At 44.1% G+C, this 997,199-nt stretch overlaps 2 protein-coding genes across 10 annotated transcripts in view; both read right to left on the bottom strand.

Moving 5' to 3' along the window:
* Positions 1-94,981: 94,981 nt before the first annotated feature.
* GALNT17 (polypeptide N-acetylgalactosaminyltransferase 17) lies at positions 94,982-659,074 on the bottom strand. 3 transcript variants are annotated; one of them, XM_029612687.1, is made up of 11 exons: positions 657,842-659,074; positions 498,477-498,660; positions 457,351-457,517; positions 417,580-417,754; positions 411,133-411,330; positions 244,946-245,063; positions 136,028-136,213; positions 130,517-130,654; positions 122,714-122,809; positions 105,335-105,502; positions 94,982-101,784 (listed from the first exon to the last, which is right to left on the bottom strand). In XM_029612687.1, exons 1-11 carry the CDS (start codon positions 658,077-658,079, stop codon positions 101,656-101,658), a joined length of 1,797 nt encoding a protein of 598 aa, XP_029468547.1. In that variant the 5' UTR covers positions 658,080-659,074; the 3' UTR covers positions 94,982-101,655. The 3 variants fall into 3 exon arrangements, with proteins under 3 accessions (XP_029468547.1, XP_029468548.1, XP_029468549.1); XM_029612688.1 differs by lacking the exons at positions 498,477-498,660; positions 657,842-659,074 and having other exon boundaries at positions 417,580-417,752; positions 457,351-457,453; XM_029612689.1 differs by lacking the exons at positions 244,946-245,063; positions 411,133-411,330; positions 417,580-417,754; ... (1 more) ...; positions 498,477-498,660; positions 657,842-659,074 and adding an exon at positions 190,574-190,674.
* Positions 659,075-806,116: 147,042 nt separating this feature from the next.
* AUTS2 (activator of transcription and developmental regulator AUTS2) overlaps positions 806,117-997,199 on the bottom strand; it is a 1,828,564-nt gene continuing 1,637,481 nt past the window's right edge. The window contains exons 7-20 of one of the 7 annotated variants that reach the window (XM_029612215.1): positions 895,170-895,641; positions 890,597-890,850; positions 886,074-886,321; positions 876,458-876,502; positions 850,624-850,719; positions 845,542-845,613; positions 837,523-837,552; positions 831,172-831,243; positions 827,084-827,179; positions 824,316-824,460; positions 823,318-823,395; positions 821,244-821,327; positions 820,107-820,329; positions 806,117-809,094 (exon numbers count right to left, since the gene is read on the bottom strand). In XM_029612215.1, the coding sequence (XP_029468075.1) occupies positions 807,864-809,094; positions 820,107-820,329; positions 821,244-821,327; positions 823,318-823,395; positions 824,316-824,460; positions 827,084-827,179; positions 831,172-831,243; positions 837,523-837,552; positions 845,542-845,613; positions 850,624-850,719; positions 876,458-876,502; positions 886,074-886,321; positions 890,597-890,850; positions 895,170-895,641 (3,146 nt within the window). In that variant the 3' untranslated portion in view covers positions 806,117-807,863. The remainder of the gene's footprint in view (positions 809,095-820,106; positions 820,330-821,243; positions 821,328-823,317; positions 823,396-824,315; positions 824,461-827,083; positions 827,180-831,171; positions 831,244-837,522; positions 837,553-845,541; positions 845,614-850,623; positions 850,720-876,457; positions 876,503-886,073; positions 886,322-890,596; positions 890,851-895,169; positions 895,642-997,199) is intronic. The other 6 variants (XM_029612217.1, XM_029612216.1, XM_029612220.1 and 3 more) reach the window with 6 other exon arrangements.

Genomic DNA, 997,199 nt, shown 5'->3' with positions numbered 1-997,199 from the left:
TTTGTTTGTGATTGATATTCATTTTATGTCACCATTTTAATTGTAATCCTTTATATGTCTGTGTACTTATGTTTGATTTCATTTTTAGTTGAGGTATGTTTTAATTACAACTATATATGTTTTAATAAATGTTATGTTATGTTATGTTATTTTGCCATAGCCCCCGAGGCAGCCACTGAAAGAGTAGCAAAACTCGGCCAGAGTCGGGCAATTTTTAACACGTCTCCGCCACAATAAACAATTATAACAGACATCTGGCATCTATATCAAATGTTTGGAAATAAATAAATTGGTGGTGGGGAGCAGAATTAATCATGTTAGATACACAATGCCCAAATCTTCAGAAATTATGTCATTGCTTATGATGATCAAGATAAATTAATTTTGATGATAGCATGGAAAAAGCCTAAAAATGTATATACTTATTTATTAAAGAAATTCATGGCTTGTCCATCTCCCATTCTAGGTGGGTAACAAATAAAAAAGCATTCATAAAAAATTAGACAAAACCGAAAACTCAACAACATAAAACTCTGCTCCTCTATACTAAGCTTGACAGAGATAGAAGAGGATGTCCAGGTTGATAGAGCCTCCGTCTTGGGCTGACATCCTCAAAAAGTGCCTTTTAAAACCAGAACTCAAACAGGGTATGATCATGCCCTCTTCCAATACACGGTCCTCCTCATTTCTATGAATTCAGCAGCTTGAACTGTAGGAGGACCAACGTTTTCTTCTTTCCTTCAGCCAGCAAGTGCTGGCATTTGCAAGTGTAGGACCAGTTTGTGTCCAATTATGTAAGCAGCCAGACATCCACTTGAATACCAGTCTCATGCAGAGGAGATTTTCTGGGGGGAAAAAAGTTTGTTTTGGGAAAAGTGGCAGCCTTCACCTTCCACGTGGACTGCAGTGGGGAAAAGGAAGAAATCTGCCAGTCCTAAAAGTTTCCTGGTCGTTGACCTGGCAGAAGATCAGCTCTAATCTCATGGGTCTTGAGGCAGCCAGAGTGGGTGCATATATACGGGGCATTGAGGAAAGCTGAGTTACCCTGAACTGGGGTAAAATTTGGTGGAAAAAACTCCTTCAAAATTGAAGGTGCATTAAATTGAGTAAAAATAACTGACTCAGCAACTTCTGGTCCCTTCTCTCAAACACTGGAGTGGCAACTACATTATGAAATAACTGAACAGCGTAACAGGATTATGTAAGGGCATTTTGCCCATAAAGCCATACCCTCACTCAGGGAATTGGGTGGACCAGTATACCTACCCCCCCCTCCCCCTGGCTTTACTTTCAGATGTGTTATTCCAGTAGGGTATGTAGTTGAACTTTCTGGAAAGTTTCCAGAGAGAAAGTGGGAGAACTTGGAGAGTTTCCCTGGTGTTGGCATGCCAGAAGAAGCCAGAAGGCGACTTGAGGAACCTCTTCTCCCTGCATCCTAAGCAGCCTTCTGTTTACAGTGACTCTTGCCTAAATCATCTTTCTTGGGATCTGTGCCCAGACCCCACTACCTGGTAAAGCACATTCCATGCTAACCGCATTGACAGACCAGTTGAGTAGAGGGCGATTGTGTCTTGATCTACCTGAGCTTACCTGCAAGAGTTCTGATATGGGATCCTGGCAACAGCTTTAGAGTTTTAGCTTGATAGTCAAACAGCTATGGACCTGGCTAAATGGGCTGGTACCTGCTGATAGGCTTAGATTTGCGCATAAGCAATGTAGGGAAATGCCTCCTGGGCCAAATTTTCATTGGAGCCAGAGCTATGCTGCTATCCAGGCCCTGCCCTTGCAGAGCAGTACCAGCCTCGCAGCAGCAGCAGCTTCCTAAAAACATTCAGTGTGGGCCCTGGGAGCCCGCACATGCTGGCAGGACCTGGGGAGGTCATGTCCCTCACATGAGTATCCATCATAACAAGAAACCTGTGCAGGAAGAGGGGGCAGAGCTGCTGCAGGACCTGTCAGCATAGGAAGACTCCCAGGCACCATGCTGAATTTTCTTTAGCAAGTTGATACTGTTGAGGGAACATTGCCATGATGCTGAGGTAAGGAGAGGAGATGGGCAATGGATAATTAGGGCCCCTTGCACTTCTGATGACTTTTTTTTGGGGGGGGGGGGGAATATCCCCTTTGCATCCTATGAATATTTCTGAGAACCCCTATCTTATCTACCATTCTAGGTAGGTAACAAATAAAGCATCCCATTGAATATGGTCACCCCTTTTTTAAACTTCAGCTGAATGCTCTTGTGAGATGGAAGGCTTGTGGACTCACCAGCTCTAAAAAGTCTGATCCCCAACAAGGAGAACAGAGAGGAGAGGCAGAGAGAATTATATTGGTACTCAGATGTAGCAGTGATTGCACAAGGAACTTTGTACTACCCTGAAGCTATCTGCCTCTATAATAAAAGTACAAGTTCTTAGGAACACAGAAGCTTGGTGTGGAGTAATGTTTATTCAAGATCTAGCGGTTCCCTTCTCTCCTCCCCCCCTACATCTCCATGATCTACTAGAGAAAGAGCCTATTTGTCTTTCACTGGCTACTCTTAAGCCAAACTGGAATCACAGCTAACATCTACCATGCCATTCTTGAAGACAAACTAACAGGTTTTGCATACACTTTGACCTGAGGTCCTCCAGATGCTGGGCTGAATTTAGCATTATGGCACACGTAGGCAGAGGACCAAGAAAAGAGCAATTGAGTTGGCAGAATGAGTCCCAGTATTTGGAGGCCTTCAGCATTTCATGCCCTAGGCATATACCTGTATTGTCTTTGTCTAAATTCGGCCCTGTCTATAATATCAACTAGATCGGCTACTTAAAGAGCCCTCATAGCTGTTTAAGGACTCGGTATATGGGACCTGACTGCATGTGCCTGGAGAACTTCTATGGACCTATGCTACTGTATACCTTAGGGCAATAAATATTGATCCTGTGAACAAACCTAATTTCTGCCTGAGGTATACATGGATCTAATGAGTTAACGTTTTAATAGAGCAGCAGTATGAGCAAAACCAGTTTAGATACTTAAGTTGCAAGGTAAATTCATTGACTTCTTTCATTTGAATTTTAATGAACACTTTGAGGACATGTTAACGTTTGGGTTTTTTGAGTGTTCCTCCTTCTACTTGGCCAGTTCTTAGTAACATGCATCTGACTCTGAGTTCTGCTCTGTTGATTCTCATCAGAACCCAATTCAGGCATCACACTGATATGTGTATTTGTATAAGTCCTGTAGTAAGGCTGTAATAAAAGCTTCACTTCTTTTATCTAGAAAGTATGAGAAAAAAAAGTCAACATAAAATATAATAGAGCAACAAAGTTAAGATCGTCCAAATAAGATCGAAAAAGAAAGAGTGGCAAGAAATAGGAAAGAGATTTTCATTAATTTGGCTAATAGATTTATTATTCCGCACCGTCATCCAAGCCACCCTTTCCTCAAAGCTGGACTACTGTAATGCCCTCTTCCTTGGCCTACCCTCCTCCACCACCAAGCCCTTACAAATGCTCCAGAATGCCATCGCCAGGGTTATCACCAACTCAAGGAAAGCTGATCACATTACCCCAATACTCAAAGAACTCCACTGGCTCCCCATCGCATCCCGAATTCTCTTCAAAATTCTAACCATAGTGCACAAGTCCATCTACTCGCACAATTCCAATTGGTTGGATGAACCCTTTCGTCCTATACGCACTGAACGACCCACTCGCACTGTCAACAAAGGCACCCTCTCCATTCCCCCTTTGAAAAAAGCCCACCTCTCCTCTACTAGGGACCGTGCACTATCCATTGCAGGCCCTAAACAATGGAACGCCCTCCCTACCACTCTCAGGCTAGAGCCATGTTACGCCAAGTTCAGAAAAAAACTTAAAACATGGCTCTTCCGACAAGCCTACCCTGATTAAGTACACCGACTTCTGCAAGTATCTTGCCTACGCCTTGTATATTCCTGTAAATAGTCCGTTGCAGTTTTTATTTATTGCTTTAATTCCTCCACCTCCTGCTCTTTGTATACTCCTCCTTGTTCGCCCTCCCTGTTCATTGTAATTTCTACCTTTAAAGTTACATTGTAAACCGGTATGATGTATGCATACTAATACCGGTATATAAAAGTTTTTTAAATAAAAAAAAAATAAATTACTGGCTCTCCAGGGCCTCGGACTGGGAATTTCATACTTCTGAAAGGTTTATTTTATAAAGCTGTCAACCCACTCCATTGTTGTTCCTTATTGACAAATGCCCATTTCCGTTTAAATAGCAAGTGCCTACCTATAGTTTATGGATATGCAAACTTTTTCTAAATAGGTCTGTCATAGAATTCGCTGAACCTGGAAGACATTTCAAAGTGGATTAAAAAAAGTTTGGGGTTTTTTTTTTGCATTTAACAAAAAATGTTTGCTTCATATGTTGGCAGTGTGGGGGATTTTGGAAATTTTCTCCCAAATGCTCTGGTAAAATCCCAACCATTCTCCCCTTCCCTCCAGAAAATCTGGGGAAATTTCTAAAGTTTGGTCACATTTGAATTGGGCTAGAAGTCACCTGGTTTTGTCTTTGACTTGTTTGCCCAACTCTGGTTTTTATAATAAGAATTATATTTACCTACAATTAAATATATTCACTCTTCTTCTAAAGCAAGCATCAAACAATTTCAGGTTTCTATAACTGTCTCATACTATCTCCAGAAAGCACACCACAAACCCCGAGCCTTGATTTTCGTTCATTTTTACTGTTCAGAGATTTTGATGCAATCAAACAGTTGCTGAAGAAAGCTTTGTTCAGCTTTTGGAAGTCAAGCGTTGTGTGTCAAACTACTATTTTCAGAAAGCTGTCACAATACCAATGCCCTTGATTTTTACAGGGGACACAAGTTTTGAAGCCACCAGAAATGCCTTTACCTTCACCCATCCCAAATATTCCTTTTCATAATAGCCTAGAGAAGTGATCCTACTGGGATCTGTTCTCAAACAGCACCTAACATAACCTCTATCAAATACCACATGAGAAGAAAATTTCACAGCTGACTGTACTGCTGACGTTGAAGCTGGCTAGTAGATAGCAGCATTATTACCTCTCTCTCTCTCTCTTGCCTGAGAAAGAGAGATGCTACATTTCAGCAGCAGGGTAATAATCATGGCACGTTTAGACAAGAACATCTTTCAAGTGATTGCTGTTTGCTGAGGCCGAGTTTAAATATAGCTTGAGCTGTCTGGCATGTGTCGCAAGGGATGGGAAGGGAAATGGAGATGTCCTTCCACCAGGTTGGTGGTATGGGGTGAGCAGATGGTGCCAATCATGTAATGACCCGATATGTCAGCAGAGAGAGGCAGGCATGGTAATTTCTGCAAGAACCCCAGTCCACCTTTCCAGCTGCCTATTACCCAAATTAAAGAGCCTGGTCCAGCCTGCAAATAAGCTTTTAATGAGAGCACGACCGAGGCATCAATTCATTAACACCATGTTCCTTTTATACAATTACACTGTCTTTTCATATTGCTCAATATTTTTTCTTGTTATTCCATTTTATTCTTTCCTTGTTACTCTACCTAAAGTTTAGCTCAGGAGCTCTGTGTTCTGTAAAATTAATATGCAAGCTGGAACAGCAAGCTAAAATTAATACAGCAAGCCGGAGCAGCATTTCAAGTAAACTTCTCATGATAAGCCTCTGTTAGGAATATATATTCTATTACAATTAGCATGGATGCAATGTAGTCAGATTCCAAAGAGTAACCATGATACGTTTAGAGGAATATTTAGCACAGAAAGTTATAGTAGCTGCATTCATATTCAACAAAGACAGTATCAAAGTGAATCAGTCTTGTAGCTCCTTTGAGTAGAATGGTACTTGTTGTATAATATCTTTTGATTAGAGCATAGGCTTACACTACAGTTCATGTCTAGCATTTTTTCCTATTTGCCAATGCAATCTAAACAAAGGCAAGTTCCCTTAGGCCAGGGTTCTTTGTTAAGGGCCCACGAACCAGTGGCGTTCTCCCACAGACCTCGAGTGCGGCTCCCAATCACAATTGAAAGTGGCATCATCAGCCCACAGGGCTGAATCAAACTCTCTTGCCAGCCCACCCGGACAAATAGGAGGAAGCTGTGGCAGAAGTGGCCAAAATATGGAAGCATGAGGGTCCATAGAGAAAGAAGTAAACCATGGATGCTATTGGGCCCTGCTCCTCTTCTGGCAGTTTGCGTAGCAGCACACATGGCAGCATGGCTGAAAAAAAGGGATTGATCTAGAGCCAAACAGGTCAGGGAGACAATAGGGCAGAAATAACCAGCAGAACAGCTCCAGAGATTATCTGCATTTCTCTGGTGGGGAATAGGATGGGGTTGGGGGGAGGAAAAGGGTAGAGGGTGGAAGTTGGGGGGTGTGTAATGAGAGAGATAATGCTGGGATAAGGGCACTGGGGGTTAAGAAAGAGAGACTGCGGAGGACAGATCCATCCCATTGGCTCCAAAGTAGACGTCCACAACAAGAAGGAAGTATTCCTGGTGATGCATCAGTGCAGCGACTGGCCATGAAGGTATCCATGGGACGCGCCTGTTGTGGTGGCTGGCCACACTCACCCTCCAAGTGGGTCCTGGCCCCCCATGCAGCCCCCTGAGCCGCTGCCGTCGCCTCTCTCCAGCACGGCGGGGAGCCAATCCTGCTGCCGCCGCTGCACCACTCAAATAGATTTAAAGGGGCCGCAGCGGGAAAACCTCCCGTGGCCCCAGATGTGGACACTGCCCTCGGGTCCTATTTAAGGCAGCTCCTGCTGCCCCATCCTTGCCTCAGCAACAGGTCCCACTCGGCTCAGAGCTGCTGGTTGATCCTGCTCCGTGTGGTCCTTCTCCTGCTCCATGTGGTCCCATTCCTGCTCTGTGTGCTCCTGTCCCCTGGCCCGGCTCCTCGTCCCCTCAGCTTGCTCTTCTGGTTCTTGACTTGGCTCATCTCTGGATTCTGCGTTGTCTGATGCCTGCCCTGATTGCTTGCCTGCTCATTGTTTCTTCTGCCAGCCACCTGCCCTGACCTCTGGCCCATCCCTGGATTCTCCTGCTCACTGCCATCCCTGACCTCTGGTATGCCCGACCTTGCTTCCACCTTCTGTCTTCAGGATCATCTTCTTCCGGAGACCCGCTCCTAAGTCCTGCCGGCCCCGGCACTCAAGGGCTTAACCTGCGGGGAATGAAGGCTGGTTTAGCTGAAGGTCCGGTTGGGTCTCCACCCCCTGCGTTTGCCTCCCAACAATGAGAACCTATAGGAGACCCTTCTATAGGTGGCACCAACCTCGTCTCAGCCAGGGGTCCATCTCTCTGCATAACAGTTTGCTGAAGCCAAGGACCCGGTGGATCTTTCGGGCCTCCAGGCTATTCCAGGCCTAGCTTTGAAGATTCAACATCAGCAGCAATTTTTGGAGACACTGGTGGCCTCCATACAGCACTTAAATGCCCACCTTGACGCCTCCAGAGCCACGTATATGCCTCCAGCTTCACCGGCAGCCACAGTATCCTCCCTGTGATTACCGGCTCCTCCCCGGTATGCGGGTGATCCCAAGCAGTGCCGAGGATTTTTCAACCAGTGCTTCATGCACTTCATGCTATAGCCTGCACAATTTTCCTCAGACGCAGTGAAGACCACCTTTATTCTCTCCCTCCTTGACGGCAAGGCATTGGCCTGGGTATCCCCCCTATGGGAACGAGGGGACCCACTCCTCCAGGACCTACAATGCTTTGTCCAGGTATTCAAGCAGACCTTCGATGAGCCTGGTTGACTGGCCGCCACCGGCACCGACATCCTACACCTCCGCCAAGGAGCACGGCCATTGTCAGACTATGCCATAGAGTTCCGTACCATGGTCATTGAACTAAACTGGCGGGAAGACAGCCTGAGAAGTATCTTCCTGGAGGGTCTTTCCTCGTGCATCAAAGACGAGCTGGCAGCCTGGGATCTCCCGGAATCCCTGGATACCCTCATTGACCTAGCCAGCAGGATAGATCGCCGCCTCCAGCAGTGTGCCAGGGAGTTGAGGGTACCTTGCAGACCTGTCTCTTTGGCACCGCCTTTTCCAGACCACTGGTGACACCACCTCCGGCAACCAGAACAGCACAGCAGGAAGAGCCCATGCAGTTGGGATGAAGCCCTCTGACACCTGAAGAAAGGCAGTGCCACCAGACCATGGGTCTGTGCCTGTACTACGCAAGGAAGGGGCATTTCCTGGCCCATTGTCCTGAGAAGTTGGGAAACTTCTGGGCCTAGAACCAACTGGGGAGGTGGTTCTAGGTTTCACAAAGCCTGCTCCCCAACTCATGCTCCCAGTGGCCCTTCTCATGAATCAGCAACAGTTCTCCACCTTGGCCCTTCTGGATTTGGGTGCAGGAGGAAACTTTATTATGAAGAGCCTGGTTGACCATCTAGACCTGCCCACGGTACTACTGAACACCTCATTGGTAATATTCTCGATCTCGGGGTATCCTCTCCCAGGGCGGGTCACCAGGACCACTTTCCCCATGTGACTCCGGACCGGCATGCTGCATTCTAAAGAACTAACGTTTCACGTAATTGAGAAGGCCATCCATCCAATGGTCCTCGGGTTACCATGGCTACAGCAGCACTCCCCCGTTATCGACTGGGAGACACTCGAACAGGCCAAATGAGGTTCCCGGTGCCACCGGGAGTGCCTTCTTCTTATTAGGTGCCCTCCCCCCTCTCGATGCTTCTTGCTACAGCCTCCCTGGATTTGCCTCCACAGTATGCCAGCTATGCCGATGTTTTCTCCAAGGAGAATGCAGAAATCCTGCCAGAACATCATCCGTTCGACTGCGCCATCGATTTAGTTCCCAGAACCACCTCTCCTTGGGGAAGGGTGTACCCCCTATCCCTTCCCGAGACCAAGGCCATAGCCAAATACATTCAGGTGAACTTGGAAAGGGGATTCATTCTCCCTTCAATGTCGCTGGCAGGGGCTGGCTTCTTCTTTGTGGCCAACAAAGATGGCACCTTTCATCCTTGCATCGATTACCAGGGGCTTAATGCCATAACCAAGAAAGACCAGTACCCCTTGCCCCTCTTCCCGGAACTAGTGGACCGTCTGCAGGGAGCCCAAATCTTTACCAGGTTAGACCTCCGAGGGGCATGCAACCTGGTTTGGATTAAACCTGGAGACAAGTGGAAAACCACTTTTAATACCTGGGACAGCCACTACAAATACCTGGTGATGCCATTCGGACTATGTAACGCCCCTGCAGTATTCCAATATATGATGAACGTGATCTTTTGGGACCTACTATATACCAGTGTAGTGGTCTATCTCGATGACGTTCTTGTCTTCTCAAAGGACCTCCAGTCTCACCATCGCAATGTTCGACAGGTTGTCCAACGCCTGCGTTCCCATAAATTTTACGCAAAACTGGAGAAATGCATTTTTGAAGAATAGTCTCTTCCCTTCCTAGGGAACATTATCTCCAGTACAGGCTTTAGAATGGATCCGGAGAAGATGGCCTGGATCCAGGACTGGCCCCAGCCATCCGGGCTTCGAACCTTACAACAATTTCTGTGTTTTGCCAACTTCTAAAGACATTTCATTCCCCACTACTCTCAATTGGTTGCCCCTCTTACGGCACTCATTAGAAAAGGAGCCAATACTAGAAAATGGCCTGCAGAAGTGCTAGACGCCTTTACGAACTTGAAGCAAGCCTTTCTCCGTGAGCCTTGTCTTCGTTATCCAGATCCCATGTGTCCCTTCATCCTGGAGGTTGACGCCTTCTCCATCGCAGTCGGGGCAGTCCTGGGCCAGCTCACTGCTAAGAGGATCTTCCATCCCTGCTCCTATTTTTCCCATAAGTTCTCTCCAGCGGAGAAAGGTTATGCATTGGGGATAAGGAGCTCCTGGCCATAAAACTGGCTTTTGAGGAATGGCAACAGTGGCTGGAAGGGGAACAGCATACCATCACTGTCTATACCAGGGGTGGGCACTTCTGGTCCTCGAGGGCCACAAACCAGTCTGGTTTTCAGGATATCCCTAATGAATATGCATGAGAGAGATTTGCATGCACTCTGCTTCAGTTATATGCAAATCTATGTCATGCATATTCATTAGGATATCCTAAAACCTCGACAGGTTTGTGGCCCTCGAGGACTGGAATTGCCCACCCCTGGTCTATACCGACCACAAGAACTTAGAGCACCTTCGCCATGCGGAGTGTCTAAATGCCCGCCAAGCTCGCTGGTCCCTGTTTTTTAACCGCTACCGATTTTGTGGTGAAGTACAGGCCAGCCACCAAGAACATCAGGGCCGACACCCTGTCTTGGTCTTTGGAGCTCAAAGATAAGCCAGACCCTCCCAGCCACATCATTGACCTGGCACGTATCCTGCTGGCTGCCTTCCAAGCAGTCCCTCCAGGAAAGACGGTGGTCCCAACCTGGTCGTGCGCGGACCCTTTCTCTGCTGAAGCAGTACTATTGGTGGCCGTTGATGGACAAGGATGTGAAGGCCTATGTGGACTCGTGTCCCACCTGTGCTCGACAAAAGCCCCTGGTGGGACGACCTTGGGGGCTATTACAGCCGCTGCCAGCCCCCAAGGAACCCTGGACCCACATATCTACCGATTTTGTGGTAGATTTCCCCTCTTCTAGCAGCAACTGAGTAATTTGGGTTGTCACCAGCCGCTTTTACAAGATGGTTTATTTCGTCGCCCTCCCGGTGCTTCCATCCACTCCAGAACTGGCCAAGCTGTTCACCTCCCATATTTTCCGCCTCCATGGACTACCTCGTCACATCGTCACTGCTAAGTACTGGCAATCCCTTTGTCGCAAGTTTAATATCAAGCTAGATTTTACCACGGCCTACCACCTTCAGGCCAACTGCCAAGCGGAACGGACTAACCGTATGTTTAAGACCTTCCTGTGGGCCTTTGTAAATGAGTGACAGGACAACTGGGCCAATCTCCTTCCATGGGCAGAGTTCTCACACAACTCGCACTTCAATGCTGCCACTAGATCATCGCCCTTCCTCGTGTATAGGAGACAACCGCTCCCCCAGCTATCTGTACCCTTGTCTGTCCCTTATCAGGCAGCTCAGTTAACAGTACATGAGCTTCAGGTACTATGGTCTCAAAACGAGACTATGATGTGCAGAGCCGCCCAGAGAGCGAAGGCCACTACCAACAGACATCAACATCCTGCTCCACAGCTCAAACCTGGGGATCAGGTATGGCTGAGCACTCGCAATATACAACTTCGAGTACCCTCCATGAGGCTGGCACCCCTTTACATTCGCCATTTCTCCATCCTGGGACAGATTACTCCAGTCACCTATCAGCTCCGCCTCCCCATATCACTGAGAATCCACAATTTCTTTCAAGTTTCCCTGCTGAAGCCAGTGATCCTGTCTTGGCCAACCCGGAGACTGCCCGACTCACAAAGGGTCTCCACTGAGGAAGACGAAACGTACCAGGTGAAGGAGATTTTGGATGTCCGTCGCTGAAACAAGAAGTTGGAATACCTAATAGCCTGGGAGGGGTATGGCCTGGAAGAAAACTCTTGGGAACCCACATCCAACATCCTGGACAAAAGCTCCTCAAGAAGTTTCATACCAGTCACCTGAAGAAACCCAAGCCCTTGGGAAGGGAGCTTAGAGGAGGGAGTACTGTTGTGGTGGCCGGCTGCGGAGCCTCACTGCTGGCTACACTCACCCTCCGATCCGGTCTGGGCCCCCCACGCGGCCCTCAGAGCCGCTGCCATCGCCTTCCTCCAGCATGGTGGGGAGCCGATCCTGCTGCTCCCGTGCCGCAGGCCTCTCCCGCTGTTAGGGGCGCGCGTGGGGCTCTCAAATAGACTTAAAGGGGCCGCGGCAGGAATAACACCCGCGGCCCCGGACGTGGACACCGCCCTCGGGTCGTATTTAAGGCAGCTCCTGCTGTCCCATCCTTGCCTCAGCAACAGGTCCCGCTCTGCTCAGAGCTGCTGGTTGATCCCGCTCCATGTGGTCCTGTTCCTGCTCCGTGTGTCCTGTTCCTGCTCTGTGTGTTCCTGATCCTGCTCCGTGTGCTCCTGTCCCCGGCCTAGCTCCTCATTCCCTCAGCTTGCTCTTTTGGTTCTTGATTCGGCTCATCTCCGGATTCTGCATTGTCTGCTGCCTGCCCTGACCGCTTGTCTGCTCACCCGTTTCTTCTGCTAGCCACCTGCCCTGACCTCTGGCCTATCCCTGGATTCTCCTGCTCGCTGCCGGCCCTGACCTCTGGTACGCCCAACCTTGCTTCCACCTTCTGTCTTCAGGATCATCTTCTTCCGGAGACCCACTCTTAAGTCCTGCTGGCCCCGGCACCCAATGGCTCAACCTGCGGGGAACGAGGGCTGGAACAGCTGAAGGTCCGGTTGGGTCTCCACCCCCTGCGTCCGCCTCCCGATGACGAGAACCTATAGGAGACCCTTCTATAGGTGGCACCAACGTTGTCTCAGCCCAGGGGTCCACCTCTCCACGTAACAGCGCCATTACAATGTCTGGCTATGGTGAAGGTCATTGGTCTGATGCGCTGCTGTAAAACTGATTGCCTTAATGCATCAACATTACATGTGCACTTCCGAGACATGACATCTGTCGCCCCTGTGGAATAAACCACTCTACAACAAGTAACAATACAGAAGCCTGAAAAATGTGCATTCATCTTTTTCAGTTCCTCTCTCTACTGTAACATGACTTTGATAGCTAGTGATCATCATTCTACTGCAGAGGGGTGTTAATTAGCCACTTAATGAGCCGTTCTTGCACAGTATCTTGTGACAAATGGAAGCCATTGTCTCATTGGAAGTCATGATTTCTGTTTGCATGAATTCTCTTTAAGCTGCACAATATCAAAACAGGGTTTCTATTTAATATTACACAGTAAGTGACAGCAGAAAAAGACCAAAATGGCCTATGCAGTCTGCCTAGTAATGTTTTTCAGGGTTGCAGCTGCTGCTGTGGGTAGGTTACCCTCTCACCTTCTGGTAAGGGTTGTAACTGCAACGCCATGCAGATGACCCCCATGCAGAAAAGTTATATCACAGATCACCCCGGTTCTTCACTGCCATCCTCTTGCCACTAAGGATCCCCTGTGTTTAACCCACGCCCTTTTGAATCCCATCACTGTTTTTGTTATCGCCACCTCCTCTGGGAGATCAATCCCAGACCTCCACCACCCCTTTCCATATAAAAAATATTTCTTGGATGTTGGTTCCATCCCCCTGGAGCTTCATATCATGCTCTCTAGTTCCACAGTGTCCTTTCCGTTGGAAAAGGTTTGTTTCTTGTGCATTTTCTATGTTTTTTGGGCATTTGAAAGTCTGTATCGTGCCCTCTTAATTTCTCCTTTCCTCTTCTCTCCTCTAGGGTATACATATTAGGTCCTCAAGTCCTATCTCATGTGGCTTTTAGAGCAGACCTCACAGCATTATGGTTGCCTTGCACTGGACCACTTCTATCTGATTTCTATCCAGAACTGAGCGCAGCACTCCAGAAGAGGCCTCAGCAATGACCTGCATGGGGGCAATATCACCTTATGTTTCCTGCTGGCTATGCCCGGCATTCCTCTGACCTGAGTCACTGCCTTGTCAGGCTGCCTTGTTACCTTCAGACCAGAGGGCACTGTCACCCTGAGGTCTCTCTCCTGGGTCGCGCTCATCGGTCTTTCACGGACTCTCCCCACCCCATCATATACCGCGCCTTTGGATTTCTGCACCCCCAAATGCATGACGCTGCACTTTTTGGCACTGAATCTTAACCGCCAAGCTTTCAGTCTCTCCTCAAGCTTTCTTAGATTACTTCTCGTTCTGTCTTCTCCTTCTGGAGTCTCTCCACTCTGTGGCAGATCTTAGTGCAATCCACTAAAAGACAAATCTTTCCTTTTAACCTCTCTGAACTATTCCTCAGTTACCGGAACAAAACCTTCTAATTCATTAGTCGTCCCCCCCATCCCCCACTGGCAAAATTTACCCTGGATAAAATGTACTCAGGCAAAAAGGAGGGAAGCGGGGAGCATTCTGGGGGAGGAGTTTAAGACTAAGCCAGCAACAGCGATAGTGAGAGCCCTGGGCAGCTACAGGGGTAAGTCTGGTCAGAGAAACCTCTGCAGCAGATGCTATGGGTATCTAGGTATGGGTATCTAGCTGTGTTTCCACTTTCCATGTTGCTGAATACGGTCCTCGTTTTGCCCAATTTACAACTTCATTCTAATTTGTTTAAATTGTGTGCTGTGCCCTGGAGAGCAGGGCAATTGACACGGCCTGATCATTTCTGGAGACGGATAACTGCTGTCCATTTCAGATTTAACAAAACATGAAAGCAGCGCAGTAGAGGTGGCAGTCAAGTATTTAGTGGGCACACTTCTCCTAACTCTCACTCATTGGAAAGAGATGGCGGAGAAATTCATATTTATGAGGCTGATACCGTGAAAGTCTGTCCTGAAAACCTGACCTGTTGGTGACACGTGTAGTCTACTCTGGTCCTAGAAGGCCACAGCTGTAGGCCCAGGAGGCATCTGCTGCTTCACTTGTTTTCAAATATTCCCCGGAATCTAATTCATCTGAAGCTTGCCAAATACTTAAGTGACATTCATATCCCTGGCAGCTACTGTCATCTGCAATCCCACATTGTCTAATTACCTAATCATATTCTACCGTGATGATTTTGTTTCGAAGCCTAATGGTTAGAGCAGTGGATCCAGGGAAACCAGGGTTCAAATCCCACTGCCGTTCCTTGTGACCTTGGGCAAGTCACTTTACCCTCCATTGCCTCAGGTACAAAATTATGGTCGGATTTTAAAACCCCAGTATGCGTAAATCCCGGGCCTTATGCGCGCCGGGCCCATTTTCAAATGGCCACACACGTAAACCCTAGGACGCGAGTAAGTGCCGGGGCCTGAAAAGGGTGCGGTCTGGGGGGGGGGGGGGGGGTGGAGCGGGACAGCCGGGAAAGCGCCATTCCTCGCTTCCCTGAGCCTCGCGCACCGGCCGGCTGCCAGCGCGCGCAAGTTATTTCAGGTCGGGCCCTGAAGTAACTTGCAAAATAAAAGGTAAAAAAAAAAAAGGGTTTTAGAGGGTGGGGAGGAAAGGGGAAGGGGAAGGGAGGTTAGGGTAGGGGGTAGGAAAGTTCCCTCCCAATCCACTCCTAAATTGGAGCAGACTGGGAGGGAACTGGGGGAGCCCCGATCTCATTGCCATGCAAATTAGCTTATTTCTACCCCACTCGTGCACAACACCCAGGATCTTATAACATGCGCGCACACGTTATAAAGTCACGCGTCCATAGTGCACGCCCCGCTTGGCTTGCACATGGACGCCTATAGTACCTGAATGTTATCCGCTTTGATGTACACTTTGAAGTGCCGAAAAGCGGAATATAAAAAAAATTAAAAAAAGAAAGTTGTGTGTCCATATGTATCGGTGTGCTGAATAATGCCTGACGCCCTTTCAGAGGTTCTTCTTTAGGTTCAGGGCAAAGGGTCTTTCCAGATCTTTTGCGACACATTTGGATGGCCCCTGCTCTCGGTTAATTATCCTCCCGTTAGAATCATCGATTGGATGGGTATAAGAGCCCTGGGTCTTCTGTTCTCTTCGAGCCACAGACGTGGGCAGCAGCTTTAAAGATGTCTAGTGTATTTGTCAGCAGATGAGAAGTAATCACAGTGAGTAAATAATACACCGCCATCTGCTGAATTTTAAGCATTCATTCTGCTAGCGTTTGTATATTTGCTTATTATAATCTGTCCTTCCACAGACCCGCTGGAATTAATGCAAGCACATTAGAACAGTGGAGAGCTATGCATAATTTACACATCGATTTATGAGCCAATAAGTCTGATAAGTGACTGCCGTTATCAAAGGGGGTGGGGGTCAATGAATACATCTAAATTAAATGTTAACAAGTTGGTCAGTATTTAATTGTTCATTTGTATTGACTTAATTCCTTTTTGACCTGAAAGTAAATGTTCATCCGCACGTTTTTCCGCATTTTTGTTGTCTTATTTTAATTTCGGTTGTGTTTTTCCCCCCTCCCCCTCCCCTCTGAAATTCTGATGCCAAAGCCTCCGGCCTCGCTTCACGGTAAATCGGCAGCTGGTTTCTCCCGGGCCTAGCACGTGGGAGTCGAGCCCGTGTGCCGCACGTGCTGAATCATTTGTGTCTCCCTCTCACAGCAGCACGTGGCGTGCTCTCTCTCTCTCTCTCCTCCCCCCCCCCCTGCGCCACGTCGAGCGCACAAGCAGCGCGTGCTGTAGTCAGACGTGGGCCGGCCCATTGTGCCCATTAACCACTCATCTCGTGGCCTGCTCTGGAGTAGGAATTCATTTACCCTGGAGGAGGGCTACAATCATTTTGTTGTTGTTGTTAGTTGTTCTTTTTTTTTTTCTGGGGACTGTTTGCTCATCGTATGTAGCTTTCTGTTAAATAAGAGGCTGGAAGCAACTTTTCAGGTGTTAAACTGGCTCACTTAGGGCCTGATTTTAAAAAATAATTTATACGCTTAAAATTGGATTTTACGTATGTAAAGACACTTTAACCGTGTAAGGGGGCTTTTGAAAATTGCTACAATATATGCCGCTGAATTGTCCATAGGATATTCACATGTAAGTGCAGTTTATGTGTGTAGATGGCTCTTTAAAATTGCTACGATAGTACGTTACATTTACACGTATAACTCCTTTTAAAATTCACCTGGTAGGGTCTGCTGTAATAAGAATTGTGTGCCCGGTTTGTTTTTTTTTGTGCTGATCTTACCTTCCATAATAATGGGGCCCTTGCACCTGAGCCCTGAAATAAAATGCTTAGCCTCTCAACCCAGGTGGGCTTAAACGGCTTCCATATTGGCCACGCTGTGTTTGGGGTTTTTTTTTTAAACCTTCCCTGAGCCAACGTTTCAGATATTCATACAAATCTTGTATTCAAACCCCACATGTGATGTCGGCATGGACTTTAGATATAGCAGGACCTCAATTTGCCGGGATTCATGGTGATGGAAGTGGCTAAGCAGGAGTGGCTGTAGACAGTAATGCTTTAGGAATGGAAAATAGAGGATCTCAGTAATTTCCTTTTAACTGATTTTTTTTCTCAATTTTGTTTTTATTAATTTTAGCAAATATAAGCAAGATATTACCTTACTACAGAAAACAAAAATGGTATCTCAGAAAAAGAAAGCATGAAATATATAGTTAAGAAAGCAACAATCATAGATACATCATTTTTCCAAAAAGAAATTAAGAAACCCAAGGGGGTCATACAAAAGGGAGTTATGAAGAAATCTATAATAGAAACAGGCTTAACGTGTATGGCAGACAACATTATCTTGGATCATTGGGCCTATTATTCCCCAGGATGAGAAAGTGGAATATTCCTGGAATTTATAAAGGATTTAAGTTGCTCAGGAAGAAAGAATACAAAACATTCATTTTGGGAACGAATTATAAGAACATAAGAAATTGCCATGCCGGGTCAGACCGAGGGTCCATCAAGCCCAGCATCCTGTTTCCAACAGTGGCCAATCCAGGCCACAAGAACCTGGCAATTACCCAAACACTAAGAAGATCCCATGCTACTGATGCAATTAATAGCAGTGGCTATTCCCTAAGTATAATTGATTAATAGCCATTAATGGACTTCTCCTTCAAGAACTTATCCAAACCTTTTTTGAACCCAGCTACACTTACTGCACTAACCACATCCTCTGGCAACAAATTCAAGAGCTTTATTGTGCGCTGAGTGAAAAATAATTTTCTCCGATTAGTCTTAAATGTGCTACTTACTAACTTCATGGAGTGCCTCCTAGTCCTTCTATTATTCGAAAGTGTAAGTAACCGAGTCATATCTACTCGTTCAAGACCTCTCATGATCTTAAAGACCTCTATCATATCCCCCCTCAGCCGTCTCTTCTCCAAGCTGAACAGCCCTAACCTCTTCAGCCTTTCCTCATAGGGGAGCTGTTCCATCCCCTTTATCATTTTGGTTGCCCTTCTCTGTACCTTCTCCATCACAACTATATCTTTTTTGAGATGCGGCGACCAGAATTGTACACAGTATTCAAGGTGCGGTCTCACCATGGAGCGATACAGAGGCATTGTGACATTTTCCGTTCTATTAACCATTCCCTTCCTAATAATTCCTAACATTCTATTTGCTTTTTTGACTGCTGCAGCACACTGAGCCTACGATTTTAAAGTATTATCCACTATGATGCCTAGATCTTTTTCCTGGATATCTTGCATGGATATCTTAAGACAAATGAAAACCCCAATGAAATAATCTGCGATCTCAAAACAAGAAAATCACATCTCCTTTCTTGGGTAACTAGCAAAGTCCAGAAAGATACGTACTAACTGACCATAAAAAGGGGCAGAAATATTCTTAAAGTACCACTTCATGACTTCACTCAATTCTTGTTCCAAAATAAAAGGAACAAGAAGATTTGATCGCTCCAAAATTTCAACTGTAGAGGCCTCAAGAAATTGAGTTAGGTTTGCAATAGCTTCAGGATGTCCATCTTTGATGATCTATCTTTACTAGTGCCTGGAAGAAAAACCACTTTGGGGCAGATTTTCAAAGCCCTACGTGCGCTGGGCCTATTTTCAAAAGGCCCTGTGGCGTGCGTAAATCCCTGGGACGCGCGTATGTCCCGGGGCTTTACAGAATGGGTGGGCAGGGGGCGGGACGGGGTGGGGCAGACAGTTTGGGGGTGTGGTGGGGCGGTCCAGGGGCGTGGTGGGGTGGTCCGGGAGGCGTGGCCGAGGTCTCTGGCACAGCGGCACTTTGCCGCTGTGCCAGGGGATCGCGCGCCTTTCACTTGGCATTTTATTTCAGTTCTCTGGCAGGTGTAACTTCCACAACAAAGGTATGGGGGGAGGTTCGGACTGGGGGGCGGGACAGGTAGGAGAAGGGAGGGGAAGGTGGGGGGGGGGGGGGGAAAGGAAAGTTCCCTCCTAGGCCGCTCCGATTTTGGAGCGGCCTAGGAGGGAACGGGGAAAGCCGGCTGGTCTCCCCGAGGGTTCGGCGCGCACATGTTATAAAATCGGGCGTACATTTGATCTTGTGATCTTGATCTTATGTACAGAAGGCATGCTTTGTGTACAAAAATCATGTTTTCTGCACAGAAAACATTTGTGCATATAAACAATGTTTTCTGTGCATGAAATATAATTCTGCACGCTAAACCTTTTCGTTGCACAATTATTTTTGCTTTGTTTGCCTTTTTGTAACCCCTGATGCATTAGCTTCTCTTTAACTTACTGTATCGGGAGTTAAAAAAGAAATTAATTTGTGTGTTAAAAAATAAATCTGTGCGCTCAGTTTCAGTGCACAGTTTTAATGTTTAGCTAATTACATTGACCCCTGAATGAGCCTGTGGATTTTTCCGTGTTTAATTGTGAGCAAACCTGAATAAAACTATTAGGTTCCACATATAAATACACAACACACCTAATGCCATATTTGATACCGAACACTGAAATTTGCATATGTCAGCTCTGTAGTACTTACTTTAGAGTAAGATAGGCTTTCTAAAAAAATGAGAATAAAGGTTAAAAGAAAAAAAAACAAGGTGGTCTCTTTCTATTGGTCTAACTGACTCCATTTCTTGGCTAATAGCCCCTTCCTCAGGTTAGAATAGAATGTGCAAAAGATGATATTACTGGAAAGTATAAGCAATTCATAAAAGGCATTCCAATAACTGTGCAACGGGGAGGAAATGTTTGAGGGGAGAAGGTAGCAGGGGAAGCTTGATGGGTAATCAGAATTTTATGTCATCTTTCGCAAGATGATCCGTGCATTTCCTCCAGATTTTCAAAGCAAATTTTATAAGGTGAATTTTAAAAGCCTGACGCGTGCCGAAATTAGGGGATGAGCGAATATGTCGGGCCGAGCGGATATGTCCGCGCCGAGCGGACATATCCGCCGAGCGGATTTTAAAAGCCGCCCATGAATGCGCACACACGTGCTGCTGCGCGCCCAAATGAAAAGTTTCCACAAAGATGCTCCGGGATTTAAAAAATGAAATTTGCGTGCAAATACTTGTGCCCTGGCGCGTGCCGGGGTCCCCTGCTGTGTAACTTTACTTCTGCTATGGATGACGTGTAAGTGATAAAACAAACTAACCTAGGCAGATCAGCGGGGTTTTAAAGTTCGGGGCTAGCAGGGGAGAAGGGAGGCTAGTAAACTAGGGAGGTTTGGAAGTCCTAGCCCTTAACTGGGAACGAACTGGGAAAACTGGCAATGGCGTCAGAGCGCGTGTCTTTCAGAATCCCCTCCCCTCTTACGCGGTAGAGGAGGCATTTGGGCACAGAGGCGCGCGTCCACTTAAAACCGAGCGCAGGTGCACGTGGTCAGGCTATTTTATAACGAACGCGTATACGCGTGTATGTTATAAAATGACCGCGTCCCCTGGGCGCAGATCGATGAACGCGTGCAGATGTGCACCCGCGCGCCACTTTAACAGTTACCGACCCTGTGCATAAGTTTGCTTTGAAATTACTCTGCAAAATCTGCATGAGCAATGTCCATGCAGACTTTATTTCTGTGGCTGTTATAAAATGCCCTCACTTAAAAAAAAAAAAAAAAAAAAGTTCAATCTTTCTCTATTGAGAGTCGGTGGGGAGCGCAGAAGCTTTTTCGAAATGGTAGATAAAGTAATATAATTGTACAAGATTACATCTTTCAAAATCTATTGATGACACCTAGTGGCAAAATGTAAAATTCATTGTTTGCTATGAAAATAATTGTGGTGAGCAAGCCGGAAGCCTTCTGGTCTTGGGCAAAATGGTTTCCAAATTGTTAATATTGCAATTGTAGTCGCTGTTTTGGTTCTGATGTATCCCCCAGATTCCCAGTGACCGCCACCTTAGTGTGAGGAGCTTTGTAGATTAGGGCATGATGAGTCTGTCCGGCGGGCGGCAAGGCCAGTAATAGGCAGATGTCCCAGCAGAAACACTGGGGCTCATGTGGCTGGATCTGCCTAGCTATGCTGGGGAGTCAGGAGGTCGGATGTTTGGGCAGCAGCCACGCTAGTGCTGGAAGCGGTGACTGCAAAGCTTTGTACCTAGACATGAGAAGGGAGGGGAGCAAGGTGTGGAGGAGGTGTTGTATGCTCAGCGCTCGGTTACTCAAGAAAGTAGAGTGCAACAACAAGAAGACCACAAAAAGGGTCCTGGCTAAGGAGAGCTGACAGTGACAGCATGGACCAAGATAAGTGGGCAGGCTGGCTGGTCTTTTTTCTCCCAGGAGAATCAGGATGGTTAAGTCCTCCCCAAAGGCTGATGTCATCCGATGGAATCTGGTGCTGACGATGTACACAAAATCTTCTAGAAGGTCTTGGCTTGCTCTGTTCGAGCACATGTAGTTCAGTCCAGGTCACCACATCAAGCAAGGCCACCTCAGTCTTTGTTTTTCTGCTGACCTCACGATCTCAGTAAGAAAAAAAAATGTCTTAAAACCCTGATTTCTTAATATTGCCCACAAAGACTCCAAGATGATTCTTTTCCTGAGTGGAGACTCCTATTACGGAACCCAGTGTTATACATTTATACTTAAAAGTATTTTTTTCCTGTGTGCATCGCTTTGCCCTTGTTCATGTTAAATTTTGCCTGCCATTTGGATGCCCAGTTGTCAAGTCTGATAACTCTGAGGTAGGAAATAAATATGTATAGAACAAATACACATATAACAGGACTAATCGAACAGAAGGCAAAATTCTTTTTTCTTTTTTGAGACCCTCATATAAAGTCGGGATGATACAGAAATCACGTAAATTTGGTTAGTGACCCATTATCTTATTCACGTGCACCACTGAAGTGACTAAAACTCGATTTGCTTGTAATCATTGGTCTCTTTTGATGCAGACTCTTATCTTAGAATTCTTTAAAATACACCCATATTAGAAGCTTGCATCAAAAATGTTTTCATTGAAGACTTTAAATGTATTAACAAAAAAAATATAAAAGAGACCAATGATTACAAGCATATCGGGTTTTAGTCACTTCAGTGGTGTACGTGAATAAGATAATGGGTCACTAACCAAATTTAAGTGATTTCTGTACCATCCCGACTTTATATGAATAAGAATTTTGGCTTATGTATAGTCCTGTTATATGTGGTTTTTGTTCTCTACAGTTGTCAAATCTGACAAAAGTCTTCTCGGTTCCTCACCGTCTGCTTGTACGTTAAATACTTTGAATATTTTTGTGTCATCGGTGAATCTGATCACCTCATTCGTAGCTCTCTTTTCCAGATCATTACTGAGTCAGTTAAACAGCACCAGTCCTAGTACAGAATCCTGAGGCACTCCACTCCAATAAGTTAACTAATTTGTTTTTCCTAATGTGTTATGGATATTATACATTTTATGGGTTATGTCTGTGATTTTCTGGGTAGGTTTATTACTAATTTTATTGTTGGGGTTTTTAGTGTGGGGGTTTGTCTATACATGTTTAATTGTATAATGTTTGTTATTGAAAGACTAATTTTAATGTTCTAAGACTTTCTGATTATGATCATAAACCACTTGAGCATGTTTTTTTTTTTTATGCCGGAAAAGTGGAATACAAACTGTTAAATTAAATCCAGGCTAGCAAACAAAGGGTAAAGCATGCGAGAGTGCAGCCAGCATTATCAAGTGGAAGAATGAAGAAACTATACATTTCCCATGTATTCAATTGTGTGAAGAACCATTTTTTTTCCCAGTGGTTCTAGCTGTTAACTGAGATGTTAACCAGCTAGATTCATCGGTCCAAAAACTGCACCAAACAGATCAGCTAAAAAATAGACCCAGAAAGGTGAATTTTAAAAGACCGATGTGCACATTAATTAGGGGATGCAGAATTATGCTGGGCTCGCACGCACGGAGCAGATTTTAAAAGCAAAGGGGTAGATTTTTTTAAAAAGCGCGTTCACGTACTTTTGTTTGCGCACCAGGCGCAAACAAAAGTACGCTGGATTTTATAAGATACGCGTATAGCCGCGCATATCTTCTAAAATCCTGGATCGGCGCGCGCAAGGCTGCCGATTTTGGCCAGCCGGCGCACACCGAGCCGCGCAGCCTGTCACCGTTCCCTCCGAGGCCGCTCCGAAATCGGAGCGGCCTCGGAGGGAACTTTCTTTCGCCCTCCCCTCACCTTCCCCTCCCTTCCCCTACCTAACCCACCCCCCGGCCCTATCTAAACCCCCCCCTACCTTTATCCACGGATTTATGCCTCCCGGAGGGAGACGTAAATCCACGCACGCCAGTGGGCTGCTGGCGCACCGAGACCCGACCCGGGGGCGGTTCCGGAGGGCGTGGCCACGCCCCTGAAACGCCCTGGCCCGAAACCACGCCCCCGGTCCTGCCCCTGAAACGCCGCGCCCCTCCCCCGAAACGCTGCGTCATCGGGTCCCGCCCCCTTGACACGCCCCCGACACACCCCCTTCCAAAAACCCCGGGACCTACGCGCGTCCCGGGGCTCTGTGCGCGCCGGCGGCCTATGGAAAATAGGCCGCCGGCGCGCAAGGCCCTGCGGATTTACGCGAGCAGGGCTTTTAAAATCCGCCCGTCAGTGCGTGCAAGCCCAACGTGCACATCTCAGAAATTTTTAAAGTGGGGAGAGGGTGTGGGTTTCAGAACGTGAACGTGACGTGCGTGTAAATACTTACACAATCCGGCACGCACCAAGGCCCCCTGCTATGTAACTTTACTTCTGCTATGGCAGATCTCCGGGGTTTTAAGGGTTGTGGCTAATTAGAAGGAGTGAAAGTGATTAAACTAGGGGGGGGTGGGTTGGAGGACTTATCTATTAACCGTGGATGAAGTGGTAAATCTGGGAATAGTGTCGGTGCGCGCCCCTTTTAAAATCCCTCCAATTTGTGCTGTAGAAGCAGTTGCGCACACTTAGCGTGCCCTCTTAAAATCTGGCGCACATGAGCACGCGGCCAGGCTATTTTATAGCATGCGCGTGTATGTGATAAATTGACCGCGTCCCTGGGCGCAAGCCGACGTACGCTTGCCAGTGTGTACCCGCCCACAGTTTTAAAAGTTACCATCATAGTTTTGTACTGTCTGTCTTGATTAGGCTCGGCGTAGAAGGGACTGCCTCTTCCTTATGTGAATTTATACAGCGCTGCATACGTTGAGTAAGGCTAAACAAGTGATAAATAGTAATAATAGTTTCACTAGCTGGCTATATTTAACCATTATTTAAAGTGGATATTGCTGAGGGTGGAGGAAGATTTTGGCATAGGGGAGAAAACTATGCCTATACAACTAAACCTCCTCTTTAACCCCAGCTGCGAAAACAACAGGGACAACCTATGCAGGTGCTTTTGTATCCGTGTAAGAGAAACCAGCCAGGTAGTTTCCCTTTAAAAATGTGTTAAAGTTTAGCAGATACTCAAGTACCCACACACTTGGCAGCTAATAGTGGGAATGTGCTGTCATTTAAAATGACACGAAAACATCAACAGTATTTGTCATATAGTTTTCTGTCATTTCCCTTCCAAAATGTCATAAAAATTAATAAAATATTGTTTATCTACGTTATTTTGGCATGTGCTAAAGGGTCTTAGTATGCATTGCTAAGTTCCAGTGCACATTATTCGCAAAAGAACATGCTTTAAAAAAAAAAAAAAGGTCTACACTAAAAATGAAATAAATCAAGCGATAGAACCAAATAGACCATGAAACGAGAAACAAAGTATTATTTTTCCAAGTTCATCTCTACTTTGCAATTTAGTCTAGCAGCGCTGTAGGCGATAAGTGGTGGTAGTTGGCGAAAATTGTCCCTTTTAGGACCAGAAAATGATATAACATTTGGGTTAATCAGAAGTCCAGTTCTTTTGGGGTGGAGTCTATTAAGTTCAGCAATGATGAGGATGAGGAATTGGACACCAGAAACCACTTCACCTGCTTCTATTAACATTCTGTTAAGAGCAAGCTTTTACCATTACAGTATTTCACATGCATCAGTTTTAATTATACAGTATTTGTACTGAGATGAGGTGTAGTAGCATTACATTATTGTAAGATTGCTTTTAGTTTTAAGTATGGGAATAAGCTAACGGAAGAGCTCTAATGAGCCTTATATCTTTGTTAGGCTGTTGTAACTGGTGAGCCAGAAAGAATATAAATTAGCTTCAGGCTCGCTAAACTTACTATATTAAGAGAGAAGTATTAAATTTGAGTGTGCAATGAATGATGGTGAAAAACACTTTAAATTTTTTTTTTTTTTTTTTTTTTAGAAAGATTAGTTTTAGCTGAGCTGGACCTTGGAATAAAATGAATTTATTTACAGTTATGCATGAAACTGCAGTTACTCCAAATGAAGTTGTCGCAAGCTGCTTTCAACTGCAGGTATGATGGTAACCAGTTGTTGGACTGGGAACCAATTACCTTTCCATTTACTTTTCATTAGAGATAGACATAGATTTGAAAACAAAACAAAACAATTGCTGATGGCAAAAAAAAAAAAAAGATCTTCAACAACAGAGTGGAACAAGAAATTTAATTCAGAACTGATGGACCCTATTTTCTGGATTGTGCACGAATCTGTGCATATATCTGGATCGCAAAATACATTAAAAACACAACAACCCATGTCCGTATTCCCTTGGATCCCCTGATATGACCTGAAAATTTGGTGTGGGTAGGGCACTAAATACAAAAGGTTATTAGGGACACACAGACACCCCGCAACACAGACACAAACATAAGAAACGTAAGCTTAAAAAAAGAGAAAGGGCTTGTTTACTGTAGATTTATTTTCCTATTCTGGGGGTAATTTTCAAAAGGATTTACATGCATAATTGGCTTTTGAAAATTATCTGGGGGGGGGGGAAGCTATAGGGCCGTATTTTAAAAGGGTTACGCGCATAAGGTATGTGCGTAACCCTTTTAAAACGCACCTGCGCGCGCCGAGCCTATATTGCATAGGCTTCCGGCGCACACAAAGTCCCGGGGCTTTCTTCGGGTGGGCATGTCGGGGGGCATGACGCGGTCGGCGCATCATCCGGGGGCGTTGCCACGGGCGTGGCCGTGGCCTCCGGAGCAGCCCCCGAACCAGAACATGGCACGCGGCAGTTGGCCCGGCGCACGCAAAGTTACGCCTGCCTCGAGCAGGCGTAACTTGTGCGACAGAGGTAGGGGGGTTTAGATAGGGGTGGGGGGGTGGGTTAGGTAGGGGAAGGGAACGGGCAGAGCACAAATGTGCACCCCGTTGCGCGCGCTGACCCCAGATTTTATAAGATACGTGCGGCTACGCGCGTATCTTATAAAATCCGGCGTACTTTTGTTCGCGCCTAGGGGTAGAATTTTTTTTAAAAGCGCGATCGCGTACTTTTGTTTGCGCAGCAGGCGCAAACAAAAGTACGCTGGATTTGATAAGATACGCACATAGCCGCAAGTATCCTCTAAAATCCTGGATCGGCGCGCGCAAGGCTGCTGATTTTGGGCAGCCTGCGCACGCCGAGCCGCGCAGCCTGCCTCCGTTCCCTCCGAGGCCACTCCGAAATCGGAGCGGCCTCGGAGGGAACTTCCTTTCGCCCTCCCCTCACCTTCCCCGCCCTTCCCCTCCCTAACCCACCCCCCCCGGCCCTATCTAAACCCCCCCCCCCTTACCTTTGTCCCTAGATTTACGCCTGCGAGAAGCAGACGTAAATCTACGCGCGCCAGCGGACTGCTGGCGCGCCGTCTTCTGACCCGGGGGCTGGTCCGGAGGCCTGGACCACGCCCCCGGGCCGGCGCCACGCCCCCGGTCCCGCCCCCGAAACGCCGCATCCCGCCCCCGAAAAGCCACGTCATCCGGTCCCGCCCCCGACATGCCCCCTTCGAAAAACCCCGGGACCTACGCGCGTCCCGGGGCTCTGCGCGCGCCGGCGGCCTATGCGCGGGCGGATTTATGCGAGCAGGGCTTTTAAAATCCGCCCGCTAGAACTCTGTCGAAAACCTTCAAAAAGAACCTAAAAACTTGGCTATTTAAACAAGCCTATTCATAATAGCACCTCCCTCCTATTTTCCCCCTAAAGCATCCTATCCTCCCCCAAAGGAACCTTGAAACCTTAAGTGAATTAACAATCAGTTAACTTTTGAACATAGTTTAATACAGTCTTATGTAAATAGTTAATCAATCTATCTTTCTGATCGCTCTACTCTAGTCCTTTCGGGACCCTTTCACTCCCTCTACTCTCCCAACTTGTTCCTTCATTCCCCTGTTTCATGTAACTTTATTTTTCTCTTTCCAAATTTCATGTGTTATTAACCTTGTTATTTGTAAACCGATGTGATATGCAAATGAATGTCGGTATATAAAAGTTATTAAATAAAATAAATACATAAATAAATAAATCTATACAAGTATATTCATTTGTTAACCTTTATTTCTGTACATTAAATAGGAAAGTATTATTATTACAATTATTACCTGGCAATTACCCAGACACTAAGAAGATCCCATGCTACTGATACAGTTAATAGCAGTGGCTATTCCCTAAGTAAACTTGATTAATAGCCATTAATGGACTTCTCCTCCAAGAACTTATCCAAACCTTTTTTGAACCCAGCTACACTAACTGCACTAACCACATCCTCTGGCAACAAATTCCAGAGCTTTATTGTGCGTTGAGTGAAAAATTAATTTTCTCCGATTAGTCTTAAATGTGCTACTTGCTAACTTCATGGAATGCCCCCTAGTCCTTCTATTATTCGAAAGTGTAAATAACAGAGTCACATCTACTCGTTCAAGATCTCTCATGATCTTAAAGACCTCTATCATATCCCCCCTCAGCTGTCTCTTCTCCAAGCTGAACAGTCCTAACCTCTTCAGCCTTTCCTCATAGGGGAGCTGTTCCATCCCCTTTATCATTTTGGTTGCCCTTCTCTGTACCTTCTCCATCTCAACTATATTTTTTTTGAGATGTGGCGACCAGAATTGTATACAGAATTCAAGGTGCGGTCTCACCATGGAGCGATACAGAGGCATTATGACATTTTCCGTTGTATTAACCATTCCCTTCCTGATAATTCCTAACATTCTGTTTTCTTTTTTGACTGCTGCACACTGAGCCGACGATTTTAAAGTATTATCCACTATGATGCCTAGATCTTTTTCCTGGGTGGTAGCTCCTAATATGGAACTTAACATCGTGTAACTATAGCAAGGGTTATTTTTCCCTATATGCAACACCTTGCACTTGTCCACATTACATTTCATCTGCCATTTGGATGCCTAATCTTCCAGTCTTGCAAGGTCCTCCTGTAATGTATCACAATCCGCTTCTGATTTAACTACTCTGAATAATTTTGTATCATCCGCAAATTTGATAACCTCACTCGTCGTATTCCTTTCCAGATCATTTATATATATATTGAAAAGCACCGGTCCAAGTACAGATCCCCGAGGCACTCCACTGTCCTTTTCCACTGAGAAAATTGACCAATCCTACTCTGTTTCCTGTCTTTATTCAGTTTGTAATCCACGAAAGGACATCGCCTCCTATCCCATGACTTTTTAGTTTTCTTAGAAGCCTCTCATGAGGGAGTTTGTCAAACGCCTTCTGAAAATCCAAATACACTACATCTACCGGTTCACCTTTATCCTCATGTTTATTAACCCCTTCAAAAAAATGAAGCAGATTTGTTGGGCAAGACTTCCCTTGGGTAAATCCATGTTGACTGTGTTCCATTAAACCATGTCTTTCTATATGCTCTACGATTTTGATCTTGAGAATAGTTTCCACTATTTTTCCTGGCACTGAAGTCAGGCTCACGGGTCTATAATTACCCGGATCACCCCTGGAGCCTTTTTTAAATATTGGGGTTACATTGGTCACCCTCCAGTCTTCGAGTGCAATGGATGATTTTAATGATAGGTTACAAATTTTAACTAATAGATCAGAAATTTCATTTTTTAGTTCCTTCAGTACCCTAGAATGCATACCATCCGGTCCAGGTGATTTGCTACTCTTTAGTTTGTCAATCTGGCCTACTACATCTTCCAGGTTCACAGTGATTTTGTTCAGTTCGTCTGATTCATCACCCCTGAAAACCATCTCTGGAACTGGTATCTCCCCAACATCCTCCTTAGTAAACACGGAAGCAAAGAATTAATTTAGTCTTTCTGCAATGGCCTTATCTTCCCTAAGAGCCCCTTTATCCCCTCAGTCATCTAATAGTCCAACCGACTCCCTCACAGGTTTCTTGCTACGGATATATTTTTAAAAGTTTTTATTGTGAGTTTTTGTCTCTATGGCCAACTTCATTTCAAATTCTCTCTTCGCCTGTCTTATCAATGTTTTACACTTAACTTGACAATGCTTATGTTTTATCCTATTTTCTTCAAATGGATCCTTCTTCCAATTTTTGAAGGATGTTTTTTGACTAAAATAGCTTCTTTCACCTCACCTTTTAACCATGACAGTAATCGTTTTGCCTTCCTTCTACCTTTCTTAATGCTTGGAATACATATGGACTGCGCCTGTAGGATTGTATTTTTAAACAATGTCCACGCCTGTTGTACACTTTTAACCTTTGCAGCTGCACCTTTCAGTTTTTTTCTAACTATTTTCCTCATTTTATGAAAGTTTCCCTTTTGAAAGTTTAGTGTTAGAGCTGCAGATTTACTTATTGTCCCCCTTCCAGTTATTAGTTTAAATTTGATCATGTTATGATCACTGTTGCCAAGTGGCTCCACCACCGTTACCTCTCTCACCAAATCCTGTGTTCCACTAAGAATTAAATCTAAAATAGCTCCCTCTCTTGTTGGTTCCTGAACCAATTGCTCCATGAAGCAATCATTTATTACATCCCGGAGCTTTATGTCTCTAGCAAGTCCTGATGTTATATTTACCCAGTCAATATTGGGGTAATTGAAATCTCCCACTATTACTACCCTGCCAAATTGGTTTGCTTCCCTGATTTCTCTTAGCATTTCATCATCTGTCTGACCATTTTGTCCTTTTTCTTCAGCTTCGTCCAAGTCTTCTGCCTTGCCATTGTCTAAGTTTCCTGCCTTGCCTTTGTCCAAGTCTCATACCTTGCCGTTGTCCAAGTCTTCTGCCTTCCTCCAGCTTCAGCCTCAGCTTTGCTCCACAGCCTCAGTCTTGCTCCACATCTGTCCTCAGCTTCAGCCTCAGCCTTGCTCCACATCTGTTTTCAGCTTCAGCCTCAGCCTTGCTCCACATCTGTCCTCAGCTTCAGCCTCAGCTTTGCTCCACATCTGTCCTCAGCTTCAGCCTCAGCCTTGCTCCACATCTGTTTTCAGCTTCAGCCTAGCCTTTGGTTCTGACCGTAGTCACAGTCTCTTGGACTTTGTCCTAGGCTGGCCCATGCAAAGACTTGTTAGCCCGCCGTTGGCGCAAACCTTTAGGTTTTGCCACAAGGTTGCGTCAGTTTTGCCACGGCAAGAGGGGGTTCATGCCCGGGTTGTGAACTGGCAGGTAGCAGAGAACCTGCTGCAAAGGATACAATTTATGTTTAAGTTCCTTTCATTAAATGACCTGCTCCAGGCCACGTTGTGAGCAGTGGGATGACTGAACTCTGCGCTCTAACTACTACGCTACATTATTAGCCCAGAATACCACTTTGCAGAATATTGTCCATGCAAGCGAAGACACCGCTGCCAAAGGACCACGCGCCTATATCATATGTGCTATTTTCACCAAAAGTTGCATGAATGTGGAGGATGTGCAGACAAAGGCTGTTGGATGGCAGGGGAGGAGACCAGTGGTCGCATTCTGATTGCACTATTTTCCTCTTTGCTCAACCATTTGTGAATGAACCTCTGTTAATCTGGGCCTGAAAAATCCCATCAGGTATGGTATCCTGTATTCTCATCTGCCCTGGATGGCTGAGAATGGAGAAGGAAGAAACACAAACCGAGTGGATATAAGAACGAAGTGATATCCTACAAGTGGTCAGGCTTGTATGGCTGGCAGCTGGGATATATCCTTAGCAGTGTAGATCAGAATAACTAGATGGGCCAATTGGTTCTTTTCTGCTGCCAACTATTAAGTTTCTATGTAACAAGAAATTCCTTCATTCCTGTTAAGAAGTTTGCCTTGCTTACCAGCTGACAAAAGTAACAATAAAAGATGGCTCTTTACTCTTTTTTTTTTTTTTTGGTAATTTAAAAAGTAACGCTCATTACTGGAAAATTCCAGGCTGCATAAATAGAAATAATGTGTTAGTAATGTTTCTGACAGGTCTCGTTTATTTTCCGTGTCTAACGGGAGTAAAATGACTCGGGAAGGATTTCATTTTTGTTGTTAGATGGAGTGTAACATTTGGAACTGCATTACCAAAGAAATAGCAATGTCGTTAAGATCGCCTGATGTGTGCTGCAATCTTCTAGTAAATCAGCGGGCAGACGTGTTTGCATTTATCTTGAAATTTCTTAATCAAATGCATTATGAAGCTCTGGAATGCATTTCTCACTGAACCATGGGCAATCTTTCATCCTGGAATAGCTATGACATGCTCCCAAGTAAACTTCACTACGGATAAGAAGAAAGGAAGAATTGAAGGCAGAGAAATAACAGTGGAAATGTAATTTTACCCTGTATAATAGTTTTATTTTGTAATCCGCCCTGATGTCTAAGGAAATGGCAGTTAATCAAGAAAATAAAAGATAAAATCAAAGGGGAATCTTGGGACAGAATATTGAGATTAGAGCAGATGAGTCATAGACAGGAAGACTTTTTTTTTTTCTATTAACCAGAATAAGAAACACATTTTTTCACTTCTTTTCTTTTAAAGTAGGAAACGCTCTCTCTTCCTATCACATTAAAAAAAAAAAAAAAAAATCTTACACTTTACAGGAAATATCCCTACCCCTTTACAACAAAAGTGGAAACCCTTTCAACATCCTATGGCTTGGAACAAGGAACCTTCTCTTTCTCTTATCTTGCATCCTCCTAATGAATTACCGTAAAGTGTTTTTTTTAGGGGCATCTCACAAGTTACCACATTTTTTTCTAAATCCAGGGAGAATAGAGCAAACTGAACTGAAAATCATTTCCTTCCCGGCTCTGATTCTGCTCGATCACGGAACGCAGCCTCAGCAACGTGGTTCCTAAAGAAAATCCCTTCTCATTGTGCAACGCAACGATTTCCTCCTCTTCCCTTCTCCAGCAGAGCTCCCAAAAATGGGAACAAAAGAGCTGCAGGGTTAGCTAAAGCAAATAGTTTTATCTAAGTAGGACGCATCCATTTTCTGTGACATTTTCCTTGGGAGCATGTACTTACAAAAAGTACCTATCTTTTTTTTTGTTTTTTGCACTAGGATCTTTCAGCAGTTTCAAATTGGCTATTTTTCCATATTCGCCTCTTTAAAATGCAAGAGGGGTGGAAGAGGGAATTCAGTGGTCAAAAGTGCAATGCTGCTCTCAAAACTTTTCTCTCGCCATTGCAAAATGTGCATTTTCTTCATTATATCCATAATAAATGGGATGGGGTTAAGTTAATGCTTATCCTGTAATATGCAGCTGTAATCAAGGAAACCAAAACTGCCTCTCAAAGCAAAGGGTAGGCCCCTATGGATAAAGGATTAGGTTAGCACAACAGAAATCCCTGCAAACACAAAGCTGAGATAAGAATATTATTCAAACAGAAAAATTATAAGAGTATTGAGGCTTACAGTCTCTCTGAGAAGACAATTGGGCACCTTAGTGTGATTTAAGACTGAGATTTGGGCTCTGACAGTTATCCCTAGCTGAAAATGCAAGGAGTAAAGCTTCTCCTGTGAAGTATTTTCGAGAAAATTAGTAGTTTGGAGATCTGCAGTTGAAGCAGAAGCATGAAGGACGGAGATATTGATGTCACAAGGTCAGGATAGGTGTTGGGAAAATAAGGCCCGTTCTGCCGCGTGGTTCCAGGTGTCACTTCTATCAAATCAGGGACCCTGCTCAGAAACTGAGTTTAGGGGAGAAAGCTCTCGCTGATGAACGCCCAAACGTGCTTTCTAGTGACCTTCAGCGCCATGTTACAGTCGTAGCATGTTAACCGCAAGTCAGTCACAGAGGGGAAAAAGTTTAGAGAGAACCTAGAGTGAAACATGCTTATGATAAGGAATGAGCGCCTTCCTGAAGGAATCTACCTGAATTCCGATGCACACTTCATTGAATAACATTAACCATGTGTGGGGAGATGAACTGAAAATAAGTTACAGTATAAACAAATGGGGCCATCAGTTGTCATTTGCACGACACAGCACTTGAATGCTTGACAAAGCCTCCCCAGTAGGATATATTAAAGCATAATCAAGGCTATGCCTTGGGCATGAATGAGGTGTAATACTTCTGTTATGGAAACAAAGAGCACGATGTTGAATAAGAACTGTGAGGCCTTTTGCAATGCCACAAAACATTATTGATCTCTGACTTTCCCTTCACTACTTGGCCAATTCCAATAGCTTTTCCTGTTCCTTTCCCAAATTGGGAATGTTGTAGCAATGAAAATTGATCTTTTGTAGTTATGATGTTTTGTTTATAAAAAAACAAACAAATGTTTACATTCCTCTAGGTTCATAATTACACCTTTAACTATAGCCAACCCATTTGCAATGCGATAAGTAATTAGAGGTGAGCACACATCGAGTTCTACTGCTGTAAATGCATTTCCAACACGAGCACGCCATCAGAGGTGAATTTTAAAAGTCTGATGCACGCCAAAACCGGGAGACGCGCGTACATGTAGGGCTGGCCCGCACCGAGTGGGTTTTGAAAGCCACCCGAGTACGTGCGTATCTCCCGCTGCACGCATAAATGGAAAGTTCAAAAAAAGGGGCGGGGTCTGGGCGGAGCATGGACATGCCTGGATTTCACATTGAAATTAGCGTGTAAATACTTACACACCTAGGCGCGCACCGGGGCCCCCTGCCACATAACTTTACTTCTGCTGTGGAGGACGTGTAAAGTAATACAATAAAGATAACTAGATCGGCGGGATTTTAAAGGTAGGGGCTAACAGGGGAAATGGGAGGCTTTTAAACTAAAAGGGTTTGGAAGTCCTAACCCTTACCTGGATGAATTGGGAAAACTGGTAAAGGTGTTGGCATGCGTGTCTATTAAAATCCCCCCACTTACACGATAGCATTGTCATTTGAGAGCATCAGTGTGCCTCCACTTAAAATTGCCCTCACGTGTGTACCAATATGTTATAAAATGGCCCCGGTCCTGGGTTCAGGCTGATGAACATGCCCACATGTTTATTTTATTTATTTATTTATTTAAAGCTTTTCTATACCGGCATTCATGATACAATCATATCATGCCGGTTTACATATAACAAGGGGTGCAATAACATGTGCACCCCCACGTCTGTTTAAAAGTTTCCATACCTTTGGTAGTTTTTCAATCACCTGTTAGTACAGTGATATTGACACTCCAAATCTGCAGCCGATTTGCATGCCCTCCCTTCGCTTCATAGGCAGATAACCCCCAGCAGGGCGACAAAAAACATTAACAGACTCAGAACTGATGCTTTTTTAAAACTAACCTTTCAATTGCAAAATTAGAATAGAATGCCACTACATTTGGCCAATAAAGGAATGTACCAAAATCTTTAAAAGATGAACACAATCTGTTGATAAGCTAGTTTATGACTTCATTCTTCACAAGGTCATATCTAGAAATACCTCAAAGGATCCTTCTCATTCGGAATATGACTCAGAGGTGTTGCCATGGAGGCATTTTAGTGAACGTTATTGTCATGTAACCCCAGTAAGATGCATGGCAATGATTCGTAAGAATAATCCACCTAAAAATGACTAAAGAACCATGCAGGCAGGCGGACTGGGAAAGTCAATGAAGAACTTTTACTGTGCTTTCCTTCCTTCACCAGTTCCTGTTAGAATGTTACTGAATCCATTTTTTATTTTAGTGACCTTTTCCTATCCTAAATCTGGACGCCACACAACAAATTAAGGGGCCTATTTACTAGAGGTTTTCTCTGATTTTGTGCTTAGGGGTGAATTTTCAAAAGATTTCCCTGTGTAAAATGAGCATATTTATGCATTGTTATGTTTGGCGACTCGTAGGAGAGCCCCGTGGGCCACCGCACTCACCCCCATCACTGACCCACACTACCGAGGACCTCCCATCACGGTGGAACACCGCTGTCACTGCACGCCGCTGACCCTGCCAGGCCGCAGCCTTCCCTTGGGTGCACGCGTGTGCACATAATAAAAGCCCCGTGACGGCAAACGCTTGGCGGCACCCTCCAAAGACTTCAGGTCAGCCAGCCCTGCAGGGCCACCTTGCCTCAGCAATGGGTCTTCTGCCTTGCAGTGCGTTCCTGTTTGCTGTGTTCCTGTGCCGTGCCGTGCCTTCTAACCTTGCCTCATCCACATTAATATAAAGTACTTGGGGCACCTACAAGGTACGCGGCACCCACACTTGTTGTTTCTGTGGGTTGCACAGCAGGAAAAGGAGGTCTTTGTAAACAGGAGCGTGTGGTAATGGAAAAGGCTGTCCAGACCTTTAGATCTAAAAATTATGGAGGTAATTTTAAAATGATTTATGCACGTAAAGTGCACTTACATGTGAATATCCTATGGACAATTCAGTGGCGTATATTGTAGTAATTTTCAAAAGCCCACTTACACAGGTAAAGAGCAGTCACGTGTAAAACACAATTTTAAGTGCATAAATGCTTTTTAAAAGCAGGACCTGAATAGGTAAAAATAGGAGAAACAGCAAAGAAATAAGTTTTAGGAATAAGGAGAAAAAGAGCCATGAAGTTTGATATTATGGAGGATATAGCACTGCCTTAACTACGAAAGTGATATACACTTGACTGCGTTTTCTTTCTCTAGATCTAATGATGCAGTCTCAGAAAGCAAATATAATTTATACTCCAAGTTTGGAATAGATTTTCTTTCTCTTGTGGTGATTTGAAGCCTTAATGTAGTCAACAAACAGATGTTGTAGCGAGAGACTGTTCTGGTTTGCTTTCATGATAAGGTGTAGCTTACCAGGAGACCCTCAAAAAAGATTTTCCCAGCTATGTCCAACAATATTATTTTGTGAAAGAAATTTAGGAACAAAGGAATTCAGTTATTAAAAACATTTTTAGTACTGTAAAATACCTCTTACAAATGTGGGTGGGTGTTTTATATTGTGATAGTTGCTGAATCTAAAGTTTAATATTTTAAGAACATATTTTTTTGTAATTCTTATTTTCTTTCTTTAATATTTAAAAAAAAAATTTTTTTTGACACAGGAGATATTCTGAAAGATAGCGCAAGCCATGGAATATTATCCTTTTCCATATTTTAGAGATCAGTGGGTGCATGTTATCTTAGCAAATTAAAGAATTTTGCAAACTTACTGCCTGATTCACTAAAGCTTTTCTCCCATTCTGTGTCTATGGGAAAATAACTTGATGAATCAGGCCCTTAAAGACACAGAAGCTGTTGGCAGAAAAACTAATATCATCTGCATTTCTAAGTTTGCACTACTGTGTACCCGACCAGTATAAACTTCTTTAAAACTGGTCTACTGGGCACCTGGATGAACCTGGAAAACAATTCACATGACTGGCAAATCGTCTTCAAAGAAAAATCCAAAATATCGGCAGCAGATCTGAATATCTGCTTTGGATCTTTGAAAACCTCCTAGTGAATTTTGTGGGATCTGCTGTGGATTCCCCGTCCCCACCCCCAGATTTCAGGAAACCTTTGAATTTTAAGACAGATTCCATCCGGGCTGGTTGGTTTGACTTTCTATTGTGCCCACCCCTCTGGTTAGGTATGTCACTAGTGACGTAGCTGGTTTGGTTGCAGGAAGATCAGAGGTCGATTGGGCCTAACAGCTTTCCCTACATGGCAACCCTGAGAAAGAGTAAGACATTGCACCTGTAGTCAATTGTGTAACAATTAAAATACTTCCTTCCTGAGCCCCCCCCCCCCCCCCCCCCATGGATTAAATGGTGGACTCCGAAGTGCTGAATAAGCACTATTCCCCAGCAATATTTGCCCACCAGTATTTTGATTGTCTTTAAATTATGACCTATTTACTTTAGAATCAATTTAATGTTGGAAATATAATCACTTCTACTTGCAAAATATTTCATAATTTTTATTTATTTATTTATTTTTATTTTGAACTTTTCTATACCGACTTTCCAGTAACAGAATTACTGATCAATTCTTTTACCAATAATTTATCAATAATTTTACCACTCTGAGTAAAAAGGTAGCTAAGATTGAAACTCCTAATGTGTCTTCTTCACTTGTATGCCTGACACTACCTGTTCCAGCCATAAAAAAATTGACTGCATCTGCACAGAGGTACAGTAGTTCTTGAACAATTATTGTCTAGGGTGGTATAAAACTTGCCTGAGGACAATCCTGTATTCTATTCATAGGCATCTAATTTAATTTGACTTCCCTGAAGGTGTAATTATTTGACGTTGAGGTTTTGAGGTTTTCAAGCTTCATAAGGGGTTGAGCCAGCAGTGGAACTGCTCAAGAATGCACTGACAGGTGGCTTATAAACTAAGCATACATGGGATGGGGCAGATGGAAAGACGTCATCAGAGGGTAATATAATGGTAGGAGATTCCAGTGCCATTGGAAAAGCGTGCATTAAAAGCATACCATGCAACACAGAGGGGTAGATTTTCTAAATCTACGCCGGATTTTATAAGATACGCGCGTATATTATAAAATCCGGGGTCAGCGCGCGCAAGGGGGTGCACATTTGTGCAACTTGCACGCGCCGAGCCCTGCACGCGCTGCCTGTTCCCTCCGAGGCCGCTCCGAAATCAGAGCGGCCTCGGAGGGAACTTTCCTTCTACCCCCCCCCCCCCCCCCGCACCTTCCCCTCCTTTCCCCTACCTAACCCACCCCCCGCCCGGCCCTATCTAACCCTTCCCCCTACCTTTCTTGGCAAAGTTACGCCGGCCGGAGGCAGATGTAACTTTGCACGTGCCAGCAGGCTGCTGGCACGCCATCACCCGACCCGGGGGCTGGTCCGGAGGCCTCGACCACGCCCCCGGGCCGGCGTCACGTCCCGACATGCCTCACGCCCCGCCCTGAAATTCACGCCGCCCACCCGGCACGCCCCCGACACGCCCCCCTTGCGAAGCCCCGGGACTTACGTGCGTCCCAGGGCTTGCGCGCGCCGCTGAGCCTATGCAAAATAGACTCGGCGCGCGCAGGGGGCTTTTAAAAGGGTTAGGCGCATAACTTATGCGCCTAACCCTTTTAAAATCCGGCCCAGAGAGTGAGGGATCTTAAAGGGTCATTTTTCAAAATGCGATGGGCCATTATCGCATGTGTTAGGGTCTTATCGTGTGTGATAATGCCCTAACGCCCGTGATAACGACTGCATGGAGATGATAACATTTAAATGAGGGAAAGGGGAGGGGTTTGGGTGGGATTTAAAACATTTTGGGCCCAGCTGTCCTGCGGGTGATATCGCCGGCAGTAGCGCTGGAAATAGCTACGCCTTTTGCGGGGGCACTCTGGGGGCGATAGTGCGCGCCACAGCTGCAACCGTGGCGAGTGAAAACACACCGCCGTGATGTGGCCGAATGCACACTATTGCCCCCTGCACCTGTTTTGGCCGTGGCTCTTCATTCCGTTATATTTATAGGAGAATGAAAAATCTAAGCCCTTGGGCCTTCGTCATCGTCTTCATCGGCAATCCGTCACAGTCAAGGGTGTTTATGTTTTATTTGTGGATCTGATGACGGCTAATGAGACTGATCCGTGATTGCCAGACTTTGTCAGATCTTGGGCACATGTTTCCCAGTGACATAGGTGGCTCTGGATTGTTGATTTGATCTGTAATATGCTGATTTGCCATTCCTGCTTTTCCACCCCCCTTTTAATGCTGTAGGGTTTCTAAGTGCTAAAATCCCTGCAGTAGGCAGGGGCAATCCTGGGCAATAATCTCCTGTGAGTTGGTATGCACTTTGTATGTGTGTGCTGTACAGTCCTAATGGATAGCCTGATTATATTGTAAACTTGATTAGATTATAAGCTCTACTGAGCAGGAACAGTCTCTTGGGTGTGTTTGTACAGTGCTGTGAACATTGAGAAGTGCTTAAAAGTGATAAGTAGTAGTACTAGTAGATCCAACTTCTCTGTCAATGGGTTACTAACTGGTCCCATGTCATTTGGCCAAGCTGAAATCACAACTAATGGAACCAGAGAAGGGCACTCCAAATAATCAATACCCAATGCCAAAGGAGATGCAAAGATAATCTTTGCATCTCCTTTGGATTTGGCCAGGATGAACCAGTCCTGGTTCTACATCCGGTGCTGCTTTGTTTAGAAAAACATGGAATGGCAAGGCCATGAGTACAGTTGGGTTAGATTACGGCTAGTCCTGACAACAGTCCTTAGCTAACTCTAACTTTCATCAAATCAAAATTATGATACTCGAGTTTATAGCCTCTCGGCTATTTAAATGCCAGGTCGGGGATTTATTTGAATGAAATAGATGAATGATCTCTTAGCCCAAAAAAAAAGCTTTTCAGTATAATTTTCACTTAAGAAGTTACCCAGTCCAGGTTTCTGTCAAAGTTTAACTGGGTGGCAAATTATTTCTTTTGTCATCAGGCTATTGAAAACTCTAAAATGGAATAAAACATGTAAAAATAGATGAGAAATGATGCACCGTTGACCCTGACATTTTATAGGTATGTTTAACTTGGCCCTGAGGTCCATTCCAACAGAAACTGCATAATCATTTGAGGACAGCTTTTAAAGAACCTGGCAAACTTGTATGTGATCACCTTTGATGGGGGCATGGTTGGTGGCGAGAGTATATATATTTTCTTCTGCAAGAAACCTATCCATCTTAAGATATAATGAAGCCCATATTTATAGCTAGCTGCCTCTGTAAGTCAGCCAGATAAGACTTATCCAGTTAACGTACATGGGATATTTAATGGTATGGCAATGCCGCTGAATATACCCGGATAAATTGGCTGGATAAGTTTATCCAGCTCACTTTTTAGACCTGCTATGGACCACGTCTAACTTATCCGGTTAACTTAACCGGATAAGGCTGAATATCGCTACTTATTCGGCTAACTGCCTGATTCTCTAATGGGCTTAACTTTTAAAGCCCGGTGCATGGCAAAGCGATATGGCCGGGCTGTGCGTGCATTTTCAAATGCTCACGGCCATGCATGTATCTCCTGGTATGTATACAACAAGGGTTTTTTTTTTAAAAAGGGGTGAGCTGGGACGTGCCAGGGGTGGGGTCTGGGCGGGGCATGGGCGGACCAGGATAGTGTGCGCTGGCAGCCAGCCAGCACACGCAACTTACTGCTGCTCCGTACAGCAGGTAAGTTGAGAAACAAAAAAAAAAGGGGGATAGTTAGGCGGGTTTTAGGGGTCAGGGAGGAGAGGGGAAAAGGCAGGCAGGGTAGGTAGCGGTTTTAGTAAGTTCCCTCCCAGTCCACTTCTATATTGGAGCAGACTGGGAGAGAACTGGGGAAAGGCCCAATAGCATTGCCGCACGATTCTAACAAAATTCCCCTCCCCCCCCCTTGTGTGCATTGATATAAAATCGGGGGCACGCAGGTAGCCAATTTTATAACATGCGCGCGTTGTCGCATGCATTTTATAAAATCGGCGCATCCATGTGTGCGTGCTGGGAACCCTGCGCACATGGACGCCTGCGTGATTCTTTAAAAATTTACCTTTTGGGCTTTTCTCCCATTCTTTTTCTATAGGAAGATACCTTGATGAATCAGGCCCTAAATTAGCTAGATAGGTAGCGCCACCCAGTTATGCACGCTGCCCGCCCACTGACTATTCATCTAACTATGTACTTGGATAAGTGACTTATCCGACTAAGAGGTACAGCCAGACAGTCAGAGGCAGCCGCTTAGCCAGCTAAATCTGACTTATCCAGCTAAGTAGCATTTGAATATGGATCCCTAACAGTTTAACAATATGCAGAGGTCAAGAAGATGACATAGTAAGTTGCAAAAAGATAAAATTAATTTGTTTAGGTGATGGAATTGATTGACTTGCAGACATTTATGAAAATGGAAGAAGCGTGTTTTATGTCTTCAGATTTATTATTTAATAAACCGAAGACCTTTATAATCAGATGTTAAAGGGTTAATAGCTGGTAACAATGATTTGCTAAAGCAGTGGCTGCGTACATTACCGGGCACTTTCTACAGCATGGAACTGATTCTGCAACTACTATCAAAGCTGTATTTAAAAAATGATGGGCGAGACTGGTGGCTTTGTACCATGAAGAATATTATTTGTGTTCAGAGGTTAAAAAATAAAAATTGTGCAGGGGTCCACTGGGTATCTCAGTTCTTTTGTGCAGTGGCGGCTTTATCTCACTTCCATGCCCTACTTGAGTCAAACAAGTTAATGTCCGTTAGAGGCACTTTCATGAAATATCTTTATTTGGTTGTGAAAGGCAATGGAGTTGTGGTCATGCACGGAGAGTGCATGGAGGCTCTTCCTATTGGGATAGCAGGAGCGAGACGCCTCCCCCCCACCCCAGCTACACAAAAAAGGGACAGAGTAAAATATGACCCCCCTTGCTCAATTTGACCTGAATATTGTTGGGAGTTTTTTTGTTTGCAAGTACTGGGGGTACGAGGGGGACTGGGGAAAATGTATCTTGTGGAATTTTATGAAACAGAGCCTTGGGTGAATTCATCCATCAAGTTAACCATGAACAAGGCTGTTACTAAAAGTCTACTGCTTTGTACTGATGGGTTTATGATACTGTCCTTATTTCTACTGCTGCCGTTGGCAATTTCTTATGGATTGCATGTGCTCTGTGTACACAAGGATATTCTTTTGGAATTGCTTGGATGTAAGTCTGCTCCGCCACTTCTCGGTTTTCAGTGAAATATATATATTTTTCGGTAGCTGGCAGTAATCTTTCCAGTATATCAAACACACTGTTTGTGTCCCGTAAAGTTAACTTTTCGATATAAAGCTCATTGTCCCTTTGTGACCCCTCCCAAGGGCCACAGTCACTTGCAATGTTTATTACAGTAACAAGCTAGGGAGAGGGGTGTGGGTCTGTAAGTGGAACCCAATAACCCTTCTTTGCCTTCTACAACCACGCTGATCGCTAGGAACATCTGGTCGCAGTGCCCCATGAATTTTGCGTATGGCAAACCCCAGTGATGGACCTTGAGGCCCTTGGGAGCATACACTGGTATGCTCTGGTAATGGTTATTGCACCATTGAGGGTTTGAGAATAGTTACCAGCCAGCGCTGCGCACCTCCTATCTTCTTGGGCGGCATCGGTTATTTTCCCATGAGAATAGGCTACTATTTTTGGGTTGGGGGGGGGGGGGAATTGGAGAGTGGGAGGACCGCTAGACACCAGCGATTGTACTTTATTTGGGTGAGGGGGAAGGGATGGGCCGGGAGGAAATGTCTTAAGACTAAGGGAACATTTTTGACATTTAAGGGGAGGAGGTGGGGAAGGGAGAGGGGCCGTCAACATGCAATTGGATTCATTCTTTTTTTTTAATTTGGGGAGGGGCGGGGGCAGCAAAAGGCAGCAGGGGGAGAGGGTGGGGGTTTCCAAAGACCCCTGGGGTGATTTTTTAGGATCGGGAAGGGCAGCGATTTTTTGGACCTTGGCACTTTAAGTGATGGTGACCCCGGCTGAGGTGGGCAGCCATCGCACAGAAAGGCCCACGTATCGTGGCATGAGTTTTTTGTTGCATGTTTATGCAGTGATAAAAAAAAATCGTGCCGCAGTACTGCCGTGATAGCTTGTGGGGGAGGGGGGCCAAATATCGCAGGGCCAATCTATCATGGCTTAGTAAATCTTCCTATAAGTTTGCTCTCCTTATTCAGTGACTGAATATGGACCTCAAAGAGACTGACGTGCATACATTTGGCAACTTACTCGCGTAATTTTACACCTGCTAATTATTTGACATAAGTGCTAATAAATGTGTTTATTGTGTAGCACTGCCTGGTGGGGGGAGAGATGTGGGTGAACTGGGGGGAGTTCAGGCTGAAGAACCAGGAGGGCCTCGATGACCTGGAAAAGGACTGGGCAAACTGGTGGAGTAACCTGTACACCTGCTATTTTCATTTACACGTGCATATTTTAAAATATACTTACTTGTACTGTGCGCCTAAATTGGGTTTCATGCGAGTGGGAAAAATATACATGTGTATATTTGTAAATTAATAAGGAAAAGTATGCACGTTCAATGCATGGATTATTATTTCAATGCATTTCATGTATTCGCACCTATGCTGCGGGGAAGAGATATGCTTATTTTATAATACACGCGGGTTATAAAATACTATCATAAATCTACGTACAGTCACATGTGCGCATATGTGCCGCTGCACGCAGTTATCTTCTCTGGGCCAGATTTTAAAACATATGAGCCCGCGGCCTACATGTGCGTGCGCCCAATTTTATAACATGCGTGCAGAGGCGCACGCATGTTATATAATCCGGGGTCGGTGCACACAAGGGAGTGCACAATTGTGCACCTTGCGCGTGCTGAGCCCTATCCGAGCGGCCTCGGAGGGAACTTCCTTATCCCCCCACCCCACCTTCCCTTCCTCTACCTCGCCTGCCCTTTCCCCCCTATCTTTGTTGCTTTCTTTTTTTTTGTTTTAAAACTTACTTCAGCTCTGGGGCTGAAGTAAGTTACACATGCCGGCCCAGCAGCCATGCAGAGGCCTCTGGCCACGCTCCTTCCCCGCCCCCGGACTGCCCCTTTTGTAAAGCTCCGGGACTTTCACGCGTCCTGGGGCTTTACACGCGTCACCAGGCCTTTTGAAAATAGGTCCAACGTGCATGAGGCCGGTTACGAGTGTAAATCCTCCGGATTTACGTGTGTAACCTTTTGAAAATCCGGCCCTCTGTGTACTGCTCTGTGCTCAGCTTGTGTAGGGCCTTGTTCATTATAGCATGCCTTCTATAGCTCAGACTGTTACACGTTACAGGCTTCCTCAGAGGCTTAATAGTCTATAGTGTACATTGTGCCAATGGCAAAAGAGCACTTTGGTAACTATTAAAAGACTAGGACTGGAGGAGCAGCCTAGCGGTTAGAGCAGCGAAGCTACAAACCAGGGAAACCAGCAATCAGATCCCACCGCGACTGGGCAAGTCGCTTTACCTTCAGGTGCAGATTTAGATTGTGAGCCCTCTGGGGATAGAGAAATACTACCCACATTGAAGTGCCACACAAAACAGAATATACAAAATTCAGATAAACAATCTTTGAGAAGAGGTGCCTGCTAGATGATTGTAGAGAATCTTATGAGTCCTACTGCCTAAATGACATTTAGGGATCGCATAACATTAAAGTGGCTCTTGTAAATTGGAAGAACAAGGAGGAGCATAACCTGTACTGGCTAACATGATCCCTGAGATCAGCAAATGACTTACTCCTTGAAAACCCTATCCCTAACAGCGGTGGAACCGATGCGCTTCTGGAATAAGCTTTCTTGTGCTTGGCACCATCCCTTTGAAATGAAATACTTAAAGCTCTTCAGTTGATGAAAGATTTATGGCTTTTAATGCAGGCTTATAAATTGTAATCTATGCTCTTATAATCTTGATTGTTTTTTGTTTCTATTTGCTTGTTGGATTTTACAGTCTTATCTTAATATGCTTATTATGCCTTAGCGATATATTGTTAGATGATTCTTGACTGTTTTTATTCACATTTTATTGGATTTTATTGATGCTAATGTGATTTATGTAAGCTTTTTTTAATTTGAATTATGAACATGGGAAGGCATGAGGTAAATTAAAAATTATATTATGCTATATTTAAGTGGAGAAAGACAAAAGAAGGGATATAACATGTTTGTGTTGATCAAGCTTTCTATATAAGATTTTCACAACTTTTACTGCAGGGCTTCCCAAACCTCTCCTAGGGACCCCACAGTCATTTGGGTTCAGGATATCCACAATGAATATGCATGAGGTACATTTGCATACATTGCCTCCACAGTATGCAAATGTATCTCATGGATGTTCATTGAGGATATCCTGAAATCAGACCTATTTGTGGCCCTCCAGGACTGGAGTGTTCGTTCTGCCTGGTGCACAGCCTCCCCTCCAACAGGGGTCTCAGTGAGCACCACTCCCAGTTGCACAAGTTACCTTCTTCTGTTCACCTGATGCCTCAGCTCCAGCCCTACTTAACCTGTGTCCAGTCTCTCAGTGCCTCTTCATTGGCTCTTTGCACTGGCCAGCCTTGCTATTCTACCTTGCTTTGTGGCCTATCCAGACCTTCTGCCTGTCTTGCAGCCTACCCAGTCCTTCTACCTTGCTTGCGGCCTACCTGGGCCTTCTACCTTGCCATGTGGCTTACCCAAGCCCCCTGTCTTGCCTTGTAGCCTATTCTGGCCTTCTGTCTTGCCTTGTGGCCTATCCTGGCCTCTTGCCTTGCTCTAGAACCTAACTTGGCTCCCTGCCTTGCTATATAGCCTTCCAGGCTCCCTTGCCTTGCTCTGCAGCCTTCCCTGCTCTACTCAGTGGTCTATTGGGCCTACCTGTCCTGCCTTGTGGCTTTCGTGCCTACTAGGGATCCTAGCCCTGTCTCATGCCCTGCTGGGCTTTCTTGTTTACTGTTGTGTGTACTAGTTCTGACTTTTTCCAGTTCTGTCCTTGCCCAGTCCTGCCCTTGTCTTGTTCAGATCATGTCCCACCCAGCCCAGTTCAGTCCCTTGTCTATTTCCCAGGCCTTGCCTTTGTCTTTGGTTCAACCTGCCTGTATCTAGCCCCTCTGTGTCCTCTGTACCAGCTTCCAACCAGTACCTGGATGTTAGTGTTCGTGGTAGTTGTGGGTGGATCCTTGGGCCGGTGGCAGATGACCATGCCCCCAGGGGAAGATCCCGAGAGAGATCACCGGTCAGGCTCAGAATATGGAGACAGACACACACTAGTTCTTTTATTAAACAGTATATGGAACCACCAGAGGTGGCAGTAGTGAGCTGGAAATGCCCGGCTGGGCTGTAATCCCTCAGATACTGGAACAGCAATCCTGGATAACTGAGCTGTAGAGAAACTGAATATAGTGAGTAGGCAGAGTATGCAGAGTTCAGGAGTAGAACCTTGATGGTAACACTCACACAATAGTCTCTTAGAAGCAGCCCAGGAGCTGGAAAGGATTAGGTCCTCGAGGAGCGAGTACTTGGTTCCAGGGAACACTCTGAGAGAGAGATGGTAACTCACTGGTGTTGTAGGCAGCGATGACTTCCTGGCAGAAGTGGTATTCAGTAGCAGGTCGGGGAATGTGGGCCCTCGAGGAGCGAGTACCGGTTCCAGACTGCGACCTGAAAAGTAAAAGAGAGAGCGAGGCCCCCGAGGAGCGGATACCCCTGGTAAAGTCTGAGGAGGCAGAGTAGCAAGGTATGCGGAGAGTGAATCCCATCCGCAGCGATACCTGGAGGAAGCTAAGAAAACCTTTGCTATCTCGATTAGTTAGCGATTTCAGAGACCTTAAATATCCGGTGGAGATGACGTCACCTCAGGGGGACGCCCCTGAGGTTCGCGCCACTGCTGGTACTTGAGTCGGGGCTGTGCGCGCGCCCTTAGGCTGCTGGGAATCATGGCGGAGTGCAGCGTCTAGCTGGTCCGGGGACGCCGGAGGGGAACGGCAAGATGACGCCGCAGCAGCCAAACTTCCAACAGGCAAAGAGGGAGTCGCAACACTGGACCCCAACTCCCAGTCTGTGCCTGACTCCAGTTCTCAGCCTGTACACAGTTCCCAGTCCCTGCCTGCTCCAACCATGATGTTCTATAGGAGTCAAGTCCTATTGGCCCCCAGAACCCAAGGCTCGATCTGCAGGGGAGGGGGCTGTTTAGGCAGATGACCACTGCCAGTCCTGCCCTGTGGGCCTGTACTGCTTCTATGGGGGTGCTCCCTGACTCCAGCCTGCCAGACCGTGACATGGAGTTGCCTGCTCTGGTTTAGATTATTTTGTATAACCATCTTCAGACCATATATAAAAAATGAGTTGAATGAGTGGAAGTTTGAAACTTGTGAACTGCTGCACCCAGTGTCAGACTTGTGCTAATTCCACCATTTTCTTTGTGTTGGGTATAATGCATTCATATTCCTGGATATCTTTTGACCTGAGTCTAGGTCAAGGGTCTGGATTATCGTTTGTCAGGGTAAGGTGACTGCCAAATTTAACAAATGTCTTCTCTACTTTCCCTATACCCAGCTAGGAAAGGAAGGCTTCTTCTACCTTTGGCCTGTTGTTTACTGAATGTTATCCTCCACCCAACCCTACTCATACCCGTATGATCTTAAAATGTAGCACACCATGGCCTAGAGGACATAGCACAGCAACCTATGCAACCCCAAATCCAGATGGTTTCTGAAGGATTCATGAATGCATAGATCATGAAGAAAGATGGCAAAGATCTTGATGTGCTCTTAGCTTTTCTCACTGCAGTCATTTGTGCATGGCATCTTAAAAGAAACCTCAACTAACATTGCAAATAAATTCAGATGCTGTGCGGCGGCTCAAAATTTATCAGAGTGATTTGACAAACACAGATGTGTCATGCACTATGCCAAGTGGGATGATTTACCAGCTGCAAGACTAGCAGGAAAATAAGCTCAGGTTGATGAAAGATGAGTAGAAATTCATTTATTTTTAAGCCTTTGTCAAAAGAGCAGACCCCTGAATTTGATCATAGGGTTTTTTTTTTCTCTCCTGGCGCTGATGCTCTTGTAGGAATTACAATTAGGATTGATCACATACACTGTACCTGGTTTAGTTCCTTTAGAGTTTCGTTCGATCCTCCTGCAACCTGAAATAAGACCACAAGAGGGCGTGTGCATGTACGGTCACGGATGAGCTGGATTTCCACACGTGTGGACAAAGGGAATGGGAGGAGAGTCTCGAGCAGCTTGCCTAGTGAAAAGTAGCAAAAGTAGATACTTTGGTTTTAAATAGATCTGAAGTGTTTTGGAAAGTGGGTGAACACATGGGGGAGGTAGGGAGATAAAAGGTATGATCCAAGGAAGATCGCAGGTAAGGCATTTAAAAAAAGCAGCATAGAAGATGATGAGTAAGCATTTAGTCTGCCCACTTTACTTCTGATGCAGTGTCCAAGGAGTGACTAGGTGTGTGCAAATTTATTTTTGTGTAAGCAACCATTTTTTTAGACCACCATTTTTTCATCACCAGTATTAGCGTTACATTTCTGTATATAGCACAAAGAAAAATTTATGTGAGCAATCATGTAAAATCTGTGAACGACATGCTGAAATGTATGAACAATAACAAAAGAACATAAGATATGCCATACTGAGTCAGACCAGTGGCCAATCCAAGTCACAAGTACCTGGCAAGTACCCAAACATTAAATAGATCCCAAGCTATTATTCCTTAATGATTATTAGAAGTTTATGGACTTCTCCTCTAGGAACTTATCAAGACTTTTATTAAACCCAGTTACACTAACAGCTGTAACCGTATCCTCTGGCAATGAATTCCAGAGCTTAACTATGCGCTGAGTGAGAAAGAATTTTCATCAATTTGTTTTAAATGAGCTACTTGCTAACTTCATGGAGTGCCCCTAGTCCTTCTATTATCTGAGAGAGTAAATAACCGATTTACATTAACCTGTTCAAGTCCTTTCATGATTTTGTAGACTTCTATCATATCCCCCCTCAGCCGTCTCTTCTCCAAACTGAACAGCCCTAACTTCCTTAGCCTTTCCTCATAGGGCAGCCGTTCCGTGCCCTTTATCATTTTGGTCACCCTTCTCTGCACTTTCTCCAGTGAAACTTTATCTTTTTTGAGAGGCGGCGACCATAACTGCACACAGTATTCAAGGTGGGGTCTCACCATAGAGAGATACAGAGGTGTTATGACATCCACTGTTTTATTTTCCATTTCCTTCTTAATAATTTAATTCCTAACATTCTGTTTGCTTTTTTGATCTCCACAGCACACAGAGCTGATGATTTCAATGTATTATCCACTATGATGCCTAGATCCCTTTCCTGGGTGGTAACTCCTAAGATGGAACCTAACATTGTGTAACTACAGCAAAGGTTATTTTTCCCTATATACATCACCTTGCATTTGTCCACATTAAATTTCATTTGCAATTTGGAAGCCCAATCTTCCAGTCTCACAAGATCCTCCTGCAATTTATCTCAATCTGCTTGAGATTTAACTACTCTGCATAATTTTGTGTCATCCGCAAATTTGATCATCTTACTCGTCATACCCCTTTCCAGATCATTTATAAATATATTAAAGAGCACAGGTCCAAGTACAGATCCCTGAGGCACTCCACTGTTCACCTTTTTCCACTGTGAAAACTGACCATTTAATCCTACTCTCTGTTTCCTGTCTTTAACCAGTTTGTAGCCCACTAAAGGACATCACCTCCTAATCCATGACTTTTTAGTTTTCTTAAAAGCCTCTCATGAGGGACTTTGTCGAATACCTTCTGAAAATCCAAATACACCACGTGTACCAGCTCACTTTTGTCCACATGTTTATTCACCCCTTCAGCTTAGAGGGAACTATGTCGTAGACTCCAGTTATGCTTTTCCCTCCCCAACTCCACCCCCGAGGAATGCCTCTTGCTAATATGGGTGTGGACTTTTATGTGCACAACCTCATAATTGATTTTCAAAGCGCCACTTTCATGCGTAAAACAAGGTTTTATATGCAGAAATTGCTTTGAAAAGTAAGCCCTAAGACTCTCCTTTTGGTACCTGAATCTGGTTGATGATTTCTCCTTGTCTTCTGACTAGACAGGGCAAATCTCCTGCACCGGAATGATTCTCCTCTAAGAATGCGCCTTACAATTCCCTCCGGAAGAAGTTTCTGCTACCACTCTCCTTGGGTACACCATTCCTCCAGCTGCAGAGCACACACACTCCCAGGAACTTGGATTGCTCTTGTGGGTATTTTCTAGGCTTCAGTAATTCACAGATCTGGGTGACTCCCAGTAGAGCAAGAAACCTGGGCTCCTGCTTAGAGCCCCTCATAGCTGCTCCAAGCCTGTGCACAGCTTCTGCTCCCTCCCCCCCTAAGCAGGAAGATCAGTGGGCTGTACGGTCCAAAGATAGCAGGAGGCCCACAGGGCCATGGTGGAGCTTATCTCCAGATGATAACAGGAGACCATGATGTGTGTGAGCTTGTATATATGTATGTGTGAATGAGTGAGATCCTGTGTGTGGCTGAGAACCTGTGTGCATGCATGCGTGTGTGTGTGTCTGTGTGAGAGCCTGTGTGTGTGGGTGAGTGAGCATGGGAGCTTGAATGTGTGTATGTGGGTGAGAATAGGTACTTGGGTGTACGTCTCTGTGTGTATAAGAATGGAGCCTGGGTGTGGGTCTGTGTATGCATACGAATGGGAGCCTGGGGGGTGGGGGTGAGAGCATGAGAGCTTGTGTCTGTGTGTGTATATGATAGAGCATGTAGAGTGATAGCTTGTGTGTGTGAGGGAGTCTGTGAGAGAAAGCGTGTATGTGAGTGTGAGGGAGGAAGGGAAGAAGACAGTAGGAGAAGAGAGACATTGAAAAGGAATTAGGAAATGAGCGACAAGGAAAAAATGGGAAAAAGAGACCAGGACCAACTGATTAGAAAAATACAAAGATCAGACAACAAAGGTAAAAATATATATATTTTGAGATTTTAGCATTTGGAATATGCCATCTTTGGGAATGTGCATTTCTTATATTTTTGTATTTTGCTCTTTCTTCAGTATTCCAGTGTTCAGAGTCTAGTTTCTCAAGCTTTCTATTTTGGTTTTATCTGCATGTTTCTGTTTCTAATTTGTAGTCTCTTATTTCTATATTAGGTAAAGGTTAGTCTCTGCTTTGCCTGTGTGTGTGTCTGAAGTGCAGTATTACTGCTCGCATGTAGTCTCTCTGTAGCAGTCCAGCTTGTTCTGTTACTCCAGTAGGTGATGTATTAATGTTCTAGGGCCTGGTGTAGTATTTGCATTGCTGCATTTTCATAAGGTTGCTGTTATTTGAATCCTGAGAGCCAGTGTTGTGACTGTATGGTATGGCAAGATTCTAGATGTCTCTTTCTTTGCAGGAGTTGATGTGACACCAGAGTTTGAAATTTTTTTTTTCAGGTTAGTTGTAATGTAAATTGTCCTAGCTCTGCTCTGCACCTGTTCTGATGATTAATTGTATTTTATTCTAGTTATGATGATTTCTGGCTTTCTGCAAACAGGATTCATGAAAGAATACATTAATTTTTGTTTTATTACATGATTGGATCTGATTGTTTGTTTTATTTGCTTTTTATATGATATACTTGTGCATTTATAAACTGCAATAAACATAAAATAAATTAATACAGATTAATAAGGAATTTTTAATGCTGGTAAGTGCTTGAAATAATTGAGGTAAAATATATTTAAGCTTCATGCATGATGCATAATGGCTGTTGCAAACTACTTAGAAAGCTGTTCTAGGGTGCAGTATATGGCATTATTTAATATTTATCAATAAGAATACAACTAGTAGGACTGAGACCTGCATGCCTACAGCCCACCCATGTTAACCTTGTGCCCACCCAAAATATCAATTCTGGCTACGCCACTGGAATGGAGATAAGCACTCAAAGAATGGGTGGGACAGGAGACCTGTGAATTGTAATGCTGTGGCAGTGAGCACAGTCTAGGGGATGGAGGGTCCAACTTTTGCACAACAGGCCAGGCCCTCAAGGTGTACACATTCCGGGTTCTGATAGGAGCCACAGAATGCCATTGTAATTACTAGGCAGTAGAGGGAGCTGGATAAAGAAATGAGGGAAAACTATGGGATGAAAAGCATTTTTTTTTTCTAACAACGATATCTGGGTCCCTTAAGGATTCTTAGCCAGCTTTGTATGAGCTTGGGTATTTTTATCACACATTTCCTGTGATTAATTCCTCCTCTCCCTCCCCCCCTCAATTCTTTACCATGGCAAAATTACAGTCCTCATAATGAATAATTTTAATCAAATGTTAAGACTAGAGTTTTAGAAGTGTAATATTTTATAGATGATTACTTACATTCTTAAAATATAGCTGGAGTTTATACTGTAGGCCTTTCTGTTTGTATGCCAGTCAGAAAACTGTTCGACCTCCAGTAAGAGCAATTTAGCTTTTATCCACCCGATGGCACTAAAGGAAGTTTTCTAGAAGTAATTCTTTACCTATGTGTTTCACCATAGTATTTTCTGCTTAGAACATATAATATTCCCTTCATGTACTTGGTTATAAATTTAAATCCTTAAATTTATTAATCTATATATATTTTCAGCATTTTATTTTTGCTGCACTTTCTTGTCTTGGCAAACTGAGCTGCTGGCATTTCTCTAAAAAGAAAAAAATGAAAAATATCACCTTTGTGTGCGTGGGTATTTGTATGTGGATGTGGGGGGAATGTGTGTGAATGTGTGTGTATGTGTATGTGGGTGTGGGGGGGTATTTTGTGTATGTGTGTGTATGTGTATGTGGGTGTGGGGATATTTGTGTGTGTGTATGTGAGTGGGGGGTATTTGTGTGTATGTGTATGTGGGTGTGTGGGGTATATATGTGTATGTGTGTGTATGTGAGTGTGGGGGTATTTGTGTGTATGTGGGTGTATGTGGGTGTAGGGGTATTTGTGTATATGTGTGTGAATGTGTATGTGAGTGTGGGGGTATTTGCATGTATGTGTGTGAATGTGTATGTGAGTGTGAGGGGTATTTGTATATGTGGGTGTGGGGTATTTGTGTGTATGTGTGTGTATGTGGGTGTGGGGGTATTTGTGTGTATGTGAGTGTGGGGGGTATTTGTGTGTGTATGTGCGTGTGGGGGTATTTGTGTGTATGTGTGTGTATGTGTATGTGAGTGTGTGGGGTATTTGTGTGTATGTGTATGTGGGAGGTATTTGTGTGTATGTGTGTGTATGTGGGGGTGGGGGGTATGTGTGTGTGTACGTGGGTGTGGGGGTATGTGGGTGTGGGGGTATGTGTGTGTATGTGTATGTGGGGGTATGGATGTGTATGTGTATGTGAGTGTGGGGGGTATTTGTTTGTATGTGTGTGAATGTGTATGTGAGTGTGGGGGTATTTGTTTGTATGTGTGTGTAGGTGCACGTTAGTGTGGGGGTATTTGTTTGTATGTGGGTGTGGGTGTGGGGGGTATTTGTATGTATGTGTGTGTATGTGAGTGTGGGGGTATTTGTATGTGTATGGATGTGGATGTGTGTGTGTGTGTATGTATGTGAATGTGTATGTGAGTGTGGGGGTATTTGTTTGTATGTGTGTGTATGTGTATGTGGGTGATATGTGTGTGTATGTGTATGTGGGTGTGGGGGGTATGTGTGTGTATGTGGGTGTAGCGGGGTACGTGTATATGGGAGTGTATGAATGTGCGTGTGTAGGAGATGTGTGTGTGTGGGTGTGGATGTGGGGGTATGTGTGTGTATGTGTATGTGGGTGTGGGGGGGGTATGTGTGTGTATGTGGGTGTGGGGGGTATTTGTGTGTATGTGTGTGGGTGTGGGGGGTATTTGTGTGTATGGGAGTGTATGTGTGTGTGGGTGTGGGTGTGGGGGGTATGTGTGTGTGTGTTTGCCAGAGGTTGTGGTTAGTGCAGTTAGTATAGCTGTGTTTAAAAAAGGATTGGAGAAGTTATTGGAGAAGTCCATTACCTGCTATTAAGTTGACTTAGAGAATAGCCACTGCCATTAGCAATGGTAACATGGAATAGACTTAGTTTTTGGGTACTTGCCAGGTTCTTTTGGCCTGGATTGGCCACTGTTGGAAACAGAATGCTGGGCTTGATAGACCCTTGGTCTGACCCAGTATGGCATTTTCTTATGTTCTTATGCGGGGTATATGTGGTATGTGTATATGGGTGTGGGGGGTATGTGTGTGTATGGGAGTGTATGTGTGTAGGGGTGTGGAGGGTATGTGTATGTGGGTGTGGGGGGGTATGTATGTGTGTGTGTGGGAGGTATGTGTGTCTATGGGGGTGTATGTATGTGTGTGGGTGTGGGGGGTATGTGTGTGTATGGGAGTGTATGTGTGTAGGGGTGTGGGGGGGTATGTGTGTGTATATGTGTGTATGGGAGTGTAGGTGTGTGTGGGGGGTATGTGTGTGTATGTGGGTGTGGGGGGTATGTGTGTGCATGGGAGTGTATGTGTGTGGGGTGTGGGGGTATGTGGGTATATGTGTGTGTAGGTGTGGGGGGTATGTGGGTGTATGTGTGTGGGGGTATGTGGGTGTATGTGTATGTGGGTGTGGGGGGTATGTGTGTTTATGGGAGTGTATGTGTGTGTGGGGTATGTGTATGTATGGAGTGTATGTGGGTGTGGGTGTGGGGGGTATGTGTGTGTATGTGGTTGTGGGGGGTATGTGTGTGTATGGGAGTGAATGTGGGTGTGGGGGGTATGTGTGTGTATGTGTATGTGGGTGTGGGGGGTATGTGTGTGTATGTGGGTGTGGGGGGGCATGTGTGTGTATGGGAGTGTAAGTGTGTGTGGGTGTGGGGGGGTATGTGGGTGTGGGGAGTATGTGTGTGTATGGGAGTGTATGTGGATGTGGGTGTGGGGGGTATGTGTGTGTGTATGTGTATGTGGGTGTGGGGGGTATGGGTGTGGGGGGTATGTGTGTGTATGTGTTTGTATGTGGGTGTGTGGGGGGGGGGTCTATGTGTATGTATGTGTGTGTATGGGAGTGTATGTGTGTGTGTTTGCATTTCTGTGTGAGTATGGAGGGAGGAGACAATGGAAACAATTTTGCCCCTTCACGTCATGTCCATTCTTTGCATAGGAGCCACTTATGTCTGTGTCTGCTCCTTGAGAGCTCATTGGGTTGTACCTCTGTACATGCTAGGGATGTGAATCGTGTCCTCGATCGTCTTAACGATCGATTTCGGCTGGGAGGGGGAGGGAATCGTATTGTTGCCGTTTGGGGGGGGGAAAATATCGTGAAAAATCGTTAAAAAATCGTTAAAAACCAAAAATCGAAAAAACCGGCACATTAAAACCCCCTAAAACCCACCCCCGACCCTTTAAATTAAATCCCCCACCCTCCCGAACCCCCCCCCCAATAACTTAAATAACCTGCGGGTCCAGCGGCGGTCCGGAACGGCAGCGGTCCGGAACGGGCTCCTGCTCCTGAATCTTGTCGTCTTCAGCCGGCGCCATTTTCCAAAATGGCGCCGAAAAATGGCGGCGGCCATAGACGAAAAAGATTGGACGGCAGGAGGTCCTTCCGGACCCCCGCTGGACTTTTGGCAAGTCTCGTGGGGGTCAGGAGGCCCCCCACAAGCTGGCCAAAAGTTCCTGGAGGTCCAGCGGGGGTCAGGGAGCGATTTCCCGCCGCGAATCGTTTTCGTACGGAAAATGGCGCCGGCAGGAGATCGACTGCAGGAGGTCGTTCAGCGAGGCGCCGGAACCCTCGCTGAACGACCTCCTGCAGTCGATCTCCTGCCGGCGCCATTTTCCGTACGAAAACGATTCGCGGCGGGAAATCGCTCCCTGACCCCCGCTGGACCTCCAGGAACTTTTGGCCAGCTTGTGGGGGGCCTCCTGACCCCCACGAGACTTGCCAAAAGTCCAGCGGGGGTCCGGAAGGACCTCCTGCCGTCCAATCTTTTTCGTCTATGGCCGCCGCCATTTTTCGGCGCCATTTTGGAAAATGGCGCCGGCTGAAGCCGACAAGATTCAGGAGCAGGAGCCCGTTCCGGACCGCTGCCGCTCCGGACCGCCGCTGGACCCGCAGGTTATTTAAGTTATTGGGGGGGGGGGGGTTCGGGAGGGTGGGGGATTTAATTTAAAGGGTCGGGGGTGGGTTTTAGGGGGTTTTAGTGTGCCGGCTCACGATTCTAACGATTTATAACGATAAATCGTTAGAATCTGTATTGTATTGTGTTCCATAACGGTTTAAGACAATATTAAAATTATCGGACGATAATTTTAATCGTCCTAAAACGATTCACATCCCTATGCAAGACAATTTGTGGCTAATATAGCGGCAGCTGGGTTATTACAGCTAATTCAGACCCCAACGCATAGGGACAGTCGCAACCTGTACCTTCTCTTTCATCAGGAAAGTTGTCTAAGTAGCCATCAGATACAAGTTGTTCAGAGCTTGCCTCCACGTTGGTCTGCTCATCTGCTGATATTATTTAAGTTAAAGGATAATAGGAAGTGGAATATTTTAAATCAACAAGTAAGCAAAAGTGTTAAGCCTATTATAGCGTTGGAGAGGTTTCATGATTCTTGGCAGCTTAAGGCGAAGCAGCTTGAAAGTTTGAATGTTGAAGACTCCATTAGTAAATGGTATGAGGTATTAGCTGCAGTTTACAATAAGACAGCCCCACTTAAAACTATTGTATTACAAGAAAGCATAAGTCAGTACTATATTATAATTCTGATTTACTTCAACAAAGGAAAATATAGCGAAGAACTGAAAAAGCTGGCATAAACGTCGCAAGGACACTACGGGAGAAGAGTAATTTACGGTCTTAAAAGAGTACAAAGAAAAAGTGTAAACATTTAGCAGAGCTGTAGCCAGGCAATGTTGGGAGACTCTGTTCAATGATTGTACAGCGATGTCCACAGCCGGTGCAAGGGTATTAGGTGCCCTAGGAAAACTTTACAACCTTTCACCCCCCCCCCCCCCCCAACACATCACACCCTCCTCACACACAATTAAAAATTATGCATTTATAACAACAGATTTTATGTGAAAAAGAACATTCAAAGCACGGTCTTCTGAGGTAAAAATATCACTTACAATATGTATATTATATTTACATGCACTGCTGTAAATATAATATAGAAAACCCTGCAAGAAAGCAACCTATATGGAACCTGTATGGTATTAGGTGTACTGTAATTCATCTTGGGCATGGGCATGACCCCGGAGAGCCACGCAAACAGCAACAACCCCACCTATGAAAGTTAATACTATAAATATTATACCAGGCTTAAAATAATAATCAACCCCCTATTAGGAAAATACAATAATCCAAGCTGCTATAGATCCCTACATAGAAACTACACACTAACAAAATAACTCACTCCAGTCACACATGCAAAACACAGATGGACTCTCAAATGCAGATTAAAGAGACATACAGTATAAATAGAAATGTACAACCAAAAACTGAACTTGAAACCACAAGCCAAATTCTGTATGCTGAAACTGTGCACCCCTTGCATGCGCTGACCCCCGATTTTATAACATGTGCGCGCCTGCTCGCGCATGTTATAAAATCAGGCATATATGTGTGCGTGCCGAATAGAGCGCGCACTTGTACGCCCGCATGCAGGTTTGAAAATTCACCCCAATATGCGTGCACCTCCATGTGTGCACATGGATGCGCAATTTTATAACATGCGCGTGCCGGCACGCACATGTTATAAAATCTGGGCTGGTGCGCGTGGGGGGGGAGCTTTGTCCAGATTACGCATGGCGATGAGATCACACCTCCGCCAGTTCCCTCCCAGTCCACTCCAATTAAGGAGCGGACTGGGAGGGAACTTTCCTCCCCCCACCACCTACCCTCCCTCCCTTTACCTCTCTCATCTGCGACCATTTTCAATGCCCTACCTGAATTTATGCCAGCTCCTGAGCTGCCGAAAGTTGCGCGCTGAGATATGGGAAGCCTAACATGAAGACTTTGGCTCAGGCTTTGGTTCACTCAGCTTATCCAGAATCCTTTGCTGTCTCTGGCCTAACTGAAACTTCTGGCATACAAAGAACTCAGACTAAATGGCTTCTGGGAGACATCTGGACATTTTATTTATTTATTTATTTATTTATTTATTTATTTTAGTGTTTTTCTATACCGGCATTCAAGATAAAAATCCCATCATGCTGGTTTACATTAAACAGGGGGTGTACAAAACAGAAAACACTGGAAATCTATAACAAGTGAACAGAGAATCTGAAGTTACAATAAAACAAGGATGTTCCAAACTTGGGAGAGGAAGGATAGCCTAAGGGAAATAACAGAAAGAGCAATTATTTACAGTGTTCTAAGAATAACTGACTATGGTTGTCGTTGTATAGAAGAGTCATTTGGGTGCTAGGAAGGCTTATTTAAACAACCTCGTCTTAAGTCTTTTTCTGAAAGTTGGAAGGCATGGTTCTTGACGAAGATCTGGTGGAATGGAATTCCATAGCACTGGTCCTGCTGTAGAGAAAGCCCGGTCTCTAAATGTTATATGTTGAGAGGTTTTGGTGTGGGGAACACATAGTGATTCTCTGTATGCTTCTCTAATGGGTCTGGAGGAGGTATGTTTTCTAAATGGGATTTTTTAGGTTGAGTGGAGCCTGGTGATGGAAGGCTTTATGGATAATGGTAATAGACTTGTAAATGATTCTGTAGTGAATTGGCAGCCAGTGAAGGTCTTTGAGGATGGGAGAAATGTGGTCTCTTCTCCTCGTGTTTGTCAGTATTCTGGCTGCCGCGTTTTGGACCATCTGAAGAGGTTTGATGTGAGATGAGGGGAGACCTAATAAGATAGAGTTACAGTAGTCTATCTTAGAGAAGATTATGGCTTGCAGAACCGTTCTGTAATCTTGAAAGTGAAAGAGTGGTTTTATTCTTTTCAGGACATGTAGTTTATAAAAACAGTCCTTGGTTATTTGGTTGACAAATGATTTTAGATTTAGACGATTATCGATAATAACTCCTAGGTTTGTGTGATGTGAAGGTTTGCTGGTGGATTCGTAATGATATTACTATTTTCCGGGGAGATGAGAAGGAGTTCGGTCTTAGAGGAATTTAGTATTAAGTTTAAGCTAGTGAGGAGGCCGTTGATTTCTTGAAGGCAGATTTCCCAGAGTTCAAGTGTTTTAGCGATGGATTCTTTCAGGGGGATAACGATCTGGACATCGTCGGCGTATAAGAAGTTTTTAAGGTTAAGTTTGGTTAACAGCTTGCATAGTGGAAGAAGATAAATGTTAAAGAGTGTGGGGGGTAAGGAAGAGCTTTGGGGCACTCCTAGGGAGGAGTGTTGACGTTGTGATTCTATATTGTGAATTTTAACCTTGTAGCCTCTGTTGTCAAGAAAAGTTTTGAACCAGGCCAGAGCAGTTCCTGTTATTCCGATGTTTGACAATTGGTTTAGGAGGATGGTGTGGTTAACCATGTCAAAAGCTGCCGAGAGGTCCAGGAGAATGAGTAGGAATGAGTGACCTTTATCGAGGCCCATGATGATGTGGTCTGTCAGGGATATGAGCAGGGATTCTGTGCTTAAAGCTTTTCGGAATCCATATTGAGTAGGGAACAGAATCTTGTGGTCTTCAAGGTAATCAGATAGTTGTGTATTGACTAATTTTTCCATGACCTTAGCTAAAAAAGGAAGGTTGGAGATTGGGCGGAAGCTATTGGGATCTTTGGGATCCAGATTAGGTTTCTTTAGGAGCGGTTTGATGGAGGCCAGTTTAAGATTGTCAGGATAGATTCCCTGGGACAAAGAACAGTTAATGATGTCAGCCAGTGAATTGGAGATGATGTCGGGGATGAGTAAGAACAGCTTGGTATGGATTCGGTCGAAGGGGTGTGAAGACGGTTTCATTTTCTTCAAAACTGCTTGGATCTCAGGGGCTGTGATGGGTTCAAACGATTTGAGCGATATGTCTTTGTTATGGTGGTCGTATGCACTAGAAGGCGAGGTGGTGTTGGAGGGAAGTTGTGCTAGGAGGTTAGTGACTTTATTGCGGAAGAAGAGGGCCAACTCTTCAGCTTTTGATTGAGCTTGGTTGAGTGGAATTTCTGGAGCATTTATTTGTGTTAAATTGGAGACGTATGCAAAAAGGGCTTTAGAGTCGTAGATGAGGTCATGAATCTTATAGGCATAGAAGTCCCTTTTTGATTTTAAGGTGGAGCTCTTGTAGTGGTGGAGAGCAAGCTTGTATGCGGAAAGGGAGCTGGGGCCAGGTGCTTTACGCCATTTGCTCTCTTTCTGTCGTAGACTCTGTTTGAGTTTTCGAAGTTCATTAGTGAACCATGGTTGTCTTTTGGAAGAGTTGGGGTTGAGTTTTTTTGTTATTAGAGGACATAGTTTATTTGCTACACCCTCTGTTATGTTCGTCCAGGACTGGGGGGCTGAATTGGGAGTGGAGACGTCTATGAGTGGGAGTTCTAGGGCCAACTTTTTGCTGAAGTCGTCGGAGGAGCAGGATTTTCTGTAGAAAAATGGAGGTTGAGGTTGGTGAAAGTTATTGGTTTCCGCCAGAGTGAGGGTGGTGGAGATTAATGCATGGTCTGACCAGGGGACCTGCTTGCATAATGGGTGAGATGAGGGCGTGATCCCGGAATTTACAAAGATAAGGTCCAGTGTGTGACCCGCTTTGTGGGTAGGTTTGTTGACTATCTGCTGCAAACCCATGGCTGATATGGCGGTGAGGAACGCCTCGCAGCTAGTTGATAGTGTGGGATTGTCGACATGCAAGTTGAAATCTCCTAGGATTATAGCTGGGGAGTCCAAATCTATGTGTGATGCTATTGTTTCAACCATGGAGGAGGGATCTGCTTCCAGGAGGCCTGGTGGGGCATAAACAAGAAGTATTTGTAGTTGGTCCGATTTGAAGAGGCCTATTTCTAGTTTGGAATCTGATTTAACTGGGAACTGTGCGAGTCTCAAATCTTAAATTCTGGGAGTCATCTGGACATCTGGACATAAATTCTGGGAGACATCTGGACATGAGGTCACAACGAACACATGGACCAAGCCATATTCTCACAGAATACTGTCTCGACTTAAGGGGCCCAGTGTAACTGGAGATCCCCATGAGATTAAAAGTCTGATCAAAAGACTGGAAAGAGTGACAGAACAAAGAACGGAAAGTAATCAGCAGACATGTGGGTATCTGCTAGGCCTAATTGGATCTCAATATGGGAGGTGGGACCAGGGAATCTTAGACATAGGTTGTCTGATTTGGACACAGGACACGTGGCACCTGATACTCTATGACAGGGGTGGGCAATTAATTTTCCCATGGGGCCGCATGAGAAATTGGGATGGTTTTAGAGGGCCGGACTAATATAATTAACTCAGTTATACCCAATACTGTATATAGTATATATACTATCCCTTCATAAACAAACTAAGTTAAATACAAAGATTCAATGAAAATATGGAGGACCTAATTACATCATTCCCCCCCAGCACATCTCTGGCCCCCTCCACACTCATTCCCCCCTCCAAGTACATCTCTGGCTCCCCCACACTCTCATTCCCCCCTCCCAGCACATCTCTGGCTCCCCCACACTCTCATTCCCCCCTCCCAGCACATCTCTGGCCCCCTCCACACTCATTCCCCCCTCCAAGTACATCTCTGGCTCCCCCACACTCTCATTCCCCCCTCCCAGCACATCTCTGGCTCCCCCACACTCTCATTCCCCCCTCCAAGCACATCTCTGGCCCCCACAGTCTCATTCCCCTCTCCCCACCCCCTCCAAGCACATCTCTAGCCCCCACATACTCATTCCCCTCCCAACATACTAATTCCTCCCCTCCTGATACCTGGCTGTAGCTGCACACTCTGGATTCCTTTCCTGTTGCGCTCCAATGCCGTGCTCCTGGCCTTCGCGTTCCGCCCACGTGCGATACTGTGCAGTGCTGTCTAGGTCTGCCCACAAAATATGCTCCTGACGTGTGCATCAACAAGGCTTGCAGCTCCTGCTCTGATTGGCTTACTGCTGCAATTATAGGGATAGGGTGCACCTGCTATGGACAGGCTTCATCGCAGCAGCAGCAGCCAATCACTGTAACATCAGAGCACATGTCCCGCCCAACAAGCCCAAAAAAACGCGACTGGCAGAAAAAATAGCCCAATTAAAAGCAACCCGCGAATCGGAAAAAAACCCCGTGAATGACTACAAAAAGAAGCCCAATCTCGCGGTAAATAATCGAGGTTGGCAACACTGGAAGGCAGCGTGCCTTGGCTCGAGTCACTCCCTCCCCCCCACCGGATGCTGTTAAAAAAGTTCATTCTCCGCTCCCTGCCCCTTTTGCCCAGCACCGGCCAATCGGGGAGCGAGGGAGCAGAGAATGAACTTTTTTTTTTACAGCGTCCGGTGAGGGGGGGGGGAGTGACTCGAGCGAAGGCACGCTGCCCGATTGGCCGGGGCTGGGCAAGACTCGAGCGAAGGCATTTTTTTACAGCTGAGCTCTGTGCTGCTAAATCAGGCGAGCTTCCTGGAACTTAAAGCAAAGGATTCCTAAAGAGGAAAAAGCAGAGGCTGCCCAGCTGAACCCTCCACCATAGCCACGACCTGCACAGCTTTCACTGGGTATTAGATAAAGGACCACGAAAGGCGGAACTGTGACGGTACAAGCTTCCTGCTTTTCTTTTATGTAGGAAAGAAACTCGAGCGAAGGCACGCTGCCCGATTGGCTGGTGCTGGGCAAGGCTTGCCTCTGCAAGGGAAGGCAGCGTGCCTCATTCTCCGTCTGCTCTCAGCAGTGGACGGGCCGGTCACAGACAGTAGGCGGGCCGAATTCGGCCCGCGGGCCGCCCCTTGCCCAGGTCTGCTCTATGAAGTCCTATTAGGGATCATGGTATGTTTTACCTATAAAAAGTAGGCACTCACTGACAAACGCTAAGACACGCAGGGAGAGCTTTAAAAACATGAGGCAACTCATAAGGCCCCTGGACCCGACGGATTTACATCGGATTTTTATAAAATGTTGGGTGGTCAGGTAGCAGGCCCTCTTTGTCACTTTTACAGGGCAGCTGGAGAGCGAGGAAGTTTCCCTTCTGACTTCAATAGGGCTTTCATAACGATACTTCCCAAACCAGGGAAAGACCCTTTACAAGCAGCTTCGTACAGACCAATCTCCCTTTTAAACTGCGATTTAAAAATTTATGCCCGTATCTTGGCGCAGCGTTTAAGCACTGTTCTTTCGGATCTCATCTCCCCCTATCAAACTGGGTTTGTTAAGAACCGAAACCCTGGAGCTAATGTTATTAAACTTATTTCAGCTATTGAAGCTACTAGGGACACAGATTCACCCTCCATAGCAATGGGTTTTGATTCAGAAAAAGCCTTTGATAGAGTGGCGTGGGAATATATGTTCTCAGTACTCCAAAGATTTGGAATCCAGGGAGCCATTTTGCAGGGGATTAAACTCCTATACCAGTCCCCGGAATCATTCCTCATAGTTAATGACTCACTGTCGGAGGCAATACATATTCAGAGAGGAGTGAGACAGGGCTGCCCTCTTTCCCCGATATTGTATATCCTGTCCTTGGACCCTCTTTTACGTAAATTGGGAAGCTCGGAGATCATAGAAGGGTTTGGGAGGACCCGCACACCGTTCACAGTTGCCGCCTTTGCGGATGACATGCTTGTTTTTTTAACTAACCCGATCTCTTCCTTACCTGAGGTACTAAAAATTCAGACTGAGTTTGGTCGCTTTGCTGGTCTAAAGGTGAATACAGAGAAGTCGGAGGCATTGGATATAACCGGGAAAATGAGTCGTCAATGGCCGGGAACCTTTCCCCTGAAATGGATCTCCACTGAACTTAAATATTTAGGGGTGAGAATTCCAGCTGACCCCCAGAGATTATATGCTCTTTATGTGGGTCCATTGAAGCAAAAATTACTTAAATACCTTGAAATGTGGCACAATCTTCCTCTCTCCCTTTCAGGGAAAGTCCTAATGTTAAAAATGATGGAGATTTCTCGATGGATCTACCTGTTCCAAATGTTACCCATATGGCTGATCCACCGGGATCTCTCTGATATAAATTAGGCAATTCGCAAATTTATATGGGGAGGTAAACGTTTGCATATACCTCTGGACAGATTAATGCAAGCTAAATCAAGAGGAGGTCTTGGCTGCCCCGATTTGGCTTTATATAATCGTGTGTGTTTACTTAGACATATACGGGATTGGCTTTTTGGGTCTCATTATTTCACACCTCTGGAGTTCTATGTTGAATGGGTGGCGGCTCCATGGTCATTGAGTTCTATATTACACATGAAAGCAGAACTGCTCCCTAAACACCTGTTGCATAGCAAGGTGATTTCTCCTATGCGGAGCGCATGGAAGTTTCTTTGTAAGAAGTTGGGTATTTCAGCTAGTAGCTCCGCTTATTTGCAGATTACAGGATGTCCTCTCTTCAGCCCTGGGCTCAGACATTCTCTTTTTCACACTTGGCAGACGAAAGGCCTGACAAACCTCTCACAATTTTTCAGCTCCGGAGATGGACTGGCTCATTTGTTGAGCTTCCAAGACCTAAGGAATCAATACTCCTTATCCAATAAGGATCATTATGGATTTTTACAGGTGAGACATTTTATCCAGGAGTTATTACAAACAAACCCAGCTCTGCCACAATTTCTCCCATTACATAAAATGTTTTTGGGTTTAACGGGCAAAAGAAATCGATGTGCGGAATACTATCAGGCACTATTGGAATTAAGACCTACCCAGTACCTTACCAGATTGCTTACCAAATGGAACGCTATAATGAACTCATCTATTTCCAGTGAGGATTTTCAATCCTGCTTTGAGAAGATTCTACAGATGGTGGACGACGTCACACTCCGGGATAAACAGTACAAACTTTTACATTTCGCCTATTATGCACAACAGCAAGCTTTTTATATGCGCTTGGTCCCCACCTGTACCTGTTTGAGGTGTTCCTGTCCTAAACCAGACTTCCTACACAGTATCTGGTTTTGTCCAAATATACAGGTCTTCTGGAAGGAAGTGCGGAATATCATATTGAATATTTGGCACCAACAGATACCTTTGGCTCCTGAAGTTTGGCTATTGGGAATTTATGAGAGGCAGATGGACTGGTGCTCTCCACACCAAAGACTATTTATGGATAAAGTGGCATTGATAGCAAAAGCGTCTATCCTTACCTTATGGACTGAGACAGCGCCAGATCTTTTGCCTCTTTGGACCAGGAGGCTTCACAATCTCGTACATCTGGAATATTTATTTATTTATTTATTTATTTATTTATTTATTTTTTTTTTTTTATTTTTTTTAATTATATCTTTATTGTGATTTTCACATATTTTAGTAAGACAAAACTTACAACGGAAAAAAGATACAGCCATTTGTAATTATATACATTTACATGTACAACAATCACTATCATGGCTTAATCTTAATATAAGAAATTGAGGAGATAAATTTTAGGAGTAATTTATATAGGTATTTCAAATATCTAACAATAATCAGCTGGTTTCTATAGAGACTGTTATCTATTTTCTAGATCCCTCTTAGTGTACACTAGGGGATATTACAGAAATCACCCTAGCATTAACAAATGACTTGAGTTGCTCTGGATATAAGAATACAAAACATTCCTCCTTTCGTTTCACTATGCATTTACTAGGATATCTTAATACAAAAGAAAAACCTAAACTCTTAACCTGTGCTCTTAAATTCAAAAATTCCCTTCTCCTTTGCTGCGTTGAACGCGCAAGGTCCGGGTAAATTCTCACCCCTGCTCCATAAAATGGAGTATCGATGTTTTTAAAGAAATTTTTCATAACAATACCCATGTCACGTACATTTGAAAAGGTAACAAGAAGAGTTGCTCTATCACATAATTCCATTGAGGAATCCTCCAGATATCCAGTTAAATTTTCCATAATCTCAGCCTGATTTTGAGTTTGAATATTAATTTTTTGTGGGGTTTTTAGGAAATAGTGTTTTATGACACAAGGTAATCCTTGTTCATTAAACTTTAAATTTTCAAGGAAATATTTTTTTAACGTCATGTCAATTGTTTGACCCACTACTCTTGGAAAATTAATAAATCTAAGGTTGAGATGTTTGGAATAATTTTCCAGGTACTCAATTCGCCGTGAAGCAATTGTAACATCTTTAACTAACTTTATTTGAATGCTGGAATTATTCTCAATAGCAGCTTCAATTTTATTTAATCTAGAATCATTTTTATCAGTTTTTTCTTCTATTGCTACCATTTTATTATCCAAATTATCAACATTTGCATTCGTCTCAAATAGAGCTTTACTCAAGCCCGCTACTAAGTCCCATAATGAGTCCAAAGTTACATTCGCTGGCTTGATTGGTGGTACATACTGGGTAATTTTACCCGTTTTTCCTGCCAGCTTTTCTCCCATCGTCACCAGCTTGCCCTTACTTCCTCCTGTCCCCTGTTCAGGGGTCGATGATAACATACTCGCTGTGGGGGCAACGACTGCTACTCCTCCCATAGCGCCTTCAGGAGATTCTGGTAAGCTGGGAAACTCACTCCCGTGTTCCACTCCAACCATTGTACCTAAAACCCCTTCGGCTCTCTGGTCGATGGTTAACGCGGGGGAGTCAATGGGGGACACCATTATTGGGCGCCGAGGATCAGGAGGAGACAGAGTCACATCCCCAGACGGTGACAAAGCTCCCACCTCTACCACCGCAGCGGGGGAAGTCTCCTCATTTGCAGTCTCAAAAGCAGGAGCATATGCTGTAATCAAACGTTGATTCGGGATTGGGGTTGGTTCAGAGGGGTGGACCCGAACCCTCCCCTTTCTTTTCGGAGGCATACTTAACACGTTAGTACTTTAAAACGTTTTACTCACTGCCTTCCAGCTTATCTTTCTCCTCCTGACGAGCTGTGATGGATTCCAAGTCCTTCCCCTCCGTACCTCCGTCCCAATCCGGACTAAGCCGGACCAAGTCGGCGCGCCCCTTGTGTGCGCGCGGCTTGGCGGCGCGCCGGCGTTGATGGGGCGCCGCTCTGAGGCCGATTTTATGGGCCCTCGTCCCCTTTCTCTGACGTCAGGGGGCTCGGAGGTGGAGCTCTGGGTCCGCGGGAAATGGCAGCGTTCAAACAAAGCAGCAACGCTGCGAGATGGGTTCTCTGCTCACCAGGTTGGTCTTGAGTCCAGCACAGCCGCCCATCTGGAATATTTAACGGCCGTCTCTACGACCTCCAAAAAGAAATCCCATCTAATCCAAGCATGGGGAGACTACATTTCGTCATTACCACCGGAACTTCAAAAACAATTGCTGCTGGGCTTGAAGGGGACATCCTTAGATACATATCATTTTTAAGGCATCTCTAGTTATGTTGCTTCTGTTACACAAATAATGCCGAGGGTTCTATGCTATTGCAAGCTTAAACACGTTCCTTGCCCAGTTAATATGGGCATTTTGTTTGGTTTCTTTTATGATTCTTGCTTATTGTATACTGTCTAGGATTTATGGTTTACTGTGAAATGTGAAATGCTGAATATGAGTTGAGGTCAGTCAGGGGTATTCCAGCAAGTAACTCTGCTTCCATTCACTCTGCCTTCATTCACATGGCTTCTATTCATACTGCCTCAATGTGATCTTCACTGTTAGGTATCAGCATGATGTACTACTATGTTTGCTTCACATTGCGTTGCTGGTTTTAAGATACAGTAAGATATTAGATGTTACACAATGAGGGTATGTTACAATATGACGTACATTTTGCATCTAGACATAAGGGTTGAGTACCTGGGTGGGTTAGGGGGGTTGGGACGAGGTCGAGGGTAGTAATAAAGAAAAATAAGCCAATGCACGGCGGGATTCAGAACTTACAAGAGAGGTTCTCCGTACAATGCTCCCTTATTGATTTATTGCATTATTGAAGGGTTGATATATGTTACTTTTGTTAATGTTCTGTATGATATGTTACAATAACCTCGGATGTAAGTTTAACAGTGTACATAATAAAAATTACGTTTCAAAAAAACAAAACAAAACATGAGGCTCTCACTCTGGGTCTTCCAGAGGTCTTATATGATTGGCTTTCAATATTAAATAATAAACTTAAATTTGTCTGTACTAAATTTGGACCTCTGTGTGTGTTCTTGGGGCAGCACCTTGAAGCTGATTTTTAAAGTTTCAACAGCGCGCCAGCAGCCTGCCAGCGCGCGATCCCCGGCTCAGCAGCAAATGGCCACTGTACCGGCGGCCTCCTGCCCCACTCCCTTGACCACTCCTCCCCGCCCCCTGGACCGCCCCTTAATAGCAGCCTGGCTCTTGTGCGCATAACGGGGGATACAAATGCGGCCAGGCCTCTTCTAAAATGCACCCAGCATGCGCAAGGCCTGGCCGCGCGCGTAACCCCCATTTTTTACGCAAGGGGGTTTTTAAAAATCAGGCCATTAATGAATAGAACAACATTCAATAATTAAAAACTCATATAAACATTTTCCAAACATCAATAAAATATTTCAAATCAGATACATCAAATAACATCCAACAATTAAAATAAGGATTTTTAAAAATTCCCATTATTCATATCATGGAACTTTTGATTTCCAGATGCCCTGAAATTGTCATGGATTAATACGCAGAGAGTAACTGGGGTAGTTGTGCACACACATGCTCTCTCTCACTCTCCCACACACAAGCACACATGCTCTCTCTCCCTCACACATAAACACACATACTCTCTCTGTCTCCCACACATAAGCAACACATGCTCTCACTCTCTCGCACATATGCACACATGCTCTCTCTCACTCTCCTAAACCCAAAACCACATGCTCTCTCTCACTCACTTCCTCCTTGACTTAGCAGGCAGCAGCAGTCTCCCTTTTCAGCCCTTGTGACCAAGGGAATTACTTCCGGCCACAGAGCATTGGATTACTTCCAGTAGCTGGAGCTCCTCCTCCTCAATGGCATGGTAAGAGCTGCCTTAGTAAGTGGAAAAGCAACACGGCATTACCAGAATCAACAGCGGGGCCTTGCTGCTTTTCCACTTACTGAGGCCATGCCATCCACGCCGTTGATTTAAACGAGGCCATGCTGCTTTCTCTTTTGCTGAGGACCCGCTGACATTTCCTTGGCACATAGCAGTGGTAGCAGTTCCTTTTGGTAGTGGTGCCTATGGCCATGGCCATATTGGCCATTGACATGCTAAGTCTCTGCCAGTTAGTAAGGAATGCTTTGTTAGTTAGATTCATGGATCAACTGGTAGACCCAGTGTATTGTTTTATGCTGTAAAAGGTTTAGTGAATAAAGTAAATGTGTCCACCGGGGACCTACTAGATTATGAGGCAGTTACTAGATAGTAGCACAACAGTTGCAGTGGATTTAAAACCCATGACGCTACCCCTGCTGATATACAATCAGTGGTTTCCCAGTTGAAAGCAACTCACTCAGTTTTGGATCAGGGCTTGAAAGATGTTACTTATGAACTGATTGCTCAGGTAATAAATAACTCTTTGAGTTGGAGAGTAGTTCCAGAACATTTAGAAAAGCAACCATCAGGCTAGCAGAAAAGAATTCTTCCCTTGAGGTAGATGTTATTTTTTGTGAACTGTCATGTTATATACCTTCTTTGGCTAAACTCTTTGAGAAATGGTGCACCTGTAACTCGAGGAGTTCTTGAAAGGACAGGATATTTTGGATATTCAACAGTATGGGTTCAGGAAGGCCCACAGTACAGCAATGTATTGCTATCTCTACTGGACTATTTGCACCATAGCACGGATAGTGGTGTAGCTGGCATGTTAGATCGGCTAGACGTCTCCGCATCTTTTGATATGGTCAATCATGCATTTTAATTAGACAATTTCAACTTTATGGTATAGAAGGGTCAGTTTTAGCTTGGTTTACTTATTTTTTTATTAGATAGAAGGTCAAGTTGTAGAAAGATGCTCAGCTTGGAGGACACTGAATGCAGGAATCCCAGTGTTCAGCACTATAGTTGGTGTTATTTAACATCTATTTGCACCCTTTAGGATAATTATTAGCTTTGCTAGGTGTAACCTACTTTTAAGTATGAGGATGATATACAATTCTTTATTCCTTGCTGTCCCAATGGAGTCCATCCAACTTCTCAATATATTGACTGTGTTAAAAAAATAATAATTAGTTGGATATCTGAACAAACTTGTGTTAAATATCCAATTCTCTGGATTGGAAGGAGTGATCCTCCAGTGACTGAAGCTCAAATAGATCTTGGTAATACTGAGTTACCCATCACAGTAGAATCTTGGAATCTGGGGGTGATGCTTGATTCTAAATTGAAGATGAAGGCCCAAATAAAATATGTTGCCAGAGTAGCCTTTTCTAAATTAAAATTGCTGAATTGTTTGAAATACTATATAGCTATTGAGGACTTTAGAATAGTTTTGTAGGCTCTTATAATTAATCAGTTGGACTATTGTAATGGTTTATACATAGGGCTGCTAAACAATCTACTCTGCGTACTTCAACTAGTCCAAATTTCAGCTGCATGACTTCTAACAGAGAATAAAATAAGAGACAGTATTACGTCAACACTGTGGGAGTCCAATTTAAGATACTAGTGTCAATCCACAAAATTCGTTTTCTGGAAAATACTTGCAGTTAATGTCTGTTACTAACTAGACAGATTTTGGCTTGCTCATTATGTTAATCTGTCCATATTTATTTAACTATTCCTTCTTTGCACATATAGTAGTGGAGTCAAGATGGCTTCATGATGATAGGATGCATATTAGAAGTGTTGACTCTCATTTCCTTTTAATCTTGGCTCTTATTTGATTATTTAGGATGAAAATCTTCAGAGGGATGGATAGCAGTAATAGTGTAGCAAAAAATGACAGGAGTCGGGTGGCAACTTAAAATTGATTAGATTATTTAGGAAGTCTCTGAAATAGAAGGGCAAGGTGAGGAGCTACCCTCCAGAGTCTCCACTGCCTTGCTTAAAGAAACAGCACTGATTACTTTGTATGCATCCCATTCCCCTGGAGAAGATACTCCAGGACGCTGTTGGTAAGTTGGGGCAGGAACGGGCTAACCTAGAGCATGAGATTTATCTCAGCCTGGAAGTAAGGGATGTCCCTGTGTTATCAGCATCGCTAAGTGCAGTGTTTGTAGGAGCAGCTGGAGGGTTCAATTATGATTTGCCCCATGAAGATGTTACAGCCGGAGAGAAGTCAAACACTGCTGATGCCTTGAGGGAAGCAACTTGGTCATTTGTTGCTTCAGAGTTAAGTAACTTTTCATTGGATTGACTCCAGAGTTTAACAGGCCTTGATAGAAATGTCATGGGGGTGAGTAAGGCTGTGGTGTTTTTGACCATTTCTCCTCTCTCTTCTGTGGAGCTAAGGAAGGATTTAGCTCCTACAAGTCCACATGCTATTACTCTTGTTATCTAGGCTAGATATTCACAAGACCTTGCTCGATTAACATCTTTGGTAGAACTTTAAACTGTCTCCCATGGAGCAATTATGGAGAAACTTAATAAGGGAGTGGGAAGATTAGAACAAAGAGCAGGGAAGTTCAGTACAGCTCAGGCTGTGGTTGGCCAAGATCATATGCTGACATCAGAAATTGGAAATACATGAGAATAATTCTAGATGGCTGAATTTGAGATTTGTGAACTTCCCTAAAGTAGCTCTGGAAGAGCCACGTACAACTCTCAAGAAGTATTTTTTGGAGATTCTTAAATTACCGGAGAATTTACTATCTCCCTAGGGAAAATTTACTTTCTACCCCTTGGGAATAAAGAGACAGGATAGATCCTGGTCTCTCTAGTGACAGTTTGGAGCTAACTGCAATCTTAGAAAGTTCTGTGGAAGAACAGAATGTTAGAGCTACTCTTCTGGTCGCTTTTCTCTTTGAACCGTGTAGGGTGACTCCCAAATATTGTGCAATCTTTTCAAATTTGGTAGCTATACAAAAGGCTCTGGATGGAGGTTATCATGTTAACTATGTTCAAAAAATGTTTTATAGATCTGTTGTGTAATAATGATACTAAAAGAAGGTAAAAAGTAGGGAACTCAGAATAAGACGTTCTCGGTGTATGGTCCAAGAATTTGGAATTCAGCATTATGAATATTAGATTGGAGGCTAACTATGTGGCTTTTAGAAAGGAGGTGAAGACATGGTTGTTTTTAATATTAATTAATGAAGGGCACTGTTTATGCTGGACAGTTTATTTTAAAATATTTTGTATACTGTTTTTAATGATTTATTTTTTGTAAGTCGTGAATCACTTTGGTCGGCTTGCTGTATGTGCGGTATATAAAAAGTGTGAAATAAATAAATATATTTTAGAGGTGTGAACATTACATGTAACGGATGACTTGTTATTGGGGGAAGTAGTGTATATATTCCCTTAAAGACTTAGAGCTGTTATGATTGAGTGATCAGGGTTTAGCAGGAGCTATAAAAGTGGGTATTTTTGATGGGTTGTGTCCCTTTTGGTTCCTGCTTTTACCAGGGGAAGGATGGGTAATAGGGACCTCCAGTATGTGACTGGCTGGAGAAGCCATCCCATGGGCAGGCAGGGCATGGAGACCCTCCAAGTGGGAGTGGCACCCTGTCGGAGCTCTTCTTCTCAAGGAGAGAGGCCAATGACTGTAGAATGGTGTGGAGTGGGTTTCTTCCTTCTCCCGAGGAACTAACCAGGAGGTGAAGGAGGGACATAACCAGGAGGTGAAATAAAGAAAAAATAATTCCTTCTTCTGAAGAAGTGTGCCAGGAGTTCAGGAGTGGAGTGATCTGGGGAACCTGCATTGGGAGGAAGGTGGAGTGGAAAAAACAAGGGAGGTTGAAGACAATAGAAATTTGATTAACCCATGTAACTGGAAGTTATATTTGGTCCCCATTGGATGTGAATGTTGATATGAGTATTCCAAAGGTGGACATGTGTCCTTAACAGGTTTGGGAATGTGGTAGTATTTAAAAACAAAACAAAACTGTGAGAGGGTGGATCATGCATTCAGGATGGTCCATGGAAAAGAAATAGTGTGAGAAAACATATTGAAGAAGAGGAATATACCATTAAGTTCCTAAGTAAATTGGGATGTTATGTGATTCTGACTGTTTTAAAGCTCATGAATTTCTGCTATATTCAGTTATTCACAATGTAACCTGCTTCATGTTCATGTATATCGATGCTGGCTCGTTTATCCAGTAACATAAAATGAAACACGATATCTTCCATACTTATTTAACCAGCGCAGGGGTGAAGCATGGGCTCAGAGTTCATGGAGGGGAGTTGATGGTTCTTTTCCCTGTCCAGTGAGTTCAAAAAGAGAATGGAGTCATCCATTAAACCTGCTGCTACCATTAAGATTTTATTACGGGCCCTGGAGACCGGGAAACCCAGCTGGGGTGTGGCACGGGGCTGTAGGACAGGACTCAAGGACAAACCAAGCATCGGTCTTCCACCTAGCCGGTCCCCTCCCCCACCGGTTGAGCCCTTGGGTTCTGGGGTCTAGTAAGCTTGGCAGCGGTGGTACATCATAATGGTGAGCCCACACAGACAAGGCTTGGCAAGGCTGGATTCTAAGCAGGAGTTGGAACTAGACAAAGCAAGGGCAGGACTCTGGTACAGGCAGGACTGGAGACTGGAACAGACACAAGACCATTTGCTAGTGCTGTCAGGAATTTTACCAAATTCCTTTGAAAATATTACGACGAGAGTTACACTCATTATAACTTTTTTTTTTTTTATTATCAGAATCAGATAAGGACCAGGATCTAAAACAATACTTCAAGTATAAGGAGAAGCATTTTTGTGGTCAGAAGTTACAAATTTTCCCTGATGTGCCTAGGGAAACTCAGTTCAGAAGGATATTATTTTTGCAATTTAAACAGTGTGTAATTGCTTTGAGTTTTTCTTTCTGTTTAAAACTTCCCCGCAAACATATTACTGTGTATCAGGGGAATAAATTTATTTTTACAGATCCCATTCATCTGCAAACATTTCTTTAAGATAAGTCACCTGAAACCTATTTGTTAATTGCTTTACCAGGCTTTAGGGTGTTAGGGGATTTTGTTATTATTTTATGAGTGATTTCTTCTCCATTTTCTTCTTTTTTTTTTTTTTTTTTAACCTTCTTTTTGACCTTCGGCCCTCCTTAATAATGGGTATTTGATGTGTTTTAAAATGTATGTAGGATCACGTGATGTGGTGAGCAAGGGCGGACGTGGAGGACAGAGCTCCGGGTGCCCCAGTCTCCTGTTTTTTGAGCCGCGGCTTTAAATCTCGCCCATTACCTTGCTGTACCCCCCTGGCCAGCGGGGTACATGTCCATTACTAACTACATGCAAAGATCTTCCCCGGGGATGCCGTTAAAAACCGGGAAAAAAGACAAAGAAAAGCCGAAAGCGAGTGAAGCTAAGATGGCGGCTTCACCGGGGCCGCGTCCCAGCGGGGATATTTCCCTAGCTATGACGGACCAAATCAAGAACATCCTTATGGAAGCCCTGGACTTAAAGCTTGCAGCGATATCGGCACAAATATCAGAGGTGCACTCGACGCTGGCGGACATCAACCCAAGATTTGAACGGGTGGAAGGGAGAGTTAGCCTTCTGGAGGACGACAATCTGGCTCTCACCTCGAAGCTGCACGCGTTGGAAAAGCAAGTTACCAGCCAAGCCTCTAAACTGGACGACCTCGAAAATCGGGCAAGGAGATCGAATATTCGGATCTTGGGTCTGCCTGAGACTTTAATTGAGAGGAACCTAGGCTCCTTTCTAGAATCCTGACTTCCGGACGCGTTGCATATACCTGAGCTTGGTGCTGATTTTAAGATTGAAAGAGCACATCGCCTTGGTCAGCGGAAGGAGGGAGATACTAGGCCTCGGCTCGTGATCGCAAAAATTCTCAACTTTGCTCACAAGCAACTAATTCTCCAGGCGTTCCGGAAAACTCCCGATTTAACTTACGATGCCAAATCAATCAAGATCTTCCAGGATTATTCGGCTCAAGTGTCGGGTCAAAGGAGAGGCTTCTCACCTTATTGTTCGCAGCTATTTGACAAGCAAGTGAAATTCTCCCTTCAGTTCCCTGCCCGCTTGAAAATCTGGCATGGAAATCAGACGGTGTTCTGTGAGACGCCCGCGGAAGCTCAGACCTTCATTACTACGCACCTGCAATGATCTTCACTACTTCGGCGGCCATTTTGGGAGTTCGTGTTCTGATTGGCTCTGTATGATCTGCCGTGGTACCAGGAGATGGAAGACGGACGGTGATGGCATCAGAACATCGACTGCCCGATAGCCAGTGCAACCGCCAGAGACGGATAAGTACGATTCCCGGATGGGCTTAGGTGGTTACAGTCTCCACGTACTGTGTACCCCCATTGTTGGCAGCTTTTTGATTTTGGTGCGGCCTGACGCGAACTAGAGCGCACATCAGATAATGGTTTGCGATGGGCCAGACGCCTGGGTCGCGGGTGCGAATTTCACCCACAGCAGGATGGAGACTTCCATGTTTCAACGGTTAGGTGGCCTGCCGAGCGGGCGCCTGTATATGTGGGCCTGTGCGGGGCTGAACTGTGTTTTTGGGCCACCTGACAGACCTGGGGTTTGAGCGGCATGTCGGGGAAGTACCAGGAATATGTCCGTGACGTGCCGGGCCGGGTGCTCAACTTGGCTACCTGGCCTTCCCTGACTCACCTTCCTAGGGAACTGCTGTGTACCTTCTTTTGACATAGTTGGCGGGTTATTCGCCATGGGACTGTGGCACCTGGCCACATCCATACGTGATCTCCAATCCCTTAAGAGGGATTTTTTTTTGATGTGTTGGACTTTACTGTTGTGGGTTTTGTTTCAATTATTGATGGTTAAGGTTGGAGGGTTAGGGTGGGGGATGGGGGAGAGGGGGAAGGGAGGGGGCAGGGGGTGAGGGGGGGACGGGCGAAGTTGGGGAGTGAGTGGAAGCATGAATGCTATTTTAGGTATGAATGGAGAGATAACTTGTCTGCATGTATAGGCTTCTCGGTAGCTGACCATGAAGCTAACCAGGAGCTGGAGATTCTCCAGGGGACCTGTTGGTGTCCACTAGTGCCAGGGACTTTAACAACCGTAGGGAGCACTGCTGTCCCCAAGTTAGAACCCAGACTGGGCTTTCATTTTAGTACTGATGGCTGACCGAATCTGGGTTATATCCTGGAATGTTAACGGTCTGGGATCCCCGGTTAAACGATACAAAGTGTTACAGCAACTCAAAAAACACCACCCTACCATAGCCTGCATTCAGGAATCCCATCTTTCGGCCAAGGAAAGTGGTAAACTGCAGCGTAATTGGGTAGGAGCCTGCCACTTTTCGCCTGCTCAGGGGAAGAAGGGGGGGGGGGGGGGTGGCTATCCTCATAAACAAGGATGCTTCCTTTCAGATATCTAACTCAGTGACCGACTCTGAGGGCCGGTTCATACTCATCTCAGGTACTCTGCAAGGAACCCTAGTCACGATTTGCTGTTTATATGCCCCGAATACTTATTCACACGACTTTTTTACATATGTGCTCTCTCAATTGGTGGAACATGCTAAGGGCTATGTATTGGTCACTGGGGATTTTAATATTGTTGCGGATCCTACCTTGGATAAGTCCCCTGAGGGACAGCCCTCTTCGAGTTACGCATGCCGGGGCGCCCCTTTTTTGTGTTCGGAATTCTCTCTTTTGGATTCTTGGCGTACTCTCAACCCGACTGGGAGGGATTACACCCATATATCAAGGGCGCACGCGACCATGTCTCGTATTGATTATATTTTGGTTCCCGCAAGGGGCTTTCATAGCCTTCAGACTGCGGTCATAGGCCCACAAGCTATTTCAGATCACGCGTTGCTCTGGGTAGACCTGCAATTTCAAGCTAGGGACCCGGGGGAGAAATTTTGGAGGTTTCCCAGTTTTCTCAGGGACGATAAAGCGTTCAAGACCTTCTTATGTCAAAAATGGGACGACTATGCTAAACACAATAAACAACATGAGGGGGATCCGCAACTGTATTGGGAGGCGGCTAAAGCGGTACTTCGGGGGGAAGTTATTTCCTACATAGCATCCCGACAGCGGAAGTTGAATGCTAGGGTCTTACAACTGGAGGGACAATTAGACGGTATAAAAAAAGAAATGGCAGGGGGTCAGACACCTATGCTTCGGAAGACGTACTTCAGTGTCCTGAATGAGCTTAATACACTGCTTCATCAACGGGCACAGAGAGTGTTCCAGGCGGGAGAAAGGGATTTTTTTCGCTTTGGAAATAAAGCGGGAAAACACTTAGCGAATTTAGTTCGCTCGTATAGAGGGAAAACGTTTATCCCGGCCATGACATCCACCACCGGGCGTAAGGTCTCCTCTAAAAAAGACATCTGCTAAGTTTTTAGACACTTCTATGAGGACCTATACAAAGCAGAGGTACCTGGGGAGGGACAGGAGGAGGAGAGATTTTTTCAGGGTTTACAGCTTCCGTCTCTATCCCACTCACAGCTAGACTTCCTCAACCGGCCAGTGTTGTCTTTGGAAGTCTTGAGTGCTATCGCAACGAGTAAACCTGCAAAAGCGCCAGGCCCGGATGGATTCTCCTTTGATTTTTATAGGATGCTTCGTTTCCACCTTTCTGAGCCTCTGACTAAGTTTTACAATTCGGCCATAGTGTTGAACAAATTACCCAGCCATTTTAACACAGCCCACATTACGGTCCTGCCGAAACTGGGTAAAGATCCGTTACTGCCGGGTTTGTACAGACCCATTTCCTTACTCAACTGTGATTTGAAAATTTTGGCAAAAATTTTGGCTGATAGGATGGGGCACCTCTTACCCCACCTTATTTCAAACGCGCAAGTGGGCTTTGTTAAAAATAGACCGGCTTGTGGCCATATTATCCGGCTTCTATCAGCTATGTCCTCAACCCTTTCGCTAGATTTACCGGCCCTAGCTATAGGGTTTGATTCGGAAAAGGCCTTCGACAGAGTGGCCTGGCCCTATCTGTTTTCTGTCCTCCCACGGTATGGGATACGGGGTAACTTCCTCACCTATCTAACTTTACTATATTCGCAACCCCTCTCTTACATTGTGGCAAATGGAACCAAATCCGGAGCGGTTCACATTGGGCGGGGGGTACGGCAGGGATGCCCCTTATCTCCTTTACTTTATATTTTAGCTATCGACCCCTTATTGAGAAAAATAGTCTCCATGCCAGAAATAACGGGTTTTGGTGAGGGGGATCATATGTTTAAAGTCGCTGCCTTCGCGGACGATATCCTGATTTTCCTCACTAACCCTGGCGCCTCTCTGGGGCCCCTACTACAGCTCCAAACGACATATGGGAGCTTCGCGGGGTTAAAGATTAACCGAGATAAATCGGAGGCTTTAGATGTAGGGGGGAGGGTACGCCCCACCTGGCAGGGTCCATTCCCGCTTAAATGGGTGGACAAGGTTATGAACTATTTAGGTATTAAAATACCAGTAATTTTCCCAGACTTCTATAAGGTTAATATCGACCCGCTGTTGCGGGCCACTACTCAGCTCCTGTCTAAGTGGCAGGGGTTACCCATTTCTATGACCGGCAGGATACAACTGGTTAAAATGATGGTTTTGCCCAAATGGCTATATGTAATGCAAATGGCACCATTATGGCTCACTGCTAGAGACTTGACCCAACTCAATAGTGTCTTGCGGAAATTCATCTGGCAAGGAAAGAAAGCCCGTATCGCACTTAATGTTTTGATACAACCTGGGGATAAGGGAGGCCTTAACTGCCCCAATTTTCGCATATATAACCTCGCTTGCCTCTTACGGCACATACGGGATATTGTGGGAGGTACGTCCTTTTACACGCCAATATCTGCTTTGTCGCAGTGGTGGGCAAACCCTTCTCTGAATCCCCTTTTGCAGATACCACGGGACGGGATACGGGCTGAGGTTCGGCTCCAGCCTTTCTTAGGAGCATGCCGCAAGGCTTGGGCATATTTGTGTGGCAAAGTTGGCCTTACCAATATACTGACTCCCTGCTTGACAATCTGTGATAACCAGCTTTTTCCCCCTGCAGGAGCTCCCTCGACGTTCCACAGGTGGAAGAGTAAGGGCTTAGTGTGGGTGCATCAGTGTTGTGATAGAAATATGGGCCAATTACAACAGTTTTCTTCACTGCAGGCCGCTTTTCAGCTGCCAGCCCAAGATGCTTATGCCTTCATACAGTTGCGCAGCTTTTTGTGGCACAGGAAAAAGGAGGTGGGGCCTTCAGCCGCCTTTTGGGCCTTGTATGATTTAATTTTCCCCTCTACGGGGAAAAAACCCCGGATAGCACACTTCAGTCGGGCTCTTCCTCAGCATTTTCTTTGGGATACGTTTACGGGAGTCTATCAGAAATGGGCACAGTGGGAGCCGTTTACCCTCACCAGACCGGAATTTATTCAGTGCTTTATACTTATCCCCCAGTATTCAGACTGCGTGCTGCATAGATAAACCTGTTATAAATTCTTGAGACGCGTCTATATTGGCAAAGACAGGGCCCACACAATGGGCATTGCAGATTCTCCGGACTGCTCCAGATGTGCTCTGTCCCCGGGATCGCTAGAGCATTACTTTTGGGATTGCCCGGCAGTCCAGATTTTCTGGAAGGCCGTTCGGCTGACTTGTTGCTCTTTGCTGAATAGGTCCCTCCCCACAGGTCCCATGTTGTGGCTCTTTGGTGTTCTCCCTGCCCCCGCTAAGGGGCTTTCTGATGCTCACCTACAGTTTATTTGGAAGGCCAGTTTGGTGGGGAAGCGTCTAATACTACTACATTGGGTGTCCGAGCTGGTTCCACTGCACGAACATTGGTTCCGGAATCTGGTCAAGCTATATGGCTTGGAATACCGCTGTAGTCAAAGATTCTGTGATAAAAAACGGAAAGACTTTGAGCTCACTTGGCTCCCGCTGCAGACCTATCTTACTCCCTCCACACTTTGACAGGTCGGGAATTTGTCTGCTCAGTATGGGACTTAGGGTCCACTTTTAGCTACCAAGAGCAGTTTCCAACTCCAGTCTCTTACGGGCTGACCTGTTTCCTACATCATTGCATTCTTACTGCTTGGGCTTGTACTTTCTCTGGCGGCTTTAAAAGCCGGTGCTACCACTCACGGGGAAGGGGGGAAGGGGGGACATAGGGGAAGGGACGGGCTTTGCATAGGGAAGGCGCTGCAAGGTGTTAAGACATTTTGGTTTATGGTTGTTTGTCTTGTAGTGTACTAGGGAGACTGATGTGTTGTTTTTATGCTTATCCTGCTTTTTGTACATTCTGTAACCTTGCTTACACCTGAATATGTATCGGGCTATATCTTACTGTATGCCTTTCTGGGGTTTGTTCAAAAGTTCTCAATAAAAACATTATACAAAAAAATAATGTATGTAGTTTTCCTTGAATTTCTATTTTTTTTTTGCTTATTATAATTCCTGGCTTTATTTCATGTGAAATTCTGTAAATGCCTTAACATTTAATCCACCATCTTCTCAAAAATCGACTATTGCAACTCCCTCCTTCTCGGCCTCCCAGCAAACACCACCAAACCTCTACAGATGCTACACAACTCTGCCGCAAGGATCCTGACCAACACCAGCAAAGGAGAGCATATTACACCCATCCTTCAGCATTTACATTGGCTACCTATCAAATTCAGAATCCTCCATAAAGTCCTCACTATGATACATAAAACCATTCACAGTCAGACCTCTCTTGAGCTAAACATCCCTCTTCGACTCCACACATCCACCAGACCAATAAGAAGAGCATTCAAAGGTTCTCTGTATGCTCCCCCCGCCAAGTCCTCACTAAGGAAACGTGCATTCTCGACAGCTGGTCCCCCCCAATGGAATGCTCTCCCCCCAGATCTCCGCCAGGAACCCTACCCACTGACCTTCAAGAAAAAGCTTAAGATGTGGCTTTTCAGACAAGCATTCCCCTAAAGAAAGGAGCTCTCATATTAACTCTTGGAGGGACCTGACTCTTCATATTGACCCTTGATGGGGCCTGACTACTGCTGGCAGGCTCCGTCACTTGCCAGCTCACAGATTTAGACATCTTATCACCGACCTGCTTAAACTTCAAACTTTACCTTTCCTCTTTTGTGGCCCCGCCTTTTTATATCTTGCTATAGCCAATAAATTAGGGACTAAGCCGCGTCTGAGACACTATTGTAACCCTCATGCCAAAATTCCCAGATATATTTCGTACTTCTCAGGTACTAGATCTTTATCATTTTTACTGTTATATAAGTACCTCAGAGAAAGCGGTGGTTTCCTCTTCTGATCACCCGTTTGCTATATCATTTAAGTAACATCTTAGCAATATTATTTAGTATCCCTGGTCCCAGTTTTATGTTACCCCTGTTTGTTGTAAAGTTTTTCTAATTTGTTTTAGTAATATTATTTTAGCAATGTTATTTAAGTATCCCTGGTCCCTGTTTGATGTAACCCCTGTTCGATGTAATGTTTCTTCTAATTTGTTTCGATGTAAACCGATGTGATATGTCTTTTGTCATGAATGTCGGTATAGAAAAAGTTTCAAATAAATAAAATAAATAACATACAAGTAAAAACAAAAAACCCCCCACAATTTTTTATTAAGGCTAAAATGATTATTTATTCTAGTCCTGGTTCTACAACCGTGGGTTCATGAGATTGTAGACCTGTTGGTTGACATCCCCTAAGTTATGTCAGTTTTCCTGTTATTTCTACTTGTAATACCTGCCTCCAGGATTTTCTTTTTGACTCCCCTCAAATTTTTGGTTCTGCATAAAGAATGTTTTTTTTCCTTTATTTTTTGTGACAAGTTTTATTCAGTTACATAATGTACATTCTATTTCTGTAAACAAGTTATGCTTGTTTAATTTATAATTACAAATAAAAATTAAATTTGGAAAAAGAGCATTTTCTTATGGTAGATCGGCATTGTCATATCATCCTTAAGTTCAACTGAGCTTAAGGAAGATAGCAGAGTTGAATAGTATTAGGTAAAAGCTAAAGGCATGGCTTCGTAGGCAGGCTTATCAACAATGGGGGTAATTTTCAAAGGAGTTACGCGCATAAATGTAACTACTATTGTAGCAATTTTCAAAAGCCATTTACTCACGTAAAGTGCACTTATGCGAATAAATCCTATGGACGATTCAATGGCATATATTGTAGCAATTTTCAAAAGCCCACTTACTCGAGTAAAGTGCATTTACATGCGTAAAACCCAGATTTACGCATGTAAATGCTTTTTAAAATCCGCCCCAATATGTATTTTATGAGTTATTGTATGCTGTATACATTTTTAATGTGTGGATGTTATGTTTAATGTTGCTTTTGTATGATTGTATGGATGTTATTTTTGTGATCTACAGTGAACATTTTTTGGAGACTGCAGAATATAAAATACAATAAAATAAAAATTGGAGAGGGTGGGGGCGGGTGGTAGCCGTAGGCTGAAAGATAGAGATTTGTTTTGATTTTAGTTCAACAGCAACAAACAGGAAGGTTATTATTTATTTTCTGTTTATGGTTGACACACCGGTATTGCTATAAGAATAATAAGGTGGTGGGCAATTTGTGCCCGGACACCTCTGACCGTCTACCTACAGCCACAGCTATCGGTGTTGTAGGGAAGGAGCGCCAGTCGGCACAATCTTATTATTTCCCATCACTGATATGGACAGCATGGGCCTTGTTAGACTTTTGCCTGTCAAACATTCTCAGAAAAGTGTTTAATCTTCCCTCTTGACACCGTGGCAAGTGCAATCAGATCCTTCGGGGTATGCCGGCTACATTATGGGGCTATGCAGGCAAATTAAATACATGACCTGTTTCTTAAAGCAGCAATCAGACCAATGTATTTGACTTCTGTCAAGGCTTAAACTGATGGGGCTTAAGAAGAAAACAATTTGCCTTCTTTCTGAGGGACGACTTCAGGCCTCTCCTTCTTAGTTAAAAAAAAAGACTTTATACCTCCTCTTCCTCGTCATCTGTTTATCTCATGCTCTTCCAGCAGAAGAGTTCAGAGCATGCTACAATATGAAATGAGGTTTACAGTAATAACAACAGGGTGCTTTATAGTGTGGGGGTTACAACAGGCAAAGAGTATATCAATAAAATAATATGTACTATATCTAAATAGGTGCAGACTGTATCAATAAATAAAATGTCAGATCAGTAGTAAAGGGGGCTAGGTGAGGTAGTCACCTATCAGATTAAAATAAGTAGGAGGCATTAGTAAATAAATGGAGCTGGGAAGAAGGGAGAAAGCATAGTAGAACCAGTTCAAAGTACAATGGGTCATAGGTTGAGGTAGACCATCATGGAACTCATGCAGAGTGCAGTGAGGTTTACGCAGTAGAAGTCAGGCAGAAGAGCAGAGATTTCTCACTTTCTTGGTCCATTAAATATTCTTATGTGCATGCTTTTTAGTAGAGAGGGGCAGTGGTCCAGTGGAATAGAATGGGAGCTGGGAGATCCATGTTCCAATCCTGCTTCTCTCACTGGGACGGTAACTTTTAAACAGCCGCGCAGGGGCATATGTGTGTGCTTATGCTGGCTTGCGCCAAAAGACGCGGCCATGTTATAACATATGCGTGTATATGCGCACATGGTGTAAAGTAGGCTGTACGTGTGTACATGTGCATGCAATTTTATATAGATGCATGTGTGTAAAATGCCACCTCAACATGTAAGTGGGGGAATTTTAGTAGATACGTGCGCCAACGCAATTACCAGTTTCCCTCAGTTCATTCTCAGTTTGATCAGGTAAAGGATAGGGCTTTCTAACCCCCCTCCTCTTTCTAACCTCCCTTTTATCCTGTTGGCCCCAACCCTTAAAACCATGCTGACTAGCCTAGTTTTATTGTTTCATGACTTACAAGCCATCCATAGCAGAAGTAAAGTTACGCGGCAGGGGATCCCGGCACGTGCTTGTGCACGTAAATGCTTACATGCTGGTTTCATTAAAAAATCCAGGAATACCCATGCCTCACCCAGACCATGCCCCTGCCCCGCCCCCTTTTTTCAAAAAACAAGTTTTATATGTGTACCAGGAGATACTCGCGGGCCATTTAATATCCGTTTGGCACAAAGTGGCCCAACTTCCGCATGTCTCTCCTGGCTTTGGCGCGCGTAGGGCTTTTAAAATTCACCTTTTGCCATCCTTGTGATGGATCACTTCATCTCCTATTATCTCAGGCACCCACTTTTATTTTCATTTGGTTAGTGTACTTAGCTCAGGTCTTTTCATTGTAGCTCAAGGTAAGTTACATTCAAGCAATGGAGGTATTTCCTTGTCCTCAGAGGACTCACAATTTAAGCTTGGACCTGAGGAAATGGAGAGTAAAGTGACTTGCCCAAGGTCACAAGGAGCAGCAGTAGGATTTGAACCCTGGCATCTCTGGTTTGTACCCTGCTGTTCTAACTACTAGGCTACTCCTAGGGGAGGAGTGACTTGTTCCTGTTGTAAAGCTCCTGGGTGTACCTTTGTCAGCCTTGGTTCAATAGAACTGAGATGCTTACGAGTTCATACTGAACGTCTCTCTCTCTCTCTGTGTCATCCTCCCTTATAACTTTAGACTGGGTAGACCTAGCTGCACCATATTTGGTGTGGTTAGCTGTTTCGACGGCATCCGAGTTTTCATGTTTGAAAGTTGGTCTTGCTTTGCAGTGGCGCAGGAGGGAAAGTTGGCATGTTTGCCTTAGGAAATGCATGGGAGTTGAATTGAGGCTATCTAGAATGTCACACCTTCTACTGACATAGGAATGCAATTGTATGCTCAGTATATTTGTCAAGAAGGAAAATTCACCCTGTAGCCATTGCTTTTATATTTGTTTTTTAAAAACCTTTTAGCGATTATTTTGACATTTTTTTGATCAGCTCCACTGCAATTCTCTTACACTCCTGGGAACACCCAGACTTCTGAAAGAGCCACAGAGTCTCATATTTCTAAAAATGTCAGACTGTGTTAGCACACATGTATCATGACAGCCAACTCCTCCCCAGCACTGTCTAAAATCCTATCATGCGTCACCTAGATAGGATTTTAGACAGTGCTGTGGAGGAGCTGGCTGTCGTGGTACATGTGGGCACCAACAACATAGGAAAATGTGGGAGGGAGGTTCTGGAAGCCAAATTTATTCTCTGAGGTAGAAAGCTTAAATCCAGAATCTCCAGGGTAGCATTCTCTGAAATGCTCTCTGTTCCATGAGCAGGACCCGAGAGGCAGGCAGAGCTCCAAAGTCTCAATGAGTGGATGAGACAATGGTGCAAGGAAGAGGGATTCGGTTTTGTAAGGAGCTGGGGAACCTTTTGGGGAAGGGGGAATCTTTTCCAAAGGGATGGGCTCCACCTTAACCAGAAAGGAACCAGACTGCTGACGCTAACCTTTAAAAAGGAGATAGAGCAGCTTTTAAACTAGAACAAAGGGGAAAGCCGATAGTCGCTCAGCAGCACATGGTTCAGAGGGAGGTATCTTCAAAGGATACTAATGAAGCATTAGAATTAGGGCATCCCGACAGTGAGGTTCCAATAATAAAAAAAGTAGTCCAAGTGCCTATAATTAAAAACTCACCTGAGCTAAAATATTCTAACTTATCCCTATCAATTAAAAAGCAGAATGAAAATACAAACAAAAATCAAACTTTGAAATGTTTGTATGCTAATGCCAGAAGTCTAAGTAGTAAGATGGGAGAATTAGAGTGTATAGCAGTGAATGATGACATAGACTTAATTGGCATCTCAGACACATGGTGGAAAGAGGATAACCAATGGGATAGTTCTATACTGGGGTACAAATTATATCGCAATGACAGAGAGGAGCATCTTGGTGGAGGGGTGATGCTTTATGTCCAGGATGGCATAGAGTCCATCAGGATAAACATCCTGCATAAGACTAAATGCACAATTGAATCTTTATGGTTAGAAATCCCTTGTGTGTTGGGGGAGAGTATAGTGATAGGAGTATACTACCGTCCACCTGGCCAAAATGGTGAGACAGACAATGAAATGCTAAGAGAAATTAGGGAAGCTAACCAAACTGGTAGTGCAGTAATAATGGGAGATTTCAATTACCAAGCAAAGCATGAAGCAGAAATGTCTTGCACATCAATCAAATCCAACACATCCAGCGTGCAAGAAACAGGTAGCAAAGTCCATCAGTGGATTTCTAATAGATTTTTTATTAAACCAAAATTCGAGACATCATTCATGGCAACTCCATGTCACTTCAAAAGTACGAGTAAAGGAGTCCCCCGACACGGTCCGTGTTTCGCGGTAGCTGCATCGGGAGGGACCCGCGGATAAATTTCATCTTACATATTCAGGATGAATATGAATACTCCAGGATGAATATGTAAGATGAAATTTATCCGCGGGTCCCTCCCGATGCAGCTACCGCGAAACACGGACCGTGTCGGGGGACTCCTTTACTCGTACTTTTGAAGTGACATGGAGTTGCCATGAATGATGTCTCGAATTTTGGTTTAATAAAAAATCTATTAGAAATCCACTGATGGACTTTGCTACCTGTTTCTTGCACGCTGGATGTGTTAGATTTCAATTACCCCAATATTGACTGGGTAAGTGAAAAATCAGGATATGCTAGAGAGATAAAGTTCTTGGATGGAATAAATGACAGTTTTATGGAGCAATTGGTTCAGGAACTGATGAGAGAAGGAGCAATTTTAGATCTAATTCTCAGGGGAGTGCAAGATTTGGTGAGAGTGGTAACATGGTGGGGCCGCTTGGCAATAGTGATCATAATATGATCAAATTTGAATTGACTGGAAGGGGGGACAGTAAGTAAATTCACGGCTCTAGCGCTACACTTTCAAAAGGGAAATTTTAATAAAATGAGAAAAATAGTAAAAAGAAAAACCCTGAAAGGTGCAGCTACAAAGGTAAAAACTGTGAAACTGGCGTGGACATTGTTAAAAAATCCCATCCTAGAAGCACAGTCCGGATGTATTCCACGCATTAAGAAAGATGGAATGAAGGGAAAATGATTACCGGCATGAAAAGATGAGGTGAAAGAGGCTATTTTAGACAAAAGATCTTCATTCAAAAATTGGAAGAAGGATCCATCAGGAAAAAATAGGATAAAGCATTGGCAAGTTAAATGTAAGACATTGATAAGACAGGCTAAGAGAAAATTTGAAAAGAAGTTGGCAATTGAGGCAAAAAACTCACAAAATCTTTTAAAAATATATCAGAAGCAGAAAGCCTGTGAGGGAGTCAGTTGGACCATTAGATGATCGAGGGGTTAAAGGGGCACTTAGGGAAGATTTCTTTGCTTCGGTGTTTACTGAATAGGATGTTGGGAAGATACCCATTCATGGATGATGATTCAGATGAACTGAAATAAATCACGGTGATCCTGGAAGATGTGGTAGGCCTAATCGACAAACTGAAGAGTAGTAAATAACCTGGACTGGATGGCATACACCTCAGGATTCTGAAAGAACTGAAAAATGAAATTTCAGACCTGTTTCAATTAATTTGTAACCTATCATTAAAATCATTCGTTGTACCTGAAGATTGGAAGATGGCCAATGTAACCCTGATATTTAAAAAGGGATCCAGGGGTGATCCGGGAGACTATAAACCAGTGAGCCTGGATAAAAAACATGAAAACTGTTATAAAGAATAAAATCACAAAACATTTAGATAAACATGGTTTGATAGGACACAGCCAGCATTATTTACCCAAGGGAAGCCTTGCCTTACAAATCTCCTACATTTTCTTTGAAGGGGTGAATAAACATGTGGACAAAGGTGAACCAGTAGATGTGGTGTATTTGGATTTTCAGAAGGTGTTCGACAAAGTCCCGCATGAGAGGCTTCTAAGAAAACTAAAAAGTTATGGGATAGGAGGCGATGTCCTTTTGTGGATTGCAAACTGATTAAAAGACAGGAAACAGAGAATAGGATTAAATGATGTTTTCACAGTGGAAAAAGGTAAACAGTGGAGTGGCCTCAGGGATCTTTACTTGGACCGGTGCTTTTAAATATATTTATAAATGATCTGGAAAGGGGTACGACAAGTGAGGTGATCAAATTTGCGGATGACACAAAATTATGCAGTGTAGTTAAATCTCAAGCGGATTGTGATGAATTGCAGGAGGATCTTGTGAGACTGGAAGATTGGGCTTCCACATGGCAGATGAAATTTAATGTGGACAAGTGCAAAGTGATGCAATAGGGAAAAAAATAATCCTTTCTGTAGTCATACAATGTTAGGTTCTATCTTAGCAGTTACCACCCAGGAGAGAGATCTAGGCGTCATAGTGGATAATACATTGAAATCGTCAGCTCAGTGTGCTGAGGCGATCAGCAAAGCAAACAGAATGTTAGGAATTATTAGTAAGGGAATGGTGAATAAAACAGAAAATGTCATAATGCCTCTGTATCGCTCCATGGTGAGACCACACCTTGAATACTGTGTGCAGTTCTGGTTGCCGCCTCTCAAAAAAGATATAGTTGCGATGGAGAAGGTACAGAGAAGGGCGACCAAAATTATAAGGGGCATGGAACAGCTCCCCTATGAGGAAAGGCTGAAGAGGTTAGGGCTGTTCAGTTTGGAGAAGAGACGACTGAGGGGGGATATGATAGAGGTCTTTAAGATCATGAAAGGACTTGAACAAGTTAATGTTATTTACGCTCTCAGATAATAGAAGGACCAGGGTTTGGGTAATTGCAGGTTCTTGTGGCCTGGATTGGCCACTGTTGGAAACAGGATGCTGGGCTTGATGGACCCTTGGTCTGACCCAGTAAGGCATTTTCTTATGTTCTTATGTTCTGATGTAACTTGCGTGCATGATGTGAACCAGTTGGTGTCATTGTGCATGATATATAATAGTCTCTATTTGTTGCAGAGGATAAATTTAAAGACATTTTAAAGTAACAGCTTAATAAAATCACTGTTGAAATGATAGTGTCTAAAAACTGAGAAAGGCGGTTAGTACCTTCTAACCAATATATTGAGACATGAGCTTTCAAGGACTAGAGTCCACTTCGTCCTCAAAAGCTCAGGCCTCTGTACATTGGTTAATCTATAAGGCACCACCCACCTCTGTCATTTTTGCTGTACCAGACTAACACGGCTACTCCTCTGAAAATCTAAAAGGGCCTTTTGAAAGTTGAATAGTGGAGCCCTGGAATCATTTTAGGTTGTGATACTTTCTAGGGAGGCAATTTTCAGACTGTCTACAGGTACTTCTTACCCAAGGACTTTGCACAGATTTTTAAACAGAAAGTACGTGCCTGCCTTTTGTGTGGTTAGGACATGAAAATGCAACTTGCTGCATGCCGTTTTCTAATGCCGCTCAAAATGTGCCTTCCAGAACATCTCCCCTAAGGGCGGCTGAAAGTCCATGTGTGGCGGAGCAATGCACAGATTTGCAGCCAATCGATGTTCATCTGCATAAATGGCTCTCAAGATTGCTCTCCGAGGGTCATTTTTCAAAAGGACTTCTGCATGTGAAATAGCGTTTCATGCAAGGCCGTGGCCTTTTACAAAGTTGCTCATTTACCCATTCCATCCACTCATGTTATAAACCTCTCTCATATACCCGATCTCTTTTCCAAGCTGAAGAGCCCTAACCCTGTTTAGCCTTTCTTCATAAGGGAGCTGTTCCTTCCCCTTTATCATTTTCTCAACCTTTTCTAGCTCTGCTATATCTTTTTGTTTGAGATGGGGGCAACCAGAACTGCATACAATAGTCAAGGTGCGCTCGCACCATGGATCAGAACAGAGGCATTATGACGTTCTCCATTTTATTCTCCATTCCTTTCCAAAGAATTCCTAACATTCTGTTTGCTTTTCTTGACCTCCGCTGCACACTGAGCTGAGGTTTTTTTCCCGGGTGGTGATTCCTAGTAAAGAATCCAACATTATGTACCTGTGGTTGGGATTATCTTTCCTTATGTGTGTCAATTTACTGTTTAGATGACTTGTTTCTTGGTCTCATAATGTCCTTCTGCAATCTGCTGCAAGTTTTTGTTGTTTTTTTTTATAATTTTGCGTCATTTGCAAATTCTTACAGCCCAATTTTAAAAGGGCAATGCGTGTAAAAAAACGGGGGTTTCACGCGTGGCCGGGCACATTTTAGAATCCACCCCACTGCCCACGTAACCCTTGTTACGCACCGAAGTGCCAGGCCCTGCAAAAGGGGCAGGCCAGGGGGCGTGGTCTGGGCGGGGAGGGGTGTGGCGGGGGTGAGCGGGCTGGGACAGTGCCATTAGCCACTGTCCTGGGGAAGTGCGCGCCAGCAGCCAGCCGGCACGTGGAGATTTCTTCTGATCCCGAGGAGCAGTAAGTATTAAAATAAAAAAAATTAGGGATAGGTAGGGTTAGGTCAGAGATCGGGGAGGAGAAGGGAAGAGGTAAGAAGGGTAGGGTTAGGGATAGGAAATTTCCCTCCCAGTCCGCTCCTTAATTGGAGAAGACTGGGAGGGAACTGGGGGAGATCTGATTGTGTCGCTGTGCATATTTTGCTAAAATTCACCCCCACACACGTGCGAGTTGCGGTCCGCGCGCACATCGGCTGTTCAAGTAGTAGCAGACGAGAAAGCATCAGTAGAAACAGCAACTGGCTTCTCTGAGCAGTGTGCATCTGCTTACTTAATGGGCTCTTTGCCAGGAGACTTAGCTCACATGTAGAGGCTGATGGTTCTGCTAAGTGTAACCATAGTTGATGCTATTCATGTGGGCTCAGCATCCGTCATATAAAAAGACTTTGCCTGAATAATTATAGGGTTAAAGCCTTAATGATTGGCACTGTTTTGTGATTCCTGAGAGAGATACATTGGGGCAGATTTTCAAAGGCTATGCGTGTAACCTGGGAAAATCTGCCCCTGCGCGCGCCGAGCCTATTTTGCATAGGCTCGGTGGTGCGCGCAAGCCCCGGGACGCGCGTATGTCCCGGGGCTTCAAAAAAGGGGCGGTTCGGGGGCGGGTCCACAGGGCGGGGCATCAGTTCGGGGCGGGGCCGAATCCCCCGGCACGGCGGCCTGTGCTGGGGGATGGCGAGCCGGCGCGCTATTTCACAGGCAGGCGTAACTTTTCAAATAAAGGTAGGGGGGGATGATTTAGTTAGGGCTGGGGGGGTGGCTTAGATAGGGGAAGGTGGGGGGGGGGGGGTGGCCGAAAAAAAGTTCCCTCCAAGGCCGCTCCGATTTCGGAGCGGCCTTGGAGGGAACGGGGAAAGCCATCGGGGCTCCCCTTGGGCTCGGCGTGCGCAAGATGCACATGTGTGCACCCCCTTGTGCACACCAAGCCTGGATTTTATGTTATAAAATCGGGCGTAGATTTGTTCGCGCCGGATTGCGCGAACAAATCTTCACCCGCGCATAGATTTTACGATCTGGCCCATTATCTTTATTCTGTTTCAAACTTGTGCTAATTCAGCTCCTCCTTATGTCTGTTACCATGCGTCCAATAAATATTCATGCTATCTCCCTGCATATTTACTATCTAGGCTTCCAGGAAGTAATATATAACTTTTTAAAATTTTAAGTATATTTATGAAATTGGAATACAATGATATGGCACCCTATTTCAATCCATTGCATGTGATACGTGTCATATAAGCAGGAACTGAAGGACAACAGCTTTTATAATGATAGATGACCTCAGAGAGTCTACAGACTTAATTCAACAGGCTTTTTAAAGGACAAAGTTAGGAGACTGAGAATAAAAAATGACTTCCTTCTAGTTGTAAGGGCTTGCACATCCTGTCTACCTGTGACAACAGCAAAAATAAAATATTCTCACGATCATCTCGGTCATGTATTATCTAGGCTGGGGGGTAAGGGGGTGTCCTGATGCAGTAATGAAATGTGGATTTTCTCATAGGCCCTGTGCGTCATGCTGACAACGTGTTGTCACCTTGCTCTCTTATCTGCCGAGTTTTTGAATTTCCCCAGCAGTTCTCCCTGCTTTGCAAAAAGGTGGGGCCCAAGTTCCCAACACACTCTGAGGTCCCTCATTGTGTAAGATCTGGTGCTGTTGAACCCTTTGTACTTGCCTAAAGATGGCCCTGATTATCCAAGGGTCATGGGTCAGTCTTTTGTGTCTCTGGTAAAGCAATTGGCCAACTTGGGTATTTTACTAGAAAACCCTTTCTTTGTGTCATTATGGGGACTATATAATTGTTTAGGCTTGGGCTTATATGCACATTGAAATATTTTCTTATGCAGAGTCCTAAAAGGAGCATTCAAATAATTATTCTTACTTGCAGGAAAAGCATCGTTAAACACACAAACAATGCAGTCTTTACCAGTGCTAAAATTTATTTCACAAGAGATGATGAAACAGCTAATCAGAAGGAATAAAACTGTTCACAAATCTGGCAGGTTAAGCAGAATCAAAGATTTTTTTTTTTTTTTTTAGATTTGTGGATCACATAAAAGAAAACTGCCCTAAAAAATTAGAGAGGCCACCAGAGAAGCAAGATCGATCAAGAAGCAGAGACACTTCTTCTCGGCACAACCACTATAAAAATATATCACATACATTTGGTGCATGTTACAGAACCTGAAGAAGTGTGGGAGTTTTATGTGCATCTGCTTTTTTTTTGGTGGGGGGACGGGACGGGACTCACCTGTATACTCAAGTTATGTACAGATTAAATTAAATGGCCACACCCTAACCAGAGGGCGGTAATAACCGTTCAGTGAGAAGGGGGGTTTTTGTTTTTTTTCTTCCTGTAGTCACTGACTTCAGGCCAGCAGGTCTGTATCACATTTGCAAAAAGCCACTCCATTATCCAATGTAGGAAACATAGCAGCTTCTATCCTGGGGCAAAAAAACGAAATTAAAAAAAAATAAATTCCAACTCACTCTAGCAAATGCCTCGCTGTGCTTTGCTCTGACTCCCTAATCTAATGGGGCATGTGGATTTGCCATGGATATATGCAGTGAATTATATGGAGCAGTCACTGGTAAAAATATAAAATTAATGGTTAGTTCATATACAGCAAAAGTGAATGTGTGATGAGCGGTAGTATTCTGCCGTTATGAGAGGGAGGGCATTTTTATTTTTTAATTAAAAGGTTATGGCATCCAATTCTTATTGGCTGTATCGTGCACACAATTTGCATGTTTAAACAAACTATTTACATTACACAGGGATTTTCTTTAACCCTCCGAAAACACGAAAGGAGTTTTGTAATATTTTTAAAGCAGTAACTAGCTCTCCAACAAAATCTTCCTTTTTCAACAAAAGAAAAACAAATGAGCATTTTTTCCTTTCTCAAAATGCAGCCATCAGCCCCCGCACCCCTTCACAAAATTAAAAAAAATTGAAGGTCCCTGGGCCTTCCCTTATCCCACTGTCCAGATCCTTCTTACCCTGGCCTGAATGGGACAGAAGCGATTCCAAGGCACTCCTGCCCTGCTGGCTCAATATTTAAAAATGGCACCTGTGAGCCTTAGGGCTGGCGCCATTTTATTGTATGGAGTAGTCTGGATGGATGGACTACTCTGTGCAATGAAATGATGTTGGCCTGAAGGATTCAGAGCTAGCACCTGGGGATTTTTGCTGCTCCATCTGGACAGCTAAGATCCAGGGATGGGATAAGAGGGGTCAGGGCAGTAGGACAGGGTGACCTTTAGTCTGGTGTGGGCATGGGGAGGGGAGGCCCTGACCTTGGCCACTTCTTCTTCCTTTTGTTATGTTTTTCTTTTGTTTGTTTTTCTTTTGTTTAGTTTATTTAATTTCAATTAAACAAAATTAACTGTAAATGAAAAGTAAACAAAACAAATTTAAGTGCACACCCCCTACTCTGGAAGAGAATATTCTGTGGGGTGTATCCTGTGCTCCTCTGTGCCTTGCTGCCTTTATGCTATAGTGCCAGATCTGTTGCGTGGACTTTCATAAATTCCACCGAGTCACACATTCTTTGACAGGTGTGGGATTGAAAGTACCAGATTCCATGACCCCCCCCCCCCCTCGGTACAGTGAAATCCAAACGCATTGATCCATGGGGCCAGGAGTACACGGATTATCTTTTTAAAAGGAGCAACAAAAATGATAATTGTAATACTCAAGTCCATATGAGTCCATTCTTAATATTGCCTGTGCCAGTTCTACGGGCGAGCAGGGGAAAGCGTTCATGGAGAAACTATGTCTTACCTGTTAATTTCCTTTCCTTTACTTCCACTATACTAGTCCAGAACATATGGGTATATCCTCTCATCCAGCACACATGGAGGCAGAGTTCTTTTTTTTTTTTTTAATGACATCAGCAGAATATATGTGATGCCTAGAACTAATTCAGCCAGTTTACTACTGTCAAAGCTAAAAACTAACAATTAATAACATATCAGAAACGAATAATAAAAGAACAATAGACAAACCAAAACTCATTTGCAAATTTATCTCTTGCAGTGCCACAGCCTAACAAGCTGAGGTTAATATAACAACAAATCCAATTTTTATAAAATTCTTTCTTGAAGGAAGTCAAGTTCATATGCAATATCCAGTAAATATGAAAATAGTTAAATCTGAAAATTTGTCCAAACTCTTATCCTTTTATATATAATGGGAGGAGTTCTGGACTGGTGTAGCAGAAGTAAAGGAAAGGAAATTAACAGGTAAGACATAATTTCTTCTTCCTCTACCTTCTGCTCCACCAGTCCTGAACCTATGGGAAATAGCAGAGCCCATCTAAGGGTGGGTGGATGACAATCCCGCCTTTAAGACAGAAGATCCAAAAATGGTATCTTGTCTAGTGAGAAGATTCAATCTATAATGCCTTGCAAATGTCCACAAAGAGGTCCATGTGGTTGCTTTACAAATCTCTACTGGACTTACTGAGCATCTTTTGGCCCACAATGAAGATTGTGCCTGTGTTGAATGGTCCTTAATCATTTTAGGTACCATTCTACCCTGCATTAAATAAGCTGAAGAAATGGCATTTTTTAACCATCTAGCAACTGAAGTCTTTGAAGCCGATTCTCCCTTTTATGGTCGACAATAAAGAACAATCTCTATTTTACAAAAATCCTTTGGGGCAGATTTTCAAAGGCTACGTGCGTAACTGAGAAAATATGCCCCTGTGCGCGCTGAGACTATTTTGCATAGGCTCGGTGGCACGCGCAAGCTCCGGGATGTGCGTATGTCCCGGGGCTTGCAAAACGGGGCAGGGCATGGGCGGTCTGGGGGGTGGTCCGGGGGCATGGTCGGAGCCTCCAGGCACAGCGGCCATTTGCTATTGTGCCCGGGATCGCGGGTCGGCCAACTTACCCGACAAAGGTAAGGGGGGGGGGTGGGGGAGGCAGAAGGAAAGTTCCCTCCGAGGCCACTCCGATTTCAGAGCGGCCTCGGAGGGAATGGAGGAAAGCTGCACGGCTTGGTGCGTGCAAGTTGCACAATTGTGCACCCCCTTGCGTGCGTTGACCCTGGATTTTATAACATGTGCACGGCAGCGCACGCATGTTATAAAATCGGGCGCAGATTTGTTCACGCCGGGTTGCGCAAACAAATCTACGCCCACGCGCACTTTTGAAAATTTGGCCCTAGGTTTTTTCAAGGTAAAACTTTAGACATCACTTAACATCCAGAAATGATCCTAAATCTTCCTTACATTCCTTCTTGTTAAAAGCAGGTAGAACAAGATGTTGATTAATATGAAAAGAAGATACTACCTTAGGAAGAAAAGAAGTAACTGGCCTCAAAATAACTGAATTTTTTGTAAACCTCAAGAAAGGGGATTGACATGACAAGACCTGTAATTCCGAAATTCATCTTGCAGAAATAATTGCTACCAAAAAAGACTGTTTTAAAAGTCAATCTTTTATTGTAGCTTGACTTAAAGGTTCAAAAGGAGTTTTAGATAACACTTGCAAAACTAAATTTAAACTCCAATGAGGAAAAACAGATCTGATAGGAGGACGTATATGTTTCACCCACTTAGAAAAAGGGAAATATCCCTATGTGAAGAAATCAAACTATCATTAATTTTCCCCTGAAAGCAAGAAATGGCAGCTGTTTGAACCTTCAAAGAGTTTAATGCTAAACTTTATCCAAACCACACTGCAAAAAGGTGAGAATTTCCCTTATTTGTGCAGTCATGGAGATAAATTCCTATTCCTACAAAATTCCTCAAATATAGGCCAAACTCTTATATAAGACAGAGAAGTAGAACCGTTTCTAGAGTGCAACATTGTACTTATCACTGAGGGCAAGTAACCTCTCCTTACTAACCTTGCCCTTTGCATTGGATCCTCCAACTCTACAGGTCCTTGATGTAGAAGATACTTGAGTTGTGGTAGGAGTAGAGACTGATCCACTAATAAGCTCCTTAGGTCTGCATACCAAGGCCTTCTTGGCCAGTCAGGAGCTACCAGCACCACTAACACTCTTTCTTTCTCTATTTTCGTTAATGCTCAAGCTATTAGAGGCCATGGGGGAACAAGATATAGACACTTGTATCCCTTCCAACTTTGTTGAAAAACATCTATTGCTTCTCTGTTTACTTCTCTGTGGTGACTGAAAAACCTCCTTACCTTCTTGTTTTGTTTGGAAGCCATCAGATCTAACTGATGTGGCCCCATTTCTGAATTATCTGAAAATTGGCTTCCTGACATAATTCCCATTCTCCAGGATCTACTACATTTTGACTTAGATAATCTGCCTGAACATTGACCTGGCCTGCTATGTGTTGAACTGTCAACTGAAGCAGGTGGTTCTCAGCCCAAGCAAACAAGAGGTCTGTCTCTTCTGTTATGGCCGCCGGCCGCGGCAGCACGCGACCGGGGCCGACTGTCATGGCCGCCGGCCGTGGTGGTCCGCGGCCGGGACCTGGCGTCGGGGCTCCAAAGAGGCTCCTGCGGGGGCAGAGAGCCTCAGAAGACGTTCTCTGCGGGACCCGGGCCGCGGTGCGGCTGGCTGCAGGACTCTGACTCCGGCCATGGCTCCGCCCCCTTCTTCTCTCCACTAGGGCTGCGCACGCGGCTGAAGAAAGCATTTAAAGGGGCCACGACAGGAAGTGTCGTGGTTCCCTTATGCAGCACTTCCTTGGATTTGGTATTTAAAGGCAAGGTCTGCTCCTCAGACCTTGCCTTAGTATTGAGGCTCAGTTCCTGGTACCTGTTTGGCGTTCTGGATCTTGCTGTTCGTCCTGCTTCTGCTCTTCTCCCCGTTGGACTGATTCTGTGGCTCCTGACTTTGGACTGTTGGTGGTGACTTCTCTGGCTTTGACGCGGACCGGCTTTGGATCCTTCTCCTTCTTGTCTCTGGATTGGCTGCGGACCATTCTCCCGTCTGCTCCTGGACCGGCTGCCGACTTCTCTCCGGACTTCGACCCTTGGATTTGGACTGGGACTATTCTTCAAGTGTTCTCCTCGACTTCGTACGACCTGCTGGAGGCGCCAGCCGTCTGGAAACCATGACCTGCAGGAGGCGCCTGCATCCAGACCATCTCCATTCTTCAGGGAGTCTCCTAAGTCCCAGCGGCCGTGCCCCTACGGGCTCCTCCTGGGGGGGTCACGAGCTTCTAGGGTGAAGTCTTCAAATCCACCTCTCCAACAGGCCTTGCCCTCCGACAGTAGAGACCGAGAAAGGTTTACTCCCTTCACGGCAGTGCTGACTACTTTGGAACAAGGGTCCACTTTACGGATCACAACATCTTCCAGAACACCTTGACTGCTTGTTTATATATGCAACTGCTGTTGCATTGTTGCATAAAACTCTCACTGTCATCCCCTAAAGATGACTCTGAAAATGCAATACAGCCAATCTTATAGTTCTGGTCTCGAGGCGATTTATTGACTATTGTGCCTCGCTCTGGCACCAGAGACTCTGAGCATAATAATCTTTGTAATGTGCTCCCCAGCCTAACAGGCTGGCATCTGTTGTCAGAAGCTCTCAAGCTGGGCTCTCTATAGTCATAACTTTCTGGAGTATGTGTCCACCATTTTAGAGATGCTCGAATCTCGTTAGATAATGATAGATGCACCTTGTAACTCTGCATCTGTGGATTGCATCTTGAAAGGAATGAAATCTGCAGATGTCTCATGTGAGCTTTTGCCCAAGACACTAATTCCAAAATCGAAGCCATTGAACCTTACAGCTGCAGGTAATGCCAAGCAGTTGGAGCTCAATGAACTGAAAAGCTTTTCACCTGGGCACATAGCTTTGAAATTCTCTTCTGTGGAAGGTATACTATACCAGCTGTCAAATCGAATACTGTCCCTAAATGTTCTATAGACTGGGAGGGTTGCAAATGACTTTTTGAAAAATTAATTACCCAATCTAATTTTTGGAGTAATGAGACTACTGTTTCCGCCGATTTTACCCCTTCAGAATATGATTTGGCCCTTATTAACCAATCATCCAAATAAGGATTCATTAAAATTCCTTTCCTTCTTAAAAAGGCAGCTACTACAACCATACTTTTTGTAAAGGTTCTTGGCGCTGCTGCCAGTCCAAATGGAAGGGCAACAAACTGAAAATGTTGGTCAATTATAAAAAACTGGATATATCTTTGGAATTCTTGCTTCATTGGGATATGAAAATAAGCCTCTTTCAAATCAAGGGATGATAAAAACTCGCCTTTGCATACTGAGGCTATGACTGCGTGAAGAGATTTCATATGGAATCGAGGGATATATATATTCTGAATTACCCCCTTTAGATCCAAAATAGGTCTGAACAAACCGTCCTTTTTTGAAATCACAAAATACATTGAATAATATCCCTTTTGATGCTCGCTTATTGGAACTGGGCAAATTGCCTTCAATTGAATCAACTTGTTCAGTTACAGTGACCTTGACAGGAGAATGGGCAGGTGAGATTACAAAATGATCTTTTAATCTTCTTAATTCTGGGCGTAGCCATATTGGATTATATCCACAACCCATTGATCTGAAATAATGTGGATCCATTCTCCAAGAAAAGCCTGTAACTTGCCCCCTATAGGCTCTCCTAGAAAATGAAACCTCCTGACTTCATTGTGTACTATCTGAACCACCATTGAAGCGGGTAGGATCGCCCCTTGGTCTCCTTGCACCACGAAAGGGCTGAGATCTACCTTTACTTCTAGACTGAGGAATTGTTCGCTCGCCCAGTTTATATCTTTTAGCTTCCATGCATTGACTACGACATCTATAAGGATGAAAACTGGGTTTGACCTTATCCTCAGGTAGTCTCTGAACCTTTGGATCACTCAGATTCCTCATTAAATGATCGAGTTCCTCTCAAAAAAGGTATTTACCTTTGAAGGGTAAACAAGAAAGTCTAGATTTTGACGAGTCTACAGACTAATTTCTTAACCAAAGAAGATGTCTAGCTCCCACAGAAAGAGCTAAAATCCTAGCCAAGATTCTAATTATGTCATATAAAGCATCAGATAAATAAACTGTAGCCAACTCTAGTTTTGCAGAGCTTGCTACCTCAGACAACTGCTGAATCCAATGGAGCAGAGACCTAGCAACATAGCTAGCACAAACTACTCTCTGTAGCACAAATGAACCTACAGAAAAAAGATTCTTAAGTACTGCCTCTAGCTTCCTATCCTGAGCATCTTGAAGGGAAGCACTTCCTTCTACAGGAATAGTAGTCTTCTGGCTACTGCTGCAACCATCGTATCAACGATTAGTTTCTGAAAAAGATGATTCAATACCTTTGAAGGCATTGGATATAATTGATTAAAAATTCTTAGGCAACTATAGCCAGCTTCAGGAGATCCCCACTCGGCCACAATCATATCCTCAATCTCTGGGTGCAAAGGAAAAGTAGAAGCTGTCTTACGTGTGCCTCTTGGGATTGGATCCCAACCTGGAGCCTTTTTATATTTTTCTTCCTCAAGGTATAATACAGAAGAGATCTGCAAAAGTAATGCAGACATCGCCTCCTTATGGAACAACCTGATCTGTACCTCCTCATCCTCTGCTGAATGAATCTCACCTTATTTCAAAGATTCATTGCCACTTCAACCTCTTTCAACCTCCATTCTTAAATATGCCAGACAATCCAAATCCAGTGAGAGAGATTCAGCTTCATCTGCATCCAACCTTTTTCTCTTTTGAGGTTTAAAAACATCAGCAGCTGAAAAATCACCCTGTATGTGCTCTGCAATGTCATCTTGATCTCCTTGTAAGGCATGAAATGCCTGATGTAAAAACTTGAAGAATTCAGGTTAAACAGCACTAGCACTGCTACTGGGAACTTCCTGTTTAGCCTCAGAGAGAAAATCTAACCCTAGAACTAATTTAGGAGGTCCCTGACTCAAATTGGGACCTGCCCTTGCTGATGACACTCCTGGCAAATCAACCAAGATGGCCGCCGCATCTGAATCAGCTGTTAGAATGGCTGTTGCTAATGGCTCTCCTGTGGCTGAGGCTGCTCTAGAAGGAGGCTTTTGCTTACCTGAAGCTTCAAGAGAGGTTTTTGTTTTTTTTTTAATAGAAGCAGTGGTTTTCACTAAATCTGGACAATTAGATTTACTGCGGCAAACGGAACATAAGCTCCCTTCAGTAGAATTGCACTTCGCACCACACCCTCCGCAGTGGTGACTTTTCTCAGACATCGAGAGGCTATACAGTAGCTCCCAACTGTGACAGAGCAAGCTGCTCCAAAACTGTAGGTAACTCGATCTAATCCGTACCAAAACAATGGCAGAATTAGAGAGCAGGACTCCTCCTTGCCAAGAAAAAACGGTAAGGGTGTATGAAACATGGATTAATGTTGCCAGGGCTCACTTCACTACAGGAGCAACATCCGCAGGCGTATGGCCCACTTCATTAACAGTAAGAAGGCTATATCCCCTGAGATAAATCCTTATACTTTATTTTTCCTATAAGAGCTGAAATTCAAACTCCTATCCAATGGTTGGAGGCAGAGAACACTGGCTGAATTAGTTCTAGGCATCACATATATTCTGCTGATGTCATTAAAAAAAAAAAAAAAAAAGAACTCTGCCTCCATGTGCTGGATGAGCGGATATACCCATAGGTTCGGGACTAGTGGAGCAGAAGGTAGAGGAATTTTGTTTTATATATATATATTTTTTTTTTAATTTTGGTTTTGCATGTTAGCATACACTAAAACAGTTTTTTTTTAGGGGGTATCATTTTAGATGGAAAACATAGCAAAATGAAACAACCAATGGCCTTGTGATTTCCAGGTCTTTAAAAAAATAGCATATCCTACTTATTTCCCATCTGAAGGAATCTCTGTGGTCTTGAAAGCTGATGTACTGCATCTTAATTTGGTCCTTTAATGGGCATCACTGCCTCCTAAGATGACAGTTTTTTCTTCTTCAGGACCAATATAAATATCCAAACCTCACTCCCTGGAGCATAATAACAGATTTGGGTGTTTCTGAGAAATATTTTCTCTTATTATTATATTCTGACTCACAAAAGAGCAGAGTTGAATTCAAAACAAAACGTGGAAGTGTTGCATTTCATATCATAGTTTAGGCTCCCCGTACACATCCTGAAAAAGACGACAGCACGAAAAACACAGGAAGCATTGCTTTAGTACCTATGCGATTTCCTATTATATTGTTGTGGTACAGGAAAAGTCCTTCACCCTGTCTTAGTATTAAATGAAATTCAATGATTCCATGCCAGGAATGCCAACCAGTATCGCTGTCACTTTTATTTTTAAAAGATGGGGGGGGAGTTTGGAGAACTGAGAATAAGGAAAGGGTTAACTTGTGCAGTCATTTGATATTCTTGCAGAAGGAATTAAATTAAGTGTAAACCTTGTGGGCCCAAAGAGAGCTTCAAGTCATTGGAGAGCCCACCACTTCTTGACAGCAAATTGTTAATTGACTGAGATCCTACTGGCTCGTTGTGATGCTTCACAAAATAGCGATGACGCCTTAGAGTGGTTGCTTGGTGGGAAACAGGCAACTTTGACCTGTCTTTACCCCGTTATCAATGGGGAAAGACAAACGTGCAATAAAGCCAGAGTTCACCAAAATCATGGTCATCTCCTGAGAGACTATAATAACACCGTCCCATTTCCTGTACATTAAAGTTTTATTTCAAGATCCCAGTCTGACTGAGCCAAGCTAAAAGGGGAGGAGCCACCTTGTCTCCAGAGCGATGGCTGCTAGACATCATGAGCTTCTACTTGATGAAGTTTTTAATTGTCCACCTTTGCCCTGTGCAGCTTCGCAGGATTAGGTCAATGCCCGCATTTCCTTTATTTTCCACCTCAAGGCAGCGTCCAGTGCCCTTGTTCATGACTGCTCCGTTCTAAAATGAAAAATCAGCAATTTCAGTTTTACGTTCACTTCAGCTGTATGCTCACACAGGTGAATTTTCCAAGGAGTTATGCATGTAAATGTAACATAATATAGGGCAGATTTGAAAAGCCCTGCGCGCGTAAACCCCGGTGTTTACGTGTGTGCCTAGGCCTTGCACGCGCCGGGCGAATTTTCAAAGAGGCCTGGCCACACACATAAACTCCAGTACATGCACAAGTGCTGGGCCTCTTCGAAGGGGCAGGCCAGGACAGCGCCACTGTACGCTGTCCCGGGGAAGTGTGCACCAGTCGGCGCGCGTACATTGCTTCTGCTCTCAAGGAGCAGTAAGTAAAAAAAAAATTAAAAAAATTAAGGGTAGCTTGTTAGGAATTAGGGGTCGGGGTGGAGAGGGGAAAGGAAAATTAGGTAAGGTGGTAGGTAAGTTCCCTCCCAGTGCGCTCCTTAATTGGATCGAACTAGGAGGGAACTCGGGGAAGCTTGATTGCGTCGCTGCGCCTACTCTTACAAAATTCATCCCCCCCTGCGCGTGCCGTTGGCACATGTGCGCAGCCGAAAGATTTTATAATATGCGTGCACCGGCGTGCGCATGTTATAAAATCAGTGCGTCCATGTTTTAAAATCTACCCCTATTGTAACAAGTTTCAAAAGCCATTTTACCCACGTGAAGTGCACTTAACGTGGGTAAAACCTATGGACAATTCAATGGCATACATTGTAGCAATTTTCAAAAGCCCGGTTACAAGGGCAAAGCGCATACATGTGTAAAACCCACTTTTTAAGTGTGCAAACTCCTTTTGAAAATCAAGCCCGTTCTATCTAAACGTCTAGGAGGAAAATGAAGGCCAACATAATTCTGCTACGAAGTACCTCAGAGCACAGGTTCTCGGCCCAGTCCTTGGGGCACGCCCAGCCTGTTGGGTTTTTAGGATATTTTTTAGTTTATTTATTTATTTAAATTCTTTTAATATACAGATGCTCAAGACCAGGTCTTATCGTACCGGTTTACAATAAACTAGGGGGTAAACCAGTTAACACTGGTTTACCCCCTAGTTTATATCCGCAATGAATAAGCAGATCACTGCAGCTATCCTGAAAACCCGATAGACTGGGTTCTCGCAAAGACTGGGCTGAGAAGCATGGCTTAAGGATACTGGAGTAGCAGCACTCATTACGAAGACTGCTGCAGTGATAAGTGGTATAGCGCTCGGGCCCTATTATAATGCAGACTAGGATACCAAAAGAAGCCAGGACACTGAAATTTAAGGCATCCAAACCTGGGATGTCTTTTGGGATGCTATGCTCAATGCTGCTAATACCAGTGCACTTGGGTTTTTAGCAACCTGGAATGTCTGAGGCTAATATATAGAATTTTTAGACAAGTGGTCCCCAACCCTCTCCAATCAGTCAATCTGATTTTCAGGGTATCTACAGTGAATATGCATGAGATAGCTTTGCAGGTCTGCAGTGTATGCAAATCTATCACATGCATATTCATTGTGGCTATTCAGAAAATCTTCAGGCCGGTGTTGGCAGACACTGTCTTAGACTATGGGTCTGCATGCCAACCTTGTCATCTTTGATAACATCACCCCGAGATCCTCCATTTTACTGGACTGGAGAGGTGTAGTGCTGAATGTGACAGTATGCACTGCAGCAGCTGAGAATTTCTTTCATATAGAGTTTCCTCTCTGTATTTCAGGTCCTGTGTCACTCAGGGCAGCAGTAGGAGTCTCAAACCATCAACTTGACCTTTTTCTGCCTCGTGTCCTTTCTGTTTTCTCTAAAGACATTTTCAACTGTTTTTTAAACTTTGGAATCTAAGATTATACTTTTATTGTAACCACGCCTGCTTGGTTTTTATTTTAAAATCTCATTCTTGGATGTTTGTCTGAAGCTATTTATCTTTCACACATGTTACTATGGTTTTTTTCCTGCTCAATAGCACAAAAGTTCCCCAAACTTGCTTCTCTCTATAGTACTAAGAATGGCTGAGGAACAGATTTTAAATATTAAGTCAATATCTACCCCTTGCCCAGAGAATTAAATGTGATTAGAAATTCAAGGGGCAATAATCAAAGCAATTTATTTGGATAAACATCTGGGCTCATTATTGCCCCTTACCCCCACTCTCTGCAGGTTAAAAATACACGCATGTTCACAGCATGTAGGCTTTTTACCTGATGTAAAAAAAAAAAAAAATGGAAGAAAGGTAGGTCAGGGGAGAGAAATGAAGCATGACAATAGTATAATCAAATCTCCCAGTGCAACTTCCAGCGCTTACTCTGTGCCCACCTTAATGTAGGCATGAAGCACATGGGTAACTGTGTACCCGCGTGGGGTGTGCCGGTCAGATTTTCAAAGGGAGACTGCACGGGGAGTTTCTCTGTGAAAAACGAGCTCACAGTCCTGCAGGGAACTTTCAGGATCATCCCTCGGAGATCCATCGCATTGGAACTACTGCCTCAGTTGCTGGTGGTTAAAAACATAGACCTGGCACTGCGGCACTAATGCATTAAGCTCAGGATGTGACGTCTGTATTGCCGTTCTCGGGTGATTACAAATGCAGAGCCAGTAGAAGCGGGGTGGGGGAGAGTGCAGACCGCTGCAGATAAAGCAATGATGCCCCTAGTTATACCACTTACCTGGTCCCAGTCTTGGGTTTATTTTCCCATGGAGAGTTTAGTTTGGAAAGTAAAGGAAATTTAAGAGTGACTAATGTAGATGAAAGAATCATAAGGGTTTAAGTTAACTTTTTTTGCAATATGGGGCAGGTTCAAGAGGTACGGGCAGAAGTTGATATTTTATAGGATTTACACGTATAAATTATCAAACTTATTCATACCTGCTAGTTGACTTTTGCAAGCAAAACTGGGCTTGTCTGTTGTCTGCGGTTTTTTGGGTAGAAGATTTAGGGGTTCTGGTGGGGGTTCAGGGTGAAATGCTGGAGGGTCTAGGTGAACGGAGACAGACTGCCAGTACCTCTGCCGGTTCACCCAAAGTGGTAATTTCAAATATGATCGCACATATTTTCAAAACAGTATAAGCACACAGTTTAAAAAATATACCTACCTCCATGTACAAATTGGGCTTTTCATGTGCACATCTTACATTTTTTCCACTCATAAAATATATGCGCATATGTTTATAAACTAGGTAGAGAAGGTAAGTGTTTTCATTGCTTTATAAATGTTTGCTTGCATTTTCAGAGCAGGATTGTGTTGTATTTTGTAAACTGTGCAACTGCACAGTTTATAAAATAGTAGGATAAATCTCAGCATGTGCACTTACGTGCCCAAATCCAGTACTGTGCATAGGTTTGAAAGTTAGGCTCGTAGTGATACTGTGGCATATACTTAGCATTAACACCCTGTGTCTTTATCCTGTTCCTTTACCTGATGCACTATTTGCATTATAATAATTTCCTGCTTCTGATGCTCCATATTTTAATAATGCAAATTAGCATTTATTGTACCACATGAACTGATTGTACCACATGTGATGTCATGAACCGTGGCTTTAAGGAAAGCAGAGAGACAAACCTGTACAAAACTCCAGCGTTTATGGAGGCTACTTTTCACTTTTTCACAATCAAGGAGCAGAGGGGCACGGCTCTTTTTATTGTCCACCAGGCAGCGGGTATCAGGCAATAAAGTGGTGCTTCCAAGCGTACCTAGGTGAAGGTATCCTTCCTTGGTGTACCTAGCAAGCTGAACAGGAGCCAGATATTAATGACGGTCTACCACTGAACAATTTATAAAATATTGTAGATGATAAGTAACTTGGGGCCTGATTCATCGAGGTATTTTCCCATAGACACAGAATGGGAGAAAAGCTTTAATGAATCAAACCCTTAGGTTGGTGATAATCCAGAATCTTTGTTTAAGTGACTCACAGTCCTCAATAATTTTATTTTTCCTTTTGATTAGGGCTAGAGGAGCTCAGCTTTGTTTTTCCATCATATTTATCAAGTCTGACTAGCTTACAAAATCCCATATACGTCAATTATAGAAATCCATGTTAAATTATATAGTCAATGAGGTTTGATCTTGTATTCCTACTATTCTTCTTCAATGTTGGATCTGCTGAGTGATTTTTTTAAAATTTGTGTACAAATATAGCTTTCTGTACACATGTAGTCCCATCATTGGAGGCAGCCACAGCTCTGCAATAGTTTATGGTAGCGATTTTCAACCCTGTCTCAAGCCACACCCAGCCAGTCTGGTTTTCAGGATATCCACAATGAATATGCAAGAGGGAGATTTGCATACAATGGAGGCAGCACATGCACATCAATCTGATATATATTCACTGTGGATAGGGCTTGCTAGGTATGTTCCAAGGGCTGGGTTACTAACCATTGGTTTATGGTTATTAACTGTCAGAAAAAAATCAGCAGAACCAGAGGTCACGAGCTGAGGCTCCAGGGAGGAAGACTAAGAACCAATGTCAGGAAATATTTCTTCACGGAGAGAGTGGTGGATGCCTGGAATGCCCTTCCGGAGGAAGTGGTGAAGTCCAAAACTGTGAAGGACTTCAAAGGGGCGTGGGATAAACACTGTCGGGCGGATTTTAAAAGCCCTGCTCGCGTAAATCCGGGCGGATTTACGCGAGCAGGGCCTTGCGCACCTATTTTCCATAGGCTGCCGGCGCGCGCAGAACCCCGGGACACGTGTAGGTCCCGAGGTTTTTGGACGGGGGCGTGTCGGGGGTGGGGCCGAACGACGCGGCGTTTTGGGGGCGGAACGCGGCATTTTGGGGGTGGGCCCGGGGTGTGGCCACGCCCTCTGGAACCGCCCCCGGGTCGGGTCTCAGCGCGCCAGCAGGCCGCTGGCGCGTGTGGATTTACGTCTCCCGGAGGGAGACGTAAATCCATGGATAAAGGTAGGGGGGGGGGTTTAGATAGGGCCGGGGGGGTGGGTTAGGTAGAGGAAGGGAGGGGAAGGTGAGGGGAGGGTGAAAGAGAGTTCCCTCCGAGGCCGCTCCGATTTCGGAGCGGCCTCGGAGGGAACGGAGGCAGGCTGCGCGGCTCGGCGCGCGCCGGCTGCCCAAAATCAGCAGCCTTGCGCGCGCCGATCCAGGATTTTAGAGGATACGCGCGGCTATGCGCGTATCTTATAAAATCCAGCGTACTTTTGTTTGCGCCTGCTGCGCAACAAAAGTACGCGATTGCGCAGTTTTTAAAAATCTACCCCTGTGGATCCATCAGGTCTAGAGGAAGTGTATAAAGAGGAGGCAGCAAAACACTGCACGGAGTGGCAGTAGCCACAGAGGCATTCACGGAGCGGATACCAGTGGCCAGTGGTTGGTGTTCCACCTTCACGGAGCGGAAGGATGGAGGGCTGCCATCTCCAAATTAAAAAAAAAAATAAACCCAAAAAAACCAGGGGTGGGTAAGAGTATGTAAAATTAACAAAGAGTTCATAGACTATAGGTATTACCAATTATTAGGCTTATTCAATATTTGTTGATAGATAATGTGGCTTTCAATGCATACTTCACTTTCAATACATATCCAGCATAGCTCTCTGCTTCAACGGCAGGGGAGAAGAAAAACAACCAATAAGGGCTGAATAACATAGTCTGGGTAAAACAAATAAGTATGGGTGTAGCTTGCTTATTGCGGCATTTACTACCCCTAACTAATCAAGCTAGATATTTCACTTGGATGCAGCTCCATCACTGCTCTCTGCATTAATGGTGGGGGTGGAAGGGAAATAGAACCAAAGGTTACTAAGAGCCAAGAGAAACAGATAAGTAGGAGAAAAAAAGAAGTGTGAAGCTTGCTGGGCAGACTGGATGGGCTGATTGGTCTTCTTCTGCCGTCATTTCTATGTTTCTGTGTTTCTATGGCATAATTTAAACGATTCCAGCTTTTACTTTGAGCCTAGTCATGCCTGAGCAGGTAAGAAGTTGTTCACTATACCCATGCTGGTAAAAATCCCAGGTGTAACTAACTAAGGACCAGATCTATTAAGGCTTTTCTCCCATTTTGTGCCTGTGGGAAAACCCCTTACTGAAAGTATAAGTAAAAGGTGAAACAGCTCAAACCACTTTGCAGTGGGACTCTAAGCAGCGGTGGCAGATTCTGGGATCCATCAATGGTGGTGCCGTTCATATCAGTGCACCTAGATTTAGAAAACTTCAGTTGATTTCAGGAGCTGCACGGTATTAAGGCCTGCTGTTCAGTCCACCAGTTATTTATCAGCCAGTATGTTTTTTGCATAAAAGTTAACACCACATATCCAGTCTGACCAGGTACCTAGGGGCCAAATGATGCTCATAGCTCTCAAATTGTTTGTATAACATTTACTCATCGGCCTTTATTCAAGTAATCCTTGCCATTTTGTGACAGATCTGTACTTGTCAGTGATGCATACAGCTAAGGAAGGCCCCCAGCATCAGATATTTAATCCTTAAATCCTTTTTAATCCCTTTACAGCTGCTGCTGCGTCTGATCAGAAGCTCTGCTCATGGATATACTTACACGAAGTCTGCCAAAATAAAAGGTCAAATACTAAATCATGAAGGTGTCAGTACCCTAGTGATTCATTTTTATCTAACTGCGGGTTGGCCATAAACTACAAACACACAGCAGTATTGCAGAATGATACTAAAGATTTTTAAAAATGCAACCATATTGTAAGGCAGTGTTTCTCAGAGTCCAGACCACCCAGTCTGGTTTTCAGGAGATCCGCAATGAATATGCATAAGATAGATTTGCATTCACTGCCTCCACTGTGTGCAAAGCTGGCTCATGCATATTCATTGCAGATATCCTGAAAACCAGATTGGCTGGGGGGGGGGGGGGGGATTCCAGGACTGGCTTGAGAAACACTGTTAAAGGGTAAGAGCTATCTGCTACAAAAATTGGTGGTATGATATTGATATCTTCCATCACTCTCACTGCTTCTTGTTCCAAAACCCACCATTTTAAAATACACGAGTCAGGATGCTAAAATTCTAACAGTAAGGCAGTGAAAGTAGAGGAGCCTAAATGTATCATTACAGACCACACACTGCCTCCTATTCAACATAATCGAGCAGGGCAGAACAGGGAAGCGAGAGAACAGCACTGTCACACTGGGCCCTCTTTACTAAGCATTTTTCTCACAATCCCTTTAGTAAATAGGTGACATTATGAGAAGTTATAGAGCAGGACTGGGATATCATGAGGCGAGAGAGTAAAGGCACAGTATCACAGAGAGCACAGAAGAAAAAACTGTACGAAGTGTAAACCAGACAAAAAAAAAAAAAAAAGACAACACAGAAAAGGATCAAGGAAGCATAGAGGTGGACTGGGGAACACAGGGAGAAAACCAGGCCTGATCTTAGAAGATAGGAAGAAACCTATTTCAGGGAAGATGTGAGCAAAGAGAGGAACGTCAGTTTGTCTAAGGAACAGCTAAGGCCTATTAGGAGTCCCTTACCTTGAGTGACAGGGTGAATGGGAATGAGGATAGTAAGGGTCAGTAGAGAATAGCCATCCAATGTCAGGGTCAGTGGGGGGTTAATGTCTCTAAAAATGCCAATAGTAGTAGAGGTTGAACCTCGAAAAAGACTTCCCCTTTAGTCCTTGGCTAGCGAGGGATCCTGTATTGCCCGTCTGTGCTGACCAGAATGGGAGTTATAAAGTAGTTAAAATTACCTTGTGTCCAACCCAATTAACATAACTCTCCCTCCTGAAGTCTTAATAATGAGCAGCAAACTCTGGGGAATTTTCCTGGGACTTCTGGACAGTAATTATTCCCCTATGGATTGAAGCAAAATTAGATATTAAGCTGGAATTAAAAAATATTGTCATTTTAGGAGACTTTAACCTTCAAGTTGATGCAACCCTCTCTCTTCTTCTTGTGAGGGTTTCCTATCAGCGATGTCTGCCCAAGGGTGGAACAAATGGTCTGAGGGCCTACCCATTGCTTAGTCCACACTCTAGGTTTGGTTTCTCTGAGTGACAGCATGTGTGATCCTAATTTTCCTTGTATTTCATGTGATGAGACCCTTTGGAATGATCACTTTTTGCTTAATTTAATGTACCTATGCAGGCTGCTAAGACAAATGGCTGTGTGTCACAACCACTTAAACGAGGTCACATTGACACGAATAAGTTGTGCTCTGAATGTGTTCCCTCATATACAGTATCTTCCATCACTTCACATAACACTGTGACCATTGTAAATGTATGGAATGAATCACTAAGTAATGCCATCAAGAAACTAGCTCCTCTGAAAGCAGTCAAAGTCAGATCTAACACCAGGGGCACCATGGTTTTCTCATGGGTTGAAACTCTTGAAATCTGATTTCCATAAGTTAAAATGCCATTGGCACAAATCCCACTGTGATGCTGCTCAAGTTAGCCATTCTCAAGCATTAGACAAGTACAGAGAAGAGGTAATCAAGGTAAAAATTGCTTATTTTAATAAGTCGACCTAAGCGGCCGGTAGTAACTCCCGAGAACTGTTTTTGACGGTTTCAAAAGTGACCAACAGTACTGGTCATGCAGTAACAGCTCTACATCCTGAATCCTTGGCATTTTATTTCTCAAAAAAAGTGGCTGACGTGTACACAGTTTTCATAGATTCCAATCCTTGATGATTTGCAGACTGGTGAAAGCAAACCATTATGGCCCCAATTTAATAGTCTGTCCTCAAAGGAGATAGTTCAGGTTATAAAAAACATGAATCGGTCAAGCTGCTCATTAAACCACTGCTGTATAGCCGTGATGAGGGTGTTGATTGAAGACATCTGTGAACCACTCACTCAATTGATGAATATTTCTTTGGACAGTGGGATTCTACAACTTGCATTAAAGCAAGCCTCAGTGTGTCTCTTACTAAAAACGTCCATACTAAGCCATCTGAACTTGCCAACTATTATCCAGTCTTGTCTATTCCATTCCAAGGTCATCGAGGCTGCTGTTTTGAAGCAACTTCAGGAATGTTTCAACGATCATGAGATTTTGGACCAATTCCACTTTGGATTTAGATTGCAACATAGCACGGAATACCTAATTAGATCAAGTATTGATGCTGTCCATCGAGGATTTGACAGTGACACTAGTTTCATCTTAGTCCCTTAGAACTTATCTACTGCCTTTGAATCATTCTTATTTATCTGGAATATTTATTTATTTATTTATTTAGGTTCTTTTTTATACCGAAGTATAGCGGGAAGCCTTCACTCCGGTTTACAATTGAACAACTTCATACATGGAAACATTTTGTAACATAAAACATTAGTATTATAATTAACATCTCGGCTAAAGCAGCGTAATAAAGAACATCACTAAATAACATAATTAAAGAAAGTATCTTATAATTAGGTTTTCTGATGTATAATGGGGATATTAGCTTAAGTGGAAGGAGAAGTTGGATTAGAGATGAGGAGGGGTGAGAATAGAATATTGCAACAAGTGAGATATGGTTTACAGATCTCATCTTGGCACCCCTTGGTCACTGGGGTCTTTGGGAGTCTTCATTATCAGCGATGTTATTCAACATTTACCTAAGGCCAACATGCAATCTGCTGTCAGCTCTTGGCCTGTACTATCACCTCTATGCAGACAACATCCAATTCGTTTTTCCTATTGCAGCAGATGTTAGGATTAATTTTAATTTATATGACTGCTATCAAAAGTTGGTTGACTGGTAACAGACTTTCCTTAATCTCTCAAAAACAGAGAGTATCTAAGTATGTCCCCCAGCATTATCTTTTCCACCACGTTTCAAAGCTGTTCCATTCCTTTTGTTAAGAACACTAGAAACATAGGCATCACATTTGATTGGACTCTTTTATTCAAACTCCATGTTAAGATAGTGCAGGAATTTTTCTGGAAACTGAAAATGTTACGCAAACTAAAGCCCTATCTGGTGCCAAACGACTTCTGAAATGTTTTGCAAATCAGTATACTTGGGATTACCTCAATACACAATAAAAGCTTTACAGGTCATTCAAAACTCTGCAGCAAGAATCCTCAAAATTCAATCACATTACACCTGTGCTTTATGCATCAAATTGGCTGCCAGTAGAATGAAGGGTGCACGTTAAAATCTTAGTGATGATTCACAAAGCATTGAGCCATGAAGCCCCCTGCATGTATTAGCTCTCTCTTAGAAATATACTGACCCTCAAGAAGTTTAAGATCAGTGAATCACTGCTTGCTTGATGTACACGTCATTGAATGGTTAATCTCACAGACACGAGGGAGAGGCTCTTTTCTCTTACAGGACCTTTGTGGCAGATCCAGCTTCCTATCATGCTTCGTAGAGGTATGTTGTAAAACCTTCAAAAAATATCTTGAAGGTCCATTTATTCAGAAAGGTTTTTAATGTAACCACCTAATTTTATCCCTTTCTAACAATTCAGCGCAGCATATTTATTTTTCAGAATGTTAACTGTCACTGTAGATGTTTGTCTTGTTAGGATTCATTTTACTGATTACCGTATTTTGTTATGTATGTACATTTCTATTGTAAGCTGCTTAGAACGTTAGATAACATGGCCTATAAATCTTTAAAATAAAAATAAAAATGGGGAAACTTACAAACCCCTAGCAAACATTAGGCATATTAAGTACCAAAAACATAACACTGCTATATTTTAATATTAATGTAGCTATTTTTCCATATTTGTGAGGGTTCAATTAGGTTCTTACCTGCTAATTGGCTTTTCTGGAGTCCTGAAGGCTAGTCTATAGCCTACTTGTACAGACTGGTCTGGCAGGATGATCAGGAACCTTACATTTTGTGATTTCCACAGGTCATAATCAATTTGTAACTACATTTTTTAAATCATAAATAAAACAGCTTGTGCTTCTGCCTGCATTGCCAACATTTTTTTTATTTCTATCCTACACTGATTTACATAAATCTGGGCACACCCATAGTCATTAACCCAAAAATAAAGGAGTCTTAAAATAAAAAAAATAAATGAAAAAACATTTCTCCGTCCTGTTCACAGACAAAAGCTGCCAAAAGAGTAGCTCCAGCCAGCTGTTTATCCGCTTACTGCTCCAATAACGCTGTCACATCCAAATTATCATCTAAAAAGGCTTTGTCCCTCCGTCTGGTTGACTGATGGTAAAAAAAAAAATAAAAAATACATTTTACCCAAGGGTGGTATTGCATCTGATGAGATCGTAAGCACTTCAGAAAAGTAGCGCATAAGTGTAACAATTGGTGCTTTCATAGCCACTTTAGGGAGCACTGAAGCTCAATCATGGAAGCCAAACCGGCAATATCCATGGAACACTTGGAAATAGCTCCCTCTAGTTTAGATAGCGCTGTCCAGATGGCATCCCAAGTAACAAATGACAGCCATGCCAGAGTTAAGCTCGCCTCCCCATCCACAGACGGGAGAAATGAGGCCAAAGCAGACGTTCTGTTCACCCCTCCATGGGCACCTCCATCCGTTTCCAGGCCTGACTGCATCAGCGACACCTTCAACCTCTGGGTTTGCTGGACGGGACGGGACGGTCGGCGGGGAGGGGGCAAGATTGATGACTTGGCATTCTATAGCTTAAGCCTCAGCAATATTCACGCTCCCCCGAGCTGCTGGAGCAGAGTTACTTGTTCGATTTTCTTGGCAATGTCTAGTAACTTATGACAATATACGTTGTGTTTTCTTTTGAGTTGTTTGAACTGAAAGGTGAAAAGGATTTCTGCCTCTGGTGTCAGTTCTGTGAGTTCTGTAACTAAATCTGTCGGTGAAGGAGCTATGTTAGCTTCCAGTCTTGCATATTATGTAATACAAAGGATGCTATTAGATTTTCTTTTGCCAATGATCCTCCCCTTATTGTGGTTCTCTATTGAATGTAGTGTTTTTTTTCTTTTTTCTTTCATTATTTCCTTGAAAAATCTAACTCAATATTCTATTTTTTTCTGTTAATGAGATGACTTGTGATTATCTTGTATATTTGAAAAGCAATAAAAAATACATCTTGAGGTCCATATTCAGTAGGCTGGCTAAGGACAAGTAATCTGGGTAAATTGTCCCATATATGCGGCGGGAGAAGTGTCTCACTGAATATAACCAGCCTAAAGTTATCCAGCTGACAGAGGCAGCGCTGGAAGCGTCGGGAACAGGCAAGAGGGTCCCTCACTCCTGGCGAAGAAGAAAAAGATATCGACGAGAATGGGGATGGAGTGTGGAAGCCATGGTTTTTCCTAGTGTGTGTGTGGGGGGTGGGGGGAGGCAGGCTCAGCTCCTTTTAAAAGGAAACATTGGGACAGGGGGTCTGGTTTCCAAAAAGGGCAAATCTCTATGATTTAAAAAGGTTTAGGGGGCTGGGGGAGGGGATTAGGATACAATACATGAATTGACTTATGCTTTGAGGGAGGGGGAAGGAGATGGGGCATCTTATTTTTTCTTTAGTAGATGACAGCACTACTTAGCCGGATATCTTTACAAGATATCCTTTTAAGTAGCGCGTTATCTGGCCACACAAGGCCGCATAACTTTAGACCTGCTCTTAAGCAGGTCTAAAGTTATCTGGCTAACCTAGTTAGATATACCCGATATTCGGCGAGGTTAGCCGAATATCTCAGCCCCTCAAACACTCGGCTAGAATTTAGCTAGATAAGGGCGAAATAAAGCCAGGTAAGCCATTTAGACAGTTAACTATTACAATATCCGTCTAAATGGCTTTTGAATATGGACCTCCCCATATCTCTCACCTAAAAATACAATTTCTGCTACATTTTATTTTTAATGCTGTAATCTAGCTTCCCATTTTAAATGAAGTCAGGAAAGTCTGAGACCATTGTTTGTTCCATGGTGTATCAGTCAGGCTGAGATGTTGCTATTTGAGAGTGTGGCACTAAAGATACTTGCGCTTTGATTATTATTTGTAGCTGGTTGAACCCATGCAATGGAAGAAAGTTAATTAGGCCCCTCAGAAAGAAGAAATAAAAGTACTGATGACCACCAATTTCTTGAATTTGCTTTCTTAGCTTCCTTTCTGCATGCACGTGCTCAACAACAGCACTAAATTTCTATGCAGCAAGTGTTAATCTGACTGGGGATCATGATCCAAAGCAAAGTCCAAGTCTAGAAAATGCCTGGCTTGGGCTTCTTGATTTTGATTTAGATCCTGTCATCCTCTAAAAACAATCCATAGCTAGCTTCAAATGCATCAAGAGAAAGTTAAATATCTACTGTAATATTTCTGTAGTAAAACTGCCCAGATGGGCCCACCCTGCGATTCAGACCGTGGTGGTATGTGCTGCGGCACACAAGACTTGAGTAAGACTCTTCTTGTCTGATGGGGCCAGTCAAGTTCAAGTGTGCCATGGAGGCAACATGTTTAGAGCTCTGGGTGGGAGGAAAGATGGCAGCTGCTAGGTTGGTGACCCACTGCCGGGTGCGTAGTGCTAGGTCATGCTGTGTGGGATAGAAGTAAGATTAAGGAGGGAAAAAAGAAAGAGAAAATGGGGGGAATGCATGGGCAGGTTTAAACCATTCTAGAACATCCTAAGGTCATTATCTACTTGCTGACGGCTGTCTTTCACTTGTGCATTTTTTCATGGCTCGTCTCAGTTACGGTGCAGACTGTGTAAAAGGGATGGCTAGCTGAAGGCGGCCACTGTAAAGTAAGTGGATGGGACTGCAGGGCTGCATGAATTCCCCAGCTTGCAGTTTGATAAGAAGTTCCTCAAGCTACAGGAAAGCCACATAACAAGGAGGAAATTTGTCAAAATATGAGAACACTTAAACAGGAAGCGCAGGGTGAATTTCTAGTGGGGTTGGGGGGAAAGGTGTGAAAGGTGTTATATCATCATCATCATCTTTCCAGCCATTAGTTCAAGGCATGTCATGTATTTTCAAAATTCTATTTTAATATCACAAACTCTAAAATCAAATGTGCATCCCTAAAAAAGTCATATATGACAGCTTGTTCCATTATGACTGGGCACTAGTTCAATTTAAAAAAAATACTGAAAGCAAAGCTCTGCTTTCTTGTTAGACCAAATTTTCTAGCACAGTTTCTAGGGAGAAGTGTTGATTGCTGGAGACTTTTATCTGTCGGATGTAGACTGGAGAATCCCTTCTGCGGAATCTACCAGAAGTAGAGAGATAGTGGATGCTCTTCAAGGGGCTCTGTTCAAACAAATAGTAATGAAACACACGAGGGTGGGAGTTATACTCGACCTATTGCTCACTAACAGGGATAAAGTCTCTAATGTCAGGGTGGGTGCCCACCTCAGAAGCAGCGATCAGCAAACGGTATGGTTTGAAATCGCAAATAGGATACAGAGAAGTCACATGAAGACCCGAGTGTTGAATTTAAAAAAATGGGAGAGCTGGAACAACAGTGGGACAAACTAAAAGGAGCAATTACAAAAGCAACAAATCTATATGTTAGAAGAGTAAACAAAAGTAAGAGAAATAAGAAACCAATCTGATTCTCAAAGGAAGTGACTGAAAAAATAAAAGCAAAAGGAACAGCGTTCAAGAAATATAAAGGATCACAAAAAGAGGAACACAGGGAAGAATATTTGGAGAAACTGAGTGACACGAAGAAAGTAATCAAGAAAGCAAAAAGTCAGGCGGAAGAAAGGATTGCCAAAGAGGTAAAGCGAGGTGACAAAATATTTTTCAGATACATCAGAGAAAGGTCCAAAGTGGTTTAGTGAAATTGAAAGGTGACAAGGATCAATGTGTGGAGAGAGAAGAAATGGCGGAAATATTAAACAAATACTTCAGTTCGGTGTTCACTAAAGAAAACTGTTACGCGTGCCATCTGCGGCAGACCCGCAGCAGGGATCCTCAGCTTCTTACACAGACTCCAGCCTCTGGTTCCTCCTCTCTAGCGGTGGTGGGCCGCCAGCTCCGACCTTGGGCCGCCCCCTGTGCCTCCGGCTCCGCCATGGTCTTCAGCGTTTCAGGTCAAGATGCTATTGCTCGTCGGGCCTCTCTGCATGGTCCGCGGAGAGACGCCACTACCCATGCCGCGCCCCTCCCTAGGTACGCGCGCATCGCTGATCCTTATGAAGGTCTCACAACGGGAACCTGGCCACGGCCCCAGATAATGAAGTCAAACTCTTCAGTGTATTTAAGCTCAGGCCTCACTCCATAGCGTTGCCTTTGCAAAAGGTTTCCTCACTACTCGAGTACTCGTTGCTGCTAGAGATTAATCTCTACTCTTCACTCCTGATCCTCATTGTTACTGGTTCTTATTCTCTTCGTTCCTGCCCTGCCTATGCTTTGGATTGACTACACGGATTTCGACTTCCCTTTGCCCGGCTATGCTTCAGCCTCTCTCCAGACCCAGACCTCCGCTACGCCTGTCTACGTTTCTGCCTCTCTCCAGACCCAGACCTCCGCTATGCCCGACTACGCTTCTACCTATCTCCAGACCCAGACCTCCGTTACGCCCGACTTCACTTCTACCTATCTCCAGGCCCAGACCTCCGCTATGCCTGAGTCGCTACAGCCTATCTCCAGACATTGACCACTGCTTCGATTGACCAACGCTATTGACTTCTCCATAATCAGACCACTGATTTGATTGACCAATGCTATTGACTTCTCCGTGATCAGATCTCAGCATTGCTTGCCACGACTTCCACATTGTCGCCGGCCCTGATCCAAGCCTGTCATTGACACCTCTCCTAGCCTACTCCCTGGACGTGGACTTATTAGGCTTCGGCCTACCTTTGCTGTAGTGCCCTCAATCAGCCTCTGTTCCACTGGCACCCGAGTTCCAGTACCTTACCCAGTCCAGAGCAGGACTACGCCACCTATCTTATGTCTCTGGGCTGAAGCAACCTCTCTTAACATTCAACCTCGAGGCCCACCTAAGTCCTGCCGGCCCTGGCACCCAAGGGCTCAACCCACGGGGAACGAGGGCTGATATAGGTGAAGCTCCAGTGGCCTCTGTCTATCAGCTCACTCCACCTGCCGATGGTGGGGACCCATTGATCCTCGCCTACGAGTTGCGTCAACCCCACCTCGGCCCCACCTCCAACATAACAAAAACCCCGGAGAAGGGTCGTCGCTAGTTAACAAGACTGTGGATGGGGGTGGAGTAGATGAAACTCCGTTTAGAAAAGAGAACGTATGAGAAGGGCTAGGCAAACTGAAAGGGGAGAATGAGGTTCATCCCAAGATACTGAGGAAGCTCAGAGATATTCAATAGATCTGCTGCATGACCTGTTCAATGGATTCCTGGAAATGGAAGTGATGCTGAGTGATTGGAGAAGTGCGGTAGTGGTCCTGCTTCACAAGAGTGGGAGCAGAGAGAAGGCTGGAAACTACAGGCTGGTTAGCCTCTCCTCGATGGTGGGAAAATTAATGGAGACTCAGCTAAAGGAAAGGATAGTGAACTATCAACAATCCGGTGGGTTGCTCAATCCGAGACACCATGGACTCACCAGGGGAAGGTCCTGTCAGACAAATTTGATTGACATTTTTGATTGGGTGATTAAAGAATTGGATCAAGGAAGAACGCTCAATGTCATCTACTTGGATTTCAGCAAAGCTTTTGATATGGTCCCGCATAGGAGGCTTGTGAATAAAATGAGAAACTTGGGGGTGAGCGCCAAGGTGGTAGCGTGGACTACAAACTGCTTGACAGATAGAAGATAGCATGTGATGGTTAATGGAATCTACTCTGAAGAGAGAATGGTGTTAAGCGGAGTGCCACAAGGATCGGTGTTGGGTCTGGTCCTATTCAATATCTTTGTGAGCGACACTGAAGAAAGGATAGAAGGCAAAGTTAGTCTGTTTGCGGACAACACTAAGATCTGCAACAGAGTGGACATTCCGGAAGGAGTAGAGAGAATGAGGTGTGATTTAAAGAAGCTTGAACTATGGATGAAGATATGGCAGCTGGGATTCAATGCCAAGAAGTGCAGAGTCAGGCATCTGGGGTGTGTGATAATCCAAAAGAGCTGTATGTGATGGGGGGTGAAGGGCTGTTGTGCATGGAGCAAGAAAGGGGTCTTGGGTTTATAGTGTCTAGTGATCTAAAGATGGAGAAGCAATGTGACAAGGCGATAGCTAAAGCCAGAAGAATGCTGGGCTGCATAGAGAGAGGCAAAACCAGTAAGAAAAAGGAGGTGATAATCTCCTTGTACAGGCCCTTGGTGAGGCCTCACCTGGAGTATTGTGCTCAGTTCTGGAGACTGTATCTCAAAAGAGACAGAGACAGGATGGAGGTGGTCTAGAGAAGGGTGACAAAAATGGTGGGGGTCTTATGAAGAGAGACTGAAGGACCTAAATATGTATACCCTGGAGGAGAGGAGGTGTAGGGGGGATATGATACAGACCTTCAGATACCTGAAAGGTTTTAATGATGCACAATCAACAACAAACCTTTTCCGTTGGAAGGAAATCAGTAGAACTAGAGGCCACGTAATGAAACTCCTGGGAGGATAATGCAGAACTAACGTCAGGAAATATTTCTTCATGGAGAGGGTGGTGGATGCCTGGAATGCCCTTCCAGAGGAAGTGGTGAAGACAAAAATGGTGAAAGATTTCAAAGGGGATGGGATAAACACTGTGGATCCCTAAAGGTTAGAGGATGGAAATGAAGAAAAAAGAGTGCATGGGGGTAACTTGCTGGTGTGGCAGTTACTACCTTTAACCAATAATCCTTCATACTTTGATGCAACTCCATTATTGCTCTCTGTTTTTACAGCAGGGGGAAAAGAGAAAAAGGGGAATTAGATTCAGACAGCAGCCAACAAGGACATTGAATTTTACAGCCTAGGAAAACAAATAAGCATGGGGGGAAAACAAATAAGCATGGGAGTAACTTGCTGATGCGGCTGTTACTACCCCCTAACCGATATGCCTGATACTTTTGATGCAATTCCAACACTGCCCTCTGCTTCAACGGCAAGAAGTAACAGGGAATTGGACTCAAACAGCAACCGACAAGGGTCCTGACTTTGACGGTTTAGGATACTAAGGGGTAGATTTTATAAAGTTGCGCACACGCGTACTTTTGTTCACGCACCAGGTGTGAACAAGAGCACGCGGGATTTCAATAGATACGCGCGTAGCCACGCGAATCCATTAAAATCTGGGGTCAGCGTGCGCAAGGCTGCCCAAAATCGGCACGTGCGTGCGCCGAGCCGCGCAGCCTGCCTCCGTTCCCTCCGAGGCCGCTTCGAAATCGGAGCGGCCTCAGAGGGAACTTTCTTTCGGCCTCCCCCCAACTTCCCCTCCCCTTCCCTACCTAACTCACCCCCCTGGCCCTATCTACATCCCCCCCACACTACCTTTGTTGAACAAGTTACGCCTGCTCGAGGCAGGCATAATTTTGCATGCGCCAGGCCGGCTGCCGCGCGCCATGTTCCGGTCCGGAGGATGGTCTGAAGGCCGCGGCCATGCTCCTGGATAACGCGCTGGCCGCGTCACGCCCCCCCCCGACACACCCCCCGATGACGCGCCGGTCGCAACATGCCCCCCGACACGCCCCCCCCCCCCCGGGAAAGCCCCGGGACTTACGCGCGCCGGAAGCCTATGCAAGATAGGCTCAGCGCGCGCAGGGGGGGTTTGATGTAGGTTTTCGGGGGTTACGCGCATAATGTACGCACGTAACCTTCTGAAAATCTACCCCTAAGTATGAGGGTGACCTGTATGGCGCAGCAGATGCTACCATAAGCTTGCTGGGAAGACTGGATGGACCGTTTGGTCCTTTTTTATGTTTCTATGTTTCTGTGTACTGCTGTACTTAAAGTGAATCTTCCTCTAGATGGTGCTGTGTTTTCAGATGTAACACATTAACCAAATTCCCTTCTGTTTGACTAATAGTGATCGCTGGAATTCTGGCAGTCTGATGCACTATTCATTACTGGTGTAATACATCGTTAGGCCAAGTTAACTTGATGATGCATTATTCAAATGATGGAGCCAGCAATATGATTAGTTCTTAGAGCAGATTCAATTTAATTATAATATAAAAAGGGGTCCAACACAATTACCTATTCTAATGAAATAAAATTATTAGCTTTCAAATTAGAACTGGATAAATCTTCTGCAAGAAAGATTGTACAGATATTAAAAAATGTTCAAAAGATATTCAAGAGGCAAACGCCATTGTCAACCATTTCAGTTTTGCTTAGCATGCTTTGGACAAGGTACTGTTCTGGAGCAGTCTGAAGATTTTGTCTTTCCTCGCTCTGTTCAGAGGCATACCTTGAGCTCTACTGCTAGCTAAAGTGACCTTCTGAAGGTTGAACAGTAGAGGTTGTCAAGGAGACTGGGGCAGAGGCGAGGTCTCTGAAGGTTGGGGTCTCCAATGAGCAGGGGGTTATTACTTGGAATCACAGAAATACCTTTTTTGGTGCTTCTGAAGCAAACAGGCAACAGAATGGCTTCAGAGCAGAAAGGTAGAGCAGGAATGTTCCTTTTGGTAGCCAGTCAAGAAGGGTTCACTGATGCTACAGAAGAAAGCTGGTTTTGTGTAGGGAGTGAACAGTTGGATTTCTGATTAAATGCATGGGGAAACGCAGCCCTCATTTTATGTGCTGGCTAAACAGGATACTTTGATTGGAACCATCACACATGCTGTTTTACATGAGCTTTCATGGCCTTTCATCCAGCAATAAGAAGAAACATTTTCTGTGTGAAGGAAGCAGTCTGATGAGTGATGAAAAATGTGTAGAGTAGATAGGGCAATGGTTTTCAACATTTTTGGGGTTAAGGAACTCTCGGGGTGGGGATGGGAAAATCACTCTCAGAATGAAGCACCCTATAAGCAGCCCCATCCGTAATCATTCCCCCCTCAGTGCCCCCCATCAGCCTTGATCATCCACCTCTCAGTGCCTCCCACCTAGCATCAAGCATCTCCCCTCAATGCCTTCCCCCAGTCTCAAGCATCCCACAGTCAGGTTCCACCAGGTTGTCCCCATCCCCAATGTGCTGGTCTTCACCCCCACCCCACCGACAGACAGTCTTGTGAGAACAGCAACAGAAGTTCAAGCACTGCATGACTCAAGCTCGCTGAGAGCTGTGCGGTGTTGGAAGGGAACAACAGGTTCTGGAGACGGGGTCAGGCGTGCCATGAAACGCTTGAGGTAAGCTCAAGGAAGGCTCAAGTTCTGTGGCACCCAGTTTGAAAATCACCGAGATTGCAAGACACTAGCAAACATTGGGAAGGGAATTTTGTTACCTGAAGTACAAACAAAGCAAATTATGGCCAAATATGTTTGTTTTCGGGTTTAAAGAACATGGCATACAGCACCTTGGTAATGGATGGTAGTCCTACATGGGGATGATTCCAAAGTGAATATACTATCTGGGAAGAAGTCTATAATGATTATATGATGCTAACTGTTGGCAGAAAACAAATGGTGGTCTATCACCCAGCTGATGCAGATTAAGGGCACCATAAGGTGGAAGGAGCAGGCAAGACAAATGTGCTTTCTTTAGGCTTAACAGCTAGAATGAAGCAAACCAGCAGTAGTGCAACATTTGGATTCAGTTCAACAAAAGAGGTAGGAAAACACCATTAAGTCCAATTGAAAAAGCATCTGAAAAGAGGAAACAATTTGCTTTTTGCCATTTATCTCCAGAACTGGGGCTAGAAGTCAGCCTTACTGTAAACTCAAAAGTAGAAGCTTTATAGGAAGAAGGCTTTTATACTAAATTACATACAGGAAAGGTGGAAAATGTTGAGAAAGACTAGGAGGAAGATGGAGCTTAGCATGAATCATGTTAATTCACCGCCACTGGGTCTTTCAATTTCCAAATAATTCATCAAGAAGCACCTGGGATCTTCCCCATGATTCCTCTCAACCATATTTGGGGTCTGAAAGTCTTCATAAGTAGGCCTTTTAATTGGTTTTGTCACTTAATCTTATTTCCGACGATGGTGTTGGTTTCTTTTATCAGAAATTTGTTGCGGGTTTGGGCAGAAGGACACATGCTACTTTATTATTACTGGGAAGACAAGGTAATTAGCATCTAACCTGAGGTCCCCATCCATGGCAAGGGTACATTATAGCCGTGTGGTTTTCTTGAGGACCCTGATCAAGGCACACGTCTTTTGCTTTGTTGTTCCGTAGCTGTGGAAACAAATTTGTCACAGAGAATGAACGGCCCTCTTCCATGAATAGTAAATGATGCATTTTAACACTCATAACTTTGGAAATGGTTGATTCTCTTCCATCCTTCTACAACATGAACTGTCCTGTGTCCATACGCCAGGTATTAAGTACGCAGCTGGGCTTCCCAGACCTGTCCTAGTGACCCCTCAAGCCAGCAGGGCTTTTGGGAAACTCACAACGAATATGATGAGGTGGATTTGCATATACTGAGTCTCCAGTGTATGCACATTTAGTGCATTAATATTCATTGTGGATGATTTGGGGGTCACCAAGACAGGTCTGGGAAGCTCTGGTGTAGAGAAAAAGCTTCATGTCTAAACTGAACTGGTATAATTCCAAAATATTGAAAAAAAACACACTCTGTCTTACTTTTGCCCACCTAAAGAATGAAACAATCATTTTAATGGAAGTATTTCTTCATTATTAGTGTTTTGATAAAGATTCGAGTGGACTATCCTGTTTTTGTATGGAATATTGACCAAATGCTTATGAGAATATTAAGCAATGAAGACAAAGTATTTTCCAAGTATATTCTGCACTACAATATAATAAGGACGAAAATTAAAATGTGATTGGGGTTTGGGTTTGGGTTCTTTCCTCCTCTCCCCTCCCAACACACACACGTGCCAGAAAATATCTGACTGATCTTTCCCAATGGACCTGGGGAAAAATTCACATTATCTATCAAGCTTGAAGCAGGCCGAGTCTCCTGACTGAAGTTTGGCATCAAAGTGTTCGCATGCTCCTCTTAATGACCAGTCCCTAAAAAGAGTTTTATGAAATGGCGCTAAGGGGATCCTGCAAAGGGAATCAAATATTAGTCCTCAGGGGAGTTTCATTTCATTAAATAAAAAAAGCCCACAGGAGTGTCCCCGGCCCCTCTCTCCCCTGGACTCTTCTCCCCGGTATGTTATCCCATGTGTGGGTCGGGGTCAGAAGAAATCCCCAGTCCCTTCTGCCCCACTGGTACTGTATTTCAAAATGGTGCCAGCTGTATAGCACAAGGGTGGCAAGTGAGTGGGGATCCCTTCTACCCCCTTTAGACCCACAGATGGGGGTAGGATATGGGAGGGGGAGGGGAGCCTCATGGGCCTGAGGGAATGGTGGTAAGCCTAGGAGTGTGAGTGTGTGTGTGTGTGTGTGTGTGTGGGGTGGGGGGGGGGGGGAGGGTCATGCATTATTTTAAATGTATTTTTATTATGGTGGCTCGTTTTTTTTCCCTGAGGGGCAGGGATGGCAGCCTGCTATCTGAAAAACAACATGAAAAACAAACACAATTGGTTTTTTTTCTTTTGTTTTCAAAACATAATAGGAAATGTTTGTGAGATTTCCTATTTCGTTTCAAATGGATGCACATCCCTATCGATCATTGAATATGGATTCTCTTCCTCTTCTGGGAAATGATGCAGTGGGTAATAGATCTATGGCCCAACCAGGCTGGAGCCGACAATCTTATTTACCCACATTTTCATCAACGTGTCAAGCCCTATCAGCTTTCTAAAAGCAATGCTGGATTTATTATAGGGATATGCATGGGAAAATCTATTTTTTCAGGGTATTTTTTCCATTTAATTTCAATGCTTTAAAAGCCACAAACAGTTTTGATGGTGGTTTTTGTGTCATTTCAGAAGGGAATAAATATATAACAAAACATTTTGTTGTGATTTCCCTGTCATTTAAAAATGACAGCACATCCCTATAATTCTAGTGCAGTGAGTGGTAGATCCCTGCTATATGAACATAAGCTGTGCCATGCTGGTTCAGACCAAAGGCCCATCGAGCCTTTGGTCTGAACCAACAATGGCCAAGCCCAATCCTGGCAGATTCCAAAGAACAGATCCAATTCCTTTGTTGCTGTCTCTCAGGGATATGCAGTGGCTTTTCCCAATCGCAACCTGGCTAAGAAGTGTTTATGGACTTTTCCTCCAGGAACTTGTCCAAACTCCTTTTAAACTCAACTGTGCTCGATACCTTGACCACAGCCTCCGACTACAAATCCCATGGCTTGAATGTGCGTTGAGTGAAAATTACTTTTTCTAATTTGTTATAAATCTGCTGGTTGTTAGTTTCATGGAGTGTCCCTTTAGTCTTAGTGCTCTTTGAAAGGATAAATAACCATTTCCTGTTTCCACTCCACCCCACTCATGATTTTATAAAATCTTCTATCCTATTCGCCCTCAGTCAGCTCTTCTCCAAGCAAAGAACCCTAGCCCCTTCAGCCTTTCTTCATAAAGCAGCTGCTCCATCCCCTTTATCATTCTTTTCTCTGTATCTTTTCTAGTTCCACTATATCTTTCTTGAGAAGTCAACCAGAACTGCACTCCATGTGCATTTGCACCATAGCTCTATATGGCAGCATTATGATATTCAGAGCTTCATTCTCCAGTCCTTTCCAAATACTTTCTTACCCTCTATTTGCTTTTTTGACCACCACTGCACATTGAGTGAGGATTTCAATGTATTGCCCATGACAGTTCCAAGATCCTTTTCCTGGATGGTTACTCCTAATATAGATCCCAGCACTGGATATCTATAGTTTGGATTATTTTTTTTCCTATGTGCATCACTTTGCACTTGTGCTCGTTGCATTTCACCTGTCACTTAGATGCCCAGTCCTCTAGTCTTGCAAGACCTCTCTGCAGTTCCTTACAGTCTGCTCCTGTTTGAAGATTGTGCATTCTGCAAATTTGATCATTTAACTTGTTGCTCCCTTTTCTAGATCATTAATAAAAAAACGGCCTATAAATATTTTAAATAAATGTAACCCGGGCACTTCTTGGGTTAGTAGTAAGCCCTGGGTATTTAGTGTCAGCTAGTCAGAGTAGGATGGATATTGGGTGGTCCATGCAGATGCAGCCCCTCCTTCTGTAGGGTTTGCCATGGCCTGCCCACTTGTAGCGCTGTATAATAGCTCCCCAGCTACAGCTAGGGAGGCGGTCTTTTGGGTTTAGTATGGAGTACAGAAAGTGGACAGGAGTTAGATTTTTGCTCTTTTACAGGCCCAGCCGGTTTCAGCCAGTCAGGCCCTGCTTGGTGGTCCCGGCCAAGCTCAGGAGGGGGTTTTTCTTTCCAGTCCACTCTCTGGCTGGTTTGGGTATTTCCCCTCTGGGTCATTTTTTGGAACTTTTACCCTGTAAGTATTGGGACCTCTCTGCAGCCTGTTCAGCTCCTGGCTCAGGGAACAGGAAACCCTGGGTCTGGGCCTGGGCACTTTAGGGAAGACCTGCCCTCCGTGAGCCTCAGTGAGGAAAGGGGGTGTCAGTGACCCGCTGGGAGCCACCCCAGAGTTGCCCTGAGTTTGATAAACCTAATTTACAGATCCAGGTCAGAAGTTCTGACTGCCCTTCCTTCCAGGGATCCCTCCCATCAGGGACCTGAAAGAAAAGAACGAGGACTGCAACAGTAACCAAGTCTAATCCAACAAACTGTGAGAAAAGGCAAAGCCTAACATCTGGGAAGTTACCCATCCAGTGCCTCCAAACCCTGGGGAGAGAGAGAGAGAAGTTTATATTTCTGTGTAGAGACTGCAACAAAATATCCTGGCCAGTTGGAAGGGACGGTTCTGCCCATCAATAGGACAACCTGACCACCTGGGGACTCTATTTTTCCAAGCCCTGGAGGGTAGGTTTTCTCCTGGCTGGCGTTTTGACCTTCCTGCATGGATCAAGGAGGAAATTGTAACAAGAGAAATCACTGTGCATCAGTAAAGTTTTGTTTGCACACTAATACGGTGACTCCTGTCTTTCTTTGGTACGCCCAGCACACTGTGGGACAGACGTACATTGGTTGTTCCAGGGAAATAATACAAGGAGTCGAGGAAGTCACCCTTAGCACATGGGGCCCCCGGGAGTCACCTCCACTCCCCATTCGACTAGGAACCCAGGCCCTGGCAGGAAGAATCAGTGATTGAGCAAGCCTGGGAAGGTTCCTGTCCCCATGAGAACTACAAATATTTTTATGGCCTCATCGGGAAGCAACCTGCACCCGGAGTTGGGGTTACATAAAGAAATAAATAAACCCTCAGCGATCCTGGCAGGGCTGTTTTAAGTCTCTAGGAGGATGCTGGGCAAACCTCACTAGGATGGGCCCCTTCCCACTCCTTGCCTTATAAAATATTTGCACAATTTATGAATCATGGAGTCAGCCAATCCTTATTAAAACCTAAAGAAGATAATATGGCATGTTAGTTAGCTTTCTTGTTTTATCTTCTCTTCTTTACTTTTTTTTTTTATTCTTTCTTGTTAATGTTTTTTTTTGGGATCAAGCTGGACCCCTCTAAGGCTGTAGGCCGTGCCCAAGTGCCCCATTTTCCCTATGGATAAAACAGCCCTAGTTTCATAGGCGCTAAGTTCGGAAAATGATTGGGGGAGCTGAACTCAAATTTCAGCACTCTCTCCGTGAAAAAAGAAAAGAAAAAAACAAAACCTGATGGGTTATGAGTGTGACTGACTGGCCTGTATTTACATGTCCAGGGAGAAGTAGGTAATATCGACATGGGGAAGGATTATGTGGGTCGAAACAAGGACTAGGGAAGCACTCAAGTCCCACCAGTCATGTTTCCCTCCAACCCCAGCTCCTCCCCACCCACCAGTCTCCTCACCCACCCTCAGCCCATCCACACCATAGTCTGTCCCCACCACTCTCTCTCTCAACCTCCCTTGTCTCTCATACTCTCTTCATTTCTTCCTCCTCTCCCCATTTTATCCTCTTTCCCCCTCCTCTCCTTATTCCCTCTGCACTTTTTTAAAATTCTCCTCCAGCTGCATGGACATACTTTAGCTGTTATATTTGGGGGCTGGGGGCTTCACACCCCTCTGCCTGCTTCTCTCTCTACATCCCCTTAGCCTGCTCTGCTTCCCATTTCCCCCGTGAGCCTGCCCATGTTTGCTCCCTTCCCACTTCCTCTTCCCTTCCCTCCACTCCCCAGCAGGTTCCTCCTCACTCTTCTTGGCGAGCTCCACCCCTCTGCAGGCTTAGTTCAGCCCTTCCTTCATTGCTCCCCAACCCTCACCCTTTTCTCAGCGTGTTAGGCCTCCCTTCATTGGTAGATTCAGCTCACCTCTCAAATTTGTGATTTCCCCCTCTTCCACAGGCTGGGATCACTTCACAGTTTTGGGCTCTCTGGAATACAACCACGTCTCTCTCTTTTTTTTTTCCTGGAACTGCTCCTACCTCCCCATCCCCTGCGGCACTTCTCCCGGCACTCACAGGGTTCCAGCCCAGAGCCAGTCGCAGGTCTGTAGATGACATCGCCCAGTTCCAGGGCCAGAGCTCCACGTAGTGCCTCCCGCCCTCAGCTTGAAAACCCCAGACATATCTGCCCTCCATTCTCCCTCAATTCAATCCCTGACTACAGCCTCTCTCAATAAATGCAGGCACTTCCGGGGGCGGGGGGGGGGGAGCATCACATGCCACCAGAATCTGTTCCAGTAAAATTCCTTATCTACCCCTATGACTGTAGGGCTGGAAGAAAAGAGCAGATACCACCTACCCCCCCTCACCCTTGACCCATCCCAGCTAAAACAGAAATTTACAACCTTGACTCTATCCTCTGTCTGTGCTTGCTCTTGACTTTCTCTTAGTCTCCTCTCTGGCTTCATATTTCTTTTCTTTTCAAATGTATGTTATGGTCTTCCTTATCTCTTTGTCATTTCTGTTATTTTTCTCCATGTGTATTTCTCTTTCTATCAGCTGTCTGTCTCTCCACAGCTCTCACCTCTTCATGCCTCTTCTCTACCCTATAATCCCATCTCTTCTCACAACCCTTCTCTTAGTTTACCTCCTACACAGCTCGTTTCCCAGGTTCTCTTCACCTCTCTCTCCCTCTTCATTCTCTTGGTGTAACCCCAATTCCTCACCCCCAATTCCTCTTCTTATTACACCACATGTTATCTCTTCCAGCTTGTGCCCCTTTCTCTAAGCCCTGTGTCAGCTCCTCTCCCTCAGCTTCTCTGTCAGCCCTTCCTCTCCTAGTCAGAATTCCTTGTTTCAGGTCCTTTCCCAGACCCTCACAGCAATATTCTCCCTCCCAGTCACCTTTTACAACCAATCTCCCCATCTCCCAGCGAGCATTCCCTCTCCTCCTCTCCAAGCAGGGCTTTCGGTTTCTCTCTCCCTCTCTCAGTCCCTTTTTCCCTTTCCCAGTACCTCTATCAGCAGCTCTCCCCATTGCCACTGCTCCTTAAGACAAGACTAAAGCTAAGAAGCCTGTCTGTCCTATTCTGCTGCTGCTCTCTGGGCCCCCTGCAGCCCATTGGCCAGACATTCCGCAGCCATCCAATGGGCTCCAGGGGGAGGCAGAGGCACTTCCTTCCTGCCCTCCCCTGTGGCCCTGCAGCATGGAGCTCTTAGCTCTCAATCCACGGGCGTGCAGGAGCCAATATTGGGGGTGCTCAACTACCACAGCATCCACAGAACTGGCACCTCCACTATTTACATTTCTCTGCTGGGAAAACCGACCATTTAGTCATCCTCTGTTGTTTCTTAGAGAATGTGCTGTTTTGGGGTTCCACCAGTAGAGTGAGTGCAGATGCATCTAGCAGAAGGAGGGGCTACAAGGGTTGGATTCTATGCTTTCTCTGAGTGAGACAGTGGACGCGAGGAACTATACAGAGGAAAAGCTGAAGTTTAACTGACGTACAAAGTGGAGGTTAGAGTGGAAACTCTCAAGGAGAAAGGGAGCCTCAACCTGATTTTTTTTTTTTTTTACTTTGGCTTAGAAGAGAAATTAAACCTTAAGTAAATCCCCAGGGGAGAGGGAGTTGCTCTTCCATAAAAAAAAAAAAAGAGCTGAGAAAGCAGATGGAGGAGGCAAAGCTCGACTTGGAACAGGAAAGTTCAATCCCTGGCCTGTCCCAGTGAGAGAGGAACAGAGGAGGAGACCCACCCCGGGTTCGGGGATACATTTAGTCTGTCTAACTTTCACCCAAAGCCTGAAGGAGAGGGGAAAAAAAGGTGAGCTGTGCAGTTTTATTTTATCAGGATTGTCTGCAAAATTCCCTCCCTCTCCCCTTGTGAGAATGGTCTTTAGAATAAGCTGCATCAAGTATTAAACTTCTCTAGCTCGGGATTAATAAATATCTTGCGCCTTGAATACAGATCACCTGAAGAAACTGGTGGACTCGTCTTTGGAAGGAAGACCAGTGAGAGATGAGCACTGGTAAGGAGTGGGGGTCTTGTTGGTGTGAAGGAATAACTTTCTTTCTCGAGTAATTCCTGGCAATGCTGAACTCTCTCCTTTACATTAGAGGAACAGAAGAAGTGTAGAGACACTGCTCACTCGTAGTTTTCCTTGCCACTTTCCCGGGTCTTACTTTGGCACGTGAACTGACGTAGATTATGCTAAGGAGTATGCCATTCAACAGAGAGGCCATGAGGTACAGAACCCCAGGAGGAGAGCAGCAGGTTGCATGAGAAACATTTTTGGAAAAAGACCATTTCCCATGGTGATCCTTTTTTTAATTAAATACTATTAATAGTCAACCCTGTCCCCTATCTTCTTCCCCCTTTTCAAAATACAAATCTAAGTCAGTTATTTCATGTCCATGTGCGGAAATTGCTGCATGAAAACATCCCTTTCAAAAAACAAAATTTATGACTACTTACACAGTTTCTTTACTGCCTAAAGTTTAATCCAAGAACATATTTTTTTGAAACTTGAATTACCTCCCCGTATGCGATGGTGTTGTTGTACCTCCTCATCTCCGGGTACACATGGTCCAGATACCACTGAAAATTTTTACACTTCAAATTTTTCCTTAGTGATTTCCTTTCAGAGACATCACCGATATCGATGCCTGGGTTCTGTTAAAAACAACGCAATAAACTTGAGTAATCATTGCATTATTTAAAAATTGTCTTTCTGTAGTTTAAAGTTGCATTTTTTTTTTGGCAAAATGTGTACTAAACTATCAAAACATTTATATAGTGTTAGTTTACTTTACAATTAGAAGCTATACTTAAACATTTTCTACAATATAGCATTAATATACGTTAAACATGTATACATGCAAACCGATTCAGGGAGGCGGATCATTCTTGTGGTTAAAGCACTGAACTATAATTCATGAGAAATTATGGGACACGAGTTCAAGTCTCCCCTCTGCTCCTGACTCAGTAACCTAGAGCAAGTTACTTGATCTCCCTGTGCCTCTGGGACCTAAATGATAACAAGTTGTTTGCTCTAATTTGGATTCCCAGGTAGCCAATTAAAAAAACCCAAACAAAATATTTCACTGTATTTTGAGACGTGGCTGCTCTGGAATAATGTTACTTACCATGTCCAGCTGTAGCTGTTCCCTATGAGAACAATAGCTTCCATTTTACTCAATATGATATTTAATGTCACACCATATGATGCATACCAAAAAAGGAGACTAAAACACCTGCCAACAATATCAACCAATTGTATAGTCCAAAAATGGCAGGTAACAAGAAGTAGATCTGAGAAAACTGGGGGTATCAGCCAAAATAGACTGATTAGTTAAGAATTAATAGTTTCTATAATCATTTAGCCCATAAAAACATTAAAAATTCTTTTGAAAACATTATTCATAATTAAATTCCTCTGAGAAAAATGTTATCAGAAAAATATAAAGAAAACAAAAATGGTTCAGGTAAAAATTTATCCAGAAAAAGCAATCTCATACAACAGTGCCAACTTGATCCATTTCTCTAGCTCAGTAAAGTTTTACTACTGAGGACATGTGGGAGTTCCTGTGTGCATGCTGCCTCATTAACCCATCAGTCGACTGTAGAACTTAGATTTAACTGGGTAGTCAGTTCTCCAGAGAGGTGGGCAGGTATTAAACATAGCTAATTCATCCTGCTGTCTAAAGAGAACCCCTTTACAGTAAGCAAACTTACTTTTTCCATTGACAAGTAGAGCTGAATTAGCTACGACATATGGGGAGTCCCAAGCTGAGGGATGCATTTATTTATTTAGGATTTTTATATACCGACATTCTCGATACAAATATCAAATCAGGTCGGTTTCCATAAAACAAAACTGTTGCGGTTAAGGCGTTACAATAAACAGATTTTCTGAACATAAGAACATAAACATCAGTTACAATAAAAACATAAGTTACAATAAACAGATTTTCTGAACATGAGAACATAAATATTAAATATTAAATAGACAACAATAACTCGTCAAATAACGTGCATAAATGTATAAAATAGCTAGGAGTAGATGGTGAGCTAAATTGGGATATACAGGTAACAGTGAACAATGTTGCTGGGCATAAATATGAGTAATGCATGAGCTAAAGAACTAATGCATCAACAAGGGAGTCTTTCAAAACAAGTGTGCTGTCTAGATAAGGCATAATCGGGCCTTGAGGGGATATGGGTGGTCATGGAACTTATAGTGGCCTATTTTGCTCTTTGACCCTTGTCGGAGTATTCCTGCGATTCCGGATGCATGGCAGAACACTTACTGAAAAAGCAACCTGGACTGCCTTCTTAGCAAGTGGACTACTGCACAAAACTGCTTGCCCAAAGTTACTGCTGCTTCTTGAGGGATTGTCCAGACCATAATGAGATGTGACGGTGTGAAGTGACAACCAGGTTGCCACTCTGCAGATGTCTTCAATGGATATGGCTGTTAGGTGAGCCACTGAAGTAGCCATGGCTCTTACTTGATGAGCCAAAGTCTGTGATATGGAGGCCAGCCACAGCTTAGCAATGTGTAATACTGTCTGCTAGCCATGGTTGAAATCTCATCAGATAATAGGCCTTTTGCAGTATAGCAAATGGAGGGCCTTCTTCCTTTGGAAAGAATGAGTGCAGAACAATGGCTTGATTCAAATTTAATGCAGAAACGTGGGGTGCATGTGGAGGACCATCCTGTTGTGGAAAAACTGTAGTGTGGGGAATAATGAACCAATGCTTAAAGCTTGCCGACTCTTTTAGCTTAAGTAATGGTGACTTTGAATACCACTTTCCAGGTAAGAAACGTTAAGGAAGAAGACTCTAATAGCTGGCTCGTAGGGAGGCTTCATCAGTTGTGTTAAGATGATATTGAGATCTGGAGGTCTTGTACGCCACATACTCTTCATGAATTTTGATACCATAGGATGGATGAAGATTGGCTTTTCATCTACTTGAGGGCAGTAAGCAGTAATGACATTGAGATGCACTTTGACCAATGATGTCCTGAGGCCCAAAATAGGAGAGGGAGAACAAATACTGAAGCAGATCTTATAGAGAACAGGTGAACGGATTCAGGGAGCCTGCCTGACACTAAGATGAAAAATGCTTCTATTTATAACTGAATATGGCTTCTTGGTTGAAATCATAATGTTCTCAACTTCCTTAGATAGTTACAATGAGGAACTCAACATCCATGCCATTAAATTGAGGGAGGGGAGGCTTGGATTACATAAATGATCCTCCTCTTGAGTTAGTAGAGCTGGATTGGATCCAGGAGGGGGAGTTGGCAGTCAGTGGGCAGAGTGACAACTTGATGAGGTAAGAGAACCACATTTGCCTGGACAAATTGGAGCAGTTGCGATAAGGCATGCTCAGTCTTTCTGCATGTTGTTGTCACCAACAGAATCGGAGGAAAGGCATACCGCAGATCTGCAACCCATTCGAGCAAAAAAGCAACCAAGCAGATCTGAACATGCTCTAAATAATGGAGCAAATGTTTCTGACATGAACAGGTCAATGAATGGCAATCCCAAGCGTCAAATAGCCTGTTTGTCACACCTTGGTCCAGGGATCATTCATGGGGACAAAAACCCTGCTGAGGTGATCCAATAGTATGTTGGGGATCCTGAGAAGTAAGTTGCTTGGAGGAAAGTTTTCTGAGAGCTTTCTATAGATTCCTGACAGAGGGGCCAGGACCTGTGCCTCCTTATTTGTTCATGTAGAACATTGCCAATCAGTTGTCAGTTTGGATCAGAATTCTCTTTCCCTGAAGGAGATGGGAGAAAACTCTTTAATGCATATCGAATGCCTCATAGCTCCAAATGGTTTATTTGGAATAGGTGTTCCACTCCTGACCAAATTCCAATTCAAAAGATTCCCATACCAAAATATTTGGACTACTTTGGATTATAGAAATACCTTCTGAAACAGCAGTGATCCCATCCATCAGATCCTTTGGGATTTACAAATGAGAATGTAGGAAAACCCGGCCTGCTGCCCTTTTGGTAGTCAGGAAATTGGACCTTAAATACAGAGTTCTACAGTCTTCTGTCAGTGGTAGTGGAGTCAGCTTTAAAACAAGCTGAAAAGACCCAAATTGTTTTTCCAACCCCCACCTCCTGGTTAAGGACCTCAAGTTGTTGCACAATTTCAGGAAGAAGATCTTCCAGAGTTCGATGCTCAATGCCCACATAATGGCTCATCAACTCTATGTGGTACAATACTGACACAACTGCAATACAGAGCAGGGCAAACACCCAAATATATATAAGTTAGGGGGTGTCGCAGTAAATGAACATCCACTGGACAAAGGTTCAATTCAAGAAAGGGATTTATTCAAAAGTGCGCAGAAAGTGTCACATCATAGTGGAAAAATGGAATCTTAAGGTTGGCAGTTTATGTAAGCAAAAGTGCAAACCCCCGATCCCCAACATGAACCATGTTTCATCACAGGGCTGTCTCAAGAGGGTGGGGCGACCAAATATGTGATCACATTTGAGAGTCTGGCCTTTAAAATGGCTTTAGAAAGGCTTTCGGATCAGCCGCACATTTTTATTTCAGTATCCCGGGCGAATGACTAATTGCCTCATCAACATGCATTTGCATGTGATGAGCACTATTAGTTTGGGGGGTGGGGGGGGTTGGACGCATGTTTTTGATGCTCTAAACCCCTTACTGTATAAGGAGTGGTGGACGCATGTCAAATGCAGGTCCACCTGCGGGTAAAACAGTGTGCTCAACTGAGCACACTTTACAGTATCAGTCTGTGTTAATAAATAGTTACTGAATTAACTCTGAACCTGTCCAGTAAGACAGTGAAGGATCCTGCTGCTAGCTGCAGGCCTACATTTTCTGCCTTTGTCTGCCTATTACAGTACTAGGCTAACACTTAACCCACATACAACTGCACTGCACACAAAAACTTTTCACATCTGACAAGCCATGGCAGCTCTTTTTTGGTAATAAAGGAAAAAGGACTTGATGAAATATTTTGGATACTGGATCCAAAAGGCACATTTTTTCACAATTCCTCATGGGATGTGTAGGCGTATTAATGATTGCAAGAGAACTTCAGGATTGAAATGGTGTCGGTGGAATATCATCAACTGTTGCAGTCAAACAGAACAGCTGGGGAAATGCACATCCATGCACACACATTAAAGGATATTCTTTAAAGCTGACTGCAACCATTTCACATTTCGTTTGCATGGGAGGTTGTGTAAAACAAAAATGTAATTGAGGCAAGAAAATATCTGTACATAAATGCCGCCATTACACGCTGCTGTGTTGTACAGGTAGTTGCTTTTTTAGTTTATATCCCAGTCTTCTGCAGTGTTCATTAAGCACAGCTGGAGAAGCAATTTGACATTGGAAGGCCTATAATGATCTCCTAATGGGAGTTTTCCCCTGCGCTTTACTGGCATGAGCGTTTAATGTGCTACTGTGAACCAAGGGGTACGGTAAACAAGCAACGCCTCTGGAGATGATTTGGCATACTGTAGTTGTACAGCAGAGATAGTCAAAAGACAGGAGGAATGTAAATATGCTTTTAATTTATCTCCACTATAATGTATCTGCTGACAGAATTTGAGGCCTTCATGAGTGGACTAAAACAAACTATTATATAATGGACTACTCTAAAAAAAAATGAGTTGGTATTCTTTTTATTTTGGGTACCCACCAAAGGGCAAGTGGAAAAAGTTGTCAATAGTTAGATGGATTACAGACATCTGTGCACCTATTTCTGCTATGTCCATCCGGTAGATTCTTCTGCTTATAAATGCATGTAGCATCAGGACAATTAAATGTTCTCAGTACAAAAAAACCTGTCAAATTATATTAATCATTCCTGTGACTGGGTCTTTATAATCTTTGTTTTAGAAAAAGAGCTGTCCAGTGCTATAGTGCAATGAATTCTTTCATTGCTATTGAACAACGTGAAGGCAAACTACACGAGAGAACGTGGACATAGTCAGTCGGTCTGATCATGAATGCTTTAGTTTATGACCGAGGATACTGTACCTCGAGTGGCAAGTTCCAAGCAATATAAACATGCGATTTGTAATCATCCATCCAGACCTCAGCAACGCGTAAAGCATTCCTCTTTGTGTAGAAGCCAATGTTGTTGTTGTAAGGCTTCTTCTTGCGTTCGATATGCGCGACTCTGGAACAAGGCAGAACCTCCATGCTTCCACCACACAGCCACACCTAGGGCAAAACAGACCAACAGCATTCAGGGACATAAGACCAAGATTATTTTAGAAGATGGAGCCAACTAGAGACAACTGATATCCAATTACTTTGTTACCATGGACCAAATCTATTCTTCCTCTGAATAAGGAGGGCACATGGATCTTATGCTGGTAAGTACAGAAGATGAATCTACATTAAGCAAAAAAAAATAAAATAAAGAAAGAAAAGTTTATTTACTTATTTTTACAGAAAAGTTGCTGAGAGATGATTTGCACACCATATGGAACCAACCAGGGTTGGTGTAGCTTCCACTATTTTAGAGGGTCATTTATCAGCAAATTTGAATCTGTAGCACAGTGGGAATACGAAAACTGCTGAAATGTTCCAATTTTTCAGTGCAATAGATGGCTAAAACTGAACAATATATATAACCAATTACTTAAAGTACAGTTGAAGTCACTGAAGTGGGATGTTAGTGAGAGAGATAAATTGGGTGTTTGGAACACATCCTGGGAAAATCAATTAACTCTGCTCACTGAATGCAATAATATTAAACCGTTCTTAATAAAATGGATATCTTCATGAGGCAAAACTGGCACTGCCATGGAAATATCTCCCAGAATAGACATTCATTATATATGGAGTACAGACAATATCTCTTGTTGCATTTTTTGGATCAAAATATTTGTTTTGAGGTATCTGTGAGAACATTAATGCAATACTGTAAAATAATCAAACTGTCTTTGAGTGGCCAGGTATGGTGCATGAATGTCAAACTCAAGTAGGCACCATATTTTGCACCTTTCTTATCGCCATGCATATCTCTATTGTAAATAGACCATAAAGTATCTTTCAATAATACATACTCTTTAACAATAATGCACAGCATTATCAAAAGTGTCAAGGAGAGTAGAACCTAGTGTGAATACATATGCTTCATGAATATTAAGCAAGAACAAAAGTGTTTTGTTTTTTTTTGTATTTCAGACAGGTAAAGTGTATAGTAGAGACAAAGTGTATACTGCATGTTTCATAAAGACTATGCGCATCTGTTTATATCACATCTGCTCTTATATAATTTTGATTAATACTTTTTATTTACACAGGTTGTGAAGCAGATGAAAAGACTAGAGTGATGAATTCATTAAAATAACCTTGGCTGCCCAGCAGTTTTTCATTACAAGTTTTTCCTCTATCAGTATGTTATGAAATTCCCATTGCACATAAAAATGGAATTCACAGTTCAAGAAGCCATCAAATAAGATTTTCAACCATATTGCTTCATGCTGTTTAAGCTGAGGGACTGCTTAAGAAGGACAGGATGTTCCAGACTACATCAGCTATAGTTTTGACAAAGTATGCAAGAATAAGAATAGACCTATCTCCTCTTTCCCTGGTACAGTCTACCTATTCCATATTGTAAAATAAGTACAAATCTGCAGGGTAAAGAAATGAGTCATTGACTGCAGAATGTGATTGCCCATCGGAATCTTGAGCATAATATTTTACATTATTTTAGCCCAGGGTAGTACATTAAGGCAATCGACCATGCTTGCCAGCACCATATTTACAATAAAGATGGCTGCCCTGCACTAAAGTGTAACTCCAATATGATTTGCTCTTAATACAATATAGACTTCCATAAGGGTAGAATGCAAGAACCGTAGGTATTCTATCTCCAATAATCTAAAGTTAAGCAAAGCAGTCATAGCTTAGATCCTGTTCTAGCTTTCTGAAAATACTGTTTCTTAGGTATGTGTTCCCCGAACTTCCTTATAACTGAATTACAGAGACCTTTGGGAACCAGTTTGCTGAAATAAGTTGATGATACTGAGACATTCTATCCAAGACCAAAGTGGTAACTACAGCTCTGTAATTAAGTTACAGGGATGCTTGTGGAATCTTATTCTACAAGTACACAATATAGCTGTCTTAAGTCTGTTTAGTTTAATTAAAATAAAAGAAATAGTTTCCTCATTGGTAGTCCTATCAGAATAGTCCTGTTATCCTTTACAAGATGTTTTTTATATTTAATTAACACTATAAACCACTGGCATCCATACTGTGGGATGAAACGTTCTAGCAAACTGCATGAACCTTACATATGTATAACCCAAAAATAAAATATTTGTGCAAATACATTTTGCAAATCGAGTTTTTGCTCTGGGGTTTTTTTTTTTATTGGAAATCCTTACATATGTATCACATGATGAACCTCCATTAGGGATTTCGAACCAGGGATCAAAGATAACATGGTTTCAATCTACAGTATTAAAACCATGAAAATGTCTCTTCATGTGCTGGATTTAAATATTTCAAGACTTTGTTATAGGTGTTCTTGGTAATCATGATAGGTGTGATCTGAAATGTGCAAGATAAATAAGGGATGAGTTTTGTACCCAAGGATATGGGCAAAGTGAGTTGCCCAAGGTCATAAGGTCAGAAGAAGAGAATATCCTCTTACAAATGCCACAGGATTCATAATTGGTGCTAAGAAAGATTTTAAATTAATAAAAGCCATATAAACTAACACTGTCATATAGCCCTACTTGACATGTTTCAGATGAGTGTCTATACTTATCATGGGAAAATGGAACATTGGTGCTAGCTGATCAATGACAAGACTCAACAAATGGTTGCCAACTGCAGGGGCCTGCTAAATAACTCGCTGCCAATGGAATGCTTTAAACAATTTCTTTTCTCAAATATTCCAACTGTTTTAAAAAATGACTTAACAACTAGGACAGATCCAAGATGGCGGCACGCTAGGAGCTGGTGCTGAGGTGCTCCTGTTTTTCCTCGTGAAAAAATTGCCTTAAATCTTCTAATATGCCACTTAAGAGGAAGGGTAAAGTCAGGGTTTACCCCTTGACACCCCCACCATTATCGGTACTTCAACAGGAGATTACCTGGTTCCTTACCTCCACAACCACAGAAGTTCCAGGAGTCGAGGAGCCCTTGGAGCCGGGCTTGCAGAGAGAGGATCCCGTTCCGGAGGAGACTAGCCTGAGCCCAGAACTAAGAACAGCACCAAAACAAGGAACGAGGCTGGTGTTCCAACTCCTTCCAGGTCGTAGGTAGAGTCGCCAACACTGACCACAGCTTTTCAAGCTCTTTTAACTAATTTGGTCGCACCAGGAGAAGTGAGTCTCAACGCGGAAACATCTAAGTGCGGACAGGGAGAAGGGGCTGTTGAGGTAAGTCCTGTGGATATTTTCCTGCCTTTACCACAAGAAACTGCCCCAACTTTAAAACCCCTGAAAATCCCAGACCGCCCTGAGACTGTGACTATGGTTGCTTTGTGGGAATTGATGGTGGGGGTGGCAGCTGCAGTTAACCAACTGAGCGAAAAAGTGGAGTTGCTGGCATCTCAAGGCTCCAAAAATTCGTTTGAATTGCAGAAAACATTTGATCAAGTTTCAAAGAAAGTTGTGAAACTGGAGGAAAAGGAGCAAGAAAATCTTAAGTTTAAGGCTGCAGTGGTTAAAGACAATCAACTTATTGCAAGGAGAGTGGAAGCATTAGAAAATGCCTCTAGACATTTAAACATAAGAATATTAAATTTTCCTCGAGTTCTGGGTGAAAACCCATACATTTCTTTAAAGGGATTTATGAAGGAAGTTCTTTGTTTTGAGGAAGAAAATTTACCTGCTATAAATAAATGTTTCTTTTTGCCTAAAGTAATTTCGACAGTAAATAGAGTAAATATTCAAGAGAATTTTTCTGAATTTTTGGAAAACTCAGCTACAGAAGTAATTGATAGGGCTACGTTGTTAGTCTCATTGATATCATTGTTGGATGTGCAATTAATAATGAAAAATTACTTTAGGAAGTTTCCTACTGTTTTCTATAATGAGAATGTTAAAATATTTCCTGATTTGTCTCCTATCACCCAGGAAAGGCGTAGGGAATTTTTGACCCTTCGCCAACAAGCTATTACTTTAGGGTATACTTTTAAATTAAAGTTTCCCAGTAAATGTATTTTAAAAAAGGGAGCTGAGGTCAATATATTTTTCACTTTTCAGCAATTAAAAAGTTTTCTTACAAATAAAATCCCTCTCACATCTACTCCCACTAATATGTAAAGAGAAGTGGTTGTTAGTTGCCGACCTTATTGTTAGAAATGTATTTCTTAATAATCTCTCTATAATATCGGATCTCAGAAACTTGTGTAAAGTTTACTGTATATTGATTTACAAATAAGATGGATGGAAGCTAAATATTATTTTTTGTATGTTCTAATATATATAAGATTATGGGTGTTTTTCCTTTCCATACTATCTGCTCTTTTCTGTATTTGCAAAATTGATGTTTTGTAAAATTAAAAATTGATAAATAAGAATTAAAAAAAAAACAGACAAACTTTTTTTTCCAGTACGGGACAGTGTCCTGGGAAGGGGATCGATGCCTTCCTTTCTCAGTTTGTGACAACTGATGGCAAGGACAGTTATCTCATGACAATGCCCGGCTGCCTGTGGTGTTGCAACCTGATTAAACAATGCTCATGTTAGTGCTGATGAAATACCAAAGGCGGTGGCTAAATATTTCAGAATATTTCATAATGGTAGATGGAGCAACAAAGTTTTTGCTACCTCCTCCACGTCCCTGAGTTCCTGGAATGGCACATAATTATGTTTTGTGAAAACCTGAGGCCTTCCTGATGAAAAATTCATGCTGTATTGCTGATACAGTCCCAACACAAACTGTGCTGGTTTAAAAAGTGCGTCATCCTGCTGTGAGGTTTATTGATTTAATCATATCATCAATAAAAGATTAAACACCGAAGACTGGCTTTCAGTGGAAGAGTGTGTGTGTGTATATACTGTTAAATATAAGTATACCTAATAAGACAGGGACATTACGGATTGCTAGATACCAGAGCAAAGATCTCAGACGTTAAGCTTCAGGACAAAACAGAAGAGCATGATAGATTTGCATTCTTAAAAGTCTTGCTTGTGGCAACAATGCCATTTAAAAAAAAAAGTGAATATTGTTTTACAGTATTGGAAATGCCAAAGTAAAAACTAATGGTGGGTTGGCGCACATGTGAAGGTTACCGCTTCACACTCCCCAGGTCCGTTGGGGCCGTGGATGCTGAAAGGGGCAACGTTCGCAGCCCTCCCCTTCCTCCCACTCCACCCCGGGGACGAGAGAGCCCTGGTCATTGACTAAGGGTGACACCTGGTGGCCTGGTTCAGGTTGCACGATTACAGGCTTCCAGAAGGAGCCCTGGTCATTGACTAAGGGTGACACCTGGTGGCCTGGTTCAGGTTGCACGATTACAGGATTCCAGAAGGAGCCTGGTCATTGACTAAGGGTGACACCTGGTGGCCTGGTTCAGGTTGCACGATTACAGGCTTCCAGAAGGAGCCCTGGTCATTGACTAAGGGTGACATCTGGTGGCCTGATTCAGGTTGCACGATTACAGGCTTCCAGAAGGAGCCCTGGTCATTGACTAACCAGGCCACCAGGTGTCACTAAGGGTGACACCTGGTGGCCTGGTTCAGGTTGCACGATTACAGGCTTCCAGAAGGAGCCCTGGTGTATGGCCTGTGGTCCATCACTGTAATAACCAAAATAGGTATGTTGATTTGGTGGTGGTGGTGGGGGGAATCGCTGAGTAATTGCAAAGGTGGCAATTCCCAGTCCTGGTTCCACCTCAGCTGGAAGTATAAAGTAACAGGAGGAAATTGCCAGGCCAAAATCTAACCTTGATCTCTCTTCTTTCTTATGTGTTTATATTAATTCTGCATAGGATAGTTGGAGCTCAGTTGAGAAGGCTAGAAAATGAGAATAGCTGTGAGTTTCCGGCTTCCCTAGATCCCCTGGGTCCCTCTCTGCCCGAACAGGATGGGTTTTCAAGGCAACAAGAATATGGTAATTAATCTCATTATTAGGCAAACATGCATGCAAGCAGGACTTTTTTTTCCCAGGGGGTACTTGCCAGTACTGAGCACTGGCACCTTTTTCCTCCCCTTACTTGATTTGCCCTGTGGTCCCTCAAAATAAACCATGCATCCTGCATGTGAGTATCGGCACTCTTTTTTTTTTTTCCCCAGAAAGAAAGCACTGCATGTAAGGATATCTCATGAATATGCATGGTCACGCCTGCTAAGTCCCCTGCATTGGTGGGAGACTTCGGCCTCTGGATCTCGTCTCCTGCACTCCTGCTGAGCCTGGGGAGCTGAGAGTTCTGTGCTGTACCACATGAGGAATGGCAAGCAGAAAGAGACTGTCTCCTTTGCTATTGCTTATGCCTCCTCTTACAGCCTATTGGCAGGCGGAGGGAAAGCCTGACCAAAGGGCTGCAGCAGGAGAATGAAGCAGCTGGGTGGGAGAGACATGCCTCCTGCTTCTAGTCTGTTCCTGCCGCTTACGTTCCTCTTTCAGATCTGGTTCACTCTGCCGTCCGTGGAGAGGGATAGAGGGCGAGAGAAAGCAGAGGGATAGGGCGCTATGAAAGAGGATTCTGCCTGTGAGAGAAGTCTGGGAGAAGAGACAGGAGCCTGAGAGGGAAAGTCTGGAAGAGGGAGAGAGGACCTGAAAGAGGGGAGGGAGCTAATGGGGGGGGGGGGGGGGGAGACGGACAGTTGTGAGAGGACAGGGATGGATCACACCCTAAAAGTTGTCCCTGTATATGATCCTCTCTCTTTCAGAGGCAGTCTTCTCACACATTTTTTAAAGTATGAGAGGTAACGAGTGTAAATCTTGCAGTGTAGCTCAATGCATTTACATTTTTTTTCAGTTCTTTAATAAACAAATTAAAATGGGTCCTCAGGCATCCTCATTACAATTTTTTGCTTTTTCTTAGATCCAGCAACTTTTCAGAGAATCAAGGAAATTATCATTAAAAGGAAATCTGTAGCAAGATGTGAAATTTAATAGGATTGAAAATTGTGCACTGTCTGCAGTTTGTCCAGTCCTTATGAGCACCCTATAGCAGGGAGGCGCTTTAACTGAAAACTGTGTTAGCAAATGTGGGGGCCCTGAGCATTTAGTCTGAAAAAAATTCACAGGTCTGGAACACAATCATGCACTGAAGTAAATCTCTGGGGCACACAGCTACACATCCCCCCAACCACTGCAGCAACAGAGCATGGCCAAGGGGCTCCTTCTAGAGCAGGGGTCGGGAACCCATGGCTCGTGAGCCAGATATGGCTCTTTTGAGGGCTGCATCTGGCTCGCAGACAAGTGTCGCCATACTTCGTGGTTCCCCGCTGACCCAGCTGCTCCCCGGTCCTCCGCCGCCCGGGCTTAAAATGCTGTCAGCCCGGGCGGAACGCGGCAGGACAGCTGGAGTCAGCGGCACCGGCGTGCTCTTCTTCTCCTCCCCCCCCCCCCCCCCCCGCGGCCCGGAAGAGGAAGTGGTGAGCATCGGGTGCCTGCGCGGGAAGAAGAGACCACACTAGCGTGGTCTCTTCTTCCGCGCAGGCACCCGATGCTCACCACTTCCTCTTCCGGGCCGCGGGGGGGGAGGAGAAGAGAGCACGCCGACTGGAGTCATCCGGGTGCCTGCGCGGGAGTCATCGTGTGTCAGCCGGGTGCCAGCGCTGGAGTCATCGGGTGCCTGCGCGGGTCTTCCCGCGCAGGCACCCGATGCTCTCCACTTCCTCTTCCGGGCCGCGGGAAGAAGAGAGCACGCCGGTGCTCTCTTCTTCCTGCGGCCCGGAAGAGGAAGTGGAGAGCATCGGGTGCCTGCGCGGGAAGACCCGCGCAGGCACGCTAGTGTCCAACGGGAAGAAGACTGCAGCGCGGCTCGGAGGAAAATGAAAATCTTCAACCGCGGCCGATGGGACTCCGCCTTCGCCTCCGCGAGGGCTGAAAATGAAGGAGGTTAGCGTTGGGAGGGTGGCTGCTGCTGCCGCGAGTTCCCGGGGGGGGGGGAGGGGGAGAGAGAGAGTGAATGAGCGAGCAAGCATGAGTGTTTGAGATCCTGTGTGTGTGAGTGAGAGATTGCATGTATGTGAATGATTGAGAGCCTGTATATGTGAAAGAGAGTATGTCTGTGATTGAGATCCTGCCTGTGAGAGAGAGAGCATGAATGTAAGTTTACCATTGGGAACCTGTATGTGTAAGTTTGTAATTGAAAACCTGTTTGTTTGAAAGAGTATGTGTGTATGATTGAGATCCTTTGTGTGTGAGAGAGAGCATGTGTATGTATGATTAAGAGCCTGTGTGTATAAGTAAGAGAGAGATCATGTGTGTCTGTGTCTGATTGACAGCTGGTTTAGGTGATGGAGCATGTGAGTATGTGATTGAGAGCCTGTGTTTAAATGAGAGAGAGAGACCATGTGTGTCTGTGTGATTGAGAAGCTGATTTAGGTGAGGGAGCATGTGAGTATGTGATTGAGAGCCTGTGTTTAAATGAGAGAGAGAGACCATGTGTGTCTGTGTGTGATTGAGAGCTGATTTAGGTGAGGGAGCATGTGAGTATGTGATTGAGAGCCTGTGTGTAAATGAGAGAAAGAGAGGACATGTTTGTAAGCATGTGAATGAGAGTCTGTGTGTGAGAGAAAAAGACAGCATGTATTTATGTGATTGAAAGCCTGTGTGTGTGTAAGCGTGAAAAGATAGACAGCATGTGTGTAAATGTGTAATTAAGAGCCTATATAAGTGAGAGAGAAAAAACATTTGTATATGTGAGTGACTGAGAGCATGTGTGTATAGGTGTGTCATTGAGAGCCAGTGTGAGAGAGAGCGCTGGTATGTGACTGAGAGAGGAGAAAGTTCCAAGCAAACCACCCCACCTCCTGCTAATTCAGAACAATCTCAGGACACCTGGATATCAAAAGTTCCCAGGTATGCAGAGCAAAAAAATTTTTGTATCCTTATTATTTTTCATTACTGGATCTTTGTGTCTGCTATTTTGAAATATTTTGTTGGTATCTGGAAATGTTTTATATGAGTTTTTAATTATTGGATATTCCACTCATCAGCTGTTTCGAAATATGTTCTTTTTGTTAGTACAGTTTTACTGCTGATGATTTTATATTTCTTGATTTGTTTTATAAGGATGTGTGATGTTTCTTTTTTCCTTTGTTACACTGCATACAGAGACTCTGGCTTGTTGCAGTTTCCAATTCAGTTTTTGTCTGCATGCTTCTTGTTATGCGTTTTGGTCTCTTTATTCTATGTTAGGTGAGGGATAGCACGTGATTCAGGTGAGGTTTTCTGCTGGCGTGTAGTTTCTGTGTAGGACTCTATAGCAGCCTGACTTGGTCCGTTTTCCTAATAGGAGATGTATTGGTGTCTTAAGGCCTGGTGTAATATTTTCAGAGACTTATTGTACTTTAAAAGTGTGATCTTACATAAAATGCACACATTTACTTGTATTTAGTTTTAAACTATTGTATGGCTCTCATGGAATTACATTTTAAAATATGTGGCGTTTATGGCTCTCTCAGCCAAAAAGGTTCCTGACCCCTGTTCTAGAGCCTTGCAATCACAGGCCCTAATTCTGGCCAGTAGGTGTCACCATTGCACAATCGCCGGAACTCCTGGACTGGGAAGCGGAAGATTTGACCTGGAAGCAGAACTCGGGTCCTCTGCCCAGCTCCACCACTAAGCCTCCTGGCAAGCCCAACGTTTGTTCTTTGAAATGTAGGACAAAATGTTGCTGAGCCAGGTATCTCCAGATAGTTGGACACTGACGAGCTGGGACATTTTGCAGAACCACGGGGCCATGGAAACTATAATATCTGCAAGAGATTTTATCTCAGCAGTCCTGACCAGGCTCCACATAAGCTGGCTAAAAAAAAAAAAAAAAAAAGGAGGGTACCCCCTAACTGTAAGCTCCGTTTGGATGTGTCTAATAAATCAATTTCATTCAGCCCTAAGCCTGGCTCCTCATTTTTTATAGTAACCACATAGGTGAATTGAGGTGATTAATTCCCAAACAAATATTGGGTGCACAAGACTAATAGAACCGAAGAGAATGAAGAAGTTGTGATCATCTGGGGCCTTCCTATTCCTACCCATAGGAAGGATCGATGAGCAGAAACCAGATATTGTGGTGAAGGAGAATACAAGAACGGCATTGCTGATTGAGGTGTCGGTACCCAGCGATTATTCTGTATTTCGTATGGAGAAAGCAAAGATCGTCAAGCACCAAGAGATGCAATCAGAAGCCAAGAAAATGTGGCAGAAAGATACAGAAATAGTCCCAATCGTATTGGATGCCAGGAGGAGGCTCTCTTTGGTACAATGCAAGTCCTAGGAAGGGCATTAGCAATATAATTGAGAGACTGAGATCATCCCCAACATGCCATGGCTTACAAAATAGTAGGGATGTGCATTCGTTTTGATCGAATGCGCAATCCGCAACGTATAGGTCCCTATTTGTTGCATTCATGGGGTTCCAAAACATATGGCGAACCCCCATGAATGCAACGTATCACTAACGAATAAAACCCCCACCCTCCTGACCCACCCAAGACTTGCCAAAAGTCCCTGGTCACAAGATGGCACCGGCCGTCCATTGCTCCTACCATGTGACAGGGGCCGACCAATGGCACCGGTAGCCCCTGTGACATCGTAAGGGCAAAGGCTATCAGCGCCATTTTGAATACCGGCAGCTGACAGCCCGCGTGCAGGAGAATGCTCCAGGACCCCCGCTGGACCACCAGGGACTTTTGGCAAGTCTTGGGGGGGGGGGGGTGTCAGGAGGGTGGGGGGTTGTAGTTAATTAAATTTAAAGGGTTGGGATGGGTTTTTCTTTTTTAACTTTAATGGGAAACGAATACCATACGTAACTAATGGACGAATCGGGGTCCCCCGAAAACAGATGTAACATATTTGGGTCCCGACGAACAAGAATACCGAATCGAACATATCTGACCCTGCTGCACATCCCTACAAAATAGGTTCATTCCTGTCGAGGTATGCACAAAATAAATCCATTTGGAGAAACTGCCCCACAAATTAATGCGATTGCCGGACAAATGATTTACAGTTCATGTGGATGAAATGTGTGATTTTTTTTTATTAGACCCAAAAAGAGTTTTATGCATAAATATTGCAGTACATATGCTTTCACAACCTGACAAGGCAATTCAATAGATATTTCTGCTTCACATTAGCTGCCAAGGCATCCATGAGGTACCAGAAGCCTAGGGAGTAATTTTCAAAAGGACTTACACATGTAAATGTAACTACTATGCAGCGATTTTCAAAAGTTATTTACCTGCATAATGTTCATACAGAATTCAATAGCAATTTTTAAAATCTGATTTACACAGGTAAAGTGCATTTACATATGTAAAACTCAGTTAAGAACAAAAGAACATAAGAAGTTGCCATACTGGGTCAGACCAAGGATCCAAGCCCAGCATCCTGTTTCCAACAGTGGCCAATCCAGGCCATAAGAACCTGGCAATTACCCAAACACTAAGAAGATCCCATTCTACTGATGCCAGTAATAGCAGTATTAGCAGTGGGTATTTCCTAAATCAACTTATCCAAACCTTTTTTAAGCCCAGCTACACTAACTGCACTAACCACATCCTCTGGCAACAAATTCCAGAACTTAATTGTGCATTGAGTGAAAAAGAGTTTTCTCCGATTTGTTTTAAATGTGCTACTTGCTAACTTCATGGAGTGCCCCCTAGTCCTTCTGTTATCCGCCACCCTTCTCTGTATTTTCTCCAGTGCAACTATATCTTTTTAAGAAGATAAATGCTTTTTGAAATCAGGCCCTTAATGTATACTAATATCTAAGGCAAGGTTTTCTGAAAACTCACAGACAGTTGGGTTTTCAGGATACTCACTTTGAATATACGTGAGATACTTTTGTGTATCCTAGGTGTCCAATGTATACAGATTTATCTCACGTATGTTCATAGTGGATATCCTGAAAACCTAAGTGGCTGGAGGGTCCCTAGGACAAGTTTGGAAAGCCCTGATCTAAGTATTAAAATGTTCTAGTTTATTCAAAAATTTAATTTTCTATAATCTACCTTCCTCACTGTTTGTACCGGCATTTATCCACAGTTCTGGGCATATGTGGTATTCGCCATAATAATACAGCATATTTCAAGAAATCCTGACAAATTTCAAGTTGACCCTGCAAAGCCCAGCATTTAAATTAGTTCAAATACAGCAGCTCTGTTCAGTTTCAGAGTTGATCTCCTGCATCCCTAATCTACAATGTGAATTATATTTAATAACCACCGAATGGCTATGGGTTAAAGAGCAGTTCATTTTGCACGAGCATGGAACAGGCACATTTCTTTTTGCTTCCATGCAGAGGCTGGTGCCAGGAAATACTGAGATTTCCTACCCATATCCTTCCATCTAGATGCAATCAATACTCTGTCTATCTCTAATGCCCAAGAGGTAGGCAATGAGGCTTTTTCCTGGGCCCAGTTTACTGAAAGTACCACAGATGCTTTACAGCGTTCTGTCCTAGACTTGCTTACTACTTATAAATGGCAGGATCCAAGCATCTCAAGTACAGGGCAGCTATTGATACAGCCTAATTACCTATTATAGAAATGTCAGAGGTCAGATTTCAGAGTCCTATTCTGGATATCCTGCAGTCGTCAGTGCTATTTCCATATTTGTTCAGGTTTTCAGAAAACAGTATATGCAAATCAACCTAGTTCTATATTAAATGGACAACGATGTATGCTAATTGAGCTCATGTATGCACAGTAGGCATATTATGAAAATTAAAATCTCTTGATGACTATCAGAGACAAGTGGTAACTTCACAGCTGAATTCGAACCAGGGAAATGTCAAAATGGTATTTTTGGATTTTTCCCTAGACTCACTAGGGAAATTTCCTCAGGCAGATTCCCTGATTCAAGGAATCTGCATTGGCGCTTTATAATTAAAAAGGAAAAAAAAATCACGGAAGCTACAAACATGTAGGTTCAGCAAACTAATCTGCAAACCCCTTTAAAAAAACAAAACGTTTTCCTATCTTACTCTCAAAGGCCACCCATGAGCAGCCCTAATGCCCTGCAACTTTTCTTAGGGTTTTGTTTAAGGGAATTTCTGTCACTGACATTCCTTGTGACCTTGGACAGGTCATTTTAGCTCCTGTTGCCTCAGGTACCCACTCAGATTGTGAGCTCTTTTGGGAAAGGAATTGTTGTACCTGAATCCTAATGATGCTGCAAGCTGCCTGGACCATTAATTGAAAAGGGCCAGATAAAAATCCAAAGAAAAATTGCATAAATTTAACAGCACTGAAAGTCTTCTTCTCCCTGCTGTCACATATGGGGCAACTTTCAAAACTACCCGCCATGGTACCAAGTCCACAAATACATGTTATAAAATCGAGGGTCGGTGTGTGCAAGGGAGTGCATACTAGTGTACCTTGTATGCGCCGATGCCCGCAGGCTTCCCCCGTTCCCTCCCAGGCCGCTCTGAAATCAGAACGGTCTGGGAAGGAACTTCCCTTCTCCTAGCCCCCTAACCCTAACCTAACTCCCCCCAAAAATTTTGTCTCACCTTTTGCGCCTGCCTGGAGGCAGGTGCAGGTTGCGCACGCCAGCAGGCTGCCGGCGCGCGATCCTCCAACACAGTGGCAAATTGCCGCTGTGCTGGAGGCCTCTGGCCCTGCCCCGGACCGCCCCTTAGACTTAGACGCGTCCCAGGGTTTTATGCGCGTTGCCGGGCCTTTATAAAATAGGCCCGGCGTGTGTAGGGCTTTTAAAATCCGGCCCATACTGTTTTGAAAGTACTTGCATATTGTTGGAATCACCAGTTCGCCAATACCTCTGCCAGTTCACCCGGTTCACCTAGACCAGGGGTAGGCAACACCGGTTCTAGAGTGCCATAAACATATCTGGTTTTCAGGATATCCACAATATGCATGTGGTGGTTTTGCATGTGCTGCCCCCATTGTTTGCAAATATATCTCATTCATATTTAGAGGTGAATTTTAAAAGCCAGGCATGGATATTAATTAGGGGATGTGCGCCTAAGTCGGGCCTATGCACACCCACTGAACTTTTAAATTCCCGAAATGTGCGCATATCTCCCACTCCGCATAGATCTCACTTGGATCCAAAAGGGGCATGGTCTGGGAAGGGCAAGGGCGGTTCGGTGTGTTGCCAAGAGATGTGCGCTTAAATACCTACACGCTTGTGCATGTACCCAAGTGCAGTGTCGCGTAACTTTACTTCTGCTATGGAGGAGATGCAAGTTAAAAACAAAAAAAAGAGTATGGAGTAACTGGGGGAAGTACCATCTATCAAACCAGGAAGGTTTTGAGGACCTAATTCTAGACTGGACGAACTGGTAGACGAACTGGTGAAACTGATCATGGCATGGATGCACGCAGGTTATAAAATTCCCTGACTTACATGGTAGAAACCCGATTTATGCGGTTAGGTATGTGCACATTTAAAACTGCATGCACGTGTATATGCGGCCAGGCCATTTTATAAAATGTATGTGCAATTTTATATATGCTGACATATGCACGCTGGTTTGAAAGTAACTGTCCCTTTGTGAATGTCCTGAAACCCTGACCTGTTTGTAGCAACTCCAGGGCTGGAGTTGCCTAGCCCTGGTCTAGACCCTTTAGTACTTCACCCTGAACCCCTACCAGTTCCCAAAAATTGCAGACAACAGACAAGTCCGATTTCACTTCTACTAGTCAATTAGCAGGAATGAATACATTTGATAATTTATATGCATATATCTCTTATAAAACAGCTACTTCTGCACATATTTCTTGACTCTGGCCCAGACCGCCCCTAGTCCACTCCCTTTTTGCACTGGTAAAATGTGCACGAAAAAGATAATATACGCGTACTTTCAATATGTATTAAATAGCATACACACAAATACTTGTTAATTACGCATGTATATGCTATTTTATCGTGTGGAACCTATTTCAGAATTTACTCACAAGTGTGCAAGTCCAAATTAAATCGCTCCTCAGCTCCGCTCCCAGAAATGCCTTTGCTAGATCCAGATAAATGTACACTTGAACATGACACAAATGCGGAAGTTTACCTGCATATCAAGCAGCTCAGTGAAAGGACCCTCAGAAGGCAGGTGAAGTGAATATTTCCCTATCCCCAGAGGGCTTATAATCTAACCAGGTGAATCATCAAGCTGTGTTAGGGCTTTTACGCATGATATATCATATATATATCGCGTGATACACGCGATATCTTACATCTCCCCACCCAGATACCCTCCCCTATTACAATAACCTTTTTGCATGTGATTTGCATGCATGAATAATGCAAATCAATGCAAAGACGGTCATTTCTTGTCAATTTTATGTAAATATTTGATCGCGGCCGACCAAGAAGTTGCTCAGGTGCGATAAAATCTCTACACCTCTTCGAAATGCGTTAGATGTGTGGCGGGAGGGCCCAGGACCCCGACACAGATCACGAGGCTCCCTTCACACATTTAAAGCAGCAGGAAAAAAAAAAGTTGCCACCAAACGGGGAAGTTGATTGGGGGGTCAGTGCTGACCCCAGTCTCAACCTGGGGCCGTCAGTTGAGGCGGCCCTGACAGCCCCAAAATGTTTAAATGTGAAAAAAAAAAACATGTGGCAATGGACCCAGTCCCCCTTCCCCCTTCTCCGAAGCACACAACATGTGGCCCTGACACCAATCCCCCCTCCCCCCCGATGTCCATACCTTCACCCCCTCCTCTCCACCTCCTTAAGTCCATACCTTCAACCCCCATCCCCTGAAGTCAATACCTCACCCCCCCCCCCCCACCGGAGTCCATACCTTCATCCTCCCACCTCCCCTCGTTATGCGGCTAGAATTTAGCCACATACTGCATTTAATATCGCCGGCTAGCCATTTAGACGGATAACTTTTCAGTTATCCGTCTAAATGGCTTTTGAATATCAACCTCAGGGTTTCTCTGGCTAAGTCTTGAACTTAGTTGGACAAGCCGTTTTGAATATTGACCTCAAGGTAGAAACAGTCTGTGGTTCCTGGCCAAAGATGGTCAATGCGATACTGGACTAGCTAAGGGTTATAAATTAAAGGAAAATCCCCGGATAGTTACGAATGAAGGCTTCTAACGTTGTAGCACAATAAAGGCTGGTTCTGATTGACAGGGAAGCAGGAGGGAACTTTTGGACCATAAAACTGTATTGTCTAATGGAGTCAGTTCAGCAGAGAACCTAAGACCGTAATTTTCAAACCAGTGAGCGGGTGCAAATTTGCATGCGTGTCGGCCTGTGCCTATTTTAGAACTTGCGTGTGTATATGTGTACATGTTATAAAATAGCCTGGCTGTGCGCACATGTGTGCCAAATTTTAAGCGGGCACATGCATTGGGTGTGTGACCATGCCACTCCCATTTTACCAGTTCATCCACCAGTTCACCCAGTTAAGGGATAGGTCCTCCAGCCCCCACTGGTTTGATAGCCAACACTCCCCCCAGTTACCCCAGATCCTTCAAACCCCTCAGAAATGGCTCGATCCTTTTAGTTTATAACTTAAACGACATCCATAGCAGAAGTAAAGTTAAGTGGCAGTGAAGCCCAGTGTGCATCGGGCACGTAAGAATTTACATGCACATCTCTTCTTCAGGCTCTAAAACGCCCATGCCCTGCCCTTTTTTGGAAATTTTTGAGATGTGCCCACCACAGCATTTACGTGCATATATGGATGCTTTTAAAATACAGTCAGTGCGCACCCCGGGCTTTTAAAATTCACCTATAAGAGCATAGCTTTCAAACAACTCTGCACAGTGGCACATACGCATGTATGTGGCGTGCATAGTGTTACAATATTATTTTGTAACGTGTGTATCATATATGTCTGCCCCAGCGCACTAAGGCTAATGCACAGTCATGCAATGCATTGAAACCATGTATTTCAATGCATTAAACGCATGTGTTTTGCCCACCTATTTTTAAAATATACACATGGATATTTTAGGCGTGAAAGTAAACTAGGACTTACTTGTGTAAGTCCTGATTTACACGCGTAAGTTGGCCCATTTTAAAACAAACGCGTGCCTTGTTTGCCAATTAGTCCACCAGTTCACCCTGTTCTTCTCCAGGTCATCGAGACCCTGCGGGTTCTTCAGCCTGAACTCCCTCCAGTTGCTCCATACCTCCCACCCAGCCAATAATATGCAATAAACACGTTTAAATAGCACTTACGCCAGATAATGAGCAGGTGTATAAACACACAAGGAAACTGGAAAATGTATGTGTGCAATTGTCTTTTAAAATAGCAACCTACGTACATAAGTGTTGACCCCTGCCCTGGGATGCTCCTAGACTTCCCCCCCTTTTTTTTACAAGAGCATATGTGCATGCAAAAATGTATTTCTGAAGTTTATAAGATACAGAGGTCGCAAGTAGAGGCTATTTATGTGTGGATGTTCTAATTTTTACACATGTAACATTTTGAAAATTCACTTTGAAGAATTTCAACTCGTTCTTACTGAATCTGTAAAATGCAGCCATATTATTCCTAGAGAAAACCTTTTATTGAACTAAAATAAAGATTACATAAAGATAATAACGTGCACATGATCTTTCAAGACCATGCAGATACTGTTGTCCTTCACTTGAAGATCAGAACCAGTAAACTAAGCAGACATGACCAGAAGGTCCACCAAACAGAAAAACCAGTGCTTCTGCGAGGAACTTTGGGGAATGGAACCTCTGGCATTGTATGATGTAGTTCTGGAACTCTGTAGGGGAGCTATGCTGGCACATAAAGAACCTGGGAAGTGAGGATTTAGTGGCTTTTCAAGAACTATGGATATGGCTAGGCCCAGCCAGACTGCCACTGGCAATGAGTAAACCCATCGCGTGTCACAGTTGTAAGCTCTTGTGCTGTGGCGTGGTTGACACGGCCTAGTAGGTGAACCTGACAGGCCCATGCCAACAGCTGGTGGAAATGCCCTTTCTGGGACAGGGACTGAAGCTTCACCTATACTAGCCCCGTTCCCTGCAGATTGAGCCCTTGCGTTCCAGGGGCCAGCAAGACTTAGGCAAGAGTCTTGTAAGGGATGATCAGTGACAGGATACAGGAGAAGGTCAGGGGCTGGCGAAGGGTCCGGATTCTGCCCAAGGTAGACTGGGAGAGACAGTATCCTGGTCCATAGCAGAATTCAGAACCAGGCGTCAAGCAAGAGGGTAGTCTGGGTCCATAGCAGAGGTCAATACCAGGAGTCAGGCCAAGACAAACAAGACGAGGTAAAGGCAGGACACAAAAGACCAGGACTAGGCCGAGCAGACAGGGCAAGGCAACAGAGGCAAGACAGGGACAAGAACAAGACAAGTCTAGGCTAGGCAGAACAGCAGGACAACTAGGCAAGGAAATGGATAGCAAGATAAGGCACAAGAGAAAGCAACACTCACTGCCAGGCAGGAAGACCTGTTGCTGAGGCAAGGAGAAGAGAGCAGCGGGGGTTTGAATACCCTGCTGCATGACGTCATTGGGAGGTGTGCGTCTACTGGCCATTCCTGCCCAAGGGGCCTTCAAGGTTGGCATGTGCCTAGGGGCAGCGCTTGCAGAGCGGAAGAAGCTGGAGAATAGTGGCATTCCAGCTGCAATGGCGTTTTGTTGAGTGCATCCGATCGCTGGGGCATCCCATGGTCGGCCAAACATTACACCCCAGTTACATAAATGTGCTTAAATAGTAGACTGCAAGGAAGTGCCCTTGCTGGTACAAAGTCTCCTAAGGATTTTCAGTGGGCTTTTGAGTTAATGAAGCACCAGAAGGACCGCTTAGCAGCACTGAGTGTCTCCCTCTGCCTCCAGGTAAGGGAATTTATTTATTTATTTAGATTGATTTTCCACTTTTTGCACTACTTCAAAGTGGAATACATTCAGGTACTGTAGGTATTTACCTATCCCCAGAGGGTTTATAATCCAAGGGCAGGATTTTCAAAGGGTTATGTGGGTAAATCCCCCAATTTTTTAACATGCATGCGCAGGTTTGAAAATCTACCCCTAAGTTTGTACCTGAGGCAATGGAGGTAAAGTGACTTACCCAAGGTCACAAGGAGCGACAGCAGGATTCAAACCCTGGTTTCCTGGTTCATAGTCCACTGCTCTAATCACTAGGCTACTCCTATCTATAGGCTGTCTATTTTGATTATTCCCTCCTGCAGCCATTAAGTCAGGAAATATCTGTTTGCTTTTGCTTTGGTTTCCTGCATTAAAGAGTGGCCCTTTCTTTTCCTTGACAGTATCATGCTCGGTGTCCCCTCTGGCCCTTACAAAGGTCCACAGTGATCTAACCTCTCGGAGTCTGAACCACTAGGGCAAGCGGTTCACACGGGACGCCAACAGGACCTGCCTACTCTATGCCGGTCAAACCGTGAGACAGAGGTGGCACGCCTGGAAATTAAAACACGCATGGTGGCTTCCCTCCCGGCTCCGCACATCTTAAGGCAAATACTGATCATTCTGCCATATTTAAGGAACAAGCTTTCTAATTAAAGCAACACTGGATCTGAGATAAAGCAGTCTTAGGAAAATTGAATAAAACCTGTAGAGCCAGTGGCCCAAGCAGAGACGGATTTAGGAATTTGGTGCCCCCAGGCAGTGTCGATGCTGTCGCTCCCTGTCACCCCCCCTCTTCCCCTACCCCTCTTAAGGTTGAACAGCAGCGAGCAGAAGGTCATTTAAGCACAGTCCTCCCAGTTTCCTGTGGCAGCTAATAAAAATAAATTAGTTTTACGGTATATGTATTAGAATCATTTATAATTTATTTTATTTTTATTGGTGAAGAAAAGTCATCTCAAGTATCAGTACAGAGAGGAGACCTCAGGGATGGGGAGAAGAAGGGAGAACGCTCAGGAATGGGAGAGGAGGAGTGTGGGAAGGAACAAGGGCTAGGGATGGGGAGGATGGGAGATGGGGAAAATTAGGAAACTGGGATGGGGAAGAAGAGGGAGAGAGAGAGAGGCAGGTTCTTGGATTGAGGAAGAGGAGGAGGAGGGACTAGGAAGGGTTGGGGTGTGGGTTCCAGGACCTGGGGAGAAGGGAGAGACAGGAAGGGAGCTTCCAGGATTTGGAGGATAGAATCCAAGATCAAGGGAGGGAGGATATGAATTGCAGTGGGTGGGGGATGAGAGGAGGGAGCCGTCTTTACCATGCTCCGGTCCTGCTCCTCCTTGCATCCCACCCAATTTGACATACACATACACTTGGCGCCACACACACACACACACACACGTGAGCACTGCCCCCTACCCCTTGTTCCCCTCTCTCTCACATAGAGACGTACATAGCAGCCGATCCTCCTCATCCCCCAGCCTTTCTCCCCAGCCTCCAATTATCTCTACTCTGCCCCTCCTAATCTCCACAAAATAATACCCCCTTTGCTCTGCTGCAGGCTCTCCTGTTCACTGCAGGCTGCCTGGAAGGAAGGCGCTGGATCAGGAGAGAGAGAGAGAGAGCAGGCTGTCCTCTGGTGAGTGAGATTCAGCACAGCTGAAAGGCAGTAAATCTTCAGCCAGCCCTGCTACCCCCAACATTTCTGCCTCTTTAGACAGAGGCTTAAGAGGCAGAGGCCTAGCGACAAATCCAGGCCTGGGCCCAAGGAGAAACAGAAACCAGAGTGAGGACTGTTAATAGTTTGATATATCTAGCCTAGCTATGGAGCTTTACTTGGTTGAGGATTGTTTTTCAATTCAACAATTCTATAGTACAAATTGTTCTCTCTGAATATGAAATTGCCTTGGGATTGTTCAAAATTGTTTTGAGGGAAAGAAAGAATAAGTAGCTAGTCATTTTAAAGCTAAGCTCTGTTAGTTTATTGATTAAAAACAACACTATTTTGAGAATTTAGTAAAAGTCAGCACTACTAAAGCTCAAGACTAATGAACAGAGGTAATATGAGGCCACCTGGTTAAAAATAAGCATGGAAAGAAATTTTTTTTTTTAATTGCATGCTGTCTACTGTCCTGTAGAATTAGGTGGCATAATAAATAAAGGGAGGCTAACATTCAAACAAATGTGTGGGGTGGCATATAAGCACGCATATGGCTGTGAGCAGATCTACGCTACTATTTTATAACCTGCTTGTATGATATATGCACATTTTATAAAATATGCATATCTCTACCCTGCAATATGAGACGAATTTTAAAAGCCGGTCACACACCGAAAATCATGCATGCAAGTAGGACATGTGCATGTGCACCCGATTTTAAAAGCCACCTACATGCGCACACATCATCCGATAAGGGAATATCTCACTTTGAACGAAAAAGGGGCTTGGTGTGGGCAGGGCATGGGCATTCCAGGGCGGGGCCAAGAGATGTACACATAAGTACTTACGCGCCTGGGCAGTAAGTTTACTTCTGCTATGGAGGAGGTGTAAGTTAATTTGGTGCACACATACGAATGCCTAGACTATTTTATAACGTATGCGCACATGCTTACTTGTGTTAAAAAATTGCCATGTCTCTGGGTGCGTGCCAATGCACACATGTTTTGAAAGTTACTGCCCCTATGAGCATATATAGGCTTACACGCAAATACATGCAATGCATTGAAAGAGCATACATCAATGCATTGAAACTGTGCACTTTTCCTATGTATTTTAAAAATATATGTGCGTATATTTTATGCATGGTAATAAAGTAGGGTTTATGCGCACAAGTCGATGTATTTTAAAAAGTGCGCACCAAGGAATTTATCAGTTTTACCTATCTGGATCTTCAGTCTGAACTCTCCTCAGTTTACCCAGACCTCCCACTCAATCAGTACCTCACAATAAACACATGGATTATCACTTTTGTGAGATAATTAGCAGGTGTAAAATTATGCAAGTAAGTTGGCCAATCTATGTACATGTCTTTTAAAATAGCAATTTACAGGTGTAAATATTGGCCCTATGCTGGAACACCCCTAGTCCCCCTTTTTACACAAAAGTGAAAATATGTGCATATTTTAGACTGTAATAAAATACTGAATACACAAGAAGAGGATACCTACACATGTATTTGCAAATTTCCATGGGGCAGATTTTTAAAAGCCATTTAGACAAATAACTCACAAGTTAACCATCTAAATGGCTTAAACAGCATATTGAGCTATAATTTAGCTGGATATAAAAGGGGCATTTTGAGGGCATACTGGGGAGGGTCCCATTATCTGGCTAACTTAGCCGAATATCGGGTACAACTGGCTAAGTTAGTCGCATAACTTTAGACATGCTGGAAGCAGCCTCCTACTGCAATCCTGGACCACAACTTTAAATAAAAGTATGGGGGGGGGGGGGGGGGGGGGGGAAGAAAGGAATAGGTTAGGGTGGGAGTTGGGAGCGGGAATCGTGCATGCGATATGGCAATTTTTATGTCCAAGGAGAAGTTGGAGCAAGGGGTGGGGGAGGGGGAAGAAGTTCTCCTGGCACACAAAAATGTATTTTTTTTAACCAAAAATGGCCCATTTTTGGGGGGTGGCATGTTTGGCCCCATAAGACCTTTGTAACTCGGGAGGGAGGTAGGGACAGGCTGTGATGTGGGTTTTTTTTTAAAAGCGAACTTAATCTGATAGATTCTTTTTTGAATGCATCCGGTTAAGCGTAAATTTATATGGTTAACCATAGCCGAATAACTTTATACATAATCCAAAATTCAAAAGAGAAATTTGTATACAATGGAGGCAAAGCATGCAAATTTATCTCATGCACATTCATTGTGGTTAACCTGAAAACCTGGCCTGCTTGCGGCTCTCGAGGACCAGAGTTGGCCAACCCTTCTCTCAGTGGGAGAGAAGAGAATCACCTTGCTGGTGGCTGTAAAGAATCGGTAAGTACTGCTTGGAAAGTTTAGAACTTAAAAGTTTTGGGGAGAAGTAAACTATTTGGGGTATATTCTTTAGTGTGTTTGTGTGTTTCTATTAAACAGCTAGTGAGAGGGCAGGCAAAAAAACAGAAGTTTGTGTGTTTGTTTTAAACAGCTAGTCAGAGGGCAGGCAAAAACCAGGAGTTTGTGTGTTTGTATAAAATAGCTAGTTAGAGGGCAAGTATAAAACAGGAGTTTGTGTGTTTGTCAAGTAATAAGCAGTGGCTATTGCCTAAGTGGACTTCCATGTGCACACAGTTCCCAGCACGCACAAATGGATGCACTAATTTTATAACATGCTTGTATCGACGCGCACATGTTATAAAATCCGATATCCGCGCGCACATGTGCGCCCGATTTTATATCGGCATGCACATGTGTGTATGGGTGCCCTCTCGCATGCGCAAGGGGGAGGTATTTTCTTTAACAGTATGTGGTGATGCGATCGGGCCATCTCCAGTTCCCTCCCAGTCTGCTCCAATAACTGAGCTTACCTGCTTTTCTAAGCAGAAGTAAGTTCTGCGTGCCAGCCAGTTGCCAGCGCATGCTTCACAGGGACAGAGCCTAATGGTGCTGTCCTGGCTGGCCCCCGTCCTGCCCAGACCCTGCTCCCAGCCCACCTTGTCCCGCGCCTTCCGAACATACCGGGAGATATGTGCATGGCTAGGCTGCTTTGAAAATGTGCTTGGCACACGCGCAGCTAGGCCATGCGCGTATCTCCCGTGATTTGCGTGTGCCGGCATTTTAAAATTCCCCATAAGTCACTTGATTAATAGCAGTTTATGGACTTCTCCGGGAACTTATCCAAACCTTTTTTAAACCCAGCTATAATAACTGCCTTAACCACAACCTCTGGCAATGATTCCAGAGTTTAATTGTGTGTTGCATGAATAAAAACAAATGCTCTCCCATTTGTTTTAATTGTGCTATTTTCTAACTTCATGGACTGCTCCCTAATCCTTGTTTTATCTGAAAGAGTAAATAACCAGTTCACATTTACCTGTTCAAGTCTTTTCATGATTTTCTAGACTTCTATAACATTCCCCCTCAGCCATCTCTTCTCCAAGCTGAACAGCCCTAACTTCTTAGCCTATCATTGGGGAGTTGTTCCATCCTATTTATCATTTTGGTCACCCTTCTCTGTACCTTCTCCAGTGTGATACATTTGGCTGGTCACAGGCTGCCCTGCAACCGGTCACACTGATCTCAGCCACCATTTGACGCCGCCGATGCTCCCAAGCCACCGCTCCTGCTGCTTCTCTAGGCGCACATTGCACGGTGGCTCCGCAGTGGGAATCCCTGCTACTGGCTCCCTCCAATGACATCAACCAGACTCTTACTTAAGCCTCAGCACTGCAGCAAGCAGTCGCCTCAGCAATGTGTCTCCTGATTTTGTGGACCTCTATCATATCCCCCCTCAGTCGTCTCTTCTCCAAACTGAACAGCCCTAACCTGTTACCCTTTCCTCATAGGGGAGCCGTTTCATGCTCTTTATCATTTTGGCTACCCTTCTCTATACTTTCTCCAGTTCAACTATATCTTTTTTGAGATGCAGCGACCAGAATTGTACACAGTATTCAAGGTCCTGTAGCAAGGACCTGCTCTCCAGGTGGTGCAAATTCCTTTCACACCGAGGATGTCTCCCCAAGGCCTACTGCCCAGGAGGGAAGGGTTAGGTAGGCCGTCATAGTTGGTGATTCGAATATTAGGAATGTAGACAGCTGGGTGGCTAGAGGGCGTGAGGATCGCCTGGTAACATGCCTACCTGGTGCAAAGGTGGCGGACTTCACGCATCATCTAGATAGGATTTTAGACAGTGCTGGGGAGGAGCTGGCTGTTGTGGTACATGTGGGCTCCAACGACATAGGAAAATGTGGGAGGGAGGTTCTGGAAGCCAAATTTAGGCTCTTAGGTAGAAAGCTTAAATCCATAACCTCCAGGGTAGCATTCTCTGAAATGCTCCCTGTTGCATGCGCAGGTCCCCAGAGGCAGGCAGAGCTCAGAGTCTCAATGCGTGGATGAGACGATGGTGCAAGGAAGAGGGATTCAGTTTTGTAAGGAACTGGGGAACCTTTTGGGGAAGGGGGAGTCTCTTCCGAAGGAATGGGCTCCACCTTAACCAGGGTGGAGCCAGACTGCTGGTGCTAACCTTTAAAAAGGAGATAGAGCAGCTTTTAAACTAGAACAAAGGGGAAAGCCGACAGTCGCTCAGCAACGCATGGTTCGGAGGGAGGATCTTCAAAGGATATTAATGATGCATTAGAATTAGGGCATCCCAACAGTGAGGTTCCAATAATAAGAAAAGTAGTCCAAGTGCCTGTAACTAAAAACTTATCTGAGCAAAAATATTCTATCTTATCCCTATCAATTAAAAAGCAGAATGAAAATACAAACGAAAAACAAACTTTGAAAAGTTTGTATGCTAATGCCAGAAGTCTAAGAAGTAAGATGGGAGAATTAGAATGTATAGCAGTGAATGATTGGGATTGGGATTGAAAGGGTTGTCAACTTTTACCAGATAAGTCGGGACTTTTAAAATTGTTTTGTGAAGTCAATTGTTTATGACATTTCAGAAAGAAAAAAGAAAAAGTGAAAAATCACACGAAAAAAAGTACACAGGTGTTTGAACTGGTGGCACATATTTTTTCAAAACATGGGATGGAGGAGGTTTGGTTTATGATTATATTGATATAAATTGAGTTCACCCTGGTGGGGGATTAAACTCATATATATGAAACCTTCTTCCATCTTTCATAAATTTTTCTTTCAATTTAAACAGCGAGGCAAACTCGGGTCACAATTTAGGCCCGATAGCCTCTTAGTGAACAGTTGAGGTGTTTTGAATGAGATGACTCACAGTTGGTGAACAATAAAGTGTTTTTTGATTGAATGCAAAAATAATCTACAAGGGGAGATTGAGTGTTAATTGATTAATAGTAGAACTCCCCAAAAAAATATTTTTTGGTGCTTTGTTGTATTAGCAGTGAATGATGACATAGACTTAATTGGCGTCTCAGAGACATGGTGGAAGGCAACCAATGGTACAGTGCTATACCGGGGTACAAATTATATCACAATGACAGAGAGGCGCACCCGGGAGACGGTGTAGAGCTTTCTGTCCGGAATGGCATAGAATCCAACAGGATAAACATCCTGCATGAGACTAAATGCCCAATCAAATCTTTATGGGTAGAAATCCCTTGTGTGGTGGGAAACACTATAGCGATAGGGGTATACTACCATCCACCTGGTCAAGATGGTGAGACTAACAGTGAAATGCTAAGAGAAATTAGGGAAGCTAACCAAATTGGTAGTGCAGTAATAATGGGAAATTTCAATTACCCCATTATTGACTGGGTAAATGTATCATCAGGACATGATAGAGAGATAAAGTTCCTGGATGGAATAAATGACAGTTTTATGGATCAATTGGTTCAGGAACCGACAAGAGAGGGAGCAATTTTAGATCTAATTCTCAGTGGAGCACAGGATTTGGTGAGAGAGGTAACAGTGGTGGGGCCGCTTGGCAATAGCTGCAGGACACTTGAGACTTTCTCACTTATACGTTATAATTTTTATGCTCAATAAGACCTGTCAACTTAATTGTTTAAGTCTTTTTTTTTTTTTTTTTCTCCTTTATCTTTTGGTCATCAATGTTACAACGTTATTGTTAAATTTTGAACTTATGTACACTGTTCCAAGTTTCATAACCTTGTTCTATGTAATGCCTTTTGGCAATTTTCATGTTCTGTTTCAATGTAAACCGATGTGATCTTTATTTCATATAGGAACACCGGTATATAAAAATCTAAAAATAAATAAATAAATAATATGATCAAATTTGAATTAATGACTGGAAGGGGGACAATAAGCAAATCCACGGCTCTCGTGCTAAACTTTCAAAAGGGAAACTTTGATAAAATGAGAAAAATAGCTAGAAAAAATCTGAAAGGAGTAGCTACAAAGGTAAAAAGTGTGCAAGAGGCGTGGCCATTATTAAAAAATACCATCCTAGAAGCACAGTCCAGATGTATTCCACGCATTAAGAAAGGTGGAAAGAAGGCAAAACGATTACTGGCATGGTTAAAAGGGGAGGTGGAAGAAGCTATTTTAGCCAAAAGATCTTCATTCAAAAATTGGAAGACGTATCCAACAGAAAAAATAGGATAATGCATAAGCATTGGCAAGTTAAATGTAAAACATTGATAAGGCAGGCTAAGAGAGAATTTGAAAAGAAGTTGGCTGTAGAGGCAAAAACTCACAGTAAAAACCTTTTAAAATATATCCGAAGCAGAAAGCCTGTGAGGGAGTCAGTTGGACCGTTAGATGATCGAGGGGTTAAAGGGCCACTTAGAGAAGATAAGGCCATCGCGGAAAGATTAAATTATTTCTTTGCTTCAGTGTTTACTGAAGAGGATGTTGGGGAAGTACCCGTACTGAAGAAGGTTTTCATGGGTAATAATTCAGATGGACTGAACCAAATCACGGTGAACCTAGATGTGGTAGGCCTGATTGACAAACTGAAGAGTAGTAAATCACCTGGACCGGATGATATACATCCCAGGGTTCTGCAGGAACTCAAAAATGACATTTCAGACCGATTAGTAAAACATTTGTAACCTATCGTTAAAATCATCCATTGTACCTGAAGACTGGAGGGTGGCTAATGTAACCCCAATATTTAAAAAGGGCTCCAAGGGCAATCAAGTTTACTTAGGGAATAGCCACAGCTATTAATTGCATCAGTAGCATGGGATCTTCTTAGTGTTTGGATAATTGCCAGGTTCTTGTGGCCTGGTTTGGCCTCTGTTAGAAACAGGATGCTGGGCTTGATGGACCCTTGGTCTGACCCAGCATGGCAATTTCTTATGTTCTTACAAACCAGTTAGCCTGACTTCAGTGTCAGGAAAAATAGTGGAAAGTGTTCTAAATATCAAAATCACAGAACATATAGAAAGGCATGGTTTAATGGTGTTATAAATCTGAGTTAACAGTCTGCTTGGAGTTAGCAATCTGTTATTGATCTGATGCCTGATGGGAGGAGTAATCAGATAGTTGAGAGTGGATCCTTGGACCAGTGGCAGATGACTACGCCCCCGGGGAATGATCCCGAGAGGGACCACCGTTCAGGCTCAGAGTTAGAAGACAAACACTCACTAGTTATTTATTAGACAGTATACTGAACCACCAGAGATGGCAGTAGTGAACTGGCAAGCCCGGCTGGACTGTAGTCCCTCAGATACTGGAACAGCGATCCCTGGAGGCTGAGCTGAAGAGAGGCTGAGATATAGTGAGTAGGCAGGGTATGCAAATGGTAACACTCACACAATGTCCTAATGAAGCCCAGGAGCTGGAAAGTATAGGGCCTCGAGGAGCGAATACCTGGTTCCAGGAAACGCTCAGAGAGAACGATGGTAACTCACTGATGTAGTTGAGATAGTTGGTAGTGAAGACTTCCAGGCAGAAGAGTATACGAAGTAGGTCTGGGATGAGGGCCCTCGAGGAGCAAGTACCGGTTCCAGACTGTCACCTGAAAAAACAAGGAGAGAGCGAGGCCCCCGAGGAGCGGGTACCGCTGGTAAGTCCGAGGAGGCAGAGTAGCTTAGACAGACAAATTCCAAGACCTTAAATATCCGTCGCGGGTGATGTCATCTTTGGGGGACGCCCCCGAGGTTCGCGCCAATGCCAGTACTTCAATCGGGGCCACGCCACGCACTCGCCTCTAGGCCTCCAGGAAAACATGGCAGTTGCAGCGTCGAGCTGGACCGGGAACGCCCGAGGACAAGTTGCTGGCTAACGCCGCAGTAGCCAGTCTTCCGCGGACGGAGAGGAAGGCGCCAGAGAGGTAAGAAGAGCGAAGAGAGGGCGTCGGGCACCAGACACAACAAATGGAACAAAGTCAGCATGGCTTTACCCAAGGCAAGTCTTGCCTCACAAATCTGCTTCACTTTTTTGAAGGAGTCAATAAACATGTAAATAAAGGTGAACCAGTAGATGTAGTGTATTTGGATTTTCAGAAGGCGTTTGACAAAATTCCTCATGAGAGGCTTCGAGGAAAAGTAAAAAGTCCTTTCATGGATTACAAATTGGCTAAAGGACAGGAAACAGAGACTGGGATTAAATGGACAATTTTCTCAGTGGAAGGGAGTGAGGAGTGGAGTGCCTCAGGGATCTGTATTGGGACCTGTACTTTTCAATATATTTATAAATGATCTGGAAAGAAATACGACAAGTGAGGTAATCAAATTTGCAGTTGAATCAAAATCGTTCAGAGTAGTTAAATCACAAGCAGATTGTGATAAATTGCAGGAAGACCTTGTGAGACTGGAAATTTGGACATCGAAATGGCAGATGAAATTTAATGTGGATAAGTGCAAGGTGATGCATATAGGGAAAAATAACCCATGCTATAGTTACACAATGTTAGGTTCCATATTAGGAGCTACCACCCAAGAAAGAGATCTAGGCGTCATAGTGGATAACACATTGAAATCATTGGTTCAGTGTGCTGCGGCACGTCAAAAAAAGCAAACAGAATGTTGGGAATTATTAGAAAGGGAATGGTGAATAAAACAGAAAATGTCATAATGCCTCTGTATCGCTCGATGCTGAGACCGCACCTTGAATACTGTGTACAATTCTGGTCGCCGCATCTCAAAAAATACATAGTTGCGATGGAGAAGGTACAGAGAAGGGCGACCAAAATGATAAAGGGAATGGAACAGCTCCCCTATGAGGAAAGACTAAAGAGGTTAGGACTTTTCAGCTTGGAGAAGAGACGGCTGAGGGGGGATATGATAGAGGTGTTTAAAATCAGGAGAGGTCTAGAATGGGTAAATGTGAATCGGTTATTTACTCTTTCGGATAATAGAAAGACTAGGGGGCACTCCATGAAGTTAGCATGTGGCACATTTAAAACTAATCGGAGAAAGTTCTTTTTCACTCAACTCACAATTAAACTCTGGAATTTGCTGCCAGAGGATGTGGTTAGTGCAGTTAGTATAGCTGTGTTTAAAAAAGGATTGGATACGTTTTTGGAGGAGAAGTCCATTACCTGCTATTAATTAAGTTGACTTAGAAAATAGCCACTGCTATTACTAGCAACAATAACATGGAATAGACTTAGTTTTTGGGTACTTGCCAGGTTCTTGTGGCCTGGATTGGCTACTGTTGGAAACAGGATGCTGGGCTTGATGGACCCTTGGTCTGACCCAGCATGGCATTTCTTATGTTCTTCTGTTGAGTTACTATAGCATGGGTTATTTTTCCCTAGATGCATCACCTTGCACTTGTCCACATTAAATTTCATCTGTCATTTGGATGCCCAATCTTCTAGTCTCACAAGGACCTCCTCAGTTTATCACAATCTGCTTGTGATTTAAATACTCTGAATAATTTTGTGTTATCTGCAAATATGATCACTTCACTCATTGTGCCCTTTTCCAGATCATTTATAAATATATTAAAAAGCACTGGTCCAAGTACAGATCCCTGAGGCACTCCACTCTTTACCCTTTTCACTGTGAAAATTGACCATTTAATCCTACTCTCTGTTTCCTGTCTTTTAATCAATTTGTAATCCACGAAAGGACACTGCCTCCTATCCCATGACTTTTTAGTTTTTTTAGAAGCCTCTCTTGAGGGACTTTGTCAAACGCCTTCTGAAAATCCAAATACACCACATCTACCGGTTCACCTTTATTCACATGTTTATTAACCCTTTCAAAAAAATGTAGCAGATTTGTGAGGTAAGAGTTGCTTTGGATAAATCCATGCTGACTGTGTCCCATTAAACCATGTCTATCTACGGTATATGTTCTGTGATTTTGATCTTTAGAATAGTTTCCACTATTTTTCCTTGCACTGGTCAGGCTCACCGGTCTATGGTTTTCTGGATCACCGCTGGAGCCCTTTTTAAATATTGGGGTTATATTGGCTACCCTCCAGTCTTCAGGTACAGTGGACGATTTTAATGATAGGTTACAAGATACTTGTAATAGGTCTGAAATTTAATTTTTGACAACCTGATAAATTCAGCATTCTGAATCAGCCTTCCCTAGCTTGCAGGTTTCCTGTGACTGGGAGAGATGTGCTAGGCCAAAAGGGTTGAGTTAAAAAAAGAATGCACACTGCAGAAAACCAGGAAGCATTATCATCCTGTGTTCTGCAAAGAAAAACAATTTTACACCTAGAAAATAGTTTGACTCTCATATATGTACTTATATAATCTATGAATCAGAATTATGGAACAATGGCATCCCAGGAGAGGGAGCGCAGTTTGCAAGATCATGGCTTGTTGCAGTGGTTATATACGGTAATGAGATCACTGAGCTTTGAAAAGACCCTGAGAAGAGGATAGAGGCTTTTAAATAATAATAATAATAAAAAAAAAAAACCGCACATAACAATTATGTTGATTTTTTTCTTTTTACAAAAACCCTTATCTGTATTTGAGTGGCAAGTCTCTCGTCTTCCCACTTTTTCTCCTTTATAGAGCTTCCATAGAACGTGAGCTAATTGTAGCTGAGAGAAGTTAACATCTCTCAAGTGCTATAGTTTGACTTCAGATATGGTCTGACGTTTAAAGAACAACATTTGAAATGATAATTACAGTCCAATAATGTCTGCCTTTGGAACCTTTCACGGATATATAAACTATAGGGATGCGTAGGTGTTAGAGCTTGTCAGGTACTATTAGGAATGCTGAACATTACAAATATAACCTCAACTAGGCCACATAAAATAAAATCAGATACAAAGAAGTCTTCTCCTTCCTTGGCACTGGTGAGTGGTTGAGTAGCTGGTGAAATGGACCTGACTGACAGGATTTCTGCGATGGCAGACAATGACTAGACAGGGGAAAAAAAAAATACAAAAGTTCCCCTCTGTGACTATCTGGTGTCACCTCCAAGTGGATCCAAATCTCACTGTTAGTTGAAGCCAAATCTTGGCTGGTGTGTCCAAACAAGCTGAAATTTATTTACAGTCCAATTCACAGGGAACTAACATAATCTAGTACGAGACACCAAAAAAAAAATACAGGAGTCACAGACTCCACAGTAGAGAAAACCTACCTGGAAACTAATAAATATAAAAACTACATAAGATCATTATCACAGAGATGATGCCCAAAAATTGGGAAAACACTGCTCACTTGTGATCCCTGGCATGGTGAAAGTTCCACAAGAAGAATGAATCTTAAGCAAAGGCCGAGTTCATTGCTCCTTCTAGGGTTCCATAAGGAAAAATTAGGCAACAGTGCCTAGGAGTGCATCCCTAGACCTCCAACACCCATGGCAGAACAGAGGCCACTTCTGGAAAACTCAAAGCAGAATCAGAAAGCTCTAGCTCAACTGGTACAATAGCTGCGTGGGTGTGTCTGATCAGCTAAACTGTCCCCCAAATGTCACATATTTCTCTCCGCATCTCCTTTCTTGGATTCTACAGATCTCACACTTTGTTAAAGGAGAACAAATTGAATTAAAATCTTGCACTGTTATAAATACCTACCCTCAGGAGGGAATTTTCAAAAGGATTTACACGTGCAAATGTAACAGCTACTGTAGCAATTTTCAAAAGCCATTTAACCATGTAAAGTGCTCTTATGTGGGTTAATCCCATGGAAAATTCAATAGTATAAATTGTAGTAATTTTCAAAACCCCACTTACATGGGTAAAGTGCATTTACATGTGTAAACCCCATTTTTAAGCTTCTGAAAATCAGGCCCTCGGAATTTAATGGTAGGGATGAAGCAGTAGATGTTAAGCAGTAATCGTACAGAAAAATAACCATTAGGGACCTGGGTCCATTTGGAAAGTGGATCACACAAAATTGTTATATTCACTCATTCTAGACATTCCAATACCAGGAATATCCTTCTGGTTTACGACGAAGCTTCCCAAACAGATCCTGGAGATCTCACAGCCAGTTGGGCGTTTGCAGGACATCCACCATAAATATGCATGAGATCAATGTGCATATATTAGAGATTCAGTGTATGCAAATGTATCTTATACACATTCATGGTGGATATCCTGAAAAGCCGACTAGCTGTGTGGTCACCAGGATGGCTCTGAGAAGCCCATGTTTAAGAGGAGGACTATGATCAAATTATATTATCACTTGTCAACAAACAAGTCATTGGTTAGATCTTTTTATTGGACTGGCTCTATATATATGTGTCAGCTTTGGAGAGCTTCATCAGGTAGTCATTACTGGATATTACTGTGTGTCTGTTGTGCTAGGGGCTGTATCATTTACCTGACTGATTTGTCAAAACATTTCTGCCAAAGGGAAAAAAAAAAGCCTTGAGAAATCGGCCCCATTCCATATCTCAGCAATGGTTGGCAAAGGAGCCTAAACTTTAAAACGATTGTCCAGCAGGCCCTGGCCATGTTCTGACTAGCCACGTTATGCAGCAACACCTGCTATCAAGCTACAGATTTCCATGTATTAGATTGTTGAGTTTTCAGATGGTGCTTTCAGGTGGCCCTGCGGGAATCTGTTTGCTTATATTTTGTTAAGTCTATGTTACTTTTTCATTCGGTTTTAGTGATGACTTATTTTGAAGATGGGGTTGAGGCGGGGGACGTGGAGGTGGCTGGTCTGTATTGCATCTTCAGCACGGTGGGGAGAGCATTTACCTAGGCACGCTAGCTATGTGCTTGCGTGTGTGCGTGTGTGTGTGTGTGTGCTGGATACAGGGGCTTGAACTTTCTTCATACTGACAGACCTGAAATACATCACTTTCACAGGTTGCCTCTGATATATCTTGAGGACTCCGAGGAACCAGGCAGGATTCGAGGGAATACCTCGACGATGAAACTCAGGATAAGGAAGCTGGAACCTCTTGGAGACTTGCGCTGCAGGGAAGACGGTCATCCGGAGAAAGAAGACATCTAGACGTGAAGACATCTGAAGGATGAACATATGAAGGACGAACATAGGAAACATCTGGAACACAGAAGCTATGCCGTATATATTCTTTAAAGTTATTGTTTTTATGTCTCTTTCTAGATTAATAAGGTACTTTTGTACATTGATGTATTTTCTCTGAATGTTTTTGAACCTTGTAAACCATTGTGATGTAAACTCGAATGATGGTATATAAACATTTTTTTAAAATAAAAAATGAATAAATTTGCACAACCTGGGCAGGGAGCAAAGCTTCAGAACAATTTTGAGCCTTTTAAGGCAGCAAGAGCCTTTACCCCTTCCCGATAAACTGCTCCTTGACCCTGAACTGCAGTCAAACATTTTGTGAAGGTCAACTTGAACAGGGCATACAACAGCCGTGTCAAAGCAGTGTTGGGCTTACCCGCCTTAACAAATGGCGAGGCACTGCTGACTAGGATTTCAATGTAGGTACCAGGAGGCAAACTGTACTGATTTATGGAGAAAGGAAGATACATTGCAAAAGACTGAGAGAATTTATCATAATGCAACAATAGAACTGAGCCCATTATGGGCTTCCACAATTTTAATTTAAAATATGCTAAGCAGAGTTTAGTGAATTGGTGGCGACATTAATCATCACAGCATGGCCCAGACCAGGACTCACAAGGTCTGGGTGTATAACGTAGCAGATTTGGATTTTAGGACGTTGAAAACGGTAGGTAGGAAAAGTGTTTCTTCCCAGATGCCAACACTGAGGAGTTTATTAAGAAAACGCAATGCACTGCCTAGGTCAGCAATGGGCTGACCTAAGAAATAGTGATGAGTTCCTTTCAGGAGAAAACAGGTTTTTTTGTGGTTTGAATTGTTCGTATTTTTACATACAACTATGCAATGACCTTAAAGACTTACTATATGCTAACTTTAAGGTGAATTTTAAAAGACCGTCACGTGCATGAATTAGAGGATGTGCGAATATGTTGGACTTGCGGGTGACAAGCGGATTTTAAAAGCTTCCGAGCTACGCACGTGTCGCCCAGAGCGCCCACATCTCGGAGGTTTTTAAAAAAAGGTGTGGGGGATGGGCGTGGTCCGGGCAAGGCGCGGGAGTTTCAAGGCGTGAACCTGAGATGTGTGCGTAAATACTTACACAATCCGGCGAGCACCGGGGCCCCCCTGCCTCGTAACTTTACTTCTGTTGTGAATGAGGTGCGAGTTAAAAAATAAAGAAAAATAGGAAGATCTGAGGGTTTTTAACAGGCGGGGATAATTGGGGGAGTGAAGGATATTAAACGGGGAGGGGTGGGGGGGGGGGTTTGAGGATCTTCTCTTAACTGGGTGAACTGGGGCCGAACTGGTAAAACTGGGAATAGCATCAGCGCACCTTCCTTTTAAAATCCCAGGATTTATGCGATAGAAGTGGCATTTGCGTGTACATGCATTCGCCCACTTAAGATTTGCCACACGTGTGCACGCAGCCAGGCTGTTTTAGATGATGTGAGATTTGGCCCTTACCAGTCTGGAAACGGTGTTCCAAGAGTGCTCATTAGCATCATGTAAGTATGGAGGGAAATGCAGGTGTCTGTAAATCAGGTGGGGAAGGAGACGCAGACACAGAAGATCAGTAGAAAAGGTTTCTTTAAAAAACAAAGTACAACAGTATTCTGGCATAAAATAATAAGCGAAACAGGCAGTACGTCAGAGGCTAAGGCGAATGTGCATATAAAAAAATAACAGAGTAAGAACAAAACTATAGCTAGAACAGCAGAGAGAGAGAGAGAGAAGATATAATATAACACACTAAATCACTTCCCTTATCGCATCCTGAAAAGATAAATAGTACAACCTGGTATTGTCCCCCCAAGGAGCTGGCGTAAGGCTTAAGCAATTCTCCCCCGAGGTATGAGGGCAAAACTGCACAGGAGAACAGATCTGCATTTAGCTGTCGTCATCTGTTCCGTGGTCAGAATGGAGCCCAAAGCCTATATACTCTCAGTGCACATACATGCGCAGTACAGATTTCTCTGTCTCAAGCAGTTCTAAGCCATTTTTCATTTTTCAGTGGGGGCTATTCTGCCCCTTCGCATACATCGAGATGTCTCCCAGTCCATTCTCTCTAATCACAATACAGTATCCCACTCAAAGGTGAATTTTAAAAAGCCTGATGCATGCATTAATTAGGGGTTGAGCGAATATGTTGGGCTTGCGTGCGCCGAGCGGATTTTAAAAGCCACCCGGGTACGTTGAGCGCACATCTCAGAACTTGTCAAAAAGGGGCGGGGTGTGGGCGGGGCATGGGCATTTCGGAACTTTCACCAGAAATTTGCGTGTACAAATTTACACGATCCGGCATTAGCCAAAGCCCCCTGGTACATACCTTTACTTCTGCTATAGACATTTTGGAGGGGTTTAAAGGGTCTGGAGTAAATGGGGGGTGTACAGGTTATCAAACCAGGGGGGTTGGAGGACCTATCTGTTAACTGGGTGAACTAACTGGCAAAAGCGTCAGCATGCGTTCCTATTAAAATCCCCCCACTTACGTGGTAGAAGCGGGATTTGTGCGCACAGGTGCACGCCCACTTGTGTGCATGGCCAGGCTATTTTGTAACATGTGCACATACACGTGTGTATGTTATAAAACAGCCACGTCCCTGAGTGCGGGCTGACAAATCTGCTCATGTGCGTGCTCGCACGCTGCTTTGAACATTATCGTCCCTATGTCCTGCTCACCATGGGAGCACTTTTATCAAGAAACCAATGGAGTTCATCCAAAATCATTAGAACATAGTGAACAAAATTAAAGGTTTAAATATTTTAATCTCTGTGAATACAGTTATCAGCACATGCATTGAAATATTTGTTGTTTCTGAGCAAAATTCCATCAATAGTATAAAATATATCTAGTCGCATTTTCAGTTGGGCAGGGACTTGAGGAGGGTGAGGTGGGAAAAGTGAGCTGCCAGTAAAGTTGGATAAAATTGATAGGGTTCTGGGGGAGAGGCGTTTGAGAGACCTGAGCTGAAAAGTCCCCTAAATCTAGCTGGACAAAATTTGACCAGCATGCAATTGCAGTGCCTGGGTGTGGGGACCTAATTTAGATGTCTAAAGGTTTAACTTCCTGGCCAAAATCTCACCAGTGGAGCCGCTCCCATTTAAGTGGCTTAATTTAGCTGCTTAATTTTCACAGCCTTTAATCTAAGCCACCTAATTCCCTATGGGCCGATACAGAAAAACCCGTGGGAGAGCTAGCGATGCCCGCTCTCCCGGCACGCGCCCAGGCCACTCTCCTGGGCGTGCGATTCAGTATCGGCCCGTATGCAAATGAGGGCCTGCAGTAAAAGGAGGCGCTAGGGACACTAACGCGTCCCTAGCACCTCCTTTTTGACAGAAGCAGCGGCTGTCAGCGGGTTTGACAGCCGACGCTCAATTTTACAGGCGTCGGTTCTCGAACCCACTGACAGCCACGGGTTCGGAAAATGGACACCGGCAAAATTGAGCATCCGTCTTCCAACCCGCGGGCCAATTTTAAATTTATTTTTTTTTAAATTTTTAAATTTTTGATTTTTTTTTTAATTTTTGGGGCCTCTGACTTAATATCGCTATGATACTAAGTCGGAGGGTGTACAGAAAAGCAGTTTTTTCTGCTTTCCTGTACACTTTCCTGGTGCTGGCCGAAATTAACTCCTGCCTTTGGCAGGAGTTAATTTCTGAAAGCAAAATGTGCGGCTTTGCTGCACATTTTCTGTATCGCGTGGGAACGACTAATAGGCCCATCAACATGCATTTGCATGTTGCGGGTGCTATTAGTTTCGGGGGAGAGGGGGGGGGGTTGGCCGCATGTTTTCCATGCGCTATTACCCCTTACTGAATAAGGGGTAAAAATAGCACGTGGAAAACGCGCGGCCAAATGGGGACTAACAGTGCGCTCAGCCTGAGCGCACTTTACTGCATCGGCCCGCTAGTTAGGTGCTAGATGGCTTTGAATATCCACCTATAATTGTTTTGGGGGTATCTGAGCAGTAAACTGACTTCTGCTAAACACTTTAGGAACTGTGGAATAGAGGAGAGCAATACCACCATCACCATGCTAGCAATCATCCGTGACTGAGAAACTGGAAAACTAATGATGCCCTTGTTTACATGCAAATATATCCCATAGCTCCGCAGCTGACAGGACAAGATCAAACTTTCCTTTAGACTGCCTCGAATGAGATTTACGGGAGTAAATCTGAGTTTCTCCAATTGTTTTGATATTTGCACAATACAATAATGAAACCACTGTAAAAGGAAACGTCTCTGGAGTATGATGCTCCTTAATACTGCATGCCCAACAATAGCGTCTTTGGAAGCCTCCCTTTGGGTGGGACAATGCCAATTGACAGTCAAATATTCATGATTACAGACTAAGTATTGATAACATGATTACTTCTACAAACCACTAGAAAAGCAGTTGGAATATTCATGCACTTGTCACCTGTCTGCAGTTTTCTATAAGCCTATTCTTCTGTAATGTCCTTTTGTGCTGGAGTTTTCATAATATGGAAGGAACCTCCGTCACTGAAATAGTTTGTAGGCGACAGCGGTGGGATTCTTTCTATGTCAATGGTTTTGAAATTCTTGTCAAAAACCGCTTTCAAGGTGGTAATGCTACAAGCAATTGCTCAACTTCTGAAAAGGGAGCAGGGAGGCCTGCTTAATTCATCGTGCAAAATAATTTTACGCTACAGCTGCCAAAGCTACAGGAGCTAGCAGACCGTGCTCTTGGCCTCTGATCACAAGGAAGCCATTGCTTGGTACTGTGACAGAGCCTAACCGTGCAGGGCTTTTTGACATGATACCGGCAACAAAGTGGACAGAAGGGGACTGCATTCCTCGACAGACCCACACCTGCATTGTCATATCCAGTGCCGACGCAAGAGTCTGCAGCCACCCCTAGGCGACGATGACTTAACGGCATCACCAACCCGAACCCTGCAGATCGCCCACCACGAGCCTCCAAAGCTCCATTCGCACACTGCGACCTTTCCCAGGGCCATGTCTCTCCACCCTCGTTTGCTGCTTTCAAACATGCCACCCTCATATCCGACTACGGCGCCAGCCCACTTCTGGCTACCTAGGTGGCCGCCTAGTCCGCCTAATCCTCCTGCCGGCCCTAGTCATACTGGCTGCCTTCTTCTCTGTTTTATTCAGAGGTGGAATGGTTAGGAGGCGGCATGACACAGGAATGACCTAAAAGAGTAAGGTTTGAATTTCAAATCTGTGACCTCAGCTAATGTAAGATCACCTGCATTTCCAGTGGAAGGGCAAAATTATACTGCGGAAGGAAACTGAGGTCGGAAAGAAGCATGTGCACAGACCTGAACCTGCTATTTGTATGCTTACTTTTTCCTGCAAAATCATACATTCACACTTTTAAAACTTTACAAGTACGCGTGCAAGTGCTAACACCTTCCTAGTCCCAATCCCGGAAATGCATCTTCTATCTGGTGCGTAACTTTACGCACAGATAGAGTAAGCAATTTAGAAAGAACCCCATTCCCATGCCTAAACCATCGGCTTTGAAAATAATCCTCCCTGTGCTGCTGGCACAAAAAAAAAAGTGTTATCCTGTGAAAATTACTGCAGTGTTCAAATGACTTGCAGAGGCTGTCACACTGTTAACTAGCAAATGTATAATGAGTTTATGACAGAGTACTGCAGAGTAACAATTATAGCACACCCAGAGTCTCCCATAAGAACAATAACTTCTTTTGAACTCATTAATTGCAGCGCATCAGAGAATAGCATTCACCATAATACATGCACTTTTCAGTCAAACTGTGATGCCATGGGAAAGCTGCAGCCGATATATAATTGTAGTTTTGCAGTCAGTTGAAGCCGCAAGCACTGTAGCTTGGTATTGGCTTCTGCAGTATCTTTCTGGACTTGTGGAGTCAAATCAGAATCCCTAGCGAGCTGCCATATGTCAGGTTCTTAGGTCGAGACACTTCCGCATTTCAGATACGCAAGGCAGCACCGTAACTTGCAATAAGCTTGTAGTGAACGCTAGTATAATAAGAGCCCCATTATCTTGCACCCACCCAACTGGAAAGCTCAACTAACTGGCATCTGGCACAGCGACTTTTCTATTTCTTAATTGCGTGGCTGGATCCGGGCAGGGACTTCCATGAAGCAGAGAGCATGCAGGGCACCTCACTGAGCGCTGGGTGAAGGAAGATTGCTGGAAGTGCCGCCAAAAAAAAACGTTTAAAATGGAAGACAGAGAATATGGAGGAGTAGGAAGAAGAGTCCTCCCAGGTATTCAATTAGCCGGCATGGACTATTTCCCAGGCAATGCTGGATAATGGGGCTTTTGCTGTACATGTGTGGAAAATAATAGAACATTGTAATAGCTTCCCTAATACTTTCCTTGCCACGGTTGGGGATATTTCTTGCTTCTCTAGAGCTACTGAGAATGACTCTTTCTGCAAAGACTGGCAGAAAATGAGAACATGACCTCGAGCTGTCAATCCTCAGGATATCAGCGAAGATGTTCCTACCTGATCAGTTTCTCAGGGATACCGTAGCCTTATCTCTGAATAGTGAAAGAGTGCAAGCTCTCGGGACAGGCACCTATATCTGAACAGTATACCAGCACTGTGCATCCCAACTCCGGCATACTGTTTAACTGTAGGCGCCCACCCCAGGGTGCTTATGCATCCAAGGCCATTCTGGCAAGGAATGACGAGTACAATCAAAAGTAGAAGCTCTCTGGGGTGGCAACCATAGCTAGCTTAACAAAGCATAAACTCTTGGGGGGGGGGGGGGGGGGGTCACCTGAAGCTGAGCAGAATGCCAAAGCCAGATGTACAGTGCCAAAGTGCATACTGTTCAGCTAAAGGTGCCTGCCCCAGAGAGCTTATGCTTTTATTTTTCTTGCCATGCCTTGCCAAAATGGTATTGCATGTGAAACTGTTGCTGTGCATACCAACTTATCTCATTCAAGTCCATTTTGACAAGGAATGGCAAGTATAATAAAAGAATAAGCTTTCATTTGGGCAAGGCATGCCAAGAGAAATCAAAAGGTAAGCTCTCTGGTACAGACAATTACAGCCATTAGTGTGCACTGTTTGGCAGTGCACACTTTCCTGGGTGGTAACTCCTAATATGGAACCTAACATCGTGTAACTACAGCAAGGGTTATTTTTCTCCTTTATGCATCACCTTGCACTTGTCCACATTAAATTTCATCTGACATTTGGAAGCCCAATCTTCCAGTCTTGCAAGGTCCTCCTGTAATGTATCACAATCCGCTTGTGATTTAACCACTCCGCATAATTTTGTGTCAGCAGTTAATTTGATAACCTCACTCGTCGTACCCCTTTCCAGATCATTTATAAATATATTTTTTAAAAAGCACCATTCCAAGTACAGATCTTTAGGAACTCCACTGTTTACTTTTTTCCACTGTAAAAATTGACACCACCTCCTTTTCCATGACTTTTTAGTTTTCTTAGAAGCCTCTCATGCTGGACTGTGTTGAATGCCTTATAAAAATCCAAATACACTACATCTACCGGTTCACCTTTGTCCACGTATTTATTCACCCCTTCAAAAAAATGTGGGAGATTTGTGAGACAAGACTTCCCTTGGGTAGATCCATGTTGGCTTTGCCCATCAAACCAGGTCTATCTAAATGTTTTGTGATTTTATTTTTTACAACAGTTTCCATGATTTTTTCCCAGCACTGAAGTCAGGCTCACCAGACTATAGTTTCCCTGATGACCCCTGGAGCCCTTTTAAAATATCAGTATTACATTGGCCATCTTTCAATCTTCAGGTACAATGGATGATTTTTATGATAGGCTACAAATTAATTGAAATAGGTCTGAAATTTCATTTTTTAGTTCTTTCACAGGCCGATTCAATAAGCTCCGTGGGAGAGCTGGTGCTCTGAGGCGAGTGCTTGCTCTCCCAACGCACGCCTAGGCACCTCTCCTGGGCGCGCGATTCAGTATTTAAATTAGGGCCTGCGCTAATAAGGAGGCGCTAGGGACACTAGCGCATCCCTAGTGCCTCCTTATTGGCGGAAGCGGCGGCTGTCAGCGGGTCTGACAACCGACGCTTAATTTTACCAGTGTTGGTTATCAAACCCGCTGACAGCCACGGGTTTGGAAAACAGATGCCGGCAAAATCGAGCATCCGTTTTCCAACCCGTGCGCCGTGAGCAGATTTTTTTTTTTTTTTTTTAATTTTTGGGGCCTTCGACTTATCACTGGATGTCAAAAAGAGGTGTGTGGTGTGGGCATGATTTGGGATGGGCACGGGCGTTTCAGGGCGTGGCTAGGAGATGTTGCATAAATATTTATGCGCCCCAGCACGTGCCCAGGTTCACTGCCATATAAGTCTACTTCTGCTACGGAGGAGGTGTAAGTTGCTAAAAAAAAAAAAGATACAAAAATCCGTTTTGGAGGTGTTTAAAGGTTCTGGGGTAACCGGGGGAAGTGCAGGCTATTAAACCAGGGGAAGGAGGGGGGGGGGGGTGTTTGGAGGACCTAGCTCAAAACTGGATGAATGGGTGGACAAACTGGTGAAACCGGTCATGCAATGGATGTGTGCCAGTTTTAAAATACCCTGACTTACGCAGCGGAAACAGGATTTCTGCACCTAGGTGCATACCCACTTTAAATTGGGCACACATATGCACACGCTTGGGCTATTTTATATCATGCGCACATATGTGTACGCTCCAACACACGTGCCAAAGTGCATCTGTGCGCCGGTTTGAAAGTTACCATCTTAAAGATGAATTTTAAGACCTGCATGGAGGAGCACATGTACACGCATTTGCTGGTTCACGCAAAAGGACGCGGTGATTTTATAATATGGTAAAAAATCAGCTATATGTGTGTACTTGTGAGCACAATTTTACATTGACATGCACATCTTCGTGCAAATGCCGCCTCAATTGTGTAAGTGGGGGAGATTTAGTAGATACGCGTGCCCACGCAATTGCCTGTTTTCCCAATTTGTTCCCAGTTCGCCCCAGTAAAGGAGAGAACTTCCCAAACTCCCTAGTTAACTTGCCCCCTTTTTACCCTATTAGCCCCGACCCTTAAAACCTCGCTGACTAGCCTAGTTTTTTTTTGTTTCATGACTTACATGCCATCCATAGCAGAATTAAAGTTACACAGATAGTAAACCTGGCGCGCGCCGGCATGCGTAAATACTTATGCACTGGTTTCATTCATATTTCCTGGAACGCCCATACACCACCACTTTTATGAAAAAAAAATTCTACTCATGTACCAGGAGATATGGCTCGTAAAATCTGCGCGACGTGCGCTGGGCCAATATATGTATGTATCTCCCGGCTTCGGTGTGCATAGGGCTTTTTAAAATTCACCCGTTAGGAAGCAGCACCTCAAATTAGATTTACATACATCAACTGAGGATTTCTTTAACATGGCTTCTCTCCTCTCTTGCCTTTGGGAACGCAGGAAGTACACTGAGATCCAGATACAATGGGTCAGAAAGCTAGCTGGTGTTAACAGTATTCAATGAATTAACATCTTTGGTATCTGCCTCCAGAGGGGCTAAAGTGTTCTCTGCATTTTAAAGCAACTCATTAATCATGTTAAAAATAAGTCTTTACACAATATCTGTGGAAAGGCAATTAAAGGGCTCAAATATCAAATTATACCATGACAATAAAACCCAGTTCCTTGGGGGAGAAAGGACATTAGTCACAGCAGAATGACACTACTGGAGCAGAGCGTGTGCTAGCATGAATAGCATGAATACTGTGCTGATTCAACTAGCAAGCCAGGGTGTTTTGAGATGACATATTTTAGGTAAGACACACAAATTCTTTGGTTGGAAAACGACCTTTCCCAACTACCAAAAAAATGCTAGGCTCACCTGTTAGTAGCTGGAGAGACAGAGATATAGCGAGGTGTCGCTAGATTGAAGGTGGGTTTAACGGGGTTCAGAGCACAGATACGGAAGCCGTATAGTAAGAGAAACTACTACCTTTCATAACTCATACTGCTTTAAAAGAGGATTTTACTTGCTACATTAGATGTTTCCTCAGACAGTGGAAATGAGCATTTTAAACTGGTTAAATTGCTACACATGTATTGTTCATAGGAAAAAAACACAGGGCTTGATTTTCAAAAGCATTTGCACGCTTAAGATTGGGTTTTACACGTGTAAATGTACTTTATTTTTATCTATTTATTTATTTATGCTTTTTATATACTGTCGTTCCAACAGAAGATCACAACGGTTTACATAAATTGCATTAGATTACATTGTAAAATATTGTATTAACAAGTTCTTAATTAGAGTAATGGTATCTATTGTAATACTATTGATTAATCAAAATATTCAAAGTTAACAATTTAATATTGATTAATACTGTTTAGTTTGGAATAGATTTTATTCAAATAGTATTTGATGTGCTGAGAACAAATAATATTTCTGGAGTAATAATGTTCATTAAGTGGCTTATGTGATCTTGTTTGAATTTCTTTTTTCCCTGTTAACAGTCTTATTGATCCGGGTAGATCGTTCCATAATTTGGGTCCTGCTATTGTGAAAATACGTTCTCTTATTTGGGTTATTTATTTACCCATATAAGTGGGCTTTTGAAAATTGCTACAATATATGCCATTGAATTATCCATAGGATTTACCCATATAAGTGCAGTTTATGAGGGTAAATGGCTTTTGAAAATTGCTACGAGAGTATGTTACATTTACACATGTAACTCCTTTGAAAATTCACCTAATACAGTTTAGGGGGGGTTAGCACAAAAATACTGGTGCTTTTATTCTACTCTATGTTTTAATTGTTTCATTCACTCTCTTAATTTAGTATCAATCTTTCCAGGCAAATTAGAACTCAATACGACTTATGTGCAATTGAATTTTATGTCCCTTTTGCTATCCATCTGCTCGCTCTCTCCCTGTACAAGGAACCAATAAGATACAAGCTCACAGTACCAACCTCTTGAGGAAAAACGACCCTGAAGCATTTCCAAGGACACAGATTGCTCTAGTAGTTTGAAAGTAATTAAAACATGGCTGCAATCACCAAGCCTTACTGCTAGAATATGTCAAGAGTTGAAGAGCAGATGACAAAAAGGTTGGCTGACGAGAAGCATGCTCTGCTCCCTGCATGATCCACAGAGACCACAAGACATCACGCATTACACCCTAAGTACACGAGAGCTACCGGTATATACCCCTTGTCATTTTACATAATGAAGTTTGCAAAGGCAAAAATCAAGCTTAGATGGAAATAGGAAACCTTTTATAAATCACAATTAGGACTAGTGGCATCTGAAGGGGGGGAGGGGCTTGTGTGGGCTTGAAAGCTCATACACAAGGCCTGCCTTCTTGCACAACCTTCAGATTGTTCTGTTAAAAGCCATTTTAACTTGCAAAAGATCCAGCTTTATCTAGGACTAACACAGCTCCAAGAACTCTGCACTCTGAATCAAATGAAACAAATGAAACAAATGAAAAGTGAAGTTGGTGGTTATTTGCTTTCACATGCAAAAAAAAGAGAATAAAAAACAGCATGTTATATAACCAGCATTATTAGATGTGGGTATGGAGGTAATTACGAGTCTTCCAGGTGATCCACTCTACTTTAGCCCCTGCAGGTAAGCTGTTCATTCATAGTTACTGAGCAGCTTCCTATAAGCTCTAAATCACCCCCATACTCAAGCTGGCAGGTCAAGAGCTGAGGTAGCAAGATGGGGATACTCTACCACAGCGGTTCTCAACCGGGCTTAAAATGTTGATAGCCTGGGCAGAACGTGGCAGGAGAGCTGGAGTCAGCGGCATCAGCATGGTCTCTTCTTCCCGCACCCTGCGGCCCAGAAGAGGAAGTGCAGTGTAGCGCATGGGAAGAAGAGACCATGTTAGTGCGAGCAGCATCGGCCCGAAGAAGAGAGGCATGGCCCAAAGAAGAGCAGCGCGGCTCAGAGCAAAAGAGGAGCAAAGTCAGCCCCCGCGGCCGATGGGACTCCTTTCTTGAGGCTGCGAGGGCTGGAAGTAGAGGAGGCTGCTGCTGCCACTAGTTTGGTGGGGGGAGAGAGAGAGTGAGTGAGCAAGCATATGTGTTTGAGATTGTGTGTGTGTGTGTGTGTGTGAGACAGCATGTATGTAAGCTCTGGAATTCATTGCCAGAGAATGTGGTTAAGGCAGTTAGTGTAGCTGGGTTTAAAAAAAGGTTTGGATAAATTCATGGAGGAGAAGTCCATAAACTGTTATTGATCAATTGGGAATAGCTATTTCTTGTTGCCGACATTAGTAGCATGGGATCTATTTGATGTCCGGATTCTTGCCAGGTACTTGTGACTTGGATTGGCCACTGTTGGAAACAGGATACTGGGCTTGATGGACCCTTGGTCTGACCCAATATGGCATATCTTATGTTCTAACCTGTATGTGTAAGTGAGAGAAATCATGTATACTGATTAAGAGCCTATGTGTATAAGTAAGAGAGAGAGCATGTGTGTCTGTGTGATTGAGAGCTGGTGTAGATGAGAGAGCATGTGAGTATGTGATTGAGAACCTGTGTGTAAATGAGAGAAAGAGAGAGAGCATATGTGTGTGAGTGTGTGAATGAGAGAGTCTATGTGTATGAAAGAGACAGAATGTATGTAAGTGTGTGATTGAAAGCCTGTGTCTGTGTATGTGTGAAATGACAGACAGCATGTGTGTAAATGTGTGATTAAGAACTTATATAAGTGAGAGAGAAAAACCATGTGTATATGTGCGTGATTGAAAACCTATGTGAGAGAAAGAGTATGTGTATATGTGTGTATTTGAGAGCTAGTGTGAAAGAGCTTGTGTGTGACTGAGAGAGAGGAGAAAGTTTCAAGCAAACCATCCTTCCTCCTGCTAATTCAAAGCAATCTCAGGGCACCCAATTATCAAACATTCCCAGGTATGCAGAGCAAAGCATTATTTTATCCTTATAACAAAAACAATAAATAAATATAACAAAAACAATAAATAAATAAAAATAAAACATTCCCAGGTATGCAGAGCAAAGCATTATTTTATCCTTTTTATTTTTCATTATTGGGTCTTTGTGTCTGCTATTTTGAAATATTTTATTGGTATCTAGAAATTTTTTATATGAGTTTTAAATTATTGGATATTCTATTCATCAGTTTTGAAATAATCTGTTCTTTTTGTTAGTACGGTTTTACTGCTATTGATTTTATATTTCTTGATTTGTTTTATGAGGACTGGTGATGTTTCTCTTTTTCCTTCGTTGCACTGCATGCAGAGTCTCTGGCTTGCTACTGTTTCCAGTTCAGTTTTTGTCTGCATGTTTCTATTTATGCTTTATGGTCTCTTTATTCTTTGTTAGGTGAAGGTCTGCACATGTGACTGAGGTGAGGTTTTCTGCTGGCATGTAGTTTCTGTGTAGGGCTCTATAGCTTTGCACAGGTCCAGTCAATCTCTACCCAGGAAGAAAGGGTCAGCTTTGCTTACTACTCTCACTGCTTGAGATTTAAATGATTTATTTCTTATTCTTTGTGCATGCTTGTCTGCTAAATAAATTTAATTCTTTTGTAAACATTTCAATTTTGCATCTATGTGGCACCTTCAAAATCGATACAGGTGTCCCTCAGGGTTCAGCACTCTCGGCAACACTATTCAACATTTATTTGCTGCCTCTGTTTACATTACTAGCGGAACTAGGAATCAACTTCTTATACGCAGATGACATACAATTGTACATCCCATTCAAAAAATCATTTGAAAAAACTGCGTTAACTCTGTCCCACATACATGAAGGTAATTCAACAAGAGCTATCACAGCTGAAACTAAAACTAAACACAAAAAAACCCTGAGATAGTGCAGTTAAGGAGAAACTCTTCTATAGTCAAACCACCCCCCCTAAACCTGAGTAATTTTAACATTTCACTCTCAGATCTAGTTAGGGACCTGGGAATACAGATTGATGAGAACTTTACAATGAAGAAACAGATAAATAAACTGATAAAAACAGGATACTCCAAGTTGAGAATATTACATTAGTTGAAACCATTGCTAACTTTACAGGACTTCCGCACAGTTTTACAAACACTAATATTTTCAAACTTAGATTACTGCAACTCCCTACTACTAGGCCTTCCTTCTGGACTATTGAGACCACTACAGTTGTTACAAAACGCCTCAGCAAGACTTTTGTTAGGGACGAGGAAATTTGACCATATAACCCCCTCGCTGATAGCACTGCACTGGCTACCTATACAATCCAGAATTCATTATAAAGTATTAACACTAATTTTCAGTATCATCAATGACATAAACCCTGGCTTCAACCATACAAACCACAGCGAGCACTAAGATTGCAAAACAAATGACTATTAACTGTACCAGCAGCGCAGAGTACACATCTAGCTCAAATAAGAAACCAAATGTTTTCCATAGCAAGCCCCAAGTTGTGGAACTCTCTACCAGAGACGTTACGTATGGTATGTAAATATTGCCGCAGGTTATTTTGTTGTTGTTGGTTGAACCTCTTCTACCCCCCCCTTTCCTCCCTCTCTTACCTCCATTGCCTTAAGCTCCATTTCTCAAGTTATTGTTCCTTGTAAAGCCTGTTGCTATTTTATGTTCTTATGTAAACCGATGAGATGTTCCCAACGACTGTCGGTATATAAAAATGTTAAATAAATAAATAACAGAATGAAAGAGTTTCAAACGTGAACTGAAAACATGGCTCTTCAGAAATGCATATGATTTAACTTAAAATATCAAATTGCCAATAATTTCATTTTCAAAAATCAGAGACTATACTTGTAGAATGAGCAATAAATAATAAGCAACGTAAAGTATATGAAGATAACTTACAGATTAATACATGAATGAAATTACAATGAAACTTATAGATTACAAAATTCTATCCTAGCCCCCTAGTTAACTTGTATTTGATAATGTCTTGACCTAGAATATGTATTAGTTACTGTGCTGACCTAGAATATGAACATTGAACAAGAATATGAATGTTGATTTTGTAAACCGTGGTGATCTTCTTTTGGAACGATGGTATATAAAATGCTTAAATGCTTAAATAAATAAATAAATAAATAAATAGATAGATAGATAGATAAAATATAGCAGCCTGGCTTGTTCCAGTTTCCTATCAAGAGGAGTACTGGAGTTTTAAGGCCTGGTGTAATATTTCCAGTGTTGGAGTGCTGGAAGTTGGAGTGCTGGAAGTTGGTTCTGTTCTGGTATGGGACATTTACTATTTATGCAATTTCTGTTCAGACAGAGTACTTGTCTTTCCCTTTTGTCATTCTTAACAATAAAAATAATTCAGGACCTTTGTTTTTTATTTGGTCTATCAGGTGTGACATGATGGGAAAAAGGTTGAGAACCACTGCTCTACCAGACTGGCAAGCTGAGATTGTGACAAAAGGCAGATCCTGCAGTACCTTTTGGTTTATTTATGCACAGTGCAGGATCTGGTTGAAGCCGACTCAGAAGCACTGAAATGCGCTGGTCAGTGGGAAGAAATATGACTTTGGCAGGTGGGCAAAAGAAGAAGATGACTAAACATGACCGAGACCATATTCACGATCTGTAAACTGAGCACAGATGAGCAAACATCTTCAGTGTGTTCCACATTAAAAATGCTGTCATGATTGGCAAAGCTTAAAGGACCGCAACATGGAACGCCAGGCATTTAACTATTCATTGCCTTTTCTGTGCTAGATTTGTACATATTAACATACCAGGTTTAAATCCAGGCCTTGAAATTACTTTCGGGATGATCTGAAATAAGTCATTGCTCTCTTGCTCCCTTTCTGCCTCTGCTTACCCAACTGTAATAGATTAATATTAAACATGTACTGCTAAGACTGTAGGTTGTTTGAAGATTACAATAAGCTGCTTTAGAAATTCAAAATTATTCATGTTAAAGTAGACGAGGACAGTTTTCCTGATCTGTAAACAATACATTTTTTCCAGGTATTTAACAGACGGATTTAATGATTTTTTTTTAGCATAATATGTAAGGTAGACAAAGACATCATCTTCATAGCTTGTGTATTTTTTACAGGTAAAAATCACCTAATCTTCCGGTTGCTGCTATTCGGCATATCTCTTAAGGGTCTAGGTTCTTCAAGGTCTGTTCCCATAGATACAGAAAGGGAGAAAAGCCTTAATGAATCAGACTCTAAGTGATGTTTATGATGCTCTGAGAAACATATAAATGTAAGACATGATAGCAAATAAAGACTGGAAGGTCCATCTAGTCTGTCCATTTTCCTTCACTGTTTCAATCCCATGGACTTCAATTGAGCTCTGATTTTACCTTCATTTCTTACAGCTAAGCATCTCCTGTGCTTATCCCATGCTGTTTTGAATTATGATACTGTTTTGGCCTCTACTTTCTCAGTGAGGAAGCCGTTTCATGCCTCCTGCATCTTTTCTGTGAAAAAATATTTCTTCATTTTATTCCTCACTATATCTCTTGGTAGCACATATCTGATCCCTTTTTCTGTTTGCCCCTTGCGCATTATTCATATCTTAGGGAGCTAATTGAGTGTGTTACATAAACTGAAACCTCTGCTGGATCCTGCTCTCCAGGTCCTTCTTTTCCATAGTTTGGATTGTTTACTGGTCTCCCTGCAAATTCCCTCAGAGCCTTACAAATTGTCCAGCACTCCGCTGCCTGGTTATTGTCAGGATCCAATATCTGTGAGCACATTGCGCCTGTCTTCCGTTCCCTTCACTGGCTCCCTATTCAATGGCAGATAACGTTTAAGCTTGCCATGCTCATTCACAAACTAAAAATAATGTCCCCGCCCCCTGATAAATTCCGACCTGCACACCTATAAACCTTCTCGGTCTATAACCTCCACTCATGAGGGTTATTAGAGGTCCCCTTTGTCAAGGCTTGCTCATCTTATAGATCTGGGCTTTTCCAGCTGCCGGCCTATTACTGTGGAACTCTCTGCTCAAACATTTACATCTGATGACTGACACTCAAGCATTTAAAAAAGCATTCAAGACCTTCCTTCTCAAAGAATTTAACCTGGCTAGAACTAAGTAGGCTGGAGGAGGCCCTGAACAGTCCTGGTTTTTCTTTGTTTGTGTATTGTAATTTTCTGCTTGGCCTCATTGTGGCATCTGATGATTGATTGATAGCTACTCTGGTAATCATGGCCTATCACACTTGTTCTAGCTGTAGCCTGTATCATCCCGATTTTTATGCACGTTTTATTGTACCCGCCCCAAACTCTGGAGGGTGTGGATATTACATTTTCAAAAAACTAAAAATAAATTGGGGAGTTGAGGAATAGTATAGTGGTTAAAGAAGCAGTTTGAGAACCAGAGAAGTTAGTGTTCATATCCCTCTGACACCCCCTGTGACCTTGGGCAAGTCACTTCAGCTTCCAATGCCTCAGGTACAACCTTTCAGGATATTTTTTAAAGGAAAATGTAACATGCAATTTTCAAAAGCCCATTTACCTGAATTAAATGCACTTAAGCCCGGATTTTAAAAGGGCTTCATGCGTAAATTTCAAGGTTTACGTGTGTGGCTGGGTCTTGCGCGCGTTTTACAATGGGCCCGGTTACACACATAAACCCCGGTACTCGCAAAAGTGCTGGCCGAGGGAAAAGGGGCGGCTGGGGGTGTGTTGTCTGGGTGGGGAGGGGTGGGGCGGGCCAGGACAGCGCCATTAGCCACTGTCTCGGGGAAGAGCGCGCCGGCAGCCAGCTGGTGCACGCAGATTACTTTTGCTCTGGAGGATCAGTAAGTATTAAAATAAAAAATGTAGGTATAGTTAGGGTAGGTTTAGGGGGAAGGGGAGGAGAGGGGAAGAGGGAGGAAGGATAGAGTTAGGGGTAAGAAAGTTCCCTCCCAGTCCGCTCCTTAATTGGAGCAGACTGGGAAAGAAGTAGGGGAGGCTTGATTTTGTCGCCGTGCGTTGCTTTGTAAAATTCCACCCCCCCCCCCGCCCTGCACTTGGATTTTAAAACCCACGCGTATGTGCGCGCAGCCATTGGAGTTTATAACATGCACTTGCTGGCGTGTGCATGTTATAAAATTGGCGCGTGCCGTGAACCGCGCGCACATGGATGCACACGCGCGGGTCTTAAAATCGACCTCTTAATGCAGGTAAAACCTATAGGCAATTCAATGGCATAATACTGTAGCAATGTCTCAATTCAAACCAAACAAAACTTATCTAAACAGACGACACAAAATTATTCAAAGTTGTTAAAACAGTAGCAGATTGTGAGGAATTGCAGAAGGACTTGCAAGATTTGGAGATTGGGCATCTGAATGGCAGATTAAATTTAATATGGAAAAATTGCAAAGTGATGCACATAGGGAAAAATAATTCCAACTACTAAGTAGCACTGAACACTAGGCCCAAACTCGATAAAGCGGATGGAATGGCTTCCCTAGAGAGAGAAACTACACAGGTTAAGGATCTTCAACTTGGAAAAGAGGGAACATGATAGAAATGTATAAAATCATGAGTGGGGTGGAATGCGTAAATAAAAGGATGGTTATTTGCCCTTTCAAATAATACTAAAACAAGGAGACACTCCATGAAACTTAACAACCAGCAGATTTAAAACAAATCTTATAAAGCGCTTTTTCACTCCGCTCAAGCTGTGCAATCTGCTGCCAGAGGACATGGACAAGGCAACCAGCGCAGCGAGGTTTAAAAGAGGTTTGGACAATTTCCTGGAGGAAAAGTCCCTGCAAGGTTATCAGGTGGGCAGACTAGGGAAGCCGTCATTTATCCTTGGGAGCAGAAAGAGATAGATCTATTTTTTGGGCTCTGCCAGTTCTAACCCTAGCATGGCAGATTTTATGTTCTTAACCTCAAGTTAATGCAATTAAAGGTGAATTTTTAGACATGCGCGTGGGCGTCCATGTGTGCGTGGCTCCTGGCGTACGCACATGGATGCGCTGATGCGCGCATGTTATAAAATCGGCTACCCGCGTGCGCATGCACGCCCAATTTTAAATTGGCGCACCCATGTGCGTACAGGTGCTGATTCGCATGTGCAAAGGGGGGGGGGGATTTTAAGACAAGTGCGAGGCAATGGACTGGACTTCCGAAAACCCCTACCCACCCTGCCTGCCTTTTCCCCTATCCTCCCCGACCCCTAAAACCCTGCTATATATATTTTTTTATTTTAAACTTACTCGCTCTCCAGAGCGCTGGCCAGCTGCCAGTGCATGCTTCACCGGGACAGTGCCTAATGGCGAGGTACTGGCCGGCCCCTGCCCGTCCCATATCCTGCCCCTGGCCTGCCCCTTTTTTTTAACCAGCTCTTCCTCGCATACTGGGAGACACGCGACGGCTGTGGGCCTTTGAAAAACCCGTGGTGCGCGTGCAGCTCGGCCATGCGCATATCTCCCAGTATTGCTACATGCCGGTGTTTAAAAATTCACCCCTTCATGAACAAGGTGAACCTTTGATTGTCTGATACTGTTTTGCTTGCAGTACCCCAGCTGCTTCTAATAAGTTCTAATGGATTTTATTCCCTTGTGTATCCATTAAGTACAGATTGAATTGAGATGGGAGATAAAATACCAGGGCTAGTCTGAAATTCCCTGTTCATGTAACTGTCATCCTAAATTAACCCTTCAAGTATCCAGTCATTCAATCTTAGGGCTTTATAATACCCAACATGCAAACTGATGTCAGAAGATTCAAACATCTAAGAGTCGCAATTATTAAAAATGTGACTTTGTGAGGTCCGTATTCAATAGGCTGGTGAGTTACACGGCACAAATCTTTTGCTGACTATACTCCGATAGAATTACCTGGATAAATTATCCTGGTAACTTTGCTGCTCACCAGTTTATTTAATATAGAAACACCCCCCCTCACACACACAAAGAGCAGCAGAGCCACAGCTGATTCCTGTATCAGGTTCACCGAGGCTGATCTAATCCCCTTCTCTACCTTTAAAATCATATTTGTGTAAAAATCCCCCACCAGAACACCCCAAAATTGCCCAAATGCAGATCAGGAGAAGCAGAGTCTCTTATCCCCTCCCACTGGCTTGATACGTAAGTATCCATAGCTATGACAGACCCCAGCGCTCATGCATTAGTTCATTCACTGCACTCCTTCATGACAGCTGAAGGACCAATCCCCTGCTCAGGAGGTTTAAGAGACTCAGTTCCTCCTGGTCTGCATTTGGGTGCCCGGTGGTAGTGGTGGGGGGAGGACAGAAGATTTACACAAATATTTTAAAGGCAGAAAAGGGGGTGAGGGTGGAGAAAAAAAAAAAAAAAAATCAGCCGCTGCTCGACTGTTTAGAAATGTTATGTGGCTAACTTTAGGCCTGCAATTTTTCCAGCTTAGCCCGTCAGCAGGGCACGACAGTTCAAACTCGGGGCTTATCTGGCTAAATCCTGAAGTTAGCTGAACAAACCCTTTTAATTATCAACCGTTGCTTGTATTTTTATGAAATCATGAACGCTGAACAATTACACGGATTCACGCAAAGAACAGGAGAAAACCCTTAATGGTGCGAGCTCTTCATTCTCTGCACATAAAAAAAGGAACTGCATTCCGGCTTGAAATTAAATAAAATAAATTCCATAGCTTAGGATTCCCGCTAAATATACTTAATTTTCTTATGGTAATCAGCAATAAAAGAACTCAATTATTCATACTGCGACTACATACTAAATCATCCTTTATGCGAGGGGGCCTCACCTGAAATGCACTGGAAGATGAGCGCTGAGACCCTGGAGAGACTGCGCCCAGTGAAACGGCAGAAGCCTTCCGAGACACCGCATCGCCTCTCTTGTTTTCTGTGCAAGGGGCGGCTTAAAGCAAAGGCGCTGGCAAAAGTTCTGTTATTTATTTTAACAGTAATTCTGCTGGCAGTTTAAAGGAAGATAAGCAGCTAGAATCTCCTCTCGTGCTGAAAGAGGGGGCTAGAGATTTTGAAAGTTACTCATCATCATTCCCGCCTTTGTTAAAGCCAAGCAAAGAAAGATGTGCCAAACCTTAACAGAAGGCTGGGAATCTGGTTGCCGTGAGCCTTCATTCACAACTATCCAGAGAATTTTACCCTTATTTTATATTTGCTCCCCACCCCCACCCTCCGATTTAATATCAGTCCCTGCAGCGACGACCCTCAGCAGGGAGCCAGCACCACGATCAGGCACCCTAAACACAGTGGCGTAGCCAGAATTGATTTTTTGGGTGGGCACAAGGTTAACATGGGTGGGCTGTAGGCATGCAGGTCTACTAGTTGTTTTTTTTACTGATAAATAATGCCAAATTATGCAGCATAGCATTCACATCTACGCCTAAGTATGAGGTTTACTTAATGATACAAACATAATTCACGGTGATTTGTGGTACTTTAGCCTTCTTATTATTACGATTTTATACACGGCTCCTACCTGTCCATAAATTTTGAGAGAACGGTTGTGTTGCTTATATTTAAATTGCTAACATCTCAAAATATAGATATATATTTTTACCTTTGTTGTCTGATCTTTGTATTTTTCTAATCAGTTGGTCCTGGTCTCTTTTTCCCATTTTTTCCCTTATAGCTCTTTCCTAATTCCTTTTCAGTGTCTTTCTTCTATTACTGTCTTCTTCCCTTCCACACACACACACACACACACACACACACACACACACACACACACACATACACGCTTTCTCTCACAGACTCCCTCTCACACACTCAAGTTGTCACTCTCATATGCTCTTCCCCCCCCCCACAAGCTCACATTCAAGTTCTCACTTTCTCACCCCTCCCCAGGCTTATATTCTTATGCACACACAGACGCACATCCAGGCACCCATTCTCACCCACACACATAAACCCAGACTCCCATTCTCACCCACAAACCCATGCTCCCAGTCTCACCCACACATATTCAAGCTCCCATTCTCATCCATACATATACACATTTAAGGTACTATTCTCACCCACACATACACACATTCAAGCACCCATTCTTATCCACATATTCAAGCTTCCATTCTCACCCACCCACACAAACCCAGGCTCTCATTCTCACCCATATATACACACATTCAAGCTCCCATTCTCACCCACCCACAAACCCAGGCTCCCATTCTCAACCACACATACACACATTCGAGCTCCCATTCACCCACATATTCAAGCTTCCATTCTCACCCACATACACACCCAGGCTCCAGTTTTCACCCACACACACTCCCATTCTCATCCACACATACACATTCAAGCACGTGCACAGCTTCCGCTTTCTCCCCCAGAGCAGGAAGATCAGCTGCCTCTCCTGCTGCCACCGGACTCCTGCTATCTTCAGGCGTCGGGCCGTACTGCCCGCCGAACTTCCTGTCGGGGGGGGGGGGAGCGGAAGCGCAGCGCACAACGTCCGCTTCCTCCCCCCCCCCAAGCAGGAAGATCGGCGGGCTGTACGGCCCGACGCCCGAAGATAGCGGGAGGCCGGTGGCAGCAGGAGAGGCAGCTGATCTTCCTGCTCTGGGGGAGAAAGCGGAAGCTGTGCGCAGCGCTTCCGCTCCCCCAAACAGGAAGTTCGGCGGGCCGTTTGATCCGAAGATAGCCGGAGAACGGGTGACAGCAGGAGAGGCAGCTGATCTTCCTGCATTGGGGGGAGGAAGCGGAAGCTGCGCGCGGCGCTTCCGCTCCCCCCCCCCCCCCCCGGAACAGGAAGACCGGTTGGCCATACCGCCGCAGCAGCGCTTCCCCACGTGTGCGGTGATGGTGCGCGAGGCGTGGGTTCTCTTGTTCGCTGTCGCGGGGATGGGATCCCGCGACAGCCTTGCAGTTCCGGTGCTAGTTGGGTGGGCCTGGGTCTAAGTTGGGTGGGCACCTGCCCACCCAGGCCCACCCGTGGCTACGCCACTGCCTAAACACAGCCAGCTAGGGGCCACCGCTGCCCAATGACCGTGAATTCATCCCCCCTCCCCCACACACACAAGGGCTGTGAGTGCTGCCTCTACAGAGTGCCTTCAGCTGACCTGGGGAATCGAATGTGGTAGGTGCACAGAGCTGCCACTCATCTAGCAGGCTAGCCCCAGGAAAGGAAACATTTCAGCACTGGGAAGGAAAGGGAGGGTGGTCATAATAACAGTGGAAAATATGTGAAATGAAATAAAATTAGGTCAGAGAGAGGAAATTCGAGGGTAAGACCCAAAGAGAAACAAAAATGTCAGGCTGATGCTTGAAGCAGCCTTAGTCTATGGCTTTAAACAATGCAGTTTAAGATTGTATTGTCTTTTGCCCTTCAGAAATTAATGAATAGCTCCATGGGCACTTGAGCACCCCCCGATATCCAATTTTCAATCTGCCGGCCCTGCAGAAGGTGAGAGGAGAGACTGAAGAGGTGATGCGGGAAGCAGATCTATTATTGGGGGTGCTCAAGCATTATTTGGTACCAATTCTGCAAGGAACATCTAGAGTTTTCCCCATCAATCATATTTTCTTGGATCCTGGCATGTAGAATTAATGAGATGTCAACTTCAGCAGCTAAACCCAGCCATGGTATAAAGGTAATGTGAGAAAACATTACCATGCTGGGCAAATCTTGGGGAATGAGGTATCTCCAGAGCCTTCAGAAAGGACTGCAGATAATATCATATATAGTAAATGCCCCATAATTTGTCAGCAGTGGGGCTCTCTCTCTTTTTTCTTTTTTTTAACTGATGCCAAGAGGGTTTAAACAGAATGCTAATAATAATTAGGGAGCACAGCAACCTCTCTCTGCTCTGCCCACGCCTATCTCAAGCCCTCCTCCCTTGTTCCCCACAAGGGACAGTAGCGGGAAGAGGTTGGATTAGGGAGCAGAGCAGCTTTTCTTTGCTCTGCCCTGCTCTGTCCACTTCAGTATCAACCTCTCACCTTCTCCCTCATGCAGGCTTCTCCCTGGATCAGGAAGCATGGGGGCTCCAATATAACTGGCATGGACTATTGCTGGATTCCTAGGCTTTTGCTATACTGGGAAAAACAGGTAGATTAGTGGCAGGGGTAATGGGTGAGGAAAGCAAAATTGCTTACCTTGTAATAGGTGTTATCCCAGGACAGCAGGATGTAGTCCTCACATATGGGTGACATCATTGATGGAGCCCTATTGTGGAAAACTTTCTGTCAAAGTTTCTAGAAACTTTTGACTGGCACTCTGAGCCCACTAAGCATGCCATGATATTCTCAGCCACAGGGGTCTCCCTTCAGTCTCGTATGTAGCAGTAAGCTTTAGCAAAAAATAAAATAATAAAATTTATCGGACCCAACTCCGCGGGGTGGCGGGTGGGTTTCGTGAGGACTATATCCTGCTGTCCTGTGATAACACCTATTACAAGGTAAGCAATTTTGCTTTATCCCAGGACAAGCAGGATGCTTGTCCTCACATATGGGTGATTAGCAAGCTAGAGGCTGAGTCATTTTGTAGTGAAGCGACACTGAAGTATTGTTGGTGAAATGAGGCAGCCGAAGATCACAGCAGGTTGGATGTAGAAGGAGTTGGGATTATACTGGAAACAAGTTCTTTAAGACAGATTGTCCGTAAGCTGAATCTTGTTGTCCTTCTTTGTCCAAACAGTAATGAGCTGCAAAGGTGTGAAGAGAACTCCATGTTGCTGCTTTACATATGTCAAGAATTGGCACTGAACGATAGTGTGCTACTGAGGTTGACATTGCTCTTACTGAATGCGCCTTTACTCATCCTTGGAGAGGAAGACCTCCTTTTTCATAGCAAAACTGTATGCAATCTGCTAGCTAATTAGAGAGAGTATGTTTACCCACTGCTTTACCCGGTTTGTTTGGATCATAAGATACAAAGAGTTGAGTGGATTTCCTGTGGACTGCAGTGCGGTCTAAGTAAAATGCTAGCGCACGCTTACAGTCCAAGGTATGTAAGGCCCGTTCTCCTTGATGAGAATGAGGTCTTGGAAAGAATGTGGGTAAAAATATGGATTGGTTCAAGTGGAATTCCGTAACTACCTTGGGGAGGAATTTTGGATGTGTACAGAGAACCACTCTGTCATGTAGGAATTTTGATTAGGGTGAGTAAGTGACAAGTGCTTGTAACTCACTAACCCTTCTAGCTGATGTACTGGCTATGAGGAAGATAGTCTTCCATGTGAGAAATTTAAGATCACAGGAAGTCATGGGTTCAAAAGGAGAACGCATGAGTCTTGTTAAGACCAGATTCAGGTCCCATTCTGTGACAGGTGGCCGAATTGGTGGTTAGTGCAGTTAGTGTGGCTGTGTTTAAAAAAGGATTGGATAAGTTCTTGGAGGAGAAGTCCATTAACTGCTATTAAGTTCACTTAGAGAATAGCCACTGCCATTAGCAATGGTAACATGGAATAGACTTAGTTTTTGGGTGCTTGCCAGGTTCTTATGGCCTGGATTGGCCACTGTTGGAAACAGGATGCTGGGCTTGATGGACCCTTGGTCTGACCCAGAATGGCATTTTCTTATGTTCTTATGTTCTTAAGGTGAATTAAACCTCTCAAATCTACTGTCAAGAGGATGTATGGATATTGGTGCATCTCCCATCTTGTTATGGTAAGCTGAGATTGCACTTAGGTGTACTCTGACAGATGAAGTCTGGTGACCAGAGTCCGACAGGTGGCATAAATAGTCCAGCAGAGAAGTTGTGGGGCAGGAGAAAGGGTCAATACTCTTTTGCATGCACCACAAAGTAAACTTTTTCCATTTCGAAGAATAATTTTTTCGTGTTGAAGGTTTATGGGAAGCTATAAGCACTTGAGATACATTGGTTGAAAGACTGAGTGGTTGTAAAATCAAGCTTTCAACATCCATGCTGTCAGGGATAGGGGTTGAAGGTTGGGATGGCGCATCTGACCCTGATCCTGAGTTATGAGAGTGGGAGCTACACCCAGGCAAATTGGTTCTCTGATTGAGAGGTCTAGAAGTGTGGGAAACCATACTTGTCGAGGCCAATACGGGGCTATGAATATCATGGACCCCTTGTCCTGTTGTAGCTTCACTAGAGTTCTGGTTATGAGCGGTATCGGAGGATATACGTATAGAAGGCCTGAGTTCCAAGGGTGAGCAAAGGCGTCCTTGGCTGGTTGGTGTTTCTGCCTGTGCAGAGCGCAGAACTTGTCCACTTTGTGATTCAGGTGTGATGCAAAGAGGTCTATTGTTGGTTGCCCCAACGTTGAAATATCCTAGTTGCTACTACGGGATCCAGGGACCACTCGTGTGGTTGGAACTGACGACTGAGTCGATCTGCCACTATGTTGTGAATGCCTGCCCGGAAAAACATTGAGTGTGTTAGGGCCCAGCCCCAAATCTGTGCGGCTTCTTGACAAAGGAGATATGAGCCCATACCTCCCTGTTTGTTGATGTACCACATGGTTACTGTATTGTCCGTTTGAATGAGAACAGTCTTGTGAGAAAGGCAGTCCTTGAACGCATGCAGAGCATAACGTATAGCTCGAAGTTCCAAGAAATTGATTTGAAATGTTGCTACGAGTTTTGTTCAGGTACCTTGGGTTTGGAGATTGTCTATGTTCGCTCCCCAACCTAAGGTGGATGCATCTGTAGTTAAAGTTATCTGTGGGACTGGTTGTTGGAAGGGCAGGCCCTTGCGCAAGTTGTCCTTGTGTGCCCACCAAAGTAGAGATGAACGCAGCTGGTGGGTTACTTGAATTGGAGAGGACAGTGGTTGAATGGCTTGGATCCATTGTGATCTTAATGTCCATTGGGTTATTCTCATGGCTAATCTTGCCATAGGAGTGACATAGACTGTGGAGGCCATGTGACCTAGTAAAGGTCAGAAACTGATGAGCTGTTGCTTGTTTCTTTGAGTGTAGCGAGTTTGCCAATAGGGCAAGTGTCTCTGCCCGATCGTCGGGTAGAAAGGCTTTTGAGAGGATGGTGTTCAATTCTGTTCCGATGAATTGAAGCAGATGAGACGGAATGAGATGGGACTTTTGATAATTGATGAGAAATCCCATAGAGTGAAGTAGAGCAATTGTTTGATTGAGAGAAGTTATTGCTCCTTGTTGAGATTGACTCCTGATTAGCCAGTCGTCCAGATAAGGGAAGACGTGGACACTTTCCTTATGTAAGTGTGCTGCTATGACTGCCAGGCATTTGGTGAATACTCTGGGAGCTGAAGCGAGTCCGAATGGTAGTACTCTGTACTGGAAATGCTGATGACCTACCAGGAAGCGCAGATATTTGCAATGAGAAGGGAATATTGGAATATGAGTGTAAGTGTCTTGTAGATCCAGAGAACAAAGCCAATCTCCTGTTTGAAGAAGTAGAAGCATGGTCCCTAGAGAAACCATCCTGAACTTTTCTTTCTTCAGAAATTTGTTGAGATTTCTGAGGTCTAGGATGGGACGTAGGCCTCCGGTTTTCTTTGGATTGAGGAAATAATGGGAGTAGAATCCTCTACCCTGCTGAGTCCAGGGCACCAGTTCTACAGCCCTGGCTCTCAGAAGGGTGGATAATTCTGCTTGTAGATGAATTATGTGATTTTCGCTTAAAGGAAGAGGTTTTGGAGGAGAATCTCTTGGAATTGAGACAAAATTGAGTTGGTAACCTCGAGATATTATGGAGAGTACCCATTGGTCTGTTGTTATTTGTACCCAATGGTTGTAAAAGGAGGAAACTTGACCTCCTACTGGAAGTTCTGGTTGTGGGTTGTGGAGATGGCTTTGGTCTCTGATGATGGCCTCAAAAGCCTGCAGCCGGTCCCGTTTGCAGTGGAGGTTGAGGCCTAGCAGCTCTAGGTTGCCTGGGCTGAGATCTTTGCTGCGGACGTGAAGATCTGCCCCTTGATGCTGGAGGGTAGTAACGCCTCTGCCTGTAGAAAGGCCATCAAGATTCCTTCCTAGGAGGGCGGCGAAATGAAGATGCAGCAGAGTCCTGCGGAACTGACGACAGTTGACGTAGGGTTTCTGTATGTTCCTTTAACTGGGCTACAGCATCCTGCACCTTAGAGCCAAAGAGGTTGTCTCCTACGCATGGTAAATCAACCAATTTTTCTTGGACCTCAGGCCTGAGGTCCGAGGCCTTAAGCCATGCCCAGCGACGTGCACTTATGCCGGAGGCCGCTACCCTGGAAGCAGTTTCAAAATTGTCATAAGCAGCTCGGACTTCGTGCTTGCCAGCTTCAAGTTTTTTATGCATTATTGTTTGAGCTGCTTCTTGATACTGCTGTGGTAACGAATTTGAAAGATCTTGCATCTGTTTCCACAGGTTTCTCTGGTATTGCGTCATATATAACTGATATGACACAATCCTTGTATTTAGCATGGCCCCTTGATAGATTTTCCTGCCCAAGGAGTCCAGGAATCTGTGATCCTTGCCTGGAGGAGTGGAGAAATGAGGTCTTATTCATTTAGACTTCTTTTGTGCAGACTCCACAACAACTGATTGATGTGGCAGTTGCGATTTCTGGTATCCAGGGACAGATTGTACCAAATAAGTGGTGTCCACTCTTATTTATGGATGGCACTGAGCATGGATGCTCCCAGAGTCTGTGCTGTAAGTCTAGGAGAACTTCGTGGACAGATATAGCCAAGACTTCTTTTGGAGGGTCCACGAATTGAAGGACTTCCAGTATTTGCTGTCTCGTGTCCTCCTCTGATACCAAAGTGAATGGTATGGTGTCTGCCATATCCTTAACAAAATTAGTAAATGATAAATCCTCCGGTGGAGATTTCTTTCTTTCTTCTGGAGGAGAAGGATCAGACATAAACCTTTCAGAAGAAGTATCAGTATGTCTTTCTTCCCAGGAATTGTACGGGTTGTCTTGACGTGGAGACGTGGGAGAAGACCTTGGCGGTCGAGACAGCCCTGAAGGACCTGGCTGTGGATCATCTAATGGTATCCGTCCAGGGACATCTTCTTGTGGCTTGGTTGGAATTGATGGTAGAGCACTGACTATTGCATCAAATCTGTTCATCAAAAGCTGGAACAGTGCTAATTCCGGCTGTCCTGGAGCCCCAGGTGGCATCGGCATCGATGGAATTGGTTCCGGTATTGGGCTGGGCATCGGTGATGGTATGGGCATCAGCATCGATGGCCGCCTCTGTATCGGTGCAGCCTTCGGTGTTGGTACCGGCATCGGTGCAGGCTCTGGCATCGGCAGGAGCGCCGGCATCGGTGCAGGTACTGGCATCGGTGAGGGCACCGGCATCGATGTCGGCGAAGGCATCAATGGTTGTTGGTCCTTTAATGCTTGGAGCACCGCTTGACGGATAAAATCCGTCAATTCCTCCGTCATAGCTGGTGCATGCAGAGCAGCTATACGTGGTGGTGGTGAAGGTGTTGATGTTCCTTCCACAGGGCCCTGTGGAGGATCGATGCATCGATGGGCGGTGAAGGCCTTTGCGTCGAAGGCCTCGGTGTTTCTTGGAGTCGAGGCCATTTTGCGGTCGATTTCTCTGGGGAGAGAAGCACCTCCGGGATCGATGGGTGTCAGTGCTGATGGCGATGCTTTGGTCGATGTTCCACCACTGACCTCGTTGATGCTACGGATTGGGTTGGCGATGAACGATCCCCCGAGCCTTCCGGACGATGCTTTTTGACCATTAAACGCTTAGAGACTCCGGCCGGAGACGATTGCGTAGACGTTGACGGGGAAGGCAAAAGTTGTAGATGGAATAAATGCTCCATCTTTTCTTGGCGGGCCTTTCTACCCTTCACGGTCATTTCAGCACACTTGGGACAGGTTGTTACATTGTGTGTTTGACCTAAGCAAAGGACACACTCGAGGTGTGGATCTGTAATGGACATTGCTCGATTACAGTTGGGACATTTTTTAAATCCCGTGGCCATATTTTCGCCGACAGCTGTCCAGGAAAATGTGAGAAAAAATGACAGAAAATTATTTTTACTCCAAAGAGTAAAAAAGAGACTAAATTTACTCACCAGCCGGTGGTAACATGAGAGACCCCGAAATGGAAGAGAATAAATGCTTTTTAAATCTGATTTTTAGTCAGACAAACTGTGAGAAAACTCACACAGGCTCCTGCTCCGCGATGCCAACAGCAGCGCGGAAAAACAAAGACTGAAAGGAGACCCCTGTGGCTGAGAATATCATGGCATGCTGGGCATGCTCAGTGGGCTCAGAGTGCCAGTCAAAAGTTTTTAGAAACTTTGACAGAAAGTTTTCCGCAATAGAGCTCCATCAATGATGTCACCCATATGTGAGGACTAGCATCCTGCTTGTCCTAGGATAATCTCTCTTTTCACCAATGACATGTTGTGACCTTGGGCAAGTTGCATTATCTCCCACTGCTTTGGGTGCCCACAGACTGAAAACTCTTAGAGACAGGGGCTCCTTATATCTGTATGTAATTTATTATAAAGCACCCTGGCTTAGAGCGCTGTATAAATATGGACATAAAGGTACATTTTAAAAACCCTGCATGCACATCGATGAGGGGATGTGTGAATAAGTTGGGCTTACGTGTGCCAACTCTGTTTTAAAAAGCACCCAGATACAGGCATAAAACCTGCCGCATGCACATCTGAAAAGTTTTCAAAAAGGGGTGGGATGTGGGCGTGGTCTGGGCGGGGTGTGGGTGTTTGGGGTGTGTGGCCAAGAGATGTGTGCATAAATAGTTACACACCCCGGTGCGCACTGAGGTCCCCTGCCGTGTAACTTTACTTCTGCTATGGAGGGCATGTAAGTAATAAAATAAAAGGATCGAGCCATTTCTGAGGGGTTTAAAGGGTCTGGGGTAACTGGAGGTGTGTAGGCTATCAAACCAGGGGGGTTAGGAGGGCCCAGCTGTTAATGAGGCGAATTGGTGGACAAACTGGTGAAACTGGCAATGGCGTGGACGCACACGCCTTTTAAAATTCCCTGACTTAAGTGGTACAAGCGGGATTAATGCGCCTATGCATGCGTCCACTTAAAATTTGCTGTGCATGTATATGCGGCCAGGTTATTTTATAACATGTGTGCATATGCGCATGTATGTTATAAAATGACCGTGTATCTCGGCATATGTCGGCATGCGTGCACATATATGTGCTTACACGCCAACTTGAAAGTTACCATCTGAAATTGAATTTTAAAAGCCCGGCACATGCCAAAATTAGGAAATGTCGAATATGTTGGGCTGGAACGTACCAAGCAGATTTTAAAAGGCGCCTGCGTACACGCATATCTCCTGCCATGCACACACATTTTTTTTTATAAAAAAGGGCAGGGGCATTCATGGATTTCACATTGAAACCAGCATGTAAATACTTTCGCACACAAGCGCACTAGGGTCCCCTGTCGCATAACCTTACTTCTGCTATGGATGGCATGTAAGGAATAAAACAAAAGAAATTACACAAATCAGTGGGGTTTTAAGGGTTGGGGCTAATGAGGGGAAGGAAAGATATTAATGGCCGAATTTTCAAAGGCCTATGCGTGAAAAAACTGGTTTATGCGCATGGCCGGTAATTGTGCACAAAGCGCGCATGGCCTGGCCATGCACATAAACCCTGGGGCACATGCAAGTGCTGGGCCTCTCCAAAGGGACTGGCCGGGGGGGGGGGGGGGGGCGGGCCAGGGCGGGACGGAGGCCCGCTGTTCCGGGGAAGTGCGTGTTGGAAGCTGACCATCGCATGAAGATTTCTGCTGCTCCAGAGGAGCAGTAAGTAATAAAATTAAAACATTTTCGGAAAGTTAGGTTAGGTTTAGGAGGTGGGGAGGAGAGGGGAAAGGGAAGGAAGTTTAGGTAGGGAGGTAAGGAAGTTCTCTCCCAGTCCGCTCCTTAATTGGAGCGGACTCGGAGGGAAGTTGGGGAGGCCCGATTGCATTGCTGCTTTAGTGAAAATTTGCCCCCCTGCGCAGGCCGCCCACACATGCGCGCATGGATTTTAAAATCCAGTACGCATGTGAGCACAGCCATCGGATTTTATAACATGCGCACGCTGATGCACCCATGTTATGAAATGGGCATGCCTATGTGCGCGCGGTTCTAGGCACTCCTTTTAAAATCGACCCCTGAGGTAGGGGGGTTTGGAAGCACTATCCCTTGCCTGGGCAAACTGAGAATGAACTATGAAAACGGGCAATTGCGTCAGTATCTGTGTCTATTAAAATCCCCCCACTTACGCTGTAAAGCGGCATTTGCGCGCATAGGCGCACCCCCACTTAAAATTACATGCATTTGTGCGAACGTTCAGCCTGTTTTACAACATGCATGCATATATGTGGACGCAGCTATTTTATAACGCACGCTCGTGTTATAAATTACGATATCTGCGCACACATGTGAGGTGGATTTTAAAATCTGTGTGCGCATGTATTGGCGGTGCAATTTTCAATTACTATGCGCAGCGATGCAATCGGGCCTTCCCCAGTTCCCTAACCCCCCCACTAACTTCTCTTCTTCTTCTCCTCTCCTCTCCAACCCTATCCCCTAACCCCTTCCTATCTATTTACTTTTTTTTTGTTTCATTACTCACTAGTCCTCTGGAGCAGAAGTAATCTGAGTGCGCTGGCCGACTGTTGGCGTGCGCTTCCCCAGGACAGCATAGAATGGCGCTGTCCTGGCCCGCCCACCCCCCGTCCCTCCCTGCTCAGACTCCGCCCTCCAGCCCGCCCCTTTGGAGAGGCTCGGCACTTGTGCGCATACTGGGGTTTAAGCGCATGGCCGTGCCCATTTTAAAATGCGCACAGCACGCGCAAGGCCCAGCCTCGCACAAAAACCCTGGTATTTACACGCGCGGGCCTTTGAAAATCCGGGCTTTAGTGTCTACATTTATGGTATTTCTTGTATAGGGTAATTGTCAAAATGATTACTGAGGGTACAAAAGAGTTTTACATGCAAAAATGGACTTTTTACAAAACTAACTATTCAATATATGTGGTGTTGTTGTTAATTGATTTTAATATTTGGGAAAGTGGTAAATCAGAAATTTAAAAAACCCTACATGCTTAGATCATGTTCACGCGTATATCTGGACCGAGTGGAAGCATTCCTGGGAGCAGACGTGAGGGAAGTATTTGCATTTATGTGAATACTTTTGGATTTTAAAGAGAATGGCAGAAATTTTCAAAAGGATTTCTGGGCGTAAAAGTAGCATAGAATTGTAACAATTTTCAAAAGCCATTTATGCACATAAAGGGGTAGATTTTAAAAGAAGCTCGTGCGGCCAACATTGCACGCGCACATGTACGCCCAATTTTATAACATGCGCGCACAGGCGTGCGCATGTTATAAAATTGGGGGTCGGCGCGCGCAAGAGGGTGCACAATTATGCACCTTAAGTGCACCAAGCCGCGCTGCCTTCCCCCGTTCCCTTCCCCTAACTTGACCTTCCCACCCCTTCCCACCCCTTCCCCTAACCTTTCCACCCCTAGCCCTAATCTAACCCCCACCCTGTCCTTTGTCTTACCTTTTGCGCCTGCCTCTGGGCAAGCGCAAGTTGCGCGTGCCGGCATGCAATCCTCCAACACAGTGGCAATGGCCGCTCTGTCGGAGACCTCCGGCCCCGCCCCCAAACCGCCTCTTTTGTAAAGCCCCAGGACTTACACACGTCCCAGGGCTTTACGCGCATCACCGGGCCTTTTTAAAATAGGCCCAGCGCATGTAACCCTTTCAAAAGCCCATTTATATGCTTAGGGCTTGATTTTCAAAATTATTTATATGCTTAAAACTGGGTTTTACACATTCAAATGTACTTTACCTGTGTAAATGGGCTTTTGACAATTGCTTCAATATATATTGAATTGTCAATAGGTTCTACCTGCTTTAAGTGCACATAACACAGGTAAATGGCTTTTGAAAACTGCTACAATAGTATGTTACATATATACGTGTAACTTCTTTGAAAATTACCTGAAAAAAAAATTTTAAGCGTGTAAATCCTTTTGAAATTTACCCTTTGTGTGTGTAAATTTTCAGGAATAATTTATGTGGAAGGTTTATGGTAAATTGCATGGGTAGATTTAGTGGGATAATTTTCAAAGCAGACTTATGCACATCGTCCACTTTGAAAATCGGTTTAACTTATGCACACATTTTTCTGAGTTTTTTTATGCATGATGTTACAAAATTATCTCTTTAATGTATGAAAAAAGGCCGCCTAGAGACACTGTTGACTTCTGTCATGGCTGCACCATTAAAGACACATTTCCAAGTTCAAAAAATATTTTTTTTCTTTTAGCTGCCACTTTTAGCTCTTTAAGTGCAACCTTGTTGCACCCCCATGAGGTTGATTTTAATAGCGTTGCTTGCGCATAAATGCCCACATATGTGAGCCGTGAGCTAGGAACGCGGATTATAAAAAATAAGGAGGCGGAGCATGGGTGGGCATGAGTATTCTGGGACGGGGCTAACACTTACACAAGAATCTCCATACTTTAAAACCGGAGGCCCCAACACGCTTCGGCTTGCTAGATGCATAATTTTACTGCTGCTTCTCATCGGGAGCAGGTCTGCAGCTCTCGCATTTTAGAGCTTACAAGACAGGGTGAGGGTCTGGGTCAACTGGGGGGCATGCAGGATAAAGAACCAGAGGGGTCTGAAAGACCTTGATATTGAATGGGCAAACTGATGCACTAATTGGAAAAATTGGGAACGTCTCTCATGCGAGCATGTTTTAAAATCTGCTTACCTAGGCACATTAAAGCTGGCAAAGTCCTATGGAAGATATGTGAAGTAGGTCTGCTCAAGTAACCTCTTAAAATTAGGAAAATACTTATGCCTGGAAGGCATATTTTAAATCGTACACATGCAAATTCAGGCACGATTTAAAATGCCAGGGTATCTGCGCTCGCACTTGCGCTTGTTTTAAAATTACCCTGCATGAGTTATTGACCACAGCTATCTAATGAAAACCACAACTTGCAGCATTACTACTTTTAGGAGTAGAAGCAAATTCGGCACTAAAAACAAGAGCCCTTTCATCGTACATTAAGAAGAAAAATAGGCAGCTCTTGTGGTCGATGACACACTTCTCTAATATATTTGCTGCAATGGCTTCTTCCCACGTCAATGGATGGAATGCTAGGACTGTCTGTCTTTTCATCTTCAATCAGCTCTTCAAATGTACTAAAAATTAAATGGCAAGTTTAATATGCAATACTGGATTTTTAACAATGACGACAATCTACACAATACAAATAAATATTCCACAGTATTGGGTTTTTTTAACCCCCAAACATACAATACATACTCTACAATTAAAATAGCAGATTATGAGGACCTATGCACTAAAGTTTAGTGGGCACGCTACATAGCTTGCCATGCATGGAATCGTGCATGTAAAACTGGTACTTGAAGGCAATAGTGGGCATGTCCTAAAATTGAGTTCTCATGCAAATGAAGGAATCTCATATAAATAAAGTTTTAGCAGGTATGTGAAAATAGTATGGTATACTCTCCTTTATATGCTATTAAGTACACATGCACACTAAGGCTTAAAATTTAACAGCTGACCCGGACCAGGTGTTAACTTTTTATCTCATGGCCTATTTCAAAGTCTTAGCTACCAGGATGCTGAGGGTGTTACTGATGGAAGACATGGGGGTTATTAGAAGAGGAGATGTTGTGGAAGGAGTGAAGGAAAGGGCAGAGAAGGGTGAGGAGAGGGAGGGAGAAAGGGAGGAGGTGACCAGAGAAGACAGGCTTCAAAATACATTTGATCATTTCAAAAAAAAAAAAAAATTCTTCATATGTTTGGACAAAAAAAAGGTGTTTCAATCCAGAGGTTCACTGACGACTACTGTTTTTCGAACATCACTTGTACACTGCACAGTGCAAAAAGCACAATGCAGTAACCTTTGCACATAAAGGCTCGTCCCTCAAGGTCTAAACGAATGCCATGATTGTGCAGAAAGCCTGCATTGCACATCTTCTATGTTCTACATGGTCTGAACCGATGGCTGTGTTTCATCTGTAACTGATTCAGAGGGATCGTAGCACACTGCCTGTGAAGAATGTTAAAATGCCCCTAACGGGGAAACATGATCCCATGCTGGATTGAGAAATAAAGAAACAACATTCTTGAGTTAAATGATGATTTAAAGTGCAAATACAAAACATGTAAAACAACAAACACCCCCCCTTCCACCCCCAAACTTTCTATTACAAGTTTTGGACCTAAGATTAAAAAGTATAAACCATTATTTGTGAAGCACAGCTTAACCTGTTGTTTTATTATAATGGTCCCTTAATAGTGATGAGGCTACTTTTTGTTTTATTATGTAAGTTTGTTAATGGAATATTTTGGGATAGAATTTTTACATATATGTCTATTTACTATTCACCATACCAAAAAAAATCAGATTCTGTTGTCACCTTAGTAACGGTGCCACAAACTCCTGCCATTATCAGGCATTTTGTGAAGTAACAAAATACCCTGCAAAAACTCAAAAACCAAATAGTACACCTGCCATACCAAAACAGTAATAACTCCCAAAACTCAAACAGCAACATCCCTACCTATGAAAAGGCAACAATGTAAATATTACACCAGGTCCTAGAACACCAATATGACTATTATTAAATATGTATATAGTGCTACAAGTTATATGCAGTGCTTTACATAAGAGACAGTCCCTGCTCCAAGGAACTTACAATGTATTCAAGAGAGATAAACATTTGGGGAGAATGAAGGAAAATAAAGTCTCAAAAGGTGGGTTAATAGTTGCAGTTTAATTGAAGACAGGGACCATTACCAGACACTCTGTGAAGAAACATAAAATCCTGCAAAACCCACACTCATCGCATATCTAACACACCACCTATTATGAAAACAGAACAAGCCAGACTGCTACAGATCCCTAACCAGAAACTATACATTTTCAGAATACTTCATGTCATTTGCAGACATAACAGACAGACTTTCACCAAATTCAGTTAAAGGACCACAAATTATAAGTAGAAATCTGCAGACAAAAACTGAACTCTTCTTTGCTCTGCTATTCATAAGAACATAAGAAATTGCCATGCTGGGTCAGACCAAGGGTCCATCAAGCCCAGCATCCTGTTTCCAACAGAGGCAAAACCAGGCCACCAGAACCTGGCAAGTTCCCAAACATCAAGAAGATCCCATGCTACTGATGCAATTAATAGCAGTGGCTATTCCCTAAGTAAACTTGATTAATAGCAGTTAATGGACTTCTCCTCCAAGAACTTATCCAAACCTTTTTACAACCCAGCTACACTAACTGCACTAACCACATCCTCTGGCAACAAATTCCAGAGCTTTATTGTGCGTTGAGTGAAAAAGAATTTTCTCAGATTACTCTTAAATGTGCTTTCTAACTTCATGGAATGTCCCCTAGTCCTTCTATTATTCGAAAGTGTAAATAACTGATTCACATCTACTCGTTCAAGACCTCTCAATATTTTAATCACCTCTATCATATCCCCTCTCAGCCGTCTCTTCTCCAAGCTGAACAGCCCTAACCTCTTCAGCCTTTCCTCATAGGGGAGCTGTTCCATCCCCTTTATCATTTTGGTTGCCCTTCTCTGTACCTTCTCCATCACAAATATATCTTTTTTGAGATGCGGTGACCAGAATTGTACACAGTATTCAAGGTGTGCGGTCTCACCATGGAGTGATACAGAGGCATTATGACATTTTCCATTTTATTCACTATTCCCTTCCTAATAATTCCTAACATTCTGTTTGCTTTTTTGACTGCTGCAGCACACTGAGCCGATGATTTAAATGTGTTATCTACTATGACACCTAGATCTCTTTCCTGGGTGGTAGCTCCTAATATGGAACCTAACATAACTACAGCAAGGGTTATTTTTCCCTATATGCAAAACCTTGCACTTATCCACATTAAATTTCATCTGCCATTTGGATGCCCAATCTTCCAGTCTCACATTTCAGCCTCATCTATTGCCTCTCATTTCTTGCAGCTGTCTAAGAGGGGAGGGGAGAAACAACAGGAGTGGAGGGGCTGTCTATTCCAGCCCAACCCTTCCGCCTACCGTTCCCTGCACCTCAGGTTAAACCCTGGGAACAAATCTGAAAGGTTATGGGTAAATTTAAAAGGAATGCACGTGGAAAAATATGCTACATTTTATAAAATACACACGTAGCATTTAAAATACTGCTGCCATGCATACTTCATATGGAGAGAGCGAGAGAGAGAGAGACTCTGTATAGTGTCAGTCTGATACTCTATATAGAGGTACCACTCCAGAGGGGCATTTTGAATCGGGGTGAATTTTTAGGAGATGGGTTGGGGTTAGGGGGTGTGTTTTATAGGCACATTCAGAGGTATTCATGGTAAAACTGACATCAGTAAAGAATTATAAACACTATAAGTGATGAAAAGTCTAACAAGAGGAGTTGATTTGTATGCTGCAGTGCTACATGCATTGTACAAATCTACTCCTTTTCCTCACTTATAAGGGACTATAATTCTTTGCTGATGCAATTTTACTATGAATACCTCTGAATGTGCCTGTAACACCCCCCTCCCAACCCCAGTGCTACTCTTCTTTGCCACCCCTCTAGAAGTCAGCAGCCTAGGCCGTCGCTTAGTCTGCTTAATGGTTAAGCTGGCCCTGCTTCTGTGCACTGCATTTTCTGATCACCAAATCCACGCACGCAAGACATTAAGTTCTCTTATGAAAGTGTAGAATCCTTTCCCTCCTAAGTATTCTAAGTGGTGCAGCAAACTACAGTACAGAAATACTGAAAAACCACGATTACATACATATCTACACACACACACACATTAAAAATAATCTCTCCACATAATATTTAAGCTTATTTGTTGTTTATGAATAAAACTTTATCCCTTCCAGATTTAATGCAAATAAAATACCAAAACATCCACTTATTTGGCCACTGGAATTGATAGAATACAGCTGTAGAAAGAATTTGAGATCATGGGCCAGCACATGGAAGGAGCAGGATATGTGAAAAAAAGCCAACAGATGTTTTGTTCTTTCTATGCCGCTGACTGCAGCCGAGTGAATTCCCTTTGCAGGCACAATCCTGGCATCCTGGAGAAATTCTCATGTATTCAGGCTAAGTTTATTTGATTAAGAAAGTTAAAATATATATTTTTTTCAGTTGCTAGGCCTATTCTCTTACTTTTAATTCAGCACTCTTTGTATGCCACCGTTATCCCAGGGAGCCTGTGCAATAAATTTCACGTAGGTTTGGGTCCCTGCCCAGGAAAGCTTTCGGTCTAAGAGGTGAATTTTCAAAAGCAGCGCGCGCAAAAATAAACAACACACGTGCGCATAAAATAGCGCACATGCGAGTATACACTATTTTAAAATCCGCAACATAGAATGCATATATCAGGGAGTAAACTTGCACATGTAGAAACGAGGCGGGCCAGGGCGGGGCCAAGACTTGTGCCTGTAAGGTGCTATTTTACAAAGTGCCAAAGTGACACGCACAAGCCTTTTTTTTTTTAATTATTATCTCTTTATTCAAATTTTTCAAATTAAAACATAATACAACATTGTATTTTCATATAATAAAGGTAATCACATTATGAGATATTCATAAATCTCAAACAAAACCAACTAAGACAAACATCTCAATATATCTCTCATGTGAACTATAATGTGGGGGGTCCTGACTAACCATAAATTTTACATTTATCAAACTATAAGGGAGTGATTTCTATTTATGATTGAGCAACCGATATTTCTGACTGATTGGCACTCATTCCTAGACTAGTTTTGTCCCTTAAGAAATTCTCCAAGTGGGATGGCACAAGCCTTTTAATCGCGTATATTTATTCCTGCACAATATCTGGTGTAAGTGATTGTAAACATCTCAAAATGAAAAAGAATGACTGGGTAGAGGGTCTCTGGGTGAAATGGGTAGGAGGGGGGAGACTTCAGGATGAAGAGCCAGGAGGACCTTTACAGCTGCAGATGGACGGGGCGAACTGGAGGACTAACTGGTAAAACCGGTAAGTTCATTGCCGCATGCATGTTATAAAGTCCCCTGACTTGCGTGTCTAAAAGCAGATTTATTGGGGGGGGGGGGGGATGCATTTCATTCACATGAATAAAATCTGTTCGCGTATCCCCTTGAAATTCAAAGAACAAACACACAGGGATATTATCTGCCCATACTTATGTGGCTAAATTCTGACTTATACAGCTAAGCAGCACCTTTGCCACTACTTAGACGGACAGATTTGAAGAGATTCAAATAAATAGCGCTTTTGTTTTAGACTTACCTGGCTAGCTTACATCCCCGGATAAGCTGGAAAAGTGCTAATTAGACAGACAAGTAGCGCTTTTCAGACTTATCCAGCTAAGTGTCGCTACTTAGCCACATAAATCGGAACTTCGACAGATAAGCACCACCACTTTTCCGGGACAATCTGAACTTGTGCGGCTCTCAGTTTTTACGTATGCGTGCATGTGTGCAAGCATATGTACTCGCATTATATAACCTGCACATATCATTTGCGTGCAGGTTATAAAATACAGCAGTAAGTTTGCATATATGGGTGCACACAAGCGGTTTTGAACGTTATCCTCCCTAAAACTACATGAGACAATGGGAAATAGTGACTTGTCTAAGGTCAATGGGAGAAGCAGGATTTGAACTATGATCTTCTGACTCCTATCCTATTATTCTGTAGGAACTAGTCTATCACCTTAGAAAGGAGCGTGTGTACAAGAAAGAACCAAACTGAGCGCTGGCCGACGACATATAATGGAAGTTGAGTTCCACATGATGGCCCTTGCAGTTTTGAAATAGATGCCAAGCTTCACTGCAAAAAAAAAAAACAAACCAAAACCAAAAAACTGCTATTGCTGGATAAACTGAGCATCCCTTTATAAGGGGCTAGCACCACCAGACGCAGCCTTGAACAACTTTGTTTTAACTGAAAGGCTCATTTGGGATAACCAGGTGTCCTCCAGCACATCGACACCCACCTGAAATCCAGAGAGACTTGCCAGCAGGATAGAAACAGCTTCTGAAACCCACCAATCCTATGCCTGAGGGACTGTGGTAATGTCCAACCAAAATATCAATTTCTGCATCCAATGCATTTGCATGGAGGACAGATAAAAGCTCAGAAGAGGATCTTAAAAAGAAGCTGGAAACCAAGGACTGGAGCTTCCAGCCTCGGCTTCCAGCTTGAGCTTCCTGTTCAGCCCTGCTCAGCTTGGTCTTGACTTTTCCCCGATTGCCATTTGCTGAATAACTTATGCACCACACTTGTGCCTTTGCAGGCCAAAATAACGTACATTTCTGCTTCCAGTCTGCAACGACTTACAGAGTCTTCTCTAAATGCTCCCCTATTGCCATCCTGTGGCTGGAGGTCTTGGTTGACCTGTTGCTTTTAGCCAGGGTTACCACAGCTGGCTGCTCCTGTGAGCTGGATGAAACCAGTGACCAGATGCTTTGAGATGGTCAACCTGGACCATGGCAGAGGTTGAAGGAGCCTGAGGCATCTCCAGCACTTCTAGTGTATGTAAGATTGGCTGGGTACTCAGTTTCCAAATAAATCTGTGAAGTACAAGTTGAGATTAAGCAGGCACAGGGTGTTTAAGCGCTGTATCCAAAATGACTTATTATGCTAAACAAAAAGATTAAAATAATGTCTACCATGTCTAACCACTCTATATCTTAAGTTGCTACAATGAAAAGATTTCTTATCTACCTCAGAAGAAGGTGAAGATTTTCTGAATCCTCATTATTAGATATCAAATAAGATTTGGGTTCAAATAAATTCCGATGATGTGTAAGATAATATTATTTACTACTCTAACTACTAAGCCAGAGGTGGTCAACTACGGTTCTCAGCAGGTTTGGTTTTCAAAATATCCACAATGAATGTGTTATGTTTGGCTAGCTGCGGGGTAGGTCTACGACCTGCTGCTCTTTTTGACTCACCCCAGCACCTTTAGTGCCCTCTCGATGCTGCAGGAATGCCACCGCAATCCAGCGGGCCCCAGTTCCCGACACAGCTCTGATGCTGCTTCGATGCCGCCATGTTCCTGCTCCTTCTCAGGGTCTCCAGAGGTGCATGCGCATGGTGCACATCAGCATTTAAAGGGCCAATGGTGGGAAAAGCCTGTGGTGCCCATTGATGACATCAGCAGGTCTTGACTACTTAAGTGCGGCCTGGACTGCCTATTGCTGCCTCAGCAATGGGTCTCCTGCCTTGTGCACAGTGTGTTGCTTCTGCATTCCAGAGTTCCAGCATTCCTGAGTGCCTGTGTTTGATTGTCCAGCTTTGCCTTGCCCAGCTCATTTTGTCCAGCCTTACCTCACCTAGCCAGTCTCATCCAGCTTTCCTTTGCCCAGCCTGTCTCGTCCAGCCCTGACCTGCTAGTCTCATCCAGTTTCTCACTGTCTGTCTTTGTTCATCCTTGGCTTGATCTCCTGGTACTGACCACAGCTTTGGACCTGACCCATTTGCCTGCCACCTGGACCTGACCATAGTCTTGAACCTGACCACGTTTGCCTGACGCCTAGACTTGATCATTGCCTTGGAACTCACTACACCTGCTTGCCGCCACCCCGACTCATGGCCTGCTCACAATATCTCCAGTCTGCTGTCTGGCCTGATCTTGGTATGTCCTTGGACTCTTGTTCTCTCTCTATTGCCCTAGGGACCTGCCTGTCCTACCAGCTGCCAGAACCCAAGCTTTATACTTGCGGGCAAGGCAGATGGTATAGGTGAAGCTCCAGCCTGTTCCGCTTCAGAGTGCGTTTGCCAGTTGTCAGCGTAGGCCTCATAGGTTCGCCTACGAGGCTGTGTCAACTTCGCCACAGTACCAAGTGCTCACTCCCACACCACTCATCACAGAATATGCATGAGATAGATTTGTATACATGGCCTTCATTTTGTAAATCTATTTCATGCTTATTCATTGTGGGTATCCTAGAAACCAGGCCCATTTGTGGCTCTTGAGGACCGGAGTTGGCCACCCCTCTCCCTTATATCAGTTAGCATGCATGATCATCAGTATTTTCAGTTTTCTCTCACTTCCTTTCCTAGAAATATAGAATGAATACCTCTTATGAAAGAGGAAGCAGTGCCATCAAGTGTAACTTTCATTGCTGCTCTTTGCCCAACCACTAGATGTCACCATAAAATAAGAGCATGGCTGTCCCTCGGCCTTCCCAATGCAGCAGCAAGTATTAATAGCAGAACATTCTTAACACAGTAAATTATAATGATCCAGAAAATGTAATGCAGATAAAATGATGGCAAATAAGGCCAGCAAGGCCCATATAGTCTGCTCTTTTCTGATGTAATACCACAAACATCTTACCCACATGCAGTCATTACCTTTACACCTTTGATTCTAAGGATTCTCTATGCCAGATTTGCATGCATTGGAGGCAATGCATACAAATCTCTCTCATTCCTATTCATTATGGATACCCTGAAAACTCAACTGACTGGGTGTGCCCTGAGCACTGGATTGGGTTCCACTGCTCTATGCTTATCCCACACTTTCTTGAGATTTCTATTGGCCATCCATCAGGAACTAGACACTGCTAATCTATGCAGATGGAAGAACTGGAATGAGCTCTCAATTCTCCCTGTCCAACAGATTGGCCAATCCACTTAGACAACTGAGAGACTTGATACAAAATGAGCAAAAGAAAAAAAGAGGCACCGTTGAATTAACAGTATCTTGCTATGTATAATCTCCATTATATCTAAGAAAAATTACAGGCTGGGCAATCTGCCTTTCCTTCTGTTTCACAGGAAAATATTCAGCACTTGAGCAAGCAATCCATCAGTCCAGGATTCTTATTCCATCAAATATTTATTTAGAGTTCACAATTTATTAATTTGACAGTATGTCCCATTTTCAAGGTGTGCTAAAAGCTTACATTTAATCAGGAAGTCAGTACCATGGCTGCTATATATCTCTAAGCCTTTTGATGTAACTAACATCAACAGCGCTCATGACGGCAGAGGGACTGGATGCTGAAGTTGACTATTTATATGCAGGCAGCGAATGCCGACAGGGTACACTGACTAATCTTAAGTGGCATGACGGCTTTCTCAATATTCAGTCAGAGTCGCTGTGATTTGAGGCTTGGTGCCCCTACTTTGCTAAACCATGCAAAAATAAAATCTACCTCCATTCTTTTATGTCCGTGCTGGATATAATTTTATTCTGTTCTCCTATACATCTTTTTTTTTTTTTTGGGGGGGGAGGCCTATGTGCTAAGCATTTTTTCCCATAGAGACAAAAAGAGAAAAACTGCTTAGTACATCTGACCCTTCATGTGACTTCACGTGGACCACATGTATTTTGGCAACTTGGATATTCATATTTTCACTCTAAAAGTAATCCATCACTAGGTGACCAATGCCAAAATAATTTTACAAGTTACTGCAGGGTTTGACACAATTACCATATGTTTTTCGGTGTCTTTAACAGTTACAATGATATACTTTCTGTATTGTAGATTGTTTAAAAGAGAAATATTCCCTAGACACGGTATGGGGAAAAAAATGGAAAATTTAAGTATATAAAATGTAGTTTTTAATGAAGGAACTAAACTTTGAATTCCATTTTGAATGTGAATTTTTGTCTTTTTATTTTACTTTGCTGGCTTTCAACATCTGTATACTATTCAAAGGCTTGCCATCCTGTTGGAATATCAAGCCTTCTGTTCTTCCATCTCATTCAACATGAACAACAATTCATCTGTTTTATTTTTCTAGTAGTCTCCAAGGGTATGGACAATGCTTATCTGTCCAACCTGCGTAATAGGGCAAAGAAACAGAAAATCATGGTAGATAAAGATCATATAGCCCATCCGCATCATGTGCTCAGCTTTACAAATGCATCTGACGAAGTAGACTCTGTCCTCAAAAGCTCATGCCTCAATAAATTGGTTAGTCTATAAGGTGCCACCCACCTTGTGTCATTTTATCCAGTTAATGACTCCATAAGGTGTTCCTACATTTTAATAAAGTTAATTTTCCTGAAGTTTAGGACTCTTGCCTTTGAATGAATCTATGCCATCCCGAGGTCACTGGGTCCCAGGGGATCCTCCACTATAATATATAAAACACTCTCCCTAGTTCTAAGCATCAGATCCAGTAACACTCCTTCATGTGTTGGTTCTGTTACTAGTTGTTGGAATAGTTTTTCTGCAGACAATGCAAGATCTCCCTGCTTCTAGATGACACCTCAGCATCATAATGAATTACCAGCCAGTTAGCCCAAGATGGATTTACCTAGCCATGTATTAATGCTGCTTCTCCTTCAGCGTACCCAAACTCATTTTATTTAGTTTAGTTTAGTGATCTTATTATACTGCCTTCCAATTCACAATCAAAGCAGTTTGCAAACAATAATAATATGCCATAAAATTTACCAGATAGCAATCAGAACAAAAAAATTAGTAAAACACATCCAGGAGCCACAATAAATAATAAAAACAAATCAAAATGTCACAATATACTACAGTATTCACAACTAAAACCAAAAACTGTCCTTAAAATAATAAAATTTACTATTACTAGAAGTCTGTCTGAACGACCAGGATTTTACCCCTTTCCTAAACTTCACGTAGTTTGATCTAGTATGTATTTCTCACAATAAAGCAATCCGAGGTAGAGTGGTCTGGTAAGAGAAAGAGGTCTGACTTGTAACTTCCAGGAGATTCTGCCAAGATCTTGTTCAAAGGAACACAGCGCTGTGGCCAACTGATATAGAATCAACAAATCAGAAAGGTATCTTGGTTGACCTCTATGCAGTGCTTTTTAAACTAGACAAAGAATCTTGGGGTCCATTTTCAGCCGCTGTGTGGCTTGACTAGTTAGCTGGATAAACATATCCAGCTAACTAACAGGATATATTCAGCAGCCGGTTATGTTTATCCAGCTAACTATGTCTAATCAACTAACTTTAGGACAGCCCTATGCGGCAAACTCTGCTCTGCCCAGAAACGCCTCTGTCCACCCTCGGAATGCCTCCGACTTATGTGCCTAAATTCTAGCTGCATATGCGGCTAGAATTTAGGCAGCTACAGCGATGAATATCGCCGGTTTACCATTTAGACGGATAACCTTTCAGTTATCCATCTAAATGGCTTCTGATATCGGCCTCCTTACATTTAATCCTACAAAGGACTGGTAATCAATGAAGTTTTTCTAATAATGGAGAGACATGATCGTATTTCTTCAAACCAAAGATTAATTTTGCTGCCATATTCTGCAATAACTGAACACTTTTTAAAGGCAGTACCAGGAAGACCCTGCTATAAAATACCCTGGACAGTACCAAGCATGAAACATTACTTGATCAGTGGTTAGACCTGGGAGGGGAAAGGTGCTGGGTGTGAACTAAGTAGGAAATTTGTATGCTCTTCTGCCCATGACAGCTGAAACTGACATGTTAAGGAGAGATATTTTTAGGGTGATCATACCCTTATGGTTGGTAGCTGGAGCGCAGCCTTAGTAGCATTGACAGGAATACTGGGCAGAGTACACGGGCAGCTTGCTTGGTCATTTTTGCCATCATTCACTACGGGGGTCATTTTCCAATGATATCGCGTGAGATATCTAAATCGGGGCGGAGTACACACTGGAAAGAGAGGAGTCGGGGAGGACTCCACGACGACTTTGCTGACGGCGAAAGGTAAGACTCCTTATCGCCGCCAGTATCACGCCCAATAGCACTGCCTTTCACGGTGGCGCTATTGGGTGCGAAAGCTGGCAGCGATTGCACCGTGGAGGTATGATCCCTGCCGGCTATCGCAGGCCCGCCCCCCGCTTCGCCTCCCGCCCCCCGTTACCACCGGAATTTCTAAGTTCTGCAAACTTAGAAAATCCAGGCCTATGTTAGATACTTTACAGTTCATGATACCTTTTACTGCTGGATTGACAAAGCAATTTGTGAACTTCTTTAAAAATAAAATAAAAATCAGTCCCCCTTTTAGTTAACATTATTGCTGTAATGTCTAAAGTAACCATTTTGCATCTTACTTGTCTAAGATTTCTTTACATAACCAATACTACTTTTACTAGTCATTTCCAGTACCAGCCAATTTCCCATACTGGTTGCAAAAATAAAACTGTTTAATTTAAACATAAGATGCAACTACTTTCGTCAGCCTTTGTAGCGCTAAGAGCTGAAGAGAGAGAAAGCGGGAAATATGCAAAGATGAAACCTATCCTTGTTTGGGGTTGAATTAAGGTTGATAAGGTCCAAAATGGATCCTTCTAGAACAGCATGTGACATATTTAATACTGTTTCCCCTGGCAATGCTAATTTTTTACTTTGGCCTGGCAATATCCTCCTGTTCTTTGGGGTTTCTCGATTTTGAGATGGTCACTACCGTACTAGGGCTTTGGTACACATGTAGTCTGGATTTAGCCAGTAGGCATCACAGTTGAATGACTACCAGGACTCCTTCCTCCTTTGAGCTGTGAGCATTCACCCCTTGGTGATATTTAGAACTGGACATAGAGATAAGCTATCGAACACCATTAGCTGAAGTCACTTATTTGCATGAAGCAATACCTCCATTAACTTAAGTGTATCAGCAGCCATTTTGGGATTTTGTGTGATCACACAAAACCAAACCAAACAAAAAACTTTAAAGGCATGCAGTTTTTATGTGGGGATACAATTCCCTGTAATTTGTGCTTCAGGGTTTTGCAGTCATTGCTTCACACTTTCACTTGAGCTCTTTGCCTGCTAATCTGATAACTAGTAGGTAACTAGCAAGGGACATGCATAGGAAAGAGATAAATTGTTAATAAAACACCATGTGTAACTCCATCTAAGGCCTTTCCTAAGAGGAAGTGGCTTGAGTCCCCAATTCACTCTCACAAACCCTGATGTAAGTTTTCTGTTAATGGCCAAGGTGTTAAGAGGGCTCCTATCTTCTACGTGCCAATAACTAGTTTGAACACTGCTGGCATTCCAACATAAAACTTTACAGAAGAATCTCTTCAACATGAATAATATGGCACTTTGCAATACAGATGTTACCAGAAAGAAATGAACAAACTTGTGACTGTACAACGCTTTGAGTTCTCTGGATATGGTGGGCTATTTTAAAGTAGTAAAGTAGTGAATTTGTTTCCTTGATCTCTAACTTTGGGTGCCTTCTGTACCTTTTTGGACTTAAAGGCCTCTCGTAGGATAGATGACAAGGGTTTTCTCTTCCATAAGGACTGCCCCTGTTGATACCCAGAATGCACTGCTTGATCTTTACTTTCCAATTTCTCTCTTCACTACCATGCAGGGTCTTCTCACAAGAGGCAAGGCCCTGGAGGAACTAAGGCTTTCATCCAGATCTTAGGCAAACACTGTCCTTTTTCTGTGAAAAGGGAGGATGGATAAAATTTCCTTCCAACACAGAGAAATAGCTAACTAGTCACTGGGTGTGAACTAGTAGCAAAACTCTTTCCAGGGAACAGGCTCTTCACCAAGACTTAGGGCCTACATCTCAAAACAGAGGAACAGCAGGTCAAAAGCTCCAACTCTCTCAATATACATACAGACACCAAGGGTCATTCACTAAGATGAAAGCAAGAATAAAGCACTCCAACAACCAACCAAGGGCGTGCTGTGGCAAAGATGGTGCAGTCCTCTAATCTGTAATCTAATCAGCATGACTTTGTTACTAGGGCACACTCTTTAGCAGGGCCAGATTTAAGATTTTGGTGCCCACAGGCAGGACCGCAGGGTGAGGGCAATAGGTATTTCCCCCCATGAGCTTGGACAGCAGGGATTGTTCCACCAGCAATGCAATGCAGGGGGAGGGTTGTTTGGCCAGAGAGTCATGGTGGTACCTCTTTGAAGTGGCAGTGATGCATTTCCCTAAAGTAAATGGAGTAAGGTTCCTCAGACCTAGGTATTTAGCACCTTCAAACTATGGCACCCTAGGCAGTTGCCTATGCCTAAATCTGGGCCTGCTCCTTAGTAGGGATCGCAATAAAGCCCTACACAAGCATTAGAGAAGCAGATGAAAGAACTCTTCTTTATCCTACAGATGATAATATACAGTTAGATTTGACAGATCTGGGTCTGTGCAGGGATGGTTTTCTTTGTTAAAATAAATGCTCTCCCTTGGGTGTCTTCCATCATGCTGTTTCCTTATTCTGGATTAGAAAACAGCACCCCATAAATACATTTAATATTCTATGCCTATTTTTGCATTTTTTAAATTAACAGATTATTCTTTAAATACTTGAAATTAAAGTTGACTTATGATGAATTCTGAAGTAAATCCATAGACATTTTCATGGTGTCTTTCACTACATTTTGTAGAAATAAAGGTCAAACAAGCTGGAGGTTATTGGACTAACTTAATACACTTGCTTTCAAGAACTGTGATCTCTTTATCAGAGTCAGTGCAAAATGAACTAAGGATGTTGTTGCCTGAATAGACAAGTACATTGCAGATTGCATTACAATGATAGTGTTGGTATTTTTTTTTTTTCAAAGAAGAGTTGAAAAATAAAAGGATTGGGGAGAGAAGGGTTGATGTATTTTGTATTGACCTGTAGGGATGTGCTGTTTTAAAATGGCATTTAAAAAAAAAAATGAACAATTTGTTATCATTGAGTTGTTTCCCATCCACAATGACATAAAAAATGAAATTGTTTTAGTGTTCGCTATTTGCGAAAGTAAGCGAATTGTAAAAAAAAAACAAAGAAAAGAAAAAGCATATCTGCTAAAAATGAATTGAAGAATTGAATGAAATGAATAAAATGGAAAAAAAAAACCTCCCAAGCTTTTCCATGCTCACCCATACTGACCTTATAAAAGGAACACAACTCTTGAAAGCTAGTAACAAATGTATTAAGCCAGTCCAATAAAATGGTATCACCTACAACTTGTTTGTTGACCTTTATTTCTTCTCCATCAGAGGTCTGCGAAGAACTTAATTACCTGCATTTCAGAAAGTGGAAGCCTGGTTATAGTCTTTGTGTTATAACTAGCTTAGGATATGTATTCTAAGTATTAAGATCTATTTTATGAATTAAATAATTTTTAAGTTTAATGCATTTTATTTATAACTTGTTTTTATTATAATTTATGTTTTAATTTAATGTATTATGTCTAAATTTTAATATTATTGATGGTAGTTTTGTAACCTAATCTGTTGTCCCTGATTAAGGTCAGTATGTCAAATTAACATCTCAAAATCCAATCAATTTCTATGTATCCAAGTGGAATAACACAGTAACCACACTACTGTATGGAATAAGAGGGTTGTTTTTCTTGAATTTTATATTAAAAATTATTTTTATTCCATCACAGGACCAGGGTGCTTATTTATCATCATCTCTGTTAAGATGTGTCTCCTTCTGAATCTTGAGAATAAATGAACACTCTTTTTGGAGCACATTATCGAAAGCATAGTTTGCTTACCTCCACATGGTTATTTTATTCAACTACTATTAAAATCTGAAATGTTTTCCATTTACATTCTAATAGGTACAAGGTGTTTTTTCATGGTTTGTTTATGCCTTCATGATGGCATAAAGGCTCTGTTAGAATGAATCTCCAGATTCCATAAACTTAAAATCCTTTTCGCCTCCAAAGCATTTCAATGGAAGAAGTCTCCTGTTGTAAATAAATCTCATACACTAGTGAAGCACATCTGGATATATCTCATATACTAGTGAAGCAAAACTGGAAAAATACAGGCTATTTTAATGGATTTTCATTCAGCCCAATCTATGGGGAGGAAGAAGGGGCATGCATTTTTCACATAAAAGGGTTCTATGTACCTTACAGGACCAAACTAACCTATTGGTTTGTTCAGTTTGGTCTAATGTGGCTCACTGGCAAGCTTAAAATCAGTCTTTGATACTTTTTAGGAAGTTTAAATGAGGCAAATTTCATATTTTATTTATTTATTTATTTCTAATTTTTATATACCGATATTCGTTTTCACATCATATCGGTTTACACGTAATGGTTTAACAAAGTAAAGAGATACACAGAACCGGTAGAGTTAAAGTAAGGGCAGGAAGACTAAGGGCCTTATTTTCCAGACGGATCGAACACGATAAGGGACGTTTCGCACGCGAAAAGTCCCTTATCGCGTGTGATACCAAGATGGGGGCGGAGTCGGTCCCGGAAGAGGAGAAGTTGGGGCATCACCGGGGCCGACTCCACGAAGACGCCACGGACGACGAAAAGGTAAGGCCTTTTTCACGTCCTAGTTCGCGCCCAATAGCTACACCTTCTATGGTGGCGCTATTGGGTGCGAAACCGGCAGCAATTGCACCGCGGTGGTGCGATCGCTGCCGGCTAGCGCAGGACCGCCCCCCGTTTCGGCCCCCCCGCCCCTCATTACCTAAAGTATTGCAGGCCTGCGATACTTTAGAAAATGAGGCCCTAAGATAGGTAACAGCATTGAATATAAATCAACAGGGTTGTACTATTTACAATTTTACAAGAGGCAATAAGGTTGTATTATGTACACTTTCGTAGGGGGCAGGAAGCAGAGAGGAGGGGCAGGCAAAAGAGGGGGGCGGAGATAGTTGGAGTTAGTCGGTTTGAACGAGCAGAGTGAAAAGTCTGTCTTTGTCAATAGCTGCCTAGATGTACTATTTGAAGCTGCTCAGAAAAACAGGCATTCTGGAATGCCTGTTTAGTCGAGGAAGAAAAACAACATGCTTGCATTGGATTTTCCAATACGTGTGCACAGTTTTATCCCCAGTTATGTCAACCAATAGAAGCAGCAGCTACACATGTGCATGGGTATTTCGTATCCACATAGCTTTAAGCAAATGTTCAAAGCACAAACTAGTCAAGCAGTTGGTGCTTGAAACTCCACCAAATGTAATGGGGGTACAGCATGTTGCACTGGAAGTGGACCCTTGGCCTGGCGCAGGATTGGTACGGCCCTCAGGGAGGTCCCAGAGGGCGCCTGCCACCAGGAAGTGGAGCACACAAGGAGACAGAGACAAGCTGGAGCTTCACCAATAACAGTCCAGGTTTTCCGCGGGTTGGGCCCTTTGGTACCCAGACCACCTGGGCTTAGGTGGGCCTCGGAGAGTCTCCCAGAGAGGTAGCGGAGAGGTGTGCCCACCATGAGCAAAGGTGCACGGCTAGTGGAGAATAGGTGAGCTAGACCGGAGCAGAGTATACTGGAGACCAATGGAAGGGAACCAGAACTGGAGATCTTCCGGACAGGATAGGCAGCGCCTACTGGTCTAGCTTGTAGAAGGCCGCGGTTAGTGTCAAAGCAGGCGGACCTGGTGGTCACGGGAGAAGCAAAGAGAGTCTACGAGTGGAGCGCAAGGGTCAAAGCCAGGGTATCCGTCCGAGGGGGGTCAGCCAAAGCAAAGGTCAGTTCCAGGTATCAGTCCAAGCGTAGTCAGTAGCAAGCAGAGGTCAGTACCGTGAATCAGTCTGAGAAGGTACAACCTGGGAAGCAGAACAGGAACAGGAACAGACGCTGGAGCACAGGAAGGACCACGGGAACACAGGAACGCAGGAGCACAGGAACACCGGACGGCAACTAGCTTCTCAATGAGACAACCCGTTTGCCAAGGCAAGGAACTGGAGCCTGAGCCCTGCCTTATATACAGGGCTCAGGTGACGTCATCGTCGCGTGCCACGGAGGAGTTTCCTGCGCTTGGCCCTTTAAAGGGTTGGGTGTTCCGCGAGCACGTGCCTAGGGGCGGACCCGACACCAGAGAGGACGCCGAGCCCTGACATGAGGAGCAGTGTGAGGTCGAAGGCCCTGAAGGCCCGGGATGGGCCGCGGGACGCGGTGGATGCCGGGGGCTGGCTGCAAGGGAGGATGGACCAGGCCTTGCGGAGGGGAGCCCGAGGTGAGCAGGGCCGGCCGTGGCACCAGCGCGGCCAGGACGCGCAGCACAGAATGCTCACGGTATTTTGCACACAGAGCAAGTTTTTGAGAATTGCCTCCTTTGTGCATTATGCAATCCTGTCATAAATAGAAATGAATGCTGAGTAATACGTAGCTGCTTGACAAAATGCTGTAAATGCATTTAAAGGTGAATTTTAAAAGCCAGACGCATGCATCAATTAGGGGATGTGCGAATATGTTGAGCTGGCATGCGTCGAGCAGATTTTTTAAAGCGGCCAGGATATGTGCAGATATGTCGCTGTGCGCGCAAACGAAAAGTTTCCAAAAGGGGTGTGGCGTAGGTGTAGGTCTGGACAAGGCATGGGCGTTCTGGGATTTTAACATGAAATTTGTGCATAAATACTTACGCGCACTAGAACACGCCGGGGTCCCCTGCCGTGTAACTCTGCTTCTGCTATGGATGTTGTAATTTATAAAACAAAAAAAACTAGGAGTTAATGGGGGGGGGGGGGGGGAGAGAAGGGAGGCTATTAAATTAGGGGAGTTTGGAAGTCCTATCCCCTAACTGGGCGAACTGGGAACGAAGTGGGAAAACTGGCAACAGTGTTGGCACGAGTGCTTTTTAAAATCCCTCACTTATGCGGCAGAAGTGGCATTAGCATGCACAGGTGCTCATCCACTTACAATTGAATGCATATGTGCACGCCTTCAGGCTATTTTATAACATGCGCGCATATATGCAAGTATGTTATAAAATAGCTGTATCCCTGGGTACAAGTTGAGGAATGTGTACACATGTGCGCCTGCATGCCGGTATGAAAGTCACCGTCCCTAAAGTAATTGGGAGGTTCAAACCGAGATGTGAATGAGGAGCACCTTGACTTTATCTGTGTGTTTGCATTTGCTAAAAACAACCTAGTGAGTAAACTGTGACTTGCCATTCCATCTTAAATACTGCACAAGTACTGTTATTTTTGAAGGAGTCAAGTAAAGACTGCTAAAATCAACAACTGGATCTCAGTTAAATTACATACTGGAAGAAGGGATACCTTTTTGGGGTGGGGGGATGTGACCCAGCAGTTTCCTCCTGCTTCTTTGGGTTTCTGTCATAATCTGAACCAGTGGCTGGGATCTGGTGCTGTGAACCTTAATTTTCAAATAGCCAGGTTACGTTTAAAGCGCTTAATTCTGCAATATGGCTTTCCATGCATTATAGTGCTCTGCCTCTGTGTCTATATAGGTGGGATGTACTAAATTAAATGTAATGGAAACCAAAATGAAATGAGAAAAAAAAAGCAAAACTTGTCAACTATTTCTGGATAACCCTCCTGGTTTGAAAATAAATCTATCTGAATGGATTTGAGAATTATTTAAAAGTTACAATAGCTTGAAAGCAAATATTAATGAAGACTATTTGTTTAAAAATTATTATTGAAAAAGAGGAAAAAAAAAGTCTGGTTGCCTCTTTTATCCCTTTTTGAGAATTTAGTTGAGAGCACTAGCCGTTCAGACTCCAACAAATCTTTTTACTGGCAATTCTGAGCTTAATTCTTGTAAAAATAGCGTGGGATGGAATAGCGAACAAACATTTTGTTAAATAAACCCATCAAAAGAAAATCCATGCAAATGATACCATCAGAGGAGCAAGAATGTCTTTATTGATTAAATAAATCTCTAGCAGGCAGATCAGACGAGGTTAATTAACCATGCATAACATTTGGAGAGAATAAACTTAAGAAAAACTCAATGTCAAAGCTACCGCATACAACTTCTGACAGACTGCCAAAGTTGAAATCGTGTTACTAAAGTGGGGAGAAGGGATAAGAACAGGTAGAGAAATAGTGTGAGGGTACCTGACAGAAGAAAGAACATTCTTTTCAGGAATAAGTCACTTCAAAACCTCTCTTGAAGGTAGCAGTCAGCTGCACTGCTAAGGGAGCCGCCCTTCCCATTCCAGGTAAGTGGGGAAGAGCACAGCCGCAGAGGTGCAGAGGCTGGTGAGCTCAATTTAAGCCAGGGCCGGGGGGGGGGGGGGAGGGGGGTGGCAAGCGAGATGTCGCTACCATGGGCTTGTGGTAGGGTTGACCACGCCCTAAAAGTACACAGCAAGTGCTGTCTTTGGAAGTTGACCAGGTGGAGAATTCCAAGCAGGCACGCCGCCTGTTACGATTGATGTGCATGGAAAGCGCGATGTGAAAGCTGGTCAGGCAGTGAATGCCAAGAGGGTATTTCAGCCGCTGCATTGCATGGGTGGATGAGTGCGTAGACGAGCTGCCTGTCAAGTCTTTGGCATTGCCAGCAGGAATTGGCCTGCATACCCCGCAATACTTCTGCTACATCATGAGCACATGAGCCCTGCTCTTGCTATGGCATAGGATATCGTTGGTGGGTTCTAGGAAATAACCCTTGCTATTCATACATTCTCTCAAGGTGACAAGGAGTGTCCATGGGAAGAAAGAAATGGGGACAGCAAAGAACAGAGCTGCTCGGTCAGTTGCAGTTTAGAAACAGCTCTATCCCTGACATCGTATTAACTAAAAGGCATTAACAGCGCCAACCTAGTGGCTCATGCAGAGGGTTCCTTATTCAGTTTGAGTCAGGACTTCCACATCATGGGTTGGCTGGGGCTCCCGTAGAAGTGGCATTCACAGGCTCTTAGGACAGTGGCGGGTGGAGGGGATGGGAGCCATGGACATTTGGATAACACTGCTTAAGTGGAACGCAGGTCTGTTGCTGCAAAGATCAGACTCAGAACAATGGGAGAGTCTATTAAAATAGGGGAATAAATAGCTGTGAATGAAAGCTCATGGTGCCAGAATCCCAGCACTGGTTTTGACTGAGCTGTAAGAAAAAAAGAGCAACTACTGGACAAAAATAGATATTAATAAATGAAACTCACAGGAAAAAAAACCTGACTGGACAAGCAGAAACTTCTCACTACATTATAAATACACAAAATTTATATTCTCATGATCTTTTCACATTTTTTTTTTTAAAAGAGGGAGATTGCAAAAGAGCGTGAGCTCAACTGAAACCATTCATGTTGATACAAAACAGAGCTTTAGTCATATGGAAATCTTGCTGGATGTTGGAGCAACTGAACTGCATCCTGAAAGGGAAAAGAAGGAGTGGCTCATCTGGAAGGCTCTAACTGCCTCCCTACCAGATCGAGAGCAGACATGGCACACTGTGGATACCGCACGGTTGATTCAGAAAAAGCCAAATGAATGTAGATGGCTATATAAAGGAGAGAGTTGTTAGACAGAGCTGTGTTAGTCTGCAAAATCTCTCACTAAAAATGACACAGTATTATATACATGCACAGTCACCTGGTCTAGGATACTCTTGAAGGAAATAAGAGTAGCAAGCAAACGAAGACGATTGGTGATGAAGTCAGAGGCGCCAGCTACATCAATTCTTGAGCCACCCCCAGGGATAGGCAACTCCCTCTCCTCGTGAACACTAGTCTGCTTGGGTTTTCGGGCTATCCCTCATGAGCATGCACGAGAACAGATTTGCATACAAACTGAAGCAGTGTGCATGTGAATCTCTCTCATGCATATTCACTAGGGATATCCTGAAATCTGAGTGGATTGGTGTCCTCAAGCACTGGCGTTGCCTCTCAGCTAGGCCTCCTGCATCGGCTCTTCATGCTCTCCTCTCCCCTCAGCTGCCACAATTCCAGGAGACTGAAGAGGTGATGCAGGAGGCAGATTTGATATTAGGGGTGCTCAAGCAATTACAAAACTCATGATCCTGACACCTATGGAGGAGGTGACAACAGACGCTCCCAGTCCAGAATAATGCTAGATCAGTTAAGTCACAAATAGGCATGGGACAGTGCAGACAGCAAAGGGTGGAGGCAGCTCCATGTATTATGAGAAAGCAGCAATCGCCTTCAGTAACAGAGGAGACACCGAACGAAGGTCACATCACAGGCATTCCAGATTACTGTGACAAAGAGCTGTGCAGACTCCACTGGTAAAAGGAACCTCATCTTCATACATGGATGATAAGCCCCCTCCCCTGTTATTCACAGAATATCGCTGGCATTACTCTTTGGACCAAGAAAAACTGCACAGAAAACTGATCTGCTGTTGATATACATGGGACAGACTTTTTGCAAATGTCTTTTGTGATGAGCTCCCTGCCACTGCTGCATTAAAGAGTGCATTGTGAGCCTTTGAGTTCGGAGAGGGGAGGGGGTGGGAGGAGGCGGAGGAGGGACAGGATGGAAAGGCAAATGTTAACCTCAGAGTCAAACTGTGAACAGAAAAAAGTCTACAGTTATGCTAGATAGAAATTTTTGAGCCTTCTAAATATAATTCTGAAGGTTTTGAATTTTTAAATTCACTTTAAAGTAACAGAACAGCTTAGTAGCAGTTGCAATGGAAGGATACCTTTCCCGTAGAACCAGGCATAATTATGAAACTAGGGTTGGTGTGCTGTTTAGTGTACCCAAAAATAGTGTGCTCAACCGGACTCTGAAAATGTTAGCTGGTACATGCTAAAATTAGTGCATACCCACATGTAAAGGAATGGACATCACATGCAAATTAGGCTTTAGCAGGTGCATGGGAAAGACTGGGATGTGCTCTTCTTTGTGTGCTATTTAGCATGCACTTGCCAAGGCCTAAAATTTAGCACCTGCCATGGACTCCGTGGTAAGTTTTGTAGTATGCATGCTATTGAAAGTGCTCAGCCAACAGCGCATACCGCATCAGAAAGATGAAGGCACAAGAAATAGCACTACAAGTTTACACACTGATCCTTAAGCTATAACACATCTTCCCACACTTCTCTGGACACAGTGACAAAGAGAGAGGAGATGGTGACAGAGGAGAGATAGAAACAAGTACCTGAGCACTTCAAAAATAAAGCTGCATTTATTTATACAATGCAGGCAGAGTAGGCAGCTACCTAAGGCTGACAGGGACAACACAAGCACCACTCTGCCCGAGTAGCACTGCTCCAAAGGTCTGCAGGTTCCTGCTTTCCTAACAGTTAGTTTGACATGAACTTCATTTAAATAAAATGTGCCTGAGATGTAAATGGAATGCATTTCAAACCCATCCTCATCAAGGGGAAAGCTAAATGAGAATTTTACTGCAGTTTTACTTATGGTATATTCTTAGGGTGACAGAATGTCTCAGCTGTCCTTCATATTTATCCATGGCTAGGAACATGGCTGAATCCACGAAGAACCACAGGGGATATACAGAGACCAGTTCACCATGAGATAACAGCAAAACCTACATATGTCCCCATGCTCTTAGATACTAGATGCTTGCTCCTACTCCAGAATCCATAAACATAAGATGTAGCCAAGAGACAGGTATCATATCACTGAACTGTTGATAAATTAGCTCTATAGCCCATGTCATTTCCACTGGCAAGAAAGAAGATGCTTGCGCTATCATATTTCCCCTTCCTGTTTCAGGAAGTGATGTAGGGTTTATAAGCATGAAACATCTGTTGCTCATTTCTGTCTGCTATTATGCAATTTCTTAACAGCAAACTGTGCTTCAGTGAGTGATAAAATGAAAATATTGGATAATGAAACAAAATTTAATTCTTTAAAGCTGAATAGATAGCATCATACTATTAAAACAAAGTCACAAAAAGTAACTACAAAATTATATATGTACACACCAATGTTCCCTTTAAGGATTGGGTTTGCTGTGAGAAAAGATTTGTGTTCATGAGCAAAACTTTTTGATTACATTAGTCTGTGAGCACTACTTTCTTTGATGCAAAATGCCCATCAATTCATATGCACACATACAAAGACTCTCAGTCTCTCTCACACACTCCCATGCTCTCACACACACATAGGCTCTCTCTCCCTTGCACACACATAAAGTGATTGGGTGCCTATGAGAGCCCATAAGTGACACCACACGCATTTTAAAATGGGCCCGGCCACACGAGTAAAGCCCGATATGCGTATAAGTGCCAGGCCTCTCCGAAGGGGTGGGGGGTGGACCAGGACAGTGCCATTTGTTCCAAAACAAACAACAACAAAAATAAAACAGATAGGAAAGATTTAGGGTTGGAGTGGCGAGGGGAAGAAGTAGGAAGAGTAGGGTTCAGCATAGCAAAGTTCCTTCCCAGTCTGCTCCTTAATTGGAGCAGACTGGGAGGGAACTGGGGGAGGCCCAATTGCGTTGCCACACGTACTTTACTAAAATTCACCCCCTTGCGTGCGCCACCCGCACATGCACGTGCGGATTTTAAAATCCCACGCGCATGTGCGCGCAGCCAATGGATTTTATAATATGTGCATGCCAGGGCGCGCATGTTATAAAATCGGCGTATCAATGTGCAGGCGCCGGGAACCTTTTAAAATCTACCCCACATGCTCTCTCTCACTCACACACACACATACTCTCAGAGCTTCCCCGCGGAACCCATCCCACCATGGCCCCACTGGCTTTCCTTCCCTCTTTGGGCTATGGCGGGATAGGCTCCGCTGCAGCTCAGCCAGGACTTCTCTCTTTGGGCTGCGATGAGATGGGTTGTGCCATGGCCCATCCAGGCCTCTCTTTGGGCCACGGGTCTGAACAGTCGTCAATGGTACATGCACTTAGCCGCACTCACCAGTTTGTGTCCTAAGGGGAAAAGTTGTGTGCTGAAGCATAAAAACTTATGCGTGCAGCTTAGAGACCCCCTTAGGTCTTCACTAGAAGTCCCTAGCTCAGACTTTGGGTACCATTCCCAAGCAAAACCGCCATCCAAGGATTGCTGAAGATGGTATCTCCCATCTGCTTAACTGCAGGAGGGTGCTTAGTGTAGTGGTGCAGTTTTTGGTTGCACTTTGAGGTAGAAGAGAGTCAGAGGAGTGAATCCCAATTTCAGGCCCCACAGCCTGATAAATGGGAGGGGTGTAGAGGCACTTCACGGACCCTGTACCCTACCAGACTAGCAGTTTTTATTTTGAAGTGTTTTTCTGGATTCCTATTCCTGCCTTTGGGAGGAATTTCCCCTTTCCTGGAGGAGGGCTGGAAAAAAAAGAGGATCTATGGTTTCCATCCTTCTACACAGGGAGATTTTGTTCCCGTTTTGTTGGGAGGTATTTTTGCTACCATTTCTACCCAGGAGAAGGAATAAAGATTTCAGTTTGCCTCAGTGTGGACTTTCTAACCGAAAGGTTCCAGCAACTACCAGAGGAGACTGGGAGACCCCAATATCCACATTATGAGCCCTTCTCCCACCACCTGGAGGGAAAGGATTGTCCTAGTGCCTACCACCCTGAGGGACACTCACTCAGATCAGCAAAACTGAGACAAGAAGTGTACATGGATTTGTCCTGAAGATTAATTGAAAAATACCATTTGATTGAGTTGAAGATTTTGTTACAGTAAAGATTTGATTTTGCAACACCCCACTTGAGTCTCCAGTGTATTTTTGAGGCTGGAGGTAATCCCTGCAGGAAGGCCGGCAAACAGTGAGTGCTCCCTTGAGAGAGAGTGAGCAAGCGAGAAAGAGCCTTGACTTTCTCCCTGCATATCTTGGGCCTTGGAGGTTCAGCTTCCCCCCCATTTGAAGGATCAACACCCCAGAGTTGAAACAACTGCAACATCACTCTCTGCTTTGATGGCAGAGTTGGGGGGAATAAGAATTGGATTCAGGTGACAACCAATGCGAGCCCTGACTTTTAAAGTCTGAAGAACTGATGCGCAGTCATAAGGGAAAAAGCACATGACTGCTTCAACAGCCAAGTCCATAAACAAAGCATGTCAGGCAACACTGTCTGAAGTTTCAAGAAGGCTCATCAACCAGTATAAATGTTGCTAGCAGTAAATTTTTGAGAGTTAATCATAAGGCTTGGGGATAACTGCAAGGAGTGGCAGTTGCTACCTTTGAGAAAGATGGGGGTAACCTGTATGGCGTGACAGATACTACCATAAGAAGCTTGCTGGGCAGACTGGATTGATCATTTGGTCCTTTTCTGACATCATTATTATTTTACTACTAGCTGTACCCGGCCACGCATTGCCGTGGCTCAGTCTGGTTTAATTTCACAATGCGCATTTGCTCTGCTCCGGCCGCCCCAACTCCCTCCCCCCCTTCCCCGGTGGTGGACGGACTGCCTCAGTGACTCTTCAACATTTCCTCCTCCTGTGTGTAACTGTCCGGCAGTCCCTACTCCCTCCCCCCTTCCCCAGCGGCGGAGGAACGGGCTGAGCCGTTTCTCGGAGCGGCGACTCGTCTGCCCTTTCCTCCTCCCCTCTGTGACACCCAGCACATGGCGCAGAGCTCAATGGTCCGCACATGCGCGGTAGAGCTGTTCTCTACTGCGCATTTGCAGTCCGTCGGTCACAGCCCATTTATATTGTAGATAGCGTGTGTTGCTTTTACGTCTAACAGATGGCGCTGTTTTTCCCAAAAAGCATGTTTTTACCTGTCACAGGTGTGACATCTATATAATATAGGTATATAAAAACACGTGCGTATTTGAATGCAACGTTGTGTCAAAATTTCAAAGCAATTGGTGAAGAACTTTCGGAGATTTAAGATTTTGAACAAACGAACATTTACATTTTTATTTATATAGATGTATGAAAGGTCCGATGACAACAAACTGGGACTTAGTCCCAGAACGAAGTGTGTACCCTGCACCATTTCGTTCCTAAACACTGAATTCATTGCTAAAGAAGTCTTTTTTGTTGTTTTTGAATGGATACTTGTAATCTACTTAAATATTTTTATGACACACTGTAAAAAGGTCAGTCTTTCTGAATCATTGGTGTTTCTTCAGCAACTTGCCATCATCCAAGGAGCTGCAGACAGTTGGAATTCTAGACAGGTCGGGGTCTTCTTTACAGTTCTTTCAGTAAAAGGATTGCACCTCTAGAGGAGTCCATGTGGTTTCATAAGTTCTCATACGGTGCTGTCACCTCTGGACAATTTCTACTTTGGTCTAATGAAAGGAAGTCCAACCTGCTAAAAATCCAGTTTCTCACAGGTATCACACAAAAACCAGCATTGTTACAGGCTTAGGGGATCCCAGAGAGTGCGTAAAAAGCCCCCTTTAAAAAAAATGACTCATGCAGACTCATCAAAATATTGGCCCTATAGTCCACCAGTGCCAATTTATTGAATGTGTCATGCTAATGGACACAAATTGACAAATCAGTTTGAGACAACATAGGTAGTAGCAGCATGGAAGGCTCCTATAAGTATTACTGGCTGAAAAAAGAAGGCCATTGTTCGAGAGGCTCCCAGGCCCTCCTTTTCACTTTTTCAGAGATCCAAATGGAAGTCTATAGTACCGAACCAGAAATGAAACCGGACAGACTAGAAGGCCCATAGGGTTCTTATCTGCCTTCATATTCTATCCCTATGCTTCTGAAGGAAAAAGGATGAGGGAAATCTACTGTAGGACGGGAGATGCTTTCTGAAAAGTAGTTTCCTATGGGTTCCTCGAGGAGGTGCAGAAATCAATGGGAATTCTGAAGGACAGAGTCCCAGTGTAGATGTACTTGTATTTCAGTAAGAATAGACAAACGACCGGAGTAAAAGTATCTCATTGTTATCATCCAGGCTAGTGGAAGCTTTTCTACCTATCAATAACAATTGATTTTATAATCCGATAGGCCTACTCGTGATGATCCTCATAGATCAAGATATTACCAAGGTCAATACCCATGCCAAAGGATAAAAAGTCAAGTCTCGTGCTTTTGGTTCACTGGCTGGCTAGTCATCAGCACGCTGCAATTGTTAGTTGATTGTCTCCAAAAGACTACAGGATCACTGCATATTTATGTTATAAATATATAAAAAATCTAATGCTTAAGCCTAGATACAGTATTTATTATCTTGATAACAAACGTTAAAATAAAAAGAGTATCTGATGATGTGGTCTTAAGATTTATGGCTTATCAAGTCCTTATTGTGAAAATCTTTACTGAATCTTAGGCACGGTGGAATGAGGAAAATTTCAGCTTAATTTAGTGTAAACACCCTTGGGCACCAAACTATCTCGGGCACTGTCATGTGAGTAGTCAGATGGTAAGGCTATTGGGGTTTCCGCTTTGAAAAATGGTATGGAGATAGTCTGCACACCCAGAGTGTCTTCACCAGAAAATAAATCAAAATAGAAGCACTTTTATAATTAAATTAAAGGATTTTATTTTGCTGGCAAATGGATAATTTTCTAGGTTCTTCACTTCTAGAAACAAGTGTGATTATTGAGCAAACAAACCTTTCAATAATATCAATAATTTCAATGAGAAATAATATACTTCTGATGCACAAAAAAACAATTTTTCATATATGACGCTCACCAATTCTTAACACAGTTTGGAATAGAAACTGGTTCTGTACAAAGATTACTTCTTAATGAGACAAATGTTAAATTTCAACTTTAATTCAAGAAATCTAATTCTTTGTGTTAACTTATTACAAGTTCTTTAGGAAATTCTGGAATTTTCTACTAACAACTTTTATCTTTAACCTGATTTAACTCAGTGACTTTGACCTCTTGTGTTTCCATGTGCGTTGCACTATTGCAATTTACCAAAATTGTGTCACAGTTCGTTGGTGCGCACTTATCTTTGATTGCTGGGTAATAATTTTTGAGAGCACTGCTTGTGAACGCTGGGTAGAGAGCGCTGACCCAGGAATGATGTGAAGCTTTGGTGGCTTGTGATTGAGGAATAGCTCACGCTGCTTGATGGCACAGACTGGACCTGATCTTGAATACAAAGTCTCAGGATACCATGGTTCACCTACTACACTATCTCAAACCAAATCAATAATAAAGACTGACTGCCTCACACCGCCAGTCTTCCACAGTCTATAATGTTGCTAGCGTGTGTATATATAAATGACACTGGAGTTCTTGCTAATAGAAATCAAAATATAATTATTTCAACCCTGTCTAAGGATGCTTGCTTTAAGAGAACTCACAAATAAAGAAAATATTCAATCTCTCTCTCACATTCCACACTTATTTGCCAGTAAAGACAGGAACAAGTTGTAGGACTTCTATATTCCAAGTTATTGCAAAGATTTTTTTTCCTCTAAGGAAACAACACAGAGGTACATTTATTTACAGGTCTTGTGATTAAACACTGCAGCCCCTTTATCTACAGGTGGACTGTACACAATCCGAAGTCTGTAGGACTTAATGAAAATTTTTCTTTCTGAGGTAGTATGTACTTCAATTAAATCAGCTCAGAATCAGACCAATCAATCATCCACTTTTCTCACATCCACTTATCTATCAAAGCTGGCAAAAATACCATGGGCCAGCTATAGAAAGCCCAAATTTTAATTAATTTCATACGTCAGAAAAGGATTAGAATTACAGTAAGCACCATTTTCACACACTGTCACAACAGCTCTGCCGGCAGCCTATAGCACACAGATTTCTCTGCAGTCTTCCACGTGCTTTCTCTGCAATCTCCAGCTGCTCTGCCTGCAGTTCCAAAACAGCTGTCTTCCTGCCTCCATCTCAGATTTTCAGCACACAGCTCTGCCTCAGGCTCCAAACAGCTCTTTCGGCAGTTTCCATGTGTGTTCTGAAAAATCCTCAGAAGAGATCCTAAGTATGTTCAAAACATTCTTTTAAGGCAAATAACTTCTCAAACCTTTCTGTGCTTTGCCTCATCTTGGTGTTACTACACAGACTGATCACTCAGCTGATTTGCATAGATCCTGGGGTGAGCTATCATTACTATGGCGATACCATGGCATTGTCTATGGGATGGCAAAGAATTTTTTTTTTCTCTCTGAGAGCTGCAAGGAACTTGTTATTACTTTTTAGATTGCCAATTAAAATGAATGGGAAAATGAAACCAATAAAAAAAACTCCATTTGCATTGTGCAAAATCATACCAAACTTTTAGGTTTTAAATAAATCTAACAGTACTCCTGTTTATTTTCATGACCATATTAGCTATTTTAACATTTTTACAGCTAATTATATTTTTAACTTACATAATAAACATTTTTTTCCAAAAACCAAGGGTTAAATCCATATTTATATGATCTCACCTGGTGACCACCACCAACATACCTCAGTTTCTGACAGGTTTTAATCACCTTTTAAACTTTAATTTTCCTACAGGCACTGTGCCCCAAGTCTGTGAGGACCCCTTGGCCTGCACTGTAACCATGCTGGGGATTTGATTACAGCCCTGACACTGTCTGCTGACTTAAGCTGCAGTGTGGCACCAGCTGCACTGAGTGGCATTTATCTATTTTTTAAAAACTCATTGCGGCACTTCTAGGCTCTCTCTGGCTGCCAGGAGCTCCCCAGGTTCCTGTGGCCCCAGCAACAATCGGGCAGGTATTTATTTTAATTTTATTGTTCTGGATCAGGCAGACATCCGAGTTTGCCATCCAGGCAGCTAAACGTTTTCTCCAATCAGTCCTCAAGACAAAGATTCTTTAAGTTTGAAATTATTTATTGTACAGGTAAATTCTATTTACAATTGTTGCATCTCAAACTTAAGCCCCAAGGCAAAGATCTTTGGCAACTGGAGACAGCGTAGCAGGAGGGTGAAGGAGGTTTTTGTGTTGCAGGAATTAGTTTATGGTAGAGGTAGGAAGCTTGAGGGATATGAGGCTGATTTAGTCTTCAGACGAAGGCAGTAAGAGAAAAGGTATAAACCCGATCGTTTCACAGGGTTTTACAGAGCGCTGCTGGCTCAGAAGAAAGCATGGGCAAGACTGAGCTCTCGTCCAGAGTTGCTAGAGGAAACGCCTCCATAAGCTAGGGGCAGGGGGGCAAGGTCCAATGGCAGTGAACCTAAGAACCATGTGACACAGGGGAAGCATGAAGGGCAGTCCCTTGAGCCTATAAGACACCTAGGAAGACTCAAGTTAGATTGAGGGGCATTCAAGCTCTTCCAATAGTGAGAGAAAGTGGAGGGGGGAGGGAGCTTCTCTTAAGGGCAAAGGCTCACAGACTTATCATGGGTTACAAAAAGTGTTTCAATATCAAGAATCCTCAGAAGGGAAGACTGCACTAAACACAGTTAAAACTACAGTATATACAGATACAAACATGTACTGCGGGGGACAGAACATTTATTTACTCCATTTACAATAATATCAGATTGTTCAAATTTATAATTCTGATCTTGATAAGCATGCTACCTCATATTTAATATGCACGATGTAGCTGTCGTGTCCTGGTGAGACTGAGGCCCAGTAATCCTGAGCAAAATTTGTCCATGCTTGCTGCTAGTTCAGTTCAGTTCACATTACACCCCAGGATTGGGGGATTGCACCTCCAAGCTGCCAGGTGTCAGAGGCTCAAGGCTGTGCGTGCTGAGTGAGAAAGGAGAGCGACTGTGCTGGCTATAAGCTGAAATATGTTACTAATTGACCCTGAATTCTGAAACACACTGGGACACTACAGTGGCATTGCAGTAACTGATAAGAGTATACGTCTCCTGAAGTGCCCTTTCTTTCTGGTATACTACAATTAATGTGGTGAAGGAGGATTCGTTGGCATGTGTTTCTTTCCTGAATTGGCACATATGGACAATGGCCATTGTACTGTCTAATGAAATCAACCACTTACCCTTTTGCTGTATGTTTTAGGCCTGGAGGACCTCCTGAATAGAGAAATCACTTTAGGATAAATTAACTCTGTTCTGATCTTTAAGGACATAAACCATGACCCGAAAGGGCATCATGGAAAGATAAGTTACATAAATGAAGTTACATAAATGAAGTTACATAAATGAAGCTCAAAAGGGACCAGGGGGGGTTGCGTGTGTGGATCGTTGGGTGGGGAGGGGGAGCCAGATTTTTATTTTTGAATAAGAACAGAGGAAGGGGGTAGGGGCCTGAACTGTGAGCCCCAGGAGCTTAGTTATAAATTTAGGAGGAATTTGGGAGATGGGGGATGCACAGCCCGACAGGGGCCATATGAAATTTTGTGGGGGAAGGAGGGGATTACACCACAGGCCCTTTTACATTTGTTACTCACTCAGATGGCTTCTAATGCTATCTGGATAAGTAACAAGTTATCCGGCCAAACAAGGCTGGATAACGTTAGGTCTGTCCATGGAGTTTGCTTCTTCTTATAAATCTGCTTACACCATTTCATCTCCTCCTCTTTTCCCTTTATTGATTTTACAGTTTGTTTCTTGCATTTTTCAGGAGAGTCCCTGTTCCCTAACTTAAAGTTGATGCCATATCTGCTGATGGCTCCTTGAATGACAGCCTGTTTTGGTGCACTTTGGAAGTCGACTTTGCATTTAAATCGCCATGTTATTCCTTTCCCCCGCTTGCTAAGTCAGTCTTGGACGCTCGTTGCAGCCCCTAATTTACAATTGCTCAAAGCTTTTTGAGCTCCTAACACAGGTATGTATAAGCTTTTTCTTAACATTTTTCCCAATTCCCGTTTCTCCTCTACTTTTCAAGTTCATTATGTCTTATGGTGTCTCGAACGTGGTTTATGATGGGTTCCATCTCTTCCTTCTGTTGAAAACACTGTTAATTCATTTTGTCCGTCTGACGGATCTTTAATCTTATCTTTTTTTTTTTTTTTTTGTTCAAACATTTTTATTGGGTTTTGGATATCAAGCAGAATTAAGCCATACAAGAGAGAGTGTGTTCATATCTCTCCCCCGTCAGATAGACCCAACAATATCCCAAGACCATCCCCCCCCCCCCCCCCCCAGAGAGTAGAACACTGAAGAGTCATAAAAACAAGTATTCAGGCGAAGGCACCACAAGGAAGAGTCAGTAAGCAGCCACCCTGAAGCAATCAATCATTCAAAACCAAACTCCTCGCTCGATGTGGCAATGTCTGAAGATAAGGACCCCAGATGGAAGCAAATCGTCGTCGTCGAGTCGGGGAGCCACGTGCCGCCATGCTTTCCATAGTCATCATGGTGTGTAGCTGATTTCTCCAAGTCCAAAAAGTAATCTTATCTTTAAGGTATTTACTTCAAGCCCGCGATCAGAATCCTCTTTATATTTACTGTTTTTAATCGGGTATGTAATAATCTTTTAGCTGTGCCTGTTCAGCTTATACTCCTCTACCTCTGGGCATCTTCACTGGCATTTTATTTCACGCATTTTTTATATACGTACACACTTTACTGCTGCCCTTGTTTATCAAGTACTGCTAACTTTTTTTTCTTGTGGCAGACACTTCTTCAGCAGTTTCTATTTACACTTTTTTTAAATTTTTTATTTATTTGTGTTTTTCTATACCGGCATTCACGGAAGTTCGTATCATGTCGGTTTACATAAAACAAGGGGTGAGCAATACATTATAACGTACATAGCTAAAACATAAGAGTATACATTACAAAAGTGTAACAAGTGCATAGAAGAAAAAGTTACAATAAAACAGGGGTTATTCTAACTGGGATTAGAGTTAGAGGAGAGATAAAAAGTTTAACAAGAAGTAAAACATTGTAGTGATTGGTTGGTAGTGTCTGTTTCAGTTTAATAGAAGATGCTCAGTGTCCACAGACAGAAGGTGTCCACTTCTGTCTGTGGACACCTTCGGGCCACAATTATCACTGATGTCTGGTCTGTTGGCATTATTTTGGTCTAGCGCACATTCCAGTTTCTATGTCTTCTCTCTCTTTTATCTGTTGAGCCATTTAAAATGCTTATTGTGGCTCTTTCTTGTATTCGTTCTGAAGCTCGCCTAGTCCCTTAACTAGATATGTGGAAGTTTTCTTTCTCCCATTATTCTTACATTTACAGACACCTTTTTACACATTTTTCACATACTCAACAATGAATTGAGTGGTTTTCTTTTCTTTAATTTGACTCAGTATATTGTTATATTGTTTCTCATTCATGCATTTAACCTATGTATAAAATATCTTCTTCTCTTTTAGGGAATTGTTACTTTGTATTTAAATCCATTGTTGGTATTCCTTTACAATACTATATATTGTTCTTTTTGAATCAGGTACATATGTTTTCTATATACCTCTTGCTCCATGCCTTTTTGTGGGTTTGCAATTTACTGTTTTATTTTATTTCATTTGATTCTGTTCACAGAGAATACCTGACACCCATTCAGTTTGCACTTGTCCCACCCGATACAGCTTCGCAAAACACAGTCCTGGGTCGGGAGACTGAATTGTTTAAAATTCATTTATTATTGAGCAATTGCTCAGCCTGTGTAATGTTGGGGATTTTGCTTCAATAGATTGATATTTGTAGAGGACATTCTCTGATTAAAGGGACATTTACAATTCATTAATGATGAGATGCATTCATCTCTTTGAAGTTTCCTAAATTTCTTGTTAATGTGCAATCACATTAAAAGTTAACGCAGCACACGATTACATTTTTTGATTTCCTGCTCTGAAGCAGGCCTAAAATTATCTAGCTAACTTAACCGGTTATAGCAGATTTTAAACTTCACTCCTTCCCGGAACACTTCTCTTTCTTATCCAACTACATTTTAGCTGGATAATGACTGAAATCTAATCAGGTAAGGGGCTGAATAACCCAAACCTTGCCATTTAGATGGAAAACTTTTGAATAATAAACTTCATAATGTTTCATGTAGCTCAAAGCAGTTCACGATACAAGTGCTTCACTTTGCAATATTACAGAGAATATGACAGCAGATTGGGGAGGGGGGGTTGTGAATTTTCAATTGTGTCAGTCTAGCTACATTAATCAGCCCAGCTATGAAAATTGCCATATTTAGATTTGGACCTGAAAGTCAAATAGCAGTTGGAGGGCTGCTTCCTATGCTGCTGCTGCCCTTGGGCCCAGTACAGTCTTATTTGCATATGACACTCCCTCGTTTTCATGCAGGTAAATGCTAATTTTAACACTTACAGCCTAATGTGTTGAGGAATATTCTGAACATGCATTGTTTTTAGCACGAGCAAAATGGCCTTAATATGCATATTAAACTTTATTCCATAAGCCTCTAGCTTGTTTATTGTCAGATATGTAAAAATGTGATGTGCTTAGCAGTGGAGGGGAAGGAAATAGAGGCATGGCGGAGAATAAAATAGCTCCTATAGCTGGGTACTGCTGGCCATATTGCCTAGATAACAACTTATTCTCCAGAGCTATTATATTAAAGTTGTACTTTCAACCGGCTGCAAAGCCATAACATCATCATTAGTTTTTCTTCTCCAGATTTCCAACAGTTAAGATAAATAAGGAAATGTTTCTTCACAGACAGGGTGGGGGTTTCATGCTGTAGTCAGCAGGGCCAGATTTAAGATGACAGCATCCACAGGCAGAGAACTTGGGGGCCAAGGGGTTTCCTCCTTCTCCTGGAAATCGGAGAACAGCAGGGGGGAGTCCCCGTTTTGGGCGCGCTCCCATGATGCCTGTGCCTAAATCCGGCCATTGTGCAAGCGGTGGAAGCAGGGCCACTTTCTGGGGCCCTTCCCCTGCCAGTGTCCTTCTGAAGTAGACTCCAGGCTTGCCATGTTCAGCTGACCTGATAGGAACTGGAGACCCCTTTTCGGGTGGCAGAAGCGGCTGCAAGCAGTGGCTCCTGTAGAACATGGGAGGTGCGAAGCTGTTCGGCACCGGACTGTGGCTGCTGCCACCTCAGCCGAAGCATGAAGTGTTTAGACACTGCAGGGGGCAGCTTCCCCAGGAGAAGGATTCAGACTCCAGCTCTAGGTAGGAGGAGGGTCTTGGGAGACCCTACTTTCTGCAAGGATCTGCTGGGAAGGAGGAAGAGAAATAAAAAAGAATCTGCTGCAGGGCAGACGTTGGGGGTGAAGGGGGGAGTGGGAGAGAGAGAGGAGACAATGTAGCACAAAGGGGGGGGGGGGGGGGGGAAGAGGCCAAAAGGTATAACACTGGGGATACTAAACCTTCATCATTCTTGAGTGGATGGGGGGTGGGGGGGAGGTGTTATGCTGGAGCTGTGGAGCCCCGTTGTTCTTGTATTTTTCATGGGGTGGGGGGGGGGGTGAGGGTTCTGTGTTCCTATTTCAGGTGTCACACAGGGCACTGGTAAGCTTAAAGCTGGCCCTGGGTGGAAGCCAAATCAGTAACCAAATACAAGAAAGCCTGGGACGGAGTGCAGATGCAGGGGAGCGAGGATAAAGCCCAAGATCAGTGAGAAGCGCTTATCCTGCTGTTATGTTCTGTGCTTCTCCCTTTCTAGATAATGCCATCAATGTGTGTCCTTTCTGAGGGACTAGAATTTGGTTGGTGTGTTATAATTGCTCCTTTCAGAGCATAATAATAGATTTTTACAATTGTGTAAAGGCTGCAAGTAGCTCAAAATGTATTCTGATTTTTAATATAGCAAATTTGGGCTAGCAAAATACAATACAAACAAAGCACAGAAGCAGAAAAGCATGATGCAAATTTTTCTCTTAAATTACTTCTGCTCTGGAAAGTTATATCAATGTTAATTTGAAGTGGGCTGGAAGAGCTTTCAGAACTGAAACCTAAATATGCAGATGGCCTTCATCCATTGCTTTGGAAAGCGAATGCACAAGTCTGTGAAACATTTATATATTACTGTCTGAGACTTCACAGTACAGACGCTTAACTGGGGCTGTGAGATTCACTCAGGAGCATTAACTATTGACGTTTTCAGAATATTAACGCTGCAGTCTTGCCTTATCCAGTTTTCATGGTAAATAATTCAGCTGCCAATTATAGTAGAGCCAACAAAAGAAATGACTGATACCCCTTTAAGGTTTATATTTTATTCCCATTTCGGTATTTTGAAGCATTTTGAAAAGCTTCCCCTACCTTTGAACCACCATGGAGCAAAGTTAATCTTAGGCTCCTGAACTTCAAATATATCTAGAGCCAAATTACAGTATAAACGTCAGACAAATTACCTCTGGGGATGAGAGACAATAATCCTAATAGGAACATGCATGAGACTTTATTCGCAGCTCAGTGGATTATAGCACTGCACAGGAAAGCAGGACTGCAAGTGCCAGAATGACCTATCAGCCATGCATGTGTAAATGCCAGCAGATAAAGGCCAAAATGGTCCCATCCTGTCTGCCCAGTGCTGACCGGGGCTGTAACCGTTGCATGCATTCCTGCACGCAGAAGGCAGTCTAACCACTGCTGTTACAGGCTGAACTGCCGCTCCATGCATCTTACCTAGTGCCTCATGTCTCCAGGGATTCTCTGTGCTTATCTCACTGGGTTGTTTTTATTTTGTTTTTTTTAATTCTGTTACTGTTTTTGTCTCTGCCACCTCCGCTGGAACAGCAAGCAATCCAGGCAGCCACCACCCTCTCCTTGAAAAGATATTTCCTGGCATTCTCTCTGAGTCTACACCCCTTTGGAGCTTCGTACCATAAATCCTAGTTTCACAATTTTCTTTCCACTGAAAAGGTTTGCTTCTTGTGCATTCATACTTTTCAGATATTTAAATAGCTGTACTGTGTTCCCCTACTCTCTCCTCTTTTGCAGGGTATGCACGTTGAGGTCTTTCAGTCCATAGGAGCCAACTGTTGAAAATGATTGAGGATGCTAAACTCAAACACAAATTACAGCGCCCTCAGCAAAAAAAAAATAAATAGGACCCAGTGGGCTGTGAATATGACTGACCAGCCTGTATTTAAATTAGGGATGTGAATCGTTTTTTGACGATTTAAAATATCGTCCGATATATTTTAAATCGTCAAAAATCGTTAGAGCCACGATACAATAACAATTCCCCCGATTTATCGTCAAAAAATCGTAAATCGGGGGAAGGGGGAGGGCGGGAAAACCGGCACACTAAAACAACCCTAAAACCCACCCCGACCCTTTAAAATAAATCCCCCACCCTCCCGAACCCCCCCCAAAATGCCTTAAATTACCTGGGGTCCAGAGGAAGGGTCCCGGTGTGATCTTTTACTCTCGGACCTCCGTGCGTTGTAGAAATGGCGCCGGCACTACCTTTGACCTGTCATATGACAGGGCAAAGGTAGCGCCGGCGTCATTTTGTTTTTTTGTCCCCCGACGTCAGGAGCGTAGGAGATCGCTCCCGGACCCCCGCTGGACCCCCAGGGACTTTTGGCCAGGTTGGAGGGGCCTCCTGACCCCCACAAGACTTGCCAAAAGTCCAGCGGGGGTCCGGAACGATCTACCGTGAATCGTTTTTCCGTACGGAAAATGGCGCCGGCCATACGCCAGCCATACGCAAAATGGTGCCGGCCGTATGGCAACACGATTCGACTGCAGGAGGTCGTTCCGGACCCCCGCTGGACTTTTGGCAAGTCTTGTGGGGGTCAGGAGGCCCCCCTAAGCTGGCCAAAAGTCCCTGGGGGTCCAGCGGGGGTCCGGAACGACCTCCTGCAGTCGAATCGTTTTTCCGTACGCTCCCCCGACGTCAGGAGCGTAGGAGATTGCTCCCGGACCCCCGCTGGACCCCCAGGGACTTTTGGCCAGCTTGGGGGGGGCCTCCTGACCCCCACAAGACTTGCCAAAAGTCCAGCGGGGGTCCGGAACGATCTCCTACCGCGAATCATTTTCCGTACGGAAAAACGATTCGACTGCAGGAGGTCGTTCTGGACCCCCGCTGGACTTTTGGCAAGTCTTGTGGGGGTCAGGAGGCCCCCCCATGCTGGCCAAAAGTCCCTGGGGGTCCAGCGGGGGTCCGGGAGCGATCTCCTACGCTCCTGATGTCGGGGGACAAAAAAACAAAATGGCGCCGGCGCTACCTTTGACCTGTTGACAGGTCAAAGGTAGCGCCGGCGCCATTTCTACAACGCACGGAGGTCCGAGAGTAAAAGATCACACCAGGACCCTTCCTCTGGACCCCAGGTAATTTAAGGCATTTTGGGGGGGTTCGGGAGGGTGGGGGATTTATTTTAAAGGGTCGGGGTGGCTTTTAGGGTTGTTTTAGTGTGCCGGTTTTCCCGCCCTCCCCCCCCACTGGACCCCAGGTAATTTAAGGCATTTTGGGGGGGTTCGGGAGGGTGGGGGATTTATTTTAAAGGGTCGGGGTGGGTTTTAGGGATGTTTTAGGTTGCCGGTTTTCAATTTACACGATATTTAAAAAACCCAAACTGCGACGATCCGATTCCCTCCCCCTCCCAGCCGAAATCGATCGTTAAGACGATCGATCACACGATTCACATCTCTAATTTAAATATCCAGATAAGAGCAGATAAAGTGGACATGGGAAAGACTCCTATGGCCAAAACAAAAGCCAGGAAAGCACTCATTCTCCTCCCCAATTCCAGCTCATCCCGCCTTCTCCTTTCCCCTCCCTCCACCCTCTCCTGTCATCACCATATTCTGTCAACCAGCCTTACAATCCGCTAATAAAGGTCTGTTAGAAATTCCCACAATCCATCAGGCACACCCAAGAAAGAGATGGAGCCTTCTCCATAGCCGGCCCCATAACGTGGAACACAATGCCTGAATACTTAGGAACCTCGGCAGACAGCAAATCATTTAAAAAGGCCTTCAAAACCTGGCTATTTGAAAAAGCTTTTAGCCAGATAAATTATTAACTGCCACCAACCATCCAACTGAGGCAAATCATTCCTCCTATTTCAGTAACATTAGCAGAGCACGCTGAGGAGGCATTGCATGTTTTAAACATCAGTTCAAGATTATTTTGTAATTATTTTTAATTTGTCTGTATTTCTGTTTTGCTGGCTATTTGTCTGCAGTGTGAAATTATGCGTATGTTTTTATTATTGTGAACCGCTGTGATACCATTGAACATGCATTATATAAATCATTTTAAATGAAATAAGTAAAGTTTCATGAACAACACAGAACTTTTGACAATATTTGCATGATTTGTTGAAACTTGGTGAACTGATTTTTGCTTAATTTTTTTTGCAGGAGTTGTGGGGGTGGGCGGATGAGAGGCCAGACCAAGAGACTTGCAAATAGACTGAGTACCAGCTACACATTAATTACCCTCTTGGCAATGATCAAATTACATTCCCTGCTATGGAGTGGGGGTCTGATTCAAAGAGATTGCACCATATGCACAGAACAGGGAAAAGTCCTTTCTGAATAATGCCTGCTTGGCCAGATGCACTAAAATATTTTTTCACATTTTATGTCTACAGGGAAAAAAGGTTTAGTACATCCAGCCTTATGACTTTTAACCTGATTTGCAGACCATTAAAATCTGTTTGTGGTCCTAAAGAGGGGGAAATGAAATGCTGCAGCCTTGCATTATGACTAACTGAATACAAACAGTCTTTTTTCTGCTGATAGGCCCTCGGTTTTCCTGACTGCAGTGTAATTATATGTGAGTTGTAACCCAAAAAGAAAAAAAAAATGACAGTGGGAAAAAAATTGCACCAAATCCTTCTTGAACCGAAAAGCAATATAAAAGTAGAAAGCCTAGCAGAGTTACTATGTTATGCCTATCTCCTTTCAGAATACAAATATCTTGCAATCTTTTGTTAAAATATATATTTTCCAGAAAGACTGTATAAAAATACTACGGGACTAACCTTTACTCCCAGTTCAATGTTTTCTCCACCGTACACATCCATTCCTGGATCTAGAAGGCCAATATCTCCGAAGAACTTCCTGTTCACAACAAAAGAACAGCCGATCATGGCTGGGGTCCTACAAGAAGAAATAAAATACCCTTGTGAGGCTTATGTTTTATAGTTATGGCCTTTAGCTGAAGCAGTAGAGGCAAGGGGTGACCAGGCAGGGTAAGCGGGCCCAGGGGATCCTCATCTGCGGTCATCTGCCATCTACTTATATTAATATGTTCCAGTCGTTGCTGCTTTCAAAAAATAAAGTCAGTTAGCTTCGTCTTTTTGTGGGTGGCAGTCAAATCTGCAACAGAGTGAGATACCTGAGTATGAGAAGCCATCTAAGAAAGCTCAATGAGTGCTTCAATACAGAGTCATGCATGTGGGGGGCAGAAATCTGAGGGAGCAGGGCATGGTGGTAGGCGAGATACTGCTGGCCATAGAGTAGGTAAGAGACCTCGGGGCAATTATATCTGATGATTTCAAGGTAGGGAAACAGCACAACAAGGGGGTGGCCAGAGTGGGAAGGATGCTAAGGTGAATTAGGAAGAGGTGTAACTAGTTTAAAAAAAAAACAAAAAACATTAAAAAAAACCTAGCCTCAGTGGTGAGGGTTTGAAAATGGTATGCAGTAGCTGTAATTGACAGGCCTCAGTGGTTAGGGTTGGAGTAAGCCAGGCTGATAAAGGATAAGTTATTCTTACGTGGTGGTTTCTGTAGAAGAGGCAGAGGATCTCAGTGGAGCCATGCCCAGTGGTGTTTGTTGCAAAGCAAGCAGGGAGGTGAGTGGGATCGCACGTCAGTGGCAGTGTTTGGTAAACATCACTGGGGCATGACTCCACTGAGAGTCGTCATCAATATATCTTGACTAGCCCCGGATGATATTGAAGAAATGAGATGGATATAAAAAACATTCCTCAAAGTTAGAAACGTATAGATTATCTACCGGGACACCCAATCGTCTCGTTGATACAATCTTTACTGGAGCCTTTATTCATTTTTGTGGATTTCTTTTTATGGGAGGCTTTGCAATCTGCCAAATCTTATATATGGGGAAACCACCCATATGCTTAATAAATTGGAATTGCTTGAGAATGATATGCCTTCCTGTTACCTTGCTTCTTTAGATATTCGGTCCCTGTACACTAATGTGCCACAAGAAGAGTCTTTGATCCTAATAGAAACAATTTTAGAGAACAGACCAAGACCGCATCGTTTACCACCTACATTTATTGTACAATTGGCCAGGATTGCCTTGTCAAAAAAGTATTTCCGCTTTAAGGGAACTTTTTACTTATAAAAACATGGCATAATTATGGGTGCAAAGAAACAAAGGAGAGCTGTAGCTGCACTCAGCATCAATAATACATGAAAAATAAGTGCCGAAAAGGTTTATTGGTCCACATGTAAAGTTTCATCAATAAAGGTTAAACATTTCACAAGGCGGCAACTCCACTGTATACATCTACATCTTTAAAAGGGTCCCCCGACATGGACCCCATGTTTCGCCGTAAGGCTGCGTCGGGAGGGACAGCGAATTTTAACAACAATCTGTAAATAAATACATAGAAACGAATTACATTAAAATGAGACCAAACAAATGGGAACAGCCGATGTACTACAAACAGAATGACATACCAATATCCTTAGTTGGGTAGGTTTGCAGGGCGTGCACAGGTATAGGGAACAGAAGAGCTTTAAACGCTGTCAGATTGGCGCAAAAAACATCAACCAATCAGCAGCAAGGAGAAGGTTAGCCAATCAGATTGCAGCAAACGAACTTAGGTAAAAAAAACCTCCACTCCATCTCATTATTTAAACCATACGGAGTCAAACTATTCAAAGTGTGAATCCATTTTTGCTCCTTCCGGATTAGAATTTCAGAGAAATGCCCCACCCTGGGGAGGAGGAGAAACAACATCAATGACAAAGAATTTTAAATCCAAAAGGGAATGAGATAGAGAGACCCAGTGGTCAACTAGGGGTGCCTTTTCACGAAAGTTTTTTTATATTGGAGTGATGTTCTATAATGCGTGTCTTAATCATCTGAGATGTTTTACCCACATACTAGGGGTAATTTTCAAAAGGAGTTACGCACATAAATGTAATTACTATTGTAGCAATTCCCAAAAGCCATTTACTTGAGTAAAGTGCACTTATGTGAATAAATCCAATGGACAATTCAATGGTATATATTGTAGTAATTTTCAAAGGCCCACTTACTCAAATAAAATGCATGTACTTGAGTAAAACTCAGTTTTACATGAGTAAATGCTTTTAAAAATCAGGCCCATAGTTTCTGGCATGGACAAGTGATAATATAAACTACCCCTGAGGAGGTGCAATCAGAGGTGCCATGTGTGTGAAAGTGACCACTGCTCTGTGTGCCCACTTACATTAACAATGTCTTCTTTCACACACCCTGACTCTAAAACATTTTTTTCTCTACATGGCACCTCTGATTGCACTTCCTCAGGGGTAGTTTTTGTTATCACTTGTCCATGCCAGAAACTATATGTGGGTGAACAAGTAACATATATAGGACGAGAATTAAATTTGAATTACATACTCAATTTTAGAGAACAATTTTGGATTTTCACAGTTAATTCAGTTTTTCCTCATGGTCTAAATGCTGAAATTGACTGGTATTCTTTGATTTAATATTTGAATGATTTTCTCTGCTTTTTCTTTGAAATTTTGAAAATCTTTTCACCCATAGCTATTACTGATGTCATCAGTTTCACTAAATTGCCAATTGGAAGCTTGGGTCGGATAACGGGACATTATAAATAGCAGCACACTTCCAGGGTCAGTCTTGAACAGTGCATATAGCTCTTAACTTGTTGTGCAATAAGGGGCGGATTTTCAGAGCCCTGCTCGCGTAAATCCGCCCAAAACCGGGCGGATTTAGGTGAGCAGGGCCCTGCGCGCTGGGAAGCCTATTTTACATAGGCCTACCGGCGCGCGCAGAGCCCCGGGACTCGCGTAAGTCCCGGGGTTCTCCGAGGGGGGCGTGTCGGGGGCGGTCCCGGTCGTCGCGGCGTTTTCAGGGCGTGTCGGCAGTGTTTTGGGGGTGGGTACAGGGGCGTGGCTACGGCCCGGGGCGGTCCGGGGGCGTGGCCGCGCCCTCCGTACCCGCCCCCAGGTCGCGGCCCGGCATGCAGGAGGCCCGCTGGCGCGCGGGGATTTACGCCTCCCTCTGGGAGGCGTAAATCCCCCAACAAAGGTAAGGGGGGGGTGTAGACAGGGCCGGGCGGGTGGGTTAGGTAGAGGAAGGGAGGGGAAGGTGAGGGGAGGGCGTTAGAGGATTCCCTCCGAGGCCGCTCCGATTTCGGAGCGGCCTTGGAGGGAACGGGGGTAGGCTGTGCGGCTCGGCGCGCGCCAGCTATACAAAATCCATAGCCTTGCGCGCGCCGATCCAGGTTTTTAGCAGATACGCGCGGCTCCGCGCGTATCTACTAAAATCCAGCGTACTTTTGTTTGCGCCTGGAGTGCAAACAAAAGTAGGCTATTCGCGCTCCTTTTAAAATCCGCCCCTAAGCTAGTAGTCTTGTCTTATGTTTTTCTTTTGTATTTCAGCATTTGTTTACTATAAGATAATCCCCTGAAGCAGAGATTTACCTCGAAACACGGCATGTGTCGGGACTGATGGGATTAGTACACTTAATAAAAAAACACAAAGATAAGTGGACTTTTACATTCTATTTTATTTGCACAAAAAATAATTTAAAAATGTACTTGAATTTCTGGACCGATGATTATCTAAAAAGCAACGAAGGTCGAGAAGACTGGTAGTGCTTAGTAAGATGGTCCTTCTGTTTCACCTATTTAATTAGATTTTTGCTTTTCAATTTTATAATAAGCCTTTTACTCACACACACCTATGTTTTATGTCCTTGGGGGACAGTTTTCACAAGGAAGACTGGCCTGACTGAAAAATTGTTCCCCTTTCAGCAGCTAAAATTACATAGGAGCTTTCACCACATGTGTACGTTTATCCTGAATAAAAAGAAGCCAAGTCGGAGGTGGGGAGAAAGACAGCACGTGCAGCTTGGATTTTCAGTCATTCACCTGCAGAGAAATATCATAGTAACATAGTAATGATGGCAGAAAACGACCATCAAGCTTCTTGGGATAGTACCTGCCACTTTGTGCAGGTTACTCCCATGTTTAACATGTCTACAGTCACTTTGTACATGTATGCTTGTACACATTTTTCGAAAGGGAAACTACCCAGGTGATTTCCCTTTGAAAATTCACTACAAGCATATTAAAGTGCGTGTGTATCTTGCAACACTATAAACTCCCCCTATAATTTGGTGTGTATCCCACCAACCATGTTTAATGCTCTACTTCATTTCTTTGCTACAATTGGACTCCTTTCCTGATCCCCATCTCTATCTCTTGTTCCTTCCCTTCTGTAGCTGCTTGCACCTATCTCAGATCAGCTGGTGCTCTTAGCCCCAGCTTTAGCTCTCTAAGGGGTCGATTTTAAGACCCATGCGCCAATTTTATAACATGCATACACTGGCATGCGCATGTTATAAAATCTGATAGCCACGCGCACGCATGTGTGGGAGGCCCATGACTCACTCGCACGAGGGGAGGGGGGATTTTAAAACCTACACGCAGCAATGCGATGGCTGGTCCCCAGTTCCCTCCTAGTCCGCTCCAATTAAGGAGTCCAATTAAGGAATGGACTGGGTGGGAACTTCCCTAACCCTACCCTTCCTCCCTCTTCCCTTTTCCTCTCCATCCCCTCTACCTACTCTAACTATTCCCAAATTTATTTATTTTTTGCGAACTTACAGCTCCTCTGGAGCAGAAGTAATCTCTGTGCGTTGCCCGGCTGCCAGCGCTCACTTCCCTGGGATAAGGTTGAATGGCGCTGTCCCGGCCCGCCCCACCCCTCCCTGCCCAGACCACGCCCCTTCCCCACCCCTTTCTTTGGGCCTGGCACTTTTGCATGTTAAGGGATTATGCGTGTGGCCAGGCCCGTTGTAGAATGCACGCGGCACACTTTTAAAATCAGGCTGTAAGCACCCAAATCCTGCTCCCTGCTCTTTCCCACACCTTTACTGTCTCTCTTCCATGCCTTCTGTTAAGGGTAGTAACTGCTGCTCTGTACAGTTTACTCCCATGCCTTCTGTTAAGGGTAGTAACTGCTGCTCTGTGCAAGTTACCCCCATGTTTCTGTTAAGGGCAATAACTGCCACTCTGTGCAGGTTACCCCCATGTTTCTGTTAAGGGTAGTAACTGCTGCTCCCATGTTTCTGTTAAGGGTAGTAATTGCTGCTCTGTACAGTTTACTCCCATGCCTTCTGTTAAGGGTAGTAACTGCTGCTCTGTGCAAGTTACCCCCATGTTTCTGTTAAGGGCAATAACTGCCACTCTGTGCAGGTTACCCCCATGTTTCTGTTAAGGGTAGTAACTGCTGCTCCCATGTTTCTGTTAAGGGTAGTAATTGCTGCTCTGTACAGTTTACTCCCATGCCTTCTGTTAAGGGTAGTAACTGCTGCTCTGTGCAAGTTACCCCCATGTTTCTGTAAAGGGTAGTAACTGCCGCTCCCATGTTTCTGTTAAGGGTTGTAACTGCTGCTCTGTGCAGGTTACCCCCTTGTTTCGATTAAGGGTAGTAACTGCCGCTCTGTGCAGGTTACCCCCATGTTGTACCGGCTGCTCTGTGCAGTTTACTCCCATGCCTTCTGTTAAGGGTAGTAACTGCCAGTCTGTGCAGGTCACCTCCATACACCTCTTTCTTCATTTACAACATCTAGCTTCTATAGATCTGCAGTATTTATCCTATGCAGTGTATATCTTCCTCCACCTTGCCGTATTTCTTCCTTGCTTTCCTTGCCTCCATTTTAACTTTTATTTATTCAATGATCTATATTGGACTGGGGTTCAAAATACAAATACTGTATCTTTTACTCAGTGGGCGTTACTTAGTTGGTTTACGTGATATAACCACCTTTCAATATATAATCAAGGCAGTTTATAATAAAAACAAAAAGAAAACATAGCATAAGTACAAAACACATATTATAACTAATACAATAAAAAATTTACAATAAAAACAATAATATACAGAAATTATAGAACACTTTTTTAACAAAACAATGAGATAAAAACAAGTAGTATTTGCTTTAAGATAGCCATCCTGTTTATGTGAGTGCATTCATGAGTGTCTGCGGTGCAGCCTTAAGTGCAGCTTTGTTTAGCTTTACCTAAACTAGGTTTGAAATACATTCTTCTTGAATTTCAAAGATAATCAACATAAATTATATGATGGAGCAGAATAATATTTCCCTCAAAACTATTTCAAACAAATATAAATACATTTCAGAGGAAACATTTACAAGGAGGGTTACCGCTGTAGGTATGGGCCTTCTTGATGGCCAGTCTGTAAGGCCGGACTAGTGTATATTTGCCTTCTGCTCTAATTTTGAAGTTCTTTATTGCAAAACTCAGACTTGGTAACACTAGATAGGCAGGAGAGGAGTTATATGAAGAGAATATTCAGATATCTCAAAAGATAGAAATAAGAGAAACTCTTTTCAGTAAACCCACCTATTAAGACAGGTAAAATGGAAGAGGCACATGCACGGTGGGACGCCATTTCTGTGCCCGCTGTCTGGTCCCGCAGATGAAAGGAAATCAGAGTTTTCTCTCTTGAGTTAAGAATGTGAATGAGTCAGTCATTTCCATGCCCATCCCACCAACTTAGATCAGTGATGAGCGGTCGTGGGCATAAGCCACGTCAACTGTGAATGACTCCTCTGATAAACGATGCCAGCCGGAGGTGGCGAGGGTTTATCTGCCCTTTGCCACAAATGCAGCTTGTGTTCTGGGTCTTGTCAAGAGAGCCCCCCTTGCTTCTGGAGGTTCACCCTTCAGCTTGCAACACCCGCTTGAAATCAGGGGTTAGGCATGATAAGTGGATATTGCTCTTCTGACCATCAATACCAACGCTGATGCGAGTTAGTACTGTAAAAACAGACCTCGGGCCTTATTCAAAAGAGCCTCTTTCCCCCACAGGCACAGAATGGGAAGGAAAATCCTGTTTGAATGAGACTCTATATTTCTCAGGCCAGTTACTATGTTATAATAAAGGAAACTGTCTTTTGGCTTGCAGTTTTATTTGTCCCAAGTTAAAAAGCAAGCAGTATCTCTTGCATGCCGACTGGAATGAAACCTTGCTATCACGTACCCCGTTCTATGATTAGAAAAGCAGCATATTTCTAGGAGCTCTTTCAAATGCCTTGCCATTTCTGCCATCCAATTCATCATCTTTGTACATGGAAGAAATCTGCTCTGCTGCAGTCTGTTCTTACAATGGAGAGTTAATAAGGCCGGTGTGGGAAAGAAAGGAAGCTGGGCCCTGCTAGAAAGATCATAAACAAATTAACCACCACCACCCAGTTGTTATCACAGGGGCCATATTCTGTAAGCTGACGGTCTTAATTGTTCATGCTTGTAAATCATGAGCTGACCTAGTTGCCACTGTGGTGGGAATAACAATCTTGCTGGGCTTCGCACTGGGAATTCCAAATAGTTTAGACTGCCGGGTGTTTTTAATGTTTAGCACATTAAACAAATGGAAGATAATGCAACCCTTTTCCATCTGCTCCCAGTCCCAGGCTTTGTGAGTAGAAAGGAACCCAATCTGAACCCAAGCAGCTAAACCTCATTTCTCTACATTTAAGCCAAATGTGTGATCTGAGTGCCGCGCACACAAAATCAATTCCTTAATAAATTGAATAGAGTAGAGAGATTGCTGTGTTTGCTGACCTGATTTAACATATTTAGGTAAACTAATCTATATTTATATATAAAAGGCCTGTGTCAGCTGGTCGGCCTGTCTGTCACAGTGTGGCACTTTGGGCACTGGGCGGCATGTGGATCTTGAAAATTGCTTAGGGAGAATATTAAAATGTGGACTTTTCCAGCTTTAGGGATCAGGTGGAGCGTGTGGAAGAGGGTGCCAGGGTATGAGCGGCAGTGGGACTCAGAGCATTAGGGGAAGGCACTAGAGTGGTATGAGAAGCTGAAAGGAGAATCGGGGGTTCCACAAAGCCCTGCAAGAGCTGAGGGTCAGAAGAAGCAGAGAGAGAATGTCTGAGGAGACCAAGGCCAGAGAGGATTTGAATGAAGGGAGAAGCCGCGTTGGAGTTCTGCAAAACCCAGGGGACAGCGTTGCCTGGGAGAAGTTCCAGTTGTGGCTGAGGAACTAGAATTCCATTTCTCAAGCCAAATGTAATGCATGCCAGTCAAGTAAACCTGGGCATGCAAGCTTTGCTCTGTAACCCCATTTGGCAAGATTGTCCTACAGTTCAGTTCACCTTTTCGCTACAGACTGTTCTACCTTTTGCGTGTATGTACGCTTGGGGATGGGTTTCATTTAAACAAGTAGTGCGCTGAGGCCGGACCCGTGGCTGCCTGGCAGTACTGAGCACTGCCGTGCAGAGCACTTGGGTCTTCTTTTCCCTGCTCCGGCTGGGGATGCTGCCCAGCGTTTGCCGCTCTCTGGGCGGAGGGAATGCCAGTCACTGCACGAAGGCGATGCGCATTGGCTGAAACCTAGCGTGCATGGAGGAAATCGTGCTCCGCGGCTCTCAGACAAGGAAGGGCCATCATTGCAATGACTGGGCTAAAGTGAGCTGGGAGGAGAATATAAAAATTAGGAATCCCCTCGCTCCTGGGTGGTGCTGAATGAATGTTCATGGCACTGTAGCCCAAAGAGGCCTGGCTGGTTCCAAATGAGCTGGAGGTGCAAAGGAGCAGGGAGAAACGTCTGGGACAACCCTCTCTTCCCTTAAAACAAAGGAGAAGTAATGTGATAGAAGTGGAGTACAAGAATATTTTCTTGGCTAAGGTAAGGCATTTCCTTAGGAAATATTTTGTACTGTCTGTAACAAGGTTGGCGGAAGGGAGCGTCCAATTTTTTTTATACTCACCTCTGGGCATTAGTGTCCATGAGCACACGCAGCCCTTTTAAGGGGCCTGTAAACTGAGCAGTCTCAGAGCTGGAGTATGGCAGCCGTCTGATTTTTAAACATCGTTTTTCTTCCCATCTTAGAAGATGGCTCTGCATCCACAGGCAAGACGTTGGGTGCAGGAAGGACCCCCAAGGCTCTGTGCCATGCTCTGCAGCGTCACAAGAACTGGCCCGCAGGAGAAACAGATTTGAAGCAGCGCACCTGTAAGCTCATGGATGCCAGGGGATTGTGTGGCGTGCAGCTGTGAGAGGGAATCATGCAGGGCTAGGGTTGCCAACTGGCTCCATATTTTCAGGATAGGTTACTCCAGTCCTGGTTTTACCCCCACTGCATGTAGGGACTTGTAGTTCTGACTTCCCTATCGCAAGTTCTAAAAAAAAAAGCAAGACAAGTCTCTGCTTGCAGTGTGGTAAAACCAGGACTGGCTCAACCTATCCTGACAATCTGGAACCAGTTGGTAACCCTATGCAGGGCCAGAGATAAAGAAGTCTGAGGAAAGAGCATACCATAGGGTAGGAAAGCAACCATCTATCCTCCCAAATGGGAGCTGCGCTGCCTGACGGAGAAACTGCTGGTGGTTAAAAAGAAAAGCTGTGAGAGGGGCTCAGAGCTGGCCAATCAGGGAGAGGGTTTTATGGGCATGCGCCCCCTACTTCAATAGGATCTCAACTAGAAACCTCTCCTCAGGCTCAGTTTTGTGTGGGAGCAATGTTGCCAATTTAGGGCCTTATTTACCAAGGCTATCGCAGGCTTGCGCTGTTAACGCAAGCCTGCGATAGCCTGCGAAGGTAGCGCATGCCTGCGCTACCTAAATCGGGGCGGAGTCGGCCCCGGAAGAGGAGGAGTCGGGGGCGTCACCGGGGCCGACTCCGCGAAGACGCTGCAGACAGCGAAAAGGTAAGGGCCTTTTCGCGTCCTACTCCGCGCCCAATAGCTACACCTCCTATGGTGGCGCTATTGGGTGCGAAACCGGCAGCGATCGCACCGCGGCGGTGCGATCGCTGCCGGCTAGCGCAGGACTGCCCCCCCCCCGCTTCGACCCCCGTCCCCCATTAGCGCAGTTTTCTAGAGTATCGCAGGCCTGCGATACTCTAGAAAATGAGGCCCTTAGTGATTTCTGTGGCTAGATCTAGTGACTTTTTTAACCCGATGGTGAATTTTCAACTGCAGATGTGACAGGGAGCCAATTTAACGTTTTTTTAAAAAAAAGTTAGTGAGAAATGTAGCGATTTTCTCACAATTATGAAACGTACATGGAGTTCCTCACTTAGGGGCCGATTTTAAAAGCTTGAAGCACGCAAATCCTGGGAGATACGCACGTGGCTGGGCCGCACGCATGCCGAGTGCATTTTCCAAGGGGCCCGGCCGCGCCCGGAGCTTCCGGGCTTTTAAAAAGGGAAGGGGTGGGGGCGCTGCTCTGGTGACGCATACACGGGAGCCGGCTGGCACGCGCAACTTTCTTCTGCTGGGAGGAGCAGGTAAGTTGTAAAACAAAAACAATGTAGGGTCGGGGAGGAGAGGAGAGGAGAGGGGAAAAGGGAGAAAGGATAGGTGGGGGGATAGGGACTGGGGAAAGGGCCGATCGTGGCGCCACGGGTTTATAACAAAATTACCCCCCCATGCGCGTGTGGGTATCTTTTTCCTCTCACAGAGGCACTTTCTCCCTGAGCCTGGGAGGACTGGGCAAAGACCGAGCCTCGCTCCTGCCTTCCCTGCCTCTTCTGCCTACTTACCTTTTATTCTCTCCTCTTAATTGTGACTGCAGCAAAAGAAATCCTTGCCAGTTTGTTTTCTCTGGACGTCTCCAAGGGAGTGCAGGGCCGGCAGCAGTAGATTCTTTTGATTGTTAGTTAAAAAAAACAAACAAACAGGCAGAAAGGCAGTGGTAAGTGGTGTAAGAGAAGGTGGTTGGCTTTGTGCTGTACTAGGGCATGTGAGGAGGAATACTCAGCATGGACGTGTTTGCAGGTTAAGAGGCAGGGTGAGCTAAGTTTGTCAGTGACTTAGAGGTTTGGGGAAATCTGACTGTACCAGGGTTTCGGGAGGGCAATCTATTTTTTTTTTTTTAGGTGGATGATAAATTAATATTCATGTTCATTCTAATGAAGGTATTTCAGTGGTTGCCTCCCAGAGCAGTAGAAATGTCCGAGGAATTTTTCCCTGTATGTTTGTCATGACTGGATTCTAAGCTCTTCTGAGCAGGGACTGTCTCTTCTATGTTTTTGTACAGCACATGGAGTAATGTTTATAAAAGTAGCACACAGTAGTAGTAATAAGGGTGACTTGCTCCGAACAGCTTTGAAATTGTATCCTGTTCTGATGATGGAGCCATTCCCACCGATCAAACTTATGTGAGGGCTAGGAAAGTGTTAGGGCAGCGCTCACACGCAATGAGAAAATGCTAGGGTGAGAGGAATGATGGCTACCTAGGGCGAGGGTGATGAGAAACAGCAGCACGAAATGCTCACGGCCAGCTTGGCTGAGCCTGCAGTGAGTGCAGGAAGAGAGAGGCAGGAATCTGTGTGCGTCAGTGTACGATTTCCAGCAAAATTATGAAAGTATCTGTGTGGCGTGAAACCATAGGAAAGGATGATCAGCAAGAGAAAGCAGATAGCTCCTGGTTTGGTAGTTATATTACTGTACTGGCTGTTGCTTTCACTGTTAACTTAAGCTGCTAGAGCTTCTCAAAGGGGGCTGAAAAGGAGCCTGGTAAAATGCCACAGGCTCTCTCCTAGAACCTTAAATCATCTCAAAATCCCTCATTCTCATGCTCACTGTTGGAGTGTTTCTTCAGTTTAACATTGTTATGAGAAGTGAGACTGAGAAATGATTTCTTAGCCTGTGCAGGGTGAACTCAGTTCTCCATATTGGATGTGACCTCCAACCAGGCTGCTGGCAAGAAATGCTACAGCTACACTCTGTATATTCACATAGTGTGAACAGGATCAGGGAGCATTTTTAGTACAGCAGCCTTGCAAATTAGAGATACCGCCCTCATAGAAACCTAACCCGAGGAAGTAATATTACCATCTGATAGTCAATTCTGCCACTGGGGGAAAAAGGGTAGAATGTGGTTAAATTGTAAAAAAAAGGTGCTGATGAAACATAAGGGAGTAATTTTTTTTTTTACAAATACCTGTTTACTGTCTTTTGAAGAGAAACTGGTCCAATTACTGTCATACTGTGACCATTCTTGGAAAAACAAAGAAAAATAGTCAACCAAAAGATTAAAGGAGGGATGGTATATAGAGATGTGAATTGGAACCGGAATCGGTTCCAATTCCGTTCCGATTCACATCATTAATTTTTTTTTTATGCGGCCCGATCGCGGTTTTGTTTATCGGCTGTGCCCGAGCCGATAAACAAAAAACCCCACCCGACCCTTTAAAACTGTTCCCTTAGCTTTCCCCACCCACCCGAACCCTCTAAAACTTTTTACAAGTACCTGGTGGTCCAATAGAAGTCCCGGGAGCGATCTCCCGCTCTCGGGGCCATCGGCTGCCACTAATAAAAATGGCGCCGATGGCCCTTTGCCCTTACCATGTGACAGGGTATCCGTGCCATTGGCCAGGCCCTGTCACATGGTAGGAGTAATGGACGGCCGGAGCCATCTTTAAAAATGGCGCGGGCCATCCAGGGTTGGGGTGGGTTTAGGGATTGTTTTGGTGTGCCGTTTTTCCCACCCTCCCCCAAAATGATAAGAGAACCCCAGGAACAAAATCGTGGGGTTCTCTTATCGGGTGCCCCCGATTTCTGACGATTTTGAAAATATCGTCCGATATTTTCAATCGTCCGAAGCCTGATTCACCTCCCTAATGGTATATCATATTCCACATAAATTGAGTAACTTACCTGTTTAAGAATGAACAAGTTTAATTCTCTTCCACCATTTGGGTGAGATGTGTTCCAGAGAAAAAAGTAAACTTCCTGTTTTTGGTACAGGTATGATCATCTTGTATTATTCATTTAATGGTGAATTTTGAACACTTGAGGCGTGCATTAATTTGGGGATGCCTGAATAAATCAGGCTTGCACGCGCCCAGCAGATTTTTAAAGTGACACAGATGGGAGGGTGAGGGAGAGTAACTGAGAGGTAAAGGAGTGAGTGGGGGAGGGAGAGTATCTGAGAGGGAAAGGAAGGAATGGGGGAGAAGGAAAGGAGTAAGTAGGAGGGAGGGAGAGTGACTGAGAGGGAAAGAAGGGAGGGGAGTGACTGGGAGGGAAGGGGGTAAGAATGAGGGAAGGAGATTGAGTGGTAGAATGAGTGATGGGAGGAAAGAGAGCGAATGGGAGAGAAGGGTAAAAGATGGAAGGGACGAGAGTAAGTGGTAGTGGAGGATGAATGACAGATGGAAGGGTAGGGGATTGAGTGGGAGGGTGAATGACTGAAAGGTGAGTGAGAGGGGAGGAAGTAGAAGAGGGGAATGAAAAGAGTGGTTGAAGGGTTTGTGTGTGTGTATATGAAAGAGAGAGGAGAAAGTGTGTGTGTTCCTCCCACCTCCCTTCCAGTAATCCACTAAAATCTCAGGGTGACTGGAAATCAAAAGTTCATAGGTATGGAGGGGGGAATTTTTTTTATCTTTATTAGTTTTAATTATTGGGTGTTTGATATGTCTGTGTTTTGAAGCATTTGATTTTTGGCAAATTCTTAATATTTTTGTTATCCTTATTATTTATTATATGTTCTATTATAGAAACATAGAAACATAGAAATGACGGCAGAAGAAGACCAAATGGCCCATCCAGTCTGCCCAGCAAGCTTCACACATTTTTTCTCTCATACTTATCTGTTTCTCTTAGCTCTTGGTTCTATTTCCCTTCCACCCCCACCTTTAATGTAGAGAGCAGTGATGGAGCTGCATCCAAGTGAAATATCTAGCTTGATTCGTTAGGGGTAGTAGCCGCCGCAATAAGCAAGCTACACCCATGCTTATTTGTTTTACCCAGACTATGTTATACAGCCCTTATTGGTAGTTTTTCTTCTCCCCTGCCGTTGAAGCAGGGAGCTATGCTGGATATGCGTGAAGTATCAGTCTTCTCCCATGCTGTTGAAGCAGAGAGCCATGCTGGATGTGCATCGAAAGTGAAGTATCAGGCACATTTGGTTTGGGGTAGTAACCGCCGTAACAAGCCAGCTACTCCCCGCTTTGTGAGTGCGAACCCTCTTTTCTTCTCCCCTGCCGTTGAAGCAGAGAGCTCTGCTGGATGTGTGAAGTATCAGTTTTTCTTCTCCCCTGCCGTTGAATCAGAGAACTATGCTGTATATGCATTGAAAGTGAAGTATCAGGCACATTTGGTTTGGGGTAGTAACCGCCGTAACAAGCCAGCTACTCCCCTTTTTGTGAGTGCAAATCCTTTTTTCCACATTTCCTCTTGTTGTTGAAGCTTAGAGCGATGTTGGAGTCACAGTAAGCATGTGTATGTTTATTTAATAAGGGTATTGATTCCAGGCAGTAGCCATCATTCTGGCGAGTCACCCACTCTTCATTGGCAGCATCTTGACTTTATGGATCCACAGTGTTTATCCCACGCCCCTTTGAAGTCCTTCACAGTTCTGGTCTTCACCACATCCTCCGGAAGGGCATTCCAGGCATCCACCACCCTCTCCGTGAAGAAATACTTCCTGACATTGGTTCTGAATCTTCCTCCCTGGAGCTTCAAATCGTGACCCCTGGTTCTGCTGATTTTTTTCCTATGGAAAAGGTTTGTCGTTGTCTTTTGATCATTAACACCTTTCAAGTATCTGAAAGTCTGTATCATATCACCTCTGCTCCTCCTTTCCTCCAGGGTGTACATATTTAGATTCTTCAATCTCTCCTCGTACGTCATCCGATGAAGATCTTCCACCTTCCTGGTCGCCCTTCTCTGTACCGCCTCCATCTTGTCTTTGTCTTTTTGAAGATACGGTCTCCAGAACTGAACACAGTACTCCAGGTGAGGCCTCACCAAGGACCTGTACAAGGGAATAATCACTTCCCTTTTCTTACTCGATATTCCTCTCTCTATGCAGCCCAACATTCTTCTGGCTTTAGCTATCGCCTTGTCGCATTGTTTCGCCGACTTCAGATCATTAGACACCATCACCCCAAGGTCCCTCTCCTGCTCCGTGCACATCAGCCTTTCCCCCCCCATCGAATACAGTTCATTCGGATTTCCACTCCCCATATGCATGACTTTGCACTTCTTGGCATTGAATCTCAGCTGCCATATCTTCGACCACTCTTCCAGTTTCCTTAGATCCCGTCTCATTCTCTCCACTCCTTCCGGCGTGTCCACTCTGTTGCAGATCTTAGTGTCATCCGCAAAAAGACAAACCTTACCTTCTATCCCGTCCGCAATGTCGCTCACAAAGATATTGAACAGGACCGGTCCCAACACCGATCCTTGCGGTACACCACTTAAAACCGCTCTCTCTTCAGAGAAGGTTCCATTTACCATCACACATTGTCTTCTGTCCGTCAACCAATTTGCAATCCAGGTCACCACCTCGGCACTCACTCCCAAGCTTCTCGTTTTATTCACCAGTCTCCTGTGCGGAACCGTATCAAAAGCTTTGCTGAAATCCAAGTATATGATATCGAGCGCTCTTCCTCGATCTAATTCCTTGGTTGCCCAGTCAAAAAAGTCAATCAGATTTTTCTGACAGGATCTTCCTCTGGTGAATCCATGCTGCCTCTGGTCCATCAATTCTCCCGACTGTAGATAGTTCACTATTCTCTCTTTCAACAGTGACTCCATTACTTTTCCCACCACTGAAGTGAGGCTAACCGGTCTGTAGTTACCAGCCTCCTCTCTGTTCCCACTCTTGTGAAGCGGGACCACCACCGCTCTTCTCCAATCACTCGGCACCACTCCTGTTTCTAGGGATCTATTGAATAGGTCGCACAGCGGTCCCGCCAGCACATCTCTGAGCTCCCTCAGTATCCTTGGATGAATCCCATCAGGCCCCATGGCTTTGTCCACTTTCAGATTCTTTAGCTCTTCCCATACATTATCTACTGTAAATGGATTTTCCTCTGTTCCGCTTCCCTCCAGTTTCTTGTTGTGTAGAGATGGTCCTTCTCCAGGGTCTTCTTTAGTGAACACAGAGCTGAAGTATTCGTTTAATATTTCTGCCATTTCTTCGTCTCTCTTCCACATATTGATCATTTTCATCTTTCAATTTCACTATACCACTTTGGACTTTTCTCTTTTCGCTGATGTATCTGAAAAATGTTTTGTCACCATATTTTATCTCCTTGGCAATCCTCTCTTCCGCTTGACTTTTTGCCAACTTGATTAATTTCTTAGTCTCCCTCAGTTGAATCAGATATTCTTCTTTGTGCTCCTCCCTTTGGGATCTTTTGTATTTCTTGTATGCAGTTCTTTTAGCTTTAATTTTGTCAGCCACCTCCTTTGAGAACCAGATAGGTTTCATTTTTCTTTTGCTTTTCTTTACATTTCTAACATATAGAGCAGTTGCCTTGGCGATTGCTCCTTTTAGATTGGTCCACTGTTGATCCACATCTCTCTCATTTTCCCATCCATTTAGTTCTTCCTCTAGGTACTTCCCCATTTCCTCAAAGTCTGTGTTTTTGAACTGTAAAACTCTGGTCTTTGTGCTTCTTTTCCATATTCTTTTAGTGATATTAAACCATACCGTTTGATGATCACTGGTGCTGAGGTGGGCGCCCACCTTGACATCAGAGACGATATCTCCATTATTGAGCACTAAGTCGAGAATAGTTCCTTCTCTTGTGGGTTCCAATACCATTTGTTTGAACAAAGATACTTGCATGGCATCCACTATTGCTCTACTGTTTTTAGATTCTGCAGATGGGATTTTCCAGTCTACATCTGGCATATTAAAGTCACCAACGATCACCACTTCCCCTTTCTTACCTATCTTATGGATGTCTTCAACCAGATCTCTGTCCAGCTCTTCCTTTTGGTTTGAAGGCCTGTAAACCATCTCCTTTGAAACATTATTTTTCTTAGTATGGTTTACTTTTACTCTCATTGATTTTATATTTCTTGAGTTTTGTTTTATGAGGAATGGTGATATTTCTGTTTTTGCATTATTGCACTGCTTATAAATCTGGCTTGTAGTGGTTTCCAGTTCAGTTTTTTTGTCTGCACCTTTCTATTTATACATGATGGTCTTTTTATTCTTATCTGGTGAGGGTCTGTCTCTGTTCTGCATTTGTGACTGAGGTGACGTATTCTGCTAGCTGGGAAAACCCCTCATCTGTTGAAGGTTTTGCTGATTTTGGAAGAGGCTAGGATCCATGATTGAAGGGACTCCTTGGGTGCTAAAAACGATGGTGGTTAAGCCTGCTGGATACTGAAATGCCTGCAGCAAGTGTTGGTGGTTTAACTGTCGTGCTGAGGAGCTCCAAATGGGACTTCCCCCCCCCCTCGGCCCTTGTTGCAGCCGCTAACCTGCAATGTGTGGCCCCAGCACAAACATGTTTGCCCACCCCTGGTCTATATCATGCTTATGGTGGGCTGGCCAGAGGGCTCAGAGTTATGGGCGATACAATGAGCCAGTCCTGTTTTTATCCACAGTGTACATTGGCACTTGCAGCTGCAGTTTTCCTTGGAAAAACAGGACCACCCAACCCTGCATGATTAAATGAGAAAAAAACTAAGAGGTTGATATTCAAAAGCCGTTTAGATGGATAGCTGAAAAGTTATCTGTCTAAAGGGCTGGCCGGATAAATTTAAACAGCATGCGGCAGTTAGCTGCATAAGTCGGGGGCGTTCCAGGGGCGGGCAGGAGGCGTTTCCAGGCAGGCCAGAGTTTGCCACATATGTTATGCGATATTCGGAGTTAGCCACTTAACTTATGCGGCTAACTCTGGTCGTGCGTAGGGCTGCCCTAAAGTAGGCTAGATATATACTTCTCTGGCTAACTTTAAGATATCCCCGTTAAGTTAGCCGGAAATCTCTATCTGGCTAACTTAGCTAGCTGCTCCATGGCTAAATATCGACCTCTAAAAGGTGCCGCTGCAAAGGTAGGGATGGTAACTTTAAAATGAGCACACGTGCGCCCTTATACACGCATATGTGGGCGCGAGCGTACGTGTGCTAGAATTTTATATCTTCCGCACAAGTGCGTGCACATTATATAAAATATGTCTATTCGCTCCTAATGTGTGCTCCTAATTTTAAGCAGCTACGCAAGGAAACTTTATTCATATATTTTCCTTAGGATTTGTGGGTTTTTACATGAGCAAGTGAGCACATTTTATAACATGCATGTGTGAAGGAAATTACCAGTTTTACCAAACAGTCCACCAGTTTGCCCAGTCTATCTCGAGGTCATCCAGACCCTCTCTGGTGCTTCAGCCTGCACTCCCCCCAGTTTATCCAGACCCCTCCCCCAGTCAGTTTTTGGGTTTAACAAATTTTATTCGGACTTAACACCTGAACAAGAGCAGAAGTAAATATGCGCAGGTAACAGCCCGACATGCGCCACGTTTGCTGCTTATATAATTAAGATTTATGCACATAAACGTTGACCCCGCTCCAAATCTGCCCCTTTTTTACACGAGCCAAGTTATTCACGCACCTGTACTTATGCACGAATATGTGAGGTTTATAGAATATCGGTAGCTCGAATAGGCACTACTTGCACACACATCTGCTACTTTATGTGCGCTCAGCTCTTTCAAAATTCCCATCTGTCTCCATATAAAGTTCAAACTTCTTGTACTTGCCAGAGTGTATTCACTCTGCAGTGCCTAATTACCTCTTATCTCCCCATATAACTCTCCTCCCCTCTTCATCAGGCAAGATGCTCTTATGCTTCACCCCCATCATCGCCAAATTTCAACTCTCTGATTTCCACCTCGCTGCACCAATCGACTGGCTTAGCCTTCCTGAGCAGGTTTTTGATGCTCCCTCTTTTACCATAATCAAATCTCTTCTAAAATCCCATCTTTGTGAGGCTGCTTTTAATAACTGTGAAAGCTTGCTGGGCAGACTGGATGGGCCATTTTGTCTTCTTCTGCCGTCATTTCTATGTTTCTCTGTTTCTATGATTCTCCCCAATCATAGCCTTGATTTATCGTTTTTCTGTAATAAACAAAGTTTTTCTTATGTGTCTTGACTAGACTGCAAGCTCCATGGACTGCTTCTACTATGTGTCTGTACAGCATTGCATATGTCTTGTTGCACTGTATAAATAATCAATAATAGTACTAGCTTTCAATTATAGCATGCTTATTGCTTACAGCTCTGGCCGGTCTCCTGCTAATGGCTGATACAGTGTTTTATGAACTCCTGTCCTTTATAACTGCAGGGGATAGGAACTGGAAAAGTTAGAACATAAAAAGCCTTTCCAAGTTTGAAAACAGCACGGGCAGACAATTCCATCACTAGCTAACCATCCCAGGGACTGGGAAAACCCTTATACATCGAGTTCGACATGCCTCACTTTGACTGGTCAGTACATATTCTGAGACTGTCTGGGGTCAATATTCAAAATATCTAGGCACCTGACTTAAGGCGCTTGATGCCTCGATCTGCTCAAATGAAAATGTCCCCCGCTGAACACCTAAACTTAGAGGATCGTTATCATGAGGTGTCTATATTTTTAGGCTCCCTACAAGTGGCAGGATCAGGCTGGGAGAAGTAAGTTAGACGCTTACTGCTGATGAACAATTCTAGGCATCAAATTTAGGCCCCTAAATGTTGGTGAATAAAAAGCAGGCTTAAATTTAAATGCATCAGTTTTGGGCACCTACAGTCAGGTGAATTTTCAGGCTGATCCCTTATATATATATTTGATATCTATATCTATCCATCTATATAAAATATAACATTGTTCTTTTGTTTTTATCCTAAATTAGTCTAAGTACTAATTTATAAAACAAACGTTAAGGTAGATTTTAAAAGGACCGCAGGTGTGCATCTCACCGCGCTATTCTATAACCTAACGGCTGAATTTTCAAATGTTGGTACGCACAAAAACCAGGAGATATGCATGTGGCCGTGCAGAATGCATTTTACAAATGGCCTGGCCACATGCATATTTGTATTTATTTAGATTTATATTCCACTTTTCACAGTGGATTACATTCAGGTACTGTAGGTATTTCTCTATCCCCAGAGGGCTTACAATCTAAGTTTTTGTAGCTGAGGCAATGGAGGGTAAAGTGACTTGCCCAAGGTCACAAGGAGCGACAGTGGAACTCAAACCCTGGTCTCACAGATCATAGCCCACTGCTCTAACCACTAGGCTACTCCTCCACTCATTTTCCTGGTATTTCCTGGTGCACACGGAAGTGCCAGGCTGGTCAAAAGGGGTGGGCCTGGGGTACAGCCTGGGGAGGGGGGGCTGGGACAGCAACCATTAGGCCCTGTCCTGGGGAAGCGTGCACCGGCAGCTGGCTGGCAAGCAGAAACTTACTTCATCCACCAAGATGAAGTAAGTTCTACAACAAAAAACATTGTAATAGTTAGGGGTGAGTTAGGAGCCGTGGAGGAGAGGGGAAAAGGGAAGAACGGTAGGGAGGGGGATATGGAACTGGGGTAGGCTTGATCGCATTGCTGCGTGGTTTTTACTAAAATCTCCCTTTGCATGCGCGAGTCACCACCCAGGCGCACATGCCAGTCTAAAATTGGGCGCACATGTGCACACAGCAGATTTTATAACATGTGCATGATATAAAATCGGCATGTCTATAAACATCCACCTTTGTGTAGGTTATAAAATACTCTTCATGCATGATTGGTCAACATCAGGAGAGAGAGAGAGAGAGAGAGAGAGAGAGAGAGAGAGAGAGAGAGAGACTCCTTGTAAGACTCAGTCTGATTCTCTATATATGGACCATGGTAAGGGGGCACTTTGATTCAAGGTGAGTTTTTGGGAGATGGGCTGGGGGGGTGTTGTTACAGACACATTCAGAGGTATTCCTTGTAAAATTGACATCATTAAAGAGTTTTAGACCTTATAAGTGGTGAAAAGGAGTTGATTTGTACAATGCGGCTAGCAGAGACAGCAGTGTACAAATGAACTCCTCCTGTTAGAATTTTCATCACTTATAAGGTCTGCTTAAAATTTGCGTAGCTCCCACATGGCCCACTTACGCGTGAATGTGGCCGTTTTTGCATGCACTCGGCTTTTAAAATCTATCTTTAAGTGCACATGGAAGAAGTCAATATTTGTTTCACTAAACACAGTCGGGCGGATTTTAAAAGCCCTGCTCGCGTAAATCCGCCTGGATTTACGCGAGCAGGGCCTTGCGCACCGGCGCGCCTATTTTCCATAGGCCGCCGGCGCGCGCAGAACCCCGGGACACGCGTACGTCCTGGGGTTTTTGGAAGGGGGCGTGCCGGGGGCGGGGCCAAACGACGCGGCGTTTTGGGGGCGGGACGCGGAGTTTCGGGGGCGGGCACAAAGGCATGGTTTCGGGCCGGGGCGTTCCGGGGGCGTGGCTGCGCCCTCTGGAACCGCCCCCGGGTCGGGTCTCGGCGTGCCAGCAGCCCGCTGGCGCGCGTGGATTTACGTCTCCCTCCGGGAGGCGTAAATCCATGGATAAAGGTAGGGGGGTTTAGAAAGGGCCGGGGGGGGTGGGTTAGGTAGGGGAAGGGAGGGGATGGTGAGGGGAGGGCGAAAGAGAGTTCCCTCCGAGGCCGCTCCGATTTCGGAGCGACCTCGGAGGGAACGGAGGCAGGCTGCGCGGCTCGGCGCGCGCCGGCTGCCCAAAATCGGCAGCCTTGCGCACGCCGATCCAGGATTTTGGAGGATACGCGCGGCTATGCGCGTATCTTATAAAATCCAGCGTACTTTTGTTTGCGCCTGCTGCGCAAACAAAAGTACGCGATCGCGCTTTTTTAAAAAATCTACCCCAGTATTTAATAGCGATGTTCATCCTATACACTTAAGCTAAAACAGATTAGGTGCACGAAACAAGTAAATAGGTTATGGATGGATGAAAGCTGAATGTAATAATAAAAAGAAGTCTGCAGAAAGCAAAACACCCCCAAAAACCCACCATCTGAAACAACATCATTTGTAGTTTTATTCTATAACTTGAAGTTGTTTGCTCTTGGTGCCCTTTGCTAATTATCTGATTCAAGCAAGTACTATCCTTTTCAGAAAGCTGCACTATTTCAGATGAAATTTAATTACAACAAATAAGGTACAAAAGGGCTATAAAACTGAACTCCTTTCCTTAATTACTTATGCAGCTCACTAGCTGAAAACACATTTCTAGTGAAATAAAAACTTATGACAGTACTGTTGTTCACAGTTTATATACGATGTATGTTTTTAACGCTGTAAACCACCCTGATCTACCTGTAAATACGATAAATCAATACTTTTCTATTGCATTCACCCGATATTTTCTCCTGAAACACTGCTGTGTCGTGCATCATCAAATCTGGCATTCTTGAGGAACATTAATGCAACGCAAATAATTACCATCCTACCGCTAACTTTTATTTCTGTTTCTGTATTTGTCATTTCTCTGAACGACTGATGTCATTTCTACACTGCCACACTTTTAACTAAAGATGAGTTCAGCTCATCTTTCAGGATGCAGAGCTGGGCGGGAGGGAGGTTAAGCAAAGATCCCCCCCCCCCCCAAAAAAAATAAAATAAAAATATTATAGATGATATCATACTTGACAAAGGGGTGTCCATACCCTGAAACATTAGGAACATCATTTTCAGGACTTCCTAATTCAGTCTAAGTTCAATTTTTACTGTTTTTAGCAACTCACAGGAATAATCGTTTTGTCCCGGTGCCACTGCTCTGCTTACCGAGTGATATTTTTATTGCTGCTCTTTGCTTTGTCATGGAATATTACCTGTCTCCAGAAATGGTCTGTTACCAGTGGCACAATAAATCATAGCAGTCCTCTATACGTAGTACCCCCAACCTAAATCTCTGTCGCTCTACATTTCTTATTTTCTTCACTTTACACATAAGCAGCATTTATAGGTTTTCCACTTTCATTCACTATACGACTGTATTGTGTTACTTGCACCAATGGCACAAGTGCAGTGAAGGTCATCTTTGCCTGTCGACCAAGTGTACACAGACTGATTTCTATTTTTAGACTGTGCTGAAATAGCACTGGCCTTCTGCACGTCATTAACAGCATGATAAATGGAGAATAAAATGTGCACGCTGCATTAATATAATGCAAAGATATCGATTTACTGCTTTAGTACATCTTGGGCGATGTTAGTAATGATACTCGCAATAACATAACCCCATGTCTAGGACAAAATTCCTTTCTATGGATTTCCTAACTTGAGGAAAAAGTATACCTCTTGAAAGTGGTCATGTTTAGATCAATGAATGATATTGACCAGATTCCAACACGTGATTGAGTTATCTATCAACCAATAACAAATTGGTCACCAGATGGCTACATTCGCTCCAGGCTACAATAAAAAAAAAAAAGTAGGGATGTGCAATAATTTTCACTGAATGAAAAAATAATGCAGTGAATGAGGTCATTTTTGGTTTCTTCTGAATGGAATGAATTAAAAATAGCCTCCTATGAAAACCCCCCCCAAATTTTCACATGTTTTGGTCTTTGTTGCAGTTTTTAAAAACAGGGCTTCCTGAAGCCCAGCACTGAGGCCTAGCCCCAGCACCAAAGTCTAGCCCTGGGCTGGGCCTGGCACAGGGGCGAGGAGCTGCCCCACCAGCACCCTCTTAATTCCTTCCCAGATCTAGAAGCCAAATGGGAATGTTGCCCAGTCACTGCTGCCCAGGTCCTTGCACTTTAAAAATGGCACCATCCATCTGGGGATGGCTCCAAAGTGCCATCACTTTGGTGCTTTCCTCCATTGCAGCCAGCGCCTTCTTGTTGTTCGGGTAGATGGTGCCATTTTGAAAATGCTGGGAGCTGGGTGGGAGCGACAGCTGGTTTTGCCGCTGGTTCCAGGAAAGGTGTAACAGGAAGCCAAGTGAGAGCTCCCCGGCGCTTGACAAGGACCTGGCATCAGGCTCGGCCCTTGTCTAGGCCTTGATGCCAGGGCTTGTGGAGGTCAGCCAGAGTTGCTAGAGGCCTATTTTTTTTATTAGTTTGGGGGGTGGAGGGTTATTTCTTTTCGGTCTGGGAAACAAACTGAACTGAAAAAATATCAAGCTAAACAAAAATGAAAACAATCCTCAAAAATAAAAAAACGAACTGAATCATAATTTTTGGGTTGCACATCCATATGGTTAGGGCCCTTCACTTTCAGTTACTATTTTATTTTTTCCTGGATATTTATCAGTGTCTATTACAACAAAAAAGGGAGAAATGAGTGTGGAAAAATGATGTTATAAACACTGATAACTGCTAGGGAAAAAATATAAAAGCTGAAACTGAAGGACCCTACATATTGCAACTTTCAAGAGTGAATGAAACTTATGAAAAGAGCTGAGGTTAACATTTGTATGGGGAACTGCACACATGTGAAAGCTTAAAGGTTGTCTTAATGGGAGTCCTAACAAGAGCCAATGCTATGAAGGACCCATTTGCTTTGAAGTCTATTCAAACTGTTTATGGAATACTTTAAACTTATTGCTGGATATAACACTGGTAAAGCTAGCATATAATCAGATAAATCCATAAAGAGATGTATTACTAGTAGAAAGAGGGAAGTAATATTAGCTCTACACAGGTCTCTGGTGAGTCCTCACTTTCAAAGCTGGGTTCAGTTCTGGAGACATCTACAAATGAGCATTAACAAAATAAGAGGCAATTCAAAGGAGGGTTGCCAAAATGGTGCATAGACCTCTCTATGAGCCATATACAGACTCTGAAGGATCAAAAAAAGTACTTTCTAGAAAAAAGAAGAAAACACATACATTCAAAATATTCAACTAGCTAACAGATGTCAATACAATACCAGACGATAGCAATTTACATAGACTGAAAAGCTGAAAGACTAGGGGGTCACCAAATGAATCTGCTCTAAAGGAACACGAAAAGCTTCTGCGCAGAGTGGTGGACACCTGGAACATTTTTCCAGCAGAGGTTTTAAGAGCCAAAAAAAGTGGAAGAATTTTAAGCACGCCTTGGATAGAGAAGACCTGCGACAGCACAGTAGGCAGGTATAAATCGAAAGACTAAGTGGATCAATTTGCCCTTAGTGGCTGAAAGTTGCTGTGTTTCTATATACCATAAGGCAGAGCTTCAATGGTATGTCATCAAGCATTATGTATTGAAAGTATTCAAGACAGAAGAGATTTACTACATATGAAGATTTTCTTTTCTATGACTACGCTCAGCCTGTACAGCATGTGCCAGATTTATGATGGGAAAATTGTTTTATTCATATACAGCAAGTACCTACAATAATCGAATGCCAATACGGTTGCGTGAATTGGTAATTTTTGTACAAAATTCTGTTATTTGTGAATAATGCATTCACTTCAGACATCTGGAACTTGCACAAAGCTTTGGACTGCCTTGGCTGTTAAATCCTATTGGCAATAATTCAATATGGTCAGCCTCATGCCCAAGTACAAAACGAGCGCCTTCGTTCAGGATACTTTTTCAAAAGTAGAATTCTTTTGAATATTCCTTTTTAAATCCTGAATCGGAAACACGGCCTTTCACCTTAAGGTTATTGTGGGATTACAAATGACATCTTTGGGCATGCAGAGGGTTAATGAGTGACTTACTAAAAGCTTGGACTCCTATTGTAAATTGGCACGCTCACTGAGCCACTCAGCTCCCACTTGCCAACAGCTGATGGGAATGCTGCCAGCGTGAAGCCTGTGTCTAACTCCCCTGGCCATGACTTGATTCTAAATGAGGTTACCCAAAACAATACATTCAGATTCATGGTTGGATATTACAGACAGCAAATTGAGCTGAAAGTTAAGATGGTCGGATTTGCAGATGGTGTGAGCACTAGGGAAATGCTTCAATAAATTATTTCTAATTGTTCCAGATATCAGAATAATGAGCCTTAATTTTTAAATGAAGCACAATAGCTGATATTCCAAGAATGGGCTGGTTAAGCAAATTTATTTTGAAGTTTATCCTCTTCTGCTGCCTCTCTCTTTTTCTGAATTTTCCTATCTACTGGGCCTATATTGTAATGATTATCATTTTTAAAATTGTATTACTCATTTACATACACAAGAGTGAGGTACAATACACTTAGGGGTAGATTTTAAAAGGTGCGCACACATGGACACCATGTTATAAAATCATTGGGATGTGCGCACATGCGAGCGTGGATTTTTTAATCCGCGCGTACATTTGTGGGTGGCGTACGCAGGGGGGGGGGGGGCCTAATTTTAACAAAGTACATGTGGCACTTTTTTCAGCGCTACTGTAGGTATTTCCCTATCCCCAGAGGGCTTACAATCTAAGGCCTGGATTCATCATTCTTCACAGAATGATGAATCCTGCGAAAATGGCGGGGGGCGAAGGGGGGGTGGGCCTGTGAAAGCCCACAGCCTTCGCACCACAGCGGTGCGCCAGCTGCCGGCTTTCGCATCGAATAGCGCCACCATGAAAGGTGGCGCTATTCTGCGTGCTACTGCCGACGATAATGTTAGTACACCACCACCGATTCCACCCCTCCCCTAATTTGCATTATACAGCATGCAAAAATGCCCTTTTTGCATGTGATATGGCCTTAGCTTTAGAAAATAACCCCCTAAGTTTGTACCTGAGGCAATGGAGGGTAAAGTGACTTGCCCAAGGTCACAAGGAGCAACAGAAGGACTTGAACCCTGGTCTCTAGGTTCATAGCCCACTGCTCTAACCACTAGGCTACTCCTCCACTCCCAATTAAGGAGCAGACTGGGAGGGAACTTTCCAACCTACCTAACCTCCCTTCCCCTCTCCTCCCCACCCCCTAAACCTAACCTACCTTACCTATTTTTTTTATTTTTTAAGTTGCTGCTCCTCCACAGTAGAAGCAACTTGTGCTGTACCAGCCGCCTCCAGCCCCGCCCCTCCCTGCCCCCTGGACTGCCTCTCCTCATCCCCTTTTCAGGCCCCGGGGTTAACGCGTGTGGGGTTTATGCCCGTGGCGTAAGGCCCGGCCACGGGTATAAACCCCAGGATTCATGCGCGCCGGGGTTTAAAGATTTACCCGTTAGTACCATAAAATATTATACAAACATACCATCAATCAAAATACTATCCCTCAGCTCAAATACATTTTCGCATCCAGAACCCCCTAAACATTAATAAAATTAGACCCTTTCAAATAACAGCAACTATCCAAAAAGCCAGGATTTAGCCAGTTTCCTAAATCTCAGATGACTTCAATCCACAATGCCAAAGGTAATGAATTCCACAACTTAGGCCCATGGTTTTTAAAGGCTTTGCTTTCTGTGGAAGAGGTAAAGCGAAGAACACATAGAAGGTTCATAATTACAAAACAAAAGTGCTAGGTACTTTGGACAACTGGAATGAAAACATTTCAAACGCAATAATACCCAAGATCTTTTTGTAAGTTTAAATCTTTGTTCTGAATTTCAAAATAAATATTAATCTGGATCAGCAGTAACGGATGTAGAATAGTCCCAGCAGCCCATGATACAGGGGACATTACAATATCTAGGAATTACAAGGTGATATATCACAATAGCGAGGGAGAGATTAACATGGAAAAACTGTACCTTACAGTAAAAACAACTAGTCTTTCAATCAAAATATGGAAATTCTGCTCACTGGAATACAGAGCTCTTCTGTTGTTGGCTCTGTGTTGTCCATCATTATCAGCTGACAACTGTTTGGTGGTTAACATGAAAGGAGTTGATGGTTTTGTTCTGATTTCTAGTAAACAAGGTTATAATAGATGTTTACATTATTCAAAAGCTAGGTGTATGGTAGGGTGGGATTGGGTGCTGGATTGAGTATGGCAATTTGTATGTTCATCTTACCCAGGACGGTAGTGAGAAGAGGAAGGCAATGAAAACTGACTTGGAAAAGGAGCAATATCCTACAAGCGGTCAAATTTCTAAGGCCGGCAATTGAGATATACTTTATTTTTAGCAATGCAGAGTAGAATAACTGAACACACCAGATGGGCCAATTGGTCTTTAGCTGATGTATATACTTTACTAGGTTACATGCAAGAGCCTCCATCTCTACCAGCATCAACAACTGGTAGCATGACGAAGAGGACCAGAGAAGTGGGCATGGGATCTAAAATCCCTAATTCTGTTCTAACGGGTTCTTGGTGCTGCTCTGGCCAATGGGCGAGACAGTCTTTATTTTCATAACATAATTTAAGAAGTGGTGTCCTTGGGAGCCCCTCTAGCACATCGCCGTGAGCTCCGTTCTTAATGAAAATATTTTCTCATCCATTACATATGAATTTGGTTTTGTGCTAAAAACTAAACTGGGAAGATCCAGCAGCAGTCTATCTTCTTCCAAATCTCTTCCATCTCATAGACACCTTCCTTGAAAGCCTCCAGTTTTCTAGAATCTCAACTGGAAAAAATGTAAGTATTTTATTATATTGTTGTTACTTGATGCTATTTTATATGTTCTATATTGATGTAATCTTATGTTGATGTTTATTTCACATGTTGCAATCTGCTCTGAATACAATTAGTAGAAAGGCATGAAATAAATCTTAAAATCTCATCTTAATTTTGGCTCCATTACTGCCTCTGTTAGTTTTATTACTAGGTTAGCTTTTCTTTTCTTTCTTTCTGTTGTTACTATGGCCACAGATCTGTTTGTAAAGATCTACTTACTAAGGTCATGTTGCTTATGCTGCATACACTGTGTTCATACCTGACAAGTATTGGTGCAATGCGCAGTCTGCATCGTACCATCCTGAGTCATTTCGATTCATAGTGGTATGGGAAATTAAATGCAGTTTGTTTCTGCTCAGAAAGGAATCATATTTGAAAAATAAAAACCTCTTACTTTTTTTTTTTTTTAAACTGCCAGCTGACCTGAGCTAATTAAAAAATTGTTTGGGAGTACATTTGCTTCAGGGCTAGTCACGCTCTTCCTCACATCATCTGCTTTTTATTATCCTTGTTAATATGCAAATTAATCAGTAGAGGCAATGAAATTTCATCTTTTTGGGAAAAATAGCATTCCAGATGCATCGGAGTTGTCCATGCTCATTCTGGATATCTCCTTCTTCGAGTGTGGGAGTAGGAAGAGTCAAATTATGCAATATATATGAGGGTCATTTAACTAAGCATTTTTGCCATAGACACAGAATGGGAGAAACCCCTTAAAAGTGAATTTTCAAAGAGATGCGTGCATATAAAACGGCAGATGCACGTACAAGTAGTGCTTATTCATGCTGGGGTTATTTTGTAAATCCTGCACGTATGCACGCAAGTACCGATTCACGAGTGTCTTTGATGCATAATAAAGGGGCGGGTCAGGGGCTTTCCAAGGCAGGGCCACCATATACGCTTGAAAGTAGCAATTTTATATCTTGTGAACAAGGCACAACCACGGCTCTTACCTGCGCTTATATTTGCTTCTGCTATTAATCTAGCAGAAGCAAATATAAAACTATTTATAACCAAATACGGACTGGGTGAGGGGTCTGGGTAACCTGGGGGAGTGCAGGCTAAAGAACTGGGGGGATGGTCTTGATGACCTAAAGATAGACTGGGCAAACTGGTGGACTAACTGGTAAAACTGATTGTTTCCTTCGTGCCTGCATATTATAAAATGAGCTCACGTGTGCGTGTGAAAGCCAACAATTCCTAAGGAATGTGTGAACAGCAGTTGCTCGTGTAAATGCTTAAAATTAGGAGCACACATATGCGTGCTTGGCGTATTTTATATACTATGTGGGCACCTGCATGGACAATATAAGATTCATGCATATGTGGCCATACATCCACATATGTGTGCACATGGGTGCACACACGCTCGTTTAAAAGTTACCGTCTAAGTAAAGAGGGCCCATAGCTTGTTGGCTCTGTATTTCCTTTCTTTGTTTAGTCTTATGATGTGATACTGATGAACGGACATACTTTAAGGGTGAGTTGGATCTTTCATTTGTATTTTTATCAAAAGTTAAGCAGAACCAGGTTCCTTGGCACAAAGATCTTGGCAGTTTTTGACCCTGGAACCAATCCAGCAAGCTTTTTTGGCCCTCAGCAGCTGTGAACTTCGTGACTGAGCCCAGGGTCTGAAGAAAACAGCAGGAAAATGTAAATCCTTGCACATTTGAGGAGGAAGATCAGACTCTAGCTCTGATGTGAAAGGCAGGGGGAGAGAGAGGGGAGTCTCTGGTTGCTTAATGCTATTAACTCCACAAACCCTGGGAATATGGTTATTAAATCTGACACACAAGATTTAATTTTGGCACTGCCACATTTTACCACCGAGGGGCCAATATACTAAAGTGGGTTAACCTCACCTATTAGCTAGCAGGTGTTCCCAGACCATGTTAATGGCATGCAGATGAGTTCAACATTAATTCATAAGCATTAAAGTTAGCACATGAATGCAGACATTAATGCAATAACATTAAATCTCCCTGAGGCATAATTAAGCTTACTGTGTTAACAGATCTGTGTTAACTTTTATGAGTTTTAATATGCAATATTTTTCTATGTGCCAATAAGTAATAAACTGTTTTGCATAGTTTCTCTCATTACCTGATTTAGCATTGCATTAAAACTCTCGCAAGTTAATCTATGTACATTAAAATTGCTCCTAACGTGTTAACTAGATCACATAAGCTATGCTTTTAACATGTATTAATGATTGTGAAAGAGTTTGTGCATTTTAGTGCATTGGCCCTTGAGTGTTAAAACATTGATTTCTGATTCTTCAAAGTGATTTCTGTTTTGTCTTATTGTTGAATTTTTTTCCCGCATACATATAAAAACATTGTTCATGCCATGTCAAACAGGAAAATGAGCTTACTTCTGACATATTTGCTTGCAGCCTACCTGATATCTGCACATCGTATCTATATGTATCCAATGTACTTATGTACTCCAATACCTTGTTACTTTATGTAATCCGCCTTGGGTCTACCTTTAGGAAAAGGCAGAAAATCAAATACTTAAATACATACATGCAAAAATGCTTAACATTTTTTTAAATTCTTTATGGTAAAACATTCTACATGACTCTGCCCTCTGTATCTCAAATGTATTCCCCACATGCCCAGAAGCAATTCATCTGAAACATTTAATTTCTGAAAGTTTTAACAAGTGCAACCTAGTAAAATAATTTTAGAAAAAAACATTCAGCACTTGGCAGTCAGAGTTTGACCATTTAAACGTAGGCAGAATTTAAGTCAAACTTGGGGGATCATTTACAACGCCACAATGTTTTATCACAGGAGGAGCAAAATATCGTGCGGGATGTTGCTGCAATATTTGGACTCTCCCCCGTGCAATTTTTTTCTTTGTGGACAAATTCTGCAAGAAAAAATATTGCAGAGAAAGGGTTGAAAAATGTCCAATGGTGGCCCCTTTCACCCAGGACCGCCAACCTCTAAAAGGGCCACATGGCTAGGGGCCTAGGGGGCACACCAGGCTGCCACTGGACCACCAGGATACCATTTTAAGGCAAGTAGGGTCCATGGACGGGGGAGGCCATAGACTATCAGGGAATGCTTTTCTGTCAAATGGGGATGAGGGGGGGGGGCACTAAATTATCAGGTGTTTTGTATGTGGGGGCAGGGGCAGATACTGGGGGGTGGGGGGTACTTGCTGGGAGGGAACCATTTTTTTTATGATTCAAATATGTGTTTTATTTTATTTTTACTTTAGTGCTGCCTCTATAGGTGTCAGGGTGGATGGGTGGGGGTCTACTTAGTCCCCCAGGGGCATTTTTGCATAATAGGAGGGTGAGGGGTATTTTTGGGATATGTGACCCTTTCAGAAGCAGGCCAGGAGCATTGGGATGTGCGTTAACAGGGCTTTGGCCAGCCGAGTTATTTAATTTGCATAGGACTATCTATACATTAGCTGCTTTGCATGCATTAATAAATGTTACACGTGTAAATGCATGCAAAGCAGCTAATTTCAATAGGGAAGGTTTTCAGGTCAAAATATGTGATATGATATTGCTGCAATATGTAATTATTGCATGATAAACCCCGTTTTACATGAATAAGTGCTGGTTTTTTGCGTGTTAATCATTTATCGCAGCTTAGTAAATAAACCCTGCTTAGGCTGCTACGAGGTCCATATTCAAAGCTTTCCATTTAAGTAACTTAGCTGGATATAACTTAACCGGCTAAGTTACAAGTTATGCTCAGTGGCACGGCTAAGCTACTGAATATATGCATAGAAGTTATAACCGGCTAGATTTACCCCTGCTCTATGGCATGAGTTAGCCGTATAACTTATACAGCTAACTCGCTCCACCCCATCCGCCCACATCATGCCCACCAATTATGCAGCTAACCTTTTAGCCACATAATTGATTTATGTCGCTAAGTGTAGACTGCTGAGTGTAGGCACATATTCAGCAGCTTAGCCGCATAAGTTACTTATCTAGCTAAATAGTGCTGAACATGTTTTGAATATTGATCTCAGTGTTTTCAGCTGAAACTTTTCATAAATCGATGTAGCCAAAGCTTGGCCGCATAGATTGAGACCTGCTACTCACTCACCTAAATCAGGGTGCCCAACTCGGGTGTTTAGTGTTGAAAATGAGTCTAAAGATCTCAGGTATGGAGAGCAGGAGATTTTTTAATCCTTTTTAGTTTTAATTATTGGGTGTAATTTGATGTTTCTGCTCTTTTGAAATATTTCATTTTTGGGGGGAAATAGAACATTTTTTAATTATTGGATTTTTTATTCATCAGATGTTTTGAAATATTTTATTGGTGTTTGGGAAATTTTGGATATTCTTATTCATAACTGGTTTGAAATATTTATTCTTGTTATGAATATGATTTTATTATTATGATTGATGTTTTATATTTCTTGATTTTATTTAATGTTTTTATGAAGAATGGTAATGTTTCTGTTTTTCCATTGTTGCTCTGCATATAGAGGTGGCTTGTTGTGGGTTCCAGTTCAGTTTTTCTCAGCATGTTTCTGTTTATACTTTCTGATCTCGTCATTCTGTATTTGGTGAGATTCTGTCTGTGTTCTGCATAAGTGACAGATTGCAGAAGGGAGCTGGGCTTTATTTGATGGGCCGGAATAAATGGTGGTGATGGTGGGGAGGGGTGGGGGCAGCACAGTAATTGTTCGCACAGGGCAGCAAAAAACCTAGCACCGGCCCTGCCAGTAAATATCCAGCCGCATACCTGCCTGGCACATCTCTTGCTCCCGAGTGCTGGCTCCACAATTGTTTTCAGAGCTCACAGGCCAGCTATGCTAATCTCCTGTATGCTGGAATGAAGGACTTTGTGTTCTACCTTGTGGCATGACATGTGTCAGCGGCTAATGTCTCCTGGTTTAAAGCAAGAAGGTATCAAATTCTAATCCTGACACCTCTGGAGAGAAATGCAGGTTGCAGAATACTTAATCTAGTGTGGAACCTTCACGCTGTGCTCTGAGTCTAGAAAAGAAATAGTTACAAGATAGATGGTAATATTTGTAATTGATTGGTAGGGGAAAGTTTGGCAGGAGCATAAGGTATGAATTCAGAGTTTTTGAAGACTGGGGCTTCTGAGAAGGATTAGAGTTTGTGACACGGACTGCAATAGATCACTGCAAAATATCTTGCTGCAGATTAGGCGCGTGGTTACCATAAATAGCTGCAGTTTTTCTTAGTTATAATAAATAGAAGCTGTTCACTTTAGCATAAAATCTGTTTTATATATACTGTCCCTTCCTTTAAAAGATTAGCTTGTTTTCCTTTACTTGCAGACTGTACATTAGTTTTCAAAAGGAAACGTACGAGCGGGCTTTCTCTTTGCAAATTATCATAAAACAGCTACCAGCACACAGCAGCATAATCCCAGACCGCACCCACAAGAATGCTTCTTCATATTACAAGGAAAAGGACAAGCATCAAGGCTCTATGCGAATACTTTTACTCATATACAGGTCAAGCAATCTTAAAAAAAAAAAAAAAAAAAAGCCTGCAAAAATGGCCTTAAAAATCAACCTCCTATGATTAGAATTTAGAGCTATGAAACTCTATGAGCTAACTTTTTTGGGGTGTGCACATTAAAACAAAGATTCTTTTGGTTTAGTTTTCTTTTTCATTGTTTCTTTGCTTTGCTTCTGTCATTTTTAGAAACGTTAGAATGAAAGAAACAAAACAAAACTTGGTTGCATTTTTTTGTCATTTCAGATGGGAATCAACAAAACATGAAACAAATATTATTTCCTTGTCGTTTTAAAATAACAGTACATCGCTACTCCTTCCTAGCATTTATTTTGTCACCTTGATCTTGACCCTTGGTCTTAAACTTAGACTTTGATTTTTCTTGGGGGAGGGTTGGGGAAGAGGGAAGGAAGGACTTTGCAAAATCAGATTTGCACTTCTAGGCATGTCAAGATCCACAAATGGATCTGATATTCAGACTGTAACACTGTCAAAGGAATTGGACCCTTGTGGCTGCGGTGTGGTTGGCGCCACCTAGTGAGCGAGCTTGCTAGGCCAACGTCAGCAGCTGGCGGAGAAACCCATGGGTGGAACCGGCTGGAGCTTCACCTATACCAGCTGCCTCCCCCACAGATTGAGCCCTTGGGTTCTGGTGGCTGGCAGGACTTAGGTGGGGGTCCTTAGGGCTAGTCTGAGCAAGGGTCATGGCAGGCAGCAGACAGCAGAATGGATAACAGGCCAGAGGCTGAGGCAGACAGAAACAGCTGAAGGTCAAGGGCCAGGCCAGGGTCAGGATCCAGGAGGTCAGTCCAAGACAAGCCAGACATGGCCAACAAGACAAGCAAGGAAGGAAACAAACAGGGCCAGGAGCCAGGGCAAACAGGCAAGGAACTGGACAAGGAACAGAGCACAGATGAGGTAGGACAACACAAGGAATCAAGACAAGTAACACAGAACAAGGCACAAAGAAGAACAAGACAAGGATAGCAACACACACAAAAACACAAGGGCACCAGGAGACCTCTTGCTGAGGCACTGGCTGGTTGCAAGAAACTTAAGAACATAAGAACATAAGAAAATGCCATACTGGGTCAGACCAAGGGTCCATCAAGCCCAGCATCCTGTTTCCAACAGTGGCCAATCCAGGCCATAAGAACCTGGCAAGTACCCAAAAACTAAGTCTATTCCATGTAACCATTGCTAATGGCAGTGGCTATTCTCTAAGTGAACTTAATAGCAGGTAATGGACTTCTCCTCCAAGAACTTATCCAATCCTTTTTTAAACACAGCTATACTAACTGCACGAACCACATTCTCTGGCAACAAATTCCAGAGTTTAATTGTGCGTTGAGTAAAAAAGAACTTTCTCCGATTAGTTTTAAATGTGCCCCATGCTAACTTCATGGAGTGCCCCCTAGTCTTTCTACTATCCGAAAGAGTAAATAACCGATTCACATCTACCCGTTCTAGACCTCTCATGATTTTAAACACCTCTATCATATCCCCCCTCAGTCGTCTCTTCTCCAAGCTGAAAAGTCCTAACCTCTTTAGTCTTTCCTCATAGGGGAGTTGTTCCATTCCCTTTATCATTTTGGTAGCCCTTCTCTGTACCTTCTCCATCACAATTATATCTTTTTTGAGATGCGGCGACCAGAATTGTACACAGTATTCAAGGTGCGGTCTCACCATGGAGCGATACAGAGGCATTATGACATTTTCCGTTTATTCATCATTCCTTTTCTAATAATTCCCAACATTCTGTTTGCTTTTTTGACTGCCGCAGCACACTGCACTGACGATTTCAATGTGTTATCCACTATGACACCTAGATCTCTTTCTTGGGTTGTAGCACCTAATATGGAACCCAACATTGTGTAATTATAGCATGGGTTATTTTTCCCTATATGCATCACCTTGCACTTATCCACATTAAATTTCATCTGCCATTTGGATGCCCAATTTTCCAGTCTCACAAGGTCTTCCTGCAATTTATCACAATCTGCTTGTGATTTAACTACTCTGAACAATTTTGTGTCATCTGCAAATTTGATTATCTCACTCGTCGTATTTCTTTCCAGATCATTTATAAATATACAAGCCGTTAAGCCCGTTAAAACGGGCTACATCCCTCTGTCTCTCACCTCCCCCTCTTTCTCTCTCCCCTCACTCTTCACCACCTCCTACCTCCCTCCCCCACTCCTCCCCACCCTCCCTCTCCTCTCTCCCTCTCCTCTCACTCAGTCCCTCCCTCCCACTCAGTCTCACTCACTCCCTCCCCCCTCTCTCTCACTCAGTCCCACTCACTCTGTCCCCACTCCCTCCGTCCCCTCCCTCAGTCCCACTCCCTCCCTCTCACTCAGTCCCCCCTCCCTCCCACTCAGTCCCTCCCCCTCACTCAATCCCTCCCTCCCACTCAGTCCCTCCCTCTCACTCAGTCACTCCCTCCCCCCTCTCTCCCTCCCTCTCACTCACTCAGTCCCACTCACTCTCCCTCAGTCCCACTCCCTCCCTCCCACTCAGTCCCTCCCTCTCACTCAGTCACTCCCTCCCACTCAGTCACTCCCTCCCACTCTCCCTCCCACTCAGTCCGTCCCTCCCTCTCTCTCTCTTCTCCCTCCCTCGCTACTGGCCGCTACCGCCGTCGCCGCCGCTCGCTACCGCCGTCGCTACCGCCGCCGCCCGCTGCCGGTACCGCCGCCGCTCGCTACCGCCGTCGCCGCTCGCTACCGCCGTCACCGCCCGCTGCCGGTACCGCCGCCGCCGCCGCCCGCTGCTGCCACTGGACGCCGCCATTGTTTTCTTTCAGACGCTTGCTCAGAGCGACGTGCTCGCCCGCACATGCGCAGTAGAGCTGGTCTCTACTGCGCATTTGCGGCACGTCGGTCAAGCTTCGTTTATCTAGTAAGATTGAACAGTAAGGGTCCCAATACAGATCCCTGAGGCACTCCACTGTCCACTCCCTTCCACTGAGAAAATTGCCCATTTAATCCTACTCTCTGTTTCCTGTCTTTTAGCCAGTTTGCAATCCACGAAAGGACATCGCCACCTATCCCATGACATTTTACTTTTCCTAGAAGCCTCTCATGAGGAACTTTGTCAAACGCCTTCTGAAAATCCAAGTATACTATATCTACCGGTTCACCTTTATCCACATGTTTATTAACTCCTTCAAAAAAGTGAAGCAGATTTGTGAGGCAAGACTTGCCCTGGGTAAAGCCATGCTGACTTTGTTCCATTAAACCATGTCTTTTTATATGTTCTGTGATTTTGATGTTTAGAACACTTTCCACTATTTTTCCTGGCACTGAAGTCAGGCTAACCGGTCTGTAGTTTCCCGGATCGCCCCTGGAGCCCTTTTTAAATATTGGGGTTACATTTGCTATCCTCCAGTCTTCAGGTACAATGGATGATTTTAATGATAAGTTACACATTTTTACTAATAGGTCTGAAATTTCATTTTTTAGTTCCTTCAGAACTCTGGGGTGTATACCATCCGGTCCAGGTGATTTACTACTCTTCAGTTTGTCAATCAGGCCTACCACATCTTCTAGGTTCACCGTGATTTGATTCAGTCCATCTGAATCATTACCCATGAAAACCTTCTCCATTACGGGTACCTCCCCAACATCCTCTTCAGTAAACACCGAAGCAAAGAACTCATTTAATCTTTCCGCGATGGCCTTATCTTCTCTAAGTGCCCCTTTAACCCCTCGATCATCTAACGGTCCAACTGACTCCCTCACAGGCTTTCTGCTTCGGATATATTTAAAAAAGTTTTTACTGTGAGTTTTTGCCTCTACAGCCAACTTCTTTTCAAATTCTCTCTTAGCCTGTCTTATCAATGTCTTACATTTAACTTGCCAATGTTTATGCTTTATCCTATTTTCTTCTGTTGGATCCTTCTTCCAATTTTTGAATGAAGATCTTTTGGCTAAAATAGCTTCTTTCACCTCCCCTTTTAACCATGCCGGTAATAGTTTTGCCTTCTTTCCACCTTTCTTAATGTGTGGAATACATCTGGACTGTGCTTCTAGAATGGTATTTTTTAACAATGACCACGCCTCTTGGACATTTTTTACTTTTGTAGCTGCTCCTTTCAATTTTTTTCTAACAATTTTTCTCATTTTATCAAAGTTTCCCTTTTGAAAGTTTAGCACGAGAGCCTTGGATTTGCACACTGTTCCTTTTCCAGTCATTAAATCAAATTTGATCATATTATGATCACTATTGCCAAGCGGTCCCACCACCGTTACCTCTCTTACCAAGTCCTATGCTCCACTGAGAATTAGATCTAAAATTGCTCCCTCTCTCGTCGGTTCCTGAACCAATTGCTCCATAAAGCTATCATTTATTCCATCCAGGAACGTTATCTCTCTAGCGTGACACAATGATACATTTACCCAGTCTATATTGGGGTAATTGAAGTCTCCCATTATTACTGCACTACCAATTTGGTTAGCTTCCCTAATTTCTCTTAGCATTTCACTGCCCATCTCACCATCTTGACCAGGTGGACGGTAGTATACCCCTATCACTGTAGTCTTCCCTGACACACAAGGGATTTCTACCCATAAAGATTCAATTTTGTATTTAGTCTCATGCAGGATGTTTATCCTGTTGGACTCTATGCCATCCCGGACATAAAGCGCCACACCTCCTCCCGACTGCTCCTCTCTGTCATTGCGATATAATTTGTACCCCGGTATAGCACTGTCCCATTGGTTATCCTCTTTCCACCATGTCTCTGAGATGCCAATTAAGTCTATGTCATCATTTACTGCTATACATTCTAATTCTCCCATCTTACTTCTTAGACTTCTGGCATTAGCATACAAACATTTCAAAGTTTGTTTTTTGTTTGTATTTTTATTCTGCTTTTAATTGATAGGGATAAGTTAGAATTTTTTAGGTCAGGTGAGTTTTTAGTTACAGGCACTTGGACTACTTTTCTAATTATTGGAACCTCACTGTCGGGATGCCCTAATTCTAATGCATCATTAGTATCCTTTAAAGATACCTCTCTCCGAACCATGCACTGCTGAGCGACTGTCGGCTTTCCCCTTTGTTCTAGTTTAAAAGCTGCTCTATCTCCTTTTTAAAGGTTAGCGCCAGCAGTCTGGTTCCACCCTGGTTAAGGTGGAGCCCATCCCTTCGGAAGAGACTCCCCCTTCCCCAAAATGTTCCCCAGTTCCTAACAAAACTGAATCCCTCTTCCTTGCACCATCGTCTCATCCACGCATTGAGACTCCGGAGCTCTGCCTGCCTCTGGTGACCTGCGCGTGGAACAGGGAGCATTTCAGAGAATGCTACCCTGGAGGTTCTGGATTTAATCTTTCTACCTAAGAGCCTAAATTTGGCTTCCAGAACCTCCCTCCCACATTTTCCTATGTCGTTGGTGCCCACGTGTACCACGACAGCCGGCTCCTCCCCAACACTGTCTAAAATCCTATCTAGGTGACGCGTGAGGTCCGCCACCTTCGCACCAGGTAGGCATGTTACCAGGCGATCCTCACTTCTTTATATACTCCTGGAGGATGTGACATCATCAGCCAGTGCCACAGTAAGTCCCAGCTAGGAGACCTATAAAGACAGTCCAGAGTTGGAGGAAGTTCTATTCTGGGTCTTAGGAACAGCATGCTGCCAGAGACTATGCCAGAGTCGCATCGGATCAGAGGTGATGGGCATAACACAGCCTGGCAAAACATGTAAAAGTGACTATAAACTACAGCCACCAAATGCAAAAATCTCTCATGAAAATTCAAGGTGGAGATCCTCAGGACCCACCTGTTTTGAGCAGTGGCGTAGCCAGAATTGATTTTTTGGGTGGGCACAAGCAAGTCTGAGACCTACTAATTATTTTCTTATTGATAAATAATGCCATATACTGCACCCTAGAATGGCTTTCTAAATAATTTGCAACAGACATTATGCATCATGCAAGAAACTTTAAAATATTTTACCTCAATTATTTCAAGCACTTATCAGCATTAAAAATTCCTTATTAATCAGAATTTGTTATATTTATTGCAGTTTATATATGCACAAGTATAGAAAACAATCAGATCTAATCATGTAATAAAACAAAAATCAATGTATTCTTTCATGAACCATCTGTGCAGAAAACCAGAAATCTTCATAAATTCAATAAAATATAATTAATCATCAGAACAGGTGCAGCGCAGAGCTAGGGCAATTCACATTACAACTAACATGAAAAACAACATTTCAAATTCTGGTGTCACCTCAACAAAACATAACCCTCCACCTCAGCAAAAAAATAACCCTCCACTGCTATTTTGTGAAGTTACACAAACTCTTGCAAAGAAAGAGGCATCTAGAACCTTGCCATACAGTCACAGCACTGACTCTCAGGATTCAAATAACAGCAACCTTATGAAAAAGCAGCAATGCAAATACTACACCAGGCCCTAGAACATCACCTATGGGAATAATAGAACAAGCTGGACTGCTACTACAAAGAAACTACACGCTAGCAGAAATACTGCATTTCAGCCACACACACAGGCAAAACAGAGACCGATCTTTACCTAATATAGAAATAAGAGACTACAAATTAGAAACATAAAACCAAAATAGAAAGCCTAAGAAACTAAAGTCTCTGAACAGTGGAATACTGAAGAAAGAGCAAAATACAAAAATATAAGAAATGCACATTCCCAAAGATGGCATATCTAACATCTCAAAATAATTTTTTTTTTACTTTTGTTGTCTGATCTTTGTATTTTTCTAATCAGTTGGTCCTGGTCTCTTTTTCCTATTTTTTCCCTTGTCGCTCATTTCCTAATTCCTTTTCAGTGTCTTTCTTCTACTATTGTCTTCTTCCCTTCCACACACACACATACACGCTTTCTCTCACAGACTCCCTCACACACTCAAGCTCACATTCTCTGCAGACACACATACAAGCTCTCACTTTTTCACCCCTCCCCAGGCTTACATTCTTATGCACACAGACGCACATCCATTCTCACCCACACCCTCAAACCCAGACTCCCATTCTCACCCACAAACCGATGCTCCTATTCTCACCCACACATACACATATTCAAGCTCCCATTCTCACCCACACATACACATATTCAAGCTACCATTCACACCCACACATACACACATTCAAGCACCCATTCTCACCCACCATAAACCCACATGCCCATTCTCACCCACACTCCCATTCTCACCCACACATACACACATTCTTGCCCACATATTCAAGTTTCCATTCTCTCCCACACACAAACCCAGGCTCCCATTCTCACCTACATATTCAAGCTCCCATTCTCTCACACACACCCAGGCTCCCATTCTCACCCACACACCATACACATTCAAGCCTGTGCACAGCTTCCGCTTCCTCCCCCTCCCAAGCAGGAAGATCAGTTGGCCTCTCCTGCTGCCACCGGTCTCCTGCTATCTTTGGGCCGTACGACCCACCGATCTTCCTGCTTGGGGGGGGGGGGGGAAGGAAGCGGAAGCTGTGTACGGTGCTTCTGCTCCCTCCCCCCCCCCAAAATAGGAAGATCGGTGGGCCATACGGCTGCAGGTTCGCTTCCCCATGTGTGCCGTGCAAATGCACGGAATAGCGCACCGGCCCTGGGTCCTCTTCTTTGCCGCGCGGAGATGGGATCCCGCGACGGCCTTGCAGGTCCGGTGTTCCACTTCCGGTTCCAGTTGGGTGGGCCTGGGTCCAAATTGGGTGGGCAGCTGCCCATCCAGACCCACCCATGGCTATGCCACTGGTTTTGAGGCTCTTTGAGAACTGTGGTTTGAAACCCTTGTTAATCTAGTTTCTTGCACAATAATACAACCAGAACTAGTGGAATTTTCTTTTTAATTTGTTGGCTGGGGAATAAAAGATTAAGGTACAAGTCACAAAGAAATAAAATGGCTTGCTTGATAATACACTGAGAGCTACAAGCAGAGTCTGGTCTTGTCCCACGTCTTCTCTAATCACATGACCATTTAATTGCTGTAACAAGTACAATGCAGAAATTACCTTGACAGATGAAACTTCAGTTTGCTACGGCCGAGGTTGTTTTTAAGAAAGGGGCTATTAGGCAGAGGACTCACAAATAATGATTAAAAATATGGTGGTGCTGGACATGGAGGAGCATTCTCAGAGTCCTCAGAACTTAAAGGAAATCCTTTTTCAGAACAGCATGAAATGTCCCTGCCTTTTGCTCATACCATCTATTTAATAGCACCTGCTCTCACAGCACGTAATAACCTGAACAACCTTGCTCAGCTGCGGCAGTCTCGTGACAATGGGCATTCTGTGCCTAGACCTTGGAATTTTGTGGTATTTCACATTGCTGTGAGTAGTTGTCAGCTATAATATGCTTTACATTTTTCTAAAGCCTTTATCCACCAGAATATCAGTTTCAGTAGAAGACCATTTACCATATAGCTCATATCTGAAACTGAAATTGCTTCCATCTTATATTATATCAGGGATACCTGTATATTTCATTCACTTTTCTTTAGTACATCTCCTCTGTAACAAAAGGAAGGAAAAAGACTGCTGGGAAAATAAAAAATGAAAGCATGCATAAGTTTATTAAAATATGAATTTGAAAAACAACATGATTTTGCACGAGGCATTTTACTGATCATTTTTAGCTTATTTTTGGAAGGGAAGAAAACATATGAGATCACCATGTCTGTATGTGTTTGGGATAACTTTTGTGCTTACTTTCCTAGCCACACCAAATTTCTGTATGTTAGGGGGTCCAAGGAGATTCTCACAGAGGTATTTTTATGTATTTATTTCTTTTTTTGGATCCATGAAAAGCGAGGGCATGCATGCATGCACACGACCCAGAAAATAGACTTTCTTTGTTTTGTGGGGGACTTGTTACACTCATGTTTCAGGACGCATTAGTGTAATTGGTGTAACTACAGTGGGCTCAAATCAACTTAAGATGGGAGCATACAGGAGCGAAATGGAACAGCAGCATCTCCAGAAACTTGATGCTGAATGCACTGTACTGAGTTCTAATACTGACCTGTTTGTGGACAAATTAACAGGCGAATTTTCAAAGCAGTTATGCATGTAAATATAACATACTATCATACCAGTTTTCAAAAGCGCATTTACCCATGTTATGAGCACTTAATACGGGTTAAACCTATTGGTAATTCAATGGTATATATTGTAGCAACTGTCAAAGGCTTTTGAAAATTGCTACTATATATGCTCCTAAAAATGGTTTTATCCACATTACGTGCTCATAACACAGGTAAAAGGGCTTTTGAAAATTGCTATGACAGTATGTTACATTTATATTTTATATTTTCCTATGAAAATTACCCTGAATATATGCCATTGAATTATCAATAGGTTTTACCTGCGCTAAGTGCACTTAAAACAGGTAAATGGACTTTTGAAAATTTCTACGATGTACATTTACTTTTATATTTTTCTTTGAAAATTACCTTGAAAATGAGCATATCATGCTTCAACCACACAAATCAGCCATAAATCTATATAAATAAAAATGTTAAATAGTTTGTACCAAATCGCTAATCTCAGCAACCACTTAACCAATTCCTTTCAAATTTGGACACAAGTTTCACCTCACATACAGCAAGGATCTTCTACACTTACATTACATATATGTCACACCGGGGGCTGGTAAAAAAGTTTAAAATTTGGTTCCACAAAACAGCGACATCTGGTGGACGTAAGCGGAAGCTCTTACACCTTGCACAAATGCTCACACCCCACACACACACGTGACCAATGTTTGTGATTCACACACCCTCCGAGCAGACACAAATCCACCCTCCTCACACCCCCCCGCACACATGCCAATTGTACTTATTTCACACACCCTCAAAAAACACACAAAAACCCACTAAATACCAGCGTGCTACACCGGGAGGCCACTCACATGCCACATGTTTGCAATTCCCACACCCTACGAACTCACACACAAACACCCTCCTCACACCCCTCACACACATGACTTTTCTACTTACTGCCCTCAACCTCTGAACACATGGAAAACTGCAGAATAGTTCGAGCTGCTCCAGCGGGGGGGGGGGGGCAACACCGCTCCGGGACACATCGCATACACTACGGCTGTCGGCTGCCAGCAATCAAAATGGCGCCGACGGTTCTTTCCCTTATTAGGACACTCAGGAACGCCAAGAGCGGCAGTAGCCCATGTGACATAGTAAGGGCGAGGGCCTGTCGACGCCATTTTCTGAACTGGCAACCGGCGCACCTTTGCCCTTAGTATCTTAGCGAGACAACCGCTCCCATTGCTCCACCTCGAGAGCCCGGCGCCAATACTTCCATGCTGGAACGAACGCCTGCTCCACCGACTACCATTTTGGAAAGGTATCGTCGGGCCTGCAGGGGGGGTTGTGGGGATGTTCTTGCATCCATGTTCGGGGGGGGGGGGGCAGGGGGCAGTTCCGAGATTCTGCAACTCTTGTGGGTTAGTCTATTTCGCCAGCCTGGGGGGGGAAGGAGGGTGGGGGAGGCTTACATAAACACAACGTTTCTGTGGGGATTACTTTGGGGTGCAAAGGGGGAGGGCACACACAAACACATACACAAAATGTGCACCATCTCCGAAAGGTTACAAAACAGGCCTCACCAGGTGGGGAGTCACTGAGGTGACAGTGAGGGGAGGGAGAATGAGGAGGGAGGTGAGTGTGAGGGGACAGATTTGAAGTGGGGACAGGGGAGGGAAGGGGGGGGGAGTGACCAAGGGGGAAGAGGATGAGTGACTGAGCTAAATGAGCAAGGGGAAGGGGCAGAGAGGACAAAGAATCTGACTCAGCCACTGCAACGCGTGGCAGGGGTCTGCTAGTAATAAATAAAAACATTCACTCATTTAAGCATTTATCCTCCCCCACTTGTCCTCCACCTTGCATAATTTATTTAATCATACCGCATAATCAACACAGACTATCAAAAAATACAGATCAAATATCCTATAAACAAAATGCCATTCTCTAACCTCGTTAACCTTTATATATCAGATCCTGCATGCTAAACTCAGAACTATCTTAATTCCTGTTCTTGCACTTCTATCAGCTGAAAAGATGGCTGGAAAAGCCATGTTTTGACCTTGTTTCATAAGGTGTAATAACTATCCAGCAATCTAACTTCCCTAGGGAGGCTGTTCCAGAGCCTGGGAAGTAAAAACAGAGAAAACTCACTTCCTCATATTTTTTTTTTCTGTAATCCAACAATAATATCTGACGGGATAACCAAAAGCTCCACCTGTGAGAGATGCAAACTATGTGATGGCAAATAACGTAATCAGCCTTTCCTGTAAATACAGAGCCGGCACTTGGGTAGGGAGCCTTGGGTGACTGCCTGAGGAGCTGGGGTGGGGGGTTGCGGCCTTGGGCACCACCAGCATCGCCCATCCTAGGGAGGCTGCATGGCCACAGCAGATCCCATCCTGCCATGGCTGAAGAGAGGCCCAGGAGGGAGGCGTCATCAGGTGGTGGGAGAGCACTTTTCGCCCAAGCAGCCATTTGCCCTAGATCCAGCCCTGTGTAAATACTGAGGGTCCCCCTCAAAACCTTACATGCCAACATAAATGTTTGGAATTTACAATAGGCAGCAATTGTTTCCCTTTGAGCATTAGGTAAGGCTGTGTTTAGATTTTTCTTTGGTCGGCACTGTATACCTTCCATTCTTTCCCCTGCAGGTGCAGTTCTCACATTTTAGACTGCATGCAAACTCTGACAAAAGCTACAGACTAGCACTTGTCTCTAAGCTGGTGCTAATTTGTTTTTTCTGGGTATCCACAATGAGTTTGCATGATAGATGTCTGCATTCACTGGATATCCATGTATGCAAATATATCTCATGCAGACTCACTGTGCATATCCCGAAAGCAAGACCAGTTGGGTGATGCTTGAGGACTGGGTTGGTAACCACTGCTCTAATTAACTGAAATCAGTGAGACAGCTCGACATATTACATTTTTATTTGAAATGTATTTAATTGTTACCTTTCTAATGAGCTATCTTGTATATTCTCCTGATGTGAGAACTCATGCACTGAGAATGTGCAAGGCATGATCTCTTATGGAGTCCCTTAAGCACATTAACTTGTGGTTGTAGGCGATTCCTGACAAGGTTGGTAAATTAGATAAAGGATGCCCTTGTTAACATAACTACAAGAATTCAGACTTGTGCTTATATTTTATTAAACCATAGTGCTACTGTTATACATACATACATACATATATTTTTTCAATACAAATCCTTAAAAGTTTTTCAATTTGATATTTTTTTCTTCAGTTTCTTCTAAAGTTGCCTTGCTGCCCCTTCAGCCCCACAACAGCACTTTTCAGTTCTTCTGGCCTTCTCTTCCACCATGTCCGTTCAGAAGAAGAAATCAACTAGGATGAGCAGTTTCAAAAGTTGTATTTGTGGAAAGATTATGTCCCTCACCAATGGCCATGAACTGTGTTACCGATGCCTCGGTCCAGAACAGGGACCAGAAAACTGCTAACCTTGTGGATACATGTCCCCGCGCTTGCAGAGGGTCAGGGCGCTTCACATCGAGGAACTGCGTAAATCTCTCCAGAGTTGCTGTAGGTCCTCGTCCCCAAGTGCATCTGGCGTGGTCCCAACTTAAAAAGTATAAAGCACACAGGTAGCTGTAAGGGCGGGGCCCTGAGAGCAGGGTTAAGAGCACAGACTTAGGGGAAGGAAGACAGGCCCCAGGGAGGCCAGGAGAAGGCAGGTCCTGTAAATTAAGCCGTCCTAACCCTGAGTAAGAAGGGAAAGGAAGCCCCTTTAACATAGCTTACCTGTGACTAGTGAGAAGACTGTGAATGAGTGTTTTAACTTGAAGCTCTGTTTCTGAAAGTAAGCAGACTTTTGGTAATTTCTGCGCTGTAAATAAAGCACTTGAAAAGCCTGGGACTGCTTGTGCTATTTTACACCTACAGATGAGAATGGGGGAAACTCCCATTTCAGTTACTCCTACAGCTTGAAAGTTAGACCTCAAATTATGAGTCCGGCTTTGGTATCATCCAGCTGCCGCGCCAGTCCGGATTCACTCAAATTCTCCTCCAGGAAAAGACCACAAACTTCTAGATAACTTTGGCAAGAAAGTTTTTCAAAGTGCAATGCTATCTGCTTCTATTACCATTCATCAATTCTATATGGTGCAGCATATTTATAACTGCATTCAAAAACTGAAGCCTTTCTTGCCTGCCACAGAGCAAGGCAATTGCTATCCACAATCACTCTGGGATACAGAAGAGGACAACCACCATCTTCTCATATCTCAGCTGTGGTAAAGATCTCCTTTATGCATCTATGCCAGATCCATGAACTGCGCATCTACTTCAAGAAACATGATCTAGCTACTTTCTTCAGATCTGATCAGGTGCCCCACAAATAGCGGGTTTTAGTTGTTAAAACACCATAACATGCAGGGAAGGCTGTAGGATTTAAAGTAAAGGGCTACCACATATTCTGAAGTACTCCATATGTAGAACTACACTGCCTGACTCTCAGATCCGGTCCAGCAGCTAGGCTCTGCTCTCAGCACCTCACAGCAACAAGAGTCACCAGCAATGGTTCTTAGCATGTAGAAGCTCCTTTCTTGGAACATGTATAGTCTCCTATGCCTCCCCGTCCTAGCTACAGCATGAGCCCTGGAGCATGGAAATGAATAAGCACCATGCAGAGTATGGATAGCAGAGACCCTCTTTGTTGGGCACACATATCTTCCCCCTTCTGAACTTCTTCCTTTGAGTCCTTCCAGCCTCTGTCTCACCCCGGGGCTTAAAGAGACAGGCAGAACATGCACTGAGCACTAGATGTGACTTATTCTGAGTGTTGGGAGCAGCGGTAGTGGAGGAGCTCTGGCAGCCATGGGTGGCAACCAAGAAAACTAACTGAGCTGACTGCCTGTGCCACACGGACTTCTCCTTTCTCTTGAACTTGTATGTAGAGAGAACTGGTCTTTAGTGCTGTCATGGTACATGTGAGAACCAACGACTAGGAAAATGTGGGAGGGAGGTTCTGGAAGCCAAATTTAGGTTCTTAGGTAGAAAGCTGAAATCCAGAACCTCCAGGGTAGCATTCTCTGAAATGCTCCCTGTTCCACGCGCAGGTCACCAGAGGCAGGCAGAGCTCCAGAGTCTCAATTCGTGGATGAGACGATGGTGCAAGGAAGAGGAATTCAGTTTTGTAAGGAACTGGGGAACCTTTTGGGGAAGCTAGAACTGGGGAACCTTTTGGGGAAGTAGGACTCCACATTAACCAGGGTGGAACCAGGCTGCTGGTGCTAACCTTTAAAAAGGAGATAGAGCAGCTTTTAAACCTGAACAAGGGGGAAAGCCGACAGTCGCTCAGCAGCATGTGGTTCGGAGGGAGGTATATTTGAAGGATACTAATGAAGCATTAGAGAAAGGGCATCCCAACAGAGAGGTTCCAATAATAAGAAAAGTAGTCCAAGTGCCTATAATTAAAACTCACCTGAGCTAAAAGATTCCAATTTATCCCTGTCAACTGAAAAGCAGAATGTTAATACCAACAAAAAACAAACTTTGAAATGTTTGTATTCTAATGCCAGAAGTCTAAGAAGTAAGATGGGAGAATTAGAATGTATAGCAGTGAATGATGACAGACTTAATTGGCATCTCAGAGACATGGTGGAAAAAGGATAACCAAAGGGATAGTGCTATATTAGGGTACAAATTATATTGCAATGACAGAGAGGAGCATCTTGGTGGTGGAGTGGCACTTTATGCCCGGGGATGGCATACAGTTCTACAGAATAAACATCCTGCATTAGACTAAGGGCCGGATTTTAAGAACTGTGCACAACCCAGCGCAAACAAATCTATGCCCGATTTTAAAACAATCGCTCGCAGCCACGCGCATGTTATAAAATCGAGGGTCGGCGCGTGCATTCAAATCTTCGGCTCAGTGTGCTGTAGCGATAAAAAAAAGCAAACAGAATATTAGGAATTATTAATAAGGGAATAGCAAATAAAAGATGAATGTCATAATGGGCCGGATTTTAAAAGCCTTACGAGTGTAAATCCAGAGGATTTACGCGCGGGGGGGGGGGGGGGGGTTACGTGCACCGGGCCTATTTTAAAAAGGCCAGGCGATGCGCATAAAGCCCCAGGACGCGTGTAAGTCCCGGGGCTTGCAAAAAGGGGCGGTCCGGGGGTGGGGCCAGAGGCCTCCGACACAGCGGCCATTACCACTGTGTCTGAGGATTGTGTGCTGGCAGGCCGGCGCAAAAGGTAAGATAAAGTCAGGGGGGGTTAGCTTAGGGCTGGGGGAAGGTTAGGGGAAGGTCAGGCTAAGAGGAAGGGAACGGGGGAAGGCAGCGTGGCTCGAATCACGCAAGGTGCACAATTGTGCACCCCCTTGCATGCGCCGACCCCCGATTTTAAAACGTGTGCCTGCGCACACATGTTATAAAATCGCGTGTCCATATGCACGCACTTGTGCATGTCTTAAAATCTACCCCAATGTCTCTGTATAGCTTCAAGGTGAGACCACATTTGAATATTGTGTGCAATTCTGGTCGCCACATCTCAAAAAAGATATAGTTTTCACCGCAGGAAGTACACAGAAGGGCAACTAAAATGATAAGGGGCATGGAACGGCTGCCCTATGAGGAAATGCTAAGGAAGTTAGGGCTGTTCAGTTTGGAGAAGAGGCGACTGAGGGGGATATGATAGAGGTATACAAAATCATGAAAGGATTTGAACAAGTTAATGTAAATCGGTTATTTACTCTCTCAGATAATAAAAGGACTAGGGGCACTCTATGAAGTTAGCAAGTAGCTCATTTAAAACAAATTGAAGAAAAATATTTTTCACACAGCACATAGTTAAGCTCTGGAATTCATTGCCAGAGGATGTGGTTACAGCAATTAGTGTAGCTGGTTTAAAAAAGGTTTGGATAAGTTCCTAGAGGAAAAATCAATAAATTACTATTAATTATTAAGCAATAGTAGCTTGAGATTTATCTAATGTTTGGGTACTTGCCATGTACTTGTGACTTGGATTGGCCACTGTTGGAAACAGGATGCTGGGCTTGATGGACCCTTGGTCTGACCCAGTATGGCATGTCTTATGTTATGTTCTTATCATGTGTGTCTTGGTCCCTCCCCACTCCCTCTTTATTTTAAAATTTCAAAGAGAGACTGGCAAGTCTTTCAGTGCTTCCCTAGCTATTCTTCTGGCCATATGAATCCTCTACATGTCTGCATTACCTGCTCCATGGAGGCTGGTGTACCACACAAAATCTTAGTTAATATAGGTGTGTCTTGAGTTGAAAAGGTTGGGAAATACTGATTTTACCGCCTCTCCTGCAAAGCTATAAAGCGGTGTATAGAAAAAAGGCTCAAGTTAAATGCACTCTTTGATTACCAACTGCCTTGACCACTGTAACTCCCTTTTCTGAGGCATCCCACAATGCATCCTCAAATGCCTCCAACTGTTGCAGAGGATGGTAGTGAAACTTTTGGTAGGGGATAAATCACCAACCATGTAATGCCGATTTTGTGTGAGCCACAATGGTTCCCTTTTGAGAACTTTGTTTAGTCCTACTAAAGCGCGTATCAACAGGCTCTTTAATATCTTGCCCAGCTTATGTTCTCCCACACTCCCATGATGGAACTTCAATCCTCCCAACAGGCCCTTTTATCTTGCCCTTCACTGGCTACAGTGAGAACAACATGCACAAGACCTGACATATTTGGCGTCTGGAAACTTGTTACCTGTCATTCTCTGCTTTAAGATCTGTGCAACAAAACTGTTTCAAAGGTCCCTTCTCCTCTGGAGCATATTTGCAGCTCAGAGGCCTGTGAGCAAGCTTTTTCTGTGGCTGGCCCCATCCTTTGGATCTCTTTGCCTGAAGATTTACGGCCAATAATGTGTACGTTTGGGGTTTTACCCTTTTTCCATGTGGTCCTGATTGCTTCTCTACTTTAAGTCATTTAGTGGTATTATTTTCAGGGATGTACTGTTTTTTATTATTAATTGTGTTCTATTGATCAGTATTGTTGTTGTTCCTCACCTTGAACAATACATAATCTTTTAAAATAATGTCAAAGCTTGGCTGTTTAGCTAGGCCTTCCCTTGACTCCGCAGCAGAGCCTTATCGCTCTACGACACAGTGTACCTACCCAAAACACTTTCTGACCACAACGTCCCACAGAATTCACTCATTTCTGGGGCATTCTATCCAAATATTTCTTAGTATCTCTCGCAGCTCTGTTTTTTAACTTTCTTGCTGTATACGTAAGTGCATTTTTTTAATATCCAATTAGCCTACATCTTTCTTGCTACCCCTCAGGTCTATTTTTATGCATCAAATGTATTTGACTTGCATTCTACCCCATATCCATATGTTGTACCTATATATGCTTTCTTATATGCTCAATGTTCTTACATTTTATGTAATCCACCTTGTGCCTGCTTGTAGGAAAAGATGACAGATAAAATGCTTCTAAATCATTATCATTATCCTCATGTCATGCTTTTCTAACAAAAGAGTTCAAAGCGTTTGAAATATATAAGAAATTAAAGCAAGAAGAATCTAGGCATATTCTAAACTTTTTTTTTTTTTTTATGGCAGCTGAGTTCCAAGAACCCATTGGCATTTTCCATTTTTTATCTTCTGCTGATATCAATACCTTGTACTAGAGATTTTAATGCCATAGAACGTCCAAGCAGTTTGAAAAGGGAACGTAGTAATTGTCGAGGGGAGTGGTTTGCAGTAAAAACATAATGGCAATGAGCAATTACTTAAAAAGGTCACATTTAACAAAGTGTGTGTGCCAGTGAATGAAAAAAGTATACTGGATGACATTTAAAAGTTTGAATGTTATTGCCTCTCATCCTTAACTCTGATTTGCAGTTTCCATTTTGACTCAGTCTGATCTCTGAATGCTCAATGAGATGACAATAATAGGCTTTCCTGGCCCAGCTGGTGAACTCCGGTTGAGACTGAAGTATAGAAATCTTCTAAGGTTAGCTATTTCTTATTTTTTCTCAAATTCAAAATTATGACAATATAAGCCAGTCACTACTTCAGCGTTTTGACTGGATGCAATAGGGACAACTGTGATTCTTGCCAGCACCAAGATGCCAAAAGATTGCCTTTCAAGATGGTGCATCAATGTGACAGGCGCTCTATTGGGAATTTTATCATATGCTGACCTTGGCATAAAGACATGCAGTATTAGTCACATTACTAATTAATTACTCCCGAATTGATCATTTTCTGATAATTAATGACTAGCGAAAGAGGCAAGGATCTTAGAACAGATCAGAGAATCCTCAACCAGAAGTAATTGCTATGATTAATTAGAAATATATATATATATATTTTTTTTTTTATATGAATTTTTTCATGCATTGGGAAGCTTTGTCTTCTGTTTAACAACAGGCCAAGTGCAACATGGGAACGACAGTGCAAACAATTCTGTCCATGTGCCATAATCCTTTTCTGCGCAGGCCGCCTCCGTGGGTGAAAGAATGGTTTAGTTTTCATGCCAGCTCATTTCTTAGCCTCCCTGTTGTCAGCTACAGAATGGTAACAATTCAATATTTCTCACAAAATGGGAATGGGAAGAAGTTATAAAGATCATCGTAATCTGTTCTCATCTCATCCTGGAATACATTTAAATTGGGTCATGTAGACATTTCATGAGACTTAACCGTAAAGTGCTGATGGTAAATGTAATTGAGATTTTTGTTATGAGAACATTTGCCCAATGGGAAGTTAAATGAGAGTACCGTCTCATTTATGTTAACCACCAAACCCTTTTGAGAAATTTAAAAAAAAAAAAAAAAAGGAAGAAAAACTGCTTAATTTGTATTTACAATAACAGGCTTTTCCAGTCCATTAATACTCAATTCTGAAGTCAATAGGAAAGCAGGATTCTTATCCTAATGTTCCATTAAGTTTATAATCTATTTCATAGTCCAGTATTGTGTGTTGAGAATACAAAATCTAAATGCTTGCTGCACATCGAAGCACATTTATCTTGAAATGTGCTCAGATCTATAATATAGCGTGTATGGTTTGCCCTTCGTCTCTTGCTTAGTGAAAAATTGTATAACATGTCAACACAAATCCCAGCTGGTGCTATTATAATCCTTTACAGGAAAAATAAGATTATTGCTTTATGTAATGCAGTGATTCTCACTCCATCAGAAACAAAGTCCATGTGTGCATACAAACTGTGGCATAATTGTTTATTAAAAGATAATAATCATTTGTGCAGTTGACATATTAACAGGTGAATTTTAAAACGGTTGCACCTGGAAGAATTATCATATGTGCACGAAAATAGCATGTATGCTATTTTATAAATATCAAACATATGGACGTAAATATACGTGTGCACAAAAGGGGAGGTCTGGGGGCGGGGCCAACATATATGTGCATAAGTTGCTGTTTTAAGAGAGGCTTACTCATTTAGATTTGGTAACTTACACATGTAAGTGAAAACAGACATGTTTATACAGCATCATTGGCTGGGATGGGGGGAGAGGTCTGGGTGAACTGGAGGGAGTTTAGGATGAAGAACCAGGAGGGTTTTGATGACCTGGAGATGCACTGAGTGAATTGGTGAAGGAATTGAAAATGGGTTAATTTCCTTTATGTGCACACGTTAGAAAATTTGCCAACTTACCCCTGTAAGCAGGTAAAGCCTGCTTAATTTTCGCACATAAATTATCCGTGCACATAATTTTAAAATAGATTTGTCAAATACACAGGATTTTAGCATCATGTACGCATTCAGCAGTTCAGGGGCACTTAGCTGGATAAGTTATGACTTATCCGGCTATGTGGAAGATGCTAAATGCTGGATGAGTGGTGCTTTTTGAGACGTATCCAGCTATCTTACTTATCCAGATAAGTACCAATTTTTTTTTTTTTAAACGTATTCAGCCAAGTTAATTCTATATTTTTGCCTATCTGTACATACTCTTCAATGCTGCAGGGTAAATTTACATATATATTATAACCCGTTCATACATGATATGTGTGGGTTATAAACACTTCGGTAGATCTGCTTGCGGTCATATACGTACGTATATGGGCTGGTGCCTAGTTCTTTAAAAGTTATTCTTCCTCTGTTTAGATTGTGTTATTAAATGCATTACACTGGGGTATCCAGCAAGCCTTTCACTCAACTTCGATCTATCGGGGATATTTTAAACTAGTCCTGGTTTTTAAAATTCCATGCTTCAGAATTCTGGAATTACTCATCTGATTCTGGGTCTTGTTCAAAAAAGATATTTGTTTCCCATAGGCATAGAATGGGAAAAAATTCTCTTTTGAATAAGGCCATTTTATATAAAATCCAGGACTGAAAGAACCAGAATAGCCATGATCTGATAGGTTTAGGTTTATGGCAGCACTCAACTGTCATGACCACTTCATTCAACCCAGTTTAAATTAAGAGGTATCTCTCATGCATTAAAGTATATTTAATACAAAGTCAATATGGAGTGGTTCTGTACATTTGGGGTAGATTTTAATAAAGTACGCCCACGCCGTACTTTTTTTCGCACACCAGGCGCGAACAAGAGTACGCCAGATTTTAATAGATACGCGCGTAGCCGCGCATATCCTTTAAAATCCAGGATCGGCGCGTGCAAGGCTGTGCAAAATTGGCAGCCTGCGTGCGCCGAGCCGCACAGCCTGCCTCTGTTCCCTCCGAGGCCGCTCCGAAATTGGAGCGGCCTCGGAGGGAACTTTCCTTCCAGCCCCCGCACCTACCTCTCCCTTCTCCTACCTAACCCACCCCCAGCCCTATCTAAACCCCCCCACCTTTGTTTGAAGAGTTACGCGTGCCCGAGGCAGGCGTAACTCGTGTGCGCCGGCTGCGTGATTCCCCGGCCCGGGAGCAGTTTCGGAGGGCCTCGGCCACGCCCCTGAAACACCCCCGGGCCGGAACCGTGGCCGCGGCCCTGCCCCCCGGATGACGCGACACGCCCCCCCCCCCCACCCCAGGAAAGCCCCGGGACCTACGGGCGTCCTGGGGCTTGCGCGCGCCGCCGAGCCTATTCAACATAGGCTCAGCGCGCGCAGGGGGAACTTGGGGCAGGTTTTTGGGGGTACGTGTACCCCTTTGAAAATCTGCCCCACAAGGTGGGCTGGCACGTGCTGAGCAGATTTTAAAAGCAGCCTGCATACATGTGTACTTGCCGCTACGCACACAAATGAAAAGTTCAAAAAGGGGGCGTGGTATAGGCGTGGTCTGGGAGAGGCATGGGTGTTCCTGGGATTTTAGCTTGAAATTAGCGTGCAAATTCTTACCTGCACAGGCGCGCGTCAGCGTCCTGCCGCATAACTTTACTTCTGCTATGGATGACGTGCAAGTTATAAAATAAAGATAGATAGATCGGTGGGGTTTTAAGGGTTGGGGCTAATGGGGAGAAGGGAGGCTATTACCCTAGGGGGGTTTGGGAAGTCCTATTCCTTACTAGGTGAAATGGGAATGCACTGGGAAAACAGGTTATGGCGTCAGCTCATGTGTCTATTAAAATCCTCCCACTTACAGGGTACAAGTGGCATTTGGCACACATAGGCACATGTCCACTTAAAATTGCATGCACATGCACACCTAGTCAGGCTATTTTATAACATGCGTGCATATATGTGTGCATGTTATAAAATGGCTGTGTCTCTGGGTGCGGGCCGACAAATGTGCACACATGTGCACCCACACGCCTGTTTAAAAGTTACCTTTATTGAGCATAATTTTAAAAGATCTCCATGTGACCATATATATGGGCACATGGAAATCTTCTTTAGTATTTTATAATCTGCACATGTCCAGTCCACGCATATTATAAAATACACATATATCCACCCCCAGCATACACGTATCTGTTTCAATATGCATGAATATTTGCAATGCACTGACAGTGCATATTTTCTCTACCTATTTTATAAAAAAAAAGCTTGTACGTGTGTAACCCTGATTTATACGCAGAAGTAGGTATGCATATGTACTAGAAATCACCAGTTTGGCAATACATTTATATTTTTACATTTATTAAAATGTAATAATCGCTTAACACAAAAAGGTCTAAGCGATATACAACATAAAGCATTTATCCCTCAGCCAGTTCACCCAGTCTATCTCCATTTCACTGATACCCTCATAGTATTTCACCCAGACCTCCCGCCTAAAAACAGCACACAACAGTCAAGTCTGGTATCAGCTGCGCTAGTTAATTAGCAGGTACATGATTATGTGAATAAGTTGCTAATGTAAATAGCAACTTAAATGCCTATCTCTTGCCCCCATCCTGGAATGCCTTTTTGCACAGGTAAATGTGCGCATGAAACCGAAAATATGTGCGTACTTTTGATGTTTCTCACATAGTATAATTGCAAATACAGGCTGCTATGTGCATATATGCTAATTTTCTGCATGTGATTCCCTTTGAAACTATTCTCATTATTGAGGAAATCCAAAAAGTAAACATCACCTATAGCAGAATCCTCCTGGCATCTTGCAGCAGCTGCAGATTTATCAGAATTTCTCTCAGAGATACTTTCAATCAATGCACATAAATGAACTGTCTGTGGTAGAAGACTTGAAAGTGTCTCATTTTCTCATGGTCTAATTTCAGCAGATATTTTATTTTTGAGAAATATTCATGGGTATCTAAATCTGTCCTCTGGGCCAAGTTTTTCCTCCTAAAACAATGAGGTGTATTACCTAACCCTAATCATTATATTTATCAACTCTTCTTATAGGGCCTCCTTATAAGGGGCAATCATATGTCATAATAACAGGGGTATTTTCATTCAGTTGATCTGCACCCTGAGTGCTTTATTTATGTATTTACAAGCCGTTAAGCCCGTTAAAACGGGCTACATCCCTCTGTCTCTCACCTCCCCCTCATTCTCTCTCCCCTCACTCTTCACCACCCCCTCCCTCACCCACTCCTCCCCACCCTCCCTCTCCTCTCACTCAGTCCCTCCCTCCCACTCAGTCTCACTCACTCCCTCCCCCCTCTCTCCCTCCCTCTCACTCACTGTCCCACTCCCTCCCTCTCTCTCCCCCTCCCTCTCTCTCCCTCAGTCCCACTCCCTCCCTCAGTCCCACTCACTCCCCTCTCACTCAGTTCCCCCCTCCCTCTCACTCAGTCCCTCCCCCCAGTCCCTCCCGCTCACTCAATCCCTCCCTCCCACTCAGTCCCTCCCTCTCACTCAGTCCCTCCCCCCAGTCCCTCCCCCTCACTCAATCCCTCCCTCCCACTCAGTCCCTCCCTCTCACTCAGTCACTCCCTCCCCCCTCTCTCCCTCTCACTCACTCAGTCCCCACTCACTCTCCTCAGTCCCACTCCTCCCTCTCTCTTCCTCCAGTCCCACTCCCTCCCTCAGTCCCACTCACTCCCTCTCACTCAGTCCCCCCTCTCCCTCTCACTCAATCCCTCCCTCCCACTCAGTCCCTCCCTCTCACTCTCTCTCTCCGTCCCTCCCTCCCACTCAGTCCATCCCTCCCTCTCTCTCTCTTCTCCCTCCCTCGCTACTGGCCGCTACCGCCGCCGCTACCGCCGTCCGCTACCGCCGCCGCTCGCTACCGCCGTCGCCGCCCGCTGCCGGTACCGCCGCCGCCGCCCGCTGCTGCCACTGGACGCCGCCATTTTTTTTCTTAGCGTCAGACCGACGTGCTCGCCCGCACATGCGCGGTAGAGCTGGTCTCTACTGCGCATTTGCGGCACGTCGGTCAAGCTTCGTTTATAGGTATTGATTTATTTAGACATTTTATATACTGTTGTTCCATGTATAGATCACAACAAATTTATAAAGTGACATTCATAGTTATAACTCAAACAAAGAAATAACGATTGGTTACAGAGGTGGTATTCGTTGTCAGGCATTATCAAGTGAAATTTTCTAGTATATTTCAATTGATCTTGGGCATAAGGCTAAGGATATATGTAACTGACATTAAATAATAATTTTCATGTCTTACAGGGTAATTTTTCGCATCTCGTGATGGGTATGCACATTTAAAAAATGTAATCAAAGGGGAGGAGTTTGGGCGGGGTTTATGAAAATGAGGGGTTGTTTAACGTTGCGTGCGATAGAGAGAGAGAGAGAGAGAGAGAGCGCCTCTGGGGTGGCACACATATTTTTCATCTATTATACCACTATAGGAGGGTCATCTAGTAACCCGAGGTGAAGTTTTGGTGGTGGTCTAGGATTTGGGGACCAGTTTTACATGCACAGTCAAAGGTACAAACAGCACAGTACACATTAGTGAACATTTTGATGTGATTTGGAATGAGGAAAGGTACACAAAGATGAGATTTCTACAATGTATATAGAATCCGATACAAAGTGCTGACCATCATGCACAAATCTGTTCACAATCTTGCCCCAATCGATTTAACTCACCAAGTTCGCCCTAATAATCCCACTAGACCAATGAGAAGAGCTTATCAAGGCACTCTCTTCGTCCCTCAAGCAAAAACATCACTAAAGATCAGAGCCTTCTCTACCTCAGGACCCACTCAATGGAACAATCTCCCACCAGACCTTAGACAAGATCCTTGCCCAATATCCTTTAAGAAAAAATTAAAAACATGGTTATTTAACCTTGCATTTCCAGACTCTGCATTTTAACTAAGCACATTTTTCTCTCTGAATGCTTTAGGACATTTATGACTATGCATTGTAAATATTTTTTAAATATTTTTTCTCTGTTCAGTTAAATTTAAATTTTAACTGTATTTGCCCTATTTACTATGTATGTTCTGAGTTCTATGTATCGCCGTTCAGGCAATTTTCTGTTCCTTGTAAACCGGTTTGATTTGTATTTAATGCAGGAAGATCGGTATATAAAAACCAAAAATAAATAAATAATAAATAAATGTACTCTCACCCTAGCTTGATGCACAGGTGCTATCAAGCTAGGGCAAGAGTATATTGTAGAAATCTATTTATACCTTCTAGTGGTATAAATAGTTGACTAACATGAGAGCTTTATAAAAAGGCTCTTTCTCTCTCTCTTTCTCACTTATAAATAGAATACACGTTGCAGTACAATATCTATGCAAAGCTCTAAGACAGCATGCGTTGCGGTAACTAAAAAATTATCCTAACCCCGCCCCTTTTTTATCGTGGGCGTTATTCATGCAAAATTTATAGCAAAATGATGAATCTAGGCCTTAGTCAATGAGTTATTTTGAGATTTGTTTTGTTTATTCTTCATAATTTGAATTATCATTTGTCCTTGTTTTTTGTAGTTCTGTTTATTCTGATGTTTTATGTTAAACTGTAAGCATTTTTGAATCATAAACTCTATGGCAATTGCCACATTTTTTAATCCCACCTCTTGATGTAACTTTGGATTCCACATTACCGGAGGATATGGTTAAGGCAATTAGCTTAGCTGGTTTAAAAAGGTTTGGGCAAATTCTTGGCAAAGAAGTCAATAAACTGTTATTATCCAAACAGATTTAAGAAATAGCCACTACTTATCATTGAACGATAGCAGCATGGGATCTATTTACTGTTTGGGATTCTGCCAGGTACTTGTGACCTGTATTGGCCACTGTTGGAAACAGGATACTGGGCTTGATGGACCCTCGGTTTGACCCAGTATGGCAAGTTTTTATGTTCTCAGAATAAGCAGTAACCTTATGTAAATGATTCCCTTGAATCATTATTGAGACATTATTTGGTGAAACAATTCATGTCAGGACTATTACAAACAGGATTATACTGGCCTGGTAGAATCATGTTTTAATGCAATTCTGTATTTATAAATTGCAGAACTGAGCCAAAAAGCTTTTGTAAACCATAGCATATGACTAAATATGCTTATGGTGCAGATCACTTGATGTCAGCACTCCTGTTAGCATGACATGTGATTGCTTCTTTTAGAGACCAGCTCTAGAGTCACTGACTGAAGATCACCCTTACTCTATCCAGCTAAACGTACATGCAGGGTTCCACAGAGAATGTCCTGTTAGCCAGTCTTAGGACAGGATTGGAAAATATGGGTCAATGGGATTCTCAAATCTACATGTGGTATTTTCTAGCAGGAAAAGCAGGTGGAAAATCTGTGGGTCATTTCTACCCTTGGGTGCTTTTCAAAGGGGAAGCTACGCACCAGGGATGTGCTTTTGTGAAAATTTCCTGGTTTTTATTACAAACAAATTTTCCTGTTTCATTTCATTTGGGAAAACGAAAAAAAAAATAAAATTCGAACTACATTTTGTTTTCCCTCTCAGAGCAGTCACCAGCCCCAGCCCAGGCTTTCCCCTCCCACCGCTTGCCTTTGCTGCAAAAATCAAACAATTCCAGGCCCCATGTCTGCCCCTCAGGCCCCCCTTGGATGGCCGGTGTATTCCTTAGACCTGGCAGGACAGAAGCATCTGGGGATTGCTTCTGCTCCCATTTGGACTTTGACCAACAATGGAGAAAGAGACATGCAGGATGGGGGGGTCCAATTTTTTAATTTTTAAATCTGAGGTGCTGGGGGGGGGGGTTTGCAGGAGGAGGGAATGAAAAAAATGTAAATGTACACGCCTACTATGCACATGTTTTGCCTTTGAAAATTAGGCACAAGATTTGCAAGTTCAGAGTACCTGCAGACTTTGCGCCAAGGAGGAGTGTTGGAAAAATTCCTCTCATAAACTGGGTGAGTTTGCTTAGGCAAATACGGTGACTAGTCTTTTGGGGTTTTTTTGACTATCCATTCAGTTTATCTTGGGAGTAAGGTTACTTTGAGCTCATCACAGAACAGCAATCTAAAGCCATAAATATTAGTTATAAAAAGTCAGCGATACACTAGAAATCTGGTTGTGTATCCTAATGAGGTCAAAATGATCAGTGAGAAATAACAGGAGTGGTCACTCTGTTGATGGAAATGGACACCTCAAACCGAAACAGATGATTATAATTACCACCGGCATAATATGTTTTAAATTAGAGTTGGGAGGAGAAGAAAAATTATAAGGCGGCTCATTAGTTCGGAGATGCTGTTCCTTTGTTCGTACTAGCAAAGGGAAGCTTGACAAGACAGATGAATTTCTTCGGGCAATGAAAGAGCCAGCTCAGAATTGGAGCTGGACTCTGTCTCAAGTTTAAAGGCCTGTAAATCAATTATTTTATATTACATAAATCAGTTTTCTGTGCATTTTATGCTATTTGTTATGATCTGTTATGCAGAAAGTTTATATAAATTTTAGTTCACTTTTTTTTTTGCATAGATCTATGTAAATGAAACTTGAGCATTTATAATATATTTTTATAAGGCTCCAGAGGTTTCTTGTAGTTTACATTTTCGGGTGCTTTTTTCATAAAAGGGCTGGCCCTGAAGAATAGGTCAATGAAGCAAAGCTCCTGCATTCTGTGCCAGATGAAACTGGTGGACAAACCTTGAACAGAGCCTTCCAGTATTGTTGGCTTTATTTAGAGTAATAAAGGAGTCTGCCTTTTGACAGATGCCATAAAATGGGCCTACTACTGTGCCACTGTCCTACAGAGCAATGCTCAGTTCTAAAGCCTGAACTGTCCATTGAATCAAATGATGTAGCTGAACATTCAAAGCCCCTTAACACTATAGATGTTAAAAGAAGCAGATTACATCTCAGAGACTCCAAAAACAATCACTGTATATCCTGTTTGCTTGAGAAATGGTACAGTATTATGCCACACTAATAATAATTAAAAGTTTGTGCATGGGTAAAAATGTGTTTGTCTGCATATAAATGCAGTTTGATTATTCCTCCATCCATCCGCCCTCCCCACCCCCTATAATGGGCAGAGTTAGGTCAGGGGAGTGAAAGTATCCATGAAAATTTCATTTTCAGATTTCTGTGTGGACTTTGCGACTTCTCCCAGGCAGGTGCAAAGTAATGTTGGTAATTTTGTACTTCGTGTGCCCCAGCCACATTTTCAAATACAATCTTGGCAAGGCGTTTCCAGTTGAAAACGAGCTTTCAGTCCCTTGGGTACAACGGCTCTGCAGGGATTGTGAACATTGCCTTTCCCATTGTTAATACCATAATAATAATAATAATAGTTAATATCTTTAGACAATTGTACCCTCCCTTTGCTCACCTGTGGTATCTCAAGAGCAAACAAAAAATGGATTCATATGACAATCACGACAGTAGACTTAGCAACAATATTAGAAAATATTTCTTCCTGGAAAGGGCAGTGGATTCAGTGGAACAGACTCCCAGTTGGAATGAAGGAGACAAAAACAGGAACGGAATACAAGAAAACCCGGACTAGGCACAGAGGATCCTGAGTTGTGAAGATGTCAAGGGAAGGGTATTACACCAGGAATGAAACTGGTAGCGCAGATGGGCCTTACAGTCCTTCCCTGATGTCAGAGTCAATGTCTCTCCAGCAAACCATTTTATTCTGACCTGTGCCTTTGAGCCTATTCTGTCGTCAGCATGCATGCACGTTTCATTGCTCCTTCATAACAATTTCATTGTCTGCCACGGGTTCCCTGATACAGCTTCAGGGAAATCAGTAAGAGCAATCATTTACTTAAGCTATGTGTTGGGAGCATGTTTAATGTGGTTGCCTAGCTTAACAGCCTTAAAATAATATGGTTCCTAATTACGGGATAGAAGAAAAAGGCTTAGATTTCACTAAACCTTGAAGTTTTCTGGCAATGAAGCACAGTGGATTTGAATCTAAAGAACCTAATTATTCCATTCTTTTGATTTCATTTCTAATAGAGCATTGCATTTGTATAAAGTAAGAAAGGTATGGCAAGATAATGTGAAGAACAGAGGAAGCGCAGGAAAAAGAGTTACATACATGAAAAAATAATGTAGATTTATGATTCAGCATTAAGGAGTAATTTTGTAACAGCTTGCACATATTTTCTGTCAAATGCATGCATAAGTTACCTCGTTTTTCAAATAACCTGCACACAATTACACCTAATAATCTGTGCAGAGATTTTTCTGGAGAAAATGTTAATGCTTACTTTCAAAACTGCAAAACATATAGAAACATAGAAACAATGGCAGAAAAGGACCAAATGGTCCATCCAGTCTGCCCAGTAAGCTTATGGTAGTTTGTGCTGTGCCGTGTAGGTTACCCCATGCTTATCTGTTTCCCAGACCATGAACGACAGGGCCCTCGTTGGTTGCTGTTTGAATTCAATTCCCCGTTATCCCTGTGCTTCCCCGTATGCATATCACGGCAAACCCCTCCTCAGCTCCAATCTCAGAGTACCTACCATTCAGTCTCGGAAAAATTATGCCCATATGGGAAATATGTGCGTAAATGTATCCGCATTTCAGGCAGGCAAGTTTAGAACAGGCCATTTCCGTGGGTGAAAGAACTGTTTATCCATGACAATAGCTTTGATAAATTACCTTCTAAATTCTAACTGGTAGATTTAAAACCCTATACACGCTCCAAAGCCAGGAGGAGGCATGCACATGACTCAGTTTGGCGCATGCAGCGCAGATTTTAAAACCCTCGAGAATACACGCGCATCTCCCACCCCGTGCACAATCCATAAAGCTAGAAAAAGGGTGGGGGCGTGGGTGGGGTCCGGGCGGGGCATGGACAAGTTATGAGCGGGACAGGTCTGTAAAATGGAACCTGCGCGCAAGTAATTACGTGCACAAGCGCGCGCCGGGGATCCCCTACATGTAACTTTACTTCTGCTATGGACGGTGTGTAAGTCATGTAACAAAAATTTGGATAGTCAGCGGGGTTTTAAGGGTCGGGGCTAATAGGGTAAAAGGGAGGCAAGTTAGCTAGGGGGATTAGGAAGTCCTCTGCTTTACTGATCGAACTGGGAAAAAGGACTACTGCGTTGGTGCGCGTAGCTACTAAAATTCCCCCAGTTACATGCTCGAGGTGGCATTTGTGCGCACGTACATGCATCAGTTTAAAATCATGTGCACATGTATATGCATATAGCACACGCGCATGTTAAAAAAATCACCATGTCCATTTTGTGCACGCCGGCAAACTTGTGCACATGTGCGCCTATGCACGGGTCTTAAGATTCACCTCTAAGACGGCAACTTTCAAATGTGTGCATGGGCACGCATATGCGCATGTATGTCGGCCAAGCGCCCAGGGATGTGAGGATTTTATAACTTACGCCCGCAAGTTATAAAACAGCTTGGGCACGCGCACAAGAGTGCCCCGTTTTAAACTTGCGCGCACCCATTTGCATAAATCGGGTTTTATCCGCATAAGTCAGGGAATTTTAAAACCGGCAAGCGTCCAGCAGTTCACCCAGGGTATGGCTCGGTCCTCAAGACCCCCCCCTGGTTTAATAGCCTGCACTCCCCCCCCCCTCCAGTTAACCCAGACCCCTCAAACCCTTGTGAGATGCCTGAAACTGGTTTTATTTAGACTTACACTTTGTCGATAGCAGAAGTAAAGTTACGTGGCACTGGACCTGGGCGCATGTAAATATTTATGTGCACATCTCTTTGCCCCGCCCTGAAATGTCCATGCTCCGCCTCTATCATGCTCCTTTTGGAGACCGAGTGAGATGTGTGCACCACGGGAGATGTGGGTGCATCTGGGCAACTTTTAAAATATGGCGGGCGCACATAAGCCCTACATGCACATGCATCTCCCGATTTTGGTGCGTGCCAGGCTTTTAAAGTTCACTTTTATGTGTAGGACTACAAATCAAGGCAAAAAGCCATTTTGTTTTTGTGGATATATAGCTGATATATGAGCCGAGGCTAAAGTGAACAATTTTAATAATGTTTTATATAAAATATTTGGCACTAGTCTCATTTAATGCTATTTTGCTCCTAAAAATTTATTAAGATTTATCAATGAAATCAATAGAAGTTATGAGGCAAATTTCAAAAGAGAGAAGAAAAAAAAAAACCAAATCATTTTTGTAGAATTATATATCTACTGCAAATCATACACATTAGTGAACTATATTAATTTCATTGTGCCAGATTTATAGATGCTGTTTGCCTGAAAACATGAAGTAATCATAAATATGAATTGTTTTTAAGAAGACAGCGTGGTGTAGCTGGGTATGGAATATTTAGGACTATCCACAATGAAGTGTGGAACGATGACCTTTGCAATTGATTTTGCAACACACCTGTTGGATTATATTTAGGACTATGACATAGATTTGAGTCTTCAATGGTATATTTAATTTTATCGGTGCTACAAAATACATCAGCTTCTTCTTTGTGTGTAGGTTAAAAGGGTTCCTCTAGCAATCTGAAAGTTGTCTCTTATCAGGTAATCTTTTGCAAGCAATTTTCAGTAGTAATAAAGGGGTCATTTTCTATAGCTTTCGCACACGAAAAGGGACTTTTCGCACGTGAAAGCTAGATCGGGGTGGAGTCGGGGCGCAGTCGGCACCAGAAGGGAAGGAATCGGGGCGGCACCGGGGCGGACGCGGCGAAGACATCGCTGATGGCGAAAAGATAAGGCCCCTTTATCGCCGCCAGTAACGCACCCAATAGCACCACCTTTCATGGTGACGCTATTGGTTTGCGAAAGCTGGCAGCGATTGCACCATGGTCGTGCTATCGCTGCCGGCTTTCGCAGGCCCGCCCCCCCGCCACCGCGTGATTCACTAAGGCCTGCGATTTTAGAAAATCCAGGCCAAAGACACATGACATTAGAAAAAGATCATATGATTTTCAAGATGGCCACTAGCTGAGAGGCATGGGACGACGGCACTCCTCATTACCTGCAGAATTTGCCGCTATGCCACATACTAAGAGGAAGGCAAAGATCCAGGAATCGGGGCCAACTACCCCCGCTCCAGATACTTTGCAACCTACTATTGAGGGGTTCGTCTTCCCAGTTGCAGATACAACAACTCCGGAGGCGTCCTTGGCGGTGACCCACGAGGAGCAGATGGACCGGAAGCTGGACATACAGACTATGCTTAGCCCTGGAGCGCCGCTTACCCCTCCTTTCCCCACAATGCCACTAAATTTGGATTTTTCCTCACCACCATGTGGACCCTCGGGGTCTAGAATGGTGGTTTTTGAAGAAGCCTCCCCGCCGCGACAGCGACTGTGTCAGTGCCTGCTCCCGTTTCTGGCTTTGAGGCCTCGGTGTCCTTGAAAAGTTCTACGCCAGGAGCAGATTGCCAGTCCCTTGTCTGGTGAGGGTCTCAACTTTATCGGGGAAAAGTGGAGATTCTGGGGAGTCAAAGTTTGGACAGGAAGACTGAGGTATGAAATCCAATTTACTATGTCCAGCCCTTCCAAAACCTTCGGTAATCACTTTGGACTCTCTTTGGTCAGCTTTAATGGTGTTAGAGAGATCTATATCTTCTTTAGTGGATGTGACTTCTGCCTTTGCTGGAAGATTTCAAACTTTGGAACTGGAAACAGCTTCTCATACACAAAAAATTTCTGCATTAGAACTTAAAGTTTCCTCCTTACAGCAAATTCAAGATAAGTTGGTTAATTCTGATTTTTCACATCTGCGAAAATTAGAAAATATTGAAAATTCCATTCGTTACTTAAGTTTATGTGTTCTAAATTTTCCTCAGTCTAATTTAATCTCTCCAATTGATATGATTAAGAAATATCTTACAGAGATATTAGAAATTCCTCAAGAAATTATGCCTACTTTTGCCAAGGTTTATATGATAAAGTCTTTAAAATTAGACACAACGGAACAAACTTCAGAACCAGAGCCGGACTTAACTCAGCTTTTGGAAACCTCTACTGATATTACGATAAATAGATGTGGACTCTTTGTTGTCATGTGTTTTTTCTCAGGATAGAGATTTGATTTTGAGATCTTTCTTTCGCCATAGGCAATCTCTTTTCTTCGGATTTCCTGTGTGGATTTTTCCCAATACTACTCATTCCACTCAGGAACATAGGAAAAGGTTTCTTCAAATGCGCCCTGAGGTTTTGGCTATGGGTGCTAAGTTTACTTGTCAATGTATTATAATTTATCAAAGTGTTAAATATGTATATTTTGATCCAGCACATTTGCGTTTATATTTGGATGCTCATCCCACAGTTGATCCTGTCTAAATGTATAACTTTGATTAATCCAGAAAGCAAAGTGGAAGCCGATCCAGTTGGCTGTATAGCAATGACAAGAACGAGAATTGGATGATGGAAAAAGCCCTTTATTGAAATTTGCCCGACTCTGGCCGAGTTTTGCTCTTTTATACAGAGCTGCCTCAGGGGCAATCAATTTGGGCAGGACTTATAATGTGCCTGCAGGGCCGATGCCACAGTGTTGTACATAAACTAGAGACTTATAACCTGTTGTGTCATGAATCTCTACTTTAATTGTGTGGTAGTGCCACGCAGCACCATTAGCGAAGATGACTTCATTCAGTTTGCATCGTAAAACACAGTTAGAAATTATGTGACTGCGGTGTGTATCCACAAAGGTAAAGCCGCAACAGGTTATAAGTCTCTAGTTTATGTACAACACTGTGGCATCGGCCCTGCAGGCATATTATAAGTCCTGCCCAAATTGATTGCCCCTGAGGCAGCTCTGTATAAAAGAGTGAAACTCGGCCAGAGTCGGGCAAATTTCAATAAAGGGCTTTTTCCATCATCCGATTCTCGTTAACTTCGATTAATGGCATTTGTATGTAATTGGTATTGTGACTGCCTCTCAATTTCACCAATTTATTTCCTTTCAAAAGAATCCAGTCTTGTATACTTACATCTTGGAATCCTCCGATATTTCTTTAATATTACAAGTGAGATATATTATATTGCTAAAAAAAAGGATTGTATTTCCTAAGAAAATATTGCTTGCTAATTTCTCTCTTGTATGTTTCTATAAGCTGATGCGCTTGTTAATATTTTTGTGAAACTTCAATAAACAAAGTAAAAAAAAAAAGATAAAGACCAATATGGCCTGTCTAGTCTGCCCATCTACATCGACTGCTCAGCTCTACTGTCCCTACCTCTCCTTCAGAGATCCCCTGTGCTAGTCCCAGGCTTTCCTGAACTCTGATAATGTCCTTGTCTCCACCACCTCCACTTGGGAGGCTGTTCTATGCATCTGCTACCTTTTCTGCAAGCTGCTTAGCTGCAAGATATGTGATCACCTTTATACCTGTGCAAGTTTTAGCGAGTTATCAGAGTGGAGCTCCCCAGGTGGTTTCTCTTGGAAAATTCACTAAAACTTAACACAAAGAACTTTAAAGTATCTATTTCAGAGAATGGAGTTATGCACTGGAAAATACATTTTTATATTTGAAAATGAGATTTTATTTATTGACAGCATTTCTTAGTCACTTATAACTAAAAGCTCAGAGTGAGGTACTAAGTCTTATGGAGCAAACAAAAGGAAACTACAAACATTCAAATCAAAATACACAGCAAATTAATTCCGCAACCTTGACAGCAAATAGGCAACCTGCAACAAAAACAAATGAAAACAAAAACAATAAAGCAAAAAAACAGAATAATAATAGAAGAACAAGCACTAATTGGTCCCATGCAGGGGTGGTGGACCCCTGCCCCCTCCCTCCTGAATCACTGAAGTTGTGGGGAAGTGGCACAGCCTGTTCCTCATTGTTCCTTTCTCTCCTGTTCATACACCTTCTTGGCGCCTGAACACATGGCTAGGCAGGCATTTCCTGGTTCTATCCCGACAAGCTGGCTGGCTCCCCCTTGTGTCCCAAGGGATTGGCTGGCTCTGGGCACAGACATGGAACCTGGAAGCGACGGGCACGCAAGTTGTGTCTGAGGACGCCAAGCAAATTTTAAAAGCCATCTGGATACACGTGTACTTGCCGTGGCGCGCGCAAATGAAAAGTTTTAAAAAGGGCGGGGTGTGGGTGTGGTCTGGGCGGGCATAGGCGTTTTTTAGATTTTAATTTGAAATTAGCACGTAAATACTTGCGCGCACAGACGCGTGCCAGACACCCCTGCCGCATAACTTTACTTCTGCTGTGGATGACGTGTGAGTTGTAAAACAAACATTTCTAGGCAGATCAGCAGGGTTTAAAGCTTGGGGCTAACAAGGGAGAAGGGAGGCTATTAAATTAGGAGGGTTTGGAAGTCCTATTCCTAACTGGGCAAACTGGGAATGGCCCAAGCGTACGTTCTTTTAAAATCCCCCCACTTACCTGGTAGAAGAGGTATTTGTGTGTATAGATTTGTATTCACTTAAAATTGACACATATGTGCGCGCAATCAGGCTATTTTATAAACATGTGCGCATATATGCACGTATGTTATAAAATGGCCATGTCCCTGGGTGCGGGCCGACGAATGTGCATCCTCGCGCCTGTTTAAAAGTTACCGTCATAGGCGTTAGCTTTCAAACAACTCTGCACGGCTGAATATATGCACATATATGGCTGCGAGGAGATCTACGACAGTATTTTATAACCCGCACGCATCAGATATGTGCGTGGGTTATAAAATACGCATATCTTTACCCTGTTACATATGCGCAGATGTATGCTTACGTGCGAACACATGCAATAATGTATAACGTTCACATTGTTTTTTCTGTTACACAACTGCTAAGAAAAATGTATATTTTTGTAAACCGTTATGATGGCTCTACCGAATGACGGTATATAAAACTCAACAACTAAATAAAAAAATAAATAAAATACTTTAAAAGCGAATATTTCAATGCTTTGAATATGTGTACTTTTCCTACCAATTTTGAAAATATACAAGTGTATATTTTACGCTTGAAAATGAGGTAGGACTTGCTTGCATTAACACCCAATTTACATGCGTAAGTCAGCATATTATAAAACATGCACGCATTATTGAAATTAACAGTTTTACCAATTATTCCCCTCTTGGTTCTTCAGCCTGAATTTTCCCCGGTTCCCCCCCCCCCCCACCTCCCACTCAGCCAACAGTACACAACAAACAAACAAACAGCAAGCTTACACTCACTGACCATGTCTACTCCTGACTTTCCGATTTATCTATCCTGTATAACCCTCTCCTACGATCCTCCACTGCTGACCCGTATAGATGTTCCTCGCTGCTATAAATTGACTTTACTGTCTCTGATCACGTGGTTAACACTCGACTTACTATTTAACATTGAACTGTTCTTTGCATTCGTTCATTGGTTTATTGTACTTGTTTTAAATTCTTGTTAATAATTGAACCATTTTGTACACTGTATTTCCTGTTGAATGTAAAGCTTATTGCTGTGTTATTGTTTATTGTAAACCGAGGTGATGTTTTTAACGTGCCGCGGTATATAAAAAAAATCACTAATAAATAAATAAATAAATAAATAAACAAACAAACAAGTCTGATATCAATTACACAAGATAATTAGCCATTCTAAATTACGTATGTTGCCAAATGTATGCACTAAACTCTCTTATAAAAGAGCAACTTGTGTGCATAACTTGGCTCCTCCACAGAAGCCATCAGATGGCCCTTTTTTCATGTGTATGTGTGCACGCGAAGCATGCACACACATTTGATGTTTCTAAAATAGCGATTATGAGAGTACAAGCTAGTTAAGCACATATATGCAAATTTTATGCATGCAAGCGCTTTAAAAATTCACCCTGTAGTGAAATATCAACGAACTCTTTAGCCGCTCTGACTGGATCCTTTTGAAAATAGTCTCCTTAATATATGTATAAATTAGTATTTCAGGATTAAGGCTCTGAACACCAGCAGGACAACATCAATATCTAAGCCATCTCAAATACTTAAGAACATAAGATATTGCCATATTGGGTCAGACCAAGGGTCCATTGTGTTACGACTGTCGCTGTCCGACGTCTCCATTCCGCCCTCCTTACCTCTCTGGTGACTCCTCCTGCGGTTGACGGACGTTTGGCTGCCGTGGCGTCTGCCTGCCGCCCTCTCCAGCATGGCTTGGGCACTGCCTCCCGCCATGCTGTCCAGCTGTCTTAGGGCGTGCGCACCGCGCGGCGCGGCTTCAAATACTTTTTTTGGCGCGAACCTCAGGGTCGTCCCCCTGTGATGACGTCACGCATCCCAGATACAAAAACCTTTGCTACTGCTAGCTAATCGAGTTAGCAAGGTTCAGGTATTCGTACTGGTGAACTCCTTATGGATGGGATTCGCTCTCTGTACCTAGCTACTCTGCCTCTCCATTATTGGACTTAGTTTGTTTGGGGTACCCGCTCCTTGGGGGCCTCTCTCTTCTCTTTCAGGTCGCTGTCTGGAACCGGTACTCGCTCCTCGAGGGCCCATGTTCCTGGACTTCACTTCTGCCTGGAAGATACCGCTGCCTACACCATCAGAGCTGTTCCCTGGAACCAGGTACTCACTCCTCGAGGGCCTGCCTTTTCTTCAGCTCCTGTGTTCCCTACCAAGAGAAATCGCTGTGTGAGTACTCAACCAACGAGGCTCTATTCCAGAACCCTGCATATACTTCATTGTACTCACTATCTCAGTTTCTCTTCACTACAGCACAGCCATTGTGGGATCTCTGCTCACTACTGCCACCTCTGGTGGCTCCTCAATACTGTTAATAAAAGATCTATCTGTATTTTGTGTCCTAAGCTGAGCCTGACCTGTGGCCCCTCACAGGACTTCCCCCCATGGGCGTGGTCAGCAGCCACAGTGTCCAAGGGTCCACCCAAAACCTTACAAACAATAATACATTGGCCCAGTATCCTGTTTCTAACAGTAGCCAATCCAGGCTACAAGTACCTGGCAAGTACCCAAACACTAAGTAGATCCCATACTACTGATGCAATTAATAGCAGTGGGTATTCTCTAAGACAACTTGATTAATAGCCATTAATGGACTTCTCCTCCAAGAACTTATCCAAACCTTTTTTAAACCCAGCTACACTAACTGCACTAACTACATCCTCTGGCAACAATTCCAGAGCTTAATTATGCATTGAGTGAAAAATAATTTTCTCCAATTAGTTTTAAATGTGCTGCTTCCTAGCTTCATGGTGTGCCCCCTAGTCCTATTATCCGAAAGGGAAAATAACTGATTCATATTTACCCATTCTAGACCTCTCATGGTTTTAAAGACCTCTATCATATTCCCCCTCAGTTGTCTGTTCTCCAAGCTGAATAGCCCTAATTTATTTAGTCTTTCCTCATAGGAGAGCTTTTCCATTCCCCTTATCATTTTGGTTGCCCTTCTCTGTACCTTCTCCATTGCAACTATATCTTTTTTTGAGATGCAGTGACCAGAATTGTACACAGTATTCAAGGTGTAGTCTCACCATGGAGCGATACAGAGGCATTATGACATTTTCCGTTTTATTCACCATTCCCTTTCTAATAATTCCCAACATTCTGTTTGCTTTTTTGACTGCCGCAGCACACTGAACCGACTATTTCAATGTGTTATCCACTATGACGCCTAGATCTCTTTCTTGGGTGGTAGCACCTAATATAGAACCCAACATTGTGTAATTATAGCATGGGGTATTTTTCCCTATATGCATCACCTTGCACTTGTCCACATTAAATTTCATCTGCCATTTGGATGCCCAATCTTCCAGTCTCGCAAGGACCTCCTGCAATTTATCACAATCCGCTTGTGATTTAACTACTCTGAATAATTTTCATCCCTAGTTCATGAAATCCTTCCAGAAAGGACTGCATGAACTAGGGATCATCTTATGATTTCAAAGAAGCAGTTTTCCTATTCTCCAATGTTAGGCTACCATTTTTCAGGCTGATGAGAAAAAAGGCCTGCAAGGCTGATTTTCATTACAATACTTGACAGTCATGTCGGCTCAGGAGATCATACACGCAGGTGACAATGCTGTCTTTTATATTGTCACAAAATGAACTTCTCCTACATTAAACATGAAAATCAGCCCATGTTCCACTGAATTCATTACACAATTTCTGACAGCAGAGTCCCACAGTGGATGGGTCATAATCTCCTAGGAAATGCAGTATTTATTTGGCAGGTTCAGTCAGAACTGCACTTTTCTGAACGGAGGACTTTTCGTGTGCTTTTAACTATGGGCTTTATATCTGACCTGATCTCTACCGCATGTGGCAGGAGATGTGCATTCTTTCAAGGTCGGCTTAAGTTTCACATCCCAAAATGGAGGCTGTAAGATGAAAAAGAAAGCCGCTGAGTAAAGAAACAGACTTGGAAGTTGGGACGGGAGCCTTAACTTGCTCTCATAGGTAACAGAGGATTTTTCCTTTCCTTAGGCGCGGAAGTCCTTTGAAAATTTACCCCATAGAGCTGAACTGTCAAAAGGTTTTTACGCTTTGAAAACTGCTGCTGTGTATGCTGCTTTTACAGGTGTTAACTCCTCGTTGAGTAAGTAAGACTGATGGAAGCCAAGAGGAAAAGAGGAAAAAAAAAAAAAACGGCAATGAAACGAAGAACGAAAGGAAAGTGTTTCCCATGCACAACCCTAAGATCAGACTTCTTATTCAGTGTATGGTCTGCTGTGCATATAACACGCACAGGCCTGACACCAACACAAAGATCTGCTATTGCAACAGCTGCTTTGAGCTTCACCATAGACGCTTAACCCTGTGGTGTGTCCTTCAAGTACTGTAAATGCCTGCCAAGGGGCCACCAACGCCTTGGCAAATCAATTGTATGGTTATACCTTTACTCCTGGGGGAATTCTGCGCCCAGAAATTAAATATTCTGTGCACAATATTTGAAAGTTCTGCAAAATTCTGCATACTATATTTATCAAAATAATACAGTGGTATCACTGTCTGAGTAGTAATTAAACTTCAAAACAGGACAAAAAAAAGATATCATTTGGGTTCATTGCATTCTATAGTAAACAAGGCAGATGAAAGATGAAAAAAAACAAACCATAAACCAAAATTCTCATACTTAGAGATTCATCTAATAGCAGAATGTCAATGGGATAGAACACAGCGATATTGCAAATTCTCATATAAATGTCAGAACTCCTATAAAGGAGCAAGCAGGACAGAATGACCTTCTGCCTCCCTCCTCTTTTATCCTTCATTTGAGTTTGGAATAAGGATGGAAACCTGAGAGTATATTGCTTTATGTCACTTTGCAAGAGGTGTTGCTACGTACTCAAAAGATCAGAGGCATGAGCCTCCCCTCCAACATTTTATGATTAAACTAAAGAATCACAATCTCCTCTCCTAAGCAGAGTGGGCCTAGGATTTAGAGCAATGGGGAAATCAGGGTTTGAATCCCACTTTCTCCCCCCCCCCCCGTCTTACAACCTTGGGCAAATCAATGTACCTTCTTCCTCAGGTACCCACTTCCATCGCCAGCTGTTCGAGGCAGGGATTTACTGCAACCGAATTCCAAAACCAAGCAAAAGGGTCTAAACTGCCTTGAACATCATTTGGAAAGGCTGGCTAACAATCCCAAAATGTAATTAAATATGGTTTTGAAAAGGTCAGGCTGTTTCACTTAACTCTCGGTGTGACGGATGGATAGGCCTGCCTGTTCCTAACCTTCCACTCTGGATCAAACTATGAAATGCTGCCCCCATATCAGGTCTGTCCTGTCACTTTCTCCCTCTCTACCCCATCCTACTCACCCTTCCAATCCTCCTGGTCTGATATCTCACTCCCACTGTCCTTCCCTTGCTCGTTCTCTCACCACTCCAGCACCCCATTACTTGCTACGTCACTCCTTCTGCTCTCACCACCCAGCCCACCTCGCTCACTCTCTCACCCTTCTCTGTAATCCCTTTACCCTCCCCTTGGCTCTCACTGTCTCACCTCTCCAGCTCCCTTTGATCTCATTCCCTAGCCCCTTTGCCCACTTTCCCTCCATTTGCACTTTCCCCATTTTCATGCCCTCCTCTTCCTCCTCCTCCCTTCATTCGTGGTCTCCCGTGTGATCCTCCTTGCATCACGCCAGACCACAGGATCCACCCTTCCACCGGCAGAAGGAAAGCGGCATCGGCGGGTTTTTTTTTTTTGTTTTTTACCTGCTTCCTCCTCTGCCAGCTGCACTGTGATGTTAGACTGCACAGGCCTAGTCCCACAGGATACAGGGCTCTGCATGACTCAGATTTTATAGAAAAGACAAGAGAAGAAGAAGTAGGGAGTCACAGATAAGAAACACTGGGGCTGCTTTCCTCCCATTGGTAGGTAGGTGGGTGGGGGGGGGGGGGGGTGTAGTGCAGGGCTTCCCAAAACTTTAGCCAACGTGGCCCCATTTTAGCATCTGAGAATTCACATGATAACAGAGGACAACCAAAACAAATTAGTAGGGGTGCAATCCCTTTCTAACAATAACGCCACTCTCCACCTCACCACAATTCAGCTGAGCCTCTCTCATCCTGAGCTCTCTAGTTGCTCTTTTCTCTCAGGCTCCAGTCCCTTCAGAGCACCTCCTCCCCTCCAGCATATCTACTTTTTCAGCCTCTGCCCCTCCAGCTGATAACCACTTACATCCCCCAGCGATTCTCCCTTCCCAGCCCACCTCTTCTCTCTCTCTCCCTCTTCAGCCCTACTGCCATCCCCCAGCTGATGCTCTTTCACCCCAAACCAGTCTATAACCCCCAACTGATACTCTTCTCATCACCTCCATCTCATCCCTCCCCCTTACTCTCACCTCCATCTCTCCTCCCTTTCCTCCAGCAATTCTCTCACATTCCCACAGTTGATACCCTCTGATATAATACCTCTCGCTCCTCTCACATCTCCAGTCAACCTTTCATTCCCCTTCCCTCACCCTCTCCAGCTGATCCAACCTGGAATCCCCTCCTGCATCTGATCCCTACCTTCAATTAGCCCCTTCTCTAAACATTCCCCTTTTCAGGGTCAGCAGCAATATTTTTCTTTTAGTCCTGGGCCAAAGGTAGATGAAAACTGGTGAAAAGAGAGGGCAGGAAGATGATCAGAGTAACATATTTCACTTGAGTAGATTCAGTGGTGGGTGAGGACAGAGAAGCAGTGGCAATCTCCACTCAGCCCTCTCCTCCCTTCCCACAATGGCTGGTCCTAAGCCCGACAGTGATCTGCAAGTGGCAGCAGCATTAATAATGAAAATCAACCCGGGACCTAGGAGCCACTGGAAGATCACAGGCTCTGCATGGCCCCAATCCCTCATTATGCAGAGTTTCCTGTTATCACAGAAAGCCATGCAAGTGCAATGCCTGTGCAGGGCCTATGAGTGCATGCTGGCTCACAGGCCCCACGCTGACTTCCACTAATAATGCTGCCAAGTGCCTAAAAGGTGCTGTCATATGAGGCATTTGTGACTCCGAGCTGAAGGTTTTTTACTCCATTTGGGGTCCTGACCTACAGTTTGGGACGCCCTGGTGTAGTAGCTCTGCTGTGGCCGCACCCTAGAAGTTTCAGTAGCTGGCACCTCACCTTCCCACCCCCCCCCTCCCCCCTTTCCCCCATTGTCCAGAGTTGGGCCTGTTGGGGCAGACTGTTTTCTTCCTGGAGCCCTGTCAGCTTGCTAGCCACTGAATATGAAGCACAGAGATCCTCTCATTCGGTACAGGGTTTATTCATAGCATAAAAGGTAACAGGTTCTCTACACCTTCCTTCACTTGATCATGAGCATATAACAGCCGGTTCAGAGCACCATGTCAGTACTGCCTGGGTCGGAATATTCCAGCAGCTTTCACATAGATTACAAATACTATCAACAGACGCTCAGGGCTACCAATCTTTCTCATCCTAGGGTCCAACGCACAACTTACAGCCTCCAAGTTCCTGGGAGCACTGGGATATCCTCAGTGATCCCTTATGATCCCTCAAGGGCCAATCCAAGTCCTCCAAGGTGGGGGTTACAGAGCTGTCTGGCTGGCAGCAGGCATGCAAGCCTTCTCAGCTTATCTGGCTTCAAGTAACAGACTGATGAGCAGAGCACAGGCCCTCCAGCAGAGCAGACGCTCTCCCCCCAACCCCCTTAAAATGAGACTCATGGCATTGTTGAGAGGACACGGGGCTTGGACCTCATGTGCCCAGAGCTAACGACAACGCCCCTTGCATTTTAGCAAATATTAAACAAGAGAACTGCCAGGTTACTGCAGTAGCACAAGCCATTGTAATCAGATTTCAGGTGAGGAGAGGTTTCTCTACCTTCCCCCAACTTCGGGACATACTAAATAGTGTCAAACATCGATCACAACAATTGAATCAAAGCAGAAATCGCTCTCCAGTGCATCCCCTTCATAAGTTCGTGCAGGGATAGTCTTTGTTTTCCTTCACTGCCGGCGCTGTTCTTCCCAGCTAAAAACAGATTTCTGAAGGGTTTTACAAAATGAAGTCCGCACTCAGCAGCAAACGCTCTGACACAGCAGACTGCGGAGTGGAGGTGTTGGGGGAGGGAAAAGATTGTTAGATTCAGTAATTGCTCTCATTTGTTGGGTTGCACTGAGATTCAGACCCTTTCTCCCCCCCATCCCCTCTCACCGCCTCTCTCCCTGGCTCAGCGGTGCTTGAGCTCTCCTCATGCTGACCTCAGTTATGTGAGAACAGCAGGGAAATTCAGCACTGCACTTCCCACACTGCGAGAGCCCTGCGGTGCAGGAAAAAAAGACAGCTCTGGCTTCTCCTCCCCTGAGCGCCCAAATATGCTGCTTCTCTCGGCTCATGGAGCAGTCAAATTCTGCACAGTAAAAGTTAAATTCTGCGCTGGGGGGAGGGGGATTTCCCCAGAGGTTTCAATTATGCCAGTTCAGGTCCTGATGCAATAAGCTGCTGCGCTCGGCTGTCTGCACATTTTTGCGTGTACAACTTTACTCCTGACTTAGCAAAGAATTAAAGGGTAAATTTTAAAAGCTGTGTGCGGGCACCCACATAAAAGCTCCGATTTTATAACATGCGCGCGGCGACAGGCACGTTATAAAATCCAATACCCGCCCACACATACGCACCGATTTTATATTGGTGCACGTATGTGCACGCGAGTGCCGACTCGCACACGCAAAGATAAGGATAGGGAAGGGGGGGACTTTTTAAAGAAATGCACAGCGAAGGACTAGGCCTTTCCCCAGTTCCCTACCAGTCCGCTCCTTTCTTTTTAAACCCTCTACCTACCCTGCCTGCCTTTTCCCCAATCCTTCCTAACCCCTAAAACCCCTCTGTCTAAAGTTTTTTCTTTTGTTTTGTTACCTACCTGTTCTCTTGAGTAGCAGTAAGTTGCTTGCTTCACCTTTAGGCGCTGTCCCGGACCATGCACGGCCCGCCCAGATCCTGCCCCGGCCCTCCCCTTTTATCTCCTTGCCAGTTTTCAGAGCATCCCTGGAGATACGCACGTGGCTGCGGGTCTTTAAGGATGTCCATGGCGCTCGCACCTACTGGCCACGCGCGTACCTCCTGGTTTTTATGCTTGCCGGCGATTTAAAATTGGCCCATATGTGCACACAAAATATGCTCCACCATGCAAATCCCATGTTAATGAACGCATTACCTATTACTCCTCAAAGCAGAGAGGTGTGTAGGATTATGTTTTCTTAACACTGGAAATTTAACTCCTGGTCAGAGGTAGAATCAAGGTTTTCTGGGATAGTGTTAGTCTATGGGCTTAAACCTGGAGTTCATGATTTGGGGGTCCTGTACTAGGGATTTATACGCATAAAAAATGATGTATTGCTAAATCATGTTTTCTGCTCACAAAACACGATTTATGCACAGAAAATTGCTTTGTGTGCACATCGTGTTCTATATGCAGAAGACATGTTTTGTGCATAACTTTTATGCACTCAGTTCCATGTTTTTTGTGCCCTAAGGGCCTGATTTTAAAAAGCATTTACTCACTTAAAACTGGATTTTACTCGAGTAAATGTACTTTACTCGTGTAAGTGGGCTTTTGAAAATTGCTACAATATATGCCATGAATTGTCCATAGGATTTGCTCACATAAGTGCACTTTATTCAAGTAAATGGCTTTTGAAAATTGCTACAATAGTAGATACACTTATGCATGCAATTCCTTTTGAAAATTACCCCTTAAGCATATTTATATGCACATGGTTTTAGGTTTGTTGGTGTTTGAGGTAGTTATGGGTGGATCCTTGGGCCGGTGGCAGATGACCACGCCCCCAGGGGAAGATCGTGAGAGGGACCACCGGTCAGGCTCAGAGTTAGGAGACAGACACACACTAGTTCTTTTATTAAACAGTATACTGAACCACCAGAGGTGGCAGTAGTGAGCTGGAAGTGCCCGGATCCTGGATAACTGAGCTGTAGAGAAACTGAATATAGTGAGTAGGCAGGGAATGCAGAGTTCAGGAACAGAACCTTGATAGTAACACTCACACAATAGTCTCTAGAAGTAGTCCAGGTGTTGGAATGAGTTAGGTCCTCGAGGAGCGAGTACCTGGTTCCAGGGAAAGCTCTGAGAGAGAGATGGTAACTCACTGGTGTAGTAGGCAGTGATGACTTCCAGGCAGAATAAGTATTCAGCAACCAGTCCGGGAACATGGGCCCTCGAGGAGCGAGTACCGGTTCCTGACTGTGACCTGAAAAACAAAGAAAGAGCGAGGCTCCTGAGGTAAGTCCAAGGAGGGCCCCCTGGTAAGTCCGAGGAGGCAGAGCAGCTTAGGTAGAGTTACCCCTTCCTTTGCTAACTCGATAGTTAGCGATTTCTGAGACCTTATATATCCGGTATGGTTGACATCATCTCAGGGGGACGCCCCTGAGGTTCGCGACACTGCTGGTACATCAGTTGGGGCTGCGCCGCGCGCGCCCTTAGGCTCTTGTGAATCACGGCGGATTGCAGCGTCGAGCCGCTCCGGGGATGCCGGGAGGAGTCGGCAGAATGACGCCACGGCAGCCAACCTTCCACTTGAGCAAGAGGGAGTCGCCAAGGAGGTAAGGAGGGCGGAGTGGAGACGTCGAGCAGCGACGGTCGCAACAAGGTTATCATGCTTTGTATTTAAATTTACGATGCATGAGCATACTTTTAGCTTACTGCATCAGGCATTAACTTTTTTTTTTAAGCTCCGAGCATATTTTTTTTTTCTTGCATCTTATTTCATCAGGGCCTCTGTGCGGGCCGGTACAGCTCTCGATACGCGAGTTCAGTGCAGTCGCCCAGAGCCAATGAAGAAACGAAAGAAATGATTTTTTGAAAATTGAACTGCTTCTGTAACTTAAATCGAAGCTCAAATCACAGGGTAAGACTCATATAATTTTGCAAGACCGTATCAGTCTTATTTTTGCAGCTGTTGAGATTTCTATACACTCTGAATAAAAGAAAAGTTTAAAATATAAAAGCAGTTGATTGAGAGTTGTAATTAGATGATTTTTCTCTTGAGATGAGAATGTGAGGATTACTTCCAAAGCTTTGAATCCATTCTGCCTCTATTTGATGCCTATTTCATTTTTCCTATTTACATGAAATCCAGAGGGACGCGTAGTGGATAATAACTTATTTTCACAGACGTTTTACATTTGCCAGAGAACACGTGAAAGTATTGATATAGCATAAAATAGCTTGTGGTAAGTGTGTATGAATTAAATTATTCATTGTTGTTGCAGTCAATCCTGCAAAACCATATATTGACACAAATGTAATACATTCAAAGCTTATTTTCTTATTCTTTAGAGCAGATGTGGTTTTAGGTTTCTAAATCATAGGGAGGGTAATTTTCAAAGGTATCTCCATGGGTAAAACAGTGCTTTACCCATGGAAATGGGCTTTTCCAAAATTGCCAGTACCTCTTCATCAAGGCAGACCAGTTCGGACAAGTGGGGTTATGCACACCAACCAGCAGATGGAGATAGAGAGCACAGTCACGCTCTCCAGCTGCCGCAAACATCTGGCCACTGAATAACCAGCATTCCCCTTTATATGTGGTTTTTTTTTTCTGCTACAGCCAGAAACAGGTTCAAGTCTTTAAAGGGAAAGTGGCAAACATATCCTAAAAGCAAGAAAGGCAGGAAGGGGAGGAAGAGTGGGAAAAACTCCTTATCAGTCCCTCTGAAACCACTTGCTCCTGGAGTACAGCTCTGAAGGAGGAAGTACAAAGCTTTGGACCTGAATTAGCTCTGAATACTCAAGGAGAGTAGAACAGAAGGGGAAGAGGGGGGAAGAAGGGAGGAAAGGGAAGGGGAGGACAGATAGGGAACCAAGTACTCACAACGGTAGCCCTCTGGTCTGTGGCGTCACTCCACTGAGAGAGGGAGAATTCATCTTTCACCTCAGGAGCTGCACACCAGAATTTTTTCTATTCACGTGGCCTAACCAGGCCTTTGCTTCCAGCACAGGAAGCTTGTCTACCATCTGCTGGAGATAAGAGAATACTGGCAGGCTGGTGTCATCACAGAGGTATAGAAGTGACAGCAGCAAGCCTGTTGTTCTCTGACTCCATCTGCTGGTTTGCATGCATAACCCCACTTGTCTGGACTGGTAAGCAGTAATTTCACCATATCTGGGTAAGCCTATACATGTATGTCCTGTAGGCCAATAACTGTACACATACTGAGCCAATGTATTTCCGGAATGTCGAGGAGTTTGCGTTTTTTATTTTCAAAAGTATGCAGGTACATCCTCATGAAAAATTTCTGCATACAGATTTGGAGGTGTAATTCTGTGCAGGTAGCTTTTGATGGACTAATGTTCAAAGCACCATTAAACACACAAGTTTCTTCAGCAAGTATATGTATAAATTACACCAATTTTCAATCAATTTTAATGTCCCATCTTCACATTATTTTCAAAGTGTTTGCCGATGATGCATACATCCCACATATACACCGCACCACCCTCACCCTCCATTCACATCTCACGCACACCCCCATTGCCCCCATCTACCATCCCCATTCCCACACACTCACATAGATCCACCCTATACCATTCCTTTTCCCCACACACATCATCCACACATGCACACATTACACATATCCTCCAATCCCCATTCACATGCCACCACCACTACCAACCACACACTAGGGGTGTGCATTCGGATTGACCGCATTAGTAAAACGCAACTCATATTTTTTTTTTACTTAAAAAATTGATTCGACATAAACGATCGGATTTCCCACATATCGAACATAGATATGTTCGATATGTGGGAAATCGCGATTGTTGAGCCAAAATAAAAATATAAACCCCCTCACCCTCCTTAATCCCCCCCCCGACTTACCACAACTCCCTGGTGATGGAGCGAGGAGTGAGGACGCCATTTCTGCAATCCTTGGCGAGAAGCATGTGACGTCGGCGGCACGTCGAGTGACGCCGGCGTCACGTGATTCCCGGCTCGTTCGCGCCGGACGGCTCGTTCGGCCCAAAAAGAACTTTTGGCCAGCTTGGGGGGGCCTCCTGACCGGGAATCACGTGACGTCGGCGTCACGTGATTCCCGGCTCGTTCGCGCCGGACGGCTCGTTCGGCCCAAAAAGAACTTTTGACCAGCTTGGGGGGGTCAGGAGGCCCCCCAAGCTGGCCAAAAGTTCTTTTTGGGCCGAACGAGCCGTCCGGCGCGAACGAGCCGGGAATCACGTGACGCCGCGTCACTCGATGTGCCACCGACGTCACATGCTTCTCGCCAAGGATTGCAGAAATGACGTCCTCACTCCTCGCTCGATCACCAGGGAGTTGTGGTAAGTCTGGGGGGGGGATTAAGGAGGGTGAGGGGGTTTAAATTTTTTTTTTTGCACATATGTACATATACCCAACTCATTGGATTTTTTTTATGTCCATATTGGCCGCAAGTGGGACCCCCTTTCGGACATAAAAAATATGAACATAAAATTTTGCTCTGCACATCCCTACCACACACCTCCACACACACACATTGTACCCCCAACATACATACCACTGCCAACAAGTCCCTTCCTACACCAGCACCTCTGCCAATCACCAACCTCCCACACAGAACTACCATTGCCAACCCCTCCCAAACAAACTTTCATTGCCAACGCCCCCATGGATTCCCCACCACCAGTTACAAATGCCCCCATGTACACCGCATCATCATCATCATTGCCAACCCCCTAAACACATACCGACTACTATCACAGCCCCAACCTCCCTACACACAACTGCTAACTCCCCTCCATGCACACACTGTCACCAAACCCCCTTCAAGCACACCCTACCACCACCACTGCCAACCTTAGACGCACATGCTACCACCACTGCCAAACCCCCTACATACACCACAGCTGCCAAACTCCCCAAATACACACATTACCACCGCTTAAACCCCTCCCCACACAAACACCCCACCACTGCCTCCAACCTCCCCCACACACTCCACCACCACCGTCAACCCTCCACATGGACATCCCACGACCACCACTATCAACCTCCCATACGTACACCTCACCATCACTGCCGCCAAACCACCACACACACATAACTCTGTCCCTAACCCTCACCACCATTCCTATACACACATCAACACCGCCAACCCACCCCATGAACATCCCACCACCACTGACTCCAACCTCCAAACACATCACCATCACCAACTGCCCTCACACACACACCACTATTGTCAACTTCCCACATATATACACATCTCATAAACACTGCCACCACGACTTTGTTCTATCTCCACACAGGGTGAAGAGATAGGGACAAAGTTATAAGCGTAAGGAGAAAAGTGCTGCCAGCCATACGTAGTCACATCCCCCTCTCCCCCTTCTCCCACACCAAATACATACCGCTACACTCCTTCTGCACATTTCCCTACTGGTGGGGTTGGCAAGCAAAGTGAATGATGTTTTATATTTCTTGATTTAATTGCTTTATGAGGAATTGCAATCTTTCTATTTCTTTTGTGTTGCACTGAATACAGAATCTGGCTTGTTGCAGTTAACAGTTCAGCTTTTGTCTTCACATTTTTATACTCTTTGGGCCGGATTTTCAAAATGTTAGGCACTCCGAGCCTATTTTCAAAAGGCCCGGTAGCGTGCGTAAAGCCCCGGGACACAAGTAAGTCCTGGGGCTTGCAAAAAGGGGCCGGGCGGGGTGGGGGCGGGGTCAGCAGCTCCTGGCACAGCAGCCATTTGCCGCTGTGTCAGAGATCGCGTGCCAGCAATCGGCCGGCGCGCACAACTTGCGCCTGCCCAGAAGCAGGCACAAAAGGTAAAATAAAAAATTTGGGGGGGGGGTTAGAGTAGGGCTAGGGGGAGGAAAGGTTAGGGGGTGGGAAGGTCAGGTTAGGGGGAAGGGAATGGGGGATGGCAGCATGAATCGGCCGTATGAATCGGCAGCATGAATCGCCGACCCTTGATTTTATAACTTGCGCACACCTGCGCGCGCAAGTTATAAAATCAGGTTACATGTGAGCGCGCCGGGTAGCGCGTGCACCTTTTTAAAATCTACCCTTATGGTCTCTATTCTGTATTTGGAGTTCTCTACATGTTACTGAAGTGAAATATTTTCCTACCATGTAGTTGCTGTGTCAGGATCTATAGCAGCCTGGCTTGATCTGTTTTCTTAATAGGAGGAATATTGGTGTTTTAGAGTTTGGTATAGGTAGGGTTGTTGAAGTTTAAGTGCTAGCAGTTAGTGCTGTTTTGATATAGGAGGTTTACTATAGTCTAACTGTAATTCCGTTTACCCACAGTCAGACAGGCTGGGCTGGGATTTCACCCAGCAGGAGTACAGACAGACTCAGGGACAGGGCCAGACTAGGTCTTCTTCCTATTCCAGCCACCTCCCCCACAGGTGGCTGGCAAGATTTATGTGACCTCGATGAGCCGAGTGTAGAAGCATGGCTGGAGCTGGAACACAGTATAGACTGAGAGCTGGGTCATTATACTGGCTGGGAGCTGGAACAAGGTACAGGCTGGGAGCTGGATACAGACAGGGCTGAGTCAAGGCTGGTAGTGAGGGCAGGCAGGGCTGAAGACATGGACTGGAATCAAGGGCAAGCTGGGTCAGAAGACAAGAGCAAGGCCTAGGATAACAGACAAAGGATTGAACTGATAGGACAAGGACTGGACTCGGCAGGCTAAGGACTGAACTGGGCAGGACAGAGCAAGGACTAGACAAGGGTTGGACAAGAACAGGACTAGGATTGGATAGGACAAGACAAGGACTAGCGAGGACAGGACAAGAACTGGACAAGACAGGACAAGTCTGGACTAGGACTAGACAAGGACAGGACTAGAACAGGCAACAATAAACAAGAAAGCCTAAACAGGGCACAAAGCTGGGTTAGGCGAATCTATAAGCCCAAAGCTGTGAGACAAGACTGGGAAGCCCAGGAGGCCACTGAGCAAGGGAGAAGGCCCAAGCAGCCACAGAAAAAGGCAAGGATGCCTGAAAGTCCATAGAGCAAGGCAGGAGGCTAAGGAATATTACAAAGCAAGGCAGGAGGACAGGGTAGGCCACAAGGCAAGGCAGGAAAGCACAGCAAGGATGGCCAGATCAAGGAGCCAAGGTGACTCAATGAACAGGTAAGGGGGAATGGACAGGCTGGGTTAAGTAGGTAATCAGTGTCATGTGATCAGTGAGGAGGTGAGTGAGGCTCACCGATGACCTCTGCTGGTGGGGAGGCTGAGTAGCAGACAGAATTGTGTCACTGAGGTCCAAGCCCACACTCAACACACATTACAATAGGCCTAACACCATACAAGTTCCAAGTGTCTTTTTATATTTTTTGCAGCACTTTCTGGTTAGCAGCACAGCAAGGCATGTAAATATAATATACATGTTGTAAGTGATATTTTTCTCTCAGAGAAAGTATTTTGAATGTCCATTTCCACGTACAATTTGTTATAAATTGATAAATTTTAATTGTGTTTGAAGAGGGTGGGGTGGGCACAAGGATGTAAGGTTCACTTAGGACGCCTAGTACCCATGCACAGGCCCTAGGAGGGACTACAGAAAGGCTTTACCAAAATCGACAACTGGGCATTTAAATGGCAAATTAAATTTAATGTGGACAATTTCAAAATGATGCACATCACTGGCTGCATTCCCTGAATAGACGAGTAAAGTTATACAGATAAGTTTATCCGGATAACTTCCTATGCCCCGAGCTTCTGAATATGGACCTCAAAATTACTGGCCATATGGTAGACATGGCCTAATGGGGAAAAGGCAATCTGGATTTAGCAAAGGGAAAGCTTACCTTACTAATCTAGATTTTTTTAAAGGTATTCATAAACATGTAGCTAAGGGTGAGCTAGTTATTATAGTGTATTTGGATTTTTAAAAGGCATTTAATAAAATCCCTCATGAAAGATTTTTCAGGAAATGAAAAAGACATGGAATAGGAAGTGATGTCCTATTGTGGACTGGTAACTGCTTAAAAGTCAAGAAGCAGACTAGTAGTATTACATAGTCAATTTTCCCAGGACTGAAAGGTAAGTAGTGGAGTACCCCAGGGATCTCTGCTGGGACCATGCTGTTTAACATGTTCAAACAATGAGCTGTAAAAGGGAACTGATGATATAAAATTATCTGAAGTTGTTAAAACACAAGCAAATTGTGAGAAATTACAGAAGGACCTTGCAAGACTGGGCCTCTAAATGACAGATGAAATTTAATAGGAACAAATACAAAATGCACATAGAGAATAATCATCCTAACTATAGGTAAACAAGGCTGGGATCTGTATTAGGAGTCACCACTTAGGATGTGAATTTTGATGTCACTGTGGACAATACTTTGAAATCCTCAGCTCAATGTGTGACGATGGTTAGGAATTATTAGCAAGGGAATGATTAATAAAACGGAAAATGTCATAATGCCTCTATATCGCTCCATGGTGAGACCGCACCTTGAATACTGCGTACAATTCTGGTCGCCGCATCTCAAGAAAGATATAGTTGCGATGGAGAAGGTACAGAGAAGGGCGACCAAAATGATAAAGAGAATGGAACAGCTCCCCTATGAGGAAAGACTAAAGAGGTTAGGACTTTTCAGCTTGGAGAAGAGATGGCTGAGGGGGGATATGATAGAGGTCTTTAAGATCATGAGGGGTCTTGAACGAGTAGATGTGAATTGGTTATTTACACTTTCGGATAATAGAAGGACTAGGGGGCATTCCATGAAGTTAGCAAGTAGCACATTTAAGACTAATTGTAGAAACTTTTTTCACTCAATGCACAATTAAGCTCTGGAATTTGTTGCCAGAGGATGTGGTTAGTGCAGTTAGTGTAGCTGGGTTTAAAAAAGGTTTGGATAAGTTCTTGGAGGAGAAGTCCATTAACTGCTATTAATCAAGTTTACTTAGGGAATAGCCACTGCTATTAATTGCATCAGTAGAATGGGATCTTCTTGGTGTTTGGGTAATTGCCAGGTTCTTGTGGCCTGGTTTGGCCTCTGTTGGAAACAGGATGCTGGGCTTGATGGACCCTTGGTCTGACCCAGCATGGCAATTTCTTATGTTCTTATATTCCTACACTGGACCAACAATTTCAATGTGTTATCCACTATGACGCTTAGATCTCTTTCTCCTAATATGGAACCTAACATTGTGTAACTATAGCATGGGTTATTTTTCCCTATATGCATCACCTTGCACTTATCCACATTAAATTTAATCTGCCATGTGGATGCCCAATTTTCCAGTCTCACAAGGTCTTCCTGCAATTTATTTATTTATTTATTTTATTTATTTAAAACTTTTCTAACCGTCGTATAGTAGAGCACCATCACAACGGTTTACAGTTAGGCACAAATATGTGGTTTCTAATTTATCCAAAGGGTGCCATTATTATATGGTTACATAGTTCGATAATATACTCTAAATGGGAAAGGGTGTGATTACCATTTACTATTAACTGTCTTTATAATTTAATACTTAAATTGTGAGAAAATAACAAAAGTAAGCAATACTGCTTTTTCTTGGTGAATTCCTGCTTTGTGTATGTGTTATTCCGTTACCTCACTGTGAAATGCTTTTTTGAAGAGCCATTTATCACAATCTGCTTGTGATTTAACTACTCTGAATAATTTTGTGTCATCTGCAAATTTGATTACCTCACTCATCTTATTTCTTTCCAGATCATTTATAAATATATTGAAAAATACGGGTCCCAATACAGATCCCTTAGGCATTCCAGGATTGGTCCCAGAAAATAAGATTTGTCCAAATCAAACCCTCGTAACCAGAGTCCATTAAGAGAGGAGTAGGGTCTCAGTTGACCAATGTTTCCTAAATCCAAATTGTTTAGGAAAAAGAATATCTTGGTCTTTCAGATGATTCACAAGTTGAGATAACACAGCTTTTTCCAGTACTTTTGTTAGAAAAGGCAAGTTGAATATTGGCCTATAGTTGTCCCAGTCATCGATTCTACCGGTTTTGTTTTTCAGGATTGGCTTAATCATAACTTGCTTTAATCCAGACGGTAAAATTCCTTCTGAGAGGGAGAAATTAATTAAGGATGTAATTGCTGGGGTGATATCACTGTGAATTTGTTTCAAGGAACTGGCTGGGATTCGATCAAGTGGGTGGATTGCAGGGTTAATTTTTGCAATAATCTGGCTAATTTCAAGATTGGTTACTCTGTCAAACTTGATCCAATTAACCTGGTCATATGAATCTTCAGAGGCACTTGTCAGAGAACATACAGGGAGATGATTTTTTTAACCTATTAATTGTATCTAAAAAAGATGTAGCATATTCACTGCAAGCAGCCTTTGAGAATTTATAATTTCTCAGGAAGGACATGACGGGTTCTTAATTAACTGTTTTACAAAATTGAAGAGAAGTTTAGAATTAAATATTACTCCATGAATCAGTTTTGTGCAGTTATCTTTTTTTTTTCTTTATTAATTAATTCACGGTATTTTGTTAGGAGAGACCTATATTTTCCTAGGAATTCGGGAGACTTTCATTTCCACCATTGTTTTTCTAATTTTCTAAGGGTCTGTTTTGTTTATCTTAAATCATCATTGTACCATGGCTTCTTATGTTTGGAGGTATTCTTGTCTTTACTGATAGTTTTCGTCTAGACTGGACTGAGGTTTTTAGCTGTTATTGATCATTTATTTATTTAACAGTTTGTTTTTTTTTTTGCAATAATCTGGCATTTGATTCCAGGAATCAAATGCCGATGAGGCATTGTCTTTATTTAATTCGAGGAGCTTATTTTCTATTGTTTCTGAGTTTACCTCCATATCAATTTTTTTCCTGAAGGTAGAAGTATGATTTTTATCAATACTTTTATGAGGAGGGTTGAGGAAGGGTATTTCTGCCTCTATTAATTGGTGGTCAGACCAGGGCCATATCATGTGAGAAATATTGATTAGACAGGTATTGGTACTGGCAAAGATTAAATCTAGAATATGTCCTGCTTTATGAGTAGCTTTTGAAACAAATTAGGACCACCCCAAGGCATCCATTGTCTCTAAAAACATATCACAGGCTACAGTTCTAGGTGTTTTATCTACGTGAAGGTTAAAGTCTCCTATTATTACAGTAGAGTCTGGTGATGGAAACAACTTAGGGCCTCATTTTCCAAGCCTCTCGCATGCAATAAGGGACCTTTTGCACGCGAAAAGTCCCTTATCGCGTGCGATACCAGGATGGGGGCGAAGTCGGCCCCGGAAGAGGAGGAGTCGGGGCGTCACCGGGGCCGACTCTGCGCCGACGCCGTGGACAGCGAAAAGGTAAGTGCCTTTTCGCATCAGCTTTTGCTCCCAATAGCTACACCTCCTATGGTGGCGCTATTGGGTGCAAAACCGGCAGCGATCGCACCGCGACAGTGCGATCGCTGCCAGCTAGCACAGGCCCTCCCCCCCGTTTCGGCCCCCGCCCCTCATCTTCTAAAGTATCTCAGGCCTGCGATACTTTAGAAAATGAGGCCCTTAGTGACTAGTTCAATCAGTGGTGAGCAATCTTTTTGTTGTAAACCTGGAGGACATAAAACCAATCCTATTTTTGATTGAGGAGATTTTAGAATTGCCACCTCATATGGGGGGGTTAATTTTACTTTGTAGGGTATTAATTTGAGTTATTTTTTTGTTAATTATTAATAAGCCCCCACCTTTTCGTTTATTAAGATGATGATTATTTGTCTGCCTTCTAGGTGCTTATTATTTGTGCTTAATTTGCCAGAGACAGTCTCTAAGAATTCTGAATTAGTTGCTGCAGAAGAAATCCCAGCCAGTTCCTTGGGACTCTGGCATGTACGTCCATGCCATTGTCAGTTTCACCGGTTTGTCAAACAAATTTTAATTAATTTTTTCACTCAGTTATAATGTGAAAAAGTTTTATTGTCACATGTAGAATCTGAAAAGGAGATGTACACAGCAATATATAAATTATGTAGCTGAGAATCACAGTAAACTAGTGTCCTTGCTGGTAGACAACCTGAATGTCTTTTTTTATTATTTTTATTTATTTACTTAATGGTTTTTACTGACACAGTGAAGCATCAAGGATGAAGTCTTAAACCTCATTTACCAATATGAACAGCAGATTAAATTGCTAATATGATGAAGGGTTCTTGCTTGATTAGATTTCAATAAACCTCCAGCTCAGACAGGCTAAACTGTTTAAGAGAATAAGTACAGTATTGCACAAGCTGTACAGTAACGAGTGGCCATATATCTGCAGTTTGGTAGAATATAAACTAATAGCACAATAAATTTAGCTGAAAATAGCAAAAGGAGTTTTGCTTAAATGTGTTTCTAAACACCATAACAAAACAATGATTGCACAATCACTCTGGCTAATCAATTCAATCAGGTTAGTCTAAATCTCATTTACTGATCTCCTGAGAAGAATAAGTACAGTAATATTTTTCATGATGGGAATATGTTTGATTACTATTTTGTTGCTTCGCACATGTTGGGCCTGCAAGGCCATCAATCCAAGTTGATGTGCTGCTTCTCAGATTTTATACTATTCCCTCCTCATGCCCCAGCAACTTTCTTGGATGGTAATGACCAGGAGAGTCCCCCCTTAGCTCAGCTGGAAGGATCAGCTTCTGGCAAACAGAGGCCATCTGTTCCCTAAATCACATTACTTTCCTTCATGCTCAGTGCCAGGTTGTTTAATAGAACCCTGGTCTTTAAATCATGGCATGATTTGGTCCCTCCTTATATTGCATCTACAATACACAATTACCAAACAGGCCTAATACTCCGGGCATCCTCTCAATATCTATTAGAAATTCCCCCTTTAAAGGAGGCTCGACTCTCTCGGTTATTTTTGTACTTTGTCCATTAATGTGTGCTTTTTACTTGGATTGTGTATGCAATCTTGTTATCCACCAAGATTTGTGGCATGGTGGACTATAAGTCGCTTAAACAAATAAATAAACAAACCTCCTCACCGGTCTACATTTTGGGCCAGCTTTTCGGTCAGAATTTTTATCGTGTCCAGCAGTGTCTTACCTTTCTATTTCTTCTGCAGAAAGCTGGTCAGTGACATCCAAGGCTATGGTGAACTAAAATATTGCCACTTTTCATGATGTGTTTGCAAAAAGGAAGCCACATTTTACAATGGGGTTTTGTAGCCCTACATGCCAGAATGTACTGATTTTGGTTTTTGTAACAGCGAAAGACAGCAAATAAAGACCAAAATGGTCCTTCCAGTCTGCCCAGCAAATGTTTAGGGTTGTAACTGCTGCTCCGTGCAGGTTAGCTCCATGCCTTATCTTTCGGATTGTAACTGCCGCTCTGTGCAGGTTACACCCATGCTCTCTCTTTCGGTTATAACTGCTACTCTGTGCAGGTTACCCCCATGCAGAAATGTTACTCCAAAAGTTATCATGGCTTCCCCTATTTCTCTAGCCTTTTGGGATCCTCTGTTTTTATTGCATGCCCCTTTGAATTCCTTGACTGTTCTTGTCTTCACCACCTTTCCTAGGAGGGCACTTCTTGAATCCATCACCATTTCTGTGAAAAAACATTTCCTGATGACATTTCTATGTCTACCCTCTTCATGCTTAATATCATGACCCCTAGTCCTAAGCTTCCTTTCCAATGGACAAGGTATGACTCTTGTGCATTATTAATACCCTTCAGTTATTTAAAAAATCTGATTCATATCCCCTCTGTCTCTTTTCTTTAGAGTATACATATATTTAGGTCCTCATCTCATATGTCTTTTGGTGCAGACCCTGCACTATTTTGATTGCCTTTCTCTGGATTGCTTCTAGTCTATCACGCTTTTCAGATATGGTCTCTAGAACTGAACACAGTATGCCAAGGGAGTCCTCACTAATAACCTGTACAGGGGCATTATCACCTCCTTTTTCCTGCTGGTCAAAGCTCAGTAGAGGAGTAGCCTAGTGGTTAGCGCAGTAGACTATAAACCAGGAGACCAGGGTTTGAGTCCTGCTGTCGCTCCTTGTGACCTTGGGCAAGTCACTTTACCCTCCATTGCCTCAGGTACAAACTTAGATCGTAAGCCCTCTGGGGATAGGGAAATACCTATAGTGCCTGAATGTAAACTGATGTGATATTTCGCTATATAAATAAAAATCCCTCTAGCCCATGTCACTAACTTGTTACATTGCTTTGCTACCTTCAGATCCTGAGACACCATCACCCCAAGATACCTTTCCTGGTCTGTGAACATCAATTTCTTGATCTTGGGCAAATCACTTTACCCTCTATTGCCTCAGTTACAAACTCAGGTGGTAGCTTTCAAACTGGTGCGTGGGCAGTAGCGCACACCCAGGGAGGCAGTGATTTTATAACGTGTGCGTATGTTATAAAATGCACTGGGCACATGCCTATGTGTGCCCAATTTTAAATGCATACACGCCTAGGTGCATAAATGCCGCTTCTACCATATAAATCAGGGAATTTTAAATGGATGTATGTCCATGCCATTGTCAGTTTCACTGGTTTGTCAACCATTTCACCCAGTTATGAGCTAGGTCCTCCAAATTCCCCTGGTTTAAATGGCCTGCACTCTCTCCAGTTACCCCAGACCCTTTAAAACCCCTCTGAAATGGTTGGTTTTTAAAAAATGTACACATCTTCCATAGCAGAAGTAAATGTACATGGCAGTGGACCTGGACGTGCACCCATGCACATCTCAAAGCCCTGCCCCTCCCAGACCACACCCCGCCCCTTTTTTAAAACTCAGCGACATGTGCGCGCAGCCCGAGATACGCGTGTATCTCCAAGTTTTGAAAATAGGTAGGTGCACACAAGTCCAACTTGTGCATGCATCCCCTAATTGATGTGCACCAGGTTTTTAAAATTCACCTTTTAGACTGTAATTTTTCTGGGGATAGGCAAATACCTACAATACCTGAATGTAATCTGCTTTGAAAGCCCCTGAAAAGTGGAATATAAATAAATAAAATAAAATAACTATCTGCTGTCGTCTGTCAGTAAACCAATTTCTGTTCTACTCCATCACCTTGGGACCCCCTTCTAAGTTACTCATTTTAGTCATGGACCTCCTATGCAGAACTGAATCGAAAGCTCTGCTGAAATCCAAGTAAATTACATCAAGTATTTGTCCTTGATCTAATTCTCTAGTCAGCCAATAAAAAAAAGAATCTGATTTGTTTTGACGACTTTCTTCTGGCAAAACCAATTTGCCTCAGACACTGCAACCCACTGGACCGCACTAGTTCACTATCCTTTCCTTCAGAAATCTCTTCATTAATTTTCCCACCAAAGTAAGACTAACTGGCCTGTAGTTTCCGGCTTCCTCTCTGCTTCCACTTTTGTGAAGCAAGACCGCCGCTACTCCTCTCCAGTCTTGCAGCATCACTCCCATTTCCAAAGATCTACTGAACAGGTCCTTCACCGGGCCCACCAGCACCTCTCTGAGCTCCCTTAGTACCCTGGGATGTATCTCAGCAGGCCCCATGGCCTTGTCCACTTTCAGTTTTGTAAATTCCACCTTACAGTCTTCTGTAAATGGGGTAGCGTCTGTACTCTTGACAACTAGCAACGATCGTCCTCCAACGTCTTCTTCAGCGAACACTGAACTGAAGCATTTGTTTAATATTTCTACTTTTTCCTCATCTTTCTCCATACGTTGATCCTTAGCTCCTTTCAGTTTTACAATACCACCTTGAATCTCTCTCTTTTGTTTGACATATCTGAAGAATATTTTGTCATCTCGCCTTACCTCTCTAGCAATCCTTTCTTCTACTTAAGCCTTTGCTATCCTGATTTCTTTCATCATATTCTTGTTATAATTTTAAATATTGATTCAACCATTGTCACTCAGCATGCTGTTTTAGGAACAAACCAAGTCTCAAAATGCTTTGTATAAGTAAAATATATTGTAGATAGACAATATATATCTTAACTGCATTTTATTCTATAGTGTGTCAAAAAGTATAGTGTGTAAAAGATCAGCATTGACAGTCCAGAAGAAGCCACTAAGGGTCACGAAATGAAACTCCAGGGGGGACGACGACTCAGAACCAACATCAGGAAATATTTCTTCACAGAAAGGGAGGTGGATGCCTGGAATGCCCTCCCGGAAGAGATGGTGAGGAAGAAAACAGCAGATGAATTCAAAAGGGCATGGGATAAATACTGCGGATCCCTACAGCAGTGTTTCCCCAACCTTTTCACGCTCAAGGCACACCTACAATAACAAAAATGTTGTGTGGCACACCAACCTCCATGGAGCACCCAGTGTAGACATGGAGAGGGTCATATAGCCAAAGAAAAGCTAGGAAAAGCACTTAAAACCCCACCACTCTCTTTTCCAATTTTTTTTTTTAATAATTAGAGAAAGGGGATGAAGAGAAACATGAGCCTGCCACAACTGATCCCCTCCCTCTGTATACTTGTGGCTTCAGAGCTCCTTTACTGCTGTTCCACCCAACAGTCAGAGTGAGTCACATCCAGTGGTCAGTGCATGGGTCTTTCTGACTCACTCAGCCTGGAAGGACTCCAAGATAGAGACATGAGGCGGTAGAGTGTGCAATGTGTGTGTTGCACAAAGTGAGTCCCAGCTATCCAAGCCCTGCATACTGCCCATTAATTATCACACTCCAAGACTCATGCTGTAACAAGAAAGGAGAGGAATGCATGTTTACACATTTAATCAGAAAGGAGCTGCTGCACGTTTAAAAAAAATCATTGCTGGTATCTCAGCAGGTGGTGACTTTTCCGTGGCACACTTGATCAGGTGCGAAGGCACAGCATGGCACACTGGTTGGGAAACATTGCGCTAGAGGCTAGATGTTGGAAATGAAGAAAGGGGTGTATGGGGATAGCCTGCATGGAGTGACAGGTACTACCATGAGCAACTTGCCGGGCAGACTGGATAGACCGACCACTTGGTTTTTATCTGCTGTCACTACTATGTTACTCCTGGCACTTAGTATTAGGGATGTGAATCGTTTTTCTGACAGATGAAAATATCGTATGATATTTTCTCATCCGTCAGGTATCGGGGGGGGGGGTGTCCCTGAAAGCGATAGGAAAGGGCACACAGAAAAACAACCCCCAAACCCACCCCGACCCTTTAAATCAAATTATTTAGAACTCCCCAAAAACTTTTCTAAAGTACCTGGTGGTCCAGCGGGGATCCCGGGAGCGATCTCCCGCTCTCGGGCCGTCGGCTGCCATTAATCAAAATGGCGCTGATGGCTCGTTACCCTTACCATGTGACAGGAGCTATTAGTGCCATTGGCCAGCCCCTATCACATGGTAGGAGCAATGGATGGCCCGCACCATTTTTTAAGATGGCGCCGACCATCCATTGCTCCTACCATGTGACAGGGGTCAGCCAATGGCACTGATAGCCCCTGTCACATGGTAAGGGCAAAGGGCCATCGGCGCCATTTTGTTTACTGGCAGCCGACGGCTCGAGAGAGGGAGATCGCTCCCGGGACCCCCGCTGGACCACCAGGTAATTTAGAAAAGTTTGGGGGGCTGGGGGATTCTAAATAATTCGATTTAAAGGGTTAGGTGGGGGGTTTTTTTCGGCTCGGGAAAGCCGAAAAGAAAAGTGTTCAGAACCACGGGAAATGAAGATTTCCTGCGGTTCTACGAACCTGATACCGAAAACGAGTCCGGTACCAATTCACATCTCTATTTAGTATCAATTTTACCATAATGGAGGTAATTTTCAAAGGCGCTACATGTGTAAAAGTAGCATATATCATGCAGCAATTCTAAAAAGCCCATTTACGTGCAATTCAGCATCTCTCAATAAACGATGGTCTCTACGTCTAGTATATGGTTCTTTGATTGAAGTCTCATTACTTTTCTGTGGTGAATTTGGGAATAGTGTTTATGTAGTCTTTCACCAGGATGGATTCTTATTTGAGTATTGTCACACATTGGTAAGCTTTATTGGCAGCAGGCCCAGTTCTGAGGAATGCTCTTCCTTTAGATTATTTTTCCTTTAGGAAAAAAGTGAAGGCTTTTGTCTTTCAGCAAGCTTTTGGTTAGACTCAAGCTTTGTTTTTGTTTTCTTTTTTAAGACACCTGTATGTTCTATGTTTGTTAAGATATATATATATATATATATAGATATATATATATATATATTGGTCTATTAGTTTTATATTTGACCTATTTGATGTCTATTTTGACACAGTTTTGTTTTATATTGCTGCTGTATATTGTCTATTTTAGTTCTACATTTGCTGTCTTTATATATGTATAATATTGTAAATTTGTTTTAGTTGTAGCTGTTAGGAGCAAGAAGTTTTAGGACTAGCAGGTTAGAAATGTTTGAAATATTGATACAACATATAATACCATCAATACATATGTTTACATCTCCCCCCAATTACCAATCACAATTTTCTATATTAATGTATCAAATACATATCATTACATTCCTTGTATATCATCAATTACATATCTTCAAAAGTTCCCTAAAAGGACCCTTGTTTCGCCTGAAATGGCTTCCTCAGGGATTGTCTTATCAATGATCTTCATAAACTACTCATTCCCATGGTAATGAATGTTGTCTCACTGATTATAATTTCCCCGTCAATATCAAGTGTCCAAAAGTAACACCAATCTACAATACTCCTTAAACACTTATCTTCTCACGAAACCAGCTTCAACATTCTTCCAAATATCACTAATTTTGACCACTCCAGGATTATTTTGGCGGTTAACACATCTCAAATTTATTCCGCTTTGAATTTCATCTCGCTGTCCATCTGATATCCACCATTATTTCATTACCACCAGTTTCCAAGACGCCTTCGTCTTGACGATATTGATGGGGAAATTATGATCAGCGAGACAACATACATTACCAAGGGAATGAAGAGTGGTTTATGAAGATCATTGATAAGACAACCCCTGAGGAAGCTGTTTCAGGCGAAACAAGGGTCCTTGTAGGGAACTTTTGAAGATATGTAATTGATGATATACAAGGAATGTGATGATATGTATTTGATACATTAATATAGGAAATTGTGATTGGTAATTGGGGGGAGATGTAAACATATGTATTGATGGTATTATATGTTGTATCAATAATATAGAACAAATTGTAATTGGGGGAGGGAGTGTATTTTAAGGTATCCCACACTGGGATGGGCTGTATGAATGTGTAAATGTATGAGATAGTTTTAGGGGGATAATTTAATGGGTAATGGATTTGTGTGACTATGTATACATAACAAGTGTCCAGATTTGTTAAATGTTAGAGAGGGGTATACTTAGTGATGTTTTATGAAATGATATGGTATTAAACAATTTATAAGCAGTAAAAAATGTATAAGTAGTAAAAGTCATATTATTTATGAATATAAACAAATAAGGATCCCTTATGGTTTTGTGATTGTTAGGATTAAGTATAAGGGTGATTGAGAACCTCCATAGTTGTGAAGATTGATGCACATAGTAGGGAACACTCTGACAACCTTACTCATTTTCAGAACTGCACACAACGTTGCCACAGAAAAAGTACTTGCACACTAAGGAGGTGCAAATCTGAATGGGTAGTTTTTCAAAGGGAAAATATGCATGTACTATCCCTTTGAGAACTGGGGCAAAGCCTTCAGGTAGAAGTACTAGCAGATATTGCACCTATGTGGATAGTATAGAAAATTGCCCAGTCTGTATACACACTGCATGACTATTCCCTGACGTGCACTATTTTGTTAGGTGCATTTCCTAATGTGCAAAAGCAGCTATAGGTATTTTTGTTAGTCTGTCTGTAGCCATGTTTGTGCTGGTTTTGCTTTAACAGATTTGCATCATTTTTTCAAAGACGAGAAGTAGGAAACCAAAGTGAGAACCTCCCACCATGGTTGGAAAATGCATCCAAAATAGTTATTTACCTCTTTTATATTTTGCATATCTAGAGTAGAACATTTGCTAGTCCATCTAACTCTCACTGCTGGTCAAGGCTGCTTACGTCCGGCTGTTGCTGCTATGCTAACCCCTCCCACTCAGCCAGGGACACACCCACATCCCATACTCTGCTCCTTCACTCACTAGAGAATCAATAAAACTACGGAAACAGAAAAAGACTTGGAAACACGCCTACCTTATTACACATCCTTTCCCTCTACTAAGCTATCTCCTGTTGTCTGTATATCAGTTTATTTTAACCAAGAAACTCATGTCCATTTCAGCCTTCAAGCAAAAGGCAATATTAACTATTCTCCAGAAAAACAGGAAACACTGATTCACTGAAATCTATGTGCCAGACATATTTCTGAAGAATCTGAGCAGAAAGATTTGGAAGGCAGTCGGATGGGATTTTTCCTTCCAAGATTGGTCTTGACACGAATGCCTCTTCTGTATCAAGGAAATGGGACAAAGGCAATTATATTCACTTGTGAAACCGACTGGCAGTTTTTACAATTAAACAAAGGAACGACAGCCTGAGCACTTCAAAGTCTGCAAGCACATTCAGGCAGTACAATTCTTCAGGGCATGTGATTGCAAAGCCGTGGCATGGTCTGTAATTTCTGGTGACACCAATTGGTTGTGAAAGGCAACCAAAAACGTTTAGGAATGAATCTGCCCATTTCCCTGTAGCTAGCCAATACATTATCAGCTGGTTGTTTCAATATTTAATGCTACTCATTTCTCACTTGCTTCCTCTGAGGGAGGGCAAAATGGAAGGAGAAAAGAAAAATGTCGAGGACTGAAAAGTCCTGGCACTGCACTGCTGAATCATCACGAGCTGCTTAATAAATTTCCAACATGGAAGAGAGCCGCACCGTGGGAATTGGAAAACTGTGCCAGATACTGCATGCACTCAGTGGACTGTAGTAAGGGCAGGAGAGGTTAATGAAAATGTGTGAAAAAGGAGCAAGAGGCACTGCTGAAATGGACTGTTCTAGCTCTGGGCCAAAGGAGTTAAGCAGCCAAGGATATGCTGGCGTGTTCAGCAGTGTGATGGGGACAGAGTGCAACTTCTAAAAGAGAATTAGACCGTTTCTGACATCTCCGAAGGGAAGAAGAATGATAATATTTTGGGAATCAGCGATTACTTGAGTTAATCTTGGATCCCACAGGACTGATAAAGCAGCAAGGTTTTAATGTGCAAAGAGTCTGAAGTGGAATTAATTATAGGTTTGGAGTTCTTCCCCTTTTTTTATGTTTCATATCTTTTTATTGAACATTTTCAACTATCTTTGTGGGTCTGATGAGGAAAAACTGCACCGTGCACATGTTTTTGAAAGGATAAGAAGGAAGCAGAAAAAGAGCATTTGCGGTTCACTGGTGTGGCTAGACAGAGGAAAACAGACATGTTAAAATATCTGCTGGCTTCATGAAGTGTATCTCACCATAATAAGGGAGAGGGCACACATTTTATTGGGTCCTCCTGCTCCTCTAACTGGTCTCTATTGGGCTATAGCACCATCAACAGCCTTCATTTGCAGATGTCTGGAGATTCCCCTCCCTCCCAACTCACTTAACCCTGTCATTGCATGACAATTTTCAGCCAGGGGCCATGCACCATGCACCAGGACTCTTTCCACAACTCCGCAGTCCTTAAATCCAAGTACTAGATGTCACCTTTGTGTGATGACGCCCGTCTCCTAGCAGTTGTGAATACTGTTTGTATAATCGTAACAACAATGATCTTTAATCTTATTACATGCGTCACCGAGAAGCTACCAAAGTGAGCTAAAACAATTACGTACACACTAATACTTCAGATTTACTATACATAAAATAAAGTAAAATAAAGTAGCATAAGAAATCACATTCCTCAAAACAGAGGCTATGACACATTACAAAAAAACATACTATTGCCCACATATTCAACTACTATTACATATTCAACATACTATTGCCCACATATTCAACACTCAAATTATGGAACTCTCATTTGCAAACGATCAACCATCACCTTTCAAGCCTCAATCTGGTGCTCAACACTTCGAAGACAGAACTATTGCTAATCACCCCAGAAGGCAGTCCTTCATATCACCAACCGCAACCTAACATACAATTATACCACGCCAGAGATCTTGGAGTCATAATAGATAAGTCACTTGAACTTAAAGCAATTTATAAAACACACCACAAAGGAGTGCTTCTACAAGCTACAAGTACTCAAAAAACTCAAACCACTCCTATTCCATTACGACTTCAGATCTGTCCTTCAAGCCATTCTGTTCTCCAAGATTGACTACTGCAATTCCATCTTGCAAGGTCGACCGGCTTCTACTATAAAACCCCTCCAGCTGCTCCAAAATGCTGCAGCAAGAATTTTAACGAATACTAATTGGAGAACGCATATCACCCCCATTCTAAAAGATCTTCACTGGCTCCCAGTGAACTTCAGGATTCTCCATAAATCACTGACAATTATCCACAAAAATATTCACCATCAGACCCCACTTGATCTTTTACACCCTCTCAAATTGCACTCGACGGCCAGACCCTTAAGGGATGCCAACAAGGGATCCTTACATGTTCCTCCAATCAAAATTGTACACCACTCAAATATCAGAGACAGGACATTCTCTATCACAGGTCCCTCCATCTGGAACGCCATGCCTCCGGACCTCAGGCAGGAAACTTGCCTACCAACTTTCAAAAAGAAACTAAAGACTTGGCTGTTCTGCCGAGCCTTCCCCGCCAATAGCCCAACAGCCTGATTTAGAACTATTCCATCACTCATGTAAATAAACAAACGCTAATTATACTCACAATTCATCATGAGGTCGGCTCATTGCCTCCCTCCCATATTCCATTGTATATAGTAATTTATCTTCGTTCTCCCTCTCTTTTTTCCTTCTCCCAGTTAAGGCATCCTTGTTATAATGTAACTTTATGCTCCTTTAAATTATCTCTTGTTGACTGGATGGTTATAGTTACTGCTTAGTTCGATGTAAACCGAGTTGATTTGATTTGTATCAAGAAAGTCAGTATATAAAAGCCTTTATTAATAATAATAATAATAATAATAATAATATTCAGGGGCAGTGCTAGCTTTTTTGCTGCCCTGTGCCAACAATGACTCTGCTGCCACCCCCCCCCCCCCCTTATTCGTTCGTTCGTTCATTCATTCATTCATTCATTCATTGTCTGTTCCGGGCTCACCCAAAAAAAATCCCAGCTCCCTCCATTGATACAAACTTTTTTTTTTTTATATGATTCAACGTTTTTTATTGGTTTTGAACAATAGTCAATTTACAACACTGGGGTGGATGGGTTCCTGAACCCACCCCAAAACTGAACACTTAACCGCAATCAATCTGCAGATTATTTCCCCCGCCCCCCACCCCCAAGACCCACAGAAGGCTATAGGTAAGCTACAAGGAACTAAAAGGTTTGAATCAGTCAAGTACATCACACAATACAAACTCTAACAGTTAATCATTAATTGCGAGACTGCGAATCCGATGTGGGAGGGATTGTAGATATGCTTGCCAGACCACAAGGAAATGTCGTCTACGGCGTGTGGGACTTACGAGAGGCCAGGCACTCCATGGACATCAGAGTATGCAGACTGTTTCTCCAAGCCCAAAAGGACGGGTTATCCTGGGATCTCCAAACTGAGAGGATCACCTTTTTCCCTACAAGACAAGCTTTACGCAGAAGCATGCGCGAACATCTCGGATCCTAATTGGGGATATACACCCAAATAACAACCATAAAGGGGTCACCGGGAAAGCGACATCTAGCAAATCAGCCATGTAGTCGGCCACATGGCGCCAAAAGCGCAGTATGGGGGGGCATGACCAAAAAAGGTGTAACAGTGTCCCTGGGACATGGCCACAACGAGTACAGCCCACCTCTTCAGCTATAGTAATTTGAAAGGCCATCTGGGGCGATATATATGCCCGGCTTAAGAATTTAAATTGTAATTCTCTGTAATACATACTGTCTGAGATTCTGGTTATGCGCCTGAAGCAAACCTTTAAAATGCTCTGGGTAACAACAAAATCCCCATCCTTATTCCATCGTGCTTCTAGAGTGAGGCACACATCTCCCTCCGCAGATACTTGTAATAGGTCGACAAGTATGGGGCCTTGGTCTTTTCAAAACGAAACATCTCATCTAGGGTATGAAACACCAAGGGGTCTTTGTTAGCATCCAGGATTGCGTGTATATAATGTCGAATTTGTAAATACGGGAACGTGTGCATAGCTCCGACTCCATATGTTGTCTGGAAATCTTTAAAGGATATAAGCGCCCCATCCCGTGTGAGCAAATGACCTAAACGGGTGATTCCCCTGGTATGCCATACCCGAAAACTTGAGGACCGTGTGCCTGGTATAAATTCAGCATTCCCCATTACTGGAAGAAAATATGCACACATAGCAGGTATCTTTAATATTTTCGTCACTCGTTTCCACGTCAACCTAAGAGGCCGCACAAGAGCGGTACTCTTAAGAAAGGCCGGGAGGTGAGCTGGGCTGGCCTGAAGTACATATGCAGGGACTATCGGCGCCATCACTGCCCCATCCGAATATAGCGGGGTGTAAACTGGTATATCGGTCAGCCAATCTCTGATAATCCGTAAATTACATGCCAAATTATAGGCTGCCAAATCCGGCATTCCGAGACCTCCCCTTCCCCATCTGGCCTTCAGCCAAGATAAAGGGAGCCGAGCCCTCCCCCCTTTCCAAAGGAAGCCTCGAAGCATGCTCTCGAGCCTAAAAAGATCCCCCTTGTGTAGTATTACTGGCAGATTTTGAAGTAAGTACAGCCATTTGGGTAAAATGGTCATTTTAAAGAGATTTATCTGGCCACTTAACGAAACGGTAGGCTACACCAGTTGGTTAGACTGTCTTTCGTGCTTTGCAGTAATCTAGGTATATTTGCCTGAAACACAAGGTCAGGGTTGGCCGGGAGATTCACCCCCAAGTAACAGATGTGATCCTTAGCCCACTGTAACGGAAAGGGATCCGGCCAACTAGCGGGCAGAGTAGGTGGATATGCTAGCACGGAGGATTTAGACTCATTGAGTCGTAATCCAGAAAAGCCACCAAATTTCCCCATTAAATTTAGCAAGGACGACAGAGAAGTCAGAGGATTTGTGATAAAAACTAATAAGTCATCCGCAAAAGCTACTCCTTTAAATATACGTGAGTCAAACCGTATACCCCGGATCTCCGTCACTGAGAAATGGCCAGCAAAAGAGGTTCCAACTGCAAGATAAATAGTAAAGGTGAGAGCAGACAGCCCTGTCGAGTTCCCCTGGCCACCTCTAGGGTTTCCGAGCACATGCCATTTGTGAGAATGGTGGTTCGGGGTTTCATATATAATAATCTCACAGCCTGGAGAAAAAAACCAGAGAACCCCATTTGCTCCAATACGTAAAATAAGTAACTCCACTCTACCCTATCAAACGCCTTTTCAGCATCAAAATTTATAACCATAGGGAACGTCCATCTGTCTACCCATTGCCATGGCAGTCATTACTCGGCGAATGTTGGCCAAGGCATATCGCTGCCGGACAAATCCCACTTGGTGATCACCAACAAGAGTAGGTAAAATACTTGCCAGACGATCTGCCAATATTTTAGCCAATAGTTTATGGTCCTGATTTAGCAAAGAAATCGGGCACTAGGACTCAGGAGCAAGAAGGTCCTTGCCCACTTTGGGGATTAGTGTAATTAACGCCAAACTTTCATGAGTAGGAAAGGTGCCACTGTTTATCATTTCGGAAAAACCCTCCGCCAAAGGACCTGATATTAGGTCCCCCAAAAGTTTAAAAAACTTGGCAGTATAGCCGTCAGGTCCAAGGGCTTTTAAAATTTTTCGCTCGGTTAATAGCCAAGCGAACTTCGTGTTCCGTGATGGGCTGGTTAAGCATTTCCTGTTGGGCTTGTGCCAAACCAGGGAGGGGTAGGTCGGAGCAAAACCGAGCATACTCCACAGCATTCCTACCCTCTGTTGCATACAACCTAGAATAAAAATCCTGAAATCCTTCCAAAATGGAAGGAGTGTCCCGAGCCACCTTGGCAGGGGAAGTTCGCAGCGCTGGGATAAATCTATTCACCCTATATTGATAGTAGAAATAGCTTTTCTTCGCCCTCTGATGTATAAGGGAGTTAAGGGCTGATTGCAGGGAGTGATAGTCGACCCTTGCCTCTTTACTCTCAGCCACTGCCAATTTTATTCGGGCTTTACGCAATTGGCCATTTAGCTCTAGAATGCGTTTATCTAAAACCTTACGGTGATGGGAAACCTATGATATAATATCTCCCCATAGAACTGCTTTGGCAGTATACCAAAGGAGAGCTGGCTGAGCCTTAGGAGTCTGGTTAAACGACTAAAACTCAGTCCACTTAGCACGAAGGTACTCCCGAAACTTCTAGTCTGTGGCTAAGAAATAGGGGTACCGCCAGAACTTAGTAGCAGGTGGAGAGCCTGAAAATTGGAACTCCAACCAAATGGGGGCATGGTCCGAAATAGCTATATTATCAATATCTGCATCTTTAACAAGGGGGAACGCTCGATCGCTAATAAGGAAATAATCTAACCACGAAAATGTGGCATGAGCACGGGACACATGGGTGAAATCGCGATCCATGGGGTGTAAAAGGCACCAGGCGTCTAGCAAATGTAGTGCATTTTCTAAAAACTTAGGACCTCATCCCATGCCCCTCTCCTGTCTATGTGCTATCGAAGCATCTAGAGCTGCGTCACGTATAGTGTTAAAATCTCCTCCTAATACTAGTATCTCATTAAGATAAGGAAGTAAATGAGAGTAGAGTGTCCGGAAAAAATCAGGGCTATACGTATTGGGGGCATAGACATTGCAAAGCACCACAGTCTGTCTATATAGTTCAGTAACCAAAATAAGGTATCTACCCTGTGGATCTACTATTTCTTTATTAATGGTAATGGGAAGTCTTTTATAGATTCAAATCGCCACTCCCGCTGATTTCGAAGTAGCTGAGGCAAACCGCACCTCTCCCACCCAGTCCCGGCGCAATTTAGAATGTTCCACGGCAGTAAGGTGAGTCTCTCGGAGGTATGCCACTAAAGCTGATTTTCTCTTCAGCAAAGAAAGTATCTTAGAGCGCTTAATTGGAGAATGTATCCCACAAACATTCCAAGAAAGAAACCTTATGTGACTACTCAACACGATATATTAAAGGAAAAGACAGTTGTTCAATCCGCAATAATTCCCAGGCAAGAGCTCTCCCAGCTGAGGCTCCCCCCGCCCACTTCCACTTTTAGAACCCCATTGCTCAAAAAGAGAAGGAAACCATTTACCAGTCACTGTTACCCATTGCCTCCACGGGACCCCCATCCCTCTATCCCTTCCCACATTCCCCCTCTCCCCCTTCCCCCTGCCCTCCATCCCCCCACCCCTCCACCCTTCCCCACAAACTGCCCAATATAGGCTCCACTAGACCCTTTAACTCCCAACTCGTCATAACCTCCATAAAGGAAGTAAGGAGATCAGGTGTAGATGTGCTCCTAAACCCACCCCACCCCCTGCCCACTGTTCTAGTGAGCGCTACCAGAGCTAAGGGCTATGGGGAGGATAGCACAGCCTGTCCGTCACCCCTTAAACACAAAGAAGGGTTACTTTTCCCCCCATATCCCAAAAGCTCGGAAGTCCTGGAACTCTCCATACAGCAGTATGCATGTCTTGATCCAGCTCTGCTGGACTGCTTCCCCAGGATCATGTGATATCCAAGCACTGGAGTACCAGATGATGAACCCCAAAGAAGCCTCATCCGCAACTGTATCTGTGCTAAAATACAAAGTACTAAATAGCAGACATCCAGGCCTGTATAAGTGCGCTACTAAGAGTTGGATCTCACCATGTCCCATATAGATAACACAGTCTATGATCCAGCTTCCCAGGTGGGTAAGAGTAGCTCCAGACTTCTGAAGAGAGAAAGAAAAATGGGGAAAGGTCCCATACTGAACCAAACTTAGTCCATTGCAAACCAGGGGTAGGAACTGATGAAAAACAGGTGAACCATCAACCCAAAAAATGTGAATGCACCAGGCTGGTTCCGTGAGGAATGCAGCCCCATGGCTCGTAGTGATCTAACGTTCAGTTAGATGCAGGAAAACTACAATTCTTACAGCAAAGTGGTTGGCACTAGGGTAAAAGGCTTCAGCTACCAGGACCAATGGAATCCATAAAAGCCTTCACGAGCTCCACTGAGTCAAAGTTTTGCACTTTATCAGCATCCAAATCCAGAGATGTGCAGGATAAATTAAGGCAAATTTAATACCATGATTGTGCAGCAACGAGCATATGGAGGAAAACCCCCGTTGTGCCTCTGACACCAAGGCTGAAAAATCTTGGAAAATCCTGATTGAATGTGACTGATAGGTCAGCTCCATTCTCGATCGCGAGGCCCTCCAAATCTCTGCCTTGTGTGCAGAATTGAAGATTTTTGCGATGATCAGCCACGGGCGCCCCAAGGTTTGAGCTCGCTCCCCCCAACCAGTGGGCCCGCTCAATTACCAACTTGCCTTGTAAGTGTGGGAGATTAAGAACATCGGGGAGCCAGGATTCTAAAAGGGTGCACAGCGTCTTCTCGTCGATATGCTCGGAGAAGCCCAGGAAGCGCAAGTTGTCACGCCGGGCTCGATTTTCTAAATCATCCACTTTCATTTGCAGAGCCTGCAGTACCTTGTCGCGGTCAGCCATCTTGGTTTTGTCAGCACACGTGGCATCTTCAAGCTCTGAGACCCTCGCCTCCACCAGATCCAGCCTTGGAGGTAGGGCGGCTAGAGAGTCGCGTACTTCCCCCAGCTGGATTGTAATCACTGCCCATTTTTCATCTAGGGCCTCGCGTATGGCAGCTTTGATGTCCGCGATGGTAAGGGCAGTGAGTGATTCGCTCTCCGACGCGGTCGCCATCTTGATTTCGGGAGTCCTCAGTTTCTCTCTTTCTTTTTTGCCACTCTTCATCATCATGGAAATCGCCGCTTTACTGCGAACTCGAGCAGCAGACATAGGCTCTGTTCCCCGAGGTAGCCAGCCCAAAAGCCCGGTCAAAAATGCGCTGTTATTTCCCGCAGTGAGTGGGGTGGGTCAGGAGCTAGGAAGAAATGCTCCTTCCCAGCTATCACATCACGTGATCTCCTGTGATACAAACTTTAAAAACTGACAAAACCCTCTCCCTCGCGAACCTTATAGCCTTGCCATAACACACTCATACACTTCCTCTTAGGAGAATGTCTCACCTCCGTCACACATGCAGAACATAAACAGAACTCACCAAATATAGAACAGAGCAATCATAAAGTAGAAATATAAAAGTGAAAAAACCTGAACTGGAAACCAAAGGAATGCCACACTCTCTATGCTGTGCAACAATAAAAAAAAACACAGAACCATCACCATTCCTCAAGCATCAAACAATAAAATCAAGAAATAAAATAAATATATAATCAGTAAAAACATACTAATAATAACATTCCAAAAACAGATGACAAATAAAAGAATTAAATTCTCACAATTTTTTTTAAATGTCCCAAACACCAATAAAATATTTCAAAACAGCAGACACATTAAATAACACCTGAAAAGGATTTTAAAACTTCATGTTCTCCATACCTGGGAACTTTTGATTTCCAATCACTCTGAGATTGTCATGGATTAGTGGGAATGGGATGCACAAACTTTCTTCTCTCTTTCTTATATATATACACACACACACAAGCTCATACACATCCGCTCTCTCTCAGACAAACCCCCAATTACCTCCAGATCTTGTTTGGTTGGAATCTGCCAGCAGCCCCAGGTCCTCCTCTTCATTTCAGCTGCTAGCAGGTTGGAATCCACCTGCAACCCATTCTCTCTCTCTCTCTCTCTCTCTCTCTCACATACACATAACCCAGATAAGCTCCCATTCATACCCACATACTACAGGTAAGCTCCCATTCACATCCACCTAAATGACAGGCAGACTCCCATTCTCTCTCTCACGCACGCACACACATCCCAGGAAAGCTTCCATGCATGCATGTGCACACACAACACCCTCATCCAGGCAGGCTCCTACTCATAAACTCACCCATCCCAGCAAGCTCCCATTCACACATCCACTCATCCCAGGCATTCACACACACCCACCCATCGCAGACAGGCTCCTATTCACACACATACATCAATCCCAGGCAGGTACACATACACACACACACACACACACACACCCATCCCTGCAGCCTCCCTTTCACTCACACACACCCATCCCAGGCAGCCTCCCATTCACACACACACACACACACACACACACACATACAGACCAGGGAGTCAGGGTCCATGGGTTATTCCTCCCCTGCTGCTGCTGCTGCCACCACCAGCCTGATCCATCTTCGTTGGGGAGAGCGGGCCGTTCTGCAGCTCTTCCTGCATGCTGGCCCCGCGGTAATTCAACACTTGCAGTGCTAGCATTTCCTATATTCTCATCTCTCGTGAGATGAGAATACAAGAAGTGCTAGCATTGCAAATTACCGCAGGGCCAGCACCCAAGGAGGAACTGCAGGATGGACTTCTTCCACTGCCAGGGGGATGGATCCCACTGGTGGCCATATGGGCTTTCTGTTTCTTCCACTACTGGTGGGATGAAGTACCCTGGTGGCACCACGGGCTTCCTGCTTCTTTTGCCACCAGTGGGATGGAGTCCATCAGCAGCTGCATGGGCCTCCTGCTTCTTCCACCACTGGTGGGATCGGGTCTACTGGCGTTAGCATGGGCCTCTACCTGCTCCCAATGCCACTCATCTGGGTGTGCTGCCCTGTGCAATTACATGGTTTGCATAACCAGTGGTGCCAGGCCTGCACATATTAACCCCATATTAAGGCACTCAAACCAGAAATTAAACCCATAGAATTTCATTGTATAATAATAATTCTCCACAACTCCTTATAATATTGCTACTGATTATCATTGGTCTCCATTGCTAGCGTCTTCACCCATCTCATTTGTTTCCAAAAGCATGTGTGAACAGCCACATTTTAAGCATATGATGGAAAGCTGAGTAACTGGCCTGTTATGCAGCCTCCCAACCACCAGAGGTCCCCACGGAGCTGCTACTACTCTTGTTCAAGTCACAGCCTCCATGATCCCATAACTCAGCAAGACTCTATTTAATCCTGCTTCTGGCTATGCTCACTGCTGTCATTGAGTTTTGCTAGCATTCTGCTTGGCCCTGTCGTGCACTGTACTGTGCTTTGGCCTTCTCAGGCCTTCTGCCTTTGCCTTATTCTGTGGCCTTTCAGGCTTTCTGCTATAGCCCTGCCTGGTGGCCTTCTCAGGCCTGCTTTCTAGTCTGTTGTCTTTGGGCTTTTGTGTTACTTGTTATGTTTTGACCTGTCCTTGTCTTGTCCTGTTCTGTCTGTTCCAGTGTTCCAGTCTATTCCAGAGTTCCACACTTACCTTTACCCAGTTCCAGATTCCAGGTCCACACCTGCCTGATTCCAGTCTCGCCTTGTCTCAAGTCTCCAGTCTTGCACTGCCTGCACCTCTATGTCAGCCACAGTCTAGGTCCTGCCAGCCACCTGAGCCCAAGGGCTCATCTTGTGGGGGAAGTGGCTGGTATAGGCCGAAGATCCCTCAGTCCTGTTTGCGACTGTCCTAAAGTCCTGGCTGCTCCTGTGGGGTTTCACCAGCCCTAGCAGGGCCCACAGCCCTATCATGACCTCTACATGCAGTTGTTTTGGCATAGAATTGCACATTGTTGGTATGGCACAAACAAAATCTCTTTCATTTGTCAGTTCTACAGTAGGAATTGACTCAGCATCCTCAGCTCTGCTCGACACAGGACGTGAAAGATCTGACCCAGGAACTGAACTCAGTTTCTCCACATAGCAGCAATGAGTAATGCCACTTAATCACTGGGATAACCGGTGCGCACACTTTTTAATGTGGTTCTCTTTGCCCACATACATACTTTAGTAAAAGTGATATTGGATTGATGCTATGCAAGATCATTGCATGATCTGAAATATATAAAATATTTCTTATTTTAACTGAGATATTTCAACAGTAAAATGCAACCTTAGCATGATCTTATCTTTGCTGTAGTTTTACCTGTTTGTTTTTTTATTGTGTATATTATCTGTAAATTGCGTAGGTATCTGTAGGCAATAAATAAATAAATAAGCTTCAAGTTTATGTGATGCATCACAGAGTAATGGGCATGATGTGTCACTGTATGATTCAGAGATATTGGGTATTATTCTGTTAATGATTCTAGATGTCTAGTTCCCTTTCAAAGAATTTTTGATTAAGCCTGATGCCATTGATTTAGCTGCAGTTGGTTGCATGCCATCTTGATCATTCCTGTGGCATTCAGCCTACAGGTCTGTGTCTGATCTCAGCACCAGACGTGGCTATGTATCACGTCTTCCCATTCAGAACTAAAATGGATGAAACAGTCAATTATACTATAAAGGGTAAGGCTTTATAGAAAAAGAAATCTTTTCATCCTACATAAAGCACTCTGGCCCTGAGAAGGAAGTACAAGCCCTGCCTGGCACTGAAGCAGTATCTTGCGAGAAAATTCTTTTCCAGCCTTTGGCAACTTAAATTGTACAAGCAATGGGGTACTGTATATGGAAATATCACATTTTTTTTTGCAGCTCTCATGAGCAGTGGTAACGATTTCACTGGGTCTGTCCACTGTTTTGTTTTTGAAAATCAAATGTCACATTACAGTTGAGGCATCTAATTTTACAGTGCCCGATCAATACAGCACCTCCTCTTCCATCTAGTTAAAGATCTTCTGCAAGGAACGTTTTACAGTACTGCTGTACATCTTCAACACCCCCCCCCCCCTCCCAGACAGCTGTAAACTCAAGGTACTAAACTAACCCACAAACCTTACTGTATCTTTTTCAGGACAAAGTCCCTCCTAGAAAACATAGCTGTTTTGTTTCCCACTAGTGTATGCTCTGAGGTGGAAACCAGCCATATGTTGCTGTAGTCTGAAATGTATTCTTGATAAGGTCTTGCAGCATTCTGCCAGAAGTCGGCATTCTTTCCTGCTTTGCCTGCAGCAACGTAGTTAGCAATTTCTGTAGTTGACATCCCTGTCCATGAAATTCTTGTTCATTACGTTGGCATATGAATGTGTGCTAACAGTGTCAAACACATGCCTTAATTTTAATATATAGTAGCTGGTCAGCAGATAAGACCCCCCTCTCGGCTTACTCAGTCTTTTGGATTGCCCTTTTCTGCCTAGACCTGGCTTGGTTTCCATCATCTCCTTCCGTCACCCTCTGTATCTGTAATTACATGCAGACTGACACACAAGACTACCTTTCCTACTCAATTGACATTTACTTCACTGTAAAATGAATTTTTCACTCCCAAAATTGTTTGCAACAAACATTTTATTTTGTTTAATTTGCAGTAGAAAAGATCAATTCTGCTGGGCTTCCCATGTCTGATCTAAACCATTTTAAATTGGTTGCTCCAAAACAAGTGCTATTTATTTTTATTCCACCTCCCTCTGAGAGAATTTACAGTAGATCCATTTTTTTCTTACTATAACGTCCTTCACTAGTTTAAATCACCCAAAATGTTTTAAGAGAAAATTGGCCTCATAACTCACACCAACCATATCAAATTATTTATTAACCTCCTGTCCTATTAATAATGTACCGTTTGCTCATTTATATTCTGTAGTAAATAGTTATGGCTACACAGCTGCAGAAAAGCACAGAGCTTGAGGATTATCTTCTCCTTTGCAGGACTGAAGGTCAAACCTTTAGCTTATCATCTGCTCTGTTTTGTGACTGAGATGCCATAAACCCAGCCTTTGAAAAAATATTGACTGATTTGCTGGCCTAGAAAAGTCAGGAGGACATGACTCAGGTTCATGACTTTAACTGGACATAGAACAATATTAATGAATGGCTTTGATTATACTTTTGTTAAAGCATATTTAAAAAAAATAATTAAGGTGGCATTTGAAAACTTTGGTATATGGACTATGAACTGTGAATAATAAATGTATTAATATTTTATTACCTGCCTTTCTTTTTAGGCCTCAAAGCATGGTAGAAAAAAAATACAAAAAATAAATAAGACATTAAAAAAGAATACAAAGTAATAAATAATCAATATTCAGCAATAACTGAAGCGATAACTGAAGCGACTAATATACATGTAAGAAAAGTAAAAAAAAGCAAGAAAAGAATGAAACCTATCTGGTTCACAAAGGAGGTGGCTGATAAAATAAAAGAACAGCATTTAAGAAATATAAAAGATCACAAAGGGAGGATCACAAGGAAGAATATCTGATAAAACTGAGGAAGAAAGTAATCAAGAAAGCGAAAAGTCAAGCAGAAGAAAGGATTGCCAAAGAGGTAAAGCGAGGTGACAAAACTTTTTTCAGATACATCAGTGAAAGGAGAAAAGTCCAAAGTGGTACACTGAAATTGAAAGATGAAAATTCTTTTTCACTCAACGCACAATAAAGCTATGGAATTTGTTGCCAGAGGATGTGGATAGTGCAGTTAGTGTAGCTGGGTTAAAAAAAGGTTTGGATAAGTTCTTGGAGGAGAAGTCCATTACCTGCTATTAATCAAGTTTACTTGGGGAATAGCCACTGCTATTAATTGCATCAGTAGCATGGGATCTTCTTAGGGTTTGGGTAATTGCCAGGTTCTTGTGGCCTGGTTTGGCCTCTGTTGGAAACAGGATGCTGGGCTTGATGGACCCTTGGTCTGACCCAGCATGGCAATTTCTTATGTTCTTAATTGCATAGGCTGGGCAAACAAATAAGTGTGGGTGTAGCTTGCTTATTGCGGCGGTTACTACCCCTAAACAGTTAGGCTTGATACTTCACATTGATGCAGCTCCAGCACTGCTTTCTACATCAGTGGCAGGGGTGGAAGGAAATTAGAACCAAAAAGTTACCAATAAGGGCCCTGACCTCAGCGGTCAGAGTAACAGATAAGTATGAGAAAAATAAGTATGAAAGTTTGTTGGGCAGACTGGATGGGCCATTTGGTCTTCTTCTGCCGTCATTTCTATGTTTCTATGTTTCTATTAAGTGCATAATTTAATAGAAGAGTCCAATCTAAACGAATAGGGGTAGATTTGAAAAACATATGCGCATGAGTCCATGTGCATGCGCTACCTGGCACACGCAATTTTATAACATGCTTGCACTGGCACGTGCATGTTATAAAATTGGGGGAGGCATGCGCAAGGGGGGGTTGAAAATTGTAATTTATGCACAGCGACAAGACCAAGCCTCCTCCAGTTCCCTCCCAGTCTGCTCCAATTAAAAGAGCAAACTGAGAGGGAACCTTTCTAACCCCCTACCTACCCTCCCTCCCTCTTCCCCTCTCCTCGACCCTTTAGAAGGCCTTACCTTTTTTTTTTTCTTGTTTTAGAACTGATGCCAGCTCCTGAGCAAATGGCTGCTGAACCGGCCGCCTCCAGCTCCATCTCGCCCCGCCCTGCCCTGTGGACCGCCCCTCTCCGTCCCCCAAACCGCCCCTTTTCTTTGGCCCGGCTCTTGTGCGCGTAACAAGGCTCCATTTAAAATGCATGCAGCCGCACGCGTAACCCCTGATTTTTACATGCGCCAGGGCATTTAAAATCAGGATGATAGCTTTTACCTTTGGAACTAGTTTAATTTGTTCACTCCTATGGATGGTAACTTTCAAAGGGGTGCGCAAATGCACATAGATGCATGTGCATAGTCGTATGCCCAGGGCCGCGGCTATTTTATAACATAAGCTTTCTTAGCATTCAGACAGGTGGATCCAGAACCAGTGGGTTATGCACCTCTACCAGCAGATGGAGATGGAGCAAAGCTGATGTCACAGTATTTATACCCTTGCGCTGTCATCAGCCTGCCAGTATTCTCCATCTCCAGCAAATGGTGAACGTGCATCTCCCTACTGGGAAATGCTTAAAGTTTTAAAAGGAGAAAAGAAGAAGGAAATTTATTTGCCCCACTCTCCGGTGTACAAAAGGATCCATAAGGAAACCCAATAACATACATAAGTAGCAAGAATTCCTGAGGTGATATCTTTGGATCCCTCCCTCAGATGAGTGCCTTGGTCCAGTAGCTGGTTTTCAGCCGGCGTGGACTTAGCTGTAAAAAAAACCAAATAAAACATCTGAAAAGCAAGCAGATGCAGGAAGCCGAGCGCAGCGGTGAAGGTATATGCCCTCTCCCCCCACAGCCGAAGAACAACCCTGCACTCAACTGGACAGGCTGAGCTCAGGTAAGGAGTAAAAAAAAACAACCCAAAAACCAAAGACAGGGAGTTTTGTAGAGATTCTTCCTTCCTCCAGTCTCTGTGCTTGGCATGCCGATCCAAAGTTCATTCCCACCACGGGGAGCTTAGGGGAAGTGGGCAGCCTGGCAGGTTGAGCAACCTATTGGTTTGGCCCTGCTCTCACGGTTTTCTTGTTCACCACATGGTACAGTCCTGTTCAATTCTGTTGGTTCGTGCTAGTGCATCCAGCTGTGCATCCAGTTCTGCGCCCAGTTTGTGCACCTAGATGGGCGCCCAGTTGGAAGGGGCTGTTGCGGACCTGGCCGCGAGCACCGCGGCCAGGCCCTTACCTCTGGATTCCTGGACCTGCTCCTGCCTCCGGAGTCCTGGCTTGCGGCCTGTTTGGCGGCGTCCCTGCTGGGGCAGCACCGCCATGAAGGTTCCAGTGGATGCCCTGCTCCTAGGCGCGCCCGCGTGCCACTTGGGCGCCTTTGTTGCCACTTTCCCGCCAGTGCCGACTCCACCCAATTCCTGACATCAGACACCCAGCCTTTGCCTTGCAACGGGTTAGCATTCTGGTTTCCTGTTGCATTGTGCCCCGGAGTGACCCGCTTGGCTGCGTCGCTCCGTTTCTACTACAGTACCTGCTTGGTTCCTGCCTGCTTGCTACAGTACCTGCTTAGTTCCTGCCTGGTTCCAGTACCCGAGCCTTGCTACAGTTCCTGCCTGGTTCCAGAACCAGTACCCAGTTACAGTATCACTACTGTCCTAGTCTGGTTCCAGTTACCTGTCCTGATCCACAACCCGCCTAAGTCCCAGCGGCCGGGCCCCTACGGGCTCCTCCCGGGGGGGGCTTCGGCTTCCAAGGGTGAAGCCAACTAAGTCCCAGCGGTTGGCTCCTACGGACTCCTCCCAGGGGAGCACCAGCTTCCAGGGTGAAGAGCATCTACGTCCCGCCTGAACATCCTCCTCCTGGCCTGCTGTTCATCAGAGACATTGTCCATCTCCTCCTAGTCTCCAGCAGGTCGGCCCAAGGGTCCACTAAACTGAGACTCCCACAACAGGGGCATCTATCTGGCTATTCACACGCACGTGCTTATCTACGTGCACAATCTGAGTGGCCTCGTGGGAGCTCAGTTTTTGGATGCTCATCGAGGCACAATGTTGAGCACCAAAATGTTGGACTCCTAAATTTTGGGCATCTAGTTTTTTGCAGCACAAATACAGCTGGACGCACACTTCACAGATGCCTGTTAGAACATACTGATAGACTGATGGCGCCTATAGCAAAGAAACCTAAGTGCCTTACCAACTGTGCTGCTTGTCATATTCGGGCATCTCAGCCTGGCTTTCCCTCTTATTTGTGTCAATGCTGCTTGGAGGCTCAGACGGAATTGCCTTTGTCTGATTTTACTAAGCCTGGTTTTTTCCAGCGTGATGCGGGACTAGGAAAAGAACTACCAGAAGGGTTGCCTGACTTTGGAGCTCCCCTAACTGGTTTGTCAGCGGGAGAAGGTAGTTCAGTAGGCACAGGACAGATGCCTCCTGGTTTTGGCATGAATTTTCTGCCTTTTCTTAGTTAGAAGTTTTTGAAGAGCTGCAATATTTTCTTCAGGCGCAGTCCTCAGCCCTGGCCAATCTTAACAGATCAGGGTCACAGGTAGCGAAATCCCGCATGCCTGGTGCTGCGAGTAAGTGCCGGATTTCGCCTAGATCTGCTGATAGTCTTTCCAATAGGGACCCAGATGGCATGGATGATGAAGACGATCCTTACTCCCTGGAGATTGGGGAAATTCCTCCAGGATTGGAGCCTTATAGAACTATATTGCGGTTCTTTCATAGAGATGAGTTACCAATTCTGATTTCCTAGACACTGAAGATACTGGGAGTGGGGATGAATCCATGTCTGAGCCAAAGAAAGATCATATTTTGATTTATTTGCATAAAGCATCATGTTTCTTCCCTATTATGGAGGCCATTCAAGAACTGATTGATCTTGAATGGGGCACCCCAGAAGCTAATTTCAAAGGGGAACGAGTCTTGGAAGGACTATACCCCTGGATCCAGCTGCGAGAGAGCAATTGCGCTTTCCGAAATTGGATGCGCTTGAGTGCCATTACCAAGCGGACAACTATTCCCATAGAAGGGGGAGCGGCCTTGAAGGATGCACAGGATAGGAGAATTGAGGCTATCCTTAAGCAAACCTTTGAAGCAATGGCAATGAATTTGCAGATATCTTCTTGTTGTTCCCTGGTGGCTCAGTCTTGTTTACTTCTCTCTCAGGAAGTCGATGAATCTGGTGTGAAATCCAGGGCAGTAATAGAATCAGCAGCTGCCTTTATAGCAGATGCAGGTTGCGATTTAGCCCGCACTTCGGCCAGAGGGGAGGCTTCAGAAATAGCGGCCAGGCATCAGTTATGACTGAGAAATTGGTAGGCCAATGCAACCTCTGAGTTTAACCTTACAAAGTTGCCCTTTAAAGGCTCACTTTTTTTGGGAGAGAGCTGGAGAAAATGGCCAATAAGTGGGGTGAGTCCCAGGTTCCTCGGTTGCAGGAGGATAAGAAACAGTTACCATGCTCCTTCAGTATGAGAGTTCATACTAGGAGATCCAAACGCTTTCGACCCTACAGAGGCACAACCTTTCAGAGGGCTCGACCTTTGGGTACGTCTCAGTCCTTTCGTCCCAGGCAGTCCAAACGGGGCACCGGCTGTGGTAGTGGAGCCCCCTGAGACTTCCAATGAAGGTGTGCCGTCCCATCACCGGGAACAGGAGATAAGGAATCGTCTCTCTCTCTCTCTTTTATCAGAGGTGGCTTGAAATCACATCAAACCAATGGATTCTGGAGGGATACAAGATGGTTATGCACTGGAGTTTCACATGTTCCTCAGGATGTGTTCATGGTGTCTCCCTGCAACTCTCTGCAGAAGAGACAGGCAGTGCAGTGTATGTTGTCAAACTCCTCAGACTGCAGGCTGTGGTTCCAGTTCCCACGTCTCAAGAAAATACGGGCTGATATTCCATTTATTTCATTGTGCCCAAGAAAGAGGGCTCTTATCTCAAGGGGGTCAACCGTCATTTGCGTATAACCTCGTTTTTGCATGGAAACCTTGCAGTCAATGATAATGGCAGTACAGTCAGGGGAGTTTTGATGTCTCTGGATTTGCCCGAGGTGTACCTGTATATTCCCATCCTGCAAGAGCATAAAAGATTTCTGTGTTTCACGATTTTGGGGCATCATTATCAGTTGGTTTGGCCACTGCACCCAGAACCTTTTCCAATGTTATGGTGGTGGTGACAGTGGAGTTGAGAAAGGATGGGATTCTGGTACACCTCTATTTGTACGACTGGCTGATTTGGGCCAAGAGTCTGAAAGAGAGCCTCCAGGTTTCGCGCAAGGTGATTTCCTTGTTGCAAGAGCTAGGTTGGGTGGTGAACCTGGCCAAGAGCAATCTTCAACCATCATAGTCGCTAAGGTATCTCGTTGTTTGGTCTGACATGAAACAGGGCAAGGTGTCCCTGCCAGAGGGCCATATTCAGAAGTTGATGGTGCAGGTTCATCTATTGACGAACAAAATACGCCCAACAGTGTGGTCCTATCTACGGGTGCTCGGATTGATGGCGGTGACCCTGGAGGTGGTGCCATGGGCGAGGGTGCATATGTGTCTTCAGCGCACTCTGCTTTCTTGTTGGAGCCCGCAGTCTTAGGACTATTTGATTCGGTTTCACCTACTGATGGAGGTCTACACTCACCTGCAGTGGTGATTAAAAGTGGATCATCAAAGAAAGGGGTTTTCCCTAAAATCACTGGATTGGCTAGTACTCACAACAGATGTGAACTTCCAGGGTTGGGAAGCTCACTGTCGAGCTGACAGCGCAAGGGCGCTGGAGTGCAGAAGAGTCTCTCTGGAGTATCAATCGGCTGGAAGCCTGTGCTGTCCAGTTGGCATGCTTGCGGATCAGCAACCAATTGCAGGGTCGAGCGGTCCAGATAATGTTGGACAATGCAATGACAGTGGTTTATATCAATCGGCAAGGAGGAACCAAGAGCCAGCAAGTGTTGCAGAAAATAGCCCAACTTATGAAATGGGCGGAAGTGCATCTTCAGATGTTAGCCTTGTACATTGCAGGAAAAGACAATGTAAGAGGCACCTTTCTCAGCAGACAGAATCTGGATAAAGGAGAATGGGAATTGTCAAATAAGGCATTTCAGCTAATAGTGGATCACTGGAGCCTTCTGTTTCTGGACCTGCTGGTGACTTCTTGCAATGCAAAGGTTCCTCACTTCTTCAGTCGCAGGAGAGATCCAAAGTCCTTGGGCATCGATGCCCTTGTGCTGGAGTGGCTGGAGGGCAAGTTGCTGTATGCTTTTACCCCGAGGCCCATGTTGGGCAGAATGATTCAGAAGATCGAGAGTCACAGGGGGATGGTGCTTCTGGTGGCACCAGAAGTGCCCAGGAGACCATGGTATACAGCTTTGCAAAGGCTCCTGGTGGACTCTCCTCTCCGGTTTCTGGCACACAGGGATCTGCTATGGCAGGGACCTGTTTTCACAAAGATCCAACTCGATTTTGCCTTACGGTATGGACCTTGAGAGGGATCAATTGCTGAAGCATAGATATTCTATTGTAGTGATTGCCACTTTGCCACGAGCGAGAAAGTTCTCCACATCCTTAGCCTTTGTGCGGGTTTGGCAAGTGTTTGAGGCTTGGTGTGAAGATCAAGGAGTTCTTCCTTATCGGTTAAGATCACACTCATTTTGGAATTTTTGCAGGATGGATTGAGTAAAAGATTGGTTCTTAATTCATTAAAGGTACAGGTGGCGGCTCTTGCCTGTTTCCGAGGTCAGGTGAATGGTGGACCCTTGTCAGCTCATCCAGATGTGGCCCATTTCTTGAAAGGAGTGAAGCATCTTCATCCTCCCTTGAGGTTACCGGTGCCCTTGTGGAGTCTTAATCTAATTTTGGATTTTTTAGCGAGCCCTACTTTTCGATCGATGCATAACCTTTCCTTGAGGTTACTGACCTTGAACAGTGTTTCTTGTGGCAATTTGTTCTGCACATCGAGTTCCGCACATCGAGTATCCAAACTGCAGGCCTTGTCTTGCCAGGAGCCATTTTTATGAGTGATTCTGGGGGCGATACAGCTGTGTATTGTTCCTTCCTTTTTGCCAAAAGTGGTCTCAGATTTTTACTTGAATCAGTCAATTTCCCTGCCATCTCTGGACAGGGAAAGAGATGCGGAAGAATATCGCCTGTTATGGCCCTTGGATGTCAAGAGGTATATCTTGAGATATTTAGAGGTTCCTAAACCTCTCAGGAAGATGGATCACCTGTTTGTTCTCCATAGTAGAAGTAAACAGGGCGAATCGGCATCGGGGGTTATGATAGCCCGCTAGATTAAGGAGGTAGTCATGGCTGCATATGTGGATGCTGAGCAGCCGTTGCCTAGTCAGGTTCAGGCTCATTCCACTAGGGTTCAGGCAGTGTCATGGGTGGAGGTTAGATTGTTGTCTCCCATCAATATTTGCCGAGCTGCGACATGTTCCTCTTTACACACCTTTTCCAGGCATTATCGCCTGGATGTGCAGGCCCGGGAGGATACAGCTTTCGCAATGCAGTTTTGACTGGACTGCGGTCAGCCTCCCACCCTGTTCAGGAGAGCTTTGGTTCTGGATCCACCTGCTGAATGCTAAGAAGGGAGAAATTACTACTTACCTGATAATTTCCTTTTCTTTAGTACAGACAGGTAGATCCACCTTCCCACCCTTGGCTGCTGAATGGTTGCACTATGGTCCTCCTGCATGGCTGCATGTTCCAGGGAGTACTGATAAGTGTCAATCCACTCCCTGGACTAGCGTTATTGCACTCTTTGTCTGAGCTCAGTGGTTTCCTGTTGGCTGAGTCCCGGAGTGGTTGCTTGCTAATAATCAAGTTTTAATTAGTTTGTCCACAGTTGGCTTTTATAGAGAATACTAGCTGGCTGATGTCAATACAGGAGTATATATACCATGACGTCAGCTTTGCTCCATCTCCATCTGCTGGTAGATGTGCATAACCCACTGGTTCTGGATCCACTTGACTGTACTAAAGAAAAGGATATTATCAGGTAAGTAGTAATTTGTCCATGCATACTTGCCTATGTTATAAAATAGCATGGGCGCACTTAAGTGTGTGTGGCCTATTTTGCAAGTGGGCATGCACAGCCACGCACATCCAGGTGCGAGCCGTGCAAGTGGGGGAATTTTATAACCGGCGCACGTCCACACCGTGGCCAGTTTCACCAGTTTGTTCACCAGTTTGGTCAGTGTAGAGCTAGGCCCTCCAAACCTCCCTAGTTTAATAGTCTGCTCTCCCCTCAGTTACCCAGACCCTTTAAATCCCTCGGAGTTAGCTGTTTTCTTTTTAAACTTACAGCTCCTCCATAACAGAAGTAAAGTTACACATCCCTGGACTTTGGCTAATGCCCAGGCACATAAGTATTTGCATGCACATATCTCTCTCCCCCTAACATTTTATTGTAAATAATACACTTGTATATAATTATTTTTATTGCATTTATACAACCATTTTATTGCATTTATCTTTGTTGTACAGCATTACCTTTGTTTCCCCCCCTCTCCCCTACCCAGTTCTCTTATCAGTTCAATGTAAAGCCCCGTTGGCCATTTTTTGTTCCATGGAAACCGATGTGATTTATCTCCTAACGAATGTCGGTATACAAAAACTTAAAATAAATAAATACATAAATAAATAAATCTCTTGGCCCCACCCCAAAATGCCCATGCCCCACCAATGCCACACCCCTTTTTGAAACAGAGGGAAATATTCTCGCCTCGGGAACTGAGTGTGCATGCAGGCAGCTTTTAAAAACCTGCTGGATGCGCCCATGTCCTACATGCGTGCAGATCTCCCAGTTTTGGTGCACGCTGGGCTTTTAAAATTCACCTCTAATTGAATGATATAAGAATGCACCTGATAGGACAGGAGTCAATATTTAATTTTAAGGGTTTTGTTTTTTTGGTATTTAATTTTTAACAACTTTTATTAGGTTTAAATTGGCTAACACTTCAAGTGAATAAGAACTCAGAAGAGCCAATCTGAAATCAATATTTTATATTGACTAGGATCAGGACTAGGACAATGGTCTTAGATTCTTTACAAAAGAAACAACTTATAGAAAAACAATAAACAATTTATAAAAAGCAATTCATTATCGTCTCATATACATTTTGTAGTTTATTCAATCTTTATTTTTGCTGTGAATGTATAAAAAGATACTTCCTCCATTTAAACATATGGTAATGTTTTTTTGGTTTGTTTTTTTTATTACTAAACTGAATTCAATTTGAACCAATGGCCTAGAGTTCAAAAGTTCTGTAATCATCTTCCATTCATTATGTAAAAATGTGCCTTCAGACTCTTCAATATTCCATGTTAAAATTTAACATGTATTTGCCTTAAATCACACATAGAAGAAAACTTTCAGACAACTCCACATGGCCCCATATATGCACGTATATAACCGTGCAGAGATCTATTACAGTATCTTATAACTTCTGCACATCAGGTACATGTAGATTATAAAATATGCATATGTCTGGTTACATGCAAATACCTGCAATACATTGAAAGCACATATCTTCACTACCTATTTCTTAAACATATGCACAAATATTTTGTGTGTGAAAAAATTATAACTTAACAGTATAAAACTCAGATTTACATGTGACACACGTGAAATCACTGGTTCATCCAGTCTTTCTCCAGATCATTGAGACCCTCCTAGTCCTTCACCCTGAACTCTCCCCGGTTCACCCAGACACAGAATAGCAGACAACAGACGACTGATATGAAGTGCACAAGATAATTAGCAGGTTTAAAATTGCATGAATAAGTTGCCAAATGTACTTGAGTAAATCTCTTAAGCCCTAATTTTTGATAGCCTGCACGCATAAAAGTCCAAATTTTAAAAGCCCTGCACGTGTGAATTTCGGCGGTTATGTTTGTGGCCGGGTCCTGCGTGCGCTGTGCGCATTTTTTAAAGGGCTTGGCCATGCGTGTAACCCCCAATACACGGACAAGTGCCGGGCCTGAAGAAAGAGGTGAGCCGGGGTGGGGAGGGGAGGGGCGGGGCTGGGGCTGGATAGTGCCATTAGACGCTGTCCCGGGGAAGCACGCACTGGCAGCCGGCTGGCATGTGAAGTTTACTTCTGCTCCAGAGGAGCGGTAAGAATTAAAAAAAAAAAATGGTGGGATAGCTAGGGTAGATTTAGGGGTCGGGGAGGAGAGGGGAAAAGGTAGGAAGGGTAGGGTTATGGTTAGGGAACTAGTCTAGGCCCGATTGCATCGCCATGCGTATTTTTCTAAAATTCCCATCCCCCCCGCACACGGAGGGGGGGATGGGAATGTGCCTGCATGTGTGCGTAGGAACTGTATTTTATAACAAATGCGCACCAGTGCCCGCATGTTATAAAATCGGGACGTCCGTGTGTGCGGGCCGAGAACCGTGCGCATAAGTATGCTCCTAATTTGAAGAGGTTACTCAAGCAAAGCTAGTACGCATGTCTTCCATAGGACTTAGTTGGCTTTTATGCACAAACGTTAGTGGATTTCAAAACATGCTCGCAAGTGGCTCATTCCCAGTTTTATAATATTTCCACCAGTTTGTCCAGTTAATATTGATATCTTTCAGACCCCTCCGATTCTTCATCCTGCATGCCATCCAGTTGACCTGGACCCCTCACCCTATCCTATAAGCCCTAAAAGTCGAGATCTACAGTCTTGCTCCTCATCAGGGGCAGCAGGGCAGTTATGCGGATATCTAGCCAATGACGGCAACTTTCAAACCGGTGCACGGGTGCATATGTTCGCGTTTGTGGGCCTGCATCCAGGGTTCTCAACTATTTTATAACATACATGCATATTTGTGTGCATGTTATAAAACAGCCTGGCCGTGTGTGCTGATTTTTAAGTGGGCGTGAGGACAGGCATACAAATCCTGCTTCTACCATGTAAGAAGGGAGATTTTAAAAGGGACATGCACCGACACATTTGCCAGTTTTACCAGTTCGTTCCCAGTTTGCCCAGTTAAAAGATAGGTCCTCCAAACTCTTGGTTTGATGGTCTGTACACCTCACAGTTACCCTAGATCCTTTAAATCCTCCAAAATGGCTTGTTATTTTTTCGTTTGGACTTATACGCCATCCATAGCGGAAGTAAAGTTACGCAGCAGGGGCCCTCGGCACATGCCGAGGGCCCCTGCTGCGTAACGCCGGATTACGTATTTGTGCACAAATTTCTGATGAAAGTCCCAAAACACCCATGCACCATCCATGCCCCACTAAGACCACCCCCACTCCATGCCCCTTTTTTGAGAAGGTCCGAGATGTGGGCGTAGCGGAATTTACGCACGTATTTGGGCGGCTTTTAAAATTCGCTTGCCACATGTGAGCCCAACATATTCATGCATTCCCTAATTTCAGCACGTCAGGCTTTTAAAATTCGCCTTTATGCACACTGTGGGGCAGATTTTCAAAAGGTTACAAGCGCCGGGCCTATTTTCAAAAGGCCCAGTGATGCGTGTAAAGCTCCGGGACGTGTGCAAGTCCCGGAGCTTGCAAAAAGAAGCGGGGAGGGGGTGGTCTGGGGGCTGGGGCGGGGCAGGGTCAGAACTCCCGGCACAGTGGCCATTTGCCAGTTGGCCGGCGCGCACAACTTACTTCAGCCCCAGGGGGGAAAGGGCAGGGGAGAGAAGGGAAGGTGGGGTGGGGGGGTAGGGAATGGGGGAAGGCAGCGCAGCTTGGCGCGGGCTTGGCGCGCGCAAGTTGCACAATCGTGCACCCCCTTGTGCGCACCGACCCCAGATTTTATAACATGCGCGCGCCTGCGTGCGCATGTTATAAAATCGCTTGTCCATGTGTGTGCGATGGGTAGCATGCGCACATGGACGCACGCACGTGTCTATTAAAATCTACCCCTGTGGTTTTTGTTTTTAAAATACAGAATTTCATGCCTAGGTTTTTGCCCTGCCCCAGAATGCCCATGCCCCGCCCTTTTTCCGCCACCTTATTTTCCATGTAGGCGCACATACATACGCACGTAATTTGCGTCTTTTTAAAATCCGCACTGCTCACATGTGGCCCATATATATGCGTATATGGGCATTTTGGGGCAAGCAGCCCTTTTTAAAATCTACCTTTTAACATTTTTCAAATATATCAGGGAAAGAAGAAAGGCCAGAGGTGGTATTATAAGATTAAAAGGAGACAAGGGTCATTGTGTGGAGAAAGATGTGGAAAAAGCAGAAATATTAAACACATACTTCCTTCAGTGTTCACTAAAGAAGACCCTGGAGGAGGACCATTTCTGACTGGAAGGTGTGCAGATGGTGTTGGTGTAGATACAACCCCATTTACAGAAGAGAGTGTTTGAGTGGAGCTAGAAAAACTGGCCATGGGATCTGATGAGATATATCTTAAGTTGCTAAAGGAGCTCAGAGAGGTGCTGGCAGGTCCACTAAAAGATTTATTTAACAGATCTCTGGAAATGGGCGGGGTGATGCAAGACTGAAGAAGGGCGATGATGGGCTGGCTTCACAAAAGTGGGAGCAGAGAAGGGGCTGGAAACTACAGTGGTGGGAAAATGAAAGGAGACATTGCTAAAGGAAGGGAAAGTCGCCTATCTAAATCCGATGGGGTTGCAGGATTCGAAGCAACATGGTTTTACCAGACAAAGGTCATGTCAAACAAATCTGATTGGATTTTTTGACTGGGCGACTAGAGATTTATATCAAGGATGAGTATTTGATGTGATTTATTTGGGGGTTCAACAAAGGTTTTGACATTGCCCCACTTAAGAGGCTCAAAAACAAAATGGGAAGCCTGATAATGGGTCCCAATGTGGTGGAATGGATTTTCAAATTTGTTGACTGATAGATGACAACAAGTGGTGATAAACAAAACCTACTCTAAGGAGATAAGAGTGATAAGTGGAGTGCTGCAAGGATCGGTTCTGAGACCGGTTGTGTTCAATATCTATATCTTTGTGAGTGACATAGCGGAAAAGTTAGAAGGAAAAGTATGCCTGTTTGTGGATGACACTAAGATCTGCAACAGAGTGGACGCGCCTGAAAGAGTAGAGAGAAGGAAAAGTGATCTAAGAAAGCTAGAGGAGTGGTTGAAAGTTTAGCAGGTGCGATTCAATGCCATGAAGTGCAGCATCATTCATCTGGGGTGTGAAAGACTGATGAGCATGAAACACGGTGTAATAATGTCTGATGATCTGAAGGCAGCAAAGCAGTGTTACAAGGCAGTGACTAAGTTCAAAGGGATGCTGGGCTGCGTAGAGAGAGGCATGACCAGCAGGAAAAAGGAGGTGATAATGCTCCTATACAAGTCCCTGGAATGGCTTCACCTTAAATACTGTGTTTGGTTCTGGAGACCATATCTCAGAAAGGATAGAAGCAGGATGGAAGTGGTCTAAAGATGGATGACAAAAATGGTATGGGGGGTACACCAACAGACTGAAGGACCTACATATGCATACCATGGAGGAAAGGAGGGACAGAGGAGACAATACAGAATTTTAAATACCTAAAGCACATTATTGATGCATGGGAATCAAGCCTTTTCCAGTGGAAAGAAAGCTGTAGACGAAGGGAACATAATATGAAGCTCCAAGGGGGTAGTCTCAGGAACAACATCAGGAAATATTTCTTCATGGAAAGGCTGGTGGATGAAGAGGTAGCGTAGACAAGAATGGGAGATGGTGGAAGAGCAATGTTTCAAATGTTAGCAGTTGAAAACAGTCAAAGCAATTAAACATAGCAAAATACACATCAAGGAAAGAACACCTATTGGAATATTCGTCAACCCTTAGTTTTACTTTTTTACACACTGTTGGTTTCGGTAAGATTCTAGGTTTCTTTACAGTTTTCTTAAGTGCCTAAAAAGTGAAAGGAAGATTGAATTGCATGTGAGGCAAAATTCATGCCCTCTGCACTCACTATGATATTCTCTCTCTTAAGTCTGACTGATAAAAGACGACTGCATTATGTGCTAAGTGTAATCAGCATATTATCAACTCTTTGTTTTGAGCACCTAGCTCTACTCATTAAATGCATGGTTTTATAATGAGAATAGAGTGTTCTCAGCTAATAAATCATTTAAATACCATCTGCTGAACAAGGAAGGTACAGTATTCACAGCCAAATCATTTGGTTGTATTTTTTCTCAGCTCATTAATAATTTGGTCACATCACAGTCCAACTGAGCATTTCACAATCCTAAGGTCACTTGTTTTTCAGGGGAACTCTATCATGCTTTTGTTGGAATGGCCCAGCACTAGAAAATGTGTGTGTGTGTGTGTGTGTGTGTGTGGGGGGGGGGGGGTTCTGTTTGCTTGAGTCTGATTTTGTCTAATATGGCGGTAAAGTAGCAGATAGAGCCTTGATGCTGGAGCCTGCCAGTGCAAACGTCTGTCTCCATGTCTTTTTATTTAATACAGGAGTGCACACTTTCATGAATAGAACTGAAACTTGGCCCCTTAGAGGTAAATTTTAAAAGCCCGTTGCACGCCAAAATCGGGAGATGCGCACACAAGTCAGGCTCGCATGCGCCCACCAAATTTTAAAAGCCGCTCAGATGTGCGCGTATCTCCCACTGCACGCACACCTCTTAAGTTTTCAAAAAGGGGCAAGGCGTGGGCATGGTCTGGGTGAAATATGGACATTTCAGGACTTGGCCAAGAGATGTGCATGTAAATACTTACGTATCTGGGCGCACACCCAGATCCTCTGCCGCGCAAGTTTACTTCTGCTAGGGGCGAGGTGTAAGTTAAAAAATAAAAAAAGAGAGCCGTTTCTCAGAGGTTTAAAGGGTCTGGGGGGAGTGCAGACTATCAAACCAGGGGGGGTTTGGAGGACTTAGCTCTTAACTGGGCGAACTGGTGAAATTGGCAATAGTGTAGACACATAACCCTTTTTAAAATTCCACAACTTACACAGCAGAAGCAGAATTCGCGCATATAGGTGTGCACCCACTTAAAATTGGTATGCACGCAATCAGGCTATTTTATAACTTGTCCTTATTTATATATATATATTTTTTTTTATTTTTTTTTTTTATTTTTTTATTTTTTTTCATTTATTTAAGGTTTTTATATACCGGTATTCGTCGAGACATCATATCTGTTTACATTTAACTTATAACAGCAGGGAAATACAATAAACAATGGGATAGGTGGAACTTGGCGAGTATACAGAAGAGTAAAACAATCTTTAGGGAGATCGAGCATACATAAATATTAGCAATTAACAAGGAGATGCGGCTAGAGGTTATAACCTGGCTAATAAAATAAACATGGAGTTGTGGATAGTATACATGTGCAAGTTATAAAATGGCTGTGTATCTGGGCGTGCGCCGATACACACGCACCAGAGCCCGTGCGACGGTTTGAAAGTTTCCGTTTAACTGTTCGCTTTATTTAAACAAGGCTTTCTCGACAATAACAAATCCAGCATCAAGCTCTTAAATCACATTTTGCACAAACCCAACTGCAGTTTCCATAGTCTCATTAAAAACAAGGAGACAGGAGCAAAAATAAAAAGGACATGGCCTATCTTGGTATTCCAAATTCAACTGCCAAGGAATCTTGAGAGAAATTCACACCATTGAGAAATGTACTAATGAACAATTCTATTTTATCATGTTCTAGTAGGTTATTTGTGTATTTACTTATTTAGGCTTAATACCCAGAGAATTATGGCTTTTATTTATTTTTTTAAAGTTTGCCATTCTAAATACTGGTTCGGTAGTTGAATAGTCATGTGCTATGTAACACATTTATGTTAGAATACCTCACTAGGCGCTTTATTTAGAAAGGGTTTCTTCCTATTCTTTGCTTATAGACGGATAATCTGTATTGAATAAGGTTCCCTCTAGCCCGAGCTATGTCCAGCTGTACTGAAATATATTCTGATGTCTTAAATTATCAAAATTAATACCACATCTATACATCTGTCTAATACAGAACCTTCATTTTCTTTAATTGCTACTGAGTATAGATTAATATATACAAAAAGTAAAATATACTTAATATAAATGCTGAAAGCAATTCACTGTTTCTTTTTTCTCTGGGCTCTTCTGTCAATGTGGAAAACACCTTAAAATTGGAATTTATTGCTCTGTTTACTCTAGTTCAAAGTAGATTTATAGATCCTCAAACTATACACTGAAACTCTCCAGCAAGATGGGCTGATAGGGCCTTCATGACTTCTTTATAATATAATTTGTTTCCAAAGCTGGACCCTCTTGCTGCCACCAGCAGTAGGCACTTGGGGCCCACAATTCCCTCTGTGTCTATCGTTTCCCAATATCACATTCTGCCACCAACACAGCATCCAGCGCCCTTTCTTGGAAAAAATACCTCCTGATATTGTTTCTGAATTTATCCCCTTGGAGCAGGGGCGGCTCAAGGCAATCTGCTACCTGAGGTGAAGGATGAAATGGTGCCCCCTCCCCCCATGGCCTGGTGCAGGTGAAATCACAGAGGGGCCAGGGTAGGAGGAAGGCAATGGAGGGTGAAGTGACTTGCCCAAGGTCACAAGGAATGGCAATAGGATTTGAACCCTGGCTTCCCTTGTTTGCAGCTCACTGCTCTAACCACTCAGCTTTTGGGCCTGTGATTTCTTTGTTCTCAGTCTTCGGCGTCTGCACTAGGGGTCGCCGGAGAAATGTTTAATGGGGTGGAGCAGCCTTTGGCCGCCCCATCCCCTGGGTCTAGAAATAAAACTCCTCCGTTCCCTATTGCTGCTTCCCACCCTTCTCCAGGATCTGCCCCCTGGGGGTGTGAGAGGTTGGTGAATGGTGGGAGGCTGTGTGTGTGACACACTCTCTCTTAGAGCTGATGCAAGGGTATTAAATGCCCTAGACAAACCTTACAGCCTTTCATTCCCCCTTCCCTCCCCTCCCCACATAATTAAAACTTATGCATTATTTTCCATTTTAAAATTTATTAACTTCCTCAACCTAAAAAGGCAGATTGCATATGGAAAATAGACATTCAAAGTACAATCTTCTGAAGTAAAAATATCACTTACAACAACATATATATTATATAGGCATACACTGCAAAAAAAACACATTTTCAGTAATAGTTTAATAGACTTAATAAATTAACTTTTTCATAGTAATCAAACTGGTTTACTGGATCCCTTATGGTATTAGGCCTATGGTAGAGTGCACTGGGTGTGGACTTGGCCCACAGAAAGCCAGGAATAAACTGAACTACAATTCCAATATAGTAAGCCTTCCATATCATAACTGCCAGCACTCAACCTATGAAAAAGCCAGACTGCAAATATTACATCAGGCCCTAAACACCAAATCACCTCCTATTAGGAAAACAGATTAAAGACAGATTGTTGTAAATCCCTACACAGAAACTACATGCTAGCAGAATACCTAAAGCCTCAGTCACACAAGCAGATCATAGATCAACTCTCACTAAATACAGAATAAAGAGATCATAAAATATAAATTGAAGCATGCGGACAAAAACTGAACTGGAAATCACAAGAAGCCAAACTCTGTAAGCAATGCAAACACAATCAAGAAATATAAAACATTAAACAAAACAATAAAAAGAATGTCAAATCTGCTGATAAATTCAGCCAATTAAAAACATGTATAAAAATGTTTAAAATATTACCAAACACTAATACAATATTTCAAAACAGCAGATACATCACATTCAGTAATTAAAACAAGGATAAAAAAAAAAAAAATTCCCTCTCCATACCTGGGAACTTTAGATTTCCAGTCTTCCTGAGATTGTCGTAGATTGGAGGAGGGTGCACAAACTTTAAGCTCTCTCGCACACACACATATACAGGTACTCTCACACGCACACATACGTGCGTAGGCACTCTCCCTCATAGACACACATACACATCTAAAACCCCTCTCATATATACACATACACACACACACCCCCTCTCATATATATACATACACACCCCACCACCCTCTCACACACACACACACACACACACAAGCAAGCTGCCTCACACACAACACACATACAAATTGTGCCTCTTCCTATTCTTCCACCACCACCGACCTGGGCTCTGGCAGTGGCCCGTTGTCTCCTTTACCTTTTCTTTGACCGCCACTGGCTTGGGTTCTGGCAGTAGCTCACAGTCTCTTTTTTCCTCTCCGTCGTCACTCTCCTGCGTTCCAGCGGTGACACTTGGGCTTCTCTTCCATTTCTTCAGCCAGAGCTGTAGTTAGGCAATTTGGCGCCTATGGCCAAGTGAAACTCTACGCCCTCCTCCTTTACACAAAACATGACACCACGAGTTGGGAGATTCTGTTAAATGTTTGTACAGCAATGCCCATGGCCAGTGCAAGGGGTATTAGGTGCCCTAGGAAAACTTTACAGCCTTGTACCCCTCACTTCATCACATCCTCCTCACACACAATTAAAAATTAGGCATTTATAATACAGATTTTACATGAAAAAGAACATTCAAAGCACGGTCTTCGCAGATAAAAATATCACTTACAATATATATATATTATATTTACATGCCCTGCTGAGGTGCCAACCAGAAAACTCTGCAAAAAAGCAAGAGATGCTTGCAATCTATAAGGTATTAGGCCTACTGTAATGCATCTTGGGAATGGGCATGAACTATAGAGAGCCAAGAGGAAAAATAATTTCTATATAAAAATAGTACTAATTGTCAGCACTCAAACAGCAACAACCCTACCTATGAAAGTTAATACTACAAATATTACACCAGGCCTAAAATAGTAATATGCTCCCTATTAGGAAAACAGAACAAGCCAAGCTGCTATAGATCCCTACATAGAAACTACACACTAACAGAATAACTCACTTCAGTCATACATGCAAAACACAGATAGATTCTCAAATAGAGAATAAATAGACATACAGTATAAATAGAAATGTACAGACAAAAACTGAACTGGAAACTGCAACAAGCCAAATTATGTATGCAGTGCAACAATGTGAAAAACAGAAACATTACTATTCCTCATAAAACAAAATTAGTAAAACCATAACAATAAAAAGAATAATTCAAAACAATTAATAAAAAGAATGCCATTGAAAAAGCTTGGATTCCTCTGCATTAATACCTTTCAGGTATTTAAATATCTGTATGATATTCTCGTCTCACTTCTTTCCTAGGATATACATATTAAATTCCTTAAGTCTTATCTCATAGAGCTTTTGAAACAAACTCCACACCATTCTGATTGCCTTTCTCTGGTCTGTCTCTAGTGCCTCTATATCCTTTCTGAGATACAGTGTCCAGAACTAAACACAATATGCCAGATGAGATCTCACCAATGACCTGCAAAGAGGCATTATTGCTCCTTTTTCTACTGGTTGGGCCTCTCCCTATACACACAAATATCCTCCTGGTTCTGGCCATTATAGTGTTTTGTTACCTTAAGATCATCTGACACTGTCACAGAAAGGTCACTCTCTAGGTCGGTGCCCATCAACTATTCACCACCTACTGCATACTCTCCTGTTAATTTCTGCATTCTAAGTGCATAACGCTGCACTTTTTAGTAAAAAGGATTTTCCAGTCAGCTACGTTAACATGCAGAATAGTTGCCCATCAGTTGTATACGGTACAGAATGGATTTAATATTCAAAGGAGGTATGCGTGTAAATCTAACATACTATCGTATTCATTTTCAAAAGCCCGCTTACGTGCAGAAAGGGGAATTTTAAAAGCCCAGTGCGCGCCAAAACCATGAGTCAGGCCAGCGTGCGCCGCGCGGACTTTAAAAGCCGCTCGCGTATGCACGTATTTGCTGCTATGCCCACAAATGAAATGTTCCAAAAAAAAAGGGGTGGGGTGTGGTCTGGGCAGAGCATGGGCACTCCTGGATTTCACATTGAAATCTGCGCATCGATACTTATGCGCACAGGTGCACGCCGGGGTCCCCTGCCACATAACTTTACTTCTGCTATGGAGGATGTGTAAGTAATAAAATAAAGATAAAGAGATAGATCGGGGGAGTTTTAAGGGTCGAGGCTAACAGGGGAGAAGGGAGGCTTTGGAAGTCCTTTTCCTTACCTGGGTGAACTGGAAATGAACTGGTAAAACTGGTAATGGCGTCAGCGCGCATCTTTTAAAATCCCCCCACTTTTGCAGTATGAACAGTATTTGCACACATAGGCACACGTCAACTTGTAATTGCGCACACATGCGCGTGCGGTTAGTCTATTTTATAAAGTGCATATGCGCACATTTTATAAAATGGCTACATCCCTTGAAGCGGGCTGACAAACATGCGTACAGCTGTGCCCATGCGCTTGTTTAAAAAGTTACCCTATTTTAAACATGTAAATCCTTCTGAAAAATACTCCCTAAATATATAATTCTTTACAAAAGCTGCAAAACATGCCCCTGCAGCTTCCTACAGATACCTTGGATTGTTTTATTCCAGTATTACAAGAAGCAGAGGAATTTGATCTGTTTACAATGCCTATGATACTTCCTCCAGGACTTCTGCAATAGCCATTGGAGCCAGAAGGCTAGCATGACTGCGACCAACAAATCTTTGTGAGGATTTTTCAAAAAGCAGTCTGATGCTCCATGAGCAGGAGAAAATCTCTTTGGAGACCAGGTAAAAGAAACAGAGCTTATTAAAAAATCGCTGCTCTTTGATCCTTACCCTGTCAACAACTACAGTGGTACAACCATTTACCAGTAGAAAAAGTCAACCTCAACATTACAGAAGGCAGTACTTGTATTCACGGAGAAGATACTAAGTCTACCTTTTTCAACAACCTCACCTGTAATAGCAGTAGCAACATCAAAACAGGCCTCATGTACGGAGAGTGCACAATCCAAGCCTCTCTAGCAAACACTGTTGCGTGCCCCGGTCACGCTAAGGCCTGCTCACCTCTCTCTTCCCTCCGGGGGCCCCGGTCCCTCCTCGCCGGCTGCCGCAGCAAGTCACCTGCGCTCCAGACACCCAGCGCCCGCATCTCTGGCTCCTTCCAGCTCCCATGCCTCACAGCGTGGCTCGCGTCGGGGCTCTGCAGCCTCGGCCTCCTCGGCCCTGCCCCTAGGTGCGCGTGCTCGCACCAGGCCGTCCTTTAAAGGCGCCGTGGCGGGAAACCGCTCCACAGCGCCCGGCAATGACATCACCTGAGCCCTGCATAAAAGGCAGGGCTCAGTCGCTCACTCTTCGCCTTGGCAAACGGGTCGTCACCTCAGAGTGAAGCTAGTAGCTGTCCTTGTTCCTGTGCTTGTTCCAGGGTTCCTGCATTCCTGTGCCTGTTCCAGTGTTCCAGCGTCTGTTCCTGAGTTCCTTTGTTCCTGAGTCTTGTTCCACGTTCCACTACCCAGGTAGTACCTCCTTGGACTGATACCTCGGCTTGCTTTTGACCTCGCTTGGACTGATTCCCGGAACTGACCTCTGCTTGCCTTTGACCACGTTTGGACCGATACCTGGAACTGACCTCTGTTTGCCTTTGACCAAGTTTGGACCGATACCTGGAACTGACCTTTGCTTGCCTTTGACCACACTTGAACTGATACCTGGAACTGACCACTACTTGGCTTTGACCACGCTTGGACTGATATCTGGAACTGACCCTTGCTTTGGCTGACCACCCTCGGATGGATACCCTGGCTTTGACCCTTGCGCTCCATTCGGACACTATCTTTGCTCCTCCTGCGACCACCAGGTCCACCTGCCTTGAAGCTGTCTGCGGCCTTCCTCGAGATAGACCACTAGGCGCTGCCTACCCTGCCCGGAGGACCTTCAGTTCCTGCCTTGTACCCGTGGTCTCCAGTACTCTCTGTTCCGGTCTAGCTCGTCTGTTCACCGTCAGCCACTCACCCCTTCTTGTGGTGGGCACACCTCTCCGCTATCTCTCCAGGAGACTCCCAGAGGCCCAGCTAAGCCCAGGCAACCCAGGAATCCAAGGGTTCAACCCGCGGAGCCCCCGAGCCGTTATTGGTGAAGCTCCAGCTTGCCTCTGTCTCCTCATGTGCTCTGCCTCCTGGCGGCAGGCGCCCTCTAGGATCCCTCAGAGGGCAGTACCAATCCTGCGCCAGGCCAAGGGTCCACCTCCAGCGCATCAAACACAACTAAAATCTAATCCTAGCTTTTGACTACAATGTCAACAAAGCTCTTAGATTAGATTTGAATAGCTTTCCAGTGTTTGAAAAGTTTCAATATTTCAGCCTATAATGGTCTTTGATAATAACAGATTGTTAGGATATTATTTAAATTTCAAAATCTTGTTTCAAAACAGTCCCCCAAAGAATCAGTCCATGAATGCAGAACAAGAGCTGTTGACCCTCCTTGCAGCAAATGCCATGGAACCAATTCCAATATCACAAAGAAATACAGGATTCTATTCCAAGTACTTCCTCATTCCAAAGAAAATGGGTGGTCTCCATCTTGGATCTCAGAGATCTCAACAAATACCCAAAAAAAGAAAAGTTCAGGATGAACTCTCTAGGAACCATCCCTCCTCATTCAGAAATCAACTGGCTGAACACTCTGGACCTCAAAGATGCCTACATGCATATTTAATTTCACAGGGCTCACCTTCTGTGGCTACGCACAAATTGGTCAGTTAACATCTCCTCTGCAACAGCAATATATGGAAAATGATAAGAAATACTCTACAACATACAATATATTTTATACCAAGAAAAGATTGTTGTAAGTGCAGACGGGCACTCAGAAGTGTGAGCCCCTGTGCCGCAACGCAAACTGCGGAACCCTGGGGCTGGCCATGGTCCATGCCGCTGGCGGGCGAATGCATCCCAGCACGTGCTGGCTGGAGCAGGAATACTCTTGGCTTGGAAATAGGAACATGCTTGGCTTGGAACAAGAAGTCTCTTGACTTGGAAACAAGAACACTTGGATTGACTTTGGAACGCTCTTGACTCGGAACAGGAACGCTCGGACATCCAACACGCACCAGGAACTGAGACCCAGCAACGCAATGCTGGTCTCTGGGATAGCCCTCCAGCCATTTGAAAGCCCTTTCAGACCGCTGCTGCTGCGAAGTGGTTTGAGCGTGAGGACAGATGAAGGCTGAGGACTCAGAAATGCGGAAAAGATGCTGAAGACTTGGAACAAGACGAAGACTCTGAAAGAGTCCGGAGCCACTGCGCGCCCTACACAACCCCAGGGCTGGTCATGGACCATGACAATAGTGGTATAGGCACTGGACGCAAAGACTTGAAACAAGATGGAAGCTGGAACTAGAACTCTGAAGACCAGGGACAGGATTCAGGAACTCAGATTCAGGAACTCTGACTCAGACTCAGGAACTCGGAACTCAGACTCAGGAAATAGGAAGGTCTTCCGAAGACTTGAACCAGCAACAAAGACTCTGAAGACTCTAGACAGGATGAAGACTGGAACCAGAAACAAGGCAAAGACTTGGTTCAGGAATGAGATGAAGACTTGGATTCAGGAACAAGATGAAGTGACCACAGAAACCAGAAGACCAGGAACATGGAACAAGAAACATGGAGGACCTTGAACGTGCTAGCAGATCTTTGTGAAGACTAGGATCAAAGAATGAAGAGCCCTTTTATAGGGCTAGCAGGAGAGGCACTGCGGCATTTCCCGGTGTGGGTCCTTTAAATCCGGAGCTATGGCGTGCGTGCATAGAGAGAGGCCACAGGCAGGACCGGGGATGGAAGTCAGTGGCCTTCAGGCTGCGAAGACCAGGCTGAAGCAACAGTGTGGCTGCAGGTGGCTTCTCTCCAGGAGCAAAGAGCGATAGCGAGGCAGAGGCGGCATCAGGGACAGCAGCGCTCCAAGGCCGCGAAGGAAGCAGAGATGGCGTTGGATGTCGGTGGTGCTCCAAGGTCGCACTGTAGAGAAGCAGCATGACTGGCTAGGCAGCAAGGAGAGCAGTGGGTGAGAGAGGCTGCTCGTGGGACCCTCCTGCGAGTGGAATTGCAACAAAGATCTGAGGGATTAGAATTATGTCACAAATTAATGTCCACTGTTTGAGAGGTTTATTTGGCTAATTGTTTCTGATATGTAGCACTCCTATTGGGTCTGGCCCCTAGATGCCACTATGCCTGTATACCTGACCTTAGAACACACTTAGAAAGGGAGCCATACATACCCTTCAGACTCTCCCACCTGGAGATTCTGATTGAATGACTAAATGCTATTTAGCCCAACCATTTTAACATTTATGGGGGCCGATGCAATAAAAAGCGCAGAAAGCAGGCGCTGAAAAGTCAGCGCCCAGTTTCCTAATATGCGCATGGCACCCGCAAGGGGGGCGCCATGCAATACCCAAATCAGGGGGTCGCGCTAGCAAGGAGGTGCTAGGGTCGCTTGCACAACCTTAGCGCCTCCTTGTTAATGCGACCCCGCCGCAGCTGCTGATTAGGAAGACAGACGCCGAGTTTGGCGTCCATTTTCATTAAAGGCAGACGGACAGTTATGAAAACCGATGCCGAGTTTACCGGTGTTGGTCTTCTTAACTCGGTGGTTTGCTGAGGTTTTTTTTTTTACTTAAGAAAAGAAGTACAGAAAAGCAGCACTCCCTGCCAGAGGGTCCTTCTTATATTTTACAGTGAATTGATCTTTTAAGCCTGATACCCCTTTGAGGCAAGGGGCTCACTTCAGGGGACCAAACACCTTTAGCCTACTCTACTGGCAAGCACCAGTGATGGATCCTCTGCGAGAGACAGTGACAGTAGAGAATCTATCCAGATTAGGAGTTGAAGTATTTTTTAGACTAAAGAGTAGTGGGGAGATTTTTGGATCCCCCTTCCCCACTGGGATTGCAGTGCTGAGAATAGCCTGGTCCCCAGATTTTTCCACCAGAGAAATCACCTAAAGTAACAGATAAGGAGAATGAATAATTGAATCCAAGGAAGAGCACGAGAAGGAGATCCCATCCGGATTTCTCCCCAAGGAAACAGGACAGGCTGGGTGTCCATGGAAAAGAAGATCTCTAAAGGTAGGATTTTTGCAAAGCAAAGGGGACCCCTCCACTAGGATTCCCACAGCACAGTCGCTGGGAGAGTAAATAACTTTAAAATCACCATGGGCTCTACCCAGAGGTCTGTAATAAGGACACCTACCTACACAGAAAGAACCCTGTAACTACAGTCAGATGTACACACATCATTTGGGACAATGGACTTTAATTTGATTTTAAGAATCAGTAAACTTTATTTTAACATCCAGACCTGGTCCTGTCTAATTCTTACAGCCTCTCACCTCATGGGAAGCACTTAAAAGTTCAACACACACACTGGCGACCTTCTTTCATTGACTGGGCCATAAGCGAGAGCTTCCTCCATAAAAAGAATCCCTCCAAGGAGTAAGAGTCAGTGTGGGAATGAATAGCTAGCCGGAGCAGCCCCAGAAGATATAAATAAGATTATGTGCCCTTGGACTTAAAAAGCCTCGCTAAGAGTTACATAATTTGGCGCCCAAGATTCGTGGGGCTTTGAGTACAGTGGAAAAATATGTGTGTTTGGAAGTGAAATGTGAAGTTCGGCGTTCGTACAATGTACAAAGAAGCAAAAAAATTAACTGCGACATATGTAACAAAATGGCACCCGTTCCCGCATTTGTGGATTGTTGGAATGTGTGCACCGAAGAGAACCCACGTGCGAAGTGTGCATCTGACATCACCACAGCATATGCGATGTACATCCAGTAGTAAACTAGTATAAAAGTGGCAGCCCATGCATCTATGTCATCCTCAGCAGGAGGAATTGCGTGGAGCAGGTGTGGCGCCTTTGAGTGTGAGCAAGGCCGTGATTCCTAGCCTCATTTGGATAGCTAAGCGCACATTCGGAGCTAAAACTTTCAGCAAGGTTGGCTATTTGCTTAACATTCTACGAATCATCCGATTTTGAACTAAAATCGAAGTTACTTCAGCTTTCGACACATTTCTATTCATGTGAGTTGACACCACTGAAGTTGTCAAGCATCATGGCCAAGAAGCCTACTCGCAAGAACTCCTGTTCACATGATGGCAGCCCGCCTAAATCACCGCCAATGGAGGCGTATGCCATGTAGACAGTCAGAGGCCAGTGGGTAAGCGAGGTAATCATCCCCATTGGAGGGACGGGCCAATACTTTGGTTTGACACAGGCAGCTAGACCCATTCAATACCGTGTGTGCCTATGCATGTCATTCATCGGTACCGAAGCCATCCTCGCAGTCGAGTGCGCTGATTGTAGTGTGGTGCAAAGACTGGAGCACATCTTCACGCAATGTTATTGTTGTAAGGGGCCTCTATCAAGACATCGGGCTAGGCCTGGGCCTTACCACAGGCTGGTAAGTGGGACTATTGGCATTGAGTGCCTTCCACTATCTGGTGTTGCCCCAGCAGGGGGGGCAACATTTCCCCAGTAGAGTCCGAGACAAGTGGGAGAAGTACAGTGAGGCCGAAGATGTCTTCGTCGGAAAATCTTCCATTGCCAGCAGCTTCATCAAGCCCAATGGCTGCTCCAGTACCAAAGGCCGAGCCGGCGTGGACCCAGTCGATAGCAAGCAAAGATGCCCCAGATGTGGTGGTGGAGGTATCATCCAGACCTTCCAGCTCAGGCATATCGAGCGGAGGGGAGGCGACACTTAGCAGCGATTCACAATCCCCAGTGAGGAAAAGACCCCCAGTCCCAGAGTGTTATGAACTTTGTGGAAGAAAATCGGGATGCATGGATTGCAGAACATGCTGACAAATCCTCAATATATCAGAGACCATCCTGACAACAGAAGGGCCCTTAACAGGAAAACAGCAGATCTGTAATTGGGCAGGAATATATTTAAGCATGCTGTGATCTATTATTTAAAGAGCGGGGCCCAAAAGCCCTATTCTATGAATTGTCTCTTGCCTAATGTGGTCCTGGTTAAAAAACCCAGCACTGGGTACTATGAAAGGAGAAGACTGCCCAAGAAGGAGGAAGGAACCAGTGAGGACGATATCCCTTTGAGGAGGGAGCTATAATAAAAGAACTGTTCCTGTGCCAGTTTAAATGAAAGGACATTTGTGTTTCTTTTCTCTTGTGTTGTTTGTTTCTGCTTTGTTGCAGGCTGTCAAGTTGCTGGTTGGATTCCAGTTCCAGACCCAGGGGCTGGGGGTCCTGATTTAAAGACTATTGCCTACCCTCCATGAGAGGGGGAAGATTTCAACTTTTCATCAAAGACTGTTAGCTTGCCTTCTAAGAGGGGGTGAAGAACTTACAGACATTGAACTGCAATAAGCCTTTTGGGAAAGGGCCTCTATTTTAAAAGGTTTTACATTCATAACAGAATTCCCTACTCTGAAATGATTGTATTTGATTACCTTAAATCACTTGTGACATGTGCTAAATGTTATACTCCTTTTCTTAGGTATGATAAAGTTATAAAACTTCATTAAAAGGGTGTTTGATTTATTTATGTGAATTTTGCAATTAACTATTATTTTCCTTCTCAGGTGGAGTCTCCTAACAAGATTCAACACCTTGTACTCTAATTCATTATTTATTTACAGAAGCGTTACACTGAAAATAAAATGATGATCCTGTGTTCCAGCCTTTTAAAGAATTCTGTCATTCTCTATCTGATGGGAAGGAGAAAAGGAGTTAAAAGAGGAAATAGTGATCTGATACTATGAAGTATTTTTCAGGGAAAGAATTTTGATGAAATAATAAAATATTTCAATGTATTTCAATTTTTTTGTCAGAATAATTTTTATTGGCAAAACACAACCAACCAGCCAAGGAAAAACATAAGGTAGCAACAATCAACCCCTCACAAGGAGGGAAATACAGCAAAAAGACAAGACAGTCCCTAATAGCAGTAGCCGCCCAGGCCAGTAGATGCGCTCTGCCCTTTTCTTATGTCTAAATATACCACCTCACCCCCTCCCCCTTCCACCCACCCACGTACCCCCCAACCAACCCATTCACACTGCAGTCATACCGGGCCACCCCCCCCCCCAGAGACCATAGTATCAATCCAATCATTAGTATACCCACTCTCCCGCAGGCCGACCTGGACTGAGGCCGGCAACAATGAAACACACTGAGTCCAACAAGCCCCATACAGTTTGTCAGTCTTACGGTGGCCTTTCAAAAAATCCAAACGTTCCATCTGCAAAACCAAGGCCATACGCTGAAACCACTCTGCTGAAGTGGGGGCCGTCACAGGTGTCGCCCATCCAGACAATATGGTGCGGCATGCCAGCATAGCCGCAATGCGTCCAAAGCGGTCCTTTGATCGGCTGACTACAGCAGTGCAGGCTTGAGGACTTGAAAGAAGAAACTTCCCCGTTGTGGGCGGCGGTGCTCCAGTGCACTGGGAAATCACGCCCATCACCGTGGCCCAAAAAGAGTGAAGAGTAGGACAAGAATACAGTCTATGCACCAAAGTGCCCTCCTCTTGGCCACATTTAATACAGAGAGGAGAGTCAGTACTCCCCATCTTAAAGCGTCGCACATCGTCACAGTAGATCCGCTGAAGGATGCGAAACTGCACCTCCCGCATTCCAATGTCAGGTAGCTGGCGATGCACCGCTTCAAAACATTTCGCCAAGTATTGCGCAGTAATGGGTTCTCCAAAAGTAGCAGTCCATTTGTCCGCCAACACAGCAAGGTGCGGGTTTGAGCGCCACGATCTGCCAAGCGTAGCCCACCTCGTGATGGTATTGGTAAGGTAGGCCGTGTCAAAGACCTTGTTAGCATAGGAGCACTCCAGGCTCACCCTGTCCGACGTCCAGTGAAAAGAGGTCAAATAGTGCCTGGTTTGCAGATATGCAAAAAACTGATGAGTCGGTAATCGATAAGTGCGAGCCAAGGTAGCAAAGTCCAACAGTGTATGAGTGTCGGTGTCATAGAAGTGAAAGGCAAACATCGCCCCATTAGACGCCCACTTATGAAACAGAGCCCCACAGTCCCGTCCCGGCAGAAAGCCCACATTGCCAGTCAGGGGCACTAGGAGGGAGACCACCCCATCCAATCCCCGCTGCCCCCGTAACCATCGCCAAGCCGCAATGCACGGAGATAGCAAAACCCTAGGGTATGCAAGCCCACGACGCTCCCCAGCACTAGATTGGATAAGACTCAGGGGTGACCAAGGGGCAGCCATGCCGGAGATCAGCCCCCGCACGCAGAATTTATAGTCCCCCGTAAGCCATTCCCCTATGAAGCGCAGCTGGCATGCAGCGTTGTACAAGCGGAAGTCAGGCAGGCCACAGCCCCCTTGATCCCGAGAATAAGTCATAGTCTGGTAACTAAGACGGGCTTTCCGTCCCCGCCATATAAAGTGCTGGAGGGCCGCGTACAACCCTTTTAAGTCCTTATCCCGTATCCAACAAGGAACCATGGACAGGACATACAAGATCTTGGGAGCAATGATCATTTTGATAAGAGCGCAGCGACCAAAATGGGACAAGGGAAGCGAGGCCCAAGCCTCCAGCTGTGAGCGGATCCGCTCCAATAGGCTAGTAACATTCAATTCATATAAGTGCCGTAGATCCCTCGGGATCCAAATACCTAAGTATTTCAGCTTAGCTGGTGCCCATCTAAATGGAAAAGTGCCCACCCATGAAGATTGCAGCTGAGGATTCAAGGCCAACGCCTCCGACTTCCCAAAGTTAATACATAAACCCGCCACCTCCCGAAATTGGTCAAAAAGATTAATAATGACGGGAACGCTGGCTTGTGGTTTGCCAACAAAAAGCAAAATATTGTCCGCAAAAAGAGCAGTACGAAGGGACTGTTGGCCCACACGCAATCCCCAAATCTGTGGCTCCTCCCTCAACCGAATGGCCAGTGGTTCCAGCGCTAAAACAAAAAGTAAGGGAGAGAGGGGGCAACCCTGACGGACTCCACAATGTAAATCAAACGGGGGGGTCACTGCCCCATTCAATAAAATACTAGCACTGGGGTTACTATATAGAACCTCCGCCCACTTCACAAAAGCCCCCTCAAAGCCATATTGCCGTAGCACCCAAAAGAGAAAATCCCAAGACAATGAGTCGAAGGCCTTCTCCGCGTCAAGACTCAGAACAACCGCGTCCGCACCAGCTGAATAACTAAGAGAGGCCATCAAGCGGCGCACATTCCGGACCCCATGTCTACCCCGTACAAAACCAGTTTGATCGTCTTGAACGAGTGTGGGAAGAAGACCGCTAAGTCTAGCAGCCAAAATAGCCACGAAGAGCTTAACATCCACATTTATCAGGGAGATGGGTCGGTAAGCCCCCACCTCCTCCGGGTCCTTTCCCGGCTTGGGAAGAACCACAATAACCGAGTGATTGAGCGCAGGGGAGAGGCCCCCCTCCGCCAACAATGCATTATAGAAAGCCACAAGTGGGGAAAGCAGATGAAATTTTAAAATTTTATAAAACTCGGAGCCGAGTCCATCAGACCCCGCAGCCTTGCCCAACTGGAGAGCATGAATAGCCCGATGCACCTCCTGATCAGTAATGGGAGTGTTAAGAGCTTCCAACTGAGCTGGAGTCACCCTCGGCCATTCAATCGGTCGGAATAGAGCCTCCCGAACCAGCGGATCGCTACGACGTTCCGCATACAATTGGCGATAATATTCAAGAAACCTAGCCTCAATATCTCCAGGGGACGTTCGACGGTCGCCCCGGCTGTCTTTAATACTAACTATGACCTGCCTCTGACCCCGAGGGCGAACCAAGTGGGCCAAGAGCCGACTGGCTCGATTACCATATTTATAAAGTTGGTATTGAAAGTATTTGAGTGATTTGGACGCCCGTTGATGGAGCAAAGAATTCAGCGTAGCTCGCGCCTGGTCAACCTGTCCCTTAACTTATTTTATTTTATTTTATTTTATTTATTTATTTAAGGTTTTTATATACCGGCAATCATGAGCACATATCTTGCTGGTTTACATGAAACGGGAGTGCATTAAATACATCAACTAGAACTGTGGTGATCGAAGGAGCAGTTGCAAATAACAAGGGTAGCAGAACTTGGATAAGAAGGAAGAGATAGGAAAGAATAAACGGTTGAACGGTATACAAATAAATTAAATGCTATGTAAAAATGGCATGATTAATGGCTGAAAATTTGAAGTCCTTGGTTTGTATCTATGACGTGATATTAGATTGTGTCTGGGAAAGCTTGCTTGAATAACCAAGTCTTAAGTCCTTTCCTAAAAGTTAAGAGGCAAGGTTCCAGTCTGAGATCTGTGGGAATGGAATTCCACAGAGAAGGGCCAGCAGTGGAGGTGGCACGATCTCTTAGAGTGATGTGTTTGGTCATTTTCGCAGGGGGAACTTTGAGGGCGCCTCGGTAGACATTTCTGGTAGGTCTTGTCGAGTTGTATACTTGGAGGGGGATTTGTAGATCGAGGGAGATGCGTTGATGAATAGTTTTGAAGATGACACAAATGGCTTTGTACATGATACGGAAGTGGACGGGTAGCCAATGTAACTCTTTCAGAATGGGGGATATGTGGTCTCTCTTTCTTGCGCCTGTTAGTAATCGAGCTGCTGAATTTTGAACCATCTGTAGTGGTTTGGAGTAGGAAGATGGCAGACCTAGCAATAGGGAATTGCAGTAGTCTAATTTTGCAAAAATGACTGCTTGGATGATCGTTCTGAAGTCTTGGGCATGGAAAAGAGGTCTTATCCTCTTCAGAACCTGGAGTTTATAGAAGCAGTCTTTGGTTGTTTTGTTGATATGGGCCTTGAAGTTTAGCCGGTTGTCTATTATCACTCCTAAGTCTCGAACTTGTGTGGTAGGTAGGTTGGTGGGAAGAGTAGTGTTGGAAATGTTGGTTTCCGGAGAAATGAGAAGGATTTCTGTCTTAGAAGAGTTTAAGATGAGGTGTAGGTTGTTTAGTAGTTGTTTGATTTTCAGGTGGCATGATTCCCAGTAGTCAAGAGTTTCAGAATATGTATCTTTGATGGGGATGATGATTTGGATATCGTCTGCATAAAGGAAGTACTTTAGATTGAGGTTGGTGAGAAGTTGGCAGAGAGGAAGAAGATAGATATTAAATAGGGTCGGAGATAATGAAGAACCTTGAGGGACTCCTATGACAGAGTCAAATCTAGAGGATTCCTTGTTTTGGATTTTAACTTTGTAACCTCTGTTGTTGAGAAAGGTTTTGAACCAGGAAAGGACGGTGCCGCTGATTCCTATAGACGAGAGTTGGTTTAGGAGGATGGCGTGGTTGACCGTGTCGAACGCTGCTGAGAGGTCTAACAAGATCAATAGGAATGAGTTTCCTTTGTCAAGGCCCATTAAGATATAGTCTGTCAACGAGGAGAGGAGGGATTCTGTGCCTCGATTTTTTCTGAAGCCGTGTTGTGGGGTGAAGAGAAGATTGTTGTCTTCGATGAAATCTGAGAGTTGAGAGTTCACTAGTTTTTCCATGATCTTGGCAATGAATGGGAGGTTAGCTATGGGGCGGAAGTTGTTGGGTTCCTTCGGGTCAAGGTTAGGTTTCTTTAAGAGCGGTGAGATTGAGGCCATTTTGAGGTCATCAGGGCAGATTCCTTGGGCTAGAGAGCAGTTGATGATATTTGTCAAAGATGTGGCTATTGTGTCTGGAATAGATAGAAGTAATTTGGAGGGGATGTGGTCTGCAGGATGAGATGAAGGTTTCATTTTTCTCAGGATGGCTTGTATCTCAGTGGAGGCTACAGGTTCAAAGGTGTTTAAGCTGGCATTTTTGTGTGCAGGTTGTTGATATGTCTGGAGGGCTGCTGTGTCGGGAGGCAGTTGTGTTAGGAGATTGGAAATTTTATTTTGGAAAAACTGAGCGAGTTCTTCGGCTTTAGACTGAGCCATATTGCCGGGGATTTCTCGCGGTATGGTTTGAGTGAGGCTGGAGACATAGGCGAAGAGGGCTTTAGCGTCAAAGACCAGGTTGTGAATCTTAGATGCGTAAAAATCTTTTTTTGATTTTGATGTGAGGGATTTGTACTGGTAAAGTGTGGATTTGTATGATGAGATGGTGGTGTCGCAAGGGGTTTTACGCCAGGTCGCTTCTTTTTTTCTTAAAGTTTGTTTAAGTTTTCTGAGTTCGTTGGTGAACCAAGGTTGTCTGTTGGCTGCATTGGTGTGAGATTTTTTTGTAATTGAAGGACAGAGCTTGTTAGCTATATTTTCTGTTATGTTGTTCCATGAACGAATGGCAGCGTTAGGGTCGGATAAGTCTAATAGGGGGAGCTGGGAGACTAATTGGGTGTTGAGGTCTTCTGGAGAACATCGCTTTTTGTAATGGAATGAAGGTGAGGGGATGTTAGGAGTGTTGGTTTCTTCCAGTGCGAAAGAGGTGGAGATAAGAGTGTGGTCTGACCAAGGGACCTTTTTGTTCTTCAAGTTGTACGTGTTCGTAATCCCTTTGTTGAAGAAAATCAAGTCCAGGGTGTGACCCGCTTTGTGTGTGGGTTCATTGACTATTTGTTGGAATCCCATGGCAGATAGGGCTGTGAGGAGGGTTATACAGCTGTTGGATGGTGAGGGGTTGTCAATATGTAGATTGAAGTCTCCTAAGATGATTGCTGGAGAATCCAGGTTGATGAGCATGGTGGAGATTTCAAGGATAGGGGAGACATTGGATTCTAGGAACCCTGGAGGGGCGTAGACAAGAAGGATTTGAAGATGTTGTGAGGTGAAGAAGCCGACTTCCAGTTTTGAGTTAGAGCTGAATGGATGTTGGGAGAAGTGCAGACTTTTTTTGGTAGCCAAAAGGATTCCACCTCCTCTTTTTTTCAGTCTCGGGAGTGAGAAGACGTCATAGGTATGTGTAGGTAGTTGGTTTATTAACGCTGTATCTGAGGGCTTGAGCCAGGTTTCAGTTACTCCACAAATATCTGGCTTGACATCGTTGAGATACTCATTAAAGATTAGGGATTTTTTTGTTAGGGATTGTGCATTGAAGAGTGAGAGTGAGAAGAGGGAGAGGCCTAAAAGCTGTGTGATTGGAGTAATCGAGATGGGGGTGAGGGTTTTTAAGTTCTTGAGGAGGGCTCGTCTGGCAGATAATCTTTTAGGTGGGAGGCGGTGTTGTAATGTTGGTATTGGGAGTACTAGAGACATTGTGAATGGTTAGCTGGCTGGTGCCGTGGATAGGCGGATGACTGATGGCTGGTGCCGTGGATAGGCGGATGACTGGTTGGTGCCGTGGAGAGGCGGATGACTGATGGGAGGAAAGGCTGGGATTAGGAAGAAATAATTAATTGGTTAGGGCTCTGGATGAGCGTAGAATGGTTGTTTGCTGTATACTTGCTGAATGTTTGCAGTGAGGGTGTTTGCTGAATGTTTGCAGGATGGTTGTTTGCTCAGGATGGTTGTTTGCTCAGGATGGTTGTTTGCTGAATGCTTGCAGGATGGTTGTTTGCTGAGCATTTGTTGGACGCTTGCAGGATGGTTGTTTGCTCAAGAAGGTTGTTTGCTCAAGATAGTTGTTTGCTGAATGCTTGCAGGATGGTTGTTTGCTGAGCATTTGTTGGATGCTTGCAAGATGGTTGTTTGCTCGAGATGGTTGAGGGGTTGTTTGCTCAAGTTGGAGAGGCTGGATTGAATGCAGGAGTGGCTGTTGGAGAGGCTGGAGTGGATGCTGGAGAGGTTGGATTGAATGCAGGAGTGGCTGTTGGAGAGGCTGGAGTGGATGCTGGAGTGGCTGTTGGAGAGGCTGGAGTGGATGCTGGAGAGGCTGGATTGAATGCAGGAGTGGCTGTTGGAGAGGCTGGAGTGGATGCTGGAGAGGCTGTTGGAGAGGCTGGAGTGGATGCTGGAGAGGCTGGATTGAATGCAGGAGTGGCTGTTGGAGAGGCTGGAGTGGATGCTGGAGAGGCTGTTGGAGAGGCTGGAGTGGATGCTGGAGAGGCTGGATTGAATGCAGGAGTGGCTGTTGGAGAGGCTGGATTGAATGCAGGAGTGGCTGTTGGAGAGGCTGGAGTGGGTGCTGGGAGGGTGCTGGGGAGGTAAGTTGAGAGGTGGCTTTGTTCCGGCCTACGGAATCCCCTAGCCTAGGACCTTTGCTGGCCGCTACCTTTATGGCTTTAGATTTATCTAAGGGTATGGCTCAGGGCTTCTCGGGGCTGTACGAAGGGGCGAAACAAAGGGGCCTGCCCCTTTGTTGCGCTCCTTCGGCGCGCGGCGCCGGGCTGACTGCGGATTTAAAGCCCCTCAGGGCCTGCTCCTATTGGAGGAGCTGGATCGGTGGGCGGATCGTTTTCGGCGCGGTTTCCCTTTCAGGTAGGCAAAGTTTCTTACGTGGCTGCTGCCGCGTTGTCGTCGCCGAGTCCCCTCGGGTGGGGAGCGTGTAGCCCTGGCCTTCCCCCGGCGGGGCTCGGCGCCGATCGCGCAGGCCTTCCCTGATCACCGCCGGGCAGAAGAAGCAAGAAGAAATGGCGCCGGGCTGACTGCGGATTTAAAGCCCCTCAGGGCCTGCTCCTATTGGAGGAGCTGGATCGGTGGGCGGATCGTTTTCGGCGCGGTTTCCCTTTCAGGTAGGCAAAGTTTCTTACGTGGCTGCTGCCGCGTTGTCGTCGCCAAGTCCCCTCGGGTGGGGAGCGTGTAGCCCTGGCCTTCCCCCGGCGGGGCTCGGCGCCGATCGCGCAGGCCTTCCCCGATCACCGCCGGGCAGAAGAAGCAAGAAGAAATGGCGCCGGGCTGACTGCGGATTTAAAGCCCCTCAGGGCCTGCTCCTATTGGAGGAGCTGGATCGGTGGGCGGATCGTTTTCGGCGCGGTTTCCCTTTCAGGTAGGCAAAGTTTCTTACGTGGCTGCTGCCGCGTTGTCGTCGCCGAGTCCCCTCGGGTGGGGAGCGTGTAGCCCTGGCCTTCCCCCGGCGGGGCTCGGCGCCGATCGCGCAGGCCTTCCCCGATCACCGCCGGGCAGAAGAAGCAAGAAGCTTCTTCTGCCCGGGGTCATATCAACCACGTGTCTCTGTTGGGCACTTTTAAGGACCTGCGTAAGGCGGATTATTTCTGCATTCCGTTGACGGTTCGTCTTAACCACATACGCAATGATTTCCCCGCGCATCACCGCTTTCCCGGCCTCCCACAAGGTCGCCGCGGTAATATCTGGGGTAGAATTATGCTTGACATACTCCTTCCAGCACCTTTGTAAGTACTCGCGAAACTTCTCAGCGTGGTACAAGTCCGGGCGCATACGCCACGAAAACGGGGACCTCTCTCCCGTACCACTCCGCAACAAGACAGACAGCGGGGCATGATCGGAGACCGATCGGACGCCTATAGACGCCTCCTCCACCCTGGCAAACCACTTCTCAGACACCAGCAGGTAGTCCAAACGGGAGTAGACCTGATGTGGATGAGAATAGAATGTAAAATCAAGTTCACCAGGGTGAAGAACCCTCCACACATCTAACAGTTGAAGTTCGTCACACAAAAATTGAACTCCCAAAGAACGGCCCCGGGCGTCAGCAGGCCTGGGCGGTTTTCGATCCAGAAGGTTATCCGCTACAACATTAAGGTCTCCCCCAACCACCAACACATAATCCAGAAACTCTGTGAGCAAGCCCACCAGGGACGAAAAAAATTCCTGAGAAAAAACATTGGGCCCGTAAACATTACAAAAAGCTATCTTTTGGTGACCTAGGACCCCAGCTGCAATCACATACCGACCCTCTGCATCATGACAAGTTCTAATGAGGCGAAAGGGCAGGTTTTTATGAAAAAGGATTGCCACTCCCCTCTTGCGAGAGGTGTAAGAGGAATATATGCATTGACCCACCCACTCCCGCTTAAGTTTAAGATGTTCCGCATCGTTCAAGTGTGTCTCCTGGAGAAAAACAACTTGGGAATGCATGCGACTAAACATAGTTAATAATTTTTTCCGCTTAACTGGGGAGTGTATCCCATCTACATTCATGGTAGTAACTCTAACCTTCGCCATGGCGCACAGTGCCCCTCACAAAATGTATGAGAGCCCAACCAGTGGGCTCTAGGAGCGTACGCCACCTCCCCCCATGGCCCCCCAGCCTAGACCACAAGGAGATATGAAATTCAACAGGAGAGGTGTAGCACCAAGGTCCCTGGACCCAACCCCCCCAACTCCCAACTTTCCCATCCCTCCCAGCCTTCCCCCCACACAGTGTCTCCCCCTGGCCCCACAAGCACACCCACACACACACCCCCACACATACCCAAAACCGCTCAAGGAGGTACAGAGGCATCTCACCCACCGATCTTTCCAGTAGGACAAGCATACCCCCCTCCGTCCCGCTCCCACCCCGCGAACCCCCATCCAACATAGTTATTGAAACATGGTCAATGCAACAGAACACACACACAAACATCAAGTCAATTGAACCAAATGCAGGAATCAAATAACATCCGTGGGCACTCAGGCCTTATTAGCAAAAAGAAAGGAAAAAAATAAGGTTGCTTTGTGTCCTTCGTAAACCCTGCCGTAAAGTGAAACTAAGAAAGAAAACACAAGACTGGCAGACGGCAGAGTAGAGCCAGTGATAAAAGTCACACCATCTGGAAGAAGCAAACCAAAGAAACTTCAACCCCCCCTCCATGGAGAGGGGTCAGCCAGCTCACAAACCACAGCGGTGGAAAAAAGGAAGGCGTGAATCCTATGAGCGCCCTAGCCTGTTCAGTCCCCGGCTGCCCCAGGTAGACTAGCAAGGAATCCATCAGCTTCCTCCTTGGTGTTAAAAAAGAGGACTTTGTTATGATGATACACACGGAGTTTAGCAGGGTACAGCAAACCAAATTTTATACCCCTCCTGTAGAGCTCCGAGCAAGCTGGCGTCATCAGTTTCCTTTTTGCAGCAGTAGAGGCGGAAAAATCATTAAATAATAAAATCTTGTGACTATTGTATTCCACAAGATCCTTTTGCTTAAAGGCTCGCAAGAGTTTAGTCTTGTGCTCCCAATTCAAGATCTGTGCCATCACCGGTCGGGGTCTGGGCGCCCCATCTCGCATGGGCCCAACCCGGTGGACCCTCTCACATTTTAGCTCCCCGGGGGGCAAGGCCAAACCTATGTGGGCAGGGAGCCAATTCTCAGTCCAGTCCAGGAGCTCAGTGTCTTTTACCGCCTCAGGAAGCCCCACTATCTTAAGATTATTGCAGCGCCCACGATCCTCCAAATCTTCTACCTTGTCTAACAGCTCTTTTTGCTGTGTTCGCAGCTCAGCCACGTGGCGCTCGGCCGCCACCATCCGATCACCATGATCGGAGAGAACTTGTTCCGCCTCATCAAGGTGCTTAGACTGGCCCTCCACAGCCGCCTTAAGATCCTCCATCGTGGATTGTATGCGAATTAGCCGGGCATCCAGAGCCGCAGTCACACTCTGGGAAATCTGCAACAGCGCGTCCTCCGACACCGCTTCCAAAACTTTCGCGCCCGCTGGGGAAGAAGGGGCCGCCGCCATCTTGGAGCAGCAAGGTCGTCGCACCGCAGCCTTGCGAAGATTCCTCTGCCGCATCCCCCGCACCTCCCACTCAGGTTGGAACCGCTGCAGCCCGTCCCCAGAAAGTTGGCAAGTAAATTTGGGAGCGTTCCGTCGAGATTTTAGGGGGCTTTTTCGCCGAGGCAGGGAGCGGGACTCCGGAGCTCAAAAGCCGTGCTGCCAGCGCCTCTACGTCATCGCCGGAAGTCCAATGTATTTCAATTTAATTAGTATTCTCTCCTGGGATGCACCTGTAACTCTGGGCAAATTGTTGAAAAAAAAACAAATTATTTTAACTAGCTTGCATTACAGGGATAGTAGATGAATATGCTGTTGATGGAGCGATATCTACCTCTTTTGTGTAAACTGCTTTCATTATAGTCAGTGAGAGAGTCTACCTCATATTGGGTGGTGGCAGCACCCGTACTGTTCCAGCAGTGGCAGTGCTGGTCCTCAGTTCAGTTTAACCAGTATTCAAATTTCAGGAATATTAGCCCAAGGTTGTGTCTTTTCCTACTGTGAAGTATTATATGTATGTGTTGGGTTTACTGTAAGACCGTAAGTCTATAGACTATGCAGGCCATAGTCTCCACAGGGTAAGAGCACACCATGGTGACAAGATTTATTATAAGACCTGCTTATTATGTGTAATTGTATCCTGTTACTTGTGAAATGTTTGGGGGTAAGTGTCCTTCCTCAGACCATTTTTTTGGTGGGCCAGGGAGTGTGGCACCCCTATCAGGTCTGGCCACTAGATGCCACTATCCCTATATCCCTGTCCTTAGAACACATGTGGAAAGGGATCCATCCATCCCTTCAGACCCTCCCATCTGGAGGTTCTGATTGGGTGACTCAGTGCTATTTAGCCCGGCCATTTTAACATTAGTGGGGTTCAGTTAGAGAGAGCAGTCGCAGAGGTAACGTATTTTTCCACACTCTGGTAGGGCCTCCCAGCCTTGCCCAAAGGAGTTCTCTTTTAGAAGAAACACCTCACCGTGCACCCCCTGCCAGAGGGTCCTTCTTATCATTTACAGTGAGGTAGATTTAAGCCTGATACCATTTAGGGGTCCAAAAACCTGTGAGCCTACTTTACTCCCTTTGTAGGCAAGCACCAGTGATGGATCCTGCTGCAAGTGATAGTGAGGGCAGAAAGGTTATGCAGATTAGGAGTTAACACAGCACTGTGCGTACACGTTCCGCACAGAAACCTGAGAACCGCAAACAAGGCACTACTAACTGTTCCTTCTGTTAAATCAGCACGCCTCACTCAGGTAAGGGAGAGAGCTCTGTCGCTGGCTACACCTGTGCTATGGAACTCCATGTCACTCAAAATAAGGCTGCAGAGGAATCTGAAACTATTTAAAACTAGTCTGAAAACCTGGCTTTTTAAACAAGCTTTCTATAAAGACAAAGAGAAGGAGGAAAACAATCAATAGATAAGGTAGCACTAAGCAATCAGTTTTTTTCATTATGTCTCCAAATACATATTAAATGTAGACTTGAACCACGTAACAGTTACCTAACCGACGTATAAACTCTAATTTACACCTAGTTTCTCTTATTAAAAATATGTTACCGTTCTATGTTGGCACATGTTTAATTTGTAATCTATACCAATCATATTTTTATTTTTGTGCCTTTATGTAAACCTCTGTGATGGTGAACTAACTTAGCGATGTTATAGAAGAGCTTTTAAATAAATAAATAAATAAATAAATAAATAAATAAATAAAAGTATTTTTTAGACTAAAGAGTAGTGGGGAGGTTTTTGGATTCCCCCTTCCCCACTGGGATTGCAGTGCTGAGAATAGCCTGGTCCCCAGATTTTTCCACCAGAGATATCACCTAAAGTGGCAGATAAGGAGAATGAACAATTGAATCCAAGGAAGAGCAAGAGAAGGAGATCCCATCCGGATTTCTCCCCAAGGAAACAGGACAGGCTGGGTGTCCATGGGAGAGAAGATCTCTAAAGGTAGGATTTTTGCAAAGCAAAGGGGACCCCTCCACTAGGATTCCCACAGCACAGCCTCTGGGAGAGTAAATAACTTTAAAATCACCATGGGCTCTACCCCGAGGTCTGTAACAAGGACACCTACCCTCACAGAAAGAAACCCTGTAACTACAGTCAGATGTGCACTCATCATTTTGGACAATGGATTTTAATTTGCATCAGTAAACTCTATTTTAACACCCAGCCTGGTCCTGTCTGAGTTTTTACAGACTCTCGCCTCATGGGAATCACTTAAAGTACAGCACACACACTGGCGACCTTCTTTCATCGCCTGGGCTGTAAGCAAGACCTTCCCCCATAAAAAGATTTCCCCCCAAGGATTAAGAGTCAGCGTGGGAATGAATAGTTAGCCGGAACAGCCCCAGAAGATTGTGTGCCCTTGGGATTTAAAACACCTTGCTAAGGGCTACAGATAAAATTAAGGAACATTTTAGGGGGAGTCTCCAAATATGACCCCTCAGAAATATAGAAGATACTTCTATGCCGCATTTGGCTTCCATTTTGAGTGATAGATGCTACTAATTTCAGAGATATGAGAATTGGCTAAGGAGCCTAGTCGACTCATGGCCTGAACAGGTACCAGTCACAGCACTGTCTCCAATTCACTGTTTGACTTTGAATGGGTTACTCTAGCTCTCTGTGACTCTACATATTCAGTTGTATTTATTCAATAATTAACAGTGCTGTTCCTTTCCATTTCATCTCTGTGGGAAGCTATAATGCTTTTGTGATGATGCATAATACTGTTTCCTGATGAATTATGATTGCAGAACATATTAGAATGTTGTTTTGATGAGTATGGCTACATAATATCATATTAATGTTTACTATTTCTCTCTGAACAGATGACATGGGTATATAGTGCTTCCTTTCAAAGCTGTAGACATTTTCATTCTCTGTGCTCAATCACTTGGGTCTCGTCTGCTAACTAGACAGAGTGTAGAAACCTCATCTTCCAGGATGCGTGCCTCTTCATCTACTACAATTTTTTGCCTGCATTTACAGAGTTCCATCAACCTGCCTAGAGCATGCGGGCTCTTTGCATTCAAAACTTTGGTGTAGAAGACACACACAGTAATGTATGATTCTGGATCGAGGCATGCAAATCAGCTTCTGAAAGTGATCACATAAAAGAAAAAGTACATGGTAAGATCAGGTTAGGCTCGGTCACACTAGAACACAAGCAGTGGTTCAAGAAAATACATTAACCTATAAAATGTTAGTTGGGGTTTTTGTGTTTTGTTTTTTTTACTTACAAACTCAATGGGACCCATCTTGCTGGGTCAGTGGCAAGTGCTAAGCACTGCAGTGCGGGAGACGGACAGGTTTGATTCCCAGGATGGATTTCTGCCTTAGCCGAAAGGGGACGCTGCCAAGGTAGCTTCTGCAGCCCCTGGAGGTGGGGGGGGAGGGAGTCCCAGCAATCACAGGACAGCATCGTCTATTCAAGCATTCCTGGCCATGGGCTGTCACTGAGAGGACTGGGCTAAGCTGCAGGGAAAGGAAGATATACTGTAAATCAGGGGGAAACACCCTGGGTAGTTGTGAATGAAGGCTCATGATGTTGTAGCCCAATACAGGCCGGTTCTAATTGAGCTGGAAGCCCAAAGGAGCAGGAGAAAACTGCTGGCCCAAAAAAAAAAAAAAAAAAGGACTGAAATGCTGCCACTGACTACAGTGATGTGATGTCCCTGCAATCCATCAGTCTGTGTGCAAGTATGTGCACTGTAACCTCTAATGCCACAGAAGATATTAATAGCATAGGTCACGGAATCTAATGAAATGATATGTTTATTATTATCATATTACCACAGTTCTCATTAGGGTCATCAGTTGGCTTCACCTGCCGAACAGGCTGATCATCCACTCCTGATTTTACCCCACTACTGCAGATTACCCTAAGGTGCACCCCTAAAAGGAGATCATTACCTTGGTGTGACAGAAAGTGATCCTGCAGCTAGGACCAGCCCTCCTGGTGATGCATTCAGGATGTGTCTCCAGAGGCATGCACCCAGGAGGGAAGGGCTAGGACTACCTTTGCAGGCTGTGATCATTAGGAATGTAGGCCGGAGGATGGCTGGCGGGCGTGAGGCTTGCTTGGTGGCTTGCCTACCCGGTGGGAAGATGGTGGACCTTATGCTTCACCCAGATGGGATTTTAGAGAATGCTAGGGAGGAGCCAGCTGTTGTGGTGCATGTGATTACCAATGGCATAGGAAGGGGAAAGGGGAGGGTCTGGAAGCCAAATTTAGGCTCCAAGGTAGGAGATTAAAATCCAGAAGCTCCAGTGTATCATTCTCAGCATGCTTCCTGTTCCATGTGCAAGACCCAGAGATGGATTTAGGATTTTGACTCCTTCAGGCACCACTGGTGTCATGGTCTTTTCTTTCCCACTTCTCCTCTCCACAGAAACGTCATAAGACAGGGAGTAAAAGGTCTAAGGTATAGCCAAGCAATTTCCTGTTGCAGCTCAGGGTAGATATATATGGTGGCAAAATTATGAAAGTTCTGAAGCACACTGATGAACATTTCCATCTTTTCTTTTACATTATAAAAACAAATTAGTTTTCTAACCTTCCAAACTAGCCATTTAGATGGATAACTTGTGACTTATCAGTCTAAATGTCTTTGAATATTGACCTCTTAGGGTAGATATTCAAAGACAAATGGTTAATAAGTCAGCCAAATAAAACTTATCCGGCTAACTTACAACTGATTTTCAGCAGCACAGCTATAGTTATTTTAATGATGATTTTATTGTATTTGTGTATTATGTATTTTGTTGTTGATTGTGCACCATTTCGATCAGCTTTTGCTGAGTGTATGGTAAATAAAAGCTGGGAAAAAAATATACCCATAAAAATCACTAGTTAACTGGATAAGCCTAATCCGATTAACTTTAGATCTACTGTTGAGCAGGTCTAACTTATCCAGTTAACTTTACGAGTTTAAATATCGCTACTTATCTGACTAAGTTAATTGAATAAGTAGCTCCATCCAGAACTCCCATATCCTGCCCACCACTTATCTGGCTATCTACTTAGCCGAATAAGTTCCTAAATAGCTAAGTAGCACTGAATATCGATTTCATAATGCCTCCAAATCTATCCATAGTGCAACTGCACCTTTGGTATTGTGTGCCCTTCTGGTTGACATATCTCAATAAATATATAGCAGAACTAGAAAAGGTACAGAGAAGTGCAACTAAAGTGATAAAGGGAATGGAATGGCTCCCTTATGAAGAAAGTTTGAAGAAGAGATGACAGAGGAGAAATGATAGGAGTTTATAGAATCATGGGTGAGTAGAACATGTAAAATAATGAATGGTTTTTTACCAATCTAATAGCACAAAGACTAGGATACACACTCTATCGGGCCGATGTAATAAGACTCGCTGTGAAATCGGTGCTGTTTTGCAGCGCATACATTTTTTAGTGCATGCAGCAAAAGCAGGCACCTCCACAGGATACAATAAGGGGATGGCATGCAAATGAGATACGCGCAGAAAATCCACCCAAAACAAATATCCATGGCTATGCGCACTACAACGCACACTGAAAGCTCTATGCAGTAAACCACGTATAAACCCGCATTAATGTGGTGACCCATGATTGATTCTTGGTTGAAAGCTTTAAGACAGTAGTAGTCCGGGAGTGGGACGGAAGGTGGGCCTAAAACTTTCATGATCTGTCACCGACCGCGCGGGAGCTATAATGGTGGATGCCGGTGAGTGGAAAAATGCAGCAGATTTGGAAGGGGCTGCAAAAGCATTCAGCATTTCTGACATATACCTGTTCCCTCTCTTCAGGCATCTGCCACTTAATTTTTTGATCTCCAGATAGGCACTTACACTTAATTCCTGCCCTGACCAGGCGCTAAAAAACCTGCACTAATGCTAGCGCGGCGCTTTGCATCGCCCATGAATAATTGCCTCCTTTACATGGCATTAGCATGGACTTGTGCTAAATCAGCCATGGCTTTTTGAGCGAGTTTGTGTGTGTGGTTTTTCTGTGTTAACCATATTATACATACACGCGAAAGATCAGCGCACAAAACCCCGCAGCAGTCCACCGCAGCTTATTACATCAGCCCCATGAAACTAACAGCAGGTTAAAAACAAATTGGAGAAAGTACTTTTTTCACTCAACGCGCAATCAGGCTATGGAATTTGTTGCTGGAGGATGAGGTCAAGGTATCTCGCATAGCTGGGTTTAAAGGGATTTGGACAAGTTCCTTGAGAAAAAGTTCATAAACAATTATTAGCCAGGTAGACTTGGAAAAGCCACTGCTTATCCCTGGGTGTGAGCAACAAGGAATGGATGTATCCTTTAGATTGGGCCAAGAACTTCTTAGTGACCCACATTGGTCACTGTTAGCGACAGGATGTTGGATTCTATGGACCTTTGGTCTGACCCAGCATGGCAAATCTTATGTTCTTATAAAACTGTGCTTATTAAGCCTCAGGACCCCCAATCTAGTTGGGTTTTCAGGATATCCACAATGAGTATACATGAGATAAATTTGCATACATTGGGTCTCCACTGTATGTAAATATATATCATGCATATTCACGTGCATATCCTGATATCCTGACTGGCTGGGGGATCCCGAGGACAGGTTTGAGAAGCCCTACCCTAAGAAAAGCAGTACTGCAGGTCTAGACATGCAGTAGGGAAAAAAACAAGACTGGATTAGTGGATCAGCCAGTTCTAAACTCCCCTTTCCCTCCCCCCCCCCCAAAAACACAATGGGGTAGATTTTAAAAGGTTGCGCACGGGCGTACATGCACACACATGTACACCCAATTTTATAACATGTGCACGCAGGCGCGCGCATGTTATAACATCAAGGGTCGGCGCGCGCAAGGGGGAGCACAATTGTGCAACTTGCGCGCGCTGAGCCTGCTCAGAGCCGCACTGCCTTCCCCCGTCCCTACCCCCTCCCGGGGCTGAAGTAAGATGCGCGGCCAGCTGACTGCCGGCGCACGATCCCAAGCACAGCAGCAAATGGCCGCTGTGCCTGGAGCCTCTGGTCCCGCCCCGCTCCTGGACCGCACACGCCTCGCCCCCTCTGAATTTACACGCGTAACCTTTTGATAATCCGGCCCAATATTGCTGACAAATAATGCTGTACATATTCTGCAGTGATTCCCTATCAGCGGGCACAGCGGGTAGCACACTGCAGTGCTATATGGTAAATTATATGCACCTATATGTACTTTTCTTCCTGACCAAAAATACCACTAGCACAGGATATACAAACTACTCTGCTGCTTCATCTTAGAAGAGCCAGTGTATGCAATGTGCAAAGTAATTTGCCGTTAAACGATAATCTATATGTCAACTAACCTCGTTGCCTTGTGCAAAAACTCTTCAACACTCTTCATAACAAGGAAACTGCTCGCTATGAGGACATTTGTGCGGGTGCCGATCCTGGAGCAGTCTTGTGTTCTGGCTGCTCCCCTATGGTCGGCTCCCGTGTTTTATTCTTTATTGTATATTCAAATATATTTTTTAGTTTTATTATTTTACTAAAAAGTCCACTTCCCAATTCCCTCGGCAGTCTTGCACGTATAGCAGATCGACCCTTCACCTTCAATTTATTTGAATATTTATATATATCTGCTGAATGGGTTTTGACGGCTAAATCCCGTAAGGCTCAGGTCATGTCTGCCAGCCCGACACGGTCCATGTTTCGGCGGTTGCCTGCTTCAGGGGCTGCGGGGACTGGACTGGAACCGGGACTCTCTATGGACCTATAGATACCATTATTATTGTCTCAATAGTTCATGTGCATTTACTATAATATCTTAGTGCCTCAATCTCGAGCTATGTCAGGTACTCACTGTTTGTTCTCCGTAACTTCATTCCTGTGAGTGGCGCCTTCACTTCCGAATCCGGCGTCTCTCTCTACTCAGCTGTTTTTAAACCTGCTTCGTCAAACCGTGGGCCAATCACAATATCTCCCTACGATCCTCGGAGTAAGCACCCTAGGGTGCTCTATTGCCATGGGGATGTGACGTCACCTATGTGAAAACTTCGAATTTTGCCAGTGAGTGATCCTGTTGAACGCTCCGTTGTATGCGTGTAATATTGCTTTTATCACTATAAATATGGTGTCAACTATACTTTTATTTAGTTATTTCTATAAATCTTTAAAATTTATAAAATGTATGTAATATCTCTATGTGTGGCTGGAGTGGTATAAAATGTCGTTAAAAGTAAGATAATCTTTCTAATTGTAATTATGAGCCATCCCCAGCCTTTCATAGGTGAGTCACTGTAGTCTCAAAGAGGAGAGACTGCCCCCTAATTGTACTATGTAAAGGACAATAAAATGAATCAAATGAAATGAACTCCGGGATCAACAACTCAAGCTGTAAAACTCACCTTCAACCTTTTAAAAGTCCATTCCTAGCCTTGATTTACCCCAGGATGGACCAATTGATTTCCTTATTTAGACCCTGGGGGGCCACTGTGCCCCATGTGTGAATGAACCTCTGTTCCATCTGTTCCAATTTCAGATTAAGATCTCCTCCCCTTGGATGTTTTTTAATTTGAAAAATGACTGCCACTTTTAAATCCTGTGTGGAGTGTCCAATATCCCGCCAGTGATCGACCAAAGGAGCTCCTTCAGTCTGATGGCGTAATCTACTAAGATGCTCTTGGACTCTTGTCTTAATTTTTCGTGTGGTTTTTCCTATGTATACTAGGTTGCAGGGGCACCATAGCGCGTATATGACGTTCATCGAGTCACATGTGAAATGTTCCTTGAACCGGAATTGTCTCCGTCCTGGAATATCTAATGAGATGCCTTGATGCATATGACAGCAGACATTGCATCTTGTGCAAGGCCAATGTCCTGGTTGGTCCGGTGAATTACCTTCCTCCTGTGTTTGTAGGTTTGAATGGACCACAATGTCTTTGAGATTCTTAGCTCGCGTCAAAGCGAACATGGGCTTTTCTTGAAAAGTGGGGTGCATTTGTAAGATGTGCCAGTGTTTTAAAATACTTTTTTTGAGGAGATTGGTTTGTGGCGTGTGTGGCAGGACACATACCAGTCTGGTGTTTGACTGTGGCTGTTGCTTAGCTGATAGTAATAGGTCTCGGTTGGCCCATCTGGCTCGTTTGTAAGCTTTGTTAATAGTGGACATGGGATATCCTCTTTGAAGAAATCTCTCCTTCATATGCAATGCTTGTTGTTGATATTCTTGAACTGTGGAACACAGCCTCCTAAGTCGTAGGAATTGCCCCACCGGGAGATTCTTTTTCAGATGTTCAGGATGATACGAGGTATAGTGAAGCAGCATGTTTCTATCCGTTGGTTTTCGGAAAATGGAAAAGAGGAATTTGCCTTCTTCAATCTGTATTTGAATATCCAAGTAAGCTACCGACTGTGTGTGATAATGATGAGTGAATTGTAGATGGGGGTTACAAGTGTTGAGCCATAGAAGGAACTCTTGTAAATGCTGTTCTTCCCCTTGCCAGATCATAAAGATATCGTCGATGTATCTCTTCCATAACTTTATGTTAGCACTGTATTGGTGGTTGTTGTCAATCCATTTCTTTTCAAATGACGCTACATATAGGTTAGCCAAATCTGGGGCCATGGTGGCTCCCATGGCCGTCCCTTTTATCTGCAAGAAATATTGTCCTTGAAACATGAAATAATTCTGTTGTAGAGCCACCCTGGCAATATCCACTATGAAGTCATCGGGTGTACGGTGCCGTATTTGTTCTGTGGCCAATACTTCAGCAATGGTGGTAAGTGCCTCATCTTGTGGAATACTGGTATACAACGCAGTAATGTCAATGGTGACTAAATATATGGGTGTGGGCAACTGTGGGTATTCCTGTAAAATAGTAATGAGATGGGCCGAATCCCTAACATATGATGGGATATTTGGAATGAATTTTCGCAATGCTTTGTCAACGAAGCGCGAGAGGGGTTCTAACAAGGACCCTTTTGATGAAACTATAGGGCGTCCTGGCGGCTGAGTCAATGATTTATGAACTTTCGGAACTATGTAAAACACTGGACATACTGGATGATGTACTGTAAGGAACCGTGCTTCCTTTGGCGTGATCCACCCTACTTGTTGTGCTGATTCGATCATGTGATCCACTTGTTGTTTGATGCGCCATGTGGGATCCGCATCTATTTTTGTGTAAAATGTACTATCACTGAGTTGTCTGTATGCTTCCTGAATGTAGTTAATTGTATCTTGAATTACTATAGAGCCACCCTTATCGGCAGGTTTTATGATAATGCGTGAATCTTTCCGTAGACTTTCCAAAGCGTCCTTTTCCTTAATTGAAAGGTTTGATGTACGGGGCTGTTTCACTTTCTTAGCGAAACCTTCTAGGCGGACTCGTTCAATAAACGTATGGATCACCGGATCAATGGGTCCTGGTGGTACCCATGTAGATGGTGTAGTCAATCTATCCGATGTCTGCCCTGTTGGTGGAGTATTTCCAAAAAAGAGTTTAAGACGCAATTGCCGCGAGAATCTATAGAGAAATCTTTCCCCTTCAAAAACAGAGTATTCATTGTGTGGTGCGAAAGAGAGACCTTTATCAAGAAGAGATAGTTGGGCTTCTGTAAGATGGACTGAGGATATATTAATGACCCCTTGTCCAGGATGTGCTGCTACCTGTTCTTGGTCTGACGAGTTCGTCCGTAAGGGCGGCGTGTATTGCTTGCGCCTCCCCTGGGTCTGGTGTCGTTCTTGGGTCGGGTACTTTGTTCTAAAAAATGTTGACCCTCATCTTGAATGGTTACAGTGTTTCCACTTGTTGTATCCGAACGCTTGTTATCCTCTCCAGAGGAGTCCTCCGATGAATCTGCAAAAGTGACCTTTGGTTTCTTATTTCTTTGCCGTTGATATGACATCCAGTTGTAAACATTGCCCTTCTTGTAGTCCACTTCATCCCGGACAAGTTTTGTCAATTTGAACTGTTTCATATGAAGGAGAGATTTCTTCAAAGAGGATATCCCATGTCCACTATTAACAAAGCTTACAAACGAGCCAGATGGGCCAACCGAGACCTATTACTATCAGCTAAGCAACAGCCACAGTCAAACACCAGACTGGTATGTGTCCTGCCACACACGCCACAAACCAATCTCCTCAAAAAAAGTATTTTAAAACACTGGCACATCTTACAAATGCACCCCACTTTTCAAGAAAAGCCCATGTTCGCTTTGACGCGAGCTAAGAATCTCAAAGACATTGTGGTCCATTCAAACCTACAAACACAGGAGGAAGGTAATTCACCGGACCAACCAGGACATTGGCCTTGCACAAGATGCAATGTCTGCTGTCATATGCATCAAGGCATCTCATTAGATATTCCAGGACGGAGACAATTCCGGTTCAAGGAACATTTCACATGTGACTCGATGAACGTCATATACGCGCTATGGTGCCCCTGCAACCTAGTATACATAGGAAAAACCACACGAAAAATTAAGACAAGAGTCCAAGAGCATCTTAGTAGATTACGCCATCAGACTGAAGGAGCTCCTTTGGTCGATCACTGGCGGGATATTGGACACTCCACACAGGATTTAAAAGTGGCAGTCATTTTTCAAATTAAAAAACATCCAAGGGGAGGAGATCTTAATCTGAAATTGGAACAGATGGAACAGAGGTTCATTCACACATGGGGCACAGTGGCCCCCCAGGGTCTAAATAAGGAAATCAATTGGTCCATCCTGGGGTAAATCAAGGCTAGGAATGGACTTTTAAAAGGTTGAAGGTGAGTTTTACAGCTTGAGTTGTTGATCCCGGAGTTCATTTCATTTGATTCATTTTATTGTCCTTTACATAGTACAATTAGGGGGCAGTCTCTCCTCTTTGAGACTACAGTGACTCACCTATGAAAGGCTGGGGATGGCTCATAATTACAATTAGAAAGATTATCTTACTTTTAATGACATTTTATACCACTCCAGCCACACATAGAGATATTACATACATTTTATAAATTTTAAAAATTTATAGAAATAACTAAATAAAAGTATAGTTGACACCATATTTATAGTGATAAAAGCAATATTACACGCATACAACGGAGCGTTCAACAGGATCACTCACTGGCAAAATTCGAAGTTTTCACATAGGTGACGTCACATCCCCATGGCAATAGAGCACCCTAGGGTGCTTACTCCGAGGATCGTAGGGAGATATTGTGATTGGCCCACGGTTTGACGAAGCAGGTTTAAAAACAGCTGAGTAGAGAGAGACGCCGGATTCGGAAGTGAAGGCGCCACTCACAGGAATGAAGTTACGGAGAACAAACAGTGAGTACTTGACATAGCTCGAGATTGAGGCACTAAGATACTATAGTAAATGCACATGAACTATTGAGACAATAATAATGGTATCTATAGGTCCATAGAGAGTCCCGGTTCCAGTCCAGTCCCCGCAGCCCCTGAAGCAGGCAACCGCCGAAACATGGACCGTGTCGGGCTGGCAGACATGACCTGAGCCTTACGGGATTTAGCCGTCAAAACCCATTCAGCAGATATATATAAATATTCAAATAAATTGAAGGTGAAGGGTCGATCTGCTATACGTGCAAGACTGCCGAGGGAATTGGGAAGTGGACTTTTTAGTAAAATAATAAAACTAAAAAATATATTTGAATATACAATAAAGAATAAAACACGGGAGCCGACCATAGGGGAGCAGCCAGAACACAAGACTGCTCCAGGATCGGCACCCGCACAAATGTCCTCATAGCGAGCAGTTTCCTTGTTATGAAGAGTGTTGAAGAGTTAAACGATAATCAGCACGAAAGCCATCAGTAATCACTGCTAAACTGGAGAAATAACTCACTGCCATGACATGACAAAAGAAGTAGGAAGCAGACTTTGAAGCAAACAGACAAGCACAAAACTGATTGTTTTTATAGCATGTTTACTAATGCCCTGAGCATTTTATTAGATAATTTATTGCATCAGGTTTTGGAATAGATTATAGGAAATACTCACAGGTAAGGGATGCCATGTCTGACTTCTGATAAAAATGGGGAAAATCCTGTCTCCAGTAATTAATGGGTAGATTTTAAAAGGGCTACGTGTGTGCCCATAAATGCATGTATATGTCTGCATGCATATCTTGAGAGAGAGAGACTCTCTATAAGGCTCAGCCTCGCACTCAATGGGGTGGATTTTAAAAGGGTTCCGCGCATATATTAGGCGCGTGACCGCGAAAACCCACTCCTGTGCGCATCGAGCCTATTTTGCATAGGCCCGGCGACGCGCACAAGCCTTGGGATGCGCGTATGTCCCGGGGCTTGAAAAAGGGGCGGGGCGTGGGTGGGGTGTTCTGGGGTGGGGCGGGGCTGGAGCCTCCAGTCACAGTGGCCATTTGCTGCTGTGCTTGGGATCGCGGGCCGGCTGTTGGCCGGTGCGCGCAACCTACGCCTGCCCGGAGGCAGGTGCAACTTATAACATAAAGGTAAGGAGGGGTTTAGGTAGGGCTGGGGGGCGAGATAGGTAGGGGAAGGGAGGGGAAGGTGGGGGGGGGGGTGTGGAAGGAAAGTTCCCTCCGAGGCCACTGTACATGCATGTTATAAAATCGGGCATACATTTGTGCGCGCCGGGTTGCGCGCACAAATGTATGCCCGCGCGTACCTCTTAAAATCCGGCCCAATATATGGACCATTGTAAGGAGGCACTTTGATTCGGGGTGAGTTTTTGGAAGGTGGGTTGGGATTGGGGGGGGTGTCGTTAGAGACACATTCAGAGGTATTCATTGTAAAACTAACGTCATTAAAGAATTTTAGACCTTTTAAGTGATGAAAAAGAATTGTTTTGTACAATGCAGCGGCTAATAGAGACTGCAGCGCACAAATCAACTCCTCCTGTTAGAATTTTCATCACTTATAAGGTTTAAAATTCTTTAATGATGTCAGGTTTACAATGAATACCTCTGAATGTGTCTGTAACACCCTCCCAACCCCAACCCACCTCCTGAAAACTCACCCCGAATCAAACTGCACCCCCTTACAATGGTGCATATATTGAGTTTCAGGCTGAGCCTTATAAAGAGGTGTGTGCTCTCTCTTTCTCTCACTCTGGAACACCCATGCTCTGCCTACATTTTCTGGGCGTGCTTACATCAATGTACACGCACCCTTCCTGGCTATTTAAAATTCACATAGTTCCCGTGCGGCCCACTTACGTGGCCGTTTTTGCGTGTGCAAGGCTTTTTTAAAATCTACCTCTTTGGCTTTGCTAAATAAGCTGTTCAGTTCAGTCACACAATAAGACATCACCAACAATATTCAATTCAGCTGAATAGAAAATGTTCTGAACTTAACATTTCATTTCAGATTGCATGCTTGCTTTAGATTTGATGTAACTTTTCATTTTCTAATCAAAAACATTCAACCTAGGATTATTCTCCATTCCTTGCCTAGGGAGAAATTCTTTATTGAATAAGGCTCAGTGGATGGGATTCATCAAAGTCTTTTCCCATAGATGCTGAATGGGAAATAAAGGTCAGTGAATTGGGCCCCCATGTGTTGGATTTAACACAAAATGAGCTTTGGAAACCTCACCAGCCTCCTTTTCAGATGTTTGAAGGAGAAGCCTATCAGATTTTGAAATTTTACCTACTTCACTATCTTTTATGCAGGTCCTTTTAAAATGTGTCACTGCCTACAAAAACTCAATTTTTCTCCAAGACCAAAATGCATTTTTGTTTTTAGTTTTTCTTAATTTTTCTATATCCATCTGGTCACTATTCAGATGACTAATAAACTTGTTTGTTAATTTTTTACCAAAATTTCAGAAAAATACAATTACAATCAGCCTACAAATAACAAATAATATATATATAGTAAGAGTTTATGTTACTATAAGAACTGTATTGAGAACTATCAGAATATTTGGAATGTAAAACAAAACAAATTTAATATTGACAGATTTGGATCCAATGAACATTTTGTTGAATAGTAACATTTGCTTTTTTTTTTTTAAGGAAAATGTATTTTTTCCTATAGAACTGTATTAAAAAATGTTTTTAAACAGTGTGTATTTTTTCCAGTAACGTGTACTAACATTTTAAGAATCTCAAGCATTTTTTCAAGAAATTATCACTTTTATGAAATGTATGCTTTTAAGAAAATTCATACTGGTTTTCATATTGTATCAGTAGGTTTCTTAGTAAATGTTTATCAAAGTTTCCAACAAAATTCAGCTGCTATAGTTTAGCATAAGCTGGAAATCTAGAAATCCTTATTGAAACTAGCAGCAAGAATAAATTTTCTGAAGGTCTATACTGCATAAAAGTTATTTTCTGGACTAAAATGTGCTGTAATCAATAACTTTTATGATTTCCAGAAGAAATGAAGGACAAGACTCAATCCCTTGCCTTCACAGTAACTATTAGAACATTACTGTTTAGAACTGAAGAGAAAATGTGCTTGTGACGAGATAATGTGCTTTTGATGAATGGTCTTAAAGGATTGTTGCTTTTTAACCAACATCACATCCTTACTCACCTGATTGGTAGAGAAGGGTCTCCTGCATCCCACCAGTCCTTCGGAGGGCTAATGTACATGCACCACAACTCCCAGCTGTAACCATGAGCCGAGTTTTCATAACGTTGTACCTCAAAGGTGTCCTGCTTGATATTGTCAATAGAGGGAAGAATAACACGCTTCTGATTCTCCTGGATTCTGGAAAGAACTGGTTCAGCCCTAAGAAGAAAAGAGAGGGAATAATGATACCAGCTGAAATTCATATGTGGTATTAAGAACTGGCATCCTTCCTGAAAAGATAAGGAATTCCTATGTAAAAACAATCCTGCCCACAGATGATCAAGGATATATTTATTCTAAAATCCAAGGGTTGTCATTTTATGATCCAGATGATAAGGCTTTGGAATCTGAAATGTGACATCACATCACCAAAGATATTTAAAAATTGGGTAGATATAGTCTAATTATCTAAGATTATTATTATTTGATTATCAGTCTTATGTTTTATTACTATGTTTAAGTCTTGTACTCTAAATTTTATTCTGTACTTTTATGGAGTTTTATGTTTAATTGTTTTAACTGGGATATGACTTTAATTCTAATAAATTTTATTTATTTGTACTTTGGTTATCCACTTAGTGTTGTATTTATGTTTGTTTTATTTTGAGATGTTATATTTTATAATATAATTTTTATAGGGATATTTTATTGTATTGCAATTTTATGTTGGGCACTTTGAGCATTATTTGGAAGGCAGCTTAAAAAGCTAATAAATAGACTTAGCTATTCATATTCACAATTACAGGAAATTAGAAAGACTGAAACCTATAGTAGAAGTCCAGAGCACTCAGAAAAAGAATGATTGGAAAAACTTTCTTCAGACTAAAAACCAGAGAGGATAACTTTCAACTACACATGGTAGCATATACATATGTATATGGTTGTGCTTAGATCTATGATAGTATTTTACAGCCTGCGCGTATCATAAAATAGACGTATCTTTACCCCAGAACATACATGCATACATATGCTTACACATGAATACATGTAATGCATTGCAAGCAAGTATTTCAATGCATTGAACATGCATACTTTACCTACCTATTTCAAAAATATACGCACATAGGGCCGGATTTTAATACCTACGCGCGGGCGTACATTTGTACGCGCAACCTGGCACACACAAATGTATGCTCAATTTTATAACATACGCGCACATGTTATAAAATCCAGGGTCGGCGTGCGCAAGGGGGTGCACAATAGTGCACCTTGCGCACGCCAAGCCCTTGGGGAGCCCTGCTGGCTTTCCCCGTTCCCTCCAAGGCCACTCGGAAATTGGAGTGGCCTCAGAGAGAACTTTCCTTCTGCCTCCCCCCAACTTCCCCTCCCTTCCCCTACCTAACCAGCCTCCCAGCCCTACCTGAACCTCCCCAACCTTTATTTTATAAGTTGCGCCTGCCTATGGGCAGGCGTAGGTTGTGCTCGCCGACCAATGGCCGGCCCGCAATCCCGGGCACAGCACCAAATGGCCGCTGTGCCTGGAGGCTCTGGCCCCGCCCTGCCCCCGGACGTCCCCGCCCCTTTTTTCAAGTCCCGGGACTTATACGCATCCCAGGGCTTTACGCGCGCCGCTGGGCCTTTTGAAAATAGGCCCGGCGCGCGTATCCCCCCTACACACATAAATCCTCCCATGAAAATAAAGTAGGACTTATTCACAAAAAACCTGATTTATGCACATATATTTGCATATTTTAAAATATGTGCTCATAATTGAAATGAACCACTGAACCAATTGCTCTACCAGTTTGGCCAATCCATTGAGACCCTCCTGGTTCTTCAGCCTGAATTCTCCCCCCCCCCCCCGCCTCCAGTTCCCCCAGGCCTCCCAACCTGTCAGTACCACACTATAGGTGGTGAATTTTAAAAGCCCAGCATGTGCCAAAGCCAGAAGATACATGCAGAAGTTGGGCTGTCACACGCCGCGCAGATTTTAAAAGGCGCCCGAGTACGCGCATATCTCCCAGTACATGCACGAGTAAGAAGTTAAAAGGGGGCGGGGCACGGAGTGGTCTGGGCGGGGATGGGCAGACATGAAATGTGCACATAAATACTTATGCACACAAGCTCTCGCCAGGGTCCCCTACCACGTAACTTTACTTCTGCTATGGACGGCATGTAAGTCTAGGATAAAGAATAAATAGGCTAGTCAGCAGGGCTTGTTAGGGTCGGGGCTAACAGGGTAAAAGGGAGGCTAATTACCTAGGGGGGTTAGGAAGTCCTATCCTTTACCTGGGCGAACTGGGGAAACTGGTAAGTGCGTAGGCACGTGTATCTACTAAAATCCCCCCACTTGCACAATTGAACCGGCATTTGCACGCACATGCATGCGTTCATATAAAATTGTTGACATATGTATGCTCGTACAGCATATTTTATACCATGTGCGCATGTACGCACGAATGTTATAATATGGCCGCGTCCTTTGGTGCGAGCTGCATACGCATGTACATGTGCATCCCCAAGTATTTAATATCATTTACGCCAGATAATTTGCAGGTGTAAAATAATGCAAGTAATTTACTAAATTACGCATCTGTCTTTTAAAATAGCAACGTACGCGCATAACATTTAGCTCTGCTTGCAACACCCTAGACCACCCTTTCTTTACACGCATATCTGTGCTCATGAAACAAAGAATGCCCGCGCTTTTGACTTTTATAAATAGTGATTCTGCAAGCACAGTCTCCTTACACAGGTATGTGCTAATTTTTACATGCATAACTCTGAAAATTACTTCCTTTGTAACTATCTCCATTCATACATTATTAATCTGTTTATGGATTAAACAGATTCTTCAGATACAAAGTATTCATCTGCAGGATCTGAATTCCCGTCCTAGGGTTTTAATATTAATGCATGTGCATGAAGGCGTGCATGCCACATGCGTTTATTGGTGGCCGCTGCCCATAGCTGAGAAGGTGAACTGGAAGACCCAAGAGTACAAGTTCCTTCAGTCACTGGAAATGGAAGAATAATTATAAATGCATGGTCCTAGAGTACTGCAGCACTGTTTATGATATGGCTAGAATGGAAAGAAAAAAAGATCTAAAACCTGCCGGTGCACTCAGTGAAAAATTATTGTCACGGCACTGTAATTCCCGCCAGTCAGTTTGATTGCCCCCTTTTGTGTCTGACGTTTATGCACCATTTTACAACGTTGAAGGTTTTGCCAGAAGAAAAACAAGGTTTTCTCTAATGGACTCAACACATTTCTCGGGTCCTGCCGCTTTCTTTTCAGACTGTGTGAACACTGCAGACTCCATCGTGCTGTACGCAAGTCCTGAGAGCCAGCAGTTGCTATGGTAATCTCTCACAGTCGCCTGAACAATTACTTGTCACTAGCCAGTGACACACAATAAGCACAGCTTAGGCATGACCTTCTCCACATGCTCTCGTTAGTTTCGAAAGTCTTCCTACATGTGCATCCCTTTAATTTAACCAGCCAGAAACAATTCTTTAACATAACTTAGCTAAAAGCACACTCTTATGTGCGACAGCACACCCGCACTCTCCTGGAGGAAAGTTCCAGCAACTCATCCTGATTAGAGTTGGGGGCGAATGCAGATTGCAGGCCATGTGGTGAAGCCCTGAAGTGAACTTAAAAAATAACAAAACCCAGAATAATTTTCTCATCGCTGTTGTGTAGGGCTCCATGATGGCTGTTTTTCTTGCGTACTATACGCAGAATAGGAGCAGGAGTCAAGCACCCCCAGGTTTCTGAGCGATCTCGGCTTAACATACTTGTCCTACCTCTACTGCCTGAGACAGAAGATATCAGAATGAGTATGATCTGCATCCCATGTCGTACTCCCATAACGGTAAACAAATGGAAACAAAAATACTCTTGTGGTTGGCGTACAGCGATAGTAAATACTGCGACGGCGCATTTTATATGAGGTGGGGGCTGGGGGGGAGACTTGCAGAAGGTCACAGAAACGAGCGCCACCAGCTTCTACTGGCCACTGACAAGTCCAAAATTGTTTTTATTCTCCTACTAACGCAGGCCCAACGGGGACCCTGCTGAGCCGGCATTTTAGAAACGCACGAGTTGACACATCTTATTTTCCCCACCCTTTCTCATACCGCACTGTCTCTTTAAGTCACTGCACATCCACCTGGGAGACTTTCTGCTTTGTAACTGCTGATCACCTGTACCAGGCAGCGTGTCTCGGTAATGCACGGCAAGCCTCTTATATTGCTTTGCCGTGCCATTATCTTAAGTTGTACGGCACAGCTTTCTTTAATGCTGCAATGTAATAGAATCTGGAAGCCCAATCAATTCCTGCGATCCCAAGGGCTACTGAAGGCTTTTTTTTTTTAATTCATTAGTTTATCATCTAAAAACAATCACCACTGATTAATAATTACGGAAGGCCAGAAGGAAGCATTACCGTGTAATTTACCAAGTGTTATCATCTAAGAGCTAGACATGCCACATTTAAATCGACTCTTTGAAACAGACGAGGTAATACTCTCTGCTTAGAACGGTGAAAAAATGTTGGATAGCAATTTGCAAAATATTCACAAGCTGTAAAACAACATTTCTTAGCTTTTCAAAGATATAGGTGGTGGATGATTTTTTTTTCTCTTTAGTATATTATTTTTTTCAACCAAACCCTCCTTTACACTTTGAGGCAAAGCAGCAATAATAAGAATAAATATAAAATATCGAGAGAGTACTGTATTACCAGTAACTTGCCAGCAATTAGTTAAAAGAAGCTCAGCAAAGTTTGCTGAGGCACCTGAGAAGTCTTGTGACTCATTGCTCCACCTTGTTAAATATGGACATATCTAACACAGCCCGATGTAAATAAAACACAGGTTTGGAAGTCACTCCCCGTGCATTCAAACACTGCACGGAGCAGCAGTAGCCACAGAGGCATTCACGGAGCAGGATGCCAGTGGCCAGTAGTTGGTGTTCCACCTTCACGGAGCGGAAGGATGGAGGGCTGCCATTTCCAAAAAATAAATAAATAAATAAAACAAAACAAAAAAATAAAAACAGGGGTGGGTAAGAGTATGGGGCAAGGGGGTGGCCTGCTTGTTACAGCGGTCGCTACCCCTAATTGAGCTAGATGTCACTTGGATGCAGATACAGAGCTGCTCTCTAAATTGGGTGGAGGGGAATTAGGGCTGGAGGGTACTGGAAGCCAATAGTAACAGGTGGGAGAGAGAAAAAGGGAAAAAAAATGGATAAAGTGCGTAGCTTGCTGGGCAGACTTGATGGGCCGTTTGGTCTTCTTCTGCCGTCATTTCTATGTTTCTATGTTCACTGTACATGCGTCAGCTCACTGACCATGGTTCCAGGAATGTTTCCTAATCCTAACTGCATCTGGTGTTAAGTTGGAGAAGGCTGAAACCCTAATGCTAAACACCATAATGCTTCTTACCCACTCTAGCCACAAAACATCTGTTTGAAATCATTAACTACAGTATTTAGGTTTTTCTTCCAACTCTACTGCAACACCACTGTTGTTATTTTATCTTTTTCTATACAGTACCTTATATCTCTGTGTTCTGCTGTACTTGCCAGACATAGAGGGCTCTCTTTGAGCCAGATGTATTAATGTTTTTTTCCTATTTTGGGGCCAACGCAAAAAAAGCGCCTGCTTTTCTAATGCGCGCATGGCGTCCACAAGGGGGGCGCCATGCTATATTGTAATTAGGGGGTCGCGTTAGCAAGGAGGCGCTAGGGTTGCTTGCGCGACCTTAGCACTTCCTTGCTAACGTGACCCCGTGGTTATGAACACAGACGCCGATAACCTCGGCGTCTGTTTTCATAACTGCAGTCCGCCAGTTATGAAAATCGACACAGAGTTTATCGGCGTCGGTTTTCATAACGCAGCCGGCCGATTATGAGCATATCGGTGTCGGTCTTCAATGTGGCCAGCTGAATTGTTTTTGTTTTTTTTAAATTAACTTTTAAAAGAAGTACAGAAAAGCAGTTTATTTTTTTGCATTGGAGTGAATGAGTAATAGCCTCATTCACAAGCATTTGCATGTGATGAGCACTATCCCATTCACTTTGTGTCGGATGCACGTTAAATAGGCGCTAATCCCCCTATTGCATTAGGGGGTGGATTAGCGCCTATTTAACCCGTGTCCGACTGCGGGTTATACAGTGTGCTTGGCTGAGCACACTGTATTGCATCGGCCCCTTTATGTGCATAGGATAAATGCTTAGCACATCTGGCCCTTCGCTAGCAAAAGTCCGAGATTCTTGCATTTCTGTAAGAGGCATCACCACCTTAAATTTTAAAAATGGTCTTACTAAAAAGAGTTGCTGGGTCATCAAAATCTCATTCATTGTGCTCAGAGTAGCATTAAAACATTCCTTTAAAATACTGTTGCCGAGTTCCTATCTATGCCTGCTCGTTTCGAGCATAGTGATTTATGTTCTGTACGTACCAGCCAGCAGTGAATTCCACGTGGGCATCAAAAAATCCAGTAATCTGTCCAGTGGCAGCTTTCCAGCCCTCGATTCGTGCTCGAATAAGACCTTCCCTTTTCTGGTTGCGGACCACCTTCACCAGGCCAGGATAGCGCTTGTGTACATATTCCTCCAAGGGACCTTTCAGCTCCTCTAAAATTAAATAACAGAAGGCACAAAGCTATTGCACAGAATTGGCCATAGAAAGCTGCTTACACTGCACTGAAGTTTTAAGCAAAAAAACCAAAAGAAACATATTTTGTCAGTTTCTTTGTCTTTTGTCTAAGGATTTATAGTAATTTCTTGCAACTTCAGGAAGGAAATCAAATCTGCATAAACAGTACACGGGAAGAACATGTACACTTGTGTGTAATTCTTAAATTTAGTGTCTTCAGCCAAAGGTTTTGTAGCCCTTTTTGCCAAAAAGTTAGCTTATGCATTTTTTCCTGTGAATTTTGTTCCTTTATTGAAGTTGCAGCAAAGTGTTGTGGTGGCCTGGTTAGTCCACTTGAATATACTGAAATAGGCCTCATATCATCTACAACCTCAAATAGGTTGTAGATGATATCCTTTTATTAGACTAACTACTTAACACGCCATACGCAGCACTGCACAAGCACACAAAAAGCCAGTCCCTGCTCAACAGAGCTTACAATCTAATAAAACAAACCTACAGGATAAGAGACTTGAGGTATTTCATAAAGCAAGACAATGGTTAAAAAGAAAAAAAAAAGAAAGTTAGTTATTAAGGCTAAAAGCAGACAATCAGGCCTAAGATTTAAAAGTGGTTTCAAAAAGGTGGGTCTTTAGATGGAATTTAAACATGAGAAGAGAGGGAGCATGACGCACCAGTTCAGGAAGACTATTCCAAGCACATGAAGTCGGGAATTGGCAGTGGAGGAGAAGGGCACATATAGGAGTGACTTGTCTGATGAGCAGAGTTCACAAGGAGGGATGCACTGAGAGGAGGTGGGAGCACTGAGAGGAGAGGATCACCTTGCTGGTGGCTGAAATGAATCAGTAAGTACTGCTTGGGGAAATTTTAAAACTTAAAAGTATTGGGAAGAAGTATAACTATTGGGTTATATTATTTAGTGTGTTTTTGTGTCTATATTGAAGAGCTAGTCAGAGGGTAAGCAAAAACCAGGAGTTTTATGTGTTTTGTATTAAAAAGGTAGTCAGAAAGGCAGGCAAAATGCAGACGTTTGTGTGTTTGTGTTTCCCAACCCTCCCACCCCTCTCCCACCCACCCCTAGCTCATCCTTTAATTTATAGGCAGGTGACACTTTCACACTAAAAAATACAAACTAAAAAAAATCAATCAGCCTTTCAACTTAAATTCAGAAATTCCCCCCACCTTATCAAGAGTTTAATCATTCCCTTGTAGATCACTACCAAATATATAGTGAATATTCTAATACATTTAAAGGACCCTAATTGTACGCAGTCCTACTCCCATAGGAACCTAAATCTTAACTAGGAACTGAACAAATTTAAGATGAAGGCATTCTTCATTCTTCATTCAGCAGCAAAAGGGGGGCCTCCCAGTCTTCTGCATCGAGTGTCACATGTATCATTTTTTACTCGGCAGTGAGAATTGTACATGTGCATCCGATGCAAAAAGTTCCTGTCTCTCAGAGAACGACTCTGATATTTGGAGGCTAGAGTGGCAGACCTGGAGGAGATGAGGCAGACAGAGAGGTATATAGAGGAGACCTTCAGGGACATCATAGCCAAGTCCCAACTTCAGACTTGCAGCCTTGGTGCTACCTTGGAGGAGGGAAGTCTCATGATCGGCGAGTTTAAATTTGGTGCAGCAAGAAATGATCTTGTAGCAAGGACCTACTCTCCAGGTAGTGCATTGTCCTCTTGCACTGAGGATGTCTCCCCCAAGGTTACTGCCCAGGAGGGAAGGGTTAGGTTGGCCACCATAGTTGGTAATTCAATTATTAGGAATGTAGACAGCTAGGTGGCTGATGGGCGTGAGGATCGCCTGGTAACTTGCCTACCTGGTGCAAAGGTGGCTGACCTAATGTGTCACCAAGATAGGATTTTAGACAGTACTGGGGAGGAGCTGGCTGTCATGGTACATGTGGGCACCAACAACATAGGAAAATGTGGCAGGGAGGTTCTGGAAGCCAAATGTAGGCTCTTAGGTAGAAAGCTGAAATCCAGAACCTCCAGGGTAGCATTCTCTGAAATGCTCCCTGTTCCACGCGCAGGTCACCAAAGGCAGGCAGAGCTCCGGAGTCTCAATGCGTGGATGAAATGATGGTGTAAGGAAGAGGGATTCAGTTTTGTAAGGAACTGGGGAATCCTTTGGGGAAGGGGGAGTCTTTTCCAAAGGGATGGACTCCACCTTAACTAAGGTAGAACCAGACTGCTGGCACTAACCTTTAAAAAGGAGATAGAGCAGCTTTTAAATTAAATCAAAGGGGAAAGCCGACAGTCACTCAGCAGTGCATGGTTCAGAGGGAGGTATCTTCAAAGGATACTAATGATGCATTAGAGTTAGGGCATCCCAAAAGTGAGGTTCCAATAATAAGAAAAGTAGTCAAGTGCCTATAATTAAAAATTCACCTGAGCTAAACCAATTTATCCCTGTCAACTGAAAAGCAGAATGTTAATAAAAACAAAAAGCACACTTTGACATGTTTGTATGCTAATGCCAGAAGTCTAAGTAAGATGGGAGAATTAGAGTGAATAACAGTGAATGATAACATAGACTTAATTGGCATCTCAGAGACATGGTGGAAAGAGGATAACCAATGGGACAGTGCTATACCAGGGTACAAATTATATCGCAGTGGCAGGGTGGTGTTTTATGTCCGGGGTGGCATAGAGTCCAATGAGATAAAGATCCTGCATGAGATTAAATACACAATTGAATCTTTATGGGTAGAAATCCCTTGTGTGCTGGGGAAGAGTATAGTGAAAGGCTAAGATGGTGAGACGGACAGTGAAATGCTAAGAGAAATTAGGGAAGCTAACCAAATTGGTAGTGCAGTAATAATGGGAGACTTCAATTATCCTAATATTGACTGGGTAAATGTATCATCGGGACATGCTAGAGAAATAAAGTTCCTGGATGGAATAAATGATAGCTTTATGGAACAATTGGTTCAGAAACCGACGAGAGAGGGAGCAATTTTAGATCTAATTCTCAGTGGAGCACAGGGTTTGGTGAGAGAGATAATGGTGGTGGGGCTGCTTGGCAATAATAATCATAATATGATCAGATTTGAATTAAAGACTGGAAGGGGGACAGTAAATCCACGGCTCAAGCACTAAACTTTCAAAAGGGAATCTTTGATAAAATGAGAAAAATAGTTTACAAAAATTGACAGGTACAACTACAAAGGTAAAAAGTGTGCAAAAGGCGTGGACTTTGTTAAAAAATATCATCCCAGAAGCACAGTCCATATGTATTCCTCATATTAAGAAAGGTGGAAGGAAGGTCAAGCGATTGCCAGCATGGCTAAAAAGTGAGGTGAAAGAGGCTATTTTAGCTAAAAGATCTTCATTCAAAAATTGGAAGAAGGATCCATCAGAAGAAAATAGGATAAAGCATAAGCATTGGCAAGTTAAATGTAAGACACTGATAAGACAGGCTATGAGAGAATTTGAAAAGAAATTGGTTGTAGAGGCAAAAATTCACAATAAAAACTTTTTAAAATATATCCAAAGCAAAAAGCCTGCGAGGGAGTCAGTTAGACCGTTAGATGATTGAGGGGATAAAGGGGCACTTAAGAAAGATATGGCCATCACAGAAAGTATAAACGATTTCTTTGCTTCGGTGTTTACTGAAGAGGATGTTGGGGAGATACCCGTTCCGGAGTCGGTTTTCCACGGTGATGATTCAGATGAACTGAACCAAATCACGGTGACCTGGAAGATGTGGTAGGACAGATTGATAAACTGAAGAGTAGTAAATCACCTGGACCAGTTGGCATACACTCCAGGGTTCTGAAAGAACTAAAAAATGAAATTTCAGACCTATTACAAGTAATTTGAAAGCTCTCATTAAAATCATCCGTTGTACCTGAAGACTGGAGGGTGGCTAATGTAACCCCAATATTTAAAAAGGACTCCAGGGATGATCCGGGAAACTAGAGACCAGTGCGCCTGACTTCAGTGCCAGAAAAAATCATGGAAACTGTTATAAAAAAGATAACATCACAAAACATTTAAACCCGAATTTGAAAAGCCCTGCTCACGTAAAGTTTGGGGGTTATGTGCGTGACCAGGCCTTGCACGTGCCACGTGCATTTTCGAAAAGGTCCAGCTGTTACAATCTGCTATGCTGATGGGAGGAGCAAGCAGATGGGATTTGACAATCTGTAGTAGATTATGCTTCTCCAGAGAGGAAGAGTTAGTAATCTATTGTAATCTGCTGCTGGATACTCCTGTAGAGGGAGGAGTTTAGCAATCTGTTATGAGTCACCATGCAGAGTTGCAATCTATTAGGAACTGGCTCCCGTGGAAGGAGGAGTTTAGCAATCTGATATGCTCCGTAGGCAGATCGAGCAATCTTGTTATGATATAGACTGCTGAGTTGGCAATCTGTACCAGCGGAGAGCTAGAGAGGGTACTCAGCTGGAAAGGAATGTAAATAGGTGAATCCTTGGGCCGATGGCAGATGACGGCGCCCCCAGGAGGATATCCTTATTTATTTATTTAGTGGTCCCTCTCAGCCGGTGGTCCCTGAGAGGGACCACCGGCTAGGCTTGGTATGGAGACAGACACAGATAATTCTTTTATTAGACAGGTTAGTAGAACCACCAGAGGTGGCAGTAGTGAGCTGTTATGCCCAGCAGGGTTGAAGTCCCTCAGATACTGGAACTGCGATCCCAGGGTCACTGAGCTGTACAAAGACTACAGATAGTGAGTAGACAGGGTATGCTGTATACATAGCCAGTAATAGATGACAATCTCACATAGGTCTTAAAGAAGCTCAGTAGCTGGAAAGGGTTAGGCCCTCGAGGAGCGAGTACCTGGTTCCAGGGAAAGCTCTGAGAGAGCGGTGGTAACTCATGAATATCTGTATCTGCGATAGCTTCCAGGCAGTAGAGAATCTTCAGAGTGTTTAGGAACATGGGCCCTCGAGGAGCGAGTACCGATTCCTATCTGCAATCTGAAATAGAGAAAAGAGAGCGAGGCCCCTGAGGTTCGCTCCCTTGCTGGTACATACTTTGGAGCGCGCGTGCGCGCCCTACGTCATCAGGAACATGGCGGATCCGCAGCATCGAGTTGGTCCAGGTACGCCGGAGAGAGGCGGCATGGAGACGCCGAGGCAGCAAGCCGTCCATCAGACCCGGAAGGAGTCACCACAGAGGTAGAGAGGGTGGAGCGAGGGTGTGGCGCAGCCGCGAACGCAACACCAGCCACACGTGTAACTCCCAATATGTGCAGAAGTACCAGGCCTGAAGAAAGGGGTGGGTCAGGGTGGGGTCTGGGTGGAGCGGGGTGAGGAGGCAGGCCGGGGCAGCACCATTAGTTGCTGTCCCAGAGAAGTGCACACTGGCAGCCTGCTGGCACGCGGAGTTTACTTCTGTTCCGGAGGAGCAGTAAGTATCAAATCAAAAAATTTGGGGATAGCTAGTTTAGGTTCAGGGGTCGGGGAGGAGAGGGGAAAAGATAGGAAGGGTAGGGTTTGGATTAGGGAAGTTCCCTCCCAGTCCACTCCTTAATTGGAGTATACTGGGAGGGAACAAGTCTAGGCCCGATCATGTCACCATGTGTATTTTTCAAAAATCCCCCCCCCCCCAATCGCGCACAGAGGCCTCCCACCCGCACATGCACGCGCGGACATGAGAGACTTCTAAGAAAACTAAAAAATCATGGGATAGGAGGCAATGTCCTTTTGGGGATTACAAACTGGTTAAAAGACAGAAAATAGAGAGTAAGATTAAATGATCTGTTGTCACAGTGGAAAAAGGTAAACAGTGGAGTGGCCTCAGGGATCTGAACTTGGACCAGTACTTTATAATATATTTATAAATGATCTAGAAAGGGGTATGACAAGTGAGGTGATCAAATTTGCGTATGACACAAAATTATGCAGAGTACTTAAATCTCAAGCAGATTGAGATAAATTGCAGGAAGACCTTGCGAAACTGGAGGATTGAACTTCAAAATCGCAGATGAAATTTAACGTGGAAAAGTGCAAAGTGATGCATATAGGGAAAATAACCCTTCCTGTAGTTCCACAATGTTAGGTTCTATGTTAGGAGTTACCTACCAGAAAAGAGATCTAGGCGTCATGGAAGATAATACATCGAAATAATCGGCTCAGTGTGCTGTAGCGATCAAAAAAGGAAACAGAATGTTAGGAATTATTTAGAAGGGAATAGCAAATAAAACGATGGATGTCATAGGGGTAGATTTTCAAAAACCGCGAATAGGCGTACTTTTGTTGGCGCTCCAGGCGCAAACAAAAGTACGCTGGATTTCAGTAGATACACGCGTATCCGCTGAAATCCGGGATCGGCGCGCGCAAGGCTATCGATTACGTATAGCTGGCGCGCGCCAAGCCGCGCACAAGGCTATCGATTACGTATAGCTGGCGCGCGCCGAGCCGCGCACAAGGCTATCGATTACGTATAGCCAGCGCGCGCCGAGCCGCGCAGCCTACCCCCATTCCCTCCGAGGCCGCTCCGAAATCGGAGCGGCCTCGGAGGGAACTTTCTTTTGCCCTCCCCTCACCTTCCCCTCCCTTCCCCTACCTAACCCACCCGCCCGGCCCTGTCTAAACCCCCCCCTTACCTTTGTTGGGGGATTTACACCTCCCAGAGGGAGAAGTAAATCCCCGCGCGCCAGCGGGCCGCTAGCACGCCGGGACGCGATCTGGGGGCGGGTCCGGAGGGCACGGCCACGCCCCCGGGCTGCCCCGGGCCGTAGCCACGCCCCCCCGGGCCCGCCCCCGGAACGCTCCTGACACGCCCCGAAAACGCCACGTGGTTCGGGCCCGCCCCCCGACACGCCCCCTCCGAAAACCCCGGGACTTACGCAAGTCTCGGGGCTCTGCGTGCGCCAGTAGGCCTATGTAAAATAGGCTTACCGGCGCGCAGGGCCCTGCTCGCCTAAATCCGCCCGGATTTGGGCGGATTTAGGCGAGCAGGGCTCTTAAAATCCGCCCCATAATATCTCTGTTATCGCTCCAAGGTGAGTCTGCATCTTGAATACTGGGTACAATTCTGGTCACTGCATCTCAAAAAAGATATAGTTGCACTGGAGAAAGTGCAGAGAACGGCGACCAAACTGATAAGGGGCATGGAATGGCTGCCCTATGAGGAAAGGCTAAAGAAGTTAGGGCTGTTCATTTTGGAGAAGAGATGACTGAGGCGGGATAGAGATCTACAAAATCATGAAAGGACATGAACAGGTTAAAGCAAATCAGTTATTTAGTCTCTCAGATAATAGAAGGACTAGGGGGCACTCCATGAAGTTAGCAAGTAGCACATTTAAAATAAACCAAAGAAAATTCTTTTTCACTCAATGCATACTTAAGCTCTGGAATTCATTGCCAGAGGATTTGGTTACAGCAGTTAGTGTAGCTGGGTTTAAAAGAGGTTTGGATAAGTTCCTGGAGGAAAAATCCATAAACTGCTATTAATTAATAAGCAATAGTAGCTTGAGATTTATTTAATGTTTGGGTACTTGCCAGGTACTTGTGACTTGGATTGGCTACTGTTGGAAACAGGATGCTGGGCTTGAAGGATCCTTGGTCTGACCCAGTATGGCATATCTTAGGTTCTTAAGATAAGAGGAGAGGTAGTGAGGAGCTGCAAAGTGAAGGCATTTGTAGTTGAGAAAGAGGAGCTTGAACTGTATGTGGGAGTGGATTGGAGTCAATGCAGTGAACTTTAGAAGAGGAGTTATGTGAGCATAGCAAATATGGCAAAAGATAAGCCATGCAGCTGAATTTAGGACAGATTCCAGTAGAGAGAGATGGCTTGCCGGGAGACCTGTGAGGAGCAGGTTGCAATAGTCTAATCGGGAGGAGATGGGAGAGTGAATAAGGGTTGTGTGTTCAGAAAGGAAGGGATGGATTTTGACAATATTATAAAGAAAGAAATGGCATGTTTTAGCAGAATTTTGGATATGCATAGAGAAGGAGAGAGAGGAGTTAAAGAGGACTCCAAGGTTACTAACTCAATACATTTCAAGTGTTATGCTCCCTTGTTCAGGTCAAAAGGGCAGCCTCAGGTTAGTTGATGCCAATTTGAATTATGGCACCAGTGCAGCTGGAGCGATTGAGCATCACTCCTGCCTGGAAGACCCTTCGGGTGCCTTTGGGTAAGAGTGGAACATCTGGGGGTGGAGCCTGAGGACCTAGAGGGGAGCCTTAGAGTGGGAATATTTTTGGAGTATTTAAGGACAGGGCAAGGCCAACATTTGGGAGTAGACAGAGGATCTCTGGGGAGGGAGGGGATCTTGGATCCACCAGGGAAGAGGATCTTCACTTGGGGCTAGCTGCCTCTTTAAATTTCACAGCTTGAAGAATAGGGAATGTATGTTCTCACAATTAGTAATGCATCAATATTACTGCCGCTGATAATATCCATGGGGCCGATGCAATACAGTGCACTCACACAAGTGCAGTCAGACACGGGTTAAATAGGCGCTAATCCACCCTCTAATGCAATAGAGAGATTAGTGCCTATTTAACCCACGTCTAACGCAGAGTGAATGAGATAATGATCATCACATGCAAATGCATGTGAATGAGGCTATTACTCATTCACTCCGCATTCAAAAAATAAATGTTCGTCTCAGACGCACATTTATCGCTCAGATATTAACGCCTGAAAAAACTGCTTTTCTGTACTTCTTCAGTAAAAAAACAAAAAACAAAACAATCGGCTGTCTGCCAGTAATGAAAACACATCCGCTTTCATTACTGGCAGACGGCTGGTTATGAAAACCGATGCCAAGTTTACTGGCATCGGTCTTCATAGCCAGCAGCCGCCGTAGGGTCGCGTTAGCAAGGAAGCGTTAAGGACGCGCAAGCGACCCTAGCGCCTCCTTGCTAGCGCAACCCCCTAATTTGCCTATTGCATGGCGCCCCCCCTTGCGGGCGCCATGCGTGTGTTAAGAAAGCAGGCGCTGAAAAGTCAGCGCCCGCTTTCTGCGAAAATTATTGCATCGGCCTCCATGTGTTCCTGGCCCCTGGACTATTAAACTGCAGTACTCAGTTACCACAGTTTAGTAAATTCCTAAGGAAAGACTGTGTTAAAATGGCACGTTAATGCACATTTTAATGCACTTTAGTAAATAGGGCCCTAATATTATAATCTTATGCTTGATTATCTAGTGCTTATTCTATTCTAACTATTATGTTCCATCTATTATTTAAAAGAATGAGAATACAAGCTTTCAGTATATGGTTCTAACTGGAAACGCTTGAGAGAATCCTGAACTTGTCAAATTGTACCTATTTTTTTTTTTTTTTTAAATATAAAAAGTGTTTTCTCCAAAACATAATTCAGGTTCTAAATGCTATCTCAGGGATTCTAGTGACAGTCAACTCATTTAGATTTTTATGGTGTAATTTTAATCTTGAAAAGAAAAAGCAAACGTGTGCTACGTTAACTTAACATTCAACGTAGTTGCATATAATCAAAGGGTCTTCAATCATTCCAGAAGGACAGGCACATCTCAACATAAATAAATGTAAAATGTCTTTTAATCATAGATCCTGATCAGAGCACAACTCAAAAAATAATTTAGGCATATACTCAAACAGTCCCCCAGAAATAACACAGTAACATAGTAATGATGGCAGAAAAAGACCAAAGGGTCCATCCAGTCTGCCCTGCAAGCTTCTTTGCACCCTAGACTTCTGGACCCAAACATCTTATTTATTTATTTATTTATTTAAAATTTTTATATACCGACGTTCATCAGGGATATCACATCGTTTACAGTGTAACTGAAACAGGCGCCTGGGATGGCGGTTTACATCGAACAGATATAAGATATAACAGATATAAGATATAACAGATATAAGATCTTGATCTTTTCTTGTTTCTTTTGCTCTTTACTTTGGATATCCCCCCTCCCTCCCCCCAATCTGCTTCCTGAATTTTTGGGTCCCTCCTGCTAATCTCTAATGTTGTTTGTGCTCAGACCTCTGCTCTCAACCGTTTATCCCCCCATCACCAATCTAATGTCCTTTACCACACCCTCCCCCTTTTCTACCCCCAGTGCTGACCATTAGGAATTGTTGGTCAGCATTCAAGAAATCCAGAGCTGTTCTTCACATCCTCCTCTCTGACAAGTTCTTGTTGAAATATAAGTCCCCCCCCCTCATGACTCTGCTGCTCTCTGTCTTTACTCACATTCCACGTTCCTCTGCATGTGTAGATAGGGTGAGTTTAATCTCCTTATCCTGGACCTTTCTTTGCCCAAAACCGGCCTCTCTCTTTCTCCCACACTTCTATGCCTTTCCTACCCATAGAAGCATAGAAAAGGATGGCAGAAAAGGATGAAACAGTCCATCCAGTCTGCCCAGCAAGCTTACAGTAGCATCTGCTGCGCCATACAGGCAGGGCTGGTGCTAGCGTTTTTGCTGCCCTGTGCAAACAAGTGGTGTGCTGCCCCCCCAATGATTCATTCATCTCCTTCCAGTAATCTAAACTTTAAAATCTGACATTCCTCCATACTCGGGTCCATCCCCTCTCCTCTGTAACTCATGGTCAATGCATGAGTATTAGATGCCCTAGCACCCCCCTCCCCCACTCCGGTCCTCTACAAAAACACAATTATAAATTATGCGTCTATAATAGCACATTTTGCATTAAAATAATATTCAGAGTATAGTCTTCTGAGGTGAAAATATCCGTACAGCAACCTGAATATTATATTTACATGCACTACGCAGGTGCCAACCAGAAAACCCTGCAAAAATACCCATATGTTATTAGAAGTATTGTAATGCATGTTAATGTGGGCTTGACCCTTAGAAAGCCATGAGTAAACAATTAAAATATAGCAAACCTCCCCTGCCAAAACAGCACTAATTGCCAATGCTCAAACAATAACAATCTTGCCTATGAAAAAGTAACATAGCAAATATAACACCAGCTTCTAAAATACCAATACACCTCGTCTTAGGAAAATGGAACAAGCCAAGATGCTATACAAATCTATACAGGAGCTATACACTAGCTCTGTCACGCATGCAAAACACTGACAGCCCTTCACCAAATACAGAATAAAGAGACCATAAAGTAGAAATAGAAATGTGCAGACAAAACCTGAACTGGACATCGCAAAAAGCCAGACTCTTTACAATGTAACAATGCAAAAACAGAAACCATCATTCCTCATAAAATATCAAATAATAAAATCAAGAAATATAAAATATCAGTCATAATAGTAAAACCATATTAATAATGAAAAGAAATATTTCAAAACAGCTGAAGCATGAACAGCTGAAGCATGAACATCCAATATTTAAAAACTCATTGAAATTGTTTTTTAATTTCCCAAACCCCAGTAAAATATTTCAAAACAGCAGACACATCAATCACCCAATAATTAAAACTAATAAGGATTTAAAAAAAAAAAAATTCCCACTCTCCATTCCTGGGGATTAGTGGTGGAGGGAGGGCACACAAACTTTCTCCTCTCTCTGTCTCATGTATGCACACACACTTTCTTTCTCTCATACATACTCATGCTCACACACGCATGCTTCCTCTCTCAGATACACATACTCCCTCTCTCCCACATGCGTGAGCGCACCCACACCCACACATGCTGTCTCACACACGGGCTTCACCTTTTTTTTTCTTCAATTGCTCCCCTGGGAGCTCTGGGCCCGTCTCTTCACTTAGGCCTCTATCGGGTTGGGATCACAAGGTGGCCTCCACTCGAGCTGCTGGTGGGATGCAGTCATCCGGCAGACCAAAGCCTCTCCTTTACTTAGGCCATCGGAGGATGGATGGGGTCCACTAGGCAGACTGTGGCCTTATTACCTGAGCTCTTTCTTTTACTTCTCATCTCCTTACCTCACCACTCAGCTTTTCCTCCTCTCTCCCTCATTATCTTTCCTCTTTCCCCCACTTTTCACCCCCTTCTCTCCCTCTAGAGCTCTTCCCTCCCTCCCTCCCCTGCTCACACTACCTCAGTTCTTCCCCTATTTCTTTCCCGCTAGAGATTCTTCTCCTTTTTACCCCTTACCATCTGATGAGTCCCCTTTCTCACCTTATTTCCTCATTACCTCAGCTGTTTGCTTTTTCCCCCTTTTCCCCCTCTCCCTCCTTCCAATTCCTTGCTCTTTCCTCCCCTTTCTATGTTTTCATTACTTTCTTCCCCTTCCCTATGCTGTTCCCCCACCTTCTCACCCAGCCACTTCCAAGATCTTCCTCCTCCCACTCCACGTGCAGGGACTCCCTAGCACAGTGTATTAGTATCAGGCTTCTCCTGCATCCTGCACGAGCTGGCAGCAGGAGCAGCATTTGAGCAACAGCATCTCCTACTGTTGCAGAGCCAGTCTCGTGGTAGGAGCTGTGAAATCTCACTGCTCCTCTCGCGAGACTAAACCCACGGCAGCAGGAGATGATGTCCCTCAAATGCTGCCGCTGCTCCTGCTGCCGGCTAGCACAGAGGATGTGTTTTTTCCCCCCTTACATCGGATCAAGCAGAGGTTTAGGCAAGCCGCATGTGCATCCTGCGGCTTCTTTTTTTTTTTTTTTTTTTACTTCGGCTGCCTGCGTGGTGGAGTCCTCCGGGTGGCCCCATAGCCTCTGCCCAATTTGGCCACTGGTGGACCCAGGCCACCGCCTCTTCAGAGCCGCCACCCTGTGCAAGTGCACGGCTTGCACAATGCATTGCGCCGGCCCTGCATACAGGTAACCCCCTTACTTAGTTTCCCAAACCATTAAAGTCAGGGCGCTTGTTGGTTGCTGTCTGAGTCCAATTCCCTGTTACCTCTTGCCGTTGAAGCAGAGAGCAATTTTGGAGTTGCATCATTCCCTATTACCTCTTGCCATTGAAGCAGAGAGCAATGTTGGAGTTGAATAATTGCTCAAAAGTAAGTTTGCACATGAACGTTCAGTCCCCCGACACGGAACCCTGTTTCGCAAGGCTGCATTGGGAGGGACAAATTCAGGCTGAGAGAACGAGAGGTATCTCTGAAAACAAATAAAACACAGTGACATTGGAATGCAAACCAAGAAATGTAGGCACGAGCAAGAGGTATAAGGAAATGATACATACCAGAATCAGAGAAATACCTAAGAACACCAGCTTACAATGTATAACAGTGATTAGCAAAAATATTACCGTTTTTTTTCTCACCCTCTTTAATTTATTCCTTTGGCTGTCACTCTCAGAGCTGTCATTTCCATTATCAACATCCTTGTCTGCGGGGACACCGCACACTCTTTTTCAATTTCTTTTGATGTTGCTTTAGGCCATTTACATAATTTTTATTTATTCACTTCATATTTATAATGTTAATGAATGATTCCCCTTAAAGCTGTTCTTATTTCCTGGTCTCGTATGTAATGTTGACGTCATGACTGCTGACGCCACTCTGACTGACAGCTTCATTTGTTTTGGATTTAAACTGCCATGGCACTTCACTCTCTTGCTTGTTAAGCCACTATCAGACGCTCGCTTCAGCCCCTGCTTAAAATTGGTCGAAGCTCTTTAAATCTGCACTACGGATATGTAAATTTTTTGTAAGTTAATTTTTCGTTCATACACTCTTTTATGACTTTCTTATACTGCTGTATATTGCATCACAATGACACCACAAGTTACGCAGTTATCGACAGTGTGCACAACTCGTTTTATTGATTTTACTTGATTGTGAGTTTTGGCAAAATTAAATTGTTTAGTTATATAATTCGTTACATGAACGTTTAATATATATTACAAAAAATATTTTTGTTTCCTTGATTTTTTACCCTCCAGGCAACTATTCCCTTATATCTAAGCCCGCTGTCAAAAAATGCTTCTAAATCACTGTTATACATTGTAAGCTGGTGTTCTTTATTATTTCTCTGATTCGGGTATGTATCATTTCCTTATATCTCTTGCTCGTGCCTACTTTTGTTGGTTCGCATTCCAATGTCACTGTGTTTTATTTGTTTTCAGAGATACCCGACGTTCTCTCAGTCTGAATTTGTCCCTCCCATTGCAGCCTTGCAAAACACAGTCCCATGTCGGGGGGGATTAAACATTTATATGCAAACTCACTTTTGAGCAATTATTCAACCAGTTTATTTCTGGGGAACTGTTTGAGTATATGCCTAAATTATTTTCTGAGTTATGCTCTGACCAGGATCTCTGATTAAAAGACATTTTACATTTATTTATGTTGAGATGTGCTTATCCTTCTATTGAAGACCCTTTGATTATATGCAACCGCACTGAACGTTAATGCAGAGCATTTGTTTTTTGCTTTCATTATTCATGTGTGTACTGCGCACCAATCCACTAATTGTTGTGATACTTTTAGTATTGCGAAAACTCCTCAGTGGAGTACCAAGTCCCCGGTTTATACCTGCCTTTGCTTCCTTGTCTTGGAGCACAATTCATGATCTATTAAATTTGAGGGACAAATGGGTCAGCCCACAGGAACTGGGTTTGATTCCCCTATTAAAGATGCCTTTGTCTTTGTGCTGGCCAGATACAGGGGCATCTTAAATAGGGGAATAAATCCCAAGGTAATTGTGAATGAAGGCTTAGCCTAACAAATAACGTTTCCAGCCTAGCTAAAGGTCTAAAGGAGCAGGAGAAAACTGCCAGAAAAAAATAAGTACAGTGACATACTGTATTTCACTATAGGATATTCTCCATCAAAAAACGGGACTGAATTAGCCATGACACGTGGGTAATGCCATCTGACAATCACGAACAGACCCTTCTCTCCTAGCTTATAGAGCTTTTGCTCTACTGAGCATGCGCGAGACTTCCCATATGGGTGCTACTTTGTGAGCCTCTCAGTCTTTTTTCATCTGAGCGACAGCATGGACATCTACTCTTCTCTCTGTTTTTAATTAATTTCAAAATGTTACTCTTTCTAGAATGCTTTCAAATTTTTTAACACTTTTTGTTACCTTACTGCTTCGGTAGCCCCTCAACAACACTTTTCAATGCTCAAAAAATTTAAAAAAAAAAGAACCAGAATGTTGGGTTCTAAGAAGGCCACTCTCAGTGGCTATAAGATTGTGTATGTGACAAAAAAGATTTCTATCATTGACAGACACTTCTGTTATTGGTATCTTAGGCCTGACCACATCGCACCTAATTGTTACCCACTGTGGCTGAATATCACTATGGACCTAGAGATCAAAGGCCTGAAAGATAGAAAAGTTACACAGGCCAGTAAAGCACCATAGCTGACCCTCCTCCTGTTGCAGAGCCTCTTGTAGCCAAGTATCGAGCTGAACAGGAGCTCCTTGAGCAGAACTCCCTTCACACATTAGGGTCAAGAAAAACACAAAAGTACTAGACTCAGGAGTCCATGAGCCCCTCATGGGCCCCATGGGGCTTGGTGCCAACCAAAAAGAAGAAGCGCAGTGACACAGTTAAAGCAACACCAAGCTTCAGCATCAGTGATGCCATTGTCACACTGGGCCTTGGTGCCGTCAACACATCAATCACCATCACATTAAGCCCAGGAGCCATCGCCATCAGGGCTGGGAACCTTCAGCAGCCCAAGCCTTGGAGTATGGATCAACATAGTTGACGTCCTGGGCCTTGGTGCTATCAATGCAACTATTCCTTAAATCAGCACAACATTCACCGATTTCATCAATGCACTCTGGAAGAGTTGGAGGTCTGGAAGGAAACATACTCCATTTACATCCCCCTATTCCTGGACAATCTCACTATTGTGGCCTTTAGAACAAGGTCTTTGTCTGGAGATGCCAGATTCTATTTATTCACTGGTACCCTTGATCTCCATGCACCCCCTAAGGCAGCTATTACAGAGTCAAGAGGGCCTTTAAGAAGAACCTATACTAAGTTTAAAAGAAAGTGTTACTTCCCCAGTGCCTGGCCAGAGGACACAACAGACCAAGTGGCAGAGTTGGTGAAGACTTTCATTGCCTCTCTGGCAGCTAAGGTCAAGGATGTCACTCTTTAACCTCTCCTGTCCAAAGAGTTGGATTTTCTCCCACAAGAGGGAGTCCCTTTTGTCCTGATACCCTGGGATGTCCTATCAGAACCCACATGGGTGGATTCTAGCCTTCACCACTCTCTTGTGGTGGAGTCAAGCCAATCAGAGGGCATTCCCTAGGAATATTCTCTTCCAAGCTGATCAAGGTCACCACTCTAGTCACCTGTATCATTGTTAGGGTCCTGAGTTAATGTCCCTTCATCCCTTGGGTCAGTGGAAGAATGGATGGGGATTCCTTCCCTTGGGTCAGAGGAAGAATGGATGGAGATTCCTTCAGACCCCCTACCTGAATCTCTGGAGCACTTGTCATCACCCAAAGACCTCTTCTATTCCAGATTTCTGGATATGTTGGATAAGGCTCTGGGACTCAACATTCATAAAGACAAGGACCCCAGTTCAGAAGTCTTTGTCCTTGTCCAGATCCTGAAAACTCTAGCAGAGCCTGAAGTGACTCTGATACACTCAATCCTGCAGGAATTACAAACAAGAATGTGAGAAAAATATGATCTCCTGTGCTCCAGTAGCCAGAAAGCTGGACCTCAAATATAGAGTTTAAAAAAACCACAGGTTTTGGGGTATTACAACTGCCCCATCAACCAGTTGTTGTACAATCAGCTCTAAAGCTTGCCAAGATGACAAGGATCTTCTCCAGCAATCCACTGGGCAAAGATCCCAAACTAATAAACAACTTTGGGAAAAAGACTTTCCAGAGTTCGATGCTCAATGCTTGCATTGCTCCTCTCCAGTTTTATATGGTGCAGTACTTACATGATTGCATTCAGAAACTGAAGCTGCTGCTAGGTCCAGGGGACATAGGCCATGTTGGATATCCACAGGAACTTTTGGATGCAGAAGTATGCATACGCCATCTCATTTGGTCAGTGTACAAGCTGTTAGACACTACAACTCAATTGTCATCGGCAGCCATTGGAGCTCATTAAGTCTGCGCGATGTCATACAAGATAAGTTGCTGGATTTTCCCTAAACTGGGGATCATCTCTTTGGAGACAAACTCAGGGAAACAGTCACTCAAATCAAGGAGCAACACATGGTGGTCTCTCTCACAAATTCTGAGCAGTGGTTTTCATCGGGGAATCCCTACTTCACTTTTAAGTGCTTCTATTTCCAGAGACACCCTTTCCATCAATTCCAGCAGTATCATGCTCCATCTGTGCTTCTAGAGCAACAACGTCCAGTTTGAGGACAGCAGTGTGAGAGACATCAGCCAAAAATGATGCAACCAGGCCTAATCCAAATCTGGGCGCAGTTTTTAACCAGCCTCGATATCCAGCCCCTCTAGTAGGAGGGAGGATTCACCTATACCCTGGAAGAGTGGCACAAGATCACCAAAGACTATTGGTCACTTAAAATTGTGGAATCTGGTTACTGATTGTGCTTCTCCTGGCTTCTGGCTCTACCTCATTGTTCAGCCTTTAATCTGGATCCTTGTCACTCATCTCAGCTCAGCCTAGAGGTGACGTTGCTTCTTACACAGTGGGTGACAGAATCTGTCCCTCCTTACCAACATGGCCAGGAGTTCTACTCCTGCTATTTCCTTATCCCCAAGAAATTGAAGCCCATCCTGGATTTATGGAGTCCAAGCAAGAGCCTGTTATGGGAGAAATTCAAAATAAACTCTTCATGCTATACTGCCTTTCATTCAGGTGGATGTATGACCTGGATTTAAAGGATGCATATGTCCACATATCCTCCCATTGGCACTATGTTTTGTGAAGGAGTTATCTCCCTACCAGAACAAGGTGCTTCCTTCTAGTCTCTCAGCAAAACTGATGGTCTTCACCAAATGTCTGGCAGTAGTAGCTGCACATCTTCATTGTCAGAGAATCTGTGTTTTCTCTTACCTGGACGATTGGCTAGTAACAGGAGTTTCCTAGGCAGGGGTGTTGAATTCCCTGCAGACAACAATCCATCTTCAGTCACTGGGTTTTATCACAGATTTCAAAAAATCAAACCTGAGTCCATCTGAGAAGATCAAGTTCATAGGGGCATGGATAGACTCTCTACAGAGCGAGCATTTCTCCTATTGGAAGGGGCATGCTGCTGCCAATTCTTGGCTCGACAGTTCATACAAATGGATTAGGCAACAGCCAGGTAAGTATTAGTTGTTTTTGGCCACATGGTGGTGGTTCATGTGGTTTCTCTAACCTGCCTCTACATATGTGCCCTCCAGTGGGGTCTTTGAACCCAGTGGGACCAATTAACTCAGCCCTTGTCAACCCTGGTGAATGTCCCACAGGAAATGAAGAGGGCACATCACGGGTGGCTAGACCTGACATCTTAGAAATGGAGCCCCTCTCTATCAAGTGATATTGGCAGCAGATGCATCCACTAAGGAGTGGGGAACACACATGGGTCCCTTCCAAACCCAGAGACCCTGGTCATCAGCAGAATAACTGTTTCAAATCAGTCAGTTGGAGCTTTGCGCAATCAGGCACTCACCTTAAGGGCTTTCTCTCATCTCCTCAGGGGAAAGAGGATTTGGGAGTGGGCTTGGACCACCACCTGCCTTCCGAGGATTTAAAACATGTTGGAAGATCACCTCAGCAGAGTGTTTCATCCTCATGTGTGACAGACAAATTATTAGATCTTTGGGGACATCCATCAATTGACCTATTCACTTTGGAGGAAAACAGAAAATTGGAAATATTTCGCTCCATTCTTCCAAGCAAATGCAGATCTGCTCCTGATGCTTTTCTGCTCAGCTGGAATGCAGATCTCATCTATGCATTTCCACCACTTCCATTAATAGCCAGGACAGTGCAGAAAGTGCTCAAAGACCAGGCTCACTTGATACTTACTGCATCAGCATGGCCCAGACAAGAGTGGTTCTCGTACTTCTTCCAGTTGTCCATCAGCCCCCCCAATCCATCAGGAGCCAATCAGATGTTATTAACTCAAGAGGAGGGCTGTCTATATAATCCAAATCTTCCCTCTCTCAATTTGATAGCATGGATTTTGAGCACCTGCTAATCGCTTCCCAGTCCCTGCCCAAGGAAGTTGCAGACATTTTGGTATCTGCCAGGAAGCCTTCAACCAGAAGAGCTTGGAACTTTAAATGGAAACATTTTCATCCTAGTGTCCCTGGATCCATTTGCTTGTGACCCACAGGAGTTGCTTCAGTACTTATTCTCTTTTTCCTCCTCGGGTCTCAGTACCTCTTCACTCAGGGTGCATCTCAGTGCCATTGCGGCTTATCATATTTAAGTGGAGGGAAAACCCATATCCATTCATCATTTCATTTCAAAATTTATAAAAACGCTTATGGTATATGAAACCTCTGGTAGTCAAACCATCAGTGCCATGGGATTTTAATGTGGTGCTGGCACAGCTTATAAAACGATCTTTCCAATCATTGGAGTTGGCTTCTTTGACATTCTCACATGGAAAGTGTTATTCCTAATTGTGATTAGGTCAGCTAAGACAGTCAGTAAGCTTCAGGTCTTGGTACATTACTCTCTATTTGAAATTCTTCCACAATAGGGTAGACCCACCCCAAGTTTCTTCCAAACGTTGTGTTGGCGTTCCATTTCAATCAAGCCATTTACCCATCTTTTTTCTAAGGCTGCATGCACAGTAAGGAGAATAGGCCCTTCATTCACTGGACTCCAAGAGGGCTTAGGCTTACTGTCAAAAAAGACTCAACCACATCGTCAGGCCTCACAACTATTCAACTATTATGTTCCTAACTATCTGGGCATAGCAGCTGCCAAGCACACGTTGTCTAACTGGCTAGCAGACTGTATCATACATTGTTACCCTCTTGCTGGCCTCCAAATCACAGATTCCATTAAGGCTTATCAAATGAGAGCCATGGCTACATCAATGGCTTATCTACGATCTGTGCCTATTGAGAACATCTGCAAAGCTGCAAAATTGGTCATCAATTCACATCTTCATGTCCCATTGCTGGGACTCCGCGGTAGGGTGCAAGTTGCATTTTCAGTAAGTGCTCTGCTGCAGCACTCAACTTTGGACTCCCACATGCCATGGCTAATTCAGCCCTGCTTGTTGATGGAGAAAGCAAATTTGCTTACCATAAATAGTATTTTTTGTAAACAGTAGGATGAATTACCCATGTTTCATACTTGCCCACCTCTCTGGAGAGTTGACTACTCAGCAAAAGCTCAGCTCTATAATCAACTAAAGACTCATGAGCAGCACCTGCACAGGTACTCTTGCACATGCTCAGTAGAGCAAAAGCTCTATAATCTAGGAAAGAAGGGTCTGTTTGGCACCAGAAAACCTCACACACATTCATGCCTAATTCATCCTGCTGTATACAGACAATACCATTTACAGTAAGCAAACTTGCTTTAAGAGATCAAATTTCAAAAGGTTTTAACCAGCTAACTTTGGGAGTTAGCCGGTTAAAGGATAAATTTGACTTTCTAAATTGACAAAGTGACAAAATGTAGCCAGGCAATACAGGGGCAGCTCAGAGGCATTCCAAGGCTGGGCTTAAGACTTAGCTGGTTAGGATTGATCTATAGTGCTAACCAGAGACGTTTAGCTGGGCAACCACAGCTGCACAAACAGAAGTCCTAAACCAAGTCAAACGTTTCCCAGATAGATTCAGGGAAATTTTTAGCTGAAAACCTAGCCAGTTAGATTCAGATGAAAGTTTGGCTAAAAAAATAACTTCCTAAAATTAGCTTAATATTTTCACTGTTCAGCATCTCTTTGAAAATTTACCCCAATAGATATGTGTGTGTATATATATTTGTATTCTTCATTATTGTTAATCAGTTCAAATTGATTTTGTGTGAAATATACTATATAATTTAAAATTGTGTGGTATCATATGTCATTCTAATTACCATAACCTCATTCTAAATTCACTTGTGTTTTCGAGTAAATCATCTTCCAATGGAGGACATTTTTAATGCCCATAAGAAAAGCAGAATTGCTGAACTACAGAAAGATCATGACTTTGAACATTCATTAGATGAAAGTAGACATTAATTGAGGTACTAGGCAACAAAGATAGCTCTGATACAACTCTCTTTCTGTTTTTAACAGCATAATATATACAATAATATACTTAATACAAAAGTGTATTTACATTGATAGACATTATGTAAAGTAGAGCTGGCAGAAAAAAATCACAGACTTTAGTTTTTTCTCTAATTAATTTAATTTAAATTTTGAATCATTATTAGGACATGCACAGAAGATCCTTTTAGTTGCAGGGAAGTCAGGGTAATGCCAGAGATCAAGCAGAATCTCTGGGAGTTGCAATGGAAAGCCCAAGATATGCAGACTAAATGGGCCTTGTACACTTTACCTGTCTTGATATTCTGTTTACATTATCTACCAAACTCCACTCCATAGGAAATATTTGGATGGAAGGCAGAGTCTTAGAAGGAGATCCAAAATCACAATCTTTTTTTCCTATCTCTCAAAATAATTTCTAATCACTTTAAAATGGAATATTGAGGAATGTTCTGAATAGTTGATAGTTTACCACATTCACTATATAACTACCATGTTACGGTAGCACAACAATTGAAAAGGCATGCCCTCATAAAGCACCTTTCTCTGTGGTTATTCAGTTCTACCATAGAAACTGCAAACATGCAACAACCTGGCAGATAGGAAGAGGCTGATATATCAGGGCTACTTAACCAAATAAGTAGCGACTTATCTGGCTAAGTGGTGGTGGCTGAATATCCGACTGCAACTGACGCTCACCACTTAGCCGGCTAAATAATTAGTCAGTGGTGCGTGGAATGTAGGCAGATTGGGAAGGAGCTACTTATCAGATTAACTTAGCCAGATAAGTGCCGATATTTGGACTTATCCAGTTAAGTTATCAGGGGTGGATTGCCCTATCGGGGAATCAGGCATCCCTCGGTGGGCCGGTCGCTCTAGTCACATGGTCTGCCAAGCATGGCTGTGACAGAGCCGCGCTCGGCAGACCACATGATATCTCCTGGGCCAGCCTGGTCGGCGAATCCCCGGGCCGGTCATCATTGGGAATCCACCACTGTAAGTTATCCAGATAAATTAGACCTGTTCAATACCAGGTCTAAAGTTAGCCGGATAAGATTTATCTGGCTAACTAGTGACTTTTACAAGGATATTCAGCAGCATAACTGTGCTTATCTGGCCAACTTACTTATCTGGATAAGTTTGAATATCTACCCCAAAGATTTTGCATTGAGCAAATGAAGAGCATTTAACCTTCAAAAGCTAGTCTCAAAAATATTTTAATTAGTCCAGTAACAAGGTGGCATCTACAGTTTGTTTTTTTGACTCTTTATCTTTACACATCTAAGTGGACTAACACACTGGCAAGCACATTCCTTTAAATCAGTGTTTCCCATCCTTCTCCTGGAGGCAAACCTATCCAGTTAGCTTTTCAGGATATCTGTAATGAATATGCATGAGAGAGATTAGCATATACTGGGTGTCCAATGTTTGCCAATCTATCTTATGCACATTCAGTGTGGCTATCCTGAAAACCCGACTGGATAGGTCTGCCTCCAGGAGAGGGCTGGAAAACACTGCTTTAAATAAAAACTTTGGAATGGTTATAATAAAATATTTTACATGTACATTTTGTTCAATATTCAATAATGAATCTGGTTTTTATCCTGTAATTCTAGTTCTTATGTGATTGAATCCAAAATGCCACGATTATGTACACCTTCTTTACTATGCTATACCGCTATAACAGAATATCTCAAGTAATTGAGAGGTCTATTAACAATTGTATTATATGTCAGCATTTCTACTACTGCTATCTTATAAAAACATCTTTAGATGTTATTTTTGGTTTTTCTTGGGTGGGGCGTTTGCATTGCAAACAAAGGCATGACTTGGGATTTTTCATCACTTACTTACAAAGCAGAATCTTGCCTCCACTCCGCTGACCTTGCTCTTAGTTATACTGCCATCAAGGTTACATGAGAGACTTGCCCATTTCATAAATTTTTACAGGGAACAGCTGACTCAGTCTTTCCTATACTGCTTTAAATCCATTTTTTACTGTATTCAAGACAAGAGCATGAGCAAAGCATATGTCTAAAAAATTTTTTTTTAAATGTGACTGAAAATGTAATTATAAACCAAAAAATAATTTCTTACTATGTTTGAATGACTTGCAAAAAAAACCAAAAAACTTTTGTTGATTTGTGAATCCAGACCTTCTTTCAAGAACTGGAGTATTTCAGGATGCCCCATTCTGAATTATAAACTGGTAAACAAATGCCCACACTGTATTTTCCTACAAACATTGCTAAGTTTTCCTCCCCTTTTCTCACTGTAGAGATTCTAACCCCTGCTTCTGACCCCAAATGTATAATTGGGTAGCATGGGGAGTCCTTGTCATCCCCAAGTACTGGAGGAACATATCCTCTGAGACAATCTCTCGACTACATTCTGTGGCTGTCGGGGGCTACAGCAGTAGTACAAGCAGCTGTCATGTCCTCCAATCCAGTTTTCTTTTTATAGCTAAAACACTTGATATTTGATCTGTTTCCACTAGATTAAACTGAACCATTGGAACAATCCCTAGATAATTAGATGAGCATTGCATTGCCGATAGTTTATGTCACATCTCTCATCAAGTTAATTATGACTGTACCAACAGATTTCTTATATACTGTAAGTTTGACCTGATCAGACTTATTTGTGATTGCAGGATAAATTTGCATAGGAAAGTTTACTTTCAAACTTTTTTTGGAGTGCCATGAAGGTTTTTTCAATTACTGGCAAATGTTAGTGTGGTGGGGAGAGGACATCTGAAAGATATATTTTAAAAAATGTAATCCAGTTTAAATATTAACACAAGATAGCACAATAAGACTGTAAGTTTGATCTAGGTGCATAGGCACACATGTGCACACATTTGCCGGCTCGAGTCCAGAGACACATCCATTTTATAATATGCATGCATGCATGTTCTAAAATAGCCTGGACATGCGTACCTGTGCGCACAATTTTAAATGGGACGCAGGAATGTGTGCGCAAATGCCACTTCTACTGCGTAAATGGGGGGGATTTTATAAGGGAGGCACACCGACACCATAGGTAGTTTTCCCAGTTTGTTCCCAGTTTAGGGATAGGACTTCCCAACCCCCCTAGTATAATAGTCTCCTTTTCCCCTGTTAGCACCAACCCTTAAAACCCTGCCTAGATTTTCTTATTTTATTACTTACATGCCATCTATAGCAGTAGTCAAGTTATGCGGCAGGGGACCCCAGCGCACACCTGTTCGCATACATATTTACGCGCACACTTCTTGGCCTTCCCCCGACATGCCCATGCCCTGACCAGCCCCTTTTTCAAAACTTTCAACTTGTGCATGCAGTGGGAAATACGCGCGTATGCGGGCGGCTTTTAAAATTCACTTGGCGCGCACTGGTCCAACTTGTGCGCGTATCTCCCAGTTTTGGCAAGGGCAGGGCTTTTAGAATTTGCCTTTATGTTTCTTGCCAATGAAAATCTGGAGCCTAATGGTAAACAAATGCATATGTGTCTTCTCCAAGCTAGTTGTGTTGTGTACAGCAAATTTTGCAAATGCATTTAGAACACAGGTAGATGCAATATGCAGCCATCAGCAGTTAGCAGAAATAAGAACCATATACACAAATTACATTGCTGCTCATTTTTAATCTAAACCTTTCAAGAAAAAAATTTAGCTTAACAGTTATTTATTCCAAATTAAAGAATAAAATTGTAGTTTAGCTGGGTTTTTTTGTTGGGTTTTTGGTTTTTTTTTTACAATAGTTTCACTAACCTTGGTGGCTGTCTGAATTGTTACATAACTTGATGGTGGGTCTTGAAAGGGGGCCTAAGTGTTATTTGATTTTACACTTATAGGGGCAGATTTTCAAAGGGTTACGCGCGCAACCCCAAAAACCTGCTCCTGCGAGTGCCGAGCCTATTTTGCATAGGCCTGGAGACGCGCGCAAGCCCCGGGACGCGCTTATGTCCCAGGGCTTGAAAAAAGGGGCGGGGGAGTGGGCTGGGCGCAGGGGCCCAGAGGCCTCCACTGCTGCTGGGCCCGGGGATCGCATGCTGGCAGTCTGCCGGCACGCACAAGCTACACCTGCCTAGAGGCAGGTATAAATAACGAAATAAAGGTAGGGGGGATTTAAGTAGGGCTGGGGGGCGGGTTAGATAGGAGAAGGGAGGGGAAGGTGGGGGGGGCCGAAAGAAAGTTCCCTCCGAGGCCGCTCCGATTTCGGTGCGGCCTCAGAGGGAACGGGGAAAGCCATCGGGGCTCCCCTAGGGCTCGGCGCATGCAAGTTGCACAAGTGTGCACCCCTTTGTGTGCGCCGACCCCGGACACCGGCTGCGCGTGTATGTTATAAAATCAGGCGTAGATTTGTGCGCGCCGGGTTGCGCGCACAAATCTACGCCCGCGCGTAAGTTTTAAAATCTTGTCCCATGAACAAAAGAATAACCCAAAACAGTTTATAATAAAATACAATAAATAATCAAATACATCATAATAAATAACACGTTATAATCAAAAGGATCTGCAAAATGGGTCCTGGTAAGTGTAGGAATCAGGGTTAAAGATAGCGAGGCCTGAAATGTCCTACCAGCGGAGGAGATGAAGGCCATCACTGTAATGGCTTTAGGTCATGCCTGGAACAGATCTGGGGTGCAGTGGAAGGAAAATGGTTGCAAGTTCAGGTAAAAGACATGGGAGAGAAGATAGTTGGTGTTGGGTTTGTATATAGAAATTTATATATACATCAACCCAAAGTGGACAAACCTCAACTGGGCGAAATGAATGGGCCACTCTGGTCTTCTATCTGCTGTCGTTCACTATGTTGCTATGTTTCCATTTGTAGCAAAACATTTACTCTGCCTTTGCCCAAAGACAATGCTGACTTGTTGACATTTCCTTAACAAAATAAAGGAAGAATAATCTTAAACGAGAAGAGCAAAGGGACTTGTTAATAGGGCCTCTTAATCACTGATCCTGGATTTCAATGAATTCTATGGAAACAATGAGTAAAGTAAAATATTGTTAATGTGTAAGGCATGACCATGTACCTATTTACCTGCAAACAAGCCAGCTGTCACTGTTCTCATGAAAACTGCCCATGAATTAAGCTATAAAGGAATCATTTAGGCCCATCTTGAGCAATAATAAAAGAAAAAGGATCAGGGCGGAGCAAGATAGTGGCAGCTCATTGATCTCTTTCGAGTCAACCTCCCTTTTCCTCATTCTTGTTTGGATATTTCTGCTTCTCCTTCTGCACTACGGTTAAGCGGAAAGGGAAACTAAGAACCTATCCGACTGAGCCACCTGACATTTCCATACAAGGAACTATCGATTGCTTTGTCATCCAGGACAGTCTCCAGCCTGATGCCTCCGTGAGTTTGCCTTGCAGTGGGATGGTCAGGAAGGTCCTGTCTTTATCCCTTGTGGCTCTAGACACCTTGTTGAGTCTAAAAGAGAGAAGTTCTTCAGCGTTTCCAACTGAGGGAAGGTCTGTGTCCCCAGCCAATGACAACACCCAGATCGACACGCAGAGAAGGACCTGGATGGATTTCATTGTGGTGGCGACGTCCGGTGGTGCCAAGGGAAGCACAATTAGGTCACTGGAGCTTACCTGCTCAGAAGCCCAAGAATTGATCATTTTTCAGGAAGGAGCTTCTTCACAGCCTGTTTTGGGTGTGACTTCAGAGTTGGTTTTTTACTTCCAAAACTGCAAGTATTCTTTTTGGAAACTATCTGGTTGGCCATTGATGGATTGGGTAGAACTTTGTCATCCATATTTCCCAGATAGCCACCAACTTTAAATATGTTAATCTGCATCTTATGGTTCAAGAGAAAGCCTTGGCTGAATATTCTAAAAAAATGGATGTAGCAGAGCAGAAGGTGGAATTGCAAACACATGTTTCCGTCTTATTAAAAGATAATTCTTCCATTCACAGGAAAATTGACTCTCTTGAGAATATTTCTAAAGCTAAAAATCTTCGTCTAATTAACTCTCCCAAGATTGTCTTAATCTCTCCTAAAGAAATGTTTCAAAAATATTTGATTGAAGTCTTAAAGATTTCTGTGGAAACTATTCCCCCGGTTGCTTGTGCTTATTATATACTGGCTCCTCGGTTGGAAAATCCCTCAACTTTAGCTGGGGATATAATTTCATCTACTCCTTTAGATACCAGGAATCTTTTGATTTTCCTAGAGGATACAGGTGAAGTTCAGGTCAATGTAGCGACTCTGGTCATTAGTCTGGTCTTGGAACGGACAAGGACTGGATTATGAAATTGTTTTTCAAACACAGAGATTAGTTGTTTTTTTATTGTAAAATTTGTATTTTCCCAGATGTAGCTCACACACCCAGTTGAAACATAGACAATTCCTTTTCTTGAATCCTCAAGTACCACAGATTGGTGCAATGTTTCATTTAAAATATCCCACTAAGTGTTTGGTTAAATATCGTAATGCTAAATATGTTTTCTTTGAACCTGCTCAATTGACTGCTTTCCTTTCTGACAAGGCTACTTTTGAGAATGTGAAATATATTCTTCTTATTTTGGGGGGTGGGGGTTATGTTCAGGTATTCTTCTCTAATAATTATGGACTGGTATTGCAATGAGGTCCTCCATCTATTTCCTGTTTTTTCTTTCATATTTTCCTTGCTAAATAGTCCTCCCCCTCCAAATATTGTGGACTTTTGTCTATTTTTTATTCTTATCAATATTATTCTTATTTCCTATTATTGTTCACTTTTCTTAACAATAAGTTTCTTTTATTGTTATTAATGTTTAAATATGATAAAAATAAAGTTAAAAAAAGCAAAAGGATCAATTACTCCACTGCTTTATTTATAATGTGTTGCACATGGAGTATGTCAGCAACACATTCGTAAGAGCTTTTTGTTGGCATTCTACCATATTTAGTTGCCTCAGGTGTCATCTCTTCTTTATGAAAAGAGAAAAGAAAAATTCAAAGCCATGGAATCATGCTGTGGAAGGATAATTGCCTCTGTTGATTTTTAAGTTTACCATCTCATAACTAGAATGAGCCCAACTCATGGTATATACCTGCAGGGTACCAGTGAAGACAGAAGGTCTCCTGAATAAGCCTCACCGTGTATTATGATGCTCTGCAGTGACTAATCCTGACAGCTGACTGCTATTGCTATGCCCAATGATTTTGAAAGCTATAGAGGTTAAGTTACAATAACAAACAGAATTAAGTAGAAGCATGGAGCTGTAAAAAGTACCTGTTAATTTTATCAAGGGGTTTTGCTGAAATCATCCGCTAAAACTGAGGAATTTAAAATCTTAAATTGCAAAGTTGCTTGAAATTTTTATGGAGAGGTGACACCAGTGATTCACTGGAGGGGGCTCATAGGAGATCTCTGGTAAATGTTTTTCAAGAAAGCACAGTGTATTGCCAAGTGGAGCAGAATTGGCAAGGATGTCACTGGATGACCAAAAAGAATAGATGCCTTGGTGTTTTTCAGTTTCTTTATTGAAGTGGAGACGTATCTAAAATAATACAGCCCGACTCTGGCCGAGTTTCGCCGTTCTCCCAAAGGCTGCCTCAGGGGCTTAGATATACATTTATGGACTCAGGGTGACTGAACAAGCCGTAGGCTTGTATGTCAATAGTGTTTGTGCATACATAATCCGCAAAAGTATTAAATCTTGTCAAAAAGTGAAACATAATCTTGTAAATACGATGCGTCTATTGGCTCCTTACGCTACACATCGGATTACAGTCTCCACTTGTAATCCGATGTGTAGCGTAAGGAGCCAATAGACGCATCGTATTTACAAGATTAAACAAGTTTTCGACGCGCTATTACCCCTTATTAAATAAGGGGTAAAGCTAGCGCGTCGAAAACGCGCGTCCAAATGCCGCTAGCTTTACCCCTTATTCAGTAAAGGGTAATAGCGCATCGAAAATGCGCGTCCAACCCCCCCGAGACTAATAGCGCCCGCAACATGCAAATGCATGTTGATGGCCCTATTAGTCATTCCTGCGTGATACAGTAAGTAAAATGTGCAGCCAAGCCGCACATTTTACTTTAAGAAATAAGCGCCTATCCAAAGGTAGGCGTTAATTTCTTCCGGCGCCGGGGAAGTGCACAGAAAAACAGTAAAAACTGCTTTTCTGTGCACCCTCCAACTGAATATCACGGCGATATTAAGTCAGAGGTCCCAAAAGTTTAAAAAAGTAAAAAAAAAATAAATTTAAATTTAAACGCATGCTTGAAAACCGGAAGCTCAATTTTGCCGGAGTCCAGTTTCCGAACCCATGGCTGTCAGCGGGTTTGAGAACCGACGCCAGCAAAATTAAGCGTCAGCTGTCAAACTCGCTGACAGTCGCCGCTCCTTCCAAAAAGAGGTGCTAGGGACGCGCTAGTGTCCCTAGCGCCTCTTTTTACCACAGGCCCTAATTTAAATAAATTAAGTTACTGAATTGCACGCACAGGCGAGTGGCCTTTGTGCACACCGGGAGAGCGGGCGCTTGCCGGCTCTCCCGCGATTTTTACTGTATCGGCCCGTTTGTGCTTCTTGTCACTGGATGACAACACTTTTCGCATAATGGATGGAGGCAATGTCCCATCCATGAACAAATGAATAAAAAAAAAAAAAAAAAAGGCTACGATCCATTACGAATAATAATAAATACCTTAATGGATCACCATGCATAAGAATATTTCAAATGAGGTAGCATTTGAAATCCTGAGGGAAAAGTATTGGCCAATTAGTGTTTGAGACCTGTTCATTTAAAACTTTTTCATATCCTGTAGTGGAACACAGAAAGATCAGGCTAAGGCTACAAGGCCAGTTCTTGTTAAGCTCTCCCTCAATAAATGATATGCACCAAAAATAATAGGTTGGTGCCAGCCACTTAAATGTGGTACATTTTCTCGGTGAAAGTAGTCGCCCGGCTCTGAATTTGAACGATGACATGCTACCTGATTTTAATCGGAGTATATGACAGGGGGAGGGAAATTTTCAAACAGTCTGTGGAGTGCTGAAGTCTGTGGCTACAAAGTGCATAAGTTTGGTTTGAAGTTTTGCTGGTAGCTCTCTGCGTGTACATTTGGACGCATGCTTTTGAAAATCAAAAGTGTGCATGTAAATGTTTTCCCTGCTCTGACTCCAGTACTCAGAATGTGTGTTCCTAGTATGGATAAAAGTGTGGAGTTTCACAACATGCACAACTCCTAACTGAGGCCTGGATTTATCAAAATGCGGTAAGTATCGCATGCGATAGCAAAAGGGGCATGTTTTATGCTAATATACAATTTATCGCACTTTGCGCTACATACCTATGCGAAGAGCTAAGTGAGCACAAATAGCGATAACCTTTTTAGATTTAGCGATACGTGCCAGACTGTTGTATTTCCTGCATTTAACCACAAGAGAGAGAGAGAGAGAGGTATTTGTATCCCTATGAGAGTCTCACCTAGTAACTCAGGGCGAGGGTTAGGTGTTAGTGTAGGGGGTTAGAGGCCGCTTTGATGTTACCCAGGTACAGAGTCAATCAAGCTAGGTGGAGAGAACATTGCCCAAATCTCATCTTGGAGTGAGTTTCCTCCCTCCGAAGGCCATCCAATCTTCACAAGAGACCACTGTTCTGTTCGTACATCTCACATTGACTGTCAAAGCGGCCCCTAACCCCCTACACTAACACCTAACCCTCGCCCCGAGCTACTAGGTGGGCCTCTCATAGGGATACAAATACCTATCTTGGGAGAGGACATTATGGCTAGTCTCTCTCTCTCTCTCTCTCTCTCTCCTCTCAAATAGGCTGTTCCAGAAACATCACTACATGCAAAAACATTTTGATAAATGAGGGGGTGAGTTTCAAAGATCCACTTCCACACATAAAACAGGGTTTTATTTAGATGAGTTTCAAAGATCCACTTCCACACATAAAACAGGGTTTTATTTAGATGAGTTGTTTTGAAAATTAAGCCAATTGTTTTGTCTCTCTGTGTGCCTTTGGATTGTCTGTATAGATGTTGATATTGTTACTGTTTGATTTTATTGTATTTCGTATAGAGTTCTTTTGGTCATTAAGTGAATAATATATTTAAGTATATAATATATAGAGGGTTTTCTAAATTGAATGGGGTAACCATTCTCCTTGGCACTCTGTTTGGCATGGCAGCCATTTTTTAGTGAGTTTTCAATATTAGAAGGGAATCAATTATAATAATGTTTCTTGCTGCAATTATATATTATAAGTAGCTTAAGGGATCAAATTAAGATAGCTATTGAACCTTATCAAAATAAATAAGTCTTTACCTACAAATAATTTATAATTGGCGCTTATTTATAAACCCCTATATTTATAAACATAAAGGGGAGGGATAATTCCAGCCTTACATCTTAAAACTAGGAGAGAAGTTATTGAAGCAAACAATGTAGTTTTGTGCATTTGATTTTTACCTAGACTACTGTATATTATGACAAGGGGATAATTTCAGGTGGCTTTCAATTAGGACATAGTCTTTGTGTAAATTATTTTTTGTAATGTGCTTTACAAACTTGCAAAATTCTGTTCAAACTAGAGGCAGAATAGGGCTCAGCATTTTCTAAGCCAACTTGGATATTCATGAATAGTTTGGGACAAAATTTGCTTTTATGACCAAACTACTCAGCTAATCCTACCCATACAGGAAGCTAGAAACCCCAGCACGTCTCAGCTTAGAAATGAGCTGATGTAGATTTCCTGCTGATGGCCACAGTCCACCTATGGATCTTTCTCAACTGGCCCACAATTAGGAGTAACCGTCACTGCAGCAAAAGTATACTTATCAGAATTTGACACACAATCCCGGAGCAAGCTTACTTTCTTTACATATGGAATTTACTCTTTTCTTGGCCCCTAACTTCCCTTCAGATGATCGTTACTTCATCGTTTTATCTCTTGTTCATGGAATGGAACAGTGCCGTAGCCAAAAGTAATTTACTAAGTGTTCTACTTTGATTCCATCTGCAAGCCTGTTATAATTTCTTTCATTTGTAAACATGTTTTCACAAAGGCGGTCTGAAACTTCTCACAAATCATTATAGGATTCTGAAGCACAGGTGGCAAATGACATTTTCGTGTTTAATGGCAAACATTTCAGCCAACACATGAAAAGAAACAAAAGAGTGCTTTCCCAAAGATCACTGACAGAGGAAGAATATGCTTTGAACTTGGTACAGAAAGACAGGATGGTGCTTCAAGGCATTTATATAAACCATGACCCAAAAATAGCATTATATTTTGGAAATAATCTACTTTTGTATCATACAAAAGAGAAGTAGTTATGTTGATTTCAAGTTTGAAAAATGACCCACTAAAATGACATCAGAAAAGGGTGGCCTGGAAAATTTGTGTGCAATGTTGGATAATTCTGCTGTTGGGGAAATGAAAGGATTCACAACTTGGACCAGTATAGAATTAGAAACAGAGATTAGGATGGCAACTACGGACCATAAGACCCATCTGGTCTGCCCAATTTACCCCATTCGATCTCTGACTTTCTATTTTCATCTTCACAACTAGGGATTCTCTATGTTTATTCCATGTTTTCTGGAATTCCATTACCGTTCCGTATATCTATCACTCTTTCTGTGAACAAAAATGTTCTGAAGTTACTGTTCAGTTTACCAGCTTTGATGGCTAGAAAAAAACTTTGCACTATGAATAAGTACAATGCCAACAAGAAGATTTTCTTGACACTCTGTTTTATAACAGGGTCATGACTGTTTACATTTCTCTTCAACTGGCAATATTGAATATGGATGGGCAGTGGTGTTTTGCTTTCTCCTAGATTACCAGATAGAGAGAACTGTTGGGAAATCAGAAGATTGGACTTGATGGACCTCTCTTCTTTCAACCCCACCACTTATGTAATCAAAAAGCAAAACTGCTTACCTTGTAATAGGTGTCATCCCAGGGGAGCAGGATGTAGTCCTCACATATGGGTGACATCACTGACGGAGCCCTATCCTGGAAAACTTTCTGTCAAAGTTTCTAGAAACTTTTGACTGGCATCCTGAGCCTACTGAGCATGCCCAGCATGCCATGATCCCTCAAGCCACGGGGGTCTCCCTTCAGTCTCGTTTGTAGCAATGAGCGTTAGCCAAAAATAAAATAAAACGTATCGGACCCAACTCCACGGGGTGGCGGGTGGGTTTCGTGAGGACTACATCCTGCTGTCCTGGGATAACTCCTATTACAAGGTAAGCAATTTTGCTTTATCCCAGGACAAGCAGGATGCTAGCCCTCACATATGGGTGATTAGCAAGCTACAGACTGAGTTATCTTTATATTGGACCAACAGTGTACAACTTGTGCAACAAGCACAACAACTGGGGTATTGTTGGGAAAAATGAGGCAGCCTGAAATCACGAAAGGTTGGATGTGGAAGGAGTTGGATCATGCCAGAAACAAGTTCTTTAAGACAGATTGTCCATAGGCTGAATCCTGTCGTCCTTCCTTGTCGAGACAGTAGTGAGCCACAAAGGTGTGAAGAGAACTCCATGTTGCGGCTTTACATATGTCAGCTATTGGCACTGAACGATAGTGTGCTACTGAGGTTAACATCGCTCTTACTGAGTGAGCCTTTACTCGCCCCTAGAGAGGAAGGCCTGCTTTTTCATAACAAAATTGTATACAGTCTGCAAGCCAATTTGATTTGCTTGCCCACTGCTTTTCCAGGTTTGTTTTGATCAAAAGAAACAAAGAGCTGGGTGGATTTCCTATGGGCCGTAGTGCGATCTAAGTAGTACGCAAGTGCACACTTACAGTCCAAGATGTGTAAAGCCCTCTCTCCTTGGTGAGAGTGTGGTTTGGGGAAGAAAGTAGGCAAGATGATGGATTGATTCAAGTGGAATTCCTTAACTACCTTGGGGAGAAATGTTGGGTGTGTACGGAGTACCACTCGGTCATGCAGGAATTTTGTGTAGGGTGAGTATGTGACAAGTGCTTGTAACTCGCTAACCCTTCTAGCAGATGTGATGGCTATTAAGAAGATAGTCTTCCAAGTGAGAAATTTAACATCACAGAAATCCATGGGTTCAAAAGGAAAATGCATGAGCCTCGTTTAGACTACATTAAGGTCCCATTCCGTGACCGGTGGTCGGTGTGGAGGTTTAAGTTGAATCAAACCTCTCATAAATCTACTAACGAGGGGTTGCACTGATATTAGTGCATCTCCGACGGTATTGTGATAAGCTGAGATTGCACTTAAATGTACTCTTACAGATGAGGTCTGGAGACCAGAGTCTGAGAGATGCCATAGATAATCTAATAAAGATGATGTAGTACAGGAAAAAGGGTCGACACTGTTTTGCGTGCACCACGTGGTAAACCGTTTCCATTAGCACGATAGTTGTTTCATGTGGAGGGTTTACATGAAGCTACAAGCACTTGAGAGACATTAGTTGAAAGATTGAGAGGTTGTAGAATCAAGCTTTCAACATCCATGCTGTGAGGGATAGGGATTGAAGGTTGGGATGACGCAACCTGCCCTGATCCTGAGTTATGAGAGTGGGTGCTGTGCCCAGGCGAACTGGGTCTCTGATCGAGAGGTCTAGAAGTATGGGAAACCATACTTGTCGAGGCCAATACAGGGCTATGAGTATCATGAACCCTTTGTCTTGTTGTAGCTTCACTAGAGTTTTGGTTATTAGCGGTATTGGGGGATACGCGTATAGAAGGCCTGAGTTCCAGTGGCGAGCAAGGCATCCCTGGGTAAGCGGTTTCTCTGCTTGTACAGGGAGCAAAATTTGTCCACTTTGTAATTCAGCTGTGATGCAAAGAGGTCTATTGTTGGTTGGCCCCAACGTTGAAAGATCTTGGTCGCCACTTCTGGATCAAGAGACCACTTGTGAGGTTGGAATTGACAACTGAGGCGATCCGCCACTATGTTGTGAATGCCTGCCAGATAAGTGGCCCGGAGAAACATTGAGTGTGTTAGGGCCCAGCCCCAAATTTGTGCTGCTTCTTGACAAAGGAGATACGAGCCCGTACCTCCCTGCTTGTTTATGTACCACATGGCTACTGTATTGTCTATTTGTATCAGAATAGTCTTGTGGGAAAGGCAGTCCTTGAACGCATGCAGCACATAACGTATAGCTCGAAGCTCTAGGAAATTTATCTGAAATGTAGCTTCGAGTTTTGTCCAAGTACCTTGAGTCTGCAGATGACCAATGTGTGCTCCCCACCCAAAGGTGGATGCATCTGTAGTTAATGTCACTTGCGGAATCGGTTGTTGGAAAGGTAGGCATGTGAGGAAGTTGTCCATGTTTGTCCACCATAGGAGCGAGGACCGTAGTTGCTGAGTTATTTGAACTGGATAAGACAATGGTTGAATGGCTTGTATCCATTGGTTTCTGAGTGTCCATTGAGTAACTCTCATGGCTAATCTGGCCATAGGAGTGACGTGAACTGTAGAGGCCATGTGACCCAAAAGAGTGAGACATTGATGAGCTGTCATTTGTGACCGTGTGCGTAGAGAGCCTGCTAACGAGGCAAGTGTCTGTGCACGGTCTTTTGGATGGAAGGCTTTTGCCGTTATGGTGTTTAATTCTGCTCCGATGAATTGTAACAGGTGAGATGGTATGAATTGGGATTTCTGGTAGTTGATGAGGAATCCCAATGAATGGAGTAAAGTTATTGTGAGCTTGAGAGAGTTGAGAGCTCCTTGACTTGTTTGGCTTCTGATGAGCCAATCGTCCAGGTAAGGAAACACGTGCACTCCTTCCTTGTGCAAGTGGGCAGCTGCTACTGCCAAGCACTTTGTGAACACTCGAGGTGCTGAGGCAAGACCGAATGATAGCACCCTGTACTGGAAATGTTGACTTCCTACCAGGAATTGGAGATACTTGCCATGAGGATGGAATATTAGAATGTGAACGTAAGCGACTTGACAATCCAGAGAACAGAGCCAATCTGCCCAATGACACCATCCTGAATTTTTCTTTTTTTAGGTATTTGTTGAGTTTCCAGAGGTCCAATATGGGACATAGGCTTCCTGTTTTCTTTGGAATGAGGAAATAACGGGAGTAGAATCCTCTGCCCTGCTGAGGTCGGGGAACTGGTTCCACGGCCCTGGCTCTCAGAAGGGTGGATAATTCTTTTTGTAAGAGTGTGGATTGATAGTTTACTGTCCAAGACGAGGTGGGTGGAGTATCATTTGGTACAGTGAGAAAGTCCAGGTGGTACCCTTGAGATGTTATCGAGAGTACCCATTGGTCTGTGGTGATGTGCGACCAATTGTGCTGGAAGAAAGTGATCCTCTCACTCCGGTGAGATTTCAAAATCCCGAAGTTGGGCCTGTTTGCGGAGGGGGTTGAGCTCTAGGTGCTCTTGGTTGTCTGGTCTGCGGTCTTTGTGCTGGCCTAGATGACCTTCCATGGGTCGTTTTGAATCTTTCCTTGGGAGTCTTCAAGAAGATGTTTGAGACTCCATGAAGTTAGCAAGTAGCACATTTAAGACTAATTGGAGAAAATTATTTTTCACTCAACGCACAATAAAGCTCTGGAATTTGTTGCCAGAGGATGTGATTAGTGCAGTTAGTGTAGCTGGGTTGAAAAAAGGTTTGGATAAGTTCTTGGAGGAGAAGTCCATTAATGGCTATTAATCAATTTTACTTAGGGAATAGCCATTGCTATTAATTGCATCAGTAGCATGGGATCTTCTTGGTGTTTGGGTGGTTGCCAGGTTCTTGTGGCCTGGTTTTGGCCTCTGTTGGAAACAGGATGCTGGGCTTGATGGACCCTTGGTCTGACCCAGCATGGCAATTTCTTATGTTCTTAAGTACTCTGAGGAGCAGAGGAAAGCTGTCTCAAGGTTTCCGAATGTTCCTTCAGCTGGGAAACTGCCTCTTTTACTTTATCTCCAAAGAGATTTTCCACTGCACAAGGGAGATCAGCAAGTTTCTCCTGTACTTCTGGCCTCAGGTCGGAGGCCTTGAGCCAGGCCCATCTGCGGGCACTGATACCAGTGGCAGACATTCTTGATGAAGTCTCGAAGCTATCGTAAGCTGCACGAACTTCGTGTTTCCCAGCCTCCAGGCCCTTATGGATGATAGTGTTGAAAGAATCTTGAAATTGCTGGGGAAGAGATTCAGAGAGTTCCTGAATTTGTTTCCACAAATTACGCTGATATTGCATCATATATATTTGGTAGAACGCAATTCTGGAAACTAACATGGACCCCTGAAACATTTTCCTGCCTATGGTATCCAGAAACCTGTTGTCTTTTCCAGGAGAATTGGATGAATGAGGCTTTATCCTTTTTGACCTTTTTTGAGCTGACTCAACTACTACTGACTGATGGGGTAGTTGAGTTTTTTGGAAGCCTGGGATGTGTTGGACTAGATATGTAGCATCAGTTCTTTTATTCACCAGTGGTATGGTGCAGGGATGCTCCCATAACCTGTGTTGCAAGTCAATTAGGACTTCGTGAACTGGAATTGCCAGGCCTTCTTTAGGTGGGTCCACGAATTGTAACACCTCCAGAGTTTTTTGTCTGGTGTCCTCTTCAGATTCCAGCTGAAAGGGGATAGTGTCAGCCATATCCTTGATGAAATTTGAAAAGGAAAGGTCCTTTGGAGGGGATTTCCTTCTTTCCTCTGGAAGAGAAGGTTCTGAGAGGACTTCCTCTGAGGAAGAGTCAGTGCTGGGATCCTCCCAAGTGTCCGGTGAACATGGACGAAGAGGAGTGGATGGAATGGGAAGAGATGGCATCGACGGCATCGATGGTTTCTCCAGTGGCTTTGATGGAAATAGTGGAGAAAACGATGGGCGTGGATGTGAGATTCCCGATGGACCTGTAATAGGTTCAGGCATCGGTACTTCCTTCACTATTTCTTCTTCTCTAGGTGTTGGCATCGGTACTTCTGGTGGTTGTACCGGGATGGCACCGATGAGTGTGTCCAATTTTGCTAAAATTGGCACAAAAAAGGACATGTCCGGCATCGGTATGGGTTGTAGTGGGACCGGCGATGAAGTCGGCGATGGCATTGGAATGGGCACCGGTGACGGGAGTGGAACCGGTACCGGCGATGGTGCTGGCATCAATGGAGGGATCGTGATTGGTGCTGGCATGGGAGGCATGTCAAGGAGTGCGTCTCGAACTGCCTGGCAGATGTAACCGTCCAGTTCCGCCCTCACAGCTGGTGAAACCAGAGCAGCTATGGGGGGAGCCAGCGAAGGCGATACCGGTACCTCTGCAGGGCTCTGTGGAGGTATGGTTTCCGGCACCGATATTGGTGGGGATCGCCTAGGAGTCGAAGGCCTCGATGGATATGGAATGTCCTCTTTCCGAGGTTTCTTCAGCGCTGATTCGAGACTCGTCGATGGAACTCTGGTTATCGGATCGATTTCAGGATCGTGAGGCTTCCGGTGTCAATGACGATGTTTTTGCCAATGTTCGACACCTTTCTCGATGACCGATGTAGACTTTATCGATGATTTTGAGGGAGTTGATGACAGCCGATCACCCGCTTCATCTGGTCTATGTTTTTTAAGTATGACCTTCCTGATCGCTCCAGCCGGAGATGACTGTGTGGACGTCGATGTCGATGACATTAGTTGGAGATGGAACAAATGTTCCATTTTCTCCATGCGCAGTCTTCTGCCTTTCGGCGTCATCTCGACGCATCTTGGGCACGTTGAAACGTCATGTCCCTCACCGAGGCAGAGTACACACTCGATGTGTGGGTCCGTGATGGACATAGTGCGGCAACAATTCGGGCACTTTTTGAAACCCGTAGCCATAATGAGAGTCGGACAGCCGTTGACGACTTTTGGGCACGGTTGACGGTAAGGAACCAACCGGAAAATTTTTTTAAAAGACTTACCGCGATGGAAAAAAGGGAGACCCCTACAGTGTCTAAATTTTTTCCAAGTTTTTTTCAAATTTTTTATGTAGTGGAAATTCACCACACAGGACTCCTAGAACCGCGAGGCTAGCAGCTTCGTGGAAAAAAGAAGACTGAAGGGAGACCCCTGGGCTCGAGGGATCATGGCATGCTGGGCATTCTCAGTAGGCTCAGGATGCCAGTCAAAAGTTTCTAGAAACTTTGACAGAAAGTTTTCCAGGATAGGGCTCCGTCAGTGACGTCACCCATATGTGAGGACTAGCATCCTGCTTGTCCTGGGATAAAGCTAAATTCCCTGTTGAGAATAATAGCTTCCAGCTAGGGCAATTCCCCTTAAGTTCAAACCCTCTCCAAGTCAGGAGAGGCTTTGAATGCAAGACTGATAAATCTGATCTATTCATGATTTAATTTGGAGCATGGGTTTGACTAAAATTTCCATATTTACCTGGGTCAGATCTTTTATTTTTGCAGATCAGCCAAAGTATTCCTAGATTGTATTTTCTTCAAATCTGCAGGTATCTGCATACATTCAAACTAATTTGAGAAAACAACGTATTCCAGATTTGAACCAGGTCTAAGCTGATTGATTGACTGATTATTGAATCAAACCTGGGTGGTGAGCAAGGAAGTAACGGACTCAAGTCCCTGATCAGAAGAGATCATGTGCTCTACTTACTACAAAAACAGTCATATGACTCTTATCCTACTGCAATCTCTTCCTTATTAAACACCCCTTCCCCACCCTCTTCCCCATGCATTACCTTCATCGCTGTTGTCATCCACTAGAATGATCTCTTTCAGGAGGTGGGCTGGTGTGTGATTCACAGCACTGTGCAATGATCTCAGAATCACCGACAAAGCTTCATTGACAAAGATAAAAATTAGAGAAATCTGCGGCAAATCCTTGGCATATTTCAGCTCTTTACACCTGCAAAGCCCCAAAAAAGGGAGGTAGATTAATAGAAGGCCAGTAGCTTTGCATATGTGCAGAAAACCAGCAAGAAGTAGCCTTGTTTACAGTCAAGACAGAGGTTGGATTTATCAGCGATTGTGATTCCCACTATGGGGATTTCTGCCATTATGAATCTAACAGGGTCATTCATCAAAATGCATTAGGGCATTAACGCCTGCGATAATGCCCTAACGCATATGTTATTTTTTGCATCGTGAGATACATATGCAAATTCCGAAAATTTAGTCAAAGGGGAAAAGTTTGGATGGGGTTTATGAAAATGAGGGATGTCTAATGTTGCATGTGATAACATAACGCACGTTACCGCACGTTTTAACACCTGAAATAAATACACCTTTTTTCTTGGTGTTAAGCTGTGTGACAATATTTATCGTGAATCCCATTTCGGGCAGAGATGGAGAGGGGAGAGTGGAGTGGATTAGAGAGAGAGAGATAGAGCCTCTGGGATGGCACACATATCAGTTATCTAGTTATACCACTATAGGAGGGTCATCTAGTAACTCGAGGTGAGGTTTTGGTGGTGCACATCAAGCTAGGGTGAGAGTACATTGTAGGAATCTCATCTTTGTGTATCTTTTCTCATTCGATATCACATCAAATGTTCACTGATGTGTACTAAGCTGTTCATACGTCTGACTGTGCATGTGAAACTGCCCCCCCAAACCCTAGACCACCACCAAACCCTCACCTCGATTTACTAGATGACCCTCCTATAGTGGTATAAATAGATGACTAATATAAGAGTCTTTCTCTCTCTCTCTGTGATAAATTTAATCTAGGGATATGATTGCAATCACTTTTCCCAGATTTTGTGGTGTCAGTTAATAAGTTTATTTATTTTGAATAAGAAATTCATCCAAGGTGGTGTATAACATATTAGAATGATCAATATCAGTTTAACAAAACTAGGGGTAAGAGGAGTGGCAGATAGGGTGTCAATGATAATAGTTTTAAAAAGTTGGCAACTTGGCCACACTCCCAAGAACCCTATGAACTGCCTCCCATACATTTGCCCCCTGCAGAAATGGGAGATGGATAAATGCTGGGTTATACCATCTGTGTGTGGTGGATTCTCTACAAGTCAGTGCAAGGGTATTAAGCAACCTAGGTGAACTTTACAGCCTTGCGTACCCTCCTTCCTAGCCCTCACCACAAACAATTAAAAATAATGCAATTATAATAACGGATTTTTACATAAAATAGGTCATTCATAGTCATCCGAGGTAAAAATATCACAACAACATGTATACTATTTTTATATGCACTGCTGCGATGCCAGTCAGAAACCCTAAAAAAAAAAGATAATTGAAACCCATATGGTATTTGGCATATTGTAAAATGCATTCGATGTGGGCTTGGCCCCCAGAAAGCCATGCGTGATGTGAATTACATTTAAGTAAACCTACCGTGCCAAAACAGCACTGATTGCCAGTGCTCAAACAGTAACACCCTTACCTATGAAAAGATAATACTGCAGATATTACACCAAGCCCTAAAACATCAATACACCTCCTATTAGGAAAACAGAACAACCCAGGCTGTTAAAGATCCCTACACAGAAACTTCATACTAGCAGCACACTTCACCTCTGTCAAAGATGCAGAACACAGACAGATCCTCATCAAATACAGAATAAAGTAACCATAAAGTATAAACAGGAATGTGCAGACAAAAACTGAACTGGAAACGGCACGAAGCCAGACTCTGTATGTAGTATATCAATGTAAAAATAAAAACACCATCGTTCCTCATAAAACAGTAATAAAATAAAAAAATATAACACATCAATCATAATAATAAAACTCTACTAATAGAAGAATAAGTATTTCAAAATACTCGTGGCCGGGCCCTGCGCGCGCTGTGTGCATTTTCAAAAGGGCCCGGCCTCGTGCATAACTACCGATATGCACACAAGTGCTAGGCCCTGGAAACGGGGTGGGCCGTGGGTGGGATCTGGGTAGGGAGGGACGGGGCAGAGGCTGGCCAGGACAGCGACCATTAGCCGCTGTTCCGGGGAAGCACACGCCGGCAGCGGGCCGGCATGCGCAAGTTGCTTCTGCTCCGAGGGAGCAGTAAGTAAAAAAAAAAGTTTTAATTCTTATAGTTAGATAAGGGGGTAAGGGTCGGGGTGGAGAGGGGAAAGGGAAGGAAGTTTAGGCGGGGGGGGGGGGAGGTAGGGAAGTTCCCTCCTAGTCCGCTTCTTAATTGGAGCGGACTGGGAGGAAACTGGGGGAGGCCCGACTGCGTCGCCATGCATAATAATCGAAAATTCACCACCGCTGCACGCGCCGCCCGCACATGCGTGCACGGATTATAAAATCCAGCTCTCATGTGTGGGCGGCTAATGGATTTTATAACATGCGTGCGCCGGCGCATGTATGTTATAAAATTGGCGCGTCCATGTGTGCGTGCCGGGAACCTTGTACACATGGATGTGCGCGCCTTCTTTTAAAATCTACCCCTTTATGAACAAATCATTTAATAACTAAACTGAAGAGAAATGTTTAAAAGCTCTCAGAAACTACTAAAATATTTCAAAACAGACACATCAAATAACACACAACAATTAAAACTAATAAGAATTTTAAAAATCTGTGCTCTCCATACCTGGGATCTTTTAATTTCCAGCCACCCTGAGATTGTCTTGGATTGGGGGAGGGAGGGCACACAAATTTTAACCTCACTTTTTCACCCACACATTTAGATGCTTAGAAGTACTTAGGTATTTTAACTGCAATGCACACCAAGCTGAAAAGGATTAGGAATAAATCTGATTACTCTACCCCAGTCTCCAGATGTTAGCAGAAGGATGGATTCTGATTAAGTTCAGGGTATGGCCTGAATCACAAAACACAACAGCAGGCAACTGTTGGCGAGATGCAGTGTGTACTAAACAGACCAACAAGAACTTTCAAGTTATGGTGAAAAAGAAAGCTACTTTTCTGTCTTCTGGTTTCCCTGTAGCACATATTCAGTTGATTTTAGTAATATGTGGTGGGCACAGGACTGCAAGAATTGATACTATGGTTTTTAGCAGTTATTTGCCATTTAAAATGCTGTGTTTTCAACGAAGAATTGTTAATTACAGTTTACATATTGAGGATAATTTAAAATTGTGTGGGTATGGGTAAAGTCTCTATGTACTATATATGTTCAGACTTTACCCTGAAAATTCACATGTAAGTGGGCTGGTATATGCACACATTCACCTACCTAAAGTTATGCCTACTCTATTGAGGACATAACTTGTGTGGATGAACGTACATACAGGGAGGATAATTTTCAAAAACATGCATGTGGCTATATATATATACGTGTGTATATATATATATAGCCAAGAGCAGATATACAAAAGTATGTGCATAACTCTACTCCTCAGCATTCACATATATGGACGCTTATGTGCGAATACATGCAATGCATCAAAACCACATTTCAATGTATTGAATGCATGTACTTTATGTACCTATTTTAAAAATATATATGCACCTATTTTACATGCGAACGTAAAGTAAGTCCCGATTCACGTGCATTAAGTTGTCCAGTTTTAAAACATGCATGTAAATTAAATTAACCAGTCTACCAATCAGTCCACCATTCTACCCAATCCTTCTCCAGATCCTCAAGACTTTCCTGTTTCTTCAGCCTGAATACCCAGACCAGCTACCCAGCCAATAGTATACAAATTCTTTTTCACTCAGAATATAGTTAAGCTCTAGAATTCATTACCAGAGGATGTGGTTATGGCAGTTAGTGGAACTGGGTTTAAAAATGGCTTGGATAAGTTCCTAGAGGAAAAATCCATAAACTGCTATCACAGTAATTAATAAGCAATAGTAGCTTGTGATTTATTTAATGTTTGGGTACTTGCAAGCTACTTGTGACTTGGACTGGCCACTATTGGACACAGGATACTGGGCTTGATGGACCTTTAGTCTGACCCAGTATGGCATATCTTATGTTCTTATTAGAGATGTGAATTTTTTTTTCGTGCGGCCAGATCGGGTTTTTTTTTATCGGCTGCGCCTGAGCCGATAAACAAAAAACCCACCCCAACCCTTTAAAACAGCTCCCTTAACTTCCCCCACCCTCCCGACCCCCCCCCCCCCCCCCCCAAAAATGTTTTAAAATTACCTGGTGGTCCAGGGAGGGTCCTGGGAGCGATCTCCCGCTCTCGGGCCGTCGGCTGCCACTAATAAAAATGGCACCGATGGCCCTTTGCCCTTACCATGTGACAGGGTATCCGTGCCATTGGCCGGCCCCTGTCACATGGTAGGAGCACTGGATGGCCCGCGCCATTTTTAAAGATTTGTGTGCCGTTTTTCCCGCCCTCCCCCAAAATGATAAAATGGGGTTTTCCTATCGGTTTCGGGGAGCCCCCGATTTCTGACAACTTTGAAAATATCGTATGATATTTTCAATCGTCAGAAATACGATTCACATCCCTAGTTCTTATGTACTTATAATAAACAAGTTTAATATCACTTACACCAGATAATTAGCAGGTGTAAAAATATGCAAGAAAGTTGGAAAATGTACATGTGTCTTTTAAAATAGCAACGTATGCACTTGGAACACCCCTAGACTGCCCCTTTTTATGCACACAACGTGTACAAAAGTGAAACTACATGCGTACTTTTTACTTTTGTGTTACTTTCAGGCATATATGCTAATTTTAGATACTACTTAACGTGCGTATATACTCATTTTTAAGCACATATTTGAAAATTGACCCCATATTTTTAAAATACAAAGTATGTGCATAAGTCTCAAATCCTCCCCCCCCCCCCTTTTCCCCTTTTACTCCCGAAACACTGCTCCCCAGTTCACATAAAAGCAGGAGGAAAATCATGCTACACATGCACTTAATGTGCACTGAGCACCAGGCAGTTTTAGAACAGCCCAGCTACACACACAAAACAGGGCTTTATGTGTGGAAAGGACTTTGAAAACTTAGCCCATCCTGTGCATTTTGTTCCCTTTCAAACTGAAATATGATTTTAAGTAAACTTAAATCATTGCCAGCTGGATTCTCAGATTATAATAAAGTTGTCCTTGAAAAATTAAAAAATGTCACTGGGAAGAAAGTTAGCAACATATGGTTTTCATATGATGAGATGAAAGTTGAAGCAGCCATGTGAGAAGGAGAGATACATGGTGACTTTGAAAAGGTATAGGGTACTTGCTCAGTAAACTAAGAAGAAGAAGAAGAAGTATTCTGAGCAGATAAAAATTACCTTAAATCAACTCTGGGAGCTTTTTCAACTAGTTAAAAAACAAAGTTAGACAAAATGTTAAGACTGATTGTGAAGAGTTAGCTGAGTATTTTCAGGAGAAGGTGGAACCAGTTGGCAGGACTGATACTTATAACAGCGTGACAGAGAAGCAGGCAGACACTTGGTCACAAATTTTTACTGTTATAGTTCCTGATGTGGTTAAACTAGCCATGCAATTGAAATCAATGTATTATGGACTAGATCAGTGTCCTTTTGGGATAATTTTAAGTTTATTTTCTATGTCAGATGAAACTGTTGAGAAAAAAATTAATTCCTTTCTTGCTGAGGGGATAGCTCACGCAACATTCCTTCAGCTATGGGCCTCTGTTCCCAGAAGGACACCTGGAGTGTCACATTTCCAGCTCCCAGCATTGAGTTCCTCTACCTGTGAAGTTCTGGTTTAGTCTCTGGCACCAGTTCCTGTTGCTTTCTGCTTTGCTCAAGACTATCCTCACTTCCTGGCTTTATAGGCCCAGCACCTTGGATTTCTTGTAGCACACCCTGATGATGTCATTGCTCTTCCTTTATATAAGCTCATTCAGCTGAGTGATGCCTGAGCAACAGGATCTGTTTCTGCATGTCTTGAGTCTTTGAGCCTCAGATTTCTGCCTTTGGTCCTGTCCTGGTCTGTTCCTGATCTTGCCTTGCTTGCCACCTGCCTTGACCTCAGCCTGCTTACCAGATCTCTCTTTGCCTGCAGCCTGCCGCAACCTCTGCCTGTTTACCAGATCTCTCCTTGTCTGCTGCCTGCCTCGATCTCTGCCTGCTTTTTGGAATGCGTCTACCTCTGGCCTGGATTGTGGATTGTGCCTACCTGCCAGTTCACTGATGCAGGTATGTTCAGACTGCACTTATCTGGCTAAGTGGCAGCTGCTGAATAGCCTATGTTCAGTGGTCTACACTTAACCAGATAAACCACTTGTCTAGCTAAGTAGTTAGCCAGTTATTTAGTGGATGGGCAGTTGGTGGATTGGGGCAGAGCTACTTATCTGAATTTATCTGGTTAAGTTAATTGGATAAGTTAGACCTGCCATAGAGGTCTAACTTAGCCATTTTCTTCTGAATATTGGGCCCTTATTCAGGCTATTTTGCCTTGTAATCATCTTGATGACAGTCTTCCAACTGCTTTGTTTATGAACTGTTTAGAAGCAAATAATAAATGGATGCCAACGAAAAGTCTAGTTAGGAACCCTCAGAAAACAATGATACTTTGGATAGGGAAATCTTCACTATCAGATCAGACTTAGATGACAGTGGGTAGCATTGATATTCCAACTTACACCCTCTGAAATTAATCCATCTAACTGGCACTGGCTAATCACAAAGAAATTGCATTCAAAACCTATGTAAAAACCTGTTACGCGTGCCGTCCGCTCTCTCACCGCTCTCTCACCTTCTTACAAGGACTCCAGCTTCTGGTTCCTCCTTGCTAGCGGCGGTGGGCCACCATCTCCGATCTCGGGCCTCCCCCGGTGCCTCCGGCTCTGCCATAGTCCCCAGCGTTTCAGGTCAAGATACCATTGCTCGTCGGGCCTCTCTGCATGGCACGTGGAGAGACACCACTACCCGTACCGTGCCCCTCCCTAGGCGCGCACGCACGGATTGCTGATCCTTGTGAAGGGCCCACGCCGGGAACTCTACTCTGGCCGCTCCTCTGATGACCTTAACTCGCAAAGGTCGAGATACGCGGAATTGGACTCCGGAGGCCGTCGCAGCCTTCCATCATCTCAAGCCTTCCAGAAAGGGTCCTGCTTGCATCACCCCGACCCAAATTCTCCCGGGAAAGGGGGAGGGGGGAAGTATAGGGGGGATGTCTGGATGAATGTTTGCGTGTGACAGGGATGGTTGGGAGGAGGGATGAGTGAGGGGAGGTGTATACAAAGTGGAAAATGGGGACGCATATGCAGTTGCAGCGTTGGTTTCCTACTTACTTTCTTTCATGGCTATGTTTTGTGCCTGCTTTGGGCTACTATTGATTATCCCGTTTCGAGGCTGCTGTAGTTGTATTTATGCGTTCTCAATAAAAATGATTTTGACAAAAAAAAAACTAATCAGAGAAAATTCTTTTTCACTCAACGCACAATTAAACTCTGGAATTTGTTGCCAGAGGATGTGGTTAGTGCAGTTAGTGTAGCTGGGATTAAAAAAGGTTTGGATAAGCTCTTGGAGGAGAAATCCATTAACTTCTATTAATCAAGTTGTCTTAGAGAATAGCCACTGCTATTACTGGCCTCAGTAGCATGGATTCTACTTATGGGCCGATTCAGTATGGTGCACTCGGCTGAGCGCACCTTTAGCCCCAGTTTGGCTGCGAGTTTTCGACGCGCTATTTTTACCCCTTATATAGCAAAGGGTAATAGCGCGTCGAAAACGCACAGCCAACCCCCCCCCCCCCCCCCCCCAAAACTAATAGTGCCCGCAACATGCAAATGCATGTTGATGGGCCTATTAGCTATTCCCACATGATACAGAAAGTAAAATGTGCAGCGAAGCCATACATTTTACTTTCAGAAATTAACGCCTGCCCAAAGGCAGACGTTAATGTCAGCCGGCACAGGGAAAGTGTACAGAAAAGCAGAAAAAACTGCTTTTCTGTACACCCTCTGACTTAATATTATAGCGATATTAAGTCGGAGGTCCCAAAATAAAAAAAAAATTTAAAAGTTAAAATCTACCCACGGCCCGTGGGTTGGAAGACGGATGCTCAATTTAGACGATGTCCGTTTTCCGAACCCATGGCTGTCAGCAGGTTCGAGAACCGACGCTGGTAAAATTGAGCGTCGGCTGTCAAAGCCTCTGACAGCCGCTGCTTCTGTCAAAAAGGATGTGCTAGGGACGCACTAGTGTCCGTAGCACCTCCTATTACCGCGGGCCCTCATTTAAATACTCAATCGCACGCCCAGGAGAGTGGCCTGGGCGCGTGTCGGGAGAGCGGGCACTCACCTCGGAGCGCCGGCTCTCCCACGGGTTTTACTGTATTGGCCCGTTAGTGTTTGGGTACTTGCCAGGTACTTGTAGCCTGGATTGGCCACTGTTGGAAACAGGATGCTGGGTTTGATGGACTCTCAGTCTGACCCAGTATGGCAATTTCTTATGTTCTTATGAATCTTTCTGCTCTCAATTTCCTTAAAGTGGTACAAATGTTACCAAGGACATCTTTAAGAGAGACTTGGCAGAAGCAGAGACAATTCCACCAGTGAACAAAATCTTCTTTCTACCGTGGCAGACACACCGGTGACCAGGTAAATGGAGTTAGTGATGCTCATCTGACTAAGGGCAGTTTAGATTTAACAGGCCTGCCAGAGAGGTCTCAAGAAGAGCAAGACATGAATATAGTCTTGTGCTTATTTTTTCTCAAAAATAAGGCAATGTTGATGGGCCAAAAAAATCTAGATTTTTCCAAATCTTTCAAAAATAACACAGGAAAGGAGGGAGCTGCTTTTAGTTATGTGCCAAGAGATATCCCTGTGAATATTTAGTAAAGTTTCAAAAGATGAAATATTTTTTCTTTGCTCCCATTCAGCTAAGATTTTTTTATGGATTCCAAGAAACTTCTTGGATTAGGTTCAGTGCCTGTTGTGCAATAATTTGCTTGTATCCATCCATATGTATTATTTCCAGGCATATATTGCCTTGTTGCTTTTACCCCCTTTATATGCTCCTCGATTTTCTGGCCTCTTCCTTCAGATTGTGGACTATTATAACAAATTGATGTAACCTGTTTACATTTATTTTTGTTTTTTTCCTTTTATGATTTTTGTGCATTAATTGGTCATTTAGGTTTCTTTCTTTCAAAGTTTTATTGAAGTTGCAATTCATTGGAAATTCTATTATAATAAAAAAAAAAAAACACTATCCAAGGATGTTACGCATTCAAAATTAAAATGATTAGGCACTCTGAAATGAACACAAACAGGATAATTTTCAAAGGCAATTCTGCAGATAAAGCAATGCTTTACCCCCGTAAATGGCCTTTTACCAAATTGTTTGCCTGATATCTGGGTAAACTTGCGTGTGTGTGTCACATGTGCACATATAAGTTTATCCGGACTGAGTGGAGGCATTCCTGGCAGCAGGGTTGGTGAGGAGTTTGCATTTTGTGCACGCATATATTCCATTTTCAAAAATACACGCCTACGTTTTCAGGAAAAAATTTCTGCAGACAAATTAGCAGGTGTAATTGTGTGCAGGTAGTTTTAAGTGAGCAAATTTTCAAAGCGCAGTGGCTTTCTCATTCATTCCCAGACATAGTCTTCTTACAGCTGTGAATTCTGATTACCTCCCTCCTTTTACTCACCCCCTCCACACAATCCTTTCACTTTACAGCTCTTTACTGCTAAAAAAAAAAAACACTACCACATCAGCATTGTAATGCAAGCTATAATGAATTTGCATATTCAATCAACATCGTGCTTAGCTCATGCTCGATGAAAAGAACATAGGCCTCCAATGCCAGTCACAAATGTATTAAAGTTAGTCTAATAGATATAATTTACTACTTCTTTGCTGACCTTTATTTCTAACAAGGCAGTTCCACAAATTGTGCTTGTTCAAAATTTGAGGCATATGAATTAAAACAAAAAAAAAAGTTTTCTGTGTCTACTTACGGAGGGTAATTTTCATAAGCATTTCTCAGGTAAATCAATGTTGTACCTGCAGAAAGTGACTTTACAGAAAAAGCTGCTGCCCAATTTGCAAGTAAACTTATGCAAGTATATTCTGTGTGTATGTAAAAACTCTCCGGCGAATTTTCAAATGTGTTACGCATGTAAATGTAACATACTATCGGGCCGATACAGAAAAAAGTGCGGGAGAGCCAGCACGTGCCTGCTCTCCTGACGCGTGGACAGGCCACTCTCCTGTGCGCGTAATTTAGTATCGGCCCGCATGCAAATGAGGGCCCGCGGTAAAAAGAGGTGCTAGGGACACTACCGCGTCCCTAGCGTCTCCTTTTTGACAGGAATGGCGGCTGTCAGCGGGTTTAACAGCCAACGCTCACATTTACCGGCATCGGTTCTCGAACTCGCTGACAGCCATAGGTTCGGAAAACGGACGCTGGCATAATTGAGCGTCCGTCTTCTAACCCACGGGCCGATTTTTAATTTTTTTTTACTTTTGGGCCCTCCGACTTAACATCGCTATGATATTAAGTCAGAGAGTGTACAGAAAAGCAAATTTTTCTGCTTCTCTGTACACTTCCCCGGTGCCGGCTGAAATTAAAATGTGCGGCTTGGCTGCCCATTTTACTTTCTGAATCGCACGGGAATAACTAATAGGCCCATCAATATGCATTTGCATGTTGCGGGCGCTAATAGTTTCGGGTGGGGGGGGGTGTATAAGAGGTAAAGCTAGCGTGTCAAAAACGCGCGTCCAAACCCAGGCTAACAATGCTCCACCGGAGCACACTTTACTGTATTGGCCCGTATGGTAGTAATTTTCAAAAGCCATTACGAGCATGTACCTGCTTTGGAAAATCAGGCCCTATGCATGTACATTTTCACTGGATGTTTTTGCAGGTATAATTGTGTGCATGTAGATTTGGTGAGATAATTGTCAAAGTGGACTTGTGTGAAATTCCACATTGAAAATTGGTGCAATTTATGTGCTGGCTAATTTGCATGCTGTGCTATAAAATTATCCCATAATGATATACTGGAAATACATAGACATGTGCATAGTAAGGGGTATGAATTCGTATTACAGTCACATAAAATATATAAATCATGAGATTAATGTTGCAGGTTTCACATTAAACTCCATAGCAAACTGCCATATTAACATAACAATTTTGTAACATCTGGCATTATATCACCTTATTGCAATCTACTGAATGTACTGTAAGTTATTGCCTTTCCTATGCACGTCGTCTACCTATGACACTAGTTCAAGACAGTTAGCGCTTGTCAACATGTGTTTCTTCTCTCTCACAAGCCCCAGGGGTTAAAAAACACACACAGCCTTCCCTCATCACCTCCATTCAGCACTAGGATCCTTTCCAATCTCTAGCAGCACCGTGTTTGATGACAAACTGACACATCAAACTGGTAAACATGATATGGGTTCACAGAAGCACCCTTCATTTCATTTTTCTTCCCGAAGCGGCATCGTTTCCATTTTGTACACAGAGACAAAACTATGCTAATAGCAGACTATGGTAAGGGGGTCTTCTCGGGTCAGCAAATAAGATTGAAAAAGCTGACCGTAAACCTGGCTTGAGTAAATGCAGGATAGGCTGATAGATTCACACCCGTTTCAAGACAGTCTGCCCATCGGGATGACACAAGAACACAGGATTTCATTACAAATGGCATGGAGACTGAGGAAGAAGAGAAGTAAGGCTTCTCACCCATAACTAACGCAATCGTCTTGCTGCTTCTTTGGGGCAGAGGGAGGGGAGCTTGCATGTTTGTGAGACAGGTAATTGGGCTCGTTAGCTGGGCCAAAGATATTAGGGGTCTGTTTACCTAAGTGCAGCATGTGGATAATCCACATCACTTATTGTAGCTCCCATTATTTCAAGTGAGGTTATTCACTACGAAAATGCACACCAGACAGAAGTAATTAGACCCCCTTCCTTTGATTAGATATAGATTTGAATGGCTATTTAAAGTAATTCCTGGAGAGGATCATGCGATGTGATGTAGGAGTGAGGACGGTTCTCTTCACTCTCCTGGGTCCCACTCCCTAATCCATGCACATTGGCTTGCCTGCTGCTCTCCGCGATCCTAGCTGTGCTCACCATCAGAGTTTTTACAAGACCTGGACTCTGTTTTGGGCTCTTTTGGCACTCTTGTCCCGATTTCACCACGCGTGGTCAGCATGAATTGGCGTGACAAGTGGTCGGCAAAATGGTGTATTCCGCCAGCAATCCTTCCTCTCCTGGTGCCCCGTCCGAAGGGGTAAGTGACATTGCGACAAAAGTGGTCGCAGCCTTAGACGGCCAAGTTGAAAAAATTTATGAAAATTTTGCAGAAATGCAAGCGCTCATTACGGCTAATGCTCAGCACTTCCAGGAAGTGGAAGATCACCTTATGGGTGTGGACGCCAGAGTGCAAGTTTTGGAAACAGATCTTGTGCATGCTAAAATGGCTTTACAGAAAGCTGAGCAAAAGTTAGAGGATCTTGAAAATCGATCCTGCCGGGATAATATTAGTATTATTGGCCTCCCTGAGTCAACTGGAGCTTAGCCAGGTCTCTTCCTGACTTTTTAGAGACCTGGCTGAGCTCCACCCTCCACGTGGCTTGAGGCGCTAGGCCCTCTGCGTATCGAGAAGGCCCATCGTTTGGGTGCTAAGCTTCCCTCGCAAACGAAATCCCGACTGGTTACTGCCAAATTTGTTAACCATCGCCACAAAGAAGAAGTGCTGCGGCAGTTTAGGCAGTCTAGAAAATTAGACCTTGATGGACATCCGATCCTGATATTTCCTGATTATTCCGCGCTGCTCTCTACTAAACGGAAAGTGTTTTCACCTATCTCTGCTCAGTTAGTGGAGGGGCAAGTTCGATTTGTACTACAATTTCCCGCTAAGTTATGGATCAGTCACCAGAGCAAATCTTATGTGTACGACTCGGCAGAGGCAGCACAGGAATTTGTTTGTGCTTTTTTGAATGAGAAATGAGTGGTGCAGCGCTTTTCAGTGACAATTTTTTCCCTGATATTGCTGTGGACTCTGACCATGGCTTTCCCTTTTGTCTTCAGATTTAATTTTGTTCTTTTTCAGCTCCTTTTAGAGAACATGGAGGGGTGGAAGGACCTTTTTCCATTGCTCCAGGGCTAAATTGCTACCTGAGTGGAACATAGTCCCGATGTTTACAGCCTTGTGTTTCCTGCTTGCATTTCATTTAAAGTTGTCGGGGAAATGCCTGGGGTATTTTGCGATGTGTGCATTGAGGGCGAGTGGGGCCCTACACATGCTACACGGATCATTTGCCCAAGGTAGGGCAAAGTAATTTGGGAGAATTTTGAATTTTTGGGGAAGTTATGGGAGGGGGTGGTAAGATGGGGTTGGTGAGCGGGGAGGCAGATTGGGATATGTTCTTTTTGATTTCTTTCCAGAAATGACAGCTCCAAATTAGAGGTCCAAGACTCCTGTGCAGTTCATTTTGCGCAGCCGGGACTTAGGCTGGTGGTTGTTTAGGGATATTCTGCTCTTTCACAGTCCTTTGAGGCGGGTAATGATTACTGACTCTGTACGATGCATGACTTGGAATGTGGGAGGCAGTGGATCCATTACTAAGAGATATAAGGTGCTTCAGACTTTACATAGACACAAAGCTCAGATTGCTATGTTGCAGGAGACACATCTCATGGCAGTGGAGCACACGAAGCTTTGCAGGCAATGGGTGGGGCAAGTTTTTTCAGCTCCCTCTGGTACTAGGAAAGCTGGGGTGGCAATACTGGTAGGAAAAGAGTTACCTCTACAAGTCACACGTCAGACAGCAGATATCGGTCAGATATTTTATCTTGGAGGGCATGTTATATGGGAAATTCATAGTGCTTTGTTCGGTGTATGCCCCTAATGTTAGCAACCATGCCTTTTTTCAGAAATTAGGACAACTGTTACTTTCCCACGTTATAACTCCGTTAATTGGGGGAAGAGGGATTTTAACTTCCCACATGATGATCAGTTGGATAAGTCCCCTCCAGCTAAGTCCGGACTGTCATCCAATAAAGGAGTGGCATATTTATGTCAGTGTCTGGATATGATAGATGTGTGGCGGATACTTCATCCATGTGAGAAGGAATTCATTTATATCTCCCAGGCTCATAACACTTGCTCTTGTCTTATTTGCTAATTAGATGTGACACTGAAATTGGTTCAATGGCAGTATCTGACCATTCACCCATGTGGTTTGACTATTTACAAAAAAATGGGATGAATACTTATTACCTAATGAGGAGAATCTTGGTTCTCCTCTATTGTTCTGGGAGACAGCCAAAACTGTCCTCCATGGGGATATTATATCCTATGTGGCGGCCAAGCAGGAAAAAAATTAATGCAGCAATTTTGGGGTACAGAAGCAGCTGCACCGAGATAAACATTGCTACATTTTATGGCTACTCAAAATGCGCTTAACATGCTGCTACACCAAAGGGCCCAGAAAGGCCATTTATACTATAAATGCAAATTTTTTCAGCATGGCAATAAAATAGGTAAAATGTTGGCGAACATAACTAAAAGTTGGGCTGGGCCCCGATATGTATCAGCCATAAAGTGTTCCACTACTGTGGTTACCTCGGGGAAGGCAATCGCTGAGATATTCCACGCTTATTACCGACAACTATATCAGGGTACACCTCAGGGGGTAGAGGCTATTCAAGCATATCTTCATTCTGTGAAGCTACCTAAACTTTCCCCTGTGCAGTTGTTTAGTTTGAATAAGCCAATTCAAGCTTCTGAGATTCAGCAGGTAATTCTGGAGGTTAAACTGTTGAAAGCCCCAGGGCCTGATGGTTTGTCTGCTGAATTCTATAAGGTGTTATCTGGCAAAACCTATCTCCCACTGCGGGACATGCTGGAGCATTTAATTTCTGTGGGGACATTTCCATTTGCTTCCAACAAGGCTACTATTGTAGTGTTACCCAAAAAAGGGAAGGACCTGATAGTACCTGGCTCATATAGACCTATTTCCTTGTTGAATTTTGATGTTAAATTATTAGCAAAAATGATAGCCAATCGTTTAGCAGTCTTACTCCCTCACCTGATTGGTAGGGACCAGGTGGGTTTTGTAAAGGGGCACTGTACAGCAGTAAATATAAGGCACATTTTGGCCTCTCTTACTACCAGCAAAGAGAGAGGTATTCCTTCCCTACTGTTGAGCTCTGATGTTGAAAAAGTGTTTGATCGGTTAGAGTGGGATTTTATGTTTGAAAGTCTTAAGATTTTTGAAACAGAGGGCTTTTTTCTTCAAGTCATACAAACTCTTTACAGTGTTCCCACAGCTGCGGTATATGTGAATGGTTATGTGTCTGAGGGCAATCATATCAGTAGGGGCACCCGGGGTTGCCCATTGTCTCCCCTTTTATATGTGCTCTCTCTAAAACCTCTTTTACAACGCATACGTGACAATCCACAAGTCAAGGGGGTCCCAGTGAGGAATTCCATGTCACCTGTTTTTAAATTGGCCTTGTTTGCCGATGATATTTTGGCTCACTTATTGGACCCTAAGAGGCTTTAATACAGGAATTTTCTGCATATGGGCATTTGGCAGGCCATAAACTTAATCTGGATAAATCTGAGGCTCTACCTGTACAAGATGCCATCAGGCACAAGTGGGGCTCAGAGGCTCCTATGGCTTGGGCTACACACTCCTTTAAATATTTTGGGATTACTCTTCATCGGGACCCTTTACAGTGATATCCATATAATTTTTCCAGGCTTTGTCACTCCACTGAAGCTTTACTATGGACATGGGAACGGTTCCCTCTTTCTCTGGTGGGTAGGGTGGGGCTTTTTCAAATGATTCTTCTTCCTAAATGGTTATATTTATTTCAGACTGTCCCCTGCTATTTGTTAAAGAAAGACCTTCATTGCACAGAAGTTATTTTGAGATGATTTCTTTGGAAAGGCTCTAAACCCTGCTTAGTTTTGGGGAAACTGATGGGCAGGTGGAAACAGGGTGGTCTTGGATTAGCTAATTTAAAGTTTTATAATCTAGCCTGTAACTTTAGGCATATAGGGGATTGGATCCAGAAGTCTGAATATTATACTTTGGTTGCTACAGAACATGCTTTTTAGGACCCTTTTCACCCTAGTTATATATTGCATCTGTCTTTGTCGACCCTAACCTCAACATCTCAAGCTCAGCCCTTTAGTTTCTCCATTGGTCAAAACATGGAGATTTTATTTTGGCTATGCTGCAGCTTAAAACTATGAAATCTCAATTTATGCCCTTTAAAGGCAATAAGGATTGCTTGCCAGGGGGGCATTCTAGGGGATTTCTTCAGTGGGATGGGCAGGGCTTGAAACATATTTCCCAATTTTTTGATGATGAAGGTCATGTCAAATCCTTTCATATGTTGAAAGATGAATTCCAATTAGACCATAAGCATTTTTATTCATACCTGCAGTCTAGACACTATCTACAATCCTTGCTGTTGACTGACTGGGGACAAGAGAGCAGATTATTACTTTCTGATGTGTTTGATGTCTCTGATCCATCCAGGCATACTATTGTTGGGCAAGGCTCAGCCCAAGTCCTATGCAGTGCTTTTACAAGCTTGGGAAACCAAATTGGGGGTGGGGCTGACAGAGGTAAAGTATGTTAAATTATTTGGAGGAATGTAATGCTTCTTTGAAAGACGTGCAGTTAAAATTTTTAATGTGCTTTTATATTTCACCAAAACAGATCCTTTCGTATGAGCTTAACTGACACTGAGAGAGCTATGTAAAATAAAATGTGGCACTGCAGAGGGGACTTTGGGACATTATTTTTGGACTTGCCCGAAGGTTACCTCCTACTGGTGCTATGTAGCTAATTATACTTCTAATAATATCACAGGTGTTATGTTGTCATTCACTGCTAATCTTTGATTTAGCTCAGAATATATTTGTAAATCGATATCAAAAGCTGTTGGTTAGTAAAATACTTTAAACTGGAAAAACATGTATTCTGCAATGCTGGCTTGCACCGGATCCCCCAACAGTGACTCTTTGGTGGAATCACATTCATCAACTTTGTGCCTATGAAAAGTACATTGAAAAAATGGACATTTTCAAGAAACACAAGGATTTTCTGAGCATGTGGGCCTCTTATATCTAAGCTCTATCCCTGCGAGCACGTACTGCGATTTTGAATGATTTCTCATTTCTGGAACTTTTTGCTTTGAAGAAGTTGCTATTGTCTGCTGCCGTTGACTAGAGAATGGGGTGAGTTGGGGGGATGAGTTTCTGGTTTCTTCAGTTGCCAACTGTTTGTACTGGTGCCGTAACTCAATAAAAAATTATTTAACCATAATGTAATTCCTGGAGATCACAAGTGATACAGTGCCGAAAAGCCAAGACTGAGGGGACTTCACTGAAGCTCTTGTTAATTCAGAAATCTTTATTAGGTCCTGTCCACAATACTAGTTTGGTTTTGAAAATTAATGTTACTTCAGTGCAACCAGTATATGGTGCAATTTTCAAAACTATGCGGGTATAGATGAATAGTCCACAGGTACTTTTACTCACCAGCTGTGCAACACTTTTCAAAGGGAACGTACATGTGTGCTTTCTCCTTGAAAATATGGCTGGAAAAAGTACCCGCAGAGATTTCAACTTGCTTTGTCTGCTGATTATTTTTCCCTGCAAACAACAATGCATGCGGTTTTAACAATGCAAAGCTACCTGCATTAAGGTTTAAGGTTTATTGTTATTTATATACCATTGTCTCAGCGATGCCTTCATAGCGGTTAACATTTAAATAAATAAACAAAAGTCATGAAATTACAATCGTATCATAAAAAGAGGGTTAACAGCTAAAATACTAAAAAGAGCAGAGAATACAATAACACAAATAGATGTTAATATAAAATAGTTAAAAAACTAAAAATATATTAAACTAAATTACATAATTAAAATACTAAGAGCACATCGTTTCCCCTCCCCCTCCCCCAACCTAATCCCGCCTCTGAGCCCACTTATTTTTCCATGGGTAAAAAGTACATGCTTTGTTGATCCCCATGTGTACTTTTCGGAGATTTTCAGACGGCATTTTTACTCGGGTAAATGGCTTTTGAAAATTTCACCACACCTCAATTTTTAGCAACTACTGATGCCTTCAGTTCACCTGATTTACTTAAGGCTTTTTCACAATCTGTGACTAATGGAAGAAAACTTAGTAAATCGGGCCCTGAAAGACCTACTTTAGGTATTATTTTATTTTTAAGAGCTTCTCAAATAGAAGGGAAAAGTACATTTGTCCCTCCTTAAACATTGCTTATAATAGACTGAAGTGACGTATTCAAAGAAAGTTGAGAACAGGCTTAGTTGTGACAGTAAAAATTTGATACCAAATATTTTTCACAAATAATTGATTCCAAGACCACTGCTAGTGACTAAAAATGTGTGAACTTAAAAAAAAAATAGTTTGTGAACTAGTTAGAATCTACAAGAATTTTGCAGGTTCATCAAATAAGCCCAGTGAACTTTTTTTTTAAAAGAAAATCTGCTGCATATCCCTTTAATTAGTAAGCCAGATTTGCCTGATTGGTGGGCCGATAAAATGCAGATTTCTATATATTTGTATGGAATCTTGTGGGGAAAATTTGAAAATTTCAATAAACTTGAACCGAGTTTACACTTGGGAATGTTCTTGTTCACAACAATGTCACACAAATCACCTTTAGCCCACTGGATCTAACTGGTTTCCTGTTGGCTATGACGTCCTAGAGCAGGAGTAGGCAACTCCAGGCCTGGAGTGCTACAAACCGGTCTGGTTTTCAGGAGAGCCACAATGAATATGCATGAGGTGTTTTGCTTTGATTGTATGCAAATATATCTCATGCATATTCACTGTGGATGTCCTGAAAAGCAGACCTGTTTGTGGCATTCCATGACCAGAATTGCCTAACCTGTCCTAGATTGCTACCACATCCACAATATTGGACATTTTATCATCCAATGTGCATGTAATTGTGAGACTGTTCTCAGCAGTTCAGAAGATTTATAGTGGGGACTTTTATAAGGGGCTTGAGAATGGTCAAGTGATGTAGAGTGTGCATTACAATTTGCTATAGGCACATTTGGAGCTTGACATGGTTGGTCTAGTTCCTTCTACAAGAACACAGTGTATCTGCCCTTGAGAAAAATCCATTGGATTAAAATATGTGAAGCTTTATAAGCACAATAAAGGGGTAGTTGAGCAGATTTAATGATATGGACAATTCTAATGGATAAGTGCAGTAACAAAACTATAAGGACAAGTTAATCTGGGCATGAAGGACAAAGTAGGAAAGCAGGAAATCACGCACTATAAAAGCTAATAAAATAAAAATACAAAATTTGAACATGAGAAAAGATTAATACAATGGGTTTTCTGCTACCAGCCATCATATGTCCTAGAATATTGATCACATCAGCAATTTTTGGTCTACAGGTAAGGTTTTGCTAAAATGGATGTCTCTGTCATCTACTGATGACAATTCAATTTTCTATGCATCTATTGATCCTTTTACTTTACCAGGGCCATAAAATAAATCCAGTGTTTGCTGCTGAGAGATTCTAATGTTTAGTGACCATGCAACAGTGAAGAGCATAACGCTTCTTTCAATGTCTGCTGGTGAACACATTATTGTCTGATAGCGCATGTGCTCTTGGGATAAAGAGACAGTGTGCTACTAGTGAGCCTTATTCAAAATACTTCTAAGTCTGGCCCGTCCTTCCAAAATATTAAGAAATGGAGAACCCATAGGACAGGCAATGTTTATTCCTTAATGTGCAACAGATTCACTGTGTAACCATGGGCAAGTCACTTATCTTCCTGTGCTTCAAATTCAGTCAGTGGTTGAGCTATTTGACATCTAAAACAGTTGAAGAATATTTTTTTTAGAATATTGAGAGTTGGCAGCAGCCTAAAATCTTCCATTACAAAACAGTTGCAAGCCAGAGGGGTGGGAGAGCTGTAGGACAGGAGAAAGACAGAGGCAATAACAGGGATAAGGGAGTTTTGGAAATGGAGATGAGATGGAAAGATACAAATAGGGGGGTTAATTTTCAAAGCCTGGGCTATACACTATTGGAGTCAGGATGATAAGTATGAAGGAACATTGGTCTGATCAAGCATGGCACTTCTCAAGTCCTTTTGAATGGAAAGTTGACTCTGGACCATCCCAGTTCTGTAGTTTAACTTACATTTTAAAAAACTGAAACTCTGAAATTAATTTCATGGCATCAGGAATGGCATTAGGAAATATGTAGTCTTGACCAGATAGAGAATTAAATGTAAAATAGGGGTCTTCTCTATCACTTTTATAATATCTGTCACTACCATGAGGACCTTCCCTTGAATGGAGAAACATTAAGAACATAAGAAGTGCTGTGTTACGTTAGACCAATGGCCTATCAGGCACAACATCCTGTCTCTAACAGTAGCTAATCCAGGCCCCATGGAAGTAACCGGCAGATCTTAATAGGAAGATGCCTTCCCTGTTTCTCATTCCCAGTTGAAGGAAATAGCGATCCTTATACCTGCCTGTCTAATAATTGTTAATGAACCTCTCCTCCAGAAACTTGTCCAATCTTTTTTTTAATATTCAATTCAGATTGAATTTTTGAAATATTAATATATGCATATATGGTACAATTAAATTGCAAAGTTTTATAGCTAATAATTCTTTAAACACAAAGGGCCTGATTTTCAAAATCATTTACACACTTAAAAATGGATTTTACATGTGTATATGCACTTAACCCCATATAAGTGGACTTTTGAAAATTGCTACAATATATCCACTGAATTATCAATAGGTTATAGCCACATTAAGCACACTTAACATGGGTAAATAGCTTTTGAAAATCATTACAACAGTATGTTACATTTACATAAGAACATAAGAAGTTACCATACTGCGTCAGACCAAGGGTCCATCAAGCCCAGCATCCTGTTTCCGACAGTGGCCAATCCAGGCAACAAGTACCTAGCAAGTACACAAACACTAAGTAGATCCCATGCTACTGATGCCAGTAATAGCAGTGACTATTACCTAAGTCAACTTTATTAATAGCAGTTGATGCATTCTTCTCCAAGAAATTATCCAAACCTTTTTTAAACCCAGCTACACACACAGGCCGATACAATAAAGACACGTGGAAAACAGGCACTCAGTGTTGAGCGCCTGCTTTCCTAACTCGCGCCCAGCCACTTCTCCTGCGCGTGGGATACCGTATTTAAATGAGGGTGTCGTGCTAAAAAGAAGGCGCTAGGGACAATAGCGCGCCCCTAGAGCCTCCTTAGCAACAGAAGCCTAGGAGAGGTAGCTGTCAGCGAGTTTGGAAAATGGATTCTCAGTTTTAGGAGCCACGGATTAGGAAAATGGAAGCTAGTAAAATTGAGCGTCCATTTTCCTAACCTGACCCGCCGGCACATTTTTTTTTTTAAGCTTTTGGTTCCTCCTACTTAATATCGTCACGATATTAAGTAGGAGGATGTACAGAAAAACAGTATTTTCTGCTTTTCTGTACACTTTTTCGGGCACACATTTTTTTTTTTCTGTATCTGGGGCAAATGACTAATAGCCTCATCAACATGCATTTGCATGTGATAAGCACTATTAGTTTCGGGGTAGGGATTTGGACGCGCTAAACCTCTTATTGTATAAGGGATAATGGACGTGCGTCCAATGGGCCAGATTTTCAAAGGGGTACGCGCATGATAATGAAAAAGTGCTTCATACTTTAGACTATAAAAGAGTACTGGCTTACTACAAGAGAACACAGCCACATCATCAGGCTTCTCAGCTCTTTATTTCCTACAATCCTAAAACACTAGGCATAGCAGTAGCCAAATATACATTGTCAAACTGGCTAGCAAGCTGCATTGCACGCTGCTGAATTCTAGCAGGCCTACAGATCACAGATCTCATCAATGCTCATCATATTAGAGCCATGGCTGCTTCAGTGGCTCATTTACAAGCAGTAACATTTGAAAATAACTGCAAAACTGCAACATGGTCATCAGTACACACTTTTGCATTCCATTACTATCTAAACAATCAATCAAAGACTGAAGTAAATTCATGCAAGCAGTTTTGCATAGTCTATTCACCCAGTAGTTTACTCTCCATGTAAGGTCCGAGTTATTTACTCTGTAAACTCTCCATTGCAACGTTCAGTTTTGGGACTCCCCATGTCATAGCTAATTCAGCCCTGCTTAGTGATGTAAAAAGCAAATTTGCTTACTGTAAACTGTGTTTTCCGTAGATGGCAGGAAGAATTAGTCATGCTAAATACCCGCTAACCTCCCTGGAAACTACATAGTTAGGTTAGCTCTAAAATCGACATAGAGAGCTCAGGAGACAAAGCCCACAAGGGAATTCCAGCACATGCTCAGTAGAGCAAAAGCTCTACTAGCTGAGCGAGTGGTCCATTCAGTGCCGCTGGGTGGCGTCACCCATATATCATGGCTAATTCATCCTGCCATCAATTACAGTAAGAAATTTGCTTTCTAGACACTTATGAGGTTGATATTCAAAAGCCTTTTGAATAATTTTCAAGGAGGTTAGATGCAGAAAATGAGTTTAAACATAAATAAGTAGACTGTATTTGCAAATATGCTATTTTATATACATCAAAAGTACATGCACATTTTCATTTTTTGTATGCATGTTTATCTGTGCTAAAAAAAGGGGTGGCCTAGAGTGCTCCTCGGCTGGGCCAAGAGGTACATGTGAGTAGCTATTTCATAAGAAATTTACATGACTACATTAGACAACTTATTTGCACAATTTTACAGCTGATAATTAACTAGCACAAATGACATCAAACTCCTCTGTTTTTTGGGCCGATGCAATACAGTGCGCACTGTATAACCCGCAGTTGGACGTGGGTTGTATAGGTGCTAATTAATCCCCTTATGCAATAAGGGGATTAGTGCCTCTACAATGCATGTCCAATGCAGCGGAATGAATCTAATAGTGCTAATAAAATGCAAATGCATGTTATTGAGGCTATTAGCATTCACTCCCAATGCAAAAAAAAAAATGTGCGTCTAGGACACACAGGGCCAGATCTTAAAAATAACCGCAGGCGTAGATTTGTTCACGCAACCCGGCGCGAACAAATCTATGTCCGATTTTATAACATGCGTGCGCAGCCGCGCGCATGTTATAAAATCCGGGGTCGGCGCGCGCAAGGCGTTAATTACTGAGCACTCCTTAAACCAGTACAGAAAAGCAGAAAAACCTGCTTTTCTGTACTGCCTCCTACTTAATATCGTTGCGATATTAAGTAGGAGGAAAAAGCAAACAAATTTTAAACCAAAAAAAAAAAAGTTTAAAAAACGCCCACAGTCGGGTCCAGGAAACGGACACTCACTTAAGAAGCGTCCGTTTCCTGAACTCCCTGGCTGTGAGGTGTTTAGGGAAACTGATTAGGTTTTCCTAACCGGCGGAGGGCCGACGCACTCGGGCTCTCCTTGCTAACGCGACCCCCCTAATTTAAATATTGCATGGCGCCCCCCAGGGGGGCACCTGGGGTGCACGTTAAAAAAGCGGGCGCTGACTGTTCAGCGCCCGCTTTCTGCGCCAAGGTATTGCATCGGCCCCTTTGGGTGGCAATCTGAGTAAAGTAGGGGGAGTTACTAGGAGGGTCTTGGTGAACTGGATACAGACCAGGTGGAGTGGTGGCAGTATCGTCAAGCTGGTGATTTCAGCTATGCATGCATACTTTAAAATATACCTGCTTCCGTATGAAATGCATGTTATATTATCTTAGACAGGTACTTTTATAAAATAGAAAAAGTACATGCTGTCAATGGATTGCAAATATTCTTGCATACTGAAGCACATGTGCATACTTTCAGAGCTGAACTATGCTGTATTTTATAAACAGTGCAGGAACTTGCTGCACAGTTTATAAAATACTAAGATATATATCTCTGTGCATTCACTTGTGTGCACAATTCCAGTAAGGCAAATAGGTTTGAAAGTTGTCCTTTTTTGCGTGGGACACTTGGGATTCCAAGCTAAAAACTGAGCTATGAATATTTGCCCTGCTAACCACAGAAATTTTGCATGCGCAACCTTTTGTATGCACAACATTTATATATGGAGAGAAAGGGGCATCAGTGGAAATGTTTCAGGGCGGGGCACATATTGAACATGCTCCGGCTAAGTCTGGTTGGGAAAAATAGCAGTCCTTTCTTTACCCCAATAAAGTTACATGCATAATTTTAAGTACATTCAGTGGAAGACGTGTGTGTATAAATTGCACTGAATATCCGGGACAAGTTACACCTAACTTTCCCTAGAAATATTTGCCGTCCACTGTGTCACTGAGGATAAACTGGGTTAATTTAACCTGAAAAAGAAAAGACTGATTGGGTGACTTCATAAATGTAAAAGCAGGGGTGGATAGTCCTTGATAATTGTGACCAGGGAGCAGAGGTGACTGGAGCACCATAGCCCCTTGATAGTTGTGGTGTGGTTGGGGCACCGGGGAGGAGATTTGGGAAATTGAAGCACCTTAGATGCTTGTGTTGGGGATGAGGTGGGGGAGGGGTAATAATTAAATCAGAGGAAAAAGTGAAAGCACTTTTAAGCACGGGGGGGGGGGGGGGGGATTTTGATATTCAGCGTTCACACACTACACTTTTTTGGTGATTGTGCATGGTATTTTTGTATGCCCACTCTATTGACTGTATTTTTGTGAGTATGCAAAAAAAATATATACTGCATATACTGCATTGCTTGTTAAGTGGTGTTTTAACATGCACTGTAAAATGTTTAGCTAGTACATGCAAAAATGTTGTTTTTTAGCAGGACATTTAGGGGTAGATTTTCAAAGGGTTATGCGCGTAACCCTGAAAACCTGTCCCTGCGCGCGCCAAGCCTATTTTGCATAGGCTCGGCGGCACGCGCAAGCCCCGGGACGCGCGTATGTCTCGGGGTTTTGAAAAAGGGGCAGGGTCGTGGGCGTGGAGCCAATCCGGGGGCGGTCCGGGGCAGTCCGGGGGCGGGACCTAAGCCTCCAGCGCAGCAGCTGTGCTGGGGGATGGCGCACCCGGCGCGCACAAGATACACCTGACAGAGGCAGGCGTAAAAAGTTTAACAAGGTAGGGGGGGATTTAGGTAGGGCTGGGTGGTGGGTTACATAGGGGAAGGGAGGGGAAGGTGGGGGGGGAGCGGAAGAAAAGTTCCCTCCAAGGCTGCTCCGGACTGAATATCCGGGACAAGTTACACCTAACTTTGTGTGAACGCCTTGGAGGGAACGGGAAAAGCCATCGGACCTCCCCCCTGGGCTCGGTGCGCGCAAGGTGCACAAGTGTGCACCCCCTTGCGCGCGCCGACCCCGGATTTTATAACATGCTCACGGTAGCGCGCGCATGTTATAAAATCAGATGTACATTTGTGCGCACCGGGTAGAGCGCACAAATGTACCCCGTGCGCGCTTCTCTTAAAATCTACCCGTTAGTGTACAGATCCTTAGGCATCCAGGCTGCCAAAGAAGAAAAATCCACCAATAGGATGGCCAGTCTAGTAAATAAAACCTGTGACTTGTAAGTTTCCTTCTCAAATGAGCGACTGTTCTCAGGAGAAAAAAAACTACATACCCAGATCTGCTTGCAACATGTACTGATACCCGATGTATGAAGAATTATAAAACTGAACATGGGTTTGGTATTCTCTTTTTCTCTTGGGCATGGTGGTATGGTATACACTACCAGACTCCAGCAGGCACTTGACCTAGATAGTGCTATTATAAGAACATAAGAACATAAGAACATGCCATACTGGGTCAGACCAAGGGTCCATCAGCCCAGCATCCTGTTTCCAACAGTGGCCAATCCAGGCCATAAGAACCTGGCAAGTACCCAAAAACTAAGTCTATTCCATGTAACCATTGCTAATGGCAGTGGCTATTCTCTAAGTGAACTTAATAGCAGGTAATGGACTTCTCCTCCAAGAACTTATCCAATCCTTTTTTAAACACAGCTATACTAACTGCACGAACCACATTCTCTGGCAACAAATTCCAGAGTTTAATTGTGCATTGAGTAAAAAAGAACTTTCTCCGATTAGTTTTCAATGTGCCCCATGCTAACTTCATTATATATAGCCTCTGGTTAAAAAATGTGTTTTCTGTGCTAAAACTGAGTGCCGACATGCCAGGAATGAAAATAACTCTTTGCTTGCCATAGCATGCCCTGGCCGCATCTTTTTCTGAACGAGAGTCGGTGGTTGTCTGAAGCTGCAGTAATGGATTTTTTCAGCAGGCTCGCGGGGATGTGTGGCAGGAAAACTGTTGAGTAGGCGCATGAGGAATAGAGCTGCCAGGTGACCACCTTTGAGGAAAGACTGTCTCACACTTTAAATTGTATATTGACCGGACATGTAGTGTGTTCCGCCCCAACAAGTATGAATGAAAGATCAAGGCAGGCCCTGTTTCCATTTTTTTTTAAACTTTCTTTTTGAACTAAAAGCATCTATGGAAAAACAAAGTGTTGCCTTCAAAGATCCCACTGCAGGCTGCAGCACAAAGGACCTCTGATGTATGTACGCTGCTTTCACACCTTTCTTCATTTGCCTGCTCTGCTTTGCTGGGATTCGTTTTGCAACCATTTGGGTGGTAGACTTGGAAAAACTGCTCAAGATTTGTCAGTGAAAATATCCCACAGGGGGACATCCCTACCCAGCAAGTCTGGGGCATACTTGAGCAATGTTTGCACTGGAGTCAAACTCTGATAAGCCTGCCCCTTCCTGTTTTAAGGTAGCCCATTAGGAAGGGCACAGTTACAAATGAACCTTAGGTTCTGAATGATGGACAGGTGTATGTATTTGGTTATTAACATTATCGGTGTACAGCCTCATTTAACATGCCACTTACCATGTGTATTGGTTAATGATGGTGGTTTATATGCTGTGTGGGGTCTTAAGGGAAAATTGCATTAAAGATTAAAACAGAGCGCACTGTTTTCCGACTGAATTTTCCCACTGCTCTCTGTGTTTGTCCTTTTTGTGTGATAGATGATAAATTAGTAGCATTGAAAACCAAAGGCCATCTAGATATGAGGTGATACATTACCAGTGGTACTGGAAAATTTCCAACATACTGCTTCAACCTTAGCCAACTTCTAAGGAGTGAGAGTCCATTTTCCTTTAATTGCTGCTCTCGCTGGTGGGCTGCTTACAGATTCTGATCATGCCCACACTTTTACAGCAACCTGAACCCCTAACCAAGACCTCATCTTCCTTTCAAAGGCCACTCAACCCACTTTCTTTTCTGCTCTCGACTTCCATTTCCCGTGCATCAATAAATAATTTTCCTTGTTATTTTCAAAGGGTGTTTTCTGTGAAAGACAAAGTGAAACAGCTACGCCTGTTTCAAATCCAGTAAATTGCCTCTTTTAAGACTTTAAGTTCATATTTTTGATACTTGCAATTACTCTGCTTCAAACTTTGTATTTTTACTTTGAAATTACTACATGCTTTGTAAAGCACTTCAGCTGGATGGTTGAGAAAGTGAATTTGGCTATCGCTATGATATTAAGCCCATCTGAGACAATTCTCTTCCACTTGAACAAATGTGATAATCTTGCTCAATATGACTCAGGGGCAAGATGGTGTTTATTTAACAAAGTGTGTTAAAACTGGAGCCAGTGACATGCAATTTTGAACACCAGTATTAGTGCAGCATTCACAGAAGTTTTAAATGCAAATCCTACTGGAGCATGCTACAACAGCATTCAAACCAGCATGTCCAGGTTAGTCTCTTTAGAAAAGCCACAGTAAGCAAGAAACAGCCTACAACTCCTGTTTTGAGGGACATCAAGCTATAATGAGCTGTTTGTCATGCCTTCTTCTGTTAAAGCCAAGGGAATGTGAAATGGAAAACACATAGACCAGCTTTTCATGACCAATGTATTTCCCAAATTCTGCACTGAACCGTAGGAGACACGGAGAAAGCAAGTGCTCTCAAAACTGCTGAATGTCTGTAGGCAGAGGATAAATGATGTGATTAGTCTAGAGCAGAAGCTTTCCAAACCTGTCCTTGAGCACCTCCTAGCCAGGCCCAGCGCAACTGGGTGTACTGTGCATACCGTGCATTTGCGTAGGGCGGCACACCCGGGGGAGGCGTGAACTGGCGGCAGCAAGAGAAGCTGCAGGGCCGCCAGCAGCCAAAGAAGGAGAGAGGCTGCAAGCTGCCGGCGCTCAAGCCCCCATCGCTCATCAGAGAGGCCCTGTGTTCTGTTTCCGTGCGCCCACATAGCTTCCACTCTCCTCCCCCGACCAATCAGGAAAGCCCATGGGCCGTGATGGACAGGGCCGGTGAAAGCTTGCCTTCCATTCCAGGCTCGGGCTCCCAATACTGACGATGCTGCTGTGGGGGGAGGGGCACAGCACAATTAATGGTTGTGAGGAGAAATGGCTTTGGCAGGCCAGCCGATCGCAGTTCAAACACCTCTCAGGCCCCTGCCCCTCTCACCCCAGCAGCAGCAGCATTATTGGGAGCCCAGGAAATCCTCAAGTGCGTGTGCGCAACAGAGAAGCTCATGCTATCTGCTGCATGCACACTCGAGGAGAACAGAGCAGGAGCAAGAATAGGGCTGCATGGGAAGGAGGAAGGGGGAGATCCACCCCGACTGAGCAGACCCAGCACGAGGGAAGTCAAGTACAGGACAGAAGCAATGCACTGAGCCGTCAGAGTCGGGAGGACTGTAAATCCGAGTCATGGAGGATAATTGCAAGCAAGCCGTGCTGCAGTTAAGCCAGCCAGTGGTCATTCTCTGCCTGGAAAAAAAACCCATCAGGGGGTTGCAGGACACTGAACAAGAAAGGCTGGGTCAGAGAGCTGAGGTGGGGAGCGAAAGAGAGCAGCCCTAAGAGGAGAGCAGGGCCTCTAATAGCGGGACCTAGGGAAATTGGCATGGAGGGACAAAAAGATAGCTGGAGAGGAGAGAGTAAAGAAGGACTGAGTGATTAAGTGGGAGAATGTAAATTTGCAGATTGAAAGGCAAACAGGGACTCAGATTGGGTGGGTGGGATTGAGGGAGAGAGCAGAAGGGAGGGAGAGAGAATGGCCCCAGGTGGGAGCGAAGCCTGGGTATGAGAGAGCAGGTATTTGGATTGGGAGGTGGGGACAAGAGCGACAATTGGGGGATTGAGTGGGAGAGCAGTAACGCAGGGAATGGAGAGAGGGGAAGAGAGAGTACTGGGTGATGAGGTGGGGTGAGGATGCCTGTGGAAGAAAAGCAAAGACTCTGGGATTGAGTTGGCTGAAGTTTTGCCTAGGGCACCTAACACTCTTGCACCAGCCCTGGTGATGCAGCTCATCTTACCATGGCCCGAAGACATCAGGAGGAAGCGGGGCCATAGTGGAGCTCATCGCATCACGGCCCAAAGATAACAGGAGGCCATGTGTGTATGTGTGTGAGTGTCTGAGAGCCTGTGTGTTTGTGGATGTATATGTGTGTGTCTGTGTGAGAGCCTGTGTGTATGCTTGTGTGCCTGCGAGAGCCCATGTGTCACATATAGGCTCTCACAGATACGCGCACACACACGCATAATGTACCTGTGAGGGAAAGGGAGCCTGTGTATGTTAGAGCAGTGGTTCTCAACCTTTTTTCGGCCGGGACACACCTGACAGATGATTCTCACATGCGTAACACACTGAACATGTGACCGTCATGGGGCTATATGTAAACATACACTCTGCATCCACAGGAACCCCCTTGAACTCCAACAATGGATGCAGAGCAGAATTAGGGCATTACCCATAGAACTCACCATACAAAAAAAAAAGATATTCTGGTTCTGATGACATCTCAGTAAAAACTTCCTTTACTACCAGGCACAATAGCCCTCCTTATGAAAAGTTAATAATTTACCACTAATGCATATCCTATTGAGAAAAGATTGATTCAATTGCCTACATGCTAGTAAAATACCTCGCCTCGGTCACACACGCAGAACCAACCTTCAAGTTCAGAAAGACCACAAATTATAAATATGGAGACAAACTGGAATGGAAAACCAAAAAAAGCCACTCTGCATGCAGTGCAACCTGGAGAAATGGAAAGAGAAATATAGCACCTATCACACTCCCAGGATCTGCAATAATGCACAGAAATTAATCTGCACAAAGTTACACCTGCATTATGGAACACTTAACAACCCTATCTATGAAAAGGCAACACTACAAATATTAAGTCAGGTTCTAAACACTAATACACCTCCTATTAGGAAAACAGAACAAGCCAAGCTGCTATAGATCCCCACACAGAAATAATTGTAAAACTATATTAATAAATGTTTCAAAATAGCTGGTGAACAGAATAAGGTCAAACAATTAAAACTCATAAAAATTAAAAATTGTCCAAATATCAATAAAATATTTCAAAACAGCAGACACATCACATAATACTTAATAATTAAAATGGCAGTCAATCAAGAAAATAAACTTTAAATGCCACCTTTACTTACCCTCTCCAGCAACTCTCCTACTCCTTTCCCTTGAAAGCACAGACCAGGAGCAGCAGCGGCTGCTGAAGCTCTGTCCTCACGGTCCTCTTCTTTAGGGTCCACAAGTCACTCACACACCCCCCAATTAAACCCTACGACCAGTCTCTATCTCAAACACAGACACCAGTCACCTCCCTTCCTAGTCTTATCTCTCTCTGTCTCTCACTCACACCCCAGTCACTTCCCTAACCAGTCTGTGTCTCACACACACCCCAGTAACTTCCTGCCAAGTGTCTGTCTCTCACACATACCTGTCACCTCTCTGCCCAGTCTCTCTCTCTCATACACACCCCAGTCACCTCCCTGCTCAGTTTCTCTCTCACACACACACACTCCAGTCACCTCCCTGCCCAGTCTCTCTCTCGCTCACACACACCCCAGTCACCTCCCTGCCCAGTCTCTGTCTCTCACACACACCCCAGTCACCTCCCCACTGAATCTCTCTCACACACACACCAGTCACCTCCCTGCCCAGACTCTGTCTCTCACACACACCCCAGGCACCTCCCCACCGAATCTGTCTCTCACACACACACCAGTCACCTCCCTGCCCAGACTCTGTCTCTCAAACACACCCCAGTCACCTCCCTGCCCAGTTTCTTTCTCACACACAAACCCCAGTCACCTCCCTGCCCAGTTTCGCTCTCTCACACACACCCCAGTCACCTCCCTGCCCAGTTTCTGTCTCTCACAAACACCCCAGTCACCTCCCTGCCCAGTCTCTCTCTCTCACACACACCCCAGTCACCTCCCTGCCCAGTTTCTCTCTCACAGACACACCCCAGTCACCTCCCTGCCCAGACTCTGTCTCTCACACACACCCCAGTCACCTCCCTGCACAGACTCTGTCTCTCACACACACCCCAGGCACCTCCCTGTCCAGTCTGTCTCTCACACACAACCCAGTCACTTCCTGCCAAGTCTCTTTCTCTCACACACACCCGTCACCTCCCTGCCCAGTCTCTCTCTCATACACACTCCAGTCACCTCCCTGCCCAGTCTCTCTCTCTCACACACACCCCAGTCACCTCCCTGCCCAGTCTCTCTCTCTCTCATACACACCCCAGTCACCTCCCTGCCCAGTTTCTCTCTCTCACACACACCCCAGTCACCTCCCTGCCCAGTCTCTCTCTCTCTCTCATACATACTCCAGTCACCTCCCTGCCCAGTCTCTCTCTCACACACACCCCAGTCACCTCCCTGCCCAGTTTCTCTCTCACACACACACCGCAGTCACCTCCCTGCCCAGTTTCTCTCTCACACACACACCCCAGTCACCTCCCCACCGAATCTGTCTCTCACACACACACCAGTCACCTCCCTGCCCAGACTCTGTCTCTCACACACACCCCAGGCACCTCCCTGTCCAGTCTGTCTCTCACACACAACCCAGTCACTTCCTGCCAAGTCTCTGTCTCTCATACACACTCCAGTCACCTCCCTGCCCAGTCTCTCTCTCTCACACACACCCCAGTCACCTCCCTGCCCAGTCTCTCTCTCTCATACACACCCCAGTCACCTCCCTGCCCAGTTTCTCTCTCTCACACACACCCCAGTCACCTCCCTGGCCAGACTCTGTCTCTCACACACACCCCAGTCACCTCCCTGCCCAGTTTGTCTCTCACACACACCCCATTCACCTCACTGCCCAATCTCTGTCTCTCACACACACCCCAGGCACCTCCCTGTCCAGTCTGTCTCTCACACACAACCCAGTCACTTCCTGACAAGTCTCTTTCTCTCACACACACCCGTCACCTCCCTGCCCAGTCTCTCTCTCTCTCATACACACTCCAGTCACCTCCCTGCCCAGTCTCTCTCTCACACACACCCCAGTCACCTCCCTGCCCAGTCTCTCTCTCTCTCATACACACCCCAGTCACCTCCCTGCCCAGTTTCTCTCTCTCACACACACCCCAGTCACCTCCCTGCCCAGTCTCTCTCTCTCTCTCATACACACTCCAGTCACCTCCCTGCCCAGTCTCTCTCTCACACACCCCAGTCACCTCCCTGCCCAGTTTCTCTCTCACACACACACCGCAGTCACCTCCCTGCCCAGTTTCTCTCACACACACACCCCAGTCACCTCCCCACCAAATCTGTCTCTCACACACACACCAGTCACCTCCCTGCCCAGACTCTGTCTCTCACACACACCCCAGGCACCTCCCTGTCCAGTCTGTCTCTCACACACAACCCAGTCACTTCCTGCCAAATCTCTGTCTCTCATACACACTCCAGTCACCTCCCTGCCCAGTCTCTCTCTCTCACACACACCCCAGTCACCTCCCTGCCCAGTCTCTCTCTCTCATACACACCCCAGTCACCTCCCTGCCCAGTTTCTCTCTCTCACACACACCCCAGTCACCTCCCTGGCCAGACTCTGTCTCTCACACACACCCCAGTCACCTCCCTGCCCAGTCTGTCTCTCACACACACCCCATTCACCTCACTGCCCAATCTCTGTCTCTCACACACACCCCAGGCACCTCACTGCCTAGTCTCTGTCTCACACACACACCCCAGTCACCCTCCCTGCCCATACTCTGTCTCTCACACACACACCCCAGTCACCTCCCTGCCCATACTCTGTCTCTCACACACACACACCCCAGTCACCTCCCTGCCCAGTCTCTGACTCTCACACACACACCTCAGTCACCTCTCTGCCCAGTCTGTCTCTCACACACACCCCAGCCACTTCCCTGCCCAGTCTGTCTCTCACACATATCCCAGTCACCTCCCTGTCCAGTCTCTGTCTCTCACACACACCCCAGTCACCTCCCTGCCCAGTTTCAGTCTCTCACACACACCCCAGTCACCTCCCTGCCCAGTCTCTCTCTCTCTCATACACACTCCAGTCACCTCCCTGCCCAGTCTCTCTCTCTCACACACACCCCAGTCACCTCCCTGCCCAGTTTCTCTCTCTCACACACACCCCAGTCACCTCCCTGCACAGACTCTGTCTCTCACACACACCCCAGGCACCTCTCTGTCCAGTCTGTCTCTCACACACAACCCAGTCACTTCCTGCCAAGTCTCTTTCTCTCACACACACCCGTCACCTCCCTGCCCAGTCTCTCTCTCTCTCATACACACTCCAGTCACCTCCCTGCCCAGTCTCTCTCTCTCACACACACCCCAGTCACCTCCCTGCCCAGTCTCTCTCTCTCTCATATACACCCCAGTCACCTCCCTGCCCAGTTTCTCTCTCTCACACACACCCCAGTCACCTCCCTGCCCAGTCTCTCTCTCTCTCTCATACACACTCCAGTCACCTCCCTGCCCAGTCTCTCTCTCACACACACCCCAGTCACCTCCCTGCCCAGTTTCTCTCTCACACACACACCGCAGTCACCTCCCTGCCCAGTTTCTCTCTCACACACACACCCCAGTCACCTCCCCACCGAATCTGTCTCTCACACACACACCAGTCACCTCCCTGCCCAGACTCTGTCTCTCACACACACCCCAGGCACCTCCCTGTCCAGTCTGTCTCTCACACACAACCCAGTCACTTCCTGCCAAGTCTCTGTCTCTCATACACACTCCAGTCACCTCCCTGCCCAGTCTCTCTCTCTCACACACACCCCAGTCACCTCCCTGCCCAGTCTCTCTCTCTCATACACACCCCAGTCACCTCCCTGCCCAGTTTCTCTCTCTCACACACACCCCAGTCACATCCCTGGCCAGACTCTGTCTCTCACACACACCCCAGTCACCTCCCTGCCCAGTTTGTCTCTCACACACACCCCATTCACCTCACTGCCCAATCTCTGTCTCTCACACACACCCCAGGCACCTCCCTGTCCAGTCTGTCTCTCACACACAACCCAGTCACTTCCTGCCAAGTCTCTTTCTCTCACACACACCCGTCACCTCCCTGCCCAGTCTCTCTCTCTCTCATACACACTCCAGTCACCTCCCTGCCCAGTCTCTCTCTCTCACACACACCCCAGTCACCTCCCTGCCCAGTCTCTCTCTCTCTCATACACACCCCAGTCACCTCCCTGCCCAGTTTCTCTCTCTCACACACACCCCAGTCACCTCCCTGCCCAGTCTCTCTCTCTCATACACACTCCAGTCACCTCCCTGCCCAGTCTCTCTCTCACACACCCCAGTCACCTCCCTGCCCAGTTTCTCTCTCACACACACACCGCAGTCACCTCCCTGCCCAGTTTCTCTCTCACACACACACCCTAGTCACCTCCCCACCGAATCTGTCTCTCACACACACACCAGTCACCTCCCTGCCCAGACTCTGTCTCTCACACACACCCCAGGCACCTCCCTGTCCAGTCTGTCTCTCACACACAACCCAGTCACTTCCTGCCAAGTCTCTGTCTCTCATACACACTCCAGTCACCTCCCTGCCCAGTCTCTCTCTCTCTCACACACACTCCAGTCACCTCCCTGCCCAGTCTCTCTCTCTCACATACACACCCCAGTCACCTCCCTGCCCAGTTTCTCTCTCTCACACACACCCCAGTCACCTCCCTGGCCAGACTCTGTCTCTCACACACACCCCAGTCACCTCCCTGCCCAGTCTGTCTCTCACACACACCCCATTCACCTCACTGCCCAATCTCTGTCTCTCACACACACCCCAGGCACCTCACTGCCTAGTCTCTGTCTCACACACACACCCCAGTCACCTCCCTGCCCATACTCTGTCTCTCACACACACACCCCAGTCACCTCCCTGCCCAGTCTCTGACTCTCACACACACACCTCAGTCACCTCTCTGCCCAGTCTGTCTCTCACACACACCCCAGCCACTTCCCTGCCCAGTCTGTCTCTCACACATATCCCAGTCACCTCCCTGTCCAGTCTCTGTCTCTCACACATACCCCAGTCACCTCCCTGCCCAGTCTCTGTCTCTCACACACACCCCAGTCATCTCCCTGCCCAGTCTGTCTCACAGACTGGGCAGGGAGGTGCTTTGCTTACAGCCCCAATGCTGTGTTCCTCTTTAATTTTGCAGTGGCAGATTTACCAGGGCTGCCACTGCCGTCTCAGACACACTGAAGCAGCAAACATTTGCTTACAGCCCCAATGCTGTGTTCCTCTTTAATTTTGCAGTGGCAGATTTCCCAGGGCTGCCACTGCCGTCTCAGACACACTGAAGCAGCAAACATTTATTTTAGAAAAATATGCCACGGCACTCAAGCCTTTCTTCTGGCTATCGGGATATCCCTAGGCTCCCCATCTGCCTGCTTTTATGGCCTCTGGGAGCTCCAATTGCCCCATCTGTAATCAGTATGACTAATCGCCACTTTTACTTTACTCACGGCTTAGCCGCGCTCACAACTGCATCAGGGGGTGGGAATCCCCAGAGCAACCAGCCTCTTCATGCTTGCAACTCACTGCCACTTTAGGGAATCCCTACTCCATCGCAGTTCCCTGCCACTTTGGAAGTGGGAAATCCTGGCGCAGCTGGCCTCTTTTCTTTGTGGCTCTTTGTGTTTAATTTCAGCACTTCCACGTGGCGGTCACAGGGTCTGGCTTCTTCACTGCCACAGGCCTGGACACTGCCACTCGTCCCAGCCCCCCTCAAACCACAGCACCCCCGGGCTATGAGATGCCCCCTTCTTCCTGCCCCACCGGCCAATCAGCGGCTTCCTCCTCCCACTGGCAGGAAGAAGGAAGGAGGCTTCCGATTGGCCCGAGGGGGCAGGATGAACTGAGGAGGCTTCCGATTAGCCCGCGAGGGCAGGAAGAACAGAGGAGGTTTCTCATTGGCCTGCGGGGGCAGGAAAAAGGTAAGGGGGAAGTAGAACTGGGGTTTTGGGACATCGGGAGCCGCGACACACCATCTGGTGCTTGGCGACACATTGATGTGTTGCGACACACCAGTTGCGAACCGCTGTGTTAGAGAGAGGGAGTGTGTGAAAGAATGAATGTGTTATTGTGTGTGTGTGAGAGAGAGAGAAGATAACATTTGAGCGTCCCTACCTCCCCCAATCCATGATAGTCTCAGGGTGACTGGAAATAAGACGATCACAGGTATGAAGAGCAGGAGATTTTTTTTTAATTCTTACTAGTTTTAATTATTAGGTGTAATTTGATAATTCTTCTCTTGAAATATTTAAATTTTTTTGGGGGGGGGGAATAGAACATGTTTTAATTATTGGATTTTTTATTCATCAGATGTTTTGAAATATGTATTGGTGTTTGGGAAATTTTATATGTTCTATTCATTAACTGTTAGAAATATTTATTCTTTTTATGAATATGATTTTACTATTATGATTGTTTTATATTTCTTGATTTTATTATTTAGTGTTTTTATGAAGAATGGTATTGTTTCTGTTTTTCCATTGTTGCCCTGCATGTAGAGACTGGCTTGTTGTGGGTTCCAGTTCAGTTCTTCTCAGTACATTCTGTTTATACTTTCTGATCTCTTTATTCTGTATTTGGTGAGGGTCTGTCTGTGTTCTGCATATGTGACCAAGGTGAGATATTTTGTTGGCATGTAATTTCTGTGAAGGGATCTATAGCAGCCTGGTTTCCTAATAAGAGTTTTATTGATGAAATGTGTGCAGTGTTGCCTTTTCATAGATAAGGTTAGGGTTTATTTATTTATTTAACATGTTTTGTATACCGTCTTTTGGTTTTGCCATCACAACGGTTTACATGAAAATATATGAGGGCAAAGTAACATTAGGGTTTTAACAGAGAGTATCATAGTTGAAAAAAAGTTAGGTAGCATTGGTGGAAGTAATAGTAGGGTTAGTTATTATATATAATAATTATATATAATATTATTTATATATTATATACAGCAAATGTTGCTTACCTGTAACAGGTGTTCTCACAGGACAGCAGGATGTTAGTCCTCACATATGGGTGACATCACAGGATGGAGCCCTGTACGGAAAACTTTTCTGTCAAAGTTTCTATAAAGCTTTGACTGACACTGTCACATTGAGTGCACTGAGCATACTCAGCCTGCAATTATCCCTGTGACCACAGGTGTCTCCCTCAGTCTCGTCTTATAGCTAAAAGCGCAAGCGAAACTAAAATAAAAGTAAAAACGTATACAGACCCATCTCCGTGGGGTGGCGGGTGGGTTTCGTGAGGACTAACATCCTGCTGTCCTGTGAGAACACCTGTTACAGGTAAGCAACATTTGCTTTTTCACAGGACAAGCAGGATGGTAGTCCTCACATATGGGTGAGTACTGAGCTGAGGATGCCCGAGAGTGCACCAAATGCACCCAAGATGCGCAAAAGGCGCAATGACAGGGGTGGAATTTGGAACGGAGGGCATCCTGAAACCCTTAACGGGTTGGTGGAAGGATGTTGGGTAATTAACTCGAAAAGAATAGGAGTAGACGAACTGGCCAATCATGGAGCATGCCGGCTAGTCGTATCTAAGCAATAATGGGCTGCGAGGGTATGGAGAGAGTTCCAGGTCACAGCCTGATAAATATGTACAAGCAGCAGCGGCCGAAGGTAAGCTATGGAGGCTGGGACGGACGCAACAGAGTATGGTTACACACAGTGTTGTAGTGAAATGCCTGCTTGTTGGTAGGAAAAAGAGATACAGACCGTCAATTAGGAGGAATAGGACCTCCGACTTAATATCGCTATGATATTAAGTCGGAGGGTGCACAGAAAAGCAGTTTTTACTGCTTTTCTGTGCACTTCCCTGGCGCCGGAAGAAATTAGCGCTGACCTTTGGGCGGCGCTAATTTCTTAGAGTAAAATGTGCGGCTTGGCTGCACATTTTACTTACTGGATCGCTCGGGAATACCTAATAGGGCCATCAACATGCATTTGCATGTTGAGGGCGCTATTAGGTGCCGCGGGTGGGCCGCGTGTTTTCCTCCCCTTACTGAATAAGGGGTAAGGGAAAACACGCGTCCAGAGCAGAGTGACAGTGCGCTCCGACGGAGCACACTTTACTGGATCGACGTAAATGTCTGCTGGCAGGGCTTAATTTGTAGGCAATGGAACTATGGAGGGGGGAAGTGAGATGGGCGGGTACAGAGCCAGGTGTGACCTGTGCAAAGGGATGGGACTAGGACCAGGTGTGAATTCTTTCTCACACACATATTCAAATCAAAGCCATGTGACTGCCCTCCTCTCAGGGTAAGCAGCTCCAACACTCTGTTCTTCTCCGCTTCATCCAAGGGCTGCAGGTCATGAATATTCCAAGCAACTACTGTTTTATTTCCTCAGGGGAGCCAGAATTGATATACTCTGCCAGTTCTGTTCCACTTTCTTGGGTTCCAGAATAAAAGTGACATAATGCCGTTCTGGGTTGTTCTGCCAGAAATTAATCCTTCGGTAATGGACACAAAAAGGGGTTGAATTAGTGCAAGTTTGAAAATTGTGAGCAGCAGTGCCGTTCATCAAGGGCAGGGTTGAAGCTCATCAATTTCAAACTTGTGCTAATTTCAACCCCTTTTTGGGGGTCTGTTCTTTGCTCTGCGGTACCTACTTCAGTACCAGCCCTTCTGTTCCCCGCAATACAAGAGAGGAAGGGCTGAGTGAGGGAGTAAGAGTGGCTGTTATCTTCTCTGTGTGCTCCAGGCTCATCCCCTCCACTCCTCCTCCACGCAGGCTGCCTGGAGGGGAGGGGCTAAAGCAGAACACCACTACTTTCATGCCGCTTATAAGCCGGAAACGAAGCGCCGGCATTCCCCCACAAATTAAGCCCCTGGTCTATCGGAGGGGTTCCCGTCTACTTACAAACATTTTTCCAGTTGTGACACAAAAGGAAGTTAAAGTTCTATCTTTGTTCACAGAATGGACATGGCATGGGAAGCAGCAGTGCTAATTTGTCCTGCACTATCCTATTAGAGAGCCTCGGCTCTGATGTGGAGACAGGAGGCAGCTCAGTGTCCCTATCCATTCAATTCAAGGAAACGAGAGCATACAGGGTTACAAGTAGCAATAAAATACATCTTGTTGGTGCCTATGCATTTCTTTACCATTCCATACTAATGCTGTGTTTTTATCCCAGGCTGCTGCCGTGTGGCGCATCTGATGCATCTTAAAAAGTACGTTAATAGTGATGAATCTGCATACACTGAATTAACCCCGAATGACAATCACTGCTACAGTGTGAGTGCCTCAAGTTCAGTCTGGCATGGCAATCCATGTCACGTAGCAATTTGTTGTAAAATAATGAATACAAATTATAATAATTAATACAAATTGGGTGACTGAGTAAAACCACTCTGTGACACATCCACACTTAAATCAGTTTATTGAAGCATACTAATGATCCACCACCCTTTCTATTCACTTCTTTCCTAATGCTCCATAAGTCAAGCTTCATACGGTGAAGGCTCATGTCAATAATAGGCCAACATGATACCCTTGGCCAATGTCTGATATTTCTAGTGGCTAATAGGGCATTGCCCATAAAACTGCTGCCTGATACTGTTAAGAGAAATAGTATATGTCAGCGCATTTTAAAAGAAAATGCAAATTCTCATGAACAGCTGTGGGAAATGTGAGGGTGCCATAGAAAATCCCATTGCTCTACTTGGATCTGCCTGTGAAGTGTCCACCTATTTCTCCAGATCTCTGAAAGGTTTTTTTAAAAAAAAGAAACTTTGGCAGTTTATGATGTAACAGATGCTACCAGTGTTACAGCATATTAAAAATGGATGTTATCATTGAAGGCAATACCAGCATTGCTGTTTCTGTAGATAATGATAACGGGGTGCCTGTTGGCTGGTTTCACAGAGGGATAAAGAAAATCAGGGGGACAGATAGACAGAGTGAGTGGAAAAATGGGAAGTGAAATAAAATGCAGAGACATAATTAGATGCCGGCAGATAAAAAACAATTGAGCCTACACAGATTGCCTAGTTTTAGAAGTCTACACTATCCAGAATATATCCCAGGCGCCAGCCATTGAAGCTTGACTGTTTCGGGGAATCACTCCATATCCAAATCAAGATTTTTTTCTTGTCTTCTTCATTTTTTTCTCTACCATCCTGGATAGAGGGCATACAAGTTCCCATACCTGATCCAACTCCCGGTCTCCTCTTTCACTACCTCCCCGCCCGCCACATCTTGCTACTAAGATGGCAAGATGAAGGGACTGAATTATTAAGGTTTTCTCACATTTATTTATTAGTAAAATCAGGCCCTAAGAGGAAATACCATAGGCTCAGGCCTGTATCTCCGTGTTTCAAAGCTCTGTGCTGTAGTCTGTGGTTTTGTCAGGGAACTGGTTAAATAAAGCTCAATGAGTATGCAGAATATTTAGTCAAAAAGTCATATTTTGACTGGCCTGGAATGAGATCAGCAACTAGATCGCTTTTTGCTCCTATGGGAAAAATCCCTGGCCAATTTGGAATACTTTACAAATAAAATTCCATGGAATAACTGGAAATAAACAGTATAAATTGCACTGTGGAAGTGATATATACATATATATAGTTACCATACACACTGAGTGAAACCTTGTGCAGCCTTGGATTTTATTGTCGTCCATCACAACTGTGTACTTACTTGGTTGGGCGATAATCTGGTATAGACCGATCCAGTGAAATCTTTTCACTGAGGTAGGAATTGTAGCCATATTTCTCATGAGGCCCTTTGGCTTTTTCCTCTTCCTCGGGGGAAAGAGAAGCAGGAAGGCCACCTTTACCACGACCTCCGTAGCCTTCAATGAGCCCAAGGGACTTTGACAAACCTGCCAGGAAAAGAAAATGTGTATGAAGGCATTGTGAAGACACTGGTACTTGTTTTTTGGCGCGCTCTCTCTCTCTCTCTAGCTGCACATCTGCTGCCACTCCTTAACATTTCTATAGCGCTGCCAGATGTACACTGCACAAATACACAATCCCTGCTCTGTGGAACTTAGTCAAGTCAAGGCAGACAAAACAAACAGGAGGTTTCAGGACGTGTATCTATTATATTGAATATTAAGGGGTGTGCATGAGAAAAAAAAGTTTGGTTCGTTATTTCGATTTAGTTGCCATGTTTTCTTTTGTTCATTTCAGTTCCCAAATTCATTTCTTCTATTTCTTCTATTGGATTGGATATTGGATTTCCAATATAAGCAGAATATAAAAACTTTTAAAGAAATAAATGAGGTTCCATTACAGTTAGCCGGGGGAAAACAATGTATCCTATTTTGAACTCTAACCTTTCTAAATTTAATGAAAACTGCAGGCAGGCATCAGTAGCAGATACCAAGAACGGGGAGAAATGGTACCAACAGTGGCATGAACAGTGGCCAAGGCACCGTGACAGGGGAAAACTTGCACCATCAATGTCAAGAACAGCCGGGTGCAATGAAAGCGGGATAAAGCAGCACAAATGCTGGCATGCAGACCTCAAGGCCATCGACACCGGTGGTATGAAGGCCTCCCAAGGTACCCAAATAGGGGAACAAGGTACAAGCCGTGGCATCAACACCCCAAAGCACCCCACAGCATAGAGAAGAGGGTATGGCAGAACACAGGGGAAAAACAGCGAGAGCAATGGCCTCAACATCCCAAGGGTCAGAGTGAGGCAGCATGAGGACTGGCATCAGAGAGGCAGGGGCATGGGTGGCAGGCAGCAGAAAGTTAGACAAGGCTCCAAGATCCCAAGGCATGCAAGGGAGGAAAGGGGTTTTCTTATTTTTTTTTAATGGGTTGTTTTTTTTTGGGGGGGGGGAGGCAGACAAAACACCCCAGTATAACCAGTAGAAAGGCAGGGCTCGGCAAGTAGGCCAGGCAGTGGCAGCAAAAGAGGCAGCTAGCAACAACATAGCAATGTGCAAAACCAGAAGAGAGGCAGGGCATGAGGAGCAGGCACGGTACCAGCAGCAAGAGGGGCAACTGGCAACAACACAGGACGTTTACGAGGCCAAAAAGGGTTTGCAATGGTTCAGTGTGGCAATGCACTCAGTCCTCCTGCTGCCCACATGGTCACCCTAATCTGTACCTTTTCCAATTCAATGATAACTTTTTTGAGATGCGGCGACCAGACCCACACACAGTACTCCAGATATGGCCTCACCAAGGAGCAATACACAGGCATTATGACATTCGCCATTTTATTCTCCATTCCTCTCCTAATAATTCCTAACATTGGGCCAGATTTTCAGAGGATTTACGCGTGTAGGTGGGGTTACGCGCGCCGGGCCTATTTTAAAAAGGCCTGGCGCTGCGCATAAAGCCCCAGGGACACGTCTAAGACCCGGGGCTTTGGGAAAGGGGCGGGGTGGTCCGGGAGAGCGGGGCAGCTAGAGGTCCCCTGCATTGCAGCCATTTGCCGCTGTGCCGAGGGATTGCATGCCAGTGCGCACAACCTGCGCCTGCTTCAAGCAGGCGCAAAAAGTAAGATAACTTTTTTGGGGGCTTAGGATAGGGCTAGGGGTGGATAGGTTAGGGGAAGGAGTAGGAAGGTTAGATTAGGGGGTGGGGAAGTTCCCTCCCAGGCTGATCCTAAATTGGAGTGGCCTGGGAGGGACTGGGGGAAGACCGCGGGTGTCAGCGCGTGCTAGTTGCACTAATGTGCACCCCCTTGCGTGCGTCGACCCCCAATTTTATAACATGCGTGCACCTGCACGTGATGTTATAAAATCGGGAGTCCATGTGCGAGCACTGGGTAGGACGCACACATGTATGCCCGCGCGTGGGTTTTAAAATCTACCCCATTCTGTTTACTTTTTTGACTACCACTACACACCAAACCAAGGATTTCAAAGTGTTGTCCATGATGACATCCAGATCCTTTTCCTTGGTGGTAACTCCTAATATTGTGAAACCTAACATCGTGTAACTACAGTGCGGGTTACATTTCCCCATGTGCATCACTTTGCATTTGTCTACATTAAATTTCATCTGTCATTTAAATGCCCGGTCTTCCAGTCTCACAAGGTCCTCCCGCAATTTTTCACAATGACTCTTACACAGAAAAAAACAGGAGTTTGCCTCTAAATCTCTGCAGTGTGCATGCTGCAAGAAAGAGACAGCCTCTCTGTTTATATCTTTCAGCCATTGGCATGGTGTCACCTGTCATGGTAGTCTCATGCTGATGTTGCACACTAATCCTCTCACAGAGATTACAGACTTTTTTTTCTATTACTAGGCAGCACTCCAAACCACAGCTCGGCAAAGTGTCATCAAATGATTCTAGCAACAAATTTTGCTTTCTCCTGTAAATTACCTTTTTTCTAATCTTTACTTTCAGTCTAAGTTTTGAATCAAGTAGCTTCAAAATCTTTGTCTTCTCTCTTTGAAATCCAACAATGACTGAGAACAAAATTATTTCTGCTAAAAGTGCTCTTAGTTTTACTTTCACCCAAAAAATGATGAAATCATGATATTCACCTGCCAGCTGGGATAGGCTGGTTGAAAAAATGCTGCTCCTTTTTTGTCCCAAACCCAATCGGCTCTGTTCTATTTGGCTTCAGGTGTAAAAAATGAATTTCTCTGCTTCTCCACATAGACTTTAATTGGACTAAACTGAATAAGCCAAAAAGGGTTCAGATTTTTTCAGGGAACACAGCCAGTTATTGTGGTTGAACCAATCTGAAAATCAACTCATTTGCCACATTTTCCCATTTGAATCCAAAGTAATGCATATCCCTAGTAAACATGGTTAAGAAGATGAAGAACTGAAAGAGCTGGAGTTTAAGATTTAAAGCAATCTCAAAAAGGTAGTTTTTTAGAAATTGAATATAGCCAGAGAACTTGCATGTAACCAGAGAAAGGGCATGATACACCAACTCAGGAATGCTGTTTCAGGCATACAACTCAGAAAGGTAGAAAGCACAGAATCAGGCATAGGCAATGGAGGAGTTAGGCGGAGATAAAATGAAGGACATTCACAAGGGCAGGTATACAGGAAGATAAGAAATTAGAATTACTCAGGTTGTACAGAGTAAAGTCATTGTTGGCGAGTAGGAGAAGCTTGAACAATATGCAGATGCATGATGTCTTCTGAAGACATGTCTTTAACAAACTACTTGTTAATCAATTCAAGGTGAATTTTAAAAGCTGGTGCATGTGCTAATAAGTTGGGCTTGCACGCACCTAGCAGATTTTAAAAGCCACCTGGATACGTGCATATGTCCTGCAGCGCGCATATCTCAAAAGTTTTCAAAAAGGGGTGGGAAGTGGGCATAATGTGGGTGGGCATGGGCATTTTAGGGCAGGAACCTGAGATGTGTGCATAAATACTGTAGTGTTGACAGAGGAGATGTGGACCCCTTGCCCGAGGGGGAGTTGGCGCTACCTGGGGGAGCGAACTCCCACAGGTCCCCACGGTCAGGAGGCGAGATGAACTGAGGCAAGGGCCGACTGGAGCTTCACCAATACCAGCCCTGTTCCCTGCGGGCTGAGCCTTTGGGCGTGGGGCCGGCTGGACTTAGGTGGGTGCTTGAGAAGATGAAGGAATCGCCGAGGTTCGGTCCGAGGTCAGAAGCCAGATGGCTTCTCCCCTATGAGGAAAGGCTAAAGAGATTAGGGCTATTCAGCTTGGAGAAGAGACAGCTGAGTGGGGATATGGTAGAATTCTTTAAAATCATGAGAGGTCTAGAATGGGTAAATGTGAATCGGTTATTTACTCTTTCAGATAATAGAAAGACTATGGGGCATTCTATGAAGTTAGCAAGTAGCACATTTAAAACTAATTGGAGAAAATTCTTTTTCACTCAATGCACAATTAAGCTCTGGAATTTGTTGCCAGAGGATGTGGTTAGTGCAATTAGTGTAGCTCGGTTTGAAAAAGGTTTGGAGAAACATAGAAACATAGAAACATAGAAATGACGGCAGAAGAAGACCGAATGGCCCATCCAGTCTGCCCAGCAAGCCTCACACATTTTTTCTCTCATTCTTATCTGTTACTCTTAGCTCCTTGTTCTATTCCCCTTCCACCCCCACCATTAATGTAGAGAGCAGTGATGGAGCTGCATGCAAGTGAAATATCTAGCTTGATTAGTTAGGGGTAGTAGGGGCAGTAACCGCCGCGATAAGCAAGCTACACCCATGCTTATTTGTTTTACCTAGACTATGTTGTACAGCTCTTGTTGGTTTTTTTTTTTTTTTGTTTTTTTTTTCTTCTCCCCTGCTGTAGAAGCAGAGAGCCATGCTGGATATGCATTGAAAGTGAAGTATCAGGCACATTTGGTTGGGGTAGTAACCGCCGTAACAAGCCAGCTACTCCTCGCTTTGTGATTGCGAATCCTTTTTTTTTCTTCACCCCTGTCGTTGAAGCTATGCAGGATATGCGTGAAGCATCAGTTTTTTTTTTTTTTGTTTTTTTTTTTTCCCCCTGCCCTTGAAGCAGAGAGCTATGCTGGAAATGCGTGATGTATCAGTCTTTCTCCCATGCCGATGCAGGAGAGAACCATGCTGGATATGCATGGAAAGTGAAGTATCAGGCACATTTGGTTTGGGGTAGTAACTGCCGTAACAAGCCAGCTACTCCCCGCATTTTGAGTGCGAACCCTTTTTCTTCTCCTTTGCCGTTGTAGCAGAGAGCTCTGCTGGATGTGTGAAGTATCAGTTATTCTTCTCCCCTGTCATTGAAGCAGAGAGCTATGCTGTATATGCATTGAAAGTGAAGTATCAGGCATATTTGGTTTGGGGTAGTAACCGCCGTAACAAGCCAGCTACTCCCCTCTTTATGAGTGCAAATCCTTTTTTCCATTACCTCTTGCTGTTGAAGCTTAGAGTGATGTAGGAGTCACAGTAAGCATGTGTATGTTTATTTAGTAAGGGTATTGTGTCAATAGCCATCATTCTGGCGAGTCACCCACTCTTCATTGGTGGCCTTTTGACTTTATGGATCCGCAGTGTTTATCCCACGCCCCTTTGAAGTCTTTCACAGTTCTGGTCTTCACCACTTCCTCCGGAAGGGCATTCCAGGCATCCACCACCCTCTCCGTGAAGAAATACTTCCTGACATTGGTTCTGAATCTTCCTCCCTGGAGCCTCAAATCGTGACCCCTGGTTCTGCTGATTATTTTCCTACGGAAGAGGTTTGTCGTTGTTTTTGGATCATTAAAACCTTTCAAGTATCTGAAAGTCTGTATCATATCACCTCTGCTCCTCCTCTCCTCCAGGGTGTACATATTTAGATTCTTCAATCTCTCCTCGTACGTCATCCTATGAAGATCCTCCACCTTCCTGGTCGCCCTTCTCTGTACCGCTTCCATCTTGTCTTTGTCTTTTTGTAGATACGGTTCTTGGAGAAGTCCATTAACTGTTCTTGGAGAAGTTCTTGGAGAAGTCCATTAACTGCTATTAATCAAGCTGACTTAGGAAATAGCCACTGCTATTACTGTCATCAGTAGCATGGGATCTACTTAGTGTTTGGGTACTTGCCAGGTACTTGTAGCTTGGATTGGCCACTGTTGGAAACAGGATGCTGGGCTTGATGGACCCTTGGTCTGACTCAGTATAGCAATTTCTTATGTTCTTATGCAAATGGACACTGATATGTGCATGTTGTCTGTAGGCCACGCAACGCCCGACCTACTGCCAAAGTTATGTTGCAGCATGCAATTGCTGCCAGGATGACCTAATGCCATGCTGATTGAAAAAAAGAAGAACAATGCCAGAGATATGCTGGCAAACATGTGGTGGAAGTAGAGTACCTAATGCACCCCAACATGGAAGCCTGAGAGAGGTCAGTCATTAGCTGAGGGAACGGAGGCGACTCTGCCAGAAATTTGCTTTGGAAACTGCAGAATCCACTTGGCAGAGTGACCTGTTTCATCCCTTTTGGATGGAGAATGAAATTAGGAAGAAATGGTGTCTGCGTTTGCAAGTACACAAGTAGGATCAGGAAAAGGACATGTAGAGAGGCTCAATTTAAGCAACTACCCTACTCACACCAGAACTGTACACCAGCATGATCAGACAAGAATATGGGAAAAGGTTCAAGAGGTAATGGAGGATCCCATATGAGCAGATACCCCTCTCGCACACACTGAGACCCAGATGCAAAGTGTCTTGCTGAACAAAACTAATAGATGGAAGATTTGCACATCTCGGCCTGTGCATAGAGCCAGACAATCATGCACTTTCCAACAGTCAAAGCAACAAATCCACTATCACCAAAGGCCTACTACCGCAAAGAACAGGTAGCTGGATGCGATGAGCTTGGTGAGCAAAGGCAATAGACAGCTTTAGAAACTTTGGTTTGGTCTGGAAGGCAACCAGCATCTAATCCTAAACCAAATTCCATTGGCATATAGCTCCTCCACCAGGCATCACTGATTCAATGGTGGGCATCAGCTGAAATCCTATGGAGCCCTAAAATATCACAATATTCAATTGGAGACCCAGATGATGTGGGTGACAGATTGGGAAAACTTAGATGGGTTTTGCGGTCCTTATCTGGTGTTTTGTTTTGGGTTTTTTGTCCCTTTGTAATCGGAAGCTACTACCGCTGGCAGCCCTTTATGAATTGAGTCTTAGATGAATACAATGACCTCTCCACAAAGATGATGGAAATAAAGAAACCACAACAGAAGTCCAAAAGGCATTGTAACAAACAGCTTGGTGCCACCATGCACCAGGCTCCGCATTCCTGCAGAGTTGCATATATACGGTAGCCCATGCTTCTGAACACCCGCACTGCTTAGGGCCTATCCAAAGCCTCCCCAACCAGGGGCCTGTCTCCTCAAACAGTCGTGGGCCTGTCCATAAATGTACAGCCGAATGGGGAAAATGGGTAACCTATGTTAACTTTGGGTATAATTTCTGTATGTGAGTAACTTGAACAAAGTGGAAGTCACTATCCTTAACAGGAGGCATGGGGTAACTGCATGGAGCGGCATCTACCACGCTTAATAGAAGGCATGGAAATGACTACCTTAAGGAATTGCTGGGTGGACTGGGTGAACACTGGTCTTTTCTACCATCATTTACCAAGTTACTATGTTACTGCCCACAACATGGGTGATAGTCATGTGGATAAGCACCACTGCATAGGGACCTCATGTTGCTGCCCACACTGCTTTCTTGCAGAGAGCTGCTGCCCTCAAGCAGCTGGCCACCTGAAGGGAAGCTTGCTCTGTGGCCTTGCTCACTGGGAACTGCACACCCCTACTAAAGCTGAATGCTAACACTGCTAGGTCAGTTCAAACCTTAATGGAGGCCTGAATGCCTCTAAGTCACACACAATGGGGGAGAGGCCCATGCCCACAAACCGGGCCGCTTGTGAGCTATCCCACATAGCGTATTGCTATTAGCTCAACATAGAAAGGTTCACAAAATAAATTAATAAAACTACTTAAAATATTTCTTTTCAAAGCTATTTCTTTGAGTTGAGCGGACTTTCAAGGCTTTGCCTTCTTGGGGCATATTACACAACACCAGACATCTGCACCACTGAATTGCTTATACAAAAAGCCTTCACTTTAAACCTCTTAGTGCACCTTTCAAGACAACCTAGAAGCTGGCAGGTTGCTGTCCCTGCCCTCCCCTCCCTGCTTTCACATTGAAAAGCAGATTTGTAATGATAAAGCTACCTGGAGCTGGGGGAAGGGGAGGCAGCAGGAGCCCAGACCTGGGCAGGGCACATCCCTTGTTCTTTTCTTTTATTGACCTGCTTATACCTACTGCCTCCTCCCGGCCTCCACTCTGCCTACCAAGCCATAAAAGCAGCTCATGTTCTTTGTGCAAAAATGGAAAAGATCCCTAAATCTCGCTGCTGTTTTTTCACAAGGCAGCCTGAAGCTGCCCCTTTAAGTACCACCTCTCTTTTTTTTTTTTTTTTTAAAGAAACAGGAACAGCAAGCAAACAAAAATGCTCCAGGTGGGGAGCCAGGACCTCCGGGAACCTCAGCACAGGGATTCAAACTCCTTTCCCTGTTCACCAGAGCTGCATAAAACAAACCATTCTTCTTTTATTTATTTTTATTTTTTTGTTTGAGTCAGCTAGCCTGCATGATGAAAAAGAATTCAATCACTGCTCTGCTCCCGGGCTCCTCACACACACACCGATTGCCCCGGCTCTCCCCAGCATCACCTAAGAGTGGTCAGCAACAAAAACCCCTTGCCAGCACCGGAACACAGAAAACAGTAAAAGGAGAGGAAGAGTTTGCTGCAAAAAATGCATTCAGCAGAAGGAGCTAAGCCCAGCCATGCTCCCAAGAACTCCATTAGCCCTTCCCCCCAAGCTAGCGATCTGCTGACAGGATATCCCAGCCTGCTAAAAGATCGCACTGCACCAGAAACCAGGTAAAGCCAAGGAGAACTGCAGCTTAACTGACCTGCTAACACAAAGGTTTGGAATCCAGTGGCTGCCTGGCCTACTGCTCAGCTAGAAACCCACCCCCCGAAAAAAAGAGGCTGGTGGGAGGACTGTTACTAGCTTTAATTGAACTCACCAGCCCTCCCCGGAGGTGGAGCCCCTCCACACTGTTGTGGCCTCCTAACCTGGGATGGGGGTGAGGCAGAGAAAAATTAATCCACTTACACCATGGAAAGAACTGCACTACATAAACAGACTCTACCTAGCTTGCTGTGTGGTTTCCATAAGCTCTACTTTTCAAAAGGCCTCTTTTGCTTTCACATAGGAATGGGACTCAACGCACAGCAATGAAATAGCCAGAGCCTACTGAGTGTCCAAAATCCCATGTAAAGAGAGATGGTCATTATTCATCTCTTTTCATGTGTAAAAGTCACCCTGTCACGCACTCTAGATTTTTGTTGGGATTGCCAACAGTTTTATCCAATGGTTCCTGCTTTCTGCTGGAGTCACCAGCATTTTCATAGTCCAATAACCAATTCAATGCGCTCACGACTCTGGATAAAACCAGCAGATTTCCAGCAGGGTGCCAGGAAAACCTGAAAGTCCTTGAAAGCATGGAAAGTCCTTGAAAGGTATGTATAGCAAAGAACGTAAATTTGGGATGTGCGAGCAAGGTTCTTCGCCTTTATTGCTGCTGTGTTTGTCTCGATACTGTTCCTGAACATGTGATAAATTGTTACATTAGAAAAGTATTGAAAATATGTTTTACATAGAATTAAGAATTTTCATTGCAGATTCACATCTGCTTTTCTTTGTTATGTTACTCATGTAAATGAAGACTTTATTTTCATTTCTAATAGTAGTAAAACTAAGGAAAATAGATTAATAGGCTTCCTTGATATTAAATTACACTGTTGTGGGGTTATTAAAAATTCTTACACTCTTTAAGTAAGGTTTGTAAGAGCTTTTGTTTCATGGAGATATACTGTACAGCACTAGAAAATTAACCTCAAGAGAGTTCTTCACAGTAGGTACTTCAGTCTGATAAACTGAGAAATGTTTCACCCACATTGGAAGAAACGATGAAAGAGCAAGATCAATACTGAACCACTAAAGCAGAAACACCTGGTTGCTGACCATACAGCAGCACACAGGGCCGGTACAAAATTAATTGGCGCCCTAGGCAAATCTTTGATCATGTATTCCCCCTCCCCCAACTATTATGGAAGCTCCAGCACAGTGCTCCATCCTACTGACGAACGTGGCTACAGCAAAGGGCTACCTTCTTTGACAGTATTAGCTCTGGCACAGCACTCTTCTGGGCCCTGCTGCTGGCAGGATTTTTCCACTCCCAAAATTTTGGCACACTAGGTGACTGCCCAGTTTGCCCAATGGAAGCACCGGCCCTGGCAGCATAGATGAAATTCCCTATCGATGTTTATTAAAACCACCTATTCCAGGGATCAGTATGTAGTGTCGCTCATCAATGGTCACAGATAACAAATACTTGCTTCCCTTCAAAGGGATAGTTACATTTGTGCTAGAAGATAAGCAGGGTGAAAATTCATCAACTGATTTAAATTCACAATACATACAAAAATGTTTCGATTTTTTTTTATATATAATTAAGTTGAAAGCCTCTTTTCCTTTCAGATTATTTAATTCTGAATGAGATATTGGTGTTTAAATATTTTGAAATACTAATTGTGATTTGAGGAGCTTTGGCACAGCAGCAACTTGGCAATTTACACTAAACATTAGGGATGTGCAGTCCCAATGTTATGCTCAGACTTGTGAACCCTTGGGCCGATGGGAGGATGGTATACCTTTGGAGAAGATCTGTAGGTTCTCCTGTCGGGAGGTGAGGCAGGAACAGAAGATGTGACCAGCTGACCCTCGGCACTGTAGACAGAGACGACTGTGGAGGTGGATGAAGAGTCGTGACGTCGAGGAACGGAAGTGTGCTTCGCCACTGGAAGTCCGCGGTCCCCCCCAGGAGGAGCCCGTAGGAACCCGGACTGCTGGGACTTAGGTGGACCTTTGAGAGGTCAAGGGAACGGACGTTCGGTGCAAGGGCTGACTGGAACTTCACCCCTGGAAGCCGCGGTCCCCCCGGGAGGAGCCCGTAGGGACCCGGGCCGCTGGGACTTAGGTGGGCCCTTGGAGACAATGGTCAGGAAGAAGTCCAAGGTCAAGTGCCAGAGGGTCGTCGCTTACCAGTCCGAGGTCACACACCGAGGGATCACCACTTGCCAGTCCGAAGTCACACACCAGAGAATCACCGCTTGCCAATCCGAAGTCAATACCAGGAATCACCACTAGCCGATCCGAAGTCAGGAACCAGGAACACCAAGATGAAACAAGAACAAGGAATCAAGACACAGGAACTCACCGAAGCAAGCAGACCTGACCAACGTAGGACGTTGCCAAGTCAAGGAATGAGCAGAGGAAGCCTCCTCTGCTCTGGATCATTGGAAGCAGGTGAGTCTCATTAAAGGAATCAGGTCCCTTTAAATCAAGCAAGGGGGCGTGGCCTCGTGCCTAAAGATGGCGGCGGCCATCTTGGATTTCCTCCGCGAGGGAGGAGCAGGGACGGCTCCCTACCCGGCGGCCAGAATGCGGACCAGCACCGAAGCGACGGGCACCAGCCCGGGGGAATAATCAGAGGTTACCGCGGCGGGTCGCCGCCGCGGTGGAGGTAGGGGGCCGCGCCCGTGGATGGCCACGGGCGTGGAACACAACAGTACCCCCCTCTTTAGGGCACCTTCCCGGGCGGCTTCCCGTAGGCCTGGGCTTAGACGGGTGGTCTCTGTGGAATTGCTCAAGCAAGCCCCGGTCCAGGATGTTGGCCAACGGCTCCCAGGTGTTTTCCTCGGGGCCGAACTCCTCCCACGCTAGCAGGTACTCCCATTTCTTCCCATGCTTTCTTATGTCCAAGACCTCGCGGACTTGATAAGTGAGATCATCCTCAGAGGCAATAGGTTGGGGAGTCGGAGGCATGCTGGAGGGCCATGACAACACCAAGGGTTTCAGGAGGGACACATGGAACGTGTTGTGTATCTTGAGGGAAGGCGGCAGACGAAGCTGATACGAAACGGCACCAACCTGACGAATGATAGGAAAAGGTCCAATAAAACGTGGGGCCAGTCATGCTGATGGCAGTTTCAGGCAGATGAACTGAGTACGTAACCATACCTTTTGGCCTGGCCTGAACGGAGGATAAGGCCTTCTTCGCCGATCTGCGTACTTTTTAGCGGCTTGACTGGCCTGGACTAGTGCACGTCGAGTGGAGGTCCACAGGCGGTGTAGCTTGTCTGCCGAGAGTTGAGCTACCGGGTACGTAACTGAGATGGGAACTGGCAGCGGCGGGCATGGCTGCTTCCCATACACTATCTGAAAGGGCGAGGACCCGGTAGCCGTGGAGAGGTGTGAATTATGTGCGAACTCTGCCCAGGGCAGCAGGCTGGCCCAATCATCCTGTTTCTCGTTGACGTAGAGTCGGAGGAATTGTTTCAGTGTCTGGTTTGTTCTCTCCGCAAGACCATTAGACTGGGGATGATATGCCGACGTATAGTCTAAGGTAACGTCAAACTTTAGGCAGAGGGCCCTCCAAAACTTGGCAGTTAATTGAGGCCCTCTATCGGAAAGGATGCTTCTAGGTAGGCCATGCAGGTGAAAGATGTGCTGAATGAACAGCTGGGCCAGCTGGGGAGCAGACGGCAACTCTGGGAGTGGCACGAAGTGTGCCATTTTACTAAACCGGTCAATGACCACCCATATGACCGTGTTGCCATTAGACAGTGGCAGATCGACCACAAAGTCGGTCGCCACGTGAGTCCAAGGTTCTGTAGGTGCTGGTAAAGGCTGGAGTAAGCCTGGGGTCAAACCAGGGATCTTCTTGTGGCAGGCACATGACTGGCAGGACTCCACATATGCCCAGACATCCTTATTGACTTTAGGCCACCAATAATATCGGCGCAGGGTTTGTAAGGTCCGGGATTGTCCAGAATGCCCAGAACAGCGGGAAGTCGTGAGCCCAGGCCAGGACCTGTTTCCGCAAGTGCGGCGGAACCAGGGTTTTCCCAGGAGGGATGGTCGTGGTAGCAGACAGGAGGACACAGGATGGCTCAATGATGAACCGCGGTTCCTCAGCTCCTTTTGTAGACTCAAAGACACGGGATAGGGCGTCCGCCTTGATATTCTTCCCGGCGGGTCTGTAACGAAGGACGAAGTTGAACCTGGTGAAGAATAGGGCCCAATATGCCTGCCGTGGATTGAGTCGTTGCGCCCGCTGCAGGTACTCTAAGTTTTTATGGTCTGTGTAGACTGTAAATTGGTGTTGCGCCCCCTCTAGCCACGGACGCCACTCTTCTAAGGCTACCTTTATAGCCAAGAGTTCCTTATCACCTATGGCGTAGTTCCGTTCTGCCGGGGAGAACTGGCGTGAGAAGAAGGCACATGGACGTAGCTTATGACTTTCGGAGGCTTGGCTCAGAACGGCGCCTATGCCTTCTGAGGACGCGTCCACTTCGATGACAAACGGCTGCTGCGGATCCGGGTGCCGAAGGCACGGCTGTAACAGAAACGCCTCCTTGAGGCAATGGAAGGCAGCCTCTGCTCCAGGAGGCCACTTCTTGGGGTCCGCGCCTTTCTGGGTCAGGGCTGTCATCGGGGTAACGATGGACGCAAAATGCGGGATAAAAGATCGATAGTAGTTTGCGAAACCCAGAAACCTCTGGAGTGCCTTTAGTCCTGACGGCTGCGGCCATTCCCGAATGGCTTTCAGCTTCTGGGGGTCCATACGAAAACCTTCTCTGGACACTATGTATCCCAGGAAGGAAGGGACTCCTGCTCAAAAAGGCACTTTTCAAGCTTCGCATATAATGTGTGCTCTCTGAGGCGCTGTAACACTTGGATGACGTGCTGGCGGTGAGCGGTTAGGGTATCTGAAAATATCAGTATATCGTCCAAGTAAACGACCACGCACTGAAACAGGAGGTCACGGAGGATCTCATTCATGGTGTTCTAGAACACCGCGGGGGCATTACAGAGCCCGAACGGCATTACTAAATACTCGTAGTGGCCGTCTCAGGTATTGAAGGCCGTCGTCCACTCATCACCCTCCTTGATATGGATCAAGTTGTAAACTCCTCGGAGATCCAACTTGGAGAAGATCTGTGCTCCTTGCAACTGGTTGAAGAGCTCGGAGATGAGGGGTAAAGGATAATGGTCCTTGACTGTTATAGCATTCAGGCCCCTGTTGTCAATGCAGGGGCGCAGACTTCCGTCCTTCTTTGCGACGAAGAAGAACCCATCCCCTGCGGGGGACTTTGATTTCCGGATGAATCCTCTCTCCAGGTTTTCCTCAATATATTCTTTCATGGCCTGCGTCTCGGCTGGAGAGAGGTCATAGGTACGCCCTCGAGGAGGCTCCGTCCCTGGGAGAAGATTGATGGCACAATCGAAGGATCGATGCGGTGGAAGTATTTCGGCCTTTTGTTTCGAGAATACATCCGCGTATGAAGCATATGGAGCTGGCAGGCCTGGAAGGCTGGTGGAAGCTATGGGGCAGGATACTGGAACCACAGATTGGAGGCAATTGCCGTGGCAATTCGGCCCCCAATGAGCCAGCTGCAAGGTCTTCCAATCGAACTGGGGCTTGTGCTCATGGAGCCAGGGAAGACCCAGGACAATCGGATGGATGGAGTACTCCAGGACATAGAATGACATCTGTTCTTGATGCAGGAACCCAGCCCTCAGCTGGACAGGAATAGTGGTGTGTGTCACCCGTTCCGGAAGAGGTTTCCCTTGGATTGAGGAGATGACCAAGGGGCGAGACAGCGGAACTTGAGGAATCTTTAAGTGTTCTACCAGGCCTTTCATGACAAAATTACCGCCGGCGCCGGAGTCCACCAGGGCAGCGTGTGGAACTCCCCATCCGCCGCGTTTAACGCCACTGGCAGCATTAGTGGAGGTGCAGGAGAGGTATGGCCCAGGAAGAGACCTCCTTCAGGTCCTAGGCCCGAGAGTTTCCCGACCGCGTCGGGCAAACGGCAATCTGATGGCCTGCTGCGCCGCAGTAAAAACAGAGTCCCTCCCTCATTTGCCATCGGCGCTCCTGTGAAGAGACTCTCCCATGACCCAACTCCATGGGTTCCTCGGCGGGTGCTCGCAGGATGCTTGAAGCACTCCTAGGGGAGGGCGAGGGCCTTCTCACTGCCTTTACCTCGGGAAGGCGAAACCGCATACGACGGTCCACTCAGTTGGCTAATTCTATCATGCCGTTGAGGTCGTCCGGCAGTTCCTTCGCGGCTAGTTCGTTTTGCAGGCGTGAGGATAGCCCTTCCAAGAAGATACCGTGGAGGCAATCTTCTCTCCAGTTTAGCTCTGCGGCTAGAGTGCGGAATTCTGTTGCATATTCGGCCACTGTCTGAGTACCCTGTCACAACCAAAGCAACTCTGAAATGGCAGTGGGTTTACGGACCGGCTCATCAAATATCTGTCTGAAAGTGGCTAGAAACTGATTCAAGTTTTCAAACACCGGGTCTCTTCTTTCCCAGAGATGAGAGGTCCAGATCAGGGGCTTCCCGTCGAGCACGGACATAATGTAACTGGTTTTAATCAGGTCGCTGGGGAACTGCGCAGGCAGCAGGGAAAAACGGACCTGGCACTGACTAAGGAATCCCCGACACAACTTCGCGTCTCCGGCATATCGAGAGGGTGCCAGGAGTTGCGGGGGAACTCCGTGTGCAACGTCGCCCGTGGAGGCCTGGATGGCGCCTTGCTGAGTAGGGCAGCCTCCTTGACCTACGGACGGAGATGGCAGCGTGGGGATCATGGGCCCTAATGCCTCGAGGCGCTGGTTCAGGCTCTCCACAGCAGAGACAAGGGCGTCCAGGGTCATTTGCTGCTCCACCATGCACTGGGCCATTCCCAGAATGGCCTGGCGGGCGGATGCCTCCGCCGGGTCCATGGACTTGGCAATCTGTTATGCTCAGGCTTGTGAACCCTTGGGCCGATGGGAGGATGGTATACCTTTGGAGAAGATCCGTAGGTTCTCCCGTCAGGAGGCAAGGCAGGAACAGAAGATGTGACCAGCTGACCCTCGGCACTGTAGACAGAGATGACTGTGGAGGCGGACGAAGATTTGTGACGTCGAGGAACGGAAGTGTGTTTTTGCCACTGGAAGTCTGCGGTCCCCCCAGGAGGAGCCCGTAGGGACCCGGACCGCTGGGACTTAGGTGGACCTTTGAGAGGTCAAGGGAACGGATGTTCGGTGCAAGGGCTAACTGGAGCTTCACCCCTGGAAGCCCGCGGTCCCCCCGGGAGGAGCCCGTAGGGACCCGGGCCGCTGGGACTTAGGTGGGCCCTTGGACACGATGGTCAGGAAGAAGATCAAGGTCAAGTGCCAGAGGGTCGTCGCTTACCAGTCTGAGGTCATACACCGAGGGATCACAGCTTGCCAGTCCGAAGTCACACACCAAAGAATCACTGCTTGCCAATCCGAAGTCAACACCAGGAATCACCGCTAGCCAATCCGAAGTCAATACCAGGAATCACCACTAGCCGATCCGAAGTCAGGAACCAGGAACACCAAGACGAAACAGGAACAAGGAATCAAGACACTGGAACTCACCGAAGCAAGCAGACCTGACCAACGTAGGACGTTGCCAAGTCAAGGAATGAGCAGAGGAAGCCTCTTATATACTTCCTCTGCTCTGGATCATTGGAAGCAGGTGAGTCTCATTAAAGGGATCAAGTCCCTTTAAATCAAGCAAGGGGGCGTGGCCTTGCGCCTAAAGATGGCAGCGACCGTCTTGGATTTCCTCCGCGGAGGAAAGCCAGCAGAACGCCGTGAGGGAGGAGCAGGGACGGCTCCCTACCCGGCGGCCAGACTGCGGACCAGCACCGGAGCGACGGGCACCGGCCTGGGGGAATAATCAGAGGTTAGCGCGGCGGGTCGCCACCGCGGTGGAGGTAGGGGGCCGCGCCCTTGGCGTGGCCATCCACGGGCGCGGAACACAACACCCAAAATGTTCTGTTCAGATAGTTTTTTTTTAACTTTGGATATTAATTTTGTTTTTATTTGGTTCATTTAAATTGTTTTTTTTAATTTAGTGTGTTTGCGAGACCAAAAAAAACCAAACCCACAAAACAAAAAAATAAAAATAATAAAAATAAAACAAAACAAGCTTCTGGAGGCCTTGCCTTGGCCCTCCCAGGCCAAAAGCTACCCAGGTCTTCCACCAGTGCAACTGCCACTATTTTGATGTTCAGCCATACATTTCTATGGCCATAAATAAAAATGGCACCGTCCACACCAGAGGAAATTGCTATAACCCAAATAGGAGCAAATGGAGGTCCCCAACCCAGGAATAGGCCTTAGCATCATGTCTCATGCTAGGCCCTGTCACAGGGCCCAGCCCAACATCAGGCCTGGGTAGTTTGTTAGCCAGGAAGGTCAAGTTAACTACATTAGAATAAAATATCAAAAAACCATGGATTTCAAAAAATGAAGAAACATTTAACTTTTTAAAGGGAGACTGTGATGAAATGAGAAAATTGAATAGAAAAATCCTAAAAGAGTGATTACAAAAATTAAAAGGTTTGCATGAACCGTGGGTTATTGTTTAAAAATCCTGAACTGCAAAATATTGGAAAATACCCACTACACACAATGTATCAGTCATGGGTAATGTAAAATTCATTGAAAATTTATAAAGAAAGAGGTATCATACCTAAGTGAATGAGCACTGTCACACAAACTCTAATCATCCACTTCAAAGCAATGCTTAAAAAAGATTTTTTAAAGTTTTCATAAGTGTATATAATGCAATTCAAAATCTAATCAAAAACTGTCCAAAATACACTGACCCAATCTAAGGCACAGCAACATGAGCTTGATGAAACAGGTGAATCCGACTGCCAGCATTTTGGTAACACAGCTACCTGCTTTGGGTGAGTGTCTTCAGAATTTTATCAATACTTGGCACCCATCAAATCCTCCAGCCGTGAGGCGAAGCATCTTCTCACATCAAGACAATCAAAACACTCAATGCGAGAAAGTGTTGCATCTCACTACTGATGGGTGCCATAGTTTTGATGAAATTCTGAAGACACTCCCCCGAGGCGGGCAACTGTGCTGGGGAAACACTGAGGCTGCAAGGAAGCTGGTTCGGTCAGATATGGAGTACCGGCTATTGTGCTGGAGGTGGATCCTTGGCCTGGCGCAGGACTGGTACAGCCCTCTGAGGGATCCCAAAGGGCACCTGCTGCCAGGAGGCGGAGCACACAAGGAGACAGAGGCTGACAGAAACTTCACCAATAGCAGTCCGGGGGCTCCGCAGGTTGAGCCCTTGGATTCCCGGACCGCCTGGGCTTAGGTGGGCCTCTGGGGGTCTTCTGGAGAGATGAAGGAGGGGTGTGCGCGGCTGTCAGCGAACAGGCGAGCTAGACCAGAACCAAGAGTACCGGAGATCATTGGAACAAGACAGGAACTGAAGGTCCTCTGGGTAGGATAGGCAGCGCCTAGTGGTCCAACTCGAAGAAGGCCATAGATGGTGTCGAGGCAGGCAGGCCTGGTGATCACAAGAGGAGTGAAGAGTGTCCGAATGGAGCACAAGGGTCAGAGCCAGGGTATCCGTCTCAGAATGGTCAGCCAAAGCAAGGGTCAGTTCCAGCTATCAGTTCAAGCGTAGTCAAAGGCGAGCAGAGGTCAGTTCCAGGTATCAGTCAGAGCGTGGACAAAGGCAAGTAGAGGTCAGTTCCAGGTATCAGTCCGAGCATGGTCAAAGGCAACTAGAGGTCAGTTCCAGGTATCAGTCCGAGGGTGGTCAAAGGCAAGCAGAGGTCAGTTCCAAGGATCAGTCCAAGCGTGGTCACAGGCAAGCAGAGGTCAGTTTCAAGGATCAATCCGAGTGTGGTCAAGACAAGCCGAGGTCAGTACTGGGTATTAGTCGAGAAGGTACTACCTGGGTAGTAAGATGAGGAACAGGACTCAGGAACTTAGGAACAGATGCTGGAACATAGGAAGGATCACGGGAACAGGCACAGGACAAGGAACGCAGGAACACTGGAACAAGCACAGGAACGAGGATGGCAAACTAGCTCAAACAGAGGTGATGACCTGATTGCCAAGGCAAGGGACTGAGGAGCGGGCCCTCGCTTAAATACTAGAGCTAGATGATGTCATCTCTGCGTGCCGCGAAGCAGTTTCCCGCCCTGGGCCCTTTAAAGGGCTCGTGAGTCCGCGCGCATGCGCCTAGAGGCGGGCCTGACGCTGAGGAGGACGCCGAACCACGCCGGGAGGAGCGCTGGGAGGTTGAAGGCTTGGAAGGGCCTGGGGATGCCGCCACAAGGCGCTGCGGGCACAGGGAGCTGGCTGCGGCAGCGAGAGAGGTCGGACCGGGCCCCGCTGGAGCACGAGCGAGGTAAACAGGCCCAGGCACAGGCCTAGCGCGACCGGGACACACAACACCGGCAAGACACAGAGACAGGGTTCAGCCCCTCTCCTTCAGGCATCCTGCAGGAAGCAGGAGGGGAAGGGCTGGTGAAGGAGCAGAGCAATGGGTCTCTTCTTTGTTGTGTGCTTTCCGGTCTCACCCCCTCCCCTCATGTTCCCACAGTCCTCATGTCTTTAAAAAGCTTCCAGAGATATACCTGGATTTGGGAAGAAAAGCAAGCTACAGGATAAGGACTGATCCACAAGCCACCCCCCTGTAGAAAATTCAGCTTTCTAGAAAGCAGTCTCTTACAGTATGAAGACAGTCGGACAAAGCTTTGAAAGGAGCTATTTGCAGGCATCAAACTGAGCCCTTTCATGCAATCTGGTTGTATGCTTAAATTACATAATGTTTCTTCATAAACTGCATTGTGTACAAATGACCGTTGCTGATTTGTGTATATCTAATATTTATACTGAGTTTTGCTATGCTGCTTCAGTAAAATTGTCCTCTTGCACTTGCAGTCTTATGTAATGTAATCTGAGATTTATTGCTGCTGAGTACCAGAATGACTGTATGCTTAAAAGCCGCATTTCTGCAGGAGTGATGGAGAATTGCATAACTGCACATTAGTGCAGAAATTGCAGCCAAATCTTATCTTAAAGAACCCTGACTCTTCTACCTGCAGCAAGGGGATGAGCCCAAGATGGAAGGATTACATAAAGTGGTCAAAGTTATTGTTATCCTTTTTAATTTTTTCCCCTTTCTTATTTTAATCATTCTATGCAACACATGTAACATTCAAAACCCTATGTAGATCTCACTTGATAGGATGCAGATGTGTATACATGAAATTGCATATCAATGTAAATTCATAAAAGAATGACCATTGTACCAAAACTTTGATAGGCTTAGTTAACATGCTATGTCGCAATTTTGCCCATATCAAGTACATATATTTTTAATCATCAGTCATTCTTGAATAAGTGACATTGTCATGCCAATAAAGGAATCAGAATTTGATATGGGAGGAAATAAGAACCTATGGGGAGGTAGGGAAAGGGCTGGAGGAGACACTTTCTGTGATCCCAGGACTGAGCGCTCAGCTGAAAGCCGACGTAGGGGAGGAGGAAGACGCAGTGGTACAAGTCTGCCAGCAGAGTCAGGGAGATTTATTGCCCGTGTGGGAATCCCAGAGCAGCTGCATGGAGGCTGAAAAGCATAGAATTCTTCTGTACTACTGCTGGGACAGCTCCAGCTTATTAGGGGCAGGGCAAATAAGGCACTTTCCTTCTCTTCCCCAGTTTCCTTTAGCCAGTATGGGCTGCTCTGTAAGGTTTGCAGATGGGTAGCAGGGAGAGCATAAGGGAAGCGAGTGATGGAGAGGACCCAGTGATGGCTGCATGTGCACTGGAAGCAGGTACCAAAGTAGCGCCACTGCTGGCCCAACCTCTGCTCCCCAAGACTTACCAACATCCCTGGCGGTCCAGCGGGGTCCCGCGAGCGATTTGTCCCTCCGTGCCCGGCGTGCCTGCCTCGCTCAAAATGGTGCCGATAGTCTCTGACCTACTATGTCACAGGGGCTACTGGTGTCATTGGTCAGCCCCTGTCACATGGCTGACAGGGGCTGACCAATGGCACCGGTAGCCGCTGGACCCCCAAGACTTGCCAAAAGTCCCTGGGAGTCCAGCGGGGGTCCGGGAGCGATCTCGTCATCGGCTGCCAGTAATCAAAATGGCGCCGATAGCCTTTGCCCATACTATGTCACAGGGGCTACTGGTGCCATTGGTCAGCCCCTGTCACATGGCTGACAGGAGCTGACCAATGGCACCGGTAGCCCCTGTGACATAGGTCAGAGGCTATCGGCACCATTTTGAGCGAGGCAGGCACGCCGGGCATGGAGGGACAAATCGCTCGCGGGACCCCGCTGGATCACCAGGGATGTTAGTAAATCTTGGGGAGGGATCAGGTTGGTGGAGGTGGGTGGTTGTATTATAGTTAACAAGCCGTTAAGCCCGTTAAAACGGGCTACATCCCTCTGTCTCTCACCTCCCCCTCATTCTCTCTCCCCTCACTCTTCACCACCCCCTACCTCCCTCCCTCTCACCCACTCCTCTCACTCACTCACTCCCCCCTCTCTCCCTCCCTCTCACTCTCCCTCAGTCCCACTCCCTCCCCCTCAGTCTCAGTCTCACTCCCTCCCTCCTCTCTCCCTCCCTCTCACTCACACTCAGTCCCACGCCCTCCCCCTCCCCCTCAGTCCCACTCCCTCCCCCTCAGTCCCACTCCCTCTCTCCCCTCTCCCTCAGTCCCACTCTCTCTCCCCCCTCACTCAGTCCCCCCTCTCACTCAGTCCCACTCCCTCCCTCTCACTCAGTCCCACTCCCTCCCTCCCTCTCACTCAGTCCCACTCCCTCCCTCTCACTCAGTCTCACTCAGTCCCACTCCCTCCCTCTCACTCAGTCCCACTCCCTCTCTCTCCTCCCCTCTCACTCAGTCCCACCCTCTCTCTGTCAGTCCCTCCCTCTCTCTCTCCTCCCTCGCTGCCGCCGCCGCCGCTGCCACCCGCCGCCGCCGCTGCCATCCGACGCCGCCGCCGCCGCCGCTGCCATCCGATGCCGCCACTGCCACCCGCCGCCGCCGCTACCACCGGATGACGCCGATGCCGCTGCCTCCCGACGCCGCCGCTACCACCGGATGCCGCCACCGCCGCCGCTGCCTCCCGCCGCCGCTACCACCGGACACCGCCGCCACCGCCGCCACTGCCTCCCGACGCCGCCGCTGCCACTCGACGCCACCATTTTTTTTCGGCTCAGACCGACGTGCTCGCCCGCACATGCGTGGTAGAGCTGGTCTCTACTGCGCATTTGCGGCACGTCGGTCATCCTTCGTTTATTAGGTAGGATTGTAATGCTTGGGGTGGTTTTTAATTTAAAAAAATAAAATGTGCCCCCCCCCAATACAAACCCGATCCACGACGAATTAGGCAATTTTGTTGAAATTGCCTAATTCGTGATAAACGATTGCACATCTCTAGGAGAGAGGTAGAAGGAAAGGGAAGTTGATGATGATGATTCCAGGGGTGAGGAGGTGGAGAGAGAAGGTGATGTTCGTACATCTCACTTTGAATGTCAAAGTGGCCCCTAACCCCTACACTAATACCTAAACTTCACCTCGAGTTACTAGGTGGGCCTCCTATAGAGATATAAATGTTGATGCCAGAGAGTGAGGGAGAGGGAAGATGATGATGATGCCAGGGGAGAGGCATGATTGTGATGTTGGGGGAAAAGGAAAGGGAGAAGGTGATGATGTCAAAGGGTGGGGGAAGAGGGAAGAGAAAAGAAAGTAATGATGGGAAAGTGGATGATGTGCCACAACGAAGTGACCCCTGTGCCAGATGTACCCCAAAACAAGAAAGGTTGGGAACCACTGTGCTAGTATATAGTTTCTATGTAGGGGTCCATAGCAGTCTGTCTTGTTCTCTTTTCAGTAGGAGGTATATTAGTCTTCTAAGGCCTGATGCAATATTTGCAGTGCTGGTTTTTCCTGGGTAGGTTTGTTGCTGTTTTGAGTTCAGGGTTTTAGTGTTGTTTTGATATGGCAGATTTATTTCTTGGGGTAAACTGTATTTTTGGCAGGCTGTGATAGTTTTTATTGGAGCTATATAAGTATTCTCCAAAATACTGTAAATGAGTTATTGAGACAATATAGGACCCATCTTTAGATGTGAATGTCTCTGATCTGACATCTGAAGAAGGGACTTAAGTAGTTTTAAAAGCTTTTGCACAGTATTTTTGGGTACATGTATTTTTTTTATTTTACAGGTATTTTAGGAAGCTTGGGGGGTCATTTATCAAAGTGCTATATGGCATTTTCGCTTGCAAAAAACGCCTTGAACACATGCAAAAACTCCTTTAACGCATGCAAAAACGCTATAACGCATAGTGCGATGCAAATTAGAAAAAGGGGAGGAGTTTGGGGCGGGATTTGTGGTCAAGTGGGCTTGATGTTACCCAGGTAGAGCGTCCATCAAGCTAGGTTGAGAGAACATTGCACAAATCTCATCTTTGTGTGGGTTTCCTCATCCCGAAGGTCATCAAATCTTCACAAGAGAGCACTGTTCTGTTCGTACATCTCACTTTATTTATTTATTTATTTATTTATTTTTAATTTTTATATACCGGAATTCCTGTATACAATACAAATCAGTCCGGTTTACATGGAACGAAAAGATTGCCCTGGTCTGGGAGGTCAGACCGGGGTTTTTTTTACAAAGAACATTGAACAATAACAATAAATCCTTAAATATTTTCATAAATTAACTTAAAATTAGGCCAATTAGCATGTTGAACTTAAATTAAACGTAAGATTAAATTGAAATTTAATTTTGCATAGAATTGCATATTATTAACTATAATACAGAGTATTCCCAAGTTCAATCAGGATAAGGTGCTTAGTTCCATTCTGGAGATTGGAACGCTTGCCTGAAGAGCCAGGTTTTTAACTTTTTTTTTTAACTCTGGTAGGCTGGGTTCGAGGCGTAGGTTTATTATTAATATTCCTATTCTCATTACTGCAGTATCATAGACATCATTTACCACCAATTACATGCAAATGCAACGAGTCCCTGCCCCCACGACCTTATAATTTACATTAATATTTCTCATCCTTGTTCCTGGTGTAGGCTCTGATCCCATCTCTGTGTCACTGAGACCCCTCATCACAATCACAGGCTGAAATCCAATCTCTGTACTATAAATCTGAAAGCTCCTCCTATTATTTTGAATATTCATAAAATCATGTTTATAATTTAACACAAATCTGGAGCCTCCCTTCACCATCTCCCCGAGACTGAAGCTGATAACCCTGAACCCCGCACTCTCACTCCCAGCCTGGCACTGGCCGGATCCTCAGAACTCTATAAGTAAAGGACAAAGGCCTCAAGCGTCCATAAGTATAGAAGAAAGGCCGGAGAGTGCCAGTGAAGGTGTCAGAGAAGGTGAAGAGATGAGATTTATTCTCTACATCGTAAAATGAGACTTTTCCTGCCTCATAGTCCAGGAGAATCCCCACTGCCCGGGGGCTCTTACTCAGAGGGAGCTTAGTTATGGGGGAGGTGAGCGCCCAATATCCACTTCCAGAGCAGAGATTCACTATCCAGAATCCCTCCTTGGATGACTGTATGACCTCCCCCTTCCTCCTCACGGAGTCTCTGCACACCCCCACTGCACAGTCAGGCCTATCCCCCACCTCCACTTCCCAGAAATGCCTCCCCGAGGTGAAGCCCTCACGCCCCAGCACCGAGCAAATATCAAATCTCCGGGGACTGTCAGGCAAGCTCTGTCTTGTGCCTCCGTCTCTGACACTTTTCCCATCTTCAGACAGGACAAGCTCAGGATTAGCGGTTTCAGGATCCAGAGTCACGTCCACTGCATATCTGCCACGCTCCATCCACCACTCAAGTCTTCCAAAGTTTGTGATCAAACTTTGAATCTTTGAATGTCAAAGTGGCCCCTAACCCCTACACTAATACCTATACCTCACCTCCAGTTACTAGATGGGCCTCCTATAGAGATATAAATACCTACCTAAGATGAGGACATTATCTCTAGTCTCTCTCTCTCTCTCCCCCCCCCCCAGTGTAGGAAATACAACAATTCTGGCACTTATTGCAGTTTGCGCTAATACTTATGCAAAGCACTAAGATAGCACACTTTGCAATAAACTAGTACCATAAAACACACCCCTTTTCCTATCGCATGCGATATTTCGTGCATTTTGATAAACAGGAGATATACTGGTGTTTTAGAGCCTGATGTAATATTTGCAGTGTGGCCTTTTGTAGGTAGGGCTGTAGTGTGAGTACTGGCAGTTAGTGCTGTTTTTGGTATGATAGGTTTACTATATTGTCTAAAGACATGGCTTTTTAAACAAGCCTTTTATAAAGAGACCGGAGAATAGAAAATACACTAGAATAAACAGAAGAGCACCAGCACACAGCACTATTCTCATAAATGTGCATTACAATATTTTAACATATTGAATACACAATGAATGTAATAAGATAACACAGTAAATGTGATTTTTTTTTTTACCTGTAAAAGTACCTTCTAGGTACACCTGGCCAGAACCTACATCACTAAACATTTGTACGTATTTTTATGATTTAATATAACCGAAACTTAATGGCACCGGTTAGAATGTACTATAGTACGCTTACTCCAAACTTACTTATGTGCCTACCTGTAAACCGTTGCGATGGTATATAACTTAGCGACGGTATAGAAAAGACTTTAAATAAATAAATAAAATTGTAATTGTTTATTCGTGGGTTTCGTGGGGAGAGGGGACTGAGGGTGCGAGACTGAATCCCCTATTATAAATGACGCTGCACGCCACTGAAACAGCACCACTTAGCTGGATACGTCTGAACTTATCTGGCTAACTGGTGCTGCATATCGAACTCTAGATGTCAGCAGATTAAAAGAAAGTTGGATTCGATGAGCTCTGATCAACTAGCTACCCAATCAAGCTAGAGAGATCTGTACAACATTGCAATAAAAGTCAGAACAAGCCAGGGCTTGAGGCAGGCGTCGGCCATATTATTGTATATGTCAATATGTGACTCTCTAATTTTGGACCATTATGAATCACAGTCTTATTGTGAGGCACCATATAAAAATGAAAAATGAATGGGAAAACTGTAAAACAAGATATTCAGCAAAAGAAAAATAATGTGTGTATACATATACAAACACAACTGTGTTTTGCACTAATGAAATGTCAGGGAATGGGAAAATAGAAAATTAACCTACTTTTTCTCCAAATATGGGGTTTCCCCCTCAAATGAAAATAATTTGTAACTACTTGGTCTAATAATTGGTCTAATAATTGTATATAGTTACACACTATCCTGACAATTTCAGAATGACCCTACTCATGATAGTAGTATCTTAATTGATGATGCTGTATAGAAAACTGAACGTTTAGGATTTTTTACTTCTCAAGAACAATGATTTTTCATAGTAAAAAGTCACAGAATTCATGAATTATATATACAGTAGTACCTAAACCCTGATCCAGGCCTCCGGGAAGTCCTACTGCTGCATCTACAGAGTCTGTATTACAGCCAATATCAATTTTTGTAGATACGTTTTTTTTTAAGACTCCAGTTCGACAAACGAAATAATCTATTTAAGACACATCTCATGTGTTACAACTTTTACAAGGGGTTCGTGAGGTTACATCAGGTAGGATATTAGTAATGCCTGATGTGGATTTTTTATATAGAAATATTCCCCAACATCAAGCTGCTCAGAGATTATACAGGCTACCTTAGCTAAAAGGGAACAACTGGCTGACATTATACTAAAGAACAATTATTTTCTTTTTGATTCTCAGAATTATGTACAAAAGCATTGTATAGCTATGGGGGCTATACTCGCCCTTGACGTAGCTAATGTATATGTTTCTACATTTAAAGAAACCTTCTTATATCCATTGTGTTGATTATACATTGGACAAAATAGATTGATGATATATTTTTTATTTGGACAGCAATAGAACATAAATTATTAAGTTTTGTTCAGCGGGTAAATACTTTGGATCCTCATTTAAAATTCAATATGGAATATGATTTTCAGAGTTTATCTTTTTTTGGCCTTTAAGATCATCGAGACATTACAGGCATAAACAAATTTGTATCAAAAACCAGTAGAGCGCAATAATCTCTTAAAATCTGAGAGCTTTCATCCTCCTATGCAGTTAAAAGGACTTCCAACTGGTCAGTCTTTAAGAATCAGACATATTTGTATTGATATTCATGATTTCAAATCACAGGCTTATGAGATACAACAGCATTTTTTAGAGAAAGGCTATCCTGTGAATGCTGTGAGTAAGAGAGCTTAATATGTACCTCCTTCATGCTCTTACCAGCACCCCATCTCCCAATCCTCATCCATGCTCTTACTGGCTTCCTCCCCCATGTCTTTCTGCTCTCTTGCTTCCTCCTCCCAGGTCTTACCCCCCCCCCCCCCACCCAAACCCATAAGGTCTGACACCTTTACTGCCAAACCTATTGCTTCCTTCCAAGCCACTGTCACTGTCTCCAGGCTGCGTGGGACAAACAATGTGGCCTGCCTCTTGCTCACATGGCTGAAGCTGATGCCACCTGTCTCTCTGCCAGGCCATGATGGCTATGACATGGCCTGCCTTCTGCCACATGGCTGACACTGACGTGGCCTACCCCTCACCCACGCGTGCGCATGTTATAAAATCGGGCGTACATTTGTGCGTGCCGGGTTGTGCGCACAAATGTACGCCCGCGCGTATGTTTTAAAATCTGCCCATAACTTTTACGCCTAACTACCAATATTCGGAGGTAGTCATACAAGTGTACGTCTAAGTTTAGCTGCCCCATGGAGCAGGTCTAAACTTAGCCGGGTAGTCTTATCCGGTAAAGTGCGCACATATATGCAATAGGGATGTGCAATCGTTTTCCCCGAATTAGGCCATTTCAACGAAATGGCCTAATTCGGAATGGTTTGGGAGAACCGAAAAATGATTGAATTTTTTCAGAAATTTCGGAAAAAATTCTTTTTCGGGTTAGTGCGCGTTAACTCCCCAATAGTGCGCACTAACTCTTCCACGTTAGTGCTCACTAACCCGAAAATTGGGGCCTCCGGAAAAAAAAAACCCGAACCGCGGGAAGGCCCAGAAATGAAGCCCAACATGAAATTTAAACCCGAAGCACATCTCTAATTTGCATATATTCAGCAGCTTTGCTGTGCCACTGAATATACATCGGAACTTAGTCAAATAAGTTACATCCAGCTAACAGCCAGCTTTGAATATTGACCTCTCCATGTCTTCAAATGGTACATTTTTGGCTAGTATTTATTTTCCTCCAGGCTGTTTTTTCACAGTAACATATTCTGCTCTCTATTTATTGAGATTTCTGGACAATGTTCAATTGTTATTATACATTTCCAGTGAAAAATGTAAACTTGTTTTATTTTAGAGAAAATGCTTAACTAAAGTAGAAGGTTTAACTATACCCTCTAGCCAATTTTTTTTTCTCTTTTTCTTCCTACAAAGAAACAAATCTTGGTTGCTGCTTCATCTTTTTACTGTGCCTGCCAAGCCTCCTGTTTCAGGCTCCCTCTCTCAAGAGCCTAAGCACTGCCTCGGCCTACCAAAAAAATCAATTAATGAATCAATACAATTTACACTTCTGAAGTGCTGTCTGTGCATGCACCCCAGGGGTGCCATGCCAAGTTAATGAAAAAAATGCAGTCCACAATAGGATTCAAGGGAAAGTAAAATCAAACAAGTGGACTTAGCCTTGAAAATGGTTCCAGACTTTTAGTGTACAAGAAAGAAATCAAATTCAAGTACTCAAAAGGAGCTAACAGATGATACAGACTGTGGCTACAGGACGCAGATTTTATCCTGACGCTCCCAGGAGCATGGGTAGACATGTGCCAGCTTTCTGTTTCAGTTTCTGAATTTTCAACAAGGCACTTTTTAACCACTTGTTACTTTATTGAAAAAACACTAAGGAAAGTCAGATATCTATGTGACTTTCAATAAGCAGGAGCCATTTCCAAGCTTTCTTCAATGACTTAGTAACAAATTTGGCTGTTTGCTTGTATGGGGATTTGGTTGGGGTAGAAATGGGAGGATATGTCTTTCAATTCTTTAACTCCTGTACGAAGCAAAACTCCAGCTTTGCTTTATACTGTCCTTTAAGGCAGCGGTGGGCTAACTATGGCCTGTGAGCCAAATCCAGCCCAACACAATCTTTCGTCTGACCTGCCTATCTCTTGTACAATTACATTATATGCGGCCTGTCGATGTTGCCTGCCCAAGTGTCACCCTTGTGATGTGCTGACCTGCACGATGTTGGCTTTGGCTGCTGGCAGGCAGTTCAGAGCTTGGCCCTATTTAATTATGTGCTGGCAGGGTTCCCGTCCCCGCCAGCAAGAAGATGACCTGCATCACGGCATTTAAAGTGACGTGCCGGCAGGGTTCCCACCCCCTGCCAGTGAGGAGAGGCCCTGAGTGAAGTCACCTTGGCAGGGCTCCCTCCCCTGCCAGCAAGGAGAGGCCATGAATGATGATGCGCTGGTGGGATTCCCAACCCTCACCAGCAAGAAGAGGCTCCAAGAGGAGAAGCCCCGCGCTGCCATGGATCTGATGGTGACATGCTGGCAGGCTTCAATCATTCAGCTGGCAGGTTGATGATGACTTCCTAGGGAGAAGGGGTGAGTTATATGGGTTCTAAGTAAAAGGGAAGAGGGTCTGAGTAAATGAATAAAAGCAGAGGTGAGAGTGAAGACTGGGAAGGGAGAGAGAGGGAAGGAAGGGAAGTGGGTGAGGGTGGTGAGTGACTAACAGAGAAGGGAATGCGTGGAAGGGAGAGAGTGAATAACAGTGGAAGGAAGAAAAGGGTGTGGAGTGGGTGGGAGGGAAGCAGTGAGGGACTGGGAGGGGAGGGAGTAGAGTGGAGTTGGGTTGGAAGGAGGGAGTGAAGTAGTGAGTGATTGAATGGGAAGGGGTGAAACTGAGACAAAGGAAGAGGGAGAGTGGGAGTGAGTGACTGAAAAGGAAGAGAAAGGAATTGAGTGGGAAGGTGAGTGACAGAGGGAAGGGAAGAGGGTGAGGGGCTTGAGTGACTGAGAGGGAAGGAAAGAGGGTGGGGTTTGAGTGACAGGGAGGGGGTGAATGAGGGAAGGGGTGAATAACTGAAAGGTGAGTGAGAGGGAAGGAAAAGGGAAGGGGAATATAAAGGTTGGTGTGAGCCTTTGGTGCTAAGATGTATTTGATACAATCTCGTAGGCGAACCTATGAGAGCTACGCCGGCAGCTGACGAACACGTCCTGTGGTGAGAAAGATTGGAGCTTTACCTATACCAGCCGCTTCCTCTGCATGTTGAGCCCTTGGGTTCTGGTGGCTGGCAGGTCTTAGGCTGGTCCCTAGGGCAGAGACAAGAGCAAGAGTACAATAGCACATTGGGTCAGGACACACAGTGGGCAGATGGAGTTAGAGACAGGGCAAGGTTGGGGCAGACTGTAAACAAATGTGGTCAGGTCCTGCAAAAGGTCACATCCAGGCATCAGACAAAATGTGGTCAGGACCAGACAGAAGGTCAGGTACAGATGGCAGGCAAAACGTGGTCAGGTCCAGGCAGAAGGTCAGGTCCAGGTGGCAGGCAAAATATGGTCAGGTCCAGGCAGAAGGTCAAGATCCGAAAAGTCAAGCCAAGGGATGATGAAGACACACTGAAGACACCGGACAAGATGAACGAGATGAGGTGAGCTGGACAGGAAAACAGGCGAAAGCAAGGAGAGCAGAACAAGGAAAGGATGAAGCTGGAAGAGGCAAGATGAGGCAAGACAAAGCTGGAGAACACAAGGCAAGACAGGAGAAAGCAAGTTGAAGATGCAGGAACTCGGGAAATGCTGGCAACACCCACTGCAAAGAAGGAGACCCGTTGCTGAGGCATGGAACTTTTGCTGGGCCTAGGCTTACATAGTCCAAGAGGCTGACATCATCTTGAGGTGTCGCTCAAGGTTTCCCGCCACTGCATGCATATAAAAGTGGATTTTAAAAGCCCAGCACACACAAAAACTGGGAGGTATGTGTACAAATCAGGCTCACGCACACCGACAGATTTTAAAAGCCACCCGGATACACACATATGTGCATGCAAGTTATAAAATGGCTACATCCCTGGGTGTGGGATGACACATGCATGTTGGATTAAAAGTTACTGTCATTATGTGCGCACATGAGCATGTGCATGCCTATGGGAAGGCCGAGTCTGTTATTGCTCACCCCGCCAGGAGGGTGGAGTTAGCAATCTATTAGGTTCCAGCTCCTCTGGGAGGAGGAGTTAGCAAACTGCCAGGAGGGTGGATTTAGCAGTCTGTATCCACCAGCTCCTCCGAGGGGAGGTGTTGGCAGTCTGATATGGCTAACCCCGCCAGGAGGGCAGAGTTGGCAACCTGGTATGCGCTGGTTCCTGTAGAATGAAAGAGTAGCACTCTGTTATAATTCTGCTTTGGAGTTGAGCAATCTGAGACAGATCCGCTAGGGAGTTAGCATTAATATAATCTCTGTACTGAAGTAGCAATCTGTTATGGATCTGTTCCCTTGAAGAAGGAGTTACAGTGATATACTCCGTAGGCAGAATAGTGAACTAATGTGGTTAGCTCCCACAGAGTGGTAGATGATATAATACTGTTCTATTAGTGTAAGGAATGAACACTTAGTAGAAATGGTGAATCCCTGGGCCGATGGCAGATGACAGCACCCCCAAGAGGAGATCCTGAGAGGAACCACCGGCTAGGCTGGAGTATTGAGACAAACACAGATAGTTCTTTATTAGACTGGAAGTAGAACCACCAGAGGTGGAAGTAGTGAGCTGATGTGCTCGGCAGGGCTGAAGTCCTTCAGATACTGGAATAGCGATCTCTGAGTTGCTGAGCTGTAGAGAGAGACTATAGATAGTGAGTAGACAGGGTATGCTGGATACATAACCAGTAGTGGATGATACACTCACAATGGTAGATGTCTGTAAGGTCCTCTTATGCAACAGAGAGTCTTCAGTATTCAAGAACAGGAGCCACAGGCGAGTACTGGTTCCTGTAAACAGTCTGAAATAGTAACTCACAATAACTGTGTATGAGATGGCTTCTGGAATAGAAGAGAGTTTAGGAGAATTGAGGAACATAGGCCCTCGTGAAGCGAGTACCGGTTCCTATCTGCAATCTGTAATAGCAATCCATAGATATAGATATGCGATATCTTCTGAGAAAGAAGAGAGTTTGTGAAGGGTTTTAGGAACATGGGCCCTCGTGGAGCGAGTACTGGTTCCTATCTGCAATAACTCACTATCTCTGTACCTGCGATAATGTCTTAGACAGAAAGGAGTCTTTGGGATTAGGAGTGTAGGCCCTCGTGGAGCGAGTACTGGTTCCTATCTGAATAGAACTCACAGTGTTCACATCTGCGATCGCTTCCAGGCAATAGGAGTCTTCTGAGTTCAGGAACGTAGGCCCTCATGGAGCGAGTACCGGATCCCGTCCTGTATCTGAAATCAAGAAGAGAGAGAGCAGGGCCCCCGAGAAGCGGGTACCCCTAGGTAAGTTTGTAGAGACAGAGCAGCGGAGAAAGATTCCTCCTTGCTAACTCGATTCGTAGTTGCAAGCAAAGACCTTTTATGTTGGAAGCAGATGACGTCACTACGGGGGGATGCCCCCGAGGTTCTCGCCCTTGCCGGTACAAGTCTGGAACGCGCGCACACTCCCTTACATCATCAGGAACATGGCAGATCCGTAGCATCAAGCCAGCCCGGGGACTCCGGGACACAGAGGCAGAGAGAAACCGCGGCAGCATCTGTCCGTCAGAGCCGAAGGGTGTCGCTAGAAAGGTAGAGAAGGTGGAGCGAGGGCGAGAATAGGCACAAACGCAACAAGGTCTTAGCAGCATGGCGGTGTGAGGTGCTGGGTTCAATGGTTTTCCTGGCATGCTGAGGCTGGACCATGTCAGGGCCAACAGGAGAGACAAGGCGGTTAGGAGGCTGACTCTGGCGGCGTCGCAGTGAGACTGAACAGCATCAGGGGTGAGTGCCACGGCTCGGGAGGCCTACCCGCAGGCCACAAATCTTAACAGGGTAGGGAGGAAGTAAAAGAGGTGAGTGAGAAGAAGAGAGGGTAAAGTGGTGTCTGAGTGTGTGTGTGAATGAACAAGTTTGTATATGCACAAGAAAGGAGGAAGTTTATGTGTTCCCTCCTATCTTGCCTCCCACCTCTCCCCACTAATCCACTACAATCTCAGAGTGATTGGAAATCAAAGGTTTCCAGTTATGGGGAGGGGGTTGTTTTTTTAATTCTTATTAGTTTTAATTTTTGGCTGCTGTTTGGTATGGCTGCTGTTTGAAATATTTAATTGAATTTTGGGAAATGTTTACATTTTTTTGTTTTTTTATCCTTATTCTTTAATCCTTATTCTTTATCAGATGTTGTTTTATTTGTCATATGTTTTGAAATATCTTTTTATTAGCATGGTTTTCTATTATGATTGTCTATTTATATTTCTTGATTTTGTTTTATGGTGATGTTTTTGTTTTTGCATTATTGCACTGCATATGAGTCTAGCTTGTAGTGTTTTCCAGTTAGGTTTTAAATTCTGCACCTTTGTATTTATATGTTATGGTCTTTTTATTCTTATTTGGTGAGAGTTTTTCTGTGTTCTGCATTTGTGACTGAGGTGAGGTAGTTTGCTAGCCAGGAAAATGCTTTGTATCTTTTTCCCTTAAAATGTATTTCTATTGGGTTAAAAGTTTTGCTGATTTTGATAGAGGCTGGAATGCATGATTACAGGGCTCCTGAGGTGCTAAAAATGGTGGTGCTTATTAAGCCTGTTGGATATTGAAATGTCGGGGTTTGATTGTCATACCAAGAAGCTCCAAGGGGACTCCCACCCTGGCCTTTGTTGTGGCCAATAACTTGTATTATTATAGTTCCTTGCTCTCTGGAAGAGCTTAGTATTTATTCGTACCTTTTGATCCCAGTTACCTGTACCCCTTGCTCGATGTAATGCATTCGTTTATGCTTTTCTCGTTTCGCTGTAAACCGATCTGATATGTATTTTTGCATATGAATGTCGGTATATAAAAGTTCCAAATAAATAGTTTGCCCACCCCTGCTTTAAGGGCATAAGCTATGTGGTACAGTCCTGAATACAGCATTTGCTGAAGAACCTAGAGACACCCAATCACTTTTAACAGAGATGTATATTCTTGCACAGCAATAGTACACCAAAGAGTCACAGATGGTTTCAAGTTCTATTTCAGCTGAGTTCTCGTGTTAAAAAAAAGGAATCAAAAGCAGGCAGCTCTGTTGGCCTCTGTTTCTCTGTCTGAAATACAAGACATGGTAAGAATGTTGCCTCGGGGGAAATGTCCAGGACCAGATGGATATTATATTGATCTCTAAAAGAGGTTCCTGGGTATTTGGCTCCTTTTCTGATTTCACTCTTTAATGAAGCTGGACTCTGTGCTGCTTCCCTAGGTACCTTAAGGGGCACAAAATTATGCAGAATAGTTAAATCTCAAGCAGATTGTGATAAATTGTAGGAGAACCTTGCAAGACTGGAAGATTGAGCTTCCAAATGGCAGAAGAAATTTAATGTGGACAAGTACAAAGAGATGCATTTAAGAAAAAATAACCCTTGCTGTAGTTACATAAGTTACCACACAGAAAAGAGATCTAGGCATCATAATGGATAATACATTGAAATCGTTGGAATAGTGTGCTTTGGCAATCAAAAAAGCAAACAGAATGTTAGGATTTATTAAATAAAATGATGGATGTCATAATGTCCCTGGTAAGATCGCATCTTGAATACTGTGTGCAATTCTGGTCACCGCATCTTAAAAAAGATATGGTTGCACTGGAAAAAGTGTAGAGAAGAGCGACCATAATGATAAGTGGCATGGAATGGCTGCTCTATGAGGAAAGGCTAAGGAAGTTAGGGCTGTTCAGTTTGGAGAAGAGACAACTGAGGTGGGATATGATAGAGGTCTACAAAATCATGAAAAGACTTGAACAAGTTAATGTAAATCGGTTATTTACTTTCTTGGATAATAGAAGGACGAGGGGGGCACTACATGAAGTTAGCAAGTAGCTCATTTAAAAAAATTGAAGAAAATTCTTTTTCACTCAGCACATAGTTAAGCTCTGGAATTCATTGCTAGAGGATGTGGTTACAGCAGTTAGTGTAACTGGGTTTAATAAAGGTTTGGATAAGTTCCTAGAGGAAAAATCCATAAACTACTATTAATTAATAAGTAATAGTAGCTTGAAATGTATTTAATGTTTGGGTACTTGCCAGGTACTTGTGACTTGGAATAGCCACTGTTGGAAACAGGATACTGGGCTTGATGGACCCTTGGTCTGATCCAGCATGGCAAGGGGAGAAGTGGGGGAGAAGAGCAAAAGGGGAAATTAGATTCAGACAGTAACCAACAAGGACATTGAATTGTACAGTCTAGGAAAACAAATAAGCATGGGGTTAACTTGTTGATGCGGCAGTTACTACCCTTAACCAATAAACCTGATACTTTTGATGCAATTCCAACATTGCTCTCTGTTTCAACGGCAAAGATAATGGGGAATTGGACTCAAACACAACCAACAAGGGCCTGACTTTGATGGTCTGGGAATCTAAGTATAGGGGTGACTTATATGGCGTAGTAGATATGCTGTGTTTCACAATGCCAGAATTCCTAACCATTTCCTGGATTGGATCCAAGCTATGTATGCAATGCTTTGTGCTCACCTGTTAATTAATGGTTCTTTATACTCATTCTTTCCCATTACTCGAGGCACACAACGAGGTGTCTCCTCTCTCCCTTACTATTTGACCTTACCATTGAGCCACTGGCTGAATCTATCCGAAGTAATCCCATGATTTCTGGTTTTCAAGTGGGTAGACAAGTGCATACCATCTCTCTATATGTAGATGATGTGCTAATATATTTAGCTTTGCTCCATATTCCGGGTCTGGCACTTTTAGAAGTGTTGACATGCTATGGTGAATTATTTGGTTACAAAGTGAATTATGACAAATTGGAAATATTCCCACTCGAACCTAGAGCTCACATCCCTGAGTATATGTCGGTCTTTAAAATAGTTCAAGATGGCTTCAAATACCTGGCTTCAATGTCCCCAGAAATCTTAAAGCTCTTTATTCCAGAAATGTTGATGACGTTCTCATAGAAATTAGAAAAGATTTGCAGGCCTGGGTAGATTTGCCTCTTTCTTTGGCAGGCTGGATAAACTTGTTGAACATAAATGTGCTTCCTAAATTATTATACTTGTTTCAAAATGTACTATGCAATATTCCTAGTCGAGTCTTTGATGATTTACATCATTTAATGTCCAGGTTCATATGGCAGAATAGATCAGCTCAAAAAGGTCTTCACCAGCTCTGGTTCCCCATGAAACAGGGGGATATGGCACTTCCTAACCTTAAAATTTATTATTGGGTGGCTCACTTAGTTTGTCTGAAAACATGGTTTGGGCATAACGATGCATAGTGGTTACACTTGGAACGTCAAACAATCTATTTGACCTGGCACTACTGCCTTTTGTTTTATCTATATCTTGGACCCGGCAACATATCACCAGGGCTAGTCCTATTCTAGCACACTATGGGTATGGAGTCGGGTGATGGAATTCTGGGGTTGGATGGGGAAAATTTAGATCCTCTAGCCCCCATTTACAGTAATTCTAATGTTTCAGGATATACTTTTTCCCTGGCTTTTTCAAGCATGGAATCTCTGTGGTCTTTTCTGTTTGGCCTAGTTATGGGAAGCTGTGACATTACAAACTTTTGATTCGCTCGTTCAGGAGTTTGATATTCACACTTACACTAACTATTTGCAATTGTGACAGGCCCTGTCCAATATAATGGACCTGGAGTCACCCCTAAGGCCATTAAATGGCATGGAGAATCTCCTGGGGGACCCAGAGGCATCAGCCAAAGACATCACCACCATTTATTGGAGGATTTTATTGAGTAAATATGGCACTAAAATTTCGGTGTTACTGATAGACAAGTGGAATGTAGTTTTGAGTATAACACTGGATGTCAAAACATGGAGGTTTATTTGGACAGCGGCTCATCATAGCTCCTTGTACATGCAGCGAACTAAATTGATGGTACAGTAACTACACAGAACATATTGTACTCCAATCTTCTATTTTAAAATGTTTCCTGGATCAGATACCACATGTTGGAGAGGGTGCAGTGAGATGGGTACATATATACTTATGTTGTGGTACTGTCCAGGGGTGAGACACTTTTGGAGGAGAATATCTCAGGAAATTGCAGATATCTTAGATCTACCTATTTAAATTGCACCCCGAACTGGTTTGTTGGGTAGGTGGGATGGGTCCCTGGTTCCCCACATTTATAGAAGATTAGTAGGTCAGCTCTCATTAGCTGCCTGTATGACAATTGCAATCATTTGGAAATGGAACCCCAGTCTAAACCACTGATGAGCCCAGATACATGAAGTAGCTGACATTGAACGTCTCAGATATGTGTTAAAAAATGAATAATTTAAATATAATAATATATAGGGGATATTTCATCAGTTCTACAGAGCTGTATTTATACCCTGCACTGTCACTCATGCTTCTATGAATGCTCTTATCTAGGTTCCATCTGTTCTTGCATATCTCCTTGTTAACTGCAATCGTAATTCTCTGTATTTACATACATACATGTTCATGCAACTGCTATAATATTATATGAAGAGTGAGATTGTGAATTGCTCCTTCCTTCTAATTTTTGCACTCTGTATGCCAAGAAAAGTTTATAAATAAAGAATTTAAAAGAAATAGTAATTGTACATAGTGCTACATGTAGGCAGAGGTTCATGTTTAGCTGAAAAATTGTTTAACCAATATGGGCTATTGGTGCTTGCAGTGGGAGCTGATAAAATTCCCACCGAATGAGAGACATGTGATAGAAAGGCCAAATTTAAACTTATTACATTTTCTAGCTGCTAATTTTGAACAAGCCACAAACATTTAAGAATAGCAGCACCTCAGCAGTTCACATTAGGCATGGATTACATTTAGGCTGTCCAGCTGCTCCAGCTGTTTGTCATCCTTTTCTATGGCCAGACTTAGTCTATGGATATATGATGGACCCAGGGTAACAGCCAGATAAAACATGGGCACAACTGATATGTACACTTCTCCAGAATAGGTGTCAGGTTCCCAACCTAACTGTTGGATTCTCAGTCTATCTCTATGTAAACCACAGTCTTTTTTCAAGATCCAAGCTGGGGCTTACTTCAACAGCAATTCACACGCAACAAAAGTATTCTGGTTTACATATAGCAGGTTCAAAGTAAAACCAAGGCTGTCCTTGATCTTTTACGATAAGTCCATATATAAGCCATGGGCTCTCTAGATGGGCTCTCTAGATGTTGACTTCAGACCAAGATACTTGAAAAGTTACATGAGCAAAAACTTTGAATTTTGCTCTGTTACTGTCCATGGTCCTATTCAGTTTTAAACCTTGGCCACATGGAAGGATGATTTTTGTCATAGAAGACTAAATAATATGTCTTTTCCAGCATGTAACTCCCCTCTGTATGAAAGAGATGTGAATTCAACATAGGTTTGAATCAGACCCCAAGTGCTAATGAGACGTGACTAAAATTCACAATGTGACTTTATAAATTTGACTGAATTTTATCAATATGGGTCCCAGTGAATGCTAATAAACAGTTTGGCAATGTATTTATTAAAAGATTACAGTTTTGTACCCACACTAAATGTCATAACTAGACCATAGGCAAGCTAGTTTTCGAACGCCAAGTCACAGCAAGGAACTTTTTTTTTCCAAATGAGAAAAGAATGAGTCAGATGGTTTATAGTATGCATATTTTATTTTATTTACTAAAGCAGGGGTAGCCAACTGCGGCCCTCAAGTGCCACAAACAGGCATATTCACTGTGGATATCCTGAAAACCCGGCTTATTTGCAGCTCCTGAGGACCAAAGTTGGCCACCTATGAACTAAAGCATGAAAGATGTTTCCCAGAGCATTCAGATTTTAATATTATTGCAAAAATAATCATGCAATTATACTGAACATATTGTTGGAGTTGACATATTGATTCCTAGAAAACATAGGCATACACAGAGTTAAACTGATAATTTGTACACTCACTGGTACCAGTTTGGTAGAAATGGCCAACTGTGGCTCATGAGGGCAATAAAAAAAAGTTTAATGTTCAGATATTCAATACACATGCATTGCTTTTAATTCAAATCAGTTATATGCAAATAATGTATCATGCATACTTATTGCAGATGTGCTTATAATTGGACGTATTTAATGCCATTTTAGTTTTCACATGCTTTATTGCTGCTTGCATGGATGAGCAGGTTCTAGAACTCTTGAGGGTCTCATCGTAAGAACTTTGTGCACCTGCTCTCTGGTCACAGCACGTAATTTATAAAACACCACAGAAGAAGAGCAGAGACTATTGCAGAATAAAGTCCTTATAAAACTAATTATTATATTTTTTCCCATCAATAAGCAGGCTGAATTAGCCATGCTGTCGGGACGTCCCTCCGGGGTGGCTGAGGTGGAAACATACAGTGACAAAAGGCAGAGAAGATTGCCAGGCTCAGAGACTACGAGGGAGCCTCTTTGGTCTCATATGCCCCAACTCATCGATCCACCCAACCCTCGCCTGGGCAAAGGCCCAAAAAAACAGTGACACTGAAGCGAGCATCATTATTGGAGCCAACCTCCAAAAAACAGGGCTAAGTGGGAAAGCCCCCCAGAGAGCCTGGAGGTAAGGGTTTGGGTGACAAACCCCCAAAAAACTGCATGCGTCGATGAAAATAGCACCAAAAACCATAAAGGGCCACGTGGATTTGCACCCATCAACACAGGAATTGTTGAAAACAGAGCACGATGCAGTATGGTGCACAGAGCACAACACAGTACAGCATACAATGCAAGTTCATGAGTAGTGCATGGCTCCAAGAGCCATTGGTGAAGAGACGAAAGTCTCACCATGAAGACCAGGGCCAATCTTAACATGTCAGGGGGCCAGTTTCTTCAGTTCTTCTGGCAGCAATACCCTCTTCCAAGAGAAGGAAATTGAATCAGTCAGGAAAGGAGGGAAATGCATCTCCACCTCCTCAGAAAAGGAAACATTTTCCTTCCTGCCCTCAGATAGGTGGCGCAGCCTCACATGCCAAGTCTCAAATATTGAATATTCTTCAATTCATTTTTGCATCTCTACCTACTAGTCACCACCCTAGGCCACCTTCTAGTCCCTCAAGGAGGCTTTGTCATCACAATCACTCCTCTCTTCTCCTCCACAGGAGTTTGAAGCAGAGGAGGACAGTCATGACCTAAGTCCAACAGTCTCAGAACTTGACAAGGAACCTGTAGACTCCCCTCCAACTTCACCGGGTACGATGACTAGAATACCAATTGACCCTCCTGAAGAGCCGCCGCATCCGTCTTCACCTCCAGAAAATTCATTGAAAAGATGGGCTCCTTCTTAAAGGTGGAAACCAAAAAGTTGCCAGATCTAAGGTTGGAAGTTCTTGGGATTCTTAGAATCTTCAACGTTCCATCGGTAGTGACTGAGCTCCCTTCTCATGAGGTCCTGGATGCAATAATAGACAAGTCATGGGAGTCTCCTTTTTCAGGCCCCTCTACCTCATGGAAGTCAGACCTAAAATATAGAATGTGTAGGTCCTCACATTATGGACTGGTAAAGCTACCTCATGCATCAGTAGTAGTTGAATCGGCCATGAAAAAGGCAAAAATTTCACACTTGTAGTCCAATACTCCTCCGGGTAAAGATAATAAATACCTGGGTGACTTCAGCAAGAAGGTATTTCAGAGTGCGATGCTTAATGCCAAGATTCATCAGCATCAGTTCTATATCACACAGTACCTCTATGAATGCCTACAAAGCTTAAAGCTGAAGAATACTTCCTCAACCGATGACCAACCGCAGAATCAAGTGATAACTGACATGAAGGAAGGATTGCACTGCCTATTCTGCACAATCTATGAGGCATTTGAAACATCAGCCAGGATGTCAGCAGCATCAATAGCTGCCAGAAGAATTGCCTGACTTCAAGCATGTGCAATCCGTGATGACGTCCATGAAATACTGGCAGTTCTCTCTTGTAAAGGGGATAATTTGTTTGGTGATAGACTTTGGGAGACTGTATCCCAACTTAAGGAGCAAAGCGCAGTGGTCTCCTCACTTAAGTCGTTAACAGAACAGTCTTCTGCAAGAAGGTTCTATCCGACCTACAAAAAATCTTTCTACCAGAGTCGACAGTATAGGCCGTTTGCCCCCTACAGATCACCACCCTATCAACCACAGAGGCAACAGCCTCAGCAAACTCAAGCAAGGGGATGCACAAGAACTCAACGTCCTCAGAAACAACTACAGAGCAACAATCAGAAACCACAGCAGTCTTTTTTAGGTCAGCTCGTCCACAGCTATTGTTGGCAATAGGTGACAGAATATCTTCCTTTTACCAGGCCTGGATCCCCATAACATTGGATCTTTGGGTACTCAGTGTGGTGCGGAATGGATACAGACCGAATTTCAGGAAAATTCCAATGGAGCTCCACCTTGCACCTGCTTTCCGGGAGCAGGCAGGCAATATGTTTCTCAAGCAGGAAGTTCAATTGCTACTCAAGCAACAGGCAATCCAAGTGATACCATGATGACAGCACAATCAAGGATTTTATTCTCAATGAAGTATTCATCACAAAAAAGAGCGAGGAGTTACGGCCCATTTTGGACTTACAGGCCCTCAAGTTCATTCTGAGAGAGAAATTTAAGATGACATCTCTCAAATCCATTCTGCCTTTTCTGCAACCCAGTGACTGGATGTGCTCCTTAAATCTCAAGGACGTGGATTCCCACATCCCAAAGCATCCATCCTCCTGGCATAACTTTTGCTTTCAAGTAAACAATCAACACTACCAGTACAAGGCTCTTCCATTTTGCGTTCTTCCCAGAGTGTTCACGAAATACTTAGCCATAGCTGTGGCCCAGCTATGCAGCAAGGGGATAAAGGTTTTCCCTATCTGGATAATTGGCTGCCAGTGGCCTTAAATTCCAAAATGCTCCGCTCACACCTAACGCAGACCATAGCCTACCTAGAGAGTCTGGGATTCATAATCAACTATGAGAAGTCCAATCTGCATCCCACTCAAAACCTTCAATTTATAGGGGTGGTGATAAACACCAAGATTTGCAAAGCTTTCCTTCCATCAGACAGAGTTTGATCCTTTCGTGAGCTGGCTCACACTCTACAGAACCAGTCTCACCCCCAGCTCGTCAGATACTTATTATCTTGGGACATATGGCGGCAGCCATATATATTGCTCCACATATTGCCTTCATATGAGACAGATGCAATGAGGACTCAAGGCTCAGTGGTCTCAACATGGCCACCCGATGTCACTACAGGTAGTCATGACTCAGTCAATGATTTTGGACTTAAATTGGTGGTTATCTCCCAGAGTTCTAGAATTAGGAGCACCGTTTCGAACCCCGGTGCATCAAATTGTCATGACAACAGACGCATTCACAAGGGGTTGGGGAGCACATGTGCTACACCTGAAAACACAAAGAGTTCGGTCTTCAGAAGAAAGGACTCTCCAAATCAACCTTCTAGAATAATAGCCATAAGAAATACCATCTTCACTTTTCTCATCTGCTCATGGGAAAGAGGGTAATGGTTTACATGGACAATCAGGTGGCTATGTTTTATTTAAATAAAGAAGGCAGGTCTGGTTCCAGGATACTTTGCAAGGAATCAGTGCTAATTCTAGAATGGGCACTAGCTCACTCCATTCAATTGCAGGTGACCTACCTTCCAGATATCAAAAACACAGAACCGACAGGCTCAGCAGAAGTTTTCATCCAGAGTGGGCACTGCATCAGCGTGTGGCGGACATGCTGTTTAGGAAGTGGAGGATACCCTGCATAGACCTTTTTGCAACAGAGTCAAACGCAAAACTGCTGAGTTTTTGCTCTCTTTACCCAAGCAGACTCAGAATCACTTGGGATGGATTTCTGAACCCGTGGGAGGGGAACCTGTTTTATGCATATCTTCCGATACCTCTAATAGGTGGGTAATCCAAAAGTGCATTATGGAAAAGTTAGATCTCATCCTCATTGCACCAGCTTGGCCAAGACAGCCGTGCTACACCTATCTCATACAACTCTCAATTCAACTGCCAATCTCCCTGGGAAACAGGGTAGATCAGTACACGCCTTCATCCAATGCAAGCCTCTCTGCATCTGACAACTTGGAGGCTGAAAGTGAGGTGTCGAGTCACCTCCCTCTCCCAAATGAAATTCAGAATATTATAATATCCACGAGGATGTGATGCACAAGGAAAAATTATGCTGGCAAGTGGCATACATACCTTCATTGGTGTGCAACAGTGGCAGCAGACCCATTTGGATGTTCCCCAGAATAATTGCTGCAATATTTGTTGCACTGGAGGTGGACCCTTGGCCTGGCGCAGAATTGGTACGGCCCTCTGAGTGATCCCAGAAGGGCGCCTGCCGCCAGGAGGCGGAGCACACAAGGAGACAGAGGCTGACAGGAACTTCACCAATAGCAATCCGAGGGCTCCGCGGGTTGAGCCCTTGGATTCCCAGACCTCCTGGACTTAGGTGGGCTTCTGAGGGTCTCCCGGAGAGATGACGGAGGGGTGTGCCCACCAAAAGGAGAGGTGCGTGGCAGTCAGCGAACAGGCGAGTTAGACCAGAACCAAGAGTACCGGAGACCACTGGAATGAGGCAGGAACTGAAGGTCCTCTGGGTAGGATAGGCAGCGCCTAGTGGTCCAGCTCGAAGAAAGCCGCAGTTGGTAATTGAGGCAGGCAGGCCTGGTGATCACAGGAGGAGCAAAGAGAGTGTCCGAATGGAGCGCAAGGGTCAAAGCCAGGGTATCCGTCCGAGAGTGGTCAGCCAAAGCAAGGGTCAGTTCCAGGTATCAATCCGAGCATAGTCAAAGGTGAGCAGAGGTCAGTTCCAGGTATCAGTCCGGGCGTGGTCAAAGGCAGGCAGAGATCAGTTCCAAGGATCAGTCCGAGCATGGTCAAGACAAGTTGAGGTCAGTACCAGGTATCAGTCCGGGCGTGGTCAAAGGCAGGTAGAGGTCAGTTCCAAGGATCAGTCCGAGCGTGGTCACAGGTGAGCAGAGGTCAGTTCCAAGGATCAGTCCGAGCATGGTCAAGACAAGCCGAGGTCAGTTCCAAGGATCAGTCCGAGCGTGGTCAAGACAAGCCGAGGTCAGTACTGGGTATCAGTCCAAGGGTAGCAAGACGAGGGACAGGACTCAGGAACGCAGGAACTCAGGAACAGATGCTGGAACACAGGAAGGACCACGGGAACACAGGAGCAAGGCAGGAACACTGGAACAGGCACAGAAACACTGGAACAAGCACAGGAACAAGGAACGCAGGAACAAGCACAGGAACAAGGACAGTAAACTAGCTCACACAGAGGTGATGACCTGATTGCCAAGGCGAGGAACTGAGGGAAGGGCCTCGCCTTTTCTACTGTGCCTACGTGACATCATCGGGAGGCGTCCGGGCCGAGGTTCCCGCCCTGGGCCTTTAAATGAGGGAATGTCGGCCGCACGTGCGCCTAGGGTCAGGGCCAAGGATGCCGAGGATGCAGAGCCCCTGCGAGAGCTCCGTTGAGAGGCCTGTGACGCCGGAGGCATTTGGGATAGGCACTGGGGACGCCGAGAGCAGGCTGCTGCAGCTAGGGAGGACGAGACGGAGCCCGCGGTGGGCAGCCCGAGGTGAGCAGGCCCAGTCACGGCACCAGCGCAGCCAGGGCACTCAACAATATCTACATCTGCTATACTCCTCTGGCCTAGTAATGTCATCCATCAGAATGTATTCAGTGCCATAGTGGCGTATCATCCTTCCAGACAGGGAAACTCAATCTCGATACACCCTTTGATGTCTCATTTCATGAAGGGTGCTATAAAACTCCATCCCTCGGTTTCAAGGCCAGCAGTTCCTTGGGATATCAACCTGGTATTGAAAAAACGTATGGTTCCGCCCTTTGAGCCGATGCAAACTGCCTCCATGAAATTCCTGACGTAGAAGGAATTGTTCCTAGTGGCGATAACTTTAGCATGACGAGTTAGTGAACTTCAGGCGCTAGTCCATTATCCACCTTTCTTGCAATTCTACCATGACAAAGTTACCTTGCGAACCCATCAAAAAGTGGTCTCTGCGTTCCATTTGAATCAGACAATCACTTTACCAACCTTATTTCCAAAACCGCAAGTGACCAAGAGGAAAAGAATTCTACACACTATGGACTGTAAAAGAGCCCTGGCATACTACAAACAAAGGACTCAATCACCTAACTACAATTCCCAACTCTTTATTTCCTTCAACCCGAATGCACCAGGATTGCTGGTCACCAAAACAACATTACCTAACCTATTATCCCAGTCTATTCATTTCTGCTATTCATCTCAACCAAAGCGCCTTGCAGCTAAGGTTAAGGCACATCAGCTCAGAGCCATGGCAACTTCTGTAGCTCACCTTCACGATGTGCCAGTTTTAGTCATATGTAAAGCAGCTACTTGGTTCTCTCTACATACCTTCACATCCCATTACTGCCTCCAGCAACAAACAGAATCAGATGCAGCTATGGTGGAGGCGATACTACACTATGCTACTGGCACATAGAACTGTCCACAAACTGTGCGGGTCATCTGGCAGCATGACAACAAGAAGGAATGTCACCTTTTGGCATAGTCAACAGTGTGCTCAATCTACCCTTAGCTGGGGACTCCCAGAGAGTATGGTAATTCAGCTTGCTTATCCACAGGAAAAAAGCAAGTTTGCTTACCCTAAACCAGGGGTCAGGAACCTTTTTGGCTGAGAGAGCCATAAACGCCACATATTTTAAAATGTAATTCCATGAGAGCCATACAATATGTTTAAAACTAAATACAAGTAAATGTGTGCATTTTATGTAAGATCACACTTTTAAAGTACAATAAGTCTCTGAAAATATTACACCAGGCCTTAAGACACCAATACATCTCCTATTAGGAAAACGGACCAAGTCAGGCTGCTATAGAGTCCTACACAGAAACTACACGCCAGCAGAAAACCTCACCTGAATCACGTGCTGTCCCTCACCTAACATAGAATAAAGAGACCAAAACGCATAACAAGAAGCATGCAGACAAAAACTGAATTGGAAACTGCAACAAGCCAGAGTCTCTGTATGCAGTGTAACAAAGGAAAAAAGAAACATCACACATCCTTATAAAACAAATCAAGAAATATAAAATCATCAGCAGTAAAACTGTACTAACAAAAGAACATATTTCGAAACAGCTGATGAGTGGAATATCCAATAATTAAAAACTCATATAAAACATTTCCAGATACCAACAAAATATTTCAAAATAGCAGACACAAAGATCCAGTAATGAAAAATAATAAGGATACAAAAATTTTTTTGCTCTGCATACCTGGGAACGTTTGATATCCAGGTGTCCTGAGATTGTTCTGAATTAGCAGGAGGTGGGGTGGTTTGCTTGGAACTTTCTCCTCTCTGTCACATACCAGCGCTCTCTCTCACACTGGCTCTCAATGACACACCTATACACACATGCTCTCAGTCACTCACATATACAAATGTTTTTTCTCTCTCACTTATATAGGCTCTTAATTACACATTTACACACATGCTGTCTATCGTTTCACGCTTACACACACACAGGCTTTCAATCACATAAATACATGCTGTCTTTTTCTCTCACACACAGACTCTCATTCACATGCTTACAAACATGTCCTCTCTTTCTCTCATTTACACACAGGCTCTCAATCACATACTCACATGCTCCCTCACCTAAATCAGCTCTCAATCACACACATACACACATGGTCTCTCTCTCTCATTTAAACACAGGCTCTCAATCACATACTCACATGCTCCCTCACCTAAATCAGCTCTCAATCACACAGACACACATGGTCTCTCTCTCTCATTTAAACACAGGCTCTCAATCACATACTCACATGCTCCATCACCTAAACCAGCTGTCAATCAGACACAGACACACATGATCTCTCTCTTACTTATACACACAGGCTCTTAATCATACATACACATGATCTCTCTCACACACAAAGGATCTCAATCTTACACACATACTCTTTCAAACAAACAGGTTTTCAATTACAAACTTACACATACAGGTTCCCAATGGTAAACTTACATTCATGCTCTCTCTCTCACAGGCAGGATATCAATCACAGACATACTCTCTTTCACATATACAGGCTCTCAATCATTCACATACATGCAATCTCTCACTCACACACACAGGATCTCAAACACACATGCTTGCTCGCTCATTCATTCACTCTCTCTCTCCCCCTTCCCCCCCCCCCCCCCGGGAACTCGCGGCAGCAGCAGCCACCTCCCAACGCTAACCTCCTTCATTTTCAGCCCTCGCGGAGGCGAAGGCGGAGTCCCATCGGCCGCGGTTGAAGATTTTCATTTTCCTCCGAGCCGCGCTGCAGTCTTCTTACCGTCGGACACTAGCGTGCCTGCGCGGGTCTTCCCGCGCAGGCACCCGATGCTCTCCACTTCCTCTTCCGGGCCGCGGGAAGAAGAGAGCACCGGCGTGCTCTCTTCTTCCCGCGGCCCGGAAGAGGAAGTGGAGAACATCGGGTGCCTGCAAGGGAAGACCCGCGCAGGCACCCGATGACTCCAGCGCTGGCACCCGGCTGACACCCGATGACTCCCGCGCAGGCACCCGGATGACTCCAGTCGGCGTGCTCTCTTCTCCTCCCCCCCGCGGCCCGGAAGAGGAAGTGGTGAGCATCGGGTGCCTGCGCGGAAGAAGAGACCACGCTAGTGAGGTCTCTTCTTCCCGCGCAGGCACCCGATGCTCTCCACTTCCTCTTCCGGGCCGCGGGGGGGGGGGGGGGGGAGAAGAGAGCACGCCGGTGCCGGTGCCGCTGACTCCAGCTGTCCTGCCGCGTTCCGCCCGGGCTGACAGCATTTTAAGCCCGGGCGGCGGAGGACCGGGGAGCAGCTGGATCAGCGGGGAACCGCGAAGTATGGCGACACTTGTCTGCGAGCCAGATGCAGCCCTCAAAAGAGCCATATCTGGCTCGCGAGCCATGGGTTCCCGACCCCTGCCCTAAACGATGTTTTCCGTAGATAGCAGGATGAATTAGCCATGCGATTCCGCCCTCCTCCCTGGAAAGTCTCTCATCTTTTCTATCTGTTTTTACCTATTTTTCTGTTCACTGCTCGTCCATGCTTTCTTAATAACTGAGGACAGCTGGGCAATCGCGCAGGAACCACTGCACAGGCACACAGAGCAGAACTCTGTATATCTGGAGAGAAGTTTCCTCCTTGAGCCATCCCGGAGGGACGTCCCAGACAGCATTGGCTAATTCATCCTGCTCTCTATGGAAAACAGTTTAAGGTAAGCAAGCTTGCTTTTACAAATGCTGACTTACAGTTCTTCAAACCCTATTGAAGAACAGGGTAACAAAATTTTTGTTGCATGTTTTTCTCAATATAAGAGTACATTTTTCCTTGAAGATCTGATAAAGCAGATCTCTGAACAATGCTTTTGTTTTGACTTTCTGTATTACATTCTCTTCTCCTTATTACCTAGAAGCAAATTTAACAAAGTCCTAAAAAGGAAACTGCATGCTGCATATTTTTATTCTTTTTAATATAATAGAGGAGAAATGCCACACTGTGCAAATATTGGTTAATTGAAAAGCTAGCAGTGAACGATGTTGTGTCCTGAGAAAGAACACATATTTGTCTCAGACAATTTGTCCCATTCAATAAGGGCAAACAGAACCGGACTGGCCCAGTGGCTATGCTGTCACTGCAATACAGAAGATTCCCAGTTTGATCCCTGAATCAGCTCTTCTGCTCCCCTGGTTGGCTGAAGCTGGGAAAGCTGCAGAGTCAGCGCTCATAACCTGCTAGGAGGGGAAGGGAGTTATGGCCATTGCAAATGGGCGAAACCTAGTGGTCATAATCAGGGCCTATGAGTGCAGGGTTCCAGCAAGAGCCCTGGTGCATGACCCCTGTCCCAGGACCGTCACTTTAATGATCAAACTAACAGGGTCATTCTTTAAACTGCGATGTGCCCTTATCACATACATTAGGGCCTTATCGCACATCTTAAGGCCCTCACACACACACGATACCAGCCGCATCGCGGTAGTACAATTTAAATCAGGGAAGGGGAGTAGTGTAGGTGGGGTTTTGGTGGGGTTATGGCCCGGCAGCTCTGCGGGTGATGTTTTCCACATTATCGCCGACAGTACCGCAGGAAATAACAACACCCTTTCCCATAGAGCTACGGGGGCGAAAGGGGCGGCCGATTGCATACTTTCACCCCCGCCCCTTTTTTTCCTACAGGCCATAGTGGAATGATGAATCCTGGGGTAAGTATACTAGAGATGGAGGCGGATATAAAATAGAGGTAAAATTCCCCAGGTAGTTGCAAGTGAATGTCAATGGTGCCATATCCCAGTCCTGGTTCCAACTGAGCAGGAAGTCCAAGGGAGCAGGAGGAAACTCAAGATCCAAAACACAATAACCTACAAAATCCATGGCTCTATAAACCAGTTCAGGAGGCAACTAACAGTCGTGACCTTAGTGTGGTAGAAACGTTTGCCCATTGAGTGCTTTTTAAAGTCTACAAATTACTAATTCTTAATTATGTTATTTGGACTCTTTTCTCCCCAGAAGCTTTGATTTTCAGCATTAACAAAATATGCAAGTCTGCCCAATTCACAAACCACCTGTATGCAGATACAGTCATGAATATTCATTAGTGCAGCGATTTAGTAGCTGTATTGATCCTGAAGGAAACAGGAATCTTTATAAGTTGTGATGCCTGGTATTGAACTAACAAAGGTAGTGTTATACTATGGGAGCTTTTGATGCCATCTGAATATGTGTAAATGCCAGAGAGAGGATAAAGTCTGTGCACCCACACCCCGCTAATCCATGACAATCTCAGGGTGGCTGGAAATCATAAGTTCCCAGGTATAGAAAGCAGAAGATTTTTTATCCTTGTGAGTTTTAATTATTAGGTGTTAATTGATATGTCTGCTGTTTTGAAATTTTTATGGGTGTTTGATAAATATTTATATGAAATTTTAATTATTGTATGTCATTCTGTTCATCACCTGTTTTGAAATATTTATTATCTTATTAATATGTTTTTACTGTTATGATTGATGTTGATATTTATTTTGTTGTTTGATGTTTTATGAGGAATGATGACGTTTCTGTTTTTCCATTGGTGCACTGCATACAATCTTGCTTCTTGAGGTTTTCAGTTTAAGTTTTGTCTGCATGTTTATACTTCTATATTATGGTCGCTTTATTCTGTATTTGGCGAGCGTCTGTCTGTGTTCTGCATGTGTGACAGAGGTGAAGTATTCTGCTACATATTAATTTCTGTGTAAAGATCTATGGCAGGCTGGCTTGTTCCATTTTCCTACTAGGAGTAGGGTTGCCGACTAGCTCCAGATTTTCAGGACAGCTTGATCCAGTCCTCGTTTTACCCCACTGCATGCAGGGACTTGTTCTCATTTCCCTTCTGCTTTCCATAAGAAAAAGCAAGACTACAAGCCTCTGCAGGCAGGGGAGTAAAATCAAGACTAGATCAACCTGTCCTGAAAATCTGGATCCAGTTGGCAACCCTAACTAGGAGGTGCATTGGTATTTTAGGGCCTGGTGTAATATTTGCAGTGTGGCTTTTTCATAGGTAGGATTGTTACTTTTTGAGTCTGATAGTTAGTGTTATGATATGGCAAGTTTCCTATAGGTTCTGAGTACATTTTATGTAGGGTTTTTGAATTATTACACAATGTTCATGGTAGTGGAGGGAGTTTGTGTTGCTGTTACTGAAGTGATAGCAGAATTTTGGGCAATATTAACAACTTTTTTTAAAAAGGCAGTAATAAATTAATAGGAAGCATGACAAACTTTTGCACATGCCATATTATCTGCTTTATTATTTTCGGTCTGTTAAAATTATCAAATAAATAGTAATTTTGCATTAAAAACTGCAGAAAGATATTGAGTTCAACTTTGTGCTATATAGAGGTTGTGCCAGATTCTCTTCACTTAGAGATTCATTGTAACGTACAATTTAACAAGGGGCAACTAAACTTTTGCATACAACTGACGATTAGATGTTAAGAAAAACAAGTAATCCAACAGATTACAGGTATAATACACCTGCAGGAAAGCAAGATGGTGGTGTCCTATCCTTAATAGCTCTCCCATCCTCAGTTGCTTCAATTTGAAATGTGCTTCCAGCTTAATTCCTTTACCAGTTGCTTTCTAGCATCAAGATTCAGGGTCTTCATTCATCTGTCTACAGATCGCCAAGTGGCTATGCTTAACTCACTAGTTATCCAATGTTTCTACTGCTTCCTTTTCGTACTTTCAGTAACCCTTGCCTCTCTCCTTTTACTGACAATTTAATTTAGATTCTTCCTTTGTGAACCAAACTACCTTTTATCTCACACACCTGAAAAAGACATTTAAGAATCAGTTTTTTTGGACTTGTACATCCTTTCTCATTGCTGTTAATGATTGCAACTCTGCCCTAGATAAACCTGCGCCTATTGTAACCAGCTCCACATTCCACATGTCAAGGATTCCCCTGTCCTCTAGGCATTTTTTCAGGACTTTGGACTCCTTCTGTCCCATGAATAAATATTATGTTGAAAAGCATAGGTACTTAAGATCTAGAACATCTAGAGGCTATATCTATAAGAATCAGGAAATAAAAACCTTCATGTTTGTCATTTCTATTGCCAATAAACATTTATTCCCTATTGTGAACCACCAATGCCTCTTTAATTTAGAGTGTCAGACATTTAAAACTGGTGGGAAACTGGCCTGATTTTGATGGGCCACCTCAAGAGAGTCTTAAATGTCGGCTGCTTGCACCTGATAGTATTCACCAGTTTTGCCTGGCCAGTGCTGTAGATATCTGCACCTTCATACTGCCTTTTCCAACAACAGGTATAAAGGGGCAGATTTTAAAAGGTACGCCCGATTTTATAACATGTGTGCGCAGCTGTGCACATGTTATAAAATCAGGGGTTGGCACGCGCAAGGGGGTGCACACTAGTGCACCTTGCGCGCACCGAGCCCTCGGGGAGACCAGCTGGCTTTCCCTGTTCCCTCCGAGGCTGCTCCGATTTTGGAGCAGCCTCGGAGGGAACTTTCCTTTCTCCCCCCACCTTCCCCTACCTGTCCCCCCCCCCCCATACCTTTCTCTCACAATTTATGCCTGCCAGAGGCCCCTTTTTACAAGCCCCGGGACTTACATGTGTCCCGGGACTTACATGTGTCCCGGGGCTTTGCGTGTGTAAACCCCTAAGCACGTAAATCATCCTGGATTTACGCGCGTAACCCTTTGAAAATCTGCCCCAAAGGTTTTATTTTGCCTTGTGAATGCTTCTGAACTATTACTTTCTCCCAACTGATATCCCATCCTTTAACTCAGTCCCTCTCTTACAATAAAGCCAAAGGTTGCCTGACTTTCAACTCATGGATGTTTACTTGAAATTCAGAGGAGAAAGTTACAGGGTACTCTGGCACTGTGCGTTTTGCCAGTTAAAAATGTTGAGAGGAAGAGATTTGAAATGCTTAAGAAAGTGCAAATTTTGGTTTATAGGCTATTCCCATCCAAGCAGTTCTCCTACCCTGACAGTGCATTTTCCAGTTTGCAACACAAATAAAGAGGTCATTTTCTACATTTACCACATAAATCTAAAATTTGAACTTGCACTAAGAACTGAAGAAACACAGAAAGCTGTTTCTTCACCTGTTTTCAAGCGTTTTGCCATAGGCGATGAATGGAAAAAAACTTTTTGAAAACAGTGTCCAGTATGCATTCTTTGAATCTCATTAGCATTTTTCAGACTGTTCAGAGTATTGGGGGGGGGGTTTGTTTGTTTTATTGTTCTCTACCACCCCCCTGGAACACGGCTTCTCTGAACACCAGAGATTGTTATGGTGAGCATAGAGACAGTAATTTTCAAACAGCCTGCTTAGAGGTAATGCTTATTCATAAGATAAGAACTCATAAGAACATGCCATACTGGGTCAGACCAAGGGTCCCCAACAGTGGCCAATCCAGGCCACAAGAACCTGGCAAGCACCCAAAAACCAAGTCTATCCCATGCTACCGTTGCTACCGTTGGCAGTCCTGCAGATTTTAGCCCAGATTGTCAAAGAAGACATGCATATAAGATCTGCTTTTAAACTTTGCAGGTTGCTTCGAACCACCCATAGACTTGCATGAGGAAAATTACTTTCTGTTTGGAGCAGGTGTAACTTTCTGCATATACAGATTTACATGCATACTTTGGAAAAGTGAAAATAATCACACAATACATTTCCCATTCCAACTTCATCCCCTGGAGCACATGTAAAATTTACCTGCAGAACCCCCTGGTTTATTTTTAAAGGCATGATTCATGTTTTCAAAAGTATACACATGAGATCCATATTCATCACAGTCCCAGATTGCAAAGTTAGCCAGATACAATTATCTGGCTAACTTTGGAGGTATAGTCAGTAGTACAGATGCACTATTGAATATATCAGCTATCTTAAAGTTAGCCAGATAACTTTATCTGGCTAATTTTAGGACAGATCTATGGCTTGATGTGTGGGCCTATCCACAACAGGCGTGGGCAGTCCCCCTACCTTCTTTCCTACCAGCTTCGTGGCAGGCTGCCGCCAATTCTGTCCTCCATGGCCCAGAGGCAGCAGCCGTCTCCTGCGCTGCGGGCAGGACTGAGCCGCCTTATGTGCTTCTAAGCGGCTGGAGCCGCTGCCGGGGTCCTTGAGCGGCAGGGAAGCAGTCTCTCCTGGTGCCTGTCTTTTCCTCCGTCTTCGCGGCAGGGAGCCGCTTCTCCTCGGGCTCTCCACGCAGCAGGGACACCGCCAGCGTGTCAGTCTTCTTCCTGGCTTCACCATAGGCGCGGGTGCGCACCTCTCTCCCTGGATTTAAAGGGTCAGCGGTGGGAAAAGCCCCGCAGTCCTCGCTGATGATGCCATCCATCCTCATCTGCTTCAGCCCTATAAAAGGGCCCTGCTTCAGTTCTTCAATGCCTTCGGATCGGGTTTGCACAGCGTCTGTGTTCTTCCTTCCGATCCAGTCTTCTGTGGTCTCATGTGCATTGATGGATTTTCGTTCCATGTTCTTCGTGTTCCTGAACTTCGTCTCCTTGATGTCCCTGGTCTCGTCTCTCGTCGGAGCTCCCTCGTCGCCTGTCTTTTGTTCCTGATGTTCCAAGCTCTGAGGTGCCATATTCCTTGTTCCTGATGTCCGATGTTCCTGTCTTGACTTCGTCCGTCTCATCGTCAGCTCTTTGTCCAGTTCCCAGGTCCCTCATCTCTTCCACCCCATGGGATGGTTGTGTAGGGTGCCTCGTGGTTCAAGGCCTTCTTCTCATCTGCAGCGCAAGCCTCCGGGAGACTTCTGTTTTTAAAACCTTGTTCCTGAGAATCCTGAGTCCTTGTTTGAGTATCCAAGTCTTCGTCTGAGTCTCCTGAGTATCCACGTCAGAGTCTCTTGAGTATCCAAGTCTTCATCTGAATCCTCCAGGTAACCTGAGTCTTCGTCTTAGTCTTCATGGTCCTGCCCTCAGCCTCCGTCTGGTCTCACGCACTCGTCATTCCCCAGCAACGGGTCCGGAAGGGCTATCGAGTGGCAGGAGGGCTACTCTCGAGATCAGCATTGCGTTGCTGGATCTCATTGGTTCGTGTAGGTCCAGTGGAGGGCTGAGCCTGCCTAGTTCCTGTTCCGGAATCCTCGCCTTATCTTCACTCCAGCCTCGCTCCTGCTCCAACCATGCTTGTATCAGCTCACCTCCCACGGTGTGTCTTGGGGCTCCTCCCTAAACCATGCTGCGGCCCAAGGGCTCACATCCTATCTTAGATGGGACCGCGCCTCCGAGCTCCTAACAGGGCCCGAGGGCGAGCTCAGCAATACATGACTAGATTTAGATAGATAAGTTATCTGGCTAAATCTCTTTTGAGTTAGCCGAATAACTTATCCGGCAAACATAACTCCTCCCCAGAATGCCCCTACTTTATCCAGCTAAATTTTAGCTGGATAAAGTATCTAGATAAGTGGCCAAATAAGTGGCCAAATAAAGCATCCAGATAAGTGGCCAAATATTTGAAAGTTGGCATTTAGCTAGATAACTTGTGAGTTATCTGGCTAAATGCCACTGAATATGGACCTCAAAATTATACCTTTCTTGGCCGCTCACTTGGCAGGTGCAAAGTGTATGGGTACTTTTATAATGCATTCTTCAAGCAAATTTTCAATTAGAAACTATCTAATTAGTTTCTTTTTGAAAGCTAGTATAGCGTACATATGCTAGAAGCATCTGCGTACTTTACAACTAAGCAGGCATTTGAAAAATTTCTCCATAGAAACTACAAGATTATTTTTCAGTCTCCATGTAGAAATTCTCCAAAGAATTTTATGTTTTGCTCACATTGTACTCTGGTGATTGAAGCATCAGTTGTAGTCTATATATATATAGAGAGAGAGAGAGAGAGATAGATATAGATATATATAAAACAGGAAAATATTGATAAAGAGAACACCTAAGTGTAATAAATATATCTAACAAAATAATTTAATAATATTTTTTCTCTTTCAAAAAGGAAATGAAACTTCTTTACAATGGATGAAAAAGCCAGTTCACAAACATCACCATTATGGATGCCGTTTTAGCTATTATCTACATTGCTTGCTTTATAGCGATGCTAGATAGGTTTATAATCATTCTTGGCAAAAAAAAAAAACATCCATGTAATCCTCTATATGAACTGAATGAAAATAACATTCATTAAAAATGTCATATGTTAATGTCATATCTCCGGCTGCACAGTATAAGGAGTGTATCTATCTTCTTATCATATTATCTTCATAAACCCAATGGCTTATATCTACTGAAGTGTCTTCCATCAATAAAAATTGAGTGCATGGTATTATGATCAAGCAGGACCCAAAGAGTTACAAGATTTTTTCATTGATTTCATGGATATATTTTTTTTTTTGCTAGGGATGATTATAAACTTACGTAGCATTGTTATGAAGTGAGCCATGTAGATAGTGGCTACAACAGCCATAATGGTAGTGTTTATGAACTGTCTTTTTCATCCATTATAAAGAAGCTTCCTTCCCTTTGTGAAAGAGAAATGGTTGTATTAAATTATTTTGGTTAGATATATTTATTACCCTTAGGTGTTCTTTTTATCAATTATTTTGCTGTTGCTTATTGTTAGAGGGGAACATATATTAAAATTCATATATATATATCATTAGGGCATGAAATGCTTTCTACCATTACATTGAAAAGATACAAGTTATTTTAGCAGTAGCTTCAAGAGCTGAGCACAAGCTCACAAATTTGTTCTTGAATATTCTTCAGATTTTACATTCCTGTTCTCTTCCACATAGATATTGCTTTATATTCCTCTTGTGGTGCTCCCGATGTGTTCATGAATAATTTGCGAATCTTAGTGAAAAGGCAAGCCTGCATATAAACATGAATTTTTCCAAGCCAACTCTCCCTAATTTCATGATTATTAATGAAAAAGAAAATATACCATACTTGTTGTCAAGGCAAGATTGTTGGCACAACCAGAGCAGATGCAAGGCAGTGACTCACCCTAGTAATAACCTTAAGTAGGATGCTCTATTTTATTCTATGAAGCAAAATATCAAAATATAAGTCACATGCAAAATTAGAAAAGGAGTAAACTCAAATTAGTTTTGCTGTGTTTGAATAATATGTGCATCTACAGAATAATAAATCAAGAATTACACTGCAGTAGTGTTATTAGGAAAACTAACAACCACTCAGCTATGTTTTCAAGAATTATTCTAAAATTTTTGGGCTTCACAGGTATGCGGTCTATTTCTCTGTCTTATCCCCCTCTCCTCTCCTCCAGTTTTCTCCCTCTCTATTCCTTGTCACAAAATGACAGGCACAGATAACTACAGATTCCTTTGCTTTGCTAAGGTAGTGCTTCTGGTTTGACATATCTGGGACCCTTGGTTCTCAGGGACAGGGACAGGCATATAATCTAATTTCACTGGAGAAGCCTGGGAATCTCATAGTATGCCAGGCCACAAGAGATCCTGGGACATCCCTTTGTTTATGGTTTAACCTGTCTGCTCCATTGCATGGCTGTCACTTAGGACTGGGTCAGGCTTTACCAGGGTCAGATTTAGGCATAAACAACACAGGCACATGCCTAGGCTGCCAGATTCTGGACGTGCTCAAAAACTGGGACGTCCCCCTACTGCTCTCTAATTTCTAGGGGCAAAATCCTCCTTCCTCGGTCTTCTCTGCCTATGGGTACCATTGATTTAAATTCGGCTCTAGGCTTTATGATTGCTGTTGAGAGCAAGCCCAGTCATAGATGGAGAAGATGCAATGTTTTGGGGATCTGACTTCATTTCCTGAAGCTGGATCCTTCTGTCTGTTACAAGGAAAGTATGTCACATAGGGAGAATTCAGGAGAAATCCTATACCTCAAGGAGATAAAAGCAGAACCTGAGAAGAGGTTGATTCTAGCTACTTATTTTCAGCACATATTTGGCATAAATGAGATAAGACCAAAAAACAGTTAATCTAACAATGTGCAATATCTTTTATTACATACTAGCCGTTAAGCCCGTAACAACGGGCTACATTTAAAAAAAAAATTTCGGTCCATTTCCTTCCCACTCCCTCCCCCTCATTCTCCCTCCCACCTCTATTCTCCCTCCCCCCTCTATTCTACCTCTCTCTCCCTCTCACCTCCCCCCTCTAGTCTCCCTCCCTCTCACCTTCCCCCCTTCTCTCCCCTCCCTCTCTCCTCCCTCCCCCCTCCCCCCACTCTCTCCTCCCTCTCCCTCCCCTCCCCTCCCCTCACTCTCTCCCTCCCCTCACTCTCTCCCTCCCCTTTCAGCTCATCCACAACCGGCAGACGGAAGATCTCCGGGGGGGGGGGGGAATCTCTCCCTCCCTCTCTCGTGCGCGCCTCCGCCGCTGCCGCTGCTCCTGCTCCTCGATGCCGCTCCTGCTCCTCCCAGCGCCATTTTTTTTTTTCGGGCACGCTCCGCTCTGACCGATGTGCTCGCCCGCGCATGCGCGGTAGAGCTGCTCTCTACTGTGCATTTGCGGGCCGTCGGTCAGAGCCCATTTATAAGATAGATCATTTTCCTTGAAAACTTTTCTATCACCATCCCATTAGTGCGCGCTAACACGAAAATCGGGGGCCCACAAAAAAAAAAAAAAAAAAAGAACCGCGGGAAAAACGAAATTTCCCATGGTGGCCCGAAAACGAAACCCGAAACGACAAAAAAACCCCCAATGCACATCTCTATTGCACAGATACAATGTACATGAAAAAATACCCCAACAGAGGCCACTGTTTCACTGAAACAGCTTCATCAGGGGGATTTGTAGCATATATACGTTTCAATCTTGTCTTTGAAGCATGTCTTGAAAAATTTCACAAAGGGCTGAGAACAAGGGTTCTTTTAATGATTTCACTTGCAGATCCACTTGCAGATCAGTCAATCTAACAATGTGTAATACAATCTTTGGGAATTGTATGTTTATTGTACCTCATTGTTTCATTACCTTTGCAGTATAAATAAGATTGGGCTATTAAGTGACTTGCCTCGCCACAATAAAGACAGAATCCAGCCTGGTGGCGTCGGAAGCATTCTTCCAGGGTCAGTCGGCCACAGCCCATTTGTATAGGTTCCTCCGTCAGGGTTCTGGAAGAAGAGGAAGCTTCTGGAAGAGAAGAGGGCCACCGAGGGTGGTTGGCAGCAGCCGTACATCTCTTGGAGAGTTTTAACTCTCGGTTCCACTTCTGGAGACCTCGGTCAATCCTCCCGGCCAACTCAGTGAGAAAGTCTAGGGAGTCAGGAAGCTCGTGAGCCACCGGTTCATCATTAATTCAGGATGATAGTCTGTCCAAGAAGACGGAGTGAAGACAATCTTCTCCCTATTGGAGTTCCGTAGCCCAAGGTCCAGAATTCAATGGTGTAGTCAGAGAGGGAGTGACTGCCCTGACAGATGTGGAGAAGATCCGAACCAGAAGTTGCCTGATGGCCCGCGATATTGAACACGGTCTTGAAGAGTTCCAAAAACTGCTGAAAGTCCCAAAGGATGGGGTTGTAATGCTCCCACAAAGGAGAGGCCCAGGTGAGGGCCTCGCCATCCAAAAGGTAGAGAAGATAGGTAGCCTTAGAGGAATCATCCAAATCCAATGCAGATTGGAGGCAAAAATGCATGTTGCACTGGTTGAGGAACCCCCGACTGAGTTGAGGCTCCCCGGAGTAGCTGAAAACATTATGACAGAGCACGGAGGAGCCACTGGAGTAGTAGGAGCCGATGTAGATGGGGTCAGTACTCCCATGGGAATTGAGGAGTCTAGGCAGGTGCTGAGATGCTCCAAAGAGGTCTCTAGAGCCTCAAGAAATTGCTGTTGTTCCTGAATTTTCTGGTCCAGGCCTGGAATGGCCTGCAGAGTGGAGGCCTCCGCCAGGGCCATGGTCTTGTCAGTCTGTTGTGCTGGTGGACCCTTAGACCGAGGAGGAGTTGATGCTACCTGTAGGGAGGAGTCCCACAGGTCCCCACCATCGGTAGGCGAAGCTGATGGAAGCAGAGGCCCTGCTGGAGCTTCACCAATACAGCCCACATTCCCCTTAGGTTGAGCCTTCGGGTGCTGAGGCTGGCTGGTCTTAGGTAGGGCCTCTGCAGAGGTGGAAGTCCAGGTAGTCGGAACACTGTGGGCAGCATGCTAAAGGGTCAGTAGAGTAACAGCCAGAGGTTCAGAGAAGAAAGTGAAGCAGGTACACAGGCTGATGTCAGGGGCAGGCAGTGAAGCTCGAGGTCAAAGTCCAGGCAAAGGTCAAGGCAAGCAGCGAGAAACACAAGACTGATGTCCAGTATGGTGTCAATTCAAGATCAGTCCAAAGGAAAGGAGGGAGAAGGGGAAGACCACAAAAGATAGGAATTCAGGAACTCAGCAAACCACTACTCCAACGAGAGTTGACCTATTGCCAAGGCGCAGACTGGAAGCAGGAGCTGCCCTTAAATGGTCCTGGAGCGGTAAGGTCATTAATGGGTACCGAGCCGCATTTCCCGCTATTGGCCCTTTAAGAAGGGCAGGAACAGTAGCGCACGCGCCCAAGGGAGCATTGTATCCGAGGTGGCGAGATCATGGCGGCAGCTGCGGCAGCAAGATGAGGCTGGTGTTCTGAGCTTCTGCTCTGTGGGTGCCCTTTCCTGGCATCAGGGAACGCCGATGTAAGTGCGGCAGAATGTGGGGGGCCGCGAGCCGCCAAGCGCAACACAAATAAAATGAAACATTTGTTTGGAACTAAAAGTAAGAGAAAATAAATTATTATTAAATTAAAGACAATGCTTAGAGAACATAAGAACAACAGGAGCATCAAGTAATGAAGGTCATTACTTTAAAATAATGAAAGGCTACAGCAAATCTACTAAGAAACTGATTTAAACAGAAGAGATAAGAAAGGGAAAGTGGTGTTTACCGGTGCTGACTCAAAAGCATTACATGTACTAAGTGTAATTTTCAATAGTCTGTATGAATTAGCACATACACGCAAGGTGAATTTTAAAAGCCCAGTGTGCGCTAAAATCAGAAATGTGTACACAGGTTGGGCTCATGTGCGCACATCAAATTTTAAAAGCCACCTAGATGAGCGCATATCTCCCGCTGCGCACACATCTTACTTGATTTTAAAAAGGGACATGGTCTGGGCGTGGTCTGGATAGGGCATGGATGTTTCAGGCAGTGACCAAGAGATGTACACATAAATACTTATTCTTGCTGGGTTTAAAGGGTCTGGGTAACTGGGGGGAGTGCAGGCTATCAAACCAGAGGTGTTTGGAGGACTTAGCTATTAACTGGGCAAACTGGTGGTTGAACTGGTGAAACTGGCAATGATCTGGATGTGAGCCCATTATCCTGATTTAGGAGTTAGAATCGGGATTTGCGTGCCTAGGCGTGCACCCATTTAAAATTAGGAGCACATGTGCACATGGGCTGTTTTATAATGTGCACCCACATGTGCATGCAAGTTATAAAATGGCTGTGTATCTGAGGGTGCACAACACACACGTGCCAAAGTGTACCTATGTGTCAGTTTGAAAGTTACCATCATAAGTAGGTGCACCTAAAGTTTATAAAAAATCGTGTATCTCTGCCCCAAAAGCATGTGCATACATTCAGGTATACACACATATATTTTATGCAGGGATCCACATAGTATTTAATCCAGGGATCCTCATAGTGTTTTATAAAATTACATGCATATATTTTATGTCAAAATAATTCTAAAGTACATGTAATAACACTCAGTTTATGCACAGAGGCAGGTATTTTATAAAGTTGGCTGATGTATGGGCATATCTCACTTATGAAAATATTTGTGGACATGCTTCTGATTACTAGTTCTCTGCGATCACTACCAGTTGACCCAATCCTACACCATTTGACTCAAGCTCTCCACCAGTTCACCCCTACCCACCATCTCTTGCTCTAGACCGCTCTCTCAAAATTTGCAGACAAAAGAGAAGCCAGATTGAATTTCCATGACATGATTAGTGGGTGCAAATGTATTCCCACATGTTTAATAACGTACTTAAATACCTCGCTTATACAATATTTGAATGTACGTATACTTTTAATCCTGCCCCTGAACACCTCCAAAATGTGTCTTTCTCCATGAATACTTTTCCATTCGGCAGCAAAAACACATATATACTTGTGGCTTTTCTTGACCTACTCAAAAACTACTTACACATGTATTTTCTGATTTTATTTCCCCAACCTCCCTTCCCCCATAAGTTTTGGAAAATTCACCCTTTAAATTATTTTATGTTTCATAATAGCAATAGGTTTCCTTGAAACATATTATTTATTTATTTCCATTTTGCCAGCTTGATTAGATTTATTACGCAACTCAACATTTCTGTTCTCGTGCACATCAGTGAATTTCATGTTTAGTGAGCACTTGTCTCCACGCAATTCTACCTTTAAGTGGATGAGGAACAATATGGATACTACCTTGGCTGTATGCTTTGCAGTAAGTCTATTTCCTAATGCAGCATATCTAAGCAATAGCTGTTCTATACAACAGCACTGCATTTACGTTAAATTATAGATACCTATTCTGTGAGATGCCCAAATCATTTCTTTTTATTTATTCTATCCCACTGAGCTCCAAGTCTATCTGTTGTCATTCACAGTAGATTCATAATCCATGCATCACCTATTTGTAAACTGAATTTCTGATTGGGATAAACCATGTCACATAAATAAATAAATAAACATTGCTGGCCCCTGATGAGTGATGGACATGCAAGTCTCTCAGAAATTAATGGGTTTCTCCATTGCTTCTCCCTAAATATGTCCACAGCCGCCCACCAATTTTCATGAGATAATTTTGTAATTATTAGAAGATTGGTTCCAAGTTAAGATTTTACATTGATGACATGTGTATGTCAAAAGATGGGCATTAGGCCATATTATAGTGAGTCATGCTAATCATAGGTCATTGTTCCCGTCTGGTCAATACATGTGGTTTAGTGCGGCAGAGGTGTCATAAAATCTTATGACAGTCTTGCATGAACATATATAGAGAATCTGTACATACATTAAAAAAATCTTAGACAAATAGGGGGTAATCTTCAGTCACCGACCAGATTGCAAAGTTAGTCAGATAAACATATCCAACTAACTGGAAGGATATTCAGTGGTGAAGCCGCACTATTGAATATGGCCGGATATCTTTAGGTTTATCTGGTTATTTTTACGGGTATCCTATGGTACGACCAGAGTTAGCTGGCTAACTATATCTGAGTTAGCTGGCTAACTATATCTGAGTTGGCTGGATAATTTAGCCAGCTAACTTAACACTACCCAGGAACACCTCCAGAATGCCCTTATGTAATGTGGCGAAATTTTAGCCAGATAATAGGTAACCCGATAAGTGGGGGAAATGTTCAAAAGTCAGCATTTAGCCAGATACCTTGTGAGTTAACCGGCTTAACTGCTTCTGAATATTAACCCCATAATTTATGAAGTAATTATCCTTGACTACAGATAATTTAATATATTTTCTGTCAGATTTTCTCATTATTAATCAAATGAGGATATACTGAAAGGCATAATGACGCTTTTGTCAATTTCCATTTACAAAAGGTAAATTGGAAATGTGTAAAATTTTTGCCAACATAATATTGTATTCAGTTCTGCAAAAATATATAACTGCTCACAACTGGGTGGATTTTAAAAGGCCCATGCGTGCAAATACCGGGAGATTCATGTGTGACTGGGCCCTGCGCATGCTGAGTGCATTTTAGAAATGGCCCGACCATGCGCGTATCTCCCGATACACATGAAAGTGCCCTACCATCCAAAAAGGGTGGCCTAGGGGGGGTGGGGCTGGGGCCGTCCAGTGCACAGAACTTATTTCATCTATTCAGATGACGTAAATTCCGAAATAACAAAAAAAAAAAGTTAGGGAAAGGGGTTTTAGGGATCAGGGAGGAGAGGGAAAAGGGAGGCAGAGTAGGAAGGGGTATAGGGAACTGAGAATGGGCCAATCGTCTTGCTGCGCATATTTTTCAAAAATCCCTCCCACGCATGCGACTGGTCACCTGCCCGCACATGCATCGCAGATAGTAAAATCTGGCACGCATATGCACTTAGGAACCTTATTTTATAACATGCATGCGGAAATGTGTATATGTCATAAAATAACCGTGTCCATGTGCACGTGCCGGGAACCGCGCGGACATGGACTCACGCCCGCTTGTTTTAAAATTGACCCCCAAAGTATAAAAACTCCTTTACAAAAAAATCTATTGGCTTCCAGTGTTGCTATGGAAGCTCTGCCTTCTTTAGAAGGTACCCCAGGGAATGGAGAATCATTAAGATGTTATAGATCTATATAGACATTTGATACAAATAAAACTCAAGTTTGTTGTATCTAAAGCGGTTTCACTTGGCTTTGATGTTGTCAACCCAAGTAAAGAAATAGAAAGAGTACTGCATGGAAACACTTATCAGATAATGACATTTCAAAGTAGGTCAGGAACAAAAACGAGCAGTTAAAAGAAAAAGTAACACAGGGAGGATAATTTTCAATGAACTGAGCAGCTCCATATGTGCGTGTGTATGGGGCTGCGCGTATACACCTGCAGATTATAAAATACATATATTTATTATATAAAATATACACACGTACGTGAACTATTTGCTCAAATGTTTGTGCAAAGGGAACTTATATGTTCAGACATTTTTGCTAAGTCGCAAACTTGCATACGAACTTCCAGTTCAGGCTCATTCTAAGATTGCTCCCTCCCCACTCCATTGGCAAGGCAAACAAATTTCACCACCAAGGACATCCATACTCTGATGTCCCTGGTGGTAAGGGATGAGGCACACAGAATAGAATCCTGAGGCTGGTCTGCAGGGATGTCCAGGCCCATTTCAATCAGCTGTCTTCCAACCCCGAAGGCTAAGTCCATTGTGGGAAATAGAAATATGGGTGATGGTAGACGGGTGGGATATAGGTGCATTGGGGGATATTAGGGGTAAGTTGGGGGGGCAATAGGGGGATTAGGGGGATGGATAGGGGCTGTGGGGCAAGTGGCCATTGTGGTAGGGTAAGAGCCAATAGGAATATATGGATGCTTAAACTGTTTTATATTTCATAAAGAGGTACATTTTCAAAATGTTATGCGCGTAACCCTGAAAACTTTCCCCTGCGCACGCCGAGCCTATTTTGCATAGGCTTGGCAGCGCGCGCAAGCCCTGGGACGCACATATCTCCCAGGGCTTTGACAGAGGGGTGGGAAGGGAAGGGGTGGAGGTCCGGGGATGGTCCGGGGGCGATCCAGGGGCGGTCCCGAGTCCTCCGGCACAGCAGCCATGCCAAGGGATGGCGCACCGGCAGGTGGCCGGCGCATGCAAGTTACACCTGCCTCAGGCAGGCGTAACTTAGAGAACAAAGGTAGGGGAGGGATTTATGTAGGGCTGGGGGGTGGGCTAGATAGGGGAAGGGAGGGGAAGGTTGGGGGGAGCAAAAGGAAAGTTCCCTCCGAGGCCGCTCCGATTTCGGAGCGGCCTCGGAGGGAACGGGGAAAGCCATTGGGCCTCCCCTAGGTCTCGGCACGCACAAGGTGCACAAGTGTGCACCCCCTTGCGCATGCCAACCCTGGATTTTATAACATGCGCGCGGCAGCACACACATGTTATAAAATTGGGTGTACATTTGAGCACGCCAGGTAGCACGCACAAATGTACCCCGCGCGCGCTCCTTTAAAAATCTGCCCCTAATAGTATGACCTATGCACATTGTAGCAAATGTTTAGGCCTGAAAAATGTTATTATAAGGTTGGTAGAAGAAGAGAAAACAGACAAAGGTCTTAAGTATAGTAAAAGTCCAAGTAAGGGATATATCATCCTCAAAGATATGGTTCTGGTTTCATTGATGGTGGCTTCAGCAGAGCTGACTATTCCAGAAGGGAGACAATTGGGCCAGTCTTACTTGTAAACTTGCATCCCATAGCTGTGTAGTATCTGTTTTGCCGATTCATCCCTTTGAAACCATAATATACCAGAATGGGTTTGTCTGAAAAACTGCACTGGCCTGCTAAATACCTCCTGAAACAGCCACCTTTTTTTTTATTTACATCAGATTGCCTATGCATGGCTGCTTTGCATAGATTTGCAAAATTCATGCACATAAATCCCATGCAAGATAGATCATATTAATAGGGGAGGGAATCTGGGCTGGGTTATGCAAAATATCACAGATGATATGTAATTTATACTGTTCAACATGCATTATAGCCCTACTGCGGCTTGATGCATTACCCTAATAATTTGTTGCTGAATAAAATCCAAGTCCAAAATAGAAAACAGCTAAGCTACTGATGATGAGTTCATCATCCACACATGCCTTGCTTTCCTAACACTCAAGATATACCTTCTAGATGTGGGATAGCTGCAGAATCCTTGTCATCAGGTACAGGCAGAGCCAGATCAGGTGGAAGCAATAAAACATAAGACCAGCTCTGCCTGTCCTTTCCAACATGCAGCCTACTGCTATCCATTTATGGATCAATTCTACACACCAATGTGGAAAAAGTACACATATACCACAACATTACAATGGCTATATGCACATATATTGATCCAATATGTGTGAAATATAACAGATGCTCATACATTTGTTATCAATTTTAAAAATATATTATGTGTAATTATTACTTGTGTAAATCTTGTACCTTTATATGCACAAATGCATGTCATTTACACACACATGTGGGTATAAAGGGCTTGCTCCCAATGTTTGTCTTCCTAATTCTACCATGTCTGGAAGGAAGTGAACCCTGCTTAGGAAGCCCAACTTTCAGCCAAGGGAGGTGGACCTGCTGGTTCAAGAGTCATGAAGATCCACAATATCCTGTATAGGCTGGAGTCCAGGAGCTTGGGCTTATACAGGAAAGGGAATCTGGGAGAAGATCCTTCATGGGCTCAATGTGGTCTTCCACAATAACCATAATGTGAAAGACCTGAGTCACAAGTGGTGAGACCTCCAACACCTGGTGAAGCAGAAGCAGGCCAGGAGAAGGGTAGAGGGGCCTGCAAGCCAGATCACCTTCTCCACAGCAAAGTAGATGTTATTAACCATTTCAGCTGTGAGAGTTGTGGGAGAGCTGGACACCTTGTATCTTGAAAAATTTATGATGTGTTGAGATATTTTCTGTACTGTGAGACATTTTAAGTAAACTCCTTGAGGGATTTTTATGCATCTAAAAATGGAAATTACTACATCAACAAGGTAATAAAATTTGACTGAATAAGACTCGCAATCCCACCCCCACCCCCTTTATCTTGTCATGATATGTACCATACACCTAAGTTTTACGCCACTCTCTATCCTCAGCAGGGGCTGATATTGGATGTTCTAGGGGAGCCAGAAAATGGAGCAGCTGGGATCTGGGTTGCTTTTTTTTCTGTTGGCTGTAACATAGGAAGATTTTTTATGCACATGGCCTTAAATCTGGCCCTACTTCTCTTGCGTGAAATCTAGCTCATTTCTCTTCCTCAGTCTAGGGCAGGAATCTGGCAGTCAAGATAGCCACACATTCCCTTTTCTATTTAGGAGGCATCCAAAGTGCGTAAAATTCAAATTTTTCCCCCAAGAGTACAATAAAATGAATGTAGATGTCTAGAGCTGCCCTAACTTTCTCCCAGTCCCTCAGGCTCCTTCTGCCCTTTGGAAATGAAGGTGGTAGAGCTGACGGTTTTAAAATACATTCTAATTCTTCAGAAGAGGGAGGTTTTTTGTTTTTTTTTAACAAGCTTTTGCTTAAATAACGCTGAAGTCTACTGGCTTCATGGTTTGCACTCAGCAAAGGGCATAATCTCATGTTTGTGGCAGTTTCCCAAAAATGATTTCCTGTGCTAATGCGTTTTTTTCCTTTTATGCGATTTAAAACAATAAATCAAGCCAAGCCCTTGCTACCTTTTAACACTAAGGTTTTCTACTTTCAGAAAATGAAAACCTTAAAAAAAAAATAGGGTGGTGCTGACTTACTTCCAGAAATTGATTTTCTTTCAGATGCAGTTTTATTACTTTGTCTTCCCCTCCAAAACTGAGAATGCTCCCACAGATCTGGATAAATGAAATTGTTTCTGCTTGTTGCTGCTATGTTGTTCTATTTGCCATTTTTTTTCTCTCATCCTGATCCAAGAAGATTTTTATTCTGATTTTTATGGCTTCTACATTCCAAAAATAAAACAATTCTGTGGTGAGTGCTGCTGGAAATTGCTACAAAGTCAAAATTCATTTCTAATTGTGTACTATATAGAGCAGTAATAGTTCCTGACCCAACACTGAGCGCCACCTAACATGTCTGAATTTCAGAATACTGCACCATGAATATGCATGAGATATATATGCACACAAGGGAGACTCCTGCGTATGCAAATATATCTCATGTATATTCATGACGGAGACTCTAGAAAGCCAGCTTCATAGGAAAGACTAAGGAAGTGGTTTGGGAATCGAGAAGACTCGGTGAGGATTATAAGGCACCATATATCCCAGTACAGAGCGTTCCCTGATGATGCAGAGCATTTCTTTAGCTATTCTTAATTATTCATTTTGAAAGAAGCAAGCAAGGAGACATGCTTAAACTGTACAGATGTTTCCATTCTATTGAGTGATGAAGCTCCGGATGGGAAATTAGCACATGCACAAGTAGCCTATATCTGCGTATGTGCTGTTTTATAGGCATCCAGAGTACAGGCACATTTACCTGCGCAAAAAGAGGGGCATTCTGGGCGAGGCTAAGAGGCATGCAGGGAAGTTTCTCGTCTTTTATGAGAGATTTCGCAAATACAAAAAGAAAAAAAGGCAGAATATACTGTAAATAAAACACATAGAAATTAGGCAACTCATTCGAGCAGTTTTTTACCCGCTTGGTATCTAAGCGCAATTGGTATCAGGCTTACGTGCTGTTTATGTCTGACTGAACGGGTGGAGCACCAGGAGGGTCTCGTTGAACTGGACTGGGCGAACCGGCAGGGGTATCGGTGAACAGGTGATTTCAATCAGGCGCGCATATTTTAAAATAAACCTTGATGTGTTATATTGGTTTTTTTTCACGCGGTAAATATACACGCCTATGTTTATAAAATAGAGAAGGTACGCGCTTTCCATGCATGGCAAATATTTGCATGTGCTGAAACATATGCGCATGCTTTCAGAGCTGGTCTAAGCGGTATTTTATAAAACTGGGCAGAAACCCACTGCCCAGTTTTATAAAATACCAGGATACATTTCTGTGCGTCCATTTATAGGCATAAATCCAGTAACACCTGAAAGTTATTCTCCCTGCTCCATGTCAGGGTTGCCAGCTCGGTTCCGTTTTTGCTGGTTATACGTTTGCTAGGGAGGTGCCTGGTCTTGTTTAAGCGACAGGGAGACCAGGCCATTTATTTCATTTTATGTCATTTCCCATTTAAAATGACTTTAAGAAAATCCAACAAAATGTTGTTTCATTTCCGCATGCTCGTGTGCCCTAAAACAACAAAAGAAAATGAAAAAAGGAATAAATGAAACAAAAAAAAGAAAAGCAAGTTTCCGTAGATAGCAGGATGAATTAGCCATGCTGTCATGGGATCTGTCAATCAGGTCCGGGAGACGGAGCTTGTCAAAGCAGAGATTAGAGTTTTGCTCTCTGCAACGGAATCTCCTCAGTCTGTGATTAAGCTGTAGTGTAGTCGAAGACTTGGTGACTGCCAGGGAGGAGGGTGGGTCAGCATGGCTAATTCATCCTGCTATCTACGGAAACACCATTTACGGTAAGCAAACTTGCTTTTTCCCATCGATAGCAGGGCTGAATTAGCCATGCTGTCATGGGAGTCCCAAGCTCCCGATCACATTGTTTATGATATATATATTTGTACGTGATCCTTGACAGTGTGGCGGTCACCGTGGACAGGAGGATAGAGATTGCAGGATTGCTTGCCCTATCTTTGCATCAGTGGCTGTTGTTGATCAAGGCAGTAGTGAGATGTGAAGGTATGAAGCAATGACCATGTAGCTGCCTTGCAAATGTCTATGGGTTGCACATTCTTTAGGTGTGCCAGTGAGGCTGCTACTGCTCTGACTTGGTGAGCTTTAGGCTCTGAATGTAGTTGTAGTTTCTGTTTATTGTAACAGAATTTGATGCACTGCGCTATCCAGCTGGAGATAGTGCGTTTAGCCACTGGTAATCCAGGTGCCTTTGGGTCAAAGGAGACAAAGAGTTGAGAAACAGGGAATCCGAGTTTGTCCTTTCTTTGTAGTATGCTAAAGCTCTTTTACAATCTAGTGTGTGTAGTAGTTTTTCCCTATCATTTGCATGAGGTTTAGGGAAAAAGGTAGGTAATTCCATGGTCTGATTGAGATGGAATTGAGAAACCACTTTTGGTAGGAAGGATGGATGAGTTTGGAGAACTACCTTTTGGTGATGAAATTGCAAATATGGACAATAATGGACCAAGGCCTGTAATTCACTAACTCTTCGGCCGATGTTACTGCAACCAGGAATACAACTTTCCATGTGAGGTATTTAATATGTGCTGAGTCCATGGGTTCAAACGGGAAAAGCATGAGCTGTTCCAGAACTATGTTGAGGTTCCATGGAACTGGAGGCTTAGAGATCGGAGGACGAAGGTGAGTTAATCCCTTAATGAAACGAGATAGTAAGGGATGATTGGATATAGGTATATTGTTAACTGGTCTATGATATGCCCCTATGGCACTGAGATGAACTCTGATGGATGATGTTGCTAGACCAGCTGCGTATAGTGTATGAAGATAGTCTATAAGTAGCTCAGGTGAGCAGTCCAACGGTGGTACACCTTTGGAAATGCACCAGGTAGAGTAATGTTTCCGTTTATAGCTATAATTTTTCCTCGTTGAGAGTTTCCTGGATTCTAACAAAATGACTTGTGCCAAAGTGGAAACTCCCTGTTCTGTTAAAAGGAACCTCTCAATCTCCACACTGTCAAGTGGAGAGATGAGTGTAGCGGGTGTAGAAGCATCCCTTGATCTTGGCAGAGAAGATCTTGGCGATTCGGTAATCAAATTGGATCCATGATGGATAGTTGGAGAAGGAAACTGTATCATGGTTGCCTCGGCCAGGCCGGGGCGATGAGTATCAGTTGAGCTTTGTCTGCTATGCACTTTTGAATTGTCCTTGTTATAAATGGTATGGGAGGAAAGGCGTACAGGAGGCCTATCGTCCACGGGATGAGGAATGTATCTTGAGCGATCCTGAATTGGCTTGGTCTTATCGAGCAGAATTTGGGAACTTGAGCATTGATCTCCGTTGCAAAGAGATCTATCAAAGGTGTCCCCCACTGCATGAATATGTCTTGGGCTATTTCTGTATTGAGTGCCCATTCATGAGGATGAAAGATGCGGCTTAGCCTGTCCACTCTTGTATTTGCCACGCCTAGTAGGTAAGTTGCTTGCAGATGTATGCAATTTCGGTGAGCGTGTTCGAAGATTGTCAGAGTCACCTCGCAAAGGGTCCATGAACCGGACCCTCCTTGTTTGTTGATGTAAAACATTGCCACTTGATTGTCCGTGTAGATCATGACCCTGCGGCCTTTCAGGTGGTCTTGGAACACTTGTAATGCATTCCAAATCGCTCTGAGTTCCAATAAATTTATTTGCAGGTTTTGTCCCGAGATTGTCCATAACCCTTGTGTTTTGTAAATTTCAAGGTGTGCACCCAAGCCCTTGCGAGACGCATCTGTGGTTAAGACTGTGTTGTGAGGAGGGGAACTGAACAATGCTCCCTTGGACAGGGTGGAGTCTAGGAGCCACCATGTTATGTCCTTTCTCATCTCAGAGGTCAACAATAACTTCTGTGTCAATGGTTGCGAGTGCTGTTTCCATTGACGTTTCAAGCCCCATTGCAGGCGTCTCATGTGTAGTCTGGTGTTGGGAACCATGAAAATAGCCGCCGCCATGTGGCCTAGGACTACTAAAACCTGTCTCGCTGAAGGTCTCTGAGTATGGTTCAAGGTATGTAAAAGAGGACGGAGTTGTGATATTCTGTCACTTGGTAGGTATGCCCTGTTGCACGTAGTATCCAGGCATGCTCCTATGAACTGTAACTGTTGTGTTGGTTGAAGGTGTAATTTCTGAAAATTGATCACCAATCCTAATTCCTGCAAGCATTGTATCTCCAGATGGAGGTGATTGAGTAAGATGTTTGGAGCTGGGGCGATTATGAGCCAGTCGTCCAGAAATGGAAACATGGTTATACCTTGTTGTCTGAGATGAGCTACCACCACAACCATGCATTTGGTGAAAACCCTGGGTGCAGCCGATAGTCCAAAAGGGAGAAGTTTGTACTGGTAGTGTTGATGTTTGTAGCAAAAGCATAGGTAACGCCACGAGGATGGATGGATTGGAATGTGTGTGTAAGCATCCTTCAGGTCGATGGAGCACATCCAATTGCTGGTTTGAATCAGACGAAGGATTGATTTCAACGATACCATTTTGAATTTCTCTTTGGTGAGAAATTTGTTCAATTCCCTTAGGTCTAGGATGGGGCGAAGGCCACTCGACTTCTTGGGTATGAGGAAGTATGGGGAATAAAATCCTACTGATTGGGTCCCCGGGGAAATTTGTCGAATTGCTTGTTGTTTGCGAAGCAAAGCAATTTCCTCCCCCAGTTGTGGTTGGAAGCTGTGAATCTTGAGAGTGGAAAGATGAGGTAATATGGGGTTTGTAACAAACTGGAGTTGGTAACCATGACGTACTATCACCAAAACCTATTGATCGGATGTTATTCTCTCCCAGGCTGCCAGGCAAGAATGAATCCTGCCGGGTGGTGCTTGATGCTGTGATGGTGGCTGGGTAACTAAAAAGATGGAGTCGATTTTACTGCAGTAGCCGGCTGTTGTGCCTGCTGTCTCTGGTTACGTGCTTTACCTCTACGTTGGTTTGAGGTATTCTGTTGTGGAGCAGGACGCTGGTAAGAAGGGTAAGCCTGTGTACGAAAGGACTGGTAAGATCTGTAGGGTCTCCTAGCATATGATTGCCGGCGAGTAGATCCAATATAACGACATGTGGTCGAATAGTGAGGATGTGATGTTAATGATTGGACTGCTAGAGCTTCCTCCTTCAGTTTACCTACTGTGTCCTGGAATCGTTCTCTGAACAGATTGTCTCCTGTACATGGGAGGTTTGTTAGTTTCTCGTGCAAATCTTCACGTATCGAACTTAAGCGTAACCATGCTAGTCTGCGGGCTGCAATGGCTGTTGTAGATGCCCTGGAAGATGTTTCATATGCTTCATAGATTGACCTCAAAAGGTGTCGAGAACACTCTTCCATGTCATGAATAGGCGGAGGTATCTGATCCGCAGTCGAGGAAAGCATACCTTTTATAGCTTGTATGCACTCATATAGGTATTGTACCATGTAGAATTGATGGTGCATAATTCGGGCATTCAACATTGAGTTATGGTATATTTTCCTGCCAAACTCATCTAAATATTTGTTGTCTTTGCCTGGTGGGTATGAGGAATGCAACTTTGTTTTCTTAAATCTTTGCATCGCCAATTCTACTACAATTGAAGCATGAGGTACTTGTGGTATAGAGTACGGTGATGTTTTCCTCATACGGAATTTTATGTCCATCTTTCTGGAAACCGCTGAGATTGCGTAAGGTGTTTCCCAGGATTTCTGTAAGACTGAATGCAGGAGTTCTTGTGGTGGAAGAGAAGTTGATTCTCCTGGAGTATCAAAAATCTTTAGGAGACCAAGGGTTTCTGACCTAGGGTCTATCTCTTTTTGGACCTCCTAGAGGCAGTATTGTACCCAATTTTTCTAGAAATTTTAGGTATGTAAGGTCTTCTGGAGGGGAATACAGCTCCTGAGTTTGTTCCTGCGGATCCAATGGGAATCCCGTAGATGATGATGGGGATGTTTGCGGTGAAGGAGAATCAAAAGATGTATCCTGTTTATAATTTGGTGAAGCTGGTCGGTTTGCTATGGGAGATGTCAGAGGCTCCACCGACGGTTCTTTATTAGACTGCGTCTTATGTTCCGGAGAACTGACAGAGGCAATATTAGTCATTTCGAATGATGACTAAAGAGTTTCATAAAATCTGCTAAGGATTGGGACAATTGGTAAAATGCCTCTTTTGTACGAGGGGGGCATTATTGTACGATCATCTGGTTTTTGTGACTCATATGCTTTAGGTTGCATTGGAGTGTTCTGAGGTAAAGTACTGGATACTTTATGGTCTTTCTGGTTTTTGTCGCATATTATGTCCATCGAATCCTCTGAAGCTGTTGAAGCGTTAGAGGAAGCAACTTGTATTACCTCTCTGTGGGAGAAGGTATTTGAAGTTGGTACATGAGATGATTTAGAAGTCGAAGGGCTTACTTCCCATGTTGCACTCCTCTTTGCCGACTTTTTGTGGTGGGAGTACCGTGAGTGCTTATGATGATAGTGCGATGATGAGTCTGTATGACTTCTACATGAAGATGGTGCTTGCTTTCTACGTTTTATTGTAAACTCCAAAGTAGCTCTCGAAGAGAGGGAAGTACCCGAACGAGGTGGGGTTATCGATGGAGAGGTGGAATAAGACATTTGTGAGGGCCCACTTCATCGCTTCAACTCATGTTGTATTACATGAGATGTGTGTTCCTGTGTCTTGTGCACCGATCTGGACTTGTGCGCGGATCTAGACTTGCGCACATATCTTTCTGTCTCTGTGCGCGCAAGAGTTATCGGTGCCAATGTCTCTGGTGCCGTGCGTACAGATATGTCTGACGCCGGGCGCATAGGTGTTGTCGGCACCATGTGCGCGGATGTCATCAGCGCCAAGCGCGTAAGTGACTTCGGTATCGTGCGTGCAGGTTTTTCTTTCGTCGCACGCAGACGTCTTCAGCGCCTTGCGCGCCGATGTCTTCAGCACCATGCGCACAAGTGTCTTCAGTGCCATGCGCGCAGAAGTGTTGTGCGCCGATACTTCTTCAGGCACAGAAGTGTTATTCGCCATCATTGTTTTATGCGCATAAGGCATCTTAGGCGTAGAAGTCTTAGGCGCCGAGATTTTTGGCGCCAGTGTCTCTTGCGCTGGCGATTCTGGCTCTATGGATTGTTTAAAATCCGATGGCCTTTGCCGGCTTGTCACGTCCTTACCTCCAAGAATGGAGGATTGAGGATCCCACGATGATGCCCTCTTTTTTGAGGGAGCTGGTAAGATTGCAGGGCCAGGCGACGAATGAGCCTCCGATGGCTCCGGTGAGGCAAAAAGTTCCTGAAGCCTGTAGGCCCATTATTTCAGGGCGCTCGGAGACATCCTCCAACAAAATTCACAATCTTCACGATTGTGATCTGGCCCTAGGCATCGGTAACATCGATCATGGCCATCCGTGACTAACATTAGCTTGCCGCAATTACAGGGTTTAAACCTCGATTTTGACATGTTTTATTTTATTAACGCTGAGGAGAAGAACAGCTCCGCATGCAATCCCGCGCACGGAAAGAACAGACTGAGGAGATTCCGTTACTTTCCTGCGCGGGAACACAAGCGCAGCTGCAGAGAGCAAAACTCTAATCTCTGCTTTGACAAGCTCCACCTCCCGGACCTGATTGACAGATCCCATGACAGCATGGCTAATTCATCCCTGCTATCGACGGGAAACATGAAATTAGTTTTTTTCCATGCACACCCGTACTATTTATAGCCTGAGTGGTCTTAACCTACTTTACTTAGATAACTCAAGACCAGGATTTGGATTTTAGATTTCCTGTCCAAGCTCAAGGCAAGTTACAATCAGGTACAGCTCCCAGGGCCAGCACTTCCATTAGGCAAACTAGATGGTCACCTAATGTATTAACATTGGGAGGAGGGTGCAAAATCATCACAAAACCACCAAAGAAAAAAGAGAGAGAGACCTAGCAGGGTCACTGACAGAGCCCATCCCTCATCAGTGACCAAAGAAGAGAAAGAGAGGTCTGGCGGGGTCCATACCACTGGCAGCAGCAGAAGAGGAGGCCTGGTGTGAGAGAGAGAGAGTGTGTGTGTATGACTGAGAGTGTGTGTGTGTGATTGAGAGAGAGTGAGTGTGTGTGTGTGATTGAGAGATAGACTAAGGGTGTGTGTGTATGAGTGGAGATAGAGGGAGAATATGTGTGTGTGTGTTTGTGACTACGAGACAGAGGGAGTACATGTATATATGTGTATGAGTAAGAGACAATTAGGAGTGTGTGTGTGAGAAGGAACATGTGGGTATTAGTGTATGGACATGAAAGAGAGAAGAGAAAGTTTGATTGCCTCCCACCCCACACTAATCCATAACAATCTCAAGGCGATTAGAAATGGCCACTGTGCCTCTAGCCCCGCACCACCCTGCCCCTGGACTGCCCTGCCCCTCCCCCTTCCCGAAGCCCCGGGACTTATATGTGTCCAGGAGCTTTACGCATGTGGCCGGGTCTTTGAAAATAGGCCCGGTCACGTAGGCCTTTTAAAATCTGGCCCTGAGTGCACAAGTAGCTGTACTAAATCCAGCTGGCTAAATTTGATTTGGCTGGATGTAGGATAATTTTCAGAAATAGCCTGTAGCTTTGAGCAGTCCTCGAACTAGGGATGTGCAGCCAAAAAATTTCCGTTCCATTCGTGATACCTATTCGTCTGGGGTCATTTCCGTTGCATTCAGATGTATGGTGCCCCAATACGTTGATATGTGAATTCGTTTTCCGGTTCCCATTAAAGTCAATGGGGGAAGGATTTCCAGCCTATTTTTTGCTGCAGAATTGGGGTTTTATTATCAATTTTGATGAAACTTCTGGGGAGCAATCATCACAACAACAAAAGAGCTCCAAGGTACTTAGACTGTGGCAAAGTGGCACTGAAAGGGCCTCATGCCAACCCCCACCTGAGACAAGGATAGTAACTCCTAACACCAGGACTCGATGTACCAGAACCACCCGCTCCACAACGGGTCTACTGTCTGCAATAAAGCTTATAGATAGGATAGAGAGAAACTGGATGTATTAGCCAGTCTGCCAGCAAGCTTTCACGTTTTTTTAAGCTTCACACTGTTCTTATTGTTTCATTAATGCTGATGTCTTAGGTTTTGTTCATGACTGGCAAGTAAGCAAACATGCTAGTACGCAGAATCAACCTAGACAAAGGAAGCATTGTGTATATAAGGCAGTGTTATTGTTGCAAATTCACAAATTCCTTTCACAGAACTGCAATTCCCGGCAGCCTCTCCTGTGAATGATGTATCAGTACTCACATGACATGAAGCCAGAACAAAGGGAAGAATCGGGAAAGTTCCACGCTGGAAGGAAGGGGGTGGGTCACCCAGTCCCTCAGTCGGAATATGCTTGCTCAGCAATGTGTAAAACGCATGTGCAAGAGATAAGAAATATGAAATGCATAAAAAGTTTTACCCTGCTGGGCAGGGTATGCAGTTTTACTGTTACATGTCAGCTGCATCCTCTTTTTGCTAGCAAATAAAAACTTTTCCTTCTCAGACCAATGCCTGAAGTCTTCTGCTTGTTACCAGCTGTTTGTCACCCTGTTACATTTGGCGAGCCAGCCAGGAGCACTTTCGGGAATGGGGTATTTCCCCCCTCCCTCTTGCATTTTTTAATCGACCTGGCGGGATAGCCGACGGCCGGCACCCTAGACGCCCGGTGAGTGCGCACCGCTGATTTCAGTGACCAAGCCTTCGGGGGCTGCCGTACGGCGAATCGCACCGAGGCCAAGGGGATTGGTGGTGCCGAGAAGGAACTGACCAGAGCAAAGATTCCAGAACCAGGTGAGTATACTTGGGGTAGACTGCCGGTCCCCTTAGGGACCGAAGGGAGGTGTGATCATCCCCCAAAGAAGGCGCTAGTAGGAACTAGGTTCCAAAACCCGCCTGCCAGGTCTGGGGAGCCGCCTGAAACAGAGTGGGCAACTGGGTAGATGTGTGTGAAGGAGAGTGTCTGTAATCAAAGAATCGCTGCATTTCCAGCTGAAGGTACCTTTAGAAAAATTATGGCAGTTAAACAGAATTTCTGCTATGGTAGATTGGTTAGAAAATTTCTTTTTGTTGTCAAATGCACTATTTCTTTTGATCTACTCTGGGGACGCCCATTGTAGACTATTTTTACTTAAGGAAAACTTATTAAAAGTGATTGTGAATTATTTATCTGTATATATGTTAATAAATGTGTACTTGAAAAAACTATACAAGGAAATTAAACAACAGTGCCAGTTAGCCTATGGTTTAAAAGCCTTTGCCCTGCCTGCGAGGCTGAATGTGTAGCTTGCAATCTGTTTTTTTAAATTTATGTCTGATTTCTGCTGTAGTATAATGCATTACAATTGTTATGGCAATTTCAGCACCTGAAAGGGCACTGGGAGCGGGAGAGTTAACTAGGTTGGCAGGGTAATTGATTTATGGGTCTGAAGGATGGGCAGCGGCCGCTTCTCTGCATGACAATTTAACCCCTGTAACATTTCTCTGGTACTTTTGGGTTTTCAAATTATGAATTAAGGATTGTGATGTATGCAGCAGCTATCTGTCAACTGCAAGCACATGTACCCGGGATTTTTAATTGTTTTGCCTAGGCCATATTGAAGTAGAGATGTTTTTCCTGCATTCATTAGGTCTTAAAGTATTAAAAGGTAAACTTCAAATGTGTCAATTATAAGTAAGATATTACATTTTGTTCACAGTTTTACATAATGCAAAGACTCAGGTAATCACATTGGAATGCATGATAAAGTATGAACTCCCAAATCCATCTTTCTAATGCTGACGCAGTTTATTTTGAAGATGTCTCTGGGAAAATGAGAGGATTTTTTTTTTAACAGCAAATGGAGAAATGATTAAGAATGGGTCCTTTGTTAAAGTTTTGCTAGAAGCTGTCTTGTTGCCTTTTGAGCTGGCAGTAGTAAAATGTGCAGAGTATAGCAAGGAAGATTCAATTGTAGCCGAAAAAAAAAAACTTGGCAAGATAAAGCAGCCAAGTATGTAGCTCTGACTAAACAATACTGTGGGAATTGCAGGATGCCCTTTGCTAAAACACAGAGAAAACAAAGACTTTAATATTAAAAAATTTGATTCAATGGCAGGCGCAAGATAAGGATTATTGGAAGTTATGGGCAAAAGGAGGGGCCACTATCCAAGATCAGGAACAAGATCAAATATGATTCGGCCCAAATGACGAAGTAGTGGCCCCCCTGCGATTATGTTCTTTTAGGGCTCTGGCTATTACCATATGTTCTCAGTGTTTGCATGTAATTGGTACAAGGCTTCCAAGGGTTTGATCATCACTCCTGCACACCTAAAGCGCCCCTGGATCCTTTCTTGCAGATCTAGATTGAATTTATTGAATTACCCCAATGCCAAACTTACAAATATGTACGAAGCAATGTTTTGCAGCTTCTCAGCATCATCAGAACTGATTTGCCCCCAAGAAAAGGCGCAGGTCACTTATTCAATTTTCAGATGGACTGTGATCCTTTCATCGTATTTTGAGGTGTATGGGAACAGGGATCAGGAAGAGAAGAAAGGGGCCCGTCCCAGCAACCCGGAACTTAATAGTAGCGACCCGACATCCAGAAGAAGCTGCAGAAGGCCGAAGGCTTTGAGGGCATGAGCCTCAGCCAGTTAAAAGCCATAGCAGACCGGGTATTTGGAAATAGAGAAGTGGAAGAGAAAAGAGAAGCAAGTAGACATATGAGAGAGAAAGTGACCCTGTTGGCCGCCACCCTCGAGGATACCCGGACGGGGAGAGGCCGAAACGGCGATGGACCGCGAAGAGGAGGGAGGACAAGGCCCCCTCTGGGAAAGAATCAGTGTGTATATTGCAAGAAAGAGGGCCATTGGAAGCGAGACTGTGAGGAGTGGCAAGAGAAATACGGGAGCCCGGCAGCGGATACCGATGAGAGAGGTGGACCTGCTGATATAATTCATAATTCTGGTTCAGAACTGTGGCTTATTCAGCCATTCCCAGAATTATCAGAGGGCTGATTCATACTGACACTGTTGAAATATAATGAAATTCTAATCATCAGACTCAAAGAATGTGAAAGATCTGGAAACTTGTAGGCTCTGCAAAGCCTATAATTACAGGCCAGGAAGGCATCAATGACCATGTTTGCACCACAATACAGGGAAGCTGGGTCCAGGATGCAGGCTTTTGTCTTACAAATGCATATCTCAACGGACAGGAGCCAGGTGAAAAGAAGATCCTTTGAGGTTACAGTTTTAATTAAATCCTGGTGCCAAGAAACGGACTTCAGGCCTAACTCCTATTGAAGCCACAGACTTGCTATTTGTTTACACAACAAAGAAGAACAACAGGATACTAGAAGGAACAGAGTGCATCAAAGCCGTGGTGATAAAGGAACTTTTATGGTGGAAGGGTGGTTTCAGGGAAGACAAGTAAATAGTATGATTTTTACAAATGAATGGAGGATGTCCTCACAAGCATTTCCTATACATGATAGATTGTCATGACAACAGCATCATGTGTTTTTTGTAAATGAGGTTGTGGGCAGTTACATAATTCTGGAAACTTCGGTAGTGCTGTATTTTGATTATATAAGTCAGGGCATGTCATATATTCATTGAGATGCTAGTTATTACAGATAGAGGGCATATAGCAACTCCCAGGAACACTTGTCTTTGACTCTTCTTTAAAAAGCCAAAATAAATTAAATTTTAATCCTCTTGCTGAGTTGAAGTGTTCTTGTTGCCCTGGCTTTGAGTCCAGAAATTATTGACATTTTGGCACCCCAGATGGGACTTTAATAGCTGTTGTTATTATAATTATTAATTATTAATAAGCTGTAGTGTTATGTTTGGTGGACAAACCTGGCACTAGGTTCTTGAATGGTTAATTTGGCTTTCCGTTCAAAGATTGCTTTTCCCAGGTAGACTGGAGGGTATCCCGGAGTATTATGAGTTCAGAGCAGATGTGGAATGAAGTTCTAAGCTGAAGGATCCATTTTGTGAGTATGTGACGAGAAAAAATGAAAAAAAAAAAATTGTGTAAGTATCAATGTTTTTATTTTATTTGTTGTACAGTGTATATAGATTGTGTGTTACATCGGGTTTAGAATACTTTTTGCAAAATGTTCTTTAATATATGTTAGGGAGACAGGACATGAGTTGATGATTTGATTAAAATCCAGATTAAGTTATGCTCTCTTCAGAATGAACAGTTGAAGAAACAGAGGTTTCGGTAGCAACAGGGGTCCTTAGTCCTCAGACCGCATGGTTTCTGGCTAGGTAGCAGTTTCAAGTTACACCTGGGAGAGTACGGGAGAGATTTTTTCACTGCAGTACAGTTGCTTCGAAAGGAAGAAGAGGGAATAGGTTAAATTGGGTAACTTTGAAAGTTATTATTAGTATGATAAAGAGTTTTTAGTTAGTGGATTTTTACCAAAGTTTGGTTGTTTGTTGTTGTACAGGAAGGTGCTAACGGCTTTAATCTTTTACAGCAGGTTACATGTGGTTAATTTCTTTCTTTTTCTTCTTTGATTAGCTTTCACAAGGAAGCCTATTTTTGTCTGTGTGCATCTATTTATATAAGTTAAGATTTTGTGTACAATGTTTCCTTGTAAAAAAGTTTAGTGATTGTAGTTGAACTTAAATCTGGACATTTGTGAACTGCTGGCAGTGTGGTATATAGGGACATTTGAATTAATTGCTGCAGTTCATTAAATAGAGAAAGGAATTTTTCAGTTCTATGCTGTTTTTCTTTTCCCCTCCCTTGCTTGTTACAATGTATCTTATGTTTACAGTAAACATAGAAACATAGCAATGCTGGCAGAAGGAGAACGAGTGGCTTGTCGGTTTGTCCAGCTAGTTTTAATACATATTTTCTTACCAGGAATGTAGAGATGCTCATATTGGCATCTACATTTTTAGAATTGTGTTAGTAATGAGGGTTTATTGTGAAGAGATCTTAGCACAGTGTGCGGTGGGTTACATTTAGAAAGCATGAAACTGTGTTTATTTCAAGCCATTCATAATCAGATTTGATTTATCATTGGAAAGGGATGTTTTTTCTTTGGTCAGGTGCATAGGCAGAGAGATAGAAAGGAAAACAATTTATAAATATACTAAATGAGAGCGATGCCATTTTAATGAAATGATCTGTTTAAGTGCTTTGTCACTTAACTAACCTATTCATTGAGTGTAACAGTTGTTTGGCGGGAGAGGAGGTGAACCCCCCCTTAGGAATGTGTTTCAGACGAAAGAAAAAAAAAAAACCCTGGGAGTGAGTCACTTTTAAAATGGATTTTACAGTTCTGCTGAGGTAAGAGGTTTGAGGTTTGAGTATGTTACAGGATGGAGTGCAAAGGTGATAGAAGAGGGGCTAATGAATTGATCTGTTTAATGTGAAAACAGAAATTTGTGTTGAAAGTATGGGGAAAGTGAATATTAGGGATGAGAGATGACGTAATGTTAAAGAGGGAAGAGATTTATTTTTATGTTGATGCAGGGAGATAAGAATGAATATGCAGACGGCTGTGAGGTGGGACATTTAGAATGTTTTGGTGGAAGTAGAGAAATAAAAATGTGGGTCAGTTGCATTTAAATCTTTTATCATGGGTTTGCTTTTAAACAATTGTGTGCAGATATGAGCTATTTTAAATTAAACACAGGACAGAAACAAACAGAAGGCACTAATATGTATGACCTTTATGTGGCAGTAAGGATGATAGATATTTCTCAGTTTTGATTATATCTCATTAGATGCTAACTTTTAGAAGAAAGGGAATGAATTAGGTGGTTTATTTTGATGGGAGTTCAGGTATTGACCATTTGTATTGTGGCCTGGTTAGACGATATGTAAAGGAGAAAGATTGTGAGACGGTGAACAGCAGAGAGCTAAGCAGCAATGCCTATTATCTATTTATGTGCCAGTAAGAAAAACTTTTGGTTAATGCATAGTAGTATGTGCCATCCTTTTATTTTGCAGACTTCCAGACTCCTAGCTGATATGTCTGTGCTTTTGGAAATGATTCGTATTTTTATTTAGGGTATTTACAGGATTTGGTAGTAAGAACTTTGTGGAACATATGCATATTGGATGGAAATAAAATGCCTTCTAATTAAGTGCAAAGTTGTCTGTTTTAAGTTTTTCTTTTAGACAGCGAATTAGGAATTTATAGCATAGAAGAAAAAAAAAGGGGGGTTTTAGATTTGTAAAAGGAAGTAGCTCTTATCACAGGGGACAGTGCCTCCTAGAGGTGAACTAACATAGGAAGGAAAGTAGCTTTATGACTGCTTTTTTCTGAATTAAGGTATAACAGCAGTTTGACTTTTAAGGAACCTGTAATGTTATTTTTTAAATTTATTTTTAATCATTATATTAACTGTCATATATTAGATTTCTTTTCAGGGTACCAAAGCACAAAGCACATCTGTCTCTGTTCTATGGGAGATGAAGATTAGTTTTTTCCAGTTTGATTCCTTTTCAATTTTTTGAATAATTTTTCATCCTGAGTTTTTGTTTTCTTTTGTGGATCGATCCAATTCTTTTATATTTTTAAAGTACTTTTTTCTTTTTGCGCTCAAAAGTTTGTCATGTTGTCTGTTCTATGTTACATGTGTACAATGAGGAATGAATGAATGAATGCATTATGTAGTCAGTTCTGTGACATATATGTTTTAATGTAACGTCTGAGTATTTATGTTTGTGGTCTGGACCATTGCATGATGTTTTGAAATAATGTGGGGATTATTTGGCAAATTAAATATAGGGAGTACGTGACATAAAAGTATTTTCTTACTACTTAATCGGCTTTGTTGCACTTTTATTTAGGTTTGACTTCAAACACATGCATCTAATCTAAGGAGTTAAGAGATTCTACTCTGCCATCACTGAATCCTACTAAAAGAACTATATACGCACTGATTGCAGAAATTATATTTGGCCACAGAAGTTCTTACATATTATATGGACTGCAAGGTTTACAATTTATACCTGATTTTTGCTTTTTTCTTTGTTCTGTGGGAATGACTTTATGCAGAATTTAGGTTCTTTCATTCTCTGTCAGCACTTAGGTGTTCAAGTTAATGATATCATTTGAAGTGATGCTGTTTTTATTAGTTTGTATGTTCCAAGTTAAGTAGTATTTTCCAGTCTTAGACTTTATAATACTTATATGCTGAATCAGCTAAATGCATATGTACTAGGTTTTTCTATCTTTATCTATGGAAGCTGCTTCGATCACATAGAGGGTGATGTGTGTCAGTGTGATTCAAATATGATAATTTAGGGTTCAAGAGGGAGATCTCTTTATATTCCTCTTCCACACCAGCCTAAGTTATAAGCTATTCCTATTCTTTTGTTTTGCAGCTTGCACTTAGGGTAATCACTTTGCTGATCTTTAATATCTCAATATTCTATTTTTTATTCTAATGTCTTCGCTGAACCCGTCTTTTAATATCTTTTTACTATGACACTATTTACTAGATTTTACCTAATGACTGTTTCACTCTCTTTCATAAAGATTTCTTACTAGTGTAGCCTGTGATTTTATTATGAGATTGTTCTTCTTGAAAGAAATACATACCTTACACATGAGGAGCTCTGCTATAGGGATCTGCAACATTCTATTACTATATCTTTCGGCATATTAATTGCTCATTGTTCTTTTCTTCTTATCTTGGCCCTTTCACTATAAACTCTATCTGTGACTTATAAGCTAGTTGGTTTCTATTTAGGATTCCAAAGGGGAAGATATAATTTTTCTTAGTTCTGTCTTCGATTTGTATTAAATTTCTTCCTTTCCCTGTGCAAAGACTCACACTGATGGTTTATCAATTCTGCAAAGTACATTAGTTTGTTTTAGATTACATAATAGGCTAAAGACTCTCACAGAGTCAGCTTTCATTTGTTTTTATGCTTATCCCCAAATATACTTAGACTTACCATCATTTAAGAAGGGTATTAGCCCCACTTCCCCTAGAAGTATCTGAAGACGAAGCAGTATTACTAGCCATCATCTACCTTAATAATTAATACCCCTTGACTGAAATTGGTTTAGAACCCTTGCCATCCACAGCTGTATTATCTCTTGGACAGATGACTGCCACAAGTGAATTAGGACTGTCTATACAGTGAGTGCTTCCACTGCTACAGGTTGTGGTCATAATACTGCATAGCACCATTAATACCCTACAGAACTAGCATGCTGTTTTGGACTTTTGCTATGCCTTTGCCTATCATGCATAAGCCTTTGTATTTGATCTTCCATCACTACAGCATATGACTAGAATATGTCTTATGCTTTGCAACACTTTTATAACATGTATGCACAACACAGTATGAGTTCTTCTATTGATTCTTGTTTCTTCTATTCTATTGGTTTCTTTACTTTTCTGGTAAGGTGCATTGATTATATCCCTGCTTGCCGTTTTAATGAATATTATCCTGGGTAGTTGTTCATAATAAGAGTACTCATTGAAAAGATTTGCCCAGGATACCTAGTATTATATGAGAAACATAGTACTTTCATACTGGTCTCTCTGTGTACTTATCTTTATATGTTATACCACTAGTATGTAATTACCTGACTCTGCAAGATAACATATGTGATCATGCTATTATGAAGTAGGGCCTTTTTTATAATGCAGGTATCTGTATAGCTCCATTATAGAGCTAATAGCTACCTAGTGAAAATTAGTTTGGATGTCATTGTTTGAGTAACTAGTGAATGCTTGTGGGAGTATCATTCATATTAATTAGGAATCTAGAGGGACACACCCCTATGCACTACATCTGATAAATACCAAGGTTAGTGGTTAGGACACACTTTAAGTTCCTTTGTCATGGCTCATCATCGAAGACTGGTTGATGGGACACCTGTCCATTAACGGTGTCCCAAGAGGGACAATGATATAATTCATAATTCTGGTTCAGAACTGTGGCTTATTCAGCCATTCCCAGAATTATCAGAGGGCTGATTCATACTGACACTGTTGAAATATAATGAAATTCTAATCATCAGACTCAAAAAATGTGAAAGATCTGGAAACTTGTAGGCCCTGCAAAGCCTATAATTACAGGCCAGGAAGGCATCAGTGACCATGTTTGCACCACAATACAGGGAAGCTGGGTCCAGGATGCAGGCTTTTGTCTTACAAATGCATATCTCAACGGACAGGAGCCAGGTGAAAAGAAGATCCTTTGAGGTTACAGTTTTAATTAAATCCTGGTGCCAAGAAACGGACTTCAGGCCTAACTCCTATTGAAGCCACAGACTTGCTATTTGTTTACACAACAAAGAAGAACAACAGGATACTAGAAGGAACAGAGTGCATCAAAGCCGTGGTGATAAAGGAACTTTTATGGTGGAAGGGTGGTTTCAGGGAAGACAAGTAAATAGTATGATTTTTACAAATGAATGGAGGATGTCCTCACAAGCATTTCCTATACATGATAGATTGTCATGACAACAGCATCATGTGTTTTTGTAAATGAGGTTGTGGGCAGTTACATGATTCTGGAAACTTCGGTAGTGCTGTATTTTGATTATATAAGTCAGGGCATGTCATATATTCATTGAGATGCTAGTTATTACAGAAAAAGGGCATTTAGCAACTCCCAGGAACACTTGTCTTTGACTCTTCTTTAAAAAGCCAAAATAAATTAAATTTTAAACCTCTTGCTGAGTTGAAGTGTTCTTGTTGCCCTGGCTTTGAGTCCAGAAATTATTGACACTGCACCGCCGCAGAGGGGCCGAGGGGGTAGGAGATCGGACAACCCCCACTGGCAGATGGCGGTGGAGGCAACAAGAGAGCATACAGCCTGAAGGGACCGGGAGGGAAGAGTCCCCACTGACCCTCTGGTGGAAATCCGCGTGGGGACACAACAAATAAGGGGCCTGTTGGACTCAGGGGCCCAACAATCTGTCATGACTGCACCGATAGGCCCCCCGACGAAAGAGACTGTTTCCATAGTGGGGGCCTCAGGTCAGGTTCTCACTGCCCCTTTGCTGAAAGCAACCAGATGCCAGACGCAGTATGCAATCACATCTGGAAACACTCCTGAAACAGGGAGTCCTGAAAGCAACCAGATGCCAGACGCAGTATGCAATCACATCTGGAAACACTCCTGAAACAGGGAGTCCTGAAAGCAACCAGATGCCAGACGCAGTATGCAATCACATCTGGAAACACTCCTGAAACAGGGAGTCCTGAAAGCAACCAGATGCCAGACGCAGTATGCAATCACATCTGGAAACACTCCTGAAACAGGGAGTCCGGAAAGCAACCAGATGCCAGACGCAGTATGCAATCACATCTGGAAAACTCCTGAAACAGGGAGTCCTGAAAGCAACCAGATGCCAGACGCCAGACGCAGTATGCAATCATATCTGTAAATACTCCTGAAACAGGGAGTCTTGAAAGCAACCAGATGCCAGACGCAGTATGCAATCACATCTGGAAACACTCCTGAAACAGGGAGTCCTGAAACAGGGAGTCCTGAAAGCAACCAGATGCCAGACGCAGTATGCAATCACATCTGGAAACACTCCTGAAACAGGGAGTCCTGAAAGCAACCAGATCTGAGTGGAACATGCCTCTGTTGCCGGTAAAGAAACCAGGTACCGCGGAATACAGGCCAGTCCAGGACCTGCGGAAGGTCAATAGCCAGATCGTGGACCTGGTGGCCCTGGTGGCCCTGGTCCCCAACCCGTACTCCATCATGGCCCAAATCCCAGCAAGAATCAAGTGGTACAGTGTGATCGATCTGAAGGATGCCTTCTTTGCTATCCCCCTGGCGGAGGACTGCCAGAAATGCTTTGCCTTCACATGGGAAAACCTGCACGAGGGAACCAAGGCCCAACTCACCTGGACATGTCTCCCACAGGGATTCAAGAACTCGCCGACCCTGTTTGGGGAATAACTGGCCAGAGACCTGAACAAGTACCAGGTTGAGCAGGGTCCAGTTGTTCAGTATGTCGACGACCTTTTAATCGCCCGGGAGACATATGAGGAATGTGAGACAGCGACACTCTCTCTCTTGCTGCTTCTGGCTGTCCAGGGGTATCGGGCCAGCCAGAAGAAAGCCCAGATCTGCGAAACCCGGGTCGAGTACCTGGGCTTCCACATCCACGAAGGAACACGAAGCCTGGGAACGTCCCAAATCCAGGCCATCTGTGGCCAACCCACACCTACCAACAAGAAGGAACTACGAGCACTACTGGGGGCTGCAGGCTATTGCCGGATATGGATCGCGAACTTTGCCATCATAGCCGAACCCCTATACGAGAAATTAAAAGGGCCGAAGTGGGAATCGCAAACCCTACCATGGTGTAAGCCAGATCTTAGGGCCCTGGAAGAGCTAAAACGGGCACTCACGACACCCCCAGCTTTAGGCCTGCCTGACATAACGAGGCCATTCCACCTCTTCGTGGACGAGAAAAGAGGCATGACACTGGGGGTCCTGACGCAGCATTTCGGCACGTGGCAAAGGCCAGTGGCATATCTCTCCAAACGAATGGATAACGTGGCAAGAGGCTGACCAGGATGCCTCCGCAGCATAGCGGCCGCCTGCATGCTCATACAAGAAGCTAATAAGCTTACCTTCGGCCAAACTCTTCTAGTAACCACACCTCACAGCATTCACGGGCTCCTGGAGACCCATGGACCAAAGTGGATGACCAACTCGAGGCTGGTCAAATACCAAGCAGTGCTCTGCGAGAACCCCGAAGTACAGATCCAGGATACGACTACTCTGAACCCAGCCACCCTCCTCCCGGCCCCGGAACCGGTAACACATGACTGTGAAGAAATCATGACCACCATACATGCCAGCCGACCTGATTTGAAGGACCAGCCCTGGCAGGGCGGGATAACGTTGTTCACCGATGGCAGTAGTCAGGTCGTACAAGGCATCCGCAGAGCAGAATATGCTGTGGTATCCGAAGATGAGACCATAGAGGCAAACTACTTGCTGGCAGGAACCTCGACCCAAAAAGTGGAGCTTGTGGCCCTGATCAGAGCCCTTAGATGGGCTAAGAACAAAGTAGTCAATAAAAACACAGATTCCAAGTATGCCTTCCTCACTATACAAGTGCACGGGGTTCTATACCGCGAAAGGGGCTTCCTTACGTCCGAAGGAAAAGGCCTGGCGAATGCCAACGAAATCTGTCAGCTGTTAAGGCGGTATGGGAGCCGCTGAAAGTAGCCGTCATGCACTGCCGCGCCCACACGGGAAAATCCGATCCCATTGCAAGAGGCAATCGGCGGGCAGATGAGGCGGCAAAGAAGGCGAGCCTTGAAATCGAACCCCAGCCCCAGCAAGTGCTCCTGCTACAATTTCCAGAAATTCCTCCCGTATATTCAACCGAAGAAGAAAGCTGCGCCCGGCAAGAGGCCTATAGAAGACAAGACGGATGGTGGATACTGCCAGACGGGAGAGTCTGGGTGCCAGAAGCCCTCACTTGATCAGTGGTGAAAGGAGCCCATGACCAGACTCATCTGGGTAGGGATGCACTGACCCGACTACTCGAGAAGACTTCCTACATCAACCGCATCTCCCACTGGACTCGACATGCTTCTCGACAATGTGTAACCTGTGCCCAACACAACCCAAGAACGGGACCAGGCCCTGCTCCGGGTAACATACTCCGGGGAACCAGCCCCTTCCAAGTCTGCCAGATCAACTTCACTCACATGCCTCCAGCTCGGGGATTCCGTACCATGCTAGTGGCAGTATGCACGTGTACTGGGTGGATGGAAGCTATGCCCACCGAACCGAGACAGCAAAATAATTTACTTCCTTCCTGTTGCACTATATCCTGCCCAGGTATGGCCTCCCCAGACAAATCAACTCGGATAACAGACCTGCCTTTGCCAGTGAAGTCACCCAGCAGCTGAGTGCATGGCTACAACTGAATTGGAAGCTACATTGTGCCTGGCACCCCTGGAGCAACAGAGCCGTAGAAAGGCCAAACCAATCCATCAAATCACAACCTGCCAAGCTCTGCCAAGAAGCCAAAGTCAAGTGGCAGGATCTCCTCCCTCTGGCCCTGCTACATCTCCGGTGCACTCCTAGAGACTCAGGCCTTATCCCTTACGAAATAATGTTCGGCCGCCCGCCCGCCTCTCTTGCCTGCTCTTCAAAAACACACCACAGCTTCAATAGAGAGCACCGATAACAGATGCATGAACCCTCAAAGGCAGCACGACAGACAAAGTGGCAAAACAAGTGGCATTAACATCCTACAGCACAATGAAGGGGAACATAGCAAGCAGAAAGACTAGCACTAACACACTGAGGAGCCACAAGGAGTTGAGTTGAGTGAGTCATCTGGTGATTGGCAGCAAGGCAGAGTGGCAGAAAGTTGATAGGGGCAAGACAGGCTGGCAGAGCCGAGGTAGTCAGTTCCCTGTGGCTTGATAAGGGAAAGACAAGGAGGCAAGACAAGATGAGGCTCAGCATGTGGTGGGACTGTCAACCTTGCATACTGTGCACCCGACCCATCTTGAAACAGGGACCAGGTAGTCTAACGCGAGTGCTAGGACCTGAAACATGATGAACTATGCCTGGGTGGAGTGGAGCATCTGCGGGTGCCGATTTTGGTGGTAGTAGCAAATATTCAAACAAGAGCCCTGGGGAGAGTTCCCTTTCCTATGAGCAGGAAAGGGCTCCCTAGAATGGGTTCGCCCCTAGAGTGGGGTGTTTAAATTGGTGTCCAGTGAGCTCTCTCTGGTCTTTTAAAATCCGGTGGATGTAGCTGATATACAAACGAGAGTTTTCAAGGCCAAGACAGAGGAGGGTGAATGTGAACAGCGGTGCAACATGGGTCAGAGGGTAGAAACAGGCTACACCCGGGGAGAGTTCCCTTTCCTTTGCGCAGGAAAGGGCTCCCTAGAATGGGTGCGCCCCTAAAGTGGGAGGTTTCCATTGGGGTCCAGTGGGCTCTCGCTGGTCTTTTAAAATCAGGCTGGCTGCACCCGGGATTCCCAGGGACTGTAGTGTGAGAATATCCTTGACAAAAGACAGCTAGGCCGGAAAGCAGTCAGAGTACAGCTTGGCATAGAAAGAGGCTGATTTCAAAATGGAACAGCGGTTCAACATGGGTCAGAGGGTAGAAACAGGCTACACCCGGGGAGAGTTCCCTTTCCTTTGCGCAGGAAAGGGCTCCCTAGAATGGGTGCGCCCCTAAAGTGGGAGGTTTCCATTGGGGTCCAGTGGGCTCTCGCTGGTCTTTTAAAATCAGGCTGGCTGCACCCGGGATTCCCAGGGACTGTAGTGTGAGAATATCCTTGACAAAAGACAGCTAGGCCGGAAAGCAGTCAGAGTACAGCTTGGCATAGAAAGAGGCTGATTTCAAAATGGAACAGCGGTTCAACATGGGTCAGAGGGTAGAAACAGGCAGGCTACACCCAGGGAGAGTTCCCTTTCCTATGAGCAGGAAAGGGCTCCCTAGAATGGGTTCACCCCTAAACAGCGGTTCAACATGGGACAGTAGAAACAGGCAGGCTACACCCGGGGAGAGTTCCCTTTCCTTTGCACAGGAAAGGGCTCCCTAGAATGGGTTCGCTCCTAAAGTGGGGGGGTTCCATTGGGGTCCAGTGGGCTCTCGCTGGTCTTTTAAAATCAGGCTGGCTGCACCCGGGATTCCCAGGGACTGTAGTGTGAGAATATCCTTGACAAAAGACAGGTAGGCCGGAAAGCAGTCAGAGTACTGCTTAGCATAGAAAGAGGCAGATTTCAAAATGGAAGAAATGACTGGAGGTAAAACACTAATAAAAAGGCCTTCATCAAGGGAAGTAAAAAAGCAAATGCCAGCTGTTGTGTTAGTAGAAACAGAGGCTTTGAAGAACTTTTTGGGAATGCAGCCCAAAGCGGGTGGTAAACTCCATCTAAGGCTAAATACTGGCACGAGACCGATTGTCAACAAGTACCGTAAGGGAAAGTTGAAAAGTACTTTGAAGAGAGAGTTCAAGAGGGCGTGAAACCGTTAAGAGGTAAACGGGTGTGTTCCGTGCAGTCCGTCCGGAGGATTCAACCCGGCGGAACGGTCGGTCAGACCGGGGTTTGGCGGATCCCCCACCCCAGTCTTCCTGGCATTTTGGTGATATGAAAATTGAATATACAAACGAGAATTGTCAAGGCCGAAGCGGAGGAGGTTACCATGTAAACACAGTGGTTCAATATGGGTTAGAGGGGAGAAACAGGCAGGCTACACCCGGGATCCCCAGGGTGTGAGAATATCCTTGACAAAAGACAGGTAGGCCAGAAAGCAGTCAGAGTACTGCTTGGCATAGAAAGAGGCTGATTTCAAAATGGAAGAAACGACCGGAGGTAAAACACTAATAAAAAGGACTTCATCAAGTGAAGTAAAATCCCAAATGCCAGCTGTTGTTTTAGTAGAAACAGAGGCTTTGAAGAACTTTACTATTCCGAAGCTAAGAAGAAGTACTAATAAAGTGTGCTTGGCACCTAGCAACACAGATAGAAAAGAGTACATACAGATGAAGTATACTTTAGAAGAATCAAGATTTGATATGTGCTATCATCTGCACTCTTCCTGGCATTTTGGTGATATGAAACTTGAATATATATACGACAATTGTCAATGCCGAGGTGGAGGAGGTTACCATGTAAACAAATAGCGGTTCAACATGGGTCAGAGGGCAGATAGATACAGGCTGGCTACACCCGGGGAGAGTTCCCTTTCCTATGAGCAGGAAAAGTCTCCCGAGAATGGGTTCACCCCTAAACAGCAGTTCAACATGGGTCAACAGGTCCTAAGAGATAGGCTGCAACACTGGGGAGAGTTCCCTTTCCTAAGAGCAGGAAAGGACTTCCTTGGAATGGGTTGGCCCCTAGAGTGGAGCACGAGCCTTCAAAGCGTGGCGACAGGGAGCAGGGTGCCATGTGAACAGCGGTTAAACATGGGTCAACAGGTCCTAAGAGAGAGGCTGCAACACCGGGGAGAGTTCCCTTTCCTAAGAGCAGGAAAGGGCTTCCTTGGAATGGATTGGCCACTAGAGTGTATAATGGTACAAATTGTTCGGATGTAATCATTTGCAAACAGATCATGACTTCATAAGCAAGACGAAGGAAGTTCTCTTCTCTGCCCTGAAACTAAAGAAAACTCTTTGTTTTATTTAAGGATCAATGCTGTGAAGGAGTACTAGTTTTAATTGCCAGAGACTAAGGTTTCCCTTTGCAACGAGGGTTCAGCCATTAGGACTGGACATAAGGCCTGGACGAACAGGCATAGCAGTCAAGGACAGAAGTCAATCCCACCTAGGGACATAAGGCCTGGACTGACAGGCACAGCAATCGAGGTCAAACACTTGTAGGAACATAAGGCCTGGACGGACAGACAGAGCAATCGAGGTCAATCACTTGTAGGAACATAAGGCCTGGACTGACAGGCAAAGCAGTCGAGGACAGAAGTCAATCCCACCTAGGGACATAAGGCCTGGACGGACAGGCAGAGCAATCAAGGTCAAACACTTGTAGGAACATAAGGCCTGGATGGACAGACAGAGCAATCGAGGTCAATCACTTGTAGGAACATAGAGCCTGGACTGACAGGCAAAGCAGTCGAGGACAGAAGTCAATCCCACCTAGGGACATAAGGCCTGGACGGACAGGCAAAGCAGTCGAGGACAGAAGTCAATCCCACCTAGGGACATAAGGGCTGGACTGACAGGCACAGCAATCGAGGTCAAACACTTGTAGGAACATAAGGCCTAGACTGACAGGCACAACAATCGAGGTCAAACACTTGTAGGAACATAAGGCCTGGACTGACAGGCAAAGCAGTCAAGGACAGAAGTCAATCCCACCTAGGGACATAAGGCCTGGACTGACAGGCACAGCAATCGAGGTCAAACACTTGTAGGAACATAAGGCCTGGACAGACAGGCAAAGCAGTCGAGGACAGAAGTCAATCCCACCTAGGGACATAAGGCCTGGACTGACAGCACAGCAATCGAGGTCAAACACTTATAGGAACATAAGGCCTAGACAGTTGATGGTCAGGCACAGTGTTTGAGGTCAGGCCCTTGTAGGGACGTATTGCCTGGGCAGTGGATGGTCAGGCACAGCGTTTGAGGTCAGGTACATGTGCTGCAGTGCTTATATTATCTGGAGCATAGGAGGCAGTTGGAGCTGCTGCAAGGCTTTGAATTGCTTTTATTCATCTTGCCATTCACAGGGAAAATTTGGAAACCCAAGCAAAGGCAGGTTTACTTTCAAAAACACTAGCATTTCCATCAACTCTGGTGCCAGCCTTGAGCGGTCAGGGCTCATGATATCCCCTGTCATTGAAAAGACTCGTTCACTGGGCACACTGGTTGGTGGACATGACAGATATCACTGAGCCACTTTGGCTAGGTGTGGCCAGACATTGGACTTGTGTGCCCAATATGCCAGCGGATCTGTCTGCATGTTCTCTATCGACTCTGAGAGATACCGAGTCACTGACAGCTGTGCTGATGTCTCCTTTGCTTGGGAGGGCTCAGAGTCACTCATGCCAGCTGCTTTCTCTCTCGCCCGTTGCACAATTGATGAATCTTTATGGGCAACATGCCTTGGGCGTTCTGACGTGGAGGTGGAGGTACTATCTGTCGCTGACACAGTGCTGCTCCTGCTTGGGCTAGCAGCACAACTCTCTGAAGTGCCTGCTGTTTCCACCTCTGCTTCAAGCCTATTCTGTCTCTGCCTATGGCGCTCCTGTTCACGGACTTTTGCTAACAACTCCCCTATGAGGAAAGACTAAAGAGGTTAGGACTTTTCAGCTTGGAGAAGAGATGACTGAGGGGGGATATGATAGAGGTGTTTAAAATCATGAGAGGTCTAGAACGGGTAGATGTGAATCGGTTATTTACTCTTTTGGATAGTAGAAAGACTAGGGGGCACTCCATGAAGTTAGCATGGGGCACATTTAAAACTAATCGGAGAAAGTTCTTTTTTACTCAACGCACAATTAAACTCTGGAATTTGTTGCCAGAGGATGTGGTTAGTGCAGTTAGTATAGCTGTGCTTTATTTATTTATTTATTTATTTAAAGGTATTTATATACCGTTTTTTAAAATAAAATTTTATCAAAACGGTTTACAATAGTTTAAAATAAAATGAAAAATAAAATGCAAGTTAAATTAAATAAAAATACATAAATTTAGTTAAATAGCTAGGTAATTACTAGCTTAAAATAAAATTGTTAATTAAAAATGAAACAATAATAATAATAATAGAAGCGTGCCATGGTAAACAGAATAGGAGAAGCAAAAAGGCGAAAGGGGGGGAGGGAAGAAGTGGTGAGTTATCAGATAAATATATCCCAGAAAATGAAGGGAGTGAAAAAAAAGATTGAGTGAAAAATTGAGGTAATATGTGTCAAGTGAGCAGAATTGGGGTAATATGAGTCAGATGGACGAGGTTGAAGAGGTGGGAACTTCAGATTTGTTGACAGTATACTTAGAGGAGTTATTAAATGAATGTTGAAAAAAGTAAGTTTTCAGAGCTTTTTTGAATTGATGAGGGTTTGATATTAGACGGAGAGGGTTGGGTAAAGAGTTCCAAAGAGAAGGTCCTGCAACTGAAAATGCTCTTTTTCTGGTTATGTCTAATCTGGCCTGTCGTGGGGATTGGATAAGTTCTTGGAGGAGAAATCCATTACCTGCTATTAAGTTCACTTAGAGAATAGCCACTGCCATTAGCAATGGTTACATGGAATAGACTTAGTTTTTGAGTACTTGCCAGGTTCTTATGGCCTGGATTGGCCACTGTTGGAAACAGGATGCTGGGCTTGATGGACCCTTGGTCTGACCCAGTATGGCATTTTATTATGTTCTTATGTTCTTATGTCCTTCACACAAATGACAGACAATTGGACTGTAGGGCGAGTTTCCCTTTCACACGGGGATCACAGACTGAGGCGAGCATGTATGTGCGGTCGTCTGTTAAAGGCCTTAATCTGTCTTTCACCTGCTGCTGCAAAATGTCCAGACACTGCAGCACCTCAACTGTCATTCCCTCTTCCCGTTTAAAGGCCTCCAAATGTTCATCCAGGAAATTAACTATAGGGATGATGTCGGCCAAGGTGGCACTTCTGGAACTCAGCTTCTCTGTGACATCCTTGAAGGGCTGCAGGATTTTTACCAGCTGACTCATGACTAACCAATCATGATGCCCTAGGGGATTCTGCACACCTATGTTCATTGTACCAGAAAGTTCATGAAGAGGTGTCTGCAGCTCCAGTAACCTCTCCAGCATCATAAAGGTGGAATTCCACTGGGTGGCAATATCTTGAATGAGACGCTTGTGAGGCATATCCAAATCACTCTGCTTTTGTCGGAGAACCTGCCCCGCCTTGACACTTCTGTGGAAGTGTGCTGCTATGTTCCTGCACTTCTGTATTAACCTATGCAGGTATTCATTTTCTTTGTCACTGGACTCCAAGCCCAGAGTTGACTTCACTACCAGGTGCAGAGTGTGTGCAAAACATCGGATGTTCTTAAAGCGCCCGTCGGTTATTGCCTTAACCATGTTTGCACCATTGTCTGTGAGAAAGAACCCTGCCTGAGTTTTCCTGTCTCGCTGGTGTAGTTGCCAGCCCTCCAACATCTGTCTGATGCATGCTAGAATATTAGCTGCGGTATGGGCCTGGTCCATCAGGTGGGTGTGCAGTAAAGCCCACCTCCACCCTGATACTTCTTCAGTAATAGAGCTGCTGGCTGCCCCTGCCTCAGCCATGTCCCACCAGTGTGCTGTCAGAGAGAGGTAAGAGTGTGCAGCATTCATGGCGGTCCAGATATCGCAGGTGAAATGCACTCCTCTACCTTAGCTAGCAGTGCTTGCATGCGACTGCGACACTGCTTGTACAGGCTGAGGATGACCTTTCTACTACATGTGGTTCTGGAGGGGATTTTGTAATTTGGAAGTATGACCTTCAAAAAACGCTTTAAACCCACATTCTCCACTAACTGCAAGGGCTGGTCATCAAGGGCAATCATTTCCCCAATAGTCCTGGTTACAACTTTTGAGGCTGCCTGCCTCCTACCCCGGGATAGCGTTACCGCACTCCACCCCATTTCCTCCATGGTGGATTGTCGCTTCTGCCACATGTCAGGGGGTTGCTGGCCTGCCACCTGACTGCTAGAAGGGGATGAGGGCGTGGGCTGACTCTGCTGCTTTCCTACCACTGCACACTGGTTGGAAGGGGTCCCCCGCCTGGTACTGCCACCATCCCCAGATGGCAGTAATCTTGTTGGGTGTTGCCTCTTCATATGATGGTTCATGCCAAAATTAGATAGATGTCCCATTTGCTTGCCTCTGCTAATATCCCTGGCACAGTAATTACACCGAGCATAATGCGGGTCTTCCGTCACTTTAAAGTGTCTCCAGATTGCAGATGTCTTTCGTAATCCTCCCCTCTCTAAAACCTTGGGGGTGGATGCTGGCACTGGAGCTGAGGTAGTGGGTGCACCCTGAGAAGCAATGCCAGGGGGGCCTCAGTCACCCTCTGTGCCTGTGCTGACTGCTCTTCCTCCTCCTCCTTATCACTTTCATCTCTCCCCTGCTGCACATTTGTGGAGGCTAAGACAGGACTAACTGATCCTACCGAAGATTCGTCAGCTATTACTTCTTCCGTTTCTGATGAGAATCCCACACAAGAAGATTCTTCATCTGAATCAGAAGCAAACAGTGACTGCGCTACCTTGTCAACGCTAAGTGTTAGTCGAGACTTCTGTCCGCCTGCTGATTTTGGGTGTCTACATTTTGTCTGGCATGACTCTGCCTCCCCTTCCCTCACCTCCAAAATTACAGGGCCAGAAACAAGAGGTGGCGATGGCGATGCATCATGGTCAGATTTCATTTTTTTCGGCATGGAACTGCCAGCCCCTACAAAGAGTTTAGATTGCGACAGGTGCCTTTTTAGCTGTACTGGTGGTGTTGTACTAGTGTCTTTTGAGGTGCCTCCTCTGCCAGTCCCAATCACTCGACTACATCTCTCTTTCTTTGACATTATGGATTTAATGTCACTGAGTAGTAACACTGCCCACTATCACAGTGCCTGGCTCTGCACTAATGTGTGTGGTGTGTACACAGAGACACTGCTTGCTTGTAAGCACAAAAGAGGCACACTCCCTGGGCACTTGACTGCACAGACCCACTCAATAATAAGGTTCAGTCTGTTAAAAATGCCCACTGTCCACTATCAAGGTGCCTGGCTGTGCACTAATATGTGTGGTGTGCACACAGACGCTGCTTGCTTGTAAGCACAAAAGAGGCACACTCCCTGGGCACCTGACTGCACAGACACACTCTATAATAAGGTTCAGTCTGTTAAAAATGCCCACTGTCCACTATCACGGTGCCTGGCTGTGCACTAATGTGTGTGGTGTGCACACAGAGACGCTGCTTGCTTGTAAGTACAAAAGAGGCACACTCCCTGGGCACTTGACTGCACAGACCCACTCAATAATAAGGTTCAGTCTGTTAAAAATGCCCACTGTCCACTATCAAGGAGCCTGGCTGTGCACTAATATGTGTGGTGTGCACACAGACGCTGCTTGCTTGTAAGCACAAAAGAGGCACACTCCCTGGGCACCTGACTGCACAGACACACTCAATAATAAGGTTCAGTCTGTTAAAAATGCCCACTGTCCACTATCACGGTGCCTGGCTGTGCACTAATGTGTGTGGTATGTACACAGAGACGCTGCTTGCTTGTAAGCACAAAAGAGGCACACTCCCTGGGCACTTGACTGCACAGACCCACTCAATAATAAAGCTCAGTCTGTTAAAAATGCCCACTGTCCGCTATCACGGTGCCTGGCTGTGCACTAATGTGTGTGGTGTGTACACAGAGACGCTGCTTGCTTGTAAGCACAAAAGAGGCACACTCCCTGGGCACTTGACTGCACAGACCCACTCAATAATAAGGTTCAGTCTGTTAAAAATGCCCACTGTCCACTATCACGGTGCCTGGCTGTACACTAATGTGTGTGGTGTGAACACAGAGACGCTGCTTGCTTGTAAGCACAAAAGAGGCACACTCCCTGGGAACTTGACTGCACAGACCCACCCAATATTTAGGTTCAGTCTGTTAAACTGCCCAGTGAAGCTCAGTGCACAGAGAGACTAAGTAATTTGAATTAAAAAAAAATCAGTTTAAAAAAGCTGGAATTTTTGTCACTCCAGAAAAATGGATGAAATTGAAAATAATATATCTCTCCAAGCCAGCCCAACACCCTAAATGGTGGTCATTGCTAGCTGACCTAGCACAGCTTCTCTTCTCAGTCAGAGATCACCAAAATAAACAGCTTGAAAGAAACAGGACTAGCAAAACAAAGAATAATTAGCTTTTTCTTTCCTTAACTAGCTTAACTAGCCTATCTCTCTTAGTGCAGCCTCCTCCCTCTTCCACCAAGCCCACCTCCCCACAGCATCGCTGGAAATAAAATGCGTGTTTTTCCTCGTGCTCATCTTTATATAGTGCTGGCTCATCAGTAAAATTGACAGAGAGCACTGAACGACAGCGCGATTGGCTGCATTCAGTGTATGTCACAAAATGTCAGCGCGGATACGCTGCATTCCGGTATCCGTGCCGACCTGTCCGACCCTTTCCTGTGAGTCACTGTGACTCGCAGGAAAGGGTCAGACAGGTCGGCATGAATACCAGAATGTAGGGCATGGGCGCTGCCATTTTGTGAAAATCATAGGTAGCTAGTAGCTAATGGGGACGAAGAAAAGCGCGCGCCGCGGGGCGCACCGAATTACACGGATAATAAGTTAAATACGTGGGGAGTCGAGATGCGTTTCACCTCCCCACGTATTTAACGGATAGGATAAAATACGTTGCAGATCGCCAATACGTCGAAAACGAATGCACACCCCTACCTCAAACTCCCAGAATCCTCTTCAAAGAGCAAAAGCAATTGCAAGAATACCCTGAGTTCATAAAAAATACCAAGTCCTAAAATCAGTATGTAAAGCCTGTTTCTTTGAACTCTAAAATAGATAAAAACTGGTGCCTTATGAACTCTAACAGGTATTCTCAACAGAAGGGTGTAGCTGAAATATTTCTCAATATTATCTTAGAAATATTAGTAACTGTGGCGTCCTTTGTCAGCCCCTGTCCTGCCAGGGGTTATTCAGTGGTGCAGCTGAATATATCCAACTATCTTAAAGTTACCTGGATAAATTTATCTGGCTCAATTTAGGGCTGGGTGCTCTATAGCATGACCAGAGATAGTCGGATACGTTATCTGACTAACTTAACTCTGCCCTAGAACACCCCCAGAGCACTTCTATATTGTCTGGCTGAATTTTAGCTGGATAATGAGTTAACCAGTTCAAATGTAGTTGGATAAATGACAGAGATATTCAAACATCAGCATTTAGCCAGATAACTCACATTATCCAGCTAAAAGCCTTTGAATATGGACCCTATATATCAAAACCTTATTATTTTTTATATCTGGTTACCAGTACTTCTAAGATAATATTGAAATACAGCTAATTCCAGGTAATACCTGTTAGAGTTCATTAACCACCAGTTTTCACCCATATTTGTGTTTATCTTGTAAACCGATACGATAAGACCTTGTCTTGAGCATCGGTATATTAAAAGAACTTAAATAAATAAAATAAATAAAGGTGCAGGCCTTTTATACTGTTTTTTTGACCTTGTATTTCTTGCTGAACTCGGGATTATCTTGCAGCAGTACAGAAACCCAGAATTGCTCTTGTTCTATGCAGAGGATTCTGGGAGTTTTAGGCATTCCTTGAAGAGGGACAGGGGAGTTTTCCTTTGCTTTACCTCACTATCAGCCCGATCCAGTAAAGTCCGTGGGAGAGCGGACGAACGCCCGCTCTCCCGGCGCGCGCACCGGCCCCTCGCCGGTGTGAGCGATCCAGTATTTAAATGAGGCGACGCGGTGCAAACGAGGAAAAGGAGGCGCTAGGGACACTAGCGCGTCCCTAGCGCCTCCTTTTGGCCTGGAGCGGCGGCTGTCAGCGGGTTTGACAGCCGACGCTCAATTTTGCCGGCGTCGGTTCTCGAGCCCGCTGACAGCCACGGGCTCGGAAACCGGACGCCGGCAAAATTGAGCGTCCGGTTTTCGGCCCGACAGCCGCGGGCCGAATTCAAAAATTTTTTTTTTTTTTACTTTTTTTACTTTTGGGGACCTCCGACTTAATATCGCTATGATATTAAGTCGGAGGGTGCACAGAAAAGCAGTTTTTACTGCTTTTCTGTGCACTTCCCTGGCGCCGGAAGAAATTAGCGCCGGCCTTTGGGCGGCGCTAATTTCTTAGAGTAAAATGTGCGGCTTGGCTGCACATTTTACTTACTGGATCGCTCGGGCATACCTAATAGGGCCATCAACATGCATTTGCATGTTGAGGGCGCTATTAGGTGCTGCGGGTGGGCCGCGTGTTTTCCTCCCCTTACTGAATAAGGGGTAAGGGAAAACACGCGTCCAGAGCAGGGTGACAGTGCGCTCCGACGGAGCACACTTTACTGTATCGACCTGTGTGTATTGCATCACATGCAGTAATAGCCATTTCATTTATTTCCTAGCCATATATTCAGAATTCATATCAATGTGTCAAACCAACTTAAGGGTTCTGCCTCACAAAATATTTATGTGCCTTACAAATTATGGTCCCACAAGCACTACAAAGATAAAGATATACTCTGTGTTGTAATCCAAAGGTTGCTGAATCTGCACACTTAATTTCCCATTGAGGCACATTTAGGATAAAACAGGTTTTATTTTATTACTTGGAAATCATCCCACTTTGCTCTCTGAGATGCTGTTCCAAAGCATGCTGTGCTCTTCAAAATAATACCCAGGAGCTGAAGGAACAAGGCACCTCTATAATATCTACTGTGATTTCAGTGAAGCCATGAAACAAGTTTCCCCTTCTACAAGCATTTAAGCATGATTAGCATCCACCAAAGTCATGTAGCTAACTTTCTACAGATCTGGGACCTCCTTTCCACTGTGTGTCTCACGTCAGCATGGGTATTCTTTCTTGGCCCTACCGTCAGATGATGAAGGGTCACCTCTGAATGCATAAATGATGTGCAGTAACACAGTCAGCTGCATGCAGACATTTCCACCACCATCAATAAATCACTAAGCTATGGGCAGTGAGAAACAGCTGGCTAAATTACATAGGATGTTCAGCAGCATGTCTATGCTCCTGAATATCCCTGTACAAATTGCCAGATAAGTCTTATATTGCTAAGTTCAGACCTGGTATTGAACAGGTCTGACTTATCCGGTTCCCTTAATTGGCAAAGTGTGCTGCCAGAAGGCCTAGGCCATCACATTATTTGCTGAGGGCTCAATACACATCTAACCGATGTGATGTTCCTTCGAACATCGGTATAGAAAAACCACAAATAAATAAAATAAATAAATAAATAGCAAGATGGAAATCCCTCACAGCTATTCACCCTGCCATGGAAAACTGAAATTTTAGCAAGTGCAACATTTAAGACTTGGAGCCCCGAGTGGCTACATTAAGAGTGGATCCACATTACATAAGCAAAGGTAAGACGACCTTTTTATGTAAGGGTCCTCCGAGCTGCAGCCCCTACAAGCCACCAAATCTCTGGCACATCATATTTTATATTTGCATGGGGTAAGTATAGAGCCATCAAAGAGGGGCATATGCCAACAGAGACAGGCTTTTAAATCTTCTGTTTTGCATGGGGCATGCACCGAATTCAAGGAAAAATGGCCTTATGTAAGTGTATAAGCAACATGATTACATTAGAAAATGCATTGATTGGGATCAAGGTCATAGATAGCCTTTCCAGCACCGCACAGTCATAGCTCTCTAAATAAAGGATGAGCAAATAGGTCAGGCACTAATGGGCGCGCAAACTGCAGTTGCACAGGGTGGCACGCCCAGGGGGCAGCAGCATTGGCAGTGAAAGAGAGGAAGGGGCCCAAGAAAAAAAGAAGAAAATAAGAGGCTCCTGCAGCCACTGATGGACCCCCATCCTACAGGCAGCAAAGAAAGCAGAGGGCCATGAGGCTACCAGTGGCCCCCATCCCACCAGTGGTGAAGAAGAGGTCCATGCATGACTTGACCAGGAGCAGGAGAAGAGAGAGCCCGTTCAGTTGCTCCTCCTCCTGTGCCTGACTGAAAGTATTAAAAAATCATGGGACTAACACTTCCTGTCTGCTGATCTTGCAATGACGAGATCAGCATAGAGGAAGCGCTAGCTCCACAAGCTTTGAATTCTGTGGGGCCAGCACAGAAGGAGGAACAGCTGAATGGGCTCCTGTATTTTCATCAAGGAGGCATGACCAGCAGCAGCGGTGGAGGAGTAAGACAGGCCCCGGTGAGGCTGCCAGTGAAAAGAAGGAGCCTGCTTCTGTTTTGTGTTGTGTGTATGTGTATATGTATGTGTATAAGAGAGAGCATGGGAGTCTGCCTTGTGTGTGTGTGTGTGTGTGTGTGTGTGTGTGTGTGACAGAGAGAGAATTGGAGCCTGCCTGGGGAAGGTATGCATACAAAATGCATGTGGATATGTACAAATGTGTAATTTTCCTATATATTTTAGTTATATACACATGAAATATTTCTGTGTGTAAACCACTGCCCCATACACACACAAATACATGCAATTTACATGTGTATGCTTATATAAAAAGATAGTCTCATGCTGCATATTTTCCTACTTGCACCATGTCACCTGAGGAATGGCACACTCGTTCAAAAGCCCAACTTCCTACCCAGGAAGGTAGATCTTCTGGTCTTACAGGTGATGAAAGTCCAGCATTGCCTGTATGGCCTCCGGTCCAGGAGAGGAGGGACATACAAGAAGGAGCAGATCTGGAAGAAGATCCGCTGTAGGGTTAATGCCATGTACCACAATAACCACAGGGTAAGTAGTGGGACCTGCAATGGCTGGTCAAGAGAAAGCAGGCAAGGATGTTAGCTGAGGGGCCTGGCAACCAGAACACTTTCAATGCAGCTGAATGGTTGGTGCTGCAATGGGAAGAATTGACCAAGTGGACATCTCCTAACCTGAAAACCAGTAAGGTGAGGATTTTACATAAGAAAATGTGAGTGTATGGAATGATTATATGTCTTGTACCATATTCAGATATACATGGTCATCACAATGTGAAGGTTGTGTGACTTTTTACATATAGGAAGGACCTCCTGATCTCTTAGGTTTCTGTACAGGGTACAGAGTGAAAAGAAGAGTAGAGAATTAACCACGCTGTCTGGTCCCAAAATAGCTGGATAACATGTTATTCAGCTAGTTCAGGGGCAGATTGATTTATTCTGGGGTGCAGCCAGTTATCCAGCTAAAAGATGAACTTTCAAAAATTTGTGTATGGAAAAATTGGCATATACGTGTACAAATAAAGTACTCACTCACACAGTATTTTATAAATATCAAGCATACAAATGTATATAAGAGTTCACGCACAAATATACACTCATAAAAAAAGGGGCAGTCTACGGGTGTTCTAGGGCATGGCCAATATTTACGTGTGTAACTTGCTATTTTATAAGAAACTTACATGTATACATTTGGCAACCTACTCGCGTACATTTACATCTGCTTGTTATCTGGCGTAAGTGATATTAAATGTCTTTACTGTGAAATACTGACTGGGTGGGAGGTCTGGGTGAACTGGGGAGTTCATGCTGAAGATAGCCAGATAAGTTTATTCGGCTATCTTACTTAGTCAGATAAGCAGTACTTTTTGTTTTTAAGACTTATCCGGCTAAGTTGAATTTCATCTTTCATATGTATTTTTTAAATATGTGCAAATGTTGTAGAGAAGAATTATGTGCATTTTATAACCCATGTGTACATGATATGGTTATAAAATAATGGGATAGATCTGAGCACAGGCATATACATATATATATGGGCATGCATGCTGGTCTTTTAAAGATATCCTCCCTGTTAGCTGGATAAACACCACTTTCAGTGTTATCCACTAACATAGCCGTAAAACTTTAGGACTGCCAAATAGTAGTCCTGAACTTATCCAGATAAATTTATCCTTCTCACAACATGCATCATTAATACAGCAACTATTATGTATCGAAGAAAATGCAGAATTCTCGCAAAGACTGGCAGTGTATATTCCAGAAATCAAGAAAGTGAGTTTATCAGCAAGGTACCAAATACCTTGCTGATGTGTTACAAGATACTGACAGCTAGCAATATGAACACTGACCTTTTAATACAAAGGAAGCTCTGAAGAATATCAGCTCTTTGCCTCCAGCTTTCTCAGATTTTCAATACAGGCAGAACAGGAGAAAGTTGACAGGAGCCTTGTAGCAAATATGAAAAACTAGCTTTTCAATTTGAATGTATGTTTTTCCCTAAGTAGGTCACGTTCCTCAACATGGCAATTGGCTTCCTTTTAAATTAGGTTGCTGTTCCCTGGCTTTATCTGGTTAATGTTCGAACAGCATTTGCAATGCAGAAACCCTAGTAAAAATTATCAAAGAGCATCTACATTTGCACGAGTACTCACTTAAGAACTGATAACAAAAAGAGAGGAAAAGTGACCATAATAAAAGGAAAAAAAACAAAGTACCAGAGTGGAATATGTACAAATAAAGCAAAAAACTAAAAGGGCACAATGAACCATAAAAAATAAACCACAGAGTAATAAACAGTTAAAATCACAGTCAAAACATTTATTCCAAAATAATTTTAAAATGGCACAAAACAGATCAAGACTAAAATTCAGTAGGACGTTTAGTGGACAAGTATCCAGCTACAGTTAGCTGGATAACTTGTCACATATATTCAGCAGGATAAACATCCCACTGAATATACCAGCCTAAAGTTATCCAGCTACCTTTAGATGGATAAGAAAAAACCTAACTGACTATGTTTGAAAATAGCCAGGTAGGTTTTTAGTTATCCAGCCTTGTATAGCTGGATAATGTGCTACTTAACCGCATATGTTTAAAAGATATCCAACTAAGTAGCACTGTCAGTAAAGAAGGAAATCGAAATACATAAATGGAACAGCAGCAGGAGGCAGTCTACAAAGATCTAGGCATCCACAGACAGATCGTGAGGGAGTGTCTTTTGCTCCACTGTCCTCTGCATCATCAGAAAGGTGGATAGAGTTCCACCTGGTGCCTGCATCCTGAATAAGCTTCTCTCAGAGTTGCTGCCCACTCTTCACGCTCCAGTTAAAATGCCCTATTTTCCTGCACCTCATTATCGGTTCCTGTAAGACAAAGCTGCTGCCTTCCTTAATCCCCAGCCCCAGGGAGTCCCTTACTGCCAGGTGGGGGCGGGGGAGAGGGAGGGATATGATACAGACTTTCAGATACCTGAAAGATATTACTGATAACACAAAAATCAAACCTTTTCCATGGAAAGGAAGCTGTAAACTAGGAGTCATGATAGAAACCTCCAAGGGGGTAGTCTCAGAGACAATGTCAGGAAGTATTTCTTCATGAAAAGGGTGGTGGATGCATAGAATACCCTCCGTAACAGATGGTCAAAAGAATGTGGGATAAACACAGGGGATCCCTAGGGGCTAGAGAATGGAAATGAAGAAACGGGGATTCATTTTAGGTATAACATTTCTGCATGGGAGTAACCTGCATGGTGGAGCACTCATTCCCTTAACAGAGGGCATGGGGGGTATCCTGTAAGGAGCATCAGTTACTACTCTAAGCAACTTGCTGGGCAGACTGGATGGACCATTTGGATCTTTATCTTCCGCTATTTACTATAGGTGCAGCAAGTGTGCAGAGCATCGGAAACGTAGGTAGCCCTCATCTCTCACTACCTTGTTCATGCTCCTGCCACCATCTGTAACCATAAAACCAGGAATGGTTATGTGTTTCTGGCCTAGATGCCAGCCCTTTCATCCCCTTTATCACCGCTAAGATAAAGGGGATCCAACAGGCATTCATAGCTGACCCCGAATGAAAAGACTCTTCTATTTTTTTACTTTTTCTAGCTTTTACTTTTACTTTTTGGTAATGAATGCCGTTATCTTTTAGTCTTATTTATTTTATTAATCCTGTTTTTATAATTTTTATTCTAATTGGGGCGGATTTTAAAAGCCCTGCTCGCGTAAATCCGGGCGGATTTACGCGAGCAGGGCCTTGCGCGCCGGTGCGCCTATGTTCCATAGGCCTACCGGCGCGCGCAGAGCGCCGGGACTCGCATAAGTCCCGGGGTTTTTCGAGGGGGGCGTGTCAGATTGGCGCGGCGTTTTGGGGGTGGGACGCGGCATTTCGGGGGCGGGCCCGGGGGTGTGGTTTCGGCCCGGGGCGGTCCGGGGGCATGGCCGCGCCCTCCGGAACCACCCCCAGGTTGTGTCTCGGCGCGCTAGCGGCCCGCTGGCGCGCGGGGATTTACTTCTCCCTCCGGGAGGCGTAAATCCCCCGACAAAGGCAGGGGGGGGTCTAGATAGGGCCGGGGGGGTGGGTTAGATAGAGGAAGGGAGGGGAAGGTGAGGGGAGGGCGAAAGCGAGTTCCCTCCTAGGCCGCTCCGATTTCGGAGTTGCCTTGGAGGGAATGGTGGCAGGCTGCGCGGCTCGGCGCGCGCCGGCTACACGACATCGGCAGCCTTGCGCGCGCCGATCCTGGATTTTAGCTGATACGCGCGGCTATGCGCGTATCTACTAAAATCAAGCGTACTTTTGTTTGCGCCTGGTGCGCCAACAAAAGTACGCGAAGGCGCACTTTCTTAAAATCTACCCCATTATGTATTCTAATTATTTATATTTTAGGTTTTATTTTAATTAGAATGTAAACCGTAATGATAGAAACTTGTTTCTGCACTACGGTATATAAAAACTGTACAAATAAATAAATATGAGCTGAGGTATGGCTCTGTCTACCACCTGGGCATGCAGTACAGCTCAGCCCTGATAGAGCTGCTGCCTGACATTGCCTCATCCAGCTGTCATCAGTATGCCATCAGGGAGAAGTATAGTCACACAAGGGTCAAAAGACAAGCTACCTCTTCGTCACAGTAATGCAAAATATACACAAGAAGAGGACCTATTCAACAAATAAATTCATTTATTCATGTATACCAATAACCTATCTAACATTAAAATCTCTCTAACACAGTCATCCATCACACATACACCCACATATAAAATCAATGTTCATCATTAAACATGAAATATTCTGTATACAATGTATGTAATTTTATAATTATACAATGTATATAATATTTAAATCTGATTTTTAAATTTTTAAATATTTAATAATTTATATAAAGTGCTGATGTTAATCCTAAAAGTCCAATTTATATAAAGTGCTGATGTTAGTCCAAAAAGTCCAACAAAGATCTTTGTTTCGCCAGTTTTGTCTCAAAGGCTTCTTCAGGGATGGACTTAGACATCGAAGGACAACCGAAATAAATTCCCAGACAATATTATGTTTCTTCCTGGTAAATCCTTTACATTTCTTCCTGATTAATCCTTTCCAACAGATGTCTTTAATATCATCATAAACTTCATACAAATCTAAATAAACATTAATGAAAATACAATAAACATCTTACTTAAGGATAGATACCTTATTAACATGCAAAAAGCCCAAAGGATTTATATTACTTACTACCCACTTGCTCAGTAGATCGGTGAGAATTCGTATCATAGAGCATCGCAGCCGGATTAAGGCATTAAAAGAACACGCTCCTCTGGTAGATCACTGGCGTGAGTTTGATCATTCATGGAAGGATATTAGGTTTTTTGTTATCAAGAAAATCTGTTTGAAGAATGGTGGAGATTTGTCCGCGGCTTTGCGACGTGCAGAACAAAGTTTCATTTTTAAATGGAATACTACGATCCCACATGGACTTAATGGTCCGGTTGAGTGGAATGCATTTTTTTAGTAAGGTTCGGTTTTTAGAATGTGTATGACTTTAAAGGCATGTGAGTCAGCTGATTGTGAGTCAGCCGATTGCTGTGAGTATATATAATACAGGGAAGGGAGTTGTACGCCAATTACGCTCTTTTCAAATGTGAAGTAGATGTCATTTCCGGGTAGGTGTCCGTTGAGAGATCGCGTTGGTGAGTTGATGAATATTTGCTAGCTCAATGGGAAAGAGCTTGATTATTTAATGTTATATGTTATAGATGGTGAATTCCCCTCCAGGATATGATGTGGTATGAATAATATTAACTGATCATGTAATCATTCAGCTGAAGAATTCTTGAAGGTATTGTAGGCTCCATGATTGTGACTATACGGTTGTTAGTTCATTGGGAAAGGATTTGACCATTTAAAAGCATTTTTTATGTTATAGATGGTGAATTCCCTGTTGGGACTTGGTATGAATAATCGTGATCGATCATGTAAGCATTCAGCTAAAGATTTTTTAAGGTATCGCAGGTTATTCTGGTTTTGGATTTGGAGTGTGGGTGGTAAGGATTATTATTTTTTGTCATGTCTTTGTAGAATTAGATATCAATTGGGGATACAATCCTTATAAGTTTATCATGAGGAGTTGAGAGTGGGTATTAGGGCGTGTGACGTAATAGATCTGAGATCGGGATGTACACTGAGCAAGTGGGTAGTAAGTAATATAAATCCTTTGGGCTTTTTGCATGTTAATAAGGTATCTATCCTTAAGTAAGATGTTTATTGTATTTTCATTAATGTTTATTTAGATTTGTGTGAAGTTTATGATGATATTAAAGACATCTGTTGGAAAGGATTAATCAGGAAGAAATGTAAAGGATTTACCAGGAAGAAACATAATATTGTCTGGGAATTTATTTCGGTTGTCCTTCGATGTTTAAGTCCATCCCTGAAGAAGCCTTTGAGACAAAACTGGCGAAACGAAGATCTTTGTTGGACTTTTTGGATTAACATCAGCACTTTATATAAATTGGACTTTTAGGATTAACATCAGCACTTTATATAAATTATTAAACATTTAAACATTAAAAAATCAGATTTAAATATTATATACATTGTATAATTATAAAATTACATACATTGTATACAGAATATTTCATGTTTAATGATGAACATTGATTTTATATCTGGGTGTATGTGTGATGGATGAGTGTGTTAGAGAGATTTTAATGTTAGATAGGTTATTGGTATACATGAATAAATGAATTTATCAGGGAGAAATAGGCATGTGTAGCATTCGGGCTGGTCCATATATCACGGTGAAATGGATGCTTGGTCATTTTACCGGTGATATATGCCTTGGCCAACTGTGCCTGCATCCAAGCACAGCACTGAGTGTGCAGGATAAAGAAGGAACTAGAGTGGAAGGAACTTTGTAAATTGGGTCTACGATGTGCAGCAGTCGCTTAAATCCTACACCCTTGGTCTCTTTCAGGTTGATCATTCATGGCAATCATTTCTCTAAGGATTCATGTTATCACATTTGATGCTGTCTGTCTCTTGCCCTGGGACAGTGATGAAGAGCAACATCCCATCTGCTCCATAATTGCTTACTACAAATGTAGGGTGCAAGCTGCTGGCCTTCCGCCTCACAGGGAGAAGGGGCCAGGGATTTAGCTTGGAAGGTGGACTTTCCATTTGATTCGGTTTTTCTGCTGCTTCTTTGAGTGGAGAACTGGGTCCCCAGACTAATACCTGCCTCCCTTATAAATTACATCAGGGCCAGTGTGTCCCAATAGGTAAACTAGGCAGTTGCCTAGGGTGCCAACCATTAGGGGGCAGCAAAGAGCAGTCATGTGGGGCCACGAGTGGATCCCATTCCACTCACAGCTGAGAGGAGTAGAGACTCAGCGGGCTGTGAGCGGCAGAGATTTGGCAGTCCGCGAGCAGCACCCCACCTGCTCGCGGCTGTGAAATGCAGACACATGGCGGGCCACGAGTGGCATCTCTGTTTGTTTGTGTGAGTGAGAGGGATTGTGTGTATATGAGAGAGTAATGGTGTTAGCGAGAGAGAGGGAGGGAGCCTGTGTACGGGTGCATGTGTGAATGAACCTAAGTGTGTTTAAGAGAGGGGGCTTGTCTGAGTGAATGAGGTCGGGGCCAGAGCCAGGGCCTGGACTGGAGAGGGGGGGGGGGGGGGGGCGGGCACAAGGCAAAAGGTTTGCCTAGGGTGCCTAATACCCTTGCACCGGCCCTGACTGACATTACTGGTGATTGTTTTGGCAAATGATAGAGGTACCAAACTTTGAAAGATGGCCCAGTAACTTCCCACTACTGATGAGTCTTTCAGCAGGGAAAGCATTCTGCAAAACATTATTCCTCCATAAGTGTAAAGTGCCGTCATGCCTCCGATGTCTTGGGAGATCTTCTCTCTTGATCCTTGGGTTCTGCTGTTGGAGCTCGGGTTGAGTTAGACTAGGAGGTAAAAGGCCAGGGGAGTATCTCATGGTCTTGACTGCCTGCTGTTCCTGGGAGGTGATCTTGGCCCTGGCAGGATTGCTTACCACATGCAGCAGCTCATTGGATATCATGCTAAAAATCAGTTTCTCCAAACCCTCCTCAGCTATTAGACTTTCAATTAGCTCCTTCCTTTAATTCTTCAAATCCCTACGATTCATCGGAATTGTGATAATAAAATGTATTAGGGCCATCTGTTTAAGTGGAAATTTACCAAAAGGGTTCCAGGGGGCACTGCTGGTCTTGAAACTGTCTCTGAAGCTGTCTCACACTTACATAACAGAAAAATATATGTATCTTTGTAGTTTTAGGAAAAACAATGAAGAGTTATAAAATCAAGGTTAGTTAGTTTCCCAGGGCTCTTTAACTTGTGACCCTAAATCAAAGGAGTATTGTTTTAATTTCCAGGCAAAACTGTATTTAAGATTGGCCAATTCAGCCACTAATTAAGTCAGTTTCTTTAGGCTTACGAAGCTGACTTCCTTATGCGCATACCGGTAGGAAATAAAGGCTTTTGTTCATGAGAAATACACTGTGTCTGTTGTCCTTTGGTAAACATTTTTCATTGCAGAATCAATAGGTTCTCCAAAGATCTGCTGCAGAGACTAGTCAGAACGGAACAAGGAATACTGTGCTGGCTTTGGCTGATGCCCTCCTACTATTAGGGCACCCCCACCACTTCAGCCCTCGACCGAGTCTATCTTTTTCTGCACCATATTAACAGTGGAAATTGGAGTATGTGCCTGCTATTCCATCTTCTCAGCCAACCCTGTCTCTTTAACTGGGTTCCCCCTCTTTAAAAAGTCTTAGCAGGGTGGTCTTCAGACATGATGAAGTTTATTAAAACAGATCACAATTAGGTAAGGGCTTTTAATGTTACAATGTTTGTACACCCTAATGTGGACATACACACACAGATAGAAGACCATTCAGTCACTTTTGCCACAGAATACAGTTGTTGGATTGATTATGCTTGTTGAGTGACTATGGGGTAGATTTTAAAAGCCCTACGTGCCTATTTTGCATAGGCCGCCAGTGCGCGCAAAGCCCAGGGCTTGCTAAAATGGGCGGTACAGGGGTGTGTCTGCAATCCGGGGGCATGTCTGCGGTCCGGGGCGATGGCCGAGTGCCCCGACACAGCGGCCTGTGTCGGGGCCTGGCCAGCCGGCACGTACTTTTTAAAAATCTGCCCCTATGTGTATTAAGAAAATAAGTCAAACTTAGTACCAATGTCACATGCACAAGAATTGTTACACGGTCACACTAACTCTCTTACACAGAGAAAACAAGAAGCTGCCTTTAAGTCACTGTAATGCAGATGTTGCCAGAAACAGACAGACAATCTCTGGGGTACATTTTAAAAAACAGTGGGGTCGGCGCGCGCAAGGGGGTGCACATTTGTGCAACTTGCGCGCGCTGAGCCCTGCGCGCGCTGCCCATTCCCTCCGCCTCCCCCCACCTTCCCCTCCCTTCCCCTATCTAACCCATCCTCCAGCCCTACCTAAATCCCCCTAATAACCTTTATCCGCGAAGTTACGCCTGCTTCCGGGCAGTCGTAACTTACGTGCGCCAGCTGTCTGCTGGCGCGGCAGGCCCCGACACAGGCTGCTGTGTCGGAGCACTTGGCCACGCCCCCGGACTGCCCCCACACCCCCAAACACGCCCCGAAGCCGACACCACGCCCCCTGGCCATGCCCCCGACCGCCCCTTTTTTGTAAGCCCCGGGACTTACGAGCGTCCCAGGGCTTGCGCGCGCTGCCGAGTCTATGCAAAATAGGCTCGGCGCGCGCAGGGTTTTTTTTTTAAGGGTTACGCGCATAACTTATGTGCGTAACCCTTTTAAAATCCGGCCCTCTGTGTATATCTTTCCTTCAGCCACTGGCACAGAGTTTGTTGCTGTGGCAGTATTACCCTGATGATACACACAAAGATTGCAGTCTTTCTCCAGCTATGAGGTAGCATCCCAGACCACAGCTAGGCTCAGCATCAGTGAGTGACTGTAAACTATTTTTTTCTAATCTTTTTTCATGCTACATTTTGAAGCAAGAAAGTTCAGAATTTCTTCCTTTTCTCTCAGAGATCCAACAGAGGAATGGCCAAACAAATTGGTCACTGGCTGCTCAAAGTGTTCTTAGTTTCACTTTCACCTTATAAAAAATGATAAAGTCATGACATTCAGCTTCCAACTTTGATAGACTGGTTGAAAATGTGCTTCAATATGATTGGTCCTGCTCCTTCTTTGTTCCATCGCCAAGTGATTCAATTTTGCCTGGCTTCAAGTCCAAAAAATGTATTGCTTTGCTTCCTCTGTACACTTTAATGGGATTGAGCCAAATGAGCTGAAAAGGATTCAGATTTTTCGCAGGACTGCACCCATTAGACCTAAAGTGAGTTCCACTGTCCATTCTGAGATAAGTGAGAAAACTACTGCAACACAGAATTATGTTAATTTTTGGCTGGCTGATTTTAAGCACCAAACACCAAAGGCTCTGTGCTTTTAATTATGGGAACTTTTCCCTTGTGTGCCATAATAATTTACTTGAATCTGTTGTTTTCCTGGCACTTTGAGTTAGCAAGCAGCAAATCCCTTGGTTTTTCTTGTTAATTTAGCCTGAGGGTTTGTTAGAATAAATAGAATTTGCACCAGCGACCTTAGAAGGCTGAGGCCAGAAAGCTGTAGAGGAACCAGGGGAGATACAGAGTCAGGGAAAGGCCAGGGGATAGTCACCCTTTGGTTACCCTCTGAAGGTCCCATTGGTTCAGCACAGGGTGGACCATGATTAGTGATAATATAGAAGGAGAGCAATCGAGATACACCTTTGCTAACTCAAGAGACTTCTGGGATACGTCCTCTGCAATCTCTGCTCTACGGTCTTGTTCTGGTGGGCTTGCTCAACTGTTACAGCTGCATACTGAGAGGCCTCCTAAATGAGGTCTGTTTTCACTAGGCCTGGTTCAATCTTCATCCAGTCATCCAGTCTCTTCACGTATGCCTCATCCTTAAACATACAGCTAGTGACTGGAAGTATCCTGACAAGGTCAGCAATTGATTTCTGCAGTTTGTACCATCACCTCCCCCTGTTGCAGGCAAGAACACATGACATAATTGAGCTATTATCTCCTCAAGCAATTATTGCTTTATGTAACAGGCGACCAACAGTCAATGTGACGATGACGTGAAATTTCTTTTTCCTACATAATCCTTGTATAGTCCCATAAAGCTTGCCATTGTGCACAGAAATAGGAAGACTGTCCACTATAGTGGACCTGCAGTCTTTGTAGGCTGTGATATCTTTCAAAGGATTAACTATTGCAAGTCTTAGTAGATCTGGAACACAGATCTTACTTCTCTTTCTTCCTCTACTTGCCAGGACTTTAATTTCTGTTTCCTTGAGGACTGCTTAGGTGTCAATTCTGCATCCTGTGGGTTTTGCTAAGAACACCATGTGCAGAATAGTCTTTTACTATATCAGTATAACTTTGAGTCTTACACTGAGTCCCGCTACTGCCTCAAACTGTGTGAGTCTCCTTGTAGCCCTGCAGTGTTCTCACTCTTTATTATCAAAATTTAGAGATCTATATGTCACTGTTAGTACCCTTCTTACAACTTTATAAATTCTGAAAGAATCCGGAATTAACAAAGAACATGGCAAACTTTACAGTTTGTGGTCCTCTTTCAGTTTTGCAGGCTCCCGTAGATTCCAACATACAATATGATATCCTTTTTTAGCTCTACAGGCTCCAGCAGGGCCTAACAATTTCATCCCTCTTTTAGGCTTTGGAAGCCCCCGGCAGAGTCCAGCATTCTGTACAGAGGGTAAAAAACTTGAATTTGTAATCTTTCTTTTAACTCCACAGGCTCTGTTGGAACCCAGCATTCAATGTAGCAAGAAATACATTTACAGCCTACAGTCCGCTTTTAGCTTTGCAGGTTTCTAGCAGATTGCAACCTTGCTGCCTGCACAAGAGACTTCACTTTCTTGCTTTCTCTTTTCCTCTCTCCCTTTGAGTCAGCATACCTATTTCACATTTAATTAGTGTGCTGGGACTCCCTGATCTCCCTCACATGGGACTCCACCCCCAAGGCTCTCACTTCTCTCCCTCTGTCAATCACTCAAGCCAGTTGCTATCCCTGGGCCCCCTGGGAACTGTAGTTTCAGGTGAAAGCCATCTTTTCCTCCCACACTAAGGAAAACGATTTTGTAGTACAAAAGGTTTTGAGAATCACATAGATGCCTTTTTCAGAGGTGACTCTCAAGCTGTAAGAAGGAAGCTAGCAGATGTTTACAACAATTCAAACATTTCTAGTGACTGTGCTTCTGCTAATTGCCTTTACCAGATGCTAATCCAATCTCCACTTGACAACATCATGTATATATAAAAGCTTTCTTCCTACTGCCCTACAGTCACATTGGATGAGAAGGAACTTGTATGGTTTCAAAGCTCATCTACTACAAATTGTTTTATTGGTCTATTAAAAGGTAGCAAACCTTCCTAAATCCCCAGCACAAAAATGAAGAAATATTGACTTTCTTCAGAATTAATATTCTCCCTGTTGAGCTAGTTAGCTGCCCTGTTTATTATTTAGTATTCGTGATAGATTGTTCATAAAAGAAGATAATTATTTAGATTGTGAACTTTATTCTGGTTTAGTATATCTTAAGGTATAAGAGAAACTTCAGACATCGATACTTACAAACAACAATCAGCGCAATTGACACAAGATTTGAAACTAAGGGGTTATCCGAAAAAATGCATCAGTACGGGCTTCAAAAGCGCCCTGTACTACAAAAGGGATGCATTGTTGACACCACATTCAAAATCAGAAGATGCCACAGTAATAACGTGTGTCACAAAATATTCAGCGATGTCTCGCAAAATTATTAACAGTATGAGGAACCATTGGTCTCTTATTCAGATGATTCCAGGATTGGAAGATTTAGAATTTAGAGCAGCTTTTTCTAGAGGGAAGAATTTAAAAGAAATTCTTTGCCTATCGACATTATACGACGCAACTGACAATATGAGAACTCTTGAAGGAACACGACCACAAGGTCATTATAAGTGTGGTCACTGTAAAATCTGCGATCAATCCATGGAACTCAAGGAATACACTTGTCTGCGTATGGATATTCATACAAACTTAAACAATTTACCACTTGCCAGACGAACTTTGTAATATACAGAAGATTTACGTGGGTCAAACTACTAGATCGTTAAGATCCTGCATCAGTGAACACAAAAGCTGTCTGAGAAATAAAAGAGTATCAACACCCATAGTCGAACATTGTATCAGAGAAAATCACCAAGTTCAAGAACTACGTTGGTTTGCATTAGACCATATCAAAATGAATTTCAGAGGAGGTAACTGTGAAAAACAACTCTATCGGAAAGAACAGGAATGGATTTTTAGATTACATTCAGAGGAGCCTGATGGTCTTAACAGCAAAATAGAATGGAACAGTTTGATTCATTAGAGATCATTTCAACGGAATTTATGGGATTTTTCAAGACAGAGCTATAGACGTTTAATCTGACGTTATTACATCAGCAAGTATATTTGCTTTACTGAGTTCTTTTGACCAAGCAGTAACAACAGTCCTTCAATTTTCAGTGTCTGAACATCAGCACACGTCATTACGTTGGTGAGTGCAGGTGTTTTCTAAAGTTTTTCTGACTCAATAGCAATAATAGCTCTTTAAATCTCTACGTCAGTACGTGGTTAGCAATTAGTCACATTTCAAGAGAGAGAGGAGTTTAAAAAGAATCTGCCATGTTAAATGTTTTAATCGAGCCCGAACAACAAGACATCAGGTTGAGAGAGCAGTGTGAGTAAAAACCGACAAAAATTTTCAAAATATTGAAAAATGTTATGAATGAGATGATATATAATATGGACTGTTACATTTCAGAATCCGCCTTGATGCAGCATTTTTGCGAAACGTTAACGTTGGCAGCGACTGACAAAGATTGAATGAGTCCATGTCGGCACACACTTGTTTTGTAAAGAGCAAGCCTGAAACAAGTTGTCAAAATAAGTGTCTTTTTCCCTTTCTTGAGATGTCATGCCACAGAGGCATTCACGGAGCGGGATGCCAGTGGCCAGTAGTTGGTGTTCCACCTTCACGGAGCGGAAGGATGGAGGGCTGCTATCTCCAAAAAAATAAATAAAAAATAAAAAAACAAACAAAAAAATAAAAACAGGGGTGGGTAAGAGTATGGGGCAAGGGGGTGGCCTGCTTGTTACAGCGGTTGCTACCCCTATTGAGCTGGATGTCACTTGGATGCAGATACGGAGCTGCTCTCTAAATTGGTGGTAGGGTGGAGGGGAATTAGGGCTGGAGGGTACTGGAAGCCAATAGTAACAGGTGGGAGAGAGAAAAAGGGAAAAAAAATGGATAAAGTGCGTAGCTTGCTGGGCAGACTTGATGGGCCGTTTGGTCTTCTTCTGCCATCATTTCTATGTTTCTATGTTTCAGAATCTTTTCAAACCTATGAGATAATTTTGTTCTGGAACTTGAACACACGGAGCACGCTCCATTTGAAGAATAAGTTGGGCTTGTGATTGAATATAAGTTGTTTGAATCACCAATAAGCTGTTCACAAAGAATTGTTGGGAATTGGACAAAGTGATGTCATAAAGACAGAGTGTAATATCTTTTCAACACGATGGAAAATAACAGTGTTTTAAAAAAATGAAAAAAAGAGATGAATAAGACCAGTGACTGAAATTACTGGCCCACAAGTATCTGGGTTGATCAGACACTTTGCCAGCTCTGAGGTCTTGTCTCTTAATTCAAAAAATTTTTCAAAAAATTTAAAAGGGTTAAAAAAAATAATTTATTCAGTTGATTATATAATAAAGATTTGAATATTCTAAAAAAAATGTTCATGACAAATCGAGACAACATTATATTCAAGATTAACAGCTAATTAATTGTTAGTGTCTTAATTGGAAACTAGTTGTCCCTTAATTGTGGTTTGATTGATATATCTTCAACTTTCAACACACAATGATGAGATACTACACTTAAAGTAAAATGCCTTAATCTAGTGGATTATTCTGAAATGAAATCAATACAATGGGAAGTGCTGTTCCACTTGTCAGTTGCTAATGCAGTTGGTTGTATAGAAAAGAAGAGGAAAACAAACCTACAGACACACAGACTACAAAAGAAGGAAAGAGGCAACTGTTTAAAGTAGCCAAAGCCAGGCTGGCCTGGTGGTTCAGTGGCAGTACTTCTGGCTCACTGCCAAACAGAGAACCTGGGTTTGATTCTGTAGTTGAATCTTCCACTCGCTGGGTCAGCTGGTGTCAGGGAGCTTGAGGAGGCAGTATTCACAGTCCCTGTTGTCACGCAATGGCAACACCTAGAGGTCAGATTTAGGGCCCATATATCATGGGTTGTACGTCCTTGTACTGAGGCATGGTTGATCCTACCCAGCAAGAAGAATGAGTAGTTGGGTCCATGCTGAAAGCAGGCAGATTCACTGTTGGCTGGGACTGAGGAAATTTTACCTATACTATCCTTTCCCCCCACAGGTTGAGCCCTTGGGTTATGAGGTCAGCAGGACTTAGGTGAAAATCCACAGCTGACTGGGCGGTCCAAGGCTCAAGGCTGGAAGGGGTCAGGCAGGTCCAGTGTCCAAGCAAGGGTTGAGGCAGGTGGCGGTCAGGCAGGGTAGATGTCAAAGTGAGGGCCAAGGTAGGCGGAGGTCAGGCAGAGTCAATATCTGAGCCAAGGCTGGGGCAGACAGGGATGGCGTCCGAGCAGAGATCAGGACAAGCAGCTGTCAGACAGAGTCAGAATACAGGCAGGTGTCAAGCACGAGAGATCAGTCCAAGGAGGTCAGGAGGGAAAGGCACGAGCAGGGCAGAGACAGGAATGAAGCAGGAACGAGGCAGGTGCTAGAACATGGCAAGAAGGAGCAGTTACCAGGGACAAGGCAGGAATGAGCAGCAACTAACACCAGTGAACTGCTGGAGGACCTGCTGCTGAGACATCAGCTGACTGCAAGGGCGGCACTTAAATATCCAGGCCGCCTGGTCATCAGGCAGCACTGCCAGAAGATCTCTTCCTGCAGGCCCTTTAATGGCTATTAATCAAGTTTACTTAGGGAATAGCCACTGCTATTAATTGCATCAGTAGCATGGGATCTTCTTAGTGTTTGGGTACATGCCAGGTTCTTGTGGCCTGGTTTTGGCCTCTGTTGGAAACAGGATGCTGGGCTTGATGGACCCTTGGTCTGACCCAGCATGGCAATTTCTTATGTTCTTAAGATGGCATGCCTAAGGGAAGCCTCCTGACGTCTTGGACAAGTTGCAGCATCCTAGACCCGGGCCTTGTTGCAGGTAAGGGATGCCGTCTGCAGCAGGCACACTGCAGTCAGCATTACACTGTGGTTACAGGTTTCTAAAGGAGCCCTGGTACATGGCCCTTGTTGAAGACTCTTGCTGCAATAACCGTGCTGGGTGAGTTGGGAGAGGAGATGAGAATAGGGGAAAAAAATCTTTAGATAGTTGTGAATGAACGCTCCTGGCACTGGATCCCATTTTTTTGTTCCAGTTCAGCTTGATACCCAAAAGGAGCAGGAGGAAACTGTCAAGTCCCCAGAAATTAACCAAAATCAATGACAAACAGTATTTAGATTACCTAATAAAGACTGTTCCTCAAATACTCTTCTACTCAGTGGCTTATGTTAGAATTAATTGGCTAGTCTGTGTTTTTTGAGCTGCTCCCAGCAGCAAACTACTGTGCACATCTGTCGTGAGCCAGTAACTAAACATGTGGAATTGACTAGATTTTCTGCCTGGTTTGAGTTTGACGGGAATTTAGCATATACCTGCAAATGCACAGTGGAAAAGCCATCAGATTTTCCCCACAGGGTCAGGGATAGAGGAGAGGGCAAATCCAAAGGAGATCCAAAAACATTTGAAGCAGATTGACAGAATAGACTTCGATTAAAAAAAAAAAATAAAAAATTTCAAAACAAATTTCAGGTGATCTGCGGACCTATTTCAGACTTTTTTTTGTACATCCAAAGTGAATTTTCTGATCTGTTTTGGATTTTCTTAAAAAAAGAATGTTTGGCAAGCTGACCCTCATTTTGCAGGTTTATGAAATTGTTCAGTGAACCTATTTTTAAAGAGGTTTGCACACCATTACCTGTGACATCAGTTCATATGCCCTTTCAAGGGAATGGAGACACTAAGGGGCAGATTTTCAAAGGGATACGCGCGTAACTCCCGAAAAGCTGCCCCTTCCACCCCCTGCGCGCGCCGAGCCTATGTTGCATAGGCTCGGTGGTGCGCACAAGCCCCGGGACGCACGTGCGTCCCGGGGCTTTCCTGGGGGGCGTGTCGGGGGGCATGTCGCGGCCGGCGCGTCATCGGGGGGCATTCCGGGGGCAGGGCCGTGGGCGTGGTTCCAGCCCTGGGGCATTCTGGGGGCGTGGCCGAGGCCTCCGGACCAGCCCCTGAACCGGAACATGGCGCGCTGGCATGCACAAGTTACGCCTGCCTTGGGCAGGCGTAACTTTTGAAATAAAGGTGGGGGCGGAATTAGTTAGGGCCGGGGGGCGGGTTAGTTAGGGGAAGGAAAGGGAAGGTGGGGGGTGCCGGAAAGAAAGTTCCCTCCGAGGCCGCTCCGATTTCGGAGCGGCCTAGGAGGAAACGGAGGCAGGCTGCACGGCTTGGCGCACGCAGGCTCCCGATTTTGCACAGCCTTGTGCACGCTGACCCCGGATTTTAAAAGATACGCGCGGTTACACGCTTATCTTTTAAAATCCGGCGTACTTTTGTTTGCGCCGGTTCTGAAAACAAAAGTACGCGCACTAAAATCTGCCCCTAAGTTCTCCCACTATTGGCCATCAAATAAAAAGACAACTATCAGCTTCTAATCAATACATGCTTTTAAAATTCTGGTTCACCCGCCTGGATACTGAATAACACTTGTGAGAGTAGGAGATATTTCCCATAAACTATTTTACCTCAGGAATGAACTGAATGTTCTGCAGGTAATGCAATATTTTATTGAATCAAATGAATTATTATGTAGTTCAGTGACAGGCTACAGATTAACCACGTAAGGAATCATCTGTGAACATGCATTTGGTGTTTCAACTCCTATCGGTACAGTTGTAATCTTTGCACCTCTACAGGACTGTGAATATTTGTTACGTCTGACCAGCCGGCCACAGGCAGGACCCCCACGACTGGATGCACTTACTCCGTGCATGCCAAGGCGCCGGATGCCACCAGGATGCTGCTCCCCCTCCTCTCTGCACCAGCCTTAGGCGTGCACACAACCACACACACCAAAAAAGCTGCTTCACAGAGCCTAGTGATGACCTCACCCGGTGCCCAATTTAAGGCCCAGCCACTCTGCTCTTCCTTGCCTTAGCAATGGGTACTCTGCCTTGTAGTGCATGTAGACTAGTGTCTCTGATTCCTGTGTTCCTGTACCTTATCCTGCCTTGCCTTCCAATCTTGCCTCATCCATCCTTGTCTTCTCCAGCTTACCTTGTCCAGCCTCACCTTATTTTATCTGTCTTGTCCGTATCTGACCCCTTGATGGACCTGACCACAACTGCCTGCCACCTGGATCTGACCCCTTGCCTGTAACTGGTCACTCTTGCTAGCTGCCTGCCTCGATCTTGGCCTGTCTCGCACTCCGTTAGCCTGCTGCCCACCCTAACACCGGTGTGCTTCTGGACTTTGGTTATCTGCACGTTCACCAGCTGCTGGTGTTAGGCTCGTGGATTCGCCCTCAATGCTGCATCAACCAACTGCAGCACAAAGGGCTCACACACCTGCTAGCCTTCACAACATAAAGAAACACAAGCAATCGACCATTTATTCAAGGAGTGCCCCATTCATTGTCTTGAAGGAGGGTAGTGTTCACCTAGCTGGCTTACTACTGATGTACTATGACTGACTGAGTTCTGCCAAATTCAACTGCTGGCTGCTCATGAGAAATTTCTAGTTTTATGCAAGAAGATGATTTTTTCCAATTATGAGCTCATGACCTCTGGATAATTCTCATATTGGTATAATAAAAGGGGAGAAATGCAATCTGTAACATCGCCAGTTTGTGGTGCTGGGAAGTAAACATTGGGTGAAATTGTAGCGCAGCAATTTTGGTTTGTATGCTGAGAAATTGATATTGGGAGGAGGAAGATTTCAGCAACATTTGCAATACATTTCCAGGACTGGAATTTATCTATGCGCCAAATGGAGAACTAAGTGCAGGGAACATACACCGAGCTTTTTAAAGGATCTACACAAGTAAAGTAGAAGTGGCTGTTGGCCCACTATTGCTGGATATGAACACAACGTGAAGGCTTGATACTGTAAGAGCTAACAACATTTTAAGACTGTGTTTTTCGTCCTGGGCGTTGAAAAGATTAACAGTGTGTTAAACGATACATGGGCAAGAATTTGTAGTCCTTGAATTTAAAATTGCTAGATTGATATAAATTATGTGTACTTGTTATACAATGTAAGGTGGTGAATGAGACTTGTGTGTTGTTAATGGAGAATGCGTGTGAATGTTGATTTGAATGTGTTTTTTATTGAAATGCAGTGATACAGTCAATTGATGTGATATGACATTTTCAAATGTTTTTTTATACAATTTTTTGTATAATGGATGTTATAATGCAATAAGAATATTGTCAATAATTTTTTGATAACGAGGGATATTAATATGGTATAATAGCTACATTTATAACAAAGGTTTTTATGATACTGTTCTATGTTGGTTTGTTGGTTTTGTTATCAGAAAGAACATTTTGAGTGGTCTTTTGTCTTATACAATAAAAGGTCTGACAACCCAAAAAGAATACAGTTTTTCTCCCAGACCAATGTGGCTACTAGAACTCCATAACTTAGTAATAAAATAAAAACCATGATGAACAGTGCATATGATGATGGAATTGTGAAACACAGAGGGTTATACTGGTGATTGATTGCAGTCTGAACTTCTTCAGAAGCATTTGTCAATTCTGCTTTCTCAAAATTGCCCACCACCAATTAATAACATACTGCACTGGAAAGCAAAACTCATACTGAATAAGATTTGCCAGGCCTTTAAATATGGATTCAACGCAAAATCTGCAGATTTCCTGTAGACCTGTTTTTAAATAACACATCCCACCACGCCCCAAATATACAACTTTAAGTTTAAATAGATTTAAAACTTGCTAGTGAGTCTAAGTAGGTTTTTCTCAGGTTTTGTGTTGGATTTGCTTCAGCTCCTCAGGAATCTGTACCAAATTTTATCCAATTTTTAAGATCCACTTAATTTCACCATATAGTAACTGGGCAAACTGAGAATTTTAACAAAGTGAAAAGAGACCGTAAGAGGAGGCCAAAAATTTATTGTATCTTAATATCCTAAGGGGCAGATTTTCAAAGGAATACGGGCATAACCCCCGAAAAGCTGCCCCTTCCACCCCCTGCGCGCAAGCCCCGGGACATGTGTAAGTCCCGGGGCTTTCCTGGGGGGCATGTCGCGGCGGCGCGCCATCGGGGGGCGAGGCCGCGGACGTGGTTCCAGCCCAGGGGCGTGGCCGAGACCTCTGAAACTGCTCCCAGGCCGGGGAATCGCACGCCAGCAGCTGGCTGGCGTACGCGAGTTACGCCTGCCTCGGGCAGGCATAACTTTTATAATAAAGGTAGGGGGGGTTTAGATAGGGATGGGGGGTGGGTTAGGTAGGGGAAGGGAGGGGAAGGTGGAGGGAGGCGGAAGGAAAGTTCCCTCCGAGGTCGCTCCGATTTCGGAGCGGCCTTGGAGGGAACGGAGGCAGGCTGCGCGTATCTATTAAAATCCGGCGTACTCTTGTTTGCGCTGGGTGTGCGAACAAAAGTACGCGCTCGCGTACTTTTTAAAAATTTGCCCCTAAATGTTTAATTTTGACCGAATCCTTTTTGATTCTTTAAATAGATTTTGGGAAGTGTTTGTTCTGGGTTATATTATTATTAGTTTATATCTGACCAAACACTAGTGGTCCTATATTATCATAATGATGATGCATATCAGTACATTGCTGTGACATATATCATATCCTTATGATCACTATCTTTTACAGAAGATATATATACTCATTTGCCAGTATCTCTCTGTGTGCATGTCTGATTTCTGCTGGGTAATACATGGAAATCCCCACGGAGATGGGATAATTTGCCTTGATGTCTGCTGAAATACTGTGTAAGTTTCATGACCTTATTGTTGTTGTTCACATTGTAGCAATGCTTATATTTCGTAAGGGTTCCCATGACCAGGTTACCTTTCGCATTTCCGAGTGGACCAGTCACAAAGCATGGTACCCATTATACAGTTACTGAGCCAGACAAAAATAGCCAATAAGGAATGGCTGTTAAGATGGGTCAGAGCCCCGAATCATTGACCTGTGTTATCTCCACTCGTCTCTCCCAGCTGAAATTGGGAGATGCCAGGGGTAGTTTGTGGGTGGATTGGGTGCTTTTGTCTGCCTGCTACTTCTAACACAGTTTTTAGAAATGCACATCAATTAGCAGCACAGATATATCTTAAGGTAGTTTAAATATGAAAGAGGAAATGTGTTTAATCTGTTTTTTTGTTTGTAATGGTTTTTTATTAAATTTTCAGAAGAGCAATACAACAGTTAAAGGAAACTAGGTTCATAACCTTAAGCATAGAGGATCCAAAAACCCCAACTATAACCTGTAGACCAGCATTAAGGTGGTGACACACAACCAATTGAACCAATGATACAATGATATTAATACAACAGATAAGCAAGAATATAAAGGAACCGGACATCATTGCTAATCAACAGTGTTGTACACTCATACATAACATCTGCGATATACAATATATATATTATGGTATAGACATGTCAATCCTCCCTCCCCTTTCCCAACCCATTCACCCTCCCTCCTCCCTCCCATTTTGCTCAGGTGTTCAGGTGTTCAGGTGTTCACTGGTCCAAACAACAACTAGCTGACAACAACAAATTCTGGAATACAAGGAGATATGCGTGCAGTCATTGGAGCAGTATCCCCCAACCACTAGGCAGGATAGGACCGGTGAATAAGGGAATGGCGCCCCAATCAGCATAGTCAGGAAGAAAAATAATTGAAAATACCACAGTTTGGCGCACCCATATAACCAAGAGCCGCCCAGACTCATCGTCCAATTTAGTGAGCCAAATCAGAAGTGCTTAAAGATAATGTCTGAAGAATTGGAGTCCAAATGTTACTGAGCCTAGTCCGCTGAGCCTGTGAAGACAATGGAAACGATTTACGTTCTAGCAAATACAGTTCCAACATAGCATCTTTCCACTCGTGTATAGATGGGGGCGACGTGGAGATCCAATGGCGCAGAATGATTTTAAGGGCCATCAAACGTCCTTTATGGAGTAGTAATATCCTCTGCGCCCGTGTGGCTCCAGGAGAATGGTGGATTCCCAGCAGACAAAAGCTCGCAGAAAAAGGTTCCGAGAAATATTGGGATATTAAAGTCCAAAAGTTTTGTATTACCACACAGTCCCATAAACAGTGCAACAGAGAGGCATTGAGCTGTGAACATTTAGGACATGCCCCTGACGGAGCAATCCCAGCTAGGAAAGCCCGTCATGGCCAAAATAACAGCCTGTGAGTTACCCTGAAGTGCAGCTCTCGCATGTACACACTAAGGGCTGCCTTCTGAACAACCCGGGCGCTTTGTAACATTGCCTTAGTTGTGGTTTCGCAGCCCAGATCGTTAGACCAGGCAGCAGAGCTACCAGCGTAGATAGCATAGCGAGAGGACTCATGCAGAAATCTATAATACATAGAAAGTTTGACCACTTTAAGGCCACTAATATGTAGAAATCTCTGAAAAGGACCATTAGTGATCGCCCTTTTACAGGATAATACAGAATGCCGAATGTAACTATGAATTTGTAAGTAGGTAAGATAATCAGAGGAACAAAAGTTTAAGTTAGTACAGCAGTACGTAAATGATCGAATCTGGTTAGTTTGTAAATCCATAAATGGGAGCAGATCCACAATTCCTTTGTCATGGAGTCTGGTCAGGGTCCTAGCAGGTATACCCGCTGGTAAGTCTGGGTTATTCAACAATGGCAGGCAATAGGATACCTTCCATTCAAGGTGCAAAAATTGTCTAATAAATTTCCAGCAATTTCGTAGGCCCCTTACGACTAGCCCTTGAGAAATACACCTGGGAAGGGTCCCACCAGGAGAATGCAATAAATAGGCCAAATGTCTTGGAAAGTAGGCTGTCTGTTCCAGCCGTAAAATGTCTGAAGAACCGCTAGAACCCAGCCATTCCCGTAAGGTAGGCAATAAACAAGCAACATTGTAATATCTGAGATTCGCTGCTCCCAAATCACCCTCCACTTTTGGAGCTATTAACGTAGTAAAAGCAATCCTGGCCCTTTTATCGTTCCAGAAAAAAGCACCCAATAGCCTGTATAACACACAGATATCCTTTGATTTCAAATAAAAGGGAACCATCTGCAAAATGTATAGGAGCTTAGGGAGCAGAATCATATTCACCAGGGCTATTCTACCTGAAAGAGATAAAGGGAGTGGTTTCCAACTCTGTATTTTTAATTGAAAGGCTTTCCATAAGGGGGTAATATTGCATCGATACCAATACATAGGGTCTTTATGTATTTTGATGCCCAGGTATTTAATCGTGTCTTGGGCCCAAAGTAACGGGAAGTCTGGCCAATTAGGTTGAAGGGAGCCTGTAATATCTAAGGCTTCAGATTTAGTGAGGTTGAGTTTCAGTCCCGAGAAAGTGCCAAAGGACTGTATCATCTCAAGTAAGACAGGTAGAGTCTGCCGGGCATTGGAAAGCAGCATGAGCATGTCATCCGCAAATAACATCATTTTTTGTTCAATATTGCCTGTTTTAATGCCTGTGACTAGGGAGGATTGACGAATTTTTTGAGTTAAGGGTTCCAGAGATAATATATAAAGAAGAGGGGATAGGGGGCAACCTTGCCTCGTGCCCCTTTCTAAGGTAAATAAAGGAGACGTGGAGCCATTGATACAAATGAAAGCCTTGGGGTCTCGATACAACAGTTGAACAGCTGCGAGAAAGGGTCCCGAAAAACCAAATTTCTCCAGTGCAGCAAAAAGATAGGGCCATGCCACCCGGTCGAACGCTTTTTCAGCGTCAAAGCTTACCAACAAAGGGTCGACCACACCCTGTCGATGACAGCTCTCCAAAGCGATCAATAGGCGGCGGATATTCGACACCGGGCGTCTGCCATACACAAAGCCTGTCTGTTCCGGAGATATAAGGTCCGGCAGCACAAACTTTAATCTATTTGCTAAAATTTTGGCATACACCTTAATATCCTGATTAAGTAATGAAATAGGGCGGTATGACCCTGGTTCTGCCGGGTCCTTTCCAGGCTTAGGCAGTATCGTAATAGCCGCCACTTTCATAGTATCAGGCAAGACCCCGCTAGAGATCATATGATTAAAAAGTGTAGTCAAGGTCGGTGCAAGATGGTCACTAAGGGATTTGTAAAATAATGAAGTCAGTCCATCAGGTCCGGGTGATTTATGTAAATGGACCTCGGAAATGACTTTCGCGGCCTCCAAGGACGTAATGGGTCTGTTAATGGAGTCTCGTTGTGGGTCCGATAGAGTCGGCAATTGTAAATTCTGGAAAAAGGAAGTTTGATTAGCAATGTTGGGAGGCTCTGATGTATACAGATATTGATAAAAATTCCTAAACACGAGCCCTATCTCAGACGTGGCTACAGCGTGCGAGCCATTGGGCTTCTTAATATGGGTGATAAATTTGGAAGGAATTTTTGTTTTGGACAAGCGAGCTAACAGCCTGCCTGGTTTATTACCATGGAGAAATAATTTGTGTTTAAAGGAGAATAAATTTCCAATGGCCTTTTGGTGCAACGTGTCATTCAAAACCGCCTGAGTTTGTCGAAATCGGGCTTCCCAAATAGCCGAGTTCTCCCTGTTCCATTGGGCCTGGTAGTATTTCAATTTCCGTTCCAAAGTTAAAATTTGAGCATTCTGCTGCTTCTTTTTTCGAATGGTGTATTTAAGAATGTCACCTCTGAGAACAGCCTTGGCAGTTTCCCAAAAAAGGACTGGGGTCTCCATATGTTGCCCATTAAACTCAACATACTGCTCCCACTTCTCTAGCAGAAATGCCTTAAATTCAGTATCGGTAGCAAGCCACTCCGGCATGCGCCATTGAAACAATGAAGGCAAACTCGTGGATTCTCCCATAGTGCAGAGGACGGGGCAGTGATCTGAGATAACTAAGTTCCCAATCGCAGCAGTCTCGACTATGGGGAAAAGGGTCTCCGAGATTAACATGTAATCAATTCTGGACTTAGCCGGATGCGCCCTAGCATAATGTGTATAATCCCTTTCATAAGGGTGGAGTGCCCTCCACACATCTACAAGCTGTAACGTACGGCATAAAAAGGATATACCCTTTCCCTTACCCAAAGGTGAAGTAGGAGTTGTTGAACATTTAACCAACAAGGGATCCGCTAAACAATTGAAGTCACCAGCTAAGATAACAGAAGCAGAACCCGCCTCTGATACCCGTGCCACCAACTGAGCAAAAAAGTTATGATCATATTTATTGGGGCCATAGATGGATGCCAGTAAAATAGGGGCACCATATAAGACACCCTTAATTATTATGTATCTCCCCTCTGTATCTGACCATTGCGATTCCAGTTGGAAAGGAATAGAACCTTTTATTAATATAGCAACACCATTTCGTTTGCTGGTCCCTGAAGAAAAGAAAACCTGAGCATACCCCTTTTTATTTCTCAACTTATTATGTTCACTGTCTCCCATATGTGTTTCCTGTAAGAAAACGACATCCCCTTTGTCCTTGTGACACCGGGTAAGCACTTTCTCTCTCTTTACCGGGGTGCCCAAACCTGCAACATTCCAGCTCAAATAATTCACTTTAGGTGCCATGGCATTACGTGTTGATGATAATGTACATTAAAGCAATTGATACATTTAGAACCAGACTTACCATTAGGACCAGCGCAGCCCATTTGAGCACACCCCCAGTACATGAAAACAAAGCAAAATGGCAATGCATGACTCCAGGAACTACCAGACATTGAAAGAGCTTCCAACCCCCCATCAAACAGCATCCCCATTGCATAGTTAGGATTCATCCCTTGTACCCACTGCCATTTGGACCGAAAACTCCCCTGAGCACCCCTTTCCCCTTCCCCCCCGCCCTCATCCCCCCCCCCCCCAATTCCCCCCACACCATTCATTCCACATCTCCTAAGTCTCTCAGTAATGAGAGTAGGAGCCAGAACATGTGATCAGGTGACCACCTCAGAATTGTAAATCAAATATAAGCAGAGATCGGCATCCGATCTAAAATTCTCAAAAATGAACACTCTCACTGGGAACTGAACCTGAAATAACAGAAACAAGAATGTCAAATCGATGTAGGGAAGTGCCCTCGATGTAGTCCGCTGAAATTCAATCTGAAAATGCAGAAAACAGAACCATCACTTCATCAGTGTCTCCGCAATAATGATACTTAAGGGCAACCCCCCCCCCCGGGAACGCTCCAGGGGTACTAAATTAAGCACAAAACCCCAGGCGAAACTCAGCCAGCCAGGTCCCAGCCAGCACAACATAGATACAGCTTGTAATCTTCAGAACTCGCTGCCTAGAAGTAGGCCCCGGCATCAACTCAAGCTGAAGCTGCCTCCCCGGTGTTCTCGCCAGACAGAAGGAGAGCTGACTTAAGGTACTTTTGCGCTTCGGGGGCAGATTCAAATGCCTGTGTCTGTCCGTCGTGCCAAATGCGTAATTTAGCCGGGTACTGCAACGCGAACCGCACTTGTTTGACCGCTAGCTGCGAGCACACCGGTCCAAATTCTTTTCGTTTCGCCGCCACCCTCGCCGAAAAGTCTTGGAAGATCCAAACTTGCTCATTTTGGAATTTAAGAGGGGAGAGCTTTCGAGACGCCTGCCAAATCTTTTGCCTGTCCGCAAAGTCCAAAATGCGAGCGATTACCACTCGAGCGCGCTGATTCGGGCCAGCCTTATTGCCCAGGCGATGGGCCCGTTCTATTTTTAAGGAGGTTAGCTGCTCTGAGATGTTTAGCGCTGATGGAAGCCACTGGGTAAGTTGGACCGCCAGGTCTTGGTCCGGTATAGTTTCTGGGATCCCGATGAAACGCAAATTGTTGCGTCTTGAATGGTTTTCCATGTCATCTATGCGATCATCTTGGGCCTGGATCCGTTTCTCCATTTTGAGAATTTTGCCTTCCGTGGCTAAGGCCTCGTCCTCTACCACCCCCACTCAAAGTTCCAACGTTTCAATGGGCGGCGGGAGTTCAGCTAGCGCAGTTTGTAGCGTAGTTAATTGTTCAGAAATTTTATCCAGCTTGTGAGCCAAAGCCGCTGTGACCACTTTTGTTAAGGCCTCTATCGCCTCTTCATCCGCCAGGCCAGCGGTCGATTTCTCCGTCGCGGCGGCCATTTTGTCATCTCCCGGTTTAGATTTTTCCTTGTCCTTTTTCACCAATTTGGGAGGCATGGTGACCGGCGATTTGCTCATATAACGATCGATATTCATAGGCAGAGTTCACAGGTGGTCAGGTGAGCCGTGAAAGCTGCGGATGCCGTAGATTTGTAGAGGATCTCGAGGTGGTCACCTGGAGCTGGGGCAGACACGTCTATCCCAGATCACCACATCACGTGACTCCGTTTAATCTGTTTTAAACTGATGTAATCGAATCTGTCAGTTCCAAACAAATGAGGAGTCAAGCAGAGTATGGCAGACTATATTGGGGTAGATATTCAAAAGTCATTTAGATGGATAACTGAAACGTTATCCTCTAACTTTTAAGATAGCCAGGTATAATCAGCGGAATATCCCGGTAAGTTAGCCGGATAGGTGTATCTGGCCAACTTATCTAGCCACTCAGCGGCTAAGTATGGACCCCTTAGTTTTTCCAGTCACTTTCTCCCATTTTGTTCATTATATTTTCTCCACACAGAAGGCGGTTTGCAGCTATTTGAAAAATGAGGATGTGAAACATATAGCTTAACTTGCCTCAGGAAAAAAAAAAAGAGAAAAACCTTTAGCTAAAACAGAGAATTTGTTTAATCTTCTATCTTATCGTAAATGATATGAATTAATGAAAGTAACTTGTTGCAGATAAAAGAAATGACAGGAAGCATTTCCTGCCTTCATTGCTCAGAAACAAACGAATATGAAGTGCCAGTTACCAAACTAGGAAACATAAAAGAGAAAACTGGGCAGGGCTGTATTTGGATTAAAATACGGTAAAAGTAGTCTAAAGATTTATGGCTTTATTGATCTTCCAGAGCTGTTTATAGCTATTTATTTATTTAAATGTTTATAAGCCACCTATATTATCACAAGTATCCTAGGCGAGTTCTAATCAACATAGAATTTATTTTAAAACATACAACATACCAAAACAAATATAAAAAACTGTTACTAATTACAACTGTAAACGCTAACATCAAAAACTTATTTAAATGCTTCCTCAAATAAAAAAGCTTTAAGCTGTTTCCTAAATAATTTCATATCTTGAATAGACCTAACCTCATATTGACATTATGATTTGATTTAAAAGTAAATTAACTGTGTATGTGAGAAGTAATATTTTGCAGAAGAAAATTCATCCTCATTTGAAGATATTTCCCCTTCATTGTAAGAAGAATTTGTTTTCTTTATCCCCTTTTTTAGAGGAAAAGATCTCAGTTTTTTCCTTTCTTCCCTTTTTTTTTTTTAACAGATCTGACAATAAACTTTGAATTTTCTTTCTTTTGTCTGAATGAAAGAAATGAGTTTCCGGGTAGCTTTCAGCTTTATATGTTGTCTATTGGGAGGAATAAACAAAGGGATTATACATTATATTTCTTTAGCTGGAGCAGGAAAATGGCAAATTGCAAAAGAAGGTATGTTTATGTTAAGATTGTGTGCAGGGTTTAAGTACAGGGAGTTACTGAAGTCTATTATGGAATTTTTTTGTTACACTTAACTGTACCTTTGAGCTTTGATTAGACCATCTTAGGTAATAATCCATAAGGGTATTATTCACAAACATCTGGGTTAGTGATTGCAGTGCAATAACTGTGCTTAAACAACAGCTTTGCAAGCACAATGCTGGCTCCTTGCAAGCAGGCCTGGCACTATCAAGTGTGGAAACCATTCAATACCAAAGGGCAGCAAATCCAAGGGGCAGAGGAGGGGAGGCAGCAGCCACGGTGGAAGGGGCCCACCAAAGAGGGAAGCGAGAGGCCCATGTGGCTCAGGGCCGGTGGAAGCACTAGGCAAACTAGGCTTGGGCCTAGGGCACTGAGCAGTGTTATACGAGGTCAAGGGGAGCCAATGCGGCCGCTGGTGGACCTCATCCCACTGGCGGCTGAGCAGTGAGCTACCGCTGTGCTGTGCTGTGTGCCGGACACATACAGCAGGAAGATCGGTAGGGCCATGGTGGAGCTCATGTCACCACGGCCCGAAGAAAAAGGTCGCGTCCAAACCTGCAGGTGCTCCTCCTCCTTCCTGCCCGCAATGCCCCGGAAGAAAACATTGCCGGAGCTGCGCAGGCAGGAAGGAGGAAGAGCATCAGCCGCGTGCAGAAGAGGAGCAGCATTTATAGTCATCCGCGAATCTCAAGTCGCAGTGGCTTGAGAAGAGGAGGAGGCCCAGTAGCAGGGCCGCCACCGTGGATCCCACATTGCGGGTGGCCCGAGAAGATCAGGGCCGCTGCAGAGCCCATCCTGCTGTGACCCATGAAGAGGAGGCCCAGAGGCAAGAGAGAGGCTAAAGGCCTGTAGAGTGTGTGTGTGTGTGTGTGTGTGTGTGTGTGTGTGTGTGTGTGTGTGTGTATGAGATGAGTTGAGAGATTGTGTGCGTGTATGAGATGAGTTGAGAGATTGTATGTGAGAGTGAGTTGAGAGACTGTGTGTGGGAGTGAGGACCTGAATGTTTGAGGAGATAGCATGTGAGAGCTCTGTGTGTGTGAGAGAGACAGCATGTGAGAGTGAGAGCCTGTGCTTGAGCAAGACAGCATGTGGGAGTGAGAGAGAGACTGTGTGTATGAATGACTTTATGGGAGAGAGCATGTGACAGTGAGAGCCTGTGCTTGAGCAAGACAGCATGTGGGAGTGAGAGAGAGCCTGTGTGTGTTAAGAGTCAGACAGCATGTGCAAGAGAGAGGTTGTGTATATGAATGATTGTATGAGAGAGAGCATGTGAGACTGAAAGTCTGTGTGTGTGAGAGAGAGAGAGAAAGCATGTGAGAATGAGAACCTGACTGTGTGTTTGAGGGAAGAAGATAGATGGAGAGAAAAGAAATAGAAAAAAAGACAATATAAAAGGAATTGGCAAAAAAATAAGAAAGGGAAGGTGGAACAAAAAATCCTGTGACCAACCGATTAGAAAACTAAGATCAGACAGCAAAGGTAAAAAAAAAGAAATTACTTTTTACTGATTGGCACATGTAATCTTTGGATATGTGCAAGAATAGCACTTTCTCTATGTGCATCTCACAATGTACGAGATCAGCATGGAGGAACTGGAAACCCACGGGGCCTGCACAGAAGAAGCAGCAGAATGGGCTTCAGTGCCAGTAGCAGCAATTAGCACCTCCCCAATAGCCATGCGGCAACAGTGACAGTTGCAGCAGAGGAATGAGAGAGGCTCCGAGGTTGCTGGCAAAAGAAAGAGAGGGGGTCTGCCTTTAGTGTGTGCATGTGTATGAATGGGAGTCTGCCTGGGGGTGTATGTGTGTGAATGCATGGGTGCCTGCCTGAGGGTGTGTCTGTGTATGAGAATGAATGGGTGTCTTCCTGGGGTTTGTATGTGTGAGAATAGGTGCCTGCCTGTGTGTGGTGTATGTGTGTGAGAGAATGAATTGATGCCTGCCTGGGGGATGGTGAGGGAGTGGTGTGAAAATGAATGGGAGCCTGCCTGGGTGTGTGTGTTTGTGTGAGAATGATTGGGAGCTTGCCTGGGTGTGTGTGTTTGTGTGTATGTGAGGGAGCCAGTGAGAGTGAGAGCATGAGTGTGTATGAGAAAATCCAGGGGAGTAAGAGTGTGTGTGTGGGGGTGTGTGTGTGTGGAGGGGGAGAGAGTGTCTTAGAGCCTGAGAGTGTGTCAGTGTCTGTGAGAGTGAGAGGTTATGGTGGGTATAAGAGCATGAATGTGTATGTTTGTGACAGTGTATGTGTGCGAGAGAATGGACATATGAGTATGTGTGAGAGAGGATAACCTCCTAATCCTCGACAGTATCAGGGTGACTGGAAATCAAGAGCTCCTACGTAAAGACAGCAGGGGCTTTTTTAAATCCTTATTAGTTTTAATTATTGGGTGTTATTTGATATATGTGCTGTTTTGAAATATTGTATTGGTGTTTGAGAAATTGTAAAAAATGTATATGATTTTAATTAATAGAAATTCTATTTATCAGTAGTTTTAAAATATTCTTTTATTAGTATGGTTTTACTATTATAACTGACGCTTTATGTTTCTTGATTTTATTTGTTTTATGAGGAATGGTGGTTCTGTTTTTCCATTGTTAATACACAGAGTCTGACTTCTTAGGGTTTCCATTTCAGTTTTTGTCTAATTTGTGCTCCTTTATTTTGTATTCTGTATTTGGTGAGGGTCTGTCTCTGCTCTTGTGTGTGACCATGATGAGATATTCTGCTAGCATATAGTGTCTGTATAGGGATCTATAGCAATCGGGTTTGTTTTGTTTCCTCAGTAGGTGGTGTATTGGTATTCTAGGACCCAGTGTAATATTTACCCTTGCTTTTTCACAGGTAGAGCTATTGTTGTTTGAGTCCTTGGTGTTATTACTGTTATTTTATTTATTTATTTAACATTTTTCTATACCGAACTTCATGACAAGCTTCATATCAGGCCGGTTTACATCAAACTTAGGGGTTAACTTAACAAAACCATATAACAGGAAGGCCGAGGCGCAGATACAAATAACAGGGGGAATGAACTTGGGGGCTAGGGTAGCCAGGAAAAAAAGGATAGAAAAAACTGAAGAATGAACATGAATGAATATACAATGGCTGGGTCGGGCATTTAGTCTATTGAGCTAAATGAAAGAACTGTTGCAATGTTAGGCTTAAGGGAAGGCTTGGACGAAAAGCCAAGTCTTGAGTTTTTTTCGGAAGGTAGTCAGGCAGGGTTCCAGTCTTATATCAGTCGGCAGGTTGTTCCAGATGATGGGGCCAGCTGTGGAGAATGCCCGTTCTTTCGTGGAGGTTAGTCGAGCGAATTTAGTTGGGGGGACTTGAAGGGCTCCTTTGTGTGCCGCTCTGATGGGTCTTGTAGATGTGTATAGTTTGAGTGGGAACTGAAGGTCTAAAGGAAGTTGGTTGTGTATGGATTTATGGATAATGGTGAGTGCTTTGTGCAAAATTCTGTATTTAATAGGTAGCCAGTGTAGGTTTCTAAGTATAGGGGTAATGTGAGTTCTCCGGTTAGTGTTGGTTAATATCCTGGCTGCTGAGTTCTGGAGCATCTGTAGTGGTCTAGTGGCAGAGATCGGGAGTCCTAAGAGGAGAGTGTTACAGTAGTCGGTTTTGGAGAATATTGTTGACTGAAGGACCGTTCTGAAGTCCTGGAGATGGAGGAGGGGTTTGAGTCTTTTCATAACTTGTAACTTGAAGAAACAATCCTTTGTAATATTGTTGATTGATTTTTTTAGGTTTAAATGGTTATCAATGGTGACTCCTAAATCTCTAACTTGAGTGGTCTGAGGAATAGAGGTTGTCTGATCATGGCTGGTAGAATGGTCAGAGGAGATGAGAAGAATTTCTGTTTTGGCTGCATTGAGGACCAGGTTCAGGCTGGTGAGTAGGTGGTTGATGGACTTGAGGCAGTTCTCCCAGAAGGTGAGGGTCTTTGGAAGGGATTCTTTTATAGGGATCAGGATCTGAACATCGTCAGCATATAAGTAGTGAATCAGGTTAAGGTTTGTGAGGAGCTGGCAGAGAGGCAGTAGGTAGATATTAAAGAGGGTGGGGGATAGAGAGAAGCCTTGGGGAACACCTATAGTAGATTTGAAGTTAGGAGATTCTTTATTGTTGATAGTGATCTTGGAGCTTCTATTATTGAGGAATGAGCTGAACCATTGGAGGGCATGTCCAGATAGACCAATGTCTGAGAGATGATTGAGGAGGATGCTATGGTTCACGGTATCAAACGCCGCGGAGGTGTCTAAGAGAACTAGCAGGAATGAAATCCCTTTGTCTAGGCCCATGAGGATGTGGTCTGTTAGTGAGATGAGGAGAGTTTCAGTACTGGAAGACTTATGGAAGCCATACTGGGAGGGGTATAAGATTTTGTGTTCCTCTAGGTAGTCCGAAAGCTGTGTGTTCACCACCTTCTCGGTGAGTTTTGCTAGCAGCGGGAGGTTGGATATGGGTCGGAAGTTGGAGAGCTCATTAGTGTCCAGGTTGGGTTTCTTCAAGAGAGGTTTAATAGATGCTGTTTTAAGGTCATCCGGGTAAATTCCTTGGGCAAGGGAGCAGTTAATGATGTCGGCCAAAGATCTGGAGATGGTGCCTGGAATAAGGAGCAGAAGTTTTGTTGGGATGTGGTCCATCGGGTGGCTGGATGGTTTCAGCTTCTTGAGTGTTGATTCTATCTCCAGCGGGGTGGTGGGCTCAAAGGACTCTAGGGTAGCTCTGGGGGAGCCTGTGGTGGTGAAGTTTAGAGCTAGTGGTGTTGGGTTAGTAGGGAGAAGCGCTAGAGTATTTGCAATTTTATCCTGAAAGAAGAGTGCGAGTTCGTTGGCTTTGGATTGAGCCTGATCATCGGGAATGGTAGGAGCAGAGGGTTTAGTGAATTGAGATACATAGGAAAACAGGGCCCTAGCGTCATACTGAATATCATGGATTCTGCTGGCGTAATAGTCTTTTTTTGCTTGTAGGAGAGAAATCCTGTAAAGATGCATGTTTCGTTTGTAATCGGACAACGTTGTAGAGTTAGGGGACTTCCGCCAAGAGCCTTCCTTGTGTCGGAGGTCTTGCTTCATTCGTTTAAGTTCCGGTGAGTACCAAGGTTGCTTCCTTTTTTGAGTCCAATTGATGGTTTTCGTCTCTTTGGGGCAGAGTTTGTTGGCTATAGACTCCGTGATATTGCGCCAGGATAGAAGGGCTGAGTTGGGGTTAGAGGTGTCTAGATTGGGGAGTTCTTTGGAAAGATGTTCACTGAGAATATCGGAGGTACATTTTCTTCTGTGATGGATGGTGGAGTGAGGTTGTGGTTGAGAGGGGTTTCCTCGAGTCTTGAGAGTAGCTGATATGAGTGAATGGTCGGACCAGGGGACTGGGGTGCAGTCTGGAGTGTTAGTGTATGATAAGTGTGAGTTTAGGAAGATGAGGTCTAGTGTGTGTCCAGCTTTATGGGTGGGTTTGTTGACTATTTGTTCAAAGCCCATTGCCTGGAGTGTGGATAAGAAGGTTTCGCAATTGGAGGAGATCGGGGAGGCGTCGACATGTAGATTGAAATCCCCCAAGATCATGGCAGGTGAGTCCATGTTAATGTATTTAGCAATGGTTTCTATAAGGGGTGAGGCATCCGAGTCTATTGATCCTGTTATGTTACGATGAGATTGCAGTATAGATTTTGAGTGTCTTTTTTGCGGGGTTTTGTGTTAGTTCACAATGTGCCTGGCAGTGGAAGGTGTTTGTGCTGCTGTTAACTGTGAGGTGACACCAGAATTTGAAAATATATTTTAGTATGATGAGCTGTAAGGGAAACATCCAAGCTCCATTGTTTGGGGGAATTTCAGTGGATGCACAGAGTTACAGAACTGGAGGTGCAGGGTTTATATTGACATTCTGTCCCTTCCTATATATTCCAGACTTCACTCTCATTGTGCTGGCTCAGTAAGAAACACCCAGGTTTCCCTCTTCCACACAGCTAACCTTTCTTCCCAATCAGTCTTCAGACAAAGATCTTTTAAGTTTGAAATTATTTATTGTACAGATAATTTTCCATTACTTACAATTGTCGCATTCCAAAGTATATGCCCCAGGCAGAGATCTTTGTAGCTGGAGATAGGCAGGAGAAGGGAGATGGAGTTTTTTGGGATTCAGGGTGAGAAGACAAAGGGTTCTGAAGCTGATTAATCTTTAGAATTAAAGCGGTAAGAAGAAATGTAGAAAAGCTAATTGTATTAAAGAGGTTGCAGGCACTTCTAGCTTTGAGGCAGCATAGCTAAGACTAACAGTCTTGGAGAGTGATTACAGGAAACGTCCCCACAAGCTGGGGCTAGAGGTCGAGATCCAATGGTAGCGAGCCTAGGATCTATGTGACACAGGGGGGAGCATGAAGGGCGGTCCCTTGAGCCAATAAGGCACTTAAGAAGACTCAAGCTAGATTGAGAGGGCATAGAGCCCCTCCCGAGTGAGAGAACGCAAAGGATGAAGGGAACTTCTCTTAAGGGCAAGCTCCCTTAAAGGCAAGGCTCACAGGTTTTTATCGTGGGTTACAAAAAGGGTGTTTCCACTAAGTACAGTATATACAGACACAAACATGTACCTACTGCTGAGGACAGAACACTCTTAGCCATATAGAATTAGTTGAATGAGGCCATCAAATAATTTTATAGTGTGAAACTGGCCAGCTTTTTAAAATTATGTAGAAGACCCTGTTACGAACCAGGAGGTGGACCCTTAGTCTGAGGTAGGTTTAGCACTGCCTGTGAGAGAGAACCCTCTTAGGTACCTACCGTCGGAAGGCGAGGTTTCGCAAACTGGCAGTTGCACTGGTACTTCGCCACTGGAAGCCTGCGGTTCCCCCAGGAGAAGCCTATAGGAACCCGGCTGCTTGGACTTAGGTGAGTCGGAGGAGACAGAGGGTAGTCTGGATGCAGGCGCCTCCTGCAGATCGAAGAATCCAGATGGCTGGCGCCTCCAGCAGGTCGGTAGTCCAATCCAGTAGTCCAAGCCCAAAGAATGGTCGGCAGCCGGTCCAATAGTAAATCCAGGAGAATGGTCGGAAGCCAGTCCAGAGATGAATCCAGGAGAATGGTCGGACGCCAGTCCAGAGATGAATCCAGGAGAATGGTCAGAGGCCAGTCCAAGGTCAAGCCAGAGAAGTGTCGGAAGCCAATCCAAGAATCAGTTCCAGAGAATCCGTCCAACGAGAGAGGGGAGAAGAACACAGAAGAACCGGAAAAGGAACCAGCAGGCCACAGTCACAGCAGCAGCAGCAACCCCAGAACATACAACAGGGCCAGCATCAGCAGTATCCATCGCAGAGCACAGCAAAAAGCCCTAACAGGGTTTTTAGGAATGACCGGGCCACCTCTACCGCCACGTGTGGGAGGCAGAATATCATCTTTCTACCATTCTTGGACAGCGATTACCTCAGATCGTTGGGTACTAAACATCATCAGGGATGGTTACTCACTGAACTTCAAAAACAACCTAGTTCTTCTGTGTCTGGTGCACCCCCATCAGTGCCACTCAAATGTGCACATGCTGCAGGAGGAAGTTAGTAGCCTACTGCATCATCTAGAGATTCACCATCAGCAGAACAAGGGATTCTATTCCCAATACTTCCTCAATCCCAAGAAATCTGGGGGGCTCCGCCCAATCCTGGACCTGCGGGCTCTCAACAAATTTCTGTGGAAGGAAAAGTTCAAGATGACATCTCTCAAGTCAATTCTACCCGTCTTACAACCCAATGTTTGGATGTGCTCGCTAGATCTCATACTCCCACATCCCGTGCACCGCTCCTCCTGGGGCTACCTTTGTTTTCAAGTCAACATGCACCATTGCCAGTACAAAATTCTTCCCTTTGGACTATTGTCTGCCCCGAAAGTCTTCACAAAGTGTTTAGCAGTGGCAGTGGCCCAACTCAGACAGAAAGGAATTCAATTATTCCTGTACCTGGACGACTGGTTGATAGTTGCGCCGAAACCATCCACTCTTCAGAGTGGCTTGGAAATGACAATACGAAAAGTCCAGCCTCCAACCCACGCAAAATCTACAGTTTATTGGAGCCGAGATAAGTGCTGTGCTGGGAAAAGCGTACTTGCCAGTGGACAGGGCCCACACGCTTCGCACCCTGACCTTCCAAGTGAAATGTTGTGCATGCACCTCAGCCCACCAGATCCTGACCCTGCTGGGCCACATGGCGGTGGCAATTTATGTAGTCCCGTGCACTCACTTGCACCACCCTGCAGTGGGGACTCAATTCTCCCAACCACTTCCAGAAGAATAAGTCTGACCCCAGCTATGCAACTGGATCTGGTGTGGTGGTTGCTCCCTGCTGTTCTCACCATCGGAGCACCATTCCATCCCCTGGCCCATCAAGTGGTTCTTACCATGGATGCCTCAACCAAGGGGGTGGGGAGCCCACCTGGAGCACGTGCAGATGCAAAGGTTCTGGTCCACATGGGAACAAAAGCAGCAAATAAACCTCATAAAGCTCAGGGTAATAAAGAATGCTCTACGCACATTTGGGAATCTCCTTCGGGGGCAGAATGTCATGATTCACATGGACAATCAAATGGCCATGCTCTACATAAACAAAGAAGGAGGGTCCAGTTCCTGAACATTATGCAGGGAAGTGGTCCACATCCTGGAATATGTGGAGAAATGCTCCATCTCTTTCTAGTGACATATCTGCCGGGTGTAGCAAACACCTCGGCTGACAAATTGAGCAGCCGCACAAATGGGAGCTTCACCAGAAATTGGCAGACTGGCTATTTGCAACATGGGGTCTTCCATGCATGGATCTGTTTGCTACAGAATGCAACAAGAAGGGAATCGCTCCCAGCAGGGAGCGATTCGTACAGGATGCATTCCTCATACCATGGACGGAGGGACTTCTTTGCGCTTACCCTCCAATCCCGCTAATCTCCAGGATGGCACAGAAGTGTATTGTGGACGTCACAGACCTCATTCTAATCATTCCAGTTTGGCCCAGACAACCGTGGTATGCCTATCTAGTTCAACTATCCGTCTCCCCACCAATTCCCCTGGGCGACAGCGTGGATCTCCTAACTCAGGAGAAGGGTACCTTACTTCACCCGATGCACGCCTTGCTACATCTCACTGCTTGGAGGTTGAAAGGACAGTATTAAGCAACTGGCACTTGCCAACAGAGATCCAGGAGGTCTTGGTGTCATCCAGGAATTCTTCTACCAGGAAAGATTATCAGGGCAAGTGGCACTGATACTCGGCCTAGTGTGGGAGCAGAGATATAGACCCCTTCTCTTGCTCTCCAGAGATGTTACTAGAGTATCTCGATTCCTTGTATCGGGCAGGGCTGGCGACAACTTCTGTGAGAGTCCATGTGAATGCCATCACAGCCTGTCATCACCCGTGCAACGGCCTCCTGGTGTCCAGCCTCCTGCTGGTCTCTCGATACATGAAGGGGATATTGTGACTAAGCCCTGTGCTGAAACCGCCTGTTCCATGGGACTTCAACCTAGTGCTAGAACAGCTCATGCTTCCTCCCTTTGAGCCATTGGATAGCAGTCACATGAGATATCTCACATGAAAAGTACTCTTCTTGGTGGAAATGACTTCAGCGAGGAGGGTCAGCGAGTTACAGTCGCTGGTCCACTACTCTCCGTATTTGCAGTTTCACCATGACAAGGTCACCTTACGAACACATCCCTCATTTTTATCCAAAGTGGTTTCGGCTTTCTACCTTAATCAGGCTATCACATTGCCAACATTCTTCCCAAAACCACACAGGAATGAGAGAGAGAGTAGCTGCTCCACACACTGGACTGCAAGAGAGCCTTAGCTTATTATAAGTGTAGAATGCATTCAGAGAAAAGGACTTCTCAATTATTTGTTTCCCTCAATCCAATTGGATTTCCCAATGTATTCACTTCAGGTACACCAGGAGGGCAACAAACCTTTCTAGTGCACCAAAAGCACATCAAGTAAGGATGGTAGCAACATCAGTGGCTCATTTCTGCCAAGTTCCTTTGCTGGACATTTGTAAAGCCACCATGTAGTCATCACTACATACTTTCACGTCTCATTAATGCCTTGATCAGCAAACCTCATTGGACGTAGCGCTGGGTTCAGCAGTACTACAATCAGTGATGAGATCATGAGACTGTCCACAACAGAAGTAGGTAGGGTACTCAGTAGCATTCTAGGATGGCAGGACTATGCTATGTCCCATCTATGAGTCTTCAGACTTTGCTCACAACCGTCAGCTGGGGACTCCCAGACAGCATGGCTAATTCAGCCTGTTTATCTGCAGGAAAAAAGCAAGTTTTCTTACCGTAAATGGTGTTTTCTGTAGATAGCAGGAAGAATTAGCCATGCTGACCTGCCTTCCTCCCTGGACAGCCTCTAAGTTCAAAGCTTCGCTTGATGAGCTATGTTATAGACTGAGGAGAAAACAGGGTGCCACGCGGGAAAGGACATGCAGCCTCACTAAGCAAAGCTCCGTGATCTTGGAGAAGCTCCACCTCGGCCACCCCAGAGGGATGACCCAGACAGCCTGGCTAATTCATCCTGCTATCTACGGAAAACACCATTTACAGTGAGCAAACTTGCTTTCATCATTCCAAATTCCTTCCCCCAACCCAGGGACCACTTTCTCCGTCTCCTGCTACCCCTGGTCCTCGCACCCCTTTCTCCTCCCCTTCCCCTTCCCACTTTTTCTCCCCTCTCCCCTTGCTCTCATCTTCTCCTTATTTAACCCTCTCACCTCCTTGCTATTGCCTTCTCCTTCCTCCAACTTGCTCTCCCCTCTTTACTCCAACCCTTGATCTCTCCTTTCTCTTTCTCCCATTTGTCATTGTCACTTGTCAAATTTATTAATCACTTAAAACAAGTAAGGCCTAGGCAATGTACAAAAATTAAAAACATTCATAGTAATAAATAAAGAATAATAATTACATGTATAAAAGACAAAAACTATACAACAAAAACACATAAAACTAGAACTGCTATAAAATAATCTCATACGCTACTACATTATGAAAATCAAAGCTACAGTTCTTAATAAAATGCCTGTTTTACCAAACCAGGCATTTTATTAAAACACTCTTGCTCTTCCTTCTCTCCCCACCCCCACCCCTTTGCTCTCCCTTTTCCCTCCCTCAACTCTTACTCTCATCTCACTTCCCCCAGATTCTTGTCCCTCCCCTTGCTTGAGCCTCTTTTCCCATCCTTACTTCCCCTTCTATCTCCCCCACATTCTGCACCCTAAATCTCCTCTCTCTCACTCACACACTCGCTTCCTCTCTCTTCTCATTATTCCTCCCAACATTCACTGCTCTCTCCTTACTGTTCCCTCCCAACATTTACTCTTGCTCTCTCCTCTCACTGACACTCCCACGCTCACACAGGTTCTCTTGCTCTCTCTCTCTCTCTAGCTCTTCAACCCCCATTCAGTTTTTCTCCCCCTCCCCCTTTGGATCTCTCACTCACTCACACACACATGCACACTTCCTCTTGCCTTCTTCTCTTTTTGTTTGAATTAGCAACCTTTTCAGTTGATATGGAATTTGGTATTCTTTAGCTCAGATGATTCTTTACTTATAGGCACATGGGCTACTTTTGCTTTTATTGTAACCTCGCTGTTGGAATACCCCAACTCTCCTGGAGGTTCTGGATTTCAGCTTTCTACCTAAAATCCTAAATTTGGTTTCCAGAATCTTCCTCCCACACATTTCTATGTCATTGGTGCCCACATGTACCAAGACAACTGACTCCTCCCCAGCACTGTTTATAATTGTATCTAGGTGACACATGAGGTCCACCAACTTCGCACCAGGCAGGTATGTCCATAAGCCACCCAACTATCTACATTTCTAATAATCAAGTCACTAACTATGATGGCCGACCTAACCCTTCCCTCCTGGGCAGTAGCCCTGGGAGATTTGTCATCAGTGCAAGAGGACAACGTATCCACCTGGAGAGCAGGTCCTTGCTACAGGATCACTTCATGATATGCCAGAGTAATGCTCTCCAACTGGAAGACTTTTCTGATGCAAGGCAGCACTGGGGCTACCAGACTGGATTTGGGACTTGGCTACTATATACCTGAAGGTCTCATCAAAATCGTAGAACATATAGAAAGACATGATTTAATGGAACACAGTCAACATGGATTTACCCAAGGGAAGTCTTGCCTAACAAACCTGCTTCATTTTTTTGAAGGGGTTAATAAACATGTGGATAAAGGTGAACCATTAGATGTAGTGTATTTGGATTTTCAGAAGGCGTTTGACAAAGACCCTCATGAGAGGCTTCTACGAAAACTAAAAAGTCATGGGATAGGAGGCGATGTCCTTTCGTGGATTACAAACTGGTTAAAAGACAGGAAACAGAGAGTAGGATTAAATGGTCAATTTTCTCAGTGGAAAAGGGTAAACAGTGGAGTGTCTCAGGGATCTGTACTTGGACCGGTGCTTTTCAATATATATATATATATATATATATATATATATATAAATGATCTGGAAAAGAATACAACGAGTGAAGTTATCAAATTTTCGGATGATACAAAATTATTCAGAGAAGTTAAATCACAAGCAGACTGTGATACATTACAGGAGGACCTTGCAAGACTGGAAGATTGGGCATCCAAAAGGCAGATGAAATTTAATGTGGACAAGTGCAAGGTGTTGCATATAGGGAAAAATAACCCTTGCTGTAGTTACACGATGTTAGGTTCCATATTAGGAGCTACCACCAAGGAAAAAGATCTAGGCATCATAGTGGATAATACTTTGAAATCGTCGGCTCAGTGTACTGCAGCAGTCAAAAAATCAAACAGAATGTTAGGAATTATTAGGAAGGGAATGGTTAATAGAACGGAAAATGTTATAATGCCTCTATATTGCTCCATGGTGAGACCGCACCTTGAATACTGTGTACAATTCTGGTTGCTGCATCTCAAAAAAGATATAGTTGTGATGGAGAAGGTACAGAGAAGGGCAACCAAAATGATAAAGGGGATGGAACAGCTCCTGTATGAGGAAAGGCTGAAGAGGTTAGGGCTGTTCAGCTTGGAGAAGAGATGGCTGAGGGGGGATATGATAGAGGGGTCTTTAAGATCATGAGAGGTCTTCAACGAGTAGATGTGACTTGGTTATTTACACTTTCGAATAATAGAAGGACTAGGGGGCATTCCATGAAGTTAGCAAGTAGCACATTTAAGACTAATGGAGAAAATTATTTTTCACTCAACGTACAATAAAGCTCTGGAATTTGTTGCCAGAGGATGTGGTTAGTGCAGTTAGTGTAGCTGGGTTCAAAAAAGGTTTGGATAAGTTCTTGGAGGAGAAGTCCATTAACGGCTACTAATCAAGTTTACTTAGGGAATAGCCACTGCTATTAATTGTATCAGTAGCATGGGATCTTCTTAGTGTTTGGGTAATTGCCAGGTTCTTGTGGCCTGGTTTGGCCTCTGTTGGAAACAGGATGCTGGGCTTGATGGACCCTTGGTCTGACCCAGCATGGCAATTTCTTATGTTCTTATCAATGTACCACTCTGTCTGCCTCAGCTCCTCCAGGTCTGCCACTCCAGAGATTGGACTTGTTCTCTGACAGCCAGGAGCTCTTCGCACTGGGTGCACACATACAATCTCTCAATGGCAGGTAAAAAATCATACATGTGACACTCAGTTGAAAAGACTGAGTGTCACATCTCTTGCTGCTGGACTGCTGCCCTCATCTTAATTTTGTTGAGCTCCTAGTTAAGTTTAGGTTGCTAAGGGAGTTGGAATTATAGTACTTTAAATTTATAGATGTATTCGCTGATTAATCTGCTAGTGACCTTGCCCCTAATGGGCACCAGGAATGGGATGTATTTCCCATTACAATATTCATTGTGGATGTCCTGAAAACCAGATGTTTGTGACATTCCAGGATCAGAGTTGCCTAGCCCTGCATTAGAACATCTACTAAAATCCCTCCCTTGAAAGTGGATGCTTTACCTTTTTTGCTAGCTATGCCTCAGTCTAGTTCTGAATACCTTTGCACTCCCTGATCACTGCATTGCAGTAGGATGACTGCATCCTTGCTGATTTCCACCAGCTCTCCAGAGACCAGTCTTGATTGGCTGTTATACTTTTCCAGGTCCATTCAGCCTTTTCTGTTCTAATATGTTTCCTGCTCCTATTTGGAGCCTGACACTCTTGCAATGTTCCTGCCTCCAGTATGCTCCTGCTTCTCTCCCTTCAGCCCAACTTTCTGGCCTTGCCTTGATCCACAAACTGGGATCATTTGTCCACTTGACTGCTTAGGGTTATGTCCCTGATGTATTTAACACTGAATATAACAATCACAACACAGAAGTCAAACCTCCTCTCCCGATATAGAAATAATATAATACGGAGAGGGAAAATATATTCCCAAATGCATTAAAAATAATAAACAAAATAATTGAATATATGTGAATAAAGAGACAGGTATCATATATAAGGTGCCTAAAATGTCAATCCACTGTCTCACGCCCCCAATGGGCCACAAACGTTATCAGCTCTTATAGCACCATTGATTATAATCACATACCCACTCTCTTATCCATATATCTTTTACTTTATTTTTATTTCTTTGTCCAATTTCTCTTTATCCAATTTTATTTGTTCATGAAAATTATAAAATTAATCAAATATAAGAGTCATTATATCAAGATACTTAGCTCGATCATAGGCGGATCGATATCCTCAATATTCAATACTGTATCATAAGTCACAAGTTGCTCCCAACATGGACCATGTTTCGAATAAAAATAGCCTTCATCAGGGGATTTTCTTTTTATACAGTTATTACCGCATCGCCACGACCCCTTCGTATCTCCATACCCTAAAATCACAAACCATATAATTCATAACAATTTAAAACCACACCACATATTTTTGGTGATATAGACTCTTCCTTCGGTGTGAATGTTCGATTGTGGCATTAATATGTGGTGTGGTTTTAAATTGTTATGAATTATATGGTTTGTGATTTTAGGGTATGGAGATACGAAGGGGTCGTGGCGATGCGGTAATAACTGTATAAAAAGAAAATCCCCTGATGAAGGCTATTTGTAGCCGAAACATGCTCCATATTGGGAACAACTTGTGACTTATGATACAGTATTGAATATTGAGGATATCGATCCGCCTATGATCGAGCTAAGTATCTTGATATAATGACTCTTATATTTGATTAATTTTATAATTTTCATGAACAAATAAAATTGGATAAAGAGAAATTGGACAAAGAAATAAAAATAAAGTAAAAGATATATGGATAAGAGAGTGGGTATGTGATTATAATCAATGGTGCTATAAGAGCTGATACTGTTTGTGGCCCATTGGGGGCGTGAGACAGTGGATTGACATTTTAGGCACCTTATATATGATACCTGTCTCTTTATTCACATATATTCAATTATTTTGTTTATTATTTTTAATGCATTTAGGAATATATTTTGCCTCTCCGTATTATATTATTTTTAACACTGAATACACATTCTGAATAAACCTTTTAGAATATGCTTATATGCTCTGTTCTTTTGAATCTGCATTGCAAAAGAATAGAGTCTCCATTGCACAATATTTCAGAAGTACTATAGCAATGCCCTGAATAATAATAATTTTTTTTTAGGAGTCAAGTGAGATAGATAAGAAATTCCCCCTGAAGCAGCCATGCTTGGAATGGGGTCACAAGTTACTTTGTATGGAGTGAGATCTGATTGGTCCGCACTATTACCTGCACTGCATGAACCGATCAGACCCACTGTGTGTCAGATAACATGCGACTCCCTTGCTAACATGGCAGCTGCCAGGATACTCAGGCATGTTGTGCGGGCAAATGCTTAAAAGATCTGAAAAAAAAAAAAGAAAATGATGATTCAGTAATCATATTTTTAAGCAACATGGTGTACTATTTCTTTTCCTGAGTAATTTCTTAATGAGACTGAGTACCGAGGACAAGTGCAACTTTCTGGGCAAAGAGGTGGGGAGGCTCAGGAGTATTGTGAAAAAGCATTCCTTCACAGATAGGGTAGCAGATGCATGGAACAGCCTTCGAAAGAGATGGCGGAGGCAGAAAAAAGGAAGTAGAGATGTGAATCAGAACCGGAATCGGTTCGGATTCCGGTTCCGATTCACATGTGGGTTTTTTTTCATCGGGCCCGATCGCGGTTTTGTTTATCGGCTGCGTCCGAGCCGATAAATAAAAAACCCACCCCGACCCTTTAAAACTAATCCCTTTGCTTCCCCCACCCTCCCGACCCCCCCAAAAACATTTTACAGGTACCTGGTGGTCCAGTGGGGGTCCCGGGAGCGATCTCTCGCTCTCAGGCCATCGGCTGCCACTAATAAAAATGGCGCCGATGGCCATTTTTATTACCCTTACCATGTGACAGGGTATCCGTGCCATTGGCCGGCCCCTGTCACATTGAAGGAGTACTGGATGGCCGGCGTCATCTTTAAAAATCCGGCCAATGGCACGGATACCCTGTCACATGGTAAGGGCAAAGGGCCATCGGCGCCATTTTGATTAGTGGCGACGGCCCGGGAGCGGGAGATCGCTCTCGGGACCCCAACTGGACCACCAGGTACCTGTAAAATGTTTTTTGGGGGGGGGGGTCAGGAGGGTGGGGGAAGTAAAGGGATTAGTTTTAAAGGGTCAGGGTGGGTTTAGGGGTTATTTTTGTGTGCCGTTTTTCCCGCCCTCCCCCAAAATGATAAGAGAACTGTTATCGATGATATTTTCAATCGTCCGAAGCCCGATTCACATCCCTAAAAGGAAGCATGAGGCAAACAGTGTTAGTGAGAGACCCGAGGGTAAAGTCAGAGATCAGGTAGGATCTGCGGTATTGCTGTAGGAAGTGAGCCTGGAAAGTAAAATAATCATCTGCTGATATTTTCCGGTTCTGTCGGTCTAATTGCTTTTCTGCAACAGCCGTGCATGCTCAGAAGAAATAAAAAGTTGCAAATTGGCTGTTCAACTGAACCATATGAGCGAGGAAAGAATGAAAACATCTGTCCTTAATTAGTTCTAGTAACTGTGTTTTTTTTAATTAGAAAGATCAAGGTGTGCTGCTCACTCTCATCACCAGACATGCCAGAGTGCAAAAAAAAGAAAACTCTAATCAGATTCGCCAGGGCACTGGCTTCTTTCATGTAATCATTTGCTTGTAAACTAAACAAAAGGATGTGAGTTTTTACTTTTACAGCTTTGAAGGTAGTGGAAAATGTCAGCTTAGAACTTGTGTCTAATGTGATAAAACTGTCCGATTATACATGAATTGCGATAATTCTTCTCTTTGGATGCAGACGGACTTTATTTTTTAACCAACAGTAGTATTTCTTTTGCCTGCTCTGACAGATGGAAATTAGGTCCTTTTCTGTTTTGTTCTAGTACAATTTTTGGTTTTCTTCAGAGCCAAGCAGCTGACACCATCCCCTGGCTTTCATGTAGCAATATGTACTGCACTGTTCTTACACCTGTGTCCTGCCCTAAGGATGAAAGGTACTTAGGGTATCTGCAGTGTTATTCTGTGATTATGCAACAATATAGCACAGTATACCAAGCAGAAATATCATCTTATCTGGTGTAGTGAAATGCAGTATGGACATCTCACATCTGATTAGCCTGAACCACACCTCTGAATCTAAGTTCCCTTCCTTATTCATACCACATAAATCAGTAGCTTTCACTGGGACGTTCTCACTCCTTTTATTTTCTTTTTAAGTCCACCCACTTAGAAAAGCAAGTTTGCTTACCGTAAACGGTGTTTCTGTAGATAGCAGGATGAATTAGCCATGCTGTCTGGGAGCGTTGACGCGACCTGGAGTAGGCGGAGCTTCCCTCAGATAGTGTTAGAGTTTTCAACTCTGTGCGCCTGCATGGTCGTCTACCCGCGCAAATCCGTTTCTTTCCTCAGTCTCTTTGTAACCAAGCGAAGTGTATGACCAAAAAGGGTACAGTAGAAAATAGGGACTGTCTAGGGAGCTGGGAGGGATCGCATGGCTAATTCATCCTGCTATCTACGGAAACACCGTTTACGGTAAGCAAACTTGCTTTTTCCTGTCGATAGCAGGGCTGAATTAGCCATGCTGTCTGGGAGTCCCAAGCTCCTGGGTTGTGTCTGTATAGGTTGTAGTTAAAGATTTAGGATCACAACCCTTGTAAAAGTAGACAGTCCTAAGGCTTGGTATTGGTTGACAAGGCTGCAGTTCCCAGTGCAGCGTCTGTAGCAGCCTGTTTGTCAATACAATAGTGTGACGTGAAGGTATGAAGAGAGGACCAAGTTGCTGCTTTGCAAATGTCTATGAATGGTACTCATTTAAGATGAGCAATTGAGGTTGCTGTCGCACGTATTTGGTGCGCTTTTGGTTTGCTTGTGAGTTTGGTCGAACGTTTGCTGTAACAAAATTCAATGCAATAGCATAACCAGTTCGCTATGGTCCATTTGGAAACCAGTTGACCTGGGTTGTTTGGATTGAAAGAGAGGAACAACTGAGATGGCCTGGATGGAGAGTGAGATCTTCGCTTGTAATAAGCCAAAGCTCTTTTGTAGTCCAATGAGTGTAGGAGCTTGTCCCGGTCATTGAGATGAAGCTTTGGTTTGAAAATGGGTAATGTAATTGTTTGATTAAGATGAAATGAAGTAACTACCTTAGGTAGGAATGATGGGTGGGGGTCGCATAGTGACCTTATCATGGTAAAATTCTAAATAAGGAGAATAATGAACCAGAGCCTATAGTTCACTAACTCGCCATGCAGATGGAATGGCAACAAGATAAACTGTTTTCCAGGTGAGGTATTTGATGTGACAGGAATCTAAAGGTTCAAACTGTGGAGCCATGAGTTGTTCTAGCACCACATTGAGATCCCATGGTACCGGAGGTTTTGTTGTCGGTGGTTTTAAATGTAGTATGCCCTGCATGAATCTGGAGATGAGGGGATCATTAGAAATTGGGAGACAGTTATGACAATGATGAAACGCTGCAATGGCACTGACATGTACTCAAACTGAAGCATATGCTAAACCAGAAAGGTAAAGCGTATTCTATCTAGCAACTGGGCTGCTGTTGATGAGAAAGGATCTAGTTGACGAGGTGCACACCAGTCTGCATAGCGGCGCCATTTTTCTGCATAATTACGTCTAGTAGACTGTTATCTAGAGGCAATTAACACATCTTCTAGATACGAAGGGAGGCCTAAGTGGTTTAATACAGTCCTTTCAGATGGAGGGAGTGGTGCATCGGGTGGAGGAGGGTGCCCCCTTCCTGAGTCAAAAGGCATGGGTGATTCCCCAGTGGAATCAGAGGGCATATGGAGAGACGCATGAGATATGCATACCAAGGTTGCCTTGGCCACGCCAGGGCTATGAGGATCAAGTCCGCTACGTCTTAAATGCATTTCTGGATTGTCCTGGAGATAAGCGGAATGGGAGGGTAGGCATACAGAAGGTCCCCTGTCCACGGAATGAGGAAGGCATCTGGAGTGTATCGGAGACTGCTGGGGTAGATTGAGCAAAAGCTTTCCATTTGACGATTTGTTTGTGCTGCAAAGAGGTCGATCGTCGGGAAACCCCATTGTTGGAAAATTGTTAGGGCTACTTCCCGATTTAGAGTCCATTCGTGTGGATGGAATACTCTGCTTAAGCAATCCACTGTGACATTGTCTAGGCCCAGCAGGTAAGTAGCTTGAAGTGTAATTTCCTGCGCAGTTGCCCAATGTAGGATGCGAAGTGCTTCCTGACAAAGTATCCATGAACCTGACCCTCCTTCTTTGCTTATATAGAACATCGTGACCTGGTTGTCTGTGTAGATCATCAGACTTTTTCCCATGAAGTGCGGAGAGAAGGTTTGTAGAGCTCTCCAAATTGCTCGAAGTTCCAGGAGGTTGATTTGGAGTATACTTTCCCAAGTAGACCAGCGGTCCTGAGTTTTTAAGTGTAGAAGGTGGGCTCCCCAACCTTTCTGGGACGCATCCGTTGTAAGGGTGAGTTGATGAGGAGGTAGGCGGAAGGGTGCTCCTCCTGACAAGTTGACAGGAGTCATCCACCATTGAATGTCCGTTTTCATCTGATTGGTGATTCGTACAGGGAAGGAAAGAGGTTGTTGGAACTGTGGCCATCGACTCTTTAGACCTCAATTGAAGACGTCTCATATGGAGTCTTGTGTAAGGAACCACATGGATAGCTGTCGCCATGTGTCCTAAGAGCTGAAGGACCCGACATGCAGTTGTTTGTCGTTGCTTGTGCAACTTCTGAGCTAGGGAGGTGAGAGTGAATGTCCTGTCCTCCAGAAGGTAGGCCCTCACCTCTAAAGTGTTGAGGAATGCTCCAATAAACTGCAGCATCTGGGTAGGTTGCAGATTCGATTTTTTGTAATTTATCAGGAATCCCAATGACTGTACACAATTTATAGTCTGACTCATGTGAGCTCGAAGGGTAGCCGGATCCGAAGCTACCAGTAGCCAATCATCCAAATAGGGAATAATTTGGATTGATCATTTTCGGAGGTGAGCCACCACCACCGCTAAACATTTGGGGAAGACCCTCGGGGCTGAAGAGAGGCCAAAGGGTAGGACTCTGTATTGGTAATATTCCTTCAGAGTCTTGAAACAAAGGTAGTGCCAGGATGAAGGGTGCATGGGTATATGGGTGTATGCATCCTTGAGGTCTATTGAACATAGCCAGTCGTTGGGTTGTAGGAGAGGTAGAATGTTTTTAGGGAGGTCATTTTGAATTTTTCCTTCTGAAGGTATTTGTTGAGGTTTCGGAGATCTAGGATTGGACGGAGATCTAGGATTGGACGAAGTCCTCCGGATTTTTTTGGAATGAGAAAATAATAGGAATAGAACCCTTGGTTCTTTGGGGACGGGAGAAGTTTGTGAATAAAGTTTTGGATGCAGAGAGTGTGTAGCTCTGCTTGAAGATACGTGGACTGGGTTGATGTTCCCCGAGGAGAAGGAACATATGGAATCCTTGGAGGGATATTGAAATTTAGGCGATAACCTTCTTTTATGATCTGTGGTGATGGTTGTCCAATTGGTATAGAAGTTCAACAGGCGACCTCTGATAAAAGGCGGTGGGGGTGGCTCATGGTTGCTAAAAAAGCCGGTGTCTGTTTTTGGGGTGCCAGAGTTGGTTGCTTTTGTGGACGTTGTTGACGAGGACGTCCACGTGATTGTTGAGTTGGAGCCTGATATCGCTGTTGTGAGTAACTTTGTGGGCGATAGGATTGGTAGGGCCGGAAGGCAGGTCTCGGGAACGAACTTCTTTGGAAGGTAGGGAAAAGTTTCCTGTAGGATGATTGAGAATCTGTGGGTGTTGTGAATGCCAACACTGCAGTTTTCTGCTCTTTAAGATGTGCAACCGTTTCTGTAAACTTCTCACCAAATAAGTTGTCCCCCATACAGGGGATATCAGCCAATCTGTCGTGCACATCTTCCCTTATTGAACTAGCTCTTAACCAGGCCATTCTGCGGGCTGCGATGGCTGTTGCAGATGAACTTGAGGAACATTCAAAAGATTCATATACTGATCGCAGTAAATGCTGTAGACCTTCCTCCATATCAGTAAATGGTTAAGTAAAGAGCCATCAGGAGCTATGCAAAGGGGGCGTAAGTTTTGCAGAGTTTCAAACAAATACTTTATCATATAGAACTGATGTTGCTGAATTCTTGTAGAAAACATGGAGGAATGGTAGACCTTGCGACCAAAATCATCCATGGATTTTTTCTCCTTCCCTGGAGGGGAGTTAGCATCTATTTTAGAGCGTTTAGACTTAGATAGAGCGGACTCTACTACAATAGAGTTATGAGGTAATTGTACCGAGTCATATATGGTGGAATTTCGCATTCTATATTTCAAATCAATCTTTCTGGGCGCAGGTCCTGTTGAGTATGGTTTTTCCCACATTTTGTATAAAACAGAGTTTAAAACATCATGTGGGGGTAAAGCTGTGGGTTCAGGTGGCGTATTGAAAAATTTTTAAATGCCAAGAACCTCTGACCTAGGATCTGGAATTGTTGCAGTTTGTATTTTTAAGAGATTACCCACCTTCTCAATGAATTTCATGTAGGTTAAGTCTTCTGGTGGGGAATAGGGCTCTGGAAGGCCTTCTGGTGGGTCTGAAGACATGCCCGTGGATGAACTGGGAGAAGACGTGGAAGTGTGAGAAAGTAGGCTATCTGGTCTTGCTGGAGTTGGAGACAACACCGGTGGAATAGGTTGTGAAGGCCCAGGAGAAGCAGGCGGTGAAGATGGGGTCACCGGTCTTGGATAAGTAGATTGTAAATCTTCAAAAAAGGTATTCAATGCTTGAGATATCTGTAGCATTGCCGTGGAGGCAAGATGAGTCTGTGGCCTGAAAGGAAGTGGCGTTTGTGGAACAGCTGGTAGAGGAGGCACCGTGAAAGGCACCGTATGCTCCCGGGTGGTTTTTGGAGTGGGATGCATTGTAGATGCCCCACTGGAAAGTGAAATACTACTGAACGATGGAGCCCTAGAATCTGAGTCGAAAGAGAGTTCCACGTCTACATCCGAATCCGGCCTTGGCGCAATGGAAAGAAACGGCTTTTTAAGTACACATTTCGTTTTTTGTGTACTTTTCCGAGGCTGAAGGGTAGTTGGTGTACCATGTTTGCTAATGCGTTCATGGTGCACGGATTTGCCTTGATATTTCGTTATGCCATGTTGCTTCGATGCGTCATGTTGTGTAGGCAATGCGCCAATGTGCCATATTGTGTCATCCTGCACCAATGCTTCATTGTGCGCCGATGTGGTTGATGCGCCATGGTGACTCGACGCTTCATGATGTTTCGATGTGCCATGCTCTGAGTGTCTACCTTCATGCTTTCGACACCTGAAATTAGATTGTGACGAACGTTTCTGTGACGAAAGGGGGGTAGCGGGAACAGAGCCCTGATTCCCGGTAGTTTTTTGAGGGGATTTAGGAGGAAGAACCTCGACCCCTTTCAAAGGCGCTGGGCATTTGGCTGACCTTGCCGTTGTTGAATCTTCTGGTTCCGCCGACGCAGGTCTTTTTCCTCAGCTTTTTTGAGACTTCTCCGGTCCTGAAGAAGATTGTGTGGAGGGCGGTCTCAAACGCGCTATTTGATCCGCACATTGTCTTCTGGCCCTGGGAGACATCCGACCACAGTCCCTGTAAGAGGACTGGTCGTGCTCCGGGCCTAAACAAATATAGCAATAATTATGTCCATCCGTGATGGACATAATTTTGCCACACTGGCAGTACTTTATGGGAGAAGAAATGAGGGAAGCTTGCTGGGCAGACTGGATGGGCCATTTGGTCTTCTTCTGCCGTCATTTCTATGTTTCTATGTTTCTATGTTACTTAAACCCAGAGGGTTTAGGCGCCATACTGCCCGAAAAAAATTTGAGAAAAATCGCTGAAAAAATCGCAAAAACTCTGACGAGGAGAGAGAGAGAGGGAACCCCGCGTGCTATCAGCTCACAGAAAAAAAAGAGACTGAGGAGAGAAATGGATTCACGCGGGAAGACTACCACGCAGGCGCACAGAGTTGAAAACTCTGACACTATCTCCTCCCGGTCGCGTCGATGCTCCCAGACAGCATGGCTAATTCAACCCTGCTATTGACAGGAAAAATATTCTCTTTAGGGTCAAGAATCTCATTCTACTCAACACACCAGTTTCTCTAGATTTTTACATATGGGAACCCAAAATAGTAACTGAGCTATGGGACTGGATGGCTCACGGGAGATGTTACTGCATTATAGGGCCTTTCACCTTTCGGCCGCAGTTTCAAATTCAGCTCAGGTTCAGTAGGGCCTTAAGAAGCTGGCCTATGCGAAATAAGCTTGTGTTCTTAGTCCAGTTCCATAGCCTTGTCTGGTTCCCAGGAAATCTGTGAATTCCTCTGTACGCTTTGTCACCAATTTGTCAGAAGGACGTAAGTCGGACCCTACGTTTTCCTGTTTGAAGTTGACAGTGCACCATAGAGAGGTGGTAAAGTAGCAAGTCAGGACTCTAGCACACAAGCCCACTTCCCCTCTTTCACTGACATGTGTGAACTCACCTTAGCTTCCTGTGTCTCAGTTTATCCAATTAGATACTAGTGGTAATATATGCACTGCTCTCTTTCGCCTTTGGAAGGTTTGGTGAGGTCAAATTGTGCAAAGGTGCTGCCAAACTATTTCATCCATATGTATGTGCTGAAGATGGGCAATTTGCAATCAAATATTGCCTTTGGGCATTACCTTGAATTGGCATTCAGGGTCCCCAGTTGCAATCACGGCAAAATTATTCTTTTGAAAACTTGATGATTGCAAACCAAGTTTAGTTTAGTTTAATGATCTTGTATGAAAGTGATTTACATTTAAAATCAGGTTCTGGCCTGATTTTTCTTCTGCAGCAGAAAGCTTAGGAGAATTTGGCATGTTAGAGAGTGTTTTCCATTGCATGGGAAAGGACAAAGACCATCTCCTGTGGGGAGAGAGAATGTTTCCTGTGCCAGAGGACCAAAAAAAGAATAGTTATAGTTTGCATTTATTTATGGCTAGGCAGTTTCCTCCTGATCCTCTGGGCTCCCAGCTCAAACAGCATCAGCCTGTACTGGACTACGGCGACATTGGTCTTCATTTGCTATTATATTTCTATCAAAACTTTCCCTCTTCAGTCTAGTCCAGACATGACAGGGACAGTTCTTAGCCCAAAAACTGTGCTCTTTCTAACCTGGTATATGTGCACCCTAAATCTGGCCCACAGGTGTTGCCTCTGTACACTGGCCAGGACGGGCTCCTCTCCCAGGGCTGGGAAGGCTGCTCCCACGGCATCCCTAGCCTTGGCTGGCCTGACAAGCAGAAGCTAAAGTAAGGAACTGAATCTGGATCTCCCATACAGCCCTGTGGAGCACTGCCACTGAGTCACTGGGCTGGCTCAGTAAAATAAATGGTTTCATGATTGCAGTTATGTGGAGTGCAAACCATTCGCAGTCATTGAGTTCCCTCCCAATCTCTCATCTCTTGTACGTTCTAATTTTCGTGCAGTTGCTTTGGTTGAAAGAATCCAACAACCTACTGAGTTCAACCTTCAGAAATTTAAACAAGTTTGGTCAAATATTTTCTAACTCAGAAGAAGGCAAATATCCTTTTGAGCTGAACTCAGTTTATATAGATGGGAAAAATCTTCTTCGGTTCCTTTGGTCAACACCTGTCACTTAGAATCTAACACAACCTGAATACCCAGTCTCCAGCTGGTTGATTTGAATTGCTAGCACTGTCTATCAGATTGCATTTCCTCTTAACTTAACTGCACTCATTGTAAATAATATTTTACTATAAATGAATTCAAATCCATTTCCTTCCAGGTGCTTTCCAGTACTTTTAGATGTTGATCAGATACATCCTTAATCTCTTTTTTTTTTCTTTCAGTGTTCACTATTCATAAGCTTTTTTTGTCAAGTTCAGGGGTTAGATTTCAATTTCAGATATGCTCCCCTGCTTCCGTCACTACACACACACACATGCTTACATATGCAAATACAAACATTGCAAGTCAGTTATTTTCACAGTGTTGAATTAGCTAATATTATGCTCAAGAATTCAATCTCCTGCCACCTCAGGAAAGGAAAACATTTTACGGAAATGACTGTGCAAGCAGATACTTGTGCAAAAAAACATGGAGGAGCTTTTGCCCAATTCTTAAATTTAGTGTTTCTGGGCAAAAGTCTAGCAATGCTTCAGGCTGAAGATTTGGCCCCTTGGCATGCTCTTTTGACTGTTTAAACAATTCTCTCAATCTGAGGATTCCAGGTAATAGATTGCAGTTAATTTGTGCATTGTGTCAAATAGACTGAATGAATGTCACTGTGCTCTTTTGACACAATTGGATATTCCAATCTAACACCACTGTGTGTGTGTATTGGGGAGGGGGTGGAGGAGGGTAGAATTTTCAAAACTGTGAGAGCAGCTGAACACTCTGTGTCCTTATGTCCATGGACACTGCACCATATACCTTTCCTTTGAAAATTACCCAAGGAAAAAAGGGACAGAGATTTTTTTCTATGCATACTTTTTCCAATCCACACAATTCAAAACTGTGCATTGTTTTCTCTCCAGCCTGTCCCTGCTCCAGGAATGCCTCCATGAAAAAGCGGGTAAAAGTGCATGCATTACAGCACAACATGCAAGCATTTATCCTCCTATAGAGTAAGTCATTTTAAAAAAGCTCATTTACCCAGTGTTCCTGATTATTGTCTATGGCTGCCCCTTTTTGTCTTTTAGTCTCTTGGAACTTCTAGGACAGGGTAATACATGTTCCCACTTTGCAGACCGTGCCCTGGCTGTGCTCACATGGCTCTGAGCAGCAATGTCAAAGGGTCCCATTCTTCGGCTCATCCTGATAGCATATGTCTCCCAACATTAAAGAGCCAGCATAATCTAAACCTGGAGACAACAGAGGCTGAGTTTAATCAGCAATAGATCTGGTCTGGTACATAAGTGCAGAAACCATGTGGCTGGATGTATCAAGAATGCCCTACAGGAGCTCAGGTTTCATTATCGAGGGAAAAAGCAGAGGCACTAAATACAGTGATGCAATTTTTACAATACTGAGTCACACTGAAAGTCCTCAGAGGCTGAAAGCTATAGATGCTGCTATTGAGAAACAGATAACATGCAGGCTTGTACTGGTGGCATTACCATTGTCAGAGATGAGCTTTTTACAGTATTCCCCCTCATGCAAAAATTTAGCTTCAACAGCTCGCCTTCTGCTGTGCTGTAAATGCTTTAAGTGGATCCCCACATTTACTGTTGGTACATCTTTCAGAGATGCTCCTCAGTTTAGAACAGTATCATTCAGATGCATTTTTTTTCTTTTCTACTTTAACATCTTTAGTTAACACTATTACAGAGAGATTCTGTATGAAAAGTAAATTCCCTAAAATTACATTAATAAGAAACGAAACTGGGAACTGAACAAGCCATCTGTCAAGTGATGTATGGAATTGTTCTTTCTTTTTTTTTTTCAGTTTGTCAAACTACAAAACACATTTACTGTACCACCATATTAATATTTCTTTCTGAACTGTTACATTGTATGCTAGTGCTGTGGATTTGGATACTTGGATTTATTTACAGAGGCTCTCTGAAAAAATTGTTTAGAATTTTTTTCCTGTTACTGGAGTTCTTTAATTTGTAAGAAACTTATCTCACCTCCTGCCACAAGGCTGTGTGCCTTAATTAAGCCCGTTCTCGAGCCCCCACAATATTGCTTGGAAAAAACATACAGCACATATGGTAATTTAGTTACAGCATGGATATGGGGGACTCTGACAAATATTTTGCCAAGCTGCTCTTTGCTATGAAATTATATCCCTCATATGGTTTCTTATATGTTATACTAAGCAAAGTGACATTGAATGGATTGCACTGTTAAATAAATGCAAAGTCAATTATTTTGACTAGTGTTTTCTAATATAATTAGAACTTTCACAATAAAATATGAGTCACATCTTTGCCATCTAGTAGGTTTAGCTTTGTAGACTTACAGAAAATATAGCTAAGTATGCCCTGTGATGGAAAGCGTTAATGATTTACATGCATTCCTACCATTTAGCTGTCTGTAGACGATATCTTCTAGAAGCGAAAGCCTTTTCAGCACTGCCTCCTGGATAGGACTGACCCCATGGGCTGTCAGATTGGTCACATCTGCCCTCGGATGGACCTCATGGTAAGAGTCCCCACTCTTCAGTGCAATGGGTCTACACTTGGCCAAAAATAGCACAAAGCCAGCCACCGCAATCAAGTTTAACACCAACAAGACTTTGACTCTCCTCAAAGAAGCCATCAAACTTCCTGTGTGGCCACTTCACCTTTGTGTCAGTAAATAAATGAGTGAGTTCTTTCTCTTCTGAATTTTTACCTCTGTGGGAGGTGAAAGATAAAGGTACATCCCCATTCACCTTGCTCGGCAGAAGCCAAAAAATAGGGTATGATGTGGCAATGAAAAATTATACAGAAATAGTCCAACCAATTGCAAAATAATATCCTGGAGTGTTACAACAGATGTGGTTTATGACCCCAGATACTGGCCATCCCATTCGCTTTGCAGAGATCTATCCATTCAAAACGTACAGAGCAGAACAGGTGCATCTACTGACATTTAATATTTTGGGTTTCTGCTCCAGCGTCTTCAGGCAAATGAGGGCATTATGACAAACACTGGGGATCTCCGAACTTTTGATAACTATATGTTTGGGCAAATCTTTGCTCCATGCAAGCGTGCTCATCAGTTAAATTAAAATAACACGTTCAACTGAAATTGCTATTCGAAAACATGCTAAGTAAATGATGATACCGACTGAATCACTGTGCTAATTAAAGCACGTAAATGTCAAAATTGCCTTAATGTGGTTTATAAAAAAAAAAAACCAAAAAAAAAAAACCCCCCGAAGGATTGTGCATTAGTAGTACAGGCAGAATGATGAGAGCACGCTGCAATTCCACTTGATCGTCAGTTAGCTCTCTAAACTAAAGAAATAAACTTAGGCATCCTTTGGCAGCAGTAAGCTCTGCGTCGCCGTTTTCATTTTTTCCTTCCGATTTTCTGCGAGGCACTGCACGGCAGTCCACTTATTTTAAGAAAACAGCCGGGGCCAGAAAACGAGTGCGCGCTGCATGCCAGTCCAGGCATCGCCCTCTTTTAATTTAAAAAAAAAAAAAATAGTTATTAATAATAATTCGACTTCTCTGAGCTTGCGGTCTTCTGGGGATGCCTCCGTTACTGGAAATGCTTCCAGCCTCGCTCGGAGACGAAACAGCAGCCAGGGAGGGAGGACTTAGCCGCGCATCTTGGCAAAAAAAAAAAAAAAAAAAAAATTCCCCTGCCCCCTCCCCTTCTGTTTACTTAATGGAAATCGACTCAACGCGCCCGCAAGTGACAATGCGGCAAAGCCCCCGCCGCCCCTTCCTCACCCGGGCCGCTGCCCCTTCATTACCCGCCTCAGCCTCAGCCTCCGCCCCCCCCTCCAACACTGCCCGACCGGCTCAGGATAACGAGCGCGGCATCCCTCCCGCCCCGCGCTCCCGCCCCGTGTAACGGTTCCAGTCACAACGGCATCTTATTTTCTAACGGGTTCGCAGAAACCGCGGAGGAGATGCTCCCCCCCCCTCCCCCTTTTCACGCCGGTGCCGGGCAGAAGCCGCTCTGCGCGGCTGCCGATTTGGTGCCGAGCGTGGACATCCTTCACATATCCCCCACTCCCCCCGCCGTGCAGGCTTCGGGAGCCCTCCGTGCGCGGGGAAGGGTTGGCAGGAAAACGCGGGCTGGAGGGAAGGCGGATCTGCGAGCCGTCTGGAAACCAGTCCAGCAAGGCTGCCGAGGATCGCAGGTGGAGTGATTACTTCTCACACGCCTTACCCGAGAAGCTAAGGGCAAAATGCACATGAAATGACAGGCGAAGAAAGAAGAAAAAAAAAATGCAAAGAATAGACGGGTGGCAGTCTTTTAAAAAGAAAACACACACGCACACAACCCCGTGGAATTTTTTTGCAAGCAGCCCTTTTTCTTCTTCGGCAAGAAAAACTGTCAAAAAGTTGGGATTGATTTATAGGAAAGCAAAAAAATATGTCACGCAGGGAGGCGCAGCCGCTCAAGGGCTTCTCATTGCCAAAGATGCGCTTGTGTTATTTAACTCTGCAGCTAAGGCAAGTTTTGAGCACAATCCAAACCTTTGCTCCGCTGTACTTTGTCAGCACGACCCTTCAAAATCTCAATTTATCTCCTCTTATTTTTTCCCCTCCCCTCCAACATTTCCTTTCGTCAGGTTTACTAATACGAAATTTCTTTGCTTACCAAAGCTCCAATTGGAAGTTGTTGACATTGCTACTAAATACACAAGTATATATTATTTCCAGCTATTTACATCTTATTAACAGCACTTAAAAACAGCTTTCTTAAAGAGACAGCAGAATCATTTAGCCATAAAGTGACAGACAAAGAAATTAGACAGACCCTTACATTTTTACTATATGGCTGTATAATCACAATATTTATGATGTGGACAAATAAAGGGAAGATTTGTGATTCTTTATAACATACAAGCCGATACAGTACAGTGCTAACCGATGCGCTAGCTTTACCCCTCATTCAGTAAGGGGTAAAGCGTCAAAAACACGCGCCCAATCCCCCCGAGACTAATAGCGCCCGCAACATGCAAATGCATGTTGCGGGCGCTATTAGTCATTCCCGTGCGATACAGTAAGTAAAATGTGCAGCCAAGCCGCACATTTTACTTTAAGAAATTAGCACCTACCCAAAGGTAGGCGTTAATTTCTGCCAGTGCACCCTCCGACTTAATATCATGGCGATATTAAGTCGGAGGCCCCAAAAGTTAAAAAAAAATTTTTAATGGGCCCGCGGCTCGCGGGTTGAAAACTGGACGCTCAATTTTGCCGGCGTCCAGTTTCCGAACCCGTGGCTGTCAGCGGGCTCGAGAACCGACAGCCGCCGCTTCCGTCAAAAAAGAGGCGCTAGTGTCCCTAGCGCCTCTTTTTACCTCGGGCCCTAATTTAAATAAATTAAGTTACTGAATCGCGCGCACAAGAGAGTGGCCTGTGCGCGCGCCGGGAGAGCGGGTGCTCGCCCGCTCTCCCGCATGATTTACTGTATCGGCCTGATAGAGAGGTAAGACACTCTCCTCGCTCCGCGGTACCCCCCTTCCTCACAAATGACAGTACAACTTTTCTTGGTTAACAAAAAGGCCGCAGTTTATTTTCGTCACTGAACCCGAGCCATCAATCTTAATACACAATCCTGGAAAACACCACCCGCCCCACCCACCCCACCCCATCCATCACAAAGCGCTCACCACCACGCCCCAGTGGTAGGGCTAATCAAGTTCCTCCCCTCGTCTTACCCCGCCTCTTCCCAGCGAGGGTAAACACACAGCCTTGAGCATCGCCCCCCCTCTTGCTCATTGGCCATCTCATGTAGCAGCCCCCAAACTACACAAGATCCCCCCCCCTCCCCCCGAATGCCCCTTTACAATACAATAATAACATTTAACAACATTGGGCTCGGGTTTACCGCCACCAAAACAAGGACAACCTTGGTTGCCCTTGTTCCCCACTGCGGCCTCCTATGATTTACTTATCAACTGCTCAAACCCTTCCTGCAAGGCATTGTTAAACAAATGTATAGGGATGTGAATCGTGTCCTCGATCGTCTTAACGATCGATTTCGGCTGGGAGGGGGAGGGAATCGTATTGTTGCCGTTTGGGGGGGTAAAATATCGTGAAAAATCGTTAAAAATCGTTAAAAATCGAAAAATCGAAAAACCGGCACATTAAAACCCACCCCCGACCCTTTAAATTAAATCCCCCACCCTCCCGAACCCCCCCCCAAATAACTTAAATAACCTGCGGGTCCAGCGGCGGTCCGGAACGGCAGCGGTCCGGAACGGGCTCCTGCTCCTGAATCTTGTCGTCTTCAGCCGGCGCCATTTTCCAAAATGGCGCCGAAAAATGGCGGCGGCCATAGACGAAAAAGATTGGACGGCAGGAGGTCCTTCCGGACCCCCGCTGGACTTTTGGCAAGTCTCGTGGGGGTCAGGAGGCCCCCCACAAGCTGGCCAAAAGTTCCTGGAGGTCTAGCGGGGGTCAGGGAGCGATTTCCCGCCGCGAATCGTTTTCGTACGGAAAATGGCGCCGGCAGGAGATCGACTGCAGGAGGTCGTTCAGCGAGGCGCCGGAACCCTCGCTGAACGACCTCCTGCAGTCGATCTCCTGCCGGCGCCATTTTCCGTACGAAAACGATTCGCGGCGGGAAATCGCTCCCTGACCCCCGCTGGACCTCCAGGAACTTTTGGCCAGCTTGTGGGGGGCCTCCTGACCCCCACGAGACTTGCCAAAAGTCCAGCGGGGGTCCGGAAGGACCTCCTGCCGTCCAATCTTTTTCGTCTATGGCCGCCGCCATTTTTCGGCGCCATTTTGGAAAATGGCGCCGGCTGAAGACGACAAGATTCAGGAGCAGGAGCCCGTTCCGGACCGCTGCCGTTCCGGACCGCCGCTGGACCCGCAGGTTATTTAAGTTATTGGGGGGGGGGTTCGGGAGGGTGGGGGATTTAATTTAAAGGGTCGGGGGTGGGTTTTAGGGGGTTTTAGTGTGCCGGCTCACGATTCTAACGATTTATAACGATAAATCGTTAGAATCTGTATTGTATTGTGTTCCATAACGGTTTAAGACGATATTAAAATTATCGGACGATAATTTTAATCGTCCTAAAACGATTCACATCCCTACAAATGTATGCCCACTTCAGAAAGGTGCACCCCCCGTCATCCCCGAAGAGACCTGCTGAGACATCCCAGGATCACTCATGTCTCACCCAAAAAGCCCCTTGCTGTAAAACTCATTTACCTATCTGTCTGTTGAGCTTTCTAACCCCCCCTTCTCCATAAGGGCTCACTCTTATAATGCAACCGCCCAATGATATCGGACCGTCCTATCCGCGTATTGGGCTTCCCATTCAGAATGGACGCAAAGTCCTTTCTAACCCTCGCAACCAGCTGCCTGCAGGAACAACCCCCGCTGTCATTGCCCCCTAGATGAATAAGAAGAATTTGCGGAACGCCCCATTCCAGGACACGCTCTTGCAAGAAGGATAACAAGTCGGCCCTTTTCATGCCCCTATTAATGCTAAACCACTTGATTGTCCATCTCATGGCGTCCCAGGTAAGGTGCTCCCCGTAAGGTTGCTGCGCCGCCCTGCGCTGAGCCCAGTGATCAAAGGAACGGCCCACGACCCAAGTGCATTCCCGAACACTAGGGACCGGGGCAGCTGCCGAAATCCCCGCACCCCATTCAGCCCCCCCCCCCCCCCCCCCCCCCCGAAACCCGTAGGACCCGCACTAGGGAGACAGGAGCTTCCTAAACACTCATTCCCATACCAAAGTGGCCAGCCTCCGAAACCACCCCAGCCGGCCTGGCCCCTGCCCGCTCCAGCTAAAGGGACCCCGAATCCCGGGTGGGTACCTAGGGGAGGCTGCATGCGCCTCGACAACCGTGGCACTGGGAAAAACACTCCCAATGCCAGGCGCCGGAAGGAACTGCTGCTCGCTGGTAAGGGCACCCTTACGCCGCCTGACAGACCGGGCGCTCGGAACTGGGGGGGGGGGGGGGTGAGGCAATGCCGAAACCGGCCTACTGCGGGCACGATTGCCCTTAAAATCCTGGCACCGAACCTTGGCAGACTCCAGACAAGGCGGAACGGAAGGGCGGGGGGGTGACCACTCGCTGCTTCCCCTACCTTCTGCCTAGGCATCGGAGCCTTCCCTTTGCCCCGAGGACATGATGCAGGCACAGTCTTGGCGCCCCCGCCAGTAACCATTCGCCCCTTACGATAAGCAGCCCCAGCAGGAGGAAAGGCAGTGGGAGGGGGGGGGAGGGCAGGGAGTGGAAGGGGGCTGGCGTGAGGGCTAATCCCATGGGGGGGGGGGCCCGAATACATCAGGGGTGAGAAACAGCTCAACTCCGGTGGCATTCAATGAAATATCAGCCTCGGGTCCGGAGGAAGACTCACTGGGCGGATCGGAGGCAAGGGGGGGGTGGGAAGGGGGTTCCACATCGGCTGACTCGGGACCGCTCTTGCCCGAGTCGGCTAGGAGCAGCGGGGGGGGGGGGGGGGGGGGGAGGGACCGGCAAAGGAAAGCCCGATCGCGCCTGAACAAGGGGAAGGGAAACAAAACTTGCATGGCTCCCAGAAGGGGCGGGGAGGGCCGGGGCCGCCGCGCCACGCAGCAAGAGGGCCAGCACGGGGGCAGTCGGCACATTCACCTCCGCCGGCTGGGATCGCTCGCGGGATCCACAATCCTTCACGCGACTGCTCATCCTGGGGGAGGGGGGACAACGTGCTAAACAAAAGCTTTTTTTTTTTTTTTTTTTTTTTAAAGGAAAACCCTGAAAAAATGACCGTAAAAACCGCAATGGAGGAAGCAGCAAAAGCGAGTTGCCGCCGCTGCCTCAGCCGTGCACCGGACCGACTGAGGCGCGAAAATGGCTCGCGAAATGGACCCACTCGTGGCAGCCAATGGCGAGGCAGCATTTCAAACTTGTTGCCTTGGTTGCGGTCTCCAGGCCCCCCGCCCCCCCCCCATCCCCTCCCACTCGCTCGCAGCGCTCACCTCTTGTCATTGTCGGTGGCACGAGACGAGCCCGCGCCGCCTTAACTTACTGCTACATGGAATGAGTCTCATGTTTTGATGGTAGCTGCGTGAGTGATTAGATTAAAAAGCAGAGCGCATTACAGCATGGCTTCTTTTTTCATAATGGCATGGGGAGGCAGATTTTTTTATTTTTTATTTTTTAACTTCATCGTTATTGAGTCAGAGGGAGTACAATATCATTCGGCGGCAACAAATCTGTAAACAAGTGAACAATGCAACCAACATAGCCATATAGCAGCCTCCATATAAAGGAATACCCAATGCGAGTAGCCCCCAGACCAATTTAGAAACTTTGTACCAACAGGGGCACAAGTCGACTTTTAAAGGGGAAACTCCACAGAGAGTTTTTACCCTGTGTACTTGCAGGTGAAAAATGAAATCTCTGTGCCTACTTCATGGGCCCTGCCCTGAATCCGCTTCTGCACCTCCCCTTTTCCTCTGTGGACAGAGACATAACTTCTCTTAGTATGGGGAGAGGAGCGATTTTCAAAGGGATTTTGCTCCCTGGCTAACTATGGAAAATCCCTTTGAAAATGTTCCCCTTTGCATTTATGGAAACCTGTGTTTTATGTATTTATTTGCAGTGGGGATAGGAGAATGGCAGTGTAAAGTTGAGGAAAAAAAAACAGAAAACAGCTCTCGAAGTGGAAAACTGGGCCGACTCTGTGACTCACACCATAGTGCCGCAGTGTGCCGCAATGGATGTAGATTCGGGTCCTCTGTCTGTCAGATCCGGTTGGGCTACGGCACACTGCACAGGAGAGAAGACAGCCACCATCACTGAGATGACCAGCACAAAGAGATGGGTGATACTGAGAGCACCTCTTGGAGGAGGCATCCTCAACCCATTGAGGGTCTTCTGAGCCTCTCGGGCATGCTGCTGGGGAGGCACAAGGAACTTAGTATGGGAGGCTTAAAAGGAAGCTTCACCCATCAAAATGAACCCACTCAAGATACCTTCTTCCTATCGCTTTGCAGCCTATTAACTCTGTCCATCCCAAGAAGGTCTCTCTTCAGCTAGGCCTGCTCAGGTTACGATTTGTAAACAACAGAGGTCATCTCATCCTGGATCTAACTGGAGAATTTAAAGTCCACATCCTTTGTCTCACAGAGACCTGGATAGAAGAAGGTGGCACTGTCATTCTCTTGCAGCTCCATCCACCAGCCTACTAAATACATTACACATCTCGGCCCATAGGCCACAATCAAGGAGTTTCTATCATATTTCATCCCTCCCTGGCCCTCGATGTAGATGCTACCAAACAAATAGGAAAATCTGCAGGGTCGTTCAGCGGCGGTCCGGAACCCCCGCTGAACGACCTCCTGCAGTCGATCTCCTGCCAGCGCCATTTTCCGTACGGAAAACGATTCGCGGCAAGAAATCGCTCCCGGAACCCCGCTGGACTCCCAGGAACTTTTGGCCAGCTTGGGGGGGCCTCCTGACCCCCACAAGACTTGCCAAAAGTCCAGCGGGGGTCCGGAACAACCTCCTGCGTCGAATCGTTTTCGTCTATGGCCGCCACCATTTTGCGGCAGCCATTTTGGAAAATGGCGCCGGCTGAAGACAACAGGATTCAATTGAGGGGGCCGTTCCGGACCGCCGCCGTTCTGGACCACCGCTGGATCCCCAGGTAATTTAAAGCATTTGGGGGGGGTTCGGGAGGGTGGGGGATTTAATTTAAAGGGTCGGGGGTGGGTTTTAGGGGGTTTTAGTGTGCCGGTTTTCCTGCCCTCCCCCTTCCCCCGATTTACGATTTTTTAACGATAAATCGGGGGAATTGGTATTGTATCGTGGCCCTAACGATTTTTGACGATTTAAAATATATCGGACGATATTTTAAATCGTCAAAAAACGATTCACATCCCTATTTGTTAATGACATCCAACTCTGCATCAAAATGGGATCATCCATCACTGAGTAATCCACTGAGTGATCCACTGGCCAAGTCGTCAGAGGACACTAGATCTCAGGATGTCAGGTTTGGTCCTATGAGGTCTAGAATGGACCCATCCTCCTTTTCCTGGGTAGAATTCTTCCAGGGATTGCAGACATTTTGACAGGCTGGTCTGCTGAATCGGCAATACCTACTAAGGTAGTTCTGTGTGATCTGAGTTCTCCTCCACCTTTCTCCATGGTCAAGTGCCATGGCGCAGTGTAGTCTGACACTGATTGAAAGCAGGTGGATCAAAATGATACCGATGATGAAGGTAGTGGCTCTCCTGGTGAGGAATGGGACATTTGCCCAGATTTGGAGACCTATAGAACTCTTCTTTGTTTCTTTCATAGAGATGAGTTGCCAGGTTTGATCTCTCAGACCTTGAAGATTCTCGGGGTGGCTAGGCCTGACTCCTTGGGGATGCAGAAGAAGGATCCTATTTTGGTCATCTTACACAAGGCTTCTTGTTTCTTTCCCCTCCTGGATGCAATCCAGTAGTTGATTGATCTGGAATGGAGTGTGCCACAGGCATCTTTTAAAGGAGGATGCATCTTGGCGGGTTTATACCCCAAGGATCCACAGGCCAGAGAGCAGTTGCGTTTCCCTAGGGTGGATGCCTTGGTGTGTTCTGTCACAAAACATACCACCATCCCGGTAGAGGGAGGTGTGGCACTGAAGGATGCTCAGGAAAAGAGAATTGAGGCTATCCTAAAGCAAGTCTTTGAGGCAGTGACAATGATCTTGCAATTTTCTTCTTGTTGCACCTTGGTAGCTCGGGCTACCTTGCGTCTTTGTCAAGAATCTGATGGCGCTGGATTTGATCTTGGATCTATGGGGGACCACCTTCTTAGCTGATACGTGCTGTGACTTGGTTCGCATAGCCGCCAGAGGAGCTGCTTCAGTTATTGTGGCCAGGCGGCAGCTGTGGCTCTGCAATTGGTCTGTGGATAGTATTTCAAAGTCCAATTTTACCAAGCTGCCCTTCAAGAGCTCACTTTTGCTTGGCAGTGAATTGGAAAAAATGGCAAGTAAATGGGGAGAGACACACAGGTCCCTTGATTGCCAGAGGATACCCGTTGCCCGGTCTTTTCGGGTGAATGGCTGTTCTCGAGACTAATGGCGTTTTCAAATCCAGCGCAAATAGGGGAGGTTCTTTTCAGAGGACCCATCTCTTCTGCAGGTCTCAGTCCTTTCTCTGCCAAGGACCTCGAAAGAATGCAGACTTTGGAGGTGGGACCAGATTACTTCGGATCAATGGGTTCTCGAAGTGATTCAGGACGGATATGCTCTAGAATTTCTGTTCATTCTTCTGGGTGCCTTCATGGTCTCTCCATGCAACTCCCATCAGAAGAGGGCAGAAGTGAAAGTGACATTACAACAGCTGATGATCCTGATTGCGGTGATTCCTGTTTCCAAATCGCAATGAAATATGGGCCATTATTCCATTTATTTTGTCATGCCCAAGAAGGAAGGGTCTTTTCAGCCCATACTGGATTTCAAGGGCATCAACTGACATTTACGAGTTATGCATTTCAGGATGGAAACAGTGTGCTCTGTCATAATGGCAGTTCAAGCAGGGGAGTACCTCACATCTCTGGATCTGACAGATGCGTATCTGCATATTCCCATCCATCGGGAACATCAGCGGTTCCTCCAATTTGCTATCCTATATCGTCATTACCAGTTTCAGGCCTTGCCTTTCAGGCTAGCCATGGTGCCCAGGACCTTTTCCGAGGTCATGGTGGTGATAGCGGCAATATGGCCATATGGCCGGCGCCATTTTGCAAAATGGCGCCGGCCGTACGGCAACACGATTCGAGTGCAGGAGGTCGTTCCCGGACCCCCAGGGACTTTTGGCCAGCTTGGGGGGGCCTCCTGACCCCCCCAAGACTTGCCAAAAGTCCAGCGGGGGTCCGGGAATGACCTCCTGCACTCGAATCGTGTTGCCGTACGGCCGGCGCCATTTTGCAAAATGGCGCCGGCCATATGGCCATTTTGCAATACGGCAACAGGTAGCGCCGGCGCCATTTCTATCAAATGCACCCGTGGCCCGAGAGTGGAACATCACACCGGGACCCCCCCACTGGACCCCAGGTAATTTAAGACATTTTGGGGGGGTTCGGGAGGGTGGGGGATTTATTTTAAAGGGTCGGGGTGGGTTTTAGGGTTGTTTTAGTGTGCCCGAGAGTGGAAGATCACACCGGGACCCCCCCCCCCACTGGACCCCAGGTAATTTAAGACATTTTCGGGGGGTTCGGGAGGGTGGGGGATTTATTTTAAAGGGTCGGGGTGGGTTTTAGGGTTGTTTTAGTGTGCCGGTTTTCCTGCCCTCCCCTGATTTACACGATATTTAAAAAAACAAAACTGCGACGATCCGATTCCCTCCCCCCCCAGCCGAAATCGATCGTTAAGACGATCAATCACACGATTCACATCTCTAGTGTCTTCTCTTCCCACAGGGTGGTTTTCTTGCTACAGGATCTAGGCTGGGTGGTGAATCTGGCCAGAACAGACCCTGGAGTATCTTGGAGTTTGATTCGATACAAGGCAGGGCAGAATATTTCTGCCTGAGACTCAGATCCACATGTTGATTCTGCAAATTGAATCCCTACGGAAGTCTTTTTGTCCAACCGTGTGGTTTTATTTGCAGGTCCTGGGTTGATGGCTGCTGCATTAGAAGTGATTCCCTGGGCAAGGACACATATGCGCCCTCTTCAGCGCGTGTTGCTCTCCCGATGGAGTCTGTAGTTGCAGAACTATGCAGTAAGGCTGCTTCCTCCATTAGAGGTGAGATCCCAGTTGGACTGGTGGTTTCAGGCAGATCATCTCAGGAAGGGAATTTCCCTGATGTCGCCAGATTGGTTGGTATTCATGACAGATGTGAGTCTCCGGGACTAGGGGGCTCACTGTCAGGAACTGGTGCTGGAATGCAGCGGGGCAGCATGAGCAATTAGGTTGGCGTGCCTGCTATTCTCCGAACAGCTAGAGGCTCAGGCAGTTTGGAAAATGACCAACAGTGCGACAACAGTGATTTACATCAATCATCAGGTGGAACCAAGAGTCAATAGTTGTCAGAAGAAAGATGCATTCATGGTGTGGGTGGAGTAGCATTTTCTAAGCATATCCACCTCTCGCATTACCAGAAAGGATAATATCAGAGCCATATATTAAGGAACTAACTATACTGTTAACTTATGCTTGTTGCTGTTATGTTAATCTTTCCTTCCATTCTGCGCCTTGTTATCCCCCTCCCAGTTCGCTTACCCTGTAACCATGTATTTTCAAGCCTTTTTGTTCAAATGTAAACCGGTATGATGTCCCCACTAATACCGGTATATAAAAGTTTCTAAATAAATAAATTTCCTCAGCAGGAAAAACTTGGACACAGGAGAATGGGAGCTGGTTGGCAAGGCCTTTCAGCTCCTGGTGAACCATTAGGGCTTATTGGATCTAGACCTGTTCAACAATGCAAAGGTTCCATGCTTCTTCAGTCGCAGGCAGGACCCAAAAGCAATGGGCATTGATGCTTCTGTTCAGGACTGGCTATGTGGTACCCTTCTTTATGCATTTCCACTCTGGCTGCTGATAGGCAGTCTGGTCCAGAAGATTGCAAGTCAAACCTACACCGTTCTTTTAGTGGCTCTGGACTCTGCTCAAAGGCTGTGGTATGCCGATCTCCAGAGACTTCTGGTAGGCAGTCCCCTCAGGCTTGATGGCAGTCCCGGGACTCCCCTCAGGCTTGATGGCAGTCCCCTCAGCCTTGATGGCTCTGTTACATCAGGGGCCCATTCTACACAAGGATATAGAAACATAGAAATGACGGCAGAAGAAGACCGAATGGCCCATCCAGTCTGCCCAGCAAGCTTCGCACATTTTTTCTCTCATACTTATCTGTTTCTCTTAGCTCTTTGTTCTATTCCCCTTCCACCCCCACCATTAATGTAGAGAACAGTGATGGAGCTGCATCCTTTGTTCTATTCCCCTTCCACCCCCACCATTATTGTAGAGAGCAGTGATGGAGCTGCATCCAAGTGAAATATCTAGCTTGATTAGTTAGGGGTAGTAGGGGTAGTAACCGCCGCAATAAGCAAGCTACACCCATGCTTATTTGTTTTACCTAGACTATGTTGTACAGCCCTTGTTGGTTGTTTTTTCTTCTCCCCTGCCGTTGAAGCAGGGAGCTATGCTGGATATGTGTGAAGTATCAGTTTTTTTCTCCCCTGCCATTGAAGCAGAGAGCTATGCTGGATATGCGTGAAGTATCAGTTTTTTTCTCCCCTGCCGTTGAAGCAAAGAGCTATGCTGGATATGCATTGAAAGTGAAGTATCAGGCACATTTGGTTTGGGGTAGTAACCGCCGTAACAAGCCAGCTACTCCCCGCTTTGTGATTGCGAATCCTTTTTTTTCTTCACCCCTGTCGTTGAAGCTATGCAGGATATGCGTGAAGCATCAGTTTTTTTTTGTTTTTTTTTCCCCTGCTGTTGAAGCAGGGAGCTATGCTGGATATGTGTGAAGTATCAGTTTTTTTCTCCCCTGCCATTGAAGCAGAGAGCTATGCTGGATATGCGTGAAGTATCAGTTTTTTTCTCCCCTGCCGTTGAAGCAGAGAGCCATGTTGGATATGCATGGAAAGTGAAGTATCAGGCACATTTGGTTTGGGGTAGTAACCGCCGTAACAAGCCAGCTACTCCCCACTTTGTGAGTGCGAACCCTTTTTTCTTCTCCCTTGCTGTTGAAGCAGAGAGCTCTGCTGGATGTATGAAGTATCAGTTATTCTTCTCCCCTGCCGTTGAAGCAGAGAGCTATGCTGTATATGCATTGAAAGTGAAGTATCAGGCATATTTGGTTTGGGGTAGTAACCGCCGTAACAAGCCATCTACTCCCCTCTTTGTGAGTGCAAATCCTTTTTTCCATTTCCTCTTGCTGTTGAAGCTTAGAGCGATGTTGGAGTCACAGTAAGCATGTGTATGTTTATTGAATAAGGGTATTGTGTCCAGGCAGTAGCCATCATTCTGGCGAGTCTGAGTTGATTCTCTTTTATGGTTTTGCCATTGAAAGGGCTGTAATTTCCACTTTTCTTCGGGCCCAGAAATGTTCTACTTCTCTAGCCTATGTTAGAGTTTGGAGGATCTTTGCCTGGTGTTCTGAGTAAGGTACTCAACTGCTCAAGGTGGATATTCCTTTGATTTTGGAATTTTTACAGGACGGCTTGCTTAAGGGTTTGGCTTTTAACACCTTGAAGGATCAAGTTGCCCTGGCTTTTTATAGGGGGAGAGTCAAAGGAGGGCCTTTGTCTTCCCATCCAGATGTGTCCTGTTTCTTGCAGGGAGTTAAGCATCTTCACCTCCTGTTGTGGCTTCTGGTGCCTCTGTAGGATCTTAACTTGGTCCTTGAGTTTTTGGCAGGCCCGACTTTTTGACCGCTGTGTACTCTTTCCTTGCGGCTGCTTACATTGAAGACAGTTTTTCTGGTAGCAATCTGTTTGGCACGTTGGGTCACTGAGCTGCAGGCTCTTTCCTGCTGTGAGCCTTTTCTCCGTATGGCACTGGATGCAGTTCAACTTCGGACTGTGCCCTCTTTTTTGCCCATAGAGGTTTCGGAGTTTCATTTGAATCAGTCTATTTCTCTGCCTGCCTTGGACAGGGACAGAGATGAAGCTGAGCACCGTATTTTGTGTTCTTTGGTCGTCAAGCATCATTTACTGCAGTACTTGGAGGTGACTAAAGCTGTTCAGAAATCTGATCGCCTATTTGTGCTTCATGGTGAAGGTAAGCAGGGAGTACTGGCGACAAGGGCACCAATTGCCCACTGGGTTAAGGAAGTCATTATGGCAGTGAATATGGCTGCTGAGGTGGTCTTGCCAAAACTGATTAGACCGCATTCCATGAGGGCTCAGGCGTTATTGTGGGTGGAGCTTCGTTTGTTGTCACCTGATGAAATTTGCTGAGCGGCGACATGGTCATCTTTGCACACCTTCTCCAAGTATTACTGTTTGGATGTTCAGGCTAGGGATTAATTTTTCAAGATTAGCTTTGATACATCCCACTCGTGGAGACTGACCTGCTCAAACCCTAAGGAAGGAGAAATTATTACTTACCTGATAATTTCCTTTCCTCTAGTAAGGGCAGGTCAATCCCGACCCACCTTCGGCTGCCGAAGTATAGATTTGTGGTTAGCCTTTCTTAGAGTGAGCTATGCAGAGTATGATTCCTGCTCTTCATTGAAAGCTGGTAAATGGCTTCTCTAGCCCTTAGTTTTCTAGATATGTTCCTTCCTTTGGCTGAGCTCAGTATTCCTGTTAGTTGGGAAACATGAATTGATTGTTAATGGTAATGTTCAAGTATAATCAGTTTTATAAAGAGTTTGGCTTTTCCAGAGAATACTGGTGGGCAGATGTCAGGACGGGACTATATGGCCATGACATCAGCTTTTACTCCGTCTCCATCTGCTGGCAGAGGTGCATAACCCACTCGTGGGGATTGACCTACCCTTACTAAAAGAAAGGAAATTATCAGGTAAATAGTAATTTCTACTTTGTCTTCAAATGTATAATTCAACAGGCCCCTGGGAATTCCTTCCAGCTTCTGTTCTTCTACATTCCCACAAGAGAACTTCAATCCTTCCAAATGGCCCTCCTTTCTTCTCCTCTTCTGGCTTCTGCCAGATTAACTTGCATGAGACTTTATTATAACTGGCAGCTCAAGAGATGGCCCAGTGAACTGCCTTATTTACTACTGCTGCTGCGCCTCTCCAATATAGCAGGATGCTGCCATGACCCCAGCTTCCAGGTATCCTTCCTTAAGTGCGCACGCACACAACAGCCAATCTCTTAAAGGGTCCATGGCAAGAAAGCCCCCATGGCGCCTCCTGATGATATCACGCAGCCTCCACATATAAGGGCTACTCAGACTGCTAGTCTTCCTCTAAGCAATAGGTCTCCTGTATTCCTGCTTCCTGCTGTGTCTTCTAACCTTGTCTTGCCTCATCTTCCAACCAGGCTTGTTCTTTATACTAGCCTGTCCAGCCTACCTTCCTCGTTCTTGTCATAAGTGTCTCTTGTGTATCCACATCTCATTTGGCTTACTTTTCCAGAATTTGAACTCTTGTCTGGACCTGACTACGATTGCCTGCCACCTGGATCATAATCTCTAGCCTGAACCTGACCACAATTGCCTGCCACCAGATCTTGACCTCTCACTTGGACCTGACCATTATTGTCTGCCACCTGGACTCTAGCTATGACCCAGGGCCCCACCTAAGTCCTGCCGGCCACCCGAATCCAAGGGCTCAACCCAAGGGGGAAGCAGCTGGTATAGGTGAAGCTCCAGTCTGACCCATTATCAAGTCTGTTTCCCGCTGCCGGTGTAGATCTTAGGGTTCGCCTTTGAGGCTGTTTCAACAACGCCATATCACTAAAAGCTCACACACCCAATATCCATTTCAGATTGCTGAGGCCATGAACATGGCGAACTCAACCCAGGCCATTCCCATAGCTGGGATAGTCCACTAGTTGCAGCAGAAGCAAGGTCAACTTGACCAGATTACCAGCATCTTATGGGGCATAGTTGCCTTTCCACTTCTGGTGATTCCAGCTCCAACTCCACCAATCCAGCCTAATACTTTCACATTCCACTTGCCTTCACCTCCGAGGTATGATGGGATCCCAGAAATTTTATATGCTTTCTTAACTAGTGTCAGATGCAATTCGAGCTGCAGGCATCATTATTTGCAACAGACTGAATCAAGGTAATTTACATTCTTTCCCTGCTGGGTGGCACTGCACTAGCTTGGGCTTTCTCTCTTTAGGAAAGGGATGACTCACTCTTGGAAAATCTGGCACACTTTCTGCAAGAGTTTTGACAAACATTTGACGAGCCAGGTTGCACAACTTCAAGTCTTCTGAGCTTCTACAGATCAGACAAGGCTCCCAGTCTGTAGGGGAATATGCGGTGCACTTCTGCACCTTGGCCTCCGAACTCAACTGGGGAAGTGATTGTAATTTTCTGAGAAGGACTTTCAGAATGCATTAAAGATGAACTGGCTACCCAAGACCTACCATATACCCTAGAGGGGCTGATCGGACTAGCTGTGCGAATAGACCTGAGGTTCCAGGAACGAGTCAAAGAAAGAGGCTCGGCTCGTCGAACCACCCATCTGGTATCTGACCTTATGGAACCCATGCTGGCTTCAGAACCTGCTATCAGCCTAGAAGAGCTGATGCAGGTGGATCTTGCCAAGCTTTCTCTAGAAGGGAAGCAGAGGCATCATTGGTTCCAATTATGCTTGTATTGTGGTGCATCAGGGCACTTCGCTGACCATTGTCCAGTCAAGCCTGGAAAAATCCTGAACCTTCTATGATGCAAAGGGACACCCTAGCCCGCCCAATTTCTTGTACCTGTGTGTCTTTCGTTCAGAGATTCCCACTTTGATGCTCAAGTTTTCCTTGACACTAGAGCCGGAGGGAATTTTATTCATGAATCTCTGGTACAGTAGTATGGGATTCCGAAAGTTCTCCTAGATCCAGTAATCATGATTCCCTTTGTCCATGGAGAACCTTTGCCTGGACCCTGTCCATGCAAACCAGCATCCTGCATGGGGAACAGATTTCTCTGTATGTTCTGCCTAAAGCAATTAATAATATCACCCTGGGCCTCCCCTAGCTCTGCCAGCACCAATATGAGATTGACTGCTGAACTCTATGGATTTCCAGTTGGGGGCCCCTGCTGCCAAGAACAGTGTCTGTCCAAAGCTCAGCCTGCAATGTCCTTGGCAAGAACCATGGTCCCTGACTTGCTTGTTCCACCCAATGTCCCTGGCCCACCCTCACCTACAGTGGTTACAGGAGAGGGTGGGCCAGTACTCCTTCCATATGAGGTGACTCAACCCCTGCCAAGATTTGACTCATAGGACACAGACCTTCCCGCAACTGGTGGTGGGTATCCACAGTCAGGTGCTTTTGGATGGAGTCCCATCTTCTTCATCTTGGGGCTAATGGGCGCTTTTGTCCATTGTGTGCTTGAGGAGCTTTTGCACCGCAATTTAGCCAAGTCTGAGATACTCTTCAAAGGACAAAGTTCATGGGAGCCAGCTGCTAACCTACAAGCCCCACAACTTAAAGAGTAGTTCCACAAGAAATTGCCGAGACAACAAAAGCCCAGAAAACGAGGTGTTTATGTTCTGGTATGGTTGTGCACCCTGGATCATTGTGAGAGCTGTCTCTACCCACAGGGAGGAGCCCTGTGGGGACTCACCATGATAGGCATGGCCTCAGCTGAGACGGACACAGAAAGTAATGAGACTTTATTAGACTGGAATGTAGGTGAAGTACCCACCGAGTGGGAAGGAAGACACAGTCCACAGTAGTATGATTGCTCAGAGATGATATCCCTGGTAGTGGCCCGCGGAGCGGGGTACGCCAGAGAACTCCTCCTCCCAATGATATACTTCTCAGGGTAGACCCGGTAGTGGCCCGCAGTGCGGGGTACGCCGAGAATCAGCACTGTTGTTGGTAAGAGAAGTGCAGGAGGACAGCATAGCTGGGTAGATGAAGGTGCTCTCTCTGAAGTGCAGAAGATGGATTGCTGAGGTGAGTGCGGTAGTGGCCCAAGATATGGGGTACACCAGAGGTTCCGTCAGCAAGATGGTAGTAGATGTGAAGCGTACTCACAAGGCTAAAAGAGGCTGGGTCCCAATCAAGTGTAGATGGATTCTCCAGGCAGGAAGGCCCTCCGAGGAGTGGATAGCCGGAACACGACAAGGCCCCCGAGGAGTGGGTACCTATAGCGTCCAAGTACCGGAGTTCAGGAACAGTTCAGAGTGGCGAATAGCGAAGTGTCTCCAAGAGGAGTGGAATTCAGCAGGAAGGAAGTCCTTGCTAACTCGTAGGAAGCATAGGCCGGATATCTTAAATACACTGGCGGGTGACATCATGCGGAGGGGACGTCCCCGAGGTTCCCGCCATGACGTGTATAAGAGAGGGCCTGGCGCGCGTGCGTGCCCTAGGTAATCCACGATTCAAGATGGTGGACGGGATTGCCCACGCTGTCCCAGGGATGCCGGGGAAGGCAGCATTTGCAAGTAGAGGCCGCCATTCTTCCAATAATCATTGGTGTAGGGAAAAGAGAGGTGAGCAACAGAGGTCGCAGCCATCTGCGACTGACGGGCGCAACACGAGGGAGGTAGCTTTGGAGGAGGGGTACTGTTACGATCGGCAGCTTGCAGGACATCCCCGCAAGCTGCCTCACTCACACCTGCTGCAGCACTGCTCCAGTTTGGCAGGACACTTGCCTGACTCCAGCTTCTGGGTGTCCTTTCGTAGGTGCGTGCACATCCAACAGCTGATCTCTTAAAAGACTTGCAGCAGGAAAGTCCCCACAGCGACTCCTGGTGCTATCACGCAGCCTCCACATATAAGGACTCCTCAGACTGCTAGTCTTCGCCTCAGCAATGGGTCTCCTGCATCCTGTGCTGTATATGTTGCTTCTTCTGCATTCCTGGTTCCTGCCTAATCTTCCAGCCTTGCCTTGCCTTCCAGCCCAGCTTTGCCTTGTCTTCCAGTTCCAGCCTTGTCCAGTCTAGTCCTCTGGCCCAGCCTGTCCAGCCTGCCTTCTTCATTCTTGTTGTCAGTGTCTTCTGTGTGTCCATGTCACCCTCCACTTGTTCCTCCGGATCCTGATCACAATTGCCTGCCACCTGGATCCTGACCTCTTGCTTGGACCTATGATTACCTGCCACCTGGACTTAGCTACAACTTCTGTTCCAGGGCCCCCCTTCTAAATCCTGTCAGCTGCCAGAACCTAAAGGTTCAACTCGAGGTGGAGGCAGCTGGTATAGGTGAGGCTCCAGTCTGGCCTGTCATCAAGTCCTTTTGACCTTGAGGCTGCATCAATTACACTCCTGCACTAAGAGCTCACACATTCCATATCCATTACAGATTTTGAGCATTCAGCTGCTATGCCCCAAAAAAATATGGAGCAAGACACTACTACTCCTACACCTTGAGGCTTGTTACCTTACCTTCCGAAAGAAAATCAAGGCTTGCTCAGCCAGGTCTTCCCCTAGATTCCACAACAGAGAGTTTCCCATCTACTACTGAATTTCCAGAAATGTATTTTTTATTTATTTTACAACTTTTACGCCCAATGATCCAAATACATGGTGGCTAACAGGTCATTACGTACATAATACATTTTGACAAGTTAACTTCCCAGTCATGAGCCCATAACTTCTGCCAACATTGGGGCAATCCTACTTGATGAATTCTTTCTACGTCTGAACTAGGAACTGTCTTTTTTATATATGTATTTAAGGTCTGGTACCCATCTCTCTGTTTAGACTCATTTATTATCTACTATTATATTTGTGTATATGCTTCACCTTCATGTTTAATTAAACACTGTGATGCAACTGTAAGTATAATTTTTAATTATAACTTTGATTGCAAGCCACTTTGAGACTAACTTAGGAAAAGGTGGAATATCAAATGTTTATCAATATTTAAATAAATAAATAAATAAATAAATAAATAGATAAATACATGAATACATGTTTATTTTTCAATGGAGGGCTGTGTTAGAGGGTTATATTGGAGGGAGATCACATGTCTGTGTGCAGGCCTGAATTTCCCACTAGAGGCACTGCGGTGAACGGACGATACAAAATTATTCAATGTAGTTAAAACACAAGTGGATTGTGATACATTACAGGAGGACCTTGCAAGACTGAAAGATTGGGCATCCAATTGGCAGATGAAATTTAATGTGGACAAGTGCAAGGTGTTGCATATAGGGAAAAATAACCCTTGCTGTAGTTACACGATGTTAGGTTCCATATTAGGAGCTACCACCCAGGAAAAAGATCTAAGCATCATAGTGGATAATACTTTAAAATCGTCGGCTCAGTGTGCTGCAGCAGTCAAAAAAGCAAACAGAAGACTAGGAATTATTAGGAAGGGAATGGTGAAGAAAACGGAAAATGTCATAATGCCTCTATATCGCTCCATGGTGAGACCGCACCTTGAATACTGAGTACAATTCTGGTCACCGCATCTCAAAAAAGATATAGTTGTGATGGAGAAGATACAGAGAAGGGCAACCAAAATGATAAAGGGGATGGAACAGCTCCCCTATGAGGAAAGGCTGAAGAGGTTAGGGCTGTTCAGCTTGGAGAAGAGACGGCTGAGGGGGGATATGATAGAGGTCTTTAAGATCATGAGCGGTCTTGAACGAGTAGATGTGAATCGGTTATTTACACTTTCGGATAATAGAAAGACTAGGGGGCATTCCATGAAGTTAGCAAGTAACACATTTAAGACTAATCGGAGAAAATTCTTTTTCACTCAATGCACAATAAAGCTCTGGAATTTGTTGCCAGAGGATGTGGTTAGTGCAGTTAGTGTAGCTGGGTTCAAACAAAGTTTGGATAAGTTCTTGGAAGCGAAGTCCATTAACTGCTATTAATCAAGTTTACTTAAGGAATAGCCACTGCTATTAATTGCATCAGTAGTATGGGATCTTCTTGGTGTTTGGGTACTTGCCAGGTTCTTGTGGCCTGGTTTGTCCTCTGTTGGAAACAGAATGCTGGGCTTGATGGACCCTTGGTCTGACCCAGCATGGCAAGTTCTTATGTTCTTATTGGGAACCATAAACTTCATCCTTTCTGTTGACTGCACTTTCTCACCAGCACCACTCAGCCTGAACCGCATCACCCTATTGGACCCACCCCTTTCAATGCATACAGGGGGTTGGAGCACTTTAAAGTCTGAATTGCTGACAGCCTGCACTGCACCTTTAAAAGGGTATGAGCAGGGCTGATGGGGTGCTGCTGCTCAGGCTGAGTGAGCAATGCTTGTGTGTGTGCCCCTTTCAGTGCGGTGCAGGTAGATTTGGGGAACTGGATGTACTCTTCGGGATCTACTGGGTACTTCTGACCCAAAGTGGCTACTATTATAGACTGGATGGACCATGGTGTGATTCAGCATGGTGCTTCTTATGTTCTTATATGGATTTGCGTAGAAAGTTTTACAAAAACATTTATGTCATTGTCTTTTTCTTTTCCAAAGAGAAGTACAGGAAGATGTATCGTGGGCACAAAGGCCTGTGGGAAAATCTTTACAGGATCAACTTTGTACAACTCCATCTGTAAACCCCAACACTTGCTGTTAGCTAATAAGGATATGCAGACCCGACATTTTTGTTTCAGGGATTTATTTTTTTTCTATTTAATGTTTTTTTCAGTCATTTGTGGACCCAAAATAAACCTTAAAAAAAATAAACGTAAATAAAAAAGAATCAAAACAAAGCCTCCCCAGTCCGTCTCCCCCCCCTCCCCCTCCACCCCACTGCCTCAGATCCCAAGTTCTCCCCTACCAGTGGCCCTGGCTACCTGATTAGGATGCGCCAAGCCTTCCTAGTCCCCTTTGACCCTTTCCCCCTCATTAATAAGCAAGGCTATAAGACCTCTCCCGTCCCCACTTACCTTTTCCATAGGGGTCTTCAGCAAAGAAACAGGCAGGCGTGATCCCTGGTCACTGCTGTCTCTCCAGAATGGCCAATATTTACAGGGACATTCAGAACAAACCAAAAATACTTTTTCATTCTGGGGGCGGATTGGCCTATCAGGGCTTCGGGCATGCCCCAGTGGGCCGGTTGAAATGGTCACACGATGAAAGGCGGCAGCGCGACGTCTGTATTTGTTTGGTATGCTATATATATCCCCACACACGGGTGAGCATGGAATCAAGGGCCCAGAGGAGCCGCGGCCAGAGGCCAGGCCAGCAGGGCTGAAAAAGGAAATGAAAGGCTGTGGGCCGGCGCCAAGAGCCGGAGCCTAGCCAAAGAAGCAAAAAAAAAGAAAGGCTGCGGGCCTCTGGGCCACCGTTGGAACCGGGACCAAAAAAACAAAATGGAGTGAGGCTGCAGGTGCTGCTGGAGACCAGGCCGGTGGGGCCGAAAAAGAAAGTGAAGTGAGGCTGGCGGCAGCTGAAGATTGAAGAGAAGCACAATTGTGTGAGAGTGAGAGGGTGCCTGCCTCTGTATGTGTGTGAAAGGGTACCTGCGTGTGTGTGTGTATGTATGTGTGTGTGTTTGTTTGAGTGAAAGGGTACCTGAGTGTGTGTGTGTTTGTAAAGGTGCCTGCCTCTGTATATGTGTGAAAGGGTACCTGAGTGTGTGTGTGTTTGTAAAGGTGCCTGCCTCTGTATATGTGTGAAAGGGTACCTGAGTGTGTGTGTGTGTATGTGTGAGTGAAAGGGTCCTGCGTGTGTTTGCATGACAGAGGGTGCCTGTAAGTGAATGTGTTTGAGAGAAGGTACCTGTGTGCGTGTGAAAGGATGCCTGCCTCTTTATCTGTATGTGTGTGTGTGTGTGTGAGAGAGAGACAGTGCCTGCCTCTGTATGTGTGTGTATATGTGAGAGAGGGTGCCTGCTTAAATGTATGATGTGTGAACGATAAAGAAAAGTGAAAGTTTGTGCACCCCTTTTTCTCCTGCAAATCCACGACAAGATGACTGAAAGCCAACTTTCCCAGGTATGGAGAGCAAGGGATTTTTTTTTATCCATGCTAGTTTTCGTTTTTGGGTGTTATTTGATGTGTCTCCCAAATACCAAAAAATAAAAAATTCAGAACAGTACATTTTTTAAATATTTATGAGTTTTTAATTATTTGATATTTTATTCATCAGCTGCTTATAAATAGTTGTTCCTTTTAAAGTATGGTGTTGCTGTCATGTTTTTTATTTTTTTTTGTTTTCTTGTTTGATGTTTTATGAGACATAGTAATGTTTCTGTTTTTCGTATTCAGTGTCTGGCTTGGTGTGGTTTCCAGTTTAGTTTTTGCCTGCTTGTTTCTATTTATACTGTATGATCTCTTTATTCTGTATTTGGTGAGGATCTGTTTGTGTTCTGCCTGTGTCAGACTCAGATGGGGTATACCGGTAGGGTATAGTTTCTGTGTAGGAATCTATAGCAGCTTGGCCTGGAGGTGTATTGATGTTTTATGGCTTGGTGTATTATTTGCAGTGCTGCTTTTTCATAAGCAAGGCTGTTACTGTTTGAGTGCTGGCAGTTAATGCTGTTATGGTATGGGAGGTTTACTATATTGTAATTGGAATTTAGTTTACGCGTAGTTTTCTGAGTGCCAAGCCCACACCTGACACATGTTACAATATACCTAATACCATTACTTCCAATTATCTTTTACTTTTTTTCAGGGTTTTCTGGTTAGCACCACAGCAATTCATATAAATATAGAGTCCGATATTCAAAAGCTACTTAGCGAGATAAATTGAACTTACCCAGCTAAGTGGTGGCCGCTGAATAGTCACTACTTAGCCAGATAAGTCTTTTATTTGGATACGTATATAGCCAGATAAGTTGTGATTGGGTGGTGGGCAGATTGGGGAGGTGCTACTTATCCAGCTACCTTAACTGGATAAGTAGCGATATTCGTATTTATCCAGTTAAGTTAATTGGATAAGTTTGACCTGTCTTAGAGCAGGTCTAACTTAGCCGGATATAACTTATCTGGCTAAGTTGCGCCAAATATGGAAATATTCAGCAGCTGCTCAATACCCCATGCAAGTTAGCTGGATAAGTCTTACCTGGTTAATTTACCTTAACGGATTGCTTTGAATATTCACGCCATAGTATACATGCTATGATATTTTTACTTCAGAAGACTGTACCTTAAATGTCTTTTTTTTATGTGTAATATAGTTTTCATGTAAAATCTTATTACACATGCATAATTTTTAAATTTTATGTGTGTGTGTGTGGAGAGTGGTGCTTGGGGGTGCAGTGCTATAAGCTTTGCCTAATACCCTTGCACCAGCCCTGGCTTCACGTGGTGAAGCAGAATTCGATCTGGAGCTATGTCGTCATGGGCCAGGCTCTCCTAGTCTTGGCTGTAGCAGTGATGCATAAAGTCTTGGCCAGGGCTTAATTTTCTTTTTTCTTAAGCCCTGGCCATATGGATCAATATGGATCACTTCTGCTCCCTCCTCCCCAGGAATAGGTAATCAGAACAGAGCCTAGGGAGCCATAAAAGCAGCAGACTGTATAGCACGAGGTCAAAGAGAATGTGCTGGAGCTGGGGAGGCCCCTGAGAAGTGGAGGCAAGCTACTGTCAGAGAAAGGGAGGGGGGAGGGAGCCAGGAGGCAGTGCCTGTGCAGTGTTATAGTGAAGCTTCTGTCAGACGTGGCTGGGCTAAGCTTTGAGAGGTGCAGCTGGCTGTGGAACCAGTGAGTCTTCTGGAACGTGAGGGGGCCAGGAAGGGGTCAGAGTGGGACAGGGAGGGCGTTGCTGCAAGCTGAGGATGGCAAAAAGCATCAACTTTTTATAACTTTTATATAAATGATCTGGAAAGGAATACGACCAGTGAGGTTATCAAATTTGCAGACGATACAAAATTATTCAGAGTAGTTAAATCAGAAGCGGATTGTGATACATTACAGGAGGACCTTGCAAGACTGGAAGATTGGGCATCCAAATGGCAGATGAAATTTAATGTGGACAAGTGGAAGGTGTTGCATATAGGGGAAAAATAACCCATGCTGTAGTTACACAATGTTGGGTTCCATATTAGGAGCTACCACCCAGGAAAAAGATCTAGGCATCATAGTGGATAATACTTTAAAATCGTCGGCTCAGTGTGCTGCAGCCGTCAAAAAAGCAAACAGAATGTTAGGAATTATTAGGAAGGGAATGGTTAATAAAACGGAAAATGTCATAATTCCTCTGTATCGCTCCATGGTGAGACCGCACCTTGAATACTGTGTACAATTCTGGTCGCCGCATCTCAAAAAAGATATAATTGTGATGGAGAAGGTACAGAGAAGGGCTACCAAAATGATAAAGGGGATGGAACATAAGAACTAAGAAAATGCCATACTGGGTGAGACCAAGGGTCCATCAAGCCCAGCATCCTGTTTCCAACAGTGGCCAATCCAGGCCATAAGAACCTGGCAAGTGCCCAAAAACTAAGTCTATTCCATGTTACCATTGCTAATGGCAGTGGCTATTCTCTAAGTGAACTTAATAGCAGGTAATGGACTTCTCCTCCAAGAACTTATCCAATCCTTTTTTAAACACCGCTATACTAACTGCACTAACTACATCCTCTGGCAACAAATTCCAGAGTTTAATTGTGCGTTGAGTAAAAAAGAACTTTCTCTGATTAGTTTTAAATGTGCCCAATGCTAACTTCATGGAGTGCCCCCTAGTCTTTCTACTATCCGAAAGAGTAAATAACCAATTCACATCTACCTGTTCTAGACCTCTCATAATTTTAAACATCTCTATCATATCCCCCCTCAGCCGTCTCTTCTCCAAGCTGAAAAGTCCTAACCTCTTTAGTCTTTCCTTATAGGGGAGCTGTTCCATTCCTCTTATCATTTGGTAGCCCTTCTCTGTACCTTCTCCCCTATGAGGAAAGGCTGAAGAGGTTAGGGCTGTTCAGCTTGCAGAAGAGACGGCTGAGGGGGGATATGATAGAGGTCTTTAAGATCATGAGAAGTCTTGAACGAGTAGATGTGAATCGGTTATTTACAGTTTCGGATAATAGAAGCACTAGGGGGTATTCCATGAAGTTAGCAAGTAGCACATTTAAGACTAATCGGAGAAAATTCTTTTTCACTCAATGCACAATAAAGCTCTGGATTTGTTGCCACAGGATGCGGTTAGAGCAGTTAGTGTAGCTGGGTTCAAAAAAGGTTTGGATAAGTTCTTGGAGGAGAAGTCCATTAACGGCTGTTAATCAAGTTTACTTAGGGAATAGCCACTGCTATTAATTGCATCAGTAGCATGAGATCTTCTTAGTGTTTGGGTAATTGCCAGGTTCTCGTGGCCTGGTTTGGCCTCTGTTGGAAACAGGATGCTGGGTTTGATGGACCCTTGGTCTGACCCAGCATAGCAATTTCTTATGTTCTTATGCTGGGGCAGGAGTGCACTCACTGATTGAGCACAAGAGAAGCAGCACAACAGCATAATATCTTTGTCTGTGTCTGTTTGTCTGGCAGTGTGGTTTTTTTCATTACTTTGCAACCGGTTCAAGAACTGATTGGTTGGCAAAAGATTTTAACCAGACCAGGAATCCAGAATAAATGAGACGTATAACCAAATTTGTGGGGGGCCCAACCAATTGCATGGATCGAAGAGGGACGGCAGCTCTGTTTGCTAAACCCGTGGTCTAGGATGTCCTCTACTTAGGTAAAACGTGAAATTTATGTTGGAGATTTTTGTCTCAATTTTGCCAGGCTCCAGGTCACATGATATACCTTTCAGCAATTAGCTTGTGGCCTGATTTTAAAAGGGCCACATGTGTAAAAATGGGGGGGGGGGGGGGGAGGGTTATGTGCATGGCTGGGCCTTGCGTGCGCCGCATGCATTTTCGGAAGGGCCTGGCCATGCAGTAAACCCCATTACATGCAGAAGTGCTGGGCCTCTTCAAAGGGGCGAGCCAGGGGGCAGGCCAGGACAGCGCCATTCGACGTAGAAGGAAAGCGCGTGCCGGCAACCAGCCAGTGTGCTCAGATAACTTCTGCTCTCGAGGAGCAGTAAGTAATCAAACAAAAAAAAAGTAAGTAGCTAGGAAGGGGTTAGGGGTCAGGGAGGAGAGGGCAAAGGGTAGGAAGGTTAGGTAGAGGTATTGGAACAGACTGGGAGCTAACTGGGGAAGCCCTACTCCCGTCGCCGCGTGTCACCTTTTAAAATCCCCCCCCCCCCCCACGCACGGAAGCCATCTACCCGCACATGTGCACGCAGATATCATATTTTATAACACGCCAACATGCACATGTTATAAAATAACCGTGCGATATTAATCACACAAAATCAGCCCCAAAAACTGAATGTATTCCAGAACCCTCACAAACTGTAAACACACATCAAAAGAGGGGGGTATAACTGGTCAGAATTCATACACAATAGAATCATGAACCACATATGCAATCTAACACATATTCATTTGTAGGACCTATAACTCGATGATTTTGGCAATCAGTCCAACTCATACCTAGGTGAACAGGTCCAATTTGCTTTATTTACAAAAATCAATAATTTGTTTTTTTTTAGTTTTTGCAGACTCACAAGGAGTTCATTTTAAATAAAATGCTATATCAATAGATTGAAGCTGACTCACACGCACACACACATTTAATATCCTTGGAAATTCTTAAAGTGTGTTCCACCAAAACAAAAATACTCGCAATAATAATATGTCCTCCCTACCCTTAAAGTCGCATTAGCACATCAAATAGCTCAAATACTAGAAAGAATACTCATCTGAGTTGTTGTTAACAAAAGTCCATTACACAGTCCCGACACAATCGTGTTTCAGACCACTCCGGGTCCTGCTTCAGGGGTAAGCGACTCATCCAAAACAATCCCTCTTCAGTACTGCTTCATTCTTTGTTGAAAAGCTTTTTCTTCCAAACACTATTGTGGTTGCATTCGCTATTCTTCAGAGCGGTCTGTATTAAAGACCGCGGTTTTGAAAAAACATGACGGACCCTTGAGTTTTATGTGCTCACGCCGGAAGTGCAGATACGTCGATCTAAGTTCCCAACCAGGTAGTCTTCTCAGAGCAGGCAACAAAAAGATGAAAAATTAATCATAGTAAATTGTAGAAAGGGCTGGAAAGAACTCCTAAACCACATCAGATATCCATAAGGAAGATAAACGACACAGTCTAAGTATATCCACATTGCTCTAATTGATATCAAAATGATACACTAGGCACTCAAGGTACAAAAAGAAGTCCTCAACCAGGTCCAGAAAAAGACAGCCACTCAAATCAAGGAATACCAGTTGATTTTCTCATTGAGATCATGTGGATGAACAGAACACAATTTATAAATCCAAAAATGTTCATGACGGTTAAGGCAAACTTGAATATTGCCCCCACGGGTATCCTTCTGGAGCTGTTCCAAAACTGACCAGCGCAGATCTGTAAAAGTGTGTCCAGTTTGGAGACAATGTTGAACAAGGGGCGTAGTCAATTTGCCAGTTTTAATACAACTTCTGTGTTCGATCAATCTAGTCCTGATTTTCCTCTTTGTGCGACCCACATAAATCTTGTCACAAGGACACTGGATCACATAAATGACACAATCGGATTCACAATCCGTCAAGGCTGTCTGAAGCACTATCAAGTTTGAATTCGGTAATTGCCATTGGGTACCTGTGGTGGCCAATGCACACATTTCCCATTTCCCACAAGTCTGATGTCCACCTATGGTAAGAGTCGTGCGTTTGGACTCGAACGCAGACCGCACCACTAGGTCCCGTATGTTTGATGCTCGTGAGAAGGCAAACCTTGGGCTGGAATCAAAAACACTGTGCAAAGCAAGAACTTGCTAATGGGATCTCACAGTCTTTACCACCTCATTACTACAGGAAGAATACCGCAGGACACATGTCAAATCCTGACTGAAAGGTTTTTGCTGATATTGAAGCAATAAATCACGGTTCGCAAATAGAGCACGTTTGAAAGATTTCTTAATGACAGATTTAGGGTACCCTTTTTGGATAAACTGTTCTTTAAGATCCCCAGCCTGTTTTTAAAAATCTGCCTTGTCAGAGCATATCTTTCTCAATCGAAGGAACTGAGAAATAGGGAGACCATTTTTGAGCTTTTTGGGATGATAACTCGAATAGTGGAGGAAATGATTGCAGTCTGTGGCTTTACAAAATAATGTAGTGGTCAATTTGCAGCCAAGCCGCTGGATAAGAATATCTAAAAATGACATAGTATATTGATGGTAATGTGCAGTAAACTGAAGATCGGAATTTTGTTCATTGAGCCACTTCAAAAAATCTATCAGATCCTCTTTGGAAGCCTTCCAGATGCACAAGATATCATCGATATACCGTCGCCAAAGCAAAATCTTTGGAAACCATCTCGATGAATATAGGTGCTGAGTCTCGAAATTTGCCACATACAGATTGGCAATATCAGGGGCTACCATAGCCTCCATAGCCACCCCTTGTGTTTGAAGGTAAAATACATCATCAAATTAAAAAATTTTTTTAAACAAAACAAGTTTGACCAACTCTAAAAGAAAGCCGGTGGGGACTGGTTACCAAACTCATCGAGTTATAGGTCCTACAAATGAATATGTGTTAGATTGCATATGTGGTTCATGATTCTATTGTGTATGAATTCTGACCAGTTATATCCCGCTCTTTTGATGTGTGTTTATAAAATAACCATGGCCATGTGCACGAGCCGAGAACCGCGTACACATGGATGCACGTGCGCAGGTCTTAAAATCGACCCCTTGGTGTGCTTTTGGGGGGCTGTTGAAGCACATGCGCAGAGAGAGCAGGAGTAAATCACAGATATCCGTGGGCTAGTTTTGAAGAAAATCCCTCGGGCTGATATTAGTCTGCAATCCATTCCTGAAACCCATTCATTTCAAAATCAAATGCATATCCCTGTTAGCAAAACCCTTTCAATAGCCTGAGCACTAGAAGGTTAATGCCTGGTCCATGGCACAATGACCATTAAGCTAGCTGAAACATGATAGCTATGGACACTTTTAGGAATTTCTGGCTACAGTTTGCTGCGCTTCCCACTCTCTGAAAATTAATATTGCATTACTACATTCTGGGCAAAAAATAACAAGAAGGATAGAAGGATAGTGCACTACCGGTTTTGTTTGCGGAATCTTGAAATCTAGGGCAAATCTTGCCATATTTTTCAATTTGGGACATAAATAATTGAACAGCTGGACTAACACACTTCGTTTTCTGAAGCAGTGTAAGTCACCTATATAACAAAGGAGTTTTGTTTACTACTTTATTACTACATGACAGATTGTTTATGTAGTTATGTAACCATCTGAAGCAAAATGAGCCCCTGATGCAGCCTGAATTGGCGAAACTCGGCCGGAGTCGGGCTCTAGAAAATAAAATTTAACAATAAAATCCTTCTACGACACAAGGTTGTCCCCTTGTTGTTTTTTGCCTTGGCTACGTGGGACCGCCTTCCGATTACTACATTCTGTACACAAAGACTAAGCTAAAGAGAGAGAGAGGAGAGGAGAGCTGGAATGCTATATGTTCGTCTTATATATAAAATATAAGTGCTTGTGTCTGAATTTATCTCATGGAAATATTTGCTGTGGCACTTTCTGCTTGTTGGTGGTGAAGAGGTGGTTGTCTGGTTAGTGCATCTGCACAGTAAGATCGCTCCACAGGCTGCATTTAGACTCTTAAGTTTACTTTTTTGCTCTGGTTTCTTTTTTCTTTTCGGGGTGGAGGGGACAAACTTTCTCTCCACCTTATAAAAAAAACTCTCACTTTATCACCTGTTGCCTGAGATGCTTATGGGGAAGACAACTTTCAAAGCAATTTAGCCATGTTAAAATAGATAAATGCACCTAGATTGCCCAGTCTGCAAATTGGCTTCCTCTGCCTGGCTAAACAGTACACGCAGGCTTCCATGGTTATGCACACTGTTGCATTCAGCAGCTTGTGGTCCCCTCCCGCGAGCTGCCGCATTTATTTATTTATTTATTTTATTTATTGTTTTTGTTATACCGAGTTTCATGATAGGCATCACATCAACCCGGTTTACAAATAACAAGGAGTGTAAAGCATAACGTAACGTAAAAAACAATATTTTCAATAAGAACCTTGAACTTTAAATACAGTGAATCAGAAAAAGGGAGAGGGAAAGTTACAAAAAACAAGGAAAATAAACTTGGGATGGAAGGGGAGAAATTGAACAGCACAATATTTACATTTCAGCCTATTGATACATTTACCTCAGCCCACGAAGCCCACAGATATCCCGGCACCACCTTCCTCCTCTATTGCTCTGTCAGGCCGCACTGTGGCCTGACAGCACACCATGCAGCACTCACAGCAGGACGCCATCATTCCTGGTCCCGCTGCCGACTGCTGGCAATTTAAAGGGCCAGTGGCAGGAATCCACCAGATGCACCTTCTGATGACCGCATATCCTCCTCAGTATATAAGGCCTTCTTGGGCGTCTCTTCGGCACCTTGGGAATAGGTTGACTCTGTCAGACTAGTGCTTTGCCTCTGTATTACTAGTTCCTGCTTCTCGTTTCCTGGTTCCTGATGCCTTCTGTGTGTTCCTGAGTTCCTGTGTCCTGTACCTGCTTCCATGGCAACCTGGTTTGTGTTGAGTTCCTGTCTTCGTGGTCAGTCTTCTCCTTGTCTGTCTTCAGCATTCCATCCTCCTCCAGTGGTCCTTTATTCTTTGTGTCCTCCTCTTTGTTCCTTGTGTTCTTGGATTGGACTCCTGGCTTGATCTCAGATCAGACTTTTGGCTTTATCTTCAAATTGGATTTGTGGCTTAACCCTGGTTTAGACCTTGATACTGCTTGACCTCCACCTGCCTCTGACCACCGCCCATTTACCATTTCTGACTGAACTCTGCCTGCCTGAACCACAACTCTGAATGAACTCTACCTGCCTTTGACCACAGTCTGTACTTGACTATGTCTGCATGCCCTCTGCCCTGACCGCTGCTCGCCTCCAACTCCGCCTCTTCTCTTGCTGGCCTGCAACATCTGTGAAGGATCTTCACCTCCAGAAAGGCCCACACCTAAGAACATCTGGCCCCGGCACCCGAGGGCTCAACCTAAGGGGAATGTGGGCTGGTATTGGTGAAGCTCCAGTTGGACCTCTGCTTCAGCCTGCTTTGCCTGCCATTGGTGGGGACCTGCAGGACTCTTCCCTGCAGGTTGTGACAACTCTTCAGACTAATGGTCCATGCCCGCAATTCATACTTCAGCTGAACTGCGAGGGGGGAAATACTCAATGAGTGGGTGGAGGGAGAGTGTTTAGACTGAAAGGGGAAAATTACCTGTGTACCACGCACTATTGTATCCCTCTTGGCCACTCACACAAAATAGGTGCTGAGTTCGTGGGTACTTTTAGATTGTTAAAAAGTGCCCACGTAATCTGCAACTAAGCGGGCTATTTGAAAATTGCACAAACCCCTAGTGTGTAAATTCTCTGGGACTGGGATTTCAACCTGTATGCTACTTGTTGTAAAGCAGCCTTGTTTTGGGCACCAGATGAGTGCTAAAATAATAAAAGAGTACTGGATACACTAAGGGAGTATTGAGTTGTGATAACTCTAATATAACTGACTTAAATAAGTTTTCCCGTTGCCTTTCCTTTGAATGCTTTGTTGGTGAACTATTGGGTGAGGAGATTTGCTCCCTTGATTTACATAATTAAAGATTGTTTTCTTATAGATTTATGTGACTGGTTTGACCTGTCAATTAACCCCTTTATCAGTAATCAAATTCTGTCTCTTCATTCAGATTCTGATAAGAGGTTGCACATTTTCTAAGAATCGTCATGCTCAAGGAAACTGAATTGCAGCCGATAACAGTGATATTAAATTCTTTCTGGATTAATACACTAAAACAGCCCGCTACACACACACACACACTTTAATACCACCTTGGAAACACCATTCCCTTTGTTTTCTTACATCATTCCTGTTTTGCTTATTAACAATCAGTCATTATTTTTCAGGTCAGTTTAATGATGCAGTAAAGCCATAGTCTTGCTGCTGCATAGGTCTTGTATTCAAAAAAAGGGAATCACAGAGTGCAATTATTGCTAATTGCCCCAGGAACTATTTTCTGGCTGAAAGGAACTTTTTGCAAGAGGATCCTGATGGATTGAATACCAAGGCTTGCAAACGTGCCCAGTTTGATAAGTGAGAGCCTTAAAGTCCTAGCTTGAAGTCCTGCCTGAGTATGTCCCGAACATATTTTTTTTTTTCAAAAGCAATCTACGGAACAGAGTACAGTAATCAGGAGTGAGCAAGGGCCTCACTTAGCAAGCCAACGAAATTGAGCATTGCAGCATGTAGCAATTAGTAATTATTCCCCTTGAAATACACAATAGTGCGGCAATTAAGTCTTTGTTACCTCAACTTCAAGGACAAACAAGCTGGTTTATGTGAGGGATGTTCTTAGGCAGAGCAGTATCATTTCCTTAATATATGCCACTTTACACTCCCACTCTCAGTATAAGAAGAAGACTGCATAAGGCTTTGCTATGCTTCTGCATATGAATAACTTGATTCTGTTCAGTGGCAGACTGGGTCAGCTTTATTCCTTTTTTTTTTTTTCTTTTTTCTTTATTGGATTTTTCAATTAGGGTCATAAAGAAAATACAGGCAAACTTGTAATCCAGTTCAAACCTTAAAGGAAATAGATTAATCATATAGAATTACTGATTACGGAACCAATAATCTTGGGGGACAAAAAGGCAAATTTTTACCATCAAAAATAAAAGTCTGGAAGAGAGGAGAAAATATATTCATTTTTGGTCCTAACTCTCAATAGCTACTGATGGACTCGCATTTACACTAGTTTTATCTAGCAGAAAGGTCTCAAGATGCAATGGATCAGAAAATATGAACTTTTTCCACTGAAAAGTTAGAAAACATCTGTATGGAAACTTTAAAAAAAAAAAGTTGCTCCAATACCTGATACTCTGTTTTTCAGGGTCAAGAAATGCCTCCTACGGACCTGTGTAGGTCTGGAGATGTCAGGAAAAACAAAGATTTTCTGACCACCAAACTGTATATCTTTGTTCTTAAAATACTTTTCAAATACCAATCCCTTATCTCTTTCTAAGGAAAAAGATACAAATAACGTAGCCCTCTAATTTATATTATCTACCCATCCTTCTAAAAAAGTTGAGATTCCTGGGCTGTTTTCAATTTCTTCTTCTTGTGTTCTATTCATATTACTAGGTTTATTTGAAAAATAGAACATTTTTTAGATAGAGGGGATATTATCATCGTCATATAACAATATTTCTTTAAGAAACTTTTTAAACATAAGCAGACAACAGTCTCGTACATGGAAAATTGACAAAATGAAGATTTTTTTTAATCTCATCAAGTTTTCAACATTCTCTACCTCAGCATGTAATGCTAAACTATCCCTAATATGCATATTTTCCACACTTTGTAATCCCTGTACTTTAATTGGCAAAGCATTTACAGATGTTTCCAGCTCAGTAATCTTTGTACTTTGCTCATCAAAGATATCTTATTTGTATTAACAAGGGAAGAGAGATATGAATTGGTTTGGGTAACATTTGAGTCCAATTTCGCTATCATCCGCCACAAATCCCCCAATGTAACATTAGGAGGTTCCTCAATATTTGTTTGAGGACTTCCAATGTTGGAAAAAACTCCCCACTAATAGCCCTAGATGGCAAAGAAGGAGCTATTTGAGGATTCACAATCTGAGACTCCCCCTTACTATCAAGATTCGATGAAACAGAACCGAAGGGAGTCTCTTCAGATGGAATTCCTGGGGGTTGTGGAGGAATCGCGCCGTTGCCATGACTCAAGGAGACAGTAGATATGGCTCCAACTGGCACTGCAGTCAGTCTGCTGACATGGGCATCCATTGGGCCGGCGATGAGTTGGGTAATAGGAGAAGATGTTAAAATCTTAGCTTTTCTTTTCTTACCTATTATGTGGAGGCTGCAGAAAGTAGATGGTAAAAACCTCAAACAGATGGACAGGTCCAGACAAAGACATATGGGGTTTAGGCGACACGCCGGTTGCGACGGTGCACTGCTCAATTTAAAGGGCCCGTGGTTGCCCTGATGACATCGGTGGCCGCCCTTCAGCAATGCAATAGGAGGGCAGGCAGATGGAACACAGCTGCACGAAGAAGCCCAGCAGCAAATGGAGCCCTATAGAGCGGCAGGAACACAGGAGACCTCACAGCACCTCCTCTCTCCTCAATGGCTTCCCCATGGGTCAGCTTAATTTCACAATTCGTACACTGAAACCAAACACTTGGAATAGTATAAATGCAGGACAGCCTTAAATTAGTATTCTTCCTGTAAGTCAGTGACAAGAGCATTTTTTAATTAAATTTTTCTCCCTATGCTAGTTAAGGCTTAATATCTAGTTATAACTGAGACATGAAAAGGGTCCCTGCAACTTTTTTTTTCTTAAGTTTGAAAGAGAAAATCCTTCACAGTGATGGGGGAGGGAAGGACCAAATGTCCTATATGGCTGGATGGCCATGGTAATGCAGGACAACTCATCTGGTCCATGTGAAATTCTAAAGGGGGGAGGTGAGGAGGCAAGGAAGAGAGATTTGAAGATTTGTAACATCAGATAACTCTATGGAGAAGAAAGTAACCTATTGACTTGAAGCCAGGGGCTGACAATCGGTGTCACCCTGATAACAGTACATCACCAGGGAATGGGATATTATATTTAACTCATCTCTTGCAAACTGTTAGAGACAACGTTGAATTCAAACTGGCGAATGGTACACTCTGTCTCAGAACCAAGCACTAGTGGTATATTGGCTTGTATCACTTAGTCAAGTGATATATTACCTTATTCATCCCTTTACTAATGAGAGTTTTTAAGCAATCACAGTTGTCTCTTTGAAGCTTAGGGTAAAATAAGAGGAGCTTGTCTTTGTGTCAGAAAGATGGAGACAGAGAGATAGCTATGAAATTAGCCCTGCTTTTGGGCTTCTGAAAACAAAACAGAGGTTTTTTAGTGCAGGAAGTTTTTTTTTAGTGAGTTTAACTTGACAAGAAGTCACTTATGCAGAATAGAGATGCAATTCTTACTGCAGGTAACCTAATTTCAATCTAAGCTCTGGCTGGTTTTTGAGAGGAATAGTTAAGTAATTTTTAGATAACTACCAGTTTTATTTTTTTCCAGTTAGTGAAACAGTACTAGGATAGTTTCACACATTTTATTATTATTATTAGGCCAACTGAGTGATAGGAAACAATCAGATGAATTCTCACAATTTTATTCAAACAGGGAGTTTTATTTCATTTTTGTTAAGAGCAAGCTGTTCTCCATAAGACAAACTGTTTTTCTGGTCATCATGGGATCTCCAAGCATCCAGCAACTATATCATCACCCAGGTCCTGTAGTGAAAGCCAGATAATACAACATATGAGATGGAAGTGAGAAATCACATATCAATTTCTGGCCAAAATGTAATTGGGGATGTTAGGGACATACTTTTAATTTAATTGAACTGAAAACTGAAAGGTGAGCAGTGATTTTCTTTTTATAATTTGCAAATAGCTAACTATTCTATCCTATGAGAAGCAAATTTTCTTTTACCTTAAGAACATGTGTTTTTGTCCCTTATAGAGTATCAAATTAATTTTCAAAGGAATTACGTTCATAAAATTAGCACATACCTGCAGAAGTAGCCTGTATTTGTGTTTTTTAATCATCAAAATTACACACATATTTTAGGTTTCATACTCACATTTACCTGCACAAAAAGAGAGGTGTCTAGGGGCGTTCCAGAGTGGGGCTAAGTAAGTATGTGTGTAAGTTTCTATTTTTTAAGAGATTTCCATGAATACGTTACACAATTTATTCGCGCAGTTTTACACCGGCTAATCATCCCATCCACTTGATATCAAACTCGCCTGTTGTCTGCTATTTTTTGGTGGGAGGTCTGGGTGAACTGGTGGGGAAGTTTAGGGTGAAGTAGTAGAAGGGTTCTTGGTGCACTGGAGATGGACTGGGTCAACTGGTAGAGGTATTGGCAAACTGGTCATTTAATGTACGTGAACAAATTTTTAAAATACACTACTACTGCATATATATCAGGGTTTTCTGCATACAAGTGATATTTCTTTTTGCATGGAAAATATACTCGTGCATGCTTATGAAATAGTTAGAGAAGGTATGCGCTTTCACTACATTGCAAGTATTTGCTCATAATGAAATATGAGAGATGAATTTTAAAAGCCTGGCATGCGCATTAATTAGGGGATGCACAAATAAGTTGGTGTTGTGTGCGCCGAGCAGATTTTAAAAGCTGCCTGGATAAGCGTGTATATTCCACAGCATGCACATCTCTAGAGATTTTTTAAAAATGAGTGGAGTGGGGCATGGGCGCGGTCTGGGCGAGGCACGGGCGTTTCGGGGCCTGAAACCAGAAATGCGCACATAAATACTTATGCGCCTCTACGCGCGTATCCTCTAAAATCCTGGATTGGCGCGCGCAAGGCTGCCAATTTTGGGCAGCCGGCGCGCGCCGAGCCGTGCAGCCTGCCTCCGTTCCCTCCGAGGCCGCTCCAAATCGGAGCGGCCTCGGAGGGAACTCTCTTTCGCCCTCCCATCACCTTCCCCTCCCTTCCTCCTGGAGGGAGACGTAAATCCACGCGCGCCGAGACCCGACCCGGGGGCGGCTCCGGAGGGCGCGGCCACGCCCCCGGAATGCCCCGGCCCGAAACCACGCCCCCGGGCCCACGTCCCGCACCCGACACGCCGCGTCGTTCGGCCCCGCCCCCGACACGCCCCCTTCCAAAAACCCCGGGACCTACGCGCGTCCCGGGGTTCTGCGCGCGCCGGCAGCCTATGGAAAATAGGCACGCCGGCGCCCAAGGCCCTGCTCGCGTAAATCCGGGCGGATTTACGCGAGCAGGGCTTTTAAAATCCGCCCAACTGTGCGTATGGTTTCCCGCACAAACCCTAGACGGGTATGCAATAAGGGTTTGTGCATGGGGAAAAAATGCACGTATAAACCTGATTGCCAACCTGCGGCTTGTTTTGCGCAAGCGCATGCTAATGGCATGGAAAGGAGGCAATTGTCTAATCATGGTCAATGTCAGGAGCCGCGCTAGCAGGGAGATTGGGTTACTGTGGGTTTTTTAATGCAAGTTTTTAGTGCCTTGGTCAGGGCAGCAGTTAAGAGAAAGCACCAGTATGGAGACCTGTTTTCAGATGCTTTTGCGGGTCAGCCAGGCGGCAGACAGAACTGGTAGAGAGAAGGCAACTTTTCAATGAGACAGAATTGCCGATCTGCATTTCACTCTCTTGCCGATGATCGGAGTCCAGTCATGTAGGAGTTAGATATTGCTCTACCTACCGTCACATCAACTTTCGGATCACTAATTTATTCATTTTTTCAAAAAAGAAAGGCTTTCGCCCCGAGAATCAATTAGGGGTGTTCACATGCCTATGGATGTCCTCACAATTCACTACATAGGGCCATGAGCACGTGTTGCAGTGCATACTATGGCGCATGTGTTTGGTTTATGCACGTATCTAATTAGCATACCTGGCAATTATTACATCCCATGCTGCCGCTGGTTTTTTTTGCATTGTGTGCTATAAAAAATCAGCACAGGTTTCAGCGTGGGTCTTATTACACTGGCCCCCATAAGTACAATGTGAAGTGACTAGATTTTCTTGCATTACGTGTAGTAGTCATTTTTATCTACTCCAGCTCCTCCCTCCCTGCCTCCAGTAGAACTTTTAGCTTGGTTGACAGCATTCCACATGTCCATAATAAACACCCAGCTAAGGGATAAGAGCTTTTTCTGTTATACAGCCCCATGGAGGGATCCCTGGCAAACTATTGGTCATGGTGTACTGGTAGCATTGTTCCTTAGCTTAATAACGGCCAGTGCTCTCCTTCCCGTGGGTACTCATTGTAAAGGCAGGGTGGGAGTTTAACATTTCTATACAACGAGGCCTGGTTTAGACCACAGTTCTTGCCCTGTAATTTGCTTTTCTTCTTTTCTTGCCGGGAATTCCTTTTGCCACTCAGACCTCCCTTTGATATGTTAAAGGTCATACAGTCCTTCCTTTGACTGAATGCCGCTGCCTTCTATTAATAGAAAATGATTTACCTTTGCTTTTTTTTTTAACCACAAAGGAGAAGCCCCCATTCTTGCAGTGGCTGCTGTTTTCAAACTTTAAGCAAATTCTATCTACTTCTAGATTTATATCCTGCCCTTTAAATCTAAAAGGGACTGCCCAATGCAGCTTGTAAGTCCCCCAAAATACAGTTCGCAAATAAATACATAATTACAATAAAAGCATATGAACATAAAGTACAGTATAAACATAGCATAAAAATATAACATAATCATATATATCTAAACACTCCCTAGTCCAAAACCTTTTCGCTCATTACGGATAGAGAAAAAAACCCCTAAAAACCCACCTCCATTCCTACCCCAATAAACCCTATCAAACCCACTTCCAAAGGAGCCCCTTTGGTTCATCCCTTTGTAGCAATCTGTCCCCATAACTGGCCCTGATTTTACGTCAGCCTGTAATGATATCAGAAAAAAGAGTGAGTCCAATTGTCAGCACAAAGAGTCATGCATATTCATTGTGGATATCTTGAAAACCTGACTGGCTGAGGAGCCCCCAGGACAGGTTTGGGAAGCTCTCATCTATGCAGCTGCTTTTGAACAGCTTTGTCTATTTTGTACCTATAGGAGAAGGTTTATTTATTTATTTATTTTTAAATAAAATCAGGACCTGTATCTCAATGATTTTAGTCCTAGAAATCATGGTGACCGACTAAGAGCTCTGTCATAAAAAAAACACTTTTTCTCCATTTTAGGTACATTGAAAACAAATGCTTTTTGAGATTTGGGCCATGAATGTTTTAGTGCAAGCTGTATGTAACATACTCTAAGAACATGGATTTAAAATAGTGTTACAAACCGAAGATCAATTCTGACAATTTATACCATCATAGAGGTAAGTTTTCAAAAGCCATTCGTGGCATAAAAGAGCTGTTGCATGAAATTGCCAAGCCTATGGGCTGGATTTTAAAAACGTACGCATGTAAAACCCTGAGGTTTACGCGCGTGGCTGGGTCTTACACGCGCCGGGCCAATTTTCAAAAGGCCCGGCCACGCAGGTAAACCCCTGGGACGCGTGTAAGTCCCAGGGCTAGCCAAAGGGGCGGTCCAGGGGGACAGGGCGGGGCTAGAGGTGCCCGGGACACCACTGTGCCGGGGGATTTTGCACCAGCAGGGTGCCAGCGCGTGCAACTTGCTCCTGCTCAGAAGCAGGAGCAAAAGGTAAGATAAGAAATTTGGGGGTATTTAGGATAGGGATAGGGGGAGGGCAGGATAGAGGAAGGGGAAGGGAGGTTAGGGTAAGGGGGGGGGGGGGGAACTGGGGAAGGCCCCGATGCGTCGCGCGCGTAATGTTTGAAAATCTACCCCTATGTGCGGACAAAAGTTGGTATGTTGTTCCACAAGGCACAGACTTTTACCTACATTTTCATGGAAGTCAGGGGAGGCAACAATGCACACAGCTTTGCATTTTGAAAAATAAGAGATAGATTTTAAAAGCCCGCCGCATGCCCAAATTGGGAGATATGCACAGAAGTCGGGCTCATGCCACCCACCAAATTTTAAAAGCTACCCAGATGCGCACTTATCTCCCTCTGCATGCACGTCTGAAAAGTTTCAAAAAGGGGTGGGGTGTAGGCCTTGTCTGGGCGGGGCATAGACAATTCAGGGCGGGGCCAAGAGCTGGGCGCCTAAACCCTTAGGTGCCTGGGCATGTGCCCAGATCCCCAGCTGCATAAGTTTACTTCTGCTGGGGATGAGGTGTAAGTTTAAGAAAATACTAAACTAGCCATACCTGAGGGGTTTTAAGGGTCTGGGGTAACTGGGGGGAGTGTAAGCTTTTCAACCAGGGCGTTTTGGAGGGCCTAGCTGTTAACTGGACAAACTGGTGGATGAACTGGTGAAACTGGCCATGACGTGGACACACGCCCTTTTTAAAATTCCCCGAATTACCCGGTAGACGTAGGATTTGTGCTCCTAGAAGCGAGCCTATTTAAAATTAGGCGCACGCGCGTGCATCCAGGCCATTTTATCACATGCACGCATATACGGGTGCCAGTTATAAAATAACGGCATCCCTGGGCACACGACGGCGCGCGCACAGCGATGTGCGCCTGCGTGCCGGTATTAAAGTTATCGCCTTAAGCCTGTTGGCTTTTCAAGGAAATAAAAGCATCTGTAAAAAAAAATAAAAAAATAGAGGGGCGCATGCAAATCTCTGTGGGTACTTTTTCCTGGGGCCGTTTTCATAGGGAAAATATGCACAATCCTTTCCCTTGGTGCAAAGTCCTCAAGCAAGAGCACTTGTGCACTTTGCAACTACTTTGGTGGTTTTGAAACTTGCCCCATAGCAAATCTGCCTAATAAAAGTGCAGATGCAGTGGTTCGCATTATATATTCCGTTCCCATCCAAAAAAAAAAACACACACAGAAAAGGCCACAAATATTGGTTTATACCGTCCGCCTCGACTATCTATCTCACAAGAATAGCTTCCTTTGGCAAACGCAAATTCTTATAAATTCATCGCTCAATAAATTTGGTAGTCCTCAGTGTCCCAATGGAATAAAGTAAGTCTTTGGGAGTAAGTGATATCTCTTCCAATAGCTTAATTAATGTCCCCAGGAATCCCTGGAGATTAATTCCCAGTAAATGAAAAGAGGGGATGAATAAGCTTTATGTGCTTTCATTTTAGATCATCCAGTTTACCCATTTTTCCTGGTTGGACGGACTTTTTAGTGTTTTTTTTCTGCTGCAAGTTAATCATCAATTTTTTTTTTATTATTGCAGGAGGTGTATTTTTTTTTCTGCTGTCATGTTTCTCTGTTATAAATCCAGATGCCTTTACCTCACAGTCATGATAGCCTGGCGCGCACAGGACCCATCCTGCCTATGGACATGAGCTAAGCAATTTAATGCAGAAAGGTATCTCGTACGTAGAAAAGGGAGTCTCATTGTAATGAACAGAAAAGGGAGTTATACCGTGATAACTATGCTCCAAGTGCTGGCTTCTGAGCATCCTGAATCCTGTCTGCTGAACATTTTTTTTTAGACTACACTGATTAGGCTTAATAGGCTCCTGCGCACTCCATTTTGTCACATCTTTGAGGCACAACACGGGCAATAACTTTTTGTCAACATAGATTACTGTATCAGGGCTGGCCGACTCCAGTCCTCAGGGGCCACAAACAGGTTTGGTTTTGAAGTTGACCCCCAACGTATATGCATGAGGTAGATTTGCATGCACTGCCTCCATTGTATGCAGATATTATCTCTCGCATGTTCATTGTGGATATCCAAATAACTTGTCCTATATATTCAGCAGGAGAAACGATTAAAGTTATCCGGCGACATATAGCCGGATAACTTTAACCCTAGCTGGCGATCGTTTGAATATGGCTGGTTAGGCCTAAAGTGTAGCCGGAAAACTTACTACTTAGCTGGATATCTTCAGAGATATCCGAGCAAGTAGTGCACCTGTAAAGAAAAATACAAACCCCCCCAAATAAACAAGTTGCAGGCCTCCCAGCCCAGTGCCCACCCTCCTCAACACAAGTTGCTACCCCCCACTGGCAAATAATCCCCCCAAACTCTAAGAAATGCATTTTAACTGCAAAAATATTTGCGCCAGGCCTCCAGGCTTCCAGGCCTCCCTCTCCGCTTAAGATTTCATTAAAGTGCACCATTCCTCTCCCCCAAAACATCCCCCCCCCCCAGAAGCCCTCCCACCCACTTGGTACCTGCCTCAGGGCCCCCGTTGTCAATGCCAGGGTGGGTGTGCTATGCGATCCTGGCACTTCCTGCATTACTTAGTTAATAATTTACGTGTGTAAATAGGTGGTGGTCTTGAGGCATGCAGGTTCCTATTTTAAAAGACACATTTTTCCTCTGCTGCTTTTGCTTATTATCCCTCATACCAAGAGAAAGGCTAAACTGAGGAAGAATATCCAAGCATCTCCCTCAGTTGACCTCTCCCAGCTACAGACAGAAGGGTATCTTACCCCAACACTGATGAGTTGTCCGGGAGAGAGATCCATTACGGTGTTTGACGGAGAGCGAATATCAACACCGCTGGTTGTGGAAACATCACCGAGTCCTCGTGCGCTGAGAACGCCTTCTCCTCCTTTCCATCTAATGCCTGCTGCAGGAGCAAATTTGTTGACGGATAAGCCTTGCGATTGGTCGGAGGTTGGTGGCACTTGGAGAGACTGCTACCATTGCTGATGTGGAACCCGAATCCGTGTAGCGCGCACAAATGTGCACTTAAAATTTAAAATCGGCCCCTTAGTGTGTAGTTTCTGTGTAGGGATCTATAGCAACTTGACTTGTTCTGTTTTCCAAATAGGGGGGGTGTATTATTGTTTTAGGCCTGGTAAAATATTTGTAGTATTAATTTTCATAGATAGAGTTGTTGCTGTTTGAGTGGCGTTAATTTCGGCCGGCACCGAGGAAGTGTACAGAGAAGCAGAAAAAAACTGCCGCACGCATGTTATAAAATCTGGGGTTGGCGCGCGCAAGGGGGTGCACACTTGTGCACCTTGCGCGCGCTGAGCCCAAGGGGAGCCCCGATGGCCTTGGAGGGAACTTTTTTTTTGCTCCCCCCGACCTTTCCCTCCCCCTTCCCCTATCTAACCCACCCCCCAGCCCTACCTAAATCCCCCCCCTACCTTATATCGTTGAGTTACGCCTGCTCCTGGCAGGCGTAACTTGCGCGCGCCAGCTCACCATCCCCCGGCATAGGCCGCTGTGCCAGAGGATTCGGCCCTGTCCCCGGACCACCCCCAAATCGCCGCCACGCCCCGGCCCCGCCCATTTTTGCAAGCCCCGGGACATACGCGCGTCTCGGGGCTTGCGCGTGCCGCCGAGCCTATGCAAAATAGGCTTGGCGCGCGCAGGGGCAGATTTTCTCGGGTTACGCGCGTAGCCTTTGAAAATCTGTCCCTAATGGAATAACTCACTTCAGTCACACATGTAAAACACAGATAGACCCTCAAATACAGACTAAAGAGACCATAACTTATAAATAGAAATATACAGACAAAAGCTGAACTGGAAACCTCAGCAAGCGAAATTCTGTATTCACTGCAACAATGTGAAAAACAGACATTACTATTCTTCATAAAGCAAAATTAGTAAAAGCATACCAATAAAAAGAATAATTCAAAACTAATGAATAGAATAACATTCAATAATTAAAACCCCATATAAAAATTTTCTAAACACCAATAAAATATTTCAAACAAACACATCAAATAATATCTAACAATTAAAATAAGGATTTTTTAAAAATCCCCTATCATCCATACTTTGGAAAATTTGATTTCCAGATGTCCTGAATTTGACATGGATTGGCAGGCAGAGAGTAACTGGGGTAGTTGTGCACATACATGTTTGTGCTGATACACACACATGCTCTCTCTCACTCCCACACACGTGCTCTCTCTCCCACACACATGCAAACATGTTCTCTCTCACTTCCTCCTTGAAGAAGCAGGCAGCCATTGTCTCCTTCTTCAGTCCCTGCGGCCAAGGGAACAACTTCAATCCAATATTGGATTCCTTCCAGCAGGGCTCCTCCTCCAAAGCAGCATGGCCCCATTGAAATCGACGGCTTGGCAAGCGGGGCCTTAGTAAGTGGGTTTCATGGGGCCATGCTGCTTTTCCTCTTCCTGTGGACCCACCGGACGCACTGTTCTTGCTGGCACATGGCAGCGCTGTCTATGGCCATGGCCATATTGGCCATAGGCAAATTACGGCTCTGCAATATTGTAGATAACACTTTCTCCTGGTGATATGCTATATGGGCCGGATTTTAAGATTTACGCACAGGCGTAGATTTAATAACATGTGCGCGCAGCTGCACGCATGTTATAAAATCCGGGGTCGGCGCACGCAAGGGGGTGCACACTTGTGCACCTTGCGCGCACCGAGCCGCACAGTCTTCCTTTGTTCCCTCCGCCCCCCCCACCTTCCCCTCCCTTCCCCTACCTAACCCGCCCCTCAACCCTACCTAAACCCCCCCCCTTACCTTTAACTTAGAAGTTGCGCCTGCCTTCTGGCAGGCGTAGGTTGCGCATGCCGGCTGACGGCTGGCCTGTGATCCCGGGCACAGCAGCAAATGGCCGCTGTGCCTGGAGACTCCTGCCCCACGCCTGCTCTGCCCTGGACCGCCCCACCTCGCCCCTTTTTCAAGCCCCGGGACATACGCGCGTCCCGGGGCTTGCGTGCGTCGCCGGGCCTATGAAAAATAGGCTTGGCGCGCGCAGGAGGGGTTTAAAAGGGTTATGCGTGTAACCCTTTTAAAATCCGCCCCTATGTGTTGCCTTTTGTTTGGCTATACAACAGTTGGCAAAGGAACTGACCAAACATGAATGGGGAGAGACAGTATGATCTAAAAAGGGCCGCTGGCCCAGTTCTATGATGTTTATGCTCTAAGCATCTGTGCTGTGCAATATATTTATTTCTAGGACTCCAGATTTTAATAGCAATTTATTTTAGAGATGGCTTTAAGAAGTTGCACAGTTATTTATACAAGTACCAGTATGACAGTCTTGCCATTTCCATCAAACACCTGAAAAAAAAAATAAGGATGGTTCCAAATGATTATATTTATATATATCTATATAAATAAGAGGACCTTACAGAAAAAAATTTAACAAAAACACAGTAGAGTATTGTTTATCTGGAATGGTCAGGACGAAAGGCCATACCAGATAAAGGATTTTCTGGATACTGGAAATCCTAAATAATGGGAATGTGAGGAGGATGACTGAGCAACATCTTATGGTCTAGAGCAGGAACCACACTCAATCCAGTCTGTTCTCATGCAATTTCAACTTTTATTATTATAATCAGCAAATAATATTAACAATAACTGCCTACTTTTGCAGCATACTCACAACACAACTTCTCAGAGAGGGTCAGGAGCTCCTACTCCTGGAGATATGGGGGCCTCCTGATTCCAGCTGGGCTCTACCTCTTAACCTGCCTTCAGGGTCCCGTCCACAGAGCTCTCTCCCTCTAAGGGATTAAGGTGGACCAGGCATCTAGCCTGGTCCTGCACAGGTTAAGGAGGGGTAGTAAGGCCACTCCTTCACAGGGAGTTTTTATGGCTAATGGATCATACAAAGACAACCAATTTCTATACAACCGAGGTTTTTGCAGATAATACATCATGGTATAGGGACCTTGATTTTTTTTTTCCGGATAATGAGAATATTGGGTAAATAGATCTTCAGATAAACGGTGTTCTACTCTACCAGATGCCAGAGGAGCGGCCCAATAAATGTACATGAAGCAAGAACAGATATTCTCTGTAGAGAATAACCGCAAAGGAGCCAAAATGAGTGGTGACAGTAGGAAAGTTGCACTAGAAACCAGTGGATGATAAAAGAAAAGGAAAATAACGCTGATGATGCTGCTGACTCTGGCTCAGAGAACAGGAAATACACCGTAGATCACTGAAATTCCAAATCTATCTGACCATTCCTACCTCCATTATATATTAGTTTGGACAAATTTAAAATACTTCATAGGTGAATCTGTAATGGTTGCCGCCTGTAACTTGCTGTCATTTCTTTCCACATACTGTAATGAAATTAAAAAATCATGATCTAGTGTTAGTGAACTACACTCACAAGATCTTGTGGAATTCATGAGCTCAAATATAACCCTCCTACTGATTCTGACTGATTCTAGATGAGGTCCTATATTTTTTTCTATGCTGCATTTCTCTCACCTGCAGCTGGGTCGTAGTAACCAACCATGGCTCTTCCCACTGTGGGAAGCTGTGAGGCAGCTCACGAGCCAAAATGTATAGCCATATTGTCAATTCTAGCTCTGAAGTATTACAAATATACACTGTGTTGGAAAGTTATTGGATGAAAGGAGACCCTAGAAATACAAATTTCTGCTGTGAGATCAAAAGTTAGGGCTTTGCTTCTCCCTTGATTGGCCGACATGATTTCCTGCCTCTTCATGTTAATGCAACTCAATTAAAGATGTAGTGGAATGGGCGAGATCCTGCTGGGTATTCCATGTTTCATGTTCACAATGAATGATAGAAGTGCAATCTCTGTTCTCTGATCATTAAGAGAATCCTGATGCAGGACTTAAGAATTTTCTCTACTTTGATCTCCTGCACTAGAGTCTACAGACCATTTGATATTCCTTTAAATGTGTTTGCTTTAACATCTGTAACTGGTTTTACTATATTTCAGCTTGTAGTAGGGTAGATCAATAAGGGGAAGGAGTGTGAGCAACCTGGCTACAGAAGCAGGGATTTCCTACTATCCAGCTAGGGATTTATTTATTTATAATCTTTTATAGTCTGCTTCTTCCAGATAATTGTCCAGGGCGGATTGCAAAGCAACAATCATAAAATGTTACTGACATCACATAAAACACAATATTATACTGTAATAAAAATAACTAAAATGTTGTCATTACTTTAGCTGCTTGGGAGAGAGCATGTTGCTGGTTCAAATAAATCCCAAGGTCCCCAGTTGGAGAAGAGGACACAGGGAGTTTGGAGCTCCCTACATGCCCTTTTGTCAACTGACAGTTTGGAGGCCAGAGAGCAATAGGAATGACAGCAACATAGAAAATGACACCAGTCCAACCAGTCTGCTCAGCAAGGTGTGCGTAGGGTTGTAACTGCTACCCTGTGCTGGTTACCCCTGTAGCTTCTTAGAAGCACAACACAGCCCTTTCGATGCTATTTTGGGCTGAACCGCCGCTCCAAGAAGGTTCTCCTAGTGCTTCATTAACATCTTCTTGAATTCTGCATTTATCCCATGCCTTTTTGAATTCCATTATTGTTTTTGTCTCTACCGCCTCCTCTGGGAGGACATTCCAAGCATCCATCATCTTCTCCTGACATTGTTCCTTTGTCTATCCCTCTGGAGCTTCATATCATGACCCCTAGTTTTACAGGATTTATAAGCATAAGTGTTTCTTCAATACATTGGGTAGTATAACCAGAGGATGTGGTTACAGCAGTTAGTGTAACTGGGTTTAAGAAAGGTTTGGATTTGTTCCTAGAGGAAAAATCCATAAACTGCTATTACAGTAATTAATAAGTAATAGAAACTTGAGATTTATTTAATGTTTGGGAACTTGTGACTTGGATTGGCCACTGTTGGAAACAGGATACCGGGCTTGATGGACCCTTGGTCTGACCCAGTATGGCATATCTTACGATCTTAAGAGAGACAGAGGTCAATATAAAGATGATTTGTCTGGCTAAGTTCAGGACTTAGCCAGACAAACCTAAGGATTTTGTTACCTCTCCCGATGGCGTCGGCGTTTTTCCCTGACGCTGGCGTCTCTTGCAGCGCGGCACCGCGCGAATCGGGGCTTGGCCATGCCCCCTTTTGACGTCAGACGCCAGCGGAGCTCGGACAGCGCGGGAGATTTGCCTATTTATTGAGAGCCTCTTCCCTTTCACCTTGCTTTGGCAACAATTGTGTTGGGGAGTTTCTCTGCTGTTTTTTCCTTAAGACTAATGGTTACCGGAATCAGTAGTTGAGGAGAGGGGATGGTGGGACCCAGGGAGGCCTCTCCTACCCGTCCTAGGTCCGAGAGTTTCCCGATTTGTTGGGAAATTTGTTAACGAAATGACCTGACCCAGCACAATTCTTGCAGAGATTTCTTAGTCTTCGCCGTTGACGTTCTTCAGGAGTTAATCGAAATCTGTCAATTTGCATAGGTTCCTCGACGGTTACAGGTGCCTCAGTCAGTCGCGAAACGAGAACGGGTTGCTGAAAGGTAGGCGCCAGACGAAAGGTCCTTCGAATGGCAGTCCGCTCACATGCCCTTTCTTGGAATCGTAAGTCCAGTCGAATGGCTAGCCGGATAAGTTCTTCTAAAGATTCTGGAGGATCCCTGCCCCCCAGTTCGTCCTTTATGTTCTCGGCCAGCCCTTGTCGAAAAATGGCGATGAGACTATCCTCACCCCATGCGAGTTCTGCTGCCAAGGTTTGGAATTGAATGGCGTATTCCCCCACCGAACGGGAACCTTGTTTGATTTGCAGTAAATCATTAGTTGCTGAGGTAAGAATGCCCTGGTTCGTCAAAGATGAGTCGGAATTCTTTCAGGAATCAGTCCAAATTAGTAAGAATGGGGTCGTCTCTCTCCCACAAGGGCGAAGCCCAGGCCAGAGCTGGGCCCTCCAGTAATGACAAAATAAAGGTAGTCTTAGTTTTATCTGATGGAAACGAAGATGGCTGCAGCGAGAAGTGCATTCGGCATTGATTAATAAAGCCCCGGCACAGTGCTGCAGTTCCGTTAAATCGAGGCGGAGGAGGTACACGGATAGGGTTGGAAGAAGCAGTGGTATTCGTCACGGGTGCAGCAGGAGCTTGGGCCAGTGCATCCATACGGGCGACTAAGCGATCGAGCACCCCCGTTACTTGATTGAGGACCCCTTGTTGTTGCTGAAGCCGGGAGGCCAAACCGGGAATGGCCTGCAGAGCGATCAGGTCGACTGGTTCCATGGCTTCGGTCAACTGTTACACTGGTTCGTGGAACCAGGGTCGGTGACCGCTTACCTTGAGTAGATGAGGCACTTGGAACTGGAAGCTTGCCGAGTGACGTCGGGTAGGATATCCCAGGTGATCCAGGTAAGCCAGTAGCGGTGACAGGAACCCAGAAGAGTAGTCCAGAGGCAGGCCGCAAACAGAGTAGTCCAGAGACAGTCCAGGTCAGGTCAGGGCAGGCAGCTAACAGCAGGAACCAAGGCAGGTATCCAGAGGCAGGCGGCAAACAGGGTAATCCAGAGACAGTCCAGGTCAGGGCAGGCAGCGAACAGCAGGAACCAAGGCAGCTATCCAGAGGCAGGCGGCAAACAGGGTAATCCAGAGACAGTCCAGGCCAGGGCAGGCAGCGAACAGGGTAAACCAGAAGGCAGTCCGGGTCAAGCAGGCAGCAAGCAGCAGGAAAAAACAGCAGAGAAACTCCCCAACACACTTGTGGCCGAAGCAAGGTGAAAGGGAAGAGGCTCTCAATAAATAGGCAAATCTCCTGCGCTGTCCAAGCTCCGCCGGCATCTGACGTCATAAGGGGGCGTGGCCAAGCCCCGATTCGCGTGGGGCCGCGCTGCAAGAGACGCCAGCGTCAGGGAAAAACGCCGACGCCTTCGGGAGAGGTAACAGATTTTAATTTGCCATTGCTCTGAATGGCTTGAATTTAGCTGAATAAATGTTCAGCCAGATAAAAATTACCTGGCTAATTTGGAGGCCTTCCAGGGTAGAGTTAATTTAGTTGGATATCTTAACTGTCTGACTCCGATATTCAGTTAGTCCAATAACTGAAGAGCAGTCCTAAAGTTAGCTGGATAATTTGGGACTTTATTCAGCTATATTCAGCAGAGCTCCTAATCCGCAGCATGCCACTCAATATCCATGACAATTTATCTGGAAACTTTAACCAGATAAATCACACGACATCGAGAAATTGTGCAATGATACAGAGATTGGTTCTGTTCAGCATCAAGTTATTTTTTTTGTCACTATAAGATACTGTAAGTGCAGGGCTCTATGATAATGGGCATTTGCAAAATGATATTTTTTTTTCCTCTTTATAATTGTGACTGATATTGAGGAGATACAAGCCGTTTTTACTCCTTACATCATGATGGGATTTTTTTAACCACATGGAGTAAAAATTATACAAAAAAATATTGAATGAGAATCAGGCCTTAATTTGTGGGGGAATGGGCCTGGAATGCAGCTCAGCCACCTCTTTTCAGGCTTAAGAGGCAGAACAGCAGGGATGTTCTGCTACAGTCTCTCCCCTTCAGGCTGCCTGCAGGGAAAAGGAGAGGAGAGGGTGAGCCTGGAGCAGCCATGTCAGAAGACAGCCACTCTGTTCCCTAATCCAGCCCCTTCCCACCTGTCCCCACTCCCATCCTCTTCCACAGGGGACAGGAAGAGAAGGGGTGAGACTGAAGCAGAGGATTATTTCTGGCCCCCAGGCCCCAGAGAAAGCAAATCACAAAATGCGGGAGCTGCTTAGCCTGAGATGAGAACAGTCAAGCGGCTTTGATTTGTGTGCAGTTTCCTGGCACAACTGATAGGCCGTGAGAGAGGATGGGAAAGGGCAAAGAGACAAGAGATGAATGCCTGTCAGCCCCATGGCAGGTGGCTGTTTATATGTGTGCAAGTATGTGCGTGTGTATATGTGTGTGCGCGCGTGCGTGTGTGTGTGCGTGGGAAAGAGCTCACATTTGGCCCGCCCTCCCTCACCGATCACTCCTGGCTCAGGCCCCATTTCTTCCCACCTATTCCACGGCCCATTTCCTTTTTGTCTACAAATTAAGCCCTGATGAGAATTCAACCTTGGGTGCTTTGACTTGTGATTAAATTAAATGTGTGACTATCGCTGTACAAATGTTTGTCACACAGTTATGAAGTCTTGTTTTTAATAACAGCATTTGTCTTGGACATAGCCACTGGATGTTTCTTAGTAGCAGCTTTGACTAATTTGCCCTTAATCACGGGGGGTGGATTTTTAAAATTTGTTTTAATAACTTTAATGGGATACGTGTGCACTTGCCGTACTGCTGCATATTGACTTCAAATCATCTTGCACCATAGGATTCATTTTCAAAACGTTGTGTCTAAATTTAGGGAACTAAACCTTTGATCCCTAAATTAAGGACTGCTGTTTACTGGCCTAAATTTAGGAACCTAAACCAAGTGCTTCATGCTGAAAATCAATTTAAGTGCTTAACTTCCCCCCTACCCCCATCCTAAATCTTCCCCCATAGCTTCCCATGTTAGGTCCTAGTGAAGGCAGGTTTGTAGATTTAGGTGCTCAGCCCCAGTCAATTTTCAAAGGGACTAATTTAGGTTCCTAACCCTCAGAATCAGGCAGCTCAACCCTTTGAAAACTGATCCCAACGTGACCAGGTCCTATCTTTATCATTTAGTATAAATCTCCACCTCCTAGCTTTATAGAAGGTCGAATTTGCAGCACAGGTTTCCTTATTGCGCAATAAGATTACAAAGCCTAGGTAAGGGAGCGTTTAAAAGGAAAATAGCGCACCAAAGCATCCTAGTGCACACAAAATCTTCTGCTCACCAGTGCATCACAACATTAAGAAGGGGAACAGTTGCAAAAAAATACTTATTTGTAAGCGATAGGAGAGAATATATTTACCCCCTTCTTTCTGAAGAAGAAACAGACAGGACCTTGGAAGGACAATCTAGAGAAAAAAAATATGACAGGATCTTTCCTTTTCATATTAAGGAATAAGCAGCAATCTCAGTCTCCCATTAGCAGGCGAGCTTTCAAGTGAAAAGCATTGGATCTGGGTTTGTGGAGCTGCATTTTAAGGATTCTTGACCTTTTAAAATGCATCAAGAAGCAAATAAGGCAACAAGAAAGACATATGGAGCGCTTGAAACATAAAATAATTGTTATTGTTTAGCTACATGGGAGAAAACAGCAAATCTGACAAAACACGCAGCAGTTGAGTACCCAGGGGTTTACGGCATGCACACTACATTGCAGTGCTATAATTAACATTTGCGAGATAACACATGGGAAATCTCTTCCTGGCCTGATCAGAAATATGGGAATGAGGCACCAAATGGCTATCCTGAGGCGCTTGATGTCTTTGTTTCTTACTTCGGAAAGTGGTAACCAATTAACAAAAGTATTTAAGCCCCGTTTAGCCAGCAGAAAAGGACAGTTGCCTAGCAACCCTAAAAGAATGGCTGTAAATACCACTGATGGCAGAAGCACTGGGGCAGTGTTTAGTGGAATCACTGGGCAGCCCAGTAGGGAAGTCTCGTTTTATTAAGAGCTTCTTATTTTCTCCCATTACAAAAGATGCAAAGGGTATAAATAGTCGAAAGTAAATTAGAATCTGTGAGCAGGATATATTTATTTCTGTGAGTCTGGCGCATGGTACTTCTGTAAGCACCATTAAACTTTTAGGCCACCTATTAGTATTGTCCCTTGCAACCTTTGTCTGGGGTTTGTTTGTTTTTGTTTTTTTTTCCATCTCCATTCTCAGAGCTACTCATTGTACCAGCATTAATGACTTAAAGCAACAGATGCAGCAAAAGCCAGAAATCTAAAATGCCAATATATGGACAAAAATGGGGTGTCCTACAAAAGCATTTCATTTGTCAGGCCTGACGGCTCAATTGGCCTATTCTGATTTAACACCTTCCTTGGATTGTTACTGTTCAAACTCAAGCGTGGCAGATCGCCAACTCTACAGTAACGTGCCCAGAGCTGGGTAAAACTTAGCCTTAATGGTCATTTTAAAAATTTACCAGGTAACAAAATGACTAGGAGATTTTGATCTATCATAATTATTTTGCGCAATGATAGAACAATTTTGCTCAAGGGAGATCCCTGCAAGCATCAAAAAATACTGGGTCTATGAGAACATCCTGGGTCAAAGCAATGGTCCATCAAGCCCAGCAATCTTTCTCTAACCGTGGCCAATTTGGATCACTTGAAACCCCCCCCCCCCACCCCCCGCAGATCCTAATGGGGAGATCTATTCACTGTTATTTACTCCCTGGCAGTAAGAGGCACTGATTCCCAAGACTACCTGGGCCTGTCCTCTGGAAACTTGTCCAAACCTTTTGTAAATCCAGTTTTGGCCATGTTCTCCTGCAACAGATTCCACAGTTTAAATTTTGTTTTAAATCTGTTACTGGCTAGTTTCATGGCGAGTCCCCTAGTCCTAATATTATTTAAAATGAAAAATAATCATCCCCATCGCTAATCATCCGCTGTATCCAGAAAGCCATAAAATAATCTGAGAGGGAAGTATAAAGTAATGCCCATCATAGGAGTGAAGGATGATCAGATGCAGTATAGCAGCAAAAGAAAGGCATGAAAGCTAGAGTAGTAACCAGTAATAATAAAGCAAAATCCTTCTGTTCCTTTTCTGAGATCAGACGAGATTGGGTGCATTCAGGGTGGGGTGGTTGTAGGCTTTACGTTCCTTTTCCATTATTTGCTTGTAATTTGAAATTAAGATAAAAAAAAAAATCTGCAGTTTCTGGCAGGAGGATCCTAAAAACATGTTAAATCTGTAAACACTGCCAAAATATGCACACATTTTTTAATGCTTTCCTATCTACTCAGTTTCAGATTGAATTAAAACTCTTTACTTTTTAAGAGTTCTACAAATAGTTAACATTTTACATTTCTGTTTTGCAGCATCTCTTCTCCAAATCCTTTCAATAGGCTGCAGACCAGGATTCCTATATCTGCCTGATCCATATACCAGGAGTTCTCAACCCAGTCTTCAGGACATACCCAGCCGGTCAGGTTTTCAGGATCTCCACAATGAATATGCATAAGATTGATTTGCATACAGGGAAGGCAGTGCAGGCAAATCTACATCATGCATATTCAATGTGGAGATGCTGAAAACCAGATTGGCTGGGTGTGTCCTGAGGACTGGGTTGAGAACCCCTGACCTATATTGTCTTCTTTCTTCCTCTCCTATTATTACACACACATATGCACAAATGTATCTATAGGCATCCTTGTTCCTTATAAACTGAAATGCATAGAAATAAAGGACCACTCACTATTTTATTTTTATGTGGTCAACCATCTCCCCTGTCTTCTCCATGAAAAGCTAAGGAAAATGAACAGTGAGTTCTTCTGGCGATGATGTCTTCCTGAGTAGAGGTCCGCGCTCTGGGCTCCTCGGGGATCCGTGAAAGTATTGCTTTCTTCAATACTCACCCACTCAGATTATCGAATATCTGGACAGCGGGTTAACTCACTGTATTGGGGGCAGTGCGCAGGATGATGAGCAGGCCGAGGAGAACCTTGACTGACAAGCCAGCTGCACCAGACAACAAAATGGCAGTGGAAATGCTGTTCGCAGCAGATAGGGTCTCTGAAGTCCTGCTCCGAGAAATCACGAAGGAGTCTCATCTGCTTTAAATGATAAACTGCAGAAATTACAATCCTCGCTGGACAAGTTACATGAAAAATGGGTCAGCAGCCAGTCACAGCTGTCTGCCATGGATGTCAGGGTGAGTTGCCAGGAGGAATGGCAAAGTGAGACTGAGGCCGCCATCTCGGCGTTGTGTGCTAAAAATCAAGACCTAGAAGAAAAGCTTGATGAGCTTGAAAATTGTTCCAGGAGGAGCAAGGTTCGAATTGTGGGATTGCCAGAGTCTCTGCAAAATGAGGCGCTATAGAGGTGGTTTGAAGATTGGCTGCCTGTAGCCATGGGCATTTCGGACACTGGTCACCCTATTTTGGTGGAAAGGGCCCACTGTCTGGGACCGCCTGCCAACTCCAACTGCAGGCCCAGGCAAGCTATCACCAAATACCTCAACTATATGGATAAGAATAAGATCTTACTGGCCTATCAAAAAAAGGAAAGAGCTGCTCTATGAAGGCCAGAAAATCCTGCTGTTTCCTTATTTCTCAGGCAAGGTGCTCGCTACCCGCAAAGAAATGACACCATACTGCACTCAACTTTCCAACAAAGAGATTAGATTTGCCTTCCAGTTACTTTCCTTAAAACTAAGTGGGAGGAATAAGTAGAATTTAACCGCACATTGGATATAGATGATATCACCTTCTGGAATGCTGCCAAGGCAGTCTTGAGGGGTCATATTTTGGCTTACCAGGTTCGGCAAAAAAAAAGAAAAGAATCATAATCTCCTTCTTCTTATGAAGAAATTGGTATTGCTCAAACTAGCTCATGCTCAGACCCTCAATGACGTCACCAAGAGGGAGCTTTTGGAGACGAAATGAGAGTTAAATGACATCCTTACGATAAAGGCCCAGCAGAACATAATGTATTACAAATTTAAGTTGCATCAATGGAGCAATAAGCCTGGGAAACTACTCGCCAAATTGGTAACGAGCAATAGAGGACATTGGGGGCTGAAGCTCACTTGAGTTATGCTTCTCATCATTACATGCAGATGTCTGACATTTTGTCTGCCTTTGTTCAATATTTTAAACAGATTTATATGGCCTCCAGCTCCTCTGTACTAGCTAGGAGTGCCTTTTTTGATGCTCTGCCTATATCAAAGTTGTCCGAGGCTGTTAGGATGTAGCTCGATGCTCCTGTACAGAATGGGGAGGTGCTGGCAGCAATAAAGCAATCAACATTAGCAAAATCACTGGGTCCCAAATTTTATAAGATTGTGGGTCCTTTGGTGATCCATCCATTAATCTGTATGTTTCAAACCGATAAAACCAGGGATTACTTGGATGGGGAGTATAATTTAGCTCAATAGTCTTGCTACCCAAGCCCAGCAAGGATGTGGAGTATCCAGAAAATTATAGGCCTAAATCGCTCCTCAACCAAGATGTTAAACTTTTGGTGATGGTCCTGGCAGCCTGTTTGAACAGGTAATTCAGGAGGTGGTGGGTCATAGGGACCAAATGGGATTTATTAAAGGGCGCTTATCAAATTCTAATTTACTAAAAGTGCTTCTGGTATTACAGTCGTCCAAGATTCAGAACCTCTGCATTGCTCCATGGTGAAACCACATCTTGAATTCTGTATGCAATTCTGGTCACCGCATCTCAAAAAACCTATAGTTGCACTAGAGAAAGTGCAGAGAAGGGCAACCAAAATGATAAGTGGCATGGAATGGGGCCCTATGAGTTAAGGCTAAGGAAGTTAGGGCTGTTCAGTTTGGAGAAGAGACGACTGAGAAGGGATATAATAGAGGTCTACAAAATCATGAAAGGTCTTGAACAAGTTAATATAAATCAGTTATTTACTCTCTCAGAGAATAGAAAGGCTAGGGGGCACTCCATGAATTTAGCAAGTAGCTCATTGAAAAAAAAAAATCTAAGAAAATTCTTTTCCACTCAGCGCATAGTTAAGCTCTGGAATTCATTGCCAGAGGATGTGGTTACAGCAGTTAGTGTAGCTGGGTTTCAAAAAGGTTTGGATAAGTTCCTAGAGGAAAGATCCATAAACTACTATTAATTATTAAGCTTGAGATTTATTTAATGTTTAGGTACCTGCCAGGTACTTGTGTCTTGGATTGGCCACTGTTGGAGACAGGATACTGGACTTGATGGACCCTTGGTCTGACCCAGTATGGCAATTTTGTTCTTATGTTCCTATCATTAAAATCGTCCATTGTACCTGAAGACTGGAAGGTGGCCAATGTAACTCTGATATTTAAAAAGGGCTCCAGATGTGATCCAGGAAACTACAGCCCAGTTAGCCTGACTTTTTAATTTTTCAATAATTCCAGACATTAACAAATGTCAAAGAAATACAGGCATAGCACTTTCTAATATTTCACACAAATAATTACCACTTAATCTTTAAACAAAACAAAATCACCTGTTGCAACAAGCTAAATTCTATAACCCCAATCATTGTACTGCCCGATAATTTACTTATATACTAGTAGGAGGGAGATCCAATTTTAACTTAGAGCATTATCAAACAATGATACTATAATGTCTAAGAGTAAGGCAGTAAACACTTTAATCGCTGATTCTTTATCCTATCCTGAATCTAGAGTCCATTGGTGTGTCTGTGTAAAGTTTCCCAGTTGTTCAGGGTCATAAAATACATATCTATTCCCAGCCACTCTCATCACACATTTACATGGAAATCTCAGTATAATTTGAGCCCCATGCGTTCTAACTTGTGGTAACAGTGTCAGAAATTTCTTTCTTTTCCTTTGGGTTTCCTTAGAAACATCTGGGTATATCCAGATGTTTTGATTGAGGTAAAGAGCTGACCGATTTTGCAGAAATGTCTTCATTGTAGTATCTCTATCCACAGGTAACATAAACTTGACCAACAATGTACCTCTTCCTTCCACCTGGTATTCCTGTGAAGTTTCCAAAAATTCCGTAATGTTCAGAATATTTTCTCCCGTTTCCATCTGATTTTCTGTTCCTTCTTTAAGTCCAGTCACGAAATAAGCTTTGTTTATAACCAGTTTTTCTTCAGTTGGTATTTTCAATATTTCTTTCAAATAATGTTTAAACTGCTCCTTTGCAGAAATCAGTTTACATTTCAGGAAGTTTAATATTCTAATATTGGTGTTTCTCAGTTCATTTTCTAGAACTTCCAAACTTCTACTTGCTACCATTTCACCATTTTATGGTTGAATTTTGGGCTATCTCAATTTTATTTATTTTTTCTTCCAATTGTGTTGTTTTCTCCATTTGCCCAGCAGTAACCATTTTTTAAATTGGTAAAAGAATCTTGAGTACCTTTTAAAGCGTCTGTTATGGACATTAAAGAATTCTGGAGGGTGGAAATAACGAACCATAAAGACTCTAAAGTTATACTTTTTGGTTTTTCCAAAGGCTTTAGGGCTGGATTTACTAATATCGCCTGGCTCTTTGAATCCCACGGTAACGGGGGGCAGGGGGGAAAAGCGGGGGGCAGTCCTGCGCTAGCCAGCAGCGATCGCACCTCCGCGGTGCGATCACTACCAGCGTCGCTCCGAATAACTGGCAATGATAAAGATGCGTACCTTTCGCTGTCGACGAAGTCTTCGCGGCGTCGGCCCCGGTGCCACCCCCAACTCCTCCTCTTCCGGGGCTGACGCCGCCCTGACTCCGCCCTGAACTTGGTATGGGCATGCGATAAGGGACTTTTCGCGTGCAAAATGTCCCTTATCGCGTGTGATCCACATAGAAAATGACCCCCTTAATGTAGGAAAAGGTACTGTTTGAAGCACAATATTTAAATCCTCTGCCACCTCTAGATAATTCTGGTGTTATTACCAGGACAGTCCCATTTCCTCCTACGGCTCTTTGGCTTTCGGAGGGTACCCCTCCCCCCACTGGGGGTGGAAGTCCTCGATCCACCCTCTATAGCAAGTGTCTCGATCTCCCCTGGTAAGCCCACCTCGGGTGTACTCACTCCAATCGACGACATCCGTTGTTGGGGGAGTTCTGGGCTTGCAGCTTGTATCCTTGCTGGGAGGGGGGGGGGGGAGTGAGTCAGCGGCGCTCCAGGGCTCAAAGTTGTTTCGCCCGCTGGCGACGCCGTCTGCTCATCGGACGTCGCAAGCGCGGGACTCTCTGGAGTTCTTCCTGCCTGGGAGTAAAACCCCGAAATTTAAGTCTGCACCAAAGGAGGATTAGTAGCACCCGAGGGAGTCTCCCTTATCCTGCCTTTTCTTTTTGTATGCGGCATGATGTTTATTCCACAGAAGAAACAATAAGGTAAAATTCAAAAAGACTCAATCGTAGGAGCTCCAACTCTGCGTCCTCTCAGTTCGGCGCCATCTTGGATCTGAGGTTATCAAATTTGCAGATGACACAAAATTATTCAGAGAAGTTAAATCACAAGCAGACTGTGATACATTGCAGGAGAACCTTGTGAGACTGGAAGATTGGGCATCCAAATAACAGATTAAACTTAATGTGGACAAGTGCAAAGTGATGCATAATAGGGAAAAATAACCCTTGCTGTAGTTACACGATGTTAGGTTCCATATTAGGAGCTACCACCCAGGAAAAAGATTTAGGTGTCATAGCAGATAATACATTGAAATTGTCAGCTCAGTGTACTGTGGAGGTCAAAAAAGCAAACACAATTTTAGGAATTATTAGGAAGGGAATGGTGAATAATATGGTGGATGTCATTATGCCTCTGTATCGCTCCATGGTGAGACTGCACCTTGAATACTGTGTGCAAGTCTGGTCACCATATCTTAAAAAAGATATAGTTGTGATGGAGAAGGTACAGAGAAGGGCTACCAAAATGATAAAGAGAATGGAACAGCTCCCCTAAGAGGAAAGACTAAAGAGGTTAGGGCTGCTCAGCGTGGAGAAGAGACGGCTGAGGGGGGATAGGATAGAGGTCTACAAAATCATGAAAGGACTTAAACTGGTAAATGTGAATCAGTTATTTACTCTTTCAGATAATAGAAGGACTAGGGGGCACTCCATGAAGTTAGCAAGAAGCACATTTAAAACCAAATTGGAGAAAATTCTTTTTGACTTGAATAACAGTTAATCTCTGGAATTCATTGCCAAAAGATATGGTTAATGCATTTAGTGTGGCTGGGTTTAAAAAAAGGTTGGATAAGTTCCTGGAGGAGAAGTCCATAAACTGCTATTAATCAATAAGGAATAAACCACTTCTGGTTTCCAGCATTAATGGCTTGGAATCTTTTTAATGTTTGGGTTCTAGCCAGGTACTTGTGACATGGATTGGCCTCTGCTGGAAACAGGATACTGGGCTTGGTGGACCCTTGATCCAGCATGGCATATCTTATGTTCTTATGTTCTTATCCCCTAATCAATGCACACATCCGGCTTTTAAAATTCAACGTTTAGTTTGTACCTGAGGTAATGGAGGGTAAAGTGACTTGCTCAAGACCACAAGGAATGTCAGTCATGGACATCTTTAAGATATATAGACAGATAAAAATTCTGCTTACCCGGATAAATCTTAAAAGCTCTATTTAGCTGGATAAGTAAGATAGCCAGATAAGTCTTCAAATGCTAGCTATCTGTGGCCTAGATTTTCTAAAATCGCAGGCCTTAGTGAATCGCGCGGTACCGGGGGGCGAGGGAGTGAAGTGGGGGGCAGGCCTGCGAAAGCCGGCAGCGATCGCACCACCGCTGTGCGATCGCTGCTGGCTTTCGCAAACCAATAGCACCACCGTGAAAGGTGGTGCTATTGGGCGCGTTACTGGCGCCAGCGATGTCTTCGCTGTGTCCGCCCCGGTGCCACCCCAGTGCCGCCCCGACTCCTCCCCTTCCAGTGCTGACTCCGCCCCGACTCCACCCCGATCTAGCTGTCACACGTGAAAAGGGACTTTTCGCGTGCAAAAAGTCCCTTTTCGCGTGTGAAAGCTATAGAAAATGACCCCCTGTGTGTCTTACTTATCCACCTATGTAGCATTTTTCTTTTATTATCCAGCTATCTTTCTTAGCCAGATAAGTCTTATCCAGCACTACTTAGCTGGAAAAGTCAGCACAGAGCTACTTAGCCATATATTTGCTGCCAATTGTCCTTTTGATTTATTGAAGAACATTATGCCTTCTATTGATGGCATTTTGATCAGTATTGTTAATCAATTCCTGTTAAGCTCTGGAATTTGTTGCCGGAGGATGTGGTTACAGCAGTTAATGTAACTGGGTTTAAAAAAGGTCTGGATAAGTTCCTAGAGGTTAAATCCATAAACTGCTATTACGATAATTAATAAGCAATAGTAACTTGAGATTTATTTAATGTTTGGGTACTTGCCAGGTACTTGTGACTTGGATTGGCCACTGTTGGAAACAGGATGCTGGGCTTGATGGACCCTTGGTCTGATCCAGTATGGCAACTTCTTATGTTCTTATGTTCTTATGATAAGTCAAAATATATGCGGCTCTGTGTAAAATACATGCCATGTATTTTTGATGCATGAATATGTTGCTGGATAGATTTACACATATTTTAAATAGTATGCAGGCATTTGCTGACACAATATAAAATATGTGTGCATGTACACGTGCGTCCATATAGCTGTATATATGGATGCGCTCGTGCATGTTTTAAAGTTACCCTCCCTGTGAGCAACCTTTCCAAATGGATCCTGGAAGATCTTTCCTATCAATGTCACAGAAAAACTATAGAATACCAATTAACATCTGCTATGATGCTGTTGTTAATGGCCCTGCATATATTATAAATTTTGCATATAAGAACATAAGAACATGCTGGGTCAGACCAAGGGTCCATCAAGCCCAGCATCCTGTTTCCAACAGAGGCCAAACCAGGCCACAAGAACCTGGCAATTACCCAAACACTAAGAAGATCCCATGCTACTGATGCAATTAATAGCAGTGGCTATTAATTGTGCTTTTCTTTTCTTTTTTTTTTTTTCTTTTTTTTTTTAAGTCCAGCTAGAGATTTTTTGTCTTTGTCCTAAACATCTAAGTTCACATGCTTAACAACAGGTATATTCTTTAAAACAGGAGACTACTTCCCTTTGCATTTTATATTCTCCCCACCCAAAGGACAACTGCAATGAGCTTCTGCCTAATCAGAATTTCAAATGCACATCCTCTGTATTCTGTTCAATTGCAACATACTTTTGTGCAGGCACCATTTCTAGCTTCTGGTTTGGGGCTTTTTTCTGAGAACTGGAGAACTTTCCATAGCTGAAACGGTGAAATCTGCAATGTTCTATGGGCAAATTTATTGCAAGATTCACGTTAGCTAATGATTGAGAATCAGGAGGGCCTTGACCGTGGGATGCTCCCAAAGTGAATGTCCACCCCAAATCTGATTGCATCTATGTTTTTCTTATGTTATATGAGGAAACTTGTTTTGAGTGGTACTCTATCAAAGCAAAATATTGTTAGTATTGTGTATAAAGACACTATCAATGAGCAAAGTGCTGTCCATATGGATATAGCGTGAGAAGACTAATAAAACTAACAAGATTTGAAATATGGACGTCTTTAATTCCATCTGCCAAATGTTAGTAGCATTCATTTATTTATTTAGTGGTATTTGAAGCAATGAGATGTCCTGGTGTTCCAATATATTCAGTGACTATCACTAACACAGACACATAGGAGCCAATTTTGAAACCCCATGGGCAGTTTGCTGGTAATTTTCAATGTATATGTGGTGAAATAAGTGTGGGGATTTCAAAATAAGATACTTTCCCTTCCTTGCTCTAATCCTGCTCCCCCCAGCACACCCCTTTCAGTAGTGGCAAAAAGTAGCCACTCATATGTTCAGCCCCTAAGGGGATAGCAATTTTCAACCTGGATAGTGGATAACTCCTTTGTTACCCGAGCAAATTTCCTCTGAGATTGTCCACATATTTGTGCATTTTCAAATGTAGGGACCTATGCACTCAAGTTTAGCATGCATGAGAAATTGCATGCTATGCACAGGGAGGGTAATTTTCAAAACATGATTCTTTTACATGCAGAAATGGCATTTTACAAAATTGCTCTCCTGGTATGCAGGTAAACCTATGCGTGTATGTCATGCTTGTCGGCAAGTCTACCTGGAATGAGTGGAGGCATTCCCAGTGGAGGAATCGAGGACTGGTTTGGACTTGCACACATACTTTTGGATTTCCAAAAATATACATGCAAATTATCAAGATAAAATTCTGCAAACCTTGTTTTAGGTGCAATATGTGGTTAGATTTGTGGGATAATTTTCATAGTGGACTTGTGTGTGTAAATCTATTTTGAAAATTGTTGTAAATGTTATGCACATAAGCCCAAATTTTCAAAGCTCGGCATGAGCAAAAAACAGGGATATGTGTGTGGCCGGGCCATGCGCGCACCAAGCGCATTTTAAAAACGGCTTGGCCACGAGCTTGTCTCCCGAAACGCGCTGAACATGCAGGACTCCTTGAAAGCAATGGGCTGAGAGGCAGGGTCTGGGTGGGGCGGGGTTGGGGCCGACCGGCACAGCGGTCATTAGACCCTGTCCTGGGGAAGGAACTTACTCCTGCTTGGAGGAGTGGCTAAGTTCTAAAACAAAAACAATTACAATAGTTAGGGTAGGTTTAGGGGCCGTGGAGGAGAGGGGAAAAGGGAGGAAGTTAGGTAGGGAGATAGGAACTGGTGTAGGCCCGATCGTGTCGCCATGCATTATTTTTTAAAATTTCCCCCCCTTGTACGCGCGAGACGCCACCCGCCCGCACGCCGATATTAAAATTGGGCGTACATGTGCATGCGGGATTCGTATTTTATAACATGCATACAGCAACGCACGCATGTTATTAAATCGCCGAGTCCATGTGCGTACACCAGGAACCGTGCGCACCTGAACGCACACTCGGGTCTTTGAAAATCTATCCCATATTTTCTAGTTAACTTATTTGCGATGTTACAGAATTATCCCGCAACCCTTTTGAGTAGATTTTCCAATGGGTTCCACATGGAAAAAGAGCATATCCCTGCGTAAGTAGCATGTATTCCTGAATATGCTATTTTATAAATACTTCCATAAAAAGAATTATTTGTAGGTGAGCGGTTATCTACCTAAAATCACATGTATTCCTCATTCCATCAACTTAACAACACTTAGGGCCAGATTTTTAAATCTACGCCCGATTTTATAACATGCACGCGTAGCCACGCACATGTTATAAAATCCGGAGTCAGCGCATGCAAGGGGGTGCACACTTGTGCACCTTGCATGCGCCGAGCCCTAGGGGAGCCCCGATGGCTTTCCCTGTTCCCTCCGAGGCCGCTCCGAAATCGGAGCGGCCTCGGAGGGAACTTTCCTTCCACCCCCCCACCTTCCCCTCCCTTCCCCTACCTAACCCGCCCCCCCAGCCCTATCTAAACCCCCACTGACCTTTGTTGGCGAAGTTGTGCCTGCCTCCGGGCAGGCGTAGGTTGCGCGCGCCAGCCAAGTACCGACGCGCGAGCCCCTGGCACGACCACTGTGCTGGAGGCCTTGGTTCCGCCTTCGCACCCCCCCCCCCCCCACCCACTCCTCACTCATTTTTTCAAGCCCCGGGACATACGCGCATCCCGGGGCTTGCGTGCGTCACTGGGCCTATGCAAAATAGGCTTGGAGCGCACAGGAGCGGGTTTTCAGGGTTACATGCGTAACCCTTTGAAAATCCACCCCTTAATATTTAATTGTGACCATCATATTAGGCATCATTGGATATATTCTCACATCATCAGTCCCTCTGTCTTATATATAATCATAGATCTGCAGCTGTCAGCAGTATTGTGGTGACAAATTGTCCATGTATTTATCTTTTTTGTATTTCTGTTTGCCCATAAAAATGAACATAAATTCTCATAAAATAAAGCAACCAAAATAAGAATAACATTTTCAAGTCAGAAATAAGTTTCTGCCCATTTCTTCAAAGAACCCTGAGTTTGGAAGTCCCCACTTGTGTGGCGGATTGCTGTCCAGCCTGTCCATGAAGAAAGATAAATCTTACCTATAACATGTGTTCTTCGTAGACAGCACTACAAATCAGCCACACAGTTCTACCCTCCTCCTTAGAGGTGAAACTTAAGATTTCTATAAAGACTGAGGAAATTCTCACAGCGGAGGCTGCACAGGAGTATCTGGGCATGCTCAGAAAAGCCTCCTTGGTTTTTCTGAACCCTGAAAAAGCTTTTTCATCTCATCGCTATTAGATGACATCACCCACTTATGATACTGATGTGTCTTGTTTACGGAGAACACCTATTATGGGTAAGCAACTTAGCTTTCCTAGGTGCTTAAATTATGTGCCAGATGTGGAGTCAGGTCAGGGGAAGTATGGTAGGTGCTGATTTTCAGCACTAGGTGCCTAACCTTGGGAATTAAATGTAAGTGAATAAATAGCAGGCCTTATTTATGAGCCTTAGTTCCAAGTCCCTGAGTCTGAGATCTATCTTCAGCTCAACAGGAGCCTGTTAGGTGCTAAAACAGGCATTTAACTTAGATACCTCAGCTTCTTTTTTTTTTAGTATCAGGCTCTTAGTCTTCCTTTGGCTGCTCCATAGAACTTCTGTTTCTGGATCTGAAGATCAGGGGTTCTAGTCTAAGGTGAGATGTTCCTTTAAGTGGCTGCTTAAAAAAATGGCATTTATTTATTCCTTGAAACTTGGAGCAGAGGTGGGGATGGGGAAGCTAAATGTTGTTCTAAGAGCTTTGTGTTATACAGATTTCCCAGCTGACACATTGTTTAATTCACTAGAACTGACTGATGTAATTGCACATGACACTTACAGCATCTTCTGCCAGCCTAAGAAATTCAGAGAGATATTGTTTTTCGTAAAACAGTATTCAAAACAGTAATGTGAAGTAACCAACACAGGTTTGCATTTTAGACAGCATTTTTCTGGGGAGTGGGGAGGGGAGGCGAGTAGTTTGTTACTACCTGTTGCACTACATAATTTAAAAATATAAATTTGCATAAAACAATTAAGCATACCAAAGATGTCTAAGCCAGCTTGAACACAATTCACACTCTCCCGACAACTGTTGGGGAGGATCTGCTTGACCCAACAAGATTCAAAGGTAATTGATCTTTTGATTTTGAGGGAGAAAAGAGAAGATCTCAATCCTTTATAGATATGCATTGGCATCAGTAAAGATTTGATAAAGATAAAATAAGTAGAAGAAAACTGTATAATTTTCTGTCTAGAATTAGGAGGAGTCTCTACCATGGAGAGAGAAAGAGAAAGAGATGGAAACTGTGTCCGAAACTCCTGATTCTGTCACCAGGTTCAAGTAATTTTGGCACATACCTCAATTTTAAAATCTTTCTAACAATTTTCAAAGAAAGACTTTTGCTCATCTTGACAAATACAGGCTTAGAGCACCTTTAGTGTTCACCATTAGAGATGTGTAAGCAATCTGGACTCCAATTCAAAACACATTCTTTGCACTGATCAGATCGGCATTTCAGGTTGGTGGTGGCAGGGAGCCATCCAGAAAGACCACAGAAGATCTAGGAGGCTGAATGCTTGGGTAGCATTTGCACTGGTGTTGGTAGCTGCTTGGAATATTTGGGGGGTCTTTGGGCTGAAATAGGAAGGCAGGGGTGCTGAATGTAAGCTACAAATGTAAATTCTCTTGTAACATGCTGTGAGCTCACACGACTGAATAAATAAATGTCGATGAGAAAGGACATCTCACATGTTCAGCTACCCAGCAAGGCGGAGTGCAGTGGGGAAAGATGACAAACTGTTTTGGATAAGAGGAGATACCCTACAAGCAGCCACACTCTATGGCTGGCAGCTAGGATATTTTCTTGGCAGACCGGATGGATCAATCTTTTGCTGCAGTCATTTGCCATGTTACTGGGAGCTAGGCACATTTCACCCTGGTTCAGGTTCAAAAGAATTTTGGATTTATTGGACTTTTATTAGTGTGCTTGGGTAAAACGTTTACAAAAAAAAATATAAGTAAAGTGAATCAGAACATAAGAACATAAGAAATTGCCATACTGGGTCAGGCCAAGGGTCCATCAAGCCCAGCATCCTGTTTCCAACAGTGGCCAGTCCAAGTCACGGTTCCCGGTGCACGCACATGGATGCGCCGATTTTATAACATACGCACGCATGTGTGGGCAGGTCGCGACTCACGCACGGAAGGGGTGGTGATTTCAAAAAAATAGGCGTGGTGATGCAATTGGCCCATTCCCAGTTCCCTTCCAGACCTTTCCTCTCCCCCTACCTACCCTACCTACCCTTCCTCCTTTTTCCCCTCTCCTCTCCTCCCCAACCCTCCCAACTATGATAATATTTTTTTTGTTTTACAACTTACTTCAACTTCGTAGGTGAAGTAAGTTCCATGCACTGGCCGGCTGCCGGCACATGCTTCCCCGGGACAGGGCCTAATAACCGCTGTCCCGGCTGGCCCCTGTCCTGCACAGACCCTGGCCCATCCCTTTTACAGAACCCGGCACTTCCATGTGTATCGGGAGAGACGTGCCTGGCTGGCCTGTTGCAAAAATGCGCTTGGCACATGCATGGCCATTGGCCTGGCCACACGCGTACCTCCTGGTATTTGTGTGTGCATGCTATTAAAATTTGGCCTAATATTAATGCATTCTAGGACATCTGCCTTCGAGTGCATTAGCTTAGTATAGCTGTGTACGTTACTAATGAGTACGCTGAAGGAAAACAAGAGTATCATCTGAAGGGGGTCAAGCAGATGAAGAGATGTGACTGCATAGAAGGGCTTGGACACAATATCCAGGATCTCTCTATTCCAGTTCTGAATTCTGAGGTATAAAGAAAGAACCTCTACTCCAAGAAATTTAAGATAGTGACTACAGAAACATCCACTACAGTAAAGCAAGCAGAAACAGTTTTGCAATTCCAAATGTTAAAGGGAAAGAAATGAGCATTACTGTTGCTGATTTAATGGTCATACATTATAGATACAAAATAAGGTTAGACCCACAGTGCTCTGCTGTTATTATTTCAGAAATGCCACTTTTTTTTTTTTTAAGTACAGTTACTGTGAAAGGTGTTTTTTTTCCTGCACAAATGAGTAGCATCAGAAAATGATGTATTCAGACCAACACCCAGCCTCCAATTAATTATTATTCATAATCTGATGGTAAGATTGGATGACCTCAAGATCTTGATCAAGGGGTGATACCCTGATGTGATACGTATTACTGGAGATTTAATAAACGGGAAGGTTTATGCAGATTTTGGAGAGGGGGGGGGGGTCACACTATTTATTCTTCTCTTCCACAGGATATGCAGATGAGCGCAGCCACAGAGGAGAAGGTACAGATTCCATTCACGCTAATGCTTTATTTATTTATTTGATTTAGATTCCATCTTCCAGCCACTTCTAAGTGGATTACATTCAGTTACTAGAGGTTCTAATGCACTATCTCTGTGGGAGCAACGAGAGGAGAGGATCACCTTGCTGGTGGCTGAAAAGAATCAGTACGTACTGCTTGGGGAAATTTTTAAAACTTAAAAGTATTGGGGGGAAGAAAACTATTGGGGTATATTATTTACTGTGTTTGTGTGTTTTGTTTTAAATAGGTAGTCAGAAAGGCAGGCAATAAACAGAAGTTTGTGTGTTTTGTTTTAATTAGATAGTAGGAAAGGCAGGCAAAAAACCCAACCCTCCCACCCCTCTCCCACCCACCCCTAGCTCATCCTGTAATTTATAGGCAGGTGTTACTTTCATACTAAAAAAAAAAAATACAAATTTTTAAAATATCAGCCTTTTAACTTAAATTCAGAAATTCCCCACACTTTATCAAGAGTTTGAATACACTAATACATTTAAAGGACCCTAATTGTATGCAATCCTACTCCCATAGCAACCTAAAACTTAACTAGGAACTGTACATTTAAAGGACTAATTGTATGCATTCCTACTCCCATAGCAACTAGGAACTGAACAAATTTAAGATGAAGGCAGCAGTCCAGCAGCAAGAGGAGGCCTCCCAGTCTTTTTCCATTGAGTGTCACATGTATGATTTTACCCGCTGGTGAGAAATTGTACATGCATATCCGATGCAAAGAGCTCCTGTCTCTCAGAGAGTCCGGTCTCTGGAGGCTAGAGTGGCAGACAGAGATATATATATATATATATATATATATATATATATATATATATATATATAGATGAGACCATCAGGGAAATCATAGCCAAGCCCCAGCTCCACTCTGCCAGCCCTGGTGCTGCCTTGGAGGAGGAAGGTCTCATGATGGGAGAGCATCAACCTGGTGCAGCAGGAAATGAACCTGTAGCAAGGACCTGCTCTCCAGGTGATGCAAGGTTACTGCCCAGGAGGGAAGGGTTAGGTCAGCCGTGATAGTTGGTGATTAGATTATTAGGAATGTAGACAGCTAGGTGGCTGGTGGGCGTGAGGATCGCCTGGTAACATGCCTACCTGGTGCAAAGGTGGTGGACCTCATGCGTCACCTAGATAGGATTTTAGACAGTGCTGGGGAGGAGCCGGCTGTCATGGTACACGTGGGCACCAACGACATAGGAAAATGTGGGACGGAGGTTCTAGAAGCCAAATTTAGATTCTTAGGTAGAAAGCTTAAATCCAGAACCTCCAGGGTAGCATTCTCTGAAATGCTCCCTGTTCCACGCGCAGGTCACCAGAGGCAGGCAGAGCTCCGGAGTCTCAATGCGTGGATGAGACGATGGTGCAAGGAAGAGGGATTCAGTTTTGTAAGGAACTGGGGAACCTTTTGGGGAAGGGGAAGTCTTTTCCAAAGGGAAGGGTTCTACCTTAACCAGGATGGAACCAGGCTGCTGGCTTTAACCTTTAAAAAGGAGATAGAGCAGCTTTTAAACTAGAACAAAGGGGAAAGCCGACAGTCACTCAGCAGTGCATAGTTCAGAGGGAGGTATCTTCAAAGGATTCTAATGAAGCAATAGAGTTAGGACATCCCAACAGAGAGGTTCCAATAATAAGAAAAGTAGTCTAAGTGCCTATAATTAAAAACTCCCCTGAGCTAAAAGATTCCAATTTATCCCTGTCAGCTGAAAAGCAAAATGTTAAGACAAACAAAAAACACACTTTGAAATGTTTGTATGCTAATGCCAGAAGTCTAAGAAGTAAGATGGGAGAATTAGAATGTATAGCAGTGAATGATGACATAGACTTAATTGGCATCTCAGAGACATGGTGGAAAGAGGATAAGCAATGGGACAGTGCTATACCAGGGTACAAATGATATCACAATGACAGAGAGGAGCATCTTGGTGGTGCTTTATGTCCAGAATGGTATAGAGTCAAACAGGATAAAGATCCTGCATGAAACTAAATGCACAATCGAATCTTTATGGGTAGAAATCCCTTGTGTGTTGGGGAAAAGTATAGTGGTAGGAGTATACTACTGTCCACCTGGCCAAGATTGTGAGATGGACAGTGAAATGCTAAGAGAAACTAGGGAAGCTAACCAAATTGGTAGTGCAATAATAATGGGAGATTTCAATTACCCAATAGACCTGTATCAATATGCCCACTGTACAATGAAACAAGATAAGCCTATGATAAATCACGTTGTGACAATAAACTTTTAACAATTTTTGTGTAGCGTTATTATCTTGTCATACCTTTATATGTATATATTGGACCTTCATACTATATGTGGTTTGCAAGTATGTAACTTGTAATTTTTACCGCTACGGGTCTTTTTAATCATTGGTCCACTGGGTTTCAATTTTGCAGATTTTTCTTAAGTTTTTTAATTGTTTTTATAAAAATGTAAAGAAAAGTACTTCCCTTGGCTGGTGCTATCATGCTTCAGAGTCCAAAGTCCGGAGTGTTAAGATGCAAGTCCGATGTGTCTATGTTTCGCAGGCTGCTGCTTCAGGGACTGCACGATACAGTTCAGTATGTGAAAAATTCTCCAGATACTGATTTAACAGGAATATCTCAATTTTTCTTCCACACAACTTTCACAGGAGGTCCAATTTAATTTTTCAGACCCTGCCACCATTTTCTTTTGTCGGAATTGAAAACTTACAAGTTACATACTTGCAAGCCGCAGGTAGTATGAAGGTCCAATATATACATATAAAGGTATGACAAGATAATAACGCTACACAAAAATTGTTAAACGTTTATTGTCACAACGTGATTTATTATAGATTTCAATTACCCCAATATTGACTGGGTAAGTGGAAAATCAGGACATGCTAGAGAGAGAAAATTCCTGGATGGAATAAATGACAGTTTTATGGAGTAATTTGTTCAGGAACTGATGAGAGAGGGAATAATTTTAGATCTAATTCTCAGTGGAGCACAGGATTTGGTGAGAGAAGTAATGGTGGTGGGGCCACTTGGCAATAGTGATCATAACATGATCAAACTTGAATTAATGATTGGAAGGGGTTCAGTAAGTAAATCCACTGCTATAGCACTAAAGTTTCAAAAAGGAAACTTTGATAAAGGGCCTTATTTTCCAATTTCGCCTGCGTTAAAAAAATGGGCGTTCCCATGCAAATGAGGCACTTTCCGCGCAGCAGGGAAATTTCGCGTCCCACGAAGTTTTCGCGAATCGCGATAATGTTGTCACAGTTTGCGCTGAAATCAATGACAAAACAGCACGCTCCGCGATAATTTCACAGAGTGCGGACAAAAGTGAAACCAAGTACCGCGCCCTACGATAATCTGACATGTATTAAAGGTCACTTCCTGCCCCTCCTCCTTTGAGGGTTTGGAAGGAGATTTGGAGAGGAGGTAGGTGTTGGAGGTTTAGAGTTTTGGAGGAGTTAGGAATTTGATTACTGAGTGCGCTGTCTTGTAATATTCACTGTTGTCATCTGTTTCCCTTTACCCGTGTCTTGTGTAATCTGTGTTGGAGTGAAAGATTGTCAGTTCCCTGTTTGTCCCTATCTGTGAGGAGGAGGAGTGTGGTGGTGGTGGTGCTGATGAGGAGGAGGAAGAGGAGGAGTGTGGTGGCGGTGGTGGTGCTGGTAGTGAGGAGTGTGGTGTTGGTGGTGGTGAGGAGGAGTGTGGTGGAGGATGGAGCATGACAGGAGTGGGAGGAGAGGACAGAAATGGGGAGTTGAGAGTAGGGGGAGGAGGAGGGAGAGGGGGAGGGAGGAAGAGGAAGCTAGTGGTAGGGGTCTGAGGAGTAGGAGCAGGGACAGGGGTAGTGGGAGAGATAGGCAGGAGGGAAGTGATAGGAGGTGGGGGAGGGGGAAAGGGTGAGGCAGGAGAGAATGGTGGGAAGAGGTAGGGCTAGACAGCCAGGGCAGAGGGGAAGAGAGCAGGAAGTGCAGGGTCAGGTGGGGGGAGGAAGGGTGGGGAATCTGGTGGGTCGGAGAGTGAGTCCAGGGAGGAGACCCCTCCGGAAGTGGCACCCCAACCAGGCAGCCAGGCAAGGGTCAGGCAGCGTGCTATACGCTTCAGCCAGGAAGACAACGATCGGCTGATTGAAGGTGTCCTCTGTCACTATGCCCACCTCTTTGGCAACCTGGCAGTGAAGACGTCCAAGGCAGCCAAGGCACAGCTATGGGCCACCATAGCTCCAGACATCAGACGACAAAGTGGCATACCTCGCACCGGGGAGCAGGTGGCCCACCGTTACAGGGACATCAAGGCCCAGCTGAAGGTAAAGATAGCGGAGCACAATGAGTACCTGCGGGAGACAGGAGGAAGGTCCCCTTGCCCAATCAGATTCACGGACATGGAGAGGCGTCTGATGCAGCGGCTGGGACCAGACGTGTTCGAGGGGTTGGACCCACGACTGGATACATCCCACCTCGAAGATGGTAAGTTGGCCTGTACCCCCCACCAGGTCCTTTGCTGTCCTGTTCAAGGTTCATACACAATGTTTAGTCCTGTATTCAGTTGCGGTTCCCCATGTGTTCTCCAGAACACGGTTTACCTCTCCCCCTCCCTCACACTGTGCCTAGCAGTATGAGGTGTTCAAGAAATGCTTAGAACTGTGAATGTTATCTCCTCCCCCGTGTGCTCTGCACAGGCCCTTGCGGAGCCCCCATACCCCAGTCCCCATTCCCCAGGCCATGAGGTAGAGAGATACAACATAACCTTATACGCTGACTCACATGATTAGGTGCCTCTGTTTCATGCTACTGTCATTCAACCAAACGCTGTGGTACTGATGCTGTCTATCCTTTTGTCCCCCATCTCCTACAGAGCACACTGGTCCCAGGCAGCTGAGGTCGGATGCCAGCTGGGAAGGCCCAGGCACCAGCAGTGACCTACCTGTGACAAGGCGGCCACCGATGTTCACCAGGCCCTTCCTCCTTGATGCTGGGACGCAGTGGTTGGATGAGGAGGAGGAGGAGGAGGAGGGAGAGCTGGGCCCCACAGCAGCAGGCAAAGGCAGCCCCCTCAACCTGACCGAGGCCCTTGAGGGTCTGGAGTGGGAGTCCCCCCCCCCCCCTACCGCTCCGCATCGAAGCAGCCCACTCGCCTACGAGAGAACTCCGCCCACTCTGGATACCCCTATGGCATCGCCATTCAGCCCTGCGAGCAATTGCACATCTCCCAGCACCAGTAGCCCCACCACCAGCACCACAAGCAGTTACAGCAGCCCCACCCTTCCGACCAACCGAGGACCCAATGACAGGCACACAGGGAGAGCAAATCCGCATGGAACTGCGTGGGCTGAGGAGAGCAGTTACACAGCTGACCCGCCACTTCCAGCTCCACACTGCATCCACCGCCCAGGCAACCAACAGCCTGACAGCAGCCATCACGACACAAAACACAATATTGCTCCAAATCCTGCAGTGGATGACGGAGCAGCGGGCGTCATCGTCCACAACCTCCACACCCCAACCAAGTCCCTCAGGGTCCCGAGGCCGCAGGGGCCGTCCCCCCAAAAACATGCCACCTCCCACAGGACCAGCACGATGTGGCAAGGGGCCCTGAGGGGACCATCATCCACCTGAAACTGGGTAGCTCACTCACTCCCACCCGCCACTGGGATGGCCATCCCGCAGACCTGCAGTGCCGCCCAGATGGAAGAGGATGCATCACGGCCTGCTCCCCTCAGACTTGCAGTGCCACCCAGATGGAAGAGGATGCATCACTGCCTGCTCCCCGCAGACTTGCAGTGCCGCCCAGATGGAAGAGGATGCATCACTGCCTGCTCCCCGCAGACTTGCAGTGCCGCCCAGATGGAAGAGGATGCATCACTGCCTGCTCCCCGCAGACTTGCAGTGCCGCCCAGATGGAAGAGGATGCATCACTGCCTGCTCCCCACAGACTTGCAGTGCCGCCCAGATGGAAGAGGATCCATCATGCAAAGCAGATGAGGCGCCACCTCCCACCCACCTGGTCAGCTGGCCCACTCTGCTGTGTGTCACCTGCATCCGCTGCGCCACTCTGCTGTGTGCTACCTGCATCCACTGCGCCACTCTGCTGTGTGCCACCTGCATCCGCTGCGCCACTCTGCTGTGGGGTGCTGTCTGTTCTCAAGAGCTGCAACTTCTGCCTGTGTGCTGTGGGATGACTTGTGTGCTCAAGGGCTGTCAATGGTGGTTGTGGGGTGCGTTCTGTGCCTCATGGCTCCAAATGGCACTTGGGCTGTGTCGTCCTGGGCCTCCTTCTGCTGCCATGCCGCTGCTGTGTCGTCCTGAGCCTTCACTGCTGTTGCCATGCCGCTGCTGTGTTGTCCTGAGCCTTCACTGCTGTTGCCACACCCTTCATGTGTTCACCTGCTGCCTACATGCTGCACTGCAGGATATCTTTTCTGCTGCCTGTACTTTCACTCTGCTGGCGGGCCTCTCAGGCACTCCCCTTTCAATGCACTCTTTCAACATGGACCGCCTGGGGGGCCGGACTTTGACTCTGCTGGCGGGTCTCTCAGGCACTCCCCTTTCAGGGCGCTCTTTCAACATGGACCGCCTGGGACCCGGACTTTCACTCTGCTGGCGGGCCTCTCAGGCACTCCCCTTTCAGTACACTCTTTCAACATGGACCGCCTGGGGCCCAGACTTTCACTCTGCTGGCAGGCCTCTCAGGCACTCCCCTTTCAGTGCACTCTTTCAACATGGACCGCCTGGGGCCTATGCCAGTCAACACATTGTATACTGACCAGCGGTAATCTATGTATTGCAGTATCCAAGCTATTGGGGTGCCACTTCCTGTTTCTCTGTTCCTAGGCAATCATGCTTTGCCAGTACTGATAACACCCACTACCTGCATATGTGTATATATTGCTTATGGTGGAGTGATGTAGCATGGAATTGGATCACTTTGGATCTATTAGCTATCTAGTACTTGCAGATAATGACTACCTAGGAACGTCTAATGTATGCTTAAATTGCTGACCTAAATGTTCACTATACCCTGCAGAATGTTGTCAGGAATAAATATCCTATTTAACCTGCCACCTTTTGTGTCCTCTTTATGTTCCTAATTTGCCCTTGGTGTACACCCGCCACACCTTGCATGCTGCATCACACATTGCACCAATGCAGAGTTTCCCAACTGCCCCCTGTCTGAGGTTCAGTATAGCAACATCTGCACCTGCCATTGACATACCTTACAGTTAGGTTCATGTACTAGGAGGGTGCTAAGGGGGACCCTGCAGAGTAAACATTAGGGGAGTACATGATAGAGATGTGCTTCGTTTTTTTCTGCCGGGTCGTTTTTTGACTCAGATACTTCGTGGTAAATTTCGGGTTTTCTCGTTTCGAGGAAACCCGAAACCGGGCCAAAAAACAAAACAGCAAAGGAAGCTTTAAAAAAACCCACCCCAAGCATTTAAAATCATTTTTCTACATACATACAAACTACCCCCCCCCATCCCGATCCCTCCCCAAGACTTACGAAGTACATCCCTGGTGGTCCAGCGGGGTCCCGGGTTCCATTTGCCCTCCGTGCCCGTGCTACTGCAAGCCGTGCTCTTTAAAATGGTGCCGAATAGCCTCTGAACTACCATGTCACAGGGGCTACCGGCGCCATTGGTCAGCCCCTGTCACATGGCCATCGGCGCCATCTTGTGCTCCTGTCATGTGACTGGAGCTGACCAATGGCGCCGAAAGCCTCTGTGACATAGTATGGGCAAAGGCTATCGGCGCCATTTTGATTACTGGCAGCCGACAACGAAATCGCTCCCGGACCCCCGCTGGACCCCCAGGGATTATTGGCAAGCCTTGGGGAGGTCATGCCCGACTCTGGCGAAACTCGGCCAGAGTCGGGCGTGTTTATAAGAATTTTACGTCTCCTTGATTAAACGTTGAAAAGGACTATGTTGTGGCATCCATTTCTTTGTTTTTTTCCTCACGGCTGTACTGGATCGCCTACCCTGCTGTTTTTTAGGCATTGCCACAGGTCATACAGTATGTGGAAACACTAATATTCTGCTGATAATGATGTGTGAGCAACATTGGTTACCTGTAACCTTCTGAACTGCACACCTGTAGGGAGGAAAATCCACTGGGGTTCTGCAGCATGTAAATGATTGTTGTTCTGTTAATAGTCAATAAAGTATACCGAATATTTGTATCACCAGGTGTCACACACTTATGTACTCAATTATGAGTCGGTTTGTGCGGCCCTGGAGAACATAATCCCTGACAGATGGTCTGCCACTGTAAGTGGACATCCGGAAGCTCTCAGCCGTCTACCTCTTGCCATACATGGTGTAAGGTGTTGCCTAGATGTGCAGCCCACTGTGTGGCCTGTGTATGTAGTGGTTCACAGGCCAGGTGCAACACTGAACACTGCAATGCTGTTTGTCAGCGCCCTTAGGCACATCTTGCTTCCCTGGCACATTCCACCTCATGCAGGACAGGTTGCCATGTCTGAGGATACAGCATGTAGCGTTCAGCCTGTTTAATGTCTGTGCATCCAGCTAATGGAACTCCTGGGCCACAGAACTGTGGCGCAGCATGGAGCACAATTGTTAGGGATGCACATGTGCTTGCCCAAGTGTCAGGTATTACCACACTGTAGCCGGGAATGGCAGGGGCTCATGGCTACGTTGGCCCTCCTTATATACCCTTGTGGAGGACATCTCCGGGTGCAGCCAGGTGGCGTGCTGCCAGAAGGGTGCACCCTTATAAGGTACAGTACATGGAGGCTCTATGTGTAAATCTGCATGGTATCATGGTTGGGGGGCAAACCTGAGAGCAGTTGGTGCAGAGAAAGGGTGTGTTACACAGAGGCTAGGTACCACCTGTACCCCGAGATGCCATCCTGGTATGGGCTGGTGCAGTGGCCAGCAACATCGTTGTCATAATGGCTGAGACACACACCGACCCGTGGCATTTACACAAGCTGGGTGGGATGGGCTTGCATATATTGTGGGTGGACTGGGTGGAGATAGGGTTGTGGTCAGAGTGCAGACCGAACATCATCCCAACTGTTCACCTTCCTGCCCAGCCTACCATTGTACTGTACAGTATGAGGGTGACAGTGCAGTGAATCCTACATACCTTATCACCCACAAATGGTTCCAATATTGTGATAGAGCGAGACATTAGTTTATCACCCTGTCTGAACCCCTGTCATCCTCATCACTACAAGTAGCAAGTGTGGAAACTGCTGTTGCTGTACAGTAATGTGTGTCAGCTAGTGCATTATCACTCACACCCATGCACGTGCAGGTGTTCCAAACAGCTCTGGAATATGGTGAGCATAGGTTGTGTGCTGAAAGGCTGGTCGCCTCTATCCGGACACCTAGCACACATTCATTGTTCCCGCTCACTGATCACCAATTCTTCCTATACCAACCCTGGTTTGTTGCCGCACAGGGGTAGTACACATGTTAGGAAAGGGGCGTGGGCTGTACATCAATATACATCATCACCTGCCTAGCCGTATATCTGACCCCCTTCATGCATACATTCCACCCTGTGCAGCCTCCTTTTGTATTCTGCCACCTCCATATGGCCGACACATGGGTAATGCGGGATCAGCCTAAGGCTTGGGCTCTACGGACACTTTCACATGTGAGTATTGAAGTCCTTTATTTGCACATCAGGACCTGTGCTGGAGGGCTGTGTGATCATCTGTCAATAGTGACATTAGTTAGTCATCATACTCAGCAGTAAGGCTGCTATGATGAGGGCGTTGGTAAAGCCAACACGGTTATGATGGGCTGTGTTTGCATGACCATCAATGACTGTGTGTCTGCTCACCAGGAGCGTGCTGTAGGGGTACAAATGGCTGGTCGGAGGTGCTTCCACAGTACACAACATGCCTTCTGTGCTATTGAACCAACTGCAGTGAGTTACGTGGTACCAGCCACACCCAGATCTGTGCCTTGTGCCGCACTGACCCATTTGTGGGCGGTTGCGCAGCCCATCTGTTGAGGCCCTGGGCGAAGAGGCACTCTGTTACAGTCCTGAGAGCCTCATTGGCATTTTGCATGGATCTCCATGTTTGAATACATTGCAGCCAGCTACTTTCTGCACCTTATAGACATTCGAAGGGCACCTGACACCACATTGAGAGGGACTGCATCATTGTCACATCCACCTGTCAGCCCTCTTGTGAGGGCTCACTCCTCAGTAATGGCCATCTATCATGCAATAGAGCAGTGTACACATGCATGCATCCTCCCTTTGCCAGCCTGGCCGATCAGTTGTGCTGCTGGTGACAGCCTGTCTGCGAGGTGGCTGCCAACAGTCAGGCCATCACCTTTGTGGCGGAATATGTGACATGTGGGTGGGTATCCCCATGTGGCAGCTCAGTGCAGACAGCACTGCTGATACTTTCTACAAGTGACATGTTATGACAGGAGTATGTATGGCCTGCATTAAATGGTGGCTGTGTCTCCCAACAGGGGACATCTATATCATGAAGAGTCTAACGGCCTGTGTGTGTGCTCGTTCCATGACCATGCATGGCCAGGTGGCTTTTTCCTTGCTTCTCATGCGCACTGTGTTGATCACTAACTCCATCAGATAATATGTGCCATATCTGGCATGACACAGGTGTGTGGTACGCCTTGGATGGCAGGTGTGCACTGGACACCAACCCTGAGCTCTGCTGCTATTCCATCAGTAGTTGTACTGTGACTAAACAGTTCATACTGTTACTGGGGACATGATGGGCAAGGCGTTACATACTGTACAAATATTCACAGACCATATACATGTACGGTACACAATGTGCACATGAGCACCTCAGGATTGACATTCCTACACAAGATACACGGTGGCTGCACCCTTTGCAGCCACAACTGCCCTGTTGTGACAGCAATGCTAGGCTGCCCATTGAGCCCTGGTTTCACAGCCACATACATGATATGAGCAGCCATAGTTTTCAAGTGGTACTGCATGGATATGTAGGCCAGAACACATGTACATGCACAGTCAGTTACAGGGAGCCCACTGGAGGCTGTGTGTGAAACAGAACCACCGACTCATGGGAGCTGGCAGTGTACAAACTGTGACCGATGTTTCATGTCTGTACGACATGTGTTTATAGAGGCTGATACACAGTATTGGTGGGCCCATGACAGCACAGTGGCCTACATACTGCCATAGCTGTGTGTGTGTGTGTGGGGGGGGGGGGGGGTGAACTGTACATGCATCTCCTTTCCTTCGCAGCGATTCCTTGTAGCAGCATACAGCCGCCACAACCATGTGCGGGCAACAAGATAGCTGGCTCTCCCTTCGGCCAGCTGCAATGACCCCAGAGGTGTGTTGATGTGGAATGCTACAGTGATAAGGGACCTTCAGATAGGTCTGTGCAGCGCCAGATGTGCTTTTTTCTCACGCACCCATTCATGAGGCATCAAGAGGTTGTAGGGCTCATATGTGTTCCCTGCTGTGTATTGAGGCTGATACCACTTGCCCACTGAAGGGTCGTTAGTGTTGCTGCAAGACGAACATGACAATAATATTGAGGTTTGGGAAATAAGGTGAGAGTGACGTAGGTAGGGTCCATTAGTCCTAACGGGCGTCAATGACGCACCGATATGCATGTCACCATGATAGCATTAGGGACTGACAGAGGTGTGGGCCATTAGAGGTACAATTGTTGTAAGGTGTTAGCAAATCAATGGAGGTGTGTGAGTGTGTTGTGTCTCATGGGGACAAGTGTGTACAGTGCTGTCATCCTTGCTGGGATGTCAGTATGTAGCAAGTGCTTAATCCAATGGCACTGAATAACTAACACACATACAGCACCTCAACAGTGCCTTCAGCCAGCCCTTAGCCACCCTATTATGGGCTATACCCTCAGATGTAGAGCACCACCCCAAACAGTTGTTGGGTGGACAGACTTAGCAGGTGAGGCACGTAGCAGACTGAAAAGGAGGTCTGCACATTAAACTGTGTCCTAACCCATTAGTGGCCAAACTGCCCTGCTGGGGCATGGTTCTGTCCCATGCCTACCTTAAAAGTGTGCCTGTATAAGGTGTTGGTGAACCTGGCTGCCACTGACTGTGTTTTCATGCCGTCGTGCACGTGCACATGGGGGATCAGGTCTGAGGTCTGGATCTATAGCCATAGGTATTCCACACAACAAAGCAGGATTATCCTAGCAACCTTGGGTGGAGCATACAGTAACGCTCCCCCAGTCTTGTCCAAACATCGGAAGCGGCTCTTCAAAAGGCCGAAGGTACATTCGATGACTGAGCGTGTAGCACGTAAGGCCTCATTATAGGCCATCTGTCGCACCATGGCAGGCTGGAGGATTGGGGTCATAAGCCAGGGCCTGCATCCATAGGCTGAATCCCTGTAGCAATGAAATAGGCAAGCCATTACAAATACTGATGTTGGTGTCACATGCGTGTAGGTGCTCACTACATGCAGTAGAACCGGATGGCACGAGGCAGCCCATTCCAGTTTCCTAACACCCTATGTGTGGGGCTCCATGATTGCTTTGTGCCACAGCAGGAGTGTCGCTATTAGGAGGTATAGCACGTGAAGGGCCCCTAGACAGTGAGATTTATGTCAGCAGTGTGTATGCGGTAGGTGCGTAACATCACTGTCCTTAGAGATCACATCCTTGTGGTCGGATCATATGCATCATGCACTCTAGTCATTGTGTACAGACATATCTGCTCAACCTGACCTTTTATATAGGTATGCATTCCCAATAACAGACATAGTGTAAACTGGCTGCCCCTGAATGTGCACAACTGACTAGAAGTGATCATGCGAAGTATCATGAACGTCAGCACCTCACGAACACCTGTGGATGTGAGCTGCCCTTACACCACAATTTTAGAATCACCTTGGACACTGCCATTAACCATGGCTAGACCAAATATGTGTAGGCTGTCCACTAGTGCAGTGAGGTGAACAAGCCATGCCACATACAGGCCATACTGGGGCTGCTGTGTACCTCGTGCTTGGCAGCCCATAGCAAGTGGTTGGGTGCATGAGCCATTCCACCACTTAAGGTAACACTATGAGCCACTGAGGCCTGTTGTGAAGGGGACATATGACTCCATCCGGACAGGCGTATACATCACATTTGTGTGCCATAACACAGATGAACATTGCAAATATGTTACATGTATGGAAACGTATATCTTACCTACAAGCCAACCATCGTCATACAGGCCAGCTTCGAATTTGCGAAACAGAGATGATTGCCTGAGTGTGAAGGAATCGTGCGCTGATCCCGGAAAGCTGGACATCACTGAGAGGATCCGCATTCCAGCATCACACAGCACTTGCACGTTGAGGGAGTGGAACTGCTTTCTGTTGCGGTAGGCTGCCTCCGTCTGACAGGGTGGAATGATGGCCACATGAGTGCAGTCAATAGCTCCAATGACATTCGGAAAGCGGGCAATGTCATAAAAACCACGCTTGAGGTCCATCAGGTCCTGTCTGTCACGCGGAAAAGCTATGTAGCGAGGCATGTGGGCCATGACTGCTTCAGTGACCTGGTGCAGACACCGTGAAAAGGTGCTCTGTGACATCCCACCCACAACAGCTACTGTGGATTGGAAGGAGCCACTTGCTGTGAAGTGCAGGGCGGCCAAGAGTTTGGTCAGGCGGGGGACGGCACAGCTCTTTCGGGTTCGAGACTCAAGGGCACCTCGTATGTCTTCATATATTTCCAGGATGGCACGAGATTTATTTATTTATTTAGAACTTTTCTATACCGATTTTCCAGTAGCAGAATTACTGATCAATTCGGTTTACATTTTGAACAATAACAACAGTGACAAGTAAATGTCTTACAAGGAACAGGAAGAAAATAACTTGGAAATAATATGTTGTTTGATAACATAAAAAGTACTATATACAAAGCCTAAAGGTGGGTAGAGGCACTAAACAATGGCGTGGGACTGTCAAGAGGGTGGGACTGTCAAGAGGGTGAGATCTGAGGCGATACCTGTTCATCACAACATCCTCTGGCATACCCAGCAATGAGGTTCGTGGAAGATAGATCCGCTGCCTGTACCTGCGGCGACATCGACCAACGTCCTGGCGTCTGCGTCTGGCCTGCTCAGCCATGGAGTGCGCCTGCCCCATACACTGTGAATGTGTAGATGGTGTTGGGAAGATGGACCTACTAAGAACAGGCCTTTTTATTGGGTAGCAGTACCTTTGTAGTTCTGTGGGGATTGGTATTCTACATTTTCATTCAACGCGATAATATCACGGTGCACGCTATACGCAGCGATACAGTCTATCGCAATTGAAAGAGGTGTAGTTATTGGCCGCGTTAGGAGCCGTGCTACCAACACAGCCATTTCGCGGTTTGCAGTACGCCCTCCCTACTTTATATTCGCCCCGCCCCAACTCCGCCCCCTGAATACTTAATTCAAAATTTGCATTCGCAAACTGCGATAACAGCTATTAGAGCAGTTTGCGAACTTTTCGCATGCGATACAGCCATATCCATGGATAAAGGTAGGGGGGGGTTTAGATAAGGCCGGGGGGGGTGGGTTAGGTAGGGGAAGGGAACGGAGGCAGGCTGCGCGGCTCGGTGCAGCCTGCCTCCGAGGCTCCGAGGCTGCGCGGCTCGGCGCAGCCTCGGCGCAGCCTTGCGCGTGCCGATCCCGGATTTTATAAGATACGCGCGTATCTTATAAAATCCAGCGTACTTTTGTTGGCGCCTGGTGCGCCAACAAAAGTACGCGATCGCGCTATTTTTTAAAATCTACCCCAGTAAGTATATTCATCAAGAATCCATTCCCCAATAAAACGAATCTGACAAGCAATATTGTAAGCACAGAAATCAGGCAGGTCCAACCCACCTGAGCCTTCGGGTGCACCAGTGTTTGATAGGCAATCCGTGCACGCTTACCCGCCCATATAAATTGGATCAACCGCCTCTGCAATTTATTAAGATCATAAATCTTAAGCCAAAGGGGAAGCATGTGTAACTTGTATAGCAATTTAGGAACAAGCATCATTTTAACTAGAGCACAACGCCCTGAAAAATTGAGGGGAAGAGACTGCCAGGCCTGCAACTGCCGCCCCAAGGATGCCAAGGTTTCACATATGTTACTCATAGAGCTTATCCAATTCTCTGGGGATCCATGCTCCTAAATATTTTAGTTTCCCAGGTGCCCATTTGAAGGGGAAGGAGCCAGGCCACATCTGTGGAAGCCGTGAATGTAGGGCCAATGCTTCTGACTTGGAAAAATTAATGCAAAGGCCTGCTATATCCCGAAACTGTGTAAAAATAGAGAATATTACGGGCACACTCTGCCAGGGTCATCCGACAAAGAGCAGAATGTCATCCGCAAACAAAGCAAGTTTAACGGGATGTCCACTCAAACTGATTCCCCAAAATCCTTTGTCCCGTCGTAACTTCTCAGCTAGTGGCTCTATTGCCAGTACAAATAGTAGGGGGGGAAGTGGGCACCCTTGCTGAACCCCACATTGCAGAGGGAAGGAAACCGATAAACCTCCGTTAATAAGAATTTTGGCACTAGGATTGTTGTACAGAACTTGTAGCCACGTAACAAAGTCCCCAGTTATCCCATATTGCTGAAGCACCCAAAACATATAGTCCCAGGATAAGGAGTCAAAAGCCTTTTCGGCATCCAAACTTAGAATAAGAGCTTCCTCCTGGGGATAATAATTTAGGGCAGCAATGAGCCGTCTCACATTTTGCAGCCCTTGGCGACGAGAAACAAAGCCAGTCTGATCTGAGTGCACCAAGGTGGGCAAGATAATGCTGAGCCAAGCTGCCAAAACTGCTGCAAGAATTTTGATGTCCACATTTATTAGAGAAATGGGCCAGTAAGATCCCACCTCTTGTAAATCCCTCCCTTGTTTTGGCAATAAAATGATAGTGGAACAATTTTCATCCGATGGGAGGTTCTTACTCTGAAGGAGAGAGTTATAATATGAGGTTAAACTAGTCAATAATGGGAACTTTAGGATTTTGTAAAACTCGTTACTTAGCCCATCAGGACCAGCTGCCTTGCCCTTTTTCAGTTTCTGTATGATAGCAAAAATTTCAGAGTCCACAATGGGGGCATTTAATGTATGGAGGGTGTCTCCAGGCAGGTTTGGTCAATTTAGATGTTGAAAAAAAAGCTTCCGACTGCGATCGAGGGAAAGGTTTAGATGCATATAGCGACTTGTAATACTTTACAAAACTCGCTTCAATATTATGTGGATCAGTATGATAAGTACCATCACTACCCTTAACCCCTGCAATAAAAGACTTGGTTTTGCGAGGGCCGGGTAAGTTTGCGAGAAGCCTACCCAGAACATTCCCATGTTTAAATAATTGATATTTAAAATATCTTAAGGATTTTGACGCTCTCTGGTGCAGAGCATTGTTTAAGGCATTCCGTATCCGGTCAGCCTCTTGCTTGTTGGCTCGAGTTGAGTTGCAAGCAGATTTAACCTGCGCTCACTTTAGCTCTGTGGTAAGACGCAGAATTTCTGCATTTCTCTGCTTGTTACGCGTGGCAACATAAGCAATAATTTTCCCCCTCATTACTGCTTTTCCAGCGAGCCAAAGCGTGTGCGGGTCAATGCCGGGCATATTATTGAATTGAATATACTCGTCCCATGCCTCTTTAAGGTACTCCTGAAAGCGCATATCAGAGTCTAAATCTGGAGGCATTCTCCAAGAAAAAGCTGCAGGAAGGGACCTACCCAAATTTAAAGTAACAGAGACGGGGGCATGATCAGAAATTGAAGTAGGCCCGATAGTGGCGTCTGAGACGCGAGAAAAAAAACGCTCGGGCACCAAAATATAATCCAACCTTGAATAAGAGCTATGAGGATGAGAAAAAAATGTGAAATCCTGTTCCCCTGGGTGTAGAGTCCTCCAAACATCTATTAAATTGAGTTCATTACAGAGAAAATTAACACCTTGATGCATGTCATCATTACTGCTCGCAGCTCTAGGGGGCTTACAATCAATTTGCTTATCCATGACCAAATTGAAGTCGCCTCCCAAAATGAGGGCGCAATCAGGTAATTTTGTTAAAATACCCACCAAATGGGTGAAATAATCATGGGAACAGACGTTTGGAGCATAGGCATTATAAAAAGCTATTCTTTGATGGCAGAGTGTCCCCACCACAATGACATAACGACCTTCCACATCCTGTAACACCTCGTCCAGCTGAAATGGTACCTGTTTGTGCAGAAGTATTGCTACTCCCCTCCGTCACAAAGAATACGAGGATGAGTAGCAGCTCCCAACCCACTCCCGCTTCAATTTGTTATGTTCCAGCTCCTTCAAGTGAGTCTCCTGTAAAAAGACCACCTGTGATTTGGAACGCTGAAACATGGATAGCAATTTTTTCCTTTTGATTGGAGAATGTATGCCATCCACATTCAGAGACGTTATCTTAACCGATATCATGTCAGCGGTTTAAAGGGAACATAATAATAGCAGATAGCACAGAAGTGACAATGACAGTGACGGGACCGAGCGCCCCCCAGCCTGGGCGCCCCGTCTCCCATGTCCAAAACAATAGAAAAACTTTCCAGACAGATTTAAGGAACCGAAAGGGCTCCTGGGCGTATCTTTGAACCCTCCCCTCCCCCCCAACGTGTTTCCCACACACCCACACACGGTCTGCATCCATACCCACACATACTCCACACATTCGGGTCTCATCCAACCCCATAACCTTTTGCTCCACAAGAGGCACAAAATACCCATCTGCCCCATAGGGCCATGGGCTTCCCTCTGTCCCCTCCCTCAAGCCTTCGCCGCCACCATCCCCCTTCCTTATACTTAAGGCACTACAGCTGGTGACAATGAAACAAACACTTTGAAGTTTACTAAACCACTGAATCGCCCCTCAAAGAACAGTGAACTGTAATAAAAAAAAAACAAAACTGTGAGGAGACGAGAATTGTACCCTTAATTAGGGGCCCAAGGTCAGTCATAGGGTAACTACAGTGAATTGAAAAACAAAGTCTTTTGTAAATGCAGAGCCAGCAGGCTCACACCGCTAGGAATTTGAAGACCTGACTTGCTGGCGTATTTCAGTCCAGCAGAGCTGCGTCACTCAAGTAGCATGGACTTGTTCCAGCGAGGATATAAAAGAATTGGCTTCCTCCTTTTTAGAGAAAAACAGGGTAGTACCATTGTGCTGCACTCGGAGTTTGGCAAACGGGATCCCCCTTTTGTGTAACTCTGTGCATGCAGGAGGCATAGCTTTACGCTGTGCTGAGACTGCTGCGGAGAAATCATGAAACAGCAAGATCCGGTGGCCCTGATATTCCACACCCCTGTGCTGCCGAAAGGCTCTCATAAGTTGAATTTTGTGGGACCAGTTTAAAATTCTGGCCATCACAGGCCGAGGCTTGTTAGTTGCTTCCCTGGTCGGCCCCAGTCTGTGTACCCTTTCGCAGCGCAAGCGACCAGAAATCAAAGTCAGACCCACCTGAGCAGGAAGCCAGACTTCAATAAGCTCATACAATTCTTGGGCTGACACGGATTCTGGAAGGCCAATAATTTTGATATTGTTATGCCGGTTCCTATTCTCTTGATCCTCTAAACGGTCCAGCAGCGAGGAATTTTGCATGGTTAGGTCTTGTACTAGCCTTTCCACAATATGCAGCCGGTCTTCCTGATCAGATACTCTATGCTCCGCCTCGTCCAGCCTTTTAGCCTGCCCCTCTACTGCATTCTTTATTTCCTCCATGGAGGATTGAATTTTTAACAGCCTGGCACCCAGCACTTCAGCAACCCTGGCAGATATTTTTAGGCAGGCCATCTCAGAGACCTCTGCCACCGGAGCTGTGCTGTCTCCTGCGATGGCGGCAGCCATCTTGGCCACACTATGCCTTTTCTTCTGGGGAGTCCGCACCGATCTTTGGCGCATATCAGGTCGCAGAGCGCTCGTTTTAGTCCCCAGCCGCGGCGAATCGACAGCCCCACATGTCCTCTATCACCACCAAGCGCCAGACAGGCAAAAGAAAAACAGACTGAGGGAGGATAGCGGCCGATTGGAACAGAGGTACTCCGGAGCAAACTCACCAGGGGAGCCAGGTAGGCCGCACCAGTCTCGGGCTCACTGCGGGTCTCTGGATGCTCGTTTTTTCGCCAAACTGCGGCGAAATAGCAGCCCTCGACGTCCTGCACTACATCCAGCCAAGAAAAAAATGTTTTTTATAATTCTAAGGGAGGGATGGCGGCCGATTCGGGGGGGGGGGAAGGGCCCGGAGCCAGCTCACAGTGCTGTCGACCCCAGTGACGTCATCCAGGAAGTCCGAACTTATTCTTCTGGTATGAATCAAGACATTTGCAGGGTAATTTTAGGGAAAAAAAATGCCCCCAGAGATAAAAATCTTGGTTTTAATACCCAAAATTATTTCCTCCTCAATTGAGTACTTCTAGCAACATCAGGAAATATTTTAATTTTTTGACCACAGAAAAGAAAATTTTTATTTTTAAAATATTTCTGAAGCACCAAGTTTTTATCTTGTTCACTACAGAATAATACTAAGAGAGTAGCTCTGGTGGGTATATCTTCAATAGAAGCCTCCAAAAAGGAGATCAAATTAGGGGAATCCCCTTGTAATATATCCAGTTCCTCTTCCCCCCCCCCCCGGAGACCTAATCTTAGACCTAGGAATATAATACAATTTAGAAACAGTCATTTCTTTTATAGTGGAGATAGACAAAACTTCACCAAAGTATTTTTTAAGCAACTCAGTTGCTGATAATAACCTTGATACAGGAAAATTTAGAAAACAAAGATGTTATGGAGGCCTCGGGCCTTGCATTCTGTTACGGCCTCAAAAGGCCTTGCATTCTGTTACGGAGGGCCTCAAAGGCCTGCCTACTGTTGCGGGATGGGTTTAGTGTGCCCTTGGGCCTCAGCCCGACCCCAGGCGCACCCAGGGCCGACCCGAGGGTTGACGGTGGATTCCAGCATGGTTGGCGGGCTGCCCTCCACCAGGCCTGCAGGCTCCCAAGGCCAACAACAAGGAGTTGTTGGGATGTGAATGGTCCTCCGACCATTCCGAGCCCTTTCGGACCTGCTGCGTGGAACAGCTTGGAGCAGCAGGCCTGGCCTGAGGTTGAGGGCAGTCGGAGGCCTTGACACGAAGACTGACATAGATGGATGCAACGGCATCATAGAAGATGAAGACACTTGGGCTGATGCAACAGCATCACAGACAAGACACTTGGGCTAAAGCAACGGCATCACAGAAGACGAAGACCCTTGGGCTGAAGCACAATTGCACAGTCTCTCAGGGTGCCCTACTCAGCCCACCCACGGGACTGAGTCGCGGACCACCCTGTCCCACTGCGCGCCCTACATAGCCCGAAGGCTGGTCACGGACCATGAGGAGAGCGGGACAAGCGCAGGTTAGATCCAGGCGTGGAGGAACTCCGATGTCGGGACCAATGACATCCGAAACTCCGACGGCTGGCAGGAACAGAAGCTCCAGAGCACAGGGATGGATCCCTCCTGTTGGCCACTCCAAGGCACAGCAGGTCAGAAGGCTTAGGAGCACATACGAAGACGCAGGAAAGAACATCCGGGAAGGCAGGAACACCAGGATGAAGAAGATCATGACAGGACATCTGGACGAGGAAGATCATGACAAGTCATCTAGGCTTGGAAGATCAGGACCAGAACATCAGGATATCTGGACGGGACATCTGGACAGGGACCTCAGGCAATGAAGACAAGACTTGACATGGCGAAACAACAGGAACTCCATGGAGAAGACGAGAAGACCTGATGGAGCTCTGGCAGGCAGGGGCCTCCAGAAGGATGTCACTCCGATGCAAGGCCAAGACAGACTGACGGAGCAGCCCTTTTCTAGGGCTGAAGCAGGAAGTCCACTCCCTAGGTATGGCCAGCACACTTCCTGTGCCTGGCTCTTTAAATCTGGCAGAGAGGCGTGTGCAGGTGCCTAAGGAGCAAGCAGGAAGTTGTGCAGGACCGCGGACAGCGGCCTGCACCGACGTACAGCACAGGGAGAGCAGGAAACGGGCAGGCAGGCTTCGGGGCAGCCTCCAGGCTGTCCCACGAGGACCCCCTTGATGGCGTTGCGGCTCCCTGCCGCGAGGCTGGCCCAGGGCGGCTCCAGGCCACGAAAAGGAGCAGGAAGGAGGATATCCGGGGCGGCCTCCGGGCCGCGTAAGCAAAACAGTCCGCGGCTTCGGCCGCGTGGGAGGCCCGACGGCAGCGTCCTGCCGCATCGGGTGAAGCAAAGCGGCATGGTGAGTGAGTCTGCTTGCGGGGGGGGCCCGCGGACAGCGGGTCATAACAAAAGATTCCTTATTTGAATCTCATTTTCCAAATTTTTCAAGATGTTTTTGTACCATTAAACTATCCTTTATAAAGGAATTATTAGATAGTTGTAAAGAAGATATTTGAGCTGTTGTAGACATTGAAGTAGCTTCCAAATGTGTTAAGAGAGTACCATGTTCATCCAAAGTAATTTTAGTTTTAACTGAAAATTTACCAAACTGAGATATAGAATATGATAATGACTTTTCCATATTAATAAGTACCTTCAACACATCAACCAAAGTTACATTCTGGGGATCAATAGACTCTGAACCAAAGCTTCCAAATTGAGAGGGCATCCCTAATGAAAGAGATCTAGAGTCCACAGTTGCTCAGTAATTTCTGCTATGCTAGCCTGTGGGATGGCAACTACTGGGTCCCGATTTCGTTGCAATGTCTGAGGATTAGCTTCAGGAGAATCCATCAACATGTGAGGTAACAGCTATTGGCTAGGACTCTCCAAGGACCCTAACAAAAGAAAGAGCTATTTTAGCTAAAAGATTTTCATTCAAAAATTAGAAGAAGGATCCTTCAGAAGAAAATAGGATAAATCATAAGCATTGGCAAGTTAAATGTAAGACATTGATAAGACAGGCTAAAAGAGAATTAGAATGAAGCTAGCCATAGAGGTAAAAACTCAGAATAAAAACTTTTAAAAATGTATCCGAAGCAGAAAGCCTGTGAGGGAATCAGTTGGACCGTTAGATGATTGAGAGTTTAAAGGGGTACTTAGGGAAGATAAGGTCATCGCAGAAAGATTAAACAATTTCTTTGCTTTGGTATTTACTGAAGAGGATGTTGGGGAGACACCAGTTCCGGAGAAAGTTTTCAAAGGTGATGATTCAGATGAACCAAACTAAATCACGGTGAACCTGGAAGATGTGGTAGGCCTGATCGACAAACTGAAGAGTAGTAAATCACCAGGACTGGATGGTATACACCCCAGGGTTCTGAAAGAACTAAAAAATGAAATTTCAGACCTATTTCAATTCATTTGTAACCTATCATTAAAATCATCCGTTATACCTGAAGACTGGAAGTTGGCTAATATAACCCAAAAGTTAAAAAGGGATCCAGGGGTGATCCGGGAAACTGTAAACCAGTGAGCCTGACTTCAGTGCCGGGAAAAATCATGGAAACTGTTATAAAGAATAAAATCTCAAAACATTTAGAAACACATGGTTTGATAGGAAGTAGACAGCATGAATTTACCCAAGGGAAGTCTTGCCTCACAAATCTCCTACATTTTTTTGAAGGGTTAAATAAACATGTGGACAAAGGTGAACTGGTAGATGTGGTGTATTTGGATTTTCAGAGAGTGTTCAACAAAGTCCAGCATGAGAGGCTTCTAAAAAAACTAAAAGTCATGGCATAGGAGGCAATGTCCTTTTGTGGATTGCAAGCTAGTTAAGAGACAGGAAACAGAGAGTAGGATTAAATGTTCGGTTTTCACAGTGGAAAAAGGTAAACAGTGAAGTGCCTCAGGGATCTGTACTTGGACCAGTGCTTTTTAATAAATTTATAAATGATCTGGAAAGGGGTACGATAAGTGAGGTGATCAAATTTGCAGATGACACAAAGTTATGCAGAGTAGTTAAATCTCAAGAGGACTGTGATGAATTGCAAGAGGACCTTGTGAGCCTGGAAGATTGGGCTTCCAAATGGCAGATGAACTTTAATGTGGACAAGTGCAAAGTGATGCATATAGGGAAAAATAACCCTTGCTTTAGTTATACAATCTTAGGGGTAGATTTTCAGAGCCCTGCTCGCCTAAATCCGCCCAAAACCGGGCGGATTTAGGCGAGCAGGGCCCTGCGCACCGGGAAGCCTATTTTACATAGGCCTCCCGGCGCGCGCAGAGCCCCGGGACTCGCGTAAGTCCCGGGGTTCTCGGAGGGGGGCGTGTCGGGGGCGTGTCGGGGGGCGGGCCCGGTCGTCGCGGCGTTCCGGGGGCGTGTCGGCAGCATTTTGGGGGCGGGTACGGGGCGTGGCTACGGCCCGGGGGCGTGGCCGCGCCCTCCGTACCCGCCCCCAGGTCGCGGCCCGGCGCGCAGCAGGCCCGCTGGCGCGCGGGGATTTACGTCTCCCTCCGGGAGGCGTAAATCCCCCGACAAAGGTAAGGGGGGGTGTAGACAGGGCCGGGCGGGTGGGTTAGGTAGGGGAAGGGAGGGGAAGGTGAGGGGAGGGCAAAGGAAAGTTCCCTCCAAGGCCGCTCCGATTTCGGAGCGGCCTTGGAGGGAACGGGGGGAGGCAGCGCGGCTCGGCGCGCGCAGGCTATACAAAATCGATAGCCTTGCGCGCGCCGATCCAGGATTTTAGTGGATACGCGCGGCTCCGCGCGTATCTACTAAAATCCAGCGTACTTTTGCTTGAGTCTGATGCGCAAGCAAAAGTAGGCTGATCGCGCTTCTTTTAAAATCTACCCCTTAGGTTCTATCTTAGGAGTAATCACCCAGGAAAGAGATCTTGATTTCATAGTGGATAATACGTTGAACTTGTTGGCTCAGTGTGCTGTAGCGATCAAAAAAGCAAACAGAATGTTAGGAATTATTAGGAAGGGAATGGCAAATACAAGGATGGATGTCATAATGCCTTTGTATCGCTCCATGATGAGACTGCATCTTGAATACTGTGTGCAATTCTGGTCACCACATCTCAAAAAAAGATATAGTTGCATTGGAGAAAGTGCAGAGAAGGGCAACCAAAATGATAAGGAGCATTTATTGGCTGTCCTATGAGGAAAGGTTAAAGAAGTTATGGCTGTTCAGTTTGGAGAAGAGATGACTGAGGGGGTATATTATAGAGGTCTACAAAATCATGAAAGGGCTTGAGTAAGTTAATGTAAATCGGATATTTACTCTCTCAGATCACAGAAGGACCAGGGGGCACTCCATGAAGTTAGCAAGTAGCCCATTTAAAACAAATAAGAAAATTCTTTTTCACGCAGCGCATAGTTAAGCTCATTGCCAGAGGATGTTGTTACAGTTAGTGTAAGTGGGTTTAAAAAAGTTTGAATAAGTGGAAAAATCCATAAACTGCTATTAATTAATAAGCAATAGCTTGATATTTATTTGTTTGGTACTTGCCAGGTACTTGTGACTTGGATTGGCCACTGTTGGAAACAGGCTACTGGGCTTGATGGATCCTTGGTGTTGCGCCCCTGCCTGCGAATCCCGCGGACAGAGCCATACCTCCGCTGCCTGGGTTACCGCTGGGCCTGTCCTGCTTCTGGACGCCGCTACTCCCTGCGGCTCGGAACCACTGCTGCCTTGCCTTTGTGGTAGGGAGGATGCTGGGGTTTTGCCCCTCTTCTTGTGGCTGGAGCCGCTGCCGGACACTGCTTCCCTTGCGGTCCTGCGAGGCCGCCGATGAAACTCGGCCTCGTGGCTGGGTGTCACCTTCAGGCCCTGCTCTTTGACCCGGGAGGAACACCGTTGATGTTGCCTGCCACTGGGCCCTCCTCCTTGTGGCCCATGTCGCCGCCAGGCCTTCCACCGTGGCAGGGCGGCCGCTCTCCAGGGTGCTGTTTCTGCTTTGCTTCTGGCCTTCCTTAGGTGCTAGGCCTCGCCTCTTCATCCCTTTTAATGGGCCAGCGGCAGGAAGTGGCCGCAGCCCCACTGATGTCCAGTCTCCGCCTACTTCCTGGGCCAGCCCTATTTAAGGGCCTCGCTCCATTCCTCCAGCGTCTTCGCATCTGCCTGGATGTTCCTGAGGAGTTCTCTTCAGCCCAGATGCCTGTTCCTGATTCCTTCGTTGGTTCCTGTTCCAGTGTTCCTGTTGTCTCTATATTCCAGGTTTCCTTGTCTAGATGTTCCATGTTCCGTGAGTCCAAGTCCAGAGATTTTCCGTGAGTCTAAGTTCTGAGATGCTCCATGTTTCCAGTCCCGAGATGTTCCGTGAGTCCAAGTTTCGAGATGCTCCATGTTCCAAGTTCTGAGATGTTCCTAGCCTTATGTGTCTAGTCCTGATGCTCCAGGTCCCGAATAACCTGTGCCTCCAGAGGTTCCTTGTTTTTAATCCGAGTTTCCAAGTTCCAAGTTTTATCTTTGCCTGTTCCGACTCTGGAGGATCTGAGGGGTTACTTCGCTTCTGTGCTGTGAGACATCCTGAGCATGTCCCGCTCCCCTCGTGGTCCTCAACCAGCCGTCCAGCTGTGTAGGGCATGTAGGGGAAAGCATGGTCCGCGACCAGCCTCCGGTCTGTGTAGGATGCCTGAGGGTCTTGCTCACCCCCCTCTGTGTCTACGGTTCCAAGTCTCCAAGTGTCCACGTCTACGTTCATAGTCCCAAGCTCCACGCCAGAGTCTCCAGAGTCCCAAGCTCCACGCTGGAGTCTCCAGAGTTCCAAGCTCCACGCCGGATTCCCCAAGCTCCACTCCAGAGTCTCCAGAGTCCCCAGGTTCCAAGCTCTTCCTTGACTCTCTGTGCTCCAAGCTCTCTTTGGACTTTCACATGTTCCATGCTCCAAGTCCTCATCTGAGGCTTATGTTCAAGCTCTGTGTTCCCACTCCGTCCAGCTCTGTTCCTGTTCCACCCATTCCTGCACACACACACCACCAAAGGCTCCTGCTCTCCTATGAGCTAGTGACGTGCACTGAGCCCGTGCCATCGGCTCCAGAAGGCTGCGCTCGCAACACTTGTTCTGACCCAGTATGGCATATCTTAAGTTCTTATGTTTAGCTAAGTTCTTACTAATAGGAATTAATAAATAGGTGTGTAAAGATCCTGAGTTTGCTATAGTACATCTTTGAAATTGTGTTACAGTTTTGCTGGTTTGATATTGAAAACACACAAAATTAAAAACTGAGACAACAATTCTGTGAAGGTTTAAGGGAGATAAATCCCCTGCAGTTCCCTCCTGCTCCCTTGAACTTCCAGGACAGTTGGAACTGGGCCTGGAATCTAACACCATTGGCCTTCAATCCCAACTACCTGGTGATTTTCCCCTCCTGACTCAGTTTGCCCATTAATAGTATTAATCTTTGGTTGGGGGCCTGGCACCAGGGCTCCTTCTGGCTCTCAACCCAATCACCTTTTCCTTCTGACTTTTTAACTTAGAGTGCCTCTAAATTCACAAGCTGTGGAGGGCATTAGCGTAGATCATAATAAAATAAAAAAAAAGTTTTGAGCTGTGTGTAAGCCAGTAACTTAATGGGAATAATCTTCAAAGGCACTAAGCCACATAAAGCCTTGTATGCACATAAGTAACTCTTTGAAAATAGCCCCAGTGGGTATGTGTGTACTTTATGTACTTTTATGTGTGTTTGTGGGGAGGAGGGGAAGAGAACCACTTGTGCTTTTGATTTTTTAAAGTATGTGTGTAAATCCACAGCTTGTGCATGCATGCTGCGAGGGGCTCCGTGCAAACCTGTGAATTTTCAAAGTGGATTGATGCACAGAAATGCTCTTTAAAAATTCAGGCTGAAGCCCCCAGACTTTAGCCTATGTGGGCTGTCTGAAAATTATTTTTGATAAGTCTTTACATATATTCAGAATTTTATTTTACATAACATTTGCCTGTTTTAAATTATGCACCTTGGAATTTATTGGGGCCTAGTTCAATGAGGATATTTTCTATGGAAACAAAGGAAGCGAATCCTAGTGTGATATCACACAGGAGTGTTAAAAAAAGAATATAAGTATTATTCTTATACTGTCCAGGACCGCCTTAATGGATTTATTGCAAGATAATGACCTTAGATCAAATGGTCCCATTTTTGTCTTGAACTCAGGGAGAAAAACTTTCAAACAACTGCACACGACGGCAGCATAAACGCATGTATACAGCCTGGCGCAGCATTACAAAAGTTCTTTACAACTCGCACATATCAGATACGTATTTTAAAATGCCATATCTTTACCCCATAACATATGCTTGTAGGCTTACGCTAGTATTTCAATGCATTAAACATGCATACTTTTTCCACCAAATTTAAAAATGCATGTGCATATATTTTATGCTTGAAAATAAAGCAAGGAATTGCATAAGTCAGGATTTACCTATGTAAAGCAGTATATTTTAAAACATGCACGTGTAATTGAAAGTACCAGTTTTATCAATTACCCCACCAGTTCACCCAGTGCTTCTCCAGGTCATCGAGACCCTCCTGGTTCTTCAGCCTGAATTCCCCACAGTTTACACAGACTTCCCACCTAACTAATAGTATACAATAAACACATTTAATATCACTGAGGCATGATGATTAGCAGGTGTAAAATTACAAGAGTAAGTTGGCAAATCAACCTGTATAATTGACCTTTAAAACAGCAAGTTATGTGTGTAAATATTGGCTTTGCCCTGGAATACCACTAAGCTGCACCCTTTTTGCATGTGTATAAATGTGCATGAATGTTTATGTGCATAACTCTTTCTGTACAATCTCTGTTGTAATTTTCTTGATGCTCGCAGCCATATCACAGAACTTCAGAGTAGGCCAACCAGAACCAGAAAGTATTTGTTTCTATCAGGGCCGGAGGAACCACTAGGCGAGCTAGGCCGGTGCCTAGGGCGCCGAGACTTATGGGGCGCCGCGGCAGGCAGCAGAATTTTGAAAGGGCAAAAAGTGCCCTTTCAAAATTATGCCAGCCTCCGACTCGTCTAGGTGGAGACCAAGAGTCGAGATTTAGGGGGCGCCGCGGCAGGCAGCCAGCTCCCGACTCGCCCTGCCTCCCCCCGAGTGCCACCCTCCCGACACCCCCTACTGGTCCAGCGGAGGTCCCGGGAGCGATCTGCCGCTCCCGGGGCCTCGGCTGCCACTAAGCAAAATGGTGCCGGTGGCCGTCAACCCCTACCATGTGACAGGGGCCAACCAATGGCACCGGTAGCCCCTGTCACATGGTAGGGGCTGAAGGTTACCGGCGCCATGTTGCTTAGTGGCAGCCGAGGCCCCGGGAGCGGCAGATCGCTCCCGGGACCTCCGCTGGACCAGTAGGGGGTGTCGGGAGGGTGGCACTCGGGGGGAGGCAGGGCGAGTCGGGAGCTGGCTGCCTGCCGCGGTGCCCCCTAAGTCTCGGCACCGATCTTCTTTCTGTGAGTGTGTGTATTATGTATGTGAGAAAGGAATCTGCCAGTTTAAAAAAATGAAATATGATAATACATATACCTGAACTTTTGAAAAGTTGGATGAAAGTTGAAATTACTGAATTTTAAGCATCCCTCTTCTGGAAAATAAAATTTAACTTAAAGTGGGTAGAGACAAATACTAAAGCAAAAAAAATTAAAGTATTTAAAATGTTCATCTCAGCAAAATCACAAATTTAAGATACTGATGCCAGGTGGGGTTTGGGTTGTTTTTTTTTGAAGCATAATTTAAGCTGAAGACTAGAATAGAATCTGAAACGATTTTTCTTTTTCTTTTTCTTTTTTTTAAGCCTTTAGAAAATTTATATTTTTAAATGACTAAGACTGGAATCTTCCCATTTAAGGAAGCCGACTAAGGATATCTTTCTGTTCCATATCTCCCACATGAATAATCATATGAGTGATAGTTTGAAGAAAGGCACTTGCTTTATTGCCTGAAAGCATAAAACAAGCGAAGCTGTATGGTGTGGGTGGCTGTCCCTTGGGAGGACAGAACCTGAAGGAAGGGTGTCATTTCGCCTTTTGATAGGAATGTGGTTTTCTTATTTAATGGTTGGGAGCATCACTTTCACTTTTAGTAAAAGTGAAAAATGCTGCAAGTCTGAAAGCAAGGTGCTTCTGTGAGAATGCAATGTGTATGTGAGACAGGGAGGGTGCTTCTGTATGTGTGTGGTGTATATGTGAGTCAGGGAGAGTGCTTTTGTGCGTCAATGTGTATGTGCGAGAGAGATGGAGCATGTTTTTGGCTGGCTTGTGGCTGTGAGAGAGGGCATGTGTGTGATTGAGCCTGTTTGTAAGTGAGATAGAACATGTGTGTGATTGAGAGCTTATGTGTAAGTGAAATAGAGCATGTGTGTGATTGAAAGCCTGTGTGTAAGTAAGAGAGAGCGAGAGCATTGTGTGATTGAGAGAGACTGGCCAGAGAGGTGACGTATGTATGTGTGAGAAAGACTGATCAGGGAGATGATGTGTGTGTGTGTGTGTGTGTGTGTGTATGAGAGAGAGAGAGAGAGAGAAAGAGAGACTGGTTGGGGAGATGATTGGTGTGTGAGAGACAGAAACTGGTCCTGAGGGTGTGACTGGTGTGTGTGTGTGTGTGTGTGTGAGAGAGAGAGAAGAGACTGGTTGTGGTCCCTAAGGAAGAGGACTAGCAGCTACTGCTGCTTCTGGTATGGCCTGCAAGGGAAAGGAGTAGGAGAACTGCTGGAGAGGGTAAGTAAAGGTGGCTTTCTAAGTTCATTTTTCTTGATTGACTACCATTTTAATTATTGGGTAGCATGTGATGTGTTTGCTGTTTGAAATATTTTATTGGTATTTGGTAAAGCTTTCAAAATTTGCATGAGTCTTTAATTATTGTCTTCCAAGGATATGCAATAATAAATTAATCTTTGCTTCAACTAAATTACTTGTGATATCCTTGTGTATGAGTCCTGTAGCAGAGAAGCGCTTTATCAAAAGTCAGATAATATATACATATTCTATTCATCAGCTGTTTTGAAATTATTTTATTTGTATGATTTTATAATTATGATTAATGATTTATATATCTTGATTTTATTGATTTGTTTCACGAGGAATAGTGAAATTTTTGTTTTTCCATTGTTACACTGTATAGAGTCTGGCGTGATGTGTTTTACAGTTCAGTTTGTGTCTGCACATTTCTATTTATACTTTATGTGGCTTTATTCTGTATTTGGTGAGGGTTTGTGTTCTGTATGCAAAGACTGAGATGAAGCATTCTTTATCATGTGGTTTTCTGTAGTGATCTGTAGTAGCTTGGCCTGTTCTGTTTTCCTGATAGGAGGTGTATTGATATTTTAGATTCTGGTGTAATATTTTTGGTATTCTTTTTCAAAGGTGGGGTTGTTATTCTTTGAGTGTTGGCAGATAGTACTGTGTTGATATGGGATGACCATGCCGAAATATATCATAATAGGTATGGTGCCATATGAATTCCAAGATGCAAAGTTTTCTTGTTGGCATCACAACAGTGCATGAAATTATCACAACAACTTGTATATTAATTTTACCTCAGAATGTCATTTTTCATGTAAAATATGTTATAAATGCATAATTTAAAATTGTGTATGGGGAGGGGGCACCAGACTGTAAGGTTTGCCTATGGTGCCTAATACCCTTGCACCAGCCCTGGTTTCTATGGAAGGACAGGGCTTCAGGGAAGTGAGGGCTTGAATTAGTTCAAAATAAGTTGCTTATCTCTTTAAAGAAATAATGCTTTTGCACCAAGGTATTTAATAATATGAGTAGTTCATAAATATACTGCTAGAGGGCATAATTGTGCAGCAATGGCTGTAATTACTGAGTACTGTTTGAATTAGGAAAAGGCATTTGGGTAAGAAAATGAAAGGAATGCCCACAGGAGTAACTCCTAGGATTGTGCAATTAAAAGAATCATTCTGCATTCATAATGGGATTGGCAAATAAATAAACTGTGAAGCAGAAGGATGAGGTCTTTGTTGGTGTTAAATCCTGTTTTGGTCAATTAATAACTCCTTATTATAGTTTTATTTTTGTTATATTGCAATTTTGTTCCTGAAAATGAACCATCTACAAGCTGATTTGCATAAAAGACACTATAAATCCTGTAAGCCACCTACCAGAAGCCACCCACACCATGATGTAGCATGATACCATGTCCTGAAGCATACCAAACAAGCACAGAAATATGATATGGATGACCATACAGGGTGGCCTTCTTGTGAGAGCATTCATGGATGTGAGGAGCCTCAACTGGTACAGACACTGCCTGTGGTGTTGCACAGCTGAAGAGGCAACTCAAGGGAGTACTGTTTTGCACAGGATGTAAGGTTATGGATAATGAATTCAGACACTACATCCCAAGGTAACACCTAACTCACCATTGGATGTTCTATGGACTCTTTCCAAAGACATGCAAGTGAGGAACAATCCAAGATGCTTGGACACTCCTCTGGTGCATGAAGGACATTCTCTTCTTCACCAGAACTGGCTTGTACTTTAGATGGAGATAGTGTTCAGCTAGGCCTGTTGTAAGCTGATCCACAGCTTGCTCCATGAATACACCATCATCGATGGTCCTATAGAGGAAGATAAAGAATGAAGCCAACAGCAGTTACATAGTAACATAATAAATGATGACAGATACAGACCAAAATGGTCCATCCAGTCTTTCCAGTTGAGATTCATCCACTTTGAGTAGCTAGGCATTACAAACTCCCTTATGCAACTCTATGCCAACTCCTCTTCTGACATTGTTTCTACCCAACCTCTCAAACAATTCCCTCCTCCATCACTACCCTCCACTTCCAGCCAAAGCAAGCCCAAAGTCTGCTATAGTGATGGCCTCTGTTGGTAGACCACCCCAGTCCTGCCACCTATCTCACACAACACCAGTACTCAAGTCAACACCCAGAATCACTTCTATGTCCTATTAAATTATATAATAATCTCTACAACCACCAAGGTTAATAAGGCTGCTGAAAAAAAAAAAAATCCTACCGATTGTATAGGATTGTAAGCGCTGGTCCCTGCAGGTTATCTGAATGCCTTCTTGGAGGCCTGATGCAATCATACTATTTCTGTTTCCTATCTTCTCTCTCCCTACACCCTTCCTCATTAATTCTATTCATCCAATAAGTTGCTCTTGCCTGTGCCCTTCTCCTCCCTCATTAATTCTGCGCTTTCTACCTTGCTATGCTGAATGCCTAGAATAGGTTTCCTGAGTCAGTGATTCATGCTACCTCTCTGCACATATCCAAATTCAACTTCAAAACTCATCTTTTTGGAGATATTTTAAATTCCTAAGCAGTTCCCACAATAAATAAGCCTCTCATAGACTCTTGCTTGTCACGTATGTTTGTCTTGACTAGATTGTAAACTCCGTGGAGCTGGGACTGTCCCTTAAGTGTCTCTGTAAAGCACTGCATATGTCTAGTGGTGCTTTAGAAATGATAAATAGTAGTAGTAGTTCTGTTTAAAATTGTTATCCAGTGTCTCCTCAGGCCATGGAATAGCTCGCTTGGTACCAACAGTCGATAAAACCCCTCCCGCCCTGGAAAGAAATGTTCGGTTGGTAGTTTTAACAAACTAATACATAAAGTTTAAACATTCTTCTCTCTGATTTTATCTTATTCTGGAGTTTTGATAGTTTTTGTAAACCGCTTCTGCTTAAGTGATCTCATCAGAACAATGGAAGAAAATGCAATTAAAAAAAATAAATTGTCTATATTCATTGCTTTAGAATGTACTTTAAATCTCAATGGCAAAAACATTCTCAACCGAAAAGGACTCGATCAGTGTTGAAACAAAACGAGACATGATTCAAGGTTATCACTAGCAAAGCATATGAGCAATTCCTTGTTGGAAGCACAATTAAAAGCTGTCATTTGGCTGCACTGGAAGAGTACGTTATTAATCAAGTATTAACCGATGATTTGCCTCCTTTTTTAGATGTGAGGAAGACAATTTTAGAAAGGATCCAGCTAGGTAACTAAGAAGCTCCCTGGAAAGATCCCTCATGGTAAAAACCACCACCCCTGGGAACAGCTGAAACCAGCTTGCCCAGTTTTTCTAGGTGGCTGGATTGAGCTGCAGCAGAAATGGGCCATCCTGGGGGCAGAGATGGTGTGTGTATTTTCACATGCACAGCTGACCCATGAATACTGTAGTGGTTTTCCTTTGAAAATTAGCTGTATGATATGATTGCACTTGTGCGGGTCACTTAGAATTACCTCCATAAAGACCTATTTTTTTGGAATTAAGGTTGCAGCACACATGCGATCAATCAGACTTTTTAATGTATTGAAGAAAAGCAGGAACCCAAACAAACGTAGATCGTAAGACAGAAATAGAAACAGAAGAAAGGGCCATTAGGCCTATCCAATCTGTCCAATTTCATTCCTGGTGCAGTGCCATAGATCCTAGCTGATCTCTGACTTTCGCTTTACAACTAAAGATCATCTGAACTTATCTCAAGGCTTTCATGCATTCTGTTACTGTTTTTATCTCCACTGCATCCAATGAGAGGCCATTCCATCCATCCAACACCTTTTGAATGAAGGAGTATTATTTTCCGATATTGCTTCTGAGTCTACCCCATTGGAATCTCATCCTGTGACCTCTTTGTTCTAGAGAAATGTTTCACAGACTTCTTCTGAGGGACCCCCAGCCAATCAAGTTTTAAGGATATCTGTGATAAATATGCAGGAGATAAATTTGCATGCAGTGGAGGTGGTGCATGCAAATCTGTCACATGCATACTCCTTGCGGATGTCCTGAAAACTGACTGGCCGGGGGAGTTTGGGAACCACTGTTCTAGAACATTCTTTCCTTTATAAAAGGCTTGCTTTTTTGCCTTATTTATGCCTTTGAGATATATGAAAACAATGGTAAAGGTACAGGGGAGCAGCCGGTGCAGCTCCACCAGGGAGCAGTTAAAGTGGGCCCTGCTATGATAAGACAACACCTGCGCAGATGAACCTATTTAAGCCTATAATGCTCCCATACAGTTTGGGAACTGCATGGGCCTCGTGATTGGAATGATTCCGTCCTTGATCCTCGTCATCAGAGGAGGCAGCCAATAAGTCATACTACCCAATCAAACAACAACACTGCAGATGGGGCAAGAATCAGCTCATCCTTGTACTTTAAAGAAAAATGCAATGATGAGATCAGGCTGATGTTGGCCTATCTATAGAGTTATTTAATTGGGTTAGTAAATTGGTAGCACTAACGTTGCTGCAGAAATACTCTCAAAGTCTGGATTTGGAAGAGCCAGAAAGAACAGTGACTGCATCAGGCTTGCTTGGAAATTGAACATTGTGGATGAATGGACTCAGAAGAGCCGGCAGGAGTGAGAAGTCTTAAAGGATGGGAATTCCTATGAGAAGCCACCTCAGCAAAGCCTGAATCATGTATTCCCATGCGTTTCACCACCACATACAGCCTGCTAAGAGACGTATTGGTCTGTTCTGTTTTGTCATTTTTTTTTTAATACCTACTAAACCAGCAAAAAGAGCCAAACGCAAAATCAATCAAACTCTCACTTTGGTATCATACAAAGTGCAGCGTGGCCTGGGTCAAATAGCAAGTGGTTACAGTGCACTACTTGTAATCATATTCCAGTGTCTGAGTATCTGAAACTGTAGTTATCAACAAAATAATTTACTTCTTTTCATTTTTTGGGGTTTTTTTTCCCTTGCATTTATAAGAGTTTCTGGCTTAAGTTACTTGATATAGGATCTGCCAAATACATCTGAATCGTACTTAACTTCATAGGACTTACTGTGACCTCGAATGGCCCTAGTGAGACAGTTAAAGTTTTCTCCGCCTGCAATAGTGCAGATCAGGAAGAGCCAGCTCCAATCTTGAGGGCCTCAACCGGGCCTGGTTTTCAGGATATCCACAGTGAATAATAATCATGAGATAGTCGTGCGTACAACGGAGGCAATGCATGCAAGCTGATGATCTCATGCATATTCATTGTGGATATCCTGAACATGACAGACAACTGCATTTTTATCTAAAAAAATAAAACTTCTTATGTCACTATGCGGTAGATTTTAAGAGCCACGCATTTGCCAGCGAGCGCACGTGGATGCGGGGATTCTAAAACCTGCGTGCATATATACGCATATACATGCACATGTTTTAAAATCGGCTATTCACGCGTACATGTGTGCACAATTTCATACTGACGCATGCAAATGCCACCTTGCTCACGTAAGTCGGGGGGATTTTACTAGACGGGTGCCGATGCTAGAGCCCATTTTCTCAGTTTGCTCAGTTAACCAATCGGCCTTCCTAGCCCCTCCCCCTTACACTGCCTACCTTTTACCCTGTTAGACCAGACCCCCTAAACCTCACTAAGTACCTATATTTTTTTTATTTTATTATTTACATGCCGTCCATAGCAGATGTAAAGTTAAACGGGACGGGACCCTGGCGTGCGCTTGTGCGCAGAAATAGGAATGCGCAGAAATCATTCCTCAGTCCCGGCCCACCCGTTCCCCCCCCCCCCCCCATGCCTTGCCAAGATCCGCTATGCCCTGCCCCTTTTTCTCAAAAAAAAATTTTTGTACACAAAACGAGAGATATGCGCGGTGTCGCCGGCCTTTTAAAATACACGTGGCACGCATGCATCCAAGATACATGCACGTCACCTGGTTTTGGCACACGGAAGGCTTTTAAAATCGACCAGTTTATATTTAGTATAGAAACTTGCCAGAGAGAGAGTCTAAGCATTTACTTACACATAGAACAGACCACAGTCTCATAATAACTAAAGATGGCTGTGCCGCAGTGCGCACTTTATACCAGGGATTAGCATATCCAAGCACCAATCTGGTCACCGGCTGATAATGACGAAAATGTTAACAAACGAGGTGACTGGGTTATCAAAAAAAACCACCCAATCGAAACACAGCGTTACAACGGAAAAACAATTTAAATTAATAAAAGGCAGACCATTTCCATTTCTTCATTGAGTCCTATGGGGGTGACTGTATTCCACTTAAAAACGCACCTTTGGACTTTGACAGATTGCTTCTACGATGGGAACTAATCACCAGCCATCCAGTTTTAAAGCAGCTAATAGCTAAATTCAGTCCTTCGAGGGTCACAAAGAGACATGTGTTTTCAAGATAATAAAAAAAATTTAAATCAACCTGGTTTACAAGTATACTTCATACATATTAAATACAGATATGCTGAAAACTAGAATTGTGGGTATCCCTTGAGGACTGAAATTGGGTATTCTATGCTAAAGAAAACTGACTTTGCTGTGATGTGCAGTATAATATTCGGTAACGGCTGTACTATTAAACTTGTTAGCAAAAGTCATAGGGCACCAGGGGGTGACCTGGGAAAAAAATAAAGAAGTTCACTCTTCCTGCTCAGACCGCATGGTTGAGCCTCTCTGGTGGGGGGCCTAGATAAACCTAAATAATCATTACATAACCCTCTATAATGTGACATGAACCTATGGGAGAAAACATGTTAAATAAAGCTATTCTGAAATAGCTCTGAAACTGGAGAAATTTGAAAGGAAAGCATTTCATCTCTTGAATTAATTTCCTAGGAGTTTTTTGATAAAAGTCAGTAAATGGGTTGGTCAGGCATACAGGGACCTGGATTTCGATTTTCCGTTCATCAGAACTGATTAAGCCTCAGCATGCCCTTACCCTTCCCAGGGAAGAGAGAAAAGATGGCTGCCATTGCTGTGGCAAAACCTGCTGACCGAGTGATGGTAAAAGTGTGTTTCAGAGACCTCGGGCTGGCAAGTTTCCTTTGGGCTGCCTGAGAAGGGGGAGCAGCTGAGACAACTAGAGAGAAAAAAAATTTTGCAAAAAAATAAATTATTGAGTACCAATTTTGTTGATTTCTGTGCATACCACCCTACTTATTATAGTATCGATAGAACACTAAGGGGTGAATTTTCAAAACATCTATCCACATAAAATTAGCATATACGCACTAAGCAGCCTGCACTCGCAAACACACTGGGCCAGATTTTATAACATGCGCGCGGGCATAGATTTGTTCGCGCAACCCGGCGCGAACAAATCTACGCCCGATTTTATAACATGCGCGCAGGCATAGATTTGTTCGCGCAACCCGGCACGAACAAATCTACGCCCGATTTTATAACTGTTATAAAATCCAGGGTTGGCGCGTGCAGGGGGGTGCACAATTGTGCAACCTGCACGCGCCGAGCCAAGCAGCCTGCCTCCGTTCCCTCTCGGAGCGGCCTCAGAGGGAATTTTCCTTACGCCCCCCCCCCCCCCCGCACTTTCCCCTCCTTTCCCCTATCCAACCCCCCCCCCTTGACCTTTATTGAAGAAGTTACGCCTGCCTCTGGGCAGGCGTAACTTATGCGCATCTGGGGCTTGCGTGCGCCGCTGAGCCTATGCAAGATAGGCTCGGCGCGCGCAGAGGGAGGCAGAGGTAGGTTTTCGGGGGTTGCGCGCGTATTTTACGCACACAACCCTTTGAAAATCTACCCCACTATTTTTAAAATAGATAGACATCAAAAGTACGTGTGTATTTTCAGTCTCATGCGCAAATTTGTGTGTGAAAAAAGCGGTGGTCTCAGGATGTTCTGGGCTGAGCCAAGAGGTGCACATGCAAGTTAGAGACTTACATGTGTACATTTGTCAACTTATTCACATGATTTTACCAGTCACCTGCTAATTATCTTGTGCAATTGAAATCAGACTTCTGTATTGCTTACTATTGGTTGGTAGGGAGGTCTGGACTAACGGGGGGGGGGGGGGAGTTCAGAGTGAAGAACTAGGAGGGTCTCAATCTCAATGACCTGGAGAAGGACTGGGTGAACTGGTGGAAGTTTTGGCAAACTGATGATTTCAATTACATGCACAAGTTTTAAAATATACCATCTTCCGCACATAAAACAGGCTTCTTTCACGCATGAAATATATGCGCATATGTTTTTAAAATAGGTAGGAAAAATATGTGCTTTCACTGCATTGCAGGTATTTGCGCATAACCAGACGTATGAGTATTTTATAATCTGTGCATACCTCATATGTGCAGGTTATAAAATATGGCTGTAGACCTCAGTGCAGCCTTATAAGTGTGTATTTGAGGCCGTGCTGAGTTGTTTGAAAGTTACCCTCCCTTGTCCTGAAGGGTTGCTCTCATTCTGTGTCTTTGAGATTAGGGATGTGAATCGTATTTCGGACGATTGAAAATATTGTATGATATTTTCAAAATAGTCAGAAATCGGGGGCTCCCCGATATCAATAGGAAAACCCCACGATATTGTTCATGGGGTTCTCTTATCATTTTGGGGGAGGGTTGGAAAAACGGCACACAAAAATAATCCCTAAATCCACCCCAACCCCAACCCCCAAAAAACTTTCCACAGGTACCTGGTGGTCCAGTGGGGGTCCCGGGAGCGATCTCCCGCTCTCGGGCCGTCGGCTGCCACTAATAAAAATGGCGCCGATGGCCCTTTGCCCTTACCATGTGATAGGGTATCCGTGCCATTGGCCGGCCCCTGTCACATGGTAAGAGAACAGGATGGCCCGCGCCATTTTTAAAGATGGCACTGGCCATCCAGTGCTCTCTCCATGTGACAGGGGCCGGCCAATGGCACGGATACCCTGTCACATGGTAAGGGCAAAGAGCCATCGGCGCCATTTTTATTAGTGGCAGCCGACGGCCCGAGAGCGGGAGATCGCTCCCGGGACCCCCACTGGACCACCAGGTACCTGTAAAAGGTTTTGGGGGGGTCGGGAGGGTGGGAGAAGCTAAGGGATTAGTTTTAAAAGGTCGGGGTGGGTTTTTTGTTTATCGGCTCGGGCGCAGCAGATAAAAAAAACCCGATCGGGCCGAACAAAAAAAAAATCACGATGTGAATAGGAACCGGAATCAGAACCAAATCCTGTTCCGATTCACATCTCTGTTGAGATAAAGGGCTTAGTACATCTGGCCCTCAAGTTTCAGGTTAGTCACGGCAGAAGCAAATTAGTTTGTATCATGTAAATGAGATTCAGGGCATTTTTATTCATGTAGGGGCAGATTTTCAAATGTACGCCGGATTTTATAACATGCGCGCGCAACCGTGCGCATGTTATAAAATCAGGGGTCGGTGTGCGCAAGGCGGTGCACACCAGTGTAACTTGCGCGTGCCGAGCCCTCGAGGAGACCAGCTGACTTTCCTCATTCCCACCGCACCTTCCCCTCCCTTCCCCTACCTGTCCCGCCCCCCAGTCCGAAAAAAAAATCCTCCCTATCTTTATTTCACAAGTTACGCCTCCCAGAGGCAGGCGTAAATTGTGCACGCCGGCTGTCTGCGGTGCGCGATCCAGCGGCCGTGGAGAGGCCTCTGGCCATGCCCCCACCCTGCCCCCAGACTACCCCACCTGCCCACGCCCCGCACCTCCCATTTTTTTGACCCCTGGGACATACACGCGTCCCGGGGCTATATGTGCACCGCCGGGCCTTTTGAAAATAGGCCCAGTGCGCGTAACCCCCCTACGTGTGTAAATCCTCCTGGATTTACGCGCATATGGCTTTTAAAATCTGCCCTTAGAGTGTTTTGAGAACCTGGCCAGTTTGCATAAGCTAAGAGCTAGAGTTACTTTTCTATAGATAATTTTTCTTCCTCTGCACTGGCTGCAGACACATCGCACTGATCCTCTGTGGCATCCTGACTCCCACTTTTTTTTTTAAACATTTGGACTGCTAGTTCTGCTTTGCTTTGGAGACATTTTGAACCAATCTGTTATGAATGGGCTCTTGGCCTTTTTTTCTTTTTTACTCTCTCATGATTTTAAACGATCTTATTGCTGCGAAAATGTTCTCTCTTGTCCATCTCTAATAATTTTTTTCTTTTTTTTACGTTTCGCTTTCTCCATGTCGGCTTTTACAGGGGAATGTGTTCATCTGCTGTAAAGTCCATCAACAATGAAGCAAGGAATGTTCTAGCATCCCACACGAGGAAAGCAATCAATGACAAATTTAAAAGACATTTTTAGGCAAGGCAAGTACATGGCCACTGTCAGACGTCAATCCGGAATCAAAAGGACATTTTATGCTGGATGCTTTGCAACCAGCTTTCAATATTTTATTGCTGAGTCCAAAATTAGAATCCTATGACAATTTGAATAATGGCAAATCACATGCTCTATAAGTCAAAATCAAAGGTTGCATCCCTATTAAACTGCTGTAAGTCCTAGTGGAGTCCAAAGGTTGAATGAACACAGCAAATAATTAGCTAATTTCTTGCTAAGGTAAACCTTAATTGCTGCTTTCAACTGCTGATTTGAATTTATGTTTATGTTGTCTGGCGAGAAAGGGAGAAAATAATGAACATTATGTTTTTCAGATTCCATTTAACCCTTTAAAAGCAAGATACGCCTGCCTGCGGCTGTTTCACATCATCAGCAGCATTAATGAATTTTCTATTTTCATGTAATCTACTCAAGTCGGAAAATTGATGATGTAAAACAATGAGACCAGCAGTGAACTACAGCAGAAATTAAGCCGAGGGGTTCTAGACAATATCCTTCTCGTGAAATGAAACATGCAGAATATTTAAAGGGATACTGTCAAGGGGATCTGAAAATAATGTTACCACTTTTTATTGTAATGCAAGTTGCAATTAAGCCATAAACTGGGGGAAAAATTAACATTACACCTTATTTCTTGATTTACTGGGTTCACTAAAGAACCTGGAAGATTTATTTGTTTGATTTATATTCTGCCTTTCAGGCACTTCAAAGTGGATTGCATTCAGGTATTGTTTGTATTCCCCTGCTCCTGGCAAGCTTATAATCTAATGGGGTAATTTTCAAAAGGATTGAGAGGTATGAATGTAAGTGGGCTTTCAAAAATTGTTACAATATATGCCATTGAAATGGCAAACTTTAACGTGGATAAATGCTGAGATAATATGTTACATTTACGCACATAGGGGTACATTTTAAAAAACAGCGTGCAAACAAAAGTTTATATAAAATCCGGGGTCGGCGCGCGCAAGGGGGTGCACATTTGTGCAACTTGCGTGCGCCGAGTCCTGGATATTCTATTCATCAGCTGTTTTGAAATTTTGAAATTATTTTATTTGTATGATTTTATAATTATGATTAATGATTTATATATCTTGATTTTATTGATTTGTTTCACGAGGAATGGTGAAATTTTTGTTTTTCCATTGTTACACTGTATAGAGTCTGGCGTGATGCGTTTTACAGTTCAGTTTTTGTCTGCACATTTCTATTTATACTTTATGTGGCTTTATTCTGAATTTGGTGAGGGTTTGTGTTCTGCATGCAAAGACTGAGATGAAGCATTCTTTTAGCATGTGGTTTCTCTGTAGGGATCTGAGTAGCTTGGCCTGTTCTGTTTTCCTAATAGGAGGTGTATTGATATTTTAGATTCTGTTGTAATATTTGTGGTATTCTTTTTCAAAGGTGGGGTTGTTATTCTTTGAGTGTTGGCAGATAGTACTGTGTTGATACGGGAGGACCATGCCGAAATATATCACAATAGGTATGATGCCTATTATAGGCATCATACCTATTATGATAATAGGTATCTTCTACTAAACCTCTACAGATGCTGCAAAACGCAGCAGCCAGGATCCTTACAAACACACGTCGTAAGGACCACATCACACCAATCCTAAAAATCCTACACTGGCTACCCATCCAATATAGAATACTCTTCAAGACTCTCACAATCATCCACAAATCCGTCTACCAACAATCCACACTCCAACTCGCCATCCCTCTCGAACTACATACTTCCGCAAGGCCGATCAGAACCACCTACAAAGGTTCGCTCAAGGCCCCCCCCAAAAAATCCTTGGTCCACAACTCTATTCACAAGCGAGCACTTTCAACAGCAGGTCCGCTCCATTGGAATTCGCTTCCCCCAGAAATACGCCAGGAACAATGCCATCTCTCCTTCAGAAAGAAACTTAAAACCTGGCTGTTCATACAAGCTTACCACTGAAGGAACCTCTATCAACCAACATTGGCTCTCACCCTTTGACCTCTTCCCTAATCCCCCCTCCCTCCCTGTCTCCAGTCCCTGCCCTGACACCACCCACCCTGCGAACCTCCCCTTGTCTCCTCCTCCCACAGGATATATTATGTTAATAATCGCCTAGGATAAATCGCTGTTTATGTCTCGCTACTCTATTGTTTTTCGTTGATTATTTTATCACTCTCCAGTTGTTATCATTTAAAATCTTTCCTGTCTTCCATCTCCCATGTTTTCGCTCCCTGTTTAATGTAACTTTACCTTCTACTTAGTTGTTAATTGGTTTCCCCTGTTCTATTGTAAACCAGTACGATAAGACCTCGTCTTGAGTATCGGTATAGTAAAAGAATTTAAATAATAATTAAATAATAATAATGCCATATGAATTCCAAGATGCAAAGTTTTCTTGTTGGCATCACAACAATGCATAAAATTATCACAATAACTTGTATATTAATTTTACCTCAGAATGTCATTTTTCATGTAAAATATGTTATAAGGGGCGGATTTTAAGAGCCCTGCTCGCCGGTGCGCCTATGTTCAATAGGCCTACCGGCGCGCGCAGAGCCCCGAGACTTGCGTAAGTCCTGGGGTTTTCCGAGGGGGTCGTGTCGGGGGCGGGGCTGAGCGGCGCACCGTTTTCGGGGCGGGACGCGGCGTTTCGGGGGCGTGGCCGCGCCCTCCGGAACTACCCCTGGGTTGCGTCTAGGCGGGGATTTACTTCTCCCTCTGGGAGGCGTAAATCCCCCAACAAAGGTAGGGGGGGTTTAAGACAGGGCCTGGGGGGTGGGTTAGGTAGAGGAAGGGAGGGGAAGGTGAGGGGAGGGCGTTAGCGAATTCCCTCCAAGGGAATGGCGGCAGGCTGCGCGGCTCGGCGTGCGCCGGCTACACGAAATAGGCAGCCTTGCGCGCGCCGATCCAGGATTTTAGCGGCTACGTGCGTATCTACTAAAATCCCGCGTACTTTTGTTTGCACCTGGAGCGCCAACAAAAGTACACGAATGCGCCGTTTTTGAAAATCTACCCCTAAGTGCATAATTTAAAATTATGTATTGGGAAGGGGCGCCAGACTGTAAGGTTTGCCTAGGGTGCCTAATACCCTTGCACCGGCCCTGGACCCAGGAAACCTGATCAGTAGGGCTGCATCTTTACAAAATGGCAGTTGGGTATTGCTATTTTTAAGATGATTTTTTTTTTCCAGCGATTTACCAAAGAAGCTATTTCCAATAACCTTTTGGGGGATGAACATGACCAATCCAGTTTGCCTGGCAATGGATAAGAGCACGTTACTGTGTGCTACTTTGGCCGATGCTGTACTTATCCTGCAGTAATTAATCTCACCACCTCTGACATCAATGAGCACAGCAAGTCATCCGTTAGGAAAACACGGAGGGCAAAAACAGAAATAAGTTTCAACCAATAGTATGCTTTTCCTTTACAAGGGCTTCAGTTTCAGCAGAGGCCAGATTGGAAATGAAGTGTCAGAATGAGCATTGATACTTTCCCTAAGAGAATCTCTGTTCCCTACTAGCAGTGAACTTACTCAAACCTATTCCCTTGTTCATTCTGCCAGGGTTTTTTTTTGTTGTTGTTGTTGCTGGGATGTGTTGCTAAGCAACCAATTAGTAAATGCATAGATTTTCATTTTTGGAAGCTGATCATCAAACCTGTAATTTTTTTTTTTTCTGTATGGTATTACTGGGAGGGATGCATCTTAAGTACGTTGTAACACAATCGTGGCGGCACCCGCCTCCTATGCTAGGCTGTCTTTTATGTCTTTTGAATTCATTTTCCACTCCAGGCATTATTCATCTGCCTCAGATATAGTATGGCTAAAAAGATATTTATCTCTTTGTATAATAACACAAAGCTGCGATGGCTGTTGCTATGTGGGATACAGCGTATCTTAAAAGAAATAACTGTATTTATGGTATATTTCAGATAGAGGGAGAAGCAATGATCTGGTGGTTGGTGTATTGAATGGCAAATGGTAAATAGCCAAGACTCTCTCCTGCTTCCTGTATGACCTTAGGAAAGTCCGTTTTTTTTCTCTCTGCTATGCTTAGCGTTGCCAAAAAATTCCATATCAGAGGCTGAATCGGGCTTGGTTTCACCCCATCAGATTTTATGAGCTTGTAATTCCACTATTGACGAAGAGAGGCAGGAAACTGTAAATCCACAGACGTGATACCCCTTCCCCACTTTTCAGCCTGATGCAGGGACACTTGTGAGCGCTGACTCCACCCCAACCTTGCCTCCCCACCTGCCTTCCCTGGAATACTTCTCAGTGTGAAATGATTGCACAAAACCAGGTCACACACACAGGGATAGATTTTAAAAGGTTGCCCGCGGGCATACATGTGTGCACGCTACAATTGTGCACGCCGAGCCATGCAGCCTTCCCCCGTTCCCTTCCCCCTAACCTGACCTTCCCACCCCTTCCCCTAACCTTCCCCCCCAGCCCTACTCTAACCGCTCCCAAATTTTTTGTTTTATCTTTTCGCCGGCTGACTGTTGGCACGCGATCCCCACCACAGCGGCAAATATGGCCGCTGTGCCGGGAGCCTGACCCCGCCCCGGACCGCCCACACCCCACCCCTTTTTACAAGCCCCGGGACTTACACACGCGCCGCCAGGCCTTTTTATTTGAAAACGGTTTTTATTGTTTTATCCATTTACCAAACATCATACGTGGGAGAAGACGGGACACTTCGTCTCTCCTCGACTCAATAGTAACCATAAGAATACAAACCGTAAAGAACCCCCAACTGCCTTGAACCCATCACTACCCCACCCCTCCAACCCCCCTCCCCTTCCCCCCCCCCCAAGGCCCCCTAGAGTCCATACCAGCTCCAAGTCCCAATCCTCGTATAAAAAAGAAGAACAAGTCCAAAGTTGGTAACAAATCTTCACTCAGTCCAAGAGATCCACTGAAGTCATTCGTTGAGAACCGAACTGCGCACCGTCTGTGGGAGCGACTGCAGATATGCATCCCATACAGTGAGAAATCGTTTCTTATGAGAAGGAGAATGTCGCATGGTCGCCGCATCCAGCAGCATCATTCGATGAAAGCCATTTCTCCAGGTCCAGTAAGACGGGGGTGACATCTCCCGCCATTGCAAGAGAATGGTTTTCTTCCCCACCAGACAAGCCTTTTGGATAAGTAAGCGACTTCCCAGCCCTCGAATTTGTAGTGGAGAAATGCATCCAAATAAAAGCCATAGCGGAGATATGGGAAGCACTACATCTAGCAAGTTTTCTAAATATTGGGCCAATCGTGTCCAAAATCGATAAATGACAGGACATTCCCAAAAGGCGTGAGATAAGGTACCCCTGGCATTGCCACAGCGGGGACACGCCGCTGAGGGAGAGATCCGTAAGTGGAAGGCCCCCTCCGCCGAAACATAGCTTCTCCGCAAAAATTTAAATTGCATCTCTTTAAAGTAAGAATTTATCGAGAGCTGGGATATCCGCTTAAACCCGGCTTTAATAATGCGAACATTAATGGTAAATACTCCATCCCCATTCCATCTGTCAACCAAAATAGAGCAAGTGTCCACGGACACCAACTGCCGGAGGCGCTTATAATACTGTGACATGGAGGGAGGTGTATCCTTATCAAGAGAGAACAGAGCTTTCAGAGAGTGTAGGTGAGATGTCTGCAAGAGGGAAGGAGAAAGAGAATGGACATATTGTTTTAATTGCAAGTAAGGAAAAACCTCCCCAGCACCTATTCCATAACAGGTGCTGAGGTCCAGGAAGGACATAAAAGCTCCCTCCGGAGTCAACACCCGACCTATCAAATCAACGCCCAGTCCACGCCATCGTTGAAAGGCTGCGGACTGGGAACCGGGAGTAAAATCAGGATTATCCTGAATCGGAAGGAGGGGGGCACATATCCTTGGAATTTGCAACATCCGCGTAAGGCGCCCCCAAGAGGCTCGCAGGGGTCTAATAAGAATATTTTGCACCAGATGTGTAGGTATTGAAGAGGCTCTGGCCTGCAAAAGGAAATGCAGCGACGTAGTGGCGGCCAGCTCCAGGTCCGCTTGCAGACATATCACCGTAGGTGTGGGCAACAGCCAGTCACGGATTAAACGTAAGTTACTGGCCAAATTATAGAGGGCCAGATCCGGGACACCCAAGCCCCCCCTACCCCACTGTTCTCGCATCCAAACCAGCGGTATACGGGACCTACCCTCCCTCCAGTAAAAACGGCGTTGAGCCCTGTCCAGCTGGCGCAAGTCTACCACCCGAAGCTGCAACGGCAGGTTCTGAAATAAATAGAGCCACTTGGGCAAGAGGACCATCTTAAAAAGATGAACTCTGCCTCCCAAGGACAGCGGCAACCGGGCCCAACTGCTCAACTTGTCTTGGGTGTGTTTTAGGAGTGGAGCTACATTCAGTTTATACAGCCTAGAAAGGTCTCCCGGAATTATGACTCCAAGATACCTAAACGCTGCATCCGCTCGTCGTAACGGGAAATCCCCATCCCAGCCATCCAACAAGGTATCCGGAGATGCCAGAGCCTCAGATTTGTCTAGATTTAACCGAAATCCAGAAAAAATCCCATATTCCCAAAAAATTTGGAGCAAAGGACTAAGGGAGTGTCGTGGGTCAGTAATAAATACCAAAATATCGTCCGCAAAAGCGGCATATTTAAATGTGGTAGACTGAAGGCGTAGCCCCTTAACCTTGGGAGCGCCTTGTATTTTCAGTAACAGGGGCTCCAATTGCAGGATAAATAAAAGGGGAGACAGTGGGCATTCCTGCCGCGTGCCCCGGGAAATGGAAAAGGTCTCAGACATAGAACCATTTGCCACAATTACGGCTTCTGGGCGCTGATACAATAAGCGGATTAGGTCAAAAAACATTCCCCCGAAGCCCAATCACACACATGTTCTATCTCACTTACAAACAGGCTCAATCACACACATGCCAGCCACAAGCCAGCCAAAAACATGTTCCATCTCTCTCGCACACACACAATGACACACACAAGCACCCTCCCTGACTCACATATACACCCACACAGAAGCTCCATTCCTTTCGCTCATCACATACAAACCACATACACCCACACGGAAACACACACACACAGAAAGAAGATAGGTGCAGCCGGAGTCTTCGGCCACGTGATCAGCTAGACCGGCCCACTGGGAGAAGCCCGATCCCCCGGTAGCCCCTGTCACATGGTAGCGGCTGAAGGCCACCGGCGTCATTTTGGTTAGTGGCAGCCAAGGCCCCGGGAGTGGCAGATCGCTCCCGGGTCCTCCGCTGGATCACCAGGGGGGCGTCAGGAGGGTGGCACTGGGGGGGAGACAGGGCGAGTCGGGGGCTGGCAGAATTTTGAAAGGGCACTTTTTGCCCTTTCAAAATTCTGCCGCCTGCCGCGGCACCCCCTAAGTCTCGGCGCCCTAGGCACAGGCCTAACTCGCCTAGTGGTTCCTCCAGCCCTGCCTGGTTCGCTCCATTTTCTAGGCTGAGCTAGCCACAAGATGGTGCTTCTGAACTAGTTCTTTGCCGCCTACGTTCCTTCTGCCTACATTTGCTTCTATGTTCTGTTCCCCCATTAGCTCTGTGTTATGTGTGTGTATCTATCCTATTGCTAGAGTGATCCAGCAGGAGTCCAGCCCCTTGCTACGCAGGGTACCTCATAGCTTCCCTGAGCTGGACTTTCTGCCTGATTTATCTGATCTGCATACCTAGGAACTCTCTGGATTTGACCCAGAGACTACAGAATTCTAATGGAATTGCTGGGTCTGTGGGCCAACATCTAAAAACTCCAGGCGCCCTGCTGCTGCTGTTAGTGAAGCAGCCTGTGCAGCCTGGAAAGCATCTGATTGGCCCGCAGGGAGCAGGAAGAAGGGGGAGTCCCATTGGCCTACAACAGGATTAGCAGATTGCATGGCATGGCTGGAAGAAGGGGGACTCCTATCAGCCTATGGCAGAAGCAGGGATTAGCATGGCTGGAAGAAGGAGTAATCCTTTTAAGGAGGAGGTTGTTGCTGCTAGTGGGTTTGGGGTGGGGAAATATAGTGAGTGAGTGTGGGGGAAGGGAGTGTATGGATGTCTGTATAGGAGAAAAGGGAGTGTATGTGAGGGGGCATGTATGTGTGTGTGGGGGGGGGACAATGTGAGGAATGTGAGTGAGCATACATGTGAAAATGAATATATATATGTGTGTGTGTGAAAGAGCATGAGAGTGAACATGTGAGTGTGTTAGTGTGAGCATGTGTATGAAAGAGGAGAAAGCTTGTACTCATACTGCCCGACCTTAGCAGGCAGCCCCGGGGTGGGTGGGGGGTCTGCAAGACACCAGGGACATTCCTGCAGAATTAGGGGGGGGGGGTGCAGATTTTGGGTTCTTTAACAGGTCTCCTGGAGACATCAGGATGTGCCTTAGCATCCCGATGTCACCAGGAAAAAATAACTACAGTCCCAGAAATGCAATAAAATAATATGGCTGATTTTTTCCAAAGTCAGCTATGTTATTTTATTTGCTTTGAATTGCCTATATATTATCTGCTTTGCATGCATTAGTCAATTTTATTCATGCAAATACATGCAAAGCAGCTAATTTCCATAGAGGGAGGACATCTTTGAAAATATCACATGATGTGGCAATATTGCGCGTTAAATGCTTTATCATGTGTTGTAGCCATAACACAGCTTAGTAAATCTAGGCCTTAGATTGCAAGCCATCTGGGGAACAGTAATATCTACTGTACCTGAAAGTAACTTGCCTTGAGCTCAGATTTGGAAAGGCAAGTAATCAAAGCAGAAGAAAAAAAATCTAAGCCCCGGGTGGAAATAGCCTCATAATGAAAGGCCTTGAAGGCCTTAGAGTTATTAAATGATTTATGAAAAGTAAAGCAGAAAGAAACAGATCACATTGTAAGTAACGGCATGAGTGTGAGCTCTTCGTGCTTCGGCGCAATTATCGCTGCCTTGTGGGCAAGCTCATGAGGCCTGCTCTGACAGCGGGAGAACACGCTTTGGCACAAGCCAGGCTAAGGCTTCACCTGAACCAGCTGCTTCCCCCACAGTTTGGATCCTTGGGTTCTGGTGACCGGCAGGAGATTCAAGGGGCAAGGCGATATTCATAGGCAATCCAAGAGTCACAGCTAGCAGCAGACAAGACAAGAGTAAGACAGACAGACAAGACAAGGAAACAGACAGGCCGATACAGTAAGGTGCGGTAGAAAGAGGTGTGTTAGGGCCGGGCGCACCCGCGTTTGCCGCACTCACAGTTCGGATCGCATACCGCTCGATACTCTATTTAAATGGCATGCAAATGCAAGCCGCGTCCATGAAGCGCAATCCATTTTACCGTATAGGCGCTATACAGCGCCTATACAGTATCCTGGGTGCGCTGGTACCTGTCATTTCAAATGTCAGGTACCAGGAAGTGGATCCCAACTTTAACCAAAGAAAACCTAAAAACCTAAAATCCCCTCCTCCCGAAGCAAGGCGCAGGGCGAAAAGCGACTCGACATGTAAAGTATTGTGAATAAGTGTAGCCAAAGTAAACTTACTTTTTCTTTCTTTCAGCCCTCTCTGCCCTCCTTGGAAGGCGCGCACCGCGGCTCCCCTGCCTCCCGGGGGCAGCCAGCGGCGAAGGCGACTTCCAGCGGCCCCCGCCGGCGAAGATGGACGAACGCATGCCCGTAGTGCACGGGCCCCCAAGTCAGCGAAAGCGTATGAACGTACGCCGTGACGTCACGCACGCCCGTTCATGTGCTTTCGCTGGCTTGAGCGCCCGTGCACTACGGGCATGCGTTCGTCCATCTTCGCCGGCGGGGGCCGCTGGAAGTCGCTTTCACCGCCGGCTGCCCCCGGGAGGCAGGGGAGCCGCGGTGCGCGCCTCCCAAGGAGGGCAGAGAGGGCTGAAAGAAAGAAAAAGTAAGTTTACTTTGGCTACACTTATTCACAATACTTTACATGTCGAGTCGCTTTTCGCCCTGCGCCTTGCTTCGGGAGGAGGGGATTTTAGGTTTTTAGGTTTTCTTTTGGTTAAAGTTGCTTCGGGAGGAGGGGAGAGAGGACTGGGGCTGCCCCGGAGACCGGCACCCATGGACGCGGCCAGGGCAGGTGAGCGGGGGCTGGGGGAAAGTTTGCCTTCTACCCTTACCCCTGCCTCTAACGCAGGGGTAAGGGTAGGCGGTAAATTAGCAGGTTAAATGCGCGGCAAAACTGCAGGTTTAAAAAGCGATAATCGAGGCGCGCGTTACTGTATGGGAGGGAATAGCTAATCCGATCGTTTACATCTCATATACATGCCGTGGGCGGAAAGGGTTACCCGTTGATTTAAAGAAGCGGTAAGGATGGGTTAAAAGGGATAGTGAATCGCAGGTTGGACTAACGCGGCCGAAAAGTGAGTATAAAGTGGGTTAGAAGCAGGGTAACCGCGGCCGCACTTTACTGTATTGGCCTGAGAGATAGGGCAAGGCTGTAAGGCAGGTTGGACGAGGCAAGGGACCTGTTTGCTGAGGCAAGGTAGGTACATCTGCTGGGACCTTTTATAGGACTGAAAAGGATGATGTCATCTCTGGACGCCGTGGCATTTTCCCGTTGGGGATTCTTTAAATTTATTTATTTATTTATTTAGCACTTTTATATACCGACTTTCCCATAACAGAGTTACTGATCAATTCGGTTTACATTCTAAACAGAAACATTGACAAGTTAATGTCTTACAATGAACAGGTAGCAGGAACTTGGATACAGATATATGGGGTTAATAACATAACGTAAATGCTACGGAGCCAAATGTTGGCTAAGGAAATAGGTGATAGGTATAAGGCTGGGTATTTGATTTTTAGACTGCCAAGGATTCATAGATGACCTGATAGTTCTTTGGGGGTACTAGAGAGAACTAGAGATGATTAATATAGTTCTCTACTTAAATATAGAAGCGTCAGACACATGCATGCCTAGCAAGAGCTGGAGACGGTGGTAAGCATTGGCGGCGGATGAGCCGTGAAGAGACATCGACAGGGCAGTGTTGGCCAGGTCAGTGCAGCATCATGGTAAATGAAGCTGCTCGCACATTGGGGTCGATTTTAAAACCCGTGCGCACACATGGATGCGCCGATTTTATACCGCGTGCATGTTATAAAATACGATATCTGCGCACACATGCGTGCCAGATTTTATAATCGGCGCGCGCATGTGCGGGCGGGTCATGACTCGTGTGCATGGCAGGGGGGGGGGTGTGGATTTTGTAAAGTATGCGTGGTGACGTGATCGGACCTTTGCCCAGTTCCTTCCCAGTCTGCTCCAATGAAGAAGCAGACTGGAAGGGAACTTTCTTATACCCCTACCTACTCTTCCTCCCTTTTCCCCTCTCTTCCCTACCCCTAAACTAACCCTATCTACCCTATTTCTTTTTTGTTTCAGTACTTACTTCCTCTTCGGAAGAGAAGTAAGTACCAGCGTGTGCTTCCTTGGGACAGGGCTTAATGGTCGATGTCCCATTCGGTCCCCACCCCGCCCAGATTCCACCCCTTTTCGCTGGCCTGGCACTTCTGCACGTACTGGGAGATATGCGCGTGGTCAGGCCCTTTCTAAAATGCACTCAGCATGCTCAGGGCCTGGCCACACGCATATCCCCCGGTATTTGCGCATGTAGGCCATTGAAAACTCGGGTGAATGTGCATAAGCAGAGTAATTTGCAAAGTGACTTCTACAGATAACAGTTTTTTATGTGCAACAATGGCCTTTTACAAAATTGCACACTCAATATGGGGGTAAGGTTATGCATGCGTCAGGTTCGTAGGTAAGTTTATCTGAAATGAATGAAGGCAATGTTGGGGAGGGGTTTGAATTTTTAAAATGTGCACATATATATTTGGGTGGGTACATTTGGTAAGATAATTTTCAAAGCAGACTTATGTACATATTTCCTAATATTTTTTATGCACAATGGTACAAAATTACCCCCCCTTATTGGATAGTATCAACATTGTCAGGTGATTCATTGGCCAGTCAGATTTCTGTTTGCATACAGCCTGCATAAGCTCTTTTATTATCCCGTATGTTTTTCATTTTCCTGTGTTATTTGATTAGCTTTTAGAGGTTTAGTGATGTAGCAACAGACAGCTTCCTAATTGCAAGTTCAAACTTGACTGAACATCTCACATCAAGAAGCTTATGTTGGCAGAAAATTCAAAAAGAAACTCATAATTAACACATTATTGAACAATCTATAAGGAGTTAGCTTAAGGGTCAAAAAAGAAAAAACTTAAATGCTAATAGTAGTCCTTGGATGAAATTCTCTTCTCCTAAGAGCTTTATTCTTCTGCAAGAGAGCATATTTTTTTCTGTTATAGATATTTTACCCAAATCATCCTAAAATATACTGCTATGGTATGCAGTAAAAAGCTGGTTATAGTGATTGATCGCTATCGGAAGTCAAGACAAATCGAGATGTCTACAGGAGGGTCAAGTACAGTTAATGGAGTTTGGGAAACTTGCCAACAGCTGTCACTTTTCTACCCCTGATACTATATCCTGTTGCTCATCATCATGCCTCATGGTGTAACCCTCTCCTCCTACTTCCTTTATTTTCTCCAAGAAGAGGGAAATTAGAGGTTTTTCTGCTCCTGGGGGAAGCTTGATTTCGAGCCCTATTCAAGCACTTCCCTCAGCAACACCTGCAACCATCTCGATCTTCGTTGAGTTCCAACAGATATCAATCACTTTTAAACAGGCAGTGGGCTAGATAGAGCATACAAAGAATAATATTCCATGCAGACAAAGAGCTTCTGCACATTAGCAGCAACGCGCATGATTTCAGAAACAAAAAGAATTATTGCCACAGAAATGCAGAATAAGGCACTTGGGGTGCGAAAATCTGCTGAAGCGGCATGTGATAGGTGGTGAAGAGATGACATGCACCAACATGGAGACAGACCTTGGGGTGATAATGTGAGGTCATACCTAGAATAGCGTGTCTAGTTCTGAAGGCCATACTTCAAAAAGCAAACAACAAAAAACATTCTTAGATGTAGGGATACTTTTATTCACTGTGCAACTTAACAGGATAGAAATACATATGCCCAAATTTACACGTTAAATATGGGCATATGTGAATAAAAAATATGGGCATATGTGAATAAAAGTAATGTGTAAATTTGGGCGTATGTATTTCTATTCTGTTAAGTTGTACAGCGAATAAAAGTATCCCTACATCTAAGGAGACCAGTTTACCTGTTTTTGTTATTTGCTCACTGGCTTTGATAGATTGTCTTCCATCTTGTTTTCTGGGTCCATGCTTCAGAAAGGACATCAAGAGGGTAATTTTCAAATAGACTCTCATAGGGCCAAAGTCATCAGGTATGTTGCATCCACAGACTTTGGTCTGAACTTTCAAAGCGACTCCTCTGGAACGACCCCGTAATTGATTTTCACTGAGCCACTTACTTGCAGGGATGGTAACTTTCAAACGGACGCACATATATGTGTGTGTGTGTGGATGGTAGACCAGATAAACGTCAATTTTATATCCTGCTCGCATTTTATAAAATAGCCCTGGCGCTCATATCTGTGTGCCTAATTTTACAAGTGGGCACGCATAACCTCATAATATTGCATTTGAGCTGCGTGAGGGAATTCTATAACAGGCGCATGCCCATGCCATGACCAGTTTCACCAGTTCGTCCACCATTGTGCCCAGCCTAGAGCTAGATTCTCCAAACTCCCCTGGTTCTTTAGCCTGTACGCCCCCTACTTAACCCAGACCCCCTCAAACACATCATAGATGCCTGGAAATAGTTTTATTAAGACTTACACCTCCTCCATAGCAGAAGCAAATTTATGCTCTGATATACCTGGGTGCATGCCCAGGCACGTGGCAATGCCCCATCCATGCCCTGCCTACATTCCGTCCCTTTTCCCCCCAATGCGAGATATTCGCAAATCAGAACTTGTGTGTGCACATGAGTGGTTTTGAAATTGGGTGGATGCGTGCATGTCCTACATGCAAGCCTATCTCCTGATTTTAGCATGTGCCCAGCTTTTAAAATTCACTTATAAAAACCTTGTTTTATACATGTGAATTCACTTTGAAAATCAAGTCCAGAGAGATTAGAGGAGGTCCAAAAGAAGGCAATCAACATAGTATGGGGCCTGCATTGGAAGTCATATGAGAGGAGACTTGGGAACCTTAATGGGGGGGGGGGGGGGGGGGGGGGGGGGGGGGGGGGGGGGGGGGGGGGCGGGGGGGGCGGAGTAGGCACTGCATAAGGGAGTTTGTACCTGTACCTATCCAGAGTGGATGAATCTCAATTAGACAGAATGTGTGCCATTTTGGTTTTTATCTGCTGTCATTTACTGTGTTCCTCTATATGACTTCAAGGATTTATTTTATTTATTTATTTATTTAACATTTCTTATATACCGATATCCGTTCGCACATCGTATCGGTTCACAGTGAACACAAAACTTTGGGCATTGCCCTTACATATAACAGATAAACATGGTGAACTCAGTAACATATAAATAATCTTTGGGAGGAGCCCTTAGATATAACAAGCATCAATGGATAGATGCGGATTATAATAATTATAACTATAACTAGATGCTGATTATAATAATTATAACTAGAACTATATACATGAAAGTACAGAATCAGCAGACATAAAGGCGTTCATACCAGGATATCAATCTAACAATTCACATGGGGGTTTATGTAATAGGGGGTGAGATGGAGTAGGCTTGCCGAAAAAGCCAGGTTTTAAGTTTCTTTTTGAAAATGGGGGTGTAAGTCTCTATTCGAATATCATGGGGCAGTGAGTTCCATAAGGTGGGGGCGGCAAGAGAGAAGGCTCTGTTAATAGTAGAGGAGAGTTTAAAAGATTTGATAGAATGGGCATGGAGTGTTCCTTGGAGTGCTGGGCGGGTAGGTCTATTGGATGTACGAGGTGAGATGGGGGGGTTAATCCAGTTCAGGTTAGAATTTACTAGACTCTTATGTATGATCGAGAGTGTTTTGTAAAGAATTCGTGACTGTATAGGGAGCCAGTGTAGTTGAATAAGTGTGGGGGTGATGTGGTCTCTTTTTTTTGTGTTTGACAATATCCGAGCGGAGGCATTTTGTAGGAGTTGAAGGGGCTTGGTGTGTGATGCAGGAATGCCGAGTAAGAGCGCATTACAGTAATCGAGCTTGGATAAAATAATAGCCTGTAGGACTGTACGGAAATCGTTGAAGTGTAGTAGGGGTCTGAGTTTCTTTATTGTTTGGAGTTTAAAATAGCAATCCTTTATGATGGATTTGATGAATGGTTTGAATGAGAGGTGATTATCAATAATAGCTCCTAAGTTGCGAGTGTGCGAAGGGAAGTTGGTAGCTGAGTAAGCAAGAGGGATGTCAGGGAGTGGTTGTCTATTCGATATGATTAAAAGCTCAGTCTTGTTAGAGTTGAGAGCAAGGTGCATGTCCTTTAGAAGTTGGTTGATTGAGGAAAGACAGGATTCCCAGCTATGTAAAGCAGTTTGGATGGAGTCAGAGAAAGGGAAAATGAGCTGCACGTCGTCAGCATAAATAAAATGTTTGATATGCAAGTTAGTGAGAAGCGTGGTCAGGGGAAGCATGTATATATTAAAAAGCGTGGATGAAAGTGAGGAACCTTGGGGTACACCTTGGGGAAGATTGATGGGATCAGATTCATTGTTGTCCATTGAGACAGTGAAAGAGCGATTTTGGAGATAAGATTGAATCCAATCAATGGCCTTGCCTGTGATCCCAATATTTCTGAGAATGTTGAGTAGGACATCGTGATTGACTGGATAAGGAAAACCATATGCTTCAATGAAAGGTTTAGAAACATTTGGTGCAGCAGAATAGCAGCATATGGACTGCAGTTTTCCCAAAATAATGCAATTGTAGCTTCTCCAGCACTAAGCTTCATATTTGTGTACTTCTATGGCACTTTACAGCAAAGCCAGCAGAGGTAGCATGCAAAATCCAGGGGCCCATGATGTTTTACCTTTCGCTCCCTCAACGGCAATCTTTATTAATGAAGAGATGCTTTATCCTCGAGATTTGATCATTTGGTTGACAACTATGATGGCCACCTGTCCACTTTAAATACAAAGGTTGCGACTATTGAAAATGAAATTAAGAAAATTCAGTCTTTCAATTCCGTGATTATAAAAGACCACAACATGCTTTCTACGTGGATAGAATATCTTGAGAACCACACAAGACACTTAAATTTAAATTTTTTTTAATTTTCCCAAGTTTATGGGGGAAATTCCTTAAAAAACTTTTTTGGGTGGTTCTAAAATTTCAATCTGACCAATTAATAATAAGCCTTCTATTAATAAGTTGTATTTTTTACCTGGGAATGCTTCTGCTGTATCTTAGCAAGTTTCAAATGTCCAATCTTTTTCTGAAATGTATTGTCATTTTCTAATTCGTTAAAATAACTGTACACTTCTAGTCATTATTACTTATTTTTTTATGGTTTTGGTTTTCAGAAAAAGTTTCTAACCCATTTGTAATCCTTCAAAGGTCTTCGTTTTAGAGGTGGGCAGGCATACTGCTAGCTTTTGAGGAGGAGCAATCCAATATTTTCTATCAGGAGCCGAAGATGATAAGGCTTATGCAATGATGTTGGGGAGCATCTAAAGCACAACTAGCCAGTCAGGTTTTCAGGATGTCCACAATGAATATTCATGATATAGATTTGCATATAATGAAAGCTGTGCATGCACAGCTCTCTTATGTATATTCATTGTGGATATCCTGAAATCCTGAACTAGTTAGGTGTGCCACAAGGAGTGGGCTGAGAAGCAATGATCTAAAGCAAGGACTTCCTGAACCTACCCTGGTCAGGTTTTCAGGATATCCACAATGAATATGCATGAGATAAATTTGCATATTCTGAGTATCCACATCAGATTTATCCCCTGCATATTCATTGTGGATGTATTGGAAAACCCAAAAAGCTGTGGCATCCTCAGGGCAGGTTTGAGAATCCTAAATGTTTCCCAAAGAGGTCTCCAGGGAGAAGCAAGTTCCAAAAAACTTGGGTCATTTTTTACAAGAAGCAATCTCTTCTGCAAATTCAGATTAATTTTCCTATTTCTTAATAAAATCTATAATTTTCTAAATTCATCTTGAAAGTAGCCAGTGTAAAATAATAAAGTTGCTAATCCCTGCTACCAAAGAAACAAGCTTTTGGAATGCATTAATTAGAATCAGAGAAGTCTCCTTTGTATAAACAGTAAACATCAATCATCTTTCTGTAAGTACCAGATATTACTTTTGGTATCAAATACCCTTTTCCCTAAGTCTTTATTGAATAAGTGTATAGGTGCGGTAGAGCTACAGTAAGTTAGCAAGCCATATATGATTCAAACCATGCTGCCATCTCCTGAATAATAGGCAGTGCTACATCATTACAACTAAAATTTAGCTGCTTTCGTAGACCTCTGTTCCCAACTGGTATAAATATAAGTATTTTACTCTCAGAGCTGTCAGACACTCCTGATGGAGTAGACAAATAAGGAGTGACATAGGAAAACATGGTGCCTGTTCAAGTGATCGGCAGATAACATTCAATGCACAGCGGTGCAGAAAATCCAAGGGAACAATACATGAAGGGGGAAAGGGCGTGTGAGATACTGATGTGCACCATGCGAGAGCTCTGGATAATCATATCTAATCTTGAAGTTACAAAACGATGCAACAAGGCAGTAGCCCGACCCACGGGAATGCTAAGGTGCATGGGTAGTGGTATAACCAGTAGAAACAAAATAGGTAGTAATGACACTGTACGGATCATTGGTGAGACCTTATCTGGAATAATGTGTCCAATTCCATATCTCCAAAGAGATATAGATTGTTTACAGGCAGTTCAGAGAAGGGCTACTGAAAGTCAGCATCATAAGTCCTATGAAATGAGACATAAAGATCTAAATATGTATACCCTAGAGAGAGAGAGAAAAGGGAGATATGACAGAGGCCTAGGGAGTAGGGACAGCAATTTTCAAATTCCCAGGGCAGCTTGCAGGCCCACATGTACTTTGTTTCTACAAGCCTATAAGAGAATGTTCCCTTTGAAGATTCAGGTGATGCACTTGACATGGAATCATTTGTAGCCACATACTTTGTGCCTGCAAGGGAGCAAGTGCAAAGTAATGCGCTGCGGTAATTTGAAAATACAATCACTGCGTATATCTTCTGTCCCCTGACTTAACTCTGTGTGTACTTCATCCAAAACCTGGCCAACGCCATTATCTCAGTCACTGAAGATGCCCCAAACTCAACCATGGGCTCTGCAGAAACCACTACAACAAGGGACAGCTTAGACAAATCACAGCTGTTGAGGTCAAATCCATGGTGACCTTGACCCATGCTCTGCTTGTTTTTTCAGAAACTTTAACACGATGATAACATAGATCAAAAAAAACAATATAAATGTCTCCTTTAAAGTCTGGTAATTTCCCCACATGCCTCAGATCAGCTGGATAAGCAAGGGGAATATCTAGACTAGCCATTAGAGGGATTATTTGCAAGTTATTCATCTAAATGACTTTAAATATGGACCTCTATATGTCTAAAAATTGTATTTATAAGCTGACTTTGTTAATTGCATGTAAGGATCTAATTCATTTTTATAAGAAACAGAATGGAAGCAAATTTTGTAAAAAGCCCTTCTGTAATTGTACATCTGGGGCCCAATATTCAGAGTTATCCGGCTATGTATGTTATTCGGATAAGACTTATCTGGCTAACTTACATGGGATATTCAGCAGCACGGCTATGCTGCTGAATATCCCCATATCTGGAACTACTTACGGGCCGATACAGTACAGTGCGCTCCGGTGGAGCGCCCTGTTAGCCCGGGTTTGGACGCACGTTTTCGACACGCTAGCTTTACCCCTTATACAGTAAGGGGTAATAGTGCGTTGAAAACACGCGGCCAACCCCCCCCCCCCCCCCCCCGAAACTAATAGCGCCCGCAACATGCAAATGCATGTTGATGGGCCTAGTAGACATTCCTGCGCGATACAGAAAGTAAAATGTGCAGCCAAGCCGCAGGAATGAATATTTATTTATTTATTTATTTATTTATTTATTTATACATTCCTATATTCTGCTGATTCCAAATACAATTCAACGTGGATTATATGAAAAACAACTATGAGGAACACACAAAAATCAATGCATAAAAAGCTTAAAACACCACAATTCACTAATTCAATAATGTAAGTAAATGTTTGACTAGAAAGCAGTGCTTTGCCATTTTTCCTAAAAGTTGGATATTGCCGTGCATTTCTTCTCTCAGTGTAGAATTCCACACCACAGATGCTGCACATGAAAATGCTCTAGCTTGCGCTTCTTGTAACCTATCCTGGCATTCAATCTGCAAGACTATTGGTCAATGAAGACAGTTTCATTCCGCAACACTGTTCTGAATAGAAAGCCTTTTCTACAGCACTATTTCATTATTACAACCCCAATGGTCATAAACTAGCAAAATGTGACAGGATGCCCTTTCTTGGACTGCTGCCAAACACAAGTGCAGACAAATGGACTGAAATAACAGCTTTTCTTCCCGACTATTGCTTCACAGATGAATCGCAGTTTGGTGTCTAGCAGCCAGTACTAATCCTTTCCCTCCTATGCTGTCTCGAGCTGTGGGGCTTCCGAGGGCTCACCTACCTTCTGTTAATACTGGCTCTGGAGCCACCCTCAGAGGGGGACTAGCCCTAGCAGCTCTGGCTTTACTGCTTCCTTGGCAGTACCGATCTGGCAAAAAGCTGTCTCTTCTGCAGCATCTGTCATGGCATTAGCCTTGCTCCCTTCTTCCTCTTGCAAACCTTTAATAGTTGTCTAGACCTGAATTAACTGTGCCCCACCCCTACTGGACTACAGAACCCAGCAGTCTATTGTGATGCTCGCTTTCGTTTTCTTCCCCCAACAATTACACCACCTTCTGTAGCTCTGGATGGCCCACCCTCCTTTACATCTCTGCCAGTGCTGGCGCAAAGATATTCAGCCACCCTAGGCGGTGACGTTACCCCCACCACGTGATCTCTCTCTCCTCAAAGTCTTGCTAATGTAGGCATCGTGCCACGCGTGCCTCACATTGACCACGGTGCTCTGTCTACTCCTTATGCCTCCTGCCGGCCCTTATTTCTGGGCTGTTTCTAGCTGAGAGAGCTCACCTCATCACACTAAGTCATGTCTTCTGAAGTAAGTCTTATGCATCGTTTGTAACAGCAATCAATCTTCTTCTGTTATATCTATTCTCTTTTGCAATAGACTAGTTCTCTGTCTTAAAGTGGACCTGTATAACTGTTAGCTTCTAATTCTGCAGGCACTTTGAGATGGTATTGAACTCAAGGCCTAGTTACAATTTTTCAGCTTTGCTCCTCTGGCGCCATCCAGTGGTACTCATAGGTTAAGGCAAAATAAAAAACTGGTGAAATTTATACTTTAGCTATGATCATCTTTCAGGGGGGAAATCCTTCCTTAATTTTAATTGGAACAACATGCTTTGATATTTTAAGACACATTAACCAACTGGGAGGAGGGAGGTTTGATACCAGCTTCCAGATGACCCAGGGAATGTTTTCAAAGTCTTAATTTACTGTATAATGAAGCCCATTGGCTTTTCTTTCACAGATGATGCTTGATTGAACCTCGGTCTACAATGGTTGTAATAATGATTATGATTCACTATAAGAAGGAATAATCATCATAATTCACTTAATGGGCTATTTACCAAAATACTTTTAATGCGCTAACATGCACTAATACACGTTAGCGTGCATTGTTTCACAATAACTTAATACATAATTTTAAGTTTATGTTTAAGTTTGTTATTGGCTACATGTCATTCTGCATTGTTAATTACTGATTTCTCAACTCCACCTTCTATGCCTTTCCTTTTCTTTCAGTTAACCAAATTCTCATGACCCCTGTTCACTGTAATTTAACCTTCTTTCTAATATTATAATACCCCTGTTCTATGTGAACCGATGTGCTATGCTCCATGAATGTCGGTATAAAAAAAGAGCTAAATAAATAAATAACGTGACTTGTTAGTAAATAGGCCCCATTTATCTCAATAGGGCCTATTACTAACATTGAGCATTAATGTGTAATGCTCAATGTACAGGTCTTCTAAATAGGCCCTAAAATACAACTCCTCTTATCTGCTGCTGGCAGTGATATAATTTCCTCTTTATCACAATGTTTTGAGGCATGAGTATGTAGAACAAATGTATGATTAGATCAGATATGTAGGACTTACAGCAAATGAGAGTTGTCATATTAAGTGAATTGTTACCAAAGAAGGACTTGTCAAACAGCTCCGATTGATTTTTTTGTTTGAGTGACTAGGGAATTAGATCAAGGGTGGGCATTTAATATGTGGTTTACTTGGATTTCAGCAAAGCTTTTGATATGGTCCTCCCTAGGAGGCTCATGAATAAAAAGGGCAACCTGGGAGTGGATCCCAAGGTAATGGAATGGATTAGAAATTGGTTGGCTAACAGAAGACAACAGGTAGTGGTAAATGGAACTTGCTCTGTGGAGAGAAGGGTGATTAGTGCAGTGCCTCAGGCTTCAGTTCTGGGGCCAGTTCTGTTCATAAGCTTTGTGAGCAATATTATAGAGGGATTAGAAGGAAAAGTGCATTTTTTTTGTGGATGATTTCTAAGATCTGCAACAGAGTGGGCACCGCTAAAGGAATGGACAGGATGATAAATTATCTAAGAAAGCTTGAGGAGTAGTTGAATACTTGGCAGTTACGATTCAATGTGAAGAAGTGCAAAGTCGTGCATTTGGGTTACAGAAATGGGGGAGGTGGGGGGCAGGGGGAAGAGACCGGGAGTGAGACCTCGGGTAATAATGTCTGATGATCTGAAGGTTGTGAAGCATTAACTAGGGCCAGAGGGATTCTGGGTTCTATAGAGAGAGGCATAACCTGCAGAAAAAGGGAGGTGATATTGCCCCTGCACAGGTCATTAGTGAGTCCTCACTTGCAATATTGTGTGGAAATCATATCTTAAAAAAGATAGAGATAGGATTGAAGCAGTCATGAGGAAGGCATCGATAATGGTGCAGGGTCTGCACCAAACGCCATATGAGATGAGGCTGAAAGACCTAAACATGCATACACTAGAAGAAAGGAGAGACAGGAGGGATATGCACAAATATCAAACCTTTTCCAAGGGAAAGGAAGCTACAGAATTAGGGATCATGTATGAAACTCCAAGGGGGCAGTCTCAGGAGCAACATCAGGAAATCCTTTTTCACAGAAAGGGTGGTGGCATGCCTGCACTGCCTTCCTGGAAGAGAGAGTGAAGACAAGGATGGTAACAGGGAGTGGGATACATTCAGAGATTCCCTAGCGGCTAGAGGCTGAAAATGAAGAACCAGGGTGAAAACATTTCTGCAAGGGGGTAAATTGCATAGAGCGGCAGTTAAAACCAACCAGTGATGCATTGAAGAGATCTAGCTGGGCATATCTTACTATAAAAGTATAGTTTAGCTATTTGGCTGCTTACATTACTTCAGCAAGTTCACTCATAATGGTGGGAGGGCAAGGGGAGGTCTACTCTTGTGTCCTCTCAGCTGGGGTTCTCTGTGCACTGCTAGAAATAATGAATTAAATTGGGAGGGGAAGGTCTGGCCATCACCTGCTTTTATGTCTTGGATGGAGCCTCCTTACCCTTAGGGTAACCTGCATGAAATGGCAGTACAACTCTAAACACTTTGGTGGGTAGACTTGATGGATTATTTTGGTCCTTATCTGTTTTCATTAACTATGTTACTACAAACTATGATTATGCATAAATAAACCATAAGAAAGGACATTGATAACTGGGATTGATTTTATTGATTCTCTAATTGGGTTTAGTGTCACTTTTGATAATAAGAATTACCCATATTTTTATGAGTGGTCAGTGTTTATGACAATAGCTGAATGCACCATGCTCAGTAGGTAATGCACGTGCCATGGGTCTGGCATAGTTTACTTGCTTTACAGTTTAGGAAGTATTTATAGGTGAAGAAGCCATGGTTTTGCTTTTGATAAGCAGCTCTACTCTCTCTCATAACTCTATTGCATGATTCTAACTAAGCAGCACTATATGAGATCAATATACAACACAATTTATTTATTTAAAGAATTTGTTATACGCCTTTCCACAGTTCAGGGCATGGTACAAAATACACTCATAGAGGATAAAAACATACTTAAAATGACAGATAAGCTGGATAATTAGGGACTTATCTGACTAAGTGGCGGCTGCTGAATATCTGCCCACTTATCTGGTTAAGTAGATAGCTGGAGAAGTCAGGGGTGGGCAATGGTTGTAACGGGGTGGCGCAACTTATCTAGCCAGCTTAGCCGGATAAGTGCTGATATTCAAACTTATCCAAGTCTAACTTAGCTGGATATAACTTTTACATTCTCTGTGTCGTCTGTCTGTCTATCTATGTTATATAGTAGGAATAGTTTTATGGAAGTGATCTCAATGGAGCATACAAAGCATTCATTTAGTCCCTTATGAAAGAGAAAAAATAGTTATGATTTGTTTATGAGTAATAGTTAAAGCATACAGTTTTGCGCTTAAATTCACAGCCCCCCCCTTCTTGTCCCCCTAGTATGATCAGCAGTTGATACTGGCAAGGTGGTGCAAGTGAAGAAACGGAGAAGGAGGATATTAGAGAGAGAGAAAGAACCAGTTATACTACAAGGTCAGCATGTAGCTTGTTGGAAAGTACTGAATATTTTGCCAGAAAAGATAACAAAGTCAGCATAAAGACAGGATTCTGGGCTATTAGACAGCTCCCTTCCTTTCATAGCCCTTCCTTCACAGCCCAAAGCCTTAGCCCTCCTTTTACAGCTGCCCACATCCTTCCTTCCCTTCACAGCCCATGGCCCCCTCTCACAGTCACAGTCTTCCCCCCTTAACCCTCCCTCCCTTCTAACCTGAAGCCTAAACACTTCAAGGTCACACACACAGAGATACAGAGTACAAGATGGAGGCAAGACCTTAGTCAGAAGATAATAATACCCCTTAGTGCCAGCTGGCCATTAAGGAATTAAATCATGTCCATGAGCAACCCTGCTTGCAATAATCAAGCGCAGCACAAGCAGATTTGCTAGTGCTGAGAATTGAAAAACACCTGGCATATGCCCATATTAGTTTGCAGTAAAACTTCTTTATTAAGTAATGGATTATAGATACAATATAGATTGTACACAGTATTTACAGGCCGTTTTATAGTGATTTAACAGTGGTGTTTTGCTTGCTGTCTGAAATATTATATAATTGCTTTTATTTACATGACAATGAATGTGTTTAGGTTTAGAGAATGTACAAAGCTAGTTGCCCCACACCTGAAAGAGAGAAAGGTCTGGACAAAAAGGCAATTAGAGGTAGTAAACAAAGAAAAGAAATCCACCATTTCAGAGTAGTCCTGACACACACAGTAGTTTTTCTTATCAGTAGTTTGGCAATATTTCAGGAGAGAAGGGAAACAAAGAAAATCCCCACAGGGCATGTTCCATCCAAAAGACATATAATCCCCAGCACATGATGGAGCAAGCAGATTCTTGCCAAGCGCTGCATCAGATTACTACAGCGAGACCCATTTTGGCAAAGAGAAAAGAATTTCCAGTACTGTTTAGCCTTCCCAAATAGAACCTGCTTTGCTGACACTGACTGAGAAGTTTGGAGGGTGCTCTTTCAGGAAAATGCAGCTTTCACTAGGCCTCTGTACATAATAATTCTTATTAGTTGGGGAAGATAGTTACCTTGCTTATTGTGTTGATATATAATCTGTTTTTGTTGGCTATTGGCAGATGTTCTCATAAGCGTCTGTTTGTGCATATATACAGAGAATATAGGTTTTCATACTTTCATATAAGCTCTAGTCAGGTGTCATTATTTGCTTAGTGTATTTATGTGATCCAGACCACAAGGGAACACCCCCCCATCCTTCCACCCACGACACCAGCGCTTCTCAACTGGTGTGTCGCCAAGCAGCACAGGTGTATTGCTTGCTACCGGTCTCCCGCTGCTCTTCCCCCCTCTTCCTTCACCGAGCAAGAGGCAGGCTATCTTCCACTGCTGCCGTTGCCGCCCGGGTTATCAGCATGTTCAAGCCTGGATGGGAACAGCAGCAGTGTTAGTGGAGGCTGGCAACTGCGGCTGGGTCTTTTCTTCTTCCCGCACCTGCCCCCACCCTGGCCCGGAACAGGAAGTGATGTGCAGTGGGGTGTGCGGGAAGAAGAAAGAGCCATGCAGCGGCCCCGTGCAGTAGTGTGGACCCGAAGCAAAATCAGAAGCAGCCAGAAATCAGCACAGGAGACAGCAGAATTAGCCTCCTGTGGTCGATGGGATTCTTCTTTCTTGGCCTGTGGGGGCTAGAGGAGGAGGCTGCTGCAGCTACCATTTTGCTCGGGGGGGGGGGGGGGCAGGAAATGAGAGAAAGAGACAGCCAGCCAGCCTGTCTATAAGTGAGAGAATGTATGTGTGACTGAGAGTGTGCATGTGTAACTGTGACTGAGAGCCTGTGTGTAAGTGAGAGCATTTGATTGAGATCATCTATGTAAAGTGTGTGAGAGAGAGAATGTGTGTGATTGAGAGAAACTGGTCAGAGAGGTGATGTGTGTATATATAGCTGAGACAATGGAAGTGACTGGTCAGGGAGATAACTGGAGTGTGTGTGTGTGTGTATGTGAGAGAGAGAAAGTGATTATGGGAATGAGAAGCCTGTGCATGTGGAGAGAACTAGCATAGGAGTGAGAAACATGGGTGACACAGCATTGGAGTGAGAAGCCTGTATATGTAAGATAGAACATGGGAGGAGGAAGCCTGTGTGTGTGCATGAGAGAGAGAGATTGTTTGGGAAGGTGACTGGTGTGTGTGTGTGTAAGAGAAAGATTGGTCAGGAGATGATTGGTGTGTGAGAGACAGAAACTGGTATGCGAGTGTGACTGGTATGTGTGAGAGAGAAAGTGTTTATGGGAATGAGAAGCCTATGCATGAGGCGAGAGCTAGCATAGGAGTAAGAAACCTGGGTGTGTGTGAGACACAGCATGGGAGTGAGAAGCCTGTATATGTAAGATAGAACATGGAAGTGGGAAGCCTGTGTGTGAGTGTGTGTGCATGAGAGATAGAGACTGATCGGGAAGGTGACTGGTGTGTATGTAAGAGAAAGACTGGTCGGGAGATGATTGGTGTGTGAAAGACAGAAACTGGTCATGGGGGTGTAACTGGTATTTATTTATTTATTTATTTTTAGTTTTTATAAACCGACGTTCCTGTATAAAATACATATCACACCGGTGTACAGTGAAGTAAAAACTGTCGCCACGTGGGCGGCTTACATTATAACAAATAACAATTAACATTTTAAATAACATTATAAATACATTTAACATTTTTAACAGATAACATAAAGATTAGAGGAGAGGTTACAGTAAACAATCGGGGTTGATTGAGATTCAATGATGAGCTCTTCAAGGGCTATGGACAACAAGTGGGTCTGGTCAAAGGCTAAACTGAAATAGTATTAGCTCATCCTGCTCTTAGTTCTCCGGGAAAGCTTGTGTGAAGAACCAAGTCTTTAGTTTCTTTTTGAATGTATTATGGCAGGATTCAAGGCGAAGGTCTGTAGGGAGTGAATTCCAGAGTGTGGGGCCCGCTGTGGATATTGCGCGTTTCCTTAGAGCGGTTTTTGCCGGCTGGGTGGTTAGCATGTTCTTGTATGCGCTTCTGGTCGGTTTCTTGGAAGTATGTAGTTGGAGTTGGTAAGTTAAGTTGAGAGGCGCGATGTTGTGAAGGGCTTTGTGTATCATCATAATGGTTTTGAAGTGAATCCTATATTTAATCGGTAGCCAATGGAGCTGCTGAAGGATGGGGGTGATATGTTCCCTTTTTTTGGTGTTTGAGAGAATTCTGGCCGTGGCGTTCATTACCATCTGGAGTGGTTTGGTGGTGCAGGCGGGAAGTCCCAGAAGGAGAGAATTGCAGTAGTCCAGTTTTGGGAGTATGATGGCCTGTAGGACCAGGCGGAAGTCTCTGTAGTTTAGTAGTGGTTTTAGTTTCTTTAGTGTCTGCAATTTAAAGAAGCATTCTTTCGTGGTGTTATTTACGAATTTGTTGAGGTTGAATCTGTTGTCCAGCAGTACACCCAGGTCTCTTACTTGTGGGGCGGAAGAAGTGACTGGACCTTGGCTAGCCGTTGGAGCGATGGGTGGAGAGTGATTTTCAGGAGCTATGATTAGGATTTCTGTTTTGTTCGTGTTTAGTACCAGGTTGAGGCTGGCGAGTAGGTTATTGATTGCTGTGAGGCATTTATTCCAGTACGCCATAGTTATGTGAAGAGATTCAGCTATAGGAATGAGTATTTGAATGTCATCCGCATAAAGGAAATGTGTTAGCTTGAGATTGGTAAGTAGGTGACAGAGTGGGAGAAGATAGATATTGAAAAGTGTGGGTGACAATGAGGATCCTTGCGGTACTCCCATCTTGGATTCTATGGGGTGAGACTCTTTGTTGTTCACTTTGACCTTGTAGAACCTATTGTCTAGAAATGATTTGAACCATTTGAACGCTGATCCTGTAATGCCTATATCTGAAAGACGCTGAAGTAGGCATGTGTGGCTCACTGTATCAAACGCTGCGGATAGATCCAGTAGAGCGAGGAGGCAGGGTTGACCTTTCTCCAGATTGAATATAATGGTGTCTGATAGTGAAGCTAGTAGGGATTCGGTGTTCCGGGTTTTACGAAAACCGAATTGGTTTGTGGTGAGGATGTTGTTATCATCGAGGAATTCTGAAAGTTGTCTATTTACAATTTTCTCCATAATTTTGGCGATCATTGGTAGGTTTGCTATAGGTCTGAAGTTGGCTGGGTTAGTAGTGGGAAGGTTAGGTTTTTTGAGGAGAGGCTTGAGCATTGCCAGCTTGAGTTGATTAGGGACATGGCCTTCAGTGAGGGAGCAGTTGATGATGTCTGCCAATGGTTTGGCAATGATGTTGGGGATGGAGCTCAGCAGATTGGAGGGGATGTGATCCAAAGGATGGGATGAAGGCTTGATCTTCTTGAGTATGTTTTCTATTTCTATGGTGGAAGTGTGTTCGAATGTATCGAGTGTGACTTGGGTAGTATTAGGTTGTTGGTTGGATGGGTCCGATGGTTGGGTACTGTAGGAAGCTGAGTGATTAGAGTGCGGTGAGGGAACCTTGAGGGGGGCGACCAGAGTGGAGATTTTTTTGTCAAAGAAGACAGCCAGTTCGTTGGCTTTGTTGAGCGCTTGATCATCTGGTATAATGGGTGTGGATGGTTTGGTGAGGGCTGATACGTAGGAGAAAAGTGCTCTTGAGTCGAAAATGAAGTGATGTATCTTTTTGGAGAAGAATTCTTTCTTGGTTTTGTTGATGTCTTTTCTATAAGCATTTAGGCACTCTTTAAATGTAAGTAGGGCTGTCTTAGAGGGGTTTTTCCGCCATTTGTTTTCCTTGCTTCTGAGTTCCTGTTTGCGTGCTTTCAGTTCCTGAGTGAACCATGGTTTCCTGTTGTCTTTTTCTGGATTATGTGATTTTGTCAACAAGGGGCACGCTTGATCTGCAGTTTTGTTGGTGATGTTGATCCAAGATGACGTGGCCGTGTTGGCGTCCGATTGTATGTGTGTATGTGTGTGTATATGTGTATGTATGTGTGTGTGTGAGAGACAGAGAGACTGGTCATGGGCCCTAAGGAAGAGGACCATGAGTACAGAGCTTCAGCCACTACTGCTTCTGGTGTGTGCTACTGGCCTGCATGGAAGAGGAGTAGAAGAGCTGCTGGAGGGGGTTAGCAAAGGTGGCTTTTTATGTTTATTTTTCTTGATTGACTGCCATTTTAATTACTGAATATTATGTGATGTGTCTGCTGTTTTGAAATAATTTATTGGTGTTTGGAGAATTTTAAATAATTTTTATGAGTTTTTGAATGTTAGATATTATTCTGTTCATAGTTGTTGTGAAACATTTATTTACTTATTTATTTAATTAATTAATTAAGGGTTTTTTTATATACCGAGGCACGTTTGGAACATCACCTCGGTTTACAGTAAAACATAATGCAGCAACGGGCTTTACATAAAACACGTAAAAACTAACAAAAAGCAACAGGCTTTACACAGAAATTCATGAATTAACAGGAACTGCATATTAAAACTTAATAACTTAACAGCGATTGTATGATGAGATTAAGTACAGATTAAAAATAAGTTAAAGGCAAAGCTTTAGCAGAGTGAAATAGGGTGAACACATTGGAGAGGGTATTACCAGGGAAATTATCTTGGGGGGGGGGGGGGGGGGAGTAATATATAAGTGCCAGAATGTCTGATATCTTGGGTGATTGCCGGGAGGGAGAGAGGTGCAAAGAGATCAAGAGTATGCCTGTTTGAAAAGCCAGGTCTTGAGGTTTTGTTTGAATTTCCTGGGGCACAGTTCCTGGCGGAGACTTGGGGCATTTTGTTCCATAGGGCTGGTCCTGCAATGGAGAGAGAGCGTTCTCTGGTGGAGACAAGTTTAGTTAGTTTGGGTGATGGTGTAAGTAGTTTTGCCTGATGCTGAGTTCTGATGGGTGTGTTAGGATTGCAAAATATGAATTGCTCTGAGAACCATTGTATAGTTTTACAATTATTTCTGTTTGGGGATCTATAGCTGCTTGTTAGTTCTGTTTTCCTAATAAGAGGTGTATTGGTGTTTAGGGCCTGATTTAATATTTGTAGTGTTGCCTTTTCATAGATAGGGTTGCTCCTGTTTGAGTGTATTCCATTCCATAATACAGGTGTAACTGTGTGCGGATTAGTTTATGTGCATTACTGCAGATCCTGGGAGTATGTTAGGTCGGCTCTGTGTATGTGACTGAGGTGAGGTATTTTACTGTATTAGTCTTATTTGTTGTATTTTCTCAAGAGGACATGCATTAGTGATAAACTGCTGTCTTTTCATAAGTAGGGCTATTGAGCCTGGAAATAGAAGGAGTTTGAGTTGCTGTTACTGAGATGACACTAGAACCAGAATATCTTTTTTGTAAGGTGAGTTGTACGGGGAATGTCATAATTCTGCTTTACCTCCATAATTGTGGGTCAGGGGGATTCCTGTGGATGCAAACTGTACTTTTACAATTAGCCCCATGACGGTCACATGTTCAGTGTGTCATGCATGTGAGAACCATCTGTCAAGTGTCTCCCGTCAGAAAAAAGGTTGAGAACCACTGCACTACACTATCATACCTATGTATTTGTGGCACTCTTGGAGGCAACTTGTATGAAATCTGATAGGCGAGATTTACTGAGACTTCAGTTTGCCTATCAGATTTCAGCTTAATTCATCCATGGAGAGCACCCTGATTTTTTTTGTGCTGGGAGAGCAGGTTCACTAGGAGGCTGTGATATTATATATATTACTTTGCAGCTGGATCGTGGAACAGTCCAAGGATAAAAGATTCCACTGGCAGGCGAGGGGGAAGGTTAAATGGATTAATTAAATGTGCCCAGTAAGGTCTCTGTGACATCTAACTCAGTGCTGCTTTGTTAGGATTGTGCAGCAGAAGTAAGGGTCAGTGCATAGCTGATAGGACTAAACATTTGGCCACTTCTATCTTGCGCTGCACAAGAAAAGCAGTTCCACCTTAACAGCGGCCCAAGGGTCCTCTACCCTCACTCTGTGACATGTACTTTTAGCTGTATAGAGGAAGGCAATGTTCAGTCTGTCCTGTTTATCTGGTAATTCATACAGTTCACCAAAGACAGCAGCCACTGGACAGTATTACAGCCCTTTTCAGCCTCATTCTTGCGGGATGCTCTTACTGGTAGGTTAATTACATTTTGTGGGACCCCTGCTGGATGGAATTTCAAGTAACATCTTCTAAAAAAAAAAAAAAAGAAAGAAAGAAAAAGAAATACTGTGCATAATTGTACCACAAAGTTCAATGAAATCAACAGATGTTTTTTCCTCAGTGTGTGAAAACTCGCACGCCCCATAGCCTAGAGCTGGCTAATGTTGCATCGGGGCAGGTGATAAGGGTAACCACTTGCCTTCTGACACAGCTAAGGATGCCTTTGTTAAATTAGTGATGAAAACACATTATTTGTAGAGTGAGGCAAAGCAAAGCAGAGGACTGGATGGATCAGTGCATGGGCCCAGGGATTTAGAACTTCATTTTAACAATGATAGTTCAAATTTGGCTTTGGATAGCCCTGCCCAAATGTTTTTCTACCTGAAAGATGTTTGATGTGCTATGTTGGGACGGTAACTTTCAAACCAGCACGCGGGCGCATATATGTGCGTGCATGCTGAGATGCACAGTCATTTTAAATAGTATACACGCAGGTTATAAAATAGCCTGGCCCAGTGCATATGCGCGTTAAATTCTAAGTGCACATGTGCATAGGCACAAAAATCCTGATTCTACTCTGTAAATCGGAGAATTTTAAAAGGGATGCACAGCCACACCATTGGCAGTTTAACCAGTTTGCTGTTAACAGCTGGGCCCTCCTAACCCCCCTGGTTTGATAGCCTACACTCCCCCCAGTTACCCCAGTCCTGTTAAACCCCTCAGAAATGGCTCAGTCTTTTTATTTTATTACTTACACGTCCTCCATGGCAGAAGTACAGTTACGTGGCAGGGGACCTCTGTGTGCTCCGGGGCACGTAAGTATTTAGATGCACATCTCTTGGCCAGGCCTGGAAACACCTATGGCCCGCCCAGACCATGCCCACATCCTACCCTTTTTTTGGAAACTTTTCGGATGTGTGCGCAGTGCGTTTTAAGTGCATATCTGGATGTTTTAAAATAAGGTCGGTGCACGAATGCCAGACTTATTCATGCATCCCCCGATGGATGCACGCTCTGGGCTTTTAAAATTCACCTCTGTATATGCTAGAGGTCTCAGTTCAGTTCCCGCTAGACAGGTGGCCACATCACTAAAATCCTGAATGGAGATGAGCAATATTGTGGAATTTGCTTTGCTTAATAAATTTCTACAGACGTGCACATGGAATACAAGTAATTCAGAAAATGGGGATCAGGATTTGTTTTGTGGCTAAAGATCCTTAATCAGAATCCTGGTCAGGGGTCATCTTCAGGAACAAAAAGGTTATCACGATTCAGGACAAAGCCCCATCTCCTACGTAGGGATCATGAGCCACAATACAACACAATCAAGACCCAATGCATTGCTATTTGCAAATTATTCTGCCCTTCCATTAGTGTCTCCTCCCTTCTTGTACACAAAGCTGTGAAGCAGTGTGGTTTAAAGTGAAGAAAAACCTGTGGAGACTGGAAAGATTTAATTTCCTTCTTCAATGTCTTTTAGGTGAATTTTAGAAGCCCAGCGCAGGCCAAAACCGGGAGGTATGCGAGTATATTTGACTGGTGCGCACCAAGCGGTTTATAGAAGCCGTCCATGTATGCCTGTTATGTCCTGGAATGTGCGCAAATGAGAGAGGCCAAAAAAGGATGGGGTGAGGGCTTGATCTGGGCAGGGCAAGAGTGGAACATGGGTGTTCTGGGACTTTAACATGAAATATACATGTAAGTATTTATGCGCGCAATCGCGCACCATGGTCCCCTGCCTTGTAACTTTACTACTGCTATGGATGGCGTGTAGGTAACAAAATAAACAGAAAAAGACCTAGGCTAATCAGCAGGGTTTTAAGGGTTGGGGCTAACAGGGAGAAAGGGAGGCTAATAAGAGGAGTTTGGAAGTCCTATCCCTTATGTGGACGAACTTTGATTGAACTGAGAAAACTAGTAATGGTGTCGGCGTGTGTGCCTTATAAAATTCCCCCACTTATTCATCAATTGTTTATATGCTGCACTTGTACGCGCAATCAGCCTATTTTATAATATGTGTGCATATACGTGCGTGTGTTGCAAAGTGGCTGCATCCTTTAGCGTACGCGCGCACACATGCTCCCGTGTGCTGGTACCCAGAGAAGTACCCGTGGAAGTTATCTCGCGCGTAGTTGAAAAGAGGTGCTCCTGGGATCAGAGTTGGGGCAGAGAAGCCATTTACTGACATACTTTTGGTTTTTGAAAATATGCATGCCTACACATTTTTCTACTTTCTCCTAGCCAGGCGAACATGTGTGTGGGTGTGTTTGCTGCGGAGGGGTATGTGCGGAAGTCACACTGAAAATGAGGGCTGAGGTCCACGTGTACTTTCTACATGAGTTCTATAAAGGCTGCTAGAAAATGACCCTTCCTAAGAATTCTTATATGAGAGGCCGGCATGACCGATATGGTTTCAGCATAGCATATGTTGCTGTTGCTGTTGACCTTTCAGCAGAGAGGCTCAAAATTCCATGATGCTTAAAGTGCAACATATTATTTATTTTATTTATTTATTTAAGGCTTTTATATACCGACTTTCTTGATACAAATCAAATCAACTCGGTTTTCATCAAACTAAGCAGTTAACCGTAACCAATTAACAAGAGGCAGAATTTGATGAAACATAAAGTTACATTATAACAAGGGTGCAAAAACTGGGGATAGGAAAATAAAGGGGGGAGAACAGAGATAGTATACTATATACAGGTAAGGGTGTGGGAGGGAGGCAGAGGAGCCAACCTCATAATGACGTATTTATGTGTCTTAGCGCTTGTTTAATTACAGTGGCGAAGGGAACAATTCTGAGTCAAGCTATTGGTTTAGGAACAGGGAAAGGCTCGACCGAAAAGCCATGTCTTGAGTTTCTTTTTAAAAGTTAGGAGACAGGTTTCCTGCCTGAGGTCCGGGGGCATGGTGTTCCAGATGGAGGGACCTATTGTTGAGAATGCCTGCTCTCTGATGTTTGAGTGGTGCACCGCTTTGACTGGAGGAACGTGTAAGGATCCTTTGTAGGCTTCCCTTAAGGGTCTGGCTGTAGAGTGAAGTTTGAGAGGGTGTAGCAGATCGAGAGGCGTCTGATGGTGAATATTTTTGTGAATAATTGTAAGTGATTTATGGAGAATCCTAAAGTTTACTGGGAGCCAATGAAGATCTTTTAATATAGGGGAGATGTGCTCTCTCCGATTAGTGTTCGTCAGGATTCTTGCTGCCACATTTTGAAGTAGCTGGAGGGGTTTTATTGTGGTAGCAGGAAGACCTTGCAAGATGGAGTTGCAGTAGTCGATCTTAGAAAACAAGATGGCTTGGAGGACCGATCTGAAATCATGATGGAAGAGGAGTGGCTTGAGTTTTTTTGAGTACCTGTAGCTTGTAGAAGAACTCCTTCATAGTGTGGTTTATAAATTTCTTTCGGCTCAGGTGACTATCTATTATGACTCCAAGGTCTCTTGCGTGGGAAATTTGTGTGTTGGTATGTAGCTGTTGATGGAGGGGACTACCTTCTGGGGTGATGAGCAGGAGTTCTGTTTTGTTAGTGTTAAGCACCAGGTTGAGGCTTGAAAGGTAGAGGTTGATTGTTTGCAAGTGAGAATCCCATATTTTGAGAGCTGAGTCCAGTGAGTTAGATATGGGGATTAAGATTTGAACGTCGTCTGTATATATGTAGAACTTCAGTTTTAATTTTGAGAGTAAATGGCAGAGAGGAAGTAGATAGATATTGAACAGAGTGGGCGATAATGAGGAGCCCTGGGGGACTCCGAATGGGGAGTTAGTGCAAGGGGATTCTTTGTTATTAATTTTAACCTTGTAGTCTCTGTTGCTAAGGAAAGAGTCGAACCATCTGAGGGCGGGTCCTGCGACTTCTATGTCTGATAACCGGTTTATAAGGGTAGTATGATTTTCGGTGTCGAAAGCCACTGAGATATCAAGAAGAGCTAAGAGGAAGGACTGTCCTTTGTCAATGCAAATGTATAGCTGATCTAGGAGCAAGATGAAGAGAGTTTCAGTGTTGTGATCTTTTCGGAATCCATATTGTGACGGGTGTAGAATGTTATGTTCTTCCAGATAATTTGAAAGTTGATTATTTATGATTTTCTCCAAGATCTTGGCTACAAACGGCAGATTTGATATGGGCCGGTAGTTGTTAGGATCATCTGGGTCCAAATTCGTTTTTTTGAGTATGGGTTTAAGGGTGGCCAATTTGAGAGCGTCCGGGAAGATTCCATGTGAGAGAGAGCAGTTGATAATATCTGCTAGATGTTTAGAGAAAGATTCTGGTATGAGAATCAGGAGTTTGGATGGGATTTGGTCTAGAGGGTGAGAGGAGGGTTTCATTCTTTTTATCAGAGTTTCCACCTCTATGGTGTAGGTAGGATCGAAGGATTTCAAGCCAACCTCTAGGTTCGGGGGGAGGGGAGGATCTGGAGACAGCATGTTAGGGTTAGTAGGTAGTCTAGCCAGGGTATTGGAGATTTTGTTCTGGAAGAATAAGGCCAGATCATTGGCTTTCGATTGGGCTAGGTCGTCGGGGATTGTAGGGGGGGCACTTTTGGTGAGTTCCGATACGTACGAGAAGAGAGCCTTCGCATCGAAGATCATATCATGGATACGGTGGGCGTAGAAATCTCTTTTTGTTCGTAGCGTTGCAGTTCTGTATTGGTTGAGAGCGGCTTTGTATACGGTTAGGGAGTGAGGGTTGGGGTTCTTCCTCTATTCCTTTTCTTTCCATCTCAGGCCTTGCTTTTGGGCGTGGAGCTCCTTTGAGAACCATGGCTGCTTGTTTTTTTGAGAGGGGTTTATGTTTTTTTTCGACAGTGGGCATAAGTTGTTGGCTATAGTTTCTGTGATGTTTTGCCAAGAGAGGATGGCTGCATTGGGGTTTGATAGATCAAGGTTAGTGAGTTCTTTGATCAGAGAGTTGCTGAGGGCTTCTGATGGACAGGGTTTCCTATAGTGGAGAGTGGTGAGCTGAGAGGGTGCAGACAATCTTGTCATCGATCTAAGGGTGGAGGAGATCATGAAATGGTCTGACCATGGCACCGGGAGGCAAAGAGGGGGTGAGAGAGGAGTAAGGCTGGTGTTTGTGAAGATAAGGTCGAGTATGACCTGCTTTATGTGTGGGTTGGTTGACGAGTTGTTTGAAGCCCATGTCCGAAAGGGAGGATAAGAAGGCTTCGCAGTTGGAAGATTGAGGCTTGGCGTCTATGTGTAGATTAAAGTCCCCAAGGATAATGGCTGGTGAATCCAGGTTTAAGTGTTTTGCTATGATTTCCACTATAGGAGAGGCATCTAGGTCTAATAATCCAGGGGGGGCATATGTGAGGAGGATTTGGAGAGATTTGGATTTAAATAAGCCAACCTCTAGTTTTGGTATTGTATTGATAGGTTGTGGGGTGAGATTAAGCGCTTTTTTGGCAGCCAGAAGGAGACCTCACCCTTTTTTCTTTTGTCTAGGGATGGAGAAGACATCATATATCTGGGTAGGAAGTTGATTTGTCAGGACAGTATCTGTAGGCTTCAGCCAGGTCTCTGTGATGGCACAGATGTCTGGTTTGGCGTCAAGCAGGTGGTCGTGTAGAATGTGGGTTTTTTTGGTGATAGATTGGGCATTGCATAGTGTTAGAGTGAATAGGGCAAGTCCAAGGAGTTGAGTAAGAGGGGAGGTCATGACCGGGGTAAGATTTCTGCGGGATATGAGATGGTAACGCAGCGGAGGCTTCGGAGGCTTCATCTTGAGGGAGGTACTGTGATATAATATGGGAATTGAGTATCCTAGCATCCTAATTGGATTGTCATCTTCACTTGGACCGGATTTGTCAGCAGAGGTTATCCTATGGTCTGAGAGGATATGATGAGTTGTGGATATGGTCTATGAGGGGGGTGAGGTTGGTGAAGTGTAGCGGATGGATGACTGCTGGAGTGGTTGAGTAGATACTGGATGGATGCTGGAGTGGCTGGGTGGCAGCTGGTTTGGCTGGACGAATGCTGGAATGGCTGAGTAGATGCAGGATGGATGCTGGAGTGGCTGGGTGGTTGCTAGTGTGGGTGGATGACTGCTGAAGTGACTGAGTAGATACTGGATGGATGCTGGAGTGGTTGGGTGGCTGCTGGTGTGGCTGGAAGAATGCTGGAATGGTTGAGTAGATGCAGGATGGATGCTGGAGTGGCTGGGTGGTTGCTGGTGTGGCTGGATGACTGCTGAAGTGGCTGAGTAGATGCAGGATGGATGCTGGAGTAGCTGAGTGGTTGCTAGTGTGGCTGGATGACTGCTGAAGTGGCTGAGTAGATACATGAAGAGAATTACAAACATTAGCAAGCAGGGTTGTCTGCGGAGCCAGAATCCGTTGGGTAAAAGAGTTCTGTTCAGTCGGTTTTGGTGGCAGGAGGCACACTAAGGGGCGCACCAAGGGGCAGGCCCCTTAGGTCGCGCTCCTTTGGGCACGTGGCGCCGCAGAGCGGAGCCCCGATTTAAAGGAGGGCTGGCACTGTTTCCCAGGTGCTGATTGGCAGCGCAGCTCTTGCCCTGCGATTGGGCTAGGAGAGCTCAGGGAAGGGTTTGTCCGGGCACGTCCATACAGGCCACGTGGTTGTGGGCCGGGGCTGCGGAGAGACTCACTGTTTTCGGTGGGCTCTTGCCCCGTGAAGGCAGTGCCAATCGCGCAAGCCAGGCTGGAGGGTCAGGCAGGTAGGCAGGCAGCCGCTATTAGTATACAGTGGTCTGATTAAATAACACAAGCTCATAAATAAATTAATATTCTGGTAGTTTTATACCATCACGCACAAAAAAACCCCCAAACCATTGGCAAATAGATGCATAAGTTGCACCAATTTTTATCCCACAAAATCCACTTGCACAAGTTACAACTTATATCTAAGCCCTCCATGGACACAAAAATGCTTCAGTACCCGCATATAACTCATCTTGAGCTAACACTAAAAAAGCTGTGAGCCAAATCCAAATGACTAAACAAACAATATTTTATTCATTTACTTTTATGTTCTGCTTTATATATTTATTTTACTATACTTGTATAAATTTGTCATTAAGATTTAAGCACAGGGATGTTAACTTTTCAAACCACTGCGCCCGGTGGCATATATGCGTGCATATGTCTATGTGTAGTTTCACCATAGTATTTTATAACTTGTGAATATTATAAAAATATCCTTGTCTTTATCTTGCAACATGCTTATGTGCAAATAAAGGGAATGCATTGAACGGCATGAACGCGCGTACTTTCCCCCCCCCTATTTTAAAATAAATACCGCATATATTTTACAACGTGAAAAGAAAATGGGACTTACTTGTGTAAATCAGGACGTACACGCATAAATTGGTATATTATAAAATATGTGCTAATACGTGAAATTACCAGTTTCATTAATTACTCCACCAGATCGCCCCATCCTCCTCCAGGTCATTGAGGCCATCCTGGTTCTTCAGCCTGAACTCCCTCCAGTTTACCCAGGCCTCCCACCTGGCCAACAGTTACACAATAAACACATTTAATATTACTTACGCAAGACTATTAGCAAGTGTAAAAATTATGCAAGTTGGCAAATCCACGCACATGCGCGTCTTTTAAAATAGGAACTTATGCATGCAAATGTTGGCTCCACACCAAGACGCCCCCTTTGTACGGGCATATGTGTGCGCGTGAAAGCAAAAATACATGCATATGTTTGAGGTTTATGAAATAGCATGAAGGCAAGCAGATGCTACTTATGCGTGTCGATCTTTGAAAATTCACCCTTACTTTTTAAAATCCAAATGTATGAACTTAAGTCCAAACCCCTCCCCAACTCTGTTCCCAGAAATGCCTCCCCTCAGTCCGAGTAAACTTACATGTGGATAAATATGAACATAAACGTACCCACATTATCAGGCAGGCAATTTTGTAAAAGGCCAGTTCTGCGCATGAAATACTGTTCTGAAAATTACTCTCTTAATGTCATTGCACACATATGCCAGAAATGTCTATTCAATGTGGAGAGTGTAGGGAGTGCTCTATGTACTGCTTGAATCAGGCACCATCTCCTCTCCTTATGCCATTACATAGCAACAGAGTAGATTACGGCTGAAAAAGACCAAGTGACCCATCCAATCTGCCCAGTTATTTCCGTCCATGCTACTATGCATACACAGCTGCCAGCCACAGAGTGTGAGTGCCTGCAATATATCTCCCCTTATGCAGGACAGTCCTTTTCTGTCTTCCTCATTTGTACTACACTGTCTTGGGTAGATGAGTATATAAGTTCGCCAATTTAGTTCCCTCCAGCCCCGCCTCTCCCCCTACCTTTCCCATGTCGAACTATAACAGAGACGGGCACGGGCACCTAGAAAGGGATTTTTTAAAGATACAATTAACCACTGAAATCAAAATCAAACGTTGAAATCACATTGACATCCCTGGATGGGATCAAACCACCAATCTTTCTGCTGCTTACCTTGAAAATAGACACCTAATATCACTGCCCTTATTATACCGATGGGAAGTGTCGAAGACTATTTCGTGCATTTTACTTTTTTTTCCCCAAGTGAGTTTAGAAACTAGTTTCAAACTTCAAGGCATCCTAGCTTTGACTCTCTTGGAATATATTCAGACTGTGTCTGGAACCAGTTTCACATCCTGGGTGGCTAAAGCGTAGACCATATTGTAGTTATGTGATCTGCCTCCTCCCATTTCCAGTTATCCTGTGGGTCTCCTTGTCACATCTGAAGATTACAGGAAACTTTGCGGGTAAGTCAGCTTGTGGTGCACACATGTAGCAGGCCCTCACATGATATAGCAGCATCTTTTTTAAAAGGGTTACACGCGAGGTCAAAACTGGGTCCCCTGTTTGCATGCACTAATAATTATAGCACGGAGTGGTCTTCTCTGTCTATATTATAAAGGTTTTACAGCTTGCATTATTTCGTATTGAATGGGTTTAATTGGGAGTGTGGTGCTGATCACCCAGGTCTGTAACATTTATGGGTGGGAGAGGGGAGGTGGTGAAGACACGCGAGTTCTTAGTGATATGTTGTAACAGAGGGATTGTGGTTTTTGCCTGGGGTAGGGGGAGTTGGTCCTTTCTCTGCAATGATGGGCACTCCACACAAAGAGAAGCATCTGGAAGCTTAGTTCACATTTTTTAATAACATGGCACAATTTACATTACACAAGTCTTCGCTGATGAGGAACATGCTGAAGATTCTGAGTCGCTTCACTTTCCATTTCTTTCCTCCACCCTATGTTTACATAGGATCTAGAAAGGAATTTAGTACATACAGGATAAAACAGCAAAAAGGGTTGTATATAACAATTTCTTTACAATACTGAAAGCTACTACTACTGTTCCAGTGTACATATTGTTCTGGAGAAGGTTGGGGTTATTTTTTTTTTTTTTCGTTCCTTAAAAAAAACACCGCACAACATCTGGAATTCACAAAATCTGAAGCTCACAACTAAACCTTCAGTTGACTACTAAAATAGATCTCTGCTCATTAGAAACAACGGTCTGTCATCAGACTTATTTTTTTGTTCTTTTGCCAAAACAGGATAACAACTTCAGATAAGCACTTTCAATACACTAGAAGATCAATGGAACTAATTTTATTTAATACATATATTTTACAGCCCAGTAAACCATGTATATAGGGTACTCTTTCAGATAAAGTCATATTCTCTCCAAGCATGGAAGTGAGATGCCTACTATAGCCTGAAACTGCATTATGAGATGGACTATTTTCAACAATTGATGCAAATTTTCAGCATAATTTGTGTTGCCGGTTTTACTCCGGTGACCATGAAACAAAAAAAAAAAAAAGGTTAGCCGGTGACAAAGGCCCCAATGTTTCCTACTTACAACAACATGTCAAATGGCAACCTTTCTTCATGACGTCTTCACTAATGGCTATAATTTACTTCATCATTTGGGGAACGTAAGCCTTCTTCTAAATTCTGTACAATTTATTATTATCGGAAAAGGTTTGGAATGACATGGAACTAACTCTTAGTCCGAGTGGTTGTTTCGATTTATTTTTCAAAATACAGCAAAACCTCTCGCTACTGTGTGCAATATAAATTTTGCAAGGAAAGGCAAAACTCTGCCTTGGTTCAGTTTCTCACCGTGTCCTTTGAATGGAAGCTGCTGGTCTTGCTACAGGGTCTTTAGCCTGTGGGAGCCCAACGGAGTTCACCTTTTAATGGTGAGCTCTGGCAATTGGTTGCTTTGTTAGAAGCGTACCTCGCAAAACAAGCAGGAAATATATGGAAATTTGTCAGGGAAAATATGACTTTACTTATTTTGTAAGTGTGTTGAAAAGGCTCCTTTCGTTTATGCAGGCTTTTGCGAAAGCCTTAGCATTAATTGCATAGTTGAAGGGATTTCTCTGTCTAAAACAATAAATGTAACACAGCATAAGCAGACTGTGTTCATCAATAGTAAGTTTGCAAACAGCATAGTTTAAGAAGTATTAATGTATTATGTTACTTCATTTCATCTTTTTACATTTGTACAAAGTAAAGCTTTCATCTCACCCTTTTGCATATATGAACCATTGCCAATGAAACAGTCATTTTGTACATATTTACAAGGCCTTCAAACCCATTAAATCTGAAAATGTCTTTTTTTTTTTTTAAATCAAAATGTTGCAGATGAACAACTTCTTAAGCTTTCTGCCTGTTCCAGTCAAATGTTTTTAAGTTAGAAATAAAATCTTGTCGAAGACACAAGGAACATATGACTTGGAGAAAATGTTTGGAAACTTTAAACAGATAATGTACAAATCTTTGCACTCAGGTCTATACATTTTTACAAAGGTCCAACCATTATTTTTTTTTTTTACAGTGTCTTTATAGTATCTTCATTCACAACTTTTTATTTTATCGAGCTTCAATGTCTTTGAGGGTATGCGATGGAGGCCTATCTCTTATCTCTGTGGAGAGAGGCGTAGTCCTTCTGGGAGATCCAGGACGACCACCCAGAGTAGAAATAAGAGGTGGAGGGGCACTCAAAGCTGCTGTGGGGGGAGTTTTATTGAGAAGTCCGTTTTGATGTGCTGTTGGAGGGCTGACCCTGGGATAGTGCATGCTGGGAAGTCCGGGGGTCATTAAGCTTGGGTGAGGGAGGTGCCCGTCCAAGGCAGCTGGATGAATTGAGTGCAGGCGGGCATGTTCATAGTCCTCTCGAAGCATGTGCAACCGTTCTCTCTCATCCAATTGGCTAGCTCTTTCATGTTCCCTGCGTGGGTCAACAGAAAGTGGGTGAGGGTGATGGTGATTATAATCATGTGGCTCCCTGTCCCTGAATGATCGTTCAGTTTCATATAACCTTGGTGCTGTCAGTCGATGGAGAGGGTCGCTTCTTAACAAAAAGTCTCTGGCCAGGGGGTCTCTACGGTGAATGTCTAATCCCCTGTAGGGATCTCTCAGCGGATCCCTCATTGGATCCCAGTGGAAAGAAGGGTAAGGAAAACGTTCTCCACCTGGGATTGGGCTTATACCCATAAAAGATGTCATCATGCGAGTCCTGTCCAAACCACCAATACTGTTCATGGGATGCATTCCACTTACACCCACAGTCATAGGCATAGATGATAAAGGACCTGGATGCACGCTAGATGCGGATATTGGAGGTGCCTGTTCGGATGACCTATGTATTTGAGGTACCTCGTGGACATCATGATCCTCCTTTCTTTCTTCTTTCACTTTGATATCATTGCTTTTCTTCTGAGTATCATAGGCTGACTCACTTTTTCTCTCCATGTCTCTGCTGGAAGTACTGTTAGGCCTGGTGCTTTCTAACACTGGAGGTCTACCATAGGGTGAAGCCACCCTAGACATCTGCTTAGCCTCATCAACTATTCTGACTTCATGGCCCAGGCTTTCCTTTTCTGAAATATGGTTGTCCTTAGTTTTATGCTCCTCCATAGGAGCATCTTTCCAGGCTTCTGAATGATCTCGATCTCGTTCTTTTGTTTTTTCTTTCTCTCGAACCTCAGCATTCAAGTGACTCCTGATTTGTTCAGCTGCACTGCGGTTGTGCCCCAAGACATTCACTGTGCTAACAGGTGCTGGCGAGGGATGACTGGAGTGGCGTTTCTCAATACTTTCTCTAAAGACAGGAGAGAATATAAAATACACTCTTTGAGCATCTCAGCAAATCAAGGGAGTAAACATAAAGACATACGCTTGCCTTGAATGTTCATTTGTGAATAATGTGAACTCAAGGAGGAAGGGGGAGGCGTCAGAATTCAGCCTGATTTGAGGGTGACAAGAATTCAGAATTTTCCCCCAGATCTACTGAGGAATCCCTTTGGATTTTTACCATAATCTGGGAAAAATCCTTCAAAACTTCTAAGTGAATCTGAAAAATCTACACTTTAGATTAAAAAGTAAAATTCATATTGGATCAGGCAATCTCCCGAAATCTGCAGCAGGTTTCAGATCTGCTTTGAATGCTTCATTAAAAAGGTTCATTCAACCAATCTGACAAACTTCATACATTTTTCCTGGTTTGTTGCCTTTGATTGGCAAACCAGAAATTTGCATAAACTATGAATTACAATCTTTTTAGTTTTTCCGGTGTGTACAGAAAAGCATAAAATGGACCCTTAATATCTTCATAAGATAGGAGAAAGCTTTCAATAAATGTAGATTTCTTTGAGTTTGATATCAATTCAAAACAAAACCAGACAAATCCTTTTCCTTTCTCCCAGAGAGCTTGTTAAGTTGCTGGCCATGGCTTGGTATGTGAATGAAGCCCTGTCGTTTTCAAAACCGACACCCCTTTCTGGGTTTCTGACTAACGCACTGAATGCTGCAGTAAACTCATCTGTGGCAACATGCATATCCGAAGAATTGCTCACCTACATTAAATTTAGATCGGAAAAGGAACACATGGAAGATTAATTAAAATTCTAAATGGCGAAAATATCCCAGATGAACGATACAGCTAAAAGTCTAAATTTTACAAGCTCCTATCAATACTGATTTCTATTAGTTGCTTAAAGCTTTCATTCTAGGTTATAACAAAAAATAATAAAAGATAATGAGCAAGTTTAATGTTATTCACCCGCCACATGACAACATAACTAATATGTCATTTAGAGGGCAAGTGTCAAAGTGATTTATGTGCTGTCGAGGTTGCCTTCCTTCAAATCGGCTAAAAGTGTGCGCAGGGTTCTACAACGCATGCATTTAGCGGTGGCATTAACAGGGGGGTGGGTTTCAGGCAGGATCAGAAAATAAGGCATGCAGATTTTATTTACAAGTCTATGGGCGTTATCCTTCCTTACAAAAGACACCCAGACAAAAAAGGCAGGTACAGAATCCTGCAGACACTTGGTAGCTGCAAACTGCCAAAGGAGTTATGTACGAGCTTTCTGTGTGAAATTCAGTGCAGAGTCAGAGGGTAAAATGAGCCCATGGACTTCTCCCCAAAGTGAACAGTCTGAAAGTTGTTCCTTTAAAGAACGTTCATCTAAATCTGTTGAACCAGCTTTTGACAGGTGTTTTCTTTTTTTTTACCAGTGGGCAATAACACTTAGGTGTCAATAAGAATTGGTTTCCAAGTACCAAAGGGAGCAATCTAAAGGGGGAAAATTGAAATTTAACATAATAACCAGCAGGTGCACTCTTGAATCTTTCGTACAGCTTAACCAAGTATTCAAAAAGTGTCCAATAAACACTTTTAATTAAAAAAATAAAATGATTCTGGGACCAACTGAATGACCTGCAGGTTGGGGTTTTGCATCACTAGGAGAATGATTTCTGAGCCTTAGATGGTAACTTTTAAACAGGCGCATGGGTGCCCATTTTTGCATGTCCATCGGGCTAGGGACGCAGCCATTTTATAACACACGCATGTATATGTGCTCATGTTATAAAATAGCCTGACTGCGAGTGCACGCGCACACAGGTTTAAGTAGCCACGCACCTATGAGGTAGATTTTAAAAGCCTTGTGCACGCAAAAAATGACCACATCTGTGCATAAGTGGCCTGCATGGGAGCTACATGGATTTTAAATAGCTGGGAAGGACGCGCGAACATTCATGTACATGGGGCCAGTACTGACACATGCAACCCTTAATTTTCCTCAGCCAATGCATATGTTATACATGTAACTTTGCTACAGCTCCTCAGTAGGCATTGGGGTTTCGGGGGGGGGGGGGGGGGGTGGGTTACACAAACATTCAGAGGAATTCATTGTAAAATTGACATCATTAAAGAATTTTAGTCCTTACAAGCGATGAAAAGGAATTGTTTTGTACAATGCGGCTAGCAGAGTCTGCAGTGTACAAATCAACTCCTCCTGTTAGAATTTTCATCACTTATAAGGTCTAAAATTCTTTAATGATGTCAGGTTTACAATGAATACCTCTGAATGTATCTGTAACACCCTCCCAACCCCAACCCACCTCCTGAAAACTCACCCCGAATCAAACTGCACCCCCTTACAATGGTGCATATATTGAGTGTCAGGCTGAGCCTGATAAAGAATCTCTCTCTCTCTCTCTGTTTCTCCACGGAAGAAAAGTGTGGAAAGGTTGCAGACATATGCACGTGAAGAGTATTTTAAGAACTACAGGCACACTTTAGAAAATAGCGTGTTCCTTTGCACATGGCGAGATATTCGTGTTTATGGGCGCATGCGCGGCCCTTTTAAAATCTACGGGTATGTGTGCAAATGCTGCTTTTGCCATGTAAGTGGGGGGATTTTAAAACACACGCACGCAGACACCATTAGCAGTTTTCCCAATCCGTTCCCATTTCACTCCAAGTTTAATAGCCTCCCTTCTCCCCCGTTAGCCCTGACCCTTAAAACCCCGCCGATCTATCTGTCTTTATTTTATAACTTGCACATCATCCACAGCTGAATTAAAGCTGCATTGCGGGGGACCCTAGCGTACGCATGTGCACGTAAGTATTCACGCACTCATTTCAATGTGAAATCCAGGAACGCCCATTCCCCGCCTATGCCCCTCCCCTTTTATTGGAACTTTTCATTTGTGTACGTGTAGAGGGAATAACGCGCATATCTGGGTGGCTTTTAAAATCCGCTCGGCCCAACATATCCGTGTATCTCCTGGTTTTGGCGTGCACCGGCCTTTTAAAATTCAACTGGGTTTTTTTTTTTTTTAAATTAAAAAGGCAGTTTCTTGAACCCTTAAATGGCCCAAAAGTTAGTGCTTCTCAGAGCTAAGGAGGAGATCTCAGTGTCCAGATTATTAGGACAACCATGCTGTGGCTCTCACAGTTCATGGGATGGTGGGTGACACGGGAAGGGGTAAACCTGACACAAATACCAGTCCTTTGGCGCTCACTGGCCAGTTTTCAGACTAGCACTCACATAGCTGTAAGGAAGATGCTTTGTTCTGTCTCTGCAGCAGGAGACTAGTTCTATATTTGGCCTGTTTGTAAGGAGACGGAAGGACTCGCAGCATGACAAAAATAGTAAAGCGAGAGGATGTGGAGGGAAGGTAAACTGAGGACAAAATGCTGTAACATTTCATAGGCACTTTAAAATGCTCTGCCTCATCTTTACACTGCAACGGCTCAGGCCCCGGTTATCTGGACAAATGACCAAGCTGATGTAGCCCGAGACGTTTTTTGGTTTTTTTTAAAGATCTATTAGAGATGATCTCTCAAGGATTCCTTCACTTAAAGAATTTAGATCGACCAGATTTGAAGACACCCATGCTTTTTCCTGTGTTGCTTCTAGTTTTCGGAATGCTTCCATAACAGGTTAGATTAGAGAAAGATTACTTAGGAGCCGTTTCTGCACATAAAACACAGGTTTCTAAGTGTAAATTGCTCATTATATAATTGTCTGGGGCTTGGGAGCTTAAAAGCATGCACATAACTTAATTTCACACATGCTGGCACACAGACCAAAATACGCAGTCTGGGAGGCGGAGCTGGAATTTACATACATGTTTTTTTTAAAAATGCAAGTAAATTAAAACCCACAGGGTCACACACTGCAAAGAGCAATTGTAACTTTGTGTGGGCTCGTTTGTGCGTGTTCTTAGAAATAATTTTCAAAGCAAACTTATGCGCATAGGTTTACTTTGAAAATTGGTAGAACTTATGTATATAGGCAACTTATAACTCAGGACTAGATTTATCAAACTATCGTATGTGATAGGAAGAGGGGCATGTTTTATGGTAATAGCCTATTTATTGCAATGTGCGCTATCTTAGCGCTTAGCTATAAGGCCCGTCTAGTAGTTAGGTATTTATACCTCTATAGGAGGCCCACCTAGTAACGCGAGGTGAGGTTTATGTATTAGTGTAGGGGTTAGGAGCCACTTTGACATGCAGAGTGAGACGTATGAACAGAACAGTGCACTCTTGTGAAGATTTGATGTCCTTCGGAGTGAGGAAACTCACCCAAAGATGAGATTTGTGCAATGTTCTCTCAACCTAACTTGATGATACCCAGGTTGAGAGTCCATGCGAAAATGCCTTAACGCATGTGAAACGGCCATAACGCGAGTTGGAAAATAACCCCCTTAATGCGGATTGGTATCAAGTTATGCTCCCTAGATTTAGGAGTGCTTCTCCTGAAACCTAATTTGGATCCAGCTGGGTGTAGTTTACCCTTATGTGTACTATTTTTTAAGCACAGTACTACTGTCTGAAAGGCCCCTGTTTGGTATGATATTGGTATTGTATTTCATTAATATATTGCCTAGAATTGTTTAGAGAAATGTTTCAAAAATTTATATAAATCAATTCAAAGCAGTGCAAATGTGATATTATAAAAGGACATAGGATCGTTTCAGTGGACTAGTTGAAACTTGACTGCTTTCATCAATTATAAGAGAATGTTATCTTGTTTCATTTACTACTCTATCAATCCTCAAATAAAATCCTAGCTATTTTTGCAATACACAATGCAAATGTTTCACAGTGACACAATGTGCCTCCTTAGCAATGTAAAATCTTAATGCTAACCATAACTATTAAATGATAGTTATTTTGTTGGTTTTATAAGTCCCACTTGTACTCAAAATTGCCCCCAGTTCATCTGCAGAATGGTTACTGGAAGATCCCCATGTACACCAGTATATTTTTGATTGATTCTACCTTTAATACTTAATCTAATGCACTCTAGTGATAGCAATACAGTCCGAACTGCAATTATTATATAGCACAATTTTCAGAAGGCATTTGCCCATGTAAATAGCGATTTTATCAGAGGACCTTGGCTTTCTGAAAATTGCCCAGCTCTTACCACCATTAACCATCATCACCATTGTTTCTTATCTCACGCTCTTCCAAGAAGAGAGTTGAGAGTGTGCTACATAATAGCCTGGTTAATGAAGCCCGCTCCAACAGCATCAAAAAGATATAAAGAGAGAGGATGAGAGGACCAGCAGCAGTAATAGAGGTCAAGGGACAAGAAAGGCAAAATGACTAGAATAAAAGATAACAAACCAAACAAAAGGGCAATACAACACTAGTTCAACATAAGATTACACACTGTCTGAAGAAAATGATGAGGAAGGAGGGCACAAGGCTGGTCAAGGAAAGAGGGAGGAAATGAAATCAATTGATCAACTGAATCAGGAGGACCCAGATAAAACTATGCCTGGGGATCAACAATGCGCTCACTTTTACATGAGTAAAAAGTAGGCAGGCCTGGGGGACTGATTAGGTCAGGGGAGGAAAACTGTGCATGTAGATTATATTTTCTAATCTACATTGACAGAAGAAGTGCAAATGTCTGTGGATTCTTTTTCCTGGGGTAATGTTTGAAAGAAAAGTATGTTTGTAAAAGTATCCATGGATAGTTCCATCTATGCAAGAAGCTTTCCAAACTGACCCCTAATGCATTATCCCATCAGATGACTGAGCTGCAGGCCACAAAGAATAGGTGAGTCTGTCTTAGTTTTTGGAAAGGCAATTTTTACAAATCATTTACCCAGGCAAATGGTTGCTTACACAGGTAAGGAGTATTCAAAAATCACCCACTCTCTAGCAATAGTAATACAGTGTTGTTCCACGACATTCGCTCTTTTATGCATTCTCTTGGAGGCATTCACAGGGCGAGGTTGGATCAGAAGAGGCAAGTAGTTTTTGCATTTTCAAAACTATGTACGTTGTTTTGGCCGTAAAAACAAAAAAATCAACAGAAAAAGTAGCTGCAAATTTCCTTGGGCAATTTTCAAAGGAAATGGATATATGGACTTTCCCTTTAAGAACTGGTGCAAAATCCAATTGGATTATATGCATGGTTTCATCCTGCACAGTTTTAAAAACTGCTCCTCAAATTAGTATTGCAAAAACATTCTTGACATTTTTTTAATATGAAAACATTATGATACAGAGACTTCATTTTTATGTAATATGTACTTATGAAATTGTATCAGGTGGTCCTATGGGACTGAGGAGTCAGACTACAAATTCTAGATTAGATTAGATTTGATAAAAAAAAGTAATTGGTCAACATGGAGTCAGGCCAACTTTCTGCGGTTATTAATTTGAATAAGTGTTTGGATGTGCTAAACTGGCTTCTGGACCACATATTAAAACCAAACCCATAGAAATCTGAGATGCTGTGGGTTAGTAGATAAATCAAGACACTGAATGCCCTTCTTGTTATTAAAGGAACAGAACTTCAAAATATCATTGTAGTGAAGAATCTTGGGGTTTTATTGGACTTTAAGCTATTTGGATGTAATTGGATCTCTTCAGTGGCTTGCTCCTCTTTTTACCTATTTGAATGATTCATAAATTGCAACACTTTTTGGAAGAGAAAGACCTGGTTGAGTAGGGTTGATTATTGTAATGCTCTTTAGCAAGAGCTGCCAAGTGTTGCTTTGAAACATCTACAATTAATTCAGTACACAGCGGCACGATTACTGGTTGGGTAGAAGAGTAGGGATAATGTTTCCCCTATTTTATGTACATTAAACTGGTTGACAGTTTCACAGAGAGTGAAATTCAAAATTTTATGTATGGAGAGTGGTACAATATAGGGTGAAATTCTAAGCACGAAACAAGAGTGGGTCTGGAGGTGATCTATCTAATCTTAAGGTGGTCAAACAGATGGATAGCTGACAGTAAAAGCCAGAAAGATTCTTGACTGCATAAGGAGAGGAATGGTCAGCAGAAAAACGGAGGTGATATAGTTCTTGCATAAGTCCATTGTAAGACCTAATTCTGGCGACCACACATTCAAAAAGATGATATAGCCCCTTTTCTTCGGCCCGGCTCTTGTGCGTGTAACGAGGGTTATGCACGCGGCTGCGCCCCCTTCTAAAATGTGCGCGTGTGCAAGCCCAGCTGCGCGCGTAACCCCCATATTTTACACCCGCTGGCAATTTAAAATTCGCCCGATATTATACAGAAAAATATAGTTTTTCATATTTTCACGCAAGCCATGGTCAGGTATCGTTATTTTCTTAGTGTGTTTGTGTGATCCAGACTGCAAGGCAAAAAATCCCATCCTTCCACCTCTACACATAGTCAATGGTCTTCATTTTAAATCATATGGGGGCAGACTTAAAGATCCAAACATGTATACCCAGAGGAAAGGTGTGACAGAAGAGATATGATAGAGACATTTAAATACCTCTAAAATATCCATGCATAGGAAGCGGGCCTCAACGGAAAGGAAGCTCTGGAATGAGCGGTCATGAGATGAAAGTGAAAGGGGGTAGATTCAAAAGTAATCTAAAGAAATATTTCTTTTCAAAGAGAGAGGTGGATGCATGAAACAGGCTTCCAATGGAGGTATCTGAGGGAGTCTATAGGAAACTCCCTTAGACTATCTTAAAGGACCAGGAACAGCGGTCTTACCCGGTCTTCCTTAAGATACGGAACCACAAGGAATCCTGGGATAAGGGAGGAGCCCCTTACCAGAGTGTAAGAACTCAGGGCCTAGAAAGGTTAAACAGGCTCCCCGGGGAGCAGGCAGGAAGTCACTGTATGAGAAAACCTACTTTGCACTTCATTTTTCACTCTAAACTACACAAAAGGGAAGCAGCCAGAGTTATGCCTCCTTTTTCCTTCTGGTTGTTTTCAAGCTGCTATCTCCCAAGTTACCACAAAGTAGTAGAACCAAGGACAGTATTTGAATTCAAGAAAGCATGGGATAAGCACAGGGGATCTTTGAAGGAATGGTAGGGTCTATAGAGCTGAGTAGTTGGTGTGGATGGGCAGACTAGATAGCAGAAAAAGATTTTTCGGCCTATCACATTTCTATGTTAATCTCTTTGCAATTGGGGACTGAAGTTCCTAGCACAGTGTTTAATTCCCTATGCCCCAGCTAGAAAACTGCAGTCATTAGATTTAGATCTGTTAAAGGTTCCCACTTCCTTGCAAGTCAGATTTATGGCAATGCATAATTCTGCCTTTAGCTATGCTGCGCTTACTCTATGGGATAAGATACCTGTAGAAGTGTGCCAAGAAGAGAACTATTTTGCATTTTGCAAGCTGATTAAATCACTGCTATTAACAGACACTTTTGAGTATTTAACTGTGTAAGCAAATTATTAGAAGTACTGTCTAGGATTTTAAGGTCATTGTCTGTAGTACTGAATGTTTTAAACTGAAAGTTGATGTTTTAGGGTGGCACTGAAATGTAGTAGACTATTTGGATATGGATGTGAATTATTTATATTTCTTGTATTAATTGGAAGGGGGGTGGATGGGTGGGGGGAGGGGGGGCCATGCTGAGAATGTTTTATTTTCTGAAAATTGTCAGAGGGTAAACCACCTAGAATTTGATTTAGGAAATATATTAAATGTATTAAATAAATAAATTCTAAATACCAAAAGAAGCATAACCTTCAATGCCACTGTCCATGCTAATGAGACTGAAACCCAGTATAACCTATCTCAAATGTAGCCCCTGAAGAAGGCAGCATTGCCGAAACACCCACTGTGGCGGGCATTTCTTGTGGCAGTTGAAGCATGGAATTTGTGTACACTTTGAGATGTTGTTGAGCAGCACTTTTGTCATTTTCGTTTCAAGCTAAGCATTTCTTTACATTTGGATCATTTTATCTGCAAGAAGAAAACTTAATATTATGAACTGACTGTCTGTACATGATAGATGATTACCTTTAAGTGCTGTGTCAAAACCCGTAAAGTGACTTGAGGACAGTGTTTGTTCCAAGTGCCATGTTAAGATTTATTTTATTTTTTATTATTTAAAATCTTTTCTATACCGTCGTTAAGCGGGGTGCCATCACAACGGTTCACAATAGGGCACAAAAACTATGTTGTATAACGTGTCTAGAATTCTAACTCTTAAACAGGTGCCATCAAAAATACTGTAACATAATATCATAATAAATACTATTTGGTGAGTGTTATAAGTCATGTCCAGTTTTTCTAACTCCGCTATAAGATTGGTGTTACTTAACTCTAGTTCTTTGTTGTTTAAGATAAAAAGAAGAATTTAGAATATAGAAGAGAAGACACACTTTAAGAAGGAAAGGTGCGTGTGTGTGTGTGTGTGTGGGAGTTTGCCTGACCGCAACTAACATTTCCCTGGGTTCTACTCTCAATTCTCTTTGTGGTATGCTTGCTTAAATAGCCATGTTTTTAGATTTTTTCTGAATGTTTTGATGTCTCTTTCCAATCTGATTTCTACCAGCATGGTGTTCCATATTATAGGTCCTGCTAGGGATAGGGCCCTGTCCCTTACTTGTGTTAATCTGGCCGTCTTGACTGACGGAATAGTTAGCAGTGCTTTTTTTTGCTGATCTTAGATTTCTGTGGAGGGGTATGTACGCGGAGGGCTGTGTTCAGCCACTCTGCTTTTTCGTTGTGTATTAATTTATGAATGGTGCATAAAGTTTTGTATTGTATTCTTTGTTCAATGGGTAGCCAGTGTAATTCTATTAAGGTTTCAGTGATATGGTCTCTTTTACTTTTCCCAGTTAAAATTCTTGCCGCTGTGTTTTGTAGAATCTGTAATGGTCTTAATTGTGGTGTATGGCAGGCCCAGTAGGAGGGCATTACAATAGTTGGTACTGGAAAAGATTAAGGCTTGTAAGACTGATCGGAAGTTGGTGGGCGTTAGTAATGGTTTTAATCTTCTGAGAGTCATAAGTTTGGCGTATCTTTCTCTTACTTTTTGAGATATATGTTGTTTCATACTTAGTTCTGGGTCGATTATCACTCCCAGGTTTCTTACTTTCTCAGCTAGATGTATTTTTTGGTTGTTGTTGAGTGTGATTGGGTTCTGAATGATCGTTATGTTTTTTCGTTCTAGGTGTAAGAATTCAGTTTTCTCTATATTGATCATTAGTTCCATTTGGTTTAGAAGTTGTTTTATTATATCTAGGTACATGTTGGCTAAGTTTAATGTTTTCTCAATTGTGTCGTCAATTGGGAGTATTAACTGAATATCATCGGCGTAGATATAGTGTGAAATTCCTAAACCTGCTAGTAGGTGACATAAAGGTAGCATGTATATGTTGAACAATGTGGCGGATAGGGCAGATCCCTGTGGAACTCCTGTTTGAAGGTTTATTTTCTCTGACATTACTTCTTTGATTTGCACTTGGAAGTATCTGTTATTTAGGTATGATTTAAACCACTTGATTGTCAAGTTGCTGAATCCTATTTCTTCTAATCTATTTATCAATATGTCATGGTTAACGGTGTCGAATGCCGCTGAAAGGTCAAGCATTACTAAAATGTACTGTTTACCGCTGTGAAACCCTCTCATGATGTTGTCTGTTAGTGTCTCATAGACACTATTTATGATACCATGTTAATGCTTCAGGATCCACTGACCACAGCAGTTTGATCAGAAGATATGATTCTTTTTTTCTTTTTTTACTTATTTCATATGTTTTTGAAAAGATTTGGATTTGTGGTCTGCAGTGGAACTATATAACCTGAAACCTTCAGTTTTTGGTTTTTTTAATACATAAATAGAAGAGATGAACAGACCAGGACTGACCACCCTTTTGTTCAAGACACAGAGGCAGGCGATCATCCTGTTGTATATGAAGCCATCTTGTAAGAAGCCCCCTCCCCCTCCACCACCAAAACTACATTCTGGCATAAAAAAAAAACCCCACATGCTAGAAAGGGTCACCCCCATCAAACAGTGCATGGTTTATATTGACAAATTCCAAAAGCGCCTTTCATACCTTTCTTTGTCCTCTTTACCAAGCGAGGAGTCTCGTTTATCTATATCTCTGTCTCTGTCGTGAGCAGCCACAGAGGCACTGCGCTCTGTCTCCCCGGGCTTCAGCCAAGGAGGAGGGGTTGGGAAGGAGGGAGGCGTTCGGTGCAGTCGGTTCCAGGGCTCATGAGGGTTGCTAAAGCTTTGCATGCTGGGGCCATCTTTGTGGCCAAACATCGAATTTGGCGCTAAAAGGGTGAAGTGGAAAACAGAAAAGGTTTTAAGAGAAAACTTGTGAACATGGCTGCAAAGGTACTTTTTCTCCTTACCTCCTCCACTACCACCCCAAACAGCCCTTATACAGGGATGTTTAAAATAGGTAAAGAATACTGGGAGCTGGAGAATGAAAGGTGATTGACAGAGATTTGTTAAATGAGGTCAGAATGGCATATCAGAGTCATTTAGACATGAGAAGCAAGAATAAATTTCAGCACATAAATGGGGGCTCCCAATCTTCTCTGAAGCCCCTATATGGATTTTTAATATGAAACTGTACCCACATGAACTATACAATATTTGAAGTGAGCACAGAAAACATTTTTTATTTCTATACTGCCTTTTTTCTGCAAAGGGTACCCAAAGCAGTTTACATAATTCATCAAACAATATATCAATAAAATATAAAACAGGAGATACAAATAAAATTCAGCATCCCTGATGATATTGATCTGCTCCATCCCCTACTCTCAAGTGCAATAGGCTGTATCACAGACCTAAAAATAACATTCCCTCTGAGATATACAATAATTTCAATACACAATAACATAATCAAATGCAATCATATACCATAATAAACTAGGCACAGTTCCATTATTCTAAAAGGGTAGAGAAATATATCTTTAAATTGATACCCTGTTTAGTAATGCAGTGGTAAATTACACCAGCCAAACAACAACTGGCCCATCTACTCTGCCCAAATGTTCCTGTCCTCACTTCTAAGGATACATCTCAGTTGCCAGCGGGAGAAGCTTCTGCTCCTTTTGATGAAGTAAGACTGTACATCGTCATGCGGCACTAACAGCCACTTCCATTGAAAGCACAGGATTTTCACAGTTTATGGACTACAGTCACAAATGAATTAATGATCAAAGAAGGTACTTACTAACTGATGGGTTTCCGAGTCCCCCAAAGGCATTGCTGCTCACTGAAGCAAGATTGGGAAATGTGGATGGCCGGTTAAAGGATTCTGAATAATAATAAAAAAAAGACAGATAAGAGAAAGTGCTACCTCACAGGTACTGTGATTTTGATGAAAAAGATAATGGGGCAAATATTCAGTCGCTATCCAGCCGAACAAATTAGTCAGATAAACTTATCCACCTAACTTTAGGACAGCCAGAGAGCAGTCCAGACTCATCTGGCTAACTAAGGCCAGGATTCACCATTCGTTTGCAGAACGGTGCATCCTGCAAAAAAGGGCAGCGGGGGGGTGGGCCTGTGAAAACCGGCAGCCTTCGCACCACCGCGGTGTCTTTGCTGCTGGCTTTCGCACTGAATAGCACCACCGTGAAAGGTGGTGCTATTCGGCGCGCTTCTGGAGACGATAAGGTTACTAACGTTATCACCGTCAGCGAAGACATCGCAGAGTCCGCCCCCTCGCCTCCCCAACTCCTCCCCTCGCTGCCCCGACTCCACCCCCAGCATGCTATCGCATGCGAAAAGGGCCTTTTCGCGTGTGACAGAGGCCTTTCGCACGCGTAAGCCTTTGAAAATGACCCCCTAAGCTGGATAATACTGAATAATGATAATTATCTGGGTAAGTTAGCCAGACAAGTGTCAGTACCCTGGAATGCCCCCTTCCCACCCCTCATTTAAGAGGGAATTTTAAATCCCCGGCGTGCGCCAATTCTGGCAGATATATGCACGTGGCCGGGCCACGTGCACGCTGAGTGCATTTTCAGAGCGGCTCGGCCTCATGTGTATCTGCAGGTAAGTGCTGGGTGTTTGGAAAGGGGTGGGGGCCAGCCATTAGGCACTGTCCCGGTGAAGCGCGCGCCGGCAGCCGGCTGGGGCATGGAACTTACTTCTGCTCCTTAGTGCAGGTAAGTTCAAAAACAATAAAATTTAGCTGAGTTAGGATGGGTTTAGGGGTCAGGGAGGAGAGGGGAAAAGGAAGGAAAAGGTTTAGGGAACTGGGAAAAGGCCCGATCGCGTTGCCACGCGTATACTGGAAAATTCCCCCCCCCCCCCTTGCACGCATGAGTTGGCATCCACGTGCGCCAATATAAAATCGCACATGGACGCCGGCGTGCCGCATTGAAAATTTACCCCTTAGCCGGCTAACCTTTTAGCTGGATAAAAAGTCAGCCAGCTAAGTGGCAGCAACTGACTGTGCCTAGATATTCAAATGGTGCCATTTAGCTGGCTATGACCGAACTTAAGCGGCTCAGAAGCGCTGAATATCAGGCTCAATGCCTTCAGTGACTGCATTACTGCACCCCTCAACAGAAGCACAAATTACATCAAATCCACTAGAGTCGACAGCCACATCAGGAAAGTACGACTCCATTTTTTCCGGGAGTGTGTGACAGTAAAGACATTTCCTGCTTTAAAAGGCAGTCATAATTTTGCAGGTAGGCATGAGGTGTGGCCAGACAGAATAGCGGGATCTGATTCAGGTGGATTCCCGAGTGTGAGTTAGAACTTGTTCTCCCTTAGATTGTGAAGAACTGCAGGAAGTTACTTTGTGTGTCTCTCATTCAGTCAATCCCACCCAACGGGTAATAGGGATGTGCAGCCAGAAAATATCTGAATTTATTTTTATTTTGTTTTATTTGTATTTATTTTGTGGGGGGGTTTTTTGGTTCATTTTCATTTTAGTGTGCACTGAATCACATTCGTCTGCACTAATTCGATTTAGTGCACCCTAAAACAAACAAACAAAAAACAATGCACATCCCTATTAGGTGGTAATAATTATCTCTCCTTAACCTATTTAACAGGTGCTAGAACTGGCAGTCAGATATCCATTTCAGAGGTGGCTGTGCAAGGTTTTGCTAATTGGGAAGTGTTCTGGTTTGGATTGTTGCTGTCATTATAATCAGTGTTGTTTGAAATTAAGATAGTGATTGATGGTTGTTTTTGGCTCTTATAGTACAGGTAGGTAGGTGTTCTTAATATTCATTTTCAGCAAAATTCTGGACCCCCTTTCTTTTGCCTTGATGATATTTATATACCTAGATGAACAGCTGGGTTAAGGAAGTTGCCATGATGTGGTGGGGGTCCAAATGGATTACCAGCAGGATGTGCAGCACCTAAAGAAATAAAAGAGTAGAAATGAGGTCCAGAAGATTTGGGGGGAGAAATTATGTAAGTTCAAAACCGCTGGCAAAACGTAATAGTGCGGCGTAATGATGCTGCACCCCTCTTTCTGGAGGTTTAACCCCTATTTATTAAGAGCAAGGCAAAAAAATACCCCCAAATAATAGAGCTTATGAAAAACACCCACTGGACTTGTTTTGCACACCAGCTGAGATGTGTAATCTTGCCAGGCAGCAGAACAAGGGAATGCATAGTAAATTACAAGCAACTGTCCACAAATAAGAGGTTTTCAGGCCCTCAGATTTGTCCCTATTTGCTGTGTCACTGCAGACCAGACACTGTATCCAGTCTACTTCTTCCATTACTCTCAGGTACACTTGAACAGTGCCATTGTTTTGGTCATTACCAGTTTTCCTGGTAGACAATTCAAGCAGAGGGGGTGGCAACCAAAACAGTGGTCCCCCTACTGTCATACTCAAACATATTCACCAGGGGAAGAGTGATTATGTGGAAAGAGGCCCTCCCTAGGGCATGAGAACAGTGGTACTGAACTCTGTCCTCCGGGGGACTGGCCTAGCTAGTCTGATTTTCAGGCTATCAACAATGATTGCACATGAGGCATATTTGTATGCATTGCTTTTGCTTTATGCAAATATACCTCATGCATATTTATTGTGGGTACCATGAAACCTGATTGGCTGGGTGGGTCCTGAGGACCCAGTTGGAAACCACCATGTAGAACATTACACCTGAAAAATGGGTGCTCCAGCAGTATATCTCCACTGTTAGGCAACTAGACATCAAGGATTTTAAATGCAACTATTTTGTATTAACACATGTCCCTTTTATGGTTTATTTGAATACTAAGATCAGGCTCTTAGAACTACTGGACGATGATGCCCACTATACTAACCAGCTGCCGTGAAAAGTGTTGAAGGCCGTGCCAGGTCATGGGGGTGATGATGGATAGCCCCAAACAGGCTGGGGCCAGGCGGCCTACTCAGAAACTCAGGCTTCAGGCCGAAGTCCAGTTTGTGTGGATCTGCTTGCATCTGTTTCTGAAACATATGAAAAAAACAAAACAGGTCACTTTAAAATCCATCTCCCATAAGGCAGCAAAGAAAAGGAGCTTGCAAAGACCTTTTTTTTTTTTTTTTTTTTTACCAGAGATCAGATTATCTTCTTCATAAATCAGAATGGGGGATTGGAGGAGGAAGATAAGCCTTCACTATCTTGCACATAAGGTAATTTTACATACAGTTATGCTCTACATGAAAGGCAATTGTTCTATAATCAGTAGAGGTGTGGAGGAGCGGGGGGGGGGGGGGGAAGAGACTTTTTTGTGCTTAAATGCTGATGGACTAATGAAATGTTCTTTTCTCACACCTGAACAGCAGTGGCATTAGGGAGTGATAGAACAGCTTTCTTACAAATGAAAGTGAGTGCCTCTGGCATGCTCAGTTTGTTGGAGGCTCACTTGTCTCTTGTCTTAAGAATTTCGGGGGACAGAGTTGGTTTTCAACTTGACCTGCATTAAAAGTTATTGCATTGACATCAATTGAAAGACTTTGGTTGGGTTTTTCAGAGCATCAGATGTACTCCACAGCATACTTGCCTTTTGTCTTGATGATATCCACATGTGTTTTGTGCTTCATCCCACTACTTTTTGAGAATTTCTAAGCCAACACTTTCTCTGCACAACAATACCTTAGCCATTCTTACTTTGAAACAGCAGCAGAATACTACAGATGCACGCTTTGTCCTGGGGTTATGCGCATGTGCGCTTTTAATTCCATACGGGATGTGTAGACGTTGCATTGATTGGAATTTGCGCTCAGTTTAGTTCTAACCACATTACACAAGTTCCATTAATCGCTGCTCGGTAGCCTGAAGTCCAGCAGTGCCACGTGGAAACTAAGTAACGCATTCACAGGGGGAAATCTTCAGAATATTCCACGCTGGGACAAAAGATGCGTGTATGTTGTTGTTGTTTTTTTTACCTGTAGAGTTTTGAACCAGTGCTTCAAAGAGAAATGTTTTTTTTTTGAAACTCGCCATGGGTGCAAAGCAGCCACGGACATTTGCGCTTGCTTTTTTGTGCAGGTAGTGCTTCTCTGGAAAAACGATACACGTAGTCTTGAAAGTGCAATCTACGCTCATTATTTTCTGATCCCGTCCAAAAATACGCCCCTCGGGGCCCCGCCCCATGAATGTGTTCCCTAAATATGGCTAGAAGTCCATGAACTGTGGAACACCCGGTCTACTTTTGGCAGTGTTGAGGAAGGGTAATTCTCAGATAGCCAGGTTATGGCCTCGGCAGAGTAGATAGAGACTGATGGTTATCATATTTGTCTTGATATTTCAATGAATGTTGTACAATTTTTAGATGATGCACATCGCTTAGTGCTACAGCATAAGCAATTAATACATTTTAACAAACCTCAACATCAATTATTTACCCATGTAAATGGCTTTGAATATTTATCTCCCCCAAAACAATGGGTACATTAGGCACATTTTTAAAATACGCTTTTCCATTGTTTCGCAATACTTAAGATGCCTCATGATTTTAATCTGAATTAACATGGACGGCAAATCTCTTACAGATGTATTCATTAGTGCTTTGGCAAGGAAACCCGAGCCCTATAAAACATCTTCCAATTTTAGCTCACGTTTTCTCGAAGACCCATTCATTTGTACAACGTTGAAAGGAAAAATCTAAAAAAGCAGTAAACTTTTTTCCCAACTTTGTGGACTAAAGGATCATACCATTATGAAAAAGGGCTCGGACTGATGTCTGTCTGTGTTGATGACATGATGATGATTAAAGAAGAAAATAGTGGCAGGAATTAATGAATGATGTAAAAAAGAACCATTGGTCTGCTGGAGACAAAGCTTCACCTTCTAATTCTTTTCCCTTTGGAGAAAAAGGGAGTCGTGGGCAATATTCTGGCAGGAATGCAGTTTAATGTCATCTTTGAGGGGACCACAAGCTTTGAGAAGCCCCAGTGTATTCGGTTAAGTGTGCCCAAGGCGGACTCCACCCAGCCCTCTTTACATTAAGGGGTAATTGTACATGAAAATGAATAATTCAACATTTCTACTATAAATCAGATTTTGATCATTGGTCAGGTGGGTATTTTAAGTATTATGAAGGATTTTTTTACATCAGATTCAGAAGAGAGCCTTTCACTTTAGGAATACTTAAGGGACCTTGCTATCCATTAATAATTAAAGCAGCATGATGTTCCCTATGTCTTGTTTATCCCCTGTAATATGAGCAACATCATCAGTGGATAGACCATAAAATTGGACATGGATTATCAGGTGAATTTTTAAAGGAGTTGCGCATGTAAACGTAACATTCTATCATAGCAAATTTCAAAAGCGGTTTAACACAGGCAAAATGGTTTATATTGTAGCAATTTTCAAAAGCCCACTTATACACGTAAAGTGCATTTACATGTATAAAACCCATTTTAAGCAGGTAACTGCTTTTGAAACCAGGCCCCATCTGTTTTTGACTCATAGTTTTAATTTTATTTTAGTAAGATTGTGATTAGTCTGTTTTATATTATTGTAGTGTTCTTATTATGAATGTATTTTGTACACAGCATTGAACATATGGTTGAAATGTTGCAGAATATAAGAAATGCAAAATAAATAAAATAATTTTTTTACTTCCATTTTCATCTTGCATGTCGGCCAAATGCAGTAAACTGTGCCAGTTCTTCCCTGCCAAATGTCTTTCTTATTAAACTTTTTATTTATAGAATTCTGAAATAACAACCAAGAAAATCTTGTACAGATTAATGTATAAAGAAAGGAAAAAAAGAAATAGTCTCCACAAAACAGAATAAACTTAACTCAATACATTAATAGCAGCTCACTATAAGGAAGAACCCAGTCTACCAGAGAAGGAAAAAGAAAGCATGAAGTAAGTTGATGTTCAGAGAAACCCAGAATGACACTTCTACAAAGTGAGCCTTCATTCTCCCACCAAGGAAGTAACCCTCGGAGCTAAGGATAAGGGGGAATCTACTCCTGGGGGAATTCTGTGCCAAAAAATGTAAAATTCTGTGCACAAAACCTTAAAATTCTGCAACCTTTATATTGGTCAAAATAGCTCAATTTACATGACAGTCTGTAAGTAATTACATTTTAAATTAATACGGAAAAATGTTATTACTTAGAGATGCAGAATTTTAAATATTTTGCGCAGAATTTCCCTAGAAATTCACTGTAAGAGTGTCCCTTTCACTCGCTCTTCCTACTCCTCTGGCCACTTTGCCCTCTCAGGCCCCAGCTCCTCCACCTGCCAGTATCTCTCCCCTCCATCTCTAGGCTCAACCCCTTCCACTCTATTGCCAGTCCCAGAATTTGACCCCGTTTTCAGTACTGCCCCTCACACAGGCTCCCTCTGTCCCTCCCTCTCACACACATGCTCCCTCTCTCTAGTACACATACACACACCCTCATACAGGCTCCCTCACTCTCTGGCACACACACATCCCTTCATACAGGGCCCTCTCTCTTGCATACCCACCCACACAAGCTCCCTTTCTCTCTCACACATACATCCTCACACAGGCTACCTATGTCTCTCTCTCACGCACCCCTTTCACACAGGCTCTGTCTCACACATACACAATCCCTTTCACTCAGGCTAGCACCCTCACATACACACAATCCCTTTTTCATACACACCAGCTCCCAATCTCTCACCCACTTACACCCTCCTTCACAATCTCCTCATATAGGCTCCCTCTCTCTGGCACCCACACTCAAGCATCCTCCCCTGCCTCTCTCTCATCCTCCCCTCTCTCACACCTCTCTTCCTGCTCTCTCATCCTCCCCTCCCCTCTCCCATACACACACATTCACTCTCACCAGGGCCTTCATCTTCGCTGTGAGCAGAGCACACTCCATTTGCAGCACATTGGGGACTTCATCTTCGCTGTGAACGGCATGCCGGGACCTTCATCTGCACACGCTCCGTTCGCGGCATGCCAGGGATTTCTCTGGCATTTTCTGCGCAGAATTTGGCAATTCTATGCAGAAAATGGCAAGTCTGCGCAGGGGGGGGGGGGGAATTCTGCGCAAATTCTGCGTTCCAGAGTAGTGCAGAATTTCCCCAGGACTAGGTGAATCCATCTGATTCTGTCACAAGTAAATAAAATTAGCCAGTTGAGAGGGATCAAAGAAAACATATTTCTCCTCCTTCAATTTAACACCACATTTGTAGGGAAAATTCAACCAAAATAAGCCTCCTGATTGCAATGCCCCAGGTCTCAGTAAGAGAAATGTCTTCCTCATTTACTTGCGTTCCTTTGGTTACATCAGATAAATGTTAATTTTAAGATTTAAAAAGGGAATGGACCTGTTATGAAAAAAAATAGCTTCAATACAAAATTCCTGTCTGAGTCCTATAAAAATGTAGCCACAACAGTCGATGGGCAGATTTCTTCAGACAATAAATTTTTTAAAAGTCTTTTCAATTCAACATATCCATTGGTTCTTGACTGAAAAATCTATGTGAGAAGCTTTCTTAGCAGATGGTTAATAATTTGCCTTGGTTATAGGTGGTTCTAAGTTTTCTGGTATTGTCAGTATTTCCAGAAAATATCTTGTTTATATTTGTAAGTGCAGTTAGTGTAGCTGGGTTCAAAAAAGGTTTGGATAAGTTCTTGGAGGAGAAGTCCATTAACTGCTATTAATCAAGTTTACTTAGGGAATAGCCACTGCTATTAATTGCATCAGTAGCATGGGATCTTCTTAGTGTTTGGGTAATTGCCAGGTTCTTGTGGCCTGGTTTGGCCTCTGTTGGAAACAGGATGCTGGGCTTGATGGACCCTTGGTCTGACCCAGCATGGCAAGTTCTTATGTTCTTATGTTCTTATACTGAGTTTTTTCCTGGGAAAATTAATCAACCTAATGTTTCTACTTCTTACACATTTTCCAGGGCTTCAATCTTATTTTGGAGCATCTGGTGTTTCTTAGACAAAGTTCCAAGATTATCCTGAAGAATAATAATCTTACAACCAGATTTTAAAAGGCCTGCGCGCGTAAAATCCGGGGTTTACATGCGTGGTCGGGCCTTGCGCGTGCCGTGTAAATTTTCAAAGAGGCCCAGCCTCGCGGGTAAATCCCGGTACGCGCACAAGTGCCGGGCCTCTTCAAAGGGGCAAGCCGGGGGGGGGGGGGAGAAGAGGAGAGGGGCGGGGTGCGTGCCGGGACAGCGCCATTGAACGCTGTCCTGAACACTTGCGCGCCAGCAGCCGGCTGGCTGCTGGCACGTGCAACTTACTTCAGCTCAGGCCCTGAAGTAAGTATTAAAACAAAAAAAACAAGGGTAGATAGGTAGGGTTTAGGGGGTGGGGAGGAGAGGGGAAGAGGGAGGGATTTAGGTAGGGGGGTAGGGAAGTTCCCTCCCAGTCCGCTCCTTAATTGGAGTGGAAAGGGAGGGAATGCGCGTGCTCTTCTTGTAAAATCTACCCCTTAGGTTCTAATTCATCAACTGAGTAATATCTTTTTGGCAGACCTGTAATAAATCTGAATGGCCTTATTTCTGTAACATTCACTGAGGAAGTTGAGAGGACAGCACTATATTGTGTCCAAAGTAATGTTGGAGGGCTTCACCAAAGAAAATTTAGACAATAACTCCTGCTTATGAAGTACTTGGTGTGCCTTCACTCAAAGACTCAGATACCGTTGGGTCAAGTCTCAACCCCAGGTACAGGCTTTCTTCCCCCTTCTTGCCGTCGATGTCTGAAATGCCACAGGCACTGCTGTTATTCCAGGAGAGACCGCCATGATGCCACCTGGCTGCAACTTGAGCGATACTGAAAAACGTCTTCGCCCCTCCCAAGCAGAGGCTCCGACTGTATAGAAGAAACACAGCTCTCCGGGCAGAGCGAGCTCTCCCCATTAAGGGAGCTGATCGGCGAACCTTTGCGCAGTGAAGCTCCCTGCAACACCTTTTCCCCCAGCACTTCAGGTCACTTCAATGCCTCTGAAATGAGGAGAAATTTGTCCATAGAACCTGTTGGTTGCAAGCATCAGGGGAGGTATGTGCTTTCCCCTTCCTTTTCCCCGTGGAATCAGAGGAAATAAATTATGTTAAACTACCAGGAGCCCTCAAAGTGAGACGAAGCTACTGGCGGCCATCTTGGTTCCCAAGTTTTTATGTTCTCGCCAAACGTCTTAGCTTGAATCCTTTCCAATCACAGAGTGAGCTTGGAATGTATGAGAATTACCAATGCTTTTCTGCACATAAGTGCAGAAATAATTTAGGAGCAGCCTGTTATTATCTAGCATGGTGTATGATGGAGTTTGTTTTATTATTGTTTTAATTTGTGTTTAATAGTATTTATTATGATCATAAGTATTGTACTCCACGTTGAAATAGATTATAAAAAGGTGTAAATAAAATAAATAAATAAAATCAAACAGTGTGTTTTAAAGAATTTACTGATCTGTTCATTGATCCTGCCCCCGCTACAAGTCAGATTCCAGCAGAAAAGCGTCAAAGTTGAAAACAGAACGACTTTTGTCTGTAATGCTAAATGGATTATTTATTTATCATTACTTCTGGCCTGCTTTTCATAAAAAAATCTTTTTATCCAAAGCAGTGTACAATGGGGCAGGTCACATCAAAGATTAATAACAATTCCATTTGCAATTTCTCCCCATCCTTCTGAAGCACTTTTAAGCCACGAAATGGTTATGTAGATGTGTGCCTGATGGAAACATGATCCAAATGAACTCACCTTGACTTTCTGTTGGTGATGGTATATCTGCCAGGCAATGTGAACATGCATGGCACACCACTTCCCGGGCTTCTGCAAAAAATACCCGAAAAAATAAAGTAAGACGTTCAACAGTTAACAAGAACTTTTAGTGTTGTATTATACTTCACTAAATCTTCCTGTAGTCCCACTTCTCCTTCCCTACTTTTGTTAATAATAAAGAGATACATTTTCAAATGCTCATCTGGTACTCAGACAACTGGATTTGCAATGCACACATTCAAAGAGAGCAAACGTTTAAATCAACTTTCAATGTAATACAGTTGGGCATCTTAGTGGAGTCAGATGGCTAAATTTAGAAGTCTAAAAAAGTGGGTGGTCTGGAGAAATTGTCTTGCAACTGGGCACACATTGGGACAGTAACTTTCAAACTGGTGTGTGGGAACCCAAGTGTGCGCATTCATCGGCCCACGTCCAGGCATGAGGCTGTTTTCTAAATTGCACGCTTATATGCACGCAAGTTATAAAATAGCCTGGCCGTGCACACATGTGCACCAAAGTTTAAGTGGGCATGTGCAAGTGCCTGTAAATGCCACTTCTACCACCTAAATTGGGGGATGTTAAAAGGAGAGCGTGCCAATGCCATTTCTAGTTTTACCAGTTCATCTTCAGTTCGCCCAGTTAAGAGAGTGTCTTTCAAACCTTCCTGGTTTAATAGCCTTCACTGCCCTCCGTTATTGCAGACCCTTAAAACTCCACAGATCTGCCTATTTATTTTATAACTATGCAGCATCCAAAGTTACACGGCAGGGGGCCCTGGCGCGTGCCGGATTGTGTAAGTATTTAAGCGTACATCTCAGTTTCATGCCCCGAAATGCCCTTCCCCCTCCCAGATCATGCCCATGCCCCACCCTTTTTTTTTTTTTTAAAATCTTCCGAGATGTGCGCGCTGCGGTAGATACGCTCGTCTCTCGGCAGCTTTTAAAATCTGCTCGGTGCGGGCAAGCCCGACATATTCACGCTTCCCCTAATTAATGCATGCGTCGGGCTTTTAAAATTCACCTTTAAATTTTCAATTTAGATCGCTCAGGCCTTATTCTACAAAGTATTTAGATGTGCAACCACCTGCTCTGTTTAGCTGTCAAACAGGATTTTGAGTTGGCATTTTAGATGTGTAATATTAAATGAAAATTTGTCCTGGTTTTGTGTGCGCAAAGGTATGCGTGTGAATTCCCCCTTTAGATGCATAACTGAAAATTTAGCTCAAGTGCCTATTCTTTTTTTTTTCTATTAACTTTTTAGCCCCTTTCGTCAGCTCACTGCTACCACCTCTCCTTTTTACCTGGGAAGAAAGACAATGTAACCTGCCGAAATCAGTGATGTCAACACTAGGCTGTAGTTGGGTAGACAGCAAGGAGACTTGGAGTGACCTAAAAATGTGAAAAGCAGAAATGTGCCTTTTGCAACTGTAGCAATAGTTAGTCTTCCTGCTAATATACAGATAGAAATGTCAGGTTCCAAATGATTCAGAGATATGAAATAGTTAACTTTTAGCCAAATAACTGAGCTATTTTAGATATGGAATCGGTTAATAGGGTTTCATAAGAACAAAAGATGTGCCACGCCGGGTCCATCGAGCCCAGCATCCTGCCTCTGACAGTGGCTGATCTGGATCATTAGGAAGTACCTGGCAGATCCCAAAGAACAGATCCATTTCATGCTGCCCACTCTCAGGGATAAGCACCTGGTGAATAATTGTTTCTGGACTTAAATGCACCTGTGTGCGAGTGCAGGTTACAGGCTGCTCTCTCTTGATTATTTATGTTGTCTCTAGAAAAGCTTCAACGGTTATAGAAGAATAAAGGACAGAGAGAGAAGTTTCTCATTCCTGCAAGGAGCTTGTGGCTTTTTCTTTTTTTTTAATAGCTCCTTGTCATGGGAAGGTAGTACATCATTCTGAAAATGTCACATCCCAGCAGTGTGCTATTTATTTTTCAAAATATGGCAAAACAACAGAAGTGTGCACTTTTTTTGATGCCAGCCATCACATGAGCAATTAAAATTCACCTATTTTTGCTGAAATGCACATTTTGGAACCTGACATTTCTATCTGTATATTAGCAGGAAGACTAACTATTGCTATAGTTGCAAAAGGCACATTTCTGCTTTTCACATTTTTAGGTCACTCCAAGTCTCCTTGTTCTCTACCCAACTACAGCTGTTCCACTTAGTCGCTTACATAATGTAGGGGCTGTGCACCCTCTTTCACATCCCTTGCTAATTACCTTATCTGACCAGTTACAGTAATGTATAACCAGGCACAGGAAAAGTATGCGCTCTCCAGCATATGGAGCTGCACGTCTCATAGCCAGCTTATGCAGCACAGTCTGATCACGGTAGATACAATTAAATGGGGTACCCTTTTATAAGAACACGCTTAAAGCAGCACTTCAGTCTAGCTGACAAGGGACCAGCACTAAACTGCACTAACCCTGGCTGCTGATAGGGTTTAACCCTTGCTGTAGGAGCCGGGAGATACAAATAAGGCATGCACTAACATAGATGTTAAAGGATGCATGTTAACGAGGACGTTAATGCAAAAGGTTAACTACATCTAGCTGAGGTGTAGTTAAGTTTTTAATGTGAGTTATTTTTTTGTTGTTCTAATAGGTAATGAGGTACATAGCATGCTTTGACATTTCATTACCTCCTTAGCATAGATTTTCTATTAACGCTAACACAAGCTAGTTAACGCGTGCTAACAGCACTGTTAGCATGCATTAAAAGGGTAATTTTGAGCCAGTGTAAAATCTGCAGGTACTTTTTACTTGCAGACTCTACACTATTTTTCAAAGTGATGTACATGCAGACTCTCTCTTTGAATATTGTTACGGTAAAACTAGGTGCAGACATAATTACGCCTCCTACTTGTTGTGCATCATTTTGCCAAGAGAATTTATATGCACACTTTTTTAAATTAAAAAAGTGCACTAGTCCCACTCTCTTCCAGATTCCACCCCCGAAATGCTTCTCCCCATGCGTGCTAAAGTATGTGCACACAGGGGTCGATTTTCGAAGGCCTGCGCGGGCATCCATGTGCGCACGGTTCCCGGTGCACGCATGTTATATAATACGATTCCCGCGTCCACGTGCACGCCGAATTTTAATATTTGCGCATACATGTGCAGGCAGGTGGCTCCTCGCATGCGCGGGGAGGGGAATTTTGTAAAGGGCATGCGGTGACGTGAACAGCCCTTTCTCCAGTTCCCTCTCAGTCTGCTCCAATTAAGGAGCAGACTGAGAGGGAACTTACCTATACCCCTACCTACCCTTCCCCCCTCTCCTCTCCTCCCCGACCCCTAACCCCTACCTAGCTACTCACATTTTTTTTGTTTTTTACCTTTCTGCTCCTTCGGAGCAGATGTAACTTCAGCCTAATGGCCACTGTCCCAGTCAGCCCCTGCTCCTCCCCACCCCCCCGGCCCACCCCTTTTCGTTGGCCCGGCACTTCTGCGAGGGTTACGCGTGTTGCCGGGCCGTTTCTAAAATGCACTCAGTGCGCGGCCGGGCCACGCATGTAACCCCTGGATTTTACGCACACAAGGCTTTGAAACTTCGGGCAACAGTGGTATGTGCATAATTTTATGCACACGTTGGTCGCACTGTTCTCTAAAGGGCCATTTCTGTGTGTAAAGCACTACTTTACTCGTAGAGGTTCCTTAGGAAATTACCCTCTAAATACTTCGGTAGCTAGCACTGGCATTTAACATGTGTTAATGCTTAGATTTGGATTTTAGATTTATTTACTTGACTTTGCAAACATGCACTCAAGGAGAATTACATTCAGGTACAGTAGGTATTTTCCTTGCCTCAGAGGGCTCTCAGTCTAAGGGGGCCATTTATTAAGCTGCGTTAGGTGTTTACAACAATAACATGTGGTATTGTTAAATAATGCACATCATTTCCCATGGCTCCTTGAGTATGGCAATGAGCTGATTAGCTTTCAAATCTATGCTAACTGGCTCATGACCAAGGAAAGCTATGCAAATCAAATAATGTGGCTTGCCTTAAAATTCACAAGCTGCGCTATTTCATTTAGAAATAGCTACAACTCCTGAGTAGCAGCAAACTTTCTCCAGGAACGTCAGGACACTAACATGCACCCTGATGTTCTGGGGGCCATGATTTAAAAGGGCCAATGGGCCCAAATACCCCAACATATGCCAACCCCATGCGGACCCTTGAGGCAGCCAAAATAAAAAAAAATTGAAAATTTCGAAGGTTTAAGGTCTGAAGAAAGGCTCCATTTCTCCCTCAAACCCCCTCCCAATGGGCAAAAAACCTCTTCAAATCTCAGAGCCCTCCCAGCCCCTAATTCAGTAGTCCTGGTTGCCTAGTGGGGGGGACTCAGGACCTGGGGTGAGGCTTTTCAAAATGGCTCCCCTATTTAGGGGCAAAGGCCTATTATTAGCCAGTCAGTACCATTCCAGGGAAATGACGGCAGGGTTTACCAGTATTTCTCCTCTGGGGAGGAGACTGGAGCTTAGTAATTAGGGGTGTAAGTTTATACCTGACTCGTCCAAGGTCACAAGCAGCATCAGTGGGAGAAGGGGGATGTGAACCCTGCTCTCCCTGCTCTGCAGCCTGGTGCGTCAACCACTAGGCTGCTTCTCCATTGCATTGCCATTAGCGCAGTTTAGTACATTGGCCTCAACATTAATCAAGATGAAATGCTCCCCGAGAGAGAGTATGGTTCCAGAATATAGGGGAAATGAACTTTTAGCATCCACAAGAACCTGGCTCCTCGCTAGTGCTCCAACCCCCCCCTACTGTCACAATCAAGAAAGCCTTTTTTCACGCAGACATTTCAGCGGAGGGTCAGAGTACAACAGAAGCACGGCAAGCAGAGGATACCCCATCCCCGAATTTACTGCTAAAATGACTCTTTGTTAAAGAGCTTCCTAGCTGAGAATTTGCCAGGCATTCCAATACAGCTGGCCTTCGCAAGGTTTCTAAGATAGTTCCTCATAAGCCAGAAAGGAGTCGCAACATGATTTACTTTAGTAGGAAGACTTGGCCTTTGATATGTAATTATAAGCAGCACGGCTTTCTAAGCCACTTTCTAAGCCACATCTGCTGTACTTGAGTAAAAAAAAATCCATTTGTACAAATCTGGGAGTCTTACCAGATTCTAAACTCTCTAGTTAAGCCCCCTCAAAAAATACAAACTAAAATAAAAATTGGAAGCAGTTTTTCTGCTTTCGCCATATTGTTGGAAATAAGAAAACAAAAACCCCATTTTGAAACAGAATTTCTGAAGTGTGGTAGCTCATATCTGCATACACAGGATGTAACTTTCAAAGGAGTTACATGGGTAAATGTAACATACCATCGAACCAAGTTTCAAAAACCCATTTATATGCAAAGACGATAAGTTTCAAACCGGCATGCTCGTGCAGTCATTTTATAACATAGACGTGCGTGTTATAAAATAGCCTGGCTGAGCGCACATGTTCACCAAATTTCAAGAAGGGGCACAAATCCCGCGTCTACCATGCAAATCAAGAAATTCTGAAAGGAGTGCACGTCAACGCCATTCCCAGTTTTACCAGTTCACTCGGGTAAGAGAGAGGTCACTAACCGCCCCCTGTTTTGACAGCCTTTACTCCCCCCAGTTAGCTCCGACTCTTCAAATCCTACAGATCTGCCAGGTTTTCTTTAAATGTTAACGTACACGTCATCCATAGCAGAAGTAAAGTTATGCGGCGGGGTGCCTCGGCTCGCGCCAGGTCGCACCCATGCCCTGCCCAGATCACGTCCACGTCCCTTTCTGAAAACTTTCGAGATGTGCGTGCTGGGGAGATACACACGGATCTCCGCAGCTTTTAAAATCCGCTCAGCGCAAGCCCAACTTTTTCGCTCATCCCCTATTTAATGCGTACATTGGGCTTTTAAAATTCACCTCTTATAAGTGCATTTATGCATGCAAAACCTATTGACAATTCAATGGGATATACTGTAGCAATTTTCAAAAGCCATTTACACACGTAACATGCATTTGCACGTGTTATACCCAGTTTTAAGTAGGTAAATCCTTTTGCAAATTGCCCCCATACTGTATTTGAATTTTGTATCTAGCAGAAAGAACATCTCCTAAGAATGCATGTTCTTATGTTCTTTCTTTATTACTGAAGAATAAATGCATGGAAGGTACAATCCATCCACTGAAAATATATTAAAAAAACAAAACAAAACCCTCCAGTATTCCCGATTTTTGAAAGTGATTTCTGTCTGTAAAATTGTCTTTACTGCTCCCACTTCACCAATGAGTCCCCAAAGAAGTTAAAATATTTCCCTAAGAAGCTCGCTTACCCTTAACATGGGCCTGAACGGATCTGTCAACTGTGAAGAGAAAATGACAACTCCGTTACATACCTGCCACTCAAACAATCGTTTTAATTAACAGATTCTTATTGCTTCATTACGAAGGGAAATTAATGTTAGGATTTTACTTTCAAATGAAGCTCTTTTGGCGAATAATTAGTCCATTCTCACAGCATTAGAGCTAGCTCCCTCCCTTGTTTCCATCATGATTGCAATGCATCAGTGTTGACAACCTCCCAAACAAGGCTCCTAAAGAGCTGGTTGCCCTCCAGCTATTCTGTTTTAGCTTGCAAAGCAAAAAATTTTACTAATCTGGAAAAAAACACGCTTAAATGTCTTCAGGCAATTTCCATTTCCATTTGTAATTCTTCCCTTTGTTCAGAGGGCATTTCCGTTTGTCTGTTGCAATACATATATGTATGTGTGTGTGTGAATAGAAACTGCTAGAAATTAGGCACTATGTGTGCGTATGAAGTGTTTGACTAAAAACAGAGAAAAATATCCCAAAAGGATAAGAAAAGAGCACTAATGTTCAATATGTATGAATAAATACCCTATCTTTATTAACACTTCTCAAAAAATAAAATTAATGAGCACCTTATGTTCTTATGTTAAATCATTAGCTATATACAAATACATCTCTACATGTAGACATACATAGTGTGTACAAAAAACATTATAGCTTCACATACATTACATCAAATACAATTGTTTGTCCATGCAACAGGTGTGTACAGTGGTTCTCCACACACTCCTTATAAATCGATATCATTATATAACATACTTAGCACAGATGGTCTCATTAGCTACATTAACATACATATGCTTTACCATTGACCTTAATAAAATAGTACTATACCAAATAAATGGAGCAATACTTAATGTAAGTATCTTATTGGTTGTGAATGCCTTCCAAAACACAATTGGGTTACAAATCAATCCCCTTTCTTGCAAGACATAGCAATAAAGAGTTATGAATAAGTATGATGTATCCCCTGGATATGGTATGGAATCCCCATATCTTGCTTGCACTCTCTAACACTATGGGCTGGATTTTCAAAAGGTTATGCACACAGGGCCAATTTTCAAAAGGCCCCGCACGCATGTAAAGCCCCGGGACCCGTGTAAGTCCTGGGGCTTGCAAAAAGGGGCGGTCTAGGGGCAGGGAGGGGTGGTCCAGGGAAGGGATGGGGGCACGGCCAGAGGCTTCCGACACAGCGGCCATTTGCCGCTGTGTTGGAGGATCGCATGCCGACAGGCTGCTGGTGCGTGCAACCTGCGCCTGCGTGAAGGCAGGCGCAAAAGGTTGGACAAGAATTTGGGGGGGTTAGGGGGGGAAAATTTGGGGGGGTTAGGGGGGAAAAGTTAGGAGAAGGGGTGGGAAGGTTAGGTTAGGGGGAAGGGAACGGGGGAAGCCCGCAGGCGTCGGTGCACGCAAGGTGCATTAGTGTGCACCCCTTGTGCCGCTGACCCCCGATTTTATAACTTGCGTGTGCCTGCAGGCGCAAGTTATAAAATCGGGCGTACATGTGTGCGCATCGGGTAGCGCGCGCACATGTACGCCCATGTGCTGGTTTGAAAATCTACCCCTATATATCTAATTATGAACCGGGCTGATATATTTTTTGGGTGTGTTGTAAAATCCCTGACAAGGCCCTTGTTTCGCTAATGACGGCTTCCTCAGGAGGAAACCCCTGACATAAAGAATACCGTGAAATAAGATATTACTCAAAGGCTCCTCTCCATCAATGTGAGCAAATGGAGCCATCTCACCCTTAGTTTGTATACAGCAAATAAGAATTCGAAGAAAAGGAAAATGTTAAATCGAAAAGAGGAGTTTGGACCTCCCAGTTTAAATAAGGTACATTCACAGTGTGGATACTGCTTCTGTGTTGTGGGACCACCCAGCTGGTTGCCTGCCATATTAATAATGAAATATTCTTCTGTGAAGCCAAGATAAATCATACTACATGAAGAGCTACTACCCAGTGATAGCGCTAACATGCCTCCGAATGGGGAAAACATCATGGTTATGAGGCAGCCTCATAACCGCGGTTGACCTTTTTCAGTGGGAGGAAGGCTTGAACTATGTTCAATATTTAGGGAACTAAATTTTTCATAACTGGGTCGCTGTAGCTCAGCGGATCCTTCAACACTTCAATGGAATTTATTCGCCCCATTCGGAGGCATGTTGGCGCTATCACTGGGTAGTAGCTCTTCATGTAGTATGATTTATCTTGGCTTCACAGAAGAATATTTCATTATTAATACGGCAAGTGACCAACTTGGGTGGTCCTACAACACAGAGGCAGTATCCACACTGTGAATGTACCTTATTTAAACTGGGTGGTTCATACTCTCCTTTTCGATTTAACATTTTCCTTTTCTTTGGATTCTTAATTGCTGTATACAATCCAAGGATGAGATGGCTCGTTTGCTCACACTGATCGACAAGAACCTTTGAAAAATATCTTATTTCACAGTGTCCTTTAGAGATGAGCTTCATTTTTCTGGCTCAGGTCGGGTTTCGGTTCGGGTGCTTCGTGGGAAAACTCGTTTTTTTGCCTAAAACGAAACTGGAACCCAAACCCGAAACTGGAAAAACGAATTAAAAAAAAAAGAAAAAAACACAAATCGGGAAAAAACCCCCACCCCAACCCTTAAATTTTACTTTCTTACACCCCCCCCACCATCCCGATCCCTCCCCAAGACTTACTATAAGTCCTTGGTGGTCCAGCGGGGTCCCGCGAGCGATCTCTCCTTCCATGCCGTCTGACCTGCTATGACTCAAAATGGCGCCGATAGCCTTGCCCTTATGATGTCACAGGGGCTACTGGTGCCGTTGGTCAGCCCCTGTCACAATGGATGGCCGGCATTTTGAGTCATAGCAGGCCTGACAGCATGGAGGGAGAGATCGCTCGCGGGACCCCGCTGGACCACCAGGGACTTTTAGTAAGTCTTGGGGAGGGATCGGGATGGTGGGGGTGTGTAAGAAAGTAAAATTTAAGGGTTGGGGGTGGGTCTTTTTGGGTTTTTTTTTAATAAATGTGCCCCTCCCCCCCGCACTAACTTGAAAAACAAATTAATCCGTTTCGTGGTTCAGGTCCCCCCCCGAACCACAACGAATTAGGCAATTTTGTTGAAATTGCCTATTTCGTAATAAACTAATGCACATCTCTAGTGTTCTTTATGTCAGGGATTTCCCCCTGAAGAAGCCATCACTGGCGAAACAAGGGCCTTGTTGAGGATTTACATCATACCTAGAAAATATATCACATCGGCTCATAATTAGATATCTAGGGGCAGATTTTAAAACATATGCGTGCGGCGTACATTTGTGTGCGCAACCCGGTGCGCACAAATGTACGCCCGATTTTATAACATGCGCGCGCCCTCGGGGAGACCAGCTGGCTTTCCTATTATAAAATCAGGCATACATTTGTGTGCGCCGGGTAGTGCACACAAATGTACCCCACACGCGTACGTTTTAAAATCTGCTCCAGTATCTTACCCCTCTCTCCTTTTTCCTTTCCTGCTCCCCTTCCCCTGTCCCTGTTATTTGTAATTTCTCTTTCCTTGCTACAAGAGTTGATTGTAAACCGGCATGATATGTCCTATGAATGTCGGCATATTAAAAGTTTTTAAATAAAATAAATAAATAAATAAGCAAGATATGGGGATTCCATACCATATCCAGGGAATACATCATACTTATTCATAACTGTTTATTGCTATGTCTTGCAAGAAAGGGGATTGATTTGTAACCCAATTGTGTTTTGGAAGGCATGCACAACCAATAAGGGATATTTACATTAAGTATTGCTCCATTTATTTGGTATAGTACTATTTTATTAAGGTCAATGATCATAAATATGCATGTTAATGTAGTTAATGAGACCTTCTGTGTTAAGATTGTTATATAATGCTATCGATTTATAAGGAGTGTGTGGAGAACCACTGTACACACCTGTTGCATTGGCAAACACAATTGTATTTGATGTAATGTACGTGAAGCCATAATGGTTTTTGTATATATTATGCATGTCTACATGTAGAGATGTATTTGTATATAGCTAATGATTTAGATTTATAGGTACTCAATGTTATTTTTTGAGAAGTGTTAATAAAGATAGGGTATTTATTCATATATATTGAACATTGTTGCTCTTTTCTTATCCTTTTGGGATTTTTTCTCTCTATATATGTAGATATATAAATAAACATATAAACATATCTATTTTTTCCCTTTAATGGCTATGACAAGGTTTCAGCAAGACACAAAGGGCCGGATTTTAAAAGGGTTTGCAAAGGGGGCGTGTCGGGTGGGCGGCGCAAATTTCGGGGAGGGGAGGGAGGCATGTCGGGGGCGTGATGCCAGCCCAGGGGCGTGGTCGAGGCCTCCGGACCAGCCCCCGGGTCGGGTGATGGCGGGTGATGGTCGGGTGATGGCGCGCGCCAGCAGCCTGCTGGCGCGCGCAGATTTACGCCTGCCAGAGGCAGGCGTAAATCTGCCGACAATGGTAGGGGGGGGTTTAGATAGGGCCGGAGGGGTGGGTTAGGGAGGGGCAATGGTGAGGGGACAGGTGGAAGGAAAGTTCCCTCCGAGGCCGCTCCGATTTGGAGCGGCCTCGGAGGGAACAGGCAGCACGCGCCGGGCTTGGTGCGCGCAGGTTGCACAAATGTGCACCCCGTTGCACGCACCAACCCCGGATTTTATAAGATACGTGCGGCTACGCGCGTATCTTATAAATCCAGCGTACTTTTGTTCGCGCGTGCTGCGCAAACAAAAGTACGCGCGCGCGCTGTTTTTGAAAACGTACCCCAGCATGCATACTTTGGAATTAGTTTGGCTGCTGCTCTAAGTATGCCAATTCATACCAGCTGGTGTTTTGAGTCAATATTCAGAGTTTTAATGGGCATCCATAGCTCTCCATATAATATTTGAGTATTAAATACAGGCTGGTATTTGTGACCAGTTGTCTGCAGTTCCACTTTGGTTTGAGGAAAGGTTCAGCTTTGATTTAAATTCTAGAGATTAGTCATTATTTTTCTTTGTATTATTTATTAGATGGGAATAAATGAGGTATGATCAAGGTAAGCATGCACATACATGTTGATTTGGTATATTAAAGTGAATTATTATTATTTTTTTAATTTTTAATTTTTAATTTTAATTTATTTTTCAAGAGCAGCTTTGGTGGTGAAAGCTGCTTTACAAAAATGGAACCTCTGTGTGGCTTTCTGTGACTTTCTGCTTAAAATCACTTTGTTTTTAGAAAGTTATTTGATTAAAACCATGATAGAAAGCTTAAAGTTCTACAAGTTTCTTCCAGGTGATCCAGTTTACTTAGAGGCTATGGACAAATTCAAAAGGGGCTTCCTCTCAGGATAAGAGGAACTGGATTTCATCTTCTTCAGGCAGAGAGAGACTTCATATGCAGGGCATGTGAAAATATGGGTGATTTGATAAAGAAACACTGTCTGGCTTATAAACAGCCAGTAATTCAAAAGCAAATTGGGCAACCTTTAGGAAATAAAATAGATGGGTAGATTTGACAACATTAGTCACACTATAGGGAATATGTTGCTGCATAAGTTTCAATTAATTGCCATAAATGGGATTGGGAGGATTCTGATTGTACGCCACACTGATGTGCTTGACAGAAGATGGATCATCAAATAGTAAGGAATAAATATTAAGCTTTGTATTGGGCTGTTGGACAGGAACAGATATATAACAAGGCTCTTATGTTTTCATCTAAACTACCACATAGATATAGTTACAGAGGTTTGGAGTTGATGGACCTCTGGACCTTTCAATCTAACCAGTTATACTTGTAATAACTATGTGTGTAATTGAGCTGTTTCTTGAACCAATGATGCAACCATATTGGTCCTGGAGAAAACGGAAAATCTTGGTACACTGTGATAGCTTTTGTAGAGAACCAGCTCCCCTCCCCAAAAAAGGTGGTTGGAGAGTACATAAACATTCACGTTTGCACAGGCCTGAACAAGGGACCATGCAGTTTCTAAATTAAAATGGCAGTTCATTTTTGCTACCTTAGTAAAGCTTTGTACATGACTGTAGGGTCGTGATTCCCAACCTGATGTCAGATTGGCCTACTCAGTCAGTTTGGTTTTTGAGGAAAACCATAATTGAACCTTGAGAGAGAGCTGTATACACAAAATGTGTATAAATCTCTCTCATGTCTGTTCATTGTGGATATCCTGAGAACCAGACTGGCAAAGTGGGGCCTCGAAGGGACTGGTCCAGAAATCACTGTTTATGACATTAAAACACAGGCCTATACACCCCTAAAGAGTTATTTTAAAAGGAGCTACACGTGCAAATTTAACATACTATTGTAGTAATTTAAAAAACCAATGAAGTACGAAAAGTGCAGTTACAGGTGACTACCCTATGGACAATTCATTGGAATATATTGTAACAATTTGCAAAACCCACTTACACGGATAAAGTGCCATTTACATGGTAAAACCCAATTTTAAAGCATGTAAATGCTTTTTTAAATTACCCTCTTAGAAAGAGAATAAAAACTTTGTATTAAAAGGTTATATAATTTGAGTATAAGGGAACCTACAAGTTCTCTGCCCTGCTGCAAGGAGCTTAATGACTCAATATGGAGTTGTGGAATAGAAAAAAAGGTACGGTGCCCGGAAGAAGGTCCTGGTTCTAATTGCTTATTGACCCATTGTTATTAACCTCTACATTTTAGCACCGGCCTCGGAGCGCCGGCTCTCCCGCGGAGTTTATTGCATCGGCCTGTTTGAAACCTAACTAGCAATATCTAAACATAGCCAGCTAGGTAATACCTTGACAGCTTTAATTGAGGATATTCAGCAAGAAATTTATCTTGCTGAATATCTCTGATAACTTATCCAACTAACTTTAGTCAGATGGCCTCTCTATTTGTAAGACCAAAAGTGATTCATTTTCTCTTTTTTAAATTCTTTCTATATAATTGTGAAGGGCCATAACTACTTGTGTTTAAAAACTGCCTGCAGTATTGATCAGAAAAAAATATGATACGTAGTATTTCCTGGAAGAGCTCCTTCTCTCTCATTGTCTATCTTCACCACTCCCGTAAGCAAAAGGGACGTCAGCTGGGTTTGTTTTCAAAGCAGTAAATCAACATAAGCCAAAATCATTTCCAGCTGCAATCAAACACTGCCGTCGCAAGTACAGTCAACCACACTGATCTGTGGCGTTCTCCATCTGCGGCAGCAACGTTAGACATGGCCAAAGCATTGGGAGGCTACATGGGACTGCTACTTTAAGATGGCAGCTTTTGAAGACGTTTTACCTGGAGGAGTAGGACTGCGCATGTACATTTAATTATCACACAAACACAAGCATAAACTATGCTGGAATTTAACCTTCACATGTTGTGGCTGCTAATATTTGAAGGGAGACAACAGAAATGGTTTCCCTTTGAAAATCTGCCCCAATGTACGTGAGACCCGAGTGCCCATGTAGACTGCAAACCATGGAGGGCTGTTCCAAAATACCCCTGCATTCTTATGTATTAATTCAGTAACACCCCAGTGACTAGTCTCACATACACATGGTTAACACAGAGAGTCCTGCGGGGAATTTTCAGCAGTGTTTTACTCCCCTATGCACCTTTAATAAGAAATTCTAATTTTCAAAGAGTTAAAAATAATGGACCCGATTCAAATAGTTCTGCCGATTTGTCCTTTCCATGACTGAACAGACTCCCCCCCCCCCCAGACTCCCCTCCCCGTATGAGTGATATAAATTGGGCAGAATTATTTCAGTCTAGTCTCCGTCTGATGACGACTTCGAATGATGAGCTGCGGCAGTTCAGAGTCAGGGCTTTTCTGTGGGGTTGACAATCCTGAGATGTGGTGAAAGTGAAAGAAAAGACATTTCTTTTTTGTAAGGAAGGCGACGTTTGTGCAGGATGGTCTAACCTTGTGGACACATGACAACATTCAAAAAGGATTATTAGGTGTATAACCTACCCTGGGGTCTTTCTGTAGGAGCGTATGAGGGACTGTTCCTGGTCTGGCTGCTACATCAATGGGGTTGGAAGTCTAACAATATTACAAAAATGCAATTAATTAGACACTTCTGAAAAAGAAAATCTAATTAACACAAGCCAGAAGGAAGCAATTTATTAGAAAGCATACAAGCTTTTTTTTTTTTTTGTCCTGAAGCCTTTTCTAACTAACTTCAATGGGCTTCGGACCAATTGGACGCCACCCTAAATTAGCCACACTGCTATGAGTCTTCATTTGCAGCCACCTGGGGGCTTTTCCCCATATTTCTTTTTTTCTTCCCGCAGTTACAGTCCTCAGGCAGAGAGAGTACCTGGTGCAATACCCTCTCCAGTTAGTAGGTATCACCATGTCCAATGGCTAGAACTCCCTCCACCCTGGAGCCTGTGAATGCTGACACTGCAAGAATTAAAGGATTAACCATTCATGCTTTATTCACCACTCATTTACTTTCACATCACTTTTCAGCAGTTTCTTCCTTCCCTCACAGGCACCTTTTTATTGGGGGGGGGGGGGGGGGGGGCTGGGGGTTGTCAGTTTCTTCCTGCTCCTTTGGGCTTTCAGCTCATTTGGAGTGAGTATTTAATAGGCTTTAACACCACAAGTCTTCATTTACAACTATGTGGAGATCTTCCCCCTATTTTTCTATCTCTCTCCTAACTCAGCCCAGCCATCAGAATGACATTCCTTGGCCAGGGCCCACTAACTGCAGCACCCTATGGAAACTCAGCTAAGCTGGGTCTTAAATCTGGCTGCTAGGTGCTTGCTGCCTTTGAGTAATGGTTGAAATGTCCTCCCCCAGGGGCTGGGAATGCAGCATCCTCAGTCAGCCCATGGAGCAGAGGTCCGGCCTGAGAGAGGAACTCGAGCTTACCGCATGGAAGTACACATTATCACTGAACCACTGGGACTGTGCCCCTCACAAGCACCTTTGGAAATAATTTGCTGTTACCTCCTCCGTAATTACTTTCAATTAAACCTTGACCTCACGTTACTGCAAAGACAGCACTAATAACGTACTCAGAAAATAAATAAAATGCACCATATAACAATTTTGGAACAGAAACAGACCGCCACCTGCTTCTTATGCACGGTGCTATTTTGTATTTGGATAAATGGTTAATTCTCAATAACTCAGCAATATCCACTAAATGTGATCTCAAAGGCTGAGATTAGATTGTCTTAGTAAGAAATGCTGTACTTTCTAACTGCCTTGGAAATTGCTACCTCTTATCTTTCTAATTCTAACAATTTTTTTATTTAAGCTTATTTCTTTCAATACCTTACAATTTCTACTGCAATAGAATAAAGAAATGTGGCTTTGCCATATTAGTTCATATGGATTTGTAGAATTGTAACTGATACTTTTTTAATGAACTTAATATTTGTGGTGCTTGAAAACTCAGCACAAGTGTATTAAGTTAGGCAAACAAAAAAGGGTACCGCTTGTAACTAGTTCACTGTTATTTCTGCTATATGAGGGGTAATAATCTACCATTCTGTGGTGGATTCATGTCTCCAGATTGATCAGGGCAAGGTATTTCTATTCTCCTGAAGTTCTACAAATGGTTATGGGACAACCCCCATATAACCTCTCCTTTTCTAATCCTCCTTAGCCTGAGATTACCTTAATTTTACAACTGAAGCTGGTAGCTTAGGTTCTGCTAAAAGTCTGAGTTATTTTTTGTCATTTGTTGTGGGAGCACCAGCACCATTTAGGATTATTCTATGACATGGCCAGGGAGCTGAATTAGAGTGGTTTAGGGGTGGTTGGTTAAGATATATTTAAGGTCCTATTGAAGAAAAGGAAAAGAGAAAGTCCCCAGCTCACCCTAGGAGAAAAGTGGGAGGTGGCAGCCCTTGGTCAAAAATGGCTGGCCCAAGGAGCACTTCCATTGATGGTACGTTGGGCAATGTTAGGTGATTGATATTTGGGTTATTGTTGAAGTATGGTTTGTGTACAAGAATTGTTAAGGAAACGTATCAGGTTTTATTGGAAACACAGAACATGACAGCAGATAAAGACCATGCTGCCCATTTCCTGTTCATCTTTTTAGTCATTTCCTCTCCTTCAGAGATCCTCTGTGCTTGTCTCAAGTGTTCTTGAATTCTGACACTGTTCTCATCTCTACCACCTCCACAGGGAGGCCCGTTCCATGCATCCACCATATATAAATATATAAATATTTACTTAGATTACACTGGAGTCTTCCCCTTTTCACTCTCATCACATGGCCCCCTCGTTCCAGAGCCTCCTTTCCATTGAAAGAGGACCGCCTCCTAAGCATTTATTCCTTGGAGGTATTTAAGTATGTCTATCATATCTCCCCTTTGGTTAAATTATACCAATTTATAAATGCGGTCCATAAATAAATTCTAGATGGGTGTGTCGTAAATGTTCTAAATACATTCATGAATATATTAAATGAAAACTAGCATGGCCTATGCACTCTGTCTACTAATCAGCTGAAAAAAAACACCTTGGGATTTAAAAAAAAAAAAAAAAAAAAAAGGCAATCAATAATCACCCTCCATGTTCAGGCACCTTCTCTCCATGGGGACCCCTCCCCCCCAAAAAAATAATCGATTGCAGTACAACTGACAATTAAGCTCCAGAATCATTAACAGCCTGATTAACATACATATGAGGAACTCTGCTAATGAACTGCAATCTGCATATTCAATCAGGAAACTGGCCTGGGAGGATCTTTTTCAAGAGTAGGCAAATCCTCTTTGCTGAGGAAAATGTTTTGGTGGTGTAATCTGAGAACGGCCGAACATCCGGAGGTGGGTGGAGAAGGAAAAGGGAGGGCGTACAGGGGGGGGGGGGGAGGGGAAGATCTTTGTGCAACGATTCAACCGCAAGAAAGAGCTGAGGAAAATAACATGTGAGACAAATATGTGTTTTCTGAAGGAGCTACAAAAATAAAAATAAACTATACTCTTCATGAGAGCACAACTCTAATCTCTTGAAGAGTTTTTCAGATTCTCTCTGATGTTTCTGAATAAAATGTCATTTCTGAAAGTTGCCCCACATACGCTACGCTGTAGTTTCATAAATATATATTTCTTTTGCAAAGGCACAGAGTGAGTGAAACTCTTTCAAAATAAGGGCTTGCTGTCCCTAGGGATAGTGACAGTGGATTGTGTCCAGACAAATTCATGGATTACAGTGAGGTCAGAGAAATTACTTGAGGGAATAATATAGCGAAATCTGCCACTCTGTGAGAGGTTGCTGTATCCATATGGTAGCTTCTTGGGTAGGAAAAGCCTCTTTTGAATATTGAGTTCTTGCAGGCATCTGTTTCAGGTAGCTTTTTTTTCACTCTCTAGATGATGGGATTATGATTTTTCACACCACTCATTCTGTAGTGGAATAATGTTGTTTTGCAGACTCACAGTCTTTGGAATAGGTGCGGCCATCTGGATGAACAAAATCTACCAGGAGTCTTTAATATATCCATGAATGGATCTGTGCTTGTGGCCATCCCGTTATTGGAAATGGAGTCCTCGGTGTTCTGAGATCACCACCCTTTTTTCACCTTTACTTGTTCCTGTTCACCTTCCTTCTAAAGCTGACCCCCAGATTTAAGTTGGTCTCCCATAGATTGTACCCAAAATAAATAGAGACCCACTAAGCTATAACTACATATATGATTAGAACAATTAGTGATTTCAGCCACTCAAATTTATGAGGGACACTCATAATAATAAGGGTAACAGTGAAACAATATCATCATCTCATGGATTTTAATAATAGGTACCAATGTCCTAGAATTTCTTTTTTGAAAAATATTTTTTCAAGCACTTAAAAATCTTTTAAGAGATAGTGCACACTTAATTCACTATAACTTACTTTTTTTTTTTTTTAACTCTATAGAGTCCCAAAAACCACTTTTTAAAAATCATATATTCATAACAGGAAACCATTCCATGGATAATTCATACACAAGTGTTAATTTGCTTTCTGACAGAATCTTTCCCACATGTTTGATGAAAGTGATTGGTGGCTGACATGGGCTGTGTTTCGATCGAAGATCTGCATCAGGTGTAGCAACCAAATTTAATATGTCCCAAAATTGCTTCCATCAAATTTCTGCATCTTAAGTCTTAGGATTGAAACGAGTCTGCCTCTGGGATGTCAATGGAAGTTGGTTCATTACAGCCTATTCCATTGGGGCTTTCATCTTGGCTTGGTTCCTATTCATTTTAAAATCCTTCCGTAAATCCTCACGCCAATTCAACTAGAATACTGTTAAGATTCAAAATGAGCAATTGTGTAACATTCTTTCAGGCATGCTTTGGCCATATCTGCCTGAGCTTGAATTCATCCACTCATTATCACATCACCTAGTCAATTTGTTTTTTAGTTTATACTGCCTTGTAACTCCTATGTTCTCATACCTATCTAGCTCAGGTCTAATAACAGAGCCATGCTGCATGACTGCTGGTATTTTCTTTTTCTACATCTTTGTGGATAGACCAAGTGCCTGCAGTGGAAGAAGAAACTTTTGTTTACTTGAGCTGCCACAGTACTTTTACCAGCTAAGTGTCATGATAATAGCGGTATTTGCATCAACACCATGTTACCAGGGGCCATGAATGCTATTTTACCAGCACTTCAAAAAATAGGGGCAGAGGCCTGAACTGGGAATAACAAATTCAGGTATCCCGCAGAACAGAGTGCATAACAATAAAACGTCAGTAAGACAATATTTTGCCAAGACATAAAAATCAACCTTTTCATAGGAGTGCAGGTCAGTTCCTACGGAGCACACAGTGGTGGTTGATGCTTTGTAGGATTTCAGTTTCCTTAAGTCCCATGATGGATGCCTCTACCCATCAGAATAAATCACAGAACTCAATATTCATTTAGAATTATCCATTAGGGATGTGCATTTGTTGGTCCATCCATTTCATCCGTCACATGGCTAAAATGAATGAAACGAATGGACCAATGAATGCACATCTCTATTAGCCATGTTTTTGGTAACTAAACATTCAGGATCTCAACTACCTCAAAACATGAGTGTAGTTCTCTCTTACCTTAGGTTGAAATGCTCCTTGTAATGAACCAAAAGGACCAGTTGGGGGAATCATGGGAGGAATGCCTGATACTGCTGGAGGATAGGAGTGGAACAACTGGAATGAGAAAATGCAAACATTAAAAAAAATGCTGTCTATAAGCAAAACTCCTAAAGCCCACAGCAGCAATCTGATCGCGAAAGCTGGGCGATGAAAATGTGAAGAAATGATCTTATGCAACAGTGTTAGTTCAAGCTGTCAATGAAACCGCTTTAGATGTCATAAAATGTTTAGCTTAGAACTTAAAAGCACCTTAACATCAATCAACCAACAAACTATGCCCTGGATGAGGCTCTTGTTAAAAACTGACTTTTTGTAATTACTAATTATTAAATTTAATCAAAGTCCTAAATGCTTAGAGACTTGAATGCATATCAAAAGCAGGAGAGATGCTGAGCCAAATAAGACCCATGGAAATTACAAGATAATTAAAAAATGAGGCTTTAAGAGTTCTAGGATTTCACTCCATTAAAACTCAATTAGTGTGTTAGAGTTTTAATAGTTCTATAGGAAATGAGAAAATATGCACAATTATTACTTCATTAGCTTGTTTTAGTGGCTATGCTGTCACTCCTAATGCTAATCTATGGACCATTTGATTTTCTAAGATTGGTATTTGGGTCAGCTATAAAACAACATTAGTAAATACCGCATGCAGCAGAAACACAGAAAATGGTTTCAATTTGGATTACCATTGTTGGGATATAACCATAACTAGAAAAAGGCAAATCATTAGGGAACAAAAATAAGCCAATTGGCATTCTTCCCCTAAAGAAACTAAGTCAATGAAAAATTTTAAAGAAATAAAAAACAATCATAAAATGGAAGAAAATTAGTTTAAAACCAGCCCATCGCAGTATTTCTTGCCATATTATTATTATAAAGTCATGGGCCTTCTCATCCAGAAGTGTCACTTGTGGCTGTTAATGATAAATCTCCCAGAAGAACTATGCCAAAGCAAATGGCTTTATTATACCGATATGCTAGTTTGAAGCTTGACATATTAAATGAACTAATGTTTCATAGAATATAAGAAGAATGGGCAAAGGACCATAGCCTCGTTAAAAGTGTACACAAGAAAAGAAGAGGCAAACCATTTCCTTTCCTTTTATGGCAAACTCTCTTAAAAGGGTCGTTAAGTTTGTTTATTACATCGTTCAAATCCAAAGGCAGTATGACTACATTTTTCTGTTTCGACTACTAAAATCCCTTGAAATTTTGCAATCCAACATACCGTACAGGGAAAGGGCTAAGAACTCAACTTCCATTATATTTGATTACATGCCTTAACTTTTTAGCAGAGAGCGAGTTACAATATCACATATCTACCAAAAGGGCATGTGTATCATACCCCTTTAGAATGTTATAGTCATTCTTGAGCTGAACTTAGCTTAGAAATAATAGATGGCTTAATATTGCTGTTGATTGTGATTCCAGTAACCTTGCCTACAGTTTCTGTCATCGAAGAATAAGATATTTCCCAGCTGAAGTAATGAACTATATTAAAATAATTTGTAAGATTTCTATTCCATGAAATTCAGAAGTTAAGTTGATGGAGTTAAATACCCCACCCTCTCCTGTCCCTCTCCAAGCCAGCCTAAATGTTTTTGCCAGACAGGCATCTCAAGAATTCTACAGAATGGGAACCTAAATTGGGCTGTACATTCTATTTTACAATAATTGCTTTTATAAAAAATATGTCTAGGGTGAAAGGAGGTCATATTTTGAATACCCATATATCTGTTGCATGCAATTCACAGTGTAATGCAGTAATATTTTTAAAAAGAGAAAGAAGTGAATGTCTCCCTTTACTCTGGTTTCTAAGATCATTAAATATCTATATCATTTACTCTGTTCATTATAACTAGTAGAGCGTATTTCTACATTCTAATTGAAAACACATCATCATTGCTATTTGCCAACAAGATTTTTTTCTTAGTCTAATGCTTTATTTTATTTTTAATTTCCTTCTTGCCTTTCTCCCCTTCTAGCTAAGCTATTGAATAAAGAGAGCTAGCTAAGGGCCTGATATACTAAGATGGTAACTTTCAAACTGGCGTGCAGGTGCACCAAGTGCATCGGTCCACACCAAGGGATGTAGCTATTTTATAACTTGCACGTGTATATAAACACATTGGGGCAGATTTTAAAACCTGCGCGTGGGCGCAGATTTGTTTGCGCAACCTGGCGCAAACAAATCTGCGCCCAATTTTATAACATGCACGCGCAGTTGCGCGCATGTTATAAAATCCAGGGTTGGCGCGCGCAAGGGGGTGCACAATTGTGCAACTTCTGCACGCCGAGCCGCGCAGCCTACCTCCATTCCCTCTGCCCCCCCGCACCTTCCCCTCCCTAACCCGCCTCCCAGCCCTACCTAGAACCCCCCCTTACCTTTGTTGAAGAAGTTACGCCTGCCTCCTGGCAGGCATAACTTACGTGGGCTGGCCGTTCCCAGGCACAGCGGCAAATGGCCACTGTGCCTGGAGGCTCAGGCCATGCCCCGCCCCCACGGACCACCCACACCCCACCCCTTTTTGCAAGCCCTGGGACATACGTGCGCCGTCGAGCCTATGCAAGATAGGCTCGGCTTGCGCAGGGTGAGGCAGGGGTAGGTTTTCGGGGGTTGCGCGTATCTTACATGCGCAACCCTTTGAAAATCTACCCCATTATAAAATAGCCTGGCTACATGCACATGTGCACCAAATTTTAAGAGGGCACATGCATGGGCGTGCAAATCCCACTTTTACCATGTAAGTCAGGGGATTTTTAAAAGGGGCGCATGCCCATGCCATTCCCAGTCTACCAGCTCGTCTACCAGTTCGCCCAGTTAAAAGCTAGGTCCTCCAACCCCCCTGATTTGATAGCTACATTTACTCCAGACCCTTTAAAGCCCTCAGAAATGGCTCGATCCTTTTATTTTATGACTTATTCGTCATCAATAGCAGAAGTAAAGTTACACGACAGGGGACCTCGGCGTTCACTAGGATGCATAAGCCCCAAAATGCCCGCCCCCCCCTGCCCATTTTGGAAATATTTGAGATGTGTACACTGTTGCCCTGGGCGCTTTTTAAAATACGGTCAGCACATGTACGTTTGATTTCTTTACATATCCCATAATTGATACAGGTGCCAGGCTTTTAAAATTTACTTTTAAGCTTTTTTCTCCCCATAGATACAGAATGGAAGAGAAGTCTTGGTAAAAGAGGCCCAGTCTGTAATAAACTGACCAGCTTTGCTGTTTAATAGTGGTTAGACAGTCATTGTAAAATGATTTAGGGGTCAAGTTCTAAGCCATGTTAAAATTGGCTGTTAACCTGGGAACTGACCAGTGGAGGGATGGCGGAGGGAGATTAGTTTTTTCTTTTGGTCCAAACTCTCTTTGGCCCATCTTTGGAAGTGGTAGTAATGAAGTTGCGGGGGGGGGGGGGGGGGGGGGGGGGGCCTGATGTGGGAAGGAGTGTGTGTGTGTGTGTGTGGGGGGGGGAAATCATGATTTGTAGGTAGGAGGGTGGGAGAGGCACCTTGCACACGGGGGAACTTCTGATGAACTTAGGGTTGGAGAGAACTGGGTTGCCCACTAGCTGGTAGTTAGCTGGTCTGTCTTTTTTTCTTAAATCTGTTCAGGCCAATTATCAGCACAAATTCAAAACATGCAATATGAAAAAAAAAATAGCTGTGAACAGCTTCTCTGTCTCTGCTCACAGGCTGTATTGTATGTCAGGCAGCGGGACTATAGTGGCTCAGATTGGAGATATTGGAAGCAAACACTGCTGTACTGTTTGTGGCTCCTTCTTCTCCCATTCTTTTCCCCACATGTGCTGCTTGCCTTTTTGGGAACTGAGGGGGAGGGGCTGTAAACTGTAGCAGGTCTCTTCTGTTCCTAAGACACGCAGGAGTCAATGCAGGTAGCACAACTCCAACAAGCGGCTGGAAATGAGAACCATGCACTGGCAACCTGCTGACTAGAAGCCTGGAATATATGCGTGTCCAGTCAGGAAAAAAGATGTCTGCCAGCAGGTAGTATGGATCAAGGAGTTGGGAGGATTGAACAGCTAGTCCCTGAAGCCCACAGAGATCCCTGCTGGTAGGAGGTGCAAACTTCCTATCGGGATCTCATAGCTTCAGGAGGATGAGGAGGGAATGAATTCTGAGAGGTGAATACTAAGACAATGAGAAGGAGGGGATGAATGCTAGGGGTGGAAGAGTCACGAGAAAGGGGTAAGTACTGAGAATGTGAGAGGGAAGGGGGTAGGTGAAGAGTGGATGAAAGCTAAATGCTTGATATTAAAAGAAATCCATTTAAGTAAGTTTAATGGATAAGACTTATCCAACTAACGGTTATGCTGCTGAATATCCCTGAAGAAATTGCTAGCTAGCCAGATAAGTCTTATCTAGCTAATTTTGCACCACTATTGAGTAGGTCTAACATTAATTTAACTAGATACGTTTCCATTTACTTGGCTAAGTGGTGTTGAATATCGGCTTTTGAAGCATAAAAAGGAGGTGAATGCTGGAGGTGTGGAAGCAAAAATGGAAAGGATAGGGTAAAGATAGAACAACATGCATTTGGTGCTTTTCCCCCTCAAAGTTGACAACTCTAGTGTACATGTGTGTTTGGGTGGGAGAGGTACTTAAGGCTTGGCAGGAGTCCTTGATGTCATATTGGGGTTTGGGAGGCAATCACGTCTATTGGGTTATCACAAATTGCTATCTGATTAATCAGTGCTTTTTAGACTTATCTGGCTATCAGATTTATTTTATTTGTTGAGTTTTATATACCGTCATTCGGTAAAGCTACTAGAAAAGTAGCCTTTTAAGACTTATCCATCTAAGTAGAGCTTTTTCAGACTTGTCTGGCTATATTACTTAACCAAAAAAGTCTGAAAAGTGCTACTTAGACAAGTGGCGCTTTTCAGACTTATGCCACTACTTAGCCAGTTAAATTGAATTTATCTGGATAAGAGCTGCTACTTGTCTGGATAACTCTGAATTTGTGAGGCACCCAGTTTTTACATATGCACGCATGTTTAAGCACATATTTACACTTATTTTATAACCTATGCATATCATATATATGTAGATATAGGAACCAGCAGGAAGTTAGATAGCTTACGTGAAGAACTTTGTCATGTGGCAGGTGGGAATAATAGTGGAACAAAGCTAATCACCAATAATAAATGTGGATCAATATTAATTGCATAAGAGCTTAGCATAAGATTTTCTAAACATGCTAGTTTTATGTCTTGTTCTTAGTCTGTTTATAAATAACAAGCTGAAATAGGAACAGGAAACATCGGCTAACTGCCTGATAAGGCCAGTGCTTGAAATGTCTGTGACTCATGGAGTAACAGGATGTCTCCATGCAAAACCACAGCTTAGACATAAATCTGTTAAAATTGTAAGTTCTAAATTGAATTTACTGGACTTATAAAACCTGGACTAGAGCCAGAAATTATAGTATAAGTTAATGGGAATTAACAGTGTCCACTCAGATTCACCAGAGGGAGAGTGCCTTAGCCATCCCATGGTTTTCTCTGGACCTATATGTCTCTCGATATTCCCAGATATGTTTACTCACAATGGGGAGACTATGAGGGAGGTATCCCTGTATCAATCTTAATCTTTTATTACTGTTTGTCTTTACTGATTTATGTAATATTTACTGTGATACTGTTTGCCTTTATTGATTCATGTTTTGCCTTTGCTGATATTTACAAAATTTACAATATTTAGTAAACCAAGTATTTGCTTTTACAAATCTGTGTTGTGTATTCTATGATGTAATATATCACCATTCATTCCACCATTTACAGCAGGTAATAAAATAGAGTAGTAAATTTGCACACCCCCATATACAAGTGATTGTGGGTGTGCACATGCAGCTTTTAAAGTTAGCCTCTGTTTTTAATGTTAGTCTGTGTTAACATTAATGCAGATTAATGTGCCAAAGTACATTAACTACATACTAACATATGTTTAGTCCATGTTAAGTTTTTGTTAGCATGAACACACTTTAGTACATTGGATCCTTTGTGATCTGAAAATCATTCAGACTGGACAGGTGTCATTGTCACTAGAAACCATTAACACAACTGACAGTCCATTCAGCTATCACAAGAGAAGGATCAAGGAGTATTCCTGGAAAATGAACTTAATTTTTGCCATTAAATTCTGGTTCCATATAGATAGGGGGCAATAGTTGGGAAGTCTGCATCACTGCTTCCAGTACTGTTTATTATCTAGATTTTTCCCATTTGTATTTTTTGTTTCTATTGTGGCTGTTTTATTTTTATTTTATGTTTTTGGTCTACTGCATTTTTTTGCAGTTTTATACACATCTTTGATTAGTTTTTAAGACTCAGGAAAGTGGTTTCTAAGTAGACTTAAATAAATAAATAAGAATAAATACTGCACATCTTCTGTGCCTCTGTAGCATCCCCAATGCCAGCCAGCCTAGTGAGCACAGTCCTTGTCCTGTAATCAAATTCAGATCCTTGTGCAGGGCAACACTGTGCCACCAAACACACCGAAAAGAGATGTTAACAATCTTTCCTTTTCAAAATGTTGGTTAGGTTTTCTATGCAAAATATGTTTTTAAAGAGCCAGTGCACCTGAGGGCAATAATCAGAAGTTTTTACACTGGTAAACAACACAGTATGAATATTGTTCCATCCCTTTACTGCAAGTGAAAGTATATATGACCTTTAGCAACAGGAAGAAAGGGGTGGGTTGAGAGAGAGGAGGGGAAGTACATGTCATTTCATTTTGAAATCGCTGTGCATGCTTTATGCTTGTTCCGTGCAAAGGATGTGGGTACAGGAGTTTGTAAGCCCTCTGGGGACAGGGATATACCAGAATGCAATCCACTTTGAAGAGGCTGACCAGTCACAAAAGTGGAATATGTATCAGAAATTTAAATTAATTACAGCAGTGTATGCACCACTCAAAGTTTCAAAGGGAAATTCTATGGGGAATTTTCTTTTGAAAATGAGCTTGCAGGAGCTCGAATACAAAGTGCCTGCCGGTCAGTAAGATGCTCATGTGGTGTGATTATTGCCCTCCTACACAGTGGATTATCAAAAGGTTTATGGGGCTAACTTCGGTAGTTATCTGGATAAATCTATCTGGTAAACAAATATTCCTTTCTAACCAGTTACATTTGTATGGATAAAACCAAAAAGTGTACAAATTTATCCAGTCGGAAAAGGGATGGATCCAAAGACGTTCCCAGGACAGGTTTTGTCTGGTTAGTGCAGATTTTCAATGATTATTGGTTACATTTAACCACTCAGCCTCGGCTCAAATGACAGACCTTTTGCAGTGGACACATTTTTTCCAGCTACATTTAGACTGAAGACTCGCCAGCTGGTTCTGCCCTGAAAATCTGGCCAAAGATAATCAGGTAAAATGACTCAGTTAAAGCAGCAGGTGTTTGACAATTCACCCATATATTTTCTCAGACAACTAACATCTCTCTTGTCCTAATCACAGGGCCTAATTTACTAAGCTTTTTTTTTTTTACCATTGAAAGGGAAAAAAACCCTTAGTAAATCAGGACCTAAGACTTTTCCCTTTGTTTTGTATATTTATACCCTTTCTGTCTCATAGACTCCTTCAGGATTACTTCACATTCTCGCACTGGAACTTAACATGCTTTCTGCTACCTCTTTTTCTGACATCTCCCCCTCTCATCTGCTCAGACAGCCTCATCCCATGGGACTACGTATCCCCACTACTTCACAGATATGAAAAGATACATTCAATATTGTAATATTGGACAGCTGTATTTAAATTATGGTTCACCCACACCACTCGGAGTATTTTCAACACCAAGCAGCATCGCTACATTAATTCCTCTATCACACAGGATACTCAACACACATCTCATTAACACCCCTTCTTCACATCACACATATCAAACGGGCAGATACAGTAAACCAGGCAGGCCGATACAGTAAACCCGCTCTCCCGGCGCACGCACAGGCCACTCTCCTGTGCGTGCGATTCAGTAACTTAATTTATTTAAATTAGGGCCTGCAGTAAAAAGCGGCGCTAGGGACACTAGCGCGTCCCTAGCGCCTCTTTTTTGATGGAAGTGGTGGCTGTCAGCGAGTTTGACAGCCGACGCTCAATTTTGCCAGCGTCGGTTCTCAAACCCGCTGACAGCCATGGGTTCGGAAACCAGACGCCGGCAAAATTGAGCGTCCGGTTTTCAACCCATGAGCCGCGGACCCATAAAAATTTTTTTTTTTTAATTTTTAACTTTTTTTAACTTTTGGGGGCTCCGACTTAATATTGCCATGATATTAAGTCGGAGGGTGCACAGAAAAGCAGTTTTTACTGCTTTTCTGTGCACTTCCCCGGTGCCAGCAGAAATTAACGCCTACTTTTGGGTAGGCACTAATTTCTTAAAGTAAAATGTACGGCTTGGCTGCCCATTTTACTTACTGTATCGCACGGGAATGACTAATAGGGCCATCAACATGCATTTGCATGTTGCGGGCGCTATTACCCCTTATTCAGTAAGGGGTAATAGCGTGTTGAAAACGGGCGTCCAAATGCCGATTAACTGTATCGGTTAACTGTATCGGCCTGAAAGTAAGTTAAAAGTTCAACATTCATGTTTATTGCACAATACCCAGCACCCCAAAGAAAAGAATTTAGTAGGTCCTGAGATCACACAGTACAAATCCAACCAATACATATATATGTATATATATATTTTTTTATTTACACAACACAGAAAAGAAATGTTGAATACAAATATTTACACCCTCGGCCTTTTTTTGAGAGCTGAGGAAATTGTGGTAGTGGTGGTAGAAGTGGTAGGGGGTGATGCATGGTTGAGGGGCCTCTACTCTCTCGCTGCTGCTGAGTAGGTTTGTGGGTCCTCTTCATCTTCTTGCTGGGGTTCTAGCAGCTCCTCTAGTTGCAGCGGTTAACATATCATTACGTGGCTATGAAACCAGAGAATCAACATGCAAGGTAGATAGATTCTTCCTTTAGATGCTTATCTTTAACACAATTGCCTACTGTGAAAGAGAGAAATCAGAGAGAAGAAAATGATCCAGCCAAGACTCAACACAAAAAGCTGGGCATTAATACCGTGTTTCCCCGATAGTAAGACACCCCTGATAGTAAGACGTAGTGGGAATTTTAGGGGGGTCGGCTAATGTAAGACATCCCCCGAAAGTAAGACGTAGTAAAAAAATTATTTTTAAATACCTGTCGGAGGGCCGCGTGGGTCCAGGCGGCTGGCGGCGGGAGCCGGGTGGTCGTGTGTTACCTAGGCCGCGGGCGGGTGGGTGCTTGTTCCAGGCGGCGGCAGCGGCGGCGGGTGGACGCGCGTTAAATCTAGGCCGCGGGCGGGTGGGCGCTTGTTCCAGGCGGCGGGGGGGGGGGGGGGGGGGGGGGACGCGCGTTAGTTCGAGACGGCCGGCGGGCGGCGGGTGGTCGCGTGTTAAATCTAGTCCGGGGTCGCACAGGCGCGCATTCATTCACTGCCGGTGGGGCAGCCCCCACCGGCAGTGAATGAATGCGACCCCTGCGATTCGATGCTCAAGGCAGTCACATGCCGTGACGTCACGGCATGTGACTGCCTTGAGCATCGAATCGCAGGGGTCGCACAGGCGCGCATTCATTCACTGCCGGTGGGGGCTGCCCCACCGGCAGTGAATGAATGCGCGCCTGTGCGACCCCGGCCTAGATTTAACACGCGACCACCCGCCGCCCGTCTCGAACTAACGCGCGTCCACCCCCCCCCCCCCCCCGCCGCCTGGAACAAGCCCCCCCCCGCCCGCGGCCTAGATTTAACGCGCGTCCACTCGCCGCCGCCGCCGCCTGGAACAAGCGCCCACCCGCCCGCGGCCTAGATTTACGGTAACACGCGACCACCCGGCTCCCGCCGCCAGCCGCCTGGACCCACGCGGCCCTCCGACAGGTATTTAAAAAATTCGACTGTTTTTCCAATATAAGACATACCCTGAAAGTAAGACATAGTGGGACTTTTGGGGGTAAAAAGAAAGTAAGACGCTGTCTTATATTCGGGGAAACACGGTAGAACTTCTAATACTTGGACCAAAGGAAAACCTTTGAAGAACACAAGCACAAGTATATAACGTATATGGTTTTTCTTGTACTGTATTGCTGTTACCCTTGGTATATAGGTGCTGTTCAGTTGGAAGTATACTGCTCCGGTTTCCATAAACATTTTTTTAAAAAAAGCACAAGGACTGCGTTGAACAACTGCATAAACCATCTACACTACCCTCACAGTGAAAAAAACTAAATACAATTACCAACCAATACATACCATTACATTCATGCAGCAAAGACAGCATACCAATGGGTAACCATCACAAATGTGCAATAGTTTAGCTTGCCTTGCATGAGACAAATAAAGTAGCTGGACTATATCACATGAGCTGGTGCTATAAACAACACATGAATTCACACCTTCAGTCAGACAAACACATCCGGCTATGTAAGCAATCATAACCAGACAAAACTGTACTTGCCACAATATTCTCCGCATTGCACAACTATTCTTCCCTTGCTTCCCCTCCCCACCACCCGGCACAAGGTATTTTCCTGGGCTCTCTTGCAGCATTCAGGGTAAACTTTTGTCTAGTTGAAGCCAGAGATTACATTTTGGGAGCCGCATCGCTGTCGCATGTTTGATCTAAAAATCAAAAGCAAAGACATATGTTTGTCAAGAAATATTAAAATCAATGCCTTAACTATGTGTTACACCAACTAGATCTCTATTCATAGACAATTAAAGATAACTCCTCCCCTCCCCCCTTTACATTTATACCACAATAGAAGAAACATAACACTGCAAAGGCAAGTACTTACAGGGATGGAAAAAAGGACTCTGCAGCATACTTCTTCGGAGTCCAGCTACTGTACACCAGCTAGAAGGTAGGGGATGCGGCCCTTGGATCACCGGTCATGCTGGCACAATCACTGTCAACTTCATGCTCGGTCAGGCTATAAAGATTATGATGTGAAGAGCACCACTAGCATGGGTGGCACTGCACAGTAAATTATAGGAGCCTTGCACTTTTGATCCAGGTGATAATTTGAAGCCATATAACATTTTGAAGAGTTGAATAAGTGCCTTCCTACTACTGCTTAACAGAGCATACGATGAGCTGAGCTCCAAGTGCCATTAAACAGTCCTCGGAGAGTAGATAATTCACTCATTTTTGGATGCCATGGTTGCCTATTTGTTTCCCAGGACATCCAATGTGGATTTACCTCATTGAGAAGTAATGCTAATGTATCTGTATCAGACAGATCACTCTCTCAGTGATATGTAAGCCAGAGAATGGCTGTTGCATCCTACTTAGATGTCCACGTTTTCCCAACTCTAAGGGCCTCTTCTGATTATTTTATTAATACTGTGCAGTATATAGACGTGAGTAAATGCTATTCTAGGAGGAGTAGAGCAAGGAATGAAGCTTCAGATTTGTGCACAGCAGAGAATGATCCTCCTTGCAGTGCAGTTCTGCTGATAACAGAATAAGGGCCATGCAAAGCATGTAATTGGCATGAGACCCTTTTTGTTTTGCTATTTTTCAGACTTCAACGTACAAGTGAGCCATAAATGTTGGCCCTGCCCCAGAATGCCCTAACTCCACCTCTTTTCCCACACAGTGGGTTAAGCGCACTTGGCTCAGATACCTGCGTATATGGACCTTTGAATACGAGCAACTCTTTTAAAATTTACTCCATAGAATTGCCAACTTACTCATGTAATTTTACACCTGCTAATTATTGGGCAAACATGATACTAAACGTGTTTATTGTGCAGTTCTGACTGGGTGGGAGGTGTGGGTAAACTGGGGGAGTTCATGATGAAGAACCAGGAGGGTGTTGATGACCTGGAGGACTAATTGGTAAACTTGGTAATTTCCTGGACGCACGCATGTTTTATAATATACCGATTTCCATGAATAAGTTCCTATTTTATTTTCACGCGTAAAATATATGGGCCGGATTTTAAGAAGTACGTGCAACCCGGCGTGCACAAATCTATGCCCAATTTTATAACATGCGCGCGCAGCCACGTGCATGTTATATAAAATCCGGAGTCGGCACGCGCAAGGGGGTGCACACTGGTGTACCTTGTGCGCTGAGCCCTAGGGGAGCCCCGATAGCTTTCCCCGTTTCCTCCGCCCCCCCCCCCCCACCTTCCCCTCCCTTCCCCTATCTAACCCACCCCCCAGCCCTACCTAAATCCCCCCGCCTTTATTTTTTTTACGCCTGCCTATGCAACCTACGGCAGGCGTAGGTTGCGCGCACCGGCCGAGTGCCAGCACACGATCCCCGGGCCCAGCAGCAGTGGAGAGGCCTCTGACCACACCCATGCCCCGGACCGCCCCGCCCCCGCACATTTTTTCAAGCCCTGGGACTTACACGCATCCCGGGGCTTGCGCGCATCGCCGGGCCTATGCAAAATAGGCTCGATGCGCATAGGCTTTGAAAATCTGCCCCTACGTGTGTAAATTTTCTAAATAGGTAGGAAAAGTATGTGTGTTCAATGCATTGATATACATTATTTTAATGCACTGCATGTATTCACGTGTATGTTGTGGGGTTAGAGATTATGCGAATGCGCATATATCGCACGCACAGGTTATAAAATACCAGTATAGATCTGCTCGCGGCCATATATGCCTGTATATCAACTGTTGATCAACTGTTCTATGTAAAGCCCACTACTCTTTTTGGGCATTTAAAAGTTGTATGTAAACCGGATTGATTTGTAGTTCCTACAAGAACTTCGGTCTATAAAAATTAAAAATAAATAAAATAAAATAAATATATATGCCACCACGTACATTTGTTTGAAAGTTAGACTCCCTATCTTTTGTTGGTTTGATGAGACCTCTTACCAACATCCCTTTCATGGAACGTGATTTTTAAGTTGAGACGTATCTGTAAACTCCATCCTTGTCAAAGGACTAACTTTTTCAGCTGTTGCAATGGGTTACTCTCAGGTCCCCCAGAAAGCCTCACTTGTAGGTCGCAAAGAATGTGGAATATGGAAGCTAGAATTGCATTGAATTAACACAGGTCTAGTGCTGCTCCATTATTGTATTCATTACATTGATTGCCTATTAAGACAACGGCTAAATTTAAAGTTTTAATGTTAACCCTTAAAGTTTTGAATGGGCATGATCCTTGAAAAACAAGTTGAATTGGTCTTCCTCCCTGACAGGAGACTTTGGGGCAGATTTTAAAAGGAGCACGCGTGCATGTTATAAAATCCGTTGGCCGAGAGCGCATGTGGTATGAGGGGAGATGTTTATGATGATGATGAGGAACTGCTGCTAATTTATGTGATCTTTGCATCTGTTGGTTGCTTATATTTTATGCTTTTGTTATTTTAATTTGGAAACCACTCTGGATGGCTTGTGTCAAGCCAGGGCCGTACTTTTAGGGGTAGATTTTCAAAGGGTTATGCGTGTAACCCCGAAAACCTGTCCCTGCGCGCGCCGAGCCTATTTTGCACAGGCTCGGCGGCACGCGTATGTCCCGGGGCTTTGAAAAAGGGGCGGGAAGGGAGCGGGGCCGGGGGCCGGGCGGCGGTCTGGGGGCGGGCCCGAGTCCTCCGGCACCCCCTTGCGCACGCCGACCCCAGATTTTATAACATCCGTGCGGCAGCGCGCGCATGCTATAAAATCGGGCGTACATTTGTGCGTGCCGGGTAGTGCGCACAAATGTAACCTGCATGCGCTGTTTTAAAAATCTGCCCCTTAGTTTCTTGTATCCTGTCATGCTAGCTTCTATTCTGTATTTCTTTGGATCATGAGATGTAATATCTCCACTGAATTATTTATGGTTCTGATTCAGATGTGGATCTTAGGCTATGGACTGGATTGTGCCCACGTATATTCTTCAAATTAGCCAAAATGGAACAAAAGAAAAAGGAAGAAAATGTAATTTATTTTTCCTTTGTTTAATTTCTAAGATTCAGCCACCAACAAATAACCCCCCCTCCCCGCCCCTACAAAGCTCCAGGTCTGGGTCCCTTAGCTCTGGCTTTTCAAAATGGCCCCAGTCACAGGCTAGCAGCCATTTTACATAAGCAGAGAAGCGGGGAAGGAGACCCTGGAAGACCCCGCCGAGAGAGTAAGGACTGGGGTGTGGATGAGGTCAGGGGGTCGTGGGGCAGGGAGGGGCCTTTCTTTAAGAAGGGGAGGGGGTTTCATTTTACGGTTTGTTTTTATTTCTTCATTTAGTTTTGGGTAAATGAAACAAAATGAAATAAAGAAACAAAACACAAAAAAAGAAAAACAAAATGAAATATGAAAAATGTCCCAAAGCAAACCTCTATCATGGACTATTGACTCATGATCCGACTATGATGATAAGAACCCCCCAGTTTTAGGGGTTTCTTTTATCATCACTGTATGATGTCAGGTTACTATACTTTTGGTTTATGGCACTGTGGGTACCTATTGGGCTGTATCTTATTAATTGGTAGCTATGCTGGCTTTGGCAGGATAAAGGTATGGTGCTTGCTAGTACTAACTTGGCCAGCGGTGTATATGTATTAATATCATACAAGTGTATATTTCTGATTGGTCTATGTATGATGTATTTTAAGCTTACTTGTTTACCACTTTGGGTGACCTCGCTAAGGTCACCAATGTGGAGTAGGACAAATAAATAAGATTGGGATCTGTTAAATCCTGCTTCCTTGAAAAACACTGGGTCTCTAGGATATGGTTAACAGCCATGCCATTTTGCTCCATCGCTTATTTAAAGACTATGTATGATTAGTTCACATGGATATGCTACCAAACTATCAGATTACTAAAATGAAAGAATTAGGAAACATATAAATATGTTATTAATCTTATAAAATTCAATTGGTCTTAAAAAAAATGCTAACAATCTGGGCAGTAAAGAATGTTGAAAATCATCCTATTTAAAGACAGTAATCTTACACCAGTCACACTGCAACATAAAACCAGCATTTTAAGCCAAACACCTTGTTGATTTCATAATGAAAGACAGCGATGCACTTCCCCTTTTTCAATCAAACAGATCACAGTTCAAACTGAAATCACGGGAAATGGCCTGTCCTTGCTTGTTGCTTGACAAGGCCCCAGAGTCACAGGCTTTTTGCTTTTGATTTATTAGGAAAAGCTTTTAGTAGTAGTTTTCTTTCTGGCTAGTTTCCCCTCAAATTCTCTTTTCGCTTGCCTTATTAACATTTTAAATGTTATTTGTTAGTTTTTATGTTCTTCCCTATTTTTCTCATTAAGAATTATTTTCCATTTTTAAAGGACACCATTTCAGCTTCAATAGTTTTTTTTACATCAACATTTAGCCATGTTACAAATTGCTTGATCTTCTTTTGACATTTTTTAATTTGTGGAATACTTATCTGGACTTCCAAGATGGCATTTTTAAACAATCTCCAGGCCTCTTGAAGGATTTTAATCCTCACAATGATTCCATGCATGAGGCCTGGAGATTGTTTAAAAATACTATTTTTTTTAGTTTCCTTTTAACTAATGTCCTCATTTTATCATAGTCTCCCTTGTTAAACTTAAATGCTACTGCAGTAGTTTCATTTACTTTCTCTCCAGCAGTTATGGCAAATTTGATTGTATTATGATCACAATTATCAAGCAGCTCCACCACCATTATCCACTGCATCAGATCTTGTGTTCCACCGAGACCTAGATCTAAAATATCTCCCTCTCTCAGCTCTAAAACTAGCTGCTCTAAGGAGCAGTCATTTATGGCATCTAGAAACTTTATTTTCCTACCATGCCCTGATGAGTCAATTACCTAACTGAAACGGGGGTAACTGAAACCTCACTTTTTTAATATAAATCCAGTTTTAGTAGCCTGTCTAATCTCTGTTAGCATTTCAGTCTGTTTCAACATCCTGGTCAGTTGGACAGTAGTATACCCCCACTGCTATAGTCTTTCCTGTCATGCAGATTGTTTTCTGCATAACTTTTATTCTACTTGATTCTATGCCAATCCTTAACACAGAATGCCACTCTACCACAAATTTCATCTGCTCTACCATTTGAATATATTTTATACCCTGATATCATAGAGGTCCATATTCAGATATAGTCTGGATAGCAAAGTTAGCTGGATAATTTACCAGCTAACTTTGGAGGCATATTCAATGGTACCATTGCTTATCCTCTTTTCACAAGGTCACTGAGATGCCTATGATGTCTATATCTTCATTTAGCTCCATACATTCTAACTCTGTAATCTTATTTTTTAGACTTCTGGTATTGGTGTACAGATAAGTAAATGTATTTTGCGGAGGGGGGGGGACGACAATTTTCAAACGTGTCACTTTGTGACAAAGTGCACAGGTACATTTTACCTGCAGATTTAGCACCAAGTTTCAAAGTGAAAGCATGAGTGGACATTTTCATCTGCTCCCAAGATAGCCTCTTCTCAGTGTGGCTAAAAATATCCATTGAGGGAAGGCAATTTTCAGATGGCTGATGTATGCAGGTAAAATGCTTTTTACCTGTGCAAATGCCTTTGAAAATTACCCTCCCCATTCCAATTCATAACCCTCTTATTAGTAATTGAGTTGGGGAATTTGGAATCCTTCATATCTGTCTGCTACTCATCTAAATCCTCCCGAGCTAACTCAGCTATTTCTATATCCTCTCTATCAGGACACCTTCATTTTCCTATTTTAACATTGTGTGTAGAAGATACCTCAATCTGGATCATGCACTCCTGAATTATTATCTTTTTTCCATGATCAAGTTTAAAAACTTTATTGCCTCTTTAATTTTAGCGTCAGCAGGCAGGTTCCATTCCAATTAAGGTGGAGTCCAGCTGGTTGGAATAGGATTTCTTTTGCCCCCAAAGGCTCCCAGTTCCTACTGCAGTACAAGCTCTTTTTCATGCACCATCAGCTCATCCATGTATTGCGACTCTAGAGCTCACAAGGGTCTGGAAAATGAGCTTCAATGCGAACAAATGTAAACTCATATATTTTGGACACAAAATTCCATGAATCACAAGAACTGGAACTATCAAACAAAGATCTAAGAGTAATCATCATAGATGATCTGAAGGTAGCCAGTTAATGTAATAAAACAACTGGGAAAACTAATACTATGCTCCGTTGCATAAACAGAGCCATTAACTTTCCCTCTCCCTTTTTCTGATTCACTGTATTTAAAGTTCAAGGTTCTTATTGAAAATATTGTTTTTTACGTTACGTTATGCTTTACACTCCTTGTTATTTGTAAACCGGGTTGATGTGATGCCTATCATGAAACTCGGTATAACAAAAACAATAAATAAATAAAATAAGAAAATGTAGGTAAATTTGCTTTTGTATAGGTCGCTTATGAGATCCTACCTTAAGCACAATATTCAGTTCTGGAGGGTGTACTTTTGTAAGGATATTGAGAGAATGGAACCCATTCACAAAAGGGCTACTAAGATGATATGAGGCCTTCAATATAAACCCTAGAAAGAAAGGCTTAATGCATTCAAAATGAACTTGCTGGAGGAAATAAAATATGAGAAGACTTGATAAAAACATTAAAATATTTAACAAGTTCCAATAAAATATGGGAAGGTGAAATTGTCTACAGAAAATTAAATTCAAGGACAAGAGGTCATGATACAAAGTTGCAGTGACGAAGGCTCAAGGGAAACTTGAGAAAATATTTACTGAGGGTGACAAATGTTTGGAATAGCCTTCCAGCAGAAGTAGGAGCAACCCAAACCATGGCAGAATTTAAACATGCCTTAGACCAAGAGCATAACATTAAGGGTAAGTGGGAGAATAAGTGAAGGAGGAGCCTGGATGTTTGCTCAGTCATATGAAACTGTAGAGGGCCAAAATGGGTAAAAACAAGCTAGTAGGTACAAAACTGTGTCAGTTTTCCAAGAAGACTGGGGTAGCCTGCAGAAAGCGATAGTGGTTACAACCATAACAGCACTAGATTCACCTGCAAGCAGCAATAATTACAACCCTAAACAGTAGCAAATTTAGACTTTCAAGAAGTCTGGGTTATCCCGCAGGGAATGGCAGGTTACAACTCTTAATAACAGTGGGACTGCTGCATTGGGCTTCCAAGAAGGCTGGGATAATTTGTGCAAAACAAGTATGGTGAAAACCTATAACATCACTTAGCATGGAGAGGCTGGATGTTTTGGACAACATTTTCGCAAATTTTGGTGGCAGTGTGGATTATTATTAAAGTTTGAGGTATGACATGGAAGGGGGCTTGGACGCTGGATTAAGCAGTGGGCTCGTAAGAATCAAAGAGGATGGTGACAAGGCCTAAAAAGGTATCCCAGTGGACGTGGCAGAGATCATCACTGTAAGGAAATTTTGACATGCCTAGGACAGATATGGAATGCACTGTGAGGAAATGAGTTGATAGCCTGGGATAAGTAATTGGGGGGGGGGGGAAGGGGGGCTTGAGGGAGGAAAGAGTAGGCAGGCAGAACTGGTGTTGGTTTAAATATGGGAACCTACATACTTGGCTGCCCAAACTGATAGAAAGTTAGAGAGGAAGAATCTCAGCTAGCAGAATGGACAGGCCAGTTGGTCTTCATTTGCCATTATTTTTTAAATTACTTTAGTTTTGCACTGATGGGAAAATTAACTTTTAAGTATTGATTTCCACATCATTGCCTAGTATGCTGGGGCTTTGTTTGACCATGTATTAATTTATATTAGCAGAATTCATGATCTCAACTAGTTTAGCAAAATATAAAGGCATGAAAAATTACAGAACTTCCTCTTTCAAAATATGAGTTTAACATGCAGAACTGTATTCATCTGCAGAAAAAGAGCATCAAAAAGTCCAAATGACTTTACATTGTAATTTTATTTTTGACCCATCAGTTTCCTTCTGCTCCTCTGGGACTCTGCCTCTGTTGGAGCCCCTTCATTTGTAAGTACACTGGGTTTTCTTTTTCTAATTTTATATCTCCCACCCCAGCTCAACCATCACAATAGCAGTCCTCTGCCAGAACTGGGCTAAGGAGGACACTAGTAGGTGCAGCCCAGTGCAGAATGACTGAAGCTTCCTTTCCCTGTCATGCCATAGACACTGCCCAGGAAGAAGCGTCCTGACCTCGGATTTGAACCTAGGACATCTGGGTGGCAGTGCATAGCATTGTTGACCAGACATATGGCTGGCCTAGATTTGTAGTTTTTGAAACCATGGTTCTAATGTCAGATACACCTGAAGACGGATTTGCAAAATCCATCTACAACTCCTTGAGAACTGGAGAAGCTGGTTGTTCAATACTGGAATGAATTCTGACAAAGAGGTTTTGAATAGCTGTATCTCAAGATGGGGGGAACTGTTGGCAGATTGTATAATGAAGCACAAGTTAAGAAACAGGTTAATGTCACAGGAAAGAGCGGTAGATCTCCATGGTATACACAGGAGCTGGCACAGTTGAAAGTAAATTGTCATAGGATGGAAAGATCTTGGAAAAAAGTAGGATGTAGTGAATTAAGAGTTAAATGGTGTAAAGCAAATACTAAATCTTTTAAGTCAACAGTGCAAGCAAAAAAGAAATACTATATGAGGATAATACAGTCAGCCAATAATAATCCAAGAGTTATTTTTAAGATTGTGAAGTAAATTGGTGAGAGGAAGGTAACTCCTTTAATCCATGAAGATTTGCCAAAATGTGAAAGTTTAGCTACCAACTTTTGTGAAAAAGTGGAATCGTTACAAAAAGATTTGAGAAAGGGTCTTTTAGACGGGGATGGTAGAAATGTTAGTTTACCTGGTGAGGACATCTCATGCTAGGAGGAAAAGAGAACAGAGTCAATAGGTATTGCAACTCGAACAACTAATGATATGGGTCGGTTATTGATCTTTGAAGAAATCTCTATATTGGAATTGAGAATGATCATGTTACAGATTAAACTTGCAAGTGCATTGCTCAATTCTTGTCCATCTTGGTTATTGAAGGATGAACCAGAAAGGGTGCTGAAGTGGTTAGTATATTTTTGAAAGGATATCTCCCACTTTAGGTTAAAAAGGTTATTTTACCTTATCTAAAAATGATAACCTTGATCCTAGGCTATGTTGGAATTACAGACAGGTTTCTAATATTCCATATGTTGCTAAAATTGGGGAAAAGTTGGTCACTACTCAAGTGACTAATTTTATTGAAGAAACAGCTTCCCTTGATATAGCCCAGAAAGAATTCAGATGTGGATGCAGCACCGAGATGTTGCTATCCACTATAGCAGAAGAGACGCTACCTAGGTTAGATAAAAACAAGACTGTATTATTAGTGCTATTGGACATCTCAAGTGCCTTTGATCTAGTCAATTATGAAATTTTGTTACAATGATGTAAGGATGTTGGATTGGGAGGGATGCTCCTTAAATGGCTTTCTAGCTTTTTGAGAGAGAGAAAGCAGTTTGTGTCTTGGAAAGGAAGAGAATCTCTTTTTGGAGATGTCCATTCAGGGGTGCCTCAGGGCTTTGCCCTATCTCCATTTGTATTCAGTATCTTTCTGGCACCTTTGGGGAGTCTAATCTGATAATTCGGCTTTGAGATATATATTTTACTGATGACATATAGATTTTGGCTCTGTTGGGGAACAAGCAAGATGATACAGTCTTGAACCTGAATGTTTGTTTTAAAACAGTGTCATGTTGACATCATGGTATTAAACCATTCGAAAACAGAATTGTTGAAGTTGGGCCCTGCCCAATTATTGAAAAGACCAATACTGCAGGGAATAAAATTATCCCCCAAAACAGAGGTAAGATCTTTGGGAGTTATCTTAGATGACAATTTGACTATGGAAAAATATATACAAAATGTGGCTCACCATATTTATGGGAAGTTGAAGATGGTTAGACAACTTTGTTCATTTGTAGATTTTCAAATACTGAAAGCAATAACCTATGTTTTAATGCTATCAAGTACAGATTATTGCAATGCACTTTATTTGGGCTTATCAAAGACAACTGTCTGTAAACTCCAGCTGATACAGAATACAGCAGGACATCTAGTATTGGGGCAATCTAGAAGATCAGCAGCAAGCCCATTATTACTGCAGCTTCACTAGTTATTGATAGTGTTATGATGTAAATTCAAAAGTTTACTCTTAGCTTTTCAAGCTATTCAAGGCATTGGATCTTCAAGATGGAAAACAAGATTAAAATGGTATGAAGCATCTGGGATTTTAAGATCTAAAGAGAAATTTTTGTTGCAAATACCTTCTGTGAAAAACTATCATCAATTAGATTACAGAAAAGATTCTTTGAGGGAGGAGTTCCAGTTATGAGGAATGAGCTCCCCTATTTGCAAGAACTCCTCGACTTGAAACAATTTAGAAGAAAACTCAAAATATGGTTTATGACTCAATTTGCTAGTAACTTGATATAATAAATAGGAAGAAAATGCGGGGGTTTAAGGTTGTTTGATATTAACCTACAATCAAAAAAAACAACACATATATCCAATACTCAAACTACATGCTTCTCTCATTCATACTTATCAATGCTCGTTCAATAATAAAGAAGATTCCTCTGTTCAACGTCTTACTCACTGACACCAAACCAGATTTCAACGCAGTAACAGAAACCTGGCTCAAAAACACGGATCAAGTACTAATTAATCAACTATGCAACCAGGAATACAATACCTTCTCAATTCCCAGAAAAAGAGAAAAAGGAGGTGGCTTAATGCTAATTGCTAAAAAAAACCCTTCAATTTACACCTCGTCCAACAAACATCTCTGCACTTTCGAAATTGCCCTATTTGATTCTCCAAAACTACAGATCTGCCTCACTTACTGTCCCCCAGGAGCACTTGAAAGAAACTGCTCCCCACTAATTGAATATATCATGAAGAACATATCTCTCAACAAACTTATCATCATCCTAGGTGACTTCAACATACACTTTGCATCACTAATCCAATCAAAAACCTATCGACACTACATCTAAAACAAATAATTGAAACCCCAACTCATAAAGCAGGTCACACCATCGACCTCATCTTTATCAACTCAGAAACTTGGCAATCAAAAAAAATCCACACCACAGATATACCTTGGTCTGACCACCACCTAATCCACACCAACTTATCCATCAACCTCAACCTTAAGCCATCACAAAATATTCTAAACAAAATCTCTTACCGGCCTCCTTTCAACACTGAACTCCTACAAAAAACACTTCAAGCTGAACAAACTAATATAAATCTATCTAACTCCGAAGATGCAATGACTTCATGGCTAAACATAACCGAAAAGGTAGCAGACAGCATCAATCCCACAGTTACGAAGACAAGAAAACAATCCAAACACACCAACCAATGGTATAATAATAACATCAGGACAGCCAAACGTATTCTTCGAAAAAAAGAAAGAGAATGGAGAAAGAACAAAAATGCAACTACACTAAATACATATCGATGCCACTTGGCACAATATAAAAACATCATCAACAATACTAAAAAAGAATTCTTCTCCAACAAAATCTCCAAATTTCATCACAACCCCAGAATGCTATTCTCAATAGTTCAAAAACTAACAAAAATCACCCAAGATTCTTCATGCACCAAACATGGAAGTGATGACTTTTCTGAATTCTTCAACAAAAAAATATCTCAACTAGTTCAAACCAACATAACCAACGACAACCAAAACATCAAACTAAACACCAAGGCAACCTCATCATGGTCAAAATTTGATACCGCTTCCACCATAGAAATTCAATCTATCATAAAAAATATGAACCCCGCCAACCACCCAATTGACAACATCCCTATAACAGCCCTAAAAACAATTGAACCCACCATTTCTAAAACCATCACCAAGATCATCAACTTATCCCTGACTGAAGGTAATTACCCCAAATGCCTCAAGTCTGCAATAATCAAACCAATTCTAAAAAAGAACAACCCGGATCCTGAAATCCTTACAAACTACCGCCCTGAAATTGGTTTAACTGACATCACCCTTCAATGGTTCTCCTCATATCTATCTGACAGAACCTACCAAGTATTAATTAACAATAACCCATCCAAAAGAATTGACCTTAATACTAGAGTTCCCCAAGGATCAGCGTTATCGGCCACTTTATTCAACATATACCTTCTTCCCATCTGCCAACTACTGAAAGACAATGGAATCACCCACTTCATCTACGCTGACGACATTCAGCTGCTAATTCCCATCCAAAACTCAACTGAAGACACCTACAAAGAAATCTCTGCACTACTTATCTCAATTAAAAATCTACTAACTTCACTGAAACTCATAATCAACACTGACAAAACTGAAATTATCATCATGGACAAAAAAACCCAACCCAACCCCACCACCCCTTCCTTTACTCAACAATCAAATGAAATCTAAACTCCCTGCCACCCACACCAGGAACCTAGGAATTATCATTGATAAAGAGCTTTCATTCAAGAACCACATATCAAACTAAACTAAAGAAGGATTTCACAGACTACTAACCCTAAGACATCTAAAACCGTTCCTCAACCCTTACGACTTCAGATCTGTCTTACAGCTCCTCATTTTCTCCACCAACGATTACTGCAACTCCCTACTAATTGGAATACCTTATTCAAACCTCAAACCTCTCCAGATTCTGCAGAATTCAGCAGCCAGAATTCTGACTGGAACAAAGAGAAATGATCACATAACACCCACACTGATTTCTCTACACTGGCTTCCAATTAAAGCGCGAATTGAACATAAATCCATGACCATCGTACACAAAATCCTAAACAATGAACAACAAGGATTAAATGATTTAAACATAACCCCCCAACTTCCCCAAAGAAGCCTATGCTCAAACAACTCAGGACGTCTAAACATCCCCCCCATCAGAGATGCTCATCTGACAACAACACAAGAAAGAGCCTTCTCCATCGCCTCCCCTACAATTTGGAATTCCCTCCCAAAAGATCTGAGAACCCAACATAGCCTCAAAACCTTCAAAAAAGGTCTAAAAACTTGGCCTTTTCGCAAAGTCTACAATGACCCTCTTACCTCTGATCATCAGAACACCCATTCGAACCTTCAACCTTAACCACAAAATTACCTTGTATCCATCCAACACCAAACAACCCCTCCGTCTTTTCCAGACTGATAGTGTTTAACTTCTGTTTCTATATACTTCCTGTTATACTTTTTCAAAACTGTTAAGAAAAATTACAACTTGAATCTTGTAAACCGTTATGATGGCTTCACCGAATGACGGTATATAAAACTCAACAAATAAATAAATAAATATTAAGTGGGCAGCAGATCTAGGCAAAGATTGTTTGGTTTGTTCTGTTTTATGTTTTGATATTATTTTTAAAAGTATTTAAAATTGTGTTATGTGTTGTACATCGTTTGGGTGATTTTTAATCAGGGAAGCGATTTAAAAAATGTTATTAATTAAATAAATAAATAGATAAATAACAGAACTGAAGGAAATGGGAGAGGGGTGAAAGGAATCCTATTTCTTATCTCAAGCAGCACAGTAGGCATTTTTCCTTGTGTCTTCAATGGTCTCTCTGCTTCCATCCCTCCATAGGGGATTTTGTCCAGGTTCACTCTCCAGGCTCAGGGCTGGGGAGGGGCCATAGCAGCTATCACCCAAGTTCATCCAGGTCTGACAGACGGGGATCAGACCCTTCATCCTCCATGCGGTGGCGCAAAGTGCCACAAGGATGCAGTAATTTTATTTTTAATAGACGAGGCAGCAAATTATATGCAGCTGCATCTTCTTACAGTTCTTAGGCATAGCTGGTTCAAATATTACTCCGACACCACTCAAATCCCTGGAGGTAATCAACAGTTGATTACAGAATGACTCACAAAATAAAAATTCATCTGAACATTCTAGACAAATAATTTTATAAGCTAAAACTAATCTATATATAGTCATAATTAGACACAGAGAGCAAGAAGTGTGTGTTAATAAACAGAAAAAGCATGACTGGGAGATTAGGCTGATCAAACATACCTTGTGCCTCAACATTTTTCGTGGGATGAGGGAGATAGGTAGTCTAACAACATAACCATGGTAACATAACATTTGCAGTTAATTACTTAAACCTTATTCCCCCTTGAGGATACAATAAATTTTGGTTTTGCAATCCGGGATCACCAAAATGTTTGATTAAAAATGGGAAACTGCATCGTCAACAAAACTACACCACATGCATGTGAGCACTTAAAAGAAAGCCATATCTTCTCTGTAGTGCTGAATATTTAGACATACTCATGGCAAGCAGTAAGACTCACCATGTGTCTGTTACAAATGTTACTAGGAAGTCATTTTTTAAATTTTGTTTCAGCAGCTCCCCTGAGCACCTGGAAGTAATTATTTTTAGAACAGTATCACAAATTAGCTTGCAAAGAATGGCATCTGATTTGTTCATGCAACGTGGGATGGCACTTGTGACATCATGGTCAACATAGACCAATCAGATGCAGTGAGGGGAAAAAGAATGTAAGACTCTTGCTGTGGCTAACTTGGCTGCCAACCTTGGGCACCTTGGGGGAGAATTACAGCAAGGGAGTAGTGTAAATTTCAGAAATTGTGACTGTAACAATGATACAGGTAGAGAATTATTTTTTGACTGCACATTTAAAACGTTCACAGTTGATGAACGACATGGCTTTCTCTTACAGTCAGCGCTGAAGCCAACAGAAGCGATGGGAATTCCTGGAGGGATGATTAGAACAATGCTTAAACCCTATTATTACATTGCTGAGTGGTGATGGTTGTGGCAAAGTCAACTTTTTAACACATAAAACTCACACTGTGACGGTAGAAGGGGTCAACTTTTGTAGGATATTTGTCAAACTGTAAAGGGATCAAAGCAAAAATGAGTTACTTAGCGATTTTGTGTCTGCTGGAAGCAATGAATGACTTGCAGCAATTGTTTTCCCCATTTAATAAACAGAACTAAGCAAAGACATACATTCATCATTAAAAGCTGAAGTCGAATCACACTTTCATGAGAGAATGATTTCTGCTTCATTTTTCCCTTGGCATCATGATAGCTTTATGGCAAAAACATAACCTAAGTGTGAATGTAATGCAAAGCCACTTTAAAAGTGAATTCTTGTGTATCTTTTTCTGTAACAAGGCAAATGAAGTTTAAAATATGAGCCCTGTAAATACTCTGGCATGTTTGCTATTATAATGTGATGCCACTGCAATGTAAAACCCATTTAATGAAGACTGTTTAATTGGTTTTGAGACACAAACAGCTTTACTATCAAAAATATGAGGCCCTTCTGTGAAGAATTAGGAAACCAAGGTGAAATTACAGTATTGTGGCTAGACTCTGGGAATTGTGATCATGAAAACAGCTGATTGAGCTGCAGCTCAGTATAATAATGATATTGACCATTAATACAGCACAGTTAGTGTGCACAGCTTCTACACACAGGATAAGCCCCTTGGCTTACAGACCCCCTAGTATAAAAAGTTTACAAACACATGGAGCAGGAAGGGTATTTGGGAAGGAACACATAGCACAAAGCAAGGTCTTCAATCTTTTACACATTTGTGCTTCCATTTCTAGTTACTATAGCAACCCAAGCTCCTCCGTCTTCTATGTATAAAACCTCCTGTATACTAAAATGGAATTACTTTGTATTGTGCCTGCAGTCAGCCTACTACAAATGCCACAGACTTGTTAAAGAATTATTGCACACCTTGTTCTACATGGGCTTTAATTTAGACCCAAGTAAAAGTCGCTTGTGTTTAAAATGCCATTTTATAACCTGCTGCAGTGGGCAGTCATCTTGAAGGCATGATTTGCAAAACCTAATACCACATAAAACCTGAAAGCAATCCCTTTGAAACATAACCCATTCTTAGTAGGTTTCAGTTTTGCAACACCCTATAAACCTGAATCACAGGATTTAGTGGCAGAGTGGTGTGAGCGTAGAACCAATACTAAACTGTATGCCAAATCAAAACCAATGTCATTTCCACCGGTGCTTGTGAAGAGGTGAGTTAACACGGGGAGAGATATGAACAACCTAGGTAAAAATAACAGGGATCTCTCGTAGCATTTATTTCGGTTTAGAGTCTATATTTTTCAAATTTCATTCGAAGCTACCCTTTTGGACAAATGACATGAAGTTCTACAGCATTGGGGAATTTCAAACTTGGTGACTGTGAAATACTGAAACTGATCTTTGCCAGAGAGTGAGTTGAAATGGATGTAGAAAAAATGTTTCCTTCTTAAGTAAAAAGATGTATGACAGAGGGGAAATAAGCAAAAATGTTGAGGTCTTGGGTCTCTGCCATTGAATGTATTGCTGCTGTACCCTAGTTTCTATGGTAGCTGGAGGAGGGTTCTTGAAATCTCCCATTAGAAAGATTATGTTGTAATGCCACAGAGGGTTCAGCCTCTAGGATGTCAATACGGAAGCTTCAAAGTATGCACCATGTTAATTTATAACAGTTGTGTTATTGCTGATCAAGAATCATTAAATGGTGCTATTAGTAATGTTCTTACTTTATGTTTACTACACTTTATTTCATTGCTGTAGTAAAGCTGGCACCATGGTACTATATTTGTAAAATCCTTCCCTTCATTATTCCACACAATTTTTTTTGGAGGCAGGGTTGGCATAGAAGCTTCTTCCTCTCCTTTGAGCTTCCAGCTCAGTTGGAACCAGCTCCTCCTGGAGCTAAACTACCATCATGTACGGCTATCTAGGGTTTTTCTCTCATTGTTTAAGCTCCTCCCATTTATTCAAGCTATTGCAGCAACTGACCTCTAGGTTAAGAAGCATGGACCACAGAGACCTCCAGCCTGGCACAAATGTGCTGTTAGCTTGCCAGTAGATGCTACCAGTGCTCGACAGCTGGGAATCTCTCTCTTCTGGAGGATGTGAATGCCGTTTGCATAGTATACCTGTTACATTTTGCAGCCTGTGGAACATCCCCACAGACTGCCGCACTCACCCCTGACACCGTAGCAGCTGGGCCTCCTCCCCTGGCAGTAGGCTGTTGAGCCTCGCACAAGTGGCAGGACAACACCAGCCCGCCGCCTCCAGCCAATCCTCATAGGCACACACGCACTTGATAACATCTTCTTTAAAGGGCTCGTGGCGAGAAAAGGCTGCGGTGCCCATGGATGACGTCAGTGGCCTTAGCCCTATATAAGGGCTCTATGGACTTCCTCTCATCACCTCAGTATCGGAATCCTGTATGCCTTGTAGTGCATGTTGCCAAAATTCCTGTGCCTCATCTTGTCTTCCAGTTCAGACTTGCCTGATCTTGTCTTCCAGTCCAGCCTTGTCTTCCCTTCCAGCCCAGCCTGTTAGGGTTTTGAGGTGTTGGAGTGGATTCTTGGGTACTACGGTGATGGCCACTCCCACGGGGAGGAGCCCCATGAGGAACCGCAGTATTAGGCTAGACTCAATACACGGAAACACAGTGAATTTGTATTTATTATACAGCTTGGTGGTACTGCCCAGGGGTGGCAGCAGTGAGGTAACCCAGTAGGTAGTCCAGGGGTCCTCGGGAGAGGAGACCAGTACCACATTCGTGTAGTGCAGAAAGGAAGAAAGAGCCCGGATGTAGACTCCCAGGCTGAAGCTGTAGATGACACAAGCTGAAGAAGTTAAGTTACTCACTGATGTAGGTAGCTGTATTGATGATAATCCTGGCAGGCAGAAGTAGTAGCTGTAGACACCAATGTAGGGAAAGCAGGCTCTCGAGGAGCGAGTACCCGATATCCCAGATAGGTACCTGAAAGAAAGCACAAGGGCCCTCGAGGAGTGGGTACCCAGGTTAGAGTTGACCCTGAAGGGTAGAGAGCTTCCAGTGGCAGCTGGGAGCAGCAGAGCAGCTTAGACTGGTACGAGACAAGTCCTTGCTAACTCGAATTGTTAGCAAATGAAGGGAAGGCTAAATACCCAGATGGCATGATGTCACTCAGAGGGGACGCCCCCGAGGTTCCCGCCATGACATGGATAAAGACGTGGGTGGCATGCACGTGCGCACCCTAGGAGGCCCTCAGGAAATCCATGGTGAACACCGTCGCCGTTGCCATTCCGGGGACGCCGGAGAAAGCGGCATGAAGACGTGGCAGCAGCCATCTTCCCAAGGCTTGAGGAGAGAGAAGGAAGAAAGGTGAGGCACAGAGGTCGAAGCCGTCTGAGACCGACAGTCGCAACACAGCCTTGTCCAGCCTTGCCTCTCCTTCCAGCCCAGCCTTTCCAGTCAGCCTTCCTCGTTCTCATCGTCAGTGTTTCCTGAGTGTCCACGTCTCCCTCGGCTTGCCACTTCAGATTTTGACCTCCTGCTTGGACCTGACTACAATTACCTGCCGCCTAGACCTGACCTCTAGCCTGGACCTGATTATGATTGCCTGCCACCTGGATCTGACCTCTAGCCTGGACCTGACTACTCTTGCTCACTGTCTACCCTGACCATGGCTCTCCTCTGACTTCTGTACGCCTGCTATCTACTTTGTCTCTGCTATGTCTCTGGACTCTATCACCTCTGCCCTAGGAACCTGCTTAAGTCCTGCCTGCTGCCAGAATCCAACGGCTTAATCTGCGGAGAAGGTGGCTGGTAAAGGTGAAGCTCCAGACTGTCCCGTTACAGTGTGTGTTTGCTAACTGTGGGTGTAGGCCTCAGGGGCTTGCCCTCAAGGGTGTATCAATGATGCCACAGCACTAAGGGCTCACATTCCCCACATCCATTACAGTTTATTGAGGCCATGAGCTTGACAGACTCGCCACTTGTCTCCGCCATTGTCAGCCTAGTGCACCAGCTTCAACAGTATCAGGATCAGCTGAATACCATGTCTGCCTATCTTCAAGGCATTATAGCCTGACCTATTCCGGTGCCTGTTCCAGCACCAGTCTTCCAACCTGCCACAACTATGCTCCACTTGCTTCCACCTCCGAGGTATGATGGGGATCCCAGAAGCTGTAGAGACTTTCTTAACCAGTGTTGGATTCAATTTGGGATGCAGGCACCATTATTCCTGACTGAGTCAAGGTAACCTACATTCTCTCTTTGCTGGGAAGCTCTGCCTTGGCCTCCCCATGCTGGGAATGAGGTGACCCACTCCTGGGGGATCTGGCTTGCTTTTTGCAAGAGTTCCGATAGGTTTTCAATGAGCCTGGCCATACCATGTCCAAGTCTTCTGAACGCTTGCAGATTAGATAAGACTCCTGCTCTGTGGGGGAATATGCAGTGCACTTTCACACCTTGGCTTCTGAACTCCAGTGGGGTAGAGATAGCCTGATGGCAATTTTTCAACAAGGACTTTCAGAACGCATTAAGGATGAGCTGGCAGCCTGAGACCTACTACTTAGCCTGGACAAGCTGATCAGTCTAGCCATACACGTAGACTTGAGGTTCCAGGGTTGGGTCAGACAAAGAAGTTTGACCCCAATACCCTGCCCACTTTGTTCCAACCTTTCAGAAGCCAGTGCCTAACTATTTGCCTCCAGAATCAGATTCATCACCAGCAGCAGCTATGCAAGTAGATTGTTTCTATATCTCAGATGATGAGAGACAAAGGCGTCAGTCTCTCAGCCTTTGCTTCTACTGTGCTACTCCAGGCCACTTTGTAAGGCACTGCCCTAACAAACCAGGAAATTCAAGGACCTAGGCCTGGTGAGAGAGATCACACTAGGTCATTTACACACCTCTCCACAATTACTGGTCCCAGTACGACTGTCTCAAAAAAATGTTCTTCTCGATGCTCTTACCTTCTTGGATACCGGCGCTGGAGATAGCTTTATCCATGAGACTCTGGTCCAACATTATAGCATATCTACAGTTCCCTTGAATTCCCCACTTTTGATATCTTCCATTTACGGAAATCATCTGCCAGGACAGATAACTAAGATACTGATAAATAAGTACTACTGACCTTACAGAGTGGGGTCTTACATAAAGAACAAATCTGTCTCTATGTGTTACCCATAGCAATCAATGCAATCATTCTGAGCCTGCCACATTGCGTGGGCAGCGATGCAAATTGCCAGGTGCGGTTCTGAGTGTTATGAACAATGTATTACCAGTGTCTCTCCTGTGATACCAGCCACCTGGACTGTCATCTGTGAACTTCCAGGCCTGCCACTACAGTGTCATGGATTCGCTGATGGTTTCAGTAAGAAACAGACTGAAATCCTACTACCTCATCACGCCTATGATTGTGCCATAGATCTCATCCCAACCAATGTTCTACCTCGAGGTTTTCATCCCCTTTCCGCTCCAGAAACAGAAGCAATGTCTAAATACATGCAAGAGAATCTGGACTGAGACTTTATTCATTCCTCATCATCACCTGCAGCAGCTGGATTCTTTTTTTGTGGGGAAGAAGGACAGGTTATTACATCCTTGTACTGATTATCATGGTTTCAACTCTATGATTAAAAAAACTGATAACCACTTTCACTGATCTCTGAGATATTTGTCTGCCTCCGGGGCATGCAAGTATTAACGAAGTTGGATCTCCAGGAAGCAAATAATTTGATCTGAATCAGTGAAGGTAATGAGTGGAAGACTGCCTTTAACACCCACAATAGACATTATGAGTACCTAGTAATGCCCTTCAGGTTATGCAACACTCCTGCAGTCTTCCAATTTATAGGAAACAAGATATTCCAAGGCTTACTCTACTCCCATGCGGTGGTTTATCTAGATACATCTTGATCTTCTCAAAGTCATTGTGTGAGCACCCACACCAGGCGAAGCAGGTCCTGCACAGGCTCCTCGAGCATCATCTCTGCACTAAGCTAGCGAGTGTATTTTCAAGCAAGAAGAACTCCCCTTTATGGGATACATCGTTTCACATCAAGACCTTTGGATGGACCCTGAGAAAGTAGAAGTAATTTCAGAATGGCCCAGGCCAGTAGGCCTGAAAGCGATTCAATATTTTCTAGGTTTTGTAAACTACTATATACAATTTATACCTGGGTATTCCACCCTGGTGGCCCCACTCACAGCCCTTACTAGGAAGGATACAGACACCAAGAATTGGACCTTAGAAGCCATTAAGGCCTTTGATCAGTTAAAGAAGGAGTTCACCTTTGAGACCTGTTTATATCATCCAGATCCATCTCAACCCTTCATTCTGGAGGTAGATGCCTCTACCCTCGGGGTAGGCACTGTCCTCCTATAGCATAACACTAAAGGCACTTCATGACTTGCTCCAAAGAAATTCTCTCCAGCAGAGAGGAATTACACCATCAAGGATTGTGAACTGCTAGCAGTCAAAATAGTTTTAGAAGAATGGCGACATCTGTTGAAGAAGGCCAAGCCCAAATAACCATTTATATGGATCACAAGAATCTGAAACATTTAGCATAGGCCCAAAAGCTGAATCCCAAGCAAGCTCACTGGTCTTTACTTTAATCGATTTGACTTTGAGTTGTGATACCAACCAGCTGACAAGAACTGTCTAGCAGATGCTCTTTCCAGGTCATTTGCTACTGAGGGGACTCTGAAACCTTGACAGCACATTACTGACCCAACCAAAATTGTGGTTGCCACCTCATTCACAGTTCCTCCCTGCAAAACGGTGGTACCCTAATGCCTGCATCAGAAGGTTCTCGAGTGGGAGCATCTGGTCATCCTGGCATTAACAGGACATTGAAACTAATCAACGACACTACTGTTGGCCACAGATGAAGACTGATGATCAGCATTATGCAGGATCATGCCCTACATGCACCTTGCATTCAAGGATCAGAGTACAACCATGGGGCTTGTTATAGCTACTGTTGGACCCCACAGAACTCCGGATCCATGTGGCCATAGACTTTTCTGTAACTTTCTCTTCTCTAGTGCAATACCACCATATGGGTGGTTGTGGACAGGTTCTCTCTGATATATTTCATTCCCCTTACTGGACTCACATCTGTGCCTGAACTAGCTAAATTTTGCGCAACACATCTTCTGCCTGCATGGGCTATCACTTCATATCCTCTCAGATCAAGGAGTTCAGTTCACTGCCTGATACTGGAAAGGCCTCTGCCAAAAATTCAGAATTATGTTGGACTTTACCTCTGCATACTACCCTCAGTGCAATGGACAAACTGAATGGGTGAATCAAAGTCTTAAGGCCTTCCTGTGGGCTTTCTTTAATCTACATTAAAAAAAACTGGGCCTTTCTCCTCCCATGGGCTGAGTTTACTCATAACAATCATGTAAGTACGGTAGTTCCACAGGATCCTCACCCTTTTATGTAATCTTTGGGCACCACCCTCAAGTACCCAGACCACTTCCTATCTCAGACAACTGTCTGAGATGGGATAGGAGCTTCAAGAACTTTGGACTAAAGTTAATCTTCTACTGGACAAGGCAGTCGAACATTCTAAGAAGCAAGCAGACAAAAAATGCTGTCTGGCACCTCAGCTGCACTCAGGAAACGTAGTCTGGCTTAGTACCAGAAACCTAAGATTCAAGATGCCCTCTATAAAGTTCGTGCCACGGTTCATCGGACCTTTTCCTATTGGTCATCAACTGGGTCCAGTGGCTTACAAACTCAAACTCCCACTATCCTTAACAGTCCATGACGTGTTCCATGTCTCATTGTTAAACCTGCTATTCTCTCTTGGCTGGGCAGGCTGTCCCTCAAGATTACTGAAGCTGAGGTAGAGACAGGTACTCATTTCGAAATCCAGGAAATCTTAGACTCTCGAAGAGTTCATAACCAGTTGCAGTTTCTTATTGCCTGGAAAAACTATGGCCTTGAAAAAAACTTGTGGGAACCAGCTTCTAATCTTCAGGCCCCCAACTAGTCCAGACTTTCACAGAAGATTTCCTAAGAAATCTAAGCCTAGAATATTGGGGAGGGGGCTTTGGAGGGGGGCCTGTGGGACATCGATGCAGGCCACCACACTCACCCCTGACACTGCAGCAGCTGGCCTCCTCTTGTGGCGAGATGTTACCGAGTCTCGCACATGCGGTAGGACACCACCAGGACCACTGCCTCTGACCGTCCCCCACAGGCATGCACACACCCGACAGCATCTTCTTTAAAGGGCTCACAGCAGGAAAAGGCTGTGGCACCCATGTATGATGTCAGTGGCCTTAGCTCTATATAAGGGTTCTCCGGACTTCCATCATCGGGTCTCCTACATTCCTTGCTCGCTGTCTGCCCCAACCTTGGTTATCCTCTGACTTCTGTAAGCCTGTTGTATACTTTTTCTCTGGTGGGTCTCTGGACTCTAACTACAACTTCTGCCCTAGGGACCCACCTAAGTCCTGCTGGCCGCCAGAATCCAAAGGCACAACCTACAGAAGCAGCTGGTAGAGGTGAAGGCCCAGACTGTCCCATTTCAGTGCACATTCGCCAGATGCCGGCATAGGCCTCGGGGTGTGCCCTTAAGACTATGTCAACTATTTCGCAGTGCTACACCCGATATCCATTGCAATACCCAACCCTAACTAGACTGAAAAGGAACTAGGCTTGGAAATCAAACCTGGGTCTACCACACACAGCAACACACAGGACTTTTTCTGGCTCTTTACATTACATTTGAGGGATAACTAACTACATAAAAGGAAGCCTCTGGGTCTAGCTTGCCATTATATAATATGGAAAGAAAGACTGTCAACAAATTTTATGCACATTATTTTGAATTGCAAGAGGCAACATCAATGGCAACTTAATTTACAGTTGATGACTAATAATAGTAACTTCATGCATCACATGTAAAGGTTGTCCAAGTTCAGTCGTCAGTGGATGAACAAGATGACCAAAGCACATGTGATTAACAATATACCAATTTAAATTAGATGCTTTATGTATCCACACTCATGTAATATATGTACTGGGGATATTATGAACACCTCAGTAAACATAAAAAAGAAAGGTCTTTTAGACCTCTCTGAAAATTGCTCCTCGTCTCCTCCACTAAATATATGCCTGGAGTTCCATAGTGCGTGTACTTTCAGCCATATTACAAGGGGACGTTCCTGCGGTAGGAGGAGCATTTAAGTTAGGGAGCAGAGAAAACAGTGTGTGTGTATTTTTCATTTCTGAATACGCATGCACCATTTTAACCCCCCCCCCCCCCCCCCCTTCAGCTGCTCACTCAAATAGCAAGTGCATCCTCTGTGCTAATTTTCAAACCAAACAGGTAGTTTCTCTGGTAATTAGAGATAACGCACACACACTAAAAAGTGCCACTTTGCAACTAAGCAGCCCATTGAATATTGCCCCCACAATAAACATTATAACAGAGAGTTCCAAAATTGCTGCAAGGAGACGAGAGTCCATTGCATTAAGTACCATCACATTGCAGCCTGCGATTTTAGTCATGTTCTACTACAATGCTTGTGCCAAAATTGGTAGTTAAGCAGAATGATATCATTTGCTTTTCCCTTAAAGGTGATATTTCAGAAAAGAATAGTGTTGTGCTCTACTTATCCTCACATTTCTGCCTGGGGTACGCACCATGGGCGGTGCTGGCGTTGGCATGATGGCTGTGGGTGGGATGGTGTGTGGGAAAGGCGTGAAGGTGTGCTGGTGCGTGTGCTGGTGCGTGTGCTGGTGCTGGTGCTGGTGCTGATGCTGGTGGAACTCGGTCCTCAGGTAGGGAGGAGGGCCCAGCGAGGCCCCGCGATCCGCACTCTGGGAGGCTAGAAAGCGAGTGTTCAGTTCCTGACGCAGAAGATCTTGCTCTGAAAGAAGGAAGAGAACAGAGATTGGAACAACTGCATCCACCTACCGTCGCAAGATAATCTTTCATCACTAAATATTCTATAACTGGACCTAATACAAATCAACCAACCTTAAATTGACACTTATCAATACCTTCTGAGCTTTTATCATACCATTATCGTATTTATGCATCCGGTTATTTATGTACCGTCTCATAGTGATGTACCGCCACAGTTACTCACATATTCTTATTTAATCACTTTGCTACTCTATTACATTAATAGGCCAAAATGTAAATATTGCTCTGTACAATCTCTCCCCTTTTCCAGTTCCAAGTTGATTTCCCTGATTTTTTGTAACTTTCTCACATCCTTTATTTGATACACTGTATTTATTCACTGTATTTAAAGTTCAAGGTTCTTACTGAGAACATTGTTTTAAGTTATGTTATGCTTTACACACTCTGTTAATTGTAAACCGGGTTGATGTGATGCCTGTCATGAAACTCGGTATAACAAAAACAATAAATAAATAAATAAATAAATAAAAAGCCATGCAAGGGCAGATTGCTATGATGGGTACCCGGCTTTATTTAACCTGACCACACAGTAAGGATCACCTTTCTGCTCCACCGTTTGAATCTCAGCCCAATTAATTGTTTTGTTAAAGTAGTAGTAATAGCAACATTTTTAGCCAACTTTCCTAAGGGAACAAATCTTATGAGATCATCGTGTTTGTGTGTGTCCCTAATAATTATTTTGTGTGCTATACACACCAAAGTTTCAGGACATGTCAAGAGGACCAAGAGGATTCCAACAGGCATAATTTTTTTTGGAATCCACTTATCTGTGGAAATAAGTGCACATTTCGGAAAGTAACTCCATTAATACTATGTGCAGCTTCTTGTTAAAGTAATTTAGGCAGGTCTGCTGCCTCACTGGCAATTTTGCACTCTGCTATGCTGAGCGTCCCTCAATTCAATTCCTGGATCAGGCCTTCTACATTCCAGTCCAGCTCGAACTAGATGGGGAGAGTCATCATCTTCATTAAGGGTGACACCTGATGGCCAGATTTATTGTCCACAATGCTGGGGTTTGAAAAGAAGCCACAGTGCATGCTCCTGGCCAAGGGATCCGTTGCTGCAATGACCAAACTAGAAATAATGGGAGGTGGGTCTAATTAAAATGGGGGAAAATTCCCCAGGTAGTTGCAAATCAAGGCTTAAGGTACCAGAATCCCAATACTGGTTCCAACTGAGCTGGAAGAAAAAAGGAACTACCAGGTCAAAATATTTTTTTAAAGATAATTTAGTAGGCAATTAAGCACACGACATACGGGCCGATACGGTACAGTGCGCTCTGGTGGAACGCACTGTTAACCCGCGTTTGGACGCAGGTTTTCGACACGCTAGCTTTACCCCTTATTCAATAAGGGGTAATAGCGCGTCGAAAACGCATGTCCAACCCCCCCCCCCCCCCCGAAACTAATAGCGCCCGCAACATGCAAATGCATGTTGATGGCCCTATTAGTCATTCCCGCGCGATTCAGTAAGTAAAATGTGCGGCCAAGCCGCACATTTTACTTTCAGAAATTAGCGTCTACGCAAAGGTAGGCGTTAATTTCTGCCGGCACCGGGAAAGTGTACAGAAAAGCAGTAAAAACTGCTTTTCTGTACACCCTCTGACTTAATATCATGGCGATATTAAGTCGGAGGTCCCAAAAGTAAAAAATAATTAAAAATAAAAAATTTAAAATCAGCCCGCGGCCCGAAAACCGGACGCTCAATTTTGCCGGCGTCCAGTTTCTGAACCTGTGGCTGTCAGCGGGTTTGAGAATCAACGCCGGAAAAATTGAGCATCGGCTGTCAAACCCGCTGACAGCTGCCGCGGGCCCTAATTTGCATAGATCACCCTCCTGAATCATGCGCCCAGGAGAGTGGCCTGTAGGCGCGCCAGAGAGTGGGCGATCACCGGCTCTCCCGTGCGTTTTTCTGTATCGTGCAATGATTTCTATTTCAATCCTGAGGAAGTATTGTGTGCAGAGTTTTTGAAAATGCCTTCTGTTTGATCAGTCCAATCAAATAAACCAGAGGAGTGCTTCTGTGCTGACCTTCACCAGCCCATCAGGTGTGTATGACAGCCATACACGGAAAGTATGAATATTGCATGCACAACAAAAGAATACATTATCTCGTTCTCGCTATCAGAAAAAAACAGTTTTCACATGGAAGGGTGATCAAAACAAGCTGCCTCAAAAAAAGGGGGTGAAAATATATATGTTTAAATATAAATTGGAATAAAGATCAAGAGAAGATGCAAAAGTTAGGGTGCTGTTTTTAGGAACTTGGCTAGCAGAGCTGTGTTTAATGGTTGCTTGTGCAGGTGAAATAATGTGGCAGACCTTTCAATACCACATTTTTTATGGCATGATGTGGACATGTGGTTTTGCCTTCCTGCCTGCTTGCACATGGCGTTACTTGTGCTTGCCATAAGATTATCATGGGAGGGAAGAAGAGTAAAGAGGCTACGTTAGAATCTTAAATAAAGAAGATTATTGAATCAGGCAATGTAAAGAGCTTTGTTTATGAAGCAAGAGTTCAGTTACGTTTGGTGCTTTCAACCTTTTGTAAGTCTTTATAAATTTCTCAAACTAACCTTGAACGTTCACATTTTGTCCCATGTAAGATTAAAGATTAATCTGAGAAGCTGAGGGGGAACATTTTTATTGGACTAACTTAATACATTTCTGACTAGATTTTGAGAGCTCTGCTGCTTTCATCAGCTCTAAAAAGTTAGTACAAATGTATTTGTCCAATAAAAAGGTCTCACCCATAACTTGTTTGTTGACCTTTAATTCTACATATTCAAATAGACTAATACAGTAAACGCAATACTTTGTATCTTGCCTTGAATGATACTATGTTCTATAAAGGTACTAGAAGGAAAACATTTAAAAATGTAATATACAATGTTGAGGTGAAAACCAGCAAAACACTGGGCAATAGAGATGTGAATTGGAACCGGGATTGGTTCGGATTCTGGTTCCGATTCACATCGTGTTTGTTTTTCGTACGGCCCAATCGCGGTTTTGTTTATCGGCTGTGCTCGAGCCGATAAACAAAAAACCCACCCGACCCTTTAAAACTAATCCCTTAGCTTCCCCTACCCTCCCGACCCCCCCAAAAACGTTTTACAGGTACCTGGTGGTCCAGTGGGGGTCCCGGGAACGATCTCCCGCTCCCGGGCCGTCGGCTGCCACTAATCAAAATGGCGCTGATGGCCCTTTGCCCTTACCATGAGACAGGATATCCGTGCCATTGGCCGGCCCCTGTCACATGGAGGGAGCACTGGATGGCCGGCGCCATCTATAAAAATGGCGTGGGCCATCCTGTGCTCCTACCATGTGACAGGGGCCGGCCAATGGCACGGATACCCTGTCACATGGTAAGGGCAAAGGGCCATCAGCGCCATTTTGATTAGTGGCAGCCGACGGCCCGGGAGCGGGAGATCGCTCCCGGGACCCCCACTGGACCACCAGGTACCTGTAAAAAGTTTTTTGGGGGGGGTCGGGAGGGTAGGGGAAGCTAAGGGATTAGTTTTAAAGGGTTGGGGTGGGTTTAGGGGTTATTTTTGTGTGCCGTTTTTCCTGCCCTCCCCCAAAACGATAAGAGAACCCCCACGAACAATATCATGGGGTTTTCCTATCGTTTTGGGGGAGCCCCCGATTTCTGACGATTTTGAAAATATCGTACGATATTCTCAATCGTCCGAAGCCCGATTCACATCCCTACTGGGCAACATTTGGAGTCCTGGCTGAAGTGCTGAAAATATTCAGAGACAACACCGCAGACTTCTTCTATGCTTCAGATTTACTTTGGCATTTCTTTCCTTCCGTGTCTATGGAAGAACCCTTTGGTGATTCATCCCCCCCCCCCCCATGCTAATGAAACTGCTGGCAAAGAGAAAATAAATGTATTCTCAGCAGCTAGAAGAACAATATGAGGCCACGTGGCCTCTTTCTGTTGTGCTGATATGCTTCTCTGCAGCTGTTTATTTGTACTTCCAGCATGGCTGTATCGCAGCTCTGCGAAACAAATCCAGCAAAGAAAGGAGCCACCAGGACATTATGCTGGGTCTTGATGGAATGCCAAGCAAGGGTAATGCAAACAAGACTGTTCCTGTGTAAGTCAGAGGGGCTCGTAAACCCTCCAGCAGGGCAACAAAACATGAACACGTAGGCTCAGCTTCCAAGCTGAGCAAGCCCACAAACATCTCAGCCTCCCTCCCCGCTCCTACCTGAGTAAGTGCTGCTGCCTGGATGTCCTGGAACTTGCAGGGGCCCTGAAGTCAGTGGAGGTGGAGGAGGTAAAGCGGCAGGAGGGGCAAACATATTGGGGTGATGCGGGTGAGCGGGAGGCGGGAGGGTGGGCGTGAAGCTATGCAGCGGGCTGTGGCTGGGCAAGGACAGGGGGAATGGTGCGGGTGAGGGGTGATGGGGCGGGGCCTGGGAGGGACCCTGACTTTTTCCAGGAGTGCTGCTTCTGCTGCTGCTGTCGAAGGAAAAGAAAAGAGAATGCTGGAATCAAAGACATGCAAGCTGTGCTCTTCCTCTTTGCCATCAAACTGCACCCATTATCACGCTTCCATGTTCTTCGTCATAAATCTATATCTAGACCCTTTCTTTTCAACTTTAAAACCTGTAACTTGGAAAAGATTTTCAAATGCATTCTCCTGATAAAGAAATCTCCTCTGGTGTCCAGCGACACAAGAAGGGGAAGCCACAGGAAGAAGTACTAATTACCACATTATTCTGTACGGCTGCTTTTGAATTACTAACATTCTCGCCCTATGATCAAATGCTAATAAAAAGCCTTTTCCAACATGTTTTTCTTGTTTCTGCATAGAAAAACTACAAAGACCAGAGATTCTGTTCTTTATAAGGATGAATTATGAACCCCCACAATGTTGGCAGCGGTGTACATGCATTCTGTTTTTTGTTGTTGTTTGTATATACCCTTATTCAAAGCACTGTAAAAATGATTCTTACCGCTATTAACAGGCTGCCTGACACAGTGCTAAACAGAAATATAATTTACAGGCTCACAGGGTACCGAGTTAGGGGTGGATTATAAAATCAGGGGTTGGCGCGTGCAAGGGGGTGCACAATTGGGCACCTTGCGCTTGCCGAGCCGCGCTGCCTTGCCCCGTTCCCTTCCCCCTAGCTTGACCTTCCCACCCCTTCCCCTAACCTTCCCCCCCCCCCAGCCCTACTCTAACACCCCCCCCCCCCGACCCTTGTCTTACTTTTTGCGCCTGCCTCTGGCCAGGCACAAGTTGCGCACGCCGGCAGCCTGCCTCTGTGTCGGAGGCCTCTGGCCCCGCCCCCACTCTGCCCCGGACCTCCCCGCCTCTCCCTTTTAGTAAAGCCCCGGGACTTAGACTCATCCCGGGGTGTTTTTGCGCGTCGCCGGGCCTTTCTAAAATAGGCCCGGCGCGCGTAGGGCTTTTAAAATCAGCCCCTTGGTGAGTATGAGAAGATACCAACTGCACCTCAGAAGATGGGACAGGTGGGCAGCCTCGCTGCTTTGTGGAAGACCAAGGTTCAATGACCTGGACTAGCCTTTACCCCTCAGGCCAGCCAGAGCTAGGGTTGCCACAGAGGCAGTACTCACAGTTTCCCCTCCCTTCCCCACTACTGCTCCAGGGGCCTATGTAGCAGTGCTACCCACCAGTCATACCCAGAGTGCAAGTGTACAAGGTACTATAGGGAGCCATGGCCTGGGACCCCCTTGCCAAGGACCCTAAATACAATGGCTGGGTTAGGTGGGGGAATTATAAAATTTGAGGGGAAACTCCCAGGTAGCTGCACATGAGGGTTCAGAGTGCCATAGCCCAGCAGAAGCTGGTTCTGTTTGGGGCAAGCATCCTCCAGCCCTTACCCTCTCCTCAGGCAGTGTCCTCCATCTTATCTCCAGCACTTTTAACATCTACATGACCCCACTTGGCAAACTAATCAGATTCTATACCACATCTATTCAGATTTAATTTTATTATTTCTATTCTGCCTTTTGTGGCTGGTTGGCTGCTTCAAGACAGATTAAAGTGGGGCATATTAGGTCAAAAGTTAAGAGGGTATAACATTACAAAGCTGCTTCAGGAGCATTACAATGTAATAGGTTAGGTCAACAGTTAGGGGTGTTACATTACCTTGAGGTAGATTATAGTGAGGGAGTATTTGGTTGTATTATATTACAACATTCCATTACAAAGTGGATAGGAAGGTCTTACATTACTGGCAAATTTGCATGCAGTATGGTGTCAGATTTGCCCACAGTGTAGTATATAAATGCATCAAGGTCTTTATATAGGTCAAATTTCTTGAGTTTCTGTTTCCCATTATTTGAGTATTTTAATATTTTGTGCTGATCAGGGGGATACGTTACAGATGACGTCAATCTGTTTGGTAAACAGCCATGTTTTAAATTGGTGCTGGAAGTCTAAGTAGTTATTTATTCCTTGTAGGTGACATCCAACTGTTGGTTCCCTTAGGCCCAGGCAATCATCAACCTAATGATTTACTAAGATCTCAGAGCAGGAATGCTACAAGTTAGGGTTCTATTTACTAAAGATTTTCTCCCATTTTGTCCATCGGAAAAATGCTTAAAGGTAAATTTTAAAAGCCCAATGTGTGCATCAATTAGGGGATGAGCAAATATGCAGGGCTCGCTCACGCTGAGCGGATTTTAAAAGCCCACCTGGATTTGCCCGTATCTCCTGCCACGTGCACAAATGAAAAGTTTTCAAAAAAAGGGCGGGGTCTGGGCATTCTGGGATTTTAACCTGAAATTTTTGCATAAATACTTACTGTACCTCAAAGGGGTACCTTGCCACGTAACATTACTTCTGCTATGAATGATGTGCAAGTGATAAAAAGATCTAGGCAAATCAGCGGGGTTTTAAAGGTCAGGGCTCACAGGGGGAAAGGAAGGTTATTAAAATAGAGGGGTTAACTGGGCGAACTGGTTTTAGTGGCAAGGGCGTTGGCGTGCATCCCTTTTAAAATTCCTCCTCTTATGCGGTAGAAGTGGGATTTGCGTGCACATACCTGCATCCATTTAAAATTGAGCACACGTGTGTGTGCAATCAGGCTATTTTACAATATGAGTGCATAAATGTGTGTATGTTATAAAATGGCCATGACCCTGGGCGCGGGCCGACAAATGTGTGCACATGTGCGCTAGCGCGCCTTTTTAAAAGTTACCGTCCCTGTGAATAGGGCCCTTAAACTGTGAGCCCTCTGAAGGTAGGGGACTAGCTAGAGTGCCAGAATGCAATCTGCTTTGAAGTGCCATGAAAGGCAGAATATAAATATAAATATGCGTAAATTAAAATTAATTCCTCAAAAAACAGAGGATCAGAAAGAGCGACTATAGGCATAGTCACTCCAAAGTGACTCTGGAAAGAACAAATCTTCCCTTCAGACAGGAGCCTGGGTTTCCTACTAGATTCCAAACTTAGCACCAAAGCCCAAATACAATCAGCACCAAAATCAGCCTTCTTCCAACTATGTCACCTCCATCCCTTCTTCGATAGCCCCACTTTTGCAACAGTTGTCCAGGTTTGTGTAATCTTCTGCCTGGACTAATGCAACTCCCCCTACTTCAGGCTACCAAAAATGCTGAATAGATGCCTGCAACTCATACAAAATGGCACAGTGCAAACTGTGCTGAAAACAAATACGTTTGAAAGAATCACCCCAATCCTAAGAATGCCACACTGTCTCCCAGTGCCCTACCACGCTATGTTTAATCTTGGCATTCAAATTCTTCAAGGGTTGGACACCACCCTACGTTTATAAATGGCTCACCCCACACACTCCCCCATATACGTCCTATCTCACCTCACCTAGTGGCACCAGCTCCCCAGGAAAAGTGGCTCTCCAAGACAAGGAAGAGAAATTTTGCAAGATCAGTCTCCACCTTCAGGCTTCCGTCAGACCTCTTCGGCTCTGTAAATGACTGAAACCTGGCTATTTGTAGTAGTATTTGACTCACAACAGGACCCGCAAATCTTTGCCCTGGATCATGTAAAACCACAGTCTAGGTCGCCAAGTCTACAACCCAGCTAGGCAATTATAGACCGACTGAGTCATTGCTACAACACTGCCTTTAAACATATGTTATGCTTACACATATATTTATCAACCAAATGCACATTTACATGCACTACGTTCAATTGGCCTACATACCCAATACCACTGTGTATCTGTGTACTGAGTAGTTTCACTCTGTGAACTCTTTTGCTAGAAATGCATGATACAAACAAACAATGATGATGAACCTCATTCATGATGCTGGAAGCCAGGATGAGCAAGCGGAAAGTGGCAGGAGCCCTTCCCCCAGAAAAAGACAAATGAGACTGATTATTTTCTAGGCTGAATAAGATTTTTTTTAAGCCCCCTTTGACAGCAGAACTTGTCTGTGACAGTGGAATTAGTATTCCTATTCCAAAAGAAAGAGCATGAGTGTTCTTTGAACATTCCAGATCTCAGTTTAACATCGTTTAGCGATAGAACCCATGGCAAGGTAGTGTCCCCACCACAGTGCCAAGCCTTTGCTTCACTGCTTGCTCAGAGAAAGTGGCCAGGAAAGACTGGAATACCAACTGGTAACAGGGAGCAAAAATAAGACATTTTAAAGCAATGGAGAAGGATAGTGAATAAAAGGCTAAGGAGGTAGAACAGATTTTCCGACATATTAAATTAAAGCATGACCGCTCAGGGATACACTAATCAGTCTCAGACACATTGTCTGAATATATTCTTTATACAGACAACAGGGGTACGGATAAATGGAAATGCTTTACTGACCTTAAGCTGTTGAGGCTTACACTGCTGCTGTTGTATGCGGACAGTGGCTGAGAAAGGCTCTGGGATGGAGGAAGTGGCTGCACTGGTGGTGGATTCGGATGGACTGGCTGAGCCGGGGACTGTGGCCTTGGTGGCAGCTGTGCTGGAGGCTGAGGTGGCCAGACTTCGGGATCAGCTGCTAGGGCCTGAGGCGGCTTAGAAGCCACAAGCTGTGGCTGGGTAGGAACCTCGGTGTGCTGGACTAGAATAGGGATGGGTGCAGGTGGAGGAGGCCGAGGCTCCGACTCAGGTTCGGCCAAAGCCAGAGCCTGAGGGCAGGGGTCCTCAGGCACCGCAGGCTCAAGAACCGTGTCCTTGTTGCTGTCTTGGCTCTTCTCTTGACTCCTTTCTAACCCAGATATTTTCGGAACAGTTGGCCCCCTTGCATCTTTGCTGTCATTTGTAGTCAGTGCACCAATGCCCAATTCTGAATCTGAAGATAAAAAAACAATGAAACATAGAATATTGCAGCATATAATGTCAACAATTTCCATCTAGTCTACCCAGTTTACATCCTGATGCAGTACCATAGACCCCAGTTGATCTCTGGCTTTTCATAGTAACATATAAGAACTGACAGCAGAAACAGACCAGTCTACCCAGCTAAGATTCTTCCACATTGATCAGCATATAAATTAGAACATAAGAACATGCCATACTGGGTCAGACCAAGGGACAATCAAGCCCAGCATCCTGTTTCCAACAGTGGCCAATCCAGGCCATAAGAACCTGGCAAGTACCCAAAAACTAAGTCTATTCCATGTAACCATTGCGAGTAATAGCAGTGGCTATTTTCTAAGTCAACTCAATTAATAGCAGGTAATGGACTTCTCCTCCAAGAACTTATCCAATTCTTTTTTAAACCCAGCTACACTAACTGCACTAACCACATCCTCTGGCAACAAATTCCAGAGTTTAATTGTGCGTTGAGTAAAAAAGAACTTTCTCCGATTAGTTTTAAATGTGCCACATGCTAACTTCATGGAGTGCCCCCTAGTCCTTCTATTATCCAAAAGAGTAAATAACCGATTCACATCTACCCATTCTAGACCTCTCATGATCTTAAAGACCTCTATCATATCCCCCCTCAGCCGTATCTTCTCCAAGCTGAAAAGTCCTAACCTCTTTAGTCTTTCCTCGTAGGGGAGCTGTTCCATTCCATTTCATTCCCATATGCAATCTAACACCACATCTCCTTGGTCCTATCTGGTCTTTTCCTTCTCCCACTGCCTTCCATATTCATCCCAAATATGCCCATAATCTGGCAAATTTCTGGCCTCTGGCACCTCTACAGGTAGGGCCACTTCAGGCTTTGTCATCATCCTCCATGGCTCTTGGAACACTCAATCCAATACCCCAATCTCCTACCAAGTTTTATAATAATTGAATTTCACATAGTTACCAAAACCAAAGCATGTGTTTCACTACAAACAGTGCCCTCTTGAGTCAGAGCCACAACCACTATCCCTCGACAGACAGACACCACAAAGTTAAGCATATTATATATTTATAGAGTGAGAGAGAGAGATGGATATAAATACAGATATATATATATTTTTTTTATTCTAGCCATTAACTATAATACCTGAAAATATTTGTCAGGCAGAGTACAACACACAAAGAAGTCAATATTCATAAATCCAGCCAGTTAAAATTTCCTCCTGTCTTCCAGCTAAAATCTCTCTGCATAAGATTGCTGTGTAAATAGAAATGGCCAGACTTGAAAAGGGCCAGGCTGGGGCATGCTCAGAGTGGTGGGGTTTTTTTTTTACGTTAGTTGATTAGTACAATATTTAGTGCTAACTGGCTAAGTCTGTCTGCCCCACAGTGCAGTCACACAAACAGCCATTCCCTAAATCTGGCTGACATTTACGGCCAAATTTTAAAACGGCCGCGCACATAAAAACCAGCACTTATGTGCGTGGCCGGGCCCTGCGTGAGCCGCGCACATTTTCCAAAGGGCCCGGCCATGCACGTAAGTGCCGGGTCCTGAAAAAGGGGTGGGCCGGGGGCGTGGTCTGGATGGGGAGGGGAGGGGCCACTGTCCCAGGGAAGCTGCTGGTGCACGCAAAAAAAAATATTTGTTATTCTTTTAGTTAGGCGCGTGCGCATGTTATAAAATCAGCGCGTCCATGTGCTCGTGCCGCGAACCGCGCGCTTCTTTTAAAATCTACTCCTTAGCTGATTAGGTACGGCTGAATATCCAGATAAAGATACAGTGGTAAGTAAAGTTATCTGGTTATTGTTGGCTGCTCTGCGGCCACTGAATATCGACCCCTTAACTTATTGACAGTATTAGTTTTGATTCTGTAGATTACAGAATCCCAACATGCTTACTGTTCCAGCACATCAGTAGTCTTTACAGCGTGTGATACCTTTTAATCAGCAGTTCTGAACCTGGGTGGCACGACCTGCCTGACCAGTCTGATGTTCAGAATATCCACAATGAAGATGCATGAGTTAGATTTATATACAATGTGCATGCAAATATATCTCATGCTTACTCATTATGCATATCCTGAAAACCGGGCTGGGCAAACAGGTCCTGTGGGTTGAAAACCACAGCTTTAGAGAACCAATAAGTCAGGGTTTCCCAAATCTGTCCTACTTCTTTTATGGAAGGAAAAATTTAACAGAAAATAACCTGTCTAGATTTGGAAATGCTATCTACGAATGTAATTATTCTCCTCTGATGTAAGCACGGCCTTGGAAAGGACAACGCAGATAAAAATACGCAGATTGTAGAATAATGCGTGTACATTTACTTGCATTTTGGGTGGGCAATTTTTAAAAACTCATTTTAGCCATGGAAATCAGCTTTCAAAATAGCCCTTCCGGTGTCTTACCCAAGCTCACACCCTCATATTGGTGGCACAGAGGAGTTTTGAAGTCATGACCCAAGACTTTTGCCAAGTTATAGGGCAGTGCTGTAACCACTGGGACACCTCCTCCCTGCTCAGACAACAGTGGGGAGTGTAATCCAGTCACCAGGAAGACCAGGCTGTCTGAAAGACTCATTCCTAATTCTTGACCAGAAATATTTAATCTGTGTAGCTACAAACTCAACCACTAAACATAATAGCTTTGAGCAGCTACTTTTGACTTGTTTTCCCCCTAGAGCTGGAAAAATACTACATGGCTATATTTTTTTTTAAAAATCCTTTTATCTCAAGCCAAACACAATCTTTATGATGGTTTTAGAAAGGATATCCCATTGCAGCAGGAGCACAGATGTTAGTACAAGGTCTGCCTTCCCTTCCCTTCCAGATGTTGGCAGTACATGAATAATATGGTGTACAGTGAAATAAAGAAACATTAGAGAGATGGAGCTTTTCCCTTGTTATATTATTTGGCGCTCAGAGATGGGTGAGAGTTTTCACAACAAAGTGAAAAGTGTGAAAACCAGAATGCTTCCTTCTTGAAAATAATTCATAAAAGATACTTTTCAGCTTAAAGTTTTTGCCTGAAACTTACAGAAGACTTATCATAATTAAACTAGTCATTTTGCTTATTTGTTTGTTTAAAGAATTTGTCATTGACTTTATATTCCCTTTTAGCGAAAATTCAGCTGAATGCCATGCTCCCAATTTCTGCTACCAATGAGTATTTGCCTTTTCCATAAAATATTTCATCGGGTTCTGACTCCTTGTACAAAACAAATAGCACGGATTCTTATGGAAAAAAAAAGCAAAACAAATGAGCAGATCCTTGCAAATTTTGTTCACCTTATTCCCCATCTTTCCAAACTAGTATTTTCAGCTTGACAGCTGCCCATGGGCATCCTTCCTGCTTTTTCTAGTCACCGGGCTCTTCTGAAAAGCTTTATTTTTAGAATGTTTTCATTGCCTGGCATGGCAGAACCATTAAGGATACTCTTCCAACTTCTTTACTAGGCTGGCACAGAGTTGTACAGAATCATGTACGGCGCAAAGTCTCGCCAACTGGCCGCACTGCAGAAGTCCAAAATCTAGAAACAGAACCTGAAACATCCCATTCACTCACCAAGTAAAAACCTCGTCTTTATTACTTTAAAAGTGTTAAAAGATTCTAAGAAAGAGCGATGTATATTTGAAATGACCCGCGTCAGGTAACATTTCCACTTCCTTTATTTTTTTGCCCCTTACCAATTCTGAGGTCAGAATTACAGTTTTAGACAAACGCATTCTGAGCTGATTATTGCTTTGCTAGCTTATCAACTCACCTTGGAAGAGAACTCATTTGATGCTGGCTTAAAGCTGTGAATTATTTTCTGCCCATCTGAGAATGCATGTGAAATGCATTGGAAAGAGTTAATACAGGCTGCATCATAGACCAGAAGACGAAAAAACCAGAGAGATAACTTTGGATCTAGAACTGTGGTACATGTTTCTGCAGTTACTACCCTTAACAGAAACATGGGGGTAACCTGCACGGAGCGGCAGTTAGTACCCTTATCAGGAATATGGGGGTAACTTGCATGGGGCAGCAGTTACTACCCTTATCAGAAACAATGGGGGGTAACCTGCATGGGGCAGCAGTTACTACCTTTAACAGAAACATGGGGGTAGCCTGCACAGAACAGCGATTACTACTGTAAGAAGCCTGCTAGGCAGATTAGATGGACTATTTGGTCTTTTTTTGCCATCATTATGTTACATATGTTACTGTGGCCTGGATTTTCTAAGGTCGCAGACCTTAGAGAATCTGGCGGTAACGGGGGGGGGGGGGCAAAGCAGGGGGAGGGCCTGCGAAAGCTGGCAGCGATCGCACCCAATAGCGCCATCGTAAAAGGTGGTGCTATTGGGCGTGCTACTGGCAGCGAAAAGGGTTCTTACCTTTTCGTCGCCAGCGAAGTTGCCGCCGTGTCCACCCCGACGATGCCCTGACTCCTCCTCTTCTGGGACCGACTCCACCCCGATCTAGCTATCGCACGCGATACGCTACGAAAATGACCCCCTAATGTTTGCTTCAGTTTTTAGACCAATTTCAGTTTATTTCAGTGTGAGTCTGTCAGCAGCAGCAGCAATCGGCAGAACCCAAGAAAAAAACTGTTGATAGTGATGTGGGGGCATACTGCTAGCTACTAGAAACTCAACACACCTCACACCGCTGTCACTTGATTAGAAGGTAGGCTACCACAGGCACCTGGAGGAAAACTGTGTTTTGACTGCACACTGTGTTTTATTTATAAAATGTGCATGTTACACCTCTCAGCAATCGCCAATGTGTAGCATAATCCATAGTGAACATAACAATCAATTCCAGCCCTCGATTTTTCGCAAACTAAGATGTGGCTCCCAAAATTCTCAGCGGTGGTCTCCTCATACACCAGGTGGACTCCTTGGCACTTGCAGATGCTTTTTCTATTGCCTCATGCATGCACAATGGTTATTCATCTCAGCTCGCCTTAGTGAAGCAGAATGCCATGAATGGCACGTCCCCCTTGGGAAATGCTGTTCTAAACAGAGTTTCCCCTTGGCTTCCTTTACCACACTGTTTATGTCTTCACTGCTCAGTCCCTTGGGTGCCTTTTACACAGGTATGACATGTTGTAGCATCTGGTGCAATTATACTCTTCAAAATACAAAGATGGATATTTTCTTTTTAATATCTAGGTCATGCCAAACAATAAATCATTCACCATTGCCGCTTGTCCACAGCCAAGTCTAATTTTAGGAAAAGAGTTAAAAAAAAAAAAAAAAAAGATAAAACCACTGAAAAATGCAGAATCCTCAATAATTAACTGAATTTGTAGGAAGAAGAAACAAGCCTGATAAAAAGTTATAAGAAAATGAGCAGAAAAATGTATAAGGTAAAAACAAGATTAAGTAATATATAAAGGTTTCAAATTGTGCAGCAGCTTATATCAATGACAGAATAATAATACAGCTATACTATGGCAAATTTTTAACATAAAAATATCTACAAAATACAATACAAAATACAATACAAAACTTTTATTAATACATCATACATAGCAAAAAGCAAACCTAATCCAAACAAATAACAAAATAATTGACAAAATAAATAAATCATGAATGTAATTTTTACTACCTCAACCATAAATAACAATACAAGATAAACAAAAAATAAAAAGAGATACAATTAAAAAAAATCATCAGTAAAAATCATCAGTAAAAAATACTGATGAAAGTCCAGACATCCACTCACATATCTTTCATCACACATACATCCTTCTACACACACAGGCCAGCAAAAAAGAAAAAAAACCTATCTCACAAAAAAAGATTTTAAAACATTAAAAAAATCAAAAATATATATCCCTTCTGTTAATAGATGTTAGAATGCCCTCTTAGAATTCAAAAATAGGTCACAGAAGGACTTAAAGGGATGCTGTAAAGTCCAACAAATCTTCACCACTATCTTTACATAAAGCTCATATATTGTCCCGAGTTCAAATGAAATCAGGTAGGATTTGCGGTCAACAAGCAAGATATCAATCTTCAATGAAACCTAACATGTCTCACCAGGTAAAGTTTCATCAGAAGCATCTATAATGCTGTCCAAAACCAATGTACCAACTGGTCTGTATACATTAGCGACCCCTACCAGCATCTTCACCTAACAGAAATTTCCAACCTGTCCAGACACAATTGCCATGTACCACGATGCTTGTGTGTGGACGACTTTGAAATTTCTGTTAGGTGAAGATGCTGATGGGGACGCTTATGTATATATTTTGGACAGTATTATAGATGCCCCTGATAAAGCCTTACCTGGGGAAAATGTCAGGTTTGATTGATGATTGCTATCTTACTTGTTGAAAGCAACTGCTACATTATTTGATTTGAACCTGGGACACATTATGAGCTTAAAGGTGATTTTCAAAAGCCTGGCTTGTGGATAAATTAGGGGATGCACCAGGCGTTTAAAATTCAGGCTTATGTGTGTTGACCAAATTTTAAAAGCCAGCCAGATGTGAGCGATTCTCCAGTTATGCACACATCTCACGTGATTTAAAAAAGGGGCGTGGTGAGGCCTTGGTCTGGGTAGGGAGTTTTGGGGTATGGCCAAGAGATGTGCATGAAAGCGCACGCCCCAGCACACACCCAGGTTCACTGCTGCATAACTCTACTTCTGCTATGGAGGAGGTGTAACTTAAATAATAACATTAATTAGCCATTTCTGTCGGGTTTAAATGATTTGGGGTATCCAGGGGAAGTACAGGATATCAAAAGAGGGAAGTTTGGAGGACTTAGCTCTTAGCTGGGCAAACTGGTAGACAAACTGGTGAAACTGTCAATGGCATGGATGAGTGCCCGTTATAAAATACTCTGACTTATGTGGTAGAATTGGGATTTGTGAGCCCAGGCATGCACCCACTTAAAATTAGCTGCACATGTGTGCGTGGCCAGGCTATTTTATAATGTGTGTGCATATGTGCACGCAAGTTATAAAAGGGCTGCATATCTGGGTGCGTGCTGAGGCATGCGTGCCAGAGTGCCCCTGCGCACTAATTTGAAAGTTGCCATCTCTAAGATTTGTTGGACTTTACAGAGTTCCTTTAAGTCCTTCTGTGACTTATTTTTGGATTCAAAGAGGACATTCTAACATCTATTAACAAGGGGAATATACACGTTTGTTTTCTGGGTTTTTTAATCTTTTTCTGTGGGCAGTAGTTTTTTTCTTTTTCAATGATCTGTGCATGTAAAGATGTATGTGCGGTGATAGATGTGAGAGTGAATGTTTGGACCCTCATCACTGTTTCAAGTATTTTTTTTTTTTTTATTATATCTCCTTTTAGTTTTTATTTTATTTTATCATTTATGGTGGAGGTAGTAAGAATTACATTTATGATTTAATTATTTTGTTATTTTTTTGAATTGGATTTGCTTTTTGTTTTGTGATCATGTATTAATCAAAGTTTATTGTATTTTGTCTATATTTTTTGTTACAAATTTGTTATAGTATGGCTCTATCATTAGAGTAAAAGAAATACCATTTTCTATATACTGTAGATTTTACTCTTATGACAATGAGAACAATATTCAGCTGCTATCCAGCTGAACAAGTTAGATGACTAAACTTATCCAGTTAACTTGTCTGGGATAATCAATGGCATTGCTGCCTAGCAGAATACGCTGGGCTTACTTATAGTTTGACAAGTTTACCCAGCTAACTAAAAGACAACCAAATAGCTGTCCTAAACTTTTCTGGATAGACAAGCTAGATAAGGCTAAGTTAGCCAGATATGTAGCTCCACTCTGAAACACCTCTGCCCTGCCCCTCAATTATCTGGCTGTTTAGATGGATAAACAGTTAGCTAAGTGGCAGCTGCTAAGGGTGGACAAATATTCAGGCAGCGCCATTTAACTGACTATAAGGTATTGAAAATTGTCCTCATAGGGATGGTAATTTTCAAACCAGTGCGCGGGTGCTCTTTGGTGCGAGCCCAGATACGCAGGCATTTTATAACTTCCGCACACACATATATGCACACATGTTATAAAACAGCCTGATTATGCGTATATACATGCCCAATTTTAAGTGGGTGCGCACCTATGCGCATAACTCCCACTTCTATCATGTAAGTTGGGGAATTTTAGAAGGGACGCGCATCTACGCCATTGCCAGTTACACCAGTTTGGCCTTCAGTTTGCCCAGTTAAGAGCTAGGTCCTCCAAACTCCCCCTGGTTTGATAGTCTGCACTCCCCCCAGACCCATTAAACCTCTGAGAAACGGCTCTTTCTTTTTATTTTTTAACTTACACCTCATCCCTAGCAGAAGTAAACTTACGCGGCAGGGGATCTGGAGCCCCGCCCAGGTGACATCTCTTGGCCACGCCCTGAAATGCCCACACCCTGCCCAAACCACGCCCACTTCCCTCGCCCCTTTTCGAACACGTTTGAGGTATGCGCGCAGGAGGTACACATGCATCCGGGCAGCTTTTAAAATTCGGTGGGCGTGCATGAGCCTGGCTTGTGTGCCTATTTCACGATTTTGGTGCGTGCCTGATGTCCACTTTTCTTTATTTTTAGACAAGCTAAAGAAAGAAGAAAATGGCAGCGTCAAAGCTGAAATGTTCTATGAGTTCTCATATTCTTCCATTTCATAGTAACCGAGAGATTTCCATTTACCGCTCCGTTCACATTGGAATACCACCTGTATGAGAGTTAATTTCTTGCTTCAAACTTGGTGTACAAGTCAAGTTTAATCCTCTTTGCCAGATGTGCTGAGCATTCTTTGCACAGACACACCTGTCCCTATTTATTTTAAGCTCTACATTTAGAAGGTTTTGCATAGGGATAATAAAAGTACACAGATGTCACCAAAATACTGCTTTACAGCTATGGGAATGAAGCAGAAGGTGCAATACTTACTCAGCAATACATAAGAGTCCACCTTACAATGGATATTTACTCAGTATGATTATTCTCAAACATCTGGAGATTCCTTTTATGTTTTAGCTCTTGGGATTATTAATGCCCCAGAATCCCTGAAGTTTACCTGGCACTGACATAACTAATCTATACACGGCTGCATTTAAAAGCCTTGGCAGTCTCTTTTAATCCACACCGATGCACCCAAATAAGAAGCATAAGAGTCTGATCCACAGGACATTAAAACCATACTGCTACATTTTTAAAACCTGGCACGCGCTAAAACTGGGAGATATGCGTGTGGCCGGGCCATGCGCACGCCAAGCACATATTTGAAACGACCCGGGCACAGCTCAGGCGAGCGATTAAGTTAAAAAAACAAAAAAATTAGGTTAGTTGGGGGGGGTTAGGGGTCAGGAAGGAAAGGAGAGGGGAAAAGGGAAGAAGAGTAGGTAGGGGGATGGGGAAGTTCCCTCCCAGTCCATTCCTTAATTGGAGCGGACTGGCAATGGCCCGATTGCGTTGCCACACGTTTTTTCAGAAAATCCCTCCCTTGCGCGTGCGAGTTACGACCCGCCTGCACATACGCACGCATGTTATAAAATCGGTGCGTCTTTGAAAATCTACCCCGCAGAGCAGAACTTGCATAGGGAAAGAACAGGGAGTTCATAAAAGTGGGAGCTTTAAAATGCATCCCAAGATTTCTCCTGACGCTGCTTTTGAAGCTTTAACTACTAGACTACTCCTTCTTTTGACTACAAATATGCATTCTGGAGGTTCTCTGCACAGAGAACACGCTCCCTGCACTAACTTACTGAACACATCTCTTTCTAATCCATGAACACGAAAGCAATATGCAGAGCACATACTCAGGGAAAATGTTCCCAGCTGACTCCATGTCATCTGGACAGGCTGAGTCTGTCTTGGTTTATTCCTCATTGTATCTATGGCCTCGTAATCCTCAGGGTCAGCATTCTGTGTTGGGGTGTGTGTGTGTGGGGGGGGGGGGCACCCACTCCTTAGCGTCTGCTCTGGGCTCCGGTGTGTCTAATGCCAGCCCTGGCAGTGCTGCCTGCTTAAGAAAAACAAGTTCATATCCGTGGATGTCCAAACGGTTTGGAGCCAGCTGGGAACCTCATTCCAAGTTACGGGGTGAATTTTCAAAGACTTCCACATGTAAAAACTAGCACATACACACACAAGTAGCATCTACTCGCGTACGTGCTATTTTATAAACGTCCTACATGCACGCGTGTTTTTTGCTTTCATGCACTTAAATACATACATTAAAATGGGGTGGTCTAGGAGCATTCCGGGGTGGGGACATTTATGCACATAAGCTGCTATTTTAAAAGACATGTGCGTAGATTTGCCAACTTACCTGCATAATTTTATACCTGCTGCTTATCTTGCGTAAGTGACAATAAATATGTTTATCATGCACTATTAGTCAGGTGGGAGGTTTGGGTGAACTCTGGGGAGTTCATGCTGAAGTACCGGGAGTGTCTTGATGACCTGGAGGAGGGCTTGGGTGAACTGCTGGAGTAATTATCTGAAGCACCTCTGGTATCACGTTGCAGCCAAGGAACATGGCAGAACTTCCTACAGCTTCTGAGTTCTTTTATAGGTCCTGCTGGGAGGACTTCCTGTGACATGCTCAGATGACATCACAGACTGCCTTACATATAAAGGAGGCTCAGAACTGCTACCCGGTGTCTTCGCAGTAGGCCTTCTACTTTCTTGGCAGTGCTAGTTGCTCAGCATGCTCTTATGCATTCTCGGTGTTCTTGCTGCTGTTCCTGCTTACTGCCTTGCTTTTGATGTCCTCCTTACGAGTCCTGTGGTTCTCTGTTCCACTCTCCATTCTTGTCTGCCCTGGTGCTGTTTCTGCATTTCTCGTCTCAACCTCGGAACGGACTCCGATCTCACTCAGCTCACCCCAGCTGTTTAGTCTCTGTCACCACCTTTGAATCACGATAAGAAAGTCCTGCCGGCCACCAGAACCTCAGGGCTCAACCTGTGGGGGAGGCGGTTGGCTAGGCAGAAGACCTACTGCCACGGTGTGTCAGCCGCTGTCTGTTAAGGCCTATCTTGTGCTCGCACAAGATAGGCAGCGCAAACTTAACAGCGGCACAAGGGCTCACTAAGCTTTGTTGTGACAGTAAAACTGGTCATTTCAATTATGCGTTCATGTTTTAAAATATACCAATTTACGCAAGCAAATCCAGTTTTATTTTTGTGTGTAAAATATTCGCAAGCATATTTTTTAAACAGGCAGGAAACGTACACGTGTTCAATGCACTGAAATACTCATTTTCACTGCACTAAATGTATTTGCACGTAAGCACACCTATGTGCGTATTTTCCGGGGTAAAGATATGTGTATTTTATAATATGCACGTATCTGATATGCGCGGGATAGAAAATACTATCGTAAATCTGCATGCGGCCACATATGCATGTATATGCCACTGTGTGCAGTTGTTTGAAAGTTGTAGTGCATTTCACATGTCAGACTATCAGACCACACTCCTCCATGTCAGTCTGTTTATAAGTTAGTATAATCTTGCCAGCTATTTTCTAAGATATTTTAACTACTTCTGGTGGCAAAGTACAAGAAATTATTACAAAACAAGACATTTCCATGAAAAACAAAAATATTAGGTAGACATCGAAAGCATAAAGTGTATAATATGATCTAACATAATAAATCAACATGCAGAGAAATAAAATATTTAAAAAAACATAGTCAGACGTTAGAAGAATGTATGAGAAATAATGAGTGATATAAAGTGTCCTAAGACAACCCTAATACACTAAAGGCCTGATTTTAAAAGGCCAGCGCCCGCTTCAAAATTGAGGCTTACATGCGTGGCTGGGCCCTGAGTGCGCTGCACGCATTTGCTAAAAGGCCCAGTCATACCCGTAACCTCTGATATGCGCCGAAGTGCTGGGCCAGATGAAAAGAGCGGGGGGGGGGGGGGGGCAGGCCGGGACAGCGCACGCTGGCAGCCGGCTGGCGCGCGTAACTTACTTCTGCTTATCGGAGCAGCTAAGTTACAAAACAACAAAAGAAAGGGTTAGGTTAGGCTAGATTTAGGGGTCAGGGTGGAGAGGGGGAAAGGGAGGAAGGTTAGGTAGGGGAAGAGGGAAGTTCCCTCCCAGTCCGCTCTGATTAAGGGAACCAGGAAGAAGCCTGACCCCGTCGCTGCACGTAATTAAAAAACATCCCCCCTCTGCGCGCGGAGGAGGCCCCCTGTTCACCCATGCGCGTGTGGACATTAAAACCCGGCGCGCGCACGGGTGGACAGGTGGCCTCCTCCTGATCCGACGCGCGCATGTTATAAAATAGCTGCGACCGCGTGCGCGCGCCAGGAACAGCGTACATATGGATGCGTGCGCGGGTCTTTTAAAATCTGGCCTAATGTGTTTTGTTGACCTATAATATGAATCTCGCTTTTATAAACTGTTGTGATCTTCTTTTGGGATGACGGTATATAAAATGCCTTAATAAATAGTAAATAAAGAAAGAAAGAAGATGCTGCTTTCTCGGCAGTCCTTTTGCATTGTCCCAGAGAATATTTTCTAAATCTGTTTACACTGGTAAGGAATCACAGAATATATTTTTTTCCTTAATTAAGACCCCAGGGTTTACAAAATGCATGGAGTCTGTATGCAAAGTCCCAGGGGCTTCAATTTGTCAGTTTCCTAATCTCCATAAAAAAAAAAAAAAAAGAAACGTGAGGTCTGGAAAAAAGTCTCTCTTTGTTTAAAAAAAATGGATATCTTTAAATCTTTCATAATAAAGCACACCGCTGACCTGATAGAGCATGTAATTACATTCAAGGCCAATTAGAGGCAAGTTGTCAAGATCCAGTGTATGCCTGTGAAAGGTATGCATACTACCTAATTAAAGCTAGCAAATGTTCAATCGAGCTAATGTAGAGTATCAAGGTGTCCTATCAAAAGCATCTTTTACTCTTCTAGTTCCAGCTCACAATAGGATGAGACTCCAATGCATGACCTGAGTATAATTTCAGTCAACTTTTACAGATACGGTGATACACACAGTAAAAGGGGGCAAATTGGTACAACTTTCTAACTTGCAAGCAGTAGCATCGATTACTACGCAATCCACTTTGGACAATTGTTTTTTGGGAAAGGTGGGATATAAATTCCTTTTAAATAAATTAATCTTGTAAGAGTTTCTCCCATTTTGCAAGGCTGAGATATCTCCATAGAGCAGGAACGCTGTTTTTTGTTTTTGTTTTCTTTTTAACCCGTCAGTTTTCTCTTGCTCCTTTGGGTCTCTATCTTGGTCGGAACTAGGACCGGAATCCTGGTGGCATGAACCTTTGTTTGTAATTATTATTAAATCCCCCCTCTGGTCACTGCAGTGACAATCCTCAGCCAGGGTCGTGCTCCGGGTCTCCTTCCAGAACTCTGCAATCATGGGCCCTGAACCTGGCCACTAGATGTCACCATTGCATGAGTGCCAGACCTATCTATCTGCTAGGGCTGGAAATGCTGCCTGTGCAGCATCTCCATTCCCAGCTGACCTGGGAAGCTGAAGAACTAACTCTGGGTTGAACCGAGGAACTTCCATGTGGCAGTGCACAGCCTTTTGTCGCCGAGCCAGCTCAGGGATTGTCTCATGTGTATCTGTACAGCACTGACTGCATGTGCATAGTAGTAGCAGCAGCAGCAGCAGCAGCAGTAGTTTGGCTACAGGCAGCTTCTTTGACAAGTGGCAGGGAAACAGGAGATGAGAGGGCTTGTACTCAATGACTCATCAATGCAACCTCTTGTATCCATTCTCCTCCAAACTCTCCCCTGGTTAGTTCCCTACCCCCAAAACATAGGTACATTACTGGGAGAAGAAGCAACTCTGAGCCCCTTAAATGGCTCATTATCACAGTCCATCAAAACCTATTTCAAACCAAGAGCCATGCAGAGTGGGTAGTTTTCCACAGGGTCAAATCTCCTATGGTTTGCCAGTTAAACCTTAAAAGGTGTAATTTATATCAACTGTGCAGTTTCTAAGCAGTCAATAGCTAAGAGGATATTAAAGTAAACTTTTCTTCCATTAAATGAGTTGGCAGAGTTCCCACACAGGAAATGAAGGCAGGAAAATGAATATGCTGATATTTAGTGCTAATAAAGGGCTTGAGCAATAAGGGCCTGTTTAAGCTCCTTGTTTCATTTAGCACTTAATTTTAAGAGAAAGTGGAGTGGACTCCTTGACGCCTTGCTGTGTTTGCAAACATATTTAAACAGGCAACAATATACTGTGCAATAATATTAATTTGATGTTCTCTAGTACATGAGCAAAACATAATAAATATTACATTTAGAGCAATCAAGGCTGAAAATGTGGGCCTGTCTGTCTGGTTCTTGGTAGTCATGCCTTTCATTAAAAACAATCAAGAGGTCCAGCACAAATGTGACCCCCAACCCGGTGTGTTGCGCCTGGAGGTGGATCCTTGGCCTGAGGCAGTGGAGAATGGCTCCCTGGTCGGGCTCAGGAAACACCTGCCACCAGGAGGCGGAGCATAGGAGGAGACAGAGGCTAGGATGAGCTTCACCACTGGAAGCCCGCGGTCCCTCCGAGTGGAGCCCTTGGGACCCGGGCCGCTTGGACTTAGGTGGGCCTCGAGGATCTCCCGGAAAGGAAGTGTGCCCACCAGGATCAAGGGTGCGCGGTCGATGTCAAGACTGGAGGCTAGAGGAAACAAGGAAGGCTAGAACAGTGTCTGCGATGTCAAGGCTAGGAGCAGGGCCAGGCTCAATGAGGCGTGGTCAGTGATAGCAAGGGTCAAGTTCCAATAGTCAGCCAAAGCAGGGATCAGGTTCCAAAGGTCAGTTCGAGAGTAGTCAACCAAAGCAGGGGTCAGGTTCCAGAGGTCAGACGAGGTCAAGGATGTAAGCAAGGTCAGTATCCGGGCAGCGATCAGCGTGGTCAGGAACAGGCAGAGGTCAGTACCACAGAGAGTCAATCCAAGAGATACTAAGCTTAGGGAATGCAGAAACAGACAGATGCTGGAACAGAAGGACGCTGGAACAGAAGGATGCTGGAAAAGGACTGGAACAAGCGAAGAGACACTGAGGCAAACTAGTACACACACAGTGTCGACCCGATTGCCAAGGCAAGGAAGTGCAGGCAGGAACTTCCTGATATACTATGTTCAATCAGGGTGCGCCGCGGAGCCTGGTCCCGTCCCTGGCCCTTTAAGGGGCCAGGCAGTCCCCGCGTGCGTGCCTAGGGGCGGGGCCAATGCCACGGAGGACGCCGAGCTCCATCTTGAGGCCTGGTACGTTGAGGAAGGCCTGGCGACTGCCGCCGCGGGACGCCAAGGCCTCGAGGAGCTAGCTGCAGCCATGGGAGAGGCCGACCCGGGACCTGCCGAGGAGCTGGAAAGGTGAGCAGTCCTGTGCGCGGGCCGAGCGCAGACGGGACGCGCAACACGGTGTGCCTCTCCTGCATGGGAAGACCATAAAAAAAAATTATTTGTCTCTTGTGGCAGGGACCCTGACTAGCTGATTCGATCTCTTCTCTTCCCCAAGGCGTGAGCCCTTTGTTGGGTGGGGGGGAACGTTTTCTTTCAGGGTCCCGAGTACTAAGGGTGTTTTGCAGATCTGTATATGCCTGGGAGGGGAGTACACAGTAGTAAAGGTCCACTGTGGACTGTTTATGCCAGAACAAACCACTCTAGACTCTGTGGTAGTGTCCAAAATAGATTTTACTGGCAGATAAGCAGTGGTATATGGGCACAATTTATTCAGTTCTTAGCCCCATAATTAAGCAATTCAATTTACTGTTATTTCAATCTGTGCAGAAGTGTCCCTCACAGGGACCTAGGGTATCCCCACTTTCCAGGGAGTGGAGGAGTGGAGGCCCTGGGTTGAAAAGGTACCCGTTTTTGTTGTATGGCAGAGATTCCCCTCCAACCCCGGATAAAAATGGACAACACAGACATGGCACAGAGAGTTTACAAGTCCCTTTCTCTCCCCGGGGGCAAACAGTCTGGGTGGGTGTCCTCGGTGATGTCAGAAATGTTCTTAGTCACAGTTTTGTTTCCCTGTACCTGATCCATGATGGGAGGAATCCTTCTGGAACAGCAACTCCTGATGTTCCCTTCAGATAGGCAGGGCCAGCCAACCACTTCCTCCTGAGCCTCAAGACAAAGTCTCTTCCCTGGTAAATCAAATTACCTCCTCCGTCCTTGTTGAGCTGTAGAGAGGTAGGTCTTCCCCAACCTGTACAGTCCCAAGAACCCTGACCTGTGCAACCTCAATCCCTGAATCCAGAAGGTACACAGGGTTTCACCAGGCCTCCTACCAAGAAAACTGTAAAACCCCCTGGAAATTGCACAGGCTGGGCTAGACTGGGCTTGAAAAATACAACTCAGCTTCAGCTCCTCAGTTACCTCCTAATTTCACAAAAGCCACTCTTACAAGCTGCTTTTGCTAACTCTCAGGGAGTGGACCATCCCAGCACCCTCAGAGGGAGGGGCTGCATTTGAATGGAACCTCCTCTATTTCTTACACCAAACTGCTTTCCGAATACAGGGATACCCAGGGCTTAATGGTGACGTAGGGTCCATCACACAAACAAAAGGTTGCTAGCATAGCATTTACTCAGCACGAGCCAAAGTTTTATACTCTAACTTCAAGGCCGCTTATTCTTCAATCGGACGATGTGTCCACTTGGCTGGACAAGAAGTTCCAAGCCTAACCAGGCTGTGAGCTCAGTCACCTTGAAGAGGTCTCCCCATAGCTGGAAACATCCATTTTGCAAAAGCAGAGCAGTAAAAGAATTATCCGCATGCCCTCCACTACCCGCTCCTCTTTTTCTATTTCACCCAATACAGCGGGATATGCTGATATCACTGTTTAGTTACTGCAACACTACATGGTTGCCTTCAAGTACCATGAGGGAGCACTTTGCCTAAAAGTTATTGTTCAGCCATGCTACTTTCAGCTGCCTGGACAAGAATTACGTTTATTATAGGATAGGGTGATCAACTATCGCATGTTGCTTTAGGAAATTTTGTCTGCTGGGAATATACTGGAACTTTGCTCAGTGGAGATTTGCAGTCGGGTCACCAAGCCAGAACTTTTTAGATCTGCCACATCATATTTTCAAAGCTCCCAGGCCGGCACTGTTGGGCTGCTGATCTAGCAATCAGAAATCTTGTTCACCCTCTACCCAAAATATTCCTCTAAAGCAGTCAAAACCTGCCACAACAAATTCTCCTCCTGGTTAACACATTTATTGTTATCCGAACATACCTGTTATAAGGAGGGGGACATTTTATATCAATTTCAGTTCTCCTTGCCTACTCATAGTAAATTAACTTTGCCTTATTGCTTGATGAGAAAATATAAAGATAATTGTCATGGTTTCTCCCTGCATCTCAAGAACAAGTGATATGGTTAATCTGAATGTTATTTTTACACATAATCAGCACGGCAGTCAATGATAGTCACAAGTCCCTTTTAATGTGCACCAAATATTGGAACGCTTCAGTCATCTTGTGCATTTCCCTCTGTTTGCCGGATGTTTGCTCTGTTTGCCTTTGTTTGCTCTGTTTGCCTTTTACAGGTCCTGTTTTGGTACACCTCTGTTTGTAATGTCTGCCATATAATTGAAATTTGCTTTCTTTAGAATTAAAGCCAGGCATGCTTTATCACTGCTATGGTATTGTCTTTTAAGAATTCTCTTCTGATGAAGTCACTCTTAGGCTTTCTATGCTATATTCATCTTTAAGATATATTGAGTTCAATATTCAAAGTTATTTAGTCAGATGACTCACAAGTTATTGCCTAAATGGTGAGTTTTGAATATTTCCCTTGCTTATCCAGCCCTTAAAATTTAATCAATGATGAGATGCAGGGGGTTTGTGGGGCACTGCACACTGGGCCAGCATTTGGAGCGCAAGTGGGCAGGGGAAGGGGAGTGATAAGGCCACTAGCCCTGTGGCTTTTTTTTAAACCTAAAACTGCAGCTCTGCCCTTAATCGGCTATATTCTTTTAAATATAGCTGGTTAAGGCTAAAATTATTTGGCCACAAGAGGCTGGATAACTTTACACATAATTGGAGATATTCAAAAAATATTTGGTTAGGTTTAAATTTATCTGGAAAACTTTAATTGGGGATACTCAGTGGGACATTTATCCCACTGAAGAGCCAAGACAAGATATCCAGCTATCTGTAGCTGGATAAATTGTCCAATTGCCAGCTTACTGAATATATACCTCATAGAGATGTGAATCGTGTCCTCGATCGTCTTAACGATCGATTTCGGCTGGGAGGGGGAGGGAATCGTATTGTTGCCGTTTGGGTGTTTAAAATATCGTGAAAATCGTGAGCCGGCACACTAAAACCCCCTAAAACCCACCCCCGACCCATTAAATTAAATCCCCCACCCCAAATGCCTTAATACTTCATCAACTTTGGGAGGGAAGTACTTACTTGCCCTAAAACAATGGCAGGAAAACCGGCACACTAAAACCCCCTAAAACCCACCCCCGACCCTTTAAATTAAATCCCCCACCCTCCCGAACCCCCCCAAATGCCGGACCCCCGCTGGACTTTTGGCAAGTCTTGTGGGGGTCAGGAGGCCCCCCCAAGCTGGCCAAAAGTCCCTGGGGGTCCAGCGGGGGTCCGGAAAACAATCTCCTGCCGCGAATCGTTTTCCATACGGAAAATGGCGCCGGCAGGAGATCGACTGCAGGAGGTCATCCAGCGAGGGTCCGGAACGACCTCCTGCAGTCGAATCGTGTTGGTCTATGGCCGCCGCCATTTTGCGGCCGCCATTTTGCAAAATGGCGCCGGCTGAAGACAACACAATTCAATTGCAGGAGCCCGTTCCGGACCGCCGCTGGACCCCCAGGTAATTTAAGGCATTTGGGGGGGGTTCGGGAGGGTGGGGGATTTAATTTAAAGGGTCGGGGGTGGGTTTTAGGGGGTTTTAGTGTGCCGGTTTTCCTGCCATTGGTTTAGGGCAAGTAAGTAAGTTCCTGCCCTCCCCCTTCCCCCGATTTACGATTTTTTAACGATAAATCGGGGGAATTGGTATTGTATCGTGGCCCTAATGATTTTGACGATTTAAAATATATCGGACGATATTTTAAATCGTCAAAAAACGATTCACATCCCTAATACCTCATTGTTTAGGCTTGATTACCCATCTTTTCACCAAAGGCATACAATGCGGTGTACAGTAAAAGACTCAATAAAAACAAAATACATAAAAGTTAATATAACAAGCACTGGATACTGCTGAAAGTATTGTTCTCTTATTTATTTCTCATAGTTGAGAAACAAAAAGCAACATTCAAAAACCCTCTAGTAATACATCCAGTACAGCAATAACAAATTAAAAAATAACATAAAAATTTTAAAACAACATACTCTGTGTGTATGTATGTTTGTGTGCGAGAGAGAGAGAGAGAAGGTGTGAGTGAGAGCCTATGGGCATGTGTGTGTGTGTGTGAGAGAGCCTGTATGTGAATGTGTGTATGTGAGAGCCCGTGTGCATGTGTGATTGTGGGTGTATATATGTGTTTTTGAGACAGAGAGAGGGTGTGTGTATGTGAAAGACAGAGAGCCTGTGTATGTGTGAGAGAGGGAGTGTGTGTGACAGCATGGATGTATGAGAGAGGGAGTATGTGTATGTTTGTAAGAAGATAAAGGTTGTGCAGCCCCGTTCCCCTAATCCACGACAATCTCAGAGTGCCTGGAAATCAAAAGATTGTAGGTATGGAAAGCAGAGAATTTTTTTTATTAGTTTTAATTGTTGGGTGTTATTTGATGTGTCTACTGTTTTGAAATATTTTATTGTTTTTGAGAAATTTTAAAAAATTATCTTGAGTTTAAATATTGAATAATGTTCTGTTCATCAGCTGTTTTGAAATATTTATTCTATTAATATAGTTCTACTACTATGATTGATGTATTATATTTCTTGATTTTGTTATTGTTTTATGAGGAATGATGGAGTTTTTTGTTTTTCCATTGTAGCACTGCATACAATATGTGGCCAGACTTGCCTGATTTGGGTCCCTGCCCCCCAGACCTTACCTGGGCAGAGAGGTATAGTATAACCAGGGACAAGAAAAAATAAAAGGACAACAGAGAATAACTGGACTGGTGACAACTGTATCTCAGAATTGAAGCAAAGGGGACAACTGGGCACTGTTGTTTTTCCCTGTGGAGCAGAGAGATGTCATAATAAAACTGTTTCAGTTTAGATCCAGCATGAGACTTGTGCTGTTGCAAAATGAGCCAATGGGGAGCCAGCTTACTACCCGGAGAGAGGAGAGACCGTGTGACCAATAAGTGCAAAGCTAGCTAACAAAGGCACGAGGCTGCATGTGAGATCGGGGAGAGAGAGCAGCAGGGGAAGGAAGGAGGGAGCTGTGCTTGGGCTAGGATCCCTCTTTGCCCTTCGCCCATGGCTACCAGGATACAGAGCACAGCAGAAGGAGATTCCAGGAGCTGAGAGCTGACGTCCCCCTCCTGCAGGATAAAGTTCATCTAAGTAATCCTAATTTGCTCAGCAGCAGTACAGAGATTCCTTTGGCGTTCTGGGCCCCAGACAGTTGCATCAGTGAGCTGCAAGATAAACCCCTGCAGTTTGCTACCAAGTAGAGGCCGGCCCAGACTTTCTATATCCCTTTCTATATCCCTGCATCAGGGAAGGGAACCAGCTGGTTTCCTCTGTTTTGGAGCCTCTATAAGACTGGAGTTTCCAGAGAGTGCCAATACATTATCAACTTATACAGCCTGCATTGATTAGGATATAACAACCACTTTCTTACTGATACTCGTGCCCAACGGTCTTGGGATTTTCCTTTTTTTGGGGGGGTGTACACTTCTTGGACTCATGAGAGTACACTTCTTGGGGACTCATGAGAGTAACCGTATAACATTTATTTTGTGCACTGGTTTGACATTTACCCTTAAGGTCTTGGGTAACCATAAGGTTTGCCAGAGGGCAGTCTGAACAGGAAAATCCTCAGGCTGCTACTGAAAATTCAAGTTGCTCATAGCCCTGGTTTACTGGGCAGATTGATTAATGTACCAGAACAATATTTGGCCAAATTGTGATTGATATGCTTATGGATGCGTGCTAGTACTACTTATTTTCACTTCGTTTGCTTTATCATTCCTGCAGTGTTCTGTGTACCTGTTAACAGTATAAGAAGTTAATGTTTACAGTAAAGTGGTGATTTTTGTGCTGTACACTGTTCCCGGGGGGGTGTGTGAGAACCACAGAGGCTCCTAGAAGAGATGGGTCGGGGCATTTGGATCATTTATCCCAGAGATGCTAACGAAACCCACAACCCCCCCACTCTGATAATCATACCTAAAGGCGCAGGTGGGGGTTATTCTTCTTGTGCAGCCCCTCTCCCTTGGCAGCATAATACTTGAGGGGGTGCTACAAATACATAGTCTGGCTTCTTGAGGTTCCCAGTTCAGTTTTTGTCTGCACGATTCTGTTCACATTTTATGTTCACTTTATTCTCTATTTGGTGAGGATCAGACTCTGTTCTGCATGTGTGAACGAGGTGAGGTATTCTGCTGGCATGTTGATTCTGTTTAGGCATCTATAGCAGCCTAGCTTGTTCTGTTTTCCTAATAATAGATGTAATGGTGTTTCAGGCCTGGTGTAATATTTGCAGTGTTGCTTTTTCATAGGTAGAGTTGTTAAAGTTTGAGTGCTGACATTTAGTGCTGTTCTAGTATCGGAGGTTTACTATATTATATTTGCAATTCAGTTTACTCTAGGGTCAAGCACACATCAAACGTATGTTACAATGTACCTAGGGACCTTCATTTTCAGTTTTTATTTTAGTTTTCCTGGATATTTTTAATGTGATAAAAAAAATTCAGTGGATAAATGACTTTTTCCCTGATTTTTTTTTCTTGGTTGTTCTAACAAAGTACCGTACTTTTTTTCCACTGATTTGTTGTGTTTTCACAGAAATTCCCAGATAAAATAAAATAAAAGCTGAAAATGAAGGGCTCTAAATATGTCTAATACCACATGTGTTCCAAGTGTCTTTTATGTAGGGTTTTCTGATTGACACCACAACAGTGCCTGTAAAAATAATATACATGTTGTTGTGATATTTTTACCTCAGAAGACTATGAATATCCTTTCTCATATAAAATTGTTATTATAAATGCACAATTTTTAATTGCGTGTGATGAAGACTGGGAAGGAAAGGGCTTCTCTTATGGAAATTAGGAAGGCAATAAAACGACCAAGCAGACTAACTCTGCGGATTAGCTAGTTTGATTCTCGGGATGAAAACTGCACCATGCAAAGCAGCTAATTTGGCATTCTCAGTGGAGAACACCACGCATGTATTTTGAATATTCCAATAGATGTGCATAGTTTCCTGCACCTAACCCCAGTCACAGCTACAGCAGAGGTAAAGCATCATAGTACATAAAAACAGTAACATAGTAGATGAGAGCAGAAATAGGCCACCTTACCTATCCAATCTGCCTAGTTATCCTGGTCCACAATGCCAAAGATATAACTCAACTGCCTGCCACAGAAACTTTATCGCTTGTAGGACATCGCTCTTATCCAAGTTGGCTTTCCTCGTCTTCCTCTTTGGTTCTCCACCATTCCATGCAGTTTAATATAAAAGTTTCCACATCCAGTCCAACACTCAAACCGTGCAACAATTCAATAGGAATGTGCAGGGGAAAAAATTTGTTTTTGTTTTTCGTTTTGTTTTTGGGAGATTTTTTCACACAAATTTCAGTTCGTGGATTGCTTGATTCATTTCATTCGTGTGAAAAAAAAACAAATCAAGCAATTAACCCCCCCCCCCCCCAAAAAAAAGGTCAAAAAACGAAAATAAGCCCACTCTCCTGGGAAAATGTTGTGGCCAGGATCCCACCCCTTGGCCCCCATTTGCCAGGTCCAGTGGGGATACACCGTCTCAGACTAGGCCAAAGCCTCGGGCTTGCACAGGCTGAGAATTCGACCTAACCTTAGGCCCGGCACCTAGGCCCAAAAACTCTGGCTTGTGTAGGCCAAGGCTTCATCCTAACCCTAGGCCTAGCCTGGAGCCTGGACCCAGCACCGTCGCTGTGGCTCTGCGCAGAGGTTGGGTTGGGTTGCAGCATCGGGACTGGGTCTGGACTGAAGTCCTAGCATCAGGACCTGGCCTCTGGGCCGGGCCAGGGCATTGGGCCTGGTGTCGGGACCTGGCCTTTGTCGTATACCCAACAGATACCCAACGGATTGTTTTATTTTAATTTTTGGGTGTCTCGGTCAAGGCCCCTACATCGGCCTGTGCCTCTCCCAAGACACCGGCATCACACTTGGGCCTGGGCTGCAGCCCTTGCTTTGGGCCTCGGCCTATGCCCTAGGCAAGGCCCCGACTTGGGGCCTAGGCCAAGGCGCTGGCATCGTGCTTGGGCATAGGCCACAGCCCCTTTTTTGGGCCTCAGCCTATGCCCTAGGCGAGGACCCAGTTTCGGGGCTAGACCTAGGCCTGAATCATTAGTTTAAAACGAAATGAACGAATAAGGTACTTTTCATTCAGGGGCCCCCAATTCATTTCAGGGGCCCCCAAATGAAACTAATTAACCTTAGTTGTTGTGTTTTGCAGTTTTATTTTAAACAAATGCACATCCCTACAACTCAAGCAGCCAACCAAAACCAGTGAGACCACTGGCCAAACATACAGCTGTCTAGGTTCCTGTGGCCTTGCCAAACAGTACCCAGCCAGCAATTTGCTGATCTGGTTGGTTTCTTGAGAGTTGTGTCTTGCTGGTACCCATCAGATTCCCCCATTGCCTTCTATGACACCAGGTTTACTCAAGCCTTTCAACCCTCTTCCTTCCACTGTTTTCCATATCTGACCGAAGCAGCATTACATGTGCTGGCATCACCCTTGCCCTCCCTCCCTCACACTGGTAGGCTATGCCACGTTTTGTTGTCTTCCCTTTTGATTCTTACAATCCCATACTTAAGTCAACATTTAGTCATCTTCCATTTCTTAACATCAAGTAAGCTCCTCAAACCTACTTTTGCAGTTGTCCATAAACATTCAGTCTCCTCCTTCTTATTGGCGTTTGAATTTCAACCATGGTCTCTTCTTGCAGATTACCACAGCCTTCTTAGAAGCTTGAGGGAGCCATTCCATCTCTATTAGGGTTGTAACTGGTGCTCTGTACAGGTTATCCCAGTCATCTTGAAAGTTTGATACAGATGTATCACTGTTAGGGTTGCAACCACTGCTCTATGCAAGTCACTCAGGCCTGCTTGAAAGCCTGATACAGTTGTACCACTGCTGTTAGCATTGTAACTGCCCCTCTGTGCCGATTACCCAAGGGAGTTATGGTTTAACTATGGCAGCTCAATACAGCCCTGCCAGTGTTGTTGAAGATGTAGCAAACCCTCTCCTTCATTTTGTCTGACAGCCAATGCTACTTCTAATTTTTGAAAGGCTATAAGGCAAATTTTAAAAGTCCTGCACGAGCCAAGGCTGGGAGATAAGTGCACAAGTTGGGCCAGTGTGCACCGAGTGGATTTTATATGTCACCCATGTACGCAGTTGTCTCCCACTATGGGCATAAGTCAAAAGTTTTAAAAAAGGGGTGGGCCTGATCTGGGTGGAGCATAGGCATGATGAGGAAGACCAAGAGATGTGCATGTAAATACTTAAGCTCACATGTGCACGCTGTTGCTATGGATGACGTGTAAGTAATAGAATAAAAAAATCTAGGCTAGTCAGTAGAGTTTTAAGAGTTGGGGCTAACAGGAGGAAAGGGAGATTATTAAACTAGGGAGGTTGAGAAGTACTATCCCTTAACTGGGTGAACTGGGAACGAACTGGGAAAACTACCTATAGCGTCGGCACATGTCCCTTAGTAGACATAGCATTTGCGCGCACATACACATGTTCATTTAAAATTGCACGCACATGTATGCGCGTCCAGTCTATTTTATAATATGTGAGCATATATGCACGTTTGTTCTAAAATAGACGTCTCAGGATGCGAACCGGCAAATGCGCGCACATGTGCGCCTATTTAAAAGTTATCGTCTATGTGCACAAAAATGTTTCTTTTGTGAAACTTTTTATAAAGCTGAGTTCAAGTCTGTGCGCTACAGGCCAGTGTAATGCAAATAATATTGCGATTTCTTGTGCGCACCATTTTTTTGCTGTCTGCACGGGGGTTCACGTGCTGTGTGAGTACATGCTCACAGCTCAGAGGGAATAGTGCTGTCAGTCCCCACCTAATTTACTTGTTAACTGCCCTCACCACTGCGTTCTGTGTCTGTCTATGTCTCATATTTTTGGTTGCCACTGCCTCTGCTGGTAGGCTACTTCAGCCATTCATCTAGGCAAAGAAGTATTTTCTCAGGGTTCCTTTATATTTTCCTCTCTGCAACTTTTTACCATGATCCCTTGTCCTTAAATCTCCTTTTCTATGAAAGATTTCACTTTCCTGCACATTATTAAATCCTTTCAAATATTTAAAAGTTTCTCTCATATTCCCCTCATCCCTTCTTTCCTCCAGCAAGTTCATTTTCAGTGTCTTCAGCCTTTGATTGTAAGTTTTGTGTCACAGGCCCTGTCTCGTTTTTTTAGCCGTTCTCAGAACCGTCTCCATTCTCTCAATATCATTATGAAGGTGCAGCCTCCAGAACTGAACATTCTGCTCCTCGTGGGGATGTTATAAATGACCTATACAGAGACATTATTACCTCTTTTTTCCTGCTGATAATACCTCTTCTTATGCATCCGCGCTTATTTCTTTTCCAGTTGCTTTAATACCTTGATTGGCTGTTTTGAGGTCATCTGAGATGGTTACCCCAAAATATCTCCATTGTTTGTCAGCTTCCAGTTCCTGACCTTTTAACTGATAAAAAAGGTCATGGGATTTCTGCATCCCCCAAAACATGATTTTACACTTTTTTTTCAAAACCCTTGGCTGGTTTTCCATTTTTTCCAAGTCCCCTTTCATTGTTTTACATCCCATCCATGTGTACCCATGTAAACGTTAATGAATTTTCAAAGAGAAACTATGCAGGTAATTTCACTTTGAAAATTCCCTAAAGGTAGCTCTCTAGATCTATATCTGCAGACATTAGAAGACTCCATGAACATCAAAATCACTTTCTTCCAATCCTGGTTTTAGTTAGCTTCCTTTCTTTGAGATCTTACCAATTACTAATGAACTGCATCGGCCACTGTCAGGGGCAGGATACTGGGCTTGATGGACCTTTGGTCCGAGCCAGTATGGCATTTCTTATGTTTCTGTCCGGTTCAGTAGCAGGCTGACAATTTTAAGAATGAATTAGTGTGTAAAAGAATAAAAGCAGGACTATAGGACTAGAAGACCATGTCCCGGTGGTCATCTGGCAACCATTATTTTTTTATTGTATTTTCGGCCCAGCAGTTTCCTCTTATTCTTTGGGCTTCCAGTGCAACTGGAAACAGTCTCTGTTGGGCAACGGTGCCATGAGCCTTCATTTGTAACTACTCAGGGTATTTCCCCTATTTTTATCACCTTCCCTATCCTGGGAACCACAGATCCTGATGCATGTGCCCAGTCATCCCAGCCAGTAATTGTCACCACTGAGAAATGACTGAGACTTCTTTCCCGACCCTCCTCCAAGGCGCTGTTAATGCCGGGTCTGCAGCATCCCCAATCCTGGTCAGCTTGGGGGAGTGAAAACTGGGCTCAGGAATGGAACCTGGCTCTTCCGCACAAGGTTAGCCCTGCTATTTTTAAAATAAATGATTAGAATTGCCATTTATTGATAGAATCAGTTACTTACAAGACTAAGAAAATCAATCCCATTGATGATATTTCCATTTTTACAAGCTAGAGTCCCTTCTGCTTTCTAATTTGCTCCATGGACAAGAAAAAGGGGCACAGTTCTTGGGATGAGTGTTTTCCAATATTACCCTTTTGCATACTGGGAAAAAAGTATAGACAGACCATAGAGAGTCCTAAGATCTGCCTTTCTAGGCTGAGTCTTAACCAAAAAGTGTAAAGAGCTATGTAACAGTGGCAGCTCTAATATATTATGTCTTTCTTTCTTAGCTCACTTGGAACTGCCATAACATAATTAATTTGTCTAGATGTGTCTTTCCTGGACATCTCTGCCTCTCCTCATCGTCTCTGACTCTCCAGATATTTCAGTATCTTTATCTTATACGTTTATCCTTTACTTCTCTCTTCCTCTCGCTCTCTCTCTCTCCTTTTGTTGTACTACTGAAACAATGACCAGTTTGTTCCATTAGACGATTCAATAACCAGACAAGCCGGACCAAATTCAAGACCTCTGGTTCGTCTCAGTCACTGAAACTGAACAAATAAATTGAGGAAAATTCACTATTTGTCCAAGTCATATTAATTTAAAACGTTGTGGGGGGAGAGAGAGAGAGATGATGAGGCTTGGCAGTGCTCAAAGAGATTCCATTATGCGCTTGTCATTCTTTGTAAACATTAATTATAATCAGGAAGGTTACACCATATGCCGGCTTGGATTTCAGAGGCCTTGGAGGGCTGGGGGGGGGGGGGGGGGGCGGGGGGAGTGTGCTTCTATTAAGAGCGAATGCTGACATAGTGAATACTCCAAAATAACAGGCTTCAGACTGTCACACAAATCACAGTGAAAGCTTTATGCGAATCATCTATATTTGCCCTCCTCTGGGCACTGAAATATGGTAAGAAATAAGAAAAAAAGGGTGTATTCTAATAGCAAAAATATTCCTATAATGTCAAAACATAATATGAATTCTAAGTAAAAAAATATCTCTCTCTCTATATATAACAAATTAATATGTACATGAAGCACTGAGTTCATTTTAAATTAAATAAAAACAATTTGTATTTGAATACACGACAACATCCTTGAATAAGCAAAGTACAAAAATAAAGTTAAGACATACACTGTAATCAACAGCAATTAACAAATCACCAAAACTTACATTTGTAAGGGGCTAATTAAAAGTCCTTCAATGCACTATTTCTCATGAAGCTCCTGAATCGTTCTAGAGCCATACCCACTTCAGACTTCCAAAACGTGAACTTTAAATGAATGAGTATAACAATTCTTCCAAAATGGGTATAACTGGTTTTTCCTCTCCCCGACACTGGCCTCTGTTTTGCCAAAAATGGCTTCTTCAGGGGGAAAATCTGCATGGTTCACAAGAGATCCAAACATATTTGTATAATTCTGGAATGAACACTTGCATTTAATAGTGGATTTGCTCCTTTGCATTTAAAATACTTTATTACACATCTCAAAAAAGATATAATTGCGATGGAGAAGGTACAGGGAAGGGCTACCAAAATGATAAGGGGAATGGAACAACTTCCCTACGAGGAAAGACTAAAGAGGTTAGGACTTTTCAGCTTAGAGAAGAGACGACTGAGGGGGGATATGATAGAGGTGTTTAAAATCATGAGAGGTCTAGAACGGGTAAATGTGAATCGGTTATTTACTCTTTCGGATAGTAGAAAGACTAGGGGGCACTCCATGAAGTTAGCATGGGGCACATTTAAAACTAATCGGAGAAAGTTCTTTTTTACTCAACGCACAATTAAACTCTGGAATTTGTTACCAGAGGATGTGGTCAGTGCAATTAGTATAGCTGTGTTTAAAAAAGGATTGGATAAGTTCTTGGAGGAGAAGTCCATTACCTGCTATTAAGTTCACTTAGGGGCGGATTTTCAGAGCCCTGCTCGCGTAAATCCGCCCAAAACCGGGCGGATTTACGCGAGCAGGGCCCTGCGCGCCGGGAAGCCTATTTTACATAGGCCTCCCGGCGCGCGCAGAGCCCCGGGACTCGCGTAAGTCCCGGGGTTCTCCGAGGGGGGCGTGTCGGGGGCGGGCCCGGTCGTCGCGGCGTTTCGGGGGCGTGTCGGCAGCGTTTTGGGGGCGGGTGCGGGGCGTGGCTACGGCCCGGGGCGGTCCAGGGGCGTGGCCGCGCCCTCCGTACCCGCCCCCAGATCGCGGCCCGGCACGCAGGAGGCCCGCTGGCGCGCGGGGATTTACGCCTCCCTCTGGGAGGCGTAAATCCCCCGACAAAGGTAAGGGGGGGGGTTTAGACAGGGCCGGGCGGGGGGGTTAGGTAGGGGAAGGTGAGGGGAGGGCAAAGGAAAGTTCCCTCCGAGGCTGCTCCGATTTCGGAGCGGCCTTGGAGGGAATGGGGGTAGGCTGCGCGGCTCGGCGCGCGCCGGCTATACAAAATCCATAGCCTTGCGCGCGCCGATCCAGGTTTTTAGCAGATACGCGCGGCTCCGCGCGTATCTACTAAAATCCAGCGTACTTTTGTTTGCGCCTGGAGCGCAAACAAAAGTAGGCTATTCGCGCGCCTTTTAAAATCCGCCCCTTAGAGAATAGCCACTGCCGTTAGCAATGGTAACATGGAATAGACTTAGTTTTTGGGTACTTGCCAGGTTCTTATGGCATGGATTGGCCACTGTTGGAAACAGGATGCTGGGCTTGATGGACCCTTGGTCTGACCCAGTATGGCATTTTCTTATGTTCTTATGTTCTTATACAAGATTTCATCAAACCTCAGCCTTCCTCTTTCACATTTGGTCTGACAGGAATTGAAAACGAGGCTATCAGCTCAAATGTGAAGGAGAAAAGCTGAGTTTTGATGAGATCTAGTATCATCAAGTGTTTTAAATGCATAGGAGCAGCCAACCTTGAAATAGGCTGAGCTGGGGACAAGTCCAATCTGGCCTCAGCAATCTGAGGTTGGCACAGCCTAATAGGCGAACCCACTAGACCCATGTCGACAGCTGGTAGACATGCTCTTACAAGGACTAGGACTTCACCTATACCTGCCCCGTTCCCCATAGGTTGAGCCCTTGGGTTCTAGGGGCTGGCAGGGCTTAGACAAGGGTCTTATAAGGAGCGGTCAGATGAAGTCGAGTAGGAAGCTAAGGTCAGGGCAGGCAGCGAGCAGGTGGTGTCGAGGTCCAGGCCAAGGTCAGAGCAGACAGAGATCAGGCAGTGATGAGGTCCAAGGTGAGGTTAGGGCAGGCAGCACTCTAGAAGAGTAGTCAGACCCTGAGGCCAGAGTCAAAACCAGAAGATGGCAGAGATGGACAGACTAGACAAGGACAAGGCATTGGGGACCAAGATATGGCAAGAACAAATAGGGAAGGCATGAAGAGGTTAGGCAAGGAAACAGCAAGACAAGACAGGGAACCAACAGGCAAGGCAAGCACAATGACAGCAACAGCAACATGCACTGCAAGAGCAGGAGGACCTTTTGCTAAGGCACTGATGAATGTGACACCGACCAGAGTATTCCTCAGCGGGGCCTATAACTAAGGCAAGTGTATGTGCACCCATGCCTAAGGGAGCGCATGGTAGTGTTGCTGTCCATGCCGCAAAGAGGAAGGCCTGGCATCGGGACAGGTTGGCAGTGTCCTGGGGTGAGTGCGGCCGGTCATGGGGTTCTCCCGTGGCCGGCCAAGCATTACACCATTTACATAAAAAAGAAAAATGTGAGCTCAGGTTTCAATGAGGTTTTACTTATTTGTTTCCACAGTGAAAAAAAACGTAGATAATTGAGACCCTTGGGGTCTGAAGTATAGTTATCCCATGAGCCCAAAAAAGGTGAAAACCTCTCTGTAAATCAGTTCCCCTGTGTGGCAGCTAGACCCTTAGGAGTTAGCTTGCCTTTATCTGTGATCCTTTACACTAGGCCTCATCTTTTGCTGTCCTTCAGGGCTGCAAACAGGTCTGGTTTTCGAGATATCCCTTGTGATGAATATGTATGAGCTGTATTTGCATACCTTTGGTTTAAGAGTTGTGCATATTTTAATTATCCTGCAAACTAGACCTGTAAGTGGCCCTCAAAATTTGCACTTGAATAGTTTTGCATTACACCTTTTCTAGCGACTCTAACTGTGCTTAAACAAAGTGACTGATGGAGGATATGTAATAAATGCAATTATTCTATCACAGAATTAATCCATGTATGATTTTTCAAAATATATATTTAAAATTATCTGTCCTGAATGTCAGACTAGAGAATCCAACAACAGATTTGTCTGCTTCTGACATCTTAGCAAATGTTGATATCCCTGTTACTGGTGTCAGGAACCAAAAATTGCACCTATTAAGTTTTTCGGAGAGAATGTGTTTGTATACTTTATCTTGCTTTCGCTTAGACACACCTGTCATGGTGGGGGAGGCCAGGGGTTTGGGGCTACATCAGCAAAGCTTGCAGTATTGCAGCAGGTAGGGAAAACAGGCCAGCAAGGTAGGCTTTGCATTCTTTATATGGTATTATTTATTCCATGCTTTCATATCAGGTCATTCTGCATGTCAATAAAGGTGCATTTTGTAAGAAAGAACAACAAGATAAAGGAGCTCTTACAAGGGGCTGATCCAGGGACATCGCTACCAATGGGCATACAGGGCCCATGCCCCGAATCTCCACTGACCCCAGAACATTAAGCTTTTTCTTTCTTTCCCTCACCTTCCTCCTTCATCCCGTTTCATGCTTGCAACAGGAGTTGCTTCTCCTTGGTGTCGGCGTGGTTCAATGACAAGTTATTTGAACCGCGGGGCCTTCATAGATATAGAGCCCCGTGGTTATTGAAGCACGCCAACATCATCATCAGCAGCAGCAGCAGCTTGGAGCAGGAGAAGCAGTTCTGTCAGAAGTGCCAGTCAGGGAATGTTGGAGGGAGGTGAAGGGAAATAAAAATAAAAATATTACAGGAGAGGCCACAAAAAACATCTGCAAGTTCCAGGGAAGGGGGAAACCCCTTTATGCTGACAGGGTGGATCTTTAAAACTAGCTCCCTGCTACTTCTTCTGGCCAGCCCCAGACTCACCTTGTAAATCAGAAGAGGCACTGAGAAGCTTCCTGCTGCTTTCTGGCTCTGCCTGCTCCAGGATCCAGGGCTAAAACTTAACAATTTAAAGACATGTTGCCTTGATGGTTTAGCATGATAGAATAACCAGACGAGAAGAGGCTTGGGCCTGAGCCTGCTGCTTATAAAATATTACTTCATAAAAACATGGGTGATGTTTGGGAGAACAAGGGGGTGGGGCACTGACACCCCAAACACAACTAATTACTAACACTGCCATAGAAGAGGCCTGAAAGGATGGCAAGTACCCCATCCAATGGTGGCTGGAGAAGAGGCCTGGTAGGGCCACTGCAGTCCTCATCCTGCAGCGGCAGAAGAAGAGGCCAGCTGTGGATGAAGAAAAGGCCCAGAAAAGAGAGAGAGGTTCTGAGAGAGAGACAGAGTGTGTATGTGTGAGGGAGCCTTTGTCTGTGCGAGTGTGAGAGAGTGTGTGTGTGTGTGAGGAAGAGAGAGCCATGAGTGTAATAGAACATGTTTGTGTGTGTGTGTGTGTGAGGAAGAGAGAGCCATGAGTGTAATAGAACATGTTTGTGTGTGTGTGTGTGTGAGGAAGAGAGAGCCATGAGTGTAATAGAGCATGTTTGTGTGTGTGTGTGTGTGTGTGTGTGTGAAGAGAGCGCCATGAGTGTAATAGAGCGAGTACCAATGAGTGTGAGAGAACCTGTGCATGTGTGTGTGTGTGTGTGTGTTAGGGACACCAGTGAGTGTGAAAGAGCCTGTCTGTGTGTAAGGGAGAGAGCAATAGTGAGTTTGAGTACCTGTGATTGAGTGTATCTATGTGTGAGTGAGAGAGGCCAGTGAGTGTGAGAAAACCTGTGTGTAAGTGTATATGTCTGAGGGAGAGAGAGATAATATGTGAATGTGTGTGTGTGTGTGTGAGAAACAGCCTGTGTATGTGTGAGGGAGAGAGAACCAGTGAGTGTGAGAGGGCATGTGTGTATCTGTGTGTGTGTGTGTGGGGGGGAGAGCGTCAGTGAGTGTGAGAGTGTTTCTGTGTGAGGGACAGAGTGCCTGTGAGTGTGAGACAGCATATGTGTGAGTGCATGTGTGTGAGGGAGTGAGAATCAGTGACTGTGAGAGAGCCTGTGTTCAATGTATGTATGCATGAAGGAGAAAGAGCCAGTGTGTGTGAGAGAGCCTGTGTGTGAATGTGTGTGTTTATGTGAGAGAGAGAGAGAGCCAATTAATTTGAGAGAGCCTGTGTGTGTGTGTGTGTGACAGCTAGTGAGAGAGAAAGTATGTAAGGGAGAGAGAGACAGAGAGTGTGAGAGAACCTGATTGGTGTTTATAAGCATGATTGCAAAACAGAGGGAGTATGCATGAGAGTGAACATGAGAGTCAATTAACATGTGTGTGGTGAAGAGTGTGTATATATGAGAGAGAGAGAATAACATTTGTGCAGCCTCCCCCTCCTTCCACTAATCCATGAAAATCTCAGGGTAACTGTAAAATTAGATTGTAAACCCTGTGGGGATAGCAAAATACCTATAGTACCTGAATGTAATCCACTTTGATATACAATTTGAAGTGCCGAAAAGCGAAATATTAAAATATAAATAAATAAGTAAATAAATAAAACGTTTCCAGGTATGGGGAGCAGGAAATATGTTTTAGCACTATTAGTTTTAATTATTGGGTGGATTGTGTTTGCTGTTTTGAAATATTTTGTTGGTTTTGGTAAATTTAAAAAACTTTAATATGGGTTGTCAGTTGTTTTGAAATATTCATTATTTTTATTAATATGTTTTTACTATTATGATTGTTGGGTTATATTTCTTGATTTTATTGTTTGATGTTTTATGAGGGATGATAACATTTCTGTTTTTTCATTTTTACCCTGAATACTGAGTCTGGCTTCTTAAGGCTTCTAGTTCACTCTTTATCTAAATGTTTTTTACTGTACTTGATGAGAATCTATCCATGATCTGCATCTGTGACAAGGTGAGGTATTCTGCTAGCATGTCATTTCTTTTTAGAGATCTATAGTGGTGCTGCCTTTTCATGGATAAAGTTGTTACTGTTTGAGTCTGCTGTTTAATGTGCTACATTATGGCAGGTTTGCTATAGTTTAGTTTCTGAGTACATTCTTTGCAGGATTTTGCATTATACAATGTACCTGGTAGTGGAGGGAGTTTGTGTTGCTGCTTTTACTGAGATGACACCAGAATTTGAATATTATTTTTCTATGGCGAGCGGTAAGGGGAAATGAGGTTGTTTCCCTGATGACAGCTGCGTGGGAACATAGAACAAAAATCATTTAATATTTATAAGTGTGATGTCCAATTATGTGTTTTTTACAGGATTGTTCTGGTGGGGAGGAGGGCAGGGGAAGCTGCCGATCGTGATCGAGTTGTTAATTATCAACATCTCAGGGGAAGGGAGGGCTTATGGTCCCGTGCCCCAGATCTTTTAGGTATCTAGCAACGCCTCTGGGGTGAAATAGATGGAAAAATAATTCCATTTCTCCATCTCCAAGCCAAGTCACCTGAAAACTTTCAAACTTCTACGTGGAAGAGTGACACATTAGAGAGGCAACTATGACTCATGCCAGCATAAAATTAGTAAAGCTTCCTTTATTTAAATAACCAGTTCTTCCTTCAAAATGTCAAGTTGACAATAGATAAAAAAAGGCCTCAGGAGAAGCATTCGTCCTCTTTCAGATTGCATCGCCCAACCTTCAGTGAAGTATCACCATTGCTTCATATCCACTTGATGGATGACAGTTCTTCATAAAGCTTATTCTACATGTTTTAGCAAACTGTTTCAGACTGACTGATCAAAACTTAGATGGCATGTGCAGGATGCAGCGAGTCATTTGATTAAAAAAAAACATAAAAGGTCAGCATGCACATGGCAAATAATTTCCTTATGTGTAAGTTTGGCGGGGAAAAGAATGTGTGAACAGAATTATGAATAGGTGTAGGCCGGAATGCACGTAATATTAACGGGAGCAATTTTCAGTCTCTGCATGCCACTGAATATCCTGGACAAGTTAGCTGGATAAGTTAATCTGAATATTGGCCTCCATATGTTTACTGTTCTCTGTTCTTTAGGCTTAATTGAAAACTTAATGGATCTGTGTTTCTTATTAATGCAAATCATAACAGAGTTGTCAATAGAGTGATTATTAGTTTCATTTTTGTCTGATGTGCTGCTGAATGTACTGAGGTTGTATCTGTTTCTCCATTCTATGGCTTCACATCTTACACCAATGTATATTAGATCTATTGCAATCCGAAGTTGTTAAATAAAAAGATTAAAAGATGCAGAAACAGGGCATGCCTCCAATCAGATTATAATGCTACTCAAACAATAAGCATTCATGGTTTGTCAGTCTTCAAATTCCTATTCCTCATATATCGAGTTTTTAGTTAATACTTTAATTCCCCTAGAAAATAAGCTTAGTTTAGGAAAGCTAATTATCTTGGACCAACTCTGCTATTCTTAATTGTATGGCCTTTTGATCAAAACCTTCTAATCATGGAGAAAATATTCCCCTTTATCTGGCCTTAAGCCACATCAACGCCACTGTCATCCTTAGTGCAGTCAAAGGAAAGTTGTTTAAATATTAGCTCATTAGGCCAGACGATTCATGACTCACTATATGCTTTTGCAGTATAGTTAAGTATCATTAGTCTAAAATAAAAAATACCCAAGTATTTCCTCCCGCTTTCTCATCTTGCTCTGGCTTCCTGTCTCCAAATATACCTCCATTTTTCATGCCCTCTATTTTGACTCATCTATTTATAGTATTGTGCCTTACCATGCTTTAATTCATTTCAAGCGCCTCAATGGGATTAGCCTTGGGAGTTCAGTTTTAATACTATAAATCCGATGTGAATGTAAACATTAAAGGCTGCGTACTCTCAATGGGTCTACACATCGCTGGGAGTGGTGTTGATATGGCGCAATAAGAGGTAAATTGTAAGACCTGTGCATGGGCACACATGTGTGTGCGTTTTCCAGCGCATGCACATGGATGAGGCGATTTTATAACATAGGCCCGTATATGCTGTATATGTACGTGTGTTATAAAATTGGCTATACGTGTGCAGATGTGCACAAGACTTTACACCGACGCGTGCACGCGAGCCCAAATACCGACTCGAGAACGTAAATGGGGAGAATTTTAGTAGATACGTGCACCTACGTAATTACCTTCTCCCCAGATCATTCCCAGCTCGCCCCAGGAAAGGCGGGGACTGCAGTGCCTAAACCCCCTGGCTCACTTGCCTCCATTTTATCCTCTTATCCCTGACCCTTAAAATTCCACTGAGTGGCCTAGTTTTTGTTATTTTATTACTTACACGCTGTCCACAGCAGAAGCAAAGTTACGTGGTAGGGGACCCCAGCGCATTTATACGTATAAATACACATTTCATGGTACAGATTGGACCCGCCCATGCCCCGCTCAAGCCTCCACCCTTTTTTTGAACTTTTTATTTTGTGCGTGTACCAGGAGAAATGCACATTACTTGCACGGTTTTTAAAATCCGCACGGCACACGCCCAGCTGAGTCGCAAATAGAGGTAGATTTTAAAGACATACGCGCGCGCGAACAAAAGTACGCTGGATTTTATAAGATACGTGCGTATCTTATAAAATCCGGGGTCGGCGCGCGCAAGGGGGTGCACATTTGTGCAACTTGCGCACGCCGAGCCCTGCGCGAGCTGCTCGTTCCCTCCGAGGCCGCTCCGAAATCGGAGCGGCCTCGGAGGGAACTTTTTTTTACCCCCCCTGCACCTTCCCTTCCCCTACCTAACCCACCCCCCCCCCGGCCCTATCTAGACCCTCCCCTACCTTTATTGGAGAAGTTACTGCCTCCGGGTAGTAGTAACTTACGCGCGCCGGCGCAGCAGGCCCCGACACAGGCCACTATGTCGGGGCACTCGGTCACGCCCCCAGACCGCCCACCCCCCCAGACACGCCCCCGATCCCTAACCGCGCCCCCTGGCCACGCCCCCGACCGCCCCTTTTTGCAAGCCCCGGGACTTGCGCACGCCGCCGAGCCTATGCAAAATAGGCTTGTCACGCGCAGGGGGGGTTTGGGGTAGGTTTTCGGGGGGTACGCGCATACCCCTTTGAAAATCTACCCCATACTGTTTTTAAAATCTGCCAGTAAGTATCCAGTGGACATGCACACCCTCTCTGCAAACTACATCAGTTTTCTGTGCAGTAAAACAGTTTGTTGGGTGATCAACCTGTTCTGTGCCAGTAGCAGGCAGATCCTATGCAGTAATGCTGGCTGGAATGTGACAAAATGATGCTGAAATGATGCAGGAATGTTGTATTGCCCAAAGTTTTCGCTTATCACATTCAACTAAGAAACTTCTCCAACTGTTCCATTTCTATTTTCGCTGCAATCCGTTTGCTGGTTTGTCTGCTGAAATGAGATCACAGACATCTTATTCATGCACCTCTTCTAATTTATTTATTTATTTGTTTTATATGCCATCGTTCCAAAAGAAGATCACAATTGTTTAGAAAAGCGACATTCATATTCTAGGTAAAACACAGCAACTAAGGAGGAAGTGAAAGACATCATAGTTGAGTAGATCAATTTGATTTAAGAGCACATTTAGCAGGTTTTGGAAATGCAGAAGATAGTAGGCTTTAAATCCTCTAACATGTCATTTATCAGTGGGAATTTTTTTGACAGTGATTCAATATTTAATAATAGGAGTGCAAACATGAAGCAAGAAGAGATTGCAGAGGAGTTGTTACTTATCATGGTAAGGGTCATCTTTGCATTCTTTTCTTGCTTGTATTTATTGATTCTCCTTAAGTTTCCGTATAGTCCCCGTCCTAGTATGGTTTCGATAGGATATGTCAGTTCCATTATTGAAGATGCCTGGTCAAAGAGAGATTAAATACTCACTTCCAGCACACTCGAAAGGGCACACAGAGGAGCAGGCCAATGCGCTCTTGTTCCCTCGGTGGTCAGTGTGCTGATTGGTTGGCGGGCTCAGGCTCACTGGTGCCGGTGTCTTCTTCCTGCCACCCTGGCTCCAGAGTGGGGAGGGAGAAAATGCTATTCCTTCATTGGTCTCACCAGGGCCTTTCTGCTCCGGTGGAGAAGCTGGGGTCGGGTCCTGGCATGCTGCTCGTTGGCTTGTTTCTCTCCCCAACGTGGCTTTGGGCTTCACTGTGGGCGAGTATGAAGGGGAGCACAAAGGGGCAAGCTCTTTTGTTGTGCTCCTTCATGCGCACCAAGGGAGTGCCTCTGTTGGCGCAAGCACCTCCGGCATTGCCGCTGGGCTTTCCTACCTTTGGTGGTGGTGGTGGTGGGCGGGCAAAGGGGCGGTCAGTGGGCGTCCTCTGGCTGGTTGGTGCCGGCATCTGGTTCCTCCTTCTTTGGCGGGGGGAGGGGGAGGGAGCGCCCCCTCCACACCGGTCCCAACGGTGCCTCTCTTCGCTTCAGAGGGGAGCCCTGGTCTTCGGGGCTCTGGCTGTGCTCTATCCCCGCCGTTGCAGTATATATTATTTAGTGCAGACAATGCAAAGAGGGATGCTATATGAGGCAGTCCCAATGTTAAAAGTAAGTATCAACTCACAGAGACACAAAAACAATCAGGTGACACCTCAGTGGGGGAGGACTTTGCGGGATCAGACAACTGCATCGAGGACCTTATGATCATAATAATTAAAAGAACATTTAAAACAAACCAGACATGTAAAACTTTAGAACTGAAAATGATCGGACACTTCAGATTTTACAAGTAAGAATTCAACTAAGACCTAGGTTGCTTAACTCATTCTGAGTTATAAAATTCTACTACCGCCATCACCCTCCGATCACACTGCGGACACACTCCCTTTTCCCCTTTGCTGGTGATGCCATATTTTGCCTATTCTGTTCTATCCTAAGCAAGGGAGAGCAATTCAATAAATGTGTAAGTCCAATAAAAAGGTACCAGTGCCTTGCATGTGTTTTGGTTTTATTCTATACAGATGAACAGACGCCATCTGCCCCGAGGTGTTTGCTCTCTTTTATTTTGAAAACAAATTCCTAAGAAACAGACCAGTTCGCAAGGGTGATAGCTGTTGCCAGACAGAAGAATAATCTTGTTTAAATGGGTAATTTTTATCAATTTCAATGCAAAACAAAAATGTTGAGTGGTGAAGTAAACTAATAATTTTACCTTCACCTAAACTCACAGTTTACCGGTATTTTGTTGCCTCCGAAGTAGAATATGGCAAATGGAAATACCTGTAATCTTTTGCATTTATACAGATGTACAGCTCTATAAACGTTGCATAAAACTGTAATTTAAAATGGCTTAGAAGTCTACACACAAAAAGTATAATATTCTCTTCTAGCTCTTCTGATTTGTATTTGGAAATGAGATTAAGGGGTTCCAAATGAGGGGGAGGGGGGAGGGGGAGCAGAGAGTGAATCCAGTCTTTATGAATAGCTCACAGGCTGCCATCAAATGAGTCTTTTCATTCTGGAAAGTCCATTAATAGCAACAACAAAGGAATGTTGATTTGTCCTGCTGCCCAGGCTCTTGTTTTGTGCCACTATGATACCTGCTGTGCTAATCCCCATAACCAAGATAATCATCTTAGCTGCTATTTCATAACAAGTTCTTCAGCTGTCATGTGCACTTATGTGTGGCTTGGCTTGGTAGACAAGGGATGCCCACACAGAGTGATTTTCCAAATGGGCTTAGGCTTCATGCTGTACTGTTTCCCATTCCCTACAGTTTCAAGACTCTCAAGACCACAGCACAAAGCCATCCTGAACAATTCTAAATGTTCCTGGACTGACACAGATAAAATTAAGAGGCCACACAGAGTGACTTATGCTTATGCAAATCACAAACTGGTCAAAATAATTATAGCATCGAACATTATTGAGAGTACTCGGTGGATTTATTGCCAGACAAGAGTGATTTCTCGTTGGATTTTGATGTTAAGAATGACAAATTGTCCGTCTTTATAATCCAGACGGGAGAAATAGCTCCTGGCTCCCTGAGTTCTAGCCTTTTGGCAACCACCTAACCTGAAACAAAAGGTCCAAAAAGAAACTGAAATACAGGAAAATGGCACAGAACCCAGCAAGACTGCGCCATGCAAGTTGTGCCAGCGCACATCACAGGACTCGCCAGCTACTCATATAGGGAAGACGTTCACAAGAAGAGGCTTCTCTATGAATGTTGCATACAATACGATCCAATACACAAAATGTGTTGAACCATCCTATGTCGCTAAAACAAGCCTAACATTTTTAAGCACAAGAATTTCCATAGACGTAACAGAAAACATTACTGAGAAACCCAGAATGGCAGCTCAGAAGGAAAAGGAAGATAGATCATTCTCTTAGCAACCTCTCACAATGGGGGTGCTTAAAGGCAACTTTAGGAGTACACAAGAATGGAAGTTATTGGAAATTAGGGTGATCAAACACCTTGAAACAAACAGGAAAGGACTTCATAAATACGCTGGCTTTCTCAACCAGTGTCTAATATATGGTATTCCCTTTCAAATATACTGTCCCACCAACACCACGGTGATCCCCCTCTCCTCTTCTCTTTACTGAGCTGTAATGGCTTACGCAGGCAGCGCAAGACCTAGATAACCGAAATATTTAACCAAGTGTAACTACGCTGTTTCTGTACAAACCTGATGAAGAAAGTTCCTCTCAGATATATTGAATCCAATAAAAAGATAGGTGTAGGTGTGTGTAGGCAAACTATTCCTGGTTCATTTTGTTTCCATGTGGGGGATTTGTTTTGGTTGATTTCATACGGGGTTTTGGTTGTTTTTTTTTTAATTTTTGTCGGTTCTTTTAGTCTTCAGTAAATAGTGCATGGCATTTTGAAAACAGTGTGCACTATTTTCACTCGCAATTTAAAACTGTTAACGTCAGAATGAGCTGCCAGCCCTCCAACATCCTTCCCCTTGCATCTGGTAGGAGAATCTTTTAGCTCCCCAGCATCCCCTCTTGCACCCCCACCATTTAAAAAATGTTACGCTGGATGCCCCCTACCCCCCCCCCCCCTCTCCTTCCCTTGCAAGAGAAGCCACAATCACTCGTGCGCAGACGCCCCCCTTCTACCTTCCCAGAGTGAAAATCAGTGCTGAAGCCCCTCCCCCCAATGCCTCTGCCCCACTCCCAAGATTTCTCATCCTTATAATATCCAAAGCCTAGCTAGGAGGAACTCAAGCTTCGGTCCTCCTAGCCAAGTGTCCAGTGTACGCTATCAGCATTGCTGTCAGAGCACTAACACATTATATGAATGTGCCTTGGTTACCTATGTAGAAGTGCAGTATATGCCAGTAAAGTATGTGCCGTTTAATACCTCTACTGATCCTTAGCCTCACTGACGTGTGTTGTGTGCTTGAATAAGAATAAGAACTGTATATGGGTAAAAGCAGAAAGTGTAAGCATGGAAGGCATAACTGAATGAGTATGTGTGAGGGAGAGGTAATAAAATTGTGAAGGCAAATAAAATTAGTCTCAGAATAGGATAAGAGTAGTGATGTGCTAGTTATTTAGGCTGCTGTAAGTCTCAGGGTAGGTCAATATTTTTTTTTTTTACGTGAGCACTTTGATTGGGACTTTAATTGGGGCTTCTTCATGGGGAACATTAGTCCATGTTTAAAAATTGAGACAGGTTGTTAACATGTTTTTAGAGGTGATATATCTGGTGCATTAAAAAAGATAAGCTTGCAAGAAATCTTTTCTCCCCAAACATAAAAAATGTTTTTAAAAGGGTAATTTTCAAAAACATTTTTGGGTGTAAAATCATGCTTTAGCTGGGAAATGGTGAGTTATAATATTGCCTGCCTGATATGCATGCATATCAGGCAGGGTAAACTTACACATGCATGCAAGTTTATTTCACTTGCGTGGAGGTGTTTCTGAGGGCAAGGCAGGGGAAGGGTTTGCACTTATATGCATGTGTGTGTATATTTTCAAAAGTGTGTATGTAAAATTTCTCGAAACATTTATGTGAATATAATAGAAGGTAGAGTTTAGTTTGGTAGAATCATTTTCAAAGCGACTTACATGCATAAGTTTGCTTTGTAAATTGGTGATATCATCATTATTATTGCTTACATTTATTATTCGCTTAATAACCAACACCATTCCAAGAGAAATACAATCAAATCACCTAGTAAACAAAGCAGACACAAAACAGCACAAATCACCTGTACCAACAACCCTCGTACACACATAACATTAAAATACATTTTCAAAGGGGTTCCACTTGGAAAAATAGCATATGCACATACGTAGCATGTGTTCGCATGCACGCTATCTTATAAACATTGAAAGTATGCTCATAGCCTCATATTTCCTTTTTTGTGCGCACATTTTACCAGCGCATAAAAGGAGCAGTCTAGGAGCATTCTGGGGCAGGGTCAAGAAATAGGCGCGGAATTTGCTATTTTATAAGAGATATACGTGTATAAATGTTTAACTTATTTGTGCAATCGTAGACCTACTAATTGACTAGCACAAGTGAAATTAGACTTGTCTGTTATTTGTAATTTTTGGGTGGGAGGCCTCAGGCCTGGGTGAACTGGTGGGGGTTCAGGGTGAAGTGCTAGAAGGTCTAGGTGAACTGGAAATGTACTGGGTGAACTGGTAAAGGTTATGTCAAATATATATAAGTCTTGGTTAAGTGTATATATAATTGTTTTTACACACCTAAAATATACATGCGTATATTTATATAAAATAGAGAAAGTGCTTTCATTACATTGGACTGATGTTAGCCTTGGGAAGGAGTAAATATTTTGTGACTTGAGTGAAAATAACTGATGCATGTATATTTTGGTGACTAGGTGTTTGGGGGCATATCCATTGGTAGAGTAGAAGCATTGGTGGATAGTCTATGGTTGCTCTTCTTCCTATTTGCTCTGAATATCTGCTTTAAAAAGAAAAAAAACCTATTCATCTCCCAAATTTTTGCTGTTCACCCTCTAGAGGCCCAAATATTTGTTGGGGAAATAGAAATCGGATACAGTAACTTTCAAACTGGCGTGCACATTGGCGCACATTTGTCAGCCCACGCCAGTGATGCAGCCATTTTATAACATATGCGCACATATGCACGCCTGCTATAAAGTAGCTTGGCTGTGCATACATTTGCGTCTAATTTTAAATGTGAGTGCGCATGTGTGCGCAAATACTGCTTGTACCGCAAAAATCGGGGAATTTTAAAAGGGGTGCGCACCAACACCATTTCCAGTTTTACCAGTTCATCTCCAGTCTGCCCTGTTAAGAGAGAGGCCCTCCAGCCACCCATGGTTTGATAGCCTTCACTTCCTCCAATTAACCCTGACCCTTAAAACCCCGCAGATCTGCTATTTTTCTTTATTTTGTTAATGTACACGTCATCCATAGCAGAAGTAAAGTTACGCGGCGGGGGGTCTCAACATGTGCTGGATCACATAAGTATTCATGCGCACATCTCAGGATCATGCCCCCAAAATGCCCATGCCCTGCCCAGACCATGCCCACACCTCTTTATGCAAACTTTCGAGATGCGTGCGCACCGGGGGATATGTGTGAATCTTGGTGGCTTTTAAAATCTGCTCGGCATGCGCCTGCACGACATATTCGCTCATCCGCTAATTAATGCGTGCGTCGAGCTTTCAAAATTCACCTTTATGTATTTCAATGTTCTGCAGTTGACTGTGTTAGGGTGAACATGATGGCTCCAGGACTCACGGGACATTTTAACCTGACTAATCGCTTAACTATTATCTAGCTGCATTCTGAAATTTGTAACAACACTTTTCTTTCAACCAGAAAATGAGACCAGAAAGAGTCAACCAAGAGAGACAGAAAGAGTTAAAATGGCAGTGATAAACTGCCCTTCTCCCCATCTAATTCATCTGCTTTAGAGTTTACCTGGCCTTGATCCAACAGATAACCTATTCTACATAACCATTTCTAAAGAGTAGCCGCCTTCTCAAATATACAGTCACATGTCAACACCACTGCAAGATCTACACAAGATACTCTCACATGATTTGTCTGCCTCCCAGTCAACTAGTACATTAAAAAAACAAAACTGAAGTGTAAATGGTGACAGTTGGACACTGCAGCCTGTATCACAAGATCTTATTGTACAACTTAAATTTAAACCTGCCTCAGGGCTTTGAAAATGTAATAAAGGTTTATTTGGAATGGATACCTCTAGCTACGCTGCAGCAGTTTTACATAATTTCGGATAGCATTTGGAATCTCCACAACCACCACCAAGCGAAAAAGGCATATCACAGTGATACCTTATATTGGGTTTTTTTAAATCATTTTTATTGGGGTTTTACAACATTGTAACAAATACTATAATTATAATTTGGGTACTATTTCTGGTCACATATACTTTTCAGGTCCCGCTCTAGCTAAGGGACGATCCATTAACGTACATCTACACAACAAAGCAATTTGCAATCCCATCCATAGGCTGTTTAACTCTGTGGGCTCTACAATAGCATGGGGACATTACCAACTAGGAAACGATAGCAAAACAAGGTTGAGAGACGGGGTCGGGGGGTAGGGGGGTAAGGAAATGGGGGGAGGTAAGGGGGGAGGTGGAAAATCAAAGGGGAATTGTCAATTGTTCTAATGTTACTGCTCATCACTATTTATAATTGGGCCAAAGAAGGACCCGATAGTGTTAAATCTTATTTTATTGTTAGATTCAAAAACTGGTTGTAAATATTCGGCACATATATATCGAATAATGTTAACTCATGATACCTTATATTGTAAGTCCATAACAAAGTTTTCAAAGCAAATTTTTGGATGTTTGAGAGCGCGATACGGCTGTTTCCTTGTTTGTTTTTCCCAATCACCCCATCCCAAATCTATGGGGTAGATTTTAAATGGGTGTGCGCAGGTGTACATGTGCACGCGCTACCTGGTGCGCACACATGTACGCCCAATTTTCTTATATATGCGTGTGCAGGCACACGCATATTATAAAATCCGGGGTTGGCGCACGCAAGGGGGTGCACATTTGTGCACCTTGCGTGTGCCGAGCCCGCTCCGAGCCGCGCTGCCTTCCCCTGTTCCCTACCCCCCCACCTTCCCTTCCCTCCCCCACCCTTTCCCCCCTACCTTTTTGGACTTCTTTTTTTTTGCAAAACTTACTTCAGCCCTGGGGCTGAAGTAAGTTGCGTGCGCCGGCCAACAGCCAGCCCATGATCCCTGGCACATCGGCAAATGGCTGCTGTGCCTGGAGCATCTGACCCCACCCCGCCCCTTTAGTAAAGCCCCAGGACTTACACGCGTCCCGGGGCTTTTGAAAATAGGCCCGGCGCGCGTAACCCTTTGAAAATCCGGCCCTATATTTGCAGGAGACAGGAAGAAAATGTACATAATAGGAATCAACTAGTGCTTTGTACAAATATATGCAAAATTAACCCTCACTCAAATTTCTAATACTCAGGGCAAGGCTTTGACGGCCATGCTTCCCACACAGCAGAAAGGAACAGAAAACGAAACAGGGAATAATTAATGCAACTGTATCAATCGGGGTATGGCCATATCTTGAGTACTGTGTGTAATTCATAGAATATATAGCAGAACTAGGAAAAGTACAGAGAAAATTATTGCAGAGTTGGACCAGATCCCTTATGAAGGGAGGTTAAACAGGTTAGGGCTCTTAAGCTTGGAAAAGAACAGAGTTAGAGAAGATATGATAGAGGTTTATAAAATTATGCATGGTATGGAACAGGGAATGATTATTTTTACTAACCAACATTACTAGGACTATGGAATACTTCCTGAAACTAATAGGCAGCAGATTTTAAGCCAATTTAAGAAAGTTTTTTTTTTCAGTCAACGCACAACTAAGCTGTATAACTTGTTGTCAGAAAATATGCTTAAGGCTAGTAGTATATCTGACTTTAAAAAGGTTTCTAAAGAACAAGTTTCTAGAGGACAGATCTATAAATAATTATTAGCCAGATAGACTTTGCTTTCTCCAACATGAAACAGATGCTCATATTGGAATTTGCTGGATACTTCAAAGGCACTTGGACTGGCCACTGGAGTCAGGATTTTCGGCTCAATAGACCATTGGTTGGACCCAGCATGAAATTTTTTATGTTTTTACAAGGACAATTTCCAAATTTCTCACAGAACTTGAAAGCCCGTGGTTACTTTGCTGTGCATTGCCACGTGGAAGGTCTCAGGTTGATCCCTGCGTTGGGTCTTCCATACTCCAGGTTGGCTGGGGCTCAGGATGCTACAGAAACAGTGCTCATTAGGCATGTGCATTTGTTTATCACGAATTAGAGAATTTCAATGAAACTGTCTAATTCATCATGGTTCAGGGGCACCAAAAAACAAACAGAATTTTTATGAAATTTCAGAAAAATTCGTAGTTTCCATTAGTGCATGCTAACGTGTAGTTTGTGATAGTGTAGCACTAACTTTAAAATGTTAGCGTGCGCTGACACAAAAATCAGGACCCACAAAAAAATCCAAAAAAAACCGAACCAAGGGAAAAACAAAATTTCCTGCAGGGCCCAAAAATGAAGCCCAGACAAAAAAACCCAATGAAAATCTCTGCTCATAGCCCTAGGAGGGGACAGAGTTGTAGTCATCACACCTGGTGGCTGGGATCTAGGGCCCATAATTGAATGGTTCTGGAAGAAGCTCTGGTGCAGCAATGACCAGACTGATGCAGCAATGATCACACTAGGAACAATGAGAGGGGTGGGTCTATTAAAACAGAGGAGAAATCCATTGGATATTTGTGAAAGAAGGTTCATGGTGCCAGAATTCCAATTTTGGTTCTGATTGAGATGGAAAGGAGAATGAAGAGAAGAGCCATGGGGGTGGATTAATGTACCTGGTGATACTACTCTTACTCAATAAGCCTTCGCATGGTTAATGCAACTCCAACATTGCTCTCTGCTTCAACGGCAGGAGGAAATGTGGAAAAGAGGATTTGCATTCAGACAACAACCAACAAGGACAGAACAATCTGGGTAAACAAGCACGGGGGTAGCTTGCTTATTACGGCGGTTACTACCTTAAACCAATTATGCCTGATACATCACTTTGAATGCATATACAGCGTTGCTCTCTGCTTCAACGGCAGGGGGAAATTTGGAAAAGAGGATTTGAATTCAGACAACACCAACAAGGACAGAACTTCACAATCTGGGTAAACAAGCGTGGGGGTAGCTTGCTTATTACGGCGGTTACTACCTTAAACCAATTAAGCCTGATACATCACTTTGAATGCATATACAGCATTGCTCTCTGCTTCAACGGCAGGGAGAAATGTGGAAAACAGGATTTACATTCAGACAACATCCAACAAGGCATTGATCTGTGCAGTATGGGTAAACATGCATCGGGGTAAATTGCTTGATGTCGCTGTTACTATCCTTAACCATTAAGCCTTATGCTCACCTTTGATGCAACGCCAACATTACTCTCTGCATCAATGGCAGGGGATGGCAGGAAATTTGAATCAAACAGTTACAAACAAGGGCCCTGAACTTGGTGGTTGATGATACAGATAAGTATGGGAAAACAAGTGTGGAAGCTTGCTGGGCAGACTGGATGGGCCGATTGGTCTTTTTCTGCCGTCATATCTATGTTTCTATGAGAAAAAAGGAACTTCTGGGACAAAAAAAAGGACATGTTACAGTGGGAGCACTGAGAGGAGAGGATCACCTTACTGGTGACTGAAAAGAATAAGTATGAACTGCTTGGGGAAATTTTTAAAACTTAAAAAGTATTGGGGAGAAGTAAACTACTGGGGTATATTATTTAGTATGTTTGTGTGTCTGTATTGAAGAGCTAGTCAGAGGGCAGGCAAAAACCAGGAGTTTTGTGTGTTTTGTATTAAAAAGGTAGTCGGAAAGGCAGGCAAAAACCAGGAGTTTTGTGTGTTTGTATTAAATAGATAGTCAGAAAGGCGGGCAAAAACCAGGAGTTTTGTGTGTTTTGTATTAAAAAGGTAGTCGGAAAGGCAGGCAAAAACCAGGAGTTTTGTGTGTTTTGCATTAATAAGTATTCAGAAAGGCGGGAAAAAAAACAGAAGTTTGTGTGTTTGTATTTCTCAACCCTCCCACCCCTCTCCCACCTACCCCGGCTCATCCTTTAATTAATAGGCAGGTGACACTTTAACACTAAAAAAATAAAAATATTAATCAGCCTTTTAACTTAAATCCAGAAATTCCCCCCACCTTATCAAGACTAGTTTAAGCATTCCCTTGTAGGTTACTACCAGATATTTAGTGAATACACTAATACATTTAAAGGAACCTAATTGTACGCAGTCCTACTCACATAGCAACCAAAAACTTAATTAGGAACTAAACAAATTTAAGATGAAGGCAGCAGTTTACATGAATGGAGGACTGTTTTAACTTATTGAAAAAAGAAAAAACATTTTGTTGCATTAAATAAATGATGAAGGTGGATGATTGTTGCATTAAATAAATGATGAAGGTGGATGATTGATAAGACCGGTTAGTGTCTACTTGAAAGTGACATATAATGTCAAGGCTTGCTGACACCTTCATAGGCTATCATTTGAATTGCCGATTTGGGTTCCACGTTTTTGGTTATTTGGTAATTGAAATCTCCGATTATTATTGCACTACCCCTTTGGTTTGCTTCCCTAATTTCTCTTAGCATTTTACTGTCCGTCTCATCATCTTGGCCAGGTGGATGGTAGTATACTCCTTTCACTATATTCTTCCCCAACATGCAAGGGATTTCAACCCTAAAGATTCAATTGTGCATTTAGTCTCATGTAGGATCTTTATCCTGTTAGACTCTATGCCATCCCGGACATAAAGCGCCACCCCACTAACAAGATGCTCCTCTCTGTCATTGCGATATAATTTGTACCCTGGAAGAGCACTATCCCATTGGTTATCCTTTTTCCACCATAACTCTGAGATTCCAGTTAAGTCTATGTCATCATTCACTGCTATACACTCTAATTCTCCCAGCTTACTTCTTAGACTTCTGGCATTAGCATACAAACATTTGAAAGTGTGTTTTGTGTTTGTATTAACATTCTGCTTTTCAGTTGACAGGGATAAACTGGAATCTTTTAGCTCAGGTGAGTTTTTAATTATTGGCACTTTGACTAGTTTTCTTATTATTGGAACCTCTCTGTTGGGATACTCTAACTCTAATGCTTCATTAGTATCCTTTGAAGATACCTCCCTCTGAATCATGTGCTGCTGAGCAACTGTCGTCTTTTCCCTTTGGTTTAGTTTTAAAGCTGCTCTATCTCCTTTTTAAAGGTTAGCGCCAACAGCCTGGTTCCACCCTGATTAAGGTGGAACCCATTCCTTCGGAAGAGACTCCCCCTTCCCCAAAAGGTTCCCCAGTTCCTTACAAAACTGAATCCCTTTTCCTTGCACCATCCACGCATTGAGACTTTGGAGCTCTGCTTGCCTCTGGGGACCTGCGCATGGAACAGGGAGCATTTCAGAGAATGCTACCCTGGAGGTTCTGGATTTCAGCTTTCTACCTAAGCCTAAATTTGGCTTCCATAAGCTCCCTCCCACATTTTTCTATATTGTTGGTGCCCCCATGTAACACGACAGCCGGCTCCTCCCCAGCAGTGTCTAAAATCCTATCTAGGGGACGCGTGAGATCTGCCAACTTTACACCAGGTAGGCATGTTACCAGGCGATCCTCACGCCCACCAGCCACCCAGCTATCTACATTCCTAATAATCGAATAACTATGATGGCTGACCTAACCCTTCCCTCCTGGGCAGTAGCCCTGGGAGACACATCCTCAGTGTGAGAGGACTATGCACCACCTGGATTGCAGGTCTTTGCTACAGGATCATTTCCTGCTGCACCAGGTTGATGCTCTTCCATCATGAGAACCTTTTCCTCCAAGGCCCACCTAGTAACTCAAGGTGAGGTTTAAATATTAGTGTAGGGGGTTAGGGGCCACTTTCACATTCAACATGAGATGTACGAACAGAACAGTGGTCTCTTGTGAAGATTTGATGACCTACGGAGTGAGGACACTCACTCCAAGATGAGATTTGTGCAATGTTCTCTCAACCTAGCTTGATGGACTCTCTACCTGGGTAACAACAAGCTAGGTTGAGAGAACCTTGCCCAAATCTCATCTTGGAGTGAGTTTCCTCACTCCGTAGGCCATCAAATCTTCACAAGAGACCACTGTTCTGTTCGTACATCTCATGTTGAATGTGAAAGTGGGCCCTAACCCCCTACACTAATACTTAAACCTCACCTCGAGTTACTAGGTGAGTCTCCCATAGGGATACAAATACCTGTCTAGGGAGGGGACACTATGGCAAGTCTCTCTCTCACTCACACAACAGGCTTGTCAGAAAACATCATGAACTGTAATAAACCTTTACCAGCACATAACACAAATGAAAGAGGTGTAGTTATTGGCCACGTTAGGAGCCATGCTAACAGTGCAGCTGTTTCACAGCACATGATAAATCCTCCCTATTTTACATTCGCCCTGCCCCCTGAATACAAAATTAAAAATTTGCATTTGCAAATCGCGTTAACTGCTGTTAGCACAGTTTGCGGAATTATCACACATGGTAACTCCTTGGAAAATGAGGCCCTTAGAGAAGATAAGGCCATTGTGGAAAAATTAAATGATTTTTTTGCTTCGGTGTATACTGAAGAGGATTTTGGGGAGATACCCATTCCGGAGAAAGTTTTCAAGGGTCATGATTCAGATGAACTGAACCAAATCACGGTGAATCTGGTAGGCCAGATTGACAAACTGAAGAGTAGTAAATCACCTGGACTGTATGGCATATACCCCACGGTTCTGAAAGAATTAAAAAATGAAATTTCAGACCTATTTCAATTAATTTGTAATCTATCATTAAAATCATCCATTGTACCAGAAGATTGGAAGATGGCCAATGTACCCCTGATATTTAAAAAGGGCTCCAGGAGTGATCCAGAAAACTATAGACTGTTGAGCCTGACTTCAGTGCCATGAAAAATCATGGAAAATGTTATAAAGAATGAAATCACAAAACATTTAGATAGACATGGTTTGATGGGACACAGCCTGTATGGATTTACCCAAGGCAAGTCTTGCCTCACAAATCTCTTACATTTTTTTGAAGGGTTGAATAAACATGTGGACAAAGATGAACCAGTAGATGTAGTGTATTTGGATTTTCAGAAGGCGTTTGACAGTCTCTCGTATGAGAGGCTTCTAAGAAAACTAAAAAGTCATGGGATATGAGATTATGTCCTTTTGTGGATTGCAAGATGGTTAAAAGACAGGAAACAGAGAGTATTTATATATTCATTTATTTATTTATTTATAGAGTTTTATATACTGTCGTTCAGTATTGCCATCACAACATTTACAATTTTCTCATTTGGTTTTTCATAGGCAGAGTGTTCAACTAGTGGGATGGGTTAATTCGTGTGATAAACTTGGGATGGTGTTAACTAGTGTAAGAGGAGAGGATCAAACAACAAAGTTAGTAGGATATACAGTATAACATTACATTTTCAAGGTTAACAAGGGTATAAATATAGAACATAGATTATATTATAGGTATAGTCTTTCTACAGTATAATGCTAAATTTTCAAACGGTCTGTTTCACAGTGGAAAAAATAAACAGTGGAGCGCCTCAGGAATCTTTACTTGGACCGGTGCTTTTTAATATATTTATGAATGATCTGTAAAGCGGTACAATGAGTGAGGTAACCAAATTTGTGGATGACACAAAATTATGCAGAGTGGTTAAATCTCAAGCGGATTGTGATAAATTGCAGGAGGACCTTGCAAGACTGAAGGATTGGGCTTCCAAATGGCAGATGAAATTTAATGTGGGCAAGTGAAAATGATGCATATAGAGAAAAATAACCCTTGTTGTAGTTATACAATGTTAGGTTCTATCTTAGGATCTAGGCATCATAGCAGATAATACATTGAAATTGTCTGTTCAGTGTGCTGTGGCAATCAAAAAAGAAAACAGAATGTTAGGAATTATTAGGATGGAATGGCAAATAAAACAATGGATGTCATAATGCCTCTAGGGATGTGCAGCAGGGAAGGATTCGTCCCATTCGGAATTCGTATTCGTCGGGACCCAAATCCATTACATCCGTTCTCGGGGGAACCCGATCCGTTCATTAGTTACATATGTATTCGTTTCCCCCCAAAAAAACCCCCATCCCAACCCTTTAAATTTAATTAACTACAAACCCCACCCTCCTGACCTCCCCAAGACTTGCCAAAAGTCCCTGGTGGTCCAGCGGCGGTCCTGAAGCAATCTCCTGCACTCGGGCCGTCGGCTGCCAGTACTCAAAATGGCACCGCTAACCTTTGCCCTTACTATGTCACAGGGGCTACCGGTGCCATTGGTTGGCCCCTGTCCACTGCTCCTACCATGTGACAGGGGCCGACCAGTAAGGGCAAAGGCTATCGGCATCATTTTGAATATCGACAGCCGACAGCCCGAGTGCAGGAGATCGTTCCAGGACCCCCGCTGGACCACCAGGGACTTTTCGCAAGTCTTGGGGGGGTCAGAAGGGTGGGGGTTTATTCGTTAGTGATACGTTGTATTCGTGGGGGTTCGCCATATGTTTCGTGACCCCCCACGAATACAATGAATATGGCATATACATTGCGGATTGCTAATAAGTTGCAAACGAATGCACACCCCTAAATGCCTCTGTATCACTCCATGGTGAGACCACATCTTAAATACTGTGTGCAATTCTGGTCGCTACATCTCAAAAATGATATGGTTGACTGGACAAAGTGTAGAGAAGGGCGACCAAAATGATAAGGGGCATGGAACGGCTGCCCTATGAGGAAAGGCTAAAGAAGTTAGGGCTGTTCAGTTTGGAGAAGAGATGACTGAGGGGGATATGATAGAAGTCTACAGAATCATGAAAGGACTTGAAAAAATTAATGTAAATCAGTTATTTACTGTCTCAGATAATAGAAGGACTAGAGGGCACTCCTTGAAGTTAGCAAATCAAAGAAAATTATTTTTCACTCAGTGCATAGTTAAGCTCTGGAATTCATAGCCAGAGGATGTGGTTACAGCAGTTAGTGTAACTGGGTTTATGTTCAACAATTTTTATTGGTTTTATCCTAATATTAATGCATTAATAACAATACAAATATATGCAGGTTTGGTTCTGACCTTTATACAATAGAATAAAACCCCGCCGGACCTGTTAGTCCAATCGTCTGATATTCCCCCCCCCCCCTTCCCCGGATGTGAGGAGCTGCCTCCAGTCCCTGGGAATGGTTAACCATCCAAGTTCAGAGCAAATTTATCAAAATCCACTGAATTCCAAAGGGAGATCCAAGTATTCCAGGGTGAAAAGTGTTCAATCGTTCACTATCAGGCTCCGTGCCCGAGTCGGAAGGCTCTGCAAGTAGGGATACCAGGTTGCAAGGAATGTTCGTTGTCGCCGGTGTTATGTTATGAGTAAAGTCAATAGTGGACCCTTGGGCCGGCTGAGGTGGACAGCGTCCACAGGAGTTAATAAGCCGGGAGGCGGCACTCAGCTGGAGCGGACTGATGGCGTCTTCACCCTGGAAACCCAAGACCCCCCCAGGAGGAGCCCGTAGGGGTCCGAGTCGCTGGGACTTAGGAGAATCGTGAATGAGTCCAAGGTCTGTGGCTGGCTGAAGACAAAGGAGAATCGTGAAGAAGACCAAGGTTCGAGGCTGGCAGAATACAAAGGAGAATCGTGAAGAAGACCAAGGTTCGTGGCTGGCTGAAGACCAAGGAGAATCGTGAAGAAGACCAAGGTTCGTGGCTGGCTGAAGACCAAGGAGAATCGTGAAGAAGACCAAGGTTCGTGGCTGGCTGAAGACAAGGAGAATCAGGAACCGGAGCTGGAGTCAGGATATGTAGACAGCAAGTAGAGCCCAGAGCTGGAGCCAAGGCACAGCAGGACCAAACAGAACCTGACCTGGAAGCAAGGCACGGCTGGGACAAGCTGGAACCGGAGCTGGAAGCGAGGCACGGCTGGAACAAGCAGGAACCAGGGCTGGAAGCAAGGCACGGCTGGAACAAGCTGGAACCGGAGCTGGAAGCAAGGCACGGCTGGAACAAGCAGGAACCAAGGCTGAAAGCAACGCTGGGAAGCAACTAAGCACACAGTAGAGTGACCTCGTTGCAAAGGCAAAGCAAGGAAGTCAGACGCTGGTTTAAATAGCCGGCCAGCGTCTGACGTCAGGAACGGGGCGGTTCAGCACTTCCGGGTGCTGGACCTTTAAGAGCCCCCTGCTCGCGCGCGCGCGTTGCCTGGCAGTGGGAGGAGTCTGAGTCGTCCCTCGGCAGCGTCTCCACGTGGAGAGAGACGCTGCCATGCGGCCCTGCAGGCCCCAGGAGCAACGGAACGCGGCGAGACCGGGAGAGGCAGCAGAAAGGTAAGGACCCGGTCGCTAGCCTAGCGACCGGGACCGCAACAGTACCCCCCCTTTTACGCCCCCTCTTCAGAGGACTAGGCCTGTCAGGATGGTCCAGATGATATTGCTGTAGGAGAGTCTTGTCCAAGATGTTGCGGGCAGGCTCCCACGTATTGTCTTCGTCTCCACAACCTTCCCAGGCCAGCAAATACTCCCAACGTCTGTTGGCGAAACGAGCATCCAGGACCTCTCGTACCTGAAACGTAGGATCCCCATCCGTGGTGGTAGAAGCGTCGTCCAGAGGCCTGGGGTGGAATCTGGAAAGAATTACTGGTTTTAAGAGAGAGACGTGAAAGACATCATGAATGCGTAAAGTGGTTGGGAGTCGTAGACGGTAAGAGACCAACCCTACTCTTTCTGCTACGCGGAAGGGACCACAGAACTTGGGAGAGAGTTTCTTGGAAGGTTGCCTCAAATGAATGTTCTTTGTACTAAGCCACACTCGATCGCCTGGGAGGAAGGTGAATGCAGGTTTTCGGTGTCGATCATAGTAGCGTTTAGCAGTGCGTGCGACCTTCTGAAGACGGTGTTGAGTTGAGGACCACAATTTACTCAATTGGTCCGCGGACAATTGAGCAGCGGGTGAGGAGGTTGGTACAGGTAGAGGTAACGGTGGTTTGAGCTGTTTACCATACACAATTTGAAAAGGGGATTTCCCCGTCGCCGTATGTATCTGATTATTATAGGCGAATTCAGCCCAAGGCAAAAGCTCCACCCAATTATCTTGTTTGTGGTTAATGAACGCTCGTAGGAACAACTTTAAAGAACAATTCATGCGTTCAGTTTGCCCATTACTTTGCGGGTGAAAAGCGGAAGAGAAACTCAACTGGATCTTAAATTTTTTGCATAAGGCTTTCCAATACCTGGCTGTGAATTGAGGACCTCTGTCTGAAACAATGTCCTGAGGCAGACCATGAATACGGAATACATGGTGTGTGAACAGAGAAGCCAGTTCAGTGGCGGAAGGTAATTTGGGTAAAGGCACAAAGTGAGCCATTTTAGAGAAGCGGTCCACCGTGACCCATACCACAGTCTTGCCTTGCGAAGGCGGGAGTTCCACCATAAAGTCAGTGGCAATATGTGTCCAGGGTTCCGTGGGTATAGGTAACGGTTGTAGTAACCCTCTCGGGGGGCCATTAAGCGGTTTCTGCAGAGCGCAAGTGGGGCAAGAACTCACGTAAAGGGAAACATCACGTCGAAGACCTGGCCACCAATAGAAACGATTTATAAGATCCAAAGTTCTTAGTCTACCAGCGTGCCCCCCCGGTCAAGGAGTCGTGGCCCCAAGACAGGACTTCCCTCCGAAGCCTTTTAGGAACCGTAGTCTTACTTGAGGAACAAATGGAAGTAGTAGTTAGTTGAACACAGGCAGGATCCAGGATGGTTCGTGGAGAGTCGTCCTCTTCCTCCGGCTGACAGGTACGAGATAGAGCATCGGCTCGAACGTTCTTCTCCGCTGGTCGAAACTTGAGGATGAAATTGAAACGACTGAAGAAGAGTGACCATCTTGCTTGCCGTGAGTTTAGTCGTTGAGCTCGGGCCAAGTACAATAAATTTTTGTGGTCAGTGTACACTGTCACCGGATGATTAGCCCCCTCCAGCCATTGCCTCCACTCCTCGAAGGCTAACTTAATGGCTAGGAGTTCCTTGTCTCTGATGCCATAGTTACATTCAGCAGGCGAAAACTTTTTAGAGAAGTAAGAACATGGCATCAATTTGCCCGAAGTATCGTGTTGACTGAGCACCGCTCCAACAGCCAGATTCGAGGCATCGACCTCCAAGATGAAGGGTCGTTGTGGATCTGGGTGTCGTAGGCAGGAAGCGGCTAGGAATGCTTGTTTTAAGTCTTCAAAGGCAGCCGAGGCGGTAGTGGACCAATCGTGAGCGTTAACCCCTTTGCGAGTAAGCGCCGTGAGAGGAGCTACCTTCTGGGAGTAATGTGGTATAAAATGCCTGTAAAAATTGGCGAATCCAAGGAATCGCTGTAGCGCCTTCAGGCCAGACGGGCGAGGCCAATTGACAATGGCCGCCACCTTCTCTGGGTCCATCTGGAAACCGGACGAGGAAACAATATATCCCAAGAACGGAAGCGACTCACGCTCAAACTGACATTTTTCAAATTTAGCGTATAGATGATTGTCCCTTAGAGCCTGTAAGACTTGTTTGACGTGTTGGCGATGGGAAGAAAGATCTTGGGAATAGATCAGGACGTCATCAAGGTACACTATGACGAAGGAATGAAGCATCTCCCGGAGTACCTCATTCATCAGATTCTGGAAGACAGCAGGGGCATTACATAAGCCGAAAGGCATTACTAAGTATTCGTAATGTCCATCTCGCGTGTTGAACGCTGTCTTCCACTCGTCACCGGGACGAATACGAACCAAATTGTATGCTCCACGTAAATCCAATTTTGTAAAGATCTTGGCCCCCTGAAGTCTATCGAGCAGTTCTGGGATCAGAGGCAAGGGATAGCGATCTTTCTTAGTGATGGAGTTCAGACCTCGATAGTCTATGCACGGCCGGAGGGAGCCATCTTTTTTGGACACAAAAAAGAATCCTGCTCCTGCAGGGGAGTGCGAAGGACGAATGAACCCTTTGGCAAGATTCTCCGTAATGTAGTCTGACATTGCATGGGTTTCTGGCAGAGAAAGAGGGTATACCCTACCCCGCGGAGGAGTGGAACCAGGTAGTAAATCAATGGCACAGTCGAAGGGCCGATGGCATGGAAGCAGTTCAGCCTTTTGTTTGGAGAACACGTCAGCGTAATTCTGGTACGGCAAAGGAAGGTCCAGGGCAGAGTGAGAGAGTAATATCTCCGGTCTAGGAACGGGATCCAGGCAATTCTGGAAACAGGAAGGACTCCATTGCGCAATTTGGAGAGAGTCCCAATGGATCACCGGAGCATGTTGTTGCAACCAAGGGAGTCCCAGGACCACAGGGTGCACCGATTTATCAAGTAGCAAAAAGGAGATTGTCTCAGTGTGAAGCACTCCCGTCCGTAAAGTGAGAGGCATCGTAGTTTCAGAAATGGATCCAGGTAGAGGGGTTCCCTGGATAGAGGTAACCCGTAATGGAGGTATCCGGCGCTTAGTAGGTAGTCCTAATTGGTGTACCAGTTCTCTCCAGATAAAGTTCCCTCCGGCTCCGGAATCAATGAAAGCTAGAGTCTGAAAGGAGCCACCTGGATACTCCAACGTTATAGGAACTGTACATTGAGGAGTAGCATTAACATAGCCTAGGGGAACCTCCTCATCTCTCCCTAGACTTGAGCTTTTCCCGGTCTCGCAGGACACTGACCCAGGAAATGACCCTTAGTGCCGCAGTATAAGCACAGGCCTTGAGTGCGGCGACGTGTCTTCTCCTCCTCGGTTAGGGGCGCCCGACCAAGCTGCATAGGTTCCTCAGAGGGGCTGTGGGAGGCTGATGATGTCTTGTGAGATAAAGTCAGAGACCTGGAGAAGGAGGGTGCCAAAGAGACAGGCCGACGAGGAACTCGACCCTCCTTAGCTCGTTGCTGCAATCGCCGGTCAATCCTCCCGGCCAAGTCTATCACCCCGTTCAGAGTGAAGGGCAGGTCGCGAGCCATCAGCTCGTCCTTGATACGGCCTGCAAGGCCTTCCAAGAAAATACCCCGCAAACAGTCATCCTGCCAGCCGAGTTCCATCGCCAGAGTACGAAATTCAATAGCATACTCCGCCAGAGAACGGGATCCTTATCGTAGCTGTAGAATTTCAGTGGTAGCGGTGGTAGCACGAGCTGGCTCGTCAAAAGTCTGTTTGAAGTGAGTCACGAAATCCTGTAAATTGTGCAGCATGGCGTCCTGTTTCTCCCACATGGGAGAGGCCCATAGCATAGCTCTCCCATCGAGCAGAGACAAAATATATGCTACCTTGACGGCATCAGACGGGAACTGCCCTGGTAGCAAAGTGAAGCGGATGAAACACTGATTCAAAAACGCCCTGCACAATCTGGCATCCCCGGAGTATCGAGTAGGCGCTGGAAGCTGAGTCTGCGCGGGAGCTAGAACCGCCGGTGGAGGCGGGGGTTGTGCCACCGGAGGAGGATTGGCGTCCAAGCGACTGGCTAGGCGATCCACCGTAGCAGCCAAGACCTCCAGACATTGCTGTTGCTGCTGGATTCTTTGGGCCATGCCAGGGATGGCCTGCATAGGAGCGGAGTCCGCCGAGTCCATGGCCTTTGCAAACTGTTATGTTATGAGTAAAGTCAATAGTGGACCCTTGGGCCGGCTGAGGTGGACAGCGTCCACAGGAGTTAATAAGCCGGGAGGCGGCACTCAGCTGGAGCGGACTGATGGCGTCTTCACCCTGGAAACCCAAGACCCCCCCAGGAGGAGCCCGTAGGGGTCCGAGTCGCTGGGACTTAGGAGAATCGTGAATGAGTCCAAGGTCTGTGGCTGGCTGAAGACAAAGGAGAATCGTGAAGAAGACCAAGGTTCGAGGCTGGCAGAATACAAAGGAGAATCGTGAAGAAGACCAAGGTTCGTGGCTGGCTGAAGACCAAGGAGAATCGTGAAGAAGACCAAGGTTCGTGGCTGGCTGAAGACCAAGGAGAATCGTGAAGAAGACCAAGGTTCGTGGCTGGCTGAAGACAAGGAGAATCAGGAACCGGAGCTGGAGTCAGGATATGTAGACAGCAAGTAGAGCCCAGAGCTGGAGCCAAGGCACAGCAGGACCAAACAGAACCTGACCTGGAAGCAAGGCACGGCTGGGACAAGCTGGAACCGGAGCTGGAAGCGAGGCACGGCTGGAACAAGCAGGAACCAGGGCTGGAAGCAAGGCACGGCTGGAACAAGCTGGAACCGGAGCTGGAAGCAAGGCACGGCTGGAACAAGCAGGAACCAAGGCTGAAAGCAACGCTGGGAAGCAACTAAGCACACAGTAGAGTGACCTCGTTGCAAAGGCAAAGCAAGGAAGTCAGACGCTGGTTTAAATAGCCGGCCAGCGTCTGACGTCAGGAACGGGGCGGTTCAGCACTTCCGGGTGCTGGACCTTTAAGAGCCCCCTGCTCTCGCGCGCGCGCGCGTTGCCTGGCAGTGGGAGGAGTCTGAGTCGTCCCTCGGCAGCGTCTCCACGTGGAGAGAGACGCTGCCATGCGGCCCTGCAGGCCCCAGGAGCAACGGAACGCGGCGAGACCGGGAGAGGCAGCAGAAAGGTAAGGACCCGGTCGCTAGCCTAGCGACCGGGACCGCAACAGCCGGGGCGTTTCCCTCGCCCCCAAGTTTTCCATCGTCATTAGCGCATGGAATTGATTTTTCCAAGCCCAAAAGGAGGGAGAATCCGTTGAACGCCATACAGATAAAATTACTTTTTTCCCCACCATACTTGCTTTCTGCAACAGAAGGCGAGAACCAGGATCTCGTATCCGAATCGGGGAGACGCAATTAAACAAAAGCCACAAAGGGGAGACCGGGAAAGCTACATCCAATATGTCAGTTAAAAATTCGGCCATTCTCTGCCAGAAACGGCGCACCGGGGGGCAGGCCCAAAAGGAGTGGGAAAGGGTGCAAGTGTTGGCAGGGCAGCGGGGACAAGCCGCTGATGTAGAGAGGTCAGTTGCCGTGCCCTCTGTGGGGATACATAGGCGCGACATAAAAATTTAAACTGCAGCTCCCAGTAATACATGTTGGAGGAGATCCTGGTTATTCGCCTAAAACAAGTTCGCAAAATACATTGAGATACTCTGAATTCACCAACTCGATTCCAACGGTTCTCTAGGGTAGAATAGAAATTCACTGAATCCCTCTCGCTTAAAGATTTATAATAAACTGACAAAGAAAGGGCTTTGGAACATTTAAAGTGAAAAACCTCTTTTTCCCAGCACAGTTTCGTGGCCTATCAGACTTCCCTGTAGGGCGGGGTTCTCAGTCATTTCGAACTTGGGCAGAAAAGGGACTCTACCGGGTCCAACAGGTTTGGGAAGCGGGGGCGGTGAAGTCCTTTTCTCATTTACAGAGGGATTTCCGCTTGACTGAAAGGGATTTCCTAGCCTATGCTCAGGTTCGTCACTTTTTACAAAAATTGGAGGTCTCTAGAGATTTACAGAAAGGAGTTTCCTTGATGGAACATTTCTGTGTCGCCGTGAAAAAACCACCTAAATTGATGTCCAAAATATACAAACTATTGGAAGATACTGAGGTGTATCAGGCCTCCCATATTCAGGCATGGACGCGTGACTTGGGAGGGAGTTGGGATAAGGAACGCTGGAACACCTGTTTTATGGGTCTGGGGCGATATGCTATGTCCACAACTATGATTGAAAACGAATATAAAATGTTGTACCGGTGGCACTTATGTCCCGTGACTTTAGCAAAATGGTATCCGACGCTCTCAGATAGGTGTTGGCGCTGTGACAGCGCGGAAGGGACTTTCGCTCATATGTGGTGGTTTTGCCCTGTCATAGGCACATTTTGGACAAAGATACAAAGTCTAGCTACAGAGTTGGTGGGTAGGGAACCACGTTTAGGTCCGGAATTATGGCTTCTGGGGCTTTGGAAAGAGGAGCAGGACCTGTGGAATACTCGGCTATTGCGCTATTTGGCTATAGCTACCAGGTCGGTGATTGCTCAATGGTGGAAAAAGCAGGAATCACCGCCTTTGCAGCTGGTCATTACCAGACTCAAAGGCATTAAAACGATGGAGAAAATTTCTGCCTATCGGAGGGATAGGGTGGTCAAATATGAACAGACTTGGGACTCCTTTGAGAGGTGGCTCTTGAAACATGAAACAGGGGGGATGAGTACCCATCGGGGTCTAGCTACTGACGGGTCGCCTCCTCTACAATAATTATCTTAAATATCCTACATCTCATAGTTGATTTTGGTTTATGAGCTAAAAATACCAAGTATGGTAATGTATTGTGTTAACTTTTAGGATATGTGAAATCTCTCCTAATAGCCTGTCTGGTTATTATTGTTTATTATTGTTTATTATTGTGGTTCATTAATGCGGTCTATCGTTGGGGATATTGTTCAATGCAAATATGGGTGGGGGGGGGGGGGAGGGATGGGATGGGGAGGGGATCATATATGGAAATGTTTGGATGACAAGTTAGTCCTTTGTGGGCTGAAGCTGTATGTCACATGATTGGCTTGTACATTTACTGTTGTCCAAATAAAAATGTTTAACTACAAAAAAAAAAAAAAATAAAGTGAAAAACCTTATCAAGGGCCAAAATCACCTGTGGCTGTCTAGTGGGTTCCGGCAAGGCCTGGATATAGTGATGGAGGTGTAAATATGCGAATGTTTGAGTTAGTTCCAAATCAGTAATGGAAAAGGAAATATCAATCTACGTGCCGTTTCCCAATTAAGCTGGTTTTTAATTTTTAATTTTCTGTTTTTTTGTTTTTTATTTTTTATGTATATCTAGCCGCATCAGCAAGCCTGACGGCGTGCTTTCTTGTGGTATTTCACACGAAAGCCGCCCGGACTTCTAATCATTTGCGGCAGTCCTTGATATTCTTTTGTTGTGTATTGTACTACTGTAACTTTTCATTAAATCCTCGATGATTTTACAAATATGCAGTATTCTAATGCAACAGAGCTCGATCTTCGTCGAGCGTGTTTTGACAAAGTCAGATGTTACTTCAATATTAGCTCAACAACCGGCCGAAGTTTCGCAGCTTGAGCTGCTTCATCAGGAGCTTGGAATATAACATTCTTTGTCAAAAGACATTTGTCTCTGTTGAAAAATGATATATATATGGTAATTTAAATGTTTAAAATCCAATAAATAAACCACTTATCTGGGATCGGCGAAAGCTCAAACCTTCAAACAGGACGACTTCGTCTCATGACATCTTTGAATGAACAGAGACCATTTTGGCCTCAGACGCAGATATTTAAGTCAACACTAACCAATCAGGACCGCATACGTCAGCACCATAAGTGACATCACTATCAAGTTTGTTCTAAACAAGATCTAAGATTGTGTGACGTCAGTATCAAGGTAGCGTTCACAAAAATACATTGAGTTCTATTTCAGAATTCAAACCATTTGGATGTAGGGTGTCCAAATAATGGATCCATCTTTGTTCGGCTCGCAAAAGCTGTTTGTTGAGGTCACCGCCGCGCCAGTGAGGGGATATCTGCTCCAAGACACAAACCTGCAAATCTTCAAAGCTGTGTTTATTACTCAGACAGTGTGATACAATTGGTGCAGTTTCACGTTGTGTGGCCAGACTTGAGCGATGCTCAATAATGCGGGTCCGAAGTTGTCTAATCGTTTTGCCAACGTATGTCATTGCCAACGTATGTCATTGCCAACGTATGTCATTTTGCAGGGACATTTTGCAGGGACATTGGTCTCTGTTCATTCAAAGATGTCATGAGACGAAGTCGTCCTGTTTGAAGGTTTGAGCTTTCGCCGATCCCAGATAAGTGGTTTATTTATTGGATTTTAAACATTTAAATTACCATATATATATCATTTTTCAACAGAGACAAATGTCTTTTGACAAAGAATGTTATATTCCAAGCTCCTGATGAAGCAGCACAAGCTGCGAAACTTCGGCCGGTTGTTGAGCTAATATTGAAGTAACATCTGACTTTGTCAAAACACGCTCGACGAAGATCGAGCTCTTTTGCATTAGAATACTGCATATTTGTAAAATCATCGAGGATTTAATGAAAAGTTACAGTAGTACAATACACAACAAAAGAATATCAAGGACTGCCGCAAATGATTAGAAGTCCAGGCGGCTTTCGTTTGAAATACCACAAGAAAGCACGCCGTCAGGCTTGCTGATGCGGCTAGATATACATAAAAAATAAAAAACAAAAAAACAGAAAATTAAAAATTAAAAACCAGCTTAATTGGGAAACGGCACGTAGATTGATATTTCCTTTTCCATTACTGATTTGGTTTTTGTTGGAAATTATTTGTGTTCTTTTTTTGAGTTGAGTTAGTTCCAAACCATGAAGTTGGGTCAATTTAGTGTAACTGGGTTTAAAAAAGGTTTGGTTAAGTGCCTAGAGGAAAAATCCATAAACTGCTATTAATTAATAAGCAATAGTAGCTTGAGATTTATTTAATGTTGGGTACTTGCCAGGTACTTGTAGCCAGGTACTTATAGCCTGTTGGAAACAGGATACTGGGCTTGATGGACCCTTGGTCTCACCCAGAATAGCAATTCTTATGTTCTTATGTTAAGTAGTAGCATTGGACTATTTGTGTCCCTTACCATACCTAGTTCTAGGAATTTTAAAACAATCTTTTCCACTGTAAATATAGCTCCAGATTTTTAAAAGACAATGAGAAGAATGCTGAGAGAAAAATGGACCAAATTTTCCACTGATGAAGAAAATCTGATAAATCTGCTTCCCTTTGTTTTCATTTTCATCTCGACAACAATCCAGGAAGGGCAGTAATTGCTTAATTTGGTGATCACACTGGGGCTTTAGAACACCTAGAATTTTTTGTAATCCCAACTGTTAGTGAGAAAAGGTCAAGGTCAAAGGGGCATTCAATTTTGTCAGTGTTTAATACGATATATATTGACTGAAAGAGTGAGAGTCAACTGTATCATCATTATAGTTATGGGTTTTGCATTGTGCACTCAGTTTATGCTTAGTGTGAACTGAAATGAAAACAATCATGCTGTTGACCAAATGGATATTTACGTGGACATATTCTGGGGCTTCAGATTACATGACTAATAAACCATGGAGAATTACAGAACAACAAATAATTTGTAGGTGACAGTGACTAATTTACTACATCTGTGACTAACTTCCAGAGCCGCGTACCCTCTTTTTGCACTGACCTGAAGAAAGCAACATAGCTCTCAAAAGCTAATTGCAAATGTATCAAGTTAGTCCAATACAAAGGTGTCATCAACTTCTAACATAGTAATCACCCTACTTTATTAATAAAATATGGCAAATAGGATGGATGAGCTACTTCAGGCTTGATGAGCAATTTGCAAACTTAGAGGCATTTATTTGTACTAAGCTGTTATAATATGGGCCGTTATCATGTGTGAATTGACTTATAATATGGGCCGTTATCATGTGTGAATTGACGCACAATAATGGGCTAGGTTAATGACATGCAAACTATTTTAGTTTCTCATCATAATGGCTCTGCATTTACATTTGCATGTTTTCACATGCATTATTTTGCTATACATTCACAGGTAAAAACTTATTTTTTTTACAGTTTTTGCACCAATGTTCATGATAGCTAAATAACATGTGCAAACCACATAGCACACTTTATTTTCCATGTTAACATGTTTATGAACATCAGTGCAACTTAGTACATTGGCCTCTTGGTCCTTAACCTCCAAATATGTATGCCTTTGAGGATAATCAAAAGTATGTAAATTAACTTAGACTAAATGTATATAAACTCTAATGTATATAAACTCTAAACGCACAATTAAACTCTGGAATTTGTTGCTAGAGGTTAGTGCAGTTAGTATAGCTGTGTTTAAAAAAAGGATTGGATAAGTTCTTGGAGGAGAAGTCTATTACCTGCTATTAATTAAGTTGACTTAGAAAATAGCCACTGCTATTACTTGCAACGATAACATGGAATAGACTTAGTTTTTGGGTACTTGCCAGGTTCTTATGGCCTGGATTGGCCACTGTTGGAAACAGGATGCTGGGCTTGATGGTTGAGCCTGACCCAGTCTGACATGCTTGGTCATATGATTAGGTAACTTGGTCTGACCCAGTATGGCATGTTCTTATGTTCTTACACCTCTTGTATAATCTTTGTAGATTAAAGATCTATTGGGTTAAATCCAGATCTAATATCAACCTATGTTAAGTCAACCAGTTTTAGAGCAGGAACAATTTGTGAAAATTTTAGAGACATTTTTGGCACAGGAGTTCAAATTTTTATCCCAAAAAACTGCTATCAGTGTTGGAAAAATCTTGCCATGTGCCAATGTTTTGGGGATGACAGGCCAAATTTTAACCACCATGTAGTAGAACATTAGAAGCAATACTGGGGGAGGAAGGAAACAGCTGTTGAAATGACCCTGAGAAAGTTCAGAGGATTATACTAAGCTGGAATAATAGTTATCAACCCAACTCATCTCTGTTAAGGCATCCTTTTCTGGATGAAGAAATGGATACCTTTTGTTTAATTTATTTTCAGGTTAAAGACTCTCACCAGTTTCTAACATATTGCTTATAGCAGCAAGCTTAGCTAGGGTGACTACACCTATATTTAGGAATATATTTATGTATATTGTTGTGACAAGACAAGATTGAGACTTTACTGTTTTATTTTACAACACTTCTGTCACTTATTATAGTACACAGCTATCGCTTCAAGCATGGAAGGCCATGTTACATAAAATCTGAATCAGATCTTTCCGTTACATAAAATTTCAAGCACATATGTGTGATCATTCGACATGGAAACTCATTCAGCTAAATGGAAATGGCTTGCAATGATTCACTGGACAATGGAGCTTGGGTTCTGTGATTTTCAGCATAAGTCCTGTACCAATATCGGCACATCTGATCCTTATCCCCTAAATCAAGCCAGCTTAAAAACCTCCGTTTCAAGAAATGCAAGATGTCTGGAGTTTCTTGCCAGAGAGGCACTAGGCCACGATACAGTGAACACACTCAACAGATATAAGTGTGAAAATCAGTCAGTTTTCCTGATGCAGTTCTGTAATTTTAGGAAAATCATTCACTTTTCATTAACACAACAACAAGACCCATGGCAGCCAAGTCCCTCTCTGAATGGTTGATGCCATCACTTGCAATCTGCACTGCCCCTTACACTGTAAGAGACAAATCAAAACCGTCCCCAGCTAATTCATTCTTGATATTAAGGAGTTCTCTGCAGTTTCCCGAACAAAGTGGAGTTGTATAAACAGAACAAATGAGGTTGCATGGATCAGATTTCAATTGGCATGGCAGAAGTCTGAGATGTGCTTTCAACTCAGCTGTATAGATCTCATCTTTGGGGGCCAGCACGCAAAATCATCCTACTCCCCACAGAGCTCTGGCACAAAGCCATGCATGCTAGGGAGCAAAACAACTTCTGATTTTAATCTGAGATTCCTGGCCTTTCCTTTTATGAGGCCCTTGCTGTAATGTAATGTGCAGTACACGACCACAATGATAAATAACTGTGTCTGAGCTAATGCAAAACAGCAAGCAGTCATTACCAGGCTTTGAGAACATTTCCATTCGTTTTGGTGGAACAGAGATGTTCCCGTCTCATCCTAGGAAGTATTCTACTTATTCAACTGTGTGCGACAGCAGCGACTTAAGGGAAGAACAAAAAGCACCACAATGTCTTTTTAGATTTGCATGTTCAGTATGCTTGATAAATCGATACACAAATATAAACCTGTTTTACAAGGTACGAAAGCATATAATACAATTAAAGTATTCAGTGCACACAATTTACCATTGAAAAGCAAGAGGAAATAATTTAGACTTCAAAATACACCTCCCTTTTTCCATGTTTTCCTTCTCATATGATTAGGCATGTTTCACAGGCTGCTCAACCATGCTCTCACATTCCAGCCTGGTGATTTAGTGGCATCTGGTGGATGTGGTTTTGATTCCTTGGTTAGGTCTTCTGTTTCCCAGGTCAACAGGCTGGGAATGCTGTGGAGGCAATGAGCACAACTCCTGGAGGGCGGGCGGGGGAAGGGAGTCCCAGCTATTCCATAATGGTGACACCTATTGGCTGGATTTAGAACCCATATTGCAGGGTTCCAGAAAGATCCATGGTGAGGACATTTTCTGTGATGACTGGGCTGAGGTGTGAAAGAATATAAAATAAAGGAAAGATCCCCAGGAAGTCACAAAGGAAGGCTCATTGCACTATAGTCCAACAGAAGCCGGTTCTGATTGAGCTGGAAACCCAAGAAAGCAGGAGGAAACCGCTGGTGAAAAAAAATGGCATGATTTTTTTCTTTGCATTAGAAAAGCCAGAGTCATGTAGAGTCACTGTCAAAAACAGCCTGCAATGATTTGGGATTCGGCATGAAAAGAACCTGAAAGCTACAATGGGGGCATCATGATTGCGTGCACACATAGGAGCATTTTGGCTATGCTTCCTTCTGTAGCATGAGCACACAATGCTTTTGAACACCACGGTGGTGATAGACTGAGCACACAGAAACAGAGAAGACGAGGGCAAGTAAGGACTGTGAGGCCTAGCTAGTCTAGTTTACTTCCTGTTAAAATGTCATAGACCCCAGCTGATCTCAGGAATCACCAGGAGCAGTATGTGGTAGGTGAGGAGCTGCTGAGAACCGACCAGGAGAGGGACCTTGGTGTGATTGTGTCAGATGAGCTTAAGGTAGTGAAACAGTGGGATACGGTGGTGGCCAAAGCAAGGACGATGCTTGGATGTATACGAGAGGCATGACCAGTAGAATAAAAGAGACAATTTTGCCTCTTTACAGGCTGTTGGTGAGGCCTCACCTGGAGTTTAAGTTCTGGAGGCCATGTGAGATGAGACTGAAGGAACTTAATATGTGTACCCTAGAAGAGAGGCAAGAAGGGGGGGGGGGGGAGGTATGAAAGGTATTAATGCACAGGAAGCCAAACGTTTTAATATAAAAGAAGCTGTAGAAGTAGGGGTCACATAATGAAACCCCAAGGGGGTAGATTCAGGATCAGTTTAAGGAGGTATGTTTTCACAGAGAGGGTGGTGGATGCCTGTAGGAGGAAGTTATGACATGAACAGTGGCAGACTTCAAGAAAGCAGGGGATAAACACAGAGCATCCCTCTTGGCATGAGAATGGTAACGAAGTTACCTGCACACTCTTCAGTGAGGGCTGGTTGCAGCCCGGGGCAGCAGTGATATATGGCGCCATTGTGCTTCCTAGATGGCATGGGGAAACCTGCACGCAACAGCAGTTGCAACTCTAAAAGGGGCCAAAATGGGATTAGGGGTTGGGTTCCATGTGGGAATTTGAACTATTCCCTATATGGGTCTTTTGGCCGGCAGGACCATTAGGCGGGACTAGGCGGCTGCCTAGGGTGGAGTCAGTGGGTGGGGTGCCATTTTCAAACATGAGAAAGCAGGGGGTGACAGCAGTCATGGAGCACTTATAAGCAGGCCGATTCAATAAAACGAGCGGGAGAGCCGGCGAGTTGAGCACCCGCCCTCCCGACGCACGCCCAGGCACCTCTACTGGGCGCGCGATTCTCTAATCAAATTAGGCCGTGCGCTAATAAGGAGGCGTCGGTTTTCAAACCCGCTGACAGCTACAGGTTCGGAAAACGGATGCCGGCAAAATTGAGCGTCTGTTTTCGAACCCGCCGACTGGCAGGCAGATTTTTTTTTTTTTGGTGCCTCCGAGTTAATATCACTATGATATTAAGTCGGAGGGTGTAGAGAAAAGCAGTTTTTTCAGCTTTTCTGTGCACTTTTTCTGGTGCTTTTTAATGTTAATATCTGCCCTTGGGCAGGCATTAATTTGTGTGTGTAAAATGTACGGCTTGGTCGCACATTTTACTTTCAGAATTCCAGGGTAACAACTATTAGGCTCATCAACATGCATTTGCATGTGATGAGCACTATTAGTTTCAGGGGGTTGGCCGCGCATTTTCCACGCACTATTAACCCTTACAGTATAAGGGGTAAAAATAGCGCATCTAAAACGTGCAGCCAAATGAAGGCTAAACAGTGCACTTGGCCGAGCGCACCGCTCTGTATCGGTCTGTGAGAGAGAGAGAGAGAGAGAAAACTGTAAGTGGGTGACCATAACGCTATCTTTCTACTACTGTCAGAGGACACATTCAACTCAGGGTGGGTTTTGAGAGGGTGGGCAGTGTGTTCGGGAGGGCTGTGTTACATTGGTCTGCCTAGGGCACTACACATCCTTGCACCGGCCCTGGTTACTATTATTAATTTTGTTGGTTTTTTTAAATTCAGTTCTGTTTTTGGACATTGTTGTATTCTGCCTTGAGCAATCTGGAGAGGCAATTTACCAATATGATAAATAAATAAATATAGCCATGTTTGAAACTCAGTTTTAACCTGGATTTTGCTCTGGAGTCTGGTTTAGACTGACAGTGTCTCTTAGACTATGTTATATTTTTTCACAATTTAAGAAGATAGGTAACTAGAAAGAATGGAGGACATTTACCTCCATAAAATATAGGAAAAAGTGACTTTCTTCCATTTGCCTCCTTCATGCAATTGGCTTAAACTTAACTTCTGTGCTGCATCGTTCACTCATCACCAGAGCCACTGACGGCATAAACCTGCCAGGCATGTAGGATTTAATGCTCTAATCCTCCAATTTTCACAAAGGCCAGATGAGCTTTAAATTAAATACTCTTGTTCCTTAAATTTCTTCCTTGTCAGAATGCCAAGGGGAAGCTCTTAATCTTACAATAGAACCAGAGGACTTTGTGATGTCTCCACATCAAGATGGCAGAAGGCAGTTCAGAAATGTCGAGCTAAAGCCAAGGGATTACGTTAATCCTATGATTTTGGGAATGTATACGCAGCAAACATCACCACTTATCTCTGCAGTGATACTGAGGGGGTGAATCATTAAGTAAAAGCTGGGCTTTTGGCACCACTGGCAATTATCATAGCAGTCCACCACCTGCTTAGCAGCCCTCAGGATCATGCATTGTAAAAATGTTTCCTTAATGGTTGTTTTTCACCTTAGATGGCCATTAGGCAACTGATGAAACAAACTTGTCAATCAGAAGGCGTGACTCATCTTGGTGAGTGAAGATTGTAAATATCATTCCCACTTTTCAAACAATGGGATGCAAGTTTAAACCAAAAAAACCTCCCAGAAAATGATTTCAATTGCAACAGCTTGGCTTTCAAGATGTATTCTTGAATCCTGAGCAAGATCACAGAAATAGAAAATTATTTTCAGAATATATACTGCATATTAGAGAATCTCTCTCTCTCTCTCTATCTATATATTTATATTTATTATTGATTTGAAGTATAGTTTCCAATCCCTTGACCATTCTTCTAATTTCTTCAACTTATCTTTCACATTTCCACCCTACTTGGTGTGTTTACTATGGCCTTAACAGATTTTTGATGTCCTGGGCAAAGAGGCAAACACTGAGCCTCGAGGCACCCTCAATGGTCATTTTGCCTTCACTAGAGTGAACTCAGTTAATCATCGCTCTTTTTTGCTGCTCAACCAGCTCTTCATCCAGATAATAATGTTTTGTCCTAATGGCAAACTGGTTAGTATGTTTAACAATTCTCCATGCAGAACAGGGTCCAAAACTTTTAAGTACAAATAGGTACCATCTGTGACGCCTCCCTGACCCATGACTCTGGTCACCTCATCAAAGAAGTCAATCAAATTTGCTTGGCAAGATCTACCTCTGTTGAAGCCTTGTTGTTTGGGATTCTGTAGCACTATCCTGTTCTTCAGTAGTGCTTTCAATTTCCTTACCCAATATCAAAGTTAAACTGATAGACCAGTAATTTTCCGCTACTTCCTTGTTTCGTTTGTGAAATGGGTCTATGCCCGCTCTTCCCCAGTACCTTAGAACCCCTCCAGTTTCCAAAAACAAGTTGAACAGAGCTATGAGGGGTAAAACCAGCTCTTCCTTGAGCTGAGTATTAAGGAATGTACCCCATCAGGTCCCATTGCCATATCCACTTTCAATGAAGCTAGCATTTAAAGTTCTGCTCTCCTCTGTAAATAATTTGGAAACACTTCACAATAAGTTGTGCCCCATGTACTGAATCAGGCATATCACTTTCCTCTTCTTGCAAACTTCATCCCCCCCCCCCGCCCCTGTCATCCCGCCATGTTATTATTGTTTCCTCTGCTAGTTTGTACATAGTGCTACCTTGTATATAGCAGTGCTTATTACCTTTATTGTAAATTTGTATATTATGCGCATTACTAGTTCAACTACCTTTGCTCTTTCACCGCAACGTTCTGTTCATTTGTTGGTTACTCCCTGTCCTTTTTTCACCCTCCCCCAAAGTGCATTTTGATTCCTCACTGCTCCCCTTTCCCTGACCCCTGTTATATTGTATTTTCTCTTCAGTTTTATGTAAACCGATATGATGTTCCATCGAATATCGGTATAGAAAAGCCAATAAATAAATAAAATAAATAAATAAAATAAATATATGTGAACCTCAGTCATGCCCTTTTTTAAGTTGTGGTGCTGCAGCGCAGGCCTACCATCCACAGAAAGGACTGTAGCATGTCACCATCCACAGCCTCTTCCAGGATCTCATCCCCTATCCCTGCCTCCAGCATGGCCTAACACCCCAGAATTGTTAATTAGCTCCTGTGGACAATTTCAGGTGGTTATGCAGAAGGAAGAAACATCCGAGCAGAACCTGTGAACTGATGCGTACTCGCAGGCTGTTCAGAATATCACCCCTTTCTCCACAGACTTCTTATTACCAAGAAAATCCATGTGAGCAGCAAAGTTACTGTAGGGGCTGTGAAGATGCTGGCTCACAGGCCCTGTACTGATTTTTCTTCCTCCTCTTGCTGCCATTGCCATCGCAGCCTGACAATCAGCATTACCACTGGGCCTGTGAACAGCCAAATAAAGGGTTCCAAGGTGACGGAAGGATGGTACATTTGGGAAGGAGAAGGACCTGGGAAAGGGCCAAGAGAAGGGGAGAAGTAGGAGGGAAAGAAGCCAGAAAGAGGCCATCAGGAGAAAGGAATAGGAGGGTTGCTAGGCATGGGTACATGAATGCCCTTTTCCTTGTACTTGCCTGCCAGCTTTTGCACATTTAAGGGTATTGGGTGGGATGTTTCCTTAAAGGCATGGGGACTTGTGGACTGGCTGGATGTTTGGAAGGAGAAACCTCCTACTCTGCTCTTACAGCTTTGGAGCAGGACTCTCCAACCTCTCAGAATGAATTAAGGGGGTGGAGGGCAATTGTATTTTTTCCACAGGTCTCTGATTATCCCTGATCCAGGCCTCATATACATCGAGCAAGAGCGTTTAAGATTTCTACTGGTCACCCCTCTTTGCTTGTCTCAGTTTCTCATTTAAACTATAATCTTTCCCTTTTGGGTTTTCTCTTCTCCCATTTATATCTAAAAAAGCTTTTCTCGCCTTTTACTGACTAGGAAATGTTCTCTTCCATTTGGGCCTTTGTTCATCTAAATGACCTACTTTGATTTTATCTGATAGCTTTACCAGTCCTCCTTATCCTGTGTGGGTTTAAAAAAAAATAAATATATATATGTATATACTGTACATATTCTGAATGCTAATCTTTTTGCACTTAATATTTCTGCTCTCTCCACAGGGAAACTTACTGCTCTCCTTTTCTCCCTGCTAACCTGTCTTATTTGTTACCTTTTCAATGCTACCTGTTTATAGAGACCAACATTTCCTCTTGGGGCATCCTCGGTGAAATCAGTTGTCAACTGGAAATCCACCCTCCTGAAATCAAGGACCTGTGTCCTAGTCCAGTTCATTTCTGCATGATCAACACTGAACCAAGGTGTACAACGATCACCAGACCCTAAATTTGGGCTTGTTCCATCAACGGCTTTCTCCTGCTCTGTATATCAGCCCCCTTCTGCACATGTATCCCTGATACTACTACTGGTAAATATTTATATTGAGCGACAAGACAAACGCAGATCTCTATAGAGTCATATAAGAGTTAGTCCCTGTGTCATGGACTCTACAGTGTAGTTCAGACACATAGACAAAAAGATCACTAATATGAGCCCACAATTTGATGTGATGGTTCAAAAATCAAGTTCAACCATGTCAAGCAGAATCTAAACAACCTTATGTGCATTTACGTCTGATACCCTTCCCAAAAATCTTCAGTTTGTATGGCATAACATGAGACTCTATTATTGCAGCACACTGTGTAACACATGTATGTTACATGGAGACATAAACTCATATTTGTAGCCACAGAGGACTCAACAACATAAGGGCCAAGCCCTTTCTGAATATGTACTTAGCGAGCAGAAGTGAGTTACTGTACATAGCAAAGAATGGGAAACCTAATAACAAACAATGAAACATAGAAAATGATGGCAGAAAAGGACCAAACAGTCCATCCAGTCTGCCCAGCAAGCTTATGGTAGCATCTGCTGAGCCATACAGGTCACCCCCTTATTTAGTTTCCCAAACCGTCAAAGTCAGGGCCCTTGGTTGCTGTCTGAGTTCAATTCCCTGTTACTTCTTGCTATTGAAGCAGAGAGCAATGTTGGAGTTGCATCACCGCCGTTAAAGCAGAGAGCAATAATGGAGTTGCATCAACAGTAGGAAGGCTTATTGGTTAAAGGCAGTAACCGCCACGCCAGCAAGTTACCCCCATGCACTCTTTTGTTCATTTCCATCCTCTAGTCTAAAGATCCACAATGTTTATCCCATGACCCCTTGAAATCTTTCACCGTTTTTGTCTTCACCACCTCCAGTGGAAGGGCATTTCAGGCATCCACATATCTGTGTTTAAAGTATTCTTAGTGGACCTGCGTGAGTTTATGGAACAGAACAATGCTTCGATTCCTATTCCTGATCTACACCCAGGTGCTTTAAGAGCTATGTTTAGGTAGTCATAACCTTTAGAGACCACATGCTCTACATATCCACATGGGAGAACCAAAGTTAAATGCCTAGTTAGCCCATGGGAAGCTTTCCATCCAGTCAGGCCTCACCTGCTAGTGCGGACCCCTGGCACACCAGTCAGGCGCGCTACCCCTTCCAATCTACTGCCTCCCTATCTCCAGCATAAGAGAGATTTCTCCCCCACTCTCCAGATCAGCTGGGGGTGCATCCTTCCTTGTTCCAGTTCAGCCTTCAGAGACTAATTATTACCATACAGGTAAAGAGTATGTATATGTGAGAGCATTACCTGCAGACACACATGATGTACAAAAAAGGCATTTCTGGCCCAAGATGAGGACTTAGTAAATCATGCGCTGCACGGCACAGATCTTAAAATCCCCTAAATGCTCATGCTAAGCATAGAAACTGCTTAGTTTTTAGGCTTTTAAGTAAGAAAACTACAGAGCAAGTAAAAGCTTCTGATGCGGACTAACAGAAAATGCTGCTCTCATTTGTACCAGTTATAATATAGTGGAGCAGGGACCAGCTCCCCCCGGAGAGATGAATAACATACCTGGTGAAATCGCAGTTTACATTCTGTTTGCTGCACATCCCTCCCCCCCCACCCCACCGTGCCATTTATAAAGCTGAAGAGCAGAATACGATTTGCCCAGAACAGATGCCAAATCCATTCAGGTTGACTGATGCACTGCTGCCAAAGTGCAAAAGGGGGGTAGGGGGAGAGAGGGGGATTAAGAGAAACGGCAACAAACCTCCTCAGTATCTAGCACCTAATAAAGAACTGCCAGAATGGACAGAGCGGCTGATTTTCTTGGACACATTCCTTCCTAGACTGCTCCTATTCCTAGATTTCCTTCTCTGTTGTCAAAAGATTGGTGGGGGGGGGGGGGGGAGGTGTTTTCTGCATAAATAAATATATATTGACCTAACATCTCTCCATTTCGTGTTGTGTTCTTAGTTTACAAACGGCAGGATGGAAGTGCTGTTGGATTTCCTAGAATAACTGGCACAGGAGCGCCCGGATGTACGTACAGAATCCATGTGGTAGCAGAAACAGGAGTTTTGACTCACGCTAACAAAACAGAGGTAGCTACCAACTCCATGGCTTTGGTTTCTGTTCCTCCAATGGGCCGGTGCTGGGGGAGCTGCAAAGCTGGCATTCACACGTCCACAGGGAAGAGAATTTCATGCGTGGCAAAGCACAGAGGTTCATTGGGAGCATTCAGGGTTTGTTCCAATGCATGAACGAAGGGCCAACCCGAGCTGGAGCCAATTGAGCTGGATGCCCAGAGGAGTAGAGGAAACTGCCGCTCCCATCTCCCCATGAAAAAAGAGGGAGAAGCCCAGTGTATTAATATTTTCTGGCATTTGTTACTGAATTAACATAATTTCCATATCAATTATGGAGACGATTTTCAAAGCGTCCACACTGGGACAGAGTCCACAGGTAGTTCTTATCTGCAGTCTTTGTCCCATTTCTAAAAGCAGCAGTGCATGCGCCCTCCCTTTGAAACGATGCGCCTGCTTTTTGCATGGGTGCCCTTTTTTTTTTCCATGGAAAATAAATCGATTAGAATTGAAAATGTAATCCACAATGTGTTTTCCTCTTCTTCCACCCCCCCCCCCCCCCCACTGGCATCAAAACACAACCCACTGCCCCCAGGGAACGCCTCCACACATGTTGTGAAATGCCGCATGCGTTTTTACCTGAATCGAGGGAGGGTAATTTTCAAATGGCCAATTTATACACATAAAGGGGCGGATTTTAAAAGAGTTACACGCGTAACCCTTAACCCCCTCCCCGTGCGCAAGTCCCAGGACACGTGTATGTCCCGGGGCTTGCAAAAATGGGCAGGGCGTGGGCAGGGCTGGGGGCGGGGCTGCGGTCCAGGGGTGTGGCCTGTGTGGCCTGTGTCGGGGCCTGCTGCGCCGGCAGACAGCCAGCAGGCGTAACTCAAAAAATAAGGTGGGGGGGGATTTAGGTAGGGCTGGGGGGGTGGGTTAGATAGAGGAAGGGAGGGAAAGGTGGGGAGGAACAAAAAAAAAGTTCCCTCCAAGGCCGCTCCGATTTCGGAGCGGCCTTGGAGGGAACGGGGAAAGCCAACGGGCCTCCCCTAGACCTCGGCGCGCGCAAGGTGCACATGTGTGCACCTCCTTGCGCGCGCCCACCCTGGATTTTATAACATGCGCGCGGCTGCATGTGCATGTTATAAAATCGGGTGTACATTTGTGCGCGCCAGGTAGCGCGCACAAATGTACCCCCCGCACGTAATTTAAAAAGTCTGCCCCAAAATCTTGAGATAGTGTGATTGCTGAGATCCTTGTAGATCCACGTATTCATAATCGCACACAAAGTGGTGCTGCCTTCCATTCCAACATATATCGCAGGTTTCCACTCGGTGAGAAACCCTCATGCTGAAACTGTGTTTCACTGGCAAGAACGATAGTGGTGAAACACATTCAAATGACAAGTGGGCTGAAAATTATCAACATTTAAAAGCATTTATGTCACCCACATTTCATCTCAACAATATTTCCAATAATATCTGTAATTGCACACCCTTATAGAAAGATTTTTTGGCCTGAAATGAGAGCGATAAGGTGTGTAACTTACTTTACCCACAGTCTACTCTATCAGAATCATCTTATGCTACTTTTTCCCTAGTTTCTTGTTTATTGGATATTCATGTGGTGAAATGTATAATTATGTGTGTGTGTGTCTGATAACGCTTTACATTTGCATGCCTACATACAGCATATACATTGTTCTTTAGGGCGTACTGTGGGGTGTTTCATCTAAAAACACCTGGGTGTATGCAAGACACAGAAAGTAAGGTAGTGATTCAAAGTTTACCTTAAATAAATGATGCCAGTCCACATAGATGGCTCAATTTATGGAGGGTGCACATGCAGAATGCTGAGGGCAGCACAAAATAAAGCAGCTAAATCTTTCCGTGATCTCTGGCTTCTGTCAGGGATAAGATACATGCTACTTATTGTGGTCTTCTTCTTCTGCCAGTGGTTCCAACAGCAAATCACACAACACTATCTCCCCTCAAAAACATAAATATGGCTTGCCAGTTCCCATACTCAAGAAAAATCCATTGGCCAGACAGTAAAGTTTATGGCAAATAAAATAGAAATGGGATAAGATCATTAAATGTAAACAGACTCTAAATAGAGCCAGATGGCAACATGCCTAATTTCCACTGCGGCTATTCCTTCTCAAGGTAATACCTGGATTATTATCCAGGTGATGCAAGGTTCACGCAATGTAATTGCCTGTCTTCTTCAGAGCAATCGGGGCTGAGCTGTGCATGCAGCCAACTTGTTTTTTTTATGAGGACATCTTCTCAATGTTAACGTTCCTGTTCTCTAGCCCTTGGCCTATATCCTTCAGGCAGCGGCAGAAGAAAATTGGGCAACAATACAGCCATGTTTTGTCAGGAGCCAGAATTGTCAATGAACAGCAAAGTTTCCGAATAGTGACCAACACATCTGGCAGATCTCCCCACCACCCCTACTGAATTGTATAAGTCGTCATTAGCCAGTCGAGGTCCATAATCAGACAAAGCCCGGCTAGCAAACTTACCCCGGGATAGCGGAATGATGGCCTGCAGGAAAAGAAAAGGGGCTGGGGGGAGCGACAGTGTGCAGCTGGCTGCATCGAGGCAGTGCGGTTTCGCCCGCTGCGGTATGGCGCGCCGCACACTTCCACCCTCATAGCACCACGGGAAAAGGTGGTGCTATTTCCTGCGGTGCTGCCGGCGATAATGTGTAAAAGATCATCGCCCGCAGCGCTGCTGGGCCATAACCCTGCCCACACTCCTCCCCTTCCCCCGATTTAAACAGCACTGCTGCGATGCAGCCGCTATTGCAAGCATTAGGGCCTTATCGCGTGCGTGAATTCTACTTAGAGAGACTTCTTGAAAATGGAAGCTCAACAATGGAAGCAAGACATGGTCTCTGACTCCACCCTACTTCTTGCACAAGTCAAATCTGATGCTCTCTGCATCAGCTGTCACTGTGGCATTAAACTCCCCTGCCATCCCGTTCCTCCTCCCTTTCCATCTCCACTAACCACCTTCGCCTTTCTCAGTTTTCAGCGGCTGAGCTGCCAGATCTTTTTTTTTTTTCTTTTTCTGCCTGGGGCTGTGTATGATCGACTTGGTTCAATCAGTGCAGCGTCAGTTTGATGCGACACGTCTATCATGAAGACCGACTGCGGCTTCTCGCGCTGCTGCCGTTGGTATTCCCCAAGAAATATCTGCTTCAGGAATATAATCTTGATGCACACCCTTCATCTCCAACACCGACAACCTCTCCCTGCCACTCTGCTCTCCACTCCCTCATCCCCCCCCCCCCCCCCCCCCCCCCCCCCCCCAGCAGCAAAGATTATTTACTCGCCTTAGTTACAAACAAACAGATCAGGCCCTGGAGCAGACAAAGGGCATATGACAAACAGGTTCTAACATACACTTGCTCAGTCTTTCATAACAAGATCATAAGGGCTTTTAAGAACAGCCCTTAAGAAAACTAACAGCTACTATTGCACCGAGGAAGAGGCAGTTAAAAGTCTCGCGTTCTAAAAAGGTTTCCATTGTGCTAGATGAGAAAGGGAAATCATTTTTCACAACGCTTTCCTTCCCGCAAGTTGCCAAAGTGCAAGCACATATGTGATTACGTGGTTATTCATAACATTATAAATTCACCTAGACAGTAGGCTCATCAAAAGGGAGAGGACTTCATATTTTAAATATTTCAAACCTACAACACAAGCGTATTTAGAGATGGGGGTTACAATCCAGGGGTTACATATCCCCTTTTGCATATTCAAATGTTATCCAGCTCTCCCTCCCATCTCTGGCAACTTCCCGCTGCAGGGATCGGTGCATCTGTTAGTGTGGCAGGGAGAACAGCAGGGTCAACACAGCAGCAGCAGAAGAGTGCTCGGCTCCGCCAACCCATGCCAGTGGCAGCGGGAAGTGGCGGCGAGCAGTGGCGGCCGGAGGGGCGGCTGCTAATTCTGAGCCGTGTCACCAGTGTGCTTGCTGCAGGAATGGACCCATCCGTCGGCACTCGCCCCCAACGGCGGCATGAAAACAGAGCTGCCCCAGAAGGGAAAGGCCAGGTGAGTCACGGGGAAGTGCAGCAACGAAGAAGGAAGCAGCACTGTGGGCTACTTCCGGAAGGGCTGTGCCAGGCCAGAAGTGCGGACCCTACCTCAGTGACTCTAGAGGCGTGGCGCCATATTTCCTTTATGGGGGCATGACAGACATTGGCTTTCATTACATGGGATTAATGTGAATTGACATCACAGTGGTCTAAACTGTACATTCAGCGTGACTGAGCAATTTAAGACCCTGAATAATTCCTTCTTTTTCAGTGCATATAATGTATCAAGGCATAAAACAGTCCTGAAATGCAATCAGTTATTTCTGCAAACTGAAATAAACAGGTGATACCTTCTGTTCAAAATGGAAGGGGCCTGGCACTGCTCTAAAGGCTCATGAGGAGGCACATTAGTTTGGTTTATTACTTTTTTACTTATACCCACTGTATCCTGTGCATAGGCTTCACAGTACAAGCCATATTTGTTGCTCCTTTAAAATGACCAAAATTCTTTGCTATACTATGAGGGCAATTTTCAAAATCTTCAGTTTCTCAATCGCCAACAGATTTGCAGCTTGTTACAAGCTCCTTTAGGACCTCCAGATGAGGATGCAGCAGACACAAATATCCTATCTGCCTGTGGTCCAGAAACTGAATTTAAAATACAAGGTCAACCTTCCCCCAGGTTTTGGAGTCGTTCAACTTCCCCACTGAACCAAAGTCCTCTTTTCGAACTTCTCGAGTTTCTTGTGGTGATTACTTAAGGCACAGTGCGTGAACTACAGGCTCTGGTTTCATATTTACGTACTTTCACATTTTTCACAATAGGATGGTTCTACGAATTTGCTCCAAGTTTCTTCCAAAAGTATCATCTGCATTTCACATTAATCAAGCTGTTGTGCTATCTCCACATGCTTTCCAAGACCACATGCACGCAAAGGGAAAGCAGGTTTTTCATTCCTTGGACTGTAAGTAAGCCCTGGCATATTATCTAAAGAGGACTCACCTCACCATGAGGCTTCTCAGCTGTTTGACCCCAATAGACTGGGAAGAGCAGTTGCCAATGCCCAGTTGGCTAGAGTATCATATACTACACTATGTGCTGGCTGGCTTACAGATTGCAAACTTTGTCAAGGCTCATCAGATGAGAGCCACGGCAACTCCAGAGGCTCATGTCAGGTCCACTCCTACTGAGGACATTTGCAAAGCTGCCACTCGATTGTCACGTTTCACTACTGCCTGAACGGTATGTCCTGAGAAGACAGTAACTGTGGTCAAGCAGTTCTGCACAGCCTGTTCACCCAGAGTCCACTCTCCACCCGGTGGGCCAGGTTGTCTTTAAGTAAGTGGTTTCACTGTATAACCCTCAGCTTGGGACTCCCCATGTGTAATAGCTAATTCTTGCCTGCATGACGACAGAGAAAGATCAGAATAGCAAGTTTGCTTAACTGTGAGTGGGGTTCTCTGTAGACAGCAGGATGAATTAGCTATTCTTATTATCCATGTGCCTCTGTCAAGAGTTGACTATTTAGCTAAAGCTTAAGCTCTGAAAAACAAATGAGGGGCTCACCAGGCAGCACGTGTGCAAGGAACCCCCACACATGCTCAATCAAGTCTGTACCTACCGTAGCTCTGAGAACTGGGTCCATATCGACACTGTTGGATGATGTCACCCATACATACTGGCTAATAATCCTGCTGCCTAAGAAGAACCCTGCTTATAGGTAAGCAAACTTGCTATTCTGATCTTTTGTAGGCTGCAGCACAGTTCCACTCCCTGTAACAATCTAGATAGTACAACATGCATCTCATATACAGGTTTATGTGACCTTTATGAGGTAACCAAACACCCTTTTCTACAGTACCCTATCAAGGCTGTTAAATCCAGCAGCAGATTCATCCAGCCTGCTCACATGGAGATCTCCACCTAGTTGGTAGCAAACTGCTTATTTTGACCCTGTCTAGCTGGGCCACTGCCTTCCCAGTCTCTCCAAGAGAGGTTTCTCCCTGAGCAGCCTCAGCTAGCAACTTTGGTCCTGCCTTTCTGGGATTACATTACACCCAGCTGCCTTTTCCTTAAAACAGCATTCTCTCTTTCCTCTCTTGAATTACAAGTTCCTGAAACTACGATTCCCAGCGGCTTTGCCATTAAAGCAGTATTACCTCTTTTCTCCTTGTTCCGTTCCCTTCTGGAAAGCTGTCGATTGTCTCTCTGATAGGCTAATTCCTCCATATATTGCTGGATTGCTTCTAACTGTGCAGAGTCTCTGCTCCGTCACAGCCATATAAATAATTACAAACAAATTTACTGTACACAAAGACAACTTTATCCTTCCATGGAAAAAGCACACTTGAGAGCAATAGTATGAAGAATCTTGTTTTCTCTCCAGGGTGGTCCTTAGAGGAACACAGAGCCTTGGTGGCAGTACCGGAGGTAGCGACACAATGTCAGCTGTCACTATTCAGGTTGGCCTGCATCACACTGGTTATGATTAGGAATCTTCTGATGTCTGACTGCTGGACCAGGCTATGATAAGATGCTGGATGTCATCATTAGGCACTGATTCAGTTTATACCATTTTGCCACACCTAACTTGCACTGTAAAAGCAATCAAGTCACACATAACTGGACTTTCTTGACAATGCCAGCAATTAGCAATCCTGAAATGATAAAGGCATATGCATTGGAATGACAAAAGGGCTGAAAGGGTATTTATTTATTTTTATTTTTTTTAACTATTTTGGCTCAGGAGATGTGTGGCCTTTCCAAAATGGATGATAACAGATTGTAAGGCAGTTCTGTGATAAGCACATACAGGTTAAATTAAGGGACACTAAAGTCACTTGGGATCCACATTTGACTGAAATCTTTCAAAGGTAAAAAGTTGCATTATTACATTATTTGTCTGGTAAAAATGTTTTAAATGTTGCATCCAACAATTATGAAGGTTTGGCTTTTTAAACTTTAGTGCAAGGTAATGCACTAAAGCCTAACTCCTGGGCCTGTGGACTTACTGGAGTCAAATCTGGGGAGAAGATGAAGCACGGGCCTAGTATCCAAGCTCTTAAAATTGGCCTTGATCCAATAAGGGTGAAGTCATTTTCTAAAATCTGAAAGTTGAAACCATATGCAAGGGCTGCCCTCACTTGTTCCAGGACTCACAGGGCCTGAAGTGTAGAACTGCATAACGTTAGCCTCTTCAAAGTTAAAATAAAAATGTTTGTGAAGCACTTTCCCCAGATTTTAAGCACACAAGCTGATGCTTAATGCCCCTGACGAGTACAAGAAAAGCAAGCGGCGGGTGCTGGAGCCTGTATACACACACACACACACACACACACACACACACACATCAAAGTGAGGTGAGCGAGAGTGGGGGGAAATGTGGTGCTCAGCAAAGCGGGAGACATGCAATCTGTTCTTCTATTCACTACAGAAACTTTTCTTCACTAATTGTTTGGATTATTCTCAAGATTAAAAAAAAAGATATATTTCATAGCATGTCTTCTGGGCACGGTGAAAAAATAAACAGCCAGCCACAAATCAGTTGCACATGAAATAAAGCATAAGATGGGGAGACATAGCATAGGGTTATGGTTACCGCACTCTCTGTAGCAGCCAGTGAGGTAATGGTGGCAAGGAAACCACAAAAGAGAGACAGTAAAGCAAATAAATTAGTATTGCGATGCACCCCCCCCAAACAAAGGAAAACACAAAGTATTCTTCGCAATCTGTTTTCCATTTCCAAACACCACAGTAAAATTAACAACCAGCAGTTGTGGGGAAGAAAAACACATATAGATTATATGAACACATATACGTTCTCTAGTGCTTTCCAACTTGAAATGCGAAGGGATTAAATTTCAATTTATTATCGGTCTCTTGGGCTGTGTATTTCCTGGCTCATATCATCCGAGGAGAATGCTCATGGTTTGTAGGCATAAATATATATCCGTCTGCATACCTGGGTACATAAAGAGAGGTAGCATTCGTAGTAAATGGGCGAGACTCCATTTTGGAAAGCGTGTTCAGTTCTGGAAACCACAGCTACAAAAGGACATTGATAAGGTAGAGGCATTTCAAAAGGAAGGCCACCAAATCGATGCATGCACTGCACTGTAAACTGTACAGAAATGAATGGTCATCATATGAAGCACAAAAGAATGGGAGAAAATACGTTTTTATGGCGAGGGAGGTGGACACCTGATCCAGTAGGTGTCTGAAGTGGCAAAACAGTGGCAGAATGTTTGTGAAGCACTTTCCCCAGATTTTAAGCACACAAGCTAATGGATCTTGGTAGTGGAGGAAGGGAAAAGGCCATAGATTGAGTAAGGCCGGTGTCAGCACAGTATGTAAGTACAGATTGGCAGACTGGGTGGATCAAATGGTCTTTTTCAGCTGACATTTTCTGTATTTCTATGTATTCCCCATAACAATTGCAAACTATATTTCTACTCTGACAAGCTCAATCCTCTTAAAAAGGAACTGTATGCTGTCATAATGGAATAGACTATCCCATGGTAAATAATGATATACAATATTTTGCTTTTCTGCATCGGTTTCATACAGAGACGGGTACAGGGATGAATAAAGAGCCTTTCATATCTGAAGCTCACATGCTCACAGACAGTTAAAGAGGGCAGGACTGAAACTGTTTATTGGTTCAAATCAAATCAGTTCATGGTTAAGCAGGTGATTGAGATTCAAATCGTGAGCCTGACTTATTGAGCCAGTCATGGCTGAAAATGCTGTAGAGGACGCATTCACTGTCCATTAGCTGGAGGGAGCCGAGCTATGTCACAACAGCGATAACCTAGCAGCTACATTTGAAATGTGCACATAGTCTGGATTATCAACATCATGGAGGTGGTGGTGGTGGGGAGAAGGGGCGAGGTAGTCCCCAGCAGGAGTTGGGTTTCAGTGAGCTGGAAGTTTAAAGGCACAGGAGGAAGAAACCAGGCACCCCCAGCCCCTTAAAAAAAAAAAAAAAAAAAAAAAAGATTGCTAGGTTAAAAGAAGTCCAAGTAATACTAAGAATAACTAAATGTGATTTCTTTGGCAACATTTTTATTTAAAACTTTGATCATAGTAAGTCATTTTAGTAAAATATGGAAAACAGAGTATTTTAAAATATTTGAGTTTTTTCCAGAAACTTCAAACGGTAAAGAAATGAGGCAAATAAGCTGGCAGATATCTCCTGCCTCTTTATCATCTCCTGCCTCATGCCTTTAACATGAGGAGAACAATTTTTAAAGCAATTTACATGGGTAAATAAAAGCATTTTCCCCTTGTTACTGCACTGTCAGAAATTGCCCTGCCTTAATGAGGCTACAACATGTGGATTTTTAACTGCATTAAGGTGGCATTTCAACCCTGTGCACTTTGGGATAGATTTTCAAAGCTTACGCGCGTAAATCCACGCAGGTTTACACGCGAAGGGGGGGGGGGGGGGGTTACGCGTGCCAGGCCTATTTTCAAAAGGCCCGGCGGCGCACGTAAAGCCCCGGGACGTGCGTATGTCCCGGGGCTCGAAAAAAGGAGCGGGGCGTGGGCGGGGCTGGAGCCTCCAGGCACAGCAGCCATTTGCTGCTGTGCCTGGGATTGTGGCCCGGCCGTTGGCCGCCAGGCACAACTTATAAAATAAAGGTAGGGGGGGGATTTAGGTAGGGCTGGGGGGTGGGTTAGGTAGGGGAAGGTGGGGGGGGGGGGGGAGCCCGAAGGAAATTTCCCTCTGAAGCCGCTCCAATTTCGGAACGGCCTCGGAGGGAACGGGGAAAGCCATCGGGGCTCCCCTAGGGCTCGGCACACGCAAGGTGCACATGTGTGCACCCCCTTGCACGCGCTGACCCCGGATTTTATAACATGCGCGCGGCTGCGTGCACATGTTATAAAATCGGGCGTAGATTTGTGTGTGCCGGGTTGTGCGCCCAAATCTGCGCCCGCGCATAGCTATTAAAATCCAGCCCTTTATTTTCTGTGACAGAGGTACCCACGGAATAAGCAGATGCCAATATCCAGAAAGCAAACATGCACTTTGAAATCAGATGCAAAGTCCATGGGGAAAATGTTCCTATTGACTTTGTCACAAAGCAGGCACAGTTTGAAACCTTCTCTCCCCCAGCCCCCTGCCCTCCGACTGCAATCAAAAATAGAATCCTATAATAAAAAAAACAAGGATCTTAGACATAAAAAATATCTGCATGCCCCTCATGCGATTTTATCAAATTAAGCAATAAAAAATGTCAGGTCATATAATCTCATTGCAAGATGGCCAACCCCTGAAGCAAAATGACAATTGAAGTACATTATCATAATCATTTCTAGATAAAGGAAGGACAGGGTAAAAAAAAAATTTTTTTTCTTTAAAAGATTCATTGTGTTGACTAAATTTTCAGATTATAATGAACCAAACCAGCTTTGTCTGCAGTTGGTGATCAATTAATAGCTGTGGGATAATGAGGCAGTATTGGCATCATCTGTTAAAATCTTCTCATTAAGGAATAATTAAAAAGAGCCCATATTTAGCCTAGCTATTTCTCTGCAAGTCAAAATCTGCCGTTACTTTAATCCCTCAACACGCTGGGATGCTGTTCTTTATACTGGGAGATTCAGATAGTGTCTTGTTCTCTTCCTCTTCCCTCCCTGCCTTTGTTGTCACAACAGATGACAGAGGCCTTAAAAGCTGCCCCTTCCATCTGATGTGACACATCACAGGTTGTTAATATTGCCCCAGGGTCAGGCTCACTTTATCTTTCATGTTCACTTTTATAGGGAAATGGCAGCTGTGGGAGTAGCCATTGCTTCCTCGGAGGGGATGCAAAACAGTTTTTAATTAAAGACAATTGTTTGGTGATGGGGAGGAGGGGAAAGAAATGGTTTGATGTAAAGATAATTTGATGGTTCAGTTAAGGTATTCACAGCAAAGCATTTTTTTTTAATTTTTACAATGGGGCAATCTTTTGTGCTGTTCTTTAACTCACACACATGCATTGGCAAATTTCAATTGTTTTGCACGGTGAATCTGTGTAAGGGAAAGGAAGGGGAAAACACAGGGACAACTGGAAGTTACTGAAGACTGAGAAATGCAGAGATTCAGACAGAAATACTAATATTTCACTGCCTGGAAGATGCATTGAAACTACAGGTACCCATATGACAACAGCCCAAGAGCAAAAAGGAACATCTTGTTATAGACAGTATATTGCAAATTGCTAAAGACTAATTTTTTACTTTTTTTTTTTGGGGGGGGGGGGGGCGGGGGCTGTAGAAGGAGGAAACATAAGAGAGGCCTAGAGCAAAAAGGGACAATGTCTTGGGTTCTTTACGTTGCAATCGAGGGCATTATTTTCAGATGGAAAGGAAACAAATCGGCAGGTGCTTGGCCAAGTTGGGTGCTTCACCTTGGCCATGTGTGACTTGTTTCCGTTGAGCATGCAACTCCGATGGCAGCTGTGTCGGATTACATTTCAAACCTACAAAGGCTTTTATAAACACACCTCAGCATTTGCTTTGCTCCAATGCATAAACCGAGTACTGAAATTCCTTCCTGAACCTTAATTCAGTAGTAATTAGGGGTGTGCATTCGTTTTGAACTTAAATGGAAAACGCAACTTATTTTTTTTTTTAAACTTAAAAAAATGATGAGGCGTAAACGATCGGATTTCCAACTTATTCAACATAGCTATGTTGAATACGTTGGAAATCGCGATTGTTGATCTAAATAAAAATTTAAACCCCTCACCCTCCTTAATCCCCCCCCCCAAGACTTACCAAAACTCCCCAAGCTGGCCAAAAGTTCCGTGAGGGTCCACCGGGATTTCGCTCCCGGAGCCCTCGTTTTGAACAAACTGAACTTTTGGCCAGCGATGGACCACGTGACGTCGGCGTCACGACGGAGTGACGCCGACGTCACGTGATTCCCCTCGGGTCCGCTCCCGGACCCCTCGTTGGGCCCAAAAGGCACTTTTGACCAGCTTGGGGGGGCCTCCTGACCCCCCCAAGCTGGCCAAAAGTTCAGTTTGTTCAAAACGAGGGCTCCGGGAGCGGAACCCCGGTGGACCACGTGACGGCCGCGTCATCGACGTGACGCGGACGTCACGTGCTCCTCGCAAAACCACTGGGAGGAATGGCTTCCTGACTCCCCGCTGGACCACCAGGGAATTTTGGTAAGTTTTGGGGGGATTAAGGAGGGTGAGGGGTTTAAATTTTTATTTAAATTTTTATTTGCACATATGGACATAGACTCAACTTATGGAATTCTCCATATGTCCATATTGACCGCAAATGAGCCCCCCATTCGACTTATGGACTTATGAACATAAACTTTCGGGCTGCACATCCCTAGTAGTAATGCAATTGGAATTAATTTATACTGAGTTGAATTCCAATGTTTAAGTGGCTTCGAATAAGACTTTTCCAGCAAATCAATCCTGATAAGCAGCTGCACTTTTGAAGCAGATCCCATATTTACTCCTTTAGTCTGAACTTGGCTATTGGTAATTTTTATGTCAATGGGCCTCAGTATCAAGGAGGAAGGCCCCCAACTTGTAACCATACTTATAGTTTCAGACTATTCAAAGGTGTCCCTTTTACAAAAGCCATGAAACCACTGTTCTTCTCCAAATATAGCTATCTAGCTAGCTATATATTCCTTCTCCATCTACAAGACATGTTAATAGCAGCTTTCAGTGCTTCTAAACAGCTTTAGCTACAATTATAACCTTACAATTTTATTTTGACTCAGTTCTTAACTAAAACTTGAAACCTAATCTGTATTGATTCTTACCCTCACACTGAAAGTAACCTCACTTGTATGCTCTTGTGTCTGAAAATATATCTGTAAATATAAATAATCAAATAAATATTTCATTCTATACCCTACTCCTTGACATCACTGCTAACTGGCAACAACAGAGCTATCCACTGAGAGCATTTTATTTTACCAAGAAATTACAGCAGATTAGGTTTTTGTGAGGAGACAGATTTGTTGTATACTTTTAGAGTCAATCTTTATGTGAGAAAGTAGAGTTTGCAGGTTTTCTGAAGCTACTATAAGAAACTGATAATTGGTTCTTACTGTTTCCAGCTGCCAAGACATCTCTATAGGTAGAACATCTTATCCTGGTTGAGCAAACATTATAAAACTGTACTAGAAAAACAATTATTGATTTTTAGATTTTCTAAGACCAGTGAAAATGCATTGTGCAATTAATGTATTCTTTCTCCATCTAAAAAGCATGTGTTAATAGCAGCTTTCAGTGCTTCTAAACAGCTTTAGCTATAATTATAGCCTTACAATTATAATATTTTGACTCAGTTCTTAACTAAAACTCAAAACTTAATCTGTATTGATTCTTACACACACATTGAAAGTAACCTCACTTGTTGCTCTTGTGTCTGAAAATATGCATAAGATCTTTTGGTATAGAATATTCCCCATATAAGTAATACTCCAAAACCAACAATATATTATACAATCAACTTGTTTAAGATGAACTCTTCTTACATGCTACCATATTTAATATTTTAACTTCCAACAACTTTTCCTAATTTAATTTAGGGAACTAAAAAGGCACAAAGGTCTAAGAGGTGGCGAGTGTAACACTGTACATTCTGCAGTAAGCTACACACCAACAAACCAGCTTTTTCTTGAATACAGGGGTGGCCAACTCTGGGCCTCAAGAGCCACAATCAGGCCAGGTTTTCAGGATATCCACAATGAATATGCACCGCCTCCACTGCATGCCAATAAATCTCATGCATATTCATTGTGGATATCTTGAAAACCTGGCCTGTTTGTGGCTCTCAAGAACCGGAGTTGGCCACCCCTGCTCTCGTGTTTTTCCCCCTAAGGGTGAGGAACAAATTTGTGTACAACCACAGTCTTAGAACGGAAAGGAATGGACTTCACCGTCCTTGAAGCTGCCCCTCATTATTTTCCAAGCACACTTCCTATTTAGAGAGGAAGTGTGTTTGTGAAGGAGGAAGAGGAGAGAAAACTGTGGTGGGGCAATTAAGTATTCTCTTTTTTTATTTTCCTTACCACTACCATTCTTCTTTAGCCCCTGGTTTCATTACCTATACTGCAAGACCTAATGTCTAATAATGAGAGAAGGTGGGGGTGACCAGAGCTGTTAGGAAGGACTCATGCACACACTAGTTGCAGCTTTGGTAATTGATTCCCCTGTTCACCATTCACTGTGCGATCCTGAGCAAGTCACTTGACATGATCTTAGGGGTCAGTTTTCAAAAGAACATAGCTAACTAAAGATTTAGCCAGCTAGAGCCCATGAGCTGAAAAAGTCCCTCACAGGATAGATAAATCTAGCCACCCAGTTGCACCTTTGGGACTATGAACCATGGAAGTTTGACAGATTACATCCCCTTAATAACTTTTAGACAAAAATAATGTGTTTGAAGATCATATTCTTCAAAATAAGAACCAAAAAAGTAAACCCAAGAGGATGATTAGATTTAGTTACTAGTGCTTGTGAGATAATACTACAAAGTTTTACATATTATGTTAAGGGAAGACAATTCTGGTTCTGAAGTGCCACAACCAGGTCTGGTTTTCAGGGCATCCACAATGAATATGCATGAGATATGTTTTCATACAATGGAGGCAGTGCATGCTGTTGCGACAATGCAAATCCAATCTCATCATTTCCTAATGATTCTTAACTTCTTCTGTTGATCCCACTGAGGTCTCAGATATCAGTTATTTACTGCTGCATGTGTGGAACAGCCATTTCCTGCTTCTTTGTCTTACTCCCAATATATCCCACAATACATCTACTCCCTTTTTCTCATATTGAGGAACTATGTTTTGTTATACTCCATCTCCTCACCTCGAGGAACCTTGTTTTGTTTACCCTGTCTTTTCTTAGCTGCCTTTCGTTACCCCCTCTCCCAGTTTTGACTTCCCTGTTAAAATGTAATTTTCCAAACTTAACCTGTTTACTATAAACCGACATGATGTCCACAACGAATGCCGGTATATAAAAATAAATAAATAAAAAATAAATCCCTTACACAGCTTTCTCTCCTACAGCCAGGAATGCCACACTTTACTGTTTTTCCTAGAGTCTTTAGAAACATAGAAATGACAGCAGAAAAGGACCAAATGGTCCATCCAGTCTGCCCAGAAAGCTTATGGTAGTATCTGCCACACCATACAAATCACCCCCATACTTATCAGTAGGGGTGTGCATTCGTTCCCTACGAATTGGTAATCCGCAACATATAAGGCCATATTCGTTGTATTTGTGGGGAAGCGAAACATATCACGATTCCCCACGAATACAACGAATCTTCGCCGAATTATTCGGCCATCTAAAAGAGCACAAGATGGTGCCGGCTAAAGGAGCACAAGATGCCGCCAGCCATCCATTGCTCCTACCATGTGACAGGGGCTGACCAATGGCACCTGTAGCCCCTGTGACATAGTAGGTCAAAGGCTATCGGCGCCATTTTGAATACCAGCAGCTGAGGGTGTGAGTACAGGAGATGGTTCCCGGACCCCCCGCTGGACCACCAGGGAGTTTTGGTAAGTCTTGGGGGGGTCAGGAGGGTGGGGGGTTGTAGTTAATTTAACTTTAGCTGGGAAACAAATAAGAATTAATGTATAAATGTATCGGGGGCCCCTTGCCGAATGCAACGTATCTGCCCCCCGACGAATCCGAATCCCAAATGCAATGTATGGCGTCCCTCTGCACATCCCTACTTATCAGTAGCTCAGACTGTAAAAGTCAGGACCCTTGTTTATTGCTGTCTGAGTCCAATTCCCATTATCTCTTGCCATTGAAGTAGAGAGCAATGTTGGAGTTGTATCAAAAGTATCAGACTTATTGGTTAAGGGTAGTAAAGCCGCATCAACAAGTTACCCCCATGCACTTTTTTCTTCATTTCCATCCTCTAGCCTTTAGGGATCCACAATGTTTATCCCATGCCCCTTTGAAATCTTTCATCATTTTTGTCTTCACCACCTCCTCCGTAAAGGCATTCCTGGCATCCACCACCATCTCCATGAAGAAGTATTTCCTGACGTTGGTTCTGAGTCATCCTCCCTGGAGTTTCATTTTGTGACCCCTAGTTCTACTGATTTCTTTCCAACTGAAAAGGTTTGTCCATTGTGCATCATTAAAACTTTTCAGGTATCTGAAGGTCTGTATCATATCTCCCCTGCACTTCCTCTCCTTCAGGGTACACCTTGGTCTGACCAAGTATGGCATGTTTTTACATATTTAGGTCCTTCAATCTTTCCTCATAAGTCATTTGATGAAGACCCACTACCATTTTGGTCTCCCTTCTCTGGACTGCCTCCATCCTGTCTCTGTCCCTTTTGAGATATGGTCTCCAGAACTGAACACAGTACTCCTGTTGAGGTCTCACCAAGGACCTGTACAAGGGGATTATCACTTTCTTTTTCTTACTGGTTATTCCTCTCTCTATGCAGCCCAGTATTCTTCTGGCTGTAGCTATCGCCTTGTCACACTGCTTTGCCATCTTCAGATCACTAGACACTGTCATCCCAAGGTCCCTCTCTTGGTCCATGCACAACAAACTTTCACCCCGGATCACATACAGCTATTTTGGATTACTGCACCCCAGATGCATGACTCCGCACTTCTTGGCACTGAATCCCAGCTGTCATATCTTCAACCACTGTTCAAGCTCCCTTAAATCATGTCTCATTGTCTCTACTCCTTCCGATGTATCCACTCTGTTGCAGATCTTAGTTTCATCTGCAAATAGATAAACTTTATCTTCTATCCCTTCCTCACTGTCACACACAAAGATATTGAACAGAACCAGTCCCAACACCAATCCTTGAGGCACTCCGCTCAACACTGTTCTCTCTTCAGAATAGGTTCCATTTACCATCACATGTTGTCTTCTATTTGTCAACCAGTTTGTAATCCATGCTTCCACCCTGGCACTCATTCCCAAGCTTCTTATTTTATTCATAAGCCTCCCATGCGGGACTGTCTCAAAAGCTTTGCTGAGATCCAAGTAGATCACATTGAGCGCTCTTCCTCGATCCAATTCTTTAGTCCCTCTATTTTATTTCTCATTCCTGACTCACCCATCTTTGCAGCTACAATCCTCAGCCAGGGATCATGGATAACAGCTTCCTCTGAGTCTTGTCATTCGGTGTCACCGCTGGGAGCATTGGTTGACAACTATCTCCACCAGGGGCTGTGAAAACTGCCTCTGAATCATCTCTAACCATGCCGGTTTCATATTAAACACTTTTACATAAAAGGAAGGCTCATATGAAAAGGTCCTATAGCTCAGAAGCAGTAGGAGACTTTGTTTAAATTCTTGGGCCCATTTTCAGTGTTCAGAACCCTCAGGGAGTAAGCCTGGGCCAGAGGGAGCTGCAGACTGTGCCCAAGGAGTGTAGACTATTGCAATAGCAAGGCTAGATGGGAGGGAGGGTTTAAGAAATGAACAAGAAAACCTAGATATTTTCAAATGAAGGTCCATGGGATCATAATTTAATAGAGGCTGGATCCAAAGGACTAGAAGACATTTTCCAGAAGCAAAGAAAATAAGAGGAAGGTTCAAATAAATAAATGCAACTCTTTTAAGGTTGGACAGGTTGAAAATCAAGAAAACTCATAAGAGAGAGTGAAAGACCAGCATGCTTACCTGTAGTACCATTTATAGCATTTCAGTACTGAACATGAATGAAACCATATGTCCTGCCTCTCCACCACCACTGCAAATTAAATAATCTATGGAAACGCAAGAACTATAGTATAAACTAGTCCAGAATCCATATGTCATGGACTGGCAGGCAGAAGTCAGGGAGTATCCCCACAAAGACAGTACAGGGCAGGACTGGAGCTGATCTTCTGCCGACCCAACCCTCTCCTCCTCAGGCTAAGCCCTTAGGGTGTGGGAGCCAGTAGGACTTGTCTTCTGAGGAACATCATGGGACAGACACAGACTGGGAGCTTCTGTGCAGGCTGGGAGCTTCTGTGCAAGGCTGGGAGCTTCTGTGCAAGGCTGGGCAAGGCAAGACTGGTTGAACAAGGCTGGAAGCTGAAAACAGATACTGGCTGAGGACTGGATGCAGGTACTGGCTAAGGGATGGACACAAAGCACAGAGTGGATACAGTGCACAGGCTGGGGGCTGGATAGAGAGCACAGGCGGGGGCTGGATCTGAGGCAAAGGACAAGGGTAAGACCTAGGAAGTAGACAAGGGACTGAACTAGACTGCGATGGGCAAGGACTGGACAAACAGGTAACAGGAAGCAAGGAATCCCATCAGGGCACCAGGCAGGGCAAGGACAAGACAGAACAGAAAACACAGAGGCTGCAAGGCAGAGTGCCTATAGGCAGCTAGGCAGGAAGCCTGGAGGCCACTAGAAAAGGCAGAAGGCCCAGAGGCCACAGGGCTAGGCAAGACAGAAAGCCTGGAAGCCACAAAACAAGACAAGACAGAAAGCCCAGAAGCCACAAAGCTAGGCAAGGCCCGGAGGCCATAAAGCTAGGCAGGGATAGCAAGGTAGAAGTGGCCAGGTCAGAGAGCCGAGGTGACTCAATGTAGAGGCACTGAGGCATTGAGCAGGCTAGGTTAAGTAGGGCTGAGGCTTAGGTGTAGTTTGATCTGTGAGGAGGTAACTGGCAAGGCTTGTTGAGGACTCCTGGTGAAGGGAAAACTGCGCAGCAGGCGAAACTGTGACACCATAATTTGCATGGATGGTTTAAAAATTTGCATCAATTATTGAAATCAAACAGCACATGGATGCATTCATAGAAATGCTACAGACAGTATTATTAAAACATATTTCTGTGAAATTAATTTTAAAAAGTACTGAATAGTTGTAAATATTACCAATGGCCAAGGGTAAGAAAATACCCCAATGCAAATGTCATTTCTGCCTCTTGTAGTGGGGAGCGTCACAGTGGTTGTTTGATTTGGAAAGTACCACTATTTATATTTTTTGAGGAGGGATTCTGGTAGAGTTGACACAAACCTTTGCTTACCAAGTTATAGTTATCCCTTCTAAAGTCTAAAGAACAAGGCCAGTGTGTGTCATCAAGGGTTTAAAAATATACTTTTATACAGCAATTTTTAGAGGGATCTAGACGACTTAGCTCGTTAGCTGGCTCTGTCACTTGCAAGAAAATTGTACCACAATTGAGTGGCAAAATATAGCTGCTCCCAATGCAGGCATTCCCTGGAGCATAACTTGTTCAGGGGAGAAAACCACATGTATATACTGAATATTCCAGCGTACGCATATAGTTTTCCCTATTACAGCCCATCTATAAAAATAGTGGGGGCAAATTACATGGGTAGTTTTGTACCCACTCATATTCAGTGAATTCAAAATGGAAACTACCTGGATAGTTTCTCTTTGAGAATTCATTAAAGGTGTGCAGGTACAAAAGTATCGTTGTACTCTGCCTGTCTCTGGCTTTGTGGAAATTGCCCTTTTTGTATTTTATCAAGGATGAACATGGATTCAATCAAGTGTAAACGCACTATTCTATAAAACATAGAAACATGGCATTTGACGGCAGATAAGGACCACAAGGTCCATCCAATCTGCCTATCTACTTACTATTACAATACCATAGAGTGCGCGCAGTGGTCATGTGAGGGTACATTTTATATTATGTCATAGAACACTCTACACACAATCTGGTAAAGCAAAAATTAGTTTACTAACTGTTGTAAGTTTATGGATATTAAATCAGCAAAGTAATATCAACACTGAATACAGTATTACAGTAAACTGTACATAAATCAATACAGGTAAATAGTGGACAGACAGAAATAAAGACAGAACATTAACAAAGAACCACAAAGAACAAAAGAACAGAACACCTCCCTTATACATCCTCCTCATGTAAGCCAGTGTTCCTAGAAATCTGGAAGACATGGGCCTGGGGACTCTGAAAAAGAATGGCTCGCTCTGTGTTCCTTTCAGCTCATCTAACTAAAATAAGCAAATGCTATGCCTTATATGTCCCTCTCTGCAAGTTACGTGCTTCAATTTGCACTTTTACCCAGGAAGGTATTTTATTACCAGTATTTTGATCTCCCATTTGGTAAAAGACACCAACTGTTTCACTTATTATCAGCTCATTGGTATGGGTACTAGTTTTTAGCATTTGATCTTCCCAGGTGATCAGAAATACCAAATGTCTTAGTCTCTGATGTCCCCAGAGATACCAGATGTTCCTTGGGGCCATCCCAGCTCTTTATCAGCTCATTGTTGCCAGAATGTCTCAGGAATGCAGGGAACAAATGGTGATAGTGTCATGCTTTTGTACAATCCCTGCACTCAAATCACATGCAATATATTGATTCATACTCATCAATCATTAGAGACTGTTCTGATCCATGACTGTCTATTTGCGGTACAAAGTCTTCCGGAGATTTAGCTAGCTTGCCTATAATTATCTTTCCACAAATAGACCCTAGGTGATCCCTGAATTTCCCTTCATTGTTTCATCTCCAAGAATCCTCTGTGCTTCTGTTACGGTTTTTGCCTCCACCATCTCCACTAGGAAGTCATTCCATGCATCCACTACTCTTTTGGTAAAGAAATATATCCTAACATTATTCCTGAGCCTCTTGTCTGAAAACCTCCTTTACACAGAAAAATATTTGTGTCATGTGCATGATTTATATCTTTGAGGAATTTCAATATCTCTATCCTATATCCCTTCTCTTTCCTCTAACATATACTTATTTGTTCTAATTATTTATTTTAAAAAGTTTTTTTATACCACTACTCCATATATTTTAGCGGTTTTCAAAATATACTATACACAATAAAATATATCTACCTATACCAAATAACATATAAAATATCAAAACATATCAACAACAATGCAGTATCATCTGCTAGAGGGCTTTTCATTTGCCATTCTTCATTAGATGACTGCACTTTCTGCTGCAAATTCTTCTGTATATAACCAGCCTTTACACCTTTTTTGAACACTTTTGTATCACTTTGCATTCTGAGCTGCTCTGGCAGAGTATTCCACAGAGCCAGGCCAACTATAGAGAAAACTCTATCTCTCACTTCGCCGATATGTGCCCTGCCGAATTGCTGGGACTTCCAGGAGGCCTTTATTCCTTCCTGTCCACAGGATATTTGTAGTATTAGTCAATTTATAAATTAGGATTCAAATTTTACTTATTTAGTTCCTTGACTCGTATTTCATAGGGGTTTTAGTGCAAGTTTCTGTATCATTTTGGGAGCCCTTCTCTGCACTGCTGCTACAAACAATCAGGCCCACCAAGAACTAATCCAGCCTACTTTCCGAGACATATGCTCAACCGTCCATGGTTCACACATTATTTATTTGTTTGTTTCCTTTGCATTCCACCTTTAGCAAATATATTGGTTCAAGGCAGATTCCAGGTTCTTGCATATAATATCAAGTCATAAAACATAAAACAGACATAACGGTAAAATAAAAATCGTATTACTAGCTATATAGCAAAGCATATAGAACCTAATATAATACAGACTGTCAAATCATTTAAGCATCTAACATCGGCTATACCTCATATCCATATGTGTGCATTTGAAAAACAAAACAAAACACCCCAATCAAAATCCTCATTACACCCCCTCAAAATTGTGTGGTCATAAAACACCAAACAGAAAAAGTTACTAGGGCAGGACACTCAGAAATACACATGCACACACACACACATGGTGATCTCCTAAGCCATCTTTCCCTTGGGAAACTAGGATAAAACCCAAGGAAATCATTTCAACGAGGTCTTTTGTTAAGAAATAGAATTTTTTCTACATATTTCAATGGCTACATTTAATAGAGATTGTAGACCTAAACTGCTAATATAATTATACCTGAGGCCTACTGGGCCTCACTTCCCTTATCAATTAACCTGTCAGTTGGCAGTTGGGCCTAATTAGTTAAATCCCTTTTTAATGAAAAGAATCTGCTCTCAGCAGAGTCTGTCAGTCCCAGAAACATTTAAAGTCATCAGCCTCTTTCAAAAAAAATCATTAAATACCTGTAGAGATTTGAGCTCCTGCAGCATACTAAAAATCTTCCTTTCTTCAGCAGATACAGCGAACAAATGGCTTTTTTTTTTTTTTAAGAATTAATAATTAGCTGCAAATAATTTCCTGTACAGCTATTGCACTAGAAGAATAGCAAAGTATAGTTTATAACCTGACATACTGGTAGTTCTGAAGAAGGATTTCAATTTTCCCTGACTAAAAAATGTCAGCAAAGATCCTCAAGAATGCATAGCATTAGGGGGTAAATTTTCAAACAGCCCTTACTGGTGCAAATTATTTCCCTATTTATCCTCCTCCCAACTCAGCCCATCCATTGTTGCAACAGTCTTTGGCCAGGAGCCACCAACCACAGCTCTCTCCGGAACGTGGACCCTAAGCACAGATGCTGGATGCCACGGCTGAACAACGACTGGGACTCTGTCTGCTGTATCCCCAGCCTCAGCTGCCTGAGAGATTGCGGATGTGTGGCAACAAACCTGCAAGCTCGTTTTCAAAGGGAAACTCTCTGCAGAATTTCTGGTTAAAACCCCTGGGCTGATGCATACACTGCAGTGACGCAGATGCGAGGTACGCAAACGAAAGTGCAAATCAGCACACGTGTTTTCCCCCACTTCTTAACACGGATACAAGTAGATGTGCTGTTTTTACCCGCCGTATGAGGGGCAATATTCAAACTGTGTTTCTATGCAGGTAAACACGCATTCACCTGTGGAAAATCTTTTGATTATTACCTTCGACATCCTCTCTTTCTCTCATTCTTTTTAAAGCTATAATTAGGGTAAAAAAATAAAGCTGAACCAATATTAAAAAGATATCATTCACATAAAGAAGAACCGAATCATAAAAGAGGCATGGACCACTCTGCGTTGTCTGAACATTTTAAAACAGAGCTTGAACTAAGCAACTGTGAGCTTTGCTGAGAGAAATGGTGGCTTGCTCTTGGGTGGTGGAAGATTCTAAGGACATATGTGGCAGGCAGAAAGCAGTGATTAAAGTAACACCACATTATTTATTGGCCCTGCAGTAGTCTGAAACATTAATGTTATTTTGAAGAGCTTGATCCCAGTTACTGACTCACTGTAATCTGCTTCCTCTTTGAGGAATGCTCTGATTGTGAGAAGGAAGAGGAAAAGAGAGCAATCTTTGATACAAACAGGGAATTATATGCAGAATGATGAATAGAATTAAAAAAAAACCCAAAACCCCAGCGTGCAGAGGCTGTGCACTGATAAAAGTCCCCGACACCATTCCGCCGTGAGACCTTAGGATAAATATGAACTGCACACTGCATCTACCAACCGTGCAAGATTCTTTTCTCTGCGGTTTGCACAGAAGCAAGATCCGCGATCTGTGGCTCATCTGAAACGAAACCAAATTTCCATGCGGTATTCTCTTGGAGAAAACTCATTACTGCAGTCAGATGAAGAATCTAATCAATGAGGTCTCTGTGGACTAAATGGCTGCTTGAAAAGGCTTGTTCCCTTCATTCCAAAACAAAAAAAAAAGGCAACCAGCGTTAATGGCAAATTAGCATACTTTTTTTTTCTCTGTTTCCATCTACTTGGCCCTCACATAGTTAAGAAATCATATTTTAATTGTAAAAAGAATATAGTATAGGTGCCACAGAAAAAACACTAATTCAAAAAGAACAGAAAAATAAAATGTTTTGCATAGCTGATGCCGTTCCATTGTAGTTGAATATTTGTACACCAATATAAGAAAACAACCAACCAAGGCAACTGCGCTATTATCTTGGGTCTAGGTTAGGGTCCAGTGTAAAGCATGAAAATATAATTTAAACATGACAGTGAGCCAAGTTTAAAGGAAAATGTATGCAGATGCAAAAAGGGGAATAATTCAGACCTGAATTCACATAATCGCATTGATCCACGATGAACTGCTAGGAATCCAGTGCCGTGTTTGGATCTGTATTTCTGGAGTATATGCTGGCCTGTATAGTTTTCAGGATTTCCACAATGAATGTGATTGAAATAAATTTGCATACAATGAAGGTATTGCATGCAAATCTATTCCATGTATATTTGTTGTGGATATTCTGAAAACCAGACTGAACAGGAAGTACTGCAGGATTGGCTGAAGAAACACTGGACTAGATTAGCCTAACTCTGAATAAGACCGATGATTCTAAATGACCCAATAATGTTGTGCCAAAAATAAGCAATTATTAAGCATGTGTGGGTGTCATGATGGTCCTTTGAAGCATACACCAGTCTTCTTGCCACGTTTAATGAATGAAATGTTGTGAATGCTTTTATTGAGATATACATCCATATAGTATGCATTCCTATTGTTTGACTCTTTTATTTTTGGTGATTCTGAATTATCCTAAAACAGAACTTCCTATACATGTCCTGGGGACCCCACAGCCAGTCAGGTTTTTAGGATATCCACAATGACTATGAATTTAAGAACATAAGTGTCATGCTGGGTCAAGACCAAGGTTTTTAATTCTCTATTCTTTTCCAAATATTTCCTAACATTCTATTTGCATTTTTTACCACTGCTGCACACTGAGCTAAAGATTTCAAGGTATTAATTACAAGTACTCCGAGTTTCTTCTCCTGGGTGGTGACTCCTAACATGGAACCCAGCATTGTGTACCTGTACTTGGGATTATTTTTACCTTCATGTATTACTTTGCATTTATCCACCTTAAATTGCATCTGCAATTTAGTTGCCCAGCTACAGGTACACAATGCTGGGTTTCATATTAGGAGTCACCATCCAAGAGAAGAAACTCAGAGTACTTGTGAATAATACCTTGAAATCTTTAGCTCAGTGTGCAGCAGTGGTAAAAAAATGCAAGAATCTCACAAGATCCTTTTGCAGTTCCTCATAATCCATGGCTGTTTTAACGACACAAAACAATTTTGTGTCATCTGCAAATATGGTCATCTCACTTATTGTTCCTTTCTCTAGATCATTTATGAATATGCTAAACAGCACATTGCCCAGTATAGACCCCTGGGGTACTCCACTAATGATCTTTCTCCATTTTCTACCCAGTTATCAATCAACAATAGGACACTGTTTCCTATCCCATGATGTCCCAATTTTCTGAGGAGTCTCTCATGAGGAACTTTGTCAAATGCCTTCTGAAAATCCAAATACACTATATCAACTGGTTCACATTTGTCTGCACACTTATTTATAACTTCAAAAACATCTATTACATTGGTAAGGAAAAACATCCTTTTGCAAAAACCATGTTGACTCTCCCCCTATTAAATCATGTCTATCTATCTGGTCAGTAATTTGTTTTTAAAAATAGTTTCTGCCATTTTACTCGGCATCAACGTCAGGTTCACCAATCTATAGTTTTCTGGATCACCCCTGGAACTCTTTAAAAAACTGGTGTCACATTGGTCACCTTCCACTCTTCAGTGGTGTGGCTGATTTAAATGATAAGTTGCAAATCAAGAGAAACAGGTCTGTTATGACATGTTTGAGTTCCCTCAAAACTCTGGGGTGACTGCCATCCTGTTCTGGTGATTTGCTATTCTTTAATCTATCAGTCTGATCTGTTACATCCTCCAGTTTCACAGTGATTTCATTTTTGGATGTCTACGGCCTGATATTTAACACTGATTAAGTGACAATATTCAGACTTATCTGGCTAAGGCCTGGATTCTCTAAAGTCGCAGACCTTAGAGAATCCGGCGGTAAAGGGGGGGGGGGGTGTGTGAAACGGGGGGCAGGCCTGCGAAAGCCGGCAGCCATCGCAGCACTGCGGTGCGCTGGCTGCCGGCATTCACACCAAATAACTACACCATTAGTAGTTATTCGGAGCGAAACTGGCGGCGATAAGGGTCCTTACCTTTCACCGCCAGCGATGTCTCCGCAGAGTCGGCCCCGATGCCGCCCCGACTCCTCCTCTTCTGGGGCCGACTCCGCCCCCATTTAGTGATCGCACGCGAAAAGTCCCTTTTCGCGTGCGAACGCTTTTGAAAATGACCCCCTAAGATAGCCAGATACATATATGTGGATAAGTATGAATTAACAGTGCAGACACTCCACTGAATATCTTGGTTAAGTTACCAAGATATGTTTATCTGGTTAACTTTCTTAGCCACAAACAGTATTCTCTAAATATGGACCTCCTAGCATATGCAAATTTATCTCATGCAACTTCATTATGGATATCTTGAAAGCCTAAAAGGCTATGGGGACCCCTGGACAGGTTTGGGAAACCCCATCCTATACAAAGCAAATTTGGGAATATTAAATAAGGTGTTTCATCTAAGCAAAATTGCAACATGTTTTATGATATTTCTTTGATACTTTAAAAGCACAGAAACATGATAACAGAAAAAGAACATATGGCCCATCTAGGCTATCCATCTGTCCAATTAATTTAGCTTTATAATTTCCATCACTCCCTTAGAGATCCCCATATTTATCCCCCGTGTTCTTGAATTTGGATACTGTTTTTGGCTTCTCCTCCTCCACTGGGAGGCCATTCCATGCGTCCACTACCCTTTCTATAATGAAATATTTCCTAAGATTAGTCCTGAGTCTACCCCTTTTTTACCCTCATTCTAGAGCCTCCTTTCCATTAAAGGAGGACTTGCTTCCTATGCATGGAAACCTTTGAAATATTTAACTGTCTCTATCATATCTACCCTATCTCGCTTTTCCTCTAGAGTGTACATATTTAGATATT

This window comes from Rhinatrema bivittatum, chromosome 8 (assembly GCF_901001135.1).
Source record: "Rhinatrema bivittatum chromosome 8, aRhiBiv1.1, whole genome shotgun sequence".
NCBI classification, from domain to species: domain Eukaryota; kingdom Metazoa; phylum Chordata; class Amphibia; order Gymnophiona; family Rhinatrematidae; genus Rhinatrema; species Rhinatrema bivittatum.
Note: the sequence above shows the minus strand (reverse complement) of the source record. Positions and strands in the feature narration are given on the sequence as shown.

Bases quoted from the DNA above. Each gene is read 5' to 3' on its own strand.
- GALNT17 (XM_029612687.1), bottom strand. From the start codon at position 658,079: ATGGCTTCTTTGAGGAGAGTCAAAGTCTTGTTGGTGTTAAACTTGATT. The intron at 457,518-498,476 runs GTAAGTACACAG...GGGGCTTTGCAG, and splicing joins CCAGATTATCGCCCAACCAA to GTGTAAAGAGCTGAAATATG. The intron at 122,810-130,516 runs GTAATTCAAGTT...TTGTTTCCACAG, and splicing joins ACACCATCGCATACGGGGAG to CTACGGAACAACAAAGCAAA.